This window comes from Thalassophryne amazonica, chromosome 4 (genome assembly GCF_902500255.1).
Source record: "Thalassophryne amazonica chromosome 4, fThaAma1.1, whole genome shotgun sequence".
Taxonomy (NCBI): Eukaryota; Metazoa; Chordata; class Actinopteri; order Batrachoidiformes; family Batrachoididae; genus Thalassophryne; species Thalassophryne amazonica.
The window spans coordinates 35166612-36320044 of record NC_047106.1 but is presented as its reverse complement, the minus strand read 5'-3'; the positions used below and the strand labels follow the sequence as shown (position 1 = coordinate 36320044).

The following is a 1153433-nucleotide window of genomic DNA, read 5'->3' as shown; positions in this document are numbered from 1 at the left end:
GGCGCCGGGTCCACATTTTGTACTATGATCAAGGTGAAATGATAGTGAAAGTGTGTGTTTAGGTGTGTGTTCATGGTGTTTAGGTGTATAGTATTTGTTCATTGGGGGTTCGGTATGGACGGGTGGGTGTGCATGTTTGGGGGTGGATTTGTCGGGCCAATAGTGGGCTGGTCCAAAGGAAAAATGCCAGAGCCGAAATTTGTTCCCAGTCCGACCCTGAATTATGTTTTTATTTATGTCCATGTGATGACAGCAAGCAGACACATGTGTTACAGAGGGCAGCTGGACACACAACCGCTGGTGTGAGCAAATAGTTGTAGCAACAGGTGTATGAGGTCTGTTAGAAAAGTATCCGACCTTTTTAATTTTTGCAAAAACCTGATGGATTTGAATCACGTGTGCTTGCATGAGCCAACCTTGAACCTTCGTGCACATGCATGAATTTTTTCACGCCTGTCGATTGTGTCATTTGCTGGTAAGCAGCCTTTGTGTGAGGATGGGTGGAGTCTCTCGTCGGATTTTCATTGCCAGGAAAATGGCGGAACGACTGGAGCAGTGTGACTGCATCAAATTTTGCCAGAAACTGGGCGACAGCCAGGTGGAAACCATTCAGAAGATTCAGACGGCTTTCGGTGACGATGCTATGGGCATCACACAGATTAAGAAGCAGTACAACCAGTTTAAAGAGAGCCGCACAACGGTGGAGGGCGAGCCACGCTCCGGTCGGCCATCAACATGCTGAAGTGACCAGATAATTTCCAAAGTGAACGCTGTGGTGATGTGGCACCGTTGTGTGACTAACTGAGAAATTGCTGAAGAGGTGGACATCAGCACTTTTTCGGCACATTCTACTGTGACAAAAGATTTGGCCATGAAAAGAGTGATGGTGAAATTCGTGCGGCTGCTGACGGCGGAGCAGAAGCACCTTCGTGTTGAAGTCTCACACGACATGTTGTGACATGCCCACCTCTTCCACAATTTCTCGGATAGTCACACGACTGAAAAGCCACCGAAAGCCGTCTGAATCATCCAAATGGTGGAAGAGGTGGGCATCATTTTTCGGAGTCCAGCATATCCTGTGAGACTTCAACACGGAGTTGCTTTTTCTCTGCCATTAGCAGCTTCGTGCCGAAGCCATCGGCACAAATTTCACCGCCCCTCTTTTCATGGCAAAATCTTCTGTCACAGTGGAATGTGCCGAAAAAGTGCTGATGTCCACCTCTTCCACAATTTCTCGGATAGTCACACGATGGTCCCGCATCACCACAGCGTTCACTTTGGAAATGATCTGGTCATTTCAGCATGTTGATGGCCGACCGGAGCGTGGCTCTCTCTCCACCATTGTGCGGACGTCTTTAAACCGGTTGTACCGCTCCTTAATCTGTGTGATGCCCATAGGATCGTCACAGAAAGCCGTCTGAATCTTCCGAATGGTTTCCACCTGGCTGTGGCCCAGTTTCTGGCAAAATTTGATTCAGCGCTCCTCCAGTCGTTCCGCCATTTTCCTTGCAATGAAAATCCGACGAGAGACTACACCCGTCCTCACACAAAGGCTGCTTACCAGCAAATGACGCAATCGACAGGCGTGAAAAAATTCACGCATGCACACGAGGGTTCAAATGTGGCTCATGCAAGCACACGTGATTCAAATCCATCAGGTTTTTGCAAAAAATAAAAAGGTCGGATACTTTTCTAACAGACCTTGTACGAGTCAGCTATGATTTTACACGTTTTGCACACGATTCCTGCTTCATGCACACTTTATGCACAAATCAACCAAATTCGCACTATGTGTGAAGGGGCCCTAACAGATGGATTCGCAAGTGGATGTGAGCATAGGAGAAAGCTGAGATGAGTTTCCCACACTTAATGTACAAATGCTCGTGAGCCCAATGGAATGAATGGGTCTTGTGTGCAGAAGTAAGTAGGTGTGTAACAGCCATAATTAATGTTAGAATAGAATAAGCCTGAGGCATAACCACTGTCACCAGATTGGAGTACTGTCAGAGCAGCATACTTATGGGGTGAAGTGAGGTTCCTCAACCTTCTGTGCAGGTGAAGGGTAAGGTTGATTGCAGGATGAATAGGCATCCAGAGACCAGCAACCCAGTAATGTAATGGGGGCAGTTGAAATTCCTTGTTGAGCCACTATGTGGAACGAGTGTGACATGTATCTTTAGGCAAACACATTAGCTTTAGTGAGAACGTGAGTAAGATGAGAATTAATCTCATCAGATTGCCTTCTGGATTAATGAAGAAAGGGGTGCAGGATGAAGTTTTAGGGCATACAAACCTTAAGATAATCAACCATAGCCATGAAGGGACAAAATCTGAAATTTAATTATGCAGCTGAGCTGGTGAGGCTGCAGAGCAGAGTCACCAGAATCCCAGAAAATGAAAATGAGAGAAAGTGTCAACGCGGACATTAGTATAACAAGGGATGTACACTGCTGTAAATATGAAACTGTTTGCGACAAATTGCCATGCCAATGAATGCAACAGGGACATTAGTTTCAGGCAAGGAGAGCAACCTTTGTTAGTAATGTCCACAGTCATGTGGTTATCGCAGTGAAACATGATGTGATTTCTGGCTCACGATTCATCCCACAAAATGCTGAGTGTTATGTAGGGTAGGGTGGGTCATAGAAACCCACATTGCAACGGACTCAGGACAAATGCAGGGAAATTTCAACAAGGTGCTAGACCAAGACTTTTCTTGGGGGAGAATAGGGTGTCAAGGTTATGGAACATGGCCTTAAGATCCAACAGACCGTATTCACTGGTGGCCGGGCAATCCAGCAGTAGAAACTCATCCAGGAGATGAAGGACAAATGGGAGTCTACAAATGTTAAGCAAAATCCAGCACACTGCCTCTGATAGGCTTGTATTTTCAACCCCCTAACAGCAAAATAGAACTTAGAGTGTCACTTTACCCCAAAAACAGGCCAATCAGGGGGATGTATAGGCATGACTTTGAAGGCATGCATGATCAACCTTAGCCGGAAGAGCACCTGTTTAGCAGGTCTTACGGTGTCATCGACACAAGTGTAGTGCAACAAGAATGGATCCACATGGATCATATCATTGTCATCAGGTATTTCTTGCCAGAATATTTGAGCATGGCGATACAGAGAGCATTAACCCAAAGGGTTAGAAAGGAGGAGAGGACAATGGGCTCTTCATATACCCTTTAATAACTTCTTTGAGTAAGAGATCGGAACCAAAGTTGTCAAGGTTGGCTAGAGCAGACTGAGGTTTATGGGCCACGAAGAACAATGGGGCGGTGGGGGCACAGCGCGCTAATCCTGAACCCTTGGGAATAAAACCAGTGAGTAAATGATCTACAAAAAAACAGATCTGGGTGAGAAAGTAGATAGGTTGAGAGGAGCGATATATTTATGGGAGTAGATGAATGAACAAAGTGTGCTTGAAGAGCCCGTAGGTCCTCCCCAAGGTGACCTGGGATGAGGGTTCTTATACAGGCTGCAAACATGAGTAAACATCAGCCAGGAATGCAGCAGCCAAGGTGGAGGACTGAGAATTCAGAATATTGGAGAGCATTGATCTTTGAGGTAACAGAGCCCGGAATCTAAATGAGCAACAGCAGTAGAGAAAGCGTGGAAGGCCTCTACAACTGGATGCAAGACACTTTATGCGGTGGGTGCCACTGGCCGCTCTTTTTCCCTGATCTGGCATACTTTGTTGTGCTCTTCTGTCCCACTGACCTTATTGGTGTAGTGCCAGTCAACATGAGCAGTGACACATCAATGAGGGCTGAGGCGACTCTGGGTGGGGCTGAGCCAAGGGCATTGCATGCCAGTAGGACAAGGTCATGCCCGTTCAGAGCCAGCGAAACCAGGACCCTGGCATTGGCCTGGCTTGCTCTAGTGCTGGCCTGCTCTAGTGTGGAAAAATCAGGAATCAAAATAAGGACAATGAAGTTTGGGAGATGTGAGGACAAGAAATCGGACATAGCAGAACAAGACGAATGGAACAGTGAAGGTCGGGTGGAGAACTGAAAAACAGCCAGAGGTGAGTGAGACATTGGAGGTTTTAAAGGATGCTATTATTGTAGCAAATGAGTACTTTTTCAAGTCGTAGATATTCCGTAAAATACTTTGTTGGCTGAGCGGAATTATGTGCTCTCTGAGTACCTTCTGTTTTAACTGTGATGGTTTGTTGAGCACTTTTTTCTTCCAGGAGCAGGTGCTCTCTGCACTCACATCTCAGCGCTGCCCAGGAAAATCACAGGCTGATCTGTCAGCAGAGTGTGGGGCTGAGTGCTTTTCTCAAGGACACCTGAGCTGGAATCAGTTTGCCGTTAACATCAGCAAACCGGCAGCAGCCTTCCCGTCAAAGGAAGCAGAAATCCTGCAGAGGTGTAAAAGAATCAGCAGGACAAGCTAACCTCAAGTCAAAGGTTTCTTAACCCTTTCAATCCAACATTTTTCAATAAAGAATGAGCTGTAAAGTTTGAGTGGTATTCCTAAACTAAAGGTTACACTGTCAAATGCATGAGTGGATCTTGTGAGTTTAAGATCCTGGTGAAACCTGGAGTGTAGCGTTGAATCATTTGACTTGAATGATGTGACCTCAGCTCAACCTCCTCTATCGCGGCCTTAGGAGATCTTCAAGACTTCACTAATGATATGGGAAGTGTTTCATCTCTTCATCACATCCCACCCACCAAACCCACCTGCTCTTTCCATCTCTCTCTGCTCACTGTGTCTCTTCCACCATGTTCCTGTCTCCAGGTCGCTCTTCAGACACTTAGACAGGAACTTACCCATGGATTTCTTGACCCCTTGTAGCGTTACTAAAATTATTTTTCTCTCATCTGTAATATCGAATATAGCTTTGTCAAATATAGTGAGATCTGCGCAGAGCAGAGAAATCTTCGGAATAAGGTTTTACACTACCAATATGTTGAACTAGGTTTGATTCCCAGTCAAGCTACCCATCTGTCCTGGGACAAGATACTTCATCTGCATTGTAAATAAGTAAGCTAATGGCTCCGTCACACAGTACACGGCAATAGCTGAACGAAGGAAAAAAGTCATAAATTGTTGAATAGGTGAACGAATCATCCTGCACTTTTCCCATCACCAAAAAGCCTGCGAATCAAGAGCGCATAAAGGAACGAAACAAAACCAAAACTAACGAAAGAAAAATGAAGCGAATGTTGATCTTGATGCATTAAACAAAATCAAAATGAAACATTCACAATGATGTGACCGACAGCGGGTATGAGATTGAGCGCAGCCAGCCCTGTCCTCATGTCCGCAGCACTTGCAGGTGTGGGATCTGGTTGTCCTGACAACAGGTGAGAGATGTCTGTCTTCTCAACAACAATGTGTGTGCACATGCAGGCCAGCCACAAACTGCTGGAATGTGTGTAAACAGTTAAAGTAGTTAAAACATTCTTACCGCTATTGTTTCTATATCACAACGTTGTTTTTTGTCCCACATATGGACGAGTCATCAGCAATACAAGGATGTTACATTCAGCTCGTCGGAGCTTTAGGTATTGATCTGTTCAGATATCGTCAACGTTCGTGCAAGATGTCTGACTTGGGAGGATGCATGACAGTTGACAGTACGCAAACAATGAGGATCCGTCAAGACCGAAAGCAAAATGGAATACGGATGAATTGAGGTTGTTGTTGGGATTCATTCACATTTTTCAGCAGTTTGAAAATTCTGACAAAGCACCAGCTACAGGAACAAAGCTGGATGACAGTTAACCGATGCCTCCAAAAGTAAACGTAACTCCAGATTTCCTATTTTGTTTTGGCTTCGGTATTTAGACAGACTGGTGTCCTGTCCAGCTGGAGTGGTAGACTGTCATCTCATTCATGCTATGCAATCCAAAGAGAGGAGAAGTTTACCGATACAGGATCAATCCCAAAAGTGGACCACAATGGACTATATGCACGCATTAGTTCCGCGTTCTATGTCTGATGGCACCAGAACATCATATTTGGGGGAGACTATAGTGGAGCGCACTGTCCTGTGATGATGGCTGAGTCCTTGGAGTTTACTCGCTGTTTACTCAAGCTTCCCAAAGTCTCAGCAAATGATGTGAGGCGGATTGTATGTTTAGTGACCAAACTCCACAGATCCTGATGGAGAAAGGATTTAAATTTTATGCTTGTTCCTACATAACTGGCTTCAAAGGTAAGTTGCTAGTGCTAACTAGCAACTCGACAAAAATGTTTCAAACTTTCTCATTTTCACGGTGATACTTCAGCCCAAGACTAATGTTATAGCTTTTAATACAGACTGGTGTTTTCACATGATATGTTTGTAATTTTCAGTGTCAGGTAAAAACTGTGACAGGGGAAGTAGCAGTTAGAACTCGGTTTTACCGGTCAAGGAGGAAGTCCGACACCAACTGAGAGTAGGACTAGCTGTCAAATTGTCACCTTCATAGTCCTGTTGGACTCGTTCTGCTGTTCTACGTTCAATAGAACATGTTCAAAGATTTAAAGACACCACGTTTCATCTTGTAATGCCTTTCATAGCTTATTTGCAGACCACTGCAAACAGAACTGTTATTAGTTATGCCTGTGTAATCCCTCAGCCGTCCAGGAGATTCCCATAGTACAAATTATATAACGGCTGAGTGGATCCTTGTCATTTGATTGGTGCTTTGTATGTCACATGACATGGATTATTCATCTAATTTGTGTTGCATTGTATTTAGAGTGCAAATTTGATTCCATACATTTGGTACCATTGCACTCTGAACTCACACATACACAGCTGCACACACACACAACACGCGGATATGCACACACACACACAAAACAAATCCACTGCGCTGTAAGCCCTCTGGAAGCTGTTAGCAGGACGTTAGAATGAAAAGCTGGACTTTTTTCGCTGCACTGAGGAAGTACACAGTTTTTTTGGTAGTACACGCATGCACAAGCTTGTGTCGTCCCACGTGCAGGCGGTGCAATGACACAACCAGGATGATGATTTGATTGAGCTAACTGGCGGTGCTACTTTAGTAACACAGACAAACACACACAAAATCCACTCTGCTATAAGCTGTCTTGGTGCATGAAGAGCTGTTCAGATGAAAAGCAGACATGATTTTTGGCTGGACTGAGGAACTACACAAAGTCTCTTTTTTTTTTTTTTTTGGAAGTACGAAGTCAGTGCACAGCATCACCGGACTACACGTCACAATTTGGATGCCTATTTAAGGTTTGTGTTGGACTTTAGCAGCAGTGGAACACCAAAATGTACGTCTTTTTTCTGTTGTTTATAAATTAATAAAATATCAAATAACAAGGATCTATTTTAGCCATTATATAAAACAAATAATTAATGTTTTTACATTCTTTCATTGGTACGAATATTTCATGAGGTGAAAGCTGGAACATACCATTCAGTGAGGCGAAGTCGAGTTGAATGGTCCCACCTGTCCTGTCATGCACAGGAACTGAATAAAAGTGGCATAAACCTCGTACCATGGTTGGTAATATGCATATGTCATGGACATGAATGAGTGAAGCTCGTCAGCATCTCACCATGTTATTTAGGTTCTTCAGACTTTATTTTGAGTAAATGCTTCAGGGGAGCATTAGCATGGAAAAAAAAACTTTCAGCTATGCCCCCCCAAGACCCATCGCTTTTTTAAGCATTTTCCTTATTTTGCATTTCAGCTTCTGGAGGGGCTCTATCCCCCATACTCTCCACCTTTTTAAGCATTTTTTTTTTTGCTTTTCAGCTGACCCCCCAATTACAGCCCTCTTAACCCCCTGCCACTTTAAGCATTTTTGTTTTATGTAGATGTAAATTAAAATTCGAAGTTTTCAGCTAGTTGACAGTAGGGCTGTACAATATGGCCAAATTATCGTATCTCAATATTGTCATATAAATTGTCATGTAAATGTCACTTATATACAGGCTGTCCATATTCTTGAGCCGCTTAGGTGTGTAGGGAGAGTTCCCATGGGATAAAAAAGCTTTTCAACCTACCATCCCTGGTTCTCAAGACGAGGCACCTCAGTGGCTGTACTCTCTCTCTCTCTCTCTCTCTCTCTCTCTCTCTCTCTCTCTCTCTCTCTCTCAAAGATATTTAGGTGTACCTTAGTAAACACTAGTAGAATTCCACCTTAGATTTGGAATGTATAATAGAAGATATACCTTACTGAATTTTCATATCAATTTGATATACGATATGACTGATTTGACACAAAGTGCAGCAACAATGAAAATTAAACATTCTTAAAACAGTAATAATACCACACTCATTTTGCACTCATCATAAGGTTAGGATACTGTGCCCTCCAAAAGTATTGGAACACTTGGAATTTCACACATTTTAATTTGTTTATGTCATTTTAAATACTAGAAATACAAAAAATAAAGAATTAAAATTTCTAAAATTATCTTTCTCAAACTCAAACTGAAAGCAAATCTCTAAAACTTGATAAAACCTGTAAACAATAATCAGTTTTATTGCCAGTTTTCTTTAGACAAGTCAGGGGATGGAAACATAAACATTTCAGAGTCACTGAATATGTCTTGGACTTTATTTACATCAATTATGAAGAAATACAAAAGTTTCCTTCACTATAACATCAATCTAGGCTTTCATCTCAAATGTACTTTCTGTCAAATTGTAGCTGAACTTTCAGGTCTTCTTTTAAGACAATCCTCCTCAACACCACTTCATCAGGGAAACTGGATTTTAGATTTTTAATTAATTTATATCAAGTTGTAGAGATTTGCTTTCAGTTTGAGTTAAGGAAGATAATTTTTAGAAAAAAAAAATGCATTTGAAATGGAATAAACAAATTAAAATGTGTGAAATACCAAGTGTTCCAATACTTTTGAGGGCAGTTGAGAAACACTGAGGAACAGCATCTTACATCTCATATATAGTGCAGCAGATAAGAGAATATTTAGAGATAAATCCTGCAAATGGAATCCAGCAAATGGTGATACAAGCATCAACTTCAGCACAAATAATCCATAGACATTAACTCTTTAAAAAAACTGATTGGCCACTTGAATTTTCAAGAGGCAGCCAAGTAGGGGTCAACTGAAGAATTACACAGGGGTCAAAATCAGGGGTGGGCAACTTGCTCCAGAAAGGGCCAAGAGGGTGCAGGTTTTCTTTGTAGCCACTGACTCCACCAGGTGATTTCACTGATTAATCTCACTTTGAGCAGATGGAATCAGTTAATCAGTGAAATCACCTGGTGGAGTCAGTGGCTACAAAGAAAACCTGCACCCTCTTGGCCCTTTCTGGAACAAGTTGCCCACTCCTGGTCTAAATTAAAAGATGCTCCAATCAAATAGAAAACTACACCACATTATTTGCCTGATCATAAAGATTCCAAAAAAAAGGTATAGTTTGGCCAGTCTGTGACTGAATGTTATGGAGTTATGAGGTAAAAGCAGCAAGAATGGAGACAAAGGTCAGTTTCAGTTTGTACAGGGGTCAAAAGTTAAAGTTGCTCCATTAATTTTGCTCCAGCTGTATTTGTCCTGAATTTCATGTTTGTATCACCATTTGAAGGATTGTTTCAGTTATCTGCTGCACTAATAAGCCAACAGAATCAGAATCAGAATCTCCTTTATTGTCATTGTAATTTGCATTGCAACAAGATTTGAGTGCAACTCCAAAAAGGTGCTTTCCATGGTGCGAGTAATTTTTAGCCAAATAAAAGATAATAAAATTTAACAATAAATTATTCAGAGTATATGTACAACTAAATGAACATAAGATAAAATAAAATGTGGACCAAGTAAAATATAAAACGAGAATTATATACAACTGTAGAATCATATTACACGGGAAAATTGCACATGGTTTACAGATTTGCACAAGAAACTTGAAGGTGCGGATTAGAGTGATTTGTTATTGTTCAGTGCAGTGATCGTTCTGGGGAGAAAGCTGTCCCTGAGTCTGTTTGTCCTGGTTTTGATTGACCTATACCATTGGCCGGAGGGTAGTAGGTCAAACAGGTGGTTGCTGGGGTGGGATGTGTCTTTGCTGATGCTGGCAGCTCTGCTGAGGTAGCGAGAGCTGGCAATGTCTTCCAGGCTGGGCAGAGAGCAACCAGTGATCCCCTGGGCCGTTTTGATCACCCTCTGCACCCCTCGTACCACGCTGTGATGCAGTACGTCAGGATGCTCTCGATGGTGGCTCTGTAGAACAACACCAGCAGCTTCTCCTCCAGATTGTTTCTCCTGAGCACCCTCAGGAAGTGGAGTCACTGCTGGGCTTTCTTCACCACCACTGTGGTGTTTGCAGTCCAGGAGAGGCTGTCAGAGAGCTGCACTCCCAGGAACCTGATGGTGCTGACCCTTTCCACACAGTCCCCTTGGATGTTGAGTGGGGCTGGGTCAGCCCTGCCCTTCCTTAATTCCAGGATTATTTCTTTTGTTTCTGTGGTGTTCAGCGGCAGGTTGTTAGCTGAACACCACGCTGCCAGTTGATTTACCTCATCTCTGTAGTCGTCTCATCCCCCCCTGAGATGAGCCCAATCATGGTGGTATCATCCGCAAACTTTATGATGGTGTTTGTGGGATGGGTCGGAGAGCAGTCGTACGTGTAAAGGGTGAACAGGAGGGGCTCAGTACACAGCCTTGAGGGGAACCGGTGCTGAGTGTGATTGTGGAGGAAAGGTGGGGGCCAAGTTTCACGGACTGTGGGCGGTTTGTGAGGAAGTCCTTGATCCACTGGCAGATGGGGGTGGAGATGCCCAGATGTGTCAGTTTCTGGACCAGGATCTTTGGGATGATGTGGTTGAAGCCTGAGCTGAAGTCCAGGAAGAGCATCCTCACATAGCTTCCCTGGTGCTCCAGGTGGCTCAGCTCAGTGTGGAGAGCTGTGGTGATAGCATCCTCCAACAGAGCATGAAACAGCTGTTGTATGTTAGTTTAAACATGTGTACATAAGCCAACCTGAATTAATGGAGAAATGCTGCTTTTATCAACCTGGCCCTCATTTCTGGCATGAAATACGGTTGTTTACTCAACAGTATAAGTTTGGTGTGATTAGAAGTCCATAGTTCAAACGACGTGTTCAGTTCAAATCTGAAGCAAACATTTTTCTTCTTCTACTAAGATGGATTACAACTTTTTGTGGTACACAGCACAAACTACTGGACAGGAGGAACCTAGCAGTCAGTGTGACTCACTGATTTGAAAATGCAGCTCTTTCAACCAGACGTGTGGTGTCGTGACATGTCAATCATCTGTGTCCAATCAGATTTCAGGAGAGTCCAGTGAAACCCCGGCCTCCGCTCTAGCTCCACCCATGCCAGGAAGTGTTTGACATTTGTACATTTCCCGTTTCACTGTGACTGATAAATTGGCACTTCCTGTTTGAGTGTGAGCTTGCCACTGAGTTCCCGTGAGATTCCATGGGATCTTGTCTGTCAAGCCAGGAAGTGTTTGACATTTGAACATTTCCTGTTTTACTGTGGATTTGAATTTTGGCACTTCCTGTTTAGGATGTCCTATAACACGAGTGAGCTTTGCGCCGCTGCGCGACGCTTCGCTCATATTATTTAAGGCTGTACAATTTCAGTTACAATACAGTTTGTGTTACATTTCATTCTTTATTTTACAGGGTGTAAAGCCTGGACCGGTGGATTAATGTACATCTGTAGATGTGCTATGGCAAAGGTGCATGCCATATAAATAAGACTATAAATAAGACAATAAATAGGTTAATAAATAAGTCAACAAATAAGTTAATAAGCCAATAAATATTAAAGTCAATAAATATGTTAAATGAATTAAATACCATACCTAATACACTATCTTTTTTGTTTAGATCAACACTCTACAGACCATACCGGGGTGAGCTTCCAGCTCCTTCAACCCTCAACCCTGCAGCTCACTATGCTGCTTCTGAGTCAGACCAACTCCCACTTATTTGCAAGATGAACATCTCATCCAACAAACCTCTTGTTGATTCGGTGTTCGGTAAAGTTCAAACTGGCAGCATCTTGTCTTATCATCATCCTCCTCAAGGACCCACCATGTATCAGGATGCCGCTCCTTTTCCAAACCTACCCCTGGATGACTACTATATACCTCCAAATGACTGTAGTTGTTGCGACATCCCAGGAGCTTCTTCATGTGTGCTCACTGCATGTCACGTTGTCCCAGTCTCACCACACTGAAGCCTCAACCAGAGCTCAAAGTGCAGCACCAGAGTGGCATCTTCTCAGAAAAGAGAGGGTCACTTGATCTCACTTTAGAGAAGTTTGTCATGTGTGAGGATACGTTTGCTGAGAATTTGGCAGAGAGGATCACCCGGGGCACAAAGCAAACTGCACTGATGAGGAGAGGGCACAACGTGGAAGCAGGAGCTTTAAAAGATTATACAACCATGAAGAACCTCAACCTATCTCCATGCGGACTAATCATTCATCCAGACACACCATGGCTTGGAGCATCACCTGATGGGCTGGTGTATGATCCTCTGGAGAGACAAACATGTGGCCTGGTTGAAATGAAATGTCCCAACACTCAGAGCTATTTTGACTGTGGGTACCTCACTGTGCGCCAAGGCCAGCGCAAACTCAAGGAGAGTCATGCATACTACTGGCAGGTCCAGGGGCCGCTGCTGGTACCTGGGATGAAGTGGTGCAATTTTGTTGTGTGTGCCAATAATGACATGTTTGTCACATTTATGTTTCAGTCAAATCTAAATAGAAATGTGATTTGATTTTCTTTTATACTTACCTCCGAAAGTACCTTACCTTTTTAACTTAAGGATGAGTTAAAGAAGGCAGTTTTCCACCTAACTGGGCTCCTTTTACTGGCTCCTGGGAGGGAAAAAAGTGTTGGGCAAGTGCATATATTTTTGGCTGCTGTTTTTTAAGCTTCACCAGCCCAAAATGTATAGTGTTTAATTACTGATTTGTTTGATCCGATCTCTAAATATAGTCAAACTGACAGCCGTATTGAGTCTAATATCAGTTTATATAGTGTATCTCTTTAGTGTTCGAGTTAAACAGATTTGAATATGTATTGTTGCAAATGTGTTTTGTACACTAAACTTTCCAGTAATGAGATTACTTTCATTCATTTGACAATATTTATTACATTTCTCACAAGAATACTTTTGTTTTTCTCCCTGACTACAAATGGTATAACAGATTAGATTTCATTAGAATGTAGGCTGAACTATACAAACAATTTACGTTAGAATGTAGGCTGAACTATACACACAATTTACATGAGAATGTAGGATGAACTATACACACAATTTAATTAGAATGTTGGCTGAACTATACACACAATTTTCTTAGAATGTAGGCTGAACTATAGACACAATTTACATGAAACTGTAGACTGAACTATACAAACAATTTACGTTAGAATGCAGACTGAACTATAAACACAATTTACATGAGAATGTAGGATGAACTGTACACACAATTTAATTAGAATGTTGGCTGAACTATACACACAATTTTCTTAGAATGTAGGCTGACCTATATGCACAATTTACATGAGAATGTAGGCTGAACTATAAACACAATTTACAGGAGAATGCAGGATGAACTATACACACAATTTAAAGGAGAATGCAGGATGAACTATACACACAATTTACATTAGAATGTAGGCTGAACTATACACACAATTTTCTTAGAATGTAGGCTGACCTATACGCACAATTTACATGAGAATGTAGGCTGAACTATACACACAATTTACAGGAGAATGCAGGATGAACTATACACACAATTTAAAGGAGAATGCAGGATGAACTATACACACAATTTAAAGGAGAATGCAGGTTGAACTATACACACAACTTACAGGAGAATGCAGGATGAACTAGACACACAATTTACAGGAGAATGCAGGATGAACTATACACACAATTTACATTAGAATGTAGGCTGAACTATACACACAATTTTCTTAGAATGTAGGCTGACCTATACGCACAATTTACATGAGAATGTAGGCTGAACTATGCACACAATTTACAGGAGAATGCAGGATGAACTATACACACAATTTACAGGAGAATGCAGGATGAGCTATACACACAATTTACATGAGAATGTAGGCTGAACTATGCACACAATTTACAGGAGAATGCAGGATGAACTATACACACAATTTACAGGAGAATGCAGGATGAGCTATACACACAATTTACATGAGAATGTAGGCTGAATTATACACGCAATTTACAGGAGAATGCAGAATGAACTATACGAGGTCTGTAAAAGTATCGTACCTTTTTATTTTTTTCAAAAACTATATGGATTTGATTCATATGTTTTTACGTCAGCCAAGCTTGAACCTTCGTGCGCATGCTGTTATGTGTCGGACGCAGCTCGGAGAACCGACCAGCGTTTGAAGGACCCAGTATGAAATAAGCAGAGCACGGTACAAAGGCTAACTGAATTTAATACATAACAGTGATAATAATAACAAAGGCGATAATATAACAAAAAGGTGCGGTCTGGCGTGGTGCGCTCCCAGCAGCGCTAACGGTCCGGAGCCAGAAGCTGTTTCGGACCCAAGGACCCCGCCGACACCCCCCAGGTGGCCGCAACAACCGAGTCTGTGAAAGAAGGAACCATTATGTGAGTCCACACTCTACACACAGAACACTTAAAGGTGTACAAACAGCAAACACTTCCTGGCTTGATTACTGATCAGCTTCCCAACCTGCAGGCATGGAACATCCCGTTCACAAAACTCCACCGCAGTGGAAGCTGATACATGACTAACATACAGCTCAATACAATAAGGTGTGAGGGACACCACATTTACTGACTGTATAACTGTTAGTCACAAAATCCAACGTACCTCAGGAAGTGTGCTGACGAGCGTGAGACCTCACCCCCTCCTCTTTCACAGACCGTGCATCAAACCTGGACATTCTCAGCGTCCGCTGCTGATGAGATGGCTCCCAAGACGACGATCTCACCCGTCTGGTCACAAGGTCGAGTCTCTGGCAAATACACACTGTGCACTCCAGTCTTAAATGCCAACATGCTCCAATCCATCCAGATGCACCTCAGCTGTGAGTCCTGACGAGTCGCAGGTGATCAGGGTGAAGTCCTGACAGCCTCAGCAACACAGCCACTCAGTCCCAAATGCACGCCACCTGGGAGGAAACCAAAAGGCAAACAAACCGGCAGCCAGGCCCCCCCAGCCATATAACACATGCGTGAGTTTTTCCACGCCTGTCGGTTGCGTCATTCGCCTGTGGGCAGACTTTGAGTGAGCACTGGTCCACCCCTCTCGTCGTTGTTTCATTGCGAGGAAATGGCGGAATGATTTGGGCTTTTTTTCCATCAGAATTTTTTCAGAAACTGTTAGAGACAGGCAGCTGGAAAACATGCGAAAAATTTATCTGGCTTTCGGTGAAAATTTTACGGGCTTCACAGAGAATAAGGAGCATTACTACAGCTTTAAGGACGGCCCACAATGGCGCACAGTGCGCCGCGCTCCGAGCCGCCATCGAGAGGCAGAAACCACCACATCATTTCTAAACGGATCGCTGTGTGGAGCCGGGACCATCGTGTGCAATTTCTCTGGTTATCACAAGAGCTGGACATCAGCCATTTTCCGGCAGATTTCACTTTTAACAAGAGATTTTGTCATGGAAAGCCGTGCGGAGGCTTCACGCGTCACGACCGATTCGCTGATGAAGCGAGACAAAGGAACACCTCCATTTTGGAGTGCCAGAGGACAAGCCCAGCTCTCCACAATTTCTCTTATACTCACTCGACTGGTAAGCACTGAAAGCCGAGATAGGCATGTCCCAACTTGTCGCCTCTCGATGGCGGCTCGGAGCGCGGCGCGCCATGCGCCATTGTGGGCCATCCTTAAAGCTGTAGTAACACTCCTTATTCTCTGTGAAGCCCATAAAATTTTCACCGAAAGCCAGATAAATTTTTTGAATGGTTTCCAGCTGCCTGTCTCTAACAGTTTCTGAAAAAATTCTGATGGAAAAAAACCCAAATCATTCCGCCATTTCCTTGCAATGAAATGATGAGAGGGGTGGACCAGTGCTCACTCAAAACCTGCCTACAGGCGAATGACGCAACCGACAGCCGTGGGAAAACTCACGCATGCGCACGAAGGTTCAAGCTTGGCTGACGTAAAAACATATGAATCAAATCCATATAGTTTTTGAAAAAAATAAAAAGGTACGATACTTTTCTAACAGACCTCGTACACACAATTTACATGAGAATGTATTTTTTAACCCTATAACGCCAAGTGTATCATAGTTGATACAGGATTTTCTGAGACGTCTGCTTCATCAGTGTGATATTTTCTCCCCAAAAACCCCATCGTATACAATGAGATACTTGTAGTGCACAGACAAACCACCAGATGTCAGTATCTTATGCATCAGAGGGCCTTCAGATGAGACATTCATAATGGCTGCCTGAAACAAGTGATCCACAGTAATTTCCCTAAGAAAATGCAGCATTTTATAGGTTTGAAATGTTATGTTTGCTCTGGATTTAAAATGGATGTTTTTATGCTAGAACGCCCAATGTAGCAAATATGATACAAATAAAAACTCATATATGCAAGTTTTTGTTGTTGTTTGTTTTTTGTTTGTTTTTGTTTTTGTTTTGTTTTGGGTTTTTTTGGTGGGTTTGTTAAAAGGTCCAATAAAGACTCTTGTTTCAAAAAATTAGAATTTTCTGACAATTATTTCACAGGGTGGGCTTTATAGGGTTAATTTCATTTATATAGCGCCTAATCACAACAGAGTTGCCTCAAGGCGCTTCACACAAGTAAGATCGAACCTTACTAACCCCCAGAGCAACAGTGGTAAGGAAAAACTCCCTCTGAGGAAGAAACCTCAAGATGACCAGACTCATCAGACAGACAGACCCTCTACTTGGGCCATGCTACAGACATACTTTACAGAACAATTCCCAAAATGAATATATAGGAAAAGCTGTTGGTGCACAGGACAGGAGGGTCTCCAGCACAATTTCCACATCTATATCTGGATGGAGCTGCACCTTAAACAGAGAGAAAAACAGAATCAAGCATCAGAAAGACAAGAAATACTGTATAATTTATCAGCATTAAACAACAAGAAAAACAGGAAATGCTAAGGTGATCGCCGGCCACTAGCCCTGAGCTTCACTAAAAGAGCCAGAATTTAGGTAAAGTTGAGGCCACGGCATGCTCCGTTTCCTAATAAAATGAATTAAAAGAGTGAAAAGTGGAGAACTATACTATGCCAGCATGCTAGCCATATGAAAGGGGAGATCATTCCACAGAACAGGGGCACGATAAGAGAAAGCTCTGTGACCCGCAGACTTCTTATTCACCTTAGGGACATAAAGTAGTGCTCCACCCTGAGAACGCAAAGCCTGGGCCGGTACGTAAGGTTTAATTAGGTCAGCTAGGTAAGGAGGTGCCAGTCCATGAATAATTTTATAGGTTAGTAGCAGAACCTTCAAATCTGATCTCACTGGGACAGGAAGGCTGTGAAAGGATGCCAAAATGGGTGTAATGTGGTTGAACTTTCTGCTTCATGTCAAAAGTCTGGCAACAGCATTTTGAACCAATTGGAGACCCCTAATGCTAGACTGTGGTAAACCAGAAAATAAAAGATTACAGTAGTCCAATTTAGAAGAGATAAATGTATGGATCAGGGTGTCAGCATCAGCCATAGACAGGATGGGACAAATCTTCGCTATATTTCGCAAGTGGAAGAAAGCAGTCCTCGTAATATTTCTAATGTGGAGGTCAAAGGACAACGTAGGATCAAAAATTACCCCAAGGTTCCTCACTTTGTCCGTGTGATGTATGACACACGAGCCTAGGCTAAGCGTTAACTGGTCAAATTGATGCCAATGTCTCACTGGAAGAACCATCATTTCAGTCTTATCAGAGTTTAAAAGTAGGACGTTTCTAGACATCCAGCTTCTCACTGATGCAAGGCAATCTTCTAAGGATTTTATGTGGATGAGATGACCCGCAGTTATCAGCATGTATAACTGAGTATCATCAGCATAGCAGTGAAAGGTAATCCCAAAGCACCACAATATGTGCCCAAGGGGTGGTATATAAAGGGAGAAAAGCAGGGGGCCTAAAACGAACCCCTGTGGAACCCCAATTTTCATGTTACTAAGGTTAGAGGTAGTGTTTCTGCACAGAATACAGTGAGAACGACTGGTCAAGTATGACGTCAACCATGCAAGGGCACTCCCAGTAATCCCAAAAATGATTTTCCAGCCTATCAAGTAGAATATGATGATCCACGGTATCAAATGCAGCACTGAGATTGAACAGCACAAGAACCATAGTGGTGTCCAAATCCACTGCAAGCAGAAGCTCATTCATCACTTTAGTGAGAGCCGTCTCTGTGGAATGATATTTTCTAAAAGAAGACTGCAGTGGCTCAAAGAGATTATTCTCATTAAGGTGGTCCATGAGCTGCCATAAAACCACTTTTTACAGAATTTTAGAGCAAAATGATAAATTTGATATTGGCCAATAGTTTTTCAGTACACTAAGATCAAGTTTAGGCTTCTTAAATAATGGTTTAATCACTGCAGATTTGAAACATTTAGGAACAGATCCAGAAGTTAAAGAAAGATAATAATTTCCAGCACAGTTGGCCCAAGAGTGGGCCACAGGTCCTTAAACAGTTTTGTTGGTATAGGATCAAATAGACAGGTTGTACTTTTTGTTGACATTACGAATTTCATCAGCATGCCTAGAGAGATACTCTCGAATTCTGTAAATCTAGGTAATACCTCAGTAATGGAGCCCACCTCAATAGTAGGGTGTAGTGGCTGGGTTAAGGCATGCTGGGATATGTTTAACCTAATATCTTTGATTTTCTTCTCAAAGTAATCCAGGGAATCTCATGCTGTAAAAATGAGAGCGAACTACAGGTGGTTGTCCGTGAATAAATGTTGCCACTGTGTTGAACAAGAACTCTGAGTTATGTTTGTTTTTGTTGATCAAATCAGGGTAATCGGCCCGCTTTGTAGCCAGTAATGCATGCTTATAGTCTAAGATAGCATCACGCCACGTAAGGTGGAATACTTCTAATTTAACTACGCCATTTCCGTTCTAGACCTCTAGCCTTATGCTTGAGGTCACGCAGGTAATCATTGAACCAAGGGGACTGTGTTTTTTTGGGGGGGATGGGGCGATTTTAACAAAGGTGGCGCAATCATGTCGAGTGTAATTTTGAGCACTGAGTTTAAACTATCCACCAGTCTGTCTACTGATTGGGTATTTGACAAATGTGAAGCTAAGACATCAGGCAATCTAGCTTCAAGTTCAGTCTTAGTTGAGGAGCTGATGCATCGCCATAGTGATAAATAAGGTTGTTGTTCTACAAAACATGGCAGCGAAACTGTAAACTTAATAAATGAGTGATCAGAGACCACTGATGTATGATGTCAATATTCGTGACAGCAATACCACATGGGAGAACCCAATCCAGGGTATTTCCACTAATGTGCATTGAGTCCTGAATGCCTTGCTGAAATCCTAATGCATCCACAGTTTCCATAAATGATTTGCAGAAGGAATCAGAAGGCTTATTTATATGAATGTTAAAGTCACCAATGATCAGAATGTTATCTGCACTAGTTGACAAGTTAGAGATAAATGTACCAAATTCATCTAAGAATTCAGAATATGGGCCAGGAGGCCTATATACAGTGACAAAGTAATATGGCTGATTTTTATTCTTCTGACCTTGGCAATGCATAATATCCTGAGCAGAGTGGAGAATCAGATGCTCAAACAAGTTATATTTGTGACCCCCAACAGCTAATAAGCTAAACCTAGATTTATAAATAAGAGCAACACCCCCGCCTTGCTTTGCATCACAAGGGACGTGACTAAATGTATATGCTGGTGGGCAGGCCTCATTTAAGGGGAGGACAGCTGTAGGATTAAGCCAGGTTTCACATAAACCAATCATATCTAACTGATGATCAATAATTAGATCATTAACCAACAGTGATTTTGAGGATAGTGATATTATGTTAATGAGACCCAGACTAAGGACCTCAGTGGGGTTGACAGTTTGACTGGGTTTCGGGGTGGTTTGTCAGCTAAACTATACACACAACTTACATGATAATGTAGGATGAACTATACACACAATTTACATGAGAATGTAAGATGAACTATACACACAGTTTCCATGAGAATGTAGGATGCATCGTCGACAAAGACCTCTGACATGTTCTGCTTTATCGTCTCATCCTGCCAAATGCCAATAGCTCCAAGTACCTCATATAGGAGGTTAGCCCAGGTGGTAATAGTTGACAGTTGACAGGTGGATCTTAATTCAGTTAGCCAGATCCCTCTGCACCAAGTCCAATGACAGATAGCACATGAAGAGAAAGAACTCATCAATGGGCTGAAGAGAGTGTTAAAAAAAGAAAAAGAAAATGTATGGTTACTATCAGTTGTCCTTTGGGTAATCACATTATTATCTGTATTTCGGGAATACACAATCCAAATTAAAAAAAATGCGCTTATGGTTGGAAAAGCATGGTGTGCCTAACTTGCAAACCTGTTCATGGGACATAGAAAAATACCTTTGGTTTGTAATTTTGAAACTACTCTTGATTATCCTCAAGCTATTTGCAACAAATAATGCAACGCAGGAAAAAACTGAAGGAAATAATGGTGTTTTAGTGTGCATGGAAATGTACAAACTGCAAGCTGCTGTTTGAGTATGTGAAAAGCAGGTGGCACTGTTGCATTCCTTTTAAACAAACTTAACTACAATGTGATATCCAAATTAAAACTAGAAATAAGACATTGCAACAGATCAAATAAGGTTTATCAATCAATCAATCAATCAATTTTTTTTATATAGCGCCAAATCACAACAAACAGTTGCCCCAAGGCGCTTTATATTGTAAGGCAAGGCCATACAATAATTATGTAAAACCCCAACGGTCAAAACGACCCCCTGTGAGCAAGCACTTGGCTACAGTGGGAAGGAAAAACTCCCTTTTAACAGGAAGAAACCTCCAGCAGAACCAGGCTCAGGGAGGGGCAGTCTTCTGCTGGGACTGGTTGGGGCTGAGGGAGAGAACCAGGAAAAAGACATGCTGTGGAGGGGAGCAGAGATCGATCACTAATGATTAAATGCAGAGTGGTGCATACAGAGCAAAAAGAAAAAGAAACAGTGCATCATGGGAACCCCCCAGCAGTCTACGTCTATAGCAGCATAACTAAGGGATGGTTCAGGGTCACCTGATCCAGCCCTAACTATAAGCTTTAGCAAAAAGGAAAGTTTTAAGCCTAATCTTAAAAGTAGAGAGGGTGTCTGTCTCCCTGATCTGAATTGGGAGCTGGTTCCACAGGAGAGGAGCCTGAAAGCTGAAGGCTCTGCCTCCCATTCTACTCTTACAAACCCTAGGAACTACAAGTAAGCCTGCAGTCTGAGAGCGAAGCGCTCTATTGGGGTAATATGGTACTACGAGGTCCCTAAGATAAGATGGGACCTGATTATTCAAAACCTTATAAATAAGAAGAAGAATTTTAAATTCTATTCTAGAATTAACAGGAAGCCAATGAAGAGAGGCCAATATGGGTGAGATATGCTCTCTCCTTCTAGTCCCCGTCAGTACTCTAGCTGCAGCATTTTGAATTAACTGAAGGCTTTTTAGGGAACTTTTAGGACAACCTGATAATAATGAATTACAATAGTCCAGCCTAGAGGAAATAAATGCATGAATTAGTTTTTCAGCATCACTCTGAGACAAGACCTTTCTGATTTTAGAGATATTGCGTAAATGCAAAAAAGCAGTCCTACATATTTGTTTAATATGCACTTTGAATGACATATCCTGATCAAAAATGACTCCAAGATTTCTCACAGTATTACTAGAGGTCAGGGTAATGCCATCCAGAGTAAGGATCTGGTTAGACACCATGTTTCTAAGATTTGTGGGGCCAAGTACAATAACTTCAGTTTTATCTGAGTTTAAAAGCAGGAAATTAGAGGTCATCCATGTCTTATGTCTGTAAGACAATCCTGCAGTTTAGCTAATTGGTGTGTGTCCTCTGGCTTCATGGATAGATAAAGCTGGGTATCATCTGCGTAACAATGAAAATTTAAGCAATACCGTCTAATAATACTGCCTAAGGGAAGCATGTATAAAGTGAATAAAATTGGTCCTAGCACAGAACCTTGTGGAACTCCATAATTAACTTTAGTCTGTGAAGAAGATTCCCCATTTACATGAACAAATTGTAATCTATTAGACAAATATGATTCAAACCACCGCAGCGCAGTGCCTTTAATACCTATGGCATGCTCTAATCTCTGTAATAAAATTTTATGGTCAACAGTATCAAAAGCAGCACTGAGATCTAACAGAACAAGCACAGAGATGAGTCCACTGTCCGAGGCCATAAGAAGATCATTTGTAACCTTCACTAATGCTGTTTCTGTACTATGATGAATTCTAAAACCTGACTGAAACTCTTCAAATAGACCATTCCTCTGCAGATGATCAGTTAGCTGTTTTACAACTACCCTTTCAAGAATTTTTGAGAGAAAAGGAAGGTTGGAGATTGGCCTATAATTAGCTAAGATAGCTGGGTCAAGTGATGGCTTTTTAAGTAATGGTTTAATTACTGCCACCTTAAAAGCCTGTGGTACATAGCCAACTAACAAAGATAGATTGATCATATTTAAGATCGAAGCATTAAATAATGGTAGGGCTTCCTTGAGCAGCCTGGTAGGAATGGGGTCTAATAAACATGTTGATGGTTTGGATGAAGTAACTAATGAGAATAACTCAGACAGAACAATCGGAGAGAAAGAGTCTAACCAAATACCGGCATCACTGAAAGCAGCCAAAGATAACGATACGTCTTTGGGATGGTTATGAGTAATTTTTTCTCTAATAGTTAAAATTTTGTTAGCAAAGAAAGTCATGAAGTCATTACTAGTTAAAGTTAATGGAATACTCAGCTCAATAGAGCTCTGACTCTTTGTCAGCCTGGCTACAGTGCTGAAAAAGAAACCTGGGGTTGTTCTTATTTTCTTCAATTAGTGATGAGTAGAAAGATGTCCTAGCTTTACGAAGGGCTTTTTTATAGAGCAACAGACTCTTTTTCCAGGCTAAGTGAAGATCTTCTAAATTAGTGAGACGCCATTTCCTCTCCAACTTACGGGTTATCTGCTTTAAGCTACGAGTTTGTGAGTTATACCACGGAGTCAGACACTTCTGATTTAAAGCTCTCTTTTTCAGAGGAGCTACAGCATCCAAAGTTGTCTTCAATGAGGATGTAAAACTATTGACGAGATACTCTATCTCCCTTACAGAGTTTAGGTAGCTACTCTGCACTGTGTTGGTATATGGCATTAGAGAACATAAAGAAGGAATCATATCCTTAAACCTAGTTACAGCGCTTTCTGAAAGACTTCTAGTGTAATGAAACTTATTCCCCACTGCTGGGTAGTCCATCAGAGTAAATGTAAATGTTATTAAGAAATGATCAGACAGAAGGGAGTTATCAGGGAATACTGTTAAGTCTTCTATTTCCATACCATAAGTCAGAACAAGATCTAAGATATGATTAAAGTGGTGGGTGGACTCATTTACTTTTTGAGCAAAGCCAATAGAGTCTAATAATAGATTAAATGCAGTGTTGAGGCTGTCATTCTCAGCATCTGTGTGGATGTTAAAATCGCCCACTATAATTATCTTATCTGAGCTAAGCACTAAGTCAGACAAAAGGTCTGAAAATTCACAGAGAAACTCACAGTAACGACCAGGTGGACGATAGATAATAACAAATAAAACTGGTTTTTGGGACTTCCAATTTGGATGGACAAGACTAAGAGACAAGCTTTCAAATGAATTAAAGCTCTGTCTGGGTTTTGGATTAATTAATAAGCTGGAATGGAAGATTGCTGCTAATCCTCCACCCCGGCCCGTGCTACGAGCATTCTGACAGTTAGTGTGACTCGGGGGTGTTGACTCATTTAAACTAACATATTCATCCTGCTGTAACCAGGTTTCTGTTAGGCAGAATAAATCAATATGTTGATCAATTATTATATCATTTACCAACAGGGACTTAGAAGAGAGAGACCTAATGTTTAATAGACCACATTTAACTGTTTTAGTCTGTGGTGCAGTTGAAGGTGCTATATTATTTTTCTTTTTGAATTTTTATGCTTAAATAGATTTTTGCTGGTTATTGGTAGTCTGGGAGCAGGCACCGTCTCTACGGGGATGGGGTAATGAGGGGATGGCTGCTTTATAGACTGCCAAGTGTCAGTCAATGATGGTAAAAGTAAATGAGAATAATTGAGCCCTATCGCTCTGTGCTAACATATTTTTGAAACATTAATTTTAGTCATTCAAACGTTCTAGGCTTCTTACCTTGTACATAACCTGATGTCATCATCGGAGGCAGCAAACCGCTCAGCATCTTTCGGGAAAGAGAAAATACTCAAAACGGAGTTACACCGCGCAGAAGCTGTACATTTGGGTACACAGCAGTGATAGCTCAATATGCTATCCTCTCTCCTCTGGAAAGAAACTTGGTCTTCTTCATTGTCATGATGGATACACACAACCACAAAAATAGGAACAATGACAAAAAAATACTAGAAATGTTGCAAATTGATTCAAGTTTCTGGATATTGACCAGGATCAAACACTGGCATCCACCTCCACCAGAACTGAAAATAACACAGCAATCTGAGATTTTTACGGAAATATGTCACAACACTCCGTGCATATGGTCCATGCCTTCTAAATTTCAGGCTATTACATTATCATGATGTCAAAAGAAGGTGCAAAGTGAGATTTCGTCTGCTTGTGTTGCTATTATTTCAGCATCACAATGATATCATAGTCTTGTATGGAATTGAGGATGGATGCTGGTCCACTTTCAGGACCGGTCCATTATACAGTGAGGAAAATAAGTATTTGAACAACCTGCAATTTTGCAAGTTCTCCCACTTAGAAATCATGGAGGGGTCTGAAATGTCCACTGTGAGAGACATAATCTAAAAAAATCCAGAAATCACAATGTATGATTTTTAAAAAAAATAATTTATTTGTATGTTACTGCTGCAAATAAGTATTTGAACACCTGTGAAAATCAATGTTAATATTTGGTACAGTAGCCTTTGTTTGCCATTACAGAGGTCAAACATTTCCTGTAGTTTTTCACCAGGTTTGCACACACTGCAGCAGGGATTTTGGTCCACTCCTCCATGCAGATCATCTCCAGATCTTTCAGGTTTGGAGTTTCAGCTCCCTCCAAAGATTTTCTATTGAGTTCAGGTCTGGAGACTGGCCAGGCCACTCCAGGACCTTGAAATGCTTCTTACGGAGCCCCTCTTTAGTTGCCCTGGCTGTGTGTTTGGGATCACTGTCATGCTAGAAGACCCAGCCATGACCCATCTTCAATGCTCTTACTGAGGGAAGGAGGTTGTTTGCCAAAATCAAGTAATACATGACCCCATCCATCCTCCCTTCAATACGGTGCAGTCGTCCTGTCCCCTTTGCAGAAGAGCACCCCCAGAGTATGACATTTGCACCCCCATGCTTCACAGTTGGGATGGTTTTCTTGGGGTTGTTCTCATCCTCTAAACAAGGTAAGTGGAGTTTATTCCAAAATGCTCTATTCTGGTCTCATCTAACCACGTGACCTTCTCCCATGCCTCCTCTGGATCATCCAGATGGTCACTGGTGAACTTCAAACGGGCCTGGACATGTGCTGGTTTGAGCAGGGGGACCTTGCTGCCCTGCAGAATTTTAAACCATGACAGCATCATGTGTTACTAATCTTTGTGACTGTGGTCCCAGCTCTCTTCAGGTCATTGACCAGGTCCTCCTGTGTAGTTCTGAGCTTTCTCAGAATCATCCTTACCCCACAAAGTGAGATCTTGGATGGAATCCCAGACCAAGGGAGATTGACAGTCATCTTGTGTTTCTTCCACTTTCTAATAAATAATCATAACAGTTGTCTTCTACCAAGCTGCTTGCCTATTGTCCTGTAGTCCATCCAAGCCTTGTGCAGGTCTACAGTTTTGTCCCTGGTGTCCTTAGACAGCTCTTTGGTTTTGGCTATGGTGGACAGGTTGGAGTGTGATTGATTGAGTGTGTGAACAGGTGTCTTTTATACAGGTAACAAGTTCAAACAGGTGCAATTAATACAGGTAAAGAGTGCAGAATAAGAGGGCATCTTAAAGAAAAATTAACAGGTCTGTGAGAGCCAGAATTCTTGCTGATTGATAGGTGTTCAAATACTTATTTGCAGCAGTAACATACAAATAAATTATTAAAAAAATCATACATTGTGATTTCCTGATTTTTTTTTTTTTTTTTAGATTATGTCTCTCACAGTGGACATGCACCTAAGATGGAAATTTCAGACCCCTCCATGATTTGTAAGTGGCTGAACTTGCAAAACCGCAGGGTGTTCAAATACTTTTTTCTTCACTGTAGGTACACTATCCATAAGTACAGGCACCAGCCTCATTGCCTCAATAGGAATCCTATAGGTTGGTGACTTGTCTATTCTCTCATCACACAGCATATTATTTTAAATATCTAAGATATTTAATTTACTCCGCCTCTGTTCTGTATAAAACCTGTGTAACCTTTTAATTTTGCTGTCTGTCACACCAGTGACACAACTTCAGATAAATAAATTTAAAGATATCTTCCTTAAACTCAAACTGAAAGCAAATCTCTACAACTTGATATAAATTAATTAAAAATATAAAATACAGCTTCCTGTATGAAGTGGTATAGAGGAGAATTTCCTTAAAAAGACCTGATAGTTCAGCTACACCCCCCCAGAAGCTGAAAGATTTTACCTATGCTAATGCTCCCCTGAAGCATTTGCTCAAAAAAAGTCTGAAGGACCTAAATGATATGGTGAGATGCTGAAGAGCTTTGCTCGTTCATGTCTGCGACATATACATATTAAATAAAAGGACAATCCATAGAAGGGATCGCTGTTGTTATTTACTTCCGCCTTTCCCGCGCATGCACACAAAGGCCAGTAGGAAGAAAACTCCAGAGTCCAAGCAGATGCAGTGAGAAAATGCACAGGAAGATGACTTCAGACAACACTTGATCCCGAAGATCGAATGCAATATTGTGAGAAATTAAACCTTGCAGACGGCGACCATGAAGGATTTCAAGTTTTTGGAGGTGTACAGTTATTTTATCAGTGGTCACGTGAGGGATCGTCATTATCAGCCTGTTGATGCAGACGTTGACGTTTGTCTGAGCTCTTTGTGCTGTCTGGTTCCACCTCTGTGGGCTGAGTGCAGCAGCAGGACGTGCTGTGAAGCTGAGGAACTTTTTAAAGGCGGTCCAAAAAAATGACAATCCCACACAGTCTGGCCGGTGTGCGTATCGTGCATCCGGCTGCAGTTCAGCTGTGTTACAGTCATTAAATGCAGCAGTTTTACATGTGCATGCAAGGTTGAAAAAGGTTATGGAGGAAAAACAATGAGCCAATGGTTTCTCTGTGAGCCCCCCCACCAAAAAAAGAAGCCACCACAGTGAGGCGGCTGCTTTAATTATATACACCTGCACGTTGACAACATACACCTGTGTGGATCATACGACTTCCCAAAAATAAGATAAACCACAAGATCCACAAGCACAAAATCAGCCCATCCATAACAATTTGAGAGCACAAATGAGATTGTGAATTTGCAGCGCTCATAATAACTTCAGTCACAGCTTATCGCCAAAATGTGGAGCTGCACAGTTAAAATAGTCCAGAATTATTTTTTGCTTAATTTAAAATCATTTTTAAAAACTTGAAAATGATTTTCAAGATAAAAATAAAAGTGTTGTGTGTGTGTATGTGTGTGTGTGTGTGTGTGTGTGTGTTTTAAAAATCTCAGAGGTCTGAAAAACTGATTGCAGACAATACAACAGTATTAGAGAAGTGTTAGTTGAAACAAATTACCATGTTTGTGGGGGGAAAAAGGCCTAAATAAGGAACTTTGCTGCCCAAAAGGAGCTCAAATAATTAATTACATTTTGGAAAGGGGCCAAAAATAAATGAAGAAGGTCAAAGTTGCTAAAAATAACAGAGGGCTTATTAAAATGCATTTTATACTGTACAGACAAATTGTGTATTGGGTTTTGGAGCACATCAAAGCTGTTAGGGGGGAGAGGTGGTGTACACCTCAGATAGGCTGCAAGTCAATCGCAGGGTCATTTAACCCTCTGGGGCCGACGCCGTCGTTTACGACGGCTGGGACCAAGCTTTACTAGATTATAAATAACTTTTTAATGATATGAGATAGAAACTTACTTTTTTCTGTTGAAAAGGTAACCCCACGGACTTTCAATCCACCGTCAGCCATCTTTGTACTCCTCATAGAAGCTGTGTGACGACGTGCGGAATGTGAGTGTCCAATCGGAATTGATTCACCATCACATGGTTTTCCAAAATCCAATTGTAGGGCAGATTTGCCTCACATGATGAACCAAAGATCGTTTTCAGGAGTGATATCTTACTAGTTGGGCCGTTTGAATAGCCCCTTAACTCCTCCAATGCGCCCTGCACCATTACGTACAGCGAAAGTGAAAGCAGACAGAGAGCCTGGCATGGCAATCTCACGTGCTCAAACAAAGAGTGTGTAACTATCAGGATTGCTCCACTAGTTTACATTTGAATGTTACTGGATTACTCTGTGGCTCCCTCCCTCTGGCGTAAAGCACTGTTTACCATATCAATGAGGTGAGGGAGAGGAGCCGCTCCTCAGACTGGAGCATAAACGCATAGACCATTTTGTATATATTGTTCAAAATGGGCATTTGTGTTTATTGTTTGAACTTTTTTGTTGTACAGTCTTTCACACAAGACCTCAAATTACCTTTATAAAGTGTCAAAACAGTTTATTATAGATTGCTGTGTGTTTTGAATAAATGTGTGTGGAAAATTATTTTCTGCTTTACTTTTTCCTTTGTTATTTTTGATTGTAAACCTTTATTACACTTATAAAACACAACAAAAGCATATATATTATGAAAGAACAGGTTGTCCTGAAAAAAGAGACATAAAACTTGCTTGTGGGATGCAGGGAAAGCTGTTAACAGCAATAATAAATCTTTTATGCCAGGCGAGTGAACTGTCTAAAAAAAATGCCCTCGGACCCCAAAGGGTTAAAGGACAGATACTGATATTTGATGATGTGTGACTTAGACATCTTGTGTAAATACGTGTGGAGAATAATTTAAGATAATTTCCATTCAGTTACAAGCAGGTCCATAGACAATGCTATAATTCTTGTAATTTTGTAGATATTGATCCTCTCCTCAATCTACATCTGAAAGAAATGCTAAATCTCCAACTTTTCAGTAAAACTGGTGATTTACATTGTTGGAAAGCTGACTGCAAATACATTTCCACACCCAACAGGTAATTTAAGCAGCAGATGAATGTGCACCCATGGGTGTGTTGGTTTTAAAATAAGGTGTAGTCAGGAATAGCATTGGAGGATTGCTATGGGGTAAGCAATTGCACCATAAAACACCTAAACCTGGTTTAAAGTTGAAAGCTATCCATGTTGTGCAATATAGAAGTAGACCTTCCACAGGCTGGTTCACTCCATGCATGTACTATGCTTGTAAACAGTGTGAAACTAATTTGAAAACACTCAAATGCAATAAAAGTAAACATTAAAGGAAACATACAAAACATCAGTTCATTGCTTCCCCTCAGGGAGCTTTGGTAGCTGCTGTTTGCTTGTGCAATTGAGTCATAAACATGTCTTGAAACCTCTCACTCTTAAAGACAATGACACATGACAGTCTAATTGGTTAGAATCCCTTTGCCTTATTTTGTCCTCAGATTACATGCGATGTAAACAACAAAAGTCGAGTTGTACTTGATGCATTCAGAGAACATAATGGGCAGGGAGCAGCAACCTGGCAGAAGTGCCAAAGATAAGCAAGTTGAACTAAACTGAGGATTGTGTGAATCGTGTTGCCAGTACTATCGTATGAATGCTAAGAGATTTTTGGGATTACGGCGGGCCCTTTAATGGCTCTGTGCTGCAGGTACAAGGCAAAGAGTTTTCATATACCACCAGGAAGTCCAGCAAAAGCATGTGCACACACTGTAACTGTGTGAGGATCAATCAATCAATCAACTTTTTTCTTATATAGCGCCAAATCACAACAAACAGTTGCCCCAAGGCGCTCCATATTGCAAGGCAAGGCCATACAATAACCATGAAAAACCCCAACGATCAAAACGACCCCCTATGAGCAAGCACTTGGCCACAGTGGGAAGGAAAAACTCCCTTTTAACAGGAAGAAACCTCCAGCAGAACCAGGCTCAGGGAGGGGCAGTCTTCTGCTGAGACGGGTTGGGGCTGAGGGAAAGAACCAGGAAAAAGACATGCCGAGAAGGGGGGCAGAGATCGATCACTAATGATTAAATGTAGAGTGATGCATACGGAGCAAGAAAAGAAAGAAACAGTGCATCATGGGAACCCCCCACAGTCTACGTCTAAAGCAACATAACCAAGGGATGGTCCAGGGTCACCCGATCCAGCCCTAACTATAAGCCTTAGCGAAAAGGAAAGTTTTAAGCCTAATCTTAAAAGTAGAGAGGGTATCTGTCTCCCTGATCTGAATTGGGAGCTGGTTCCACAGGAGAGGAGCCTGAAAGCTGAAGGCTCTGCCTCCCATTCTACTCTTACAAACCCTAGGAACCACAAGTAAGCCCGCAGTCTGAGAGCGAAGCGCTCTAATGGGGTAATATGGTACTACGAGGTCCCTAAGATAAGATGGGACCTGATTATTCAAAACCTTATAAGTAAGAAGAAGAATTTTAAATTCTATTCTAGAATTAACAGGAAGCCAATGAAGAGAGACCAACACGGGTGAGATATGCTCTCTCCTGCTAGTCCCCGTCAGTACTCTAGCTGCAGCATTCTGAACCAACTGAAGGCTTTTTAGGGAACTTTTAGGACAACCTGATAATAATGAATTACAATAGTCCAGCCTAGAGGAAATAAATGCATGAATTAGTTTTTCAGCATCACTCTGAGACAAGACCTTTCTGATTTTAGAAATATTGCATAAATGCAAAAAGGCAGTCCTACATATTTGTTTAATATGCGCTTTGAATGACATATCCTGATCAAAAATAACTCCAAGATTTCTCACAGTATTACTAGAGATCAGGGAAATGCCATCCAGAGTAACGATCTGGTTAGACACCATGCTTCTAAGATTTGTGGGGCCAAGTACAATAACTTCAGTTTTATCTGAGTTTAAAAGCAGGAAATTAGAGGTCATCCATGTCTTTATGTCTGTAAGACAATCCTGCAGTTTAGCTAATTGGTGTGTATCCTCTGGCTTCGTGGATAGATAAAGCTGGGTATCATCTGCGTAACAATGAAAATTTAAGCAATACCGTCTAATAATACTGCCCAAGGGAAGCATGTATAAAGTGAATAAAATTGGTCCTAGCACAGAACCTTGTGGAACTCCATAATTAACTTTAGTCTGTGAAGAAGATTCCCCATTTACATGAACAAACTGTAATCTATTAGACAAATATGATTCAAACCACCACAGCGCAATGCCTTTAATACCTATGACATGCTCTAATCTCTGTAATAAAATTTTATGGTCAACAGTATCAAAAGCAGCACTGAGGTCCAACAGAACAAGCACAGAGATAAGTCCACTGTCCGAAGCCATAAGAAGATCATTTGTAACCTTCACTAATGCTGTTTCTGTACTATGATGAATTCTAAAACCTGACTGAAACTCTTCAAATAGACCATTCCTCTGCAGGTGATCAGTTAGCTGTTTTACAACTACCCTCTCAAGAATCTTTGAGAGAAAAGGAAGGTTGGAGATTGGCCTATAATTAGCTAAGATAGCTGGGTCAAGTGATGGCTTTTAAGTAATGGTTTAATTACTGCCACCTTAAAGGCCTGTGGTACATAACCAACTAACAAAGATAGATTGATCATATTTAAGATTGAAGCATTAAATAATGGTAGGACTTCCTTGAGCAGCCTGGCAGGAATGGGGTCTAATAAGCATGTTGATGGTTTGGATGAAGTAACTAATGAAAATAACTCAGGCAGAACAATCGGAGAGAAAGAGTCTAACCAAATACCGGCATCACTGAAAGCAGCCAAAGATAACGATACATCTTTGGGATGGTTATGAGTAATTTTTTCTCTAATAGTCAAAATTTTGTTAGCAAAGAAAGTCATAGGGTCATCACTAGTTAAAGTTAATGGAATACTCAGCTCAATAGAGCTCTGACTCTTTGTCAGCCTGGCTACAGTGCTGAAACGAAACCTGGGGTTGTTCTTATTTTCTTCAATTAGTGATGAGTAGAAAGATGTCCTAGCTTCACGGAGGGCTTTCTTATAGAGCAACAAACTCTTTTTCCAGGCTAAGTGAAGATCTTCTAAATTAGTGAGACGCCATTTCCTCTCCAACTTACGTTATCTGCTTTAAGCTACGAGTTTGTGAGTTATACCACGGAGTCAGACACTTCTGATTTAAAGCTCTCTTTTTCAGAGGAGCTACAGCATCCAAAGTTGTCTTCAATGAGGATGTAAAACTATTGACGAGATACTCTAGCTCCCTTACAGAGTTTAGGTAGCTACTCTGCTCTGTGTTGGTATATGACATTAGAGAACATAAAGAAGGAATCATATCCTTAAACCTAGTTACAGCGCTTTCTGAAAGACTTCTAGTGTAATGAAACTTATTCCCCACTGCAGGGTAGTCCATCAGGGTAAATGTAAATGTTATTAAAAAATGATCAGACAGAAGGGAGTTTTCAGGGAATACTGTTAAGTCTTCTATTTCCATACCATAAGTCAGAACAAGATCTAAAATATGATTAAAGTGGTGGGTGGACTCATTTACTTTTTGAGCAAAGCCGATAGAGTCTAATAATAGATTAAATGCAGTGTTGAGGCTGTCATTCTCAGCATCTGTGTGGATGTTAAAATCGCCCACTATAATTATCTTATCTGAGCTAAGCACTAAGTCAGACAAAAGGTCTGAAAATTCACAGAGAAACTCACAGTAACGACCAGGTGGACGATAGATAATAACAAATAAAACTGGTTTTTGGGACTTGAGAGAAAGTGTTTGTGGCTACATCCAGCAATTTGATCTATCTGTCACACCATGAGAGAGGAGACTCATTTCCGAACTGTAGATATGTACCACTCACAGGGATACTGCAGGATGTGATGAAATGAGAGAACCAGGCAAAGAAAGGCAAGATAGAAGAAAACAGAATGTGTGTGCATTCCAGGCATGCACAGTGTGTGCATCTGGCTGGTTTCTCCCCTTCTGACAGACCTTGAGTCACGAGTCAGTGGTTAGCATGCGGCCCAGTAATTGGATGATGAATGGAGCTGCTGGTCAGTGGGCTGCAGTGTGATTGGGGGACTGGCTCCTTCACTTTGTGCTGTGGTGTACATCAGTACACAGAACTAAGATATGGCGGTATGGACTCACCGGCAAGGGAATGTGTGTGTGTGTGTGTGTGTGTGTGTGTGTGTGTGTGTGTGTGTGTGTGTGTGTGTGTGTGTGTGTGTGTGTGTGTGTGTGTACACCGTATTTTCAAGAGTATAAGTCACAGAGTTTTTTTTTCAATAATGTGGGAGGCACCATAAACCATAAAAAATAATAATAATAATCATTTAAAAGTGTGACTCTGCCCACGATACTACATATAGCCAAGGTCAGAAGAATAAAATCATCCATATTAATTTGTCACCGTATATAGGCCCCTGGCCCCATATTCCAAATTCTTAGATTAATTTGGTGAGTTTAACTCTAATTTGGCAACTTCTACAGAACACATTCTGATTGTTGGTGACTTCAACACATATAAATAAGCCTTCAGAACCCCTCTGCAAATTATTTATGGAAATTAAAGATGTATTAGGATTCCAGCAATGCATTCAGGGTTTGACACACATGAGTGGAAATACCCTGGATTTGGTCCTTGTTTGAAATATCGCTGTCACAAATATTGACATCATGTGTCTTGCGTCAGTGGTCTCAGATCACTCACTTATTAAGTTTATAGTCTCGTTGCTGTGTTTATTACAACAAGAACCTTATTTATCATTGCAGCGTCACATCGACTCTTCAATTTCATTAGAACTTGGAGCCAGACTGCCTGACATCTTCGCGTCACTTTCAGAAAATGACCATTCAGTAGACAGTCTTGTGGACAGCTTAAACTCAGCGCTTACAGCCACACTCAACATGATCGCTCCACCTCTATTACCTCCCCGTTCCCCCCCAAAAAACAACACAATCGCCTTGGTTTAGTGATTACTTATGCAGCCTCAAGCATAAGGCTAGAGGTCTAGAATGAAAATGGTGTGGTTCAAAACTAGAAGTATTCCACCTTGTGTATGGTGTGACGTTATTCTAGACTATAAAGCATTATTCACAGTTCCTGTTTAATATATATAGCCTTATATATATATATGAACACCTCCTTTTCTACTTTTTTTTACTAATAGCCCTATATATATATATATATATATATATATATATATATATATATATATATATATATATATATATATATAATACAGTAAAACTCAAGTATAATGGACTCTCATATATATATATATATATATATATATATATATATATATATATATATATATATATATATATATATATATATATATATATATATAATACAGTAAAACTCAAGTATAATGGACTCAGGTTGACCAGTGAATTTTGCCCATTTATATATAATAGAAATCTGTTATAAGTATGAAACTGGCAAAATCTCTTATATGTATGTAACAGATTAGTTACAGTCAGGAGGGCTGAGCAGGAGAGGAACCAAGGTATTGCTGAGCAACGAGCTAGGAGGAAGGAGTGACAGCGGCAGCCTCAGCCGGCATCACAGTACACGTACAACAAATGCAGCAGAGATTGTCAGTTGCGCAGGTGGAGATAGAAAAAAAGGCAAAAATTTCCTGTATATTTTTATTGTAAATTGTGTCGGTAGCATTGCCCAAGCAGAGAGTCACCCCTTTGAGTCTGGTCTGCTTGAGGATTTTTCGTCAAATCATCAGAGGGAGTTTTTCCTTTCCACTGTCACCTGTGTGCTTGCTCTAGGAGTTGGTAAGGTCAGACCTTACTTGTGGCAGCTTTGTTGTGATTTGGTGCTATATACATTAGTGTTCAGAATAATAGTACTATGTGACTAAAAACATTAATCCAGGTTTTGAGTATATTTCTTATTGTTACATGGGAAACAAGGTACCAGTAGATTCAGTAGATTCTCACAAATCCAACAAGACCAAGCATTCATGATATGCACACTCTTAAGGCTATGAAATTGGGCTATTAGTAAAAAAAGTAGAAAGGGGGTGTTCACAATAATAGTAGTGTGGCATTCAGTCAGTGAGTTCGTCAATTTTGTGGAACAAACAGGTGTAAATCAGGTGCCCCCTATTTAAGGATGAAGCCAGCACCTGTTGAACATGCTTTTCTCTTTGAAAGCCTGAGGAAAATGGGACGCTCAAGACACTGTTCAGAAGAACAGCGTAGTTTGATTAAAAAGTTGATTGGAGAGGGGAAAACTTATACGCAGGTGCAAAAGGTTTAAGCTGTTCATCTACAATGATCTCCAATGCTTTAAAATGGACAAAAAAAAACAGAGACGTGTGGAAGAAAACAGAAAACAACCATCAAAATGGATAGAAGAAGAACCAGAATGAATGAATGAATGAATGAATGAATGGATTTATTCGGCACACACACAAATCCGAAAGAACAGAAACATGCCAATAATATGAATGTTATATAAACAAGCCTGTGAGTCCGAAAGGGTGTGGGCAGAAGCAAAGCTTATCAACGCCCACCCCTGCTAGAATGAGTCCAACAATTATAACAGTCATAACAACATATACACAAATTCACAACACACTACATATCAACACAGACATACACTTCAATATTCAATTACATTTCAATTCATGTATAAGTATGTTATGTATAAAGCACCAAATCACAGCAAACTTGGCCCAAGTCACTCCATATTAACCCTGCCGACCCCCAGAGCAAGCACTAGGCAACTGTGGTGAGGAAAAACTCCCTCTTAGGAAGAAACCTCAAGCAGACCAGGCTCTAGGGGGTGACCCTCTGCTTGGGCCGTGCATATATACCTGTATACGTACATACATACACACACATTATATACATATATACACACACATATACACACTCACATATATACCTATATACATACCCACTAACACATAAATAAATATACACTACATATATATACACATACATACATTTATACCTACACATACATATACATACCCCTACACATATACACATATATATATACGCACACATATACATACATACACACACACATGTATACATATATACACATACATACTACATATATGCATATACATATATACACACACATATACACGTACATATACATACATATTGACTGATTGATCATTTATTTTGAGTTTTACAAAATAAGCATTTCTTTGACATCTACATTTACCCACATTGGTTTGAAAAGAACAGGAGATACAAACATACACATATAGAATGGCAAAGGCTCACCCATTGATCAGCTCCTAGATGATCAAAGACAGTCTGGAGTTACCTGTAAGTGCTATGACAGTTAGAAAATGCCTGTGTGAAGCTAATTTATTTGCAAGAATCCCCCGCAAAGTCCCTCTGTTAAATAAAAGACATGTGCAGAAGAGGTTACAATTTGCCAAAGAACACATCAACTGGCCTAGAGAGAAATGGAGGAATATTTTGTGGACTGATTAGAGTAAAATTGTTCTTTTTGGGTCCAAAGGCCACAGACAGTTTGTGAGATGACCCCCAAACTCTGAATTCAAGCCACAGTTCACAGTGAAGACAGTGAAGCATGGTGGTGCAAGCATCATCATATGGGCATGTTTCTCCTACTATGGTGTTGTGCCTATATATCGCATACCAGGTATCATGTATCAGTTTGGATATGTCAAAATACTTGAAGAGGTCATGTTGCCTTATGCTGAAGAGGGCATGCCCTTGAAATGGGTGTTTCAACAAGTCAATGACCCCAAGTACACTAGTAAACGAGCAAAATCTTGGTTCCAAACAAACAAAATTAATGCCTCGCGGATGTGAAGAAATCATAAAAAACTGTGGTTATACAACTAAATACTAGTTTAGTGATTCACAGGATTACTAAGAAAGCAGTTTGAACATAATAGTTTTGAGTTTGTAGAGTCAGCAGCAGATGCTACTATTATTGTGAACACCCCCTTTTCTACTTTTTTTTACTAATAGCCCAATTTCATAGCCTTAAGAGTGTGCATATCATGAATGCTTGGTCTTGTTGGGTTTGTGAGAATCTACTGAATCTACTGGTACCTTGTTTCCCATGTAACAATAAGAAATATACTCAAAACCTGGATTAATCTTTTTAGTCACATAGCACTACTATTATTCTGAACACTACTGTAAATGAAATTAATTCAAATTGAATTGAAAATTGTAAACAAAAAAAGCAAAAAACAAACTGGATGCTACACCATTGTCTCCTGCAGATGGACAGATGCCAGGACAGTCAGGATGTGCCGAAAGATCTACGGGGAATCCCCAGCACCAATTAGGCTTACGTATTTCCTTGATTAAAAGCCTTATCTTGAATCAGGACATGCCTCATTTAGTGACTGAGCCAAAATGCCTGCCTTAAATAAGCGCCGGGCATTATGTGCATTAAAAAGATTATATTTGGTCGAGTCACTCTTTTTTCTAAGTCAGTTGTGTAGTGGTACCTTAAAATCCCAAAGCCTGATTTATGTCACGTCTTGATGCCATTTACAGCAGGAACAGCAGCTTGTTCTGGATTAATTTGTCTCCCAACAAGCTCCACTTCTTTTTACAATCATCAACCTCCAAACCAATGGTACGGGATGTAAATTTCCTCCATAAATTGTGGATCATTTGAGTATCTATCGCTGACTCTGTGTTGTAAAGTTGGTCATATTTGCGGACTTTTCTGCCAAACGTATTTAATCTAATCATGATCTAAAGCGCCGTCACGCTTCTTTTACGGTGAGAATGATGAGCTGTTCACAACCTTGGGACAGTTGGATGAATTTTAAGTCTACATGCAAGGGGGCTGAAAGCTCGTTTATACATATGTACTGGGACGTTGACCCATGGGAATCCACAGGTTGCAGATGTGGCCATTTGTACTATATACAGAGGGCAGTTGGCTTTTGGGAAAAATGTGTTTACATTTATGCTACATTCTTCACATACTGACATAGAAAAATGTCTTGGCTTTTATCAAAGTCTTTATTGAAGGTTTAATTAGGGAATAACCCTGTTGTGTCTAATGATTTGCAAACGTTCATCCTGGTTATATGGTCACAAATTGAGCTTTACTAGTGATGCGTAAGCGGAGCCGGCAATTGAATACACCACAAAGACAAGATATTTAATGTTCAAACTGATAAACTTTATTGTTTTTGTGCAAATATCTGCTCATTTTGAAATGGAAGCCTGCAACACGTTTCAAAAAAGTTGGGAGAAAAGACTGGGAAAGTTGATGAATCCTCAAAGAACACCTGTATGGAACATTCCACAGGTGAACAGGTTAATTGGAAACAAGTGAGTGTCATGAAAAGGAGCAAAAGGAGCATCCTCAAAAGGCTCAGCCATTCACAAGCAAAGTTGGGGTAAGGATCACCTCTTTGTGAACAACTGTGTGAAAAAAATAGTCCAACAGTTTAAGAACAATGTTTCTCAATGTTCAATTGGAAGGAATTTAGGGATTCCATCATCTGCAGTCCATAATATAATCATAAGATTCAGAGAATCTGGAGAACTTTCTACACATAAGCGGCAAGGCCGAAAACCAACATTGAATGCCTGTGACCTTCGATCCCTCAGGCAGCATTGCATTAAAAACTGTGTGGGCTCAGGAACACTTCAGTAAACTATTGTCAGTTAACACAGTTCGTCGCGACATCTACAAGTACAAGTTAAAACTCTACCATGCAAAGCGAAAGCCATACATCAACAACATCCAGAAACGCTGCCACCGGGGGGTTGGAGAGGTCCTGCTGGCTGCACTGGGGGGGCTTGGGTATCGTGGGGGCCTCGTGCTTCTTGGCCCCGGGGGTTGGGCCTCACCTCTTTTCTGGGGGCCAGGCCCCGCCCTCATATGGCTTGGTGATCACTACCCATGTTTTGGATTAGTGGCCCTGGTGATGTGGTTCTGGGGTCCCCCCTATTGGTGGGCTGTGCCAATGCCCTGTGTGCTTCCCTTGGGTATGGGGCTGCTCCCCGTGCTTCCGTGCGGGGGGGGGGGGGTGTGTGTTGGGGTGTGTCGGGGTGCGTCCTGTGCCGCCGGGCCACTCCCCTGTTGGTTCGTCATCTGCCCTTATGGCTCTGGGGGTTGCCCTTCCTGGCCCCTTTGCCCTTACGCTGCCCTTTTATCCTGGTTTCTCCTGGGGCCCCGCATCCTGGGCCCGCTGCCATCATTCCTCGTGGCCGGCTGTATGGCTTAAATGCGCCAGTGGTCCATGTCATATGGTAAGGTTCTGTACTTTAGTCTTGGCCCAACACACCAGCCACAGTAGTGATTGGATATTTAGTTGTGATCTGGATCTCTGTGTGTGGATGGTTGCGTGTTTGTGGTCGTCACCACAATTCAGTTTTGGGTGCTCTCAAGGGGATTAACACTCTGGTGTCCTAGATTAGGATATGGATGCTCACTAATTAGACAACAGACTGTTGCTGTCACTGTTTGTTCATGTGTGGTTGTTTGTACTGGCAGGTTGAATGGTTGACATCCCATCTCCTCTTGTCTCACGTCACACTTATTGTCTTCACCACTTGTCATTCATTCTTGTCTGTTGTTTGTTTTCTTTGTTTTGGTGGTCGGCCTTTCCTGATAGAAGTTGTCGGTTGGCTTTGAGTAAGATGTTGAAGGCTGTGTTGGGAAAGTGTAGTGACACGGACCCACAACAGGGGGCGTAAATGAACGGACAATGGAAGGAGTCAAATTATAACACTTTACTGTTGTGAATGACACAACCAAACACAGCAGATTCAGAATGTGCAACAGTCAATTAATAAAGGTGTCGTGTGGGCAGGCTCGACGATAGGAGACGCCCGTCTGGAAACGAACCGGAACCACACGATTTCCACCACCACCGAACCCGAGGAATACTGGAGCCGCGAAGTCCCGGAGTCCCCAGGTGGCCACCTTCCCGGCGTGTCGGATCTGGTACTGCTGGCAGAAAGCAAAAGACAGTCAAAGGGTGGGTGTGTGAACACCCAGTAACAATCCTGGTGGGAATTCCACCTCCACCTCTCACTCAACACTTTGCAGCAGTCCCTCAGAAGAAAAAGAGCGCCGTCTTGCACAGCCTCCACTAATCGGACCGGTACTCCTGCAAACACTCACAATAACAGATTTACAAATATCACAAAAGGCTGAGGATATTACTTCCAGATGAAGATGATATCTCGGCAGTTTGGTGGAGGTGTCTTCCTTCTTTTATACCAGATGTGATGATTAGTGACAGCTGTCACGGATGATGGGTGACAGCTGTCACCACGGCTTGTTCCTGAGGCGGCAGCGCCCTCTCGTGCCTGAAGCCCGCACTTCAGGCAGGGCGCCCTCTGGTGGTGGGCCAGCAGTACCTCCTCTTCAGCGGCCCACACAACAGGCTGATGAGGAAGGGCGGATGGGAGTCTCACACACACACACACACACACACACACACACACACACACACACACACACACACACACACACACACACACACACACGCACTACATACAGTACCTTCTGTCTTGCAAGAATCAATTGCATATATGTGTATTAATGTTCATAAACAACAATCAATCAATCAATCAATTTTTTTATATAGCGCCAAATCACAACAAACAGTTGCCCCAAGGCGCTTTATATTGTAAGGCAAGGCCATACAATAATTATGTAAAACCCCAACGGTCAAAACGACCCCCTGTGAGCAAGCACTTGGCTACAGTGGGAAGGAAAAACTCCCTTTTAACAGGAAGAAACCTCCAGCAGAACCAGGCTCAGGGAGGGGCAGTCTTCTGCTGGGACTGGTTGGGGCTGAGGGAGAGAACCAGGAAAAAGACATGCTGTGGAGGGGAGCAGAGATCGATCACTAATGATTAAATGCAGAGTGGTGCATACAGAGCAAAAAGAGAAAGAAACAGTGCATCATGGGAACCCCCCAGCAGTCTACGTCTATAGCAGCATAACTAAGGGATGGTTCAGGGTCACCTGATCCAGCCCTAACTATAAGCTTTAGCAAAAAGGAAAGTTTTAAGCCTAATCTTAAAAGTAGAGAGGGTGTCTGTCTCCCTGATCTGAATTGGGAGCTGGTTCCACAGGAGAGGAGCCTGAAAGCTGAAGGCTCTGCCTCCCATTCTACTCTTACAAACCCTAGGAACTACAAGTAAGCCTGCAGTCTGAGAGCGAAGCGCTCTATTGGGTTGATATGGTACTACGAGGTCCCTAAGATAAGATGGGACCTGATTATTCAAAACCTTATAAGTAAGAAGAAGAATTTTAAATTCTATTCTAGAATTAACAGGAAGCCAATGAAGAGAGGCCAATATGGGTGAGATATGCTCTCTCCTTCTAGTCCCCGTCAGTACTCTAGCTGCAGCATTTTGAATTAACTGAAGGCTTTTTAGGGAACTTTTAGGACAACCTGATAATAATGAATTACAATAGTCCAGCCTAGAGGAAATAAATGCATGAATTAGTTTTTCAGCATCACTCTGAGACAAGACCTTTCTAATTTTAGAGATATTGCGTAAATGCAAAAAAGCAGTCCTACATATTTGTTTAATATGCGCTTTGAATGACATATCCTGATCAAAAATGACTCCAAGATTTCTCACAGTATTACTAGAGGTCAGGGTAATGCCATCCACAGTAAGGATCTGGTTAGAAACCATGTTTCTAAGATTTGTGGGGCCAAGTACAATAACTTCAGTTTTATCTGAGTTTAAAAGCAGGAAATTAGAGGTCATCCATGTCTTTATGTCTGTAAGACAATCCTGCAGTTTAGCTAATTGGTGTGTGTCCTCTGGCTTCATGGATAGATAAAGCTGGGTATCATCTGCGTAACAATGAAAATTTAAGCAATACCGTCTAATAATACTGCCTAAGGGAAGCATGTATAAAGTGAATAAAATTGGTCCTAGCACAGAACCTTGTGGAACTCCATAATTAACTTTAGTCTGTGAAGAAGATTCCCCATTTACATGAACAAATTGTAATCTATTAGACAAATATGATTCAAACCACCGCAGCGCAGTGCCTTTAATACCTATGGCATGCTCTAATCTCTGTAATAAAATTTTATGGTCAACAGTATCAAAAGCAGCACTGAGGTCTAACAGAACAAGCACAGAGATGAGTCCACTGTCCGAGGCCATAAGAAGATCATTTGTAACCTTCACTAATGCTGTTTCTGTACTATGATGAATTCTAAAACCTGACTGAAACTCTTCAAATAGACCATTCCTCTGCAGATGATCAGTTAGCTGTTTTACAACTACCCTTTCAAGAATTTTTGAGAGAAAAGGAAGGTTGGACAACAACAGCGTGGCTTCATAGTAAAAGAGTGCAGGTACTAGACTGGCCTGCCTGCAGTCCACATCTGTCACCCATTGAAAATGTGTGGCACCTTATGAAGAGCAAAATACGACAACAGAGACCCCAGACTGTTGAACAACTGAAGCTGTACATCAAACAAGAATGGGAAAGAATTCAACCTACAAAGATCCAACAATTAGTGTCCTCAGTTCCCAAAAGCTTATTGAGTGTTGTTAGAAGGAAAGGTAATGTAACACAGTGGTAAAGATACCACCGTCCCAGCTTTTTTTGTTGCAGGCATCCATTTCAAAATGAGCAAATATTTGCACAAAAACAATAAAGTTTATCAGTTTGAACATTAAATATCTTGTCTTTGTGGTGTATTCAATTGAATATAGGTTGAAGAGGATTTGCAAATCATTGTATTCTGTTTTTATTGACACTTTACACAACGTCCCAACTTCATTGCAACTGAGGTTGTATTTGCACTGTGACAATGTTGACATTAGATCAATATTTTTGATACCACACTGCAGTCACATTATATACACTTTTTCACTCATGCGTAGTTGTATAAACAACATTTTAAACTCTGGTAAATGTTCTGTAAACTGAGACGTGCAATCATGTTTCTCCAGCAAAACTATCTATGTTTCTCTCGTTATCTTCCACTAATTATGGAAACCATCTTTCTCATTTCCATGATACTTAAGAAATGCAAAGTGTTGAAAGATGTGTCTTAATTTAAAGCCTGTGACACTTCAAATGGACGGATTTCTTCTCACTGGGCAATTTGTGATATTAGAGAACCTCAGTGATCATTAAGATTCAAAGATTTAAGTGTCAGACATATTCCATGTGTTCAGTGACTTTGGAAGCAGAAATGTGATGTAAGTAAATCAGGAAAGGGGACACCAAGAAGTGTCCGAGGAATTTGCAAATGATGGTTTGGCTGTTATTCTCAGTCAGTCTCCATTTGATGTTGGTAAATGTGCAGGAATAGATGTTAGTCCGTTTTTCTTCACTTTTTGTAAAATCAGATTTTACTCAATGTGCTTGAGGTAGTCTCACGTCACAGAGGTCATCAGAGATGTTCCTGATTCGCTGGTGGCATAGGCAGCTCTATAGTGGGCTTAAAAAATTAAGCAAAATAATAATAATATGTAATATTATAATATGTTTATTTTTTTTGTTATTCCACCCATGAGAGGTCAGATATGCAGGGGTATTGCGTTTGGTCTGGTGTGGTTGTCCACAGACGTGTGAACACAATTGTGCACAGTTTGGAACCAATTTTGATGGTCAGTAAAGGACACAAAAATTGATAAAAATTGGTTAAAGGTCAAGGTCAAATTTTGGGCTCAACATTTATTCATACGTATTATAGGGGATGTTGTGGAATGACTCTTCAGAGGAATTGGTTACAGATGCACATGGAGCTGGGCAATTAATCAAATTTTGAGTTCAATTATGAAAATAAAGAAATCTACACAAATGATTAAAAAAAATGGTAAATGGACTGCATTTATATAGCGCAAAGCGCTTTACAATAATGCCTCACATTCACCCCAATGTCAGGGTGCTGCCATACAAGGTACTACTACACAACAGGGGTCAACTAGGGGATTAAGGACCTTGCCCAAGGGCCCTTAGTGATTTTCCAGTTAGGCTGGGATTTGAACCAAGGGTCTGCTGGTCTCAACCCGACGCTTAACCACGAGACCATCACCTCCCCCAAAGTAAAGTAAAGTAAAGTAATTGTTTTGCTGTATTCTGTCTCGTAATGCCAGACTCCTTTTGCACCAGACACACACACACACACACACACACACTGTTGATTTTGATGCTTTGATTTAATCACACATGGCAAAATGACACTAATAATGGCAGCGTCTGCTAGGCTAGTGCGTGGCTGCTAGCCGTCGTGTGCTTATCTGTGTTTGTCCTTTCTGAGTAGTTTATTAAATGTACTAACAGCTCATCTAATATGACGGTTGTCAAGTATTTCTGTTGAGTGAAGTTTTAGCATAATTTAATATGTATGTTGGCACCACTGAGACTAAGTAACAGGTGGTGACACCACGCACTGATGGTGTCATTGATGGGTTTTGAAGCAATAGGCCGATCATAGGTGTTTAGTATTTGTACTCAAGCCACCTATGAAAACCACCACCCACTACACAAAAACATGTTTGATAAAATATGTGAAGCAAAGTTAATGTGTTAGCCCCATGGTTCCAACGTTATTTCTTCAGATCCCCACCCCAAGAATGAAGTGATTCATCAGTAGACATGATTGGTGTCTTCTTTCCTCTTTGGTTCATCCAAAGAAAATTATGTTTTCAATTAGATTTGCTTGTCAAATAAGTGTGTTATTATGACTATATTTAATAGGTGAACTTTTAATTTTGATAACATCAGAGCAGATATGATCTTTGGGAACCCCCAAGGTGGACTTGGACCTCATGCTGGGAACCAGGGCATTAGCCTAAGCTTTCTTGGTACATAGGGCATAGGTGACCATGTTGGTGTTGTGAAAAGCTCTTGCTTGCCTCTACTGGTGGTTGGCTCTCACTGCGGTATTGTATCACTTCCTGTTCCGGAGCACAGCGGTGTTTTTCTGTATCTGTTAGCTGTTTAATCTGCGCAGTTAGATTGATCTAGTTATCTAGATTACGATTTGTTTCCCAGTGTAATCTTTACGTGCCTTAACTAAAGCACTCCTTCTGCTGAATCACCTCTAAATTATTTACACATTATTCACTTTGTGTGTTTTTAGGAATCCGCTAGCTTAGCGCAGCTACTAGCTCTTAGCCGGTTTAGCATGGCGGCTTCTTCTGTCTCTCCCGCACTTTTCTGCTCTGGGTGTGAAATGTTTAGTTATTCCTCGGCCTCCTTTAGCAGTAACGGTACTTGTAATAAGTGTAGCTTATTCGTAGCTTTGGAGGCCAGGCTGGGCGAATTGGAGACTCAGCTCCGCACCGTGGAAAATTCTACAGCTAGCCAGGCCCCTGTAGTCGGTGCGGACCAAGGTAGCTTAGCCGCCGTTAGTTCCCCCTTGGCAGATCCCGAGCAGCCGGGAAAGCAGGCAGACTGGGTGACTGTGAGGAGGAAGCGTAGCCCTAAACAGAAGCCCTGTGTACACCGCCAACCCGTTCACATCTCTAACCGTTTTTCCCCACTCGACGACACACCCGCCGAGGATCAAACTCTGGTTATTGGCGACTCTGTTTTGAGAAATGTGAAGTTAGCGACACCAGCAACCATAGTCAATTGTCTTCCGGGGGCCAGAGCAGGCGACATTGAAGGAAATTTGAAACTGCTGGCTAAGGCTAAGCGTAAATTTGGTAAGATTGTAATTCACGTCGGCAGTAATGACACCCGGTTACGCCAATTGGAGGTCACTAAAATTAACATTAAATCGGTGTGTAACTTTGCAAAAACAATGTCGGACTCTGTAGTTTTCTCTGGGCCCCTCCCCAATCGGACCGGGAGTGACATGTTTAGCCGCATGTTCTCCTTGAATTGCTGGCTGTCTGAGTGGTGTCCAAAAAATGAGGTGGGCTTCATAGATAATTGGCAAAGCTTCTGGGGAAAACCTGGTCTTGTTAGGAGAGACGGCATCCATCCCACTTTGGATGGAGCAGCTCTCATTTCTAGAAATCTGGCCAATTTTCTTAAATCCTCCAAACCGTGACTATCCAGGGTTGGGACCAGGAAGCAGAGTTGTAGTCTTACACACCTCTCTGCAGCTTCTCTCCCCCTGCCATCCCCTCATTACCCCATCCCCGTAGAGACGGTGCCTGCTCCCAGACCACCAATAACCAGCAAAAATCTATTTAAGCATAAAAATTCAAAAAAAAAAATAATATAGCACCTTCAACTGCACCACAGACTAAAACAGTTAAATGTGGTCTATTAAACATTAGGTCTCTCTCTTCTAAGTCCCTGTTGGTAAATGATATAATAATTGATCAACAATATTGATTTATTCTGCCTAACAGAAACCTGGTTACAGCAGGATGAATATGTTAGTTTAAATGAGTCAACACCCCCGAGTCACACTAACTGTCAGAATGCTCGTAGCACGGGCCGGGGCGGAGGATTAGCAGCAATCTTCCATTCCAGCTTATTAATTAATCAAAAACCCAGACAGAGCTTTAATTCATTTGAAAGCTTGTCTCTTAGTCTTGTCCATCCAAATTGGAAGTCCCAAAAACCAGTTTTATTTGTTATTATCTATCGTCCTGGTCGTTACTGTGAATTTTCTCTCTGTGAATTTTCAGACCTTTTGTCTGACTTAGTGCTTAGCTCAGATAAGATAATTATAGTGGGCGATTTTAACATCCACACAGATGCTGAGAATGACAGCCTCAACACTGCATTTAATCTATTATTAGACTCTATTGGCTTTGCTCAAAAAGTAAATGAGTCCACCCACCACTTTAATCATATCTTAGATCTTGTTCTGACTTATGGTATGGAAATAGAAGACTTAACAGTATTCCCTGAAAACTCCCTTCTGTCTGATCATTTCTTAATAACATTTACATTTACTCTGATGGACTACCCAGCAGTGGGGAATAAGTTTCATTACACTAGAAGTCTTTCAGAAAGCGCTGTAACTAGGTTTAAGGATATGATTCCTTCTTTATGTTCTCTAATGCCATATACCAACACAGTGCAGAGTAGCTACCTAAACTCTGTAAGGGAGATAGAGTATCTCGTCAATAGTTTTACATCCTCATTGAAGACAACTTTGGATGCTGTAGCTCCTCTGAAAAAGAGAGCTTTAAATCAGAAGTGTCTGACTCCGTGGTATAACTCACAAACTCGTAGCTTAAAGCAGATAACCCGTAAGTTGGAGAGGAAATGGCGTCTCACTAATTTAGAAGATCTTCACTTAGCCTGGAAAAAGAGTCTGTTGCTCTATAAAAAAGCCCTCCGTAAAGCTAGGACATCTTTCTACTCATCACTAATTGAAGAAAATAAGAACAACCCCAGGTTTCTTTTCAGCACTGTAGCCAGGCTGACAAAGAGTCAGAGCTCTTTTGAGCTGAGTATTCCATTAACTTTAACTAGTAATGACTTCATGACTTTCTTTGCTAACAAAATTTTAACTATTAGAGAAAAAATTACTCATAACCATCCCAAAGACATATCGTTATCTTTGGCTGCTTTCAGTGATGCCGGTATTTGGTTAGACTCTTTCTCTCCGATTGTTCTGTCTGAGTTATTTTCATTAGTTACTTCATCCAAACCATCAACATGTTTATTAGACCCCATTCCTACCAGGCTGCTCAAGGAAGCCCTACCATTATTTAATGCTTCGATCTTAAATATGATCAATCTATCTTTGTTAGTTGGCTATGTACCACAGGCTTTTAAGGTGGCAGTAATTAAACCATTACTTAAAAAGCCATCACTTGACCCAGCTATCTTAGCTAATTATAGGCCAATCTCCAACCTTCCTTTTCTCTCAAAAATTCTTGAAAGGGTAGTTGTAAAACAGCTAACTGATCATCTGCAGAGGAATGGTCTATTTGAAGAGTTTCAGTCAGGTTTTACAATTCATCATAGTACAGAAACAGCATTAGTGAAGGTTACAAATAATCTTCTTATGGCCTCGGACAGTGGACTCATCTCTGTGCTTGTTCTGTTAGACCTCAGTGCTGCTTTTGATACTGTTGACCATAAAATTTTATTACAGAGATTAGAGCATGCCATAGGTATTAAAGGCACTGCGCTGCGGTGGTTTGAATCATATTTGTCTAATAGATTACAATTTGTTCATGTAAATGAGCCTGGTTCTGCTGGAGGTTTCTTCCTGTTAAAAGGGAGTTTTTCCTTCCCACTGTAGCCAGGTGCTTGCTCACAGGGGGTCGTTTTGACCGTTGGGGTTTTACATAATTATTTTATGGCCTTGCCTTACAATATAAAGCGCCTTGGGGCAACTGTTTGTTGTGATTTGGCGCTATATAAAAAAATTGATTGAATTGAATTGAATTAAATGGGGAATCTTCTTCACAGACTAAAGTTAATTATGGAGTTCCACAAGGTTCTGTGCTAGGACCAATTTTATTCACTTTATACATGCTTCCCTTAGGCAGTATTATTAGACGGTATTGCTTAAATTTTCATTGTTACGCAGATGATACCCAGCTTTATCTATCCATGAAGCCAGAGGACACACACCAATTAGCTAAACTGCAGGATTGTCTTACAGACATAAAGACATGGATGACCTCTAATTTCCTGCTTTTAAACTCAGATAAAACTGAAGTTATTGTACTTGGCCCCACAAATCTTAGAAACATGGTGTCTAACCAGATCCTTACTCTGGATGGCATTACCCTGACCTCTAGTAATACTGTGATAAATCTTGGAGTCATTTTTGATCAGGATATGTCATTCAAAGCGCATATTAAACAAATATGTAGGACTGCTTTTTTGCATTTACGCAATATCTCTAAAATCAGAAAGGTCTTGTCTCAGAGTGATGCTGAAAAACTAATTCATGCATTTATTTCCTCTAGGCTGGACTATTGTAATTCATTATTATCTGGTTGTCCTAAAAGTTCCCTAAAAAGCCTTCAGTTAATTCAAAATGCTGCAGCTAGAGTACTGACGGGGACTAGAAGGAGAGAGCATATCTCACCCATATTGGCCTCTCTTCATTGGCTTCCTGTTAATTCTAGAATAGAATTTAAAATTCTTCTTCTTACTTATAAGGTTTTGAATAATCAGGTCCCATCTTATCTTAGGGACCTCGTAGTACCATATCACCCCAATAGAGCGCTTCGCTCTCAGACTGCAGGCTTACTTGTAGTTCCTAGGGTTTGTAAGAGTAGAATGGGAGGCAGAGCCTTCAGCTTTCAGGCTCCTCTCCTGTGGAACCAGCTCCCAATTCAGATCAGGGAGACAGACACCCTCTCTACTTTTAAGATTAGGCTTAAAACTTTCCTTTTTGCTAAAGCTTATAGTTAGGGCTGGATCAGGTGACCCTGAACCATCCCTTAGTTATGCTGCTATAGACGTAGACTGCTGGGGGGTTCCCATGATGCACTGTTTCTTTCTCTTTTTGCTCTGTATGCACCACTCTGCATTTAATCATTAGTGATCGATCTCTGCTCCCCTCCACAGCATGTCTTTTTCCTGGTTCTCTCCCTCAGCCCCAACCAGTCCCAGCAGAAGACTGCCCCTCCCTGAGCCTGGTTCTGCTGGAGGTTTCTTCCTGTTAAAAGGGAGTTTTTCCTTCCCACTGTAGCCAAGTACTTGCTCACAGGGGGTCGTTTTGACCGTTGGGGTTTTTACGTAATTATTGTATGGCCTTGCCTTACAATATAAGGCGCCTTGGGGCAACTGTTTGTTGTGATTTGGCGCTATATAAAAAAAAATTGATTGATTGATTGATATAAATATATATATATATATATATACACAGTTGTGCTCAAAAGTTTACATACCCTGGCAGAATTTTCGCTTTTTTGGCAATTTTTAAGAGAATATGAATGACAACGCAAAAACTTTTTTTCACTCATGGTTAGTGGTTGTTTGAAGCCATTTATTGCCAAACAACTGTTTCCTCTTTTTAAATCAAAATGACAAGAGAACTACCCAAATGGCCCTGATCCAAAGTTTACATACCCCTGTTCTTAATACTGTGTTTTGCCCCCTTTAACATCACTGACAGCTTGGAGTCTTTTGTGGTAGTTTTGGATGAGGTTCACCTTTGACCTTGGCAGTTCACTTTTCTCTACTAAATGAAGAAGGACAGAAGAGTTCTTGCTACGACAAAGACCAACCAGGGAACTGAATGGTTTGCTTCACGTAGCGTACAGATGTGCTCCAGTGAAGTCAGGTAGCTTCATTTAGTCCTCCATCTGAAAAACATTGTGGATAAAAGGGGAACAAAGTGAGCAAATCTTTCAACAAAAACTTGATGATGAGTTTGCTTCAACATTCACTCATCTATCTACAACCCATCGCTTCTTGAGGGTCAGTCGTTGCTACCTGTCCCATGCACATGACATTATCCCCCCACCCCACCCCCATACCCCTGCCCTCTGCTGCCTGTTGGTTACCTTCCAGCTTGCAGCCCATCTGGAAATTCTTCCTTTCATTCTTCGCCAGATGCTACTTTGCCCGCCAGCCTCATTGTGAAGGCGTCTCAAAGTCCCGACCCTTTCAGCAGCTCAGTGAGACGTGTGGCTGCAGAGCCTCTCTGCTGCCCACTTTAACTGGGTTGTGTTTTCCACCACTGCACTGTTGTCTGTGCTACAAACACTGCATATTTCACTTGCATGTCTTTATACGCTTCACCGGTCGGGTCTTCCTGTGGCACACATATTTCCAGCATGTATAGGAGCTGCTGTGAACATGACCATATAATCAACTCATGCTTGAACTTGGTGGAGATGATTTCCAGTGAAAATGTGGGCGTCTGGTGCAGCACGAAATAGATTCTTCAGCCCCGAGCCACAACTGACTGGACTGACCTTGGAGTTCTGGGTGGGTTCTCTGGGAGTCACCCTGCTGACATCAATATAGAGAAACACACAATAGATAGAATCTCATAAAACATCTCTATTCCTGCAGGTTTGAGATCATTTTCATGGTGATTTGGATCTCAGATGGCAGGAGTACAAACCTGCTGATTACACTGATCATATCTTTTTAGCCTGAAAACTCTTCACCCTTCTGATGGGATGAAACATTTTAAAAACCTGCATTAGGGAGCCAAAATCATGTTCCAAATGCCTTTTAATCCAGAATTATCATAACCTTGCCAGCCTATTAAAACTGTTGGCAATCATCCACCAAGTAGCTACACTACAAAAACTGTTTCTCTCAAAGGAAGCCAAATAATCCCAAATCTACTCATACTGTCTTGTATTAAGCAAAAAAATCTTTGAATGGGGTAAGAAAAATTTACTTGGTTAGTATTCTCAAAACTAGCAAAATATCTCGGCACTGAATAATCAAAATGTGCCTTAAAATGAGACAGAGTTCTTATTTTCATATTAGCCACAGTCTTAAAATGAGGAAAGCAATCTTTTTCCTTTGATGTGTTATTAGCTGGAAAGGTTTATTTAGAAAAAGTGAAATACATTTTCCCAAAATAAGACATTTTTTCTTATGTAAAAAACAATGCATGACAAGATTATTTTTCTATTTAGACAAAAAATAAGTCACATTTCCTTTAAACAAGTCTTTTTTTGTTTTACTTTCTTAGATATCAGTTTTTGCAGTGTTCAGGACTATATATACTCAACAAAAATATAAACGCAACACTTTTGGTTTTGCTCCCATTTTGTATGAGATGAACTCAAAGATCTAAAACTTTTTCCACATACCCAATATCACCATTTCCCTCAAATATTGTTCACAAACCAGTCTAAATCTGTGATAGTGAGCACTTCTCCTTTGCTGAGATAATCCATCCCACCTCACAGGTGTGCCATACCAAGATGCTGATTAGACACCATGATTAGTGCACAGGTGTGCCTTAGACTGCCCACAATAAAAGGCCACTCTGAAAGGTGCAGTTTTATCACACAGCACAATGCCACAGATGTCGCAAGATTTGAGGGAGTGTGCAATTGGCATGCTGACAGCAGGAATGTCAACCAGAGCTGTTGCTCGTGTATTGAATGTTCATTTCTCTACCATAAGCCATCCCCAAAGGCGTTTCAGAGAATTTGGCAGTACATCCAACCAGCCTCACAACTGCAGACCACGTGTAACCACACCAGCCCAGGACCTCCACATCCAGCATGTTCACCTCCAAGATCATCTGAGACCAGCCACTCGGACAGCTGCTGGAACAATCGGTTTGCATAACCAAAGAATTTCTGCACAAACTGTCAGAAACCGTCTCAGGGAAGCTCATCTGCATGCTCGTCGTCCTCATCGGGGTCTCGACCTGACTCCAGTTCGTCGTCGTAACCGACTTGAGTGGGCAAATGCTCACATTCGCTGGCGTTTGGCACGTTGGAGAGGTGTTCTCTTCACGGATGATGCGAAGGAGATGTGTTGCACTGCATGAGGCAAATGGTGGTCACACCAGATACTGACTGGTATCCCCCCCCCAATAAAACAAAACTGCACCTTTCAGAGTGGCCTTTTATTGTGGACAGTCTAAGGCACACCTGTGCACTAATCATGGTGTCTAATCAGCATCTTGGTATGGCACACCTGTGAGGTGGGATGGATTATCTCAGCAAAGGACAAGTGCTCACTATCACAGATTTCGACTGGTTTGTGAACAATATTTGAGGGAAATGGTGATATTGTGTATGTGGAAAAAGTTTTAGATCTTTGAGTTCATCTCATACAAAATGGGAGCAAAACCAAAAGTGTTGCGTTTATATTTTTGTTGAGTAAAACATCACACTGACAAAGTGAGGAACCTCCGGGTGTTTTTTGATCCCATGTTGTCCTTTGACCTCCACATTAGAGATACTATGAAGACTGCTTTCTTCCACCTGTGAAACATATCGAAGATTCATCCCATCCTGTCTATGGCTGATGCTGAGACCCGGATTAATGCATTCGTTTTTTTCTAGATCGGACTACTGCAATGTTCTATTTTCTGGTTCACCACAGTCCAGCATTAGGGCTCTCCAATTGGTTCAAAATGCTGCTGCAAGAGTTTTGACAGGAAGCAGAAAGTTCAACCACATTACACCCTTTTGGTGTCTCATATGATAGAACAGACTTCACTGGCTTCCGGTCTCTGTGAGGTCAGATTTTAAGGCTCTGTTACTAACCTCTAAGATTATTCACAGACTCGCACCTCCCTACCTAGCTGACATAATTAAACCCTACATACCAGACTGGGCTTTGCATTCTTAGGGTGCAAGACTACTTTGTGTCCCTAGGGTGAATAAAAAGTCTGTGGGCCACAGAGCCCTCTCTTATGTCCCTATTTTGTGGAATGATCTCCCTACAGAGATAAAAAAAAGTCAGATTCTGTAGAGACATTCATGTCCAGATTTAAGACAGATCTATTGTCCCTCTCATATAGCTAGCATACTGGCATAGCATGTTATTATGCTTCTTATCCCTTTAAATCATCTTATTAGCAATGGAACTGGTCTCAGCCTCACTTCATCTAAATTTTGGGTCTGTTAGTAAAGCTTAGGGTACCTTAGGTGCAGTTTTTCTAGCTGACTGATTCTGCTCTTTTTCTCTCAGCCTTGTGAGACGTCATCAGTACTTTGAACAGACAAGTGCACACCACAGGGCGCTGGACTGACCATGAGATGCCCTAGCTGACATTGATGCAGCACACTGCAGTCTGATTTTGGAATAAACTCTGTCACAGTGACAGGCCCACTGACGGCATGATGGATGGATGCTGGCCCTGCACCCCAGGGTGCTGGATGACACCTTGTCTGAGGCGCAAATGCTTGCAATAATGCAATTTGTTTACTTTGGTTTTTGTTTCCTGTTTCTTCAGCTTTGTAAAAACTTTGTAAAAACCTTGTAACTGTTAGAATGACCTAAGCAGTGGGTCACCCCTCTGAGTCTTGTCTGCTTGAGGTTTCTTCCTTAACATTATCAGAGGGATTTTTTCCTTACCACTGTCACGTGTCATTGCTCTTGGGGTTGGTAAGGTTTACCTTACTCATGTGAAGTTCCTTGAACCAGCTTTGTGGTGATTTGGCGCTATATAAATGAAATTAATTAAATTAATGAGAAGAGGCTGAACATCCATTTTTTTCTCTTGAAGTCAATGATCAGCTCCTTGGTCTTGGTTGAGTTCAGAAACAAGTTATTTTCTGTGCACCATCCCGACAGTCATTCCACCTTATCCCAGTATGAGGCCCACCACAGTGGTGTCATCAGCAAACTTGATGATGCTGTTGCAGTCGTTAGTGTACAGGGTGTAGAGCAGGGGGCTCAGCACATAGTCCTGAGGGGATCCAGTGCTGAAGCCGAGGCCTGGGATGTTGGGGCCTACTCTCACCCTCTGGGAGCAATGAGACAGGGAATCCTTGATCCAAGAGCAGATGGAGTGAGACAGTCCCAGGTCTGACAATTTGGACACCAGTCTGTTAGGGAGGATGGTGTTAAAAGCAGAGCTGAAATCCACAAAAAGTAGTTCTGTGTAGCTCCCCTGCTGCTCCAGGTTTGTCAGAAAAGTGTGCAGAGCTATCGCTCTTCTGTTGAGCTGTTCACTCTGTAGGTGACCTGATGTGTGTAAAAACTGGCTGGGAGGCCGGTTTGAATTTGTGTGTGAACCGGTTTTTCAAGCTCTTTGTGATGACTGGTGTAAGTGCCACTGGACGGTCATCATTCAGACTGCTAATGGTGGAATTCTTTGGGAGAGGTTCGATCACAGGGGATTTCAGCCTGGGTGGTATGGTGGACTGAGACAGGGACTGGTTAAAAATCTTGGTAAAGAATCCAGCCAACTGGTCTACGCAGTCCCGAAGTGCCCTTCCAGACTTGCCATCAGGTCCCGCAGCTTTGCATGGATTCACAGCTCACTTCACCAAATGACCTCTTAAATATAAGCTGTAATTGTATATTAGTCGAGCTGGTTAGGCTGACCCAGAGGACTTTATTCAGTACTTGCACAGAACAGATTGCTGTTTGTGCTTTTAAACCTGATATTCAACAGTTTTTGTGAACATTTCATGTCAGTGCACACACTGTGGGAGCCTCTGAGATAAAGCAAGAGTCCATCTGAGTGAATCTTATTTTTTAATTTAATTCTCCAAATTAAAAATGTCAACACATGTATCTAATGTTGTTTATTTCCCCCTGCAGCACCTTTTACAGCTGAGTCAAATCAATAGAAAAACACTTCAACCAGCTATAATCTGTCACAGCAAAGTGATTTTCCACTGTCAGGGTGGAAAATGGGAAAATTGTTGAAGAGAATATTAAGAGGATTGCCTGCCTGACTTTGTCCCTGGCTCCTGGTCGGTTAGACGCTTGGATGGACAGATTGCTGGGACGGTTGTATGGTGGAGTTCAGTGACTCCAATTGTTAGTGAGGAAGGGTTTGCTGACCGTGACTTTGCAGACCATACTGTGAACTTTGCAGAATCAATAGATGCTCTAATGGCAGCACTTGAAATGCTGAGTGATGAGTCTGAGTGTCTTGGTTTGCAATTGTCCTGGATCAACAGTAAGATACAGGAATTTAAAGACTTCCTGGACTTAGCCATCAGAAATGTATCTTTATTGGCCCTATTCAGATAATTCCCATAATCCCTTGCATGCCAGAGATTCACCACAATCTAAACAACATGGAGAAACCACATGACGACAATTGCAAATGAAAAATTATCCTACCAAAATGTAATTTTTTATGCTTTTCATCTTGTTAATAAGAGACTGCTGCATGAGACCCTGAAAACTTGCTAAAACAAATATTCCAAATATGTCTGCTACATTTAACCTGCGTGGAATATAATGAACACAAACCAAATTTCTGACATTTTATATATGCAACTCTGGAACAAGCAGGACAAACAGTGTTGTAAAGGACAATAAGCAGAGTGTTAAAGAGCAAACTTCACTTTTCCCCAAAACAACATGAACAGGAAGAGATCGTGACTGGCAGCAATTTCCATTAAAAATAACGGAGGAACAATCTGAGCTTCTCGCATGTTTACATAAAACAAACACAATAACGTCTATAAACCCAGATAATATATTCACAAGAGTTTTAGGCACAATATACCAAGAGTTTTATGTTGCAATGTTAATGCTGTTGTCCGTGCGCAGCGATTAAAGTGCAGCCTTATCAGACTGACTCAATGCAGTTCTCAATGTTAATGACATCTCGCATTAGAAAGTTTTACACTGGTTCCTGTGGTGAACATGTTAAAGCTTCTTAAAACCCTTTAAATTCTGTCCACAAGAGATTTTGATCTCTAAATTAAGAAGTAACATGACACAATGAGTGAATGGTCATTACAAATATTTATTTGTATATATGTGATATATTTAGTTTATTTTTTAAAGATTTTTCATCTCACTGCCATGACCACAAACACAAATACTTCGAATTCTGTTTCACAAAAGTTGGCCGTTATTCCGGTGAGGAACATAAGCAATATACAGATATTTTCTTATCATATATAGTCAATTGAATCAAATGACTGAATGTGCACAAGCATGTGCTTTAGAACATCTGGAATTTATTACCAGCTGATACTTACAGCTTATTTGGGACTAAGAGGATCCTTGTGTATCATTGGAATGAGTTTGTGTGAAATAAACAGCTACTGAGGAACTCAGATGAGGCATTCCATTTGGGTTATAAGGGGATGTCAGCAACATTTTGTCCATGCTGTGTTTCTTTGGTCACAATCCAGCATGGAACTGCATCAGTGTTGAGGACTCTAAGAAATGGAAAAGGTCAAGAAGACACCAGAATAACACCTAATTTCAACAGAGAAACGGCTAGTATTGGATGCAGGGCATAGACCAATTTTATGTCTGGGTAGATCTGTAGTGTCATGGAAGCAGTGACATATGACAACAGAACATGCTCCCAGACCTGACTTGACCTGAGTGCATCTTTAACCTGACACAAACCACCATACAGTCATTTTCTGGTGCATATCTGGATTATGGTCATGGTGGCTGAACAGTGACTGAGCAGTTCATTCCATGCTTCCGTATCTTCAGCCAAGCTCTCTAACTCATCCTGGGGGAATTGTAAGGCCCGACCCGGTGCCACGAGGGGGCGTTTGGGGGCGGCGCCCCCTCACATCATCAACCTCGCCCCCTCGGATGTGAGAGTTATCAAAAATAAAAATACAAAAGAAAGAAAAAGAAATACTGGAAAATATAGCGCCTCGCAGTTTCGCGGATTTCTTAGTCCAATTTTGCATGCTTTTTTTTTTCTTTTTTTTTAATAGCGCATTGTGCTCTGTGTCCTCATCAAGCAGGCTGGTGTTCTGTCGAGATGACGGCACACCTGTTGCGGCACCGCGAAGGGAGAGCACGCGCATTGTGTTCTGTGTGTCTGTTTATAAGAATCTTCTCGCCCAGAAGAAAAAAGAGCGCCAACAACTACCCATAACTGTATTCTTCACTCGGAAAAAGACACCTGCAGTGAGGTGTGAGTGGAAAAAGGCGCGACAGTGGCGCGGCGCCAGGACGAAGAGGCGCGATCAGAGGAACTGTGAAATACTGGTCAGTCACTATTAATAATTTCTTATGTGTCCAACCTCGTAGGTTGATCGTTAAAAGTAAATTCATTAGTTCTAAAAGCCATCATAATTATTTATAGGAAAACGTTCTATTTTTATTTCTCAAACAAATGTTTGGGCCTGAAAACAGGTTGGTCTTATTTTTCTACTAAGGTTTGAACTTTGAGAGTGTAAACACATGAGAGAAAAGTGAGAAAATGTTAATGCCTGTTTGAGAAAAGTGTATAAAGTGTGTAGTGAGGGGTTTTACAGCCTTAAAATGTCTATAATAATTGTAAAAAATAACGCTGACTACTTCATGGATTTCGCCTATTGCGGGCTATTTTTAGAACTTAACTCCCGCGATAAAGGAGGGACCACTGTATATCTACATGAAAGGTTTATCTTTGACCCGTTGTGTGACTGTCATGCCCAACTGTGCTGTGTTTGCGCTTGTGATGGAGGGCTGTATGTGGGGTTAATCTACTGTCTCGTGTCGTTTCTCAGATCAGTTGTTGGTTTGGTTTAGTGGTATGCAGGAGATCACTTGACTGAGGGTCTATACGTTCAAATAATAATTAAAAAAATACTGTCATCACTCTTTACACTTACTCAGTCAGTCTCTTACAACGGTGTAGCCTAAATACACGAGCTTTCTAGGAGCACACCCAATTCATTACGCACGCTCTGAGGCAGGTACCCTCCAGTGCGCACTTGTTTTTTTGTTTTTGTTTTTTTTTTTGGGGGGGGGGGGGGGGCGATAAACTCATCGCCCCCTTAATATTTTTTTTCTGGCGCTGGGCCTGTGTAAGGCGTTCCCAAGCCAGCTGGGCAATGTAATCCTTACAGTGTGTCCTGGGTCTTCCCCGGGACCTTTTTGCAGTTGAATGTGTCTGGAAGACTTCCCAAGGGAGACAAACAGAGGGCATCCTCACCAGATGCCTGAACCACCTCAGCTGGTTCATTTTAATGCAAAGAAGCTCTGCTTCCGGATACCCAACAGAGTAATTTAATTTTCACTGTTTATACCAGCGACCATGTTCATTCTGTCATTACCCAAAGTTCATGTTTATAGGTGAGGATAGGAGTGTAAATCAAGATCTTAGCCTAACTGGCTGCAATGTTGGGGCATTGTTATCAAAGGAAATGGTTTCTCTCACAGTGTGCCCAAATCACAGCCCAGAAGAATTGAATATATCTGACCTTTGTGGTCTGTACCTTCTTGTGCACTCAGATTTCAAAGCAGCTAAATAAATGAAATAAATGGACTGCATTTATATAGCACTTTTCCATCTGTATCAGATGCTCAAAGCGATTTACAATAATGCCTCACATTCACCCCGATGTCAGGGTGCTGCCATACAAGGCGCTTACTGCAAACTGGGAGCAAATAGGGGATTAACTGCCCAAGGGCCCTTAGTGATTTTCCAGTCAGGCTGGGAGTTAAACCGAGGATCCTCTGGCCTCAAGCCCAACGCTTAACCACTAGACCATCATCTCCCAGGTCTGGGAGCATTCAGTGCTGCCACATGTCACCAATCCATTGTCCTGTGGAACTACAGTGGTTCCTAGTTTGCAAGCACCTAGTCACACAACCAGTCTGCTTTGCAAATGTACTGTTGATGCAATTATTTTTTTTTCATTTAATTGCTAACACTTAATGGGGTTGTACAGCACTTCATGAGATATTAAACAATACCTCTGAGTTCTTAGTTTGGCCTATGGCTTAATTATGCTCATTCATGTTTAAAATTTAGTCAGACTGGTCTCATCATGGGACACACACAGTCAATTAAACATGTTGGGACTCACCACAACCGAGCACTTAGTTTAATTTGTTTCCTGATCCATTGCTTCCTTACTTTGTGATCACCCAAAAGATTAATTTCTTATTGATATTTTTTCCCAGAGAAACCTTCATCAGTTGTGTGTAACAATTTAAAAATTAGTAATTTTATTAATTACTAAGCTTTAATATTAATATGTCCCTCACACGTAGGCACCAGAAAATGTAATGAATTTTAAGTATTTAATAATTATTTGGATCAAATGTGTGGACCAAAAATGTAATGAATTTGAATATCAAGATTTATTAATCTTTAATATTGAACCGGCCTCCTTGTGGGGACCAGGATGAGTCGTGAATAATTCGTATTATCATTAATATTAAACCATATTTAATTAAATATCATATTACTTCAAATGTATTGGGGCACCATCTGTTTTACGCACAAGAACGTTAATTTAAACATTAATCAGTCTCTTATCTAAGGATCGTGATTTCTCTGATACGATTGACCAAAACTGTTTCACTGAATACAATAAAACCACTGGTGTAATATTTACATTTATTTACACATGTACAAGGGATAAACAGATGACTGACATTTTGAGAAGATGAATAATAATTCCTGGTTTTATTTCAGAAACAATATTAATCATGAGACGTTAAGAGAGGAAGTAATGAAGAATAAAGTCAAGGATTTAAAGTGAATAAATCTTCTTTGAATTTAGATGAATTTGGGTTCACCAATTATTACTGTTGTTAAGAAAATTGCCAAAAGAATATATTTAAAGAAAACTACTTTGCATCCCTTTTGACAACAAAGCCCTGCTGAACCTTAGCTAGAGTCTGTTGGCGGTTCTGAGGACCATCTGGAGTTAAACCACTGGTTTTCTCCAATGATCCCAGGTGTTGATTCAGCTAATTTTGCTGGCAGGACAGACTGATGGTTCTGGGGGTCCATCTGTTGGTTCCAGTTGAACCAAGGATGAAGGTTTAGGTATTTGTTCTTAGAAGAAAGCTCGATTGGCTTCAAAGACTTGTGGAAAGCTAAATTAAAGTCTTTGTAAAAATTTAGAAAAAAAAGTTAAAGGCTTGAGGGCAACTTGAGGGCAAAAGGTGCAGGAATAAAAGAAAAATGCTTTTTAGCAAATTCACGCTGAATCTGAAAAACTCGGCTACGAAGTTGTTGATAAAAGGCCGAGACCTTGACAAGGCTGGTGCATTGCCGTCAAAAGTTGTCAGTAATGAAACAAAAGAATGAAGAACAAAGAGCTTTTAGCTTTTAGTTAAATTACCTGAATTGAGGATCACTGATTATTAGATAATACATTTTACACCAGTGATAAAGAAAAAATTGTGTATTTTTTTCTACCTGTTTGCTGTCGCATACAGAGCGAGACAGAAGAAGTGTTATTCGCAAAACGCGCGCGCACACACACACACACACACACACACACACACACACACACACACACACACACACACACACACACACACACACACACACAAGCACACCCACGTGGGGTTTGTGGGTTGTCATCAAATCCATGTGGAGTTGGTGATTGTGATTGTTCACTCCTGAGTTTTCCACCAATGGTAACACCCCTTTCTCCTCCTGAAGATGAGTCTTTTTTCTTCCCACCCCTCTCTCTCCTGCAGTTGAATGAAGAAATGAGTCATTCTTGTTGCGGGTGTCTGTAAAACGCACAGTGAATATATTATCCTTCTTCTTTGTCTTTCGGCTGTTCCCGTTAGGGGTCACCACAGCAGATCAATCGTTTCCATCTCACCCTGTCCTCTGTATCTTCCTCTGTCACACCAACCACCTGCATGTCCTCTCTCAGCACATCCATGAACCTCCTCTTTGGTCTCCCTCTTCTCCTCCTGCCTGGTGGCTCCATCCTCAGCATCGTTCTCCCTATATACCCTGGGTCCCTCCTCTGCATATGTCCAAACCATCTCAATCTCGCCTCTCTGACTTTGTCTCCAAACCGTCCCTCCTGAGCTGTCCCTCTGATACGTTCATTCCTAATCTTGTCCATTCTTGTCACTCCCAAAGAGAATCTCAACATCTTCAGCTCTGCCACCTCCAGCTTTGCCTCCTGTCTTTTTGTTAGTGCCACTGTCTCTAAACCATACAACATAGCTGGTCTCACTACTGTTTTGTAAACTTTCCCCTTCACTCTTGCTGATATTCTTCGGTCACAAATCACTCCTGCCACTTTTCTCCACCCACTCCACCCTGCCTGCACTCTCTTCTTCACCTCTCTACCACACTCTCCATTACTTTGAACAGTTGACCCCAAATATTTAAACTCATCTACTTTCACCACTTCTACTCCTTGTAACTGCACTATTCCACTGGGCTCCCTCTCATTCACACACATGTACTCAGTCTTGCTTCTACTGACTTTCATTCCCCTTCTCTCCAAAGCATATCTCCACTTCTCCAGACTAGACTCAACTTGCTCTCTACTCTCACTACAGATCACAATGTCATCTGCAAACATCATAGTCCATGGGGACTCCTGTCTGATGTCATCTGTCAACCTGTCCATCACCACTGCAAACAAGAAAGGACTCAGAGCTGATCCTTGGTGTAATCCCACCTCCACCTTGAATGAGTCTGTCATTTCGACTGCGCATCTCACCGCTGTCACACTATTTTTGTACATGTCCTGCACTACCCTAACATACTTCTCTGCCACTCCAGACTTCCTCATACAATGCCACAACTCTTCTCTTGGCACCCTATAATAAGCTTTTTCTAAGTCCACAAACACACACTGTAACTCTTTCTGTCCTTCTCTGTACTTTTCCAACAGTATTCTCAGAGCAAACATTGCATCTGTAGTGCTCTTTCTCGGCATGAAACCATATTGCTGCTCACAGATCTTCACCTGTTTTCTAAGCCTAGCTTCTACTACTCTTTCCCATAACTTCATGCTGTGGCTGATCAGCTTTATGCCTCTGTAGTTGCTGCAGCTCTGCACATCACCCTTGTTCTTGAAAATAGGAACCAGCACACTTCGTCTCCACTCCTCAGGCATCCTCTCACTTTCCAAGATTTTATTAAACAATCTGGTTAGAAACTCTACTGCCATCTCTCCTAGACATTTCCATGCCTCCATTGGAATGTCATCTGGACCAACTGCCTTTCCACTCTTCATCCTCTTCATAGCAGCCCTCACTTCTTCCTTGCTAATCTCTTTTACTTCCTGATTTACTCTCACCACATCATCCAGCCTTTTCTCTCGCTCATTTTCTTTATTCATCAACTCTTCATAATATTTCCTCCACCTTCTCAGCACACACTCCTCACTTGTCAGCACATTACCATGTGCATCTTTTACCACCCTAACCTGCTGAACATCCTTTCCAGCTCTGTCCCTTTGTCTGGCCAATCGGTACAAGTCCTTTTCTCCTTCCTTACTATTCAACTTCTTGTACAGCTCACAATATGCCTTTTCCTTTGCTTTTGCCACTTCTCTTCTCGCCTTACGCCGCATCTCCTTGTACTCCTGTCTACTTTCTTCGTCTCTCCGACTATCCCAAAACTTTTTAGCCAACCTCTTTCTCCTTATGCTTTCCTGGACCTCTTCATTCCACCACCAAGTCTCCTTGTCTTCCTTCCACTGTCCAGATGTCATACCCAGTACTGCCCTAGCAGTCTCCCTCACCACATCTGCAGTACTTTTCCAGTTGTCCAAAATTGCTTCCCCTCCAACTAGTGCTTCTCTCAGCTGCTCGCTAAATTTCACACAACAGTCTGAGTATATTATCCCCCCCCCCAAAAAAAACCTCACATAAATCATTAGTCATAATTCAGTTACTTGGCCTATTAGCAAAATTTATAAAGTGGTGTGCAGGTTGAATTTCAAAAGTTCAGCACACATCCAAACTAGACAGAGTGGAGTGGATTTTGTGCTATGTTTGCTTAATTAGGTAATGTGACTTTTGACACAGAGGCACGTCAATCGACTCCAGAGGGTTAAAGAGAGCTCTATATCACTACGCTCCGCCCATTTGGTGTGTGGTTTCCGAAAAACATTGTTCTTTCATCTACAACCAATATGACCATAGCTACCTCCTAAAAACAAGCTATTGATTAAAAGAAAAACATTTCAACATGAAAAAACACTAATAATTCAAGAAATAACCTATATCACCAGTTAAAAAAACTTTACCTGAAAAGAAACATGTCACAGGTTAGATGGGAATATACAATTTGTCCTTTTAGGTTAGTTACACAAACAAGAAAAACAGTGCAAATTTTTCTACTGGGATAAAATAGGTTATTTTACAATGAATTTAATTTTTTTATTTATTATTATTTATATACCGCCAAATCACAACAGAGTTGTCTCAAGGCGCTTCACACAAGTAAGGCCACGCTACAGACATAAATTACAGAACAATTCACAAAACGAATATACAGGAAATACTGTTGGTGCACAGGACAGGAAGGTCTCCAGCACAAACACCACACCCATCATTTCATTATCAGAGTTTAAAAGTAGGAAGTTTCTAGACATCCAACTTCTCACTGATGCAAGGCAATCTTCTAAGGATTTTATGTGAATGAGATTACCAGCAGTTATCGGCATGTATAACTGAGTATCATCAGCATAGCAGTGAAAGGTAATCCCAAAATGCCACAATATGTGCCCAAGTGGTTCTATATAAAGGGAGAAAAGCAGGGGTCCTAAGACGGACCCCTGTGGAACCCCAAATTTCATGTCACTAAAGGTAGAGGTAGTGTTACTGTACAAAACACAGTGAGAACGACTGGTCAAGTATGACGTCAACCATGCAAGGGCACTTCCAGTAATCCCAAAATGATTTTCCAGCCTATCAAGTAGAATATGATGATGATCCACGGTATCAAATGCAACACTGAGATCTAACAGCACTAGAACCGTAGTAGTGTCCGAATCCATTGCAAGCAGAAGATCATTCATCACTTTAGTGAGAGCCGTCTCTGTGGAATGATATTTTCTAAAAGCAGACTGCAGTGGCTCAAAGAGATTATTCTCAGTAAGATAGTCCAAGAGCTGCCGTGACACCACTTTTTCCAGAATTTTAGAGAAAAATGATAGATTTGATATCGGCTGATAGTTTTTCAGTACACTAGGGTCAAGATTAGATTTCTTAAGTAATGGTTTAATCACTGCAGATTTGCAACATTTAGGAACAGATCCAGAAGTTAAAGAAAGATTAATAATTTCCAGCACAGTCGGCCCAAGAGTGGGCCACAGGTCCTTAAACAGTTTTGTTGGTATAGGATCAAATAAACAGGTTGTGCTTTGTTGATGTTACGAGTTTCGTCAGCATGCCTAGTGAGATACTCTCAAATTCTGTAAATCTAGGTAATACCTCAGTAATGGTGTCCACCTCAATAGCAGGGTGTAGTGGCTGGGTTAAGGCATGCTGGGATATGTTTAACCCAATGTCTTCTATTTTCTTCTCAAAGTAATCCAGGAAATCTTATGCTGTAAAAGGAGAGCAAACTACAGGTGGTTGTCCATGAATAAGTGTTGCCACCGTGTCAAACAAGAACTTTGAGTTATGTTTGTTTTTGTTGATCAAATCAGGGTAATCGGTCCGCTTTGTAGCCAGTAATGCATGCTTATAGTGTTGGGAAAGTGTAGGAACACGGACCCACAACAGGGGGCGCAAATGAACGGACAATGGAGTAAGTCAAAATAACAAGCTTTACTGTTGTGAATGTGCACAACGAATACAACCAATCACAGCAATGGACAACAGTCAATTCACAAAAGTGTCGTGTGGGCAGGCTCGAAGATAGGAGACGCCTCTCCAAGGTAAGACCGGAACCACACGGCTTCCTCCGCCACAGGACCCCGGGAATACTGGAGCCGCCAAGTCCCGAACTCCCAGGTGGCCACTGCCTCCGCGTGTCGGACCTGGTACTGCTGGCGAGGAACAAAGGACAGTTAGATGGGGGCGCGTTTGCACCCAGGACTCCGAACAGCAGGGAAGTTACCTCCACCTCTCGTTGGAACAGTAATCCACAAACTAAGCACAAATCCAAAAAGATACACTCCGTAGCTTCGATACGTTACCTCTCTGGTAGAAACGATATCTCGGCAATGAGGTGGAGGTGCCGTCCTGCTGATATACCCCACAGATGATTGCCGTCAGCTGTCTCAGGTGATGGGTGACAGCTGTCACCGTAGCTGCTCACGTGAGGCGGCGGCGCCCTCTGGTGCCTGGAGCCCGCACTCCAGGCAGGGCGCCCTCTGGTGGTGGTGGGCCAGCAGTACCTCCTCTTCAGCGGCCCACACAACAGGACCCCCCCCTCAACGGGCGCCTCCCGGGTGGCGACGGTAGAAGTCGGCCAGGAGGGCCGGGTCCAGGATGAAGCTCTTCTTCACCCAGGAGCGTTCTTCGGGACCGTACCCCTCCCAGTCCACCAGATATTGAAAGCCCCGGCCCATCCGTCGGACGTCCAACAACCGGCGCACTGTCCAAGCCGGCTCGCCATCGATGATCCGGGCAGGAGGTGGTGCCGGACCGGGTGTACAGAGGGGCGAGGTGTGATGGGGCTTGAGCTTTGACACATGAAATACTGGATGGATCCGCAGTGAGGCTGGAAGCCGAAGCCTCACTGCGGTGGGATTGATGACCTTGAGAATTTTAAACGGTCCTATGTATCTGTCCTGCAGTTTAGGGGAGGCCACTTGTAGCGGGATGTCCTTTGTGGACAACCACACTTCCTGCCCGGGGCGATACGTAGGGGCCGGGGTCCGCCGCCGGTCTGCATGGGTCTTCGCCCTCATCCGGGCCTTCAACAAAGCAGAACGGGCGGCACGCCACACCCGACGGCACTTCCGCAGGTGGGCCTGGACCGAGGGCACACCGACCTCTCCCTCAACCACCGGGAACAATGGGGGCTGATACCCCAAACACACTTCAAAGGGGGAGAGGCCGGTGGCTGATGACACTTGACTGTTGTGGGCGTACTCGATCCAGGCCAGATGAGTACTCCAGGCCGCCGGGTGCGCGGCTGTCACACAACGCAGTGTTTGCTCCATTTCTTGATTGGCCCGCTCTGCTTGCCCGTTGGTCTGGGGGTGATACCCGGACGAGAGACTGACCGTGGCCCCCAGTTCCCGGCAAAAGCTCCTCCAGACATGCGAGGAGAACTGGGGACCGCGATCAGAGACGATGTCTGATGGTATCCCATGCAGGCGGACGACATGGTGGACCAGGAGGTCCGCTGTCTCCTGGGCCGTTGGGAGCTTCGGGAGGGCCACGAAGTGGGCCGCCTTGGAGAATCGGTCCACTATCGTGAGGATCACGGTGTTTCCCTGGGACGGCGGGAGACCCGTGACAAAATCCAGGCCGATGTGGGACCAGGGGCGATGAGGCACGGGCAGCGGCTGTAGCAGTCCCGGAGCCTTGCGATGGTCGGCCTTGCCCCTGGCGCAGGTGGTACAGGCCTGGATATAGTCCCGGACGTCGGCCTCCAGGGACGCCCACCAGAAGCGCTGCCGGACAACTGCCACGGTTCTTCGCACCCCTGGATGACAGGAGAGCTTAGAGCCGTGACAGAAGTCCAGAACTGCAGCCCTTGCCTCTGGTGGGATGTACAGTCTGTTCTTTGGTCCAGTCCCGGTGTCCGGGCTTCGTGCCAGGGCCTCCCGGACGGTTCTCTCTACGTCCCAGGTGAGGGTGGCCACGATAGTGGACTCCGGGATGATGGGTTCCGGTGGATCCGACAACTCCGCTTTGACCTCGTCTTCGTGTACCCGGGACAAGGCATCCGATTTCTGGTTCTTGGTCCCGGGCCGGTAGGTGATGCGGAAGTCAAAACGGCCGAAGAACAGTGACCAGCGGGCTTGCCTGGGATTCAGCCGCTTGGCGGTCCTGATATACTCCAGGTTCCGGTGGTCAGTGAAAACCGTGAATGGCACGGACGTTCCCTCCAACAGGTGTCTCCACTCTTCAAGAGCCTCTTTCACCGCAAGGAGTTCTCGGTTGCCGACGTCATAGTTCCGTTCAGCCAGGGTCAACCTGCGGGAAAAATAGGCACACGGATGAAGGACCTTATCGGTCTTCCCACTCTGGGACAGCACAGCTCCTATCCCTGAGTCCGAGGCGTCCACTTCAACCACTAACTGGCGACTAGGATCGGGCTGCACCAGAACGGGTGCAGACGAGAAGCGCCGTTTCAACTCCTTGAACGCGGCCTCGCAACAATCCGACCAGGTGAAGGGGACTTTTGGTGAGGTCAGGGCTGTCAGGGGGCTAACAACCTGACTGTAGCCCTTAATGAACCTCCTGTAGAAATTCGCAAAGCCGAGGAACTGTTGCAGCTTCCTACGGCTTGTGGGTTGGGGCCAGTCTCTCACCGCTGCAATCTTGGCCGGATCAGGTGCGACGGAGTTGGGGGAGATGATGAACCCCAGGAAGGACAAAGAGGTGCGGTGAAACTCACACTTCTCGCCCTTAACAAACAGCCGGTTCTCCAATAACCGCTGCAGGACCTGACGTACATGCCGGACATGAGTCTCCGGATCCGGAGAAAAGATGAGTATATCGTCTAGATATACGAAGACGAACCGGTGCAGGAAGTCCCGCAATACGTCGTTAACCAAGGCTTGGAACGTCGCGGGGGCGTTTGTGAGGCCGAACGGCATGAACAGGTACTCAAAGTGACCTAAGGGGGTGTTGAATGCCGTCTTCCACTCGTCTCCCTTCCGGATCCGAACCAGATGATACGCGTTTCTAAGATCAAGCTTGGTAAAAATCTTGGCTCCATGCAGGGGCGTGAACACCGAATCCAACAGGGGTAACGGGTATCGGTTGCGAACCGTGATTTCGTTCAGCCCCCTATAATCGATGCATGGACGAAGTCCGCCATCTTTTTTACCCACAAAAAAGAAACCTGCGCCCATCGGGGAGGTGGAATTTCGGATCAACCCGGCAGCTAACGAGTCCCGGATGTAGGTCTCCATTGATTCGCGCTCAGGCCGTGAGAGGTTGTACAGTCTACTGGACAGGAACCCACTGCCTGGAACCAAATCGATGGCACAATCGTACGGACGGTGGGGGGGGGAGTGTGAGCGCCAGATCCTTGCTGAACACGTCGACAAGGTCGTGGTACTCCACCGGCACCATCCCCAGATTGGGCGGGACTCTGACCTCCTCCTTAGCTTGGGAGCCGGGAGGAACCGAGGAACCTAGACACACCCGATGGCAGGTCTCGCTCCACTGAACCACTACCCCGGACGGCCAATCAATCCGGGGATTGTGCTTCAACATCCAGGGAAAGCCTAAAACCACACGGGAAGTGGCCTGAGTCACAAAAAACTCGATCACCTCCCGGTGGTTTCCTGACACCACCAGCGTTACAGGTGGTGTCTTATGTGTGATCGGAGGGAGCAGGGAGCCATCTAGCGCTCGAACCTGCACAGGCGAGGTAAGAGCCACCAGAGGGAGCCCTATCTCCCTGGCCCATCTGCAGTCCAACAGATTCCCCTCAGAGCCCGTGTCCACCAGTGCTGGGGCCTTCAGGGTTAAATCCTCATACAGGATCGTGACTGGGAGTCGTGTAGCAATGTGGGTGTGTCCCACGTGAATGTCTCGGCCCACCCCTAGCCCAGTCTCTAGGGGCGGGCGTTGGTGTTGTAACCGCTCGGGGCAGTCTCTCACATGGTGCTCTAGTGCACCACAAACAAAACAAGCTCCATGGGCCCGTCTCCTCTGTGCAGCTGGTGCCCTAAATGTTGCCCTACTCGTGTCCATAGCTTCGTCAGTAGGGGGAGCTGTGGCCCCACGGAGCGCAGGGGCCGTGGAGCGTGGGGAAGGCGGAGCGCGGTCGGAACCGGAAGGGAGAGGGACGGCGCGTGCCCGGCCACGCCCTTCGTCTCGTTCCCGCCGACGTTCTTCTAACCGGTTGTCCAACCGTATGACAAGATCGATAAGCCCGTCTAAATCCCGCGGTTCGTCCTTAGCCACCAGGTGCTCCTTGAGAACCAAAGACAGTCCGTTTACAAAGGCGGCGCGGAGGGCAGCGTTATTCCAGCCGGATCTCACAGCCGCGATGCGGAAGTCGACTGCATAAACAGCTGCGCTCCGGCGCCCCTGTCTCATTGACAGTAGCACGGTTGAAGCGGTCTCGCCCCTATTAGGGTGATCGAACACGGTTCTGAGCCCCCTCACAAACCCATCATATGTCAGAAGGAGCCGTGAATTCTGCTCCCAGAGCGCTGTAGCCCAAGCGCGTGCCTCACTGCGAAGCAGGTTTATGACATAAGCTACTTTACTAGCATCGGTCGCGTACATAACGGGACGCTGTGCGAAGACGAGCGAACACTGCATCAGAAAATCCGCGCACGTCTCCACACAGCCTCCGTACGGCTCTGGAGGGCTTATGTATGCTTCCGGGGAAGGAGGGAGAGGTCGTTGAACAACCAGTGGAACGTCAACGTTACGCACAGGATCTACGGGAGGGAGAGCCGCAGCGGCGCCCGAGAGCCTCCACCCTGCGGTTCAGGAGGACGTTCTGCTCGGTCATGAAATCCAACCGAGTCGTGAAAGCGGTGAGGATCCGCTGCAACTCACCGATTACCCCTCCCACGGACGCCTGCGCGTCCTGTTCTTCCATTGGCCGTTCAACAGCCGGTTGACGCCCCTCGGGATCCATGACGCTGGCCGAGATATCCTGTTGGGAAAGTGTAGGAACACGGACCCACAACAGGGGGCGCAAATGAACGACAATGGAGTAAGTCAAAATAACAAGCTTTACTGTTGTGAATGTGCACAACGAATACAACCAATCACAGCAATGGACAACAGTCAATTCACAAAAGTGTCGTGTGGGCAGGCTCGAAGATAGGAGACGCCTCTCCAAGGTAAGACCGGAACCACACGGCTTCCTCCGCCACAGGACCCCGGGAATACTGGAGCCGCCAAGTCCCGAACTCCCAGGTGGCCACTGCCTCCGCGTGTCGGACCTGGTACTGCTGGCGAGGAACAAAGGACAGTTAGATGGGGGCGCGTTTGCACCCAGGACTCCGAACAGCAGGGAAGTTACCTCCACCTCTCGTTGGAACAGTAATCCACAAACTAAGCACAAATCCAAAAAGATACACTCCGTAGCTTCGATACGTTACCTCTCTGGTAGAAACGATATCTCGGCAATGAGGTGGAGGTGCCGTCCTGCTGATATACCCCACAGATGATTGCCGTCAGCTGTCTCAGGTGATGGGTGACAGCTGTCACCGTAGCTGCTCACGTGAGGCGGCGGCGCCCTCTGGTGCCTGGAGCCCGCACTCCAGGCAGGGCGCCCTCTGGTGGTGGTGGGCCAGCAGTACCTCCTCTTCAGCGGCCCACACAACATATAGTCTAAGATAGCATCACGCCACGCAAGGTGGAATACTTCTAATTTTGAACTACGCCATTTTCCATTGCAAAGTGGTTGTGGCCTTTCCACTTTTGAACTCCAGGGGGAGCTGTGGTTCTGCCTTAAGTGTTTGGCATTAATCTGTGGCCATCTGTGGGAAGTCACTTTGGTTTCTGACTTTTATCTTTGAGGAGAGTTAGCTTGGGTGGTCTGGAACATCTCTGATTTTGAGAGGATAGCTGTTAAAATGTCTGAAAACTTTACACTGACCTTTGAAGTAACAAGATTGTTGACTCCTTTAAGATGGTGCGTGCATAAACCAGGTTCCACAGAAATTCCAGGACATCTCCCTGGTGAAGCTGCAACTTTCAGGTCAAATTATAACACAGTCCTTTCAGTTTTAAACATCAAGCCTTGGGAAGATTTGGGAAATGACTCTTTGGGGAGAGAAAAAAATTAATGTATTTTTATTTTGTGATTGGTTCTCAAGGCAGGTTCAAAACACATGCTTCCTCCATTTGACTCAATGAATATCACATTTTTACTCTCTCCTATGTAATGTAATAGTGAGCTCTCCAGAGGTTTTTATGAGGTAGCTGTTTTCAAATGTATTATTTTTAGATTTAACGTTTTAGATGAAGAGCCTCATGTTGATGCAACCCACTAAACATTTCTTCACTTTGCAAAGGTACTAAAATAGAATTTTGTGATTTTTGCATAGCGGCAGTACTTTGAGATCTAAAACTCCCTGCTAAACTGGCATGGTACTCTTGGCCATTGGGAAATCTTTGATATTATTATGACCCCAACAGCCCCACCCAGCTTTTGAAGCACTCAGTCTGTGAAAAACACAGGATAAATAATGCAGTGCCACTCACAGTGTTCATGCGCTTGTTGCATGCAACACTTAGCACTGCTCAATACACTCTTCTCTTTTATCCAAAGAAAGAATGCAACATGCTCTTTCCTTAACACTTTACACAACTGACGTGTTTGTTGGACAGTGTCTTATATCTTTTATTCAGCCATCACCCCTACTTAAATTTCAATTTATTTTCATATATATAGCGCCCAATCACTACAAAGCTGACTCAAGGCGCTTCACACAAGTAAGGTCTAAAGAACCTGCATTTAATGACTCTGTAACACAGGTGGACAGCAGCCTGATGCACGGCGCACACTGGCCGGACTGTACTGGAGCATCTATTTTTGGACTGCGTTTAAAAAATGTGACATCTTGAATGGATGCTGTGAACTGAAAACCCACACTTTAAAGGGAGCAAGTGTGGGAGGGTTTGACCAAACCCATGCCTAAACATGCACCAACGTCGTGTTAACATGGCGCTACATGGATCATATGTGGCTTGATGTGGATCATTTGCGGAGACACGAGCCACAAGGCTGGATGGGGCTCAAATGACAGGTCAGTCGTGGCTCACTCGAGGCTGATACCTGGCACATGTGAGGTACAGAGAGGCACACAGAGGAGCCTTATAGCAGATACGTGATGGCTTAAAACGTGGATCATTCTTCATTCGCTGACACTCGTGGCTCAGCGAATGAAGCTCAATGCGTGGCTCATTATTCATGGCTTATTATTCAGTGAGACTGAGGCTTAACCTTACCAATCCCTAGAGCAAGCACACAGGTGACAGTGGTAAGGAAAAACTCCCTGTGATGCTATTGAGGAAGAAACCTCAAGCAGACCAGACTCAAAGGGGTGCCCCTCTCCTTCGACCATTCTAACAATTACAAAGTTTTGCAAAGTTTTACAAAGCTGAAGAAACAGAAAACAGGAAATCAAACAACATAATAATACAGTATAAAGAAAATGAGAAGTCCATGCAGGCATTATCACCACAGTCAGGGGTTATCCACCATTCTACATGCCAGTCAGTGGGCCTGTTCCCATGACAGGGTCACTTTCAAATGCAGAGAGCAGCATTCAGCACCTGCTTCAAGCCTTGTATCTCATGATCAGTCCGGCTCCTTGCAGTTTGGATCTGTTAATCCTGCAATCCTATGTGATGTCGTCCGTACCTCAGACAGAGAGAAAAAAGAGCAGAATCAGTCTGCCATAAAAATTACAACTAAGGTATAATTCATCAGCAGTAAGCCCACAGGAACACAGAGAAATTAGTAAGGTAATTGCCGGCTAGTCATAAGCTTCACTAACAGATCCAGCCTTTAGATAAAGTTGAGACCAAGACCTGTTGTGTTGCAAATAAAATGACATTAAAGGGATAGGAAGCATACTATGCCAGTATGCTGTCCATACAAAAGGGAGAATAGATGCGTCTTAAGTCTAGACTTGAAAGTCTCTACAGAATCTGACTGTTTTATTGACACAGGGAGATCATTCCACAAAACAGGCACATGATAAGAGAAAGCTCTATGACCCGCAGACATTTTATAACACCCTAGGGACACAAAGTAGTCCTGCACCCTGAGAACGCAGAGCCCGGGTTGCTACATAGGGTTTGATTAAGTCAGCTAAGTAGGAAGGTGCTAGTCTGTGAATAATTTTATAGGTGATTACCGCCTTAAAATCCAACCTCACAAAGACAGGAAGCCAGTGAAGAGACGCCAAAATGGGTGTAATGTGGCTGAACTTTCTACTTCCTGTCAAGAGTCTGGCAGCAGCATTTTGGGTCACTTGGAGACCCCTTAATGCTGGACTGGTAAACCAGAAAATAGAACATTGCAGTAGTCCAATCTAGAGGAAACAATGCATGGATCAGGGTCTGCATCAGCCATAGACAGGATGGGATTCTCGCTATGTTGGTCTAGATTGGACTACTGCAATGTTCTACTTTCTGTGTGCTACATAAAGGGAGAAAAGCAGGGAGCCTGAGATGGACCCCTGTGGGACCCCATATCTCATGTCCCCAAGTATAGTGTTGTTGTACAAGACACATTGAGGATGGCTGGTTTTGTTGGTGGACAAGCAATAAGAAGATTTTGAAGCTTGCAACATGACTAACATGTCTTAATTTGTTTCTTTGGCATTTCTTAAGTCATCAAATTATCTAGATTGACAATTATACAACACAGAAAATGGTCTTAATATGATGGTAGATATCTCAGACTGTAACTTTTCAGCTGCACATGTGTCACCGTAGTATGATGTGACTTTCATATACAGATTCCAAGGAATACAACAGAAGTGAAACACAAATTTATACAGTTCACAGCAGATTACTTCTCAGATTCTTGCAGTCTAAACCTCCATAGACTCTGCTTCAGTAGTCACTGCAGTATAAGAGCAGGGGATCTCCTTGCAGTGACAACAAGCCAGGGTGCACAACTGTCCGTTCCTACGACAGGAGCATGTGACAGCTGCATTTTACGAGCTTCAACAAGGAAGGTGGTGCAGGATCCATTTGCATCGAGAATGGCTTCAGCCTCTCAGCATTCTGGCCCTTGTGGAGCAGCCAGCCCCACTTGGTCAGATCCAGTTCATTGCCAAGCCAGGTCTGAACTTGTTGGAACACTCGATAGCTGTGGTACCTGGCTGCATCACAGGTTAGTGGCAGAGATTCAGGTGTTATATACACTGACCTTGAGGCCAGCTTGCTGCTGAACCTGGCTGCCCTCTCAAAGCCAAGAGTATTGCCAGACATATAGTACTTCTAGTGTGGCCTGACCATGCCTGTTGACGACTTCATGGCTCTGATCAGCTTTTATGAATACTCTGGCATGGGTCCTTCATGTGATCGACTTTTCCCATTATCATCACCTTCCCTATTCCGTAAGGCCTTGATACAGTGTCACACCCTGTAACAACGTGTAGGAAGAGTATTAAGGCCACAAGGTCAGGGTGTAGTTGTTCTTGTAGGGTGCTGACGTTGATGATCTTACTGGCTGTCTGCAGGAAGATGGCATGATGTCTGGGAGTGAGATGGTGCAGCAGCAGGACCAGCAAGTCTGTGTTGTCCCAACGACTGCCACTGATCTCCTTCTGGCCATGGGTGCATGCTGTTGTTATGATGTCGTAATCTGCGTCCCCAGGGCTGTGTTGGATCTCAACACCAGCCTTCTCCAACTCACTGCTTGATGTAGAGCAGGAAGTTCTGTTTGCTCTTGGTGTTGGCAAGGAATGCCTTCTTCTTCATGGTGAGGTGCATCTCTGGAGTCAAGTTACCCTCTGCCCCAATGTTCTGGGAATTTGCAATGAGACTGACCTTGTGAGTGACCTTGTTTGAAATGTGTACACAAGGTTTTACACAGGGTGATTACTCCTGGGGAATTCCCAATGATGTTGAAACCATGTGCTATACCACGTCAGTTTTTTGAAGTTTCTACATTAAATGTAACTCTACCATGATTGTGATTACAGTAAACCAATAGTTTGGAACAATTACATCAGTGTCACTTAATAAGTGTATTTCAAACTTAACATTCATGATGTTGATGAATCTTCATCAGGAGCTATCAGCATGTTGCAACATCAAGCAGGGGTGATGACCTGAATGACCTTACCCACAGTGGCCACATACATGAATGGATTATGTTAAGTAGGACCTGTAAAGCCCTATTGTATACAGATTTGCAAAAGGCTGCTGTGCTACAATGTCAGTATTGAAAAGTATCTTGCATAAATGAAATGCTTTATCTGCTTAGCAAATCTTCTTCAGGTGAAAAAAGACTGCAAATTAAGTGGATATTTTGGTATATGGAGCTATTTTCTCCAAATATGCAACACCTAGCATAAATACACTTACAGAAATTACTTTTGTTGGCATTAAAAACATACGTGTAAACACTTTATTTGCATGTCTAGCTTCAATAGTAATAGAATTAGCCAGGTTACACATAGACGGTTTTGTCGGCGGGTAGTACGTACACCGAAGTTCGCAGTAGTTCCAGCTGTTTTCGCGGTGGAAAGGAGCGAAGCATTTCGCCGGCGTTTTGAGCGCTGTATTAGCCGCAAATACGCGGATAAAATGCCGCTAAATCCGCCGAATAAAGCGGTGTTTTGACACCGTAGCATCCAGCACACGTCAGGCAATGGGGGTTAATACTCAGTTCTATCCTTTACAATCGCAGGTTAAGACGCGCGTGAGAATGGCGGTGTTCTGCTGCCACCGATAATGCCCTGTGTACCGTTGGATTTATCCAGGCAAATCCTGCTTTACTCCAGGAACTTTTGCATATAGGCACCGCCCCCAGAGTATAATAGGCTGAAGCAGCTGTCACTGCAGGGGGCGGGAGCTCATCCTCAGCCTTTCTTCTCCTTTTCCCCTCTTCACATATTGCTCGTCTCCACCACAGGCCTTTCCTCTGCTTCTGAACCAGACCTCTTGGTAAGTCCTTGCCACTACCAATTTTCTTTTAGGAGGCATACTGGAGCTTCTCTGCAAAAATATTTGGAGCTGGCCACGAGTGAGAGGCCTGCATGCAGCGTGCTAGCGTTTTTATACTGACCGCCACCTATCGGCCGTTTGGAACGCCGTTAACCGGGAGGTGGCATTTAGAATGGCGTACTGTCCGCTAGCGCCGCCAGTTTGTGTCTGCCTCTGTCACCAGTTTTAAATGCCTTTGAGGACGCCGATGTGGGCTCTATCGCCGTTTTACACGCCGTTGGTTAGGGATACAATGCAGGCCGCCAATTACGGCAGTGTAAACTGCGGCACTACAGGAAGGGGCAGGATGAACGGAGATTAAAAAGTATCAAACGCCGTTGTTTCGTGTTGTCTCCGTCGTGACGCGAATTCTCCGGGAGCGCTCCCGAATTATTCGACATGTTGAATAATTTTTTAGACGATTCCCGTAAAGCCGGAACTAAGCCACACCCCCTAGTGCCGGCGTTAACAACGGCGTGTGATCCTTAAGACGGGCCAAAAACTCTTCCGCGGGACGCTTCCGGGAGCTCTTACCATCTATGTGTAAACCGGGGGGCAATTTTTACTTTGGTGGCAGCCATATTGAATTTTCAGGAATTTAGGGTACGAGCACCTCACAGATCTTGGTAGATTTTTTTTTTTTTTATCCTGGCTAGTAACCTGAGTTCCTACCGAAATCAGTTGAAAAAGATTTTGTTTTTTGTTTTGCAATTTTGTCTAACCCAGGTTTAATTTTTTTGCTTTATTTACTGAGCTAATCCTGACATGGCAGCCGGCTGAAGAGCTCAGCTCAGAGTCTACACATTAAAATCACCAGTGTAAAACTAACACTGACAGTGTTAGTTTAACCCCTCAATGATGTTGACTGTCCTGCACTCCCCTTTTATGCTCCCACCCCATACAAGCTACATGGACACAATATTTCTATCAATCCTTCCTCCTCCTCCTCCACATCCATATTTATTTCCATCCATCCCCCCCCCCAGCTGAACTCCGCTATCGCTCCCGCACGCACAAAAAAAAACAAACAAAAAAAAAACAGCTGAGTCTCTTTCCCCTCATGGACAACAGCAGACGTAGTCCTCTCAGTATATTCACAGCTCAACAGCAATCACACTTTAAGAAGCCATTTAAGTTTGCTCAATCCAAACAGAGTGAGTGCTCCAAAAAAAGAAGTAAGGTGTACAGTAAGAATAATGGAAGGGAAAAGATCTGACAGTGACCGAAAAGCAGGCCGAAGGCTATTATAATAAATTGATGCCAACTGGAAAACAGACAGAATTTCAAACCATCAGGGCAATTTTGAGCTTCCCTGTAAACACAATAAATGAAAAAAAAACATTACATAAAAAATCACTGAGATCGGTCAAGGACTCCAGTCAAAATCCAAATGGAATTTTCTTTGTGTACTGGGCACAGTCGTGCCAAGGTTGTGTTGAGGCAAATCAGTCCAGAGAAAGTTGGTATTTATTTTGCAGATGAAACAGCTTAACTCGAGGGGGTGCTGAAAGGTGAAAATAAATAAAAAGATTCCTCTGGTCATGGTTGAGATGTCTCACATTGAGAACGTTCAGGCTTTGAATCTGACCTGGAGAGTCTTTTCATGAGCTGTTTCTCTCCAGGTAATCCAAGATCCTTCCTCACTCCATAGATGTGGAAATGAGAGGATTTGTTGACCTGAAAATTAACTGTAGCTGTGAATGTCAGGTTTGTGTGGGTGGTTGTCAGCTGGCACACAAAGAAATTCAAACGGCTGGGTTTGTAGGGTTTCTGTAAAATTGCATTTTGATAAAAAAAAAAAAAAAGAATCATGTAACCACCCACAGCATCACTCAACTGCATCTCAACAAAAATATAAATGCCAACACTTTTGGTTTTGCTCCCATTTGTATGAGATGAACTCAAAGATCTAAAACTTTTTCCACATACACATATCACCATTTCCCTCAAATATTGTTCACAAACCAGTCTAAATCTGTGATAGTGAGCACTTCTCCTTTGCTGAGATAATCCATCCCACCTCACAGGTGTGCCATACCAAGATGCTGATTAGACACCATGATGTAGTGCACAGGTGTGCCTTAGACTGTCCCACAATAAAAAAGGCCACTCTGAAAGGTGCAGTTTTATCACACAAGCACAATGCCACAGATGTTGCAAGATTGAGGGAGCGTGCAATTGGCATGCTGACAGCAGGAATGTCAACCAGAGCGTTGCTCGTGTATTGAATGTTCATTTCTCTAACCATAAGCCGTCTCCAAAGGCGTTTCAGAGAATTTGGCAGTACATCCAACCAGCCTCACAACCGCAGACCACGTGTAACCACACCAGCCCAGGACCTCCACATCCAGGATGTTCACCTCCAAGATCGTCTGAGACCAGCCACTCGGACAGCTGCTGAAACAATCGGTTTGCATAACCAAAGAATTTCTGCACAAACTGTCAGAACCTCTCAGGGAAGCTCATCTGCATGCTCGTTGTCCTCATCGGGGTCTCGACCTGACTCCAGTTCGTCGTCGTAACCGACTGAGTGGGCAAATGCTCACATTCGCTGGCGTTTGGCACGTTGGAGAGGTGTTCTCTTCACGGATGAATCCCAGTTCACACTGTTCAGGGCAGATGGCAGACAGCGTGTGTGGCGTCGTGTGGGTGAGCGGTTTTCTGATGTCAATGTTGTGGATCGAGTGGCCCATGGTGGCGGTGGGGTTATGGTATGGGCAGGCATCTGTTATGGACAAAGAACACAGGTGCATTTATTGATGGCATTTTGAATGCACAGAGATACCGATGCTCTGGACCGGCGTATACGACAGCGTGTACCAGTTCCTGCCAATATCCAGCAACTTCACACAGCCATTGAAGAGGAGGGGACCAACATTCCACAGGCCACAATTGACAACCTGATCAACTCTATGCGAAGGAGATGTGTTGCACTGCATGAGGCAAATGGTGGTCACACCAGATACTGACTGTATCCCCCCCAATAAAACAAAACTGCACCTTTCAGAGTGGCCTTTATTGTGGACAGTCTAAGGCACACCTGTGCACTAATCATGGTGTCTAATCAGCATCTTGATATGGCACACCTGTGAGATGGGATGGATTATCTCAGCAAAGGAGAAGTGCTCACTATCACAGATTTAGACTGGTTTTGTGAACAATATTTGAGGGAAATGGTGATATTGTGTATGTGGAAAAAGTTTTAGATGCTTTGAGTTCATCTCATACAAAATGGGAGCAAAACCAGAAGTGTTGCGTTTATATTTTTGTTGAGTATATATATAATAGATATATTATAGATATATGCAAAACTCTGCCAGGATAACATTTGGGCCCAGTACGAGTTAAATATGCTCTATCACAGTGCTAAATCAATTCTGTCGCAGTGTAAAATCAGCTCTTTCATGCTGTGAATGACTGTTATTGGAGTTGAAAAATGTGATTTGACAAGACGTAGAGCTGATATCACTATATAATAGAGATCTGTTTAGCTCTATTTGTGTGTGCGTGTGCGTATATATATATATATATATATATATATATATATATATCTATATATATATATATATAGATATATATATAGTATATATATATATATATAATCTATGTATATGTGTGTGTGCGATGTGAAAATAAATAAATGCCACCCACGAGGTATTTCGAACCTGTAATTTCCAAAAAAATCTGATTGCCAGTCAGGAACATTACCACTGAGTTACCATTGCTGTCCTGTAAAAGATGTGGGAAAATGCCTGATATGAAAAAGATCATGGATGTATTAAAAATGAAACCACACACCATATAAAAACACCACATTTTATTGAATCCCTCTTATCAAGTGAGCAATATAAGTATGATCCGTCAGTTCCTCTGTAGATGACCCATGGTCACAGACATACAGTCATGAAATTACATGAATGAGAAGCAGGGCGCTCTTATCATCTCCACATCTGCTGGCGGAGTGTCCAGCTGGCCCCGGGCGTGTGTCCTGCCCGACATGCGTCTTGTGGACAGCGCACCACAGGACAGACACCGCGTCATGTGGTGACAGTCGGTTTCACCTGGGGCAGCCTGTCAATGTGTGTGGCGTGTGCTCGCTGCAGCCCATCGCAACAGTGATATATGTTTTTGTGTATGACCACATGAGCACAGCAAGTAGACACATCACAGTGGACAGTTGTTAGTTCATGTCCATCCAAACACTCCAGCTGGGACGTCCAGAACCAGAGATCTAACAGCTGTGGCTGTTGGCAGCCACACCCCTTGTCCAGTGCACACACCAATGTGTCGCTCTGTTTCTGTGTTATGCGAGCTGTCAGTGACTGTCTGGTCAGCAGCTGACAGGCACCTCGCTGTGCTGTATGCGCTCAGATCTGCCTGTCCAGCCCCCATGTGATCATGTCTGTGCAGCATATATCAGCATTTTATGCAAGTGTTGAGGAGGGTGACACATGCGCACACATGTGAGACACGGCTATATGTGTTTTGTTTTTCAAAGCCAGATTCGTGGGGGCACTTAGACAAATTTAACATCCAGCTCAAAAGTGATTGTCTGCTGACTGGTTTCTTGTGCAAATGGCCAAGCGTCAAGCGAGCCGACACCTGCTGTGAGAGGGATCGAATGGACTGTCATAGGGTGCACTCTGTCTTTCAGCCGCTGGTGTGTGCAAATACAGTAGTTGCAGTGACACGTGGACGAGGCGTTGGAGGCAACTCCGATTTTTCACAATTGACATGCAATTCCTCCTTCGTGCGCTAGTCAACTTAAATTGTGTTATGTGTGAAGGGGCCCTAAATCCTGTGGGGATGGCTCTGGTCAATCTAAAACTAGATGCTTTGCAGCTACACATTTCACTGCTAATGACAGAGCAAATCTAATGTTGCTAAAATCTGTCCAGCTAGATCAGTTAAGCCTAAGTTTTCCTTAGCTGATCTGATGTTAAGGATATTGTCAGTTTTTTCCTTTTTTTTTTTTTTTTTGCTTGGTATCTTAGCCTTCAACTTGAAATGCAATCAGTGAGACTGGCCACGCAACAATAAATTTAATAAAAAATGATCCCCTTTTGTCAGTTAGACATAATGAACATCCATCATGAAAGCAGACAAGTTGATCTTTTGGGATTTTAAGTGTGATTACACTTAATCACCATATGATTGCATCAGTACCTTGAGAATGGATGGGGTAGGAAGCCTCAGAGCTCTGCACTGGGCACGCTGATAAAAGGCAGCGCTGATGTCACATTGACATGAAAAAAACAAGACAGTTTGAATTACTTGCATAACTAACAATACTATTAAGCCCATCCTTACCTTTGTACAATGATATAAATGCCACAGCATTCATTTTTGGGTAATTCTTCAAGTATGGTCCTTTATTGTAAAAGTTTAGAAATCTGAACATGTTTTAAATTAAAAAAAAATGCACTGCTCTGATTACTTTATAGAGACATTTCATGATAGTGGCTGTGAGGAATTTTGTTAATCTTTTTTTTTTTTTTTTTTTTTGTGTTTCATTCAAACAGTGGATATAATCTTTTTTTTTTTTTTTTTTGTCATTTTTACCACAAAGACTCAGGAGCCAAGTTAAAGTTGAAAATTTAATACAAGATAATGTATGGTGTAGTAGATTTTGTGCTGGTCCCCATCATGGCAGAGAGTAGAGTTGAGGAGATCACAAATTCTGCCAATGGAAAAGTCAGGGGCACAGCCTACCTCCAGGCAGAGCATAGGGACAACTGGCGGTAGTAGGGTGGAAGAGGGGATGTCTTCTCAGTGATCTGTAAACAGAGAGAGGTGAGTGAGATCACTGATGTTTTCACGAATGTGTGTGGTTCCTAATGGTTGAGAGTTGATGGCTAACAAGAAACATCTGCTTGTTTAGAGATTCAAGCTGATGTTAATTAACCGATTCTGAGTGGCTACTTGAAGATCTGAGTCTTCTGATAGAACTGATAGAATTAGTCAAATACCTTGTTTGAAAAAAGATGCTGGCAAAAAGAACTGGCAAGGTAATTTCCAGCACAAGTTGTAAAGTCCAACTTAATGGATATGAGGTAGAAAATACATTTTGTCATATTATTTTTAAAATCTCATATGTTAGCCTACTAATGCCAATTTTAGAGTCAGCATTAAATGTACACAAAATACATTATATCAAAGTTAACTGGAGTTTGTTCTACAGAATATGAAATATGAGCCATTTTTAAATTACATCGTAAACATGCTGTCAGCTCAAATTTATCTTGAACTTTTTTCCTTTGTTACCTGCTGTGGAGGCTGCTTTTGTCTGAAATTATATTTCCCCTGTTTTTCTATTTTGTACAGTGTGTCGTAAATGACCAGAAACCCAAAACATAGGGGTTCTGTTTATGAAAACATCTATAAAATATGTAGAAATATTACAAAATATTATAAATTTAATTAAAATCAGCATCTGTGCATTTGAATTCAGCGTGATTAAAAAAAGTTTGATTTTTTTTTCATTGTTGTTTCCAGGGATATAAATGATCACAGCTGAAGAGGTACCCTTTTATATTTTTGGGCATATCCAGACTTGTTGAAGGTCTTGGCATGAACACCTTCAACACAAACAACCATGTTTTTAGTGTAGAAGGATACAAGGGCTCCCATTAGATCCCTGGTAGTGCTCATGGGTGCCAGATGGTTGTAGGCTTTGATAGGCTTGAGCCTATGCACGATCCTCTCTGGACAGTGCTGTTTTTAGTAATTAAATACAAATGATTAACTTGAAATGTTTCTTCTATGATTGATGCTGTTAAGTACCAATCCCCTTGAGAGTGTGTTTGGTTTTTGAAAAGCTAAAAGGCTTTTTTTGGTGCCAGGACTGATGAGAGCTTTTTGCTTTTGTAAATTCACTGTTTGGAGGACATAGCCTTCCAAGGATTGCTTCAAAAAAAAAAAAAAAAAGGAAAATATAAAGCTGAGAGCCAGGTTTTGTGCCACTGGAAATGGAATGGAATGTCAGCTGCACTCATGATGAATGAGTGAATCAGTATTCCATCTTCAAATGATTAAACTCAGTTGTTTAATTTTAATGGGTCACTGCTCCATTTATGATTACTTAAACATTTGTCATTACCACAGACTGTAAATATTCTAAACAAACCCTCTGTGATGTCATCCATAGGGTTTCTAAAGATGAGATATGAAGCTCAAATGGGGTCCCTCTAAATGTCATCACCTTGGCAGTTGCCTGACTCCTCTGAACTCCCATAAGCTGATAAAGAGCATAGAGTGTATATATTCTAGACAAACGCTTTATGACATCACCCCTTGGTTTTGATTTTGAAGCCAAAAGCATGCTGCTCTGGGTGCTGCCATGTTGGCAGCCCTTACTCTACCTATGCCACAACTAACTGATATTTGGATAAACAGGTGGTGCTTGGGAGAGACCGTGCATGACATGGGCAGGATGAATGAATCCTGAACCCCCCATCTTCGAGTTACTGACAAGCTCAGCTAACCAACTAAACTCTGTTCAGGTGTTTATTAAATCATGTTTTTGGGAACTGGGTGGTGGTTCTCATAACTGTTTGATTTGCTGTTGGCATTTACAATTACGACCCGCTTATTTCCTCAGTAAATGTAGATTAACTGGACCTAACAGATCAAGCTGCCAGTACCTGTTTAAAGTGCTAATCCTGTTAGCATACAACATTAAATAAGATGAAAGTTCCACTTGATGCAAATATTACAGCACAGACATCTGATCCGATGAATTAACCACACAACAAGCCATATTATTAAAGGTATTTGTAATAATGTGCGACAACAGGTAGTAGCCAAGTAGCAACCTCTCAGTCTGACGTCTCAGCTGTCACTCAACGAAGCCACACCCCTAACCATGCATACCTGTATGGCTTAAGATGTCTTAAACTAAGAAGTTAGAAAAAGAAAATCACCTCTCGTACAGCTATCATGGAGGGGGAACTAGAAAACAAAACTATTTGTTTTACCTGGCTGGGGGGAAAAAAAAAATCTCCTCTAAAGTTGGACACTTTAATGCTAACGTCTATGGCAATGTACTCGCTTTTGGAGCCAGCTTCAAGTGGCCAGTTATGGAAGTACAAATTTTTCTTCTTCTAGGTATACCTCATTTTGGTCCATAGAAGATTACAGCTTGGTAAAGAGGTGGAGCTCACCTAGGGTTGGGGTTTGATTACTGCATATTTTTGCAAACTGTGTGGTAGTTTTCTTAATGGGTGGCTTGGCTTCAGGTATTACAAACTATGACCGATATAATGCCTTCATAATTGTGGAATCATCAATAGAACTGTCATCAAGCTATCAGTACTTGCTAATTCATGCTAATGGTGCTAACATACAAATTATATCATACCAAAATTTCACTCACAAAAAACACTATAGCAACATTTTAAAATTGTCTGTTAGTATAATTAGACAATGCAAGCAGTATTATCTCATATATTTGTTCAGAAAGCAAAACACAGTCAAATCCACAGCAGTTATCAGCTAGGGTGGCCAACTTGACCAGCAATTATTTATAACTGGCTTGAAATAGCTTAAAGGGATGAGTCACTCTGGATTATGGTCATGGTGGCTGAACAGTGACTGAGCAGTTCATTCCATGCTTCCGTATCTTCAGCCAAGCTCTCTAACTCATCCTGGGGGAATTGTAAGGCCCGACCGGTGCCACGAGGGGGCGTTTGGGGGCGGCGCCCCCTCACATCATCAACCTCGCCCCCTCGGATGTGAGAGTTATCAAAAAAAAAATACAAAGAAAGAAAAGAAATACTGGAAAATATAGCGCCTCGCAGTTTCGCGGATTTCTTAGTCCAATTTTGCATGCTTTTTTTTTTCTTTTTTTTTAATAGCGCATTGTGCTCTGTGTCCTCATCAAGCAGGCTGGTGTTCTGTCGAGATGACGGCACACCTGTTGCGGCACCGCGAAGGGAGAGCACGCGCATTGTGTTCTGTGTGTCTGTTTATAAGAATCTTCTCGCCCAGAAGAAAAAAGAGCGCCAACAACTACCCATAACTGTATTCTTCACTCGGAAAAAGACACCTGCAGTGAGGTGTGAGTGGAAAAAGGCGCGACAGTGGCGCGGCGCCAGGACGAAGAGGCGCGATCAGAGGAACTGTGAAATACTGGTCAGTCACTATTAATAATCTTTTGTGTCCAACCTCGTAGGTTGATCGTTAAAAGTAAATTCATTAGTTCTAAAAGCCATCATAATTATTTATAGGAAAACGTTCTATTTTTATTTCTCAAACAAATGTTTGGGCCTGAAAACAGGTTGGTCTTATTTTTCTACTAAGGTTTGAACTTTGAGAGTGTAAACACATGAGAGAAAGTGAGAAATGTTAATGCCTGTTTGAGAAAAGTGTATAAAGTGTGTAGTGAGGGGTTTTACAGCCTTAAAATGTCTATAATAATTGTAAAAAATAACGCTGACTACTTCATGGATTTCGCCTATTGCGGGCTATTTTTAGAACTTAACTCCCGCGATAAAGGAGGGACCACTGATATCTACATGAAAGGTTTATCTTTGACCCGTTGTGTGACTGTCATGCCCAACTGTGCTGTGTTTGCGCTTGTGATGGAGGGCTGTATGTGGGGTTAATCTACTGTCTCGTGTCGTTTCTCAGATCAGTTGTTGGTTTGGTTTAGTGGTATGCAGGAGATCACTTGACTGAGGGTCTATACGTTCAAATAATAATTAAAAAATACTGTCATCACTCTTTACACTTACTCAGTCAGTCTCTTACAACGGTGTAGCCTAAATACACGAGCTTTCTAGGAGCACACCCAATTCATTACGCACGCTCTGAGGCAGGTACCCTCCAGTGCGCACTTGTTTTTTTGTTTTTGTTTTTTTTTTGGGGGGGGGGGGGGGCGATAAACTCATCGCCCCCTTAATATTTTTTTTTCTGGCGCTGGGCCTGTGTAAGGCGTTCCCAAGCCAGCTGGGCAATGTAATCCTTACAGTGTGTCCTGGGTCTTCCCGGGACCTTTTTGCAGTTGAATGTGTCTGGAAGACTTCCCAAGGGATAAACAGAGGGCATCCTCACCAGATGCCTGAACCACCTCAGCTGGTTCATTTTAATGCAAAGAAGCTCTGCTTCCGGATACCCAACAGAGTAATTTAATTTTCACTGTTTATACCAGCGACCATGTTCATTCTGTCATTACCCAAAGTTCATGTTTATAGGTGAGGATAGGAGTGTAAATCAAGATCTTAGCCTAACTGGCTGCAATGTTGGGGCATTGTTATCAAAGGAAATGGTTTCTCTCACAGTGTGCCCAAATCACAGCCCAGAAGAATTGAATATATCTGACCTTTGTGGTCTGTACCTTCTTGTGCACTCAGATTTCAAAGCAGCTAAATAAATGAAATAAATGGACTGCATTTATATAGCACTTTTCCATCTGTATCAGATGCTCAAAGCGATTTACAATAATGCCTCACATTCACCCCGATGTCAGGGTGCTGCCATACAAGGCGCTTACTGCAAACTGGGAGCAAATAGGGGATTAACTGCCCAAGGGCCCTTAGTGATTTTCCAGTCAGGCTGGGAGTTAAACCGAGGATCCTCTGGCCTCAAGCCCAACGCAACCACTAGACCATCATCTCCCAGGTCTGGGAGCATTCAGTGCTGCCACATGTCACCAATCCATTGTCCTGTGGAACTACAGTGGTTCCTAGTTTGCAAGCACCTAGTCACACAACCAGTCTGCTTTGCAAATGTACTGTTGATGCATTATTTTTTTTTTCATTTAATTGCTAACACTTAATGGGGTTGTACAGCACTTCATGAGATTAAACAATACCTCTGAGTTCTTAGTTTGGCCTATGGCTTAATTATGCTCATTCATGTTTAAAATTTAGTCAGACTGGTCTCATCATGGGACACACACAGTCAATTAAACATGTTGGGACTCACCACAACCGAGCACTTAGTTTAATTTGTTTCCTGATCCATTGCTTCCTTACTTTGTGATCACCCAAAAGATTAATTTCTTATTGATATTTTTTCCCAGAGAAACCTTCATCAGTTGTGTGTAACAATTTAAAAATTAGTAATTTTATTAATTACTAAGCTTTATATTAATATGTCCCTCACACGTAGGCACCAGAAAATGTAATGAATTTTAATATTTAATAATTATTTGGATCAAATGTGTGGACCAAAAATGTAATGAATTTGAATATCAAGATTTATTAATCTTTAATATTGAACCGGCCTCCTTGTGGGGACCAGGATGAGTCGTGAATAATTCGTATTATCATTAATATTAAACCATATTTAATTAATATCATATTACTTCAAATGTATTGGGGCACCATCTGTTTTACGCACAAGAACGTTAATTTAAACATTAATCAGTCTCTTATCTAAGGATCGTGATTTCTCTGATACGATTGACCAAAACTGTTTCACTGAATACAATAAAACCACTGGTGTAATATTTACATTTATTTACACATGTACAAGGGATAAACAGATGACTGACATTTTGAGAAGATGAATAATAATTCCTGGTTTTATTTCAGAAACAATATTAATCATGAGACGTTAAGAGAGGAAGTAATGAAGAATAAAGTCAAGGATTTAAAGTGAATAAATCTTCTTTGAATTTAGATGAATTTGGGTTCACCAATTATTACTGTTGTTAAGAAAATTGCCAAAAGAATATATTTAAAGAAAACTACTTTGCATCCCTTTTGACAACAAAGCCCTGCTGAACCTTAGCTAGAGTCTGTTGGCGGTTCTGAGGACCATCTGGAGTTAAACCACTGGTTTTCTCCAATGATCCCAGGTGTTGATTCAGCTAATTTTGCTGGCAGGACAGACTGATGGTTCTGGGGGTCCATCTGTTGGTTCCAGTTGAACCAAGGATGAAGGTTTAGGTATTTGTTCTTAGAAGAAAGCTCGATTGGCTTCAAAGACTTGTGGAAAGCTAAATTAAAGTCTTTGTAAAAATTTAGAAAAAAAAGTTAAAGGCTTGAGGGCAACTTGAGGGCAAAAGGTGCAGGAATAAAAGAAAAATGCTTTTTAGCAAATTCACGCTGAATCTGAAAAACTCGGCTACGAAGTTGTTGATAAAAGGCCGAGACCTTGACAAGGCTGGTGCATTGCCGTCAAAAGTTGTCAGTAATGAAACAAAAGAATGAAGAACAAAGAGCTTTTAGCTTTTAGTTAAATTACCTGAATTGAGGATCACTGATTATTAGATACATTTTACACCAGTGATAAAGAAAAAATTGTGTATTTTTTTCTACCTGTTTGCTGTCGCATACAGAGCGAGACAGAAGAAGTGTTATTCGCAAAACGCGCGCGCACACACACACACACACACACACACACACACACACACACACACACACACACACACACACACACACAAGCACACCCACGTGGGGTTTGTGGGTTGTCATCAAATCCATGTGGAGTTGGTGATTGTGATTGTTCATCCTGAGTTTTCCACCAATGGTAACACCCCTTTCTCCTCCTGAAGATGAGTCTTTTTTCTTCCCACCCTCTCTCTCCTGCAGTTGAATGAAGAAATGAGTCATTCTTGTTGCGGGTGTCTGTAAAACGCACAGTGAATATATTATCCTTCTTCTTTGTCTTTCGGCTGTTCCCGTTAGGGTCACCACAGCAGATCAATCGTTTCCATCTCACCCTGTCCTCTGTATCTTCCTCTGTCACACCAAACCACCTGCATGTCCTCTCTCAGCACATCCATGAACCTCCTCTTTGGTCTCCCTCTTCTCCTCCTGCCTGGTGGCTCCATCCTCAGCATCGTTCCTCCATATACCCTGGGTCCCCTCCTCTGCATATGTCCAACCATCTCAATCTCGCCTCTCTGACTTTGTCTCCAAACCGTCCCTCCTGAGCTGTCCCTCTGATACGTTCATTCCTAATCTTGTCCATTCTTGTCACTCCCAAAGAGAATCTCAAAATCTTCAGCTCTGCCACCTCCAGCTTTGCCTCCATGTCTTTTTGTTAGTGCCACTGTCTCTAAACCATACAACATAGCTGGTCTCACTACTGTTTTGTAACTTTCCCCTTCACTCTTGCTGATATTCTCGGTCACAAATCACTCCTGCCACTTTTCTCCACCCACTCCACCCTGCCTGCACTCCTTCTTCACCTCTCTACCACACTCTCCATTACTTTGAACAGTTGACCCCAAATATTTAAACTCATCTACTTTCACCACGTCTACTCCTTGTAACTGCACTATTCCACTGGGCTCCCTCTCATTCAACACACATGTACTCAGTCTTGCTTCTACTGACTTTCATTCCCCTTCTCCTCCAAAGCATATCTCCCACTTCTCCAGACTAGACTCAACTTTGCTCTCTACTCTCACTACAGATCACAATGTCATCTGCAAACATCATAGTCCATGGGGACTCCTGTCTGATGTCATCTGTCAACCTGTCCATCACCACTGCAAACAAGAAAGGACTCAGAGCTGATCCTTGGTGTAATCCCACCTCCACCTTGAATGAGTCTGTCATTTCGACTGCGCATCTCACCGCTGTCACACTATTTTTGTACATGTCCTGCACTACCCTAACATACTTCTCTGCCACTCCAGACTTCCTCATACAATGCCACAACTCTTCTCTTGGCACCCTATAATAAGCTTTTTCTAAGTCCACAAACACACACTGTAACTCTTTCTGTCCTTCTCTGTACCTTTTCCAACAGTATTCTCAGAGCAAACATTGCATCTGTAGTGCTCTTTCTCGGCATGAAACCATATTGCTGCTCACAGATCTTCACCTGTTTTCTAAGCCTAGCTTCTACTACTCTTTCCCATAACTTCATGCTGTGGCTGATCAGCTTTATTGCCTCTGTAGTTGCTGCAGCTCTGCACATCACCCTTGTTCTTGAAAATAGGAACCAGCACACTTCGTCTCCACTCCTCAGGCATCCTCTCACTTTCCAAGATTTTATTAAACCATCTGGTTAGAAACTCTACTGCCATCTCTCCTAGACATTTCCATGCCTCCATTGGAATGTCATCTGGACCAACTGCCTTTCCACTCTTCATCCTCTTCATAGCAGCCCTCACTTCTTCCTTGCTAATCTACTTTTACTTCCTGATTTACTCTCACCACATCATCCAGCCTTTTCTCATCGCTCATTTTCTTTATTCATCAACTCTTCATAATATTTCCTCCACCTTCCAGCACACACTCCTCACTTGTCAGCACATTACCATGTGCATCTTTTACCACCCTAACCTGCTGAACATCCTTTCCAGCTCTGTCCCTTTGTCTGGCCAATCGGTACAAGGTCCTTTTTCTCCTTCCTTACTATTCAACTTCTTGTACAGCTCACAATATGCTTTTCCTTTGCTTTTGCCACTTCTCTTTCTCGCCTTACGCCGAATCTCCTTTACTCCTGTCTACTTCTTCGGTCTCTCCGACTATCCCAAAACTTTTAGCCAACCCTCTTTCTCCTTATGCTTTCCTGGACCTCTTCATTCCACCACACCAAGTCTCCTTGTCTTCCCTTCCACTGTCCCAGAGGTCATACCCAGTACTGCCCTAGCGTCTCCCATCACCACATCTGCAGTACTTTTCCAGTTGTCCAAATTGGCTTCCCTCCCCTCCAACTAAGTGCTTCTCTCAGCTGCTCGCTAAATTCACACAACAGTCCTGAGTAATTATCCCCCCCCCCCAAAAAAAAACCTCACATAAATCATTAGTCATAATTCAGTTACTTGGCCTATTAGCAAAATTTTATAAAGTGGTGTGCAGGTTGAATTTCAAAGTTCAGCACACATCCAAACTAGACAGAGTGGAGTGGATTTTGTGCTATGGTTTGCTTAATTAGGTAATGTGACTTTTGACACAGAGGCACGTCAATCGACTCCAGAGGGTTAAAGAGAGCTCTATATCACTAACGCTCCGCCCATTTGGTGTGTGGTTCCGAAAAACATTGTTCTTTCAATCTACAACCCAATATGACCATAGCTACCTCCTAAAAACAAGCTATTGATTAAAAGAAAAACATTTCAACATGAAAAAACACTAATAATTCAAGAAATAACCTATATCACCAGTTAAAAAAAACTTTACCTGAAAAGAAAACATGTCACAGGTTAGATGGGAATATACAATTTGTCCTTTTAGGTTAGTTTACACAAACAAGAAAAAACAGTGCAAATTTTTCTACTGGGATAAAATAGGTTATTTTACAATGAATTTAATTTTTTATTTATTATTATTATATACCGCCAAATCACAACAGAGTTGTCTCAAGGCGCTTCACACAAGTAAGGCCACGCTACAGACATAAATTACAGAAACAATTCACAAAACGAATATACAGGAAATACTGTTGGTGCACAGGACAGGAAGGTCTCCAGCACAAACACCACACCCATCATTTCATTATCAGAGTTTAAAAGTAGGAAGTTTCTAGACATCCAACTTCTCACTGATGCAAGGCAATCTTCTAAGGATTTTATGTGAATGAGATTACCAGCAGTTATCGGCATGTATAACTGAGTATCATCAGCATAGCAGTGAAAGGTAATCCCAAAATGCCACAATATGTGCCCAAGTGGTTCTATATAAAGGGAGAAAAGCAGGGGTCCTAAGACGGACCCCTGTGGAACCCCAAATTTCATGTCACTAAAGGTAGAGGTAGTGTTACTGTACAAAACACAGTGAGAACGACTGGTCAAGTATGACGTCAACCATGCAAGGGCACTTCCAGTAATCCCAAAATGATTTTCCAGCCTATCAAGTAGAATATGATGATGATCCACGGTATCAAATGCAACACTGAGATCTAACAGCACTAGAACCGTAGTAGTGTCCGAATCCATTGCAAGCAGAAGATCATTCATCACTTTAGTGAGAGCCGTCTCTGTGGAATGATATTTTCTAAAAGCAGACTGCAGTGGCTCAAAGAGATTATTCTCAGTAAGATAGTCCAAGAGCTGCCGTGACACCACTTTTTCCAGAATTTTAGAGAAAAATGATAGATTTGATATCGGCTGATAGTTTTTCAGTACAACTAGGGTCAAGATTAGATTTTTTAAGTAATGGTTTAATCACTGCAGATTTGCAACATTTAGGAACAGATCCAGAAGTTAAAGAAAGATTAATAATTTCCAGCACAGTCGGCCCAAGAGTGGGCCACAGGTCCTTAAACAGTTTTGTTGGTATAGGATCAAATAAACAGGTTGTGCTTTGGTTGATGTTACGAGTGTCGTCAGCATGCCTAGTGAGATACTCTCAAATTCTGTAAATCTAGGTAATACCTCAGTAATGGTGTCCACCTCAATAGCAGGGTGTAGTGGCTGGGTTAAGGCATGCTGGGATATGTTTACCCAATGTCTTCTATTTTCTTCTCAAAGTAATCCAGGAAATCTTATGCTGTAAAGGAAGAGCAAACTACAGGTGTTGTCCCTGAATAAGTGTTGCCACCGGTGTCAAACAAGAAACTTTGAGTTATGTTTGTTTTTGTTGATCAAATCAGGGTAATCGGTCCGCTTTGTAGCCAGTAATGCATGCTTATAGTGTTGGGAAAGTGTAGGAACACGGACCCACAACAGGGGGCGCAAATGAACGGACAATGGAGTAAGTCAAAATAACAAGCTTTACTGTTGTGAATGTGCACAACGAATACAACCAATCACAGCAATGGACAACAGTCAATTCACAAAAGTGTCCGTGTGGGCAGGCTCGAAGATAGGAGACGCCTCTCCAAGGTAAGACCGGAACCACACGGCTTCCTCCGCCACAGGACCCCGGGAATACTGGAGCCGCCAAGTCCCGAACTCCCAGGTGGCCACTGCCTCCGCGTGTCGGACCTGGGACTGCTGGCGAGGAACAAAGGGACAGTTAGATGGGGGCGCGTTTGCACCCAGGACTCCGAACAGCAGGGAAGTTACCTCCACCTCTCGTTGGAACAGTAATCCACAAACTAAGCACAAATCCAAAAGATACACTCCGTAGCTTCGATACGTTACCTCTCTGGTAGAAACGATATCTCGGCAATGAGGTGGAGGGTGCCGTCCTGCTGATATACCCCACAGATGATTGCCGTCAGCTGTCTCAGGTGATGGGTGACAGCTGTCACCGTAGCTGCTCACGTGAGGCGGCGGCGCCCTCTGGTGCCTGGAGCCCGCACTCCAGGCAGGGCGCCCTCTGGTGGTGGTGGGCCAGCAGTACCTCCTCTTCAGCGGCCCACACAACAGGACCCCCCCCTCAACGGGCGCCTCCCGGGTGGCGACGGTAGAAGTCGGCCAGGAGGGCCGGGTCCAGGATGAAGCTCTTCTTCACCCAGGAGCGTTCTTCGGGACCGTACCCCTCCCAGTCCACCAGATATTGAAAGCCCCGGCCCATCCGTCGGACGTCCAACAACCGGCGCACTGTCCAAGCCGGCTCGCCATCGATGATCCGGGCAGGAGGTGGTGCCGGACCGGGTGTACAGAGGGGCGAGGTGTGATGGGGCTTGAGCTTTGACACATGAAATACTGGATGGATCCGCAGTGAGGCTGGAAGCCGAAGCCTCACTGCGGTGGGATTGATGACCTTGGTATCTGTCCTGCAGTTTAGGGGAGGCCACTTGTAGCGGGATGTCCTTTGTGGACAACCACACTTCCTGCCCGGGGCGATACGTAGGGGCCGGGGTCCGCCGCCGGTCTGCATGGGTCTTCGCCCTCATCCGGGCCTTCAATAAAGCAGAACGGGCGGCACGCCACACCCGACGGCACTTCCGCAGGTGGGCCTGGACCGAGGGCACACCGACCTCTCCCTCAACCACCGGGAACAATGGGGGCTGATACCCCAAACACACTTCAAAGGGGAGAGGCCGGTGGCTGATGGACACTTGACTGTTGTGGGCGTACTCGATCCAGGCCAGATGAGTACTCCAGGCGCCGGGTGCGCGGCTGTCCACACAACGCAGTGTTTGCTCCATTTCTTGATTGGCCCCGCTCTGCTTGGCCCGTTGGTCTGGGGGTGATACCCGGACGAGAGACTGACCGTGGCCCCCAGTTCCCGGCAAAAGCTCCTCCAGACATGCGAGGAGAACTGGGGACCGCGATCAGAGACGATGTCTGATGGTATCCCATGCAGGCGGACGACATGGTGGACCAGGAGGTCCGCTGTCTCCTGGGCCGTTGGGAGCTTCGGGAGGGCCACGAAGTGGGCCGCCTTGGAGAATCGGTCCACTATCGTGAGGATCACGGTGTTTCCCTGGGACGGCGGGAGGCCCGTGACAAAATCCAGGCCGATGTGGGACCAGGGGCGATGAGGCACGGGCAGCGGCTGTAGCAGTCCCGGAGCCTTGCGATGGTCGGCCTTGCCCCTGGCGCAGGTGGTACAGGCCTGGATATAGTCCCGGACGTCGGCCTCCAGGGACGCCCCCCAGAAGCGCTGCCGGACAACTGCACGGTTCTTCGCACCCCTGGATGACAGGAGAGCTTAGAGCCGTGACAGAAGTCCAGAACTGCAGCCCTTGCCTCTGGTGGGATGTACAGTCTGTTCTTTGGTCCAGTCCCGGTGTCCGGGCTTCGTGCCAGGGCCTCCCGGACGGTTCTCTCTACGTCCCAGGTGAGGGTGGCCACGATAGTGGACTCCGGGATGATGGGTTCCGGTGGATCCGACAACTCCGCTTTGACCTCGTCTTCGTGTACCCGGGACAAGGCATCCGATTTCTGGTTCTTGGTCCCGGGCCGGTAGGTGATGCGGAAGTCAAAACGGCCGAAGAACAGTGACCAGCGGGCTTGCCTGGGATTCAGCCGCTTGGCGGTCCTGATATACTCCAGGTTCCGGTGGTCAGTGAAAACCGTGAATGGCACGGACGTTCCCTCCAACAGGTTGTCTCACTCTTCAAGAGCCTCTTCACCGCAAGGAGTTCCTCGGTTGCCGACGTCATAGTTCCGTTCAGCCGGGTCAACCTGCGGGAAAAATAGGCACACGGATGAAGGACCTTATCGGTCTTCCCACTCTGGGACAGCACAGCTCCTATCCCTGAGTCCGAGGCGTCCACTTCAACCACTAACTGGCGACTAGGATCGGGCTGCACCAGAACGGGTGCAGACGAGAAGCGCCGTTTCAACTCCTTGAACGCGGCCTCGCAACAATCCGACCAGGTGAAGGGACTTTTGGTGAGGTCAGGGCTGTCAGGGGGGCTAACAACCTGACTGTAGCCCTTAATGAACCTCCTGTAGAAATTCGCAAAGCCGAGGAACTGTTGCAGCTTCCTACGGCTTGTGGGTTGGGGCCAGTCTCTCACCGCTGCAACCTTGGCCGGATCAGGTGCGACGGAGTTGGGGGAGATGATGAACCCCAGGAAGGACAAAGAGGTGCGGTGAAAACTCACACTTCCTCGCCCTTAACAAACAGCCGGTTCTCCAATAACCGCTGCAGGACCTGACGTACATGCCGGACATGAGTCTCCGGATCCGGAGAAAAGATGAGTATATCGTCTAGATATACGAAGACGAACCGGTGCAGGAAGTCCCGCAATACGTCGTTAACCAAGGCTTGGAACGTCGCGGGGGCGTTTGTGAGGCCGAACGGCATGACCAGGTACTCAAGTGACCTAAGGGGTGTTGAATGCCGTCTTCCACTTGTCTCCCTTCCGGATCCGAACCAGATGATACGCGTTCTAAGATCAAGCTTGGTAAAAATCTTGGCTCCATGCAGGGGCGTGAACACGAATCCAACAGGGGTAACGGGTATCGGTTGCGAACCGTGATTTCGTTCAGCCCCCTATAATCGATGCATGGACGAAGTCCGCCATCTTTTTTACCCACAAAAAAGAAACCTGCGCCCATCGGGAGGTGGAATTTCGGATCAACCCGGCAGCTAACGAGTCCCGGATGTAGGTCTCCATTGATTCGCGCTCAGGCCGTGAGAGGTTGTACAGTCTACTGGACAGGAACCCACTGCCTGGAACCAAATCGATGGCACAATCGTACGGACGGTGGGGGGGGGAGTGTGAGCGCCAGATCCTTGCTGAACCGTCGACAAGGTCGTGGTACTCCACCGGCACCATCCCCAGATTGGGCGGGACTCTGACCTCCTCCTTAGCTTGGGAGCCGGGAGGAACCGAGGAACCTAGACACACCCGATGGCAGGTCTCGCTCCACTGAACCACTACCCCGGACGGCCAATCAATCCGGGGATTGTGCTTCAACATCCAGGGAAAGCCTAAAACCACACGGGAAGTGGCCTGAGTCACAAACAACTCGATCACCTCCCGGTGGTTTCCTGACACCACCAGCGTTACAGGTGGTGTCTTATTTTGATCGGAGGGAGCAGGGAGCCATCTAGCGCTCGAACCTGCACAGGCGAGGTAAGAGCCACCAGAGGGAGCCCTATCTCCCTGGCCCATCTGCAGTCCAACAGATTCCCCTCAGAGCCCGTGTCCACCAGTGCTGGGGCCTTCAGGGTTCAATCCTCATACAGGATCGTGACTGGGAGTCGTGTAGCAATGTGGGTGTGTCCCACGTGAATGTCTCGGCCCACCCCTAGCCCAGTCTCTAGGGGCGGGCGTTGGTGTTGTAACCGCTCGGGGCAGTCTCTCACATGGTGCTCTAGTGCACCACAAACAAAACAAGCTCCATGGGCCCGTCTCCTCTGTGCAGCTGGTGCCCTAAATGTTGCCCTACTCGTGTCCATAGCTTCGTCAGTAGGGGGAGCTGTGGCCCCACGGAGCGCAGGGGCCGTGGAGCGTGGGGAAGGCGGAGCGCGGGTCGGAACCGGAAGGGAGAGGGACGGCGCGTGCCCGGCCACGCCCTTCGTCTCGTTCCCGCCGACGTTCTTCTAAACCGGTTGTCCAACCGTATGACAAGATCGATAAGCCCGTCTAAATCCCGCGGTTCGTCCTTAGCCACCAGGTGCTCCTTGAGAACCAAAGACGTCCGTTTACAAAGGCGGCGCGGAGGGCAGCGTTATTCCAGCCGGATCTCACAGCGCGATGCGGAGTCGACTGCATAACAGCTGCGCTCCGGCGCCCCTGTCTCATTGACAGTAGCACGGTTGAAGCGGTCTCGCCCCTATTAGGGTGATCGAACACGGTTTCTGAGCCCCCTCACAAACCCATCATATGTCAGAAGGAGCCCGTGAATTCTGCTCCCAGAGCGCTGTAGCCCAAGCGCGTGCCTCACTGCGAAGCAGGTTTATGACATAAGCTACTTTACTAGCATCGGTCGCGTACATAACGGGACGCTGTGCGAAGACGAGCGAACACTGCATCAGAAAATCCGCGCACGTCTCCACACAGCCTCCGTACGGCTCTGGAGGGCTTATGTATGCTTCCGGGGAAGGAGGGAGAGGTCGTTGAACAACCAGTGGAACGTCAACGTTACGCACAGGATCTACGGGAGGGAGAGCCGCAGCGGCGCCCGAGAGCCTCCACCCTGCGGTTCAGGAGGACGTTCTGCTCGGTCATGAAATCCAACCGAGTCGTGAAAGCGGTGAGGATCCGCTGCAAACTCACCGATTACCCCTCCAGCGGACGCCTGCGCGTCCTGTTCTTCCATTGGCCGTTCAACAGCCGGTTGACGCCCTCGGGATCCATGACGCTGGCCGAGATATCCTGTTGGGAAAGTGTAGGAACACGGACCCACAACAGGGGGCGCAAATGAACGGACAATGGAGTAAGTCAAAATAACAAGCTTTACTGTGTGAATGTGCACAACGAATACAACCAATCACAGCAATGGACAACAGTCAATTCACAAAAGTGTCGTGTGGGCAGGCTCGAAGATAGGAGACGCCTCTCCAAGTAAGACCGGAACCACACGGCTTCCTCCGCCACAGGACCCCGGGAATACTGGAGCCGCCAAGTCCCGAACTCCCAGGTGGCCACTGCCTCCGCGTGTCGGACCTGGTACTGCTGGCGAGGAACAAAGGACAGTTAGATGGGGGCGCGTTTGCACCCAGGACTCCGAACAGCAGGGAAGTTACCTCCACCTCTCGTTGGAACAGTAATCCACAAACTAAGCACAAATCCAAAAAGATACACTCCGTAGCTTCGATACGTTACCTCTCTGTAGAAACGATATCTCGGCAATGAGGTGGAGGTGCCGTCCTGCTGATATACCCCACAGATGATTGCCGTCAGCTGTCTCAGGTGATGGGTGACAGCTGTCACCGTAGCTGCTCACGTGAGGCGGCGGCGCCCTCTGGTGCCTGGAGCCCGCACTCCAGGCAGGGCGCCCTCTGGTGGTGGTGGGCCAGCAGTACCTCCTCTTCAGCGGCCCACACAACATATAGTCTAAGATAGCATCACGCCACGCAAGGTGGAATACTTCTAATTTTGAACTACGCCATTTTCCATTGCAAAGTGGTTGTGGCCTTTCCACTTTTGAACTCCAGGGGGAGCTGTGGTTCTGCCTTAAGTGTTTGGCATTAATCTGTGGCCATCTGTGGGAAGTCACTTTGGTTTCTGACTTTTATCTTTGAGGAGAGTTAGCTTGGGTGGTCTGGAACATCTCTGATTTTGAGAGGATAGCTGTTAAAATGTCTGAAAACTTTACACTGACCTTTGAAGTAACAAGATTGTTGACTCCTTTAAGATGGTGCGTGCATAAACCAGGTTCCACAGAAATTCCAGGACATCTCCCTGGTGAAGCTGCAACTTTCAGGTCAAATTATAACACAGTCCTTTCAGTTTTAAACATCAAGCCTTGGGAAGATTTGGGAAATGACTCTTTGGGGAGAGAAAAAAATTAATGTATTTTTATTTTGTGATTGGTTCTCAAGGCAGGTTCAAAACACATGCTTCCTCCATTTGACTCAATGAATATCACATTTTTACTCTCTCCTATGTAATGTAATAGTGAGCTCTCCAGAGGTTTTTATGAGGTAGCTGTTTTCAAATGTATTATTTTTAGATTTAACGTTTTAGATGAAGAGCCTCATGTTGATGCAACCCACTAAACATTTCTTCACTTTGCAAAGGTACTAAAATAGAATTTTGTGATTTTTGCATAGCGGCAGTACTTTGAGATCTAAAACTCCCTGCTAAACTGGCATGGTACTCTTGGCCATTGGGAAATCTTTGATATTATTATGACCCCAACAGCCCCACCCAGCTTTGAAGCACTCAGTCTGTGAAAAACACAGGATAATAATGCAGTGCCACTCACAGTGTTCATGCGCTGTTGCATGCAACACTTAGCACTGCTCAATACACTCTTCTCTTTTATCCAAAGAAAGAATGCAACATGCTCTTTCCTTAACACTTTACACAACTGACGTGTTTGTTGGACAGTGTCTTATATCTTTTATTCAGCCATCACCCCTACTTAAATTTCAATTTATTTTCATATATATAGCGCCCAATCACTACAAAGCTGACTCAAGGCGCTTCACACAAGTAAGGTCTAAAGAACCTGCATTTAATGACTCTGTAACACAGGTGGACAGCAGCCTGATGCACGGCGCACACTGGCCGGACTGTACTGGAGCATCTATTTTTGGACTGCGTTTAAAAAATGTGACATCTTGAATGGATGCTGTGAACTGAAAACCCACACTTTAAAGGGAGCAAGTGTGGGAGGGTTTGACCAACCCATGCCTAAACATGCACCAACGTCGTGTTAACATGGCGCTACATGGATCATATGTGGCTTGATGTGGATCATTTGCGGAGACACGAGCCACAAGGCTGGATGGGGCTCAAATGACAGGTCAGTCGTGGCTCACTCGAGGCTGATACCTGGCACATGTGAGGTACAGAGAGGCACACAGAGGAGCCTTATAGCAGATACGTGATGGCTTAAAACGTGGATCATTCTTCATTCGCTGACACTCGTGGCTCAGCGAATGAAGCTCAATGCGTGGCTCATTATTCATGGCTTATTATTCAGTGAGACTGAGGCTTAACCTTACCAATCCCTAGAGCAAGCACACAGGTGACAGTGGTAAGGAAAAACTCCCTGTGATGCTATTGAGGAAGAAACCTCAAGCAGACCAGACTCAAAGGGGTGCCCCTCTCCTTCGACCATTCTAACAATTACAAAGTTTTGCAAAGTTTTACAAAGCTGAAGAAACAGAAAACAGGAAATCAAACAACATAATAATACAGTATAAAGAAAATGAGAAGTCCATGCAGGCATTATCACCACAGTCAGGGGTTATCCACCATTCTACATGCCAGTCAGTGGGCCTGTTCCCATGACAGGGTCACTTTCAAATGCAGAGAGCAGCATTCAGCACCTGCTTCAAGCCTTGTATCTCATGATCAGTCCGGCTCCTTGCAGTTTGGATCTGTTAATCCTGCAATCCTATGTGATGTCGTCCGTACCTCAGACAGAGAGAAAAAGAGCAGAATCAGTCTGCCATAAAAATTACAACTAAGGTATAATTCATCAGCAGTAAGCCCACAGGAACACAGAGAAATTAGTAAGGTAATTGCCGGCTAGTCATAAGCTTCACTAACAGATCCAGCCTTTAGATAAAGTTGAGACCAAGACCTGTTGTGTTGCAAATAAAATGACATTAAAGGGATAGGAAGCATACTATGCCAGTATGCTGTCCATACAAAAGGGAGAATAGATGCGTCTTAAGTCTAGACTTGAAAGTCTCTACAGAATCTGACTGTTTTATTGACACAGGGAGATCATTCCACAAAACAGGCACATGATAAGAGAAAGCTCTATGACCCGCAGACATTTTATACACCCTAGGGACACAAAGTAGTCCTGCACCCTGAGAACGCAGAGCCCGGGTTGCTACATAGGGTTTGATTAAGTCAGCTAAGTAGGAAGGTGCTAGTCTGTGAATAATTTTATAGGTGATTACCGCCTTAAAATCCAACCTCACAAAGACAGGAAGCCAGTGAAGAGACGCCAAAATGGGTGTAATGTGGCTGAACTTTCTACTTCCTGTCAAGAGTCTGACAGCAGCATTTTGGGTCACTTGGAGACCCCTTAATGCTGGACTGGTAAACCAGAAAATAGAACATTGCAGTAGTGCAATCTAGAGGAAACAAATGCATGGATCAGGGTCTGCATCAGCCATAGACAGGATGGGATCTTCGCTATGTTGGTCTAGATTGGACTACTGCAATGTTCTACTTTCTGTGTGCTACATAAAGGGAGAAAAGCAGGGAGCCTGAGATGGACCCCTGTGGGACCCCATATCTCATGTCCCCAAGTATAGTGTTGTTGTACAAGACACATTGAGGATGGCTGGTTTTGTTGGTGGACAAGCAATAAGAAGATTTTGAAGCTTGCAACATGACTAACATGTCTTAATTTGTTTCTTTGGCATTTCTTAAGTCATCAAATTATCTAGATTGACAATTATACAACACAGAAAATGGTCTTAATATGATGGTAGATATCTCAGACTGTAACTTTTCAGCTGCACATGTGTCACCGTAGTATGATGTGACTTTCATATACAGATTCCAAGGAAATACAACAGAAGTGAAACACAAATTTATACAGTTCACAGCAGATTACTTCTCAGATTCTTGCAGTCTAAACCTCCATAGACTCTGCTTCAGTAGTCACTGCAGTATAAGAGCAGGGGATCTCCTTGCAGTGACAACAAGCCAGGGTGCACAACTGTCCGTTCCTACGACAGGAGCATGTGACAGCTGCATTTTACGAGCTTCAACAAGGAAGGTGGTGCAGGATCCATTTGCATCGAGAATGGCTTCAGCCTCTCAGCATTCTGGCCCTTGTGGAGCAGCCAGCCCCACTTGGTCAGATCCAGTTCATTGCCAAGCCAGGTCTGAACTTGTTGGAACACTCGATAGCTGTGGTACCTGGCTGCATCACAGGTTAGTGGCAGAGATTCAGGTGTTATATACACTGACCTTGAGGCCAGCTTGCTGCTGAACCTGGCTGCCCTCTCAAAGCCAAGAGTATTGCCAGACATATAGTACTTCTAGTGTGGCCTGACCATGCCTGTTGACGACTTCATGGCTCTGATCAGCTTTTATGAATACTCTGGCATGGTCCTTCATGTGATCGACTTTTCCCATTATCATCACCTTCCCTATTCCGTAAGGCCTTGATACAGTGTCACACCCTGTAACAACGTGTAGGAAGAGTATTAAGGCCACAAGGTCAGGGTGTAGTTGTTCTTGTAGGGTGCTGACGTTGATGATCTTACTGGCTGTCTGCAGGAAGATGGCATGATGTCTGGGAGTGAGATGGTGCAGCAGCAGGACCAGCAAGTCTGTGTTGTCCCCAACGACTGCCACTGATCTCCTTCTGGCCATGGTGCATGCTGTTGTTATGATGTCGTAATCTGCGTCCCCAGGGCTGTGTTGGATCTCAACACCAGCCTTCTCCAACTCACTGCTGATGTAGAGCAGGAAGTTCTGTTTGCTCTTGGTGTTGGCAAGGAATGCCTTCTTCTTCATGGTGAGGTGCATCTCTGGAGTCAAGTTAACCTCTGCCCCAATGTTCTGGGAATTTGCAATGAGACTGACCTTGTGAGTGACCTTGTTTGAAATGTGTACACAAGGTTTTACACAGGGTGATTACTCCCTGGGGAATTCCCAATGATGTTGAAACCATGTGCTATACCACGTCAGTTTTTTGAAGTTTCTACATTAAATGTTAACTCTACCATGATTGTGATTACAGTAAACCAATAGTTTGGAACAATTACATCAGTGTCACTTTAATAAGTGTATTTCAAACTTAACATTCATGATGTTGATGAGATCTTCATCAGGAGCTATCAGCATGTTGCAACATCAAGCAGGGGTGATGACCTGAATGACCTTACCCACAGTGGCCACATACATGAATGGATTATGTTAAGTAGGACCTGTAAAGCCCTATTGTATACAGATTTGCAAAAGGCTGCTGTGCTACAATGTCAGTATTGAAAAAGTATCTTGCATAAATGAAATGCTTTATCTGCTTAGCAAATCTTCTTCAGGTGAAAAAAGACTGCAAATTAAGTGGATATTTTGGTATATGGAGCTATTTTCTCCAAATATGCAACACCTAGCATAAATACACTTACAGAAATTACTTTTGTTGGCATTAAAAACATACGTGTAAACACTTTATTTGCATGTCTAGCTTCAATAGTAATAGAATTAGCCCAGGTTACACATAGACGGTTTTGTCGGCGGGTAGTACGTACACCGAAGTTCGCAGTAGTTCCAGCTGTTTTCGCGGTGGAAAGGAGCGAAGCATTTCGCCGGCGTTTTGAGCGCTGTATTAGCCGCAAATACGCGGATAAAATGCCGCTAAATCCGCCGAATAAAGCGGTGTTTTGACACCGTAGCATCCAGCACACGTCAGGCAATGGGGGTTAATACTCAGTTCTATCCTTTACAATCGCAGGTTAAGACGCGCGTGAGAATGGCGGTGTTCTGCTGCCACCGATAATGCCCTGTGTACCGTTGGATTTATCCAGGCAAATCCTGCTTTACTCCAGGAACTTTTGCATATAGGCACCGCCCCCAGAGTATAATAGGCTGAAGCAGCTGTCACTGCAGGGGGCGGGAGCTCATCCTCAGCCTTTTCTTCTCCTTTTCCCCTCTTCAACATATTGCTCGTCTCCACCACAGGCCTTTCCTCTGCTTCTGAACCAGACCTCTTGGTAAGTCCTTGCCACTACCAATTTTCTTTTAGGAGGCATACTGGAGCTTCTCTGCAAAAATATTTGGAGCTGGCCACGAGTGAGAGGCCTGCATGCAGCGTGCTAGCGTTTTTATACTGACCGCCACCTATCGGCCGTTTGGAACGCCGTTAACCGGGAGGTGGCATTTAGAATGGCGTACTGTCCGCTAGCGCCGCCATTTTGTCTGCCTCTGTCACCAGTTTAAATGCCTTTGAGGACGCCGATGTGGGCTCTATCGCCGTTTTACACGCCGTTGGTTAGGGATACAATGCAGGCCGCCAATTACGGCAGTGTAAACTGCGGCACTACAGGAAGGGGCAGGATGAAACGGAGATTAAAAAGTATCAAACGCCGTTGTTCGTGTTGTCTCCGTCGTGACGCGAATTCTCCGGGAGCGCTCCCGGAATTATTCGACATGTTGAATAATTTTTTAGACGATTCCCGGTAAAGCCGGAACTAAGCCACACCCCCTAGTGCCGGCGTTAACAACGGCGTGTGATCCTTAAGACGGCCAAAAACTCTTCCGGGACGCTTCCGGGAGCTCTTACCATCTATGTGTAAACGGGGGCAATTTTTACTTTGGTGGCAGCCATATTGAATTTTCAGGAATTTAGGGTACGAGCACCTCACAGATCTTGGTAGATTTTTTTTTTTTTTATCCTGGCTAGTAACCTGATTTCCTACCGAAATCAGTTGAAAAAGATTTTGTTTTTTGTTTTGCAATTTTGTCTAACCCAGGTTAATTTTTTTGCTTTATTTACTGAGCTAATCCTGACATGCAGCCGGCTGAAGAGCTCAGCTCAGAGTCTACACATTAAAATCACCAGTGTAAAACTAACACTGACAGTGTTAGTTTAACCCCTCAATGATGTTGACTGTCCTGCACTCCCCTTTTTATGCTCCCACCCCATACAAGCTACATGGACACAATATTTCTATCAATCCTTCCTCCTCCTCCTCCACATCCATATTTATTTCCATCCATCCCCCCCCCCAGCTGAACTCCGCTATCGCTCCCGCACGCACAAAAAAAAACAAACAAAAAAAAACAGCTGAGTCTCTTTCCCCTCATGGACAACAGCAGACGTAGTCTCTCAGTATATTCACAGCTCAACAGCAATCACACTTTAAGAAGCCATTTAAGTTTGCTCAATCCAAACAGAGTGAGTGCTCCAAAAAAAGAAGTAAGGTGTACAGTAAGAATAATGGAAGGGAAAAGATCTGACAGTGACCGAAAAGCAGGCCGAAGGCTATTATAATAAATTGATGCCAACTGGAAAACAGACAGAATTTCAACCATCAGGGCAATTTTGAGCTTCCCTGTAAACACAATAAATGAAAAAAAAACATTACATAAAAAAATCACTGAGATCTGTCAAGTGACTCCAGTCAAAATCCAAATGGAATTTTCTTTGTGTACTGGGCACAGTCGTGCCAAGGTTGTGTTGAGCAAATCAGTCCAGAGAAAGTTGGTATTTATTTTGCAGATGAAACAGCTTTAACTCGAGGGGGTGCTGAAAAGGTGAAAATAAATAAAAAGATTCCTCTGGTCATGGTTGGAGATGTCTCACAGTGAGAACGTTCAGGCTTTGAATCTGACCTGGAGAGTCTTTTCATGAGCTGTTTCTCTCCAGGTAATCCAAGATCCTTCCTCACTCCATAGATGTGGAAATGAGAGGATTTGTTGACTGAAAATTAACTGTAGCTGTGAATGTCAGGTTTGTGTGGGTGGTTGTCAGCTGGCACACAAAGAAATTCAAACGGCTGGGTTTGTAGGGTTTCTGTAAAATTGCATTTTGATAAAAAAAAAAAAAAGAATCATGTAACCAACCCACAGCATCACTCAACTGCATCTCAACAAAAATATAAATGCAACACTTTTGGTTTTGCTCCCATTTTGTATGAGATGAACTCAAAGATCTAAAACTTTTTCCACATACACAATATCACCATTTCCCTCAAATATTGTTCACAAACCAGTCTAAATCTGTGATAGTGAGCACTTCTCCTTTGCTGAGATAATCCATCCCACCTCACAGGTGTGCCATACCAAGATGCTGATTAGACACCATGATTTTTGCACAGGTGTGCCTTAGACTGTCCACAATAAAAGGCCACTCTGAAAGGTGCAGTTTTATCACACAGCACAATGCCACAGATGTTGCAAGATTTGAGGGAGCGTGCAATTGGCATGCTGACAGCAGGAATGTCAACCAGAGCTGTTGCTCGTGTATTGAATGTTCATTTCTCTACCATAAGCCATCTCCAAAGGTGTTTCAGAGAATTTGGCAGTACATCCAACCAGCCTCACAACTGCAGACCACGTGTAACCACACCAGCCCAGGACCTCCACATCCAGGCATGTTCACCTCCAAGATCGTCTGAGACCAGCCACTCGGACAGCTGCTGAAACAATCGGTTTGCATAACCAAAGAATTTCTGCACAAACTGTCAGAAACCGTCTCAGGGAAGCTCATCTGCATGCTCGTTGTCCTCATCGGGGTCTCGACCTGACTCCAGTTCGTCGTCGTAACCGACTTGAGTGGGCAAATGCTCACATTCGCTGGCGTTTGGCACGTTGGAGAGGTGTTCTCTTCACGGATGAATCCCAGTTCACACTGTTCAGGGCAGATGGCAGACAGCGTGTGTGGCGTCGTGTGGGTGAGCGGTTTTCTGATGTCAATGTTGTGGATCGAGTGGCCCATGGTGGCGGTGGGGTTATGGTATGGGCAGGCATCTGTTATGGACAAAGAACACAGGTGCATTTTATTGATGGCATTTTGAATGCACAGAGATACCGATGCTCTGGACCGGCGTATACGACAGCGTGTACCAGTTCCTGCCAATATCCAGCAACTTCACACAGCCATTGAAGAGGAGGGGACCAACATTCCACAGGCCACAATTGACAACCTGATCAACTCTATGCGAAGGAGATCTGTTGCACTGCATGAGGCAAATGGTGGTCACACCAGATACTGACTGGTATCCCCCCCAATAAAACAAAACTGCACCTTTCAGAGTGGCCTTTTATTGTGGACAGTCTAAGGCACACCTGTGCACTAATCATGGTGTCTAATCAGCATCTTGATATGGCACACCTGTGAGATGGGATGGATTATCTCAGCAAAGGAGAAGTGCTCACTATCACAGATTTAGACTGGTTTGTGAACAATATTTGAGGGAAATGGTGATATTGTGTATGTGGAAAAAGTTTTAGATCTTTGAGTTCATCTCATACAAAATGGGAGCAAAACCAGAAGTGTTGCGTTTATATTTTTGTTGAGTATATATATATATATATATATATATATATATGCAAAACTCTGCCAGGATAACATTTGGGCCCAGTACGAGTTAAATATGCTCTATCACAGTGCTAAATCAATTCTGTCGCAGTGTAAAATCAGCTCTTCTCATGCTGTGAATGACTGTTATTGGAGTTGAAAAATGTGATTTGACAAGACGGTAGAGCTGATATCACTATATAATAGAGTCTGTTTAGCTCTATTTGTGTGTGCGTGTGCGTATATATATATATATATATATATATATATATATATATATATATATATATATATATATATATATATATATATATATATATATATATATATATATGTATATGTGTGTGTGCGATGTGAAAATAAATAAATGCCACCCACGGGATTCGAACCTGTAATTTCCAAAAAATCTGATTGCCAGTCAGGAACATTACCACTGAGTTACCATTGCTGTCCTGTAAAAGATGTGGGAAAATGCCTGATATGAAAAAGATCATGGATGTATTAAAAATGAAACCACACACCATATAAAAACACCACATTTTATTGAATCCCTCTTATCAAGTGAGCAATATAAGTATGATCCGTCAGTTCCTCTGTAGATGACCCATGGTCACAGACATACAGTCATGAAATTACATGAATGAGAAGCAGGGCGCTCTTATCATCTCCACATCTGCTGGCGGAGTGTCCAGCTGGCCCCGGGCGTGTGTCCTGCCCGACATGCGTCTTGTGGACAGCGCACCACAGGACAGACACCGCGTCATGTGGTGACAGTCGGTTTCACCTGGGGCAGCCTGTCAATGTGTGTGGCGTGTGCTCGCTGCAGCCCATCGCAACAGTGATATATGTTTTTGTGTATGACCACATGAGCACAGCAAGTAGACACATCACAGTGGACAGTTGTTAGTTCATGTCCATCCAAACACTCCAGCTGGGACGTCCAGAACCAGAGATCTCAACAGCTGTGGCTGTTGGCAGCCACACCCCTTGTCCGTCCAGTGCACACACCAATGTGTCGCTCTGTTTCTGTGTTATGCGAGCTGTCAGTGACTGTCTGGTCAGCAGCTGACAGGCACCTCGCTGTGCTGTATGCGCTCAGATCTGCCTGTCCAGCCCCCATGTGATCATGTCTGTGCAGCATATATATCAGCATTTTATGCAAGTGTTGAGGAGGGTGACACATGCGCACACATGTGAGACACGGCTATATGTGTTTTGTTTTTTCAAAGCCAGATTCGTGGGGGCACTTAGACAAATTTAACATCCAGCTCAAAAGTGATTGTCTGCTGACTGGTTTCTTGTGCAAATGGCCAAGCGTCAAGCGAGCCGACACCTGCTGTGAGAGGGATCGAATGGACTGTCATAGGGTGCACTCTGTCTTTCAGCCGCTGGTGTGTGCAAATACAGTAGTTGCAGTGACACGTGGACGAGGCGTTGGAGGCAACTCCGATTTTTCACAATTGACATGCAATTCCTCCTTCGTGCGCTAGTCAACTTAAATTGTGTTATGTGTGAAGGGGCCCTAAATCCTGTGGGGATGGCTCTGGTCAATCTAAAACTAGATGCTTTGCAGCTACACATTTCACTGCTAATGACAGAGCAAATCTAATGTTGCTAAAATCTGTCCAGCTAGATCAGTTAAGCCAGCTAAGTTTTCCTTAGCTGATCTGATGTTAAGGATATTGTCAGTTTTTTCCTTTTTTTTTTTTTTTTTTGCTTGGTATCTTAGCCTTCAACTTGAAATGCAATCAGTGAGACTGGCCACGCAACAATAAATTTAATAATAAAAATGATCCCCTTTTGTCAGTTAGACATAATGAACATCCATCATGAAAGCAGACAAGTTGATCTTTTGGGATTTTAAGTGTGATTACACTTAATCACCATATGATTGCATCAGTACCTTGAGAATGGATGGGGTAGGAAGCCTCAGAGCTCTGCACTGGGCACGCTGATAAAAGGCAGCGCTGATGTCACATTGACATGAAAAAAACAAGACAGTTTGAATTACTTGCATAACTAACAATACTATTAAGCCCATCCTTACCTTTGTACAATGAATATAAATGCCACAGCATTCATTTTTGGGTAATTCTTCAAGTATGGTCCTTTATTGTAAAAGTTTAGAAATCTGAACATGTTTTAAATTAAAAAAAAATGCACTGCTCTGATTTACTTTATAGAGACATTTCATGATAGTGGCTGTGAGGAATTTTGTTAATCTTTTTTTTTTTTTTTTTTTTGGTGTTTCATTCAAACAGTGGATATAATCTTTTTTTTTTTTTTTTTTTGTCATTTTTACCACAAAGACTCAGGAGCCAAGTTAAAGTTGAAAATTTAATACAAGATAATGTATGGTGTAGTAGATTTTGTGCTGGTCCCCATCATGGCAGAGAGTAGAGTTGAGGAGATCACAAATTCTGCCAATGGAAAAGTCAGGGGCACAGCCTACCTCCAGGCAGAGCATAGGGACAACTGGCGGTAGTAGGGTGGAAGAGGGGATGTCTTCTCAGTGATCTGTAAACAGAGAGAGGTGAGTGAGATCACTGATGTTTTCACGAATGTGTGTGGTTCCTAATGGTTGAGAGTTGATGGCTAACAAGAAACATCTGCTTGTTTAGAGATTCAAGCTGATGTTAATTAACCGATTCTGAGTGGCTACTTGAAGATCTGAGTCTTCTGATAGAACTGATAGAATTAGTCAAATACCTTGTTTGAAAAAAGATGCTGGCAAAAAGAACTGGCAAGGTAATTTCCAGCACAAGTTGTAAAGTCCAACTTAATGGATATGAGGTAGAAAATACATTTTGTCATATTATTTTTAAAATCTCATATGTTAGCCTACTAATGCCAATTTTAGAGTCAGCATTAAATGTACACAAAATACATTATATCAAAGTTAACTGGAGTTTGTTCTACAGAATATGAAATATGAGCCATTTTTAAATTACATCGTAAACATGCTGTCAGCTCAAATTTATCTTGAACTTTTTTCCTTTGTTACCTGCTGTGGAGGCTGCTTTTGTCTGAAATTATATTTCCCCTGTTTTTCTATTTTGTACAGTGTGTCGTAAATGACCAGAAACCCAAAACATAGGGGTTCTGTTTATGAAAACATCTATAAAATATGTAGAAATATTACAAAATATTATAAATTTAATTAAAATCAGCATCTGTGCATTTGAATTCAGCGTGATTAAAAAAAGTTTGATTTTTTTTTTCATTGTTGTTTCCAGGGATATAAAATGATCACAGCTGAAGAGGTACCCTTTTATATTTTTGGGCATATCCAGACTTGTTGAAGGTCTTGGCATGAACACCTTCAACAACAAACAACCATGTTTTTAGTGTAGAAGGATACAAGGGCTCCCATTAGATCCCTGGTAGTGCTCATGGGTGCCAGATGGTTGTAGGCTTTGATAGGCTTGAGCCTATGCACGATCCTCTCTGGACAGTGCTGTTTTTAGTAATTAAATACAAATGATTAACTTGAAATGTTTCTTCTATGATTGATGCTGTTAAGTACCAATCCCCTTGAGAGTGTGTTTGGTTTTTGAAAAGCTAAAAGGCTTTTTTTGGTGCCAGGACTGATGAGAGCTTTTTGCTTTTGTAAATTCACTGTTTGGAGGACATAGCCTTCCAAGGATTGCTTCAAAAAAAAAAAAAAAAAAGGAAAATATAAAGCTGAGAGCCAGGTTTTGTGCCACTGGAAATGGAATGGAATGTCAGCTGCACTCATGATGAATGAGTGAATCAGTATTCCATCTTCAAATGATTAAACTCAGTTGTTTAATTTTAATGGGTCACTGCTCCATTTATGATTACTTAAACATTTGTCATTACCACAGACTGTAAATATTCTAAACAAACCCTCTGTGATGTCATCCATAGGGTTTCTAAAGATGAGATATGAAGCTCAAATGGGGTCCCTCTAAATGTCATCACCTTGGCAGTTGCCTGACTCCTCTGAACTCCCATAAGCTGATAAAGAGCATAGAGTGTATATATTCTAGACAAACGCTTTATGACATCACCCCTTGGTTTTGATTTTGAAGCCAAAAGCATGCTGCTCTGGGTGCTGCCATGTTGGCAGCCCTTACTCTACCTATGCCACAACTAACTGATATTTGGATAAACAGGTGGTGCTTGGGAGAGACCGTGCATGACATGGGCAGGATGAATGAATCCTGAACCCCCCATCTTCGAGTTACTGACAAGCTCAGCTAACCAACTAAACTCTGTTCAGGTGTTTATTAAATCATGTTTTTGGGAACTGGGTGGTGGTTCTCATAACTGTTTGATTTGCTGTTGGCATTTACAATTACGACCCGCTTATTTCCTCAGTAAATGTAGATTAACTGGACCTAACAGATCAAGCTGCCAGTACCTGTTTAAAGTGCTAATCCTGTTAGCATACAACATTAAATAAGATGAAAGTTCCACTTGATGCAAATATTACAGCACAGACATCTGATCCGATGAATTAACCACACAACAAGCCATATTATTAAAGGTATTTGTAATAATGTGCGACAACAGGTAGTAGCCAAGTAGCAACCTCTCAGTCTGACGTCTCAGCTGTCACTCAACGAAGCCACACCCCTTAACCATGCATACCTGTATGGCTTAAGATGTCTTAAACTAAGAAGTTAGAAAAAGAAAATCACCTCTCGTACAGCTATCATGGAGGGGGAACTAGAAAACAAAACTATTTGTTTTACCTGGCTGGGGGGAAAAAAAAATCTCCTCTAAAGTTGGACACTTTAATGCTAACGTCTATGGCAATGTACTCGCTTTTGGAGCCAGCTTCAAGTGGCCAGTTATGGAAGTACAAATTTTTCTTCTTCTAGGTATACCTCATTTTGGTCCATAGAAGATTACAGCTTGGTAAAGAGGTGGAGCTCACCTAGGGTTGGGGTTTGATTACTGCATATTTTTGCAAACTGTGTGGTAGTTTTCTTAATGGGTGGCTTGGCTTCAGGTATTACAAACTATGACCGATATAATGCCTTCATAATTGTGGAATCATCAATAGAACTGTCATCAAGCTATCAGTACTTGCTAATTCATGCTAATGGTGCTAACATACAAATTATATCATACCAAAATTTCACTCACAAAAAACACTATAGCAACATTTTTAAAATTGTCTGTTAGTATAATTAATGACAATGCAAGCAGTATTATCTCATATATTTGTTCAGAAAGCAAAAACACAGTCAAATCCACAGCAGTTATCAGCTAGGGTGGCCAACTTGACCAGCAATTATTTATAACTGGCTTGAAATAGCTTAAAGGGATGAGTCACTCATCTGTATGTATGTATATATATAATTCAAAGCGCATATTAAACAAATATGTAGGACTGCTTTTTTGCATTTACGCAATATCTCTAAAATCAGAAAGGTCTTGTCTCAGAGTGATGCTGAAAAACTAATTCATGCATTTATTTCCTCTAGGCTGGACTATTGTAATTCATTATTATCAGGTTGTCCTAAAAGTTCCCTAAAAAGCCTTCAGTTAATTCAAAATGCTGCAACTAGAGTACTGACGGGGACTAGAAGGAGAGAGCATATCTCACCCATATTGGCCTCTCTTCATTGGCTTCCTGTTAATTCTAGAATAGAATTTAAAATTCTTCTTCTTACTTATAAGGTTTTGAATAATCAGGTCCCATCTTATCTTAGGGACCTCGTAGTACCATATCACCCCAATAGAGCGCTTCACTCTCAGACTGCAGGCTTACTTGTAGTTCCTAGGGTTTGTAAGAGTAGAATGGGAGGCAGAGCCTTCAGCTTTCAGGCTCCTCTCCTGTGGAACCAGCTCCCAATTCAGATCAGGGAGACAGACACCCTCTCTACTTTTAAGACTAGGCTTAAAACTTTCCTTTTTGCTAAAGCTTATAGTTAGGGCTGGATCAGGTGACCCTGAACCATCCCTTAGTTATGCTGCTATAGACGTAGACTGCTGGGGGGTTCCCATGATGCACTGTTTCTTTCTCTTTTTGCTCTGTATGCACCACTCTGCATTTAATCATTAGTGATCGATCTCTGCTACCCTCCACAGCATGTCTTTTTCCTGGTTCTCTCCCTCAGCCTCAACCAGTCCCAGCAGAAGACTGCCCCTCCCTGAGCCTGGTTCTGCTGGAGGTTTCTTCCTGTTAAAAGGGAGTTTTTCCTTCCCACTGTAGCCAAGTGCTTGCTCACAGGGGGTCGTTTTGACCGTTGGGGTTTTACATAATTATTGTATGGCCTTGCCTTACAATATAAAGCGCCTTGGGGCAACTGTTTGTTGTGATTTGGCGCTATATAAAAAAATTGATATATATATATATATATATATATATATATATATATATATATATATATATATATATATATATATATATATATATATATATATATATATAGTACTGTTCAGAATAATAGTAGTGCTATGTGACTAAAAAGATACATGGGAAACAAGGTACCAGTAGATTCAGTAGATTCTCACAAATCCAACAAGACTAAGCATTCATGATATGCACACTCTTAAGGCTATGAAATTGGGCTATTAGTAAAAAAAGTAGAAAAGGGGGTGTTCACAATAATAGTAGTGTAGCATTCAGTCAGTGAGTTCATCAGTTTTGTGGAACAAACAGGTGTGAATTAGCTGTCCCCTATTTAAGGATGAAGCCAGCACCTGTTGAACATGCTTTTCTCTTTGAAAGCCTGACGAAAATAGGACATTTAAGACATTGTTCAGAAGAACAGCGTAGGTTTGATTAAAAAGTTGATTGGAGAGGGGAAAACTTATATGCAGGTGAAAAAATTATAGGCTGTTGATCTACAGTGATCTCCAATGCTTTGAAATGGACAAAATAACCAGAGACGCGTGGAAGAAAATGGAAAACAACCATCAAAATGGATAGAAGAATAACCAGAATGGCAAAGGTTCACCCATTGATCAGCTCCAGGATGATCAAAGACAGTCTGGAGTTACCTGTAAGTGCTGTGACAGTTAGAAGCCGCCTGTGTGAAGCTAATTTATTTGCAAGAATCCCCCGCAAAGTCCCTCTGTTAAATAAAAGATGTGCAGAAGAAGTTACAATTTGTCAAAGAACACATCAACTGGCCTAAAGAGAAATGGAGGAATATTTTGTGGACTGATGAGAGTAAAATTGTTCTTTTTGGGTCCAAGGGCCACAGAGAGTTTGTGAGATGTCCCCCACACTCTGAATTCAAGCCACAGTTCACAGTGAAGACAGTGAAGCATGGTGGTGGAAGCATCATGATATGGGCATGTTTCTCCTACTATGGTGTTGGGCCTATATATCGCATACCAGGTATCATGGATCAGTTTGGATATGTCAAAATACTTGAAGAGGTCATGTTGCCTTATGCTGAAGAGGACATGCCCTTGAAATGGGTGTTTCAACAAGACAATGACCCCAAGTACACTAGTAAACGAGCAAAATCTTGGTTCCAAACCAACAAAATTAATGCCTCGCAGATGTGAAGAAATCATGAAAAACTGTGGTTGCTTGGTCTTGTTGGATTTATTGGTATCTCTTGGTACCTTGTTTCCTATGTAACAATAAGAAATATACTCAAAACCTGGATTAATCTTTTCAGTCACATAGCACTACTATTATTCTGAACACTACTGTATATATAAAACTTGTGTGTGCATATGTGCATGTGTATGGCTTTCATGGAGAAACCGTGATCCCTGAACCATCCCTTAGTTATGCTGCAATAGACGTAGACTGCTGGGGGGTTCCCATGATGCACTTTCTTTCTCTTTTTGCTCTGTATGCACCACTCTGCATTTAATCATTAGTGATCGATCTCTGCTCCCCTCCACAGCATGTCTTTTTCCTGGTTCTCTCCCTCAGCCCCAACCAGTCCCAGCAGAAGACTGCCCCTCCCTGAGCCTGGTTCTGCTGGAGGTTTCTTCCTGTTAAAAGGGAGTTTTTCCTTCCCACTGTAGCCAAGTGCTTGCTCACAGGGGGTCGTTTTGACCGTTGGGGTTTTACATAATTATTGTATGGCCTTGCCTTACAATATAAAGCGCCTTGGGGCAACTGTTTGTTGTGATTTGGCGCTATATAAAAAAATTGATTGATTGATTGAAACCGTAGAGAACTGACAATTGCATATATATATATATATATATATATATATATATATATATACTGGTGGTTGGCTCTCACTGCGGTATTGTATCACTTCCTGTTCCGGAGCACAGCGGTGTTTTGCTGTATCTGTTAGCTGTTTAATCTGCGCAGTTAGATTGATCTAGTTAACTAGATAACGATTTGTTTCACAGTGTAATCTTCACGTGCCTTAACTAAAGCACTCCCTCTGCTGAATCACCTTTAAATTATTTACACATTATTCACTTTGTGTGTTTTTATGATTCCGCTAGCTTAGCGCAGCTACTAGCTCTTAGCAGGTTTAGCATGGCGGCTTCTCCTGTCTCTCCCGCACTTTTCTGCTCTGGGTGTGAAATGTTTAGTTATTCCTCGGCCTCCTTTAGCAGTAATGGTACTTGTAATAAGTGTAGCTTATTCATAGCTTTGGAGGCCAGGCTGGGCGAATTGGAGACTCTGCTCCGCACCGTGGAAAATTCTACAGCTAGCCAGGCCCCTGTAGTCGGTGCGGACCAAGGTAGCTTAGCCTGCCGGGAAAGCAGGCCGACTGGGTGACTGTGAGGAGGAAGCATAGTCCTAAACAGAAGCCCCGTGTACACCGCCAACCCATTCACATTTCTAACCGTTTTTCCCCACTCGACGACAGACTGAGGATCAAACTCTGGTTATTGGCGACTCTGTTTTGAGAAATGTGAAGTTAGCAACACCAGCAACCATAGTCAATTGTCTTCCGGGGGCCAGAGCAGGCGACATTGAAGGAAATTTTAAACTGCTGGCTAAGGCTAAGCGTAAATTTGGTAAGATTGTAATTCACGTCGGCAGTAATGACACCCGGTTACGCCAATCGGAGGTCACTAAAATTAACATTGAATCGGTGTGTAACTTTGCAAAAACAATGTCGGACTCTGTAGTTTTCTCTGGGCCCCTCCCCAGTCGGACCGGGAGTGACATGTTTAGCCGCATGTTCTCCTTGAATTGCTGGCTGTCTGAATGGTGTCCAAAAAAAAAATTGAGGTGGGCTTCATAGATAATTGGCAAAGTTTCTGGGGAAAACCTGGTCTTGTTAGGAGAGACGGCATCCATCCCACTTTGGATGGAGCAGCTCTCATTTCTAGAAATCTAGCCAATTTTCTTAAATCCTCCAAACCGTGACTATCCAGGGTTGGGACCAGGAAGCAGAGGTATAGTCTTACACACCTCTCTGCAGCTTCTCTCCCCCTGCCATCCCCTCATTACCCCATCCCCGTAGAGACGGTGCCTGCTCCCAGACCACCAATAACCAGCAAAAATCTATTTAAGCATAAAAATTCAAAAAGAAAAAATAATATAGCACCTTCAACTGCACCACAGACTAAAACAGTTAAATGTCATCTATTAAACATTAGGTCTCTCTCTTCTAAGTCCCTGTTAGTAAATGATATAATAATTGATCAACATATTGATTTATTCTTCCTTACAGAAACCTGGTTACAGCAGGATGAATATGTTAGTTTAAATGAGTCAACACCCCCGAGTCACACTAACTGCCAGAATGCTCGTAGCACGGGCCGAAGCGGAGGATTAGCAGCAATCTTCCATTCCAGCTTATTAATTAATCAAAAACCCAGACAGAGCTTTAATTCATTTGAAAGCTTGACTCTTAGTCTTGTCCATCCAAATTGGAAGTCCCAAAAACCAGTTTTATTTGTTATTATCTATCGTCCACCTGATCATTACTGTGAGTTTCTCTGTGAATTTTCAGACCTTTTGTCTGACTTAGTGCTTAGCTCAGATAAGATAATTATAGTGGGCGATTTTAACATCCACACAGATGCTGAGAATGACAGCCTCAACACTGCATTTAATCTATTATTAGACTCAATTGGCTTTGCTCAAAATGTAAATGAGTCCACCCACCACTTTAATCATATCTTAGACCTTATTCTGACTTATGGTATGGAAATTGAAGACTTAACAGTATTCCCTGAAAACTCCCTTCTGTCTGATCATTTCTTAATAACATTTACATTTACTCTGATGGACTACCCAGCAGTGGGGAATACGTTTCATTACACTAGACGTCTTTCAGAAAGCACTGTAACTAGGTTTAAGGATATGATTCCTTCTTTATGTTCTCTAATGCCATATACCAACACAGTGCAGAGTAGCTACCTAAACTCTGTAAGTGAGATAGAGTATCTCGTCAATAGTTTTACATCCTCATTGAAGACAACTTTGGATGCTGTAGCTCCTCTGAAAAAGAGAGCTTTAAATCAGAAGTGCCTGACTCCGTGGTATAACTCACAAACTCGCAGCTTAAAGCAGAAATCCCGTAAGTTGGAGAGGAAATGGCATCTCACTAATTTAGAAGATCTTCACTTAGCCTGGAAAAAGAGTCTGTTGCTCTATAAAAAAAGCCCAATGTAAAGTTAGGACATCTTACTACTCATCAGTTTTTCCTTCCCACTGTCGCCAAGTGCTTGCTCACAGGGGGTCGTTTTGACCGTTGGGGTTTTTACGTAATTATTGTATGGCCTTGCATTACAATATAAAGCACCTTGGTGCAACTGTTTGTTGTGATTTGGCGCTATATAAATAAAATTGATTGATTGATTGATTGATAGTTTTTTTTTTTGTACCAGCATGTACATTTTAACATGGACTTCTGTGGGGACTTCATACATGTATGTATGCATGTACGAGGGCTGTCCGTAAAGTATAGGTCCTTTCTATTTTTTTCAAAAACTATATGGATTTCATTCATATGTTTTTACGTCAGACATGCTTGAACCCTCGTGCGCATGCGTGAGTTTTTCCACGCCTGTCGGTGACGTCATTCGCCTGTGAGCACTCCTTGTGGGAGGAGTCGTCCAGCCCCTCATCGGAATTCCTTTGTCTGAGAAGTTGCTGAGAGACTGGCGCTTTGTTTGATCAAAATTTTTTCTAAACCTGTGAGACACATCGAAGTGGACATGGTTCGAAAAATTAAGCTGGTTTTCAGTGAAAATTTTAACAGCTGATGAGAGATTTTGAGGTGATTCTGTCGCTTTAAGGAGTTTTCACGGTGCGAGACGTCGCGCAGCGCTCTCAGGCGGCGTCATCAGCCTGTTTCAAGCTTAAAACCTCCACATTTCAGGCTCTATTGATCCAGGACGTCGTGAGAGAACAGAGACGTTTCAGAAGAAGTCGGTTTCAGCATTTTATCCGGATATTCCACTGTTAAAGGAGATTTTTTTAATGAAAGACGTGCGGACGGGTCCGCACTTCGGGACACAGCCGACGCGGCGCGGCGGCACAGGAAAAACACCTCCGTGTTGATAACCATTTGTTAAAATCCAGTTGGCTTTTGATGGCTTTCAGTGGAGTGAGTATATGAGAAATTGTTTATCAGCTGGAGATGTTCCAACTTGTCCTTAAGGCTTCCAGCAGAGGTGTTTTTCCTGTGGCGGAGCGTCGCGGCGGCTGCGAGCCGACGCTGCAATCCGCCTGCACGTCTTTCATTAAAAAAATCTCCTTTAACAGTGGAATATCCGGATAAAATGCTGAAACCGACTTCTTCTGAAACTTCTCTGTTCTCTCACGACGTCCTGGATCAACAGAGCCTAAAATGTGGAGGTTTTAAGCTTGAAACAGGCTGATGACGGCGCCTGAGAGCGCTGCACGACGTCTCGCACCGTGAAAAGTCCTTAAAGCGACAGAATCACCTCAAAATCTCTCATCAGCTGTTAAAATTTTCACTGAAAACCAGCTTAATTTTTCGAACCATGTCCACTTCAATGTGTCTCACAGGTTTAGAAAAAATTTTGATCAAACAAAGCGCCAGTCTCTCAGCAACTTCTCAGACAAAGGAATTCCGACGAGGGCCTGGACGACTCCTCCCACAAGGAGTGCTCACAGGCGAATGACGTCACCGACAGGCGTGGAAAAACTCACGAATGCTCACGAGGGTTCAAGCATGTCTGACGTAAAAACATATGAATGAAATCTATATAGTTTTTGAAAAAAATAAAAAGGACCTATACTTTACGGACAGCCCTCGTATGCGCGTATATGGAGCCACCACACAGTAACTTCTTTAGCATTGTCAGCTTTTTCTCAGCACCAGAAGTAGCCATTCCAACAACAGGTTTTCAGATTCTGAGCTCAAACTCAGTTTCAACAAAAGTGTATTTGAAGAAATAGAATCAGAAATACGTAGTGTAACTGCATAAAGAAATCCCTAACAAAGGAAATAAAAACAGAAACAACAATGCTCAACAGATATTATGATGAAGGACTCAGTATTCCAATATGAAACCTTGGTAGAGAAGCTTGAATCTTCGACTGGACTGGGTTGCTTAACGCGAGGACGTTTCGCTTCAAATCGCAGAAGCTTCCTCAGCTAAAATTCTTGCTCTGGAAGTCTGACTTCTGTCTGACTCTTGTAGAGACGAATGAACAGAAGCCAACAAAAGCTTGAGTTTTAAACCTAACCAGACCCCTCCTACTGAGAGGCAGACTGCTATAGGCTAGTGACTAAACAATAGCTCTAATTAGCAACTATTGTGCTCTAGTTAGCACTCTCCTAATGACAGGGCAGCTGTCCCTCCTAATGATGGGATGGATGCCTTTCTTGATGGCTCCCTTGATGACTCTTCTGATGACGTGAATGACTCATTACCATGAACAAAAGACTGAAACTGCTTTGGCCTGAGTACCCCATTGTAAACAGGGGATAAAGCGTGTCTCAGACCCCCCTCCCCGGTTAAGACTGGGTTTCAAACGTTTCACAAAGAATGCCTCCTTGACCCCTCTCTCAAACCATTTCTTCTCTCTGGCTAATATTTTAACTTCCTTGTCCTCAAACGTGTGGTTAGTGTCTTTAAGGTGGAGATGAACTGCAGACTGAGGTCCACTGGCGCCCTCTCTGCGGTGCTGGTATAGTCTTTTGTGTAAAGGTTGCTTAGTCTCACCTATGTAGTGTTCGTTACAGTTTTCCTGACATCTGATAGAATACACTACATTGCTCTGTTTGTAACTAGGAATCATGTCCTTAGGGTGAACTAATTTCTGTCTCAAGGTGTTAATCGGTTTAAAGTAAACTGGGATTTTGTGCTGTCTGAAGATCCTCTGTAGTTTTTCCCCTACTCCTGCTAAATAAGGGAGAGACACTCCTCTTCTTCTTGTCTCCATCTCCTGTCTATCTGGTCTCTTTCTTCTCTGGGACTTCTGCACTTTGTCCAGGGAACGTCGTGGGTACCCACATATTGTGAGGGCTTTCCGGACACGTTGTTGTTCTTTAGCCCTTCCCTCTGCAGTTGTGGGCACCTGTAGGGCTCTGTGTTGAAGAGTCCTGATCACCCCGAGCTTGTGTTCAAGGGGGTGGTTGGAGCCAAAGAGCAGATATTGGTCAGTGTGAGTTAGTTTTCTGTAAACCCCTGTCTGGAGCTGCCTGTTCTCTCCAATTGTAACATCACAGTCCAAGAAGGCTAAATGGTTGTTTCTGGCATCCTCATGTGTGAACTTGATGTTGGCGTCCACCGAGTTGATGCTTCCTGTTGCTTGATTTTAACCCATGTGTCATCAACATATCTGAACCAGTGACTGGGAGAGATGCCCAGCAGTCTCTGCCTCACAGCTGGAGGACTGCTGGAGGATGTGTCTCTAGTTGAAAGGACCAAACTCACACCAGACCACATCTGCCAACTCTTGGAGATCTGTCTCAACACCACGTATTTCCTGTTTTAGGGGAATTACTACAGGCAGATTCATGGTTGTGCGATGGGGTCTCCGGTATCCCCCATTGTGGCCAATCTGTACATGGAGCGAGTGGAGAAGACAGCCTTGACATCTTTCACGGACACAGAACCATGAATTATGGTATCAATGATTCACCATAACTACGAGGTCTGTGAGAAAAGTATCGGACCTTTTTATTTGTTTCAAAAACTATATGGATTTGAATCACATGCGATTACATCAGACAAGCTTGAACCCTCGTGGGCATGCAAGAGTTTTTTTACACCTGTCAGTTACGTCATTTGCCTGTGGGCAGGCTTTGAGTGAGGAGTGGTCCACCCCCCTCGTCGGAATTCCTTTGACTTCTTCCTGAGAGACTGGCGCTTTGCTTTATCAAAATTTTCAGAACCTGTGAGGCAGATCGAAGTGGACACCATTCGAGAAATTCAGCTGGTTTTCGGTGAAAATTTTAACGGCTGATGAGAGATTATGGAGTCTTACTGTCGCTTTAAGGACTTCCCACGGAGCGGGACGTCGCGCCGCGCTCTGAGGCGCCGTCGTCAGCCTGTTTCGAGCTGAAAACCTCCAAATTTAAGCCTCTGTTGACCCAGGACGTCGTGAGAGAACAGAGAACTTTCAGAAGAGGTCAGGATCAGCAGTTTATCCTTACATTCCACTGTTAAAGGAGATTTTGTAATGAAAGATGTGCGGACAGATTGGATAGGAAAAACACCTCCGTTGGAAGCCTTAAGGACAAGGTGGAACATGTCCAGCTGTTAAACAATTTCTCAGATACTCACTCTACTGAAAGCCATCAAAAGCCGCCTGGTTTTTACAAATGGTTATCAACACAGAGGTGTTTTTCCTGTGGCGGCGCGCCGTCCACATGTCTTTCATTACAAAATCTCCTTTAACAGTGGAATGTCCGGATAAACTCCTGATCCCGAGCTCTTCTGAAACTTCTCTGTTCTCTCACGACGTCCTAGGTCAACAGAGGCTTAAATTTGGAGGTTTTCAGCTTGAAACTGGCTGACGACGCACCTCAGAGCACGGAGCGACGTCCCGCTCCATGGGAAGTCCTTAAAGTGACAGTAAGACACCATAATCTCTCATCAGCCATTAAAATTTTCACCGAAAACCAGCTGAATTTCTCGAATGGTGTCCACTTCGATCTGCCTCACAGGTTCTGAAAAAATTTTGATAAAGCAAAGCGCCAGTGTCTCAGAAAGAAGTCAGACAAAGGAATTCCGATGAGGGGGGTGGACCACTCCTCACTCAAAGCCTGCCCACAGGTGAATGACGTAACTAACAGGCGTGAAAAAACTCACACATGCGCACGAGGGTTCAAGGTTGGCTGATGTAATCACACGTGATTCAAATCCATATAGTTTTTGAAAAAAATAAAAAGGTATGTTATTTTTCTCGCAGACCTCATACATCCAAATACCCATTTTGCAGTGATGTGAATGGTCCTAGGAAAAGAATTACTGAAAATTGTCTGCATGATCTTGCAAGGCCTGCAGGTCTACATTGCTTAGAAAGGTGTCTGGGAGTTGTCCCCCAGAAAATCTTGAAATATTACATATACTCATACAAAAAGATGCATCAAAGTTTTTCATGTCAATATTTACCTTGTATAAGCATGTTAAATGTTTATGATATTCTTTTCAACATGAATATTTCATGGCAATGTAAGGGCCCCTTCACACATAATGCGATTTAAGCTGACTAGTGCATGAAGGACGAATTGCATGCTATCCGTGAAAAATCGGAGCTGCCTCCAACTCCTTGTACACGTGTCACTATAGCTATTCGCACACACAAACATCTAACAGCGCTCGCTTGACGCCAGGGGCATGCTGGGAACATTTTTCAGCCCGGGAGTTTCATATCCAACTGGCCCCACAAACCACCAGTGCACAGGGATAAAAAGAGTTCTGCTGTGGCATTTAAATCTGGTATTTATGTGCTGACTGACTGTGAAAATTGGGTGGCTTATAATAGAAAGTAAAAGTTAGTTAGTTAAAACAAGAACGGTATTGTTAACTCACCAGTGCACCACTGTGCGATTTTTGGCCCTTTTTCAGCCAATTTTTCACTCATGCGAGAATTTTTTGGATCACGCTGAGTTTCAGCTTCGTGCGTCCTGTGTCTCACGACCACCTCCCGATGGGGAATCATATGGTCGGTGTTGTGAAAGTGTAGGTACACGGACCCACAACAGGGGGCGCAAATGAACGGACAATGGAATAAGTCAAAATATAACAATTTAATGTTGTGAATGTGCACAACAGAGCAACAGACAACACAACTGAGATCAACAGTCAATAATTCACGGTGACGTGTGGGCAGGCTCAACGATAGAAGACGCCCGTCCAGAGAAGGGCCGGATCCCATGCATTTTCCACTGCCACCGGATCTGAAGCACCCCGGAGTCACCAAGCGCTGGGTCCCCAGGTGGCCACTGCCTCCGGCTGTCAGATCGGGTACTGCTGGCAGGAAGAACAGACAGGTGATGGTGGGTGCGTGAACACCCAGCAAACAGTCAGAAAGGGTGGGTAACACCTCCACCTCTTAAGCACAGTCACACAGGAACAATAACGTGCAGCGCCTGAAAGACTACTTATCCGAGGAGCGAAGATCGTCATCTCCTCCCAGCTTCCAGCTGCTGACCAGACAACAGGTATGCCTGCAAATGTTCAGGATGATTGTACGGTACAAAACAACGGCTGAGTGTTTACCTGATTGGTAGACGATTTCTCGGCAGTGAGGTGAAGATGCTGCCCGGCTTTTATGGAGATGTGGTTGTGGTGATGATGAGTGACAGCTGGTGCTGGTGATGAATGCCAGCTGCCACTCCCGGTTGCTCCGGCGCCCTCTCGTACCTGAAGCCCGCACTTCAGGCAGGGCGCCCTCTGGTGGTGGGCCAGCAGTACCTCCTCTTCAGCGGCCCACACAACAGCCCCCCCCCCCCCCCCCCCCCAATGGGCGCCCGACCAGGTTTGTCCGGATGCCGGCAGTAGAAATCGGCCAGGAGGGCCAGGTCCAGGATGAAGCTCCTCTTCACCCAGGAGCGCTCTTCGGGTCCATAACCCTCCCAGTCCACCAGATACTGGAAACCCCGGCCCTGTCGATGGATGTCCAGAAGCCTGCGCACTGTCCAGGCCGGCTCCCCATCGATGATCCGGACAGGAGGCGGCGCCGGTCCAGGAGTTCAGAGGGAAGAGGTGTGGTACGGCTTGATCCGGGAGATGTGGAAAACTGGGTGAATCCGCAGTGAAGCTGAAGCTGCCAGCTTCACTGCGGCCGGGCTGAGGACCTTGAGGATGGAGAAGGGGCCGATGTACCGATCTTTTAGTTTCTGAGACTACACCTGTAATGGAATGTCCTTCGTAGACAGCCAAACCTCCTGCCCGGGCTGGTATGCAGGGGCCGGGGATCGCCGGTGGTCTGCATGGGCCTTGGCCCTCGTCCGGGCCTTGAGCAGGGCAGAGCGGGCAGAGCTCCACACCCGACGGCACCTCCTCAGATGGGCCTGGACCGAGGGCACCCCAACCTCTCCCTCCACAAGCGGAAACAATGGGGATTGGTACCCCAAACATACTTCAAACGGGCAGAGGACGGTGGCAGATGAAACTTGGCTGCTGTGTGCGTACTCGATCCAGGCCAGATGGTTGCTCCAGGCCGTCGGGTGCACCGAGGTCATGCAGCGAAGTGCCTGCTCCAATTCCTGGTTGGCCCGCTCTGCCTGTCCGTTCGTTTGGGGATGGTACCCGGGCGAGAGGCTCACGGTGGCCCCCAGTTCCCTACAGAAACTCCTCCAGACTTGCGAGGAGAACTGGGGACCACGGTCAGAGACGACGTCAGATGGAATCCCATGCAGACGTACGATGTGGTGGACCAGGAGGTCTGCGGTCTCCTGGGCTGTCGGGAGCTTCGGGAGGGCCACGAAGTGGGCCGCCTTGGAGAACCGGTCCACTATTGTGAAGATGGTGGTCATGCCCTGGGACGGCGGGAGGCCTGTGACGAAGTCCAGGCCGATGTGGGACCAGGGGCGGTGAGGCACAGGTAACAGCTGGAGGAGTCCCTGTGCCCATTGGTGGTCAGCCTTTCCCCTGGCGCAGGTGGTGCAGGCCTGGACGTACTCCCGGATGTCGGCTTCCATAGACGCTAACCAGAAGCGCTGCCAGACCACTGCCACGGTTCTTCGCACCCCAGGATGACAGGAGAGCTTGGACCTGTGACAGAAGTCCAGGACTGCAGCTCTGGCTTCTGGTGGGACGAAAAGTCTGTTCTTTGGGCCGGTCCCCGGGTCCGGGTTCCATGCCAGCGCCTCCTGGATGGTCTTCTCCACGTCCCAGGTGAGGGCGGCCACAATAGTGGGCTTGGGGATGATGGATTCCGGTGGATCTGACACCTCGACCTTGACCTCCTCTTCGTGGACCCGGGACAGGGTGTCAGATCGCTGGTTTTTGGTCCCGGGGCGGTAGGTGATCCGGAAGTCAAAACGCCCGAACTACAGTGACCAGCGGGCTTGCCTGGGGTTCAGACGCTTGGCGGTCCGGATGTACTCCAGGTTCCGATGGTCCGTGAAAACCGTGAAGGGCACTGTCGCTCCCTCCAACAGGTGTCTCCACTCCTCAAGAGCCTCTTTCACCGCTAGCAGTTCCCAATTGCCGACGTCGTAGTTCCGCTCTGCCAGCGTCAACCTATGGGAAAAATAGGCACAAGGATGGAGAACCTTATCGGACTCTCCACTCTGGGACAGCACGGCTCCTATCCCTGAGTCAGAGGCATCCACTTCGACTACAAACTGGTGATTGGGATCGGGCTGCACCAGAACGGGTGCAGTCGAGAACTGACGTTTCAACTCCTTAAACGCGGCTTCGCACCGATCCGACAAGGTGAAGGGGACTTTAGTGGAGGTTAGGGCCGTCAGGGGGCTAACTACCTGGCTATAGCCCTTTATGAACCTCCGGTAGAAATTTGCAAAACCGAGGAACTGTTGCAATTTCCTACGGCTTGTCGGTTGGGGCCAATCTCTCACCGCCGCTACCTTGGCCGGATCAGGTGCGATGGAGTTAGAGGAGATGATGAACCCCAGGAAGGACAAAGAAGTGCAGTGGAACTCGCACTTCTCGCCCTTCACAAACAGCTGGTTCTCCAACAACCGCTGCAGGACCTGACGTACATGCTGCACATGAGTCTCAGGATCCGAGGAGAAGATGAGGATATCGTCCAGGTATACGAAGACGAACCGGTGCAGGAAGTCCCGCAAGACGTCATTAACCAATGCTTGGAACGTCGCGGGCGCATTGGTGAGGCCGAACAGCATGACCAGGTACTCAAAGTGACCTAACGGGGTGTTAAATGCTGTCTTCCACTCGTCTCCCTTCCAGATCCGAACCAGGTGATACACATTCCTAAGATCTAGTTTGGTGAAGATTTGCAAGGGCGTGAATACAGAATCTAGCAGAGGCAGCGGGTATCGATTGCGAACTGTAACTTCGTTCAGCCCTCTGTAGTCAATGCATGGATGGAGTCCGCTGTCCTTTTTGCCCACGAAAAAGAAACCTGCACCCATCGGGGAGGTGGAGTTCCGGATCAACCCGGCAGCTAAGGAGTCCCGGATGTAGATCTCCATTGATTCGCGCTCAGGACGAGAGAGATTGTACAACCTGCTGGATGGGTACTCAATGCCCGGGATCAAATCAATGGCACAATCATACAGACGGTGCGGGGGAAGAGTGCCAGATCTTTGCTGAGGACGTCAGCAAGATCATGGTACTCCTCCGGCACCGCCGACAGATTGGGGGGGACTTTAACCTCCTCGTTAGCTGTCACACTGGGTGGAACTGAGGATCCTAAACATTCCCGGTGGCAGGTGTCGCTCCACTGCGTCACCACCCCAGACGGCCAATCAATCTGGGGATTGTGCTTAATCATCCATGGAAATCCCAAAATCACTTGGGAGGTAGAAGGTATTACATAGAACACAATCTCCTCCCTGTGATTTCCAGACACCACCAAAGTCACGGGTGGTGTCTGATGTGTGATTAATGGGAGAAGGGTGTCATCTAGTGCCCGTACCTTCAATGGTGACGGTAGAGCCACTAGAGGGAGCCCTACCTCCCTGGCCCATCTGCTGTCCAGCAGATTCCCTTCAGACCCCGTGTCCACCAGTGCTGGAGCGTGAAGGGTAAGATCCCCACTAAGGATCGTCACTGGGATGCGTGCGGATCTACGGGCTTTCCCCGCGTGACTGTTATGGCTCACCCTTAACCCAGTCTCTAAGGGCGGGCGTTGAAGTTTTAACCGCTTGGGGCAGTTTCTTTGTATGTGCTCATTCGAGCCACAGAAAAAACATTCTCCGCGAGCCAGCCTCCATTGTCTGTCATGTGAATTTACTTTAGCCCTGCTCGTGTCCATAGCTTCGTCAGCAGGGGGAGCTGTTGCCCCATGGAGCTCTCCGACTGTGGAGCGTGGGGACGGTGGCACCCTTTCGGACCCGGGAGGAAGAGGGATGGCTCGCGCCCGGCCACGCCCTTCGCCCCGCTCCCGACGGTGTTCTTCTATCCGGTTGTCTAACAGTATGACCCGGTCGACAAGCCCGTCAAAATCCCGCGGCTCATCCTTAGCCAGCAGGTGCTCCTTCAGGACCGGAGACAGTCCGTTTACGGAGGCGGCGTGGAGTGCAACGTTATTCCAGCCGGACCTCGCAGCCGTGATGCGGAAGTCGACTGCATACTCGGCTGCACTCCGACGTCCCTGTCTCATTGACAGCAGCACGGTCGAAGCGCTCTCGCCTTTATTGGGATCAAATCAAATCAAATCAATTTCATTTACATAGCGCCAAATCACAACAAACAGTTGCCCCAAGGCGCTTTATATTGTAAGGCAAGGCCATACAATAATTATGTAAAACCCCAACGGTCAAAACGACCCCCTGTGAGCAAGCACTTGGCTACAGTGGGAAGGAAAAACTCCCTTTTAACAGGAAGAAACCTCCAGCAGAACCAGGCTCAGGGAGGGGCAGTCTTCTGCTGGGACTGGTTGGGGCTGAGGGAGAGAACCAGGAAAAAGACATGCTGTGGAGGGGAGCAGAGATCAATCACTAATGATTAAATGCAGAGTGGTGCATACAGAGCAAAAAGAGAAAGAAACACTCAGTGCATCATGGGAACCCCCCAGCAATCTAAGTCTATAGCAGCATAACTAAGGGATGGTTCAGGGTCACCTGATCCAGCCCTAACTATAAGCTTTAGCAAAAAGGAAAGTTTTAAGCCTAATCTTAAAAGTAGAAAGGGTGTCTGTCTCCCTGATCCGAATTGGGAGCTGGTTCCAAAGGAGAGGAGCCTGAAAGCTGAAGGCTCTGCCTCCCATTCTACTCTTACAAACCCTAGGAACTACAAGTAAGCCTGCAGTCTGAGAGCGAAGCGCTCTATTGGGGTGATATGGTACTATGAGGTCCCTAAGATAAGATGGGACCTGATTATTCAAAACCTTATAAGTAAGAATAAGAACTTTAAATTCTATTCTAGAATTAACAGGAAGCCAATGAAGAGAGGCCAATATGGGTGAGATATGCTCTCTCCTTCTAGTCCCCGTTAGTACTCTAGCTGCAGCATTTTGAATTAACTGAAGGCTTTTCAGGGAACTTTTAGGACAACCTGATAATAATGAATTACAATAGTCCAGCCTAGAGGAAATAAATGCATGAATTAGTTTTTCAGCAAGACCTTTCTAATTTTAGAGATATTGCCTAAATGCAAAAAAGCAGACCTATATTGTTGTGTGGGCCGCTGAAGAGGAGGTACTGCTGGCCCACCACCACCAGAGGGCACCCTGCCTGGAGTGCAGGCTCCAGGCACCAGAGGCCGCTGCCACCTCACAGGAGCAGCCGGGGTGACAGCTGTCACCTACGACAGCTGTTACCAATCAGCTGATTCGCAGCGGTATATCTGCAAGACGTCATCTCCACTTCTTTGCCGAGATATCGCTCTACCAAGGAGGTAATATTCTCGGCTGACCGTGTTTATAACAGAAATATCTGTTGCTTGTGTGTGTTTGGACAGCAGATACTCTGTTTCTTTTTTCGACGAGAGGTGGAGGTGGTTTTCCCACCATACGTGTTGCCGGGTGCACACGCACCCACATCTAACTGTTTTTGTTCCTCGCCAGCAGTACCAGATCCGACAAGCGGAGGCAGTGGCCACCTGGGTGTTCGGGACTTGGCGGCTCCAGTATTCCCGGGGTTCGGTGGCGGAGGAAATCGTGTGGTTCCGGTTCTGCTTTAGACGGACATCTCTTATCTTCGAGCCTGCCCACATGACACAGTTTTTGTGAATTGACTATTTATCTATAATTGTAATTCGCCGTGTTGGTTGTGCTTCTTCACAACAGTAAAGTGTTATTATTTGACTTCCTCCATTGTCCGTTCATTTGCGCCCCTGTTGTGGGTCCGTGTTCCTACACTTTCACAACACTACATATTTGTTTAATATGCGCATTGAATGACATATCCTGATCAAAAATGACTCCAAGATTTCTCACAGTATTACTAGAGGTCAGGGTAATGCCATCCAGAGTAAGGATCTGGTTAGACACCATGTTTCTAAGATTTGTGGGGCCAAGTACAATAACTTCAGTTTTATCTGAGTTTAAAAGCAGGAAATTAGAGGTCATCCATGTCTTTATGTCTGTAAGACAATCCTGCAGTTTAGCTAACTGGTGTGTGTCCTCTGGCTTCATGGATAGATAAAGCTGAGTATCATCTGCGTAACAATGAAAATTTAAGCAATGTTGTCTAATAATACTGCCTAAGGGAAACATGTATAAAGTGAATAAAATTGGTCCTAGCACAGAACCTTGTGGAACTCCATAATTAACCTTACTCTGTGAAGAAGATTCCCCATTTACACGAACAAATTGTAATCTATTAGATAAATATGATTCAAACCACCACAGCGCAGTGCCTTTAATACCTATGGCATGCTCTAATCTCTGTAATAAAATTTTATGGTCAACAGTATCAAAAGCAGCACTGAGGTCTAACAGAACAAGCACAGAGATGAGTCCACTGTCTGAGGCCATAAGAAGATCATTTGTAACCTTCACTAATGCTGTTTCTGTACTATGATGAATTCTAAACCCTGACTGAAACTCTTCAAATAGACCATTCCTCTGCAGATGATCAGTTAGCTGTTTTACAACTACCCTTTCAAGAATTTTTGAGAGAAAAGGAAGGTTGGAGATTGGCCTATAATTAGCTAAGATAGCTGGGTCAAGTGATGGCTTTTTAAGTAATAGTTTAATTACTGCCACCTTAAAAACCTGTGGTACATAGCCAACTAATAAAGATAGATTGATCATATTTAAGATCGAAGCATTAATTAATGGTAGGGCTTCCTTGATCAGCCTGGTAGGAATGGGGTCTAATAGACATGTTGATGGTTTGGTGGAAGTAACTAATGAAAATAACTCAGACAGAACAATCGGAGAGAAAGAGTCTAACCAAATACCGGCATCACTGAAAGCAGCCAAAGATAACGATATGTCTTTGGAATGGTTATGAGTAATTTTTTCTCTAATAGTTAAAATTTTATTAGCAAAGAAAGTCATGAAGTCATTACTAGTTAAAGTTAAAGGAATACTCGGCTCAATAGAGCTCTGACTATTTGTCAGCCTGGCTACAGTGCTGAAAAGAAACCTGGGGTTGTTCTTAATTTCTTCAATTAGTGATGAGTAGTAAGATGTCCTAGCTTTATGGAGGGCTTTTTTATAGAGCAGCAGACTCTTTTTCCAGGCTAAGTGAAGATCTTCTAAATTAGTGAGACGCCATTTCCTCTCCAACTTACGGGTTATCTGCTTTAAGCTGCGAGTTTGTGAGTTATACCACGGAGTCAGGCACTTCTGATTTAAGGCTCTCTTTTTCAGAGGAGCTACAGCATCCAAAGTTGTCCTCAATGAGGATATAAAACTATTGACGAGATAATCTATCTCACTCACAGAGTTTAGGTTTAGGGTTTAGTTTAGGGATGATCAAACACCTGTTTAAACTCCCTCACAAACCCAGTATATGTCGTTAGCAGCCGTGAATTTTGCTCCCAGAGCACCGTAGGCCAGGCGCGTGCCTCTCGTCAAAGCAAATTAATAACATAAGCCACCCGGCTGGCATTTGACGCGTACATAACGGGACGCTGTGCAAAGACGAGCGAACACTGCATTAAGAAGTCTGCGCACATCTCGACACAACCTCCGTACGGTTCCGGAGGGCTTATGTATGCTTCAGGAGATGGGGGGGGGGGGGGGTTCGTTGAATCACCACTGGAATGTCTGTATTCAGTGCTCGGTCAGCAGGAGGAGGTGCTGCAGCAGCGCCCTGAGTGCGCGCTTCCACCTGGGCGGTGAGAGCCTCCATCCTCCGGTAAATTATAACATTCTGCTCGGTTACCAAGTCCAACCAAGCAGTGAAGGCGGTTAAGATGTGCTGCAGTTCACCTAACATGCCTCCTGCCGACGCCTGTGCACCCTGCATTTCCATTGGTGGTTCACTCGATGGTTGACGCCCCTCGGGATCCATGACGCTGGCCGAGAAATCCTGTTGTGAAAGTGTAGGTACACGGACCCACAACAGGGGGCGCAAATGAATGGACAATGGAATAAGCCAAAATATAACAATTTAATGTTGTTAATGTGCACAACAGAGCAACAGACAACACAATTGAGATCAACAGTCAAAAATTCACGGTGACGTGTGGGCAGGCTCGAGGATAGAAGACACCTGTCCAGAGAAGAGCCGGATCCCACACGTTTTCTACTGCCACCGGATCTGAAGCACCCCGGAGTCACCAAGCGCTGGGTCCCCAGGTGGCCACTGCCTCCGGCTGTCAGATCGGGTACTGCTGGCAGGAAGAACAGACAGGTGATGGTGGGTGCGTGAACATCCAGCAAACAGTCAGAAAGGGTGGGTATCACCTCCACCTCTTAAGCACAGTCACACAGGAACAATAACGTGCAGCGCCTGAAAGACTACTTATCCGAGGAGTGAAGAGCGTCGTCTCCTCCCAGCTTCCAGCTGCTGACCAGTCAACAGGTACGCCTGCAAATGTTCAGGATGATTGTAAGGCACAAAACAACAGCTGAGTGTTTACCTGATTGGTAGACGATTTCTCGGCAGTGAGGTGAAGATGCTGCCCGGCTTTTATGGAGATGTGGTTGTGGTGATGATGAGTGACAGCTGGTGCTGGTGATGAATGCCAGCTGCCACTCCCGGTTGCTCCGGCGCCCTCTCGTGCCTGAAGCCCGCAATTCAGGCAGGGCGCCCTCTGGTGGTGGGCCAGCAGTACCTCCTCTTCAGCGGCCCACACAACAGTCGGTTGAAAATCAAACCTGTTTGATATTTTGGTCGGCCGTTGTGGCTCGTGAGGGTTCTGCGCTGTTGAAGCAGCGCAACAAGCGTCTACGCGCTGATTACGTCACGCACTGTACATGTGCAAACACCAGAGAGAGCAAACAGTGATCTCATGTAAAGTCTTGTGTTTTTTTTTTTTTTTTTGCGTTCCCTCACAATAACCTAATATCATATTAAAGTTCATGCCTATCAGCACGCACAGTTAGTGGAATCAGGTGGGGGGAGAATGAACGTATATGCGCTCGCGCGCACACACACACACACACACACACAGCAGACAACAACAGGATTTACGACAGATGAGCACAGCTGTAACACTCCGTATGAAATATAGTTTATTTATATAACAGTGTAAGTAGCAACACCTGTTATGGATGTTTATGTTTTCTTTTTTTATCATCCTCTCGTGAATCATGTTGCTGTCTGCTGTGTGTGTGCGCACGTTCATATACGTTCACTCACTGTGCGCGCTGATAGGCATGAAATACATTTTTTTTAAAAAGAAATGAGACCCCGACGTGGTTTTTGAACGTACAATGTGAACAGTCAGATCGCATCAGAGCATCGGGCCGTACAGTGTGAGACCATGAATCGTGAGCTCTGAACTTTTAACCCCTGCGATTTTGTCGCACAGTTTGAGCTGGAGCCAAGTACAACGATTGAAAATATCGTACAGTGTATGCCCAGCTTAAGTCAGTGAAGTCTGTAAGTAGCTGGAAGAGGTGGTACTGTACTACAAATGTTGATACGGCTGACATGCGGGCATCAACAGGCACGTAGCCTGTTATGCCCGGCCCTATTTACCATTTCCCTCTTCACTCTGTCTTCTTGAAAAAATATCTGTGAGCTTTGCACACTTTTGTGCTCCCACAAATGTGGCATTGCAAAAAGCAACACACGTGGTGCATGTGTCTCACACGTGTGTGCGTGTCACACCCCAACCCCCAGCTCCCCCGAAACACATGGTGTATGTGTGTTTCGTGTCTCCCTGCTCCCCCCCTGCTACACATGTGGCATGTGGAGGGGGTCACACTTGCATAAAATGCTTATATGTATGTACAGACATGATCACATGTGAGGCTGGACAACCAGGTCAGAGTGCACACAGCATGGTGAGGCACCTCCCAGCTGCTGACCAGAGACACAAATGACGAATGCTGTTGAGATCTCTGGTTCTGGACGTCACGGCTGGGGAACACTTTACGTGTTTTGAAGGACATGTGACGAGATGCACAACTCGACACAACACCGACTGCATGCGCTGCTAGCTGTTAGCTGAGAGCAAGAGAAAGTCGCGTACCACTGCTGCCACCTAAATGGGTGAATTTAAGCTGCCATACAAAGTATTGATGTGGATTCTGATTGTCAGGATGTGGAACTGTTGATTTATGCGACAAGACACACAATTCAACAGAACATCGGCTGTGTGCGCTGCTTGCTGTTAGCGCTGTTAGCTGAGAGCGAGAGAAAATCATGTACTAACACACCGCCTAAATGGGTGAATTTAATCTACCATATGAAAGTAATGATGTGGATTCTGATACAGAATTACCGTTTCACATTTGATGGCTTTTCATGCTTGATGGATTACTCCGCACCCTGACCGCTGTTGGAGCGACGCTGCCTCAACTTAACGGTAAGCCTCGTCAGCCAATTAATGACAGAAAAATAAATCGTGCAAACGATAGAATTGAATTAGAATGGGAATAACCCCCTTGTGACTGATGATTTGCGGATGTCCATGCTGTTATACGGTTGCAAAAAGCGTTATTTCCTAAGTGTTCCAATACTTTTGGAGGGCATTGTCTGTATATGTTGTGCATACTCGAGATTGTCAGAATTGGATTTTCAGGGTCAATAATGATTATTACTAAGGTGGGAGACCTATAAATGATATTTGAAACCAATATTTGCCTGCAGTAAAAAGGTGTCAAAATTTAGAATAGCACAACACAAAACTTTCTTGAAATACCTTAGGGCGCAGTCCCACTGGGGAGAGGATTAATTGTGCATGAATTGAGTACACAAAGTACGGGCGTTCGTTGTCGTCCGCAACAAAATTGGCCAAAAATGATAAATGTCCCAGTATTAATTACAGATATATTAATAATGTATAGCGAATATATGATGAACAATCACGGTTATATAACGCATGTAGTGAGGAAACAGATCTGGCACATTGCGATTATAATAGCAGTATTACGGGTGTATTATGAATGCATGCGTGTGCATGGCATCTGCATTGCGGTCATAAAAGAAGCGCATTTGGGCCTTTCAGCATCACTATTCACAACAACAATACAGCCTCTGGAGCAAGTGCTGGACTCGGACAAGTTGATCACAGAGTTGATGTTCATGTTGTCATGCAAGGGTTAACTGTTCATGAGTTTGGGGAAGCCGCTCGGGGTGTGAGACAGTGTTTTTTTTTGTTTTTTTTGAGAGTGTCAGAGAAAACAGAGACTTCAGCGTGAGTTGTGGCTAAACAGCAACTCTTACTCTTGTTGGTATTAAATAAAAGTCCAGAAAGAGAACTGACGTCTCTGCAGCTGGGGATTTACAGTATGTTGTTGGATTGCAGCAGGTATTATGTCTTTGTGGATCTACACAGCTGAACTGGCACTGACTGGCAGGTATGTCGCTTTCTGCCTCATATAGTACTTTGGGTTTATGTGACGTGTTTGTTATGCATTCACAGATTGTCCACAAATCAGATGCAAACAGACGTAAAACGTTTTATTCGTGGCCACTCTGTATGCATTCACTACAACTTATTTTAGTTTGTGATGTGGACGTGATATACGCAATATATCTGTTTTACACACTGTCCCGGTCTGCTGCAAGCCGCAAATCCCCGTCAGTTGTGGATATCAGCGGTTAACGGCAGATATACAGCGCATAGCTTGAGTATGTATTGAGTATGTAAGGTATGTCATTCGAGCCAAAACCTTGTGCAGCTCAAATATCCTGGCAATGGAAGAACGTGCCTCTGCGGATAATTGTGGATGTGTGCGGGTGTCGGCCGACTCATACAAGCATGTTTCACGGATGTTGCGGATGTTTAGCGAATATGAACCAATTTTGTGCACAATTCATACGCAAATCTTCCTAAACACCAGTGGGACAGGGCCCTTAGAGAGCATATGATTAATTCATAGAACCTTTCAGCATGACCTTCACACAAAAACTGCATGGAGCTGCGTATAAGCAGCATTATTGTGAAGTTCAACAAATGCACAAACAAATAAATAAATACAGCTCCAGTCTGCACTCTGCTCTTTCTTCTATATTCATCTATGTGACGGCTGTAACGTTCATCATTGATAGTCTGAACGTGTGGCATATAACAAATCAGGTAGTGTTACGGTGACTTTGATGAAGAGCAGAAAGAAGTGACTGAAGCTGTATTACACCCAAAGTAACACATTTTAAAATGAAATCGTCTTACCATCTTCAAAAATAACATGATACCAATTACAACAAAAATGTTGAATACTGGCTCCAGGGTGATTAAGATCTACCCCTAGTACATAAGTATTCAGATGCAGGGGAAGAAATAATTTGCACAAGTCGCTTTTGAAAACGTAAGGCACAGGTTTCCTACTCTCTTTGTCCATTTGTTTCATTAGGAATGAGGAAAGTGCGTTGAGCTGTAATGATGTGGTATTGTTAATGCTGTGCTATGTGACCACAGTGAACGGTGGAGTAAAAGCATCCTATGTGGTTATTGTGAGACATTTCTGATCCCAGTTTTTTTGAGTTCTTCTGAGATCCTGCCTGCTGTAAATGGAGGAGCGGCTAAATCCCGTGAGTCTTTGTTATTTGGGGGCGTCTGCGTGTGTTTGTGCTGTGCTGGGGTGAGGCAGAGACTCAGTCTACCATGTGTAATCGACTTGGTGTGCAGCAACTGCCTGCTTGCCTCTGTTGTTAACCACATGACCAGTAACACAGAGGCAGTGCAGAGAAAGTGCAGAGAAATCAGCGTCTGAGAAGCGAGAGGATGGGACTAAAAGAGGAGGGTGATGGGCACAGGTAAAGAGGACAAGGGAACGCAAAGGAAGAACCCGCGATCGGAAAGTAGAACGGGGTCGTTGTTAGCCGCATGGCTGCGCACAGATACAAGATGGAGCAGGATGGAGAAGAGGCAAACAGCAGCTGAGCCCAGCCAGGAGAGGGTGACAAGGCATACAGTCTACAACCCCTGGCAAAAATTATGGAATCACCGGCCTCAGAGGATGTTCATTCGGTTGTTTAATTTTGTAGAAAAAAAGCAGATCACAGACATGACACAAAACTAAAGTCATTTCAAATGGCAACTTTCTGGCTTTAAGAAACACTATAAGAAATCAGGAAAAAAAATTGTGGTAGTCAGTAACGGTTACTTTTTTAGACCAAGCAGAGGAAAAAAATATGGAATCACTCAATTCTGAGGAAAAAATTATGGAATCACCCTGTAAATTTTCATCCCCCAAATTAACACCTGCATCAAATCAGATCTGCTCATTGACATTGACCCTATGCCATGACATTGACCCTATGTGTCTTTTTGCAAGGAATGTTTTTGCAGTTTTTGCTCTATGGCAAGATGCATTATCATCTTGAAAAATGATTTCATCATCCCCAAACATCAGAAAAGTGTCCAAAATATCAACGTAAACTTGTGCATTTATTGATGATGTAATGACAGCCATCTCCCCAGTGCCTTTACCTGACATGCAGCCACATATCATCAATGACTGTGGAAATTTACATGTTCTCTTCAGGCAGTCATCTTTATAAATCTCACTGGAACGGCACCAAACAAAAGTTCCAGCATCATCACCTTGCCCAATGCAGATTCGAGATTCATCACTGAATATGACTTTCATCCAGTCATCCACAGTCCACGATTGCTTTTCCTTAGCCCATTGTAACCTTGTTTATTTCTGTTTAGGTGTTAATGATGGCTTTCATTGAACTTTTCTGTATGTAAATCCCATTTCCTTTAGGCGGTTTCTTACAGTTCGGTCACAGACGTTGACTCCAGTTTCCTCCCATTCATTCCTCATTTGTTTTGTTGTACATTTTTCAATTTTTGAGACATATAGCTTTAAGTTTTCTGTCTTGACGCTTTGATGTCTTCCTTGGTCTACCAGTATGTTTGCCTTTAACAACCTTCCCATGTTGTTTGTATTTGGTCCAGAGTTTAGACACAGCTGACTGTGAACAACCAACATCTTTTGCAACATTGCGTGATGATTTACTCTCTTTTAAGAGTTTGATAATCCTCTCCTTTGTTTCAATTGACATCTCTCATGTTGGAGCCATGATTCATGTCAGTCCACTTGGTGCAACAGCTCTCCAAGGTGTGTTCACTCCTTTTTAGATGCAGACTAACGAGCAGATCTGATATGATGCAGGTGTTAGCTTTGGGGATGAAAATTTACAGGGTGATTCCATAATTTTTTCCTCAGAATTGAGTGATTCCATATTTTTTTCCTCTGCTTGGTCTAAAAAAGTAACCGTTACTGACTGCCACAATCTTTTTTCTTGATTTCTTATAGTGTTTCTTAAAGCCAGAAAGTTGCCATTTGAAATGACTTTAGTTTTGTGTCATGTCTGTGATCTGCTTTTTTTCTACAAAATTAAACAACTGAATGAACATCCTCCGAGGCCGGTGATTCCATAATTTTTGCCAGGGGTTGTAGTTTCTAAATTGACAGATTGGAGATCCAAGTATAGGTTTAATTTATTTTCATTTAAAAGTCATTTCCTCTGTTCCACTTGGGCACAAAGCTGTGAAAAGCAACGGACAGGAGTTTCTCTAAAATCACCCTGTGCCTAGTCTTGTGACCTTCAGAGTTGTCATGGGAGAATCAGAATCAAATTTATTGCCATGAAAGTTTGCACAAGGAATGTGATCTGGTGTCATTGGTGTATAAACAATAAGAAAAAGAAAAGAAAAAAAGACAACTGTAAGAAGTCAAATAGTCAAATAGGCAAAACTATATTCATTGTTAAATAAATAGAACGTACAGATGTACATTACCTTTCAGTGCAGGGATGACTAATCTGTACTTTTTGGTAGTGGGGAGGCAGGGTAAGTGGGTCCTTAATCCCCTAGTTGCTCCCGGTGTGTAGTGAGCACCTTGTATGGCAGCACCCTCACATCGGGGTGAAAATGAGGCATTATTTGTTAAGTGCTTTGAGTATCTGGTGCACATGGAAAAGCGCTATATAAATGCAGTCCATTTATCATTTGGTCCTGATGGACCTCAGCCTTCTGCCAGAGGGGAGGGCAACAAAAAACTTGTGACCTGGGTGAGAGGGATCAGCCCAATCTTTCTGGCTTGCCTCGGGGCCCTGGAGGCATACAGGTCCTGTAGGGATGGCAGACTGCAGTCGATCACTAAGGGCATGTCACATATATGCATCCTGTAAACTGTGACAAACTAATCTGATTGTGCTTGCAGTTTGATGAAGTAATGCACTGGTCTAGCATGTAGTGTGAGAATGTAATGCACCAATCATGCAATGTGTGTAAAGAATAGCACCCTTATTCACCCTGAGATATCTTATAATCCCTTGCACGCCAGATAGTTGTTGTAGTCTAAACAACATAGATAAATGTTGTCAATAGCAAATGAACATTATCCTACCAAAATGTAATTTTTTATGCTGTTCATTACGTTAATAAGAGACTGCATGCATGGGACCCTGAAAACTCGCTAAAACAAATATTCCAAATAATCTGTATCTGCTACATTTAATTTGTGTGGATCTTCATGAACACAAACCGAATGTCAGACATTTTATATATATTACTCTGGAACAAACAGGACAAACAGTGTTGTAAGGGACAATAAGCAGGATGTTAAAGAGCAAACTGCACTTTCCCCCAGAACAACATGAACAGGAAGCGATCACAGCTCACAGGAATTCCCATTGAAAATAACAGAGAAACAACCTCAACTTCTCGCATGTTTACATAAAACAAACACAATAACAACATCTATAAACCCAGATAATATATTCACAAGAGTTTTAGGCACAATATACAGAGAGGTTTATGTCGTGATGTTTATACTGTTGTCCGTGTGCACCGGTTAAAGTGCAGCCTTATCAAAGCATCTCAATTCAGTTCTCAATGTTAATGACATCTCACAGCGTGGTGAACTCTCCAAAATTTTATGAGATTTTGCGGGATTTGAAACCTCAATAGGGTAAATCGGAAAACCTTTGCACATTCACGGTGGCTACGGAAAACCTGGTGATGTTAGACCACATAAAAAGTGTCACAGGCTGCACAGAAAGGAGATCAATCAATCAATCAATCAATTTTTTTTTTATATAGCGCCAAATCACAACAAACAGTTGCCCCAAGGCGCTTTATATTGTAAGGCAAGGCCATACAATAATTATGTAAAACCCCAACGGTCAAAACGACCCCCTGTGAGCAAGCACTTGGCTACAGTGGGAAGGAAAAACTCCCTTTTAACAGGAAGAAACCTCCAGCAGAACCAGGCTCAGGGAGGGGCAGTCTTCTGCTGGGACTGGTTGGGGCTGAGGGAGAGAACCAGGAAAAAGACATGCTGTGGAGGGGAGCAGAGATCGATCACTAATGATCACCAAAGTATGTCAAAGGTTGCAAAAACACCTTGAAAATTCAGCCATATTTTATAAAAGAACATCAAACGGTGATGGAATATCCCAGCTCACCACAGACACCCTCCCGGAATCTCTTTTCCACGGTACAGTAAGTGAGTGTCCATAATGGATATCAATGAAAATGAGGCTTTACTCTGCATTTGAGGATGTCATGTTCTTGACTGCTTTTACACACGTTACCACACTCTTTCCATCTGACTCCCTTTTGTGCAGGAGATGTGGAATTTCACATTTATTGTGCATGTCGGAATAAAGAAAATATTTTTGTGGGATCATCACAGCAGAGCCCAAGCGACATTTCTTCTGTGGATTAAGGTTGTGAGTGTGCTGCCAGAGGCACAGTTTTACAGCATAAAACAGTTGTGCACAATATAATCTCTCCCAGGTCTGCGTTCAAGCATCCAAACACTCCACGCCTCTGGAACAGTTTGTGCAGCGTGAACATTAAGCATGACTACTCCGTAATTAGAACAGGGTTAAATGGATGCATTCAGGGAAGGAATGAAAGCGATCACAAACACTTTTTTTGAATTTAATATTGAAAATCCGATTTGGTGTGCATTTTGCTTTATATCTCAATCAAAAGTGCCTCAGTTACTCTCATTTTTTTCTGTTATGGATTTACCTACACCACCAAAATTGGATAGAGGTTTATTTATTTATTTGTTTGTTTATCTTCCAGTTATCATTCAGAAACCAAGAGCCAAAAAGTAATGACAAATTGTGCATAGCAAACATAACCAATGTTCTGTGAAATTTATTTGAAAAAGAATACAGAAACCAAAAAAGTTGAAAAAAATCCACCACCACCACACATACAAAAAAAAAAATAATAATAATTCAAGTGCATGAACTAAATACTTACTCTTGACATTTGATCATATGTAATTTAGCTAATGAAAAGCCACTTCTAACAAGATTTTGACCTTGAAAGTAAAAATGTGTGGAATTGGACACTAGTGTTAGCGGAGGTTTGTGCTCTATGAGCACCGTGCTCTAGTGTTGTTTATTTTCATTGCAGCTAAATTAATTTAATTGCATAAGTCAATATATGTTTTGTTCAAGTAAAATGGTTTTGGTTCACTTGAGTTCACTTAAATGTGCATAATAATATAATTTCCTCAAAAAATTAAGTATCTTGAACTCTAACATAAGGAGCTATTGAACTCAGGATTTTCTGCTTTGTGAGCAACCTATTCACAGATTTCCAAATGAGTCACAGGCAGCAATATTGCAGTTCTGTCATATACTTAAACAATTTTGATGTAATGCATTTTAAAAATATTTGGCCAGAGTTGATTAGATGCTATTTTCTTTCTTTCTTTTGTTTTACTGAGGCAGACTCAGATCCAGTGGTGAGCACAGTTCCGCTAATCTGCTAACTGATAAATATCAAAGATGTTTTCATTATTGGATTACCTTTTCAGATAACTTTGAAAACCATCATCGGACTAATTATCTTCCGGTAAGTTTTGGTCCGATAATATTTAGACCACTAATGTATTTTTGCAGACATGGTAAACAAAGCTGAATAGTTACAAACATCTATGAAATCTAAAATCAGTTTAGTACCTACCTGTTAAATGTTTTAGAACAATATCACCCAAATCATCCAGAGGCATACAGTTTTAACTTATGGTTAAAATCTTAACCAAACTAATTTTGGACAAGTTATTTAAATTAACGTCACGTCTGAAGTTTTATAAAGTGAAAATATCAGATATACATTTTAGTTTTAAAGTAATGCACTAATTTTGAAGGCTTTAGTGTGGACATGCTGTGCCCAGGTGCATTATGGGTACCTCAGTACATTCACGACAGAAGAAATGCATTTGAGACACTCTGATCAGGCTCCACACAGACAGCAGCATTAAACTCTTTGTATATTGTGTCTAAAACTCTCGGGAATATATTCTCTGGGTTTATAGATGTTGTTATTGTGTTTTTTTATGTAAAAATGCCAGAAGAAGCTCAGGCTGCGTCTGCATTATTTTCAATTGGAATCATTGCAATCGATTCCTGTTTGCTCTTTAACATCTTGCTTATGTCAAACACCGTCTGTCGTCTTTGTTCCAGAGTAATATATATAAGATGTCTGAAATTCAGTTTGCATTTATTAAATTCCATGCATCTTAAATGTAGCAGACACGGATTATCTGGAATTTTGTTTTGGCAAGTTTTCACGGTCTCTACTGCCATCTACTGGCCAGTAGTGTTCATGGCAGTTGACCAGTAGAATTACAACTTGGCTTTTTTTTTTTGAAAATGCTTTTTTTTTGCAAATAAAAAATGGCATATTTTACAAAAGCACATTTATCTGTAAACATCAACACACGGCACACCTCACATCAACGTGTTGGTTTACATAGAATGAGTCAACCAATCAGTGTTAGCGGGGGCACATTTTACCCATAATCCTTTGCCATCTGTCTGCATTTGTTGCAAAACTTGAGAATTAGTGCATTATTCAACATTAAAAGATATATGTTATATTTTAACTTTGTAAAAATGACAGAATTGACATTAATGGACTTATTCCATCAGTATTAATTTTATTTATAAACCAAACCATAAGTCAGCACTTCTTTATTTTCCCAGACCTCTGCTTCACAGCAATGCTGTTATTGAGTAGAGAGTTGAGCTTCGCTGCTGGAAGCTATGTAGTAAACAGGAGCTTCCAGCAGAGGGCAGGACACACAAAGACAGAAGTGCTGACTCATTGTTTGGGTCTGTAGTCACCTTTGATGCTACCAGAAGCGATTGTGGTGTTAAAACTCAAAATCAGCTTGTTAGTAGTTGCACCGGAGACAATACTGGTAGTTAACGTTTATCGGTTATCTGTAGCTTCTGATAAATTTTTGGGTGGTTTATTGGTTTAGCTTTATAAAAGATAACTTTTCAGTTAGCTGATTATCTGTTATCAAAGCTAATTTTTTGGTTAGCTGTGCCCACCACTGCTCAGATTGTATACGTGGTACACTTTGGGACAGTGGTGCAGACTGTCATTATCAGGACTGATTCCACAGAAAAGCTGGACACAAATGCAGGACTCGATAACACAGCTCTGTGAGTAAAAACAGTTTACTGGAGCAGTAAACAGGGTCCGGTACACAAAAAGGCAGTCCAACAAGAGCAGAAATATTTGGAACATCAGGCTTTGACGTGGTTGATAATACAGGCAGATGGTCATAACACACGAGAGGCAAGCAGGTCAAGAATACACAAAAACAGAGCTTGAGAGTAGGCACAAGGCACAACAATCTGGCGAAGGAACAAGGCAAACAGAGGAGCTTAAATACACCCAGGTGATGAGGTGCTGATTGGAAGCAGGTGTGCGTGGAATGCACCAGAAAGGGGGCGTGGCCAGAGAGAGGGAAACACCCACCACCAAGAGCCAGCAGAGACGAACAAGAGAGAAAGGGACAGATAGACCCAAAAGGGAAAAAACCCACAAGAAAACCAGGCAAACAATAAAAAAGCAACCAAAACACCACAATAGCTCACATCCTGACAGTCATGCATGTTTTTAAATTTTTAAGTTCTAATAACTTTAATAATTGAGGTAATCAGTTACATGTAAATCCAGAAATCTTGACGTCATATCTGCTGTGTCATCAACACAATAATGAGGAGTTAAGAAACAACTGGTTGTGGAACATCTGTGGTCACTTGGCCTTGACATTAGTCCCCTTGGATGAAGATGTTACAACCCCAATTCCAATGAAGTTGGGATGTTGTGTAAAATGTAAATAAAAACAGAATACAATGATTTGCAAATCCTCTTCAACCTACTCATATATTCAGTTGAATACACCACAAAGACAAGATATTTAATGTTCAAACTGATAAACTTTATTGTTTTTGTGTAAATATTTGCTCATTTTGAAATGGATGCCTGCAGCACATTTCAAAAAAGCTGGGACAGTGGTATGTTTACCACTGTGTTACATCACATTTCCTTCTAACAACACTCAATAAGCATTTGGGAACTGAGGACACTAAGTGTTGAAGCTTTGACGGTGTAATTCTTTCCCATTCTTGCTTGATGTACAACTTAAGTTAATCAACAGTCCGGGGTTTCCGTTGTTGTATTTTGTGCTTCATAATGCACCACATTTTCAATGGGTGACAGGTTTGGCCTGCAGGCAGGCCAGTCTAGTACCCGCACTCTTTTACTATGAAGCCACACTGTTGTAACACGTGCAGAATGTGGCTTGGTATTGTCTTGCTGAAATAAGCAGGGACGTCCCTGAAAAAGACGTTGCTTGGATGGCAGCATGTGTTCCTCCAAAACCTGAATGTACCTTTCACCATTATGGTGCCATCACAGATGTGTAAGTTGCCCATGTCATGGGCACTAACACACCCCCATACCATCACAGATGCTGGCTTTTGAATTTAGCACTGGTAACAATCTGGATGGTCTTTTTCCTCTTTTGTCCATTTCAAATGAGCTCAGGCCCAGAGAAGGCGGCGGCGTTTCTGGATGTTGTTGATGTATGGCTTTCGCTTTGCATGGTAGAGTTTTAACTTGCACTTGCAGATGTAGCGACGAACTGTGTTAACTGACAGTGGTTTTCTGAAGTGTTCCAGATCCCACACGGTAAGATCCTTTACACAATGATGTTGGTTTTTAATGCAGTGCCGCCTGAAGGATCGAAGGTCACAGGCATTCAGTGTTGGTTTTCGGCCTTGCTGCTTATGTGTAGAAAGTTCTCCAGATTCTCCGAATGTTCTGATTATATTATGGACTGTAAATGATGGAATCCCTAAATTCCTTGCAACTGAATGTTGAAAAACATTGTTCTTAAAATGCTGGACTATTTTCTTCACGCAGTTGTTCACAAAGTGGTGATCCTTGTCCCATCTTTGCTTGTGAACGGCTGGGATTTTTTGGGATGCTCCTTTTATACCCAATCATGAGTGTCTTCAGTTCCAAAACACTTATTGAGTGTTGTTAGAAGGAAAGGTGATGCAACACAGTGGTAAACATAACTCTGTCCCAACTTTTTTGAAACGTGTTGCAGGCATCCATTTCAAATTGAGCAAATATTTGCACATAAACAATGAAGTTTATCAGTTTAAACATTAAATATCTTGTCTTTGTGGTGTATTCAACTGAATATACTGTAGGTTGAAGAGGATTTGCAAATCATTGTATTCTGTTTTATTTACATTTTACACAATGTTCCAACTTCACTGGAACAGGGGTTGTACATAGAAATACTTTACTTTTCATTTTGTTCAAATTGTGGAAGGAAGCACTGCACAGAATTGATGCAAAGCGCAGCTATAAGCAGCATGGATTTTTTGTGCACTGGAAAATAAATCATACTATTTCTTCTGTGTTATTAGCTCTTTAATTTGAGATCTTTTTGCATTATTGTAGTGTACTTTAATTATTGGTATTTATTATTTTATTATTGGACGTTATTATGCAGTTTATTTTGTTTAGTGCTTTGGTTCCAGAGAAAGTCTGATAGAAATAGTTGTTGATGTTGTTTGAAGTAGTAATAGTTGCAGTATTACTAATAATATATAACATATATCTTGCACCTGTGTATAAGTAGCAAGACCTCTGAAACAAGTAAAAAACAAAAACCTTCAGGTGTCGGCAGAGGAGTAGAATGGGTCAACACAAAAAGGTCACACACATATTAGTAAAGTTATATCCAGAGTTGGCAAAGTTTAAAGTCAAAAGGCAAGTGAAAAGCATTTTCAGTGTTCTCACCTGCACCGCTGCATTGGCAGTCGAGAGCATTTCAGCCCATTAACTATGAATTAACCATTTCAGACTTTGACTTTAAACCGCCACCACAGATTTGAAGGGTGAAGGTCCCGGAAAGGTCATGGAAGAGCTTCTGCAACAGCTTGCAGTGGAACACAACCTGCTGTTACCCCTTGATCACATGAGCTACATGAGCCAGAGGCAAAGCGACCAGCTGCTGTTCATTTTCAGGGCATTTTACAGCAATAACAGACAAGTGGTCGCTATGCTGCCAGATAAGGTGGAAAAAATTGTGAGAAGTCTTTTATGCAAATGATGCGTGATGCAACATGACTCACAACCTGAATAAAGGCAGCATTACAGCAGCGTGACGCACATTGGTTGGTTGCTCAAATAATCCAAGACGGTGAAATACGCTCCCAGACAGCTGTATTTCGCTATAAAAGTAATATATTTGGTGTTGTTTCCCTTGTATTTTGTAAATGATAATGAGAAATAAACACTTGCATATAAAAACCTTTTTTTTGTAAGATGATATTACAAGACATCTAACCAGATGTTGGTAAGTGTTTACACTGTTTCTCCAAACACTGCACACCATGCAGTGAATGTTGCATTAGGGTTCAACCACACCAGGAGGTCTGCCTTCTTCTCCCAGGAAGCCTCCCAGGAGTCATTTGTATCGTGAGTTGGATTCATGTTGAACCAATAGAATCGCCGATGCCACCCAGATTTGGAGTGAAGCAATTCACGGCAGGTGCTATTGATTTGTTACATCCATGACCAGGTGAACACACTACACGGTCATGATGGCACAACAATCCATAAGTGTGTATACAGAAAGCTCTCAGTCATGCAGTGAGAATGCACATCAAACATCACACGACTGCCTGTGACACTAACACTCTTCCCAGGAGCATCATCATGTCATATATTTTACTGAAACAAATCAATCGAACGTCTGTCAAGCAGTAAGCACGGAGACCACTGGTCTGTCGCCACCTCTCCATAGTAACCATCTACATTCTGCAGCCAGGTGATGTGCGAAAGGCCCCATAGGCCTTTGCATTTGATTTAACTGGGCAACTCAAATAAGTATATATCTTGGTTGAGTTCAAGTTTGAGTAAGACTGGGTTTTACCAAGAGCCTTTAAGGACTGCCCTCTATTACTGTACAGAGTATTATTATTGTGCTCAAGGTGACATGGTTTAAAATGGACATGCAGAATTTAGTTATTTTTCCTTGTTGAGTTGTAAATGTTTTATGGTGGCTGTGTGTCTCATTTCTCTGGGTCCTTGGTCTCTTAGATTGTGAGATTCCTGAGAAAAGCTTATGTACTCATAAACTCACAAGACAGTTGTTGGTGATACATCCAATTCTTCATACCCCTGTCACACATAGCCAGAATAAAGCAGAATGGCATTGGCGTTATGAATTGGCGCACATCCGAAAAGTGTTGGATTTCAGTTCCACAACGTTCTGACAGCCATCTGTGGAAGTCCACACAGCTGGTCAAAATCGGCCAGCGGCCCCGATTGTGAAGTACATATTCATAATTCTCCAGGTGCAGTTAAGATGGGACACCTATCCGACGGCGGTCCATGTGTAATCTGACAACTATCTGACCACAATTTACATTTTCTGACGGCATCAAAACAGCATTTGAAATGATCTGATCACGGTTAATTGAGCTCTGAGATCGATCAGTCACAGCAAAACCTGCCGACATGCTGTGCCATGTTTGTCCACCTCCACTGGACCCCGGCCAGGGAGGGTGAAGGAAATGTTGCTATGTAATAACATGTATGTGGCAATGTGTGCATGTCAGAGGCTCTGGGTGCAACGCAGCTGAATGGGATGTCACCGCTGTAACCCACGTTATTACATGTTCACCTCCTAGAAAATGTGCGTAAGAAAAGAGATTTACAGTGAGTTCAAGTACTGAGGTTAATGAGTCAAGTGTGCAGCCATCTAGCCGCGTGGAGACCGGCCTGCTCAGCGGTGGAACCAGGGGAATTGCAGCCCAGATGTCTTCAGTTCAGGTGGAAGGGACCCACAGCCAGGTGGCCGCCTGCAAGCTGTCGACATGACTGGGGAGGAGAGACAGAGGAGTGAATGCTGAGCCAGTCACTTCCAGAAGTGATTCTCACAGTCAATCAGTGACAAACTATCACAGCTGGTCCAGGAGTGCATTTGTTAGACAGAGTGATACAGTTCAGATTCTTCAAGTTATGTTTTATCATAAAAGTTCACAGTTCAGTTTGAATCAGTGATAACTGATTGCAGCTGGTCCAAATAAGCAGACGACCAGAAAGCAGTTCAGTTGCTTCTTAGTGTTTGTTATCAGGAAAAGTTCACAGTTTAGTTTGTATGATTTCCAAGCAGAGTTCAGTGTGAAGCAACTCATGTGAGCAGAGGTGAACAAACACTTAGCTGGTAGATGCAGAGTGTGTGAGCTCCACGCACAGGCTGCAGGTCAAGCTGGTCTCGGTGCGGCAGCAACAAGGACGAAGTCAGCTCTGAGCTGAGGCTCAGACAGGTGGTGTGTGGAAACACCCAAAAAGTCAGAAAAATACTATTCCTGGAAAAATAGAGAGGCCAAGCTTACCGTGGAAGGTTAGCGGAGATTCTGGCGAAGATGGAATGAGGAGTCGGGGTTCTTATGCAGGTGCTGATTGGAGGAAGATCAGGTGTGTCAATCAGCTTGCAGCGTGCCACCTGTGCAGAGGGGGAAAAAGGAGCAGCAGCAGGAACACAGCAGGCAGCCCACAACAGGTTCCTCCACATTCTTGCTATGTGTGACGGGGGCTTCAGGGTTCTGGTGTGTCCTGTCTGCATGCATGATTATGTGACTTGGCCGCTAACTATAGTGACCTAAGGTGAGGACTGGATGTCTTTGGTACAAGATACTAGGTCTCTTTGGAGAATCCTTGGATACCACATGGAATGTGGTACCCAAATGAACGTTTGTCAAACGAACGTTTGCCACGATAGATTCAGGAGGGTTGAGAAGGCCAAGTAGACTCCTGTGTTCCAGATGGATGGTGGGTTTCGACCGGTTGTCTGCCTTTGTGTCTGCCATCCTGCACTCAGGGCACTTCTATGGTGTGGTGGATGCAACAACCTGCACCACCAGAACATGCTCGCAAGCCTGCTCTAACCTGTATGAAATGGAAACACACCTTCCACAGCAAATTTGATTTTACTTGCAAACAGAGCATCATTGGGAATAAATACAAAGTACACTGTACCAAAGGGACTTCACCATCACGCTCCTTTCATCCATCTTTTAGTGACAAGTATCATTCCCACCTTATGCTCTGCAGTCACATGATTTGTAGCACCCCCAACAAATATTCAGTCGAGATCAAGGATGGCGTGTTTGTCAAACTGATTTAATTGAAATCACTGATGATCTGTAATCAAGCAGACATCTGTTATTTCTGGCATTCTTGTATGGAGTCATAGTCAGCGAGGAGCAGAACATGGTTGGCTCCATGTTTCATGCTGTACAGTTTTTGACAACTACTTGGTTTAAAATCTTTATTTTGCAGGAAACCATTAAATGAGCGTGCTGACTGGTAATTATTTTAGAAATTAAACTGCACAAAACAATTTTCTGCAATAATAGTTTGTATCTTTGAGTATATTGTATAAAGTGTGTATGCATAAAGGATAGTGAAACAAACTTTAATAACAAAAAAAATTAAATATGAGGTCTGTCAGAAAAGTGTCCGACCTTTTTATTTTATGTAAAAGTACATGGATTTGATTCATATGTTTTTACGTCAGCCAAGCTTGAACCTTTGTGCGCATGCGTGAGTTTTTTCATGCCTGTCGGTTGCATCATTCGCCTGTGGGCAGGCTTTGAGTGAGCACTGGTCCACCCCTCTCGTCGTTTTTTCATTGCAAGGAAATGGCGGAATGATTTGGGCTTTGTTCCATCAGAATTTTTTCAGAAACTGTTAGAGACAGGCAGCTGGAAACCATTCGGAAAATTCACATGGCTTTCGGTGAAAATTTTATGGGCTTCACAGAGATTAAGGAGTGTTACTACTGCTTTAAGGACGGCCCACAATGGCACACAGCGCACCGCGCTCCGAGCCACGATCGACAGGCTGAAACGACCATTTCATTTCTAAACGGATGGCTGTATGGATCCGGGACCATCGTGTGCAATTTCTCTGGTCATCACAAGAGCTGGACATCAGCCATTTTCCGGCAGATTTCACTTTTAACAAGAGATTTTGTCATGTAAAGCTGCGCGGAGGCTTCGTGCGTCATGACGGAGCCGCTGATGGAGCGAGACAAAGAACACCTCCATTTTGGAGTGTCAGTTTGGACATGCCCAGCTGTCCACAATTTCTCTTATACTCACTCGACTGGTAAGCCACTGAAAGCTGAGATAGGCATATTTGTTGTACTGTTGGCCTGTCATATGGTCCTGCGGTGCACTGCTCACTGTCCTTTCAGACAGACGTGAAGTTCAGATCACCTGCTGCATGTCTACATGACCTGGCAGTATGTTTCAGCTGGAACAGCCTGTCAATGTGCGTGCTCTCCAGCCCATCGCAAAAGCGATATACATTTTTATGTATTTCGATGTGACGACAGCAAGCACACATACGCGCACGCGTGTGTATGTCAAAACACGGTGCGTGTTCTGCAGCTCTGAGAGTTGTGAACAGCTGCCACACCCGTCTGTTCAGCGAACAGGCCAAGGTGTCACTCTGTGAGAGGCTCCTCGACTGCGAGGGCATGCAAACCACACGCATGCTTGTGCTGGTGGGGAGGGGGGAGAGCGCATGACACACACACACGTGTTGTGGAGGGGAGCCGACACTCTGGCATGTCACATGTGCACTTGGCAACTCCACACTCGTGGGGCACTTAGACAAATTTCACGTCCAGCTCGACAGTGATCGTCTGTTGACTGTTTTCATGATGATAGTGCGACTGGCCACACATTTTCTAAGTGCCATGCGAGCGGTGTTAGATGTTCGTGTGTGTCACCTGGAATTTGGCTGACACCTGCTGCGAGAGGGTTCGATGGGCTCTCACAGCGCACACGCTGTCTTTAAGCCACTGGTGTGTGCAAATAGTTGTAACAACAGGTGTAGGAGGCGTTGGAGGTAGGGATGGGTATTGATAAGATTTTATCGATATCGATGCCATTATCGTAAATAGATATGAAATTGGTCACTGTATCCTTGATCTCTGGACATAAATATAAATAAACAAAATGGTGTTTCGCTTTGAAGTTATTAATTCTTACTGGATTCTATCGTTCTAACTTGACTCGGCAGAGAGCCGCACAACGTTTGGAGCTGTGTGAACAGAACGGAGGGCGATTCTCTTTTCTTTCTCGCAACAAGACAGGAGTCCCAGTTAGTAACTTTAATCCGCACAAAAGTGACTTTACATATTCAGGGATGAAAGTGGTGAAAAACAAAAAAAGCTGAAACCCAAAATTACCCCCCCCCCCCCCCCCCCCAACACCACGTGTACGAAAATGTTTGAATTCTAGAAGTTCTGAAATGCAATCTGGAACTATTCCAGACAATAAACTGCAGTGAGTGCAGCATCCATTTAGGTGAGAAAAAAACCCAGCTTTCCTTATTCAAATTCATTCCAGTAGTATTCTGCTCTTACTAGGATGCAGCGGTTTTCTAACTTGGCAGATAGCTCTGGAGGAAATCACTGAAGAAATTAACACATTGAAAATATGGTTTGACTGAAACAAACTGTCATTAAACTTAAATAAGACAGGGATGAAATGGAGGTGTAAGAGTCACTAGGTGTTCACAGGAAATATTTATTTCTGTATGTATGTATGTACGTATGTATGTATTTATTTATTTATGTATGTTCATTGTTAGTTGGTTTTATATTTTCTGTTGTGTTTTTATTCAGGTTATTTTTGTCTATTTCTCTAAAATTGGATATACTCATTAGATTAGTTATTATTACTATTATTGTTGTGCTCGCTATTATTAATATATAAAAATAAATTGAAAAAATGTTACAATTTGTAATACATTTGACTCTTTTACGACAACAAACGCTTGACAGCTGCAACTGCTTAATGCTAACATTAACATTAAAAATGCCATAGACATGCTAACGTGTTAGCATCGGTCCTGTTTTTAAGTTATAAAATACATTAACTGTTTCAGAAGACCATAACAGGTCGCTTTAACATAAAAAAGGTAAATAATACTCACAGCCATATGCTCTTTAGGGTTTTACCGGGGGAAAGCGAAAGAAAAAATTAATCAACGAAGCAATGATCGAAGCACTGGTTCAATCTGCGAATCACTGCTTCGATGGGTTCAAGGTTCAAAGCAAAGCCGCGCTGCAAAGTTGATTACAGACCCACTGCAGGGTCTGTAATCAATGTAGAGAAATTATAATTTTCTTGACAAACACCCCCAAAAACAACGGCCACTCTGAAGGACCGATAAGGGAATCGTTAAATAAAAAGGTTATTGATGTCGGTGGATCGAATCATTTCTTAACGATACCCGAAAGGAACTGGTTCTCAATACCCATCCCTAGTTGGAGGCAGCTACGAATTTACACATTTTGCATATGATTCCTGTTCCATGCGCACTTAATGTGCAGTTTGTCCAAATGTGTGAAGGGGCCCTAACTTAGGTTGGACCATCTCATTTCAGAGCGGTTTGTCTCTGGTGTGTCTGATGGGTTGAAGCCTGAAGAGTCCTCCATTATGTACAGCTTCCAAAAATTGCATAAGTTTGCTGATCCCAAAACTGTCAAAGTAAGGGGTTTGGTGGTTGAAGGACACTGAAACGTGCATCAAATTTACACACCCCTTTTGTTTATGGACAGTCCACTCTTCAGATGTGGCTACGTTTGGCCTTGTCATCCTCACCAATTTGCCATTTGCTCACTTAGCAAAATTGGTCATTGATTCAGTGCTAATATGAAAAGCTCTTTTGTACAAAATTAAAACTTATTGTCACAAACAATGACAATGAAACCCACAAGCTAGATGAAAATACCGCTGTTTAAAGAACTGCAGTGTTTCGGCGTCTGACCTGGAGTTATGGACTGTTCATATTACTTAGAGAAAACCTATTTTGAACCTCATACTGTCCACAGATACTATCATTGTAAGACAATAACCTCGCTACAATTTTGCAAAGTAGATGTCACATTAAACAGAAGGACTGTATCAAAATAAACCCATTGGGTGCAAAGCACACGATCAATATGTTACTGATGGATTCTGCACACAGACACAGTTGCACACCGATGGCGCAGCAGTGAGTGCAGAGGAGAAGAACCAGATACAGTCAGCTTGAGAACTGATCGGTGCTTCTCTAATAGTCTTCTGCAGAGTCATAGCTCTCCAGTCCCTAATTAACTTCCTGTCATCTACATATCATTTACATACCGTTACCCAGGGCAACAAGGGACGAGAGCGTGCAGTGTGTGTAGTTATGTAGTTGGTTGTGAGTGCAGTGTATTAGCTCGACCCATTAATCATGTGCTTAACCTCATCAGAAACACACACACAGACGCTGGAGTGACGAGATAGTGAGATCTACATATTACAAAGAGACACTGATAAACCTTCAATAACAGCTTTCAATACCCACCCACCAGGCACATTTTAAGGTGTACTTGCTAAAACATCACTCAGCGTATGTCCTTGGCCGTTGATAACTTTGAGTGCAGTTACTGATGTATGATGGAAGTTTCACCAATAAATCGGAAACACCGTTTTGTTGTTTTAGTAACTGTCGACCTCCAGGCCGCCGCTCTGACCAATTTCTTCTCAACCCTCTGAAGTGTTTTCACATAGATTACTGGGATGTTGTTCATAAGGTTTTGAGACATTCTTTGTGTAGTGATTCAATCAGTCGTGGGAATAGTTCTGCTAATTTCTTATTAGCAAATCTGTCTTTTGCTTTAGTGAGTTAGCTTTTCATGCAGCTAATTTTGAAATCATTAGCAGACTAATTAGCTTCTGCTAAAAATAGTTTAGTCAACTTTAAATCTGCAAAAAAAATTTTTGGTAGTGGATATCCATATGTAGCTGTATTAATAATTCCCAAGGCTATTTATATGGAGCACAGCCTTGTTAGGGTTTTGGTTAGGGGCTGTGGTTAATGTAGTTTAGAATCTATATATCAATTGCAAATGCATGTATAAGTACATGATCTATATTGACCAATGACACAGACACTACACACAAATATTATTTCAAGATACAAACATGGCTATATCCTTCAAAAAAGTTGGGATGGGGCAACAAAAGACTGGGAAAGTTCATGAATGCTCAAAGAACACCGAATTGGAAACAGGTAAGTGTCATGATTGGGTATAAAAGGAGCATACCCAAAAGGCTCAGCCATTCACAAGCAACAATGGGGCAAGGATCACCACTTTGTGAACATCTGCATGAAAAAATAGTCCAGCAGTTTAAGAACAATGTTTCCCAGTGTTCAATTGCAAGGAATTATTTAATGCTTCGATCTTAAATATGATCAATCTATCTTTATTAGTTGGCTATGTACCACAGGCTTTTAAGGTGGCAGTAATTAAACCATTACTTAAAAAGCCATCACTTGACCCAGCTATCTTAGCTAATTATAGGCCAATCTCCAACCTTCCTTTTCTCTCAAAAATTCTTGAAAGGGTAGTTGTAAAACAGCTAACTGATCATCTGCAGAGGAATGGTCTATTTGAAGAGTTTCAGTCAGGTTTTAGAATTCATCATAGTACAGAAACATTAGTGAAGGTTACAAATGATCTTCTTATGGCCTCAGACAGTGGACTCATCTCTGTGCTTGTTCTGTTAGACCTCAGTGCTGCTTTTGATACTGTTGACCATAAAATTTTATTACAGAGATTAGAGCATGCCATAGGTATTAAAGGCACTGCACTGCGGTGGTTTGAATCATATTTATCTAATAGATTACAATTTGTTCATGTAAATGGGGAATCTTCTTCACAGACTAAGGTTAATTATGGAGTTCCACAAGGTTCTGTGCTAGGACCAATTTTATTCACTTTATACATGCTTCCCTTAGGAAGTATTATAAGATGGCATTGCTTAAATTTTCATTGTTACGCAGATGATACCCAGCTTTATCTATCCATGAAGCCAGAGGACACACACCAATTAGCTAAACTGCAGGATTGTCTTACAGACATAAAGACATGGATAACCTCTAATTTCCTGCTTTTAAACTCAGATAAAATTGAAATTATTGTACTTGGCCCCACAAATCTTAGAAACATGGTGTCTAACCAGATCCTTACTCTGGATGGCATTACCCTGACCTCTAGTAATGCTGTGAGAAATCTTGAAGTCATTTTTGATCAGGATATGTCATTCAAAGCGCATATTAAACAAATATGTAGGACTGCTTTTTTGCATTTACGCAATATCTCTAAAATTAGAAAGGTCTTGTCTCAGAGTGATGCTGAAAAACTAATTCATGCATTTATTTCCTCTAGGCTGGACTATTGTAATTCATTATTATCAGGTTGTCCTAAAAGTTCCCTAAAAAGCCTTCAGTTAATTCAAAATGCTGCAGCTAGAGTACTGACGGGGACTAGAAGGAGAGAGCATATCTCACCCATATTGGCCTCTCTTCATTGGCTTCCTGTTAATTCTAGAATAGAATTTAAAATTCTTCTTCTTACTTATAAGGTTTTGAATAATCAGGTCCCATCTTATCTTAGGGACCTCGTAGTACCATATCACCCCAATAGAGCGCTTCGCTCTCAGACTGCAGGCTTACTTGTAGTTCCTAGGGTTTGTAAGAGTAGAATGGGAGGCAGAGCCTTCAGCTTTCAGGCTCCTCTCCTGTGGAACCAGCTCCCAATTCAGATCAGGGAGACAGACACCCTCTCTACTTTTAAGATTAGGCTTAAAACTTTCCTTTTTGCTAAAGCTTATAGTTAGGGCTGGATCAGGTGACCCTGAACCATCCCTTAGTTATGCTGCTATAGACGTAGACTGCTGGGGGGTTCCCATGATGCACTGTTTCTTTCTCTTTTTGCTCTGTATGCACCACTCTGCATTTAATCATTAGTGATCGATCTCTGCTCCCCTCCACAGCATGTCTTTTTCCTGGTTCTCTCCCTCAGCCCCAACCAGTCCCAGCAGAAGACTGCCCCTCCCTGAGCCTGGTTCTGCTGGAGGTTTCTTCCTGTTAAAAGGGAGTTTTTCCTTCCCACTGTAGCCAAGTGCTTGCTCACAGGGGGTCGTTTTGACCGTTGGGGTTTTACATAATTATTGTATGGCCTTGCCTTACAATATAAAGCGCCTTGGGGCAACTGTTTGTTGTGATCTGGCGCTATATAAAAAAATTGATTGATTGATTGATTGATTGATTTCCTCTAGGCTGGACTATTGTAATTCATTATTATCAGGTTGTCCTAAAAGTTCCCTGAAAAGCCTTCAGTTAATTCAAAATGCTGCAGCTAGAGTACTAACAGGGACTAGAAGGAGAGAGCATATCTCACCCATATTGGCCTCTCTTCATTGGCTTCCTGTTAATTCTAGAACAGAATTTAAAATTATTCTTCTTACTTATAAGGTTTTGAATAATCAGGTCCCATCTTATCTTAGGGACCTCATAGTACCATATCACCCCAATAGAGGGCTTCGCTCTCAGACTGCAGGCTTACTTGTAGTTCCTAGGGTTTGTAAGAGTAGAATGGGAGGCAGAGCCTTCAGCTTTCAGGCTCCTCTCCTGTGGAACCAGCTCCCAATTCAGATCAGGGAGACAGACACCCTCTCTACTTTTAAGATTAGGCTTAAAACTTTCCCTTTTGCTAAAGCCTATAGTTAGGGCTGGATCAGGTGACCCTGAACCATCCCTTAGTTATGCTGCTATAGACTTAGACTGCTGGGGGGTTCCCATGATGCACTGAGTGTTTCTTTCTCTTTTTGCTCTGTATGCACCACTCTGCATTTAGTCATTAGTGAATGATCTCTGCTCCCCTCCACAGCATGTCTTTTTCCTGGTTCTCTCCCTCAGCCCCAACAGTCCCAGCAGAAGACTGCCCCTCCCTGAGCCTGGTTCTGCTGGAGGTTTCTTCCTGTTAAAAGGGAGTTTTTCCTTCCCACTGTGTCCAAGTGCTTGCTCACAGGGGGCCGTTTTGACCGTTGGGGTTTTTATGTAATTATTGTATGGCCTTGCCTTACAATATAAAGCGCCTTGGGGCAACTGTTTGTTGTGATTTGGCGCTATATAAATAAAATTGATTGATTGATTGATTGAATTTAGGGATTCCATCATCTACAGTCCATAATATAATCAGAAGATTCATTGAGTCTGGAGAACTTTCTACACGTAAGTAGCAAGACTGAAAACCAACACTGAATGTCCGTGACCTTCGATCCCTCAAGCGGCACTGCATTAAAAACCGAAATCATTGTGTAAAGGATCTTACCGCATGGGCTCAGGAACACTTCAGAAAACCATTGTCAGATAACACAGTTCGTCGCTACATCTACAAGTGCAAGTTAAAACTCTACCATGCAAAGCGAAAGCCATACATCAACATCATTCAGAAACACCGCCGCCTTCTTTGGGCCTGAGCGCATTTGAAACGGACAGACGCAAAGTGGAAAAGTGTGCTGTGGTCTGATGAGCCCACATTTCAAATTGTTTTTGGAAATCATGGACGTTGTGTCCTCCGTACAAAAGAGGAAGAAGACCATCCAGATTGTTACCAGCGCATCCATTTCAAAATGAGCAAATATTTGCACAAAAACAATAACGTTTATCAGTTTGAACATTAAATATCTTGTCTTTGTGGTGTATTCAATTGAATATAGGTTGAAGAGGATCATTGTATTCTGTTTTTATTTACATTTTACACAACGTCCCAAGTTCATTGAAATTGAGGTTGTAATTTGCGGTAGACGTTTTTACATTTCGTCGCTGTTTTGTTGGGGCACCAACACATGTGCTATGTTTTGGATGTTGGGGTTAACTGGTTGTTGCCTGGTTTGTTTACCAAGTCACTGTGGACACCGACTTAATGGAACAATAAGCTAAAATTAAAAGCAGCTCAGTCTTGGACAGGTTAATGTGAGTGATTGATTTGAGATGGCATGGAGGCAGGCTGAGATTTGTGCAGGAACTACAGTGTTCTGTTTTTTTTTTCAGAAGCTGTTTCCTGGTCAAAGACTATATGCTTTATCTTTAGTGATGTTATCTGTGATCTCATGTAATTGCCTTGATCTCTATGTAACTATGTTTATTTGCATGTTTGCTAAATATTATCAGAACATTGACAGTGATTTTGATCAAATTTGACAGGCACTTTGGTCCTACGGATGGAAAGTAGTGATTTGATTTATGATAGGATTGGTCAGTGATCAGGGTCAGAGGTCAAGGTTAAATATGTGGCCTCATACTATTTTACAGGTTATTTTTCATGATTTTGCACAGCTGAGATGCAAATGTTTTTTGGTGATGTACAATATGAATGTTTCAGCTCTGATGCTGAACACTTTTAAACTGACACACACAGTGCAAGTGTACTTTCTTTTTGACAATTAGCGTCATGCGTCACTTTGCCCTGTGCCGAAGCGAAGGCCCCATAGCTTCTTCATGTGCTGAATTCCATGATGTGTGTGTATCAAACCGACTTAATGAGACAAATTACCTTTTCAAACGGCACTAAATGAGTTCCCTCACTATTCTGTCTAATTTACAAAACACATTTTAATCACTAAGAGCAGAGGGAGTTGGAAGAGCAGGGCAGGGAATGATGAGAGAAGAAAGGATGAGCAGGCGAGAAAAAGAGAGCCAGAGAGAGGGGAAATGTAGGGAGCCAAATGAGGGCAAGTCAGGTAAAAATCCAAAGTGAATGGAGAACCTGTGCTCAATCGCCTGAAAAGGAAAATAAATCCACTCTGATCCTATCCTCATGTTAATCTGCCAACAAACTAAGATGATGGAAAGAATAATGAGATTATGAAGGAAAGCAGCGTGGTTAATGGGATGCACACCTGGATATCCAGGCACAGCACACCCGTTTCCCTGTTGGTTGGATTGTAGTATTGAAACGTAGTGCAATGAATCATGTTTCGCTGATTGCTGTTCTCGTATGAATAAACATGATCTAAAATCTCAGTCCCACCCAAAGGTGATATATGAGCTCACACACATACTCCAAATGAGTTCTGCTTGCTGGAAAATAAACTTATCACGATGTGATAGTACCTGTGGACATTTGACCTAAAAGGCTGACCTTCTGGCTGACCTGAAGTGTGTGCCACATTTGATCAAATGAGGTTTAAAACCAAATTCCCTTCACTCTGATGAAAATTACTTATTCAAGGGATATTTTTACAACATTTGTTGGCATAGCAACATCAGTAGACATCAGAAAAAGCATCTGGTTGGAGTAGGCCAACACACAAGGGAGCAGGCATGACCTTGGCCCCAGTGAATTTGGCAAATTTGACTTTGTTAGGCAATTGCAGAATCCACCTCCATCTGTGTTCCAAGTTTGGTGCAAATTGATGTGAAAAAATGAAAATTTTTGACATTTGACTCCAGTGTCCTTGATCCCAATGATTGTTTTCTGGAAGCATATGTGTGTCAGGTTTGGTGTACAACGAAGTAAAAATCTAAATATGACCTTGACTTTTGCCTAAACAAGACCTTAATGGGCAGTTGTGGGGTTGCCCACTGTCTGTATATCAAATTTGGTAGAATTAGGCCAAAGGACCTGGGAGGAATAGGGGAACATACATTGCATTAAATGCCTGCATATACATTGTATTTATATTCCAAAATAAGATGTATCCTTTTTTTTTTTCATTTTGAGAATATCAGGATTTTTTTGTTGTTTGTTTTTTGAGGAAACAAATGTTGAGACAGACAGGTATCTTGTCCAGGGTGTAACCGCGCCTCATGCCCTATGACTGCTGGGATAGGCTCCAGCACCTCTGTGACCTTTAATTGAATAAGTAGGTGTAGAAAATGGATGGAAATAAATGTATATATTCCAGTAATTTATAGTAGAGAAATGTGCTTTCTCACCTTTTTAAAACACATTAGATAAAAACTTTAAATTTGCTTTAATTGTTGGTGAATTTAATGGCAGAAATTGATTTTGTGGTCAAAAGGCTGTATGTATGAACCCACATTTTTTTTTTCACACAATGGTACATATTTATGGCTGAAATGGGTATACATAGGTATAACGTTGTAGGGACATGGACATGGCACATATGACAAGATTTGAGTTGTAAGAAACAATATCATGACAAAATCACAAAATTATTAACTCTGTGAAAAGAGCTTGCAAACAGATCATTGTTATGCAAAATTTTCTCAGGAATTCAATTTTGCAATGCAAAATACAAAATCTCTAACCCATTAAGTGCTACAAGCCTTAACTTACAGATACTTTTATGAAGCTTTAATAATTCTGCATGTGAAAATAACAGAAATAACATGCTTAAACATGCTTTCATCATTTGCAGATGAAGTAATCTTCAATCAGAACCTAACAGAGTTCACTTTCAGCACACAGAAGGTCAGTCAAGTCTAAGATCAGCCAGGGCTTGCTGATACAAGATCTGCATTTTATGTGGTCTGGACGCCCTTTCTGCATCTACTTTGTTTTCAGATGAATAATCAACATTGGCAGTTTTCAGCTTTCTGTACCCTTCTTCACTATACCACTTGACCACCACTGTGTCTCCTGTGGTTCTGAACAGAGTCTTTGAAGTTTGGCGAGCACATCAGCCTTGGAAACCACTTTGGCACGATACCATATTGTGGTCAAATACAGCTGGTAAAAAGCTTCATAAATGTATCTGTAAGTTAAGGCGTGTAGCATTTAACTGGTTAGAGATTTTGTATTTTGCATTGCAAAACTGAATTCCTGAGAAATGTTTACATAAAAATGATTTGTTTGCAAGCTATTTTCACGGAATTAATAATTTTGTGATTCTGGAGTCATCTGAGAGTAAGTGCCAGCAGGCCGGCCACGACCCTGAGAGCTTTTGTTATCTTTCTTAGGCATGATAAAATCACATTTCAATCACCTAAAATAAAGAAAAAACATACTTTAAAATTTAGGCTGATTAAGAATTCATAACTGTAGATGCTTAATTAGGTCTCTTATCTCTAAATACTGCCAACAGGACACATATCCCAGCTTAACTGGAAGTAATGTTTAGTAATAATAATAATAATAATAATAATATACTACTACTACTACTACTACTACTAGTACTACTACTACTAATAATAATAATAGTAATAATAATGTTTAGTATAGCCAATTCCACCTGTAAAACCACAAGAAAAAAAATCCCATTTATTTCTGGTCAAAGATATGTTCATATTAATGGTACCTCCATGTAACCTATATACTGTATATATAGGTATAACCAGTTAGGGTTTTAGGAGTCTAGCTTCAAAATTGAATGGACCAGATATTTTTTTTTTGCAACATCATATATTTTTTTTCATATGTCTTAAATTTAAGGGGTATGGGTTGAGAACGATATGACTTTTTCTTTACTACAGTTAGATATTGCTTATTGTAAAATATCAGTGGGTTACACAGGACACACTGATTAATTTGGTATGGTGTCTGTAAATATAGCTTTAAAAACACCACCACCATAGTAAAATAAGTATCATATCTCACCTAAAACAGAAAATTTTGCCAAAAACTCAGCCATAGGATAAATAATCCTGAAAGATGATATATCTGTTGCCGGAAAAGCTTAAAATTAAACTTGTAACAAAACTACACAACAACTAGGAATAAAGCATATGGTACATCTTAATACATACTTTCACTAGTCTATTGCTTGAAAAAAATCACAACATAAAAAAATATTGTCACTGAAAAATGTCTATTTTAGGGGCATTTTTATTGAAAAAGACAAAAATAGCACTTAGGCCATATTTAGACATTTCGAAGTGCTAAAATCTGAAAGAGCAGGTAGTTTTACCTTAGAAAACAACAGCACTAAGAAGTACTATTTTTTATTATGAAATATTTTATTCATGCATTTGTCACAAAATTGTGACTGAATTCGAACAATGTCATTTTGTTTTGGAATTAAGGCAAAATTTGAGTTCAAAAATCTACAAGATATCACAAAATTAAAGGCATGTGTGACACTGTCACAAATGACATTTATCGCTTTTTGGAAATAGACTCTGCATTTGTATATTTTTATGCAAGTTCCATATCCATGCACATGTACAGTATTCACTGCGTTATCAAGTATTCCGTCTGTGTCCTCCTGAGAGGTGTCCTCTTTTCTGCATGTTTGCTGCCACTCACTGCACTTTGATGACACACACTTAGAAGGACACGGACAAGCATGGTGATGAATGACAGTGAACCGGGAAAAGGTCCTTTAGGCAACGGAACCGTGTTCAGTCATGTGTGACAGCACACATCCATCCTGCTCAGAAATTCTTTCAGCTAAACACCAACTCTTTTGAAGTCAGCTCCAAAAGGTTTGACAGAATATATCATACACACACTGGAAATGAACCAGAATAGACAACAACTTGTGTTCGTTCTCAACCTGTTAATTTATTACTCATTTCTTGAAACAATCATAAAATGGGCTACAAAGGTGACCTCTTCAAATTACTTTTTTTTTTTTTTTTTCCTGATTAACAGTTTAAAATTCTAACCAGTAAATTTCACTATGTAACAAATTTTTCTTTTTGTTTTGTTCCTGGGTACACAGTGTGTTTTCCTAACCTGTTATGCCTTAAATAAATAGAAAATAGCTGTTATTCCACAGAAACTTTGCTTCTGTGATCAGAACAATGATATTTTGAAATTTGTCTGTTTTCAAGAATATTCTCGATTCGCCTTCATTACTACTGAGTAGTCTTCTAGAATATTCTATAACTGCTAGAACTGTCCAGAATTTTCTAGAAGTTTCCAGAATTATCTAGAAATTTTAAGAAACTTTTAGAACTTTCTAGAATGTAAAAAAAATAAATAAAATAAAATTAAAGTTTGTGCTGAATGTAGTCATTTTTCCATAGACTTTAGACATAAGCAGTTGAAATATAACACTTAGAAGCCAGGAACAAAAATTGTGTTACACAGTGTTATTAAGGCAAGCACAGAATTAATTCAGTGAGTCACTCAAATGGTTCACAACTCTTTCATAAGGAACTACAGAACAACTGTTGAATATGATGGATCCCCATGAGGTCCAGAAAACCCCGTGTTCTGGGCCATGTTGGTATCCTTCAGCATGCACAATGACCATAACATAAAAGACAGAAAGACCTATGTGTGACAATTTGAGAATAACACAGACCCCACTGCAGACAACAGAGTTTTTATTGACAAACCAGGAACAATATAAAAGTCAAAGTGCGGGTAGTCAAGGTAGGTAACCATGTTGGTGAGGGAGGAGACAGGATTGTCCAGGAGGCAGATCAAAGCACAGCCGTGTGCTTGACTAATTTCTTCGTCCCGCTCCTGCTGAATTTCAGACACTTACTGCCAAATGTCCAGTTCCACCCGCATCCGCGAAACGCTGAGAATTTTTGCACACACAGTAATAAAGATGCAGGAGAAAACATGTCATTTAGGCTATTAAAGATATTCATGGGGTTGTTTGTTTCGATTCCCTGGCCCGTATGTCTTTTGACGCACTGGTCAGGAATAGCGCTACTATTTGGTTGTTTTCATTTAGTTTAAATACAATGCAAATACAATACATGTGTGTGCCATATATGGGCATGCGGTGTTGCCACAGCAACTCACTGTGATGTGTCTGTGCCTCTCTGTATGTGTACCTCCCACTAAACATTAGACATCTTATGGATGTTCTATGGACCCTACTGATGCAATATAGACATGAGATGCATGCCAATAAGACATCTAATGTTTAGTGGGCTGTTCACTCCTGTTATGTCGGCTGCTCCTGTTAAGCTGTCTCAAAGTACTGTGTGGACACTGTATACTTTACACTATTCTACTTTGTTGACTGAGTCATCCTGTCGCTTCCGTTCCCACAGCGAAGTTCTGACCGCCCACTCCTGCCCGGGACCCGCGTAGCACTCTCTGAGTGATCCACGTCACTTCGCTCATCTCTGGCAAAAACATATCTATGTGGCAAATGTGGTGTGGTGGACATGTGGGTAGAGCTTGCAGTGATAGTGGCCAACCACTGTCTGAGCAGAAGTATCACGATTCTCCTCAGCAACATACATATAAAGCACATGAAAAGCATGTCAAGCTCTTCAACAGAAGACATTCTTGAGCTGTTAAGAGATACATTTTAGCTTTGTGGAAAAGTGGTAATAACAATGGGAATTTTATAGAAAAGTGGCAGAAACAGCAAGAGTTTTATTGAAAATTGTGCTAATAACATTGTGAATTTTGTGTAAAGTGTGGTAAGGAGTACGGCTTAGACTGTAGTAGAATAGAGTTGTGTGGCACATATGCACAAACACGTTATTGGACTCATGTACTCAGGTGTCATAATAATAGTTTTTTAATAATAGTAGGACACAAATTTTGCCTGCTATCTTAAAAAGGCCTGATTTCCTCATTTTTGGAATTAGGATGCAAATTAGGTCCAAAAATCTGTAGTGGGAGCCTTGCTGAAGGCCATGGTTACACTAAAATTGAACCTGTTTCGAACATGACTTTATGTTTTCTTAATTAAAATTATATTAGAAGAACAAATTGTATTTTTCACTTCACTTTAAGGCAACACTTTCACTTGAATTTTTTTGAGTTGAAACATTCAGTTTTACAGTGTAAATTTTAAGAACTGTAATCTAGGGCTGTGTGATATCACAATGGGCCTCATGTATCAATGTTGCGCACTTGTGGCGTAAATTTACGGCGTAAACTTGAAATACACCAAAGTCGCTGTGACATGTATCAAGCAGTGCGCACCTGACGTACGCCTGACGTGATCTTGATAAATGTGGCGGGTGGAAACAATCGTAATTATAATAAACACGCCCATAAATATTCAGACTCCGCTTCAGACACATCCTCAGTTTACGACATGGAAGCCGGGAAGACAGCAATGAAAAAGAACTCCACCAATCACAACGCGTGCCAATAGAGCGTCGAAAGCGGCTGTCGTATCAATTGTTTTGTAGTATATAATCAATAAAGTGTTACAGTGGTCCCTCATTAATTGCTGGAGTTACGTTCTAAAAAATAGCCCGTAATACGCGAAACCGCGACGTAGTCAGCGTTATTTTTTTACAATTATTATAGACGTTTCAAAGCTGTAAAACCCCTCACTACACAGTTTATACACTTTCTCAATCAGGCATGAACATTTTCTCACTTTTCTCTTGTGTGTAAACACTCTCAAAGTTCAAACCTTAGTAGGAAAATAATACCAAACTGTTTTCAGGCCCAAACATTTGTTTGAGAAATAAAAATAGAATGTTTTCCTATAAATAATTATGATGGCATTTAGAACTAATGAATTAATTTTAATGATCAACGAACGAGGTCGGACACATAAGAAATTATTAAAGGTGACTGACCAGTATGTCACAGATCGGGCCTCTGCGTCCTGGCGCTGCGCCTTTTCCACTCACACCTCGCTGCAGCAGGTGTTTGTTTCCGTGTGACAAACACAGTTATGAGTAGTTGTTGGCGCTCTTTTCTCTTCTGGGCAACAAGATTCTTATAAACAGATACGCAGAACACAGAACACTGTAAAAAAAAAGGCATGCAAAATTGGACTAAATACTCCGCGAGACTCCGAGGCCACGACAGGTGAACGGCGTTATAGTGAGGGACCACTGTATTCTCTTTTCACATGTCAATAATTCTTGACATGTGGATATTTGCTCACTCAATTAATAAGACACGCCTAATCTGTCAGATTTCTTTATTTTTTAAATGTACGAGGTCTGTCCATAAAGTATAGGTCCTTTTAATTTTTTTCAAAAACTATATGGATTTCATTCATATGTTTTAACGTCAGACATGCATGAACCCTCGTGCGCATGCGTGAGTTTTTCCACGCCTGTCGGTGACGTCATTCGCCTGTGAGCACTCCTTGTGGGAGGAGTCGTCCAGCCCCTCGTCGGAATTCCTTTGTCTGAGAAGTTGCTGAGAGACTGGCGCTTTGTTTGATCAAAATTTTTTCTAAACCTGTGAGACACATCGAAGTGGACACGGTTCAAAAAATTAAGCTGGTTTTCAGTGAAAATTTTAACGGCTGATGAGAGATTTTGAGGTGATACTGTCGCTTTAAGGACTTCCCACGGTGCGAGACATTGCGCAGCGCTCTCAGGCGCTGTCGTCAGCCTGTTTCAAGCTGAAAACCTCCACATTTCAGGCTCTATTGATCCAGGACGTCGTGAGAGAACAGAGAAGTTTCAGAAGAAGTCGGTTTCAGCATTTTATCCGGATATTCCACTGTTAAAGGAGATTTTTTTAATGAAAGACGTGCGGGCGGATTGCAGCATTGGCTCGCAGCCGCCGCGACGCTCCGCCACAGGAAAAACACCTCCGTTGGAAGCCTTAACGACAAGTTGGAACATGTCCAGCTGTTAAACAATTTCTCATATACTCACTCCACTGAAAGCCATCAAAAGCCGCCTGGATTTTACAAATGGTTATCAACACGGAGGTGTTTTTCCTGTGCCGCCGCACCGCGCCGGCTGCATCCTGACGCGCGGACCCGTCCGCACGTCTTTCATTAAAAAAATCTCCTTTAACAGTGGAATATCCGGATAAAATGCTGAAACCGACTTCTTCTGAAACGTCTCTGTTCTCTCATGACGTCCTGGATCAATAGAGCCTGAAATGTGGAGGTTTTCAGCTTGAAACAGGCTGATGACGGCGCCTGAGAGCACTGCGCGACGTCTCGCACCGTGGGAAGTCCTTAAAGCGACAGTATCACCTCAAAATCTCTCATCAGCCGTTAAAATTTTCACTGAAAACCAGCTTAATTTTTCGAACCGTGTCCACTTTGATGTGTCTCACAGGATTAGAAAAAATTTTGATCAAACAAAGCACCAGTCTCTCAGCAACTTCTCAGACAAAGGAATTCCGACGAGGGGCTGGACGACTCCTCCCACAAGGAGTGCTCACAGGCGAATGACGTTACTGACAGGCGTGGAAAAACTCACGCATGCGCACGAGGGTTCAAGCATGTCTGACGTAAAAACATATGAATGAAATCCATATAGTTTTTGAAAAAAATAAAAAGGACCTATACTTTATGGACAGACCTCATATTTCTGTATTTATTTTATTGTGACAACCTAATGGAGACAACAAAACCTGGTTGCAGCACGGGTGAATTAAGGGAATGACGAAACTACAGTTGTTATTATCAATTTCATTGTCTAAAACGATCACACCACATGAAGTTAAGCTCAGCGCTGCTCTGGCTCCAGGCTCGAAGTCTGGAGAAAAAGGCGAGCAGCGCTTTCCTTCCTGTCAGCGCTGTAGCCACGGATCGTGCTCCATAACAATCCCGCAACAGCGGGATTTGTATTGATTATTATGTAGTATAATCAGGAAAGTGTTATTTATGTAACATATGCATTGATTTGTATAATGGCACTGTTTATCAATCAATCAATCAATTTTTTTATATAGCGCCAAATCACAACAAACAGTTGCCCCAAGGCGCTTTATATTGTAAGGCAAGGCCATACAATAATTATGTAAAACCCCAACGGTCAAAACGACCCCCTGTGAGCAAGCACTTGGCTACAGTGGGAAGGAAAAACTCCCTTTTAACAGGAAGAAACCTCCAGCAGAACCAGGCTCAGGGAGGGGCAGTCTTCTGCTGGGACTGGTTGGGGCTGAGGGAGAGAACCAGGAAAAAGACATGCTGTGGAGGGGAGCAGAGATCGATCACTAATGATTAAATGCAGAGTGGTGCATACAGAGCAAAAAAGAGAAAGAAACAGTGCATCATGGGAACCCCCCAGCAGTTTACGTCTATAGCAGCATAACTAAGGGATGGTTCAGGGTCACCTGATCCAGCCCTAACTATAAGCTTTAGCAAAAAGGAAAGTTTTAAGCCTAATCTTAAAAGTAGAGAGGGTGTCTGTCTCCCTGATCTGAATTGGGAGCTGGTTCCACAGGAGAGGAGCCTGAAAGCTGAAGGCTCTGCCTCCCATTCTACTCTTACAAACCCTAGGAACTACAAGTAAGCCTGCAGTCTGAGAGCGAAGCGCTCTATTGGGGTGATATGGTACTACGAGGTCCCTAAGATAAGATGGGACCTGATTATTCAAAACCTTATAAGTAAGAAGAAGAATTTTAAATTCTATTCTAGAATTAACAGGAAGCCAATGAAGAGAGGCCAATATGGGTGAGATATGCTCTCTCCTTCTAGTCCCCGTCAGTACTCTAGCTGCAGCATTTTGAATTAACTGAAGGCTTTTTAGGGAACTTTTAGGACAACCTGATAATAATGAATTACAATAGTCCAGCCTAGCGGAAATAAATGCATGAATTAGTTTTTCAGCATCACTCTGAGACAAGACCTTTCTGATTTCTGAAAAAGCAGTCCTACATATTTGTTTAATATGCGCTTTGAATGACATATCCTGATCAAAAATGACTCCAAGATTTCTCACATGTTGATCATCTTCATTTTTATATGGATTCCAGCGCTGGTTCATTTAGGTGTATAATTAACGCCACCTCTCGACCTGGTGTATATTTTCAGCGCAGCGTACGCCAACGACCACATTGATAAATGCCAAGTAGCGCAGCCGTTTGGCGTACACCCCATATACGCTCAAATATCGCCGTACACAACGTTGATACATGAGGCCCAATATGTGTGTCATTTCTATTATTTCATATTGTCCTCCATCATGTATTGTTGCATTACATTTACAAGACTAGTGCAATGCCCGTTTGTATTCCTATAGAAAAATGGGAGCTTGAGTAGATTTTTCATGGATGGTCGTATGAGGCGGGATGTACACTCAACAAAAATATAAACTCCCATTTTGTATGAGATGAACTCAAAGATCTAAAACTTTTTCCACATACACAATATCACCATTTCCCTCAAATATTGTTCCCAAACCAGTCTAAATCTGTGATAGTGAGCACTTCTCCTTTGCTGAGATAATCCATCCCACCTCACAGGTGTGCCATATCAAGATGCTGATTAGACACCATGATTAGTGCACAGGTGTGCCTTAGACTGTCCACAATAAAAGGCCACTCTGAAAGGTGTAGTTTTATCACTCCAGTTCGTCGTCGTAACTGACTTGAGTGGGCAAATGCTCACATTCGCTGGCGTTTGGCACGTTGGAGAGGTGTTCTCTTCACGGATGAATCCGGGTTCACACTGTTCAGGGCACATGGCAGACAGCGTGTGTGGCGTCATGTGGGTGAGCGGTTTTCTGATGTCAATGTTGTGGATCGAGTGGCCCATGGTGGCGGTGGGGTTATGGTATGGGCAGGCGTCTATTATGGACGAAGAACACAGGTGCATTTTATTGATGGCATTTTGAATGCACAGAGATACCGTGACGAGATCCTGATGCCCATTGTTGTGCCATACATCCAAGAACATCACCTCATGTTGCAGCAGGATAATGCACGGCCCCATGTTGCAAGGATCTGTACACAATTCTTGGAAGCTGAAAATGTCCCAGTTCTTGCATGGCCGGCATAGTCATCGGACATGTCACCCATTGAGCATGTTTGGGATGCTCTGGACCGGCGTATACGACAGCGTGTACCAGTTCCTGCCAAGATCCAGCAACTTCGCACAGCCATTGAAGAGGAGTGGACCAACATTCCACAGGCCACAGTTGACAACCTGATCAACTCTATGTGAAGGAGATGTGTTGCACTGCATGAGGCAAATGGTGGTCACACCAGATACTGACTGGTATCTGTAATACCAGATAAAACAAAAATAAAAAACAAAACTGCACCTTTCAGAGTGGCCTTTTATTGTGGGCAGTCTAAGGCACACCTGTGCACTAATCATGGTGTCTAATCAGCATCTTGATATGGCACACCTGTGAGGTGGGATGGATTATCTCAGCAAAGGAGAAGTGGTCACTTTTCATTTTTGAAAGTGTTTTTAAGGCTCAATCTGTTTATTTTATTATTTTTTTTTTTTTAGGTAAAGGGTATGTATGGTGAAATATTATTTTAGGTGATCTGCAGACACTCCGGCAACAGTATTTGTTTTGAAATGTAGGCTACATTTTAATGGACTTCATACATACATATATCTGCATGTGTTGGCATGTCGGTGCAAAATTGTAAGAGTGGTGTCACTTGTAATGGCTACTTTGTGTGCTGACTAAACTTACTTCTCACATTTGTATACAGTCATACAGTATTCTGCAATACTTCACTTCCATTTGGCATGTCTGGCAAATCACTTTGCTTTTGTCAAGCTCATCTTTGTCATTACTGTTTATTAACCCGAAATGGTGGCAGATAGTGGCTTTAAGCATTTTGGGTGTTTTTCTGCTCGTGTTGAAATAGAATGCCATTACCATATCAGGTTTGCTGTCCATTCAGTATATGAGAGGGGACGTGGTTGCAGAGTGGCAGAAGGCATCTGGGCTTAAGATTGAACATTCAAGAGGCTAAATGAAAGTTTGTGATGTACTTTTCCAATGTTCAGAAGCGCTTCTCTACTGTAGCTTACAGTGATGTAGGTAACGGAAGAGCAGTCATGGGCACTGTTCAGCTAATCCGATAACCGATAATTACCAACGCTAATGTTTTTGCTTGCTTTTCAGATAGCTTTTAAAACCAACCATCGGACCAATTATCTTCCAATAAATTTAGTTCAGATAACTTTCTGTCCGATAACTTTTTTTTTCTGGTAAAGCGAGCAAAGTTTAACGGTCAAAAACATTTGTAAATCCTAAAATCAAACATTTCAATCCCTGTCATGTGTAGATCAGTGGTTTTTGGCAAACTGGCTGTCGCTTGCTGATGACGTCATCATTAAGCGCAAAACGTGATTGCCCGGTTGACGCAGGAAGCATTGTGGGGAGTGTAGTTCTGCTTCACTTTGGACGTTGCAGTGTTATCGCCTGCTCAACACAAACACAAAACAAAGTAATTATAACATTATTTTATTTTATTTCTTTGTGCCACTGGATAATTTATAATAATCAACAAGACTCAGTGGGAGAGTGGCACAGCTGCAAGGACTTCACCATTTACACACCATTTGGATAAGCAGGACGCTTTATATGGCTTATTTCTTCAGATGAATTCCACTGAAACTAACAGGTAAGAATTTAATTTAATTTGATTTAATTTAATTTAATTAGATTATAATGCGCCAAATCACAGCAAAAGCCGTCTCAAGGCGCCTTACATAAAACAAGTCAACATAAAATTGAATAAATAATTAAAAATGAATAAAAAATTCAAATACATAAATAAAAACAGAAGTAAAAGAATAAAACAAATAAAAATAAAAACTATCCATAAGAAAGAGAATAAAAATAGGTTTTGAGTCTTGACTTAAAAATGTCCACAGACTCAGACTGCCTCACGGTCGCAGGAAGACTGTTCCACAAGGTGGGTGCACGATACGAAAAGGCTCTTTGACCTGCTGCCTTCTTCTTCACCCTGGGAACACAGAGAAGTCCCGCATCCTGTGACCGCAAAGCCCGGGCCGGCACATAGAGTTCCACCAGATCACCTAGATAAGATTGTTCCTGCTCGAAAGGCACCATCGCATGCACGAACATTGGCACCGGGATCTGCACGCCTGCCCGTTGGCTCGTTGCTTCGCGTGGTTTGCTCATATGAGCTGTTTCGCCATGAATCGCCTTGAGTTGTACTTATTCGTACTATGTGTGAAAGGGCCCTAACATTTGCTTTGATAATGTAAACATATGTTTCCCATGTCAATAAAACCCCATTGAAATTAAATTGGGGGGGAGGGGGAGCACACTGAGAAGAGTCTTGTTACCTTGACAACTTTGAAAAATTAAAAATCCAGGCATGACCCTGACGATGCCCTGAGAGTGAAGTGAGGGGGGAGCGCTATCCAGCGAACGCTGCCCGAAATCAAGTGATTTCCCTCACAATTGCTATTCGCAGGCTGTTGCAACCCAGTGAGATTGGAGCCTAAGGATACTATAGAGTCTGAAAGAATGCCAGCTATGACATTTTGACCACATGGAATATTTCTCTGGGTATGATCCAGCACGCCAGTGCCCCAGTGTTTGGAAGATGCTAAGGGCATCCTCATGTTTCATCTGGTTGTGGTTGACATGTTTGGATGTGCTGATTGTCTACTTGTTCCCATGTAGGTCCAAAGGCTGTTCCATAGTGGGGTGGATGGGGAGAGGCACGGTACCACCACATGCTGACCAAAGATAAAGCTGCTCCGAATCTCTTGTACGAATGGAAAAAGGAATACTTTTTCACTCCCTGTGGCAGTCACTGACAGGAGTGCCTCAGTACGTTTTTGTTTAATGAAAAATATATTTTTCCATTGTTTTCTTTCTTTGACCAAACATCAATCGAGATGCATTTTGGTAACTCCAGCAAATGTCAACATTGCCTCAGAAATTGCCTCACACATGAACAAATCAGCAGCTGCAAGGAGTTTTGACAGCACCAGTGTGCAGAATGAAGTGTTACCTTACCTTACCCAAACCAGACCCTCATGAAAAATAAGCTTTCGCTGCTAAAAATTATTAACTACCAGCTTTGTGTCCCCACAAGCAAAGTGAACTCCCACAATTCAGCTGTCATTAAATTTTCTGTACTACCCCAATATATGGTTAACATGTTCTCAGATGTACACACACACATACACAGGCGAAACAGTGAGTGAGAAGTCATATCAAATGCACAGAGCTCTCACACTTCAAAGAGGGCCAGATACCTGCAGCACACCATCAAATTCACCATTTCAGAGTTCTTAGTCAGTCAGTCTGACCTGTAAATACAACATATCAGAGTGAAACAAGCTGGTTTAGTGAATATCGTCTACCTCCATTTAATAATTAGACACCAGAAACTACAGTTTTCATACATACATGCAGAATGACAAACACACAATTGTGGTCTTTAAAACCATTGAATAGTTTGGAAAAAGTTGTAAAAGCAGGACACTGTTTTCATTCACTTCGGTGATTCTCTCTAATAGTGGAGCAGATATGCACAATATCTGAGGTGAATCGTGACTTTGACGATAAAAGCATGAAATTTGGCACATAGACCATACGAACCAGATAATTTTTGGTCATAAGGGGCATTGCAGAGGCGGCCATTTTCCAAGATGGCTGCCACAGGTTGTTGTTTTATCAGTTGCTCAGGCTCTAGACCATCAAAGCTCTTGACTTCGGTGACTAATCCTACATGTTCAAGGATGAGGAATGCAGTTGTACTGTTTACAGCATGCTAGCACCTACATAACAACATATGGCTAGCATTCAGGTAATTAAATAATTGTAAAGCCATTAAAATATGTAATATTGGTGATATTATACGTGTTTTCAAACTGTGACTAATGAGAGTACAACACAGTACCCTACTTCTCAATGTTTCATTAATTGCTGTTTACAAGAAGTCTCCAGTAGAGGGAGCTCTAAAAAATAGTCTGACCTGCAGCAGCTTTTGGTCATCCACTATTCTCTGCAGTACGACTTGGCTCAGATTTGATTGCTGCATGAAATGTATGAGCAGTTTTTTTCTCAATACTCAACAATGAACACGTGAAAGTTTTTAATTAAATACATTTATGCAAGCGCTATGTTTATTCATCCTCATTATTAAGCAAACTATCTAGCTAACATATTTGGCTAACATCAGCAATCTAGCTGAGTAGCAAGCATTTATGAAGGGGCTGTGAGTACATAGGCAACATATTTCAAACTGATTTGAAAATGTTATTTCATTGATCAAAACATTGGTGTTCAGTTGGTTTGGGTCCAATGCCGATCTCAATTTTTGGGACTAATCTCTATGTACATTTTTATGCTTTCAGCTGACCTTGACTGGCCTGTTGCAGCTAATGGTGCCCCTGACACTTGCACAACTTTGATCCACAGACTTGCATGCATTTCATCATGACGATCCCGCCTGCTGTGTTCCCAGCTGGACGCCACGCTTTGTTCTGCTCGATGCTACGTTTTAGTACACTGGACGCTGCTTATATAAAATAATTACTTTGGCGGATTAATCATTTTCTGTCAGAGTTGGTTGTTGAAAACACCTCTAATTGCTTCCAGAATAACAGAGGACTGTTGCAGCTGGACTTTTTTTTCTCTCTCACTCTCGTCCACTCCATGAGGTGGAGAACATATTGGAACCTTCTAAAAGGTGTCTGTAATATTTATATTATGGTAAAACAGTTGCATGTTCTTTCCTTCTTGTTAGTAGTTGTAAAATTATGTTTATGATAGATTTAACATCTCTGTTGTGAAAGTGTAGTGACACGGACCCACAACAGGGGGCGCATATGAACGGTCAATAGATGAGCCAAAAGGTAACAATTTAATGTTGTGAAACGTGCACAACGAACATACAGACAATCTCAGAATATAATTACAGTCAAATTACAAAGGTGACGTGTGGGCAGGGTCGAGGATAGAAGACGTCTGTCCTGAGAAGAGCCGGAACCACACGATTTCCGCCCCCACAGAACCTGGTGAATACTGGAGCCGCCAAGTCCCGAATTCCCAGGTGATCACCGTCCCCGACTGTCGGATCTGGTACTGCTGGCGAAGAACAAAGACAGTCAAGTGTGGGTGTGTGTACACCCAGTAACAACAGCGGTGGGAATGCCACCTCCACCTCTCACTCAATATGTGGCAGAGTACCGCAGTGATTCCTCAGGGGAAAAGAGTGCCGTCCTGCACTCACTCAGCTTCCACAGAAAAAGGAACCGGTACTCCTGCAAACACTAACAATATACAGATATATTGCAAAAGACACAAACGGCTGAGGATATTACCTCCAATGAAGTATGATATCTCGGCGATGAGGTGGAGATGACGTCTGGTCTTTATGGAGTGCGATGATGAAGAATGTGTGACAGCTGTCAGGAATTAATGAGTGACAGCTGTCACTCCCGGCTGTGTCCGTGGCGGCAGCGCCCTCTCGTGCCTGAAGCCCGCACTTCAGGCAGGGCGCCCTTTGGTGGTGGGCCAGCAGTACATCCTCTTCTGGCGGCCCACACAACAATCTCATTATAATTGTTCAGATGAGCTGCGCTGTGTGCGCTGAAGAAATCACTTGCACTCACATGCAGAGTTTTTTAATTGTTTGCGCAATGTTTAATGCGTGATGGAGATTTTGTACATTTCAAAATTTTCTTTGCACACTTGCATGAAGCTGCACACAGTTTACAATGGTTTAGAATGAGTTTGAGATGAGTTTACGTGTCAGGGAGCCTTAACTGTAGTCTTCCACGTGACTGTGCTGGCAGCTGACATACCTTCCTGGTGGTTTCAGCTAATGCTGGATTGGTGGTGCTAGAGCTAGTACATGCTGTTCTTTAAGTAGCATAGTGAATTGTGAGACAATGGCCAAACTATTCAAGTTAGTGGACCCTACTGAGACTGGAATGTCAGATACACAGTGATTGACCACAGACGGGAATAACACATGGCAGAGATGTTGAAGGATACAAGACCATAGCATAACTTCTTGTATCACCAGAATCTACCAGGGCCTGTCATGAACTCCTCTGCTGTGGATGCAAGAAAGGGATGCAGTGGAAAATGCAAGTGTTTTTAATGCAACTGTTTCATTCATGGCCCTCTGATCCTGAGAGGGCCATGAATGTTTCCAAATAATTTGAAAAGAATTGGATGAAAGCTGTTGGAGTTAATGTAAAAACTCTGCAGTGGCGGACACGGTGACAACCCACGAAAAACCATAATATCCCTGACTCATTGTTTGGAGATATAAATAGTACCACTGCATTCCTCATCCTTAAAAATGTAGGATTAGGCACCGGGATCAAGACCCTTGGTGTCTAGAGCCCGAACTACAGGGTGCCACTGAAAATTAAATCTTTTGGGCTGTGAGTACATGTACTCAGCCTATATGTACTCACCCCCTATATTTTTTCCTTTTCAGACAATTGCTGCACAGTCAAAATTTCAAGAAAATTGAACAATATTTAGAGGTTGCTCAAATATTTAATAAATTTGTGTATACACGCTTATTATGCCCAATTATGCAAATTACTACTAGTATTATACAAATTATTATGCTTATTATGCAAAACATGAAAAATGAGACATCTTAAGAGTAAGTCACTTTGATCTATACAAACCCTTAAAAGATTAACTAATGATATCAAAATCAAATGACATGGATAAAGTTATAAATATTTATCAATTAATGTCTTAAGTGGTGTGGGTCACAGTGGATTTGTTTGCGTCTGCGATGTTCCTGGACAACCTGCAGAAGGTACTGTTTCTGGTCTTCCTGTTTGGTCAAGATGCTGTTGAAACTCTGAATCAGAGCAACACCTCTTTCAGCTGCATCATTCACAACTTTCAAGCTGTCTGTTGTGGCGTTTCTTTTGTCAAATGCCTCATTACCTCATCATTTTTCAAGAGATATTCTCAAGAAGGAATCATCGATGTCGAGACACAGAAACAAATGTCCGCTGTTTCTTCTTTCTGTTCCAATTTTCTATCTATTGAGGCCATTGTACCTCTTCAACCCTTTTCTCGTTGAGCTTTTAAGAATTCACAATCTTCTTCAATCTTTATTAATTTCAGTGCATCTTGATGTGCAACATCGAAAAGATCGTCAAGACTGTCTGTAAAATCCTTTATTTTTCTCTCCTGGCTGTCTGACTTTCGTGTTATGTTCTTCCTAAGTTTCTGATACTGGGTGAAGAGTTCTTTTAATTTATTAGAGATGTGGTAGCTCTGTCTTGTAGGGATGCTTGCTTTCTCCCAAAAGGTAAGAAGCTCACTACTCGTGTCTTTGGCACTATCTGGACTTGTTTTATTGTCATTACGATGCAAGTAGAGAAATCTGCTTAGCACTTGGCGATTACTCGGCAGCTTGTCTCCAGTAATGGAGGAAGACATTGGTCCAATTAACCATATTCCCTTTCTAATTGTGCTAAGATGATCCTTCATATCTGAGGCCATATTTTAGCAAATCTGGAAAGTAAAAGTGTGTGTTTCTGCTACAAGAACACTACAAGAGTAAACTGCAGAATGATATAATAATTCCAATGATTTATGTAAAATGTACTTACTTGATGAATGATGATGTAAATATGTGGTTCACTGTAATAGCCTGGATACTAGTTATCATATAAATCAACAGCCTCTTCTGGAGGCTTTAAATTTGTCAAAAACAGCTACAGAGTTGTTTTCTCAGACTCTTTGAGTCTCAAGACATGAATGTTTCACTCACAATCGTTGATACTAAGTACTGAAAAATGCATCAACTTTGAGCAACCTCTAAATATCAATTGATTCAAAAAATATTTTACACATGCATTTCCAATACCAAAAGGAAAAAATTAGGGGGCGAGTCATTGTCTTGCTACATTTTTTATTTTTTGCTGTATATTTCATTGGCACCCTAATGAACTACTAATAAAACAACGCATGGTGGCCATCTTGGAAAATGGCTGCTTCTGCGATGCCCCTATAGCCAAAATTTATCTTTAGGGTATGCTTGAACACTGCCAAATTTCATGCTTTTATTGTCAAAGTCCTGATTCATCCACATATCTGCTCCACTATAAGAACGTTGCACATTATTGGCAGGTCAAGGCAGAGAAAGTACACACAAGAGAACAGTGGAGAAAAGATGTGCTGTGTTATCTTTAGCTCTCCAGTCTGCACTGACCACATGCTGGACTACAGAGATTTGATATGATGACGGCTACAGTGCATTGCTCTTGTGGTACATCATGTTAAAGTTGTTGCACTTAAAAAGAGCATGGAATGGCATCTGTGTAATTGTGATCCATATTTTTCAAAGGTACAAATAAGACAACTGTTGGAGGACTGCAGGAATATCAGCCCTTTAAATGGTTGTGTTGTGTACCTGGTTGAACAATGATGGATTCAACCTGTCAGTGTGATAATCTCTGTGTCATCACCTGTACTGTTTTTGCACCAACACACCTAGTTACTTCTCAGATCTTTGCTCTTACCGACGTGGTCTTTGTTTTTTCCTTTTCCTCTTCAGTTTTCTGTATCTACAGTCAGGCCTATATGTATTTAGACATTGACAAGCTTTTTGTAATTTTGACTGTGTAGACCACCCCACTAAAGGAGGGGTAGTCTACACAGTCAAAATTCTTAATGATTGATATACTGTATTTCCAACAATATAAATCACAATGGAGTATAAGTCATGACTTTTTCTTTGTAATCAGCTCTTTAATTTGGGATTTTTGTGTGTTGTTTTTGTGTACTGTTTTGTGAGCATTTTGTTACAGCTGTCTGTAACAATTCGGCTTGTTGTGCAGCTATAACTCTTTCAATGGATCATCAGAGATACCCGTGCTCCAGTATTTCCACTGAGTGAAATTTTTCTCCTATTTAATAATATATGCTAACAGCATTAGCACATATTGGTAGCTTGATGATGGTGGGCTCAGTTAATTGTGGAAATGACTGTGGAACATGGAGTGACATGCAAGGGTGGACGTAGATATCCACAGGTGGACTATGTCCTGGGCAGGAGATGCAACCTGCAAGCTTTACAGAATCCTGAAATTAATTCAAATTTTTTTAATATCATTGCCAGAATGCTAGTGTGGCTACATTTTCTGCCATCCTGCCCGAAGGTTTGGTGTTTTTTTCCCTTTATTTTTGTGCAATTCCTCATTAAAACACATGTTATGTTCCTGGATTTGAGTCCCATCCTTGAAACTATGATGAAGACTTGCTCAAGTGCAAAAGATGGTCATTTGATTGACAACGATTTGAACCACTTGGCAGATTTTCTCTGGAGACCTGTTCCCTCCATCTGTCACTGCCCAATCTGACGACATCACTAAGCTGTCACTGTAACACACGCCAATTAACGGCAAGAGGATTGGAGGTGCTGAAGGAATAATAATCAGAATCACATAGACAGACACACAGCATATATATAAATATCCACATGCACACATTGGCATGCATACAGCAAGTGGTAGTAAACAGTCTAATTGGCATAGCAACAAGACGCCTGTAAATCAAAATCTTCTTCATTTCACTTGGGTATTATTTTCAGCCTGGTCCAACTTTGACACTTTAATCAGTCACAGCATAAACTAGATTTTCCCCTCTGGTTTATGGTTGGTGTTTGTACCGACTTCAGTGATGGTAAACATGAGAGTGACAGGTTTGGATTTGCTCACTTGATTTAGCAAGCAAATAAGCTTTTCTGCTCAGGTCCAGGTCTGCTTCCCATCTAATGCCATGGCTTTCTGGTCTTAATATATTGCAGGGTCTTTTCTTTACAGATTAGCAGTCTATCTCATTATTTTTTCCTCTGATAACTTTATTTACTCACATCAGGTTTGCCATAGTTCAGGTCCAAACATGTTCAGAGAACCTGATACAACACGTAGCTTTGATAGTCACTAAATTCCACTTGTTTAACTTGTATAAACTGTACTAAAAGCTCCCCAATAACGAGCAATTGAAGGAAATTACAAAATTTGGTGCAATCTATTGACACATGAGCACAAATGCATTTTATAAACTAAAGGAAAATGTTGCTGGGTACCATCCTACAGAGGTAGCTGGCAGTCACAGCTCAGTAACAGCAAAAACTGAGTGGCAGCTGAGTAAAATGTCCAACACAACACAGTCTAACCAGACAGACCTCCCTGAGCAAGACCATAGTCAACAATGGTAATGAAAAACTCCCTCAGGCATTTTTGAAGAAGAAATCTTAAGCAGACCACACTCAGAGGGGTGCCCCACTGCTTGGAACATTCTAACAATAACAAAGATCAAATAAACAAAATAAAACAGAGTTTTCAAATGTACAAAACAAAAAAGTCAGATTATTGGACAGTTCAATTTAATATGAGTGAAGCAACGCACAGCGGCACAAAGCTCGCTCATGGTACACTGTGGCCCAAATAGGAAGTGCCAAATTCTTAATCCACAGTGAAACAGGAAATGTCAAATGTCAAACATGTCCTGGATCAACACTTCCCGGATTGACAGACGAGATCCCAAGGAATCTCACGGGAACTCATTGGCAAGCTCACACTCAAACAGGAAGTGCCAAATTTTCAGTCACAGTGAAACAGGAAATGTCAAAAGTTGAACACTTCCTGGCATGGGTGGAACTAGAGCGGAGGCCAGGGTTTCACTGGACTCCCCTGAAATCTGATTGGACACAGATGATTGACATGTCACGGCACCACACATCTGGTTGAAAGAGCTGCATTTTGAAATTAGTGAGTCACATTGACTGCTAGGTTCCTCCTGTCCAGTAGCTGGTGCTGTGTACCACAAAAAGTTCTAATCCACCTTAGTAGAAGAAGAAAGATGTTTGCCTCAGATTTGAACTGAACACGTCGTTTGAACTGAACACGTCGTTCTAATCACACCAAAATTATACTAGTGAGTAAACCTACTCCTAAACCTTACCTTCAACTGCACCACAGACTAAAACAGTTAAATGTGGTCTATTAAACATTAGGTCTCTCTCTTCTAAGTCCCTGTTAGTAAATGATATAATAATTGATCAACATATTGATTTATTCTGCCTTACAGAAACCTGGTTACAGCAGGATGAATATGTTAGTTTAAATGAGTCAACACCCCCGAGTCACACTAACTGCCAGAATGCTCGTAGCACGGGCCGAGGCGGAGGATTAGCAGCAATCTTCCATTCCAGCTTATTAATTAATCAAAAACCCAGACAGAGCTTTAATTCATTTGAAAGCTTGACTCTTAGTCTTGTCCATCCAAATTGGAAGTCACAAAAAACAGTTTTATTTGTTGTTATCTATCGTCCTCCTGGTCGTTATTGTGAGTTTCTCTGTGAATTTTCAGAACTTTTGTCTGACTTAGTGCTTAGCTCAGATAAGATAATTATAGTGGGCGATTTTAACATCCACACAGATGCTGAGAATGACAGCCTCAACACTGCATTTAATCTATTATTAGACTCAATTGGCTTTGCTCAAAATGTAAATGAGTCCACCCACCACTGTAATCATATCTTAGATCTTGTTCTGACTTATGGTATGGAAATTGAAGACTTAACAGTATTCCCTGAAAACTCCCTTCTGTCTGATCATTTCTTAATAACATTTACATTTACTCTGATGGACAACCCAGCAGTGGGGAATAAGTTTCATTACACTAGAAGTCTTTCAGAAAGCGCTGTAACTAGGTTTAAGGATATGTTTCCTTCTTTATGTTCCCTAATGCCATATACCAACACAGTGCAGAGTAGCTACCTAAACTCTGTAAGTGAGATAGAGTATCTTGTCAATAGTTTTACATCCTCATTGAAGACAACTTTGGATGCTGTAGCTCCTCTGAAAAAGAGAGCTTTAAATCAGAAGTGCCTGACTCCGTGGTATAACTCACAAACTCGCAGCTTAAAGCAGATAACCCGTAAGTTGGAGAGGAAATGGTGTCTCACTAATTTAGAAGATCTTCACTTAGCTTGGAAAAAGAGTCTGTTGCTCTATAAAAAAGCCCTCCGTAAAGCTAGGACATCTTACTACTCATCATTAATTGAAGAAAATAAGAACAACCCCAGGTTTCTTTTCAGCACTGTAGCCAGGCTGACAAAGAGTCAGAGCTCTATTGAGCCGAGTATTCCTTTAACTTTAACTAGTAATGACTTCATGACTTTCTTTGCTAATAAAATTTTAACTATTAGAGAAAAAATTACTCATAACCATCCCAAAGACGTATCGTTATCGTTGGCTGCTTTCAGTGATGCCGGTATTTGGTTAGACTCTTTCTCTCAGATTGTTCTGTCTGAGTTATTTTCATTAGTTACTTCATCCAAACCATCAACATGTCTATTAGACCCCATTCCTACCAGGCTGCTCAGGGAAGCCCTACCATTATTTAATGCTTCGATCTTAAATATGATCAATCTATCTTTATTAGTTGGCTATGTACCACAGGCTTTTAAGGTGGCAGTAATTAAACCATTACTTAAAAAGCCATCACTTGACCCAGCTATCTTAGCTAATTATAGGCCAATCTCCAACCTTCCTTTTCTCTCAAAAATTCTTGAAAGGGTAGTTGTTAAACAGCTAACTGATCATCTGCAGAGGAATGGTCTATTTGAAGAGTTTCAGTCAGGTTTTAGAATTCATCATAGTACAGAAACAGCATTAGTGAAGGTTACAAATGATCTTCTTATGGCCTCAGACAGTGGACTCATCTCTGTGCTTATTTGCCTGATCATAAAGATTCCAAAAAGGTATAGTTTGGACTATACGAGGTCTGTCAATAAAGTAACGGTCCTTTTTATTTTTTTTTTTAACTCTATGGATTTGATTCATATGTTTTTACATCAGACAAGCTTGAACCCTCGTGCGCATGCGTGAGTTTTTCCACGCCTGACGGTGACGTCATTTGCCTGTGAGCACACCTTGTGGAAGGAGTGGTCCCGCCCCCTCATCGGATTTTCATTGTCTGGAAATGGCGGAATGATTTGGACTTTTTTTCCATCAGATTTTTTTCAGAAGCTGTTAGAGACTGGCACCTGGAAACCATTTGAAAAATTTATCTGGCTTTCGGTGAAAATTTTACGGGCTTCACAGAGAATAAGGAGTGTTACTACAGCTTTAAGGACGGCTTTAAGGACTGCCCGAAGACAGGCCCGAAAACGCCAGATCATTTCTAAGCTGATGGCTCTGTGGATACGAGACCATCGTGTGCACTTTCTCTGGTTATCACAAGAGCTGGACATCAGCCATTTTCCAGCAGATTTCACTTTTAACAAGAGATTTTGTCATGGAAAGCCACGCGGAGGCTTCGTGCGTAACGACCAATTCGCTGTTTGAGCAAGACAAAGGAACACCTCCGTTTCGGTGTCCTAACTTGTCAAAGGACAAGTTAGGACAAGCCCAGCTCTCCACAATTTCTCTGATACTTACTGGACTGGTAAGCATTGAAAGCCGAGATAGGCATGTCCCAACTTGTCCCATGACACGCCGAAATGGAGGTGTTCTTTGTCTCGCTCAAACAGCGAATCGGTCGTGACGCACGAACTCTCCGCGCGGCTTTCCATGACAAAATCTCTTGTTAAAAGTGAAATCTGCCGGAAAATGGCTGATGTCCAGCTCTTGTGATAACCAGAGAAAGTGCACACGACAGTCTCATATCCACAGAGCCATCTGCTTAGAAATGATCTGGCGTTTTCTGCCTCGTCATCGCATCTCGGAGCGCGGCACACCGAGCATCCTTAAAGCCGTCCTCAAAGCTGTAGTAACACTCCTTATTATTCTCTACCAAGCCCGTAACATTTTCACTGAAAGCCAGATAAATTTTTCAAATGGTTTCCAGGTGCCAGTCTCTAACAGCTTCTTAAAAAATTCTGATGGAAAAAAAGTCCAAATCATTCCGCCATTTCCAGACAATGAAAATCCGACGAGGGGACGGGACCACTCCTTCCACAAGGCATGCTCACAGCTGAATGACGTCACCGACAGGCGTGGAAAAGCTCACGCATGTGCATGTCTGACGTAAAAACATATGAGGTCTGTGATATAAAAAGCGGTCCTTTTTATTTTTTTCAAAAAATAAATGGATTTGATTCAAATGTTTTTACGTCAGACAAGCTTGAACCCTCGTGCGCATGCGTGAGTTTTGTCATGCCTGTCGGTGACGTCATTCGCCTGTGGGCAGGCTTTGAGTGGGGTGTGGACTCCCCCTCCCATCGGAATCTCTTTGTCTGAGACGCTGCTGGAGACAGCGCACGTTGCTTTATCAAATTTTTTCAGGACCGGTGAGGGATATCCGTGTGGACACTATTCGAGAAATTCAGCTGGTTTTCGGTGTAAAGTTTAACGGCTGGTGAGAGATTGTGGAGTTTCTTTCGCTTTAAGCACAGCCCACAAAGCAGATTGGCGCGGCGTGGTCAGAGGTGGCGTCCGTCTGGCTGTTTCGAGCTGAAAACATCCTAATTTAAAGCTCTGTTCACCCAGGACGTTGTCAGAGAACAGAGAACTTTCAGAAGAAGCCGGCATCAGGAGTTTACCCGGACATTCCACTGTTAAAGGAGATTTTGTAATGAAAGAACGTGCGGACGAATTTGCCGAGTCGGATCCGTGACGACGTGGCAAATCCGTCTGCGCCGCGACATGAAAAACACCTCTGTGTTGAAAACCATTTGTAAAATTCAGGCGGCTTTTGATGGCTTTCAACAAGTGAGTATCTGAGAAATTGTTTAACAGCTTGGGCATGTTCCAACTTGTCCGTTAAGGTTTCCAATGGAGGTGTTTTTCCTGTGGCGACCCCCCGCGGTCGGGTCCGGCCTGACATGCGAATCTGCCCGCACGTTCTTTCATTACAAAATCTCCTTTAACAGTGGAATGTCCGCATAAACTCCTGATCCCGAATTCTTCTGAAAGTTCTCTGTTATCTCACGACGTCTTGGGTCCACAGAGCCTGAAATTAGGAAGTTTTCAGCTTGAAACAGCGAGACGAGGCCGCCTCGGAGCGCAGATCGCCGTCAGGTGCCGTGGGCCGTCCTTACGGCAACAGTAAAACTCCAAAATCTCTCATCAGCCATTAAAATTTTCACCGAAAACCAGCTGAATTTATCGAATGGTGTCCACTCAGTTGTGCCTTACAGGTTTTGAAAAAATTTTTATCAAACAAAGCAGCAGTCTCTGAGCCATTCCTAAACAATGAAAAAATCGACGAGAGGGTGGGCCACTCCTCACTCAAAGACTGCCCACAGGTGAATGACGTAACCGACGTAACGAGGGTTCAAGCATGTCTGATGTAATCACACGTGATTCAAATCCATATAGTTTTTGAAAAAAATAATAAGGTCCATTACTTTATTGACAGACCTTGTATGTGACTGAATTCTATGGAGTTACGAGATAAAAACAGCAAGATGGTGACAAAGGTCAATTTCAGTTTGTACAGGGGTCTAAAGTTAAAGTTGCTCCAATTTTGGTAAAAAGTGATGCAAATTATTGGCTGAGCTAATAGGATTAATAAATGGAATAGTTTTGACAGTGTTGAATGCTTGGTCTCCAAAGTAAAGGTCAAACAAGGTCTACGTTTACTGGATTCTATGACATGTGACATATGTTACCCTTTAACGTGATAAGTAAGCATGATACATGGTCCAAACTATTCCTCTTTAAAACCGTGTTAACTCAACTAGTAATTTGCATCACGTTTTACCAAAATTGGAGCAACTTTAACTTTTGACCCCTGTACAAACCGACAATGACATTTGTCACCATTCTTGCTGTTTTTATCCCATAACTCCATAGAATTCAGTTACAGACCATCCAAACTATACCTTTTTGTAATCTTTATGATCAGGTACATAATGTGGCATAGGTTTCAATATGATTGGAGCATTTTTTAATTTTGACTCCTGTGTTATTCTTCAATTGACTTCTACCTGAGCGCCAACTGAAAATTCAAGTGGCCAATCGATTTTTTCAAAAGAGGATTGAGGAGTATTTCTGCCGAATTTGATGCTTTTATCACCAATTGCAGGATTCCGCTCTAAATATTCTCTTATCTGCTGCACTATAAGAATCTAACCACAGAGACATATATATATATGTATATATATATATATATATATATATATATATATATATATATATATATATATATATATATATATATACATATATATATATATATATATATATATATGTATATATATTAAGCCATGGAAGACTCCATTAAATTTGGGAGGTGATCCAGATCCAGATTTTGGATCAAGTTTTACTTTAAGTAGGCTTTGAAGGTACATCAGAGCTACTTCATGGATTCTCACCAAATTTGCACCACAGATACATATTAGGCATGGAAGACTCCATTAAATTTGGGAGGTGATCCGGATTCTGGTTCCCCAGACAGCAAATACATCCGGGCCGGATGTAGTCCAACATCTGGTACCAATCCTGAAAACAGATCCGGTCCAGACAGTTTTTGCACCCTGGCCCAGGTCTGGCATGGCTCCGCTTTACAGTTCTGGAACAGATCCGGACCAGATCTGAACTGGATCCGCAAAACACCAACCGTTTACAGACCATATCTGGCACAGATCTGGGACAGATGTGGTCCGCATCACAGCACCGTGGCAGGAACATGGGGCATAACGATAAGCAATTTTATCTGCACTCGGTAGAAACTATCCATTAGCAGTTGTAAACTCTGTAATCTGTAATCGTGATCGTCACTGAGGCTTTTTAAATGCTTATTGCAAAGCGGTTTGTTTCTTTACGACAATCAAGTTTTATAAGTCCAGGGACACTGATCTGTGTGTTATAGATACAAATCAGTTTGCTCGGATCCACGGAACTTACCCCTGTAAAACTTGTTCCTGCCACGGTGCTGTGATGCGGTCCACATCTGCCCCAGATCCGTGTCAGATATGGTCTGTAAACGATTGGTCTTTTGCGGATCCAGTTCAGATCTGGTCCAGATCTGTTCCAGAACTGTAAAGCGGAGCCATGCCGGATCTGGGCCAGGGTGCAAAAACTGTCTGGACCGGATCTGTTTTCAGGATTGGTACCAGATGTTGGACTACATCCAGCCCAGATCTACACTCAACAAAAATATAAACGCAGCACTTTTGGTTTTGCTCCCATTTTGTATGAGATGAACTCAAAGATCTAAAACTTTTTCCACATACACAATATCACCATTTCCCTCAAATATTGTTCACAAACCAGTCTAAATCTGTGATAGTGAGCACTTCTCCTTTGCTGAGATAATCCATCCCACCTCACAGGTGTGCCATATCAGGATGCTGATTAGACACCATGATTAGTGCACAGGTGTGCCTTAGACTGTCCACAATAAAAGGCCACTCTGAAAGATGCAGTTTTATCACACAGCACAATGCCACAGATGTTGCAAGATTTGAGGGAGCGTGCAATTGGCATGCTGACAGCAGGAATGTCAACCAGAGCTGTTGCTCGTGTATTGAATGTTCATTTCTCTACCATAAGCCATCTCCAAAGGTGTTTCAGAGAATTTGGCAGTACATCCAACCAGCCTCACAACTGCAGACCACGTGTAACCACACCAGCCCAGGACCTCCACATCCAGCATGTTCACCTCCAAGATCGTCTGAGACCAGCCACTCGGACAGCTGCTGAAACAATCGGTTTGCATAACCAAAGAATTTCTGCACAAACTGTCAGAAACCGTCTCAGGGAAGCTCATCTGCATGCTCGTCGTCCTCATCGGGGTTTCGACCTGACGCCAGTTCGTCGTCGTAACCGACTTGAGTGGGCAAATGCTCACATTCGCTGGCATTTGACACGTTGGAGAGGTGTTCTCTTCACGGATGATGCGAAGGAGATGTGTTGCACTGCATGAGGCAAATGGTGGTCACACCAGATACTGACTGGTATCCCCCCCAATAAAACAAAACTTACAGTACTGTCCCAGCATTAAATTACAATAAGCAGCTGTAGTTGCCAGACTGATTCTACTAAAATAAAACAAACAGCAAAACAACTTCATAAGATTTCTTTGGGCTTCTTCCAGTTTGCTCGGGGTCACCACAGGAGGCTCGGTTTGGGTCCACATGTTGATTTGGATTTTCTAACACAACTGCAGCCATACAGTTAGAATGGGACATTACCGGCCAAGAAGCAGCTATGTTGTGCTTGGGAGGCAAGTGCATGACCTGCGTGTCACACTGTGCACTGTGCAATGAACTGATGTACTGGTTAACCCAGCTGGTTTAGCCTGATATCATCAACTCAGTTCTAAACAGATATGATTTTTTTTTCTTCAAACTTTTTCATATTAACAAATTTTGACTGTATTTGTACAAAGTTCACTAACTGCATGTGCAATTGGAGCATGATGGCAAGATTGTGAAGATAGGGCCCAGTGTATTTCATTGCATTATCTCATAGCCATTAGATCAGTAGTCTAACCAAAGAAACAAGCTCTGTGTTGGTGGTGTTTAAATTGTTTTCCCCATTTTTACCTTTCATGGCACTAGTGGGTGGAAAAGAAAATAGTAACGTTTTGTTTTTTTTTTCCATACACATTACTCTATGAAGAATAGAAATGTATTTGTGCCCGTATTAATCCTGGTTTAAGTGGCGAGCTGCCAGTGGACTATTGGTGTTCTTCTGAAATTAAGAGGCTTCCCTAATGTAAGCCTTTGTTGTATTCTAAATTAGTTCACTGTTGTGATGATAATATCCAAAAGCAGAGCGACAGTTAAGTAACGAACTGCCCAGCTGTACTCACAAATGAAGGCTTAGCTAATCTTTACTTTTTGTGAACAGTCTCCAAATTCATAATGAATGCAATGATCTGGTGATGGTATCTACAACGCAAGCGTTTTGCTGAAGGCCCAGCTGATGGGTGTAAGAGAGAAAAATGAATAAACACCTGTCCTCAGTCGCCGATGTGTTCTCTCTTTGTCTCAGTAGTGCACCTTTAAGAACGATATCAGAGGCATTTTGCCTCAAACAAGCAGCGCGTAGATTTATAATCCAAAGAGTCAAAATAATTTTAATGTCTGTAGGAAGCTGCCAGCTTTAAATACAGTGAGGCCGAAGGTCGTGGTGGTGAAGTTGATGGGAGGATCCTGCCGTTGGGGAGGTGATGGTTGAAAACTGTTTCACAAACTTTTTCAGATCAAGGACCACTTGACCAATTCATTCTTCGTTCTAGGAGCGAATCTCTCTCCTAGAACTCAATTCTTGTCAATGCCGCTGAACCGCATTTGTCAAGATGATGCACCTCTCCTGTTGGGTCAGATGTTTCATTGAATTTCCATTTAGTTAAGCCACTCATCTATCATCACTTGAGAAACGCTTTTAAGTTAGAATGTGATATTAATTTAAACAACCTGGTCTCATGGCAAGTCGTGCTTCAGCAGCACGAAATATACATTAATCTATTGGTTTGTGATATTGTGACGAAACGCGCCTCATTTTTGTCACGGCAGCATGGATTCATTCTCATTCATTCTGTGATGGCTGCACGAAATTAAAAGTGAAACAGTCTTGAGGACGAATAAAGTGTCCAGTTACCAAATTGACAATAAAATTTCAAGTGCTTCATGATGAATAATTAAAATACATAGTGTGTATTAAAGATTTAGGTTTAGGTCAGTGTGCTTTTTTTCACATCCCTGCAGCTTTCTTCACAAGGCAACACAAAAGCAAGTGTCATTTTCTCCTCACCTGGATTATAGTGACCGCTGGCAGTTCTTGATCTCCATGGTTTTGTTTTTTTCCCTATGAGCTTTAAAATGGCTGTTTTCTTCATGTCTTCAATATTACAACAGCAATCAAAACAATTCTAATATGAAGGTCCTGGGATCAATTCCCACCAGGGCCCTTTCTGTGTGGAGTTTGCATGTCCTCCCCGTGTTCATGTGGGTTTCCTCCGGGTGCTTCGTCTTCCTCCCACTTCCAAAGACATGCAGGTTAGGTGAAATGGTGACTCTAAACTGGCCATAGGTGTGTGTGCAAGTGTGACTGTTTGTCTATTTGTGGCCTTGCGATAGGCTGGTGTGCTATCCAGTGTGTACTCTGCCTCATGCCCTATGACTGCTGGGATAGGCTCCAGCCTCCCATCATCCTTGGTTGGAGTCAGTGGGTATAGAAAATGAATGAATAGATACTATATCACTGTTTTTGCCTTTAAGTAGATGGTTAATAATGTTGAGATTATTAATTACACTTTTGCACAAAAAATAAATAGTAATTTTGGTATTTTGGTAATAATTTATGTTATAATGTTATAATAGTAATAATGGTATGTTGCAATTTTGTGACAACAGGCATACTGGTCAATTTGGTATGTTGCATATTTGAGTCAAATATTGTAGCATATATGTGACAATAGGCGTTAAGGGGTTAAATTCTATCATGCTGTTAAATTACAATTTTAAAATACGAGGTCTGTCAATAAAGTATAGGTCCTTTTTATTTTTTTCAAAAACTATATGGATTTCATTCATATGTTTTTACATCAGACATGCTTGAACCCTCGTGCGCATGCGTGAGTTTTTCCACGCCTGTCGGTGACGTCATTTGCCTGTGAGCACTCCTTGTGGGAGGAGTCATCCAGCCCCTCGTCGGAATTCCTTTGTCTGAGAAGTTGCTGAGAGACTGGCGCTTTGTTTGATCACAATTTTTTCTAAACCTGTGAGGCACATCGAAGTGGACACGGTTCGAAAAATTAAGCTGGTTTTCAGTGAAACTTTTAACGGCCGATGAGAGATTTTGAGGTGATACTGTCGCTTTAAGGACTTCCCACGGTGCGAGACGTCGCGCAGCGCTCTCAGGCGCCGTCGTCAGCCTGTTTCAAGCTGAAAACCTCCACATTTCAGGCTCTATTGATCCAGGACGTCGTGAGAGAACAGAGAAGTTTCAGAAGAAGTCGGTTTCAGCATTTATCCGGATATTCCACTGTAAAAGAGATTTTTTTAATGAAAGACGTGCGGATGGATTGCAGCGTCGGCTCGCAGCCGCCGCGACGCTCCGCCACAGGAAAAACACCTCTGTTGGAAGCCTTAAGGACAAGTTGGATCATGTCCAGCTGTTAAACAATTTCTCATATACTCATCCGCACGTCTTTCATTAAAAAAAATCTCCTTTAACAGTGGAATATCCGGATAAAATGCTGAAACCGACTTCTTCTGAAACTTCTCTGTTCTCTCACGATGTCCTGGATCAATAGAGCCTGAAATGTGGAGGTTTTCAGCTTGAAACAGGCTGACGACGGCGCCTGGGAGCGCTGCGCGACGTCTCGCACCATGGGAAGTCCTTAAAGCGACAGTATCACCTCAAAATCTATCAGCCGTTAAAAGTTTCACTGAAAACCAGCTTAATTTTTCGAACCGTGTCCACTTCAATGTGTCTCACAGGTTTAGAAAAAATTTTGATCAAACAAAGCGCCAGTCTCTCAGCAACTTCTCAGACAAAGGAATTCCGACAAGGGGCTGGACGACTCCTCCCACAAGGAGTGCTCACAGGCGAATGACGTCACCGACAGGCATGGAAAAACTCATGCATGCACACGAGGGTTCAAGCATGTCTGACGTAAAAACATATGAATGAAATCCATATAGTTTTTGAAAAAAATAAAAAGGACCTATACTTTATTGACAGCCCTCGTAATGTATAATAATAAATTATTCTATTTGTGCTTTCAAAATATCATATATAACAAAACACAATCAATATTACAAATTAAAAATAACAGAGCTGGTGTAATTAAATTATTATTTCAAATATACAGGTCTAATATATACTTTATGAGTGCAGGAAACCACCAAGGTAACCGTGATGGTGCCACAAATGTGGTAGTTGTGAAAGCTGAGTCCATAGCTTTGGTAGGTCACTTGTTCTCTAACTGGTGTTGGACTCTGTCTGGGTTCTGCAGACTCACTATTTCTGGATCAGGTGTAGCAGTCTGTGTTTAAATCCTGAACTCTTGAAAATTTTGATTTTAAAAAATAGGTGTTGATTTATGTTGATATTTTCTTCCCACCTTGCTGTACAATCTTTGGCATTTGGGTTCTGTCAAATTTGCCAAGTTTTTTTTTGTTCAGTCAGTGTTTATAGAAAATGGAAAGGACACCTAAAAATAGATGCTGATGTTTGGTTTTCAGCTGTAGTTGAGTTTGACAGGAAGAGAGGCATGTTTCCATTTATCTTTAATGGAGAGTACACAAGGGTAGAAAGAGGACAGAGCTTTCAACAGCATTTACAGTCTTCTGCAGCCTTAGCACAGTGCACAAAGTGAAGTCTGCAGACTACAGGTCACACTGAGGATGTTTCCACAGATTATATTTTATATTTACTGGAGCTTCTGCATGCAAAAATGTTAAATAATCAGTTCAATCTACATAGGGCATGCATAGGCAAATAGCTCTGTGGGTTAGGAACTGGTCTACCAATATGTAAACTGGGGTTCGATTCCAGGTTTGTGCTTAAGGCTACCACTCTGTTCTTGGAAAATACACCTAATCTTCATTATCCCAATTCACCCATCTGCTAGATGGGTACTGAGCCTTTGGCTGGTGAAACAATATGCAATGGACTAGCGTCCCACATAAAGGAAGTCATAGGCCTAATCACAAATGTGCACAATGAAGGGAAAGTGGCAGTGCAAAAGGAGAGTCTTGGGACTGTGCCAGTAGACGTTCATCTGTTTCACACTGTGGTATCTGGAGATAACACCAGCCCTAGCTTGGAGCCTCTATAGGACTTGATGTACTCATACAGGCACGATGGAGCCACCCAGTGGATCTACATAAGTAATGTCCATCAGTAATGCTGTAAAAAGTACAGCATCTTCAACTTTGAAATTTTGACTTCTCATAGATATAGATGAGGACCACTGAACATCCTGTTTTGGGCCAAGTTGGCATCTTTTAACACAATAATTTGCTTGGATTCTTTTATATATACTTGAGTTAATAGTAATGCTGGTGCAGAGAGATGTGACAGGCACATTCAGCAGGCTGCGAGTGCACAAGTGGTTTGACATATTAAAGAAATATTGTAAGGAATGTTAATGATATTATTGCTTGGAGGCGGCTGTTGTTTCGCAAATGCTGAAACTACCTGAGCGGCATACTGTACATCCGGGTACCTCCATGATGACTCGTGCACAATTCGCTATAACTAGAACTGTTCATCCATCCTTTTTCTATACCTGCTCACTCCAATTAAGGTTGACGGTGGGGGCTGGGAACCACAGAATCTCATCTTTGCTGTTTGCGTACGATGTGGTTCTGTTGGCTTCATCAAATCAAGACCTTCAGCGTGCACTGGGGTGGTTTGCAGCCGACTGTGAAGTGTCCGGGATGAGAATCAGCAAATCCAAATCCGAGGCCATGGTTCTCGACCGGAAAAAGGTGCCTTGCCCTCTTCAGGTCGGTGGAGTGTCCTTGCCTCAAGTGGAGGAGTTTAAGTATCTCGTGGTCTTGTTCACGAGCGAGGGATGGATGGAGCGTGAGATTGACAGATTGATCGGTGAAGCATCTGCAGTGATGCAGTCGCTGTATCGGACCGTCGTGGTGAAGAGAGAGCTGAGCAGGGGGGCAAAGCTCTCGATTTACCGATCGATCTACGTTCCAACCCTTACCTATGGTCATGAGATTTGGCTCATGACCGAAAGAACGAGATCGCAAGTATAAGCGGCCGAGATGAGTTTCCTCCGCAGGGTGGCTGGGTGCTCCCTTAGAGATAGGGTGAGGAGCTCAGTCACTCGGGAGGAGCTCGGAGTTGAGCTGCTGCTCCTCCACGTCAAAAGGAGCCAGCTGAGGTGGCTCGGGCATCTTTTCCGGATGCCCCGTGGACACCTCGCTGGAGCGGTGTTCCGGGCATGTCCCATCGGGAGGAGGCCCCAGAGAAGACCCAGGACACGCTGGAGGGACTACGTCTCTCGGCTGGCTTGGGAACACCTTGGGGTTCCCCCAGAGGTGCTGGGGGAGGTGTGTGTGGATCGGGAGGTCTGGGCGGCTTTGCTTGAGCTGCTGCCCCCACGACCTGACTCCGGATAAAGCGGAAGAAAATGGATGGATGGATGGATGGATGGTGGGGGCTGGAGCAGTCATAGGTCATGAGGCAGGGTACACCCTGGACAGGACGCCAGTCTACCGCAGGACAACTCTAACTGTGAGAAGTGCTGTTCATGCTTCATCAGTTATATAACTACAATAGAGCTCTCAATGAAAACAAGCCATATTTTTCCCAGATGTAATATTGCATAGTGTAGTTATAGCATCTAAACATCTTATGATTGCTTTCGATATGTATTGATGGAGATGATATTACATTTCTGTAGGACTGTTTACTGTACAATAAATCCATGGTAAACAAACCGGGGCAATTTTTTTATTGTTTTTTTGTTTGTTTGTTTGTTTGTTTTTGGTCCTCTCGGGTCTCTGCCTTCTTGATTCCAAAACTAAATTCATCAAAGATAGTTGCTACACTCACAGGTTTGATTGCTGACAATGTTTTAATATGAGAGAGGCTGTGAAAAGTGAACTTTAAACATTTAAACCATTTAAACAGTCTAAGTAGTGGCACCACTAGACTAAAGATCTGTAAAGAAAAAAGCAAAACGCTGAACATTACTGTCAAAATGTCACAAATTATGAAAGAGCAGTCAGAGAACAGATTTATCTAAATGATCCTATCACAGATAAACAATCTGGTCAGCCAGTCCGAGGGAGATTAGACACGGTGGAGAGACTTGATTGAGATGTTACTGCCTGCAGAAGAAGTCATCACAGAGTACACTGTGTGTGTGTGTGTGTGTGTGTGTGCACGCGTGTGTGTGTGTGTGTGTGTCCTACACAGGCCATCATTTCTTATCTGCCATCACCACTCAGCCTGATCTCTCTATCTGTAAATAAAGAACCATATCTGCCACCCGTATATCCCGTTCAAAGCTCCCCTGCCTATTAAACCATGGAAGAGCTGTTTAATTTCTAAGATCTTTGAAATGAATTTCCTACTTTTTGGAAATGAAATATATTTATTTCAATGATTTTGTTTAAATAAGTTGACAAACTCTTTGAACATTTTTGCTTTGAAGACCTAGCAACTTTTTTCAATGGCACATGCCTAAACTGTAAGTATATCCAGTACCCGTGCCTGGTATTTGTTTGTTTTTTCATGTTTCTTTAGGGGTGCTGTACTACAAAATAAATAAATAAATGCTTAATTCAAATCCAGTGGGGCCCGAAGTGTTACTGGCAGGTCAGTAAGAAGAAGACTCACAGTTGTAAAGTTTGCTGTATCCATACAATTCGTGGAAATTCAGCAAAGTTATTATTAACCCCTTAACGCCTATTGTCGCATATATGCTACAATATTTAACTCAAATATGCAACATACCAAATTGACCAGTATGCCTGTTGTCGCATATTTGCAACATACCAGTATTATTATTATAACATTATAACATAAATTATTACCAAAATACCAAAATTACTATTTATTTTTTGTGCAAAAGTGAAATTAATAATCTCAACATTATTTACCATCTACTTAAAGGTAAAAACACACACAAAACATTTTTTTATATACAGCTATATAAATTCAGGCGTTAAGGGGTTAATCAGATCAAGTGTAAAATGACCCATATTCATTACAATATTATACCCTGGCAAGACAAACTTTTTAAAACTTGTACACAGAGAAACTTACAATGCAACTTTAAGGGTCTGTAATATGTTGATGTTCAATTGTAATTCCTTCAATATTTATTGATACCACTAAAGAGGTGTATTTTTTGTGCGATGATGATAGTCCTGGTAAGTTTTGAGTCTGTAAAAGTTTCTTATTTGGATATTACTTATTAATATTTTTGAAATTTGATGGATAAATATTCACTGTAGGATCAATATTAAATAGTGCTTAGTAACATGTGGAGGCAACGTCGAAGAATAGTTAGAGTACGCCTTAAGATACATTCATGTGTTGCTGCATCTTGACGGGAGTGACACTTTAGTGTCACAACAGGCTTTTACTGACTGCCTTGATCAGTCATTATAGAATATTTCAAAGCTGTTGTTGTTGTTCAAGTATTCTTCTTCACTGCATCATGATATTGTTCTGAAGTTAGTTTCAGTAATTAAACCTTTGAGGAGAGGAGTCTGTGGTTTGGACTTTTTTTATGTAAATGAACATGACAAATAAGGGGATGCAGAAGGGCAAAAGTAAAAACAACCAATGCCCTCCACCCCCCAAAAACAAAAACAAAAAAAATATCAAACAAACAAAAAGACATCCTATTATACACAACCCTATTCTATCCCATATAACATTTTTTCTGTGTGTGTATGTGTAAACTGTTTTTGTGAAGGTTTAGTAGTAAACATATGAAAAGCATTTTACAGCAATTCTCTCCATGTAGGCAGTAGGGTGTGATCATGTGACCCCCCCCCCCCCCCCAAAAAAAGATGGCAACTCGTCACCAAAGAAGTGGAATATTCCTCTTTGTTAGTTGGTTGGTTTGTTAGCAGGATTCCTCAAAATTCCTCAATGGATTTCAATGAAATTTTTACCAGGGGTGTATCTTGGTCTAACTTAGAAGTCATTAAATTTTGGGTATGATCCGGAATATGATCCGGATCCAGTAATTTTTTAAGAATTCTTTATCATTGCAGGATAGGGCCAATTTCAACATTTTTGCATTTAACCTCATGAAGACGGGTCACAAAGGCTGAACAAAAATATACGACACAACAATAATTTAGCAATTTGTATCTCCTCACTGAATAAACTTATTAGAAAATAAAAAAAAGAAAACTTGTGTAGTTCATGCAGTTTCTCTTTATACTGTAAATACATTTGCTGAAGAACTAAGGGTTTAACCCTCTGGGGCAGACGCCATCGTATATAACAGCTGAGACCAAGCTTTACTAAATTATAAATAACTTTTTAATGATATGAGATAGAAACTTTTTTTTTTTTGCTGAAAAGTTAAATCCTCAGACTTTCGAGCCACCGTCCACCATCTTTGTACTCCTCACAGAAGCCGTGTGATGACATGAGCAATGTGAGTGTCCAGACGGAATCGGTTCACTATCACATGCTTTTTCCAAAATCCAATCGTAGTGCAGATTCACCTCACATGACACACCAAAGATTGTTTATAAGAGTGATGTGTTACTACTTGGCTCATTTGAATAGCCCCCTGGTTGCTCCAATGTGCCCTGCACCATTACACACAGCAAAAGCGAAAGTGAGCAGACAGAGCAGACAGAGAGCCTCTCATACAATCTCACATGCTCAAACAGTGTGGGAGTATCAGGACTGCTCAACTAGTTTTTCTGTGAATGTTACTGGATAAGCCTGTGGCAAGCTCTCTCGCTCCGGCATAAAGCACTGTTTACCATATCAACGGAGCTAGAGGGGAGTGGCCGCTCCTCAAACTGAATGAGCCTCGAAGTGTGAATGTTGCTTTCAGAGCAGGAAAGAACAAACACACAGTCAACTCATAGTAAAAGTTTGTGATGTGATCTTTGTGTAATGGCAGACAGAAATTGCTTTGAGATGAAGACAAAGACCAAAGGCATAGACCATTTTGTATATATTGTTCAAAATGTGCATTTGTGTTTATTGTTTGAACCTTTTTGTTGTACAGTCTTTCACAAAAGAGCCCAAATTACCTTCATAAAGTGTCAAAACAGTTATTATAGTTTGCTGTGTGTTTTGAATAAATGTGTGTGGAAAATTATTTCCCGCTTTACTTTTTCCTTCTTATTTCTGATTGTAAACCTTTATTACACTTATAAAACACAACTATAGCATATATATTTTTTGAAAGTACAGGTTGTCCTGAAAAAAAATAGACATAAAACTTGATTGTGGGATGCAGGGAGAGCTGTTAACAGCAATAATAAAACATTTATGCCAGGTGAGTGAACTGTCCAAAAAATGCCCTTGAACCCCAGAGGGTTAACCACTGAATCTGAAACATGACGGCAGATGTGTGAAACGACGTGGAATAAGTCTCTTTGCCAAAGGGTATTCCATGTGATGTCAGTGACCCTATGGCCTTGGCGGAGGTTTGCGCTCTCCGAGTGCTTCTAGTTATTCTTGTTGTTATAACCGAAATCGGCAGTTTTAAATTCTTATTGCAAAACGTGTTGTGTATGCACATGGATATTGTAGGATTATGCACAAATGGTTGTGCATAACTGTTCGTAACATAACATAACACACAAACCACTTTGTGAGAATACGAGTTGCTAAGTACAAACTTCATTTGTAATTACTAGGGATAGGCCAAGTGCCCTATTTTGATAGCAGATAAAAAACAAGTTTTATCAATACCACAAGTACAGTGGGACCTGTCCAAGCAAACTCTGCTATTTGTGTGCCAGGAAATGCCAGCACAAAGCGTGGTAGAGGATGCTAAAGTGTTGTATTTCTAGTGTCTATCAGGAATGGACATATTGTAGTTACAGTGGTATCTGTCCTTTCTTTGAAACTAAAGCGTGCCAAGGGGGTAATGTGGTATTAAGGAAGTGTGTGCAAGTGAAAGGATTTCTGGCATGTTAACAGATTAGTGCTAACCTGGCTGACACAGCCGACATCAGCACCAAAGCTCCCTGAGGTGAAGCAGTGAAGATGCATGGTGAAGTGGCAGTTATTTCCTATTTTTAAACTCCTTATTTCATTTGTTTGTTTTCTTTTTCAGTTCATTTTTATCATGTTTTATGCATATAATGTCACTTCTGTGAGTGTGAGAGACATAGAGAGTACTCTCTTATCAATGAAGAATTTTTCTCCCTTTTTTCACTACCCTAGTACCCCTGTACAAGCATGTACTTGTACCCATATTCATATTCATCCATAAAAATGTGATATCAGTCCATTACGAATTGCTGTATGAAATGAGATAGCACACAGGTTTTTGATGTTTTCACATTATCCTTTAGGTAGAATAGTCACGTGTACAAATAAAACTAACATTTCCTAAGATGCATATATCTAATGCTGCTAAGCCCATTTTCTAATTTCTTTAAGTTGCAGTTTGTGGTGATGAGCTGTCGGCGCCGTGGACAGACTCTCAGTGGACAGAGGCTCGTGGCTGTTCTCCCACTCAAATGAGCTCTTATGTGTCAGCACAACAGAGGAGCACATCCGCCAGGAAAGACTAACAAGAAGAGCTGAACTCACTAATCCTAAATTAGTAATCACAAACCCTTCCTCAACGTACCACCCTCTTAACGCCGTAAGAGTAAAATTAGACTGAAAATGGAGCATGAACCTGATTACTCTCCCTGACAAAAGTGCCAAAGATGTCTTGATTTTGTTGGATACAGTAAGTGGATTTGCAAATAACTTGATTATTATGGGTCTATTTCAGTCACAGCTTATTTGTGTATTCTTATACTATTCAGTAATATTTTGCAAGTGAAATGCACCGCATCAGTATTGGAATGGTATAATAGTTTAAAGCTATTGTGTGTAGAATTTTGGCCTGTTTATTAGCAGAAATGGAATAGCATTCATAACTATTCATTAGTATACAGTAAATATCTGCATCAATTAATTGATCTGCCTTGATCTACTTAGAATGAGGCCTTCATATTGACATGGGAACGAGCCCCCTCAGGAAGGTTGACATGTTGCACCACCAAGTGGATACAGTAGCCCAAAAGGGAACTACGTTCACATTTTGTAGTGTGCCTGGAAGACCAAGCAGTGGTTGCTGGGTTTCCATTACAGATTTGTGCAAAGGTTAGTCAGTATTTTCAGAATGTCAAATAAAAACCCGACAGCAAAATTACAGCATTTCCATCAGCTGATGGAATGGGACTGCTGGATTTTGTCTGCTCATGATTCCTGTCATTCAAGCGACAGTTTCGTGAGAACTGTAATTCCAATAGTCCCGGTGATGGAAGGATGGGTAAGTAATATTGCATTTCTTCAATGCAAATTCAGCTCTGTGACTGACACAATCTCTGGGTAGATTATATAGGTGATATTTCAGCAAGTTACAGCCAAATCAGTACTTAACAAAATACAGTGCATGAAGAAAGTATTTGCCGTGCTGTACTTTTTTCTTTTTTATGTTACAGCCTTATTCCAAAATGAAGGAAATGCATTTTTTTTTCCTCAAAATTCTACTCACAATGCCCCAATATGACAAAGTAGAATACAGTTGGGTTGAGATTTTTGCAAATTTATTAAAAAAAAAAAACAAGAAATCACATGTACATAACTTCACAGTCTTTGACATGAAGCTCAAAATTGAGCTGAGGTGCATCCTGTTTCCCCTGATCATCCTTGAGATGTTTCTACAGCTTAACCCTCTGGGGCCGACGCCGTTGTATAAGACAGATGAGACCAAGCTTTACTAAATTATAAATAACTTTTTAATGATATGAGATAGAAACTTACTTTTTTTGCTGAAAAGTTAACTCTGCGGATTTATGAGCTACGTCCACCATCTTTGTGCTCCTCATAGAAGCTCTGTGATGACATGAGCAATGTGAGTGTACAATCAGAATTGGTTCACTGTCACATGGTTTTCCAAAATCCAATCGTAGGGCAGATTCACCTCACATGACACACCAAAGATTGTTTTTAGGAGTCATGTGTTACTAGTTTATTATAGTTTGCTGTGTGTTTTGAATAAATGCAATATCAATTGCATTTACAACCTCGCCCTCCCCCTCCCCTCCCCCTTGCTCCATATCAATGGAGTGAGGGGGGAGGGGCCACTCCTCAAACTGAATGAGCCTCGAAGTGTGAATGTTGCTTTCAGAGCAGCAGAGAACAAACACACAGTCAACTTCATAGTAGAAGTTTGTGATGTGATCTTTGTGTAATCGCAGACAGAAATTGCTTTGAGATGAAGACAAAGACCAAAGGCATAGACCATTTTGTATATATTGTTCAAAATGTGCATTTGTGTTTATTGTTTGAACCTTTTTGTTATACAGTCTTTCACAAAAGAGCACAAATTACCTTCATAAAGTGTCAAAACAGTTATTATAGTTTGCTGTGTGTTTTGAATAAATGTGTGTGGAAAATTATTTCCCGCTTCACTTTTTCCTTTCTTATTTCTGATTGTAAACCTTTATTACACTTATAAAACACAACTATAGCATATATATTTTGAAAGTACAGGTTGTCCTGAAAAAAAGAGACATAAAACTTGATTTTGGGATGCAGGGAGAGCTGTTAACAGCAATGATAAAACATTTATGCCAGGTGAGTGAACTGTCGAAAAATGCCCTTGGACCACAGAGGGTTAATTGAAGTTCACTTGGGGTAAATTCAAGTTGATTGGACATGATTTGGAAAGACACACACCTGTCTACATATAAAGTCCCACAGCTGACAGTGCATGTCAGAGCACAAACCAAGCATGAAGTCAAAGGAATTGTCTGTAAACCTCTGAGACAGGATTGTCTCGAGGCACAAATCTGGGGAAGGCTACAGAAACAGTTCTGCTGCTTGGAAGGTTCCAATGAGCACAGTGGCCTCCATCATCCATAAATGGAAGAAGTTTGGATTCACCAGGAGTCTTCCTGGAGCTGGCCGCCTGTGTAAATTAAGCGATCGGGGGAGAAGGGCCTTAATCAGGGAGGTGACCAAGAACCTGATGGTCACTCTGTCAGAGCTCCAGCATTCCTCTGTAGATAGAGGAGAACCACCCGGAAGGACAACCATCTCTGCAGCAATCCACCAATCAGGCCTGTATGGCATTGAATGATGATGTTATAATTTGGTGGTGAATAAATAAATTAAATTGAATACTTTGAGACAAGAAGCTTCATGAAGAAACTACATGTACAAGACCTTCTGAAATCAGAAAGTTTATGAAACCAATTGAAACTGCCTATAACCTTGGGAAAGGTACGCAGTCTCTGTTGTGCACCTTCTACTTAATGCTGTAGTTTGTTTTAGATTCTAGAGAGCCATTAGCCATATTAGCACATTTTTTCACCTGCTGTAATTTGAGCATCTGCTGTGTCAGCTCACGCTCAGGAGGGAATCATCTGCCAACAGAAAATTGTTTTTGTCTTGCACGCATATGTTGTTGTGGTCCCATCTCTGTCTAATTTCCTTAAACTACGAGGTCTATTAGAAAGGTATCTGACCTTATTATTTTTTTCAAAAACCATATGGATTTGAATTACGTGTGATTGCGTTAGACAAGCTTGAACCCTCGTGCGCATGCATGAGTTTTTCCACGCATGTTGGTTGCGTCATTCGCCTGTGAGCAGGCTTTGAGTGAGGAGTGGTCCAGCCCCTCGTCGGATTTTCATTGCCAGGAAATGGCAGAATGATTTGGGCTTTTTTTTCCATCAGAATTTTTTCAGAAACTGTTAGAGACTGGCAGCTGGAAAACATTAGAAAAATTTATCTGGCTTTTGGTGAAAATGTTACGGGCTTGGTAGAGAATAAGGAGTGTTACTGTCACTTTAAGGACGGCCCCCAGCAGCTGTGGGGCACGCCGCGCGCCGAAGCCGCCATCGACAGGCTGAATGACACGTCGTCTGACTAGCACAGGAATTGTGAAACATGGACATCAGCACTTTTTCGGCACATTGAGACAGACGTGCGGAGGAATTCTGCGCGTCGCGGCGGTGCCGCATGGTGCAAAGCAACGCCGTGATGAAGCCTCACGGGACATGTTCTGGCATGTCCAGGGACATCCATAATTTCTCGGATAATCACTCGATGGAAAAACCACCGACAACTGTCTGAACGCCATCTCAAAGCCGTCCTGTGAGACCAAAATGGAGGTGGTTTTGTCTCGCTCCAGTAGCGAATCAGTCGTGATGCGTGAAGCCTCCACTCGGCTTTCCATGACAAAATCTCTTGTTAAAAGTGAAATCTGCCAGAAAATGGTTGATGTCCAGCTCTTGTGATAACCAGAGAAAGTGCACACGATGGTCACAAATCCAGACAGCCATCCGTTTAGAAATGAAATGGTCGTTCAGCCTGTCGATGGCGGCTTCGGAGCACGGTGCGCCCCACAGCCGCTGGGGGCCATCCTTAAAGCGACAGTAACACTCCTTATTCTCTACCAAGCCCGTAACATTTTCACCGAAAGCCAGATAAATTTTTCTAATGGTTTCCAGCTGCCAGTCTCTAACAGTTTCTGAAAAAATTCTGATGGAAAAAAAGCCCAAATCATTCCGCCATTTCCTGGCAATGAAAATCCGACGAGGGGGCTGGACCACTCCTCACTCAAAGCCTGCTCACAGGCGAATGACGCAACCGACAGGCATGGAAAAACTCACGCATGCGCATGAGGGTTCAAGCTTGTCTGACGCAATCACACGTGATTCAAATCCATATGTTTTTTTTTTTAAATAATAAGGTCGGATACTTTTCTAATAGACCTCATAGAAATGATAAAAAAAAAAAAAAACACCTGCTTGAGTTCAACATCAGGTGGCAGTAGCTTCATCAAAAAATGGTTCACAAGTTAAGAAAATGCTTGCAAACATAAATATTACCTACAGTACATGCAACAACTCCACACTGGGAGAAACTTGGGGATTAAAGAACTTTGGGAACTAAAGAACCACAGGGTAAATCTGCCTAGAATAGGCCGTTCTTAATAAAGTTAGGAGCCATGCAAGAAGGTGCCTAATGAGGGAAGCTATCAAGGCACCCATAAGACTTGCGAAGACTTTGTGTCCATCCATCCATCTGTCCATCTGTCTGTGTGTCTGTGCTCAGCATAAGTCCAGTCATATTACTGCCAGTCTTCAAATTCATAGGGAACAATCTTGAGACACAGACCTTGGACAAGTTTGTTTTGTTGACAAGGATGTGATGAGAAATTTCAGTTCACTTAATTAATTTCAGTTGTCTGTGCTTTGTTCCTTTTGCTGTCTGTCATTTATATATATATATATATATATATATATATATATATATATATAGTAAAGGGGGTGGGTGTATTTAAGCTTTTGTAAGATATTTTTTTCTTCAGCATGTAGTGCACTGAATTTGTGTGTGTGCCGAATAAATTAATTAATTCAAGTTCAAAGATGTCTAACCTTGACCTCTTGTAAGAGGTATTTTAAGACATTAAAAAGTCACATTCTGTTTCATATTTTTATGCTATGTTTCATAATCAGAATAGCCTTTATTCACCAAGCATATACAAGAATACAAGGAATTTTGAATCCGGTCTGAACTGTACTCTCTCTGTACAGACACATAAATATACACTAAACACTGAACAAGTCACAGTAAAAAAATGTGCAAATAAGATGGTTTAAATAAAATAAAATAGTCCTGGATGCAGGGCAGACTGGCTCCAATTTTTCATTTTTTTTTTATTTTCTTATTTTTTTGAGGATGCAGTCAACATGGGACTGCATTACATCCTACAGAAACTGGACTCTGCAGAGATGTACGTGAGATTCAGGTTCAAAACCATCATCTGCAACATTCTCCACAAAAATACTCTCCAACTTCTCTGTGCCAGCTCCCACCTGTCAGTAGGTCGTTAACTTCCTGACAGACAGGACACAGCAGGCGAGGCTGCGGAGCATCGCATCCAGCACATGGACAATCAGCAATGGCGCCCCTCAGGGGTGTGTGCTCTCCCCACTGCTCTTCTCCCTCTATACAAACAACTGCACCTCAGGGGACCTCTCTGTTAACCTCCTGAAGTCTGCGGACAACATCACCATTGGGTCATCCAGGATGGTGATGAGGCTGCATACAGACAGAAGGTGGAACAGTTGGTCCTCTGGTGTGGTCAGAACAAACTGGAACTGACACCTGCTCAAGACTGTGGAGATGATAGTGGACTTCAGGAGAAACTCATCACGACTACCCCCCCCCCAAACAACAACAACACCATGCCTACTGTGGACACTTTCCGGTTCCTGGGATCCACCATCTCCTAAGATCTGAAGTGGACCTCCCACATAGATTCCATCAGGAAAGAGACACAGCAGAGGATCTACTTCCTCAATCAGTTCAGGAAGTTCAACCAGATCTGCATTGGTATTTGGCACAAGTTTTATGCCAGATGCCCTTCCTGACACAACTCCAGTTTTACCTGGAGAAACACACACAGCCGCTGGTGTTCCAAAGAGGTCTCCCATCCAAGTACTAACCAGATCCCACACTGCTTAGTTTCTGAGATCTGACAGATCCTGACACAGAGCAGACTGGCTGTAAAAGCTAGTGAAAAGCTAACTGAAAATGCTGTTTTTGGAACCTGATAACACCTCTGGAATGATTTACAAGACATCTTGCAGATGTCAGCATGCATGCTAACTTCCGCTAACTTCCACTTTTGTCAAAAGCACACCCTCCTGCAGATGCCATTAAAATGTTTATAAAGCATAAATGCTTATTTCCATTGTGGTCCTTGTGAAATTATCATGTGACAGAATAGAGAGGCTTCACTGAACATGTACAAATTGTACAAAAGACAATAGGATCTTATTAATTTATGTAAATAGCAATAAATGTATTATATATATATATATATATATATATATATATATATATATATATATATATATATATATATATATATATATATATATATATATATATATATATATAAATACAGTGAGAAAAATAAGTATTTGAACACCCTGCGGTTTTGCAAGTTCTCCCACTTAGAAATCATGGCGGGGTCTGAAATTTTCATCTTAGGTGCATGTCCACTGTGAGAGACATAATCTAAAAAAAAAAAAAAATCCACAAATCACAATGTATCATTTTTTAATAATTTATTTGTATGTTACTGCTGCAAATAAGTATTTGAAAACCTGTGAAAATCAATGTTAATATTTGGTACAGCAGCCTTTATTTGCAGTTACAGAGGTCAAACATTTCCTGTAGTTTTTCACCAGGTTTGCACACACTGCAACAGGGATTTTGGTCGACTCTTTCATACAGATCTTCTCCAAATCATTTAGGTTTGGAGTTTCATCTCCCTCCAAAGATTTTCTATTGAGTTCAGGTCTGGAGACTGGCCAGGCCAATCCAGTGACCTTGAAATGCTTCTTACAGAGCCCCTCCTTAGTTGCCCTGGCTGTGTGTTTTCGGTCATTGGCATGCTGGAAGACGCAGTCATGACCCATCTTCAGTGCTCTTACTGAGGGAAAGAGGTTGTTTGCCAAAATCTCGCAATACATGACCCCATCCATCCTCCCTTCAATATGGTGCAGTTGTCTTGTCCCCTTTGCACTTGGGGTTCTCATCCTCTAAACATGGTAAGTGGAGTTGATTCCAAAAAGCTCTATTCTGGTCTCATCTGACCACATGCCCTTCTCCCATGCCTCCCCTGGATCATCCAGATGGTCACTGGTGAACTTCAAATGGGCCTGGACATGTGCTGGCTTGAGCAGGGGGACCTTGCTGCCCTGCAGGATTTTAAACCATGACAGCATCATGTGTTACTAATGTAATCTTTGTGACTGTGGTCCCAGCTTTCTTCAGGTCATTGACCAGGTCCTCCTGTGTAGTTCTGAGCTTTCTCAGAATCATCCTTACCCCACAAAGTGAGATCTTGCATGGAATCCCAGATCAAGGGAGATTGACAGTCATCTTGTGCTTCTTCCACTTTCTAATAAATAATCATAACAGTTGTTGTCTTCTACCAAGCTGCTTGCCTGTTGTCCTGTAGTCCATCCCAGCCTTGTGCAGGTCTACAGTTTTGTCCCTAGTGTCCTTAGACAGCTCTTTGGTCTTGGCTATGGTGGACAGGTTGGCGTGTGATTGATTGAGTCTGTGAACAGGTGTCTTTTTTTTACAGGTAACAAGTTCAAACAGGTGCAATTAATACAGGTAAAGAGTGCAGAATAAGAGGGCTTCTTAAAGAAAAATTAACAGGTCTGTGAGAGCCAGAATTCTTGCTGGTTGGTAGGTGTTTAAATACTTATTTGCAGCAGTAACATACAAATAAATTATTAAAAAATCATGCATTGTGATTTCCGGATTTTTTTTTTTTAGATTATGTCTCTCACAGTGGACATGCACCTAAGATGAAAATTTCAGACCCCTCCATGATTTCTAAGTGGGAGAACTTGCAAAATCGCAGGGTGTTCAAATACTTATTTTCCAAACTGTATATATATATATATATATATATATATATATATATATATATATATATATATATATATATATATATATACAGTTTGCACTGGGATACAAATTACACAAATGCAAATTATAAAGAAGACAATGCCCATAAGGCTGGGGGCATTTTAGCATTTCGTTATATATATATATATTTTTTTTTTCTTCACCAAATATGTACAGAGATAATGAAAAGGCAAATGAACTAATCGATGGATTAAGGAAAGGGAGAAGGAGGACAGATCTATATTTCCTGCTGTTTACTATGGTGACAAATTGTTGGATGCCAAACCTCTGTGCTTTTGTTCACCTTGTCACAGCATCTTTCCTTCCTCTATGTCTATCTCCACATTTTTATCTCCTTCACTCACTAACTCGGTCTGACGTTCCCAAACGGTGTATCCCAGTAATGGTAACTTATGGACAACCTGCCTCTGTCTTTTTGCATTGTTCCTTTCTTCTCTCACACCACTTCTTTTGCTCTGTCATTCCTTTCATTCCTTGTCTCACTCCTAACATTCCCGGCTTCTTTTGCCCTTCTCCACTCCTCCTATTCCCTTGCCTTCCCATTACTCACTCTCCTCAACTTCTCCTCCAAAAAACAAGGCAGCTTTGTGTGTTTGTGTGGTGTTCTTTCACAGTGTGCTGTGTTTCCTTTGATAGTCTTTTGGGCTGGCTGCCATCCCAGTTCTTACCTCACATGGCTGAACACAGACACATTAAAACAAAATCCTTCCTTTTCTTCTGTCCTGCCTGACCGTTTAAAGTGTTCTTTGCTACTTCCTTCTGTCTGAGGCTGAGGAACAGAAGAAAGGCAAGAAGGAAGAAAAGAAAGGAGTTCATCATTGTTTTTTCTATCTATCTTCACCATCTGCAGGTGGTGTGAATAAAGAAGGACAAAAGGAAACAAGGAAGGAAGGGAAGATGGGGAAGAATTAAAAGAGTAATACCCCTGTCACACATACGACAATTGTGGCCGATTGGGAAGTATTGCGGTGCAGTCTGAAGATGGACGGATGGCAGTCTCAAGCCAGCCTACATATTTGGTCCCATTTGCTTGGCTGTCCTGAGTGTGTTGCACAGTTCAAAACACTCTCAGCGCCATCAAGATGGGACGCACATCTGACGGCGGTCTTTGTACAGTTTGTGCCCCATCTGATTGCAGTCTACATATTTTGAAGGCATCATAACAGCATTTGAAACGATCTGATCGTGGTTGATTGAGGTCTGAGATCGATCAGTCACAGCAAAGTCTGCCGGCATGTTGTGCCACATGTGTCCACCTCCACTGGACCCCGGCCAGGGAGGGTGAAGGAAATGTTGATATGTAATAACATGCATGTGGCACACATTCATTATGTGCAGTGAATGTGAACAGTGCGCAATCAAACCAAAAGAACGTGTACCACGGCAGGTCAATGAGTCGCACAGAGCACGCCGCTGCGGATGTGAACAGGCTGTTTTATTCATAATCGACCTTACAGTACAGATATATTTCCAGTCCTTCCCATGGGTGACATAAATAATGTGAAATATTGTGCCCATCATATCTGTGATACCATGGTCAGGTATGCCTCCCTGTGGTCTCATGCGCAGTAATGCATCATAGCACACGTCAGCGGCTCGGAGCTGAACGGATCTCACCGCTGTAATACAAGGTCTGTTAGAAAAGTATCCGACCTCTTTATTTTTTTCAAAAACTTGATGGATTTGAATCACGTGTGCTTGCATGAGCCAACCTTGAACCTTCGTGCGCATGAGTGAATGTTTTCACACCTGTCGATTGTGTCATTTGCTTGTAAGCAGCCTTTGTGTGAGGATGGGTGCAGTCTCTCATCCTTTTTTCTTTGCAAGGAAATGGTGGAACGGCTGGAGCAGCGCAACTGCATCAAATTTTTACCAGAAACTGGGCGACAGCCAGGTGGAAACCATTCGGATTATTCAGACGGCTTTTGGTGACGATCCTCTGGGCATCACACAGATTAAGGAGTGGAACAACTGGTTTAAAGATGTCTGCACAACGGTGGAGAGCGAGCCGCGCTCCGGGCGGCGGATCATTTCCAAAGTGAATGTTGTGGTGATATGGGACCATCGTGTGACTATCCGAGAAATTGTGGAAGAGGTGGACATCAGCACTTTTTCGGCACATTCCACTGTGACAGAAGATTTTGCCATGAAAAGAGTTGCAGCGAAATTCATGCCGATGGCTTTGGCACAAAGCTGATGGCGCAGCAAAAGCGCCACCGTGTTGAAGTCTCACAGGACATGTTGTGACATGCCCAGTTCTTCCACCATTTGGAAGATTCAGATGGCTTTCGGTGGCTTTTCAGTCGTGTGACTATCCAAGAAATTGTGTTTAGTTGTTCTGTCCATTTTCTCCATCACTGGTGGGTGATGTCAATAAGGAAGGAAGGAAAGGATGAAAAGGAAGAAGAGCTATAGGAAGCATAACGTTCATCTTTGTGTCTTCTATGTCAATATGAAACAACATAAAGAAAGAAAGAAGGGAAGATGGGAAAGAAGGAAAAAATAACAGGAGGATGTTTGGATTTGACTCCTCTATCTTCTCCATCATTTGCACATGGTGTTAGTGGAGAAGGAAAGCAGTATGAAAGGAAGGAATAAAAGAAGTAAGTGTGAGGAAAGGATGAAATGGAAGAAACAAGAACAAGATGTTATGTGTCGGACGCAGCTCGGAGAACCGACCAGCGTTTGAAGGACCCAGTATGAAATAAGCAGAGCACGGTACAAAGGCTAACTGAATTTAATACATAACAGTGATACAAAAAATAACAAAAGAAAGTGCGGTCTGGCGTGGTGCGCTCCCAGCAGCGCTAACGGTCCGGAGCCAGAAGCTGTTCGGACCCAAGGACCCCGCCGACACCCCCCAGGTGGCCGCAACAAACCGAGTCTGTGAAAGAAGGAACCATTATGTGAGTCCACACTCTACACACAGAGAGAACACTTAAAGGTGTACAAACAGCAAACACTTCCTGGCTTGATTACTAATCAGCTTCCCAACCTGCAGGCATGGAACATCCAGTTCACAAAACTCCACTGCAGTGGAAGCCGATACATGACTAACATACAGCTCAATATAATAAGGTGTGAGGGACACCACATTTACTGACTGTATAAATGTTAGTCACAAAATCTAACGTACCTCAGGAAGTGTGCTGACGAGCGTGAGACCTCACCCCCTCCTCTTTCACAGACCGTGCATCAAACCCTGGACGTTCTCTGCATCCACTGATGATGAGATGGCTCCCGAGACGACGATCTCACCCGTCTGGTCACAAGGTCGAGTCTCTGGCAAATACACACTGTATACTCCAGTCTTAAATGCCACCATGTTCCAATCCATATAGATGCACCTCAGCTGTGAGTCCTGGACGAGCCGCAGGTGATCAGGGTGAGGTCCTGATAACCTCAGCAACACAGCCACTCAGTCCCAAATGCAAGCCACCTGGAAGGAAAAACAAAAGACAGAAACAAAAAGGCAGCCAGGCCCCCCAGCCATACAACACAAGAATGAAGAAGAAAGGAAGGAAAATTTTCATCTTGCTTCTTCTATACATCTTCTCCAAAATGCACAGATTGCATGAATAAGGAAGGACAGAAGGAAAGAAAGATGTAAGAAAGGAAGGGAAGGGGGAGAAGATGGAAATAAGGTTCTTCTATCCATCTTCATCATTTGCAGGTGGTGTCAATAGAAAATAAAAAGGAAGGAAAGACAGGATGAAAGGGGAGAAGGAAGAAAAGAATCTTCAATCTTCTCCACCATCTGCAGGTGGTGTGGATATGGAATGAAGGAAGTGCAAGCAAAGGATGAAAATGAAGAAGAGAGAAGAAAGGATAAAAAGGAAAAGGGAAGAATGAGAAGGAAGAAGAAAGGTTTTTCTCATGTTCTCCATCTACAGGTGGTGATCAATAGTGACGTATGGAGGGAAGGCAGGAGAAAAGGTGGACAGGAGAAAGGAAAAAGGGAAGCGTGTCCCTGCTGTGCTTTAGAACAGGATGCAGTGTTTGTGAGCCTCCTCCGCTGTATCGGTGTGTGTTTCTGAGGCAGGCAGTCTGATCTCTGTCAGCTTACAGCTGTGTGTTTTCATCTCACAAAGTCAGATAATATTGATCAAAAAACACACTGCAGAGGCAAAACAAATATTTTCAAATGCAGTGTGTGCACTGTGAAGTGCACGTACTCCTGTGCTGAAACTACAGGACTGGAACCTCTCCCAGCATGCACTGAGTGAAACGCCACAAGTGAAACATTCCCAACAAAATGAAACCGCTTTATCTTTGACTAATATGCAAACCTTCTACCATGTTGAATCCATATTGTCTCCAAACTCTTTGGGTTACACAGTTATAACCTGGAGTTATATGACAAATATAAAAGTGATATTTGGCTGCATTTGGATCATGAGGACACCATCTGACTGATCAACCTGTTCAAGTTTGTGTTGGTAGGAGGCTCAATATTGAAGCAATCCACAACAGATATCGATTGCCTCGGTATCCACCATGAAGGCACAGTCCGAGTGCTCCAGGGTGGTGTAGGTGGTCAGGATGGAGTTGTAGGACTCCACCGCAGCAGTAGAACTCCAGGTTGGACTTCTTGCCACTTCTTGTAGAGTGTTTGATAGTAACCGTACTATAGGTGTATCATGAACCATTTGAACTAGCCTTTAACTCACTTTTGTAAATTAATATGACCTTGGAAGGTCATGCAAGGTCAAAGGTTAAGCAACCATTTAAAAGCTGATATATCAATTTAACCAACTGGTTGGTTAAACCAATTTTAACTAATTCCACAAAAACAGTTACTCCAAAGTCCACAGTTATACCGGTGCAGTATGCACAGTCGAGCGAGGTGGTGGTGGTCATCAGGTGTCGCCCCACACAAGTTAACTTTGATAACCGCTAATCCGCTAACTGAAAAGTTTACTTTTATAATGCTAAGCTGATAAAGTGAAAAAAAATGTAGCAGAAGTTACAGCTAACCGCTAACTTTTAGTATTGACTCGGTTCACTGTCGGCTACTGATAAGGATTTTAGAGTTTACAAACATTTTTGACTGTTAAGCTTTAGTCTCTTGTTAGCGGACTGAAAGTTAGCAGAACTAAATTTAGCGGACGCAAATTGGTCTGCTGATGGTTTTCAAAGTTAGCTGAAAAGCTAATCCTCTAACGAAAAAGTTAGCTTTGCTAACTAGCGGTTAGCAGAACTGTGCCCACCACTGGCCCCGCTTTCTTATACTATGCTGCCCCACAACAGCCACAGCCGGCCATAACCTGTCCTCTCCACACCGTGCTTGTATCACTCACATGGCCTGACCTTTTCAAAATATTACCAAATATTTGTACAATTACATCTGACTATGCATTGTTTTGGATCCCAGTGTGGCACCACCTCACACATCAAGATGAGTTATGACGTAGCTTTTACCATTTATTAACACATATTACACCCCATCTGAGGCCTTAGTTGGGGATTTAAGACCTCAAACATAGACAATGACGCTTCAGAAATCTGCAATAGGAAACCAGCTTTAAAGCAGCATGGAGTGTGTTTGAGGCATGGTGCATTATATGCGGGAAGTCCTTCAAACTCGGCACAACAGGGAATCAAAGCAGTGGAATCCAACATGCAAAGTGAGAATCAAGACCGCAAAATTGGTGCACCAACAAATGCCAGGTATGTCTCAGTTGTGCTCTGGTTCTGCCTTCATCTCCGCAACACCCCCCACCTCCACGTCAGATACCAGCACACTGCTAGCAGATCTCCAAACAGCACTTGACTGTGCATCTACCTTGGTCTTAAATTTTATTCTGACTGGCATGAAAAAAGTCTTAGTTAAATCTATCTTGCCTTAAGCTGTAGGCAGCCAGACTAGGGGAAAACAAACAAACTGTCAGGGTTTGGTTTGTGTGTTATTAGTTTGAACTGTTTTGCTCTGTTCAGTTATTATGTTTGGTTTGTTTCTCTATCTGTTAGTTATCTTGTTGGTCTTTTTCTGCTTGGGTTTTCTCTGTCCCTTTATCTCTTGTCTTCCTCTTGGTGCTTGGTGGTGGGCATCTCACTCTGTGTGGCCACACTCTTGTTCTGGTGCTTTCCACGCACACCTGTTTCTAATTTGTAGCTCATCGCCTGGGTGTATTTAAGGCTCACAACTTTCACTAGTCACTTGCCAGATTGATGCGCCTTGTGCCTTCTTTCCAGCTCTGTTTCATGTGTATTTCCTAGTCCTGCTTGCCTCATCATTTTTGATCACCTGCCTGTGTACCCGACTTCGCCTCTGCCTGATGTTTTTTGTACTCATGCTTGTTTTGGACTGTCTTTACGTGTACCGACCTCTGCCTGAAACAACACTAAACCTTTTTGAGCCACAGGGTTGCTTGTCTGAGTTTTGTATTTGTGTCCAACCATTGCTGACAGTCGAACCTGATACAAACAAACCAAAAGAAAAACAATTAAACAAAGACTAAGAACTATTAACTGAGCTGATTTGGTTTGCTAGAGTGCGTTTAATATCCTTTTAGACCAGGTACCAGGGTGACTTCATTCTCAATTAAAAATAGTTTTCATATTATTCACAAGATATATTTTTGCTGGTTAATGGAGTAAAGTTGAAAACAATCTTTTGTAAATATATTTAACACTAATTTGTTCTGTCAGTGACTGCGTATTTCTGTGTGATGGAGGTCTTATTGCTCTTATTTACTGTCTGCTATCACCAGTCTCTTACTGAACCTAGAAATGTTATTGAACCTGAGAATCAAACTAATCTGGAACGAAAATGAACCGTAAAGACTTTGGTGGTAGATATTTTGAAGAATCCAAGATATTGCTGGTTAGGATATTAAACGTAGGATTAGTAGCATAGCTTTCCATTTCAGAAAAGGTTACACATTTGAAAGGGCTATACAAACATGAGTCACAGTCCATATTAATGTGCTTTTGTTTGACATTCCATTGTGTAGCTGTGATAGAAAAATTTGAAACAGTGTGTAAAATCCTGACCCAGTGAGGTGGGCGTGTAATGATGTGACACGAATCAACATGTTTGCACCAGTTGGACAACTGCGCTGTTGATGCAGACTCGAATAACTGCAGCCCCCTGAGTCCTGCTGCCAACTGCAGACAAACACTGTGCACATTTGACAAGATTTAGCTCCAATTAAGCCATTCCGCATGTACAAATTCAGAAAATAATTTTCAAAATCCAGCCGTCAGAGTGGGCTTTCTCTCGCAGCAGTTCTGTCATCTGGAAAACTTGGGCTGGAAAAGGACGGGAAGTTTTGGGTTTAATTAGTTGAACTAAATTTGGTGTGCATCTAACCTGAGATAAAAACCAGGGGAGAGCCCATTCTTGTATTTTTTTCCAGCTATGTCTCACTGTGAGCTGTCCTCATTATAACAAATCTGATGTTTCTCTGCAGAACGTTAAATGGAAACACCACGAGGCGCCCTTATTATGAATCCTCAGCTTTGCTGATTACTAACAGTCACATTCATTACCTTGATTTATTTTGCTTAGGAACATAGTCGATCCCTTGGAAAACTGCCTTTTGAGCCACGCCCTCCTGCTGATGCAGCCAATTCAAAGCAGCATTAATGCAACATGCAGATAAAGATGTGTGATGCCTTTTAGAATTTATTCTAAGTTATTCAACAACAACAAGGTTGAATCAAAAACGATATTGAGGCATAGTCAGGGGAGGAGGGTCTTCAGTTTGTTGGGGTTCGGTCAGGTTTTGGTTTTTCAGTGATCTCTGTGTCTTTTATGTCCTGCCTATCATGTTATCTGTGGGTACGTGTGTGAGTGTGTTGCGTTGTCTGTCCTTCAGGGTCTGGGTGTGAGAGAATGTGTGTGAATATGTGTGTGTGTGTGTGTGTGTGTTGGGGGGGGGGGTCCAGTCCCTGTGTGTGTGTGTGTGTGTGTGTGTGTGTGTGTGTGTGTGTGTGTGTGTGTGTGTGTGTGTGTGTGTGTTGATGTGCATGTGGGTATGCGTGGGTTGCATGCCTCTCTCCCTCCAATGCCCTGTGTGTGTGTCTTGGTGTGGTTGCTCATGTGGAGAGTCTTACCCGGTCTTCTCTCTTTTCCCCCATTGCATACAGTTGCCATGGCAACCGTACACAACATCTGTCTTTTCCTCGAGGACTTGAAGGACCTGCCTCTCATAACCCAGCACATGTTTCCCTTGGTTCTGGTTATTATTTATGTTGTTCCATGTTTTGGGATTTATCATGTGTGCTGTCATGTATATTCTTGGTTCACAGCTGCGCTCAGTTGCCAGGGTAATGCCTGGAAGTTGAGCATGGCGGTTTGACAGCTGTCATTGCGAGGGCCCCGCCCTTCGTGCACTTATTGTATTTTTTCTGGGTGTTTCCTGTATTTTATTTTCTCTCCGCGTTTCAGGGTTGTCAGTGCATATTTCTGTTTATAACTTAAGTCAGCTGTGCCCAGCCCTGTTCCCAGGCAGTTAATTCTATCAGGTGTGCTCAGTCAAGCAAGAGCTGGAAGACACCACTTTTAAAAAAATCAACTGTGACTTGAGTAGATAGATGTGGAAAACTTGCAAGGCAGGGGCTCTCCAGGAATAGGGTTGGTGACCCCTGCAGTACTTGAAATATATTTTTCATATTCAGGAATAGGGATTATGTGATATCAAATTGGTTGTGAAAAATCACATCACACACACACGCACATATATATATATATATATATATATACGAGGTCTGTCCGTAAAGTATAGGTCCTTTTTATTTTTTTCAAAAACTATATGGATTTCATTCATATATTTTTACGTCAGACATGCTTGAACCCTCGTGCGCATGCGTGAGTTTTTCCACGCCTGTCGGTGACGTCATTCGCCTGTGAGCACTCCTTGTGGGAGGAGTCGTCCAGCCCCTCGTCGGAATTCCTTTGTCTGAGAAGTTGCTGAGAGACTGGCGCGTTGTTTGATCAAAATTTTTTCTAAACCTGTGAGAAACATCGAAGTGGACATGGTTCGAAAAATTAAGCTGGTCTTCAGTGAAAATTTTAACAGCTGATGAGAGATTTTGAGGTGATACTGTCGCTTTAAGGACTTTTCACGGTGCGAGACGTCGCGCAGCGCTCTCAGGCGGCGTCATCAGCCTGTTTCAAGCTTAAAACCTCCACATTTCAGGCTCTATTGATCCAGGACGTCGTGAGAGAACAGAGAAGTTTCAGAAGAAGTCGGTTTCAGCATTTTATCTGGATATTCCACTGTTAAAGGAGATTTTTTTAATGAAAGACGTGCGGGCGGATTGCAGCGTCGGCTCGCAGCCGCCGCGACCCTCCGCCACAGGAAAAACACCTCTGTTGGAAGCCTTGAGGACACGTTGGAACATCTCCAGCTGATAAACAATTTCTCATATACTCACTCCACTGAAAGCCATCAAAAGCCAACTGGATTTTACAAATGGTTATCAACACGGAGGTGTTTTTCCTGTGCCGCCGCGTCGGCTGCGTCCCGACGCGCGGACCCGTCCGCACGTCTTTCATTAAAAAAATCTCCTTTAACAGTGGAATATCCCGATAAAATGCTGAAACCGACTTCTTCTGAAACTTCTCTGTTCTCTCACGACGTCCTGGATCAATAGAGCCTGAAATGTGGAGGTTTTAAGCTTGAAACAGGCTGATGACGCTGCCTGAGAGCGCAGCGCGACGTCTCGCACCGTGAAAAGTCCTGAAAGTGACAGAATCACCTCAAAATCTCTCATCAGCTGTTAAAATTTTCACTGAAAACCAGCTTAATTTTTCGAACCATGTCCACTTCGATGTGTCTCACAGGTTTAGAAAAAATTTTGATCAAACAAAGCGCCAGTCTCTCAGCAACTTCTCAGACAAAGGAATTCCGACGAGGGGCTGGACGACTCCTCCCACAAGGAGTGCTCTCAGGCGAATGACGTCACCGACAGGCATGGAAAAACTCACGCATGCGCACCAGGGTTCAAGCATGTCTGACGTAAAAACATATGAATGAAATCCATATAGTTTTTGAAAAAAATAAAAAGGACCCATACTTTACGGACAGCCCTCGTATATATATATATATATATATATATATATATATATATATATATATATATATATATATATATATATATATATATATATATATATATATATATATATATAAAACCACAGCACTCATCAATGCTGTTTGCAGATGATGTGGTCCTGTTGGCTTCATTGGTCTGTGACCTCCAGCACTCACTGGATCGGTGTGCAGCTGGGTTTGAAGTGGTTGTGGTCCTTGTACAGATCCTGCACTACCCTCACATGCTTCTCTACCACTCCAGACTTCCTCATACAATACCATAACTCTTCTCCTGTCATGAGCTTTCTCTAAATCCACAAACACACAATGCAACTCCTTCTGGCCTTCTCTCTACTTCTCCATCAGCACTCTCACAGCAAACATTGCATCTGTAGTGCTCTTTCTCGGCATGAAACCATACTGCTGTTGATTTCATTTCTGTATAAAGTAATTAAAACCTAATGGTTAAGAGATAATTTTGGCCAGGTTTTATTCCCTGAGATTTTCTTTGGTCAAAGGTTTGCATGCACAATTTTGACTTCCCTTTAAAAAAGATTGAACATTTCCATTTCTAGGGGTTAATTGGGAGCACCATAATAATACAAAAGGGCACACCTGTAGCACCAAAACCTTCTTATATTTAAGAAGAAGTAAGACGTATGTAGACCCTAAGGCCTATTGGTGCCATTGCTTCCATAGCGTGAAGCAAATGATAGTCTATTATGCCCCCTGGATGGGACGCCACCAGCTCATCACCAGTTTTTTCTCCAGGTCACCTATTTATAGCTAAGTGGGCTGGGACAATTCAGATGAAGTCTGTGGACCAGTCATACAGACAGGTAGCATAACTGGGAGTCAAAACCAAGTCTGCATATTGTTTGACCAAGCCCTTATCCCACTGATCTACTATCTCTACCTTTTAAAAATCAAAGAATTATGCCAAAGTACCAATGGAAAATCTGTGGATCTTTAGATATTGTTTCCCCAGCTTCAGATCATCCACAGTACCACAGCCTATTGTACCAAAATATAAGAAGCTTTGGGCCATACAGACTTCACATCTTTCTGGACGAAGGCCCAAATTTAGACCCAGAGATGAATGACTATTGGTTCATAAGATCTAATAGAATATCTCAATGTTTCTCTGAGAATATAATAAGTTTACCTGAGTTTTTTAATTACTTTTTTATATATAAATTTGTGAAATTTCAGAATTTCTTTCTCACTCTTTGAATATCCCACCAGAGAAAAACAAAACAACAATCCTACCGGTCCATATTTTTACCACTTTGGCCCTTATACTCTGTTGTACCTGGTGAGTCTATAAGTTGCAAATATTTCTCTTTGCTCCTCAGTACTCATTTAATACAACGGACATCAACCCCTCCTCTGGAATTCTTCAACATAGACAAAGCAGCTCCCCTGTTAAAAATGAATAAATAAATAAATAATAAAGTTACCTGATTACATTAATAATCCTTTTCTGCTTTCATATGCATCCTAACAATGAAAAACTGCTCCTACAATGAGAAGAGTCCACCACTGTTTAAAATATATGAATGAAAATATTTGTCTTAATCAGCAGCACCACTGATTATATTTAACAGACATCATGATGATGGTTATGATGAGATGTGAGGACTTTAATTCATTATTCATCTTATATTATTCATGCACTTTGCACACTGTGCACACACACACAGTGTTATTCTGCCTGTATAACTGTATTCACTCTTTGCAGTGCAGCTTCAAGAGGGAATCCAATTTTAATATTAGGAACCATCTCAAGGTAAGAGCCCAGGTGCCACATTTTCTACACCTCCTCATAGCTCCATTCTCCTCCTGCTCCTTTTTCTGTCTAATGGTGTTTGGGTAATGTTAAACTCCTTCTTCCCTTTATCCACCTCTACTGGAAAAGATATGTTTTATGTTCCCTTTCATTACATCCCATCCATTGTAATTCTTCCTGCTTTGTGCGTCTGCAGAGAGGAAATAGAGTTAACAGGTGGGGACGAGAGTAAAGGAGAAAAGTGGGAGAAAGAAATGAGGAGATGATCAGGACTGGCTGCATGCCAGAGAAGGAGCAGAGGAATAAAGGACGGCATTGATCTGGGGAGCAGAGTGGAGCTGTGCCGAAAAGAACGGGTATTAAAGTGGAGAAGAAAACAGAGTAGGAGAACGAGAGAGAGATGGAGTGGTGGAGGGGTAAATGGAATAGAAAAAGGGAGGAGATGTGACTGGAGGACATAATAGTGGAGGAGAAGAGGAATAGACATTTAGGTTATGCTCACAGGAAGCATTTGCACCTGACAGGAAGGAACAAGACAAATAGATGTCATATTTTTCAAGCAATCAGCAAGCTGATTACTGATCAATCAATATTGGGCTTCACTTATACTTCCTTCATACAGGAGACAAGTCTAAAACACACTTAATGTACCCATTCCCATTAGGGCGCTGGATGCTAGTCAAAGACACATCATCAGCATACGACTGGACCTAGATTCCTGGACAAATCTAAAAATACAGCAATGTTTTCACTTTTCTGTGTTTTTTGTTAGTTGAGTTCCAAGAGATTTCAGTTGTTATCAATGGCATTCGCTGTTATCAAATTTAATTGTAAGGCTGCAATGGTACGAGGTCTGCGAGAAAAATAACATACCTTTTTATTTTTTTCAAAAAACTATATGGATTTGAATCACGTGCGAATACATCAGCCAACCTTGAACCCTCGTGCGCATGCGTGAGTTTTTTCACGCCTGTCGGTTACGTCATTCATCTGTGGGCAGGCTTTGAGTGAGGAGTGGTCCACCCCCCTCGTCGGAATTCCTTTGTCTGACTTCTTCCTGAGAGACTGGCACTTTGCTTTATCAAAATTTTTTCAGAATCTGTGAAGCAGATCAAAGTGGACACCATTCGAGAAATTCAGCTGATTTTTGGTGAAAATTTTAATGGCTGATGAGAGATTATGGAGTGTTGCTGTTGCTTTAAGGACTTCCCACAAAGCGGGATGGATTGGCGCGTCAGCAGGCAGCCGGCGCGGCGCGCCGCCACAGGGAAGACACCTCCGTGTTGATAACCATTTGTAAAAACCAGGTGGCTTTTGATGGCTTTCAGTAGAGTGAGTATCTGAGAAATTGTTTAACAGCTGGACATGTTCCAACTTGTCCTTAAGGCTTCCAACGGAGGTGTTATTCCTGTGGCGGCGCGCCGCGCCGGCTGCCTGCTAACGCGCCAATCCGTCCGCACGCCTTTCATTACAAAATCTCCTTTAACAGTGGAATGTCCGGATAAACTGCTGATCCCGACCTCTTCTGAAAGTTCTCTGTTCTCTCACGATGTCCTGGGTCAACAGAGGCTTAAATTTGGAGGTTTTCAGCTCGAAACAGGCTGATGGCGGCGCCTCAGAGCGCGGCGCAATGTCCCGCTCCATGGGAAGTCCTTAAAGCGACAGCAACACTCCATAATCTCTCATCAGCCGTTAAAATTTTCATCAAAAACAAGGTGAATTTCTCGAATGGTGTCCACTTCGATCTGCCTCACAGGTTCTGAAAAAATTTTGATAAAGCAAAGCGCCAGTCTCTCAGGAAGAAATCAGACAAAGGAATTCCGATGAGGGGGGTGGACCACTCCTCACTCAAAGCCTGCCCACAGGCGAATGACGTAACCGACAGGCGTGAAAAAACTCTCGCATGCCCACGAGGGTTCAAGCTTGTCTGATGTAATCGCACGTGATTCAAATCCATATAGTTTTTGAAAAAAATAAAAAGGTTCAATACTTTTCTCACAGACCTCGTATGTGCGCTCTGATTGGCTGATTTCTAGTCTGACATTTTCCCATATCAGACCGGTTACCATCACAGTTGGTCCAGAATGTGATTGCGACTTTGTTTAAGATGATCTGGGCGAAGTGGAGATGGTGAGGATGAAGTCCGAAGCCAGGTGGAAGCCCACGGAGCTGACGAGGCGTGAGATCTCTGGAGGTGAGGACTGAGTGTAGAACCAGGGTCGATATACTGCAGGTGATGATGAGTGACAGCTGTGATGAACAGCTCCACAACATGCCACCTGGAAAACAGACAAACAGAGGCAGGTCCCAGCAGGAACCATGGTGACAGAAATTTCACTCGTTAAACAAGAAATTTAAAAGCAAAATAAAAACAAAGAAAGCAAACAAAGAAATTAGGAGTGACTAAGAGGACCATTCTCCAAGCGAATTTTATTACACAGATGAGTTTGAACTGGAGGAATTAACAGCATTCAAGCTCGAAGTGGACATGCAAAATGTCGATGCAGCTACAAAAACAACCATATAATAATAAACAAATTATTAACCTCAATTGCTCGGTCTGTACAATAATATCACACCTCTGTGTTTTTCGCACAGACCTCACTCAGTTTCAATTCAGTTTATAAAAGCGCCAAATCACAACATCACCCCAAGGCGCTTCACACAAAACCGTTCAAAAACAGTTTAACATGAATTAAGAACAAGTATAAAACACAATTCAACACAAAATATAAAACAACAAAATTTAAAAGAATTAAAAAGCAGAATAACACACAATATTAACCAAAGCACTGATTTAAAAAAATGTGTCTTCAGTCTTGACTTGAAGGTCTCCACAGTCTTATCGACACTGGGAGACCATTTCACAATACAATAAGAAAAGACCCTTTGACCGACAGACCTCTTCTTCACCATCGGGACACAAAACAGTCCTGCATCAGATGAGCGCAAAGCCTGGGATGGTACATAGAGCTTAATCAAATCAGCACTCACTAAAGGCCCTGTCCCACTGGCGTTTAGGAAGATCTGCATATGAATTGCGCACAGAATTGGTTCATATTTGCTAAACGTCTGCAATATCCGTGAAACATGCTTATATGAGTCGGCCGACAACCGCATTCGTCCGCAATTATCCACAGAGGCACGTTTTTCTGTTGCCAGGATTTTTGAGCTGCACAAAATTTTGGTTGCGGATGACATCCGCCTTACATACGCAATACATACTCAATACATACACAATACATACTCAATCTATGCGCTGTATATCCGCCATTATCAGCTGATATCCGCAGCTGACGGGGTATTGCAGCTTGTCAGTAGACTGGGACAGTGTTTAAAACGGATATATTGCGTGCCTATCATGTCCACATCACAAACTAAAATAAGATGTAGTGAAGGCATACAGATTGGCCACGAATAAAGCCGTTGTATTACGTCAGCTTTTCATCTGATTTGCGGACAGTTTGCGAATGCACAACAAACACTCCACATAAACCCAAAGTACTCGACATACCTGCCAGTCAGTGCTAGTCCAGCTGTGGCAATGTGCAGATGTTGTTATGGATCCCCAAAAACGCCATCCAACAACATAAAGGTGCACTGACACAAGCATGTTTTGCTTCACACAGTAGCACGACCTGTGTCCTGATGATCCCACCCGCTGTGTTTACAGCTGGACGCCGTTCTTTGTTCTACCAGCTCCCACACGCTCTGCGCTGGATGCTGCGTATATAAAATAATTACTTTGTGGTGGATTAATCATGTTTTCTGCAAATTTGCTGTTGAAAACGGCTCTAATCACTTCCTGAATCACAAAGGAGGCGCCCAAGCCATTCACGCGCGCGTGCACGCATGTGCCTAACAAGCTGCAGAAAGCATTTTGAGCCATCTGAAAAGGTCATTATTTGACTTGTTTACATTGTCAAGGCTTGATAAAACAGTTGTGTGTTTTTTCCTTCTTGTCTGCAGCTGTTACAGTATTTATTCCTATATTTATAACATATTTAACTTCTTGTTATAATCGTTCAGACGAGCTGCGCTCTGGTGCGATCTGCTGACGTCACCACTCGCCCTGTTCACTTGCTTGTTTACTTCAGTCAACTTGTCCAAGTCTAGCAAATGCTCCAGAGGCTGTATTGTTGGTGTGAAGTGATGCTAGTGATGCCGAAAGGCCCGAGTGCACTTCATTTATTACCGCACTGCAGATGCCGTGCATGCGCAACACCTGCGCAATGCATTGTCAATACATCTGTAACACGTCTGTAATAATCGCAATGCGTCTGATCCATTTGCTCAATACATGCGTTATACATCCGTCACTGTTTGTCATATATTCGCTATACATTATTTTTGGCCACTTTTGTTGCAGACGACAACAAACGCCCAACATCTGTATACTCAATTCATGCGCAATTAATCCTCTCCCCAGTGGGACCAGGCCTTAACGCTCGGCCCGTACTGTCAACACCTCGGTCTGATATCCCGTGCAGACCTCCCACTCGGTTAATAATCCTTTAATGTTACAAAATGTGAGGATAACCTGTTTTTTTTTTCTTGTTGTTGTTTGTTTGTTTTGTTTTTTGTTTGTTTTTTTAACTGAAATATACTGTAGAGAAATACGGGTGGTGCGACAGAGTTAACATTTTCACATCACTGACCTGGCTGTTCTATTTAACGTTTGCAACTAAAATTATTAGTGCTACTTTGATACAGTCTTCAAGTCATTCCACATCTGAAAAAAAAAAAAAAAAAAAACAGAACAGACTTGGTTTCTCCCCTTGTTGTTGTCAGTGAGCAAATGTGAAAAAACTTCCTCCTCGTCTTCTGCCTCCATAAAATCTGTCATGCATGCAGAATGCTAACTAATACATTCTATATTGCATAATTTATCACATTAGGTAGGGGAGAGGTTGTCAAGGTGGTAAAAAAACAGTTTAGACTTTTTTTTGTTCTTTGAGTTCTGGTATTGGCTGAGTGAATGTATGTTAAACTTTTGAAAAGCAATACTTGCAATACATGTTTTTCCTCCAGTTTTGATGTTTCTTTCATTTTCTTCTTGGTATTGGTGAAGGTATACTGATATGTTATATGGATTTAATTACATATGTGGATAATTTTATTAGCAGGCCATTGGCATGGGTGCGAGAAAAAAAGTACTGTTGTTACTTTTTCATTTAAACTTTTACTCCTATCCTTAATCAAACCCATGGATTTTTAAGACTGCTGTCATCACTGTGTGTGTGTGTGTGTGTGTGTGTGTGTGTGTGTGTGTGTGTGTGTGTGTGTGTGTGTGTGTGTGTGTGTGTGTGTGTGTGTGTGTGTGTGTGTGTGTGTGTGTGTGTGTGTGTACACGAATATCTCAGAAAACTGCTTGGCCAATTTAATTCATATTGTGCAAGTGAATTGCTCATGAAAAGATCTTGGCATGACATCAGTCAAGGCCATTGATAGTCATTAAATCACATTTTTTGAAATAACATTGAAACTAAGAGAGCTACAAGAATGATTTCGCAAACACAGCACCATGTGCACCATATGTCACATCATGTTGGCATCACTAAATTATGTTATGTGACATTAAACTGTCAAAACAAAACAGCATTACTGCATTAACTTTGAAACAAAGAGAGCCAGAAGCATGATCTCAAACTGATTTCTATCTGCTGATTTGTATATGACATTTTGATGTGGAAAATGTGATTTTTATCATTTAATGTTACATAACATAATTTGGTGGTGTGATATAGTAATTTCCATTTCTAGTGGCTACCAGTTATTTTTGAAAAAAGTTGCACCTAATTTGCTTATCATGACACTGTCGTGTTTGTGATACACATCTTCTATATTTCTAGTTTATGAAGGCCTTGTCTCTATGTTAGTAATACAGTAGTGTTCAGAATAGTAGTAGTGTTATGTGACTAAAAAGATTAATCCAGGTTTTGAGTATATTTCTTATTGTTACATGGGAAACAAGGTACCAGTAGATTCAGTAGATTCTCACAAATCCAACAAGACCAAGCATTCATGATATGCACACTCTTAAGGCTATGAAATTGGGCTATTAGTAAAAAAAGTAGAAAAGGGGGTGTTCACAATAATAGTAGTGTGGCATTCAGTCAGTGAGTTTGTCAATTTTGTGGGACAAACAGGTGAGAATCAGGTGTCCCCTATTTAAGGATGAAGCCAGCACCTGTTGAACATGCTTTTCTCATTGAAACCCTGAGGAAAATGGGACGTTCAAGACATTGTTCAGAAGAACAGCGTAGTTTGATTAAAACATTGATTGGAGAGGGGAAAACTTATACACAGGTGCAAAAAATTATAGGCTGTTCATCTACAATGATCTCCAATGCTTTAAAATGGACAAAAAAACAGAGACGCATGGAAGAAAACAGAAAACAACCATCAAAATGGATAGAAGAATAACCAGAATGGCAAAGGCTCACCCACTGATCAGCTCCAGGATGATCAAAGACAGTCTGGAGTTACCTGTAAGTGTTGTGAAAGTTAGAAGACGCCTGTGTGAAGCTAATTTATTTGCAAGAATCCCCTAGAAAGTCTCTCTGTTAAATAAAAGACATGTGCAGAAGAGGTTACAATTTGTCAAAGAACACATCAACTGGCCTAAAGAGAAATGGAGGAATATTTTGTGGACTGATGAAAGTAAAATTGTTCTTTTTGGGTCCAAAGGCCGCAGACACTTTGTGAGACGACCCCCAAACTCTGAATTCAAGCCACAGTTCACAGTGAAGCATGGTGGTGCAAGCATCATGATATGGGCATGTTTCTCCTACTATGGTGTTGGGCCTATATATCGCATACCAGGTATCATGGATCAGTTTGCATATATCAAAATACTTGAAGAGGTCATGTTGCCTTATGCTGAAGAGGACATGCCCTTGAAATGGGTGTTTCAACAAGACAGTGACCCCAAGCACACTAGTAAACGAGCAAAATCTTGGTTCCAAACCAGCAAAATTAATGCCCCGCAGATGTGAAGAAATCATGAAAAACTGGTTATACAACTAAATACTAGTTCAGTGATTCACAAGATTGCTAAAAAAGCAGTTTGAACATAATAGTTTTGAGTTTGTAGCGTCAACAGCAGATGCTACTATTATTATGAACACCCCCTTTTCTACTTTTTTTTTTTTACTAATGGCCCAGTTTCATAGCCTTAAGAGTGTGCATATCATGAATGCTTGGTCTTGTTGGATTTGTGAGAATCTACTGAATCTACTGGTACCTTGTTTCCCATGTAACAATAAGAAATATATTCAAAACCTGGATTCATCTTTTTAGTCACATGGCACTACTATTATTCTGAACACTACTGTATGTATGTCAATCATCCTAGACTTCCTCTGCCTTTTACAATACAGGCAGCCATATGGTCACATTACATACATGCGACAGAGGCAAAGAAATGATTTGCCATTTATTTTCAATCAGAGTGGGAGTTGTGCAGCAACAAGGGACAACAGTTGCTATGCCGCCAGCTAGGTGGAGCCAAAATAGACAAGAAGTCTATTTTATGCAAATGCTGAGCGTCCTACCATATCTCACGGCATGTTGTGATTCAGCAGCATGAAATATACATTAATCAATTGGTTCATGATGTCACGAAAAGCACCACATTTTCATAAGGGGAGCATGAATTCTAATACATTTCATGACGGTTGCACGGAATTAGGGGTAGGAGTAGGGTTAGTAATAGCGAGATAAAAAAAAAACCTGTCAAGAAAATTTTAATCATTTCATGATGGGAGCATGAAAAAAATGTCAGACTGGGTTGTGAGCGATGTGATGTGGCAACTAACAGTCTCAGTAAAAAGATAGTGTGGCATCAGCGAGTTGCTTGCTCAAACAAAATAAATCAGGATGGCAGAAACGCTCTGAAACAGCTGTATTTCTGTATGAATCTGTTTGGCATTTATCTCATATATTTTGTAAAGCTTAGAGAGAAATAAAAAGTTGTAACTCTAAAACACTGTTTTTGGAACTACATAACACCTCTTAAATGATTTATAAGATTCATACAGAGATGTTAGCATGCTAGCTAGTGATACAGGAATGCCACTGTGAAAGATGTTCAGGTTGGAGTTAGGGTTAACCAAACTCTGGTTCCATTAAGCAGCAAGTAAAAACTGTGACTATTACTGGTTTTCCCGTCCTTTCTGTGCCATCATTAAACACTGTGCACATTAATGCCAAATAGCCATGAGCTGGCCATGTCCTGAGAATGCCCATCAAGGAGAATTTCTGTTAATAATAGAGAATTAAAGAACTTACTGACGTATAATCTGTCAGACATAGTGATCCTTGTCTATCTCTCCCCCTTCCCCCCTTTTAGGTGATTTCCTGTGTTTCTCTTTTCCTTTCTTCCTTTGAAACCCAAAAGTGAAAATCGTGTCTACTTTGCTGGGAAATTCACTTTTGGGGAGGTGATGGTCTAATAAGCATTGGGCTTGAGACCAGAGAATCCTTGGTTCAAATCCCAGCCTGACTGGAAAATCACTGAGGGCCCTTGGGCAAGGTCCTTAATCCCCTAGTTGCTCCCGGTGTGTAGTGAGTACCTTGTATGGCAGCACCCTGACATCGGGGTGAATGTGAGGCATTATTTCTAAAGTGCTTTGAGTGTCCGATGCGGATGGAAAAGTGCTATATAAATGCAGTCCATTTAGGGAATAACCCTGTTGTGTCTGATGATATGCAGACGTTCATGCTGGTTATATAGTCACAAATTGATCGCAAAGGAGTTTTACCAACAATGCATTAGCGGAGATGGTAAAATGGATATTTGCAACTGTATAACAGCATGAATGTCCGCAAATCATCAGACACAAGGGGGTTATTCCCATTCTAATCCAATTCCATTGTTTGCACAGTTTATTTTTCTGGAGGTAATTCGGTTGGCGAGGTTTACCGTAAGGCAGCGTCACTCCAGCAGAAGTCAGGGCGTGGAGTAACCCATCAAATGTGAAAATCCATCAAATGTGAAATGGTAATTCTATATCAAAATCCACATCAGTACTTTTGTACGGTATCTTAAATTCACCCATTTTGGCGGTACACGACTTTCGCTCTCAGCTCACTGCGCTAACAGCGAGCGCAGGGTTTCAGTCATCCTGCCAAGGACACGCGGGTTTTTGCCAATGCTGCACCTCTCTACCCATTTGCCTGTGATCGAAGGTCACGGGCATTCAATGTTGGTTTTTGGCCTTGCCACTTACATGTAGAATCAAATATAACCATGCACTGGTGCATTCCACCCACCTGACTTTATGTTCCAAAATATGAATACAGCAATTCCTTAATGGTTAAGGCAATATATTTATTGAACTCTATGAAATAAAGCCGCAACTCCAGACTACATGCACATATTGATGGCTTGATTTCAACTCCATTATGATGGTTCAGAGAAGCAAAATGGCAAAAAAAAAAAACAAAAAAAAAACTGTCCCAATATATTGCCCAAATATTTATGGACCTGATAGTCACTTTTAATGTTTTATTCAGTACCATGTTAATGCACCCTTATGATGGAATAAATGGCACCAAGTATGGAAATTATTTCAGTGGGTAATTTGGAAAATTGTCTATTTTAAGGGCAGCTGCTGTAATTTATGCATGTTGAAATTCACAATCAAAGAACAAAAACAGCTCAGTGAAGGGTGCAATTAACCAATCACACACAGGAAAAGCCATTTGTTTTCTCAGCACACATCAGTATGGAGGTGGTTAAAGCCTGATCAGTCCATCTGTGTCACTATGTTGTGTCTGTGGTTTTGGAAAGTGATTGTATCCCAACACAAAGGGCCATCACACCGCAGAAGGGAATAATTTGTGCGATTAGTTCATGTCTGCGCTCAACCTATTAATGCAGCCGTTCACATTAATGGCAAACTTTTCAACGACAAACTGTTTTCTTTTTCACACAATGGACCAATCAAATTGTAGTTTGTGGGTGTTGTAGTGCCATTGAATGATCTACAACATGACATTAAATGCTCTTTAGAGACAAACTGTTACTGGTACAAGCAGTACAAGCTATTGTTTTACAACCCCAATTCCAATGAAGTTGGGACGTTGTGTAAAATGCAAATAAAAACAGAATACAATGATTTGCAAATCCTCTTCAACCTATATTCAATTGCATACACCACAAAGACAAGATATTTAATGTTCAAACTGATAAACGTTATTGTTATTGTGCAAATATTTGCTCATTTTGAAATGGATGCCTGCAACATGTTTCAAAAAAGCTGGGACAGTGGTATGTTTACCACTGTGTTACATCACCTTTCCTTCTAACAACACTCAATAAGCGTTTGGAAACTGAGGACACTAACTGTTGAAACTTTGTAGGTGGAATTCTTTCCCATTCTTGCTTGATGTACGACTTCCGTTGTTCAACAGTCTGGGGTCTCCGTTGTCATATTTTGCGCTTCATAATGCGCCACACATTTTCAATGGGCGACAGATCTGGAATGCAGGTAGGCCAGTCTAGTACCCGCATTATTTTACTACGAAGCCATGCTGTTGTAACACGTGCAGAATGTGACTTGGCATTGTCTTGCTGAAATAAGCAGGGACGTCCCTGAAAAAGACGCTGCTTGGATGGCAGCATGTGTTGCTCCAAAACCTGGATGTACCTTTCAGTATTGATGGTGCCATCACAGATGTGTATGTTGTCCATGCCATGGGCACTAACACACCCCCATACCATCACAGATACTGGTTTTTGAACTTTGCGCTGGTAATAATCTGGATAGTCTTTTTCCTCTTTTGTCTGGATGACACGACGTCCATGATTTCCAAAAACAATTTGAAATGTGGACTCATCAGACCACAGCACACTTTTCCACTTTGCGTCTGTCCATTTCAAATGAGCTCGGGCCCAGAGAAGGTGGCAGCATTTCTGGATGTTGTTGATGTATGGCTTTCGCTTTGCATGGTACAGTTTTAACTTGCTCTTGTAGATGTAGCGATGAACTGTGTTACCTGACAATGGTTTTCTGAAGTGTTCCTGAGCCCACGCGGTAAGATCTTTACACAATGATGTCGGTTTTTAATGCAGTGCTGCCTGAGGGATTGAATGTCACGGGCATTCAATGTTGGTTTTCGGCCTTGTCGCTTACACATAGAAAGTTCTCCAGATTCTCTGAATCTACTGATTATATTATGGACTGTAGATGATGGAATCCCTAAATTTCTTGCAATTGAACGTTGAGAAACATTGTTCTTAAATTGTTGGACTGCTTTTTCATACAGTTGTTCACAAAGTGGTGATCCTCGCTCCATCTTTGCTTGTGAACAGCTGAGACTTTTGGGGATGCTCCTTTTATACCCAATCATGACACTCACAATTAGTGTCCTCAGTTCCCAAATGCTTATTGAGTGTTGTTAGAAGGAAAGGTGATGTAACACAGCGGTAAACATACCACTGTCCCAGCTTTTTTGAAACATGTTGGAGGCATCCATTTCAAAATGAGCAAATATTTGCACAAAAACAATAAAGTTTATCAGTTTGAACATTAAATATCTTGTGTTTGTGGTGTATTCAATTGAATAGAGGTTGAAGAGGATTTGCAAATCATTGTATTCTGTTTTTATTTACATTTTATACAATGTCCCAACTTCTTTGGAATTGTATTTCTGTTTACCTCAAACATGCTGCTGCACTCTTCTGGCGCTCTGAACTTGTTCTGTCTCTTGCAAGATGGAGCCAACTGTGCTGTCAGTGGGATTCCTGATGTAATGTCTGGTTCTGTCAAGCACACATCTATATTTAAAGCCAAGTGGCCTCTGTGCACATGTATGCGTGTGTGCATGTGTATGGCTTCATTGATGGAGAAACGGGGGAAGGCTGACATTTGTCATTTGGTATGGTTATCAAAAACATGCTTCTTTAGGGGTCTGCTCCTTTCTCTGCCCTTGGCCAAGGAAGCATCTTCACATCTGGAGTTGATCCTCGTGTGCCGGACTGTGGCAGCACACTGCTCCTAGTGGTTGGATTGTGTCTAACTGTTATTAGAATAGGTTAAATGCAGACAATGTTTTTATCACCATTAATCAGACCCTGTTAACCACATAAGCTCTGAACAAAGGAAATACCTTGACCTTGCCAGATTTACTGACCCCTGCTGGAATGGCGTGGGAGTCCAGAATGTGATTATTAACATCCATTGTTCACTGTTCTTAGCTAATATCCCTAATTCTCCAAAATATTAGTCCTATCAACTTTCTGTTTTTGCAGCATTAATCCTTGACCAAGAATACATAAGCATACAAAACAGCAAATGTCAGCTCTCCCCAGTTTCTCGGTGGTTGAAGGCATATGCATGCACATACGCATACATGCACACAGAGGCCAATTAATATATAGATAAAGTAAAAATAAATAAATAATAATTAAAAACACAACAAATGTGTGGAAAGCCACTCAGGGACTTTCAGAATGATCTCCAGGAAGTGCTACACATCAAAATTATTGTCCCATCTGGTGACTGTCCTCTCCTCCCGCAAATGGACGTACATTCCTCCACTGGTCGAGCACCGTGGTCTGATCGAAGTGCTGCTCCAGGTGTGCACAGGCTCTGTGATCCTCCGGAAGTCCTCAGATAAAAAAAATAAAGTACAAAAAAATCAAGGTGGAGTGTTGGCGTAGTCCTCATTCAATGCACAGGTTATGTCCAGCAAGCTCCCACACATGCACATAGAGTGTGCACCAACCAGGAGCGTTAAATTAACTTCCACTTGAAGAGTTCAGATGCAAAACGCAGTATCTCCAAAACCATAAATTTTTCATTGAGGCCAATGTGTACTTTGGCTGTCAAGGGGACCATCAGTGTGCAAAATATGAAAGAATTTGAAGAAACTGTTTTCATTTTGTTGATGAAAGTCTGTGCATTTCTTGAATATGGTTTCCTTTAAATGTGTGGGTTCCCTTGTGTGGGTGCAGGACTACTTTGTGTCCCGGGGTGAATAAGAAGTCTGTGGGTCATAGAGCTTTCTCTTATAGTGCCCCTGTTCTGTGAAATGATCTCCCTGTGTCAATAAAAGTCACATTCTGTAGAGACTTTCAAGTCCAGACTTAAGACACCCTACTTATGAGGGTTAGGGTGTTTTTGTTTTTTGCTTCGGCTTGTAAATATATAGTATTTTGTATGTAAGTAGGTATGTGTAGGTGAATATTTATGTTTGTGTATATATATATATATATACAGTGATGCCGGTAACGCGTTACTTAGTAACGCGTTACTTAGTAACGCGTTACTCTAATCTGACCACTTTTTTTTTAGTAACGAGTAATCTAACGCGTTAATCTTTCCAAATCAGTAATCAGATTAAAGTTACTTCTCCATGTCACTGTGCGTTACTATTATTTTTCATTGTGGGTCGATAGCAGCATTAAACTTGGTCTGTGGGCAGGAGGTCGGGGTTCGACTGAACTGCCCACTTTCAGCGAGCTGTGAGCTTTTCATCCGCGGTTTTTTGCAGCTGCTCGACTCGTCCTCACCTCTTAAAGCGCGGTGATCAGCACAGCTGCACTGAGCTTTACAAAGACATTTTTATACTTTTTTTCCTCCTTTATTTAGAGCTGAGCTGAGCCGCTCTGTATCTGGTCGTTAAAAACAGCTGATCCTCCGCGACGCGTCAACAACTAACACTATTTTCCACTCAAATGCACCTAAACACTCTTTCTGAGGACCACATGATGTGAAAACACAATAAAACTTTCTTACCTGTAAATCTGGTCACGTTTTCTGCATAAATAAATGTTATCCATTTTTTGTGCTCAAACGCCAAAGCAGGGGCGAATCTAGATGGAATGGGGGAGGGGGGCAAGGATGTGCACCCCTCCCCCACAACACCCCTAGATTAAAGGTCCAGTTTTGAAGCCGTTTTTTACTACAACTACTAATACTACTTAAAATAATATTAATTTCGACAAGTAAAATGTTTAGAGAGAATTTAAATGTTAGAAAAATGTTAGAATTTAATAGTTACATTTATAAACAATGTAGGTTCAAAACTGCAAGTTTACTGTTACAGTGCTGTCAACAGTTAAATATGAGGTCAAGAAAGAGGTCTTTATTTTACTTTTTATAAAACAAGTATTTATTTTCATTGAAGTCAAGAAAGGGTGACTATAAAGTGAGTTTTGGCAAAACAGGTATCATTGTCATGTTGAGGTGGCAGAGGGTTGTTGTCGGCAGCTGGGAAAAGTAACTAAAAAAGTAACTAGTAATCTAACGTAGTTACTTTTACAATTGAGTAATCAGTAAAGTAACTAAGTTACTTTTTCAAGGAGTAATCAGTAATCAGTAATTGGATTACTTTTTCAAAGTAACTGTGGCAACACTGTATATATATATATATATATATATCGGTTTAGGTGTGTAGGAATCTATGTGTATATGTGGCAAAGGGTATTACTGGTTGTGGGGAAGAAGGGGTAGGGATAAATAAGCTGATGCTTCACCCTACCCCTTTTCGGACATGTTGGGTACACGGTAGGAACTTTTTTGTTGTTGTCTTCACTGATCTATCTTGTAATTGTTGTTGTATCAAATGTTCGAAATAAACAGTTTTCATTCATTCATTCATTCATTCATTCATTCATTCATTCATTCAAGACGCACTTATTTTTCTTTTCGTATGGCTAGCATACTGGTATAGCATAGTACTATGCTTTTTACTCTTTTAATTAATTTTATTAAGAAACAGAGCGTGCCGCAGCCTCAATTTTTTTGAAGCTTAGGGCTAGTGGCTGGCGATCACCTTAGCATTTCCTGGGTTTCTTGTTGAACAATGCTAACAAATTATGCTGTATTTCTTGTCTTTCTGATGCCTGATTCTGTTTTTTCTCTCTGTTTAAGGTGCAGCTCCATCCAGAGATGGGTGTGGCATTTGTGCTGGAGACCCTCCTTTCCTGTGCACCAACAGCATGTGCTGTATATTCGTTTTGTGAATTGTTCTGTAATTTATGTACGTAGCATGGCCCAAGCAGAGGGTCACCCCTTTGAGTCTGGTCTGCTTGAGGTTTCTTCCTCAGAGGCACTTTTTCCTTACCACTTCTGCCCTGGGGGTTAGTAAGGTTAGACCTTACTTGTGTGAAGCGCCTTGAGGCAACTCTGTTGTGATTTGGCTCTATATAAATGAAAATAAAGTAAGTAATAAGTATTGTCTCTTGTCTATGACATAAGCCTGTAACTGCTTCAGATTAGTTTGGATTTCTTGGTGGCTACCCTTTGAGATGCTTTCTTGTATGATCATTCCATTTTGAGAATTTACTATACATTACCTATTTAAATTTCTTAATGATCCATTAACTCCAAGGCATGCTTATTTGTGTCACTGTCCATATATTTAGGAACCTCACTGTTTGCAAAAACAATGTGACACTGCAGATGTAGGCCACAATCATTTGAATGTCCAAATTAAAAATTCAGTTGCCTTCACCTCCATGCTGAGTTATGACAACTTTTTAAACACAGTTTGACTTTTAAAAATCGCAACAGCTTTCTTAAATATTTTCTCGCAAAAATAAAAAATAAAAAACAGAGCTGAAAAGAAAAGAACAAACATACAAAGAAAAAGCAACCAGTCGTGGAGAAACTTTTTTTTTGTTTGTTTAATTTTATTAGAAAATATTCACACACCATAAAAATTACATATACAAAACTATAATATTTGAAATTGCTTTATGTACAGATACAAAATATAAAGCCCAAAAGAAAATGTGACAGGAACTCAGAAGGACAAGTGAGTGTAGGAGTGTTAAACTTTTGTTCTTTTCTTTTGGGGCACATGGGTGGAAAAGTTTGAGGTCCTCTGTTCATTGCTGCTTGACGTGTTTTTTTTTTCTGACAAAATGATAATGAGATTGGTGAAATAAATGCCATCTACAAGTGACACAACCCAGGTACAAGTGAAATACTGTGGTTATTTGTGTGTTGGTGCTGGGGCTTATCTCCAGAGTTCATAGCGTGAAGTGGATGGCGCCAGTCCATCTCAGGTTACTCAGGGTGGACTGAGCAACTTGGTCTTTCGTGAACATAGCGTTGAGTCAAATTTGTTGCGTGAATGTAAGTGCATCACGATGATGGAACAAACAATGGTGAAGAGGTTGGCCAATGGGGGATGTGACCTGAATGATGATGGTATGAACAGGAAAGGAGGCATTTTCGTTGACTCAACATCCAACAGTATTGTTTACATTAAAGTTTTTTAAGTTTCAATGTAAAACGTAAGGATGTGAGCGGCAATCCAAATGTTTCTTCATGTGCAAATGCCACAATGTTGATAATTATTGTGCAGGTGATGATGATATTGCAGAATTGTTTTCAAAGAAATGGACAGTAATCATGAATTAAAGAAATCTGATTTATACCCCCGTCGCACATAACCAGAATCGCGCAGAATACCGTCAGAATGATGAATCGGCGCACATCTGAAAAGTGTCGGGTTTCAGTTCCAAAACGTTCTGACGGCCATCTGTGAGAGTCCACACAGTTGGTCAAAACTGGCAGGCCCCGAGTGTGATGCACATGTTCAAAACCCTCTGGGTGCCGTCCGATGGTGGTCTATGTGTAATCTGAGGACCATCTGACCGCAATTTACATATTCCGATGGCGGCAAAATGTTATCTGAAATGATTTGAGCGCATATGAGGGAACCTTGAGATGGATCTGGCACAGCAAAGCCTGCCGATATGAGCTGCACGTGCCATGTCCACCCCCTGCCCCCATGTCCACCCCCTGCCCCCGGAGCACAAATGAAGTGTTGAAATGTATGTGGCACGCTTTATCGTGATAATAATTTTGAATTATTATCATGTACAGTGAATGTGAACAGCGGCTATCAAACCAAAAGCTCTGTGCCTTACTGTGTGCATGCCGCCACAAATCTGAACAGGCTGTTATATCCACAATAGACCTTACAGTACAGATATTTGTCCATTCCTTCCTATGGGCGACTTAATGTGAAGTATTGTGTCCATCATATCTTTATATAACATGAGCAGCTGCACCTCTCCGTGGTGTGCAATAAAGTGTCATAGCATGTGTCAGGCTCGGAGCTGAACGGATCTCACCGCTGAAATATATGATCACCTTCTAACTCTGTAGGAGATATGACATGGAACTGTTGTGCAAGACCGTGGGAGCAATAATAAACATGAATCTCACCTCCAACAACGGTCAAGGAACGCAGTGTGGACATGGAGCCGGACCGCAGCCTGTGGTTAAAATCCTTTCACCCGGCTGCTGTGTGCTGCAAAAATAAATCCCATGTGATAATCCAACCATCGCCGTGTCCAGAGTTGCGCCATGCTGCTGAAGTGAACCAAAACACAAAACAAAGAATTTAAAGTTCCCTGGAAAGGCTCCATCTGACGGATGGGACTGCTTCATCAACAGCAAACTTTCAGCGAAGCTGTCCAGCGTGCATGTGCGCCCGGCACGCGTGCTTAGTGGCTCATGCAGTATTATGCATACACATACACACAGACACATGGCTGAGTGATAATTTCAGCCCTGTGCATGTGCGTGGGGTGCGCACATATGCGTGTGAGGAACATAGCGCTGACTCCCACTGTGGTCCCGTGATGCTTAGTGGCTCATGCAGCGTGTGCCACACACACACACACACACACGGCTGAGTGATAATTGCAGCCCTGCTCACTCGCGCGCATGGGAGCATGTGGAACACAGCGTCTCCTCGCATTCCATCCTGCGGTTGCCATCCAGACGTTTGGACATCAGGCAATCTTCAGCCCCTTTTATGACCGTCTGACAGCAGTCTGTGTCATCTACCTGTTGTCTCCATACGCTTTGGATGCCATCATACAGGTGTGGACGAGGTAATCTGGATGTGTTCTAACACTGCTGACCACGCCTCTTTTCCTCCCAACTGCATCGCATTATGGCAATATTTGCTGTGTCGCGCATGGTTCCTGCACATTCTTGCTATGTGTGAAGGGGGCTTTAACGAACTGATATCGCTCACATTTTGATTCAGTTCGTCTGTTTGGCTTTCTTCAGTTCAGCAACGCCTTTCTTCCTGATCACTCTGTCTGAAAGACAAAGAAGGAAAGGAGGGAAGAGGAAGATGTTCATAGTTAGTGAGGGTTGCAGAGAAAAAGCACACAAGTACGTAAGTGTGTGTTCTTATACATACACACAAAACCAGTCAAATGTTTGGACACACATCCCTATTATATTATGACCGAGGGAATAATGCACCATGAAACAGATTTCTCAATACATTCAGCACAATACAGAACACACGTTGAGTCTTTTCGCTTTTTTAATAAGCCAAGAAAAATAACATAGATGAAATAATGAAAAATAATGTAAAATATCCAATATTTATGGTTCTGCTCTGCTTTCCAGTGCTGCTATGATCAGACATAGGCCTTTCATCTTCTGAGTCATAATACCTGTTAAAAATCATAGCGTAATCAGGGTTGTCTTATATTCAGAACATCCATGCCCCAGTCTCCATGTACACCTGGAGTAACATCAGCTGATAATATCTGAAATAGATGTTCTAATATGTATATGTGAACGGGCAAAGCTCTTCACCATTTCACCATGTCATTTAGGTCCTTCAGACTTTATTTTCAGTAAATGGTTCTGGGGAGCATTAGCATGGCTAAAAATCTTCATGTAATTTACACACTAAATAATCACTGACTGACCTCATGATCTGTCAAGGTGGGCGCTGCCTCTCGCGTTTGCGTTCCCGGTTTCAGTGTCTACTCAACATTTGGCATTTCCGGTTTCAGTGTCAACTATCCACTGAATTCCTGCAAGATCTCCTCTTTTCACAGGAGATCTCCTCTTTGTCTTTTATTTTATTTATTACTTTTTGTTTGCCTCAATAAAAAAATAACAGAAAAACCTTACAGATGATGAACATACCACAGGAAAAACAACATAATGAAAAATAGGTTATTCTCCTGTAGTGTTTTTTTTCCAGGAAGTGTTCAACATTTGACATTTCCTGGCAGTGTTCTATGCATTTTGACCCATCTACTGGATGGCAGTGTGAATGGTGCCTGGTTATATCACACAGTTGTTGAGCTGAATTTCAGTTTTTCAAATGCCTTTTTTTTACAAATGAAAAATAAATGACATATTTTACAAATATTTATTTGTAAAAACGAATACACAAGTTACTGTAATGTGTGTGTTGATTTTTACCTCAACCAATCAGTGATGAGGAGAGGCTCATTTTAACCATAATGCTTTTTGGCATCTGTGTGTTAAAGTCCAAAACTTCAGAATTAGTGCATTATTTTAAAATTTAAAAAAAAAATGTTATATTTTCACTTTGTAAAAATGTCAGAGTTGACATTAATGTAGTTAAACTATCCTGATTAATTTGGTTTATACATCAGAACCATAAGTCAAACCTCCTTTCTTTTTCAGGACTCCTGCCTCACGTCTGGAGCACTGTATGCTGTGAATGTAAATGACTTTTTTTTTCTTTTCTTTTTTACCAGCCTGCCAGCCAGGCCCACAGATTGGCCAGGCCCCTTCTGCTGGGGTAGAGTTGAGCTCAGCTCCTCTCAGCTGCCTGACTATTGCAAAACACATTGTAGACAGGAAACAACATGTATTATTTTAGGGTTTACAAATGTTTTTTCACCATTACTAACTATGCAATAAAAACTTAGCGGACTAAATTAGTCGAACTAAATTTAGCGGAAGCTAATTGTCCACTGATGTTAACTGAATGTTAGCTGAAAAGGTAATCCACTAACAAAAAAGTTATCTTCACTAATTAGCTGATTGCAGATTAACAGAACTGTGCCCACCACTGGTGGTGATTCAGGAAGTGTTGATCTAGGAGGTGTTCAACATTTAACATTTCCTATTTCACTGTGGACTCAAAATTCGGCATATCCTGTTTGGTGCTCCCTGTATCACCAGCAAAGGTGCCGGCACTTAGCTCATATTATGCTTCTCCTGATTTCTGTAATTGTGTGTAAAAGCAGAGAAGCAAACATGTTTTCAGCCAGAAGCTAAAATTAACTAAGAGTGTGGATTATTAGGGTAACATTTGTTGTTTGTGTCACATCCAGAACTTTTTAAGTGTCAACCCTTCTATGAGTGTTTTATTTCCAAATCAGCAGCTGTTTGCACTTAACGTTTTGATGAGCACTCTTGTGTTTCGTGACATACACCAATGCTTTTTGGCAGTCATACGTGAAAATATCTGCAGCGCACTTCATTTAATTGTGTCAATTTTTGTTCCCTAATTGGAAGAAAAAATAACACGGCTATAATAATGGTCAGTCAGTTTATCCCAAGGCAACAAACAACATCTACACAGTCAGTGTTTCAAGTGTCAAAATCCAATGGATTTACCTTGTTTGTAGTGCTTTGCATTTTATATTTCTACTGACGCTTCAGTCAGTATGTCACCACTGTTATGTTTAATATGTATCATATTAAGATAATTTGATAAAGTGTTAACATTTCTAGGCACAGGCCAGAAATGCTGGTAAAAATATACAGAGATCTATTGATTCCCCTGTTAAAACGAATCATTAAATGTATCCCGCTAAATGAGTATAGATTTATGGAGAAAAGTGATGGAAAGCAACTGGCCAACACACCTTCCTTCTTGTTAAACAGCAATAAATCTCCCACCGCTGGTTTCATTAGCACTGCAGTGTGGGCATGCTAAATGATTAGCTGTCACATTGTAAGGAGGACTCGCGGGATAAACCTGGTGCTATTCCCATATTGCTCATCGTGCAGCTGGCAGAAACAAGGGCTAGTTAATGGCTCAAAATACTCCATAGATTAATAAAACAAATTAACCTACCAATCCCCCAATAAAACCCTGTGTAGTAAACATAATAACATGAGCAAGTAACTTTTTCGTTAATGGCTACATGTTGGTAGAAGGGTAAAATCAATTACGATGTCAATATTTGGATGTGTGCTTTCCAAGCACCCTGTAGTTGCTTGTAAGCAAAGCCTGTTAATTTAATAGGGTACAGATTTTGGATTAACCAACAGAAAGATTGTTTTTCATTCCCAGCTACATTTTATTGCTCCTCTTGAGACTCCAAAGACATTCCCAGGCTGGAGTTCAGGATGTTTTTTTATTTGCTGACTTCTCCGCCAAGTTGCCAAGGAAACATCCACAATGAGACATCCAGAGCCCAGTCAAATGTATCCTTTCATTGCAAAGACACAAAGGTGGTAGCTCTTTGATGCCAATGTGCTTCCTCAATGGGTGGGTAAGATCAGCAGTGTGGACCACCTTGTCCCCTTGTCTTTCTGAAAAATGCATGAATACCTCTTGACAAGATGCTGTCTTGCAAGCAGCAGCTGTTGCTATAAAATCTCAACATTCTTTTCTGCATTAATGTTCCCAGCACACAAGTGTAAACTTCCTTGCCAGGGGCACTGACATTCCATTCCAAGACATGTACCATTGCTTTTGAACTTGTTACTGATGACAATATGTAGGGTCCTTTTCATCTTTGATCCAGAGCACATGACATCCATTTCTTCCAAAAAATATATGTTTACTGATTTGTCTGACCACAGTGCACATTTCCACTATGTGATGGTCCAACATGCATACCTCAGAGCCCAGAAACATCGATGCTGCCTCTGGAAAAAGTTAACATAAGGCTTCTATTTTGCATAAGAATGATTTAAGTGGCATTTGTGAATATAACTCTGTGTTGTAGTGTCTGACAAAGGTTCAACAACGTGATCCCTTGCCCACGTGGTTATATCAGCTATTGATGAATTGGGAATTCTTGATTCACTGCCATCTGAGGGATCGGAGATCACAGGTGTTCAGTACCTTTGTTGTTTATGCACTGAAATTCTGAAGGAGTCACTTTTGTATTAACTCCAAAAACACATTATTAACACCTGTTGACATCACCTGCTTGAACTAACATAATTTATTTATTTATTCCTTTTACCTCATTCCAGTGCGAAATGTTCCTGGTTCCAGGCCACCCCTGCCATTCTCCATGTAATGTGGAGCTGTGTCAGGAAGGCATCTGGTGTAAAATTTGTGTCAAATCAACATGCAGATTCACCTCAGATCTGTTGTGGTGACCCAGAGTGAAACAAGGGCAAAGCTGAAAGGAATTCAAAGTTGCTTTATCCCAACTTTTTTTTTAAGAGAAGCCGAAGGGACTTATTTTACTAGTCGTAAGTTGCTACATCTCAACTTTTTTATAACATGTTGCAGCTCTTGAATGCAAGAATGGATGTATATTAACAAATTAAATGACGTTAACAACACAAAACATGAAATATCTAGTTGAATGTTGATTGTTGTTTGCATTGAAATAAAATACCCAAACTTTTTTTCTGATTTTCGGGTTGTTTGCACTGTTTTCCATGAAGAACATCCTCTTCAACAGAACATTTCTGTACAATATTCACATTTTTATCTGTATATCTCCATTTGCTGGAGCTACTCATAAAAATTATCATAAAAGTTTATCACCAGCAGCAAACAATTCCAATAAAAAGTCATTACCTCTGCATAAATACAGCATTAGAATGCAAACTCCACTGTCACTAGAGTAGAGGTATGTATAAGCGGGGTTGCACTTGCTTCCCCCCTCCCTGAATATCAGTTTTCACTGGAGGTGATGACTGTGTTTGATTCCCCATTAGTCAAGAAAATCACTAAGGTCCCTTGGACAAGGTCCTTCGTCCCCCAGTTGCTCCCGGTGTGCAGTAGAGCGCATTGCATGGCAGCACGGTGACATCAATGACTGGGTGGATGTTAGACATCATTGTAAAGCACATTGAGCATCTGCATCAGGTGAAAAAGTGATTCAGAAATGCAGTCCATTGAACATTTCCTCAGTTTTTAATTTCATTACTGACTGAAATACTCCATAAAAAGTAAACACAGCAATGCAGTAGTGTAAATTAATAAATATTTTGTCAGTTTGTGCTGCTGACTGGTGTTATCCATAAAAATTTAACCTGTGGTGGCCAAATGGTTAATGCGCTTGGTTTCAGTTCAGAAGGTTCTGGGTTCAAATCCCACCCCTGCCACATTTCTCCATGTAATGTGGAGTTGCGTCAGGAAGGGCATCCGACGTAAAACCTGTGCCAATTCAACATGCAGATCCACCTTGGATTTGCTGTGGCGACCCCGAGTGCAAACAAGGGAGCAGCCGAAGGGACTTACTTTACAAGATATGTTTTAGGTCAGTATTTGAAGGATGTAGTATTACTTACTTGATAATAAGTGATTAGGTCTGTAATTTTACGAGGTCTGTTAGAAAAGTATCCGACCTTTTTATTTTTTTCAAAAACCTGATGGATTTGAATTACGTGTGCTTGCATGAGCCAACCTTGAACCTTCATGCGCATGCGTGAATTTTTTCACGCCTGTCGATTGCGTCATTTGCTTGTAAGCAGCCTTTGTGTGAGGACGGGTGGAGTCTCTCATCAGATTTTCTTTGCAAGGAAAATGACGGAACAACTGGAGCAGCGCTGCATCAAATTTTGACAGAAACTGGGCGACAGCCAGGTGGAAACCATTCGGATGATTCAGATGGCTTTCGGTGGCTTTTCAGTCGTGTGACTATCCGAGAAATTGTGGAAGAGGTGGGCATCATTTTTTGGAGTCACAGCATGTCCTGTGAGACTTCATCACGGTGGCGCTTTTGTTCCGACATCAGCTTCGTGCCGAAGCCATCGGCATGAATTTCGCTGCAACTCTTTTCATGGCCAAATCTTCTGTTACAGTGGAATGTACCAAAAAAGTGCTGATGTCCACCTCTTCCGCAGTTTCTCGGATAGTCACACGACGGTCCCACATCACCACAGCGTTCACTTTGGAAATGATCTGGTCTTTTCAGCATGTTGATGGCCGACCAGAGCGTGGCTCGCTCTCCACCGTTGTGCGGCCGTCTTTAAACTGGTTGTACTGCTCCTTAATCTGTGTGATGCCCATAGGATTGTCACCGAAAGCCGTCTGAATAATCCGAATGTTTTCCACCTGGCTGTCACCCAGTTTCTGGCAAAATTTGATGCAGTCGCGCTGCTCCAGTCATTCCACCATTTTCCTTGCAAAGAAAATCTGACGACAGACTCCACCCATCCTCACACAAAGGCTGCTTACAAGTAAATGACGCAATCGACAGGTGTGAAAAAATTCACGCATGCGCACGAAGGTTCAAGGTTGGCTCATGCAAGCACACGTGATTCAAAGCCATCAGGTTTTTGAAAAAAATAAAAAGGTCCGATACTTTTCTAACAGACCTCGTATGCTTATTTAGGGTCTGCTCCTTTCTCTTCCCCTGACAAAGACAACCTCTCTACATTTGGAATTGTTTCCCAGGCGCCCGACTGTGGCTGCCCACTGCTCCTAGTGGTTGAATTGTGTCTAACTGTAATTAGGATGGATTAAATGCAGACATATTTCATTGTATGTATGTGTACAATGACAACAAAGGCCTTATTCTATTCTATTCTATGTCATCTTCTCTAAGTATCACACTTCCTGTCTGTCGAACAACACACTTACTCTGCACTGTCCCTGTCCTTTGGGTGTAAATGGCTGCCGGCCTTCACTGTGGAAGTAGCCTGCGTGAGGCTCGCATCCCATCCGGTGGGAGTCATAGAGTCTCATCTGCTTCAAGCTGCAGAATCCGGAGGTAAGCACCGGCACCAATTGGCCTTAGAGCCTATAAAGGAATTACTTCCACTTCTTCTCTCAGTAATAAGGTTTCAAAGACCATCAAAACATATGTATCACTGCAGTTGTGGCTGAAAGGAGGAAGTACAGTGGGTAGGACAGGGAGTGACCCATTAGCCAAAGGATTGATTGTTCAATTCCTAACTATCTGATTTGTGTCCAAGTGTAACTGAACAAGAAATTGAACCCCAAGTTATCTCTCATGCAGACTAACTTGGCATAAATGGGTAAAGGTAAAGGTAAGCATGAGGAAGAGCATCTTGCTATGAAAATCATGAAGCAGGAGAATATTAAATGAAGACGCAAGCCTTATTCACAGTAAAAGCAACAGATTTTAGCTGGTTTATTTTAGCTCAGGATTCACACACACACAAAGACAGCGAGAGACAGAAAGGGAGGGTTTGGGTGAAACCAACTTGAAAAGATTGTTTTTTGACAGCCATGTTTGTTTTGACTGCATTTTTTTCATACTTTTGTTTCAATTTTTGGGTACATTTCTCTGACTGTAAATTTGTATACTCCTGTCAAAAATATCTCTTAGCTGCCAGATATACAACTACACATTTATGAGGCTGTGTGTATGAGGCTGTGCACAATGTATAGATGTATAATTAATGTGCATCCCTGTTATTAAAGCCTGTGTGTGTTAAAACAGGCACAAACACCATAGCACTCATAAGCAAGAGCAATCAGAGATTTCTCACATCTGCTAATCTGAATCCGGATCACCTCCAAAATTCAGCGGAGTCTTCTTTGCCCTAATATCTATGTGTGGTGCAAATTTGGTGAGAATATGTGAAGTAGTTTTGAAGTAATCCTTCATAATTAAAGTGAAATCTTGACCCAGAATCTGGATCTGGATCACCTCCAAAATTCAGTGGAGACTTCCATGGCGTAATATGTGTCCGTGGTGAAAATTTGGTGAGAAACCGTAAAGTTTTGATGTAATCCTTCAAAGCCTATATACGAGGTCTATTAGAAAAGTATCTGACCTTATTATTTTTTTCAAAAACCATATTGATTTGAATCACGTGTGATTGCGTCAGACAAGCTTGAACCCTCGTGCGCATGCGTGAGTTTTTCCACGCCTGTCGGTTGTGTCATTCACCTGTGAGCAGGCTTTGAGTGAGGAGTGGTCCAGCCCCGCGACGCACGGAATTCCTCCGCATGTCTGTCTCAATGTGCCGAAAAAGTGCTGATGTCCACGTCTTTTCATAATTCCTGTGCTAGTCAGATGACGTCCCGGATAAAACACAGCGTCGAGTTTGGAAATGAATGGCACATTCCACTGTTACAGGAGTTTTTGTCATGGAAAGAGGAGCGGAGGCTTCGCGCATTGCGGCGGTGCCGCATGGCGCACAGCAACGCCGTGATGAAGCCTCATGGGACATGTTCTGGCATGTCCAGGCACATCCACAATTTCTTGGATAATCACTCGATGGAAAAACCACCAACAGCTGTCTGAACGCCATCTCAAAGCCGTCCTGTGAGACCAAAACAGAGGTGTTCCTTTGTCTCGCTCCATCAGCAAATCGGTCGTGACACGCGACGCCTCCTCTCGGCTTTCCATGACAAAATCTCTTGTTAAAAGTGAAATCTGCGGAGGGGGTGGACCACCCCTCACTCAAAGCCTGCTCACAGGCGAATGACGCAACCGACAGGCGTGGAAAAACTCAATCACACGTGATTCAAATCCATATGGTTTTTGAAAAAAATAATAAGGTCGGATACTTTTCTAATAGACCTCGTACAGTGAAACTTGATCCAGAATCTGGATCCAGATTCGGATCACCTCCAAAATGTAATCAGGTCTTCCTTGGTCTAATATCTATCTGTGGTGAAAATTTTGTCAAAATCCGTGCAGTAGTTTTGATGTAATCTTGCTAAAAACAGATAGACAATTAAATAAATAAACCCGACAATTGTGTTATGTCCTTTGTTGATGTAACAAAACAGCCCTTGCATGGTGATTTACAAACAGAGCACGCTGAGGATTTTGTCTTTCAGATGCAAAAAAAAAAAAAAAAAGCGCAACGCCTGTGTGTGTGTGTGTGTGGGGGGGGGGGGGGTCGGGGTGGTTAGTGTTAGGGTTGGGGGAAGGAGTATGGTTAGGTTATGGTTAAGGTTAGGGTTGGTGGTAGGAGTAGGGTTAGTAATAGTGAGTTAAAAAAAAACCCTGTCATGAAAATTCAAATCATTTCGTGATGGGAGCATGAAAAAAAATGTGAGACTGGGCTGGCATAAAACATGAAAACACTCATCTACTAGCTGTTACAACAAACAAACAAAAACCAAGCGAACTGATGAAAAGTGTATGCACAGATGTTTCTGTGATGTCCACCGGCAGAATGCAACATAATTATTCACCCGTTTGTGTAAAAACCAAGGATGGAATGATGAATAAATGTTTGAAATAGGATTCAGGTGATTGGACTTCTCTCTAGGACATCCTGAGAATTTGTGGGTTCCTCATTAAGTAAGTGGACATCATATCTAGCCTATATGCATATACTGTGAGTGCTGCATGGATCAGAGGCAGAGACTTTTAAGTTTTTTCCCAGTGAAAACTGGTGTTCATCAGGTGTGTTCTGGCTCTGTTACAGTTCAATGTTAGCACAGACTGGGTGTTGGGTAGGGTTGTGGAAATCAGTGACTTGGGTGCTTTTGTTGGCAAGGGAAGGGTTATTGACCTTGGCTTCTTGGACAATGCTGTAATCATTGCAGAATCAATGGATACTCTGACACTTTGTATTACTGATTTATGGGGATGGGGGATATGTCATCTCCTGATGACTCCTGTTCTACCTTTGCCTTTAGGGTTCTTCCAAAATATGTGTATTGTCTGCAGACTAGTCCTGAAGCTGCCTTACAACCGATAAGATCCTGTTCTTACACCCATAATTACACCCACGATTTTGCAATATCTCATAAAATCTTAGCGACCCACAATGTCACTGGTGGTGATATATTTCCCACATCAATCAACTAAAGGGACTGCGTTAGCGCCTCTCCATTTATCTCTCGCTCAGCAGAATCCCATTTCCTCTTGCAGAGGGGAGAAAAAATGTGAGTGCTGTCTGATTAAAACCTTGTGTAGGTTTAAGGTCACAGCTTTCGTCCAACCTCTTTGTTTTAATGTTGGCAGTGACACAGAAAATGCTGATGCAGTTTATTTATAATGAGAGAAAGGACGGCAAAGACGGTGAGTCTCTAGAGTGCTAAAAATAAAAATGGTGATAGAACCACTGCTCTTTAGTGCCCTATTGGTTTATTGGTGGAGTCAAAGCTTTACACAGGTAATGATGTCAGAAGTAGCAGGGGTCAGATTTGCACAGAGAAACGAGGTTTTGTTTTAAAATGTCAGGCTGATCAAAGCCCTGGATTCACAGGTTTTTGGGGGGAGGTATTTTGTTACTGTTAAGTGTTCAATTCATTACAGAGTTATGCTGCTCTGAAAGCGATAGATAGATAGATAGATAGATAGATAGATAGATAGATAGATAGATAGATAGATAGATAGATAGATAGATAGATAGATAGATAGATAGATAGATAGATAGATAGATAGATAGATAGATAGATAGATAGATAGATAGATAGATTTTATTGTCATTACAAGTGCAATGAAGTTACAAGTGCAATGAAATGATCTTCACACCCAATCACCTCAGACAATTAATCCACAATTATTACTAGTTGAATGTAATAATAGAACACATCAGAATTACAACCCCAATTCCAATGAAGCTGGGATGTTGTGTAAAATGTAAATAAAAACAGAATACAATTATTTAAATATCTTGTCTTTGTGGTGTATTCAATTGAATATAGGTTGAAGAGGATTTGCAAATCATTGTATTCTGTTTTTATTTACATTTCACACAACGTCCCAACTTCATTGGAATTGGGGTTGTAAAACAACCATACATATGAATTTGATTATTTATGTACACTAAACTTTAAGACAGTCCGTCATCTGAATTAAGGCAATGTGAGTGTGGGGCGGCCCCAGCAGTGTCCTGCGTAGCCGCGATGGTTGTATAGTTTGTGAAAATGTGGTGAATGTCTTTAAATGTATTTGAAGATTTTAAGGTTTGATTACATTTGAATGGAAAATTCTTTTGAGCCTGTGTTTTCTACCCAGTGCAGTTGTCAATTTCAAAATCTGTGCCCAGTTTCATTAAACTGTAACTATACTTCAATTTATTTCATTTATATAGCGCCAAGTCACAACAAAGCTGCCTCAGGGCGTGTCACACAAGTAAGGTCTAATGTTATCAACCCCTAGAGCAAGCACACAGGTGACAGTGGTAAGGAAAAACTCCCTCTGATGATATTGAGGAAGAAACCTCAAGCAGATCAGACTCTAAGGGGTGACCCACTGCTTAGGTCATTCTAACAGTTACAAGGTTTTTGCAAAGTTTTACAAAGCTGAAGAAACAGAAAACAGGAAATCAAACAAGTACACACTGACGCTACATATGAATTAAATTGGTCAACTGGTTACTGAGATATTGTGCCAACAATAGTGGCAATGACGAGATCTTAAATATCTCGCTGTGACCTTGAAATTGACCCCATGTTCACCGTAATTGGCTGGTGTTGGGGGATGACCCAAGTACACGCTTATGCAAAATATGAATTAAACTGGTCAACTGGTTCTTCAGATATCATGCTAACAAGCAAAAAAAGATGGATGGGCAGACGGACAGGTGGATGGATGGATGGATGGATGGATGGATGGATGGATGGATGGATGGATGGATTTGAAGTGACAGCTGCATCTTTTACTGGATGTATATGTTTTAATTATTAAAGCATTATGACATATACATACTATGTAATCCATGCAAACATTCTGGACATATTATTTTTTGAAAAAAAAATGAAAAACTGCTATCAGCATCTCTGTGTCTGTCTCTCTCCCCTTGTTTCTTTATATACAGTATGTATGTCTGTGTATGAAATATGTATATACGTATACATAGTATGCATATATAATATTTTTTTTTTCCAGTGCTTTTGTGAAACTGAGGTATGGAACTTGAATCCTGATTGGTTTCTTGAATTAAATAATAAAACAACAAAAAAGGAATAAAAATAAAAATCTCAATTTTTTCAGAATCAGAAAAGTTTTATTGCCATATGAGTGAACAAGTTCACAACATTGAGAAATTGCTGCGGTACTTGGTGCTAACATTAAAAAAAAGAGCAGTAAAACAAGTAATATATAATAAAACTTTACACTATAACAATGTTACAAAATGTACAGAATGTATGAGCTAAGATAAATAAATGGTGATGACAAATGGTGATAAATGGTGTAGCAACAATGTAGAGATCTAAAGGTTCTTGTTGAGCAGGCTAACAGCAGAGGGGAAAAAAACTGTTCTTATGGCGAGAGGTTCTGGTCCACAGTGTCCTGGAGGTGTACAGGTCCTGAAGAGATGGAAGGTTGCAGCCAATCACTTTCTCGGCAGAGCGTACAATGCACTGTAGTCTCTGTATGTCCTTGGTGGTGGCTCCAGCATACCATACAGTGATGGAGGTGGTGAGGATGGACTCGATGATGGCAGTGTAAAACTGCACCATGATCCTTGCTGGCAGGTTGAATTTCTTCAACTGCCGCACGAAGTACATCCTCTGCTGGGCCTTGTTGACAACTGAAGTAATGGTGGACTCCCACCTGAGGTCCTGGGTTAGAGTGATTCCCAGGAAACAGAAGGTGTCCACTATGGTGATGGGGGTGTCTGCCAGGGTAATGAAGGGGAGAGGGGCTGTGTTCTTCCTAAAGTCCACAATAATCTCCACTGTCTTCTCGGTGTTCAGCACCAAGTTGTTATAGCTGCACCAGGACACCAGTTGTTGGACCTCCAGCCTATAGGCCAGGGGTGGGCAACGAGGGCCGAGACACTGCATGTTTTCCTTGCAACCAATCACCTCAGCGGGTGGGTTGCTGATGAGCTTCTCCTTTGAACATAAACACCTGGTTGTCAATGAAATCATCTGCTGAAACACCTGAACATTAATGAAATCACCTGCTGAGGTGATTGGTATCAAGGAAAACCTGCAGTGCTTCGGCCCTTCATGGCACATGATTGCCCACCCCTGCTATAGGCGGACTCATCCCCATCAGAGATGAGTCCGATAAGAGTGGTGTCATCTGCAAACTTGATAAGCTTGACAGACTGGTGATCAGAGGTGCAGCAGTTGGTGTACAGGGAGAAAAGCAGAGGAGAGAGGACACAGCCCTGAGGAGTACCGATACTGGTGGTCCGGGGGTCCGAGACATTCTTCCCCAGCCTCATGTGCTGCTTCCTATCCTTCAGGACGTTGGCAATCCACCTGCAGGTAGAATCAGGCACGTTCATCTGAGAAAGCTTATCTTGGAGAAGATCTAGGAGGATGGTATTGAAGACAGAGCTGAGGTCCACAAACAGGATCCTAGTGTAGGTTCCCGGGGACTCCAGATGCTGCAGAACGAAGTGCAAAGCCAGACTGATGGCGTCATCCACAGACCTATTGGCTCTGTAAGCAAACTGCAAGGGGTCCAAGAGGGAGGCTGTGAGAGATTTTAGGTGGAACAGAAGCAGATGCTCAAATGACTTCATGACTACAGAAGTCAGTGCCACCGGTCTGTAGTCATTGAGTCCAGTGATCCTCGGTTTCTTGGGAACAGGAACAATGATGGAGGTTTTGAAACAGTCAGGCGCGTGGCAAGCCTCCAGTGAGGAGTTGAATATGTCTGTAAACACTGGGGCAAGCTCATTAGCACAGTGTCTCAAAGTGGCAGAGAGCTTCGCCTCTAACTGAAGTGGCTAACACTTCAGTTAGATTTTCCGTTGACCCATTGATGAAAAAACAAACTACAACACTACACTGTTATCAAAACTCTTTCATCACCTTAAGTAACCTTATAGATGGTTACTTACAAGAACTGACGATGGACAGCTTGCGCACCTGCACAAAAAACGAAGTTACTCTACAGCAGCACAAGTAGTTCACTTATGATGACAAAAGAGCCACTTTTTGCACTAAATGGCATCATTGTTGTTTTGTGTGTGAGTTTCTGCCATCCAAGATCACAAAGCAGCAGTGCATGTTCCCAGACATGACTGGACTATATGACACAACATGTAGAGAAATCTTGCATAGGTGGGCTCATAACGTGCATACACACTACTTGCACACAAGCATGCATGCATCAAACTACAATGGAATCATAGGCTCTAACTCCCCCAGTACACTAAACTGGAAGAAGGAGCTTCAGAAAATGTATGGATGGGCTACAATAAAAAGAAACACTCAAGGAAAACTTCAAAACTTTATTAACTCGAGTTTGTATCATATTTCAACGCCTGTCCACAACATGGTACAGGTGCAGTCAGGAGGTATTTAGTTCCCATTTCAAAAAGTGGACTTTCTTTGTATCAGTCTCCTGTGGACACAGTGTCAGCTGAGTCCAAAATATGGCCATCAGGTATTGTGAAAACTTTGAGTCCGGCCTTCTGACCATCTGTCAGTCTGTTTGTGCTCAGCGTAAGTCCAGTCCTATTACTGCCAGGGTCCTATTACTGTGGTCCTGTTGGCTTCATTGGTCAGTGACCTCCAACACTTGTTGTGTGGGCCACCAGAAGAGGAGGTACTGCTGGCCCACCACCAGAGGGCGTCCTGCCTGAAGTGCGGACTTCAGGCACGAGAGGGCGCTGCCGCCTCACAGGAACAGCCGAGGTGACAGCTGTCACTCATCAACTATGACAGCTGTCACCGATCATCTGCACTTCACCCCAGATAAAAGCAGGATGACACCTCCACCACATCGCCGAGATATCGTTCTTCAAAGGAGGTAATATTCTCAGCCATAAACTAAACTGTATCTTAGTCTGAACTCTTTTTGCAGCCGCTTTCCTGTGGAGCCTTGTCCGCTGATTGGTGGTTTGTGAGAGTGCCGACGTCTTCGCCTCTCACTCTTTCCAGATAAGTGCTGAAACAGGAGCTGCACGAGTGTGTGATTTGAGGTGGAGGTGGAATTCCCACCGTTGTTGTTACTGGGTGTACACACACCCACACTTGACTGTCTTTGCTCTTCGCCAGCAGTACCAGATCCGACACGCGGAGATGGTGGCCACCTCAGGGACTCGGGACCTGGCGGCTCCAGTATCCTTCGGGTTCGGTGGCGGAGGAAATCGTGTGGTTCCGGTTCTTCTTTAGACGGACGTCTCCTATCGTCGAGCCTGCCCACACAACACCTTTATCCATTGACTTTGTATCATTCTATAATCTGCTGTGTATGGTTGTGGCATTCACAACAGTAAAGTGTTCAAATTTGACTCCTTCTATTGTCCGTTCATTTGCACCCCCTGTTGTGGGTCCGTGTCACTACACTTTCACAACAACACTCACTGGATTGGTGGTGAAGCACCTGGTATGATGATCAGCACCTCTAAATCTGAGGCCATGGTTCTCAGCAGGAAACTGATGGATTGCCTACTCTGGGTAGGGAATGCGGTCTTGCCCCAAGTGAAGGAGTTCAAGTACCTTGGGGTCTTGTTCAGAAGTGAGGAGACAATGGAGCATGAGATTGGCCGGAGAATCAGTGCAGCAAGGGCAGTGTTGCATTCGCTCTACCGTACTGTTGTGATGAAAAGGAAGCTGAGCCAAAAGGTGAAGCTCTCGATCTACTGGTCAATCTTCATTCCTACTCTCAACTATGGTCATGAGGGTTGGGTCATGACTGAATGATCAAGATTGCGGGTACAAGCGGCTGAAATGGGCTTCCTTAGGAGGGTGGCTGGTGTCTAGGTTAAAGTTCGGGTGAGAAGTTCGGTCATCCGTGAGGAGCTCGGAGTAGAGCTGCTGCTCCTTCACGTTGAAAGGAGCGAGCTGAGGTGGTTCAGGCCTCTGGTAAGGATGCCTCCTGGGTGCCTTCCTAGGAAGATGTCCCAGGCACATCCATCTGGGAGGAGACGCCGGGGAAGACCCAGGACTAGGTGGAGAGATTATATCTCCACACTGGCCTGGGAACACCTCGGGATCCCCCAGTCAGAGGTGGTCAGTGTGGCACGGGAAAGGGAAATCTGAGGTCCCCTGTTCAAGCTGTTGCCCCTGTGACCCAATCTTGGATAAGCAGTTGAAGATGAGTGGAGTGAGTGGTGAGTTATTTTCTGTTTTTGAAATTGACCAGTTGTTACAGCTGTACACACAACTTTACTTCTTTTCTTTTCGTGTGGAGTGGATCGGGCAATATGCCTCAAGTTTTAGCCATTGTGACATTCAGAGTCTTCCTCAAAGACACTTGGACACTTAATCGGGAATTGAACCCATTAACTATTTAACTCGTGTACAATCTATTCTCCAGCGGACCTACAGTAGCTATTACTCTCCTGCATTTGACACCACAACAGGCTACACAGTGCAACAATTCGAATTTCTGACCTTGAAGTAAAGTTTACAGTTTTGTACTAGCAACAGAAAGCTGCAGCCATTTATATGCAAATGTCTCCAGGTACTTTCTGTTTCACTGCTTCATTTCACAAGCTACTGAATAGTGTTGCTGGCATGTTATTTATTATTTTTCATTGGCTTGCATGTTTATCCTGAAAGTGCAGCACGTATCATATAGTCTTCAGATCTGTGCCGATGTGGAGTTAAAAGTGTAGCTCAAAAACAAAAAGGACACACAGGGGAGATTTCCATATGAACCTCATGCACCATGTGGCACTGAGTGCTCAATCTGCCGCTTGCAGTTACAGCTTCTAATTCCGCAGCCACAGTTGTTCTTGCACACGCGCAAACGCATGCCTCTTTCTGAGCTACAACAGTAAATGTCAGCTAGTTTATGTTGCTCTCGTTTAATTTTTTAATACTGTTATATTTATAACCACTGTTCCCACATTTGCATCACAGGCTTTCAGTACTAATTAAGGATTATCTTCCCGTCCCCCGACCACAAGTTCAAATAATTTACTTGGCGCTGGGGTATTCGTGCGTCTGACTGATGTGCTCACTTACCAGAAAATTCAGCGGATGACAAAACTAATGGATGATGTTGGCACAGTTTCATCATTAGACATTTATTTATTGTATTTTAAGGTGCAAATACCAGTATTAATACAAGTGTACCTGCTTGTAGAGTATGGTACAAGTGTCAAGCCTAGGATTTACTGCTATTTTTTTACACACATAACACAACATCACTCTGTTGGATGCACAAGCTGTCATTGACCTTCACAATCTTCCACTGGAAATAGCATTTATTTCAATAAATCCCAGCGGCACTGATATTTCCATGCAAAATTTGACAGTGCAGTACTGTGAGTTACTTTATTGGGGGAAACAAAAAACATTTCTGCAGAATGAACTCAAATACAATACATTTGGGTTGTTTAGGCTTCTGTCTGTTGCATTGACAGTTCCCAATGGAATGGAGCAGAGAAGGATTTTTGACAAAAATGTCAAATCTCAACTCCAGTTTACCACAAAGCAGATTTTAGAGTGAAGACTTTTTATTTTCCACTTCACCATGAGACCATGCAAATGACAATGGAACAGACAAAAGTTGCACCATGCCAGTTTTCCTGTTGCATCAAGAGAGGCTTGTAAGTCCTTCGTAGTTGCATGGGTGTCTTGGTCGCTCGCTATCGCGTACTTACTCCGCAATAGGGGCTGCATTATTTGTTTTTGCCTGAATTTTCTGACATTGGCCAACTAATCTATTTCAGGCTCTGGCTACCTTGTTACCGACGGTGTATTCAGGAAAAAAAAATCTAATTTGTCAAAATAAAATTGACTAACCATAAACAAAGTAGTAACAAGAGCAATCACAGATTCCTAACATCCGCCAGTACGGATCTGGATCACCTCCAAAATTCAGTGGAGTCATCCATACCCCAATATCTATATGTGGTGCGAATTTGGTGAGAATCCGTGAAGTACTTTTGGCGTAATCCTTCAAAGCATATATAAAGTGAAACTTGATCCAGAATCAGGATCACCTCCAAAATGTAATGGAGTCTTCCATGGCGTAATACAAACGACAGCCAGGTAGAATATCATTCTGCATGGTGCTGCTCCATTTTCACACAGCTTCATAAGTCAATTTGTTGATTATTATAATTATCAACAGATTGATAATTATAACAGATTATAATTATTGATAATTAATTAATCCATAAGTTGTTTGGTCCCTAAGGGCCCTGTCCAACTGGGGAGAGGATTAATTGCGCATGAATTGAGTACACAAATTACGCGCGTTCGTTGTCGTCCGCAACAAAAATGGCCAAAAATGACAAATGTCCCAGTATGAATTACGGATATATTAATAATATATAGTGAATATATGATGAACAATCACAGCTGTATAAAGCATGTAGTGAGAAAACTGATCTGACACATTGAGATTATCACGGCAGTATTACTGGTGTATTATAAATGCATCGCGCACGTGTTGCGCGTGCACGGCATCTGCATTGCGGTCATAAAATAAGCGCACTCGCTCCTGTCGGCATCACTATTCACATCAACAATACAGGCTCTGGAGCATTTGCTGGACTTGGACAAGTTGATCACAGAGTCAGTGTTCATTTTGTCATGCGAGGGTTAACTGTTCATGAGTTTGGGGAGTGGGAGGGTGTGAGACGGTGTTTTTTCTTTTTTTTTTTTGAGAGTTTCACAGAAAACAGACTTCAGCGTGAGTTGTCTAAACAGCAACTCTTCCTTTTGTTGGTGTTAAATAAAAGTCCTGGATTGCAGCAGCTATTACGTCTTTGTGGATTTACACAGCCGGACCAGCACTGACTGACAGGTATGTCACTTTCTGCCACATATAGTACTTTGGGTTTAAGTGATGTGTTTGTTATGCATTCACAGATTGTCCGCAAATCAGCTGCAAAGCAGATGTAATAAAAACGCTTTATTCATGGCCAATCTGTATGCATTCACTACAACATATTTTAGTGTGTGATGTGGACATGATGAGCACGCAATATATGTTTTACACACTGTCCCAGTCCGCCGGCAAGCTGCAAATCCCCATCAGTTGCAGATATCAGCGGTTAATGGCAGATATACAGCGCATAGAGTGAGTATGTATTGTGTATGAATTGAGTATATATGCATTCATCCGCATTCAGAATTTTTAGCTACTCAAAAATCCTGGCTGCGGACATGCGTGCCTCTGCAGATGATCACGGGCGTGTTCGGATGACGGCCGACTCATACAGGCATGTTACATGGATATTGCGGATGTTTGGCAAATATGGGCCAATTTTGTGCGCAATCCATATGCAAATCCTCCTAAACGCCAGTGGGACAGGGCCCTAAAATGTCACAAAATGGTAAAAAAAATATATATTGATCAATGTTTCTCAAAGTCAAAGATGACATCCTCAAAGGTATTGTTTTGTCCACAATCCAAAGTTTCTTGTCAGAGGAGCAAAGAACCCTTAAATTGCTCCTGTTCATGAAGCTGATACCAGAGAAATTTGGGCTTTTAAGAAGCACCAACAGTAAATAGGCTTATCAAAATAGCTGGCTATTAATTTAATAATTGATTAACAGTTGCAGTTCTACTGTTATTTATTTCACTGGATGAAGGTGGAGAGCAGGTGGATCGGTGGTGTCGGTGCTGTACTACCAAGAGGGGTTTGATTCCAGGTGTGTGCTTCAGTCTGCCTGTCTGTGTCTTTGCACAAGACACTTCATCTGCATTGTCTCACTCCAGCCAGCAGTAAACGGGTACTGGCCTTGACTGGAGAACTAACCGGTAGTGACCTGACATCCCATCCAGGGGGAGTCATAGACTCTCATCTGCTTCATGGTGCAGTGTTGGCAGGTAAGCACTGCCCGGTGAGCTTCAGGCAGAGGTGAGTAATCCCAGCTTCAAAGTGTAAAAGTCCTACTGTGTATTGTTTCTACCTGTGCACCTTCTGTAAAACAGGTGATTTCACTGGCAGGTTCCATTGGCTGCCTGAAGAGTAGAACTAATTAGAATCAGCTGGTTTAAGGGGTAGATGGAACACATATACGGTTGGACTTTCTGAACCTGGGATTACCCACCTCTGGCTTCACGGCATGTATGGAACTTCTATTTGAAAGCATTTTGTATTGATTTTGTTGTTCAGTAAATATGGAAATTATATTCAGAATTCTAATTATTTATAAATTGGTTCCACTTTTTTGCATATATTTTAAATTATTTAAAATTCAAGAGTGCCAGTCATTCTCACCAGAAGTGCACAGTTTGTATTAAAAAAATGCTCTGTTTCATGTTGAAATATTGACACACGCCTCGTAAGTGCATACTTATGGGTTGCTGTTTTTTAATGAAATGCATGTTAAAATAACAGCCCTGTTTCTTCACATTTAGCCACAGTGGAGGTGGGGGGGGGGATAATAATTAAAAGTCAGCTTTCATATTTTTAATATCATATTTGTATTCCCATTGGAAATGGCGGAATGATTTGGGTTTTTTTTCCATCAGAATTTTTTCAGAAGCTGTTAGAGACAGGCACCTGGAAACCATTTGAAAAATTTATCTGGCTTTTGGTGAAAATTTTATGGGCTTCACAGAGAATAGGACTGTTTCTACAGCTTTAAGGATGGCCCGTTTCGGCGTGTCAGAGGACAAGTTGGGACATGCCCAGCTCTCCACAATTTCTCTTATAACTCACTCGACTGGTAAGCATTGAAAGTCGAAATAGGCATGTCGCAACTTGTCCTCTAACACGCCGAAACGGAGGCGTTCTTTGTCTCGCTCGAACAGCGAATCGGTCATGACGCACAAAGCCTCTGCGCGGCTTTCCACGACAAAATCTCTTGTTAAAAGTGAAATCTGCCGGAAAATGGTTGATGTCCAGCTCTTTCGATAACCAGAGAAAGTGCACACGACGGTCCCAGCTCCACACAGCCATCCGTTTAGAAATAATCCGGTGGTTCATGCCTGTCCTCGTGGCTCGGAGCGTGGCGCGCCGAGCGCCATTGTGGGCCATCCTTAAAGCTGTAGTAACAGTCCTTATTCTCTGTGAAGCCCGTAAAATTTTCACCGAAAGCCAGGTAAATTTTTCAAATGGTTTCCAGGTGCCAGTCTCTAACAGCTTCTGAAAAAATTCTGATGGAAAAAAACTCAAATCATTCTGCCATTTCCAGACAATGAAAATCCGACGACGGGGAGGGACCACTCCTTCCACAAGGCGTGCTCACAGGCGAATGACGTCACCGACAGGCGTGGAAAAACTCACGCATGCGCACGAGGGTTCAAGCTTGTCTGACGTGAAAACACATGAATCAAATCCATATAGTTTAAAAAAAAATAAAAAGGTACGATACTTTATGGACAGACCTCGTATATATGCAGTGGTCCCTCGCTATATCGCGGTTCACCTTTCGCGGCCTCGCAGTTTCGCGGATTTTTTTTTGTGCAATTTTGCATGCTGCTTCTTTTTTTTTAACAGTGCATTGTGTTTTGCGTCCTCATCAGGCGGGCCGGTCGGCATCACCGCGATTGCTCTCACTGCCTCCGATGCGCTTACAGAGTCTGTGGGCTCGGTAAGCGCTGCAGCGGGCCACTCACACTGCCCCCCTGTCTGCTGTGTGGAGTTGCAGCCAAAATCTGGCAACAGGTCCAGAGACCTCGCTCGCTGTTTTGATGCAGAGCGCTCCAGCAGCCCGCAAGGATAGAATTCAGCAGTGCTGCATGGTCTCGGTAACTGCAGCTGCAGAGCTCCGTGGCCACTGAGAGAAGTTTGTATCTTTTTAATGACTTGGATTCTTTGTGGGTCCCACATCCGTCCCGCAACGGTAGCACCAGAGGCAGTGGGCAAAGGGAGAGCACGCACATTGTGTTCTGCATGTGTCTGTTTATAAGAATCTTCTTGCCCAGAAGAAAAAAGAGCGCCAACAACTACCCATAACTGTGTTCTTCACTCGGAAAAAGACACCTGCCCGAGGTGTCTCTCAGTGGAAAAACACGCTACGGAGTAGCGCCAGGACGAAGAGGCGAGATCAGAGGAACTGTGAAATACTGGTCAGTCACTATTAATAATTTCTTATGTGTCCAACCTCGTAGGTTGATCATTAAAATTAAATTTGTTAGTTCTAAAAGCCATCATAATTATTTATAGGAAAACGTTCTATTTTTATTTCGCAAACAAATGTTTGGGCCTTAAACAGGTTTTGATCTTTGGTTTCATTTTCTAATACTGGTCTTATTTTTCTACTAAGGTGAAAAAAGTGAGAAAATGTGTGTAGTAAAGGGTTTTACAGCCTTAAAACATCTATAATAATTGTAAAAAATAACGCTGACTACTTTGCGGATTTCACCTATCGCGGGCTATTTTTAGAACAAAACTCCCACGATAAACGAGGGACCACTGTGTAGATAGATAGATAGATAGATAGATAGATAGATAGATAGATAGATAGATAGATAGATAGATAGATAGATAGATAGATAGATAGATAGATAGATAGATAGATAGATAGATAGATAGATAGATAGATAGATAGATAGATAGATAGATAGATAGATAGATAGATAGATAGATAGATAGATAGATAGATAGATAGATCCATCCATCCATCCATCCATCCATCCAAAATATGAGAATTTGGAGAATTTCGTTGGGCATCATTATAATCATTATGATTACATGTCAAAAGACTTAACTGAATTTGAACATTTATTACAACAACATTAATTTGATGTCACTTTTTTCTCAGATGATCTTATCAAATACACATCATGGTTTATTTGTACATATATCTATGCTGTCAAGATGTTTCACCAAAGACTTAATCTCACATTAATCACACACAAAAATATGAATGCGCATATGGTCCTTCAGAAAACATCTTTTCTGTGGGACCAGAAACGCCTCACAGCACATACAGCTGGAGTTGAATATATGAGTAATCTTTCACACATCCCACTCACTTTCCCCTTTTTCCCATCCTTTTCTACTCCTTCTCCCCCTCTCCTCCGTTTCACTTGCTCATCGCCTTCACATCTCCTCTCCTCCTCCTCCTCTTCCTCTTTTTTAATCCTTGTCTTGTCCTTTTCGCCTCTCCCTCCTCTTATTTATAAAGCTGCTTATCTTGTGCTCTCTCTCTTTCTCTCTCCCTCGCTCCCTCTGCCGGTTTCGCTGTTCTCCGCCTCCAACAGTTCAATTTAAAAACCTATACTGCACTGATAAGGTCTAATATTGTTGCTGTAGCTTCTGAACATAATAAAAAGCAACACATCTTAACCTACTTGCAGCAAGTACATGTATGCAAATTTCACATCATCTCCTGTATTTCTTCTATTTTGAAGTCTTTCTTCCTATTCGTTTTTTATCCTTCCGTTCCTCTCAATTATTTACCCATCGCTGTTCCATTAGCCGCAGTCCTCTGAATTTTATCTTTTGTACCTGTTCCTTCTCTTAAGTTCTCCGCATGCTTCATCAGCCAGGTCACCTGAACGTGTGTTACTCCTTCAAAGCGCACCCACACTCTGAGGTAAGACCAAACAGCGTGTTGCCTTGGAAAGGGTCAGGTGAGGATACCGGCAGATGCATTCAGCAAGTTTCTTGCCATTTATCCATTTTTATTTGTGGAGGGAGTAATAGTTGTACGTGGGGGGTGAGAATAATAAAACCGTGCCACATGCCTGCTGACATCACGGCACACTGGGCCAACGGAGGTGCAGCTATTGAGATGTTCTGCAATGGAAGGTTAAAAGACGAATCTTGTCCACTGCATTCCATTTGGGTTTCAAAATCATAGACTGTATACCAGTAGAAATAGCTGTTGATTAGATTGCATAATGCAAAAGATTAAAAAAATAAATGCAGTGACCACATTATATTCATCTGTCCATAGATACTGTCTTTTGTTGTCCTCTTTGAACGTACTGATTTACAGTACTCTGCTCAAACAAGTAGAAGAAATGTTATATGTCAAATCAAACCCAGTGGTACAATTTAACCTCTTAAACCCTAGAGTCCCCAAATTTGGGGACTTGCCCTGTTTTGGAACATTTGAACACTCATAACTAACCAATGCTGACACCAAAATACACTTATTATAAGATAAGATAAGAAAGCCTTTATTCATCCCTCAATGGGGAAATTTCAGTGTCACATCGCAGCATAGAACAGTAGGAGTAGACAGAAGGGCATGCAATAAAACAAACAAGCATCTCTTAAGAACTAAAAAAGCACTGAGTGCCAGGTAAAGCTGAGGCTACCATTGTTCAGTTCAATGCTGCATTGCCGGGATGATATACAAGGGCTGGTTTGATCAAAATTTTTTCTAAACCTGTGAGACACATCGAAGTGGACACGGTTAGAAAAATTAAGCTGGTTTTCGGTGAAAATTTTAACGGCTGATGAGAGATTTTGACGTGATACTGTCGCTTTAAGGACTTCCCACGGAGCGAGACGTCGTGCAGCGCTCTCAGGCGCCGTCGTCAGCCTGTTTCAAGCTGAAAACCTCCACATTTCAGGCTCTATTGATCCAGGACGTCGTGAGAGAACAGAGAAGTTTCAGAAGAAGTCGGTTTCAGCATTTTATCCGGATATTCCACTGTTAAAGGAGATTTTTTTAATGAAAGACGTGCGGACGGGTCCGCGTGTCGGGACGCAGCCAGCGCGGTGCGGCGGCGCAGGAAAAACACCTCCGTGTTGATAACCATTTGTAAAATCCAGGCGGCTTTTGATGGCTTTCAGTGGAGTGAGTATATGAGAAATTGTTTAACAGCTGGACATGTTCCAACTTGTCCTTAAGGCTTCCAACAGAGGTGTTTTTCCTGTGGCGGAGCGTCGCGGCGGCTGCAAATCTCCTTTAACAGTGGAATATCCGGATAAAATGCTGAAACCGACTTCTTCTGAAACTTCTCTGTTCTCTCACGACATCCTGGATCAATAGAGCCTGAAATGTGGAGGTTTTCAGCTTGAAACAGGCTGACGACGGCGCCTGAGAGCGCTGCACGACGTCTCGCTCCGTGGGAAGTCCTTAAAGCGACAGTATCACCTCAAAATCTCTCATCAGCCGTTAAACTTTTCACAGAAAACCAGCTTAATTTTTCGAACCATGTCCACTTCGATGTGTCTCACAGGTATAGAAAAAATTTTGATCAAACAAAGCGCCAGTCTCTCAGCAACTTCTCAGACAAAGGAATTCCGACGAGGGGCTGGATGACTCCTCCCACAAGGAGTGCTCACAGGCGAATGACGTCACCGACAGGCGTGGAAAAACTCACGCATGCGCACGAGGGTTCAAGCATGTCTGACGTAAAAACATATGAATGAAATCCATATAGTTTTTGAAAAAAATAAAAAGGACCTATACTTTATTGACAGACCTCGTACACTGTCAGGATGTGACGGTGATCAGATGAAATGACTTCACCGTGAAATGTACGATACGTTACTCTGATATTTACAATATGGACAGGTTAAAGTACAAGTAATATACTCGTACAACCCCTGGCAAAAATTATGGAATCACTGGCCTCGGAGGATGTTCATTCAGTTGTTTAATTTTGTAGAAAAAAAGCAGATCACAGACATGACACAAAACTAAAGTCATTTCAAATGGCAACTTTCTGGCTTTAAGAAACACTATAAGAAATCAGGAAAAAAAATTGTGGCAGTCAGTAACGGTTACTTTTTAGACCAAGCAGAGGGAAAAAAATATGGAATCACTCAATTCTGAGGAAAAAATTATGGAATCATGAAAAACAAAAGAACGCTCCAACACATCACTAGTATTTTGTTGCACCACCTCTGACTTTTATAACAGCTTGCAGTCTCTAAGGCATGGACTTAATGAGTGACAAACAGTACTTTTCATCAATCTAGCTCCAACTTTCTCTGATTGCTGTTGCCAGATCAGCATTGCAGGTTGGAGCCTTGTCATGGACCATTTTCTTCAACTTCCACCAAAGATTTTCAATTGGATTAAGATCCGGACTATTTGCAGGCCATGACATTGACCCTATGTGTCTTTTTGCAAGGAATGTTTTCAGTTTTTGCTCTATGGCAAGATGCATTATCATCTTAAAAAATTATTTCATCATCTCCAAACATCCTTTCAATTGATGGGATAAGAAAAGTGTCCAAAATATCAACGTAAACTTGTGCATTTATTGATGATGTAATGACAGCCATCTCCCCAGTGCCTTTACCTGACATGCAGCCCCATATCATCAATGACTGTGGAAATTTACATGTTCTCTTCAGGCAGTCATCTTTATACATTTCATTGGAACGGCACCAACCAAAAGTTCCAGCATCATCACCTTGCCCAATGCAGATTCAAGATTCATCACCTAATATGACTTTCATCCAGTCATCCACAGTCCACGATTGCTTTTCCTTAGCCCATTGTAACCTTGTTTTTTCTGTTTAGGTGTTAATGATGGCTTTCGTTTAGCTTTTCTGTATGTAAATCCCATTTCTTTAGGCGGTTTCTTACAGTTCGGTCTGTCAGGAAATATGACTTTAAGCTTGCTTTCAGCTTGTTTTCATCTTGGAATATAATACGTGCCATGGGATTAATATACATGCTGTTGGATTAAACTGCACAGTGTTTGGTACCTTACAGGAGTAAGTGAGGTCATACCGGACTTTTCCATTGCAAATGGGGAGGCCCACGGAATGAACTCGGTGGTGAAGACGATGGAATATGTCTAAGAATGATTCTAACATGACAAGTATGATCAAATGAAGTATTAATGTGTTAAAATTAAGAGTTGATTAGAAAAGGTATGTTACAAATAAGTGAAATGAATGATTATATGAGTTGTTTTTAATAAAGAGTGCAGAGTCAGAGAAAAAAGAGGAAGTGAAGAAAATGTCGCAAGCAGGGCAAGAAGAGCTGATGTTAAACAACTGATCAAATGATTAAGATGTTGGTAAAATATGAAATGAATGATAAGGAATGAAAATGTTTGTATATGATCATATGAATTGTTTTTATGTGAAAGAAAGTTGTAATGAAATGATTGAATATGATTGATGTGATTCTAAAGAAATGATTTAAAAGAATGAATTCTCAGAAAAGCTGAAGTGTTAACAGAAAAGAGGAACTTGAGAAATAAGTTACTGGTAAGGGCTGCGGAGTTTTCCAGTAAGCAGAAGGAGAAGGGAGGAGGTTTTGAGTCAACAGCGTCCCCATGGTAACCAAGATCATCTGAAGACAACAAGAGTCAAGCACATATATAAACTGTGAAACACCAGAAAACAGGGTTATTCTTCCAGGGAGAGGTGCTGTTGCCACTATTCCCCTGCTACGAGGAAATCACAAGACTTGACCATCTTGTGAGCATCAATTGGAATCGTGGAGTGAGAGGATTGGAGCCATAAAAGATCATTTGAGAGAGTTTTCAACTCCCACTCAGGCCGTCCAGTCACGGAGTAGCAGAACAACAGAGAGTAACCACTGGCCTTAAGTCTGAGTGGGGAATGTTCAACGATTTCTCTCTCAAGGAACATCATCGCATACCAGAATGGATTAGATCAACTTTTGGTTGATTGAAGACGGAATAAATTCTTATGTGGATTAACGTCCTGAAGGACTACAACATCACACAAGGATTGTGGTCAGCTATCGATTAATAGTTGATGAAGAGGAAATCAAGTTCATCGAGCTGGGGACCCTAACCTCAAAAACCTCCTTCCCTCACTCCTAGAAAAAATTGTTAAGAAGTCAATCCAGTCCCAGTCAAAGTAAGATCAGTCAGAATTATTGAATTAAAAACAAAAATCTCTGCCAATCATTATTCTAATTATACCTGAATTACTGTTGCGAAATGATCATCATATAACCTATTTTGATTATGTTATTGGCACTTGCAAAACCTGCAATAAATTTCCAAGCATGCAGTTAAAGTGTTAAGGCTCGGACATTGGTTTATTGATGCTTCTTAAGGTGTAAAAGTTAAAGTTTATTGGGTGTACAACATCAAAGAGGCTCTAAAAGGTTAGTCTGTTTTTTTAATGAAAATAACACATCCTGGGGACTCGCTGTACGAGTCACTAAATTCAAAATCTAGCAACATTCCAAGAGCCCTGATCCATAAGAGGAGAGCTGCCGTTAACAGGTGTGGCGGTTCGTATTCCTGGTTCCTGAGAAGGCTATTCGACCGGGGTGCGAGATCAGCTTCAGCGGGGTGGACGTCCGGATGGAGGCAGTGAGCAGCTAGACGAATCTCCTCGCCACCAGCTTGAACAGCCTTTGTGCAGCCCTGCCGGGTAATACCCATGGAGACACGAAGGTCGGACCCCAGAGATGGAGAGCTGGTTTTGTACACAAATACACTCATTGGCGGGTGAGCGTGTGCCGTGTATCTAAAAAGTGGGATCTGACAGGTCACAGACATTGACTCCAGTTTCCTCCCATTTGTGCCTCATTTGTTTTGTTGTGCATTTTCGATTTTTGAGACATATTGCTTTAAGTTTTCTGTCTTGATGCTTTGACGTCTTCCTTGGTCTACCAGTATGTTTGCCTTTAACAACCTTCCCATGTTGTTTGTATTTGGTCCAGAGTTTAGACACAGCTGACTGTGAACAACCAACATCTTTTGCAACATTGTGTGATGATTTACCCTCTTTTAAGAGTTTGATAATCCTCTCCTTTGTTTCAATTGACATCTCTCGTGTTGGAGCCATGATTCATGTCAGTCCACTTGGTGCAACAGCTCTCCAAGGTGTGATCACTCCTTTTTAGATACAGACTAACGAGCAGATCTGATTTGATGCAGGTGTTAGTTTTGGGGATGAAAATTTACAGGGTGATTCCATAATTTATTCCTCAGAATTGAGTGAGTCCATATTTTTTTCCCTCTGCTTGGTCTAAAAAAGTAACCGTTACTGACTGCCATTTTTTTTCTTGATTTCTTATAGTGTGTTACAGTTTTGTGTCATGTCTGTGATCTGCTTTTTCTCTACAAAATGAAACAACTGAATGAACATCCTCCGAGGCCGGTGATTCCATAATTATTGCCAGGGGTTGTATATGTAATATGTAATATGTAATGTAATATATGTAAAGTGACTTGAGTGCACCATAAGTTAAATTATTGCACCTAATAAATACAGCAGGTAATGACATGATTAATGACCTGGTTGCTATGGTTACCACAGTACTAGCATTGTTCATTGTACAGTCTGACAGTAGCCGGGAGAAACGATCTGCGGAACCTCTCCCTCACACAGCAAGGGTGGATGAGTCTGTCACTGAAACTGCTCTCCAGAGCAGACAGAACGTCCAGCAGGGGGTGACACTCGTGGTCCAACATAGATGTAAGTTTAGCCAGGATCCTCCTGTCCCCCACCTCCTGCACAGAGTCCAGAGGACAGCCCAGGACAGAGCAGGATTTCCTGATAATCTTATCCAGCCTTTTCCTGTCCCTCTCTGTGATGCTGCTGCTCCAGCAGACCACACCATACAGGATGGCTGATGCCACCACAGAGTCATAGAAGGTCCTCAGGAGTGGCCCCCTCACTCCAAAAGACCTCAGCCTCCTCAGGAGGTAGAGGCGACTCTGACCCTTCCTGTAAAGTGCGTCCATGTTGTGAGTCCAGTCCAGTTTGTTGTTCAGATGAACACCCAGGTATTTACATGAGTCCACTCTCTCAATGTCCCTTCCCTGGATGTTCACTGGGGGAAGTGTAGTGGGGTGGCGTCTGAAGTCCACCACCATCTCCTTGGTCTTCCCCGTGCTGATGAGGAGGTGGTTCCTCTGACACCAGTACACAAAGTCCTGCGTTAGTCCTCTGTACTCTGCGTCATCGTCGTCCATAATGAGTCCAATGAGGGCAGAGTCATCGGAGAACTTCTGCAGGACACAGCTGTCTGTGTTGTGTCTGAAGTCAAAATGTCAAGCAAAGCCTCCTCTATAAAAGTATTCACTTCAATCACATATCAACTAACTACAGCTGAAATGCCAAGCAAACAAAAGACATAAATCGGAATGCATTTTTTGGGGGAAAAAAAACTCATTTACTCCTACCAAGTCTTATTTACTTTCAATTTTTTTTTGCATCCACAACTTCCCCTAGGACCTGTCTTTTAGCTGATCCAAACTTTTGCATTTTTGACCTTGTACAAGATGAGAACTAAATCATAATGTATGGGTACGGCTAACCAAAAAGTTAGCTTCGATAACAGATAATCAGCTAACTGAAAAGTTATCTTTTATAACGCTAAACCGATAAACCACCCAAAAATTTATCAGTAGCTACAGCTAACCGATAACTGATATCTTCCAGTATTGTCTCTGGTACATTTGCAACTACTAATTAACTAATTTTGAGTTTTAACATCACGATTGCTTATGGTAGCATCAAAGGCAACTACAGACCTTTGTTTGTAGAGGATAGAACGCCACATCTACTACAAAACATTTAAAGGTAGGAACTCAACTGATTTTAGACTTAATAAATGTTTGTAACTGTTAAGCTTTGTTCACCATGTCTGCAAAAATATGTCAGCGGTCTAAAAATTATCGGACCAAAACTTATCGGAAGATAACTGGTCCAATGATGGCTTTCAAAGTTATCTGAAAAGCTAATCCGATAATGAAAACATTAGCTTTAGTGGTTAGTGGAACTGTGCCCACCACTGGGTGTGGCCACTTTGAGTGACATCTCATGTGTTGTAGCTGCAGTCAGAAGCTGCACCTGCTGTGAAGGCACGTCTTTTTTGGGGGTACTGTATTACAAATGCTTGTAATAGTATGGCTTGTGTGATTAATTCTCCAAATGAATCACCTATGATGAAATTATTGACTGATGTAATTTTGAATGCCAACAGTATTACTTTTTTTTTTTAGCAGCTATCAGTAGCATCATGACGTTCGGTCCAGTTAATCCATTATTATTGGGGAAATAAACCAGTCAGAATTTTTAATGCCCACACTAAAGCAAAACCATTATGAGGACAACTGCTCAGCCCCCAAAATATGATTTAATAAACACCTGAACTGAGGTTAGCCTGTTAGCTGAGCTTCTTGGTAATTCTTCAAATGGGCACATTATATAGGGTGTCCCCCAAAAAAATACAACACTTAAAACACTCGGTTTGACCCTTAAATGCTACAAACTTAATCACTTGTGTTTTTTTTTTACTTGCAGAGACCCTGAAGTTTATGTTGATGCCAAGCAAGACTCAGGAAAATGACAAGATTAACCATACTACAGCGAACAAAAATTATTGAGTTTTGGCACCAGACCAAGAGTGTCAAACAGGTGCAGCAACTTTATGATAGACTGACAAAATGCAGGGCCAATATTGACATTGGTATGAAAAACGTCAACCTTTCAGCTTTCTATCCAGCCATAAATTTATTTCCTAGACATATGCTTTGACCATTTTCTTTGCTGATAAAATGTGCCATATTTTTTTATATATAGGATAATGGACAAACTGACTCCAACTAACTCCCCACCAACCCATAAATGGGTAAAGACGTGGAGTGTGGGAAAGACCAACGTGACCTGGATTGGACAAATGAAGGATAACAGGCATTAAGTCTGTAAACATGTTTAACTCTAGTGTTGAGCGTTGACGGAGAATGACTTGCTTTTGGGAAAAGCCTTAAGCAACCAATCATGGAACTGCAAGCTTTGGTATTTTCCTGCACCTGAGGTTGGGGCTTGATCGAAATAATTCTCTTTTGTCTCTTTCAGGCCATTCAAACAATCAATCAGATGATGTTCTTTCTTCATTCTGTCTCTCCCTCAGTCCTCTGTTCACAGGACGTTAACAATGTTGGTAGCACCACCAGAAAATTTGAACACCCTGTTTTTAGCTTCAGGTTTTTGCGGCCACCGCTGTTCTCTGAATGCGGTGGTCATGAGTCTCGGTTTGGATTAGGTCATGGTTTCTTGTCATGGATCGGATCATTTTTAGGATTAGAAAGAAGACGATACAAATACAGCTTTTCTTTCCATTTCTTCAGGAATGTAATGAAGAAGGATGGCATGGTGGCTTAGTGGAAAACTCACAGCAAAAAGGTTATGGGATCGCTTCCCACCTGGCCCTTTCTGTGTGGAGTTTGCATGTTATAGGCGTGGGTTTCCTCTGGGTGCTCTGGCTTTCTCCTACTTCCAAAAACATGCATCTTAGGTGAATTTGTAACTTTTAATTAACTGTAGGTGTGAGTGAGGGTGTGGTTGTGTTTGTCTATCTATATGTGGCCCTGTGATAGATTGTCCAGGGTGTATCCCATCTCATGCCCCCATGACTACTGGGATAAGCTCCCCATGACCCTTGAATGACTGTTAATAAGAAATCATGGAAAACCTTGGATTGTACAGCCACGACTTGCTGCACCTCATCTCATAACCACAGCCTGGCTCAGCCGAGTCCTGCCAAGCAGAAAAAGTTGGGAAAAGTCATTATTTTCCTGAGTTCTGAATTATCAGGGTCCCACCTGTGCTCGACTGATAATGGTGCCATGCACACACTCCGTCCTCAGCTCATGATATTTCAGAATGATCCTTTCCATGCTTGGACTCCAACATGCATAGAACCTGCACCATACTGCCTCAAGCTGAGCGCAAGGCAGCAAAGGCAGTCTGCTTTTAACAAGCTCCATTAACATGAAAAGACAACTGGATTGAGGTTTGTGCAATTATTACTTTAAAAACAAGTCACCATGACAATAAATCTCATCATGGCACATTATTATTTAACCTTTTGTCATGTTTTGGACCTGGTCCTGTGCCCGGAGTCATGTTTTGCTCCTAGTCTTCATCTGTTTCCCTTTCTTTGTCCTTTTTTCTGGTCTTGAGTGTTGATGTTTTGTTTTTCCACTTTGTCAAACAAATGTCTAACACTTCCTGGATTGACAGACGAGATCCCATGGAATCTCATGGGAAGTCAGTGGCAAGCTCACACTCAAACAGGAAGTGCCGAATTCTCAGTCACAGTGAAACAGGAAATGTCCAATGTTGAACACTTCCTGGCATGGGTGGAGCTAGAGCGGAGGCCGGGGTTTCACTGGACTGGATCTGATTGGACACAGATGATTGACATGTCATGGCACCACATGTCTGGTTAAAAGAGCTGCATTTTCAAATCAGTGAGTCACATTGACTGCTAGGTTATTCCTGTCCAGTAGTTTGTGCTGTGTACCACAAAAAGTTCTAATCCACCTTAGTAGTAGAATAAAAATGTTTGCTTCAGATTTAACTGAACACGTTTGAACTATGGACTTCTAATCACACCAAACTTATATTGGTGAGAAAATGACCATATTTTATGCCAGAAATGAGGTCCAGGTTGTTAAAAGCAGCATTTCTCCTTTAATTTGGGTTGCCTTATATACACATGTTTAAGCTAACAGACAGCAGCTGGTTCATGCGCTGTTGGCTTATTAGCACAGCAGTTAACTGAAACAATACTTCAAATGGTGATACAAGTATTAAATTCAGCACAAATACAGCTGGAGCAAAATTAATGGAGCAACTTTAACTTTTGACCCCTGTACAAACTGAAAAAGACCTTTGTCACCATTCTTGCTCCTTTAACCTCATAAATCCATAACATTCAGTCACAGATTGTCCAAACTATACCTTTTTGGAATCTTTATCATCAGGCAAATAATGTGGTGTAGTTTTCTATATGATATATTTGAGCATCTTTTAATTTTGACCCCTACCTGGCTGCCTATTGAAAATTCAAGTGGCCAATCAGTTTTTTCAAGAGTTAATGTCTATGGATTATTTGTGCCACATTTTGCTGGATTTGCTGGATTCCATTTGCTGGATTCCTCTCTAAATATTCTCTTATCTGCTGCACTGTATATGAGTTGTAAGATGCTGCTCCTCAGTGTTTCTCAGTTGCCCTCAAAAGTATTGGAGCACTTGATATTTCACACATTTTAATTTGTTTATTCCATTTCAAATACATTTTTTTAAAGTTATCTTCCTTAACTCAAACTGAAAGCAGATCTCTACAACTTGATATAAAATAATTAAAAATATAAAATCCAGCTTCCTGATGAAGTGGTGTTGAGGAGGATTGTCTTAAAAAGAAGACCTGAAAGTTCAACTGCAGTTTGACAGAAAGTACATTTCAGATGAAAGCCTAGATTTGATGTTTTGCTGAAAGAAACTTTTGTATTTCTTCATAATTGATGTAAATAAAGTCCAAGACATATTCAGTGACTCGGAAATGTTCATGTTGCCATCCCCCGACTTGTCTAAAGAAAACTGGCAATAAAACTGATTATTATTTACAGCTTTTATCAAGTTTTAGAGAGTTGCTTTCAGTTTGCTAATTTTAGGAATTTTTATTCTTTTTTTTTTGTATTTATTGTATTTAAAATGGCATAAACAAATTAAATTGTGTGAAATTCCAAGTGTTCCAATACTTTTGGAGGGCACAGTATCCTAACCTTATGATGAGTGCAAAATGAGTGTGGTATTATTACTGTTTTGTTTAAGAATGTTTTATTTTCACTGTTGCTGCACTTTGTGTCAAATCATAGTCATATCGTATATCAAATTGATATGACAATTCAGTAAGGTATATCTTCTATTATACATTCCAAATCTAAGGTGGAACTCTACTAGTGTTTACTAAGGTACACCTAAATATCTTTTAAAAAAAAGAGAGAGTAGAACCACTTCGGTACCTGGTCTTGAGAACCAGGGATGGTAGGTTGAAAAGCTTTTTTATCCCATGGGAACTCTCCCTACACACGTAAGTGGCTCAAGAATATGGACAGCATGTATATAAGTGACATTTACATGACAATTTATATGACAATATTGAGATACGATAATTTGGCCATATTGTACAGCCCTACTGTCAACTTTGCCCAACTGAAAACTTTGAATATTAATTTACATCTACATTACAAAAAATGCTTAAATTGGGAGGGGGTTAAGAGGGCTGTAATGGGGGGGGGGGGGGGGTCAGCTGAAATGCAAAATAGAAAAATGCTTAAAAAGATGGGGAGTATGGGGGGCAGAGCTCCTCCAGAAGCTGAAAGGCAAAATAAGGAAAATGCTTAAAAAGGTGGGGGGTCTGGAGGCCGGGGCTCCCCAGAAGCTGAAAGGCTTTAGTCATGCTAATGCTCCCAAGAACAATTTTACTGAAAAAAGTCTGCAGGAGCTAAAGGACATGGTTAGATGGTGAGGAGCTTTTCCAGGCATGTGAGAGGCAAATAAAGAAAAATGCTTAGATCCACCTTGGATTTGCTGTGGCGACCCCGAGCGCAAACAAGGGAGCAGCTGAAGGGACTTACTTTTTACTTAAAAAGGTGGGGGGTATCGGGGGCGGAGCTCCCCCCAGAAGCCGAAGGACTTAAAGTCTGACGGACCTAAATGACATGGTGAGATGCTGACGAGCTTCACTTGGTCATGTACGCGACATATGCATATTATTTTCTGTTATACCATGGTCAGTGAGAATTCCATGTCTAACTGGCGTGCATTATTTTCGTGTATACGCACACATAGTTTGGCGAGTTAAATCACTGTAATAATCACTCCGCTCTGGTCATCACCATAGCAACACACCAAACAGTTGGCGCAGATCAGCTGTGTTTTGACAAGTGAATGACAGAAATGCGATAAAACATGGATTTCCAAGTGAATTTTAATATTGTTGGCCAAAATAAAACGTTTGAGGAATGGAAAGAGGAGAGCAAACGAGAAGAACAGCAAAAGCAATGGCGTAAAGATTTAACATCGGACGAACTGGACAAGACTGAAGAAGGGAAAGAAGGAGAGAACGTTCTATCCTTGCGGGCGGCCGAGCGCTCCGCATCAAAACAGCGAGTGTAGTTTCTGGACCTGTTTGACAGAGTTTGTCACAGTACGAAACAGCAGAGAGGAGGGGCGGTGTGAGCGGCCCGCTTCGGTGCGAGCCCACAGACTTGGTAAGTGCTCAGAGACAAAACATAAAATAGTCCCAAATACTCGCACATTTTTATCAAGTTCTCTTAAGTTAAATAAGTATTTGTGTGTTAGCTCACTGTGTGGGACTGTGGTATAAGCGGATTAAACAACTTGAAACCGTGCATTACACGGTTTTACAGATGCTTCAGACTCCGCGTCGTGCATTAAAACCGTGTAATGCACGGCTTCTCGTTGTTTAATCCGTACTTATACTTCAGCAACATGTTGAGTTCTGTTCTAGTTTAGTCTGTTTTTTTTTGTTTGTTTTTTTTCCTGTTGTTTTATCACATTAGGTTTTGGGGATTATCTGTTATTCTTTCTCCCACTTATTGAGTTCTGTTCTAGTTTAGACCCAGCCTTTTATTTTCTGTTGATCTTTTTTAGTTCTTGCATTTCTTAACTCTCCATTCCTCTCACAACTGGATTTTAGGTATCTTTATATCTTAGTTGTTTAACATTTGTGTTACCACCGTCACATTCGTGTTGCTGCTGCTTTTGTTTAACATTTGTCTTGTCACTGTTACATTTCTGTTACTGCTGCTTAAGTTTGACACGCCCACCTGTCACTCCACTTGTCTCCCATCTCACCTTTGTCTCGTCTGGCCACGCCTTCCTCCCTGCACCTGCTCCTCATCACGCCCTGATTACCCTCTGTATTTAAGCCTATGAGTTTATGTGTTCTGTACTAGTTTGTTGTGCATCCTGCCTCGTTCCAAGCCTCCTGTATTTTGCCATAGTCGTGTACGACCCTCGCCTGTTTTTGACCACACCTGTTGTCTGAGCCTGTTAACCTGCTTCTCCGTGCCTGAACCCTACATATTTTTTGTTTCTGTTTTTGCCAACTCCTGTATACCTGTTTGCACGTGCTGGACTCTGCTTGTCTGCCTCACGACTGTCTGTACCTCTCTCTCTCTCTCTCTCTCTCTCTCTCTCTCTCTCTCTCTCTCTCTCTCTCTCTCTCTCTCTCTCTCTCTCATCTTCAACCGCTTAGTCCAATTAAGGGTCGCGGGGGGCTGGAGCCAATCCCAGCAGTCACAGAGCGCGAGGCGGGGTACACCCAGGACAGGACGCCAGTCTGTCACAGGGCCACAAACAAACACAGACACACCCACATGCACACCTACAGACAATTTAAAGATTCCAATCCACCTAACCCGCATGTTTTTGGATGTGGGAGGAAACTGGAGCACCCAGAGGAAACCCACGCAAACACGGGGAGAACATGCAAACTCCACACAGAAAGGCCACAGGCCGGAATTGAACCCATGACCTTCTCGCTGTGAGGCAACAATGCTAACCACTAAGCCACCGTGCTGCCCCTGTCTGTACCTCTGCCTGTTTTATCTGACAACCTGTGTATTGACCTCAGCCTTTTTATTAATCCCACCTCTGAGCAATGACTCTGCATGTGTATCCACCTGCCTGCTGTGCCACGCCATCTTTGCAATTATTTTGTGGTTCATTTGCATGCCAAGTCATGGTATCGCTTTCCACCTGGCACCATTCTGTGTGCATTTTGCATGTTCTCCCCAAGTTTGCGTGGGTTCGCTCTGGGTACTCCGGCTTCCTTCCACATCCAAAGACATGCATGTTAGGTGAATTAGGAACTTTACATTGACCATAGATGTGAGTGTGAATTTGTTTGTCTTTCTATATGTGCCCCTGTGATAGAGTTTACTCTGCCTCACGCTGTATAACCGCTGGGACAGGCTCCAGCCTTCCCGTGAACCTTCAGTGGAATAAGCGGGTATAGAAAATTGATGGATGGATGGCTATGCATGAGGAACAGTTGGGAGTGGTGGGGTTTGTATGGATTAAGAGATGTCATTTACACAACTACCTGTCAGCATGTGTGTGCATGGGTGTGTGGTGCGTGCGTGAGCTTGATCAGATGGCATTATGTCACTGCTATAATGTATGCACTGCAACATCCAGTGACATCACTGTAACATCAGCCACCAGCTGTGACACGCTGCTTCACTTGAAACACTGTACGGGTTGTCAGCCCACATACAGCGAACGCTCGCTGCAGCTACGCTGCACTAATGGTGCGTTTTCACATAACCAAGACGCGTTATGAATGTCATTTTTCTGTTTCTGTTCATCTTTATTTATCTAATAGATTACAATTTGTTCATGTAAATGGGGAATCTTCTTCACAGACTAAGGTTAATTATGGAGTTCCACAAGGTTCTGTGCTAGGACCAATTTTATTCACTTTATACGTTTCCCTTAGGCAGTATTATTAGACGGCATTGCTTAAATTTTCATTGTTATGCAGATGATACCCAGCTTTATCTATCCATGAAGCCAGAGGACACACACCAATTAGCTAAACTGCAGGATTGTCTGCCTCTGCCTCCTGGTCCCAGGAGGCAGAGCTGTGGTCTTATACACCTCTCTGCAGCTTCTCTCCCCCTGCCATCCCCTCATTACCCCATCCCTGTAGGGACGGTGCCTGCTCCCAGACCACCAATAACCAGCAAAAATCTATTTAAGCATAAAAATTCAAAAAGAAAAAATAATATAGCACCTTCAACTGTACCACAGACTAAAACAGTTAAATGTGGTCTATTAAACATTAGGTCTCTCTCTTCTAAGTCCCTGTTGGTAAATGATATAATAATTGATCAACGTATTGATTTATTCTGCCTAACAGAAACCTGGTTACAGCAGGATGAATATGTTAGTTTAAATGAGTCAACACCCCCGAGTCACACTAACTGTCAGAATGCTCGTAGCACGGGCCGGGGCGGAGGATTAGCAGCAATCTTCCATTCCAGCTTATTAATTAATCAAAAACCTAGACAGAGCTTTAATTCATTTGAAGGCTTGTCTCTTAGTCTTGTCCATCCAAATTGGAAGTCCCAAAAACCAGTTTTATTTATTATTATCTATCGTCCACCTGGTCGTTACTGTGAGTTTCTCTGTGAATTTTCAGACCTTTTGTCTGACTTAGTGCTTAGCTCAGATAAGATAATTATAGTGGGCGATTTTAACATCCACACAGATGCTGAGAATGACAGCCTCAACACTGCATTTAATCTATTATTAGACTCTATTGGCTTTGCTCAAAAAGTAAATGAGTCCACCCACCACTTTAATCATATCTTAGATCTTGTTCTGACTTATGGTATGGAAATAGAAGACTTAACAGTATTCCCTGAAAACTCCCTTCTGTCTGATCACTTTTTAATAACATTTACATTTACCCTGATGGACTACCCTGCAGTGGGGAATAAGTTTCATTACACTAGAAGTCTCTCAGAAAGCGCTGTAACTAGGTTTAAGGATATGATTCCTTCTTTATGTTCTCTAATGTCATATACCAACACAGAGCAGAGTAGCTACCTAAACTCTGTAAGGGAGTTAGAGTATCTCGTCAATAGTTTTACATCCTCATTGAAGACAACTTTGGATGCTGTAGCTCCTCTGAAAAAGAGAGCTTTAAATCAGAAGTGTCTGACTCCGTGGTATAACTCACAAACTCGTAGCTTAAAGCAGATAACCCGTAAGTTGGAGAGGAAATGGCGTCTCACTAATTTAGAAGATCTTCACTTAGCCTGGAAAAAGAGTTTGTTGCTCTATAAAAAAGCCCTCCGTAAAGCTAGGCCATCTTTTTACTCATCACTAATTGAAGAAAATAAGAACAACCCCAGGTTTCTTTTCAGCACTGTAGCCAGGCTGACAAAGAGTCAGAGCTCTATTGAGCTGAGTATTCCATTATCTTTAACTAGCAATGACTTCATGACTTTCTTTGCTAACAAAATTTTGACTATTAGAGAAAAAATTACTCATAACCATCCCAAAGATGTATCGTTATCTTTGGCTGGTCTCAGTGATGCCGGTATTTGGTTAGACTCTTTCTCTCAGATTGTTCTGTCTGAGTTATTTTCATTAGTTACTTCATCCAAACCATCAACATGTTTATTAGACCCCATTCCTGCCAGGCTGCTCAAGGAAGCCCTACCATTATTTAATGCTTCAATCTTAAATATGATCAATCTATCTTTGTTAGTTGGCTATGTACCACAGGCTTTTAAGGTGGCAGTAATTAAACCATTACTTAAAAAGCCATCACTTGACCCAGCTATCTTAGCTAATTATAGGCCAATCTCCAACCTTCCGTTTCTCTCAAAGATTCTTGAGAGGGTAGTTGTAAAACACCTAACTGATCATCTGCAGAGGAATGGTCTATTTGAAGAGTTTCAGTCAGGTTTTAGAATTCATCATAGTACAGAAACAGCATTAGTGAAGGTTACAAATGATCTTCTTATGGCTTCGGACAGTGGACTCATCTCTGTGCTTGTTCTGTTGGACCTCAGTGCTGCTTTTGATACTGTTGACCATAAAATTTTATTACAGAGATTAGAGCATGTCATAGGTATTAAAGGCACTGCGCTGCGGTGGTTTGAATCATATTTGTCTAATAGATTACAGTTTGTTCATGTAAATGGGGAATCTTCTTCACAGACTAAAGTTAATTATGGAGTTCCACAAGGTTCTGTGCTAGGACCAATTTTATTCACTTTATACATGCTTCCCTTAGGCAGTATTATTAGACGGTATTGCTTAAGTTTTCATTGTTACGCAGATGATACCCAGCTTTATCTATCCATGAAGCCAGAGGACACACACCAATTAGCTAAACTGCAGGATTGTCTTACAGACATAAAGACATGGATGACCTCTAATTTTCTGCTTTTAAACTCAGATAAAACTGAAGTTATTGTACTTGGCCCCACAAATCTTAGAAACATGGTGTCCAACCAGATCCTTACTCTGGATGGCATTACCCTGACCTCTAGTAATACTGTGAGAAATCTTGGAGTCATTTTTGATCAGGATATGTCATTCAATGCGCATATTAAACAAATATGTAGGACTGCTTTTTTGCATTTGCGCAATATCTCTAAAATTAGAAAGGTCTTGTCTCAGAGTGATGCTGATAAACTAATTCATGCATTTATTTCCTCTAGGCTGGACTATTGTAATTCATTATTATCAGGTTGTCCTAAAAGTTCCCTGAAAAGCCTTCAGTTAATTCAAAATACTGCAGCTAGAGTGCTAACAGGGACTAGAAGGAGACAGCATATCTCATCCATATTGGCCTCTCTTCATTGGCTTCCTGTTAATTCTAGAATAGAATTTAAAATTCTTCTTCTTACTTATAAGGTTTTGAATAATCAGGTCCCATCTTATCTTAGGGACCTCATAGTATCATATCACCCCAATAAAGCGCTTCGCTCTCAGACTGCAGGCTTACTTGTAGTTCCTAGGGTTTGTAAGAGTAGAATGGGAGGCAGAGCCTTCAGCTTTCAGGCTCCTCTCCTGTGGAACCAGCTCACAATTCAGATCAGGGAGACAGACACCCTCTCTACTTTTAAGATTAGGCTTAAAACTTTCCTTTTTGCTAAAGCTTATAGTTAGGGCTGGATCAGGTGACCCTGAACCATCCCTTAGTTATGCTGCTATAGACTTAGACTGCTGGGGGGTTCCCATGATGCACTCTTTCTCTTTTGCTCTGTATGCACCACTCTGCATTTAATCATTAGTGATTGATCTCTGCTCCCCTCCACAGCATGTCTTTTTCCTGGTTCTCTCCTTCAGCCCCAACCAGTCCCAGCAGAAGACTGCCCCTCCCTGAGCCTCGTTCTGCTGGAGGTTTCTTCCTGTTAAAAGGGAGTTTTTCCTTCCCACTGTTGCCAAGTGCTTGATCACAGGGGGTCGTTTTGACCGTTGGGGTTTTTCCGTAATTATTGTATGGCCTTGCCTTACAATGTGGAGCGCCTTGGGGCAGCTGTTTGTTGTGATTTGGCGCTATATAAATACAATTGATTTGATTTGATTTGATTTCTGTCATTTGTGACACATTCCTGACATTCTTAATGTGACTTAATGCATCTGAATAGGTTTCTTAATAGTGCGTGTTGGTGCGTGTTGGTGGTTTTTGCCTGTCAAAAAATCTTCCACGAATGTCACACACCACCCTCATTTCGTCTCATGTCGTGGAGGTTGCAACTGAGCGTATTGATCCGTCTTGATGAGTATTGATCCTTAACAGAATGTGACAACGTTCGTAGTGGTTCCTGTGATGGTTCTTGGAACCCAAACTGTCACGCGTTATTACGAAGTGACAAGGAAACTGTCAAGTTTTGACATGACTTGTAACGCGGCGTCACATTTCACTGCGCGCCACGGTGAATCAGTTTTCTGTCACGTGCGCACAATTAAACTCGGCTCCAAGTGTCGTTCCACAGTTCCTGCTGAAGCTCCTCAGAACGCTCCTGCAGGTGTTCCACCTGCTGTTGTAACCGATGAGCGGGAGAACGAGTCTGAGCAACCAGAGGAGCGAGAGGAGACTCACGTGCAGCCAGACATCTCTGCACCTCCTCCAGTCCGGCGGAGGAAGAAGCGTGCGCACAATTAAACCCTGCTGCATCGCATTTAGTTTGATTGCTGACACCAAGTCAGCTAAAAGTCTAATTTCAGTGCTCTTCAGCGCGCTCCTGCAGGTGTTCCACGTGCTGCATGTGCCTGATGTTTGGGAAAATGGGCGAGACGAGACCCGCATGAAGCCACACATCTGGCTCTGTCCTCCTCCTCCTCTCTGCGCCACTCCATGGCACAGACCCCAACTACGCATGCAGTCCCAAAGTTCTTCTGAAAAACTGGAGCGATCTGAATTCGGTTGGATGAATATGGGTGTGTGTTAGGGTTGCCAACCGTCCCTTGAAAAACGGAATCGTCCCTTATTTGGAAATAAAAGTGTGCGTTCCGTATTGACCTGAAACGGGACGCAGTTTGTTTTATATACGCTTTATATATATATATATATATATATATATATATATATATATATATATATATACGCTTTATATGGAAACTTATGGTAAATTTGATCCCAGCCTCTCTCCTGCTCTTCACCAATGAGCTGACAGACACGAGTTGACAATACAGAATCACTCTTATCTCATTGGTTGAGGGACATCTGCTCGCAAGAAGATCCCGGACGAGAATCATGAGCCGACGACGGTCGTCCGACGACCATAACAAATCAGCATGGCTGATACCGACCAGACACCGACACTGGCACTGCAGATACGCCTACGAACAGCAATGTCTGTAACGTCGTTACTCCTCCTCGAAAAAAACAAAACAAAAAAGAAAGCAAAAATACATGGGCAAATGGGAAAAGGAAAATGGCTGGTTGGAAAAGGTGCGCGACAACAGCTATAAGTATTGTAAGTATTGTTTACTTTTTCAGACTTTCACTGTTACATTGTTTTGGATGATTTTTTTTTTTTTGTTAATTTATACACTTTTAAGTTAAGCAATAACACGACAGAGAAAGATTTATTTTTAAAGAAACATTTTTTTATATATATATATTTTGAAGCAGGACAGGATGCTCATATTGAAATTGTGAGTGAAAATTTATTTTGCACTAAAAATAAATTGCTAAATAATATTTTGTTTTCTGCATGTTCATATCATAACAAATGCATGTATGCATCTACTTAAATTCAGGGTCAAGTCAATAATCAAATGGTTAAAAATCGTTTCACACACACGCTGGGAAGGGTGAAGGCAATGGTCAGTTGGCCGGTCCATGGAAATAGAGACTGGAATGGACGTCACATGACTAGCGGCGTGCCCCACGGTGGCCATTACTGAGGGTGGAGAGAGACCTTGATCCTGTTAAACAGAAGCGATATGAGGAGAAAAAAGGCAGCCAGTGCTTCACCATCAACTGCACGAACCACAAAAACAAATTCTCCAAGGCATAAATTCACACATAATCAGCTCCTAATGCAGTTTGATGGCAAAGGAGGACATAGTTTAACGATGGAGCATCTCAACCACAATAAAGTAGTCACAAAGTGCAGGCAGAGGGAGCGAGAACTGAATGCTGGCAAAGGGGGAGGAAATCAATCTTTCATTATCACCATCATGCTGTCTGTGGAGCAGGCAACTAGATGCATCCATTTTTATGACAGACAGAAAACAGAAAAAGCGCATAGACACTAAAACTGTCTGTATGCATGAAGGTGGACATGTGCATTTTTGCAAGCGTTATAAAGCCATCTGTACATCTCTTTTCTGAATCAAAACCATGGTCAAACTGTATGCATGTGAACGAGCCTAATTTTGTTTCCCATCTTTAGCTATGAATAGATATAGACACTCCCTTATTTGTATATAAAAATGCTTTGTGCCCCACAGGCTATTAGATATGGCAAAAAAAAAAAAAAGACGAAGCAGGGCAATTTTACCAGTTGTGAAATCGAGACAGTTGTCATAGAGGTGAAGAAAAAGAAATATGTGTTACTTGTTGGTTTCAGTTCTAGAATCATAAAACTAAATGGAGAAAAGTAGTGGCCGACTGCAGTTATTACTTTTTTATACTGGAATAAATAGGGAGGATCAGTCAGATGTTTGGACACACGTTAACAATCACTTGAACAATCTGCATTGTATTTTAATTTCAGTTTAAAGTGTAGCTACATTAATATCTCAGCAGCCAAACATGCGTGGCTCTGGTTCATCCCTGCATGCTGCATACACAATACAGCTACACAGAGAAGTGATCTGTAGATATTTTGACATCATAATGGTAACATGAAATAATTAACACTTTTTATGGAACTTTCTATGATTGGGAAATAACTCAGGATGGTGTCTATGTCAGATATCGCCTGGATGGCAGCTGTTCAATCTATGGCGCCTGCAGGCTCACACTATATATATATATATATATATATATATATATATATATATATATAAATTATTTCTGGATTACTCCAATATCAAATATGCTAATACAGACAAAAGAAACTAAATATAAATAGTCTTGACCACATAGCACAGTTTATTAAGCAAAAATAAAACTGTTTCTTTTACATGGCATGCTCTGTTCCCAGTGTTCACCTGCTAAATTTTCAACAAAAAATGCCAAACAAATGAAGGATAATGAAAACTCAGGCGTGTGTGGATGAATTTGTAATTAAAAGTGGCTTGCAGAACAATATACAAAACAAACAAAAAAAAAAAATTCTGCTACTTGTTCAGTAAACATAAAATTATCTTACTTTCGTCTTTCACATGGCATTCGCACCATGTTTAACATATCAGTCCACTTATTGAACCTTCAAAATAAGAACAAAAGCATAATGAAAACGATTAAGTAAATACTGTCAGTAAGGAGGCGTGATCGCCATTTTAATTCTGGGCAAGTTAGTGATTTGCATGCATAGAGGTTCAAGAAACAGGTGGAGTATGCCGGAAAGCTGCGCATGTTGGCAAAGCCACAAACGGAGGAACAAGGAAGACAATATTTCCTTCCATAAGTAAGCAGTTTTGGTTCTTCTTGTCACTTTGTCTGTGATATTTGGATGATAAACAGCTGTATGTCTCCTGCCGTGTCGCCCAATGACACGGACCATTAACTCTTCACTTATGTCTAGTTGATATTTTCCACTGCTAGACCAATGTCTAGTTAAAATACTTGTTGTTAGTGATTAAAATTGTTCGACAAGACTGGGGATTTTTTTTTTATTTGCACCTTAAAATAATGAGATTATGATGACCCGCGCTGTGCCGCTCACAGTCACACCCACACACAGAGACGTGTACCCACACCGCTGACTTCATGAATGAAACTCGGTCAATAAAGGATAATTGTGTAAAAATATATATAAATGTATTGTAATGGTTTTAGGAGCTGCGTTGAACACAGCAGCTGCTGCTGTATCGACGCCTCAGCTCAGCAGCTTGAACAGTGCAGATCCGTGTAACTTTCAACACTAATATTTGGGAATGTGTGTATGTCAGAGTAAGTTTAATACTTTCCTGACATAATTTAATGTCAATTAATTTTACTGGCTCGATATCCAGGTCAAAATAGCATTTTAACACGTATTTTGCGAGCAGTTTTCTGAGTGTGTTCAGTCGTGAATCTCCATTGAAAATGCATTAACATCCGGGTACTTCATCAATATTTTGCCCGGTTTGGAGACGTCATGCTGTCCATGTTTTTGTTTCAAAAAAAATATATATATTATATACAGATAATATCATAAAATGCATTAAAATTGTAATCCTGCAAATGAATCCCCATTTTTATTAAATATACCTGTAATCTGAATATGTCTTTTTTTTCTGTAACTGTAGCGGAATACAGTTACCTTTTTTTTATCCTAATTACGTAACACTGTTACATGTATTCCGTTACTTTTCATTGACTACAGCTCTGCTTTCAACACGGTCATCCCTCACAAACTCACCTACAAACTGTCCGCCCTTGGACTCCACCCCACCCTCTGTGACTGGCTTCTGGACTTTCTGACTGGCAGACCACAGTCTGTCAAGATTGGGAATAGGACCTCAGCCAGCATCACCACCAACATCGGTACCCCGCAGGGCTGCGTCCTCAGCCCTATTATCTACACCCTCTTCACCTACGACTGTGCCGCCTCTCACCCCGACAACACCATCATAAAGTTTGCTGATGACACTGCTGTGATTGGACGCATCACCGGCGGAGATGAAGCAGCTTACAGGAGGGAGGTGGAAGGCCTGGTGACATGGTGTGGAGTCAACAACCTCACCCAGAACACAGATAAAACCAAGGAAATGATAGTGGACATGAGGAGGGAGAGGGAACCTCATCAGCCACTGTCTATCCAAGGCCACGAGGTGGAGAGAGTGAGCAGCTTTAAATATCTGGGGGTCCACATCAGTAGTGACCTCACTTGGACACTCAACACCACACAGGTGGTAAAGAAGGCTCAGCAGCGGCTGTACTTCCTGAGGAGGATGAGGAAATTTGGCATGTCACCCAAGATTCTCAGCAATTTCTACAGCTGCATCATTGAGTCCATTCTCACCACCTCGATTACTGTGTGGTATGGCAGCTCAACGGTGAATGACCGCAAACGCCTGCAGAGAGTAGTGAAGACCGCATCAAAGATCACAAGGACACCACTACCATCTCTGCAGAGCATCTACCATCGGAGAGTCCACAATAGAGCTGCCGCCATCATAAAAAACCCTACACATCCCCAACACGGACTGTTCACACTGCTGCCTTCAGGACGGAGGTTCAGGAGTGTGAAATGCAAAACCACCCGCATCTAAAACTCTTTCTACCCCACTGCCATCAGACTGCTGAATGCTGCTAAGGACTGAGCAGACCCCCTGGGGTCACTTCACACTGTTACTGCACCTTACTGTTACTTACTGTTAACTGTCAATACTTGAATCTTGCTATTTGCACATTATTTCATTTCACTTCATACTGTAACTGCACCTTTATTGTTACTTTACTTTTTAATGCTTTTAATGCTTTTTTTTAATGCTTTTTTTAATGCCTATTTTGACTATTATTATAGACACCCGGTGAGAGCAGCAAAGAAGAGAATTTCATTGCACAGGGAAATACGTTTCTTACTGTACATATGACAATAAACCTTTTGAACTTTTTACTCCCCAAGCTTGTATGTATATATGTATATATATATATATATATATATATATATATATATATATATATATATATATATATACAGTATATATATGTGTGTGTGTGTGTGTGTATGAATGAATGAATTTATTCAGCACACAAAAAGCAAAACTCACAACAAAACATTTCAGCAGCAAACCTGTGTGACCGAAAGCTTATAAAAACCCATTGCTTATACCATCACAATAAGAAATGTATACACACCCATATATATATATATATATATGTGTGTGTGTGTGTGTGTGTGTGTGTGTGTGTGTGTGTGTGTCAGGATCCAAGAATCCACAGGAGATCTGTTATCTGGATAATAACTAAGGAACATCTGATGTTAATATTCTTTACATAGTTTATATATTACAAAACATTTGATGGGAGTTGTATCTAATGGCTATACTAGCTACAAGGGAGTTATATTTTGGTGTCAGACATTGCATCCTCTATGATATGTCACAACACCTGACAAATCATGGTGTGTCAGGTTATCTGCTGTATTTGTATTAATTCCTCGAGTTGGCTTGATAACTCACATGATAAAATGGTCGAGTGTTTGAATGAGGATGGCAGCTCAGATTCCCAATGCCAAACGCCATATTTATTATTGGAGGAATGGAGCACAGACGATCTGTGATCTGTACGGACTGCCTCCATGGTTCAGCATGCATGTGAACCGCAGATTAATTGCAAAGTTTACAAAAGTGTGATTTTGTGTCATGGTGACTTGGTGATAACTGTCTTAATTTTCATTCAGTCACCATAAAATTGTTGTTTGAGTCTAGGTTCCTGAACACAGCTGGTTAGAAAAAGCCTTGTGCTCTGCTAGCTGCGGGCTCTGTGGACTTCTGGATCCAAAACAGCCCCTGACAGAATCCCTCAAAAATTTAAGGAGTTGAGGACAAAGTGTCTGTCATCTCTTCCCTGTGCAGCCATGAGCCCACTGAAGCAAGCATCACACACAAATTGTGTGCACACCTCTGGCAAATAATGAGTATTTTTGACTTTTTCCAAGTGTTTGCTCTGTAGGCCCACTGTCCTGAATTAATTTGGATTAGAGGGTACAGTTAATGCTTTTAATCCTGAAAGGGTTATACACTCAGCAAAAATATAAACGCAACACTTTTGGTTTTGCTCCCATTTTGTATGAGATGAACTCAAAGATCTAAAACTTTTCCCACATACACAATATCACCATTTCCCTCAAATATTGTTCACAAACCAGTCTAAATCTGTGATAGTGAGCACTTCTCCTTTGCTGAGATAATCCATCCCACCTCATAGGTGTGCCATACCAAGATGCTGATTAGACACCATGATTAGTGCACAGGTGTGCCTTAGACTGCCCACAATAAAAGGCCACTCTGAAAGGTGCAGTTTTATTTTATTGGGGGGGGGGATACCAGTCAGTATCTGGTGTGACCACCATTTGCCTCATGCAGTGCAACACATCTCTTTCGCATAGAGTTGATCAGGTTGTCAGTTGTGGCCTGTGGAATGTTGGTCCACTCCTCTTCAATGGCTGTGCGAAGTTGCTGGATATTGGCAGGAACTGGTACACGCTGTCGTATAAGCCGGTCCAGAGCATCCCAAACATGCTCAATGGGTGACATGTCCGGTGAGTATGCCGGCCATGCAAGAACTGGGACATTTTCAGCTTCCAAGAATTGTGTACAGATCCTTGCAACATGGGGCCGTGCATTATCCTGCTGCAACATGAGGTGATGTTCTTGGATGTATGGCACAACAATGGGCCTCAGGATCTCGTCACGGTATCTCTGTGCATTCAAAATGCCATCAATAAAATGCACCTGTGTTCTTCGTCCATAACAGACGCCTACCCATACCATAACCCCACCGCCACCATGGGCCACTCGATCCACAACATTGACATCAGAAAACCGCTCACCCACATGACGCCACACACGCTGTCTGCCATCTGCCCTGGACAGTGTGAACCGGGATTCATCCGTGAAGAGAACACCTCTCCAATGTGCCAAACACCAGAGAATGTGAGCATTTCCCCTCTCAAGTCGGTTACGACAACGAACTGGAGTCAGGTCGAGACCCCGATGAGGACGACGAGGATGCAGATGAGCTTCCCTGAGACGGTTTCTGACAGTTTGTGCAGAAATTCTTTGGTTATGCAAACCGATTGTTTCAGCAGCTGTCCGAGTGGCTGGTCTCAGATGATCTTGGAGGTAAACATGCTGGATGTGGAGGTCCTGGGCTGGTGTGGTTACACGTGGTCTGCGGTTGTGAGGCTGGTTGGATGTACTGCCAAATTCTCTGAAACGCCTTTGGAGACGGCTTATGGTAGAGAAATGAACATTCAATACACGAGCAACAGCTCTGGTTGACATTCCTGCTGTCAGCATGCCAATTGCACGCTCCCTCAAATCTTGCGACATCTGTGGCATTGTGCTGTGTGATAAAACTGCACCTTTCAGAGTGGCCTTTTATTGTGGCAGTCTAAGGCACAACTGTGCACTAATCATGGTGTCTAATCAGCATCTTGATATGGCACACCTGTGAGGTGGGATGGATTATCTCAGCAAAGGAGAAGTGCTCACTATCACAGATTTAGACTGGTTTGTGAACAATATTTGAGGGAAATGGTGATATTGTGTATGTGGAAAAAGTTTTAGATCTTTGAGTTCATCTCATACAAAATGGGAGCAAAACCAAAAGTGTTGTGTTCATATTTTTGTTGAGTGTAAATAAAATTATTGTTGTTCCCCTCTCACCAGACAATGCATCTCTTATACAAAGAGGTACGTTTTAAAGGTAGATCAGCTTTGCTCTATTTCTCATTGTTTTGCTTTCCATGATTTTGGCCAAGGCTAGTTTTATTCACCATTATGGTTCATATTGCAATTTTAAGCATATTATTTTAAAATTTTGTACACCATGTTTTCATTTTTCATTCAGGACCACAGGCAAAAGTTCCTTGTATTTATTGTTGTAAAGTTCTTGTTTGAAATGAAAAGCAAAGTAGAATTTGTCTTTTTTTTCTGTTTGGCTGCTGTTTTGGACACACTGTGTCCAAAAGACACAAAAGAGAGTGAGAGAGAGGTGAGAGACTTAGAAGTGCATAGCTGACCTAAGTAGATGATCAGATGTCTATGGTACAAGGTCTTTTCAGAGGATCCTTGGGTACTGCTGGGATGATTTTTTGTCAAATAAATGTACTTCCTGAGAAGTACACGAGTTTAAATCGACAAAAGTTTTGCATTCAGTTTCTATGATCCAGCATGCATGTGCCTCAGTATTTCAGACCCTAGCAAGTGAAAAGGTTATGGTAGTACCCACTTATCCCCTGGTGTCAGCAGATACCTTTGAATGATGACGCTAGACCCATTATTTCCCTGAGTGGTTGCCATCCAGAACCCATGACAGAAAAGTAATGTGGTGGATTCGATGACGTACGGTAGAAGCAGATGCTCCCAGTCCTGAGCTAACTTGACATTTAAGTGAGATCACCCATTGTGTACTGTGTACCCATTGTGAGTTCTGGTTACTTCAGGAAGGAGTTGTGATGCTTTGGGATGCTCCATCATGTGGGACACTGAAATGAGAAACATTCCAGTCACGTGAAGAAATCATATTACTGTGACTGCTTTGGTTCTGCTCTTTCTCCTCACATCTTTTCATTTCAAAACACATCCTTGTACAGTATGCTATATGCTCCAAAGGCTATTAGATATGGCAAAAAAAAAAGACAAAGCAGGGCAATTTACCAGTTGTGAAATTGACTAAATTAGACTAAATTTCTGTCCAATTTCAAGCAAAGCTACCATTAATATGAATATAAACTTGATTAAATGTGCTTACTGTGGTGTCTCAGCGCTACCGGTCTACTAATGAAATGAGTTACCACAATTTTTTCAGGGACACACATTGATACTGTATTTTCTTGAGTATAAGCAGCGTTGGGCACTGGGCACATTTCTGCTAAACGCTAATTATTGAAGATAATGTTTTCATTATCGGATTAGCTTTTCAGATAACTTTGAAAACCATTATCGGACTAATTATTTTACGATAATTCTTTTTAGGCCGCTAACGTATGTGGTAAACAAAGCTGAATAACTACATTTATAAGATTTTTTAATGAGTTGAGCACCTATCTGTTAAATGTTTTGTTGCAGATGTGTAGTTCAACCCTCCATAAACAGAGGAGAACTAGTTCCACAAAAAACTGCTCTATTCAATGTAGACAAAGGAGAACTGGTCACAAAAAAAGAAAAAAAAAAATCATTTCTTTTGACCCCATACTGATTCACTGGCAATATCACCCAAGTCATCCAGAGGGATACAGGTTTAACTTATGGTTAAAATTTTAACCAAACTAATTTCAGACAAGGTATTTAAATTAACGTCACGTCTGAGGTTTATAAAGTGAAAATATCAGATATGTTTTAGTTTTAAAGTAATGTGCTAATTTTGAAGGTTTTAGTGTGGAGATGCTGTGCCCAGCAGCAGTGCATTATGGGTATCTCAGTACATTCACGACAGAAGAAGTGCATTTGAGATGGTCTGATCAGGCTCCACACGGACAACAGCATTAAACTCTTTGTGTATTGTGCCTAAAACTCTCATGAATATATTCTCTAAGTTTATAGATGTTGTTATTGCGTTTGTGTTTGCGTTTATTAAATTCCACGCATCTTAAATGTAGCAGACGTGGATTATCTGGAATTTTGTTTTGGCAAGTTTTCATGGTCTCTACTGTCATCTACTGGCCAATAGTGTTCATGGCAGTATTCACCCTAAAGCTGCGCAGACACTGTACAATATTTTCAATCACTGTACTCAGTTACAGCTCAAACTCTACGACAAAATCGCATGGTGTAAAAGTTCAGAGCGCACGATTTATGTTCTCACACACAGTGTACGTTTAATAACCACACGTCGGACTTGTGTTTCCAGAAGCAAAATGTAAAAAGAAACTTTTTTAAAACTATATTTACATTTCTTATTTTTACAAAAACTCTCGATGGGAGACATCAAAGTTAAAAAAAAAAAAACCACAAGACTTTACATGAGTTGAGGGGGGGGGGGACAGAACCTGTTATCCCAAGAGATGATCACTATTTATGCTCTGGTGTTTGCACATGGACAGTGCAAGAGGTTGGACACTTGTAGCGCTTCAGCAGCAGCCTCACGACGGCCGACCAGAATATCAAGCAAGTTTGATTTTCATCCGACCATATGAGTGCTGATCAGGAGGTGGTCATGAGAGGTTAAACGCAGCTCATTACTCCATGTATGTATGTATGTACATGATGCAGGATGCAAGATTAACCTGAAGCTCAGAGCGATCCAAAAAATTCTTGCACAAGTGAAAAATCGGCTGAAAAAGGGCCAAACCTTGCACAGTGTAAGCCCAGCTTAAGTACTGAGCATCTGGCACCAGTAGATCATGGCAGTGTTCTATTTATTTTGACACCGGTTATATCAGACGGTCATCTAATTACAACTTGGCTTTTTTTTTTTACAAATAAAAAATAAAAAAAATGCCATATTTTACAAAAGCACATTTATCTGTAAACACCAACACACACCTCACATTAACATGTTGGTGTTTACATAGAATGAATGAGTCAACCAATCAGTGTTAGCAGAAGCACATACCCATAATCCTTTGCCATCTGTCTGTGGTTGTTACAAAACTTCAGAATTAGTGCATTATTCAAAATTAAAAGATATATTTTATATTTTAACTTTGTACAAATGACAGAATTGACATTAATGGAGTTATTCAGTATTAATCAGTATTAATTTTATTTATACACCAAACCATAAGTCAGCACTGCTTTATTTTCCAAGACCTCCGCATAACGGGAGTGCTGTTACTGAGTAGAGAGATTTTCCGCTCAACTGCTTTGCTGTTACAACCCTTGGCAATAATTATGGAATCACCGGCCTTGGAGGATGTTCAATCAGTTGTTGCAGATCACAGACATGACACAAAACTAAAGTCATTTCAAATGGCAACTTTCTGGCTTTAAGAAACACCATAAGAAATCAAGAAAAAAAATTGTGGCAGTCAGTAATGGTTACTTTTTTAGACCAAGCAGAGGGAAAAAATATGGACTCACTCAATTCTGAGGAATAAATTATGGAATCACCCTGCAAATGTTCATCCCCAAAACTAACACTTGCATCAAATCAGATCTGCTCGTTAGTCTGCATCTAAAAAGGAGTGATCACACCTTGGAGAGCTGTTGCACCAAGTGGACTGACATGAATCATGGCTCCAACACGAGAGATGTCAATTGAAACAAAGGAGAGGATTATCAAACTCTTAAAAGAGGGTAAATCATCACGCAATGTTGCAAAAGATGTTCGTTGTTCACAGTCAGCTGTGTCTAAACTCTGGACCAAATACAAACAACATGGGAAGGTTGTTAAAGGCAAACATACTGGTAGACCAAGGAAGACATCAAAGCATCAAGACAGAAAACTTAAAGCAATATGTCTCAAAAATCGAAAATACACAACAAAACAAATGAGGAACGAATGGGAGGAAACTGGAGTCAACATCTGTGTCCAAACTGTAAGAAACCGCCTAAAGGAAATGGGATTTAATACAGAAAAGCTAAACAAAAGCCATCATTAACACCTAAACAGAAAAAACAAGGTTACAGTGGGCTAAGGAAAAGCAATCGTGGACTGTGGAAGTTGAAGAAAATGGTCCATGACAAGGCTCCAACCCGCAAAGCTAATCTGGCAACAGCAATCAGAGAAAGTTGGAGCCAGATTGATGAAGAGTACTGTTTGTCACTCATTAAGTCCATGCCTCAGAGACTGCAAGCTGTTATAAAAGCCAGAGGTGGTGCAACAAAATACTAGTGATGTGTTGGAGCGTTCTTTTGTTTTTCATGATTCCATAATTTTTTCCTCAGAATTGAATGATTCCATATTTTTTCCCTCTGCTTGGTCTAAACAATTAACCATTACTGACTGCTACAATTTTTTTTTCCTGATTTCTTATAGTGTTTTGTAAGTTGCCATTTGAAATGACTTTAGTTTTGTGTCATGTCTTTGATCTGCTTTTTTTCTACAAAGTTAAACAACTGAATGAACATCCTCCGAGGCCGGTGATTCCATAATTTTTGCCAGGGGTTGTACAAGCCATGTAGTAAACTGGAGCTTCCAGCAGGGGGCAGGGCGCAGGGCGCTCAGAGATGAAGTGCTGACTCATTGTTTAGGTCTGTGATTGCCTTTGATGCTCCCAGAAGCAATCATGGTGTTAAAACTCAAAATCAGCTTGTTAGTAGTTGCAAGTGTACTGGAGACAATACTGGGATTTATCGGTTATCTGTAGTTTCTGATACATTTTTGGGTGGTTTATCGATTTAGCTTTATAAAAGATAACGTTTCAGTTATCTGATTATCTGTTATCAAAGCTAATTTTTTGGGTTAGCTGTGCCCACCACTGAGTATAAGTTGCCTTTTTAATTGATTGGGTGGTCCTTATCCACCTGTAATGCATATATATTGAAAAGTCACACATTTATTATTATTAATAATAATTATAACTATTTATACAGGGCTTTCCCAGGAATCAAAGCACTAAACAAAATAAACTCCAGTAATAAAAAATAATGTACACTACAACAATGCAAACAAAACAAAAAAACTCAAATTGAAGATATTATAATATATAATCAATCAATCAATCAATTTTTTTATATAGCGCCAAATCACAACAAACAGTTGCCCCAAGGCGCTCCATATTGTAAGGCAAGGCCATACAATAATTATGTAAAACCCCAACGGTCAAAACGACCCCCTGTGAGCAAGCACTTGGCTACAGTGGGAAGGAAAAACTCCCTTTTAAGAGGAAGAAACCTCCAGCAGAACCAGGCTCAGGGAGGGGCAGTCTTCTGCTGGGACTGGTTGGGGCTGAGGGAGAGAATCAGGAAAAAGACATGCTGTGGAGGGGAGCAGAGATCGATCACTAATGATTAAATGCAGAGTGGTGCATACAGAGCAAAAAGAGAAAGAAACAGTGCATCATGGGAACCCCCCAGGAGTCTACGTCTATAGCAGCATAACTAAGGGATGGTTCAGGGTCACCTGATCCAGCCCTAACTATAAGCTTTAGCAAAAAGGAAGGTTTTAAGCCTAATCTTAAAAGTAGAGAGGGTGTCTGTCTCCCTGATCTGAATTGGGAGCTAATAATCATTTATTCATACTCTGATGTGTCTGACATATGTGTTTTCCTCTTCTAGAGGCATTTTGACATGTGCATCGTAAACTCCAGAAATGTATTTCAGGGCAGTCTCAAAAGTGGTTAATTGTATGTTTGAAAATACACCATAAACTTCTGAAATAGCTAATGTTCTTTTTTAAGCTGAAATTGCTACTTCTCATCTTTACCACAAAACTGTCACAGGACAAACACAATCCTTGCACAGTTTTTGAACCTTGTGGCTCCTTTAATCAATGCATCACTGGCCACATTTACATGACCATAATAATAAGATAACTGTTAGTAATCAGATAACTGTTAGAATCCGTTCACTTGTGTTTACATGCATATCAGTAATCCAATAATTACAAAACCTGGGTTTACATGATTATACGTAGTTCATTAGCTGGATTTCTTTGGAAGTGGAGAAAGAAGAAAGGACAGCTCCTGGAGAAATACCACACACTGAAAAAAGGGCACACTCTGTGTCTGTCTGTCTCTCTCTCAATTCAATTTCCGTTTCAATGGAGCTTTATTGACATGGGAAATATACGTTTACATTGTCAAAGCAAGTGTAAGGGCCTTATCACATTTAGACCCCCGTCACACACAGTAAGAATGCGCAGGAACCAGGCCGACACGGCAAAAATGGCCATAATCCGGACGCAGTCGGGAGGGAAAGAGGTGTGTAGACTGTGGTCGGATCCTGTCCAGACTACCTTGTCCACACCTGCACGATTGCATCCAAAGCGTATTTAAGCAATAGTTATATGACACAGACTGCTGTCAGATGTCCATAAAAGGCGCTGAGGACTGCCTGATGTCCAAACATCTAGATGGCAAACACGGGACCAGAGTGGGAGGCATCGCTGTGTTCCTCCCTTTGCACAGGCCCTGCTGGTACTGGACATCGGAGTACCACCAACGTATGGACCGGACTCACGCCATAGGTGTCCAAGCCGACATCGGTGTGGTCACTCACTCACACACATGCAATCTCACCTTCACTCGTCCTCTGCTTCCCAGCTTTCATTGACCTCATGTATGTGTGCGTGCGATGCAGGTTATGTCCGATTGTAGAAACAATGTCTCAAAGTATTTTGTGGAGCACTGAGTTGTGCTTTGAGGAGGAACTGATAAAATGCTGAAGGTGATCACCTTGTTTCTTTTTTTTTTTTTGGTTTGTTTTCAACTATCTTTAAGGAACCTTTTACACCCATGCTTCCTTTTTTTCTGGACCAGGAACCAAAATGTTAAAGGGGTTCACTTTTTCTCTTGGTTTGGTTTCACCAATTTGGATCAAACACATGTAAATAAAAGCCAAGCGTGAGCAAACTGCCCCTTCATTGGTCAACCAGCTTGTGTTTGTGTTCCGGGGTATACAGTCCCTCAGGAAACTGTTCAATTGAGGTTTTCAGTTGGTCCAAGATACAGCAGTTTGTTTGCTTACTGGAGCTTTAAGAAGAAAAAAGACACCACATTCCAGCTGTGGTGTCCACCCTGCACTGGCTCTAAGGTTTTCATCTTGGTCTTCAAGGCTTTTGCGTGGGATTGTAGATTTTTTTAATGCCCCTACTGTTTGTTTGGAGCTCAGGTCATCACAGCTCTCTGTTCTTGTAGTTCCACACACATGTCTGAAAACCAAATGAGATGTAACCTTGCCAATAAGGTCATCTTCTTCTAAGCATGTTTTCAAACATGATTTAAAAAAAAAAATCATCTCTTTGCAAGAGCTTTTGAGATGGTTTAATTTTCTGTGCAATTTTGGTTATATTGAGCACTGTGGTTTTAAGTGTTTATTTTGGTTTATATATTTTTTGTACTCAGTCTTATTCTTTTCATTTCCTTTTAATTGTGCAGCAGTTTGGTTCTCAGTGTTGGCTATTTTAAAAGTGCTACATAAATAAACTTGATTAATGTAAGAAATATCACTCGTCTCAACTGGTTTACTCCCAACAAAGGATTTTATTTTTTTTAATGTGACATTGCACTGTGGGGACTCAGTTAAGAGTTCAGGGCCTGCCAAGGACTTACTCTATTGTACAAAAGACTTTCAAACACTCTTCTTTATAAAGTGCATCTGGGAAGTATTCACAGCACTTCACTTTTTTTCCACATTGTGTTATGTTGCAGCCTTATTCCAAAATGGAGTAAATTATTTTTTTCTCCTCACAATTCTGCTCACAATGCCCCATAATGACAATAAAAAAGCTCTTTATGAAATAAAACAAACAATAAAAACAAACTAAGAAATTACATGTACATATGCACCTGAGCTCAATTTCAAGCTTCATGGCAAAGGCTGTAAATATATTCGCAAAAAAAAAAAAAAAACTTCACATTGTCATTATGGGGTATTGTGTGTAGAATTTTGAGGGAAAAAAAATATAATTTCATCCATTTTGGAATAAGGCTGTAACATAGCAAATGTGGTAAAAGTGAATACGTTCCAGATGCACTGTAGCAGTTTGATGACCACTATTAATCTCTGTATTATTTATTTGGCTGCTCCCTTTTATGCTCAAGGCTGCCACGATGGAGCTTGTTGATTTTGTGCAAATTTTACACAAGCTAAGCCTTTAAGTCTTACCATTTCTCTCTAGTAATGTTATCCAGCAGTGACATCTGCTCATGGATTGGCAAAACTGACGCTAGTGACACAGGGAGGAGCTCCAACATTTTTTCCAGGTCTGATTTTTTTTAACAAGCTATTGCAGTGTCTCAGTTTTGTATGGTGGTGTGGCAATTTTTCTGAAAGTCTGCAAGACAAGTTGTGTTGATTATTATGTCGTTTTTTTTTTTTTTTTTATGGAGCCCTGGAAGTGTCATCGCAAAATGTTTTGCATGTGGAGAGAATGGACGCACGTTTTACTATATTGTGTGCACATTTTATTATATTGAAAGCTCATTTTATTATACTGTACACACGTTTTAATTATCTTTTGCGCACGTTTTAAGCATTGTTTGAGTAAAACAAGGGCACAATCTACTTAAACGTGGCCACAATTTGTAAAATGTGCACTCAATTACTCAATATTGTCTTGACACACAAATGTTGGCTATTAGTCAACAAACCAGCAGACAGTGTAATACATTTCCCCATTAGAAATGGATATGGCCAGGGTACATCATGGTTTGGGCACACAAGGACATATAGAGAACTCCAGCTACCCAGCATGGCATCATCTGGAGTTTAAGCACATTAAAAAGGATGCTGAGGGCGAAGGGTCTCCCCGTCATGAGGATGACAATTTAGGTCATATTATGGAGTTCATTTTGAACGAAAGGAAAACGTGCGCACGTTTTATTAATTTGAGGGCTCAATTAAAGGGAAATGTGCGCACATTTTATTAATTCGAGTGCTCAATTAAAGGAAACATGCACACGAATTATCACGGCCATAAAATGTGTGCACGAATTATCACGGCCAGGAAAATGTGCGTACGTTTTATTAATTGGTGGGCTCAATTAAAGGAAAATGTGCGCACAAATTATCATGGCCAGAAAAAAAAATATCACTATAAGTGACCTCTCCTGGGTTCCGTAGTTTTTCAAAGATTTGCAGGAAAAAGTAAAAACAGCAAAAATAGTTGCAATAATTATTACTTTTGTCCAATGCACATATACATTTTATTTAAAGCTATTTTCTTAATCTCTGTATCAGTACTGTACATTTTTTACTCCCTAATATCAACATCAGTATCAGTTAGGCTCTGCCAGTGTGGACACACTTGACTGGCACAGGCAGCCACAGAAAGAAGGAAAGAAAGTTTTTTTCTACTGTGTTTATTTGGGTTTTACAGCTTATTGTTCATAAAACACTCACAAAGCATTGTTTTTGATTGTCTGATTGACAGTTTTGTTTTACTGTAGCTTGTCATGTTCTGTGACTGCAGCGTTCTGTGTCTCAGCACTTTTCTCTCACTGATTTAAACATTCTCAGGCTGCAGCCAAGAAAAACATGTAGCCAAGCTCCCGTGATGAAGCTAAGTGCCATGTGGTGCTCTGGCAGTGACATTCAGTGGACTTCACATGCCACATGCCTTTCAATCCATTCTGACACATTTGCATACATTTTTTGTTTAATTGGTCTGGTGGGCATTTTAATATGCCAATTATGGAAAAATGGTCTTAATTGACCCAGTTAACCGATTAATCGGTTGAACACTGATAAAAACACAAGAGCATTTTCACATTTTGCATAATGCTGGATTAACACTGGATGCTCTGGTTCTCACTGTTACTTCAAAAGTCAACAGTTTGTGATGTTACAGCTTAATATCGTTCTGTAACAGGTACATCAGGTATTTTTCTTGTTGACGTATATAAAAGGGGCTGTCTCCGCATTAAAGTACTTTATCTCACGTTGCCTGTCTTTTTTCATCACTAAAGGTAAAGCATCATCTGTTTTGTCCTTGTCACTGTGGCAAGTGGAAATGGGTGAAAATTTTGTAACTTTAGCTGGCATATACTGTACCATAGCAGTTGCCATTCTCACAGTCAGCAATGGCAGAATTTTCTGCAGTTTATCACATGCATGTGAAGCGAATGCACGTTCACACCTCCCCAAACAAATAAAACTATCTGAGTAAATGGACCAACAGAAATGGAGCAAACAGGGTATGGGTGGAAGTATTTTTAACAATACGAAGAGTGACTGTCATGGCCTGCCTTATGACATCATAAACACCACAAACAGAATTCCTCTGTTAGAGGAATTTGTTGGCCATTCTGACATTATCAATTACACAAAAAAAATCACCACTTTTAAGACCACAGCATGCCAAAAGTGTAGAGTCGAAGACTGAAATAGTCTGAAAAGCAACCTTCATTTATTATAAAACAGCGACGGTACTTCCAGACAATACTATGATCAAATCCAACTAATTTGAATCCTGGATATCAGATGAGTTCAATCCTGCACAGTCAGCCACTGTCCATGACTTAAAGTGATATTGCTGACCTCCCCCTGTACAAGCAAAGTCTGTCCCTGAGGCAGTGGTGTCAGCTCATAACCACATTCTATCCCTGCATATTATATTCCCCACCAGAATTTGATCACTGCCTCAGGCAGGCAAGATAGGAGCTATCTGATCCACAGAGAGAAAAACGGAGTGGGAGAATATGATAAAGATGGCCTCAGATAGTTCACGTGCAAGAGAAAAGAGGGTTAGATAAACAGAAGATAATACTGCCGTCTGCTGCAGCAATATTGTCAGAAGAGAGTATATCGTTTAGCCAAGGTGGTTCTGTAATTGTCAAACTGAGTGCATTTACATAGCCCTCATTAAAACAGTGCCATTAGGTCCACTTGTGGCATATACTATTAAGTGTGTGTTTTAAACTGTGGCATAAGACCCAAACCTGGCCCATAGCCAAGATGGTTGACTGTGGGTGACCATATGTCACACTAATTAATAAGACTGGGTCTTTGGGTGAGGGGGCATCACATTTGGCTGCTTGTTTTATTGGGTTAATCTGCAGATTACTCACCTGTGTAAATGGGCCTGGAGAGATGAGAGAGGAGCCTGGTAAAGGTCTAGATGAGTCAGACCCAGTCTTAAGAAGTGTGTACTGGACCACAGCAGCAGAATACACTAGTCTTGTCTCGTCCAGTTTAGCTGAGGACATTTCCGTAGTAATCCAACTGCAGCATTGTCTACATCCACATATGTAGCAAGAAAATCCAGTTTGGTCTCCACTTAGTCTAGATATGTTCCATTCTGTGAAGATTACACCAATACTGTTGAGGTGTTTTTTGTGTGTGTGTGTGTGTGTGTACTTGTAGCAGAGAAAAGGTTTTCATTGAGAAACATCAGGCTCCAGTGAAGAGTAGATCCAGTTCAAGCTCAGTTGAGTTTATCAGAACTCCATTATTCCAAATGGAACATGTTAACAGTCCCTTAGGTTTTGTAGCATAAAGAGTATTATTGAGTATTAACGTGCTATGATATCCAACAGTAGACCCAATTAAACGCTATTACCTTTGTTTTTCTTCTCTACCATGTTGTTGCTTGTGATTATCTATATATCCAGTTTTTAATGTGCAGGCATTTCTTCTGAGGGTCCATGTTGATGCTGCCCAAAAACTCATCCGTATTCCTGTTAGTGTTTTAGATGACCTACCAATATTGTCTCCACACTTACACATGTATTTTAAAGTGGCCCATTCAGCACTTAGTGAGTGCTATTCCTTTAAAAATGATTAAGATGATCTCACTGATAGCCAGATCCTGGATAGTAACTGGGCAATCAGCAGCCGGACAGGCACCAGAAACCTCGACACAGTCATTAAATCCACATCCATGAGAACCGGGTTAAGCAGTTAAAGTAAACCAGATGACAGAGGTCTATGAACCCCTGTGCCTAATGGAAACAGTGATGGATAGAGTAAAGAGGAGATTTGGGAAGAGGAGCGATGGGCCTTCATTCTTCAGGAGTTATATATCAGCTCTCCCTGGTGGTGATGTCCACTTCCAATGTGTGGCCCTTGAACAGCATCATCAGGGCTCTAGAGAGCAGAAACCAAGAACAAGATAGTTTAGAAATTGAACAATCATGTCAAATTAGCAGGAACACTTAGACTATTTCAGAGAGGAGAGCAAAAAGGGAGGGAAGTACTAAAAAAAGGAAGGTTAGGGAATTCAAGACACTTGAAACATCAGGGGCTAAATAAAACTTTGATAAAACAGCAGCTCTGCAAAAATAAAATAAAAAAAATTGAAACATCAGCAATCCAGAAAACACATTTAGCACATGCAACATCTGGAAGACGAAAAATGGGACCGTATCATAACTGAACAACAGGAAAATGAATGAATACTTTAAAGATGCTTCAGGAAAACATAATGTCAGTACTTTAAGTGGGTGTGATTTCTGCCAATTTGAATGTAGTAATCGTTGCCACAGTTCTGATTTCTCTGAGGAAACTGTGCCATTTCTTTCAGTAGCAATTGCCTTGAGTTGAAGATATTACCTCCGAAAGGAGAGCAAAATAAGATGCAGCAACAAGAAAGCAGCCCACTTGAAGTGTTTTTATCTGATTTTTGTTTTAGAATCACATTTGTCTTACCATCAAAAGAATGGAAATATCATGCGTAATTCAGCATGTCTGTTTTCTTTCTGGTTAATGATGCAGATCCTTTGGTTTCTTTGACAATAAACACATTTCAGTGTATTGTAGCAGTCTGTTTTGAAATAAAAGTTGTTAATGTTGTTTTATATATATATATATATATATATATATATATATATATAAAACAAACAAAAAAGAAAACTGGGATTTTAGTCAAGAAATTTCAAAATGGCTATCAGTTAATTTGCTGATTAACAGATTTACCTGAAGAAGTAACCCAGAGTAATTTGGGTTTATTGCGGGTTTTTTTTTTTTTCTTTCATTTTCAACATTGTTGTTCAAATCTGTAATGACAAATCATCACAGACCTGAAGTAGACACATCCAAATGGTGGCCATATGTATTAGCCAGCCATGGCGCAAAATCAATTTGATAAAATTCTGTTCTGCTGGACTTAATTATAAAAAAAAAAAAGAAAAAAAAAAAGATTTTTTAGTCAGGCAAGAGTGGGTGGTACAAATATTTTCCCATAATATAATTATCAGCATTTTATTCAAGCAGATACCACACTAACACTAGGTAGCTACTAGCTTAGCGGCATTTATTACAATTGAGGCTTTTCAGGTTTCAAATCCCGCAAAACCTTGGAGAGGTCGCCGCACTGTGAGATCTCAGTAACATTGATAACTGCATTGAGACGCTCTGATCACGCTGTATTTTAACCGCTGCACACAGACACCATTAACATCGCAACATAAAACTATTTTTATATTGTGCCTAAAACTCTCGTGAATATATTCTCTGGGTTTATAGACGTTGTTATTGCGTTTGTTTTATGTAAACATGCGAGAATCACAGTCTGTCTCTCTGTTATTTTCAGTGGGAGCTGCTGTGAGCTACGCTCGCTTCCTGATCATGTCGTTCTGGGAGAAAGTGAAGTTTGCTCTTTAACGTCTTGATTATTGTTCTTTACAAAACTGTTTGTCCTCTTTGTTCCACACTAATATATATAATATGTCTGAAATTTGGTTTGCGCTTATTAAATTCCACGCAGATTAAAGGTAGCAGACACGGATTATTTGTTATAATTGTTTTAGCAAGTTTTCAGGGTATCATGCAGCAGTCTCTTATTAACGTGATGAAAAGCATAAAAAAAGACATTTTTGTAGTATAATATTCATTTACAACTGTCATCATGTGGATTCTCTATGTTGTTTTGACTGCAGCGACTCTGGCACGCAAGGGATTATGGGATATGTGAAAACCCTGAATAGAGATATTGAAACATCTAGGCAGAGGAAGTAACTCTGGTGCAAAAAGTTATCAACAATAAATATTCAGTTGTGCATTATGTTTGGCCAGAAAGGGGGGGAAAAAAGTTTTTTGTTTGTTTGTTTTGGGTTTAAGCCACGTGAGACATTTTTCACTTGGATATGAAAATATGTAAATTGAAACTTGAAAGTGGATGTTTTTTTTAAAAAAATATGCTGCACTTGACTTTGTATTCAAGTGTATTTGAAATTTTCTATCACAGTTGTGATATACTTTAATTGAAAACACAATTCTGTGCACACTAATACAAATGCTTAGTTCAATTGTGCACAATTTTAAAGATTATATTGTGTTTAAGTAAAAATACCCCAAATTTACAATAGCCCAGCATGCTACTATTTTAATAATTTATGTTGTGCAACTGGATAACATCATTTTAGACAACTTAATGGTTCACCAAGCCAACAAGCTTGGCTATATAGCAAGTATGGTGCCTGAAAATTAGTTTGTTGTGCTAATTTGCCAGCCACAAGTGCATTCTGCTCATATTGTACATGTTCATTGGGTAATGTCAGAATGGTATGTTCAAGACTTCTCTAAATAATTAAATCTCACAGATGTGACAGTTTGTGATAATTAGCTCAGGTCCCACAAGAAGTCATTACATTACCAATCAATGAGCCCTGCCCATTTTCCTGCACAGCTAACATTAACTTTGCCAATCCCTAGAGTGACTGCGGCATTAGAAAATGGTGCTTCAGTAATATTTTTTTCATCCATTAGACTTTATAATCATTTGTTTCCATTTGCATGATGTGTGAGCTGTAACTCCTGTATAGTTGGGAGGCACAGTGCCTCCACCAATCAGCTGCATAAGCAAGGTTTGCTGTCAAGGGAAAGCAAATAACTGCACTGGCTGCTGGAGTGATGAAGCTGTGCTTGGTTTGGCAGTTTATTGCTGCAGCTGTTATCTCTAATGCGTATGTTTGTCAGGAGAGCATTTCTTAAATGTATTTGTCAGGGGGAATATTTTTAACTGCATTTATGTACAAACAGCACTTATTGTGTCACTTTTCGAATGAAGCAGCGTCTTCTTAATGCCTCGGTTTGTACTCATCCATCACAACCATTGCACATCTCCACTGTCTTCTTCTCCATCACACTCCACTCCTCTGCACCCCCGCTCCTCCTCCATCACTCTTTGCAGCATGCAGATGGATGAAGGAGATGAGGTGATAAAGAGGGGAAAGACGAGAAGGCCAAGCGCATAGACGGCAAGCCGTTGTGAGTGGCGAGGAGATGGATGGCAAGCGAGAGAAACAAAAGGCACAGAGGAGGGTGAAAAAGTAGTATGGAATTACAAACAAAAGTGCATGAGTGTACTACATCTGCAAACACAGTGTTGGAGAAAAGAGAAGCACCTGCAGGAATTAGGAGCAAGGTAGGGAAAGAAAGAGGAGAGGATGCACAAGAACAGAGAAAAGCAATGAAGCAATAAAAGTGGAGATATTAGTGAAAGTGAATGAGCAAATGTACAAAACAAAAAGAGGGAAGCCTGGCACTGGAAAGAAACAATTAAAACATTGTATGCGGTGATGTGACCAACAAAGATGAAATGACTTCATCATAGTGTTAAATAGTAATCACAAGTGCATTTTTAAGCAAGTCCTCAAATTAACCATTCTATATATCCACGCAAAAACAATGTGAAGAACAAAGAATTGTTGGACCAACTTGCAAAAGTGCTTTAACTTTTAGCACTCAAATGAATTAGGTTACTCCAATTAACCTAATCAAGGAATATTTATGAGAATTGCATGATTTTTAAATTCTTGGAACAACTTGAAATGCGCTTCAATTGGTAACACTTAAATAAATTATGTTAATACAAATAAATTAGCCAGAGAGTATTTTCAACTTGTTAATTGTTTGGATAAACTTAAAACAGCTTTTCAATTGTTAAATAAATATAAAGAGGAATAAATAAAAGTTAATCCAAATAAATTTTGCAAGGAATATTTAAACAACTTGTTAATTGTTTGGATAACATAACAGTGTTTCAGTCAGAAAATAAATATAAAGAGGAATAACTAAAAGGTTTATCCAAATTAATTTACTGAAGGATATGTATAACAACTAGTTAAGTGTTTAATTGTGAGACCAATTTTAGAAAGTTCTTTAGTTGGTTATGTTCAAATGAGTAAATCAATCCAAATTACACTCAACAAAAATATAAACGCAACACTTTTGGTTTTGCTCCCATTTTGTATAGGATGAACTCAAAGATCTAAAACTTTTTCCACATACACAATATCACCATTTCCCTCAAATATTGTTCACAAACCAGTCTAAATCTGTGATAGTGAGCACTTCTCCTTTGCTGAGATAATCCATCCCACCTCACAGGTGTGCCATATCAAGATGCTGATTAGACACCATGATTAGTGCACAGGTGTGCCTTAGACTGCCCACAATAAAAGGCCACTCTGAAAGGTGCAGTTTTGTTTTATTTGGGGGGGGGGGGGGGGGGGATACCAGTCAGTATCTGGTGTGACCACCATTTGCCTCATGCAGTGCAACACATCTCTTTCGCATAGAGTTGATCAGGTTGTCAATTGTGGCCTGTGGAATGTTGGTCCACTCCTCTTCAATGGCTGTGCGAAGTTGCTGGATATTGGCAGGAACTGGTACACGCTGTCGTATACGCCAGTCCAGAGCATCCCAAACATGCTCAATGGGTGACATGTCCGGTGAGTATGCTGGCCATGCAAGAACTGGGACATTTTCAGCTTCCAAGAATTGTGTACAGATCCTTGCAACATGGGGCCGTGCATTATCCTGCTGCAACATGAGGTGATGTTCTTGGATGTATGGCACAACAATGGGCCTCAGGATCTCGTCACGGTATCTCTGTGCATTCAAAATGCCATCAATAAAATGCACCTGTGTTCTTCGTCCATAACAGACGCCCGCCCATACCATAACCCCACCGCCACCATGGGCCACTCGATCCACAACACTGACATCAGAAAACCGCTCACCCACACGACACCACACACGCTGTCTGCCATCTGCCCTAGACAGTGTGAACTGGGATTCATCCGTGAAGAGAACACCTCTCCAACGTGCCAAACACCAGCAAATGTGAGCATTTGCCCACTCAAGTCGGTTAGGACAACGAACTGGAGTCAGGTCGAGACCCTGATGAGGACGACGAACATGCAGATGAGCTTCCCTGAGACGGTTTCTGACAGTTTGTGCAGAAATTCTTTGGTTATGCAAACTGATTGTTTCAGCAGCTGTCCGAGTGGCTGGTCTCAGACGATCTTGGAGGTGAGGTCCTGGGCTGGTGTGGTTACACGTGGTCTGCGGTTGTGAGGCTGGTTGGATGTACTGCCAAATTCTCTGAAACGCCTTTGGAGATGGCTTATGGTAGAGAAATGAACATTCAATACACGAGCAACAGCTGTGGTTGACATTCCTGCTGTCAGCATGCCAATTGCACGCTCCCTCAAATCTTGCGACATCTGTGGCATTATTCTGTGTGATAAAACTGCACCTTTCAGAGTGGCCTTTTATTGTGGGCAGTCTAAGGCACACCTGTGCACTAATCATGGTGTCTAATCAGCATCTTGATATGGCACACCTGTGAGGTGGGATGGATTATCTCAGCAAAGGAGAAGTGCTCACTATCACATATTTAGACTGGTTTGTGAACAATATTTGAGGGAAATGGTGATATTGTGTATGTGGAAAACGTTTTAGTTCTTTGAGTTCATCTCATACAAAATGGGAGCAAAACCAAAAGTGTTGCGTTTATATTTTTGTTGAGTGTAATTCACTAAGGAATATTTATAACAATTTGTTAATGAATGGACCAATTTAATAAAGTGCTTCAAATGGTAACACGAATTAATAAAGTTAATCCAAACGAATTTATCAAGGAATATATACAACAACTTCTTAACTGTTTAATTATTGGGCCAACTTGAAAAAGGGCAACACTCAAATGAATTTGGTTAATCCAAATAAACTAACCAAAGAATATTCATGACATTTACTTATTTGTGACTGATATTTAATTAGTGGGTCTAGTTAAAACAGTGTTTGAATAGGTATATAAATTAATAAATAAAAAAGTTAATCTAAATTAATTTACCAAGGAATATTCATGACAACTTGTTGGCTGTTTTTTTTTTAAACTGTTTCAATTGGTACATACATGTATAAATAAATAAATAAAACATTAATTCAAACAAATTTGCTAAGGAATATGCATGACAACTTGTTTTCAAAAAGAGTTTCAACTGGTAACACTCAAATGAATTACCGCAATTTGATACCAAATAGTAATTATGACAATCTGTTAATTTAGATAAACGTAGTTAATTTGAGTGTTACGACCTGAAATAATTTCTGTTTCTCTTTTTTAGTGTTGAAGAAAGAAAACAGAGAGACATCATGAGTAAATTTATTGGAGGATGGGACAACAAAATAAGGAGGGCTAGAAATGATGGGGGAGTCCATGCTCAAACAGGAGGGGCGCAGCCAGGGTTTTCAGGTCGCTAAGGTTGAAAGTATTTACAGTAGTTATTCAGTGTTGTAAAAATATTATGAAAATGTATTATGTATATACACATTCATAAATGTTCTGCAGTTGTTGGAAGAGGCTAATTGTAGCACCTGCAAGCTAATGTTAGTCACACAAATTGGCAACTGAAAATGTTCTCCACACGTTCTAGTGAAATGGGTGGTGTTGGACTCTCCATGACTTAGCAACTTGTCAAGACAACCATCAATTGCCCCTTGGGGGCTGCAGTGGTTCTTGACAAACTAATGGACTAACATTTATGTGAAGGAAAAATATTTCTATTATCCATACATCTCTTACAACACATTACAAATTATAATTATAATGATCAGGGTTTTTTAGTTTGTTTACACTTTGCTAAAAAGGTATGTGTAACATTACCTTATTGGATTACAATGATGTTAACTAGATAGAGACACTCTAGCAAGTGCAAATCCCATCGCCATAGGGATGCCGTAGCACAGGGTAACATATATTTGGAGTCATTACAGAAAACTGGATCTGACCTTATTAATATTCAAGGTCAACTTTGTTGCCCATTACAGTACAAGCTGTATATGTACTCTGCATTCTCTGGTTAGTTAGTCATCACTATCCACATACGCAGACTTTTGCACTGGTACAATTTCATTTACAAATCAATCCTTGGACAGCGTAGACATAGCCTGTGCTCCCAGGCCTTTTAGTTTTCCTTCAGTACACACAGAACTTGGCAAAAAGATTTCTTCTTACTCTGCCCCCTCAACCTGCAACACTCTACAACAGGATCTGAAGCTGTCCAGTTTTATTCCAATGGGGGATTTCAAACTTATTTTAAGGGCACTTCAGAAATCCCTGGAAACTTGTTCCTGATTTTAGTATTTTAATCTGCTTCCATTTGGCACTTTGATTTTACTGTTTAATAATAATACTGTATATTATGTCTCTGTAACTAATAACTAATAATTGTTATATTGTATGTCTAAATCAAACAGGTCTCTCTTGAGAATGAGAGTTTGTGTCTCAATGAGACTACATGTATAAATAATGGATAAATAAATTAAAAAATAAGTCCACGTGTGACTTCCTATCCATGTTGAGTAGTAAGCATGGGCCTATCTGACAGGGTTTAGCCACCATTAACAATCAAATCTTGAGGAATGTTGATTTTGATTTTTAAGGTCACTCAAGGTCAAATGCAATGGTATATTTTGAAAGGGTAACTAAGGTGTCCTATTCCTGTCTAATATTAACCATGGATCTAATATTGCCTCTGATTTATTAGTAACAAGTTTAGAAAATTCACCCCATCTATTTTCATTGGTCAAACCTTTTGACCTTGCACTGTGACTTTGACCCTTGACTCTTGAACCTGAAAAAGTTAATGGGTTCATAAATGGGTGGTACCATTGTGCAAAATTTGGTTACAATTCCGCAATTAGTTTTTAAGATATTTTGTTAATAAGGATACAGACACACAAGCCTGCAAAAGCAATAAGTGTCAGCAGGGTTAATAAAGCAACAAAATGTTGCCAAATGCTGTTATTTGTGCTAAAATTTTAATGTAAAGTATGCAGCACTGCAATAGCGCTTCAGTCTAAAAAAGTGCAGGTTTGATTTGGAGGGCGCTGCTGCACCCCGTGGCTACGCCCCTTCACCCAGAGACAAGTGAGGATCAGTGGGAGGAAGACGGAGGACTGCAGGAACAAAAACGAGTTCTCCAGTATCAAATGCCAGTCATTACAGTTGGTGTGCAGTGTTGGCGCTCTCTGTGTGACACCAAGAGACCTTCAGAGCTTAAAGTTTCTCCATTCGACACTATGAGGCGGTCTGTCATCTGCTGTGGAGAGTGTGGAAGAGACAGAGTTAGAGAGTTTGACAATGAGAAAAAGACGGAGCAAGAAACCATGAAAAAGAGACACGGAGAGTAATAGTAAGAAACAGAGAAAAACACAGATAGATGCCAGAAGACCAGCAATGTAACGCCGGAGACAGGAGGTGAGAATGTCGATATATGACAGCGAGAAAATGAGGAACAGCATTAGTCGGGGGGGCATAGAGGAGGAGATTCCAGAGGGAAGAATCTGGAAAGACAGACGGCAGTGAAGGATGAAGTAGGGCAGCAGGCGTGACACAGTGTGGAGAGATGACAGATTAAAATGCAGAGAGGACAGACAGGACAGAGGGTCAGAGAAGGGCCACGGGGAGGACACGCGTAACAAAAGCAGACCACACACATCTTTGTGGTCAGACTGTATTCCTTATCCGTGCACAGTCTCAAAGCAGTTACAGCCCGTACACATCTTGTCAGCTGCCTCTTTGCACAACAGAGGTGAAATGAAACATTCAAGATGTGTTTGGAGGGTAGAATTTCAGTGTTATACATAGTCTGACTTTGTTTAGATCCATGAAACATGAGTGTCTCATTGGCCTTCTCCAGCCACTGTGGTCCCCAAAATTCAGGCACCTGCATGCTGGATCACACCCAGAGAAATGCAACACCTGGCTGACATTCTCTCACAGTGAAACTGATACTGCTTTTTCTTCTACACCCCTGGCAATAATTATGGAATGACCGGTTTCGGAGGATGTTCATTCAGTTGTTTAATTTTGTAGAAAAAAAGCAGATCACAGACATGACACAAAACTAAAGTCATTTCAAATGGCAACTTTCTGGCTTTAAGAAACAATATAAGAAATCAGGAAAAAAACTGTGGCAGTCAGTAACGGTTACTTTTTTAGACCAAGCAGAGGGAAAAAAAATATGGACTCACTCAATTCTGAGGAATAAATTATGGAATCACCCTGTAAATTTCCACAGTCATTGATGATATGGGGCTGCATGTCAGGTAAAGGCAGTGGGGAGATGGCTGTCATTACATCATCAATAAATGCACAAGTTTACGTTGATATTTTGGACACTTTTCTTATCCCATCAACTGAAAGGATGTTTGGGGATGATGAAATCATTTTTCAAGATGATAATGCATCTTGCCATAGAGCAAAAACTGTGAAAACATTCCTTGCAAAAAGACACATAGCGTCAATGCCATGGCCTGCAAATAGTCCGGATCTTAATCCAATTGAAAATCTTTGGTGGAAGTTGAAGAAAATGGTCCATGACAAGGCTCCACCCTGCAAAGCTGATCTGGCAACAGCAATCAGAGAAAGTTGGAGCCAGATTGATGAAGAGTACTGTTTGTCACTCATTAAGTCCATGCCTCAGAGACTGCAAGCTGTTATAAAAGTGCAACAAAATACTAGTGATGTGTTGGAGTGTTCTTTTGTTTTTCATGATTCCATAATTTTTTCCTCAGAATTGAGTGATTCCATATGTTTTTCCCTCTGCTTGGTCTAAAAAAGTAACCGTTACTGACTGCCACAATTTTTTTTCCTGATTTCTTATAGTGTTTCTTAAAGCCAGAAAATTGCCATTTGAAATGACTTTAGTTTTGTGTCATGTCTGTGATCTGCTTTTTTCTACAAAATTAAACAACTGAATGAACATCCTCCGAGGCCGGTGATTCCATAATTTTTGCCAGGGGTTGTATTTCTTAGTCTCCCTAAGTAAGTGTTTGTTTGACACAAAGTTTGTCGAGCTGTACTCAAGGATCTTCCAAAGACATTCCAGTGATAGTTACAGGCTTCTCACTGTAAGGGATGGAAAAATCACCTTAAAAAGCTGGCGCTCGGGGGATGCTTAGGCTTCACCCCCGCCCGAAGCTTTTGCATTATTACACCATCTCCTGTTGTGTTTAGAATAAATATTTGTATTTATTGACAGTGTCTCTTTTCCTGGTTGAAATGCAGATATGAATGGATGAATCTACCAGACTTTGTGTAAAAATAAATACCCAAGGTTCCATATCATGCTAATAAAGAAATCATCTCACCTGAAACAACAACAGATCAGTTATGGCGTTAATTTACAGACAAACATCAAGGATTTGTAAAGAATCTTCTTTTTTTCTTAAAACTATTTTAATTACAAGTTATTTAATGTCAGAAATGTTTTTTTTTACTTCAAAACTTTTCTCCCAGCGCTTGATGCGTGGCACACTGCAGGAGAACTTTAGCGGCTGTACGAGAACTTTTCCCCAGCGATTGATGCGCGGGAAACTGCAGGAGAACGTTAGTGGCTGTATGAGAACTTTACAGGCTGTATGAGAACTTTACGGCCAGTGCTTGGTGCGTGGCACACTGCAGGAGAACTTTAGTGGCTGTACGAGAACTTTAGCAGCTGTATGAGAACATTTCCCCCAGTGCTCGGTGCATGGCACACTGCAGGAGAACTTTAGTGGCTATACGAGAACTTTAGCAGCTGTATGAGAACATTTCCCCCAGTGCTCGGTGCATGGCACACTGCAGGAGAACTTTAGTGGCTGTACAAGAACTTTAGCAGCTGTACGAGAACTTTTCCCCAGCGCTCTGTGTGTGGCACACTACAGGAGAACTTTAGTGGCTGTACAAGAACTTTAGCAGCTGTACGAGAACATTTCACCCAGTACTCGGTGCGTGGGACACTGCAGGAGAACTTTAGTGGCTGTACGAGAACTTTAGCAGCTGTACGAAAACATTTCTCCCAGTGCTTGGTCCGTGGCACACTGCAGGAGAAGTTTAGTAGCTATACGAGAACTTTTCCCCAGCGCTCTGTGTGTGGCACACTGCAGGAGAACTTTAGTGGCTGTACGAGAACTTTAGCAGCTGTACGAGAACATTTACCCCAGTGCTTTGTCCGTGGCACACTGCAGGAGAACTTTAGTAGCTATACGAGAACTTTTACCCAGCGCTCTGTGTGTGGCACACTGCAGGAGAACTTTAGTGGCTGTACAAGAACTTTTCCCCCAGCGCTCTGTGTGTGGCACACTGCAGGAGAACTTTAGTGGCTGTATGAGAACTTTAGCAGCTGTACGAAAACATTTCCCCCAGTGCTCGGTGCGTGGCACACTGCAGGAGAACTTTAGTGGCTGTACGAGAACTTTTCCCCAGTATTCGGTGTGTGACACACACCCTCAGAAACAGCGTAACAATCAAACTGCAGTGTAAATTTTTAGGCAGCAGTATAATGGGCTGTTACACTGTTATAATGCTGGCGAGAACCCCGAGTTATCACTTTAGATCAGTGGTTAGTGTTCATGTTTCCCAACCATAGAGTAAGACAGGAATGACTAAGACCCTAAAGAACTACAGCTGTTCGGTGCGTGGCACACTGCAGGAGAACTTTAGTGGCTGTACAAGAACTTTAGCAGCTGTATGAGAATATTTCCCCCAGTGCTCGGTGCGTGGCACACTGCAGGAGAACTTTAGTGGCTGTACGAGAACTTCAGCAGCTGTACGAGAACATTTCTCCCAGTGCTTGGTGCGTGGCACACTGCAGGAGAACTTTAGTGGCTGTACAAGAACTTTTCCCCCAGCGCTCTCTCTGTGGCACACTGTAGGAGAACTTTAGTGGCTGTGCGAGAACTTTAGCAGCTGTATGAGAACATTTCCCCCAGTGCTTGGTCTTTGGCACACTGCAGGAGAACTTTAGTGGCTGTACAAGAACTTTTCCCCCAGCGCTCTGTGTGTGGCACACTGCAGGAGAACTTTAGTGGCTGTACGAGAACTTTAGCAGCTGTATGAGAACATTTCCCCCAGTGCTCGGTGTGTGGCACACTGCAGGAGAACTTTAGTGGCTGTACGAGAACTTTAGCAGCTGTATGAAAACATTTCCCCCCGTGCTCGGTGCGTGGCACACTGCAGGAGAACTTTACTTTAGCAGCTGTACGAGAACTTTCCCCCAGCGCTCTGTGTGTGGCACACTACAGGAGAACTTTAGTGGCTGTACGAGAACTTTAGCAGCTGTACGAGAACATTTCACCCAGTGCTCGGTGCGTGGGACACTGCCGGAGAACTTTAGTGGCTGTACGAGAACATTTGTCCCAGTGCTTGGTCCGTGGCACACTGGAGGAGAACTTTAGTAGCTATACGAGAACTTTCCCCCAGCGCTCTGTGTGTGGCACACTACAGGAGAACTTTAGTGGCTGTACGAGAACTTTAGCAGCTGTACGAGAACATTTCACCGAGTGCTCGGTGCGTGGGACACTGCAGGAGAACTTTAGTGGCTGTACGAGAACATTTTTCCCAGTGCTTGGTCCGTGGCACACTGGAGGAGAACTTTAGTAGCTATACGAGAACTTTTCCCCAGCGCTCTGTGTGTGGCACACTGCGGGAGAACTTTAGTGGCTGTACAAGAACTTTTCCCCCAGCGCTCTGTCTGTGGCACACTGCAGGAGAACTTTAGTAGCTATACGAGAACTTTTCCCCAGCGCTCTTTGTGTGGCACACTACAGGAGAACTTTAGTGGCTGTACGAGAACTTTAGCAGCTGTACGAGAACATTTCACCCAGTGCTCGGTGCGTGGGACACTGCAGGAGAACTTTAGTGGCTGTACGAGAACTTTAGCAGCTGTACGAGAACATTTCCCCCAGTGCTTGGTCCGTGGCACACTGCAGGAGAACTTTAGTAGCTATACGAGAACTTTTCCCCAGCGCTCTGTGTGTGGCACACTGCAGGAGAACTTTAGTGGCTGTACAAGAACTTTCCCCCAGCGCTCTGTGTGTGGCACACTGCAGGAGAACTTTACTGGCAGTACGAGAACTTTAGCAGCTGTACGAGAACATTTCCCCCAGTGCTTGGTCCGTGGCACACTGCAGGAGAACTTTAGTAGCTATACGAGAACTTTTCCCCAGCGCTCTGTGTGTCGCACACTGCAGGACAACTTTAGTGGCTGTACGAGAACTTTAGCAGCTGTACGAGAACATTTCCCCCAGTGCTCGGTGTGTGGCACACTGCAGGAGAACTTTAGTGGCTGTACGAGAACTTTTCCCCAGCACTCGGTGTGTGACACACACCCTCAGTAACAGTCAAACTGTAACAGTCAAACTGAAGTGTAAATTTTCAGGCAGCAGTATAATGGGCTGTTACACTGTTATAATGCTGGTGAGAACCCCGAGTTATCACTTTAGATCAGTGGTTAGTGTTCAGGTTTCCCAACCATAGAGTAAGACAGGAATGACTAACATCCTAAAGACCTACACCTGCTCGGTGCGTGGCACACTGCAGGAGAACTTTAGTGGCTGTACAAGAACTTTAGCAGCTGTATGAGAACATTTCCCCCAGTGCTCGGTGCGTGGCACACTGCAGGAGAACTTTAGTGGCTGTATGAGAACTTTAGCAGCTGTATGAGAACATTTCCCCCAGTGCTCGGTGCGTGGCACACTGCAGGAGAACTTTACTTTAACAGCTGTACGAGAACTTTTCCCCAGCGCTCTGTGTGTGGCACACTGCAGGAGAACTTTAGTGGCTGTACAAGAACTTTAGTAGCTGTACGAGAACATTTCCCACAATGCTCGGTGCGTGGGACACTGCAGGAGAACTTTAGTAGCTATACAAGAACTTTTCCCCAGCGCTCTGTGTGTGGCACACTGCAGGAGAACTTTAGTGGCTGTACAAGAACTTCCCCCAGCGCTCTGTGTGTGGCACACTGCAGGAGAACTTTAGTGGCTGTACAAGAACTTTAGCAGCTGTACGAGAACATTTCCCCCAGTGCTTGGTCCATGGCACACTGCAGGAGAACTTTAGTAGCTATACGAAAACTTTTCCCCAGCACTCTGTGTGTGGCACACTGCAGGAGAACTTTAGTGGCTGTACGAGAACTTTTCCCCAGCACTCGGTGTGTGACACACACCCTCAGAAACAGCGTAACAGTCAAACTGAAGTGTAAATTTTCAGGCAGCAGTAAAGTGGGCTGTTACACTGTTATAATGCTGGTGAGAACTCCGAGTTATCACTTTAGATCAGTGGTTAGTGTTCATGTTTCCCAACCATAGAGACAGGAATGACTAAGATCCTAAAGAACTACACCTGCTCCTACTCCATTAGCAATCCAATGACCACTAACAATGTAGCAGGTGCCAGACTTGGGTTATGAGGCATGGGATATTACATAGGTTAAACAGTGTTTCTTTTTGGACTGCACTCAGAGTTCACCAAATTTTAATCCGTTTATTATTTGCCCTTTTACCTTGGTGAGTGAAAAAGGTGATTGCATCCATGATTTTTGAGTTTTTTAAAGTTCATAAACTGAAAAAGTTAGACTTATGTACCACCTATATTGAATGACCAGCCCAGTCTGACGTTTTTTTTCACGCCCCCTTCACGAAATGACTCAAATTTCCGTGACAGTTTTTTAACTCACTATTACTAACCCTACTCCTTCCCCCAACCCTAACCATAACCACCACCCCCCCCCCCCCCCGCCCCCGCTTCACTTTTAATTTTGTGCAGCCATCATGGAATGTATTAGAATGAATTTGTGCTGCCGTGACAAAAATGTATATTTTGTGCTGCTGAATCACAACATGCCATGAGACAGTTGTGAATGACTTACCTATATATATTAACATTGATTGAGAGTCTTACCTACACTGTAAGTTGGCATACTCTGGCAGAATTTTTGATTTTTTGGCCATTTTTCAAAGAATATTAATGATAACACAAAAGGGTTTTTTTCACTCATGGTTAGTGGTTGTGTGAAGCCAATCATTGCCAAACAACTGTGTTTACTCTTTTAAAATCATAATGATAACAGAAAGTACCGAAATGACCCTGATCAAAAGTTTAGATACCCCAGTTCTTAATACTGTGTATTGCCCCCTTTAACATCAATGACAGCTTGGAGTATTTTGTGGTAGTTGTGGATAAGGCTCTTTATTTTCTCTGATGGTAAAGCTGCCTATTCTTCTTGGCAAAAAGCCTCCAGTTCCTGTAAATTCCTGGACTGTCTTGCATGATCTGCACATTTGAGATCTCCCCAGAGTGGCTCAATGATATTGAGGTCAAGAGACTGAGATGGCCACTCCAGAATGTTCATTTTATTCAGTTGTAGCCAATGACAGGTCAACTTGGCGTCATGTTTTGAATCGTTGTCATGTTGGAACATCCAAGTGCGTTCCATGCACAGCTTCCAGGCTGATGAGTGCAGATATCCTCCAGTATTTACTGATAACATGCTGCATTCATCCTGTCATCAATTTTGACCAGGTTTCCTGTGCCTTTGAAACTCACACATCCACAAAACATCAGCAATCCACCTCTATGCTTCACAGTAGGTATGGTGTACCTTTCACCATTGGCCTTGTTGACTCTTCTCCAAATGTAACGTTTATTGTTGTGGCCAAAAAGTTCAATTTTGATTTCATCACCCCAAATGACTTTGTTCTCTGTTGTATTAGGAGTACTGTAAGTGGGATACTTTGTGGAATTTGTGTAGTAATGGCTTTCTTCTGGTGACTCAACCATGCAACCCACTTTTCTTCACATGCCTCCTTGTTGTGCATCTTGAAACAGCCACACCACTTTTTTTCAGAGTCCTGTATTTCAGCTGAAGTTATATGTGGAGTTTTGTTTGCATCCCAAACAATTTTTCTGGCAATTGTTGGTGAAATGTTTGTTGGTCTACCTGACCATGGTTTGGTTCACCTCATGTTCCACTTCTTGATTAGAGACTGAACACTGCTGATTGGCATTCTCAGTCCCTTGAATATCTTTTTATATCCCTTTCCTGTTTTATACAGTTAAATTACCATTTCCCACAGATTCTTTGACAATTATTTTGCTTTCCCTATGACCCAGAACCCAGAAACGTCAGTGCAGCACTGGATGAAAGATGCAATGGTCTGTCAGGAGCCCAGAAACTCACTGACCTTTTATACACACACACTGATTACAAGCAAACAGATCACCGGTGAGGATGGTTGCCTTTTGTAGCCATTCAAATCCATGTGTATCAACTTGTATATAAACATCTGAGCACAACTATACCTGTGTACCTACCTATGGATTTTGAAACAACCTATGTACCAACCTCGGTCCTACCTACGTTGACCAATCTACCGACTTACCTACCTCGATCAACTGACTTACCTACCAGCCTACCTCCCTGGATCAACTGACTGTCTGATCTGCCTACCTACCGACCAACCTTCCTATCTCTTCAAGGTGAATGCTTGCAGTGAGGTTTGCTGCACTATTTTTTTTACATTTGGGGTCCTTATTTTTAATGCAGTCTTTCAAAAAGTATTTATTTTTAAACATTCATAACAGGAAACATTACTTGTCACCTCGGGCATAACTGCAGTTGTTGAGAGGTGATGCAATTTGGAATCATTTAACATTTAAATCATTATTGCACAGGACTGTACTTGTGTTGTACATTGTCATTCAAATACAATTCAAAATCTATATAAATACCGTAAAAACAGGCTGTCGAAAAGAAAAAAAAACAAATGGAAAACCATCACCCAGAATGTGCCTCCATTTTCATGTTAGATGACACTTTTGACAACCGTTGGCCTTTAATGGGGGTCTGTGTGTGTGTGTGTGTGTCAGCTGTGCGCTCCTCAGGTGCTGTGACTCACTCTCTGATCAGATCAATGTTGCCTTTCTCTGCAATGCACCAACCGGTGAAACACATCACAGACAAACACACACACACACACACGCACACACACACACACACATGCTCAGCTCCAGACTGTGAAACCTGAACATCTCTGTGCAAACACACAGCTATTTTCCCCTCTTTGTACTTCGTCCCAAAGTGCCACCACTGGTGGAATCAAAGGCAGAAAACAGGAAAACACAAAGGCCAACAGAAAACTTTATCTTCCTTGATAAGGCCTCACATAATAAAACATTAATCACTGTTTTATGGTTCCACTGTAATCCCAATGTTTGAGCGACACGCTTCAGTCGCTTGAGGTTTGAACGACTAATGAGGCCCGCAGGGGACATGTTATATCGCTGTGTATTCTGACCAACAAAGTCCAGCAAATTCATCTCCAAGTTGTCCTCAAACCCCCTTCCGACTCCAGACAATTTTCCTTAAATAGCTAATGAAACTAGCGGAAAATCTTTGAGCCTCCTCTTCTTTCATAAAGTAATTAGTGCCTGTGCTGTGAACAATGGCTGTGGCTTGAAATTGTCTTCTATGTGCCTGGAGCTCCGACAGAGTTCGAGAAAGTGAAAACTTTTCTTGAACTTGGCAGATGAGCTGGTGCACGGAGCACACATTTCTCGCCTCCTGGCTGCTATCAGCGTTAGGGCGCAGTGATACCTCATCTCAGCCCATTCAAAAAGGCCAATTGAATGACATATCAGTTGCTGATAACGTATTCCGACTCAGCTGTTTAAGCCACTCATGAAATAGTGTCTCCATTTATTCGTTCTAATGAAACCCTCATTTCCTGAGTGGATTAGTGTTAAGGGGGAAGTGCACTGGAGCGGCTTATGGAAGGTGGTGGGGGGGGGGGGGTCTATCATAAAAGAAAACGTACAAGCTTGCGTGCAATTCCAGCATTAATGAGCAGTTCATGTGATCTTCAATCACATGCAAGTCACTTCAGCTGTTTGCACAGTGAGAAACAAGCTGATTCATACACACACACACACACACATATATATATATATATATATATATATATATATATAGTGCACCTAGAAAGTATTCACAGCACTTCGCTTTTTTCCACATTATGTTATGTCAAAGCCTTATTCCAAAATTCATTTTTCCATCGAAATTCTACTCACAACACCCCATAATGACAACATGAAATTATTATTATTGTTGTTTTTTGTTTTTTTTTTACAAATTTTTGTTAAACAAAAAAAAGAAATCATGTACATAGGTATTCACACCCTTTACTCACTACTTTGTTGATGCACCTTTGACAGCAATTACAGCCTCAAGTCTTCTTGAATATGATGCCACCAGCTTGGCATATCTGTCTTTGGACAGTTTTATTCATTCCTCTTTGCAGCACCTTTCAAACTCCATCAGATTGGATGGGAGCGTCACTGCACAGCCATTTTCAGATCTCTCCAGAGATGTTCAATCGGATTCAGGTCTGGGGTCTGGCTGAGCCACTCACAGACATTCACATAGTTGTCCTGAAGCCGCTCCTTTGATATCTTGGCTTTGTGCTTAGGGTCATTGTCCTGCTGAAAGATGAACCGTCGCCCCAGTGTCAGGTCAAGAGCGCTCTGGAGCCGGTTTTCATCCAGGATGTCTCTGTACATTGTTGTATTTATCTTTCCCTCAATTATCTTTCCCTTACTAGTCTCTCAGTTCCTACTGCTGAAAAACATCCCCACAGCATGATGCGGCCACCACCGTACTTCAATGTAGAAATGGCTTCCGTCTGGCCACTCTGCCATACAGGCCTGATTGGTGGATTGCCTCAGAGATGGTTAGCCTTCTGGATGGTTCTCCTCTCTCGACAGAGGAATGCTGGAGCTCTGACGGTTCTTGGTCACCTCCCTGAACAAGGCCCTTCTCTCCCAATCGCTCATTTTAGACAGGCGGCCCGCTCTAGGAAGAATCCCATTGGATCTGAACTTCTTCCATTTATGGTTGATTAGATTAGATTAGATCAAACTTTATTGTTCCCTTGGGAAGACTCCCTCAAGGAAATTGAGGTTCCAGCAGCACTTTATAGCAGCACACAGGGTAAGAAGCACACATCAAGGGTGAAAGTAAAAAAGAAAAATAGTTTGCAATATGCAATATCAATTAACCTATGTCACAATATAAATACCAGACATAATTATTAATATTGGTTTACTGGCTACTACTGTTTCTCTCATTCCTGGCCTATGTCTTCCTGTTACTCCTCCTCCCCCCGAGTGTGGCGTTGTACAGTCTGATGGCCTGAGAGACAAAGGAATTTTTTCAGTCTGTTGGTCCTACACTTGGGAAGGAGCAGTCTGTGGCTGAAGCGGCTCCTCTGGTTGCTGATGACGGTGTACAGAGAGTGACTAACATCGTCCATAATGTCCAGCAGTTTGTCCAGTGTTCTTTTCTCTGCCACTGTGAACAGAGAGTCAAACTTTATGCCAACCACAGAGCCTGTCTGCCTGATCAATTTGTCCAGCCTGGATGTGTCCTTCTTGGATGTGGTGCCCCTCAGCTCACCATGGTGTAAAAGAGGACAGTGGCTACTACCGACTGCTAGAACATCCACAGGAGTTTCCTGCAGACGTTAAACAACTGCAACCTCCTCACAAAGTACAGCATGCCCTGTCCCTTCCTGTACAGGTGGTTGGTGTGGGTTGTCCAGTCCAGTTTTCTGTCCAGCCACAGCCCGAGCTACTTGTCATTGTTACCACACTTGTCCACCCTGCTCAGTCATGTGCCACTTGCTAAGCCTTGTGCAAGGCTGTACTGCATTTGTCCAGGTCTCGGTAGACAACAGCCAGCCACCAGGTGCAGGGAGCCCCTGTCGGTTGCCCCCAGCCTGCTTGGCATGAGTCAAAGTCCATGATGGGCCTGGTGGGGTGCAGCCATCCCATCAGGCTTGTCGCACTGCTGCAAGGCGTGGAGTGTTGGGGCCGCTCTTGGAGCGCTTTGTTGGTCAATAGGTCATACCAACGGGTGCCAGTGATCCTCCTTAGGGTTCTGCTATCAAAGCCGTCAAACTGGACCAGGTCTCATATCCACACAGATTGACTGGTACCACAGAAGAGTTGTAAATGCAATGTTTTGTCCTTTGTGAGATGTGGTGATGTTGCCAGGGAGGTCTCCTCATAAGGGAGACCTGCTGTGGTCCTGCAGCAGCCAGTAGCACCTTTGAGGGCCTTATGGCAGCAGGGAGGTACTACTTAGCACTTCAGCGCAGTATATCAGCATGTTGAGAGGTGGCAGCCCCACCAGCTGAATATGCTGTTGCAGCGTCAACCACCCGGCATGTCAAAATCTTACCTCAGGGGAGACACTAACCAGAAGAAATTGAACTGGCCATTCTTGGAATTGACAGTTTTTTTCAAAGGTTAAATACTATTGAACCAATTTTCCTTTTGTTTTTTTTCACACACTTGGAAAATATTACATTGCATTCTGGGGCACCTTTAAAAAAATAGGGTGGATTCAAAATAATCTCTATGATAATTTGACGCCTGTTCTTAAGACCAAAGTCAGGCCACCATATTCACTCACTATGCAGGTTGTGTAGAGCCCCATGTATGAAGAGATGTCCCGCCTCCCCTCATGTCAAAGTGAACGCGACTGCCCGAATGGTGACAACTTCGATGTGAACACTAAGCAAAACTGTGTTTTAGCACACCAGAAATAAAATCTGGTAAGGGCCGCGGAGCCTTCTTCATTTTGACTTGTGCCTTCATAAGCATGTCTGTGACGCTGGGTTTTGGCAGAAACATGTCACACAGCCCCCAATTTTTGTAAAATTAGCTGAGAGGTTTCCGCTGAAGCGCCGGGAAGAGGACAGACAATTGAAGGCCCACAAAATTTTGCTATTTTCTTCAAGAATCTCCTTTTTTCACCAAATAAAGGAGACAGATATCAAGAAATGTACCAAATTTCTATTTTTCTTAAATATTACCATGCTACTGTTGTGAAAGTGTAGGTACACGGACCCACAACAGGGGGCGCAAATGAACGGACAATGGAGGAAGTCAAATAGCACTTTTACTGTTGTGAAATAAGCACAACAAACACGACAAATTACAATAGTAGATAATGAAGTCAAATCACAAAAGGTGTCATGTGGGCAGGCTCGAAGATAGAAGACGTCTGTCCAAAGCAGAACCGGAACCACACGATTTCCTCCGCCACCGAACCCCGGGAATACTGGAGCCGCCAAGTCCCGAACTCCCAGGTGGCCACTGCCTCCGCTTGTCGGATCTGGTACTGCTGGCGAGGAACAAAAACAGTTAGATGTGGGTGCGTTTGCACCCAGCAACACGTATGGTGGAAAAACCACCTCCACCTCTCGTCAGGAAAATACTGGTAAGTGCAGGAGTGTGAGTACTTATCCAAAAAGTCCAATACAGTCTCCAGCTGTACTACTCACTATCTGCTATCCAACACACAAGCAACAAAGTATTATTGTCAAGAAGACAACACAATTGGCTGAGTACGTTACCTCCTCGGTAGAGCGATATCTCGGCAAAGAGGTGGAGATGTCGTCTTGCTGATATACAAATGAAGATCAGATGATTGGTGACAGCTGTCATAGGTGATAAGTGACAGCTGTCACCCCGGCTGCTCCTGTGAGGCGGCAGCGCCCTCTGGTGCCTGGAGCCCGCACTCCAGGCAGGGTGCCCTCTGGTGGTGGTGGGCCAGCAGTACCTCCTCTTCAACGGCCCACACAACAGCTACATAATGTTGACACCTTTTTTTTTTTTTACGAATCTTGCCACAAAAAATGCAACATCAAGAACAGACATGTCTGGCTTGTCAGGGTTTCCCCGTGATGTCAGTGTAGATTCCCCTGATGTTTCCTCCCTCTGCACACAGGGAACAGTTACATAAAGTGTCTTGCTTCTACAGGACCAGGTGTAAATTCAAACCCAATACTGTGTTCTTTCTCTTTCATTACAGTATTCCATAATACTTGGAATCATGATGCAATTTGCCATTATGTAGTGACAGATGGCAGGATATTTAATAATTAATAGATTTTTATTGTTTAACAAAAGGGTCATTGTTGGGCCAGTAACAGCTGCAATTGTATTTTAGCATAAATGGTCAGAAAAAACACTAACGTTCTTAATTTAATACAGCTTGTAAGACACTCCGTGTGTCTCATTAGCACCATAATGTTAACATTCCACCTATTTCATTATATTTCTGCTCTTTTCTCTTTCTGTCAGATTGTTGGGACTAAAAATATTTTGTTCATGTTCCCAGAAGAGGAGGATCTGTCAAACGATGAGAGATGTCAAGAGATGTGATGATTTTTATTGCTCAAATTCAGTCGTTTATAATCACAATTTCCTCTCTTTTCTGTTTCCAAATATGATTTGGCTTCCCTTCACAGAGACAGTTTTGAACACAGGTTCTTTTTTTTTTTTTTGGTCCAAGGTTAGATTTTTTTATCAAGTTCGTTCTTTTAAATGTCCTGAGGCTTTATACTGATGATTCGATTCCCCCCTTTTTCTTTTTTTACATGGTCTCTGTATTTTATCATTTCACTTCATTTGGAAGAGACATCATAAAAATTGCAGTAAATAAACTTTATTTACTGCCGCTGGCTGTAAGTATGTTCCACCACACTGCCATTATATCCTTCCACCAACGCCTACATGTGCACCCTATAATAACTTTTGTGCATCATCTTGTGCATTGTGTATGTATAGTAAATTCCCACTCAAAGTGATTCTGTTAAGTTGTGCTTAACCCTTGGAGGGCTAAATTCTTGCTCAGTTGGAAGCAAGTAGCATTGATTTGAAGGGAGCAACCTACAGGGCAGAATGTATCTGCGTAAAGTAGTAATAGTATTCACACACAAAAGAAGTTCAAATTGAATAAGTATTCCTGACTGAACCACTCTCACTGGTATTAAAATATTATTGTTATCATTTTTATTTTAGTTGTTTATTACAATAGCAGGACAGGTACTCTTGCTCAGTGGGTCTGGAGATTGGTTACCAATATGTAGATGTGGGGTGGATTCCTGGTCACTCTAGCTGTCTGTGTCCTTGGATAAGATGCTTCCTCTGCTTCATCCCTAGCCACCCAATTATAAATGGGTACTGGTCTTGGCTGGGGGTGTAACCTGTAATTTGCGTCCACTCAAGGGGGATTCACAGACTGTTAATCTCTTCACACTTTGATATCTGGGGATACGTACGGACTCCAGTGGGCCTATATAGGATTACAAGAATGATCTGACAGGAATGGCTATGTGTAAAATGAGAATTAGTTCTGGAGACATGCTAGCGGTGGGTGGTACAACAGTGCCATAGTCATCACTGGTGTGATAGTGCACAATGACATGGATTGTGCAATGTCAACATCTGAGAAATCTGTTTATTATTACAGCCTGTTTATTAAAATAAAGCATTGGATTTTCTTCAAATGTGCAGTTGTAGTTTGAATATTTATCCTTCTAAAAGAATTCAGATGAAATTATGAAAAATGACCCAAATATTTAATTGAAATAACGTCATCAAAAATTGTAAATCGATGGCTTTGAAATGGTGCCTGAAAATCACCCATTCATATACACTCTCATACTGATGTCAAACTGTAATGAAAAACATTTGGCTGCACACCGCAATGAGGGGATTAAGTACCTTTCTCAAGGGCATCCTCTTCATAAAAATGATAGTGAGGCAAGTGCTCTCATTTCACCTTCCATATACGCACACAGTTTTCTGATTTTTCTGCAGTGTCAGAATCGAAAGAGATAATATTAGATACTTGTAAGACTCCAATGGTCATCTGTCCGGTTGAGATCAATGATCAGGTGGTTGAAGTTATACTGCAGTTTAAATGCTTTGGCAATGAAACTGATACTGTCTACAGAGAAGTTCATCAGCATACTGTATGTACTTTTGTGTTAAGATTTGTTGTTTATGTGTCTACACTTGTTCAAAGAAAATGTTTTATTCTTGCTTTAAATTCAGTTTGCTTTGAATCAGTCCTTACATTCTCTTTTGTCTATTGTGAGTCACTTAAACTCATTATACGAGGTCTGTCCAAAAAGTAACGGACCTTTTTATTTTTTTCAAGAACTATATGCATTTGAATCACATGTGATTGCATCAGCCAAGCTTGAACCTTCGTGCGCATGCGTGGTTTTTTCACGCCTGTCGGTTGCGTCATTCGCCTGTGGGCAGGCTTTGAGTGAGCACTGGTCCAGCCCCCTCGTCGGATTTTCATTGTCAGGGAAATGGCAGAGCGACTGCCGCTTTGCTCCATGAAATTTTTTTCAGAAACTGTTAGAGACAGCCAGTTGGAAACCATTCGAAAGATTCAGATGTCTTTCGGTGAAGAGTCTGTCGGCATCACAAGTTAAAACCTTTTTAAAGACGGCCCACAGCGGCGGAGGGTGCGCGGCACACTGAGCAGCCATCGACAGGCTGGAACGACCAGATCATTTCCAAACTGAACGCTGTGTTGATCCGGGACATCATGTGACTACCACAGAAATGGCAAGAGAGCTGGACATAGCACTTTTGCGGCACATTCCACTGTTACAGGAGATTTTGTAATGAAAGACGTGCGGAGGATTTCGCGCGTCGGCACAGAGCCGCTCATGGCGCTCAACAAAAAAACACCTCCGTGTTGGAAGTCTCACAGGACATGTTGTGGCATGTCCAGCTGTTGCACAGTTTCTCGGATACTCACTCGACTGAAAAGCCATCGAAAGCCGTCTGAATCTTCCAAATGGTTTCCAACACGGAGGTGTTTTTTTGTTGCGCGCCATGAGCGGCTCCGTGTCAACGCGCGAAATCCTCCGCACGGCTTTCATTACAAAATCTCCAGTAACGGTGGAATGTGCCGCAAACGTGCTATGTCCAGCTCTCTTGCCATTTCTGTGGTAGTCACACGATGTCCCGGATCAACACAGCGTTCAGTTTGGAAATGATCTGGTCGTTCCAGCCTGTCGATGGCCGTTCAGTGCGCCGCGCACCCTCTGCTGCTGTGGGCGGTCTTTAAAAAGGTTTTAACACTCCTTAATCCGTGTGACGCCGACAGAATCTTCACCGAAAGCCATCTGAATCTTTCGAATGGTTTCCAACTGGCTGTCTCTAACAGTTTCTGAAAAAAATTTCATGGAGCAAAGCGGCAGTCTCTCAGCCATTTCCCTGACAATGAAAATCCGACAAGGGGGTGGACCAGTGCTCACTCAAAGCCTGCCCACAGGCGAATGACGCAGCCGACAGGCGTGAAAAACTCACGCATGCGCACGAAGGTTCAAGCTTGGCTGATGCAATCACACGTGATTCAAATCCATATAGTTTTTGAAAAAAATAAAAAGGTCCATTACTTTTTGGCCAGACCTCGTATATTACTATATATAATATATACTATATACTATATAATGCTTATACAGAGTGGTCCAAAAAAACGCCCTATTTTCTTATTGATCTCATTTTTTACTCAGATGAGATATTTTGAAAATTCTTTCTCCAAACATTAGCAGAATGATGGGAGATTATGTCCTTCAAATCTGATAGAAATTGAAACATTTTTGGTGGTCTGTCCTTAATAGTTGATAATATGTTCTATCCAGGCTCCTCTTTGACGAATAACTGCAGCAACACGAACATGACCCGTCCAATCATGCCAGCTGGTATGTGCCTGATTTCCCTTCTTATGTTGACATAAGACATAACACATTATCATTGTATCCTGTCCTTAGGGTGAACTAATTTCTGTCTCAAGGTGTTACAAACAGTTACAAACAGACCAATGTAGTGTATCATATCAGATGTCAGGAAAACTGTAATGCGGGTCTCAGACACGCTTTGTCCCCTGTTTACAATGTGGTACTCAGGTCAAAGCAGTTTCAGTCTTTTGTTCATGGTAATGAGTCATTCACGTCATCAGGAGAGAGTCGTCAAGGGAGCCATCAGGGGAAGCTTCCGTCCTGTCATTAGGAGAGTGCTAAATAGAGCACAATAGGTGCTAATTAGAGCTATTGTTTAGTCACTAGCCTATAGCAGTCAGCCTCTCGGTAGGTGGGGTCTGGTTAGGTTAAAAACTCCAGCTTTTGTTGGCTTCTGGTTTATTCTTCTCTATAAGAGTCAAGACAGAAGTCAGACTACCAGAGCAAGAATTTTAGCTGAGGAAGCTTCTGTGATTTGAAGCGAAACGTCCTCATGTCAAGCAACTCAGTCCAGTCGAAGATTCAAGCTTCTCTACAATGGAAACCACCTGGACAACTGAGAGCCTACACAGAAACATTGATAAGAGGGACTCAATAAAATGCGGTGTTTTTATATGGTGTGTGGATTTTTTTAAATAAGTCCCTGTCCTTCTTAATATCAGGCATTTTCCCGCACCTTTCACAGGACAGCAATGGTAGCTCAGTCGCAGTGTCATCATGCTCTCCTGCCCGTCGGCTCGATGTTCTTGTGGTTCGCTCATACAAGCTGTTCCGCTGTGAGTTGCCCTGAGTTGTACATATTCGTACTTTGTGTGACGCGGCCCTAAGGTTTAACCCGTACTCGTGTACACCACCTTGGCTGACCTACAGTGTGATTTGGCGACGTATAAATTAGGGATGTCCCGATCCGATCATGTGATCGGAAATCGGCCCGATCACGTGATCGGAAATCGGCCCGATCACGTGGTTTCAGACTTGATCGAAATCGGACGTTGCATCTCGATCAGGAATCCGATATAGATTTTATCCTCATCATTTTGATCAGCGCTATTTCAGGCTCATTATTGCAGATTAATGGGCCTTTCATGCGTCGGAAGTGTCAGAGGCATGAGACGCGTTGCTTTTTAGAGGCGTCAGAAGCGTCGCTTTAGCTCGGTGTTTGACGTGACGCTTCTAACGGGAGCAAGCATTGCCGCTTGTCGGCAGGCTGACGCGGTCAACGTTCAACCCAATCTTTTTTTTTTGTTTTTAATTGAACAAAAGAAAAAACATAAGTTCAACCGGACAGAGGTGGGGGGAGTTACGCGCACAAAGTTTCTTTTGCAGAACTGCTGTTGGTGTGTTTACGTGCTCAGCCTGATGCCTCGATGGAATGACAAGAGGATGATGGACACTTTCCCACCGAAACTCTTGCTCAGTCATCCTTCCGTGCGCAGCAGGACCCGGTGCTGACCAAGTCCTCAGGACGACGATCTGTCATCTGATTAACAAAAAGAAAAAAACAAATTGTCCTGTGATCATTTGTCTGCTAAACAGAGGGAGAGATGGTGTGCGCACGAGTGACGTGCGCACTCATCACATTTAGGAGCGCATCTTAAAGAGCTTCCATCTTCATTCACGTTCACTGTGCTGCTCTGAACTTGTTGAACACTGATAAAGCTGATAAAGCATCAGAGGGGTACACTGAGGACTGTCAGGACGCAAATGTAACTTGTTTTTTTTTTCCTTTTACATTTCAAGTTGACTTTTGAACTTTCTACGCTCTGAGCTGTGACGTAGCGTCGCGCTGTCCAATAGGAACGACGTGTCGGGCCAAAACATGGAAGACTAGTGGCAGAAACCACTGATCTGTACAAATGGTAAATGGACTGCATTTATAAAGTGCTTTTCCATCTGCATCAGATGCTCAAAGTGATTTACAATTATGCCTCACATTCACCCCAATGTCAGGGTGTTGCCATGCAAGGCGCTCACTGCACACCAGGAGCAATAGGGGATTAAAGACCTTGCCCAAGGGCCCTTAGTGATTTTCCAGTCAGTATTAATTAATTAAAATAGCTAAAAATAAATGGTTCTTTAAAAACCTTTCATCTATAAATTAAAACCACCTGTTATTTCAGATTAGATAATTTCTTGTTTAACATAAGGAACCTTTGACATTTATTTTTAGACAAAAAAATAACATGGAAATTTGTACATTTTTTAAGTCTGGTAGATTATTACGTGATTGTTCAAGCTACCTCAAGGAGAAGTGCACTGTTTAAGTGATAAATAAAATAAGCGGATTAAAATGAAATTATTATATATTTAGCATTTGTTCATTGTTCATTCAGTTTTTAAAGTATCGGATCGGGACTCGGTATCGGCAGATACTCAAAAGCAGATGACTCGGAATCGGATCGGGGCCAACAAATCCTGATCGGGACATCCCTAGTATAAATATATTGAATTGAATTTGTATGAGTACAGTATTAATTAAGTCACAGTTCTTGTTGTTGTTTTGGCTTCCTATCCTGTCTAAGTTGTTTAATATTTCATCTGCCAAAGCAGCATGTGATGCCAACATGTATAAAATATTTGAAGTGCCTCTTTTTCCTTTCTAGTAACACTGCGTATCATAAACACGAACATTTGTGAAAACTACATCACAAAATGTTTAAATATGTTTTACTGCTGAATAGTTGCATTTACATATTATAATAGATTTATCACATTCTTAAGGCCCTGTCACACCTTGACGATACAGCCAGCGTATGTCAATTGTATTAAAAAGTTAAGGGTAAGTTTTTTTTATGAGTTAAGAGCACGTTGAAGTACACTGAAACATGCTGAAGCTCGCTGATGTACATCCTAATAAGCTGAGCTCCTCAAAAAATTTTGGGCATGCTGAAAATTTTCAACACATGCCAGCGTGTGACTCATATGTCTTGCACATGCTGGACATAAGTTGTAGGTAAGTTATGTGATTGTTGGCACACATTTCTTGTAATTTACTAAGTCTAAATCCGTCCATTAATGCTGGCCACTGATTGGCTGAAAGCCGTGGTCCTTATACAGAATGACTGTTTCATTCACACCTGTTCATTTCAGTCCAGTTCACCATCACAGACGGACATGAATCCACATGAAGCTCATGATTTGTGAAAAATGACCTCTGACAATACTTTAATTTGTGACTGGAAACGGAGTGCTTTAAATCAAGTCCCTTGGCGGTTTTTCTGCTGCAGGTGCGTTTCTCATGTCGGCGTCGTGCTCTGATAACACAGAAGCGCTGTGATGATTTCAACTTTTAAAGCGATTTAAACTTCTTTAAAGCGCCGTCACTGTGGTGTGATCATCAGATGACCTGATCGATCAATCAGAGTGATCACGCCTAATTAATACGCTGTTTAAACATTTAAAGTGCCATTGCTGTCTGTGATCACCATGCAGACAGATCACACAGCACTTCATTCAGATAACACCCGATTGACTGGCGCTTAAAAGTTTAAATCATCAAAACGTTTCATTATTCAGGTCTGTGATGACCTGATCAGCACACCTGATCAGGTTGATCAGTGGACCTGATCAGACCTGATCAGATCCACTGATTAGGAAGCAGCCGGTGCTTTCAACATTTAAAGAGACAGCACTCCATTCATTCACGGCAGCATTTCCCACAGCCAATCCACTTATCAGCATTCTGGACACAATGAAAACGGTCCACCAAGATAAAAAATAAAAGTTAAAAAAAATAAAATAATGTTAAATTACTCTGTTTCAGACTGGCACCACACCATGCAGTACCGACCCGAAACACTGGGTGGAAACTGGGCTGTCGACAGACGCTGGTTAATAGTCAAGGTGTGACAGCTGGCATACGACAGCGTGTGCCACAGTTTTTAAAATGATCTCCATACGCAGGCTAAATCATCAAGGTGTGACAGGGCCTTTACGTTTAGTTGCTGAAGTGACAAAGTTTAACTGTCACCTTCCACTGTCACAGAAGACCTGTGAACTTTGCTAGTTCTTCAAGAAGTCTCAAACCACTTTTTATTGAGTTATAAACTAAACTTTGGCTGGAACTTTCTTTGTGCATATCGTTATATTGGTTATAACAAGACGCTGCTCTCATCCGTGTGAATTGCCTCGGCCATGTCCCCGTCCACTCATTTTTCACAGAGCTATCATCATTATTGCACTCTAAACAGCTCAACGTTAATCCACAACAACACTACAGAGACATAGAGAAGCCGAAAATTTAATTTGAAACAGGTGCAAAAAGTTGCCACATGACTCCCTTTGCTCTGCTCGAGATATACTTTGAGCTCACCGATTTGGCTTTCTCACAGCACAACACAGAAACTATGAATGAGGTCAAGAATACCTAATAATGACAAAAACTTAATGAAGAGCAGATTGGGGAACATATCCCTTTTGTTAAAGCCACTGTTAGATCCAGGACATGGTTCAGTATTGGAGCATATCTTTAAACAACAGCAAACAGAGCTTTTTGACGTCCACCAATCTGGATCTGGATCACCTCCAAAATTCACTGGAGCTTTCCATGTCCTAATATCTATCTGTGATGAAAATTTGGTGAGAATCCGTGCAGTAGTTTTGAAGTCATACTTCACATCTATATAAAGAGAAATCTTGATCCAGAATCTGGATCCAAATCACTTCCAAAATTCAGTGGAGTCTTTCATACCCTAACATCTATGTGTGGTGCAAATTTGGTGAGAATCCATGAAGTAGTTTTGAAGTAATACTTCAAACACTATATAAAGTGAAAACTTGATCCAGAATCCAGACCCAGATCTGGATCACCTCCAAAATTCAGTGGAGCCTTCCATGTCCTAATATCTGTCTTTTTAATGGAGTCTTTGTTGGCCTAATATCTATCTGTGGTGAAAGTTTTGTCAAAACTGGTCCAGTAGTTTTGACGTAATCTTGCTAACAGACAGACAAATAAATAACCACAGATGATTTTATTACGTTCTTGGTGGACGTAAAGTCTAGTGTTGTGCAAGACAGCCATAGAGGATTATTGTGTATTACTTTACAGTGGGGCCACACTGCTGTAGTCTTCTTGCTTTTTTTTTGGTGCAAACTCTAAAACAGTTTTCCTCCTACAAAGCCAGAGACACCATTTCCATATTTGTTGCTAATCGGAGTTTGGAGTACCATCGGCAGCAATGGCAGCTCGACATGCACATACACAATTGAAAATGTGTCTTGCACTCCCTCTTACTGTCTACTCAGTCTGCAATGATGGCATCTCTTTTTGTCATTATCTTTCACACTTACTTTCCACTGTCTGTCCCCCTCTCCAGTATTATCTAGCTCAATTTCACATTGTGTACGAGGTCTGTCAATAAAGTATAGGTCCTTTTTATTTTTTTCAAAAACTATATGGATTTCATTCATATGTTTTTACGTCAGACATGCTTGAACCCTCGTGCGCATGCATGAGTTTTTCCACGCCTGTCGGTGACGTCATTCGCCTGTGAGCACTCCTTGTGGGAGGAATCATCCAGCCCCTCGTCGGAATTCCTTTGTCTGAGAAGTTGCTAAGAGACTGGCGCTTTGTTTGATCAAAATTTTTTCTAAACCTGTGAGACACATCGAAGTGGACACGGTTCAAAAAATTAAGCTGGTTTTCGGTGAAAATTTTAACGGCTGATGAGAGATTTTGAGGTGATACTGTCGCTTAAAGGACTTCCCACGGAGCGAGACGTCGTGCAGCGCTCTCAGGCGCCGTCGTCAGCCTGTTTCAAGCTGAAAACCTCCACATTTCAGGCTCTATTGATCCAGGACGTCGTGAGAGAACAGAGAAGTTTCAGAAGAAGTCGGTTTCTGCATTTTATCCAGATATTCCACTGTTAAAGGAGATTTTTTTAATGAAAGACGTGCGGGCGGATTGCAGCGTCGGCTCGCAGCCGCCGCGACGCTCCGCCACAGGAAAAACACCTCTGTTGGAAGCCTTAAGGACAAGTTGGAACATGTCCAGCTGTTAAACAATTTCTCATATACTCACTCCACTGAAAGCCATCAAACGCCGCCTGGATTTTACAAATGGTTATCAACACGGAGGTGTTTTTCCTGTGCCGCCGCACTGCGCCGGATGCGTCCCGACGCGCGGCCCCGTCCGCATGTCTTTCATTAAAAAAATCTCCTTTAACAGTGGAATATCCGGATAAAATGCTGAAACCGACTTCTTCTGAAACTTCTCTGTTCTCTCATGACGTCCTGGATCAATAGAGCCTGAAATGTGGAGGTTTTCAGCTTGAAACAGGCTGACGACGGCGCCTGAGAACGCTGCACGACATCTCGCACCGTGGGAAGTCCTTAAAGCGACAGTATCACCTCAAAATCTCTCATCAGCCGTTAAAAGTTTCACCGAAAACCAGCTTAATTTTTCGAACCATGTCCACTTCGATGTGTCTCACAAGTTTAGAAAAAATTTTGATCAAACAAAGCGCCAGTCTCTCAGCAACTTCTCAAACAAAGGAATTCCGACGAGGGGCTGGACGACTCCTCCCACAAGGAGTGCTCACAGGCGAATGACGTCACCGACAGGCGTGGAAAAACTCACGCATGCACACGAGGGTTCAAGCATGTCTGACGTAAAAACATATGAATGAAATCCATATAGTTTTTGAAAAAAATAAAAAGGACCTATACTTTATTGACAGCCCTTGTATTTCGCATCTTCTGTCTCTTACTCTTACTTCTTGTCTTGCTCTTTTATGTCAACTTCCCCCCTGCTCTGCAGTTAGACTGTTCCCCATCATTTACTCTCTATCTGTGTCTATAGTACCTGCCAGTTCCTTGGGGGAGGTGGGCTCTTTGGTGACAGATGGCGGTCTGCTTTTCATCTCAATGGCAACTCTGGAGGAGAAGTGGGCTTTAGTGGGTGGCAGGAGCTCTTCACTGGCCAAAGAATCAGTCCTCGCCCGTGCACTACACTCCTCATCAACCAGCGCCACAGTGTCTTTCATGGTGTTGCTAGGTGACGTGGGCCCCGATGGCCCTGTCGCCTGCTCGTCTTGACTCTCAGTCATTTTGGAAGCAGAACGAGGGAAGGCTTGGACTTGTTCCCCTGCTCCTTGTCCGTTGCTGTGGTGTCGTGGTGCAGTTCCTGACATGGCTGCTTTTCCGTGGCCTGCCCCCTGGTGGTTGTAGACCTTGTATCGTATCATTAAGATGATAATGAAAACCAGTACAGAAGCCACAATAATCCCACCGATGATGATTATCATCGTACCGCCCAGAAAGTGGCTGTGTAATGCTTGACACTGACTGAACTCTGTGTCTGTGGTGAACGACAGGCATCCCAAAGGACGTGTTGCAGTCAGCGATGTGATGATGTCATCCAATACGGCCAGGACGCAAAGATCGTAGTTCCGTCCAGGAGCAAGGTCACGAACCAGGAAGTCATTGGTGCTAGATGGAATCATCCTGTCAAAGATAAAAGAAAGTCAAACATCAGTCAGACAGAACTTTAACTTAGAGCAAAGTCACTTTTGGTACATCAGATGATGGAGAGTCCGAAACACAAAAACACCCAAATGCTGGAACACCAACACAAAACATACTAGATCTGGACTTCCAAATAACAATGACTAAGGGTGTAATAATACACAACCTCCATGATACGATATGGACACATCTTCAGGAAGATCACTGAAGATGTGTCCAGTAGCATCTGTAGATGTAGTTGCATAGCCAGGGGTGCAAACCACCATTGGTGGAGGTGTTTTAATTGCTGTTTCAAATTTGCTTAATTCCAATATTGTTTGTTCTCAATCATTTGGCACCAGTGAATGTGTGTTTGTTGATGTAAAAAGGTAGTGTGAGAGAATAGGTAGTGTGTACAGAACACCTAATGCTATTATAGAAGATTCTGTCAATTTTATATAACAGCAGGTTGAAAATGTTAAACACTTTGTGATATATGGTGAGTTTAACCTCAGTGATATTGACTGGTGTAACCTTAGCTCTCGCTCTCATGTGTCAGAGGAATTTCTAGATCTTTGTCACAAATCTGGTGCAAGCCAATGTGTCAGTTTTCCTACCCGTAATGAGAATATGTTGGATCTTGTACTTTGCTCAGTCCAAAACTTGATTCAGGAAATTTACTGCAGTGAACCTTTTTCTGTTAGTGATCACTGCAGTATCAAGTTTAAAATGCAGCTTTTTGAGAAACAGATCAAAGATAGGGTCTTGAAACCGTGTTTTAAAAAGGCAGACTTTGTCCTGATTAATAGTTATCTGGCCACGTTAGACTGGGAGAGTATCTATTCTAATTGCAACCATGCAGATGACTATTACAAAGCATTTAAGAAAGTTATTGATTTTGTAATACTGAACTTTGTTCCCTTAACAACTGTTACCTCAAAGCAACACCAATGGTGTAGATATACTTACAACAAGAATATTGTGAACTTTGCAAAGTATCAAGAGAGCACCAAGCTGTTTAAGTCTGAATTACTCCAGGCTAGGTGCAATTATGAGAAAAACCTTTTTGATAACAAAAACAAGAACAGCAAAAAGTTTTACAACTATATTAAAAGGCAAACCAGTGTATGCTCAGACAGTCCTTGTATTGACAAGGAGAAGGCTGATGTTTTCTCAGATTATTTCTCAACAGTATTTGTTAAAGACAACAAAAACAAAGTGAGCAGATGTGACATAAACAACTAAAATTGGAAATAATAATAATAGGGCAGCATGGTGATTAGTGATTAGTACTGTTGCCTCACAACAAGAAGGTCATGGGATTGATTCCCAGCTGTGGCCTTTCTTTGTGGAGTTTGCATGTTCTCCCTGTGTTTGCGTGGGTTGCCTCAGCGTGCTCCAGCTTCCTCCGACATCCAAAGACATGCAGGTTAGGTGGATTGAAAAGTATAAATTGTCTGTAGCTGTGTGAGCGGTTGTGAATTTAATTTATTTTATTTTATTTCATTTATATAGTGCCAAATCACAACAAAGTTGCCTCAAGGTGCTTCACACAAGTAAGGTCAAACCTTACCAACCCCCAGAGCAAGGACACAGGCGACAGTGGTAAGAAAAAACTCCCTGAGGAAGAAACCTCAAGCAGACCAGATTCAAAGGGGTGACCCTCTGCAGTTCAAAAAAATGAATATACAGGAAGTGTTGCCAGTGCACAGGACAGGAGGGTTACAGAAACAGCCACCACGCCCATCTCTGGATGCAGCTGCACCTCAAACAGAGAGAAAAAAACAGAATCAGGCATCAGAAAGACAAGAAATACAGTATAATTTGTCAGCATTAAACAACAAGAAAAACAGGAAATACTAAGGTGATTGCCAGCCACTAGCCCTAAGCTTCACTAAAAGACCCAGAATTTAGGTAAAGTTGAGGCCACGGCCTGCTCCAAAACTGTACCAGTATGCTAGGCATATGAAAGGGAAAAGAAGGGCAACTTAAGTCTGGACTTGAAAGTCTCCACAGAATCCGACTGTTTTATTGATGCAGGGAGATCAATCCACAGAACAGGGGCACCATAAGAGAAAGCTCTGCGACCCGCAGACTTTTTATTCACCCGAGGGACACAAAGTAGTCCTGCACCCTGAGAATGCAAAGCCTGGGCCGGTACGTAAGGTTTAATTAGGTCAGCTAGGTAGGGAGGTGCCAGTCCGTGAACAATTTTATAGGCTAGTAGCAGAAACTTAAAATCTGATCTCACTGGAACAGGAAGCCAGTGAAGGGATGCCAAAATGGGTGTAATGTGGTCAAACTTTCTTCTTTGTGTCAAAAATCTGGCAGCACCATTTTGAACCAATTGGAGACCCCTAATGCTGGTCTGTGGTAAACCAGAACATAGAACATTGCAGTAGTCCAATCTGTATGAGATAAATGCATGAATCAGGGTCTCAGCATCAGCCATAGACAAGATGGGACAAATCTTCGCTATATTTTGCAGGTGGAAGAAAGCAGTCCTCATAATATCTCTAATATGAATGCGTTTGTTTGTCTATATGTGGCCCTGCAACAGTCTGGTGTCTTGTCCAGGGTGGACTCCACCTCACGCCCTATAAATCAAATCAAATCAAATCAATTTTATTTATATTGCGCCAAATCACAACAAACAGTTGCCCCAAGGCGCTTTGTCATACAGTAATTACGGATAAACCCCAATGGTCAAAACTTCCCCCTGTGAGCAAGCACTTGGCAACAGTGGGAAGGAAAAACTCCCTTTTAACAGGAAGAAACCTCCAGCAGAACCAGGCTCATGGAGGGGCAGTCTTCTGCTGGGACTGGTTGGGGCTGAAGGAGAGAACCAGGAAAAAGACATGCTGTGGAGGGGAGCAAAGATCAATCACTAATGATTAAATGCAGAGTGGTGCATACAGAGCAAAAAGAGAAAGAAACACTCAGTGCATCATGGGAACCCCCCAGCAGTCTAAGTCTATAGCAGCATAACTAAGGGATGGTTCAGGGTCACCTGATCCAGCCCTAACTATAAGCTTTAGCAAAAAGGAAAGTTTTAAGCCTAATCTTAAAAGTAGAGAGGGTGTCTGTCTCCCTGATCTGGATTGTGAGCTGGTTCCACAGGAGAGGAGCCTGAAAGCTGAAGGCTCTGCCTCCCATTCTACTCTTACAAACCCTAGGAACTACAAGTAAGCCTGCAGTCTGAGAGCGAAGCGCTCTATTGGGGTGATATGGTACTACGAGGTCCCTAAGATAAGATGGAACCTGATTATTCAAAACCTTATAAGTAAGAAGAAGAATTTTAAATTCTATTCTAGAATTAACAGGAAGCCAATGAAGAGAGGCCAATATGGGTGAGATATGCTCTCCCCTTCTAGTCCCTGTCAGTACTCTAGCTGCAGCATTTTGAATTAACTGAAGGCTTTTCAGGGAACTTTTAGGACAACCTGATAATAATGAATTACAATAGTCCAGCCTAGAGGAAATAAATGCATGAATTAGTTTTTCAGCATCACTCTGAGACAAGACCTTTCTAATTTTAGAGATATTGCGCAAATGCAAAAAAGCAGTCCTACATATTTGTTTAATATGCGCTTTGAATGACATATCCTGATCAAAAATGACTCCAAGATTTCTCACAGTATTACTAGAGGTCAGGGTAATGCCATCCAGAGTAAGGATCTGGTTAGACACCATGTTTCTAAGATTTGTGGGGCCAAGTACAATAACTTCAGTTTTATCTGAGTTTAAAAGCAGGAAATTAGAGGTCATCCATGTCTTTATGTCTGTAAGACAATCCTGCAGATTAGCTAATTGGTGTGTGTCCTCTGGCTTCATGGATAGATAAAGCTGGGTATCATCTGCGTAACAATGAAAATTTAAGCAATGCTGTCTAATAATACTGCCTAAGGGAAGCATGTATAAAGTGAATAAAATTGGTCCTAGCACAGAACCTTGTGGAACTCCATAATTAACCTTAGTCTGTGAAGAAGATTCCCCATTTACATGAACAAATTGTAATCTATTAGATAAATATGATTCAAACCACCGCAGCGCAGTGCCTTTAATACCTAGAACTGCTGGAATAGGTTACAGCCCCCCTCCCCTGTGGCCTTTAATTGGAGTAAGTGGTTGAAGATGAGTGAGTGATCATAAATAATAAAGGTTATCAAAAATTGTAATCATGATTATCAATGACTACTAAAAACTTAATTTACTGTAAATGTAGTATAGCCACGCTTTACTTGACTATTCCTGATTTTGCACCAATATGCTTTCATTTATTATTATCTGTATGTTTTTGCACACTTTCCATCAATGCACACACAACATGTCAAACAAACATTACAAGATTAATCAGCAAATGTTAGAGTGGAAAGCTGGCAAAATGTGGAGAAAACAGTTTTTTTTTTCTTGTACAACTAAAACTGTGATCTCTGAGCAATGTCGCAAGCACATGCTGTGTAAAACAGGAAAGCTACACGATTAGACAAAAAGGTAGAATCATACGCATTTGATATCTAGTACTAATATAAGCAACAGCCTGCATTCAAGGTTCTTGAAGTGGAGCAATATCTCCACCTGGTAGTCATACAGAGTTGCATCTCTGCTTTTTGCGGATGATGTGGTTCTGTTGGCTTCATCAGGCAGTGACCTCTGATGCACACTGAGCAGGTTTGAGGGTGAGTGTGAAATGATGCCTCCAAATCTGAGCGCAAGGTCTTCTGTTGGAAAATGATGGATTGTCCCTTCTGGGACAGGGGAGAGTGTGTATCACAAGTATATAAAATGCCAAATGTGCTGACTGTTCTACAACCCCAATTCCAGTGAAGTTGGGACATTGTGTGAAATATAAATAAAAACAGAATACAATGATTTGCAGATCCTCTTCAACCTATATTCAATTGAATACACCACAAAGACAAGATATGTAAGGTTTAAACTGATAAACTTTATTGTTTTTGTGCAAATATTTGCTGATTTTGAAATGCTGATTTTGATGGTGAATACATCAAACTTGTTAAAATGTGTGTTTTGCAAGGATGGAGTCACATGACTGTTGTTGCTGATGAGGTGGGCAGATTTTCCAAAGACAATATTTTGAGGAAGAAAGTGAGAGGTTTTTAAGGAGTCCCTCTGGGACAGAGCAGAAGTGAAGCCAACCACAGTGTGAGAATGGTCTTCAAAAAAAAAAAAAAAAACAGATCTAACCACAGATTTTATCCTTTCCCTTTGTGAACTCTAACAAAGCTTGTTGCCTCTCCCAAAAGTGTGGAATCTGCCATATTTGTGGTTTGTGGTGTTGCGTTGTGCTAAGCTAAGCTATGCTAAGATGCTCCATGCGGGTACGTTTTGCTGACGAACCCGCTTCCAAGATCATGAGTTGGACAGCCCTACAACAAGTCATCACTGTTAACAGAAGAACCATGACGTGGATCAGCTTCCAGACATTTTGTGTTATTGGCTAAGCAGAGATAAACTGACGGCTAAGCTAAGTGAAGCTACTTGGAGAAGGAACAGCGTTTTCCTGTGGTGGGAACACAGCACCACAGTGTCTGTGTGGGAACACAATGGGAGTGAAATCAGAGACACCACTTTCAAAGTATGTGATCATTATTCTTCAGTATTATTGAGACGTATGCAAGTTTTATTTTTTTTATTTTAATTAATTTTATTTTATTTTTATCAGCTACATCAGGAATCGTGCAAGTTAAAGAGTTGGAAGTAATGATTCATAATCTGTTACTTTTTTTTTTTTTAAAGATAGTCTTGATTACAGTGTGATATGCCCTTTAGTATCTCAGGTTCTTGTTCAGGAGTAGGGGTAAGTTGGAGCGTAAGATCGATAGACAGATTGGGACGGCGTCTGGTGATTTATGGATTCTGTACCAGACTGTCATGGTGAAGAAGGAGCTGAGCCTGAAAGTGAGGCTCTTAATTTAGCAGTCGATTTACGCTCCTATCCTCACCTGTGGTCATGAACTCTGGGTAATGACAGAAAAAATAAGGTCGTAGATACAAGCGACTGAAATGAGATTTCACTGTTGGGTATCTGGGCTTACACTCCTGGACAGGGTGAGAAGCTTGATTATCTGGGTGGGATTCAGAGCAGAGCTGCTGCTTCTTCACATCTAAAGCAACCAGCTGAGTTGGTTTGTGCATTTGGTGATGATGGGCCCTGGTTGTCTCTCTAGGGAGGACTTCCAGGCACATTCAACTGGGGGGGAGGCCACGTGGAAGACCCAGGACACACTGGAGGGATTATATTTCCCAGCTGGCTTGGGAATACCTCAGATTTCCCCAGTAAGCGTTAAGGACTTGGCCGAGGATAGGGAAGTGTGGGATGAGCTACTTAGTCTGCTGCCACCCCAACACGGATAAGTGACACAAACTGAATGAATGAATCGTTGACACTAATATCATTAATGTAGCTACAACAGAAAGCCTATAAAATTGTTCACAGACTGGCACCTCCCTACCTAGCTGACCTACGTACCGGCCCGGGCTTTGCGTTCTCAGGGTACAGGACTACTTTGTGTCCCTAGGGTGAATAAAAAGTCTGTGGGTCAGCTTTCTCTTATCGTGCTCCTCTTCTGTGGAATGATCTCCCTGCGTCAATAAAACAGTCAGATTCTGTAGAGACTTTCTAATCCAGACTTAAGACGCACTTATTTTCCCTTTCGTATGGCTAGTATGCTGGTATAGTATGTTTCTATGCTTTTAACTCTTTTAATTAATTTTATTAGGAAACGGAGCATGCCACGGCCTCAACTTTATCTGAATTCTGGGTCTTTTAGTGAAGCTTAGGGCTAGTGGCCGGTGATCACCGCAGTATTTCTTCTGTTTTTCTTGTTGCTTAATGCTGACAAATTACACTGTATTTGTTGTCTTTCTGATGCTTGATTCTGTTTTTTTCTTTTCTCCCTGTTTAAGGTGCAGCTCCATCCAGAGATGGGTGCAGTATCTGTTTCGAAAACCGTCTGTGCACCGGCAACATTTCCTGTATGTTCGTTTTGTGAATTCTTTTGTAATTTATGTCTGTAGCATGGACCAAGCAGAGGGTCACCCCTTTGAGTCTGGTCGGCTTGAGGTTTCTACCTCAGAGGGAGGTTTTCCTTACCACTGTTGCTCTGGGGGTTGGTAAGGTTAGACCTTGTGTGAAGTGCCTTGAGGCAACCTTGTCATTTGGCACAATATAAATGAAAATAAATTGAACTGAAATTGAATGGTATTTTATAAGAAATATTCCTTACACTGCAAAAATCCACACTATTACAGCATTTCATGGTATTTTATTGGTGTTTGTGTTGCAATGTCATCTGTCTTTTCCACACATAATCCCCCAACCCATGACTGGTTGTACCACCCATGACTGTTCATAGCTATTGATTACTCCTTCAGCTACTGGAATGTCACTTGAGTGTTTTTATTTATTTATTTATTTTTATTGTTACCAAATCATTTTTTTAGGGTTGTGTTAACACTGCAGTGAGTGTATATGGACCCGTCCAAACTAATGTTTAATTGACTCTGATCAACTCAAATAGCTAATTGACATGATGTTTTAACATTTTGGCAAATTGTTTGAACATTTTAAAACATTTTAAACATGAAGAAAGAACATTTTAAAACTTCTTTTTTTAACGGGTTTCATATGCACTTGCTGCAAATTTATCAGAATACTCCTAAATTTACTGTGTGCAATAATCATAACAATACACAAACTCCTTTGCAGGGAGAAATGCCGACCTCATTTACAGATACCTTCTGGATATTTGTAGGTACCAGATGTATTATTAGATTTATACTCCAATCCTCACTTGTGGGTTGTTAACTTTGGGTAGTTCCAATAAAATGAGGTCGTGGTCACAAGTGTCAAATGACTTTCTTTGGCAGGGTGGCTAGACTCACGCTCAGAGGTAGAGTGAGGAACTCTGATATCCGGAGTTGCTTAGAGTGGAATTCTGCACCTTCGCTACAGAGCCAGCTCCTCCATCTGGAGGATTTTATGAGATGTGCAACAGGGAGGACACCCTGGATAGACTCAGAACATGCTTGAGGGATTACTGTATGTCCCATTTGGCCTGGGAACATCATGGAATTCCCCAAAAGGAAGTGTAGGATGTGACTGGGGAGAGAGACATCTGGGCTCGCTTACTTGCCTCATTAGTGGTGGGTGAAAAGAAAAAATGATAGATGATAAATCCAGTATGGCAAATGTGGTAACGTACGAGGAGGTATTGTTTTCAGTCATACATGTCCGCCCGCAACAATTTTGATCTAACCTGGAGCAAAAGTGATCAGATGCTAATAAAAACTGGTTAAAAATCAAGGTGACAGGCCAAGGTCATTTTGACCCCGTGTTTATAGGGATATTCCCAAGGCTATTTTGAGGAATTGGATTGATTTTAAATATGAATATGAAGTCAGCTATAACCTTTACATCTGTCACATTACTTTTGACCTTGGGTGAACTTTAAAGGTCAAATTAATTTAGAATGGCTATTTGAGGTATTCATGAACCCTCTGGGGCTGACGCCATCGTATACGACGGCTAAGACCAAGCTTTACTAAATTATAAATAACTTTTGAATGATATGAGATAGAAACTTACTTTTTTTTGCTGAAAAGTTAACTCTGCGGACGTTCGAGCCAGCCATCAGCCATCTTTGTACTCCTCATAGAAGCTGTGTGATGACGTGCACAATGTGAGTGTCCAATCGGAATTGGTTCACCATCACATGGTTTTCCAAAATCCAATCGTAGGGCAGATTTACCTCACGTGAAAAGCCAAAGATTGTTTTCAGGAGTGATATGTTACTAGTTGGTCCGTTTGAATAACCCCCTGGATGCCCCAATGAGTACATACTATTAGTACATACTCATGCACAGTGATCAGTGAAAGCAGGAGCAGACAGAGAGCCTCTGTGACAATCTCACGTGCTCAAACAAAGAGTGTGTAACTATCAGGATTGCTCCACTAGTTTGCATGTGAATGTTACTGGATAACTCTGTTGCTTTCTCTGCGTAAAGCACTGTTTACCATATCAATGGACAACAAAACGCATAGACCATTTTGTATACAAGGTCTGTTAGAAAAGTATCCGACCTTTTTATTTTTTTCAAAAACCATATGGATTTGAATCACGTGTGATTTCATCAGACAAGCTTGAACCTTCGTGCGCATGCGTGAGTTTTTTCACGCCTGTCGGTTGCATCATTTGCCTGTGAGCAGGCTTTGTGTGAGCACTGGTCCACCCTCTCGTCGTTTTTTTATTGCGAATAAATATCTGAACGATTTGGAGCTTTGCTGCATCAATTTTTTTCCAGAAACTGTGAGAGACCTCCAGGTGGACACCGTTCGGAAAATTAATATGGCTTTCAGGGACGATTTTATGGGGATTATACAGATTAAGGAGTGTTACTGCCGCTTTAAGGACGGCCCACAACTGCTGAGAGCGCGGCGCGCTCCCAGCACCGATCGACATGCTCACACCCCGCTGAAACAACCAGATCATTTCCAACATGAAGGCTTTGTTGATCCGGGACCTGGTCTGACTTTCACAAAAAGGCAGAAGTCGTAGACATCAGCACTTTTTCGGCACATTCCACTGTTACAAGAGTTTTTTTCATGGAAAGAAAAGCGGAGGGACGCGCCACGGAGCCGTTCATTATGCGGTACAAAACCACCTCCGTGTTGGTCTCACAGGACGGCTTTCAGGTGGATTTCAGATGGATTCCGGTTGCTTTTCAGTCGTGTGATTATCCGATTGTGATTGTGCATGAGTTAGACATGCCCCAACATGTCCTGGAAGGCTTCATCACGGCGCTGCTTTGCGCCAAGAGGAGCGGCTCCACCGCGCATCGCAGTGGAGTCGCTCCTCTTTCCATGACAAAAACTCCTGTAACAGTGGAATGTGCCGTTCATTTCTAAACTGGACGCTGTCTTGATCTGGTATGTCATCTGACTAGCACAGGAATTGTGAAAAGACGTGGATATCAGCACTTTTTCAGCACATTAAGACAGACGTGCGGAGGAGTTCCACGCGTCGCGGTGGAGCCGCATGGTGCAAAGCAACGCCGTGATGAAGCCTTCCAGGACATGTTGGGGCATGTCCAGCTCATGCACAATCACAATCAGATAATCACACAACTGAAAAGCAACCGGAATCCATCTGAAATCCACCTGATAGCCGTCCTGTGAGACCAACACGGAGGTGGTTTTGTCCCGCGTAATGAACGGCTCCGTGGCGTGTCCCTCTGCTTTTCTTTACATGAAAAAAACTCCTGTAACAGTGGAATGTGTCAAAAAAGTGCTGATGTCCACGACTTCTGCCTTTTTGTGAAAGTCAGACGAGGTCCCGGATCAACAAAGCCTTCACGTTGGAAATGATCTGGTTGTTTCAGCAGGGTCTGAGCATGTTGATCGGCGCTGGGAGCGCTGCGCTCTCAGCAGTTGTGGACCGTCCTTAAAGCGGCAGTAACACTCCTTAATCTGTATAATCCCCATAAAATCGTCCCTGAAAGCCATATTAATTTTCCGAACGGTGTCCACCTGGAGGTCTCTCACAGTTTCTGGAAAAAAATTGATGCAGCTAAGCTCCAAATCGTTCAGACATTTATTCGCAATAAAAAAAAATAATCAGAGGGTGGACCAGTGCTCACACAAAGCCTGCTCACAGGCGAATGACGCAACCGACAGGCGTGAAAAAACTCACGCATGCGCACGAAGGTTCAAGCTTGTCTGATGCAATCACACGTGATTCAAATCCATATGGTTTTTGAAAAAAATAAAAAGGTCGGATACTTTTCTAACAGACCTCGTATATTGTTCAAAATGTGCATTTGTGTTTATTGTTTGAACCTTTTTGTTGTTCAGTCTTTCACACAAGACCTCAAATTACCTTTATAAAGTGTCAAAACAGTTGTTTATTATAGTTTGCTGTGTGTTTTGAATAAATGTGTGGAAAATTATTTTTCATTTTATTTTTTCCTTGCCTATTTTTGATTGTAAACCTTTATTACACTTATAAAACACAGCAAAAACATATATATTCTGAAAGCACAGGTTGTCCTGAAAAAAAGAGACATAAAACTTGATTGTGGGATGCAGGGAGAGCTGTAAACAGCAATAATAAAACATTTATGCCAGGCGAGTGAACTGTCCAAAAAATACCCTCGGACCCCAGAGGGATAAAGATGCAGCTTTATTTACTATGAAATGCTAATATCAAGTCAAATTTTGTCACAATCTTTTTCTTCTATTTATCACATCACAGGGCATAGGGTGGCAATAGCTCAGTCTTGTGACCGAAGGGTCTGCAGTTCAAATCTGGCTCCAAAAAATGTGTATGTTGTTGTTGTGTTCTTGGGCAAGGCACTAAACCCACTTTGCCTATGTATGAATGAGGTAGTGGTCAGAGGGGCCACAGGTGCAGAATGGTAGACACGCGTCTGTCAGTTTGCCCCAGGGCAGCTGTGACTACACTAGTAGCTTACCACCACCAGTGTGTGAATGTGTGAGTGACCTTTGGGTGTCTTGAAAAGTGCTTTATAAAGCCAAGTATTATTATCACAGGGCAGCCATTCCCAAACAGTGGTCCACAGACCACTGGAGTTTCATGAGCGACCCTTAGTGGTCCATTATACAAATAATAAATGTTTATGAGTTCAATGTTACAAATATTTCATGAGGTGAAAGCTAGAACATGCTCACCTAATTAAATATTTGTTCCATTGAAATAATGTTAAAACATTCATTATTTGTTTTATATAACAGCTAAAATAGATCCTTGTCATTTGATATTTCATTATTTTCTAAACAAAAGAAAAGGGACTTACATTTTGGTGTTCCACTGCCTCTAAAGTCCAACATGAACTTTAAATAGGAGTCCAAATTGTGACGTCTATTCTGGTGATGCTGTGCACTGACTTCGTACTTCCAAAAAAAAAAAAAAGACTTCGTGTAGTTCCTCAGTCCAACGAAAAATCAGCTTTTCATCCGAACAGCTCTTCATGCATACAGTTGGCTTACAGCGGAGTAGATTTGTGTGTGTGTGAGAAGAACTAGCACCGTTAATTAGCTCTTTCAAAGTGTCGTCCGTCAGCAAGCACCGCCCTGCTTGTGTGAGTGTGCGCGCGCTGTGCGCTAGTTGTGGTGGAAGCATACTCTTCTTTTCTTCTTCTTTTTCTTTTGGCTGATATACAGCAGAAGTGTGCAATGGTACCAAACATATGGAACCAAAATGCACTCTAAATGCAACAATGGGACGAATAATCCATGTTATGTGACATACAACCCACCAATCAAATGACAAGGATCCACTCAGCCGTTATATAAAAGTAAATTAATAACATAATAATAACAGTTTAAAATGACTCTAAGGTCTAATTGATAGTAAGACACTGGCATTGCTGGAGTGGTAAGCAGACCTATTGTTTTTGGATATTTGGGGAGTTTGGCAGTCTGTGAAATGTATTTCAAAAGGGAAGTGGACCTTGGTCTGAAACAGTTTGAGAAACACTGACCTAGGGTGACCCTGAAAGGTCAAACTCAATCAAAGCTGCTGAACTCTACACAGTAAATTTTGCTGAGTAAAATATATTCTGCCAGGATAACATTTGATCTCAGTCTAAATCCATAAACCTCCCCTTTGGCCTCCTTCTTGTCCTCCTGCTTGGTGGCTCCATCCTCAGCATCCTTCTCCCTATATACCCTGGGTCCCTCCTCTGCACATGTCCAAACCATCTCGGTCTCACCTCTCTGACTTTGTCTCCAAACTGTCCCACCAGAGCTGTCCCTCTGATATGGTCATTCCTAATCTTGTCCGTTCTCATCACTCCCAAAGAGAATCTCAACATTTTTAGCTCTGCCATCTCCAGCTCTGAGAGTTGGTTTAGCACTGTGATAGAGTTGATTTAGCACTGTGATAGAGTTGATTTAGCACTGTGATAGAGATATTTAACTCGATTTGGACTGGGACCAAATGTTATGCCAGCAGAGTAAATTTTACTCTGCAAAATTAACTTTGTAAATGTAAAGGCTACACAGACCCATATACACTCACTGCCACTTTATTAGGTACACCTGTTCAATTGCTTGTTAACACAAATAGCTAATCAGCCAATCACATGGGAGCAACTCAATTCATTTAGGCATCTAGATGTAGTGAAGATGACTTGCTGAAGTTCAAACCGAGCATCAGAATGAGTAAGAAGAGGGATTTCAGTGACTTTGAAGGTGGCATGGTTGTTGGTGCCAGACAGCTGGACTGAGCATTTCAGCAACTGCTGATCTACTGGGATTTTCACACACAACCATCTCCGGGGTTTACAGAGATTGGTCCAAGAAAGAGAAGATATCCAGTGAGCAGCAGTTGTGTGGAGGAAAATGCCTTGTTGATATCAGAGTTCAGAGGAGAAAGGGCAGACTGGTTGAATGGGCGACTGTGTCAGTATGGACCAACATCTCTTGTTGAATCTATGCCGCAAAGAATTAAGGCAGTTCTAAAAGCAAACGAGGTTGGACCCAGTACTAGTGAGGTGTACCTAATAAAGTGGCAGGTGAGTGTATTTTTGAATCGCTGAATCACAGAGGATTCATTTGCATGAGGCGCGGGTGTTGGGCTCTTTGAACATCCCTTCTTGTTTCTTTATGAGTTCCCGATAAATGCAGTTCTATTGATGAACATGAAAGCGTTTCATGGAATTAAACAGCTCATTTACGTAACAACATGCACAATTTGACTGTGAAAAACAGGAGCACTGCTGCGAAAATGCTGCTTCCTTTGCTTCCACATATTTATGTGCCCAAATATGTTACAATATACGGCAACAATGCTCCGAATGACATTGCAGTGTGTGGCTGCTCTCTCTCTCTCGCCTGGCACAGTAAATGATTTGCTTAACAAAAGCCACGGAGCATGATGAGAAAGTGTGCACATGAGCCAACGCAAACGTGCCTTTGTCCAGCAATCACACAAGCAACCAGGTGTCATACAAAAACAAATCCTTTTCCCTGAATGACTGCTATTACACTGGCCTGCGCTGTTACCCTTTGTTGTGTTATATACCACAACATGTGTACTATCATGATACATTTCCGTGCGGCGGCGCCTGCGGGACAACAAGCTGCCACTTATTTCCAGAGCTGGAATTCATAAACCTATAATCTGACAAACACACATGGATCCATCCCCAGAGTTGTGATTAAACACATGCCTGATTCCTCCTAATGTCACTGTCACCTCTCCACAAGCAAAATCATTATTTCTCCACTTTTATGGTAACAATTTTCCAGAGGGAAAAAAATCCACAGGTAAAAAAGAGTGCAGTTTGTTTTTCATGTTTTCTTGTATTATTTCTCTCTCTCTCTCTCTCTCTCTCTCTCTCTCTCTCTCTCTCTCTCTCTCTCGGGCATGTTCAGTATAGCAGTATAGTAGTGGAGTCATTGTTCGATTTTATATCACTCATATTTCACCTTCCTTCCTTCAATTTCAGTTTTTACTCTCCGCTATACACGTCATTTCACATATATGTCCACCCCCCCGTAAATGGCGTTCCGCCTCCACAAGAAGTCAGACACAGACGTTTCCACTGCTGTCAGAGTGTGACAGAGCTGTCGGGAGGATTATGTGTAGACATGCCCTTTTTTTTTTTTTTTTGAAAACAGGGAATTGGTTGGCTCAGTCTCAGTACAAATCTTATTGATGGCACTGAACCTCTGAGTATATCTTGGCTGATATCCCCACATGTGTGTCCACAGAAAGATGTGTATGTGACCTTGTGTAGTTTTGAACTCCAATATGAATCGATCTGGACTGTGCAATTAACACGTATTGAACAAGGAAGCTTACACTGCCCTGATGTCTTGTTCAAGGGTAGTTTGAGAGGTAAACAGGATAGGGTCACTCTAGCAAGTGCAAAGACCAATACCACTGGACACTATATCAGTGGGGAGGCTGTAGTCTGCTTTATATAACGGCTGAGTGTATCTTTGTCTTTTGATTGGTGCTTTGTATGTCACGTGATGTGGATTATTCATCCCATTTGTGTTGCATTGCATTTAACATGCAAATATGGTTGTATTTACTGTGGAAATTTGGTTCCATACATTTTGTACCATTGCACGCTGTGAACCCTGCCCACTCACACACTAGTGGGCAGGGTTGGGAGGGTTACTTTAAAAATGTATTCCGATACAGTTACTAGTTACCTGTTGAAAAATGTAGTCAGTAACGTAATCCATGTACCATAATAATGAACCATAAGAAACCATATGTAATTTGATTACTTTCAATTATTTCTGGATTACTCCAATATCAAATATGCTAATACAGACAAAAGAAACAAAATATAAATAGTCTTGACCACATAGCACAGTTTATTAAGCAAAAATAAAACTGTTTCTTTTACATGGCATGCTCTATTTTACTTCACATTATGAATTAAGAGCTCCACAATATTGTTTTAAACACACCCAGTGTTCACCTGCTAAATTTTCAACAAAAAATGCCAAAGAAATGAAGGATAATGAAAACTCAGGCATGTGCGGATGAATTTGTAATTAAAAGTGGCTTGCAGAACAATATACAAAACAAAAAAAAGTCTGCTACTTGTTCAGTAAACATAAAAATATCTTACTTTAGTCTTTCACATGGCATTTGCACCATGTTTAACATATCAGTCCACTTATTGAACTTTCAAAATAAGAACAAAAGCATAATGAAAACGATTAAGTAAATACTGTCAGTAAGGAGGCGTGGTCGCCATTTTAATTCTGGGCAAGTTAGTGATTTGCATGCATAGAGGTTCAAGAAACAGGTGGAATATGCCGGAAAGCTGCGCATGTTAGCAAAGCCACAAACGGAGGAACAAGGAAGACAATATTTCCTTCCATAAGTAAGTGGTTTTGGTTCTTCTTGTCACTTTGTCCGTGATATTTGGATGATAAACAGCTGTATGTCTCCTGCCGTAACTCTTCACTTATGTCTAGTTGATATTTTCCACTGTCTAGTTAAAATACTTGCCGTTAGTGATTAAAACTGATCAACAAGACTAGGGATTTTTTTTTTATTTGCACCTTAAAATAATGAGATTATGATGACCCGCGCTGTGCCGCTCACAGTCACACCCACACACAGAGACGTGTACCCACACCACTGACTTCATGAATGAAACTCGGTCAATAAAGGATAATTGTGTAAAAATATATATAAATGTATTGTAATGGTTTTAGGAGCCGCGCTGCGTTGAACACAGCAGCAGCTCAGCAGCTTGAACAGCGCAGATCCGTGTAACTTTCAACACTAATATTTGGGAATGTGTGTGTGTCCGAGTAAGTTTAATACTTTCCTGACATAATTTAATGTAATTTAATTTTACTGGCTCGATATCCAGGTCAAAATGGCATTTTAACACGTATTTTGCGAGCAGTTTACTGAGTGTGTTCAGTCGCGGATCTCCATTGAAAATGCATTAACATCCGGGTACTTCATCAATATTTTGCCCGGTTAGGAGATGTCATGTCGCTGTCCATGAAGGGACGTTTTAGTTTAAATATATATATATATATATATATATATATATATATATACACAACCCCTGGCAATAATTATGGAATCACCAGCCTCGGAGGATGTTCATTCAGTTGTTTAAAAAGCAGATCACAGACATGACACAAAACTAAAGTCACTTCAAATGGCAACTTTCTGGCTTTAAGAAACACTATAAGAAATCAGGAAAAATAATTGTGGCGGTCAGTAACGGTTACTTTTTTAGACCAAGCAGAGGGAAAAAAAATATGGACTCACTCAATTCTGAGGAATAAATTATGGAATCACCCTGCAAAATTTCATCCCCAAAACTAACACTTGCATCAAATCAGATCTGCTCATTAGTCTGCATCTAAAAAGGAGTGATCACACCTTGGAGAGCTGTTGCACCAAGTGGACTGACATGAATCATGGCTCCAACACGAGACATGTCAATTGAAACAAAGGAGAGGACTATCAAACTCTTAAAAGAGGGTAAATCATCACGCAGTGTTGCAAAAGATGTTGGTTGTTCACAGTCAGCTGTGTCTAAACTCTGGACCAAATACAAACAACATAGGAAGGTTGTTAAAGGCAAACATACTGGTAGACCAAGGAAGACATCAAAGCGTCAAGACAGAAAACTTAAAGCAATATGTCTCAAAAATCAAAAATGCACAACAAAACAAATGAGGAATGAATGGGAGGAAACTGGAGTCAACATCTGTGACCGAACTGTAAGAAACCGCCTAAAGGAAATGGGCTTTACATACAGAAAAGCTAAACAAAAGCCATCATTATCACCTAAACAGAAAAACCAAGGTTACAATGGGCTAAGGAAAAGCAATCTGACTGGATGAAAGTCATATTCAGTGATGAATCTCAAATCTGCATTGGGCAAGGTGATGATGCTGGAACTTTTGTTTGGTGCCGTTCCAATGAGATTTATAAAGATGACTGCCTGAAGAGAACATGTAAATTTCCACAGTCAATGATGATATGGGGCTGCATGTCAGGTAAAGGCAGTGGGGAGATGGCTGTCATTACATCATCAATAAATGCACAAGTTTACGTTGATATTTTGGACACTTTTCTTATCCCATCAATTGAACAGATGTTTGGGGATGATGAAATCATTTTTCAAGATGATAATGCATCTTGCCATAGAGCAAAAACTGTGAAAACATTCCTTGCAAAAAGACACATAGGGTCAATGTCATGGCCTGCAAATAGTCCGGATCTTAATCCAATTGAAAATCTTTGGTGGAAGTTGAAGAAAATGGTCCATGACAAGGCACCAACCTGCAAAGCTGATCTGGCAACAGCAATCAGAGAAAGTTGGAGCCAGATTGATGAAGAGTACTGTTTGTCACTCATTAAGTCCATGCCTCAGAGACTGCAAGCTGTTATAAAAGCCAGAGGTGGTGCAACAAAATACTAGTGATGTGTTGGAGTGTTCTTTTGTTTTTCATGATTCCATAATTTTTTCCTCAGAATTGAGTGATTCCATATTTTTTTCCCTCTGCTTGGTCTAAAAAGTAACCGTTACTGACTGCCACAATTTTTTTTCGGGATTTCTTATAGTGTTTCTTAAAGCCAGAAAGTTGCCATTTGAAATGACTTTAGTTTTGTGTCATGTCTGTGATCTGCTTTTTTCTACAAAATTAAACAACTGAATGAACATCCTCCGAGGCCGGTGATTCCATAATTTTTGCCAGGGGTTGTATATACAGATAATATCATAAAATGCATTAAAATTGTAATCCTGCGAACTAATCCCCATTTTTACTAAATATACCTGGAATCTGAATACGTCTTTTTTTCTGTAACTGTAGCGGAATACAGTTACCTTTTTTTTGTATCCTAATTATGTAATGCCGTTACATGTATTCCGGTACTCCCCAAGCCTGCTAGTGGGAGCAGCATTAAGCTAAACATGGCGGACAATGATTTGAACAAGCTAACTGATGGTGCTAATTCTTCTAACATACACACACACACACACACACACACACACACACACACACACACACACACACACACACACACACACACACACACACACACACACATACACACATGCAATTTTTTGTTGGACTGAGGAAATACACAAATTCGTCTTTTTTTTGGAAGTATCACGGACTACATTGTCAGAATTATTTTTTAATTGAAATGCCGCCAGTCGCCTTGGGGCAACTGTTTGTTGTGATTTGGCGCCTTGGGGCAACTGTTTGTTGTGATTTGACGCTATATAAATAAAATTGATTTGATTTGATTTAATTATGTAACTGTTTTTTCCAAGTTGACTGAGAACAATTTTGGACTCCTATTTAAAGTTTGTGTTGGACTGTTTATGTCAAAGTACCAGTGATGTACACCAAAATGTAAGTCCCTTTTCTGTAGTTTATAAATTAATAAAATATAAAATGACAAGGATCTATTTTAGCTGTTATATAAAACAAATAATGAAAGTTTTTGCATTCTTTCAAGGGAATGAATATTTCATTCAGTGAAAGCTGGAACAAACCATTCAGCAAGGCAAAGCCGAGATGAATGGAACATTCCATTTTCACCTCATGAAATATTCATACCATTGAACTCATAAACATTCATTATTTGTATATGGTGCTATGCACACTCTAATTGGCTGATATTTTCCCATATCTGGACCGGTTTCCGTGACAATTGGTCCGCAATGTGGATTTTTGTTGCAAACCAAGAAGTTAAAAACGCGATTAGGAAAAAACCAAGTAGGACATGAACGTACTCCATAAATATCTAAACAGCATCGGAAAAACACACAGATTGAAAGTTTCCTGGCTAATGACCAAACCATCTCTTAGCAAGTTCTTCATGGAGGTGAAGAAGAAAGCGAACAAGCTCAACACTGTCAGCAACATATTGAGGCCATACTGTAAGTTTGTGTGTTTTATATATATATATATATATATATATATATATATATATATATATATATATATATATATATATATATATATATATATATATATATATATATATATATATATATATATATATACGAGGTCTGTCCAAAAAGTATCAGACCTTTTTATTTTTTTTCAAAAACCATATGGATTTGAATCATGTGTGCTTGCATGAGCCAACCTTGAACCTTCATGCGCATGCGTGATTTTTTTCACGCCCATCGGTTGCATCATTCGCCTGTGAGCAGGCTTTGTGTGAGCACTGGTCCTCCCCTCTCGTTGGATTTTCATTACGAGGTGGAACGATTTGGAGCTTTGCTGCATCAAATTTTTCTAGAAACTGTGAGACAGCCAGGTGGAAACCATTCGGAAGATTCAGGCGGCTTTTCGCCGTGCTCCGATCGGCCATCGACATGCTGAAACGACCAGATCATTTCCAAAGTGAACGCTGTGTTGATCCGGGATGTCGTCTGACTACCAGAGAAATTGCAGAAGAGGTGGACATCAGCACTTTTTTGGCACATTCCATTGTTACAGGAGATTTTGTAATGAAAGATGTGTGGAAGTTGAAAGTCTCACAGGACATGTTGTGACATGTCCAGCTCTTACACAATTCCTCGGATACTTACTCGACTGAAAAGCCACCGAAAGCCGTTTGAATCTTCCGAATGGTTTCCATCTGGCTGTCTCTCACAGTTTCTGGAAAAATTTGATTAAGCGCTGCTCCAATCGTTCAGACAATTTCCTCAAAATGAAAATCCAACGAGGGGGGAGGACCAGTGCTCACTCATAGCCTGCTCACAGGCGAATGACGCAACCGACAGGCGTGAAAAAACTCACACATGCACACGAAGGTTCAAGGTTGGCTCATGCAAGCACACATGATTCAAATCCATAAGGTTTTTGAAAAAAATAAAAAGGTCTGATACTTTTTGGACAGACCTCGTATATATATGCATAGACAATGATGTTGTCCATCATTGTCTATGCACTCACTGTGTGTTGCTCAAGTCGGCTCGATTACTCTTTAATATAAGAAATTAACCTTAAAGCTACTTTAAAAATACTTTAAAAGTCTGAATCTGATTTTTTTTTAGTGTATATTTATAAATGCTTGTACAGAGAGGGTACAATTTAAACCGGAGTCAAATTCCTTGTATTCTTGTCTTGATACTTGGCGAATAAAGGCAATTCTGATTCTGACTCTGATTCTGATCTTACGTACAGTAATAAGACAACATGACAAATGACAACAAATGACACCCCCACTCCCAAAACCCATTTTTGGTAGGCAGACTGGCTTATCAGTAGCCGATAGTGTGCCGTGTCAATACTAAAAGTTTGCGGTTAGCTGTAACTTCTACTAATTTTTTTAGCGGTTTATCGGTTTAGTGTTATAAAAGTTACCTTTTCAGTTAGCGGATTTGGAGTTATCAAAGTTAACTTTTCGGTTAGCTGTGCCCACCACTGTTGCTCAAACCGTTTCACCTTAAAATGTTTACAGTAATTTGCAGCATCCCAGCAAATACTTTTACTGTGAAAGGCATGTTGTCAGTGTTCCTTTTAATTTGACAGCATTGAGTAGACGTTAGCTAAAATCCATTTCTTTGATAACACCAACAAATTTCCCACTATTTCTCCAATGTTTCAATAAGTACATAAGCTGAATAAAATATTATATTTTCCCACAATTTGTACAATGTTTCATTAAGTACATAAGATGAATAAAATCTTATATTTGCTGTGAGTTCAAGTTTAAATAAACCGTGTTCAGAAGGTGGGATACTGATTTGCTGTTTCAAATATTTTAAATGTTCTGTTTAATATTGTCTGAGTCTCTTCCAATAACCAGTTTTATAGGAATCCTTTCATTTTCATATAATTGACAATAAAACAGATTTTGTTTAAACAATATTAAATACTATATTCAAATAATAATATAATACCAGACAAGTACACCTCTTTGTACATCCCACCTTCAAACACAGCCTCACACGACCATCCATGAGAAATTTACTTAAGCTCCCAATTTTCTATAGGAATACAAATTTCTACGGGCACTGCACTAGTTATTCTAATTCTCAGTAGGTTATTATAGAAGCCTCTGGACTGAGACACTGCTGCAGCAATTTAATTAATTTTTGCTCTTCAGTTACTGATTCATTCATATATATGGGTCACCCCTTTGAGTCTGGTCTGCTTGAGGTTTCTTCCTCAATATCATCAGAGGGATTTTTTTTTCATTTTCACTGTTGCCTGTGTGCTTGCTCTAGGGGTTGGTAACATTAGACCTTACTTGTGTGAAGTGCCTTGAGACAGCATTGTTGTGATTTGGCGCTATATAAATGAAATAAATTGAATTAAATTAAATGGAAATTGAATATATGCAGTTGCAGCATCACTCTCTTTGATGCATATGTTTATGATCACTACCGGGATCAAGTGTTGCAGAAACCTCCTCTGCCCCCCCAGCCTCCTCTTTTTGGACCATAAGTTGTGAATGCAGATCAGGCTGCTTTGGTAATGCTGCAGTTTAGCTCCCTCAGCTGAATCCTTGATGCTGTTTGGATTCTTTGAGTGGTTTTAAGAGTGTGGGCTCTTCAAAGATCAAGGTCATTTCCATCATATGTAATGTAATGACTATTTGCAATAAATGGTCAATTACATGAAGCAAGTGTTTTATAAGTGAACTGCAGTCAGTCTGTATGTTTTATTTAATGGAGCAGTGTGTTGTAGGGTTTAGTCCATGAGGTGTGGACTACTTTAAAAGAGTGGACCCTTCAACAATAAGAGTGATTTTCACCAAACACAACTGCATGACTGTTTGTTAAAAATGGTCAATTACTTGAAGCAAGTGTTTTATAAGTGAACTCCAGCCAGTCAGTGTTTCATTTGGACTAGTAGTTTTAAATCTAATATATCAATCAATCAATCAATCAATCAATTTTTTTATATAGCGCCAAATCACAACAAACAGTTGCCCCAAGGCACTTTATATTGTAAGGCAAGGCCATACAATAATTATGTAAAACCCCAACGGTCAAAACGACCCCCTGTGAGCAAGCACTTGGCTACAGTGGGAAGGAAAAACTCCCTTTTAACAGGAAGAAACCTCCAGCAGAACCAGGCTCAGGGAGGGGCAGTCTTCTGCTGGGACTGGTTGGGGCTGAGGGAGAGAACCAAGAAAAAGACATGCTGTGGAGGGGAGCAGAGATCGATCACTAATGATTAAATGCAGAGTGGTGCATACAGAGCAAAAAGAGAAAGAAACAGTGCATCATGGGAACCCCCCAGCAGTCTACGTCTATAGCAGCATAACTAAGGGATGGTTCAGGGTCACCTGATCCAGCCCTAACTATAAGCTTTAGCAAAAAGGAAAGTTTTAAGCCTAATCTTAAAAGTAGAGAGGGTGTCTGTCTCCCTGATCTGAATTGGGAGCTGGTTCCACAGGAGAGGAGCCTGAAAGCTGAAGGCTCTGCCTCCCATTCTACTCTTACAAACCCCAGGAACCACAAGTAAGCCTGCAGTCTGAGAGCGAAGCGCTCTATTGGGGTGATATGGTACTATGAGGTCCCTAAGATAAGATGGGACCTGATTATTCAAAACCTTATAAGTAAGAAGAAGAATTTTAAATTCTATTCTAGAATTAACAGGAAGCCAATGAAGAGAGGCCAATATGGGTGAGATATGCTCTCTCCTTCTAGTCCCCGTCAGTACTCTAGCTGCAGCATTTTGAATTAACTGAAGGCTTTTTAGGGAACTTTTAGGACAACCTGATAATAATGAATTACAATAGTCCAGCCTAGAGGAAATAAATGCATGAATTAGTTTTTCAGCATCACTCTGAGACAAGACCTTTCTGATTTTAGAGATATTGCGTAAATGCAAAAAAGCAGTCCTACATATTTGTTTAATATGCGCTTTGAATGACATATCCTGATCAAAAATGACTCCAAGATTTCTCACAGTATTACTAGAGGTCAGGGTAATGCCATCCAGAGTAAGGATCTGGTTAGACACCATGTTTCTAAGATTTGTGGGGCCAAGTACAATAACTTCAGTTTTATCTGAGTTTAAAAGCAGGAAATTAGAGGTCATCCATGTCTTTATGTCTGTAAGACAATCCTGCAGTTTAGCTAATTGGTGTGTGTCCTCTGGCTTCATGGATAGATAAAGCTGGGTATCATCTGCGTAACAATGAAAATTTAAGCAATACCGTCTAATAATACTGCCTAAGGGAAGCATGTATAAAATAAATAAAATTGGTCCTAGCACAGAACCTTGTGGAACTCCATAATTAACTTTAGTCTGTGAAGAAGATTCCCCATTTACATGAACAAATTGTAATCTATTAGACAAATATGATTCAAACCACCGCAGCGCAGTGCCTTTAATACCTATGGCATGCTCTAATCTCTGTAATAAAATTTTATGGTCAACAGTATCAAAAGCAGCACTGAGGTCTAACAGAACAAGCACAGAGATGAGTCCACTGTCCGAGGCCATAAGAAGATCATTTGTAACCTTCACTAATGCTGTTTCTGTACTATGATGAATTCTAAAACCTGACTGAAACTCTTCAAATAGACCATTCCTCTGCAGATGATCAGTTAGCTGTTTTACAACTACCCTTTCAAGAATTTTTGAGAGAAAAGGAAGGTTGGAGATTGGCCTATAATTAGCTAAGATAGCTGGGTCAAGTGATGGCTTTTTAAGTAATGGTTTAATTACTGCCACCTTAAAAGCCTGTGGTACATAGCCAACTAACAAAGATAGATTGATCATATTTAAGATCGAAGCATTAAATAATGGTAGGGCTTCCTTGAGCAGCCTGGTAGGAATGGGGTCTAATAAACATGTTGATGGTTTGGATGAAGTAACTAATGAGAATAACTCAGACAGAACAATCGGAGAGAAAGAGTCTAACCAAATACCGGCATCACTGAAAGCAGCCAAAGATAACGATACGTCTTTGGGATGGTTATGAGTAATTTTTTCTCTAATAGTTAAAATTTTGTTAGCAAAGAAAGTCATGAAGTCATTACTAGTTAAAGTTAATGGAATACTCAGCTCAATAGAGCTCTGACTCTTTGTCAGCCTGGCTACAGTGCTGAAAAGAAACCTGGGGTTGTTCTTATTTTCTTCAATTAGTGATGAGTAGAAAGATGTCCTAGCTTTATGGAGGGCTTTTTTATAGAGCAACAGACTCTTTTTCCAGGCTAAGTGAAGATCTTCTAAATTAGTGAGACGCCATTTCCTCTCCAACTTACGGGTTATCTGCTTTAAGCTACGAGTTTGTGAGTTATACCACGGAGTCAGACACTTCTGATTTAAAGCTCTCTTTTTCAGAGGAGCTACAGCATCCAAAGTTGTCTTCAATGAGGATGTAAAACTATTGACGAGATACTCTATCTCCCTTACAGAGTTTAGGTAGCTACTCTGCACTGTGTTGGTATATGGCATTAGAGAACATAAAGAAGGAATCATATCCTTAAACCTAGTTACAGCGCTTTCTGAAAGACTTCTAGTGTAATGAAACTTATTCCCCACTGCTGGGTAGTCCATCAGAGTAAATGTAAATGTTATTAAGAAATGATCAGACAGAAGGGAGTTTTCAGGGAATACTGTTAAGTCTTCTATTTCCATACCATAAGTCAGAACAAGATCTAAGATATGATTAAAGTGGTGGGTGGACTCATTTACTTTTTGAGCAAAGCCAATAGAGTCTAATAATAGATTAAATGCAGTGTTGAGGCTGTCATTCTCAGCATCTGTGTGGATGTTAAAATCGCCCACTATAATTATCTTATCTGAGCTAAGCACTAAGTCAGACAAAAGGTCTGAAAATTCACAGAGAAACTCACAGTAACGACCAGGTGGACGATAGATAATAACAAATAAAACTGGTTTTTGGGACTTCCAATTTGGATGGACAAGACTAAGAGACAAGCTTTCAAATGAATTAAAGCTCTGTCTGGGTTTTGGATTAATTAATAAGCTGGAATGGAAGATTGCTGCTAATCCTCCACCCCGGCCCGTGCTACGAGCATTCTGACAGTTAGTGTGACTCGGGGGTGTTGACTCATTTAAACTAACATATTCATCCTGCTGTAACCAGGTTTCTGTTAGGCAGAATAAATCAATATGTTGATCAATTATTATATCATTTACCAACAGGGACTTAGAAGAGAGAGACCTAATGTTTAATAGACCACATTTAACTGTTTTAATCTGTGGTGCAGTTGAAGGTGCTATATTATTTTTTCTTTTTGAATTTTTATGCTTAAATAGATTTTTGCTGGTTATTGGTAGTCTGGGAGCAGGCACCGTCTCTACGGGGATGGGGTAATGAGGGGATGGCAGGGGGAGAGAAGCTGCAGAGAGGTGTGTAAGACTACAACTCTGCTTCCTGGTCCCAACCCTGGATAGTCACGGTTTGGAGGATTTAAGAAAATTGGCCAGATTTCTAGAAATGAGAGCTGCTCCATCCAAAGTGGGATGGATGCCGTCTCTCCTAACAAGACCAGGTTTTCCCCAGAAGCTTTGCCAATTATCTATGAAGCCCACCTCATTTTTTGGACACCACTCAGACAGCCAGCAATTCAAGGAGAACATGCGGCTAAACATGTCACTCCCGGTCTGATTGGGGAGGGGCCCAGAGAAAACTACAGAGTCCGACATTGTTTTTGCAAAGTTACACACCGATTTAATGTTAATTTTAGTGACCTCCGATTGGCGTAACCGGGTGTCATTACTGCCGACGTGAATTACAATCTTACCAAATTTACGCTTAGCCTTAGCCAGCAGTTTCAAATTTCCTTCAATGTCGCCTGCTCTGGCCCCCGGAAGACAATTGACTATGGTTGCTGGTGTCGCTAACTTCACATTTCTCAAAACAGAGTCGCCAATAACCAGAGTTTGATCCTCGACGGGTGTGTCGTCGAGTGGGAAAAAACGGTTAGAGATGTGAACGGGTTGGCGGTGTACACGGGGCTTCTGTTTAGGGCTACGCTTCCTCCTCACAGTCACCCAGTCGGCCTGCTTTCCCGGCTGCTCGGGATTTGCCAGGGGGTAACTAACGGCGGCTAAGCTACCTTGGTCCGCACCGACTACAGGGGCCTTGCTAGCTGTAGAATTTTCCACGGTGCGGAGCCGAGTCTCCAATTCGCCCAGCCTGGCCTCCAAAGCTACGAATAAGCTACACTTATTACAAGTACCATTACTGCTAAAGGAGGCCGAGGAATAACTAAACATTTCACACCCAGAGCAGAAAAGTGCGGGAGAGACAGGAGAAGCCGCCATGCTAAATCGGCTAAGAGCTAGTAGCTACGCTAAGCTAGCGGATTCCTAAAAACACGCAAAGTGAATAATGTGTAAATAATTTAGAGGTGATTCAGCAGAAGGAGTGCTTCAGTTAAGGCACGTAAAGATTACACTGGGAAACAAATCGTAATCTAGATAACTAGATCAATCTAACTGCGCAGATTAAACAGCTAACAGATACAGAAAAACACCGCTGTGCTCCGGAACAGGAAGTGATACAATACCGCAGTGAGAGCCAACCACCATATATGGTGACTCTTGCTGGCATTGATTCCTCTTGTCGGGTTGGGGCATTGGATTGCCCATTTTGTAGGGTGTAGATACTGTCTGGGGTCAAGACTAAGGGTCTACTATACACATGTCCTGCACCTTGTGCTCACAGGCCTGTTTGCACTTTCATGAGGGATGCTTTGGTGTACCTCTTCAAGCTGTGGATTGGTTGGGTTCCCTGAGGGTAGTCCCACAACGAGTCAGTGTATAACATATATCCACTAGTGGTCTGAATTTAACACTGTCAGTGTTATTTTAACACTGGTGAGTTTTGCCAAATTTACTATGTAGAACTTACGTGCACAAAATGTATATATGGAAATCTCATGCAAAGCCTTGAACGTAAATGAGCCCAGCTTCAGGGCGAATACTGCCATGAACACTACTGGCCAGTAGATGGCAGTAGAGACCATAAAAACTTGCCAAAACAAAACTCCAGATAATCTGTGTTGCTACGTTTAAGATGCGTGGAATTTAAGAAACGCAAACACAATAACAACGTCTATAAACCCAGAGAATATATTCACGAGAGATTTAGGTGTTGTTGAGTTATAATGCTGTTGTCCGTGGAGCCTGATCAGAGTGTCTCAAATGCATTTCTCATGTCATGAACGTACTGAGATTACCCTATCCTACCCATAATGCACCTGGACACAGCATGTCCACACTAAAACCTTAAAAATTAGTACACTACTTTAAAACATATATCTGATATTTTCACTTTATAAAACTTCAGACATGACATTAATTTAAATAACTTGTCCAAAATTAGTTTGATTAAAATTTGAACCATAAGTTAAAAATGTATGCTCTGGATGACTTGGGTGATATTGCCCTCGTATCAGTATGGGGTAAAAAGAAATTAGTTTTTTTTTTTTTTTTTTTTTGTTTGTGTGTGTGACCAGTTCTTCTTTGTCTGCAGAGGATAGTATGGTTTCTTCTAGAAGCAGCTCTCTTCTGTTTGCAGAGGGTAGAACTACACATCTAATACAAAACATTTAACAGGTAGGTGCTCAAATAATTTTAAATTTTATATGCTGCAAATCAGTATCTGATTCTCTGCATGAAGGAGGGAGGGGTGAGTGTCTTCTTCATTTGCTGACACAGGATAGTGAGCCTTGAACAGAGCTTTTTTTAATTCAGCACTCTACACTTTTGCCAAATGCACAACAAACTGTCAGAATATCTTCAATTAAATCAAATAAAATCAGCATTTAATTTGCTCACTGAGCAACATCTGCTTGTATCGCAGAAGTATGTGAGGACTGATGCCACATTTCCACAGATCAATAATTAAGCATGACTTGGAATTTTGGGTCTTCTGTAAATGTGTCATAATTTCAAAAGGGGATAAGAACTGCTGGGCCAAGCAGAAAATACTTCAGCAAACCTATTTGACACCACAATCACACTGAATGGTTTATTCAGTTAATGGATTCTACTGTGGCCGTGCACACATAAAGCACACAAGAGTTAAAAAGCTTAATGGATTTCTTTCCTTCACCCTTCAGATCTGTATGCACACTGTGACACAAAGACGCACACACACAGCTGGTGAGAGCTGCCCCGACTCAACTGACTTCTGCTGCTCTCGCACACAAACTAAATGCACAGATTAGTAGTCAGGTATGTTCTGTCGATCCTAAATTTATCCTCACAGCCTGAGGCACACAATTACGCTCAATGCAAAGAGAAAATGAATATAGCTACAGATGAAAGGCAAATAGATTGTAGTGGGTCAGTCACAAACTGTTCTGCTGTTTAAAGGGTTAGTCCTGTATTGCATGATGTTTGTTTATTTGATGTTTGTTTATTTGTGGTTCTTCAAAAAAAAAAAAATACATGTTTGGTCCATGCTCTCACCAAATTTATTTATTTATTTTGCTGTGGTGGCCTCAAGTGAAAAAAGGGAGAAGCTGAAGCAACGTATTGATTCATTGTCTTCTGACAAAGTATTAACACCAGCTTGTTTTCAGATGTACACTTCTGATGACATGGATGTAGGTTTTACAGTATACAAATAATGTTCAATGGTACAAATATTTCATGAGGTAAAAGCCGAGTTGAATAGTACGTTCCATCTTTCATCAAATTAAATATTTGTTCCATTGAAAGGAATGTAAAAACATTCATTATTTGTTTTATAATGGCAAAAATTGACCCTTCTCATTTTATATTTTATCAATGCTGACAAATTATACCTTGTTTGTTGTCTTTCTGACACCTGATTCTGTTCTTTTCTCTGTTTGAGGTGTGGCTCCATCCAGAGATGGGAGTGTGTGTCTTCTTCTGCAGACCTCCCATCCTGTACACCAGCATGGAATCCTTCAATTTCCTGTATATTCATATGGTCAAGTGTGTCCGTAGCATGGCCCAAGCAGAGGGTCACCCCTGTGAGTCTGGTCTGCTTGAGGTTTCTTCCTCAAATCATCAGAGGGAGTTTTTTTCTTACCACTGTCGCCTGTGTGCTTGCTCTAGAGGTTGGTGAGGTTAGACCTTCTGTGACGTGCCTTGAGGCAGCTTTGTTGTGATTTAGCTCTATATAAATGAAGTAAATTCAAATGGAACAGGTAACAGTGATCATGGAATGAATTTTGATTGGTAATAGTGATCCTGGAATGAGCATCAATTGGTAATAATCATCATGGAGTGACTTTTATTGGGAAAGGTGAGCATGGTCAATGCATGAGCAGTGATTTTGTGAGTTAACTTAATTTCTAAACAACAGAAAAGGGACTTACATTTTTGTGTGTGTCACTGGTGCTTAACAGTCCAACATAAACTTTAATTACGAGTCCAAAATTGTTCTCAGTCGTCCATGATGCTGTCCACTGACTTTGTGTACAGACTGCTGTCTGCTTTCTTCATTCCAGCGAAAAATTGCATCAGAAATTTGTCCAGGTTTTCATCCTAGCATCCCAACATCTCTTCATGCCTTGAGACAGCTTATGGCATGGTGGGTTTGTGTGAGCGTGTGCGTGTTAGAAGAATCAGCAGCATCAACTAGCGACTTCAAATCGTCATATGCCAGCAAAACAAACTCCGCCATGTTTAGCTAAATGCCGCCCCTGATAGTCTGAGCATGCGCGGTGGTCGGGGCATGCAATAGCACCAAAATTGCACGCTAAAAAAGAACTATCGCACGGTCAATGAAACACAAAGGCAAATGGTACAAATAATCCATGTCATGTGACATACAAGCCACCAATCAAATGACAAGGATCCACTCAGCTGTTATATAAATTCCCATGTTTGAAGTGTGCTGTTTTTCATCCCGAGGCGTTCCCAAGGTAGCTGGAAAAAAAAATTCCCTCTAGTGAAAAAAATCGTCCCTCCAGTGTATCCTGGATCTTTCCCGAAACCTCCTCTCAGTTGGACGTGCCTGGAAGACCTCCCTTGGGAGATGACCAGAAGGCATCCTCACCAAATGCCTAAACCATCTCAGCTGGGTCCTTTCGATGCAAAGAAGCAGCAGCTCTATTCTGAGTCCATCCTGGATAGTTGAGATTCTCACCCTGTCTCATTTCTGCCGCTTGCATCTGTGACCTTATTCTTTTCGTCATTACTCAAAGTTCATGGCCATAGGTGAGGATACGGGCGTAAATCGACTGGTAAATTGAGAGCCTCACCTTCTGGCTCAGCTCCTTCTTCACCACAGCAGTTTGGTACAGCATTCATAAAACATGAGACACTGCCCCAATCCATTGATCAATCTCATGCTCCAATTTACCTCCACTCGTCAACAAGAGCCCAATATACTTAAACTCCTCTCTTGGTCCAATAACTCTCTGACACACACGGGACAAATCCACCCTTTTCTGACAGAGCACCATGGCCTCAGATTTGGAGGCACTGATCCTCATCCCAGTCACTTCACACTCTGTCTCAAACTGGACGAATTAAAACCTGCTACATTTTATTCCATCACCTTTAAGGCCTCTAACACTTTAACCCTTAAAAGCTGTTTGTAAACCCTAAAAGTTCCTGTTGAGGGCTATAGAATGTTTGCACTAATGTCACAGGGGACATTTTATTGATAACTATTTCAATTTCAAACAATAGTGCCACAAGCATTTAAGTTTGTGCACCAGTGACTTTTTTGTATGTTTGTATATAAAGTTGTCCTCTGTTCTTGCTGGAGTCCTTTATTGCTTAGCTGCATGTCCTGCAGTGCTAGTCCATTAGTGTCCCCCAGCATCACCTGGTTGAGCCAAGTTTAATAATCAGCATAGATATGGCAAGTTCCAGCTCTTCCATTTTGTTGGCCAGTAATCTTGCATTCATGATGTAAAGACTCACAGTACAGTTTTGCATCTTTCTATTGCAGTATTTGCAGTATTTTAATATCAGCAGCCTTGTCTTTGCTTCCTCTCTGGACACGTCCTAAATCATTTTCTGGGCAAACAGTAATTCGTGAGGTTCCCAGTGGTCTGATTAGTCCAACTAGACCATTGAAGCCAAATTACCCGTTAAACACAGACTACTGAGTTTCTGTTTAATACTAAATGTTGGCTCTATATAGGTGGACATGTGCTTGCATCGTCTGAATGTTGTTGATTATGGATCCATTCCTCCACCCACTCACTCATACATCTTCAACCGCTTAGTCCAATTAATGGTCGGGGGGCTGGAGCCTATCCCAGCAGTCATAGCTCGTGAGGCAGGGTACACCTTGGACAGGACACCAGTCTGTCGCAGGGCCACATATAGACAAACAAACACATTCACACCCGCATACACACCTATGGACAATTTACAGTTACCAATCCACCTAAGCTGCATGTCTTTGGATGTGGGAGGAAGCAGAAGCACCTGGAGGGAACCCACACAAACACTGCGAGAACATGCAAACAGAAAGACCACAGGTGGGAATCAATCCCATGACCTTCTTGTTGTGAGGCAACAGTGCTAACCACTAATCCACCCTGCTGCCGATCTAATCCTCCACATAATTTAATTTATACAAAAAAAGTTATTGGTTATTGGTGGCTTCAGCTAATTTTTTTTAATTTTTAGCATTTTGTCAGTTTAGCATTATCATGGGTATGTTTTCAGTTTGCAGATAAGCGATTACTAAAGCAATTTTTTTTGTTTATGTGTGCCAACCACTCTTGGCACACATAATGACAGATTTAACTATTGATTGGCTGTAGAAAATAAAATGTTATCTGCAGGTCATACTAATGTTGGCATCAACCAGAGTAAGCATCATACTTGGCTAACGCTAACTGCAAGTAATGTCAGCTGTCATTATGCTTCATTCACATGTCGACTGTAAGCCTCGGTTGGTAAACTGGATGTTCCACTGCTGTCAATGAGAGGATGATAAAAACCAAAAAATTCACGACCGCTGGGGTGTAAGCACAGTAATGCTACAGCAACAAGGACAAACAGGCTGTTATTCGTTAATGATGAAAGCAAGAGATGGACTTTTAAGTGCAGAGAATAATTTGGCTTTAATCAAGCAACCTTAAATAAGATAAGATAAGATAAGATAAGATAAAACTTTATTGATCTCACAGAGGAGAAATTCACGTTACATCAGCTCTTAAAAAACACACAAGAATGTCTAATAAATGATGATGTGTAATAAATTATGGGTAATATTACAGAAAGAAATTAAGCTGAAATGTCAGTAAAAATTAAACTTTTTAAACAGCCATGACATCCAAAGCTTCCTGTTTCAGTAATTGCTAAAACTCTGTTGCATCTTTTAATTAAGTAAATTATTGCCTGTGTCATTAATACCAATAACTAATTGCATGTCACATCAAAATGTGCCCCTGCAGAGAACAATAATTCTGCTATAACAACCACATGCCATGTCAACAAAACATACACTACATCTTTCTATCTTTTTGATGTCATGAAACACCATTGAATATATTTAAAAAAAAAAATCATGTAACAGACCAAAGGGGAAAGTATTTTTTATATAAACAAATAAAATTACCAGAGGATGGGTGTATTACCTGGAGCATAACAATAATCAATGAAATTTGCATACATCATGAGTAAATGTCATCATAAATCTGCAGGCACTGCACTGAAGAAAGGGATGCATCATTGCACTAAAAGCATAGTGCTGTTACAGAAGTGGAGGCTGCAGATGTGAAATACAAATGTTTATAGCTATAAAAATTCAATAAAAGTCAAGGGCAGTCCTAAGCCGCTGTAGATGTGAGAATCAGGCATTAAAATAACACAGAATGCTCTGCGGTGATCTTCTAGCCTCGCTTTAGACAATGACTGTTGAAGAAATAATTATCTGATTAATGCACACTGAACATCATGTTACTGCAAGTTTTACCCTGTTGATCACTTTAATGCTATGAGAGGCGTTTACACAGTAATCACATCACTATCACATTTTAACCTCATTTTCCAGAACACTTCAACATATTACCTTAAATCTCTTCTATCATCAGCATATTTGTGTTTCACTTTCATAGAATTACAGAATGCTGCTGTTTACAATTAAATTATGTACTTACATTGAACTCCATCCATCCATCCATTCATTTTCTTCCGCTTTATCCGGAGTCGGGTCGTGGGGGCAGCAGCTCAAGCAAAGCCGCCCAGACCTCCCGATCGACACACACCTCCCCCAGCTCCTCCGGGGGAACCTCAAGGCGTTCCCAAGCCAGCCGAGAGATGTAGTCCCTCCAGCATGTCCTGGGTCTTCCCCGGAGCCTCCTCCCAGTGGGACGTGCTCAGAACATCTCTCCAGCGAGGCATCCAGGGGGGATCCGGAAAAGATGCCCAAGCCACCTCAACAGACTCCTTTCGATGTGGAGGAGCAGCGGCTCGACTCCGAGCTCCTCCCGAGTGACCGAGCTCCTCACCCTATCTCTAAGGGAGCGCCCAGCCACCCTGTGGAGGAAACTCATCTCGGCCGCTTGTACTCGCGATCTCGTTCTTTCGGTCATGAGCCAAATCTCATGACCATAGGTGAGGATCGGAACGTAGATCGATCGGTAAATCGAGAGCTTTGCCCCCCTACTCAGCTCTCTCTTCACCACGACGGTCCGATACAGCGACCGCATCACTGCAGATGCTGCACCAATCCGTCTATCTCACGCTCCATCCGTCCCTCACTCGTGAACAAGATCCCGAGATACTTAAACTCCTCCACTTGAGGCAAGGACACTCCACCGACCTGAAGAGGGCAAAGCACCTTTTTCCGGTCGAGAACCTTGGCCTCGGATTTGGAGGTGCTGATTTTCATCCCGGACACTTCACACTCGGCTGCAAACCGCCCCAGTGCACGCTGAAGGTCCTGATTTGACGAAGCCAACAGAACCACATCGTCCGCAAACAGCAGAGACGAGATTCTGTGGTTCCCAAACCAGACCCCCTCTACACCCTGGCTGCGCATAGAAATTCTGTCCATAAAAATAATGAACAGAACCGGTGACAAAGGGCAGCCCTGGCGGAGGCCAACATGCACTGGAAACAGGTTTGACTTACTACCGGCAATGCGAACCAAGCTCATGCTGCAGTCGTACAGGGACCGGATAGCCCTTAACAAAGGACCCCGGACCCCTTACTCCAGGAGCACTCCCCACAGGGTGCCCCAAGGGACACAGTCAAACGCCTTCTTCAGATCCGCAAAACACATGTGGACTGGTTGGGCAAACTCCCATGAACCCTCGAGCACCCGATGGAGCATGTAGAGCTGGTCCAGTGTGCCGCGACCAGGACGAAAACCACACTGCTCCTCCTGAATCCGAGGTTCAACCATTGGTCGATTCTCCTCTCCAGTACTCTGGAATAGACCTTACATTGAACTCACTAAATAAAATTACACACACATGCATGCACACACACACGCACTCACTCACTCACTCACACTTTTAATATACAGATGATTTATCACCCCCTGCTAGATTGGCATGTGAGTCCAGAATGTAAACATCAGTGTTCATTGTTCAGTGTTGTTAGTGAATTTATGAAGCTTCTCTAAAAATATTAGTCCCATCAATGTTTGGTTTTGGCACCATTCATCCTTGATCCAAAATAAATAAACATTCCAAATGGCATATGTTAGCTCTCTCCAGTTTGTGTGTGATCAAAATTGCAGAGCTTTTTGTCTTTTCTGTATTCTGCTGTAACCAGGCGCTTTTAATTTGACAAACAGTGACTGTGGCAGAAGACATTAAAAGCACTACACCTTTCACTTATGATACCGGGAGTATGACACTTAAGTCACCCATGGTAACAGCAACATAACACTTAACTAAACTGGCTAAACCAATTGAACAAAAAAGCACAATAAATCAATAACACTAACAACACTGGTAAACTAACATGAACCACAATAACACCATTTAAACCCACAAAACCCAGAACCCCCATGGTGCATTGCAGCATGATGTTCATTGTTTACCCGTTAGCTAAAATCTCTAATTTCTCAAAAAAATATTTGTCCTACCAACTTTACATTTTTGTCAGTTTTATCCTTGAAACCTGGCGACAAAAAGTCATTGGAAGCCAAGACACCAACTGAAAACTATCAGTAATTAGAAAGCCCCTTAGTGCAAATTAATACGATCTGGTTCAGTCCCCGCTGATGCTCTATAAAAAGGTGTCTCATTACCAAGGTGTCAAACAAGAAACATCTCATGATGGGTAAAAGTAAAGCGCTCGCTCAAGATCTTCCAAGATTTCCAAATTTCTGAATGTTCTAGTGAGCACTGTTGGGGCCATAATCTGGAAGCAAGGATTTTGTTAAAAATATCTGAAATAATATGGCTTACATTACACTTAATTGTACTAGCAGATCATCTAAAAAGTTGGTGATCCACTATAGCCATTGAGTGAAATTTTAGCATTACTTCAATTGTATGTTACCAAAGTTATTACTAATTAGCAGTCAAAATATGCATTAATTAATCATCTGAATTCAGACAACCAAGCCTGTTTTAAGTTTTTTCAAGTTTTAAGCTGTGCTCAATAGGAATACCCTGTTTAAAGATGTTCGAACATGATTGAAGCTGTTAAGACAACAGCCACCTGGAAGTTACCATGCACTAGCGACGATTTGGTGAATCGTGATGGAATTTTTGAACAGCTCAAAAATATCACCCTGATTTCCAAACTGGTGCCAATGATGGCCATAACTACTACAAATACCAAGATTGTTCAAGATTGATAATTTGGATCAAGATGTTACTATGATACTTCAAAACGTGCCCCGATTTGCTATTCAGGATTAAACGGGATGGAACAGCGCTCTGTGGAATAGCCCTCTTATCCATTTAAATTAAGCACTGCCAGATGGTGACATCCAAAATAAAGCCACTTCAGCTTCAAATGCGCTCTTCAGAAAACCAGAACATATACAAGCTGTTTAGTTGAATCTCTGATGTTAATGCACTGCATTCTATCAAACTCCAATTTGTACTCTTTGGAAACCACACACGGATATTTGAAACTGGTTTCCAGCTGGAAACAGAGAGCTTCCCGTGGACCATGACAACGAGCAATCTCTCCTCCCACTTTATGCTCCTGATTACTGGCGAGCTGTGATAAAATTTTCTGTCTCCTGCATATTTTCCATGTGTGATCTGATAACACTGTTCAGAGCCTCATTCTGCTGTCAGTATGTTTTGAAAGCACCTGGGTCTGTTTTCTCACATCTCTCTCTGCTTTAAAGATTTTTATTGACATGTCCCTCCTCCCTCACCCATTCTTTAGCTTCCCATTCTAGGCTTTTCATCACCAACCGCTTTCAACACCATTGCGACTGAAGACCTGAAATTACTGATTGCTGTCATTTCCCCAAGTTAGTCCTTGTCAGTCAGTGAGGGAGTACAGCTTAAATGCTCATCGGACTGTCTGATAACAGTGGGACATTTCACAGAGAATAGAACAGAATTCACATACTATTTTCCTGACTTTATCCCAACTGCATTTCTGCCAAACTAAGATAAAATCAATGGTGACCTCAGTGGACACCAGACCTGGACAAACTCATTTCATTTCAAGCTACATATGACCTACATATGACACTATGTTGAGAGATACAGTGAGAGAATGAAGAAGTGTCTGATTTATTTATATTCATACACAATGAATTTATTTCTTTGTGAAGGGACAATGCAAATACGAGGTCTGTCCGTAAAGTATCGTACCTTTTTATTTTTTTCAAAAACTATATGGATTTCATTCATATGTTTTTACGTCAGACATGCTTGAACCCTCGTGCGCATGCGTGAGTTTTTCCACGCCTGTCGGTGACGTCATTCGCCTGTGAGCACGCCTTGTGGAAGGAGTGGTCCCGCCCCCTCGTCGGATTTTCATTGTCTGGAAATGGCGGAATGAAAAGGACTTTTTTTCCATCAGAATTTTTTCAGAAGCTGTTAGAGACTGGCACCTGGAAACCATTCGAAAAATGTATCTGGCTTTCAGTGAAAATTTTACGGGCTTCACAGAGAATAAGGACTTTAACTACAGCTTTAAGGACCCATTTAAAGGACGGTCGGTGCGCCGCGCTGCGAGCTGCGATGATGCGGCACAAACCACTGGATCATTTCTAAGCTGATGGCTCTGTGGATACGAGACCGTCGTGTGCTCTTTCTCTGGTTATCACAAGACCTGGACATCAGCCATTTTCCGGCAGATTTCACTTTTAACAAGAGATTTTGTCATGGAAAGCCGCGCGGAGGCTTCGCGCGTCACGACCGATTCACTGATGAAGCGAGACAAAGGAACACCTCCGTTTCGGAGTGTTAGAGGACAAGTTGGGACATGTCCAGCTCTCCACAAGTTCTTTTATACTCACTCGACTGGTAAGCACTGAAAGCCGAGATAGACATGTCCCAACTTGTCCTCTAACACTCTGAAACGGAGGTGTTCCTTTGTCTCGCTTCATCAGCGAATCGGTCGTGACGCGCGAAGCCTCCGCGCGGCTTTCCATGACAAAATCTCTTGTTAAAAGTGAAATCTGCTGGAAAATGGCTGATGTCCAGGTCTTGTGATAACCAGAGAAAGAGCACACGACGGTCTCGTATCCACAGAGCCATCAGCTTAGAAATGATCCAGTGGTTTGTGCCGCATCATCGCAGCTCGCAGCGCGGCGCACCGACCGTCCTTTAAAGGGGTCCTTAAACCTGTAGTTAAAGTCCTTATTCTCTGTGAAGCCCGTAAAATTTTCACTGAAAGCCAGATACATTTTTCGAATGGTTTCCAGGTGCCAGTCTCTAACAGCTTCTGGAAAAAATTCTGATGGAAAAAAAGTCCTTTTCATTCCGCCATTTCCAGACAATGAAAATCCGACAAGGGGGCGGGACCACTCCTTCCACAAGGCGTGCTCACAGGCGAATGACGTCACCGACAGGCGTGGAAAAACTCACGCATGCGCACGAGGGTTCAAGCATGTCTGACGTAAAAACATATGAATGAAATCCATATAGTTTTTGAAAAAAATAAAAAGGTACGATACTTTACGGACAGACCTCGTAAATGTACATCACTATACAGTGAAGTAAACAAGCCAGATTTAGTGCAGCAGATAACAGAATATTTACAGCAGAATCCTTCAAATCTGGAAAGAAGCACCAAAGTTGGCACAAATACTCCTTAGACATTACTCTTTTGAAAAAACTGAGTAGCCACTTGAATTTTCAGTAGGCGGCCAGGTAGGGGTCAATTGAAGAATTACACAGGGGTCAAAATTTAAAAACATTTCAATCATATTGAAAGCTATACCACATTATTTGTGTGATCACAACGATACCAAAAAGGTATAGTTTGGACTATCTATGACTAAATGTTATGGAGTTATGGGGTAAAAACAGCAAGAATGGTAACAAAGGTCAGCATTAGTTTGTACAGGGGTCAGATGTTAAAGTCGCTCTAAATATTGTAAAATGTGATGCAAATTATTGGTTGAGTTAATAGGGTTTTAAAAAGGAATAGTTTGTGCTATGTGTCATGCTTAGTTATGTTACAGGGTAACATATGTCACATGTCATAGAATCCAATGGACGTCAACATTGCTCTACCTTTACCTTGCAGACCAAGCATTCAACACAGTCAAAACTATTTCATTTATTGATCCTATTAGTTCAACCAATAATTTGCACCACTTTTTACCGAAATTGGAGCAACTTTAACTTTTGACTCCTGTACAAACTGAAACTGACCTTTGTCACCATTCTTGTTGTTTTAACCCCATAACTCCATAACATTCTGTCATAGATAGTCCAAACTATACCTTTTTGGTATCATTGTGATCAGACAAATAATGTGGTATAGCTTTCAATATGATTGGAGCATTTTTAAATTTTGACCCCTGTGTAATTCCTCAATTGACCCCTACCTGGCCGCCTACTGAAAATTCAAGTGGCTACTCAGTTTTTTCAAAAGAGTAATGTCTAAGGAGTATTTGTGCCAACTTTGGTGTTTCTTTTCAGAAATAAACAATTGTTACAGTTATCTGCTCCACTAATTATAGACATCAGCTAATTTCCATTTGCCGCCCCTAGAGGCCCCTCCAAAATGGCTAAAATCAAGGAAAAAGAGAAAAAAGTGCATTGATAACTGACCAAACGGCATTTGTTACAGCATATTTCTGCTGATATGTGACTCAAAGTGGCGTATTTGTTGCACTGTTGGCTTGTCATATGGTCCTGCAGCGCTCCACTCACAGGGCCCGCATTCGTGTCTGGCCCGAGATGCGTGTCCTGTCAGACAGACATGACATTCAGATCGCCTGCTGCATGTCCACATGAACTGATAGTCTGTTTCTCCAGCCCGTCGCAAAACAATATATGTTTTTATGTATTTTCAGGTGAGGACAGTAAGCACACAAACGCACGTGTCCATCAAAATATGGTAATACAGTACATGTTCTGCAGGTGTGACGTGAAGGACCAGAGAACCACTCACATGCCATGTGTTGGGTGGGAGTGCACGACACTCTTTCACGCCACATGTGCACTTGGTAACTCCACAGTCGTGGGGCACTTCGACAAATTTCACCGCCAGCTCGAAAGTGATCTTCTGCTGACTGTTTTTGTGCTAATAGTGCGAATGGCCACAAATTTTCTAAGTGGCAAATTAGCAGCACTTACAAAATTTTTGGTTCATGTGCGTCACCCGGAACTTGGCCAACAGCTGCTACTAGAGGGATCGGATGGGCTCTCATAGGGCACTCTCTGTCTTTCAGCTGCTGGTGTGCAGAAATAGTTGTAGCAACAGGTGTATGAGGCGTTAGAGGCAGTTACGATTTTACATGTATTGCATACGATTCCTGCTTCATGCGCAATTCATGTGCAGTTAGACCACATTCATACTATGTGTGAAAAGGCCATAGTAGATGTTCCACACCAGCTTTCTGATTATGGGAGGAAACCCACTGAAACATGGGGAGAACAAGCAAACTCCATGCAGAAAGGGCAGGACACAATCCCACAACCTTCTTGCTGTGAGGCATCAGCATTTGAGATTGGAACCAGAAATAAAGGTTGATTTCTATGATTTAAGAAAAAACGCAGCGTCTCTCACTCATAACACATCTGCTCTCGCTTACCCATCTTTCTTGCTAGCTTTCGTTTTTGCCGGTAGTTATAAAATATCCTTTCTGGAGAGTTGTGTGGCAACATGGCTGCATTGTTTGATTTAGAATGTAACTCCTGTCAAAATATTACAGCTTCATGATGAAGTGGTACAGAGGAGGGTTTTATTAAAAAGAAGACCTGAAAGTTCAGCTACAATTTGCCAAAAGGTACATCTGAGATGCAAGCCTAGATTTGACATTTTTGTTATGTGGGCCGCTGAAGAGGAGGTACTGCTGGCCCACTACCACCAGAGGGCGCCCTGCTTGGAGTGCGGGCTCCAAGCACGAGAGGGCGCCAGACCCAGAGGAAATGACAGCTGTCACTCATCACACCAGCTGTCACTCATCTACACCACTACTTAAGCCGGACTGCAACTCCACCTCCCCGCCGAGAAATTGACTACCATTACAAAGGTAATTTCTCTGCTGACAGACACTTTGTGTGTTTAACCTGAACTTCTGTTACAGCCGTTTTCCTGGAGTGTTTCCTTGTCTGAGGGATTGGCGTTTGGTGTGACAGCGACGGCTTCGCCTCACATCCCAACCCAGATAAGTGGTTGAACCAGGAGCTGTACGAATGTGTGATTGGAGGTGGAGGTGCTCCCTCCTAACTGTGTATGGACTGTGAATTACTGAGTGTGCGGACTCACACTCATACATCTTATCTCTGCTTTCTGCCAGCAGTACCAGGGTCGACAGCCGAAGACAGAGGCCACCTGGGGACTCGGGACTTGGCGGCTCCGGTGTTCTTCAGACCGTTGGTGGTGGAAGCCGTGTGGGACGCGGCTTCTCTCTCGTCAGGGGTCTTCTATCTTCGAGCCTGCCCACACGTCACCTGGTGTTTATTGACTGTGCAAATTTCTGTACATTTAGTTGTGTATTATCACAACATTAAATTGTTACTTTTTGGCTTACTCATTGTCCGTTCACTTGCGCCCCCTGTTGTGGGTCCGTGCTACGACACCCTCCCAACAATTTTGGTGAAAGAAAATCCTCCTCTGTCTCACTTCATCATGAAGCTGTGTAACTGGGATACAAAATGCAAAACATGCACTATGCACAACTTCTGCAAACACTGCCACAGAAGCCTGTAACTTCTTTTAGGTTGTCTGGGTGTCTTGGTGGCTTTCCTCACTCTTCTCCTTCTTGCACAGTCACTCAGTTTTCGAGAACTGTCTTCTCCATGCAGATTTACCATAGAGTGCCATACTGTTTGTATTTTTTTGTAAATAAAGGTCAAGTCATATTCAGTGACTTGGAAATGTTCATGTATCCATCCCCTGACTTGTCTGAAGAAAACTGGCAATAAAACTGATTATTTACACCTACAGTATTATACCAAAGGGGCTGATTACTTATGCAACCCATCATCTTGGCTTTTATACTTTTAATTAATTTATATCAAGTTGTAGAAATGTACTTTCAATTTGAGTCTGAGGAAGATAATTTTAGAAATTTTTATATTGAGAAGCCTGATTTACTTACATGTAGCTGTATTTGAAACAAAATAGTACCGTCCATATGGACACATGATTAAAGTTTGGATTGGGGTTAATATTGCACTTTGCAGTGATATATATGCTGTACTGACTGTCCCTTGTAGTTACACTCATTGTACTTGACACTTGATGTCATGGCTCACTAGACTGCGGTGCACATCTCTGCCGAGAGCATGACACAGAAGAACTGCTGACATGCAGACATGTTTGATAAGTGGGACAGACATCGCTCAGCGGGTAAAGCAAGTTGTGTGAGTCAGGTACCTTGGAGGGGTCAAAGGATCCAATTCCTCTGTGTGTGAGGACCAAGACACAGGTCCCTAAATTGCTCCCAGTGCTGAGGTCAGCACCTTTCAATAGAAACTTAGCCATGTGATTGTAATATACTTTTATAAAAACAAAATGTATTTTTATGATATATATATATATATATATATATATATATATATATATATATATACTCAACAAAACGCAACACTTTTGGTTTTGCTCCTATTTTGTATGAGATGAACTCAAAGATCTAAAACTTTTTCCACATACACAATATCACCATTTCCCTCAAATATTGTTCACAAACCAGTCTAAATCTGTGATAGTGAGCACTTCTCCTTTGCTGAGATAATCCATCCCATCTCACAGGTGTGCCATATCAAGATGCTGATTAGACACCATGATTAGTGCACAGGTGTGCCTTAGACTGCCCACAATAAAAGGCCACTCTGAAAGGTGCAGTTTTGTTTTATTGGGGGGATATCAGTCAGTATCTGGTGTGACCACCATTTGCCTCATGCAGTGCAACACATCTCCTTCGCATAGAGTTGATCAGGTTGTCAATTGTGGCCTGTGTAATGTTGGTCCACTCCTCTTCAATGGCTGTGCGAAGTTGCTGGATATTGGCAGGAACTGGTACACGCTGTCGTATACACCGGTCCAGAGCATCCCAAACATGCTCAATGGGTGACATGTCCGGTGAGTATGCCGGCCATGCAAGAACTGGGACATTTTCAGCTTCCAAGAATTGTGTACAGATCCTTGCAACATGGGGCCGTGCATTATCCTGCTGCAACATGAGGTGATGTTCTTGGATGTATGGCACAACAATGGGCCTCAGGATCTCGTCACGGTATCTCTGTGCATTCAAAATGCCATCAATAAAATGCACCTGTTTTCTTCGTCCATAACAGACGCCTGCCCATACCATAACCCCACCACCACCATGGGCCACTCGATCCACAACATTGACATCAGAAAACCGCTCACTCAGACGACGCCACACACGCTGTCTGCCATCTGCCCTGGACAGTGTGAACCGGGATTCATCCGTGAAGAGAACACCTCTCCAACATGCCAAACGCCAGCGAATGTGAACATTTGCCCACTCAAGTCGGTTACAACGACGAACTGGAGTCAGGTCGAGACCCCGATGAGGACGACGAACATGCAGATGAGCTTCCCTGAGACGGTTTCTGACAGTTTGTGCAGAAATTCTTTGGTTATGCAAACCGATTGTTTCAGCAGCTGTCCGAGTGGCTGGTCTCAGACGATCTTGGAGGTGAACATGCTGGATGTGGAGGTCCTGGGCTGGTGTGGTTACACGTGGTCTGCGGTTGTGAGGCTGGTTGGATGTACTGCCAAATTCTCTGAAACGCCTTTGGAGACGGCTTATGGTAGAGAAATGAACATTCAATACACGAGCAACAGCTCTGGTTGACATTCCTGCTGTCAGCATGCCAATTGCACGCTCCCTCAAATCTTGCAACATCTGTGGCATTGTGCTGTGTGATAAAACTGCACCTTTCAGAGTGGCCTTTTATTGTGGGCAGTCTAAGGCACACCTGTGCACTAATCATGGTGTCTAATCAGCATCTTGGTATGGCACACCTGTGAGGTGGCATGGATTATCTCAGCAAAGGAGAAGTGCTCACTATCACAGATTTAGACTGGTTTGTGAACAATATTTGAGGGAAATGGTGATATTGTGTATGTGGAAAAAGTTTTAGATCTTTGAGTTCATCTCATACAAAATGGGAGCAAAACCAGAAGGGTTGCGTTTATATTTTTGTTGAGTGTATATATATATATATATATATATATATATATATATATATATATATATATATATATATATATATATATACACGTGTGTGTGTGTGTGTGTGTGTGTGTGTGTGTGTGTGTGTGTGTGTGTGTGTATGTTAGCTTATTTTTTCATTTCTCATTTTAATATGAAAAATCAACTCATGGATTATATTGTTCATTTTTTACCACAATTTTAGCTGTGACAAAGGTGAAGTGACTGTGATTATTTGATGGTATCAATGCAAAATTTAAGTTAGCACAGTTACAGTGTACTGATATTAACACAACAAAGTGTACCCGTATTGATTATTTACTGGAAATAACAAGTCATATGGGTGTAAATTAGAATGTATCAGTGGCTTAGAACTAAACTCGAACTCCAGCAGAGGCAAGATCACATTTAGACATCATCAATTACCCAACACCACAAACACGATTGTCAAACCTAACATTTAGAGGCATAAAGTCTGATGGAAAACTTGCTGACCTCACCATTTATACACCTTGATACGTAGCTGCACCAACTAGTTTCTTCATCTTCTTATTTTATCTGCTGTTACAGTTTGGGGTTGCCACAGCCGATCATTCATCTCTTTCTGACCCTGTCCTTTGCATTGATTTCTGTCACACCATCCACCTGCATATCCTCTCTCAGCACATCCATAAACCTCCTCTTAGGCCTCCCTCTTCTCCTCCTGCCTTATGGCTCCATCCTCAGCATCCTTCTCCCTATATACCCCAGGTCTCTCCTCTGCACATGTCCAAACCATCTCAATCTCACCTCTCTAACATTGTCTCCAAACTGTCCTACCTGTATGGTCTAGGCATGTGAATCTCATCACTGACAATGATTCGATACACATCTCGATACACAACCACTGATACGATACATATAGTGATACATGACAATACTGACGATACAATGCAATTCACCCCTGTTCCCGATTCGATGCGATTTGATCTTGTCACCATTCTCCACCCGCTCCAGCCAACCTGCATTCTTTTATTCACATCCCTACTACACTCCCCATGACATTGGACAGTTGACCAAAGGTATTTACACTCATCTTCCTAAACCACCTCTTGTCCTTGAAACCTTGCAGTTTCACTATGCAGCTCCTCATTCACACACGTACTCTGTCTTGCTCCTGCTGACTTTCATTCCCCTTCTCTCCAGAGCATATGTCCCCTCTCTAGGCTCATGTGAACCTGGCCTCTGGTCTCACTACAGATCACAATGTCATCAGCAAATATCACAGTCCATGGAGACCCCTGTCAAATATCATTCATCAGCCTCTCCAATATCACTGCGAACAAGAAAGGGCTAACAGCTGATCCTTGATGTAATCCAACTTCCACCTTGAATGCATCCTACTGCACATCAACAATGCAACATCCAGCGGTGGGCACAGCTAACCAAAACGTTAGCTTCGATAATCATTAATCACCTAACTGGAAAACTAACTTTTATAAATCTAAACCGATAAACCTCCAATAACCGATAACTTTTAGTATTGACTCCAGTACACCGGCAGCTACTGACACCTGAATAAATTCAAAGGTAAGCACAAACACCAATGAGGTAGTGCTTCTGTCTCAGATCAGCCTTCTCTCAGCAAAGGAGACCTGGTGACCAGAGAGAAAGGATGGGGAGTAATAAATAAATAAATAAATAAAAAGATCACTTATTTTCACAGCCATACAGACTCGCAGACATATCACAGGAGTTATGCACAGCAAGCCAGTTTTGACTTATGTTTAAATTTTTAAACAAAGTAATTCTGGACAAGTTATTGAAATTAATGTCACCTCTGTCATTTTGCAAAGTAAAACTATCAGCTATATGTTTTAGTTTTAAAGTAACGCACTCATTTTGAAGGTTTTAGTATTTATAGGCACACATGCTGAAAGGCATTATGGGAAAATTTGTCTCCTGTCATCAGTGGCTGGTCAGTTTATATGTAAAAACCAACACACAAGTTACTGTAATGTGTGTGTTGGTTTTTACAAATAAATCTGTATTTGTAAATGTCAATTTTTTTTTCATTTTTAAAAAACGGCAATTTGAAAACTGAAAATTCTGTTTGTTAAGTGATTCAGCACAAGTAGCGAATGTGTGGCAGTTGGTATTCACACTGCCATGAACACTGCCATCCAGTAGATGGCAGTGTTCATGGCAGTTATGTTCTGGTTATGTTCCTTTAGTTTTCATTGCTTTCTCTGCGCGTCATTTATTCTCTGTTGTGTAGTCTGTTGTGCATTTCATAGTCTCTGGTTTTGTTTTCTGTTCATCATTTATTTTCTAGTTAGTCATTAGTCTTTTTGCCACTTTGTTATGATTTATTGTATCACATTTTATTCTTTAGTCATCATGAGTTCCGTTCTAGTTTTGTCCAGGCTGCATTTGTTTTTCATCATGTAATCATTAGTTGTATCACTTGTCTATTTTGTTTGGATCATATGTTGTATTATCTGTTAATTCTATTTTTGCCTCCTGTGAGTTCCAGTTTAGTCTTTGCTTTTTATTTTCTTATTGCCTTGCACTACAGCCACATGGTGAGTTCTGTTCTTAGTTAAGTCTCTGCCTTTTATTTTCTGGGTCCTGTCACATGAGCACTTTAGTCTGTGGTTTTCAGTTATTTTTTTTCCTCTGTTGATTGTGGGTGGTGTCATTGGCACTTAGTTGTTTTGTCTGTCACACCCACCTGTCTTTCTTGTCTTGTCTGGCCACGCCCCTTGCAGAACCTTCCCCGCACCTGCTTCTCATCACGCCCAGATTACTCCCCTGTATTTAAGCCCTCATTGGGCCTCATGTATCAAAGTTGCGCACTTGTGGTGTAAATTTACGGTGTAAATTTGAAGTACACCAAAGTTGCCATGACATGTATCAAGCAGTTCGCACCTGCCCAGTTCCGGCGTACGCCCGACGTGACCTTGATAAATGTGGCGGGTGAAAACAATCGTAATTATAATAACCACGCCCATAAATATGCAGACTCCGCTTCAGACACACCCTCATTTTACGACATAGAAGCCAGGAAGACGGCAAAGAAAAAGAACTCCACCAATCACGACACGTGCCAATACGGCCGTCGTATCAATTGTTTTGTAGTATAATCAAAAAAGTGTTACAGTGGTCCCTCGTTTATCGCGGGAGTTACGTTCTAAAAATAGCCCGTAATACGCGAAATCCGCGACGTAGTCAGCGTTATTTTTTATAATTATTATAGACGTTTTAAAGCTGTAAAACCCCTCACTACACACTTTATACACTTTCTCAATCATGCATGAACATTTTCTCACTTTTCTCTCGTGTGTAAACACTCAAAGTTCAAACCTTAGTAGAAAAATAAGACCAACCTGTTGTCAGGCCCAAACATTTGTTTGAGAAATAAACGTTTTCCTATAAATAATTATGATGGCTTTTAGAACTAACAAATTTAATTTTAACGATCAACGTACAAGGTTGGACACATAAGAAATGATTAATAGTGACTGACCAGTATTTCACAGTTCCTGTGATCGCGCCTCTTCGTCGTGGCGCCGCGCCTTTTTCCACTGAGTCACACCTCGCTGCAGGTGTCTTTTTATGAGAGAAGAACACAGTTATGAGTAGTTGTTGGCGCTCTTTTTTCTTCTGGGTGAGAAGATTCTTATAAACAGACACGCAGACCACAATGCACTGTAAAAAAAAGCATGCAAAATTGGACTAAAAAAATCCATGACACTGCGAGGCTGCGAAAGGTGAACCGCGTTATAGCGAGGGACCACTGTATTCACTTTTCACATCTCAATAATTCTTGACGTGGATATTTGCTAGCTCAATTAATAAGACACGCCTAATTTTTCAGATTTCTTTATTTTTTTATTTTATTTATACCACCTCTAGACCTGGTGTATATTTTCAGCGCAGCGTACGCCGACGACCACATTGATAAATGCCAAGTAGCGCAGCCATTTTGGCCTACACCCCATATACGCTCAAATATCGCCGTACGCAACGTTGATACATGAGGCCCATTGTCTCTCAGTCCTCTGCCAGTTTGTTGATCTCATTTCACATCCTCGCATCCTTTTTTCAGTCTTGTTTGCCTGATGTTTTTGACTTTGGTTGTTTCTTCCGATCTCGGCCACGCTGTGAACCTGACCCTTGCCTGTTTGCTGAACTACGAATCTGCCTCTAGCCTACCTGTACTGCTGCCCTGCTGACTGCATCACTCTGTACCGTACTATTGCCTGTTTTCCTGATAAAGCCTTTTACGAGGTCTGTGAGAAAAGTATCGTACCTTTTTATTTTTTTCAAAAACTATATGGATTTGATTCATATGTTTGATTCATATGCCAAGCTTGAACCTTCGTGCGCAGGCGTGAGTTTTTCCACGCCTGTCGGTTGCATCATTCACCTGTGAGCACGCCTTGTGGGAGGAGTGGTCCAGCCCCCTCATCGGATTTTCATTGTCAGGAAATGGCAGAATGATTTGGGCTTTTTTTCCATCAGAATTTTTTCAGAAACTGTTAGAGACAAGCAGCTGGAAACCATTCGAAAAATTTATCTGGCTTTCTGTGAAAATTTTACGGGCTTCACAGAGAATAAGGAGTGTTACTACAGCTTTAAGGATGCCCAACAATGGCGAGGACAAGTTGGGACAACCCCAGCTCTCCACAATTTCTCTTATACTCACTGGGCTGGAAAGTATTGAAATCCGAGATAGGCATGTCCCAACTTGTCCTTTAACACTCCGAAATGGAGGTGTTCCTTTGTCTCGCTCGATCAGCGAATGGGTCCTGACGCGCGAAGCTTCCGCGCGGCTTTCCATGACAAAATCTCATGTTAAAAGTGAAATCTGCCGGAAAATGGCTGATGTCCAGCTCTTGTGATAACCAGAGAAATTGCTCACGACGGTCCCAGCTCCACACAGCCATCCGTTTAGAAATGATGTGGTGTTTTCTGCCTCTCGATGGCGGCTCGGAGCACGGCGCGCCGTGTGCCATTGTGGGGCGTCCTTAAAGCTGTGGTAACACTCCTTATTCTCTGTGAAACCCGTAAAATTTTCACAGAAAGCCAGATAAATTTTTTGAATAGTTTCCAGCTGCTTGTCTTTAACAGTTTCTGAAAAAATTCTGATGGAAAAAAAGCCCAAATCATTCCACCATTTCCTCGCAATGAAACAACGATGAGAGGGGTGGAGGAGTGCTCACTCAAATCCTGCCCACAGGCGAATGACGCAACCGACAGGCGTAGAAAAACTCACGCATGAGCACGAAGGTTCAAGCTTGGTTGACGTAAAAACATATGAATCAAATCCATATACTTTTTGAAAAAAATAAAAAGGTACGATACTTTTCTCACAGACCTCGTATTACCTTTACTCTGCCTGTGAGTCTACATTGTGTGTTCTACCTCCTTCTGTGCCACGCCACACCCAGCCATGACAGGTCCATCTGTCTGATTAATTGGTACACATCCTTTTCTCCTTCCTTCATGTTCAGCTTCATGTTCTATATATCTCTTCACTATATGCCCTTCCTTTAGCCTTTGCCACCTGTCACCTGCCATAGGTATTAAAGGCACTGCGTTGCGGTGGTTTGAATCTTATTTATCTAATAGATTACAATTTGTTCATGTAAATGGGGAATCTTCTTCACAGACTAAGATTAATTATGGAGTTCCACAAGGTTCTGTGCTAGGACCAATTTTATTCACTTTATACATGCTTCCCTTAGGCAGTATTGTTAGACGGCATTGCTTAAATTTTCATTGTTACGCAGATGATACCCAGCTTTATCTATCCATGAAGCCAGAGGACACACACCAATTAGCTAAACTGCAGGATTGTCTTACAGACATAAGGACATGGATGACCTCTAATTTCCTGCTTTTAAACTCAGATAAAACTGAAGTTATTGTACTTGGCCCCACAAATCTTAGAAACATGGTGTCTAACCAGATCCTTACTCTGGATGGCATTACCCTGACCTCTAGTAATACTGTGAGAAATCTTGGAGTCATTTTTGATCAGGATATGTCATTCAAAGTGCATATTAAACAAATATGTAAGACTGCTTTTTTGCATTTACGCAATATCTCTAAAATTAGAAAGGTCTTATCTCAGAGTGATGCTGAAAAACTAATTCATGCATTTATTTCCTCTAGGCTGGACTATTGTAATTCATTATTATCAGGTTGTCCTAAAAGTTCCCTGAAAACCCTTCAGTTAATTCAAAATGCTGCAGCTAGAGTACTGACGGGGACTAGAAGGAGAGAGCATATCTCACCCATATTGGCCTCTCTTCATTGGCTTCCTGTTAATTCTAGAATAGAATTTAAAATTCTTCTTCTTACTTATAAGGTTTTGAATAGTCAGGTCCCTTCTTATCTTAGGGACCTCATAGTACCATATCACCCCAATAGAGCGCTTCACTCTCAGACTGCAGGCTTACTTGTAGTTCCTAGGGTTTGTAAGAGTAGAATGGGAGGCAGAGCCTTCAGCTTTCAGGCTCCTCTCCTGTGGAACCAGCTCCCAATTCAGATCAGGGAGACAGACACCCTCTCTACTTTTAAGATTAGGCTTAAAACTTTCCTTTTTGCTAAAGCTTATAGTTAGGGCTGGATCAGGTGACCCTGAACCATCCCTTAGTTATGCTGCTATAGACTTAGACTGCTGGGGGGTTCCCATAATGCACTGAATGTTTCTTTCTCTTTTTGCTCTGTATGCACCACTCTGCATTTAATCATTAGTGATTGATCTCTGCTCCCCTCCACAGCATGTCTTTTTCCTGGTTCTCTCCCTCAGCCCCAACCAGTCCCAGCAGAAGACTGCCCCTCCCTGAGCCTGGTTCTGCTGGAGGTTTCTTCCTGTTAAAAGGGAGTTTTTCCTTCCCACTGTCGCCAAGTGTTTGCTCACAGGGGGTCGTTTTGACCATTGGGGTTTTTACGTAATTATTGTATGGCCTTGCCTTACAATATAAAGCGCCTTGGGGCAACTGTTTGTTGTGATTTGGCGCTATATAAATAAAATTGATTGATTGAAATTGATTGACTGTCTTTTCACCTTATGCTGCATCTTCTTGTACACCTGTCTACTTTCATCTCTCCAACTTTTTCCATTCTTTTTCAGTCTTCAGTGCCTGTTCCACCTCCTGCCTGAATTTTACATGACAGTCTTTCTCCTTCAGCTTTCCCCATCTGATCTGTGGTTCAGCCCTTACTCACTTACTCTTTTTCACCTCTAACGTCATCCTACGAACCACCACCACAATGCTGTCTAACTACACCCCTTATAACACTGTATATAAGGGGTGTAGTAGAAGTATAATTTCGTTTAGGATGCATCACCGACAAAAAAATAAAAAAAATTTAAAAAATGAGGTCCACCTGTGTTCTTCCTCCTCTTTTATACAACCCCAGTTCCAATGAATTTGGGACGTTGTGTGAAATGTAAATAAAAACAGAATACAATAATTTGCAAATTCTCTTCAACCTATATTCAACTGAATGCACAATAAAGGCAAGATATTCAATCTTCAAATTGATAAACTATTGTTTTTGTGCAAATATTTGTTCATTTTGAAATGGATGCCTGAAACACGTTCCAAAAAGCTGGGACAGTGGTATGTTTGTGTGTGTTACATCACCTTTCCTTCTAACAACACTCAATAAAGCCCCTGTCACAGTGGCATATTCGTAGAACTGCTCATTGCGGCGTTGTGCTTCATTTAAATAGACCTGAAATCCGCGCGTACTCAGCCTTTTTCAGTGTTCATTCATACTTGCAGCTGCGTGTGTTCGCGTTTTAATGTGTGCACACAGTCATGTGTGCCATGCTGCACCAGTTCAGTGCTATTTTCTGCCTCTGTGGAAGTGCACTCTGTTCTCTACTGCATGGTGTGGTGTGGCTCAAAAACAGAGTCATTTAACATTATTATTATTTTTTTGTCGTGGTGGATCACTTTCTTTGTGTCCAGATGCTGCTGAGTCTGGCTGTGGTAAAGGCTGCCCTGAACGAAACGCTGTGACTCGTTAAACTGGGAGAGAGCGCTTTTATTGATAGTGCGCGGTCTCTCTCTCCCTCTCTCTCTCTGTGACACAGAGAGACAGAGAAAGAGAGAGAGAGAGAGAGAGAGAGAGAGAGAGACCACGCGCGAAGCAGTCTCTCTCTAGGATGCTAACTGTGAGTGTCATGATTGGGTATAAAAGGAGCATTCCCAAAAGGCTCAGCCATTCACAAGCAAAGATGGGGAGGATCACCACTTTGTGAACAACTGCATGAAAAAATAGTCCAACAGTTTAAGAACAATGTTTCTCAACGTTTAGTTGCAAGGAATTTAGGGATTCCATCATCTACAGTCCATAATATAATCAGAAGATTCAGAGAATCTGGAGAACTTTCTACACGTACTGTAAGTGGCAAGGCCGAAAACGAACATTAAATTTCCGTGACTTTCGATCCCTCAGGCAGCACTGCATTAAAAACCGACATCATTGTGTAAAGGATCTTACCGCGTGGGCTCAGGAACACTTCAGAAAACCATTGTCAGTTACCAGTTCGTCGCTACATCTACAAGTGCAATTTAAAACTCTACCATGCAAAGCGAAAGCCATACATCAACAACATCCAGAAACGCCGCCGCCTTCTCTGGGCACAAGCTCATTTGAAATGGACAGACACAAAGTGGAAAAGTGTGCTGCGGTCTGATGAGTCCACATTTCATATTGTTATTGGAAATCATGGACGTCCTGTCCTCTGGACAAAAGAGGAAAAAGACCATCCAGATTGTTACCAGCGCAAAGTTCAAAAGCCAGCATCTATGATGGTATGGGGGTGTGTTAGTGCCCATGTCATGGGCAACTTACACATCTGTGATGGCACCATCAATGCTGAAAGGTACATCCAGGCTTTGGAGCAACACATGCTGGCATCCAAGCAATGTCTTTTTCAGGGACGTCCCTGCTTTTTTCAGAAAGACAATGCCAAACCACATTCTGCACATGTTACAACAACGTGGCTTCGTAGTAAAAGAGAGCGGGTACTAGACTGGCCTGCCTGCAGTCCAGACCTGTCGCTCACTGAAAATGTGTGGCGCATTATGAAGTGCAAAATACAACAATGGAGACCCCGGACTGTTGAACAACTGAAGTCGTATATCAAGCAAGAATGGGAAAGAATTCCACCTACAAAGCTTCAACAATTACTGTCCTCAAAAGCTGTGGAGTTGGAGTGCTACTTGGAACTAGGTCTGTTTTTAAGATGGTGCTCTTTGGTAGAGGGCTTGTTGAAATAAAGTCTTGAGAAGATACCAAGGCACTCATTTGATAAAAAAGTTAAAATGCCTTTATTTTATGGGCAAATCATAATTAAAAACATGCACTTCGACGCGTTTCGGCTAGAAGCCTTCGTCAGGAAGTGAACACTCTCATTCTGAAACAGGTCTGATTAAAAACGTCAAAATGGGTGGGTTAACAGGTGTGAACAATTGGATCATCAATTAACCAATGAGAACAAAGTCAGATAAAGGGTAGTCAAAGCTGAAACAAAAAACATAGGTGGCCAACAGGGGGCCTCGTGTCTGTCCAGCAATACAAAAATCCATCAAATAATATGTCAGACATATAAATAACACATTGCATATCACTAGGACAATAAAGTCTTTTGAGGAAATGGCAATATTCTATATCTTCATTGAGACCCGGGTATATAGTTGCTTTTAATCTAAAAATCCAAAAAGTCTCACATTGATTCAACTGTTTTATCCTAATGCCTCCTCTTATAGGTTGTGATATATGATCAATGCCAACAGCTCTTAAAATAGAAGGATCACTGTTATGTTTGTCCTTAAAATGACGAGCCATATAATTGTCATTTTTAGTTCTTATAGCATACTTATGCTCTGAGACTCCATCCTGTAAACGGCGTTTAGTTCTGCCAATGTAAAACACATTGCAAACTGGACACTCTAATTTGTAAATCACAAAAGTAGTTTTAAAATTAATAAAATGTTGTATTTCATAACTATCGTCTCCATGTGTATCATAAAACGTATTACATTTGGCCACATTAGAGCAATGGTTGCACTGACCACATTTAAAGCTACCACACCATTTAACTGATAGCCAGATATTTTTTAAAGGTGCTGGCAAGTAGCTATGAACAAGTTCATCGCTCAAAGTAGGCGCACATTTAAAACTGAATATAGGGGGTTCCAAAAATGCATTACCTAATGAGGCATCACACTATAGTAAATTCCAGTTTTTCTTGATAATATTTTTAGTATGGTGTGATTCTGTACTGAATCTGGTGGAAAAGAACACCCTTTCAGATCTCTGTCCTACAGTCTTATTTTCTAAAAGGGACTGCCGTTCTAGACTTCTTGCTCTATTTTTAGCACTTTTAAGGACTCTCTTTTTGTAACCTCTTTGAATAAATCTGTTTTCCATCTCAGCAGCTTTTTGATCAAAATCATTTATTTCATCGCAAACCCTTCTAAGTCGCTGGAACTGGACATAGGGTACATTATCTTTAAGGTGTCTGGGATGGAAACTCTTAGCATGTAAGATAGTATTATGAGAGGAAGGCTGTCTATAGATGGTGGTATGTAAAAAGCCTGCATTATCTCTAAATATACTCAACAAAAATATAAACGCAACACTTTTGATTTTGCTCCCATTTTGTATGAGATGAACTCAAAGATCTAAAACTTTTTCCACATACACAATATCACCATTTCCCTCAAATATTGTTCACAAACCAGTCTAAATCTGTGATAGTGAGCACTTCTCCTTTGCTGAGATAATCCATCCCACCTCACAGGTGTGCCATACCAAGATGCTGATTAGACTCCATGATTAGTGCACAGGTGTGCCTTAGACTGTCCACAATAAAAGACCACTCTGAAAGGTGCAGTTTTATCACACAGCGCAATGCCACAGATGTCGCAAGATTTGAGGGAGCGTGCAATTGGCATGCTGACAGCAGGAATGTCAACCAGATCTGTTGCTCGTGTATTGAATGTTCATTTCTCTACCATAAGCCGTCTCCAAAGGCGTTTCAGAGAATTTGGCAGTACATCCAACCAGCCTCACAACCGCAGACCACGTGTAACCACACCAGCCCAGGACCTCCACATCCAGCATGTTCTTCTCCAAGATCGTCTGAGACCAGCCACTCGGACAGCTGCTGAAACAATCGGTTTGCATAACCAAAGAATTTCTACACAAACTGTCAGAAACCTTCTCAGGGAAGCTCATCGGCATGCTTGTCGTCCTCATCGGGGTCTCGACCTGACTCCAGTTCGTCGTCGTAACCAACTTGAGTGGGCAAATGCTCACATTCGCTGGTGTTTGGCACGTTGGAGAGGTGTTCTCTTCATGAATGAATCCCGGTTCACACTGTCCAGGGCAGATGGCAGACAGCGTGTGTGGCGTCGTGTGGGTGAGCGGTTTTCTGATGTCAATGTTGTGGATTGAGTGGCCCATGGGGGCGGTGTGGTTATGGTATGGGCGGGCGTCTGTTATGGACGAAGAACACAGGTGCATTTTATTGATGGCATTTTGAATGCACAGAGATACCGTGACGAGATCCTGAGGCCCATTGTTGTGCCAATCCAAGAACATCACCTCATGTTGCAGCAGGATAATGCACGGCCCCATGTTGCAAGGATCTGTACACAATTCTTGGAAGCTGAAAATGTCCCAGTTCTTGCATGGCCGGCATACTCACCGGACATGTCACCCATTGAGCATGTTTGGGATGCTCTGGACTGGCGTATACGACAGTGTGTACCGGTTCCTGCCAATATCCAGCAACTTCACACAGCCATTGAAAAGGAGTGGACCAATATTCCACAGGCCACAGTTGACAACCTGATCAACTCTATGCGAAGGAGATGTGTTGCACTGCATGAGGCAAATGGTGGTCACACCAGATACTGACTGGTATCCCCCCCAATAAAACAAAACTGCACCTTTCAGAGTGGCCTTTTATTGTGGACAGTCTAAGGCACACCTGTGCACTAATCATGGTGTCTAATCAACATCTTGATATGGCACACCTGTGAGGTGGGATGGATTATCTCAGCAAAGGAGAAGTGCTCACTATCACAGATTTAGACTGGTTTGTGAACAATATTTGAGGGAAATGGTGATATTGTGTATGTGGAAAAAGTTTTAGATCTTTGAGTCCATCTCATACAAAATAGGAGCAAAACCAAAAGTGTTGCATTTATATTTTTGTTGAGTGTATTTCCAGATCCAGAAAAAAATCTTTTGCTTGTCAAATTCCAGACATAATTTGATGTTTCTATTAGTGCTATTAAGAAATTCATGGAAAGACACAATTTCAGATTCAGATCCTGCCCACAATAGAAAAACATAATCTGTATACCTGCCCCAGTAGATTAACTTATCACAGAAACAATGTTTGGTGGAATTAAATACATAATCTTGTTCCCATTTACCCATATTTTGCTTGTCTATATAGACAATCTTGAAAAATGAAGATGTTATTATTTAAAGTCCATCTTGCTAGATCTAGGAGAAAATGTACAGGAGGGTTTTGCGTTTGTGGTCTTTCACTCAAAAAATACTTTAATGCTTCTAACCCTTCTTCATGTACAATTAAGTTGTAAAGCAACTCTACATCCATAGTGGCCAATATTGCATTTCAACCTATGTTTCCTAGTTCAGAGATCTTATTAAGGACAGCTGTGGTATCCTGTATGTATGCTGGCAATGAAAGTAAAATGGGTTTAAGGAAATAATCAATATATTTGGAGACAGGTTCGGTAAGGCTATCAATCCCTGAAATTACTGGTGTCCCGGAGGGGGTTTCCACGTTCTTATGTATCCTTGGGAGAAGATAAAAAGAAGCCAGTTTAGGGTGCTCATTGAAGAGTTGTTTAATAACTGAAGTTGTACATCAAGCAAGAATGGGAAAGAATTCCACCTACAAAGCTTCAACAATTACTGTGCTCAGTTCCCAAACGCTTCCCAAAACTGTTGTTAGAAGGAAAGGTGATGTAGCACAGTGGTAAACATACCACTGTCCCAGCTTTTTTGAATCATATTGCAGGCATCCATTTCAAAATGAGTAAATATTTGCACAAAAACAATAAAGTTTATCAATTTGAACATTAAATATCTTGTCTTTGTGGTGTATTCAATTAAATATAGGTTGAAGAGGATTTGCAAATCATTGTATTCTGTTTTTATTTACATTTTACACAACGTCCCAACTTCATTGGAATTGGGGTTGTACTATGTTACCATCTGCTGCTCTTTTTCCTTAAAGTAGCTATTCACCATTTGCATCCTTTTGCAAAATCTACAATCATCTGCCCTCCCACATTCCTGTCGCTTACACCATATCTACCTATTAACTCCTCCTCACCTGTATTCCCTTCACTAACATTCCCATTGAAGTTTGCTCTAATCATCACTCATTCATTGGCGTCACTCTCATCTAACTCACTACAGAAATATTTTTTCTCCTTCATTTCACAGCCTACCTGTGGGGCATATGCACTGATGACATTCACCACTCCTCTTCAATTTCCATTTTTAAGCCTATCACTTACTTTACCTCCAACAAACTCTTGATGATGTTCTTCCTCCATTTCTCCATTTCACACCATAATACAACAGTTTGAAACCACTTCCAATGATGCTGGCCTTACTTTCTTTTCACTTGTTTTTTTTCTTCACTCCATCATATCAGCCAACTCACTCCCTTTCCAGTCTTACTGTCAAAATTCAAAGTTCCAACTCTTACATCAACACTTCTAATGTCCAACAGTAGTCCAATTTCCACTGGTACTCAGTTGGACAACAGCACTGGTGTCATTTTTAACCCAGACCTGGTACATAAATTTGATTTATCTATGTATTTTGTTTGACAAAATTTAGAGGCCCTTTCTAATGAACCGTTCTCATTTATCGAGTCTTGGGACCAGCACTCCAAATGCACTGGCTTGTGCACTCGAATGGGGCTGAGACTGGGCAAAATTTATGGTGTTTGCCCTTTCTACATCTACCCTCCTGATTTACCTAAGCTTCAAACAAGCCCTCAGAATACACTGGTTGTACACCCCATGTGTCTGAGTTGCTGTGCTAACTCAACTGCAGCATTAATTATTAAATAGTGCGGTAGGACAATTATTCTTGATATCTCGATTACATTGGCATTGCATAACTATAGTGGTCAGGCAATACTGTAATAAACATGATATGAAGTGGCCAGAAAACACTGATGTAAAGGAGACTGAACTTCTTGAATTCTGCTTTGGCTATTCCAGCTGGCCAAAGGTTTGTCTGACAGATTCTTCATCTGTTTTGCTCGATTTGAAACAACTGCCAGCAAGTGAAAGGATTTTCCTTTTTCTCTACCTTTTTCTCTTTTCACAGTACACGAGTGCACAGAAATTGAACATGTTCAGCCATGTGAAACTGCACAAACATGAAGGAAAGCAAACCTGACAGCTTGCAATGTGTACTTTTGTTTTGTCTATTTATTCCGATATGGATACACCTTTCACCTCCGACATCATATAGGAAGGGCCTGTTTGAAACTCAACTGCATTTATTCATTTTGACTACATGCTTGACTATAAGCAAAATGTTCATTTCTGCCCAAGCTGTGCATTATGGGATTGGATAAAATTTTGATGAAAATGTTGATGAATACTTGATGGAAATGATGAGACAGCACTCTTTGAGCGGCGGCTCCACAATGACTACAAAGAAGGTATGTATTGTATTGTTTACCATAGCAACATTCCAATCACATTATTAAACTAATTGTGATTATATAATTGACAAACTTGCTATTTTAATGAATTTTTTGCACTCTGTGGATATTCTACTCCATGGGAAAATTGTATTAAATGAACAGTGGTTTGCATGTGTATTTTGGATCTTTGTGCTCACAATGGAGGATTTTCAAGATTCCACTAGACAGCGCCTACACGCATGCGTGATGATGTCACAACTCTATCCAGTTAGGGAAACACGGTTTCTTTCAATAAAAAGAACTGTTAAAAAAACTTTCTCATGTGTGGTTGGAGTTGTGTGGTGTAGGAATAGCCTTTTGAATGCTCGAATAACGATGTCAGTCGCACAAAGAAATCAAATAATAGTGAAAAGATGTTCATTACACCTAGAATGTTGGTATTTTGGTTGTTGAACTTTCCTAGCAACGAAGCCCCAGTCACATGGCACTAACAAATCAGACTGAAGCCAAAACAAAACAAGACATCTGGACCTACGTTGACTTTCAGAGACACTGTTTAAAAGGTGTCCAGCGGTTAGCCGCTCCGTGAGGTGTCATAAAAACAGATCAATCAGCTGCTCCGTGAGACGTCATACCATCCGAACAGTGAGCCACGTAAAGTCAGCCGCTCCGTGAGGCATCATAACATCCGATCGGTTAGCCACTCCATGAGGCATCATCACAATGGATCGGTCAGCTGCTCCGTGAGGTGTCATAACAATGGATCAATCAGCCGCTCCGTGAGGCGTCATAACGACCGATCGGTTAGCCCCTCCATGAGGTGTCATAACAACGGATCAGTCAGCCACTCTGTGAGGCGTCACAACAACGGATCAGTCATCTGCTCCGTGAGGTGTCATAAGAATGGATCAATCAGCCGCTCCGTGAGGTGTCATAACATCTGAACGGTTAGCCACTCAATGAGGCTTCATAACAATGGATCAGTCAGCCGCTCCGTGAGGCGTCATAACATCCGATTGCTTAGCCGCTCAGTGAGGCACCATAACAATGGATCAATCAGCCGCTCCATGAGGTGTCATAACAACGAATCAATCAGCCACTCAGTGAGGTGTCATAACATCTGAACGGTTAGCCGCTCAGTGAGGCATCATAACAATGGATCAGTCAGCCGCTCTGTGAGGCGTCATAACATCCGATCTGTTAGCCACTCCGCGAGGCGTCATAACAACGGATCAGTCAGCCGCTTTACATCAATATTCACACCACTGCAGCACTCCTTCTCATTCCTTGTGGATTAACTACAACAATGAAAACAAAATTACTTTCCGATATGGCATTGAATTCGCCTCCAGTGGCCATTTCACTCCCTGGAAATCTGACAGCTGAACAGGTGTTTCTAATGACGCCAAACACGGGAGCCAGAGGGTCACTAACCTGAAGTCTCAATTTCAAGATGGCGGGGCATCTTGAAAATTGTCCATTATGAGTATTACACTTTTATGCGACCTTTCAAGTCTATAATAACTATTTCCACAGCCAACAATAGTGCAATGTGCATCTGTCACGTCTCACAAAATCATGCTACCTGGGTCTGGTCGGTGTTTGGTAGCCAGACGAGAGCTAGGCTCAGAGTTCAAGCATGTGCAGTCATGATCCAGACTTGGCTTATTATGAGGACATTCTTTGGAATCATTTGAACAACTCCTTTAATCATAGTAGAGAAGCTTGAATCTTTGACTGGACTGGGTTGCTTGACGCAAGGACGTTTCGCTTCAAATCGCAGAAGCTTCCTCTGCTAAAATTCTTGCTCTGGTGGTCTGACTTCTGTCTTGACTCTACAAGTCAGACTCAAGCTTCGCTACTATGGAAACCACCTGGACAACTGAGAGCCTACACAGAAACAAAACTCCTTTAATCACACATTCCACTTATTCCCTGAAATTAGCAGGGAAGACATAGGATTCACAGAGTCCGTGAGTCACTGAATAGGTCCACAAAATTTTCCTTAAAGATTATTACATACACAGCTCTGACGTTTTACGTTCTAATCAGGGATTTAAACCAGGACTCCCCCCCATGTGGTTTAATGAATTCTGTAATTTATGTGGGTTTTGAGTTTCACTTTAAAATGATCATTCCAGAATTGAACCATTTGACATTCCGCCAAATAAAATTCTATGTAAGGCTGTGTAACATCAGAATATGGATTGTTCAGATGTTCAAAAAATAGTCTATTGATAAAACCAATATTTGAATGTGTAGTCTACCACCAGTGTCACAGTTGACAACCAAGGCTTTGCTAGGCACACTCGTGGGCCTAACTGGAGCAAGCTAACTATTTCTAACGTTTGTTCTCTTTACACATACAGGAAGCCTCTGAATAAAATACTGATGATGCTGATGTCTAAGACCAACATTTATATGTTATATTAAAGGATTATTAACTGAGTGTGAGGTCTATATTGGAAAATATCAGCTCAAGGTGTAAGTATGGACTGATCGTTAGCGAAGTCCATGCGAACAACACAGAGGTCTGATATTCCCATAGAGACAGAACAAGTGAAGTTAATAATTAATTTATTATATGGCTACTATATATATATGAACACACAAACATACGGTATCGCCCGAATATGAGAGCTGGTGACGGCTCATAGGCAGACCTGTTCACTTCACCTCCACGGAGAACTTGCTAACACATGGTCCGGTCATTAGCTGGTAAGCTTTCAATCTGTGTGTTTTTTTCCAAAGCTGTTTGGGTATTTATGGAGCATGTTCATGTCTGACTTGGTTTTTCTAATCATGTTTTCAGCTTTCTGGTTTGTAACGAATGGGATACAATTCCAGACCGATTGTCATAGTAATAATATTTTCCCATATCAGACCAGAAATCAGCCAATCAGAGCACACATAACATCACAGCCATATAATAAAGTTCATTATTTTCCTCGTCTGGTTGGAAATAGGGAGATCCCACCAATATTTTACTTCAATCACTGCCAATGCTAAATTCTTCTGCACCAAAGAGGTATAAGATGTTCAGAGGAAAACAAAAAGTCCATCTGTCCATCCATCCATCCATCCATCCATCCATCCATCCATCCATCCATCCATCCATCCATCCATCCATCCATCCATCCATCCATCCATCCATCCATCCATCCATCCATCCATCCATCTATGAGGGGCAACTGAGACAGATAAAGTATGGCGTGGTTCCCCATCTTTTGCATTCTTTTGCAAGAATCTGTATACTTTTGTCTCACTTGGGTGTAATGTTGAGAAATGTTGGTTTCTCCAAATGCAGTATATGAGAAACCATGCCGTACTTTTTCTGGGTCAGGCCCAAACTTCTCAATCGCCTGTTGTATCTCACTGTATCGATGGCATCTTTTAACATGTACAATGAACACAACCTGAAATAAACCCAGACAGGCCTACAGTATCAAGTCAATGCAAAGCTTTTAGAATATAACTGTAGGGTCCTAGTGGCCACTCAGGCCTTGCTTGTGTATTAACTCTTTTAAATTCAGCATCTACACTTCACTTGATTGTGGGTGTTGTCCTATTGTAAAAAGTTTTCCCGCACTCTGCTATTGAGGAATGGCAAATTTGGACAAGCAAATAAAACAGATTGTGCGTATGAAGGCCATGTCAGGTTTCACATTCTTTTGTTGGAGGCTAAAATATAATTGTGTTAATGATTCAAGACACGCAGAATACACACTCTGCAATTAGCAGCCACTGCTCAATGGCACAAAGGCTGCCATTACACCAACAAAGGCCTCAAACAGCATTAATAATGCAAATAGACATTTTATCAGCAGCTTTAATTTGTTAGCTTGCCGTCATCTCGTCTCAGGCGTGAACGTGACAAGTTCGTTTAAACACTTGTTCCAACAATAGACTGACAAGGGGACACGGCACCGCACAGTCCGATGTGTGCTTGTACGACTTGGCCTCAGTGCGGATCTGTGAGAATATGTGCACTCACGTGCACATGGGCATCCATGCATGAGCGTGACATTTTCATGCTGTCTGCCTTCACTTATGTTGACTGACAGGAGGCCGTTTTGTTTGTAATACTGTCCATCAATCAACCCCTAGACACTCCAAATGCACTTGCACACTCACATGCACAACTGAGCACGTGCTCACACATTCCTTTGCCGCACACATAAGACGTGCACACGTGAGACGATAAAAAGTCACATTCAGAGTTCTGATTCCTATGTGTTGATCTGAGTGGAGCATCAAGCAGATATTTCTGATAATGTGCTTTGGCTGTTTTTAAATTATTTAATGTGCCAATTATTTCTCGTGTGTTGAGAGAACAGAACAGAGGAGGGCAAAAGGTTGACAGCAAATATCTCTCCAGCAGACAAAGTGTCCCCACACAGTGAAACATGCCGGGAAAGAAAGAAAAAAAAAAAAACAGTTGAATAAATATTATTTCTGTCAAAGTATAATGGGTCAGGTTGGGTCTGAGAGCATGCCCTGGGTCCTGGATGGCAACCAGGCCAACAAATATGGCATCTCCGGGGATGGTCAACTAGTCGTAGTGTCCACTGGTTCTAACCTCTTTATATTATTTGATGGTGTATATTATAACCCCAAACTGATTTTAAAGTCCACAAATAAATGTAATACTTTTAAATAGCTAACAAACCAGATCCAGTTTTGTTCAATTTATAAAAATAAAACATATTATTCTGTTGACATACACCATTAATGACCATTATTTGAAGTGTTGTCTATAAGTCTGTTGAATCAAAAATCAACAAATAATGGTAATTCACCATAATGATTTTTTTTTTTTTATTATCAGAGTTTTGTAACATTACTTAACCTGCTTTAGGTCCCCTTCACACACAGCATGAATAAATAGGAATCAGGGCAAATCAGGGCAAATCATGGCGAAACAGCCCCAATGAGCGAACCATGAAAATATTGAGCCGACGTCAAGAGCCAAACACCCAAACATGGTTGGGCAGGTGTGAGCCATCCCGCTACATGCTCGTGTGTGTGCACGAAACCGTTACAGCAGGAACACAGTGTGAGCATCTGGAGCATGTAGAACCACACCGTGCAGGTGCTGTGGAGAAAAAAATTTAAAATAAAAAACAGGTGGAACGTGTGGAATCACATCACGCACTGCTGTGGAGAAACCAAAAATAAAAATACATGCCACCAGGAGATTCCAACCTGCAATTTACAAAAGCTCTGATTAACAGACAGAAACGTTACCACTGTGCTACCATCACTGTCCTATAACTAGGGATGGGTATTGATAAGATTTTATCGATATCATTATCAATTCCCCATATCGATCAAATTCCTTATCAAATCCCTTATCGATACCTCTTGTGAATTTTTTGTGTACTAAAAGTAGGCTTGACAGGTTTTCTATGTTAACATTTTATTGAATCTTAAAGTAAAAAAATATGAAATTGGTCACTGGATCCTTAAACTCTGGACATGAATAAAATCTACATGGTGGATCCTTGATCTCTGGATATAAATAGAAATAAACAAAATCTGTTGTTTTTGTCAAAAGCATTTCCTTTCAGACATTATTGGCATGAATATCTTTCCATACGTCTGAGCTGAACTCTTGCAGCTGCCTGTGCTGCACATCAGGATGTAATTCATAAAGAATGCAGGACATCTCATTTTGGGAGGAAAAAAATGTTTTAGTCAACTGTAGTTTGTTGTCTGTATTATAACGTTTAGAAAGAGGTGTCATTTTATTTAAAGCGGCAATTCATTTTGAAGTTATTCATTCTGACCGGACTCTGTCTCGGCAGAGAGCCGTGCAGCGTTTGGAGCTGTGCCAACGGAATGGAGGACTATTCTCATTTCTTGACTGCAACAAGACAAGAGTCCCAGTTAATGACTTTAATCCACACAAAAGTGACTCACAATTGACATATCTTAATGGCTTTGAGAGGGGTTAAGAAGCAGACTTGCTGCTTCTGAAGAGTAGCAAATCAAAGAACCAATGAGCCAGCGGATCAAAGTGGAGTCGTGCTGCAGAAGCGGTTGATTACAGAGCCGCTGCAGGGTCAGTAATCAACGTAGAGAAATTAACATTTTCCAGACAAACACCCTCAAATACAACAGCCGCTCTGAAGGACCGATAAGGGAATATTGAAGCAAAAAGGCTATTGATGTCGGTAGATTGAATCATTTCTTAACGATACCCGAAAAGAACCGGTTCTCGATACGCAACCCTACCTATAACAGGAGCGTAAAATGCCTAAAATCAACAAGGGGATAAACATATTTTTTTTAAAAAGAGAGAAATTAGACAATGTAGATGAAGAGGAAGTCTTTAATTACAGCGATAAAAGAGCTGTAATAACTGACAAAACGGAGTTTGTTACAGCATACTGTTGGTGATACGTGACTGAAAGAGGTGTATTTGTCGCACTGTTGGCTTGTAGTCCTTCGGCGCACTGGTGATGGTCTCTATGTTTTTAATGTGACATGTTGTGTGCACTGAGATGTCATTTGCAGCTGTCAGGGAGTCTGTGGTCAGCAATCAGCTGAAAGGTGACTCGCTGTGCTGTGCACTCTGGCTGGCCGCTCACCATCTGTACATACATATCAGCATGTCATGCAAGTGTGCCCCCTGTATTGCTGGGGGGGGGGGGGGAGAGTGCAAAACACACACACCAAAGTGTTGTGGGGGGGGCAAGAAAGGGCACAACACACACGCGATACACATGCACGGCACATGTGTTGAGGGGGGAGCCGATACTCCGGCACACCACATGTGTATTGCTTCGCAACTCCACAGTCACTTAGACAAATTTCACATCCAGCTCAAAAGTAGTCATCTGCTCACTATTTTTGTGCTGACATGGTGAATGGCCACACATTTTCTAAGTGTCCAGCAAGCGGTGTTGGATCTTCATGTGTGTCACCTGGAATTTGGCTGACACCTGCCACGAGAGGGATTGAATGGGCTCTCACAGGGCACAGACTGTCTTCTGGCCGCTGGTGTTTGAAATAGTTGTAGCGACAGGTGTACGAGGTGTTAGAGGCAGCTGTGATTTTTCACGACTGGCATGCAATTCATCGTTAGTTGGCTTCAGTCGTGTTATGTGTGAAGGGGCCCTTAATGCAACATATAGCCTACCATAATTGTAAAAAGAACTTCAACATCCTCTCCTTAATACTAGGATTAGGGGACCCTAGGACTAGTGGACTTTAGGATGAGAGGGAAGTTCCCAGCATCTCCACCTCCTGATCTATCTGTCATAGGCAGGTGATAGGTGGCTGTCCTCTTGTACAGTTAGTAGGGTCCTCAACACTGAGGTACCTGTGTGCCTATAGTGCCCAGTGAAACATGGCATATGACCAAAATATCTTACCTGATGTACCTTCGCAGCGCAAGTTGTACATCTCATCTGATTCTCTCCTATGAAGACAGCTAGTACAATCCCAATTCCAATGAAGTTGGGACGTTGTGTGCAATGTAAATAAAAACAGAATAAAATAAAGAATTCAGAGACTCTGTCCCCAATCCACAGCAGCAATGCTTTAAAAGTCCCGCTATGGACACTAGAAATAGATCTACATTTTTGTCATAGTGATGTACCAGAAGAATTTAGGTAAACAGGCCTTAATGCTAAAGACTGACACAGGTTTAAAATCAATAAATGTGCAAACAATAACAGAAATTCCAGATTGACTTCTTGCTAACAAAACAACTTTTGCCTGGATTAACGTTGGCTAACATGTGTGATTTAACACCTGAATCAGCAATTAAAACCAATCACAAATCACAAAACTATTGAATGTATATGCATTTTATCAAACATCACACTGTTTTAAAATGTGTTTCATCCATCCATCCATCCGTCCATCCATCTTCTACCACTTAGTCCAATTAAGGGTCGCGGGGAGCTGGAGCCCATCCCAGCAGTCATAGAGCATGAGGCGGGGTACACCCAGGACAGGACGCTAGTCTGTCTTAAAATGTGTTTCACTGGGGAGAAAAACAATTTAATTTAAAAAATCCTCTTACCTTTATCCCACATAGTACAGAGTATGGTAAACATCTCAGTTTGCATTATGGAGCTGCTCCCTATGGCAAATAGTTAAGCTGTCTGCACAAAAAACAGTTGTAGCAGAGTTTAAACTACTGGCGCTTAAATGTCCTCATACCAGAGTATAGGCCAGATATGATATTCAGCAACTTACTGGGGACCCTATAACGTCTCAGGTTGTTGTACAGAGAAGCCGGTCAACTGAGTCAAATACTTTGTGAAAATCAACATAGGCTGCAATAAAGGATTGCTGGTATTTGTGCTTACATTCAAGCACATGCAGCTGTGCAAGCAAGCGCACAAGTAAGCACACAAAAGCAAACCACAAGCTCTTCAACCATATTAATCAGCCTATATCCCAACCCTTTTACTAAATATATTTCAATGAATCCTTGAAATATTTCATGAGCTACTAAGAAAAATCCCTAAAAATGCAACCTTCCCAATGCTGAAAACTGAAAAATCTGTAAAACGAGATGAAAATCACTTGCAGAACTCACCATTTTTTGTAGGACACAGTATTTTTAAATATTAACAAGACCCAGGAGAAAAATTTGGATTTTACAAGCTTTAATTATACAACACTAAGTGCCACATAATTAATCACATGGTGGCCTCGCTGAGGGAGTCCGCGCCATGTTGATATGAAGGCCTCTTTCTAAACTTATGAAAACACATCATTGTGTTACTGATGTTAATTTTGACATTAATGAACAGATGGTTATGAATGCTGTATTCAATACCTGCTTTTGAACGCCCCTAAATCCTGCAAACTTTAACTTTAAACTCAAGAATCACCAAAACAATTTGAAATGAAGAAGATCTTTAAGAAAATAATACATAAAAAGGAAAAATCAGTTTGCCATGACAGACAAACATTTGTGATGCATCTGCTTTAAGAGAAAACAGCTAAACACATTTGAAATTTCCGCTTGGCTGGTTACATGACAGAGGAATCAATCATTCAAACTTGAGTTGGGCTCAGCCTTATTAAAGCAGTGATGTGCTCTACATGAATGTTTCTAAATGTGTGAAGCTGCATTTAGATTTACAGCAACTGTTTTTTTTTTCTTTTCATTTTGAGCTCCACATTTCTGCAGTAACAAGTCTGATGCTGAGATTCAGTTCCGTGCCATCACACTATACGTTGATATAGTATATTCACTTGCGCTTCACCAAATGCGTCGTGAAAAGGCAATCTCATTTTTTAAACCACAAATGTTTGATCGAAGCTCAGAAAAATGTGTGTACTGTTGTGACATTGACAAATTAGTATTTCCTGTTTGTCAACTGAACTACAAATAACCTTTTTCATTTCGTGAAAATGAACAACCTTAAAGAGATTCTAAAATAGAAATACTCGCTTTGTGACATCAAACGAACATTCAACTGATCATATTCATTAGATATTAAAAAGTAATGAAACGATGACAGTTTCAGATAATTTAATGGGTGCTATGCACAATGACATCTGAAAAAATGAATTTAAAGTACTTAATTTGGTGAACAAATTACTGTTGTGAGGGAAAATCACAAGCCATTGTAATTTCTTCTGTTTTCGTCTCATTTTCAACAATAATTCTTCAGTGCTTTTAGTGTTTGATTAACACATTGGAGACTGACAATGTTCATTTGTCTTGTAGCTCCTTTGCTGAACTAATTATATCCAAATATGTATTAATACAACTGCCAAGTAAAATAGACTATAAATCTAAGACCCAAATTTCAAGTAAAATAGACTATAAATCTAAGACCCAATGAATTTCCTTGCAAATAACAATTTTAACATGGTCATGTCAGAGGCAGGAGCGTGTTAATCAAACTAGCACATTTACTAGCCATGTACAGATTTGTAGTTACATCACTGAAGGACCTTTGTCCCACAGAGAATAATAATGGCAAAAGGGGACATCATCATTCATTGAAGTCATAGGCAACAATAGGGCAGCTAGCCATTTTATTTATTTTTTTGTTGTTGTTGTTTTCCACAGCAGCAAAACAATGTGCTTCCACAGGTACCAGCTGGCTTTTATTTTTTATTTATTCCACAGCAGCAGCGCAACGTGTTTACACATGCTCCAGTTGCTGGAACTGTGTTCATGCACGAGTGTGCACGAAACCTTCGCAGCAGGATTGTACTCGCCTCCCCATCAGTGTGATGTTTTCGTGGTTCATTAATTCATGTTTCGTGCTGTTTCCCCGTCAATTGACCAAATTCGCACTATGTGTGAAGGGGCCCTGAGGAAAGCCAGCGAGACACCTAGACAACTCACAAGAAGTTACAAGCTTCTGTGGCTGTGATTGGAGAAATTGTGCACAGTACGTTTTGCATTTTTCATCCCCAGTTATACAGCTTAATGATGAAATGGTATAGAAGAGGATGCTCTTTCATTAAAACATCAAATCTAGCCTTGCATCTCAGATGTACCTTCTGGCAAATTGTAGCTGAACTTTCAGGTCTTCTTTTAAAGAAAATCCTAGGAAATGTTCATGTATCCATCCCCTGACTTGGCTGAAGAAAACTGGCAATAAACTAATTATTTGCAGGTATTATACCAAAGTGTTCTATTTCTTATGCAACCCATCAGCTTGGCTTTTATATTTAATTCATTATATCAAGTTGTAGAGATTGCTTTCAATTTGACTTTAAGGAAGAAAATTTTAGAAATTTGTATTTTTTGTAATTTTTGGATTTGAAATGTCATAAACAAATTACAAAGTGTGAAATACTAAGTGTTTCAATACTTCTGGAGGGCACTGTATCTTCCACTTCATGCTAAGGAATCTGGGGATAAGTACCGCCACCACTGGGTCTCAATGCGTTTATAGGATTTACTTCTTCTGTTATAACACTGGTGTTGAGGGGCAGCACAGCAGTGTATGCACTTAATATACTTGTCTTACAACAAGAAGGTCCCCAATTCAAGGCCAGCAATACATATAGAATTATGTAAGGAAGGGAATCTGGCATAAAATTGTACCAAATCAACATATAAATCCATAAAGGATTCTGTGTGGTGACCCCAAGCAAGATGGGTAAAGCCCAATGACATTCAATGACATTCATCCAATGACAGATAAGGCCTGTCGATGGCGCCTCGGGTGGCCTTCCGGGTTGTCTGTCTGGACACTGGACACATCCAAGTCTCGGCTGTCAACTGTCATCTGTTGTGATTGTTTTTTATTATGACTGTTTTTCTGTGCTATGGGTTTTTTTTTACTCTCCAGTGCTGCTGCGTGAGTTCAACACAGCAGCAATGGAGGTTTTTCTTTTCCCAATTCTTTCCTTCTGTGTGCTTTTATTTGTGTTCATGTACCAGACCGGCTTATGTGTGTTGTTGTTTGTTAAGTGTGTCATGAGGCCGGTCAAGGTTTGCTCAGCCCTGCTCGTGACCTAGGGCAGGGATATACATCTGGAGCTGGTCCCCGGGCGCCAAAAAAGGTGACCTCTGCTCCTAACTGGCAATTAGGATGGGTAAAAATGCTATAAACACATTTTATTGTGCAGGGAACATGTTCCTATGTGCATATGACAATAAACTCCTTTTGAATCCTTGAATCAATTTCAATCAATTATATTTATATAGCGCCAAATCACAACAAACAGTTGCCCCAGGGCGCCTTATATTGTAAGGCAAGGCCATACAATAATTACGGAAAAACCCCAACGGTCAAAACGACCTCCTGTGAGCAAGCACTTGGCAACAGTGGGAAGGAAAAACTCCCTTTTAACAGGAAGAAATCTCCAGCAGAACCAGGCTCAGGGAGGGGCAGTCTTCTGCTGGGACTGGTTGGGGCTGAGGGAGAGAACCAGGAAAAATACATGCTGTGGAGGGGAGCAGAGATCAATCACTAATGATTAAATGCAAAGTGGTGCATACAGAGCAAAAAGAGAAAGAAACACTCAGTGCATCATGGGAACCCCCCAGCAGTCTAAGTCTATAGCAGCATAACTAAGGGATGGCTCAGGGTCACCTGATCCAGCCCAAGCTTTAGCAAAAAGGAAAGTTTTAAGCCTAATCTTAAAAGTAGAGAGGGTGTCTGTCTCCCTGATCTGAATTGGGAGCTGGTTCCACAGGAGAGGAGCCTGAAAGCTGAAGGCTCTGCCTCCCATTCTACTCTTACAAACCCTAGGAACTACAAGTAAGCCTGCAGTCTGAGAGTGAAGCGCTCTATTGGGGTGATATGGTACTATGAGGTCCCTAAGATAAGATGGGACCTGATTATTCAAAACCTTATAAGTAAGAAGAAGAATTTTAAATTCTATTCTAGAATTAACAGGAAGCCAATGAAGAGAGGCCAATATGGGGGAGATATGCTCTCTCCTTCTAGTCCCTGCTAGCACTCTAGCTGCAGCATTTTGAATTAACTGAAGACTTTTCAGGGAACTTTTAGGACAACCTGATAATAATGAATTACAATAGTCCAGCCTAGAGGAAATAAATGCATGAATTAGTTTTCAGCATCACTCTGAGACAAGACCTTTCTAATTTTAGAGATATTGTGCAAATGCAAAAAACCAGTCCTACATATTTGTTTAATATGTGCATTGAATGACATATCCTGATCAAAAATGACTCCAAGATTTCTCACAGTATTACTAGAGGTCAGGGTAATGCCATCCAGAGTAAGGATCTGGTTAGACACCATGTTTCTAAGATTTGTGGGGCCAAGTACAATAACTTCAGTTTTATCTGAGTTTAAAAGCAGGAAATTAGAGGTCATCCATGTCTTTATGTCTGTAAGACAATCCTGCAGTTTAGCTAATTGGTGTGTGTCCTCTGGCTTCATGGATAGATAAAGCTGGGTATCATCTGCGTAACAATGAAAATTTAAGCAATGCCATCTAATAATACTGCCTAAGGGAAACATGTATAAAGTGAATAAAATTGGTCCTAGCACAGAACCTTGTGGAACTCCATAATTAACCTTAGTCTGTGAAGAAGATTCCCCATTTACATGAACAAATTGTAATCTATTAGATAAATATGATTCAAACCACCGCAGCGCAGTGCCTTTAATACCTATGGCATGCTCTGATCTCTGTAATAAAATTTTATGGTCAACAGTATCAAAAGCAGCACTGAGGTCTAACAGAACAAGCACAGAGATGAGTCCACTGTCCGAGGCCATAAGAAGATCATTTGTAACCTTCACTAATGCTGTTTCTGTACTATGATGAATTCTAAAACCTGACTGAAACTCTTCAAATAGACCATTCCTCTGCAGATGATCAGTTAGCTGTTTTACAATTACCCTTTCAAGAATTTTTGAGAGAAAAGGAAGGTTGGAGATTGGCCTATAATTAGCTAAGACAGCTGGGTCAAGTGATGGCTTTTTAAGTAATGATTTAATTACTGCCACCTTAAAAGCCTGTGGTACATAGCCAACTAATAAAGATAGATTGATCATATTTAAGATCGAAGCATTAATTAATGGTAGGGCTTCCTTGAGCAGCCTGGTAGGAATGGGGTCTAATAGACATGTTGATGGTTTGGAGGAAGTAACTAATGAAAATAACTCAGACAGAACAATCAGAGAGAAAGAGTCTAACCAAATACCGGCATCACTGAAAGCAGCCAAAGATAACGATACGTCTTTGGGATGGTTATGAGTAATTTTTTCTCTAATAGTTAAAATTTTATTAGCAACGAAAGTCATGAAGTCATTACTCTTTAAAGTTAAAGGAATACTCGGCTTAATAGAGCTCTGACTCTTTGTCAGCCTGGCTACAGTGCTGAAAAGAAACCTGGGGTTGTTCTTATTTTCTTCAATTAGTGATGAGTAGTAAGATGTCCTAGCTTTACGGAGGGCTTTTTTTTATAGAGCAACAGACTCTTTTTCCAGGCTAAGTGAAGATCTTCTAAATTAGTGAGACGCCATTTCCTCTCCAACTTACAGGTTATCTGCTTTAAGCTGCGAGTTTGTGAGTTATACCACGGAGTCAGGCACTTCTGATTTAAAGCTCTCTTTTTCAGAGGAGCTACAGCATCCAAAGTTGTCTTCAATGAGGATGTAAAACTATTGACGAGATACTCTATCTCACTTACAGAGTTTAGGTAGCTACTCTGCACTGTGTTGGTATATGGCATTAGAGAACATAAAGAAGGAATCATATCCTTAAACCTAGTTACAGCGCTTTCTGAAAGACTTCTAGTGTAATGAAACTTATTCCCCACTGCTGGGTAGTCCATCAGAGTAAATGTAAATGTTATTAAGAAATGATCAGACAGAAGGGAGTTTTCAGGGAATACTGTTAAGTCCTCTATTTCCATACCATAAGTCAGAACAAGATCTAAGATATGATTAAAGTGGTGGGTGGACTCATTTACATTTTGAGCAAAGCCAATAGAGTCTAATAACAGATTAAATGCAGTGTTGAGGCTGTCATTCTCAGCATCTGTGTGGATGTTAAAATCGCCCACTATAATTATCTTATCTGAGCTAAGCACTAAGTCAGACAAAAGGTCTGAAAATTCACAGAGAAACTCACAGTAACGACCAGGTGGACGATAGATAATAACAAATAAAACTGGTTTTTGGGACTTCCAATTTGGATGGACAAGACTAAGAGTCAAGCTTTCAAATGAATTAAAGCTCTGTCTGGGTTTTTGATTAATTAATAAGCTGGAATGGAAGATTGCTGCTAATCCTCCGCCCCGGCCCGTGCTACGAGCATTCTGACAGTTAGTGTGACTCGGGGGTGTTGACTCATTTAAACTAACATATTCATCCTGCTGTAACCAGGTTTCTGTAAGGCAGAATAAATCAATATGTTGATCAATTATTATATCATTTACCAACAGGGACTTAGAAGAGAGAGACCTAATGTTTAATAGACCACATTTAACTGTTTTAGTCTGTGGTGCAGTTGAAGGTGCTATATTATTTTTTCTTTTTGAATTTTTATGCTTAAATAGATTTTTGCTGGTTATTGGTGGTCTGGGAGCAGGCACCGTCTCTACGGGGATGGGGTAATGAGGGGATGGCAGGGGGAGAGAAGCTGCAGAGAGGTGTGTAAGACTACAACTCTGCTTCCTGGTCCCAACCCTGGATAGTCACGGTTTGGAGGATTTAAGAAAATTGGACAGATTTCTAGAAATGAGAGCTGCTCCATCCAAAGTGGGATGGATGCCGTCTCTCCTAACAAGACCAGGTTTTCCCCAGAAGCTTTGCCAATTATCTATGAAGCCCACCTCATTTTTTGGACACCACTCAGACAGCCAGCAATTCAAGGAGAACATGCGGCTAAACATGTCACTCCCGGTCCGATTGGGGAGGGGCCCAGAGAAAACTACAGAGTCCGACATTGTTTTTGCCTCACATTCACCCCGATGTCAGGGTGCTGCCATACAAGGCGCTCACTACACACCGGGAGCAATAGGGGATTAAAGGCCTTGCCCAAGGGCCCTTAGTGATTTTCCAGTCAGGTGGGGATTTGAACCCATGATCTTCTCAAGCCCAACACCTGAACGACTAGACCATCACCTCCCCTAAAAACCATATGAAAGTGATATGTCATGATGTCAACAGCGATATGAAACCATATCGCTGATGACAGATCTTCACTTGTTTTCTCAGCCTAGCTTCTGCTATTCTTTCCCATAACTTCATGCTGCGGCTGACCAAGTTTATGCCTCTGCATCCTCTCACTTTCGAAGATTTGATTAATCCCTTCTAAGCCTGTATATCCCATCGATGGGAAATTTCACTTTTTAATTGTGAGATACTGACAAGCCAAAATGAGGTGGGTGGTAGGGGGTTAAACAATCTGGTTCGAAACTCCACTGCCATTTCCCCTAAACATTTCCACACCACCACTAGAATGTCATCTGGACCAACTGCCTTTCCACTCTTCATCATGGGCCTCACTTCATCCTTACTAAACCGTTGCATTTCTTGATTTATTCTTAGTAAAAAAAATCATTGTCAAAAATCAGAAATAGAGACAAATGCAATTCTGTTAGCATGAACAGTCCACTGATGAATGAAGCATCTTAATAATGGAGCAAAATGAGGCATGAAATTAATGATGTATAAAATCACATTTCAATTGAGACAGACTGCAAATTGAATGCAGTGGAGTTGAGATGTTGAACTTGCAGGATAAGATCCAAACGTAAAGCCTGCATAGGTGGTTTTATTGTGGTCATAAATGAACAGGTTGCATTATTGAGTGAGAAACTCCAGCTGTCCTCCAAACCACACTTTAGAGTGCAAGCCAATATATTGCAGGATCAATTATGAGAAGAATGGCAGAGAAAAAAAAAAAATCAAAATTATAGATTCTTATAGTACAAGAGGCCTCTCTTCATGTGCCCTTTGTAAATCAATTTAATGTTTTTCGTCAAGCTTTTAGAGGTGTTAATGATTAGGTCATACTGGAATTCCCACTAAATTACTCTCAGAATCGTCCCTCTGTAAATGACTTTGTGTCCTCTGTGGATTCCTCAGTGCAAATGTGCATGTTTCTATAATGCAGTTATACTATCACAAAGTATTTCATAATTCCTGACCCCAAATAAAGGGTAAATTAAGATTTAGAATATTCTTGAACATTAAATTCTTACTCATTTAATTATAGTATAGACACAAGACAAACAGTTATTGTAAAATAGACACAAACAACATACGCACTAGTGTCTGTGCAGACCCTGCAAGGTCTGCAATGTGAAATTCAGAAACTGCGACACTAGGCCATTCACTTATCTTAATATTTTTCAACACCACTGGGGGCTATTCGACTGGAACATTTTAAAGCATTTGTTTTGAATTAGTTGGTGACATCTTGATGCCCACATAGCACAGCTTGTGGTGTCTTTCTTTTGACAATGGACTCCAAAACAATATTTGAAACATTCTGCAGCCATGTTTTGAGTTATCCATAGCTAATTTGCAGTAGCTACAAAAACCTTTGGCACCACCCTCAGCCACATGTTTTAGCCATTGTTTATATCTGGATTAACTTTCCCATTTTGCATCATGTTTCTCCCTACAGTTGCTAGCTTGTCAGGTGCCAAGTGTCCAACCAGAGTTCCTATGCTAACAACATTAATCCTTTGTAACCAATGTTTTATTTAAACTGTTTTCACCTTTGTGGCATACCCCAAATATTTAAGCCATATTACTCTTGAACAGCTGATAAAGTACTCATTACTTTGCAACAACTGACAGAAAACCTTGTGAAATTTCATGAAAATATCCTGTTTAGACATCCAGTTTAGACATTCACACGTTCAACAAGGATCCCACATGTAACAAAATCCCACATGTAACAAGTGTAAATATGTTTTCACACATTGAAAAAAAAAACACCATTTCTGTCATCAGTGCTTCTTTTTTTACATTCTACACAGTTATGTATCACAACATGGCAGCCATCATTTGATGACTATTTTACCACCAACACATCAATCAAACCTTCTTCTAGTTTGCTGTTGGATTACAGACAAGGACTTTAAAATGTCCCACCAAATCCCCCCAAAAATGATATCGTCAAGAAGCGGTAAGCTATGCTTTAGTCCAGAAAGCTGTCTTATGCTTTTACTGGATTTATTTTGGGATAATGTGGTGATAAACTGATGTGCTTAGGCTAAATTTTTGTTGAACAAAGTACTGTATTTGTTTGGGAGGTCTTGCAATTTATACTCCGGCTTGACTATAGTACGCTACAACAATGTATAAAAATTCCCAATTGAAGATAAAGACCAACTTTATTTATCCTGAAAAAGGTGGGACTTATATTTTGGTGTGACTTGTATATGGTTTTTCCTGTTATAAAAGACATTGTTTTTTTCTGACAAGTGCGACTTATACTCCTAGTTCTACTCATACTCTGGGAAATATCGTGAGCATTCTGCAGATATTCCAGGCCAGTCTCACATTTTTTTTCATCCTCCCGTCACGAAATGAGTCAAATTTTCATGACACAGATTTTTTTTTAAATCACTATTACCCCAACCCTAACCTTAACCATAACCTAATCCTACTCCTTCCCCCCACCCTAACCATAACCACCCCCCACCCCCACTTCACTTTTAATTTCGTGCAGCCATTACGGAATTAATTAGAATAAATTTGTGTTGCCGTGACAAAAATAAGGCGCTTTTCGTCACAATATCACAAACCAATAGATTAATGTATATTTTGTGCTGCAGAATCACGACTTGCCGTGAGACTGGGTTGGATATTCATGTATACCGATTTTATAGAGAAATCACAATTATAAAACACTGTGGATGTGGCTTCCAAGTCACTGGGACTAGTCATTGGGCCGCTTGCTTTTAAAAGGTTGAAATGAAAACTTTTAATATTGAGTTATTCAAAAATTAAACATGTTTAAGTCACTGTACTCTGATTTTTTTTTATTTTTTTTTTAGTGAAGGCATTTTGAAAAACATGTGGGTATAAAGAAAGAAAAAAAAGCAAACACAATATGCAAGGTCTTTATGTGGCTCCCAGGAAATATTTTGAAACCTGTCATTATGACAAACCAAATTTAGTGAGAATTCTGACTTAGATTTCAGAAAATTCAAGTGATCATTTGGAACATGTGAGGACTCCAGTCTGTGAGATTATTAGTTTTGTACATATGCATTTGGAGTTGCTACACCCAGTGTCTCTGCCATTGGCAATTTTGTCATGCACTGTGCATTTTGAAATGCACAGAGCCATTGCTGAGAGCTCCATAACTGCATCAGACATAAATCATGAACCAGAAAGACAAATGACAGAAATCACAAATACCTAAACATGCTGTGCAACTAAAAGGAAGCCTGGAGGGTTGTGGAAAAGAAGAAAACGTAACTTGTACTCACTAGCTGTAGACAGCTGTTCACTTTTTATTCTTGACATTAGTTTTTATGAATTTTGTGGGTCTTCTCTGAGTGCCTGCACCACTCCCATTATTGCAATGGCTCATTAATAGTGCAAGCAACGTGAAATTTATTATCCCTATCTTTCACAAATTCTGTTCAGGTATTCATTTTCTACCACTTATCCAGGTCCGGGTTGTGGCTGCAGCAGACCAAACAGCTTATCCCACAATTCCCTAATCCCCGGGCAAGTCCTGTAACTCTTCCCAGGGGATCCCAAGGCATTCCCAACACAACTGGGAAAAATAATCCCTCCAGCGAGTCCTGGTTCTTCCCCACGCCCCAGTTGGCCGTGCCTGAAAGATGTCCCCAGGGAGATGACCAGGGGGCATACTCACCAGCCCAAACCACCTCAGCTGGGCTCCTTTCAATGTGAGGTGCAGCAGCTTTACTCCGATTCCCTCCCAGACAGTCAAACCTCTCACCCTGTCCAGGAGTGTAAACTCGGAAACCCGACAGAGGAATCTCATTTCTGGTGCTTACATCCGTGACCTTACTCTTTTGGACATTACTCAAATGACCAACAACAGGCGAGGATAGGAACATAAATTGACTGGTAAACTGAGAGTCTTGCTCCTTCTTCACCACAACGGTCTGGTACAGCCTCCATAAACCATGAGACGCTGCCCCAATCTGTCTATCGATCTCATGCAGGATTGGTGACAAGGGACAGCCGTCTGATATAATGCCAAGAATACGGTCACAGCTCCTACTTTGGTCATGTAGAAACTGGACCCTCCCACACACACACACACACACACACACACACACACACACACACACACACACACACACACACACACACACACACACACACACACACACACACACACACACACACACACAAGGCACCTTGAGTGACCCAGTCAGTCGGCTACAAGTGCAATAGTATAACTTTCCTTCTCAAATGTGTTATACATACTAGGCTGCACCACTAAAAACGACAGTGAAAAGGAAAAGTGAAATGCCATGTGGGATCAGAAACATACTATTTAACTGTTGTGTCATTTAATCTTTTAAGTGAACATTAAGAAGTCATACAAATTTAAATGCATTATTCATTTGCAATGATCTTCAACTATTCTTGGATATATTGAAACTATTTTGGGTGACATGTAATAATTAATGCATGTGGTGCTCTTTGATTTTAGACTTGTGTTACACAGAAGTCATCAAGTAAGCCTTTTGCAAATGAAAAATATTTCAGTTACAATTAAAGAATCATACCTGTCATTTTGCTGCTTAAAGACAAAGAATTAGGAAGACATTTAAGTGCAAAGATGAAGTTCATAATCTTTTTTCCTACCCCATCACACTAGCTAAGATTAATTCTCTTACATTATTAAAATCAAGTTAATGAACATGAAATAAATTGATGATTTTAATGTCACTATGCAATAGTACCTGTGGCCATGAAGATGCCAAGAGCTATGGTACTCAACTCCATGAGTAATGAGACAGTGACATCTTTAGTTTTTCTCAGTTCTAAGCCATATTCAATGAGGCTGAAATATTTTTGAAACCATCCAATGACTTGTCTAAAAAAGTCTCTGTAAATGTGATAATTTGTATTGAAAATAAGAAATAGGTACACTTACAAAAGGGTATGATTACTTATTGGCTATGAAAATGAAAGTGCTACTGAACAAAAAAATATCGATCTAGTGTTGAAGTCTGACACTGAATCAACATAGAAAACATGTTGGAATAAATATTTGAATCAACATAGAAATACTGATGTTGGATAAATGTAGGTATTCCAAAGGAGAAATACATATTTTTTAATTTTTTATTTACTTCATCATTTTTGGTTTCAGTTAGCCCTGGTTGCTCAAGGATGCATGGAGAGATCTGCATGAAGATTTGTCACGTTTTACAGCAGATGCTCTTTCTGACACAACTGCAGTTCTCCATGAAGAAACATCCTGGTCTCCCGCCAAGTAACTTATTAGGACCTACAACGTCTGAAACCTGATGGGATCAGGTGTGCAAAGAGACTACAGAGATGAGACTCCAAAAGGTTTTCTACCATCCCATTCATTATGAGCACTATCTCCAATCAAAGGCAGCTGCAGATTTACACAAGAGTTTTTCTTTTTTGGCATCAAGCCTTGCAAAATGTTTTATGGAGATTGAAGTGCCAAGCCTGCCACCAATCCCTCAAAAAAGTATTATCTATAGGCTGGAGGGCCCATATAGAGTCCCTGGATAGAGAATAAGTGTTATATGGCTGGGGGGGCCTGGCTGCCGGTTTGTTTCTGTCTTTTGGTTTTCCTCCCAGGTGGCGTGCGTTTGGGACTGAGTGGCTGTGTTGCTGAGGCTGTCAGGACCTCACCCTGATCACCTGCGACTCGTCAGGACTCACAGCTGTGGTGCATCTGGATGGATTGGAACATGTTGGCATTTAAGACTGGAGTGCACAGTGTGTATTTGCCAGAGACTCGACCTTGTGACCAGACGGGTGAGATCGTCATCTCGGGAGCCATCTCATCAGCAGCGGATGCTGAGAACGTCCAGGTTTGATGCACAGTCTGTGAAAGAGGAGGGGGTGAGGTCTCACGCTCGTCAGCACACTTCCTGAGGTACGTTAGATTTTGTGACTAACAGTTATACAGTCAGTAAATGTGGTGTCCCTCACACCTTATTGTATTGAGCTGTTTGTTAGTCATGTATCAGCTTCCACTGCAGTGGAGTTTTGTGAACTGGATGTTCCATGCCTGCAGGTTGGGAAGCTGATCAGTAATCAAGCCAGGAAGTGTTTGCTGTTTGTACACCTTTAAGTGTTCTGTGTGTAGAGTGTGGACTCACATAATGGTTCCTTCTTTCACAGACTCGGTTGTTGCGGCCACCTGGGGGGTGTCGGCGGGGTCCTTGGGTCCGAAACAGCTTCTGGCTCCGGACCGTTAGCGCTGCTGGGAGCGCACCACGCCAGGCCGCACCTTTTTGTTATTATATTATCACTGTTATGTATTAAATTCAGTTAGCCTTTGTACCGTGCTCTGCTTATTTCATACTGGGTCCTTCAAACGCTGGTCGGTTCTCCGAGCTGCGTCCGACACATAACAATAAGGCCATGACCAGGATACTCACTCACTCACTCACTCATCTTCAATTTTAATTAATTTAGTTTTAATTTAATTAATTTTTAAAATTATTTTCAATTATATAGCGCCAAATCACAACAAAAGCTGCCTCAAGGCACTTCACACAAGTAAGGTCTAACCTTACCAACCCCTAGAGCAAGCACACAGGCAACAGTGGAAAGGAAAAACTCCCTCTGATGATTTGAGGAAGAAACCTCAAGCAGACCAGACTCAAAGGGGTGGCCCTCTGCTTAGGCCATTCTAAGAATTACAAGGATTTGCAAAGTTTTACAAAGCTGAACAAACAAGCTGCTTACTTCAATTAAGGGCCACGGGGAGCTGGAGCCTATCCCAGCAGTCATAGGGTATGATTCATTTAATTTAATCTTTACCTGGGCAATTATAAAGTTTCCCATGCACCTAACCTGCATGTCATTAAATGTGGGAGGAAAGCAGAGAACACGGAGAAAAACCCACACAAACACGGGTAGAACATGCAAAGTCCACACAAAAAGACCACAGGTGGAAATCAATCCCATGACCTTTTTGCTGTGAGGCAACAGTGCTAACCACAAAGCCACTGTGCTGCCACCTTTGAGGGGGGGTTCATCCTGGACAAGATGCCAGACTATTGCAGGGCATGCCCAGGACACATACAGTGAGGAAAATAAGTATTTGATTACCCTGCGATTTTGCAAGTTCTCCCACTTAGAAATCATGGAGGGGTCTGAAATTTTCATCTTAGGTGCATGTCCACTGTGAGAGACATAATCTAAAAAAAAAATAAAAAAAAATAAAAATCTGGAAATCACAATGCATGATTTTTTAAATAATTTATTTGTATGTTACTGCTGCAAATAAGTATTTGAACACCCACCAACCATCAAGAATTCTGGCTCTCACAGACCTGTTAATTTTTCTTTAAGAAGCCCTCTTATTCTGCACTCTTTACCTGTATTAATTGCACCTGTTTGAACTTGTTACCTGTATAAAGGACACCTGTTCACACACTCAATCAATCACACTCCAACCTGTCCACCATAGCCAAGACCAAAGAGCTGTCTAAGGACACCAGGGATAAAACTGTAGACCTGCACAAGGCTGGGATGGACTACAGGACAACAGGCAAGCAGCTTGGTAGAAGACAACAACTGTTATGATTATTTATTAGAAAGTGGAAGAAACACAAGATGACTGTCAATCTCCCTCAGTCTGGGATTCTCTGCAAGATCTCACTTTGTGGGGTAAGGATGATTCTAAGAAAGCTCAGAACTACACAGGAGGACCTGGTCAATGACCTGAAGAGAGCTGGGACCACAGTCACAAAGATTACATTAGTAACACATGATGCTGTCATGGTTTAAAATCCTGCAGGGCAGCAAGGTACCCCTAGTCAAGCCAGCACATGTCCAGGCCTGTTTGAAGTTCACCAGTGACCACCTGGATGATCCAGAGGAGGCATGGGAGAAGGTCATGTGGTCAGATGAGACCAGAATAGAGGTTTTTGGAATCAACTCCACTTACCATGTCTAGAGGATGAGAACAACCCCAAGAAAACCATCCCAACCGTGAAGCATGGGGGGGAAACATCATACTCTGGGGGTGCTCTTCTGCAAAGGGGACAGGACGACTGCACCGTATTGAAGGGAGGATGGATGGGGTCATGTATTGCGAGATTTTGGCAAACAACCTCCTTAACTCAGTAAGAGCACTGAAGATGGGTCATGGCTGGGTCTTCCAGCATGACAATGACCCCAAACACACAGCCAGGGCAACTAAGGAGGGGCTCCGTAAGAAGCATTTCAAGGTCCTGGAGTGGCCCGGCCAGTCTCCAGACCTGAACTCAATAGAAAATCTTTGGAGGGAGCTGAAACTCCAAACCTGAAAGATTTGGAGAAGATCTGTATGGAGGAGTGGACCAAAATCACTGCTGCAGTGTGTGCAAACCTGGTGAAAAACTACAGGAAACGTTTGACCTCTGTAATTGCAAACAAAGGCTACTGTACCAAATATTAACATTGATTTCCACAGGTGTTCAAATACTTATTTGCAACAGTAACATACAAATAAATTATTAAAAAATCATACATTGTGATTTCCGTATTTTTTTTTTTTTTTTTTAGATTATGTCTCTCACAGTGGACATGCACCTAAGATGAAAATTTCATACCCCTCCATGATTTCTAAGTGGGAGAACTTGCAAAACCACAGGGTGTTCAAATACTTATTTTCCTCACTGTATATAAAATATACATAACTTACAGTGTAACATAGCAATGGGAATCATGTCCATGTATGTCTGCAGAAGGCCAAAAGGATGCCCACATTTCAACTGGCTATGGCAGATAGTTGCTTTCAAGAGGTGGGGATCGCCCAGTTGTCTGCCTGGGTGGTTGCAAGGCAGTTCCATAGTGTGGTGAACACACGTCACCAGCGCATGCTTCCAGACCTGAGCAGAACTGGCCTACATATGAGTGACATATTTGGTGCAAATCAGGACATCCCACCCTTCAATATTTTAACTTTAAACCCCAATGGCTTCAGTTTTGGAAAAAACTACCAAAGGTAATCCTAGGATCACCATTCAACCACATATCAAGTTAGGTGGAAATTGTCCACAAACCTAGGAGGAGTAGCGGAACAAAAACAAACAAATGTTGCTCAAATTACAGCATGATAATGCACACAATGTATGCACATTTTGGGCTACAAATATGTACACCTGGGTTCGATTCTTGGTTGTGCTATCTGTCTGTGTCCTTAGAAAAGGCACTTCTACATTGTCTCAGTCCACCCAGCTGTGTAATTCTATGGTAAGAGAATTACAAACAGCAAATTTTTAATGGTAAGCTAAAATATGGCCAGATCTTGCTGTCCTTGTGATTGCATTACCATAGAATTGCCCGGCTTTGAATGTGTACAGGGTCTGGATGGGGACTGATGTCCCAACAAGAGCAATTATAGACTCTGATCTTCTTTATGCTATGGAATCACAGGATAAACACTAGTCCTCAAAGCCTATACAGGATGCATACAAGGATAAGGAAATATGTCTTCCATACAGCCCAGGATAAGCTCCTGCAATGATTATCCTACTGAAAACATCACCACAAACAATATTCTGTGTTATGTTGGTCATCCATAGCACCATTCTGTAAAACACTGGCAGCAGCAACCAGTCAAACAGTTTGAATATTTGAACCTCAAAAACATGAAACTAAGATCTGTAAATGGTATAAATCAAAGCTCGAACAAAATGCTACCCTCCAGGTTTTAGCCCACAGGCGACTCACTGTCTATCATGAATCAAGAGACACTGCCCGATGACTGACTCCTGTTAAAACAAGACAACCTGCTCCTAAAATAAGATATCGTGATCAGCTCAAAGGGTCCCCAGGAAAGAACAGCTGACTGACATGGAACCAAAAGAATTAAACTCAAACTACACTGACAGATTTGACATTTGATGCCACTGCTCTGTGATGCACATTTTGACAGCGGTGGAATTTTTTGGACTGCCAAAACTGGGAGGGGAGTGTATGATTCCAGTGTTGGGACAAGGCCATAGGTCTGTAACCTCAGCTGCCTAGCAACCCTGCAAATTGCTTTAATTTAAATGGTTAAGGGTTAGGAATAGGATTTGGAATAGAGTTAAAGTGTAATTATTAAGAAATGCATACACATTTGACATAATAATAACAAAAAAAAAATACTTCCACTTTCAATCTACAGGTTTGCCCACAACACCAACATTTAATGTGTTCTTGATTTTGATAATATTTATCATAACAGCACATTTGGTCATGTTTAATTGAAATCCTTTTAGATTTTGTTGCTAACAGCAACCACCTCGTCACAGGTGAAACCAACAGTGACAATGAGAGTTTTCTGTACAGTGTCTGGGCTCTGTCTGTGCCTCGCATTGGGAGGAGGAGGAGGAGGTTATTTAGCTCCTGCTCAGAATGTCATCTCCTCATGTGCCTCCCTTTGAAATGACACCAGCCAAGTCTCACAGAGAAGGGAGCCTCAGGCAGGCCCACAACATGGAGAGGTTTCCAGCTGGCAGCAGAGCTCACAGAATCCTTCAGAAGCCCACCGCGAGCGCAGTGGAACTGTCTCTTTTTTATTTTTTAATTGCACTGACTGCTCTGCATGTCTTCCTTTTATATGTAGGTACTCGATAAGCCACACCCACTTTTGTCCATGCAGCTGATGCAAACATGTATTATTTAAAATTTAGCATTTATCATTTTTATATTGGCATAAAAGATTATCGCCTGGCACCTTATCAATATTCAACATGACCAGTGGGCATGCGTGTTCCAAAAAGTATTTCCAGGAAAAGCTCCCCCACCGTCACTGTTGTGCTCTGCCCTTAAATTATGTAGTGACTGGTTGATGCTTCAAGGTACATCTCATGCCACAATGAAGAGAGCTGCTGTAAAATATTTAAGTCAAAGTCACAGCAATAAGCATTGTTCCATCTTTTAAGAAAAGCACAAGCATCAAGAAGAAAAAAACAAAAAAACAAAAATGGAAAATTTCTGAAGTGGAAATGTTTCACTAAATGCTGTGTCTGCTTTAGATTGACAACAATATCCAACATCAGTTATATAGATAGGTGGACAGTAATTCAATTTTTGTAGTTTAGCTTCTGCATTCCATCATAGTGGATTTGAAGTCAAATAAATAAGATTTGCCAGTAGCGTAGTCATGATTTATTGTTCAACACAGCCCACATTATTTTTTTAAAAAGAACACATCAAAAGCTCCCAAATGTATCATTTAATGCAAAACTAGATTTCCCGGGCCTCTCTTATAAATAAATCTTGAAATTATTTTATTTTATTTTATTTTTCCGCTTCGGCCCAATGATGTCTGAGAAGGGCCCATCATATGAAGAAAATGGCCCATTACTTCTGGTACCAAGAGGCCATTTTGAGATTCTAGCTTTAGGATTTAATAAAATATTGCATAACCTGTTTACAACTGTTTTGATACAAAATCCCTCTATGTTCAGAGCCCATAAGTAATTGGACAAACTAAATCTAAGAATTACTGTTAATACAAGTCATCACTTTTACAGCTAGTTTTCTTTAGGCAAGTCAGGACAGATCAACTTTTCAAAGTCATTGAGTATTTCTTAGGACTGTTTCCCATAACTGAATTTTGGTTTAAAAAGTGAGAAAATGGTACTCTTGTTGTTTTTTTTTTTTTAAACCATCAAAATTCTTTTGTAATTGTGGTTCTTACTGTTACCTGCTATTTTATATCTGATTCCTTACAATTGTAACTGATTATTACTGATTACACCTGATTATGCATGATTCCTATTACACAATTGTTTTTGGATCTACACCAGCCTGTTTTCCCACACTCTTCCAAAAAGCTATAATTTCTCTGTTAAAATCTCCAAAATGTCTTCTGTTGAAGAGCACAATATGCTTTTCAAGGGTTTCATCTTGCAAAAGAGGATCAGAAGGATGCTTCTGCTCAGAGACGGTAGGTTCAGATAACTCCAAATTGTACCTGGTTGTCCACTTTCACTTACTTTTACACAAGATTACCCCAGACTTACATCAACTAAATCAAATTATTATTCAATTTATTTGGGGGGAGGGGGATCACAATTCATCAGGACACGTTTAAAGCTTCTTCATCTGCTCACAATGTTGTACAAGACTATATTTGCCACATATTACGATGGATTGGTACCCGATTGGAATATAAATATATATTTGGGGGGGTCAAAATTGTAGACAATCAGGTATCAAAAATCTGCATCAAAACTTAATGGGTGACAGGCTTAACATCATTTCCATCAGTCATTCAGAGATGTAAACAGTATGTTACAGTGTGTTACATCTGTCTGGAGTAGGCAGTTCTCAAATCTGACTGCAGGAATTAAACATGTGAGGGAACTCAGCAAGAAAGCCACAACAACTCTGAAGAAATTACAGGCTCCTTTGCACCAGGAGAAATTTGGGAAGTATTTGGAGGTACCTTACAAAGCTTTGTATTGAAAATGCAAAGCTTGCACAGTGCACAATTTCTCCAATCACAGCCACAGAAGCCTATAACTCCTTCTGGGTTGTCTGAGTGTCTTGGTGGCTTTCCTCACTCTTCTCCTTCTTGCACAGTCACTCAGTTTTTGAGAACTGTCTACTGCATGCAGATTTACCATAAAGTGCCATACTGTTTGTATTTCTTTGTAATTAATGTAAATAAAGTCCAAAACATATTCAGTGGCAGCTTTACCATCAGAGAGCCTCATCCACAAACTACCACAAAAGACTCCAAGCTGTCACTGATGTTAAAGGGGGCAATACACAGTATTAAGAACAGAGGTATTTAAACTTTTGTGTTATCATTCATGTTCTCTGAAAAATGGCCAAAAAAAAAAAAAAATCTGCCAGGGTATGTAAACGTTTGAGCACAACTGTATATTGAACTTAGCCATGTTGGTGAAAAGTAATTTGTGGAAGTAATACAAACACAGTCAAATTATACGTCTTAACTGTGGAAACGATGCTGAGATTGTGCAAAGATTGTTTTTCAAGAGACTACAAAAGTGAATGAATGTAATAACCATGTTCTATAAATACAGCCAACTGCAGCATTACTGTATTTACTTGAATGTGAAAGGCAAATTTAATGACATACTTCTTGTCTTCACATGGATTCTTTCTTATCAGGAATCAGTAATTATTGGTCGACTCTGGTCATACGTACATGCGTTGAGATACATGTTTAATTATCTATCCGAGGTATGCAGTGTGTCTTTTTGTCTTAAACTTGCATGAACCAAACCAGATTTCTCACACGTATTGCATAGTCTCAGTAATTTGTAATCGCTGCATGCTCAAATTAAGCAGTGAATCGTTGACTGCAGATAACAGTGAGACACTTTATTAAAATTATAAATTGCATCTCCATGTGTGCTCCGTTCACAGCGAGATCAGAGTTCATGATCAGCTGCAGAACAAATCTCTGTGGACGGCTGTAAACACAAGATCCTGCAATTGGCTGTCGACCCAAAGTACTTCCAGAAAAAAAAACATGAATTCTCAATAAGCCTGTTTAGAAAAAGTTGATTACTTCCTGAAGAGAATGAGATCCATCCAAATCCTGTTGTTGTGAGATGGAAGATAGTGACTTTTGTACTGAGTACTACACTAATACTCGTGCTGCTGCTCTGCAGTAATGATCTCTGATTTAATACTGGGACCCAGACCTGACATTTGATGATGACGGGTGACCTTCATGGGATAAATACATGACAACATGCCATCTTTTATATAAAAGTACTCCGTAATGACCAGTGTTGCAACATCACACCAGAACTCAACAAGGTGACTGAGAAAACTCTTTGATGTCACAAAAATAGTACATGAAATCACTGTCATACGATGGATGCACCAGTCTCGTGTTTTATGTCTCGATCAATCTGTACATGCTGGCACTCGTCCTTTTTATTTTGTTGTGTCATACTATCGTTTATGAGGTAGTAGTGGATGTGTCCTTTTATGTGGACTGCCTTTTCTATGCTTTTGCCAATGCCTTTTGGCCAGGTCATCATTGAAAATGAGGACTGGTTCTCCAGTTGATTTTACCAGATTAAGGTTAAATTAAATTAATTAAAAAATGACAAAAATATAGCCATCCAATAGGTGATATATCTACAACAATTTTTTTTTTTGTAATCTATTGCCAATTCCCCTACATTATGGTCCACTTACAGAGGTGGGGCATGATCATCTGGGAGTAGAATGACTGAATTTGTTGTAAATGTGCAGACATTCAAGGGTTTCATTAAGAAGTTAAAATTAAGTTGGGATTAAAAAATAAATCGTATACATTATTTTGTTGGTTGCAAGAATAATAAAAAAAAAATTTCTGCGTGTTTGTAGGTAACTTATGGTGCCATTTTAGAACCAGAATAATTAATATCTTGTAATATTTCACTTATAAATAACATTAATCTAGGGCCTTTATATATAATACAAATGTGCATGGCTAGCTATATGCTCCAGCCCCCATGACCCTTAACTGGAACAAGCACATTTAAAATGGATGGATGGATGGATGGATGGATGGATGGATGGATGGATGGATGGATGGATGGATGGATGGATGGATGGATGGATGGATGGATGGATGGATGGAGGGCTTGTCAGCACATTGTCAGCGGCAAAAATTAATATTATGGTTGGTGATCCTTTGGGATTTTTGGAATACTGGTGCCAAACCGAAACTAAAAATAAATAAATAAATTATATATAATTTTTTCTTCTGGCCTTCTGGGTGGATGAAAGATACAAACAAATTCCGCTGCTCTTGTTGAAGAACTGTGTTGTGAGAAGACTAAAGCCCCCATCACACATAGCAAGAATGTGCAGGAACCATAGCTGACACGGCAAATATTGCCATAATCCGACATGGTTGGGAGGATGGAAACGAAGCGTGGTCAGCGGTGTCAGAATGCATCCGGATTACCTTGTCCACACCTGCACGATGGCATCAAAAGCCCATGTAGATGACACAGACTGCTGTCAGATGGTCATAAAAGGTGCTGAAGACTGCCCCATGTCCAAACGTCTGGATGGCAACCACAGGATGGAATGGGAGGAGACGCTGTGTTCCTCACGCACCCGTGCGCGTGAGTATGCAGTGCGCATGTGTGCCACGCAAACAGACGTGGGGTTGCAATTATCACTCAGTCGTGTGTGTGTGTGTATATGCATAACGCTGCATGAGCCACTAAGCGCCACGTGTGCGCATATGCCACTGGAGAGTTTGCTGAAAGTTTGCTGGCAGTGGGTCATGCTGTCCAATGCGTCAGATGCAATACCTTTCCAGGGAACTTTAATTTATTTTTTTGTGTTTTGACTCACTTCAGCAGCACAACACAACTCTGGACAATGCGATGGTTGGATTATCATATGGGATTTAGTTTTTATTTTGGCGTGAGCGGATTTTACCCACAGGCTGCCGGTTTCAGCTCCATATCCACTTCTGTGCTGTGTAACACTCCTGGACCACTGTTGGACGTGAGATTCATGTTTATTAATGCCACCACGGCCTGGCACAACAGTTCCATGTCATATCTCCTACAGAGTTAGAAGGTGTTCATATATTATGTGGGTGAGATCTGTTCAGCTCCAAGCCTGACATGTGCAATGACGCATTACTGCGCACCACGGAGAGACGCAGCTGCCCGTGCTATATACAGTTATGATTGAGACAATAGTTCACATTATTTAAGTCACCCATGGGAAGGAATGCACAAATATCTGTACTGTAAGGTCTATTGTGGATATAACAGCCTGTTCAGATTAGTAGCGGTGTGAGCACAGTGGCGCACAGTGCTTTGGGTTTGATAGCTGCTGTTCACATTCACTGTACATGATAATAATTCATAATTATTATCAAGATGAAGCATGCCACATACATTTCAACAGTTCCTATGTGCTCTGGGTTTGGGGGTGGGGGGGTGAACATTATTATACGTGGGACGTGCAGGTCATACCGGCAGGCTTTGCTGTGCCCAATCCATCTTGAGGTTCCCTCATATGCACTCAAATCATTTTAGATCCTGTTTTTCCACCATCAGAATATGTAAATTGTGGTCAGATGGTCCTCAGATTACGCATGGACCGCCGTCGGATAGGTGTCCCATTTCAACGGCGCCCAGAGGGTTTTGAACATGTGCATCACATTTGGGGCTGCTGGCCATATTTTGACCAACTGTGTGGACTCTCGCAGATGGCTGTTTTGGAACTGAATCCTGCCACTTTTCAGATGTGTGCCAAGTTATTCTGAAGCTATTCTGCGTGATTCTGGCTATGTGTGATGGGGGTATATAAAATGTGTCTTTTTACAGCATTAAAAAATATGTTGTGTATATCTCAGAATGTAAGTAGGTACTAATATGTGTAGGTATTGATATGTGTCATTTATTTGATAAACGACAACAGAAGAAAATGATAGCCTTCCGTGTGCTTGTCATTATTCAAATGTATGTGGCTACATGAAGTGTGAGAACTCAGGTTACAAGAATGGGCTTCAAATTATTGTCAAGATTTTATTATTTTTCTGATTTAGCTCTGCAGGTATACCTATTTGTGATATATTTTAGTAATCTTCAGCACATTGATTTGTAAAATCAAGAAAAAGACCTGCATGTATATCAGTGAGAAATGAAGCACACTGATAAAAGATTTAGATAGCAAAATGTTTAATGGAAACCCTGAGGTACAATCTCCACATCAACTACCTCTGTGGGACTGCAGTGAGTCAGCTTGAACATATTTTTCAAGCAACCTGTAATATTTGTAACATTTTTCTGTCACATTTTAGAACTAAAGTTAATGTAAGATGTATCAGTGGTGCAAAGACTGTGTCCTCAAGATATTCATTATGCTCTTAAATGCATTAAAGACCCAAATATACACTGTGAAACATTATAGCCTAATTTAGTTATGCTCAGTTGCATCTTTTTGACTCAAAAATCTCTGACAAGTGTTGGATTTTCAAGTGAGATGAATAACTTTTTGAAAGTTAAACCTACAGTAATTCATTGTGTTGACTATTTGAGACTTCTGCATGTTGATTGCATGTGGGTTTATTTTGGCACATTCAGCAAGAAGGCAAGACTGGATTGCAGCCAGACAAAAACTGTTGCCTTGTCTTAAGAGTTTGTGAAACTGTCTCCTCTAAACAACTGTTCTTTCACATATGTCATATTGGAATTCCAAACAAAATATAGGCACTATGTTTTAAACAAAATGTACTTTAATTTTCCAGTTGAAACAAAGGTATTCTTCAAACTTATTTTTTCCTATATTTTATTTAAACTCTATAATATCACAGATCACAACATAAAATTATAAATAGCTATTAAAATGACAAGACCTCTTTTCGCAATGGTTTAGTACAGTAACAATAACAAAACAGATTTCAACAAATATAAATTCTAATATAAGGCACTAAAACTAAATTTGCAGATTCAAATTTAACTATGTGACAGTAGACACCCAAAATTTCCTGTATATTTGTATTGTCATGTGTGTCAGTAGCATGGTCCAAGCAGAGGGTCACCCCTTTGGGTCTGGTCTGCTTGAGATTTCTTCCTCAGATCATCAGAGGAAGTTTTTTCTTACTACTGTTGCCTGTGTGCTTGCCCTGGGGGATGATAAGATAAGCCCTTACTTGTGTGAAGCGCCTTGAGGCAGCTTGTGATTTGGTGCTATATAAATGAAAGAAATTGAATTGAAAATTGGAATTGAATCGACCTGCTTAAATCTTTGTTGTCAGCAGATCTTAGCGTCATATTGTTGGATGATGATAGAGAATAAGAAGGTCACTGATATAAATGGGCCATAATTGAATAAATGCCTTGTACACAGGTGAACTTTCATTTCCAAGTTAAATTATCTTAAAATGAGACCAGAGTCCTCTCTCTCTCTCTCTCTCTCTCTCTCTCTCTCTCTCTCTCTCTCTCTCTCTCTCTCTCTCTCTCTCTCTCTCTCTCTCTCTCTCTCGTGCATGTCAACCCCCCAGAAAACACAAAGCAATAATCTGGGCAGGGATTACTCTGAGATTAGTTGTGTGTACTGTACGATGTGTGTAGGTACTTCAATGGAAAGTTCAAATTATAATCAACAGCCATGATGAACACCGGATGTGCAGACGAATTGCTCACAGAGAACATGACAGATGGCCAGATCTAAACTCTGGTATAGAAAGACAGATCCCCTCACAAGCAGGAAAACAAAACCCCTTAATCCTAATCAGACTAAGAAGCAACAAAAGATCAGGGATTGAGATGAAACGGCAGGGGTGATCGAGAAGTTTTGAGAATTACCCAGAAAAAATAGAGTGTGGTTCAATCAATTCAATTTTTTCAATTTTTTTTTATATAGTTCTGAATGCAAAAACTGAAAAACCAAGCCCTACTTTTTATGAGTCAGGTTCAAAACTTCTCAATCACCCCTTGTAGGTCAGAGATCTAGAATCATACGACATCAGGGCCATAGGTCAACAGTTAGGATCAACGGTCCTGATGGAGTAGACCACCCAAGGTAGTCCATTAGACAGAACTAAGGATTAGAATTTGTGTTGGGGTTTAAAAGGGAAATGTGGACCATTCATGAACACAAGCACTTACTGAGTGTCCTTCTAGTATCACCTCTTGTTTCCACCCCTGTTGTAGATTATCTTTGCCTCACAGCCAATCCTAGAGCAGGTCAAATGGGTCTCTCTCTCTCTGTCTCTCTCGCTCTCTCTCTGTCTGCCTCTTCAGCTGTCTTAAATCACCTTGACACTTGCATGAATTTGATCCCTGCACTGGCATGCAATCTTGCATTGCGCGCAGATCATCTGAACATGAAATTAGGTTATGAAGAGATGTTACATCTATAGTAAACACAACTTTACAGATGCATTATTTAACTCATGAGAAGGAATGAAGCAGCTGTTTTACCAATTCATTACAATATATTCCAAATATGTTCTCCAGCACACAACGGGCACGAGATAACCTGTAGCTGTAGATAATTTCTCTGTGATTCTGGGAACAATGAGAGAATGGTTTCATCAGCTAAGTTCTGAGAGCAAATGTGTCATTGGCTATGAAATGATATGGCACAGACTTTATTTTATATAGCATGGCGTCAAGCGGGACAAAGCGGGACGCGTTGGCACAACGAATTGCGCGGCAGTGCAGGGATCAAGTTCGGGCAAGTGTCAAGATGGCCTTAGTCAGAGCACACTCTTACTCTGTTCAGGAGTTCATGCATACTGCCACTAAACCCTCATAAATGCTCAATAAACGGTCATGTCACCCGGAAAACACATATTACATTTTGTTTTACAGACAACACATACTGTCATAAAAAATAAATAAATAAATAAATAAATAAATAAAAAAAATTAGATGGGCTATTTTTTCCAGAATGTACACAGCCCCCACATGTAAGATGATTGTTAACATTTTGATATGCAACACAGAGACATTATACAAGGAGAAAAAAAAAAGATTCAAATCTGGAAAATACCCCTGATCCTCAGAAGGTTAAGGTACAAAAGAGTAATGCATTTTGGAAAAAAAAAATGTTTCTGTTGTTACAGCAACCAAGCCATAAAGCCATAAGTCTTCATGGTCGATTTTAATTTGTAAATATGATTAATTTCCTCAAAGGTGGTGGGAAAAAACAAACAAACAAAATAACATTATTGTTCAGTAAAAATGAATCAGCAGCTGTGTTTTTTGAAAAACGCTTCCTAATTCATGTATGAAATAGGATTGTTTGCTTGACATCAGTTGAATAGAATTCTGACGATAAACAGCTATGACACAGATTTTCAAAGGCAATTATTCTTACAGTGAATTATGACTTAGTTTATTTCAGAATCACAGATTCTTGGATGCTCCCTATAAGGCACAATGCTTTGTCAAAATTGTTTGTGTTTTTTTTTTTTTTTTTTTTACACCACCAAATCTAAATCATTTGAAAGCACAGCAAAGACAGCCTGAAGTAACCAGACCAAAGTCAATGCAACAGATCAATGACTGATGTGAATGAAATAAAAATGATGGCAATGCTGCTGACACCAAGGTAAAATACTCCTCTGGACAAAATGACTGTGCAGATAGAGATACTGAAAGAAGAGACTGGTGGAAATCAGATACAGACAACAAAGAGAATTTGTAAGCAGAGTGTCAGGACACATTGTCATTGATCTCCACAATTTTGGTTGGACCCTTTACAAAGCAAGTCTCCAAGCTGTTGAAGTAGGGTAACCATTTTGTGCCAATGATTTAATTTGTTGAGTGAAAGGGAATGGTTTATTATAATACTGATCAGTCAATTTTGCAAGGTTAGATTAGATTAGATAGAACTTTACTGATCCATTGGGAAGACTCCTTCAGGGAAATTGAGGTTCCAGCAGCATTGTATAGCAGCACACAGGGTAAGAAGCACACAGAGTATGAAACATGAAAGTAAATCAAAACAAACAAAAGAACAAAACAGTGTGCAAATATAAATAAACAAATATAAATAGACATATTGATCAACAATGGTTTACTGGCTACTACTGTTCCTCTCATTCCCGTCCCTGTCTTCCTGTTACTCCTCCTCCCCCTGAGTGAGGAGTTGTACAGTCTGATGGCCTGAGGGACAAAGGGGTTTTTCAGTCTGTTGGTCCTGCACTTGGGAAGAAGCAGTCTGTGGCTGAAGAGGCTCCTCTGGTTGCTGATAACGGTGTGCAGAGGGTGACTGGCGTCAACCATAATGTCCAGCAGTTTGTCTAATGTTCTCTTCTCTCCCACCGTCACCAGAGAGTCCAGCTTCATGCCAACCACGGACCCAGCCCGCCTGATCAGTTTGTCCACCCTGGATGTGTACTTCTTGGATGTGCTGCCCCCCCAGTACACCATAGTGTAAAAGAGCATGCTGGCTACTACGGACTGGTAGGACATCCACAGGAGTTTCCTGCAGATGTTAAACGACCAGTGCCATAGTGGTTAGCACTGATACCTCACCCCAAGAAGGTTGTGGGATTGCTTCCCGTCTGGGCCTTACTGTGTGGAGTTTGCATGTTGTTTGTGTGGGTTTCCTCCAGCTTCTCCGGCTTCCTCCCACATTCAAAGCCATGCATGGTAGATGAACTGGAAATTTTAAATTGACTGCAGGTGTGAGTGAGGGTGTGGATGTGTTTTTCTCTAAATATGTGGTCCTGTGGGGATATGACTGCTGGGATAAGCTCCAGCAGCTCCCCCACCCCTACCCCCACATGACCCTTAATTGGAGTAACGGGGTATAGAAAATGAATAAAGGAATGATTTGAAAGATGATGATTCCACTATTGATGGAAACACTGACAGGTCCCATACATAGAATGATAATATGAAGATGTAAAGACAGTGTGAGCTCAACCCTGTTTTTTTTTATACAAATATAAAAATGTGATTTTATGTGTGGGTGTGTATACATACATATATATATATATATATATATATATATATATATATATATATATATATATATATATATATATATATATATATATATAGGCAACAGTTCTGTTGTGAAATGCTTTGGTAATGTTTTGAGTCCATCCGTCCTTTGATACACGCAGTGCCTCCAGTACTAGAGGCAGCAAACCAGCCTGATAGAACAGCCACCATGTTTTTCCTGGAGGGAGGATGTTCTTTTCCTTATGGGCTTCATTTTGTCACCAACAAACAAACTGAGCTGTATTTTGGTTTGATCTGTCCATGGAACATTAGCCCAGAGAGACTGTGGCTTATTTATGAAGGTTTTCCAAATATTCGTCTTGCCTTGTTGTGACTTCCCTTCAACAGTGCTGCCCCCCCTTGGGCAGCGCCCATGGCTCTGTGCTTGGTTTATTAAACGTTGTGTAGTAAGGGCTGAAACTAACCATCTCAGACTGCTCCAGGTCAGCCTGGAGCTTTTTAGATGTCTTGCATGGTGTTTTTGTTCTTTTTTTTAAATCTACAACTTGCATCAACCGTCACAGACTTCTCTCATTGAGTTTCTTCTTTCTGTTATGTATCAGAAATATCTTAGAGTTTTATGACTGAGAAAATTGTTTAGATTGCTATGAATTTCAAGGTCTTTGGTGATTACCTTGTACCCTTTGGACTGATTGTAATGTTTTGTTTTGTTTTTGATAATGGCATTCCTTATGCTCTACTGCAATGAATAAACTAGATACAGTCAGCGACTCTTTATGCAGTAAAACCATCATTCATTTGTGATTTCAAGTGACATGAACACTGACAATTCTGCCTATTGCATATAGGCAAAATCAACCCAGAACGCATTGCATTGTTGCCTTCTGGTCAATTTCACATCATGAATCATGAATAGTTTTGCTTTGCAGGGCCTTATGTTATATTTCTACATGTGTCTACAAGAAAGCTGTGCAGGTGCATCTGATTTTGGAAGAGTGTGACCATGAAGGCTTAAAGAAGAAGTGATGCTGTGTGACTCCAGCGACAGCTCTGTTGGTGAACTCAGCGGGGCAGCTGAGAGTTTGCATAGCTCACAAAATATTTAACTATTAGCGGTGCCAAAAATTTTGACAGGCTTAACCAGCTAAGTAACAAGCTCAGTCTCTCTCTCTTTTCTTATTTCTCTCTGTCTCTCTCTCTCTCTCTCTCTCTCTCTCTCTCTCTCTCTCTCTCTTTTTTTTTTTTTGTAGTTGGAGAGGTCCTGCAACGTATATGCCACCTGCAACTTATATACTGAAAAAAGAAATCATGCATCTGTTATGAATAAAAACAGCAATAATAACAATGTAGGACTTTCACAGGAATCAAAGCATGAAACAAAGTACACTCCAATATTAAAAGAATAAATACAAATAATAAAATTGCACTACAACAATGCACAAAAATCCCAAATTAAAGACTTGATAATACAGAGTTAAAAAGTGTGACATATAGTCCAGAATATTAATCAGACATCTTATCGATTCAGCTTTTGTCTTCATCCAAGAGGTATTCTGTGACAGCATGCACTGGAAGTAATGTTTGGTGCGAAAATTAACAATGGTTTCCTGATATGCACCGCATCGATCATTTGCACATCACCATCATACTTTAGTGCTGATACTTGTACTGCTATTGACAAGATTGTACTGAACATTTTTGTCACAGCTATGATGCATCAAGTCTTCTGGCAGTGCTTTTTCAAACTGTTCTTTGTGTGTGGGGGACTTTGAGGCACATAAGGGTGGACACACACACACATCCATACACACACACACACACATACACACAGAAGTAAATCTTGTAAATCTTACGTATGCCCTGAGGCTCACTGGTGCCAGTGCTCATCCCAGGATACGGCAGCGTGAAGCGGATGTAACTCTACGACTCCCCCTGGACAGGATGCCAATCCATCACAGGTTACTTCCCCAACCAAGACCGGTACCCATTTACAGCTGGGTGAACTGGGACAATGCACAATAATTGTCTTGTATAAGGATACAGACAGGTATTGCCACTCACAATTGAACCCAGGTCTTCATATCATTAGCTGAACTCCTATCCCACTTATCTACTTGTTTTGCACACAGCACAGAGTCAGACAATAATTTGACACCCCCCCCCCCGCTTTCCTGGTTGAATCCAATGCATTTCTCTGTAAAACGTTCCACCTGTATTACACTCTGTAATGGCTCAGACACACCTTTGCAGGGTGAACAGATACATTATCAGAATACACTAAATGCCAACTTATGCATTAGTATTCATTGGAGTCCTTATTTGAAGTAAACTGTAGGATGACCAACATAAAAATATATTTGTAATTACACTCTAAAACATTGCAGCTGTGTTTAGTTATGTCCACTTGCTACCTGTCTTTAATATAAAGAGCTCTTACAAGTTTTGGATGTTGAACTCAACTTCACAACTCAGCTCAACTTGTAAAGTTGAGTTCAACATCCAAAACTTGTAAGAGCTCTTTATATTAAAGACAGGTAGCAAGTGGACATAACTAAACACAGCTGCAATGTTTTAGAGTGTACTTGTTCCATTTGTTGTGCATTCTCTTGCCAGTCCACTAATGCACTAATAAAACATTCCTATATATCTGATGGATAGTATACTTTGTTTGAATACACTAAAAATCAATTCATGTATCAGTGAAAATTAGTGTAATTATATTTAGTGCACTCTGTGACAAACTGGCGTCCTGTCCAGGGTGTACCCTGCCTCACGCCTTATGACTGCTGGGATAGGTTCCAGCCCCCTGCAACTCTTAACTGGAATAAGTGGTTGAAGATGAGTGAGTGAGTGATATTTAGTGCACTCGCGTACTATTAAAGCAGAAATGCAATTATGTATCCATCCATTTTCCATACTCGCTTACTCCAGCTGAGGGTCGCGGGGGGTGGTGGGGGTCATTGAAGCCTATCTCAGCAGTCATAGGGCATGAGGCAGTGTACACCCTGTACAGGCGCCCCTCTGTCGCAGGGCCACATATAGACAAATGCATTCACACCCACACGCACATCTACGGACAGTTTTTAAAGTTTCCAGTTCACCTAACCTGCATTTCTTTGGATGTGGGAGGAATCCACGCAAACATGGGAAGAACATGCAAACTCCATGCAGAAAGGCCACAGGTGGGAATCGATCCTATGACCTTCTTCCTGTGAGGCAACAGTGCTAACCACTAAGCCACTGTGCAGCCCAGAAATGTAATTATATTTAGCACATTTGTATTGTTTTCTTACAACATTAAAGTGTATTTTTAGTGCAATGAAATACTTTTTTTTTTTTTTTTTTTTACTGGGTATGTGTTGTGTGGGCCGCTGAAGAGGAGGTACTGGTGGCCCACCACCACCAGATGGCGCCCTGCTTGAAGTGCGGGCTTCAAGCACGAGAGGGCGTCGGAGCAACAGAGAGTGACAGCTGTCACTCATCACCAGCACCAGCTGTCACTCATCATCCACATCACCATAAAAGCCGGACTGCAACTCCACCTCCCCGCCGAGAAATCAGCAACCAAGAGGTAATCTGTCTCTATTGTAATTTCTCTGCTACAACTGAACTCTTCTTTGCAGCCGTTTGCCCTGTGTTGTCCTTATCGGAGCTGGCGTAAAGGCGTGACCGCGACGACTTCGCATCACGCTCCATCTCAGATAAGTGGTTAAACAGGAGCTGCACGAGTGTGTGATTGGAGGTGGAGGTGCTCCCCCCATAAAAGAACATTAACTGTGAGTGGACTACTGAGTGTGCGGACTCACACTCACCTGGACTTTCTCTATTCTCTGCCAGCAGTACCAGGGTCGACAGCCGAAGGCAGAGGCCACCTGGGGACTCGGGACTTGGCAGCTCCGGTGTTCTTCAGGCCCGTTGGTGGTGGAAGCTGTGTGGGAATCAGCTCTTCTCTCACCAGAGGTCTTCTATCTTCGAGCCTGCCCACACGTCACCTGGTGTATTATTGGCAATCCATATTTCTGTCTGTATTCCGTTGTGTGTTTTCACAACATTAAATTGTTACTCGTTGGCTTATCCATTGTCCGTTCCTTAGCGCCCCCTGTTGTGGGTCCGTGTCACGACACCTTCCCAACAGTATGTACACTAGCATACAACCTATGTGCAACTCTTACAAAATGTTACAATGACCTTTGTGCATTTTTAAACAAAGTGACTCACAGGATCATTTTTGGATTCAGTGTTTTGGGCAAAGACACTTCAGTGTATGATTTGGCTAAAAAAGTACACTGAAAAAAAAATGCTACTTTGGATCAACTTAAAAAAAATTGATGTAATTTGTTACAGCTAATTTTTTTAGTTTCTCACAATGTATATTTATGATTTTGTAAAGTGATTCCAGCAGATTTAAACTGGAAACCACAATTTTCCATTAGACCAATGTAAATAAGTACTTTGAATGAAGTGCACTGTGTTTCACTTTTTTCAGTGTATGGTTCCACTCAACTAAATCAAATAAACTAGATTTGGAAAAGCCAGTGGCTTACGCTCACGTCACACTCAATCATGTTCCCACAATGCAAGCAGTAAACTGGGAGGGTGCAGTAAGAACCTGTACAACTCGTTAGAAACGTAGTAGAAATTGTTGGCTGTGGTGTATTCATTAACTTGGAAGACGTGGCTGATTTTAGGACATCTTCAAAAAAAATTAGCAGTGAAAACGTGGTCGAATCAGGACACAGTGAGAACTAAACATGGATGGAGTAATGACTGCAATGATCGATTGCATTGTATTAAAGTTGTAATTAAATGTAGCAGGGACTTCATTGATGTAGCACATGTGGCGGCAACAGCCTCAGTCAGCAGCAGTCTGCGGACTATTTTTTGAATGAAATGTGATGGTTGCTATCCATGGTACTGAGCCACAGCCCAAAACTCCCCCACCACCCTATATAAATTGAAGTTCACTTCAAACCATGCCTACACATGTACAGGACACACGCCTATCCACATGCACACACAGAACATACTAGAGTGTGCTTTTAAGTACAGACATACACGTTTGGAAGGAGAGCTGTTTTTCTAACTGGAGTTTATTGTTGGACTGTAAATTGGACACAAGAAAACTTGCAAAATTAAGGAAAAACTGTTGCATCACAGCAAGAAGGTAGTGGGGTCGGTCCCACCTGGGACCTTTCAGTGTGGAGTTTGCATATTCTCCCCCTGTTTGCGTGGGTTCCCTCCAGGTGCTCCGGCGTTCCCCACATTCATTGAGATGCACGTTAAGTGACTTGGAAACTTCAAATTGTCCACACGTGTATGCATGCATGTGTGAATGTGCTTGTTTGTTTATATGTGGCTTTGCGACAGACTGGCGTCCTGTCCAGGGTGTACCCTGCCTCACGGCCTATGACTGCTGGGGTAGACTCCAGCTCACCTGTGACCCTTAATGAAGTAAGTGGGCATAGAGAATGAATGAATGAATGAATGAAAAAGCCAAGTGCATGGCACAATATCTACAACACCAATTCCAATGACGTTGGGACGTTGTGTACAGTAAAATGTAAATAAAAACAGAACACAATGATTTGCAAATCCTCTTCTACCTATATTAAATTGAACACACCACAAAGACAAGATATTTAATGTTCAAACTCATAAACGTTCTTGTTTTTGTGCAAATATTTGCTCATTTTGAAATGGATGCCTGCAACACGTTTCAAAAAAGCTGGGACAGTGGTATGTTTACCGCTGTGTTATATCACCTTTCCTTCTAACAACACTCAATAACCGCTTGGGAACTGAGGACACTAATTGTTGAAGCTTTGTAGGTGGAATTCTTTCCCATTCTTGCTTGATGTACGACTTCAGTTGTTCAACAGTCCGGGGTGCCTGTTGTCGTATTTTGCACTTCATAATGCACCACACATTTTCAATGGGTGACAGGTCTGGACTGCAGGCAGGCCAGTCTCGTACCCACACTCTTTTACTACGAAGCCATGCTGTTGTAACATATGCAAAATGTGGCTTGGCATTGTCTTGCTGAAATAAGCAGGGACGTCCCTGAAAAAGATGTTGCTTAGATGGCAGCATGTGTTGCTCTAAAACCTGGATGTACCTTTCAGCATTGATAGTGCCATCACAGATGTGATAGTTGCCCATGCCATGGGCACTAACACACCCCCATACCATCACAGATGCTGGCTTTTGAACTTTGCGCTGGTAACAATCTGGATGATCTTTTTCCTCTTTTGTCCAGAGGACACGACATCCATGATTTCCAAAAACAATGTGAAATGTGGACTCATCAGACCACCGCACACTTTTCCACTTTGCGTCTGTCCATTTCAAATGAGCTCGGGCCCAGAGAAGGCAGTGGTGTTTCTGGATGTTGTTGATGTACGGCTTTCGCTTTGCATGGCAGAGTTTTAACTTGGACTTGTAGATGTAGTGACGAACTGTGTTAACTGACAATGGTTTTCTGAAGTGTTCCTGAGCCCACGCGGTAAGATCCTTTACACAATGATTTCGGTTTTTAATGCAGTGCCGCCCGAGGGATCGAAGGTCACAGGCATTCAATGTTGGTGTTCGGCCTTGCCGCTTACATGTAGAAAGTTCTCCAGATTCTCTGAATTTTCTGATTATATTATGGACTGTAGATGATGGAATCCCTAAATTCCTTGCAATTGAATGTTGAGAAACATTGTTCTTAAACTGTTGGACTGTTTTTTCATGCAGTTGTTCACAAAGTGGTAATCCTCGCCCCATCTTTGGTTGTGAATGGCTGAGACTTTTGGGGATGCTCCTTTAATACCCAATCATGAGTGTCCTCAGTTCCCAAACACTTATTGAGTGTTGTTAGAAGGAAAGGTGATGTAACACAATGGTAAACATATCACTGTCCCAGCTTTTTTGAAATGTGTTGTAGGCATCCATTTCAAAATTAACAAATATTTGCATAAAAACAATCAAATTTGTCAGTTTGAACATTAAATATCTTGTCTTTGTGGTTAATTCAATTGAATATAGGTTTAAGAGGATTTGCAAATCATTGTATTCTTTTTGTATTTACATTTTACACAACGTCCCAACTTCAGTGGAATTGAGGTTGTATAAGGACCAGACAGAAGCAGTGAGAATGTGGTATGGCCGTGAGTGATGTGACTGTTCATAGATGAATGTTTCATGAAGGAATTCCATGTGGTACGTGCACGACCATTCATATGGTGAGGTTATTAGTGGGAACATGTTAGACGCTGTGAGAACATGGCACAGACTTAATCAGGATGAAGTATGGACTTGGAAATTACACATTTTTCCATTTACAACATGTCCTTGTTGCATAGATCAAAATCTTTTGGTACGTAGTTTGGTTTTCATGGTCTTCATCTGAGTGTGGTGGGGCCCTTAACAAAGATGGCACTTAGAGAGCTTACAACTGAAAAGGCCAAACTACCCTGGAATTCTGCGTTGAGGCCATCAACATTATTGTTTTTTTTCTAGTCCAATTTCTGACAAAATATCAACTTCATAAAAATCATCTTAATTGAAAAAAATAGGCATATTTCACTGTAATAGTTATCAAACCAAATCTGGATCTACACAGTATTCTACGTGTTGGATGTATGCCATGATGCATCAAGCTTTGTGGGATTGTTTTGAAAAATTTATCAAAATTCGTCATAGTACCTGGGGCATGAAGACAGTCTGACATTTTATCCCACTGACCTTAATCTTCACTGAAATGATTGACCTCTGGCTGACCTTGCTCATGCACTTCTGAAATCCACCGAATTGTTTGCCACGTATGGTCCAAATTAGGTTAAAAATCAAATTCCTTGACCTTTGACCAAAATTAATGCTTTCTGAATTTCAGGTTCAACTTTCATTGACACACCAAGTTTGACATTTGGCAAATTTGACTTTGCTGGGCAAGAACCCAAACTGGAGGTGGGTTCTTGAAGAAAATTTTCACCTTTGACTCCAATGACCCCACTGACCTTGAGCTTTTTTAAACAAATTATTTAGGGGCAAGATGGCTGACCATCACCCAAATATCAAGATGGATAGTAATTAGCCAAATGACCCAGGATGAATACAAGAACAAACAAGCGAACATTGTTCAAATGATGTCTAAAAATGCAAAATGTTACCAAAACTAAACTAAATCATACTTTTGAGGAGCTCAATACTAGATTGTAAAAAGACATCTCCTGACTCAACTAAGATATAAAAATATTTTACAGTAATCTTGTGATCAGACACAAAAACAAACCGAGTTGTTGCACACAAGAAATTTTGTTGAGTAAAATTTACTCTGCTGGGATAACATTTGATCCCAGTCTAAATATCAACGATAAGCAGAAAAACACTGTAACAACAAACAATTAAAATACCAAACAAAACTACAAGTACAGTTGAGAGACGCTTTGCCGTGGACACTGCTGGTGCCATCTTGGGACTCCCTTCCCTCAAAGCTGGAACAGCTGACTAAATAGAGTAAAAAAAAAAACACCCTATTGTAGAGTGAAATCAACTCTACCGTTGTCACCAACCGAACGGTCCCCCAGCCTCGCCCTGCCTCCACTGTGCATGCGTCATATCGGACCACAGCCGCTCTGTGGACGGACTCTCTTCACCCAAAGCGATCAAATGGATTAATGGGATTATTAACCATCAGATGACAAGGTAAAACCTCTTAAATCATTCTAAAGTCAGGTTCAAGCAGAAACTAGGCCGTTTTAAGCAGGAACGAGGCGATATTCTCTGATGCTTTGAAATGACGGATGGTCAGTCAATGCAACAGCTAGCAGCCATGTAGCTGTGGTGCTCTGATCGCTTCCGCCGCCTTTTATGATGAAATAATGCTGAATTTATGTGGAAATGATTGTTGTACAAAAGCTTCAGATATCTGTCGCTGAGATAGATGATGACTGGAGTGCAGTTTGAAGCAGAAATGAGGCGATAATCGGTGATGACATCGGCTGATGACACGTGCACAGTGAAGGCGGGAGTTGGCGTTTTTTTGAGGGGGGGCGTTCGGTAGGCGACACTGTCTAGTCAATGCAAGTGGTTCTACTCCAATAAGAGTTTATTTTACACTATGTTGAGTTGATTTAGCCCCCTGGTAGAGTATATTTTACTCTATTTAGACTGGGATCAGATGTTAACCCAGCAGAGTAAAATTTACTCAGCAAAATTTCCTGTGCAGTTGATGACATAACGACGCCATCAAAGGTTTATAGCAGACACAGTGTCTGGAAAGCATCACTCCATAATTCTTCCAGCTAAAGTCTGTACAGAAATCATCTTCAAAAATTTGCACACAATGTGTGTGTTCTCATAGCAAATAATGTGCGCAACAAGCACACACACAAATGCATCCACTCACAGTGTGACAGTCACAGCCACACAGGGGAAAATGTCAGTCTCTTTGTCAAGCAGAAGAGCCTGACAAAATCAATTAGCAGGCAGGGAGAATAGAGAATACTGGATTCAATTAAACTGACAGCTTTCCCCACAGGCACACTGCTCACTGGGCCGTTATTCAACCAAACCGTGTGTGTGTGTGTGTGTGTGTGTGTGTGTGTTTGAGTTGAGGAGGCTCTCCTTTCTCTCCTTCCGCCCTGAGGTCAGTGAGCTCTGTTTGGGATTTTAGACTCACACAAACACAGTCAAAATCTAATCCTTTCTTCATCCGTCCCCACCAAACCACACACGCAGAGGAGCAGAGTTCAGAGAGCAGCTTTAGCATCTATACCTAAAATTCACAGTCTACATTAGCATTAGCAGGAAATAACTGTGTGACATAAACTCTGAGCAGAACCTCAAGAAGTGACATTTCTGTCTGTGATGGTTACAAATTTCTAGGTTTTAAAATTTCTCAGCATTCTGCACACAACCACAAATCAGAAAAAAAAAAAAAAGTGGGACAGGTGGATGGAAAATGCAAACTGCTTTATATATATACGAGGTCTGTCCAAAAAGTATCGGACCTTTTTATTTTTTGCAAAAACCATATGGATTTGAATCACGTGTGATTGCTTCAGCCAAGCTTGAACCTTCGTGCGCATGCGTGAATTTTTTCACACCTGTCGGTTGCGTCATTCGCCTGTGAGCAGGCTTTGAGTGAGCAGTGGTCCACCCCTCTCGTCAGATTTTTATTGCGAATAAATGTCTGAACGATTTGGAGCTTTGCTGCATCAAATTTTTCCAGAAACTGTGAGAGACCTCCAGCTGGACACAATTCGGAAAATTTAGATGGCTTTCAGCGACGATTTTATGGGGATTACACAGATTAAGGAGTGCTCCAGCTGGTTTAAAGACCGCTGTCTGCCTGTTTCGAGCTGAAAGCTTCCAAATTTAAGCCTCTGTTGACCCAGGACGTTGTGACAGAACAGAGAACTTTCAGAAGTGGTCAGGAACAGCAGTTTATCCGGACATTCCACTGTTAAAGGAGATTTTGTAATGAAAGAAAGTGCGGACGGGTCCGCGCGTCGGGACGCAGCCGGCGGCGCCGCCACAGGAAAAACACCTCCACTGGAAGCCTTAGGGACAAGTTGGAACATGTCCAGCTGTTAAACAATTTCTCAGATACTCACTCAACTGAAAGCCATCAAAAGCCGCCTGGTTTTTTACAAATGGTTATCAACACGGAGGTGTTTTTCCTGTGCCGCCGCACCGCGCCGGCTGCGTCCTGACTATACTATACTATATATATATATATATATATATATATATATATATATACGTGGTGTGTCCATAAAGTAACAGTCCTTTTTATTTTTTTTTTAAACTATATGGATTTCATTCATATGTTTTTACGTCAGACATGCTTGAACCCTCGTGCGCATGCGTGAGTTTTTCCACGCCTGTCAGTGACATCATTCGCCTGTGAGCACGCCTTGTGGAAGGAGTGGTCCTGCCCCCTCGTCCGATTTTCATTGCCTGGAAATGGCAGAATGAAAAGGACTTTTTTTCCATCAGAATTTTTTCAGAAGCTGTTAGAGACTGGCACCTGGAAACCATTCGAAAAAGTTATCTGGCTTTTGGTGAAAATTTTACGGGCTTCACAGAGAATAAGGACTTTAACTACAGCTTTAAGGTCCCCTTTAAGGACGGTCGGTGCGCCGCACTCCGAGCTGCGACGTCACGGCACAAACCACTGGATCATTTCTAAGCTGATGGCTCTGTGGATACGAGACCGTTGTGTGCTCTTTCTCTGGTTATCACAAGAGCTGGACATCAGCCATTTTCCAGCAGATTTCACTTTTAACAAGAGATTTTGTCATGGAAAGCAACGCGGAGGCTTTGTGCGTCACGACCGATTCGCTGATGAAGCGAGACAAAGGAACACCTCTGTTTCGGAGTGTTAGAGGACAAGTTTGGACATGTCTAGCTCTCCACAAGTTCTCTTATACTCACTCGACTGGTAAACACTGAAAGCCGAGACAGACAGAAAATGGCTGATGTCCAGCTCTTGTGATAACCAGAGAAAGAGCACACGACAGTCTTGTATCCACAGAGCCATCAGCTTAGAAATGATCCAGTGGTTTGTGCCGCGTCGTCGCAGCTCGGAGCGCGGTGCACCGACCATCCTTAAAGGGGTCCTTAAAGCTGTAGTTAAAGTCCTTATTCTCTGTGAAGCCTGTAAAATTTTCACCAAAAGCCAGATAACTTTTTCGAATGGTTTCCAGGTGCCAGTCTCTAACAGCTTCTGAAAAAATTCTGATGGAAAAAAAGTCCTTTTAATTCCGCCATTTCCAGACAATGAAAATCCGACGAGGGGGCGGGACCACTCCTTCCACAAGGCATGCTCACAGGCGAATGATGTCACCGACAGGCGTGGAAAAACTCACGCATGCGCACGAGGGTTCAAGCATGTCTGACGTAAAAACATATGAATGAAATCCATATAGTTTTTAAAAAAATAAAAAGGAGCGTTACTTTATGGACACACCACGTATATATATATATATATATATATATATATATATATATATATATATATATATATATATATATATATATATATATAGGATTTGAAATGGCATCAACAAATTAAAATGGTAAAATTAGCTTTGCTAATTAGCGGTTAGCAGATTAGCGGAACTGTGCCCACCACTGATTTTGGACATTTATTATACGTACACTGATTTCAGGTTTTCTTTCATATATTTCAGTGCTAATGTGATCCAAAGACTTTGGTAAACCCATTTCAAACACCATGGTAGTTCATCCACATGAATATATGTTCACTAAAGATTTGAATAGTTTCTGAAAACATATTTCATATTTTTGATAATAATAATAATAATAATAATAATAATAATAATAATAATAATAATAATAATGATAATAATATAGCCTTTATTGTCATTGTACACATACATACAAACATACAATGAAATTTGTCCTCTGCATTTAACCAATCCTAATTATAGTTAGACACAATCCAACCACTAGGAGCAGTGGGCAGCCACAGTCCGGCTCGGAGGGACCAAGTCCAGATGTAGACACACTGCCTTGGTCAGGGGCAGACAAAGGATAAGACCCTAAATAAGCATGTTTTTGATTGTGGGAGGAAACCGGACTCCCCAGAGGAAACCCGCACAGAAATGGGAGAACATGTAAACTCCACACAGAAAGGGTGGGAAACAAACGCACAACCAGGAAGTGTCACATTTTGAGTCCACAGTGAAGCAGGAAATGTCAAATGTTGAACACTTCCTGGATCGACACTTCCTGGATTGACAGTAGACGAGATCTTGTGGAATCTTGCGGGAATTCAGTGGCAAGTTCACACTGAAATAGGATGTTTCAAATTTTGAGCCCACAGTGTAACAGGAAATGTCAAATGTTGAACACTTCCTGGACTGACAAAACAGGAGATCTCATGGGGTCTCGCAGGAATTCAGTGGCATTTGAGATTGAAACAGGAAGTGCCAAATTTTGAGTCCACATTGAAACAGGAAATATAAATGTGTTTAACTTTAGGAAGGTTTTTTATATATATATATATATATATATATATATATATATATATATATATATATATATATATATATAATTCTCCTTAGTTTTGATCTGTTTTTTTAAATTAACCTGTTCTTTGGTATGTTATTCTTGCTGTTGTATTTAAACCTCTTTTGTTTGTTTCATTAAATAAAATTTTAAAAAGTCAAATGCTGAACACTTGCTGAATCAAGAATTCCTGGTTTACCAATAAACGGGATCTTGTGAAACAGGAAATGTCCATTGTTGAACACTTCCTGGCGTGGGTGTAGCTGGACTCCCCTGAAATCTGATTGGACACCCCAGGTGCCACCCAGATGATTGACATTTCACAGCACCGCACATCCAGTTGAAAAAAGCCATTTTGAAATCAGTGACATATATTGACTGCTTGGTCCCTTCTGTCCAGTCGTTGGCACTGTGTTCCATAAAAAAAGCTCTAATCCACCTTAGAAGAAGAAGAAAAATCTTTGAGCCAGAACACGTCATCTGAACTGCAGACTCCTAACAACACCAAAGTTATATTGGTGAATAAATGACTATATTTTATGCCAGAAATGAGGTCCGGGTTTTTTAAAAGCGGAATGTCTCCTTTTACCCTCTGGGGCCGACGCCGTCGTATACGATGGCTAAGACCAAGCTTTACTAAATTATAAATAACTTTTTAATGATATGAGATAGAAACTTACTTTTTTTTTTTTTTGGCTGAAAAGTTAGCTCCGCGGACTTTCGAGCCAGCCATCAGCCATCTTTGCACTCCTCATAGAAGCTGTTTGATGGCATGTGCAATGTGAGTGCCCAATCAGAATTGGTTCACCGTCACATGGTTTTCCAAAATACAATCGTGGGGCAAATTTACCTCACGTGAAAAGCCAAAGTTCGTTTTCAGGAGTGATATGTTACTAGTTGGCCTGTTTGAATAGCCACCTGGGTGCTCCAATGAGTACATACTATTGGGCTCCAAAGCGCCCTGGGCCATTACGCACAGCGATCAGTGAAAGCAGACAGAGCAGACGGAGAGCCTCTGATGACAATCTCACATGCTCAAACAAAGAGTGTGTAACTATAAGGATTGTTCCACTAGTTTGCATGTGAATGTTACTGGATAAATCTGTTGCTTTCTCGGCATAAAGCAATGTTTACCATATCAATGGAGTGAGGGGGAGGGCTGCTCCTCAGACTGTAAGGAGCCGAAGTGGGCCAAAGTGTGAATGAAAGCTGCTTTAAGGGGCTTTCACAGTGGTGTATTCGTAGAGCTGCTCATTACAGCGTATCATCTACGCTGTAATGAGCAGCTCTCCGCCCACTTCACGAGGAGTTTTTCTCAATATGTAGCAGTATGTTGAGGGCTATGTGCGTAGGATGGAAGAAATTAAACCTGTTTAATTTTCTTCAACTTTCTTTGCTTTACTTTTTCCTTTCTTATTTCTGATTGTAAACCTTTATTACACTTATAAAACACAACAAAAGCATATATATTATGAAAGCACAGGTTGTCTTGAAAAAAGAGACATAAAACTTGATTGTGGGATGCAGGGAGAGCTGTTAACAGCAATAATAAAACATTTATGCCAGGCAAGTGAACTGTTCAAAAAATGCCCTCGGACCCCAGGGGGTTAATTGCCATTAGTTGCCTTATATATATACTCAACAAAAATATAAACACAACACTTTTGGTTTTGCTCCCATTTTGTATGAGATGAACTCAAAGATCTAAAACTTTTTCCACATACACAATATCACCATTTCCCTTAAATACTGTTCACAAACCAGTCTAAATCTGTGATAGTGAGCACTTCTCCTTTGCTGAGATAATCCATCCCACCTCACAGGTGTGCCATATCAAGATGCTGATTAGACACCATGATTAGTGCACAGGTGTGCCTTAGACTGTCCACAATAAATATCACAAAACTATCACAAATTTAGACTGGTTTGTGAACAATATTTGAGGGAAATGGTGATATTGTGTATGTGGAAAAAGTTTTAGATCTTTGAGTTCATCTCATACAAAATGGGAGAAAAACCAAAAGTATTGCATTTATATTTTTGTTGAGTGTATGTGTGTTTCTCTAGTGATTTTAGATTAATAAAATGAGCAGGCAGCAGCTGATCCATGCTCTGTTTGCTTATTTGAGATGTAAGATGCTGCCCGAGTATTTCTCCATTGTCCTCAAAAGTATGGGAACACTTGCTGTGTTTTTTTTTTTTCTTCTTCACAGTGTAAAAGCAACAAAGCAAAAACATTTGGCAGTTTCTTTCCCCCTGGCAGTGCAAAGTGGATTTTTAGCATTTTTTTAGTTAATAATATATGTCTGTTTCATAGACCAAACCAATAAGCCAATAAAGTGGCAATCGTATTAACAAACTGAAAACCTATTTCTTAGAGGAAATGTCACATAATTACAGAAAAAGGCTAAAAATATGTAAATACACAAGTTTAATGAAGCACTCATGCATAGACACATTTAAACAGCCATGAAAATAAATAAAAAATGAAATGCGTTTGTAGCAGAAACAGCAGTATGTACTGATCTGTAAATGAGTTATTCTCATGCCTATCTGCCCTGAGCTTCATTATGCTGTATGAACAGCTTTTCTGAAGTTAATTAAATTCTTACAGTCGTATGAAAATCTGCAAGACAGATATGTGTGATAAACCTGCAGCTGTGAAGAAGTATCAAGCAACAAGAGAACCTTTAAACAGTACAAGACCTTCACTGACTTTAATTCAACCACGTGACAAATTAATTTGTCAAAACATATAAGTACTGCATGTTTTTTTAAGGCATCTATTGTGCACTGGCGAAAGCAAATAGATTCTCTCATTAAAATGTTAAAAGAAAATTAATGTTTTCAAGCAAAACAATATTTTTCTAATTTGAACAAAATGCGCTTTTTTTTAACCTCCAGTTGATGAGATAGTAATTAAAGCAGTTTCTCGTCCTATTCAGCTCCAAATGTTTTTCCTGCTGAAGATTACTAAAACATTCATAATTAATTTCACTCTATTTTTCTATGGTACAAGCTGAACTGATTCTGGGATGAAGAAGGAAACGAGGATACATAAGCAGTGAAACTCTATTCATAATTCAGGGAGGTCAGCTGGAAATAAACCAGAAAACTTTAATGTGGGTTTGCATGGAGTCTGTACTGTTAGCTCTGGAGTTTACTTTGTTGTCCATTTTTTAAATTTTGGGGGTTTTTCCTGAAGACACCACAGAAAATGAATCGACAGTTTAACATTACATATCAATGCAACAACATTTGGAGTCGAAGGGTGTTTTACCCTACCTTCAGGAATTTCCCTTTAAAAGTACTTGCATATAGTATGGTACCCATGTGTTGCACATCAAACTATTCAGAACAATCTCAGCTTTCTCAATGTGAGACACATATTTGGCCACTGGGGTTCTCAGCACTCAGGCACCTATGCACTGGATCATGCACGCAGAAACGTGCCACATGGCCAAAATGTCAAAGCTGGAACTCCCTCACAATGCGAGTAATTTTCCACATCTTAGTCCTGAAAATGGTAAATGGGGGACTAAAAATAACATCACTTTGAGCAGATGGGATGAGTTCATCAGTGAAATCCCCTGCTGGAGTCAGTGACTGCAAAGAAAACCTGCACCCTCTTGGCCCTTTCTGGAATACTTTGGACACCACTGCATTAGACCATTACCTCCCATAGCAACTGCTTGTTTGATACAAAGTCATTCCAACAGTAAAAATGATTCGCTAATGAGACCTAGTACCAAAGACATCCAGTTGCCACCTGAGGTCACCGGTTAACGTCCAATTTACACAACCATATGCTAAGATAGGAAGCACCCTAAAGACTTGGACCTTCACTGCCATCTATGTACAACAGCTAATTTATATAAGATTTTCAAACTAAAACTGCTTCAGTATAATTAAATACATGATTTATTACTAAAAATTGAGTTTTGGGTAACAGCAGACTAAATACATGACCCCTACTGCAGACCTGGACCACCAATGTTCACATTTGCCAAAAAATAAACAAAAAACTGGGTTTCTGCTGTGTGGAGCGGCCACAGCACTGGTCTACCGGAAAATTAAGAAGGTGGAGGCGGCATTAATCGGCCCGTCCAGGCTGCCCCACATGATTAATTCCATTGGAAGGGCAGTGTCAGCTCAGTCGGCGGGTGTCAACCGCACTTTGGAATCCATCTCGGGGAGAATGGCTGCACTGGAAAACCACTTTGATCATCTGTAAGACCACATCTCTCCTCTATTCAGATGTATTGGGAGCCACTCTGAAGTTTCAGACTGTGGAATCTGCCAGGCGTCTGTTAATCTGGATATCTATTTGGTTTCCAAACACCAGCTGTCCTTCAAGGCCGCTGGGATAAAATCCTCCCCCCGAGGAACACTCCTGATAGCCTCGCTCCTCGTCTCCCCCCCCTTGCCCCCCCCCTTCCTCCCTCCCTTCCCAGTCCTGAGATGTTGACTGTGGGACCTTAAGACTCTGGTGGACTGATTCAGGACTGGGATCCCCCCCAGGATGGACAGATAAGGCCTGTCGATGGTGCCTCACGTGCCTTCCGGGCTGTCTGTCTGGACACTGGGCCACTCTCTGCCTCTCCCTCCCTGAGGCAGGCCTCGTCCTCTCTCAAGCTGGTCTTGGAGGCGTGACTTACAGTTGCAGCGGCCTTCACCCACTTTACCTCAATTTGGATGACGGACTGCTTCAAGTTTAGTGCACATAAACAATGTCAAATGTATGTGTGTTGTCTTTCATTTTGATGTGTGCCATTATATGTGTGCCATTATATGGTAAACAAGTAGTAATTGTGGATTAGTTGCTGTATCTTGTCTGAGGTAATTGGAGTGTAAACATAATTGCCCTTTTTTGGGATCAATAACGTTGTCTGAAGTCTGAAAATTCCCCAAACAAACAAAAAACAAACAACCCTGAAAATATATGAGAACTGATGAATGTGGAGACTATGAGCCATCTAAGAATCAATCTGTTGGTACGAGTGGTTCTTGTATGAGGCCCATTGACTCAGTTGGCCACATCATGTTGATGGGAGTAAATACAAATGCAGACCTATGACTCTCAAATATCTATAAACTCAAAATTAAAGTCTGTGCATCCAAACTACAGTTAGATGTCTAAGACCTTACTCTATAAAAACAGTTTTCCAGTTTACTTCTGCTGTAAAGTAGCTGTGAGACATTTATTCCCTTTAACAAGGTCATCTGCAATGTTCCATGGTGAGAGATCCATAATGATGGCCAAGAGATATGCTGTGACCAAAAACAGTTTATAGTACAAAATCATTAATGCAGATCAATAATGAAATATGGTTCCAACATACCCACAATGGAAAGCGATTAAGAGGAATTTCCTGAAGGGTCTTGTACTGTCAACAAAAAGGACAGCATGGAGAAAATTACTCTGCTGCAAACAGTTTTTAGTGGGAATCACAACCCCAATAAGTAATATCACTTCTTCTTTGGCAAGTTTCTTCACAATGTTTGGGACAAAAAAGCCATCATATATTAAATTACTCTGCTGCAAACTGTTTGTTTTTAGTGGGAATCACAAACCCAATAAGTAATATCACTTCTTCTTTGGCAAGTTTCTTCACAATCTTTGGGAAAAACAAAAGCCTTCATATATTTAACACTATTAGCCCCTTTCAGATTGATGTGATGATGCCATGGCATCTACAGCTGAGCTGAAATGCACCAAGCAACTGCACTGAATGAACCTTCTTGCAGAGCTGGGTCAGGTTTGACATTGACCAAAGTAAACTTTGGATTATGTTTTTTCTGACGTAGGCAGGTACACCTCCGTTCAGTTGTATGAAAGTGGTTTTTGTGATGATTGAGACCAGAATGAGGCAAACCTGAAGTTTAATCAGGTGAGACTCAGTTTGGTGTACATTCAAATCAGAGGACCCCATCACACTAGAAAAGGAATTAGCCCAAATGCTATACAAATCAGAATGGGAAAAACAATCAAATGAGAAAACAGCCAGAATTCGAGCCACATTCGTATAGGACAGGGGTGGGCAATGAGGGCCGAGACACTGCAGGTTTTCCTTGCAACCAATCACCTCACCAGGTGGGTTGCTGATGAGCTTCTCCCCTGCACATAAACACCTGGTCATCAATGAAATCACCTGCTGAGACACCTGAACATTAATGAAATCACCTGCGAAGGTGATTGGTAGCAAGGAAAACCTGCAATGTCTTGGCCCTTTATGGCACATGATTGCCCACCCCTGGTATAGGACATTCATACAGCTGTGTACGAATGGCATACAAATACCCAGAAAGTGTTTTGAAGCTTTCTCAAATGATTTGCGCACATTTGGAGTGCAGCAGCTCCCAAATCCAAGTCGACTACCCAAAGTGTAGGTTGAATGCAGACAAAATTCAGCATGAAACATGAAAAAATAAAACAGAGTAAATCTAAGGTCAATAAACACATTAAACATCCAGCTTCTGTGTGAAAGGCTTGTAAAACAAACAGCGGTGACAATTACAAATTACATCCCATCAATTTCTGTAACAGTTTGAGCAGAGGCACTGAAAGTCAACATTTCATAAAATGAAACAGAAAAAAAAAATCTAAATGACTTCAGACATTATGAAAGTCTGCACAACTAGCCTCATTTCAGTCAGTTACCCTGTCAGATTGTCCAATATTTATTTTTTGAGCTTTGATCTTAAGTTTGATTTTGATTCCTTTGATACAAATCTTGCTTGTAATTTTTGATTATGATCTGATTACAGCAGTCCTCATGATCATAGGTATCCTAAGTACAAACAAATAAACAGCAACAAAATCATACTGTAGTCTCCTTAGTGGTTATCAAAGATAAGTGATCAGGATCAAAGTTCCAAATCAAGGTTCAACAATCACACTCAATGTTTAGAATCAAAACTCAACATTTAGGATTAAGTAGTGGCTTAGTGGTTAGCACTGTTTCCTCACAGCAAGAAGGTCATGGGATCGATTCCCACCTACAGCCTTTATGTGTGGAGTTTGCATGTTCTCCCTGTGTTTGCGTGGATTCCCCCTGGGTGCTCCAGCTTCCTCCCACGTCTAAAGACATGCACGTTAGGTGAATTGGAAACTTTATAATTGCCCAAGCATCCCTTGCAAATGAGGTCTTGATCTCAATGGGACTAACCTGGTTAAATAAAGGTTAAATTAAATTAGGTCTCGGGATCACAGATTGGTATCAAAGAATGGTGATCAAAAGTAATGCTCACTGATCAGAATTGAAGGCCAATGATCAGCATCACTGATGAAGAGTAAAGATCAGTGATCAGGACCAAAGTGGGGAAATGTCAACAGAGATCAGGTAAACACAGGACTATTGAATGCTGGCAGATGTTTGCATTCTCCAAAAGCCTTTTTAGTGCCTTGAAATCAACAGAATTTATATAATTGAAATTAACATTCTGTTTCTTGGCAAACTAATTTTTAAAACTTAAGCCCGACTTTGGCTATGTGATGGTCAAGTGGTTAAAATGGTTGTCGATTCTGGGGGAAACTAGTCTATCCACATGTTTTTCTGCTACAGTTTGCTCTGTGTGTTGGACAAGGCTCTAGTATTGGCTGTGAATGAAAGCTCGTCTGCAACAGCAGTGCAAACAAAAGGTGACACTCTGTTGTTTCAGGAAGTGGTAGGTAGAATGAAGTCTCTGTCATATTCCGTTGCTGATCTATTAGTAGAAACATGACAGAAAACAAAGTTGGGCACTCGGGTGCGTTCATCAGCCCCAGAGGGTTAATCCTCACATTGCTCCCAGTGTGCAGTTGTGCACCTTGCACACCAACATCAGTGTGTAAATGGGTGAATATGTGAATGTGAGGCATCACTGTAATGTGCTCTGAGCTTCTGATTCAGACAGAAAAGCACTATATAAATCCAGTCCATTTATTTAATAACGTAACAGTTTGGCAGTAATGTGTTTGAAAGTACCCATTCAGTGATAGTGATGCTTCTCCATTAGTGTATATAGAAACAGAATTAAACCATCCACGGGTCCTGACTCAAGAACATAGGACGTGATCAGATTATGTCAGCAGAAACTACACAAACAAATCTATTGGCAAAACAGAAACCCTTCAATGGAACCAAAAACACACTTCTAAACAGCTCAGCAGTGCAAAGGAAGTGTGAAGGAAAACAGTGATGTGATTTATGAGTCATCATTCATTATATTGCCAGCACGTGGTAAAGTGTATGTGTGGTGTAAATTAAGTGAACAGTCAACCAGAATGTATCCCTGTGAATGTACTGAGGATGTACTGATCTTTAAAAGGTTTAAGTTTCGATTTCAGGTCACAAAAAGTTATATATATATATATATATATATATATATATATATATATATATATATATATATATATATATATATATATATATATATATATAATCTTGATAGCTATACAAATTTTGTTTCGGCTGCTCACGTTTGGCTCAGAGTTCCCACAGCAGATCTGGTATGGCTCAGCATGATGATTTTGGATTAGCTTTACACTTTTCCTGATGCAAATCCAGATGTACATGGAAAAAAGGCAAAGGTGGCTTTGAATCAGAGACTAGCATGCCAACCACTTGCGCCACCATTCTAACTGTTATATCATGTGAAGAAGAAGTCAAAATACAGCAAACCATCATGTTCTCTTTCAGATGTGTTGGGATGTGTGTTGCCATTGAAGTGATGTATGATCACCACCCACACACAGCAGCTCTTTGTCTCTTGGTCTTTGCCTGGTATAGAAGCTGAAGGTAAACCACACTGTAAAGCCGAATGTTAAAATTAATTAAAAAGATTATGTAGTGTAAATGCAAAGTTTTAAGAAAATGTTTTACTTACTTAAATATTTCAAGTTTGTGTAACATGGTCTTGATTTTTGAGTAAATTAAACTCAGAATTTTTTGATTGCCTTGAACTAATTGGATATTAAGTAAGGAAAACTTAACTTCAGGCCCCTTCACACATAGTGCGAATTTGAATGATTTGTGCATAAAGTGTGCATGAAGCAGCAATAGCGTGCAAAAACTGTAAATCATAGCTGCCTCATACACCTGTTGCTCCATCTATTTGCGCACACCAGCAGCTGATAGAGTGTGCACTGTGCAAGCCCATCAAACCCTCTTGCGACAGGTGTTGGCAAAATTCCAGGTGACACACATGAACATTGAACACTGCTCATTTCACACTTAGAAAAGGTGTGGCCATTCGCACTATTAACATGACAATAGTCAGCAGACAATCATTGTCGTGCTGGCAGTGAAATTTGTCAAATTGCCCCATGGGTGTTCGTGTATTTGTGTTGACTTCATGAACACTTTAGCAGGGGCGGTGGTCAAGTGCTTAGTGCACCTGGTTTTAGTGAAGGTTCCCGGTTCAAACTTCACCCCTGCCACATTTCTCCATGTAATGTGGAGTTGTGTCAGGAAGGGCATCTGGCGTAAAACTTGTCCCAATTCAACATGCAGATCCACACTGGATTTGCCTTGGCAACCCTGAGTGGAAAAACACGGGAGCAGCTAAAGGAACTTACTTTTACTTAATGAACACTTTAATTGTAATCATGAGGTACAAGCAGCATATAATCAAAACTTTTAAGTTCTGGGTACAGTTGACTTTTAAGTTTATGAACTCAAACATTTTGTGGCAATTGATTGCCTCAATATTTTTGAGTTCTGCTAAATTGTTTGGGTTTGCAGTGCAGACTAGAGTTTTCCATGGAGTTTAAAGTTCTGGTTAGGGTCATGGTAGATTTTGGTCATATACACAAGTAGGTTCAAGGTTCAGGTTGTGGTTGTTCACTGTAGAACACTGTTTACTGTTCAGGCTTAGTTTATTAGCTGTTGGGAGTCACAAATATTCATTTGAACATCTGATTCTCCACTTTGCCCACAATGTTACCTATTGCCAAGGTTAGAAGAATAAAAATCAGCCATATTACTTTGTCACTGTATAAAGGCCCCCTGGCCCATACTCTGAATTGTTAGATGAAATTGGTGAATTCATCTCTAAATTGTCAACTAGTGCAGATAACATTCTGATTATTGGTGACTTTAACATTCATATAAATAAGCCTTCTGATCCCCTCTGGAAACCATTTATGGAAATTGTGGATGTATTAGGATTCCAGCGATGCATTCAGGATTTGACGCACATTAGTGGAAATACCCTGGATTTGGTTCTCGCATGTGGTATTGCTGTCACGAATATTGACATCATACCTCTTGCATCAGTGGTCTCTGATCACTCAGTTATTAGGTTTACAGTTTCGTTGCCATGTTTGGTTTCGTTGCCATGGAACAACAACCTTATTTATAATTGCAGCAATGCATCAACTCATCAACTATGACTGAACTCAAAGCTAGACTGGCTGATATCTTAGCTTCAGATTTGGAAAATGTCCAATCAGTAGACAGTCTTGTGGATAGTTTAAACTCAGCGCTCAAAACTACACTTATGATTGCACCACCTATATTAAACACCCCTCGGCAAAACACAGTCACCTTGGTTCAATGATTACTTGTCTGACCTCAAGCATAAGGCTGGAGGTCTAAAATGGAAATGGTATGGTTCAAAATTAGAAGTATTCCACCTTGTGTGGCGTGATGCTATCTTAGACTATAAGCATGCACTACTGGCTAAAAAGCGGGCCTATTATTCTGATTTAATCAACTAAAACAAGTATAACTCAAAGTTCTTGTATGACTCAGTGGAAACAGTTATTCCTGGACAACCAACTGTAAGATTTCTTGTGCTGTAAAAGGAGCGAGTTACATTTTCAAGAGTCACTGCCAAATTTTACTTTGAGAAGAAAATAGAAGACACTTGGACTGCAAGCAGTCATATATGGGCCCTCGTTCCACGCAACCGCCTACCCAGCCCAGCGCGTCCTCTTCTGACCAGATGTGGGCATGTGCGTTCAGGGGCAACCACTCATCCCACACTTCAAATTTCAAGCAAATCACAAAATGCATGAAGGAGTTATGACATGTTTATGGTTCATCCACTAGGGGGCACTCAGAGCACAAACAGAGGGAGCAGGTGTGTTGAGGGGCCAACTGTCATCACACGTGAAGTTTCAAGTCAATCAGGCAAAGCATGAAGGAGTTATCATGACTTGATGTTCCATGGCAGAGGTCCAAAATGGCGGTGCCATAGTGGCCACACCCTTCGACATTGAGAAAAGCTTTCGATAACTTTTGATCCGTATCATCTCTGGATGCTCTGAAAGAAATTTGAAGTGCATTGGACAAAATCCCTAGGAGGAGTTCATTCAAATACAATGTGTGAAAATCACGCAAAAATGAAAAGAAAATTCAAAATGGCCGACTTGCTGTTTGGAGTAGACCAATGGCGCAAGAGACTTTTTTGTACGTCTATGCAAGTCACACATGTACCAATTTCCATCTCCCTACTCCAAAAAAACCCCTATGGGAAGGTGTTTATGAAAGTTTCAAGGGGGCGCTATTGAGGCCTTTCCCCGCCATGGGTGACACCCCTATGAATTGTAAGAGGTTGGCATGCTTGACGTGTGTATCATTTTTCATGATGATATGGCAAAATTAAAGCTATCAAAAGGAAGAACGTAATTTCATGGCAAAGGGGTGATATTTCGCACGCCGCCACATGGACGCCATTACTCGTAACTTCACAGCAATCATCGCCTATGTTCACCAACTTGTTCTGCATGTTTTAGAAGTGGAAGTGAAGTTGATGGGGTTAACTATGTGACATCAGTACCTGTTAAGTAAAATAGGACATTTCCTTTTACCACCGGGGGTCACTATGGCAGAGGTGGGCAATTAATATATGCAGACGTTCAGGGCGGAGCCCTCATCATGTCCAGCAAGTTTGAAGGATCTACGATGAAGTATGTGGGCGTGACAGTTGTTCGAAGTGAAACGGCGTCCTCCGAAAAGCCCCCAAAGTTTGGCGAACCCTAGCAGCCACGCCTTTTGACCTAATTACATTCTTTTGATAACTTTTGATCAGCATGGTGTTAGAACTTACTTGTGTGTCTTGAGGCAACTTTGTTGTGATTTGGTGCTATATAAATGAAATTAATTAAATTTAATTAATTAAATTAAATTACTGACAGTCACAACCCCTGGCACCAACTGAGGATTGTAGGAGCTGGTCCTTCTCATGTCATCACACTTTATTCGTCACATGTTTATTCGTCAATAGCCTCTGGACTGGCACAAACATGGGAAATCTGCAACAGCAAAATCAACTCTCTGGGGTCTGTGTATGTGCCAGCATGTCTAACTGTACTTTTTGTCATCTTTCTATTAAAAGATCAGCAACAGAAAATCTCTGAGACTTCATTTGACAACCTCCTGAAACTACACATTTTCACCTGTAAAATGAATCCTTCCTCTAGATCATCTTTCACTCACAGCCAATCCAAGAGGTCAGTAAAAATTCAGTGTCTCCTTTCTCTGCCGGCCATTAGAGGCTCCAGTTAGCTGTAACATCTGTTTGAGTCAGATTCTCACTCAAATGCACCAAAAAGGCTCATTAACTCTAAAAGACTGGTCCTGTTGAACTGAAAACACTTTTTAAAGTTTTATTTCTTCTCAGAAACAAAGAAAATCATCATGGAAAAACACATGGGGATTATTTTCTTCAAGAATAGTGTGGCATTTTATTTTATTTTGTAAGGCAGCAATGTACTTTTTTGTATTAGATTTCATCACAAATGGACTTTGTTCATTCAAACAGGAATTAAATTACAAAATCAGCATACAGCTTACATATAAATTATATTAATTTACACAAATACATTGTTTTATAATGTTCCAGATCTCTGATGCCTAGTTCCCAGCCAGTGGTGCTGTTGCACTGCCCTGCACATATTTTAAAGTCATATATTCCATTTTCTTTCTTCGTTGTAAGTTTTTTGTTGTTGTTTTGGACTGTGTGTGTTGAATAAATTCATTCATGCATAATTCATTCAAATATTCACTAAAGATTCAATAATGTAACAAAATTACATGCCTCGCAATGGGGAACCATAAAGATGTAACAAAATTAGTCAATTCTAAATCGGCTCACAAGGGAGCCCAAAATAAATGTAAAGAAATTAAATTAATTATTTGGAATAAATGGCACCTCAAGGAGGCACCGATGTTAAACTCTCAAATTGCATTAGATTGGCCTAGACCTCATTTAATGGATCAACAAAATAATTAACAATTTTAGGGTTTAATCATTATTACCTCCGCCAAGGAGGTTATGTTTTCGGTCGAGTTTGTTTGTTTGTTTGTCTGTCTGTCAGCAGGATAACTCAAAATGTTTTGAACGGATTTTGATGAAATTTTGTGGAGTGGTTGGAAATGACAAGAGGAACAAGTGATTACATTTTAGTGGTGATCTGGATCACGATCCGGATCCAGGAATTTTTTAAAGGATTCTTCACCATTCCGGCATAGGGGGAATTTTGACATTCTAGTTTCTAACTCCACAAAAACAAGGCAGAAAGGCTTGAAAAAAATTAGGGTGTAACATAGTCAAATGTTCTATCAAACAACAAAATTTGGTGATGATCAGATCCGGATTCTGGATCTGGTGATCCAGAATATGTAAAAATATAGGGAAAATAGAATATGTGTCAGTGTGGGGTGACAAATGAAGCTAGAGATGCACAACTAACACCAAATTGTAGCTGAATCTGTACTGATTCAGTAAGGTGTCATCAGATTTGATGTAGCTTCAAATGTTATGGAGCTAGATCCAGAAGAAAACCGCCATTACCGAAAAATCATTTTTATACAATAACTTTTGCACTAATAAAGACATAAAGGTGATTCCAAGTTCCAGTGGTATGTTTTCATGGTCAAGGATGTCAAATATAAAGGAAAGAAAAGTGTATGTATCATAGTTTTGGTTGTAACACTGAATTGTTGAATAGATCACTGTGCCAAGGAGGGAATCTCTTTAGGGTCAGTGACCCTATGGCCTTGTGTAGCACATGCAACACTTAAAAAATAGTTCTATTTCAGAATTTACTGTTATTTATTGAGAGACGTGTTTCATAAATGTTAAAAAATTCATATATTTGCAGTTTAGTTGAATAATAAATTGAATTTTGTCTCTGTTTTTGTCTATAAGCACATGCAATATCAATATCAGTGCTCAGATGACAGTAGCTTCTGGGAAAGGTGCAAGTTGCAATAAACTGTGATGCCAAGCGCTAAGGATACATGCTATCCAGTCAGAGCAGATTAAACTTTTTTTACATCGTTAGACTTTTTTAGGTTCAATGATTCCACGGCGTGTAGATGTTATGACGTCAGTGACCCCATGGCCTTGGCGGAGGTTTGCACTCTCCGAGTGTTTCTAGTTATTTAATTAGGATAAACTAATCCTCGAGGCACTACCTATTTGAAGCATAGGTACTTTAATTTAAACGTTCATTAATTTATCAGTCTCAAATTAATCAATCACTTTCAATTTAATTAATCAGTCTCAGGTCTGAAAGTCTGAATTCTACGATACAATTGACCAAGGTTTCCTTCAGAACACAAAATGAACCACAGCAGAAATATTTACAATTTATTCACAAGTATACAAGAAATGAACAGTTTACTTGCATTTTTGTGGAGGGTGATTAAATAAGTTCATATATGGACACAATTTGCTTAACTCATGAGATGTGAAAAAAGAGAGAGGAAGCTTAAATACTTTAAGTAAATAAATCTGATGAGAATTTAGTGATGAAATTTGAAGCCAATTAATTTTAAGAAAATTATTAAACAAACGTGAATATGTTTAAAAAGAAGAAGAAGCCACTTTGTATCCATTGACAACAAAATCCTTTTATCTGGAACCTTTAATTGGGTCACTTAGCAGGTCCGTTGAGGAGATGGTTCTCCGTCTGTCGATAACGTTGATGCTCTTTGCAGCGTGAGCTCACTTGGGTCAGAGGTTAACTCAGTGGTCTCCCTGGGTGATCCCAAAGGCTTGTGTCGGCTGGTTTTACCGACAGGATGGCTGCTTGCAGTCAGGTTTGAAATCAGCTCTGTCGTCAGCTGCTTGGACCTCAGAGGTGGAAGGCGTTCGTTGAAAATGGTTTCTAGTAGCTTTTCAAAAGTTTGTGGGAGCCAGATTAAAAGTCTTTGTGAACTCAGGAAAAAAGTTAAAACTTTAAAAGTATTGGCAAATTAGCCAACAGAAAAGGAAAGTCGCTTTTCTGTAAATTCGTTATTGTTTTGAAAAGTTCAGAGCAGAAGTTCTCTTAAAACTTCGAAAGACTTGACGCACCTTAAAGCATCACGTTGAAATTCTCAAAAATTGAGACAAGAATAAAACAAAGCATGAATGCCACATGGTAGCTTCATGTAGGTTAGCTTAGCTTGGGGCCTTGTTGACCCAAAAATAATTAAGCGTTTAAGAAAGGAAGAGAAAGAAGCTGCAGCAGAGGCTTGCAGGAGAGTTTCAAGAGAGAAAAGAAAGAGACAGCAGAAACTCTGTTCTAACTTTTTAAATGGGGACTGATGTCACCAAACTCAGTTACACATCAGTTACAAGGAACACATGTCAACAAAATGGAATGATTATATGCAACGCATTTTGTATGATTAATCAATACAAACAATATTAGAAGTTTTTATATATGCATAATATAATACTGATGCAATTCTTTTATTTTAAACAAAAGGTCTTTCCCTTTGCTTAGACTTAAAGATAAAAGCTGATTGTCAACTCTAAGTTTTATGTCCAGTCTTGTCAGGGGAGGGGCCCTTCTGCAGTCATGAGGGGTTCTGGCTTTGGCGTGAGGCGACTAGAACTACCAGAGTGGTGTCAAATGGCACTTATTCCTTTAAATCCCAAGGTGGTGCCAATTGGCGGCTGTGAACAGCTCAGCTTGTCACCAGTGTTATGTAAATGAGGCTGTTACACTCTACTCAGCAGGGGTTAGGGAGAAGGACAGGAAGGAATGCCAAAGTGCTTTACAGTGAAAAAGACCCACTCCTCAAAAGGACCAGATAGTCTGAGCAATGTCAATCAGGTTGTAAAACACAGCGACTGGCCAACGCCACGTTCCTGAACGTACAGTGTACTTTCGCATGACCCACGACCCTTATTTGGAGTAAACGGTTGAAGATGAGTGAGTGATGAGTGAAATAATAAACAGGAAAACTTGACTAATTAACATGGATGAGGAATGCCAGATAATATACGAGGGCTGTCAATAAAGTATAGGTCCTTTTTATTTTTTTCAAAAACGATATGGATTTCATTCATATGTTTTTACGTCAGACATGCTTGAACCCTCGTGCGCATGAGTGAGTTTTTCCACGTCTGTCGGTGACGTCATTCGCCTGTGAGCACTCCTTGTGGGAGGAGTCGTCCAGCCCCTCCTCGGAATTCCTTTGTCTGAGAAGTTGCTGAGAGACTGGCGCTTTGTTTGATCAAAATTTTTTCTAAACCTGTGAGGCACATCGAAGTGGACACGGTTCGAAAAATTAAGCTGGTTTTCGGTGAAAATTTTAACGGCTGATGAGAGATTTGAGGTGATACTGTTGCTTTAAGGACTTCCCACGGTGTGAGACGTCGCGCAGCGCTCCCAGGCGCCGTCGTCAGCCTGTTTCAAGCTGAAAACCTCCACATTTCAGGCTTTATTGATCCAGGACGTCGTCAGAGAACAGAGACGTTTCAGAAGAAGTCAGTTTCAGCATTTTATCTGGATATTCCACTGTTAAAGGAGATTTTTTTAATGAAAGACGTGCGGACGGGTCCACGCGTCGGGATGCAGCCGGCGCGGTGCGGCAGCACAGGAAAAACACCTCCGTGTTGATAACCATTTGTAAAATCCAGGCGGCTTTTGATGGCTTTCAGTGGAGTGAGTATATGAGAAATTGTTTAACAGCTGGACATGTTCCAACTTGTCCTTAAGGCTTCCAACAGAGGTGTTTTTCCTGTGGCGGAGCGTCGCTGCGGCTGCGAGCCGACGATGCAATCCGACTGCACGTCTTTCATTAAAAAAATCTCCTTTAACAGTGGAATATCCAGATAAAATGCTGAAACCGACTTCTTCTGAAAGTTCTCTGTTCTCTCACGACGTCCTGGATCAATAGAGCCTGAAATGTGGAGGTTTTTAGCTTGAAACAGGCTGACGACGGTGCCTGAGAGCGCTGCGCGATGTCTCCCACCGTGGGAAGTCCTTAAAGCGACAGTATCACCTCAGAATCTCTCATCAGCCATTAAAATTTTCACCGAAAACCAGCTTAATTTTTCGAACCGTGTCCACTTCGATGTGCCTCAGAGGTTTAGAAAAAATTTTGATCAAACAAAGTGCCAGTCTCTCAGCAACTTCTCAGACAAAGGAATTCCGACGAGGGGCTGGACGACTCCTCCCACAAGGAGTGCTCACAGGTGAATGACGTCACCGACAGGCGTGGAAAAACTCACGCATGCGCACGAGGGTTCAAGCATGTCTGACGTAAAAACATATGAATGAAATCCATATAGTTTTTGAAAAAAATAAAAAGGACCTATACTTTATTGACAGACCTCGTAAAAACTACACACAGGAGATGACACTAGAAATATAAACCCAGATATTATAAATTAAGCACCAGAAGCGTGAACCACGATAGGAGCAGTGGAAGCAACTCAGTGCCGAGACAATGCAGCTCGGTGCCACAACAGCGCGAGGAGGAAGCAAGTCGGACGCTGAAAAAATACAACCTGTTTAATTTTTTTGGCGTCCTGTGCTCGAAGCAGAAAGGAAGTGGTTCCAGCGCAAGTTGGGGCAAAGAGGCGTAACTCGGGGCAAAGAGGCGTTACTTGGGGCAAAGAGGCATAACTCGGGGCAAAGAGGCATTACTCGGGGCAATGAGGCATTACTCGGGGCAAAGAGGCGTTACTCGGGGCAAAGAGGCATTACTTGGTGTGACTCGGAAGCCACACCCTCGAAAGACCATGCTACCCAATGCCAGTTTATGATTTCTGCTGTGTTCCATTGTTCCCGGAGTATAAATCATGCAGGATTGTTTTTATACCATGTACTCATTGCAGTAAAAACTAAAAAAAAAAAGAGCACAGGAAAAAAAATGCTGATTGCAGCTGCTGCTCCTCTATGTGTGGAGCTGTCTGGTGAAGAGAGGCACTGTGAAACAGCTGCAGCTTCTTCTCTCACAAATGTGTTTAAATAAAATCCATAAAGTCCTCTTCACAGACTGATTGCCAGAGACATCCAGTAAAAGGTCCGGACATCTCCAGTCCACTCATGGACGGGACAGTTCATTCACCCACACACATGTGAACAATTAAAAGAAAAAAAATTGTCTGCAGGCAGTTAGTTCCTTTCTCTCCTCAAGCTCTCTCATCACAGTTAAAAAAGAACATAAGTCCTGCTCACAGACTGATATTGCCAGAGACAGGACATGTCAACATCAAGTATAGCTCCAGACATCTCCACATTTGCCTTGGGATGGTTCGTGACTCTGGTACTGGCACATTCCGTTCTAATGGCTGCATTCACATAAGAAAAGGTGGCCCAATGAGTTGTAAATTACCCCAGCGGTGCCATTTGGCACCCTCCGGTAGAAAAAGGAGTAGTGAGAAAATGCTGGTAGTTCTAGTGTTAAGGTGGGTTCTTCGAGCCTGGGAAATTTCAGATTCTGACGTGAAGCCATTATAATGGCATGTAATTCATAGTGACCGAAATTTAACAGATAAAAAGGCAAGGGCTCCCCTTTGAAGAACTTTGAGTTACAGTTCTGTTTTTGCTGTGAGCCACAGTGTGGGCCCAAAGGGGGGTCTCAGGCTTATCTCCAGATGGACGCAGGAATTTCTCCACTGGGAGTGAAAACACAGTCTGTCTTCAGTTCCAAACCTCAGGTTTTTGTTGAGAAAGCATTAATGTATTTATTTAATTAGGGCTAATCGAGGCCATGCGCTACAATAATTTCTAATAAACACATTTCATATTTTCATCTTTAGAGCCAAATTATCTAGAAATTATCTAGAATACAGCAATCCAGACAAATGTTCTGGAGAACTATATTAAATAAAGTACCTTAAAAGGGGAATTACTGAAAGTAAATTGAGAAAATAGCCTTGGTCCCCAGAGGGGTAAAGTGAATATAGATGATGGACATGTACCAGGTGGGAGTAGGCGTGCTGCCATGCTTCATATTTTCATCTTGCTTCAACCAAATTCTGAGGTGACAATCAGTTACTTGCTTGAGGGCTTTTAGGTTCTGGGAATGTTGGTAGGGATGTACACATATGGGTGTCAAGTTATATAACAGTGTACATCACTTTGATACAAATTCTCGTGTGGGTGTTATTGTGTTCAAATGAAAAAGAAATTATAGTTGTCATGCTAGTTGGTGGGATGTCACAGTGAATAACTCAGTGAGGACTCTATGTCAAATCATCCCTTGTACAGTATAAAGCTTTGGTAATGATATGGAGACAGACAGCAGTAATGAGCACTACACATCGAGCTACACATCAAAAACACCATTGTATCCACCTCCATCGCTGATGACATCACTTCCACCCTGCTAATGTAATTTCTACTGCACAAACTAGAGGATAACACAAGGACTAAATGAGTCTGCAGGAAGGAGGTTTAGGAAACTGCTGAACAAGATGCACACTTTACGCTTATGAACATTAAAGCCAACTTTTTAACAATAATGTTTCTTTGCTGAACATTTGAATTTCCAATGATGTGCATCAATTTGTACAACATATGTTGGAATATGACATATCTAAAGACCAGAGAGCTGCATTGGAAGATTTGTCCTGCAAAACGAGCTGTTTATTGATTCCGCTAACAACTGTGAACAGAAAGCAGAAGAGAAATGTACAACAGAATCACCATGATAATGAATATTATGTAACCGATTATAAACCATCAGCACTGCTGGACAAAGGCACCCACTGGGGTTATGTAAAGCATATGATGCCTCTTAAACAGCCGTAATACAGCCAGTTACGTTTTCAAGAGTCACTGCCAAATTTTCTCCTGTTTATCACATCTATTGATCCCAAAACTGTCTGTGGCTCATCAACCAGAGAGAGACAGACAGAGAAAGAGAGAGAGAGAGGGAAAAACAGATACAGAGCAAATAAGGGATAGAAATAGATGCTTGACAACAGAAGGAAGGTTGGGAAAACCAATTATATTAATGCGTATTGTTGACAGACAGTGGGGGATATGTGCTAAATATAGCACATCTACCACAGATGGAATGCACTAAAGGGAAGAGGGAATGTGAAAAACAGAAGAAAACTTTGAGCATCAGAAGGGGAAAAAGAATGAGAGAGATGAAATATTACCGAAGGAGTAGTGCTGACACTGGGGAGCGAGTATTTAGTTCAGATCACGGATTAAAGCCTAATTTTACATCCATAGGGGGGCCATAGGGGGAGAGAGTGGGGCTGAGGCCGAGGCTTGTTAATGGCTTAAGATTCTTGCAAGGCCTGGGATAGAATTTGAGTTCAATGACAAGCCGTACTTTACCGCTGAAGCTTTAAGAGGCGAGGAGGTGCATGTTTTCAGTTCGATACTACTGTCAGGCGAAAGATCCAGGCAACTAAATGCTTTACTTTTTTTAGGTTATTTTCTTCCTTCAATTTGAATTGAACGTTTTCAGTGAAAGTGCTGAGCCATGATCACGATCATTGCTATATTGTATCCATTTTGATGATAGACAAGTTCAACTGCGATAAGTGCCGTGATAAACACAATCCCTGTGGATCTGAACCTAAAGTCAGACTCATCCAGCAGAAAGCACACAATATGCGCAACTGAGCCAGATTATTCCAATCTGTGCCAAAGCAACTTTGACATTACTGCATATAGAATATAGAGATTTTACAAAGATAGCAGTTTTCTGATTCCTGGAGTGAAATGCAGAACCATGAAAGGGTACAGATAAATAAATGGAATATGTGCATCAAAATCAAAATATACACTTGGAATATAAATAACAAGTAAGTAACCTAGATCTGTGTGCATGAATAAATGCACTTTCTGAAAATCAAAACTCACATGCAGCCCACAGATATCTGTAATAGGGAAATGTCATGTTTTAATTACTACCCTGATCAATATACAGTGGTCCCTCGTTTATCGCGGGAGTTACGTTCTAAAAATAACCTGCGATAAGCAAAATCCACGAAGTAGTCAGCGCTATTTTTTGCAATTATTATAGATGTTTTAAGGCTGTAAAACCCCTCACTACACACTTTATACACTTTTCTCAAACAGGCATTAACATTTTTTCACTTTTCTCTCTTGTGTAAACACTCTATTTTTTCTTCTGAGCGAGAAGATTATAAACAGACACACGCAGAACACAATGCGCGTGCTCTCCCTTCGCTCACTGCCTCCGGAGGCACAGATGCGGGACCCAGAAAGAATCCAAGTCCTCTCTCGGCGACCACGAAGCTCTGTGGCTGCGGTCAACATCCGGATCGAAACAGCGAGTGTAGTCTCTGGACCTGTTGCCAGATTTGGTGCAGCTCCGCACAGCAGACAGGAGGGCGGTGTGAGAGGCCCGCTGCGGCGCTTACCGAGCCCGCAGACTCAGTAAGTGCATCGGAGGCAGTGAGAGCAATCGCGGTGATGCCGACCGGTGCTGTTAAAAAAGCATGCAAAATTGCACTAAAAAATCCGCGAAACTGCGAGGCTGCGAAAGGTGAACCGCGTTATAGCGAGGGACCACTATATATATATATATATATGTATATATACACACGAGGTCTGTTAGAAAAGTATCGGACCTTTTTATTTTTTGCAAAAACCATATGGATTTGAATCACGTGTGATTGCATCAGCCAAGCTTGAACCTTCGTGCGCATGCGTGAGTTTTTTCACGCCTGTTGGTTGCGTCATTCGCCTGTGAGCAGGCTTTGTGTGAGCAGTGGTCCACCCCTCTCGTCAGATTTTTATTGCGAATAAATGTCTGAAGGATTTGGAGCTTTGCTGCATCAATTTTTTCCAGAACTGTGAGAGACCTCCAGGTGGACACCATTCGGAAAATTCAGATGGCTTTCAGGGACCATTTTATGGGGATTACACAGATTAAGGAGTGCTCCAGCCGGTTTAAAGACCGCCCACAGCGTCTGAGAGTGCAGCGCACTCCGAGTGCCGATCGACAGGCTCACACCCCGCTGAAACAACCAGATCATTTCCAACGTGAAGGCTTTGTTGATCCGGGACATCGTCTGACTTCCACAAAAAAGGCATAAGGCGTGGACATCAGCACTTTTTTGGCACATTCCACTGTTAAAGGAGTTTTTTTCATGGAAAAAGAAGCGGACAGATGCGCCACCGTGCCGTTCATGGTGCAGCACAAAACCACCTCCGTGTTGGTCTCACAGGACGGCTTTCAGATGGCTCAGACGGCTGTCGGTGGCTTTTTAGTCGTGTGACTATCCGAGAAATTGTGCATGAGCTGGACATGCCCCAACATGTCCTGTGAGGCTTCATCATGGCATTGCTTTGTGCCATGCGGCTCCGCCGCGATGCGCGGAATTCCTCCGCATGTCTGTCTCAATGTGCCAAAAAAGTGCTGATGTCCACGTCTTGCGCAATTCCTGTGCTAGTCAGAGGACGTCCCGGATAAAACACAGCGTCCAGTTTAGAAATGAACGGCACATTCCACTGTTACAGGAGTTTTTGTCATGGAAAGAGGAGCGGAGGAATTCCGCACGTCGCAGTGGAGCCGCATGGCGCAAAGCAACACTGTGATGAAGCCTCACAGGACATGTTGGGGAGGTGGTTTTGTCCCGCGCCATGAACGGCATGGTGGCGCATCCGTCCGCTTCTTTTTCCATGAAAAAACTCCTGTAATAGTGGAATGTGCCGAAAAAGTGCTGATGTCCATGCCTTATGCCTTTTTTGTGGAAGTCAGACGACGTCCCGGATCAACAAAGCCTTCACGCTGGAAATGATCTGGTTGTTTCAGCGGGGTGTCAGCCTGTCGATCGGCACTCCGAGTGCGCCGCACTCTCAGACGCTGTGGGCGGTCTTTAAACCGGCTGGAGCACTCCTTAATCTGTGTAATCCCCATAAAATGGTCCCTGATAGCCATCTGAATTTTCCGAACGGTGTCCACCTGGAGGTCTCTCACAGTTTCTGGAAAAAAATTGATGCAGCAAAGCTCCAAATTGTTCAGACATTTATTCGCAATAAAAATCCGACGAGAGGGGTGGACCACTGCTCACACAAAACCTGCTCACAGCCGAATGACGCAACCGACAGGCGTGAAAAAACTTACGCTTGCGCACGAAGGTTCAAGCTTGGCTGATGCAATCACATTCATATGGATTCAAATCCATATGGTTTTTGCAAAAAATAAAAAGGTCCGATACTTTTCTAACAGACCTCGTATATATATATATATATATATATATATATATATATATATATACATGCATACATACAGTGAGGAAAATAAGTATTTCAACATCCTGCAGTTTTGCAAGTTCTCCCACTTAGAAATCATGGAGGGGTCTGAAATTTTCATTTTAGGCGCATGTCTACTGTGAGAGACATAATCTAAAAAAAAAAAAAAGAAAGAAAATCCGGAAATCACAGCGTATGATTTTTTAATAATTTATTTGTATGTTACTGCTGCAAATAAGTATTTCAACACCTGTGAAAATCAATGTTAATATTTGGTAGAGTAGCCTTTGTTTTCAATTATAGGGGTCAAACGTTTCCTGTAGTTTTTCATCAGGTTTGCACACACTGCAGCAGGGATTTTGGTCCACTCCTCCATACAGATCTTCTCCAAATCTTTCAGGTTTGGAGTTTCAACTCCCTCCAAAGATTTTCTATTGAGTTCAGGTCTGGAGACTGGCCAGGCCACTCCAGTGACCTTAAAATGCTTCTTACAGAGCCCCTCCTTAGTTGCCCTGGCTGTGTGTTTGGGGTCAATGTCATGCTGGAAGACCCAGCCATGACCCAGCTTCAATGCTCTTACTGAGGGAAGGAGGTTGTTTGCCAAAATCTCACAATACATGACCCCATCCATCCTCCCGTCAACACGGTGCAATCGTCCTGTCCCCTTTTCAGAAGAGCACCCCCAGAGTATGATGTTTCCACCCCCATGCTTCAGGGATGGTTTTCTTGGGGTTGTTCTCATCCTCTAAACATGGTAAGTGGAGTTTATTCTGGTCTCATCTGACCACATGACCATCTCCCATGCTTCCTCTGGATCATCCAGATGGTCACTGGTGAACTTCAAACGGGCCTGGACATGTGCTGGCTTGAGCAGGGGGACCTTGCTGCCATAATGTCCCAACTTCAATGGAATTGGGGTTGTACATTAGTTAGTGTCAAAGCTTTGAAGCGCACCAACAAGTGTTTCATGTTGATCTTTGTTTTAAAGTACGTGATGTGTAATGACTGCAGAAGCACACAGGGAGAAGAAGAAGGATAAGCGGCTTTGATTGTCAATGTACATAGATGAATACAGACAAGTAATATAAATACAAGTCAAAAGTAACTGGAAGTTGAAACTGTTAAAAAAAAAAAAATCCCCCAGTTCATGATCTCAGATTTACTTCACATATTTGACACATTTTGTAGAATATGGATACACTATTAAAAATTCTAAATATTCCTTCCATCAATGTCCAAAAATGAGGTGCTGACACCTTTTTTGTGCCAAATTTGACTGGCCAATATCTCTTAGTATAACACAAAATAATGTGTTGATATTTGTTTGTTTTTACCAAGTGTTTGTGACCTTTGTCTGTTTTAAAATACAGTAAATTAACATTTCCTTGGTTATACAGTTTTCAATTTATGGATGTTCAAAGAAACCAAAACTCCATTTTCTGAGTCCCCGGCCTTATATAGTTAGCCATCATTTTAATGCAGAAATAAGTATCCTGAATGCTTTATACTGTTATACTTTTAGAGATATGGCCCTTCAAATTTGACAAGAAAATAGGCAACTGTGTCCAAAAAGTACCACGCATCCTCCTTATTTGGACTCTGCTGGAAGGAAGACTGTTTGGAGTGTTAACCTAATATTGGTTCGATCACCTCTAAAATACAGTTGTGCTCAAAAGTTTACATACCCTGGCAGTTTATTTTTTTTTTTGGCCATTTTTCAGAGAACATGAATGATACCACAAAAACCTTTTTTTTTTCACTCATGGTTAGTGGTTGGGTGAAGCCATTTATTGTCAAACAACTGTGTTTACTCTTTTGAAATCATAATGACAACACAAACTACTCAAATGACCCTAATCCAAAGTTTACATACCCCTGTTCAAAATACTGTGTATTGCCCTTGAACATCAACGACCTCATCCACAAACTACCACAAAAGACTCCAAGCTGTCGTTGATGTTAAAGGGGGCAACACACGGTATTAAGAACAGGGGTATGTAAACTTTTGACCAGCATTATGATTTGAAAAGAGTGTTGTTTGCCAATAAATAGCTTCACCCAACCACTAACTATGATTAAAGAAACGTTTTTGTGTTATTGTTCATATTCTCTGAAAAATGGCCAAAAAAATTCCAGGGTATGTAAACTTGTGAGCACAACTGTATCTAAAAATAAAGCAAACCTGAGATGAATAACTGGAAGCCCCTTTTAGATTCCATATGTAATAACCTTGCAGTATTCCTTGTCCATAGGTTGGAAACTCCAGAATTTAGGAACCTATTCCAGAATGATTTTTACACAGAACATCTAAAATGTTGTCGTGTCTTGAATGCAGCACAGCTGTGGTGCATGGCTCAACATTTCATGCAGGAAAATCATATTCGAAGTGATAATGTGTGGTGACAGGAGCCGTCCTGCTCGCACCAACTCTTTTTGACTTATGCAAATGCATTCTCAGTAAATGCAGTAACATTATTAAATCAGAATGTATTTGCTATGATGCACAGACGCCTGGTGCTGTGCACGCACACCCACATACAGTCCAATCACATGCTTAACATATCCACACTTGCAAAATGACTAAGTGCATTGTTGTTCCTTATGCATACACTTTTATATGAGGCGGCACTCATAGAATCATGAATGTCAACTGTGCATTTGCATAGTTTTTTGTGCATTTATCAACAAGTTACACAAAAATTCTCAGAGAACAACAGAAGGTTTTTAATTTTCCTCTGCAGGTTGAATGTCTTTTCTAATCGTTATTATCTAGTCCTGTCACAACCTTTCTCACATCTTGATCTGTCCATCATCTCATTTATCAGCCTACAATGAGCATGTGTGACTCTGTGAGAGCAAGTCAGCACGCCACTGTGTGTATGAAGCACTGGCTATAATGAAAAGGGAAAGGAAAGAGGCTGCGAGGAAGACACAAAATAGTGATGAGAGAAGTGTAAAAATATAAGAGAATGTCTGACAGTTTGGGTTTGACAAAAAAAAAGAAACTATTAATACATATCCAAAAGAGATGGGGTTGGACCAAGAAGGTCAGTGAGAGATGAATCCCAATGATGAGAAATCTATCACACACACACACACACACACACAGAAATGTGTGTGCGTGCAGGTGTATATACGGCCTGTGCATAACGAGCTCACACCAGCCAATTAAAAGAGACATCAGTCTGTTGGCAGAGACAGGACAGTGTTCCAAACAATTAACGGTGATTGCTCAGTGTTAGCGCGAGGCCATTACCTCAAGACATCAGGGAGATGTGAAATGCTTAGCCTCAATACAACACAATTAAAATCAACTTTTCCCTGGAACTTAAAAACTGCCTGAGGTATTACTAATGAACAAAAACAAGAGTGACAGCACATTGACAACCCTGTCAGGGGCAATACCACAGAAATCTTATACACACACACACACATATATATATATATATATATGCAGACACACACACACTCTCTCTCTCACAGTACACTGAGATGCACAGCCAAATGTCGAGAATAGTGTACCGGAACATCTGTGCCACATACACATAAGAAGTCCCCAAGTCCCAGTGGGAGACACTAGGGAAGGTGGCTGAGAATGACAGGGCTAAGTTCCTGTGGGACTTCAAATTCCAGAGAGATAAACAGCTGCAAGCCAACCAACCAGATATAGTGGTAGCTGACAAGCGCAAGAAGACTGTTGTGATATATGTGGCAATGAGAAAATCATAAAATACCAAGGATCCAAGGAACAACTGGAGCAGATGTGGAAGGTAAAGCCCAATGTGGTCCCAGTGGAAATTGGAGGATTAGGATCTGTAACACCAAAACTGGAAGAGAGGCTCCAGCAGAATCCAGGCACAACATGTGCCTGTCCCTCAAATGCTCTGGTAGAGAGCAGAGGACACAAGCTTGAGGAACACACCCTCCTTAGCAAGTGAGAGGAAGATATACCATAGATCTGGCAACTTGCTTCTGATGGATTGTTTGTTACTGTGATGCTACTCTGAACTTCATACAGTTGTAAACACTTCTTTTATTTCTGTTTAGCACTCTTCTGGTTAATAATTGTATCAACTCTGAACGTTATTTAACAAAAGTCCTGTTGTGAATCGCGAGCAGTTAGCTTTCACTATCTAGGTCGACTCCTCCCCTCCCCCGTCATTACTTTTTTTATAGCTGTTTTCTTTTTACCCATTTAATACTTAACTGTTCATTTTTCATTCGAACTGCTTTGAATTTTAAGTAATTATTTCACTCCTGTGTAAAATCTTAGGAGCGGCTAGCATTTTCGCTAGCGGTTAGCTTGCGTTAGCTATTTTGGACCCCTGTCATCATTTTTTCATTTCATTTTTTTATACTTCTGTTAGTTAATTAACTGTTTAGTGTATTTTATAGCTGCTTTTTTACCAGTTTAATACTTCTGTTAGTTTTTCAATGTAACTGCTGTGACTTAATTCATTTATTTGCATCTGTGTGAGCCTTAGGAGTGGTTAGCTTATCCATTATTGGTTAGCTTGTGTTTGCTTGGCTACATTCTTGAATTTCTTAGTGCACAAAGAACACTACAAATCCTACTTTACACCCTGCGTAAATCCTGCGTGATGTTGGAAGATAGGGTGGCTATCTTAGAGAACCGTGTGCATAAGTTAGGGCAGCTTCTTAGCTCAGTGGAGTTAGATGTTACAGGCACTCCAGATGAGGTTAGTGTTGGGCCAGCTAGCGAGCCCATTAGCATCAGCTTAGAAACGCCGAATGTGGAGGATGGCGTTCGGACTGTGGCTAGGCGGAGGAAGCCCCGTAGGGCTTGGTGCCCGGTTGTGGCACCCCGATCACACTCGCCAGTGTGAACTGTGAATCGGTTCTCCCCCTTGGATTTGTCTGATGTGAATTCTCTGAGCCCACAAGTGACTTCCACTACTGTCTCCAGGCTGAAACACCGGACTTTAGTGATAGGGGATTCTATCACCCGCAAAGTCAGGTTACAGACGCCGGCTGACGTTAAATGCATTCCTGGGGCTAGAGCTCCCGACATTGCATCTCATCTTAGGGTGCTGACACTGCAGAAGGGAAGACAGATGAAGGAACATTACATGAGATATAGTCACATAGTTATTCACAGTGGCACCAATGATATCAGGATGAAGAACTCAGAGGTCACAAAAATGGACATAGAGAGGACTTGTGACCTTGCCAGACAGATGTGTCAGCATCAATTAATAGTATCTCGTCCCCTCCCCTCCCGGTGTACTGATGACGCGTTTAGCAGGCTGACATCATTAAATAGGTGGCTGGTGCAGTTTTGTAGACAGCAAGGCTTTAGCTTTATTGATAACTGTCCTTCGTTCTGGGGACGCCGTGGCTTGCTGATATCGGATGGCCTCCACCCTACTGGGGAAGGTGCCACCATCTTGTCTGTGAACATAGATAGAGCTCTACAGGGAGGGTAACATTAGGAAATTACAGCAGGCCACGGAGCAGGTGATTAGAGACACTGCAAGGCTTATGACAAATGTGGGTGTGGAATCCATTAGCTTAGCGGGGAATTTAGTGCAGAAAATCCACTATGGTGATAGTGCAGTTTATTTGCCAGGGAGGGAATTTCAACAAGTTGAGACTGTGGCCTGCTTCTGTAGTTGTGTCCATAAAAAATCATAGAGGGATATGCTTTCCAAACTTAATACCCATTACAATATTGGATGATGTTGAAATTGAGGATGGCCCAGTGGTTGTTCCAGCAATAGCAAAGATTCCGTGCCTGCTACCTACAACGCACGTGGAATGCCTCAAACCTAAACCTACTTCTAGGTATCTTATATATGCTAGTCTGGTACCACCCCTAAACCCAAACAGTTCAACTGTCAACCCCACTGAGGTCCTTAGACTGGGTCTCATTAACATAAGATCACTGTCCTCAAAATCATTGTTGATCAATGATCTAATTATTGATCATCACTTAGATATGATTGGGCTATGTGAAACCTGGGTTAAACCTACAGCTGTCCTCCCCTTAAATGAGGCCTGCCCACCAGCATATAAATTTAGTCACGTCCCTCGTGTTGCTCTTATTTATAAATCTAGGTTTAGCTTATTAGCTGTTGGGGGTCACAAATATAACTCATTTGAGCATCTGATTCTCTGCTCTGCTCAGGATATTACACATTGCCAAGGACAGAAGAATAAAAATCAGTCGTATTACTTTGTCACTGTATATAGGCCTCCTGGCCCATATTCTGAATACTTAGATGAATTTGGTGCGTTCATCTCTAACTTGTCAACTAGTGAAGATAACATTCTGATCATTGGTGACTTTAACATTCATATAAATAAGCCTTCTGATCCCCTCTGCAAATCATTTATGGAAATTGTGGATGCATTAGGATTTCTGCAATGCATTCGGGATTCAACGTACATTAGTGGAAATACCTTGGATCTGGTTCTCGCACGTGGTATTGCTGTCAGGAATATTGACATCATGCCTCTTAGTGGTGTCTGATCACTCACTTATTAAGTTTACAGTTTCGCTGCCATGTTTAATGGAACAACAACCTTATATATCATTACGGCGATGCATCAACTCCTCAACTAAGACTGAACTTGAAGCTAGACTACCTGATGTCTTAGCTTCACATTTTAAAAAAATACCCAGTCAGTAGACAGACTTGTGGATAGTTTAAACTCAGTGCTCAAAACTAGATCTCAGTGCTGCATTTGATACAGTGGCTCATCATATTCTACTTGATAGGCTGGAAAATCATTTTGGGATTACTGGGAGTGCCCTTGCATGGCTGATGTCATACTTGACCAGTCGTTCTCACTGTGTTTTGTATAGTAACACTACCTCTAACCTTAGTGACATGAAATTTGGGGTTCAGCAGGGGTCTGTCTTAGGCCCCCTGCTTTTCTCCCTTTATATAGCACCTCTTGGGCACATATTGTGGCATTTTGGGATTACCTTTCACTGCTATGCAGATGATACTCAGTTATACATGCCTATAACTGCTGGTAATCTCGTTCACATAAAATCCTTAGAAGATTGCCTTGCAGCAGTGAGAAGTTGGATGTCTAGAAACTTCCTACTTTTAAACTCTGATAAGACTGAAATGATGGTTCTTGGTCCAGTGAGACATCGGCATCAATTTGACCAATTAACACTCAGCCTCAGCTTGTGTGTCATACATCACACTGACAAAGTGAGGAACCTTGGGGTAATTTTTGATCCTTCGTTGTCCTTTGGCCTCCACATTAGAAATATTACTAGGACTGCTTTCTTCCACCTGCAAAATATAGTGAAGATTCGTCCCATCCTGTCTATGGCTGATGCCGAGACCCTGATCCATGCATTTATCTCTTCTAGATTGGAGGACTGCAATGTTCTATTTTCTGGTTTACTGCAGTCTAGCATTAGGGGTCTCCAATTGGTTCAAAATGCTACAGCCAGACTTTTGACATGAAGCAGAAAGTTCGACTACATTACACCCATTTTAGCATCCCTTCACTGGCTTCCTGTCCCAGTGAGATCAGATTTGAAGGTTCTGCTACTAACCTATAAAATTATTCATGGACTGGCACCTCCCTACCTAGATGACCTAATTAAACCTTAAATACCGGCCTGGGTTTTACGTTCTCAGGGTGCAGGACTACTTTGTGTCCCTAAGGTGAATAAGAAGTCTGCGGGTCACAGAGCTTTCTCTTATCGTGCCCCTGTTCTGTGGAATGATCTCCCTGCATCAGTAAAACAGTCAGATTCTGTGGGGACTTTCACGTCCAGACTTAAGATGCACTTATTTTCTCTTTCATATGGCTAGCATACTGGTACAGTTTTGTTTTACGCTTTTTACTCTTTTAATTCATTTATTATTAATTGGAGCGGGCCACGGCCTCAACTTTACCTAAATTCTGGGTCTTTTAGTGAAGTTTAGGGCTAGTGGCCTGTGTCCACCTTAGTATTTCTCTGTTTTTCTTGTTGTTTAATGCTGGCAAATTATACAGTATTTTTTGTCTTTCTGATACCTGATTCAGTTTTTTTTCAAATCAAATCAAATCAAATCAATTTTATTTATATAGCGCCAAATCACAACAACAGTTGCCCCAAGGCGCTTTATATTGCAAGGCAAAAGCCATACAATAATTACAGAAAAACCCCAACGGTCAAAACGACTCCCTGGGAGCAAGCACTTGGCGACAGTGGGAAGGAAATACTCCCTTTTAACAGGAAGAAACCTCCAGCAGAACCAGGCTCAGGGAGGGGCAGTCTTCTGCTGGGACTGGTTGGGGCTGAGGGGAGAAAATCAGGAAAAAGACATGCTGTGGAAGACAGCAGAGATCAATCACTAATGATTAAATGCAGAGTGGTGCATACAGAGCAAAAAGAGAAAGAAACACTCAGTGCATCATGGGAACCCCCCAGCAGTCTAAGTCTATAGCAGCATAACTAAGGGATGGTTCAGGGTCACCTGATCCAGCCATAACTATAAGCTTTAGCAAAAAGGAAAGTTTTAAGCCTAATCTTAAAAGTAGAGAGGGTGTCTGTCTCCCTGATCCAAATTGGGAGCTGATTCCACAGGAGAGGAGCCTGAAAGCTGAAGACTCTGCCTCCCATTCTACTCTTACAAACCCTAGGAACTACAAGTAAGCCTGCAGTCTGAGAGCGAAGCGTTCTATTGGGGTGATATGGTACTAAGAGGTCCCTAAGATAAGAAACTCTCTGTTCTTATCTCTGTTTAAGGTGCAGCTCCATCCAGAGATGGGAGTTGTATTCGTGTTGGCGATCCTCCTGTCCTGTGCGCCAATAGCATTTCTTGTATATTCGTCCGTGAATTGTTCTGTGAATTGTTTGTGTAATTTATGTTTGTAGCATGGGCCAAGCAGAGGGTTACCCCTTTGAGTCTGGTCTGCTTGAGGTTTCTTCCTCAGAGGGAGTTTTTCCTTACCACTGTTGCTTTGGGGGTTGGTAAGGTTAGACCTTACCTGTGTGAAGCGCTTTGAGGCAACTCTGTTATGATTTGGCACTATATAAATGAAAATAAATTGAAACTGAAATGCTGTGCCAGGCCTCTCCAACCCTGCTCCTGCCCAGCATGCTTTACAACTCTTGCTACACCACCCACAGCTAATTAACTCAAACACCAGTGTTAATGAGTTGTCTCTGAGAAAGTCAGGCGGGGGTGTCCCGATGGCCCAACTCGGATTTTGATGAAATTTTCACCAGTTAACCTTCAAATAGATTGATAGCCATGGTAAATTTTTTTTTTTCATCAGATCAAATTTTACCCCATTTTTGGTCAGTTCAAAATTTGATATCAAAACACCCCAAGGATCTGTTACATTAAAATATATAGTAAAAATGGACAACTGAGAAAACAATTTTCAAATCCGAGCACGTGGTCAGAAAAACAGCATGAGGCATCATCGGGGATGCCCTGAACCTCTGTAAACCAATGTCCATTCGGTGTAACTTTTCCTTATATTTCTATAACCAACACTTTTTGAATTTACAGGTGGACGCTTTTAGGGCCAAATCCTGGTGAGCGGGAAATTTGAAATTCCTCATATATTCGTCAATATTTTGTATGTTTCAGTAAATAATGCATCATATCATGTATTTTCAGATATGGGGAGTTCATTTATGGAATTAGGTTTATGATCAGAGGTCAAGGTCATTGACAAAGGTTAAGGTCAAGATTCTGCAATTTTTTGCAAAATTTTCATATTCAGCAGTATGTATTTCCATCAGAATTGATAATATGGAGCTTTTAATGAATCAGTGTGATAGAAGAGATTATTGCCTTTATATTGATATGCAGTATGACTGGTGTTTAACAGATTTCAGGTCTTTAAGGTCGGCAGTTAGGTTCTTTGAAATCCCGCTCTATTTCATCAAATTTTAATCTCATTATTCAAGTCAATACTTTACCTATTTCAGCAGCCAAAGTATCAATTTATATGTTTTCAGAAATAGGGAGTAGAACTATGGGGTTAGTTTTATGATCAGAGGTCAAGGTCATTGCGTAATTCCAGGGTCAGTCTCCAAAATGAAAGACTTTTTTTGCTTTTTTGGACAGAAAACAAAGTGTCAGAATACCGGTATTGTTGCACAAGTTCCACAGAACGGGCAATGGTTTACAGAGGTTCAGGGCATCCCTGATGATGCCTCATGCTCAGTTTTTCTAATTACGTGCTCGGATTTGAAAATTGCTTTGTCAAAGTTGGCCATTTTTACTATATATTTTAATGTAACAGATTCTCGGGGTGTTTTGACATCAAATTTTGAATTGACCAAAAATGGGGCAAAGTTTTGTCTGATGAAAAAACAAACTTTACCATGCCTAATCAATCTATTTGAAGGTTAATTGCTGAAAATGCCATCAAAATCCGAGTCGGGTCATCCGGACACCTACATTGCCACCCGCATGATTTTCTCAGAGACAGCTCATTATTTGACCAGATGTCACTACAGCAAACAGACATTGAAAAAAAATTTGTATTCTTATGTTTAAACGAAAGTGAAAGGACAACTGTCATGCTCATTCTTAAAAAATAACAACATCAGAATGCAAGCACTTCCTGTCAGTGTGTCCACAGTTTTTAGGGTGTGGAGTCAATTTGATGACACAGAATTGACTCACTGTGGCTGCCCAACGGCTCCATATTCACTTGCAGCACCTACAACATCACTTCAGTGTTGCTGCTGTAGCTGCTGCACAAACCAAGAATGACACACCAGTCTGCAAGACCAGATTTGTTGATCCAGGGGGACACTTCAAGTTTGCAATTACAAGACCTGACTGTGCAACAATACGGTGCGTCCAGAAAGTATTCACGTTTTTCACACATTTTGTGATGTTACAACCTTATTTCAAAATAAATTCCAAAGTAAATTCATTTTTCCCCTCAAAATTCTACTCACAACACCCCATAATGACAACATATTTTTTTTTACTTTTTTATTTTTGCAAATTTATTAAAAATAAAACAACTAAGAAATCACATGTAGATATGTATTCACACCCTTTTCCCAACACTTTGTTGATGCACCCTTGGCAGCAATTACAGCTGCAGGTCTTCTTGAATATGATGCCACAAACTTGGTGCACCTATCTTTGGGCAGTTTTGCCCAATCCTCTTTGCAGAACCTCTCAAGCTCCATCGGGATGGATGGGGAGCGTCGGTGCACTGCCATTTTCAGATCTCTCCAGAGATGTTCAATTGGATTCAGGTCTAAGCTTTGGCTGGGCCACTCAAGGGCATTCACAGAGTTGTCCTGAAGTCACTCCTTTGATATCTTGGCTGTGTGCTTGGAGTCTCTGTGCTGCTAAAAGATGAATTGTCACCCCAGTCTGAGGTCAAGAGCACTCTGGAGCAGGTTTTCATCCAGGATGTCATTGTACATTGCTCCATTCATCTTTCCCTCAATCCTGACTAGTCTCCCAGTTCCTGCTGCTAAAAGCCATCCCACAGCATGATGTTGCTACCACCATGTTTCACTGTAGGGATGGTGCCTGGTTTCCTCCAAACATGACCCCTGGCATTCAAGCCACAGAGTTTGTTTCATCAGACCAGAGAATTTTGTTTCTCATTGTGTGAGAGTCCTTCAGGTGCCTTTTGGCAAACTCTAGGTGGGCTGCCATGTGCCTTTTACTAAGAAGTGGCTTCTGTCTGGCCACTCTACTATACAGGCCTGATTGGTGGATTGCTGCAGAGATGGTTGTCCTGCTGGTAGTTTCTCTTCTCTCCACAGAGGAATGTTGGCCCTTTTCCCCCAGTCGCTCAGTTTAGATTGATGACTAGCTCTACCAAGAGTCTTGGTGGATCCAAACTTCTTCCATGTATGGATAATGGAGGGCACTGTTCTCATTGTCAACATTTCTGCTTCAAAGGAGCAGAAATGTTTCTGTACCCTTCCCCAGATTTATGCCTCGAGACAATCCTGTCTCAGAGAGCTACAGACAATTCCTTTGACTTTATGCTTAGTTTGTGCGCTGACATGCACTGGCAACTGTGGGACCTTATATGTAGACAGGTGTGTGCTTTTCCAAATGATGTCCAATCAACAGAATTTACCCCAGGTGGACTCTAATTAAGCTGTAGAAACATCTCAAGAATGATCAGTGGAAACACGATGCACCCGAGCCCAATTTTGAGCTTCATGGCAAAGGCTATGAATACTTATGTACATGGGATTTCTTTTTATTTTTTAATTATAAATTTTATAATTTTATAATTTTATAAATTAGCAAAAATCTAAAAAAAAAATGTTTTTTCACATTGTCATTATGTGTGTAGAAGTTTGAGGAAAAAAATAAATTCATCCATTTTGAAATAACATAAAATGTGGAAAAAGTAAAGCACTATAGATGCACTGTAACTTTACATTTTAAAATATTTGGTTTTACACTGATTTGTGCAAAACTATACAAAATATGTAAGAAAATTAGATGTGTAAGGGCCCCTTCACACATAGTACGAATGTGGTCAAATTGCGCATGAAGTGCGCATGGAACAGGAATCGTATGCAATCATAGCTGCCTCCAACGCCTCGTACACCTGTTGCTACAACTATTTGCGCACACCAGCAGCTGAAAGACAGAGTGCGCCCTGTGAGAGCCCATTCGATCCCTCTCGCAGCAAATTCCAGGTGATATATATGCTGCACAAACATGGTCACATGGGGGGCGGACAGGCAGGTCTGAGAGCACACAGCACACAGCGAGATGCCTGTCAGCTGCTGACCAGAGACTCACTGACAGCTCACATAACACAGACACAGTGACACAATGGTGTGTACACTGAACTGACAGTGGGTGTGTCCGCTGACAGGAGCAGCTGTGGAGATCTCTGGTTCTGGACGTCCCAGCTGGAAAACATGTACTGTGTATGGAGTGACATGAACTAACAATTGCCCACTGTGATGCATGTGTGTGTACTTGCTGTCGTCATGTGGACATACATAAAAACATATATCACTGGGCTGCAGCAAGCGACTGCACACCGCGCACATTGACAAGCCTACCCCGGGTGAAACGGACCGTCAGATCATAGCATGCAGCGGGCGATCTGAATGTCACGTCATCCACGTGAGCTCTGTTACACATGATGCAGTGTCTGTCCTGCTGTGCGCCGTCCACAAGACATGCTTGTCAGGCTGGACACGTGTGTCGGGCTGCTGGTGGACATGCCGCCAGCAGATGTGGACATGATAAGAGTGTCCTGGTTGTCATTCATGTCATTTCATGACTGTACATCTGTGACCATGGATCATGGACTACAGAGGAACAGATGGTTCATACTTGTATTGCCTGCTTGATGAGAGGGGTTCAATAAAATGTATTTTATTTTTTAAATACGTCCATGTCCTTCTTGATATCAGGCATTTTCCCACACCTTTTACAGGACAGCGATGGTAGCTCAGTGGTAAAGTTTCTGGCTAGCAATCAGAACTTTTGGAAATTGCAGGTTTGAATCCTGTGGGTGACATGTTTTTTTTTTTTTTTTTTTACAGCACCTGCACGATGTGGTTACACATGCTGCAGCTGCTCGCACTGTGTTCCTGCGTGCACGAAACCGTCGCAGCACGTATTTTTTATTTTTATCATTTATTTTTTTCCACAGCAGCTGCGCGATGTGTAATCAAATCGCGCAGCTGGCCGCACTGTGTTCCCGCGTGCACAAAACCGTTGCAGTGACATCATGCATGCCTGCCCGCCGGCTCAATGTTTTTTCATGGTTTGCTCATATGAGCTGTTCCGCCGTGATTCGCCCTGATTTGTACTTATTCATACTATGTGTGAAGGGGCCCTAAAGGTCACATCAAAATGATGCACTGGAGCTTTTGCTCATTTAGGTCCACAATATGCGCACACACACACACACACACACATTAATCTTCAACTGCTTAGTCCAATCAAGGGTCATGGGGGGCTAGAGCCTATCCCAGCAGTCATAGAGACCAAGGCAGGGTACACTCCGGACAAGATGCCAGTCTGTCACAGGTACACAGTATAATGCATCAAAATCCAAGAAAGTGTAGCACTAATGCACCATTAAGCTCAATGCCAACCACCATAAAACAAGAAGCAGAAGAAGAAGCCCTGAATGAGAGCGATGTACAATAATGTTAATTAGTTTGTTAGCTGCTGATCACTAACTATCTAGGGGTTCGTGTTATAAATAAACAATGTGCAGAGTTTTCAAATGTTTAATACATTGCACATCTACCTCACCTATGATCATCTGTATAGAGGTGAAAAGAAGTTTTCTCACATTCTGTGCCTCCTAAAATACCATTAATTAGCTCATTAGTATATGGTCGCTAATCAGGGTTGGGTAGGATTACTTTCAAATGTAATCCAAAAGTAATCAGATTACAAGTAATCCAAATGTATGTACATACATACATGTAATCCACATGTATGAGGTCTATTAGATAATAAACCGACCCTTTTATTTTTTTTTTAACTATATGGATTTGAATGACGTGCGATTACACCAATCATGCTTGAACCCTCGTGCGCATGCGTGAGGTTTTTCACGCGTGTCGGTGACGTCATTTCCCTGTGGGCAGGCCTTGAGTGAGATGTGGTCCCGCCCTCTCGGCTGAATTCCTTTGTTTCACACGCTGCTCGAGACGGCGCGCGTTGCTTTATCAAAATTTTTTCTGGACCTGTGAGGAATATCCGAGTGGACACTATTCGAGAAATTAAGCTGGTTTTCGGTGAAAAGTTTAACGGCTGATGAGAGATTATGCGGTGTTTCTGTCGCTGTAAGGACTTCCCACGCAGCGGGACGTTGTGCAGCGTTTCCAGGCGCCGTCGTCGGCCTGTTTCGACCTGAAAACATCCTAATTTAAGGCTTAATTCACTCAGGATGTCGTGAGAGAACAGAGAAGATTCAGAAGAGGCCGGCATGAGGACTTTATGCGGACATTCCACTGTTTAAGGACATTTTTTAATGAAAGACGTGCGCTCAAATTCACAGAGTCGTTTCCGTGATGACTCGGCAAATCTGTGTGTGCCGCGACAGGAAAAACACCTCCGTGTTGAAAACCATTTGTAAAATTCAGGCAGCTTTTGATGGCTTTCAACAAGTGAGTAACTGAGAAATTGTTTAACAGCTTGGGCATGTTCCAACTTGCCCGTTAAGGTTTCCAACTGAGGTGTTTTTCCTGTCGAGACCCCCCGCGGTCGGGTCCAGCCCGACATGCGACTCTGCCCGCACGTTCTTTCATTACAAAATGTCCATTAACAATGGAATGTCCGAATAAACTCCTCATGCCGACTTCTTCTGAAAGTTCTCTGTTCTCTGACGACTTACTGGGTCAACAGAGCCTGAAATGTGGAAGTTTTCAACTTGAAACGGCGAGACGCTGCCGCCTCGAAGCGCAGATCGCCATCAGTGCGCAGTGCGCATCACCCAGGGCATGTACTCTACCGCGAGAAGCCGTGTGTGCGTCAACAGGCAGCTTAGTGATGAGTTCTCTGTAGGAGCCAGTGTTCACCAGGGCTCAGTCCTGAGACCCCTGCTTTTTATCAACGTCCTGGAAGGGCTGTCGAGGGAGTTCTGCACAGGCCTGCCATGGGAGCTTCTCTACGCCGATGACCCTGCCATCATCACTGATTCCCTCAATGAGTGTGTCAGCCACCTCAAAGCTTGGAGTGAGGGCATGGAGAGCAAGGGCCTGTGAGTCAACATGAAGAAGACCAAGTTCATGGTGTGTGGTGTTGCAATGGATCGACTTAGGGACTCTGAAAAGTTTCCATGCGCAGTCTGCCGTAAGGGAGTCCAGGCCAACTCCATCCTGTGCACCCTCTGCAACATGTGGGTGAACAAGAAGTGCAGCAAAACCCCTGGTAGAGCCATTATCCCTGACCATGAGTACATCTGCACATGTTGTAGTGGTGACGCTCACCCAATTGAAAGCCGCCCATTCACTGAAGTCGATGTGGATGGCACCATGCTGGACACAGAGCCAAGCTTCTGCTACCTTGGCGACATGGTATACGGTGGAGGAGGCAGTGAATTGGCCATCATCACCAGATGCAGATGTGCTTGGGCAAGTTCAAGAAACTGCTCCCCATCCTCACCTCCAAGCATGTCACACCCAAGACACGAGGGAGGTTGTACACTGCTTGTGTGCACTCAGCATTGTTGTACACAAGCGAGACCTGGGCACCAAATGCTGAGGATCTGCAACAACTGCAGTGCAATGACCGAGTGATGGTGAGGTGGATGTGTGGTGTGAAGGCATCAGATGATGTTCCCATGAACTCGCTCCTTGTCAGGCTGGGGCTAGCAGACGTAACCACCGTACTGCGCTCCCGACACCTCCGCTGGTATGGTCACGTCGTGCGTGCTGATTCGGCCATCAACACCATCACGAATATGGCTATGCCTGGTCGAAGAGGATGAGTAAGACCCAAGAAGGCCTGGTCTGACTGTGTCAAGGCCGACATGAAAGTCGGCAACCTGGCCAGCACTGACCCGCTGGACTGGGTTGCTTGGAGGGCCTCTGTACGAGGAGTTAGTCACCTGCTGCCTACCCCGAACCCAGGGACTCACTCTCCTCCGACAACCAGAAGTCGGGGCGGGCAGTCGCAGCAGGAAATAATCCCAGGATATGATGATGATGATGATGATGATTTGCTGGAAAACATGTCACTAGCTTTACACATTGTTTTTCTTTCTTGAAAAATGTTGCTAACCTGAATTCTACATGAAACGCATCCCATTTTTCTCTTCAAAAACTGATGCACCTTCTGAAATGACTCTGTATCCCCCCCTCATTACGGATACATACTGTTGTGGAGAATTTATTGCTTGGTAACACAATATTCTCCTTTATTCCTCAGTATTCTCTTAGTCATCACTGCCAGCCTGAGAGCAATCAGTTGTACTAAGCTTGTTTGCACCTGCGTGAGTATTTTTAGAGAAAGTGCCATCGGTTCTTAAAAAACTTATGTCACAACATGAATCCTGCTTGGCTAATTTTAAGGTTGATGTTCTATCTTCATATTCAAAATAAAAGATAATGTTCTGTTTCATGGGGGAGAATCAGAGCAAACTGCATTTTTCTGTCATGCAGCAGTGTGCAGCTTCATAAATTACTTTTTAAAATCCAATTCATCATTATTTGGGGTTTGGAGGGGTGATGGTCTGGTGGTTAAGCGTAGGGCTTGAGACCAGAGGATCCTCGGTTCAAACCCCAGCCTGATGGGAAAATCACTAAGGGCCCTTGGGCAAGGTCCTTAATACCCTAGTTGCTTCCGGTGTGTAGTGTGTACGCTGTAGGGCAGCACCCTGACATCAGTGTGTGTCTGTGTGAATGGGTGAATGTGAGGCATAATTGTAAAGCGCTTTGAGCATCTGATACAGATGGAAAAGCACTACATAAATGCAGTCCATTCATTTTACCATTAATTTTCACAAGAAATCCAGAAAAAAACTGACAATAATGACATATTTTAGAGATTCAACACAATCACTTCATTTAGGTTGAATAGTATTCCTGCCATATTCATATTAGCCTTTTTTGCAGATTGTAAAATATTAGGGCACCTTCACACATAGTACGGATATGTAGAAATCAGGGTGAATCATGGCGGAACAGCTCATATGAGCGAAACACGAAAGCATCGAGCCAACGGACAGGCGTGAATGATGACGCTGTGACAGTTTCATCCATGGAGGAACACAGTGCGAGCAGCTGCGTGATGTGTAACCACATAGCACAGCTGCTGTGAAAAAAATACATGCCACCCCCGGGATTCGAACTGGGGGTGGAAGCTCTGATTGCCAGCCAGAAATGTTACCACTGAGCTACCGTCGCTGTCCTGTGAAAGGTGCAGGAAAATGCCTGATATCAAGAAGGACATGGACGTATTCCCTTCACTCTTGCAACTATTCTTCTGTCACAAATCACACCTGCCACCTTTCTCCACCCACTCCACCCTGCCTGCACCCTCTTCTTCACGTCTCTACCACACTCTCCATTATTTTGGACAGCTGGCCCCAAATATGTAAACTCATCTGCTTTCACCACTTTTCCTCCTCATAACTGTACTTTTCCAGTGGGCTCCCTCACATTCGCACACATGTACTAAGTCTTGCTCCTACTGGCTTTCATTCCCCTTCTCTCCAGAGCATACCTCCACCTTTCAAGGCTAGACTTAACCTACTCGCTAGTCTCATCCAAAACACCAAATAGAAACATGTTGGAGTCAAGTCAAGTACAGGAGCATGTGCTGGTGCTGCACTTGCCACAACCACATGACCATGGAACCTCCTTGGGTCCTGGATGGCAACCACCCAGGCAGACAATTTTCTATTCCCACATCTCTATGATAACCATCTATCTGCTGCAGCCAGGCGAAACAAGGGTGTCCCCTTAGCCTTCTGCAACTACATATTGTAATGGAAACACTTTTTCCGCAGTGACAGGTTACATGACAAACAGAAAGAGTTATGTAACATTTTAAAATACATGGTGTGGTACTTACAGACAGGAACAGATGGACAACCTTTTAATAGATAACATTACAGCAATGCTGAAAGTAAAAAAAAAGCAATGAAATGGCAATATTTAATGGCACTTACTCTTACATCTCCATGACTATTGGAATTACAGTTCTTATGAGAGCCTCACCAGGATGACAGTTACCACGAGTATCCAGTAGTTGCATTCCATCATTCAGTGGAAACTGTGCAATTTTGATGTAGTATTTTGTCAAGATTCTGGAAATATTGCTTAACTTTTGTGCAAATCTGTAATGCAAACCCAGACAGTGATACTTCTTATTGCTGCAGAGTGATGGAAAAAGACTGCACAGGCAGGATCTGTGTAAAGGTGCGTTTACACATAACCAAGACGCGTTACGAATATAATTTTTCTGTCATTCGTGACACATTCCTGACATTCTTAATGTGACTTAACGCATCTGAATAGGTTTCTTAATAGTGCGTGTTGGTGCGTGATATTCTTTATATTTGTGGAGCATGTTTTTGCCTGTCAAAAAAATCTTCCACGAATGTCACACACCACCCTCATTTCGTCTCATGTCGTGGAGGTCGCAACTGAGCGTATTGATCCGTCTTGATGAGTAGTGATCCTTAACAGAACGTGACAATATTCGTAGCGGTTCCTGTGATGGTTCTTGGAGCCCAAACTGTCACGCGTTATTATGAAGTGACACGGAAACTGTCAAGTTTTGACACAACCTGTAACGCGGCGTCACATTTCACTGCGCGCCACGACAAATCAGTTTTCTGTCACGTGCGCACAAGTTCCACAGTCCCTGCTGAAACTCCTCAGGACACTCCTGCAGGTGTTCCACCTGCTGTTGTAACCGATGAGCGGGAGAACGAGTCTGAGCCAGCAGAGCGAGAGGAGACTCACGTGCACCCAGACGTCTCTGCAGCTCCTCCAGTCCGGCGGAGGAAGAAGCGCGTGCACAATTAAACCCCGCTGCACCCCATTCAGTTTGATTGCTGACACCAAGTCGGCTAAAAGTCTAATTTCAGTGCTCCTCAGCGCGCTCCTGCAGGTGTTCCACCTGCTGCATGTGCCTGATGTTTGGGAAAATGCACAAGACGACAGCCGCATAAAGCCACACATCTGGCTCTGTCCTCCTCCACCTCTCTGCGCCACTCCATGGCACAGAGCCCAACTACGCATGCAGTCACAAAGTTCTTCTGAAAAACTGGAGCGATCTGAATTTGGTTGGATGAATACGGGTGTGTGTGGAGACAATTCACCTCATTCACAACGTGACAGAACTTAACGATGCGCTGTTACGCGCAATAGCGTGCAACAACGCGGAACACTACTGCTGACCGTGCGTAATGGTTCCTGACAATTCTCCAGCAACACGTGCCATTAATCGTAACGCGTGGTAACAGGTTGCAGCAGTTCCTGAGGACACCTGACGCCTCAAATAATCACATTCGTGATCAGCGGCCAAGAATGTGTACTTTGTGGCATGTCGTCGTTATGTGTAAATGCAGCATAAGTCCCACACAGCACATCATCTGGGCATTTTTCCAAACTCTGCAAGTGTGATGTGTGACAATATTGGTCACCCAGAATGTCCATGTTACTTTGATTACAAGCACTCAGGCTGGTTCACTTCAAGACAGAAAAACCCCCATATCTTTTACATTATAGACACAAATCTTCAGCACGCGGGCGGCCGTGGTTACATGTTGTTTTTGCCCTCACAGGCTGGATGTATAAGATTTAGATCGTGACTCAGTGTGTTTAAGGCTGTTCAGCAGCAACCTTTGTGAGAATGTCTGACAGCAGGTCCTCTGTGCTGAGTTGAGGTCCTCGCTTTTAATGAGGCCTCGTTCCCTCCTTCCGTCCTCCTCTATTTCATCTTTCTTTTATCTTTGGCTCTCCTTCCACCTTTCTCCCCCTTGCCCTTTCTATTTTCTCTCCGCTCTTTTATCTTCAGATTCACTCCTTGCCCTTATGCTCTCCGTATTTTCATTTTGTTTTCCACACTCTTTTGGCTTTTTTCTCCTTGCTCTCACCTCACGTCTTTCAACTTTTACCTTAAACACGTAACTCATCTCATGTGTCTCGCTTCTTCCCGTTTGTACTTTTCCTCCGAGCTTCACGCCGTCCTATTCCCCCACTCACAAATGTATCTCAAGTGTATGGAAATTAATGAGGGAAAGTGAAATGAATGTATGCACCTCTTTGAAGTTATGGTAAGTCACTCTGGGTGGGAGCATCCGTCAAAAGGCTTTAAAAATGTTAATGTAAATGAAGATCACAAAACACTACAGTGAAAGTTGTATTTATCTGCCAGAAGTCATTCTGGGACAAGAAGAGATATCTTTGTGAATACCACTCAAAATTTTAAATACCAGGAAGGAAAGGTTCTATCACAAATGGTTGGAGCTGACTAAATTCGTGACATCTACAAATTAGTCTGTGTTTCCTGATTAGATTTTTGTTACTGACTTTAATGGTTTTTAACTGCATTTTGAGCATAATGGCCAGTGTTTCCCCAACAGTTTTATAAGCCTGGTGGGCCTACAGGCTAACGAGAACCGCCACCAGGCCAGAAATATTTTGTTCAGAATGCTAACAAAAGTACGACCAAATACTTATTGACCCTCTGGGATCCAGGGTTATGTTTTAGATGTTACCGTACTTTGTTATTCCCACATTAGGGTTTTGGTTTTTTTTTTTGTTTTGTTTTTTTGTATAATGCTCATGTGTTGCATATCAAAATGTTTGTAACAATCTCAGGTTTCAGAATATATTTCACATATTTGTCAAGAACACTGTATCTAGAAATATTTTGAAAAAAAAGTCCTTTTTTATTTTTCAAATTTTGATTGAAAATACACCTTTATGTGGACAAACTGCTTTCATGCTAGAAATAGGTCCACTAAAGTATTTGAATCACAAAAGCAGTGTAATATATGAAGAAAATTGGATATCAAAGTAAAATAAAATTACTCACCATTTCCAGTTACATGTTTTCTGTTTTCACTCAATGCAGAAGTGTCCATACATATCTACCATTGGATACACAGATATGCAATGTTTTTATTACATTATTCTTTATATGTAGGACAAAATAAAAAGTAAAAAGTCCTTTCAGCCAGACAGGAACATTTATTAGTATTCATAAGGGTTAAGTGGCAGTGTGCATGAGTCTGACTGTTGAACAGAGTGACATGCACTCTGAATGAGCCTGCTGAAGTGGCAGGTAGCATGCATATTGCCAGCTGATCAGGACATTGCAATGAATGTGGCTGGTGTGCAAAGAACACTTCCTCAGGACGGCGCTGCTGACCACCTCCTGCGTTTCACAATGTGGTATGTGAGTACATCTATCAGGGAACACAAAATTCTATCCAAGTTTGTTGCAAATGTGCTCCACAAGGTCAACTTATATTATCTGTCATCCAAAGACATTTGCCGATAGGCCATGATGGAATGATGACACCATGTATGAGATGGTGTCCCCTCAGAACTAACCAATCAGATCTCATGATAGATGTTTTTACTTTGCAAGAGAAAGAAAGTACAAACAATGGCTCAAATGAGCCATTGTTTGTACTAACCCAGTGGGTACTCAAAATGGGGGGGGCAGAAGTATTGTAGGGGGAGTGGCAAGGGAAATGAATTTGGTTTGTTGTGAAAAAACACTTTGTTACTATAGGATTTTCATGTATCACCTGCAGTGCTTTGTATGATATACACATGAACCAAGTATAGTAAATATTTATTTTGTTTATATAGATTATATAGCTAATTAACTGCTTTTCAGAAATAAAGAAATAAATACACAAACAGTATTCAATGAAATGCAGCAAAGGCTCAGCAGCAGCAACACTTCCTGCGTTTCCTCAGGAAGAACAACCTGGACACGAAACTATTGCTGGCCTTCGATCACTCCTCAGTGGAGAGTGTACTGACATACTGTCTGGGTGTGTGGTACGCAGGCTCCACAGCCGAGGACAGAAAGGAGATGCAGAGGGTCATAAACACTGCCCTAAAGATGGCCTGCCTTCTGTCCAGCCTGGAAACCATCGCCACATCCTGCTGCCTTAGGAAAACCAAGACCATCGCAGGAGACACCTCACACTCTGTCTATTCCCTGTTTGGCCTGTTGCCCTCTGGGAGACGCTACAGGTCAACAAAGTCCCGCACCAGCAGGATGACAAACATCTTCTTCCCCTGGGCCATATGTATTGCAAACACACACACACACACACACACACACAGACCTAGTGCCATAACCCCCCGACAACATCCAACACAATCCAACTCAATCCCCCCACCCAAGTGATCACAATCACTGCGCTAAATGTTTAGTCACATTTTAAATTATACTTTATTCATATGTTTACATTCATATATATATATATATATATGACACCAGGAACAAAACTGTAGACCTGAACAAGGCTGGGATGGTCTACAGGACAACAGGCAAGCAGCTTGGTAGAAGACAACAACTGTTATGATTATTTATTAGAAAGTGGAAGAAACACAAGATCACTATCAATCTCCCTCGGTCTGGGATTCCATGCAAGATCTCACTTTGAGGGGTAAGGATGATTCTGAGAAAGCTCAGAACTACACAGGAGGACCTGGTCAATGACCTGAAGACAGCTGGGACCACAGTCACAAAGATTACATTAGTAACACATGATGCTGTCATGGTTTAAAATGCTGCAGGGCAGCAAGGTCCCCCTGCTCAAGCCAGCACATGCCCAGGTCCGTTTGAAGTTCACCAGTGACCATCTGGATGATCCATTACCATGTTTAGAGGATGAGAATAACCCCAACAAAACATCCCAACCGTGAAGCATGGGGGTGGAAACATCATACTCTGGGGGTGCTCTTCTGCAAAGGGGACAGCACGACTGCACTGTATTGAAGGGAGGATGGATGGGGTCATGTATTGCGAGATTTTGGCAAACTCCTTCCCTCAGTAAGAGCATTGAAGATGGGTCATGGCTGGGTCTTCCAGCATGACAATGACCCCAAACACACAGCCAGGGTAACTAAGGAGGGGCTCCGTAAGAAGCATTTCAAGGTCCTGGAGTGGCCTGGCCAGTCTCCAGACCTGAACTCAATAGAAAATCTTTGGAGGGAGCTGAAACTCCAAACCTGAAAGATTTGGAGAAGATCTGTATAGAGGAGTGGACCAAAATCCCAGCTGTAGTGTGTGCAAACCTGATGAAAAACTACAGGAAACGTTTGATCTCTGTAATTGCAAACAAAGGCTACTGTACCAAATATTAACATTGATTTTCACAGGTGTTCAAATGCTTATTTGCAGCAGTAACATACAAATAAATTATTTAAAAAATCAGACATTGTGATTTCCAGATTTTTTTGTTAGATTATGTCACAGTGGACGTGCACCTAAGATGAAAATTTTTAGACCCCTCCATGATTTCTAAGTGGGAGAACTTGCAAAACCGCAGGGTGTTCAAATACTTATTTTCCTCACTGTATATATATATATATATATATATATTAGTATACAACAGTGCATATTTCATAATTAAACAATTTTTTTGTGTTGTATAAGATGTCGTATTTCTTTGCCGTACAACACTATTTTATTACTGTAGACTGCTGTAGACTGTAGATTTTGCAAATTAAAACTTATGTTATTCAAAAGAAAACACACACACACACACACACACATTTTTTTCATTAAATATATTTCTAAAGGTGCTATTGTTATAAAATTTTCACTAGATGTCGGTAACAACCCAAGTAATCCACAGATGCAAAGGAACCAATACAAATAAGTACAGAAATTAAGTTATGTGTAATAAAATGGAATGACACAGAGAAAATATACAGAATAGGATAGAATAGAATTGCCTTTATAGTCGCTATATTGGGGGGGGGGGGGGGGGTGTTACAACAAAATTGGGGGGGAAAATAAAATGCACACACGCACAGCTTTTTGTCTTTCTACAATCTGCTGTAAGCATGTGCTTTTTTGAACACGCCTACTGAAATTTATTTGATACTTCGTACAAAAGAATTTGTTGGTAATTACAGCTTCAAGATGCCTCTTTTACATTGATTTTTTGTTTGTTTTTTTTGGATTCAAGTCAGGTGATTGGCTCAGCCATTCTAGCAGCTTTATTTTCATTCTCTGAAACTAACTGGGAGTTTCCTTGGCTGTGTGTTTGGGATCATTGTCTTGCTGAAATGTCCACCCTCATTTCATCGTCATCATCCTGGTAGATGTCAGCAGATTTTTATCACTATTTCACAGGCTTTAAATGTTGTGTAGCTAACTTTAAATGAGCTTCAACATGCTTTTGCTTCAGCAGTGGAGTCTTGTGTGGTGAGCGTGCATACAGGCCATGGTAGTTGAGTGTATTGCTTATTGTTTTCTTTGAAACAATTGTATCTGCTAAATCCAAATCTTTCTGAACCTCTCCATAAGCAGTGCTTGACTCTTGGACAACTTTTCTGATAATTCTTCTTATTCTTCTGTCAGAAATGTTATGAGATGCACCTGGTCATGGCCGTTAATGGTGAAACGATGTTCTTTCCATTTCCAGATTATAGCCCCAACAGTGCTCACTGGAACATTCAGAAGTTTAGAAATCTTTCTCTAGCCAATGGCATCAGTATGTTTTGCAACAATAAGGTTACAAAGATCTTGAGAGGGCTCTTTGCTGTTTTCCATTATGACATGTTTCTTGTGTGACACTTTGGTAATGGGACACCTTTTGATGGACTTTTTTATACAGTTGAGACTGAACCAGGTGATATCAATTTGCTCTGACAAGGGGCAGGATTGCTTTCAAATTACTGATCTAATTACTGTGTCTTGGCTTTTCATGCCTTTTTGTACCTCCTTTTCTTCAGGTGTTCAATACTTTTCCCTTTGTAATTTCACATTATTACACATAACTTAATTTATCGACATCTATGATTTAATTTCTCTGTATGCGTGGATTACTTGGGTTGTTATTGACATCTGATGAAAAGTTCCTGTCAATAACACTTTTAGAAAAAATATTTGGTGAGAAAAATGGTGACGTGTTCAACACTTATTTTAGGGCCCCTTCACACATAAGATGAAAGACGGAGAAACCGGAAGAAAATCTCCAAACCAAACACGAAATAGGGACCCACGAAACATTCCATCTGCTGTCGTGAAGGGCACATGGTCGCACAGGTCTGCATGACACACCGGTGACAGTTTCATGCACACTCATGCGTGTGAACGAACACAGTGTGAGTAGTTGGAACGTGTTGCATGACATCGAGTTGCTGCTCTGGAGAAAAAAAATAAAAACAACACGCCACAAAAACACCACATTTTTTGAATCCCTCTTATCGAGTGGACAATATAAGTATGAACCATCTCTTCCTCTGTAGATCACCCATGGTCATAGACGTACAGTCATGACATGACATGAATGAAGCAGTGCACTCTTATCATGTCCACATCTGCTGGTCCGGCATGTCCGGCCAGCCCCGCGCACGTGTCCAGCCCAACACACATGTCAGGACAGACACCGCGTCATGTAGAACAGAGCTGATGTGAGTGACATGACATTCAGATCAGATCACCCGCTGCGTGTCATTATCTGATGGTCCGTCTCACCTGGGACAGCCTGTCAATGTGCGTGCTGTGTGCTCACTCGAGGACAGCAAGCAGACACATGCACATCACAGTGGACAGTTGTAAGACCATGTCTGTCAAAACACGGTACGTATTCCCCAGCCGTGATGTCCAATACTAGAGATCTCAACAGCTGCTGCTGTTGACGGCCATGCCCCCTGTCCATTCAGCACACACACTCTTTGTTTTTGTGTTATGTGATCTTTTTATTTGTTATTTTGTTATGTAATTGTGTATGTAGTTAGTGTAGTGATTATTAGTATACCTGTCCTGGCTGTAGTCTCTGTGTTTTTAATGTGACATGTCGTGTGCGCTCAGCCATCATTTGCAGCTGTCAGTGAGTCTCTGTCTGGTGATCAGCTGGGAGGCGGCTCGCCGTGCTGTGCCCGCTCAGACGTGGCTGGCCAGTCCCCATCTGTACATACATGTCAGTTAATGCAAGTGTGCTTCCACCCACCCACCCGGCATGTCACATGTGTTGTGGATGGGGGTGTGTGAAATACATGCACACCTCATTAAGGTGCCAATGAAATATACACAAAAATAAAAAAATGTAGCTAGACAATGTCTCGCCCCCTACTTTATTCCTTTTGGTACTGAAAATGCATGTGCAAAATATTTTTTGAATCAACTGATATTTATAGGTTGCTCAAAGTTGATGCATTTTTCAGTACTTAGTATCAGCAATTGTGAGTGAAACATTCATGTCTTGAGAGTCAAAGAGTCTGAGAAAACAACTCTGTAGCTGTTTTTGACAAATGTAAGGCCTCCAGAAGAGGCTGTTGATTTATATGATAACTAGTATCCAGGCTATTACAGTGAACCACATATTTACATCATCATTCATCAAGTAAGTACATTTTACATAAATCATTGGAATTATTATATCAACTCAGCCACATGGGGTGTGCAGCCAGTACAGTCTGAGTGCCGGTCCCAAGCCCGGATAAATGAGGAGGGTTGCGTCAGGAAGGGCATCCGGCGTAAAACAAGCCAACACAACTATGCAGACTCAGAATTGAATTCCCATACCGGATCGGTCGCGGCCCGGGTTAACAACGTCCACCACCAGTGCTATTGCCCAACAGGGTGCCGGTGGAAATTGGGCTACTGCTGGGCGAAGACAACGAAGAAGAGGAGGAAAACGTTGCCATGAACAGCGGGAGAAGAAGAAAACTAGAAGGGTGGAAATGAGAGTGGGGACTTTGAATGTTGGTAGTATGACTGGTAAAGGGAGAGAGCTGGCTGATATGATGGAGAGGAGAAAGGTAGACATATTGTGTGTGCAAGAGACCAAGTGGAAGGGAAGTAAGAGCAGGAGCATCGGCGGTGGGTACAAGTTGTTGTACCATGGTGAGGACAGGAAGAGAAATGGTGTTGGGGTCATTTTAAAGGAAGAGTATGTTAAAAGTGTGTTGGAGGTTAAGCGAGTGTCTGACAGGGTGATGAGTGTGAAGTTGGAAATTGAAGGGGTGATGATGAATATCATCAGTGCATATGCCCCCCAGGTAGGTTGTGAGATGAAGGGGAAATTTAAAGAGTGGTGATAGGAGCAGACTTCAATGGGCATGTTGGTGAAGGGAACAGAGGTGATGAGGAAGTAATGGGTAGATATGGTATCAAGGATAGGAATGGGGAAGGACAGATGGTAGTTGATTTTGCAAAAAGGATGGAAATGGCTGTGGTGAATACCTACTTTAAGAAAAGGGAGGAGCACAGGGTAACATATAAGAGTGGAGGAAGGTGCACACAGGTGGACTACATTCTTTATAGGAGATGCAAGCTAAAAGAAATCACAGACTGTAAGGTGGTAGCAGGAGAGAGTGTCACTAGACAGCATAGGATGGTTGTTTGTAGGATGACTTTAGAGGTAAAGAAGAAGAAGAGAGTGAGAGCTCAACAAAGGATCAGATGGTGGAAGCTGAAGAAGGAAGACTGTTGTGTGAAATTTAGCGAGCAGGTGAGAGAAGCACTAGTTGGAGGGGAAGCAATTTTGGACAACTGGAAAAGTACTGCAGATGTGGTGAGGGAGACAGCTATGGCAGTACTGGGCATGACATCTGGACAGTGGAAGGAAGACAAGGAGACTTGGTGGTGGAATGAAGAGGTCCAGGAAAGCATAAGGAGAAAGAGGTTGGCGAAAAAGTTTTGGGATAATCGGAGAGATGAAGAAAGTAGACAGGAGTACAAGGAGATGCGGCGTAAGGTGAGAAGAGAAGTGGCAAAAGCAAAGGAAAAGGCATATTGCGAGCTGTACAAGAAGTTGAATAGTAAGGAAGGAGAAAAGGACTTGTACCAATTGGCCAGACAAAGGGACAGAGCTGGAAAGGATGCCCAGCAGGTTATGGTGGTAAAAGATGCACATGGTAATGTGCTGACAAAAGTGAGGAGTGTGTGCTGAGAAGGTGGAGGGAATATTTTGAAGAGTTGATGAATAAAGAAAATGAGCGAGAGAAAAGGCTGGATGATGTGGTGAGAGTAAATCAAGAAGTAAAAGAGATTAGCAAGGACGAAGTGAGGGCTGCTATGAAGAGGATGAAGAGTGGAAAGGCAGTTGGTCCAGATGACATTCCAATGGAGGCATGGAAATGTCTAGGAGAGATGGCAGTAGAGTTTCTAACCAGATTGTTTAATAAAATCTTGGAAAGTGAGAGGATGCCTGAGGAGTGGAGACGAAGTGTGCTGGTTCCTATTTTCAAGAACAAGGGTGATGTGCAGAGCTGCAGTAACTACAGAGGCATAAAGCTGATCAGCCACAGCATGAAGTTATGGGAAAGAGTAGTAGAAGCTAGGCTTAGAAAACAGTTGAAGATCTGTGAGCAGCAATATGGTTTCATGCCGAGAAAGAGCACTACAGATGCAATGTTTGCTCTGAGAATACTGTTGGAAAAGTACAGAGAAGGAGAGAAAGAGTTACATTGTGTGTTTGTGGACTTAGAAAAAGCTTATGATAGGGTGCCAAGAGAAGAGCTGTGGCATTGTATGAGGAAGTCTGGAGTGGTAGAGAAGTATGTTAGGGTAGTGCAGGACATGTACAAGAATAGTGTGACAGCGGTGAGATGCGCAGTCGGAATGACAGACTCATTCAAGGTGGAGGTGGGATTACACCAAGGATCAGCTCTGAGTCCTTTCTTGTTTGCAGTGGTGATGGACAGGTTGACAGATGAGATCAGACAGGAGTCCCCATGGACTATGATGTTTGCAGATGACATTGTGTTCTGTAGTGAGAGTAGAGAGCAAGCTGAGTCTAGTCTGGAGAGGTGGAGATATGCTTTGGAGAGAAGGGGAATGAAAGTCAGTAGAAGCAAGACTGAGTACATGTGTGTGAATGAGAGGGAGCCCAGTGGAATAGTGCAGTTACAAGGAGTAGAAGTGGTGAAAGTAGATGAGTTTAAATATTTGGGGTCAACTGTTCAAAGTAATGGAGAGTGTGGTAGAGAGGTGAAGAAGAGAGTGCAGGCAGGGTGGAGTGGGTGGAGAAAGGTGGCAGGAGTGATTTGTGACCGAAGAATATCAGCAAGAGTGAAGGGGAAAGTTTACAAAACAGGAGTGAGACCAGCTATGTTGTATGGTTTAGAGACAGTGGCACTAACAAAAAGACAGGAGGCAGAGCTGGAGGTGGCAGAGCTGAAGATGTTGAGATTCTCTTTGGGAGTGACAAGAATGGACAAGATTAGGAATGAACATATCAGAGGGACAGCTCAGGTGGGACGGTTTGGAGACAAAGTCAGAGAGGCGAGATTGAGACGGTTTGGACATGTGCAGAGGAGGGACCCAGGGTATATAGGGAGAAGGATGCTGAGGATGGAGCCACCAGGCAGGAGGAGAAGAGGGAGACCAAAGAGGAGGTTCATGGATGTGCTGAGAGAGGACATGCAGGTGGTTGGTGTGACAGAGGAAGATACAGAGGACAGGGTGAGATGGAAATGATTGATCTGCTGTGGCGACCCCTAACGGGAACAGCCGAAAGACAAAGAAGAAGAATTGGAATTATTATATCATTCTGCAGTTTACTCTTGTAGTGTTCTTGTAGCAGAAACACACACTTTTACTTTCCAGATTTGCTAAAATATGGCATCAGATATGAAGGATCATCTTAGCACAATTAGAAAGGGAATATGGTTAATTGGACCAATGTCTTCCTCTATTACTGGAGACAAGTTGCCAAGTAATCGCCAAGTGCTAAGCAGATTTCTCTACTTGCATCGTAATGACAATAAAACAATTCCAGATAGTGCCAAAGACACGAGTAGTGAGCTTCTTACCTTTTGGGAGAAAGCAAGCATCCCTACAAGACAGAGCTACCACATCTCTAATAAATTAAAAGAACTCTTCACCCAGTATCAGAAACTTAGGAAGAACATAACACGAAAGTCAGACAGCCAGGAGAGAAAAATAAAGGATTTTACAGACAGTCTTGACGATCTTTTCGATGTTGCACATCAAGATGCACTGAAATTAATAAAGATTGAAGATCGTGAATTCTTAAAAGCTCAATGAGAAAAGGGTTGAAGAGGTACAATGGCCTCAATAGATAGAAAGTTGGAACAGAAAGAAGAAACAGCGGACATTTATTTCTGTGTCTCGACATCGATGATTCCTTCTTGAGAATATCTCCTGAAAAATGATGAGGTAATGAGGCATTTGACAAAAGAAATGCCACAACAGACAGCTTGAAAGTTGTGAATGATGCAGCTGAAAGAGGTGTTGCTCTGATTCAGAGTTTCAACAGCATCTTGACCAAACAGGAAGACCAGAAACAGTACCTTCTGCAGGTTGTCCAAGAACATCGCAGACGCAAACAAATCCACTGTGACTCACACCACTTAAGACATTAATTGATAAATATTTATAACTTTATCCATGTCATTTGATTTTGATGTCATTAGTTAATCTTTTAAGGGTTTGAATAGAGCAAAGTGACTCTACTCTTAACATGTCTCATTTTTCATGTTTTGCATAATAAGCGTGTATACACAAAATTATTAAATATTTGAGCAACCTCTACATATTGTTCAATTTTGTTGAAATTTTGACTGTTCAACAATTGTCTGAAAAGGAAAAAACATAGGGGGTGAGACCTTTAAAATTCCAAGATTTAATTTTCACTGGCACCCTACACCTCATGTGTTGTGGGGGTGGGGCCTGCGGGGGAGGGCGGGACACACGTGATACACATGCTCAGCACATGTTGAGGGGGGGAGCCGACACTCTGGCCATATGTGTGTTGCTTGGCAACGGCACACTTGTGAGGGCACTTGAAAGTGATCGCCTGCTCACTATTTTCATGCTGACCGCGCAAATGGCCCCACAGAAGTGCTCCGCGAGTAGTGTTGCATGTTCGTGTGTATCACCTGGAATTTGACCGACACTTGCCGCAAGAGGGGTCGAATGGGCTCTCACAGGGCACTGTCTTTTGGCTGCTGGTGTGTGTGAACAGTTGTAGCGGCAGGTGTACGAGGCCATTTTTCACGAATGGCATGCACTTCCTCCTTTATCTGTTAGTCGGGTTCAATCGTGTTATGCGTGAAGGGGCCCTTACCCACTGTATATCCATACAGAGAATGAATATTTTTGTAGTTACATAGTTTTGTCTGTGCTTTGCTGGTTTTTGAATGGCTTTTGGACTGAAAACAATCAGCTCTATCTGGCAACACTGATGATGATCATGCTTGAGCATTGTTACCAGAACATGCACAAGGTTGTGAGGGAAGGAAAACCCCAATTAAGATGCATGATGCTTGTTGGCAGCCATTCTGCTCTCTGTGAACCTGATCCTGTCAGATTTCAGAAGCTAAGTAGAGTGGGTCCTGGTTTGTACTTGGACAGGAGACATCTTCAGAGGACCAGGGGCTATGTGTGCTTCTGTAGGTAAACTTAGAGTAGTGTAAGGAATGGCATCCGGCAAAAATCCTGTGTCAAATCTGATGCTGAATCCACTGTAGTGACCCTGAACAAATGGGAGCAGCTGCAAGGTAAACAACAACAACATGATGCATGTGACCTTTGATCATTTAATGGTGATTTGTCATAGGGTGTCATCTGTCAAGGTCATCTGTCATTGGTTGCTATTATAATAAAGGTGATTTGTCACTTTATTCATATAGTTTTGTTCAATAAAAATTAGTAGTTTTGTATCAATTACAATTTTAAAATAAATTTCAATGGTGTTTGGAAGCAAGAGGTGTGTATGTGTTTCAGGGTGGGAGTAGGGCTTAAAAATACATTTACAAACTCTGAGAACCACTATAGTAACCTGCTATGTTTTTCCCGACCTTGTTGGCGAGTGTGTTGCTTAGTATTAGCTTTAGCAATGTTTCTTTGGTTTCTATGGCAGCCGCCCGAAAAGCATATATCTGGCCATTATTTTTAGTAATCTGTTGCCTGGTTACCAAGGCAGACATATGCCTTAAATTACGGCTTATGGCTTATAATAAGATAACTCTATATTTACTTTGTAACGGCACACAAAAAACATGCCTTGATAAATATTTAAGTGAGGATATGAGCCGTAGCTTATACATGAATAATTCATGTGTTATCTAAATGAAAATATTGTCTTGGTGCAACAAACTCAGAAACACAAGCAGATGGTCTTGGTTTGTTTTATTTACAAACACCTGCAAATGTACTACAATACAGTTATAAAATATAGAATTTATTAGTAGATATGATTAAAAATTAATAACTTGTTAATTTTCCAATTCAATTTCAATTTCCATTTATTTTCCTTTATATAGCGCCAAATCACAGCAGAGTTGCCTCAAGGCGCTTCACACAGGTAAGGTCTAACCTTACCAACCCCCACAGTGGTAAGGAAAAACTCCCTCTGAGGAAGAAACTTCAAGCAGACCAGACTTAAAGGGGTGACCCTTTACTTGGGCCATCCTATAATCATAAATTACAGAAGTAATTCACAGAACAATTCACAGACGAATATACAAGAATTGCTGTTGGTGGACAGGACAGGAGGGTCGCCAACACAAACGCAACTCCCATCTCTGGATGGGGCTGCACCTTAAACAGAGAAAAACAGAATCAGGCATCAGAAAGATAAAAAATACTGTATAATTTGCCAGCAATAATCAACAAGAAAAACAGAAGGCATACTAAGGTGATCGCCAGCCGCTAGCCCTAAGCTTCACTAAAAGACCCAGAATTTAGGTGAAGTTGAGGCCACGGCCCGCTCCAATTACTAATAACATGAATTAAAAGAGTAAAAAGCGTAAAACAAAACTGTACCAGTATGCTAGCCATATGAAAGGGAAAATAAGTGTGTCTTAAGTCTGGACTTGAAAATCTCCACAGAATCTGATTGTTTTATTGACGCAGGGAGACCATTCCACAGAACAGGGGCACGATAAGAGAAAGCTCTGTGACCCGCAGACTTCTTATTCACCCTAGGGACACAAAGTAGTTCTGCACCCTGAGAACGTAAAATGGGTGTAATGTGGTCAAACGTTCTGCTTCGTGTCAAAAATCTGGCTGCAGCATTCTGAACCAATTGGAGAGCCCTGTAAACCACAAAATAGAACATTGCAGTACTCCAATCTAGAAGAGATAAATGCATGGATAAGGGTCTCAGCATCAGCCATAGACAGGATGGGACGAATTTTCGCTATATTTCGCAGGTGGAAGAAAGCAGTCCTAGTAATATTTCTAATATGGAGGCCAAAGGACAACGAAGGATCAAAAATTACCCCAAGGTTCCTCACTTTGTCAGTGTGATGTATGACACACGAGCCAAGGCTGAGTGTTAACTGGTCAAATTGATGCCGATGTCTCACTGGACCAAGAACCATCATTTCAGTCTTTTCAGAGTTTAAAAGTAGGAAGTTTCTAAACATCCATCTTCTCACTGCTGCAAGGCAATCTTCTAAGGATTTTATGTGAACGAGATTACCAGCAGTTATCAGCATATATAACTGAGTATCATCTGCATAGCAGTGAAAGGTAATCCCAAAACCCTGCAATATGTGCCCAAGGGGTGCTATATAAAGGGAGAAAAGCAGGGGGCCTAAGACAGACCCCTGCGGAACCCCAAATTTCATGTCACAAAGGTTAGAGGTAGTGTTACTGTACAAAACACAGTGAGAATGACTGGTCAAGTATGACGTCAGCCATGCAAGGGCACTCCCAGTAATCCCAAAATGATTTTCCAGCCTATCAAGTAGAATATGATGATCCGTGGTATCAGTCAATCAATCAATTTTATTTATATAGCGCCAAATCACAACAAACAGTTGCCCCAAGGCGCTTTATATTGTAAGGCAAGGCCATACAATAATTACGTAAAAACCCCAACGGTCAAAACGACCCCCTGTGAGCAAGCACTTGGCGACAGTGGGAAGGAAAAACTCCCTTTTAACAGGAAGAAACCTCCAGCAGAACCAGGCTCAGGGAGGGGCAGTCTTCTGCTGGGACTGGTTGGGGCTGAGGGAGAGAACCAGGAAAAAGACATGCTGTGGAGGGGAGCAGAGATCAATCACTAATGATTAAATGCAGAGTGGTGCATACAGAGCAAAAAGAGAAAGAAACACTCAATGCATCATGGGAACCCCCCAGTAGTCTAAGTCTATAGCAGCATAACTAAGGGATGGTTCAGGGTCACCTGATCCAGCCCTAACTATAAGCTTTAGCAAAAAGGAAAGTTTTAAGCCTAATCTTAAAAGTAGAGAGGGTGTCTGTCTCCCTGATCCAAATTGGGAGCTGGTTCCACAGGAGAGGAGCCTGAAAGCTGAAGGCTCTGCCTCCCATTCTACTCTTACAAACCCTAGGAACTACAAGTAAGCCTGCAGTCTGAGAGCGAAGCGCTCTATTGGGGTGATATGGTACTATGAGGTCCCTAATCTAAGATGGGACCTGATTATTCAAAACCTTATAAGTAAGAAGAAGAATTTTAAATTCTATTCTAGAATTAACAGGAAGCCAATGAAGAGAGGCCAATATGGGTGAGATATGCTCGCTCCTTCTAGTCCCTGTTAGTACTCTAGCTGCAGCATTTTGAATTAACTGAAGGCTTTTCAGGGAACTTTTAGGACAACCTGATAATAATGAATTACAATAGTCCAGCCTAGAGGAAATAAATGCATGAATTAGTTTTTCAGCATCACTCTGAGACAAGACCTTTCTAATTTTAGAGATATTGCGTAAATGCAAAAAAGCAGTCCTACATATTTGTTTAATATGCGCATTGAATGACATATCCTGATCAAAAATGACTCCAAGATTTCTCACAGTATTACTAGAGGTCAGGGTAATGCCATCCAGAGTAAGGATCTGGTTAGACACCATGTTTCTAAGATTTGTGGGGCCAAGTACAATAACTTCAGTTTTATCTGAGTTTAAAAGCAGGAAATTAGAGGTCATCCATGTCTTTATGTCTGTAAGACAATCCTGCAGTTTAGCTAATTGGTGTGTGTCCTCTGACTTCATGGATAGATAAAGCTGGGTATCATCTGCGTAACAATGAAAATGTAAGCAATGCCGTCTAATAATACTTCCTAAGGGAAGCATGTATAAAGTGAATAAAATTGGTCCTAGCACAGAACCTTGTGGAACTCCATAATTAACCTTAGTCTGTGAAGAAGATTCCCCATTTACATGAACAAATTGTAATCTATTAGATAAATATGATTCAAACCACCGCAGCGCAGTGCCTTTAATACCTATGGCATGCTCTAATCTCTGTAATAAAAATTTATGGTCAACAGTATCAAAAGCAGCACTGAGGTCTAACAGAACAAGCACAGAAATGAGTCCACTGTCTGAGGCCATAAGAAGATCATTTGTAACCTTCACTAATGCTGTTTCTGTACTATGATGAATTCTAAAACCTGACTGAAACTCTTCAAATAGACCATTCCTCTGCAGATGATCAGTTAGCTGTTTTACAACTACCCTTTCAAGAATTTTTGAGAGAAAAGGAAGGTTGGAGATTGGCCTTTAATTAGCTAAGATAGCTGGGTCAAGTGATGGCTTTTTAAGTAATGGTTTAATTACTGCCACCTTAAAAGCCTGTGGTACATAGCCAACTAATAAAGATAGATTGATCATATTTAAGATTGAAGCATTAAATAATGATAGGGCTTCCTTGAGCAGCCTGGTAGGAATGGGGTCTAATAGACATGTTGATGGTTTGGATGAAGTAACTAATGAAAATAACTCAGACAGAACAATCTGAGAGAAAGAGTCTAACCAAATACCGGCATCACTGAAAGCAGCCAAAGATAACGATACATCTTTGGGATGGTTATGATTAATTTTTTCTCTAATAGTTAAAATTTTATTAGCAAAGAAAGTCATGAAGTCATTACTAGTTAAAGTTAAAGGAATACTCGGCTCAATAGAGCTCTGACTCTTTGTCAGCCTGGCTACAGTGCTGAAAAGAAACCTGGGGTTGTTCTTATTTTCTTCAATTAGTGATGAGTAGTAAGATGTGCTAGCTTTATGGAGGGCTTTTTTATAGAGCAACAGACTCTTTTTCCAGGCTAAGTGAAGATCTTCTAAATTAGTGAGACGCCATTTCCTCTCCAACTTACGGGTTATCTGCTTTAAGCTGCGAGTTTGCGAGTTATACCACGGAGTCAGGCACTTCTGATTTAAAGCTCTCTTTTTCAGAGGAGCTACAGCATCCAAAGTTGTCTTCAATGAGGATGTAAAACTATTGATCAAATGCAGCACTGAGATCAAACAGCACCAGAACTGTAGTGGTGTTCGATTCCATTGTAAGCAGAAGATCATTCACTACTTTAGTGAGAGGCGTCTCTGTGGAATGATATTTTCTAAAAGCAGACTGCAGTGGCTCAAAGAGATTATTCTTAGTAAGATAATCTATGAGCTGCGGTGACACCACTTTTTCCAGAATTTTAGAGCAAAATGATAGATTTGATATCGGCCGATAGTTTTTCAATACACTAGCGTCAACATTAGGTTTCTTAAGCAATGATTTAATCAGTGCAGATTTGAAACGTTTAGGAACAGATCCAGAAGTTAAAGAAAGATTAATAATTCCCTGCACAATCGGCCCAAGAGTGGGCCACAGGTCCTTAAACAGTTTTGTTGGTATAGGAGAGATACTATCAAATTCTGTAAATGTAGGTAATACCTCAGTAGTGGCGCCCACCTCAATAGCAGGGTGGCATGCTGACATATGTTCAACCTAATGTCATCTATTTTCTTCTCAAAGTTATCTAGGAAATCTTGTGCTGTAAAAGGAGAGCGAGCTACATGTGGTTGTCCAAGAGTAAGTGTTGCCACCGTGTCGAACAAGGACTTTGAGTTATGCTTGTTTTTGTTGATCAAATCAGAGTAATAGGTCCACTTTGTAGCCAATAATGCATGCTTATAGTCTAAGATAGCATCACGCCACGCAAGGTGGAATACTTCTAATTTTGAACGATGCCATTTCTGTTCTAGATCTCTTGCTTTATGCTTGAGGTCACACAGGTAATCATTGAACCAAGGTGACTGCGATTTGGGGAAGCGCGGTTCCAACACAGGTGGTGCAATCATGTCGAGTGTCGTTTTGAGCACTGAGTTTAAACTATCCACAAGTCTGTCTACTGACTGGGTATTTGTCAAAAGTGAGGCTAAGACATCAGGCAGTCTAGCTTCTAGTTCAGTCTTAGTTGAGGAGTTAGTGCATCACTGCAGTGATAAATAAGGTTGTTGTTCCACTAAACACGGCAGCGAATCTGTAAACTTAATAAGTGAGTGATCAGAGACCACTGATGTAAGAGGCATGATGTCAATATTCGTGACAGCAATACCACGTGCGAGAACCAGATCCAGGGTATTTCCACTAATGTGCGTCAAATCCTGAATGCATTGCCGGAATCCTAATGCATCCACAATTTCCATAAATGATTTGCAGAGGGGATCAGAAGGCTTATTTATATGAATGTTAAAGTCACCAATGATCAGAATGTTATCTGCTCTAGTTGACAAGTTAGAGATGAATGCACCAAATTCATCTAAGAATTCAGAATATGGGCCAGGAGGCCTATATACAGTGACAAAGTAATATGGCTGATTTTTATTCTTCTGACCTTGGCAATGCGTAATATCCTGAGAGGAGTGGAGAATCAGATGCTCAAACGAGTTATATTTGTGACCCCCAACAGCTAATAAGCTAAACCTAGATTTATAAATAAGAGTAACACCGCCGCCTTGCTTCGCATCATGAGGGACATGACTAAATGTATATGCTGGTGGGCAAGCTTCATTTAAGGGGAGGACAGCTGTAGGTTTCATATCATATCTAAGTGATTATCAATAATTAGATCATTGATCAACAATGATTTTGAGGACAGTGATCTTATGTTAATGAGACCCAGTCTAAAGACCTCAGTGGGGTTGACAGTTGAATTGTTTGGGTTTAGGGGTGGTTCCAGAGTGGCATATATAAGATGTCTAGAAGTAGGTTTAGGTTTGAGACATTCCACGCGCGTTGTAGGTAGCAGACACGAAATCTTTGCTATTACTAGAACAACCACTGGGCTATCCTCAATTTCAACATGATCCAGTATAGTAATGGGTATTAAGTTTGCAAAGCATATCCCTCTATGATTTTTATGGACACGTCTACGGGACCAGGCCACAGTCTCAACTTGTTGAATTTCCCTCCCTGGCAGATAAACTGCACTATCACCATAGTGGATTTTCTGCACTAATTTCCCTGCTAAACTAATGGATTCCACATCCACATTTGTCATAAGCCTTGCAGGGTCTCTAATCACCTGCTCCGTGGCCTGCTGTAGATTCCTAATGTTACTGTTAGTGAATATAATTATGCGCATTCAATGCAATATCAGTAACAAGTATTGTGCACCAGAGATAACAAGATCACCATGGAGCCATGAACAACTGAAGTGCCACTGAGACAATGAGCAAGAAGCACAAGGAAGTAGGAAGAAGTAAGCTGCTATGCTGTTCTCACTCTTTCCTAAGATGATGATTTTCTGTTAAATTTAGGAATATCACTTATTCATGTCCAATACAGGATACCGATACTGGAGCCTTCAGTATCTGCTGATACTCATATCAATCTGATGCAGTTTTACCACAGCTTCAACTCAAACTGTGAAATAAATATTTTATTTGCCAAAAGTACAGCATAACTCGCAAATGCAACAGAAAACTCTCTCTTGGCAAGTCTTCCAGGCAGGTTCAACTGTTAGGAGGCCCAGGGTAATTTACATGAATTTAATCCCCACACTGCTGCACAATTCGTCGTGTCAATGTGACCCGCTGTGTCCTGCTGGATACCACGCGTTGTGCCACTGGATGCCGTGTTATATAATATAATTATTTCATAGCGAATGGCGTTCTCGGAATTTTACTGAAACCAAATCACAGAGAAATTATCTACAGCTGCAGCTTTTCTTATGTACTTAATGAAGCGGAGAATGCAATTGGAATTGTCTCAAAGGTAAACATTTATAATATTTATATTGTAATGGCTTGGGTAAAACAGTTGCATTACCATTCCTTCTTATGAGTTTGATAATGTATCTGTAAATAGTTCATAATAGTTCAGATGTGGTGTGGTTCGATGCGCTGCGACAGTGTTCATGTCTAGTTCATAAAATTAATATGTGCCAGAGATTTTGAACATTTCAGATTCGTGCAAGTGTCAAGGTACCTTAACACCCAGGACACACTGGAGGGATTCCCTCTTCCAGCTGGCTTGGGAATACCTCGGAATTCCTCTGTACAGTGTCTGGCCAAAGACAGGGAAGTGTTGATTGAGCACCTTACACAGTAAAATCACCAGTGTTAAATCAACACTGACAGTGAACATATGGTCCCACTCAGAGTGGGGCCATATGTTCACTGTCAGTGTTAGTTTTACACTGATGATTTTACTGTGTACTCTGCTGCCACCGGAATCACATCAAATTAGAAGAAAGAATCACATCAAAGAAGAAATCAAATTAACATTATTATTTTTTTATTATTTTTTTTAAATCAAAGCATTTTATTTCTGACTGGCATTACATGTAAAATTAAATGGATCATCTGCATAGAAAAATATGAAAAAGTAGCCAACAGGGAAGAATGCACTGTAGATCACAGCAATTTTCTACTTTCCTAGTTTCAGTGGAAATTTATTTAGTCATTTTTGGTCTGTCAAATGCTCACAGTTTAATGTATGATAATAAAATGGGCCCACTGGCACACCCTTTGGTGTAAATGGTCTAAGCTCCATTTTCCTTTGAATTTAGATGGTTTAAAAAAACCCTTTGTAATATTAAATTTGTGGAGACACTGTATTGATTTACTACTAATTCTCTAGATCCCTTCCCTAATCCAAAATAAAACTGCAAATAAATCTTACCATTAACTCTCATCCTCACCCCAGTGGATGAATAATGCTTCAATCAGTACTGGGAGTTGGCAGTACAATTAAATTAATGTCAGTAACAAAGCTGCCTAAAGGAGAGGGAGAGAAACACACAGAGGCTTACTGCAACCGCAGTACAGTCATTTCATTTGTGCAAAGCACTTATAAAAAATGCCAAGGACACAGAAGTTAATCTCATCCAAGCTCACACATGATTTAAACTGGACTGAAACATAACTATACGGTCACAGACATTCAGTCTGTGCTCACTTTGATCTGCTTGATATTAATTCCTGATTTGTCTTGCAATAACTTAAACAGTGCCCGTAGGAAAAATGTGTTGCTCAGTCTCGTCTCTTGAGATGAATTTTAGCTTCTCATATTTGTATCATTCTGTGATCATTTGTTTCTCAATTACTTCTCCTAAAGGTCCCTTAGGAGAAAGAGATAAGCTAAAAAGAGACAAGACATCACTGAGACAAAGGAGGTTGAGCTGAGAGATAGACATTTGACCAATACTTGAGAAGTGGGATAATCAGAGGAGATCTCATAATTGGATGCTCCTGATCTCAGTTATGTCTTGATTATTTTGAAGGAGAATTAAAGAGAAAAAAAAAAAAAAAAAAAATTAACAACATAATTCTGCATCCCACTGCTTGGAGGATTTTGTGACTTGCACTGAGACAGCTGCCAGTCACAGGGTCACACCCACCTTTGTCTGCGGACCTCGTCAGCTCACTGAAAAACAGGCTCACTCTCTGTTCCTTTATTCTGTGATTTGTATTTTATGTATGTATTGTTATTTTTTTTTTTTTTTGTCCTGCATCTGTCTAATGTCTGTGTTTTTTATTGTAACACCTTGCGTGGATGGTCACGTCCAGCTGTCAGTCAGTTGGTAGTCAGCTGACAGGCGCCATATGTCCACAACAAAGCGTATGAGTAAAGTGATCACCCATGAATGAGTTCGCGCCTTCACCCTTATTTGTTTTATTTACTCTCCACTCTTTGTCTCTGTCATGTAAACTAGAATTTACGTGGTGGAAGTGACATCAGCCTGGCTGGCTGACTTCACACTGTGCCATGTGTTTAGATGCTGGCTGATCCTCATGTCACGAGGGCATGAGTGGCCGCCCACACATGTACATTGCGTGTTCATCAGCTAAGTTGCAGTACACAGCGGTCAACTGTTTCAGCAGTGCACTGCAGTGGAGAGCAACCATACTCTGGGACCCTCAGCCACAGGTGACAATGTTGGATTCATGGTGTGTGTGTGTGTGTGTGTGTGTGTGTGTGTGTGTGTGTGTGTGTGTGTGTGTGTGTGTGTGTGTGTGTGTGTGTGTGTGTGTGTGTGTGTGTGTGTGTGTGTGTGTGTGTGTGTGTGTGTTGGGGGGGATGTCGACGATGACGGCACACTCCATAAGCCATGTGTGTTGGGGGTGCACGATACACATGCATGCCACATGTTGAGGGGGGAGCCGACACAGTGGCACACCACATGTTGGGGGGGTTCAGCACAGCCACACCCATGTGCGTTGCTTGGTTACGCCACACTCGTGGGACACTTAGACAGTTCTCACAAACAGCTTGAATGTGGTCGTCTGCTCTCTACTCTCGTACCAGTAGCGCGAATAGCATGTTCATGTGTGGCAGCTCCGATTTTTCACGAGTGGCATTTGACTCCTCCTTCATGCTCCATTCTGTCTCAATCATGTTATGTGTGAAGGGGCCCTTAGCCAGGACTGTGATAAACTGAAAAAACACAGTTTTCCAGCAACATGTAAAATTACCTGAAGTTGTGCAATACGATTTTTTCATTTATAGTCTATTTTATCAGCAAATATTTCATTGATACTCTGACCAAATAAACCTACTAAAACAGCTAGTTATTGTTATTTCAGAGATTTTATACACTTTGTTCATAAAATTTTATAAATTTACTGAAATGTATATGTTAACTGTATTTATTTTGTGGAATTTAGGCTAGATTAGAGTGGATTTATCCACCTTTCTATTAGTCACATGAATGTTGACCTTTGGTGACCTTTACAAGTCAAACCCATCCAGAATGGCTGTTGTGAAGAATGCAAAAGTTTTGCCTGTGGTTACTTGGAAGCATTACTTTAAAGGAGACCTGCATTGAAAAAAATGCAGTCAGATATTTTGAACAAAAAATTACTTACATTTACACATGAGATCCTTCTGAATGTAGTAAAGTAAATCTGCAAGCCCAGATCTGTCATTCAACGGAGAAATCTTCATTTAAAAATGACAAATTTACAGCTAACATTTAGCCCTCTGCAAATTGTCCCTCTCATCATGGACGCTGCCGAGACGTCAGGGACAAGACCCTCTCCCAGCATGCATTGCGGCAATTGTAATTTGTGGATTTACGTCAGTTTGCATCTGCACCTTTTTCTTGTCTTATACGGAAGGATCTACTTTTTTTAAAACTTCATATTGTCTTGTGGCACGTTTGGTGAGTACACATTTCTTTTATTTGTGCTTGAAAATTATTTTGGGGGACTTTTTCATACGCCTGTTTGATTGAGTGGTGTCGCAATGAAAATCTACTGTCTTTCGCCTCCGGTACCATCGCGGGGTATGGAGGTGAGACCCGCAAAGAATCCCAGTCATTAAAAATATATAAACCTCTCTCAGCATCCATGGAGCTCTGGGGCTCCGATTGCCGAGACGTGCGGTGCTGTGGATTTTGCCGCAAGAAGTCTGTCCTTGCAGCAACAGGTGTACCGGCCGCTTCGCATTAAAACAGCGAGCATAATCTCAGGACTTGTGCCAAGTGTGCTGCAGCTCCATTCAGTAGACAGAGAGGTGATGCCGGTGTTGTGCTGTGAATCTGACACAACACCAGCTGCAAAGCAGACACGGGCGGTGTGAGTGGCCCGTGTCGGCGGTTAACGAGCTCGTTAACGAGCCCGCAGACTTAATAAGCGCAGCGGAGGCAGAGAGCAGGAGAGGAAGAATGGCGCCCGCTGTCGATGTCGTTGCTGATCTGAGCACACAGATCTGTATCTCACATTCATTGCAGCTTACTTTTGGATGTTGAAACCAGGACGTGTATAAGTAACATTACTAACAGATAAAATCAATTTCAATGCGGGATCGGACTGAAGGCGGGAGCGCGTCGTCTTGTCCCTGACATCATGGAAATGATACGGCTGTACAAACTGTTTTCACAGAGGGCTAAATTTTATCTGCAAATTTGTCATTTTTAAACGAAGAGTTCTCCGCTGAATTACAAATTTGGGCTTATAGATTTACTTTACTGCATTCACAAGGGTCTTATAAATACATATCAGCTATGTCTTTCTGAAATCTGACCACATTTATTTCAATGCAGGTCTACTTTAAAATAATTATAATAATAATCATAATTCAACTTTTTGTTGGTTGCATGACCTTTGACCTTTAGAGACCTTTAAAAGTCAAAATCATGGCGAAAGGTCACCTATGGTTACTATGAAGCTCTTAATGTGATATCATATATCACCTTTCTATTAAGTATGATAATTTTTACCGTTGATGACCTTTAAAAGTCAAACTAATTTAGAACTATTAATTTGAGGAATTGGTAAAGGTAGAACTGTGGTGACTATGAAATACTACAATGAAATCGTCGTCAGCAGCAGGTCTGTACCACCTGCCAGCTCAGTTCTGCGCTTGTGCGTCACGTGCAACTCTTGTGGTTTGCTGACTCATCAAACTGTCATGCAACTAAGGATAAAATAAGTACAGTCTGCATGTGCCAAATAAAATGAATTGTAATTCCCCATACGACATAAAAGCTTTGACATTACTTTTTAATAGTTTTCTGTCTCCTTAAAGATGTTAAGCCCCCGTGACACATAGCAAGAATGTGCAGGAACCATGCCCCACATGGCAAATACCTCATCCACACCTGCACGATGGCATCCACAGCGCATGTAGACACCAGGTAGATGACACAGACTGCTGTTAGATGGCCATAAAAGATGTTGCAGACTGCCCGATGTCCAAATGTCTGGATAACAAACACGGGACTGGAGCACTGTGTTCTTCAACCGCACGTGCGTGCGAGTGTGCAGCGCATATGTGAGGCTGCAATTATCACTCATCAGTGTGTCTGTGTGTGTATGTGTGTGTATGCATAACGCTGCATGAGTCGCGTGGGGCGCGCTTAATGCCACTGGACAGCTTCACTGAAAGTTTGCTGACATTGAGCCATGCTGTCCCCTGCATCAGACGGAGCCTTTCCAGTGAACTTTAATTTCTTTTTTCTTTTTTGCTCACTTCAGGAGCACAACACAACTCAGGACACCGTGATGGTTGGATTATCACATGGGATTCATTTTTTTATTTTGGATGAGAGGATTTTAACCACAGGCTGCACGTCCATGTCTGTGCTGTGTAACACTCCTGGACCACTGTTGGAGGTGGTATTCATGTTTATTAATGCTGTCATGGTCTGGCACAACAGTTCCATGTCATATCTCCCACAGAGTTAAAGGTAATCAGTCATATATAACAGCATGAGATCTGTTCAGCTCCGAGCCTGACGCATGCAATGACGCATTACTGCGCACCACAGAGAGGCGCAACTGCCCTTGTTATATACAGTTGTGATGGAAACAACAGTTCACATTATTTACATTGCTCATGGGAAGAAATGGACAAATATCTGTACTGTAAGGTCTATTGTGGATATAACAGCCTGCTCAGATTTGCAGCAGCATGCGCACAGTAGCGCTGATAGCCGCTGTTCACATTCACTGTACATGATAATAATTCATAATTATTATGAATTATTATCATAATAACATCACTTTGAGCAGGTGAAATCAGTTAATAAGTGAAATCACCTGCTGGAGTGGCTGGTTGCACAGAAAGCCTGCACGCTCTCGGCCCTTTCTGGAACCCGTTTGAGACCTCTGCTTTACACGTTTATATTCAGCATTATGTAAGGAGTGAAGCCTTTCCCAGCATGCACTTGGAAAAAAGTACGTAGAAACAACTTGATAATTCTGATTCATCTGACTGGCACCTGAGTAAACACAAAAATCTGATGGAAAATGTGCAGAATTCCACACCAATTAAATATTTTGCAACATGGTACACTTTAGTGCACCACTGTGCAAAGCTGCAGCTTTTAAGTGTCAACACACTTGAAGCAGCAAACTGGGAGATTATGTGCCGACAGCCGACAGCGTTCTGCTGAGCATCGTGTGTATCCGAGAGAGTGGGGGGAGCAAACAAGCGATGGAGGCAAACAGGGAAAAAGAATACAGAGAGAAAAAGACATAAAGAACAAACATGAAAATAAGAAAGAAGAGAAAACAGACCACAGTAACAGGGGACGTAATAAGGAAGATGGCAGTTGAAAAGACTAAAAATAAACAGACTGCACTTCAGATCACTTTACAATGATGCCTCACATTCGTCAATTCACACACACACACACTCACATCAGGGTGCTGCCATGCAAGGCACTCCAGCGCACACTGGGAACAATTTGGAATGAAGGACCTTGCCAAAGGGATGCTACTGATTTTCTAGTCTGACCAGCATTTCAGCCAAGGATCCACCAAACACATCACTTTAACCTCCACACCAAACCTTGTGTCCCATCATATATAGGTTTTGTTTTTTTTTAAGTGTCAGTGTGGATATAGAAGTCACCTTCTGCGCACACTGCATTAATTAATTTCATTCATACAACCCCAATTCCAATGAAGTTGGGATGTTGTCTAAAATGTAAATAAAAACAGAATACAATGATTTGCAAATCCTCTTCAACCTATATTCAACTGAATACACCACAAAGATAAGATATTTAATGTTCAAACTGATAAACTTTATTGTTTTTGTGCAAATATTTTTGAAATGGATGCCTGCAACACGTTTCAAAAAAGCTGGGACAGTGGTATGTTTACCACTGTGTTACGTCACCTTTCCTTCTAACAACACCCAATAAGCGTTTGGGAATGAGGACACTAATTGTGAGTGTCATGATTGGGTATAAAAGGAACATCTCCAAATGGCTCAGCTCTTCACAAGCAAAGATGGGGTGAGGATCATCACTTTGGGAACAACTGAGTGAAAAAAAATAGTCCAACAGTTTAAGAACAATGTTTCTCAATGTTCAATTGCAAGGAATTTAGGGATTCCATCATCTGCAGTCCACAATATAATCAGAAGATTCAGAGAATCTGGAGAACTTTCTACACGTAAGCAGCAAGGCTGAAAACCAACATTGATTGCCCATGACCTTCGATCCCTCAGGCGGCACTGCATTAAAAACTGGCATCGTTGTGTAAAGGATCTTACCGTGTGGGCTCAGGAACACTTCAGAAACCCACTGTCAGTTAAAACAGTTTGTCACTACATCTACAAGTGCAAGTTAAAACTTTACCATGCAAAGCGAAAGCCATACATCACCAACATACAGAAATGCAGCCGCCTTCTCTGGGCCTGAGCTCATTTGAAATGGACAGACGCAAAGTGGAAAAGTGCGCTGTGGTCTGACGAGTCCACATTTCAAATTATTTTTGGAAATCATGGACGTCGTGTCCTCTGGACAAAAGAGGAAAGAGACCATCCTGATTGATACCAGTGCAAAGTTCAAAAGCCAGCATCTGTGACGGTATGGGGGTGTGTTAGTGCCCATGGCATGGGCAGCTTCCACATCTATGATGGCACCATCAATGCTGAAAGGTACATCCAGGTTTTGGAGCAACACATGATGCCATCCAAGCAACATCTTTTTCAGGGACGTCCCTGCTTATTTCAACAAGACAATGCCAAGTCACATTCTGCACGTGTTACAACAGCGTGGCTTTGTAGTAAAAGAGTGCAGGTACTAGACTGGCCTGCCTGCAGTCCAGACCTGTCGCCCATTGAAAACGTGAGGCACATTATGAAGCACAAAATACAACAATGGTGATCCCGGACTGTTGAACAACTGAAGTCGTACATCAAGCAAGACTGGGAAAGAATTCCACTGACAAAGCTTCAACAAATAGTGTCCTCAGTTCCCAAACGCTTATTGAGTGTTGTTAGAAGGAAAGGTGATGTAACACAGTGGTAAACATACCACTGTCCCAGCTTTTTTGAAATGTGTTGCAGGCATTCATTTCAAAATGAGCAAATATTTGCACAAAAACAATAAAGTTTATCAGTTTGAACATTAAATATCTTGTCTTTTTGGTGTATTCAATTGAATATAGGTTGAAGAGGATTTGGAAATCATTGTATTCTGTTTTGATTTACATTTTACACAATGTCCCAACTTCATTGGAATTGGGGTTGTATTTGTGTCCATCGTCTGAACAGATACAGATGATATGGAGCAATACCACTGGAAATCATTGTATCTCTTAAGCCTTAAGGGATACAATGAAGATACTGCATGGATTACAAACAGCGGGTAAAATAAGTATTGAACACATCGCCGTTTTTCTCAGTAAAGATATTTCTAAAGGTGCTGTTGTCATGAAATTTTCAACATATGTTGGTAACAACCCAAGTAATTCACACTTGGAAAGGAACCAACATGAATAAGTACAGAAGTTAAGTTATGTGTAATAAAATGGAATGCCACAAGGAAAAGTAATAAACATGCTTACTGAAATTTATTTAATACTTTATACAAAAGCATTTGTTGATAATGACAGCTTCAAGACGCCTCCTATATTGAGAAACTAGTCGCATGCGTTGCACAGGTGTGTCTTTGGCCCATTCGTCCAAACAGTCTTTAAATCTGGAATGTTCTGTGGACCCTTACTTCTTTCCTTAGATTTCCTCATGGATTCAAGTCAGGTAATTTTTTATTCTCTGAAATCAACTGAGATTTTTCTTGGCTGATCATTGTCTTCCTAAAATGTCCACCTTCATTTTATCTTCATCATTCTGGTAGATGGCAGCAGATTTTATCAAGAATGTCTCAGGCATTTGCCAGCCCGACACCATGATGTTCCCACGTCCAGACGTCACTGTTGGTATGGTGTTTTGGGGCTGATGTGCAGTGCCATTTATGGTGTTCATTGTGGCATCCAAAGAGGTCAATTTTAGTCTTATCTGACCAGACTGTATTTTCCAAGCATTTGTAAACATTGCACAGCAATCTTTAAATTAGCTTCAACATGCTTTTTCTTCAGCAGTGGCATCTTGCGTGGTGAGCGTGCATACAGGCCATGGCAGTCGACTGCATTACTTATTGTTTTCTTTGAAACAATTGAAGCTACTAATTCCAGGTCTTTCTGAACCTCTCCACAAGTGGTCCTTGGCTCTTGTGCAACTCTTCTGACAATTATTTTCACTCTTCTGTCAGAAATCTTGCGAGGAGGACCTGGTCATGGCCAGTTTATAGTGAAATTATGTTCTTTCCACTTTCAGATTATTGCCCCAACAGTGCTCACTGGAAGATTCAGAAGTTTAAAAATCCTTCTGTATCCAATGCCATCAGTATGTTTTGCAACAATAAAGTTGTGAAAATCTTGATAGAGCTTTTTGCTTTTAACAATCATGAGATGATTCTTATGTGACACTTTGGTAAAGAGACACCTTTTTATACCTTTTATATCAGTTGGGACAGAACCAGCTGATATTAATTTGCAGCGACAAGAGGCAGGACTGCTTTCTACATAGTGATAGATTTCACCTGATGTCATGGCTTCCCATGCCTTTTTGCATCTCCCTTTCTTCAGGTGTTTAATACTGTTTCCCAGTGTCATTTCACACTATTACACACTTAATATAGTATGTCATAAAAATATTCAAGAATTCTTTATTGTCATCTATATTATAATAGCCAAGTGGCCTCTATATGCCTGCATGCGTGAGTATGGCTTCTATCATGGAGATACTGGGGAGAGCTGACATTTGCCGTTAGATATGCTTATGTGTTTTGGATCCAGGATGAATGCTGTGAAAACAGAAAGTTTATAAGACTAATATATTTTGGAGAAATTAGCATTGTTAGCTAACAACAGTGAACAATGAACATTGTGCTGCAATGCACCATGAGAGTTCATGGTTTGGGGGTTTTGCGTGTTAAATGTCTTGTTGCCATTACTATAAATGAAAAGTGTAGTGCATTTGATGTTTTCCGCCGTCGCCTCTGTTTGTGGGTGTGTAAAAATAAAAGCACCTGCTTGTGGCAGAATGCAGAAAGACAAAAAGCTCTGCGTGTGTGTGTGCATGCATGTGTTCAAGTTCGATCACTGACAAACTGGGGAGAGCTGACATTTGCCGTTTGGTATGCTTATGTATTTTGGGACAAGGATGACTGTCGCTAAAATAGAACATTGATAGAAGTAATTTTTTTGGAGAAACTACGGATATTAGCTAGCAACAGTGAACAATGGACGTTGATAATTACATTGTGGACTCACATGCCATGGGGGCAGTAAATCATCTATATATTAAAAGCAGGCTTGTATGGTTTTATTTAGTAAGTTCAATGTAAGTAAATTATATAAATGTAAATATGTTAAAATACATGGGTAACACAAGAAACTGAAAACATTTATTTTCATAGTAGTAGAAAAATGCATAATACAATAATAATAATAATAATAATAATAATAATAATGATAATAATAATCATAACAATAGTGTGTATATGATAAGAACTGAAATAATGTATAAATACATTAAGACAATATATTATCATTTAAAATTATGCAATTAATTCCTCATTCTACTGCAGGAGAGAGAGGGGTGTGAAGAAAAAAAGACTCCCTCATCTGCAGCAGGAGAAAGGGGTGTTTACCATTGGTGGAAAACTCAAGCGCTAACCAATCAAACTCACCAACTCCACGTGGGTTTGATGACAACCCACAGACCCCACATGGCCGTGCTTGTGTGTGCATGTGTGTGTGTGTGTGTGTATGTGTGTGTGTTTTGTGAATGGGACTTTCTACTCTCTCTGTCTGCCTCAGCAAACAAGTTAAAAAATACCCAAATTTGTCTTCATCACTGGAGTAAAATATAATACCTAATAAACAATGATCCCCAATCTACGTAATTTGGTTGCTGAGGGAAGGAAACTGTGGTTTCGTGCGGGTCAAAAAGCCGAAAACGATCAGTTTTGAAAGTTGTGTGATATTTGCCATGGTTGGAGTGTTTTTAGTGTCTGTGGTGGAGTGTTTTAATGTGTATGGTTAGTGCGTGGTGTAGTTATTTTATTTATTTAGTGTGTCAAGATAATGAGGTGTCTGGGAACAATGCATCAAGTCTCTTTTTTTTTTTTTTTTGGAACTGCATGAAGACGATCAGGGTGCGGAGCATGTCATCAGAGTCTGAACCAGAGTGTGATCAATCTGATGATGAAGTGGACTTTATTTTTCTGGTCTGGATGAATGAGTGCAGGTTGATCCACAGATCTGTGCGCACAGTGGATTGTACCGCGTGCTTCTCTTTCCAAGCATCTACGGGACTGTGCACTGCAGAGCTCTGCCCCAGCGCTGAGTCCTTTTTTGGCCACTAAAGACAGTCTGCAAAAAATTCTGCAAAAACAAGGAATTAGGGAAAAATACACATGGATATTGAGGTGGAATATCTGTAAAAAGTTTGGGGTTTTGATGTGCATTGGACAAGAATTGTTTTTCTGAGTGGCACAAATATAATTGTTGTATATAACTGTTTATGCCACATTTTTACATAGATTTTTTTTACAATTTATGATTCATATTTGCATTCTAAGTTAAATAAAAATGGTTTGTTAAACATATTTCTGGTTTTCACAGTGAAAAAAAAAATGAACTTTTTTACTGATTCTAATTTTAAGTTTCAGGGTGAATTTAGGGTCACTGTTGCAGTATGTCAGAATGAAAGAAAAACTGTAAAGTCACACAGGTGAGATTGTGCTGAAAAAAAATAGACAAAACAAGACAAGGTAAACAGTTTTTAAGGTAAATTATTAAGGTAAACCAAAATTTGTCAAAAATGCTCAAAAATACCCAAGACTCCAGAAGGTCAAAAGGAAATAAGAGTTGAGTTCATCTTCTTAAAAATGCTGAGGTCTAAGGTTGTAAAAACATTCTGGACTTACACACCATTCCAAGTCATTTCAGAAATGTTGCATGATTTATTACCACCCTTGAAAAATCTCAGCTACCTATTTTATAAACGCCACCCAGTCTAGAGCCCATGGATCCCCATGGGCAACACGCTAGTACCATATATGCTTCCACATGACACAATATGAGATTATGTTTCAAAACATCCCCGGGGTTAAATAAACTATAACTAGACTAGGTAATATAAATAAATGAGAGCAAGAATCAAATTAAATTAAATAAAAAGCAACATATTTGGAAAGAGCAGCATGACAGAATTATTGTGAAAAAAATATGATTGTGCAAATTAGTTGTTCAGTTGTTGGGCAAAATACTTGTGTGCAAAAGGCCAAGGTGTTGTGCAACCAAGGTATTAACAGGTGTTAAGCCATCCAAGGCAGTATAGTTAATGTTAATGTGTAGGAAGCAACAGAGTTGTAGTTCTCCACCTGAACTCTACAGCCTCACAGCCTCTGGGAAGAAGTTGTTTCTCAGTCTGGTGGTTTGGCACCTCATGAAACAATCCACTCTACTGAATCTGCTGTATCCATGGCCTCTCCCTTCAGGCAGCCTCCTGCCTGAAGGGAGAGGAACAGATGTGCTTGCAGGGTGAGTGGGATCTTTTTTTTTTTTTTTTTTATGTTGGAGGCCCCTTTCCTGGATTTGTTTGTGTATATGTCCATGATGGTGGGCAGGCTGCCTCCCACAATCCTCTGTACGGCATTCACAACCCTCTGCAGAGCATTCTTGTCCGATGCAGAGCAGTTGCTGTACCACACCTTTAAATGCTATTTAAATAGAGAAATGAGCTACAGAGGCCAAAACAATATATTTGTTTATTTTTTTGTATAAGGTTTTTTTCAGTTGTAATAGCATGGCGTCCTGTACAGGGTGTATCCTGCCTCACACCCTGTGTCTGCTGAGATAGACTTTGACCCCCCATGACCCCTAATTGGAGTAAGCAGGTATAGAAAATTTATGGATGGATTTTTTTTTTTTCAGCTGCAGAGTTGTACATTTTAACATGGGGGTCCTCTGGGGATTCACTCCCTTTTGGAGCCAGTCTCAAGCAACCATTAGAGGAACTACAGGTTTTGACACTTCCACATAGGCTTCATTTTTCAGCATGGGAAGTGCCCGCTTTGGGAGTAATTTGTAAAACACTACAGCATAACAAGACAAACCTGAAAGTGACCAATTAATAGAGTTCAGAGACATAAAGAAAGAGTCAGCAGACAGGGGAGAAAGAGAGATGACTAAATAGATTATGTCTTTAGTGCTTCTGAACTTGGCCTCCCTGATCTAACTAATTAGTGCATTTAATTGGCGTACACGGAGGAGGAACCAGAAATGCACGTGTGGATGTGTGGATAACCATTTGTCAAGAGGCTGTTGAGCTCATTAGTGCGTACGTATATTGAATCATTCAATTAAACGACAATGACCTGCAGCAGTCTGACTGCTAATTGTCATCAGTGGGCATGGGAATGTGCATGTGAGCATGCACGGGATTGTGTGTGCAGTACAGTTGGACAGATATGAATAGTTTTGATGATATACATTAAAAAACAGAGTTTTGGTCATATAAAAAAAACATTTGCAAATTAAAGGCGTTCCGCAGTTGCTTGTGGCAAAATAATTAATTATATCCACACAGAAGATTAATTCAGGCCTATGTAAGGTGCCTGAGCCCATTGAAGCTGACCCCCACACAGATTAAAAAAAAAAAAAATCCAAGCAAACCGGCTGAGTTTGCTCTGTAATTTCCAACAGTACATGAACACAGCAGCAGCCTCAGCGCTCACAAACCGGCTTCTGCACTGTGTGAAAACATTCAGCCAGTCGAATGAAGTCAAATTAAACAATAACGTTACAAAAACTAAACAAATGATTAAAAAAACGTCAAGAACAACAGCAAAACGAAACACAGATGAACTGAGGTTTTCGTTGACATTCGTTCAAATTTTTCAACAGTTTAAAAATCCTGACGAAGTTAAACGATGCCAACGAAAGTCAATGAAAGTCCAGATTTCTTGTTTCATCTGGGCTTCGTTGCCCTTCATTAAGTGCCGTGTGACTGGGCAATTCGATTTTACAGTTAATATGGAAAGGGATTAATATTAAGCACTCTGCTTTCAGACAACGTTCCGTGACAGCTGTCACATAAGCTGTCACATAAGTCTACGACTTTCTACGATCTGGCTCCCCTCTTTTGTTTTTGCAACAAAAGAGGGGAGCTGGATTGTAACACATGAAATTAGCCAGAAACCAAAAATTAAGTCAAGTTTGTAATCATGTGTGGGTGCCACACATCAACACATCTACCACACCATGGACATGGCCTGGGTCCTGGAGGGCATCTGCCCATGCAGATAACTGATCCATCCCCACCTCTCAAAAGTAACCATCTATCTGCCACAGCCAGGTGAAATGTGGGCATCCCCTTAGCATTCTCCAGTCACTCAGGTCCTCAACACTCAGGCCCCTATGTGCTCAATGAAGCAAAGAATCACACCACCCACATGGCCATAATGTAGTCCCTCACAACCACAATTAAAGTGAAACTCGTCATACGTAACCACTCAATTGACACAAAGTCATTCCAGTGACACTGAATAGTAAAGACATCCAGTCACTGGAATAGGTCATTGGTGAGCATCCACGTCTCACAACCATAAAATAAGACAGGAAGCACCGGAACCTAAAAGACTTGGACCTTCATTCAGCGACAAGAACAACAACTTCACCAAAACTCTCTGCCCAGATACCTCATGAATCTATAAGCTCTTAATTACAATTTCTTTTCATTTTTTTCAATTTATTTTCATTTATATAGCGTCAAATCACAACAAAGTTGCCTCAAGGCGCTTCACACAAGTAAAGGCCCAGTCACACGGCACTTAACAAAGGGTAACGAAACAAGACGTTGACTTTCGTTGGCATCATTTAACCTTTGCGCAGCTTCGTTCCTGCAGCCGGCGCTTCGTCAGGATTTTTAAACTCAGCATTAGCGGCAGCAGCAGCTGCTGTGTGCACTTATTATTTTGTATTAAATATAACAATATGAGTGTAGGAATGATAATCCAGTCCTTTTGTACATGTGGCAACGGGTAGATGAATCAAAATGATTATATAAAGAGCTGTTCTGGAAGGCAGAATTCACGTTGTGCATCAGTGATCAGCTGGTGGAAATAACCGCACATGAGTCAATGCGTGCGTTCACATGCACTGATTAATTTACTGCTCTGATATATTCAATCATCTTTACACTTATATTTATTCTCCCTTTTGACAGTTTTCAGTTATAAATCAATATATATGGCTTAGTAACATAATACAGTGATACAGCAGCAGTGTTGCCAGTTACTTTGAAAAAGTAATCCAATTACTGATTACTCCTTGAAAAAGTAACTTAGTTACTTGTATATATATATACATACATATATATATATACATATATATATACATATATATATATATATATATATATATACATATATATATATATATATATATATATATATATATATATATATATATATATATATATATATATATATATATATATACAGTGGTGGGCACACTTCCGATAATCCGATAACAGATAATTATCAAAGATAATGTTTTCTTTATCGGATTATCTTTTTAGATATCTTTAAAAACCATTATCGGACCAATTATCTTCCGATTAATCTTTGTCCAATAAATAAAATAAACAAAGCTTAACAGCAACAAGCATTTTTAAAATTAGTTTAGCACTCACCTGCTAAAGTTTTGTAACAGACGCATAGCTATAACCTTTGCAAACAGAAGAGAGCCAATTGTATAAAAAGCATCTCAATCCTCTGCAGACAAAGGAGAAACAGCCCAAAAGAAAAAAAAAAACATTTCCTTTAACACCATACCGATATGCTGGCGATATCACCTAAGTCATCCAGAGGCATACATTTTAACTTATGGTTCAAATTTTAACCAAACTAATTTTGGACAAGTTATTTAAAATTACTGTCATGTCTGAAGTTTTATTAAGTGAAAATATCAGATATATGTTTTAGTTTTAAAGTAATGTGCTCATTTTTAAGGTTTTGTGAGCACATCCTGTGACCCGCAATGCATTTTGGGTAGGATGATGTAATCTCAGTACATCACGACAGGATAAATGCATTTCAGACACTCTGTTCAGGCTCCACGGACAACAGCATTAAACTCTAGTGCCTAAAACTCTCTTGAATATATTCTCTGCGTTTATAGATGTTGGTTTATTTGTGTTTGTTAAATTCCACGCATTTTAAATGTAGCAGACAGGTATTACTGTATCTGGAATTTTGTTTTCAAGGCCTCTACTGCCATCTACTGGTCAGTAGTGTTCACTAAGCGTGTGGGAACCAGTAGATAGCAGTGTTCTTTTTATTTTGACCCCGGTTATGTCAGATGATTGTCAAATCAACTTTTTGGCTTTTTTGTGTGCAATGAATGTATACATTATACAAGTTTCACTTTTTTAATGTAATTACAACCTTATTTCTTTTTCAAATTCTCCCATTTTTTGCATCCACCCTTATTTCCTTTAGAAATTTCCTTGACAAATAATATCAGTCTATTAGGATGTCAGGTTATGTGTTACACATATACATGTGTGTGTATATATTTTCCAACTTATTCCCATTGATGAAACTTTTCATTTTCTGCCTGAAAGCTTATTGATGAGTGTGTTCAGGGCTCCGTTTGTTTACAAAATACACACACGTTACAGACCTTGAAATCCAACAGCAGGGATTGATATTATCCAAAGATTTATGAACATACAAATTAACGTGCTTACACTTTATCATGATTTTCTCCGTTGTGAGATATAAAAGTGTCTTATCATATCGTTCGTGTGTATATGCATTATAACGCAGCGCACGAGCGACGTTACGATATTCTTCAGAACGACAACATACGCAACATGCATCCAACAGCATACACATTGCTGTCATAGATAACTGCATATAAAGTTTTTTGGCAAATTATAACTTTCTAAACAGCGTAATTTGTAATGAAAGCCGCTTCATTTGTGTGGCTCTTTTGGTGCCATGTTTGTTTTTTCAGAGACAGCAGTAAGCTCCTCCTACCCCTCCAAACGGAGGGATTTGTAGCCCTTCGCCTTCCCCTCCGCCTCGCTCCAAAAAGAGAGACTCAGCCAGTGTTTAGCAGAGGCACTTTTACCCAGAATCCTTTGCGATCTGTCTGTTTGTTACAAAACCTCAGAATTAGTGCATTATTCAACATTAAAAGATATATGAGGTCTATTAGATAATAAACCGACCCTTTTATTTTTTTTTTAACTATATGGATTTGAATGATGTGCGATTACACCAATCATGCTTGATCCCTCGTGCACATGCGTGAGTTTTTTCACGCGTGTCGGTGACGTCATTTCCCTGTGGGCAGGCCTTGAGTGAGATGTGGTCCCGCCCTCTCGGCTGAATTCCTTTGTTTCACACGCTGCTCGAGACGGCGCGCGTTGCTTTATCAAAATTTTTTCTGGACCTGTGAGGAATATCCGAGTGGACACTATTTGAGAAATTAAGCTGGTTTTCGGTGAAAAGTTTAATGGCTGATGAGAGATTATGGGGTGTTTCTGTCGGTGTAAGGACTTCCCACGGAGTGGGACGTCATGCAGCGCTTCCAGGCGCCGTCGTCGGCCTGTTTCGACCTGAAAACATCCTAATTTAAGGCTTAATTCATCCAGGATGTCGTGAGAGAACAGAGAAGATTCAGAAGAGGCCGGCATGAGGACTTTATGCGGACATTCCACTGTTTAAGGACATTTTTTAATGAAAGACGTGCACGCAAATTCGCCGAGTCGTTTCCATGACAACTCGGCAAATCTGTGTGCGCCGCGACAGGAAAAACACCTCCGTGTTGAAAACCATTTGTAAAATTCAGGCGGCTTTTGATGGCTTTCAACAAGTGAGTAACTGAGAAATTGTTTAACAGCTTGGGCATGTTCCAACTTGCCGGTTAAGGTTTCCAACGGAGGTGTTTTTCCTATCGCGACCCCCCGCGGTCGGGTCCGGCACGACATGCGACTCTGCCCGCACGTTCTTTCATTACAAAATGTCCGTTAACAATGGAATGTCCGAATAAACTCCTCATGCCGACTTCTTCTGAAAGTTCTCTGTTCTCTGACGACTTACTGGGTCAACAGAGCCTGAAATGTGGAAGTTTTCAACTTGAAACGGCGAGACGCTGCCGCCTCGAAGCGCAGATCGCCATCAGGCACCATGGGCCGTCCTTACGGTGACACTACCAGACCAAAATCTCTCATCTGCCGTTAAAATTTTTTACCGAAAACCAGCTGAATTTATCGAATGGTGTCCACTCAGTTGTGCCTTACAGTTTTGAAAAAATTTTGATCAAACAAAGCAGCAGTCTCTGAGCCATTCCTAAACAATGAAAAAATTGCCGAGAGGGTGGGCGACTCCTCACTCAAAGACTGCCCACAGGCGAATGACGTAACCGACAGGCGTGAAAAAACTCTTGCATGCCTACGAGGGTTCAAGCATGTCTGATGTAATCACACATGATTCAAATCCATATGGTTTTTGAAAAAAATAATAAGGTCGGATACTTTTCTAATAGACCTTGTATGTTATATTTTAACTTTGTACAAATGACATAATTGACATTAATGGAGTTATTCTATCGGTATTAATGTTATTTATAAGTCAAAACCATAAGTCAGCATGACTTTATTTTTCAAGACCTCCGCCTGACCGAAGCATTGTAATTGAAAGAGAGTTGGCTTTATGGCTGCTCTCAGGGTGCCTCTGTGCTGGGAGCGCTGTAGTAAACAAGAGCTTCCAGCAGGGGCAGACTGTTGAAAGAAAGAAAGTGTGGTCTCATTGTTGGAGTCTGTTGTTATTTTTAATATTATTATAAGCTATTAAATTTGTTTTATTAGTAGTTGTAGATCTGTCAGAGGTAATATTGGAATTTATCGGTTATCTGTAACTTCTGATACATTTTTGGGTGGTTTATTGTTTTATCTTTATCGAAGATAACTTTTCAGTTATCTGATTATCTGTTATCAAAGTTAATTTTTTGGTTATCTGTGCCCACCACTATATATATATATGTGGGTACCCACGATGGTCCCTGGACAAAGTGCAGAAGTCCCAGAAAACAAAGAGACCAGATAGACATGAGACGGAGACAAGAAGAAGAGGAGTGTCTCTCCCTTATTTAGCAGGAGTAGGGGAAAAACTACAGAGGATCTTCAGACAGCACAAAATCCCAGTTTACTTTAAACCGGTTAACACCTTGAGACAGAAATTAGTTCATCCTAAGGACATGATCCCTAGTTACAAACAGAGCAATGTAGTGTATTCTATCAGATGTCAGGAAAACTGTAATGAACACTACATAGGTGAGACTAAGCAACCTTTACACAAAAGGCTATACCAGCACCGCAGAGAGGGCACCAGTGGACCTCAGTCTGCAGTTCATCTCCTCCTGAAAGACACTAACCACACGTTTGAGGACAAGGAAGTTAAAATCTTAGCCAGAGAGAAGAAATGGTTTGAGAGAGGTGTCAAGGAAGCATTCTTTGTAAAACAGTTGAAACCCAGCCTTAACCGGGGAGGGGGTCTCAGACACGCTTTGTCCCCTGTTTACAATGGGGTACTCAGGTCAAAGCAGTTTCAGTCTTTTGTTCATAGTAATGAGTCATTCACGTCATCATGCGAGTCGTCAAGGGAGCCATCAGGAGAGGCTTCCGTCCCATCATTAGGAGGGACAGCTGCCCTGTCATTAGGAGGGTGCTAACTAGAGCAGTGATTCTCAACTGGGGTCGATCGTCAGGGGTGCCGTGGGTATTTTTCATATTCGCGATTATTTTTCATATTCGCGATTACCGTGAATTATTTATTTTATCCACAAAGCATAAAACGACTCAGAATCTGATGTCAAACATGCTGCAGCCTCGCTCTCGTCTTAAGGCGGGACAATAACAAGGAGGCTGATGGCCGATTAAAACAGTGCCGTCTTCTTCAAAAGCCGTCTAAAATGCGGATCTGTCAGTGTGTGTGTCTGTGCCTGTGTGTGCGCGCACGCGGCGTTAACAGGCTGCAGACTGCGAGGGAGGGGGTGGGTGAGAGAGATTCCTGAATGCAGGCGCGACACGTTCAGTGCGCAGCGAGCGCGGAGCAGAGAGAGGATTTTAACCCGAGTGAACGTTAACAAAACGGAAACGTGAAGCTGCCTTTACTTCTCTATGAACTTTCTCTAAAGGTGTGATTCTGCCGTTACCGTCCTGTTTATACCATGTGCGCGTCGTATGCTGAATTTATGAGATCATGAGATGAAATAAACGGTCAAATATCTTTCAAAACATATTTTAAAAATGAGAATATATGAATGAACTGAGCCACAAAAAAAAAAAACAATGTTCAGACGCAGAGATCACAAAAAGCAGGTGAGAACTTATTTGTTCAATCTTGAGCTTAATGCAGTGTTTAAGCACAAAACTTGACTGATGAGGAGAAACAATTTCAGAAATGCAACAGAAACAACCACAAATCAGAAAAAGTTGGGACTGTATGTAAAATGAAGATAAAAATAAAAATGGTGCACGTTCCCAGTTTCTCCACTCACAGAAGCCAAACGTTCTTCCAGAGTTGTGTAATTATACTACAATAGTAGAATATAAAGAAGGGGAAAAAAAGAAAAAAAAATAGACAATATATTCGTCAATCGCAATTATTTGTCTGACAATTAATCGTCTCCAGAAATTCCTAATAATCGTGACAGCCCTACTTGAGATCAGAGCGCAAAATGCTTGAGGATTTTCGAAATGCTGTGTTTTCTGTATCGATTTTCTATTGCGATAATTGGGTTTTGCGCAAAACCATAGGTAATAGCATTATAACATTATTTTGGTTGGTGGTGTGCCGCAGGATTTTGTAAATATAAAAAGGGTGCCGCGGCTCAAAAAAGGTTGAAAATCACTGAACTAGAGCACAATAGGTGCTAATTAGAGCTATTGTTTAGTCACCAGCCTATAGCAGTCGGCCTCTCGGTAGGAGGGGTCTGGTTAGGTTAAAAACTCCAGCTTTTGTTGGCTTCTGTTTTATTCTTCTCTACATGAGTAAAGGCAGAAGTCAGACTACCAGAGCAAGAATTTTAGTTGAGGAAGCTTCTGCAATTTGAAGTGAAACGTCCTCACGTCAAGCAACCCAGTCCAGTCGAAGATTCAAGCTTCTCTACTATGGAAACCACCTGGACAACTGAGAGCCTACACAGAAACTGAGAGCCTACACAGAAACTTTACTGATTACTCAATTGTAAAAGTAACTAAGTTAGATTACTAGTTACTTTTTTAGTTACTTTTTCCAGCTGTCAACAACAACCCTCTGCCACCTCAACATGACAATGATACTTGTTTTGCCAAAACTCACTTTATAGTGAGTTTTGGCAGCGAAGTGAGTTTAGTGCCCTTTCTTGGCTTCAATGAAAATAAATACTTGTTTTATAAAAAGTAAAATAAAGACCTCTTTCTTGATCTCATATTTAACTGTTGACAGCACTGTAACAGTAAAACTTGCAATTTCTAACCTACATTGTTTATAAATGTAACTATTAAATTCTAACATTTTTCTAACATTTAAATTCTCTCTAAACATTTTACTTGTTGAAATTATTATTATTATAAGTAGTATTAGTAGTTGTAGTAAACTTCAAAACTGGACCTTTAATCTAGGGGTGTTGGGGGGGGCACATCCTTGCCCCACGCCCCCATTCCATCTGGATTCGCCCCTGCTTGGGCGTTTGAGCACAAAGAATGGATAACATTTATTTATGCAGAAAACATGACCAGATTTACAGGTAAGAAAGTTTTATTGCGTTTTCACATCATGTGGTCCTCAGAAAGAGAGTTTAGGTGCATTTGAGTGGAAAATAGTGTTAGTTGTTGACGCGTCGCGGAGGATCAGCTGTTTTTAGCAGCAGATAGGGAACTGCTCAGCTCAGATTTCTAAATAAAGTAGAAAAAAACATAAAAATGTCTTTGTAAAGCTCAGTGCAGGTGAGCTGTTGTCACCGCGCTTTAAGAGGCGAGGACGAGCTGCTGCAGAAAACCGCGGATGAAAAGCTCACAGCTCAATTAAAGTGGGCAGTGCAGTCGAACCCCGACCCCCTGCTCACGGACCAAGTTTAATGCTGCTATCGATGCACAATGCAAAAATAATAGTAACGCACAGTGACTTGGAGAAGTAACTTTAATCTGATTACTTATTTGGAAAGATTAACGCGTTAGATTACTCGTTACTAAAAAAAGTGGTCAGATTAGAGTAACGCGTTACCGGTATCACTGTACAGCAGTGACCACAGCACACTTTTTTTTTTTTTAAGTGGAGCAAGACGTAGCGCGCAGCGCGTTGACAGACAGTGAGGGTTCTGATGATGATCCCTCTTTTGTTCTAGATGAGGAACCAGAGAAGATGGTCCACTGACATGCACACAGATCTCCACAGCTTCTGTTTGCAGTTTCTCCAGGACTCAGGCGCTATGAGCTCCGTCCCAGCGCCAAGTCCTGGAACTCAGAGATGCAGACACACACTGTTCCAGCTGTGGCTCAGGCGTGTTTCGTTAAAGCATCAAGATCGTGAGCATCGGTTTTGTTAAGTTCCTCTTTCGTCCCTTTTGCGCTCTTGCTTCGCAGGCTGTTCAGTGATAAAAGCTCTTTCGTCCACCTTTTCTCAACGAATTGTGACTTTTTTACTTTTTCCCTTCGTTCAGGAATCATCGTGTGCCGTGTGACTGGGCCATAAGGTTTAACCTTACCAACCCCCAGAGCAAGCACACAGATGACAGTGGTAAGGAAAAACTCCTTCTAATGATTTGAGGAAGAAACCTCAAGCAGACCAGACTCAAAGGGGTTACCCTCTGCTGGGCCATGCTAGTGACACAATTGACAAAACAATTTACAAAACAAATATACAGGAAATTTTGCCGGTGCACAGGACAGGAGGGTTGCAGAAACAGACACTACACCCATCTCTGGATGGAGGCACACCTCAAACAGAGAGAAAAAAAAAAAAATCAGAATCAGGGATCAGAAAGACAACAAATACAGTATAATTTGTCAGCATTAAGCAACAAGAAAAACAAAAGAAATACTAAGGTGATCGCTGGCCACTAGCTCTAAGCTTCACTAAAAGACCCAGAGTTTAGATAAAGTTGAGGCCGCGGCACGCTCCGTATCCTAATCAAACTGAATTTAAATGAGTAAAAAGCATAGTAACATATTATGCCAGTATGCTAGCCATATGAAAGGGAAAATAAGTGTGTCTTAAGTCTGGACTTGAAAGTCTCTACAGAATCTAACTGTTTTATTGATGCAGGGAGATCATTCCACAAAACAGGGGCTCGATAAGAAAAAGCTCTATGACCTGCAGACTTTTTATTCACTTTATTCACCCTAGGGACACAAAGCAATCCTGCAGCCTGAGAATGCAGAGCCCAGGCAGGTACATAGGGTTTAATTAGGTCAGCTAAGTTGGGAGGTGCCAGTCCATGAACAATTTTATAGGTTAGTAGTAGAACCTTAAAATCTGATCTCACAGGGACAGGATGCCAGTGAAGAGATGCCAAAATGGGTGTAATGTGGTCTTATCAGGCTTCTCCTGATCTTAAAGTCCACGATCAAAAGTTGCCAAATTAAGTCACAGGATTCCACAACCCTACCAAACCCCCACCCATTCCATGGAAGCAGCGAACAGAGGAGGAACCAGAACACATCCCTGAGGAACTGCAGTTTTTACTGGGAAAAAGTCAGAGTTTCTGGCCCAATTCACACACCACTCACAGTACCTTTGTATGAAGAAAATGTATATCATACAACTCCTTTAATTTCATCATACATTACTGGTGATATTAAATCATACACTGTGTTCTGATATTGTCACTGTAATTACATTAATATACAGTTCAGGAAATATTTGTTATACTTGCTTTAAAATGGGGGATTCGCCAGATGCAGTGGCCCTCCACAAGTGTTGGAACACTTGGTATTTCACAATGTTTTATTTGTTTATGGCATTTCAAATATAAAAAATACAGAAAAATAGAAAATTCTAAAATTATCTTCATTAAACTCAAACTGGGATTTCTTAAAATGAAGACCTGAAAATTCAGCTACAATTTGCCAGAAGGTACATCTGAGATGCAAGCCTAGATTTGATGTTTTGGTGAAAGAAAATTCTCCTCTATACCACTTCATCATGAAGCTGTATAAATGGGGATACAAAATGCAATGCACGCACTATGCACAATTTCTCAAATCACAACCACAGAAGCCTATAACTTCTTCTGGGTTGTATGGGTGTCTTACTGGCTTTCCTCACTCCTCCTTCTTGCACAGTCAATCAGTTTTTGAGAACTGTCAACTCCACACGGATGTACCGTAGAACGCTATACTGTGTGTATTTCTTCATAATTGATTTAAATAAGGTCCAAGGAGTATTCAGTGACATGGAAATCTTCATGTATCCATCCACTGACTTGTCTGAAGAAAACTGGCATTAATCTGATTACACTTATTTTACCAAAGTGTTCCGTTAATTATGCAACCCATCATCTTGGCTTATTTAATTAATGTATATCAAATTGTAGACATCTGCTTTCAGTTTGAGTTTAAGGAAGATAATTTTAGCAATTTTTATTTTTGTATTTGAAATGGTATAAACAAATTAAAATGTGTGAAACACCAATACTATTGGAGGGCACTGTATCTGCATGAATCTAATCCTAGTTCGGTTCCCGATTAGTGGGCGAACCATCCAATGTTTGGAGAATTATGCTTCACAACAGTAGGAAGAGCTGACACTGAATGATCAAAATTGGCATGGCTGTGACACCTGAATGTCAGCAAGGAGGGACAGTACCTGCTTTCATGGTCGATATTCATCCTGAAAGTCAAGATCAAGCAAGATTTTGTACTGAGAGAGACAAAAGAGAGAGACTGAGAGAAAACCCTGTTCTTTCAAAGCAAGATTCACCAAGGCTATTTTGGCATGACTGATATCGATGTCATGCCCCCTCCCCCACCAGTACATAAAAATATAAAGGATGAGCAGTGTGAGATCACAGCTTTCATAAGTCCTTCCCAGTATCCTGCAAGTGGAACCAAATGGAGACTTGAAAAATGACTAGTTTCATCAACCTTTAAAACAAACCAAAAAGTAGCAAAAAACTGCTAAATACAGAATATTACAATTTTTAATTCATTTTTAAAAAATCATTTTATTGTATAGATCATTCTGAAATGTTTATCTGAAAGAATAAATAAATATGTAATAATAATTTTCTTTCTTTAACATTTTGAAATAGGGAATTTGTTAACATGTTCATGAATTTCTCAAAAGATAACACACAACCCTTTATGAAAATAAAAGCAATTAGGCATATATAGATTGCTCACATCTGCATGAAAAAAAAATCACCAAAAAGTTGAAAAATGCCCTATGATGTTAAAGAAGGTAGAAAAAACTCCTGATCTACCCCCGTCATTGGATGTACTCCAGACTTAATGGATTCTTCATTTCTACTTCACCCATCCACCAAGTTTCAAGGAAATTGTTTATAAATAATTCTGCTAAAATTTATCTCCAATAGGTTCAAAGATATGTGTAAAATCTTGGCAGAGGCATGTGCTCTTTGAAGCTCTTAATAGATATTATTATTATTATTATTATTATTATCTATATTATAATAGCCAAGTGGCCTCTGTGTGCATGCATAAGTATGGCTTCAATCATGCAAAATCCGGGGAAAGCTGACAATTGCCGTTTGGTATGCTTTTGTATTTTGGGTCAAGGCAGAAAGGCTGCAAAAAAATGGAAAGTTGATAGGACAATTTTTTTTTGAGAATTTGTGATTTTAGCTAACCAGTAAACAAAGGACATTGTGCTGCAATGCACCATGGGAGTTTGGGGTTTTGAGGTTTTAAATGTTTTGTGGTTCATGTTAATTTAGTGTTGTTACTGTTATTGATTTATTGTCTTTTTTTTAGTTCAATTGGTTTAGTCATTTTTGTTAAGTGTTATGTTGCTGTTACCATGAGTGACCTAAGTGTCATGTGGGTACCATGAGTGAAATGTGTAGTGCCTTTAATGTTCCACCACTGTCTCTGTTCAAAAGTTCAATGTACATAATATAATTGTAAATATGTAAAAAAAAAAAATACATGGATGACACAAGAAAGTGAAAACACTTATTTTCATTGTGGTCCATTTAAAAATCAAATGACAAAATAGAAGTAAAAATAATAATAATATAATAATAAAAATAATACTGATAATAACAATAATAATAGTGTGCATATGATAACAATGCATAAATACATTAAGACAGTAAATTAACATTAACATTAACACAGGAAATAAAAGGCTTGAAATATTCAAAAAACTGTTGAGGTCAAAGGTTCTAAAAACATTCTGGACTCACACACCATTCCAACTCATTATAGAAACTCTGAACAATGTATTACCACACTTGAAAAATGTCCGCTACCTATTTTATAAACACTACCCAATCTAGAGTCCATGGATCCCCACGGGAAAGGCGGTCGTTATTATTGTTATTACAAATGCAGGTATTTAACGAATCCCTTCAACTTATTACACTCCTCAATGTTTTCTCCTGATGGTTAACCATCTTTTGCCATGCACTGCGTAAACTGCGCTGCTTTAGTGACTCCCCTATTTTAATGTAGCATATATTATCCACCTCCCCTTCCAAGGTCAAACCCATTTGGCCAGGCCTCACTCATTAAAATCTAATTTACTGTGCAGTGGGCACCGATCCAGCTTACTCATTATCCATATCTCTCAAATTACTGGAGATTCGTTTGCATTGTGCTGTCAACATGGCTGATTTACGAGCTAAGGCACAGAAGTTTGAAATGAACAGATGCTTCACTGTTGGACATGGAATCTGTGCAGTGCTTATAAAATAATAAAAATAAATAAATAAATGTATCAGGTGCATGTTCAAGAACTGGCTTCTTGAATTGAGCAGGCACTGCCTGTTATTTTTTGGTTTGTTTGTTTGTTTGTTTTTTGTCTCCTGTCTGTTTATCTGTTGTGCTACATATCGATATTTATAATAAGCAAAGAACAGTATTACAATCCTGCAATTACTGCTACATGTTGGCACTTTTGTTTATGTACAAACAATAATTTCAAATGATTAAAAGTTCCTTACAAGGTCAATAAACATATGTTCTCAGTTTTAGTAAACATTATTCAAGATGTGGAGTAATGAAGTCACTTTTTATGAAAACACATGTGCTGTATGTGTAAATCACAGATTTACTGTGAATTACATATCAACTATATCACAATATGCAAAAGATTTTTTTATTACATTGTGAAGCACCTTAGCCCAGGGGTTATAGGGCATAGGGCGAGAGACAGAGACAGACTGCCAGTTGATCATAGGGTTAAGGGCCCCTTCAGACATAGTACGGATGTGGCTGAATTGCGCACGTCGCAGGAATCATATGCAATATGTGTAAAATCGGAGCTGCCTCCAATGCCTTGTACACCTGTTGCTACAACTATTTGCACACACCAGTGGCTGAAAGACAGAGTGTGCCCTGTGAGAGCTCATTCGATCCCTTTCGCGGCAGGTGTCAGCCAAATTCCAGGTGACACACATGAACATCTAACGCCGCTTGCTTGGAACTTAGAAAATGTGTGGCCATTTGCACTGTTAGCATGAAAACAGTGAGCAGATGATCACTTTCGAGCTGGCTGTCAAATTTGTCTAAGTGCCCCCATGAGTGTGGCATTGCAAAACAGCAATGCACATGCAGCGTGCCAGAGTGTCGGCTCCCCCACAACACAGGTGCCGTGCGTGTGACTCGTGCATGTGTTGTGCAATCCCCCATCCGCAACACATGTGGCGTGCTGGGGGGAGTGCACTTGCATGAAGTGCTGATATGGATGTATAAATGGAGCGGCCAGCCAGGTCAGAGCGCACACAGCACAGCGAGCCGCCTCCCACACAAGAGTGCACTGCATCATTCATGTCATTACATGACTGTATGTCTGTGACCATGAGTCATCTACAGAGGAACAGACGGATCATACTTGTCCGCTCGATAAGAGGGATTCAATAAAATGCAGTGTTTTTTATGGTGTGTTTTTTTTAAATACATCTATCTCCTTGTTGATATCATGCATTTTTTCACACATTTTATACAAGTAGGACAGCGATAGTAGCGCAGTGGTAAAGTTTCTGGCTGGTATTCAGAGCTTTTGTAAATTGCAGGTTTGAATCCTGTGGGTGGCATGTAATTTTTTTTTTTCACAGCAGCTGCTCGATGTGGTTACACATGCTCCAGCTGCTTGCACTGTTCCCACTGCAACGGTTTTGTGCACGAAACCATCATGCTGGATCGTTCATGCCTGCCCGACCACGTGTCCTTCCCCACGTCTGCTCGATGTTTTTGTGGTTCTCTCATGTGAGCTGTTTCACCGTGATTCACCCTGATTTGTACTTATTCGGACTATGTGTGAAGGGGCCCAAAGCTGGGAACAGAAAAGCTCATCAAACACAAACAGAGGGAGTGTTGCTTCATTCTCTGCACATGCATAATGTTATGCCACTGCATAGTTGCATAGGAAAATAATTGTTGATTATGATAATAATGTTTAAAATGCCATTTAAAAGAACTTTAAGTTAAACTGAAGTGCACTGAAGATGTTCAAATGACTGGTTTTAAAGGGTCTCATGAATCTGGTCACAGTGAGATTAAACAACATCAATATCAATATACTGATATTACAGTACTGATGGTGGTAAGTTCACAATTTTTAATACTGCCAAACAGCCTCAAATTGGGAAAGTTATATTAAGCTATTTTTGCTACACTAACTACACTATTTATGCTGGCTTCTTCTGCACTGTGCTTTCTGTTGCTATGTGTGGTGCTCCCACCAGTGTTGAACAAAGGGTGAGCGTCGGCAGTACAAATGTGCTGCACCGCAGTGGCAAAAACCTGAAAAAAGTCCTCTTTTTTTTAATGAAATATGCATTTAAAGGTAAGCAATACCACTTTTAACTCATTCTGATTTTTCACAGAAAATGCACATTACATTAAACAAAGAACTGCATCTTATTGCTCCAAATTAAATCACATCCAATTGAGTCATTCAGCTGTTAAAAGTATCATTCCTGAATCATACGTTTCCTAATTAAAAACATAGACTGTATATATATATATATATATATATATATATATATATATATATATATATATATATATATATATATATATATATATATATATATATATATATATATATATACGAGGGCTGTCCGTAAAGTATAGGTCCTTTTTATTTTTTTCTAAAACTATATGGATTTCATTCATATGTTTTTACGTCAGACATGCTTGAACCCTCGTGCGCATGCGTGAGTTTTTCCACGCCTGTCGGTGACGTCATTCGCCTGTGAGCACTCCTTGTGGGAGGAGTCGTCCAGCCCCTCGTCGGAATTCCTTTGTCTGAGAAGTTGCTGAGAGACTGGCGCTTTGTTTGATCCAAATTTTTTCTAAACCTGTGAGACACATTGAAGTGGACATGGTGCGAAAAATTAAGCTGGTCTTCAGTGAAAATTTTAACAGCTGATGAGAGATTTTGAGGTGATTCTGTCGCTTTAAGGACTTTTCACGGTGCGAGACGTCGTGCAGCGCTCTCAGGCAGCGTCATCAGCCTGTTTCAAGCTTAAAACCTCCACATTTCAGGCTTTATTGATCCAGGACGTCGTGAGAGAACAGAGAAGTTTCAGAAGAAGTCGGTTTCAGCATTTTATCCAGATATTCCACTGTTAAAGGAGATTTTTTTAATGAAAGACATGCAGGCGGATTGCAGCGTCGGCTCGCAGCCGCTGCGACGCTCCGCCACAGGAAAAACACCTCTGTTGGAAGCCTTGAGGACAAGTTGGAACATGTCTAGCTGATAAACAATTTCTCATATATTCACTCCACTGAAAGCCATCAAAAGCCGCCTGGATTTTACAAATGGTTATCAACATGGAGGTGTTTTTCCTGTGCCGCCGCAGCCACATCGGCTGCGTCCCGACGCGCGGACCCGTCCGCACGTCTTTCATTAAAAAATCTCCTTTAACAGTGGAATATCCGGATAAAATGCTGAAACCGACTTCTTCTGAAACTTCTCTGTTCTCTCACGACGTCCTGGATCAATAGAGCCTGAAATGTGGAGGTTTTAAGCTTGAAACAGGCTGATGACGCTGCCTGAGAGCGCAGCGCAACGTCTCGCACCGTGAAAAGTCCTTAAAGCGACAGAATCACCTCAAAATCTCTCATCAGCTGTTAAAATTTTCACTGAAAACCAGCTTAATTTTTCGAACCGTGTCCACTTCGATGTGTCTCACAGGTTTAGAAAAAATTTTGATCAAACAAAGCACCAGTCTCTCAGCAACTTCTCAGACAAAGGAATTCCGACGAGGGGCTGGACGACTCCTCCCACAAGGAGTGCTCACAGGCGAATGACGTCACCGACAGGCGTGGAAAAACTCACGCATGCGCACCAGGGTGCAAGCATGTCTGACGTATAAACATATGAATGAAATCCATATAGTTTTTGAAAAAAATAAAAAGGACCGTTACTTTACGGACAGCCCTCGTATATATATATATATATATATATATATATATATATATATATATATATATATATATATATATATATATATATACTGGACAAACCCAATGTGACACCACCCAGAGGTTTTCTCTAGAAAAGGAAGAGCCAATATAACGCCCAGAATTTTCTGCTCTGGCCATGATCATATTGGCAGTGCTCACTCTGCCTTATGTCATGACAAATCCAGAAATGGATAAAGTGGTGAAGCATGTGTAAGTAAAGTCTGTAGCCTGGGCATGACAAAAGAAGCCTGAAAATGCCTCTATTTGTGAGTCCAAAGCAGCTAAACTAAGAAGCTAATCTTGGTTTAAGTGTTTGTTAAATCATAATTTTGGGTACTAAAAGTGCTAATGGCTTTAGCACATGACATGATGATATAAGATGAGAAGGTCACTCAGGGGAAGTATTGCAGCAGGAACATCTTTGATGATCTGTTAGGACATTTCACCATATAAGAAGCTATATTATTCAATTTTCAATTTCAATTTATTTTCATTTATATAGCGCCAAATCACAACAACGTTGCCTCAAGGCGCTTCACACAAGTAAGGTCTAACCTTACCAACTCCCAGAGCAAGCACACAGGCGACAGTGATAAGGAAAAACTCCCGCTGATGATTTGAGAAGAAACCTCAAGCAGACCAGAATTAAAGGGGTGAACCTCTGATCGACACAACAGACAATACAGGAATTTATACAGGAGATTTTGGGATATTTTGTGAATTATTACAGATATTTGTAATAAAAATGCTTGATATGGCACACGGGGCCCGCCAAAACAGCTAGCGGTCGCATCGAGCGACCTCTGAACGACCGAAGCTCTGAGAGCTGGAGGTGCTCAGCTCAGCAGCAGTCACTCAAAACAAACATGCCCCTCATTGTGCAGAACGTTATAGCTTAAAATGTCTCCAACTCACAAAACAATTGACTAGCCCCCCCCCCCCCCCCCCCCCCCGCCTACACACAGAGTTATCATGGCGGTGAAGCTGTCTATAGAGACCAAACCATTCTTTGGACCAGGCTGTAAACACATTTATTTCTGTTCAAAAGTTAGACAGTTTAACATGGAGCTCGTTAGAGAGCTACTTGCTTTTGGGGCTAGCCTCAAGTGGCCAGTTAAGGAACTACAACTTTTTCTTCTTCCAGGTGGGCTTCACCTGAGGCCATCAAGCTTTCCCCTTGATTAAACATAAATCATGAGAACTGCGGGATTTTTAGGTGAAATCCAACCTGTCTCTTTTCAACACTTATTTTTTTAAAAGGAACCCCAACTATAACATCAAATTTGTCAAAAAATTGAAACACTGACGTCTGCTATTATAATATATAGTTAGAAATGCATAAACAAGTCTTGAATGATATAAAACAGCGTTTATTGATCACGTATTTAAATACAACCGCCATGTTTTTGCCTGCGCAATGCATTCTGGGGGTGATGACGTGGAAAGGTTTCTGAAATCTTTCATGCAAGCGAAAACAGTGTTAAAGCTAGTTCTTCTACCGAGATAAAATGCCACATTGCGCGGCTTTTGGATGCAATTTTCAGTCTAAGGGCAACAAAGAAAGCGAGGTAAGCCTTCATTACTTTCCAAAAGAAAGAAAGTTAAGGAAAAAGTGGGAGGATGCTTGTGGAAGAGTGCAGTTGCCGAAAGACCCGCGGCTGCGCTCACGTCACTTCAATGCGGATGCATTTGATGCTTTTCATTCACCTCAGCTAATGAGGGAGCTTGTTGGTGTTTCTGGATACAAATGACGTCTTAAACCAGATGCAGTGCCCGTCATATTTCCCCACAAGAAGAAAAATCGTCCACGAGTAACTAGTGAAAATAGGACTAAAACACGCGAAAGAGCAGCAGACGCTCTCTTTCTCTGTCGGCATCGGCAAGCAGCCCCCACACCGACACCACCTACAATGGCCAACTCTTGCTTGATCAGAGTGCTGATCTTCATTTCTGACAGTATTTTCAAAGTTCTCTTCCTCAAACTGCAGATCACGCTCTGGTTCGAACTGAAAAGGGTGAACAGAGGAGCTCATCGTTGCTAATCGCCGCTAGTTGTAATGTAAACACGGGAAGCCCTGCCCCCGTTTGACGTCTCTACCCAGAATGCATTGCGTTACAAACAACAATGGTGACCTACGTATAAAGTTTCTTAAAATATCATAAAACTTGACATTATTTTTGCAAATTTTGTCCCATAGTTATGTTACTAATATCACAACAAGTCATATAGAATAAACAGGTATTTATAGTCGGGGTTCTTTTTAAACTTTAGAAATCATATTTAAAGATCATATAACACAACAGCCTTGTTTAATGAGCCATACCAAAATCCACAGCCTAACACTAACCACCTGTCATAACAGACAATGCAGCCTTGTTTCTAAGAAATGCACATTAACACTTGGCTGACTTTACTTACTGTATATCTCACAAATACACAAACACTTACTGTACACTCATATACTCTCTCTCTCTCTCTCTCTCTCTCTCTCTCTCTGTCTCTCTCGCTCTCTTGCTCTTTTTGTCTCATTCAACAGACAGTTGCCCACTTGCAGGGACAACTCGGCCCACCCAGCTTCGCTGCAGATGCTCCCACCACCTGCTCTTCTGCTCAAACCTTGCCGCCCACCCATCTCACACACAAGCACTACTGTACTTGTCTCCCAACAACATTCTATTCACATTTCTGCTTAATGATGCTTGGCAATTCACTGTTGATGTTGCACTGTACTGGATTTCAACAGTCCACCCTGCACTTATGACGTCTGATATGCTCGTATGGAAGCTGTCAGGAATCAGAAGATTAAAGGATAGAAACAAGCAGAGAACTCATTAACCCTGCTGATCACAATCACAACACGTCTGAAGACGAGCTCGTCATCATTCATGTCATAATGAGGTATAATTTGTATATAGCACGTCATAATAAAGGAGACAAATACTGACATGGTGAAATGTTTTATTTTGTCAGCCTAAGGGCCCAAACCCAAGCATCTTAACGCCACAGATAAAAGAAAGAAAGGTGTGTATGTTCAGAGTTAAATGGTAAATGGACTGCATTTATATAGCACTTTTCCATCTGCATCAGATGCTGACAGCGCTTTACAATAATGCCTCACATTCACGCTGATGTCATATTGCTGCCATACGAGGTGCTCACTACACACTGGGAGTAACTCAGGGGTTAAGGACCTTGCTCAAGGGCCCTTAGTGATTTTCCAGTCAGGCTGGGATTTGAACCAATGATCCTCTGGTCTCAAGCCCAACACTTAACCACTAGACCATTACCTCCCCTGTCTGCCTTTGAAAAAGGTTTTCTGAAGAACCCATAGACTTATACGAGGTCTGTCCAAAAAGTATCGGGCCTTTTTATTTTTTGCAAAAACCGTATGGATTTGAATCACGTGCGATTGCATCAGCCAAGCTTGAACCTTCGTGCACATGCGTGAGCTCCTCTTTCCATGACAAAAACTCCTGTAACAGTGGAATGTGCCATTCATTTCTAAACTGGACGCTGTGTTTTATCAGGGACGTCCTCTGACTAGCACAGGAATTGCGGAAGACGTGGACCTCAGCACTTTTTCGGCACATTGAGACAGACGTGCGGAGGAATTCCGCACATCACGGTGGAGCCGCATGGCGCAAAGCAACGCCGTGATGAAGCCTCACAGGACATGTTCTGGCATGTCCAGGCACATCCACAATTTCTCGGTTAGTCACACGACTGAAAACCCACCGACAGCCATCTGAAAGCCATCTCAAAGCCGTTCCTGTGAGACCAACACGGAGGTGGTTTTGTCCCGTGCCATGAATGGCACGGTGGCGCATCCGTCCGCTTTTCTTTCCATGAAAAAAACTCCTTTAACAGTGGAATGTGCCAAAAAAGTGCTGATGTCCACGCCTTTTTCCTTTTTTTGTGGAAGTCAGACGACGTCCCGGATCAACAAAGCCTTCACGTTGGAAATGATCTGGTTGATTCAGCCTGTCGATCGGTGCTGGGAGCACGGCGCACTCTCAGCAGTTGTGGGCCGTCCTTAAAGTGGCAGTAACACTCCTTAATCTGTGTAATCCCCACAAAATCGTCCCTGAAAGCCATATTAATTTTCTGAACGGTGTCCACCTGGAGGTGTTTCTGGAAAAAATTAGATGCGTCAAAGCTCCAAATCGTTCAGACATTTATTCACAATAAAAAAACGACGAGAGGGGTGGACCAGTGCTCACACAAAGCCTGCTCACAGGCGAATGACACAACCGACAGGCGTGAGAAAACTCACGCATGCGCACGAAGGTTCAAGCTTGGCTGATGCAATCACACGTGATTCAAATCCATATGGTTTTTGCAAAAAATAAAAAGGTCCGATACTTTTTGGACAGACCTCGTATGTCCAGTACAGGCTGAGGGTACACAGAAGGCAACTGAAATGAAAACCTCATAACAAGATACATGTATGTTATCTGACATGTGGTTGCAAAAATGGACCTAAACCAACGGGTAAAAACCCCATCATAGGTTCCAGACTGGAAAACTGCATTCCCTCTGAATGAGTAGGTATGACCTTTTAGTAAATGATGGTGTCACTTTGATTGTATTCGGCTTTCTAACCACTTAGTTTTGTGCTCCTTAAAGAGTCTTACCATCAACATGCTAAAACCAAGGACATGTGACCATCTATAGTGTTGAGTCTGTGGAGTCATTTAAATTCAAGTTAAAGACTCATCTGTTTTCGCTTTCTTATAATGGGCATAGATTAGTTGTGTTGATTGCTTTTTTTATCATGTTTTAGTTATTTGAGTTTATTGTTACTGAATGTTATTGGGGCAGCACGGTTGGCTTAGTGTTTAGCACTGTTGCCTCACAGCAAGAAGGTCATGGGATTGCATCCCACCTGGTCCTTTCTGTGTGGACTTTGCATGTTTTCGCCGTGTTCGCATGAGTTCCCTCTGGGTGATCTGGCTTCCTCCCACTTATGGAAACTTGCAGGTTAAGCAAAGTGGTGAGTCCAAATTGAATGTAGGCATGTGAATGTGTTTGTATGTCTATATGTGGCCTTGCGACAAGTGTTGCCACAGTTAATTTGAAAAGTTTCTTAATTTACATTGTGCAGTTCTCTGTACAATGTAACTGAAGAAAATTTTGTATCGCCAGTTATCCATCTTCATGATGAAGTGGTATAGAGGAGGATTTTCTTAAAAAGACGACCTGAAAGTTTAGCTACAAATTGCCAGAAGGTACATCTGAGATGCAAGTTTGGATTTGATCTGTTTTGGTGAAAGAAAATCCTTCTCTGCTCTACTGCAGAGTAGTGACGCAAAATGCGAAGCTTGCACGGTGCACAATTCCTCCAATCACAGCCACATAAGCCTATAACTTCTCCTGGGTTGTCTGGGTGTCTTGGTGGCTTTCCTCACTCTTCTACTTCTTGCACAGTCACTCAGTTTTTTAGAACTGTCTACTCCATGCAGATTTACCACAGAGTGCCATATTGTTTGTATTTCTTTGTAATTGATGCAAATAAAGTCCAAAACATATTCAGTGGCAGCTTTACCATCAGAGAGCCTCGTCCACAAACTACCACAAAAGACTCCAAGCTGTCATTGATGTTAAAGGGGGCAACACATGGTATAAGAACAGGGGTATGTAAACTTTTGATCAGGGTCATTTTGGTAGTTTGTGTTGTCATTATGATTTCAAAAGATTAAACTCAGCTGTTTGACAAGAAATGGCTTCACCCAACCACTAACCATGAGTGAAAAAAAGGTTTTTGTGTTGTCATTCATATTCTCTGAAAAATGGCAAAAAAACAAACAAACATTCTGCCAGGGTATGTAAACGTTTGAGCACAACTGTAGATAGATAGATAGATAGATAGATAGATAGATAGATAGATAGATAGATAGATAGATAGATAGATAGATAGATAGATAGATAGATAGATAGATAGATAGATAGATAGATAGATAGATAGATAGATAGATAGATAGATAGATAGATAGATAGATAGATAGATAGATAGATAGATAGATAGATAGATAGATAGATAGATAGATAGATAGATAGATAGATAGATTAGTTGTCTTTATTTGGAAACTATATTAACAAACGACTTACTGATGAATAACCACAACAGCACTTCTTCGTTTGTGTTTTCTTTGTGGGTTCAGTCCAGCTGCAGGTTATTTCATTTCATGTTTGGAGACTGATGCCCATTTGATTTGTTCATTTTTTCCCCCAAGAAATTTCAAGCACATTCCAGCAGCATAATTTCACAGCTATAAAAGACAAAGGCATGTCAACCCGTCCAGTGGAAAGCACCAATATGACTGTCAAAAGCTGTCGACCAAAAGTACCCAATGAGCTAAAAAAATACTATACACAGAAACACGATGCAGTTTCACAAAAAGCAAAGAAAATCTGATTGATGTCCTTCAAATTGAGAAATGATTTAAATTATTGTATTGAATTACATCTCTGTGACTAATGAATAAACTGCCGTTTAATTTAAGAAACAAACCAACCTGCCTAAATCTATCTATCTATTTAGTCATCCATACAGGTAGGTAGGTTGGTAGATAGAGACAGACAGACAGTAGGGTGTAGTTCTCCATCTTTTGCATTTTGAGAAACCAACATTTCTCAACATTATGCCCTGTCACTCCGGCTCAATACTTTTCAATCACCCCTCCTAGATAGCTAGATTACAGAGCAGGGATGACTGCTAGACTAAGGAACACATTTCAAAAAACAAAAGTGTATTAAATGTGCTATATTACAGTTCATGTGACTTTATTGACTTCATCTGTCCAAAGTGCAACTGTCCTGGATATCTCGTTCCCTCTTGTGACCCGTGTGTTTTTTTTTTTTTTGTCAGGTCATACATTGTGGATCTGTGCCAGTATAAAGAATCACTGACAAAAGAAGTTCTGTGTTTGTGTGATCTTTTGACCAGATGTGTGTAGAGCACATGGACCCTATTTGAGCCGTCTCTGCTGGTAAAAAAGTTGTCAAAGATCCAGTGCAATGTGATTTGTGATGCTGCTGGCACAAAGATCGATGTTAGTGAGCACCTGCTTCATCTTTTATGAGAGACATGATGTAACTTTTTCAACTGGGAAAAAAACAAAATAATAAATTCACATCATGACAAGTTGCCAGTGAATTTTATAAAATGTAGCAGATCTTTATATATCATTCTGACACAAATATATTAAAAATGAATTCTCATTTCATTTCTTTTCATCATTTCCTATCTCAGTGTAGCAGTCATGTACCCCAAAGTTGAGCAGTTGGGGGTTCAGTGTCTTGGTCTAGAGCACTTTCATAAACCGGATTAGGATTGATCCTCCATTATTCCATCACTCCATTTGCTTGTATTCTTTCAAACATGATATAACACCAGTTTTGTATTTCTCCATTTTTAAACATTGCAGAATACTATGTACATCTACCTCATTCAGTGTGTATTATTGATTTTACTTTTACATTTTGCTGAAAAAACTATGTTCTATGTTGAATACAATGTGAGCAAGTGTTTTTGTAGCACAAATCCCCTGGAAAACAATGTTTTAAGAAATGGAAAGAGCAGCAGTCCTCACATATGAAAAGCCTGCACCAGAGCCAGCTAGGAATTTGGATTGACCTAAATGATAAATCAATGTTGAAAACAGATTTTTTTTTTGTTTTTTCCTCCATGGCTTAAGCCCTGGTCACAAAGCACTAACAAAGAAAAACGAAGCCCAAATGAAAAAAGAAATCTGGACTTTCATTGACTTTCGGAGGCATCGTTTAACCTTCATTCAGCTTAGTTCCTGCAGCTGGCATTTCGTTAGAATTTTTAAACTGTTGAAAAACGTGAACGAATACTGACGACAACCTCAAATCCTTTGTATTTCATTTTGCCTTTTCTTGAAGGTTTCTTATCGTTTGCTTAGTTCTCATAACGTTAGAATTTCGTTTGACTTTCATCCAACTTCGTTCAACCTCCCAAGCTGACATACTGAACAAAGGTTGATGATATCTGAATGAATCAATAGTTAAAGCTTCGACGAGCTGAACGAAACATCCTTGTATCGCTAATGAATCGTCTATCTTTGGAACGAAAAACCATCATTTTCATACAGAAACAATAGTGTTAAGCAGGATTTATCAACTACTTTAACTACAACCCCAATTCCAATGAAGTTGTGATAGTGTAAAATGTAAATAAAAACAGAATACAATAATTTGCAAATCCTCTTCAACCTATATTCAATTGAATACACCACAAAGACAAGATATTTAATGTTCAAACTGACAAACTTTGTTGTTTTTGTGGAAATATTTGCTCATTTTGAAATGGATGCCTGCAACACGTTTCAAAAAAGTTGGGACAGAGCAACAAAACACTGGGAAAGTTGCTGAATGCTCAAAGAACATCAAATTGGAAACACGTGAGTGTCATGATTGGGTATAAAAGGAGCATCCCCAAAAGGCTCAGCCATTCACAAGCAAAGATGGGGCGAGGATCACCACTTTGTGAATAACTGCGTGAAAAATAGTCCAACAGTTTAAGAACAGTGTTTCTCAATGTTCAGTTGCAAGGAATTTAGGGATTCCATCATCTACAGTCTATAATATAATCCGAAGATTCAGAGAATCTGGAGAACTTTCTACACTTAAGCAGCAAGGCTGAAAAACAACATTGAATGCCCATGACCTTCGGTCCCTCAGGCGGCAATGCATTAAATCCAACATCGCTCTGTAAAGGATCTTACCGCGTGGGCTCAGGAACAGTTCAGAAAACCACTGTCAGTTAACACAGTTCGTCACTACATCTACAAGTGCAAGTTAAAACTCTACCATGCAAAGCAAAAGCCATACATCAACAACATCCAGAAATGCAGCCGCCTTCTCTGGGCCTGAGGTCATTTGAAATGGACAGACGCAAAGTGGAAAAGTGTGCTGTGGTCTGATAGGTCCACATTTCAAATTGTTTTTGGAAATCATGGACGTCGTGTCCTCCAGAAAAAAGAGGAAAAAGTCCATCCAGATTGTTACCAGCGCAAGTTCAATAGCCAGCGTCTGTGATGGTATAGGGGTGTGTTAATGCCCATGGCATGGGCAATTTACACATCTGTGATGGCACCATCAGTGCTGAAAAGTACATCCAGGTATTGGAGTAACACATGCTGCCATCCAAGCAACGTCTTTTTCAGGGATGTCCCTGCTTATTTTAGCAAGACAATGCCAAGCCACATTCTACATTCATTCTAGACCTGTCGCCCAATGAAAATGTGTGGCGCATTATGAAGTGCAAAATACAAAAACGGAGACCCTGGACTGTTGAACAACTGAAGTCTTACATCAAGCAAGAATGGGAAAGAATTCCATCTACAAAGCTTCAACAATTAGTGTCCTCAGTTCCCAAACACTTATTGAGTGTTGTTAGAAGGAAAGGTGATGTAACACAGTGGTAAACATACCACTGTCCCAGCTTTTTTGAAACATGTTGCAGGCATCCATTTCAAAATGAGCAAATATTTGCACAAAAACAATCAAGTTTGTCAGTTTAAACCAGTGCTTAATTTGTAAAGTGGGAGGTCCCGGAGCGCAGAGGATGGGTGGCTCCGGTGCAGAAAAAAAAAAGGAAGGGGGGGGGGGGCTTGCGAACAACGCTTTTTCTTCTGTGCGAGAAGATTATAAACAGACACATGCAGAACACAATGCGCAGCTCTCCCTTCGCTCACTGCCTCCGGGGGTACGGATGCAGGACCCGCAAAGAATCCAAGTCCTCTCTCGGTGGCCACGGAGCTCTGCGGCTATGGTCAACATCCGGATCAAAACAGCGAGCGTAGCCTCTGGACGTGTTGCCAGATTTGGCGCAATTCCACACAGCAGACAGGAGGGTGGCAGTGTGATTGGCAGTGAGAGCAATCGCAGTGTTTTTTTTTATATTTTGTTAGTCAAGAGAGGTGGCGGATCACGGATCCAGTATAAATAGCTGGCGGAGCCAACGTCAGAGGTTCCGGAGCGCGCTCTGGCTTGCTCCCCCTCAAATTAAGCCCTGGTTTAAACATTAAATATCTTTTCTTTGTGGTGTATTCAATTGAATATAGGTTGAAGAGGATTTGCAAATCATTGTATTCTGTTTTCATTTACATTTTACACAACGTCCCAACTTCATTGGAATTGGGGTTGTAGTTATGCTCATTTCAGCCATTTGTGACTGGCCTGCATATACATGTCATCGGAGTAGCCTTTGTCTGACACAGACAGTTCCCCGTGGCTGATGCCAAGACAAAGTAAAGTGTACAGATAAAGTGTACAAGGTACAGACACGAGAACTCAGAATGTGATGACAAACAAAACTTGTTGTCAAGACAAACAAAATCCTGCACCTGCAAGTACCTTGTTTAAAGCGTCGAGGTCGATGCTTGCTTCATTTTTCGTTTGTTAGTTTTGGTTTTGTTTCATTCCTTTTTCGCTCTTGATTCACAGGCTTTTCGGTGATGGGAAAGGTGCAGGATCTTTCGTCCACCTTTTTTCCAGCAACTTTTGACTTTTTATCCTTCGTCCAGCTACCGCTGTGTGCTGTGTGGCCGGGCCCTTAACCACACTCTATAACATTACAGTTGCATTTAGTCATGTACTTGTTACCTCTCTTTAACACAAAGAGCTCTTACCAGTTTAGTTCAACATCCAAATTGCGGCATGAATGCTGCAATTGTTTCTTACTGGGGTGGGACGTTGCGCTCAGGTCACAAGACAAGATGATATACAAATAATGAATGTTTATGAGTTCAATGGTACCATTCCACCATGTCAACATTCGGCTTTGCCTTGTTGAATGGTTTGTTCCAGCTTTCACCTCATAAAATAAGTGTACTACCAAGAAAAAAAGACTGTTTCCTCAGTGCACTGGAAAAAAATCACGTCAGATGGCTTACAGCGCAGTGGATTTGTTTTGAGTGTGTATGCACGTATGTGTATTTGCATGCACGCATGTGTGTGTGTGTGTGTGTGTGTGTGTGTGCAGAGTGCAATGGTACCAAACATATGGAAAAAAAAATTTGCACTCTAAATGGAACCAAACTGCACTCTAAATGCAATGCAACACAAATGGGACGAATAATCCATGTCCATGTGGCATACAAAGCATCAATCAAATGACAAGGATCCACTCAGCAACAGTGGTGGGCACAGATAACCAAAAAATTAGCTTCAATAACAGATAATCAGCTAACTGAAAAGTTATCTTTTATAAAGCTAAACCAATAAACCACCCAAAATTTATCGTAAGCTACACATAACCAATAACTTCCAGTATTGTCTCCGGTACACTTGCAACTGCTAACAAGCTGATTTTGAGTTTTAAACCCACGATCGCTTCTTGTAGCATCAAAGGCGACCGCAGACCCAAACAATGAGTCAGCACTTCTGGCTTTGTGCGCCCTGCCCACTGCTGGAAGCGTCTGTTTATTACATAACTTCCAGCAGAGAAGCTCAACTCTCTACTCAATAAGAGCATCATCATGAGGCGGAGGTCTTGGAAAATAAAGCAGTGCTAACTCATGGTTTGGTTTATAAATAAAATTAATACTGATAGAATAACTCCCTTAATGTCAATTCTGTCATTTGTACAAAGTAAAAATATAACATATATATTTTAATATTGAATAATACACTAATTCTGAAGTTCTGTAATAAACACAGACAAATGCGAAAGGGATTATGGGTAAAATGGGCCTCCGCTAACACTGATTGGTTGACACATTCATTCTATGTAAACCAACACCTTAATGTGAGGTGTGTCATGTCATGTGTTGGTGTTTACAGATAAATGTGGTTTTGTAAAATATGCCTTTTTTTTAAACAAAAAAAAGGCATTTTCAAAAAAAAAAAAAAAAGGAAAGAAAAGCCAAGTTGTAATTAGATAACCGTCTGATATAACCAGTGTCAAAATAAACAGAACACTGCCATGATCTACTGGTGCCGGGCGAATACTGCCATGAACACTACTGGCCAGTAGACGGCAGTAGAGACGTGAAAACGTGCCAAAACAAAATTCCAGATAATTCATGTCTGCTACATTTAAGATGCATGGAATTTAATAAACACAAACTGAATTTCAGGCATCGTATATATATTACTCTGGAACAAAGACGGCACACAGTGTTTGACATAAGCAGGACTCTAAAAAGCAAACAGGAATCGATTGCAATGATTCCAGTTGAAAATAATGAGAAGCAACCTGAGCTTCTTCAGGCATTTTTACATAAAACAAACACAATAACAATGTCTATAAACCCAGAGAATATATTCATGAGAGTTTTAGGGACAATATACAAAGAGTTTAATGCTATTGTCCGTGTGGAGCCTGATCAAAATGTCTCAAATTTCTTCTGTAGTGAATGTACTGACATTACCCATAATGCACTGCTGGGCAGGATCTATACACTAAAACCTTCAAAAGTAGTGTATTACTTTAAAACTAAAACATATATATGAAATTTTCACTTTATAAAACTTCAGATGTGACGTTAATTTAAATAACTTGTCCAAAATTAGTTTGGTTAAAAATTTAACCATAAGTTAAAACTGTATGCCTCTGGATGACTTGGGTGATGTTGCCAGCATATCAGTATGGGGTCAAAAGAAATGAGCTTTTTTCCTTTTCTGTGGCTAGTTTTTCTTTGCCTGCAGAGGATAGAGTGGTTTCTTTTAGAACCAGCTCTCCTCTGTTTACGGAGAATAGAACTGTGCATCTACTACAAAACATTTAACAGGTAGGTACTCAACTGATTTTAGGTTTCAGAAATGTTTGTAACTATTCAGCATTGCTTTCCACGTTTGCAAAAATACCTTAGCGGTCTAAAAATTATCCGGCCAAAACTTATCGGAAGATAATTAGTCCGATAATGGTTTTCAAAGTTATCTGAAAAGCTAACCCGATAATGAAAACATTATCTTTGATAATTAGCGGTTAGCGGATTAGCGGAACTGTGTCCACCACTGCTCAGCCGTTATATACTACACGATAGTGAGTTCATGAGAATGAGACAAAATCTGATTTTAACACTATTTTACCAGTCATATATTTCATCATTTACATTTTTGTAAAAATACATAACATTTGAGTGAGAATCATAATTCAAACCATTGCAGATGCATTTTGAAATGAATCATCCTGTCATGAATGTTACCTCAGTTCTATCAATTAATTTCATGTATACAGAGCTCAATCACAAAATAAGTGACCTCCAGGTGCTTCCCAAGGGTGAGGTCAACTCTTACCACCCTCCTACTTTCTGAGTGTGAATTCTCACATTCAGTAAAAGACAGAACAATATTGAAGCATTGTATTTTTTTTTTTAACCACAACTCAACTGTCAGGCTTCTAGGGTTTTTCACAACAATTGATTTTTACTAGTTGACAAGTTTTTCATAGTTGTCAACTAGTCGTTATTGGTTTTATAGCCTCAGCCTCTGGCTATCTGAAAAAACCTGCAGTTCCTTGAGTGGATATTTGAGACTGATTCCAGCAGTTGGAAAGCAACACACAGAGCCGTAACTTTTATTGACCAACAACCATAAGTTATACAGGACTTTTACTACTGGCCGCACTTTCTTTCTGCTCACTCCGAATCATCTGTCCCTTTCTATTATAGCTCCTTCTCTCACTCTCTCTGATGCATTCACTGTCACTCAGAAATCTCTTTCCTCTCTCTCACCTACACATGCACAGATGCTACTACAACTGACCAGTTAGTGTGGTATAAAAGTCACCACATTTGTCACTAGTCATATCAGAGTGTGCACGCTCCGCTTTGCCTCAGGGTTACAGTGAATGGCATACAGCTACTTCTGAAAATTTGACAGATTTTCAAAATAATGCGCTCGGGACAGCCGGCGGGGGAAGCAAAGTGCCCCAAAAAATGATGCAGCTCTACGTCACAAGACAACTTTTCACCTCCATGAGAAAAACATCATCACAGAGATCCCAACACACCCCTAATTTGTACTGATCAGTCTGTTATTAATGCGTGTTTGTGCCAATTACATTCTCAGTTGAGTGGCAATACCTGATGGTATTGCAAAGACTTTGCGTCTGACCGTCTGTCTGCCTGTCTCTGCTCAGCATAAGTCCAATCCTATTGCTGCCAGAGTCTTCAAATTCACAGGGAGCATTCTTGGGACACAGACCTTGGACAAGTTCAAAGATGTCTAACTTTGACCTATTCTAAGGGGTCAAAAGGTCACATTCTTTCTACACACTCTTTCACTGATTACATGCTCATGCAGTCGAGGGTATTTTAACATTGCATTGCATTTTTGTTATTAGTGCAGCAGATAACAGAATATTTGCAGAGGAATCCTTCAAATCCGGTTACTAGCACCAAAGTTTGACTGTGTATACCTTTTGGTACATATTTTAGAAAAATGACATTAGCCATTTGAATTTTCAATAGGGGGCCAAGTAGGGGTTCATTGAAGAACTGCATAGGGGTCCAAAAAATGTTCCAATCACATTGAAAGCTATACCACATTATGTGTCTGATCACAAAGATTCCAAAAAGGTATAGTTTGGACTATCTGTGACTGAATGCTCTGGAGTTATAGGGTTAAAAACAGCAAGCATGGCGACAAAGGTCACTTTCAGTTTGTACAGGGGTCAAAAGTTAAAGTTGTTCCAATTATGGTAAAACATGATGCAAATTATTGGTTGAGTTAGTAGGATTTTAAAAAGGAATAGTTTGCACCATATGTCATAGGTAGTTAATCATGTTACAGGATAACATATGTCACATGTCATAGAATCCAATGGAAGTCAACATTGTTTGACCTTTACTTTGGAGACCAAACATTCAACACAGTCAAAACTATTCCATTTCTTAATCCTATTAGTTCAACCAATAATTTGCACCACGTTTTACCAAAACTGGAGCAACTTTAACTTTTGACCCATGTACAAACGGAAACTGACCTTTGTCACCATTCTTGCTGTTTTTACCCCATAACTCCAGAACATTCAGTCCAAACTATACCATTTTGGAATCATTGTCATCAGATATAGAATGTGGTATTGCGTTCAATATGATTGGAACATTTTTTTTAAATTTTGACCCTGTGCAATTCTTCAATTGACTCCTACTTGGCCTCCTATTAAAAATTCAAATGGCTAAAGTTATTTTTCTACAATATGTACCAAAAGGTATACACAGTCAAATTTTGGTGCTTGTAACCAGATTTGAACAATTCTTACAGTTATCTGCTGTACTGTATTGGAAGAGACACAAATCATAGATGCTGCTGAAAAATGATGACAAAGCAAAAGAAAGAGTTTGTCACTGGCAGTTCCACAAGTATTTCTTTGTTTGCGGAAGAGACATAGGTCTAGTAAGTCCTATATTAGCCCTCAGACCCATTGGTGCCGGTGCTTATCCCTGGACTCTGTAAAGTGAAGCACACAAGACTCTACAACTCCCCCTGGATGGAATACTGTGAATATGCAGATGAAGTTGCTTTTCCAAAGACAGACTGTATTATAAGCTTTGTTTTGCCACCTTAGGTGATATTGAAAACCAGCTGACCCATGGATTAATATGGTTTTGATTGGCAAATGTCAAATTTCTGATGGCATTATGCCAGAGCCAAAGAAATTGTTGAAAATAAGGGGCTACAGCCCCAAGTGGCTTTACCCTAGATCCGCATGTGGAAGGTGTGATTGCAAAAATAAAATCGTCTTCATATTGACCTCTTTTTCCCTGTGAGTAGCAAAGGAAAACTGAAGCAATTTCAGTCTGCTTGGACACACACACACCAAAAAAAAAACCACAATGTAATCCCACATACTCTTAATATGTGCACTCATACAGTACCTGGTAATACAGAAAGAAAAAGAAAAAAAAAAAAACCAAGACATACATTTACTGAGACACTGAAGCTGTGAGATTTAAAGCAAGACATGGGGGGATTACATATAAAATACATGTTTACAGAAAATATTTGTGTCTAGGTATGCACACTGTAAATGAGCCATATCATCAGTACACCTTTAATAAGCTCAGGAATGTCTAACCTATTTTCCTTCAGTCTTTCCTATCTGTGTGCTTTTCTGATGTCCCCAGTCCATTGTGTTCATGCTGGTGCACAGACTTATATTATGTCTTGCTTCATCTTATAGTGCAGCAGATAACAGAATAGTTGCAGAGGAAACCTGCATATGGTGACAGAAGCACCAAATTCGTCACAAATACTCCTTAGACATTACTTTTTTGAAAAAACAAAAAACGACAACAACAACAACAAAAAATTGTCCACTTGAATTTTCAACAAGCAGCAAGGTAGGGCTCAACACAGGGGTCAAAATTAAAAGATGCTCCAATCATATTGACAACTACATCACATTATTTGTCTGATTCCAAAGATTCCACAGTGGTATAGTTTGGACTATCTGTGACTGAATGTTATGAGTTATGAGTAAAAACAGCAAGAATGGTGACAAAGGTCAGTTTGTACAGGGGTCAAAAGTTAAAGTTGCTCTAATTTTGATAAAAAGGTGATCCAAATTATTGGTTGAATTAATAGATCTTTGAAAAGGAATAGTTTGCACCATGTGTCATGTGTAGTTAACACGTTACAGGATAACATATGTCACATGTCATGGAATCCAATTTACATAGACATTGTTTGACCTTTACTTTGGAGACCAAACATTCAGCACAGTCATAACTATTCTATCTATTATTCCTATCAGCTCAACCAATAATTTGCACCAGTTTTTACCAAAATTGGGGCAACATTAACTTCGGATCCCTGTACAAACTGAAATTAACCTTTGTCACCACTCTTGCTGTTTTTACCCCATAACTCCATAACATTCAGTAATAGATAGTCCAATCTATACCTTTTTTGTAATATTTATGATAAGACAAATAATTATGATTGGAGAACCTTTTAATTTTGACACCTGTGTCATTCTGCAATTGAACCCTACCTGATTGCCTATTGCAAATTCACATGGGAAATCAGTTTTTCAAAATAGTTAATGTCTAAGGAGTATTTGTGCCAAATTTGGTGCTTATATCACCATTTTCAGGATTATTTCAGTTATCTGCTGCTCTTTAGTACAGTACATCCATTAATCTACCAGGTCATGGCCTTAAGACCTTGACGTTTTGACAAAAACTATATACACAGGCGATTGGCTGACTAACAACCTGTGTGCAACCTTTCGTGACCCAAGCATCATTTCTTGCGAAGTTATTGTGCAAACAAACACAACTGCATGAACCTGTGACCTTCATTTGTTACTCCAAAGGTGCACCTGCAAGCTGTAGGTTTGAGCTCAACATGTGTGCAGAGTTTGGTGGTCCTCTCTGGAGTGACTACAGAAATAAACCATTTTTTCTCCCCATGCATCAGGCTTGTGTAAGACTTGACAGCTCAGCATGAGGCTCTGTGTTACAATTTTGAGCTGTAATTATGAACTATATTTGCAACAAAATATGGAATATGTAAAAAAAATATTGAAATCTATGCAACAGCAAGTTTTCTGTGATTTTAATCCTCAGATGCGGGTGCTGTCAGTCTCGACCACCATCCAAGTCGGATTTTGCTCACACTGCAATATCATAAGCCAGAGGAAATCCATTAATTTGTCACCCCGGTATTATGATCACAACACTGTTTACTTTGGATGTACAGCATTTTCTGGACTATAAGTCACATATATGTTTTACTTGTTCAAGAGTCCTGCAAATTATATTCTGAAGTGAGTGACACATGAAAAGTACTGCCGTATCATCTATGCCTGTGATGGCACCGTCTACATGCGTAATAAGCCGCTCCTGCATACTAAATGACATCCTGTAATTCACACTCTGGAGCAGAAGGTGGTGGTAATGCGCCATTAATCTGAATGCCAACCAACATAAAACAAGAAAAAGAAGAAGAACCTCTGAATGAGAGAGATGAGAAAGACACTCTTTGTCTTCGAGAACAAGTGAATTAAACAATAATGCTCTCAAAGTGAAAGACCACTTTGTGGAATAAAAAAAAGGGAATGTAACATTATACTACTTGGCCTAAAACTTGTTTGGACTGGGTGAGACAACAAGAACAGCAATGACAGATCAGCTAAGCTAAACTACTGAGGTAAGTCCATTATCTTTTTTACAAATGTTTCAAAAGAGTTTTCAAATGTTTAATTGCAGTCGCACATTTACATGTCCTGTGATTGTCTGTTCATTGGTGATAAGAAGCAGTTTAGTTAGGTTTTGTGCATCGTAGAATAACATTAACTTGCTCATTAGCTTCTGCTCACTAACATATTGTTTGTGTTATAAATAAATAATGCACTAAGTTTTCAAATGTTGAATTACACCGTATGTTTACCTCATCTATGATCATCTGTTCAGTTGTCAAAACAAGCAGTTTACATGGTTGTTGTGCATCTCTCAGTAATTAGCTTGTTAACTTCTGATCATTAACACAGTTTTTGCTTTATAAATAAAAAATAAATAAAAATTGGGTTTTCAAACTTCTTAGCTTGCAATAGCAACCAGTAGACAACGTATAGGGGAGCAACCACTGATACTACTACTACGACTACTACTACTAGTCTGATTTTTAGTTCATTTTTTTGTTGTTGTTGGCCACAGAGCAAAATTCAGAAATTTAACATTGCAATTTTGCATCCTGTTTGCTACCGCTGTTCAACATTCAATAAAGATTAAATAACTGCATTGAAATAGAGTAATTCTCAATTAACTTCTGAATTTTGTGTAGCCATGGTATCAACATGGTGCCACAATACAGTGGCCTGCATGACGGGAGGGAGCGGGGGTTCCATGTAGATATGAAGAGCTCATTTAAATCTTATGAAAACACATTTATTTATTGTTGCAGGTAATTATACACTAAAGAACAGATAATTATTCATAGCTTATTCAATTTCTGCTAAAAAAAAAAGAAAAAAAAAAACAGCCCCAAATCCCACACACTGTAGCTTTAAGGTTACACACATTTTGTTTGTGAACACAAGTAAATGATTAACCACACGTTTAGTTCATCTACCTGTGTGCCAGAACTGGACTTGGCAACGAGTTGATAAAAGCTCTCCCAGGAGAGAGCAAGAGAACAGAGAAATACACTTTATACAAGTTCACTTAAAGATCATAAATAAATCAAGGGCAAAAGCGAATAAACACATGTGCCAGGATGTGTCAGGATATTACACTCAACAAAAATATAAACGCAACACTTTTGGTTTTGCTCCCATTTTGTATGAGATGAACTCAAAGATCTAAAACTTTTTCCACATACACAATATCACCATTTCCCTCAAATATTGTTCACAAACCAGTCTAAATCTGTGATAGTGAGCACTTCTCCTTTGCTGAGATAATCCATCCCACCTCACAGGTGTGCCATATCAAGATGTTGATTAGACACCATGATTAGTGCACAGGTGTGCCTTAGACTGTCCACAATAAAAGGCCACTCTGAAAGGTGCAGTTTTGTTTTATTGGGGGGGATACCAGTCAGTATCTGGTGTGACCACCATTTGCCTCATGCAGTGCAACACATCTCCTTCACATAGAGTTGATCAGGTTGTCAATTGTGGCCTGTGGAATGTTGGTCCACTCCTCTTCAATGGCTGTGCGAAGTTGCTGGATATTGGCAGGAACTGGTACACGCTGTCGTATACGCCGGTCCAGAGCATCCCAAACATGCTCAATGGGTGACATGTCCGGTGAGTATGCCGGCCATGCAAGAACTGGGACATTTTCAGCTTCCAAGAATTGTGTACAGATCCTTGCAACATGGGGCCGTGCATTATCCTGCTGCAACATGAGGTGATGTTCTTGGATGTATGGCACAACAATGGGCCTCAGGATCTCGTCACGGTATCTCTGTGCATTCAAAATGCCATCAATAAAATGCACCTGTGTTCTTCGTCCATAACAGTCGCCTGCCCATACCATAACCCCACCGCCACCATGGGCCACTCGATCCACAACATTGAATTCAGAAAACCGCTCACCCACACGACGCCACACACGCTGTCTGCCATCTGCCCTGGACAGTGTGAACCGGGATTCATCCGTGAAGAGAACACCTCTCCAACGTGCCAAACGCCAGCGAATGTGAACATTTGCCCACTCAAGTCGGTTACGACGACAAACTGGAGTCAGGTCGAGACCCCGATGAGGACGACGAGCATGCAGATGAGCTTCCCTGAGACGGTTTCTGACAGTTTGTGCAGAAATTCTTTGGTTATGCAAACCGACTGTTTCAGCAGCTGTCCGAGTGGCTGGTCTCAGACGATCTTGGAGGTGAACATGCTGGATGTGGAGGTCCTGGGCTGGTGTGGTTATACGTGGTCTGCGGTTGTGAGGCTGGTTGGATGTACTGCCAAATTCTCTGAAACGCCTTTGGAGACGGCTTATGGTAGAGAAATGAACATTCAATACACGAGCAACAGCTCTGGTTGACATTCCTGCTGTCAGCATGCCAATTGCACGCTCCCTCAAATCTTGCGACATCTGTGGCATTGTGCTGTGTGATAAAACTGCACCTTTCAGAGTGGCCTTTTATTGTGGGCAGTCTAAGGCACACCTGTGCACTAATCATGGTGTCTAATCAGCATCTTGATATGGCACACCTGTGAGGTGGGATGGATTATCTCAGCAAAGGAGACGTGCTCACTATCACAGATTTAGACTGGTTTGTGAACAATATTTGAGGGAAATGGTGATATTGTGTATGTGGAAAAAGTTTTAGATCTTTGAGTTCATCTCATACAAAATGGGAGCAAAACCAAAAGTGTTGCGTTTATATTTTTGTTGAGTGTAAAACACAACGCAAACATGTCTGCTTGTCTGAGGTGCCATATCATGTTCATATCATGTGGAAGTTGGTTGTATTGTGACTTCCTTTCACCATTAAATGTCAAAGCCAAACACTTACAGCATGAATGTAATTCAATGTAAAGCAGAATAAACGGCCAGAAGCGAAGGACCTGCAAATCACCTCAACTTTTCAAACTCAAATGAAGGTAATGAAACATTTGGGCCAAATATAATATGGCTGTGATCTGACTGATAATCACCCAGCAGACAGTATGATATGGATGGGTCACTCCACTGATTTTCTTTTAATGTGATGCCAAGTGACAGTGGTCAGAATCCCTAATGTATTCATTCATTCATTCATTTTCTGCAGCTTATCTGGGTCCGGGTCAGCGTGGCAGCCGACCAAGCAGCTAATGTAATGTAGATAAATCACAAAGTGTTATGCACACAGGAAATCGATGTGATTAATGTGCCACATTCATATATGTGATGTATTACACTATAAACTGAAGACTAACATAAATGCATTTTGGAGTTTTGTCCAAATTGCACTGGATGGCTGCAGTCAGAAATTCTCTTGTGTATATTCTATGTGGAGTGTGTTCATCTGAAAAATGTTCAGTGTCAATCCATTGCATCATCTCATTGTGCAGCAATCACAGTTATTAAGATCGTGTTTGGAAACAGAAACAGCAAAAATATATTAATATTCTTTTCAGACATATGTCGAAACTCCATCGAAGCTTTGCAGCCCATCTGAGTCAATATGGATAAAGCAACCTGTGTTAATAATCCTCCTATCGACCTGAGTCAGACTGAGTTGAATGCTGCTTGAAAAGGACAACAGCACCTCATAGGCTCACATCTCATGGATGGCCTTCTGCAGGTGACTGTTTCTGGTTCTGATGGAGGGTATTTTAGGGCCCCCCTCACACACTGTACGAATAGGTACAAATCAGTGCGAATCACAGCGGAACAGCTCATATAAATGAAACATGAAAACACTGAGCCAGCGGGCAGGCATGAATGATCCCACTGCGATGCGTTCGTGCACGTGATCACATTGCGAGCAGCTGGAGTATGTGTAACCACATTGCGCAGCTGCTGTGAAAAAAAAAAAAAGGAAAATACATGCCACCCACGGGATTCGAACCTGCAAAGTTGTGATTGCCAGCCAGAAACTTTACCACTGCGCTACCTACCATCACTGCCCTGTAAAAGGTGCGGAAAATGCCTGAAATCAACAAGGACATTAAGAGGTTACACGTCAGGACAGCAGGCAGAGACATGCAGCTCACGGAGGAATGATGTAAGTTGATGTCCTTCAAAACATGGTACGTGTTCTCCAGCTGGGACGTCCAGGAGAAGAGATCACAACAGCAACCGCTGTGAGCAGACATGCCCCCCAGTCTGTTCAGCGCCCAGACCAACGTGTCTCTGTATTATGTGGTTATTTATTTTTGTTGTTTGTTACGTAACTTCGTATGTAGGTACTGTTGTAATTATTTATATACTTGTCCTGGCAGTGGTTTCTGTGTTTTTAATGTGCACTGAGATGTCATCCAGCTGTCAGTGTGCTGTGATCAGCTGACAGGCCCCTCTCCGTGCTGTGTGTGATGAGACCTCGCCGTCTGGCCCCCATGTGATCAGATCTGTACATACATATAAGCATCTTATGCAAGTGTGCCCCCCCCGATACGCCATATTTGTTGGGGGGAGTGGGGGGGGGGGCGCGCGATACGTGCACACATGTGAGACACATGCACCACGTCTGTTGCTTTTTGCAACTCCACAGTCATGGGGCACTTAGACAAATTTGACATCCAGCTCGAAAGTGATCGTCTGCTGACTGTGAACGGTGTAGATGTTCATGTGTGTGACCTGGAATTTGGCCGACACCTGCCACGAGAGGGATCAAATGGAGTCTCACAGGGCACACTCTGTCTTTTAGCCACTGGCATGCACAAATAGTTGTAGCAACAGGTGTACGAGGCGTTGGAGGCAGCTTCGATTTTACACATATAGCATATGATCCCTGCTTCATGGGCAATTCATGCGCAATTTGACCACATTCATACTATGTGTGAAGGGGCCCTTATGTATGCTTAACCTTGTTCTCACTTTCACAGTGGTGCATCACGGAAGGTGACGTTCACTGACTGTGGCAAACTGACGAGTGAAGATCGTAGTTGGCCACGAATGTGCTCTAGCATGCACTTTGATAACGTAACACACCGGAGACATACCGTGTGACAAACCAAGTGCAAAACGAACCATAGCACACCTGTAGTATAACTTTAGCACAACTATGGCAATCCAGAAAACCTCCTGGTGGTGTCATAGGATGTACAACATTACAGAAATGCAGGAGTACCGTAGTACCGTAGTATACATGAGCTCCGTTAACTCGCGTATGCATAATTCGCGATTTGACGCTACTCGTGGTCAAGCTGTGGATCCTCAAAATTTGGACTACCTATAAAAGTCAATTTTGATTTGACCGTTTTTGGGAGAGATCGTCTGTGCGGACAATTCTCAACGATTTCTTCTTCCTCCTCATGCTGCTGCAGGTCAGCCGGAGGAGAAAAAAAAAGATTCTGAACCCACTCCAGATGAAGAAATCATCACCATCCAGAAAGTATTCATGTTTCAAATGGTTGAAACTATTACAATGTAGGAAAGTAAGCTGATTTTAAGTTCTTTTGATCAACTTCATTAACTCGCGGTTACAGATAACTGACGGTCCAATTTTGTGGACCCCACCTCGCACTAGTTAATGGGGCCATCTGTATGTTCAACTTCACGATGAACAAGGGAATTTACAAAAATCTTGAAAAATGCTGCCAAAGTTAAAAACATATAAAACAATGACGGAATATCAATCACGCTCGTCACGGACACCCTCCCTTATCCTTTAAGGTTTTCTGAGGTATGGTCAAGGTTTCAAACTGTGAGCTTCTGGGATGCATATTCGTGAAACTGAGAATGGAGAATTTGCAAGACATCTGATTTGATTTTGATCAATCTTGGCAGGTACATTGGGCCAATAAATAGGAGTGGATAATTTGAGCTTGTGCATGTGTGCTGTTGCAGTACACTCTGATCTAGTTTGGAGCAGAGTTTCCCACTGTGCCTGAACTAATTACTCAGAACTTGAACAAGAAAAATGGCTTTGTGACATATTCCATTTTTAACTTCCTCAAATCATCCATTTAAGTCTCTTACCATCGCTGACTAGTCAAGCCCAGTCTCACGCTTTTTTGCGTGTGTGTGTGACACCATCACAAAACCACATTACATGTTCATGACGTGGTCAAGTTTATTTTACAATTTTTAACCCTAAGCCTAACCCTAACACAACCCCTACGCCCCCGCGTCACCTCAAATTACATGATACTATCGCAAATTAATTTCATGATACTGTGACAAAAATGTGATGCATTTTGTAATGGTATCACAATCTAATAGATTAAATCACTTTTCCCGATGTCATGACAAACTGGCATGAGATCAGTTTGGAGTAGTTATCCTAGAAGTTGTGCCTTGAGGTTTTGGGAACACAAACACAAAATTGGAGAGGTCACAAGGTACACAACTTCTCAGATTGCGTTTGGTTTTATACATTCATAATGGAAAATTACATGTTCATATGTACATCCTGCTTCACCCAACAGCACACTCATTCTTTCTCCAAGAAGAAGAAACTTATCTGTAGTTATTAATATTCTACAGCACTATGGAAATTATTTTAGAGCAAGTGTGATACCCACAAACTCAGTGCATTATTCCAGGGCCTGGTTTCATGAAGAAGTCTAATCTTGGTTAGTCGAATATACCCACTTAGTTGACTAATTTTTTGATGTTAGTCATTGCACGAAGCGTTTAGTCGGTTCTTGTTTCGTGTTATTTAACTAAAGTTTTGAGCCTAGTACAGGGGAGGCTAATCTTATTTTAGCTGACAAAACTTTACATCAAATAATGGTGGCTATTACGTAAAAGCACTTGATGGAACACTCAAGAGCCTTCATATTCCTCCAAACGGAGAGTTTCTTCCACTTTTGGCCATGGTTGCAGCAGATGACTGTCATGATGTTTGTGACAGTTCTCACATTAGCCACTGGGTGTCGCTGTTACGTTGAGCAGCGTTGTAAGGCTTGATGGAAGTGTAGAAAAAGAACTGCTAGGCTAAGAGATGAGCACGTCATTCTACAGATTGTATGTGTCCGTAAATTTTAATAAGGCTAATTTACAAAACAAAGCCTGGATAGTTCATGACAACTACCAACTCAGAAGTAAACAAAACTCTTGCGCATTGGAGGCATTTCTTGGCAACTGCGCTTGTGATGCCGCTATGCCTGTGAAAAATGTTGACTAACATAAAATGGCTAATCTACAAGCTTAGCCGTCGATGTGAAATGGAGATTAGACGGATAATGTTGGGTGACTAATTATCGTCGACTAAGTAAATTTAATAGACTAAAAGATTAGAATGCTTAATGAAACCAGGCCCAGGTTTACATATATTTATGTTCTTGATAATTGTGTATTTAATATCAGTGTAATACTTATGGTTATATTCCTGAATTATATATACATACATATTTATACATACTTACAGATAAGCATTGCTCCCTTCTCTCTCTTCTTTTTCTTTTAAGCAGAATAGGTAGATGACTTGTTCTTTGACTCTTTGCATCAATTCACAAATGAAATGTTTGGCGCAATGAAAGAAGGTAATGTGCAACAAAGTTCTCAGCAATGAGCACCAGAACAAAGCAATTCAAAAGATTGGGACACCTTGGATTCCCAAAAAGCATTCAAGGATCTGCAGTGAACATTTTAATAGAATGTTTAGAAAATTAATTTTGTTTCTCTTATTCATTCATTTTCATTCACTTTCTGCTGCCTATCTGGGTCTGGCTCATGGTGGCAGTAGAACAAACAACACATCCCGTGTCCCTTTTCACATGTCCTCCAGTTTTTCCTAAGGGATCTCATGGTGTTCCCAAGCCACCCGGGAAATATAATCCCTCCAGCATATCCTGGGTCTTCCTCAGGGATGCCTCTCACTTGGAACCCCTTAGAAGACATGCCCCCCCCTTCCCAGAGAGAGGACCAGAGGGTCTCCTCCCCTGATGCCTGAACCATCTCAGCTGACCTCTTTCGATGCAAAGAAGCAGGGGATCTACTCAGAGTCAACCCTGGATATTTGAGTTTCTTGCCCTGTCCCTGAGTGTAATAAGCCAGCATACCCAATGGAGGAATGTCATTTCTGTCACTTGTATCCGTAACATTTGTATTTCGGTCAATACCCAAATTCAGATGGAGTGGTAAATAAAGAGCCTTGTCTTCTGGCTCAGCTCTTTCTATACCACAATGGTCCAGTAGAGCATCCGCAACACATCAGATGCAATTCTGTGATTTTTTAAAAATTAAAATCATGTTTTATTTTTCAAAAGAAGCACTTGACTGCTCCAATTTCAAACTCAGTGGCAAAAATGACACTGACAAATCCTAAATGGACACAAAATCATACCAGGTTAAAAATGTTCAACAAAAACATTTCTTGTCTAATTGTGTATGAAAGTGAAAGTGACACAAGATTAACAGGAGGCACCGTAGCATGGCTAACCATAAGGCTGCTATCCTATAGAGATTAAATGACTGAAACCTACTAATACGAGTGCATTTCTCCTTCCTATTGTCATTAATTAGCTTGTGCAGTATCAATGGCAGATACTCCTCTGATGTCTTTTGTCTATTATCTTATTGTTTTCACATTAGCAGGTCCTAAACATGCTCTTTCTGCTGGCTTGTTGGTGCTGGAAACAGTGCTGTAGCAAACCTTAGAAAGAGGTCATCAGCAGGTAATAATAGTATTGAACACGTCACCATTTTTTCTCAGCAAATATATTTCTAAAGGTAGTATTGACATGACATTTTCACCAGATGTTGGTAACATCCCAAGTAATCCATACTTATAAAGAAAATAAACATTAGAAATATGTTTACAGAGAAAAACGGCGATGTGTTCAATACTTATTCTACCTGCTGCATACAGCTGCGTAACGCCCCCCCATTCCAAGAAGTCACAACCATATTTTTCTAAACCCTTGGGCTCTATTAATCATGAAATGAATGATTGTGAAATTATTTGAAGTGTTTCAAGCTCTTTTTGCTTACATATGTAGGTGTGGGTTGTCACTTTTTAACAATCTTTGATAAAGCAGGAAGATTAACAACATTTTTGAGCAGTGTGCATCAAAAAGGTGTCAAAATGACCCTAATTTAATGAAATATGTCACAAATTTAGGTTTAGCAAAGTACACACCTAAACATATTAAAAGTGACCATAAAACACGTTTTCTATATATGGTCTAAGGTTTTCTTAATGAAACGGTTAAGAGCCAGCCTCACATTGCTTACCTGAATGCAGTTATTTATTTGGCACTAATAAGAGTGACGAAGTGAGAAGTAAAATGCATGCTTTAAGAACCTGTATTTTCCTACAGCCCTTTATCAATGTTCAACTGTCATAGAGACGTTATGAGTGATGAACCACCAGAAAAGAAATCTTGTTTCCAAGACAAAAATAAATGCATGATTTGTTTCAAACTCCTTGCCACTCAAAAAGGAGAAGCTCATGTGGTGAAAAACACTACAACAGAAGGTGAAACAATTATTTTCGGTGTTGCTCAAACGTGGAATGATGAGGTTTTTGTGGCACTCTTTCCATATGAAGAAGACCTGAAGTCAGGAAAGCTGAACTTCTCATTTCATGAGCCATTCCTACAAGTACTTCACTAGATGTCTGACTTCAGCACAGAATTGTGCAGATATGCGTTCTTGTACACATGTTCTTCAGATGAAGAACATGATGATGTTGATGACTAGATTAATGAATAATATTTTGATATCAGTATAACAGATACTCGTATGCTATGCAAAACACGTGATAAATGCATACTTAAAATGTGGAGATATTGTTGAATTATACTTATAATTCTGGTTCTCTTGGCACCTTACTGATGCTGTCGCATTATAAATGAATTCAAAATATTATTCTTTGAGGGTTTTGTTTTAAGACTCATCAAAAAGAATAACCCTTGTCATACAAAACACAGGTTAAAAGTACCGAAACCAATTTCCGATTCACGTTGGTAAATTGTTACACTAGTAATACATACACTAGTATACATATTTTACATAAAACACACGTACTGCTAATCATCAAGACAATTACACGAACAGACTGTAAAATTGGCAGTCATGATGCTGAAATGCAGTTTCCACACCCGGGACGGATCTGGGTCCTCTTAAACATGTGTCACCATGTCTCCTTTTTGAATGCAGGATACATTTGCTTAAGTTGTGTGATACTGTGCAGTCAGACTGAAGTTGCAGCTGCTGGTAGTCACTAAAATTCAGTTTGCTCGAAAATCTGACAGAGATTTATAATACAAAATATTTGAGTGCTTTCTTTGCAATAAGCTCAATATTAAGATTATTTTGCAGCTCACCTGCCTCAGACTGAAGAAAGAGGGGCTGATCCAGTGCATCCAGAAAGTATTCACAGCCCTTCACTTTGTCCACATTTTGCTATGGTACAGCCTTATTCCAAAATAGATTCAAATCATTTTATCCCACAAAATTCTACAACATGACAACATGACAAAATGTTTTTAGAATTTTTTTTTTTTTTTTTTTTTACAAATATATTAAAATTAAAAAGCTAAGAAGTCACATGTACATAAGTATTCACTCCCTTTGTCATTCAAGGACATTCACAGAGTTGTCCTGAAACCACTCCTTTGATATCTTGGCTGTGTGCTTAGGGTCATTGTCCTGCTGAAAGATGAACCGTTGCTCTGGAGGAGCTTTTCATCCAGGATATTTCTGTACATTGCTGCATTAATCTTTCCCTAAACCCTGACTAGTCTCCAGGTTCCTGCCACTGAAAAACATCTCCACAGCATGATGGTGCCACCACCATACTTCACTGTAGGGATGCTATTGGCTAGGTGATGAGCAGTGTCTTGTTTTCTCAAAATATGACTCCTCTCATTCACGTCAAAGAGTTCAATCTTTGTCTCATCAAACCAGACAATTTTGTTTCTTGTGGTCTTAGAGTCCTTCAAGTGTCTCTTCACAAACTCAAGGTGGGGTACCATGTGCCTTTTTCTAAGGATTGGCTTCCGTCTGGCCACTCTACCATACAGGTATGACTTCTTCTATTTATGGATGATGGAGGCCACTGTGCTCATTGGGACATTCAAAGCTGCAGAAATGTTTCTGTACCCTTCCCCAGATTTCTGCCTCGAGACAATCCTGTCTCAGAGGTCTACAAACAAATCCTTTGACTTCATGCTTAGTTTGTGCTCTGACATGCACTGTCAACTGTGGGATGTTATACAACCCCAATTCCAATGAAGTTGGGACGTTGTGTGAAATGTAAATTAAAACAGAATACAATGGGTGATGTAACACACAAGTGATGTAACACAGTGGTAAACATACCACTGTCCCAGCTTTTTAGAAATGTGTTGCAGGCATCCATTTTTTAAATCAGCAAATAATTACATAAAAACAATAAAGTTTATCAGTTTGAACATTAAACAGCTTGTCTTTGTGGTGTATTCAATTGAATATAGGTTGAAGAGGGTTTGCAAGACATTGTATTCTGTTTTTTTATTTACATTTTACACAATGTCCCAACTTCACTGGAATTAGGGTTGTATGTAGACTGGTGTGTACCTTTCCAAATCATGTTTAATCAACTGATTAAACAACGGTGGACTCCAATTCAGCTGTGGAAAATGTGGTTTCTTAGTTTTTTATAAATTTACAAAAATCTCAGAAAACCTTTCCACATAGTCATTATGGGGTATTGTGTGTAGAATTTTGAGGAAAAAAAAAATCAATTTTGGAATAAGACTGTAACATAAAAAAAAGTGGAAAAAGTGAAGTGCTGTGAATACTTTCCAGATGCACTGTGCTAAACAGTAGAGATAAGCTCATGGCGGCTGTTTGGCGGCTCACATTGGTTTTTCACGTAGATGCTCAGGGCACAGAGTGCAGCTGCAGCATCTTATGCTGACAGGGATACAACCGATGTTGTGAGAGCTATGCAACAATCAAATATGAAACTGAATGCTAGTGGACCATTTTGAATTTTGATAAGTGACATAAGATGCAACACTCCCGTATACTTGAAAACAGAACACCACCTGACAGAAAGAGATACCAGGCCTGCTTATCTGTTGATGCAGAATGTTTTCTTGAGGGAGAACTGCAGGTTCACCCAAAGTGATTTTCAAAATTGTTCCCAATCAATCCAGAATCCTTCACCAGGGTCCACAAGGTTCTGCAGTTATCAAAACAAGGACGAGTGAGTCAGATAAGAAATATAAAATACACAGTCTTCGCAAAGCCTGTAACAAAGCAATAGTAAATGTACCTGATGACAGTCAGTGTTACTTTTGAAGTTTTATAAGAATTTCTTTCAGAAAATGAATATATTTTTCTCCTACTTTTTGATATTTTATCATTTTTTCATGATAGGGGATAGCTGGAGGTTCCGTTTCAGGGTTCCTGTGCAACTTTAGTCATACGAAATATATCAATATTTTAAATTTTGAAAAATATAAATGTGCAGCATAACAATATGTAACAAAATAGTTATCATTATAAATGATTCTTAATGAACTAAATTAACGATTAAAAAATTATATGAGGCATTGGGATGATGCTTAAAAATTGTACTTTGTATTAAAATTGTCAGAGTAATTCTTATTATTGAGAAAGTCATCAAACAAATCTGTATGAAGCCACACTTGTACCACCTTGTACCAGATGTGGTTTCAGCTTTGTTTGCCGGGAGGACAGACTGATGGTTCTGTGGGTCATCTTGGTTCTGGTTGACCCAACAATGAAGTTTTAGGTGTTTTTTTTTTTGTTTTGTTTTTTTTGTTTGTTTTTTTTTTTATCTCCAAAATATCTGGGACCAGATTGAAAGTCTTTGTAAATTTAGGAAAAAAGTTAATGAAGCAATGTTGTAACATTACAGAAAGAAGAAAACAAAAAGATTTTCTGTAAATTCACTCTTATTCTGAAAAACTCTGCTAGGAAGTTGTCTATAAAAGTGAAAACTTCAAAAGTTAAGAGCAAAGAGCTAATGGGCCTGTTTAGCCACAAAGAAAAGTAAGCGCTTGCAAGGGAGAACAAGAGAAGCAAGAGAGAGTAAAACAAGAGCATAAGAGTAAAGCAAGCAGACAAATGGCTTTGTTCTTGGCCTTTTAAAGTGGACTTGACATCACTAAGCTCCGCCCAGTTGGTGTGTGATTTCACTCAGAGGTTCAGAGACTTCACATATTTAAAGACATTAACTATATTGACATACACTTTGTTCTAAGGTACTTTTAACTACACCAAATATAATTAGTTTCCTAAACATTCTAAAACAAACCAGTGATTAAAAGAAAACATTTCACCATGGAAAGTATTAATAATTCAAGAATCACATTTAACATACACCAAGTTATAAAAGGAAACATGTCATGTTAAATTGGATGTATGCAAATAATGTTTTTGCTTAGGGCCCCTTCACACATAGTACAAATTTTGTCGAAGCCTACATGAAGCACGAATCGTAGACAGACAGACAGACAGACAGATAGATAGACAGATACTTTAATGATCCAAAAGGAAATTTAAACATCCTGTAGCTCAAGACACATACTTATACAGTACATTCAACACACACAAGGACAAGGAAAAAACACAAACACCAACACAATGGAGATTCATCGTGAGGGTACATTCCACATTCAGTCACTGTAAGTGCACCAGTAGGGGAGTAGTGCAAAGGGTGGGTCAGTGTGTCCATACTATAGGTTTACAGGGATGAAGCTTAAAATCACAGTATTTTCAATGCATTAAAAGTTCCGATAAATAAATATAAAATAGTCAGGAACTCAAACCCAGTAATCCATATTTCCCTGCCCCTTCAGGGAAGAGTTAAAAAGCTGAATGGCCTGGGGAACAAAGAATTTCCTCAACCTGTCTGTTGAGCATAACAGAGAAAGCAGTCTGCCATTGAACAGGCTTTTCTGCCTGTTTAGTGTGCTGTGTAGGGGGTGGCGCTTATTGTCCATGATTGACAGGAGTTTGCTGAGGGTCCTTTTCTCAGCTACCGATGCTAATTACTCTAGCTCAGTGCCAACCACGGAGCCAGCTTTTTTCACCAGCCTATCAATACGTTGTATGCAAAATGTGTAAATTCATAGCTGCCTCGAACGCCTCGTACACCTGTTACTACAATTATTTGCACACACCAGCGGCTCTAAGAAAGAGTGTGTGCTATGCGAGCCCATCAAACTCTCTTGCAGTAGATGTCGACCAATTTCCAGCTGACACTCACGAACATCTAACACCGTTCGTTTGACACTTAGAAAATGTGTGGCCATTCTTACTATCATCACAAAAACAGTCAACAGACAATCACTGTCGAGCTGGATATAAAATTTGTCAAAGTGCCACATGACTGTGGAGCTGCTGAGTGCACATGTGATGTGCCAGAGTGTCAGTACCCCCACCACAACACATCTGTGCAGGGATCGCGCACTCCCTCCCGCTCCCCCCCAACATGTGCATGCGTGTGGTTCGCGCGCCCCCCTGCAGGTGAGGTGTCTCTCATCTGATTACAGAGTGACATCTTGGTCTGTGCGCTGAACAGACAGGGGTGTGGCAGCTGTTGACAACTCTGGTCCTGGACATCAGAGCTGCAGAACATGCACCATGTTTTGACGGACACACGCGTGTGTATGCTTGCTGTTCTCACATCGAAATACATGAAAACATATATCGCTTCTGAGATGGGCTGGAGAGCGTGCACATTGACAGGCCGTTCCAGCTGGATCAGACCGCCAATTCATGTGGACATGCAGCAGGTGGTCTGAATGTCACCTCTCTCTGACAGGACAGTAAGCGGCACACCGCAGGACCATATCACAGGCTAACAGTACGACAAATACGCCACTTTCAGTCACATATCAGCAGAAATACACCATACCAAATGCCGTTTCATCAGTTATCACAGCGCTTTTTTTTGTTGTTGATTTTAACCATTTCATGCTGCTGTTGTGAGACAGTGATTGTGGCGCAGTGGTAAAGTTTCCATCTAGTAATCAGAGTGTGTGAATTCAAATCCTGTGAGTGATATATATATATATATATATATATATATATATATATATATATATATTTTTTTTTTTTTTTTTTATTTAACAAGGGTTATTTAACTGTGGAACTCAGCCACATGGGGTGTGCAGCCAGTACATTCTGAGTGCCGGTCCCAAGCCCGGATAAATGAGGAGGGTTGCGTCAGGAAGGGCATCCGGTGTAAAGGAAGCCAACCCAACTATGCAGACTCAGAATCGAATTCCCATACCGGATCGGTCGCGGCCCGGGTTAACAACGTTCACCACCAGTGCTATTGCCCAACAGGGTGCTGGTGGAAATTGGGCTGCTGCTGGGCAAAGACAACGAAGAAGAGGAGGAAAACGTTGCCACGAACAGCGGGAGAAGAAGAAAACTAGAAGGGTGGAAATTAGAGTGGGGACTTTGAATGTTGGTAGTGTTGGATTTATGTATATATGGATATGTCAGTTATCACACATTCTTTTATTATACATTCTTCTAGTCTATATTCCTTATATTATACATTCTTTTATTAATACTTTAGTAATGGAAATAAACTCATTGTATCTGTTAGAAGTCTGTTGCTGACTTCTTGATGACCTCTTGATAAAGTATGTTACAAATGAATGATTACATGAGTTGTTTTTATACTTGCAGTTAAAGAGAAAAAGGAACTTATGTGATGTCGCAAAGTGAGGTCAGAAGAGTTGATGTCCAAAACAACTTATCAAACCATTAAAAATATAATAAAATATAAAATAAATAATAAGGAATGAAAATGTTTGTATATGATCATATGAATTGCTTTTGTGCAAAAGAGTTGTAAAAACTGAATATGATTCCAAAAGAAAGTATGCTGTATTGTAAATTGTGTTACTAGCTGTGTTGCCAAATGATGTTTCTACTGCACGCATGTGGTTTCAACCACAGGAAAGAACAAAAGGTTAACCGACATGTGCTGACTGAAGATAACACCTGAAGAACGGAGCCCAGGAGAGAAGTCCTGACCGCACCTTCCCCAAACCAGCAGCCTGAGGTCGCAGAAACCAGAAGTTGCTAAGACTTGCTCAACTGTAGTTGCAAGACCTGTTTATGATTGCTCAACTGTTTATGCCACGTATGCTGACAACCGCACCTGTATGACATCCTGAATAAAAAGAGCGAGAGTGTAGCCAGAGTTCAGTGCAGTTTGGAGATTGTTAGAAGAGTTTGTCTCTGTGCTGCACTCCTCGCGAGCATTAACAATTGAATTCTACTCTCTGACTCTTATTTGACTGTTGTGTCTTTCTCTGTTACAGTTTTATGATGTTTAGGTGGTTTTAAACCTAACATTACTTTGGTCCTTCGAGCCGGAGGTCAACATACCTGAAGGGTTCCAGCGGACGAGACTGACACCAGGAAAATCCTTGGCCAAGGTACTGAGACCCTTTGACGGGACTGGCTCGGTCCGCCGGCTGGGATCCGGAAGGTTGAAGACTAATCCGTGAGGGGAAGACAGCGGTTGAGTGAGTAGAATTTTAATTGAAAAAAAAACTATAAGTATGTGTGGTGACAGGTAGTCACATAAACGGACAGGACAGTGAATAGTGACAGGAAGTCATGTTAAAACCCTGAGAATTCTAGACAATGTCAGGTAATGTTAAACGCAGTTAAACCCCGTAAGGATGAACAGAATCCTCTAGTATCGAACTAGTTAAACTCTGTATTAGGAGGCACGGGCTCCTCTGGCGTCTAAATTAATACCGGTGAAAAAGTGTGACAGTGTAATAAAGGTGACTGAATGAGAGTGATGGGTCATTAGATCCTCCTCTATATAAAATTACGGGAAAGTAAACAGCGACCACTGGTCAGAGGCAGAGGCAAGGATTTCCCGCTTCCTTCGGGGAGGAGAAAGGGAACTCACTGACTGGTGGAAAATTAAATTTGCTGTCCCGTAAAAAGCACATAACCAGTGTTTAGAACACTGTAGGTGTTGAAACCCCACTGGTCTAAATTTTATCTTTATAAAAACAAAAAAACAAAAAAAAGATAAAAATAACGTAAAAATGGGGAAGTCAAACAGTAAGACACAAAGGCAGGATCCGCGGGACCGTCTAGGTAACAAAGATTGGAAATTTATGGAACAAAAAGATCCTACACGTCTCATATTTAGACACATGGATTACAAAACATGGATTCAACGGCCAAATAAACAGACCATCATTGTCAAAATTAAGAGAATCTATTAAAAAGAAAAACAAAAATGATGAGTGGAAAATGATGAAGGAGGGATGGAACAAAATTATTGCATGGGAGGAAGCTGCAGATCAAAGACGAGAAGGTGAGAGGAAGAGTAGGGAGAAAGACAGGGAAAAACAAAACAAGACTGAAGGAGGAAATTCAGAAATTTTCTTGCACAAAAAGGAGGACGATGAAACCACCTGTCCACCCATAAGAGTGCAAGTGTATGTTGAAGAAAGACGCGGAGAAAAGGAACAGATAAATGACACCAAATCAGAATCAAAACAAACTGAAAAAAATGACTGATTCTACAAAACCAAGTCTGTATCCAGACCTGGAGCAACAAACGGATGACAAACCACCAGCATATCACTCACCACCGCCCCAGAGACCAGTTACAAGGTCCTTGACACGATCACGAGAAATTCTGTCCCCTCCCAGTGCACCTGAAGCATCAGGGTGGGATTGGGTTAAATTAAAGGGCTCAAAATCACCGCCCGTATACTCACTTGATGGTACAGAACAGTACCCCATGATACAAGTAGCTAATCCAAATGTGGCGGTGGATCAAAGACCTACACTTTTGGTCTACCGCACTTGGACAATGGACGACATAAAGTCCGCATTAACAGGGGTGGCGGATCCTCAGGAAGATGTTGAACAGTGCTGTCGAGATTTAGAAAACCTCCGTGGTTCATATAATTTAGATGGCACGGAGGTCCAGCAGGTTTATATGGGAGCTTTAAAGAAATACTGGGGGGTTGTAAAAGGGGATTGGTCACCTGCAAGTGGCGACGGCACAGCTTTACCACATAATAGCGACATACTGACCCAGCGAGTGACAGCGTTACAAAAACGAATCAAAGAAAAATTCAAAAAACAAGCTAATTATGCTGATATTAATCGTACTAAACAAAAGACGATGAACCTTTTGAAGATTACAAGTTAAGAATGGAAAAGGTTTTCCGTGCAAACAGTGGTCTAGTACCAGAGCAGGAAGAAGGAGTATACGAACAACAACTCAAAAACGCCCTCCATCAAAACAGCAAACAGGGAGTTAAACATTGGATTGAAAAACACATGATAAATTTTCCCACATCCACGTTAGATAACTATGTTGACCATGCTATGCATGCTGATAAGGTCCAAAGTCAGAAGAAAAATACAGGGAAAACACCTGCTGTTTTCCTGGCTGACCTGACCGATGATCCAAACGAGGACCTCTATTATCAAAGAGGATACCCGGATCATGGTCAACAAGGCCGAGGGAATTTCAAGGGAAGATTTCAGGAAGGACGCCGACACATAGAACAGAGAGGTGGACCTCCACGTTGGAGTCAAAATAGCGACAGATTCAATGACAGGGGAAATCAGAAGAGACAGGACTTTCCACCACCAACAGGGCCGCGACAGTGTTGGATCTGTAATGAGGAAGGACACATCTCTCGGGACTGTCCTCGCAGAGGACAAAACACACATCAGAGTAAATGACTAACCGACCAATCACCAAAATTAGGTCCAGACATGCCTGTTGATCTTGATCTGCAGGAACTCATGTCAGTTGAAAGTGTCCGACCAGAAATAACGCTTTTGGTGAATGGACACTCTGTGTCCTTCTTGTGCGATTCAGGTGCCTGTAAGACAACCTGTAATGTGAAGATTCCTGGTGTCCATCGCGGAAGCGAAATATATTGGGTTCGATCAGCAAATGGGAAAATTACACCAGTCCCACTGTCTGACCCAATATGGCTGCGGGACCCTGAGGGACAATCATGTTACATGCCTATTTTACTGATGCCTGAATGTCCAGTTAATCTGTTGGGCAGAGATGGACTTTGTCAACTGAGACTAGCACTGGTGCCTCAGGGGAATAATATGATTGTGAAGCGAAAAAATGATTTACAACCTACAGATCTTAATGTCCTGACCACTGATGCAACTGATGAGTTTTATTACACATTGGATATTCCAAATGTTGAACCGCAAAACTTTGCTTCTTTACTCCTAAATTGGGGAAGGGACACCCTAACACAGGTCCAGGACGAAATGTCAGCAGAACAACTCCACATAACTATGTGGTACAAAAATACGCCAGGTCCCGACTTGCAATATGAAACCACCTTACGCACTCTTCCTACTCCACGACCGTTGGTGACCTATATCTACAGTGATGGGATCTCCAACGCGGCGTGCGGAGTGGAACAGTTATCGGACGCTGTGATGCATTTGTACAAACAAAGCGGGCCACCACACGTTTCCCTGTTCAAAGATTCTGTTGTCCCTTGGCATTGCTTATCAGCACTAGTGGACATGGGACAAAAAACCACCAATTGGGTGAGGAAAACTAGGGATATTTGGGAAAGCCCTCAGACAGGGTTGACTAGGACTCAAATTTATCTTCCAATCGACACTCCTGTTGGAGTTCATACTGATGATAGCTCTGATGCATGAAATTTTGTACTAACTCAAGAAGAGCAGTCACTCCTTACGGAAGTACCGCCACATTTGTGGTCTTCAGGGCCAACTGATGTTGGACTAGTCAAGGGAGCACTACCTGTAGTCATCAGGCCAAAGACTGAATACAGACCTTGTATCAGACAATATCCATTAAAACCCGATGCATTGGAAGGCATCAAACCCGTCATAGCAGATCTTATTCAAGCAAAGGTCATTGTGGAGTGTCCTGATTCACCATGCAACACTCCAATTTTTCTGGTGAAAAAGGCAGCTCCTTCCACTGGTTGGAGAATGGTCCAGGACTTACAGGCTGTTAATAATGCTGTAGTCCAGAGGGCACCTTGTGTACCTGACCCACATACATTGCTGAATTCTCTTCGACCTGATGCTACGTTCTTCACAGTTGTGGACATCAGCAATGCCTTTTTCTCCGTTCCTGTAGACAAGGATAGTCAGTTCTGGTTTGCTTTCACCTTTGCGGGAAAGCGATACACGTTTACTCGCCTACCGCAGGGCTATTGTGAAAGTCCCACAATTTATTCGCAAGTAATGTCTGCCAGCATGGCATCCTTTGTTCCACCAGGAAACAGTCAAATTCTCCTGTATGTTGATGATATTTTGCTGGTCTCACCCGATAAAACAACATGTGTAGAAGACACTCTTGCTCTATTATTCCACCTGGCGAAAGAAGGTCACAAAGTCAGTAAGAATAAATTGCAGTTGTGGAAAAATGAAGTAAAGTATTTGGGTCACAATTTGAGTTGTGAAGGACGAACAATCGTAGCAGACAGGAAAACAGCCATTCTACAGGCCCCCAAACCACTGACTAAACGACAAGTGATGTCCTTTTTGGGCCTGACAAACTATTGCAGAAGTTGGGTGCCTGACTATGCACAAATTGTGCACCCTTTAAACAGATTAATGTACACTGAAGACATTTCAATGAACACAACTGTTAAATGGACCTCTGAAGCAGAAGACGCATTTTCAAAAATAAAACAAGCATTAACCTCTGCAGCTGCTTTGGCACTTCCAAATTATAACAAAACTTTTGTACAAATGATTGACTGTAAGGGCCACTTTATGACTTCCGTACTCACACAGCAACATGGAACCAAACTCCGCCCAGTTGCGTACTACTCTGCCAAATTGGATAGTGTGGCTTGCGCCCTCCCCCATTGTGTACGTGCTGTTGTGGCAGCATCAATGGCTGTGGAATGCAGTGCTGGCGTAGTCCTCTTCCACCCACTAATCCTCAAAGTGCCACACGCAGTGTCGGCATTGCTGCTACAAACCAACATGACCTTTTTATCACCGGCACGCCATCTGTCTTGCATGGCCACGCTGCTGTCCCAACCGCATGTCACAATCGAACGATGCACCACACTGAATCCTGCAACTTTGATTCCACTTCCTGATGACGGGGAACCACATGACTGTCTAGATTCGACTCAGACTGTAGCAAAATCCAGACCGGACTTACAAGACACGCCCCTGACACTTGGCGATGTAGTTTTCGTGGATGGATCTTCTAGGAAGAATGATATGGGCATAACTTTAACAGGTTATGCTGTAGTCACAAATACTCGCGTTCTGCGAGCCGAGCGCCTGCCACCGCATTTCTCGTCTCAGGCTGCAGAGCTAATTGCTCTCTCACATGCCTGCACCTTATATAAAGACAAACCAGTCACTGTTTACACTGACAGTCAATATGCATTTGTGTCCGTTCATGTATTTGCTCAACATTGGAAAAACAGGGGGATGGTGACCTCCACTGGTAAACCTGTCACACATGGAGAACAACTAAACCGCCTCCTGGCTGCTGTTCAGTTACCCTCCAAAATTGCAGTATGCAAATGTGCAGCTCACACAGGGAAATCTGACTCTGTATCTCAAGGAAATCATTATGCAGATATTTCTGCAAAGGCTGCTGCAGCAGGAGAGCTTAGTGTACTCCATGTTGACCCAGTACAGGACGTCACACTTCCTGTTGACAAAAACAGTTTATCTTCTCAAGTTCTCTCTGATATGCAACATCAGAGTTCAGATGTAGAAAAGGACTTATGGACTAAACGCGGAGCTACTATCCGTGATGGCATTTATTGCTGACCATTGGGGAAACCCATTTTACCTAAAAATTTGTATAGATGGGCTGCCATATTGAGCCATGGAATTTCTCATGTCTCAACAGGGGGGATGATGAGCCAGATTAATGCCATCTATACAACCTTTGGATTTAACACGTACTCTAAACATTTTTGCAGAGCATGTCTCACGTGTGCCAAACACAACTCCCAAGGCAATTTGAGACCTAAAAGAGGAAAATTTCCCACTCCACAATATCCTTTTCAGGTTATACATATGGACTACATTCAACTAAGTAAAAGTGAGGGCAAAGAATATTGTTTAGTAATTGTGGATGCCTTTTCCAAATGGGTAGAACTTTTTCCAACCAAACGACCTGATGCATTGACTGTAGCCAAATCGTTATGCAAAAACATCATACCCCGCTATGGCATACCTGAACGAATCTATAGTGATAATGGCACTCATTTTGAAAATGAAGTTATTAAAAACATAGGAACTATGTTTTGCATTGAACTAAAAAACCACTGTGCGTACCACCCTCAGAGCGCAGGATTAGTAGAAAGAACAAATGGAACAGTAAAAAACCGACTCAAAAAGACAATGGAAGAAACAGGGAGACCATGGACTCAGTGTCTTGAACTAGTACAACTGTACATGAACATCACTAGTACTATAGGATTGACACCATTTGAGACCCTTTTTGGAAGACCATTTAAATTGCCTCACTTTAAAAGTCCCTGGGACATAGAAGATGAACCTAACCTAGCAGATTATATGAGAAAAATGCTCGAGAAACAGAAAACACCCACTGACGAAGAAACCCCCATCTCTCCACAGGACGACCTGTTGGTGAAACCGGGTGACTGGGTTCTAATCAGGAGCATCAAGAGGAAATGTTGGCATTCACCTAAGTGGGAAGGACCATATCAGGTCCTGTTGACAACCCCAACAGCCCTTAAAATAGCAGAGAGAGGAACTTGGGTACACCTCACACATGTTAAAAGAGTCATCTGGGCAAACCCGGTAATCAAGTAAGGGAAGTGAAGCAAAGTCTGGTAATAGTGTGGGATTCTGGTGTTAAGATCCAGGGTTGACACGAAAGCCAGTGAAGTTTTTACTGCCACTGACCTGAACTTAGGCTGACACCGGCTTTGACAAGATGGCCTTACCTAAACTGATGTGTATCACAGGAAGTATACAGGTGGTACTCCTGTTACTTATCTATTGGGGATGGTACTCATGGATTTCACAACGGTACTCGTGTAAAAAAATACCCCTAAGGGGGAAATTGGCTGAAACTTGGACAATTGACACTGTAAATAGAACTGAACAGGTGATCCATGAGTATGATCCTACGGTTAACAATTATGATTATGACCCTGCAATTGATGATTATAATCGCAACAGAGTGAGACGCTCTTTTTGTAGGGGAGGATGTACTGGGACTGCTGGGGCCAGACAGTTCACTAATCCTTGCTCCCCGACTACAACTGATACAGTCATTACCAGAGACCTTTATGTCTGTTACAATGCCACTCAGTTTGTTTCAAAAATTGTTATACCTTTTTCAATCATACGGGTGGGAGGACAGGCTACTCCAGAAATGAGTTCCGGCACTCACTGGAAATGGCATGAATGGTATCTCTCCAGTGTTGATTGGGATCAAGATTGGGGAACAGTTTTTACGTATACTGGTAGTGACTGGACACCATATCCTACCACCCAGCATTCCAAAGAGTGGAAGCGTAGACTAACTCTGACTCGACATGATGACCATCTCCTGCTGTCGTTCAATACTACCGATCAGCCGCTTCTAGAAAAACCTCCCAGAATACACTCATATACAGAGGCATCTTGTTATCATTTAACATTATTTGTGTACAGGCCCGGTGTTTACACTGACCCACATACCGACTTCTCAATTTGTACTAACATAACAAAACGAACTGACTCTTCTCCGACGACACCCACAGCGGGTAGGACTGTCATTGGGTCCACAAACGTCTGTGACAAAAATTCAGATCATAAATGGGAAAATTGAAACCGATGATTGGTTTTTGTTGACCACAGGAATTAGTGGACAAAGAAACAATTTGTTGCTCATGGCAGAGCAGGCAGCAAAACCTGCCAAAAAAGACTGTGTAGTGTGCTTAGGGCCTCGTCCAATACTGCGTGTAGTACCAGCCCCTTTGACCTCCGATTGTTTGCTTGAAATTATGGTGAACACGTTCATTCCTTTGAATCACAGGTGCATAAGTTGGGATACCATCTATCCTGTGGCCAACATGACCAAGAATAAACCCCTGTTCTCTGAAGATGTGGCAGAGGGAAATTTTACCTGTGTTAAGCTTCCAGGTACTGGTCAAAAGTTAGGGGAACTAAATGAGACCGTGTGGTGTAGCCACACTCTCACACCACCAAGCCCTTTTAAACCCATTGCTAGAAGCGATGTGTGGTGGTGGTGTGGAGATAATAGGATTTTTGATAGATTACCAAACGATGCCTCGGGTCACTGTACTCTAGTATCATTCCTTTTGCCTGTACAAGTGTTGCCCATGACTGTTGAAGAACTAACTTTAAATGCCAAAGCAGTCGTCCCTGAACATTGGACCCGCACTAAGCGAAACGCATGGAAGACTGCTGGAGATCCAACTTACATTGACGCCATAGGGGTCCCTAGAGGGGTTCCAGATGAGTATAAATTAGCTGATCAGATCGCAGCTGGTTTTGAATCCTCTATTTGTTGGTGGTGTACTGTTAACAAAAATGTAGATAGGATCAATTACATCCATTACAATGTTCAAAGATTAAGCAATTGGACTGAGGAAGGATTCCGAGCAGTGCGCTCCCAACTAGCCGCCACATCCTTGATGGCATTCCAGAACCGCATAGCCCTTGACATGCTGTTGGCTGAAAAGGGTGGGGTTTGCGCCATGTTTGGAGAACAGTGTTGCACGTTCATTCCAAACAATACAGCGGCTAATGGCAGCCTGACCCTGGCTATCGAGGGTCTGCGCACCCTGAATCATAAAATGAAGGAGCACAGCAGAGTTAACACTGCGTTTTGGGACTCGTGGTTGGATATGTTTGGGAGATATCGCACGTTAGTCTCATCTGCACTCATCTCTATTGCTGTCTTTGCTGCTATTTTGACCTTGTGTGGATGTTGTTGTATACCCTGTCTACAATCTCTAATCACTAGAATGATCACCACTGCTATCTCACCAGCAGGAAAAGACAATGCTCAGATGTACCCCCTCTTAGGAGACAACCCTGACACAGATGATAAAGAAGGCTGCTGTCATGATGACTTTGATGACAGCGTGCACTTGCCCGACCTGTTCCCAGACCCAGGTGACTACGGTGAACCTGATGACGACAATGACCTCCAAGCCTCCCGAGTGTAAATGCACCCTTACCACTGTTGGATGATCCCACAACTGAAAATCTGAAAAGAAGTGGTTGTTGGAATAAATTTTGTTCATGGGTGAATGTTCTATACCGTAAGAATGCATGATAAACAGGGGGGAAATGTTGGATTTATGTATATATGGATATGTCAGTTATCACACATTCTTTTATTATACATTCTTCTAGTCTATATTCCTTATATTATACATTCTTTTATTAATACTTTAGTAATGGAAATAAACTCATTGTATCTGTTAGAAGTCTGTTGCTGACTTCTTGATGACCTCTTGATAAAGTATGTTACAAATGAATGATTACATGAGTTGTTTTTATACTTGCAGTTAGAGAGAAAAAGGAACTTATGTGATGTCGCAAAGCGAGGTCAGAAGAGTTGATGTCCAAAACAACTTATCAAACCATTAAAAATATAATAAAATATAAAATAAATAATAAGGAATGAAAATGTTTGTATATGATCATATGAATTGCTTTTGTGCAAAAGAGTTGTAAAAATTGAATATGATTCCAAAAGAAAGTATGCTGTATTGTAAATTGTGTTACTAGCTGTGTTGCCAAATGATGTTTCTACTGCACGCATGTGGTTTCAACCACAGGAAAGAACAAAAGGTTAACCGACATGTGCTGACTGAAGATAACACCTGAAGAACGGAGCCCAGGAGAGAAGTCCTGACCGCACCTTCCCCAAACCAGCAGCCTGAGGTCGCAGAAACCAGAAGTTGCTAAGACTTGCTCAACTGTAGTTGCAAGACCTGTTTATGATTGCTCAACTGTTTATGCCACGTATGCTGACAACCGCACCTGTATGACATCCTGAATAAAAAGAGCGAGAGTGTAGCCAGAGTTCAGTGCAGTTTGGAGATTGTTAGAAGAGTTTGTCTCTGTGCTGCACTCCTCGCGAGCATTAACAATTGAATTCTACTCTCTGACTCTTATTTGACTGTTGTGTCTTTCTCTGTTACAGTTTTATGATGTTTAGGTGGTTTTAAACCTAACAGGTAGTGTGACTGGTAAAGGGAGAGAGCTAGCTGATATGATGGAGAGGAGAAAGGTAGACATATTGTGTGTGCAAGAGACCAAGTGGAAGGGAAGTAAGAGCAGGAGCATCGGTGGTGGGTACAAGTTGTTGTACCATGGTGAGTACAGGAAGAGAAATGGTGTTGGGGTCATTTTAAAGGAAGAGTATGTTAAAAGTGTGTTGGAGATTAAGCAAGTGTCTGACAGGGTGATGGGTGTGAAGTTGGAAATTGAAGGGGTGATCAATCAATCAATCAATCAATTTTTTTTCATATAGCGCCAAATCACAACAAACAGTTGCCCCAAGGCGCTTTATATTGTAAGGCAAGGCCATACAATAATGATGTAAAACCCCAACGGTCAAAACGACCCCCTGTGAGCAAGCACTTGGCTACAGTGGGAAGGAAAAACTCCCTTTTAACAGGAAGAAACCTCCAGCAGAACCAGGCTCAGGGAGGGGCAGTCTTCTGCTGGGACTGGTTGGGGCTGAGGGAGAGAACCAGGAAAAAGACATGCTGTGGAGGGGAGCAGAGATCGATCACTAATGATTAAATGCAGAGTGGTGCATACAGAGCAAAAAGAGAAAGAAACAGTGCATCATGGGAACCCCCCAGCAGTCTACGTCTATAGCAGCATAACTAAGGGATGGTTCAGGGTCACCTGATCCAGCCCTAACTATAAGCTTTAGCAAAAAGGAAAGTTTTAAGCCTAATCTTAAAAGTAGAGAGGGTGTCTGTCTCCCTGATCTGAATTGGGAGCAGGTTCCACAGGAGAGGAGCCTGAAAGCTGAAGGCTCTGCCTCCCATTCTACTCTTACAAACCCTAGGAACTACAAGTAAGCCTGCAGTCTGAGAGCGAAGCGCTCTATTGGGGTGATATGGTACTACGAGGTCCCTAAGATAAGATGGGACCTGATTATTCAAAACCTTATAAGTAAGAAGAAGAATTTTAAATTCTATTCTAGAATTAACAGGAAGCCAATGAAGAGAGGCCAATATGGGTGAGATATGCTCTCTCCTTCTAGTCCCCGTCAGCACTCTAGCTGCAGCATTTTGAATTAACTGAAGGCTTTTTAGGGAACTTTTAGGACAACCTGATAATAATGAATTTAAATAGTCCAGCCTAGAGGAAATAAATGCATGAATTAGTTTTTCAGCATCACTCTGAGACAAGACCTTTCTGATTTTAGAGATATTGCGTAAATGCAAAAAAGCAGTCCTACATATTTGTTTAATATGCGCTTTGAATGACATATCCTGATCAAAAATGACTCCAAGATTTCTCACAGTATTACTAGAGGTCAGGGTAATGCCATCCAGAGTAAGGATCTGGTTAGACACCATGTTTCTAAGATTTGTGGGGCCAAGTACAATAACTTCAGTTTTATCTGAGTTTAAAAGCAGGAAATTAGAGGTCATCCATGTCTTTATGTCTGTAAGACAATCCTGCAGTTTAGCTAATTGGTGTGTGTCGTCTGGCTTCATGGATAGATAAAGCTGGGTATCATCTGCGTAACAATGAAAATTTAAGCAATACCGTCTAATAATACTGCCTAAGGGAAGCATATATAAAGTGAATAAAATTGGTCCTAGCACAGAACCTTGTGGAACTCCATAATTAACTTTAGTCTGTGAAGAAGATTCCCCATTTACATGAACAAATTGTAATCTATTAGACAAATATGATTCAAACCACCGCAGCGCAGTGCCTTTAATACCTATGGCATGCTCTAATCTCTGTAATAAAATTTTATGGTCAACAGTATCAAAAGCAGCACTGAGGTCTAACAGAACAAGCACAGAGATGAGTCCACTGTCCGAGGCCATAAGAAGATCATTTGTAACCTTCACTAATGCTGTTTCTGTACTATGATGAATTCTAAAACCTGACTGAAACTCTTCAAATAGACCATTCCTCTGCAGATGATCAGTTAGCTGTTTTACAACTACCCTTTCAAGAATTTTTGAGAGAAAAGGAAGGTGGAGATTGGCCTATAATTAGCTAAGATAGCTGGGTCAAGTGATGGCTTTTTAAGTAATGGTTTAATTACTGCCACCTTAAAAGCCTGTGGTACATAGCCAACTAACAAAGATAGATTGATCATATTTAAGATCGAAGCATTAAATAATGGTAGGGCTTCCTTGAGCAGCCTGGTAGGAATGGGGTCTAATAAACATGTTGATGGTTTGGATGAAGTAACTAATGAAAATAACTCAGACAGAACAATCGGAGAGAAAGAGTCTAACCAAATACCGGCATCACTGAAGCAGCCAAAGATAACGATACGTCTTTGGGATGGTTATGAGTAATTTTTTCTCTAATAGTTAAAATTTTGTTAGCAAAGAAAGTCATGAACTCATTACTAGTTAAAGTTAATGGAATACTCAGCTCAATAGAGCTCTGACTCTTTGTCAGCCTGGCTACAGTGCTGAAAAGAAACCTGGGGTTGTTCTTATTTTCTTCAATTAGTGATGAGTAGAAAGATGTCCTAGCTTTACGGAGGGCTTTTTTATAGAGCAACAGACTCTTTTTCCAGGCTAAGTGAAGATCTTCTAAATTAGTGAGACGCCATTTCCTCTCCAACTTACGGGTTATCTGCTTTAAGCTACGAGTTGAGAGTTATACCATGGAGTCAGACACTTCTGATTTAAAGCTCTCTTTTTCAGAGGAGCTACAGCATCCAAAGCTGTCTTCAATGAGGATGTAAAACTATTGACGAGATACTCTATCTCCCTTACAGAGTTTAGGTAGCTATTCTGCACTGTGTTGTTATATGGCATTAGAGAACATAAAGAAGGAATCATATCCTTAAACCTAGTTACAGCGCTTTCTGAAAGACTTCTAGTGTAATGAAACTTATTCCCTACTGCTGGGTAGTCCATCAGAGTAAATGTAAATGTTATTAAAAAATGATCAGACAGAAGGGAGTTTTCAGGGAATACTGTTAAGTCTTCTATTTCCATACCATAAGTCAGAACAAGATCTAAGATATGATTAAAGTGGTGGGTGGACTCATTTACTTTTTGAGCAAAGCCAATAGAGTCTAATAATAGATTAAATGCAGTGTTGAGGCTGTCATTCTCAGCATCTGTGTGGATGTTAAAATCGCCCACTATAATTATCTTATCTGAGCTAAGCACTAAGTCAGACAAAAGGTCTGAAAATTCACAGAGAAACTCACAGTAACGACCAGGTGGACGATAGATAATAACAAATAAAACTGGTTTTTGGGACTTCCAATTTGGATGGACAAGACTAAGAGACAAGCTTTCAAATGAATTAAAGCTCTGTCTGGGTTTTGATTAATTAATAAGCTGGAATGGAAGATTGCTGCTAATCCACCGCCCCGGCCCGTGCTACGAGCATTCTGACAGTTAGTGTGACTCGGGGGTGTTGACTCATTTAAACTAACATATTCATCCTGCTGTAACCAGGTTTCTGTAAGGCAGAATAAATCAATATGTTGATCAATTATTATATCATTTACCAACAGGGACTTAGAAGAGAGAGACCTAATGTTTAATAGACCACATTTAACTGTTTTAGTCTGTGGTGCAGTTGAAGGTGCTATATTATTTTTTCTTTTTGAATTTTTATGCTTAAATAGATTTTTGCTGGTTATTGGTAGTCTGGGAGCAGGCACCGTCTCTACGGGGATGGGGTAATGAGGGGATGGCAGGGGGAGTGAAGCTGCAGAGAGGTGTGTAAGACTACAACTCTGCTTCCTGGTCCCAACCCTGGATAGTCACGGTTTGGAGGATTTAAGAAAATTAGCCAGATTTCTAGAAATGAGAGCTGCTCCATCCAAAGTGGGATGGATGCCGTCTCTCCTAACAAGACCAGGTTTTCCCCAGAAGCTTTGCCAATTATCTATGAAGCCCACCTCATTTTTTGGACACCACTCAGACAGCCAGCAATTCAAGGAGAACATGCGGCTAAACGTGTCACTCCCGGTCTGATTGGGGAGGGGCCCAGAGAAAACTACAGAGTCCGACATTGTTTTTGCAAAGTTACACACCGATTTAATGTTAATTTTAGTGACCTCCGATTGGCGTAACCGGGTGTCATTACTGCCGACGTGAATTACAATCTTACCAAATTTACGCTTAGCCTTAACCAGCAGTTTCAAATTTCCTTCAATGTCGCCTGCTCTGGCCCCCGGAAGACAATTGACAATGGTTGCTGGTGTCGCTAACTTCACATTTCTCAAAACAGAGTCGCCAATAACCAGAGTTTGATCCTCGGCGGGTGTGTCGTCGAGTGGGGAAAAACGGTTAGAAATGTGAACGGGTTGGCGGTGTACACGGGGCTTCTGTTTAGGGCTACGCTTCCTCCTCACAGTCACCCAGTCAGCCTGCTTTCCCGGCTGCTCGGGATCTGCCAGGGGGGAACTAACGGCGGCTAAGCTGCCTTGGTCCGCACCGACTACAGGGGCCTGGCTAGCTGTAGAATTTTCCACGGTGCGGAGCCGAGTCTCCAATTCGCCCAGCCTGGCCTCCAAAGCTACGAATAAGCTACACTTATTACAAGTACCATTACTGCTAAAGGAGGCCGAGGAATAACTAAACATTTCACACCCAGAGCAGAAAAGTGCGGGAGAGACAGGAGAAGCCGCCATGCTAAATCGGCTAAGAGCTAGTAGCTACGCTAAGCTAGCGGATTCCTAAAAACACGCAAAGTGAATAATGTGTAAATAATTTAGAGGTGATTCAGCAGAAGGAGTGCTTTAGTTAAGGCACGTAAAGATTACACTGGGAAACAAATCGTAATCTAGATAACTAGATCAATCTAACTGCGCAGATTAAACAGCTAACAGATACAGAAAAACACCTCTGTGCTCCGGAACAGGAAGTGATACAATACCGCAGTGAGAGCCAACCACCAGTAGAGTAACAGTGTAAACAGTAAAGGGATGAAGGAGAAAGAAGATTTCTGGAGTGTGTTAGATGAGGTGGTGGAGAGTGTGCCCAAGCATGAAAGAGTGGTGATAGGAGCAGACTTCAATGGGCATGTTGGTGAAGGGAACAGAGGTGATGAGGAAGTCATGGGTAGATATGGTATCAAGGATAGGAATGGGGAAGGACAGATGGTAGTTGATTTTGCGAAAAGGATGGAAATGGCTGTGGTGCATACCTACTTTAAGAAAAGGGAGGAGCACAGGGTAACATATAAGAGTGGAGGAAGGTGCACACAGGTGGACTACATTCTTTATAGGAGATGCAAGCTAAAAGAAATCACAGACTGTAAGGTGGTAGCAAGAGAGAGTGTCACTAGACAGCACAGGATGGTTGTTTGTAGGATGACTTTCGAGGTAAAGAAGAAGAAGAGAGTGAGAGCTCAACAAAGGATCAGATGGTGGAAGCTGAAGGAGGAAGACTGTTGTGTGAAATTTAGCGAGCAGGTGAGAGACGCACTGGTTGCAGGGGAAGCAATTTTGGACAACTGGAAAAGTACTGCAGATGTGGTGAGGGAGACAGCTAGGGCAGTACTGGGTATGACATCTGGACAGTGGAAGGAAGACAAGGAGAATTGGTGGTGGAATGAAGAGGTCCAGGAAAGCATAAGGAAAAAGAGGTTGGCGAAAAAGTTTTGGGATAGTCGGAGAGATGAAGAAAGTAGACAGGAGTACAAGGAGATGCGGTGTAAGGCGAAAAGAGACGTGGCAAAAGCAAAGGAAAAGGCATATTGCGAGCTGTACAAGAAGTTGAATAGTAAGGAAGGAGAAAAGGACTTGTACCGATTGGCCAGACAAAGGGACAGAGCTGGAAAGGATGTGCAGCAGGTTAGGGTGGTAAAAGATGCACATGATAATGTGCTGACAAGTGAGGAGTGTGTGCTGAGAAGGTGGAGGGAATATTTTGAAGAGCTGATGAATAAAGAAAATGAGCGAGAGAAAAGGCTGGATGATGTGGTGAGAGTAAATCAAGAAGTACAAGAGATTAGCAAGGAAGAAGTGAGGGCTGCTATGAAGAGGATGAAGAGTGGAAAGGCAGTTGGTCCAGATGACATTCCAGTGGAGGCATGGAAATGTCTAGGAGAGATTGCAGTAGAGTTTCTAACCAGATTGTTTAATAAATTCTTAGAAAGTGAGAGGATGCCTGAGGAGTGGAGACGAAGTGTGCTGGTTCCTATTTTCAAGAACAAGGGTGATGTGCAGAGCTGCAGTAACTACAGAGGCATAAAGCTGATCAGCCACAGCATGAAGTTATAGGAAAGAGTAGTAGAAGCTAGGCTTAGAAAACAGGTAAAGATCTGTGAGCAGCAATATGGTTTCATGCTGAGAAAGAGCACTACAGATGCAATGTTTTCTCTGAGAATACTGTTGGAAAAGTACAGAGAAGGACAGAAAGAGTTACATTGTGTGTTTGTGGACTTAGAAAAAGCTTATGATAGGGTGCCAAGAGAAGAGTTGTGGTATTGTATGAGGAAGTCTGGAGTGGCAGAGAAGTATGTTAGGGTAGTGCATGACATGTACAAGAATAGTGTGACAGCGGTGAGATGCGCAGTCGGAATGACAGACTCATTCAAGGTGGAGGTGGGATTACACCAAGGATCAGCTCTGAGTCCTTTCTTGTTTGCAGTGGTGATTGACAGGTTGACGGATGAGATCAGACAGGAGTCCCCATGGACTATGATGTTTGCAGATGACATTGTGATCTGTAGTGAGAGTAGAGAGCAAGTTGAGTCTAGTCTGGAGAAGTGGAGATATGCTTTGGAGAGAAGGGGAATGAAAGTCAGTAGAAGCAAGATTGAGTACATGTGTGTGAATGAGAGGGAGCCCAGTGGAATAGTGCAGTTACAAGGAGTAGAAGTGGTGAAAGTAGATGAGTTTAAATATTTGGGGTCAACTGTTCAAAGTAATGGAGAGTGTGGTAGAGAGGCGAAGAAGAGAGTGCAGGCAGGGTGGAGTGGGTGGAGAAAGGTGGCAGGAGTGATTTGTGACCGAAGAATATCAGCAAGAGTGAAGGGGAAAGTTTACAAAACAGGAGTGAGACCAGCTATGTTGTATGGTTTAGAGACAGTGGCACTAACAAAAAGACAGGAGGCAGAGCTGGAGGTGGCAGAGCTGAAGATGTTGAGATTCTCTTTGGGAGTGACAAGAATGGACAAGATTAGGAATGAACATATCAGAGGGACAGCTCAGGTGGGACGGTTTGGAGACAAAGTCAGAGCGGCGAGATTGTGATGGTCTGGACATGTGCAGAGGAGGGACCCAGGGTATATAGGGAGAAGGATGCTGAGGATGGATCCACCAGGTAGGAGGAGAAGAGGGAGCCCAAAGAGGAGATTCATGGATGTGCTGAGAGAGGACATGCAGGTGGTTGGTGTGACAGAGGAAGATACAGAGGACTGGGTCAGATGGAAACAACTGATCTGCTGTGGCGACCCCTAACGGGAACAGCCGAAAGACAAAGAAGAAGAAGAAGAAGTTATTTAACTGTGGGGTTCTGTATTGCATCCCCTTTTATGTACTATTTATATCAACCCAGTGATATTCACTAATTATACAGCTGGTTTTTGTTTTATTTTCCTCCACATCAGCAGTGCGATGTGGTGCAGCTCGTCCCTGCTCAAAAGACACCGTCATGTGCACGAACTGTTGCACCTGGATCCTGCATGCCTGCCTGTTGGTGTAATGTTTTGTGGTTCGCTAATTTGAACTCTTTTGCACTGTTTCACTGTAATTCGACCAAATTTGCACTATGTGTGAAGCAGCCCTTAATTATTAAGAAGAAATTATAACTTTCATATGTGGATAAAATAATGTTCTTTGCAAAACAAAGTGGTTGTGTTTTTCCCACTGCTAAGACCTGCAGGCGAAGTTCTGGTGATGAACCAAGTTTGTCTTGCAGATAACATTTGACCCAAGAATGTTTTGAACAGCATTTTGGAGACATGTAGGCAATTACAAGTGGCCCTGTGGATGTGTGATGTTAACTTCTCCTGGCCTGAAATAGCTCTTGTTTTGACGGTTGGCTGGTAAAATGTCTGACTACTTACTTACTTACTTGGTAGCCATACATGGACATAACATTGAGAAGGTGGATTCATACCAATATCTGGGGGTTTAGTACACTGATAACAACTTAAGCTAGCACACGCAGGTAGCAAGCATCTGTGCCTGAATCCACTAGTGCATGGACTTTCTCCATTGGTGTATGTAGGAAAATTATGTTGGGTTTCTACAGAGCAACTATTGAGTCTGTGTTACGGTACAGAATTATGAGCTGGTTTGACAATTTAGCGGTTAAACTCAGATAGTAAATCTGACAAAAATTGCTGGCAAAATCATTGGTATGGTGGTACCTGTAACTCCCCAAGATTTGTTCGAACAAGCAATCCTCAGACTTGCAGACAATATTTTATGGAATGCATCTTATGTACTGCACTGTGAATATATTTTACTTAACTAAGGAAGGAGGTACAGAGTTCCTTTGTAAATATAACTGATACAAACACTTGTTTATCCCATTGTCAGCGAAGCTCATAAATGAGGAGATGGCTCAGGGTGGACAGAAAAGATAGTATAAGGTCATGTGCTGCTGAATTTGCATTAAGATGCTGGAATGATTTTGTTGATTATGCATTTGTATTTTAATTTTAATCTATTATGTAATTGTTTTTGATGCTTGCATCATATGTGTTAGATATATTGTTTGTGCAGCAGACTCCTCTGTCCAAGACAAATTTCTCCAGAGGGGGACTAATAAAGACACTTTGACTTTGACATTATTTAATAAAATCTTGGAATGTGAGATGATGACTGAAGAGTGGAGAAGTGTGCTGCTTCCATATGTGCTGGCAAGGGAGGAGAGTGTGTTGAGAAGGTGGAGGGAATATTTTGAGGAGCTGATGAATGAAGAAAATAAGAGCGAGAAAAGGCTGAATGATGTGGAGAGAGTAAATCAGGAAGTGCAAGAGATTAGTAAGGCTGAAGTGAGGGCAGCTATGAAGAGGATGAAGACTGTAAAGGCAGTTAATCCAGATGATATTCCAGTGGATGCATGGAAATGTCTAGGGAGATGACAGTGGAGTTTCTAACCAGATCTAACATGTTTCTAATCAGATAAAATCTTGGAAAGTGAGAGGATGCCTGAGGAGTGGAGACAAAGTATGCTGGTTCCTATTTTAAGAACAGTGGTGATGTGCAGAGCTGCAGTAACTACAGAGGCATAAAGTTGATCAGCCACAACATGAAGTTTTGGAAAAGAGTAGCAACATGGTTTTATGCCAAGAAAGAGCACGACAGATGCAATGTTTGCTCTAAGAGTGCTGATGGAAAAGTACAGAAAAGAGAAGTGTTTTTGGGTTTAGAGCAAGCTTATGACAGGGTGCCAAGTGAAGAAATGTGGTATTGTATGAGAAAGTGTGGAGTCGCAGAGATGCATGTGAGGGTGGCGCAGGATCAGTTCAAGGACAGTGTGAAAGTGGTTCGATCCACAGTAGAAATGGCAGATACATTCTAGGTGGAGGTGAGATTAAATCAAGGATTGGCTCTAAGTCTGTTCTTGTTTGCAATGGTGGTGAACAGGTTGACTGATCACATCAGATAGGAGTCTCCACTACACTATGGTGTTTGCAGATGACACTGTGATTTGAAATCTGTTAGTTGCAAAATGAAATTTTGCAACTAACAGTTGTCTTCTTTATCAATTAATCATGCTCCTTGCTTGCCTCTACTGGTGGTTGGCTCTCACTGCGGTATTGTATCACTTCCTGTTCCGGAGCACAGCGGTGTTTTTCTGTATCTGTTAGCTGTTTAATCTGCGCAGTTAGATTGATCTAGTTATCTAGATTACGATTTGTTTCCCAGTGTAATCTTTACGTGCCTTAACTAAAGCACTCCTTCTGCTGAATCACCTCTAAATTATTTACACATTATTCACTTTGCGTGTTTTTAGGAATCCGCTAGCTTAGCGTAGCTACTAGCTCTTAGCCGATTTATCATGGCGGTTTCTCCTGTCTCTCCCGCACTTTTCTGCTCTGGGTGTGAAATGTTTAGTTATTCCTCGGCCTCCTTTAGCAGTAACGGTACTTGTAATAAGTGTAGCTTATTCGTAGCTTTGGAGGCCAGGCTGGGCGAATTGGAGACTCGGCTCCGCACCGTGGAAAATTCTACAGCTAGCCAGGCCCCTGTAGTCGGTGCGGACCAAGGCAGCTTAGCCGCCGTTAGTTCCCCCCTGGCAGATCCCGAGCAGCCGGGAAAGCAGGCTGACTGGGTGACTGTGAGGAGGAAGCGTAGCCCTAAACAGAAGCCCCGTGTACACCGCCAACCCGTTCACATCTCTAACCGTTTTTCCCCACTCGACGACACACCCGCCGAGGATCAAACTCTGGTTATTGGCGACTCTGTTTTGCGAAATGTGAAGTTAGCAACACCAGCAACCATAGTCAATTGTCTTCCGGGGGCCAGAGCAGGCGACATTGAAGGAAATTTGAAACTGCTGGCTAAGGCTAAGCGTAAATTTGGTAAGATTGTAATTCACATCGGCAGTAATGACACCCGGTTACGCCAATCGGAGGTCACTAAAATTAACATTAAATCGGTGTGTAACTTTGCAAAAACAATGTCGGACTCTGTAGTTTTCTCTGGGCCCCTCCCCAATCAGACCGGGAGTGACATGTTTAACCGCATGTTCTCCTTGAATTGTTGGCTGTCTGAGTGGTGTCCAAAAAATGAGGTGGGCTTCATAGATAATTGGCAAAGCTTCTGGGGAAAACCTGGTCTTGTTAGGAGAGACGGCATCCATCCCACTTTGGATGGAGCAGCTCTCATTTCTAGAAATCTGGCCAATTTTCTTAAATCCTCCAAACCGTGACTATCCAGGGTTGGGACCAGGAAGCAGAGTTGTAGTCTTACACACCTCTCTGCAGCTTCTCTCCCCCTGCCATCCCCTCATTACCCCATCCCCGTAGAGACGGTGCCTGCTCCCAGACTACCAATAACCAGCAAAAATCTATTTAAGCATAAAAATTCAAAAAGAAAAAATAATATAGCACCTTCAACTGCACCACAGACTAAAACAGTTAAATGTGGTCTATTAAACATTAGGTCTCTCTCTTCTAAGTCCCTGTTGGTAAATGATATAATAATTGATCAACATATTGATTTATTCTGCCTTACAGAAACCTGGTTACAGCAGGATGAATATGTTAGTTTAAATGAGTCAACACCCCCGAGTCACACTAACTGTCAGAATGCTCGTAGCACGGGCCGGGGCGGAGGATTAGCAGCAATCTTCCATTCCAGCTTATTAATTAATCAAAAACCCAGACAGAGCTTTAATTCATTTGAAAGCTTGACTCTTAGTCTTGTCCATCCAAATTGGAAGTCCCAAAAACCAGTTTTATTTGTTATTATCTATCGTCCACCTGGTCGTTACTGTGAGTTTCTCTGTGAATATTCAGACCTTTTGTCTGACTTAGTGCTTAGGTCAGATAAGATAATTATAGTGGGCGATTTTAACATCCACACAGATGCTGAGAATGACAGCCTCAACACTGCATTTAATCTATTATTAGACTCTATTGGCTTTGCTCAAAAAGTAAATTAGTCCACCCACCACTTTAATCATATCTTAGATCTTGTTCTGACTTATGGTATGGAAATAGAAGACTTAACAGTATTCCCTGAAAACTCCCTTCTGTCTGATCATTTCTTAATAACATTTACATTTACTCTGATGGACTACCCAGCAGTGGGGAATAAGTTTCATTACACTAGAAGTCTTTCAGAAAGCGCTGTAACTAGGTTTAAGGATATGATTCCTTCTTTATGTTCTCTAATGCCATATACCAACACAGTGCAGAGTAGCTACCTAAACTCTGTAAGTGAGATAGAGTATCTCGTCAATAGTTTTACATCCTCATTGAAGACAACTTTGGATACTGTAGCTCCTCTAAAAAAGAGAGCTTTAAATCAGAAGTGCCTGACTCCGTGGTATAACTCACAAACTCGTAGCTTAAAGCAGATAACCCGTAAGTTGGAGAGGAAATGGCGTCTCACTAATTTAGAAGATCTTCACTTAGCCTGGAAAAAGAGTCTGTTGCTCTATAAAAAAGCCCTCCGTAAAGCTAGGACATCTTTCTACTCATCACTAATTGAAGAAAATAAGAACAACCCCAGGTTTCTTTTCAGCACTGTAGCCAGGCTGACAAAGAGTCAGAGCTCTATTGAGCTGAGTAGTCCAAAATTTTAACTATTAGAGAAAAAATTACTCATAACCATCCCAAAGACGTATCGTTATCTTTGGCTGCTTTCAGTGATGCCTGTATTTGGTTAGACTCTTTCTCTCCGATTGTTCTGTCTGAGTTATTTTCATTAGTTACTTCATCCAAACCATCAACATGTTTATTAGACCCCATTCCTACCAGGCTGCTCAAGGAAGCCCTACCATTATTTAATGCTTCGATCTTAAATATGATCAATCTATCTTTGTTAGTTGGCTATGTACCACAGGCTTTTAAGGTGGCAGTAATTAAACCATTACTTAAAAAGCCATCACTTGACCCAGCTATCTTAGCTAATTATAGGCCAATCTCCAACCTTCCTTTTCTCTCAAAAATTCTTGAAAGGGTAGTTGTAAAACAGCTAACTGATCATCTGCTGAGGAATGGTCTATTTGAAGAGTTTCAGTCAGGTTTTAGAATTCATCATAGTACAGAAACAGCATTAGTGAAGGTTACAAATGATCTTCTTATGGCCTCGGACAGTGGACTCATCTCTGTGCTTGTTCTGTTAGACCTCAGTGCTGCTTTTGATACTGTTGACCATAAAATTTTATTACAGAGATTAGAGCATGCCATAGGTATTAAAGGCACTGCGCTGCGGTGGTTTGAATCATATTTGTCTAATAGATTACAATTTGTTCATGTAAATGGGGAATCTTCTTCACAGACTAAAGTTAATTATGGAGTTCCACAAGGTTCTGTGCTAGGACCAATTTTATTCACTTTATACATGCTTCCCTTAGGCAGTATTATTAGACGGTATTGCTTAAATTTTCATTGTTACGCAGATGATACCCAGCTTTATCTATCCATGAAGCCAGAGGACACACACCAATTAGCTAAACTGCAGGATTGTCTTACAGACATAAAGACATGGATGACCTCTAATTTCCTGCTTTTAAACTCAGATAAAACTGAAGTTATTGTACTTGGCCCCACAAATCTTAGAAACATGGTGTCTAACCAGATCCTTACTGTGGATGGCATTACCCTGACCTCTAGTAATACTGTGAGAAATCTTGGAGTCATTTTGATCAGGATATGTCATTCAAAGCGCATATTAAACAAATATGTAGGACTGCTTTTTTGCATTTACGCAATATCTCTAAAATCAGAAAGGTCTTGTCTCAGAGTGATGCTGAAAAACTAATTCATGCATTTATTTCCTCTAGGCTGGACTATTTAAATTCATTATTATCAGGTTGTCCTAAAAGTTCCCTAAAAAGCCTTCAGTTAATTCAAAATGCTGCAGCTAGAGTACTGACGGGGACTAGAAGGAGAGAGCATATCTCACCCATATTGGCCTCTCTTCATTGGCTTCCTGTTAATTCTAGAATAGAATTTAAAATTCTTCTTCTTACTTATAAGGTTTTGAATAATCAGGTCCCATCTTATCTTAGGGACCTCGTAGTACCATATCACCCCAATAGAGCGCTTCGCTCTCAGACTGCAGGCTTACTTGTAGTTCCTAGGGTTTGTAAGAGTAGAATGGGAGGCAGAGCCTTCAGCTTTCAGGCTCCTCTCCTGTGGAACCAGCTCCCAATTCAGATCAGGGAGACAGACACCCTCTCTACTTTTAAGATTAGGCTTAAAACTTTCCTTTTTGCTAAAGCTTATAGTTAGGGCTGGATCAGGTGACCCTGAACCATCCCTTAGTTATGCTGCTATAGACGTAGACTGCTGGGGGGTTCCCATGATGCACTGTTTCTTTCTCTTTTTGCTCTGTATGCACCACTCTGCATTTAATCATTAGTGATCGATCTCTGCTCCCCTCCACAGCATGTCTTTTTCCTGGTTTGTTGTGATTTGACGCTATATAAAAAAATTGATTGATTGATTGATTGATTGATTGATTGATTGATTTGCATTGACAGTAAAGAGCAAACTAAGATGATGCTGGAGAGGTGGAGATACACTCTGGAGAGAAGGGGAATGACAGGTAGTTGGAGCAAAAGTAAGTCCGTGTGAATGAACGGAAGCCCGATAGAGTACTGTAGTTGTAAGGAGTAGAGGTGGTGAAGGTTGATGAGTTTAACCCTCTGAAGTCAATAAATGCGCCTGTGCTTTCAACATTGTTTTTCCATCATGTTTGGAGTGGGTAGAGAAAGGTGATAAAAGTGACTTGTGACCAAAGTGTACTGTATCTCCAAGAGTAAAAGGGAAAAATTACAAGATGGAAGTGAAACCAGCTATGTTGTATGGCGTACAGACATTAGCAAAAAGACAGGTGTTGAGTTGAAGATTTTATTTGGGAGTGATGAGGATCAACAAGATTAGTAGCAAACATATCAGAGGGACAGCACAAGCAGGAGAGTTTTAGGACAAAGTCAGAGAGGCAAGACTGAAACTGTTTGGACATGTACAGAGGAGGGACACAGGGTATATAGGGAGAAGGATGGTGTGGATGGAGCCACCAGGCAGGAGAAGAAGAGGGAGGCCAAAGAGGAGGTTTATGGACGTGGTGAGGCAGGACATGCAGGTGGTTGGCAGAGGACAGGGTGAGATAGAAATGGATGATTTGCTGTGGTGACACCAACATTTTATTACATTTATATAGTGCCAAATCATCTGAACATGCACTCTCATGCACACACTGTTGCAAGGTTAAAAATAAGTGATATCAACCCACGATGCATAAGATACCACAAGCAGAACAGTCTGTAACAACTTGAAAGTGTCTCTATGTGAGCCAAACATCAGTGGAATAATTGCGTTTTTATCTGTTCTGCAGCTTTGCCTCACAGTCACACCAATGAACGCGGTGTCGCTTTAAGGAAAACATGTATATACCCAGCTGTGTAATTATGCTGTTCCCTCAGGAAATATGTCAGCATTGGTTAAAAAAAAGTACAGGCAGTGTTTCAGTTGAAAACACCCATCCAAAGGAAGCGACAGAAAAAAAGCATACGCTTTCTCACTTCCACATATCTTTAAATCCCCCAAACGCACACACACACACACACACACACACACACACACACACACACACACACACACACACACACACACACACACACACACACACACACACACACACACACAGTGGAAGCAGTGCAATAAAACACAGCGTACAATGGAAAAGTGGCAGCAGGAGGAAAAGAACTTAAAGGATGAGTGGGAAACCAGATAAAAGGACACAAGATAACAAAAATAAAGCAGAACATGAAACAGTATATTCATCAGTTGTGTGTTGAATCATCGTGAAACAACCAAACGGTAGGATTAAAAAGCTTTGCTGCTCCACCGTGTCCATACTTCATGAACTGAATGAAGTGTAAAAGATTCTATAATTTAGACTATATTAATTTACAAGAAAATCAAACATAGAATGTTATATGCAAGACTCAGGGCTGTTAAGATCTGATGTTGTCTTGTGGAATTAATTCTTATGTTCAGTCAGGGCATCCTTGCACAATCACGTCAAGTCTGGGAGCGTGTGCCGGTGCCTCGAGTCCCTGCATCCACCACATGACAGAACTGTCTTGGGTCCTGGATGAGAAGCACAAAGGCAGACAACCAATCCATCCCCACCTCTTGAAAGTAATCATCTGCCACAGACAGGTGAAACACAGGTGTCCCCGTGGCATCAAAGCTGACATTCCATTGCAATGCACGTGGTACTTCTCTTGAAGTAGCTTGTTCATTTGAAACAATGACAATCAGATGATTCATACATTTCAATATATCTATCTTATGGATAGAAAGCAGATCAGGTGGCTCTGTGGCGTAGGAGTTTGACTTCCCATCCAAGGCCCCGTTCAGACTCGCAGCAAAATTCGGATTTATGTGCAAATCCATGCCAGGTAAAGCTCACAGCGGGGAGCTTAATGTGGCAAGAGCTGTACTCTCTCCCCCGCTGTTCTCAACCACTTCCACTTTGTTCTTCCCACACTCCAGTCAGTTTTCACAACACTCCAATAAAATCACTCATTGCTTGTTCCAAAAACCACATTGATCAGTTTTATTCCACACTCTGTGTCTTCTATGACCATATCTTGGACATGAGTTAAGGCCTAATCACTTTGTGTATGTACACATCTATTGCCCAAAACCAGCACCACCCTGAAAGCACACCTCCTGTTGAACATTTTTACAAAACATATACTTAGGACTATAAATGTAAATGGATGAATACATATAACCTCACCATCAGCTGTGATTATTTTATGAACCAGATCATGTTAGTGTCTGCTCCATGTGCATTTAATTGCAGCATTTATGGAAAAAAAAAAATGAAAAGCAGCATTCATGCTTCCATATATGTGACTGCATTCCAATATCAACAGATGTGGCTAAGAGACAAATGCGGATTTCCACATAGACACACAGATCAGATCTGGTCATTTCCCATATAAAATGACAGCAGTCAACCAGTAAGATCAGATTTGAAGCAAATCAAGTCAAGTCTGGGAGTAGATACGGGCACTTTGCTGCATCCAGAACAACACTGAATTGCCTTGGGATCTGGATGGCAACCACCCAGGCAGACAACCAGTCAATTCCCACACTTTGAAGATAACCATCCATCCACATAGCCAGATGCAGTGTGGGCATCCCCTTGCCCTTATCTAGCTACTGGGATCCTCAACACTCAGGCACCTGTGCACTGGTTCATCACAGAGAAACATGCCATATGGCCAGAATATCAAAGCTGATGCTACCTCACAATGCAAGTGATATGCCTCATGTTACGCTCCCTCAGGAACTGCTCATTTAACACAATGTCATTCCATCAGAACCCAAGGATCCGCCAAAGACACCTAGCACAACAGACATCCAGTCATCGCCTTAGGTCATGAGTTACACCCAGTTTACACCAAGTCCATAACCAAGTTGCGATTGAAAAATGGCCTCTGCTCCCTGTCACTCTCACTGACCCACTGGGGTTGCAGGCTGGTCACAATGGGGTCTTCATGGTCGGAAAAAAGATCCCTCTTGGTCGTCATCACTCTCCATCACTCCTCATCAGTTGTGCAACCAGTTAACAGATACATGGGTCTCATAATTGGTCTTGATAAACTCTCACGTGTCTCAACTCACTCTGAATTTGATCCTATAGGTCATAATAGACTCTCAATTGACTCTGCATGGGGCTACATCAATGATCGTGGATATTAACATATTTTTCACTTGCACAATGCAATGAAAGCTTGGTGTAAACGCAAATAACAGATCACAAAGGAGATCAGCCAAGACTTGTGAGAGTTGACAAAATGTCATGATCTTATAGGTCTTATATAGGTCTCAGTCTGGTGTAAATGGGACATTCACATCCAAGTCTCACAACCATATAGAAAGACAGGAAGCACCAGGAACCTAAAGACTAGGAGCTTTGTTCTTCTGCAAAATATTAGTATAGCCAAACACCTCTGTCCAGTACCACCTGTCTCCATAACCTCTTCACAGGCATCTCTTTGAATGTCACAACCAATGAACATTTCTACATGTTCAACACCTTCACACCCTACAGACACACTTGTGATGAGAAAAATGTATCTGTTGGACTACGTAATGAGGAAGTCATTAAAATCCTGAATCTTGGTCGTGATCCAGGCAAATCACAAATTCCCACTCCTCACTCAGCTTCTTAAGTGCTCCAATCAAAGCATGTGCTGATTCCTCAGAGATCACAACATCATCCTCAGAGTCAAGGTCAGTGAACCCTTTCTTTTCTCCAAAACCAGCCCAAACATCCAGCAGAGCAGAGGTCAAAACACATCCTTGGTAAACGCCCCTGCCTGCACTCTGCACAGGACTCATAGTAACTGTGAACAGCCCAGACATGATGTCCAGCAACGTATTGTAATAGCACACATGGGAAGCCTAGGTAATTGCTTTCTTTGTGATATATTGTCCTCCTCGGAGTAATAACATGCTATGCTATGCTAGGCTAAGTCTGCTCTGAGTTGCTCCTACTGTGTTTCCAGGCCCTGGAATGTAGCACTGTTGACAGTAGCAATATTGTAAAAACAAACAACCACACAACCACCTTTGAATGTCAGTTGAGACATCATTGTACATAAACTACCCTTAACCATTCAGGCTGCTGTAAACCTGCTACAATAGTAAACTACAGTCCCTTTATTTAGAGAGTAGCAACATGACGACCCCCCCGCACCCAAAAAAACAAAACAAAAAAACAAAACAAAACTGGTCACATGACTCATGGTGCCATTGTGGGGACAAAATAGTGTTCACTGTTAAGCTGTCTGCATGTAAATCCAGCTATTTTATTATATTAATTTATTTTCTGAAAATGCTGGGTGTTACAGAGTTGCAGAAGCATAAATCAGATGGTAAATGAATTAAATAAATCATAAATTGTACATTTATGTAAATTTGATAGCTTAACTATTTTTATATTTATTTTGATAGTACCTGTACCTGGATGCGTTGCTGTATGTGGTTAAGATATAAAAAATAAAAAAATAAAAACATAAAAGATTCATTCAGTATAACCCCAATTCCAATGAAGTTGTGTAAAATGTAAATAAAAACAGAATACAATGAATAGAATACAAAATATCCTCTTCACCCTATATTCAACTGAATACACCACAAAGACAAGATATTTAATAAAACAGAAAAAAATACCTGGTGCAACACAGAAATAAGTGCTGAAAATTTTTAATAAGGTGCTGAAAACAAAATTATACAGAAGGACTAACGTTTTGACGTGAGGACCACATCTTCCTTTTTTTCTTTTTTTTCTCTTTTACAAGATATTTAATGTTCAAACTGATAAACTTTGCTGTTTTTGTGCAAATATTTGCTGAGTTTGAAATCGATGCCTGCAACATGTTTCAAAAAAGCTGGGACAGTGGTATGTTTACCACTGTGTTACATCACCTTTCCTTCTAACAACACTCAATAAGCGTTTGGGAATGAGGACACTAATTGTGAGTGTCATGATTGGGTACTAGACTGGCCCGCCTGCATTCCAGATCTGTCGCCCATTGGAAATGTGTGGCACATTATGAAGCCCAAAATACAACAACAGAGACCCTGGACTGTTGAACTGTTGAAGCTGTACATCAAGCAAAAATGGGAACGAATTTCACCTACAAAGCTTCAACAATTAGTGTCCTCAGTTCCCAAACGCTTATTGAGTGTTGTTAGAAGGAAATGTGATGTAACACAGTGGTAAACATACCACTGTCCCAGCTTTTTTGAAATGTGTTGCATTCATCCATTTCAAAATGAGCAAATATTTGCACAAAAACAATAAAGTTTATCAGTTTGAACATTAAATATCTTGTCTTTGTGGTGTATTGAATTGAATATACTGTAGGTTGAAGAGGATTTACAGATCATTGTATTCTGTTTTTATTTACATTTTACATAACGTCCCAACTTCACTGGAATTGGAGTTGTACATTCACAGTTCATTCACTCAGTAGACGTGATCTTGAGACAGCCATTCATGCTTTCATCAACTCCAGACTTGATTATTATAATGTACTTTATTCTGGCATTAATCAGTCTTCTCTTGCACATCTCCAATTGATGCAAAATGCTGCTGCTCGTCTTTTAACAAACACTTTTAGACGTGAGCATGTTACGCCCCCGTCCTGTATTCATTCCACTGGCTTCCAGTTCATTTTAGAATTGGTTTTAAGATTTTAATGTTTGTTTTTTAAAGATATTTATGGCCTTGCACCACCCTACTTCTCTGAAATTTTAACTTTGCGCACTTACAGTAGGACATTACAGGCATCTGGCCAGGTTTACTTCGATGTTCCGAGGTCAAGATACAAACGCTGGGGTGGTCATGCTTTTGCGGTAGCTGGCCCCAGACTGTGGAACAAGCTGTCTCTTGAATTACGTACTATTCTTGACCTAGCACTTTTTAAATCTAAGTTAAAAACTTATTTATTTAACCCTCTGGGGCCGATGCCGTCGTATACGACGGCTAAGACCAAGCTTTACTAAATTATAAATAACCTTTGAATGATATAATATAGAGACTTACTTTTTTTTTTTTTTTTTGCTGAAAAGTCAACTCTGCGGACTTTCAAGCCAGCCGTCAGCCATCTTTGTACTCCTCATAGAAGATGTGTGATGATGTGTGCAATGTGAGTGTCCAATCAGAATTGGTTCACCGTCCCATGGTTTTCCAAAATCCAATCATAGGGCAGATTTACCTCACGTGAAAAGCCAAAGATCATTTTCAGGAGTGATATGTTACTAGTTGGCCCGTTTGAATTGCCCCCTGGGTGCTCCAAAGAGTACATACTATTAGTACATACTCAGTGCGCCCTGTGCCATTATGCACAGCAATCAGTGAAAGTAGGAGCACACGGAGAGCCTCTGATGACAATCTCACATGCTCAAACAAGGAGTGTGTAACTATCAGCATTGCTCCACTAGTTTGCATGTGAATGTTACCGGATAACTCTGTTGCTTTCTCTGCATAAAGCACTGTTTACCATATCAAGGGACAACAAAACGCATAGACCATTTTGTATATATTGTTCAAAATGTGCATTGGTGTTTATTGCTTGAACTTTTTTGTTGTACAGCCTTTCACACAAGACCTCAAATTACTTTTATAAAGTGTCAAAACAGTTGTTTATTATAGTTCGCTGTGTGTTTTGAATAGATGTGTGCGGAAAATTATTTTTCGCTTCATTTTTCCTTGCCTATTTTTGATTGTAAACCTTTATTACACTTATAAAACACAACAAAAACATATATATTCTGAAAGCACTGGTTGTCCTGAAAAAAAAATAGAGACATAAAACTTGATTTTGGGATGCACGGAGAGCTGTTAACAGCAATAATAAAACATTTATGCCAGGCGAGGGAACTGTCCAAAAAATGCCCTCAGACCCCGGAGGCTTAAACTAGCTTTTAACACCTAGTGAGGAGGCGACATGTTCTATTTTTACATGTTTTAAAATTTTATTGTATATGTGTTTTATTTTTGTGAATTTGTGTTTTTCATGTTAAGCACTTTGGACACCAGTCGGTGCTGTAAAGCGCTCTATAAATAAATGATGATTGATTGGATTGATTCAGGAGTTCAGCACAATTGGCCCCAAAATAGCACCATGTTCTCACTCCCCCCCCAGGGCAGGACCACTGGCTTTGATTAAACGCAAGCTAAAAAAAAATCAGGTACTCACACATGCGCCAACACAACACCCAGCTCCACACATGCACAGTTGTGTACTTCAATAACATTGATTCGATATTGTTGGGGGCTTTGAAGCGCACATCTCACACAAGGGATAAATAACACACTGACAACCAGTTATTACACACACACATACGACGAGACACTTTGGGTGCTATAACAGCATTGATCGCAAGCTGTCAGGGGGCTTTGAGACTGCGTCAGAGGCTCCTCGCTTTGCTTTAAGCTCCTCAGAGAAGCCTCTGGCCGAACGGCATTCATTCTAAAGTGGAAATGGTACTAAATTAAGATTCCTACTTAAAATACATAGATAAGACATACAGAGCTGTGTGTGGATCACACAATGCTGTGATCTGCAGTCACTGTTGTAGCTGGACTAATTTATTCAGTTAGAATGTTATGCCAATAAGCACAAACTTGTTTTAGAATACATAATGTGCCTGAGAGAACCAAATTTTAATTAGGAGTTCATGACAGTATTGTTTGAAAAAAAAAAAAAAGAAATTGAGTGGTTAGTCATAATTGAATGGTTTGTCAAAAAATAAGTAGATGTTATTACGCTGACAAACCTGTTTATGAAAAGACAGACCAATTCATTTGTGTTGTGAGGATGTTTGTTGCCGCCCGACATTAGTCAGCATCATCCGCTGAAATGCATCAGATCACATCCAAACTGTCAATGAATGGATTATTATCGTGGACTTCCAGATTGGGTGTTGTTGAGTTGGAATTTTGTGCCACTGTCAATCTCGGTCCAATTTCTTTCCATTATGTATCTCCAAGGCTTCATTTTTGGTGCCATGATTGTTTTGGTCTCACCAACAGTTCTCACCAACAGCTTCAGACATGCATACCACCACCTACTGTATGGGAGTGTGTGGAATAATGCCATTAATTATTCTGTCTTTAATATACAGAACGTGAAACTCTCACTCATCTTCAACCGCTTACTCCAATTAAGAATCATGGGGGGCTGGAGCCTATCCCAGCAGCCACAGCGCATGAGATGGGACACACTCTGTCAGGGCTACATATAGACAAAAAAAAAACACATTCACACCCGCACACACACACCTACAAAGTTTCCAATGCACCTAACCTGCATGTCTTTGGATGTGGGAGGAAGCCAGAGCACCCGGAGGGAACCCTCGCAAACACAGGGAGAACATCCAAACTTCACACAGAAAGGCCACAAGTGGGAATCGATCCCATGACCTTCTTGCTGTGAGGCAACAGAGCTAGCCATTAAGCAACTGTGCTTCCCAAATGTGAAACAATAAAATGAAAAATAAAATAATCAAAAAGTATAATAAACATCACATCATGTGGGAAAGAGTACGTTAGATCATTTTAGCCCAAACATACAGCACTTTTAAGACTGAACAAGAGACATCTGTGAGTGGTGTAGTTTATTTATGGCCTACAAACACAGCATTGCTGTGTTGATTCGAAGAAGGGTACTGTATTTCGATGGCCTCAGATGAAGCCCTAACATAAGAAGAAAAATTTGCATTTTTTTGACTGGCTGCTTGAGGCTGGCTCCAAAACAGAGCACATTCACATAGGACTCCATGTTAAAATGTCCAGCTTTAGAGTAGAATAATGTTTACTGCCTGGTTTTGGTCTGTATAGTTAGTTTCTTCCTCCATGACAACTGGACAGGGGGTGGATTTTTTTTCTAACTTTTAAGTTGAGGGCATTTTAAGAACCAAAGTTCTGTATAATTGGAGGCGTGGCCACTTTGAGTGACAGCAACTCAGCAGATTGTCTCTGACCGTAACTCAGTGTCCACTCGATGCGGCTGATAGCTGTTGTGCAGCACTGTGCTTATCCTTTAGGGGCATTTTATTACAACCCCAATTCCAATGAAGTTGGGATGTTGTGTAAAATGCAAATAAAAACAGAATACAATGATTAACAAATCCTCCTCAACCTATATTCAACTGAATACACCACAAAGACAAGATATTTAATGTTCAAACTGATAAACTTTATTGTTTTTGTGCAAATATTTGTTCATTTTGAAATGGATGCCTGCAACACATTTCAAAAAAGCTGGGACGGGGCAACAAAAGACTGGGAAAGTTGATGAATGCTCAAAGAACACCTGATTGGAAACAGGTGAGTGTCATGAGTGGGTATGAAAGGAGCATCCCCAAAAGGCTCAGCCTTTCACAAGCAAAGATGGGGTGAGGATCACCACTTTGTGAACAACTGCGTGAAAAAATAGTCCAACAGTTTAAGAACAATGTTTCTCAATGTTCAATGGAATTTAGGGAACTTTCTACACATAAGCGGCAAGGCCGAAAACCAACCCTGAATGCCCGTGACCTTTGATCCCTCAGGTGTCACTGCATTAAAAACCGACATCATTGTGTAAAGGATCTTACTGCGCGGGCTCAGGAACACTTCAGAAAACCACTGTCAGTTAATACAGTTCGTCACTACATCTACATGTGCAAGTTAAAACTCTACCATGCAAAGCAAAAGGCATACATCAACAACATCCAGAAATGCCGTCGCCTTCTCTGGGCCCGAGCTCATTTGAAATGGACAGATGCAAAGTGGAAAAGTGTGCTGTGGTGTGATGAGTCCACATTTCAAATTGTTTTTGGAAATCATGGACGTCGTGTCCTCCGGACAATAAAATTTATCAGTTTGAACATTAAATATCTTGTCTTTGTAGTGTATTCAATTGAATATAGGTTGAAGAGGATTTGCAGATCATTGTATTCTGTTTTTATTTACATTTTACACAACGCCCCAACTTCCATGGAATTGGGGTTGTACAAACACATGGAATAATATGGCTTATTGTATGGTGAAATTTTCTAATGGATCATCTCAGACGTCTCTGCTGCAATGTTTGTTTGGTGTTTAATGTTGTGTTTGGTGTGTAATGTTTAATGCTAACAGCGTTAGCTCTTTTCCCAGGTATCAGTAGCATGAACTGTTAGATCCTGTTAATGCAGGATTACTGAGAAAATAAGCGGCTCGTAACTTTTAACTTCCACACCAAGGCATATTTTTTATGAGAACCACTCCACAGTCCACAAAAATATACACCGAGGTTAGCCTGTTAACTTAGGTGGTTCAGACTCAAAGAGAGGGGTGAGTTCAGACTTCTTTCATCAGACACTGAGCCACCTATGCTCCACCCCTTTAAGCATTAATAAGTTCCACATGAATCAGTGTTGCTTCTGCTGCCAACATGGCGACACCCAGATATGGGCTTCATATCGGCTGTGGGGATGGACCAATTGTCTTCCTGGGTGATGGGATACAGAAATGCAGTGATGTGCAACATCAACGTATGCTCCCCCACTTGACTTGATTACCCTTCAAGGTGGCCAATTCTTATGTGTTTAGCCTGGTGGCTAGAAATCTGGTGGCAACATTTCAGGAGATTTTTTTAATGAAAGACGTGCGGACGGGTCCGCGCGTCGGGACACAGCCGACGCGGTGCGGCGGCACAGGAAAAACACCTCTGTGTTGATAACCATTTGTAAAATCCAGGCGGCTTTTGATGGCTTTCAGTGGAGTGAGTATATGAGAAATAGTTTAACAGCTGGACATGTTCCAACTTGTCCTTAAGGCTTCCAACAGAGGTGTTTTTCCTGTGGCGGAGCGTCGCGGCGGCTGCAATCCGTCCGCACGTCTTTCATTAAAAAAATCTCCTTTAACAGTGGAATATCCGGATAAAATGCAGAAACCGACTTCTTCTGAAACTTCTCTGTTCTCTCACGACGTCCTGGATCAATAGAGCCTGAAATGTGGAGGTTTTCAGCCTGAAACAGGCTGACGACGGCACCTGGGAGCACTGCGTGACGTCTCGCACCGTGGAAAGTCCTTAAAGCGACAGTATCACCTCAAAATTTCTCATCAGCCGTTAAAATTTTCACTGAAAACCAGCTTAATTTTTCGAACCGTGTCCACTTCGATGTGTCTCACAGGTTTAGAAAAAATTTTGATCAAACAAAGCGCAAGTCTCTCAGCAACTTCTCAGACAAAGGAATTCTGACGAGGGGCTGGATGACTCCTCAGACAAGGAGTGCTCACAGGCGAATTACGTCACCGACAGGAGTGGAAAAACTCACGCATGCGCACGAGGGTTCAAGCATGTCTGACGTAAAAACATATGAATGAAATCCATATAGTTTTTGAAAAAAATAAAAAGGACCTATACTTTATTGACAGACCTCGTATGTACCTAAGTATATTATACTCAGCAGACTCTGTGGTGTTATTATACATTTTACACCTTTGAATTCCTGCAGGTGAGTCTGGAAACTTTGCACATAAACCCGATCAAAGGTTTGCTGATGCTTGGACTAATTCGACACTTAAAACTTTGAATAACCAACAGCAACATAAAAATGTTAAGCAGAAAGTCTCTGAGGCCCCCAATTTGTTGTTATCTTTTTCTCCATTTCCTGTCTTGTCTCCTCCTCAGCACTTTGTTCTCGCTCTCTTTGAGCCTCAACCTTCCTAATGGATATTGACCAAAGAAAGGCAGCGAGCAGGAAGTGTACACCGTGTCTGTGTGCATTTCTCTTTACACAGAGCCAAGCTGCTGCTGTAACGATGCATCGTAATGGGTATTAATGTGACAACATGATTCAGTTGGAATTATTGTATCAATGCCACATTACAATTTGATTAGTGGATTAATCTAATGCAGGTTACACCTTTACACTGCTCGTGTATTGTGCCACAGTACACGCTGAGATTTTTGTTTTCTTGAAACCACCATGTATCATTTATGTTGCACAGCCAACACTATGTTGTGATCTGCCTTGGTCCTTTGCCCTGTCTGTTCTTTTGTGAGTTGTTCGTGTTTCCCCTCCAGGTGGTGTGCTGCAGAGCTGAGGAACACCTGAGATTCACCATCTCCTCGCACCTGATGCTCATGAGTTCTTGATCATGAGCGGGCTACTTAAACCACGGCTCTGAGCTCAGTCTTTGCCACAGTCTTCCGTGATCTCGCCAGAGTCTTCCGTGACCTTGGCCTCATCCGATTCTACTTTGATTCTCCATGATCGTTATGTCATAATTTCTGCCACTTCCATGCACTCTGACTTCTGAGCTTCCCATCTCAAGGTAATCTGGCCTCCCCTATTTTCCGAAATAGAGCTTGTTGACCTTTTGGTGTTTCCAGACGCCTTCCTGCGCGGCTTCCACGCTGCACTGCTCCTGGCTTCCATGCCAACTACCAGCACTATGGCACTTTGGAACTCACTCTGCCTCTGCCAGTCATCAATTTTGACCAGACTGGTACCACTGAAGGTGACCAAATGACAATTAGAATCCAGACTCAGTGTACCATGGCCTACACAAAAATATATGATAACCATCGCAGGGTGGTAGCTGCTGTGATGCTCCAAAATGCTCCAATCATGTTGCAAGCTATATCACATTATTTTTCTGATCATAATAATTCCAAAAACGTATAGTTTGGACTATCTATGACTGAATGTTCTGGAGTTATGGGGTAAAAATATCAAAAATGGTGACAAAGGTAAGTTTCAGTTTGTACAGGGGTCAAAAGTTGAAGTTGCTCCAATTTCAGTAAAAAAAATGATGCAAATTATTGGTTGAAATAACAGGATTAAGAAATGGAATAGTTTTGACTGTGATGAATGTTTGGTCTTCAAAGTAAAGGTCAAACAAGGTTGACGTCCATTGAATTCAATGACAGGTGGTATATGTTACCCTGTAACATGATAAGTAAGCATGACTATCCCTTATTAGAACCCTATAAACCCAAACAATAATTTGGGTTTATAGTTGTTATAAATAATTTGACAGAAAAATAAATAAGCAAATAAACAATGATTGAAATACTAATTATTAATATAATGTAATACATGATGTTTGTAGCACAGAAAAAAAAACAAATTCCATCAAACTATTTTGTGCCCCCCCACCCAAAAAAAAAAAAAAAATCACATGATGCACAGTAGACAAAAAATAATTTAGCCACAAATGGGGTGTCTGATTGCTTCATTTTGTACAGATTAAGAACTCAAAAATAAATGATTAGAACATCAATGCTTTTAAATTAGCTTTACATCTATCATTTAATTGTGGCCAAATGAATAATACTGATTACATTCACAAAAATGTTAAAAAATGTTATGTTCATATGTTCACTGATTGCAACTTTTATGTACAAAAAGTAATATCCAAACAATGCTCAAAGGGTAATATTCAAACAATACTCAAAGGAGAGCTGCACCTCGAACATAAAAAAACACTTCCTTAATGGGGCTGAGTATGTCCTCAAACCATCAATGTTCTTTACACAAATGCACATTACACATCGTAGTTGTTTTTTGTTGTTGTTTAATGCCAGAATATATATCTATTACCTAAGACAGCTTCAAGAAAAACAGGAAGGCACTCTTGTGTGTTGAGCATCTTCGTTAATAATTTGTACCAAGGCTACGTGTTGGATTGATCACTTGGGAATTTGGGTAAATAGAATTTAGTGGTTATGTTTTCCAAATTAAAAGTTGGAAGGTTCATAATTTATGCACAATATTGAGTGGGTGTGGGTTTTTTTGTTTGTTTGTTTGTTTGTTTTTTATTCTGATTGCTTAGGGAAGAAATATGAAAAAGAGCTCGCTGACAAAAAACAAATGATATGCCAGCCGGGGCATAAAAAATTACAACAGTCAATACTCACTCACTCACTCTTCAACTGTTTATGCGAGATTGGGTCAGGAATAATCAAAACTCTGTTCAATAAAATATGGGGGCCTTAGAGGATCTTGGTGAAACCAATCACACTCAACTTCCAACCAGTCTGAGATACTCATTTAGAAGATCTAGTTCAAATTTAGTGAAAATCAGACAAATTTTGTTGAAGTTGTCCTGTCCATAAGAATATCTGATGCATGCACAGATGGAGTGCAATTCTATACCCCCTTCTGTCCTTATTGCCCAGAGGGGGACATTCACATTCACACGCTTGGTGTGACAATCATAAACTCCAGATTAATAGGAACAAGACGGTGGAGATGATGCTGGATCCCAGATCAGCTGGTGATCATAGCCCTGTTGTCATACACAACCTTACAATTAACTAGGTGACCTCCTACAAATACCTTGGTGTTCACATTGACAGTAACTTAAGCTGGCAGACACAGGTTAACTCCATCTGCACCAGAATTCATCAACGTCTTCACTTGCTGCACAGACAATGATTAATGAACAAGCTTAAAATTGCACTTTTTTCTTGCCTTTTCTGTCATAGGCTAAATTTTGCACATCTGTCTGGTTGAATGGTTAAGTTGTTAAATGGCTGTGTTGTTTTAGTAATTTATAGATGGTTGGTTGCAGTGATTTTATGCTTTTTCACTGTTTTAAAGGTTATTTTATTGCTGGTTGTATTTATTTTTTGTGGTTTTTATTATTTTAAATGTTTGTTTTGTTTTATTGTTTGTGCAGTAGAACCCCCCCCCCCCAACCCCCCCATGCACCAAGTCAAATTTCTCCAAAGGGATACAATAAATAAAGAACTTTGAACTTTAATGATCTCTCAGATTGGCCATCTTTGTTGATATTTAGATTTAACAGCAAAATAGCAAGAAAGAAAGATAGATGAAACTTAAAGTAATATAAAACAAGGACATTAGTTGGGAAGAGTGTTCACAAACCAGGTCACTTGATCAACCCTTAATTTCTCCTGATTGCCATGATGCAACATGCTTAATATCCTTATCTCATTACAACTTTATTCTTATTTAAATCATTATAACAAAAAATTACCACATCTATTTTATTGTAACACATTTTGATGGTTCCAATTTGGATTTACACTGAGGAATATAGCTTCAATTTCTGTTTTCAATTATTTATTGATTTCTGATTATTATTACATTATTATCCATTAACTGAAGGGGTTTTGCTCCAATTGTGAGCCACTCCTTCATATGTTGAATTGCCCTTGTGCAAGGCACTGAAGCAAAAATTGCTCCTGGTGTGGTTGAGCTCCTTCCGTTACAGCTCCAGGTGTTCAGTGTGTGTCTGTGTGTGTGTGAGACATTACAGTAAAGAGCTTGAAAGGGGCTTTAGAAAAGTACTGCATTTATTTTGTACATTAGGCCACAGTGATTGTGAGAATAAACAAGGATGCTGTTGTATTAACAACGTGTCAAAGTGTAGAGAGCCATCTTTGCAGCCTGAGGCTCAAAGTCTGATTCAGGCACATGCACAGAAACAGTCAGGAGTGATTTGTACCTGCAGAGCTTCTAAGTGTAGCCAGTGTTGAGCAGGCAGGCGTGCACAGACGGGTGCTAAGCAGGAGACCCGTTTCTCTGCTTAGAATACTGAAAAGCTGCTTGTCTCTCGCAGTTAGCAAAACTGTCTGATTGAACAAGTGTTCTTGGAAATAAAATAATTAGTCTTCAGTAGAAACCTCAATTTTCATATCTTAAAAAGGTTTCTGCTTCCCCTGTCAGCATGGATGGATCAGACAAATGCAGTCAGGAGCACTGTACCTCTTCCAAGCCTTAGCTTTCCCAGAAAGATACAATCCCAGCTATCGCTCATGAAAATTCACTAAGGTATATCTTCCATATTATATTCCAATTCTAAGGTGGAACTATACTAGTATACTAAGGTATATCTGTATATCTAAAAGGAAGAGTAAAATAGAAGAGTAGAATAGAGTAGAGTAGAGCCACTTAGATACCTGATCTTGAAAACCAGGGATGGTAGGTTGAAAAGCTTTTTTATGTCATGGGAACTCTCCGTACCCACCCAAGCAGCTCAAGAAAAAGGTATATATAATAAATAATAAGACATAAGAAAGATAAGACATCATATCTATATATCTATATTTAAATATTAAGGGTAATAAACAACATATACAATAACTATGGTACTATAATATGTAATATACAGGAGTAGGTATTAAAACCAAAATATTAATACAGGAGAAGATTGTAGTATAGGTAATTTAGTATGTAGATTAGTAGTAAAATTAAATTATAGTTAGTAGGCTAAGCTATAAATCTGGTATTTTATTGTAGAAACAGAAGTTATGTAATGTGTATTATCTATCTAAAGTAACTCTGCTAACATACTATAGGAAAATAAAAAGCACAATCTATATGCTATCAAATGGAAACCTAAGAACTAAGGTACTATATGTTGATATCTTTAAAAAGAACACGTAAACTGATGAATCTTTAAAAATCTACACTATGTAAAATAAAATTGTAAATAACAAAAATAAGTAAAAATGTCCAAGAAAAGTTAAATTTGCAATCAGACAATTCTGCGGAGTATGAACGGCATCATGAATTTACTTCTACAATTATTCAAATCTTCAAATCATTGCACTGAATGAACTAATTTATTTATCCGGCACACAAATCTTAACACATCTTATCACAACTTAGCAGTATACCGCTGTGGCCAAAAGGGTGTAGGCAGAAGCAAAGCTTCTAAATAACCACCCCTTTTACTATAAAAAATAAAGAATGTGTGTGTGTGTATATATATATATATATATATATATATATATATATATATATATATATATACGAGGTCTATTAGAAAAGTATCCGACCTTATTTTTTTCAAAAACCATATGGATTTGAATCACGTGTGATTACATCAGACATGCTTGAACTCTCGTGGGCATGCGAGAGTTTTTTCACGCCTGTCGGTTACGTCATTCGCCTGTGGGCAGTCTTTGAGTGAGGAGTTGCCCACCCTCTCGTCGTTTTTTTCATTGTTTAGGAATGGCTCAGAGACTGCTGCTTTGTTTGATCAAAATTTTTTCAAAACTCTAAGGCACAACTGAGTGGACACCATTCGATAAATTCAGCTGGTTTTCGGTAAAACTTTTAACGGCTGATGAGAGATTTTGGTCTGCTAGTGTCGCTTTAAGGAGGGCCCACGGCGACTGACGGTGATCTGCGCTTGGAGGCGGCAGCGTCTCGCTGTTTCAAGTTGAAAACTTCCACTTTTCAGGCTCTGTTGACCCAGGAAGTCGTCAGAGAACAGAGAACTTTCAGAAGAAGTCGACATGAGCAGTTTATTTGGATATTCCATTGTTAATGGACATTTTGTAATGAAAGAACGTGCGGGCAGAGTCGCATGTCGGGCCGGACCCGACCGCGGGGGGTCGCGACAGGAAAAACACCTCCTTTGGAAACCTTAACGGGCAAGTTGGAACATGCCCAAGCTGTTAAACAATTTCTCAGTTACTCACTTGTTGAAAGCCATGAAAAGCCGCCTGAATTTTACAAATGGTTTTCAACACGGAGGTGTTTTTCCTGTCGTGGCGCACACAGATTCGCCGAGTCGTAACGGAAACAACTCGGCAAATTTGCGCGCACGTCTTTCATTAAAAAATGTCCTTAAACAGTGGAATGTCCGCATAAAGTCTGCATGCTGGCCTCTTCTGAATCTTCTCTGTTCTCTCACGACGTCCTGGGTGAATTAAGCCTTAAATTAGGATGTTTTCAGGTCGAAACAGGCCGACGACGGCGCCTGGAAGCGCTGCAGGACGTCCCGCTCTATGGGAAGTCCTTACAGCGACAGAAACACCCCATAATCTCTCATCAGCCGTTAAACTTTTCACTGAAAACCAGCTTAATTTCTCGAATAGTATCCACTCGGATATTCCTCACAGGTCCAGAAAAATTTTTGATAAAGCAACGCGCACCGTCTCGAGCAGCGTGTGAAACAAAGGAATTCAGCCGAGAGGGCAGGATCACATCTCACTCAAGGCCTGCCCACAGGGAAATGACGTCACCGATACACGTGAAAAAACTCACGCATGCGCACAAGGGTTCAAGCATGATTGGTGGAATCGCACGTCATTCAAATCCATATAGTTAAAAAAAAATAAAAGGCTCGGTTTATTGTCTAATAGACCTCGTATATATATATATATATATATATATATATATATATATATATATATATATATATATATATATATATATATATATATATACAGTGAGGAAAATAAGTATTTGAACAGTTAACAAGTTCAAACAGGTGCAATTAATACAGGTAAAGAGTGCAGAATAAGATGGTTTCTTAAAGAAAAATTAACAAGTCTGTGTGAGCCACAATTCTTGCTGGCTGGTAGGGGATCAAATACTTATTTGCAGCAGTAACATACAAATAAATTATTAAAAAATCATACATTGTGATTTCCGGATTTTTTTTTTTTTTTTTTTTAGATAATATATCTCACAGTGGACATGCACCTAAGATGAAAATTTCAGACCCCTGCATGATTTCTAAGTGGGAGAAGTTGCAAAATTGCAGAGTGTTCAAATACTTATTTTCCTCACTATATATATATAACAATAAATACCAAAGAAGTGTGCACGAACAATATAAATTACTCAATGAACTAAAATTTCAAAACACAACCACACAAAGAATACAACCCAAAAACAATAACAAAATTGGCAAACCTAATTCTTCAAACTATAACAAGTAATTTTATTCTTTTTGTCAAGCCTTTTAAAGCCAACTAAGGTACCAAGTAATTTAACGTTATAGGACAGTTATTCCAAATGTTAACACCTTTAACGGAAACATGACTTTTTACAGTAGTTTGGATCACTAATTTCTCAAAAAATAATATGCCTCTCAAATTATAACTGGAGTCCCTCATTTTAAACAGATCTTGGACATGCTGACGCAAAGGTTAATTTTTAACTTCATACATAATTTGTATTGTGATGTAATGAACTAAGTCCCATTATTTTAAAATATGTAAACAGGTAAATAATGAATCTGTTGGCTCGTTATACTACCCCTATCAAATGATGGGGGTAGTACAGCAGTGATGTGATCCTTTGCCTATTTTTCAAACCACATATCATTTGTTACTGATAATTCTTGTAGCTTTCTTTTGCAGCAAAAATATTGGATTAGTATTCATTTTATATGTGTTTTTCAAACCTCAATATAATAAGTCATATATGGAACAAGTCATGAATGATATAAAATAATTAATGAATGTTTGGAGAGGAAGTAGGGAGGAAGGAGTCATTATGCTGTGTGATTGTAGGCACTTCATTTACGGCCCAGAACCTGCACTGCATTTGCCTGTGATAGTCCAAGGACCACCACTCGTAGAAGTTCATATAAAAATGCCAAATAAATATTAAAGGCACGTCCCCTGATTTCCACAGAGGAAAATAGGATGGTAGATTCCTAAAGCCCCTGCCACACATAGCCAGAATGTGCAGGAAGCAGGCCGTCATGGCAAAAATGGTCATAATCCGGATGCAGTTCATTCAATGAACATTCCTGAATGTATGTATTTTATAGTTAAAGCCGGACCTTTGATAGTGTTATATTATTAATTTTTAAGTAGTGTAAACATTCTGATGATTACCATATTGTTCTGAATATAAGACAATGCTGATTATAAGACAATTGACTTTTCTAAATATGTTTTTTTAAATACTTTCTGAAGATCACATTTTATTAAGAAAATGCATTTATTTCAATTTAATGCTATTAAAAACAAATCTTATGAGCAGGCCCTTTTTGCTGCTGCATTTATGACCATGATAAGCTTTTATGAAGGATAGCTTTTCTTTTAAGATGTTTTATTGGGCTTGTCCTCTTCTAAAACTACAGTCTATCACATCATATTTCTTAGCTACTTGAGAGTTGTTTGATGACTCTGCTACATTTATGACCATGAACATTTGCATCATAACTTCTCAGTTGCTGGTAAACTTACCTGACTTTGACTTGCTCTCTTTTCAAGACAATCACTGTCTTTCTGTCATGCAGCAGTGTAAGCTACATAGGCGAGCTGGTTGCTTCCATCCCAGGAAGCACACTATTTTAATAGGCACTTGGTGGCAGATGTATATGAAATGTAAAAGGTTAGACACTGCTTGTTAGACAGCCCCATTTAAAAAATGTATTTCCAAGGAAAAAAAAACAAACAAACATAAACCACTATGTTATATTCAGAAAACTCCAGTTGCATTACTTGTCCTGTGATTTTACATGATATGTGTAAGCTGCTTTCTACCCTAGATTGTGTATTCAACACTGTTTAACGTATAATTAATTGAACATAACAGTATGCTACATGTAATGTTATGAAAATATGGCTGCAGTGTTTGCTTCAAGAATAAACAGGGGTGTACAGTAACACTAACAGTAGTTAGTGCGCTTGGTTTCAGTGCAGAAGGTTCCTGGCTCAAACTTCACCCCTGCCACATTTCAACATGTAATGTGGAGTTGCATCCGGCATAAAACCTGTGCCAATTCAACATGCAGGTCCACCTCGGATCCACTATGGTGGCCCCAAGTGAAAACAAGGGAGCAGCTGAAGGGACTTGCTGTTTCTTTCAAGAATAGATCAAATCAGACATCCCTGCTCTGTCCTTAGATGTTAAATCTCTCTACAATAAAAGCTTTTATCATTAAAATTTGGTAAGTGGCTATATTCATCGCATTTGGCCATCATTTTCATCAAACCTAACAATGGCTCTGTCTTTAACATTTCAGTTGATGACACTTTTATGAGTCGCTGACCAGCTACTCTCCACTCGTATCATCTGTCAGCCACTCTCATAGAGCAGCTGTTGAAGTCTGATAACTGTGACACAGAAGACCAGAAGCTTATACTGGCAGCACACACACACATTCCCAAACTGGCACACATACAGACAACACACCCTAAAATCTTCCATACTGTTGGCACCAGATATGGGATCCACATCAGACATACGAGGGCTGTCAATAAAGTAACGGTCCTTTTTATTTTTTTCAAAAACTATATGGATTTCATTCATATGTTTTTACGTCAGACATGCTTGAACCCTCGTGCGCATGCGTGAGTTTTTCCATGCCTGTCGGTGACGTCATTCGCCTGTGAGCACTCCTTGTGGGAGGAGTCGTCCAGCCCCTCGTCGGAATTCCTTTGTCTGAGAAGTTGCTGAGAGACTGGCGCGTTGTTTGATCAAAATTTTTTCTCAACCTGTGAGACACATCGAAGTGGACACGGTTCGAAAAATTAAGCTGGTTTTCAGTGAAAATTTTAACGGCTGATGAGAGATTTTGAGGTGATTCTGTCGCTTTAAGGACTTCCCACGGTACGAGACGTCGCTCAGCGCTCTCAGCCGCCGTCGTCAGCCTGTTCAAGCTGAAAACCTCCACATTTCAGGCTCTATTGATCCAGGACGTCGTGAGAGAACAGAGAAGTTTCAGAAGAAGTCGGTTTCAGCATTTTATCCGGATATTCCACTGTTAAAGGAGATTTTTTTAATGAAAGACGTGCGGACGGATCCGCGCGTCGGACGCAACGCTCCGCCACAGGAAAAACACCTCTGTTGAAAGCCTTAAGGACAAGTTGGAACATGTCCTGCCTGTTAAACAATTTCTCATATACTCACTCCACTGAAAGCCATCAAAAGCCGCCTGGATTTTACAAATGGTTATCAACACGGAGGTGTTTTTCCTGTGCCGCCGCACCGCGTCGGCTGCGTCCCGACGCGCGGACCCGTCCGCACGTCTTTCATTAAAAAAATCTCCTTTAACAGTGGAATATCCAGATAAAATGCTGAAACCGACTTCTTCTGAAACTTCTCTGTTCTCTCACGACGTCCTGGATCAATAGAGCCTGAAATGTGGACGTTTTCAGCTTGAACAGGCTGACGACGGCGGCTGAGAGCGCAGCGCGACGTCTCGCACCATGGGAAGTCCTTAAAGCGACAGAATCACCTCAAAATCTTTCATCAGCCGTTAAAATTTTCACTGAAAACCAGCTTAATTTTTCGAACCGTGTCCACTTCGATGTGTTTCACAGGTTTAGAAAAAATTTTGATCAAACAACGCGCCAGTCTCTCAGCAACTTCTCAGACAAAGGAATTCCGACGAGGGGCTGGACGACTCCTCCCACAAGGAGTGCTCACAGGCGAATGACGTCACCGACAGGCGTGGAAAAACTCACGCATGCGCACGAGGGTTCAAGCATGTCTGACGTAAAAACATATGAATGAAATCCATATAGTTTTTGAAAAAAATAAAAAGGACCGTTGCTTTATTGACAGACCTCGTAATATTATTTGAAAGATTCACAGACCTGTAAACCAGCGTGTCATCTCCAGAGCTGTTGTACTGGACCTGGAACATCCTGACTCCAGATGTGGGACTCTGACTAGTCCATCTAATGAGGGCAGAGTTTCCTGTCAGCTCTACCAATGAAACCCGCCGGTCTGTTCCTCTCGTCTCATTGTTAGGTAGCGCCACCTTTGAGGAGGTTAGGATGTCAGAGGGTGCCGGGTCAGAGGATGGGTCTCGGCTCCGGCTCGTGCTGTTTGCCAGATGTGGCACAGGCGTGACAATGAGCTCCACACTTCCTGTGGATTCACCCGCAGCATTGGAGGCAATGCAGGTGAAGTTTCCAGAATCCTTCAGGGATGTCACATTGATTTCCAGGCTTCCATTGGGGAAAACCAGTGTTCTGAAACAAATGTAATCAACAGGTTTAAATTAGCTATAAACAAAGAAGTTATTGTTTCTCCTTAAGTCATATTCAAAATTTCTTTATTGTCATTTCACCTTGTGAAAGGTACAAAGAGGAATGACATTTTCTTGCCACTGTCCCCATGCAAAACCAAAGATGAGTAAAAATAAAATAGCAAATATACATACTAAAAAAAGATATACTGTGTGTGTGCAAATTGCAGGGTGGAAACATGAAAATATAAAATAACAGATATACTATAAATACTATGATTAACAGAATATACTACAACCCCAATTCCAGTGAAGTTGGGATGTTGTGTAAAATGCAAAAAAAAAAAACCCAGAATACAATGATTTGCAAATCCTCTTCAACTTATATTCAATTGAATACACCACAAAGACAAGATATTTAATGTTCAAACTGATAAACGTTATTGTTTTTGGCAAATATTCACACATTTTGAAATAGATGCCTGCATCACATTTCAAAAAAGTTGGGTCAGTGGTATGTTTACCACTGTGTTACATCACCTTTCCTTCTAACAACACTCAATAAGCGTTTGGGAACTGAGGACACTAATTGTTGAAGCTTTGTAGGTGGGATTCTTTCCCATTCTTGCTTGATGTGCGACTTCAGTTGTTCAACAGTCCGGGATCTCCATAATGCGCCACAAATTTTCAATGGGCAACAGGTCTGTCTAGTACCCACACTCTTTTACTATGAAGCCACACTGTTGTAACACGTTCAGAATGTGTCTTGGCATTGTCTTGCTGAAATAAGCAGGGACGTCTCTGAAAAAGACATTGCTTGGATGGCAGCATGTGTTGCTCTAAAACCTGGATGTACCTTACATCATTGATGGTGCCATCACAGATGTGTAAGTTGTCCATGCCATGGGCACTAACACACCCCCATACCATCACAGATGCTGGCTTTTGAACTTTGTGCTGGTAACAATCTGGATGGTCTTTTTCCTCTTTTGTCTGGAGGACACGACGTCCATGATTTCCAAAAACAATTTGAAATGTGGACTCATCAGACCACAGCACACTTTTCCACTTTGCATCTGTCCATTTCAAATGAGCTCGGGCCCAAAGAAGGCAGCGGCATTTCTGGATGTTGTTGATGTATGGCTTTTGCTTTGCATGGTAGAGTGTTAACTTGTACTTGTAGATGTAGTGACGAACTGTGTCAATTGACAATGGTTTTCTGAAGTGTTCCTGAGCCCACGTGGTGAGATCCTTTACACAATGATTTTGGTTTTTAATGCAGTGCCGTCTGAGGGATTGAAGGTCACAGGCATTTAGTGTTGGTTTCGGCCCTGCTGCTTACGTGTAGAAATTTCTCCAGATTCTCTGAATCTTCTGATTATATTATGGACTGTAGATGATGGAATCCCTAAATTCCTTACAATTGAATGTTGAGAAACATTGTTCTTAAACTGTTGGACTATTTTTTCACGCAGTTGTTCACAAAGTGGTGATCCTCACCCCATCTTTGCTTGTGAATGGCTGAGACTTTTGGGGTTGCTCCTTTTATACCCAGTCATGACACTCACAATTAGTATTGTCAGTTCACAAATGCTTATTGAGTGTTGTTAGAAGGAAAGGTGATGTAACACAGTGGCAAACATACCACTGTCCCAGCGTTTTTGAAACGTGTTACAGGCATCCATTTCAAAATGATCAAATATTTGCACAAAAACAATAAATTTTATCAATTTGAACATGAAATATCTTTGTGGTGTATTCAGTTGAATACAGGTTGAAGAGAATTTGCCTATCATTGTATTCTGTTTTTATTTACATTTCACACAACGTCCCAACTTCATTGGAATTCGGGTTGTAAATTATATATATATATATATATATATATATATATATAATTTACTAAATAACTGGTATGCAATAAATATAAATACTGGAATGTGCAAGTTAAGGTGTAGACTACAACCCCTGGCAAAAATTATGGAATCACCGGCCTCAGAGGTTGTTCATTCAGTTGTTTAATTTTATAGAAAAAAAGCAGATCACAGACATGACACAAAACTAAAGTCATTTCAAATGGCAACTTTCTGGCTTTAAGAAACACTATAAGAAATCAAGAAAAAAGATTGTGGCAGTCAGTAACGGTTACTTTTTTAGACCAAGCAGAGGAAAAAAATATGGAATCACTCAATTCTGAGGAAAAAATGATGGAATCACCCTGTAAATTTTCATCCCCCAAATTAACACCTGCATCAAATCAGATCTGCTCATTGACACTGACCCTATGCCATGACATTGACCCTATGTGTCTTTTTGCAAGGAATGTTTTTGCAGTTTTTGCTCTATGGCAAGATGCATTATCATCTTGAAAAATGATTTCATCATCCCCAAACATCCTTTCAATTGTCCAAAATATCAACATAAACTTGTGCATTTATTGATGATGTAATGACAGCCATCTCCCCAGTGCCTTTACCTGACATGCAGCCCCATATCATCAATGACTGTGGAAATTTACATGTTCTCTTCAGGCAGTCATCTTTATAAATCTCATTGGAAAGGCACAAAACAAAAGTTCCAGCATCATCACCTTGCCCAATGCAGATTCGAGATTCATCACTGAATATGACTTTCATCCAGTCATCCACAGTCCACAATTGCTTTTCCTTAGCCCATTGTAACCTTGTTTTTTTCTGTTTAGGTGTTAATGAGGCCTTTCGTTTAGCTTTTCTGTATGTAAATCCCATTTCCTTTAGGCGGTTTCTTACAGTTCGGTCACAGACGTTGACTCCAGTTTCCTCCCATTCGTTCCTCATTTGTTTTGTTGTACATTTTTCGATTTTTGAGACATATTGCTTTAAGTTTTCTGTCTTGACGCTTTGATGTCTTCCTTGGTCTACCAGTATGTTTGCCTTTAACAACCTTCCCATGTTGTTTGTATTTGGTCCAGAGTTTAGACACAGCAGACTGTGAACAACCAACATCTTTTGCAACATTGCGTGATGATTTACTCTCTTTTAAGAGTTTGATAATCCTCTCCTTTGTTTCAATTGACATCTCTCGTGTTGGAGCCATGATTCATGTCAGTCCACTTGGTGCAACAGCTCTCCAAGGTGTGATCACTCCTTTTTAGATGCAGACTAACGAGCAGATCTGATATGATGCAGGTGTTAGTTTTGGGGATGAAAATTTACAGGGTGATTCCATAATTTTTTCCTCAGAATTGAGTGATTCCGTATTTTTTTCCTCTGCTTGGTCTAAAAAAGTAACCGTTACTGACTGCCACAATCTTTTTTTCTTGATTTCTTATAGTGTTTCTTAAAGCCAGAAAGTTGCCATTTGAAATGACTTTAGTTTTGTGTCATGTCTGTGATCTGCTTTTTTTCTACAAAATTAAACAACTGAATGAACATCCTCCGAGGCCGGTGATTCCATAATTTTTGCGAGGGGTTGTAGTGCAAACATTTAAAATTTAAACATGTACACAATATGGGGGAAGGGGTGGAGGGGGGGGGGAGGTTTACTGAGAGTTCAGGAGTCTTATTGCAGTGGGGAAGAAGCTTTTGCAAAACTTGGATGTTCTGCTCTGAATACCCCAATAACGTCTGCCTGAGGGTAGAAGGGTAAACAGTTTGTGGTTGGGTTGTTTGTGGTCGGCAATGATTTTTTTGGCTTTTGACAGGTAGCAGCTGTGGGCAGTGTCCTTGATGGGAGTGAAGGGAGTGCCAGTGACCTTCTCAGCAGCTCTCACCACTCTCTGCAGGGCCTTATGGTCCATGGCAGCACAGCTCTAATGCCAGATAGAGATACAGTGTGTTAGGATGCTCTCGACCGTGCCCCTGTAGAAAGTGGTGAGGATGTAAGGGGGAAGGTAAGCTCTCCTTAGCCTTCTGAGGAAATGCAGTCACTGGTAGGCTCTCTTGGTCAGGGAAGATGTGTACTGGGTCCAGGTCAAGTCGCTGGACATGTGCACCCCCAGAAACTTGGTGCTCTGGATGATTTCTACAGCAGTGCCTCCTATGACGAGGGGCGTGTGGGTGGGCCGGTTCCTCCTGAAATCAACAATGACCTCCTTTGTCCTGTCGACATTCAGGTCTAGGTTGTTATTGGTGCACCAGCCCACCAGATGTTCCACCTTGTCTCTGTAAGCCAGTTCCTCATTGTTCTGAATCAGACCCACCACTGTCATGTCATCCGTACACTTTATGATATGCTTGGTAGCAGAGCGGGCACCACAGTGATGGTTCATCAGGGTGACGAGCAGCGGGCTCAACACACAGCTCTGAGGGGAGTTGGTGCTCAGCCAGATGGTGTCGGAGGTGTTGCTTCCCATCTGTACAGACTGTGGTCTGCTGGTGAGAAAGTCCAGAATCCAGTTGCACACGGGGGTACTCACACCTAGTGGGCCCAGTTTGGTGTTCAATGCGGAGCTGAAGTCCATAAACAACATTCGGACATAGGTGCTTTGTTTTTTCTTCCAGGCTGAGGTGAAGGCCATAGAATACAGAGTCCTCAGTAGAGTGATTGGGGCAGTAGGCAAACTGAAGTGGGTCAAATTATGGGGATAGTACAGCAGTGATGTAATCCTTCACCAATTTTTCAAAGCACTTCATAATAATGGGTGTGAGTGCTATGGGGTGGTTGTCACTGGAGTGGGTGATGGTGGATATTTTGATACTGGGATGATAGCTGTTTTCTTGTAGCAGGAGGGAACGATTGCCTGACTCAGTGAGGTGTTAAGTATGTCTGCAAGTACTTCAGCCAGTTGATCCACACACACTATTAGCAGCTCTCTGGACCCGTTGCGGTCCTTGTGTTGACCCTCCTCAAGGCTTGGTGTACATCAGCTGGGTCCAGACAGAGAACCTGGTCTTCCTGGTGATGGGGAGCTTTAATGGTGTGTGTGTTGTTGAGAGTGTCAAACCGTCCAAAGTAGCTGTTCAGTTTGCTGAGGAAGTCTTTGTTGTCATCACACTGCAAGGGACGGGTCTGTAATCTGTGATGGTTTCAGTGCCTTGCCAAAGTCTCTGGGCATCCCTGGAGTCTTGGAAGTGACTCTGGATTTTTTTTGCTGTGTGCCCACTTTGCATTTCTGATGGCACTACTCCCTCCAATCACTCACAAGACACCACCAGTAACTCTGGTGGTGTCGGGAATCACCGGGAGGAAATCGAGTTTTTCGTGACTCCGGCCACCTCCCGTGTGATTTTAGGTTTTCCCTGGATGTTGAAACACAATCCCCGGATCGATTGGCCGTCCGGGGTAGTGGTTCAGTGGAGCGAGACCTGCCATCGGGTATGTTTAGGTTCCTCGGTTCCTCCCGGTTCCCAGGCCAGGGAGGAGGTCAGAGCCCCACCCAATCTAGGGACGGTGCCGGTGCAGTACCATGACCTTGCGGAGGTGTTCAGCAAGGATCTGGCACTCACCCTTCCCCCGCACCGCCCGTATGATTGTGCTATTGATTTGGTTCCAGGCGTTGAGTTCCCGTCCAGTAGGCTGTACAACGTCTCACGACCTGAACGCGAATCAATGGAGACCTACATCCGGGACTCTTTGGCTGCCGGGTTGATCCGGAATTCCACCTCCCCGATGGGTGCGGGTTTCTTTTTTGTGGGGAAAAAGGATGGCGGATTACGTCCATGCATCGATTACAGGGGGCTGAACGAAATCACGGTTCGTAACCGATACCCCTTACCCTTGTTGGATTCGGTGTTCACGCCCCTGCATGGAGCCAAGATATTCACCAAGCTTGATCTTGGGAATGGGTATCACCTGGTTCGGATCCGGAAGGGAGACGAGTGGAAGACGGCATTTAACACCCCGTTAGGTCATTTTGAGTACCTGGTCATGCCGTTCGGTCTTACAAATGCTCCTGCGACGTTCCAAGCATTGGTTAATGATGTCTTTCGGGACTTCCTGCACCGATTCGTCTTCGTATATTTAGACGACATACTCATCTTTTCTCCGGATCCTGAGACCCATGTCCGACATGTACGTCAGGTCCTGCAGCGGTTATTGGAGAACCGGCTGTTTGTTAAGGGCGAGAAGTGTGAGTTTCACCGCACCTCTTTGTCCTTCCTGGGGTTCATCATCTCCCCCAACTCCGTCGCTCCTGATCCAGCCAAGGTTGCGGCGGTGAGAGACTGGCCCCAACCCACAAGCCGTAGGAAGCTGCAACAGTTCCTCGGCTTTGCGAATTTCTACAGGAGGTTCATTAAGGGCTACAGTCAGGTTGTTAGCCCCCTGACAGCCCTGACCTCACCAAAAGTCCCCTTCACCTGGTCGGATCGTTGCGATGCCGCGTTCAAGGAGTTGAAACGGCGCTTCTCGTCTGCACCCATTCTGGTGCAGCCCGATCCTAGTCGCCAGTTAGTGGTTGAAGTGGACGCCTCGGACTCAGGGATAGGAGCTGTGCTGTCCCAGAGTGGGAAGACCGATAAGGTCCTTCATCCGTGTGCCTATTTTTCCCGCAGGTTGACCCCGGCTGAACGGAACTATGACGTCGGCAACCGAGAACTCCTTGCGGTGAAAGAGGCTCTTGAAGAGTGGAGACACCTGTTGGAGGGAACGTCCGTGCCATTCACGGTTTTCACTGACCACCGGAACCTGGAATATATCAGGACCGCCAAGCGGCTGAATCCCAGGCAAGCCCGCTGGTCACTGTTCTTCGGACGTTTTGACTTCCGCATCACCTACCAGCCCGGGACCAAGAACCAGAAATCGGATGCCTTGTCCCGGGTACACGAAGACGAGGTCAAAGCGGAGTTGTCGGATCCACCGGAACCCATCATCCCGGAGTCCACTATCGTGGCCACCCTCACCTGGGACGTAGAGAGAACCGTCCGGGAGGCCCTGGCACGAAGCCCAGACCCCGGGACTGGACCAAAGAACAGACTTTACATCCCACCAGAGGCAAGGGCTGCAGTCCTGGACTTCTGTCACGGCTCTAAGCTCTCCTGTCATCCAGGGGTGCGAAGAACCGTGGCAGTTGTCCGGCAGCGCTTCTGGTGGTGTCCCTGGAGGCCGACGTCCGGGACTATATCCAGGCCTGTACCACCTGCGCCAGGGGCAAGGCCGACCATCGCAAGGCTCCGGGACTGCTACAGCCGCTGCCCGTGCCTCATCGCCCCTGGTCCCACATCGGCCTGGATTTTGTCACGGGCCTCCCGCCGTCCCAGGGAAATACCGTCATCCTCACGATAGTGGACCGATTCTCCAAGGCGGCCCACTTCGTGGCCCTCCCGAAGCTCCCAACGGCCCAGGAGACAGCGGACCTCCTGGTCCACCACGTCGTCCGCCTGCATGGGATACCATCAGACATCGTCTCCGATCGCGGTCCCCAGTTCTCCTCGCATGTCTGGAGGAGCTTTTGCCAGGAACTGGGGGCCACGGTCAGTCTCTCATCCGGGTATCACCCCCAGACCAATGGGCAAGCAGAGCGGGCCAATCAAGAAATGGAGCAAACACTGCGTTGTGTGACAGCCGCGCACCCGGCGGCCTGGAGTACTCATCTGGCCTGGATCAAGTACGCCCACAACAGTCAAGTGTTATCAGCCACCGGCCTCTCCCCCTTTGAGGTGTGTTTGGGGTATCAGCCCCCATTGTTCCCGGTGGTTGAGGGAGAGGTCGGTGTGCCCTCGGTCCAGGCCCACCTTCGGAAGTGCCGTCGGGTGTGGCGTGCCGCCCGTTCTGCTTTGTTGAAGGCCCGGATGAGGGCGAAGACCCATGCAGACCGGCGGCGGACCCCGGCCCCTACGTATCGCCCCGGGCAGGAAGTGTGGTTGTCCACCAAGGACATCCCACTACAAGTGGCCTCCCCAAAACTGCAGGACAGGTACATAGGACCATTTAAAATTCTCAAGGTCATCAATCCCGAAGCCTCACTGCGGATCCATCCAGTATTTCATGTGTCAAAGCTCAAGCCCCATCACACCTTGCCCCTCTGTACACCCGGTCCGGCACCACCTCCTGCCCGGATCATCGATGGCGAGCCGGCTTGGACAGTGCGCCGGTTGTTGGACGTCCGACGGATGGGCCGGGGCTTTCAATATCTGGTGGACTGGGAGGGGTACGGTCCCGAAGAAACGCTCCTGGGTGAAGAAGAGCTTCATCCTGGACCCGGCCCTCCTGGCCGACTTCTACCGTCGCCACCCGGACAAGCCCGGTTGAGGGGGGGGTCCTGTTGTGTGGGCCGCTGAAGAGGAGGTACTGCTGGCCCACCACCACCAGAGGGCGCCCTGCCTGGAGTGCGGGTTCCAGGCACCAGAGGGCGCCGCCGCCTCACGGGAGCAGCTACGGTGACAGCTGTCACCCATCACCTGAGACAGCTGACGGCAATCATCAGTGGGGTATATCAGCAGGACGGCACCTCCACCTCATTGCCGAGATATCGTTTCTACCGGAGAGGTAACATATCGAAGCTAACGGAGTGTATCTTTTTGGATTGTGCTAGTTTGTGGATTACTGTTCCAACGAGAGGTGGAGGTAACTTCCCTGCTGTTCGGAGTCCTGGGTGCAAACGCGCCCCCATCTAACTGTCCTTTGTTCCTCGCCAGCAGTACCAGGTCCGACACGCGGAGGCAGTGGCCACCTGGGAGTTCGGGACTTGGCGGCTCCAGTATTCCCGGGGTCCTGTGGCGGAGGAGGCCGTGTGGTTCCGGTCTTACCTTGGAGAGGCGTCTCCTATCTTCGAGCCTGCCCACACGACACTTTGTGAATTGACTGTTGTTCATTTCCGTGATTGGTTGTATTCGTTGTGCACATTCACAACAGTAAAGCGTTGTTATTTTGACTTACTCCATTGTCCGTTCATTTGCGCCCCCTGTTGTGGGTCCGTGTTCCTACACTTTCACAACACATCATCAAGCGATGATATGATCAACAGGAGCTGATGATTTTTTTTTTTCTTTTTTAGATGTACAAGAATGAACTGATTTTAATTAAAATTGGTGGATGGGTGGGGTATGAAGAACCCATATTTTCTTGTTGATCTGTAACTAAGGCAGATTCTGACTTTGATCACTAATACTTTGACCCTGAATGTTTTGGTCCAGGATTCACGCAATCAGTAATGGATTTAAGTTTATCAGTAAAGATGATTGCCTGAGAATAAAGGTTGTCAGGATCATGGCTATTTGATCAACATCAGTGTTCAGTGATGTACAACAAATATCATTATTCAGGTTCAATGATCAATGGTCAAGATTAAAAGGTCAGCGATCAGGATGTAACTTTAGCTGTTATAATCAAAGTTCAGGAACAGGATCAAAGATGAGTGATCACAAACAAAGATCAGGATAATTTGTCAGAAATCAAGAACAAAGATGAGTGCTCGGGATTCCATAATTGGCTGTGCATCAGTGTGCATAACAGTATGCAGCTTCGATTACTGTTAATCTAACTGAAAAATGAACTTTTATAAAGCTAAACCAATAAAACCCTAAAAATTTAGTATGAGATACAGCTAAAAGCTAAACCAACTTTTAGCTAACTTTTAGTATTGACTCCAGTACACTGGCAGCTACTGATACAACAACGAACCAGTGCTCCTATCTCAGATGAGCCTTCTCTCAGCAAAAGAGACCTGGTGATCAGAGGGAACTGAAAAGCAGCAAAAGCCATACAGATTTGCAGATGTATCACAGGAGTCACGCACAACAAGACAGTTTTGACTTATGGTTAAAATTTTAAACAAACTAATTCCAGAGAAGTAATTGAAATTAACGTCACCTGTCATTTTACAAAGTGAAAATATCTGCTATATGTTTTAGTTTTAAAGTAATGCACTAATTTTGAAGGTTTTAGCGTTTTACAGACACGCACATGCCAAAAAGCATTATGGGAAAATTCACACTGCCACTGGTATTCACACATGACATGAAGATTGGGGTTCTGCAGGGATCCATTTTAGGCCCCCTGCTTTTTTCCCTTTATGTAGCACTCCTTGGGAATATACTGCGGCACTTTGGGATTCCCTTTCATTGCTATGCTGATGACACTTAATTGTACATGCCAATAACTGCTGGTAATCTCATTCACATAAAATCTTTGGAAGATTGCCTTGTATGAGTAAGAAGTTGGATGTCTAGTAACTTCCTACTTTTAAATTCTGATAAGACTGAAGTTATGGTTCTTGGTCCAGCGAGGTATCGGCATCAATTTGATCAACTAGCACTTAGCTTAGGTTCATGTGTTATACATCATACGGATAAAGTGAGGAACCTTGGAGTAATTTTTGATCCTACATTGTCCTTTGATCTCCACATTAGAGACATTACGAGGACTGCTTTCTTCCATTTGCGAAATATCCAAATCATGAAAGTCCAGCATTAGGGGTCTTCAACTGCTTCAAAATGCTGCTGCCAGACTTTTGACACAAAGCAGTTTGACCACATTACGCCCGTTTGGCGTCCCTGCACTGGCTTCCAGTTGCTGCAAGATCAGATTTTGAAGTACTGTTATTAGTTTATAAAATTGTTCATGGACTTGCACCTCCCTATCTGGCTAACCTGGTAAGCCCCTATGTACCGGCTCGGGTCCTGCGTTCTCAGGGTGCAGGACTTCTATGTGTTCCCAGGGTGAATAAAAAGTCTGCCAGTCACAGAGCTTTCTCCTACCGTGCTCCAGCTCTGTGGAACGATCTCCCGGCACACATTCAGCAGTCTGATACTGTGGAGACTTTTAAGTCACGTTTAAAGACTCATTTGTTTTCCCTGTTTTATCATTAGTGTTATGATGTGTTTTCATTCTTGTATTCTTTTATGGTCATCTTTTTATTGTGTTTTAAATTTTAATTCAGTTTTTTTGTTGTTGTTGTCTTATGTTGTGTGGAAGCGCCTTGAAGACGACTTCGTCGTGAATTGGCGCTATATAAATGAATAAATTTGAATTTGAATTTGCCATGAACACTGCAGTGTTCATGGCAGTGTGAATACCAACACACATTCACTGAAAGTGCTGAATCACTTAAACAGAATTTTCATTTTTCAAATTGCCTTTTTTTAACAAATGAAAAAAATGAAATATTTACAAATACAGATTTATTTGTAAAAACAACACACATGTTACAGTAACTTGTGTGTTGTTATTTTTTTACATATTCCGACCAACCACTGATGACAGGAAACTAATTTTCCCGTAATGCTTTTTGGCATGTGGGCCTGTAAAACTGTAAAACCTTCAAAATTAGTGCATTACTTTACAAACGAATAGCTGATATTTTCACTTTGTAAAATGACAGAGGTGACATTAATTTCAATAACTTCTCTGGGCTTAGTTTGTTTGAAATTGTAACCATAAGTCAAAACTGTCTTGCTGTGCATGACTCCTGTGATATGTCTGATATGTCTGCAACTCTGTATGGAGTGAAAATAAATAAATTATTATTTTTTTCTTTCCTCTTCCTTTCTGGTAGGCAGCTCTCCTCTGCTGTCAGAGGATTGAGCTCTATCTGTCATAGCTGTTTGTCTCCTGCAGGCACTAAAATGTATGATTTCAGGCTTTACAAATGTGTTTAACTGTTAAGCTTTATTCGCTATGCCTGTAAAAATATGTTAGCGGCCTAAAAGTTATCGGAACTAAATTTAGCGGAAGTTAATTGGTCCGTTGATGGTTTTCAAAGTTAGCTGAACAGCTAATCAGCTAACAAAAAAGTTAGCTTTACTAACTTGCGGTTAGCATATTAGCAGAACTGTGCCCACCACTGGGTCCAAATGATCATCAGAATCTACTGAACAAAAATATATTTGTATGTATTTCTATGACTCTCCTTGGATGGGACACCAGTCCATAACAAACCACATTCTCACTCCCAACTTTTCTTATATTGACACAAAGGGTACATTTTGCCTGAACGTCAAGATATGACAATTTGGACAGCTACTTTGCATCATGTAAAGGAAAATGCTAACTTTAACCATGAAGATAATATAACCCAAATGCTGCCTGATGATGTGGAAGTCAAGCAGCTAGTTATGTGTGTTTTCAGAGATGAATTATATTACTTTAAAAGACTCACTTCCCCATAATGATGTACTGACCAAGCATCAACATGCAATGAGTTTGTAGTGGCAATGTGTAGCATTGTGGTTTACCTCCTCAGCTAATGCCAGTATCCATTCACAGCTGGGTGGACTGAAAGAGTGCAGATGAAGTGTGTTGTCCAAGGACAGATGGGTAGAATGACCGGGAATTGAACCAAAGTCTGCATATTGGTAGCCCAACTCCTTATCCCACTGAACTCCCTGCCCTATGAACTGTCCTCCAACTATAATGCAGAGTTAGTTAAAATTTCATAACCAAATTCATTCTGCTTTATTTGTGTCTCTCTTACGCAACAAGGGACAATTTTCAAATCAGTGTTCCCAACAATAATTAAATAACTGTTGCCTGTGGTTTGTTTTTGTCTCGCCAAAATTCAAATCATGAAAACCAGCATCAAGACTTCATCCAGAATGAACGTAGTGATTGCCAGATTAAGTTGTTGCTGATTGACTGTGGAATTCCTCTCACAACTAGATATTTAGCCCAGCTTTAGTGCAGTATACGTCTTAAATGCAATGCCCATCCTGTTGTGAGGCACGCTGTAAACACAAATGTTAAATGCAAAATTGTATGGCGGAAGTAAGTAATTACAAAGGTGTGACAAAATATTTCCAACAATAGGAATGATTTTCTGGGTGACATTGCATTTGAAAATGTTTATCTGGCAACTCATACAGTTTTGATAAAAACATGTCCTCCACAGCGGCGTCTGTTTCACAGCTGATGTGCAAAGTTGTGTGTCTACACCCAAAAATGGCAAACACAAAGCCATGTGAGACTCGACTGCATTTTGATGGCTGTGCACATTGGCATATTGCAGGGAGCTGGAGGAGCACCAACACGAATATTTAGACAGTCCCTATGTCACATCTGCCAACTGGGTTGCCAAGATTTTGGCATAATTAAATGTAGACTGATTCTCTCAGGGGACAAGTCATATTCCCTTTAAAAGAACATCTTGCCTTCAACACTGCTCATTCTATGGGTCTGTGGAGAAAAGGAACCGAAATTACAAACTATATCAAGTTAATACCTGGAGCCATTAGATATAAGTCGCCCTTCGGGACTGATCCAGTGGACTTCAGGCTCTGGGTCACCATTGGCTTTGCACTTCAGGCTGGCAGGCTGGCTTTCCATAGCCACTGTATGGGGCGACTTACGAGTCAGCACGGGTGGATCACAAATAAACTCCTGACAAGAAAAACAGATGAATGTCATATCATATGCATCTGAATACTCATTATGTACTAATGTTGGTTGGGAACCTGCTATTTTGTGCCTTTCTCTATTGATGAGGTATGCAGGGCTCTTGGAAGCATTTTTTTTAAACTTGCTGTTGATTTTATTGCTAAGCCATTAACAAGTATTTTTTTTTTTTTAACTTGACCCTCACGCTAAAAATGTCACCCCTAAAGTGTGGGAAACTACCTATGTAGTGCCTTTGCTAAAAGTTGGGGACTCTACTCTCCCTGATAATTATTGACTGATCTCAAATTTATCGATTTTGAAGGTCCTTGAAGGGTTGATAGTCTAGCAATTAAAGAAGTTTCAGTGTGAAAATGACATTCTTTTCTCTTACCAGTCTGACCTCAGGAAGAATCATAGCACTATCACTCAACCATGAAAGGCTGTAAATGATATAATAAAGAGTTTGGATAACAACAATAAAAAAAACCTGTGCTGAACTGTTTATTCAGCTTTAAAAGGCTTTTGACACAGTTGACTACTACATTTTGAAACAAAACTTGCCTATTGTCCAACCAAGCTGTTGGCTGGTTTGGAAACTGCCTTCTGAGAGAATTGCATAAAATTTGATGGCATGTTTTCTTGTGAACTACGTTACTTCAGGGGTCCCTCAGGGTTCCGTCTTAGGGCAAATTTAATTTACTACTTATATAAAAATGTCTGATCAAAATGTTTCAAATGCACACTTGAATTTTTATGCTGATGATACTGTCATTTATTGTTGAAAGTCTGCAGTCTGCCGTTGACATCCTACAGTTTTGGGCTAAACTGAAACGAGTACTGAATGTGAACAAAACTAAATTGATGTTATTTTCTAACCTAAAGAAAACATAAGCTACTCTCCCTCACGTGAAACTTACACAAAACTGCAAGTCAGTCAGACTGAAATTGTGTCACAATATAAGTATTTGGGCATTTTTATTGATGAGCGCTTATTATTTACCATTCATATTGAAAACCGTGTAAAGAAGTTTTGACTGAAACTGGGCTTTTCTTTTAGCAAGGGGTCTTGTTTTAACAACATTCCCGCCGCTTCTTGATTACAACAATCTGCTGAATATACATGCCTTTGTGTAATGTTTGCCATGATTGTAAACTGTGTACAACAACACTCTAAAGTTTATTATTGGATGCAAAGCTTTGACTCATCATTGTACTATTCACACCAGGGTTCAGTGACCTCCTCTCACCAAAAGTAGATTCACATATGGGTCCATATTCATTTAAAAGTCCATCCATGGCCTATTGCCCTCCTACATCTGCAAATATGTTTCATTTGAAATCACTCACTCTCAAATTCACTCAAATTTTGTTGTTTTGCTGTCTGTTCCAAAGGTTCTCATGAAACCTGGTAAACAAGTTTTTAAGTTTTATGCCCTTGCTTCTTGGACTCTTGCAGAGTACATTTCAACTGCAAGAGCTGACCTCATTCAGGGCTTTTAAATGTATATATTCTAGTTGCAGTTGTAACTGCTTCCTTTCCGAGCCTAATATATGTTACTGATTGTTTGTAGGCCTGTGGATGTACTTATGTATGCTTTGTTTTGTAATGGGATATTTTTTATTGATTTGAGTGGGTTTTCTGAAATGTTAATGCTGTCTTGGCCAAGGCTGCCTTGTGAAGTAAATTTTGTAATCTCAATCAGACACACTTGGTTAAATAAAAAAAAAGATACTTATTAAATGTATATTTGTACAACACAACAGCCCCTTACATGCCACTACCATTTTCATGTATGTCTGTTATCTTCTTTGAATTTTCCTGGCATGTTCTTCTTCAGGTATCAGGCTCCAGCTGCCTAAACGGATGGTGTAGTCTAGTTCATTTGCACACTACGTATAGAGGTGGCAGATTGTCTGGGTACTGTCAACTACTGCTAAATGCCTACTGGGTATTCAGATACACTATGGATTGTGATGTGCTGCTTTTTGGCCAGTACATAGTAAGTTACAGTAGTATGAGTAGTTGGATGAAAATATAAATATTAATATTTATAAATAAATTAAAATATTTAAATTAATATTAATAAATAAAAATATAAATATAATATAAATATAAAATACCCATTGTTTCAATATGTGGTGTTCTTTAACACTTTTTTAACTCTGTATGTCATCATGGTTTAACATTTTTTATTGCTGTTGTGCATAATGTGAATACATATGCAACAGCAATAATAATAATAATAATAATAATAATAATAACCTCTTCAGGTATGGTCCAAAAGTACTTGGCACTAAGGTCAGGTGGGGAGGCGCATGTCTCTAGGTCATCCTCTCTGGTCAATCGCCGCAACCACAGAAGTTCACAGTTACAATGAAGGGGGTTTCCACCAAAACTCAGGACCAGTGAGGAGAGGGGAGAGCCTTTGGATTTGGCATAAACAGGAATTCTCAGAAATAGTGGGTCTGGTGGGATTTTCTTCAGCTTGTTTGATGTCATGTCAAGCCTGCCAAAAGTAAGTGGGTGGATAGATACAGGAAGTGATGAGTTGAAACACATAAAAGATTGTGATTCCCAACATGTTCAGTCTCCAAAAATATCCATCCTCTATCTTTTCTGTACATTTACCTGGCCAGTTTGTGTAGATTGGTGAAAACTCCTTGGGGAACATTTTCTATGAGGTTATGGTCCATATTTAAGGTGTTGACGTTGGTCAATCGTCCAACTGTATCCCAAGGAACCTGATCAAGGTTGTTGTAACTGAGGTCTAGATCCTCCAGGGTGGATAGGAAGTCATCAAAGGCATGAGGAGATATGGAGTGGAGCTGGTTGTTGGCCAAGATGAGGTGACGAAGGTTGGTCAGGCCTTTGAAATGGTCATCCTGGTTCAAGAAAGAGAGAAAATGATAGGAGAAAGAGTTCTGTCTTTCCTTGTATCCAATATGTGGCAATTTATCATTGAACCTTCCGTTCATCCATCTTACCTTGATCACCGTTAGTCTATTGGAGTCGAGGTGGAGTGCTCTCAGTCTCCGCAGGTCACTGAAAGCTGAGGGGAGGATTTGACTGATGGTGTTTCTGGACAAGGTTAGATGTAGCAAGCTGGTCATGTTGGCAAAGTCCTTCCTTCGAACAGCTGGAAGTAAATGGGATTGACACAAGAAAAAGCTGTAACAATGGATACAAAATACACATCTTGGTGTGATAGGACCACTCTGTCCAGCATAAAATAAAAAAAAATACTAATGTTTACCAAACCAAAGACAAGAGTTTAACATGGCTAATTCCATGATAATGAAATGAGGACAGTAAAGTTTGGCCATATTTGGGCCTACCATTACCATAAAAAACTTGGTCTGATTGAATTTCCTTTACCATAGAATTGGCCACTTTGCTGGCATAGAATTGCACATTTTATAGCCTAATTTTAACAGTGAAACATAGCCATGTCCTTGTCTGTCTCCAATTGTTGGAGTACTCAACACATACATGTGCATGTTGGATCAGGGCCAGAGAAATGGACCATGTGGCCAAAATCTCACCGCTAACCTTTCCTCACAATGCAAGTGATACTCATCATCTAAGGCTCCCTGGCTAAATACAACCTAACGCCCTTTGCAAACATATATTTGTTACAACGCATTGTGTTTAACAAGCATTCAGACTGCATCCAGAAAGTATTCACAGCGCTCCACATTTTCCACATTTTGTTATTACCGCCTTATTTCAAAATGGATTAAATTGTTTCCCCTCAAAATTCTACAGATAATATGTGACAATAATAATGTGAATTTTTCTTTGAGATTTTTGCAAATTTATTAAAAAACCTAAGAAGTCATATGTACGTAAGTATTCACAGCTTTTGTCATGAAGCTCGAAACTGAGCTCAGGTACATCCTTGAGATGTTTCTACAGCTTAATTGGAGTCCACCTGGAATACTTTCAGTTGATTGGACATGATTTGGAAAGGCACACACCTGTCTACAGATAAGGTCCCACAGTTGACAGTGCATGTCAGAGCACAAACCAAGCATGAAGTAAAAGGAATTGTCTGTAGACCTCTGAGACAGGATTGTCTCAAGGCAGAAAAAGATGGTTTAAAATGTAAAAAAGAAGTCCCATTGGCTGTCACCTTGTTTTCACTCAGGGTCACCACAGAAGACCCAAAGTGTGTCTGCATGTTGATTTGGCACAAGTTTTACGCCGGATGGCCTTCCTGACACAACTCAACATTACATGGAAAAATGTAGCAAGAGTGGGGTTTGAACAAGGGAACCTTCCGCACTGAAAGCAAGCACACTGTTTTAAAATGTAAAAATTTGTAAATTGCAACAGCTTTGTACCATAAGTTGTCTGTAAAAGTATGTGCATATTTTTTACTATGATTTTACAGAATTTTTGTGGAAACCAAAACTGTCATTTTGTTAATGTAAAAACAGATTTATTATTATTTTTTTTTTACAATGTAGTGATTTTTCACAATTTTATGTGTCCCCTGATCTTTCAGTTTGTCTGCTTTTAACTGGTGCACTAAATGAAACGCACCATTCAACAGTCCACATCGTGGCAGGTCCTGATGAAAACAGGAGAAAATGATGACAAACTCATCCGAGACCAGAACGCCTTAAAGAGTGATGAGTTAAATGAACTGCTCCACAGAGCAGGAAGTAACAACACACAAAGTCAACTGAAAGTGAGCTGAATGAGCCGAACCACACGTTGTTCCTCCAGTGAGTGGTGTCATCGAGCTGACTTGTCAGCCAGCGGCAGAGAATATGAATAACCCAGAAATGCAAGTGAATCATGAGGAAAATTGCTGAATCGTTTAAGTGATTGGATCTTAAAGAATCAGTTCCATAAATCCAATGACTTTTGTCATCACGAGAACGTCGAGAAGTAAAAAGCCCAGAGACCGAGATCCCTATAAAATTCAGCTCAGTTCACATCAGGATGCATACGAGGTCTGTCAATAAAGTATAGGTCCTTTTTATTCTTTTCAAAAACTATATGGATTTCATTCATATGTTTTTACGTCAGACATGCTTGAACCCTCGTGCGCATGCGTGAGTTTTTCCACGCCTGTCGATGACGTCATTCGCCTGTGAGCACTCCTTGTGGGAGGAGTCGTCCAGCCCATCGTCGGAATTCCTTTGTCTGAGAAGTGACTGAGAGACTGGCGCTTTGTTTGATCAAAATTTTTTCTAAACCTGTGAGACACATCGAAGTGGACACGGTTCGAAAAATTAAGCTGGTTTTCGGTGAAAATTTTAACGGCTGATGAGAGATTTTGAGGTGATACTGTCACTTTAAGGACTTCCCACAGTGCGAGACGTCGCGCAGCGCTCTCAGGCGCCGTCGTCAGCCTGTTTCAAGCTGAAAACCTCCACATTTCAGGCTCTATTGATCCAGGACGTCATGAGAGAACAGAGAAGTTTCAGAAGAAGTCGGTTTCAGCATTTTATCCGGATATTCAACTGTTAAAGGAGATTTTTTTAATGAAAGACGTGCGGACGGATTGCGTCGGCTTGCAGCCGCTGCGACGCTCCGCCACAGGAAAAACACCTCTGTTGGAAGCCTTAAGGACAAGTTGGAACATGTCCAGCTGTTAAACAATTTCTCAGATACACACTCCACTGAAAGCCATCAAAAGCCGCCTGGATTTTACAATTGGTTATCAACACGGAGGTGTTTTTCCTGTGCCGCCGCACCGCACCGGCTGCGTCCCGACGCGCGAACCCGTCCGCACATCTTTCATTAAAAAAATCTCCTTTAACAGTTGAATATCCGGATAAAATGCTGAAACCGACTTCTTCTGAAACTTCTCTGTTCTCTCATGACGTCCTGGATCAATAGAGCCTGAAATGTGGAGGTTTTCAGCTTGAAACAGGCTGACGATGGCGCCTGAGAGCGCTGCGCGACGTCTCGCACCGTGGGAAGTCCTTAAAGTGACAGTATCACCTCAAAATCTCTCATCAGCCGTTAAAATTTTCACCGAAAACCAGCTTAATTTTTCGAACCATGTCCACTTCGATGTGCCTCACAGGATTAGAAAAAATTTTGATCTCTCAGCAACTTCTCAGACAAAGGAATTCCGACGAGGGGCTGGACGACTCCTCCCACAAGGAGTGCTCACAGGCGAATGACGTCACCGACAGGCGTGGAAAAACTCACGCATGCGCACGAGGGTTCAAGCATGTCTGACGTAAAAACATATGAATGAAATCCATATAGTTTTTGAAAAAAATAAAAAGGACCTATACTTTATTGACAGCCCTCGTATATGCCTCGGAGATAGGCTATGTGTAATTTTGCGAATGCTGCTGCTGCCATGAATATGATTTGGATGTGAATAATGAAAATGTGTTATATTGCTAATGATGCATCAAATTCTTTTTATGTGCCTGTCAAAACAGTGCTTTAGGATGTGGATCATTTCTTTTGTTAAACTGTGACTGTGTGAAATTGCATTTCTTTTAATGCAGTCACAAATAGGTTAAACTGTTTGTGTGTGTGTGTGTGTGTGTGTGTGTGTGTGTGTGTGTGTGTGTGTGTGTGTGTGTGTGTGTGTGTGTGTGTATGTGGTGAGGGTTAAAGGGATTCCTGATTAAAAGCAAAAGATTTTTAAAAAGTATCATTGTCAAAAATGACTCTGGTATAAGGAGGAGACAGTACGTCCTGAATGCAAATGACAGTATGTACTGTATCATACTTTAAAACAAAGAGGAATAATTCAACTTCAAAGCCTTGGTGCTCAGACTTATATATATATATATATATATATATATATATATATAGAGAGAGAGAGAGAGAGAGAGAGAGAGAGAGAGAGAGAGAGAGAGAAATATTGGATGAAGAAACGTTTTCTTCATCCGATATTTCTCTATGTTGGACGACTTGCCATCCATCAATTGTTATGTTCCCCACCCCCTCCCAAATTAAGCAAACAACAAAGAGTCAAGTAAATTAGATGAATTTATTTTGTTGTGAACAGCATATGAATGCTTCTAAAACATCAGCAGCGTGCTTGTCTACCTTCTTAGTGTTTTTGGCATCCTTGGACTTCAATATTTCCACCAGTTCCTCCTCTGTGAACTCGGCAAACGTCGCTGGCGGACGAGTTTCTGCTGTTGTTGACATGTTTGTTGCCAATTTTTCAACCAGCGTCTGTCAGCAAGCTCCTGACCTCCGCTACGTCATTAGTGATGTCATCTCACTTGCTTGCCTCTACTGGTGGTTGGCTCTCACTGCGGTATTGTATCACTTCCTGTTCCAGAGCACAGCGGTGTTTTTCTGTATCTGTTAGCTGTTTAATCTGCGCAGTTAGATTGATCTAGTTATCTAGATTACGATTTGTTTCCCAGTGTAATCTTTACGTGCCTTAACTAAAGCACTCCTTCTGCTGAATCACCTCTAAATTATTTACACATTATTCACTTTGCGTGTTTTTAGGAATCCGCTAGCTTAGCGTAGCTACTAGCTCTTAGCCGATTTAGCATGGCGGCTTCTCCTGTCTCTCCTGCACTTTTCTGCTCTGGGTGTGAAATGTTGAGTTATTCCTCGGCCTCCTTTAGCAGTAACGGTACTTGTAATAAGTGTAGCTTATTCGTAGCTTTGGAGGCCAGGCTGGGCAAATTGGAGACTCGGCTCCGCACCGTGGAAAAATTCTACAGCTAGCCAGGCCCCTGTAGTCGGTGCGGACCAAGGTAGCTTAGCCACTGTTAGTTACCCCCTGGCAGATCCCGAGCAGCCGGGAAAGCAGGCTGACTGGGTGACTGTGAGGAGGAAGCGTAGCCCTAAACAGAAGCCCCGTGTACACTGCCAACCCGTTCACATCTCTAACCGTTTTTCCCCACTCGACGACACACCCGCCGAGTATCAAACTCTGGTTATTGGCGACTCTGTTTTGCGAAATGTGAAGTTAGCGACACCAACAACCATAGTCAATTGTCTTCCGGGGGCCAGAGCAGGCGACATTGAAGGAAATTTGAAACTGCTGGCTAAGGCTAAGCGTAAATTGGTAAGATGTAATTCACGTCGGCAGTAATGACACCCGGTTACGCCAATCGGAGGGTCACTAAAATTAACATTAAATCGGTGTGTAACTTTGCAAAAACAATGTCGGACTCTGTAGTTTTCTCTGGGCCCCTCCCCAATCAGACCGGGAGTGACATGTTTAGCCGCATGTTCTCCTTGAATTGCTGGCTGTCTGAGTGGTGTCCAAAAAATGAGGTGGGCTTCATAGATAATTGGCAAAGCTTCTGGGGAAAACCTGGTCTTGTTAGGAGAGACGGCATCCATCCCACTTTGGATGGAGCAGCTCTCATTTCTAGAAATCTGGCCAATTTTCTTAAATCCTCCAAACCGTGACTATCCAGGGTTGGGACCAGGAAGCAGAGTTGTAGTCTTACACACCTCTCTGCAGCTTCTCTCCCCCTGCCATCCCCTCATTACCCATCCCCGTAGAGACGGTGCCTGCTCCCAGACTACCAATAACCAGCAAAAATCTATTTAAGCATAAAAATTCAAAAAGAAAAAATAATATAGCACCTTCAACTGCACCACAGACTAAAACAGTTAAATGTGGTCTATTAAACATTAGGTCTCTCTCTTCTAAGTCCCTGTTGGTAAATGATATAATAATTGATCAACATATTGATTTATTCTGCCTTACAGAAACCTGGTTACAGCAGGATGAATATGTTAGTTTAAATGAGTCAACACCCCCGAGTCACACTAACTGTCAGAATGCTCGTAGCACGGGCCGGGGCGGAGGATTAGCAGCAATCTTCCATTCCAGCTTATTAATTAATCAAAAACCCAGACAGAGCTTTAATTCATTTGAAAGCTTGACTCTTAGTCTTGTCCATCCAAATTGGAAGTCCCAAAAAACAGTTTTATTTGTTATTATCTATCGTCCACCTGGTCGTTACTGTGAGTTTCTCTGTGAATTTTCAGACCTTTTGTCTGACTTAGTGCTTAGCTCAGATAAGATAATTATAGTGGGCGATTTTAACATCCACACAGATGCTGAAAATGACAGCCTCAACACTGCATTTAATCTATTATTAGACTCTATTGGCTTTGCTCAAAAAGTAAATGAGTCCACCCACCACTTTAATCATATCTTAGATCTTGTTCTGACTTATGGTATGGAAATAGAAGACTTAACAGTATTCCCTGAAAACTCCCTTCTGTCTGATCATTTCTTAATAACATTTACATTTACTCTGATGGACTACCCAGCAGTGGGGAATAAGTTTCATTACACTAGAAGTCTTTCAGAAAGCGCTGTAACTAGGTTTAAGGATATGATTCCTTCTTTATGTTCTCTAATGCCATATACCAACACAGTGCAGAGTAGCTACCTAAACTCTGTAAGTGAGATAGAGTATCTCGTCAATAGTTTTACATCCTCATTGAAGACAACTTTGGATGCTGTAGCTCCTCTGAAAAAGAGAGCTTTAAATCAGAAGTGCCTGACTCCGTGGTATAACTCACAACTCGCAGCTTAAAGCAGATAACCCGTAAGTTGGAGAGGAAATGGCGTCTCACTAATTTAGAAGATCTTCACTTAGCCTGGAAAAAGAGTCTGTTGCTCTATAAAAAAGCCCTCCGTAAAGCTAGGACATCTTTCTACTCATCACTAATTGAAGAAAATAAGAACAACCCCAGGTTTCTTTTCAGCACTGTAGCCAGGCTGACAAAGAGTCAGAGCTCTATTGAGCTGAGTATTCCATTAACTTTAACTAGTAATGACTTCATGACTTTCTTTGCTAACAAAATTTTAACTATTAGAGAAAAAATTACTCATAACCATCCCAAAGATGTATCGTTATCTTTGGCTGCTTTCAGTGATGCCGGTATTTGGTTAGACTCTTTCTCTCCGATTGTTCTGTCTGAGTTATTTTCATTAGTTACTTCATCCAAGCCATCAACATGTTTATTAGACCCCATTCCTACCAGGCTGCTCAAGGAAGCCCTACCATTATTTAATGCTTTGATCTTAAATATGATCAATCTATCTTTGTTAGTTGGCTATGTACCACAGGCTTTTAAGGTGGCAGTAATTAAACCATTACTTAAAAAGCCATCACTTGACCCAGCTATCTTAGCTAATTATAGGCCAATCTCCAACCTTCCTTTTCTCTCAAAAATTCTTGAAAGGGTAGTTGTAAAACAGCTAACTGATCATCTGCAGAGGAATGGTCTATTTGAAGAGTTTCAGTCAGGTTTTAGAATTCATCATAGTACAGAAACAGCATTAGTGAAGGTTACAAATGATCTTATGGCCTCGGACAGTGGATTCATCTCTGTGCTTGTTCTGTTAGACCTCAGTGCTGCTTTTGATACTGTTGACCATAAAATTTTATTACAGAGATTAGAGCATGCCATAGGTATTAAAGGCACTGCGCTGCGGTGGTTTGAATCATATTTGTCTAATAGATTACAATTTGTTCATGTAAATGGGGAATCTTCTTCACAGACTAAAGTTAATTATGGAGTTCCACAAGGTTCTGTGCTAGGACCAATTTTATTCACTTTATACATGCTTCCCTTAGGCAGTATTATTAGACGGTATTGCTTAAATTTTCATTGTTACGCAGATGATACCCAGCGTTATCTATCCATGAAGCCAGAGGACACACACCAATTAGCTAAACTGCAGGATTGTCTTACAGACATAAAGACATGGATGACCTCTAATTTCCTGCTTTTAAACTCAGATAAAACTGAAGTTATTGTACTTGGCCCCACAAATCTTAGAAACATGGTGTCTAACCAGATCCTTACTCTGGATGGCATTACCCTGACCTCTAGTAATACTGTGAGAAATCTTGGAGTCATTTTTGATCAGGATATGTCATTCAAAGTGCATATTAAACAAATATGTAGGACTGCATTTTTGCATTTACGCAATATCTCTAAAATCAGAAAGGTCTTGTCTCAGAGTGATGCTGAAAAACTAATTCATGCATTTATTTCCTCTAGGCTGGACTATTGTAATTCATTATTATCAGGTTGTCCTAAAAGTTCCCTAAAAAGCCTTCAGTTAATTCAAAATGCTGCAGCTAGAGTACTGACGGGGACTAGAAGGAGAGAGCATATCTCACCCATATTGGCCTCTCTTCATTGGCTTCCTGTTAATTCTAGAATAGAATTTAAAATTCTTCTTCTTACTTATAAGGTTTTGAATAATCAGGTCCCATCTTATCTTAGGGACCTCGTAGTACCATATCACCCCAATAGAGCGCTTCGCTCTCAGACTGCAGGCTTACTTGTAGTTCCTAGGGTTTGTAAGAGTAGAATGGGAGGCAGAGCCTTCAGCTTTCAGGCTCCTCTCCTGTGGAACCAGCTCCCAATTCAGATCAGGGAGACAGACACCCTCTCTACTTTTAAGATTAGCCTTAAAACTTTCCTTTTTGCTAAAGCTTATAGTTAGGGCTGGATCAGGTGACCCTGAACCATCCCTTAGTTATGCTGCTATAGACGTAGACTGCTGGGGGGTTCCCATGATGCACTGTTTCTTTCTCTTTTTGCTCTGTATGCACCACTCTGCATTTAATCATTAGTGATCGATCTCTGCTCCCCTCCACAGCATGTCTTTTTCCTGGTTCTCTCCCTCAGCCCCAACCAGTCCCAGCAGAAGACTGCCCCTCCCTGAGCCTGGTTCTGCTGGAGGTTTCTTCCTGTTAAAAGGGAGTTTTTCCTTCCCACTGTAGCCAAGTACTTGCTCACATGGGGTCGTTTTGACCGTTGGGGTTTTACATAATTATTGTATGGCCTTGCCTTACAATATAAAGTGCCTTGGGGCGACTGTTTGTTGTGATTTGGCGCTATATAAAAAAATTGATTGATTGATCTCATGAATAATTGTATGCGGCGCTCTGATTGGCTAGCTGTTGGCAGTAAGCTGTAATGCTATTGGTCAGTGGGAACCGATCCAATATAACTTTTGGTCCTAGCCTTTTTGGATCCCTTTGGATCGAACATAACTTTCTGACGCCAAGCACCAAATACAGGTGATATATATATATATATATATATATATATATACATACACTCAACAAAAATATAAATACAACAGTTTTGGTTTTGCTCCCATTTTGTATGAGATGAACTCAAAGATCTAAAACTTTTTCCACATACACGATATCACCATTTCCCTCAAATATTGTTCACAAACCAGTCTAAATCTGTGATAGTGAGCACTTCTCCTTTGCTGAGATAATCCATCCCACCACACAGGTGTGCCATATCAAGATGCTGATTAGACACCATGATTAGTGCACAGGTGTGCCTTAGACTGCCCACAATAAAAGGCCACTTTGAAAGGTGCAGTTTTATCACACAGCACAATGCCACAGATGTCACAAGATTTGAGGGAGCGTGCAATTGGCATGCTGACAGCAGGAATGTCAACCAGAGCTGTTGCTCGTGTATTGAATGTTCATTTCTCTATCATAAGCCGTCTCCAAAGGTGTTTCAGAGAATTTGGCAGTACATCCAACCAGCCTCACAACCGCAGACCACGTGTAACCACACCAGCCCAGGACCTCCACATCCAGCATGTTCACCTCCAAAATCGTCTGAGACCAGCCACTCGGAAAGCTGCTGAAACAATCGGTTTGCATAACCAAAGAATTTCTGCACAAACTGTCAGAAACCGTCTCAGGGAAGCTCATCTGCATGCTCGTCGTCCTCATCGGGGTCTCGACCTGACTCCAGTTCGTCGTCGTAACCAACTTGAGTGGGCAAATGCTCACATTCGCTGGCGTTTGGCACGTTGGAGAGGTGTTCTCTTCATGGATGAATCCCGGTTCACACTGTCCAGGGCAGATGGCAGACAGCGTGTGTGGCGTCGTGTGGGTGAGCGGTTTTCTGATGTCAATGTTGTGGATCGAGTGGCACATGGTGGCGGTGGGGTTATGGTATGGGCAGGCGTCTGTTATGGATGAAGAACACAGGTGCATTTTATTGATGGCATTTTGAATGCACAGAGATACCGTGACGAGATCCTGAGGCCCATTGTTGTGCCATACATCCAAGAACATCACCTCATGTTGCAGCAGGATAATGCACGGCCCCATGCTGCAAGGATCTGTACACAATTCTTGGAAGCTGAAAATGTCCCAGTTCTTGCATGGCCGGCATACTCGCCGGACATGTCACCCATTGAGCATGTTTGGGATGCTCTGGACCGGCGTATACGACAGCGTGTACCAGTTCCTGCCAATATCCAGCAACTTCACACAGCCATTGAAGAGGAGTGGACCAACATTCCACAGGCCACAATTGACAACCTGATCAACTCTATGCGAAGGAGATGTGTTGCACTGCATGAGGCAAATGGTGGTCACACCAGATACTGACTGGTATCCCCCCCCAATAAAACAAAACTGCACCTTTCAGAGTGGCCTTTTATTGTGGACAGTCTAAGGCACACCTGTGCATTAATCATGGTGTCTAATCAGCATCTTGGTATGGCACACCTGTGAGGTGGGATGGATTATCTCAGCAAAGGAGAAGTACTCACTATCACAGATTTAGACTGGTTTGTGAACAATATTTGAGGGAAATGGTGATATTGTGTATGTGGAAAAAGTTTTAGATCTTTGAGTTCATCTCATACAAAATGGAAGCAAAACCAAAAGTTTTGCGTTTATATTTTTGTTGAGTATATATATATATATATATATATATATATATATATATATATATATGTGCTCCAAAAAAACAACAGTCCAATGTATTTGGATCCATGTGATCAAGTGATAAATGGACTGCATTTATATAGCGCTTTTCCATCTGCATCAGACACTTAAAGCACTTTACACATCAATGCCTCACATTCACCCCGATGTGAGGGTGCTGCCATACAAGGTACTCACTACACACTGGGAGCAACTAGGGGATTAAAGACCTTGCCCATGTGCCCTTACTGATTTTTCGATCAGGCTGGGATTTAAACTGAGGATCCTCTGGTCTGAAGCCCAATACTTAACCACTAGACCATCACCTCCCCCGGATCAACCAGTCAAATCATTTCCTTTGGCTACAGAAACAGTGAAATGAAATAAGACAATGCCAGGAATGTGTAGGCAGACATCCACAACATATTCAATTCTTTATAGGACATAACCTATGTGCCATATTAAATGTATACTTAGACAATGTACGACTCTTTCTCAGAGATCAGTTTGCAACAAATGAGTGTCATTGCTGCTGGGGAATATGATAGCCCTAGCCCTCAAGCTTGACCTATTACCTTGGGAAGGGTAATTACTAAGTAAGAGGATGGTTCAAGATGAGATACGGTCAGAGTCTGCCTCACAATCATGCCCTCATTCCCTTACGTGATTAATAGATGAGTGGAACAAAGCACTGGCAAGTGTCTCACCCGTAATGAAGTTCTCTTGAAGCCGTAGCTCAACAGTTCGTCGATCAATGGCAGTAGGAACAAACAACAAGCCTGTTTTGGAGCAGAGGATGGCGAGCGACGGGGAAAGGCTCTGGCACATACAACGTTTCGGACACTGCTGACCTCTGCATGCTGCTGCCAGTAACAGCAAAGACAACCACAGCCGTTCCATTATCCTCCTCCAGGCACAGGGCAGCTAGACACCAAGAGGAAGCAAAAAAAATTGATTATGGCATACATTAGTGATTTGCCAATCAGAAATAATTATGAGAAAAAATACATCACAGATCATGAGAGAATTCTTTATTAACAAGCTTAGGAGCATGAAGTGGAGAAGACTAAAACAGCAATCTACAGAGTAAAGCAAACATTAGTTGCATCTGTGCCATAGATATGCACCACAATATGATTTGTGCAGCAGGGCAATGGGAACCTCTGGAGGTGACTTTTTTAAAATGATGGCTACAAACAATAATGCACATGGAATAATGAACAATAACACCAAATACTAATGAATTTGGAAATCCATATTCATTTTGGTGCATCGGCAGTTCTACAGTGCTGAGCTCCATTCTTTTCCTGTTCTGCTGAGCTCAACACATAAGTCAGAACTTCTGTTAAATACTTTCCTTATTGATGTAACTGGCTATTAAGTCATTTTCATATAAAGACTGATTAACAGTCATTGAAATCTGGTTAAACTGTGATTCATTTGTGTGAACCAGGGGGCTTTTGGGCTGCACGCTAAGTTTTAACGATCATGAATTAAACATACCCATGGGTTTGTTTAACGTAAAGCTGTACAAACCTCAGCCTTGTAAAGGCTTTCATTCAGATTTTAACCTGGAAGGATAATATTTGAAAATAAAAATAATCCAGGTTAAATTCTTGCTCAAATAAGATAATCTACTTTTTTTTTTTTTTTTTTTTTTTTACAATTTCATGTGTTTTACATTAATGTTAGATATTTCAAAAGTCTCACAATTCTATGAGTGTTTTCAGACATTTTCCCGCTATAATCACCATTTGAGCCAGACAGAACTTGGTTGACACCTCTGTGACATACTATGTAAGGGCCCCTTCAAACATAACACAATTGAGGCCAAATGGCGCATGAAGGAGGATTCCAATACCACTCATGAAAAATCAGAGCCACCTCGAATGCCTTGTACAGCAGTCGCCACAACCATTCGGCCACAGCAAATGCACTCCACATTTGTGTGTCACTTGTGTCAGAAACCCATTCAAATGGTGGGCAAGATGAGGTCGCACTTCTATCTGATCATGTTAGCAACATTCGCACGGCATGTCAAAAGCAGGTCGGACAAATCTTGGTGCAGCTGAGGGGCTGTACGGAGTCACTGGCCACATTGAATCCTGGCCGAATGGAAGGAAAATTGCATGTCATTCATGAAAAATAGGAGCTGCCTCAAACACCTCGTACACCTGTCACCACAACCATTCGCACACGCAGGTGGCCACAAGGTGTCAGCCAAATTGCAGATGCCACACACGAACATCTAACACTGCACGGCACTTAGAAAAGGCATGGCTATTCTCGCTTGTGGTACGAGAGTAGAGTGCAGGCAACCACATTTGACCTGTTTGTGAAAAGTGTCTAAGTGCCACACAAAACTGGTGTAACTTAGCAATACACATGGGTGTGACTGCAGAATTAGAGTCCTTGATTGAGAGAGTAATGACATGATGACGCAAAAAAAAAGAAAAAAACGTGACTTCTGAGACCATCTTGGGTTCAAAGTAGCGTTCGCTGTTAATCTGTCTGCATGTAAATCCAGCTGTTTTATTTATTTATTCACTGAAAATGCCGGGTTGCTGTGCATTTGGAGGCACAAATAGACACAACAAGGGCTTCAGGATTTACAGATTCCCTTCAGATGTATAAACCAGATGGTTGCAGTCAGAGGTGGGTGTGTCCCGCTGCGATGTGCAACTGTTCAGATATTGTTTCAGCTGACTGCTGCATCAGTGCATCACAATGCTGGTGAATATCGTGCCATTCAGGAAATCACCCCGCTAGGTGAGTGTCACTGTGAGATTTCCCCACATTGTAATAATTAAAACACATATCAGATTTGCAGCGGATCACTGCGCAATGGACACAACGCGAGACCAGAGAGAGAACTCTTCATGACACGGGAGCCAGCTGGCTCTTCATGAGATGAGCGCATCAGGTACACACCCTCATCTTCAACCGCTTAGTCCAATTAAGGGCTGTGTGGAGCTGGAGTCTACCCCAGCAGTCATAGAGCGTGAGGCAGGGTACACCCAGGACAGGACGCCAGTCTGTTACAGGGCCACAAACAGACAAACAAACACAGTCACACCTACACACACACCTACAGACAATTTAAAGATTCCAATCCACCTAACCCGCATGTCTTTGGATGTGGGAGGAAACCGGAGCACCTGGAGAAAACCCATGCAAACAAAGGGAGAACATGCAACCTCCACACAGAAAGGTCACAGGCGGGAATTGAATCCATGACCTCCTCGCTGTGAGGCAACAGTACTAACCACTAGCCACCGTGCTGCCACGCATCAGGTAATTCATGTAAAACATGAACGGGATAACAGTAATCCACGTCATTTCAGTACTTCCTGGTGTACGTCCAGGCGGAGGCTGAATTTGCTCTTTATAATAGGAATTAAGTATTAGAAATTGTGGTGTTTCTTTTTTCTTCTGGTGCTGTGTGCGTGACTTTCCACGTGCTTGCACTGTGTTTGTGCGTGTGAACACTAGCGTGTACAAAACCGTCGCAGCGGTATCGTGCACGCCTGTTCGACCATGCATTCCTCCCGACAGCAGGTGGAATGTTTCGCGGTTCCCCATTTCATTTTTGATTCACAGATTTTCTTCCTGTTTCTGCATCTTTCATGTTATGTGTGAAGGGGCCCTAAAGGGTGACTGCATGCAAACATTCCACTGTTATAGCTTTAACAGATCTATTTAGTTCTGAACATTTCTTTGGCACAATTTTAAACATTTTAATCCAGAAAAGTATGATTTTTTTTTTATGTCATATTAAATGAAAACATGTAAAAGCCCAAGGGTAGCGTAATAACTTGGTCACCGTAAAGGTTTTCTTAAACATGACAAATGGTGGAAATGCAGAAACTCTAAGTTGGCAAACGTTCTGTTTCATCTTGACATCAGTGTTGAAAAAGCACAGTTATATGATCAATGCCAACTGACTAACCTTACAGATACGCCAGTGCCTGTGGCCTGTAATACTTTGTGGGGAAGTGCCAAGATAATTACTGTTAAGCAACAACTCTACTGATCTGCTGCTGTACATATTGTTTTATAGCCTTTGCACACATTTGCAAATCCTTGCATATTGCTGCGTTTGGCAACATGAAGGCTCTTTATTTGTGCAAATATCATAGAACATGCCTCACACTGTTTTTTTTTTTTATTTCATTCTGAAAGTTTAAAGGCAAATCCTTTTTAATTTAGGTTTGCTTTTCTGTTTCACTTTCTTTTGCCCATTTATATTTGTGTTATGTATTAATAATATGCAATCCATCTGCTCAAACCTTAACATTCACTGTGCATGTGCTTGACATAATAATTGCTGTTTTCTGGAACTGCATGCACTGCGTCGACAGACTTATTTATGACTTTCTCTAAAGACTAATTAAGCTGTTGCTTTGATCATTAGAGAGGCAAATTGTTGCCTCATAATCTAAATCTTAACGTTTTTACTGATTCATACGTTGCGCATGAAAGGGGGAGTTGAATTTAATCATCCAAATATCAGATTCATTAAAAAAAATTGTCAAATCTGGTTGATAAGTATAATGATATCCAGTGGATTTTCATTTTGAAATAACATCTCTCGTGCGCAGTTTCCTCTGAGATCTGCGAGGAACAGTTTCCGGTTACTGCGCAATGGAGCAGCACAAAAACTAACTGGATTAACCACTTTCGTTCTCTTCGGACCAGTTATTTTTGGTGAATCACTCAAAAAACAGGCACCTTCTGTGCACGCAATTTCTGTTTTGTTTTCTTTTGTTACCGAAAACCCGCACACAAATGTTTGCGCCAAAAATCATAATGCATTGTGGGAAAGCAGTGGTGAATTTATGGAAATACATAGTAGTTGGAAGTTCATAATGCTGTCATGTGTCAATGTGTCATCACAATGTCTGTAAACCATTATTAGCTTTGTAATGACGCACTGTTTCCAACTGATGTAACGTACTGTATTCACATTTTTACTTTAAATGTCAATGCACGGGAATTTTATCTACAGTCCTGTAATTTTATTGAAATTTCTTTGTCGAACCAGGATTTTAGAGACATGTGATGAAATATAGATTTCTTGCTGTACAACCCCAATTCCAATGAAGTTGGGATGGTGTGTAAAATGTAAATAAAAACAGAATACAATGATTTGCAAATCCTCTTCAACATATATTCAATTGAATACACCACAAAGACAAGATATTTAATGTTCAAACTGATAAACTTTATTGCTTTTGTGCAAATATTTGCTCATTTTGAAATGAATGCCTGCAACACGTTTCAAAAAAGCTGGGACAGTGGTATATTTACCACTGTGTTACATCACCTTTCCTTCTAACAACACTCAATAAGCATTTGGGAACTGAGGACACTAATTGTTGAAGCTTTGTAGGTGGAATTCTTTCCCATTCTTGCTTGATGTACAACTTCAGTTGTTCACCACTCTGGGGTCTCTGTTGTTGTATTTTGCATTTCATAATGTGCCACACATTTTCAATGGTCAACAGGTCTGGACTGCAGGCAGGCCAGTCTAGTATCCGCACTCTTTTACTACGAAGCCACGCTGTTGTAACACATGCAGAATGTGGCTTGGCATTGTCTTTCTAAAATAAGCAGGGATGTCCCTGAAAAAGACGTTGCTTGGATGGCAGCATGTGTTGCTCCAAAACCTGGATGTACCTTTCAGCATTGATGGTGCCATCACAGATGTGTAAGCTGCCCATGCCATGGGAACTAACACACCCCCATTCCATCACAGATGCTGGCTTTTGAACTTTGCACTGGTAACAATCTGGATGGTCTTTTTCCTCTTTTGTCTGGGGGACACGGCGTCCATGCTTTCAAAAAACAATTTGAAATGTTGACTCATCAGACAACAGCACACTTTTCCACTTTGCGTCTGTCCCTTTCAAATGAGCTCAGGCCCAGAGAAGGCGGCGGTGTTTCTGAATGTTGTTGATATGTGGCTTTTGCTTTGCATGGTACAGTTTTAAGTTGCACTTGTAGATGTAGCGACGAACTGTTAACTGACAATGGTTTTCTGAAGTGTTCCTTTCTACACTTTAAAGTTCTCCAGATTCTCTGAATCTTCTGAATATATTATGGACTGTAGATGATGGAATCCCTAAATTCCTTGCAACTGAATGTTCTTAAACTGTTGGACTATTTTTTTCATGCAGTTGTTCACAAAGTGGTGATCCTCACCCCATAACGGCTGAGACTGTTGGGGATGGTCCTTTCCTACCCAATCATGACACTCACAATTAGTGTCCTCAGTTCCCAAATGCTAATTGAGTGTTGTTCGAAGGAAAAGTGATGTATCACAGTGGTAAACATACTGCTGTCCCAGCTTTTTTGAAACATGTTGCAGGCATCCATTTCAAAATGAGCAAACATTTGCACAAAAACAATAAAGTTTATCAGTTTGAACATTAAATATCTTTTCTTTGTGGTGTATTCAATTGAATATAGGTTGACGAGGATTTGCAAATCGTATTCTGTTTTTATTTACATTTTACAGAACGTCCCAACTTAATTGGAATTGGGGTTGTATTTAATGAACAATATTAACATAAGATCACTGTTCTCAAAATCATTGTTGATCAATGATCTAATTATTGATCATGACTTAGATTGATTGATTGATTGAATAAACTTTATTGTCCCCAAGGGGCAATTTGTCTTGGGCAAAGTACGACAGAGTTGCATTAAAAGACACTGACAAACACAAACACAAATAACACAAACACAAACATTAAAAAAAAAAAAAAAAAAACAGTTTTTGGGCGAGTAAAGTGCTAATGTGCTTTTGTGTTTAAGAGTTTGATAGAGGCTGGTACAAAGGAGAGTTTCAGCCTGTTGTTCCTGCACTGAGGCATTCTCAGTCTCCTCCCTGACGGCAGCAGCACATATTCAGGGAACAGCAGGTGATCTGGGTCGGTGGAGATGATCTTGGCCCACCTCATCACTGCTTCTTCATAAATGTGTTGAATTGTGGGATATTGTTTGAGTCCAATAATTTTCATTGCTGTCTTGTGAATGTTTGCTAACTTGTTTTTTGATTGAGCTGTTATATTCCCAAATCAGGCTATGAGCCCATACCTGAGCAGACTCTCCACCATGGCTCGGTAAAAAACAAGTAAAATGCTTGTGCTCACCCCATACAGCCTCAGCCTTCTTAAAAAATAAAGCCTCTGCTGCAGGCGGGAGCACAGAAAGTCCACATGAGGCTTCCAACAGAGGGCAGCAAACAGATATGATTGGGTTATGTAAAACCTGGCTTAAACTTACAGCTGTCCTCCCCTTGAATGAGGCCTGCCCACCAGCATATACATTTAGTCACGTCCCTCGTGATATGAAGCAAGGCGGGGGTGTTGCTCTTATTTATAAATCTAGGTTCAGCTTATTAGCTGTTGGGGTCACAAATATAACTTGTTTGAGCATCTGATTCTCCGCTCCGCTCACGATATTACACATTGCCAAGGTCAGAAGAATAAAAATCAGCCGTATTACTTTGTCACTGTATATAGGCCTCTTGGCCCATATTCTGAATTCTTAGATGAATTTGATGCGTTCATCTCTATCTTGTCAACTAGTGCAGATAACATTCTGATCATTGGTGACTTTAATGTTCATATAAATAAGCCTTCTGATCCCCTCTGCAAATCATTCATGGAAATTGTGGATGCATTAGGATTTCGGCAATGCATTCGGGATTAAATGCACATTAGTGGAAATACCCTGTATTTGGTTCTCGCACGTGGTATTGCTGTCATGAATATTGACATGCCTCTTACATCAGTGGTCTCTGATCACTCACTTATTAAGTTTACAGTTTCACTGCCATGTTTAGTGGAACAACAACCTTATATATCATTACAGCGATGCATCAACTCCTCAACTAAGACTGAACTCGAAGACAGACTGCCTGATGTCTTAGCTTCACATCTGACAAATACCCAGTCAGTAGACAGACTTGTGGATAATTTAAAGTCAGTGCTCAAAACTACACTCAACATGATTGCACCACCTGTGTTAAAACCGCACCCCCCAAATTACAGTCACCTTGGTTCAATGATTACCTGCGTGACCTCAAGCATAAAGCAAGAGGTCTAGAACGGAAATGGCGTCCTTCAAAATTAGAAGTATTCCACCTTGCGTGGCATGATGCTATCTTAGGCTATAAGCATTTTTTATTGGCTACAAAGTGGACCTACTACTCTGATTTGATCAACACAAACAAGCATGACTCAAAGTTCTTGTTTGACATGGTGGTAGATAGAGGGTAGATAGAGGTGTATTCAGCTTTCACTCTATCCATTGAAGATTATACCTTTCCCATTGAAGCCGCATGATAACACCCTGAAACAAACATGATGGAGTGTTGTTAACATGGCAACAAGTGCATATTTTCAGAACACTTTTAATGGAAGATAATCAGCATTTGCTCAGTCAACCCTGGTGAAAATGCCCTGTCTGGAGAAGTAACCTGGGTCAGACTAGCATCCTGTCCAGGGGAAGTCATAAATTTCCATCCCCTTCACATGATGGGCTCCGAAGATAAGGACCTATTTATTATCAGAATCCACATCTTCTTCTTCTTCATTACTCAATAGTACTGTCCCATCCTAACCCAGACTCCGCACCACATTGTTCACATCATTTTCTCGACTACTCTATTTTCCAATTTTATTTAATTTGTGAAATGTGAATAAATCACATTTTATACAAAATTTGTATTTCTTCTGGTCCCTTCAATGTCCCTCCATCACTTGCTCGAGCTGTCCATCATTCTCTTGAAAAACCCCAACATTGTTTCAGCTTCATCTCTGTGTTCAACATTCTTCTTCAACAGTCTCTACACTGTGGTCTTTTTTCTAGGGCTGCAACTAATGAGCGTTTTCCAAATTTATTACCCTCTGGGGTCCAGGGTATAATTGGCCGTTTATGACTACTTTTGGTTTTACCTTCGTAATTTACCTTAGAAAACTCTTGATTTTGCCTTGTTTGGTGTCATTTTTTTCAGCGCAACCTGACTTGTGTGACCTTACAGTTCTTTCATTGTGACACAATGAACCAAAATTCACTCAAAAACATAAAATCTGAGTAGAAAAAAGTTTTTTTTTTTACAGTGAGAACCACAAACACATTCAATGAACCCTTTATATAACTTAGAATGTTTATATAAATTGCAAATTTCAAAAACATATGTACAAATATAGCAAACATCAAAGTTTTTTTTTTTTTTTTTTTTGCAAAAGTGTTTACAAAGCAATCAGATGTCACAATAAGATACCAAACTAATTATTTGTGCTACTCAAAAAAAAAAAAAAAAAAATCCTGCCCAGCACAAGACAACACTTCCAGAGAGTGTCCTTCCTCCTGTTGTCCACCTGGAGGCAGTGTTGGCACCTCAGTCTGCCTTTGGTGGCTTTTTGGCAGGATCTGTGGCTGTGGCAATGGGCACAGGAATGTGATTCCTTCTCCTACTCTGGGGCACACATGCCCTGTCCATGCCTCAAAGGTGACGCACCAGCTCCACCATGAAGTTTTTTGGCTGCACCTGCACAACACTGCTTATCTCACTGTGCAAGATGAAGGCATTTGTCTTTGCAATGTCCAGGACGTGCAGCAACACAGTCCTGCACCAGCAAGTAGTTTTTTTTTTGTTTGTCTGTTTGTTTGTTTTATGGGTGGAATAGTACTGAATGAGCTAGATGGACAGGTCGACGCCACCCATCTATTCTATCATTCACCCGTCTCTACACCATCTCACCCGAAAAAGCACGCAGACACCTCCAGTGTGTCCATCCACTTCAAAATATTCAGAGGCCCCGCTCTGATCCATCTCACAGATCCTTTCCTACAGTTTTTGGTGAGAACATTTAACCTCCCTCAGGGGCATCCTTTTCCATTCTCCCTGTAGGTCATACAGGCTCTCAACTTCATGTTGACCAGGTCTGTGAACAGTTTGGAACTTGTATAAAAATTGTCCAAGTATATATGGTACCCATTGCCAAAAGAGGATGGCTGAATAAGACTTATGCCCACATCATAGACAGCCCACGCTCTTTTGTGGTCACAGTCTTCCCAGAGTATATACTGAACCTGATGGTGTAGCATCTGCTTGAATCAGCCTTTAAAAACTTCCATCCCCCATTTAGTTGTCTTGTCCTTCATATATTGTGCCACCTAGCCATGTCAGTTAGATGCATTTGTGCATCACATATGTTTTGAACACTGAAGGAATAAAAATGCTTCCTATTAACAAAAACAAATTCATCATGTCATGGTGCCTTTATAGCAATATGTGTGCAGTCAATAGATCTGATGACATTAGGGAAACCAGCCCTTGCTGCAAATTGCACTTTAATGTTGGAATGTGATACAACTGGATATCATTTGGATGATTCCGTCCCACACAGGTGGCATGGCTCTGCTCTAGGTTGACTGGTACACTCCTGACCAATCGGTCAGCTCCTGCTGGGTTGCCCCTGTTACCAGGAACCCCAGTGTGGTCAGTACCTATGTGGGCACAGACAACTGCCTGGTTCCTCATCATTGTGCACTAGGGCCAGCTGCAGTTCTCCACTGGCATTGCTAATTTAAATTGGCTTATAAGCCAATTATCACCATTTGCAAGCAAATCCTCGCATTCCCTGAATACACCCTCACGTCGGATTGCACCATTTGCAAGGTCCTCTAACAACGCTAACGCAGCCATTGTTTATGTCATTTTCTTCATCACTTTGTGCATGGTTTTATATCCACTCATATAACTGCAAACACGTGGGTGTGTTAATTGTTCATAAGTGTGTCTCTAATGTGCACATCACTCTGATGACTTCTTGTTTTCACACTATTAACAGTTTCCCAGCATATATGTTGGCAGTGGACCAATAGCTGTAGAAATGTGTGTACATGAGCTATGAACTTGGCGCGGCGCACTGCACATTTCCACAATCATTTCACTTTTGATACATCTGAACATTAGCGTGGAGACGGACGCACGCCATGTTTTGTGCGTACGCAGCCTTTGTACATGAGGCCCCTGGTGTTCTCCGTGCAGGCTGGAACCTGCTCATTAATGCTGGAGCAGCGTCAGCATCCTCCTCTGTCTTCCAGGAGTCAGTGCTGGTGCATGGCTCTGCTCCATTAGCCAGCAGAGATCTGGACCTGAAAGGAAAGGTGCAGCGTCTGTTCCTCTGTGCAGACCTCCATGTAATGCTCCACGTGCATGTTGGTGGCTCCTCGTCCTCTCACTGCTCTTCCAAAACAGGAGAGGGATTACCCACTTCATCATCACAAACCTCATTGTCTGGCTCAGATTTTGACTCTGCATTCCGCATTTTGTCAAATTCCAGCTAAAGAAAGATTTGAGGGGCAACACTACACACTAACCACACTACACTACGCAACACACTAAATACACTCCACGACACACCAACTACACACTCCAAACACATTAAATATCACAAATCTCAAAACTGTTTGATTGCTATCTGCTTTTTTCTTTCCATGCCATAAACTCCCACAATTTGCCTTCCCTCGGCAACCAAATACGTGGGTTGGTGATCTTTTTTTTATTGTTTTTGGGTTGTGCATTTTCCACCAATGATAAAGGGGAAGTTTTTTTTTTTTTTCTTTCCTTGCAATAGGAGACCTCATATGTCTCATATGAACCCTCCGTGATATTGCGGTATTTGACCACTTACTGGGACCTCCATTTAATATATACACAGCATAACTTCACACGGAGCAGTCACAAAAAGTTTGTTTTTATTTTTTTCGGTTCCCGGTGGAGAAGAAAAGGCAAGGAGGTGGGAGATGTCCTGTCGGTAAGTGTTAGTCTACAAAAACACATCATAAACAATCATAAACAAACCACAACACATATCCACTTTCCCACTGCATTGTCACTTTTTCTTTGCATTTTCACTTTGTTTGCATGTACAGCAATTTGACCCAAAACCCCATTAAAAATGCCGTGGTTTGTACCCTGGAAGTAGAGAAATTATGTCATATGCATCATATTTTACCCCTTTAGCGCCCGCCCCCAAATGAGACTCTGCTGCCCTATTGCTCCGGTGACAGAGCAGAAAAAAGGAAAGACAAACTCACCTTCGGTGTGCGTTCTGCAGAAAACACGCACCAAAGGTGATCATAATATTAAGGAAAAAGCATGACACAAATTATTTGTCATGTTTCAAATTTTACCAGGCCTATCAACACAATACCTAGCCAGATAATTCAGCAAGTAAAAACTGTAAAGCTTCTTGGTCTTTGGCTTGATTGTACATTGTCATGGTCTGATCACATCAACAAAGTTATTGCCAAAATGGGCAGTGGTGTTGCCATAACTCACAAATGTGCACCGTTTCTCAACACACAGTTGTTTCATCAAGTTGTTTGCTCATTGGTTTTGTGTCATTTCAATTACTGTTCAGTTCTGTTCAGATCTGCTGCATGGCACAGTCTTCTTAAAAAACTACAAGTGGCGCAGAACAAGCCTGGAAGATTGGTTCTTGGTTGTTCTCAAATTACAAGTGTTGCAGAAATGCATGATTCTGTCTCCTGGTTGAGGGTTGAGGATAGACTATCTGCTAATGTACTTATATATTTTCATAGAATTATTAACACTCAGACTCCTAAATTTCTTCATAATAATATAACTTACTGTTCAAACATTCATGCATATAACAGTCGAGGGGTGAATAATGATCAGATTACGTTACTCTTACCTAAGTCTGACTTTGTGAAGAGGACAGTATTTATAGATCAGTTGCATACTGAAACACTCTTCCAGGGGAGATTTGTGACATTAAAAGTAAGGCTGGTTTTAAATTGAGACCAAGAATATATTTGCCATCATCTTAATATCAGGTTGAGTGTATTTGATTGAGTGAGATTAACACATTAAATTGTATGTGATTTGTATGATGTTTTCTTTATTTTTTTATTTGTAAATTTTATTTAAAAAGATGTGATTTATGAACTGATATTGTAATGTTTGACTTTGTATGTTATTGTCTGGACCCCAGAAAGACTAGCTGATGTTTTGGTGTCAGCTAATGGGGATCCTTTAAATAAACAAACAAATAAACAAATTTAAAATGTGGTATATCATTTGAATTCCGCACTTTCACCACATATTCAAACAAAGACTCAGAGCACTGTGTATTTGATGGCACGTCGTCTTAATTCGTTCATGTGACTTTGATGCGTCTGCGTGTCAGTCAAATCCAGAGGGTTAATTCGTAGGTCAGAGGTCCTGTGATAGACTGGCGTCCTGTCCAGAGTGTACCCCACCTTCCTCCCTATGACCATAGGGATGTGTCCCAGCTTTCCCACAACTCGGAATATTCGTAATACGCAGGTATAGTAAATGAATGAATGGTTTTATAGATCGGTTAATGTCTCAATTAAATGAAAGAAAATGGTGAAATATTTCAGTCAATGTTATCCAGACCTCAAGATGAAGCCTTCAGATGTTTTGCTTTTGTCTTTATCCAGATATTCAGTTTATTGACAGATAGGAGTAAAGAAAGTAGTGACATTAACCATAAAGTGGTCACTTTGAAAAAAGCTGAAATCAGAGAATTTCTATATTGAAAAAAAAAAAAGATTCAAAACAATCAATTATCAGTTGATTAATTGAATAATCAGTCAGTTGTTGCAGCTCCACCTTCTTCCTAATCCTTCTAAATATTTATTCATGTTGCACGTTTAATACAGAGGATGGAATTCACACTCTTGCTTGCTGAATTGTTCCCTTTGATTTTCAATCCTTGGATTTTCCCATTATCTTGCAGTCCCATTTGTCATTCTCTTTTCTCATTGTATTTCAAAATCTTTGCAGTGGCTTTACTGCAATGCATCTTTAATGCTTTTCTATCATACACAAAAGCCATAAAGCTGAATTTAACCACATACCCCTCATCCACCAATAACACTTACATGTTTATAGTTGTGTTACTGGGACTCCAGGTTTTAAATTGAGACACTTCTTACTTTGTTCTCCTATCACTAAGACTGTATCTATATATTGAGGCTATTAAACTCCTGAGATACAGAGATTTGGGTGTAATTTAGCTAGAATTATACCAATCTGTCACCCGCCATTATGCACTCGTGTTTGTTCAACTGTGAAGACTTAATAGCAGCAGTGATGGAGATTCAAGCTACCTTCACTTGTTACCAGTCAGAATGGGCCATTATAGCGTTTACAAATTATTTATTTGAATCTGTCTCCAGTTGGTACCTGCATCAATAACTGTATTGATCCAGATGCACTCCAGCACTAATTTAAAGTCATTTACAAAGAATTAGAATAAACAAACCATGCCACGTATGTACAGTAAGTTTCATTCAACTTCAGTTCAACATTATACTGTGGATACATAGGTAACCACATCACGCAGCTGCTGTGAAAAGCTGCTGTGTTTCCACATGCACAAAACCGCTGCAGCATGTATTCTGTAAATTTCTTATTGAATTTTTCTTCACAGCAGCTGCGTGATGTGTAACCATATTGCGCAGCTGGTGGCACTGTGTTCCCGCATGCACAAACTGTCACACCAGCACACCTGCCCATCAGCGCAATGTTTCATGGTGTGCGCATACGAGCTGCATGAAAAGAGCCTCAGGACCAGCCATTAAGCAGCCAGGACTAGTCTGTGAAGTGTGTGGACCCAAGATGGACAGAAAAACACAATATACATGCACCCAATGCAAGAACTACATATGCAATACACACAGTGAAACTCTACCCCTCATGAGTGGCAAAGTCTGGTATGAAAATGGCTGAGTTCATTGGAGCTAATGTGTTGTTCAGACAGGTGTTATGTGTAAACTTGCCTGAGTATGTTAAATATCTAATGAAATTCAAATAAATAACACACTATAGTTTTGGAAAACCTTGCTTCATTTGTATATTTGTTAATTATTTTCCAGTTATGCCTGTTTTATGATGCATTTCCTTATTTTCTCACATTTTAATTAAAAAATAAACAAAAACGAGTAGCATTCCTATTCATAAATGTGATTTAACAAAGGTAAAAGGAACATATTTAACATATGTTTGTTTATAGTACTTGCAATTGGGATGACGTAAAGTATTTTAACAAAATAAGTGTAATTACACTGTATTAAAATTCCCAAAATGCAATGGGTCCACCAGACCCAGCAGGACTACCTGTGTAACAAAAAAGCGAAGGGTTCAGTCAAAAAACGCATACCTTAACTCGCATGTAATGTGCACTGGCCCGTTTGGATTCCAACTAAAGTCCACCCTTACCAGCCACTACTACATAGTAAGTAAACAGCGATGTTTGTTACCTGACCTGAGTACCATGCGAACTGTGAAAATAAGGGCTCCAGTGAGCGGATCATGATCTAATATATAAGGCTGACCGTGTGTGTGTGTGTGTGTGTGTGTGTGTGTGTGTGTGTGTGTGTGTGTGTGTGTGTGTGTGTGTGTGTGTGTGTGTGTGTGTGTGTGTGTGTGTGTGTGTGTGTGTGTATGTTCGCATATGTGTGCTTTCAGCCTAAGGGCCCCAGTGACCTCCCCCTTAGTGTCCCCGGTCACCATACCAAGTTTGGTGTCAATTGCTTAATTACTGTGGCTGTGCATAGTGAACACAACTCGTGTCACATAAATACATACATACATACATACACAGGTGTTTGCGTGTGTGTTTATGTGTGTTCACGCACTTGGTGGATTGCTTAATTACTGTGGCAGTTCACCCCGAACACAAACTGTGCCACATACATAGATTGCTTTATAAATGTATAGATTATTATTAGCAGACATACCCGTTGGTTACAATGCATAATACAGAGATAAATTTGAAAAAAAGTTCAGTAAATAAATGGTAAATGGAATGCATTAATATAGCGCTTTTCCATCTGCATCAGACGCTCAAAGCGCTTTACAAATAATGCCTCTCATTCCCCCCGGTGTTAGGGGTGAATGAACAAGGTACTCACAACACACCAGGAGCAACTTGGGGATTAAGCACATTGTCCAAGGGCCCTTAATGATTTTCTGGTCAGGCTGGGATTTGAACCGATGATCCTCTGGTCTCAAGCCCAACACTTTAACCACTACCAGGGGTACCCAAGTTCGGTCCTCAAGATCTACCTTCCTAACACTTTTAGTTGTCTCCCTGCAATGAAAGGCTCATTAAAAGCCTGCTAAAGAGCTTTTCATTGGATTCAGGTGTGTTGGAACAGGGAGACAACTAAGAGTGTCAGGAAGGTAGATCTCGAGGACCGAACTTGGGCACCCCTGCACTAGACCATCACCTCCCCTAAACCATCACCTCCCCTGCAGTGACCATATAATATCTGTCAGAGAATGAATTTGTTTGAAAAAGTCTAAATACTGGCGTGGCCAGTATTTAGTGCTGTTACTTTTATGGGAATACAGAAGTAAGAAGAAGAAGAAGAATTATTCTTCTTCTTCTAAGGAGGAGGGCCTTTATTGTCATTGTACTATTAATGTATATAAATACACTGTAAATATATGGTAATATTACCATATATTAGCTATGGCATTGAGGTATGGGGTAATACATATAAAAGTAATGTAGACACACTTTTTAAGTTACAGAAAAGGGCAATAAGAATCATCCATAATGTAGGCTTCAGAGATCATACAAGTACACTTTTTACAATCCAAAATACTAAAATTTAGAGATCTTGCAGAATTTAAAACTTTACAAATTATTTTTAAAGTGAAACAAAACCTACTATCAGATAACCTCCAAAAATTGTTTAGTGAAAGAGAGGGAGATTACAATCTAAGAAGGAAATATAATTTAAAAAAACAGTATGCTCGTACAACAATGAAATAAATGTGCATTACGAGACATGGGGTGGATTTATGGAATAACCTAACTGAGGACATCAAAGTATGTACTACAGTACATCAATTCAAAAGAAATTTAAAACTCAAAATATTAAAAAAATATGAAACTGAATAACATAATTCTTAGTATACATACAGGTGTGCATGTTTGTGGATCTAAACTGTTATATTATTTTGGCATGACGAACGTATGGGAAATATGAATGCACACGAGTTGCCCATGATACATGTGTGTGGGGAAAAAAAAAAATTTATATATCATCAAGTTTATTCGAATATAGGTAAATGTGCGTGCATGCATGCATGGGCTGGGTGCCCATGGGTGCATGTATGTGGGTTAAAAGTGTTACACTGTCAAATCTCATTGAATCTAGTGTGTGTATTGGTGTATGCAAGGGTATTTGTGTATAGAGGTAGTGTATTTATGTAAATACATGTTGATATGTATAATGCAAGGTGTGTGTTTATATGATCTCAAAATTTTATTTATTCTTGTCTGCGTAGTCGAAAATAAAACATGTGAAAGGGGGTAGAAAATATAAGTTTTACTTCATTCTACTCCCTTTGAGTAATGTACGGATTTTCAAAGATGAATGTGCGCAATGTATAAATGTTTTTAACTTGCTCAATAAAGTATTCATCATCATCATCTGTACATACATACAATGAAATTTGTCCTCTGCATTTAACCCATCATAATTACAGTTAGTCACAATCCAACCACTATAGGAGCAGTGGGCAGAACACTGTCTCAAAAAATAGCTGATTGGAAGAACGCAACTAAATTATGTGCAGGATTTCCATCTAATAAATATATGTAACCCCAACTCAAATAAAGCACATCCGTGCAAGATAATGTAAAGTAATTTAATTTAGTTGGGACTACATATATTTATTAGATGGAAATCCAATCCAGTGAGTTAGTTTTTTGAGTGCACTCAAACAAATGACTCATTGGATGAATTCAATTCAGTTATGGGCAGGGGGCGCTAAAGGGGTAAAATATGCCATATATGACGTAAATTCTCTACTTCCGGGAACAGAAACACAGCATAGTGGTGCATCTTATAACATTTCCATAAAAATTGTGCATTTTGTGATAAAAGCATGGAATTTGGCAAATTAACTAAATTAACTAATGTTTGTTTTCAGATATGGAGACATCCTGGAGCTGACCTCTAATGAGCTACAGGGGTCAATAAAGATTCATACAAGGGTGAAAATTTTAAAATGTTCCAATCATATTGAAAACTATAATACATTATTTGTCTGATCATAATGATTCCAAAAAGGTTTGTCAACATGATGGGATTTTTAAATTTTCACCCCTGTGTAATTCTTTATTGACCCCTGTAGCTCATTAGAGGTCAGCTCCAGGATGTCTCCATATCTTTAGAATATATGTGCCATATTTGGTGCTTTTATCACAGAATGCACAATTGTTTTGCTATGCCACTCCACTTTTTCTGAGATTCTGGGCAAATTACACGCAAACAAAGTGAAAATACAAAGAAAAAATGATGATGCGGTGGAAAGTGGAATGTGTTACAACTTGTTTCTGACCCAGAGCTCAAACTTGTCAAGGCAGTTGTGCAGGTGAGAGAACGTAGCAACTCTGGTTAGCTGTGTAGGCTAACACTTACCGACAAGACCTCTCACATTTGCCTCGTCTTTCCTTCTCCACTGGGAACTGAAAAAAAAAACTGCACTTTTCACAACTGTTCGGTGATTGCAGCCGAAAAGAAAACAATACACCATTTATCCATGTGAAGTTAGGCTGTGTGTATATATTGTGCAACGGGAGCAGTTGTCCCATGATATCACGCAGGGTTCAAATGAGACTGTGCTGCCCTATTTAACTGCTGTTTGGCATCGTGCCTAAAACTCTCCTGAATATATTATCTAGGTTTTGTAGACATTGTTTTTATGTATGCGTGTTAGAATTTCAGGTTGTTTCTCTGTTATTTATGTCATGTCATGATGGCATACGGTGTATGTTGGGAAACATGTGGGAACAGACTTAAACAGGAAAACCAAAGTGGAAATGTCAAAACTGTTTCGTTGGTGAGAAGTTTAATTACCACAAATGTAACTACGTCTATGAGGAAAAGACACTTTTGTGCCTCTGACACACTTGAAACCCATTCATTGGAAAAATGCATGGTAATTTATGGTGTTAAATGTCAGCTTATTAATAGGTTATTTAATAAAGTGGAAGTCAGAGGTAACAGACAAGCACATGAATCATCATTTTACAGCAATTATACTGACGAGTTCTGCATTGAAATCAGTTTTCACTTGAATCTAAATGCTGCCAGGATGACACCAGAGATGTCGAGCACAGACACGTTTGTGCTTTCCACATTGTTTTTTTGCACACTTGCACACACACAGTTATAGCTAGCAGTGCTCAAAATAAAAACTGCATTTAAAGTCTCCTTAGGGTCAGTTCAGCTATGAAGGAAACAGAAAAACAAAACACGCATCCATTTTTTACAGGAAAATAACTTTTTCACATGCCACATCAATGTTACCTGAGCAGATAAAAGACAGTCCTGACATCTCCTCTCCTGGAAGGTACTGTTAACGTTTTGATGAAACACCACTCAGGCTGTCATGTTGTTGATGTGGGTTCAAGAACTGGTCAGTCTGAATATCTTGCTAAAGTTACGTCCATTCCCTTCTGATTAAGATTTAGCTGTTAGGTCAAATGCAACATATGACACTTCGTAGAGTAATGTTCAGAATAATAGTAGTGCTATGTGACTAAAGAGATTAATCCAGGTTTTGAGTATATTTCTTATTGTTACATGGGAAAAAAGGTACCAGTAGATTCCGTAGATTCTCACAAATCCAACAAGACCAAGCATTCATGATATGCACCCTCTTAAGGCTATGAAATTGGGCTATTAGTAAAAAAAAAAAAAAGTAGAAAAGGGGGTGTTCACAATAATAGTAGCATCTGCTGTTGACGCTACAAACTCAAAACTATTATGTTCAAACTGCTTTTATAGCAATCCTGTGAATCACTAAACTAGTACTTAGTTGTATAACCACAGTTTTTCATGATTTCTTCACATCCGCGAGGCATTTATTTTGTTGGTTTGGAACCAAGATTTTGCTCATTTACTAGTGTGCTTGGGGTTATTGTCTTGTTGAAACACCCATTTCAAGGTCATGTCCTCTTCAGCATAAGGCAACATGACCTCTTCAAGTATTTTGACATATCCAAACTGATCCATGATACCTGGTATGCGATATATAGGACCAACACCATAGTAGGAGAAACATGCCCATATCACGATGCTTGCATCACCATGCTTCACTGTCTTCACTGTGAACTGTGGCTTGAATTCAGAGTTTAGGGGTCATCTCACAAACTGTCTGTGGCCCTTGGACCCAAAAAGAACAATTTTACTCTCATCAGTCCACAAAATATTCCTCCATTTCTCTTTAGACCAGTTGATGTGTTCTTTGGCAAATTGTAACCTCTTCTGCACATGACCTTTATTTAACAGAGGGACTTTGCGGGGGATTCTTGCAAATAAATTAGCTTCACACAGGCATCTTCTAACTGTCACAGCACTTACAGGTAACTCCAGACTGTCTTTGATCATCCTGGAGCTGAACAATGGGTGAGCCTTTGCCATTCTGGTTATTCTTCTGTCCATTTTGATGGTTGTTTTCCATTTTCGTCCACACGTCTCTGGTTTTTTTTGTCCATTTTAAAGCATTGGAGATCAATGTAGATGAACAGCCTATAATTTTTTGCACCTGCGTATACGTTTTCCCCTCTCCAATCAACTTCTTTAATCAAACTACGCTGTTCTTCTGAACAATGTCTTGAACGTCCCATTTTCCTCAGGCTTTCAAAGAGAAAAGCATGACATCAACAGGTGCTGGCTTCATCCTTAAATAGGGGACAACTGATTCACACCTGTTTGTTCCACAAAATTGACAAACTCACTGAATGAATTCCACACTACTGTTATTGTGAACATCCCCTTTTCTACTTTTTTTTTTTACTAATAGCCCAATTTCATAGCCTTAAGAGTGTGCATATCATGAATGCTTGGTCTTGTTGGATTTGTGAGAATCTACTGAATCTACTGGTACCTTGTTTCCCATGTAACAATAAGAAATATACTCAAAACCTGGATTAATCTTTTTAGTCACATAGCACTACTATTATTCTGAACACTACTGTAAGTAGGCCCCTATCCTGAACCCGGTGTAAACTAACGCACAGCACAGCGCAAGTGTCATAATGTTCTTACACACATTGCATTTGTCATTTCTACACAAGGCGCCCGTTGGGGAAGACAGGAAGACAAAGGATGGGAAAGAAAGGAACAGTAGTAGCCAGTAAACCAGTAGTAAGTAGTATTTCTAGTATTTATAATTGTGTATTAATTAGGGCTGAGTTGGATACTCAATTCAGATGAGTATCAGGTATGGATAAAGCATTTTTGATGAGTACAAGCATGATATGAGTAAAACTCATCAATATCTGTGCTCGTGCTGAAGGAAAATCCTCATTGGGTAACTGACTGTCTTCACGCTCTGTGATTGGCCAGTCACACACAGCACCCGCCCTTCCCTACACAGACACGTCTCTCTGCAACCTCTCGCACACACACAGACAGGGACTGATCTCTCTTTCTCTGTGCTTGGCTTGACTCTACCTCACGTTGCTCTCAGTACTCCTAAAGTTGTCTTCAGTTCACCTGTATTTTGGTTTGTATGGTATTTAAAGTTACTTGGTGAACTTGTTTCGTAAAATAATGTAATAATTTAAGGCCCACCCATTTCTGGTTAAACCACACCCATTTCAGGTTTAGGCCCCGACCACTCTGAGTACAGATACAGATAATTTAGATGGTTGAACAGATACAGATACAGATAGTGGTGTACTCGCTCATCCCAAGTATGTATGTATGCTTGTTTCCCTGAGCGAGTCTTCCCAAGGGATTAATTAAGTTGTTTCTAATCTAATCTAATTTTTAAATCATGCAACCAGCTGTGTTTATATGATCATGATAATAAAAAAATGACATTACAACTGTAATGATCATGTCTCATATACGAGTACATTGTGTAAGGCAGTGATTCTCAACCGGGGTGCCGCGGCACCCTAGGGTACCGTGATCGATCGTCAGGGGTGCCGTGGGTAGGGCTGTCACAATTATTACAATATTCATCAATCGCGATTATTTTTCATATTCGCGATTACCGTGAATTATTTATTTTATCCACAAAGCATAAAACGACTCAGAATCTGATGTCATTGTGCTGCAGCCTCGCTCTCGTCTTAAGGCGGTACAATAACAAGGAGGCTGACGGCCAATTAAAACAGTGCCGTCTTCTTCAAAAGCCGTCTAAAATGCGGAGCTGTGGGTGTGTGTGTCTGTGTGTGTGCACGTGCGCAGAGTTAACAGGCTGCAGACTGCGAGGAAGGGGGTAGGTGGGGTGTCAGCTTCACTCAGCTTCACATTACAGTCAGAGAACCATCAGTGCGCAGCGAGCGCGGAGCAGAGAGAGGATTTTAACCCGAGTGAACAAGTAAAAAAAACAAAACAAAACGTGAAGCTGCTTTTACTTCTCTCTGAACTTTCTCTAAAGGTGTGATTCTGCTGTTACCGTCCTGTTCACACTATGTGCACGTCGTATGCTGAATTTATGAGATCATGAGATGAAATAAACGGTCAAATAGCTTTAAAAACATATTTAAAAAATGAGAATATATGAATGAACTGAGCCACAAAAAAAGACAAAAAACCCTGACATGGAGAAGCTGTGGTGATGTTCAGATGCACAGATCACAAAAAGCAGGTGAGAACTCTGAACTTTAACAGCTGTTACTTTCCAAAGGTATTTATTTGTTCAATATGGGCTTAATGCAGTGTTTAAGCACAAAACGTGACTGATGAGGAGAAACAATTTCAGAAATGCAACAGAAACAACCACAATTCAGAAAAAGTTGGGACTGTATGTAAAATGAAGATAAAAATAAAAATGTTGCACCATTCCCAGTTTCTCCACTCACAGAAGCCAAACGTTCTTCCAGAGTTGTGTAATTATACTACAATAGTAGAATATAAAGAAGGGAAAAAAAGAAAAAAAAAATAGACAATATATTCGTCAATCGCAATTATTTATCTGACAGTTAATCATCTCCAGAAATTCCTAATCGTGACAGCCCTACTTGAGATCAGAGCGCAAAATGCTTGAGGATTTTCGAAATGCGGTGTTTTCTGTATCAATTTTCTATTGCGATAATTGGGTTTTGCGCAAAACCAGAGGTAATAGAATTATAATATTATTTTGGTTGGTGGTGTGCCGCAGGATTTTGTGAATACAAAAAGGGTGCTGCAGCTCAAAAAAGGTTGAAAATCACTGGTGTAAGGTGAGGGGATGTCATTGTGTGCCGTTACATGACATACATCATGGATATGACAGGACGTCCAGATGTGCACACTGTGCTGGACAGTGATCGTACTGCACTCTAGCCGCCGTTCAAGCCTTTCCACCTCAGCCACACCTTGACAATGTTGCATTGTGGTTTGGGGCAGACACACACACGTCACATTTGAATACCATTTGTGTTGCTGGGGGAGGGGGGAGCACTGCACACCTGCATGCCATTTGCGCTGCTTGGGGGGAGGGGGCACACTAGCTGGGCACTTATCATAGAAAATGCGGTTCCATTCGCACAGCCAGCTCGAAAGTGGTTGTCTGCTCTCTATTTTTGTGCTGTCAGCGTGAATGGCCCCACCTTTTCTACAGTAAGTGCCCCGTGAGTGGTGCCGGATGTTCGCAGGTGGCACCTGGACTTCAGCCACCTCCAGCTGAGTTTGTGCAGCCCCTCTGCCGTGGCAGGATTTGTCTGACCTGCGTACGACATGTCATGCGAATGTTGCAAGCATGATCAGATGACAGTGCGATCTCATCTTGCCTGCTGTTCAAATGGGTTTCTGGCGCGAGCTACAGGAGAATGTAGAGTGCATGTGCTGTGGCCGAATGGTTGTGGTGACTGTTGTACAAGGCGTTCAAGGCGGCTCCGAAATTTCACGAATGGCATTCGAATCCTCCTTCCATGCGCCATTCGGCCTCAATCCGTGTTATATGTGAATGGCCCTTACAATCCAGCAAAAGGCCAAAACTGGTGGGAATTCTACTACAAATTGATTGTGTAAACTCAATGACATTATCAATGTCAGTTTGCAGTTAGAAAAACTCCAGATAAAAAGACAATATGGAGAATTGTAAAGACATTTCAAACTGATAGAACTTTTCACAAATAACAAAGGGAGATCTGGTCAAACCAGAGAAGCGGAGCACATATTGAGCACATCTTGTGAATGCCAAAAACTGGTGAAATTAGAAATGAACACCAGAGATAAAATTCCCTGAAATATGCTTCAAGATGACATATGACAGATATCAATATCCAATGTGTAGAGATTTTCTATGGCATTATTTTTGTGGGCACTTTTTTTGGGACATCCTGTATAATGTAAAATGACATTAAGTGGGGTTTTCAATGTCCGTTGAAATGGACACAAAATCTGTAATCTGGATCAGAACCTATGACCTTGAAAATTTAGTTGGTTCTTGCATATCAGGATATGAATCTTCAGTAAAAATGTCATAACGATACAGTAGTGTTCAGAATAATAGTAGTGCTATGTGACTAAAAAGATTAATCCAGGTTTTGGAGTATATTTTTTATTGTTACATGGGACAACAAACTCACTGAATGAATTCCACACTACTGTTATGTGAACATCCCCTTTTCTACTTTTTTTTTTTTACTAATAGCCCAATTTCATAGCCTTAAGAGTGTGCATATCATGAATGCTTGGTCTTGTTGGATTTGTGAGAATCTACTGAATCTACTGGTACCTTTTTTCCCATGTAACAATAAGAAATACTCAAAACCTGGATTAATCTTTTTAGTCACATAGCACTATTATTATTCTGAACACTACTGTATCGTTATGACATTTTTTACTGAAGATTCATATCCTGATATGCAAGAACCAACTAAATTTTCAAGGTCATAGGTTAAAGGTCAACGTCAGGAAAAATATTTGGAAAAAGTGGAAAAAAATCCTATCTTAACATTGAGCGTATTTCAAGAACTTCATAACTCTGTCAAAGAAGATCAAATTTCTTTCATATTTGAGAACGTTATGTAGGATGGTATCCTTTATCAACTGACAAAAGTTGATCCAGTTGATCCAGTTCTGATCCAGATTACAGATTTTGTGTCCATTTCAACTGAACATTGAAAACCCCACTTAATGTATATTTTACATTATACAGGATGTCCCAAAAAGTGCCACAAAAAATAATGCCATAGAAAATCTCTACACATTTGGATACCGATATCTGTCATATGTCATCTTGAAGCATATTTCAGGGAATTTTATCTCTGGTATTCATTTCTAATATGAAAAATTGTGGGCTCTATTTGTCACAAACAGACAAACAAACAAACAACGGGGCAGCAACATAACTCCGCCCAACATCGTTGGTGGAGGTAATACACAATGTGCACATTGGACATCCCCTAATGGATATGCGTCCACTGCACAGCTCGATATTTGGGATCCACCAAGATGAGGAGTGAAATTATGTTCGAAGGTAATAGAAAACTACAGTCATGCTAAGATTGCCACATATAAACAATTACACTTAGCAGTAGACATGCCCACTGGAACTTCATCTCATCATAAGATCACCAGAAAACACACACACACACACACACTAGGGATGGGTACTGATAAGATTTTATCGATATCGATGCCATTATCAATTCTGCTTATCGATCCGATTCCTTATCGATTCTCTTATCAATACCTCTTGTGAATTTTGTACAAAAAGTAGCCTTTACAGGATTTCTGTGTATTTCATTGAGTCTTAAAATAAATAAATATGAAATTGGTCACTGTATCCTTGATCTCTGGACATAAATAAAAATAAACAAAATGAATAAAAATTCCAACTGGACTCTATCGTTCTGACATGACTCGCGCAGCGTTTGGAGCTGTGTGAACAGAACGGAGGACGAGTCTCGTTTCTTTCTCGCAACAAGACAGGAGTAACAGTTAGTGACTTTAATCACCACAAAAGTGACTCACGATTGACATATTCAGGGATGAAAGTGGTGAAAAACAAAAAAAGCTGAAACCCAAAATTACCCCCCAACACCACCCGCACGAAAATGTTTCAATTCTAGAAGCTCTGAAATGCAATCTGGGACTATTCCAGACAATAAACTGCAGTGAGTGCAGCATCCATTTACGAGGTCTGTTAGAAAACTATCCAACCTTTTTATTTTTGCAAAAACCATATGGATTTGAATCACGTGTGATTGCATCAGCCAAGCTTGAACCTTCGTGCGCATGCGTGAGTCTTTTCACGCCTGTCGGTTGCGCCATGCGGCTCTGTCCCGACGTGCAAATTTCTGTGCACATCTGTCTCAATGTGCCGAAAAAGTGCTGATGTCCACGTCTTCTGCAATTTCTGTGGTAGTCAGACGATGTCCCAGATCAACAAAGCCTTCACTTTGGAAATGAACGGCACATTCCACTGTTTACAGGAGTTTTGTCATGGAAAGAGGAGCGGAGAATTTGCGCGTCAAGACGGAGCCGCATGGCGCAAAGAAAAAGCCGTGATGAAGCCTCACAGGACATGTTCTGGCATGTCCAGCACATCCACAATTTCTCGGATAGTCACACGACTGAAAAGCCACCGAAAGCCGTGCTGTGAGACCAACACGGAGGTGCTTTTGTCCGCGCCATGAGCGGCGCTCCGTGGCGCATCCCTCCGCTTCTCTTTCCATGGACAAAACTCCTGTAACAGTGGAATGTGCCGAAAAAAGTGGTGATGTCCACGTCTTCTGCCATTTCTGTGGAAGTCAGACGACGTCCCAGATCAACAAAGCCTTCACTTTGGAAATGATCTGGTTGTTTCAGTGGGGTTTCAGCCTTTCGATCGAAGTGCGCCGCGCTCTCAGCCGCTGTGGGCGGTCTTTAAACCGGCTGGAGCACTCCTTAATCTGTGTAATCCCCATAAAATCGTCCCTGAAAGCCATCTGAATTTTCCGAATGGTGTCCACCTGGAGGTCTCTCACAGTTTCTGGAAAAATTTGATGCAGCAAAGTTCCAAATCGTTCAGACATTTTATTCGCAATAAAAATCCGATGAGAGGGGTGGACCACTGCTCACACAAAGCCTGCTCACAGGCGAATGACGCAACCGACAGGTGTGAAAAAACTCACGCATGCGCACGAAGGTTCAAGCTTGGCTGATGCAATCACACGTGATTCAAATCCATATGGTTTTTGCAAAAAATAAAAAGGTCGGATAGTTTTCTAACAGACCTCGTAGTGAGAAAAAACCCAACTTTCCTTATTCAAATTCATTCCAGTAGTATTCTGTTCTTACTAGGATGCAGCAGATTTCTAGCTTGACAGATAGTTCTGGAGGAAATCACTGAAGAAATTAACAAATTGAAAATATGGTTTGACTGAAACAAACTGTCAATAAACTTAAATAAGACAGGGATGAAATGGAGGGTTAAGAGTCACTAGGTGTTCACAGGAAACACTTATTTATTTCTGTTTGTATGTATGTATGTATTTATTTATGTATGTATGTTCATTGTTGGTTTTATATTTTCTGTTTTGTTTCTATTCAGGTTCTTTTTGTCTCTTTCTCTAAAATTGTATATAATAAGTATATATTGTATATAATAAACATTAGATTATTAATATATAAACAAAAATAAATTTAAAAAACATTACAATTTGAAAACAAATGCACCCGAACGTGATGACAGCTGCAACTGCTTAATGCTAACTTTTAACATTGAAAATGCCATAGACATGCTAACACGTTAGCATTGCTCCCATTTTTAAGTTATAAAATACATCTGTCAACTGTTTCAGAAGACCATAACAGGTCGGCTTAACATAAAAAAGGTAAATAATTCTCACAGACATACGAGGGCTGTCCATAAAGTATAGGTCCTTTTTATTTTTTTCAAAAACTATATGGATTTCATTCATATGTTTTTATGTCAGACATGCATGAACCCTCGTGCGCATGCGTGAGTTTTTCCACGCCTGTCGGTGACGTCATTCGCCTGTGAGCACTCCTTGTGGGAGGAGTCGTCCAGCCCCTCGTCGGAATTCCTTTGTCTGAGAAGTTGCTGAGAGACTGGCGCTTTGTTTGATCAAAAATTTTTCTAAACCTGTGAGACACATCGAAGTGGACACGGTTCGAAAAATTAAGCTGGTTTTCAGTGAAAATTTTAACAGCTGATGAGAGATTTTGAGGTGATACTGTCACTTTAAGGACTTCCCACGGAGCAAGACGTCGCGCTGCGCTCTCAGGCGGCGTCATCAGCCTGTTTCAAGCTGAAAACCTCCACATTTCAGGCTCTATTGATCCAGGACGTCGTGAGAGAACAGAGAAGTTTCAGAAGAAGTCGGTTTCAGCATTTTATCCGGATATTCCACTGTTAAAGGAGATTTTTTTAATGAAAGACGTGCGGACGGGTTCGCGCGTCGGGACGCAGCCGGTGCGGTGCGGCGGCACAGGAAAAACACCTCCGTGTTGATAACCATTTGTAAAATTCAGGTGGCTTTTGATGGCTTTCAGTGGAGTGAGTATATGAGAAATTGTTTAACAGCTGGACATGTTCCAACTTGTCCTTAAGGCTTCCAACGGAGGTGTTTTTCCTGCGGCGGAGCCGCCGCGCAGACCCGTCCGCACGTCTTTCATTAAAAAAATCTCCTTTAACAGTGGAATATCCGGATAAAATGCTGAAAGCGACTTTCTGAAACTTCTCTGTTCTCTCACGACGTCCTGGATCAATAGAGCCTGAAATGTGGAGGTTTTCAGCTTGAAACAGGCTGATGACGCCGCCTGAGAGCGCTGTGCGACGTCTCGCACTGTGGGAAGTCCTTAAAGCGACAGTATCACCTCAAAATCTCTCATCAGCCGTTAAAATTTTCACTGAAAACCAGCTTAATTTTTCGAACCGTGTCCACTTCGATGTGTCTCACAGGTTTAGAAAAAATTTTGATCAAACAAAGCGCCAGTCTCTCAGCAACTTCTCAGACAAAGGAATTCCGACGAGGGGCTGGACGACTCCTCCCACAAGGAGTGCTCACAGGTGAATGACGTCACCCGACAGGCGTGGAAAAACTCACGCATGCGCACGAGGGTTCAAGCATGTCTGACGTAAAAACATATGAATGAAATCCATATAGTTTTTGAAAAAAATAAAAAGGACCTATACTTTATGGGCAGACCTCGTATGCTCTTTAGGGTTTTAGCGGGGAAAATTCAGCGAAAGAAAGAAAGAATAAATGAAGAAATAGATCGAAGCATTGCTTCAAAATGCAAACCACTGCTTCGACTGGTTCAAGGTTCAAAGCAAAGCCGTGCTGCAGAAAAGTTGATTACAGACCCGCTGCAGGGTCTGTAATCAATGTCGAGAAATTATCATTTTCCTGATAAACACCCCCCAAAACAATGGCCACTCTGAAGGACCGATAACAGAATCGTTAAGCAAAAAGCTTATTGATGTTGGTGATCAAATCATTTCTTAACGATACCCGAAAGGAACCAGTTCTCGACAGGGGCGGTCCTGGAGGCGGGCCGACCGGGCAGCCGCCCGGGGCGGCATCGCGGGCGGGCACGACCATGCGGGGACAAAAAAAAAACGGGGTGGGGGGGTTGTCCTGACGGGGGGGTTCGTGGTTACAACGTGCTCAACTTTTGTTCAGAATCAGCTTCTTATCACTGGTAACGACGCGGCTTTCCTCTCACTCAAACCCACAGCTTCACAGTGTTTTAAACGGTCCACAGAGTTCAATATCGACACAAAGCATGCAGCGAAACGAGACGAGTCATTGGATAAATGCTGGGCTTTGTCCCGCCCATCGGACGCTCAGTGTGTCTGGGGGTCTATGGGGCAGTGGGCTGGCCCGGATGCTCAGCTTCTGCATGATGATTGGATGATCTGTCTGAGGCTGAATCCCTTTTTGATTGACAGCGAAATGAGCAAATCAGCGATCTTTTGGTGTAAACATCCGTGGGAGCATTTTCATTCTGTTCTGAGTTGAACCGGAGACTTTCCTAATCCTCTTAGCGGCATTTTCTTTGTTAAAAACGACTAGCGACAAATCAAGCTTCTATTTCTGGTGTTTTTTTGGGTTTTTTTGTAGCTGCTTGTGTTTGGAGACTGACTTCTATCACTCTTTCTGACTTCTATCACAGTTTCTGTCCCGACCGAGCAGCAGGTGCTGCTGAGCTCCTTCACCGTCACAAAGCACTCACAGGCGGACAAACTTCACACGAGCCTCGCGCCAGTCCCAGCTAGCTAGCTGCACATAATGGCAGACAATTTGAATGTTGTGGACCGGATTTTGGCGAAGCCATTTGATAGTCTTCCTTACGAAGAAGCCATGGTTGCTGTCATGGCTTCAGCTCTCAGTGGTTTGCAGGCCAAAGTTAAAGCAATAGCCCCCAGTGCAATGTTTGTGTATTGCTATGCACACAGGCTGAATCTGGTTCTGTCTCAGGGGGCTAAATGCTTATCTGAGTGCAGAATATTTTTTGCATCACTCTCTGGGTTTGCCATATTTTTCTCAAAATCAACAAAGAGGATGTCTTTTCTTGAGTCTGCAGGCTGCTCAAGGTTGCCCAGAAATGCTCCTACTCGATGGAATTTCACATCACGGATAGTGAGCACTGTGGCAAACAATTATGATGCCCTCCTGCTAACTTTTGAGATGATCATTGCAGATAAGTCCATGGATGATGACACAACACTGTGCCAATTTCTTTGTGTTTGTTATTGCAGTAGTCATTAAAACCGGAAATCTGTTCTTGAAAATAGCTGTTGTGAGTTAATTTGTGGGATTGTGGGTGTTTTGGATGAAGTTAGTGTTTTCATGGGTGGTGGGGCGGAGGTGGTGGCCATGTTAGTGTGCGGGGGGGGGGGGGGGGGGGGCGCACGCAGGGGGTTTCGCCCCGGGAGTAAATCACTCTAGGACCGCCACTGGTTCTTGATACCCATCCCTAACACACACACACGTACTGATACAGTAAAACACAATTTATGTTAAAATGGACTTTATCCATCTGAAGGTCTTCCACTGTATTTGTTATGTTACAATATAATGACGTGAGAATGACCTCCAAAAAGAAGCAAAAATCACTTATTCTTGTGAAAAATTGTGCAATTCAACTGTCGGCCTGACCCACATGCTAATATAATACCCCATTCTGACAGGATTATGAGAACCATTATTCAAAATGATGTCTGTAGTGCCAGATACAAGAAGAACAAAACCTCCCATCAGGTTTGCCATCTTTGGCTTAACAAGCAACAGTGTCAGCGTGACATCTGACCACAAAAAAATCTCACCTCATTTCATTGGTTAATTGCCTGTTGAATAATACTTTTGTAATGATAACCTTCATATGAGGCCATTTTAGTGCTGCAGCATGTCATTTACTTTCAAAATCTCCACTCATTTGTTTTACTCCAACTGGCAATCTTTGATCTCACCTTCAGCAAAGCCTCACCAACTAAAAACAAAACTGTCGACGAGTGAAAAATAACCAGTCAGTGTCTGTTATGATAATGTGTGCAGTCTGCAATAATTAAAAAGAAGAGCCTTGAGACAACTAGTGGAAAAGTATTATCTTCCATCTGCTGTGCTCCACTACATTCCAATACTCTTAATTCCAGCTACATTTCAATAACTATCTATTTTTTTTTTCTGTCAAGCTCTGTGCTGATGTACGGATTCTGCAGTTCCTTATATTTTCAGTCTAATTCACACCATGTGACAGAATGATAGTGCAAGTAGTTTGTGTGCTTGGTTACCAAACAGAATATCGCCAGTTCAGGCTGCCTGTACCCCATGTTACTTGAATTATTTTTTTGCAAATTACAATGGTTTTATATTGTAAAAGTTACAATATTTTCTGTCAAGGTATTTATATAGTTTTGCTATATTTTCTAAAGAATTATTCTGGCAACCGCAGCTGCCTCCCCCCCTTTATTTTATTTTATTTTTATTTCATCACTTTGTATACTTGGAACTGTTTGCACTGTGGACCAAAGTACATCTGACATTGATGTGTTGTCAATTCCAAATGTATTACACCATGAATCAACAGATCCTGCGCACCAGTGGTGCAACAACATTAATGGCATGTACAGTATGTGTGTTTGTCTGCAAAATAAATCCGAAAACAGATTCCCACCAAACTTCCTCCAAATATTCTTTGAGTGAGGCTCCCCAGGTTATTAACGGGTGGAGCAGATCAATCAAAGGTCAAGTCTGTCAAAAATACAGTCTCAAAAATACATTTTTACAGGATATATTTCCAGCCGTTGGGGTTATGGAGAGGACTTGAAACTCATATCAATCAATAAGTAATTTGTCATCAAAATGGTGTGAGAAATTTTATGACCATGTCATTATGATATCATGAAATGATGTCATAACTGTCTGAACAATATGGTTTCCACCATGAGGGCGAGAGAAGTAATCCTAACATCAACCGATGAATCATTTGTCATTTTTATGTTCTCCAAGTGACATCATGATGACATCATGAAAATGTCATGGAGTTATGTCAGTGTAGTCTGAAATACAGATTTCCTCAATATCTGCTAAAAACAGTTCTTGATTAACCATGTCTTATTTGTCTCAATGGTGTCACTCCTTTTATATTATGAATTAACTTAGTGCAGTATTATGTGTGCGTGCCATCAATGCATCGTCACTCAGACACCTTTCATTTCAGTTCAGGTTGTTGCCGTTGTAAAAGTTATGTCAGGTCAGAGAGTGTGTAGGTCGCTGTGTCAACCACACTATGGAACCACCTCAGATCCCGGAGGACAATCTGTAATACTCTCGTGATATTATGGTATTTCTATTATAATCAATAACTTTGAATGCAACATGCAAAACTAGTTCCAATTAGCTAAAAATTAATAAATCAATAAAATCACCTATCGGCTGCTCCTGTTAGGGGTCGCCACAGGAGATCATCCATCTCCATCTCACCCTGTCGTCTGCATCTTCCTCTGTCACACCAACCACCTGCATGTCCTCGCTCAGCACATCAATATACCTCCTCTTTGACCTTTTTCTCCTCCTGCCTGGTGGCTCCATCTTCAGCATCCTTCTCCTATGTGCCCTGGGTCCCTCCTTTGCACATCTGAATTTTGCCTCTCTGAATTCGCCTCCAAACCGTCCCACCTGAGCTGTCTCTCTGATATGTTCATTTCTAATCCTGTCCATCCTCGTCAGTCCGAAAGAGAATTGCAACATCTTCAGCTGTGCCACCTCCAGCTCTGTCTCCTGTCTTTTTGTTAGTGCCGCCATCTCTAAGCCGTACAACATAGCTGGTTACTAGCACATTTTGTCTCCACTCCTCAGGCATTCACTCACTTTGCAAGACTAAAGAATCTGGTTAGAAACTTCCCTGCCATCTCTTCTAAATACTTCCATGCCTACACTGAAATGTCGTCTGGACTGACTGCTTTTCCACTGTTCCTCTTAATAGCTGCACCCTCTTTCATCCTTACTAATCTCTTGCACTTCTTAATTTACTCTCTCCATATCATCCAGCATTTTATCTCTCATTTTCTTCATTCAGCACCTCCTCAAAATATTCCCTCCACCTTCTCAACACACTTTACTCATGTCACCACATTACCATCTGCATCTTTTACCACCCTGACCTGCTGCACATCCTTTTCAGCTCTGCCCCTTTGTCCTTTCTCCTTCCTTACTGTTAAACCTCTTATACAGCTAGCTATATGCCTTTTCCTTAGCTTCTTGCCACTTGTCTTTCACCTTATGCCACATCTCCTTGTACTACTGTCTCCTTTCTTCAGCTCTCTATCTATCCCAATTCTTTTTCACCAGCTTTTTTCTGCTTATGATTTCCTGAGCATCTTTGTTCTACCACCAAGTGTCCTTGTTTTCCTTCCAGTGTCCAAATGTCACACCCAATCCCTTCCTAGATGTTTCCCTCACCATATCTGCAGTACTTTTCCAGTTGACCAAAATTCCTTCCCATCCATGCAGTGCATATCTCACCTGTTCACTGAATTTCACACAACAGTCTTCCTCCTTCAGCTTCCATCATCTGATCCTTTGTTGAGCTCTGACTCTCTTCATCTTTTTCACTTCTAAAGTCATCCTACAAACTATCCACCTGTGTGCACATTCCTCCATTGTTATATGTCACTTTGTGCTCCTCCCTTTTCTTAAAGTAGGTATTCACCACAGCCATTTCCATCCTTTTTTCAAAATCAACTACTATCTACCCTCCCACATTCCTGTCCTTGACACTATATCTACCCATTACTTCCTCATCACCTCTGTTCCCTTTGCCAGCATGCCCATTGAAGTCCACTTCTATCCTTTCATGCTTGGGCACACTCTCCACCACCTCATCTAACTCACTTCATCTTGCAATCTACCTCTGGGGCTTATGCACTGATGATATTCATCATCACCCCTTCCATTTCCAACTTCACATTCATCACCCTGTCAGACACTCGCTTAACCTCCAACACACTCTTAACATACACTTCCTTTGGAGTGACCCAGCACCATTTCTCTTCCTATCCTCACTATGATACAACAACTTGAACCCACCAACTATGCTCCTCCTTACTTCCCTTCCACTTGGTCTCCTGCACACACAAGATGTCTGCCTTTCTCCTCTCCCTCATGTCAGCCAGTTGTCTCCCTTTACCAGTCATACTGCCAACATTCACAATCCCGACTTTCACATCCACCCTTTTAGTTTTCCTCTTCTCCCACCGTATCGGGACAGATTTTGCTCCTCTTCTTCTTTGTCCAGCAGTAGCCCAATTTCCACTGTTGGCGGTCATTGTTTACCCTGGCCGCGACTGATCCGGTACAGTACTTTGATTTGTACTCTGCACACACTGCCACACTGAAAACAAACCTCAACATTTTTATCTTGACTGAGAGCACCTGTTTTGGTCAGACCCAAAGTTTGCTTTTTTGTTGTTATTGTTTTTGGTCTGGGCTGTGGATGGGCAAAGCTTTCACACTTCGGTAACAGGTGAAAAAGCACCCTTGGGCCTCTTTATAACACAGAAGACTCACAAAGAAAGAAACAAGATATTCTTTCCCATTTTCACATTTACACAGCATCACCGCAGCGGATTCCTGTATAAGATACAAATGTTGCCTGAACATTATTATGTGCATATATGCTAATGTGACATATTGTCTGAACAGATAAGGGTTCATGCACAGTTGGCACTGCACAAACTTTTATTTTACAGTTTTCCTTCAACATAAACAATCAAAATGTGAACAAAGAGATTTCTAAGTGAAGAAGACAGCTGGAATCTGTCTCACTGCACATTCTGTATTTTGTCTTGAAAACACATAGGCATGCTTTTACCCTCATGTCATTGGCTTTAGTTTTTAGGTCACACCTTATTCTGTCGAAATGACAAAGAAAAGTGGTATGAAAGAACTGCTGTTGAAACACTAACCCCATAAATCTAGACGGTGCAGAAACGTGTTCTCGCCTGAATGCATTCGAGATGGATCACATATTTGACTGCATTATGGAGATAACACACGCTATCTGCACAGAATGCATTCATTTCCCAAATGCATCTTGTGTTGTACCTATAAAATATGAGACATGCTGTTGCTGAACGATAACACCCCTGTAAACATACGGTACAACTGCTTATCACTAAAGTAGCTGAATGTATACCCTACCCACCTGAATGTACACCATCTGACTGACACATTAAAGGATGCAAAGAAAAGAAAGAAAAAGGGTCGAAGCAAATTGATGGCCCACAAAGTTCCTTCAGAACAGCTACAATGATAGGAGTGCACCGACTTGCTAATTTTTAGGAGAATTGTTTAAATGATGATACAAGCATAAAGCCTGGCATTCATGTTGGGGAACTCTTCAAAATTAGCTGATGAGCGAAGCGAAAATGAACACTAGATACGTCCCTGATGAACGTCCAAATTCACTGGAAGGAGATCTGGTGGTGATTTGGTGGTCTTTAATGTCGTGGCTATGATGTCCAAGAATATACTGGCAAAGCTGCAGGTTCTCAGGTTGTCCAATAAAAGAGGCCATGCACTCCTAATCTCACACCATCCTACTTAGATTAAATTAGATTAGATAGAATTTTATCCCTTGGGAAGACTCCCTCAGTTTCCCTGAGGTTCCAGCAGCATTGTTCCAATCCAAACCTGACTGGAAAATCACTAAGGGCCCTTGGGCGAGGTCCTTAATCCCCTAGTTGCTCCCGGTGTGTAGTGTGCATCTTACATGGCAGCAGCCTAACATCGGGGTGAATGTGAGGCATTGATCTGTAAAGTGCTTTAAGCGTCTGATGCAGATGGAAAAGCGCTATATAAATGCATTCCATTTACCATTGTATAGCAGCACACAGGGTAAAGGTGCACTGACACAAGCATGCCTGAGACTCACGCAATAGCACGAATTGTGTCATGACGATTCCACCCGCTGTGTTCACAGCTGGACGCTGTTATTTGTTCTACCAGCTGCCACATGCTCTGCGCTGGATGCTGCATATATAAAATAACTATTTTGTGGCAGATTAATCATTTTTCTCTGCAAATTGGCCATTGAAAATGGCTCTAATTGCTTCCTGAATCACAGAGGAGGCTGCAGCCAGAGCCATTCTCACACGTGCGCATGCCTAACAAGCTGCAGAAAGCATTTTGAGCCATCTGAAAAGGTAATTATTTGTCATGTTTACATTAACATGGCTTGATAAAACAGTTCCCTGTTCGTTCCTTCTATGTGCAGCTGTTAAAGTACATTTATAACAGATTTAACTTCTTGTTATAATCCTTCAGATGAGCTGCGCTCTAATGCAATCTGCTGATGTCACCGCTCGCTCTGTTCACTTCTTCTTTACTCGCTGCACGTAGTGTTGGAGATTAGATCGCGCCACATAGCACGACATTTGTGCATGAAAGATTTTTTGAACATTTCAAAATTCTCTGTGCTCTGTGTAAAAATCTTGCTGGGTGATTAAACACTTATTGAGTTACAGCCTTCACAAATATGAGTATTTCTGGAAATTCGCCAACTTGAAGCGCCCCCTGTAGTTAATGCGTTCGATCCCCCAGCCCAAATTAGTGATTATTTTGAAGGACTGTCCTCCTATAATACTTAGATCCCAAAGTACTTTAGGGGATTGAATGTATACTCAACAAAAATATAAACGCAACACTTTTGGTTTTGCTCCCATTTTGTATGAGATGAACTCAAAGATCTAAAACTTTTTCCACATACACAATATCACCATTTCCCTCAAATATTGTTCACAAACCAGTCTAAATCTGTGATAGTGAGCACTTCTCCTTTGCTGAGATAATCCATCCCACCTCACAGGTGTGCCATATCAAGATGCTGATTAGACACCATGATTAGTGCACAGGTGTGCCTTAGACTGTCCACAATAAAAGGCCACTCTGAAAGGTGCAGTTTTGTTTTATTGGGGGGGGGGGGACCAGTCAGTATCTGGTGTGACCACCATTTGCCTCATGCAGTGCAACACATCTCCTTCGCATAGAGTTGATCAGGTTGTCAATTGTGGCCTGTGGAATGTTGGTCCACTCCTCTTCAATGGCTGTGCGAAGTTGCTGGATATTGGCAGGAACTGGTACACGCTGTCGTATACGCCGGTCCAGAGCATCCCAAACATGCTCAATGGGTGACATGTCCGGTGAGTATGCCGGCCATGCAAGAACTGGGACATTTTCAGCTTCCAAGAATTGTGTACAGATCCTTGCAACATGGGGCCGTGCATTATCCTGCTGCAACATGAGGTGATGTTCTTGGATGTATGGCACAACAATGGGCCTCAGGATCTCATCACGGTATCTCTGTGCATTCAAAATGCCATCAATAAAATGCACCTGTGTTCTTCATCCATAACAGACGCCTGCCTATACCATAACCCCACCGCCACCATGGGCCACTCGATCCACAACACTGACATCAGAAAACCGCTCACCCACACGACGCCACACACGCTGTCTGCCATCTGCCCTGGACAGTGTGAACCGGGATTCATCCGTGAAGAGAACACCTCTCCAACGTGCCAAACGCCAGCGAATGTGAGCATTTGCCCACTCAAGTCAGTTACGACGACGAACTGGAGTCAGGTCAAGACCCCGATGAGGATGACGAGCATGCAGTTGAGCTTCCCTGAGACGGTTTCTGACAGTTTGTGCAGAAATTCTTTGGTTATGCAAACCGATTGTTTCAGCAGCTGTCCGAGTGGCTGGTCTCAGACGATCTTGGAGGTGAACATGCTGGATGTGGAGGTCCTGGGCTGGTGTGGTTACACGTGGTCTGCGGTTGTGAGGCTGGTTGGATGTACTGCCAAATTCTCTGAAATGCCTTTGGAGATGGCTTATGGTAGAGAAATGAACATTCAATACACGAGCAACAGCTCTGGTTGACATTCCTGCTGTCAGCATGCCAACTGCACGCTCCCTCAAATCTTGCGACATCTGTGGCATTGTGCTGTGTGATAAAACTGCACCTTTCAGAGTGGCCTTTTATTGTGGGCAGTCTAAGGCACACCTGTGCACTAATCATGGTGTCTAATCAGCATCTTGATATGGCACACCTGTGAGGTGGGATGGATTATCTCAGCAAAGGAGAAGTGCTCACTGTCACAGATTTAGACTGGTTTGCGAACAATATTTGAGGGAAATGGTGATATTGTGTATGTGGAAAAAGTTTTAGATCTTTGGGTTCATCTCATACGAAATGGGAGCAAAACCAAAAGTGTTGCGTTTATATTTTTGTTGAGTATATTTCATGTAAGAGCTCTATAAAACTTCCCTGTTCAGCAAATTCCAGTTTTAGGCCATACTGGGTGTGAACTTTGATGACCCCTGGCAAGGTCACCAATTTGGACAAAATTTTTGGTGTATGTTCGTTTGGTGGAGGGTACATCCAGTTACCAAAGTTTGAGCAAAATCTGAGTTGGTCACTATCACAGCCTGCCTGACTCATAAAAACTGGCTCTTAAGAACAATGTTTCTCAATGTTCAATTGCAAGGAATTTAGGGATTCCATCATCTACAGTCCATCATATAATCAGGAGATTCAGAGAATCTTTTGAACTTTCTACACATAAGCGGCAAGGCCGAAAACCAACACTGAATACCCGTGACCTTTGATTCCCTGCATTAAAAACTGACATCATTGTGTAAAGGATCTTACTGTCTGGGCTCAGGAACACTTCGGAAAACCATTGTCAGTTAACACAGTTCATCGCTACATCTACAAGTGCAAGTTAAAACTCTACCATGCAAAGCAAAAGCCATACATCAACAACATGCAGAAATGCCGCCACCTTCTCTGGGCCCAAGCTCACTTGAAGTGGACAGATGCAAAGTGGAAAAGTGTGCTGTGGTCTGATGAGTCCACATTTCAAATTGTTTTTGGAAATCAGGGAAGTCGTGTACTCCAGACAAAAGAGGAAAAAGACCATCCAGATTGTTACCAGCGTAAAGTTCAAAAGCCAGCATCTGTGATGGTTAGGGGGTGTGTTAGTGCCCATGGCATAGGCAACTTACACATCTGTGATGGCACCATCAATGCTGAAAGGTACATCCAGGTTTTGGAGCAACACATGCTGCCATCCAAGCAATGTCTTTTTCAGGGACATCCCTGCTTATTTCAGCAAGACAATGCCAAGCCACATTCTGCACTTGTTACAACAAAATGGCTTCGTAGTAAAAGCGTGCCGGGTACTAGACTGACCTGCTTGCAGTCCAGACCTGTTGCCCATTGAAAATGTGTGGTGCATTGTGAAGCACAAAATACAACAACAGAGACCCCGGACTGTTGAACAACTAAAGTGGTACATCAAGCAAGAATGGGAAAGAATTCCACCTATAAAGCTTCAATAATTAGTGTCCTCAGTTCCCAAAAGCTTATTGAGTGTTGGGAGAAGGAAAGGTGATATAACACAGTGGTAAACATACCACTGTCTCAGCTTTTTTGAAATGGGTTGCAGGCATCCCTTACAAAATGAGCAAATATTTGCACAAAACAATAAAGTTTATCAGTTTGAACATTAAATATCTTATCTTATCTTGTCTTTGTGGTATATAACTGAATATAGGTTGAATAGGATTTGCAAATCATTGTATTCTGTTTTTATTGACATTTTACACAATGTCCCAACTTCATTGGAATTGGGGTTGTAAATACTCGTATATATACTTCCATTTGTTTCCAAACATAAAAAAAAATGCAAGGAAGAAATATTGGGAAAATGGTTACAACATACGGCACCGTTCAAATGTTTTAGGCATCCCAAAGTTATGATATTAGCAACATATCATACCCCCCCCCCACTTACTTTATTGACATGTCAACACAAAATCAGTTCCAACAAAACTGCATATGTGAGCTATTTTTTTAAATCCATAATAATAATAATAATAATACTTATTATTATTATTATCATTATTATTATTATTATTCATTTGTAAGTGTACTGGCCAGTAGAATACCACACAAAACAGTTGCAAATGATCATGCAACATTACAATGACTGTAAAACTCAATTACTCATAGTTTAAGTCGAGTTTTCCTTACAAACGTTTTCGAGGTGCTGCAACTTCTACTTTGGTGCAACTTATATACCAAAAAAACAAAAACAACAAAAAAAAAAACATGTAAATAGAACCCAATTTTCAAACAGATTATCATCAAAGTTAAAATCCATCACACAAAATTTATTTGTGAATACTTATCAGGTTTTCATCATTTTTAATGCTTTTATGCTGCATTAAATGTACCTGAAACATTTCACAGTACTGTATATGCATGGATTGACACCTTTATTGCCCATTAAAATTAATGTTTCTACATCAAGTGGATGCATGAATTCCCAACTCAAAAGGAATTTTTTAAATACTTTTCTGTCTCTTTTCTATTCCATTACCAATATTAGACCCACTGACAAAAAAGACGACATGATTGCGATCTGGATATTGAATAAGCACATATATTAATGATATAAATATCTTTATTTACATGCTGAGCTTTATTTGCAGAAAATCACACACAAATACACATTGCAAATTTTAATTTAAACTTACAATAAACTAGTGGCAGTTAAAGTTGCCAGTAGTTTTTGTTATTGTGCAGTGTTACTGTGTTGTTATTCTACGGTCTGCTACTGTAACATACAGCAGTTTATTACTGCAAAAAAGATTACAGTACTGTACCACTGTTAAAATACAGCAAGCAACTGTGGTTGCCAGACTAATTTTGTGAACAAACAAACAAAAAAGTAAAGTATCTCAATGATATTCCATTGGGCTCCTTCTGTTTTGCTCAGAGTCACCACATGAGATTCAATTTGAGATCCACATTTGGCTTTTATAGTATCGTCAGCTGTACAAGTAGGATAGAATGTTGTCGGCACTGAACCAAGGATACTGTTTGGGAGAGAAGTGCACTAATGGTGTGCACCACCATGCACTGCGCAATGCACTGATGTAATGTTCGGCATAACTCAGCTGTTGAAGCCTACTGATATAGCCCAATCCATCAAACTGGGCAGCCTGACAAAATTTTTGTCATTTTGTTTGTCTGTGCTGTTGTTACTATACAACATTACATAACATTTATGATATCAAAATGACAAAATATTAGAAATGCCTCTCAAAAAAATAAAGAATAAAAAGTCCAATAAATCTGAGGAGTTCGAATGACTCAACCAGCATTCTGAACAGACATTTTAAAGGTGTCAGAATGAATTAAGCGTTTTTTGGAGAGCTGTTGTAACGCACTTGGTTAATGTGTTGGAAGTGGGTCTACTATTCCAGCACAACTGAAACCTCACTGTGAGCAAACGGTTTGGGAATTCAAAGCCCTTGTATGTCATACAGAAGTCACTAACGATGTATTGTTCACAACGGAAAACCTCAAAGAACAGAAATCCTTTCATGGTGTCATTTCTCATGGAAAGATAAGGAAAAGACAGCAGTGGAAATGCAAAGTTAGTTCCTTGAATGTGTTTGATACAAGTGAACCTGATCCCTGAGCTAACTTATGAGGTCCCATAGCGATGAAGAATTAATGAACTGAAGGCTGAAAGTTTTTGTTGTTGTTACAAAAATCTTTCTCTCTGCTTTTAATTGTAATTTTGCCTCTGGACAACACCACAGTGGTGGTAATTTAAACAATGAAAATGTGCTTGAAGTGTCGACCTTCTGCTTTAATTCAATTAGTTTTTCAAAGCCCATGATTATTTGGAAAAAAACAAACAAATATAAGGATTGACTTTAATATATATCATCATTTTTACAACCAATTTAATCTAATTATATTATTATTTTGGCAGGTCAGGGAATGGAAACACAGGTTTCTCCACAGGATTTTTAATGAAACGGTATAAATGAAGGCAAATAGGAAGCGTGAGCCACATATCAAGCATGGAATGCAAGGTGTTCAATTATATGAGGTAATGAATGAATGATGTAATTATACCGAATCACTTTGCCGTGGAGAGGAAAGGGGGCACTAGTAAACAAGCAGACTTGGTCATAAGGTGATTTTATTCAATAAAAATGCATTTCTTCTTCAGTATGTTTGCATTGATGCACTCATCTGCATGCATACTGTGGGAGCAAAAAATAAAATAGGGGAAACCGAGGCATGGTGAATCACGGGGCGCAGTAAATCAGTAGCTATATCTGCAAAACGACATATATAATTGCACCAGTTATGCCACGTTTTTATGCGTAAAGACATCCCCTTATAAATTAGTGGTTTGTTTTTGGATACATTAAGGGTAAAACTAAGTGGCAAGTGAAGTCAGTTTTTCCCTATCAAAAGTAAATTTTGTGGATGTCAGTGTCTTTGTATTTATTTCTCACAACAGAGGAAAGGTGGCCCAAAAAATTGTTATTTGCGAGAAGACTACCCCATCCAACTGATGAGCATGTGTTATGTCTTCTCCAGACTATCAGCTATTTGATAGATTGACTCATGTGTGTCACATGCATCCGGGGCACAGTGAATCGGGGTACAGTGAGTCCATCTAGAAAGTGATTTACTAAGCTCCAGTATCAAGTGGATGACAAATATTACTTGTTGAACCTTATACATTTATTTTTTCCATGAATTATTTCTGGAATTTCTGTATATAAACAACTGTTTTCACGTTTGAACAGAAATTATGACAGTTGTATTTATAATAGTTTCTAAAGGACTTATATCTATCAGGTTTGAGTTCTGTTTGCTGCCTTATTGGTTTTGGTTTGATTATTCTGTTGTGTTTTGTCTCTTGCTGGGGTTTTCCTCCTTGGGTCTGTCTGTCCCTTTCTCTCTTGTCGGTCTCTGCTGTCTCTTGGTGGTGGGCATTTCCTTCTCCCTGGCCATACCCTCTTTCTGGAGCGTTCCACGCACACCTGCTCTCAATCTGCACCTCATCACCTGGGTGTATATAAGGTCCTCAGACTGCCTCATTCCTTCTCCAGATTGATGCCCCCTGTGCCTTCTTTCCAGCTTTGTTTGTGTATTCTCGACCTGCTTGCCTCACGTGTGTTACGACTACCTGCCTGTATCCTCGACGACGCCTTCTGCCTGATGATTCTGATTTTGTTACTCTTGTTGGACTGCCTTTACCATGTACCAGACCCCGTTTACTGTTCAAGTAAACTGCTTTTACTTACAGAGCTTGTTGTTTGAGTCTTGCATTTGCATCCAGCTGAATCCAACCTCCAGACCTGATAGATCAATCTGGCCAACAATGGATGCAGCGGACTCGACGCCTTTCCAGCTTGTGGTACACCATCACAGTAAGCAGCTGGCCCAGCAAGAGGATCAGCTCACTGCTCTCAATGCTGGTCTTGGTGAGCTAGCTCAGCGACAGGATGCCTTCATGTCCTCCATGAGCTCTCAGTTAGAACTACTTCTATCGAAGTATGACACTCAGGCCAGCCCAGACCCAGCAAAGGGCAACACTAGCTCCCCGGTATCACATCTGCCCTCCGCCATCTCGACCCCTGCACCGGAAGATGCCATCCATACCCAGCTTTCCTGCCCTGAATGATTCTCCGGGGAGACAGGTGATCTCATGCCTTTCATCATGCAGTATGAGTTACATTTTGAACTTATGCCCAGTATGTTTCCATCCAATAGGATGAAGATAGCATCCATAATCTCTCACCAGTCTGGCCGGGCTGCGGCGTGGACTACTGCGGAGTGGAGCTGTCAGTCGCCATCTTGCTCCTCCCTTAGTGCTTTCACCGCAGTGCTCCTGCAGGTATTTCAGCACACATCACCAAGGCGGGAGGCGGTGCACTCTCTACTGAGGCTTAAGCAGGGCACTCGCTGAGTGGCTGACTACGCTGTGGATTTCCGCATCCTAGCCACTAAGAGTGAATGGAAACCAGCTGCACTTCAAGATGTGTTCTTCCAAGGACTGGCGGCCGAGGTTCGAGATCAGCTGATTGCTGCCGAATTGCCAGAGGATTTGGACGAGTTGATCACCCTGGCTATCCGGATTGACCGACGGAACATTCTCGTCGCGAGCCATGTCACCTGCCCCGGCACGCTTTCACCTCACACTCGAGTTCCACCCCGGTCCAGCACTCCAACGTAAACTCCACCCATCATGGGACCGAAGAACCAAGGCATCTTGGTCGCACGCATCTATCTCAAGAGGAACAACAGCGCAGATGAGATGACAGACTTATTAAGCCTTGTCAATCCAGTCCGCTGTGCCCTCTGGCCATTCCCCCTTCTCCTGCCCGTTGCGTGGATGGGGGTCGTGTTTTTGCTGTGCTCCAGCTGCTTGCTTCGTGCCACCAGGGCCGCGGTTTCCAGTATTTGGTCAACTGGGAGGGTTATGGTCCCGAGGAGCGGTCATGGGTTCCCTCCCGTTTTATTTTGGACGCCGATCTTATTTGTGCTTTTGATTTGGCAAATCCTGTTGCTCCTGGGCCATCTGGGGTTGGCCTTTTGGGGGGTACTGTCAGGCTTTGGGTTCTGTTTGCTGCCTTCTTGGTTTTGGTTTGATTATTCTGTTGTGTTTTGTCTCTTGCTGGGGTTTTCCTGCTTGGGTCTGTCTGTTCCTTTCTCTCTTGTCGGTCTCTGCTGTCTCTTGGTGGTGGGCATTTCCTTCTCCCTGGTCACACCCTCTTTCTGGAGCATTCCACACACACCTGCTCTCGATCTGCCCCTCATCACCTGGGTGTATATAAGCTCCTCAGATTGCTTCATTCCTTCGCCAGAATGATGGGCCCTGTGCCTTCTTTCCAGCTCTGTTTGTGTATTCTCGACCTGCTTGCCTTAAGTGTGTTACGAATACCTGTCTGTATCCTTGACGACGCCTTCTGTTTGATGATTCTGATGTTGTTACTCTTGTTGGACTGCCTTACTGTGTGCCGACCCCGTTTACTGTTCAAGTAAACTGCTTTTACTTACAGAGCCTGTTGTTTGAGTCCTGCATTTGCGTCCAGCCGAATCTGACCTCCAGACCTGATAATATCACTATATAAGACACTCACACATTACATAGCTGGATTATTGGATTGTAGTTTGTATATGCATCAGCATATATTTAATAATTTTGAAGAAATCTTTATAATCATGTTGTTTTTTCATTATATTCTGAGTTGATTCACTGTGCCCCGTGAATTAGTTTCCGGGGCACAGTGAATCACAAATTTTAAAACAGATTTTAAACACCTGTAAATTACACTTGGGGAGACATAAATAACACAACATTATAAACAATAACTTGCTGTATTAAATCCACAATAGAATGACCTAAACCTATGCATAATGTGTTTATGCTGCCACAAAACAACATTTCTGATCCACTGTGCCCCGGCTTCCCCAGGGTGTCAAGTAAAAGTAGAATGATGCAGGCAAGGAACAGTGCATCCACAGCTGCTAGCAGGGAGCGACATCCTGTTGTGGATTGGTAGGAAGAATCCTGACACAAGAGAGGGGCACCAAGGTTGTGGCATCATATTCAAGAAGACTTGAGACTGTATTGCTGCCAAAGGTGCATCAACAAAGTATTGAGGAAAAGGTTTGAATATTTATGTACATATGATTTCTTAGGGCGTTTTTTTTTTTTCATAAAACTTTCCAAAAAAATGTTTTTCACGTTGTCGTTATGGGGTGTTGTGAGTAGAATTTTGAGAGAAAAAAATGAATTTACTCCATTTTGGAATAAGACTGGAAAAAAGCAAAATGTAGAAAATGTGAAGCACTGTGAATACTTTCTGGAAGCACTGTATAACAAAAGAGTCATCAGGAGATCATACAACCCCTGGCAAAAATTATGGAATCACCGGCCTCGGAGAATGTTCATTCAGTTGTTTAATTTTGTAGAAAAAAAAGCAGATCACAGACATGACACAAAACTAAAGTCATTTCAAATGGCAACTTTCTGGCTTTAAGAAACACTATAAGAAATCAAGAAAAGAAATTGTGGCAGTCAGTAACGGTTACTTTTTTAGACCAAGCAGAGGGAAAAAAATATGGAATCACTCAATTCTGAGGAAACAATTATGACATCACCCTGTAAATTTTCATCCCCAAAACAATCAGATCTGCTCGTTAGTCTGCGTCTAAAAAGGAGTGATCACACCTTGGAGAGCTGTTGCACCAAGTGGACTGACATGAATCATGGCTCCAACACGAGAGATGTGAATTGAAACAAAGGAGAGGATTATTAAACTCTTAAAAGAGGGTAAATCATCACGCAATGTTGCAAAAGATGTTGGTTGTTCACAGTCAGCTGTGTCTAAACTCTGGACCAAATATAAACAACATGGGAAGGTTGTTAAAGGCAAACATACTGGTAGACCAAGGAAGACATCAAAGAGTCAAGACAGAAAACTTAAAGCAATATGTCTCAAAAATCGAAAATGCACAACAAAACAAATGAGGAACGAATGGGAGGAAACTGGAGTCAACGTCTGTGACCGAACTGTAAGAAACTGCCTAAAGGAAATGGGATTTACATACAGAAAAGCTAAATGAAAGCCATCATTAACACCTAAAGAGAAAAAAACAAGCTTACAATGGGCTAAGGAAAAGCAATCGTGGACTGTGGATGACTGGATGAAAGTCATATTCAGTGATGAATCTCGAATCTGCATTGGGCAAGGTGATGATGCTGGAACTTTTGTTTGGTGCCGTTCCAATGAGATTTATAAAGATGACTGCCTGAAGAGAACATGTAAATTTCCACAGTATTTGATGATATGGGGCTGCATGTCAGGTAAAGGCACTGGGGAGATGGCTGTCATTACATCATCAATAAATGCACAAGTTTACGTTGATATTTTGGACACTTTTCTTATCCCATCAATTGAAAGGATGTTTGGAGATGATGAAATCATTTTTCAAGATGATAATGCATCTTGCCATAGAGCAAAAACTGTGAAAACATTCCTTGCAAAAAGACACATAGGGTCAATGTCATGGCCTGCAAATAGTCTGGATCTTAATCCAATTGAATATCTTTGGTGGAAGTTGAAGAAAATGGTCCATGACAAGGCACCAACCTGCAAAGCTGATCTGGCAACAGCAATCAGAGAAAGTTGGAGCCAGATTGATGAAGAGTACTGTTTGTCACTCATTAAGTCCATGCCTCAGAAACTGCAAGCTGTTATAAAGCCTGAGGTGGTGCAACAAAATACTAGTGATGTGTTGGAGCATTCTTTTGTTTTTCATGATTCCATAATTTTTTCCTCAGAATTGAGTAATTCCATATTTTTTTTCCCTCTGCTTGGTCTAAAAAAGTAACCGTTACTGACTGCCACAATTTTTTTTCCTGATTTCTTATAGTGTTTCTTAAAGCCAGAAAGTTGCCATTTGAAATGACTTTAGTTTTGTGTCATGTCTGTGATCTGCTTTTTTTCTACAAAATTAAACAACTGAATGAACATCCTCTGAGGCCGGTGATTCCATAATTTTTGCCAGGGGTTGTATATCCTCCTGGCCCCCACAAATCAGTCATACAAAGTGTTGGGGATCACCCAAGTACACCCTTATCCTAAGTGTGAATGAAATTGGTCAGTTGGTTCCTGAGATATCCCACTAACAAGCATGTAAATCACAATATCTTGAATATCTCACTGTGACCTTGAAAATGACCCCAAGGTCACTGTAATCGACTGGTGTCGGGGGATCACCCAAGTTCACCCTTATGCTAAATATGAGTGAAATTGGTCAACTGGTTTTCGCTATCAAGCGAAAATGGATGGACAGACAGACTGATAGAAGGATGGACATGCTGATCTCAAGATCCACCTATATTTCATACTGGGGGGATATAGAGCTGTGAATCCTTAATGGTTAATGTGATACTTCTGTTGAATGCCTTGAATTAAAACTGAATTTAGACGCATGTTGACTGTTTCATTTCATCTACATTATGGCGGTATTCAACAGCAGAATTACAAAAGTTGTGTCCCTGTGCACACACTTATGGACCTGACTATATGCACTTTGATATCTGTTCTTATATTATACCCTTGGTGTCACTGTGTGCACACAGTTTTATGCAGGTTGCATCAATCTGTGTGTGGATATGTGAACATCTGGCCCAGTCTAGAATGTGTGTAATTGTTTTTGGCATCAAGTAGTGCTTGATTGTGTGTGTCTTTGTGTGCGCGTTTTGTGTGTACATGGAAATGGCTGCATGCATGGCTATGCTATGTGTTCCATTTACCTCTGCAGAGTTTACCCTTATGAAATCAGGAACACTGCAGTATTAATGACACTGAAAGAAGCATAATCCATCTGCTGCTGCTGCATACATGACAAACCCACTCATACACAGCTCACTTGTATGAGCAGAGACGTACGCCTGATGAGCATCTGTTGTATTCTGACTGCACCTTGGAGCTGCAGCTGATGCAATGTCCACAAGAGACATATCAGACATCGCACAGGAGCAGCCAGACTTTATGCTGTTTGATTCAATTTTATTTTCTCTGTGGCTGGAACACAGTGCACTCCTCCTGCTATCTACATTGTTCCCATGGACCTCTTTTCCCTCCTTACTGGCATTCTCTTTTCCAGTTTGTTTCCCAATTACATGATTTGGGCCTTTTTTCAACAAAAGCTGTAAGACGGCTGGAGGAAAGATTTGTCGGTTGATTATGTCGGAGTTTCATAGTTATTATTTGATAATTATTTCACCTAGCCCCCCCCCCCCCCCCCAAAAAAAAAAGAACAGCCACACTTGGTCTTTTGTAGAAGACATTTATAGTTTGTAGTAGTTTCATGTTACTGTTATTCACTGTTGCACTGTTGTTATTCCTGCCTTGGCGGTCTACAGACCTCCGAGACAGGATTGTCTCGAGGCACAAATCTGAGTAATGCTACATAAATATTTCTACTGCTTTGAATGTCTCAGACACCAGACTGGGGCGACAGGTCATCCTTTAGCAGGACAATGACCCTATGCACACAGCCAACATATCAAAGGAGTGGCTTCAGGACAACTCTGTGAATGTCCTTGAGTGGCTTAGGCAGAGCCCAGACCTGAATCTGATTGAACATCTGAAAATCTGCACTAATGCTCCCCACCAATGCACCAGTGCTCCCCATCCAACCAGATGGAGCTTGAGAGGTGCTGCAAAGAGGAATGGGCAAAACTGCCCAAACATAGGTGCACCAAGCTTGTAGCATCATATTCAAGAAGACCCGAGGCTGTACTTGCTGCCAAAGGTGCATCAACAAAATATTGCACAAAGGGTGTGAATACTTATGTACATGTGATTTCTTAGTTTGTTTGTTTTTTAATCAATTTGAAAAAAAAAACACATTTTTCATGTTGTCATTATGGGATGTTGTGAGTAGAATTTTGAGGAATAAAATTAATTTACTCCATTTTGGAATAAGGTTGTAACATAGCAAAATGTGGAAAAAGTGAAGTACTGTGAATAATTTTCAAATACACTGTATCTGCACTGTCCTTATGGCATACCATCTAAAGTGCAAAATCATAAATGACAGTATTATGTAAGTGTGGCAAAGCGGAGTGATTTTAATTCTGATGGGAAGGGAATTATTATTTTAAAGAGAAAGACCAACAATGCCACCCAGGGAGATGGCCCGGGACCCGCCCACCATTCCCTTAAATGTACACCATATACCAACATGCAACACAAGCTTAATCAGTCAGCTACCCGAAGTCAGGAAACCTAACAAAGATGTTCTTGTTATATCAAGACAATGCTCCAAATCAGACCTGGTGGATACCATGTCTGCTGCACATAACTGAGTTATGACTCAGAAGAAACATTAAGGCAGCGTAGGTAAATCAAACAATTTGGCATTGGAGCAATGAGCTATGGATCGCAATTCAATAAACATGAAATGAGCAAGCATGTGAAACCGGAAGTGTGAACAGCTGTGGACAGGAGGTAGTTTATTCACAGTACAGAAGGATGGTGATGATTGTTGTCTCACCATGAGGTGTCTCTTTCATTTACGACTTTAGTGTATAAGCTCCAACAGTAACAAGGAGTTATAAAAGTTAATGTTGTTGAAGCTTTGACAAATACTTACCATTACAATTGTCTTAGAAATTGATTGAACAATACCATGGAAGAGGAAAGAGTACAGATAAGATTGATGAGGCGAGACATATGAGACTGACTGTCTTATGCTATGTGATGAGACAAGACATTCCTTAATCAGTGTATAATGAACAAGGAAAGGAATATTCATCTGATTGTCTTGTGCTATGTGATGAGGCAAGACATTATTTCATCAGTGTATGATCAACGACCAGCAATAGACTTTGAGACTGACTGTCTTTTACTATCAAATGATTTCATTGAATGGACTTTGTAACACATTGGGACTGTATATAAGTGGCATGAAAACTGAATGTACTTGTATTTGTCATCAGATGTACACTCTGTATGACATCTACCTTTAAAGCTTTAAATAACAAAAGATTTTAGAAACTGAAACATGTTTCCTCTGGTATCTCATTTGTTGTCTGTGTCAGTGTTTTAGGTGATTTTCTTTTTTTTTTTTGTAATTTTCCAAACACAAAGGTATGATTTTAAGGTTTACAAACATTTTTTAACAAATTTTATTAGAAGAAAAAACAGAAGTTAGATAACAAGGTTTGCAAAATTAAATTTAGAAGTTAATTGGTCTACTAATGGTTTTTAACCAACCCAGTCTCATGGCGGTTTGTGATGGCATTACGAAAAGTCTATTAATCTATGGGTCTGTGATATTGTCACGAAAATGGGGGGCTTTTCATAATGGGGCACAAATTCATTTTGGGTACAAAATGCGATGTGGTGGGGTGATTCAGGGGGTTAGGGGAAAGGAGACACTTACGTTATGGTTATGGTTAATGTCAGGAGAAAGAGGAAGATTATAAATAGTAAAATTAAAAAAACATCACGAAAAGCAACCCATTTTCATGATGGGACCACGAAAAAAAGTGTAAGACTGGGCTGTTTGTAACATCAGACTCAGACTCACTTTTATTGTCACTCGACCCTTACAGGCAGAATGAAATGCAGTTTCTCCAGGTCTCGGTGTAGTTAACTGGGACAATTTATTTATTTATTTTTTAACAGACTGTGCGGAGTCTCGGAGGATGCAGGTGGCTTTGTCTCTACATCTGGAGATGGTAAATGGACTGCATTTATATAGCACTTTTCCATCTGCATCAGACGCTCAAAGGGCTTTACAATTATGCCTCACATTCACCACGATGTCAGGGTGCTGCCATACAAGGCGCTCACTACACACTGGGAGCAATAGGGGATTAAAGGCCTTGCCCAAGGGCCCTTAGTGATTTTCCAGTCAGGCGGGGATTTGAACCCATGATCTTCTGGATTCAAGTTCAACACCTTAAGCACTAGCCTATCACCTCCCCAGAGATGTAGATGTCCCCAATGGGTGGTAAGCTGCATCCGATGGTCCTCTGTGCAGACTTCACCACCCGCTGCAGTGCTTTCTTCTCCACTACTGTGCAGTCACCATACCACACAGGGAGGCAGCAGGACAGGACACTCTCCTCTGCACAGGTGTAGAAGGCCCTGAGGACCTCGGTGTTCAGTCCGGCCCTTCCCAATTTACTCAAAAAATAGAGATGTTGGTGGGCTTTCTTGATGACAGCCGTGGCGTTGGTGTGCCAGGTGAGAGTGTTGGAGGGGTGGACTCCAAGATACCTGATGGAGTCCACCCATTAGTTGAATAAACTAATCTGCCAACAAAAAAAGTTACCTTCATGAATTAGCAGTGAGCTGAATTGTTAGACATTGAAGGTGTTTTTTATTTTGTGCACACATATATGGTGATGTTTCGGGGTACAACTTCATAAACATCCTATAGTTTAATGTTAATACTCCTCATTTGTTGAGGATGAAATAAATCACAGATTGTGTTTGAGAATGTCCCTGAAAACTAGACCTCATCTGCCCCCCCATCTCCCAGCACTGATGTTATTGGAATTTGTATGAATGGAAGACTTGAGACAAAAGGATGTGGGAGCAAAAAAGAAGAGGGTGCAAAAAAAACAACAGAACCTGAAGCATGGGATACAGTGATGTGACTGAATCGGGGACAGGTGAGGAGTGTGGCAAGGTAAAGTGATGGAGAAGTGATAGAGTCAAAAAAGTACTGTTCCGAAAGATAGGGGTATCCATCAAATGGTGCAGGGACCACTTTTATTGGCCATGAAAATCCTGGTGAAGGTCTGTAACTTAGCAACAGCCATTGGCACACGGATGGTAACAGTGAGGAGGTGGGAGGCGTACATGTGTGTGTGTGTGTGTGTGTGTGTGTGTGTGTGTGTTATGTCGTGAGGGTGTGTGAAGCGTTTGTGTATGAGGGCTGAAATAAAGTGCAAGATTGGTCTAAAGCTCTCACAAGTAATGAATCTGTGGTGTTGTTGTCAAAGAGTGAACGTAGGGAGAGATAAAGACAGAGGGACTATCAACGTATGTTGCATAAAGAGTACAGTAACAGTCTAATGGACCACCGTTTATTTTGGCTCAAGACATACGGCCTCACTGTATCCAGTCTCATCATAAAGTCATACAAACGCAGCTGCTATTGGCTACTGATGCACAAATTCAGAAAGAGATGTTCCACTCAGTCTCATGGCAAGTCGTGATTCAGCAGCACGAAATATACATTAATCTATTGGTTTGTGATATTGTGACGAAAAGCGCCTCATTTTTGTCACAGCAGCACAAATTCATTATAAGTCATTCAGTGATGGCTACACAAAATTATAAGTGATGCAGGAGGTTGGGGTGGTTATGGTTAAGGTGGGGGGAAAGAATAAGATTAGGTTATGGTCACACAAATTTGACTAATTTCGTCACGGGAGCATGAAAAAAAAAACGTGAGACTGGGCTGAGATGTTTTAATATGTGCTTGTTAAGCTACATTTTAGTTAACTCAACAGGACACTTGCCTAATTTTAACTTTAGTTATGCATCCAAAATGTTGCCTGACTGTCACCAAAAGAATGTCTTCCTTTCACATCAGACGGAAAAATAAAATAAAATGAAATGGAAAAAAAAATTCTTATAGTCTGACTGCAGGATTGTCAAAAAAATATATTGCAAGAAAGACAGCAATTTTTGAGAATGCAATATGTTGGGATATCTCAAGGATCATCTCTGGGTCCCAAGTAATTTAGTTTGTATAGTAATGACCTCCAACCGTAACTTGTCACATTCGGTCATATATAGTACATACATATCTACATGTTAAAAACAAGAAGCAATGGTCAGTATTTATAATTAATTAACAAATACATGTTTATACCTTAATATTGTAAAAATTATATATGTTTTGGTTTGGGTTTTTTTCAATCTCTTCAATTAGGGATCAAGATCTTATGCACGTATGATAACAGCATGGAGAAGACCATCAGAAGTACAAACATGTAGGCATAATGATAGAGTCACAACTCACATTTAAAGTAAGAGTTCAAAAATTCAAAAGGGCAAATTTAAGACTCTTTAGGAACAGTTCAGATATGGAGGCATCAAAGTTGTTCATTAATTAACTGATCCTTTCACACATGCCTGCCTGGGTGCTTGCTCTCCAGGGCCCAGAGCTGTTGGGTGATAGGGTGGATGTACTGTAGCAATGTACAGAATCGTGTATGTTTCCTAACTTTCCTTTCACATGGGAACTACTGATTTACCATATGTACACTAACAGGAACTACATTTTATTTTATAAAAAGCCTTGAAAACAGGTATTAGGACCACTGATTAAAAAGCCAAATAACTGATGTCATTGCAAAATTTTAAATAGGATTTCTTCAGCTTTTTTCTTCTTCTTCTTCTTTTGGCTTCTCCTATTTTCTTGGGGTCACCACATTGCTATGGAGCTGCATATTATCAAATGTTTTGTTGACACAACTTTAGATCTAGAGAAATACCCCATTGTACTTTATTGGATTATTTACTTTCTGATAGCGTGTGGAAACCACAGACAAATTAAAGATGTATAACGCACCCAGAAACAAATCTAATATTGGTGGACCTAACTGAAGGCTCTTCCACTCAATCTGTTCAATAAACAAAATCTAAATTTAATCTAGTTTTTACTAGGAATGGGGGTGCCTTTGGACAAGTGTCTTTGGACAAGTCATCTTTTTCTTTTTGAGCAGCACATACGCGTATGTGCAGCATAAAGAAACATCACATCCCTCAAATCTTTATCCAAGTCCATAAACAGCAGTTACTGGATAATTAAACACACTGTCGTCTCGGGTGGCAGCTACACCACTGTTTTACTAATTGTCTGTGATTATGTATTTTTGTTTTGTTTTTTGTTTTGTTTTGTTTTTTTTTGCTGCTTATGTCCTGAAATGCTCATCCTGTGCTTCTGCAGTTTTATGTGGCATCTCTGATGTTTTTTATATACCAGATGGTAATGTAATTGTTTTACTAATTGTTTGTGCTTATGTGTATGTTTATGTGGTTTTTATGCTTTCATTAAAGTTCTTTTTTATGCCATCAATGTGCTACGGACTGCAGATGAAAATATGTACCTACGGCTAAATCTGGAGCATTTACATGAAGGAACCAAGTGGTCATCTCAATGAATGCACATTGTCCTTTCTAAAAACAAACAAACAGAAAAGAAAAAGAAAAAAGTAACTGAAAATGATTGCAAGATAGGCAAGCAATAAAGCAAATAGAAAAACCTGTAACGATAACACCACAACAGAAACTGCATTCAACATTAAGCAGTAGGTAATGACAGCGGCTGTGCTTTCCTTAAATCAATTTTATATGAAGCATCTTTTTTTTCATACGACATAACGATGTAACTGCTTCTCCAACAGTATATTTCACTGTGGGAATTCACTGAGCCCTGTTTTGTTGGAATGACTGGCACAAGGAACACTACAGCTAATTGGGGCTTTCTTGTCACTGAAATGAGCTTTGCTTATTTGTTTAGGGTATTTTTTTCGTGCCAGTGCAGAATGTATACAGCATTGAAGTTGCGGGGGGGCAAACATTTTAATGAAGCACCATAAAAAGTATGCTGATATTTCTATGAAAACTGGGACATGATGTTGCCTTGAAAGGCTTGTTTCCATCCACATTTCTTTCTGGCCCAAAAATTGTGATTCTGCCAAGAAATCACAAACAAACTGAAGAAAATGTGCAGCAATGATTGAATCGCATACCTGTATATATACACACACATATAGCTCTCTCTCTCTCTCTCTCTCTCTCTCTCTCTCTCTCTCTCTCTCTCTCTCTCTCTCTCTCTCTCCTTTCCAAGTGCAGGACAAACAGACTGAAAAACTCCTTTGTCCCTCAGGCTATCAATCAGACTGTACTCACTCAGGGAAGGAGGAGTAACAGGAAGACAGGGAACAGGAATGAGAATGAGAGGAACAGTAGTAGCCAGTAAACCAGTATTGATCAGTATGTCTGGTATTTATATTGTGTATTTGTATTTTTTTTCACTTTTGATATTCTGTGTGCTTCTTTTTTCATTACACTAGAAGTCTTTCAGAAAGCACTGTAACTAGGTTTAAGGATATGATTCCTTCTTTATGTTCTCTAATGCCATATAACAACACAGTGCACAGTAGCTACCTAAACTCTGTAAGTGAGATAGAGTATCTCGTCAATAGTTTTACATCCTCATTGAAGACAACTTTGGATGCTGTAGCTCCTCTGAAAAAGAGAGCTTTAAATCAGAAGTGTCTGACTCCGTGGTATAACTCACAAACTTGTAGCTTAAAGCAGATAACCCGTAAGTTGGAGAGGAAATGGCGTCTCACTAATTTAGAAGATCTTCACTTAGCCTGGAAAAAGAGTCTGTTGCTCTATAAAAAAGCCCTCCGTAAAGCTAGGACATCTTCCTACTCATCACTAATTGAAGAAAATAAGAACAACCCCAGGTTTCTTTTCAGCACTGTAGCCAGGCTGACAAGAGTCAGAGCTCTATTGAGCTGAGTATTCCATTAACTTTAACTAGTAATGACTTCATGACTTTCTTTGCTAACAAAATTTTAACTATTAGAGAAAAAATTACTCAAATTGATGCCGGTATTTGGTTAGACTCTTTCTCTCCGATTGTTCTGTCTGAGTTATTTTCATTAGTTACTTCATCCAAACCATCAACATGTTTATTAGACCCCATTCCTACCAGGCTGCTCAAGGAAGCCCTACCATTATTTAATGCTTCGATCTTAAATATGATCAATCTATCTTTGTTAGTTGGCTATGTACCACAGGCTTTTAAGGTGGCAGTAATTAAACCATTACTTAAAAAGCCATCACTTGACCCAGCTATCTTAGCTAATTATAGGCCAATCTCCAATCTTCCTTTTCTCTCAAAAATTCTTGAAAGGGTAGTTGTAAAACAGCTAACTGATCATCTGCAGAGGAATGGTCTATTTGAAGAGTTTCAGTCAGGTTTTAGAATTCATCATAGTACAGAAACAGCATTAGTGAAGGTTACAAATGATCTTCTTATGGCCTCGGACAGTGGACTCATCTCTGTGCTTGTTCTGTTAGACCTCAGTGCTGCTTTTGATACTGTTGACCATAAAATTTTATTACAGAAATTAGAGCATGCCGTAGGTATTAAAGGCACTGCGCTGCAGTGGTTTGAATCATATTTGTCTAATAGATTACAATTTGTTCATGTAAATGGGGAATCTTCTTCACAGACTAAAGTTAATTATGGAGTTCCACAAGGTTCTGTGCTAGGACCAATTTTATTCACTTTATACATGCTTCCCTTAGGCAGTATTATTAGACGGTATTGCTTAAATTTTCATTGTTACGCAGATGATACCCAGCTTTATCTATCCATGAAGCCAGAGGACACACACCAATTAGCTAAACTGCAGGATTGTCTTACAGACATAAAGACATGGATGACCTCTAATTTCCTGCTTTTAAACTCAGATAAAACTGAAGTTATTGTACTTGGCCCCACAAATCTTAGAAATATGGTGTCTAACCAGATCCTTACTCTGGATGGCATTACCCTGACTTCTAGTAATACTGTGAGAAATCTTGGAGTCATTTTTGATCAGGATATGTCATTCAAAGCGCATATTAAACAAATATGTAGGACTGCTTTTTTGCATTTACGCAATATCTCTAAAATCAGAAAGGTCTTGTCTCAGAGTGATGCTGAAAAAACTAATTCATGCATTTATTTCCTCTAGGCTGGACTATTGTAATTCATTATTATCAGGTTGTCCTAAAAGTTCCCTAAAAAGCCTTCAGTTAATTCAAAATGCTGCAGCTAGAGTACTGACGGGGACTAGAAGGAGAGAGCATATCTCACCCATATTGGCCTCTCTTCATTGGCTTCCTGTTAATTCTAGAATAGAATTCAAAATTCTTCTTCTTACTTATAAGGTTTGAATAATCAGGTCCCATCTTATCTTAGGGACCTCGTAGTACCATATCACCCCAATAGAGTGCTTCGCTCTCAGACTGCAGGCTTACTTGTAGTTCCTAGGGTTTGTAAGAGTAGAATGGGAGGCAGAGCCTTCAGCTTTCAGGCTCCTCTCCTGTGGAACCAGCTCCCAATTCAGATCAGGGAGACAGACACCCTCTCTACTTTTAAGATTAGGCTTAAAACTTTCCTTTTTGCTAAAGCTTATAGTTAGGGCTGGATCAGGTGACCCTGAACCATCCCTTAGTTATGCTGCTATAGACGTAGACTGCTGGGGGGTTCCCATGATGTTTCTTTCTGTTTTTGCTCTGTATGCACCACTCTGCATTTAATCATTAGTGATCGATCTCTGCTCCCCTCCACAGCATGTCTTTTTCCTGGTTCTCTCCCTCAGCCCCAACCAGTCCCAGCAGAAGACTGCCCCTCCCTGAGCCTGGTTCTGCTGGAGGTTTCTTCCTGTTAAAAGGGAGTTTTTCCTTCCCACTGTAGCCAAGTGCTTGCTCACAGGGGGTCGGTTTGACCGTTGGGGTTTTACATAATTATTGTATGGCCTTGCCTTACAATATAAGGCGCCTTGGGGCAACTGTTTGTTGTGATTTGGCGCTATATAAAAAAAAAATGATTGATTGATTGATTCTTACCCTGTGTGGTGCTACACAATGCTGCTGGAACCTCAATTTCCCTGAGGGAGTCTTCCCAAGGGATTAATAAAGTTCTATATAATCTTATATACTGTATATATATATATATATATATATATATATATATATATATATATATATATATATATATACACACACACACACACACACACACACACACACACAGTGCATCCAGAAAATATTCACAGGATTTCACTTTTTCCTCATTTTATGTTACAGCCTTATTTCAACATGGAATAAATTCATTTTTCTCCTCAAAATTGTACTCAAAACACCCCATAATGACAACATAAAAAACTCTTTTTTTTTTTTGCAAATTTATTTAAAAGAAAAAAAAAGAAATCACGTGTACATAAGTATTCACACCCTTTGCTCAATACTCTGGCAGCACCTTTGTTTTTGCAAGAGTCATTATGTATATTGACTTTTTTCAAATTAAAGAATAGTGAATAACACTGTTTCTAATATCACAAACTTGAACTCCAATTTAAAAATGAACTTGTTGATTGGCCTTCACATCTGCATTGTTCACATCCATTAAATTTTGGTTGACACTAATAAATACTGTACTGAAACCTGCTTGCAGACTGTGAAGCCATTTGCTTTATCACACAAAAAAAGCAGTATTTTTCCCCTGACTTAAAATAATCTACTTTGATTTATGTAGCCAAACCACTGAATGTTTCAGGATTAAAATTTAAACACCACAACCATTAGCTTCAAAATAAGCAAGCACTAATTCTTCAGTTGACACTTGTGCCATTAATATTACATGCAAGACTCTAACTCTAACGCAATAATAACTTGTGATATTTTGGTCCCTTTTTACTTTTATTACAGGGATTTGCTTTATTGCTGTGTGACCATGAAGAGACAGGACTGAACATGCCAGCAGGTTGGACTCAGCTTCTCTGAGCACGAGCAGAAACCCACCATAACTCATTGATAAGACTCATTTGATCTTACAGACATACAATTTTGGCCATGCTCAGATGTCCCATACTGAGACCAGCCTCCTGTTGGATGGCAGGGCCACAAACAAGTGTTCCAGCAAGACTCTGCACCATGAAATTGTCCTCAAGCAAGAAACTGAATCCCTGTTTGCTCCAGTAGTGCTGATCTGTAGCTCAGCCTGACCTTCCTGTGGAGGAGGAGAAGAAAAAAAATAGATACTTTCTCCGTGGGAATCGGGGCTATTATAGCCAAGGAGGTATGCTGTTCACCTTCTGGAATCAGTGGGAAAGTGCACGATAGTTTGTCTTGTCAGGTAAACAGCTGTCTTGGTTTTATCCCCACAAACAGCTTTGATTCTTTCCCAGAGATCACAACACTGCTGCTGCTGTTCCATAAACCAATTTGATTTGTTTAATCAAGGAGATGCCAATCTCTCAGTGATGAGTGATGGGAAAAATGTCATCACTGAAATGAACTGAATCTAAAATGAAATTAACAGATAGTTAATTAAATCTAAAAACGACAATATTGAAAACTGACTGAACAAAAAAGGTAAGAGTGAAAAGCAAACTGAATCTGAATCTAAATTGATGTAAAGCTAACTTAATTAAATAGTTAAAACATTGAAAATGAATTGAATTTAAAGTGAGCACAGTATAAAAGGTATCTGAAAAGATAGCTGAGTTGAAAGCTGACTGAACTTGTTACTATCTGAATAAAAAAACAAACAAATATAAAACTAATCGAAAGTTAACTATCAAAAACAAATAGAGTACTCAGCGAATGCACTATAAAGCTAAATGAAAAGATAAAGGAATGTAGGGCAAACTGAATCTGAAAATACTCACACACTCACTCACTCATCTTCAACCGCTTAGTCCAATTAAGGGTCGCGGGGGGCTGCAGCCTATCCCAGCAGTCATAGAGTGTGCGGCGGGGTACACCCAGGACAGGATGCCAGTCTGTCACAGGACCACAAACAAACAAACACATACACACCCACAGACACACCTACGGACAATTTAAAGATTCCAATCCACCTAACCCGCATGTCTCTGGATGTGGGAGGAAACCCAAGCACCTGGAGGAAACCCACGCAAACACGGGGAGAACATGCGAACTCCACACAGAAAGGCCACAGGCGGGAATTGAACCCATGACCTTCGAGCTGTGAGGCAACAGTGCTAACCACTAAGGCACCGTGCTGACCGAATCTGAAAACAACTTGATATAAATCTAAATAAATAGAAAGCTAATTTATCCTAAGAATAAGAATAACCAAAAGATGAAGCTCTCAATCTACTGGTCAATCTTCATTCCTACTCTAACTTATGGTCATGAGAGTTGGGTCATGACCAAAAGAAAGAACTAGATTGAAGGTATAAGCGGCCGAAATGGGCTTCTTTAGCAGGGTGGCTGGTGTCTCCCTTAGAGATAGAGTGTGAAGCTCAGTCATCTGTGTGGAGCTCGGAGTAGAGCTGCTGCTCCTTCTTGTTGAAAGGAGCCAGCTGAGGTTGTTGGGGCACCTGGTAAGGATGTCCCCTGGGTGCCTTCCTAGGGAGGTGTTCCAGGCACGTTCATCTGGAAGGAGACCCTGGGGAAGACCCAGGACTAGGTGGAGAGATTATATCTCCACACTGGCCTGGGAACATCTTGGGAACCCCCAGTCAGAGGTGGTCAATGTGGCCCGGGAAAGGTAAGTCTGTGGCCCCCTGCTGGAGCTGTTGCCCCTGTGACCCGATCCCGGATAAGCGGTTGAAGATGAGTAAGTGATAATCAATCAATCAATCAATCAATTTTTTTATATAGCGCCAAATCACAACAAACAGTTGCCCCAAGGCGCTTTATATTGTAAGGCAAGGCCATACAATAATTATGTAAAACCCCAACGGTCAAAACGACCCCCTGTGAGCAAGCACTTGGCTACAGTGGGAAGGAAAAACTCCCTTTTAACAGGAAGAAACCTCCAGCAGAACCAGGCTCAGGGAGGGGCAGTCTTCTGCTGGGACTGGTTGGGGCTGAGGGAGAGAACCAGGAAAAAGACATGCTGTGGAGGGGAGCAGAGATCGATCACTAATGATTAAATGCAGAGTGGTGCATACAGAGCAAAAAGAGAAAGAAACAGTGCATCATGGGAACCCCCCAGCAGTCTACGTCTATAGCAGCATAACTAAGGGATGGTTCAGGGTCACCTGATCCAGCCCTAACTATAAGCTTTAGCAAAAAGGAAAGTTTTAAGCCTAATCTTAAAAGTAGAGAGGGTGTCTGTCTCCCTGATCTGAATTGGGAGCTGGTTCCACAGGAGAGGAGCCTGAAAGCTGAAGGCTCTGCCTCCCATTCTACTCTTACAAACCCTAGGAACTACAAGTAAGCCTGCAGTCTGAGAGCGAAGCGCTCTATTGGGGTGATATGGTACTACGAGGTCCCTAAGATAAGATGGGACCTGATTATTCAAAACCTTATAAGTAAGAAGAAGAATTTTAAATTCTATTCTAGAATTAACAGGAAGCCAATGAAGAGAGGCCAATATGGGTGAGATATGCTCTCTCCTTCTAGTCCCCGTCAGTACTCTCTCTAGCTGCAGCATTTTGAATTAACTGAAGGCTTTTTAGGGAACTTTTAGGACAACCTGATAATAATGAATTACAATAGTCCAGCCTAGAGGAAATAAATGCATGAATTAGTTTTTCAGCATCACTCTGAGACAAGACCTTTCTGATTTTAGAGATATTGCGTAAATGCAAAAAAGCAGTCCTACATATTTGTTTAATATGCGCTTTGAATGACATATCCTGATCAAAAATGACTCCAAGATTTCTCACAGTATTACTAGAGCTCAGGGTAATGCCATCCAGAGTAAGGATCTGGTTAGACACCATGTTTCTAAGATTTGTGGGGCCAAGTACAATAACTTCAGTTTTATCTGAGTTTAAAAGCAGGAAATTAGAGGTCATCCATGTCTTTATGTCTGTAAGACAATCCTGCAGTTTAGCTAATTGGTGTGTGTCCTCTGGCTTCATGGATAGATAAAGCTGGGTATCATCTGCGTAACAATGAAAATTTAAGCAATACCGTCTAATAATACTGCCTAAGGGAAGCATATATAAAGTGAATAAAATTGGTCCTAGCACAGAACCTTGTGGAACTCCATAATTAACTTTAGTCTGTGAAGAAGATTCCCCATTTACATGAACAAATTGTAATCTATTAGACAAATATGATTCAAACCACCGCAGCGCAGTGCCTTTAATACCTATGGCATGCTCTAATCTCTGTAATAAAATTTTATGGTCAACAGTATCAAAAGCAGCACTGAGGTCTAACAGAACAAGCACAGAGATGAGTCCACTGTCCGAGGCCATAAGAAGATCATTTGTAACCTTCACTAATGCTGTTTCTGTACTATGATGAATTCTAAAACCTGACTGAAACTCTTCAAATAGACCATTCCTCTGCAGATGATCAGTTATCTGTTTTACAACTACCCTTTCAAGAATTTTTGAGAGAAAAGGAAGGTTGGAGATTGGCCTATAATTAGCTAAGATAGCTGGGTCAAATGATGGCTTTTTAAGTAATGGTTTAATTACTGCCACCTTAAAAGCCTGTGGTACATAGCCAACTAACAAAGATAGATTGATCATATCCAAGATCGAAGCATTAAACAATGGTAGGGCTTCCTTGAGCAGCCTGGTAGGAATGGGGTCTAATAAACATGTTGATGGTTTGGATGAAGTAACTAATGAAAAAAACTCAGACAGAACAATCGGAGAGAAAGAGTCTAACCAAATACCGTCATCACTGAAAGCAGCCAAAGATAACGATACGTCTTTGGGATGGTTATGAGTAATTTTTTCTCTAATAGTTAAAATTTTGTTAGCAAAGAAAGTCATGAAGTCATTACTAGTTAAAGTTAATGGAATACTCAGCTCAATAGAGCTCTGACTCTTTGTCAGCCTGGCTACAGTGCTGAAAAGAAACCTGGGGTTGTTCTTATTTTCTTCAATTAGTGATGAGTAGAAAGATGTCCTAGCTTTACGGAGGGCTTTTTTATAGAGCAACAGACTCTTTTTCCAGGCTAAGTGAAGATCTTCTAAATTAGTGAGACGCCATTTCCTCTCCAACTTACGGGTTATCTGCTTTAAGCTACGAGTTTGTGAGTTATACCACGGAGTCAGACACTTCTGATTTAAAGCTCTCTTTTTCAGAGGAGCTACAGCATCCAAAGTTGTCTTCAATGAGGATGTAAAACTATTGACGAGATACTCTATCTCCCTTACAGAGTTTAGGTAGCTACTCTGCACTGTGTTGTTATATGGCATTAGAGAACATAAAGAAGGAATCATATCCTTAAACCTAGTTACAGCACTTTCTGAAAGACTTCTAGTGTAATGAAACTTATTCCCTACTGCTGGGTAGTCCATCAGAGTAAATGTAAATGTTATTAAGAAATGATCTTACAAAAGGGAGTTTTCAGGGAATACTGTTAAGTCTTCTATTTCCATACCATAAGTCAGAACAAGATCTAAGATATGATTAAAGTGGTGGGTGGACTCATTTACTTTTTGAGCAAAGCCAATAGAGTCTAATAATAGATTAAATGCAGTGTTGAGGCTGTCATTCTCAGCATCTGTGTGGATGTTAAAATCGCCCACTATAATTATCTTATCTGAGCTAAGCACTAAGTCAGACAAAAGGTCTGAAAATTCACAGAGAAACTCACAGTAACGACCAGGTGGACGATAGATAATAACAAATAAAACTGGTTTTTGGGACTTCCAATTTGGATGGACAAGACTAAGAGACAAGCTTTCAAATGAATTAAAGCTCTGTCTGGGTTTTTGATTAATTAATAAGCTGGAATGGAAGATTGCTGCTAATCCTCCGCCCCGGCCCGTGCTACGAGCATTCTGACAGTTAGTGTGACTCGGGGGTGTTGACTCATTTAAACTAACATATTCATCCTGCTGTAACCAGGTTTCTGTTAGGCAGAATAAATCAATATGTTGATCAATTATTATATCATTTACCAACAGGGACTTAGAAGAGAGAGACCTAATGTTTAATAGACCACATTTAACTGTTTTAGTCTGTGGTGCAGTTGAAGGTGCTATATTATTTTTTCTTTTTGAATTTTTATGCTTAAATAGATTTTTGCTGGTTATTGGTAGTCTGGGAGCAGGCACCGTCTCTACGGGGATGGGGTAATGAGGGGATGGCAGGGGGAGAGAAGCGTAAGACTACAACTCCAATTGTTGAATGTCCAATTGTCGAATATAAAGCTAACACAGTATAAAGCTAACTAACTCAGCCAAATGGGGTATAAAGCCAGGCTATGCTGAGTGCCAGCCAAGGCCAGGGTATATTAGAAGGGTTGCAGAAGGTAGGGCACCCAGCATGAATTTGGCAAAACCAAACCTACAGATTGCGATCAACATTTCCATATGGGATCACTCAAGGCCGTGCCAACAACAGAAGCCACTGTTGCGGTTGTCCAGCAGAGTGCAACTCTATATGTAGTCCACCATACAAATTCTTTTAGGTTGCATCTGCTATAGCAGATGCAACCTAAAAGAATTTGGAGACTGTAAGGTAGTGGTAGGATCAGAATAGGAAGACAGGATGTGAGATAGAGACTGCATGGAAGTGAAGTGATTCTGGACAATTTGACAACTACTGCAGATGTGGTGAGGGAGGCAGCTCAGAAGGTGCTGGGTGTGACATAAAAAGGAAGAAAAGGAGACTTGGTGGTGGAATGAAGATGTACAGTAAAGTATAAGGACAAAGAGGTTGGTGAAAAAGAATGGGCACACCAGGAGAAATCACAAAAGCACACTGAGTACAAGGAGATGTGGTGTGAAGGAAGAAGAAGTTGTAAAGGCTCAGGAAAGGGTATATAGTGATCTGAACATGAAGTTGAACACTAAGAAAGAACAAAACGACTTGTACCGCAAGTCACGCAAAGGGAGTGAGCTGTTAAGAATGTGCAGCAGGTTAGGGTGATAATGGATGCAGATAGTAATGTGCTGACAAGTTGACAAGTGAGGAGAGTGCATTGAGAAGATGCACTGAATATTTTGTCGTGCTGATGAAAGACGTAAATGAGAGAAAGACAAGGTAGGATGATGGGGAGACAGTAAATCATGATGTGCAAGGAATTATGAAGGCTGAAGTGACAGCAATGAATAGGATGAGGAGTGGAAAGGCAGTTGGTTCAGATGACATTCCAGTGGAGGCATGGAATTGTTTCAGAGAGATTGCAGTGGAGTTTTTAACCAAATTTTTCAAATACAATCTTGAAATGTGAGAGGATGCCTGAGCAGTGGAGAGGAAATGTACTGGTTTGAATTTTTTAAAACAAGGGTGATGTGCAGAGCTGTAGTAACTACAGAGCAGAACGTTGATCAGTCACAGCATGAAGTTATTGGAAAGAGTAGTGGAAGCTTGGCTTAGAAAAGAGGTGAAGATTCACGAGCAGTAGGGCTGTTCATGTTATATAGTGAAAAAATAAAAGTTGTGAGAGACTTCGGGCCACATGTTGTTTTTGTTCCACTTGGGGTTTTATAGGTCCAGACCAAATTTGAACTCAATCAGATAAGATTTAGAGGTCCCCAAGAGTGACACATTTCCTCTCCCTCTGTGGCAAGGCAATGTCACCCTAACAGGAGAAGACTCTGATGCCATTATTATTCTTTTACGGGTACATGTGATGGCTTATAACTCACAAAAAGTGGTGGTTGAGAACATTACTGGAATTACTGGATTACTACATTGGTTGTTTGGGGAAAATTGTTGTTTTGTGGGGGACCCTTAAACAATGTCTGATTACAATAAAATTTGGCACAGATCTTTTATTTTATTAGTGAAACAAAAACAACATGTGGCCAAAAAGATTTTGTAACATTTGATATTTTGAACAGGTCTAATGAGCAGCAATATGGTTTAATGCCGACAAAGAGCACAGGTGCAAGTTTTGCACTGAGAATACTGATGGACAAGAATAGAGAAGGTCAGAAGGCGTTGTATTGTGTGTTTGTGGATTTAGAGAAAGCTTAGGGTGCCAAAAGAATAGTTGTGGTATTGTATGATGAAGTCTGGAGTGGCAGAGAAGTATGTGTGACAGCAGTGAGATGTACAGTAGGAATGGCAGACTCATTCAAGGTGGAGGTGGGATTACACCAAGAATCAGCTCTGAGTCCTTCCTTATTTGTAATGGTGATAGACAGGTTGACAGACGAGATCAGACAGTGGTCTCCAAGGACTATGATGTTTGCAGATGACATTGTGATCTGTAGTCAGAGCACAGAGAAACTTGAGAAAAGCCTGGAAATGTGGAGATACTCTCTGGAGAGAAGGGGAATGAAAAGACTGAGCAAGACTGAGTATACATGTGTGAATGAGAGGGAGCCCAGTGGAATAATGGGAGGCAGTGAAGGTAGATGAGTTTAAATACTTGGGGTCAACTATCAAATGAAATGCAGAGTGTGGCAGACAAGTGAAGAAGAGAGTGCAGGTAGGGTGGAGGGAGTGGAGAAATGTCAGAGGAGTGATTTTTGATAGAAGGATATCTGCACAAGTGAAATGGAAAATTTACAAGACACTAGTGAGACCAACTATGTTGTACAGCTTAGAGGTGGTGGTGCAATCAAAAACACAGGAGACAAAGCTGAAGATGCCGTGATTTTCCTTGGGAGTAGGTGGATGGACAGGATTAGAAATGAACATATCAGAGGGACAGTGCAGGTAGGATGGGTTTAGATACAAAGTCAGAGAGGTGACACTGATATGGTTTGGACATGTGTAAGGGAGGGACTCAGGGTATATGGGGAGAAGGATGCTGAAGATGGCGCCACCAGACAGAAGGAGAAGAGGGAGGCCAAAGAGGAGGTTTATGGATGTGGTGACTGAGGACATGCAGGTGGTTGGCGTGACAGAGGAAGATGCTGAGGACAGGGTGAGATGGAGACAAGCGGTCTGCTGCTGTGAATAATGTGAACACTGGATATGAACATTAAAACTGTTCTCGTTGGAAACTATGACACGTGTTGCACAGTACACAACTTTGCCCCATGTGGAAGACAGGGCACTAGTAAGGTAGCATCAGTAGGAGTATTAGCTTGATTTTTGATTCAAAATTGTATAGTTCAATGGAAGGATTAAATCCTCATGGCATATCAAATTTTTAAACAATGTTCGGCAAGCTGGAGGCATATAAAACCTGCTTTTTACTTCTATGCTTCTGCAAACACTGTCTCGATGGATGAGCACAACTGGCTCCATTTCTGCTCTAAATTCCACATAGCCACTCGGTGTGGTACTACACACAGAACCAGAAAGCACTTGGTGGAAAAAACTATAGAAGAAGACAGCAGATACTTTCGGCCTGTTAGCACAGCGTAGCATGTGTTCTTTAATATTAATTAAAAGAAAGCAACTAACTGTTACTGTTACTAACATATCTTCATTTCTTGATGTAAACATCAAATATCTCAATTGGAGCCTTTTATGGCGACCTCTGCTCCTACTGGCAAATAGGATGGGTTAAATGCAGTAGCCACATTTCATTGTGCAGGGAAGATGTTCTTCTGTACTGTGCATGACAATAAAATTTCCTTGATTCCTTGATTCCTTGAGCTGTTACAAGTCAATGGGGAGCACATCAGCACATCCAAATCCTCTGCACTAATGAGGTACCCTGTGGGGGTATGTTTTAGCCACTGATATTTTGGCCTAGGACATTCTGGCCTATTATGTTTCAACGATGGACATTTCAGCCAAAAGGCATTCCAGCCTAGGACACATCAGTACCAGGATGTTTCAACCTGGTGCCAATAAATGCTGCTAAATATTAGTGTAATACTAGAATTAGACATTCAAATACAATAGAAACCCAAGAATTTTGTTTTTTCAATAAGCACAATCCTTCACTGGATGCCCTTCCTTACACAACTTACATTATATGGAGAACAGGTAGGATTGGCCTTGAACCTTCTGCACTAATCGCTTGGCCACCACCCCTGCCAATTAGATTTTTTTTTTTTTTTCAAAACTTAAGTTAAACTACATTTCCATTTCTATAAAAACCTAGGGTTAGGGTAAGGGTTACAGCTCATTAAGGGTGTGAAAGATATAATTTCTGGGACAAACATCCACCTTACAGCATATTTTTTGGCTGAAATGTCCATGACTGAAACACTTCTCTTCCCTGCTTTGAACACAAACTATGCACACGAGCAACAATGCAGGAATAAAAACTCACCTTGAGGTTGAGGAGCACATTTGGTCCCATTCGCTCAGCTGTCCCCAGTGTGTTACACATGTTCAAAACACTCTTGGCAACATTGAGGTGGGATAGACAGAGGTCTATGTGCAGTTTTTGTGATATCTGATCTCAGTCTATTCTGATGGCATAACAGCATTTGAAACAATCTGATCACAGTTGATTGAGCTCTGAGATCGATCAGTCATAGCAAAGCCTGCTGACATGTTGTGGGATGTCTACCTCCACTAGACCCTGGCCAGGGAGGGCAAAGGATATGTAATAACATGTATGTGGCACTGTGTGCGCGTCAGATGCTCGGTGCAGCACTCCGCAACGCAGCTGAACGGGAGGTCACCGCTGTAATGCATGTACGAGGTCTATTAGATAATAAACTGACCCTTTTATTTTTTTTTAATTATATGGATTTGAATGACGTGCGATTACACCAATCATGCTTGAACCCTCGTGTGCATGCGTGAGTTTTTTCACGCATGTCGGTGACGTCATTTCCCTGTGGGCAGGCCTTGAGTGAGATGTGGTCCCGGCCTCTCGGCTGAATTCCTTTGTTTCACACACTGCTCGAGACGGCGCACGTTGCTTTATCAAAATTTTTTCTGGACCTGTGAGGAATATCCGAGTGGACACTATTCGAGAAATTAAGCTGGTTTTCGGTGAAAAGTTTAACGGCTGATGAGAGATTATGGGGTGTTTCTGTCGCTGTAAGGACTTCCCACGGAGCGGGACGTCCTGCAGCGCTTCCAGGCGCCGTCGTCGGCCTGTTTCGACTTGAAAACATCCTAATTTAAGGCTTAATTCACCCAGGACGTCGTGAGAGAACAGAGAAGATTAAGAAGAGGCCGGCATAAGGACTTTATGCAGACATTCCACTGTTTAAGGACATTTTTTAATGAAAGACGTGCGCACAAATTCGCCGAGTCGTTTCCGTGACGACTCGGCAAATCTGTGTGCACTGTGACAGGAAAAACACCTCCATGTTGAAAACCATTTGTAAAATTCAGGCGGCTTTTGATGGTTTTCAACAAGTGAGTAACTGAGAAATTGTTTAACAGCTTGGGCATGTTCCAACTTGTCCGTTAAGGTTTCCAACGGAGGTGTTTTTCCTGTCACGACCCCCCGCGGTCGGGTCCAGCCCGACATGCGACTCTGCCCGCACGTTCTTTCATTACAAAATGTTCGTTAACAATGGAATGTCCGAATAAACTCCTCATGCAGACTTCTTCTGAAAGTTCTCTGTTCTCTGATGACTTCCTGGGTTAACAGAGTCTGAAATGTGGAAGTTTTCAACTTGAAACAGCGAGACGACACCGCCTTGAAGTGCAGATCGCCGTCAGGCACCATGGGCCGTCCTTACGGCGACACTACCAGACCAAAATCTCTCATCAGCCATTAAAATTTTTACCGAAAACCAGCTGAATTTATCGAATGGTGTCCACTCAGTTGTGCCTTACAGTTTTGAAAAAATTTTGATCAAACAAAGCAGCAGTCTCTGAGCCATTCCTAAACAATGAAAAAATCGACGAGAGGGTGGGCCACTCCTCACTCAAAGACTGCCCACAGGCGAATGACGTAACCGACAGGCGTGAAAAAACTCTCGCATGCCCACGAGGGTTCAAGCATGTCTGATGTAATCACATGTGATTCAAATCCATATGTTTTTTGAAAAAAATAATAAGGTCGGATACTTTTCTAATAGACCTCGTATTATTACACATTCACCTCCTAGGTCTGTAGCAGGTATGACATGGAAATGTTTGCCCAGCACATGACGACATAAATAAACATGTATTTCACCTCCAGTACTGCGTGTTCCACAGCGCAGTGCAGACAGCTGGTGAAGTCCCTTTCACCTAGCTGCGCTGTGTGCTGGCAACATCCATCAGCTCACAAATGCATAATCCACCTCTGCCATCTAAAAATTCCAATGTGAAGCGTCGTCCCACACCGATAATCCAACTGCAGTTGTGTTAAGATGCGTATCAAGCAAAATGGCCACACACAAAAAAAGAGTTAAAAAAAGAGAGAAGAAAATTTCGCTGGCTGCATCTGAAGAATGTTGCGCACTGCCAGCACAGTCAGCAGCAGTTATGGAGTCCAGCTGGACAAATAAAATCTTGCAATGCAAGTATATACTGATCAAACACCTAAAAGGGATTTTTCACCGGACTGTACACAAGCAGGCGATCACTGACAGTTGTCAGCCTTTTTGTGCGCTCGCTGGACAGCTCCTCTGTTCGCTCGTGCATGCGTGCACCCCACATGTGCATGCGGAGTGGCTCCTACAGCCATTATGAAAGCACTTACAAGCAGCTGAGCGAACATTTCGGCCATACACTCGCACACTGCTTTGATCACCTGTTCTACGCGCGCGCCATCCGCACATGCGTGTAGTGGCTCTTTCAGCCATTATGAGCACATGTGCGCAGCTGAGTGAACATTTCATCTGGCCACACACTCGCACGCTGGATGGATTACTTGTTCTACGTATGTACACGCAAACACTCCTACCAGTGCACCCTCCTCCTGATGAGAGGTCAGTTTAGCTCTAGGAATGTGAGGACAAGCAGAGATTTGATTGCGTGGGTGGGTGAGTGAGTGACAGCTCCAATGTCGGTGCCGTCTGACAGCAGTCTGTGTCATCCAAATGTTGTCTGAAATACATTTGGGCTGCATCCTGCAGGTGTGCACGAGGCAGTCTGACTGTCTTCTTACACGGCTTGACCACAGCTCCCTCCCTCCCAACTGCGTCTGGATTATGACCATATTTGCCTTGTTGGCCTGATTCCTGCACATTCTTGCTATGTGTGACGGCGCTTAAAAAGCATCTGTAAACATTTAGAGGAAGATAGCATCACTGACAAGAAATACAGTATGCAGCATTAAAAAAAACTGAAAATATGCAGGACACAAGTAAATTAAGTCATGGATAAGACAATTAAAGCTGAATAATGAGTCGCCACATGCAAGCTGCTATTGTGAGAAACGATGGGAAGACAGGTGGTGTGGTTTTCTGGTTTGATTATGACATATTAGTCCAGACGTTTGACACCCAACAGCTTTATATCAGGCTTTCTAGTTTACTTCTTAAAGTACTTTAGTGTACAGTGATGCTAACGATCCTTTCTGATCTCTCTATTTTTTGCATCACATTCATGTCTTCTCACTGTTTGTCTCTTCTTTTTATAATCTAGTTCTCTCTGTCCTTTGTGTCATTGCCATCATCCTTTTTTTCCCCCTGTGTTCTTTGCGTCTGTATCTTCTTCCTCATGTGCCGTCCTCTCCCTGTCAGTACAGTAGATAATGAGGTGATTGCGGCTGCGTGTGCAGTGCATCAATGCTTGTCGCCGCATTGTGTGTAATACTAACCGCAGCCTCTGGTTTCCTGTAATGACAGACACACACTCACCCACAAATACACACATCCCTGCTGCTCAGTCTGCACTCCCTGATACCAATCAGCTCTTTCCATTCCTCTCCCGCTCGCTGCGCGGTCCCCTATTAAGCACATGCACCTCATCACTCCTTCCTTCTGCCTCACTACCTCAACTATACGTCTGTCTCATCACTGCTTCAGAGACCCGGTGGTCATCTCTGGTCTTTCTGCTCCAGCAGAGAGTTGACTTCAAGTCACTGACCTCTCTAACAGAACTAACAGGCCCCGGCTCACTTTTAACAACACGTGATGTATTCATTGCTGAACATCAATAATTCTATTTTTTGCTGTCCGACTCAGCAGAGTGGCGAGGCACTTGCCCGCGATGGTCTGTGGGATTGTGCGGTCGACTTTGTGAGTGTGATAATGAAGTAGTGGTTGCAGACAGACACATAAATCTGTCACATCTTTGACAAGTAAGTTAAATGTTTAAAGGTTTCTGTATGGTGGTGCAAGCGGTTAGTGCACCACCCAACAGGCAGGTCCTCCGTTCAAGTCCACCCGTGTCCCATTCTCCTCGCACATTTGGACTCACTTCAGAATGGACATATTATATATATATATATATATATATATATATATATATATATATATATATATATATACGAGGTCTGTCAATAAAGTATAGGTCCTTTTTATTTTTTTCAAAAACTATATGGATTTCATTCATATGTTTTTACGTCAGACATGCTTGAACCCTCGTGCGCATGCGTGAGTTTTTCCACGCCTGTCGGTGACGTCATTCGCCTGTGAGCACTCCTTGTGGGAGGAGTCGTCCAGCCCCTCGTCGGAATTCCTTTGTCTGAGAAGTTGCTGAGAGACTGGCGCTTTGTTTGATCAAAATTTTTTCTAAACCTGTGAGACACATCGAAGTGGACACGGTTCGAAAAATTAAGCTGGTTTTCGATGAAAATTTTAACGGCTGATGAGAGATTTTGAGGTGATACTGTTGCTTTAAGGATTTCCCACGGTGCGAGACATCGCACAGCGCTCTCAGGCGCCATCATCAGTGTTTTTCAAGCTGAAAACCTCCACATTTCAGGCTCTGTTGATCCAGGACGTCGTGAGAGAACAGAGAAGTTTCAGAAGAAGTCGGTTTCAGCATTTTATCCAGATATTTCACTGTTAAAGGAGATTTTTTTAATGAAAGACGTGCGGACGGATTACAGCGTCGGCTCGCAGCCACTGCGATGCTCCGCCACAGGAAAAACACCTCTGTTGGAAGCCTTAAGGACAAGTTGGAACATGTCCAGCTGTTAAACAATTTCTCATATACTCACTCCACTAAAAGCCATCAAAAGCCGCCTGGATTTTACAAATGGTTATCAACACAGAGGTGTTTTTCCTGTGCTGCCGCACCGCGCCGGCTGCGCCCCGACGCGCGGACGGGTCTTTCATTAAAAAAATCTCCTTTAACAGTGGAATATCCGGATAAAATGCTGAAACCGACTTCTTCTGAAACTTCTCTGTTCTCTCACGACGTCCTGGATCAATAGAGCCTGAAATGTGGAGGTTTTCAGCTTGAAACAGGCTGACGACGGCGCCTGAGACCGCTGCGCGACGTCTCGCATCGTGGGAAGTCCTTAAAGCGACAGTATCACCTCAAAATCTCTCATCAGCCGTTAAAATTTTCACCGAAAACCAGCTTAATTTTTCGAACCGTGTCCACTTCGATGTGTCTCACAGGTTTAGAAAAAATTTTGATCAAACAAAGCACCAGTCTCTCAGCAACTTCTCAGACAAAGGAATTCCGACGAGGGGCTGGACGACTCCTCCCACAAGGAGTGCTCACAGGCGAATGACGTCACCGACAGGCGTGGAAAAACTCACGCATGCGCACGAGGATTCAAGCATGTCTGACATAAAAACATATGAATGAAATCCATATAGTTTTTGAAAAAATAAAAAGGACCTATACTTTGACAGCCCTCATATATATATATATATATATATATATATATAAACACCTCTTACAAATAAACATTGATATAATCCAGATGTGTCGTGTTGACACTGAGCAAAATACAAGGCAAGAAATCTCAAAAGTATATAAAAAAAATAGCATTGCAGTGAAAAATGGCTACAGTGCTCATTCCAAACCTATTTTTACCTGAGGCCAACATATGTCCATCGGGTATTGGTCAGACCTGACGTCCATCCGTCCGTCTGTCTGTCTTTCTGTCTGACTGTCCATCTGTCTGTCTGTCTGTGTACAACATACAGTAAGTCCAGTTCTAGCACTGCCACAGTCTTCGAATTCACAGGGAACATTCTTGGGACACAGACTTGGACAAGTTCAAAGATAGCTAACCTTGATGTATTTTAACCCTCTGGGGCCGATGCCTTCATATACAACAGCTGAGACCAAGCTTTACTAAATTATAAGTAACTTTTAATGATATGAGATAGAAACTTACTTTTTTTGCTGAAAAGTTAACTCCACAGACTTTTGAGCCACAGTCCACCATCTTTGTACTCCTCATAGAAGCTGTGTGATGACATAAGCAATGTGAGTGTCCAATCAGAATTTTTTTCACCGTCACATAGTTTTCCAAAATCCAATCGTCGGGCAGATTCACCTCACGTGACACACCAAAGATTGTTTTTAGGAGTGATGTGTTACTAGTTGGCCCATTTGAATAGCCCCCTGGCTGCTCCAAAGCGCCCTGCACCATTATGTACAGTGAAAGTGAGCAGACGGAGCAGACGGAGAGCCTCTATACAATCTCACATGTTCAAACAGTGTGTGAGTATCAGGATTGCTCGACTAGTTTTCTTGTGAATGTTACTGGATAAGCCTGTGGCAAGCTCTCTCGCTCCGGCGTAAAGCACTGTTTACCATATCAATGGAGCGAGGGGGGAGGGGCTGCTCCTGAAACTGAATGAGCCTCGAAGTGTGAATGTTGCTTTCAGAGCAGGAGAGAACAAACACACAGTCAGCTTCATAGTAGAAGTTTGTGATGTGACCTTTGTGTAATAGAAGACAGAAATTGCTTTGAGATGAAGACTAACAAAATATATAGACCATTTTGTATATTGTTCAAAATGTGCCTTTGTGTTTATTGTTTGAACCTTTTTTTGTACAGTCTTTCACACAAGAGCCCAAATTACCTTTATAAAGTGTCAAAACAGTTGTTTATTATAATTTGCTGTGTGGAAAATTATTTCCCGCTTTACTTTTTCCTTTCTTATTTCTGATTGTAAACCTTTATTACAATTATAAAACACAACTAGAGCATGTATATTTTGAAAGTACAGGTTGTCCTGAAAAAAGAGACATAAAACTTGATTGTGGGATGCAAGGAGAGCTGTTAACAGCAATAATAAAATAATTATTATAGACGAGTGAACTGTCCAAAAAATACCCTCAGACCCCAGATGGTTAAGAGGATTTAAATTTGCATTCTGTTATAATCTGATCCGTTTCGTGTTTGAGTGATGTGGGTGACAGCCAATTAGAGAAGAGCTGCACTGTGATGTCAGTTGCTGGTTTCTTTAAACCTGCTTCCTTTTTTTGTGTTTATATACATGTTTCTCATATATGTAAAAGCTAGCGAGTAACCACTTGTAAAACTGAAAATGCTGTTTTTGGAACCTATTAACACCTCTGAACTTATTTAGAAGACATTTTATGGAGGTTAGCATAGTGACCTCATTTCCTGTTTTAGCGACTTGCTAACTGCTTTGCTCCTGGTATATTGTGTAAAAGAAAGTGAGAAATAAACACTTCTAAATCTGAAAACACTGTTCTTGTAACCTGATAACACCTCTGGTGTCATTTACAAGACATTTGTGGACATTAGCTTGCATGCTAACTTTGGCTATCTCAGAGCTAACTTTCTACAGAGTTAAATTTGTCTCATTAATATTAATATGTGCAAATGCACAGAGGGTGATCTACAAATATTCCTTGATTTGCACAACATGAACAAATGATGATTTGATTTGAACATGTACAAAATGTATGTAAGACAATAGGGTTTTAATAATTAACTAAACAGCTGCAAATAATAAATAACACAATGGCTCATACAGCCAACAGTATTTTAGTATTGCGTTCTATTTTTAAAATACAGTGAACTTGTGATTGAGGGATTCGTAAAATATTTAAATGGGTCAAATTTATTATATCATTTTGAGTAAAGTTGTTAACTTAAGTCGATTAACTAATCTCCTTAAGTTGATGTGAAGAAGTTTTATCAAAAATAACTAGACCATGTGTTTACCATATTTTGGGTCTCTCTTTTTTTCTTGTTTGGCTTATTCAGCAACTTGTGTTTCAAGCTGACTCATCTATCTATAAAGCAAGATGTGTCTGTGTGTGTGTATGTGGCTCGCATATCTCTCTGACTGTCGATCGGCCTCAGCTTTCGGATATAGCTTGCGCACGACACGATGATGTGCATCCTTTATTATGAAAATTTTGGGGATTAATTTTCAAAACCCTTATTTTGAAGTCATCATCATTATTGGCACAAGGAACGTTCTCAGCGCCATCTTCGACAAAGATCGTCAAGAAAGATGAGTCACTCTCTGCCTTAAACACATGCCTATCTCTAATGGGTTCACGGGGGAGAGATGGAAAAATAAAGAAATAAATAATACACAAACAGTTTGACTGATATGTGAGCCACAGACACACAGATGCTTCTTTCTTTATTATCACAAGGTGGAATGTTCTCACACACCAGCTTCGACAAAGATTGTTGACAAATATGAGTCACTCTCTGTCTTAAACAGATACCTATCTCTAACGTGTTTACTAGGTAGAGACGGAAGAAATAAATTAAAGAAAGAAAGTGATACACAAACACACTGACAGATATGTGAGCCACAGACACACAGACACTTCTTGCTTTATTATCACAAGGGGGAATGTTCCCACGCGCCAGCTTCAACAAAGCTGGTCGACAAAGATGATTCACTCTCTGCCTTAAACAGATGCCTATCTCTAATGCGTTTACGGGGAGAGACAGAAGAAATAAATTAAAGAAATAAATACACAAACACTCTGAGAGATATGCGAGCCACAGACACACAGACACTTCTTGCTTTATTATCACAAAGCAGAACGCTCTCATGCGCCAACTTCAACAAAGATTGTCAACAAAGCTCTGACTTTTCTATTGGAATACATACTTTCTAGGGCCACTGCACTAGTATGTTAAAACTATAGTGCATTATCATCTATGGCCACAAGACGGCAGAATCTACATGACAAGCTGCTCCTACATACCGATTTGACTGAGGTACTGTCTGAATGAGGCACACTCCAGAGCAGAAGGTGCCAGTAATGGCACCTTTAAGCTGAATGCCAACCACCAGAAAACAAGAAGAGCTGAATGAGGAGAATGTCCTTGATCTTAGAGAATGAGTAAACTTAATAAAACTTGCTCTCAAACTGAAACAACACATTGCTGAATAAAGAAATGGAATGAACCACTTGCTTCTTGGGACTCAACTTGTTTGTACTTGGTGGGACAGGCAGCACTGCAACAAGGAGGATAGTTAGGCTAGGGTAAGGCTAACTACAATGTTTGAAAATGCATAGGAATTTTAAACAGTTTGCTTACATTTACTGAGAAACATACACACGTTTTGATCCACACTGGCATTTTCTTCTGTTTGATGGCAACAAGGAGCCATTTACTCTTCGGTTGTTTGTTTTTCATACAATAATATTAATCGGCCTGTTAGCTTCTGCTTGCCTCTGTAGTTGTTTTAGTTCTAAATAATTGATGTACCAGTTACATTAATTTGGCTTCTTGTTGCATGAAGCAGTATCACTGCATTTCATAAATAAATGCGACTTGTCAACCAATACTACTTATGTATTTTTTCCCCTCTTTATGATGCATTTTTGCATGGATACAACTGACACTCAGGCATGACATATCACGGAAAATATGATAGTTTTTAAGATGTTTTGCCATTTTTTTTTATTAGTAGCTCTTCAGTTGAAAACAAACTAGTGTTGTAGGTCCAGTTATACCATTTAGTCTTTCCGTAAATAATCACATTTACAAAATGTTATATACGAGGTCTCTTAGATAATAAACCGACCCTTTTATTTATTTTTTTTAACTATATGGATTTCAATGACATGCGATTACACCAATCATGCTTGAACCCTCGTGCGCATGCGTGAGTTTTTTCACGCGTGTCGGTGACGTCATTTCCCTGTGGGCAGGCCTTGAGTGAGATGTGGTCCCGCCCTCTCGGCTGAATTCCTTTGTTTCACACGCTGCTCGAGACGGCGCGCGTTGCTTTATCAAAATTTTTTCTGGACCTGTGAGGAATATCCGAGTGGACACTATTCGAGAAATTAAGCTGGTTTTCTGTGAAAAGTTTAACGGCTGATGAGAGATTATGGGGTGTTTCTGTCGGTGTAAGGACTTCCCACGGAGCGGGACGTCCTGCAGCGCTTCCAGGCACTGTCGTCGGCCTGTTTCGAGCTGAAAACATCCTAATTTAAGGCTTAATTCACCCAGGACATCGTGAGAGAACAGAGAAGATTCAGAAGAGGCCGGCATGAGGAATTTATGCGGACATTCCACTGTTTAAGGACATTTTTTTAATGAAAGACGTACGCGCAAATTCGCCGAGTCGTTTCCGTGACGACTCGGCAAATCTGTGTGCGCCGCGACAGGAAAAACACCTCCGTGTTGAAAACCATTTGTAGAATTCAGGCGGCTTTTAATGGCTTTCAACAAGTGAGTAACTGAGAAATTGTTTAACAGCTTGGGCATGTTCCAACTTGCCCGTTAAGATTTCCAACGGAGGTGTTTTTCCTGCCGCGACCCCCCGCGGTCGGGTCCAGCCCGACATGCGACTCTGCCCGCACGTTCTTTCATTACAAAATGACCGTTAACAATGGAATGTCCGAATAAACTCCTCATGCCGACTTCTTCTGAAACTTCTCTGTTCTCTGACGACTTACTGCGTCAACAGAGCCTGAAATGTGGAAGTTTTCAACTTGAAACGGCGAGACGCTGCCGCCTCGAAGCGCAGATCGCCGTCAGGCGCCGTGGACCGTCCTTAAAGCGACACTACCAGACCAAAATCTCTCATCAGCCGTTAAAATTTTTACCGAAAACCAGCTGAATTTATTGAATGGTGTCCACTCAGTTGTGCCTTACAGTTTTGAAAAAATTTGATCAAACAAAGCAACAGTCTCTGAGCCATTCCTAAACAATGAAAAAATCGACGAGCGGGTGGACGACTCCTCACTCAAAGACTGCCCACAGGCGAATGACGTAACCGACAGGCGTGAAAAAACTCTCGCATGCCCACGAGGGTTCAAGCATGTCTGATGTAATCACACGTGATTCAAATCCATATGGTTTTTGAAAAAAATAATAAGGTCGGATACTTTTCTAATAGACCTCGTATGTATTTAGAAGCTAGTTTGATATCCAGTAAACAGGGCATTAAGATTAAGCTTCACTACAGTGCCAGCATAAAATGTTCATAATGGGAAGAAAATTGCAACATCCCACAACAAATATGTTGTCACCTTGAAGTTCAGAAGTTAGGAGGCCATGAAGCACACTAAGGTTTTTCTCCCTTTCTTCCCTCCATCTGTCTTTGTCTTGGCTGCACACACTATTGTCTATAAAGTAAAATATTTCCAAATACTCACAACTGCAGTTAATAGGGTTCCGACATCAAACACTTCCCAATCTGAAACACTCATAAATACTGAGCTCTTTTTCTCTGCATCAGGCCTTTGTGGCCTTCTCTTTCTCCTTGGCTCTTTTCCTTTCTTGTACTTATGTTCACTGTCTTATCTGTTATTTCTGACTTGTTCCTTTGTTTTCTCCATTTATCTTTTCTTTCTTCTTCATATCCTTCCTTATGCCCCTTTAGTTTGATTAATATTTAAAGTTGGACCCTTGAGAAGTGTTTGGGCTCATTTTCTCTCAACTTCACTAATTTGTCACACAGCCAAAAATGAACACTAACTCTGAGTTCCTCTGTCACTTATTTTTAATGAAACACGACCACTACAGGATGACATGAGGTCAGGTCCAAAAGTAGTTGGACAGTGAGAAAGGTTTTGTAATTTTTTTTTCTGTATGCCACCATACTTGAGTCATGTAGGAAATATGACCATTTGTATATGTAGTTGGGGCCTTGTTTCCCACTGGAATGACTTTTTGTCAAACACTGTGTTGTGAAAGTGTAGGAACACGGACCCACAACAGGGGGCGCAATGAACGGACAATGGAGGAAGGTGAATAACAAGGTTTACTATTGTGAAACGAGCACAATGAATACAACAATCACAATTTGGGGTCGAATCCGCTGGTGTCGTGTGGGCAGGCTCGAAGGTAGGAGACGTCCGTCTCAGTCGAACCGGAACCACCCAGATCTCCTCTGCCACCGAACCCTGGAAATACTGGAACCGCCAAGTCCCGAATTCCCAGGTGGCCACTGCCTCCGCTCGTCGGATCCGGTACTGCTGGCGGGAGAGAGCAACAACACACAGGTGTGGATGCGACAGCACCCAGTAACGGAGAGGGGAAGAGCCGCCTCCACCTCTTGTCAATATATAACAGGAAGGTGAGTACTTATCCAAGCAATTTAGCTATCAGTAGTCAGCAGTCCTGAAAAGGTTTAACAGGTTTTAGCTGGTTATTCAGACTATGAATGCAGAGAACGTTACCTCAGTCTTAAGGCGATATCTCGGCACTGAGGTGGAGACGCCGTCCTCCTGATATACCTCTGTGCTGAGTGGAACAGCTGTGTCCAGTGATGGGTGACAGCTGTCACCCCGGCTGCTCCCATAAGGCGGCAGCGCCCTCTGGTGCCTGGAGCCCGCACTCCAGGCAGGGCGCCCTCTGGTGGTGGTGGGCCAGCAGTACCTCCTCTTCAGCGGCCCACACAACACACTGACTTAGAGAGAAGGAGATGAAAAGTATCACTTGCATTTTGAGGGGATGTCAGGTATAAAATAGTGGCCATTGATCGCAGTTCTCTCTGCATGATGTAGCCCACAGCTGCCTCAGTGTTGAGGACACCAGCACCTGGAGTAAATCAAGGGCACGCCCACACAGCACCATGATGGAGATGGACCTGTTTTTTTGCCTGGGTGGTTGCCATTTAGGAACCAAGATGGCTCTATAGTGTGGTGGAGGTGCCAACCTGGCACCAACACCTGCTCCCAGAACTGACCTGAGTCAAGATCAAAAATCAGTGATTTGGATCAAAGATTAGCAATAACGATCAAAGGTCACCAATCAACATCACAGCTCAGTGATTAGGATCAAAGAAAAGTTATTAGGATAAAGATAATGATGACAAGTAAGAATCTAATTCAAAATCAGGATCACATGTCAGTAATTTGAATCAAAGGTCATGATCAATGGTCAGAAGATGATAATCAATGGTCAGAATCAGGGTCACATATCAGTCATCAGGAACATAGATGAGGGTCAATGGTCAGAATCAGAATTACATGTCAGTAATTAGGTTCAAAGATGTGGATCAAAGGTCAGGATCACATATGGGTGATCAGAATTAACAATGAGGATCAAAGGTCAGTATTAAGATCACATGTAAGTAATCAGGATCAAAGATTAGGATCAAAGGTCAGAGCCGGACCAAATATCAGTGCTCACAATCTAAGATGAGAATCAAAGTTCATGTTTAGAATTATATGTCAGTAATCAGGATAAAAGTTGAGGATCAAAGGTCAGAGTCAGGACCAAATGTCAGTGATCAGAAAAAAATGAGAAACAAAGGTCAGATGTAGGATCACATGTCAGTGATCAGGATCAAAGGTAAGATCAGGATCACATTCATATAAGGAAAACATGGACACAGGCCTGTTACACCCTGCCAGAGGTTCACTCTCTCTGTGTGTCTTATACACTGTAATAAAGGTTTCTATGAAGCCTGAACAAACAAACATTGACATGCGTCTCATCACATCCAGCACACCTTACACATGTTGGTGGTTACTCAAACTCTTCAAATGCTTCAAACCCGTAGTAAGATTTTTGATGTTTTTATTTTTTTCTTGCTGCCATTGATCTGTGTCAGGAACGGATCTTTGTACAGCAGCTGCCCACTTGTGCTGGAAGACTCCCAGCTGTGTGTCTGCTCTGCGTTCGGAAGAACTGAGCGCCGCCTGTTTGTCACTTTGTTAGCTATAAGCTAGCACATCCATCTTCTATCTACACAAGACACAAGTAAAAAAAAAGAAAGAAAGAACTCACAATTCTTTTAGCTGCTAGATCATCTGACAAAGTCTAGTTTGTGTGGATTGTACTTTTAGGAGGTGCCACATTTAAACCAGATGTCTGACCAGGAAGATCTGACAGAGGAGAACCTGAGAGCATGACGTCCTGTATATGGAGATGTTTTCCCCACAGGAGGGATTCCCCTCACCGCTCCACCGCCCTTAAAGACTTAAAGTGGCTTTAGTTCTGACAGATGTGTCTTATTTTGCAGGAAGTAAAAGCAGGCATTTCTGCATCTGTAACCGTGCTGATTGGAGAATCACATCCCGGCAAAAGAGAAGCGGGTGGATGATGAAGAACTGAGACGCTGAGAGTGCGGCAGCGGAGTGAAGGAGTCGCGGGGAAAGAGGACGGCAGCGAGATGTAATGAAGGCAAATAAGAAGTGATCAGCATGCAATCACAGCTGAAAAGGTAGAACAAATGAAAGGTGGAGGAAAAAACCTCAAGCAAAGGAGATGGAAACAGAAAGGAAGCAAGAGAGTGGAGAAAAGAGGTTGGAGAGATCTGCGTGCCACTTGGTAGTCATCACAGACAAGCTTTCTCTATTCAGGATCTCAGTGTGCAGCTGTCGCTTCGGGGAAGTGATCACACACACACACACACACACACACACACACACACACACACACACACACACACACACACACACACACACACACACTTAGCAATAGATACAAACACACACTAATGTGCACACATGCTTTGGGCTTTGCTTTGAACTGATCCCTGCCACTGGAGAGGCACACGCTCACACACACACACACACACACACTGAGCCAGCTGATAATATTATCCTATGGCCTTCATATGGTAATATGGCTTTATTGCTATGAAGAAATATGGATATTGTGGCTTTCAGGGGCGGCTTAGGGAATTACATGGCTGTCAAGGTTCTACGCTTCAATACAATACTTAGATTCTCTATTTATTGAAAGTTTCCAGATGACAAATGTGTTATTTTACACACCTTACACTGCCATATGTGCTGGTGTAAGACATGCACAGACTCTATCAAGTGAAGGTCACGGTGCAGTGGGGTGTGCCGGCGCACGCCGAGACACAAGGGATGTTAATACAGAGGCAGTATTAGAGATGACGCAGCAGTAGAGACTATAGAGCAGCATGAGAAAGCAGCCAGTGCTGCACAGCTGACTGCAGCTTTGAATGTCCTCACTGTGTCAAATCTCACGCCTCCCACCGTTCCAAGTGTTACTTACGTCTTTCCATCGACCTGCCCACATTAATCTCAGCTGCCCCTCTCCCGCTGGACTGACAGACAAGTTAAACCACAGCTACTTACTATACATAGTCTGATGTGGCCTTCAGCCACCGCTGCCTTAAAGAGTCAGCTAGATTTGCAAACTTTGCAAAGTTTTCTGAGTTTCTGGCAGATTTTATCCCAAAATATGATACATTTTTGGTCTGTGGTGATTTTAATATTCATATTTGTTGTCCTTCTAATCAGCTGGCTGATGATTTTAAAAGCCTCCTGAACTCTTTTGGTCTAACACAAGTTGTGGATGGACCAACACATAATCTTGGACACACCTTGGACTTGGTTATTTCTTTTGGGCTCTCAGTTTCACTTAAGGACATATCAGACGCTGCTATTTCAGATCACTTTCCTGTTATTTTTTAATTTATTGCTCCTCCATCTGCTAGTAAGCCACTTGTTCCTGTCTCTCACCGCCGTTTGGTTACCTCTTCGACAGCGGGGGACTTTGCTGCTGCCTTCATGGACTCTCAGTTTTATGCCATGAATGGACTGGTTTCTCCATTACTCCCAGATAACATCCTCTCTTCTTTCCACTCTACATGCACAGTCATTTTGGACTCTTTTGCACCGATGCGCTGAAAATCCAGGAAATCAAAATCCGACCCCTGGTTAAATGTCACGACCCGTGCCCTCAGGCAACGCTGCAGACGGGCGGAGAGAAAATGGAAAAAGGACAAACTACAGGTGTCTCTGGGTTTTCTGAGGGACAGTCTAACTGACTATCAGAAGGCTGTGAAGGAGGCAAAAGCACAATATCTGTCTCATATTATTTCTAGCAGTTGTCATCGTCCCAGTGTGTTATTTCAGACTATAAACTCAGTTGTAAATCCACACACCTCTGTTTTGATGGATGCTACAACCACAACCTGTGAGGGGTTTCTTCAGTTTTTTATTGATAAGGTTTCATCAGTCAGACAGAACTCTGATCAGAGCTGTAATGTTGAGTTGTCTGCTCCTCGTGCACATTCTGCTGTGCTCGAACAGTTTGAGCCCATTTCTTTTGCATCTCTCGCCGATGTTGTAAAACACATAAAATCTACAAGTTGTCCTTCAGATGTTGTTCCACCTAAGGTGCTGAAGGAGGTTTTTAATACTGTTGGGGTGGGTCTCCTAACTTTTATCAATGCTTGTCTTAGATCAGGGTCTGTTCCAGCTGCTTTTAAACATGCTGTGGTTCGACCCCTTCTTAAAAAACCTCACCTGGACTCATCAGTTTTATCCAATTTTAGACCTGTGTCTCATCTGCCATTTCTATCTAAGGTTTTAGAAAAGGTTGTCTTTTTACAGTTACAATCATTTTTAGAAGACAATCTCATCCTTGAAAAATTCCAATCTGGGTTTACATCGCGACACAGCACTGAGTCAGCACTTTTAAAAGTTCATAATGACATCACTTTGTCGGTGGATGCAGGGAATCCTGCTGTGCTGGTTCTGTTGGACCTCACAGCAGCCTTTGATTCTGTGGATCACACAGTACTTGTTTCCCGGTTGGAACATTTTATTGGCATTCATGGTACTGCACTTAAGTGGTTTAGATCATATTTGGCTGAAAGGAGCTTTTCTGTCATAATTGGGGACCTTTCCTCATCAACTGCTCCTCTGTGCTGTGGAGTGCCGCAGGGTTCTGTCCTTGGGCCGATTCTATTTTCTTTGTACATTCTGCCATTGGGGTCAATTATAACCCAGCACAACCTGTCCTTTCATTGTTATGCAGATGATCTGCAAATCTATCTGCCTGTGAGGACTAATGGGAGTGATGCTTTGTCATCATTATTTAATTGTATTCATGAAGTAAAGTAGTGGCTGTCCCAAAACTTCCTTTACCTGAATGATGGTAAAACTGAGATCATGGTGTTTGAGCGCACTGGCATACCAAATGTGGTAACACCAAATTTTGGTGCTTTGGCTAACTATGTAAAACCAGCTGTCAAGAATTTGGGAGTGATATTTGACAGCTGTTTGAGGTTTGATCAACAGATAAACTCTGTTGTCAAAGCTAGTTTTTTCCAACTTCGCCTTTTGGCTAAAATAAAACACTTTCTCAGTAGACGTGATCTTGAGACAGCCATTCATGCTTTCATCAGCTCCAGACTTGATTATTGTAATGCACTTTATTCGGGCATTAATCAGTCGTCTCTTGCACGTCTCCAGTTGGTGCAGAATGCTGCTGCTCGTCTTTTAACAAACACTTTTAGACGTGAGCATATTACGCCCGTCCTGTACTCACTCCACTGGCTTCCAGTTCATTTTAGAATTGATTTTAAAATTTTAATGTTTGTTTTTAAAGCTATTTATGGCCTTGCACCTCCCTACTTGTCTGAAATTTTAACTTTGCGCACCTACAGTAGGACATTAAGGGCATCTGGCCAGCTTTACTTAGATGTTCCAAGGTCAAGATATAAACGCTGGGGTGATCATGCTTTCGCGGTAGCTGGCCTGAGACTGTGGAATGAGCTACCTCTTGAGTTACGTACTATTCCTGACCTAGCACTTTTTAAATCTAAGTTAAAGACGTATTTATTTAAACTGGCTTTTAACACTTAGTGGGGAGGTGACATGTTCTGTTATTTTTATGTTCTTTTTTATGTGTTGTTTTAAAATTTTATTTTATATGTGTTTTATTTTTGTAAATTTGTGTTTTTAATGTTAAGCACTTTGGACACTAGTCGGTGCTGTAAAGCGCTTTATAAATAAATGTTGATTGATTGATTGATTGATTGACTCCGTCGATCACAGTTTTGCACAGCTGCCACCCAAATGCTCAAAACTGTCCCACATTTCCCTTGGATATGCCAAAATATCCAGTCAGCCACCGCAAAGCCTGACACAGGTGGTGAGCTCCTGGTAAGGTAAGTCAAGGAAAGATTCAATAGATATCACAGGATCAAGGACTAGAGATCAAGGACTTCCGGGGTGCATGTCAGCAGCGCTTCAAAGTATCTATGCTTTATGAGATGCTGTCTTTTGCCTGAAATCAAACAAATTTAATGTGGACAGAATACTGAAGGAGAGTTTCACCTGTGGCCATACATAGCAACTTTAACATATAAAAGGCATGTAATTCACAGGCAGGCGTGCACATAACTGGTGCTCATGGTACTTGTGCTGGGTAAAAATAAATAATGTGTAGCAGAAAACGGAGAGAATAGCTCTTCAGGAGGAGGGCACTGATGACAGAACCATGAGAACCACTTATGTGCATGCTAGTTTATAGGCATTATCTTCCACAAGTCTAGCAGACCAGACTAGTACCACATTTAAGTTAACACCCATACACGTTTTACAAATCCTGAAGGATTTAATTCATTTTGTTCTGACTTGCCTAGGACTACTGATGTCTGAGGATTCATCAAATGGACAAAATGACCATTACTTCAGGCAGTGAGGGCCCATTAGCCCATACCACCCTGTTGAAATATAAACCCCTGATATCAGCAAGTATGAAGATGACAGCTGCCCAAGAATATAATTCAGCATGTGGTTTCATAATGTATAGTACTGGGGTTGTACCATGCAAAAACAATGGTATGTCTTTATCACTAATATGGTGCTTATGGAAAACCTCCCGGCGAATACATAGTATGTACACCAATTTTAAGGGCTCCATGGAAATACAAGGAATACCCAAAGTCTGCAAAGTTGCAATAGAAAATAAGACGTTTTTAAGCATCATAAATATTAACCCACATTTAAACCCACACACTATTGACACCATTTTTTCAACAAGGAAATCAGGGCTGGGGGTCCCTGTGTGCCCAGATGGAACCTACCCTGCGGGCTATGTTCTCGACACCTGAGAGAAATGGTGTGTTGCGTGCTTGGTACCACTCTCTGTGCAGGACACAGAAGATTTATTTATATTTGGTTTCATCATAGGAGGGCTACTGGTTTATGTGCTGCCCTTACCTACCGAAGAATTGGCAAGACGGCTGCCACCAGAACCACGACCCCTCAACTGTCCGTCATGAATAATGAGTTGAGCAAGGCGATACATTCTCAGACTGCATTAACCCTTGAACTCAGACGTAAGTTGGATAACATCTCAGAGCAAATGTCTTCGCCTTGCAAAGGAAGATGTCGGAGACCAGGGAACACTCATGAATTGGATTTGGTTGCACAGAAGAGCTGCAAATGTGTTTTCTCCACTCAACCATAAACATGGCAGGCTTATCAGCCTCTGAAGGTCAAAACGCCCTGCTGTTTTCCTACAGAAGAATTTCCACAGCCTTGGTCAACCATCCGGCTGCCTTCTTATCTTCTGCCCTACCTGACAGTCTGTGGTTGTCAAGGCAACTCCAGACATTATGCACACACTGACAGAAACTGATACAAACTCATCTGACTGAACTCATCTCATCTGCACACATGACGATGCACGCCCCCTCCCCCCTTGCCTCTGCCCAGCCACTCCCCCAAGCTTGCGGCTGCATGGGAGACACTGCTGCCACCCCCCCCCCCCCCCCCCCACACACATACACACACATATTCACATTGCCTCAATTCGGATGATGGACTCTCTTAAACTTTAGCGTACATAAACAATCAAATGTATATGTATGGGTGTTCTAATTCTGATGTGTGCCATTATTATGTTCAACTTGTAATAATTCAATCAATCAACTTTTTTCTTGTATAGCGCCAAATCACAACAAACAGTTGCCCCAAGGCGCTCCACATTGCAAGGCAAGGCCATACAATAATTATGAAACACAGTCTACGTCTAAAGCAACATAACCAAGGGATGGTCCAGGGTCACCCGATCCAGCCCTAACTATAAGCCTTAGCGAAAAGGAAAGTTTTAAGCCTAATCTTAAAAGTAGAGAGGGTATCTGTCTCCCTGATCTGAATTGGGAGCTGGTTCCACAGGAGAGGAGCCTGAAAGCTGAAGGCTCTGCCTCCCATTCTACTCTTACAAACCCTAGGAACTACAAGTAAGCCCGCAGTCTGAGAGCGAAGCGCTCTAATGGGGTAATATGGTACTATGAGGTCCCTAAGATAAGATGGGACCTGATTATTCAAAACCTTATAAGTAAGAAGAAGAATTTTAAATTCTATTCTAGCATTAACAGGAAGCCAATGAAGGGAGGCCAACACGGGTGAGATATGCTCTCTCCTGCTAGTCCCCGTCAGTACTCTAGCTGCAGCATTCTGAACCAACTGAAGGCTTTTTAGGGAACTTTTAGGACAACCTGATAATAATGAATTACAATAGTCCAGCCTAGAGGAAACAAATGCATGAATTAGTTTTTCAGCATCACTCTGAGACAAGACCTTTCTGATTTTAGAGATATTGCGTAAATGCAAAAAGGCAGTCCTACATATTTGTTTAATATGCGCTTTGAATGACATATCCTGATCAAAAATAACTCCAAGATTTCTCACAGTATTACTAGAGATCAGGGAAATGCCATCCAGAGTAACGATCTGGTTAGACACCATGCTTCTAAGATTTGTGGGGCCAAGTACAATAACTTCAGTTTTATCTGAGTTTAAAAGCAGGAAATTAGAGGTCATCCATGTCTTTATGTCTGTAAGACAATCCTGCAGTTTAGCTAATTGGTGCGTATCCTCTGGCTTCATGGATAGATAAAGCTGGGTATCATCTGCGTAACAATGAAAATTTAAGCAATACCGTCTAATAATACTGCCCAAGGGAAGCATGTATAAAGTGAATAAAATTGGTCCTAGCACAGAACCTTGTGGAACTCCATAATTAACTTTAGTCTGTGAAGAAGATTCCCCATTTACATGAACAAACTGTAATCTATTAGACAAATATGATTCAAACCACCGCAGCGCAATGCCTTTAATACCTATGACATGCTCTAATCTCTGTAATAAAATTTTATGGTCAACAGTATCAAAAGCAGCACTGAGGTCCAACAGAACAAGCACAGAGATAAGTCCACTGTCCAAAGCCATAAGAAGATCATTTGTAACCTTCACTAATGCTGTTTCTGTACTATGATGAATTCTAAAACCTGACTGAAACTCTTCAAATAGACCATTCCTCTGCAGGTGATCAGTTAGCTGTTTTACAACTACCCTCTCAAGAATCTTTGAGAGAAAAGGAAGGTTGGAGATTGGCCTATAATTAGCTAAGATAGCTGGGTCAAGTGATGGCTTTTTAAGTAATGGTTTAATTACTGCCACCTTAAAGGCCTGTGGTACATAACCAACTAACAAAGATAGATTGATCATATTTAAGATTGAAGCATTAAATAATGGTAGGACTTCCTTGAGCAGCCTGGCAGGAATGGGGTCTAATAAGCATGTTGATGGTTTGGATGAAGTAACTAATGAAAATAACTCAGACAGAACAATCGGAGAGAAAGAGTCTAACCAAATACCGGCATCACTGAAAGCAGCCAAAGATAACGATACATCTTTGGGATGGTTATGAGTAATTTTTTCTCTAATAGTCAAAATTTTGTTAGCAAAGAAAGTCATGAAGTCATTACTAGTTAAAGTTAATGGAATACTCAGCTCAATAGAGCTCTGACTCTTTGTCAGCCTGGCTACAGTGCTGAAAAGAAACCTGGGGTTGTTCTTATTTTCTTCAATTAGTGATGAGTAGAAAGATGTCCTAGCTTCACGAAGGGCTTTCTTATAGAGCAACAAACTCTTTTTCCAGGCTAAGTGAAGATCTTCTAAATTAGTGAGACGCCATTTCCTCTCCAACTTACGGGTTATCTGCTTTAAGCTACGAGTTTGTGAGTTATACCACGGAGTCAGACACTTCTGATTTAAAGCTCTCTTTTTCAGAGGAGCTACAGCATCCAAAGTTGTCTTCAATGAGGATGTAAAACTATTGACAAGATACTCTAACTCCCTTACAGAGTTTAGGTAGCTACTCTGCTCTGTGTTGGTATATGACATTAGAGAACATAAAGAAGGAATCATATCCTTAAACCTAGTTACAGCGCTTTCTGAAAGACTTCTAGTGTAATGAAACTTATTCCCCACTGCAGGGTAGTCCATCAGGGTAAATGTAAATGTTATTAAAAAATGATCAGACAAAAGGGAGTTTTCAGGGAATACTGTTAAGTCTTCTATTTCCATACCATAAGTCAGAACAAGATCTAAAATATGATTAAAGTGGTGGGTGGACTCATTTACTTTTTGAGCAAAGCCGATAGAGTCTAATAATAGATTAAATGCAGTGTTGAGGCTGTCATTTTCAGCATCTGTGTGGATGTTAAAATCGCCCACTATAATTATCTTATCTGAGCTAAGCACTAAGTCAGACAAAAGGTCTGAAAATTCACAGAGAAACTCACAGTAACGACCAGGTGGACGATAGATAATAACAAATAAAACTGGTTTTTGGGACTTCCAATTTGGATGGACAAGACTAAGAGACAAGCTTTCAAATGAATTAAAGCTCTGTCTAGGTTTTTGATTAATTAATAAGCTGGAATGGAAGATTGCTGCTAATCCTCCGCCCCGGCCCGTGCTACGAGCATTCTGACAGTTAGTGTGACTCGGGGGTGTTGACTCATTTAAACTAACATATTCATCCTGCTGTAACCAAGTTTCTGTTAGGCAGAATAAATCAATACGTTGATCAATTATTATATCATTTACCAACAGGGACTTAGAAGAAAGAGACCTAATGTTTAATAGACCACATTTAACTGTTTTAGTCTGTGGTGCAATTGAAGGTGCTATATTATTTTTTCTTTTTGAATTTTTATGCTTAAATAGATTTTTGCTAGTTATTGGTGGTCTGGGAGCAGGCACCGTCTCTACGGGGATGGGGTAATAGGGGGATGGCAGGGGGAGAGAAGCTGCAGAGAGGTGTATAAGACCACAGCTCTGCCTCCTGGTCCCAACGCTAGACAGTCACAGTTTGGAGGATCCCAAAAAATTGGCCAGATTTCTAGAAATGAGAGCTGCTCCCTCTAAAGTGGGATGGATGCCGTCTCTCCTAACAAGACCAGGTTTTCCCCAGAAGCTTTGCCAATTATCAATGAAGCCCACCTCATTTTTTGGACACCACTCAGACAGCCAGCAATTCAAGGAGAACATGCGGCTAAACATGTCACTCCCGGTCTGATTGGGGAGGGGCCCAGAGAAAACAACAGAGTCCGACATTGTTTTTGCAAAGTTACACACCGATTCAATGTTAATTTTAGTGACCTCCGATTGGCGTAACCGAGTGTCATTACTGCCGACGTGAATTACAATCTTACCAAATTTACGCTTAGCCTTAGCCAGCAATTTCAAATGTCCTTCGATGTCGCCTGCTCTGGCCCCCGGAAGACAATTGACAATGGTTGCTGGTGTCGCTAACTTCACATTTCTCAAAACAGAGTCGCCAATAACCAGAGTTTGATCCTCGGCGAGTGTATCGTCGAGTGGGGAAAAACGGTTAGAGATGTGAACGGGTTGACGGTGTACACGGGGCTTCTGTTTAGGGCTACGCTTCCTCCTCACAGTCACCCAGTCAGCCTGCCTTCCCGACTGCACGGGGTCTGCCAGGGGGGAACTAACGGCGGCTAAGCTACCTTGGTCCGCACCGACTACAGGGGCCTGGCTAGCTGTAGAATTTTCCACGGTGCGGAGCCGAGCCTCCAATTCGCCCAGCCTGGCCTCCAAAGCTACGAATAAGCTGCACTTATTACATGTACCGTTACTGCTAAAAGAGGCCGAGGAATAACTAAACATTTCACACCCAGAGCAGAAAAGTACGGGAGAGACAGGAGAAGCCGCCATGCTAAAACGGCTAAGAGCTAGTAGCTACGCTAAGCTAGCGGATTCCCAAACAGGGAATCCGACACTAGACAGGCTGTGGAGCAGCACAGGTAACGCACGACAACAGTGCTAAAATAAAATAAAAATCCACTAGACAGGCTGTGGAGCAGCACAGGTAACGCACAACAACAGTGCTAAAAAATAAAATAAAATAAAAATAAAAATCCACTGGACAGGCTGTGGAGCAGCACAGGCAACGCACGACAACAGTGCTAAAACAAAATAAAAATCCACTAGACAGGCTGTGGAGCAGCACAGGTAACGCACGACAACAGTGCTAAAATAAAATAAAAATCCACTAGACAGGCTGTGGAGCAGCACAGGTAACGCACAACAACAGTGCTAAAAAATAAAATAAAATAAAAATAAAAATCCACTGGACAGGCTGTGGAGCAGCACAGGTAACGCACAACAACAGTGCTAAAAAATAAAATAAAATAAAAATAAAAATCCACTGGACAGGCTGTGGAGCAGCACAGGCAACGCACGACAACAGTGCTAAAACAAAATAAAAATCCACTAGACAGGCTGTGGAGCAGCACAGGTAACGCACGACAACAGTGCTAAAATAAAATAAAAATCCACTAGACAGGCTGTGGAGCAGCACAGGTAACGCACAACAACAGTGCTAAAAAATAAAATAAAATAAAAATAAAAATCCACTGGACAGGCTGTGGAGCAGCACAGGTAACGCACAACAACAGTGCTAAAAAATAAAATAAAATAAAATCCACTGGACAGGCTGTGGAGCAGCACAGGCAACGCACGACAACAGTGCTAAAACAAAATAGAAATCCACTAGACAGGCTGTGGAGCAGCACAGGTAACGCACAACAACAGTGCTAAAACAAAATAAAAATCCACTAGACAGGCTGTGGAGCAGCACAGGTAACGCACAACAACAGTGCTAAAACAAAATAAAAATCCACTAGACAGGCTGTAATAATTAATCCACAATAATAATTGTGGATTAATTATGTTTTTTGTCTGAGGTGAATGGGTGGGAGAAATTTTGTTGCACTTGTTGTAATGACAATAAAATTATCTGAACATCTAAAAAAGGTGTAGGGCCTTTCACATTGCACAAAACTGAGAAAATAGTTTCTACCGAAATCCAAGCATTATAATGTGGATTTATTTTTCTAACATGCTGTAAAAAATTACAGCTCATTTTAATGAAGAGGACATATTTATCTGGGGGAAAAATTCCATAGTGAATGTTGTCTTTTCCTTCATCGCCGCCATGCAGACTGACCACAGGAGAAAGTGAGTGTACACATGCGTGAGGTTTTGAGATTACCTGTGACCCATCTTACGTTAACATCCATAAGCTTTCTTGTGTATCACTTCAAAATATACTAAATGATGGCCATACCATCTGACCCCTTGAATTTCTCCCCCTCAGGAGTTGAAATTCTAAATTGTTTCCAGACAGCACAAATTTTGATCATATTGGCAATATCATATTATGAATCCCTTATCTAAGTGCTAAGGAATAAAATTATAGTGGTGCCAAAGAAAGTTCTTTTTATGACTTAAATCTTAAAAAGCCAGTACCTTTAAAGCAGAACCACGGTACAATGGCAGAATGTTCCATTTCATCACTGGCAACCTCTTAGACCCTCCAATTTTTTTCCAAGGTAAGGACAAGGTTTCAAACCATGAGTTTCCAGGATGTACATCCCTAAGGGCCCATTCACACATAACATGACTGAAGCCGACTAGTGCACAAAGCAGGAATTAGTGAAAAATCGGAGCCGCCTCTAACACCTTGTACACCTGTCGCAACAACTATTCACACACACCAGTGGCTGAAAGACAGTGCCTTGTGAGAGCCCATTCAATCACTCTCACGGCAGGTGTGGGCCAAATTCCAGGTGACACACATGAACATCCAACACTGCTCGCTGGACACTTAGAAAAGGCAGGGCTATTCACGCTCCTGGTATGAGAGTAGACAATAGACGACCACATTCGGCTTGTCTGTGAAAAGTGTCAAAGTGCCCCACGTTTGTGGCATGACCTTGCAACACACATGTGGCGTGCCAATGTGTCGGCTCTCCCCTCAACACATGTAGCCTGTGTGTCTATCGCACATGTGAGTGTGTGTTGCACTCCCTCCGCCCCCCACAACACATGTGGCGTGCGTGTCTCTTGCGCTCCCCCCGGGCACGGGGAGGCACACTTGCATGAAATGCTGATATGTATGTACAGACATGATCACATGGAGACCGGCCAGCCACGTCTGAGCGCACACACCACGGCAAAGTGCCTGTCAGCTGATCGCTGGCCAGCAACTCCCTGATAGCTGTTAATGATGGCTCAGTGCATGCTACGTGTTATATTACAAACACAGAATAACAGAATAACAGAATGAAGGTACAGAGAGTGAGCCTTTTTGTTCTGTGAGCTGCTGAGGTCCACTGACAGAGGTGGGCGTGTCCCCCTGCAACATGCAGCTGTTCAGATATCTGTGCTTGCAACTCTCAGCTGGGGAACACCTGTAGTGGCTTGCAGGATACGACATCACATAACTGTAATGTGAAGCGTGGACGTTGGCATCCTCACATGGGAATAAATTAAAACATATTGCTTCAGCTGACTGGCACGTCAGCTCACCGCAAGGCTGGCATTTATTGTGCCATGCAAGAAATCACCCCATGGGATGCCCCCGCGAGGTGCGTGTCACTGCGGGATTTCCCCACATTGTAATAATTAAAACACACACCACATTTGCAGCGGGTCATTGCGCGCTGGATACGCCATGCTGGCTGATGTGTTCACAACGCAAGCGCGGACAGTAATCCACGTCATTTCATTACTTCCTGGTGTATGTTGAGGCGGAGGCTAAATCTACTCTTTATAACAGGAATTCAAAATTGTGGTGTTTTATTAATTTTTTGCTCTGCTGCTGTGTGCGCGACTTTCCACGTGCTCGCACTGATTTTGTGCGCATGAACACGAGTATAAATGGAACCGTCGCTGCGGTATCGTGCACGCTTGTTTGACCGTGCGCCCCTCCCGACAGCAGGTCGGTTGTTTCGTGGTTCCTCATTTCGTTTTTAGTTTGCGGATTTTCTTCTGGTTTCTGCGTCTTTCGTGTTTTGTGTGGAGGGGCTCTATAGGTGATCTTTAGATATGTCAGTCTGAGAAAACACACATACAGCAAATATTTAATCACATTGCTTTCACAGCCACCATTTATCTTGAGGTTAGGTTGGTTTTGGACACATGCAATGGCACTGTGTATTGCTGCATCCTCATGAAACTGCTTTGTGTCGGAATGATAACCAGAGATATATCTGCAGTCCATCCATATCAGCCACGTGGTAAATGGGCCACATTTACCTCATCAAGTTACAGTGAGGTGTACCTGTGTGCTGGATCATGCTCAGGAAAATGAGCAACAATGCAAAAGTATCACAGCTAACACACAGTCACAGTGCAGCTAACAGGGATGTTCTGGGTCTCTTTATGTAACTGCTCATTTTCCCCAATAAAACAGTGATTATTACAATGCAGACTGAAGCTGCATACTTCTCGCATTATTATTAGACATGGAAGCATGAAAATATCGCCTACTTACAAAAAGTTGTAGGACTACACACATTTCTGCAACGGGGGACACAAGCCCATCAGACAAATATCACTTTTTTTAATCTGATCATTTTTTCCTCTCTCTTTCCATGAAAGCTAGCTGAAGGCCCTTCACAATGCAGCACACTTACCTGCACATTCAGAAAGAAATCACTGTGACTTATTCCAATCCTTCCAGACTTTCCACTTCTGAAACTTTAGCTGAGAAAATGTCCCATTTTCTTACATCAGTCCCCTTCAATTTCCTAGATAACTGGTTTGAGATAAGATGAAACATCTCTGTGATCAAAGTACATAGTTTATTTGATTATGATATGTAATCTAAAATGATATCACTGGATAAGTAAACTTAAATCAACCATATTGTAACAGATATCAAACATCATAACTTCAAAAGCATAATCTTGCTAATCTTAGATGTTACTAAGGTGATAGGAAGTTTGTGATGCAATGACATTCTCTTGCAAAAGTTCTTTTTGTGTCAGAGTTTCATGCCACACAGTGGCGCCAACACTTTTCCGTAAAAGTACAACAAGATCTTTTTGGCATTTTCACTTTTTGTAACTCGACTCACCTTTGATGGTTGTGTTGAAGAGATTACCAATGGTGAGCACAGTTAACTAAAAGTGAGCGAAGTAAAAAATTAACAGATAACAGACTTCAAATTTAGTGCACATAAACAATGTCAAATGTGTATGTGCTGTCTTTAATTCTGATGTGTGAAATTATTACGGTAAACCTGTTGTGAAAGTGTAGGTACACGGACCCACAACAGGGGGCGCAAATGAACGGACAATGGAGTAGGTCAAATAACAACAATTTACTGTTGCGAATGTGCACAACCAATACAACAGATTACAACACTAGACAGGAGTCAAATCACAAAGGTGTCGTGTGGGCAGGCTCGAAGATAGGAGACACCTGTCCAAAGCAGAACCGGAACCACACGATTTCCTCCGCCACCAGACCCCGGGAATACTGGAGCCGCCAAGTCCCGAACTCCCAGGTGGCCACTGCCTCCGCGTGTCGGATCTGGTACTGCTGGCGAGGAACAAAAAGCAGTTAAATGAGGGCGCGTTTGCACCCAGCAATCCGTATGGCAGGAAAGCTACCTCCACCTCTCGTTGGAAAAGTAGTTCACAATACAACGCTCAAGTAACAAAAGGATACTGTCTCACAGTCAGCTGAGGTACGTTACCTTCAAGGTAGAACGATATCTCGGCAAAGAGGTGGAGATGTCGTCTGGCTGATATACCAACACTGATCCTGATGAATGGTGACAGCTGTCAAAGATGATGAGCGTCAGCTGTCACCCTGGCTGCTCCTGTGAGGCGGCAGCGCCCTCTGGTGCCTGGAGCCCGCACTCCAGGCCGGGTGCCCTCTGGTGGTGGTGGGCCAGCAGTACCTCCTCTTCAGCGGCCCACACAACAGGACCCCCCCCCTCAATGGGCGCCTCCTGGCGCCCGACCAGGCCAGGAGGGCCGGGTCCAGGATGAAGCTCCTCTTCACCCAGGAGCGTTCTTCAGGTCCGTACCCCTCCCAGTCCACCAAATACTGGAAGCCCCGGCCCATCCTGCGGACATCCAAGAGCCGGCGCACAGTCCAAGCCGGCTCGCCATCGATGATCCGGGCAGGAGGTGGTGCCGGACCCAGAGTACAGAGGGGTGAGGTGTGATGGGGCTTGATCCTTGACACGTGAAACACGGGATAGATCCGCAGTGAGGCCGGAAGCTGAAGCCTCACTGCGGCGGGACTGATGACCTTGAGGATTTTAAAGGGACCTTTGAATCGTTCCTGTAGTTTCGGGGAGGCCACTTGGAGTGGAATGTCCTTGGTTGACAACCACACTTCCTGCCCTGGACGATACGTAGGGGCCGGGGTCCGCCGACGGTCTGCATGGGCCTTTGTCCTCATCCGGGCCTTCAGCAAAGCAGAACGGGCGGCTCGCCACACCCGACGGCACTTCCGCAGGTGGGCCTGGACCGAGGGCACACCGACCTCTCCCTCAACCACCGGAAACAACGGGGGCTGATACCCTAGACACACCTCAAAAGGGGAGAGGCCGGTGGCTGACGACACTTGGCTGTTGTGGGCATACTCGATCCAGGCCAGATGGGTACTCCAGGCTGCCGGGTGCGCGGCTGTCATGCAACGCAGGGTCTGCTCCATCTCTTGGTTGGCCCGTTCTGCTTGCCCGTTGGTTTGGGGATGATACCCGGATGAGAGACTGACTGTGGCCCCCAGTTCCCGGCAGAAGCTCCTCCAGACGTGCGAGGAGAACTGGGGACCGCGATCGGAGACGATGTCTGTTGGGATCCCATGCAGCCGGACGACGTGGTGGACCAGGAGGTCCGCTGTCTCCTGGGCCGTTGGGAGCTTCGGGAGGGCCACGAAGTGGGCCGCCTTGGAGAATCGGTCCACTATCGTGAGGATGACGGTGTTGCCCTGGGACGGCGGGAGGCCCGTGACAAAATCCAGGCCGATGTGAGACCAGGGGCGATGAGGCACGGGCAGCGGCTGTAGCAATCCCGAAACCTTGCGATGGTCGGCCTTGCCCCTGGTGCAGGTGGTACAGGCCTGGATATAATCCCGGACGTCGGCCTCCAGGGACGCCCACCAGAAGCGCTGCCGGACAACTGCCACGGTTCTTCGCACCCCTGGATGACAGGAGAGCTTAGAGCCGTGACAGAAGTCCAGGACTGCAGCCCTAGCTTCTGGTGGGACGTAAAGTCTATTCTTCGGCCCGGTTCCGGGGTCCGGGCTTCGTGCCAGGGCCTCCCGGACGGTTCTCTCTACGTCCCAGGTGAGGGTGGCCACGATAGTGGACTCCGGGATGATGGGTTCCGGTGGATCCGACAACTCCGTTTTGACTTCATCTTCATGTACCCGGGACAAGGCATCCGATCTCTGGTTTTTGGTCCCGGGACGGTAGGTGATCCGGAAGTCAAAACGGCCGAAGAACAGTGACCAGCGGGCTTGCCTGGGGTTCAGCCGCTTGGCGGTCCTGATATACTCCAGGTTCCGGTGGTCAGTGAAAACCGTGAATGGCACGGACGTTCCCTCCAACAGATGTCTCCACTCTTCAAGGGCCTCTTTCACCGCAAGGAGCTCTCGATTGCCGACGTCATAGTTCCGTTCGGCCGGGGTCAACCTGCGGGAAAAATAGGCACACAGGTGAAGGACCTTATCGGTCTTCCCGCTCTGGGAGAGCACAGCTCCTATCCCTGAGTCCGAGGCGTCCACTTCAACCACCAACTGGCGACTAGGATCGGGCTGCACCAGAACAGGTGCAGACGAGAAGCGCCGCTTCAACTTCTTGAACGCGGCATCGCAACGATCCGACCAGGTGAAGGGGACTTTTGGTGAGGTCAGGGCTGTCAGGGGGCTAGCTACCTGACTATAGCCCTTGATAAACCTCCTGTAGAAATTAGCAAAGCCGAGGAACTGTTGCAGCTTCCTACGGCTAGTGGGTTGGGGCCAGTCTCTCACCGCCGCAACCTTGGCCGGATCAGGAGCGACGGAGTTAGGGGAAATGATAAACCCCAGGAAGGACAAAGAAGTGCGGTGAAACTCGCACTTCTCGCCCTTCACAAACAGCCGGTTCTCCAACAACCGCTGCAGGACCTGACGTACATGTCGGACATGAGTCTCAGGATCCGGAGAAAAGATGAGTATATCGTCCAGATATACGAAGACAAATCGGTGCAGGAAGTCCCGCAAGACGTCATTAACTAATGCTTGGAACGTCGCGGGAGCGTTTGTAAGACCGAACGGCATGACCAGGTACTCAAAGTGACCTAAGGGGGTGTTAAATGCCGTCTTCCACTCGTCTCCCTTCCGGATCCGAACCAGGTGATACGCATTCCTAAGATCAAGCTTGGTGAATATCTTGGCTCCATGCAGGGGCGTGAACACAGAATCCAACAAGGGTAAGGGGTATCGGTTACGAACCGTGATTTCGTTCAGCCCCCTGTAATCGATGCATGGACGTAGTCCGCCATCCTTTTTCCCCACAAAAAAGAAACCCGCACCCATCGGGGAGGTGGAATTCCGGATCAACCCGGCAGCCAAAGAGTCCCGGATGTAGGTCTCCATTGATTCGCGCTCAGGTCGAGAGGTTGTACAGCCTACTGGACGGGAACTCAACGCCTGGAACCAAATCAATGGCACAATCATACGGGCGGTGCAGGGGAAGGGTGAGTGCCAGATCCTTGCTAAACACCTCCGCAAGGTCATGGTACTGCACCGGCACCGTCCCTAGATTGGGCGGGGCTCTGACCTCCTCCCTGGCCTGGGAACCGGGAGGAACCGAGGAACCTAAACATACCCGATGGCAGGTTTCGCTCCACTGAACCACTACCCCGGACGGCCAATCGATCCGGGGATTGTGTTTCAACATCCAGGGGAACCCTAAAATCACACGGGAGGTGGCCGGAGTCACAAAAAACTCGATCTCCTCCCGGTGATTTCCCGACACCACCAGGGTTACTGGTGGTGTCTTATGAGTGATTGGAGGGAGTAGGGAGCCATCTAGTGCCCGCACCCGCACAGGCAAGGTAAGCACCACCAGAGGGAGCCCTATCTCCCTGGCCCATTTGCTGTCTAGCAAATTCCCTTCAGAGCCCGTGTCCACCAGTGCTGGGGCCTTCAGGGTTAAATCCTCATAAAGGATTGTAACTGGGAGTTGAGTGGCAATGTGGGTGTGTCCCACGTGAATGTCTCGGCCCACCCCTAGCCCAGTCTCTAGCGGCGGGCGTTGGTGTTTAACCGCTCGGGGCAGTCTCTCAATTGATGCTCTATCGAGCCACAAACAAAACACGCCCCGCGGTCCAGCCTCCTCTCTCTACTTGGTGCTCTAAATGTGGCCCTGCTCGTGTCCATAGCTTCGTCAGCAGGGGGAGCTGTAACCACACGAGGCGCAGGAGCCGTGGAGCGTGGGGAGGGCGGAACGCGATCGGAACCGGAAGGGAGAGGGACGGCGCGTGCCCGGCCACGCCCTTCGTCTCGTTCCCGACGGCGTTCTTCCAACCGATTGTCTAATCGTATGACGAGATCGATAAGCCCATCTAAATCCCGCGGTTCATCCTTAGCCACCAGGTGCTCCTTTAGAACCAATGACAGTCCGTTTACAAAGGCGGCGCGGAGGGCAGTGCTATTCCAGCCTGACCTCGCAGCCGCGATGCGGAAGTCGACTGCATAGGCAGCTGCGCTCCGGCGCCCCTGTCTCATTGACAGTAGCACGGCCGAAGCTGTCTCTCCTCTATTTGGGTGATCGAACACTGTTCTGAACTCCCTCACAAACCCATCATATGTCTGAAGGAGCCGTGAATTTTGCTCCCAGAGCGCTGTAGCCCAAGCGCGTGCCTCACCACGAAGCAGATTTATCACATAAGCTACTTTGCTAGCATCAGTCGCGTACATGACGGGACGCTGTGCGAAGACGAGCGAACACTGCATAAGGAAATCCGCGCACGTCTCCACACAGCCTCCGTACGGCTCTGGAGGGCTTATGTATGCTTCCGGGGAAGGTGGGAGGGGTCGTTGAACGACCAGTGGAACGTCACTGTTACGCACAGGGTCGACGGGAGGGAGAGCTGCAGCGGCGCCCGGAGGGCGCGCTTCCACCTGCGCGGCGAGAGCCTCCACCCTGCGGTTCAGGAGGACGTTCTGCTCGGTCATCAAATCCAACCGAGTCGTGAAAGCGGTGAGGATCCGCTGCAACTCACCGATCACCCCTCCTGCGGACGCCTGTGCGCCCTGTTCTTCCATTGGCCGTTCAACAGCCGGTTGACGCCCCTCGGGATCCATGACGATGGCCGAGATATCCTGTTGTGAAAGTGTAGGTACACGGACCCACAACAGGGGGCGCAAATGAACGGACAATGGAGTAGGTCAAATAACAACAATTTACTGTTGCGAATGTGCACAACCAATACAACAGATTACAATACTAGACAGGAGTCAAATCACAAAGGTGTCGTGTGGGCAGGCTCGAAGATAGGAGACACCTGTCCAAAGCAGAACCGGAACCACACGATTTCCTCCACCACCAGACCCCGGGAATACTGGAGCCGCCAAGTCCCGAACTCCCAGGTGGCCACTGCCTCTGCGTGTCGGATCTGGTACTGCTGGCGAGGAACAAAAAGCAGTTAAATGAGGGCGCGTTTGCACCCAGCAATCCGTATGGCAGGAAAGCTACCTCCACCTCTCGTTGGAAAAGTAGTTCACAATACAATGCTCAAGTAACAAAAGGATACTGTCTCACAGTCAGCTGAGGTACGTTACCTTCAAGGTAGAACGATATCTCGGCAAAGAGGTGGAGATGTCGTCTGGCTGATATACCAACACTGATCCTGATGAATGGTGACAGCTGTCAAAGATGATGAGCGTCAGCTGTCACCCTGGCTGCTCCTGTGAGGCGGCAGCGCCCTCTGGTGCCTGGAGCCCGCACTCCAGGCCGGGTGCCCTCTGGTGGTGGTGGGCCAGCAGTACCTCCTCTTCAGCGGCCCACACAACAAAACAAGTAATAATTGTGGAGTAATTGCTGTCTGAATTAACTGGAGTGTAAACATAATTTCTCCACTGTGAGATCAATAAAGTATATCTCATCTCATACACACATACACACACACATATATTGGACAGAGCCTGCATGACGTCACCCATTGGTTTTCTATAGAGACCCGGTGTAACAGTATATCTTCATACACTATATGAAGTATCTTTTAATCCCCCTTCCAAATGCACTCTACAAATATATGGACCTGATTGACAACCTAAAATATATGATGTGATGTGGTGTGATGGAAGTGTGATGTGAAAATACTCCAATTTAGATTTGCATAAAAGATCCACAGTATAAGTATAGAACACACAGGACAATACCATCTTTATTTATAAAGTACTTTACTACAACCAAAGCTGACCCAATGTGCTGTACAATAAAACATACAGTTAAAACATTAAGACATATATTTCAACACGTTAATGAATAAATATAGCGCAGGCACACACAAACACACACAATAGTATGCAAAGAAACATATGTTTAAGAAACATAATGAAAATGAGGGGCCTATAATGTCTGCCACCTTTCTCATCTCTTTTGTACAAACTATGTCATAAATATAAAGAGTGGCAGATAGGAATCAACAGAATAATATAAATGTAGCATGAAATTGATTTGTTCAAATCATTTTTATCCACTAAATTTTACAGTGACGTGGTTTCAAGTTTTAGTAGCATGAAGAATGAGTCAAACGTTAGAGTCCAAAGTGGTGTTGAACTACATGGCAAGTTAGCCAACAATAAGTGAAGATCAAATGTATTCAAAAGAACAAAGTCCCTAGAACAGACCCTTTTCTACTCTGCAAAAATAAGTTTACTTATACTGACAGTATGACAATAAGAAAACAATACATTCATGTTAGTTTTTCAACACCATATCATATAACTATATTTTGCTAGTACTAATGTAATCATAAAATAGTATTAATTTGGTGTATTACACGACATGTTTCACTGTAATCTGAAGTTTGACCTAATTTAGCTGACATCTGACCTCAAGCAAAACCTTGAAGGTCAAGGTCAATTGCTTATCCCAGGTAATGGGCAAGGCCTATGACTATGTTCATGAGAAATTTGGAGGCAAAATTTCAAAAATTTTCGCTGATCACGAATGTGATGATTTGAGGCAGAGGTGTCAGGTGTCCTCAGAATCTGCTGAAACCTGTTACCACACCTTACGATTAATGGCACGTGTTGCTGGAGAATTATCAGGAACCATTACGCACAGTCAAGAATAATGTTCCTCATTGTTGTGCGCTGTTGTGCACATCGTTAAGTTCTGTCACGTGGCGAATTGTTCCTCCAACTGTCAGTTACTGAACAATTCAGGTCACTCCAGTTTGCTCCTCAAAATCCACAGCAGAAGAACTTTGTGACTACATGCTGAGTTGGGCTCTGAGCCATAGAGTGGCACAAAAAGGAGGAGCAGACAGAGAGAGCCAGATGTGTGGCTACACATGGCTCTCGTGTTGCTCGTTTTCACAAACATCAGGCACATGCAGCAGGTGGAACACCTGCAGGAGCGTGCTGAGGTGCACTGGAACAAGACTTTTAGCCAACTTGGCATCACTGTCCTCCTTCGGCATATTGCAGCAGTGAAACTGAATGCAGTGAAGCAGGGTTTAATTGTGCGCACGTGAGAGAAGAATGCTGTCATGCTCTATTAAGGATCACCGCTAATCAAGACGGATCAACACACAGTTGCGACCTCCACGACATGAGGTGAAACGAGGGTGGTGCGTGACATTCGTGAAAGATTTTTTGATAGGCAAAAACATGCACCACAAAAATCACGAATATCGCACACCAACATGCACTATTAAGAAACCTATTCAGATGTGTTAAGTCATGTTAAGAATGTCAGGAATGTGCCAAGAATGACCCGCCTTGCCAATGTGTAAACACAGCATAAAGCATAATATGATAAATGTGATAAACAGACTTAAACTAAGACTAAAGTAACATAAAGGACCAAGAGTGAAAGAATACAATAACCAACTACAAAATAAATGATAACCAAAGAGTGAACCAGTGACGAAAGCACAACACAAAGAAAAGCAATAATCTAATAAAACTGAGATCTACATGATAAGGTATAAACATATGAAAACTAAAACCAGAAAACCGCAAAGAACTAAGACCTATACTCTGAGCCGGGGCCGAGCATGACAAATTGACTTACCACACATAATGGTTGCAGCTGGAGAAATGTATGCTTCTATGTTTTAGCCAAGATATGTGAGTTACTTTACATACTGCATACAATAAATGTGTAAAAGTATCTCTGCAATTTTGCTGCAGAGTAAAATCTAATACATCGGCAGTACAGAATGAGACAAGGTTTATAGTCAGCTCCAAATGCAATACATACAAAAAAAATAAAAAAAATAAATAATAATAATAATAATAATAATAATAATGGTGTGTAAACCAATAACAGGAAACACTATTGGTTAAAATTGTTGTGGAAAATTGCACTGCTTGAAAGTGTTCAGGAAGTGTTATGGGTTGACTGCCTGATTTGTCATCATGGCGACGGTTTGAGAAGCTGTCAGAAACCAGAGTGACAAAAATATATATATATATTTTTTTTATAAAATGGTTAGGATAGCTAAAAGGATGGCATGATGTATGGCTGTTTAGCAAAGATGTCAATAGGAGAAATGACACCATATTCAACTACCCAGGTTGTGCTTACAGGACTCACAGTCAAACATTTTAAAGCTACAGTGTGTAGGGTTTAGTGTCACCTAGTGGTGATGTTGTAGATTGCATTTAGCTGTGGCTGGGCACAATTTTGTTTCCCTGCAGGTTTTCACTTTTTTTTTTTTTTTTTTTTTTTGGTAATGAGGATTCCTGCTGCCTTGACTTCTCTAGTAAAATCAATATGATGCTCCTTTTCACAAAATGAGGATGCAGAGTACGTATGCTCATATTGGGCCATAAGATAAGATATTAAGATATAAGATATTAATGGCTCAACCTAACCTCATGAAAACACACTGGTTCATTATTGCAGGAAATGACACACGAATGAACAGATGGTTCTGAATGCTGTATCCTATTTGTGCTAATCAAAGCCCTTATATCCTACACACAAATATCTTTAACTAATAAACATGGAGGTGAAACCTCACAATAGCTGGCACTAAAGCTGACAGAGGACAGTCGTGGAGGAGACTGGCTCCTCTATTTTTTAAGAGCACTGTAAATCTGCAGTCCTGCAGTCTCCTTTTATAACTGTCCCAATTTTGCCTTTGGCCGGTGGGTTTTGGTGCTCTCTGTATCTGGGATACTCCCTTGTTGTTGTTTTCTTTTTTTACCTTCATCCCCTGTGAATCACTGGGTTCTGTGTGGTTCACTGTGGTCTGTTAGGGCCTCTGCTAAGATCTCCACAATCTGTCCACTGCTGCCTTCATTATAAAGTTTGTTTTTAAAAAGTTTTCAACTCGAAAAGTCCTCATCAAATACTTCTAACATCACAAGAAGGACACATCCAGGCTGGACAAACTGATCAGGCGGGCTGGCTCTGTGGTTGACATGAAGCTGGACTCTCTGGTGACAGTGGCAGAGAAGAGAACACTGGACAAACTGTTGGACATTATGGACGATGCCAGTCACCCTCTGCACACCGTCATCAGCAACCAGAGGAGCCTCTTCAGCCACAGACTGCTCCTTCACAAGTGCAGGACCAATAGACTGAAAAACTCCTTTGTCCCTCAGGCCATCAGGCTGTACAACTCCTCACTCAGGGGGAGGAGGAGTAACAGGAAGACAGAGGATGGGAAAGAGAGGAACAGTAGAAGCCAGTAAATCAGGACTGATCAGTATGTCTGGTATTTATATTGCAAACCATTTTTCTTTTTCACTTTCACATTTGATACTCTGCTGGAACCTCAATTTTCCTGACGGAGTCTTCCCAAGGGATCAATAAAATTCTACCTAATCTAATCTAATTTAATTTAAAATTTGGAATGCCAGCGGGTACACCCAATTCAGGTTGAAACTAATGCAGTGGCTCCCCCTGATGGCACGGATTTTAAACAGACTTCACTTTAAGGACCTCGATGGTAAGCAGAAATCAATCTGCTTTTTTTGCACTTAGTTGAAGATGATGTACCTGTACATTTACAGTAGTAACATGAGAGGACCCATACTGTTTTACTTGTGCTTCAGTCATGTTGGAACATCTTCAAATGGGGTATTCGTAGTGAGTACAGCTTGAAACTTGTTTGATGGTGCTCTAACAAGATAAACAATTTGAAGCCAAAGCAGCGTTTGCTATGGCTCTGGCTGAGGACGCAGCTCCTTAGTTTAAATTTTAGGCAGTTGCCAGGCCTGCATTTTATAAGCCAGTCAGTTGCCAGATCTGCACTTTATTAGTAAGCCTGTTAGGAGACAAGCCGTAGCAAGCGGTTTCATCTCGTTTTAGCACTGTTCTTGGATCATGGGCAATTGTAAACACAACGGCGCCCTGTGAAATAGAGGAGTCGTAGAAAGTCAATGATACTGTCAGCTTTAAAAGACTTGTAAGGGCCATCTCCAATTATTGATTTTTACCTCCGCCAACAAAGTTGGGAAGAGGTGATATTTTCAGCCCTGTTTTTTTTTTTTTTTTTTGTGAACAGCCTGTGACCCACAATTTTTTATATTTCTTCATGAAATATTTACAGAGGATTCATATCCTGATAGGGAAGAAGTAATTACATTTTCAAGCTCATAGGTCAAAGAACAAAGTCAGGAAAAAATCTTGGAAAATTGGAAAAATCCCAACTTCATAACGCTGTCAAAAAAGGTCAAATTTCAATCATATTCAAAAGCATGATGTAGGATGGTATTCTATCATGACTGACAAAGTTTGATCGAGATTTGATCTTGAGTACAGATTTTGTGGCCACTTAAATTTAACATTGAAAGCCCCCTTTAATGTATATTTTTAATATTATATCTGAATCTAACATGTTCCAATCACTCTCATATTTGAAAGTGAGGTGCAGACTGGCACTCACTATCGCCTGACAAAGTTTAAAACTACCCTGATCATTTACAATGTTCTTTAACACTTTTACCACAGGTTACACCCAATTTCAGGCCCCGATCCAGTCCCCCCACCTATCATATACAGTAGTGTTCAGAATAACAGTAGTGCTATGTGACTAAAAAGATTAATCCAGGTTTTGAGTATATTTCTTATTGTTACATGGGAAACAAGGTACCAGTAGATTCAGTAGATTCTCAGAAATCCAACAAGACCAAGCATTCATGATATGCACACTCTTAAGGCTATGAAATTAGGCTATTAGTAAAAAAAAAGTAGAAAAGGGGGTGTTCACAATAATAGTAGCATCTGCTGTTATCTTCCATTCCAGCTTATTAATTAATGAAAAACCCAGACAGAGCTTTAATTCATTTGAAAGCTTGACTCTTAGTCTTGTCCATCCAAATTGGAAGTCCCAAAAACCAGTTTTATTTGTTATTATCTATCGTCCACCTGGTCATTACGGTGAGTTTCTCTGTGAATTTTCAGACCTTTTGTCTGACTTAGTGCTTAGCTCAGATAAGATAATTATAGTGGGCGATTTTAACATCCACACAGATGCTGAGAATGACAGCCTCAACACTGCATTTAATCTATTATTAGACTCTATTGGCTTTGCTCAAAAAGTAAATGAGTCCACCCACCACTTTAATCATATCTTAGATCTTGTTCTGACTTATGGTATGGAAATAGAAGACTTAACAGTATTCCCTGAAAACTCCCTTCTGTCTGATCATTTCTTAATAACATTTACATTTACTCTGATGGACTACCCAGCAGTGGGGAATAAGTTTCATTACACTAGAAGTCTTTCAGAAAGCACTGTAACTAGGTTTAAGGATATGATTCCTTCTTTATGTTCTCTAATGCCATACACCAACACAGTGCAGAGTAGCTACCTAAACTCTGTAAGTGAGATAGAGTATCTCGTCAATAGTTTTACATCCTCATTGAAGACAACTTTGGATGCTGTAGCTCCTCTGAAAAAGAGAGCTTTAAATCAGAAGTGCCTGACTCCGTGGTATAACTCACAAACTCGTAGCTTAAAGCAGATAACCCGTACGTTGGAGAGGAAATGGCGTCTCACTAATTTAGAAGATCTTCACTTAGCCTGGAAAAAGAGTCTGTTGCTCTATAAAAAAGCCCTCCGTAAAGCTAGGACATCTTTCTACTCATCACTAATTGAAGAAATAAGAACAACCCCAGGTTTCTTTTCAGCACTGTAGCCAGGCTGACAAAGAGTCAGAGCTCTATTGAGCTGAGTATTCCATTAACTTTAACTAGTAATGACTTCATGACTTTCTTTGCTAACAAAATTTTAACTATTAGAGAAAAAATTACTCATAACCATCCCAAAGACGTATCGTTATCTTTGGCTGCTTTCAGTGATGCCGGTATTTGGTTAGACTCTTTCTCTCCGATTGTTCTGTCTGAGTTATTTTCATTAGTTACTTCATCCAAACCATCAACATGTTTATTAGACCCCATTCCTACCAGGCTGCTCAAGGAAGCCCTACCATTATTTAATGCTTCGATCTTAAATATGATCAATCTATCTTTGTTAGTTGGCTATGTACCACAGGCTTTTAAGGTGGCAGTAATTAAACCATTACTTAAAAAGCCATCACTTGACCCAGCTATCTTAGCTAATTATAGGCCAATATCCAACCTTCCTTTTCTCTCAAAAATTCTTGAAAAGGTAGTTGTAAAACAGCTAACTGATCATCTGCAGAGGAATGGTCTATTTGAAGAGTTTCAGTCAGGTTTTAGAATTCATCATAGTACAGAAACAGCATTAGTGAAGGTTACAAATGATCTTCTTATGGCCTCGGACAGTGGACTCATCTCTGTGCTTGTTCTGTTAGACCTCAGTGCTGCTTTTGATACTGTTGACCATAAAATTTTATTACAGAGATTAGAGCATGCCATAGGTATTAAAGGCACTGCGCTGCGGTGGTTTGAATCATATTTGTCTAATCGATTACAATTTGTTCATGTAAATGGGGAATCTTCTTCACAGACTAAAGTTAATTATGGAGTTCCACAAGGTTATGTGCTAGGACCAATTTTATTCACTTTATACATGCTTCCCTTAGGTAGTATTATTAGATGGTATTGCTTAAATTTTCATTGTTACGCAGATGATACCCAGCTTTATCTATCCATGAAGCCAGAGGACACACACCAATTAGCTAAACTGCAGGATTGTCTTACAGACATAAAGACATGGATGACCTCTAATTTCCTGCTTTTAAACTCAGATAAAACTGAAGTTATTGTACTTGGCCCCACAAATCTTAGAAACATGGTGTCTACCAGATCCTTACTCTGGATGGCATTACCCTGACCTCTAGTAATACTGTGAGAAATCTTGGAGTAATTTTTGATCAGGATATGTCATTCAAAGCGCATATTAAACAAATATGTAGGACTGCTTTTTTGCATTTACGCAATATCTCTAAAATCAGAAAGGTCTTGTCTCAGAGTGATGCTGAAAAACTAATTCATGCATTTATTTCCTCTAGGCTGGACTATTGTAATTCATTATTATCAGGTTGTCCTAAAAGTTCCCTAAAAGCCTTCAGTTAATTCAAAATGCTGCAGCTAGAGTACTGACGGGGACTAGAAGGAGAGAGCATATCTCACCCATATTGGCCTCTCTTCATTGGCTTCCTGTTAATTCTAGAATAGAATTTAAAATTCTTCTTTACTTATAAGGTTTTGAATAATCAGGTCCCATCTTATCTTAGGGACCTCGTAGTACCATATCACCCAATAGAGCGCTTCGCTCTCAGACTGCAGGACTTACTTGTAGTTCCCTAGGGTTTGTAAGAGTAGAATGGGAGGCAGAGCCTTCAGCTTTCAGGCTCCTCTCCTGTGGAACCAGCTCCCAATTCAGATCAGGGAGACAGACACCCTCTCTACTTTTAAGATTAGGCTTAAAACTTCCTTTTTGCTACAGCTTATAGTTAGGGCTGGATCAGGTGACCCTGAACCATCCCTTAGTTATGCTGCTATAGACATAGACTGCTGGGGGTTCCCATGATGCACTGTTTCTTTCTCTTTTTGCTCTGTATGCACCACTCTGCATTTAATCATTAGTGATCGATCTCTGCTCCCCTCCACAGCATGTCTTTTTCCTGGTTCTCTCCCTCAGCCCAACCAGTCCCAGCAGAAGACTGCCCCTCCCTGAGCCTGGTTCTGCTGGAGGTTTCTTCCTGTTAAAGGGAGTTTTCCTTCCCCCTGTAGCCAAGTGCTTGCTCACAGGGGTCGTTTGAACCGTTGGGGTTTTACATAATTATTGTATGCCTTGCCTTACATATAAAGTGCCTTGGGGCAACTGTTTGTTGTGATTTGGCGCTATATAAAAAAATTGATTGATTGATTGATTGCTGTTGAGGCTACAAACTCAAAACTATTATGTTCAAACCGCTTTCTTAGCAATCCCGTGAATCACTAAATTAGTATTTAGTTGTATAACCACAGTTTTTCATGATTTCATCATATCTGCGAGGCATTAATTTTGTTGGTTTGGAACCAAGATTTTGCTTGTTTACTAGTGTGCTTGGGGTCATTGTCTTGTTGAAACACCCATTTCAAGGGCATGTACTCTTCAGCATAAGGCAACATGACCTCTTCAAGTATTTTGACATATCCAAACTGATCCATGATACCTGGTATGCAATATATAGGCCCAACACCATAGTAGGAGAAACATGCCCATATCATGATGCTTGCACCACCATGTTTCACTGTCTTCACTGTGAACTGTGGCTTGAATTCAGAGTTTGGGGGTCATCTCACAAACTGTCTGCGGACCTTGGACCTAAAAGGACAATTTTACTTTCATCAGTCTACAAATATTCCTCCATTTCTCTTTAGGCCAGTGATGTGTCTTTGGCAAATTGTAACCTCTTCTGCACATGTCTTTTATTTAACAGAGGGACTTTGCGGGGGATTCTTGCAAATAAATTAGCTTCTAACTGTCACAGCACTTACAGGTAACTCCAGACTGTCTTTGATCATCCTGGAGCTGATCAGTGGGTGAGCCTTTGCCATTTGGTTATTCTTCTATCCATTTTGATGGTTGTTTTCCATTTCTTCCACGCATCTCTGGTTTTTTGTCCATTTTAAAGCATTGGAGATCATTGTAGATGAACAGGCTATAATTTTTCACCTGCGTATAAGTTTTTCCCCTCTCCAATCAACTTTTTAATCAAACTACGCTGTTCTTCTGAACAGTGTCTTGAAAGTCCCATTTTCCTCAGGCTTTCAAAGAGAAAAACATGTTCAACAGGTGCTGGCTTCATCCTTAAATAAGGGACACCTGATTCACACCTGTTTGTTCCACAAAATTGACAAACTCACTGACTGAATGCCACACTACTATTATTGTGAACACCCCCTTTTCTATTTTTTTTTACTAACAGCCCAATTTCATAGCCTTAAGAGTGTGCATATCATGAATGCTTGGTCTTGTTGGATTTGTGAGAATCTACTGAATCTACTGGTACCTTGTTTCCCATGTAACAATAAGAAATATACTCAAAACCTGGATTAATCTTTTTAGTCACATAGCACTACTATTATTATGAACACTACTGCACATTCAGGTATCAAAAATCGGTCAGGGGAGAAGGGCTTAATTTCATTTGTTTTCATAATTTAACAGTCTTCTTTTAAAATTAGTTTGTACTTCAAAGAAACTCGTCAAATGGCTGCATACCTTCAGTGTAAACCTTCATCAGGGGACAAAAGAAATACTGCTGAAAATGTCTGAATATACACAAACATGACTTCATATGTACCCAAATTACTGTATATTTGTGCACAATTATTGGTAGGAGACACAGATCCAGCATGTATGCTACTTTCTAGTTAATGACAAAATGATCACCAATAACCAAAGTTACACTAGTTATTTACTACTAGGTTTTGGGTAGACAAAGAATGCAATTTAAGTATCTTGTCCAAGGATGCATAGATAAGTGGAGGAAGACTGCAGACTGCCAACACAGTAGATCAAAATCAATAAACACAATCATCATTTGCATCTTCAAATGAAAAGTGCACACAGTGCATTCAGAAAGTATTCACAGCTCTTCACTTTTCCCACATTTTGTTATGTTACAGCCTTATTCCAAAATGGTGTAAATTCAGTTTGTTTCCTCAGAATTCTACTCACAACACCCCATAATGACATCATGAAAAAGTTGTTTGAAATTTTGCAGATTTATTACAGAAAAAAGCCTAAGAAATCACATGTACATAAGTATTCATACCTTTGCTCAACACTGTTGATGCAGCTTTGGCAGCAATTACAGCCTCAAGTTCTTTGAATATGTGCCACAAGTTTGGTGCACCTATCTTTGGGCAGTTTGTCCATTCCTCTTTGCAGCACCTCTCAAGCTCCATCAGGTTGGATGGGGAGCATCGGTGCACAGCCATTTTCAGATCTATCAAAAGATGTTCAATCAGATTCAGGTCTGTGCTCTGGCTGGGCCACTCAAGGACATTCACAGTGTTGTCCTGAAGCCACCCCTTTGATAGACTTGTGCTTAGGGTCATTGTCCTGCTGAAAGATGAACTGTGGCCCCAGTCTGAGGTCAAGAGCGCTCTGGAGCAGGTTTTCATCCAGGATGTCTCTGTACTTTGCTGAATTCATCTTTCCCTCAATACTGACCAGTCTCCCAGTCCTGCTGAAAAACATCCCGACAGCATGATGCTGCCACCACCATATTTCACTGTCGGGATGGAGCCTGGTTTCTTCCACGCATGATGCCTGGCATTCAGTTCAATCTTTGTCTCATCAGACCAGATGATTTTCTTTCTCATGGTTTGAGAGTCCTTCAGGTGCCTTTTGGCAAACTCCAGGCAGGCTGCCATGTGCTTCCCTAAGGAGTGGCTTCTGTCTGAATGGATTGCTGCAGAGATGGCCGTCCTTGTGGAAAGTTCTCCTCTCTCCACAGAGGAATGCTGGAGATATGACAGAGTGACCGGCGGGTTATTGGTCACCTCAATGACTAAGGCCTTCACCCAATCCTCAGTTTAGACGGGCAGCTGTGTGCCTTTACAAATCATGTCCAATCAACTGAATTTGATAATAATTTTGAGGAAATATAGTGTATTTCAGCAATTTTGGAATAAGGCTGTAACATAAAGTAATAAATAAAATAAAATCTGATGAAGTGCAGCGCTGTCAATACTTCCTGACCCACTGTAATAGGGAAAACTGATTGATCAATGCCAAAAGCAATTTGTTTTGCTTATGAAATGTAGCATAGCCCAACTACCACACACTGCCACCTGCTGGGCGTGTGTAGGCTTGCTTCAGGGAATAATTTAGTCTATACATGCATGATGGAATTAGAGGTGGGTGTGGATGAAGGTAGATGGAGCTTGAAATGAGCTTGTATCTCAGTTCCTTTCATTTCTGAAGGCCATTGCTGCTGATTAATAAAGCAATAACCATCCTATGAATCTGCATCTGGATCAAGACTACAACCAAAATTGAATCCATCGTTCACTTTACATTTCTTAGTATGGATTTGAATACAAAACCCAATCAAAGTATTTGAGAAATTATTTTAAAAGTCAGTGCAATGGATGAAAAAATATCCAAATCCTCCCATTTTGATTACAAATCAAGTTCAGTGATTCATCATCAACATACATTATTTGTGTGCTAATTGAATGATTTGTGAATCCTTATTTTATATATACTTTAAATTTACTGATGACGGAAAGAAAAAGATGCAAATCTTATATCAGTTAAGAGAGTCTACATCTTCACCTGGTTGGGACACTATCCACAGCCAAGGCCAATTGGTGAGATAGAGACCATGTAGATGGTCTGCCCAAAGACCCACCCAAGCAGGGAGTATGACCAGGAGCCAAACCCAGTTCTACATATTGGTAGGCCAACTCCTATCCCACTGAGCTACTGCTCTATCCACGGCTTGAAAGGCATTTTTTACCACAACATAAAATGTTAATGGTGTTAGTCAACATCTCATGTTTAAACATTATACTATGTTTAAAATTCACAGTACTATTTGTATATTTTTCTCAACGTATGAATCAAACAATGTTGCTTCATGTCAAACCTGAAGTTTCAGCTTTTGCACTCTTAATTCATTTACAGGAACCAATACTGGCAACCGATCACTTGCACATGTTGCGTAATAGTCTACTCTATTGTTTGGTTTCCATCCATCCATACATCTATCCATCCATCCATCCATCCTGTATCAACAGCAACCTCCGAGCTTCGCTTAGCTGTCTGCAAATGTGTCTGGCCTTTCTGCTCTTTGCAGCTCAGCTAATGTGTCTGCAAGCATTTGGTTCACAGCATTACTCTCATTAGTTGCGCACACACACACACACACACACATATAAGACATTTGCCATATAGGCCAGATGTGTGTGTGTGTGTGTGATATATATATTATATATATATATTATATATATATATATATTCACACACACACACACACATATAAGACATTTGCCATATAGGCCAGATGGTGTGTGTGTGTGTGTGTGTATATATATAATATATATATATATATATATATATATATATATATATATTACTATTTCTACCTCATTTTCTTATTTATTGTATTGATGCAAGTATTATTATTATTGCTTATCCTTGCACACGCTGTTTGATGCACATTTTCCTCTACTCGCACCCATCTTGTGTGGTTTTTTTTAAGAGCTGTAGTAACATGTGAATTTCTCCACTGTGAGATCAATAACGTCTTATCTTATCTTATATAAACATTGACTTGCATGTATGTGCTCAGGCATCATCAACCACTTACCGTGTGCTCAAGGTCTGTTAAGTAGGTGGGAATGTGGATAAATATACTCAGACACTTTCGCATTTCCAACACTAAAGAATACTGTATCATACTGTATTTGCTTTATCCTTAGACAATACCGATAACAATACACATGGCTGGATAATTTCAGTAAAGAGGGTAACTGCCAAAAACTACTTGACACCTATGTTTGGTATGGGATTTCAGGCAAAGTGCATCATGAGAGTATTTTAATGATTTGAATCAAAAATTAGATTAAAAAATACCCTTTAATTATCACATTTCCCAACGGGGGCCTTTAAAGCTGTATACTGTGTAACTGTAATAACAGTTCTTGAACGCTTCAGATATGATTTGAATGAGACAACATTGTCTTTTCACAGTTCCCAACAGGATCCATTTTGCATATCGTGATTAGCATAAATTTATTTTTGAAGAAACAAAAAATAAAAATGGGAGAGGGAAAGGAACAGTCAATTCAAAATGCAACTTACCTCTATCTTTTGTAAAGTGGTTTATCACGAGTCAACATGAAGATAGACGGTGGTAACTGGAAAATGACTGGTAGGAGTGAAAGACCACAGACCTGAAGACAGGAACAAATAAAAGGCAAATTTAGTGTTATTGAAAACCAGGTCAGATTTTGAGAACATGCTGGCTACTTTCTAATGTATTTTCATCAACATTTTTGGTCGATTCGTAAATATATACATTGTTGGAAAGGTAATGCTATGGGTGATCAGATCATGACTACATATAGAGTTTTTAACATGGCTGCCATAAAATACATAATTGAAGGGATTGTTTTATAATCTTAAGTAACCTGAAAAAGTAATTAAATAAGTTTACTCTGAGAGCAGGGCAGCATGGTGGCTTAGTGGTTAGCACTGTTGCCTCACAGCGAAAAGGTCATGGGTTCAATTCCCGCCTGTGGCCCTGCTGTGTGGATTTTGCATGTTCTCCCCGTGTTGCGTGGGTTTCGTCCGGGTGCTCTGGTTTCCTCAGATATCCAAAGACATGCAGGTTAGGTGGATTGGAATCTTTAAAATTGTCTGTAGGTGTGTGAGTGGGTATGGCTGTGTTTATTTGTCTGTTTGTGGCCCTGTGACAGACTGGCGGCCTGTCATAGGTGTACCCCGCCTTGCAGTCTATGCAGTCTATGACTGCTGGGATAGGCTCCAGCCCCCCGTGACCCTTAACTGGACTAAGCAGTTGAAGATGAGTGTGTGTGTGAGTGTACTCTGAGAGCTAAAGGTGATGAACAACTCAACACGATGTAGAGATTTTGCTCACCATACTTCTATGTTGTGGAATGGCAAATGTTAGATGGCCTGATTGAATGATTAATTGAATCTTTTAAGTCTAACCTTAAACTAGTCATTATTGATTCTATTGTACTGAATTTCTACTTTTCATGTACAAAACTGAAAATGCAATGATGTGAAAGTTTAATTTTCTTCTTAGTGAATGTGGTTTGATTTGCATCTCAAATTGTTAGTATCTGTGTTTCAAATAAGTATTTGAACACCAACCAACCAGCAAGAACTCTGTCTCACACAGACCTGTTAATTTTTCTTTAAGAAGCCCTCTTATTCTGCACTCTTTACCTGTATTAATTGCACCTGTTTGAACTTGTTACCTGTATAAAAGACACCTGTTCACACACTCAATCAATCACACTCCAACCTGTCCACCATAGCCAAGACCAAAGAGCTGTCTACGGACACCAGGGACAAAACTGTAGACGTGTACAAGGCTCAGATGGACTACAGGACAACAGGCAAGCAGCTTGGTAGAAGACAACAACTGTTCTGATTATTTATTAGAAAATGGAAGAAACACAAGATGACTGTCAATCTCCCTCGGTCTGGGATTCCATGCAAGATCTCACTTTGTGGGATAAGGATGATTCTGAGAAAGCTCAGAACTACACAGGAGGACCTGGTCAATGACCTGAAGAGAGGTGGGACCACAGTCACAAAGATTACATTAGTAACACATGATGCTGTCATGGTTTAAAATCTTGCAGGGCAGCAAGGTCCCCCTGCTCAAGCCAGCACATATCCAGGCCTGTTTGAAGTTCACCAGTGACCATTTGGATGATCCAGACGGGGCATGGCAGAAGGTCATGTGATCAGATGAGACCAGAATAGAGCTTTTTGGAATCAACTCCACTTACCATGTTTAGAGGATGAGAACAACCCCAAGAAAACCATCCCAACCATGATGCATGGGGGTGGAAACATCATACTCTGGGGGTGCTCTTCTACAAAGGGGACAGGACAACTGCACCGTATTGAAGGGAGGATGGATGGGGTCATGTAGTGTGAGATTTTGGCAAACAACCTCCTTCCCTCAGTAAGAGCATTGAAGATGGGTCATGGCTGGGTCTTCCAGCATGACAATGACCAGAAAGACACAGACAGAGCAACTAAGGAGGGGCTCCATAAGAAGCATTTCAAGGTCCTGGAGTTTTTCACATATATAAACTATGAAAAATATTAATCCTGTTTTCAAAGGCAAGGAATCTAAATACCAATCTTTATATTTTTAGCGATTAATGCAGGGCAGCCATTTTGGATACAAAATACCTAATTTGGTGTACAACCCCAATTCCAATGAAGTTGGGATGTTGTGTAAAGTGTAAATAAAACAGAATTCAATGATTTGCAAATCCTCTTCAAACTATATTCAATTGAATACACCACAAAGACAAGACATTTAATGTTAAATTGATAAACGTTATTGTTTTTGTGCAAATATTTGCTCATTGTGAAATGGATGCCTGCAACACATTTCAAAAAAGCTGGGACAGTGGTATTTTTACCACTGTGTTACATCACCTTTCCTTCTAACAACACTCAGTAAGCATTTTGGAACTGAGGACACTAATTGTTGAAGCTTTGTAGGTGGAATTCTTTCCCATTTTTGCTTGATGTATGACGTCAGTTGTTCAACAGTTCGGGTTCTCCGTTGTCATATTTTGAGCTTCATAATGCGCAACACATATTCAATGGGTGACAGGTCTGGACTGCAGGCAGGTCAGTCTAGTACCCGCACTCATTTACTACGAAGCCACGCTGTTGTAACACGTGCAGAATGTGGCTTGGCATTGTCTTGCTGTAATAAGCAGGACGTACCTGAAAAAGACGTTGCTTGGATGGCAGCATGTGTTGCTCCAAAACCTGGATGTACCATTCAGCATTGATGGTGCCATCACAAATGTGTAAGTTGGCCATGCCATGGGCACTAACACACCCCCATACCATCACAGATGCTGGCTTTTGAACTTTGCACTGGTAACAATCTGGACACAACATCCATGATTTCCAAAAACAATTTGAAATGTGGACTCATCAGACCACAGCACACTTTTCCACTCTACGTCTGTCCATTTCAAATGAGCTCAGGCCCAGAGAAGTTTTGCATGGTAGAGTTTTAGCTTGCACTTGTAGATGTAGCAACAAACTGTGTTAACTGACAATGGTTTTCTGAAGTGTTCCTGAGCTCACGCAGTAAGATCCTATGATGTCAGCTTTTAATGCAGAGCCGCCTGAGGGATCGAAGATCACGGGTGTTCAATCTTGGTTGCCGCTTACATGTAGAAAGTTCTCCAGATTCTCTGAATCTTCTGATTATATTATGGACTGTAGATGATGGAATCCCTAAATTCCTTGCAATTGAACATTGAGAAACATTGTTCTTAAACTGTTGGACTATTTTTTCATGCAGCTGTTCACAAAGTGGTGATCCTCACCCCATCTTTGCTTGTGAATGGCTCAGCCTTTTGGGTATGCTCCTTTTATACCCAATCATGACACTCACAATTACGTTACTCAGTTCCTAAACACTTACTGGGTGTTGTTAGAAGGAAAGGTGATGTAACACAATAGTAAACATGCCACTGTTCCAGCTTTGCTGAAATGTGTTGCAGGCATCCATTTCAAAATGAGCAAATATTTACACAAAAACAATAAAGTTTATCAGTTTGAACATTAAATATCTTGTCTGTGTGGTGTATTCAATTGAATATAGGTTGAAGAGGATTTGCAAATCACTGTATTGTTTTTATTTACATTTTACACAATGTTCCAACTTAATTGGAATTGGGGTTGTATTTCAGAATATGTAACCAACAAACTTCACTATATATAGAAATTATATGTTTTGGGAGATAATGAATTCACTGGTAACATAATTAGACTCTGAATATTAAAGTTTGATTCATATTTCAGGACAGCTGGATGTTGCTAATTGTACAAATCAGCTTTCCTCACACAATGGAGTTGGTTCTATATTTTCAATGCATCACCCAGGAGGAGTGAATACCCTAATGCCTAATGGACCATGAACATATTTTCATGATCATTAGTATTTAGTGTTCACTAGTTTTTATGTTTCCCAAAATGTACCATTTTTTTTAAATCTAGGAAAAGTTTGAACTAAACTGATTTTATTGATATTGTGAACCTGACCATGTGCTGCATTTTACCATACCCATGGACTCACAGACCTGCCATGTTTAAGTTTCCACCCTACCTTCTGTTTGCACATTAACACTGAACTACTGATGCACAATTACTCGTATGAAAAGGTGGGATTCGGCCATTTGTACTGCATGAAGAAAGAACACAATGAATTTTGACTTTAAGAAGGATATTCATTTATTAGTCCTCCATGAGGAAATTTGTAGTTTCACAGCAACAGTGATAATAAAAAACAAATAAGAATAATAAATAATAAATACATCATGTGTGGGAGCATGCACTGATGCTGCACTTTGCATCCACAACACCACAGAAATGCCTTGGGTCCTGAATGACAACTACTCCTACATCTCTAAAATAACCTACAGTTGTGTGTAAAAGTTTGGGCACCTCTGACGATTTCCATGATTTTCCGTTATAAATCATTGGTTGTTTGGATCAGCAATTTCAGTTAAATATATCATATAGCAGACAAACACAGTGATATTTAAGAAGTAAAATTAATTTAATTGAATTAATTTAATTTAATTAGCTTATAATGCGCCAAATCACAGCAAAAGCCCTCTCAAGGCACCTTACATAAGACAAGTCAACATAAAATTGAATAAATAATTAACAGAAATTTACAGAAAGTGTGAAATAATTCTTTAAACAAAATTAGGCAGGTGCATAAATGTGGGCACCCCAACAGAAAAAAAAAAAAAAAAAATACATCAATATTTAGTAGATCCTCCTTTTGTAAAAATAACAGCCTTTAAACGCTTCCTATAGCTTCCAATGAGAGTCTGAATTCTGGTTGAAGGTATTTTGGACCATTCTTCTTTACAAAACATCTTCAGTTCAGTCACATTGGTTGGTTTCCGAGCATGGACAGCCCGCTTAAAATCACACCACAGGTAGATTTTGAGCAGTGTTTAGGGTCGTTGTCTTGTTGAAAGATCCAGCCCCGGCACAACTTCAACTTTGTCACTGATTCATGAACATTGTTCTCAAGAATCTGTTGATTTTGACTGGAATCCATGTGACCCTAAACTTTCACAAGATTCCCAGTACCTGCACTGGCCACACACCCACACAGCATGATGGAACCACCTCCAAATTTTACTGTCGGTAGCAAGTTGGGATGAGCGAGTACACCACTATCTGTATCTGTTCAACTATCTAAATTATCTGTATCCATATCTGTACTCGTAATATGCTGGGCCTAAAGCGGAAGTGGGCGTGTTTTAACCCGGAATGGCTGGTGCTTAAATCAGTACATTATTTTATGTCTGAAATGGATATGGATTGATCAGAAGTTGCAATATTTATTATTTCTTTGAAAACTATTTACAGAACAGCCTCAAAATTGAGATTCAAATCAATGTTTTTAATCACAACAGTAAGAGAGCTATTTACAGAAAAAAAAAAAATTATGAACTCATAACATGAATATTCTTAAGTGTATGAACGAATATTTACAGAACAACCTCAGAGATGTTTTTAAATGTTTTTGATCACAATAGCAAAGGAATTTATTTTACAGAACAAGTTTTTTATAAACTCAGAACATGAATATTCTGAAGTGTATATATAAATAACAGAACAGCCTCAGAATTGACATTCAATGTAGTAGGAAATTATGAACTACTAAGTATGCATGAACAAGAGTTGTCATACTCAACACAACTTTCTTTTTTTAAATTTTGTGATCAAACTGTGATTTTTTTCAATTATTTATTTATTTTTACAACCTAACATTCTTGACATTTTTTTCCATACAAACAATATTGATTAAGGTGTGTGTGTGTGTGTGTGTGCATGACTGTCTGTCTGTGTGTGCATGTGTGTCTGTGTGTGACTGAGTGACTGTGTAAGAGGGAGAGAGAGGTATATTCAATAAAAATATTAATATGGGCTACATTGTGTGTTCAGCTATATGTGTGTAAGTGGTCTGTATGACTGTTTATTTTTTAATGATCTGTGTGAACTTGGTGATTCATGCAAACATCCAGTGATGGCAAACAGGGAAATAATATGTCAGCCTTGTTCACTGTATTCTTCTCAAAAGCACCGCGTTCAGTGGGAGCAACGTTTTCCAACTGACTTTATATTACCCAACCAAACGGTTAAAAAATAAATAAATCAATAACCCGACCAGAGTGGAGGCAGTGACGGATGTGACACAAGCTGTTTTCAGCTCTGTTTTGTCAAATGCACTGCGTACGATACGAAACAAGTTCACCAAGTAACTTTAAATATCATACAAACCGATAAAGAGGTGAGCTGAAGAAAACAAGGAGTACTGAGAGAGCAGCGTGAGGTAGAATCAAGCCAGCACAGAGAGTGAGATCCTGTCTGTGTGTTGTGGAGGCTGCAGACAGATATGTCTGTGTAGGGAGGGGTGGGCGCTGTGTGTGATTGGCCAATCACAGAGCGTGAAGACAGTCAGTTAGCCAATGAGAATTCTCCTTCAGCACAAGCACAGATATTGAGTTTTAATGGTATCATGCTCGTACTCATCAAAAATGGTTTATCCGTACTGGATACTCATCTGAAACAAGTATCTGGCTCAACCCTAGTAGCAAGGTGCTTTTCTTGGAATGCTGTGTTCTTTTTCAACCATGTCTTGTTATGTCCAAATAACAAGTCCACAGCACCTCATTCCAAAATGAAGCTGGCTTGTCTAAATGTGCCTTAGTATACCTCAAGTGACTCTGTTTGTGGCATGTATGCAGAAAAGGCTTCCTCTGCATTACAGCATCTCCTTGTGCAAAGTGTGCTGTATAGTGGAACGATGCACAGAGACACTATCTGCAGCAAGATCATGTAGGTCTTTGGAGCAGATCTGTGGGTTGACTAGGACTGTTCTCACCATTCTTCGCTTCAGCTTATCTGACATTTTTCTTGGTCTACCACTTCGGCCTTAACTCATACTGAACTGTGCCTGTGGTCTTCCATTTCCTTGACTATGTTCCTCACAGTGAAAACTGACAGCTGATATCTTTGAGATAGCTTTTTGTATCCTTCCCCTCAACCATGATGTTGAACAGTCTTTGTTTTCAGGTCATTTGAGAGCTGTTTAGAGAGTTGCCACTCCTTAGAAGAGATGCAAAGAGGGGAAACATTTGCAAATGGCCACCTTAAATACCATTTCTCATGATTGGATTCACATGTGTAAGGAGTCAAGGGTCAATGAGCTTACCAAACCAATTTTGTGTTCCAATAATCAGTGCTAATGTATTAAAATTCAATAAAATGACAAAAGTGCCCAAATTTATGCACCAGCCCAATTTTGTTTAACCCTCTGGGGTCCGAGGGCATTTTTTGACTTGGGCATAAATGTTTTATTATTGCTGTGAACAGCTCTCCTGCATCCCACAATCAAGTTTTACATCTCTTTTTCAGGACAACCTGTGCTTTATAATATATATGCTTTTGTTGTGTTTTATAAGTGTAATAAAGGTTTACAATCAAAAATAAGAAAGGAAAAAAGTAAATCTAAAAATAATTTTCCACACACATTTATTCAAAACACACAGCAAACTATAATAAACAACTGTTTTGACACTTTATAAAGGTAATTTGAGGTCTTACATGAAAGACTGTGCAACAAAAAGATTCAAACAATAAATACAAATGCACATTTTGAACAATACGAGGTCTGTGAGAAAAGTATCCCACCTTTTTATTTTATGCAAAAAATATTCATATGTTTTTACATCAGCCAAGCTTGAACCTTCGTGCGCATGCGTGAGTTTTTTCACATCTGTCGGTTGCGTCATTCGCCTGTGGGCAGGCTTTGAGTGAGCACTGGTCCACCCCTCTCATCGTTTTTTTTCATTTTGAGGAAATGGCGGAATGATTTAGGCTTTGTTCCATCAGAATTTTTTCAGAAACTGTTAGAGACAGGCAGCTGGAAACCATTCGGAAAATTCACATGGCTTTCCGTGAAAATTTTATGGGCTTCACAGAGATTACAGAGTGTTACTACCGCTTTAAGGACGGCCCACAATGGCGCACGGCGTGCTGCGCTCCGAGCCACCATTGACAGGCAGAAACCACCATTTCATTTCTAAACGGATGCCTGTGTTGATCCGGGACCGTCGTGTGCAATTTCTCTGGTTATCACAAGAGCTGGACATCAGCCATTTTCCGGCAGATTTCACTTTTAACAAGAGATCTTGTCATGGAAAGCCACGCGATGATGGAGCGAGACAAAGAACACCTCCGTTTTGGAGTGTCAGAGGACAAGTTGGGACATGCCTATCTCGGCTTTCAGTGGCTTACCAGTCGAGTGAGTATAAGAGAAATTGTGGAGAGCTGGGCATGTCCCAACTTGTCCTCTGACACTCCAAAACGGAGGTGTTCTTTGTCTCGCTCCATCAGCGGCTCCGTCGTGACGCGTGAAGCCTCCGCGCGGCTTTCCGTGACAAAATCTCTTGTTAAAAGTGAAATCTGCCAGAAAATGGCTGATGTCCAGCTCTTGTGATAACCAGAGAAATTGCACACGACGGTCCCGGATCGACACAGCCATCCATTTAGAAATGAAATGGTGGTTTCTGCCTGTCGATCACGGCTCGGAGCGCAGCATGCCGTGCACCATTGTGGGCCATCCTTAAAGCGGTAGTAACACTCCGTAATCTCTGTGAAGCCCACAAAGTTTCACAGAAAGCCATGTGAATTTTCTGAATGGTTGCCAGCGTGCCTGTCTCTAACAGTTTCTGAAAAAATTCTGATGGAGCAAAGCCCAAATCATTCCGCCATTTCCTCGCAATGAAAAAATGACGAGAGGGGTGGACCAGTGCTCACTCAAAGCCTGCCCACCCCTCTCGTCGTTTTTTCAATGCTCAGGCACCTGCATCATTGTCTGCCTCACTGATCGCTGTGCTTAATGGCACAGGATGCATGGAGACCAATAGAATGTACTCATTGGAGCACCCAGGGGGCTATTCAAATGGGCCAACTAGTAACACAACTCCTGAAAACGATCTTTGGTGTGTCACATGAGGTAAATCTGCCCTATCATTGGATTTTGGAAAACCATGTGACGGTGAACCAATTCCGATTGAACACTCACACTGCGCATGTCATCACACAGCTTCTATGAGGAGTACAAAGATGGCTGATGGCTGGCTCGAAAGTTCGCGGAGTTACCTTTTCAACAAAAAAAAGAGTAAGTTTCCATCTCATATCATTAAAAAGTTATTTACAATTTAGTAAAGGTTGGTCTTAGCCATCGTATATGACGGCGTCGGCCCCAGAGGGTTAAATAATTACTGCACACTTTCTGTAAATACTACAAACTTCATTTCACTTCTCAAATATCAGTGTGTTCATCTGCTATATTATATATTTACTGAAATTTCTGGTCCAACCAATGATTTATAAAGGAAAATCATGAAAATTATCAGGGGTGCCTAAACTTTTGCATACAACTGTATCTGCTGCAGTCAGGTGAAAGTAAGCATCCCCTTGGCCTTCTCCAGCTGCTGGGGTCCTCAACGCTCAGGCACCTGCATGCTGGATCATGCACAGAAAAACGTGCCACATGGCCAACATATGGAAGCTGAAGACACTGAGTATCAAAACATTCAATCTTTGCCTTTGGGTATGTATACAGCAACACAGAGAGCACCAGGACCCTAAAGACTTGAACCTTTGCTCGTCTGCAAAGATATCAGCATCACCAAACACCTCTGTCCAGTGACCTCATGACCCTGTAAGATCTTCCCAGATGCAACTCGATCTCAAAGGTTGAGGACCCAGAGACATGCACTGCCAAGATACATTTGAATACAAATGTTCACACACACACACACACATATATATATATATATATATACATATATATATATATACACAGTGCATATTTACAGATATATCTGTTCTACGCAAGATTCATAAATGAGGGAGTGAGTCACACAACCATGAAGTAAGTTCACACTGTACACTTCAGTTCAAACTGATTATCTCAAGTTAAAAATCATCCAAACATCAACACTCATTTTGAACAAGTAAAATAAATGTAATTAGTGTTAATACGTATAACTAAAATGAGCATAATAATCTAATGTCATAAGCAATGTAAGCTTTCTGCACTTTGACACAGAGTAGTAGTCAGGGATTGATCCAGTGACCTTTAGGTTTGTGGTACAGACCTAATTAATGGTCACCCATCTCATTGTAGTTCTTCTACACAGTATGTCTTTTTCCTAAAATGTCTGACAAGGACTGATGACTTTATTTGGGCGGCCATTAAATGTAATTTACTTCCTCTTTTGGTTTACTCAGGCAGTCTTGGATAATGTGCACACTGGAATTAATGTGTACACTGGAATTAAACAACATGAAAATAGCACTGGTTGTTAGCACTTGTGTAAATTAGGGGGCTCTGTTTGAAGAAGATGGCTTAGTTGGCAGAACAGTTTGTTCTTAAACTATAGAAAGGTGGCGGATCGATGTCCAAGCACTTCTGTGCTTCAAAGTGCCCTTGAGAACGTCATTCAACCCCAAACTGAAAACCAGCAGTTGGAGGCGGATCAGTGTGACAGCAGTGTCTGGCTGGAAGGACCAAGGACTAAACGGAACTTAATCACACTTAATGTTATTTATTAGAATTTCAAAAATGAGTGGAGCATACACTGACTTTAATTAAATTAGTTTTGTCCACAGGTTCAACAACATTGTATTAATGTTTTATACACTAATTGAAGAAAATAAAAACAACCCCAGGTTTCTTTTCAGCACTGTAGCCAGGCTGACAAAGAGTCAGAGCTCTATTGAGCCGAGTATTCCTTTAACTTTAACTAGTAATGACTTCATGACTTTCTTTGCTAATAAAATTTTAACTATTAGAGAAAAAATTACTCATAACTATCCCAAAGATGTATCGTTATCTTTGGCTGCTTTCAGTGATGCCGGTATTTGGTTAGACTCTTTCTCTCCGATTGTTCTGTCTGAGTTATTTTCATTAGTTACTTCCTCCAAACCCCATTCCTACCAGGCTGTTCAAGGAAGCCCTACCATTAATTAATGCTTCAATCTTAAATATGATCAATCTATCTTTATTAGTTGGCTATGTACCACAGGCTTTTAAGGTGGCAGTAATTAAACCATTACTTAAAAAGCCATCACTTGATCCAGCTATCTTAGCTAATTATAGGCCAATCTCCAACCTTCCTTTTCTCTCAAAAATTGTTGAAAGGGTAGTTGTAAAACAGCTAACTGATCATCTGCAGAGGAATGGTCTGTTTGAAGAGTTTCAGTCAGGTTTTAGAATTCATCATAGTACAGAAACAGCATTAGTGAAGGTTACAAATGATCTTCTTATGGCCTCAGACAGTGGACTCATCTCTGTGCTTGTTCTGTTAGACCTCAGTGCTGCTTTTGATACTGTTGACCATAAAATTTTATTACAGAGATTAGAGCATGCCATAGGTATTAAAGGCACTGCGCTGCGGTGGTTTGAATCATATTTATCTAATAGATTACAATTTGTTCATGTAAATGGGGAATCTTCTTCACAGACTAAGGTTAATTATGGAGTTCCACAAGGTTCTGTGCTAGGACCAATTTTATTAACTTTATACATGTTTTCCTTAGGCATTATTATTAGACGGCATTCTTAAATTTTCATTGTTACGCAGATGATACCCAGCTTTATCTATCCATGAATTCAGAGGACACACACCAATTAGCTAAACTGCAGGATTGTCTTACAGACATAAAGACATGGATGACCTCTAATTTCCTGCTTTTAAACTCAGATAAAACTGAAGTTATTGTACTTGGCCCCATAAATCTTAGAAACATGGTGTCTTACCAGATCCTTACTCTGGATGGCATTACTCTGACCTCTAGTAATACTGTGAGAAATCTTGGAGTCATTTTTAATCAGGATATGTCATCCAATGCGCATATTAAACAAATATGTAGGAGTGCTTTTTTGCATTTGCGCAATATCTCTAAAATTAGAAAGGTCTTGTCTCAGAGTGATGCTGAAAAACTAATTCATGCATTTATTTCCTCTAGGCTGGACTATTGTAATTCATTATTAATTCATTATTAATTCAAAATGCTGCAGCTAGAGTGCTAACAGGGACTAGAAGGAGAGAGCATATCTCACCCATATTGGCCTCTCTTCATTGGCTTCCTGTTAATTCTAGAATAGAATTTAAAATTCTTCTTCTTACTTATAAGGGTTTGAATAATCAGGTCCCATCTTATCTTAGGGACCTCATAGTACCATATCACCCCAATAGAGCGCTTCGCTCTCAGACTGCAGGCTTACTTGTAGTTCCTAGGGTTTGTAAGAGTAGAATGGGAGGCAGAGCCTTCAGCTTTCAGGCTCCTCTCCTGTGGAACCAGCTCCCAATTCAGATCAGGGAGACAGACACCCTCTCTACTTTTAAGATTAGGCTTAAAACTTTCCTTTTTGCTAAAGCTTATAGTTAGGGCTGGATCAGGTGACCCTGAACCATCCCTTAGTTATGCTGCTATAGACTTAGACTGCTGGGGGGTTCCCATGATGCACTGAGTGTTTCTTTCTCTTTTTGCTCTGTATGCACCACTCTGCATTTAATCATTAGTGATTGATCTCTGCTCCCCTCCACAGCATGTCTTTTTCCTGGTTCTCTCCCTCAGCCCCAACCAGTCCCAGCAGAAGACTGCCCCTCCCTGAGCCTGGTTCTGCTGGAGGTTTCTTCCTGTTAAAAGGGAGTTTTTCCTTTCCACTGTTGCCAAGTGCTTGCTCACAGGGGGTCATTTTGACCATTGGGGTTTTTCCGTAATTATTGTATGGCTTTGCCTTACAATATAAGGCGCCTTGGGGCAACTGTTTGTTGTTGCTATATAAATAAAATTGATTTGATTTGATTGTATTAGTCAAAAGCAAACATCTTAAATGAATATAATTTAATAAACTATTCTTAGTGTTACTCAAAAAATACACGGACAAAAAACCTTAAAGCGACAGTGTGTAGAATTTAGTGGTTACGTAGCAGACTGCATTATGCTGTTTTGTTTCCTTTCCTGTGGGAAGATCCCTCAGGGAAACTAAGATTCTAGCAAGATTGTATAGCAGCACACAGGGTAAGAATAAGAGGCACCAAGAGTATCATAAGTAAAAGTAAAAAAAAAAAGAAAATGCAAATAGAAATACACAAATAGAAATACCAAAAATACTGCTCGCTACTAGTTTACTGGCTACTACTGTTCCTCTCCCATCATCTGTCTTCCTGTTATTCCTTTCCCCGAGTGAGGAGTACACTTTACACTTCTTTGGCAGCAGGAATTGCTTCTCCCTTGATTTATTTTGTGATGAGCAATATTTATGATTCATTGCACAAAAGAAATGAGGGTTTTCCAGCTTGTTAGCCTGCAATGTGTGGGTAGAGTTAATGATAGGGGAGCGATTAGTGATTCTTCTACTTTTTTCATTTTTCCAGCTTTACTACTAATGTAAAAGGTGGAATACAGTGAGGAAAATAAGTATTTGAGCACCCTGCGATTTTGCAAGTTCTCCTACTTAGAAATCATGGAGGGGTCTGAAAATTTCACCTTAGGTGCATGTCCACTGTGAGAGACATAATCTAAAAAAAAAAAAAAAAATTTATTTGTATGTTACTGCTGCAAATAAGTATTGAAAATCACCTGTGAAAATCAATGTTAATATTTGGTACAGTAGCCTTTGTTTGCAGTTACAGAGGTCAAACATTTCCTGTAGTTTTTCACCAGGTTTGCACACACTGCTGCAGGGATTTTGGTCCACTCATCCATACAGATCTTCTCCAAATCTTTCAGGTTTGGAGTTTCAGCTTCCTCCAAAGATTTTCTATTGAGTTCAGGTCTGGAGACTGGCCAGGCCACTCCAGGACCTTGAAATGCTTCTTACGGAGCCCCTCCTTAGTTGCCCTGGCTGTGTGTTTGGGGTCATTGTCATGCTGGAAGACCCAGCCATGACCCATCTTCAATGCTCTTACTGAGGGAAGGAGGTTGTTTGCCAAAATCTCGCAATACATGACTCCACCCATCCTCCCTTCAGTACGGTGCAGTTGTCCTGTCCCCTTTGCAGAAGAGCACCCCCAGAGTATGATGTTTCCACCCCCATGCATCACGGTTGGGATGGTTTTCTTGGGGTTGTTCTCATCCTCTAAACATGGTAAGTGGAGTTGATTCCAAAAAGCTCTATTCTGGTCTCATCTGATCACATGACCTTCTCCCATGCCTCCTCTGGATCATCCAGATACTCACTGGTGAACTTCAAACGGGCCTGGACATGTGTTGGCTTGAGCAGGGGGACCTTGCTGCCCTGCAGGATTTTAAACCATGACAGCATCATGTGTTACTAATGTAATGTTTGTGAATGTGGTCCCAGCTCTCTTCAGGTCATTGACCAGGTCCTCCTGGGTAGTTCTGAGCTTTCTCAGAATCATCCTTACCCTACAAAGTGAGATCTTGCATGGAATCCCAGACTGAGGGAGATTGACAGTCATCTTGTGTTTCTTCCACTTTCTAATAAATAATTATGACAGTTGTTGTCTTCAGGCTGCTTGCCTGTTGTCCTGTAGTCCATCCGAGAGGTCTACAGTTTTGTCCCTGGTGTCCTAAGACAGCTCTTTGGCCCTGGCTATGGTGGACAGGTTGGAGTGTGATTGATTGTGTGAACAGGTGTCTTTTATTCAGGTAACAAGTTCAAACAGGTGCAATTAATACAGGTAAAGAGTGCAGAATAAGTGGGCTTCTTAAAGAAAAATTAACAGGTCTGTGTGAGCCAGAATTCTTGCTGGTTGGTAGGGGATCAAATACTTATTTGTAAGAGTAACATACAAATAAATTATTTAAAAAAATCATACATTGTGATTGCCGCATTTTTTATTTTTTATTTTTTTTTAGATTGTCTGTCACAGTGGACATGCACCTAAGATGAAAATTTCAGACCCCTCCATGATTTCTAAGTGGCAGAATGGGATAACTTGCAAAATCGCAGGGTGTTCAAATACTTATTGTCCTCACTGTAAATCCTGCACAATGTAGCTTTAAAGACATGTTTTAATTAAATGAAAACAGAAAGTTGATATAAAGTGCATAACCCATCATCTTTTTTGTTTTTTGTTTTTTTGAGTATACAAGAAATTCTATTATTCCCCAAAGTACATGGAACTGCTGGCATCTACTTTATATATTTACATGCACAGTTATTTACAGGCCAGTTATTATTGGACTACAAAACTGCAAAACTACAAAACTTTTTGAGTTCATCTCATACAAAATGGGAGCAAAACCAAAAGTGTTGCGTTTATATTTTTGTTGAGTGTATTAGCAATATCAGATTATGAATCCCTTTTTATAAATGCTAAGGAATAAAATTACAGTGGTGCCAAAGAAAATTCTCTTTATGACTTAAACAGAAGCTGTACACCTTGAACAAGATTTTTAAGATGGATAATGTTAAAACAAGTCTTTATATCTTCGAAAGCACATATTTCAAAGTCATTACTGAAAGAGGATCAGCTGTGGACACACATAAATCTCTGGGGATGAACAGTCTTGTTAGTCACCTGAAGATGAGGATTAACTGATTTATTCCTGCCTCTAACTGATGGAACACTAATCAGTTGGGAAGCCCGCTGAGTTGACGAGATGGGAAAACAATCGGAAGAGTTTTGTTTCTTGTGGAATGCGAATGACTATCCTTGCCATTACCAGTCAATATGTTGTGTGTTGGGGGGTTTGGATGGGCATTGTTTTGCTGTTTTTCTGTTTATTTTCCTCCCAGGTGGTTTGGGGCTGATCTCTGGGGAGAGTGTGCTGCAGAAGCGTCTCTCACCTCTGTTACGGTGATCTGCTGCACCTGTTGCACTCACGTGCGGCTCTCTATCAGGATGATCTACGACACCTGTGGCATTCACGTGCAGATCTAAGGACTCTCAGCTGGTGCCAATGAAGAAATGAAGAGCTGCATTTAAGCCAGTGGTGATCTGAATTGCCGGAGAATACGACCATGTGACGATCGTTTGGGGATGCTGAGGGCCGCTCCAGATTCTGACATTGCGCCTGTGAAGGAGGACGAAGGTGAGTGGCAAACGCGGTCAGCACACGTCAGAGGTGATTATTCTGCAAGGCTTATCTGTAATTGTAATTTAGCGTTTTTGCGCAGCTATAATTAAATATTGGTGAAAATTGTCTGGTTTGCTCCTCATGGCAGTGGCGCGCGGATTGATTATCCTCCACTAGCTGTGAGCAGCAGCCCTTTTGAACTAAATCCAAAAGCAGACCTGAACATGTAGCTGATAAGTGTGCCTCTAAATAATATTTCGTGGTAACAGTGTTGAATAACCTCACCTCTGTTCCTCCTTCACAGAGTACAGTCCTGGGAAAAGCCACCTGGGGGGGTGTCGGTGGAATTCCTGAGTCCAAAATGTTCGGGCTCCGATCTATTGAGACGCTGAGAAAGCGCGCCGCCTCTTCACCTCACCAGTTTTGTTTAGTATTTCATGTACAGCACTAGAGGAAAAAAAATAAAACTTGTTTCTTTTGGAACTTCTTCTGGTTATTTGACGCTGGGTTCAGTCAGACGCTGGATCGCTCCTCAATCCGCGTCCAAACCATAACACGATATCAGATAAACCCTGAATGTACAAAGGAAAGCAATCAAATCAATCCATAACATCTGTCCAAAGCATCCCGGTGCGATCCATTAACACACCTTTTTGTAACACATTGTGAGCAAAGCGCTCAGAGAAATCCAGCGTTTCCAGCTAATGATGTTTACATGCAGGAAAATGAGTTTGTTACAGAACAGTTGTTTCCCCATCTGTTTCACACACATTTTCTAGGTTGACCACAATTAGAACAGCATTTAGAAAGAAACATATAATTCATGTTAAAAGAGAAATTGGTCATATTGTGTCAAAATGTTGAGAACACAACATTTTTTTTAATATAATGTAATCCTAAAATACCCTCAGCCAAATGAACATTGTGTTCTTTATAATTTGCAGTTGTTTGAGCAGGGGTGGTGGCCAAGTGGTTAATGCAATTGGTTTCAGTGTGGAAGGTTCCTGGTTCAAATCCCACCCCTGCCACATTTCTCTGTGTAATGTGGAATTGCGGCAGGAAGGGCATCCGGCATAAAACTTGTGTTAATTCGACATGCAGATCCACCATGGATTTGCTGTGGCGACCCCGAGTGCAAAACAAGGAAGCAGCCGAGGGGACTTGCTTATTTATGATTTGCAGTCATTTAATTATTTATTATTAAGATCCAGTTGTCTTACGTACAGTTTGTACATGTTCAAATCAAATCATTTCTTCACATTGTGCAAATCGAGGAATATTTGGAGATCACCCTCTGTGCATTTGCAGTTATTAACAAGATAAATTTAACACCATAGGAAGTTAGCTTTGAGTTAGTGAAAGTTAGCATGCAAGTTAACATCTGCAAAATGTCTTGTAAATGACTCCTACAAATGACTGATAACTGGTGTTATCAGTTAACAAAAAACTGTCATGATTGGGTGTGGCGTGGCACAGGAAGTAGTAGGACACAGGATGCAGACTTGCAGGCTGGGGTGTGGAGGTAAAAATAGGCTTTAGTGAAAAAACAGGCAATGGTTCGGTACAAAATCAGGCAGTTAGCGGGGCGGCGGTACAGACAGACAAGAGGCAGATTCGAAGTTCAGTTCACAAGCTGGGGTCAGGTTCACGGTGTGGCGGAGATCGAGTCAAACAAGCAAGGTCAAAAACAAGGCAAACAGACTATGGCAAAGGCGAGGATGTGACACACGATCAACAAACTAGCAGGCAAGTGAGGGACTATGATGTAAAACAGATGCGGGGAAGGTTCTGGAAGGGGAGTGGCCAGACAAGACAGGTGGGTGTGACAAACAAAACAACTAAGTGCCAGTGACACACCCACAACCAACAGAGATAAAAAGAACTGAAAACCGCAAACTGCTGTGCTCATGTGTCAGGACCCAGAACATAAAAGGCAGAGACTTAACTAAGACAGAACTCACCATGGGGCTAAAGTTTAACCCTCTGGGGCCAACGCCATCGTATACGACGGCTAAGACCAAGCTTTACTAAATTATAAATAACTTTTTAATGATATGAGATAGAAACGTCCTTTTTTTTTTGCTAAAAAGTTAACTCCGCAGACTTTCGAGCCAGCCATTGTCCATCTTTGTTCTCCTCTTAGAAGCTGTGTGATGACGTGCGCAATGTGAGTGTCCAATCGGAATTGGTTAACCGTCACATGGTTTTCCAAAATCCAATCGTAGGGCAGATTTACCTCACGTAAAAAGCCAAAGTTCGTTTTCAGGAGTGATGTGTTACTAGTTGGCCCATTTGAATAGCCCCCTGGGTGCTCCAATGTGTACATACTATTAGTACATACTCAGTGCACCCTGCGCCATTACGCACAGTGATCAGTGAAAGCAGGAGCAGACGAGAGCCTCTGATGACAATTTCACGTGCTCAAACAAAGAGTGTGTAACTATCAGGATTGCTCCACTAGTTTGCATGTGAACGTTAATGGATAACTCTGTTGTTTTCTCTGTGTAAAGCACTTTTTACAATATCAATGGACAACAACACGCATATACCATTTTGTATATATTGTTCAAAATGTGCATTTGTGTTTATTGTTTGAACCTTTTTGTTGTGCAGTCTTTCACACAAGACCTCAAATTACCTTTATAAAGCGTCAAAACATTTGTTTATTATTGTTTGCTGTGTGTTTTGAATAAATGTGTGTGGAAAATTATTTTTCGCTTTATTTTTTTTCCTTGCCTATTTTTGATTGTAAACCTTTATTACACTTATAAAACACAACAAAAACATATATATTCTGAAAGCACAGGTTTTCCTGAAAAAAAGAGACATAAAACTTGATTGTGGGATGCAGGGAGAGCTGTTAACAGCAATAATAAAACATTTATCCCAGGCGAGTGAACTGTCCAAAAAATGCCCTCGGACCCCAGAGGGTTAAAGGGAAAAAACAACTAATGACTATAGTACAAAGCAGAGTGCAAGTAAAGAAAATCAAAAGCAAAGTCTAGATTAGAACCAAACTGATACAGATTAAAGTATGAAGGTAAATGCCATAACCGATTACCAGCTGACCAAGAAAATAAAAGATCCAAAACTAAACCAGTGACAAAAGAATATAATGAAGGACAACACAGAATAATTGATAACCAGAGAAAGCAATAAATAACTAAAGGAACATAACCAAAAGAAAACACTTAAGATAAATACCAACCTAAACCAGTGACTAAAGCATAAAGCGGTAGATGTGATAAACAAAAACTAAAGTGGAACTGAAGTAACTAAAGGAACCATGACTAAGAGAATACAAATGCATTACAATGAGCAATAAAGAAAAACAAACTACAGATCGGACAGGAACAAAGACAAAACTAAATACATGGCAACCAGGCGATACAAAACTAATCATAAACAGAGCATAACAACATGATAAAACACAAAAGATAAACAGAAACCACAGACAGAATAAACAAAACCAGAAGTGGGGCAAAATGATAAAACCATGACCAGGGCCCTGAATGGGTCGAATCCTGACAAAACAGCATTTTCAATTTTAGAAGTGTTTATTTCTCGCTAGCTTTTACATAATATACCATAATTGAAGCTCTTAGCAAGTAGCTACATCAGTAATTGACGTGACCATGCTAACCTCAGCGAAATATCTTGTAAATACATTCAGAGGTATTATTAGGTTCCAAAGACAGTGTTTTCAGTTTTAGAAGTGTTTATTCTCGCTAACCTTTACATATTATATGATAAACATGTATGTAAACACACAAAATGAAGTGGTTTTGAAAAGACCAGAGGGTGATGTCAGCTCTACTTTGATTGCCTGTCACCTGCATCATTCAAAAACAAAACGGATCAAATTGAAACCTAATGTGACTTTTTAACCTCTTGAAATACCTCTTAAAATACATCAAGGTAGCCATCTTTGAACTTGTCCAAGGTCTGTGTCCCAAGAATGTTTCCTGTGAATTTCAAGAGTCTGGCTTTAACAGGACTGGACTTATGCTAAGCACCGAAAAACGGATGGACGAAAAGCCTTCGCAATACCTGATGGCCATATTTGATGACCTCGGGTAAAAAGCAAATTAAAGACCATTAGGACTTTACAGTAGGCCAGGGAGCAGGCAATTCGAGACCCTGCAAGTCTTATGATGAATGTGGGTGTGGAATCCATTAGCATAGTGGGGAAATTAGTGCAGAAAATCCACTATGGTGATAGTGCAGTTTATGTGACAGGAAGGGAAATTTATCCAGTTGAGACTGTGGTCTGGTTCTGCAGAGGTGTCCATAAAAAGCATAAAGGGATATGCCTTGGAAACCTAATACCCATTACAACATTGGATGACAGTGAAATTGAGGAAGGGCTGCTGGCTGTTCCGGCAATATCAAATATTTTTTGTCTGATACCTACAACCCACATGGAATGTCTCAAACCTAAACCTACTTCTAGACATCTTATATATGCTACTCTGGAACCACCCCTAAATCCAAACAGTCCAATTGCCAACCCCACTGAGGTCCTTAGTCTGGGTCTCATTAACATAAGGTCACTGGTTGATTAATGATCTAATTATGGATCACCACTTAGATATGACTGGGTTATATGAAACCTGGTTTAAACCTACTGCTGTCCTCCCATTATCCCTCGTGATGCAAGGCGGGGGTGTTGCTTTTATTTATAAATCTATGTTTAGTTTATTAGCTGTTGGGGGTCATAAATATAGTTTGTTTGAACATCTGATGCCCTGCTCTGCCCACGATGCTATTTATAGCCAAGGTCAGAAGAATAAAAATCAGTTGTATTACTTTGTCATTGGACAGTAGACCCCCTGGCTCATACTCTGAATTCTTACGTAGATGAATTTGGTGAGTTTCTCTCTAACTTGTCAACCAGAGCAGATAACATTCTGATTGTTGGTGACTTCAACATTCATATACATAAGCCTTCTGATCCACTCTGCAAATCATTTATGGAAATTGTGGATGTATTAGGATTCCAACAATACATTGAGGATTCGACACACATTAGTGGAAATACCATGGATTTGGTTCTAACACACAGTATTGCTGTCACAAATATTAACATCATGTCTCTTGCTTCAGTGGTCTTTGGTCGCTCACTAATTAAGTTTACAGTTTTGCTGCTGTGTTTAGTGGAACAACAACCTTATTAATCATTGTGGCGACACATCAACTCCTCAATTATGACTGAATTCCAAGCTAGACTGCCTGATATATTAGCGTCACATCTGGAAAATGCCCAATCAGTAGACAGTCTTGTGGACAGTTTAAACTCAGCATTCAAATGCCCAGGGCCCATCGCATTTTAATTTGTTTATGGTATTTAAAATACAAAATTAAATCAGGCCTCTCAATATAAAACAATTTGGAAAATTATGTTCCTTAAACTCAAACTGAAATCAAATTTTTGCAACTTGATATGAATTAATAAAAAATGTAAAAGCCAAGCTGATGTGTTGCATAAGTAATGGGCCCCTTTGGTATAATACCTGTAAATAATCAGCTCTATTGCCAGTTTTCTTCAGACAAGTCAGGGGATGTATACATGAACATTTCCAAGTCACTGAATATGTCTTGGAATTTATGTACATCAATTATGAAGAAATACAAACAGTATGGCACTCTGTGGTAAATCTGTACGGAGTAGATAGTTCTCAAAACTTGAGTGACTGTGCAAGAAGGAGAAGAGTGAGGAAAACCACCAAGACACACAGACAACCCTGAATAAGTTATAGGCTTCTCTGGCTGTGACTGAAGAAATTATGCATAGTGCAAGTTTTGCATTTTGCATCAGCAGTTATATAGCTTCATGATGAAGTGGTACAGAGGAGGATTTTCTTTCACCAAAACATCAAATCTAGGCTTGCATCTTAGATGTACTTTCTGGCAAATTGTAGCTGAACTTTCAGGTGTTTTTTTTTTTTCTTAAGAAAATCCTTTTGAATTTGAAATGCCATAAACAAATTAAAATCCTTGAAATACCAAGGGGCTAAATACGTATGCAAGCCACTGTATCTATGACACTGATCTGCCAACAACAAGCCAACTGACTGAACAAGTCACCAGCAGGGGATACAGTGCATGAGTGTGCGTTTCTGCCCACATGCAACTTTAATGTTGTTTCATTTGTCTATTAGTTGTTGTTTGGAGATGCACAGATTTAGTTATGTCAGTTGTTAATTAGTTGTCATTTGTCTTAGTTTTCTGGTTAATTCAAATACATTTATTGGAGAGGTTAGCCAAGATCAAAGTACAGTCAATTCAATTTGGAAGCAGATGCACAATTATTTTTTTCAATAAAACTGTTAAAGAAGAAATCAAAACACAAAAGCAAATAATGCATATGAGTTTTTTGAGAGAAGACGTGGGCAGTAGTTAACCATCAGATATTCCAGGAAATATAACATGATTTTTTTTTTTATCTAAATAACACACATGTTCACCAGAAAGCTGAGCAGCCAATTTAAAACATGCGGCACTTACAAGCACAAGCTGAAAGTCAGCACTTTCATCTCTTGTTCTTTATTTGCCAGTATGCTGCTGTATACAATTAAAACAAAATTGTCAGTGGACATGTATTCATGATCTTACTGCAGTTAGAAAAACAACATGAGTGTGAAATATGAAAAAAACATCCCTGGTTCTCAAGACCAGGCATCTAAGTGGCTCTACTCTACTCTTTTCTACTCTTCTATTTTACTCTTCCTTTTTAGATATACCTTAGTATACTAGCATAGTTCCACCTTAGAATTGGAATATAATATATAAGATATACCTTACTGAATTTTCATGTAAAGCTATTGGGGTCCTCAACACTCAGAGAGACACGTGGTATGACATGGCCGAAATGTCAAACCATACACTGCCAATACAAGTGGTACTCCTCATCTTATTCTCTCTTAGTAAATGCTCATTTGTAACCAGAGATCCTCTGAAGACAGCTAGAATTAAAGACATCTAATAACTGCTTCAGGTCTTTGGTGAGCATCCAAGTCTCTAAACCATACAGCAAGACAGGTAGCACCAGGACCCTAAGAACTTGGACCTTCATTTGCCTGCAGACATATTGGCATTGCCAAACACCTCTGTCCAACAAATTCATGACTTCATACCGCCTCTCGATCTCAAAATCTAAGGAACCAGAGACATGTATATCACTGCTGAGATAAGTGAATGTCTATACTAGTTCAACTCTTTCACCACATACAGATACACTTCTGAAGATGGAGACCAGGTGTTTTGAAACACAAGGTTCGGTCAGATCGGCACACAGAAATGATCACACAGACTGCATTTTGCTAGAATAAAAAGGCGTATATTTATTCCCCACAAAAGCAGTTACATCAAACACAAGTGGTTGCAGCGCATTTTTCTCTTACCGTGACGCCTTTAAGGTGGAGAGCCAACACCTTCAGCAGAGTGTGCCTGTCAACCGGCTGGGCGTTCGTACGTTAACCCGCAGCAGACTCTGTTGAAGCATGGTTCTACTCCCTCTTTTCTAGTGTGTCCGCGAAGGGAGGGTGAGTGGCCAACTCAACCTCCCTGGCGCACATAATTTCTTTAATCAACAGGCATCTGAAAGTTATTTCAAAGATATAATAAAAGCAGTTCTTCACTCCCAGTTCAGAATGATCCCAGCATGCTTCACTCCCAGTCGTTAGTGGCTACGAAAACAAAGTCGTGCTATCAGTGTAATAATAACAAGTACATCCAGCTCTTCGCTCCCAGTTCAGACTGACCCCAGAGTGCTAAAACAAAATTAAATTCTCAGGGTTACGTTAAGACAGGTGCAAAACAGCACAATAACATTTATTATACACCAGGAAATCATTAAAATCCTGATTCTTAGTCTTGATCCAGGACAATCTCAAATGTAGACACTTTTATTCCTAACTCAGCATCTCAAGTGCTACAATCAGAGTATCACTGATTCTGCAAAGATCACAGCATCATCTGTGAAGTCAAGGTCAGTAAACCTTTCTTTACCAGCAAAAGCACCCTCGTCAGTGGTTTCCAAAGCCCTACCCAACACCCAGTCCATGCAAGCATTGAACAGTGTAGGAGCCAGGGCACACCCCTGCTGAATTGTAGTTTCTCTACCGCCACTCCATTCAGCACTCCAGTAGGGAAGGTGATGGTCTTCTTGTGGTTAAATGTTGGGCTTGAGACCAGGGGATCCTCAGTTCAAATCCCAGCCTGACCGGAAAATCACTAAGGACATTTGGGCAAGGTCCTTAATCCCCAAGTTGCTCCCTATGTGTTGTGAGCGCCTTGCATGGCAGCACCCTCACATCGGGGTGAATGTGAGGCATTGATGTGAAAAGAGTTTTGAGCATCTGATGCAGATGGAAAAGAGCTATATAAATGCAGTCCATTTACCATTTTGTAACTTGTAGATCCCATTAAATCTCAGGATGTCCAAGAGAGAAGTCCAATCAACCAAGTCAAATGCTTTGCAAAAATCAATATAGGCTGCAAAAAAAAAAAAAAAAAAGCAGTGCTGACTTTCATGCAGGTCTAGAAAGCGGTTAATAGTTGACTTCCTGGGCGTGAACCCATTCTGTTCCAGTCACAGAGCAGCAAGCATCTGGAAAGGAATCGTGTTAAGAATAATCCTTCGGAGCACCTTCCCAGCAAAGAGAATGAATGCTTGAGTCTGAGCCTCATACTATGCTCATGGAAGGGGTAACATCTGACACCGCTGGAAGGAACTGGTCTGCCACAGCGATTTCCACTCCCTCCATTGTTTCTGCTGTTAGACTGAGCACACCAAAAGTAGGTGTATCCAAGGATGCTCTGTGATATGATGTACTGGTGCTACAGCTTTAAGTCCCATGTGGTTAGTGCTGCTACTTTGAATTACACAGACCTTTTTTTTTTTTAAGAGGTCTACGGCACACTTTGAAATTAATACTATATTTGCATCTTCTGGTTATGTCAAGTGGATCTACAAAACTTGGTTGTTCAAATTGGAAAAAGCAAACTGTAACACTGTTACAATTTATTGTATATAATGCTTTCCATTTAAACAACAACATTTGTAATTGGATTGGTTGGCATTACTAGATGAACATAGACAATTCTTTAGAATATAATATTTCATCTTAAACTAATGTTTCAGTACAAATCATTAAATTGAGAACCTGAATTTCTTTGGCATAGCATGTTCTTTCCTCCAGTCTGCCAGCAATCAGTTCAACCTAATTTCCATGAAAAAAATAATTAAACAAAACAAAAAGTAAAAATATGTATGAAACATTCAGGTGAACACAAGTAAACTCACATGTAAGGTATTGCAAGTACAAAATATTTAGTTTGTAATAAAAGAACAAAAATAAAATAGTGTTAGCCAGTTAAAATGATTTCAAATCAAATTCGAATTTCTGTTCTGGACATTAAAAAGACTGTTTTCATTTTTGTTCCTGGTTTCATTACCTTGAACAACTGTAACAGTGCCCATCAGCAATCCATTCAAACAATTTCATAACATTTCATAAACATTTCTAATCTTTCATTCTACTAAACTTACTTAGTCAACTATGGCTAGTCATCCAGCATTATCCACCTAATCACTGTTTCACATGACGCCATCTTACGTTAATTGACAGTTTTCACGGGCATAATGACCTCGCGTGTGGCGTTACCAAGAGACGGCTCCAATGTGAAGACAGTTTTGTTTACTTCCAGGTTGGTTGTTGTCATGAACTATCCAGCCTTTATTTCGTTAACTGGCTTTATTAACATTTACGAACCCATAGGAACTGCAGAATGACATGCTGAGCACTTAGCCTAGCAGTTTCATTCTTCAGTTTCTTCTTCTACACTTCCATCAAGCCTTTTTGTGCACACAACACTGCTCAGCGTAACAGTGACGCTCGGTGACTAATGTGAGAACTGTCACGAACACTTCATGACAGCCATCGTATGCTGCAACTATGGCCAAAAGCAGAGGAAGCTCTCCTTTTGGAGGAATACAAGGGACATAGGGGTGCTCTTGAGTGTTCCATCAAGTGTTGAGACATGATATCTGAAATTTTTTGAGGTAAGACACCAAAGTTTTGTTGACTAAAATAAGATTAGCCCCCTCTGTACCTATGTACTTTAGTCAGCTAACACAAAACTTTAACAGACTAACCACTTTGTGCAAAGACTAACTTTTGCTTTGTGCTTTAGTTGTATGGTTGTACTTTTAAAGCCATAACTCGATATTTCCAGTATCTCCATGCAAAATCTTTATTATTTATTTATTTTGTCTGTGAGAAACCATTAGGCTTATCATCAGTGACCGGATGACTTTCAGTGTTTATTTTACACTGCACTTCACAGTGTGTTTGTGGCCAAAGCTGATCCGGCTAAGAACAAACACAGCCTCCATTACACTGAATTACCAAGATGGTTGAGAGGACAAGAACAAAAGAAGCCAATGTGATAATAATGTTTGGGCTAATGGATTAAGTTGTTTTAGTGCACATCAGCCATTGCTGAGATTCGAATCCGATACTCTGGATGTTTTATAGACGAGAGACAGAAACTGCAATCTTCAGTTCCTATGCCCTCAGTAAGACAGTGAGTCAAGCTATGTTAGGGAGCAATTTTTTAATATGAGGTGAGAAATTAATACTCTCACACTCTCTTTTTCATACATTTCTTTTTTCATTTTCTCATTCTGCAGCTTTCGTTCTCAGTCTGACTTTTACATTTTTAGGAATAATTTTGACAATGGGGGGTAATATCAGCCACTTAGCACTTACTTTCACAACCAGAGAAGAAAAGATCTGTGAAAAAAGTACTATATTAGAGCAGAAATAATTTTTTTACACAACGTAATTGCATTTGCACAATTGTCTTAGTTTTTACAAGGGTTTTTTGGCAGTTTTTCCCCAACTTTGAGTATTATGTTGATGGAGTAGCAGAACATTTAGAATATTTGAAACAGCAAATCACTATCTCACCTCCTAAACACAGTTTATGCCATGTATATACTTGAATTTACAGCAAATCTAAGATTTTATTCAGCTTATGTACTTAATGAAACATTGCACAAATTGTGAAAAAATATAATATTTTAATCAGCTTATGTACTTAACGAAATGTTACACAAATTGTGGGAAAATATATTTTATTCAGCTTATGTTCTTAATGAAACATTGCACAAATTGTGGAAAAATATAATATTTTAATCAGCTTATGTACTTAATGAAACATTGCACAAATTGTGAAAAAATATAATATTTTAATCACCTTATGTACTTAACGAAATGTTACACAAATTGTGGGAAAATATATTTTATTCAGCTTATGTTCTTAATGAAACATTGCACAAATTGTGGAAAAATATAATATTTTATTCAGCTTATGTACTTAACAAAACGTTGCACAAATTGTGAGAAAATATATTTTATTCAGCTTATGTACTTAATGAAACATTGTAAAGACAGTGGGAAATGTATTGATGTTATCAAAAAATGGATTTTAGCTAATGTCTCCAAAGTGTTGTCGAGTTAAACTCAGTCAAGGAACACTGACATCATGCTTTTCACAGTAAAAGTATTTGCTGGGATGCTGGCATTAAATGTTTTATTGTGAAACGGTGCAAGCAACATGAATTATCTGATGTAGTTGAACATTGCTACCAGTAACATCAGTGAGCCATGCCATCTTGGAAGTACGATTAACAATGTTAATCAAAATAAAGGTTTCAAAATAAAGGTTTTGAAAATTAATCCCAAAAGTTTTCATAATAAAGGATGCACATCATCATGCCATGCGCAAGCCATATCCAACAGCTGAGGTCAATCGGACAAAGAGTTAGAGAGATATGTGAGCCACATAGACACACAGAGATGCTTCTTGCTTTATAGATAGATGTCACATTTTGATGTGTAAGAGATGATGCGATTGGTATTGGGTTACATAAATATTCAGTGGTGGGCACAGATAACCAAAAAAATTAACTTCGATAACAAATAATCAGATAACTGAAAAGTTATCTTTGATAAAGATAAAATGATAAACCACCCAAAAAATGTATCAGAAGTTACAGGTAACAAATTACAGTATTGTCTCTGGTACACTTGGAACTCCTAACGAAGTGATTTTGATTTTAACACCATGATCACTTCTGAAAGCATCAAAAGTGATAACAGACCCAAACAATGAGCCAGCACTTCTATCTTTGAACATCTTGCCCACTGCTGGAATTTTTTATTTACTACATGGCTTCCAGCACAGAAGCAATTGAGAGGAACCATAAAGCTCAACTCTACTCAATTACAATGCTGCTGTCAAGCCCAGGTCTTGGAAAATAAAGCAATGCTGAGTTATGGTTTGGTGTATAAATAAAATTAATACTGATAGAATAACTCCATTAATGTCAATTCTGTAATTTGTGCAAAGTTAAAATATAACATATATCTTTTAATGTTGAATAATGCACTAATTCTGAAGTTTTGCAACAAACACAGACAGATCGCAAAGGATTCTGGGTAAAATGTGTCTCCGCTAAACACTGATTGGTTGGTTGGTTGATTATGTAAACCAACATGTTATTGTGATGTGTGTCGTGTGTTGGTGTTTACAGATAAATGTGCTTTTGTAAAATATTCCATTTTTTATTTGTAAAAACAGGCATTTTCAAAAAAAAAAAAAAAAGCCAAGTTGTAATTAGATAACCGTCTGATATAACTGGTGTCAAAATAGACCGCTGCCATGATCTACTGGTGTTAGTGCGAGTTTTGGCCCTTTATCAGTTGATTTTTCATTGGTGAGAGAATTTTTTGGATCGCACCAAGTTTCAGGTTAATCGCACGTCCTGCACCATTTAGTATACATGGAGTAATGAGCTGCGTTTTACATCTCACAACCACCTCTCACACTGTGCCTGTGCAAACACCGCAGACCTGTCTTGTAAATTTTGTTTTGTTTTTTTTTGTTTTTTTACTTTGATGTCTCCCATCGAGAGTTTTTGTAAATTAAGTTTGGAAAAAAAGCTTCTGTTTACGTTTTGCTTCTGGGAACACAAGTCCGACGTGTGGTTTTTGAACGTACAGTGTGTGTGAGAACATAAATCGTGCACTCTGAACTTTTACACCGTGCGGTTCTGTGGTACAGCTGAGCTGGAACTGAATACAGAAAATATCAGCCCAGCTTCAGTTCGAATACTGCCATGAACACTACTGGCCAGTAGATGGCAGTAGAGACTTGCCAAAACAAAATTCCAGATAATCTATGTCTGCTGCTACTCTGCTAGGTTTAAGATGCATGGAATTTTATAAACGCAAATACAATAGTGTCTATGAATCTAGAGAATATATTCACAAGAGTTTTAGGCACTAGAGTTTAATGCTCTTATCCATGGAGCCTGACCAGAGTGTCTCAAATGCATTTTTCATGTCGTGAACGTACTGAGATTACCCTATCCTACCCATGATGCACATGGACACACAGCATGTCCACACTAAAACCTTAAAAATTAGCACATTACTTTAAAACTAAAACATATATCTGATATCTTCACTTTGTAAAACTTCAGATGTAATATTAATTTAAATACCTTGTTTAGTTTGGTTAAAACTTGAACCATAAGTTAAAAATGTATGCCTCTGGATGACTTGGGTGATACTGCCGTCATATCAGTATGGGGTTAAAAGAAATTAGGTTTTTTTTGTGACCAGTTCTCCTTTGCCTGCAGAGGATAGAGCGGTTTTGTCTAGAAGCTGCTCTCCTCTTTTTGCAGAGGGTAGAACTACACATCAGCTATGAAATATTTAACAGATAGGTGCTCGACTGATTTTAAATTTTATAAGAGTTTATAGCTGTTCAGCTTTGTTTACCCCGTTATCAGACTAAAAATTATCGGAAGCTAATTAGTCCCATAATGGTTTTCAAAGTTATCTGAAAAGATAATCCGATAATGAAAACATTATCTTTGATAATTATCGGTTATCGGATTACTGAAACTGTGCCCACCACTGCAAATATTGATTCACTGATTTTAAAAACAGTTATTACCAATCAAAGTAGATCAACTGGCAACTACATATGCCCAATGGCTTGTCCATCAATGAAGAACAAATACAAAAAAATGCATAATAGAAGGGCCTTTATTGTAATTGTACATACATACAAACAACAAAATTTGTCCTTTGCATTCAACCCATCATAAGTGCAATTAGACACAATGCAACCATTAAGAGCAAATAGGCAGCCACAGTCTGGTGCCCGGGGACTAACTTGAGATGTGTAGATACTGCTTTGGTCGAGAGCAAAAAACAGAGCAGACCTTAAATAAGCCTGTTTTGATTGTGGGATGAAACCCACACAGACATGAGGAGAACATGCAAATTCCACACAGAAAGGACCAGGTAGGAAGTGATCCCAGGACCTTCTTGCTATGAGGCAGCAGTGATATGACTACACACACACACACACACACACACACACACACAAGAATTTGCTCCACCCCCCTGACCCCCGTGACCCTTAATTGGTGTATGTGGGTATAGAAGATGGATGGATTAAACACAGTCATCCACATTTTTATGCTAGGACTGACCGACAGCATCTCCCATGAGTCTTAGCCATGTGTGAGGGGCAGCTGTTCAGGATGCGGGAAAAACTGTTTTCTCTTTGTTAAAATAGACACTTTTCAGATTTTTTTTCTTAACTAATTCAATAACTAATAACGGCTACAAAATAATTAATTTCAGTCCTGTTTGGGGTCATGATGTTATTTTTCCCCCTTTCTTTTAACCACTTTCCACCCCGGTCTTGATTTAATAGTTGTTTTATTTTTGTCACATGTTTATTCTCTGTCATGTTTTACTTTGCCACGTTGTGTCTTTATTACTCTGTACATTTTAGCCATTTTTTAGTCCCATTCTTGTTTTGTCGAGCCAGTCTGTGTTTTCATTGTGTAATTATTTGTTTTGTTGTTGTTTTTTTATTTTTCGTTCTTATCACATGTGGAATTATCTGTTATACCGAAGTATCGGGTTTTGTTTTGTGTTAATCAGTTAGTCTCTGTTTTGCTTATAGTTTGTTTAGCCACTTTGTTTTCTTTAGTTGCATACCTCAGCCATGGTTAGTTCCCTCCTAGTTTTGTGTGGTATTTATTTTCTGATGGTTCACTTTTCAGTTCGTATGTTTATGCTTAGTTTTCTTATTAGTATTTTATTCTGCCCTCGGTTTTTGGTTTATCTTTGTTCTCAGTTTTCTTCATCCCATTTGACTGTGTCGTCTCTCCTGCACCTGTCCTTGTGTTTTTGTCTCTCACTTTGATTCTTTCTAATTAGTGTTTCCATCCACTCGCTCTTTCACTGCATGTTGAGTCCACCCACTTCTTGTGCCATGCATCCTCGCAGCTTGACAACCATAAACTTAAAGCCATGTGGCAGGGGTGGGCAATTATTTTTTGCAAAGGGCCAAATAAGAAACTGAAAATATTGTAGAGGGCCGGGCCAAAAGGCTAAACTTAAGTCTGCACAATAATGTTTTTATTCTTAAATAATAAGTAGTAAATAGCATTGTTTTGACAAACTGTTTGATGTTCTGATTACAGATTTTTAGTATAGCAGTGCTGTTGGTAACTATCACAGCGCGCAACACTTCCGCTCGGGGTCCTATCTGACCCTGTGTCCTGAAGTCCAAAGAGAAAAATGGAAATCTTTTAATACTGTTTCTGTTGAATTTATCTAAAATGTTTGTGTTTCATTGATACACAGCATGTTATGAATGTACAATAAACTTATTTGAAACAAAAAAAAAAGAGTGTATAGAAAGACAATTTAAAATGTGGGACATTCCAGACATTTTTACACATTTCCCTGCATAATTCTCAATTTGAAAAGTTTGAATTGCGAAGTCACAATATCACCAGGCTGGGAGCATTCAGTCACTTCAGAGTGTGAAAATTTCACCTTGTTCTCGTGATTCAGATTTTGACACCCCTCTATATTGTCAAAAAATAAAATAAAAATATAAACAAAAAAGTCCAGCTGTCCTCCGCGAGTGAGCAGGTGCATTACTGGAAAATGTCTTATTACTCTGCCTTTTACTTTGTGCATCTTACACGCACATTATAGGAAAAGCAGAAACATCCCGCTGGCTGACAGACAGTGAAACGAACACTGCTTCGTCCGATGATGACGCTTCTGAGTTTCCATTCGAAAGTAAAGGTGCGGATTTGCAGAAGCTGCAGAAAGACGGGAGGCGACACACTCCACCCCAAAACTCTTAATTTTTTCAGAGTGTCGGATTTTGGATTCTAACGTGCGGTGACGCTGCTGTTTGTGTCGCAGGACACCGTTTTAGCACCGCTGTGGATGTGCATGCAGAATGTTTCCTTGATGCAGTTTTTTTTTCAAAATTAACAGTTATCACTTAAACAATGAGTCAGCATCACACGACATCACAGTTATGTAAACTTGGTAATTAATCTGTGGTTCCGTTTTTAATGTTTGCAGCATTTAAGTGTGTGCTGGGATGTTTTCCTCTAAGAAACGCTGTCAGAAACACTGGGAAATGTTCTGATTTCAGTGCAACATGTCATTTAAAATATAAAAGAATGGAAATAATCCACGCAACTGTCCAGCCACGAAATATCAAAGTGTGTCTCAGTACCTGAATAATTTCAAATTCTGCTCTGCTGTTTTCTTCATAAAAGCCTCCCTGTTCACAGAGGCTGCAGCATCGTTCTTTCCGCGGCAGTCAGCGCTGATTGAGTCGGCTGTGCACCAGCCTCCGTGACGCTGGCGTGCCTCCTCCCCAGATGGCCCGACGATCGCTGTGCCACGCACGGGCTGTGGTCCCCCCAAGACGAAAAAAAACATGCAGAGATCATCCTCTGATCATCTGGCTTTGTGTAACGCTTGCATTTTGTCATGGTTTGTATCATCTGTATGTAAATAGGATAAAATAAAGAGCTGAAGTTGTTTATGTGGCAGTTCCCACAAAAGCAGGTTTGGCGCCGTTAGATTCCCACCGTCTCCCGCTAAAACATCATAAGATGACACTACACTATAGCGCTGCTAGATGGCAGTGTAACAGTGTGGCGCAGTTCCATTGTCTGGGGAGAACCTGATTTTATTCTTTAATTTCCAGGTATTTGTGGGCCGGTCCAAGTCAGTCAAAGGGCCGGATATGGCCCACAGGCCGTAGAATGCCCAGGTGTGCTATATGGCCTTTCAAATGTCACAAACCTGACAAAATTTACCAACAAAATCCAAATATTAAAATGTAGGCTTACTTTTGCAATGTGTTACAAAATTACAGCTCATTTTAATTCAAATATAATATGGAAATATTGTCTTTCTTCTTACGCTGTCTACAGGAGGAAGTATATGTGGGTGTGGGTGTGTGTGTGTGTGTGTGTGCGCGCGCGCATGCATGAGGTTTTGAGATTACAGTGGTCCCTCGCTGTAACGCGGATCACCTTTCACGGCCTCGCAGTTTCACAGATTATTTTTAGTGCAATTTTTCATGCTTTTTTTTTTAACAGCGCATCTTGTTCTGCGTCCTTCTCAGGCGGGCCAGTCGCGGCACCGGTCAGCATCACCGTGATTGCTCTCACTGCCTCCGATGCGCTTACTGAGTCTGCAGGCTCGGTAAGCGCCGCAGCGGGCCACTCACACCGCCCTCCTGTCTGCTATGCGGAGCTGCGGACAACTCTGGCAACAGGTCTAGAGACTACGCTTACTGTTTTGATACGGAGCGCTCCGCTAGCCCGCAAGGATAGGCGTCTTGCCTTAAAATCCGCAGCGCCCGCTGCATGGTCTTGGTAACCGCAGCCGCAGAGCTCCATGGCCATGACTTGGATTCTTTGTGGGTCCCGCATCCGTACCCCAGGAGTCAGTGAGTGAAGGGAGAGCACGCGCATTGTGTTCTGCGTGTGTCCGTTTATAATCTTCTTGCCCAGAAGAAAAAAGAGAGTGTTTACACAGGAGAGAAAAGTGAAAAATGTTAATGCCTGTTTGAGAAAAGTGTATAAAGTGTGTAGTGAGGGGTTTTACAGCCTTAAAGCATCTATAATAATTGTAAAAAAATAACACTGACTACTTTGCGGATTTCGCCTATTGCGGCTTATTTTTAGAATGTAACTCCCGCGAGAAATGATGGACCACTGTACTTGTGAACTGATTCACTTGCATGATGCATGTTCCTGGGATGTGCACGCTAATATCCATAAGATGCCTTGTAAATTATTTCAGAGGTGTTATCTGGTTTCCAAAACAATGGTTTAGATTTAGAAGTGTTTATTTCTTGCTAACATTTACAAAATATATGAGAAACTCATTAGATTTATACAGAAATAAGCTGTTTCAGAGTGTTCTCCATCATCTTGTTTTATTTTGTTCAAGCAAGCAGCCAGCTGATGCCATGCTGCCTTTCTACACTCTGATTGGCAGTTGTCGTGTGCTTCCCAGCATCTTTCACACAGGCGGGGGAAGCATATGATCTGACATCCCTTCAAATGTAAGTCGTGCCCGTCTGTTTGCTTGCAATTTTCGCCTTCAGGGGGAGAAATTCTAAATTGTTCTCGGACAGTGTGAATTTTGATCATAGTGGCAACATCATGTTATGAATCCCTTATTTAAAAATAAAATTATAGCAGCAGCAAAGAAAATTCTTCTGATGACTTAAATGTCAAAAAACCCAGAGGCCATATACCTTTAATATATTTAAAGAAAAACAATGATTATAATGCCATTCTTTAATTATTCTTTCATTTGTGTTTTGAACCTTTACACTGCTTATCCACACTAAAGTCCTTAATAAAATATTTTATCCCATTTGGTTGTTCTCTGTCTGGAGCATCTCTTTCTTTCTGCTCCACTAACTTAGAATTGGGTGGGCTATGCTAATGCTAGTCAAACTCACAAATACACCGGCTTTTGAACATAAAAGGGAAAAAAAGGGCAGTGTGAAAAAATAAACCCAGAGATCAAGCGGACAAACTTAAACCGGGAGGAAATACCCACAATGCACCACACAGATCAGACCATCTGCAATTGCATCTGTTGTCAGTTTTGATAAAGAAGGCAGTGAACCCTGTCACACTTCAGGAAGAAAAGGAAGGGAAAGGCAAGCATGTCTCCACCCTTTTTTTCCTTTTCTGATTCTCACTCTTTTACTCCACTAGTAATGATCTCCGTTGAACCTTCGCTCGGGCATCTCTCTCACCTGCTGCTCAGCACCACAGTGAAGCCATTGTGCTCAACACTAAATCTTGTTTTTCAGCCCGGTGTGTTTGACATCGAATCCTGACTGAAAAGTGCACTGCATGTTAATTTCTGGTTTATTTGTCACTTGCCATTTTGAGCTTCAGTGCCAAAAACAAAACAGCAAAACAAAAAAGAATCCTGCAAAACTGTTCACAATTGTTCAAGTGTCATGTCATTAATGATGTAACAGTCTCACAACAAAAACCAATGTGGAGGAAGAGTGGCTAAAAAAAGTTCCTATTTCAACCAAAAGATAAAGAATGAAAAAAAAAAAGCTCTTTTTGTAAGATTTAATAAATTTACTTTTAATCCTAGAAGACTGAATAACACACCATGGGGCAAAGATTTGAGTCTCTTGAGATTTTTGTCTAAGACCCCCCCACACACTTCTTTCCCCCCCTTTGTTGGCAGGTCAACAAAAATAGCCATTTGAAAATCCATGTTTCTTACTCCAATTTCATGAAAAAAACAAAACAAAAAACAAAAATGTTCTTTTGGCAGTGGAACGATACATTGTGTATCGTGATAACTGCATCTTGTGGCTTGTGTTGACTCATTTAGCTTTTTGTTAAAGGAGTAACACAATATCAGGTAAAGTCAACGACTGCATAGAAGAAATAATGATTTTATTTGGCTCGCCTGTTTTTGGTTAATTTCTATAAATCAGTCAAAGATGTGCATGATGTTTAGAGGAAGAAAGGAAGTGAACTCAGCACCAAATTACCACACTTGCACATCAAGATGCCCTGGGCATTCCGTATGAAATTCTGCCTGAAGAGGAAGTGGGCAGCTGCATAAGCACGGCCAATATTATATTTGTTGGAATGCCCCTGTGACATGGTAGGAGAAGTCGTTGTGCAGTTGAAGTCAGTAAACCTCACTCCCCAATACCAATAAACATGCTCTAGCAACAGAGGTTCAAGCCCATGGGTTTTAGCTTCATGGTTAGAGTGCCTGCCTCAAGTCTGGGAGATTGTGAGTTTGTGCCCCGAGTGGGGAAACACAACACTGAGGTTAAACCCAGGCCTCCATACATTTCAATAAAGCATCTAATTTCATCATATGTTAAAAAAATAAATCACAAATAGATCTGTTCTGCCTTGTGCACAAGTCTTGAAATGCAAATTCTCAAATTATCATCTTTGTCATGGGTGCAAAGTGTTGACATCATCACAGGTAAGATGGGAAACAAAGTTGTGAAAACTCATTAATTTTTGCTTTTTATGATGTGTTGGGACACAAAATCTATATCTTAGCTTGGGCATTTAAGCAAATTTATTAAAAACTAAAAATTAATTCAGGGTGGCCATTTAACCAATTTTTATGAAAAGGGGGTTGGAGGATCAATTGGGGGACATTCCAATGTGCAGATACAGTATTTCAAGTAAAAAATAATTTGTAGCAAGAGAAGGAAAAAATAGCAATTAACTAGTTACCATTATTACAGATAAACATTTCTGTTCTGGCACTTGAAAAAGTTTCTGGTTTGGTTTTGTTCCAAGCAACAGATCAGTTGTTTCTGGTTTGTTTTCTCATTCCTTGTATTGATTCAAAACCTTGTTTGTGAGCCAGCGTGGGATGATTTGAATGACACAAAAATGTACAGCATGTCTCGAAGACCAGCTTCATTAAAGAGTAAAAATTTTTTTTGCATGTTTAACTCCAAGTAAGTAATAAAAGTAGTGAGCCTAAAGGACAAGCAAAGCCGAAAGATATTGAATTGTCTGTGTTCTACTCCTTCTTTTGTCCTTTCTGCTCCACTCACCCACCGTCCTCCATTCCTCAAATACAGTGTAATTATTAGAATATCATTATAAAAATCATTCTCTTTTCTCATTAGAAACCCATCTGTTCTTCTCCTCTCTGCAATAATACAGCATAAACTCACAGATGCTAAAGCACGCACATGTTCACTTTTTCATTCCCACTCTCTCACTGTCTCATCACTGGAGCCACTTAAGTGAGTGAACACATCAGTGTAGCTGCTGTGAGCTAATGATGTTGACAGTGCAGTAAAGATCCAGGACTAATCGACGCAGTTCCACAGAGGATATGACAAACTGTCCGGAGCACCATATTTTTACATGGCTCAATTTTGCCAAGTTTATGCATTTATTGTGACTCTGAAGAGAGTTGCTTGCATTGCAAGGGAGTGTCAGCTTCAACACTTTGGCAATGTGGTAAATTTTTCTGGATATGAACCAGCGTATAGGCACGTAAGTATCGAAAAACCCAGTGGCTGCAGGTCAAAAGGAAGCCTACGGTTCACCCTACATAGGGTGAATGGATAAGCATACTTATGCATTCTCTTTGCTGTCGTTGAAAATTTTATTTCATTTATTTCATGTTGTAACCGAATACAATGATTTGCAAATCCTTTTCAACCTATATTCAATTGAATACACCACAAAGACAAGATATCAAACTGATAGACTTTTTTCCTTTTTGTGCAAATATTTGCTCATTCTGAAATGGATGCCTGCAACATATTTCAAAAACGCTGGGACAGTGGCAACAAAACAGACTGGGAAAGTTAATGAATGCTCAAAGAACACCTGTTTGGAACATTCCACAGGTGAACAAGTTAATTGGAAACAGGTGAGTGTCATGATTGAGTTTAAAAGGAGCATCTCCAAAAGGCTCAGCCGTTCACAAGCAAAGATGGGGCAAGGATTACCACTTTGTGAACAACTGCATGAAAAAAATAGTCCAACAGTTTAAGAACAATGTTTCGCGACATTAAATTACAAGGAATTTAGGGATTCCATCATCTACAGTCCATAATAAAATCAGAAGATTCAGAGAATCTGGAGAACTTTCTACACATAAGCGGCAAGGCCGAAAACCAATACTGAATGCCTGTGACCTTCAGTACCTCAGGCGGCACTGCATTAAAAACCAACATCATTGTGTAAAGGATCGTACCGCGTGGGCTTAAGAACAATTCAGAAAACCATTGTCACTTAACACTGTTTGTCGCTACATCTACAAGTGCAAGTTAAAACTGTACCATGCAAAGCAAAAGCCATGCATCAACAACATCCAGAAACGCCGCCGCCTTCTCTGAGCCCGAGCTCATTTGAAATGGACAGATGCAAAGTGAAAAAGTGTGCTGTGGTCTGATGAGTCCACATTTCACATTGTTTTTGGAAATCATGGATGTTGTGTCCTCCAGACAAAAGAGGAAAAAGACCATCCAAGATTGTTACCAGTGCAAAGTTCAAAAGCCAGCATGTGTAATGTTATGGGGGTGTGTTAGTGCCCATGGCATGGACAACTTACACATCTTTGATGGCACCATCAGTGCTGAAAGATACATCCAGGGTTTGGAGCAACACATGCTGCCATCCAAGCGACGTCTTTTTCAGGGACGTCCCTGCTTATTTCAGCAAGACAATGCCAGGCTACATTCTGCACGTGTTACAACAGTGTGGCTTCATAGTAAAAGTGTGCGGGTACTAGACTGGCCTGGCTGTAGTCCAGACCTGTCGTCCATTGAAAATGTGTAGCACATTATGAAGCGCAAAATATGACAGCGGAGACCCCAGACTGTTGAACAACTGAAGTTGAACATCAAGCAAGAATGGGAAAGAATTCCACCTACAAAGCTTCAACAATTAGTGTTCTCAGTTCCCAAACGTTTGAGTGTTGTTAGAAGGAAAGGTGATGTAACACAGTGGTAAAGACACCACTGTATCAGTTTTTTTGAAATGTGTTGCAGGCATCCATTTCAAAATGAGAAAATATTTGCACAAAAACAATAAAGTTTATCAGTTGGAACATTAAATAGCTTGTCTTTGTGGTGTATAAATAAATTTAAGATGTGTTTAAGTGTAAGGATCACAAACATTTGGATGTCACTGTATCAAAAGCATTACGACGACAGAAATTCACACCATCACAGTCAGCATTTGTGCTTTAAAATTTCATTTTCTCAAACCCTTTGCACCTCCACTGACACACCAGGGGGTATCCTGGTTGTGCATGGAGAAGAAGCAAGTCCTATCCAGGCTCTGAGGTCCATCATGCAGGTTCCTATCATCAAATTCCATGGAGCGAAGCAAATGCAAATCTATGACTCCCCTTGGACGGAACATCAGTCCATCACAGGTTACTTCCCCAACCTAGGCTGGTTTATAACTGGCTGGAATGAGATACTGCAAATGAAGTGTCTCAACCAAGAACAGAGACAGGTAGCCTGAAGCACAGACCTGAAATTGAACCCCGTCCTATACAGTGCATCCGGAAAGTATTCACATCACTTCACTTTTTAAACATTTTATGGTACAGCTTCATTCCAAAAAAAATTAAAATTATTTTTTTCCAGAAAATCCTACTCACAATAATAACAATGTTAAAAAAAGATTTTTTATTATTATTATTTTTTTCATTAAAAAAGTAATAAATCACATGTACATAAGTATTCACAGCCTTTGCCAGTATGGTAAAACTCATCATCCTTGATTGACTGATCCTTGTTTCTACAACTTAACTGGAGTCCACCTCGGGTAAATTCATTTGATTGGACATGATTTGGAAAGACACACACCTGTCTACATATAAGGTCCCACAGTTTTCAGTATATGTCAGTACACAAACCAAGCATGAAGTCAAAGGATTGTCTCAAGGCACAAATCTAGGGAAGGGTATAGAAACATTTCTGCTACTTTGAAAGTCCCAGTGAGCACAGTGGCCTCCATCATCTGTAAATGGAAGTAGGTCGGATTCACCAGGACTCTTCCTAGAGCTGGCCACATGCCTAAATTGAGCGATCGTAGGAGTAGGGCCTTAGTCAGGGAGGTGACCAAGAATATGATGGTTACTGTCAGAGCTCCAGCAGTCTTCTGCGAAGAGAGGAGAACCTTCCAAAAGGACAATTATCTCTGCAGCAATACACCAATCAGGCCTGTATGGTAGAGTAGCCAGATGGAATCCACTCCTTCGTAAAAGGCACATGGCAGCTCGCCTGAAGTTTGCCAAAAGGCACCTGAAGGACTCTCAGCCCACAAGAAACAAAATTCTCTAGTCTAATGAGACAAATATTGAACTCTTTGGGGTGATTGCCAGTTGTCATGTTTGGAGGAAACCAGGCAACATCCCTACAGTGAAGCATGGTGGTGGCAGCATCATGCTGTAGGGATGTTTTTCAGTGGCAGGAACTGGGAGACTAGTCAGGATTGAGGGAAATATGAATGCAGCAATGTACAGAGACATCCTGGATGAAAACCTGCTCCAGAGCGCTCTTGACCTCAGGCTGGGGCGACAGTTCATCTTTCAGCAGTACATTGACTCTAAGCACACAGTCAAGATATCAAAGGAGTGGCTTCAGGACAACTCTGTGAATGTCCTTGAGTGACCCAGCCAGAGCCCAGACCTGAATCTGATTGAACATCTCTGGAGACATCTGAAAATGGCTGTAAGCAGACACTCCCCATCCAACCTGATGAATCTTGAGAGGTGCTGTCAAGAGGAATGGACATAACTGCCCAAAGATAGGTGCATCAAGCTTGTGGCATCATATTCAAGAAGACCTGAGACGGTACTTGCTGCCAAGGGTGCAACAAAGTATTGAGTAAAGCATGTGAATACTTATTCTGTCATTATGGGGTGTTGTGAGTAGAATTTTGAGGGAAAATAAATTTACTCCATTTTGGAATAAGGTTGCAACATAAAATGTGGAAGAAGTGAAGCTCTGTGAATACTTTCTGGATGCACACAGCTTCCAGCTCTGCTGTTGGTTGAGTATCGGGGTGGGGGGGTGGGGCAGCAATTTAAAGAGCAGTGTGCTGGAGTGAATCAGTGAATGTACGAATGCACATTCTCAGTGTTAACACAAATGCATTTTAATCTGTGTGCATGACTGAATAAGGATTAGTATCACTGGAGTAATTTAGTAACACTCAGCTAAAATGTTAAACACAGCATACAGTATGTTGAAAGTCAGGAAATTGTCACCATGGTTACCAGGAGCTGTTGCTAATCACAGACTGCATTTAATCAACAGATTACTAAAGCTGCTTTTCTCGTGAGACACGACTGTAAGAATTCAGAATTACCTGATTACACCTTGCGTTTGTCAAGATAGAGTCCATTAGAAGTTTTAATGTAGTCGATGATGTAATTTAAATTTGAGTCGAGCACAAAAGCTCTTCATACACTGATTAATTTTAAAAATGAAACAAAGCTCATAAAAAAATAAGCAGCTGCAAGGAGCAGAATATGCAAATGTGCATGCACTTTTACATTTAAATGCATGTAGCACATGAATATGGTAACACAAAGCAACACAGAAAGAGGGGAAAATGGCAAGTTATAAAACGTGAAAGCAGCTAAAAATAATGCATACATCTGAGTCAAATTATGTCTGTGGAGTCAAACAGAACTCAAAGCAGAGTGAAAGTCCGGCGTCAACCAAATGAACTGAATAAAGTCGGAATTATAATTTAGATTTAATGAAGTGCAAATCTGTCTATCAAAGAACATTTTGTGTGGCTCCACGCTGTGGCGATGACCTGTGAAAGCTTCGCTATGACAGACACCTTTTATCACTGCACTTAACCTCACAGGGGCAGAAAAACGTGGATGTCTGAGCACCTGACAACGCCACGATCAGGGCAGAACATCACACATACGTCCTGCCGATGGCCACACGCACACATATACAGTAAACGCGTGGTACACTTAAAAAAGAGAATAGATGAACCAACTTTTAAAAAGTGTTGGTAATTGGTAAACCTTGAATAATTAAGTTGTTTCAAGTTAAGTTTGTAAGTTACAAACTTAAGTTCAAACAACTTAATTTATTCAGGTAAAACCTAAATGAATTAAGTTGTTTGAACTTACAAACTTAAGTTCAAACAACTTCATTCTTTCAGGTTTTACCAATTGTAACGCTTTTTTAAGTTGGTTCTTCTTTCAGTGTACGCTGAATGAATGAATGAAGTATCTTTATTCTGAACACCTAAAACAAAATTCTATATGAAAAAAAATTACAGCAAAAGGACATAAAATAATAATAAAAGTAACACAAATGACCTCGTTAGTAATTTTTTTGTACTTATTTTTAAACAGATTATCAGTCATACTGTTTTAACTCCAGCTCTAACTTGCTCAGCAAACTGACCTCAAGGACCACAATGCACATACTTTTCATTCTTATTTATTCGCATTTATTCATTTTCTGCTGCTCCTACCCCCGTCACATTAGAGGCCGAATGTGCCCGAGTGCCATCCGACTGTAAATTGGACCCACGTTTGGGTGGTGTCAAGGTGCATTCGTAAACGTCGAAGAGCATTCAGAGAGTAGTCTAAACAGTGTGGAGCACATGCACTCAACTGTCGATATGCGTTTGAGGTGGAAAAATATCAGACGGTGGTCGAAGTGCAGTCTGACTGCAAATCTAAACATTTGTACGGCATGAAAACGGCATTCAAAGCATTATGATCATGTTCGAGGGGCAGTTTGAAATGATCCGCCACCTCGAATTCTGGCCGAATGTCCCGACTGTGCCTGAACGCACCACGAGTGCACCTTGAGTGCTGCTGGAATATATTTGTTCGACCCACAATCGGACCTCACTCTTACAGCTGAGTATTTGGATGGCTGTCTTCCACAATTTTTATTCCCTCTCGGATGTGGCATGAATTTTTTTTTTTTTACATTCCGCCTGATTCGGCTTGACTCGTGTTCATTCTTGCTAAGTGTGACAGGGCCTTTATCTGTACAATGTACACTGCCAGCTTCCAACACGTTATGTTATCAAGAATTACAATAAGAACGCATGCACAAAAAACACTGTTTCCCACACTTTTTTTTAACTTGTTAAAATTGGCCAGAACAGTTTTGAATTGTATGTCCCAAAGTAATGAACAAAGATAGAATAGTTCATTTGCAGTGAAGCTTTGGCAGGGGATTTTGTCTTCAAATTCGATGCAAAAGCTGTTTTACTAAGTTTTTTTTTTTTATGCACGGATCAGTTTTTTAAACAATCACATTTATGTTTTAAAAAATTTTATTTGAAAACAATAGAAGTATGTGCACCTTTTAAATAATTTAAATCAAAAACCAAGGCTACAGCCTTATATAAAATCAAGTTGCACCCAGTTTCATAAGTATTTGGACATGACAATTTTTGTAATTGCCTCTGTGCACCACCACAATGTTGCCGACATGAAAAATTCAATATGTGCTTGTAGTGTGGACTTTCAACTATAATTCAAGGGGTTGGACACCCAGTTCTTCCATTTTCAGAGCCCATAAGTATTTGGACAAACTAAATATCAGGATATATCTTGACGCAAATTATCACTTTTACAGTGAGGACATTTCATGTCAGTACATATGTCTTGGAATTAATTTACATCAATCAGGAAGAAATGGCGCTCGATCTGTCTGGACCAGGCATTTCTCACAAAGTGAGGAGCCATCCAGGAAGGAGACAAGTGAGGGAAGCCACCAAACACTCACTGAGAGACAGTATATTTTTAGTCTGTCGCATCATGAATCATACAACCCCTGGCAAAAATTATGGAATCACCGGCCTCGGAGGATGTTCATTCATTTGTTTAATTTTGTAGAAAAAAAGCAGATCACAGACATGACACAAAACTAAAGTCATTTCAAATGGCAACTTTCTGGCTTTAAGAAACACTATAAGAAATCAGGAAAAAATAATTGTGGCAGTCAGTAACGGTTACTTTTTTTAGACCAAGCAGAGGGAAAAAAATATGGAATCACTCAATTCTGAGAAAAAAATTATGGAATCATGAAAAACAAAAGAACGCTCCAACACATCACTAGTATGTTGTTGCACCACCTCTGGCTTTTATAACAGCTTGCACTCTCTGAGGCATGGACTTAATGAGTGACAAACAGTACTCTTCATCAATCTGGCTCCAACTTTCTCTGATTGCTGTTGCCAGATCAGCTTTGCAGGTTGGAGCCTTGTCATGGACCATTTTCTTCAACTTCCACCAAAGATTTTCAATTGGATTAAGATCCGGACTATTTGCAGGCCATGACATTGACCCTATGTGTCTTTTTGCAAGGAATGTTTTCACAGTTTTTGTTCTATGGCAAGATGCATTATCATCTTGAAAAATGATTTCTTCATCCCCAAACATCCTTTCAATTGATGGGATAAGAAAAGTGTCCAAAATATCAACGTAAACTTGTGCATTTATTGATGATGTAATGACAGCCATCTCCCCAGTGCCTTTACCTGACATGCAGCTCCATATCATCAATGACTGTGGAAATTTACATGTTCTCTTCAGGCAGTCATCTTTATAAATCTCATTGGAACGGCACCAAACAAAAGTTCCAGCATCATCACCTTGCCCAATGCAGATTCGAGATTCATCACTGAATATGAGTTTCATCCAGTCATCCACAGTCCACGATTGCTTTTCCTTAGCCCATTGTAACCTTGTTTTTTTTTGTTTAGGTGTTAATGATGGCTTTCGTTTAGCTTTTCTGTATGTAAATCCCATTTCCTTTAGGCGGTTTCTTACAGTTTGGTGACAGACGTTGACTCCAGTTTCCTCCCATTCGTTCCTCATTTGTTTTGTTGTGCATTTTCGATTTTTGAGACATATTGCTTTAAGTTTTCTGCCTTGACGCTTTGATGTCTTCCTTGGTCTACCAGTATGTTTGCCTTTAACAACCTCCCCATGTTGTTTGTATTTGGTCCAGAGTTTAGACACAGCTCACTGTGAACAACCAACATCTTTTTCAACATTGCGTGATGATTTATCCTGTTTTAAGAGTTTGATAATCCTCACCTTTGTTTCAATTGAAATCTCTCTTGTTGGAGCCATGATTCATGTCAGTCCACTTGGTGCAACAGCTCTCCCAGGTGTGATCACTCCTTTTTAGATGCAGATTAACGAGCAGATCTGATCTGATGCAGGTGGTAGTTTTGGGGATGAAAATTTACAGGGTGATTCCATCATTTTTTTTCTCAGAATTGAGTGATTCCATATTTTTTTTCCCTCTGCTTGGTCTAAAAAAGTAACCGTTACTGACTGCCACAATTTTTTTTCCTGATTTCTTATAGTGTTTCTTAAAGCCAGAAAGTTGCCATTTGAAATGACTTTAGTTTTGTGTCATGTCTGTGATCTGCTTTTTTCTACAAAATTAAATAACTGAATGAACATCTTCCAAGGCCGGTGATTCCATAATTTTTGCCAGGGGTTGTAGCTTCATGGCAGAGTGCAGCAGCAAATGACTTTATGACAAGAAAATAGGTCAATTCTAAGCTCAAGTCTCCTATGTGTGTATAAGTGCAGAAATTCCACATGCTGCACTGAAGCTGTGCAACTGGTGATGCAAAAGACAAAAGTCACACAATGCAGAGTTTATCATTCACAGAAGTCTCATGTCATGGGTGTCATTGCTGGCTTCCCTCACTTGTCTCCTTTATGTACGCTCACTCAGTTTTGTGACAGCTACTTACTTCAGAGAAATGTTGTGTTTTTCTTCCTGCACTTTATTGTGTTGTATTTCACTGTGGTCATCCCACACAGACTACGATGCGCGCGCGCATGTGTGTGTGTGTGTGTGTGTGTGTCTGTCATTTGCATAAAGTGTCACAGTGGGTGAGTACAAAATTAATTGACTGGAATATGTTTGCGCATTTTCTTTTCGTTCCGTGCAATCAATCAATCAATCAATTTTTTTATATAGCGCCAAATCACAACAAACAGTTGCCCCAAGGCGCTTTATATTGTAAGGCAAGGCCATACAATAATTATGTAAAACCCCAACGGTCAAAACGACCCCCTGTGAGCAAGCACTTGGCTACAGTGGGAAGGAAAAACTCCCTTTTAACAGGAAGAAACCTCCAGCAGAACCAGGCTCAGGGAGGGGCAGTCTTCTGCTGGGACTGGTTGGGGCTGAGGGAGAGAACCAGGAAAAAGACATGCTGTGGAGGGGAGCAGAGATCGATCACTAATGATTAAATGCAGAGTGGTGCATACAGAGCAAAAAGAGAAAGAAACAGTGCATCATGGGAACCCCCCAGCAGTCTATGTCTATAGCAGCATAACTAAGGGATGGTTCAGGGTCACCTGATCCAGCCCTAACTATAAGCTTTAGCAAAAAGGAAAGTTTTAAGCCTAATCTTAAAAGTAGAGAGGGTGTCTGTCTCCCTGATCTGAATTGGGAGCTGGTTCCACAGGAGAGGAGCCTGAAAGCTGAAGGCTCTGCCTCCCATTCTACTCTTACAAACCCTAGGAACTACAAGTAAGCCTGCAGTCTGAGAGCGAAGCGCTCTATTGGGGTGATATGGTACTACGAGGTCCCTAAGATAAGATGGGACCTGATTATTCAAAACCTTATAAGTAAGAAGAAGAATTTTGAATTCTATTCTAGAATTAACAGGAAGCCAATGAAGAGAGGCCAATATGGGTGAGATATGCTCTCTCCTTCTAGTCCCCGTCAGTACTCTAGCTGCAGCATTTTGAATTAACTGAAGGCTTTTTAGGGAACTTTTAGGACAACCTGATAATAATGAATTACAATAGTCCAGCCTAGAGGAAATAAATGCATGAATTAGTTTTTCAGCATCACTCTGAGACAAGACCTTTCTAATTTTAGAGATATTGCGTAAATGCAAAAAAGCAGTCCTACATATTTGTTTAATATGCGCTTTGAATGACATATCCTGATCAAAAATGACTCCAAGATTTCTCACAGTATTACTAGAGGTCGGGGTAATGCCATCCAGAGTAAGGATCTGGTTAGACACCATGTTTCTAAGATTTGTGGGGCCAAGTACAATAACTTCAGTTTTATCTGAGTTTAAAAGCAGGAAATTAGAGGTCATCCATGTCTTTATGTCTGTAAGACAATCCTGCAGTTTAGCTAATTGGTGTGTGTCAGTGTGCAGTCACCTCACACCGCAAAACTACAGTGCATCCTGAAAGTAGTCATGGCGCTTCATTTCATCCTCATTTTCTTATATTACAGCCTTATTCCAAAATGGAGCAAATTCATTTTTCCCCTCAAAATTCTACCCACAGCACCCCATAATGACAACTTGAAAAAGTTTTTTTTTGTAAATTTATTAAAAATGATAATAATAAAAAAAACTAGGAAATCACACGTACATAAGTATTTACATCCATACAATACTTGATGCACCTTTTGCAGCAATTACAACCTCAAGTCTTCTTGAATATGACGCCACAAGCTTGGTGCACCTATCTTTGGGCAGTTTTGCTCATTCTTCTTTGCAGCACCTCTCAAGCTCCATCAGGTTGGATGGGGAGCATTGGTGCACAGTCGTTTTCAGATTTCTCCAGAGATGTTCAACTAGCCTGAGCTCTGGCTGGGCCACTCAAGGACATTCACAGAGTTGTCCTGAAGCCACTCCTTTGATATCTTGGTTGTGTGCTTAGGGTCATTGTCCTGCTGAAAGATGAACCGTCACCCCAGTCTGAGGTCAAGAGCGCTCTGGAGCAGGTTTTCATCCAGGATGTCTCTGTATATTGCTGCATTCATCTTTCCCTCAATCCTGACTAGTCTCCCAGTTCCTGCTACTGAAAAACATCCCCACAGCATGATGCTGCCTCCACTGTCGGGATGTTGCCTGGTTTCCTCCAAATATGACGCCTAGCATTCACTCTAAAGAGTTCAATCTTTGTCTCATCAAACCAGAGAAGTTTGTTCCTTGTGGTATGAGAGTCCTTCAAATGCCTTCTGGCAAACTCCAGGTGGGCGGCCATGTGCCTTTTACTGAGGAGTGGCTTCCATCTGACCACTCTACCATACAGGCCTGATTGGTGGATTTCTCCAGAGATGGTTGTCCTTCTGGAAGGTTCTCCTCTTTCAAGGAGGGATACTGGAGCTCTGAGAGAGTGACCTTGGTCTACCTGGACCTAGACCTACCTGGCTAAGGCCCTTCTCCGTCGATCGCTCAGTTTAGACAGGCAGCCAGCTCTAGGAAGAGTCCTGGTGAATTCAAACGTCTTCCATTTATGAATGATGGTGGCCACTGTGCTCACTGGGACCTTCAAATCAGAAGAAATGTTTCTGTACCCTTCCCAGATTGTGCCTTGAGACAATCCTGTCTTGGTGGTCTACAGATAATTCCTTTAACATCATGCTTGGTTTGTGCTCTGACATGCACTGTCAACCATGGGATATATGTAGACAGGTGTGTGTCTTTCCAATAATGTCCAATCAACTGAATTTACCCCAGGTTGACTCCAGTTAAGCTGTAGAAACATCTAAAGGATGATCAGCAGAAACAGAATGCACCTCAGCTCAATTTTGAGCTTCATGACAAAGGCTGTGAATATTTATGTACATGCAATTTCTTAATTTGTTTGTTTTTTTTTTTTTGTTTTTTTTTTGGGGGGGGGGGGTGTTCATAAATTTGCAAACATTTCAGAAATAACTTTTTTTACATTGTCATTGAAATTTTGAGGGGAAAAAATAACTGCATCCATTTTGTAATAAGGCTGAAACATAATATCATGCGAGAAAAAAGTGAATACATTCCTGTATATTCGTTTTGTGAATTGTTTCTGTGAATTGTTCTGTAATTTACATCTGTAGCATGGCCTAGGCAGGGGGTCACCCCTTTGGGTCTGGTCTGCTTGAGGTTTCTTCCTCAGAGGGAGTTTTTCCTTACCACTGTTGCTCTGCGGGTTAGTAAGGTTAGACCTTGCTTGTGTGAAGCGCCTTGAGGCAACTCTTTTGTGATTTGGCGCTATATAAATGAAAATAAATTGAAATTGAAAAATTGAAATTGAATACTTTCTAGATGCACTGTATCATGCAGGTCACATGTGAAAAACATTTTTTTTCTACATTTTTTTGCAGCTTTTGTGTGAAAGTGACTTTAAAGTAAAACAATATCCGTAATATCAGGCCCCTCACAAAAATGCACTTTGTGTTCAGTGCAAAAAACACAGTACTATGAGAAGAACTATCTCCATGCATAACCCACCTGTTATGCATGGAGAAATTTTTCCTAAAGAAACAAGTACAACATAAATTTTTTTCTAAAATTCTTTGTACGAGGCAATGGAGGTGGTGACATCTCAGATGCTGGATCAGCAGTCTGTCAAATGCACTAAGATAACACAGACCCTGCTAACTTTCCTTTTGATCTTGACAAGTGTCTTTGTGCATGCTAAATTCAACTGTTTACAGTATATACATACTGTCTGGTAGACACACCCCGAATTGCATAATCATTAAAGCAAAAGTGTTAAATGGACAATATGCCCTATTTTGTGTACTGGAATGATACAGTCCTAGTAGATCAGTGTGCAAATTAATTTGAGGGTGCTACGTAGTTTGTGCATATTTTTACATACTAAAGCTTTTCATAAATGAGACTGTATATGTATATTGACATCTGCATATTACCCACATATGAGTAAAGACACATATGTACAAAGAGTCTCAAGGATCAGGAGCGGCTGAATCCATCTAAACACGAGTTCATATTATAACACGGATGACAACATATATCATCACAACAGGAAAAAGCCAATAACATACACTTTGGGGCTCAGATATATTTTGAAAGAACATGGCTCATATTGATTCAGTCTGTATTTACGATGGATGAACCTAATGCTTTCATGATGCATGGCTTCTCTTCTTTACTTCCAAGCTACTGTTTCTTTACACTTTCATAATTTATGGGTATTTCCATTGTTCTCCTGCTTTCTGTCTGCTGCTCAGTCTGGAGACATTCTGCAAGGAAGCTGAATTAGGTGATCCGTTTGATGTTGGAATTTACTCAATCTGATGCTGCAACATATTGTTTCATTCTGTAGCCTGACATCTATCAAAGGGAAAAAGGATGAAATATGAGAAAACATGATTTATTCCATTTGGATGGCTAAACTTCCTGGGGATATGTTTGTTTACAAATCTAGGTCAAATTGTCCATTAAGAATTACGGTAAAGATCAGAGTTTGGTAGTTTTTTGCAAGAGAGTGACGCACAGTTTTGGTGATGATTGTAATTTTACTGAAACGGATTATAGAGAACAATTCCTCTGGTGCAACGACTGGTTAGACTGTATGAAGTAAAATGCTGAGAGTTTATTTGTGGTGTCAGTGACACCTGTGAAAATTCTGTCTTGTTTCACGGGGGGTGCTAGATGTGAGTTATTTCGCACCTATGTTGTGAAAAACATCAGTGATGTACATGGTTTTAGTTAGTGTGAAAAAATAACTGGCAAGCCGTGTTTTGTTATGGCACTGGACATGAGGTGAGACACTGAAAACAAATTTGGCCTTTATATCCATCACCTTCACCAATTACCCCACGTAACTGTCCATTATCACTGAAGCACTTGTCAACAAGAAGTGTCTTTGATGGGTTCGACAGTTCACCCAATGGATGACAATCATCTTCAAAAACAGGTGTTTCCAGAGAGCTCAAAGCAGGAAAAAGAACAAGAGGTGGCGAGAGGAAGCCCCATGAGGACACTCTTAAAGAAACACTCAAGAGTAGCAGCACTGATGTGAACAGATGAGAAACACTTGTCTATGAGAGGACCACCTGGAGACCTCTCATTCATCAAGGAGTGGATTACTTTGATCAATACAGGTGGAAATAAGAGGAAGAAAAGAGTGAAAGAAGAAGAGCACAGGGTTTTCTGCTCAAGGCTCCTCTCAGGACTGGACTGAGGTGTTCAACAAAGATACATGCAGCACAGATTGGACTCAATTTTATCAATACACACAACACAGCCGCTGAAGGCGGGATACAATCAAGTTCAATCTCCACTGATATTCGGGATGGGGCCAATCCGATCCAATATCAGTATCAGGTTCCGATACCAATAAAATTCACAGATCAGAAACCGAAGCACCCAGAGAAAACCCACGCAAATACAGGGAGAACATGTGGTAACACTTTACATGAAGGTATCGTCATAATAGTGACATGACACTGTCATAACTGTTACATGACACAGTCACGAACGTGTCATAAACATCATGTCAGTTGAAATACAATCAGGTTCAGTCTCCATTAATGTTAGGGATGGGGCCAATCCGATCCAATATCAGTATCAGGTTCTGATACTAATGAAATTCACAGATCAGAAACCGAAGCGCCCAGAGAAAACCCACGCAAACACAGGGAGAACATGCAGTAACACTTTACTTGAAGGTGTCGTCATAATAGTGACATGACACTGTCATAACTGTTACATGGCACAGTCATGAACATGTCATAAACATTATGTCAGTCGGAATACAATCAAGTTCAGTCTCCATTTGTATTAGGGATGGGGCCAATCCAATCCAATATCACTATCAGGTTCCAATACCAATGAAATTCACAGATCAGAAACAGAAGCACCCAGAGAAAACCCACACAAACACAGGGAGAACATACAGTAACACTTTACTTGAAGTTATCGTCATAATAGTGACATGACACTGTCATGAAAATTCAGTAAGGTATATCTTATATATTATAGTCCAATTCTAAGGTGGAACTATGCCAGTATACAAAGGTATATCTAAATATCTAAAAAGGAAGAGTAAAATAGGAGAGCAGAAAAGAGTAGAGTAGAGCCACTTAGGTGCCTGGTCTTGAGAACCATTTTTTGGGTTGTCTTGATTATAACAACTTGACTTTAATCAAAGTGACATGACCAGAAGTTATCTTTGGCCTGTTTGGTCTTCGGTTGTATGTCAACTTCTCAGCTTCACTCATCATGACTCATCTTCAACTCCTTTTCTGGGTTTGGGTCTCTGGGGCAACAGCTCCAGCAGGGAACCCCAGACTTCCCTTTCCTGTGCCACACTGACCACCTCTGACTGGGGCATCCCGAGGCCTTACCAGGCCAGGGTGGAGATATAATCTCTCCACCTAGTCCTGGGTCTTCCTCAGGGTCTCCTCCCAGATGGATGTGCCTGGAACATCTCCCTAGAGAGGCACCCAGGGGGCATCCTTACCAGATGCCCTAACCACCTCAGCTGGCTCCTTTCAACACGAAGGAGCAGCGATTCTACTCGGAGCTCCCCACGGATGACCAAACTTCTCACCCTATCTTTAAGGGAGACACCAGCCACCCTCCTGAGGAAGCCCATTTCAGCCACTTGTACCCATGATCTAGTTCTTTCGGTCATGACCCAACCCTTATGACCATAGATGAGAGTAGGAACGAAGATTGACCAGTAGATCGAGAGCTTTGCCTTTTGGCTCAGCTCCCTTTTCATCACAACAGTATGATAGCGCGAATGCAATACCACCCCTGCTGCACCGATTCCAAAAACCAAATGACATTTAATGACAGCAGTCACAAACCTTTATGACATTGACATAATGTTTATGATACATTCATGACTGTGTCATGTAACAGTTATGACAGTGTCATGTATGACGATACCTTCAGGTAAAGCGTTACCAAATATGCAAACTTCACACAGAAATGCCAAAAATGGGCAGCAATCCCATGACCTTCTTGCTAACAGTACTAACCAATAAGCTACCGTGTAAAATAAAAGCAGTCAACTTAATTATTACCACTGTCAATAGTCTTGTATTTCAGAAGTCATAAAATTTGTACAAGTCATGTCAGCTGCGCCTCAGCTGACATGTAAGTTGCAAATCCTGGGCTGCATCAGAAGATCAAAGCAAGTTTGGGGGGTGCAATGTCGATCATCTGCATATTAACTCATTTCTCTCACTGTACAGAGCAGAAGAGCAGGATTACCAATATATAGACTAGAATTTGATTCCAGGTCTGTACTTCCTGCTACCTTGGATAAGACATTTAACTTGCTTTGTCCCAGTGCACCCAGCTATAAACTGATACCAGCCTGTGAGAAAGTAACATGATAGACTGGCATCCCATCCAGGGAGACTGTCATCCGCTTCACGCTACCGTATCTAGATAAAAGTACCTGATGGTCCTCAGGGCCTAGATAGGATTTACTTTTTCTTCCTCTTTCTCTCATTATGTTTCTTAATGGTCTTCTCACATAAGCGAGAAAATATTTCTGTTTATTTGGGATAAACATTCAATAAATAAGGGCACGTTGCTTGGCACAGGTAATAATCTGCATTGCAATGAAGGCACAAAAAGTGCAGGTTTACCTCTGAGTCTTGGAAATGCTCAAAAAAATGTGGACAAACTGCAAACTATTCGCCAATTACACACAAGGCTGTCTCCAGCAACTGCACACTGTCAATGGCAAAAATATGACAGTTTGTAATTAAGTACTTGTAAGCTGTCACCCCATCAGTGATTACTAGCTGCAGCAATATTATGATGACACAGGAGCTAGTAATCCATCTGTGGATGAATGGATCCATGTCAATGTTGGTGTTAAAATGACACAGAGTCATGCTCAGTCCTGGTGCATTTCTATTGTGATGAAGGAACAAGTGATTGTGCCGTCGACAAACAAAAACTTTGCCTCAAGTTGAGTGCAGAAGTTTTCTGCTATTTACAGGGTACAATGGACAGATACGCTTTATAAGACACAGACACTATGCTTGTATACACAACAAAACTCAATCAAAAACAAACATAAAATGAAATAAAAGCAAATGTGAAATAAAAAAAAATGCAACCTTCATAGCTTCACCTCAGGGTGCTTTAGTGGCTCATCAATCATGCTTTGAGTTGACCCAACAGATGAAACTAATGAAAGCTGCTAAAAGTGCTAACACCATTAGCATACAACATTAAATTCGATGAGAGTTTCACTCAGTGTGTCTACTGCAACAGAGAAGTCTGTCCATTAGGACATTCCACGGCACAACAAGCCAGATTATTCCAGGTATTTGTTTTAAAGTACTGCAATCAAGCAGATACAGTCTCGCCGACTAGGCACATCAAGCGGACAACAAGCTACAGACAAGACACGGAGACGCTCCACTCACCAGCTGACCCTTAAATAGACCACTCCCCCGAATTATACAGACATTTATGGCATTAAACTAAGGTGTTTGAAAAAAAAACATCACCCCCGTACAATTGTCATGGAGGCAGAAACTGTTGAAAGAGAGAAAAAGTGGTTTTTGTACCATGCTGTAAGTTGGACATTTTAACACAGAGTCCTATGGGAAAGTGCTCTGTTTTGAAGCCAGAGTTATCTTACACACATACACAGACACACACCACATGCAAGTGAAAACAATAATGTGCTACACTGGCACACAGGGTAAAAAAAGAGAGCTTGGCATGATATTTTTTTTTATTATTATATATCAAACAATGTCTGTGCAAACATTTGCTGTCATAGAATCCACAATTTATTCACATGCCTGTCATGCCATTCATGCCCTGCACCTTTACTTTGCAGTCAGTTTACATTCCATGTAGCAAAGTGGAGTTGCACATGCCCAAAATGCATTTGGGCTATGCACTTTTGACCATGTGCTGTAGACCATCAAAACCAGGCCCCATGAATCTGCTGGAGGTTCAGCGTCAATCTTGTGAACGTCACGGATTCAGCTTTGAAAAAATGAGGCCAAACTGAATCTAATTCCATAACAACAGTCCTGAATGTTCTGTAACGTGTACGGTGCATCCAGAAAGTATTCACAGCGCTTCACTTTTTCCACATTTTGTTATGTTACAGCCTTCTTCCAAAACGGATGAAATTCTTTTTGTTTCCCCTCAAAATTCATTCTACACACAATACCCCATAATGACAATGTAAAAAAATATTTTTGTGAGATTTTTGCAAATTTATTAAAAATAAAAAACACTACTATGCCACATGTACGTAAGTATTCACAGCCTTTGCCATGAAGCTCAAAATTGAGCTCAGGTGCATCCTGTTTCCACTGATCATCCTTGAGATGTTTCTACAGCTTAATTGGAGTCCACCTGGGGTAAGGGCCTTAGTCAGGGAGGTGACCAAGAACCCGATGGTCACTCTGTCAGAGCTCTGGCATTCCTCTGTGGAGAGAGGAGAACCTTCCAGAAGGACAACCATCGCTGCAGCAACCCATCAATCAGGCCTGTAAGGAGTGGCCAGACGGAAGCCACTCATTAAAAGGCACATGGCAGCCTGCCCGGAGTTTGCCAAAAAAGTTTGCCAATGTACAGAAACATCCTTGATGAAAACCTGCTCCAGAGCACTTTTGAACTCAGACTGGGGTGACAGTTCATCTTTCAACAGGACAATGACCCTAAGCACACAGCCAAGATATTGATAAGATAAGAAACAATTTTGTTTGGGATTAATAAAGTTCTTTCTTATTCTTAAGATATCAAAGAAGTGGCTTCAGGACGACTCTGTGAACGTCTTTGAGTGGCCCAGCCAGATGAATCCAATTGAACATCTCTGAAGAGATCTGAAAGATGCTCCCCATCCAACCTGATGGAGCTTCAGAAGTGTTGCAAAGAGGATTGGGCAAAACAGTAAAAAGAACTGAGCAAAGAGTGTGAATACTTATGTAAACGTGATTTATTTTTATTTTTTTAATAAAGTTGCAAAAAATTCAAAAGAATATTTTTTCATGTTGTCACTATGGTGTGTTGGGGTGGAGTAGAATTTTGAGGGAAAATTGAATTTACTCCATTTTGGAATAAGGCTGTAACAAAATGTAGAAAAAGTGCAGCGCTGTTAATACTTTCTGGATGCACTTCACAACAGTACAACAAAACTGAATCAATCTCAAACAACCTAACAAATCAATCGAAAGAAGAACTCAGCAGCTGTAATCTGCGGTCACCTGTCTGACAGTGGGTTAGGAAAATTACTCTCCTCTCTTTCTGTGTGTGTAAACACAGACACTGACACTGTGTGTGATGTTTGGAGGATAATCACTCTGTCCCGCCTCCAGGCCACCGTTGCCATGTAGGTGATGATGACTGACAGCGCTGTTTTTGGCGCTCCTTTCTCTTCCTATTCTCGTTGCTTTTCTTTGTCAGGCGTCTGTAAACTCAAAGGCTCTTCTGCACAAACAAATGCGGAAACATCTGTTTTATGGCAAAACAAGATGCAACAAATCGCTTTCTTTTAGGAACTCATTGCCTCAACACAGTTTCCACTCTTGGATTCTTCCACCCTAAAATGGTTTGTGCTGTTGTATACAGAGGACACCATGAAGGACAGAGGTCATGGGATTACCCAGCATTTGTTTGATTGAATTCATGAAAGGATTTCACTATGGCTGGAAGGTTTAGACTAAAATTTATACTGTAATGTTAATTACCCAGATGATGGGGTTCTGAGGACCTGCTGCAGCCTTGATCTGCCTTCACAGCCACTGGGTTACAAGCCATCATCGCCTCCACCTGATCTGCCATTGAGGATTTCTTGTTTCACCAGAGCCCTGTTATCCATCTCATGTTCAGGGTTCCTGCTGGATTAGATTAGATTGTATAGAATTTTATTGATGCCTTGGGAAGACTCCCTCCACAGATTATCAAAAGTTAAGTAAACAAGAAAAACAGTTTGCAAATATAAATACCAGACATACTGATCAATACTGGTTTACTGGCTACTACTGTTCCTCTCATTCTTGTCCCCTGTCTTCCTGTTGCTCCTCCTCCCCCTGAGTGAGGAGTTGTACAGTCTGATGGCCTGAGGGACAAAGTAGTTTTTCAGTCTGTTGGTCCTGCACTTGGGAAGGAGCAGTCTGTGGTGGAAGAGGCTCCTCTGGTTGCTGATGATGGTGTGCAGAGGGTGACTGGCATCGTCCATAATGGGCCTTCATAGTTACGGTAGTGGTCACAGGGTACACAAGGATCACCCCAACAGCCAATCCCCGACTTAATTCGTTACCCGGGTGTCACAATGTGGAAGAGCGTTAAGATTTTGACACCCAAACGAGCACAAACAGTGGATGTCTTCTATGCAATACTGCAGTAATTACCAAAAAACAAAACAAAACCTTGTTTTAAGTAACCTCAATCTTTGAAAAGCATTTTCATGAAATAATAATACATTAAATAAATAAATAATAACATACCTCAAGCTGCAAAACGTGAAAGTAAAATCTGACCTGATTTGGAGAGCTAGCTTTTATCTTCCCGCCCGCTGATGATTTATGTACCGTTGGCAGCGGACGCATTCTTCATACTCCACAATGTGTTTTTATTTGAAGTGATGGAAGAGACAGAAACCACTGTCACCCTACAGTTTGCAAATGATCACTTTCTGCTCGCTTAGGTATGTTCTTGCAGCTTCTCCTTTTTTCACGTGGCATCGCCACAGCAGGTTCGACGTGTTGATTTAGCACACGTTTTAAACCAGATGGCCCTCCTGACAGGATGCCACATTACATGGCAAATGGGTACTGGTGGTTTTGAACGAGGAACCTTCTCCTTTAGAAGTAAGTGCACCAGCCATTTAGCCATGATCTTGCTCATTTCAAAATCAAAATGAACTAATGTTCGGCCATACTCTTGTCATGCGCACCACTTTCTGACACTTTTTTCTCTCATTACAAAACACAGGTTGATGATGTCAAAGTGTGCTCTAATGGTTAACTCGTCCTAAAACAAATTGCGAACATACTAGTGCATCAGTTAAGGTTAGCAGTTAGAGCTTTTATTAGAAGCCGTCAGATGTCAGAATCCGACACCTTCGCTAAATAGAATGTGTCATTCATAGAGACAGAGCCAAGTTGAATAGAGAGTCCCATCTTGCAGCTCATGCAAATGTTCTTCCCACTACACTCATGAACATGTATTAATTGTATATTATAATAGGCAGACATACTATTAGTTTTCAGTGACAAATTCAGGAATTTTATCTTTCTGGGTAATTGAAAGTTATTAAAAATGATGTACTGACAGCTGAGAAATTCCATTAATCCAATTGTATGAATACTTGATGAAAAATCCAACTTTGACAATTATTTAATTATCTCTAAATAGAACCTCAATTCCAATGAAGTTAGGACATTGTGTGAAATGTAAATAAAACAGAATACAATGATTTGCAAATCCTCTTCAACCTATATTCAACTGAATACACCACAAAGACAAGATATTTAATGTTCAAACTGATAAACTTTATTGTTTTTGTGCAAATATTTGCTCATTTTGAAATTGATGCCTGCAACACATTTCAAAAAAGGTGGGACAAGACCAACAAAAGGCTAGGAAAGTTGATGAATGCTCAAAGAACACCTGTTTGGAACATTCCACAGGTAAACAGGTACATTGGAAACAGGGGAGGGTCATGATTGGGTATAAAAGGAGCATCCCCAAAAGGCTCAGCCATTCACAAGCAAAGATGGGGCGAGGATCACCACTTAGTGAACAAATGCGTGAAAAAAATAGTCCAACAGTTTAAGAACAATGTTTCTCAATGTTCAATTGCAAGGAATTTAGGGATTCCATCATCTACAGTCCATAATATAATCAGAAGATTCAGAGAATCTGGAGAACTTTCGCGGCAAGGCCAAAAACCAAAATTGAATGCCTGTGACCTTCAATCTTTCAGGCGGCACTGCATTAAAAACCAACATCATTGTGCAAAGGATCTTACCACGTGGGCTCAGGAACACTTCAGAAAACCATTGTCAGTTAACACAGTTCGTCACTACATTTACAAGTACAAGTTAAAAGTCTACAACAACGGGGACCCCGGACTGTTGAACAACTGAAGTCGTACATCAAGCAAGAATGGGAAAGAATTCCACGTTCAAACCTTCAACATTTAGTGTCCTCAGTTCCCAAATGCTTATTGAGTGTTGTTAGAAGGAAAGGTGATGTAACACAGTGGTAAACATACCACTGTCCCAGCTTTTTTTAAATGTGTTTCTGGCATCCATTTCAAAATGAGCAAATATTTGCACAAAATCAATAAAGCTTATCAGTTTGAAGATTAAATATCTTGTCTTCAGTTGAATATAGGTTGAAGAGGATTTGCAAATCATTGTATTCTGTTTTTATTTACATTTTACACAACATCCCAACTTCATTGGAATCTGGGTTGTAGTTCAAGACACAATAAATCCATAATATACAGGATATTTTCCATCTCAGCAACATGTTTCTTACTTATGAGGTAGAAGTTCCTGTAGCTTAGGTTTTTGAGTCGATAAACTGAGTCCTGCCATATTCATGCAGTTTGATATTGGGGCCAGCACACTATGGGCTGTTGAATGAGATGTAAAATGCTGTTTGATTTTTCTTGTAATTATTTTTTGTTAATTTGCTAATGATGATTTGCTGGGTCATGAAGGAATTTCCTTTTAGTCATTTTGTGCTGACATGGACGTTGTTAGTGAGAAGATAAATATGCCATTTTGAGCTTTGGTCCCATTACAGTAAACAAGCAAGATACTGTCATTATTGTAAGACTTTAAGTCAATGAAGTACATGCCTGTGTACATGCCTGAGAACAATATGACACCCCCCCCCCCCACCCTCCACTGTATAATTTGCACTCTGAGTGAAAAATAAATAAATAAATTATACACAAGTAAATAAAACTTAAACTTTGACAGATTGTACTAGAAGCCATTGTAAAGCATGATTTTGTTTTCCCCAAATTTGTGGGGGTTTGGGGGAGCTGTATTCCTGGACCCCATTCCGACGGGGGCTTGCAAGCCAGCTTGAACCAGATAGCTTTTCTTGAATCTGAAGGGTGCAAATTGGATTTGAGACAACTGTGGTTTGAATGTAGATGCAGCTTTATAGATGCAGATTATACATGAATTCCAAATTCACGTTTCCTGTTTAAAGCCAAACAACTCTCTGCACTTAAATAATCATATCAAGTTGTCCATTTTTCTTCAGCGGTAAAGGTAAAACACAGCCAAGGTTGCCTTTGCCCTTCTGGCAAGCATCAACACCCCATAGAAACATGCACAAGCACATGGCTTGGATTTGGCTTGAGCCGGATTGATTTCAGATGTGTAGGATGTATGTTGGACGCATCCTATACATCCTACACAAACTCAATCCGGCTCAAACCGAATCCATACTTGCAAGACATGTCTAAACACTATCTGGCTAGTAAGTGATCTGGATTGAATCTGGCTTGAGCAGGACTGCAAACCCCAGTCTGAACAGTGAACATGGCTCTAGATTGCTGGATTCTGATAAGTTCATTACACTTCGTCATTGCCATGCTGTCTACTCTTTGGGATTGGCCATTTTTTTTATTTTATGTGGAAATACTCTGTACATGGGAAGCACGGTGAATTAGTGGTTAGCATTGTTGCCTCACAGCAAGAAGGCTATGGGTTCGATTCCCACCTGTGGCCATTCTGTGTGGAGTTTGCGTGTTCTCCCCGTGTTTGCGTGGGTTCTCTCCAGGTGCTCCGCCTTCCTCCCACATCCAAAGACATTACAGGTTAGGTGGATTAGAAAGTTTAAATTGTCCGTAGGTGTGTGTGTGGGTGTGAATGTGTTTGTTTGTCTCTCTGTGGCCCGCGACAGACTGGCATCCTGTCCAGGGTGTACCCCGCCTCATGCTGTATGACTACTGGGATAGGCTCCAGCCCCCCGTGACCCTTAATTGGAATAGGCGGTTGACGATGAGTGAATGAGTGAGTACTCTGTACACACACACACACACACACACGTGAAAACACCTGTGCATTTCCCCAAGTACCAGCTCATCTCATCTGAAACAATTTCTTCATTCCCTCCTTCTCTCCATCTCACTTGCTGCAGCACCATGTCTCTCTATTTAGCCTGTCTGCATCACTGCAAAAGCACTATATTGTCTGTGTGCATATGTGTGTGCCTGTGTGTGTATTCCAACACAGTGAGTAGATAGGTTGTGATAGGTCTCAGTGAGACAGCCAGACCACAGCAGTTAATACTGACCTCTCCATCTCTTTCTCTCACCAGCGTCCACACAAAAACACCTGTGTCTCACCTCCTTTGCCTTTTTTCTTTCAATAAGTCTGTCGCTCTCTCTCACTGATTCTCAGTACAGACAATCACTTCTCTTTCACTGGTTGCACTCCCTCTTGGCCTTCAATTTCCTATCTCTTGTCTCTGCATTTACTTTCATATAAGTGCAATACTTTCCAATTTTTTGAAGTGTTTGCCAGATAAGAACAGTTTACATTCTGTCCCCATCTATGCCCTCTCCTACCATCCATCTTTCCTACATCGCCATGCTATTTTCTCTCCTTAATCTTGCTTGTGACCTTCAGATTGTTGCCTTTTCTCCAACATGTGCTTCATCTCACCCACACAGCAGATCTTCTTTCTGGTCCCATGTTATATTCTCTGCCCTGTCTTCAAACTTTGCATGATTGTTTGAGGATAAATCTTGCAGTGGTGGGATATCAAACACTATGCAGATGATGCTGTGATGTACATGTCCTTTTTCCCCCAGAAATATCTGTATTAGCGCCATGAATAACAATGACTTCTGCAAAATGTCCTTCAGGTAAAAATGGAAAAAAAGAAAAAAAAAGAAAGATAAGCACTCACCTCAACTCCAGTGCCTGAAAAACTCAGGCAAAATTAGAAATGTTGGCATTTTATTCAGAACTGTGGTTCAGCACTCACATCATAATTAGAAACACTAAATATCACTATGATCAGAGGCTGAATAGTCCAATCAGATTTGGAAAGGCTTGCATATTACTTCTTTTTTTATAATGGTCTCTGGTGTGGTGTTTGTGGAAGGGCCACCATGAATCTGGAGTACTGCTGACAATAAATTCACTCTTAAAGTTTTAATTACATGAATATATTTTCAGATTTTCCTGAGAACCAAAATTCTTTCATGACATGCTTAAAGATTACAAAGCAGGAGTTAGACTAAAAATGTAGAAACCAGTATTTGATTCAAGGTCATCACCATCATCCCAGTCCACCCAATTCAAAACTGAAATTTGCATCCTTATCCGCTTTAATTATATAAACCCACACATTGATTACATACGCCTGTGTGGATCACATGACTTCCCCAAAATAAAAAAAAAATAAAAAAAAAACAACAAAAAGATCCACAAACACAAAATCAGCTTGTGTGTGTGTGTGTGTGTTCATACATTTATACATTTTTAACGACCTGAAAACCACCAGACCAGCAATAACCGAACCATGGGTTCCTGGACAGTCTCCTCTGTGTTTCTTCTCGCTGGTTTTATTTCTTCAGCAGCTTACTGTCATTTTGATGATGGTGAGCCCAACTTTACACTTTGTGTTTGTCCGTTTGTCTGCAAAATTGCTCTTTTGCGTGTGTTAAACTGTGTTTGATTTCAAAAGAATGAACCCAAAATCAGATTGTAGTTTGCAGCCCTCATAGTAACTTCAGTCATAGCTTATCAGCTAAATGTGGAGCTGCACAGAGAAAACCAAAAGAAAAAAGAAAAAAAAAGAAAAAACACAGACAGGGAGGTTTGTTTTGAATGTGATGAGTTTGAACACAGGGTGAGCTCATGTGATCCCATCTCCCACCTGTACTGGATGCAATTCTGAGCCAAACCGCATCTGATCCTTGAGAAGAAATGGTTTCAAAGTGAAAATCTTTCAAACGAATTGTCATCCATCAGGATGTGTTGTGGTGATGTGTTTTTTATTCACAGCGCTGATCTGTCAGTGTGTGATGAATCACCGAGTACACGGTTTGAACAGTGACATCTTCAAATATTACGCTGCATAAGAGCTTTGTGCCTACCGGTGTGGGCACCGCCCAGCGCATGACATCATAGTGATTCCTACTATTAGCTCATTAGCCTCTGTTTAATGCTGCAGTGTTTAATAAATAAATAAATAATGCAGTTTTCAAACTTTTAATTATATTGCACATTTACCTCACCAATGATCATTCAAGGATTCAAGGATTCAAAGGAATTTTATTGTCATATGCACAGAAGAACATGTTCCCTGCACAATGAAATGTGTCTACTGCATTTAACCCATCCTAATTGCCAGTAGGAGCAGAAGTCGCCATTAGGCGCCTGGGGACCAGCTCCAGATGTACATCCCCTGCCTTGGGTATCAGCAGGGCTGAGCAAACCAACACCGACCCATAACAAACGACACACACACAACACACAACACACATAGGCCGGCCCGGTACATAAACATATATTGAAAAGCAAAACACGAGGGAAAAGGAGGAAAAAAAATCCCTCATAGCCGCTGCGTTACACAGCAGCAATGAGGAAAAAAAATCCCCATCAGCACAGAAAAACAATAATCACACAGACAGGGAGAGGGGAAGACCAGGGAGCGAGGCTTAAGTGTTGATCTTCTGAGGAGGTTTTATCATAGCGACCTTGAAGTGCAGCTGTGTTAGGGAGGCCAAATGAATAACCAGATTAGCAGACGCCTGAAAGATTCCACAGTTCTGAGAACAGAGTTGCTCTCAATACATCTGAATGTAGAATGTAGAATGTGGTCTTCACAGATGTTCAAAGCGGGTTTCCAGGGCTGCGATTCTGCTCGAGATGTTTTCCAGCGTGCAGTTAACTCCCGCCGACTGCGCAGCCACTGCCTTCCCAATCAAATCAATCATGTAGGGCAGCCTAGAAGGACCAATCAAAGCTGCTTCCACTTTCTTGATTTTCCGGTAAACCAGCGCTATGCCCGCTCCACACAGCAGAAAGCCGGTCACCACCAAGCCGAATATATATACATCTTCGACGTCCTCCACAGAAAGCATGTAAAGGCACATGACCTGCCATCTCCTCCATGAGTCCATCATGTAACCCATCACGTGCGTCCCGGCAGGACAGGTCGGGTCCTCCGCCCTCGAATGTCTTGTAGAAAAAATAGTGTCAATTGCGTTCAGAGACCACTTTAACAGATCCATTTTTGTCGTTTTCCAGAAGAACAAAGCTGCAGCCTCACAGACAACATGCCACAGAAGCAGGAAAGATAATGAGGGAGGGAGATTGGCCACTGAACACGTGTTCAGTGGCCAATAATAATACTTAGATTAATTAGCTTGTTAGCTTCTGCTATCTAATGCTGTGTTAATTTTGCTTCCGCTTGGATAAAGCAATACCACCATGTTTCATAAATAGATCCAACCTATAGACCAGTACGACTTACAACCACAATTCCAATGAAGTTGGGACGTTGTGTAAAATGTAAATAAAAACAGAATATGATTTGCAAATCCTCTTCAACCTATATTCAATTGAATAAACCAGAAAGAAAAGATATTTAATGTTCAAACTGATAAACTTTATTGTTTTTGTGCTCATTTTGATTTCATCATTTTGAAATGGATGCCTGAAACACGTTTCAAAAAAACTGGGACAGTGGTATGTTTACCACTGTGTTACATCAACTTTCCTTCTAACAACACTCAATAAGCATTTGGGAACTGAGGACACTAATTGTTGAAGCTTTGTAGGTGGAATTCTTTCCCATTCTTGCTTGATGTATGACTTCAGATGTTCAACAGTCTGGGGTCTCCGTTGTCGTATTTTGCGCCTCATAATGCACCACATATTTTCAATGGGCGGCGAGTCTGGACTGCAGGCAGGCCAGTCTAGTACCCGCACTCTTTTACTACGAAGCCACACTGTTGTAACATATGCAGAATGTGGCTTGGCATTGTCTTGCTGAAATAAGCAGGGACCTCCCTGAAAGAGACGTTGTTTGGATGGCAGCATGTGTTGCTCCAAAACCTGGATGTCCCTTTCAGCACTGATAGTGCCATCACAGATGTGTAAGTTGCCCATGCCATGGGCACTAACACCCCCCCATTCCATCACAGATGCTGGCTTTTGAACTTTGCGTTGGTAACAATATGGATGGTCTTTTTCCTCTTTTGCCCAGAGGACACAACATCCATGATTTCCAAAAACAATTTAAAATGTGGACTTATCAGACCACAGCACACTTTTCCACCTTGTGTCTGTCCATTTCAAATGAGCTCAGGCCCAGAGAAGGTGGCGGCATTTCTGGATGTTGTTGATGTATGCTTTCACTTTGCATGGTAGAGTTTTAACTTGCACTTGTAGATGTAGTGACAAACTGTGTTAACTGACAATGGTTTTCTTAAGTGTTCCTGGGCCCACACTGTAAGATCCTTTACACAACGATGTCGGTTTTTAATGCAGTGCCACCTGAGGGATCGAAGGTCACGGATATTCAATGTTGCTTTTCGGCCTTGTCGCTTACGTGTAGAAAGTTCTCCAGATTCTCTGAATCTTCTGATTATATTAAGGACTGTAGATGATGGAATTCCTAAATTCCTTGCAATTGAAAGTTGAGAAACATTGTTCTTAAATTGTTGGACTATTTTTTCACGCAGTTGTTCACAAAGTGGTGATCCTCGCCCCGTCTTTGCGTGTGAACAGCTGAACCTTTTGGGGATGCTCCTTTTATTCCCAATCATGGCACTCACAATTAGTGTCCTCAGTTCCCAAACGCTTATTGAGTGTTGTTAGAAGGAAAGTTGATGTAACACAGTAGTAAAGATACCACTGTCCCAGGTTTTTTGAAATGTGTTGCAGGCATCCATTTCAAAATGAGCAAATATTTGCACAAAAACAATAGTTTATCAGTTTGAACATTAAATATCTTGTCTTTCTGGTGTATTAATTTGAATATAGGTTGAAGAGGATTTACAAGTCGTTGTAATCTGTTTTTATTTACATTTCACACAATGTCCCAACTTGATTGGAACTGGGGTTGTACACGTTTTTTTTTTTCCTCTTCATGACACATTTTTGGTCAGCTGCAACAAATAGTCCAGTGCGATTTATCATCCAGGAAATATGATATTTGGTAGTCTCAAATATTTACAAAGCATCTGTACCCCGAGTAAAAACCAGGTAGTGATCCACAAATTATTTTTTATTCCCCCTACCTTCAGAAGGTGGTGGGGTCTATATTTCAAGTCCCATGCCTTTAAACATAGAAGGGGTTATGGTGAATGGAATTCAGCTCATGAATAAATAAATGAACCATGCATGATTTTTATTAATTATGTTATAGCAGCTTTAATATGTCTTGTTTGCTGACTATAAATGTGTGTTTTGTTGACGTGTCATTATGTAAAACATTGTGAATTGCCACTGTGTTTGCAAGGTTACATACAAAAAAAAGGGCAAAAAGAAAAAAACTGCTTTCACCAACAGCTCTTTCATTTGGTCAGCTCTCTTCCTCCTTCTTTCATTGACCCTCTCCTTTTCCATTTCTCTCCTTTGATCATGACATCCTGAAATCATCTCCCCCTCCATTTCTCAGACCCAGTATCTGTCCATTACCTTTTCATTCAGCCATTTCCGTTTATATGTCATCCCACAATTACTGACTTATTTTTTTTTTATTCTCCTGTGTTGTTCCTGTTTTTCTTCATCCCTCCTTCTGCTGCACCACTGTTATTCCTCCTTCCGCTCTCCTCTCTGCACACTTCCCCTTTCTGTCCTCTCTGCAGGAGCCGGTGCTCATTCATTTATCCGTTTATCCACTCGGAGCCCGTCTGTGTGTGCGTGTCTGTCTGTTGATAATGAGCAGACTGGCTGATCCATACCTGGCAGGACGACCCAGTGTGTCTTCACAAACAAAACAAAAAACGTCAAATGCACACACTGCTGCGGTGAGCCGCGGCCGCTGTGACACACTGTGCATCCTCTCGTTCATTCCTCAACACTTGGCTTCCCCCAAAATCTCATTACTGAGCAGCTGAACATGTGAATTCAGTCTCTTAGTGTTTCAACGAGTTTACAGTTAATTTAATTTTGATCCTGCTGATAGATAGATAGATAGATAGATAGATAGATAGATAGATAGATAGATAGATAGATAGATAGATAGATAGATAGATAGATAGATAGATAGATAGATAGATAGATAGATAGATAGATAGATAGATAGATAGATAGATAGATAGATAGATAGATAGATAGATAGATAGATAGATAGATAGATAGATAGAATTTTTAGTTGCAGTCAACATGCAGTTGGCTGCTTAGAGTGTACATAATATTAAAGCTTTTAAAAACACACCATTTTCATTTTATTGATGGGAATTTGTACAACCCCATTTCCAATGAAGTTGAGACATTGTGTAAAATGTAAATAAAAACACAATACAATGATTTGCAAATTCTCTTCAACGTATATAACTCACAGAATTACACTAAATTGGGGGAAGGGGATGTTACTTTATGCTTTTTAACAGGTGTTAAATTCTAAAAAACAAAAAACATGGGCTGGTTCCATGGAACCCTGTGGCAAGATTCTCTATGGATTTATGAATGAATGAAAAGAGCAGGTGAGATGCTCAAACAAGATATGCACTGTATTTTCTACACTTAAACGGCAAGACCAAAAACCAACATAGAATGCCCATGACCTTTGATCCCTCAGGCAGCACTGCATTACAAACCAACATCATTGTGTAAAAGTTCTTACAGCGTGGGGTCAGGAACACTTCAGAAAACCACTGTCAGTTAACACAGTTCGTCACAACATCTACAAGTACAAGTTAAAACTCTACAATGCAGAGCGAAAGCCATACATCAACAACATCCAGAAACGCCGCCGCCTTCTCTGGGCTCGAGCTCATTTGAAATAAGATGGACAAAGTGGAAAAGTGTGCTGTGGTCTGATGAGTCCACATTTCAAATTGTTTTTGGAAATCATGGACGTCCTGTCCTCTGGACAAAAGAGGAAAAAGACCATCCAGATTGTTACCAGCTCAAAGTTCAAAAGCCAGCATCTGTGATGGTATGGGGGTGTGTTAATGCCCATGGCATGGGCAACTTACACATTTGTGATGGCACCATCAATACTGAAAGGTACATCCAGGTTTTGGAGCAACACATGCTGCCATCCAAGCAACGTCTTTTTCAGGGACGTCCCTGCTTATTTCAGCACGACAATGCCAAGCTACATTCTGCACGTGTTACAACAGCATTGCTTTGTAGTAAAAAAGTGCGGGTACTAGATTGACCTGCCTGCAGTCCAGACCTGTCGCCCATTGAAAATGTGTGGCGCATTATGAAGCGGAAAATACGACAACAGAGACCCCGGACTGTTGAACAACTAAAGTCATACATCAAGCAACAATGGGAAAGAATTCCAGCTACAAAGCTTCAACAGTTAGTGTCCTCGGTTCCCAAATGCTTAATGAGTGTTGTTAGAAGGAAAGGTGATGTAACACAGTGGTAAACATACCACTGTACCAGCTTTTTTGAAATGTGTTGCAGGTATCCATTTCAAAATGAGCAAATATTTGCATAAAAACAACAAAGTCTATCAGTTTGAACATTAAATATCTTGTCTTTGTGGTGTATGCAATTCAATATAGGTTGAAGAGAATTTTCAAATCATTGTATTCTGTTTTTACTTACATTTTATACAATGTCCAAACTTCACTGGAATTGGGGTTGTACATTTTAATGCATTTTCCTTTAAATTCCCATAGTAAATTGTGTTTTTTCGGTTAAAAATAGACTGAGGGTTCTGCATCTGAACTCATATCTCATAGATGTGTCTGTCACATGGTGGATGATTAGTCAGTGTTGAATTGCTGATGGGTTAGGAGCAGGTGAAATTGTCACAGTGGGGGACAGATTATGTCTGCACAGAATTACACTACACTGGGGGGAGGGGATGTTACTTTATGATTTTTAACAGGTGTTACATTCTAAAACACAAATAACATGGGCTGGTTCCATAGAATCCTGTGGCAAGACTGTCTATGGATTTAGGAATGAATGAAAAGAGCAAGAGAGATGCTCAAACAAGGTATGCATTGAATGAGGAGGCTTATTACCGAGGCCATCAAATATGGCCTCTGTAATAATGGTGATTGTGAAGCCTTTGCGCCCGTCCATCCGTCCATCCATCTGCCTGTCCGTCTGTCCGTCCGTCTGTCAGTGCTCCGCATAAGTGCAGACCTATTACTGCCAGAGGCTTTAAATTCACAGGGAACAAACATTCTTGGGACACAGACCTTGGACAAATTCAAAGATGGCTAACCTTGAAGTATTTTAAAAGGTATTTTAAGAGGTTAAAAGTCACATTCTGTTTCAGTCTGTTCAGTTTTCTTTTTGAGTGGCGGAAGTGAGAGCCAATCAGAGTAGAACTGCACCGCGAGGTCAGTGGCTGGCCTCTCCAAAAACCACTTTGTTTTATGTGCTTATATGCATGTTTCTCATATATTGTATAAAAGCTGGCAAGAAATAAGCACTTCTAAAACTGAACACGCTGTTTTTGGAACCCAATAACACCTCTGAACTTATTTACAAGACATTTCCTGGACGTTAGCATGTTGATGTCACAGGCTGGTAGCTAGCTGCAAATTACTTTGTGTGTAAATATAACCTCTGTGTCATATATTATGTAAAAGATTGTGAGAAATAAACACTTCTAAAACTGAAAAGGCTGTTTTTTATAACCTGATAACACCTCTGCAGTCATTTACAAGACATTTTTGCAGACATTAACGTGCATGCTAACTTCCGCTAACTCAAAGCTAACTTCCTATGGAGTTAAATTTGTCTCATTAAAACCAGCAAATGCACAGAGGGTGAGGTACAAATATTCCTTGGTTTGCACATCATGAACAAATGATTATTTGATTTGAACATGTAGAAACTGTACGTAACAGGATCTTAATAATTAACTCCAAATTATAAAGAACACATTGTTCACACAGCTGAGGCAATTTTAGCAGTGTGTTATATTTTTTCAGTTTCTTTCATCTCCAAAGCTTCAGTGTGGTGGCCAACAAGGCCACAGAAGGTTGCTCCAATCATCTAAAAATGCCTCAATGGAAAAGCATTGCTAAAGACATTAATATGAACATTACAGTGAAATTGTCTCCAACCATGATACAATAGTTGTGAGGCTAAATCAAGATGAGATTAAAATGTGATTTCTGTAAATATTCAGGAATTTATTACATCAGATAAAATCAGCATGTCTGTCTTGCACAGGCAAAGCCTACTTGATTTTTGGAGTAGGTTTTTGTTTCCTTTCATAGCGATATAATCCCCTGTCAAATCCGCTTTTATGTCTCTACTCTTTTACACAACAGCTTGTATCTCTTTTTCTTCTCCTGCTCTCTTTATTTGTGGCCTTTTGTGCAAATTTCCATTAATTTGGTGAATGCACTCCAGCGTGACACGCTGCAGATACCATACTTTGCTTAAGTAGAAAATGGAAGGCACTCACTAAAGGCTCATATTCAGAGCCGCGATAAGCACATATAATGTGGATTAATCTGCAAAATTGTAGGAGTTGGCATGGAAGATATAATCACTTCTGTGACAACTCTAAAGCTGCTGCATGTGCTGCCGACTGTTTCCCCAACAAGTGCCATTTACAAAAATATCTCATATTCGTACATGCTGTGTGCTCGGGGTGGGGGTGGGGGTGGGGGTGGGGGGGATCAGTTGCTGTGCTTCTGCTATTAGACATCCATTCAGATCAAAATGCCTCTTCGTTTATCCAAACTGATTGTGTATTCAGTGTGGGAAACCTCTTAAGCCCTCAAGCCATTTTAGAATTACAGAAGAGGGTAATGTCATTATGCACTTAGGATTTTTAGGAATAATAGATAATGAATTAAAATAATGATAACGCCTTTAAACCAATAATGTATAAGGTTTTCTCTTTTTTGGGGGGGGAGGGGGGGGGGGGTTGCTTCAGACTTCTATTTAAATCTATACACAATTTTTTAAATGTCATAACAAATTTAACCAATCAGAGTTAAGTTCTTTCACCTGCTTCACTAAAATTTTCCTTTCAGGAGTTTGAAATTATGAGCCTGTGGTCACACGATCTCTTCTATAACACTTGGGCAAACCCATTTTTGACTTCATATACGGATTGTTCAGTTTATTAAGTATCGACAAACGACAAATGTCTTTTCAAACTACAGGCCAATCTCATTACCACAGTTTTCAAAAATTCTAGAAAAAAAAAATTTGTAAAGAGGTTGAATGATTTTATAACTAAACATCATATACTCTGCGAACAGCAGTATAGTTTTAGATTTTGTTGAACAAGCTACAAACGTAATAGGGATGAAGCAAAACACTGTAGGGGGTTTCTTTGATTTGCAGAAAGCATTTGATACCATTGATCATACTTTATTATTGGACAAATTACAGATGTATGGTATTAGAGGATTGACCTTTGATTGGATAGCGAGTTATTTATGCAGTAGGTATCAGTGTGTTCATTTTGAAGGGATAAATTCAGAATTTTTGAGGATTACATGTGGGGTGCCCCAGAGGTCAGTTCTTGGGCCTTTATTGTTTTTGTTGTATATTAATGATATAGGTTTGGTTTCTAAGTCTGTGGGTTGTATTTTGTTTGCCGATGACTGTGCTCGGTAGTGGGGATCATTTGGGATAACTCTTGGACATGATGGAGAGAGAATTGCAAAATTTTAAATATTAGTTTGACTCAAATAAATTACATCGCTTCATCTTGGTAAAACAAAGTGTGTTATATTCGGAAATAAGCCCACTGGAATTTAAGTAGAAACTTATTATTGAATGATGCTGAAATTGAAATTGTGTCCAAAACCAAATTTCTTGGAGTTTTTATTGATGATAAATTATGCTGGAAAACTCATATAAAATATGTTAAATCTAAAATATCAAAAGATATTACTATTTTGTATAAAGCATACTTTCTCTCCCAGCATTTGTTGGTTACACTGTATCATTCATTACTTGTCCCATACATGACTTACTGCATCGAAGTTTGGGGAAACACAAAAAAAAACCAAAAACAAAAACAAATCCAATATTTATGTTACAAAAAAAGCTATGAGTGATAAGTAAAAAAACATATTGTGAACCAACAAACCCATTGTTTGCTTGTCTTCACATTTTGAAATTCCGAGATTTGGTTGACTATTTTACAATACAGATCATGTATAAAGTTAAAAATGGACTCTTGCCTCAACGTGTCCAGGTGCTGTTTAAAGTAGAGGTGCACCGATCGATCGGGCACCGATCATTATCGGCCGATCACGCCTTGATCGGTTTGATCGGTGATCGGCAAAATGCGCCGATCAAAAGGACCGATCACAACAGTGCAGGCAGTAGCGCAGGGAGCGCTTGGTCCTGTCATGACACGCTTTCCTCTGTGACGTAAACTCATTTTGACTTCTGATATGAGCTGGACAGACAAGGAGAGCAGTCGCCATCATCTAATGTAGTCCATGAACCACACTTCCATCTAGTGGATATCCAGTGTGCGTGACTGTGTATTTGTGAATCAGTAGGCATTTGTTTGTGGATCTGTGGATTTCGCGAAAAGAATGTCTCAAAATTACGTCACAGAGGAAAGCGATGAATGCATGTAATTGGTGATCCACAAATGCTGAAACTCAATTCACAAATACAATTTCCAGTTTTACAAATGTATTTTTTTTTTTTACAAATTAAGTTTTATATTTGCAAATACAACATTATTTGCAAAGACCAATTTACCAGTTACAAATATGAAATTTGATTTTTTGGATATCTGAACACATTTGCAAATCAATGACTATTTGTAGATCACCCTATGTGCATTTACAAATATTAATGAGACAATTTTACCCCCATAGAATGAGGGCTGTATTTTACATTCTCAACGTATTCTCTGTAGGCTGTAACCTGAGCAACATGAAACATGGAAAAAAAAAGCTTGCTGGTAGAACAAAGTCAGTGTAATAAAACAAAAGTTGGCAGTTTATTCTAGTGTCTTTATTTGAATGCATGTTTTTTGTTTTCATCATTACGTTTTAATGCAAAAATAGTCCTATACATTAGACCGATATTCTTATTTTGGGCATGATCCAAATATATACTTGATCGTTATCGGCCTTGATTGGTATCGGCAGATCAAAATTTCAGTGATCGGTGATCGGCCTAAAAAATCCTGATCGGTGCAAAAATGAGGGAGTCCTGTTATCATCTGCGAGGAATACTGGTATTTGATAGAAGAAAGATTCAAACTACTGTTAAAAGTCGTGTTTCTGTGAAAGGTGTTAAAGTCTGGAATAACTGTTCTGATTGTATTAAGTTATATGGTACACCGGCTTGCTTTAACCCTTTGGGGTCCGAGGGCATTTTTTGGACAGTTCACTCACCTGGCATAAATATTTTATTATTGCTGTTAACAGCTCTCCCTGCACCCCACAATCAAGTTTTATGTCTCTTTTTTTTCAGGACAACCTGTGCTTTCAGAAATATATGCTTTTGTTGCATTTTATAAGTGTAATAAAGGTTTACAATCAAAAATAAGAAAGAAAAAAGTAAAGCAGAAAATAATTTTCCACACACATTTATTCAAAACACACAGCAAACTATAATAAACAACTGTTTTGACACTTTATAAAGGTAATTTGAGGTCTTGTGTGAAAGACTGTACAACAAAAAGGTTCAAACAATAAACACAAATGCACATTTTGAACAATATATACAAAATGGTCTATGCGTTTTGTTGTCCATTGATATGGTAAACAGTGCTTTACGCAGAGAAAGCAACAGAGTTATCCAGTAACATTCACATGCAAACTAGTGGAGCAATTCTCATAGTCACACACTCTTTGTTTGAGCACGTGAGATTGTCATCAGAGGCTCTCCATCTGCTCCGTCTGCTTTCACTGATCGCTATGCATAATGGCTCAGGGTGCACTGGATGTACTCATTGGAGCACCCAGGGGGCTATTCAGACGGGCCAACTAGGAACATATCACTCCTGAAAATGATCTTTGGCTTTTCACGAGAGGTAAATCAGCTTTACGATTGGATTTTGGAAAACCATGTGACGGTGAACCAATTCCGATTGGACACTCACATTGCGCACGTCATCACACAGCTTTTATGAGGAGTACAAAGATGACTGATGGCTGGCTCAAAAGTCTGCGGAGTTAACCTTTCAGCAAAAAAAAAAGTTAGTTTCTATCTCATATCATTAAAAAGTTATTTATAATTTAGTAAAGCTTGGTCTTAGCTGTCGTATATGATTTGAAGACGATTTGCAAATCATTGTGTTGTTTTTATTTACATTTTACACAATGTCCCTACTTCATTGGACTCGGGGTTGTACTTTGAATAATTAAATGTTGTGTTGCTGAGATTTTAAATAACATAGGACATAAAATTAAGCAAACTGACTTTGTGGCTATTTTTCTGTTTATTTGTCCGTTGTATTACTGTTTGTTTCACTGAGTTCAGACATTTTATTTCACTGATTGGTATTTGTTGTTATGAGTGTATGTTTTGTTTTGTAAATGAGATATTTTTGTTATGTATGTTTGTGCGTGCTGAATAAAACCATTCATTCATTCATTTATCGACCAATTCATTACTGAACTAAATCTTTCATTGTAGATATTCAATGTCCTTGTAACAGACCAGGCTGTGAACACCCTTGTAGTGAATGACATAGTTGAGTGGTGTAACAGCAATTATTACATGCTTAACCACAAACAGGCTTGAGTCAAATCACAGTATGCCAGTCTAGAGAAGACAGTTCCAGTCCAGTAGGCTATAATCAGAATGGAGTCCAGGCTAGGATTTGGTACATTGCAAAATAGCTTAATACACAGCAGTCCCTCCAAGGGTCACAGAAGCAGTCCAATTCAACCCAAACTCATTTCTTGATGGCATCACAAAAAGTAAATTAATCTATTAGTTTGTGATACTGTCATGAAATGTGCCACATTTTCATGACAGTATCACAAATTTATTTTGTGATGGTATTATGAAATGTGGGGTGACATGGGGGGTTCTGTGGGGTTTATGGTTAGGATTAGGGGAAGGAGGAGCATTAGGTTAGGGGAAGGGGTCGGGTTAGAAATGTAAAAGAAAACAAATGCGTGACATTTCGTGACAGGAGCACGGAAAAATGTGTGAGACTGGGTTGTCCAATTATAGTAACATTATACTTGAAATATTCACCTAACTCTTAAGTTAAGAAACGTACCAATCATCAAAACTGAGGAATGGCTGAACACTGACAATAGCCACTGAGAAACACTAGGAAATGCAAGAAAGCCAGATGGAACAACAGTGATCTGGCAGGTGATACCTGAAATGAAATGCCTTTTAAAAAGGACCCTGGTCAAAAGCAGAAGTGTAAAAACATGAGTTCAGAGGATTACAATCCAGAAGGCCTGGAACATGAGGAATCTATACAACAAAGACCAGACTCATGAAGAAAGTAATATTAAACTATGATCAGTATGAGTATGAGAGAAAAAAATGTAAAATCCACAGAGGAAAAAGACACAGACAAAAGGAAGACAACATGAGTGAAAGCGGTGGGGAAAAAAAAATTGAGAAACTATTGGAGTGCTCCTTGGGGAAAAACCTAACCAAGTAAAGGCCCTGTCACCCCTTGATGATTTAGCCTACGTATTTATTGATGATAAATTATGCTGGAAAACTCATATAAAATATGTTAAATCTAAAATATCAAAAGATATTACTATTTTGTATAAAGCATACTTTCTCTCCCAGCATTCGTTGGTTACACTGTATCATTCATTACTTGTCCCATACATGACTTACTGCATCGAAGTTTGGGGAAACACAAAAAAAACAAAACAAAAACAAATCCAATATTTATGTTACAAAAAAAGCTATAAGACTGATAAGTAAAAAAAAACATATTGTGGGGAAAAAAAAATTGAGAAACTATTGGAGTGCTCCTTGGGGAAAAACCTAACCAAGTAAAGGCCCTGTCACCCCTTGATGATTTAGCCTACGTATGCCGGCCATTTTAAAAACTCTGGTGCACGCTGTTGTACGTCTAATAAATTAATGTAGCTGTCACACCTTGACGATTATCCAGCATCTGCCGACAGCCCAGTTTACACCCAGTGGTTATAGCCGGTACTGCACCGTGTGGTGCGCTTCAGAAATAGAGTAATAAAATGTTATTTTATTTTGTTATTTTTATTTTTTATCTTGGTGGACCATTTTCATTGTGTACAGAATGCTGATGAGTGTACTGGTTGTGGAAAGCGCTGTCGTCAATGAATGGAGAGCTGTGACTCTTTAAGCACCAGCTGCTTCCTGATCAGCGAAGCTGAAAGCAGCCGCAGCTCTGCTGATCAGGTCATCACAGGCCTGAATAATGAAACGCTGTGATGAATTAAACTTTTAAAGTGCCAATCGACCGCAATCAGGTGTGATCAGAATGAAGTGCTGTGTGATCTGTCGGTGTGGTGATCGCAGATAGCCACGGCACTTTAAATGTTTAAACAGCACATTAATCAGGCGTGATCAGCCCAATCAATCGATCAGGTTGTCTGATGATCACACCACAGTGACGGCGAGCAAAGATAAATCATCATAGCAGTTCTGTGTTTTCAGAGCATGACACGGACATGAGACATGCACCTGCAGCAGAAAAATCACCTTAAAATGCTAAGTTTCCAGTCACGAATTAAAGGATTTTCTGAGGACATTTTCAAAAATCAGGAGCTTTATGTGGACTCATGTCCATCTGTGATGGTGAAATGGACTGAAATGAACAGGTCAGATACTCCGTGTGTGAATGAAACAGTCGTTCTGCATATGGACCGCAACTTTCAGCCAATCAGTGGCCAGCATTAATGGACCGATATGTAAATTACACGAAACGTCTGCCAACAACACATAACTTACCTACAACTGATGTCCAGCATGTCGAAATTTCGAAAACACAACTGCACATGTGCCCACAGCCCGGAGTATACATTCTACAACCCCTGGCAAAAATTATGGAATCACCGGCCTCGGAGGATGTTCATTCAGTTGTTTAATTTTGTAGAAAAAAAGCAGATCACAGACATGACACAAAACTAAAGTCATTTCAAATGGCAACTTTCTGGCTTTAAGAAACACTATAAGAAATCAGGAAAAAAATTGTGGCAGTCAGTAATGGTTACTTTTTTAGACCAAGCAGAGGGAAAAAAAATATGGACTCACTCAATTCTGAGGAAAAAATTATGGAATCATGAAAAACAAAAGAACGCTCCAACACATCACTAGTATTTTGTTGCACCACCTCTGGCTTTTATAACAGCTTGCAGTCTCTGAGGCATGGACTTAATGAGTGACAAACAGTACTCTTCATCAATCTGGAGCCTTGTCATGGAACATTTTCTTCAACTTCCACCAAAGATTTTCAATTGGATTAAGATCCGGACTATTTGCAGGCCATGACATTGACCCTATGTGTCTTTTTGCAAGGAATGTTTTCACAATTTTTGCTCTATTGCAAGATGCATTATCATCTTGAAAAATGATTTCATCATCTCCAAACATCCTTTCAATTGATGGGATAAGAAAAGTGTCCAAAATATCAACGTAAACTTGTGCATTTATTGATGATGTAATGACAGCCATCTCCCCAGTGCCTTTACCTGACATGCAGCCCCATATCATCAATGACTGTGGAAATTTACATGTTCTCTTCAGGCAGTCATCTTTATAAATCTCATTGGAATGGCACCAAACAAAAGTTCCAGCATCATCACCTTGCCCAATGCAGATTCGAGATTCATCACTGAATATGACTTTCATCCAGTCATCCACGATTGCTTTTACTTAGCCCATTGTAACCTTGTTTTTTTTCTCTTTAGGTGTTAATGATGGCTTTCGTTTAGCTTTTCTGTATGTAAATCCCATTTCCTTTAGGCGGTTTCTTACAGTTCGGTCACAGACGTTGACTCCAGTTTCCTCCCATTCGTTCCTCATTTGTTTTGTTGTGCATTTTCGATTTTTGAGACATATTGCTTTAAGTTTGCTGTCTTGACTCTTTGATGTCTTCCTTGGTCTACCAGTATGTTTGCCTTTAACAACCTTCCCATGTTGTTTATATTTGGTCCAGAGTTTAGACACAGCTGACTGTGAACAACCAACATCTTTTGCAACATTGCGTGATCATTTACCCTCTTTTAAGAGTTTGATAATACTCTCCTTTGTTTCAATTGACATCTCTCGTGTTGGAGCCATGATTCATGTCAGTCCACTTGGTGCAACAGCTCTCCAAGGTGTGATCACTCCTTTTTAGATGCAGACTAACGAGCAGATCTGATTTGATGCAGGTGTTAGTTTTGGGGATGAAAATTTACAGGGTGATTCCATAATTTATTCCTCAGAATTGAGTGATTCCATATTTTTTCCCCTCTGCTTGGTCTAAAAAAGTAACCGTTACTGACTGCCACAATTTTTTTCCTGATTTCTTATAGTGTTTCTTAAAGCCAGAAAGTTGCCATTTGAAATGACTTTAGTTTTGTGTCATGTCTGTGATCTGCTTTTTTTCTACAAAATTAAACAACTGAATGAACATCCTCCGAGGCCGGTGATTCCATAATTTTTGCCAGGGGTTGTATATTTTGGCACTGTGTGATGTAACCTTTTGCATCACAAACAGTGCTTGTTTATTTGTTGATCTTTACGGCCTGCGTCCATTAATCTGCACATATGTAAGAATTGTCATCACTTACTTCCAAGAAGCCACGCAAAATATTACCCACATGCTACTTACTGCAATTAGTTCACGCAGTTGTAAAGTTGGTCAAAATATCTTTCTTGTGTACTTAAACATTCAAGTCTGGGTGATGTGTCCATAGCCTTTTAACCCTCTGGGGTCCGAGGGCATTTTTGGACAGTTCACTCGCCTGGCATAAATGTTTTATTATTGCTGTTAACAGCTCTCCCTGCATCCCACAATCAAGTTTTATGTCTCTTTTTTCAGGACAACCTGTACTTTCAAAATATATATACTTTTGTTGTCTTTTATAAGTGTAATAAAGGTTTACAATCAAAATAAGAAAGAAAAAAGTAAAGCGGAAAATAATTTTCCACACATTTATTCAAAACACACGGCAAACTATAATAACTGTTTTGACACTTTATAAAGGTCATTTGAGATCTTGTGTGAAAGACTGTATAACAAAAAGGTTCAAACAATAAAAACAAATGCACATTTTGAACAATATATACAAAATGGTCTATGCGTTTGTTTTGTTTTTTGTCTTCATCTCAAAGCAATTTCTGTCTTCTATTACACAAAGGTTACAACACAAACTTCTACTTCTACTGCGTTTTAGAGTGTTCTGTGCTGCTCCTAAAGCAGCTTTCATTCACACTTTGGCCCACTTTGGCTCCTTAGAGTCTGAGGAGTGGCCCTCCCCCTCACTCCATTGATATGGTAAACAAGTGCTTGATGCTGAGAAAGCAACAGAGTTATCCAGTAACATTCGCATGCAAACTAGTGGAGCAATCCTAATAGTTACACACTCTGTTTGAGCACGTGAGATTGTCATCAGAGGCTCTCCGTCTGCTCCTGCTTTCAATGATCGCTGTGAGTAATGGCGCAGGGCACACTGGATGTACTCCTTAGAGCACCCAGGGTGCTATTCAAATGGGCCAACTAGTAACATATCACTCCTGAAAATGATCTTTGGCTTTTCACTTGAGGTAAATCTGCCCTACGATTGGATTCTGGAAAACCATGTGATGGTGAACCAATTCCGATTGGACACTCACATTGCGCACGTCATCACACAGCTTCTATGAGGAGTACAAAGATGGCCGATGGCTGGCTCAAAAGTCCACGGAGTTAACTTTTCAGCAAAAAAAGTAAGTTTCTATCTCATATCATTAAAAAGTTATTTATAATTTAGTAAAGCTTGGTCTTAGCCATCGTATACGACGGCATCAGCCCCAGATTAAAGTTGTTGGAGTCCTCAACATTGAGAGACATGTGCAATGGATCACACTCACAGAACCATGCCATATGGCCAAAATATCATAGCTGATGTTCACTCACAGTATGTACAGTACACCGTGTCTGAGTGTCCCAAAGTAACTGTTCATGTGACACCAAGTCATTCCAAATGTCCTGAAGGACTCACAAAGAGAGGCCAAGTTCCAAAGACATCTGGTAATAGTTTCATAATCACACAGTGATACTGGATGAACAAAGACTGGCATGACTTGGATTTTCATTCTCCTACAAAGACAGTGGCATTGCCAAACATTTCTGTCCAATGACCTCATGCCTACAAACGTTCTTTCACAATGTGCCTCGATGTCAGGCACAGCTTTCAAAGGCATGAAAGTTATTCCAAAGATAAGCGACTCTGACCACATTTGACACAGAAACAGTTCTGATGGATGAGTCCATGAAGTCAATGAAAGTCTGGATCTTAGTCTTATTTCAGGGCAATTGCAAGCTCAGACACTCCAACTCCTCACTCTGCTTCTCAAGTGCTACAATTGAGCTATCATTGATTCTGCAGGGATGACAGCATCATCTAAAAAGTAAAGTTCAGTGAACTGAAAAAGGCATCCAAATCACTGAACTCCACTACCTTACCCAACACCCAGTGCCTTCAGGCACGGAAAGAAGTTGGAACCACAACACAATCTTGAAAAATGTCAGAATTCAAGTCTGCCTTGCTGTATTCATAACCACAAAAATAATGAAAGAAAAATTTAATCTATTAGTTGAGTGTTCACTAAATGCCCAATTTCCTGTTCATCTCTGTATGGATACTGAAAGATATCTGTGCACCGTATCAGTGCACAGTGTCCTTGAAGTGCAAAAATATCCTGAAATGTTAAGAATCCTTGCAAAAGCAGCCAATAATTCCTTGCTGCTGTCTATGGCTAGTCCACTGTGCAAAAATCACACAGCAACTCTCTCTTACATAGTCTTACAAAACCTATATCTCATACCATTCAGACATTCTTTCACTTTTAAATGAAAGACTCTTCCCTGAATGCTGAGTAACTGTTCCCAGTTGACATTAGACTGCCACCCACTGCGTTGTCTTTACTGCTTTTGGAGGATGATCAGAGAATCCAGAAGGAGAAGTTAGTGTTTGTTAAAAATCTTATGCACAGTCTGAGCAGACAGAAATCATCCTCTAGTTAGCATCAGTGAGGATGTGAACAGGCAAGACTGAGAAATGCTTGAAAAGTATCTCCATCAGTGCAAGAGAGTCTGTTGATATGATTTTAATTACTCTACTGTACAGCGTATTTTCTTGTATCTATTAGAGTGCATTGAGTTTCAGCTCAGTAGCATCACTGGTAAAATGAACACAAGTTGACTTTCCTCACAACTAACTCGACCTGTTTAAGTTGTTTTCCATCTCCAGGCAGAGGCTTTTAGAGGTGAGTTTGTCTTCAAGGTGGAAATGATTGCATAACCCATGAACCAACATGACTAATTTATGGCCTGCACTGCGCATTATATTCCACCAGTCTATGCATGCTTACATGGACAGTAACCACGAAACATGTCACCAAAGTAATGACCAAAACACAAAAATTCAGCCACTGAGTAGATCCCAATAGCTACTGAGGGTTGAGAATTAATTTAGGATTGAAGTTGCCCCAAGACTCCCTTCTAAGTCCTTGATAAACTCTGAAGGCTGCTGGTGCTGCTGATTATGCCTGGATTCCTCAGCATGAAGCAGATGAGAGTTCATGAGTCCACTCGGACAGGATAATACTGCAGTATAGTTTACCTCCCAAGCAAAGGCCAGTACCCATTTACAGTTGTACTGTAGGGTGTGGACTGGGACAATGCAGATGAAGTGTCTTGTCCAATGACACAGACAGGTGGTATAATCATGAATTGAACTGAGGTCTACGTATTGGTACCCCAATTCATCCTGCTGAGCTACCTGCTCTGACAGCCCAAATGTGTATTTGAACCCATTAAACCAGAAATACATGGTGAGACCACATGAATGTAAACACATGGGGAAGGTGGTGGTCTAGTGGTTACGCATTGGGCTTGAGACCAGAGGATCCTCGGTTCAAATCCCAGCCTGACAAGAAAATCACTAAGAGCCCTTGGGCAAGGTCTTTAATCCCCTAGTTGCTCCTGGTGTGTAGTGAGTACCTTGTATGGCAGCACCCTCACACTGAGGTCAATGTGAGGCATTATTTAATGCGCTTTGAGATTTCTTTGAAATGTAAGGTGCAATACAAATAAAATGTATTGTTATTATTATCTCATGCAGGTGGAAAGTGCTATATAGAAATGCCAAATTACTATCAATTGACCAATTATGAAAAAAAGATCAAAATCCCTTTGACCCCTTACTTTAGTATTTCAATAAAAGCTCAGCAGTTCAGTATATTTACAGTGGCTTGCAAAAGTATTCAGCCCCATTTTAATTTGTTTATGGCATTTCAAATACAAAAAGTAAATCAGGCTTTTCAATATAATAATTTCAAAAATTATCTTCCTTAGACTCAAAATGAAAGTAAATCTCTATAACTTGATATAAATTAATTAAAAATATAAAAGCCAAGATGATGGGTTGCATAAGTAATCAGTCCCTTTGGTATAATACCTGTAAATAATCAGTTTAATTGCCAGTTTTCTTCAGACAAGTCAGGGGGATGGATACATGAACATTTCCAAGTCACTGAATATGTCTTTAACTTTATTTACATCCGTTATGAAGAAATACAAACAGTATGGCACTATATGGTAAATCTGTGTGGAGTAGACAGTTCTCAAAAACTGAGTGACTGTGCAAGAAGGAGAAGAGTGAGGAAAGCCACTAAGACATCCAGACAACCTGGAAGAAGTTACAGGCTTCTGTTACCGTGATTGGAGAAATTGTGCATAGTGCATGTTTTGTATTTTGTATCCCCAGTTACACAGCTTCATGATAAAGTGGGACAGAGGAGGGTTTTCTTTTATGAAAACGTCAAATCTAGGCTTACATTTCAGATGTACCTTCTGGCAAATTGTAGCTGAAGTTTCAGGTCTTCTTTTTAATAAAATCCTCCTCTATACCACTTCATCATGAAGCTTTATAACTGGAGATACAAAATGCAGAATTTGCACTGTGCACAATTTATTTAATCACAGCCACAGAAGCCTAAAACTTTGTCTGGGTTGTCTGGATGTCTTGGTTGCCTTCCTCACTCTTCTCCTTCTTGCACAGTCACTCAGTTTTTGAGAACTGTCTACTCCACACAGATTTACCATAGAGTGCCATACTGTTTGTATTTCTTCATAACGGATGTAAATAAAGGTCAAGACATATTCAGTGACTTGGAAATGTTCATGTATCCATCCCTGACTTGTCTGAAGAAAACTGGCAATGAAACATCATTTACAGGTATTATACCAAAGGGGCTGATTATTTATGCAATGCATCATATTGGCTTTATTATTTTTAATTACTTTATATCAAGTAGTAGAAATTTACTTTCAGTTTGAGTCTAAGGAAGATAATTTTAGAATTTTTTTATATTGAGAAGCCTGATTTACTTTTTGTATTTGAAATGCCATAAACAAATTAAAATTTGTGAAATACCAAGGGGCTGAATACTTTTGCAAGCCACTGTATGTATGTGAGATACACTTAAAATATTTCAACTATCACACTTGAATACCAAATTTTCAAAGGCAGGAGTAGACAACAACAAACAAGTGACATTATTAAAAGAGAGTCCAGCATCAATTCAATTCCTCAAAGGGGAATCCGAAAATCTGCATAAGCGCACCTGATCAAATTGATCAAATCAAATCAATTTTATTTATATAGCGCCAAATCACAACAAACAGTTGCCCCAAGGCACTTTATATTATAAGGCAAAGCCATACAATAATTACGGAAAAACCCCAACGGTCAAAACGACCCCCTGTGAGCAAGCACTTGGCGACAGTGGGAAGGAAAAACTCCCTTTTAACAGGAAGAAACCTCCAGCAGAACCAGGCTCAGGGAGGGGCAGTCTTCTGCTGGGACTGGTTGGGGCTGAGGGAGAGAACCAGGAAAAAGACATGCTGTGGAGGGGAATTAAACACACTGTACTGATACTCATACATTGGTGATGTGGGGACACACGATTTGCTTGTAAGTTTGCTTGCTAACTATTGCAAGCAGGCAAGTTGAGTGGGTCTTCATAAGGGCTGAGAATTACCAAGCTCCCATAAGCTTTCATGAAATCTGGGAAGTAGATTGAGTTCCTGTGGTAGAAACAAGGCTATAGAGGGTTGTAAAAGAAGCACAGAGTCCTGTCGAGAGCCTGAGGGCCAACTGGCTGGGGCTCATCTCTGGATATCATAGCGTGAAGTAGATAAGAGTCTATAACTTCACCTGGACAGGATGCCAGTCCATCACTGGTTACTTCGCCACCCAAGGCCGGTACTCACTTTCAGCTGGGTGGACTAGAACAAGGCAGGTTAGGTGTGTTGTCCAAGGACACATACAGATAAACTGAGTTGGACGCACATCGTTGGAATCAAGCCCCAGTCTTTTGGTTGGTAGTCCAACATCCAATGGTACAGTTCCATCTGCAGGTCCATCAAGAGGTGTCATGCATTATAACTGTTTATATTTTAGCAGCTGCTTTTTCCCATTCAATTCTATACAAAGTATTGACTTAATCTTTCCATTTATCACTGTGAGAAGACTAGACATTCATGGACGGCAACAGTGCTCCTGCATCTGATAAAGCTGTTTTGCATTGTTTTTATTTGCTTCGAGTCCCAAAAGCTTCAGGGCTGCTGCACTTTTGCCGACCTTGGGCCACATTGTAGCGGATGCAATTCAGTTCAAATATAATATCATCAGCGTGAAGAGGGTTCAGCTGTATACCTCACAATAACACAATCCATAACGTATTTATACATTCCTCCTCAGATTTCTACCCTACTGCAGCTCACTAAACTAATTACACTTCACTCTCTCCTTTTCTGAGCCTCACTGGCTCATTTTTATCCCTCCATTGCTTAAAATTGATATCTCCATCCTCTGTCGGTTTTCTCTGCATTTCATTTTTTTAATCTGTTTTAGCTGCCTTCTGCATTCTTAACTTGGATCATGCAAACATTCAGTGACACCCTGTGGTTCCTTGACATTTGATTGATTGTGTCCAAAGCAACCCTTCAGCCATGTTTAAACCATACTGGCTGAAAATATTTTGAGTTAAATACATATAACCTCAAATTTAACCATTCAACTTTCCCACAAGGTCATTGTTCATGTGAGTCATAGTTCGTAGATACGAGGTCTGTCCGTAAAATATAGGTCCTTTTTATTTTTTTCAAAAACTATATGGATTTCATTCATATGTTTTTACATCAGACATGCTTGAACCCTCGTGCGCATGCGTGAGTTTTTCCACGCCTGTCGGTGACGTCATTCGCCTGTGAGCACTCCTTGTGGGAGGAGTCGTCCAGCCCCTCGTCGGAATTCCTTTGTCTGAGAAGTTGCTGAGAGACTGGCGCTTTGTTTGATCAAAATTTTTTCTAAACCTGTGAGACACATCGAAGTGGACATGGTTCGAAAAATTAAGCTGGTTTTCATTGAAAATTTTAACAGCTAATGAGAGATTTTGAGGTGATTCTGTCGCTTTAAGGACTTTTCACGGTGCGAGACGTCGCGCAGCGCTCTCAGGCAGCGTCATCAGCCTGTTTCAAGCTTAAAACCTCCACATTTCAGGCTCTATTGATCCAGGACGTCGTGAGAGAACAGAGACGTTTCAGAAGAAGTCAGTTTCAGCATTTTATCCGGATATTCCACTGTTAAAGGAGATTTTTTTAATGAAATGTGTCTCACAGGTTTAGAAAAAATTTTGATCAAACAAAGCGCCAGTCTCTCAGCAACTTCTCAGACAAAGGAATTCCGACGAGGGGCTGGACGACTCCTCCCACAAGGAGTGCTCACAGGCGAATGACGTCACCGACAGGCGTGGAAAAACTCACGCATGCGCACGAGGGTTCAAGCATGTCTGACGTAAAAACATATGAATGAAATCCATATAGTTTTTGAAAAAAATAAAAAGGACCTATACTTTACGGACAGACCTCGTATATGATTTCATACTTCTGTTCAACAGTAGTCATTGATCCATCTTTAACAAATAGCACTTTTAACTGTTAGGATTACAGCGCATTGTGCACATGCGTTAACCTGGAGATACCTGGATACACAACACGGATATCGTGCAGTTTTAGCATTAGCCGATAAAACAAAAATCGGGTTTGTAAATAAGGATGTTTGTTACGATATATACAGACATTTATGGAACAGACACAGACAATGAAAGACACTTGCAAGTATTAAAATGAAGATAATGTGCTATAGTGAAGATAAACTATGCTATTTACATTCAGACTGTCTTGGTTCAGAACGGGAGTCATGAAAACTATTTTCCCACGGGTGTTACCAACAGGAAGTAACGTACCACATCCCACACAGATATATTGTCTTCCAACATCAAAATGGTCAGAATTGTCCTTTAGGACTGCCGCATTTATTGTGGCTGTACTTGATTTTTATGTCGTAATATTCATGCTTATTGCTCTGTGTAATGGTTTGCACTTTTGTAGCTCAAGCTATTAAAGTCTGTTAAAGCCAGAGCCAGTGACACAAAAGAGGAGGCATTAGGAAGGCAGAACTGTCTCATCCTTCGGCTGATTTTACTTTTAACATTTAAGCACTGTTAAAGCCTGTAACTCTGAGTCCTCAATGCTGCACTTTTTTTTTTTTTTGGGGGGGGGGGGGAGGTTGTTAAATTTTAATATTCACACAGCTGCTCCTCAGTCTGATTACACAGGTAGAGTTGCAGCGTCAGTGTCAGCAAACCTTACACTGCCTGTCTCAAACAGAACTTAAAACGAAAAGAAAAACAAAGTGAACGTCGAGCTTGATGCTTTAAACAAAACCAAAACGAAACATTTAGGATGACATGACCGAAAGCGGGTATAAAACAGAGCGCACATGCGGGCCAGCCACAAACAGTTGAACGTGCATAAATAGTTAAAGTCGTTGATAAAACATCCTTAACGCGATTGTTTCTGTATGAAAACATTGCTTTTTCATCCCAAACATGGATGATACATTAGCGATACAAGAACGTTTCATTCAGCTTGTCGAAGCTTTAGTTATTGATTTGTTCAGATATTGTTAACCTTCGTTTAAGATGTCGTACTTAGGAGATTGAACGAAGTTGGATAACAGTTAAATGAAATGCTAACGTTGAAAAAACTAAACAAACTATTAGAAACCGGCAAGAACAAAAGCAAAATGAAATACAGATGAATTGAGATTGTCGTCGGTATTCCTTCGAAATTTTCAACAGTTTAACACTGGAACTCCCAAGGACCTGCCAAATGGCAGTTATACCTTTAAATCCCAAGGCGCTGCCAAATGGCACTCCCTGGATTTACATCTCAACGACCCCCTTTCATGAGCTAATGAACATGGATTATAAAATAGTAGACAATATGACAACTGTGATTGATAACTTATTAGAATGTATAACTATTGAAATATGTGAAGAAAAAAGCAAAAATGTATTAGTCAGCTGTATATATAGAGCACCAGGATCTAGTATTGAAACATTCACTGACTGTATGGGAAAAATGTTCTCAAAAACTAATCAAAAAACTGTGTTCATTTGTGGTGACTTAAATATTGATCTGCTCAATCCAAATAAGCATAAAATAACAGATGAATTTATCAGTATAATGTACAGTATGAGTTTATATCCAAAAATCACCAGGCCAAGCAGAATTACATCCCATAGTGCCACCTTAATTGATAATATATTCAGCAATGATATTGAGAATAACACTGTGAGTGGATTATTAATCAATGACATTAGTGATCATCTACCAGTTTTCATCGTTTATAATAGAAACCATCGGCGGAATCAGCCAGAGGAGAAAATAAAATACAGGCGAGTGCGGACAGAGGAAAACATGAACACACTAAAGAAGGATTTACAGGAGCAAAACTGGGAAAAGGTATACAGTGAAAGTGATGTTGATAGTGCATATGAAACTTTTTTACAAATATTTACATCATTATATGATAAAAAATTGTCCAATTAAACAAGACTACAGAAAACAAAAAATCCAAGCTCGACCATGGATGACGAAAGGGTTACGAAATGCATGTAATAAGAAAAATACACTGTATAGAGAATTCATAAAACTAAAGACTAAAGAGGCAGAAAATAGATATAAGAAATACAAAAATAGATTAACTAATATTATACGGGTATGTAGGAAGGAATATTATAGTAACATATTATATAATAACAAAAACAATATTAAAGGAATATGGGATATATTAAATAGCATTATCAAAAATGGTAATAAAAAACAGAGTTACCCTCAGTATTTCATTGATAATAATGTCAAGAAGGAAAATAAGGATGAGGTAGTCAACGGTTTTAATAATTTTTTTGTAAATATTGGACCAAGCTTGGCAGAAAAAATTCCCGATTCCCAACCTGAGGATTGGGATAATAATCTCATAGAAAGAAATCCCTGTTCAATGTTCCTCACAGCAGTGGATGGAAATGAAATTATAGACATTGTGAATAATTGTAAATATAAAACATCTACCGATTTAAATGAAATTGATATGGTGGTGGTAAAACAGGTCATTGAATGGATTGTAGAACCATTAACATACATCTGTAACTTATCATTTCAAACCGGTAAATTTCCCAATCAAATGAAAATAGCTAAGGTTGTGCCGCTGTATAAGACTGGGGATAGACACCACTTCACAAATTATAGACCTGTTTCTTTGCTTCCACAATTTTCCAAATTATTAGAAAAGTTATTCAATAATAGATTAGACAAATTCATAAATAAACATAAATTACTTACTGATAGTCAATATGGATTCAGAGCACATAGTTCAACATCACTTGCATTAATAGAATCAGTTGAGGAGATTACAAACGCCATAGACCACAAATTACATTCAGTTGGAATATTTATAGATCTTAAAAAGGCTTTTGATACAATTAATCATGACATATTAATCAATAAACTTGAACAGTATGGGATTAGGGGGTTGGTGCTGCACTGGGTGAGAAGCTACTTAAGTAACAGAAAACAGTTTGTGAAGTTGGGGGAATATACATCATCATGCTTGGACAATGCTTGTGGCGTCCCACAGGGGTCAGTATTGGGTCCAAAACTGTTTCTAATTTATATAAATGATATTGTCAATGTTTCCAAAATATTAAAATTAGTATTATTTGCAGATGACACAAGCATTTTTTGTTCAGGGGGGGATTTGCAGGAGTTACTGAGGAGGATCAGTATAGAAATGGGAAAATTGAAAATATGGTTTGACAGAAATAAATTATCATTAAACTTAAGTAAAACAAAATACATGTTATTTGGCTATTGTAATACAGATATACAGGTTCAGTTACAAGTCGAGGGGGTAGATATTGAAAGGGTACATGAAAATAAGTTTCTGGGGGTGATAATAGATGATAAGATAAACTGGAAGACTCATATAAAACATATTCAAAGTAAACTGTCAAGAAGCATTTCAGTTCTAAACAAAGCGAAACATATTCTGGACCACAACTCACTCCGCATTCTTTACTGCTCACTGGTTTTACCATATTTACAGTACTGTGCAGAGGTATGGGGTAATACTTATAAAGGTACAACACAATCACTGTCAGTAATGCAGAAAAGAGCTATAAGAATTATTCATAATACTGGCTATAGAGATCATACAAATCCACTATTTTTACAATCCAAATTCTTAAAATTCACAGACTTGGTTCATTTTCAAACAGTACAAATTGTGTATAAAGCAATAAACAATTTACTTCCAGCAAATATTAAAAATATGTTTTTTAACAGATCAGGGGATTACAGTCTGAGGGGGAAATTTAATTTAAAGCATCAGTGGGCACGAACAACATTAAAAGGTTTCTGTATTTCTGTCTGTGGGGTGAGGATGTGGAACAGATTGGGAGTGGGGCTCAAGCAATGTCCAAGCATGAACCAGTTCAAACAGCGGTACAAAAATATGTTTTTTTCTGGGTATAGGGAGGAGGAAGGGTAATGAGGGTTAGGGTGTTTTTGTTGTTTGCTTCGGCTTGTAAATATATAGTATTTTGTATGTAAGTAGGTATGTGTAGGTGTATATTTATGTTTGTGTATATATGTATATGTGTATATATGTGTATGTTGATGTGTATATGTATGTGTGTGTATATATATGTATATATATATATTGATATCGGTTTAGGTGTGTAGGAATTTATGTGTATATGTGGCAAAGGGTATTACTGGTTGTGGGGAAGAAGGGGTAGGGATAAATAAGCTGATGCTTCACCCTACCCCTTTTCGGACATGTTGGGTACACAGTAGGAACTTTTTTGTTGTTGTCTTTACTGATCTATCTTGTAATTGTTGTTGTATCAAATGTTCGAAATAAACAGTTTTCATTCATTCATTCATTCATTCATTCATTCATTCTAATACACAGTAGCACCTTATTCAGCTTGCGCATTTGTCCTCTTTGTGTCAGCAAAATAAAAAATAGTTTCAGTTGCATTTGTAAGAAGTAACTCTAAAGACAGAACCCAAGTACATAAGAAAAAACAGATGTTTAGTTATAAAGAATAAAATAAACTTTTCAACTTTATCAGATTCTTTGACCATAAAGACATACCCATAGCTTTAGGAATGATATTTGTACCACTATTACTTCAATAGTTATTATGCTAATGTTTTGTTATTTCTATATTCTTATTATTTCTATTGTTACCAGGTGACATTTGACCTAGTTTGTTTGAACGCACCTGGCACTGCCACATCTCCTTTCTGTGAACTTGTTACAAAAAACACAACACTTAGTAGAAGAAATTTAGATTCAAGATTCAAAGCTTTATTGTCATATGCACAGTACTTTGCTGCCCACACTGGATGTCCAAAATATCTTATATGCTCTGTGCTATAAAGCTTAGCCATCTCTGCGTCTCTCAGTCAACAGAGTGAGTATGTGTTGTGAGCTGGCTTTCCAGCACTTGCACATTCTGATCTAATGGCCCCCATGTACATAACAAAATGTGGCCTAATGAGATGTAAAGTACCCCAGTGCTGCCATTTGGCAGCGCTTGGTAGATAGAGGAGTAGTGTAGTGTTGCCATTTGGCAGTGCTTGGTAGATAAGAGGAGTAGTGTAAAAATGCTGGTAATCCCAGTGTTAAAAATTCTGACAAGGCGCCACCTGCTGGAACGAAGCCGGACGAAGGTTCAACAATGCTTCCAAAAGTCAAGTCCAGATTTCTTGTTTCATTTGGGCTTCGTTGTCCTTCGTTAGTGCTGTGTGTCCGGGGCTTAAGACAAGTGACTGTTTCTGCAAGTTCATCACTTTTCCTGTATACGGATCCACTCCTGATGGCTGAGCTTAGGAAATCAATGAAAGCCTGGATCGAATTCTTGATCTAAAACAACTGGAAAACCAGATATTCTGATTCCTCACTCAGTTTCTCAAATGCTGCAGTTGTAGCAGAGTAATATGGTTTCTGACTGTCATTTGTCATTTTCCCCAGTTCCACCTGTAGTGTGGGTATGTCACCACTTGGGGATGTATGGGTTAGGTAGGTGGGAAAGGAGACGTGAAATATAGGTGTGTCTGACCTGGACCCCCTGCTACATAAGCCCCTTTCACACTGGTGTCACGTAGAATTGTGTAATGCAGCATACGGACTACGCTGAGTTTATGCAGCCCTACGTGGCAAGACGCTGAAGGACACAAAGAGGTCCACAAAATGGACGCAAAAATTTATCATGTTTAATTTTTTTTGCGAACATTCGGCATAGAGCACTGCAGTGTAGAGCACTGGATGCAGTGCTCTACGAAAGTCTACACAGCCCTTGCTTCTGCAAGTCTACGCACAATGCACTACTGTACACCATGCCTATGCAACTGTACGCTACCCAACGCCACTCACTCGTCACCACGTTTATTTATAACTTTTCCAGCTTTACAAAACATACCAAACAAAACAATAACCAACAACAAAAAACAGCTCTTGTCAAATTAACTATATCACTCCAGCTAAACAAAGATATTAAGATACACACAGACAATGTGAATGAATGTTGGAATATTTTGTTTGACATAATTCCTTAGCTGTAAGTACCTAAAAAAGTGACTTTTTGGTAAATTGTATTTGGCTTGTAATTGTTCAATGAACACAATTTTTTTATTAATATACAAGTCCTTAATTGATACTATGCCTCTACAACTCCATTCCTTGAAAACAGCATCAGTAAATGAGGGGGAGAATGCATGGTTATGCCATATTGGAGCGTGTTTACAAAATTTTGGGATCTGTGACCAAATTTTCTGAATATGTAATATAATAAAATGTTCTTCCTTATAAGATGATTTTGGTCTAGGTGTTGAAAACAAAATTGCCCGAAGAGACGTTTTAGGAACTAAATTATGTTCTATGGATAACCACGAGGGAATATTATCCGATGGCTCTAAATCATGATTCATCTGCCAGTATACCATCACTCTCATATTTGCGGCCCAATAATAATGATGGAAGCATGGTAGGCCTAAACCCCTGCTTTCCTTAGGCAATTGGAGATGTCGTTTTGATAGTCTATGTTGTTTGTATCCCCAAATAAAAGGCATAATAACAGAGTCAATTAATTTAAAATAAGATTTTGGAATATAAACTGGAATATTATGAAATAAGTAAAGGAATCTTGGCAAGGAGACCATTTTGATTGTATTTATCCAACCAATCAATGACAAAGGTAATGTTCTCCATTTTTCTATATTCTCTTTTAAAGAACTTAGTCTTTCATCAAAATTACGTTTAAAGAGAGAGTTTGTATTTTTTTTTAACAGTAATTCCTAAATATTTAACAGAATCTGATATTTTAAATTGAGTAGAAGCCACAAATAAAGGATCCAAGTCTACTGTAAGTATCATGAGTTCACTTTTCTGCCAATTTATGGTATATCCAGATACTGCTCCAAAACTATTTATTAAGTCTAATAATTTGGGTATAGAATGCTCAGGATCTGATATGAAAATAGCTATGTCATCAGCATAGAGCGATATTTTATGATCAATTCCACCAATTGTTATGGGTCTGATGTCTAGGTTTTCTCTGATGCTAATGGCCAGAGGCTCAATGGCCAAAGCAAATAATAAGGGTGAAAGTGGGCACCCCTGACGCGTACCTCTTTCCAATAAAAACACTTTTGCTCTATCTTGATTAGTGATAACTGACGCAGCGGGGTGTAGATAAACTAATTGAACCCAGGAAACAAAAGATTCCCCCAGCCCAAATCTCTCAAGTACCCTAAACAGATATCCCCACTCCACCTGGTCAAATGCCTTTTCCGCATCCAAATATAAAATTGCTTGTTTTGATTTAGGTGGGTACTTATAATATGTAATATTTAAAACCCTTCTGGTATTAAAAAATGAATATCTATTAGGGATGAACCCAGTTTGATCCTTATGTACGAGAGATTCTATACATAATTTTAATCTACTAGCAAGTATTTTAGTGAAAATCTTACAATCCAAGTTGAGCATTGATATCGGACGGTAAGAGGCTAGATTAGTCTCATCTCTATCAGGCTTGAGTATAAGGGCTATATTTGCGTTATATAAAGTAGGAGGAAGTGCCCTTGTCTGCACAGAATGAGAGAACATTCTAAGCAGGAGTGGTGATATCTGTCCAGTGAATTTTTTATAAAATTCTGCCCCAAACCCATCGGGTCCGGGTGCCTTTGCTGTAGAAAATTATTTTATGGAGTCAGAAATCTCCCCTATAGACAGTGGTTGGTTTAAAGCCTCACGCGAGACGTCATCCAGTTTTGGAATGGGAACATCCTTAAGCCAGGATTCCTCATTCCCACATGATTTTGATCTATACAGCTCCTTGTAAAAATCTGCAAAACATTTATTTATTGACTTTGGAAGTGTAATATTATCTCCCTTGGTCAATTTAATCCTATGTATTGCTCTACTATTTTGTTGGCCTCGAAGTTGACGAGCTAATAAAGTGTGAGGCTTATCACCAAGCTCAAAATAGCGCACCCGTAGACGAGACATCTGGTCACTTACTTGTCTTGTTAAAATTGTATTATATTCATATTTAAGATTAAGGATTTCTTGTAATGTATGATTGTTATTATTTTGTCTATAAAATATTTCCAATGCTGATATTTTTTCATCAATTTCCCTCAATCGTAAATTTCTCATTTTCCTTTGCAAGCACTCATATGAAATTATATATCCCCTCAAAACCACCTTAAAGGTCTCCCATAGAATAGAATCTGATGTGTCCAGAGTATCATTAGTGAGCAAAAATTCATCAATTTTACCTGACAGATATTTACAAAAACAATACTAGTAGGTGCGTGGTCTGAAATCAGAATATTTTGATATTTACTGTCAATAACATTCAGTAGGAGTTTAGAATCAAGTAAAAACAGGTCAATACGGGAGTAAGAATTATGTAATTTAGAAAAAAAGAATAGTCCCGGTCTGAGGGGTGCTGTAAACGCCAGATATCCACTAAGTTAGTTGAGGAGATCAAACTCTTTAAAGCTTTTGAAGCGTTTGATGGTGTGGATTGTTTTCTAGAGGATCGGTCTAGGTGCCAGTCAAGAACCACATTGTAATCCCCTGCCATTATCAAATTAGTATTTGCAAAATCAGGAATTTTGTTAAAGATTCTCCAAAAAAAACCCGCATCATCCATGTTTGGGCCATAAATGTTCACTAAAGTAACATGCATGGAATAAAGTCTACTGATTACAATAAAAAATCTACCATTAACATCACTAATTGTACTAATATGTTCAAAAGGAATGTTTTTCTTTATTATAATAGCTACTCCTCGTGCCTTACTAGAAAACGTTGACTGAAATATTTGTCCTGCCCAACTGCATCTTAAACATGCCTGATCACATGGTCTGATATGGGTTTCCTGTAGAAAGGAGACATCAGAACACAAAGATTTTAAGTGTGCAAAAACCTTAGCCCTCTTAATACAATTACCCAAACCTCTCACATTCCAACTGACCATATTAACCCCTCTATCCTTCCTATTAACCGTTGTCATCAAAGACTGTGGTAATTATTATCTGATAAGTGAACAAGTTTAATGCTCCATACAAGAAATAAATAGACGAAAAAACAAAAAATACATAGACCCCTTCCCTCCCCCCTACCCCACTACCCCAAACAAAGCAGGGCAAAAAAACCCAACCTAACATCAGTCTAAGGGGGTACTTCTAACAGTACTCAGTAATGAAACCTACTAAGCTGTTAAAACACAAAAACAACCACTTCCTTAAGTGTACCCCTCTCAAAAACATATCATTTAAATTAAAACACCTTATTTAACTTAAGCTTATTTTAAGGCACTACAACATAAATTAACACTGCAAAAGCGGTTCATCCTGTCATACTTAAATTCAAAACATACCTTGTATAAATGAAATATTAAATTACCTCAAATGTCCATTCAATTTAGCCATAAAAGTACTAAGTGTGCAAGAGCCAAACAGGGACTGAATCAAACCAACAGTGCCCCATACCAAAGTTCTCTTCAATATTGTTCACCAGTCACCAGGCCATCCACGAAACTCTTCGCCTCCTCCGGTGTGTTGAACGTAGATGTTACATTGTCATGGGTAACCCGCAAGCGAGCTGGGTAAATGAAACCTGTGCGGTAGCCCGCAGCTTTCAGCTTCTTCCTTGAATCTTCAAACAACTGATGACGCCTCACAATCTCCACAGGAAAGTCCGGAAAAATATGGATATGTCGACCTTGGTACATCAGGGGAGAGTGCTCGATTGCCAGTCTCATAATTAACTCTTTGATGCGGCAATTATGGATCCTCGCTAACATTATACGAGGCCTGTTAGCATCCTTAGCCGGCTGACCACCTAGCCTGTGTGCTCTGTCCACTTCAACAGGTCGTGGGAAGTGGTCACGCCCAAATAAAGTGGGCAACAGCAGGTCGGACACAAAATCAGCTGGCCTCCCGGACTCCACACCCTCCGGCAGATTCACAAATTTTATATTTTGACGCAGGGAACGGGCTTCTAAGTCAACCACTTTCTCTAACAAAGTCTTATTAGCCTCCTCTAGCCACCTAGCTTGTTGCTCCAGCGTGGCTAACCTGCAATCATGATCATTCGTTGCCTCTTCCACAGCACACAGATGCTCGTTGTGCTCTTTGAGAGTGACCTGGCTTTCTTTCAAATCCGACTGCAAAGAGTTGAATCTCTCGTCCATTTTTCGGCTCATTTCTCGTATTGCTTTGAGGACAACCACGGTATCCGCCGAGGTGCTAACAGCTAGCTCAACTAGCATGTCACTCTCGCTCATTTCCTCCGCGGTCGCTTTGGTGATTTTCTTCGTAAAACCTTGTTTCTTCGGAGACATTTTTCAATGACAATCACCAGCTACACTCATAGACAGTGTTTTACAGTGAGTGCCTTTATCATAAAGGTGTTTTAAAAAGAAAAACTCGATTTGTCAGAGGAGCACCCGAGAAAAGCGTCTAATTACTCATGTGCGTACCCCACTCACTCATCTTCAACCACATATTCCAATTAAGGGTCACGGGGGACTGGAGTCTATCCCAGCAGTCATAGAGCATGATGCGGGGTACATGCTGGACAGGACTCCAGTCTATCGCAGGGCCACTGAGAGACAAACAAACAAATTCACACCCGCACAGACACCTACGGACAATTTAAAGAATCCAATCCACCTAACCTGCAAGTCTTTGGATGTGGGAGGAAGCTGGAGCACCTGGAGAGAACCCACACAAACACGGGGACAACATGCAAACTCCACAAGGCCACAGGTGAGAATCAAACCCATGACCTTCTTGCTGTGAGGCAACAATGCTAACCACTAAGCCACTGTGCTGCTACCCTACACCAGCCCAGCAAAATTCCCTTTTAGGTTTTTTATGGGTACATACCTGCATTCCTAGATTTTATTCATCCCGCTGAACTTTGCTGGCAGTGAAGCTTCAAAACCAAGGAAGAAAAAGAGGCAGGCCAAGTTTCCCCCTGTGCGCAACATTTTTTTCATGACACACCCATTCCAGCATACTTGATATGCAGCACAAAGTAACTCTACACAGGCCTGGTATGAAAGGGGCTTCTGGGAGAGGTCAACCCTTTTTTTTTCTCTTTCCTGCTCCAGCTATCCATGTGGTGAGTTGTGTTGGTTCTCTTTTTTAAAATTATAATTTATTTGTTGGGATTTCTCTGTTTTATGTTAACTTAATGTATAGTAGGTCTTTTTGAGTATAAGTTGTTTTATTGTTAAGTTGGGTATTTTTCTTTTCTTTTTATCACTGGACAGTGATGCAAGTTTTTTTTTTTTTTTTTTTTTTATATATTTCATTTCCACAACTAGTTATGCACATTTGCATTATACTTTATTTTTTTCGACCAAATGTGTTCTTACATTTTGCGCTCTTTCCTGCTCTTGCCCTCCATGTGACTGTTCATGGAGAGTGACGCATGGGAGGTTTTATGTTTTTTTTTTTTTGCTTTTTTTTGTACATATTTTCCACAACCAGGCATGCACATTTGCACCGTACTTTTTTTTTTTTTCGACCAAATGTGTTCTTACGTTTTGCACTCTTTCCGGCTCTTGCCCTCCATGTGACTGTTCATGGAGACATGGTTTTGTTTGTTTTTTTGGTTTTGGTTTTTTTGCAATTTTTTTGTATACATTTTACACAACCAGGTATGCACATTTGCATTGTACTTTACTTCTTTTTCCTACCAAATGCGCCTTTATGTCTTGCCCTCCATGTGACTGCTACTGGAGAGTGATGCATGGGAGTTATTTTTGTTGTTGTTATTTGTATAAATTTTCCACAACCAGATGTTCTGTAATAAAAGCATAGAGAAAGGTGAATATCTGTGATTTATGAAGAGATGAAGTAAAAAAAAAAGAACACAATGCAAGAGAAAAACCACTACACAGTCAAGGTGTCCGTTTATCCTGCAAAGGTCACAGAAGTGTCTGTGAATTCAAGGCCACAAAAGCTTTCCTTGGGTTCAGCTGGGCTTTTCATACAGTAAAACATGAATGGAAACAGCTCTGACAAAAACTAAAATGTGCTTTATGACCGCAATTGTAAATGTCATATTACAAAATGCAGCTGCTGCTATTTTGTACAATAACAGTTGTAAATGTGAGTGTGCACTGAGTCACCTGTGTAAGTACTGAGGCACCGACAGTCGAGTGACCACTTTGAGCAGCAGAACTTCAAGTATGAGTGACAGAGTGAAGTGGTTGATGGATGGTGATTTAACTAGTTTGTTAAACTGCACTGGGGAGATAACGGTTCTCCTACAGCACCACTTTTAATTCCCAGGTCCAGGGTGAAACTCAGTATGGCAAACATACAGTGGTGTAAAAAGTGTTTGCCCCATTGAGCTTTTACATGTTAGAAATTCTTTAGGACATTAAAAAAACAAAAATAAAATTCCAGGCTTTGTATATTAAAATTCCTAAAATTATGCCCTTTAAACTCACAGTGAAAAGTAATCTGTAAATCATGAATTAAAAGAAATACAGTTCTAAAAGCCAAAATGATGGTGTGAATAAGTAAGTGCCCCCTTTAGTATAGCACAGGTAAACCATCACTTTCACATCCAGTTTTCTTTGGACAAGTCAGGGGATGGATACATGCACATTTCCAAGTCACTGAATATGTCTTGGACTTTATTTACATGAATTATGAAGAAATACAAACAGTATGGCACTCAATGGTAAATCTTTATGGAGTAGACAGTTCTCAAAAACTGAGTGACTGTGCAAGAAGGAGAAGAGTGAGGAAAGCCACCAAAACACCCAGAAGAAGTTATAGGGTTCTGTGGCTGTGACTGAAGAAAATGTGCACAGTGCAAGTTTTGAGTTTTGCATCACCAGTTATACAGCTTCATGATGAAGTGGTATGGAGGAGTGTTTTATAAAAAAGAACACCTGAAAGTTCAACTACAATTTGCCAGAAGGCACATCAGAGATTCAAGCATATAGATTTCATCTGTTTTGTTGAAAGAAAATTCAACTTTGAAGGCATGAGTCTATAACTTCTTCTGCATTGTCTGGGTGGCTTTCCTCTCTAATCTCCTTCTTGTACAGTCACTGAGTTTTTGAGAACTGTCTACTCCACACAGATTTACCAGAGAGTGCCATACTGTTTGTGTTCCTACATAATCCATGTAAATAAAGTCCAAACAAAGAAAACTGGATGTAAAAGTGATAGTTTACTTGTGCTATACTAAAGGGAGCAGTTTAATCTGCGCAGTTAGATTGATCTAGTTATCTAGATTACGATTTGTTTCCCAGTGTAATCTTTACGTGCCTTAACTAAAGCACTCCTTCTGCTGAATCACCTCTAAATTATTTACACATTATTCACTTTGCGTGTTTTTAGGAATCCGCTAGCTTAGCGTAGCTACTAGCTCTTAGCCGGTTTAGCATGGCGGCTTCTCCTGTCTCTCCCGCACTTTTCTGCTCTGGGTGTGAAATGTTTAGTTATTCCTCGGCCTCCTTTAGCAGTAATGATACTTGTAATAAGTGTAGCTTATTCGTAGCTTTGGAGGCCAGGCTGGGCGAATTGGAGACTCGGCTCCGCACCGTGGAAAATTCTACAGTTAGCCAGGCCCCTGTAGTCGGTGCGGACCAAGGTAGCTTAGCCGCCGTTAGTTCCCCCCTGGCAGATCCCGAGCAGCCGGGAAAGCAGGCTGACTGGGTGACTGTGAGGAGGAAGCGTAGCCCTAAACAGAAGCCCCGTGTACACCGCCAACCCGTTCACATCTCTAACCGTTTTTCCCCACTCGACGACACACCCGCCGAGGATCAAACTCTGGTTATTGGCGACTCTGTTTTGAGAAATGTGAAGTTAGCGACACCAGCAACCATAGTCAATTGTCTTCCGGGGGCCAGAGCAGGCGACATTGAAGGAAATTTGAAACTGCTGGCTAAGGCTAAGCGTAAATTTGGTAAGATTGTAATTCACGTCGGCAGTAATGACACCCGGTTACGCCAATCGGAGGTCACTAAAATTAACATTAAATCGGTGTGTAACTTTGCAAAAACAATGTCGGACTCTGTAGTTTTCTCTGGGCCCCTCCCCAATCGGACCGGGAGTGACATGTTTAGCCGCATGTTCTCCTTGAATTGCTGGCTGTCTGAGTGGTGTCCAAAAAATGAGGTGGGCTTCATAGATAATTGGCAAAGCTTCTGGGGAAAACCTGGTCTTGTTAGGAGAGACGGCATCCATCCCACTTTGGATGGAGCAGCTCTCATTTCTAGAAATCTGGCCAATTTTCTTAAATCCTCCAAACCGTGACTATCCAGGGTTGGGACCAGGAAGCAGAGTTGTAGTCTTACACACCTCTCTGCAGCTTCTCTCCCCCTGCCATCCCCTCATTACCCCATCCCCGTAGAGACGGTGCCTGCTCCCAGACTACCAATAACCAGCAAAAATCTATTTAAGCATAAAAATTCAAAAAGAAAAAATAATATAGCACCTTCAACTGCACCACAGACTAAAACAGTTAAATGTGGTCTATTAAACATTAGGTCTCTCTCTTCTAAGTCCCTGTTGGTAAATGATATAATAATTGATCAACATATTGATTTATTCTGCCTAACAGAAACCTGGTTACAGCAGGATGAATATGTTAGTTTAAATGAGTCAACACCCCCGAGTCACACTAACTGTCAGAATGCTCGTAGCACGGGCCGGGGCGGAGGATTAGCAGCAATCTTCCATTCCAGCTTATTAATTAATCAAAAACCCAGACAGAGCTTTAATTCATTTGAAAGCTTGTCTCTTAGTCTTGTCCATCCAAATTGGAAGTCCCAAAAACCAGTTTTATTTGTTATTATCTATCGTCCACCTGGTCGTTACTGTGAGTTTCTCTGTGAATTTCAGACCTTTTGTCTGACTTAGTGCTTAGCTCAGATAAGATAATTATAGTGGGCGATTTTAACATCCACACAGATGCTGAGAATGACAGCCTCAACACTGCATTTAATCTATTATTAGACTCTATTGGCTTTGCTCAAAAAGTAAATGAGTCCACCCACCACTTTAATCATATCTTAGATCTTGTTCTGACTTATGGTATGGAAATAGAAGACTTAACAGTATTCCCTGAAAACTCCCTTCTGTCTGATCATTTCTTAATAACATTTACATTTACTCTGATGGACTACCCAGCAGTAGGGAATAAGTTTCATTACACTAGAAGTCTTTCAGAAAGCGCTATAACTAGGTTTAAGGATATGATTCCTTCTTTATGTTCTCTAATGCCATATAACAACACAGTGCAGAGTAGCTACCTAAACTCTGTAAGGGAGATAGAGTATCTCGTCAATAGTTTTACATCCTCATTGAAGACAACTTTGGATGCTGTAGCTCCTCTGAAAAAGAGAGCTTTAAATCAGAAGTGTCTGACTCCGTGGTATAACTCACAAACTCGTAGCTTAAAGCAGATAACCCATAAGTTGGAGAGGAAATGGCGTCTCACTAATTTAGAAGATCTTCACTTAGCCTGGAAAAAGAGTCTGTTGCTCTATAAAAAAGCCCTCCGTAAAGCTAGGACATCTTTCTACTCATCACTAATTGAAGAAAATAAGAACAACCCCAGGTTTCTTTTCAGCACTGTAGCCAGGCTGACAAAGAGTCAGAGCTCTATTGAGCTGAGTATTCCATTAACTTTAACTAGTAATGACTTCATGACTTTCTTTGCTAACAAAATTTTAACTATTAGAGAAAAAATTATTCATAACCATCCCAAAGACGTATCTTTGGCTGCTTTCAGTGATGCCGGTATTTGGTTAGACTCTTTCTCTCCGATTGTTCTGTCTGAGTTATTTTCATTAGTTACTTCATCCAAACCATCAACATGTTTATTAGACCCCATTCCTACCAGGCTGCTCAAGGAAGCCCTACCATTATTTAATGCTTCGATCTTAAGTATGATCAATCTATCTTTGTTAGTTGGCTATGTACCACAGGCTTTTAAGGTGGCAGTAATTAAACCATTACTTAAAAAGCCATCACTTGACCCAGCTATCTTAGCTAATTATAGGCCAATCTCCAACCTTCCTTTTCTCTCAAAAATTCTTGAAAGGGTAGTTGTAAAACAGCTAACTGATCATCTGCAGAGGAATGGTCTATTTGAAGAGTTTCAGTCAGGTTTTAGAATTCATCATAGTACAGAAACAGCATTAGTGAAGGTTACAAATTATCTTCTTATGGCCTCAGACAGTGGACTCATCTCTGTGCTTGTTCTGTTAGACCTCAGTGCTGCTTTTGATACTGTTGACCATAAAATTTTATTACAGAGATTAGAGCATGCCATAGGTATTAAAGGCACTGCGCTGCGGTGGTTTGAATCATATTTGTCTAATAGATTACAGTTTGTTCATGTAAATGGGGAATCTTCTTCACAGACTAAAGTTAATTATGGAGTTCCACAAGGTTCTGTGCTAGGACCAATTTTATTCACTTTATACATGCTTCCCTTAGGCAGTATTATTAGACGGTATTGCTTAAATTTTCATTGTTACGCAGATGATACCCAGCTTTATCTATCCATGAAGCCAGAGGACACACACCAATTAGCTAAACTGCAGGATTGTCTTACAGACATAAAGACATGGATGACCTCTAATTTCCTGCTTTTAAACTCAGATAAAACTGAAGTTATTGTACTTGGCCCCACAAGTCTTAGAAACATAGTGTCTGGCCAGATCCTTACTCTGGATGGCATTACCCTGACCTCTAGTAATACTGTGAGAAATCTTGGAGTCATTTTTGATCAGGATATGTCATTCAAAGCGCATATTAAACAAATATGTAGGACTGCTTTTTTGCATTTACGCAATATCTCTAAAATCAGAAAGGTCTTGTCTCAGAGTGATGCTGAAAAACTAATTCATGCATTTATTTCCTCTAGGCTGGACTATTGTAATTCATTATTATCAGGTTGTCCTAAAAGTTCCCTAAAAAGCCTTCAGTTAATTCAAAATGCTGCAGCTAGAGTACTGATGGGGACTAGAAGGAGAGAGCATATCTCACCCATATTGGCCTCTCTTCATTGGCTTCCTGTTAATTCTAGAATAGAATTTAAAATTCTTCTTCTTACTTATAAGGTTTTGAATAATCAGGTCCCATCTTATCTTAGGGACCTCGTAGTACCATATCACCCCAATAGAGCGCTTCGCTCTCAGACTGCAGGCTTACTTGTAGTTCCTAGGGTTTGTAAGAGTAGAATGGGAGGCAGAGCCTTCAGCTTTCAGGCTCCTCTCCTGTGGAACCAGCTCCCAATTCAGATCAGGGAGACAGACACCCTCTCTACTTTTAAGATTAGGCTTAAAACTTTCCTTTTTGCTAAAGCTTATAGTTAGGGCTGGATCAGGTGACCCTGAACCATCCCTTAGTTATGCTGCTATAGACGTAGACTGCTGGGGGGTTCCCATGATGCACTGTTTCTTTCTCTTTTTGCTCTGTATGCACCACTCTGCATTTAATCATTAGTGATCGATCTCTGCTCCCCTCCACAGCATGTCTTTTTCCTGGTTCTCTCCCTCAGCCCCAACCAGTCCCAGCAGAAGACTGCCCCTCCCTGAGCCTGGTTCTGCTGGAGGTTTCTTCCTGTTAAAAGGGAGTTTTTCCTTCCCACTGTAGCCAAGTGCTTGCTCACAGGGGGTCGTTTTGACCGTTGGGGTTTTACATAATTATTGTATGGCCTTGCCTTACAATATAAAGCGCCTTGGGGCAACTGTTTGTTGTGATTTGGCGCTATATAAAAAAATTGATTGATTGATTGATTGATTTACTCATTCATGCCATCATTTTGGCTTTTAGATTTTAATTTCTTTTAACTCATGATGTAGAGATTAGTTTTCACTCTGCATTTGAAGGACATAATTTTAGAAATTTTAATATACAAAGTCTGATTTTTTTGTTTTGTTTTTTGATGTCCTAAAAAATTTCTAACATATCAATGCTCAGGGCCCCTTCACACATAGTGCGAATACATACAACTCCAGGGCGACTCACGGTGGTAGAGCTTGTATAAGCGCACCACGAAACATCGCGGCAACAGGCAGGCATGCACGATGCCAGTGCGAATGTTCATGCATGCGGGAACACAGTGCCAGCAACTGTCATGAAGAAAAAATAAATAAAAAAATAAAAAAAATACATGCTGCGATGGTTCTGAGAACACAGGAACACAGCAGCTTTTCACAGCAGCTGCGCAATGTGGCTGAAAATACAAAAAAAAATTAAAATCACATGCCACCCACGGGAATCAAACCTGCACCTTCTAAAAGGTCTGATTTGTAGTCAGAAACTTTACCACTAAGCTAATTTCGCTGTCCTATGAAAGCTGCAGGAAACTGCCTGATATCAGAAAGGACATGGATGTATTAAAAAAATTAAAAAAAAAATCACACACCATATAAAAACATCACATTTATAAAGCAGGCAATACAAATATGATCTGTCTGTTCCTCTGTAGATGACCCATGGTCACTGACGTACAGTCATGAAATGACATGAATGAGAAGCAGTTTGCTCTTCTCATGTTCACATTTGCCCATGTCCTGCTGGCATGCCGTAGGACTTACGCCGTGTCATGTGGAACAGAGCTCACGTGGGTGACATGACAGTCAGATCACCCGCTGCGTATGATGATCTGATTGTCAAGCGATATATGTATTTATTTATGTCCACTTGATAACAGTAAACAGACACACGCGCATCACAGTGGGTAGTTGTTAGTCCATGTCCGTCCAAACACAGTACGTGTTGTTCAGATGGGATGTCCAGATTAACAGATCTCCACAGCCACTTCTGTCGGCAGCCACACCTCCTGTCAGTTCAGCGCGCACACCAAAGCTACACTCGTGAAGCACGTAGACAAATTTCACTTCCAGCACGACAATGATTGCCTGCTGACTGTTGTCGTGTTAATAGTGTGAATGGCCACACATTTTCTAAGTGCCATGGGAGCGGTGTTTGGTGTTCGTGTGTGTCAGCTGGAATTTGGCTGGCACCTGCTGGGAGAGGGATAGATAAGTTCACACAGAGCACACTGTCTTTCATCCGCTGGTGTGCTCAAATAGATGTGTAGGTGTACGAGGCAGCTACTATTTTACACGTTTTGCACACGATTCCTGCTTCATGTGCATTTTATGCACAAATCGACCAAAGTCGCACTATGTGTGAAGGGGCCCTCAAGGAGGCTAACACTGTTTCACACCACTGTACACAGACACACACACACACACACACATATATATATATATATATATATATATATATATATATATATATATATATATATAGTGACCATTTGGCTGTTGCTTGCATTTTGTTCTACTCTTCTGATTTTTCCTCTCCTCCCTTTCCTGCACTCTGCTGTGCTCTGTGGTTTTCTTTTTCTTCTTTTTCTTCGATGGATGCAGAGGCAATGATGTGGCTGTGCATTCTGTGAAGACCCCCAGCTGTGCTACACTGATCACACACCTGCTTCTTATGAACACGGACTCCGTGACCACTCCCCTCCATGTTGAGTTCTTATCAGTACTGTATTCAAGCCACAAAAAAACTTCAATTAATGCGTTTGCTAAAATTCTTCTTTCCAAATCTAATAATGTCAGTTCTCCTCTATAAAGATCACCATCTACACTGCAACACTTGGATTTCAAACAGTACTTCTCTGGGTTCACGGACGCCTTTCGTACGACACTCCCATGGCCCTGCTTCCTTATCCACTGGGCCCACTCAGTGAGTCACTGTACCAGCTATCCAACACCTACGGACAATAACTCTCTCCGGATCACCATTTGTTCCCTGTTGCTTCCCTCTACAAGACAGTTGTGACGAGCAGGTGCACATTTTTCACATCACTGACCCTTATATTCTCTCGAACTGAGTCATGAGAAAATAAATTGTGTTCAATCAACTGCCTGTTTTGTGTTTGCAAGTGGGTCCACTCACCATTCACCGTAACACACTGACCTGACCTCCTGTGGACCCAGCAGACACTAATTCTATTTATTTACCAGGCTCTTGATTCTCAGGGAGCTATGGCTGGTCAGCATGATTGGCAGTCAGCAAGCTGCCACCTACTCACTTTCCGCACATTCCATAACCTGAACCTTACGCTGGAGACCTGGGAAAGTGCTGAGCCTTCCTTCTTCCACATTCATTAGTCTTCCAACAACAACCCTCTAGTTTCTCTACAGATTGTGCCAAAAATAACATCAGTACGTTATGGGACTGCTCCATGGCCAAGATCTGGAGTCTGGAGTAAGTCAACCAGAACTCAACCTCTTAAAATAACTCGGTTGCTGAATTGAAGGTGTTTGACCATCACATCCAAGGGAGAAGATACTGGTGCCCACCTACTGTTAGTCCAAGAATGCTGAGTTTTCAATAGGTTTTTGTAATCAGCTGTGGATTTTTGGTGGAATGATGCTGCTCTCCAAAGCACTTTTGTTACAGGACTGAACAAGTCTACACTATTTAATTTTACTGGCCAATATTTGAAAGATCCACATGAATGATTTTTGGTTTTCCACTCTATCCATTCACTCCGAGAGATGCTTTCACGGAAAAGAATCCACTTGGATTGAGGCGAGGAATTCTGTGAAATCAAACGCTGAACTTTGGTCCTCCCTGTTTAAAAACACATGATCAGGAAGTCTGACAACCTTGTCACTCAGTTCTGTCAAGTTAATGGTAGCACAGGTCATACACAGGAAAATCACCAGTGTAAAACTAACACTGACAGTGTACATATGGTCCTACTCTGGCCAGAGTGGGACCATATGTGCACTGTCAGTGTTAATATAACACTGGTGATTTTACTGTGTAGCTTTGTCCGGTACAGTATAGCAGCCATGGAGTCAATCTGGTGAAAAATGATACATCACATTTTAAAAATTTAATCTGTTTTACAATTGGATCATTTCATCAATCTATTGAAATCCTCAAAATGATTTCTGCATTGTGAACACACTGTACGCACATACTTACAAAAACAGACAGAAGGCTTTCTCACTTTTTCGTATACGTGTGTGTGTGTGTGTGTGTGTGTGTGTGTGTGTGTGTGTTGTGTAAAATAGATGCCAGTTGGTCTGGGGTGCAGCAAGCTGTTCTAATGAAATGGTGCCATTCATCTAACTAATTTAAACAAGCAATTATTATTTTTAAGCATAACTGCCATAAATCACAAAAGCAAAATACATTTGCTTCTTGAGAACGCCAAAAAAAAAAAAAAAAAAAAAAAAAAAAAAATGGAAATATGTGCAACAGAGGTAACTGGAGATCAAATCACCAAATTCTCCAGCCTGTTCTCAATATATGGCAAAACTGGTTTTTAACCCCTTGTCTGTATGTTTCACTCTGGTATATACAGCCAAAAGCTGAAAATGTATAATAATTGCAATGCTACAACGTTGCATGAAGCCGCAAGTCTCTGCAGGGAATTTTATGTCCTCATTAAGAACTTTGTCTTGACCCAGACTGCTTAAAAAGAGATTACTGTACTGTAAAAACAACAGCGCCAAGGGGAACAATTTCATAGAAAGTGACATTTGGAGGAAACTGTTATAGCGGTACAGCATGGATGAAATTAGGTGAAGCGGAAATGCAAGCTGATAAAAAAATTTGCTCAAACATACACACCCTCATACACACATATATATCACGCATGTGCACACACACGCACACACACACACACACACACACACACACACACACAAACACACACACGAGTTATCATTCAGGAATACATCAGAAAGATGCCATTCCAAGATCAGCTGCTAAAAGAGTGCTGAAGACAGATGGTAATAAAGAACAGGAGGAGGAGGTACCATGGAAGACCAAGCCCCTCCATGGGATGAACCATCAACAGACACAGGAAGTGGCTGACATCAAGAATTCCTACCAGTGTCTAGAAAAGAGGCTCTGATCATGGCAGTACAAGAACAAACCCTATGCACCAGATCCATAGTGGGAGGAATCTACCACAGCCAACAGAACCCAAGTCATAGGCTGTGCAAATTTTCCCCAGAGACAGTGCAGCACATAGTAGTAGGATGCAAGATACAAGCTGGGACATCTGTGCTGCATAGTGATTAACAGTCTCCAAGTACCATTGGGAGATACCGCTGAAGGTGGTCGAGAACGACAAGGTTAAGGTCCTTTGAGACTTCAAAGTCCAGATAGCCAAGCAGCTGCCGGCCAACCAACCAGATATAGTAGTGGTTGATAAAGAAAAGAAGACAGCAGTTGTAATCAATGTGGCGATCCCAGCTGACAGCAACATTAAAAAGAAGAAGCACCAGAAAACTGAGACATACCAAAGGCTTCACTCTGCACAATTTCTCCAATCACAGCCACAGAAACCTATCACTTCTCCAGAGTTGTCTTGGGTGTCTTGTTGGCTTCCCTCACTCATCTCCTTTGACAGTCACTGTTTTTGAGAAATACCTCCTCCAGACAGACTTACCATACAGTACCATACGGTTTGTATTTCTTAAAGATGGATGGAAATGTAGTCCAAGACATATTCAGCAAATTGGAAATGTTCATGTATCCATCCCCTTACTTGTCTAAAGAAAACTGGCTGTAAAAGTGAGTGATGATTTACTGTAAATTCATCAAAATGTGCCAATAACTATTTATGTCAGGACTTTTTGTTTCAGTTTATGAAAGCGCATTTGTTTTGTTCTTGTTGTTAAAGAACTTTGGACATTTAAAAAAAATATTTTTGATTAAACAAAATTGCTTTGCTTGCATTTATTTTCTTAAAAGGTGTACATAAAATATAGGGGTGCCAGTAATTCTGACCATGACTGTACATGTATGTATGTATGTATGTATGTACTGTATACACACACACACACACATACACACAAACACACACAGTGGTAAACTTTCCATTTGTTTACAGGATGGGTATAACCCAGGTTATCCACAAAACAAAGGATTAGTGAGTTTGATCAAGGAGTACAGCTGTGTTGAAAATTACTTTAGTAAGACACTGGACCTAAAGTGCTCATTAGGGCACATTGATTACTTGGAGCCAACACAAATGTCAGAAGAAGGTGCACCCCAATAGAAGTGTAGAATTGAGCTGTCAGCTGATTGCTGAGCTTGCATGTACAGTATAGCGTTCGATTTTAGTGCTCCATCTCTATGTACTGTAAAGGTGCATTCCAGACATTAAATGGGTGCAGGAGCTATCAAATTATAAACATTGTTCTGCTTAATGCACATGCATATAATCTAGATGCAATTCATGTGAATACGGAAGAAAAAAAATACTGAAAAGTACAATGCATGAAAGTACTACAACGCCGAATCCGGTCTCTATATAACCAAAGTAGGAGCTATGTCCATATTCTCAGCATTACATCGGACCTGTTCCCGGTGGGTACTGGACTCCGCCAGGGCTTCCCCTTGTCACCAAACCTGTTTGTGATGTTTACGGACAGGATTTCAAGGCGCAGTCAGGGACAGGAGGGTGTCCAGTTCAGTAACATCAGAGTTGTATCTCTGCTTTTTGTGGACAATGTGGTTCTGTTGGCTCCATCAGTGACCTCCGATGCACACCGAGCAGGTTTTAGACCGATCTATCAGCATCCTAAATTTCAATGCTGAATAGGCAGTAGTTTTACGGAATTATAGAAAAAAAAATGCAAACTCACTCACTGACTATCCATTCCCTGCTAATCACAGAATATATTTCAAAACATCCTACGAACACTTTTCTTCATAATTACTTTGCAAAAGCATCTGATGATGATGATGACTGATGGTTTATTTTGAACATAACAAAAGAAAAAATAAAACAACAGACAACGTAAAATTAAAATGAGTTCAAAAAGGAGTGAGAAGTCGAAACTTATCAAATCCCACTCCTTCTCCCTGTATGATGATTTCTATATCAATCCGTTTCCTTAAAAATACTACTGTTAATGATCATGATAATAATAATAGCAACAACAACAACAACAATTATAATAACAGTTACAATGATAATGATACAATGATACAATACAATTTTAGAAAAAGACAAAGACAAAAGGAACCCGACAAAACAAAACACAATAGTTGGGCGGCATAGCAAAACAAATGCTCATTTTGTGATCAAAGCATGGAATTTGGCACACATTCTAAATTAACTGTTTACTTTCAGACATGGAGCCATCCTGGAGCTGACCACTAATGAGCTAAAGGGTTCAATAAAGAATTACCCAGGGGTCAAAATTTAAAAATGCTCCAATCATATTGAAAACTATACCACATTATTTGTCTGATCATAACAATTCCAAAATTGTATAGTTTTGACTATCTATGACTGAATGTTCTGGAGTTATGGGGTAAAAATGGTGACAAAGATCAGTTTCAGTTTGTACAGGGGTCAAAAGTTAAAGTTGCTCCAATTTTGGTAAAAAGTGATGCAAATTATTGGTTGAAATAAAAGGATTAATAAATGGAATACTTTTGACTGAGTTGAATGTTTGGTCTCCAAAGTAAAGGCCAAACAATGTCGACGTCTATTGGATTCTATGACGTATGCCATATGTTACCACGTAACATGATAACTAAGCATGACAGATGGTACAAACTATTCCTTTTAAAAATTCTATTAACTCAACCAATAACGGGTAAAAAAATCTATAAAATAAATATAGAAATAAATAATAAATAACAGTTTCCTGCATCTGAGTAAGAACAACTCTGTGTCACTTCACAGTCATGGTGCAGTCACTATTATATCATTATACAAGTGTATTTAAACAATGTGTGTGCGGCAACACACCACAAACGAGTCGTTTCTGAAAACCAGGTTTCAAGCCTCCCTCACTGCTCTGTCAGCACGCTGCAGCCACTTTCAACTGAGGTAAATGGAGGTACACAGATATCCACCAATGTGCATGTTTAGTCACTGCAATACTGAGCTGTGGGGTTTTAAAAGGTGCATGTAAACAACTTAACGGGATCAGCTTTGGCCCAGGTAGTGCAAACAGCTGATTTACTCTAAGCCTCATTGTCGACGTCGGGCACACCTGGCTGAGTAAGAGATGATAGAAAGGGACAGGGAAAAAAATCATTAGTCAGGCAGTTTTTGCTGTTCTAACACCCGCTGAGCTTCTGCAGCACCCTTGTGTTACAGAGTGAACAAAAAAAGGATGTGTAAGATGGAGCAGCATAGCTGGAGTTACTCCATCTAAGACTTTAATCAGAAAACACACACCATCACTGCACTGCTTAAATAATTGATAGACCCTACGTGATATATTCCTGCTCCTCTCCTCACACACCACACACACTGACGCAGGCTGCCCACCGTGCATCGAATGGGTCTAAACTCCACACTTCTGGGAGATGCCTGTTCTTACATGGCGAGGTGCTGTAAGAACAGAGCCTATTTCATTATGCATGGACAAGTTCATGGAGCCTTTGTGATAGATCAACATTTTTAACAATAAATCCTCTGTGTGCGGCAGTCACCTTTTGACAAATGCATCGTACAACAGAAATCCCTTTTTCAAAGAAAGTGCTGAAAAGAAAATGCATGGGTATCAAAAGAACACAGGCAGTAGAGCATTAAATGCATTCAAACCATATTTTCCCAAACTTTATTTACTATAATTATAAGTAAAAAAATAGCTACACTGAGCTGCCATATTTCTTCTGATTAAAAAGCGACTTCAGGTCAGGTCTTGAATTATGCGCTGGTAAGGGGTATCAACAGATCCACCACACTAAGGAACTGCCCAGTCCATCCCACCCATCAAAAATCACCATCTCTCTATGCACCCAGCTGAAACATAAATGATCCTTTGGCCTTCTCCAGCCATTGGGGTCCTCAGCACTGATGCAAATTTCTTCATAATGCAAGTGGTACTCCTCATGTTAGTGTCATTTAGTAGCTGTTTGTTTAGTCATTACAGTGGTACCCAAGGATCCTTCAAGTTGTTGCATTAGGTCACTAGTTAGTGTCCAAGTCTCGCAACCATACAGCAATACAAGCAATACCAGGCCCCTAAAGACTTGGACCAGTTGTCTGCAAATATATTGACATCACAAAACACCTCTTTCAGTCACCTCATGACTCCATAAATGCTTCCCAGGTGCCTCTTGATCTCAAAGGCAGAGGTCCCAGAGACATATATGTCAGTGCCAAGCTAAGTGGATGTCTATACAAGTTCAAATCCTTCACCATATACAGGTACACGTCTGATGGCTGACTCCAGGTACTCGTTAAGCGCCTGAATTGTAGTCTTAATCAGCACAATCTCAAACAGTCTGATTGCTCATTCAACTTTTCAAGTTCTGCAATCAGAGCATCCATTGACCACGCAAAGATCACAGTATCGTCTGCGAAGTAAAGGTCAGTAAACCTTTCCTGACCAACAAAAACAGCCAAGTTACTGGTTTCCAGAACCCGATCCAACATCCAGTCCATGTAAGCACTGGAAAGTGTAAGAGCCAAAAAAATAACACTAAGCACTGCACAAATATTTGTACATGTCCTACCCATTTATCTCTTCATCATGCATATGGAAATTTGTAGAGTTATGCACAAAAAATAATCATACAAAATGCTTCATGAAAATACACTGACCAAGGGCATTAAGTTGTCACCATAGGTCACTGGTTCATGCCCAAGTCTCACAACCAAACAGCAAGAGGGGCAGCTTTAAGACTTGGATCTTCGTTCACCAAATACCTCTATTCAGGGACCTCAAGACTCCTTAGGTTCTTCACAGGCATCTCTCATTTGCAGTGGCAAAACCCAGGGACATGAATGTCACTGCAGGGGTAAGTGAATGTCTCCACAAGTTCAATGCTTTCATCACTGAATTCCACCGGTAAATAAACATCAAAAGATGCTACGCTACAAACAACTACAGACTACGTAGGCTTGATCCTTACTCCCGTTCCTCGCCTCACCTCTTCTGTTGGAAAACCCTTCTGCATCATCAGCAGGTATCTCAGGGTCACAGGTGTTTCGCCCCTTAACCTGTACACCTCGCCTGAGTGGGGCTGCGGAGGCTGACTAGCCTTCGCCTGCAGAAGGGTTCCAACTTTGGGCCCTCATCAGCCACAGCCACCTTGAGCTCGACTCCGCCATGCTGGCTATTTCCCTGATGGTTTGCTTCAGCTGTTTCGCCTCCAGACCGACTCTCTGGAGGTAGTAGCGCACCGATTTTGCTGGAAATCCACGGCAGCCTACTTCAATTGGGAAAAAAGTTGTATGCCACCCTTTTAATGCTGCTTCATCCACCAAGTCCTGATACTTGGTCTTTTTTAGATGGTGGGATGTGGCTAGCCTCTCCTCCCAAGGCACAGTCAGCTCTGCCACGATAATGGTTTTAGTTCTCCTGGACAGGAGGACCATATCTGGTCGAAGGGTAGTTACCACCACGTCCTGAGGGAAGACAAGTTTCCTCTTCATGTCCACGCTTAACTCCCAATCGGAAGCCTTCTGCAGGATGCAAGGTAGGTTTTTGGCTGCTGTTCTGCTCTTAGGGACCTTGCCACCCTCTCTTAGGAATTTTACGCCAATGGATGGCGGACTATGGTTGTTATTCATCTTAATCCTCTGGTTTTACACAACGTTCCAACTTCATTGGAATTAGGGTTGTATTATGAGGGTTGTATGAAAGTTAACTTAAGATATTAGGCACATTTCCACCACAGGAACTCTGCGCAATTCTCAGATTTCATGAGCATTGACAGGAAGGCCCCGGAAATAGGCCTTCTCATTCGTTGTGTCTCCGCTGTAGTGAAGACCCAGCAGGCTCACAGTAACAAGCATGCAACTATGCTAAAGACAGCTAGCAAATAAACTTGGAACATGTGAAATAGTCAATAGTCAATAGTCAATCAATTTATATAGCGCCAAATCACAACAAACAGTTGCCCCAAGGCGCTTTATATTGTAAGGCAAGGCCATACAATAATTACGTAAAAACCCCAACGGTCAAAACCTCCAGCAGAACCAGGCTCAGCGAGGGGCAGTCTTCTGCTGGGACTGGTTGGGGCTGAGGGAGAGAACCAGGAAAAAGACATGCTGTGGAGGGGAGCAGAGATCAGTCACTAATGATTAAATGCAGAGTGGTGCATACAGAGCAAAAAGAGAAAGAAACACTCACTGCATCATGGGAACCCCCCAGCAGTCTAAGTCTATAGCAGCATAACTAAGGGATGGTTCAGGGTCACCTGATCCAGCCCTAACTATAAGCTTTAGCAAAAAGGAAAGTTTTAAGCCTAATCTTAAAAGTAGAGAGGGTGTCTGTCTCCCTGTGTTGGGAAAGTGTAGTGACACGGACCCACAACAGGGGGCGTAAATGAACGGACAATGGAAGGAGTCAAATTATAACACTTTACTGGTGTGAATGTCACAACCAAACACAGCAGAATCAGAATGTGCAACAGTCAATTAATAAAAGGTGTCGTGTGGGCAGGCTCGACGATAGGAGACGCCCGTCTGGAAACGAACCGGAACCACACGATTTCCACTGCCACCTGAACCCGAGGAATACTGGAGCCGCCAAGTTCCGGAGTCCCCAGGTGGCCACTTTCCCAGAGTGTCGGATCTGGTACTGCTGGCAGAAAGCAAAAGACAGTCAAAGGGTGGGTGTGTGAACACCCAGTAACAATGGTGGGAATGCCACCTCCACCTCTCACTTAGCGCGTTGCAGCGGTCTCAGCTGAAAGGAGCGCCGTCTTGCACAGCCTCCTCAAAAACGACCGGTTCTCCTGCAAACACTCACAATAATAGATTTATCGATCTCACAAAAGGGGCTGAGAGTATTACCTCCAGATGAAGATGATATCTCGGCAGTTTGGTGGAGGTGTCTTCCTGCTTTTATACCAGATGTGTTGATTAGTGACAGCTGTCACGGATGATGGGTGACAGCTGTCACCACGGCTTGTTCCTGAGGCGGCAGCGCCCTCTCGTGCCTGAAGCCCGCACTTCAGGCAGGGCGCCTTCTGGTGGTGGGCCAGCAGTACCTCCTCTTCTGGCAGCCCACACAACAGGACCCCCCCCTCAACGGGCGCCTCCTGGGTGGCGTCTGGGTGGCGACGATAGAAATCGGCCAGGAGGGCCGGGTCCAGGATGAAGCTCCTCTTCACCCAGGAGCATTCTTCGGGTCCATACCCCTCCCAGTCCACCAAATACTGGAAACCCCGGCCCATTCGACGGACATCCAAGAGCCGGCGAACTGTCCAAGCCGGCTCCCCGTCGATAATACGGGCAGGAGGCGGTGCCAGACCGGGTGCACAGAGGGGCGAGGTGTGATGCAGTTTTACCCTGGAGACATGAAAGACCGGATGGATCCGCAGTGAGGCCGGGAGTTGGAGCCTCACTGCGGTAGGACTGAGGACCTTGAGGATGGGGAAGGGTCCTTCAATTTGGGGGACTTGACCTGGAGAGGAATGTCCTTGGTGGAAAGCCACACCTCCTGCCCGGGCTGGTAAGTAGGGGCCGGGGACCGTCGACGGTCTGCATGGGCTTTAGCCCTCGTCCGGGCCCTCAACAAGGCCGAACGGGCGGTGCGCCACACCCGACAGCATCTCCGCAGGTGGGCCTGGACCGAGGGCACACCGACCTCTCCCTCCACCACAGGAAACAAAGGGGGCTGGTACCCCAGACACACCTCGAATGGGGAGAGGCCGGTGGCAGAGGACACCTGGCTGTTATGAGCGTACTCGATCCAGGCCAGATGTTCACTCCAAGCCGTCGGGTGTGCGGAGGTCGTGCACCTGAGGGCCTGCTCCAACTCCTGGTTGGCCCGTTCGACCTGTCCGTTAGTCTGCGAGTGATACCCAGACGAGAGGCTTACAGTGGCCCCCAGTTCCCGGCAGAAACTTCTCCACACCTGCGAGGAGAACTGGGGACCGCGATCCGAAACGATGTCTGTTGGTATCCCATGCAGCCGGACAACATGGTGGACGAGGAGATCCGCCGTCTCCTGGGCCGACGGGAGCTTCGGGAGGGCCACGAAGTGGGCCGCCTTGGAGAAACGGTCCACTATCGTGAGGATGGTGGTGTGCCCCCGGGACGGCGGGAGGCCCGTGACAAAATCCAGACCAATGTGGGACCAGGGGCGGTGAGGCACAGGAAGTGGCTGTAGAAGTCCCTGTGCCTTCTGGTGGTCAGCCTTGCCCCTGGTGCAGGTGGTGCAGGCCTGGATGTAAGCCCGGACATCAGTCTCTTGGGTTCAGTCGCTTGGCGGTCCTGATATACTCCAGGTTCCGGTGGTCAGTGAAAACCGTGAAAGGCACTGACGCTCCCTCCAGCAGGTGTCTCCACTCCTCAAGGGCCTCTTTCACCGCAAGGAGCTCTCGATTGTCCACGTCATAGTTCCGCTCTGCTGGGGTCAACCTGCGGGAAAAATAGGCACACGGGTGAAGAACCTTATCGGTTTCTCCGCTCTGGGATAGCACGGCTCCTATCCCCGAGTCAGAGGCGTCCACTTCAACCACGAACTGGCGACCAGGATCGGGCTGCACCAAGACCGGTGCAGTCGAGAACCTGCGTTTCAACTCCCTAAACGCGGCTTCGCACCGATCCGACCAGGTGAAGGGAACTTTTGGTGAGGTCAGGGCCGTCAGGGGGCTAACAACCTGACTATACCCCTTAATGAACCTCCTGTAGAAATTTGCGAAGCCGAGGAACTGTTGCAGCTTCCTACGGCTTGTCGGTTGGGGCCAGTCTCTCACCGCTGCGACCTTGGCCGGATCCGGGGCGACGGAGTTGGAGGAGATGATAAACCCCAGGAAGGACAAAGAAGTGCGGTGAAACTCACACTTCTCGCCCTTCACAAACAACCGGTTCTCCAACAACTGCTGCAGGACCTGACGTACATGCCGCACATGGGTCTCAGGGTCCGGAGAAAAGATGAGTATATCATCCAGATATACGAAGACGAATCGGTGAAGGAAGTCCCGCAAGACGTCATTAACCAAAGCTTGGAACGTCGCGGGGGCGTTAGTGAGGCCGAACGGCATGACCAGGTACTCAAAATGACCTAACGGGGTGTTAAATGCCGTCTTCCATTCGTCTCCCTTCCGGATCCGAACTAGGTGGTATGCGTTCCTAAGATCCAACTTTGTGAAGATTTTGGCTCCATGCAGGGGGGTGAACACTGAATCCAACAAAGGCAACGGGTATCGGTTGCGAACCGTGATCTCGTTCAGCCCCCGATAATCAATGCATGGACGAAGACCGCCATCTTTTTTTCCCACGAAAAAGAAACCCGCTCCCATCGGAGAGGTGGAGTTACGGATCAGCCTGGCAGCTAAGGAGTCCCGGATGTAGGTCTCCATCGATTCGCGCTCAGGTCGGGAGAGGTTGTACAGCCTGCTGGACGGGAACTCCACGCCTGGCAACAAATCGATGGCACAATCATATGGACAGTGCGGGGGAAGAGTGAGTGCCCAATCCTTGCTAAAAACGTCAGCAAGATCGTGGTACTCAACCGGCACCGCCGACAGATTGGGGGGTACTTGGACCTGCTCCTTAGCCTGGGAACCGGGAGGAACCGAGGATCCCAAACACCTCCGATGGCAGGTTTCGCTCCACTGTACCACCACCCCGGACGGCCAATCAATCCGGGGATTGTGTTTCAACATCCAGGGGAACCCCAGAATCACACGGGAGGTAGAAGGAGTCACAAAAAACTCAATCTCCTCCCTATGATTCCCTGACACTACCAGAGTTACTGGTGGTGTCTTGTGTGTGAGTAAAGGGAGTAGGGTGCCATGTAGTGCTCGCACCTGCAATGGTGTAGGTAGCGCCACCAGAGGGAGCCCTACCTCCCTGGCCCATCTGCTGTCTAACAGATTCCCTTCTGACCCTGTGTCTACCAGTGCTGGGGCCTGAAGGGTTAAATCCCCACTAAGGATTGTAACTGGGAGTCGTGCGGCAATATGTGTGTGTCCCACGTGAAGTTTTTGGCCCACCGTAAGCCCAGTCTCTAGGGGTGGGCGTTGGTGTTTAACCGTTCGGGGCAATCGCTCAATTGATGCTCCATTGAGCCACAAACAAAACACGCCCCGCGTGGAAACCTCCTCTGTCTATTAGGTGGTCTAAATGTGGCCCTGCTCGTGTCCATAGCTTCGTCAGCAGGGGGAGCTGTCGCCCCACGGGACGTAGAGGCCAGGGAGCGTGGGAAGGGCGGACCCTTCTCGGACCCAGAAGGAAGAGGGACGGCGCGCGCCCGGCCACGTCCTTCGTCTCGTTCCCGACGGCGTTCCTCCAACCGATTGTCTAACCGTATAACGAGATCAATAAGCCCATCTAATTCCCGCCGTTCATCCTTGGCCACTAGGTGCTCCTTTAGGACTGACGACAGTCCGTTTACAAAGGCGGCGCGGAGCGCAGCGTTATTCCAGCCGGACCTCGCAGCTGCGATGCAGAAGTCGACTGCATAAGCGGCTGCGCTCCGGCGTCCCTGTCTCATCGACAGCAGCACAGTTGAAGCGGTCTCTCCCCTGTTAGGGTGATCAAACACAGTTCTGAACTCCCTCACAAACCCAGTGTACGTGTGAAGGAGCCATGAATTTTGCTCCCAAAGCGCTGTAGCCCAAGCGCGTGCCTCTCCCCGAAGCAGAGTGATCACATAAGCTATTTTGCTTGCGTCTGACGCGTACATGACGGGACGTTGTGCGAAGACGAGCGAACACTGCATAAGAAAGTCCGCGCACGTCTCCACACAACCTCCGTACGGCTCAGGAGGGCTTATGTATGCTTCAGGGGATGGTGGGAGGGGTTGTTGGACCACCACTGGAACATTAATATCTAGCACAGGATCGACAGGAGGAGGAGCTGCAGCAGCGCCCTGAGCGCTCGCCGCCACTTGCGTGGAGAGAGCCTCCACCCTGCGGTTCAGGAGGATGTTTTGCTCGGCTATTTGATCCATTCGAGCCGTAAAGGTGGTGAGAATATGCTGTAGCTCACCAATCACGCCTCCTGCAGATGCCTGCGCTCCCTGCTCTCCCATTGGTTGTTCAACAACCTGGTGACGCCCCTCGGAGTCCATGACGCTGGCCGAGATATCCTGTTGGGAAAGTGTAGTGACACGGACCCACAAAAGGGGGCGTAAATGAACGGACAATGGAAGGAGTCAAATTATAACACTTTACTGGTGTGAATGTCACAACCAAACACAGCAGAATCAGAATGTGCAACAGTCAATTAATAAAAGGTGTCGTGTGGGCAGGCTCGACGATAGGAGACGCCCGTCTGGAAACGAACCGGAACCACACGATTTCCACCGCCACCTGAACCCGAGGAATACTGGAGCCGCCAAGTTCCGGAGTCCCCAGGTGGCCACTTTCCCGGAGTGTCGGATCTGGTACTGCTGGCAGAAAGCAAAAGACAGTCAAAGGGTGGGTGTGTGAACACCCAGTAACAATGGTGGGAATGCCACCTCCACCTCTCACTCAGCGCGTTGCAGCGGTCTCAGCTGAAAAGGAGCGCCGTCTTGCACAGCCTCCTCAAAAACGACCGGTTCTCCTGCAAACACTCACAATAATAGATTTATCGATCTCACAAAAGGGGCTGAGAGTATTACCTCCAGATGAAGATGATATCTCGGCAGTTTGGTGGAGGTGTCTTCCTGCTTTTATACCAGATGTGTTGATTAGTGACAGCTGTCACGGATGATGGGTGACAGCTGTCACCACGGCTTGTTCCTGAGGCGGCAGCGCCCTCTCGTGCCTGAAGCCCGCACTTCAGGCAGGGCGCCTTCTGGTGGTGGGCCAGCAGTACCTCCTCTTCTGGCAGCCCACACAACACCCTGATCTGAATTGGGAGCTGGTTCCACAGGAGAGGAGCCTGAAAGCTGAAGGCTCTGCCTCCCATTCTACTCTTACAAACCCTAGGAACTACAAGTAAGCCTGCAGTCTGAGAGCGAAGCGCTCTATTGGGGTGATATGGTACTATGAGGTCCTAAGATAAGATGGGACCTGATTATTCAAAACCTTATAAGTAAGAAGAAAAATTTTAAATTCTATTCTAGAATTAACAGGAAGCCAATGAAGAGAGGCCAACAGCCTAGAGGAAATAAATGCATGAATTAGTTTTTCAGCATCACTCTGAAACAAGACCTTTCTAATTTTATAGATATTGCGTAAATGCAAAAAAGCAGTCCTATATATTTGTTTAATATGCGCTTTGAATGACATATCCTGATCAAAAATGACTCCAAGATTTCTCACAGTATTACTAGAGGTCAGGGTAATGCCATCCAGAGTAAGGATCTGGTTAGACACCATGTTTCTAAGATTTGTGGTGCCAAGTACAATAACTTCAGTTTTATCTGAGTTTAAAAGCAGGAAATTAGAGGTCATCCATGTCTTTATGTCTGTAAGACAATCCTGCAGTTTAGCTAATTGGTGTGTGTCCTCTGGCTTCATGGATAGATAAAGCTGGGTATCATCTGCGTAACAATGAAAATTTAAGCAATGCTGTCTAATAATACTGCCTAAGGGAAGCATGTATAAAGTGAATAAAATTGGTCCTAGCACAGAACCTTGTGGAACTCCATAATTAACCTTAGTCTGTGAAGAAGATTCCCCATTTACATGAACAAATTGTAATCTATTAGATAAATATGATTCAAACCACCGCAGCGCAGTGCCTTTAATACCTATGGCATGCTCTAATCTCTGTAATAAAATTTTATGGTCAACAGTATCAAAAGCAGCACTAAGGTCTAACAGAACAAGCACAGAGATGAGTCCACTGTTTGAGGCCATAAGAAGATCATTTGTAACCTTCACTAATGCTGTTTCTGTACTATGATGAATTCTAAAACCTGACTGAAACTCTTCAAATAGACCATTCCTCTGCAGATGATCAGTTAGCTGTTTTACAACTACCCTTTCAAGAATTTTTGAGAGAAAAGGAAGGTTGGAGATTGGCCTATAATTAGCTAAGATAGCTGGGTCAAGTGATGGCTTTTTAAGTAATGGTTTAATTACTGCCACCTTAAAAGCCTGTGGTACATAACCAACTAATAAAGCTAGATTGATCATATTTAAGATCGAAGCATTAAATAATGGTAGGGCTTCCTTGAGCAGCCTGGTAGGAATGGGGTCTAATAGACATGTTGATGGTTTGGATGAAGTAACTAATGAAAATAACTCAGACAGAACAATCTGAGAGAAAGAGTCTAACCAAATACCGGCATCACTGAAAGCAGCCAAAGATAACGATACGTCTTTGGGATGGTTATGAGTAATTTTTTCTCTAATAGTTAAAATTTTATTAGCAAAGAAAGTCATGAAGTCATTACTAGTTAAAGTTAAAGGAATACTCGGCTCAATAGAGCTCTGACTCTTTGTCAGCCTGGCTACAGTGCTGAAAAGAAACCTGGGGTTGTTCTTATTTTCTTCAATTAGTGATGAGTAGTAAGATGTCCTAGCTTTATGGAGGGCTTTTTTTATAGAGCAACAGACTCTTTTTCCAGGCTAAGTGAAGATCTTCTAAATTAGTGAGATGCCATTTCCTCTCCAACTTACGGGTTATCTGCTTTAAGCTGCGAGTTTGTGAGTTATACCACGGAGTCAGGCACTTCTGATTTAAAGCTCTCTTTTTCAGAGGAGCTACAGCATCCAAAGTTGTCTTCAATGAGGATGTAAAACTATTGACGAGATACTCTATCTCACTTACAGAGTTTAGGTAGCTACTCTGCACTGTGTTGGTATATGGCATTAGAGAACATAAAGAAGGAATCATATCCTTAAACCTAGTTACAGCGCTTTCTGAAAGACTTCTAGTGTAATGAAACTTATTCCCCACTGCTGGGTAGTCCATCAGAGTAAATGTAAATGTTATTAAGAAATGATCAGACAGAAGGGAGTTTTCAGGGAATACTGTTAAGTCTTCAATTTCCATACCATAAGTCAGAACAAGAACAATGTATGGAACCAGATCATGCGCTGCTGTGGAGAAACGAAAAATAAATAAAAAATACATGCCACTCACGGGTTTCGAACCTGCAATTTACAAAAGCTGTGGTTAACAGACGGAACACGCATGTCCTGCCAAACAGATGTGACATTCAGATCGCCTGTTGCGTGACCACATGATCTGACAGTCCATTTCATCTGGAACAGCAAGCAGACAAATGCATGTCACAGTGGACAGTTGTAAGGACATGTCCGTCAAAACACGGTACGTATTCCCCAGCTGTGATGTACAGAACCAGAGATCTCAACAGCTGCTGCTGTCGGGGGCCACGCCCCCCCCTGCCCGTTCAGTGCAAAGACCAATGTGTCACTCTCTCTTTCTGTGTTATGTGATAATGTTTTATGTTATTTTGTTATGTAATTGTGTAGGTAGTTATTGTAGTACTTCTTTATACACCTGTCCTGGTGGTGGTCTCTGTGTTTTTAATGTGGCATGTCGTGTGCATTTGTAGCTGTCAGTGAGTCTCTGGCTGGCAATCAGCTGGGAGGCAGCTCACCGTGCTGTGTGCGCTCAGACGTGGCTGGCCAGTCCCCATCTGTACATACATGTCAGCATTCCATGCAAGTGTGATCCCCCACCCGGCAGGTCAGTGAGGGGGAGGGGGGCAATGTAAAACACATGCATGCCACATGTGTTGTGGGGGTGGGAGTGGGCGGGGGCACAACACACACACGATACACATGCAGAGCACGTGTTTAGGGGGAGCCGACATTCTGGCATGCCACGTGTGTTGCTTTTTGCAACGCCACAGTCATGGGGCACTCAGACAAATTTCACATCCAGCTCGAAAGTGATCGCCTGCTCACTATTTTCGTGCTGACAGCGCAAATGGCCCCACATTTTCTAAGTGTCCAGGAGCGGTGTTGGATGTTTGTGTGTGTCACCTGGAATTTGGCCAACACCTGCCACAAGAGGGATTGAATGGACTCTCACGGGAGTCTCTCTGTCTTTCAGCCGCTGGTGTGTGCGAATAGCTGTAGCAACAGGTGTACGAGGCATTGGAGGCAGCTCCGATTTTTCACGAATGGCATGCAATTCCTCCTTCGTGCGCTAGTCGGCTTCAATCGTGTTATGTGTGAAGGGGCCCTTAGATGTGTCACTGCTTCAACACACCTGAGTCAATTAATGAGGTCATTAGTAGCACTCTGGAGAATTTGACTGCATGCTGAGGAGGTAATTCAGCCATCTGATTCAGGTGTGTTGGACCAGGGATACATTTAAAACGTGCAGGACACCGGCCTTCGAGGACTGGAGTTGAAGACCCCTGACCTAGATGGTCTGGTTCAGTGTCCAGAAAACATCAGACACAGCCCCAATAAGTCTATTGATCTCTTGTATTATAAGATAAGCTATTAATATGGAAGACCAAGTTATGAAGCTACGATGTGGGATAACAACAACAGTGAAAAACATAGGAAAATATAAAAAGCTTCACACTCTGCCATCATGTTACACTTGTAATTCCTCAACTGTTTCTCTTCTGAACCTCCATGTAGATAAAAAGTCTTCTGCTACATGTTGGCTTCTGTCTTTTATGCAGCTGATCAACTAGTCCAACTGGAAGTCATTCAAAACAGTTTAAATATTGTTTCCCAATCACTGATTTGCCTCTTTGATAAAAACGACGCCAGTGTCCATTGAAATTTTGATTATGCTCACACCATTCAAGCTATGAATGCTGTGATGTCTCGTCCTTTCCATCGCCTTTCATCTGTCAGTCATCAGTACTGTTCCATGTTCTCCTTTCTGACCTTGTCCCACCTTACAATGCTCATCTTTTCAGAGAGAAGCATATCTCTTAAAACAACTTTAATCTCTACCAAATGAAAAGAAAATTGCTTATTGACAAACACTTCTCCTCCTGTACAATAAGATTATTTCAATCTTGGCTCATAGCTGCCTCCACAACTTAGCCAAGCTACAGTGATTTATTCCATGTGACTTGTATTGCAACATCACTAATTTGTCACTTGACTGTCGGCGCTTTTCCTCTGCTATACGATACCACCTGTGAGAAATACAAATGTGCATGCAAAGCTGTCTGAACACTGCAGATAGATGGCATTTAAAAGGGGGGAAATGAACACTTTTTTGGCAGAATTTTCATCAAAGCTGATAGGATGTTTGCTGCAAGTGTTACTGCCACAGCCCCTGAGCTCAACTGATTCTAGTCAAGCAAATGACATCTGCATTGACCAAACAGCAATAACAGAGGGACATGTGTTCCTATATTGCCTGATGCTTACAAGCAAAGGCAAGGAAACATCAGGAAGAAGACAACAATGACAAAAATGACAGCTGAGGAGAATCTCAGTGTGAGTGTTTGTTCCTTCAAGGAGCAATAAAACAATAAAAATTACCATAAAACACCATGTCTTGCTTGTGTGGCATAAATGTTTCAGTAAAAGCCACATCACCACATAGAACCAAGATCCAGAACAAAAGTGTTATGCTGAAACTAAGCCCCCCTTTACATAAGAAGGCAGTAGTTGTGTCTGTCATGTGACTTAAATGACATGTCCTATGTTATTTAACATCTCAGCAACACAACATTAAAGTATTCAAACTACAACCCCAATTCCAATGAAGTTGGAACGTTGTGTAAAATGTAAATAAAAACAGAATACAATGATTTGCAAATCCTCTTCAACCTATATTCAATTGAATACACCACAAAGACAAGATATTTAATGTTCAAACTGATAAACATTATTGGTTTTATGCAAATATTTGCTCATTTTGAAATGGATGCCTGCAACACGTTTCAAAAAGTTGGGACAGGGCAACAAAACACGGGGAAAGTTGATGAATGCTCAAAGAACACCTAATTGGAAACAGGTGAGTGTCATGATTGGGTATAAAAGGAGCATCCCCAAAACGCTCCGCCGTTCACAAGCAAAGATGGGGCGAGGATCACCACTTTGTGAACAACTGCATGAAAAAAATAGTCCAACAGTTCAAGAACAATGTTTCTCAACGTTCAATTGCAAGGAATTTAGGGATTCCATCATCTACAGTCCATAATATAATCAGAAGATTCAGAGAATCTGGAGAACTTTCTATACGTAAGCAGCAAGGCTGAAAACTAACATTGAATGCACGTGACGGGCGGCACTGCATTAAGAACCGACATCATTGTGTAAAGGATCTTACTGCGTGGGCTCAGGAACACTCCACTGTCAGTTAACACAGTTCGTCATTACTTCTGCAAGTGCAAGTTAAAACTCTACCATGCAAAGCGAAAGCCATACATCAACAACATCCAGAAATGCCACCACCTTCTCTGGGCCCGAGCTCATTTGAAATGGACAGACGCAAAGTGGAAAAGTGTGCTGTGGTCTGATGAGTCCACATTTCAGTGTGGCTTCGTAGTAAGCCACACAGAGTGCAGGTACTAGACTGGCCTGCCTGCAGTCCAGACCTGTCGCCCATTGAAAATGTGTGGCACATTATGAAGCGCAAAATACAACAACAGAGACCCCAGACTGTTGAACAACTGAAGTCATACATCAACTAAGAATGGGAAAGAATTCCACCTACAAAGCTTCAACAATTAGTGTCCTCAGTTCCCAAACCCTTATTGAGTGTTGTTAGAAGGAAAGGTGTCCCAACTTTTTTGAAACGTGTTGCAGGCATCCATTTCAAAATGAGCAAATATTTGCACAAAAACAATGAATATTATCAGTTTGAACATTAAATATCTTGTCTTTGTGGTGTATTCAATTTAATATTGAATATAGGTTGAAGAGGATTTGCAAATCATTGTATTCTGTTTTTATTTACATTTTACACAACATCCCAACTTCATTGGAATTAAGGTTGTAGTAGTCCATGGTGAGAACTCCCTCCAAATTCAGTCAGCTTTTTATAAAAGACCATCTATTTTGTAATATAAAGTGTACAAATTGTGCAGCTTCTAAGTTAATTATCATGTGAATCATAAGTACAGCGTTAGATTGACTGGACTCACAAAGCTTGAGTCTCATTAAAATTCAAGAACTTAAGAGTCGCATTTACCTTTGCACTAATAAAAAGAAAAAAAGACCTCTTTTGCTTTCCTACTCAGAGTGCATTAACAAGCTCCGTCTGTCACTAAGTACCATTTAATCTCAGATTCATATTGCATATTTTTCAGCTAATTTGGTTCCAATACCGCATTAAAATCTAGTCTCTCTTTTGTCACATTTAAGGTTTATTTTGATTAGGGTTTAGGTTTCGTAAGGAGCTCGAATGTAAACAGTGACTAATTAGCCCTCTCCTTCAGAAAGAAGGCAAGTTGCCCAGAAACCAGCGTTTAAGAGGTTATTAGTAGCACTGTTGTGATGTTTCCGTTTGTCACGTAAACCAGGCAAGGAACTTAAAAATACACCCAAATGATAGTTTCAGTATAAATAAATGGTGAATTTCAGTTGCTTTTGAAATCTTAAGCTGTGTTCACTTGCTTTGGAGGAGTTAGGTTCCATGTCTGCCAACATGTGGAAACATGATTTTTTTTTGTTGACAGGTAAACAGCTGATTAGTCAGGAATTATTACTGTCATCCAGCATTATGACTGCAATACCAAGCCAGAGATGAAAATCAATAGTTTTTTTTAACTGCTTTTCAAGCTTAGGTGCTGGTTTCTCTGACATTTACCATGGTCATTTTTTCGACTGGGGAAGATTAATGTCACTTTATTGTCTGGTAGTTCATGGGTCAGGCAGGTTTACAGTACCACCAAAAATGACAAAACAAGGCTTTCAGCTCAGTATCAGAATGCCATGATTTACAATAAAATTTATGAGATCCTTGCCAGAGTGGCAAGTTATAGCTGTAGGCAGTTATAGAAGTCAATTAAGGCGTATACAGAGGTCCATATATTACAAATAGGCACCAATCATGTTGAAGTATATAACATATTACTTGTGTGATCATAAAAAACAAAAAAACAAAAAAGGTATAGTTTGTACTGCTACAGCCAAAAGCTGTGGAGTTGCATGACAAAAACAAACAACAATAAAAAGCAAAAATAGCAACAAAGGTCAATATCAGGTTGTACAGGGGGGAAAAAATACAGCTGCTCCAATTTTAACAACACTTTTATGTAAATTGTTGGTTGGACGAATATGATTTTGAAAAATGAACGTTTTCCATAATTTGTTAAGCTTAGTTATCACATCACATGGTGAAATATGTCCTAGAATGTCAAGGATGCTGATCTAATTTGCCTGTTACTTTAGATACTAAGCTTAAGTATAACGCAATGCTAAAATACACACACACACACACACACACACACACACATATATACATTTATTGTTATTTACGTTAAATATTAAGATCCTATTGTCTTACGTAAAATTTGTACATGTTTATTTATTTATTCATTCATTTCAAACATGTTCCATCATCAACAAAGTCAGCCACATCTACAACATTCATATCTTCACTGTGAATTTGAAGAATGTGGCAGTAATAGGACTGGACCTATGTTGAGTACAGACAGATGGACAGATGCAAAGTCTTTGCAATGCCCAACGGTCATATTTGATGCCCTCTGGTAAAAATGAGCCTTTGTTTTATGAAGGACCAGTGCATTTTCAGCTGCTGGATAAATACATAATTCCAGCACAGCCTAGTTAAATTTCAGTCAATAAATTAAACTGTAACAGCTGTTGACTGCAACATCATCTGAGCCATTTTTGATGACATGAAAGGTAGTGTTGTTATAGTCAGGGGCACATTAACACCAGATGAGGCCCCTGGGCTACAGTGATTCAGGACCCCCCCAAACCTTATGCCACAGGCACCACCGATAGTGTGTAAACCAATCCGATCTCACACCAGTTTGTGATGGCATCACGAAAAGTGATTTAATCTATTAGTTCATAACACTGTCACAAAATGTGTCACATTTTCATGATGTGTTCCACCAGGACCAGGACCAGGACACGCCGCGGTACTAGCTCTCCTTTCTGACAGCTAGTACCAAAGCCATCCCTTCATTACCATAAATCACTGGTTAGCATTCATGTGTTACAGCCATACAGTAAGACAGGAAGTAGCAGAACGCTAAAGACTTGGACTTCTGTTCTCCTGCAATGCCAGACACCTCTGTCCTGAAACTTCATGACTCCATAAGCTCTTCCTAAGTGGCTCTCAACATCAAAGGTCAAGGATTCGGCGATATGAATGTCACTGCAGAGAAAAGTGAATCTCTCCAAGTTCAACACATTGACTGCACACAAAATCACGTCTGATGGTCAAGGATAAGAAGCCATTGAAAGCCTGGACTTTAGACTCGATGAGGGATCATTGTAAAACCCAGACATCCCTCACTCAGTCTTTCAAGTGCTGCAATCCTGAAAAGTCCTGAAAATTTGGTGTAACTTGCAATGACCCAAACTTCAAATGCAACACCCAAACGTCAAATATTCTTTGCTCAAAAACAGTGATGATTTTTTTCAAGCTCGTCCCACTTGATTGCACAAGTAGATTTTTTGTCACTCTTCCAAGTTGGAGTGGAATTCCCAGATGTAGGTATGGGCAGGGTTGGGCGGAGCCCCTCCAAATGAACACCTTGCCCACCTAATCAGAATCAAGATTTTTTTTTTTTGAAGATCAGCCAATAATAAAACAGCACCACCTCAAAGCCCTCCCACTACCAACTCACTATCATCACATTCAGACTCAGCTACTGAAGCTTGAGTGAAGCATACAAGGTCTATTAGAAAAGTATCCGACCTTATTTTTTTCTAAAACCATATGGATTTGAATGACATGTGATTGCGTCAGACAAGCTTCATGGCGCACAGCAACGCCGTGATGAAGCCTCACGGGACATGTTCTGGCATGTCCAGGCACATCCACAATTTCTCAGATAATCACTCAATGGAAAAAACCACCGCCATCTCAAAGCCGTCCTGTGAGACCAAAACGGAGGTGGTTTTGTCTCGCTCCAGTAGCGAATCCATCATGACGCGCGAAGCCTCCGCTCAGCTTTCCATGACAAAATCTCGTTAAAAGTGAAATCTGCCGGAAAATGGTTGATGTCCAGCTCTTGTGATAACCAGAGAAAGTGCACACGACGGTCTCGGAGCCACAGAGCCATCCGTTTAGAAATGATCCGGTGGTTTGTGGCTCTCGATGGCAGCTCGGAGCGTGGCACGCCGAGCGTCCTTAAAGCCTGCTGTGTGTTGGGGGGGGGTTGGCTGGCCAAGATACTGTTTGTGTGTTTTGTGTATACTCCGGGTGGTTTGTGGGGGGCGTGTCTGAAGCTGTGATGATGGATGAAGCGTCTCTCACCCTCCACTGTCATGCCAACCCCATGCACCTGATGAGCAGTTCATGTGCAGATCTAAAGGACTACCAGCTGAAGAGGATGCACCTGATGAGCAGTTCACGTGTAGAGCTAAAGGACTACCAGATGAAGTGGATGCACCTGATGAGCAGTTCACGTGGAGAGCTAAAGGACTACGAGCTGAAGTGGATATCCTGATCAGCAGTTCACGTGCAGTTCCAAAGGACTTCCAGCTGAAGTAGATATCCTAATGATGTACTACATTTAAGCCATGACTGCTCTGTGTAGGGTGCTGGGGACTCAACCTTGTTACTTCTGTGTGACGACCGTTTGTCCAACACTGTGATGCCAAGGATCGCTCCAGGTTTGACGCACCGTGCCTGTTAAGGAGATGGGTGAGGGACACGCTCCATCAGCACACATCAGAGGTAACTAAAGCTTAAATGACTTTGAGTAAATAACAGTAGTAATTTGGCGTCTTGCACGCAGCAATATTTGAGCTACTCTGATAATTGTGTAAATTCGCTCTTCACAGCTGTGGCGTGCGGATTGATGGTCCACCACAGGCTGTGAGAGCTGTCTCTTTAATTTGAGTCTGAAGTAGAACCTGAATGTGTTTGCTGATGGTGTGAATCCTAAACAGTATTTGTGTGAACAGTGACTTACCTCACCTCTCGTCTTTAACAGGTGCTGTCCGATTCATTAACCACCTGGGGGGTGCCGGCGGGAATTTCTGGGTCCAGAACTGTCGGGCTCCAATCGCTTGGGCGCTAGGAAGAGCGCGTCGTCCTCCACCCTGCCAGGCCGTTAATTCACCTTTTGTTTATACATAGCACTTGTAAAATAAATCTGTTTTCTGGAACCGCTCTCTGTTTATTTAGCGCTGGGTCCTTGTCAGACGCTGGTTCGCTCCTCAACCCGCGTCCAAACATAACAGAAGTCCACAGCCAAACCAGCATGGACCCAGCGGCAGAGGAGCTGGTTTAGTCCGGGAAAGCGGCAGCAAATGTTGGAACCAATCCGGGATCCGTTGCGGGTGCTCTCCGCCCAGGTTGTGTGCGTGGGCGCGCACATGGCGGAGTCACGGCGTCGTTTTGCAGCATGGGTCGCTTTGCGTCCCACTGTTGAAGCTGTAGCCCCGTCTCCTCCGGTGGTAATTGGTTCCAACATCTGCTGTGTCAGCTCCGGACCACTTTAGTAAGGTGTCACATTTGCTGCACGTAGCTGCTCACAGCAAAGCAGCATGTTGAGTTTTCTCTGTTGCCAGAGGACTTTTATTTTGGCACTTTGGCTCCCCCTGCTGGCAACAGAGTCACATTGCCGTCAAGAGCTCAGAGTGGGAAAAGTCATATTTCCTGCTCTCTGCCCGTGATGGACTAAAGCACTTAAAAAAAAACCCATGCAATTTAGTTTATGTAATTATGACAGACCCCTTATTTCAGTCTGTTTTCATTTATTGGCTGGGTTACCAGTCGTGGGTTTTTTTATTAGGGCTTTACTCACGATGCGTTTAATTATTATAGTATCTTTAGCGGTCCTGGTTGGGTGAACAGACTGGCCAGTTGGAGCTCTTCTGGACCCAGGTAATGGTATTTTTTTTTTACTTATTTGTAGTTTTTTATTTTTTGTTAGTGGGTTGGGTCATTTTTTCTTTGTTGTTTTTTTATTTGCCTGTCCCCTAGCCCCGACCTCACACACTTCTGTACCGTTCATCTTTAGTGTGTGGGGTGGTGCAGGTTGGTTACACTGGGCGTCTCCTAGGAAACCTCTGCACCTGGGAGGGGGGGTTCAGGGTCGTTATTTCTGTTTAGTTGATTCACGGTTCCACTCTAGCCTCGGTGAGCCTTTGACCGTTCGCCATCGGCATAACCGAGGTGTTGTGCAGTGGGAATACACCTCAGTCGGAGCGGTGGCACCGATTTGAGCCGTTCGCCATTTCCGTGGCCACCCCTCCCGGTAGGCTGTTGGTGTAGTCTGTGTATTGACACCGAACGCATTACCGGTTTTCCACTGCACTTGGGGTGGGACTGGGTTAGTTTTTTCCTGTTGTCTCCCCCGGCTCAGTAGTCCTGTGCCGTTCGCCACGATGTATCTGTCGATTTGCTCTGGCGGTGTTCCGGGGTCTTTCAGGGTGCTGGGGGAGCAACGGGGTTCCCATTTGTTTTATTTGCCCCAGGGTTGTTTTTTGGTGTCCGCTGGGGGTGTGGGTTTTTTTTTTATGTTGCTTGTGTTACCTCCCAGGTTCCACCTCCAGGGTTGATGGGACGGTTCTCTGGGGGGAAATGGACTGTGGGGCAGACTAGCCGTATGTGGCCAGGACTGGGGTTTCTGGGTCATGGGGGTGTCTCCTGGGGTTGATGGGACGGTCCTCTGGGGGGTGCTGTAGCTCCCGTGTATACCTGGGGATCTCAGGTAGACCCGGTCTCGGTTATTACTCCTAGAGGTGGCAGCAATGTCCTCTAGGGGGTGTTGTGCTCCACTTGTCGTCTGGGGGGGGGGGGGGGTGTTTATTTTCTTTGTGCATATTGTGTTTATATTGTGTTATATGGGGCTCTGTTGGGTTTTTTGGTTTGGGATTGGCTCCCCGGGGTTTGATGGGACGGTCCCCTGGGGAGGGTTTTGGGGTGGTCATGTGTTTTTATTTTGTTATTCCCCAGCTTGCTTCCCTGGGGTTGTAGTTGTTTTGTACTCTGGGGGGGGGGGGGTGTTGGGGTTTTACTGTGTGCTTTGTGTTTATGTTGTACTGTGTTGTGGGACTTTTTTGGGGTGTTTGGGATTGTTTTTGTTTTCTTGCCAGCTGGCCTCCCTGCCACATTGTCTTGCCCTCGCTGCCATATCCTGTTCCTGCTGTGGACCCTGGGGTTTCGCACCGCCTGTTCCTGCCGTGGACCCCGGGGGGGGGGAGCTGTTTTCTGGCCAGGTCTGTGTGGTCGCCGGGAGGCTTCCCGTTGAGGGGGGGGGTACTGTTGTGTGTTGGGGGGGTTTGGCTAGCCAAGATACTGTTTGTGTGTTTTGTGTATACTCCGGGCGGTTTGTGGGGGGCGTGTCTGAAGCTGTGATGATGGATGAAGCGTCTCTCACCCTCCACTGTCATCATGCCAACCCCATGCACCTGATGAGCAGTTCATGTGCAGATTTAAAGGACTACCAGCTGAAGAGGATGCACCTGATGAGCAGTTCACGTGTAGAGCTAAAGGACTACCAGCTGAAGTGGATGCACCTGATGAGCAGTTCACGTGCAGAGCTAAAGGACTACCAGCTGAAGTGGATGCACCTGATGAGCAGTTCACGTGCAGAGCTAAAGGACTACCAGCTGAAGTGGATATCCTGATCAGCAGTTCACGTGCAGTTCCAAAGGACTTCCAGCTGAAGTAGATATCCTAATGATGTACTACATTTAAGCCATGACTGCTCTGTGTAAGGTGCTGGGGACTCAACCTTGTTACTTCTGTGTGACGACCGTTTGTCCAACACTGTGACGCCGAGGATCGCTCCAGGTTTGACGCACCGTGCCTGTTAAGGAGATGGGTGAGGGACACGCTCCATCAGCACACCTCAGAGGTAACTAAAGCTTAAATGACTTTGAGTAATTAACAGTAGTAATTTGGCGTCTTGCACACAGCAATATTTGAGCTACTCTGATAATTGTGTAAATTCGCTCTTCACAGCTGTGGCGTGCGGATTGATGGTCCTCCACAGGCTGTGAGAGCTGTCTCTTTAATTTGAGTCTGAAGTAGAACCTGAATGTGTTTGTTGATGGTGTGAATCCTAAACAGTATTTGTGTGAACAGTGACTTACCTCACCTCTTGTCCTTAACAGGCGCTGTCCGATTCATTAACCACTTGGGGGGTGCCGGCGGGAATTTCTGGGTCCAGAACTGTCGGGCTCCAATCCCTTGGGTGCTAGGAAGAGCGCGTCGTCCTCCACCCTGCCAGGCCGTTAATTTACCTTTTGTTTATACATAGCACTTGTAAAATAAATCTGTTTTCTGGAACCGCTCTGTGTTTATTTAGCGCTGGGTCCTTGTCAGACGCTGGTTCGCTCCTCAACCCGCGTCCAAACATAACAAAGCCGTCCTTAAAACTGTAGTAACAGTCCTTATTCTTTGTGAAGCCCGTAAAATTTTCACCAAAAGCCAAATAAATTTTCAAATGGTTTCCAGCTGCCAGTCTCTAACAGTTTCTGAAAAAATTCTGATGGAAAAAAAGCCCAAATCATTCCGCCATTTCCTGACAATGAAAATCCGCCGAGGGGGCTGGACCACTCCTCACTCAAAGCCTGCTCACAGGCGAATGACGCAACCGACAGGCATGGAAAACTCACGCATGCGCACGAGGGTTCAAGCTTGTCTGACGCAATCACACATGATTCAAATCCATATGGTTTATGAAAAAATAATAAGGTCGGATACTTTTCTAATAGACCTCGTAAACTCCTATTTTAACGTGGTCTTTGTGTTTCCATACTGATCCATGAGAAACTGTTCATTAATCAGAGAGATGCCTGTCTTTTTTGAACTGCAGAGCATCATCACATTTTGAAGGTACCAGATTGAATTTACAAACCCGCATTGCCCACCTATTATTTCTATTGGCCCACCTTAACACAGCAGGCTAGAACTGGCCCTATTCCGAACACAATACTTGCCAAATTTTCCCTATAATTAGGCACAAGAAACAGGTTGCAATTGCTCTTAATATGAACATATCTTCAATTAGATTCCTGTTGAGCCAAAATAATATTATGTGACTTGAAAAGACTCCATATTCTTAAGATCTCAACGGCTTTGAGATATTCTCGATCATTGTGCGAGGAGGCATGATCCAGAACCATCGAAGCTCCATGAGTTGTATCAGGCACTTGAATGGGACTGGAAGAGAATCAAACGGGCACAAAATAAAAGCTGATCACCTCTCTGCATAACAAAATTCAAGCTCTGCGCAATGCCAGAAACGGCTTCACCAGGTGCTGGTTTTGATGATCTAGATCCACATTCAGACTTTTGCAACAACACAACGCAGAGTCAACAAGTAAACCAAAGAATGCATCAAAAAATCTAATCCAAAATGTAATGGAAATTTTTAAGGCAGAAATTTATTTGTCACTTTTTAATTGAAAAACATAAACTAGATTTACATGAGTTTAATTAATTATAAATTGTTATGTTACTAAAACTTTAACAATTAAATTTTTGTAAATTATTTTATTTAAGTTGGCAAACTCAAATGGTTTAAAGCAATCGGTTTCCTCAAATGGTTTGAGTTCAACTAACTCACTGAGTTTTACAGTGTACTACTAATAATAGGTATAATAACTATTTATACAGGGTTTTCCCAGGAAACAACTCACTAAACAAAACTCTTAATAAAAAATAAAAAGCAGTAATAAAAAGTATATGACAACAATGCACAAAAACATCAAATCGGAGCTAAAAATTGTGACCTATATACCACTACTACTACTACTACTACCACTACAAAAAAAAGAAAATTCTGAAGCACTTTCAAGGAAAAGATGTGTTAATTCGACCAGGTACACTTCAAAGAAGACATTACACAAGAAAACACACACAAATTTTGTGCTCTGTTCCAGTTCAAGGTCAAGTTTTCTCAAAGTCTCTTGATAATTGGTTCATTATTTTTTGAGAAATCCTGCTAGGGTAAGCATCAACACTTATTTTTCCTACGATGGCTTTGTTGTATTGCTCAACTTTTGCTCAATTTACTTCCAGTGCGGCATTTAAAAACAGTTTTTTGTGTGTCTGTTAATGTGGATTTCATCAGACGATACAGACCTCAGTGTAAACTGTTACTAATTAGCACACTTTCCTTTCAGACAGAAGCTGTGACACCCAATAAACAACGGTGGTGAACTCGATTTTTGTCATGCCAAAACTGAGTACAGCACTCAGAGGCTTGATTGCAACATCTTAATATGACTGAGGTTGTTAACAAAAGTGGAAAAAACCCAGAAACCAATTTGTCATTTAAAACTACAGTGCATCCAGAAAGTATTCCAGCCGTATTCCAAAATTGAATAAATTAATTTTTCCATCAAAATTCTACCGACAACACCCCATAATGATTCCATGAAAAAAGTTTATATTATTATTATTATTTGGCATATTTGTTAAAAAATAAAATACTTCATGCGTACATAAGTATTCACACCCTTTGCTCAATACTTTGTTGATGCACCTTTGGCAGCAATTACAGCCTCAAGTCTCCTTGAATATGTTGCAACAAGCTTGGTGCACCTATCTTTGGGCAGTTTTGTCCATTCCTCTTTGCATCACCTCTCAAGCGCCATCAGGTTGGATGGCAAGCATCGGTGCCCAGCCATCTTCAGATCTCTGCAGAGATGTTCAATCAGATTCAGGTCTGGGCTCTGGCTGGGCCACTCAAGGACATTCACAGAGTTTTCCTGAAGCCACTCCTTTGATATCTTCGCTGTGTGCTTAGGGTCATTTTCCTGCTGAAAGACGAACAGTCGCACCAGTCTGAGGTCAAGAGCGCTCTGGAGCAGGTTTTCATCCAGGATGTCTCTGTACATTGCTGCAGCACTCATCTTTCCCTCAATTCTGATGAGTCTCCCAGTTCCTGCTGCTGAGGAGTGGCTTCTATCTGGCCACGCTACCATACAGGCCTGACTGGTGGATTGCTGCAGAGATGGTTGTCCTTCTGGAAGGTTCTCCTCTCACCACAGAGGAATGCTGGACCTCTGACACAGTGACCGTCTGGTTCTTGGTCATCTCCCTGACTAAAGTCATTCTCCCCCTGATTGCTTAGTTTAGATGGGCGGCCAGCTGTAGAAAGAGACCTGGTGGACCTGAATGTTTTCCATTTAGGGATGATGGAGGCCACTGTGCTCACTGTGACCTTCAAAATAGCAGAAATGTTTCTGTACCCTTCCCCAGATTTGTGCCTAGAGACAATCCTGTCTCAGAGATCTACAGACAATTCCTTTGACTTCATGCTGGGTTTGTGCTCTGACATGCACTAACTTCTTCGTCTTTCAGCTGTTCCCATTAGGGGTCGCCACAGCAGATCAATCGTTTCCATCTCACCCTGTCCTCTGTATCGTCCTCTGTCACACCAACCACCTGCATGTCCTCCCTCAGCACATCCATAAACCTCCTCTTTGGCCTCCCTCTTCTCCTCCTGCCTGGTGGCTCCATCCTCAGCATCCTTCTCCCTATATACCCTGGGTCCCTCCTCTGCACATGTCCAAACCATCTCAATCTCACCTCTCTGACTTTGTCTCCAAACCGCCCCACCTGAGCTGTCCCTCTGATATGTTCATTCCTAATCTTGTCCGTTCTTGTCACTCCCAAACATAATCTCAACATATTCAGCTCTGCCACCTCCAGCTCTGCCTTCTGTCTTTTTATTAGTGCCACCGTCTCTAAACCGTACAACATAGCTGGTCTCACTACTGTCTTGTAAACGTTCCCCTTCACTCTTGCTGATATTCTTCAGTCACAAATCACTCCTGCCACCTTTCTCCACCCACTCCACCCTGCCTGCACTCTCTTCTTCACCTCTCTAACACACTCTCCATTACTTTGAACAGTTGAACCCAAATATTTAAACTCATCTACTTTCACCACTTCTACTCCTTGTAACTGCACTATTCCACTGGGCTCCCTCCCATTCACACACATGTACTCAGTCTTGCTTCTACTGACTTTCATTCCCTTTCTCTCCAAAGCATATCTCCACCTCTCCAAACTAGACTCAACTTGCTCTCTACTCTCACTACAGATCACAATGTCATCTGCAAACATCATAGTCCATAGGGACTCCTGTCTGATCTCATCTGTCAACCTGTCCATCACCACTGCAAACAAGAAAGGACTCAGAGCTGATCCTTGGTGTAATCCCACCTCCACCTTGAATGAGTCTGTCATTCCGACTGCGCATCTCACCACTGTCACACTATACTTGTATACATGTCCTGCACTACCCTAACATACTTCTCTGCCACTCCAGACTTCCTCATACAATACCACAGCTCTTCTCTTGGCACCCTATCACAAGCTTTTTCTAAGTCCACGAACACACAATGTAACTCTTTCTGGCCTTCTCTGTACTTTTCCAACAGTATTCTCAGAGCAAACATTGCATCTGTAGAGCTCTTTCTCGGCATGAAACCATATTGCTGCTCACAGATCTTCACCTGTTTTCTAAGCCTAGCTTCTACTACTCTTTCCCATAACTTCATGCTGTGGCTGATCAACTTTATGCCTCTGTAGTTACTGCAGCTCTGCACATCACCCTTGTTCTTGAAAATAGGAACCAGCACACTTCGTCTCCACTCCTCAGGCATCCTCTCACTTTCCAAGATTTTATTAAACAATCTGGTTAGAAACTCTACTGCCATCTCTCATAGACATTTCCATGCCTCCACTGGAATGTCATCTGGACCACCTGCCTTTCCACTCTTCATCCCCTTCATAGCAGCCCGCACCTCTTCCTTACTAATCTCTTGTACTTCCTGATTTACTCTCACCACATCATCCAGCCTTTTCTCTCGCTCATTTTCTTTATTCATCAGCTCTTCAAAATATTCCCTCCATCTTCTCAGCACCAGTGGTGGGCACAGATAACCAAAAAAATGAACTTCGATAACAGATAATTGAAAAGTTATCTTTGATAAAGATAAACAGATAAACCACCCAAAAATGTATCAGAAGCTACAGATAATTGATAACCGATAAATTCCGGTGTTGTCTTTGGTACATTTGCAATTACTAAGAAGCTGAAAATTTTTAACTCGATTGCTTCTGAAAGCATCAAAAGCAACAAAGACCCAAAGAATGAGCCACAATGTTTGACTATGCTGCCCCCTGTAGAACACAGCACAGATGAATCCTGAGAGCACCCACAAAATCAGCTCTGTATTAATCATAATCATTTTTCTTTCAACATTCTATTCCTGCTGGAAGCACTTGTTTATTACAGTGCACCCAGCACAGAGGCACCCAGGGAGCAGCCATAAGACCAGCTCTCTATCAATTACAATGTGTCGGTCAGGCAGAGGTCTTGAAAAATAAAGTCATACTAACTTATGGTTTTGTGAAAATACTGATAGAATAACTCCATTAATGTAAATTCTGTCATTTGTACAAAGTTAAAATATAACATATATCTTTTAATGTTGAATAAGGCACTAATTCTGAGGTTTTGTAACAAACACAGACCGCAAAGCATTCTGGGTAAAAGTGCCTCTGCTAAACACTGACTGGTTCAGTCATTCATTATGCAAACCAACACGTTAATGTGACGTGTGTCGTGTGTTGGTTTAAAGATAAATGTGCTTTTGTAAAATATTCCATTTTATTTGTAAAAACAGGCATTTTTATGGAGCCCTGGAAGTGTCATCGCAAAATGTTTTGCATGTGGAGAGAATGTGCGCATGTTTTATTAATGCCGTGCACACGTTTGATGATGTGTGCATGTTTTAAAACTTTTATGATGTTGTAAAACGTGCACTCAATATTAGTAAGTAAGTAAGTAAATTTATTTATATAGTGCCTTTCACAGACATAAGTCACAAAGCACTTCACAGGTTAAAATGCAATAACAAATAATGAAAACAGATAAAACAAAGGAGAAGGTTAACAATTGGTCAGTTCTGAAAAGCCTTATCTTGACACATAAATGTCGGCTTTACACTCATGTTTTGGCCATTTTTCAGATGATTTTTCATTCATGCGAGAATTTTTTGGACCGAGTTTCAGGTTAATCGCGCGTCCTGCATCGTGTAGTGGAATAACAAGCTTTAACATCTCACGACCACCTCCTGCTGCTAAAAGCTACAAGCATCCAACCGCAGAGCTGTCTTGTAATGTTTTTTGTTATTGTTGTTTTGTTTTTAAACTTAATTTGTAGAAAAAAAAGGCCAAAAACTTGATTTGACCACCATCTGATATAACCGGGTTAAAATAAATAGAACACTGCCATCTACTGGTACCCAGACACTTAATACTTCTTGGGGCGAATACTGCCATGAACATTACTGGCCAGTAGATGGAAGCAGCGGCCTTGAAAACTTGCCAAACAAAATTCCAGATAATCCATGTCTGCTACATTTAACTTTTAAGATGCGTGGAATTTAACAAACACAAATACACTAACGTCTATAAACCCAGAGAATATATTCACGAGAGTTTTAGGCATTAGAGTTTAATGCTGTTATCCGTGGAGCCTGAACAGAGTGTCTGAAATGCATTTGTCCTGTCGTGAATGTCTGAGATTACCCTATGCTACCCATAATGCATTGCTGCCTGGCACAGCATGTGCTCACAAAACCTTAAAAATTAGCACATTACTTTAAAACGAAAACATATATCTGATATTTTCACTTTATAAAGCTTCAGACATGACAGTAATTTTAAATAAGTTGTCCAAAATGAGTAGGTTAAAATTTGAACCATAAGTTAAAAATGTATGCCTCTGGATGACTTGGTGATATTGCGATTATATCAGTATGGTGTTAAAGAAAATGATTTTTTTTTTTTTTGGTCTCCAGTTCTCCTTTGCTTACAGAGGATAGAACAACATACCTATTAGGAAACTTTCAACAGGTAGGTCTCAACTGCTTTAATAGTTTTAAAAATGTTTTTCACTGTTCAGCTTAGTTTACTACGTTATTGGTCTAAAAGTTATCGGATGGCAATTCATCGGAAGATAATTAGTCTGATGATGGTCTTAAAAAAAGATAATCCGATAATGAAAACATTATCTTCGATAATTATCTGTTACTGGATTATCAGAAGTGTGCCCACCACTGCTCAGCACACACTCCTCACTTGTCAGCACATTACCATGTGCATCTTTTACCACCCTATGCTGCTGCACATCCTTTCCAGCTCTGTCCCTTTGTCTGGCCAATCTGTACAAGTCCTTTTCTCCTTCCTTACTATTCAACTTCTTGTACAGCTTTTCCTTCGCTTTTGCCACTTCTCTTTTCGCCTTACACCGCATCTCCTTGTACTCCTGTCTACTTTCTTCATCTCTCCCACTATCCAAAACTTTTCGCCAACCTCTTTCTCCTTATGCTTTCCTGGACCTCTTCATTCCACCACCAAGTCTCCTTGTTTTCCTTCCACTGTCCAGATGTCATACCCAGTACTGTCCTTGCTGTCTCCCTCACCACATCTGCAGTACTTTTCCAGTTGTCCAAAACTGCTTCCCTCCAACCAGTGCTTCTCTCACCTGCTCGCTAAATTTCACACAACAGTCTTCCTCCTTCAGCTTCCACCATCTGATCCTTTGTTGAGCTCTCACTCTCTTCTTCTTCTTTACCTCTAAAGTCATCCTAAAAACACCATCCTGTGCTGTCTAACGACACTCTCTCCTGCCACCACCTTACAGTCTCTGATTTCTTTTAGCTTGCATCTCCTATAAAGAATGCAGTCCACCTGTGTGCACCTTCCTCCACTCTTATATGTTACCCTGTGCTCCTCCCTTTTCTTAAAGTAGGTATTCACCGCAGCCATTTCCATCCTTTTTGCAAAACCAACTACCATCTGTCCTTCCCCATTCCTATCCTTGATACCATATCTACCCATTACTTCATCACCTCTGTTCTCTTCACCAACATGCCCACTGAAGTCCGCTCCTATCACCACTCTTTCATGGTTGGGCACACTCTAACACACTCCAGAAATCTTCTTTCTCCTTCATCTCACAACCTAACTGTGGGGCATATGCACTGATGATATTCATCATCATCCCTTCAATTTCCAACTTCACACTCATCACCCTGTCAGACACTTGCTTAACCTCCAACACACTTTTAACATACTCTTCTTTAAAATGACCCCAACACCATTTCTCTTCCTGTCCTCACCATGGTACAACAACTTGTACCCACCACCGATGCTCCTGCTCTTACTTCCCTTCCACTTGGTCTCTTGCAGACACAGTATGTCTACCTTTCTCCTCTCCATCATATCAGCCAGCTCTCTCCCTTTACCAGTCACACTACCAACAATCAAAGTCCCCACTCTCATTTCCACCCTTTTAGTTTTCTTCTTCTCCTGCTGTTTGTGGACACTTTCTCCTCCTCTTCTTTGTCATCTTCGCCCCACTGTCAACTGTGGGACTTTATATGTAGACAGGTGTGTGTCTTTCCAAATCATGTCCAATCAACTGAATTTAGCCCAGGTGGACTTGAATTAAGCTGTAGAAACATCTCAAGGATGATCAGTGGAAACAGAATGTACCTGAGCTCAATTTTGAGATTTAAGGCAAAGGCTGTGCATACTTATGTACATTTGATATATAGGTTTTTTTTCTTATTTTTAATGCATTTGTAAAAATCTAAAAAAATAAAAATTCACATTGTCATTATGGGGTATGATGTTTAGAATATTGAGGAAAAAATAATTTCTTCCATTTTGGGATAAAAGTGTAACTTAAAATGTGGATAAAGTGCAGCACTGTGAATACTTTCTGGATGCACTGCATGTTAAAACTGTGTGGGGTGGCATGGTGGCTTCATAGTGGGTGCTGTTGCCTCACAGCGAGAAGGTCCCAGGTTTGCTTCCAACCTAGTTCTTTCTCTGTGAAATTTGCATGTTGTCCCCATGTTTGCATGGGTTTGCTCTGGATTCCTCCCAATTCTAAAAACATGCAGATTGCGTGAATTGGTGACTCTAAATTTTCACAAAATTTGGTGAAGATCGGGTTAAAAAATGAGTATAGTAACAGACAACCCACTGCTGCACAAATTGTAACCTTCCAGATGACAAGTAGAAAGATCTACTTGCCAAAATGCCCATGAGTTAGTCCTACATGAAGTCCTAGGTGTTGTATGAGACACACCCACATGGTCCACAGAAGAGACATGGAGGTCCACTCCAGCGCGGCAAGCAGCAGCTTCTTTCTAATTAAAGCCACAGGCATTGAAACAGATCACTTATTAGAAGCGTGAAATCTTTTTCAGGGTTGTTTGTTTTTAAGTGTGCATGACCTCAATGTCTGCATGATATTTTGGGATGCACGCTTTAAGTTATGTTATTACCACACCTGGTGACCTTTATTATCTTGCTGAATTTGTATAATGCGTCGCCTTTAGCAGCTTGTCCTGTCAGCCAAACTAAACAGGGTGCATTTTGAGCCTCATTATACTGCTGTAGCCTTTGAATGGTAAAAGGTTAGGTTAAAAAGTCTCAGCATAACCTATAATAATTTGAGAAAGATCCAATTGCTGAGCCACAGTTATACCACAGTGGAGGAGGGAAAAGATGCAAATACCTTCATCGCACATAAACGCCAGCAAAGGCTGTTTGAAAGCATGCAGTAATCAGTCAAACGCTCAGATAGCATTAAAAAAAGGTTTGTTTTATATCATGCAAATATGCTTGCAGTACGTGCCCTATACTTTATGCTCAGGGCTGCATGACTTAAGATTTTTTAAGGTCGACAGTTATGTAATTAAAGTTGAGTAGAGCTCAACTAACCACTCACGATGTAGTGACTAAAATTTTGCGAGTTTTAGAGCAATAATCTGCAGCAGCAAAAATTAATGCACTTGTTACAGGGTGGCACAGTGGATTAGTGGTTGGCACTGTTGCCTCGCAGCAAAAAGGTCCCGGGGTTGATTCCCACCTGTGCCCTTTCTGTGTGGAGTTTGCATGTTCTCCGTGTGCTTGTGTGGGTTCCCTTCTGGTGCTCCGGCTTCCTCACACATCCAAAAGAAATTTTAAAATCAGCCAAAGGTGTGTTTGTATGTATATGTGGCCCTGCGATAGGCTGGCATCCTGTCCAGGGTGTACCCTGTATCACATCCTATGGCTGCTGGGATAGGGTCCAGCCCATTCCCCCACCTCCACACCTTAACTGGAATAAGCAGGTAAGGAAAATTAATGAATGAATACTTATAACACATATCTTTCAGAGAAACAACAATCCTTGTGTGCTACGAGCATTTAGGCACATGAAGAAGAAAAGACTGCAATGTCGGTATTAGAGTAAATCAACTCACGCAAGATTCAATGTGTCCCATGTGTAACCGAGTGAATATTAACCAAATAATGAAGGTTTTTGAGTTCACTGGTACGAATATGTCATGAGGTGAAAGATGGAATGTTCCATCCAACGAGGTGAAACCAAGTTTTCACTGAATTAAGTCTTCGTTCCATTGAAAAAAAGAAAAAACTTTCATTATTTGTTTAATATAACGGCTAAAATAGATCCTTGTCATTTGATATTTTATTAATTTATAGACAACAGAAAAGAAACTTACATTTTGGTGTTCGTCACCAGTGTTTTGACATCCAAAAAGTCCATGATGCCGTGCACTGACTTTGTGTACTTCCAAAAAAAAAAAAAAAAAAAAAAAAAAAAAAGACTGTGTACTTCCTCAGTTCAGCAAAAATTCACATCATAAATTTGTCCAGGTTTTCATCCTAACTTCATCCTCTTCATGCCTCCAGACGACTTACAGTGTAGTGGTTTTGTTTTTTGTGTGTTAGAAGAATCAGCACCATCAGTTAGCTCCTTCAAATCATCATCAGCCAGCAAAACAAACTCCCCATTAGTGTGAGCATGCATGATGGTCGGGGCGTGGAATAGCACATTTCATATAGCACCAAAATTGCACACAAAAAAAACTATTGCATGGTCAACGAAACACAAAGGCAAATAGTACGAATACAAGCCACCAATGAAATGACAAGGATCCACTCAGCTGTTATAATGTGTACTAAACTCATATTGTTCACTGGAAGGCAGAAGATATGGGTCCACTTAATGGAGTTTTAGAAGCTCGGAATATCAGATAGACTGGCGTCCTGTCCATGGTGTAAATGGTAAATAAATGGACTGCATTTATATAGCGCTTTCCCATGTGTATCAGATGCTCAAAGTGCTTTACAATTATGCCTCACATTCACCCCAATGTCAGGGTGCTGCCATACAAGGCGCTCAATACACACCGGGAGCAATAAGGGATTAAAGGCCTTGCCCAAGGGCCCTTAGTGATTTTCCAGTCAGGCGGGGATTTGAACCCATGATCTTCTGGGCTCAAGCCCAACACCTTAACCACTAGACCATCACCTGGGGCGAGCTGATATTTGCTGTTAGATATGCTAAGATATGATATATAAGTATTTTGCATCAAGGATGAACACCGTGAAAACAGAAAGTTGATAGGACTAATATTTTTGGAGAAATTAGGGATATTAGCTAACAACAGTGAACAATGGACATTGATAATTAAATTCTGGACTCACACAGCATTCCAGCAGGAGGCAATAAATCATCTATATATTAAAAGCCAAGTGGCCTCTGTGTACATGTATGCGTGCCTCAGTACGTGTGTATAACGTCAATCATGGACCAACTGGGGAGAACTGACATTTGCCATTTGGTATGCTTATATATTTTGGGGCGAAGGATGAACGTCGCCAAAACAGAACATTGATAGGACTAATATTTCTGGAGAAACTATGGCTATTACAAACATGTGGACTCACACGGCATTCCAGCAGGGGGCGGTAAATCATCTGTTTATTAAAAGTGTAGTGGCGTCTGTGTACATGTACCGTGGGGCCAAAAAGTATTTAGTTAGTTGCTGATTGTGTAAGTTCTCCTACTTAGAAAGATGAAAGAGGTCTGAAATTTTCAACATAGGTACACTTCAACTGTGAGAGACAAAATGAGAAAAAAAAAAATCCAGGAAATCACATTGTAGGATTTTTAAAGAATCTATTTTTAAATTATGGTGGAAAATAAGTATTTGGTCAATAACAAAATTTCCTCGGTTCCCAAACGCTTATTGAGTGTTGTTAGAAGGAAAGGTGATGTAACACAGTGGTAAACATACCAGTGTCCCAGTTTTTTTGAAACGTGTTGCAGGCATCCATTTCAAAATGATCAAATATTTGCACAAAAACAATGAAGTTTTCAGTTTGAACTTTAAATATCTTGTCTTTGTGGTGTATTCAGTTGAATATAGGTTGAAGAGGATGTGCAAATCATTGTATTCTGTTTTTATTTACATTTTACACAATGCCCCGACTTCACTGGAATTGGGGTTGTATATGGATGACATAAGAAAGTAAAAACACTTATTTCCATTGTGGTCCATTAAAAAAAAAAAATCAAATGGCAAAATATAAGTAATAATAAAACAAAATTATGTTGATGATGTTAATTTGCACACCATCATCGCCATCGTCATCTCTGGCATTGTAACCACGATGGCTGGAAGTGCAAAGTAGTTTTTGGTTTGTCGCTGATATTTTGATGGTCCAGCACTGGCTTCGCAGTGAGGGTGAGTCAAACCAAACATTGCAGTTGCTACAGTGGGAGACGGTGTACTATAATCACGTGATCACTCAGTAATCAGCGTCAAGCTTAAAGCATTACTGCAGAACAGTCAAATCGACCGATCGACTAATCTGTGCAAACCTTATTTTATGCAAGAGTTGAGGGTATGTGTGAGAAGTTGCAACGTGAAACCCTCTTAGCTTTAGTGTCGAGAGCAGTGTGTGAGTCCTGCCCCGGGATACAAACACACTGAGCTTCAGTAGCATTTGAAAACACTCCGTTGTACATTTGTGCGCTGGAGGGCAACCGTTTACCCACCAGTGCAATAGAGCATCTCACTGTTAACAAAATGAAGCCTATCAAACCTCACTTAATGACTTGCAGAGTGGAAAAGAGGAGAGCAGCGGAGAAAGCAGAAATATCTGCTCTCGTCCTTCCACCGATTTATTTATATTCCTCATCTTAGTCTGGTGATCAATTTCTGCCTGATATTGATTCCTGCTATAAGTGCACCAGACTCATCACATGTTCTCTGGAGTGGATCTTCATCCTAGTTTTGAAATTTTCTTTTTACCTTCAGCTGTTTATGATAAAAAAGCAAGACAAACACAAAGGCTTTCACGGACAACCTCTTTGAAAAGTCTTTAAAACATGGGATCTATTAGGACATTAATCCAACAACCATTCTGTGCCTTCCGTGTTTAACGTTACCTCCACTCTTGTCAGTGTTCCTGAAGAGCACGTCAATGAAAAATAATGTCTGTTTTCTAATCATGGTTAATGTTTTGGAGCCAGGTGAAGCGTGTGTATCCCCTTGGCCTTCTCCAGCTACTAGCATCTTCAATACTATGGCCCAATCCCAATAGTCTCTCTTTGCCATTTCCCTTCATTTTGCACATTCACGAACATGGCAGCTTTGTGCTGGACTGCGCCTGATTTTTAAACAAGCATACCCATGGGTGCACAGATGAGTGTCTATTAGATAGTGAAAGAAAATGGACACTGGTAATGGAAGCTAATAATAATAATAATAATAATAATAATACCTAAAAGACAGAGATTTATAACTCCAAGGCCCTGAAGTACATTGTATTTTCTGGAGTATAAGGCGCACTGGAGTATAAGTCACACCTTTTATCTGTACATTGTGACTGCCCAAAAAACCAGAACCCATAAAAACGTTTTATAAATCCTACAAAGACTATTGTTCCAGTCATCTTACCCATCATGTCTTGGTCAACCAAGGAAAAGACATTTTGCCATTTCACCAACAAATCATACCATTTGGAGTGTAATTTTGAAAGAACATGACTTTTATGCAAAGCAACCAAGATAATTGAAACTTTGGGGAATGATCGCACGCAGACTGAAGTCCTTTGTAGGATTTATTACAATTTTTATGGTTTCTGGTTTTTTTTTTTTTGGGGGGGGGGGGGGGGGGGGTGACTTCTACTCTGGAAAATACAGTGTTTTGGGTCACCCTGTAGTATGAGGTGTTTAAGTTCAGGTTTTTGTGCATTTTTGTCATGTATTTTTTATTATTGACATTTTTTCTTTCATTATTAGATTTTATTTTGTTTAAGCAGTCATTATAGTTATCCTTATTAACAACGAATGTGTGATATTTTGGTATGTAATTCGTACTGGAGAATAAGTCGTGGATCCTCCCAAACTAGTAAAAAAAACAAAACAAAAAAACAATTTATACTCTAGAAAATGTGGCTGGGGTGACCCACCTTGGATCTGCTTTGGCAACCCTGAGGAATAATAATAACAAGGGAGCAGCTGAAGGGACTTACTTACTTTACTATACTCCAGAAAATAATGGTAAGTCCCCTTGGTGTCTCCATATTTTTGAGATGGATGGATGATTTGGCACAAGTTTTACACCAGAATCCCTTCCTTACATGGAAAGTGGTCTTGAACCACAAGCCTTCCAGTCTAGAAACAAGTGGGCTAACTTCTTGGCCACCACACCCGTGTAACTCCAAGGCCATAAATAATCTAAACCTGGCACATCAGGGGCCTTTACTATGAAGCGGGGTTACTGGCTTATCAGGGTAACTTCGGGAGTAAGTTGATGACGTGTGGAGTAACTTCCTGGTTAACCCGTACTACGAAGGGTGGATAGGTTTTGATCCAGGTATGCTGCCATGGGAATTTACGCTGCCTGCCAAACCTGCTCGGAGCAGGTTATGTTCTAGGTTAGCTAGAGGTTTTCGCTTAACCACTCCCTTTATAAGTACCGCCCATCCACCTTCAATCACTCCGAAGACAATGCCGGCCTACCTGGGTGATCCGTTTGATATTGGGGCACAAATTGTGAGGGGCTCTCTTCGCAGGACGAGGGCTTTTAAAGACCGCCAGAATCCGCTGACATACCTGGACAATATTCTCCATGAAAGATATAGATTGTCAGCCAAGGGAATTTGTTATCTTTGTCAGCTGATCGGGCCAGATGTCTGTAACATCACCCATGCCCTGACGATCGAGCAGATAATGTGCCTTGCGCTTAGATATTTTGCCAGTGGACAATTTATGTATTCCATCGGTGATGCTGAACATCTGAGCAAGAATACTGTATGTCGTATGATTCGCAAGGTAGTACTTGCTCTATCTAAACTGCTGGATGCATTTGTTGTTTTCCCTGGCCATTTATCCACAATGCAAATCAAAGAAGGGTTTTATGCAATCACGGGTAATTACTAATATCAAAATAGGTCTAATGCATGTCCATTAATTAGGCGAAGTGGGGCTTATCAATAACAATTTCTCCTAGGTTTCCCAAGAGTAATAGGAGCCATTGAGTGCACGCAAATCCCAATCAGTGCACCCCTGGGAGAGCACGAGGGTGATTATGTCAATCGCAAATCTTTTCACAGTATCAATGTGCAGGTATAGCTGTTCTATTCAGCCTATTTCATATACCCATTATCATGTAGTCCACTCTAAGCTCACCTTCTTTTCACTTATTTCAGCCACATAAGGGTTGCTTTGGTTTGGGTGATTTTTCTAAATATTCTAATATACAATTACTATAATTACATATTTCACATTCTTTTTCTCCCCACATGGGGCTGTCCTGTTGGATAACCTTCATGCCAAAGTGATATATATGTAACTATGTTAACAGAATGACCATTAATGGCTTTAAATCCTTAGATAGGTAACCTATTTAGGAAACATTAAATTAACCTAACATCTATTAGTAGGCCTATGCCCACTTCTGAATTGTGTTGCATCTGGGCGTAATTAATGAAAGAAGGGCATTATTTTACACATATCAGACATTCCACAGGTTAATCATCTGTAACAGATTTGGAGAACAATTGAATTGTACTTACGCATTTACCCGATCAGCAATACGTTGCCAACAAGTCTGTCTTGCTTTATTGGCAGACGATGTGTTCCATTTCCCCCTTAACCTTAATTTAAATTCCTCGTAGCTCCGCATAATAATCGTGCATTCTTCTTCGGTAAAGTAAGGTGACCGCGCCATCATTGAAAAACGGTTACGTGCGCTGCAACCTGCTCCTTTTATGTGAATGCGCACAAACTCCAATTAGGTTAACACAGGTTCAACAAATCAACATCTTAATCAGCGTCGTAGTACCGATTAACACCACTTGAGAAAACCAGGTTTCTATGCCTGTTTCTATATGAAATATAGAAACAGGCATATTGAGTTTAGGCCGATAAACTCATGACTGCACCTCACTTTGGTTTCATTATATTTGAAAGTGTTAAAGTGAATGTTCTGACTATCTCAACTTGTAGTTGCTTTAACACCCAATAGAATGGTGTTTTAACACATAAATGATCTCTCCTCAAATATCCCACTGAATAGATTAACATTTGCGTTCCCTTTAGCTAAGAGAAAGACAGCAGAGGCTTACAAAATGAAGAGAGGGCCCAGAGCACCTCTGACAGAAGCAGAAGAGCCCTGAGCCACTGGGAAACCGATGGCTGAAGGTCATCCGAGCCAATAACCACTAGGGACCAAAGTGCCGACATAATATGTGAGTGGGTCTCTGATGTTATAACGAAAACTCCCGTTGATTAAAAAAAAAAAGAAAGAAAAAGAAGACCAGCAGAAAGAATTTGCAAGTCAGCAGTGTGTGAATAACATTCCATTAATCAGTGGTCAAGGAATGTACACATCTAAATGGCTTCTGCAAATCCTCTCCAGATTTAAGCCTATGCTCAAGAACATCAAGAAGAACTGATATTCTTGTACCGACTAAGCAAGCGAGGTTAATAATTCATTTATTATGTGGATATTATATATATAAACATGCACACTTGGGGTATCGCCCGAACATGAAAGCTGCTGACAGCTTTGGGCTTGTAGTCAGACCTGTTTGCTTTCTTCACCTCCATGAAGAACTTGCTAACAGGTGGTCTGGTCGTTAGCTGGTAAGCTTTCAATCTGTGTGTTTTTTCCGATGCTGTTTAGATGTTTAGATGGAGTATGTTCATGCGCGACTTGGTTTTTCTAATCATGTTTTCAGCTTTCTGGTTTGTAACAAATGCGATACGTGTTCTGGACCGATTGTCATGGTAACCGGCCTGATATGGGAAAACATCAGACCGGAAATCAGCCAATCAGAGCACGCGTAGCATCGCAGCCATATAATAATGCATTTTATTTTTGGTGATAGGAGATTCACTCATCTTCAGGTTAAAAACTCTCAAAATGTGCTTCTTGGAATACACCCCAAGGGACGTACTAGGTCCTGAGGTCATCATGCGGGGACAGGGAAACACTAACCAGGACCTGACATGAAATCTGTCTGTCTGTGGTGCTACATACCTTTGGAGCAGTGGTTTTCAAACAGGCGGCACCAGAGTTTTTTTTTTTTTGGGGGGGGGGGGGGGCGCGCACAAAATAACTGTAAACACTGTAAACCAACAAAAAAATAAGTTGAAAAACGCCAGGAGCAAAATGGATACATTTTTAGTGCGTAAATCTACCAGTGAGAAGACAGAGTTTGGGGCAACCAAAAAAGAAAAAAGTCGAGGACAATCTTCGTTCGCTCCTCTCCACAGTGCATCCCCACAACAGCCGCCTGTGCGCGTCAAAGACCCAAAATCATTGCTCACACTAAACAAGAGGTGAGAAAAGATGAGAGACTAAATATGTATAAAAGTTTAATTAATATTATTTATGATAAAACATGTTAGTTATGTCAAAGACATTTACAAACACACAGAGATGTTTAAATGTGACAAAAGGTAAAAATAAAAGAATAGAAAGTTTTTTTTAAAAAACATTTAAAATGTTTTAAAAGGGTGTAAAATGTGTGAAAGAATAGAAAATTCTTTAAAATATGTTTAAAATGTGTTAATGCATAGACAGTTCCTTAAAAACACATAAATATATTTAAAATGTGTTTAATGTGTAAAATAATAAAAAGAAACATGAAGATGGTGAAATTGTGTGTATGTGTGTTGGGGGGGCAGCTATTCTTTTGTTCTCTGAGGGGGGGGGCTCACTTTCCCACACTTTGAAAACCCCTGCTTTGGAGGATCATTGGGATCCTGGTGGAATTACTTTTTTGTCAAATGAACAATTACTTAGGGAGACTAAGCAGTATCACGTGTACTGTGAGAGAATGTCAGTTCTGACATTTTGGCCATGTGATGGGATTTTTATGGGCATGATCCTGCACACAAGTGCCTCGGTGTTGAGGTCACTAGCAGCTGGAGAAGACCAAAGGGACACCCACGTTTCACCTGGCTGCGGCAGACAGATGGCTGCTTTCCAGAGGTGAGGGTGGGCCGATTGTCTGCCTTGGTGGTTGCCACTCAGGACACAAGGGGGTTCTGCAGTGTGGCATATCCAGTGATGCGTGGTACCAGCACATGCTCCCAGATCTGACCTCAAACCTGTCATCCAGCATCACCCAGAGTGCAGGTGGGGGATTTGCTGATTTAGATGTTCCTGTTTGTTTGCGTCTGTCATTTTGTTTGTTAAATTTTAAATGACTGATCAATTAAATGACTCTCTTCTGATTGTCCATCTGCAGCTTCTTTGCACTCTGCATGCCTTCACCCCCCCGCACACACAAACACACCTGCACAAACAAATATACACACATGCTATATGTCTGCCCATTCACAGGTTTCTGTGTTCACTGTTGGTTTTCTTGATTTTCCAATTTCTTGAAATAGCTGTCAGAAATTGCTCCTGTGTACAAGCCTTTGTGCCACAATTTTAAACTTGGTCTGTGACCTTGTCTTTTAGCCAGTTCATTTTGTCCTTGTCCTTAGTCAATAGACTTATTTTGTTCACTCACACTCTTAAAATGCAGGCCATGAGTCCAAAAATGCTCCCTGCATTTGTTCTGTGGAGTATTACTAAGGTACACCTGGTTCTGATTCCTGGTCACACTCCCTGTCCTTTTCCTTGGACAAGATACTTCATCTGCATTGTCCCAGTCCCCTCAACTGTAAAAGAGTTCCGACCTTGGCTGAGGAAGCAATCAGTGATGGATTGGCATCCAGCGGAGGGAGTTGTAAACGCTTGTCTGCTTGATGCAATGGAATACTGGGAAAAACACCAGTGCTATTTTGAATATGGGCACCCTAAAATATGTACCTGGGGGTCCAGGTTTTGAGTATATTTAGTGCTGGCTTCATCCTTAAATAGGGGACACCTGATTCACACCTGTTTGTTCCACAAAATTGACGAACTCACTGACTGAATGCCACACTACTATTATTGTGAACACCCCCTTTTCTACTTTTTTTTTTACTAATAGCCCAATTTCATAGCCTTAAGAGTTTGCATATCATGAATGCTTGGTCTTGTTGGATTTCTGAGAATCTACTGAATCTACTGGTACCTTGTTTCCCATGTAACAATAAGAAATATACTCAAAACCTGGATTAATCTTTTTAGTCACATAGCACTACTATTATTCTGAACACTACTGTAAGGGTAAGGCTTAACCTGACCCAGCCATTGAGCAAGCACACTAGCAATAATGATAAGGGAAAACTTATTTTCCTCACTGTAAATAGCATCAAGAATCACGTTGATTGCATTCTAGCTATATGCTGTGTTGTAATTAAAGTACTCGGTGTTGCAGAAGCAACTGTGTCCTGAGATAAGGTGTTTCTTTATTATCATGACAATGAAAAGTAGAGTAATTATGGGGAAAGGGGAACTATTAAACTAATATTTGTTATCATCTTGGATTTGATTACATTTGCAGAAATCTCCCCAAAGATTATGAAAGCCATAAGGGAGTGCTTCAAGTTGAACTTGTGGTACCACAGTTCAGAGAACGACTGATCTAAACATAGCAGCTGACCCCCAGTGCACATTTTACTGTTTCTCTATTCATTCCCTCAGTGCAGATACAGTTCTGCTGATTTTGCAATAATTCCACTGTTCTGCTATGAGCCTGGACCAAGCAGTTAATGACTGAGGTCATAAACAAAATCAAACATTATTACCATCATCGCTGTTAGCACAAATATTTCCAAATATCCTAAATTCCTGTTGGATTTTCAGTATTTCACCACCACATTTAATGCTATCTCTGAGCAATGTTGCGGTCTCCCCCACAGTTACAGCACATTGTAGTCCCTTCTATGATTACAGTCTCCTACACACCTTTGTTTGCTCCTACATATAGCAGAAGCTTTAGGTTTACACCTTAGTGAAGGATTTCCCAACTAATTTTTCTCCATCTGGACACATTTCAATATACACAGATCAGCCATCGCATTGTAACCACCTGCCTAGTATTGTGCAGGTCCCCATTTGCCACCAAAACAGCCCTGAGTCACTGAGGCATGGAACCCACAAGACCCCTGTAGGTGTTGCATTGGTATCCGACACCAAAATGTGAGCAGCAGAGCCTTTAAATCCAGTAAGTTGCAAAGGGGGCTTTCATGGCTCAGACAACACATCCCAGATGACTGTCACCAGTCTGCTGGTTTACCTTCTTTGGGTCATTTTTGGTAAGTACTGACCATGACAGAACAGAGATTAGATAGAACTTTTTAAACCCTTCCGAAGACTCCCTCTGGGAAATTGAGGTTCCAGCAGCATTGTATAGCAGCACACAGGGTAAGAAGCACACAGAGCTTCATAAGTGAAAGTAAAACAACAAAATAAAAAACTATTTGCAAATATAAGTATAAATACCAGAGATACTGATCACTACTGGTTTACTGGCTACTGCTGTTACTCCTCCTCCCCCCAAGTGAGGAGTTGTACAGTCTGATGGCCTGAGGGACAAAGGAGTTTTTCAGTCTGTTGGTCCTGCATGTTATGTGTCAGACGCAGCCCGGAGAACCGACCAGCGTTTGAAGGACCCAGTATAAAATAAGCAGAGCACGGTACAAAGGATAACAGAGTTTAATGAACATAACAGTGCTGTGAAAAATATAAAAGTGCGCGGTCTGGCGTGGTGGATTGCAGTGCGCTCCCAGCAGCGCTAACGGTCCGGAGCCAGAACTGGTTTGGACCCAAGGACCCCGCCGACACCCCCCAGGTGGCCGCGACAAACCGAGTCTGTGAAAGAAGGAATCATTATGTGAGTCCACACTCAACACACAGAGAGAACGCTCAAAGGTGTACAAACAGCAAACACTTCCTGGCTTAATTACTAATCAGCTTCCCACCCTGCAGGCATGGAACATCCAGTTCACAAAACACAGCAGTGGAAGCTGATTAAACAACTACATACAGCTCAATATAATAAGGTGTGAGGGACACCATATTTACTGACTGTATAAATGTTAGTCACAAAATCTAACGTACCTCAGGAAGTGTGCTGACGAGCGTGAGACCTCACCCCCTCCTCTTTCACAGACCATGCATCAAACCTGGACGTTCTCTGCATCCACTGATGATGAGATGGCTCTCGAGACGACGATCTCACCCGTCTGGTCACAAGGTCGAGTCTCTGGCAAATACACACTGTGTACTCCAGTCTTAAATGCCACCATGTTCCAATCCATGTAGATGCACCACAGCTGTGAGTCCTGACGAGCCGCAGGTGATCAGGGTGAGGTCCTGATAAACTCAGCTACACAGCCACTCAGTCCCAAATGCAAGCCACCTGGAAGGAAAAATAAAAGACAGAAACAAAAAGGCAGCCAGGCCCCCCAGCCATACAACAGTACCCCACCCTCACGGGAAGCCTCCCGGCGACCACACAAACCTGGCCCAGGAGAAACACCCCCCTCCAGGGACCATGGCTGGAAACCGTATCCGCATTCATCTTACAACAGAATCCTCATCTACAGAACGGTAGATGTCTTCTCCTCTGGCTGCATCTTTGCCCTTGTTTCTATCAGTCAATTAGCACAGGTGTGGCCAGGAGTTCTTGAACCTGTGCGGTCAGCCTTTGTCCAACCATGTTCACAGTCTGATTAGTCATAAAACAAAAAAGACAAACACAAACAACCAAAACACCCCCCCCCCCCCCCCAGAGGCCCGTTCCATCAAACCCCGGGAAGGGGAGAAAAGAAAAACAACCCAAACTTAAGTTTGCAAATAAAACTGCTAACACCCCCCCCCCCCAACGACATGTAGGGACCAACACCCCCCAGAGGACATCCCGCCAGCTCCAGGAGTGATAACCACAGCCGAGGTCCCTCTGGGATCCAACGTCACCCGCGGGGACTCCCAGCGCCTCCCAAAGGACCATTCCATCAACCCCAGGAGACGCCTCCCCTCATGACCAACGGACCCAGCCCCAGCCGTCTATGGCTAGATGGACCCACAGCCCTTTCCCCCCCAGAGGACACCACAGTCAAACCCTGAGGGCAGAAACTGGGGGGAAAAACAAAAGGAGAAAAAAAAACATACAAACAAAACAACCCCAACCCCACCCCCTTGGCGCAGTGGAAACTGGAAGCACGTCCAGTGTCACCAACCGTGACTATACCCCAGAAGCCAACCGGGAGGAGTGGAACAGCGGTTATGGCAGACGGCACAAAACGGCGCCACTCCTCCGACTTCTAAACCAGCCACCAGCTGCGGGTATATCCCACTGCTCCAAACCTCAGCCACACCGATGGCAGACGGCTCAAAGGCGTGCTGAAGCCGGAGGTGGAACAGGGAAACAACAAACAAAAACATCCCCCCCCCCCCCAGGTGCAGAGGTTACCCGGGAAACGCCCAGCATAACCAAACTGCACCACTCCAGCAATGCTGACACTACGGCTCACACGGCTGGAGCCAGAGGAGAAGAGAGGGAACAAAAGAAAACACCCCAACCCCCCCCCCCCTCCCCTCCCGGGTGCAGAGGTTACCTGGGAAATGCCCAGCATAACCAAACTGCACCACTCCAGCAACGCCGACTCTACGACTCACCCGGCTGGAGTCAGAGGAGAAGAGAGGGCATAACAAAAAACAAAACAAAAAAAAAGAAATAACAACCCAATTACCCCCCCCATGACCCCCCAGGGGACCGTCCCATCAAACCCTGGGAGGTGAAACTGAAAGAAATAAAAAGAAAGACTAACAGACTAACATAAGGTTGCTTGGGTCCCTTTTTTTTTTTTTTTTTTGACAGAACTGCAGGGTCACGACCCCAGACACTAAATAGTGTACAAATAAAAAAACCACACAAAAACCAACTCAAAAAACACCCACACAAAATGAACACACACAAAACTAATAAGTGATTTATACCGTCAAGCTCAAACAAATGGAACACACCTGTTCCAACTTAAGAGCTTGATGGTAATGTGACTCAGTCACCAAAAGAGGGAGCCAAAGTGCTAAAAATGAAAAACCCCCTTTGGTGACAGAAAATAATTCATGCTGCTTTTCCTGTGAGCAGCACACAACCAAAAATGTGATTCAACTAAATAACACCGGAGCTGACAACAGACGCAGTAGCTATCATTACCCGGGGAAACGGGGCTACGACTGTAACACAGGAAGCACCGTGACCCGTGCCACAGAGCTCCGCCGTGCGCGTTCACCCATTACAGACCCACTCCTGCAGCTCCTGTTCAAACCTCTTATCCGGTCGAAGTGCGACGCGAAGCCGTCGCCAGTCACACTCCACCACGACCCACAGATAAGGCACAAACACAGGAACATGGCTGCACGAGCGCTCAAATCAGTATTCAGTAATGGGTTCTCCAACGCGCACCATCCGGTCGAGCACCCACAACTGATCCGGATAACTTCTAAACGTCTGCTGCCGCCTTCCCGGCGCGTTACCGTCTCTGCTACCGCTGGGTCCGTGATGTTCGGCCAGAGACTACTGTTATGTGTCGGACGCAGCCCGGAGAACCGACCAGCGTTTGAAGGACCCAGTATAAAATAAGCAGAGCACGGTACAAAGGATAACAGAGTTTAATGAACATAACAGTGTTGTGAAAAATATAAAAGTGCGCGGTCTGGCGTGGTGGATTGCGGTGCGCTCCCAGCAGCGCTAACGGTCCGGAGCCAGAACTGGTTCGGACCCAAGGACCCCGCCGACACCCCCCAGGTGGCCGCGACAAACCGAGTCTGTGAAAGAAGGAATCATTATGTGAGTCCACACTCAACACACAGAGAGAACGCTCAAAGGTGTACAAACAGCAAACACTTCCTGGCTTAATTACTAATCAGCTTCCCACCCTGCAGGCATGGAACATCCAGTTCACAAAACTCCACAGCAGTGGAAGCTGATTAAACGACTACATACAGCTCAATATAATAAGGTGTGAGGGACACCATATTTACTGACTGTATAAATGTTAGTCACAAAATCTAACGTACCTCAGGAAGTGTGCTGACGAGCGTGAGACCTCACCCCCTCCTCTTTCACAGACCATGCATCAAACCTGGACGTTCTCTGCATCCACTGATGATGAGATGGCTCTCGAGACGACGATCTCACCCGTCTGGTCACAAGGTCGAGTCTCTGGCAAATACACACTGTGTACTCCAGTCTTAAATGCCACCATGTTCCAATCCATGTAGATGCACCACAGCTGTGAGTCCTGACGAGCCGCAGGTAATCAGGGTGAGGTCCTGATAAACTCAGCTACACAGCCACTCAGTCCCAAATGCAAGCCACCTGGAAGGAAAAACAAAAGACAGAAACAAAAAGGCAGCCAGGCCCCCCAGCCATACAACACTGCACTTGGGATGGAGCAGTCTGTGGCTGAAGAGGCTCCTCTACTTGACAATGTGCAGAGGGTGACTGGCATCAAGAACATCCCACAAGAGCTGCAGGTGTGGAGATGCTCTGTCCCAGTTGTCTATCCATCAAAATCTGGCCCTTGTCAAAGTTACTTTTTGCTTCCGATACATCAATTTTGAGGACAAAAAGTTGACTGGCTGCCTAACATATCTCACCCATGGATAGGTGCCATTGTAATGACAAATCAGTATTAGTCATTTCGCCTATCACTGGTCACAACATTATGGCTCATTGGTGCAAGAATATCAACATAATTTCCATACAAAAATTATTTGAAAATAACAGTTGCAACATTCTTCTCAATTCTTCCTCACTATGTCATATTTACAGTCGTTCAAAGGTTCGCATACGTACACTACCTTGGATGGATGGATGGATGGATGGATGAGATTTATTGTCATTGTCATTACAAGTAAAACAACGGGATTACCTTGACATCCTCTAAGAAGCCTCAAGCTTCCAAAAGCATCCAGGAGCTGATTTAATTAATTTAAAATGTTTTAATTTGACCACTCGACATACTTATGTGTTTTCAGAAGTGGTAGCCTGGATTCCTCCTTGATTAGGAGGAAACTTGCTAACTGTCCTTAACCCTTAGATGCCCGAGTGATTGGACCCTACACTAGGGGTGGGCAACAAGTGCCAAGACACTGCAGGTTTTCCTTGTAACCAATCACCTCAGTAGGTGGACTGCTGATGAGTGTCTCCCCTAAACATAAACACTTGATCATTAATGAAATCACCTGCTGAGGTGACTGGTTCCAAGGAAAACCTCCAGTCTCTCAGCCCTTCATGGCACATGATTGCCCACCCTTGCCCTACCAGAGGTGTCAAATCTGGCTTCAGAAAGTAAAAACCCTCCCATGTGTTGCTTCTATCTGTGCACCTAAAACAGGTGATCTCAATAATTAGCTCATCCACCTGCCTGAAGAGTTGAACTAATTACAATCAGCTGGTTTATTGGGAAGATGGAACAAATATGTGGCTGGACTTTTACTTACTGAAGCTGGATCTGACACCTCTGTGCCCTGTAAGTGGGTCCAAAATGGGCAGTATAAGAATCAATGTGTTTTTATGCTATTTTTTGTCATTTTGGTCAAGAATAATCATTTGTATTACAGTTTGTATCATATTTTGGTCCACACAATAATGATTCCATGTTTGTTTATTTTTCACTGTATAACAGATTTTGACTATTCTGAACAGCAATAGAAGGATGTAAAGATCCATTGTGTGTGTATGTGTGCACAACTGTCCAGTAATTGCAACCCGATCTCACTCCAGTTCATGATGGCATTAGGAAAAGTGATTTAATCTATTAGTTTGTGATACTGTCATGAAATATGTCACATTTTCCTGACGTTATCACAAAATTCATTTGTGATGGTAATCATGAAATTTTGGGTGACACAGAGGGGAGGCGTGGGGGTTATGCTTAGGGTTATGGTTACCGTTAAAGATAGCAAACTAAATTTGATCATGTCACAAAAATATGATGCATTTCATGACAGTATCACAAACAAAGTGTGACACTGGGTTGGCAATTGACATTTCCTCTCTCTTTTCTATTCTCTTGCAAGTAAGTGAATGTACAAGTACATTGTTGAAATACTGTATATCAATTTGATGACAACAAATTTTCTAAGGAAAAAATGTTCATCCTGCAACAGACTGGCATCCTGTTCAGGGTGTATCCCTTCTCATGCCCTATGACTGCTGGGATAGGCTCCAGCCCCCCATCACCCTTAACTGGAGTAAACATTTGAAGATGACTGAGTGAGCAAAAAGGTTGATAACACTTAGATGTATCAGGTCTTGCTGTGTAAAATAATCTTCCTGATTGATGACACTTCTGACATAGTGTGTGTGGTCCACAGTAAATATATTCCTGACAGCCACAATTGATAAGAATCACCGGTTCCCATAAGATTCTATGGGAAATGCATGTAGATCATTTATGATCAACTTATGGAAGCTTGAGTAAGCAATACAAATAATACCATGGTCAGTGAGAATTCCATGTCTAACTGGCGTGCATTGTTTTCGTGTATACGCACACGTAGTTCGGCGAGTTAAGTCACTGTTATAATCACTCTGCTCTGGTCATCACCATAACAACGCGCAAATCAGTTGGTGCAGATCAGCTGTGTTTTGACAGGTGAATGACAGAAACGCGATAAAACATGGATTTCCAAGTGAATTTTTTGACCAAAATAAAACATTTGAGGAATGGAAAGAGGAGGAGAGCAAACGAGAAGCAAAAGCAACGGCGTAAAGATTTAACATTGGACGAACTGGACAAGGTTGAAGACGGGAAAGAAGAAGAGAACGGTTCTATCCTTGCGGGCTGCCGGAGTGCCCCGCATCAAAACAAGGAGTTTCTGGACCTGTTGCCAGACTTGGCTGCAGCTCCACAAAGCAAAGAGGGGGGCGGTGTGAGTGGCCCACCTCAGCGCTTACCGAGCCCGCAGACACGGTAAGCGCATCAGAGGCAAAATATCTTGAGACTGGCATAAAATAGTTCCAAATACCTACACATTTTTATCAAGTTCTGTTAAGTTAAATATTTGTGTGTTAGCTCACTGTGTGGGGCCATGGTATAAACGGATTAAACAACGAGAAGCCGTGCATTATACGGTTTGAATGCACTTCGCGGAGTAATTGTTTCTTCCTGAAGTGTTTCCGCATCGTGCATTAAAACTGTATAATGCACGGCTTCTCGTTGTTTAATCCTTACTAATGTTGTGTGGGCCGCTGAAGAGGAGGTACTGCTGGCCCACCACCACCAGAGGGCACCCTGCCTGGAGTGCGGGCTCCAGGCACCAGAGGGCGCTGCCACCTCACAGGAGCAGCCGGGGTGACAGCTGTCACCTACGACAGCTGTTACCAATCATCTGATCCGCATTGGTATATCAGCAAGACGTCATCTCAACCTCTTTGCCGAGATATCGCTCTACTGAGGAAGTAACGTACTCAGCCAACTGTGTTGTCTTCTTGACAGTAATACTTTGTTGCTTGTGTGCAGATAGTGAGTAGTACAGCTGGAGACTGTATTGGACTTTTTGGATAAGTACTCACATTCCTGCACTTACCAGTATTTTCCTGACGAGAGGTGGAGGTGGTTTTTCCACCATACGTGTTGCTGGGTGCAGGCGCACCCACATCTGACTGTTTTTGTTCCTCGCTAACAGTACCAGATCCGACAAGCGGAGGCAGTGGCCACCTGGGAGTTCGGGACTTGGCGGCTCCAGTATTCCCGGGGTTCGGTGGCGGAGGAAATCGTGTGGTTCCGGTTCTGCTTTGGACAGACGTCTTCTATCTTCGAGCCTGCCCACATGACACCTTTTGTGATTTGACTTCATTGTCAAATCACAAAGCACAGCGGTGTTTTTCTGTATCTGTTAGCTGTTTAATCTGCGCAGTTAGATTGATCTAGTTATCTAGATTACGATTTGTTTCCCAGTGTAATCTTTACGTGCCTTAACTAAAGCACTCCTTCTGCTGAATCACCTCTAAATTATTTACACATTATTCACTTTGCGTGTTTTTAGGAATCCGCTAGCTTAGCGTAGCTACTAGCTCTTAGCCGATTTAGCATGGCGGCTTCTCCTGTCTCTCCCACACTTTTCTGCTCTGGGTGTGAAATGTTTAGTTATTCCTCGGCCTCCTTTAGCAGTAATGGTACTAAGTAATGGTAATAAGTGTAGCTTATTCGTAGCTTTGGAGGCCAGGCTGGGCGAATTGGAGACTCGGCTCCGCACCGTGGAAAATTCTACAGCTAGCCAGGCCCCTGTAGTCGGTGCGGACCAAGGTAGCTTAGCCGCCGTTAGTTTCCCTCTGGCAGATCCCGAGCAGCCGGGAAAGCAGGCCGACTGGGTGACTGTGAGGAGGAAGCGTAGCCCTAAACAGAAGCCCCGTGTACACCGCCAACCCGTTCACATCTCTAACCGTTTTTCCCCACTCGACGACACACCCGCCGAGGATCAAACTCTGGTTATTGGCGACTCTGTTTTGAGAAATGTGAAGTTAGCAATACCAGCAACCATAGTCAATTGTCTTCCGGGGGCCAGAGCAGGCGACATTGAAGGAAATTTGAAACTGCTGGCTAAGGCTAAGCGTAAATTTGGTAAGATTGTAATTCACGTCGGCAGTAATGACACCCGGTTACGCCAATCGGAGGTCACTAAAATTAACATTAAATCGGTGTGTAACTTTGCAAAAACAATGTCGGACTCTGTAGTTTTCTCTGGGCCCCTCCCCAATCGGACCGGGAGTGACATGTTTAGCCGCATGTTCTCCTTGAATTGCTGGCTGTCTGAGTGGTGTCCAAAAAATGAGGTGGGCTTCATAGATAATTGGCAAAGCTTCTGGGGAAACCTGGTCTTGTTAGGAGAGACGGCATCCATCCCACTTTGGATGGAGCAGCTCTCATTTCTAGAAATCTGGCCAATTTTCTTAAATCCTCCAAACCGTGACTATCCAGGGTTGGGACCAGGAAGCAGAGTTGTAGTCTTACACACCTCTCTGCAGCTTCTCTCCCCCTGCCATCCCCTCATTACCCCATCCCCGTAGAGACGGTGCCTGCTCCCAGACTACCAATAACCAGCAAAAATCTATTTAAGCATAAAAATTCAAAAAGAAAAAATAATATAGCACCTTCAACTGCACCACAGACTAAAACAGTTAAATGTGGTCTATTAAACATTAGGTCTCTCTCTTCTAAGTCCCTGTTGGTAAATGATATAATAATTGATCAACATATTGATTTATTCTGCCTTACAGAAACCTGGTTACAGCAGGATGAATATGTTAGTTTAAATGAGTCAACACCCCCGAGTCACACTAACTGTCAGAATGCTCGTAGCACGGGCCGGGGCAGAGGATTAGCAGCAATCTTCCATTCCAGCTTATTAATTAATCAAAAACCCAGACAGAGCTTTAATTCATTTGAAAGCTTGTCTCTTAGTCTTGTCCATCCAAATTGGAAGTCCCAAAAAACAGTTTTATTTGTTATTATCTATCGTCCACCTGGTCGTTACTGTGAGTTTCTCTGTGAATTTTCAGACCTTTTGTCTGACTTAGTGCTTAGCTCAGATAAGATAATTATAGTGGGCGATTTTAACATCCACACAGATGCTGAGAATGACAGCCTCAACACTGCATTTAATCTATTATTAGACTCTATTGGCTTTGCTCAAAAAGTAAATGAGTCCACCCACCACTTTAATCATATCTTAGATCTTGTTCTGACTTATGGTATGGAAATAGAAGACTTAACAGTATTCCCTGAAAACTCCCTTCTGTCTGATCATTTCTTAATAACATTTACATTTACTCTGATGGACTACCCAGCAGTGGGGAATAAGTTTCATTACACTAGAAGTCTTTCAGAAAGCGCTGTAACTAGGTTTAAGGATATGATTCCTTCTTTATGTTCTCTAATGCCATATACCAACACAGTGCAGAGTAGCTACCTAAACTCTGTAAGGGAGATAGAGTATCTCGTCAATAGTTTTACATCCTCATTGAAGACAACTTTGGATGCTGTAGCTCCTCTGAAAAAGAGAGCTTTAAATCAGAAGTGTCTGACTCCGTGGTATAACTCACAAACTCGTAGCTTAAAGCAGATAACCCGTAAGTTGGAGAGGAAATGGCGTCTCACTAATTTAGAAGATCTTCACTTAGCCTGGAAAAAGAGTCTGTTGCTCTATAAAAAGCCCTCCGTAAAGCTAGGACATCTTTCTACTCATCACTAATTGAAGAAAATAAGAACAACCCCAGGTTTCTTTTCAGCACTGTAGCCAGGCTGACAAAGAGTCAGAGCTCTATTGAGCTGAGTATTCCATTAACTTTAACTAGTAATGACTTCATGACTTTCTTTGCTAACAAAATTTTAACTATTAGAGAAAAAATTACTCATAACCATCCCAAAGACGTATCGTTATCTTTGGCTGCTTTCAGTGATGCCTGTATTTGGTTAGACTCTTTCTCTCCGATTGTTCTGTCTGAGTTATTTTCATTAGTTACTTCATCCAAACCATCAACATGTTTATTAGACCCCATTCCTACCAGGCTGCTCAAGGAAGCCCTACCATTATTTAATGCTTCGATCTTAAATATGATCAATCTATCTTTGTTAGTTGGCTATGTACCACAGGCTTTTAAGGTGGCAGTAATTAAACCATTACTTAAAAAGCCATCACTTGACCCAGCTATCTTAGCTAATTATAGGCCAATCTCCAACCTTCCTTTTCTCTCAAAAATTCTTGAAAGGGTAGTTGTAAAACAGCTAACTGATCATCTGCAGAGGAATGGTCTATTTGAAGAGTTTCAGTCAGGTTTTAGAATTCATCATAGTACAGAAACAGCATTAGTGAAGGTTACAAATGATCTTCTTATGGCCTCGGACAGTGGACTCATCTCTGTGCTTGTTCTGTTAGACCTCAGTGCTGCTTTTGATACTGTTGACCATAAAAATTTATTACAGAGATTAGAGCATGCCATAGGTATTAAAGGCACTGCGCTGCGGTGGTTTGAATCATATTTGTCTAATAGATTACAATTTGTTCATGTAAATGGGGAATCTTCTTCACAGACTAAAGTTAATTATGGAGTTCCACAAGGTTCTGTGCTAGGACCAATTTTATTCACTTTATACATGCTTCCCTTAGGCAGTATTATTAGACGGTATTGCTTAAATTTTCATTGTTACGCAGATGATACCCAGCTTTATCTATCCATGAAGCCAGAGGACACACACCAATTAGCTAAACTGCAGGATTGTCTTACAGACATAAAGACATGGATGACCTCTAATTTCCTGCTTTTAAACTCAGATAAAACTGAAGTTATTGTACTTGGCCCCACAAATCTTGGAAACATGGTGTCTAACCAGATCCTTACTCTGGATGGCATTACCCTGACCTCTAGTAATACTGTGAGAAATCTTGGAGTCATTTTTGATCAGGATATGTCATTCAAAGCGCATATTAAACAAATATGTAGGACTGCTTTTTTTGCATTTACGCAATATCTCTAAAATCAGAAAGGTCTTGTCTCAGAGTGATGCTGAAAAACTAATTCATGCATTTATTTCCTCTAGGCTGGACTATTGTAATTCATTATTATCAGGTTGTCCTAAAAGTTCCCTAAAAAGCCTTCAGTTAATTCAAAATGCTGCAGCTAGAGTACTGACGGGGACTAGAAGGAGAGAGCATATCTCACCCATATTGGCCTCTCTTCATTGGCTTCCTGTTAATTCTAGAATAGAATTTAAAATTCTTCTTCTTACTTATAAGGTTTTGAATAATCAGGTCCCATCTTATCTTAGGGACCTCGTAGTACCATATCACCCCAATAGAGTGCTTCGCTCTCAGACTGCAGGCTTACTTGTAGTTCCTAGGGTTTGTAAGAGTAGAATGGGAGGCAGAGCCTTCAGCTTTCAGGCTCCTCTCCTGTGGAACCAGCTCCCAATTCAGATCAGGGAGACAGACACCCTCTCTACTTTTAAGATTAGGCTTAAAACTTTCCTTTTTGCTAAAGCTTATAGTTAGGGCTGGATCAGGTGACCCTGAACCATCCCTTAGTTATGCTGCTATAGACGTAGACTGCTGGGGGGTTCCCATGATGCACTGTTTCTTTCTCTTTTTGCTCTGTATGCACCACTCTGCATTTAATCATTAGTGATCGATCTCTGCTCCCCTCCACAGCATGTCTTTTTCTTGGTTCTCTCCCTCAGCCCCAACCAGTCCCAGCAGAAGACTGCCCCTCCCTGAGCCTGGTTCTGCTGGAGGTTTCTTCCTGTTAAAAGGGAGTTTTTCCTTCCCACTGTAGCCAAGTGCTTGCTCACAGGGGGTCGTTTTGACCGTTGGGGTTTTACATAATTATTGTATGGCCTTGCCTTACAATATAAAGCGCCTTGGGGCAACTGTTTGTTGTGATTTGGCGCTATATAAAAAAATTGATTGATTGATTGTCTACTATTGTAATCTGTCGTGTTTGTTGTGCTTATTTCACAACAGTAAAAGTGCTATTTGACTTCCTCCATTGTCCGTTCATTTGCGCCCCCTGTTGTGGGTCCGTGTTCCTACACTTTCACAACAACTAATACAATTTCTGAAAAAAATATAAAAGGTAACTCAAAAGAATTTTGTATGAGGAATAGCTGTAATATGAAATGATAACTTTTCCATTACAAAGATATTACAAGAAAACGACCTCACTGGGTCATTTTTGACCCACTTATGCATCCAAGGGTTAAGTTCAAGTTGGGGAGGTAGGACCATTCCCTTTGCCTCTGTCCCAGAACTAATGCTTTTTGAGTCCGTGGATTACCCCAAGATATAACCAGGGTGTTCCTAAAAAATACAAGCTAACTCCAAGACAGATATAATGGAAGTCAAAATATGATGTTCTGTTATTGCTAATTCAAATGTTTTGTTGCAAAACATATTTTAGGGGCATTTTAATGTATATATATCCAAGGAAGCTCCTGGGCCCAGTTTCATAAAGCAGTCTAATGTTTTAGTCCACTAATCTTACTTAGTCAACTATGGTTAGTCACCCAACATTAGCTGTCTAATCTCCATTACACGTTGACAGCTAAACTTGTAGATTAGCCGTTTTATGTTAGTCAATGATTTTCATGGTCATAGCAGCCTTGCGAGCGCTGTTGCCAAATAACTCCAATGCACGACAATTTTGTTTACTTCCAGGTTAGTCCGTCTGGTACAAACATGGCCGAGTCCGCTGTGGCAGAGAAGCGCTCCTGACCTCAGCGTCCAAAAACAGGGCGAACCAATTTTTAAAGGGCGACACCGGTCCAGGAAGACCCTCTTCCGCCGCAAGTCTCTCCTCCATTCCTCTTTCATCAAGTGGTGGTACATGATAACCACCTTTTTTGAGGTAAGACGCTGAAGTGTTGTTAAAAAAAGATTAGCCTCCTGTGTACCAGGCTAAAAACTTTAGTGGGGTAATGCAAAACTTTAACCGAGTAAGCGTGCAACGTTTAACGCCAAAAGATGAGTCAACTAAGTGAGTTTAGTCCACTAAACAAGATTAGGCCACTTTATGAAACTGGGGCCTAATGTCAAAGTTGGAAAACCAGATACTTTCATCCGTGCCGAAGTAAGAGAATCTCTCTACAAGTTCAACACTTCTGATGGTTGAGTCCAGGAAGTCACTGAAAGCTTGGATATTACTCTTGATCCAGGACTATCTCAAACCCAGACACTCTCTTTAAATGCTGCAGTCAGGGTATCCATTAAAAAGGCCAAGAGGACACCCACGTTTCATCTGACTGCATCAGATACATGGTTACTTTAGAGGGGTGGAGATGGAGCAGTTGTCTGCCTGGGCGGCTCCATGGTGTGGTGGATGTGGTGATGTGGCGGATGTGGCACCAGCTCATGCTCCCTGAGTTGACCTGATTTTAATATCTGTCAGATTAGATTTCTTTTGGAACATCCTGATCATATTTTGGGGCCATCAAACATAATCTTTTAGGGTCATCTAAGGAACCTAAAAAGTTTTCTCAGTTTAGTTGTAGGGTGCAGGGGGGGGACACAAAGAGGGGTGGGTGGGGGGGATCCTGCCTCTCATACTGCTGTATCAGATTGCTGATATGTGGTAGGGGTGACTGAGGCCATAGCTGCAGATGAGTTCAACAGAACCATGAGAAATGAACACTGGCGGAGGACATGACAGCTTTGCGTCGAAGATGTTCCTAATATTTTTCACTTTTTATTGCTTTCTCTCTCTCAAGATTCTCCCTTCAGTTCCAGTGATTTGCATTCCACCACTTCTTTTCTCAGTTTCCCATCTCACAGTTGACCTACTTCATTTTTTTCACTCCATCACAGGAAAATGTGCAGAAGAAAGTCAGAGAGGAGAGGAAGATGAACATAAGAGGAGCTACAGATGTGGCGTCAGAAAAGACAGCGAGAATACAAACTGGGAAAAAAGATGGCACAGAGAGAGAGAGAGAGAGAGGAAGGAGAAATGAAGAAAAAATGGAAGTGAAGGGAGAACATTTCGAAAAAGAGCTGCTGGTGAAATGAGTGTGTTCCGTATGTGTGTGTGTGCATCCATGGATGTGATGTTGAACACCTGCCAACCTGAATTGCGGTGACACCTTGACTATTTCAATAAATAAATAAATAACACAAAAATATATAGGTGAAAAAATCTAATTTAACAAAGGCCATGTGCTTGAAAATTTGGATTCAGACAGGAACTGGGCAAACTCAGAATTCCTGTTTTACGCTTGTACAGCTGAACGTTTTCAAAGTCAGTTGATGTGGTTATCAACCAAACTGTACTTAGCAACCGTTACCATGCAGTTTGTACTCTTGACACTGTGAGGCAAAAATAGCTTGGGGACTGCTGTGTAAACCAGGTGTTGCACACTGACACGTCATGCTACGCTGGAACATCACGCACACATCATTAAAATCTGTTTTTGGGGAATGTGTTGCACAAATTCGCCCCATCATAACTGACTGACGGGCAACACGATTTATAGATGTTTTTTCCAACAGAATCACTGAAAAGTAGAATTGTATTTGATTAAAGGTGAAACAGACCATTTATAGATGAACTCATGTAAATGTGATATTCATCTGAAGCAAATGTCCACATCGATTTAAATTGGTGTCCCAGTCAGACGATAAGCCTGGCAGCTGGCGGCATGTCACGAACAAGGTTTTCCTCAGTTTCTGAGTGGTGATGGTAGCAAACGGTTCCCCGAACCTTTAAGATAACCATGCTGCCTGTGTGGGCCTTCAGTATGTTTGAAGGTGAGTCATTCGCCTGTGCAAAAATAGTTGCTTGTCATTTTCATGGTTCTTGTGACTCTCTTCTAAAATTGAATTATGGACGTTATGTTCAGTGACAAGTCCATATTACGAACAAATGGCCACTTTTTTCAGGAGCAAAAACATTGGAGTGTATTCTTTGTTCATTCCTTCATTCATTCTATTTCTGCTGCTTATCTGGGTATGGGGCATGGTGGCAGTAGACCAAGCAGCTCATTCCATACCTCCCTATCCTTCACTGCAAAAACTGATATCTAAGAAAGTTATAAAAAGAGATTTGTTTTAAGAAAATTTGACTTAATTTTTGTCTAAATAGAAAAAAAAAATATCTTGTCAAGCATTTTTTTTTTAACAGAAGAAAAAATGTCTTATTTTGGGATAATGTATCTTATTTTTTCTTAAGTTTTTCCAGCTAATATCAAGTTGCTAATATCAACCATTAACAATGAAAGGAAATGGATTTCAAATCATTCAAGCAAAGGAACAAGATTGCTTTCCTTATTTTAAGACAGAGGCTAATCTTAAAATAAGAATTCTGTCTAGTTTTAAGGCACATTTTGATTATTCAGTGCATAGACATTTTGCTAGTTTTGAGAATTATAACCAAGTAAATCTTTCTTACCCCATTGGCAGATTTTTTTTTGTTTGTTTGTTTGTTTTTTGCTTAATACAAGACGATTTGGCTAGATTTTGGATTATTTGGCTTATTTTGAGAGGGACAGTTTTTGCGGTGTTGACCAAGTCCCCCAACTCTTCCTGGGGGATCCCAAGGTGTTCCCAAGTGAGCTGGGAAATTTATCCTTCAAGTGCTGTATATGCTGGGTCTTCTAGGGGACCTCTTCCCAGTTAAATGTGCCTGAAAGACCTTCCCAGTGAGACACCCAGGGGGCATCCTCAACAGATGCCCAAACTACCTCAGTTGGCTCATTCGATGTGAAGAAACAGTAGCTTGACTCCCAGTCCCTCCTGGATATTTGTGCCTGTCATCCTGTCCCTAAGTATAAGCCCAGGTGGAGGAATTTCATTTTTCTCATAGGAATTTCATACCTGTCTAGCATTAATCGACTTGTAAAGCAAGAGTCTCACCTTCTGGTTCAGCATTTTCTCTGGTACAGGGTCTGCACAACATCAGATACAGGCCTAAACCATCTACCGATCTCACACACCAACTTACCCTCATTCATGAACAAGACCCTGAGACACTTTAACTCCTCCAATTGGGGCAATAACTCTCCCCTGACCCAGAGGGTACAATCCATCCTTTTCTGTTAGATGCCAAGGTATACAATTTAGAGTTGCAGATTGTCTGCTCAGTGCACGTCAGAGGTCACGGTCTGATGAATGCGAACAGAACCACATCATATAATTCTGAGGTCACCAAACTGGCCACCCTCCAGTCCCTAACTGTGCCTTTAAATCCTGTCTGTGAACATGTTAATTCAAACATTGAATAATTACAAACATGCTACCCTTGGATTTGAACTCAGCTCACTAGAGTTTACACCTATAGCAGGTTATGTTATGTTATAAGGTTGGTTATGTTAGACCAGGTCAGGCCTGGAGGATGTGGCAGTTCCACAGCTTGCCGCATCCACGACATTAACAAAAAACCCTAGGTTCTGATTCACAACCACCCAAGGAGAAAACTGGTACACCCACATTTCACAAAACTAGAATCAGAAGAGTTTATTAATCCCAAAGGAAACTGCTTATGTTACAGGAGGAGACATGAAGTGCAGCACATAAGAAAAAATACATCAGAAGGCAAAAAATTGAAGATAAATATCCAGATAGCTTTAAGAACCTCTTTTACACTGAGGCTGAATTATTGCACCTAATAGTGTTGATAATACTGCTCACATAAATGATTTATTTCACATTCTGGGAGTGGAGAGTTCTTGCACATTTGAGTGGCAGCGAGATGCAGTCAGGAAGGGAGGGAACAGCTGTTGTCTGAACAGATACTGAGTGCTGATGAGATACAGTAAGGCAGGGAGGAAACAGCCATCTACCTGCTGCAACCAAGTGGTACGTGGCCTTTTCCCATTAGTGGGGGTCCTCAACACTGATGCATTTGTGCATTGGATTATGCACTGGTTAACATCCACCATTAAAGTCTCACAGCCATACAGTAAGACAGGAAGCACCAGGACCCCACAAACCTGAACCCTTTTACTCCTGCAAAGCTATCAGCATCACCAAATCCTCTCTTGAGGGACCTTATGACTCCACAAGGTCTTCCCAAGAGTTTCTCGACCTCAAAGGCCGAGGTGCCACCTGACTGTCACTGCAGAGATAAGTGAGCCTTTCTACAAGTTTGACACTTGAACCACGTACTGATATGCTTCTGATAGCGGAGTCCATGAAGGTATTGAAAACCTGGACCTTGGTATTCATCTAAGACACTGAGTCCTCACACAGCATTTCAAGTACCACAGTCAGGTATTGATTCCAAAAAACTGCATTGTTGTCCAAAAAGACAAGGTCAGTAAACCTTTCCACTCCAAAAGGTGGTTAGTCACAGTGCATAGGACCAGAAAATACAGAAGTGTCAACAATAGTCAAATTACAACTTTTTAACACTTCTTGACATCAGTTGTGCTTTATTTCTACACAGGGTGGCCTTCACCTAAAATTGTATGTATACATTTTTCATTCTGTATGCACTTAGTAGCATGTGTCACCCCTCAGTGCGGCCACAGATGCAGTTGTTTCTGCCTATTCACAGATGCCATCATCACCACTGATTGCTTCAGTTCTCTGTGTGTTAACAAAACCTTCTTACCCCCCATAGGCAAAATGGAGGGCAAAAGTTGACAAAGTTCTCCAGGGGTTCTCTGCTTGAATATTGTCATTGGAACATTGCTGGAACACCTGAAATAACAAATGTTTTGTTTCAATGACAAGATACTGTCAACACGTTGGGCTCAGGGCAGTGTGGTGAAGATCTGCTTCTGCAGGCAGAGATTGATTTGTTTTCAGACATGTCAACTCTTCAAATGATATATTTATTCCACTATAAAAAAAAATAACATCCAAAGACATGCAGGTTAGGTCAAATTTGGAAACTATAAATTGTCTGTAGGTGTGCGTGAGGGTGTGAATGTGTTTGTCTGCCTATATGTGGCCCTGCGTCAGACTGCATCCTGTCCAGGGTGTACCCTGCCTCATGCCTTATGATTGCTGGTACATATAGGCTCCAGCCCTCCGTGACCCTTAACTGGAATAAGCCGTTGAAGATTTGAAAAGCATTGGAGAGTAAATAGGGTGGCAGGTAGGAAGGTGAATCGATGAGTCTATCCATTTCAGTTTGTTAACAACAAAACTAGAAAACAAAGGAAAGTGCAAAAAAAATGTGCATCTCTGCTCATATGGCAGTAACAAACCAATATTTTTGCAGGGTGAAGACTTTTCACATTGTTGCAAGTGATTGTGTGATGGAGGAAGTGTTGAAGAGTATGAACGTGACAAGCGCAGGGAGCAAAGGAAGTACAGAATGCACATCACTTCTGAAGGCTGTTAACTACAAGTAGAGGGTAGACACGGGTACAGGAAAGATACAAAATCTCAGATTAAAAAGAGCTAATGAAAGTGTAGCGGCACAGCAGCCTGATAGGTGCAAGTTGCTCCAACAGGGGTCTCCAGCTGCTTTGTAGGTTTGACCAAGGTGACCTTGCAGTTCATGAGTCAGTTTTTCTCATCTCTGAATTGCCACTGCTTTACTATCAGTGTGCAGTTTGTAGCTTATTTTTCTGTCTGTTTGCACTAACGAGTGAGATATCATGAAGATACAGCAGGGGAGATCAGCTGCCCTTCACGAGACCCAGCGGGAGTCCACTTAGAACCTTGTCCAAAAATCCAGTTTGCCTCACTGTGAAATAACATGAGGTTTGGAGACGTGGTGAAGATAGGCAGGCACACACACACACACACACACACACACACACACACACACGCGCGCACACACACACACACACACACACACACACACACACACACACACACACACACACACACACACACACACACACACACACACAAAAAGAATCCTGCACCTGGCTCCACTGAAGCCTGCAGCTATACTGAGTGTCTCAGGGATCTGTACAGGGATCAGGTTGTACTCTGAATGATAAATGAGATTGGCTATAGTCTGGGCTGTGACCACTGATCTCACATCAGGCTCTAGAAATGGCTACATGAGGCATGTCGGGCACAGACTGAGATAGTTAAGGTACAAGCCCAATTCCAATGAAGTTGGGACATTGTGTAAATTGTAAATAAAAACAGAATACAATGATTTGCAAATCCTCTTTCACCTATATTCAATTGAATACACCCCAAAGACAAGATAATTAATGTTCAAACTGATGAACTTTATTGTTTTTGTGCAAATATTTGCTCATTTTGAAATGGATGCCTGCAACACATTTCAAAAAAGCTGGGACAGTGGTATGTTTACCACTGTGTTACGTCACCTTTCCTTCTAACAACACTCAATAAGCATTTGGGAACTGAGGACACTAACTGTTGAAGTTTTGTAGGTGGAATTCTTTCCCATTCTTGGTTGATGTACGACTTCAGTTGTTCAACAGTCCGGGGTCTCTGTTGTTGTATTTTGCACTTCATAATGCGCCACACATTTTCAATGGGCGACAGGTCTGGACTGCAGGCAGGCCAGTCTAGTACCCACACTCTTTTACTACGAAGCCACGCTGTTGTAACATGTGCAGAATGTGGCTTGGCATTGTCTTGCTGAAAAAAGCAGGGACGTCCCTGAAAAAGCCATTGCTTGGATGGCAGCATGTGTTGCTCCAAAACCTGGATGTCCCTTTCAGCATTGATAGCACCATTACGTGTAGAAAGTTCTCCAGATTCTCTGAATTTTCTGATTATATTATGGACTGTAGATGATGGCATTCCTAAATTCCTTGTAATTGAACATTGAGAAACATTGTTCTTAAACTGTTAGACTATTTTTTTTTCATGTAGTTGTTCACAAAGAGGTGATCCTCACCCCATCTTTGCTTGTGAGTGGCTGAGACTTTTGTGGATGCTCTTTTTATACCCAATCATGAGTGTCCTCAGTTCCCAAACGCTTATTGTTGTTAGAAGGAAAGGTGATGTAACACAGTGGTAAACATACCACTGTCCCAGCTTTTTTGAAACATGTTGCAGGCACGCATTTTAAAATGAGCAAATATTTGCCCAAAACAAAAAAGTTTATCAGTTTGAACATTAAATATCTTGTCTTTGTAGTGTATTCAATTCAATATAGGTTGAAGAGGATTTGCAAGCATTGTATTCTGTTTTTAGTTAGATTTTACACAACGCCCCAACTTCATTGGAATTGGGGTTTTACCTTGACACTTGCATGAATTTGATCCCCGCACTGGTACACAATCTGGCGTGCCAGAGAGTAAACACATCGCAAACCTGATGTAAACTCTTTGTAAACTGTTGTAAAACTGTGCAAAAACTTTGAAACATGGTACACATTAATTTTGTGAACTACACGGGAACATTGCACAACCTACTCAAAAACACTGTGGGTCAGTACGAAACAATGCGTCAGTGCAGCACATCACAGCGCTGAACTGACTGATGTTAAATCTATAATAAACATAATTTTAAAGTTATTCATAAAAAAGGAATGAAAGTGCAACTGTTTTACCAATCCATTACAAAAAAAATAATATAAATAATTACGTTTGAGATGATTCCAAATGCGTTCTCCACATCATGAAGTGCACGAGAACAGCTGCAGCTGTAGAAAATTCCTCCCTAATTCAGGAGTGAATAGAAGTGGTTTTATCAGCCAGGTTCTGAGAGCAAATGATTAATCCGCTATGAAATAATTATTTTATATAACACGGTGTCCAGTGACATAAAGCACAGCATCTAGTGGAACAAAGCGGGTAGCATTGGCACGATGAATTGTGTAGCAGTGTGAGGGTTAAATGCATGCAAGTGTCATGGTGCCTTTAGGGATGAAAGTAGTGGTTTAATCAGTCATTTGATTAACAGAAAAATAACTTTAAAATATGGTAGAGTCACTGGATCTGCCAAACAGAATAAGCACAGTGTTGTTGTCTCATCTATCTGTTGACTTATGGATGTTAAAATTCAAGGAACATCATTCATCTTAATGTCAATTAGTAAATAGGTTGCATAAATCACAGTCGCTATCATGCTTTATTCATAATTCATTAATCTGGTCCCTGAAAAGATGGAGCCTGTAACAGCATGCACCACATAAAAGAAACAAACAAACAAACAAAAAAAACAGGACACATATTGGACAAGTTTGGTTTTGACCAGGAGATATTTGTCTATTGAAGATGTCACATTAGAGTCTGAGAAATCTTAATTGGCATGAATTACACTATGACCATTAGCAGTAGAAATAATTAATTGAAGCAAGTACAACATAATCAACATATTAATCAATAATGCAGTTTCTTCCCCCTTCTTCTGTATATATCACAAGTACCATTAAGAATGTATGCAGTTTTAATATTAAAGCAGCAATTTGCTGCCACCATGTTTCCCCCATACATTCAGGACATAAAACACAAACAAACCCTTCAACAAACAATGACACTGACAATAACATTAATAGTGCAGCAAATAACTGGAACAATACTTCACATGGTGATACAAGCACCAAATCCAGCGCAAATTCTTCTTAGACATTGCTCTTTTGAAAAAAAAAATGACAAGCCACTTAAATTTTCAATAGGCGGCGACGTAGGGGTCAATTGAAGAATTACACAGGGGTTAAAATATAAAAAATGCTCCAATCATATTGAAAACTATACCACATTATTTGCCTGATCATAATTTCAGTTTGTACAGGGGTCAAAAGTTAATGTTGCTCCAATTTTAGTAAAAAATGGTGCAAACTGTTGATTGAGCTACTTGGATTAATAAATGGAATAGTTTTGACTGTGGTGAATGTTTGGTCACTAAAGTAAAGGTCAAATAATGTTGACGTCCATTGAATTCTATGATATCTCAGCTGACCTCACCTGGGCTGTCAACATCTCCGGCCAGGTGGGGAAAGCCCAACAGACGCTCTACTTTCACAGGAAACTGAAACAGGCTCACCTCCCACAACAGCTGATGATTAATTTCTACTGAGCCACTATGGAGAGCCTTCTGATGTACTGCTGCCCAGTGTGGTTTAACAGCTGCACTGCAGAGGACAGGAAGAACCTTCAGCGGGTGGTGAGAGAAGCCGAGAAGATCATCGGAACCACAGAAGGCCTCTTCCATCGCAGGGGACCCCACTCACCCCGGTCACCTCTTTTTCTCCCCCCTCCCCTCAGGAAAAAGATACCTGTCTATGAAGTGCCACACCAGCAGACTGAAAAACAGCTTTTCCCTTCAGGCAGTGAAAGCCATCACCCCATTCCCAATCCCTGTGACACCCAACCACCCCCATCATCATTGCCATCTACCATCCAACCTCCCAGCCCATAAGCCACCAGACACCTCCCTATTTCTCTAAAATTCGCACAAGCCACTTTTCAGCTCTGCTGTATACGCAAATGCACTTTTGTTTTATTAGATATTTTTAAAAGTACTTGTTTATTTAGATTTTTAACATGCTTACTTTCTTTGCTGCCACAGAGGAGAGGATGCAAAACTGCATTTCACTGTATGAACTTTGTTTTTATAGTGACAATAAAGATATTGATTGACTGATTAATGTAACATATGTTACCCCGTAACGTGATAATTAAGCATGATACATGGTGCAAACTATTCCTTTTTGAAACCCTATTAACCCAAACAATAATTTGCATCACCTTTGAACAAAATTGGAGGAACTCTAAGGGCCCTGTCCCACTGGCGTTTAGGAGGATTTGCGCATGAAATGAGGAGACAAAAGCTGAGCGTCCGCAACAAAGGTGGGCGGAAATGACAACTGTCCCGGGGTGGATCAGCGAATACATGAGGAAGAAAAGCGGATATAACAGGGAACAGAAGCGAAGGCGACCGTGGAGGCGCCCCCATGAGGGGCACAGCGGCCGTGATGCACTCGCTTCATCCGTGCCCACTCTGTCTGCATTAGAGGATGACATTTTTCGGGAATTCCTGTGGGTCACATGATTCCTGCGAGATTCCCGCGGGATGGGAGTCAAAATGTTATCAATCCCGTGATTGGGATGGGATGGGAATAAAAATGAACGGGAGCGGGCAGGAGCGGGAATGCCAAAAATAGATGATGATTTTCATCTATTTAATGCCCACCGGGCGCGATCAGACGCTACAAATTCACGGGGGTCGCGTGGCGACGGACGCGCCTCCTTCGCCCGGTGTTTCGCTCTGCTTTTGCTGTGAAAATTCACCCTGGTGCGTCATCAAATAGGAGGAGCTTCCATTCCGCTCGCCAGCTCCGGTTGTCAGTCAAGATAACATGACGGACCTTGATCACACGGAGCGAGTTGTTGTGGAAAGCTCCCAATACAGAGAGTATCATTATTTGCTGCAGGAGCTGAGTCTGGATGACGGCCGCTTTCAGCGGTCCTTCCACCTCTGCAGGACCCAGTTTGAGGACCAACTGTCCCATTCACGCGCGCACATGTATAAACAAAAAAAAATAATAAAATAAACTCCGCTGCTTGCTGCAGCTCGCTCTTCCACCAAAAAACTCTGTCATAATTGTGTTTAGAAACCAGTCACCATTTGTTTTATTATACATCTGTGTAGTTAATAAGTAAAATAATCTCCAAGGACGATTCGCTTGCACGTGCACGTAACATAAAAAGAAAAAGAAACTCCGCTCCTGGTGCTGCTCGCTCCAAAACCTCTGTCATAATTGTGAAATAAAGGACAAAAGAGACATAAGCCCTGCTCACAGGCTGCTACCAGAGACAGGACATGTTCACATCTTCAGTCAAACTCCAGACATCTCCACGTCACTACATATTCAGTCCCTGATTGATCATCACGGCGCAAGACATACGTGAGTGGGACTGATTTTGAGTGGGAGTGGGATGGGATTGGGAGTCATCTTTACACTAGTGGGACGGGATGGGATTTTTTTTTACTCCAGTCCAGGATTGGGACAGGATGGGATTTTTTTTCTGGGAGCGGGATGGGACGGGAATGAAAATCCACTCCCGTGTCATGCTCTAGTCTGCATGCGCGACATACCATTTGCGACCGTGATGTGGCCGTGCTGGGCACACGTCATATCTGTTTTGCACGCTGTCCCGGTCTGCCAGCAAGCTGCGCCAACCCGTCGGTTGCGGATATCAGCGGATGACAGGGGATATGCGGCGCGTTGGTTGTGTATGTCCTGCGTATGTCTTCAGTATGTGTTCAGGAAGTGATGCGGATCTCATCCACAGCAGGATTTTTGAACAGCTCAAAAATCCTGGCTGCGGACATGCGTGCCTCTGCGGATGATCACGGACGTGTTCGGATGGCGGCCGACTCATACAGGAATGTTACATGGTTATTGCGGTTGTTTGGCGGATGTGGGCCACTTTTGTGCGCATTCCATCCGCAAATCCTCCTAAACGCCAGTGGGACAGGGCCCTAACCTTTGACCCATGTACAAACTGAAACTGAACTTTGTCACCATTCTTGTTGTTTTTACCCCATAACTCTATAGAATTCAGTCATAGAAAGTCCAAACAATACCTTTTTGGAATCTTTACAATCAGACAAATAATGTGGTATAATTTTCAATATGACTGGAGCATTTTTATATTTTGACCCCTATGTAATTCTTCAATTGACCCCTACGTGGCCGCCTATTGAAAATTCAAGTGGCCCGTCGGTTTTTTCAAAAGAGTAATATCTAAGGGCCCTGTTCCACTGGCGTTTAGGAGGATTTGCATATGGATTGCGCACAAAATTGGCCCATATTCGCCAAACATCTGCAATATCCGCGTAACATGCCTGTATGAGTCGGCCGTCATCCGAACACACCCGTGATCATCCGCAGAGGCACGCATGTCCGCAGCCAGGATTTCTGAGCTGTTCAAAAATGTGGATGCGGATAACATCCGCCTTACATACTCCATATATACTCAATTCATACACAATACATACTCACTCTATGCGCTGTATATCTGCCGTTAACCGCTGATATCCACAACTGACGGGGATTTGCGGCTTGGCAGCGGACTGGGACAGTGTGTAAAACAGATATTTTGCATTCCCATCATGTCCACATCACAAACTAAAATAAGTTGGAACAAATGCATACAGATTGGCCACAAATAAAGCGCTGTTATTATATCTGCTTTGCAGCTGATTTGCGGACAATCTGTGAATGCATAACAAACACATCACGTAAACCCAAAGTATTATATGTGGCAGAAAGCGACATACCTGTCAGTCAGTGCTGGTTCGGCTGTGTAAATCCACAAAGACGTAATAGCTGCTGCAATCCAGGACTTTTATTTAACACCAACAAAAGGAAGAGTTGCTGTTTAGCCACAACTCACACTGAAGTCTGTTTTCTGTGACAATCTCAAAAAAAACAAAAAAAAAAACACCATCTCTCACCCAAGCGGCTTCCCCCCTCCCACTCCCCAAACTCATGAACAGTTAACCCTCGCATGACGACACTCTGTGATCAACTTGTCCAAGTCCAGCAAATGCTCCAGAGGCTGTATTGTTGGTGTGAATAGTGATGCCGAAAGGAGCGAGTGCGCTTCTTTTATGACCGTAATGCAGATGCCGTGCACGCGCAACACATGCGCGATGCATTCATAATACACCCGTAATACTTCCGTGATAATGTCAATGTGTCGGATCAGTTTCCTCACTACATGCGTTATATAACCGTGATTGTTCATCATATATTCGCTATATATTATTAATATATCCATAATTCATACTGGGACATTTGTCATTTTGGGCCATTTTTGTTGCAGACGACAACGAACGCCCGCAATTTGTATACTCAATTCATGCACAATTAATCCTCTCCCCAGTGGGACAGGGCCCTACGGTGTACTTTTGCCAAACTTGGTGCTTCTATCACCATTTGAAGGATTCCTCTGTAAATATTCTGTTATCTGCTGCACTATAAGTGGGTTTCCATTACCGTCCAAATTGCATAAATTGAACTAGCGAACTGAAAATGTGCTGAATGGAAATGTGTTTTATGAGAGGGGAAAAAACCTTAAACATTTTTGTGTGTGTGTGTTATTTTATGCTCAGATGAGCTGGCAATTTGAGAAAAAAAAAAGCCTTATTTTGAAAACCAGCAACTGAAAGTTTTTTTTTTTTTTGCTATTATGGCTTAAATGACATACAGAAAGCATCACATGACTTTGTAAAATACATGACACAGTACACTTGGACAAAGTAAGAGACAGAGAATTTGTTTGACGTTGTAATAAATGATGTTATGGCAATATTGGATTTAAAACAACAAAATGGTCATATTTACTCTTCACTTGCCATCACTGTAAGAATTACTGTTCTCACAAGACCCTCACGACAATAACAGTTCTACAATGATAGTGTAGGTGTGCTATATTGTGAGTTATGAATGATTGTGTAGAGTTGCATTAGTGCCACATAGCCCCAAAACTGCAGGCATGACCCCGGGGGCACGTAGGGGCCAAAAGCCAAGGCAACACTAGAAAGCACAGAGTGCAATGGGAGAGGACATGCAAGGGGGAAGCATTGATTGATGCAAATAACCTTTGTATTCTCATTAATGCAGCGGATAAGAGAATATTTAGAGGGAAATCCTGCAAATGGTGATAAAAACATCAAATTCAGCAGAAATACTCCTCAGACAATCCTCTTTAGAAAAAAACGATTGGCCACGTGAATTTTCAATCAGTGGTCAGGTAGGGGTCAATTGAAGAATTACACAGAGGTCAAAATTAAAAGATGCTCCAATCATGTTGAAAAATATTCCACATTATTTGTCTGATCATAAAGATTCAAAAAAGGTATAGTTTGGACAGTCTGTAACTGAATTCCATGGAGTTATGGAATAAAAACAGCAAGAATGATGACAAAGGTCAGTTTTATTTTGTACAGGGGTCAAAAGTTAAAGTTGCTCCAATTTTGGTAAAAAGTGATGCAAATTATTAGTTGAGTTAACACGGTTTTAAAGAGGAATAGTTTGGACCATGTAACATCCTTGCTTATCACGTCACGGGGTAACATATGTCACATGTCATAGAATCCAATAGACGTAGACCTTCTTTGACCTTTACTTTGGAGACCAAGCATTCAACACTGTCAAAACTATTCCATTTATTAATCCTATTAGGTCCGCCAATAATTTGCATCACTTTTTTACCAAAATTGGAGCAACTTTAACTTTTGACCCCTGTACAAAATGAAACTGACCTTTGTCACCATTCTTGCTGTTTTTATCACATAACTCCATAGAATTCAGCCACAAATATGATCAGGCAAATAATGTGGAATATTTTTCAATATGATTGGAGCATCTTTTAATTTTGACCTCTATGTAATTCTTCAATTGACCCCTACCTGACCACCGATTGAAAAGTCAAATCGCCAATCTTTTTTTTCAAAAGAGGAGTGTCTAAGGAGTATTTCTGCCAAATGTGATGCTTTTATCACCATTTGCATGATTGTTTCACTTATCTGCTGCACTACATGGCACATTTCATATGATTTCATAGTAAAAGTACAGTGCAGTATTTAGTGCACATACCTATGGATTTCCATGTATATGCACAAGATGCATTTCGAAATGCTGATGTGAAATGCACAATAGTGTTTTTTATTTAAGTTAGGGTTAATAACAATAATAATAAGATGAATTTCCTTGTTTTCATTGATGCCATCACTGCCTGACAGCGGATCAGTACATAGGGTATGTACAAATTTTCAGGCATTACTTTTGAAGCATTTTACTAATTTTTCAATAGGATAACCTGAAGTAATAGAGGCAACCACAACATTAGTAAAAAATAGATATTTAAATGTTATCTTTTCCATATTAAGATGTGTCACAATGTAAATACTTGGGGTAATATGTACATGTCCTATGAATAAAATGATGCTTGCTAAGTATTGAGTGCAGTGGAAATAGTAATGTAAACACATTTATTCTGCAAATTAATAAGAACTAAGCCTATGTAATTAATACAATACATGACCAGTGTTATAACGGCAATATTCTCATTGGAAATAGCATGGTGTGTGTGTGTGTGTGTGTGTGTGTGTGTGTGTGTGTGTGTGGTGTGTGTGTGTGTGTGTGTGTGTGTGTGTGTGTGTGTGTGTGTGTGTGTGTGTGTGTGTGTGTGAGAGTGAGAGAGAGAGAGAGAGAGAGAGAGAGAGAGAGGAGAGAGAGAGAGAGGAGAGAGAGAGAGGAGAGAGAGAGAGAGAGAGCGGTAAACACAGAGGATGAGCAGTAATTGGAAATAACTGTCTATGCCACATGCATTTTTAAACATATTTGGGGATATCAGAGGAGACTGAGTGGGATTCTATTATGCAATCCATTAAATGTTTAAAATGTAATTTACCAAGTCTGTTTGTGAAAAACAGAGGCACAACACAAAACGCGGAGGAATTTCAACAGGTGTGCTGTGGCAGTCAGAAGGTAGGGGTAGTGTCTGTTTTAATTATTTGTTATTTATTCATTTTTAAAAAGTGACAGTGACACACATGCCAAGAGGACTGAGGATGACATGTAATTAGATCATAAGCAGCCGGTGACAGAATCACATCAATTAAAATCATGGAGATCATTTGCAGTTTAATCCCACTGAGGTGCATAGTGGTGCACAAGAATTAAGCAGTCCATTAAGGTGTTCTTCACATGTAAGTAAGTAGGTCCTATCCAGGCTCTGAGGCCCATCAAGTGGGGGGTGGGTGCTTATCCTCAGATACTATGATATGATATGTGAGGACCAGCAAGGGAAAACACGTAGACACACCAAAAGTACATTTCCTTCTTGTAACCTTGAGCATCCCTTTTCTGTTAAAAAAATCCTTCACATACACACAGTGGGCATTTCTATCTCCATTAAAGAGAGCTCAAAATCTGTCACATATATACACCAACACTGTTTCTCACAAACATATGCAGTAGTTAAGCACTAATGTGGCAGTCAAAACAGTATTTCAGCACATTTTATTCCCTATAACTCAGCCTTCCTGCTGACACAGGGTTCTCAGGAGTTCACAACACGTAAACTGTTGTTTAAATTGCTGATCCCACTTGGTACTTTACTGCATTATGCTTCAACATGCCCATATCAGAGAAAATCTAAATGAACATAACACCACAATTCATGGGTGCTGTCGGTAAAACTGAAGCCTGAACTGAACATATGCGAACAGCCGGTAGGTTTCCATAAACCATAAAATTGTGCAGTTTGAAATGGAAAATTGAAAATGGGCTTTAAGAATACACATATACAGTAGTGTTCAGAATAACAGTAGTGCTATGTGACTAAAAAGATTAATCCAGGTTTTGAGTATATTTCTTATTGTTACATGAGAAACAAGGTACCAGTAGATTCAGTAGATTCTCACAAATCCAACAAGACCAAGCATTCATGATATGTACACTCTTAAAGCTATGAAATTGGGCTATTAGTAAAAAAAAGTAGAAAAGGGGGTGTTCACAATAATAGTAGTGTGGCATTCAGTCAGTGAGTTCGTCAATTTTGTGGAACAAACAGGTGTGAATCAGGTGTCCCCTATTTAAGGATGAAGCCAGCACCTGTTGAACATGCTTTTCTCTTTGAAAGCCTGAGGAAAATGGGACGTTCAAAACATTGTTCAGAAGAACAGCGTAGTTTGATTAAAAAGTTGATTGGGGAGGGGAAAACTTTATATGCAGGTGCAAAAAATTATAGGCTGTTCATCTACAATGATCACCAATGCTTTAAAATGGACAAAAAACCAGAGACGGATGGAAGAAAATGGAAAACAACCATCAAAATGGATAGAAGAACAACCAGAATGGCAAAGGCTCACCCATTGATCAGCTCCAGGATGGTCAAAGACAGTCTGGAGTTACCTGTAAGTGCTGTGACAGTTCTGTGTGAAGCTAATTTATTTGCAAGAATCCCCTGCAAAGTCCCTCTGTTAAATAAAAGACATGTGCAGAAGAGGTTACAATTTGCCAAAGAACACATTAACTGGCCAAAGAGAAATGGAGGAATATTTTGTTGACTGATGAGAGTAAAATTGTTCTTTTTGGGTCCAAGGGCCACAGACAGTTTGTGAGACAACCCCCAAACTCTGAATTCAAGCCACAGTTCATAATGAAGACAGTAAAGCATGGTGGTGCAAGCATCATGATATGGCCATGTTTCTCCTACTATGGTGTTGGGCCTATATATCGCATACCAGGTATCATGGATCAGTTTGGATATGTCAAAATACTTGAAGAGGTCATGTTGCCTTATGCTGAAGAGGACATGCCCTTGAAATGGGTGTTTCAACAAGACAATGACCCCAAGCACACTAGTAAACAAGCAAAAAAGAAATCATGAAAAACTGTGGTTATATGAGGTCTGTGAAAAAAGTATCCGACCTTTTTATTTTATGCAAAAAATATATGGATTTGATTCATATGTTTTTATGTCAGCCAAGCTTGAACCTTTGTGCGCATGCTTTGAGTGAGCACTGGTCCACCCCTCTCGTCATTTTTTCATTGCCAGGAAATGGCGGAATGATTTGGGCTTTGTTCCATCAGAATTTTTTCAGAAACTGTTAGAGACAGGCAGCTGGAAACCATTCGGAAAATTCACATGGCTTTCGGTGAAAATTTTATGGGCTTCACAGAGATTACGGAGTGTTACTACCGCTTTAAGGACGGCCCACAATGGCGCACGGCGTGCCGCGCTCCGAGCCGCGATCGACAGGCAGAAACCAGCATTTCATTTTTAAACGGATGGCTGTGTCGATCCGGGACCATCGTGTGCAATTTCTCTGGTTATCACAAGAGCTGGACATCAGCCGTTTTCTGGCAGATTTCACTTTTAACAAGAGATTTTGTCATGGAAAGTCACGCGGAGGCTTTGCGCGTCATGACGGAGCCGCTGATGGCGCGAGACAAAGAACACCTCTGTTTTGGAGTGTCAGAGGACAAGTTGGGACATGCCTATCTCGGCTTTCAGTGGCTTACCAGTCGAGTGAGTATAAGAGAAATTGTGGAGAGCTGGGCATGTCCCAACTTGTCCTCTGACACTCCAACAAGACCAAGCATTCATGATATGCACACTCTTAAGGCTATGAAATTGGGCTATTAGTAAAAAAAAAAGTAGAAAAGGGAGTGTTCACAATAATAGTAGCATCTGCTGTTGACGCTACAAACTCCAAACTATTATGTTCAAACTGCTTTTTTAGCAATCCTGTGAATCACTAAACTAGTATTTAGTTGTACGAGGTCTGTGAGAAAAGTATCTGACCTTTTTATTTTATGCAAAAAATACATGTATTTGATTCATATGTTTTTACGTCAGCCAAGCTTGAACCTTCGTGCGCATGCGTGAGTTTTTTCACGCCTGTCGGTTGCGTCATTCGCCTGTGGTCAGGCTTTGAGTGAGCACTGGTCCACCCCTCTCGTCGTTTTTCATTGCGAGGAAATGGCGGAATGATTTGGGCTTTGTTCCATCAGAATTTTTTCAGAAACTGTTAGAGACAGGCAGCTGGAAACCATTCGGAAAATTCCTTCTTTATGTTCTCCAATGCCATATACCAACACAGGGCAGAGTAGCTACCTAAACTCTGTGAGTGAGATAGATTATCTCGTCAATAGTTTTATGTCCTCATTGAGGACAACTTTGGATGCTGTAGCTCCTCTGAAAAAGAGAGTCTTAAATCAGAAGTGCCTGACTCCGTGGTATAACTCACAAACTCGCAGCTTAAAGCAGATACCCATAAGTTGGAGAGGAAATGGTGTCTCACTAATTTAGAAGATCTTCACTTAGCCTGGAAAAAGAGTCTGTTGCTCTATAAAAAAGCCCTCCGTAAAGCTAGGACATCTTAATACTCATCACTAATTGAAGAAAATAAGAACAACCCCAGGTTTCTTTTCAGCACTGTAGCCAGGCTGACAAAGAGTCAGAGCTCTACTGAGTCAAGTATTCCTTTAACTAGTAATGACTTCATGACTTTCTTTGCTAATAAAATTTTAACTATTAGAGAAAAAATTACTCATAACCATCCCAAAGACATATCGTTCTCTTTGGCTGCTTTCAGTGATGCCGGTATTTGGTTAGACTCTTTCTCTCCGATTGTTCTGTCTGAGTTATTTTCATTAGTTACTTCCTCCAAGCCATCAACATGTCTATTAGACCCCATTCCTACCAGGCTGCTCAAGGAAGCCCTACCATTAATTAATGCTTCGATCTTAAATATGATCAATCTGTCTTTATTAGTTGGCTATGTACCACAGGCTTTTAAGGTGGCAGTAATTAAACCATTACTTAAAAAAGCCATCACTTGACCCAGCTATCTTAGCTAATTATAGGCCAATCTCCAACCTTCCTTTTCTCTCAAAAATTCTTTAAAGGGTAGTTGTAAAACAGCTAACTGATCATCTGCAGAGGAATGGTCTATCTGAGAGGGTTTCAGTCAGGGTTTAGAATTCATCATAGTACAGAAACAGCATTAGTGAAGGTTACAAATGATCTTCTTATGGCCTCAGACAGTGGACTCATCTCTGTGCTTGTTCTGTTAGACCTCAGTGCTGCTTTTGATACTGTTTACCATTAAATTTTATTACAGAGATTACGAGGTCTGTCCATAAAGTAATGGTCCTTTTTATTTTTTTTAAAAACTATATGGATTTCATTCATATGTTTTTATGTCAGACATGTTGTGTGGGCCGCTGAAGAGGAGGTACTGCTGGCCCCACCACCACAGAGGGCACCCTGCCTGGAGTGCGGGCTCCAGGCACCAGAGGGTGCTGCCACCTCACAGGAGCAGCCGGGGTGACAGCTGTCACCTACGACAGCTGTTACCAATCATCTGATCCGCATCGGTATATCAGCAAGACGTCATCTCCACCTCTTTGCCGAGATATCACTCTACCGAGGAGGTAACGTACTCAGCCAATCGTGTTGTCTTTTTGACCATAATACTTTGTTGCCTTTACGCAGATAGTGAGTAGAACAGCAGGAGACTGTATTGGACCATTTGGATAAGTACTCACATTCCTGCACTAACCAGTGTTTTCCTGACGAGAGGTGGAGGTGGTTTTTCCACCATACGTGTTGCTGGGTGCAGGCGCACCCACATCTGACTGTTTTTGTTCCTCGCCAGCAGTACCAGATCCGACAAGCGGAGGCAGTGGCCACCTGGGAGTTCGGGACTTGGCGGCTCCAGTATTCCCAGGGTTTGGTGGCGGAGGAAATCGTGTGGTTCCGGTTCTGCTTTGGACAGACGTCTTCTATCTTCGAGCCTGCCCACATGACACCTTTGTGATTTGACTTTATTGTCTATTATTGTAATCTGTTGTGTTTGTTGTGCTTATTTCACAACAGTAAAAGTGCTATTTGACTTCCTCCATTGTCCGTTCATTTGCGCCCCCTGTTGTGGGTCCGTGTTCCTACACTTTCACAACAGGATATCTCGGCCAACGTCATCAATCAATCAATCAATCAATCAATTTTTTTTTTTATATAGCGCCAAATCACAACAAACAGTTGCCCCAAGGCGCTTTATATTGTAAGGCAAGGCCATACAATAATGATGTAAAACCCCAACGGTCAAAACGACCCCCTGTGAGCAAGCACTTGGCTACAGTCATGGATCCTGAGGGGCGTCAACCGGCTGTTGAACGGCCAATGGAAGAACAGGGCGCACAGGCGTCCGCAGGAGGAATGATCGGTGAGTTGCAGCGAATCCTCACCGCCTTCACGGCTCGGTCGGATCTAATGACCGAGCAGAACGTCCTCCTTAACCGCAGGGTGGAGGCTCTCGCCGCGCAGGTGGAAGCGCGCCCTCAGGGCGCAGCTGCGGCTCTCCCTCCTGTCGACCCTGTGCCTAACAGTGACGTTCCACAGGTCGTTCAACGACCCCTCCCACCTTCCCCGGAAGCATACATAAGCCCTCCAGAGCCATACGGGGGTTGTGTGGAGACGTGCGCGGACTTTCTTATGCAGTGTTCGCTCGTCTTCGCACAACGTCCCGTCATGTACGCGACTGATGCTAGCAAAATAGCTTATGTGATAAATCTGCTTCGCGGTGAGGCACGCGCTTGGGCTACAGCGCTCTGGGAGCAAAATTCACGGCTCCTTCAGACATATGATGGGTTTGTGAGGGAGTTCAGAACAGTGTTCGATCACCCAAATAGAGGAGAGACCGCTTCAGCCGTGCTGCTGTCAATGAGACAGGGGCGCCGGAGCGCAGCTGCTTATGCAGTCGACTTCCGCATCGCGGCTGCAAGGTCCGGCTGGAATAGCACTGCCCTCCGCGCCGCCTTCGTAAACAGACTGTCGTTGGTCCTGAAGGAGCACCTGGTGGCTAAGGACGAACCGCGGGATTTAGATGGGCTCATTGATCTCGTTATACGATTAGACAATCGGTTAGAAGAACGCCGTCGGGAACGAGACGAAGGGCGTGGCCGGGCATGCGCCGTCCCTCTCCCTTCCAGCTCCGACCGAGCTCCGCCCTCCCCACGCTCCACGGCCCCTACGCTCCGTGTGGTTACAGCTCCCCCTGCTGATGAACTAGATGGCTCCCTACTCCCTTTAATCACACATAAGACACCTCCAGCAACTCTGGTGGTGTCAGGGAACCACCGGGAGGAGATCGAGTTTTTTGTGACTCCTGCCACCTCCCGCGTGATTCTCGGGTTCCCCTGGATGTTAAAACACAATCTCCGGATCGATTGGCCGTCCGGGGTAGTGGTTCAGTGGAGCGAGACCTGCCATTGGGTATGTTTAGGTTCCTCGGTTCCTCCCGGTTCCCAGGCTAAGGAGGAGGTCAGAGTCCCGCCCAATCTCGGGACAGTGCCGGTGGAGTACCATGACCTTGTGGACATGTTCAGTAAGGATCTGACGCTCACCCTTCCCCCGCACCGCCCGTATGATTGTGCCATTGATTTGGTTCCAGGTGTTGAGTTTCCGTCCACCGCACTTCTTTGTCCTTCCTGGGGTTTATCATCTCCCCTAACTCCGTCGCTCCTGATCCGGCCAAGGTCACGGCGGTGAGAGACTGGCCCCAACCTACCAGCCGTAGGAAACTGCAACAGTTCCTCGGCTTTGCGAATTTCTACAGGAGGTTCATTAAGGGCTACAGTCAGGTAGTTAGCCCCCTGACAGCCCTGACCTCACCAAAAGTCCCCTTCACCTGGTCGGATCGTTGCGATACCGCGTTCAAGGAGTTGAAACGGCGCTTCTCGTCTGCACCCATTCTGGTGCAGCCCGATCCTAGTCGCCAGTTAGTGGTTGAAGTGGACGCCTCGGACTCAGGGATAGGAGCTGTGCTTTCCCAGAGCGGAAAGACCGATAAGGTCCTTCACCCGTGTGCCTATTTTTCCCGCAGGTTGACCCTGGCCGAACGGAACTATGATGTCGGCAATCGAGAACTCCTTGAGGTGAAAGAGGCTCTTGAAGAGTGGAGACATCTGTTGGAGGGAATGTCCGTGCCATTCACGGTTTTCACTGACCACCGGAACCTGGAGTATATCAGGACCGCCAAGCGGCTGAACCCCAGGCAAGCCCGCTGGTCACTGTTCTTCGGCCGTTTTGACTTCCGGATCACCTACCGTCCCGGGACCAAAAACCAGAGATCGGATGCCTTGTCCCGGGTACATGAAGATGAAGTCAAAACGGAGTTGTCGGATCCACCGGAACCCATCATCCCGGAGTCTGCTCTCGTGGCCACCCTCACCTGGGACGTAGAGAGAACCGTCCAGGAGGCCCTGGCACGAAGCCCGAACCCCGGAACTGGGCCGAAGAACAAACTTTACGTCCCACCAGAGGCTAGGGCTGCAGTCCTGGACTTCTGTCATGGCTCCAAGTTCTCCTGTCATCCAGGGGTGCGAAGAACCGTGGCAGTACCAGATCCGACAAGCGGAGGCAGTGGCCACCTGGGAGTTCGGGACTTGGCGGCTCCAGTATTCCCGGGGTTCGGTGGCGGAGGAAATCGTGTGATTCCGGTTCTGCTTTGGACAGACGTCTTCTATCTTCGAGCCTGCCCACATGACACCTTTGTGATTTGACTTTATTGTCTATTATTGTAATCTGTTGTGTTTGTTGTGCTTATTTCACAACAGTAAAAGTGCTATTTGACTTCCTCCATTGTCCGTTAATTTGCGCCCCCTGTTGTGGGTCCGTGTCCCTACACTTTCACAACAAGACATGCTTGAACCCACGTGCACACTTGTCCTCTAACACTCCGAAACGGAGGTGTTCCTTTGTCTCGCTTCATCAGCGAATCGGTCGTGACGCGCGAAGCCTCCGCGCGGCTTTCCATGACAAAATCTCTTGTTAAAAGTGAAATCTGCCGGAAAATGGCTGATGTCCAGCTCTTGTGATAACCAGAGAAAGAGCACACGACGGTCTTGTATCCACAGAGCCATCAGCTTAGAAATGATCCAGGGGTTTGTGCCGCAACGTCGCAGCTCGGAGCGCGGCGCACCGACCGTCCTTACAGGGGTACTTAAAGCTGTACTTAAAGTCCTTATTCTCTGTGAAGCCCGTAAAATTTTCACCAAAGGCCAGATAAATTTTTCGAATGGTTTCCAGGTGCCAGTCTCTAACAGCTTCTGAAAAAATTCTGATGGAAAAAAGTCCTTTTCATTCCGCCATTTCCAGACAATGAAAATCCGACGAGGGGGCGGGACCACTCCTTCCACAAGGCGTGCTCACAGGCGAATGACATCACCGACAGGCGTGGAAAAACTCACGCATGCGCACGAGGGTTCAAGCATGTCTGACGTAAAAACATATGAATGAAATCCATATATTTTTTTTTTTTTTAAAAAAAGGACCGTTAATTTATGGACAGACCACGTATTCTCTTTGATAACATAAAAAAACATATGTTTAGGTAAAGTTCTTCGATATTGCGATTATACCAATATCTTACATTGTATATTTATGAATGCAGAACCACATAATGCGCAGGTGCATTGTAAATCAGCTGTTGATAGCTGTACTCTGTTTTTTTAGGAATTGAAGTTAAAAGAGCACCATCCTTTGTGTTGCCTAGGGCAACAAAAAATCCAGAATCAGCCATAGCTACACTCACAGGCTGCATGAAATGTACAGCTGTGCTGACATTTCTCACCTCCAGCCAAAACCCACGAGATATACAGGAAGAAGATATTACCATATTCAACAAATTCTGCAACAATAACTAATGTTGGAGGTCTGATCTCTACTCATCCAATGGGTCGCTGTGTAACAAGACACACACACATACTTTCTGTCTTACAGGCTTACTGAACAGTATCACTATTTGTGCACAAATACATTTGGAGCACCATGCTCGTCTGTCTGAGGAGATGGGACTGTGTCAGTCCATTTGGCTTTGGACCAAATCACTTACATAAGCCGAGAAGGGCGTGTTGCTCGCCACAAGGTCACACTGCAGCTGAGGGACCTCTCAATCAAACAGCCAGTTTTAACCCGCAGATGTCCAAAATCTGTTCAGCTTGTGCTCCATCCTAAATGTACACACAGGGGCAAAAAAAAAGAAAAAAAAATTAGCAGGAAATGGGAGTTGAAAGTCTCAAAATATCACGTTTAAATAAAAGTGTGCGGGTGTGTCCTCATCAGTTACCAGTATACCCTGTTTTTTTTTTTTGTTTTTTTTTTTCTTTGACTGACCCCATCTTTTAAGGGCAAAAATTTATTTGTTCTGCTCTTTGTGTTCTCGACCCGAGTAAGACGAACAGTTTGACTCCCGTTAACAGGAAAAGGCAAGCAGCGGAACCAGCCACTCAGAGCTGCGTGATTAAACGACAAGCTGAATTAACTGATCTGAGAATGATGAATAAGTGCAAAAGAACTGAGGTGGCAGTGTGTCAATAACCCAGAAGCATAAAAGAATGAAATGTGAAATAAAGAAATGCTGAAGGCAATCACATGAAAAGCTCAACTACAACAAAAGAATTACTTTTCTTATCACCAGTTCATGAAAAAAATAGATCAAATATTGCTTATTAAACAGGAAGAATAAACTTTTATAATCCATATACCCAGATTTGCATGATTGAATTTCTAGCCAATTAATTTAATGCTGCACAGTCCAACATCTACTATATTTCAAAATAAAATGCAATGCATCCAGAAAGTATTCACAGCACTACAATTTTCCACAGTTTATGTTACAGTCTTATTCCAAAATTCTACTCACAACACCCCATAATGACAGCATGAAAAAAGTTTTTTTGAAATTTTTGCAAATTAATTCAACAATACATAAGTATTCACACCCTTTGCTCAATACTTTGTTGAAGGACCTTTGACAATTACAGCCTCAAGTCTTCTTGAATATGATGCCACAAGCTTGTTGCAGTCCTGTCCATTCTTCTTTGCAGCACCTCTCAAGCTCCATCAGGTTGGATGGGGAGTGTTGGTGCACAGCCATTTTCAGATCTCTTCAGAGATGTTCAACCTGATTCAGGTCTGGTCTCTGGTTGAGCCTCTCAAGGACATTCAGAGTTGTTCTGAAGCCACTCCTTTGATATCTTGGCTGTGTGCTTAGGATCACTGTTGTGCAGAAAAATGAACTGTCATCCCAGTCTGAGGTCAAGAGCGTTCTGGAGCAGGTTTTCATCCAGGATGTCTCTGTACATTGCTGCATTCATCTTTCCTTCAATCCTGACTAGTCTCCCAGTTCCTGCCACTGAAAAACATCCTCACAGCATGATGCTACCACCACCATTTGCCAAATTGAGGTTTCAAATCCCGCAAAATCTCACAAAACTTCGAAGAGGTCGCCGCTCTGCGAGATGCCATTAACACTGAGAAATGAGACTTCAACCACTGCACATGGACAACAGCATAGCATCGCGACATAAACCTTTTATGTATATTGCACCTAAAACTCTCATGAATATGTTATCTGGGTTTTTAGACATTGTTATTGTGTTTGTTTTATGTAAACGTGATAAGCTTGGGTTGTTCCTTTGTTATTTTCAATGGGAATTGCCGCAAGCCACGATCTCTTCCTGTTCATGTCGTTCTGGGGGAAAGTGAAGTTTGCTCTTTAATGCCCTACTTATTGTCCTTTATAACACTGTTTGTCCAGTTTGTTCCAGAGTGATATAGATAAAATTCAGTTTGCATTTATTATATTCCACACAGGTTAAACGTAGCAGACACAGATTATTTGGAATATTTGTTTTAACAAGTTTTCAGGGTCTCATGCAGCAGTCTCTTATATAATGTTACATATGATCCAACTAATCGACTAATCACAAAAAATAATTATTGACTAGTCAACTATCAAAATAGTCATTTGTGGCAGCCCTACAGTTATTGCATGAACTATGACCACAGTGCACCTTTGTCTCAACTTTGATTATTTGGTTATAAACACACTAAACAGCATTACACTAATGGTCTGTGCTGGAGTGTGAGATGATAGCTTAAAAGCCCTCTTTAATACATCACTTATCTGTGTCTGTGTGTTGTGTATATGTCTACAACTGTCTTGATCACTTACAATACCACACTAAAGTGTGGAGAACACATTCGATTACATTTTCATGAAGGTATCAGTGTGAGCTGACACTTTTGATACATTACTGTTTTCTTCAAGAGAGGTAGCCATAATTACAGAATGATATATCTCCATATGCTTAAATGTGCAAATTCTTAATCAAACGCAAATCATTGAACACAGAGATTAAACTGTATGCTGCAGCACTACACACTTATAGAATTTTGTAGGGATAGCACTTTTTCCTGTTCAATAATGTTATGTTATTGTTTGTGTGTGTGTGTGTGTCTCTGAAAAAAGTTGATGTCACATAATACATTAGGTCTACAATACAATGCGTCCCCTCCTGATTGAAAACAGTACATGTTCATCTTGTTTCCATCAGTAATTGGATTTGAATTGTATTGATTTTTAATTTTAAGAACACGTGCGCGTGGCCGGCTGGATGCACCAGACCATGGACATGAGAGGAGCAAACTCCATCATTCATGTCATTTCATGACTGTATGTGTAACTACATCTAGCAACTGCTGTGTTCCCACATGCACAAACCCATCACAGCATGTTTTTTTATTCATTATTTAGTTGGTGGCACTGTGTTCCTGTGTACACAAACCTTCGCAACAGCATCGTGCATGTCTGCCTGTCGGCGAGGTGTTTCGTGGTCCGCTCATATGAGCAGCTCTGACAGGTGGTGTCCTGGAGTTGTACATATTCGCACTATGTGTGAAGTGGCCCTAATAGTGCAGCGGATAACTGAAAAAAATGCTTCAAATGGTGATGCAAGCACCAAATTTGGCACACATACTCCTTAGACATTACTCTTTTAAAAATGCCAGATACCCACGTGAACTTTCAATAGGCGGCCAAGAAGGGGTCAATTGAAGTATTACACAGGGGTCAAAATTTTAAAATGCTCCAATCATATTGAAAGGTATTCCATATTATTTGTCTGATCATAAAGATTCCAAAAAGGTATAGTTTGGACTATCTGTGAATGAATGGTCTGGAGTTATGGGGTAAAAACAGCAAGAACACTGAGAAAGGTCAATTTCAGTTTGTACAGGGGTCAAAAGTTAAAGTTGCTCCAATTTTAGTAAAAAGTGGTGCAAATTACTGGTTGAGCTAATAGGATTAATAAATGGAATAGTTTTGACTGTGTTGTGTGCTTGGTTTGCAAAGTAAAGGTTAAACAATATCAGCATCCATTGGATTCTATGACATGTGACATATGCTACCCTTTAACATGACAACTATACATGATACATGATGCAAACTATTCCTTTTTAAAACCATATTCACCCAGCTAATAATTTGCATCCCTTTTTACCAAAATTGGAGCAACTTTAACTTTTGACCCCTGTACAAATTGAAATTGACCTTTGTCACTGTTCTTGCTGTTTTTACCCCATAACTCTGGAACATTCATTCACAGATAGTCCAAACTATACCTTTTTGGTATCATTGTGATCAGACAAATAATATGGAATACATTTCAATATGATTGGAGCATTTTTAAATTTTGACCCCTGTGTAATACTTCAATTGACCCCTTCTTGGCCGCATATTGAAAGTTCACGTGGGTACCCAGCATTTTTAAAAGAGTAATGTCTAAGAAGTATATGTGCCAAATTTGGTGCTTGCATCACCATTTGAAGGATCCCTCAGTAAATATTCACTTATCTGCTGCACTATAAAGATTGTATGGATTTTGATTAAATTTAAGGCTGTAGATTATAATTTGCTAAGACACGGCACAATTTCACAAAGGTAAGGAAGTCACTATTGCACTTGTTTTATCATTAAATATTGCTTTATACATCTACAAATACAGTCCATCCGGAAAGTTCTGACAGCGCTTCACTTTTTCCACAATTTGTTATGTTACAGCCTTTTCCAAAATGGATTAAATTAATTTTTTCCTTAAAATTCTACACATAATACCCTACGGAGCCCTGGAAGTGTCATCAAAATGTTTTGCATGTGGAGAGAATGTGCGCACGCTTTATTATATTGTGCGCTCATTTTATTATATTGTGCACACGTTTTATTATACTGTGCGCATGTTTTATTATATTATGTGCATTTTTCAAGCATCATTTGAGTAAAACAAGGGCATGATCTACTTAAATGTGGCCACAATTTGTAAATTGTGCACTCAATTACTCAATATTGTCTTGACACATAAATGTTGGCTATTAGCCAACAAACCAGGAGCCAGTGTACTACATTTCCCCATTAGAAATGGATCTGGTCAGGGTACATCATGGTTTGGTCGCACAAGGACATACAGAGAACTCCAGGTGCCCAGCATGGCATCATCTGGAGTTTAAGCACATTAAAAAGGATGCTGAGGGCGAAGCGTCTCCCCGTCTTGAGGATGACAATTTAGGTCATATTATGGAGTTCATTTTGAACAAAAGGAAAACGTGCGCACTTTTTATTAATTCGAGGGCTCAATTAAAGGAAAAGGTGCGCACATTTTATTAATTCAAGGGCTCAATTAAAGAAAAACATGCGCATGTTTTATTAATTCGAGGGCTCAATTAAAGGAAAACGTGCACGAATTATCACGGCCATTAAAACGTGCACACGAATTATCACAGCCAGGAAAACGTGCGCGCGTTTTATTAATTTGAGAGCATGTTTTATTATTTTGTGGGCTTAATTAAAGGAAAACGTGCACACAAATTATCATGGCCAGAAAAAAAATATCACTTTAAGTGACCTCTCCCGGGTTCCGTAATACCCTATAATGACAAGGTGAAATAGGTTATTTTGAGATTTTTGCAAATTTATTAAACTAAGAAATCACATGTACATAGGTATTCATAGCCTTTGCTATGAAGCTCAGAACTGAGCTCTGGTACATCGTATTTCCACTGATCATCCAGTGGTCCAGCCAGAGCCAAGGCCTGAATCCCACTGAACATCTCTGGAGAGATGTGAAACTGACTGAAAAAACGTGGTGGCATCATATTCAAGAAGAAGTCAATCAATCAATCAATCAATCAATTTTTTTATATAGCGCCAAATCACAACAAACAGTTGCCCCAAGGCGCTTTATATTGTAAGGCAAGGCCATACAATAATTATGTAAAACCCCAACGGTCAAAACGACCCCCTGTGAGCAAGCACTTGGCTACAGTGGGAAGGAAAAACTCCCTTTTAACAGGAAGAAACCTCCAGCAGAACCAGGCTCAGGGAGGGGCAGTCTTCTGCTGGGACTGGTTGGGGCTGAGGGAGAGAACCAGGAAAAAGACATGCTGTGGAGGGGAGCAGAGATCGATCACTAATGATTAAATGCAGAGTGGTGCATACAGAGCAAAAAGAGAAAGAAACAGTGCATCATGGGAACCCCCCAGCAGTCTACGTCTATAGCAGCATAACTAAGGGATGGTTCAGGGTCACCTGATCCAGCCCTAACTATAAGCTTTAGCAAAAAGGAAAGTTTTAAGCCTAATCTTAAAAGTAGAGAGGGTGTCTGTCTCCCTGATCTGAATTGGGAGCTGGTTCCACAGGAGAGGAGCCTGAAAGCTGAAGGCTCTGCCTCCCATTCTACTCTTACAAACCCTAGGAACTACAAGTAAGCCTGCAGTCTGAGAGCAAAGCGCTCTATTGGGGTGATATGGTACTACGAGGTCCCTAAGATAAGATGGGACCTGATTATTCAAAACCTTATAAGTAAGAAGAAGAATTTTAAATTCTATTCTAGAATTAACAGGAAGCCAATGAAGAGAGGCCAATATGGGTGAGATATGCTCTCTCCTTCTAGTCCCCGTCAGTACTCTAGCTGCAGCATTTGAATTAACTGAAGGCTTTTTAGGGAACTTTTAGGACAACCTGATAATAATGAATTACAATAGTCCAGCCTAGAGGAAATAAATGCATGAATTAGTTTTTCAGCATCACTCTGAGACAAGACCTTTCTGATTTTAGAGATATTGTGTAAATGCAAAAAAGCAGTCCTACATATTTGTTTAATATGCGCTTTGAATGACATATCCTGATCAAAAATGACTCCAAGATTTCTCACAGTATTACTAGAGGTCAGGGTAATGCCATCCACAGTAAGGATCTGGTTAGACACCATGTTTCTAAGATTTGTGGGGCCAAGTACAATAACTTCAGTTTTATCTGAGTTTAAAGCAGGAAATTAGAGGTCATCCATGTCTTTATGTCTGTAAGACAATCCTGCAGTTTAGCTAATTGGTGTGTGTCCTCTGGCTTCATGGATAGATAAAGCTGGGTATCATCTGCGTAACAATGAAAATTTAAGCAATACCGTCTAATAATACTGCCTAAGGGAAGCATGTATAAAGTGAATAAAATTGGTCCTAGCACAGAACCTTGTGGAACTCCATAATTAACTTTAGTCTGTGAAGAAGATTCCCCATTTACATGAACAAATTGTAATCTATTAGACAAATATGATTCAAACCACCACAGCGCAGTGCCTTTAATACCTATGGCATGCTCTAATCTCTGTAATAAAATTTTATGGTCAACAGTATCAAAAGCAGCACTGAGGTCTAACAGAACAAGCACAGAGATGAGTCCACTGTCCGAGGCCATAAGAAGATTATTTGTAACCTTCACTAATGCTGTTTCTGTACTATGATGAATTCTAAAACCTGACTGAAACTCTTCAAATAGACCATTCCTCTGCAGATGATCAGTTAGCTGTTTTACAACTACCCTTTCAAGAATTTTTGAGAGAAAAGGAAGGTTGGAGATTGGCCTATAATTAGCTAAGATAGCTGGGTCAAGTGATGGCTTTTTAAGTAATGGTTTAATTACTGCTACCTTAAAAGCCTGTGGTACATAGCCAACTAACAAAGATAGATTGATCATATATAAGATCGAAGCATTAAATAATGGTAGGGCTTCCTTGAGCAGCCTGGTAGGAATGGGGTCTAATAAACATGTTGATGGTTTGGATGAAGTAACTAATGAAAATAACTCAGACAGAACAATCGGAGAGAAAGAGTCTAACCAAATACCGGCATCACTGAAAGCAGCCAAAGATAACGATACGTCTTTGGGATGGTTATGAGTAATTTTTTCTCTAATAGTTAAAATTTTGTTAGCAAAGAAAGTCATGAAGTCATTACTAGTTAAAGTTAATGGAATACTCAGCTCAATAGAGCTCTGACTCTTTGTCAGCCTGGCTACAGTGCTGAAAAGAAACCTGGGGTTGTTCTTATTTTCTTCAATTAGTGATGAGTAGAAAGATGTCCTAGCTTTACGGAGGGCTTTTTTATAGAGCAACAGACTCTTTTTCCAGGCTAAGTGAAGATCTTCTAAATTAGTGAGACGCCATTTCCTCTCCAACTTACGGGTTATCTGCTTTAAGCTACGAGTTTGTGAGTTATACCACAAAGTCAGGCACTTCTGATTTAAAGCTCTCTTTTTTAGAGGAGCTACAGCATCCAAAGTTGTCTTCAATGAGGATGTAAAACTATTGACGAGATACTCTATCTCACTTACAGAGTTTAGGTAGCCACTCTGCACTGTGTTGGTATATGGCATTAGAGAACATAAAGAAGGAATCATATCCTTAAACCTAGTTACAGCGCTTTCTGAAAGACTTCTAGTGTAATGAAACTTATTCCCCACTGCTGGGTAGTCCATCAGAATAAATGTAAATGTTATTAAGAAATGATCAGACAGAAGGGAGTTTTCAGGGAATACTGTTAAGTCTTCTATTTCCATACCATAAGTCAGAACAAGATCTAAGATATGATTAAAGTGGTGGGTGGACTCATTTACTTTTGAGCAAAGCCAATAGAGTCTAATAATAGATTAAATGCAGTGTTGAGGCTGTCATTCTCAGCATCTGTGTGGATGTTAAAATCGCCCACTATAATTATCTTATCTGAGCTAAGCACTAAGTCAGACAAAAGGTCTGAAAATTCACAGAGAAACTCACAGTAACGACCAGGTGGACGATAGATAATAACAAATAAAACTGGTTTTTGGGACTTCCAATTTGGATGGACAAGACTAAGCATCAAGCTTTCAAATGAATTAAAGCTCTGTCTGGGTTTTTGATTAATTAATAAGCTGGAATGGAAGATTGCTGCTAATCCTCCGCCCCGGCCCGTGCTACGAGCATTCTGACAGTTAGTGTGACTCGGGGGTGTTGACTCATTTAAACTAACATATTCATCCTGCTGTAACCAGGTTTCTGTAAGGCAGAATAAATCAATATGTTGATCAATTATTATACCATTTACCAACAGGGACTTAGAAGAGAGAGACCTAATGTTTAATAGACCACATTTAACTGTTTTAGTCTGTGGTGCAGTTGAAGGTGCTATATTATTTTTTCTTTTTGAATTTTTATGCTTAAATAGATTTTTGCTGGTTATTGGTAGTCTGGGAGCAGGCACCGTCTCTACGGGGATGGGGTAATGAGGGGATGGCAGGGGGAGAGAAGCTGCAGAGAGGTGTGTAAGACTACAACTCTGCTTCCTGGTCCCAACCCTGGATAGTCACGGTTTGGAGGATTTAAGAAAATTGGCCAGATTTCTAGAAATGAGAGCTGCTCCATCCAAAGTGGGATGGATGCCGTCTCTCCTAACAAGACCAGGTTTTCCCCAGAAGCTTTGCCAATTATCTATGAAGCCCACCTCATTTTTTGGACACCACTCAGACAGCCAGCAATTCAAGGAGAACATGCGGCTAAACATGTCACTCCCGGTCTGATTGGGGAGGGGCCCAGAGAAAACTACAGAGTCCGACATTGTTTTTGCGAAGTTACACACCGATTTAATGTTAATTTTAGTGACCTCCGATTGGCGTAACCGGGTGTCATTACTGCCGACGTGAATTACAATCTTACCAAATTTACGCTTAGCCTTAGCCAGCAGTTTCAAATTTCCTTCAATGTCGCCTGCTCTGGCCCCCAGAAGACAATTGACTATGGTTGCTGGTGTCGCTAACTTCACATTTCGCAAAACAGAGTCGCCAATAACCAGAGTTTGATCCTCGGCGGGTGTGTCGTCGAGTGGGGAAAAACGGTTAGAGATGTGAACGGGTTGGCGGTGTACACGGGGCTTCTGTTTAGGGCTACGCTTCCTCCTCACAGTCACCCAGTCAGCCTGCTTTCCCGGCTGCTCGGGATCTGCCAGGGGGTAACTAACAGCGGCTAAGCTACCTTGGTCCGCACCGACTACAGGGGCCTGGCTAGCTGTAGAATTTTCCACGGTGCGGAGCCGAGTCTCCAATTCGCCCAGCCTGGCCTCCAAAGCTACGAATAAGCTACACTTATTCCAAGTACCGTTATTGCTAAAGGAGGCCGAGGAATAACTAAACATTTCACACCCAGAGCAGAAAAGTGCGGGAGAGACAGGAGAAGCCGCCATGCTAAATCGGCTAAGAGCTAGTAGCTACGCTAAGCTAGCGGATTCCTAAAAACACGCAAAGTGAATAATGTGTAAATAATTTAGAGGTGATTCAGCAGAAGGAGTGCTTTAGTTAAGGCACGTAAAGATTACACTGGGAAACAAATCGTAATCTAGATAACTAGATCAATCTAACTGCGCAGATTAAACAGCTAACAGATACAGAAAAACACCGCTGTGCTCCGGAACAGGAAGTGATACAATACCGCAGTGAGAGCCAACCACCAGTAGAGGCAAGCAAGGAGTCAAGTGAGGCTGTAATTGCAGCCAAATGTGAATCTACAAAGTATTGAGCAAACAGTGTGAATACTTATGTGCATGTGATTTCTTAGTTTTTATTTTTAAAGTAGACCTGCATTGAAATAAATGCAGTCAGATCTTTGGACCAAAAAATGACTTATATTTACACATAAGATCCTTCTGAATGTAGTAAAGTAAATCTGCAACCCCAGGTCTGTTATTCAACAGAGAAATCTTCATTTGAAAATGACAAATTTACAGCTAACATTTAGCCCTCCGCAAATTGTCCCTCTCATCATAGACGCTGCCGGGACGTCAGGGACAAGACCCTCTCCCAGCATGCATTGCGCGCGCCAACTGTAATTTGTGGATTTACGTCAGTTTGCATCTGCACCTTTTTCTTGTCTTTATACGGAAGGATCTACTTTTTAAAACTTCATATTGTCTTGTGGTACACTTGGTGAGTACACATTTCTTTTATTTGTGCTTGAAAATTATTTTTGTGGACTTTTTCATACGCCCGTTTGATTGAGTGGTGTCGCATTGAAAATCTACTGTCTTTCACCTCCGGTGTACCGTCGCGGGTTACGGAGGCGAGACCCGCAAAGAATTCAAGTCATTAAAAATATATAAACCTCTCTCAGCGGCCACGGAGCTCTGCGGCTCCGATTACCGAGACGTGCGGCGCTGCAGATTTTGCAGCAAGAAGTCTGTCCTTGCGAGCAACAGGTGTCACTGCGCGCACTGCATTAAAACGGCGAGCGTAGTCTCTGGACTTGTGCCAAGTTGGCTGCAACTCCATTCAGTAGACAGAGAGGTGGTGCTGGCTGCACAGCAGACACGGGGGTGTGAGTGCCGCGGCGGAATTTAACGAGCGCATGCACTCGGTAAGCGTATCGGGGGCAGTGAGAGCGAGGCGTCGGGGAATAATGTCGCCCGCTGTCGATGCCGCTGCTGATCTGATCCCCAGATCTGAGCAAGCAGAGCTGTATCTCACATTAACTGCAGCTTACTTTTGGATGTTGAAACCAGGATGTGTATAACAGTAACATTACTAAGAGATCAAATCAATTTCAATGCGGGATCGGACTGAAGGCGGGAATGCGTCGTCTTGTCACCGATGTCATGGAAATGATCCGGATGTACAAACTGTTTTCACAGAGGGCTAAATGTTAGCTGCAAATTTGTCATTTTTAAATGAATATTTCTCTGCTGAATTACAAATTTGGGCTTACAGATTTACTTTACTGCATTCACAAGGGTCTTATAAATACATATCAGCTATTTCTTTTCTGAAATCTGACCACATTTATTTCAATGCAGGTCTCCTTTAATAAATTTGCAAAAGTTAAAAAAAAAATCATGTTGTCATTATGGGGTGGTATCAGTAGAATTTTGAGGGAAACAATTTACTGTTTTTGAATAAGGTGGTAACATAATAAAATGTGGAAAAAGATGTGAAAACTTTCCGGATGCACTGTATGAGCTTAGAGGTAATGTGTTTGCTCTGGAATGTCTATTTATTTTTGCTAAAATGTAAGTTTTTTTCCCTCATTTGCTTCACTGTGTTTCAAATGCCTTGATTTGTCCCCCAAAGCTAGGCTAACAATTAGCATTCACACACTACACTTGTTGTCATATTAATGTGGCACAGACAGAGGAAGACTTTCACATGAAGTGTATTGATGCTTATCTGAGGAGACAATGACAGGACCTTGGGGGCCACCATGTGTGTGTGTTTAACTTAACGCTGTGCAGAGACAGCGGCTGCCATGCCGCATATCTCTCTGGTGCAGGCTATTTCCTGGTTCTTCAAATGGCACACACTCATACCTTCAGGCTCAGTCTTAATGGCTATTAAGTGGAATTGGGCGGCTCCTTACGTCTGTGATAGAAATATGAAGCCTTGACGAGGGCTTCTACAGTCCGGCTGTTAACACAGCTGGGCAAGTAATAAAATTTATCTGCACAAATCAAGATATATTCATGAGTCTCATTGCAGCAGCTGTCATTGCGGGACCTTTAACCAACTGCAGAAATAGCACAAGAGAGACACCCAATGAAGAAGGCCATGCACAATGTAGAAAGATGCAGGTGAGAAAAAGGGAGAAAATGAACAGGAATAATTTTTACATTAAATTAAACTTTGGTGTCAATCAAAGTCTGAATTGGAGTTTTATTATTTATTTATTTACATAATAAAATAGGGCATCTTCAACAGTTCCGTTAAAGCCAACCAGATACAGCGACTCACAGAAAAACTGCTTTCACATTGCAATGTGCACCCATAGTTTGCTTCTTCTCGCAAAGGAGAAGTACCCAGAAGTAGTACCACAAATTGTGGTTTCATCTGTGATGGATGCTTTTCAACTTGGGGTGTCATGAACACCTGAGTCCTGTGAAACAACCTAGATACCAGGGCCCATATCTGCAAAGCAACTCAAAGTCCTTTCACAGAGCTCCTAACTTAGCCTGAAATTTTCTGGCAGTCTACGAGTGAGCCAGCAGGTGTCTGAGAGCAAGTCTGAGCAAGGAGGGGACAGAAACTCCTATCTTTTTGAGGAAGCGGAGTTGACCCCATTGCTAGGTATGACGCAGTCCTCTAAGAGCAGTGATTGGTTGTCATGTAAAGGGGAGGAGAAATAAAAAACAAATGTGCTCCACCCTCCTAGTCATGAATGGACAGTGAAATCAACCGATTATAACCTGAACTGCATTAAGACGTGTAATCATGAGGATAACTTTGTTATGATGATGAAACCTAGAAAAATTAAAGTAGACTAGATTAAAGTAGTAGTAAATGTGGTCAGCTCTCAGAATGAAATAGCTGGTATGTATTTATAAGACCCTTATGAATGCAGCAAAGTAAATCAGCAACCCCAAATTTGTAATTCAGCGGAGAAATCTTCGTTTAAAAATGACAAATCTGTAGCAAAAATTTGGCCCTCCGCGAAAACTGTTTGTACATCCGGGACATTGCTGTGACGCAATGGAGAAGACGGAGAGCTAGCGCCTTCAGTCCGATCCCGCGCGTTGAGTTAATGCAATACTAGCTATTTCTCAGTTGAAATTGATTTTATTTGTTAGTAATGTTACTTTTATTATACATCCTGGTTTCAACATCCAAAAGTAAGCTGCAATGAATGCGAGATACAGCTCTGCATGCTCAGATCAGCGGCAACATCGACAACGGGCGACGTTCTTCCCCGACCCTTACGCCTTGCTCTCACTGCCTCAGATGCGCTTACCGAGTCTGCGGGCTCGGTAAACGCTGCAGTGGGCCACTCACACCGCCCCCGTGTCTGCTGTGCAGAGCTGCGGGCAACTCCAGCACCACCTCCCTGTCTACTGAATGGAGGTGCGGCCAACTTGGCAACAAGTCCAGACACTACGCTCGCTGTTTTGATGCAGAGTGCTCAGGCAGCCTGCAAGGATCGACTTCTTGCGGAAAAATCCGCAGCGGCGCACGGTCTCGGTAACCGCAGCCACAGAGCTCCGTGTCCACTGAGAGAGGTTTGTATCTTTTTAATGACTTAGATTCTTTGCCGGTCCTGCATCCGTACCCCGCAACGGTAACACCGGAGGCTAAAGACAGTAGATTTTCAATGCAACACCACTCAATCAAATGGGTGTATGAAAAAGTCCCCAAAAATAATTTTCAAGCAAAAATAAAAGAAATGTATACTCACCAAACGTACCGCAAGACAATATGAAGTTTTAAAAAAAAGCCGACCCTTCTATATTAGACAATAAAAAGGTGCTTTTGTAAGAGATGCAAACTGACGTAAATCCACAAATTACAGTTGGCACGCGCAATGCATGCTGGGATAGGGTCTTCTCTCTTACGTCTCGGCAACGTCCCTGATGTAATGACAGTTTTGACAGTTTTTGATATACAGCTTGAAAATGTTTGAACATCTCATTCACATGTCAAATATCTATACTGTATATTAAATGTGTGTGTGTGTGTGTGCATGCATGCATTTATTTAGTATGTTCTTTGTGTGTACATAATATAGTTGTAACTACGTTAAAAATACATGCATGACACAAGAACGTGAAAACATTTCTGTTGTGGTCCATTTAAAATCAAATGACAAAATAGATGTAATAATAAACTAAAATAACAATATTAATAAAACCAATAATAATAATAAAATAATGATAATATTAACAGTGTGTATATGATAACAAGAACCTAAACAATTTATAAATACATTAAGACAGTAAATTAGTACAAAATAATTACGTAGATCTCACTGTCTACCTACATACAGAGAATATCTTTGCTTCATCTTTGTCTTTTCCACCATCTCTGCTTAAGACAGTCTTAGGCTTCTTAAACGTCCTCCTCCCTCCTCTTACCAGTTTGGCACCTTAGGAGCTCTCTTAAGGCCTAAGGTGCTTTGCGGACAACTTTCATCTTACCAAGTGAAAATTCTAAGAAATGTCTAAAAATTCAAGGAATTCTAGGGTTTTTTTCTTAGAATAATGTAACTAGGAGCTATTTTTAGCTTTAGGCTACTTTGTGGATACAGGCAGTAATCTTCCAGAGCAAGAACCTACAACACTGCAGTATTTGGCAGTAGGTGAGTGTGTGTTGTCTGGCTTTGCATCAGGTGCAAATGAATAGCATGTCTCTACACAGTATTCTGGACACATGTTTGTATGTATGCAGTATGCCTGTGTGATTAATCAAATTTTAATTTAACATACTGAGGCAACCCTAAAAGGAGGGCTCAGTAACTGACATTTAAAATTATTTTTTTAATTTCATTTTTATTAAGTTCAGTAAACACAGGATGTTTAAAAAAAGAATTACATTAAATAATCATGATTTATCACATCCAAGAAGGACACATCCAGGCTGGACAAACTGATCAGGAGGGCTGGCTCTGTGGTTGGCATGAAGCTGGACTCTCTGATGACAGTGGCAGAGAAGAGAACACTGGACAAATTCCTGGACATGATGGGCGATGCCAGTCACCCTCTGCACACCGTCATCAGCAACCAGAGGAGCCTCTTCAGCCACAGACTGCTCCTTCCCAAGTACAGGACCAACAGACTGAAAAACTCCTTAGTCCTTCAGGCCATCAGACTACAACTCTTCACTCAGGGGGATGAGGAGTAACAGGAAGACAGGGGACAGGAATTGTTGGGAAAGTGTAGGAACACGGACCCACAACAGGGGGCGCAAATGAACGGACAATGGAGTAAGTCAAAATAACAACGCTTTACTGTTGTGAATGTGCACAACGAATACAACCAATTACAGAAATGGACAAAAGTCAATACACAAAGGTGTCGTGTGGGCAGGCTCGAAGATAGGAGACGCCTCTCCAAGGTAAGACCGGAACCACACGGCTTCCTCCGCCACAGGACCCCGGGAATACTGGAGCCGCCAAGTCCCGAACTCCCAGGTGGCCACTGCCTCCGCGTGTCGGACCTGGTACTGCTGGCGAGGGAAAAAGAACAGTTAGATGGGGGCGCGTTTGCACCCAGAACTCCGAACGGCAGGAAAGGTACCTCCACCTCTCGTTGGAACAGTAAACCAATAACTAGCTCAGTCAAAACTGTGTACTCAGTAGGCTTTGATATGTTACCTCTCTGGTAGAAACGATATCTCGGCAATGAGGTGGAGATGCCGTCCTGCTGATATACCCCACTGATGATTGCCGTCAGCTGTCTCAGGTGATGGGTGACAGCTGTCACCGAGGCTGCTCCCGTGAGGCGGCGCCGCCCTCTGGTGCCTGGAGCCCGCACTCCAGGCAGGGCGCCCTCTGGTGATGGTGGGCCAGCAGTACCTCCTCTTCAGCGGCCCACACAACAGGAATGAGAGGAACAGTATTATCCAGTAAACCAGTAGCGAGTAGTATTTCTGGCATTTGCATTTACATTTTGCAAATTGTTTTGTACCTCTGCTTTTGTACTTGCACAAACCATTTAATAGACATAGTCTCAGTCCACCCAGCAGTAAATGGGTACCGGCCTACTACCATCCAAGGGGAGTCGTAGACTCTTGTCCGCTTGATGTTGCAGAATCCAAAAATAAGCACTGGCAGCGCGCCCCAGAGCCTAAGACCCACTTCTTCTCATATGTAGAGCAGGTGGCTCTGTTGAACAGGAGTTCTTCTACTAATATCGACAAAACTCAGTCAAGAAAAATGGGTAAATGGAGAGAAACAGGTTTTTTTTTAGGGATGTGGGGGAGAGAGAAAAGACAAACAAGAGAGAGAGTGTGAGGGATAGTGGGTTGAGGCGCAGAGTTGCAGCGGGACGTGCTGACAGTTGCAGCCTGTCATCCCACACTCAGGGATTTTGGTTGATGTGTGTGTGTGTGTGTGTGTGTGTGTGTGTGTGTGTGTGTGTGTGTGTGTGTGTGTGTGTGTGTGTGTGTGTGTGTGTGTGTGTGTGTGGAGTGTGATATTTGAATATGCACTGCCTGCCGTCACTTTGAGTAGAGACATGTGACATCTCTCTTTCTCTCTTTCACTCACTCTCTATCCCTCTCTCTCTCTGTCTCTCTCTCAGAGGAGCAGGAAATGTCAGCGCTGCCTAGCAACCATGTGGTAGCTTGTGGGATGATGCCAACGTGACATTCTTGGGGGGGGGGTGTCTCTTTTTTTTTTGCCAGATTCACACTTGTCTCAATTGTCATTCAGAGCCAAAACATTTGGGGTCCATGTGAGCTGGTGAATGGTTTTCTGACAAATTGATATGCAGTGTGTCTGAGTGTGATGATACAAAGAATGTGAAACAAGCACAAAAGTTCACAGTTGGTTTTAGGTTTATATATTTCTTCCATATTTCTGTTTCAGTGACAGACAAAATGTAAATCTAAATGTGGACGCATTTTAAGTCATTAATTAACAAGCAGCAGTGGTCTTGGTTGCTACTGACAACCTCACCTTATATTCACGTTAAGCTAAAATTATTCCATGAATTGTCTCTTGAGAAATTGACAAAAATAAATAAATAAATCATATCTAATTACACTATGTAACAAATTTTTATTTTTGTTTGTTCCTGGGTACACAGTGTGTTTTCCTAACCTTTTATGCCTTAAATAAATAGAAAATAGATGTTATTCCACAGAAACTTTGCTTCTGTGATCAGGACAATGATATTTTGAAATTTGTCTGTTTTCAAGAATATTCTCGATTCGCCTTCACTACTACTGAGTAATCTTCTAGAATTTTCTTTAACTGCTAGAACTGGCCACAATTTTCTAGAAGTTTCCAGAATTATCTAGAAATTTAAAGAAACTTTTAGAACTTTCTAGAACATTAAAAAAATAAAATCAAAGTTTGTGCTGAATGTAGTCATTTTTCCATAGACTTTAGACATAAGCAGTTGAAATATAACACTTAGAAGCCAAGTGTTACATAGTGTAATCACTACAACAGTATTGTGGAAATGTGAAGTATCCCCCTGGCTGATCATATTCAGCTTCTAGTATGTTTACTGGCTGGCCATGGTAATTTATGGTCTGCCATAGAACCTGGGTTATAATTACCTCCACTAAGGACATAATGTTTTCAATCATGTTTGTCTTTTTGTTTATTTGCTTACAAGATAATGGTCTGCCTCATTTACACTGCAAAAATTGATATCTAAGTTTAAAAAGACTTGTTTAAAGAAAATTTGACTTAATTTTTGTCTAAATAGAAAAATAATCTTGTCAAGCATTTTTTACATGAAAAAAAATCTTATTTTGGGAAAATGTTTCTCACTTTTTCTTAATACGTTTTTCCAGCTAACATCAAGCTATATTTCACCAGTAACAAGGAAAGGCAATGAATGTCAAATAATCCAAGCAAAGGAACAAGATTGTTTTCCTTATTTTAATACAAAGGCTAATATTAAAATAAGAATTCTGTCTAGTTTTAAGGGCCCTGTCCCACTGGAGAGAGGATTAATTGCGCATGAATTGAGTATACAAATTGCGGGCGTTCGTTGTCGTCCGCAACAAAAATGGCCAAAAATGGCAAATGTCCCAGTATGAATTACGGATATATTAATAATATATAGCGAATATATGATGAACAATCATGGTTATATAACGCATGTAGTGAGGAAACTGATCTGACACATTGAGATTAGCACAGCAGTATTACGGGTGTATTATGAATGCATCGCGCACATGCGTGCACGGCATCTGCATTGCGGTCATAAAAGAAGTGCACTCGGGCCGTCAGTATCACTATTCACACCAACAATATAGCCTCTGGAGCATTTGCTGGACTTGGACAAGTTGATCACAGAGTTAATGTTCATGTTGTCATGCGAGGGTTAACTGTTCATGAGTTTGGGGAGCGGGAGGGGTGTGAGACGGTGTTTTTCTTTTTTTTTTTGAGAGTGTCACAGAAAACAGACTTCAGCATGAGTTGTGGCTAAAACAATGTTAGACTCTGTAGTTTTCTCTGGGCTCCTCCCCAATCGGACCGGGAGTGACATGTTTAGCCGCATGTTCTCCTTGAATTGCTGGCTGTCTGAGTGGTGTCCAAAAAATGAGGTGGGCTTCATAGATAATTGGCAAAGCTTCTGGGGAAAACCTGGTCTTGTTAGGACAGACGGCATCCATCCCACTTTGGATGGAGCAGCTCTCATTTCTAGAAATCTGGCCAATTTTCTTAAATCCTCCAAACCGTGACTATCAAGGTTTGGGACCAGGAAGCAGAGTTGTAGTCTTACACACCTCTCTGCAGCTTCTCTCCCCCTGCCATCCCCTCATTACCCCATCCCCGTAGAGACGGTGCCTGCTCCCAGAATACCAATAACCAGCAAAAATATATTTAAGCATAAAAATTCAGAAAGAAAAAATAATATAGCACATTCAACTGCACCACAGACTAAAACAGTTAAATGTGGTCTATTAAACATTAGGTCTCTCTCTTCTAAGTCCCTGTTAGTAAATGATATAATAATTGATCAACATATTGATTGATTCTGCCTTAGAGAAACATGGTTACAGCAGGATGAATATGTTAGTTTAAATGAGTCAACACCCCCGAGTCACACTAACTGCCAGAACGCTTGTAGCACGGGCCGAGGCGGAGGATTAGCAGCAATCTTCCATTCCAGCTTATTAATTAATCCAAAACCCAGACAGAGCTTTAATTCATTTGAAATCTTGACTCTTAGTCTTGTCCATCCAAATTGGAAGTCCCAAAAACCAGTTTTATTTGTTATTATCTATTGTCCACCTGGTCGTTACTGTGAGTTTCTCTGTGAATTTTCAGACTTTTAGTCTGACTTAGTGCTTAGCTCAGATAAGATAATTATAGTGGGCGATTTTAACATCCACACAGATGCTGAGAATGACAGCCTCAACACTGCATTTAATCTATTATTAGACTCAATTGGCTTTGCTCAAAATGTAAATGAGTCCACCCACCACTTTAATCATATCTTAGATCTTCTTCTGACTTATGGTATGGAAATTGAAGACTTAACAGTATTCCCTGAAAACTCCCTTCTGTCTGATCATTTCTTAATAACATTTACATTTACTCTGATGGACTACCCAGCAGTGGGGAATAAGTTTCATTACACTAGAAGTCTTTCAGAAAGCGCTGTAACTAGGTTTAAGGATATGATTCCTTCTTTATGTTCTCTAATGCCATATACCAACACAGTGCAGAGTAGCTACCTAAACTCTGTGAGTGAGATAGAGTATCTCGTCAATAGTTTTACATCCTCATTGAAGACAACTTTGGATGCTGTAGCTCCTCTGAAAAAGAGAGCTTTAAATCAGAAGTGCCTGACTCCGTGGTATAACTCTCAAACTCGCAGCTTAAAGCAGATAACCCGTAAGTTGGAGAGGAAATGGTGTCTCACTAATTTAGAAGATCTTCACTTAGCCTGGAAAAAGAGTCTGTTTGTTGTGTGTTGGGGGGCTTGGCTGGACACTGTTTTGTGGTTTTTGTGTTTGTTCTCCTTCCCAGGTGGTCTGGGACTGACCTCTGGGAAAATTGTGCTGCAGAAGAGTCTCTCACCTCTGTGATGATTGCACCTGTTGCATCCTCATGCGGCTCTTTATCAGGATGATCTGCAACACCTGTGACATTCACGTGCAGACTAAGGACTCTCAGCTGGCGTCAATGAAGAAATGAGGAGTTGCATTTAAGCCAGCAGTGATGAGGGCTGTTTGCCGGAGAATACAACCTTGTTACGACCTTGTATCGACTGTTGGGGACGCTGAGGGCCGCTCCAGAGTTTGACGTTACGTCTGTGAAGGAGGACTAGGGTGAGAGGCAAAAGCTGTCAGCACACGTCAGAGGTGATTATCTTTAAAGGCTTATTTGTGAATATAATGTGGTGTTTTTTGCACAGCTAAATTTGAACATTGAAGAAATTGTCTTGTTTGCTCCTCGCGGCTGTGGTGTGTGGAATAATAAACCTACACAAGCCGTGAGCAGCTGTTCATCTGAATTAACTCTGAAACCTGAACTGAACTGAACGTGTTGCTGATAAGTGTGCCTTTAATAGCTTTCTGGTAATAGTATCGAATAATCTCACCTCTGTTCCCCCTCCACAGAGTACAGTTCTGGGAAAAGCCACCTGGGGGGTGTCGGCGGAAAACCTGAGTCCAGAACGTTCGGGCTCCGGTCCGTTGAGGTGCTGAGAGAGCGTGCAGCCTCTTCACCCCACCAGTATTATTTAATTTGTATTTCTTGTACAGTACCGATGGGTGATTAGAAAATAAAATTGTTTCTTTTGGAGCTGCTTCTGGTTATTTAGCGCTGGGTTCAGTCAGACGCTGGACCGCTCCTCGAGCCGCGTCCCACACATAACAGAATTCTCCGGCCACACCAGTATGGACCCAGCGGCAGAAGCAGCTCCATTTCAGGAGAGAGTCCAGAAACACCTGGAGATGATTTGGGAGCAAGTACAGCACCTTTCAATCCAAATTAAGCAGAAAGACGCCCGAGTGACGGAGCTTGTGGCGCAGGCTGTTCCGCTTCCTGCGGCTGCAGCTCCGGTTCCATCAAGCCCGGGGCGGATAAGTTCGCCGTCTAGAGATTCGGCAGTTGAACCGGTTATTTGTCACCCAGAGCCTTATTCGGGAAATGTAGAGGCTTGTGCTCCGTTTTTAATGCAGTGTTCTTTAGTTTTTTCTCAGCGACCGGCATCTTTTTCTTCTGAGAGTAGCCACGTTGCATACGTTATAAATCTGCTGCGGGGTGATGCCCTGATATGGGCCACTGCGTTGTGGAGCAGCAAATCACCACTGTTGGAAACCTTCGATGAATTTTCCCGTGAATTTCGTTTGGTTTTTGATCATCCGGTGAAGGCAGATACATCGGTTCAGCGACTGCTGAATTTCCGACAGGGGCGACGTAGAGCAGCAGACTATTTTGTGGATTTTCGAATCTTTTCCGCACAGTCTGGGTGGAACGCTGCTGCTTTGAGGGGGGTGTTTATAGACGGGTTGAACGATTTCCTGAAAGACGAGCTAGCGGTCCGTGACGAACGGAAGGAATTAGATGAGTTGATATCCTTGGTTATCCGTCTGGACGATCGGATTAAGGAGCGTGGACGGGAGAGAGGGCGAGTGTCCGAGCAGAGTTTTGGGTCTCGGGGTTCTCCTCGACACAAGTCCAGACCGCCTCTTCTTCGTGCCACTGAGACTCCTCCGACGGGACCTCTAGCTCCTCTAGTGGAGGAGCCGATGCAACTCGGAAGGAATAGAACTGTTATATTGCCCCGGTCGACTGAGCGACAGGAAACAGCTCAGTGATGTTGCTCCAGGTGTTTTTTTTGGAGGGGTTGGGATGTAAATGGGGAAAAATCGTTATTTTGATTTATGGGCACAGTATTTGTATGTAGTCCTGGTGGAGTGAACAGGCTGATCGGAGTTCGTTTGGACTCAGGTGAGTAGGACTTTTTTTTTATTGTTTATAGTATTTATTTTTTTTTTTTTTAATGGGGTGGATTGTTTTGTTTTGTTGTTTTTTATTTCCCTGTCCCCTACCCCTGCCTCACACACTTCAATCAATCAATCAATCAACTTTTTTCTTGTATAGCGCCAAATCACAACAAACAGTTGCCCCAAGGTGCTCCACATTGCAAGGCAAGGCCATACAATAATTATGAAACACAGTCTACGTCTAAAGCAACATAACCAAGGGATGGTCCAGGGTCACCCGATCCAGCCCTAACTATAAGCCTTAGCGAAAAGGAAAGTTTTAAGCCTAATCTTAAAAGTAGAGAGGGTATCTGTCTCCCTGATCTGAATTGGGAGCTGGTTCCACAGGAGAGGAGCCTGAAAGCTGAAGGCTCTGCCTCCCATTCTACTCTTACAAACCCTAGGAACTACAAGTAAGCCCGCAGTCTGAGAGCGAAGCGCTCTAATGGGGTAATATGGTACTACGAGGTCCCTAAGATAAGATGGGACCTGATTATTCAAAACCTTATAAGTAAGAAGAAGAATTTTAAATTCTATTCTAGCATTAACAGGAAGCCAATGAAGGGAGGCCAACACGGGTGAGATATGCTCTCTCCTGCTAGTCCCCGTCAGTACTCTAGCTGCAGCATTCTGAACCAACTGAAGGCTTTTTAGGGAACTTTTAGGACAACCTGATAATAATGAATTACAATAGTCCAGCCTAGAGGAAACAAATGCATGAATTAGTTTTTCAGCATCACTCTGAGACAAGACCTTTCTGATTTTAGAGATATTGCGTAAATGCAAAAAGGCAGTCCTACATATTTGTTTAATATGCGCTTTGAATGACATATCCTGATCAAAAATAACTCCAAGATTTCTCACAGTATTACTAGAGATCAGGGAAATGCCATCCAGAGTAACGATCTGGTTAGACACCATGCTTCTAAGATTTGTGGGGCCAAGTACAATAACTTCAGTTTTATCTGAGTTTAAAAGCAGGAAATTAGAGGTCATCCATGTCTTTATGTCTGTAAGACAATCCTGCAGTTTAGCTAATTGGTGCGTATCCTCTGGCTTCATGGATAGATAAAGCTGGGTATCATCTGCGTAACAATGAAAATTTAAGCAATACCGTCTAATAATACTGCCCAAGGGAAGCATGTATAAAGTGAATAAAATTGGTCCTAGCACAGAACCTTGTGGAACTCCATAATTAACTTTAGTCTGTGAAGAAGATTCCCCATTTACATGAACTGTAATCTATTAGACAAATATGATTCAAACCACCGCAGCGCAATGCCTTTAATACCTATGACATGCTCTAATCTCTGTAATAAAATTTTATGGTCAACAGTATCAAAAGCAGCACTGAGGTCCAACAGAACAAGCACAGAGATAAGTCCACTGTCTGAAGCCATAAGAAGATCATTTGTAACCTTCACTAATGCTGTTTCTGTACTATGATGAATTCTAAAACCTGACTGAAACTCTTCAAATAGATCATTCCTCTGCAGGTGATCAGTTAGCTGTTTTACAACTACCCTCTCAAGAATCTTTGAGAGAAAAGGAAGGTTGGAGATTGGCCTATAATTAGCTAAGATAGCTGGGTCAAGTGATGGCTTTTTAAGTAATGGTTTAATTACTGCCACCTTAAAGGCCTGTGGTACATAACCAACTAACAAAGATAGATTGATCATATTTAAGATTGAAGCATTAAATAATGGTAGGACTTCCTTGAGCAGCCTGGCAGAAATGGGGTCTAATAAGCATGTTGATGGTTTGGATGAAGTAACTAATGAAAATAACTCAGACAGAACAATCGGAGAGAAAGAGTCTAACCAAATACCGGCATCACTGAAAGCAGCCAAAGATAACGATACATCTTTGGGATGGTTATGAGTAATTTTTTCTCTAATAGTCAAAATTTTGTTAGCAAAGAAAGTCATGAAGTCATTACTAGTTAAAGTTAATGGAATACTCAGCTCAATAGAGCTCTGACTCTTTGTCAGCCTGGCTACAGTGCTGAAAAGAAACCTGGGGTTGTTCTTATTTTCTTCAATTAGTGATGAGTAGAAAGATGTCCTAGCTTCACGAAGGGCTTTCTTATAGAGCAACAAACTCTTTTTCCAGGCTAAGTGAAGATCTTCTAAATTAGTGAGACGCCATTTCCTCTCCAACTTATGGGTTATCTGCTTTAAGCTACGAGTTTGTGAGTTATACCACGGAGTCAGACACTTCTGATTTAAAGCTCTCTTTTTCAGAGGAGCTACAGCATCCAAAGTTGTCTTCAATGAGGATGTAAAACTATTGACAAGATACTCTAACTCCCTTACAGAGTTTAGGTAGCTACTCTGCTCTGTGTTGGTATATGACATTAGAGAACATAAAGAAGGAATCATATCCTTAAACCTAGTTACAGCGCTTTCTGAAAGACTTCTAGTGTAATGAAACTTATTCCCCACTGCAGGGTAGTCCATCAGGGTAAATGTAAATGTTATTAAAAAATGATCAGACAAAAGGGAGTTTTCAGGGAATACTGTTAAGTCTTCTATTTCCATACCATAAGTCAGAACAAGATCTAAAATATGATTAAAGTGGTGGGTGGACTCATTTACTTTTTGAGCAAAGCCGATAGAGTCTAATAATAGATTAAATGCAGTGTTGAGGCTGTCATTCTCAGCATCTGTGTGGATGTTAAAATCGCCCACTATAATTATCTTATCTGAGCTAAGCACTAAGTCAGACAAAAGGTCTGAAAATTCACAGAGAAACTCACAGTAACGACCAGGTGGACGATAGATAATAACAAATAAAACTGGTTTTTTGGGACTTCCAATTTGGATGGACAAGACTAAGAGACAAGCTTTCAAATGAATTAAAGCTCTGTCTAGGTTTTTGATTAATTAATAAGCTGGAATGGAAGATTGCTGCTAATCCTCCGCCCCGGCCCGTGCTACGAGCATTCTGACAGTTAGTGTGACTCGGGGGTGTTGACTCATTTAAACTAACATATTCATCCTGCTGTAACCAAGTTTCTGTTAGGCAGAATAAATCAATATGTTGATCAATTATTATATCATTTACCAACAGGGACTTAGAAGAAAGAGACCTAATGTTTAATAGACCACATTAACTGTTTTAGTCTGTGGTGCAATTGAAGGTGCTATATTATTTTTTCTTTTTGAATTTTTATGCTTAAATAGATTTTGGTAGTTATTGGTGGTCTGGGAGCAGGCACCGTCTCTACGGGGATGGGGTAATAGGGGGATGGCAGGGGGAGAGAAGCTGCAGAGAGGTGTATAAGACCACAGCTCTGCCTCCTGGTCCCAACGCTAGACAGTCACAGTTTGGAGGATCCCAAAAAATTGGCCAGATTTCTAGAAATGAGAGCTGCTCCCTCTAAAGTGGGATGGATGCCGTCTCTCCTAACAAGACCAGGTTTTCCCCAGAAGCTTTGCCAATTATCAATGAAGCCCACCTCATTTTTGGACACCACTCAGACAGCCAGCAATTCAAGGAGAACATGCGGCTAAACATGTCACTCCCGGTCTGATTGGGGAGGGGCCCAGAGAAAACAACAGAGTCCGACATTGTTTTTGCAAAGTTACACACCGATTCAATGTTAATTTTAGTGACCTCCGATTGGCGTAACCGAGTGTCATTACTGCCGACGTGAATTACAATCTTACCAAATTTACGCTTAGCCTTAGCCAGCAATTTCAAATGTCCTTCGATGTCGCCTGCTCTGGCCCCCGGAAGACAATTGACAATGGTTGCTGGTGTCGCTAACTTCACATTTCTCAAAACAGAGTCGCCAATAACCAGAGTTTGATCCTCGGCGAGTGTATCGTCGAGTGGGGAAAAACGGTTAGAGATGTGAACGGGTTGACGGTGTACACGGGGCTTCTGTTTAGGGCTACGCTTCCTCCTCACAGTCACCCAGTCAGCCTGCCTTTCCCGACTGCACGGGGTCTGCCAGGGGGGGAACTAACGGCGGCTAAGCCGTTAGTTCCACTTCTGGCCGTCTGTCTTTGGTGTTGTGGGGTGGTGCAGGTTGGTTACGCTGGGCGTTCCCATGAAAACCTCTGCACCTGGGGGGGGGGGGTCCAGGGTCCTTTGTTTGAGTTTAGTTGATTCCCGGTTCCACTCCAGCCTCAGCGAGCCTCTGACCCTTCGCCATTGGCATCACTGAGGTGTTGGGCAGTGGGGATATACTCCGGTCGGAGCGGTGGGGCCGATCAGAGCCGTACGCCTTTTCTGTTGCCCCCCCCTCCCGATAGGCTGGAGTATGCTCGGAGAGATGACGCCGGCCTTGGTGCCGGTTTTCCCCTGCCCTTGGGGATGGAGCTGGGTTGTTTTTTCCCCCGTCGTCTTCCCCGGCTCAGTGGTCCTGAGCCGTTCACCATGACGTACTTGCCGACCGACTCTGAGGGTGTTCCGGGGTTTTCGGTGTGCTGGGGAGGTCCACGGGGCTGTCCTTTGTTTTTGTTTGCGCCTGGGGTGGTTTTTGGGAATCCCTGGGGGTTTGGGGTTTTTGTTTCCTCCTGTTTCCCCCCAGGGTTTGATGGGACGGTCCTCTGGGGGGGAGGTTGGCTGTGGGGCCGACCGGCCCTGTTAGGCTGGGGTGGGGTTCCTGGGTTGTGGGGGTGTCTCCTGGGGTTTGATGGAACGGTCCTCTGGGGTACGTTAAGGCTCCCGTGTATGCCTGGGGATTCCTGGATGGCTCCTGCCGTGGTTGTTGCTCCTGGGGTTGACGATGATGTCCCCTGGGGGAAGTCGGGCTCCACATGTTGTGGGAGGGCGTTGTTGTTTTTTCTTTTGACCTGTGTTCTAATGTGTTGGGGGGGTTTTGTTGGGGTTTTTGGGGTTGTATGTTTTTCGTTTCTACCCAGGGTTTGATGGGACAGTCCCCTAGGGAGGTGTTGGGGTGGGTGTTATGTTTTTTCTTTTGTTTTTTTCCCCGGGGTGCTTCCCTGGGGTGTGTTAGTGGTGTTCTCTGGGGGGGATGCTGGGGGCTTTTTCTGTGTTTTTGTTTTTATGTATGGGTTGTGTTGGGACTCTTTTGGGGTTCTTTGGGGGTGTTTTTGTTTTGTTGCCAGCCGGCCTTCCAGCTGCATCTCCTGGCCCTGTTGCCTGCTGTGGACTCTGGGAGCGTCGTCACTGCCTGCCTCCTGTTTTTGACCCCGATGAGAGGGCCGGTTTTCGGGTCAGGTCTGTGCGGTCGCCGGGAGGCTTCCCGTTGACGGGGGGGTACTGTTGTGTGTTGGGGGGCTTGGCTGGGCACTGTTTTGTGGTTTTTGTGTTTGTTCTCCTTCCCAGGTGGTCTGGGACTGACCTCTGGGAAAATTGTGCTGCAGAAGAGTCTCTCACCTCTGTGATGCTTGGTTGCACCTGTTGCATCCTCGTGCGGCTCTTTATCAGGATGATCTGCAACACCTGTGACATTCACGTGCAGACTAAGGACTCTCAGCTGGCGTCAATGAAGAAATGAGGAGTTGCATTTAAGCCAGCAGTGATGAGGGCTGTTTGCCGGAGAATACAACCTTGTTACGACCTTGTATCGACCGTTGGGGACACTGAGGGCCGCTCCAGAGTTTGACGTTACGTCTGTGAAGGAGGACTAGGGTGAGAGGCAAAAGCTGTCAGCACACGTCAGAGGTGATTATCTTTAAAGGCTTATTTGTGAATATAATGTGGTGTTTTTTGCACAGCTAAATTTGAACATTGAAGAAATTGTCTTGTTTGCTCCTCGCGGCTGTGGTGTGCAGAATAATAAACCTACACAAGCCGTGAGCAGCTGTTCATCTGAATTAACTCTGAAACCTGAACTGAACTTGTTGCTGATAAGTGTGCCTTTAATAGCTTTCTGGTAATAGTATCGAATAATCTCACCTCTGTTCCCCCTCCACAGAGTACAGTTCTGGGAAAAGCCACCTGGGAGGTGTCGGCGGAAAACCTGAGTCCAGAACGTTCGGGCTCCGGTCCGTTGAGGCGCTGAGAGAGCGCGCAGCCTCTTCACCCCACCAGTATTATTTAATTTGTATTTCTTGTACAGCACCGATGGGTGATTAGAAAATAAAATTATTTCTTTTGGAGCTGCTTCTGGTTATTTAGCGCTGGGTTCAGTCAGACGCTGGACCGCTCCTCGAGCCGCGTCCCACACATAACACTGGTGCTCTATAAAAAGGCTCTCCGTAAAGCTAGGACATCTTACTACTCATAACTAATTGAAGAAAATAAGAACAGGTTTCTTTTCAGCACTGTAGCCAGGCTGACAAAGAGTCAGAGCTCTATTGAGCCGAGTATTCCTTTAACTTTAACTAGTAATGACTTCATGACTTTCTTTGCTAATAAAATTTTAACTATTAGAGAAAAAATTACTCATAACCATCCCAAAGACGTATCGTTATCTTTGGCTGCTTTCAGTGATGCCGGTGTTTGGTTAGACTCTTTCTCTCAGATTTTTCTGTCTGAGTTATTTTCATTAGTTACTTCCTCCAAACCATCAACATGTCTATTAGACCCCATTCCTACCAGGCTGCTCAAGGAAGCCCTACCATTAATTAATGCTTCGATCTTAAATATGATCAACTATCTTTATTAGTTGGCTATGTACCACAGGCTTTTAAGGTGGCAGTAATTAAACCATTACTTAAAAAGTCATCACTTGACCCAGCTGTCTTAGCTAATTATCGGCCAATCTCCAACCTTCCTTTTCTCTCAAAAATTCTTGAAAGGGTAGTTGTAAAACAGCTAACTGATCATCTGCAGAGGAATCGTCTCTTTGAAGAGTTTCAGTCAGGTTTTAGAATTCATCATAGTACAGAAACAGCATTAGTGAAGGTTACAAATGATCTTCTTATGGCCTCAGACAGTGGACTCATCTCTGCGCTTGTTCTGTTAGACCTCAGTGCTGCTTTTGATACTGTTGACCACAAAATCTTATTACAGAGATTAGAGCATGCCATAGGTATTAAAGGCACTGCGCTGCGGTGGTTTGAATCATATTTATCTAATAGATTACAATTTGTTCATGTAAATGGGGAATCTTCTTCACAGACTAAGGTTAATTATGGAGTTCCACAAGGTTCTGTGCTAGGACCAATTTTATTCACTTTATACATGTTTCCCTTAGGCAGTATTATTAGACAGCATTGCTTAAATTTTCACTGTTACGCAGATGATACCCAGCTTTATCTATCCATGAAGCGAGAGGACACACACCAATTAGCTAAACTGCAGGATTGTCTTACAGACATAAAGACATGGATGACCTCTAATTTCCTGCTTTTAAACTCAGATAAAACTGAAGTTTGTTGTGGGCTGGGGTGTTTGGCTGGCTTGGTTTTTGTTTTCTGTTTCTCCCACCAGGTGGTATGCATTCAGGACTGAGTGGCTGAGCATCAGGACCTCACCCTGAACACCTGAGGCTTGTTTTCACATGCAGGTCATCAGGACTCACAGCTGTGGTGTATTTTGTCTTAATCAGAGATTGCTGCATTTAAACCTTGAATGCACAGTGTGTGATTGCCAGAGACTCGACCTTGTGAGCAGACGTGTGAGATCGACGTCAGGAGAACAATCTCACCATCACGGACGCAGAGACCGCTCCAGGTTTGACGCCACAGTCTGTGAAGGAGGATTGGGTGAGGTCTCACGCTCTTCAGCACACTTCCTGAGGTAATTTGGTTTTGGTGACTTTTATGAAGTAATGACAGTGGATTTGGTGTCCCTCACACCTTGTGTTAGTGAGCTGTCACGTTATGCTAATTGTCTAATCAGCTTCTGCTGCAGTGGAGATTTGAACTGAGTTCTTCCGTGCCTGCAGGGTGAGAAGCTGATGTATAGATTTAAGCCAGGAAGTGTTTGCTGATTGCGTGCACCTTTGAGTTGTGTCTCTCTGTGTGGAGTTGGACTCACCTCCATGTTTTCTTTCTTCACAGACTTGGTTTGTCGCGGCCACCTGGGGGGTGTCGGCGGGGTCCCTGGGTCCGAACTGCTGTGGCTCCGGACCGTTTGCGCTGTTGAGAGCGCGCCGTGTTTCCACCTCACCAGACCGCGGACTTTTTAGTTGATTAGCACTTCACCCACTGTTATGTTTATTAAATTCTGTTACCTTTTGAACCGTGCTCTGCTTATTTTATGCTGGGTCCTTTCAAACGCTGGGTCGGTGCTCCGACCGCATCCGAAACATAACAGAAGTTATTGTACTTGGCCCCACAAATCTTAGAAACATGGTGTCTAACCAGATCCTTACTCTGGATGGCATTACCCTGACCTCTAGTAATACTGTGAGAAATCTTGGAGTCATTTTTTGATCAGGATATGTCATTCAATGCACATATTAAACAAATATGTAGGACTGCTTTTTTGCATTTGTGCAATATCTCTAAAATTAGAAAGGTCTTGTCTCAGAGTGATGCTGAAAAACTAATTCATGCATTTATTTCCTCTAGGCTGGACTATTGTAATTCATTATTATCAGGTTGTCCTAAAAGTTCCCTGAAAAGCCTTCAGTTAATTCAAAATGCTGCAGCTAGAGTACTGACAGGGACTAGAAGGAGAGAGCATATCTCACCCATATTGGCCTCTCTTCATTGGCTTCCTGTTAATTCTAGAATAGAATTTAAAATTCTTCTTCTTACTTATAAGGTTTTGAATAATCAGGTCCCATCTTATCTTAGGGACCTCATAGTACCATATCACCCCAAGAGAGCGTTTCGCTCTCAGACTGCAGGCTTACTTGTAGTTCCTAGGGTTTGTAAGAGTAAAATGGGAGGCAGAGCCTTCAGCTTTCAGGCTCCTCTCCTGTGGAACCAGCTCCCAATTCAGATCAGGGAGACAGACACCCTCTCTACTTTTAAGATTAGGCTTAAAACTTTCCTTTTTGCTAAAGCTTATAGTTAGGGCTGGATCAGGTGACCCTGAACCATCCCTTAGTTATGCTGCTATAGACTTAGACTGCTGGGGGGTTCCCATGATGCACTGTGTGTTTCTTTCTCTTTTTGCTCTGTATGCACCACTCTGCATTTAATCATTAGTGATTGATCTCTGCTCCCCTCCACAGCATGTCTTTTTCCTGGTGCTCTCCCTCAGCCCCAACCAGTCCCAGCAGAAGATTGCCCCTCCCTGAGCCTGGTTCTGCTGGAGGTTTCTTCCTGTTAAAAGGGAGTTTTTCCTTCCCACTGTCGCCAAGTGCTTGCTCACAGGGGGGTTGTTTTGACCGTTGGGGTTTTTCCGTAATTATTGTATGGCCTTGCCTACAATATAAAGCGCCTTGGGGCAACTGTTTGTTGTGATTTGGCGCTATATAAATAAAACTGATTTGATTTGATTTTGATTTGATTTGATTTGAAAACAGCAACTCTTCCTTTTGCTGGTGTAAAATTAAAGTCCTGGATTGCAGCAGCTATTACGTCTTTGTGGATCTACACAGCCGGACCAGCACTGACTGACAGGTATGTCACTTTCTGCCACATATAATAGCCTACTTTGGGTTTACGTGACATGTTTGTTATGCATTCACAGATTGTCCGCAAATCAGCTGCAAAGCTGATGTAATAAAAACGCTTTATTCGTGGCCAATCTGTATGCATTCGCTACAACATATTTTAGTTTGTGATGTGGACGTGATAGGCACGATATATTACACACAATCCGCTGCCAAGCCGCAAATCCCCGTCAGTTGCGGATATCAACGGTTAACGGCAGATATACAGCGCACAGAGTGAGTATGTATTGTGTATGAATTGAGTATATATGGAGTATGTAAGGCGGATGTTATCCGCATCCAAATTTTTCAACAGCTCAAAAATCCTGGCTGCGGACATGCGTGCTTCTCCAGATGATCATGGACGTGTTTGGATGACGGCTGACTCATACAGGCATGTTACACGGATATTGCAGATGTTTGGCGAATATGGGCCAATTTTGTACGCAATCCATACGCAAATCCTCCTAAACACCAGTGGGACAGGGCCCTAAGGTACAATTTGATTATTCAGTGCCTAGACATTTTGCTAGTTTTGAGAATTCTAACCAAGTAAATTGTTCTTACCCCATTGGTAGCTGTGAGACCATTTGGGTAGATTTTGGATTATTTGTCTTATTTTGAGAGGGACATTTTTTGCAGTGTATACCATGTTCTGGCCATGGACAGACTTATGGTATCTAATGACTGACCATGGTTATTCATTGTTGGTCATCAAGTACCATGGTCAGATTAATGGTATTTAACAGCTGACCATCGTCTGCCATAAAATACCCTGAAGACCACAATTAACCATGGTCAGCATTTCAGCTGGGAACGCTTCACATTTCAAAGATGTGCAAATTATATTTATGTAACACAACAAGAAATGCTCATAGTGCAAATTGATGATTTGCAAGTGTGAAAAATGAGTGTTTCTTGTTCAGGGAACAGTGAACAAAGGAGGGTTTTCAGACTCAGCTCTTTTTTGGATCTTATCCTGTTCCAAGTTTTATTTCCCCAGTCGGTTTCACTTTATTAACATTTAAACGAACACACAAATAGATAAACAAATGTTGCTGCACCCCAGCCACTCACTGCCTATCAGCAGTATAATCATCTGAAAATAATACACGTGAAAAATTAGTATTCCTATTCATCTGTGTGGGTTCAACAATGGCAAAGACATTTTAAGAGATTCAACATCATAATTAGTATCAATTAAAGGCTTTTATGGAAGGCATTAATTAAAATACATTGTTAGATTAGACACACACACACACACAAACACACACAGAAATAAAAAAGGCTTTCCCAAACTCTAGGAATAACAATAATGTTGTTTGTATTTTCAAAATAGCTGAATTATAGTTTCGACAAATCCATCCTCTGCAGTCATGAGGGTAAGGAATGTCTTTTTCTCTCCATATGTCCACACAGAAAACACCCACAGAGATGAAAGATTTTGATTTCTTGGCCAATTACAAGAAAAGTGTAGAGAACAACACCAGCTTCTGAACCTCACCTTCACTGACCTGAAAAAGATGTCCAACAGCATGTCATGCCCACTTCTGTAGAAGATCCTGAGCAAAACTGGCTGTATTGATAAATTCATCAAAATCCTGAGGATTCCCCACAATGACATCTCTTCCAAAGTTCTGGTGAATGACACAAAAACTGAAGCCTTTAGTCTTCAATCAGGAGTAAAGGAGTGCTGTGTCACTGCCCCGACCCTTATCATTTTTGGGGCTACAGTCATCCACTTAATCAAATATAAGGTGTCACCATTGATTGGTATCGTGTACAGAATGGATAGAAAGCTCTTCAACCTGAGCTGACAGACCCAAGACGAAAATCAACATCACTTCACCCCTGGTCTTCCAGTATGTCAACAACCATAAAGTGTCATCCTTTACAGAAGGTCTTCAGAAAATCCTTGGAACCTTCAAAGAAGCCTACATCAAGATTGGTCTTCACGTCAACCTGAAGAAGTGTTTCTGTATCAGCCTCAAAATGGTCAACCCAAAGCTTCCTGCTGTGAGACTGCATGGACAGGAATGTGACCCACTTTCCATACTTGGGCAGCTATGTGTCATCAAATGCTGACACTGATGATGAGATCCAACACTGACTCAAGTGTGCAGTAACTGTCTTTGGCCAGCTTTGCACCCATGATTTCAACAACAGAACCTTCGATATGAGAAAAGAAAACTCCTTGTCTTGAAAGCTGTCAGGCCAATCCTGCTGTATGGATACCTGAACCACCTACCACCACCACCTGAAGACCCTTGAGCAATCCCACCAATGTTGCCTCAGGAGTATGCTCCATATCAGGTGGGAAGACTACCATGCTAACATCAGTGTCCGAGCAAAAGACAAGCTGCAGAGCATTGTGTACATCATCATCATCATGAATCAACTTAGGTTGGTGGGTCATACCATTAGGATAGATGACAGCTGACTTGCCAAGCAGATCTTCTACTTCCAGCTGAGTGAAGAAAAACAGTCCAGAGGAGGGCAGAGGAAATACCACAAAGAACTGCATCAACTAGAAGAGTTGATGCAAAAATGTGTACGAACAACACAGAGGAGAAGAAGGAGAGAGAGCAAGATCCTGACTGGCAGAAGCTTCTTGCAGCAAACACGTGCAGTGTCTGTCCGAAACAGTGCGCGTCAAAGCTGGGCCTGTTCATTTACCTCCGGGTCCACATTTCTATCCAGGATTAGACTAAGAGACCATCTTTCTCATCAGGGATGGCCACAAGGAGGAATTACGATTTTGAGTCTGTAGTGTCACATGATCAAATCAATTTATTTTTTGTGCCAAATCCCCCCCCCCCTCCCCCCCACACACACAAAAAAAGGTACTTGACATAAAGAGCAAGCTGAGATTGGATTCAGTTAGGTCAGGTAACCACAATCACTACACTGACACTGACTTTCTTTTCTGCCTTGCCTGCAGTTCTGGACTGCACTCTATGCTATATAATTTACTGTGACCCAGCAGTCACCCAAAAGCAAGCAGTGGCAAAGAAAATGTCCCTTTTAACAGGAAGAAACATCAAATAGAAGCCGAGTCCATGGGGAAACCATCTGCTACGATCGGTGTGTTTGACAGAAAGAGAGCGAGAAAGAGAGGAGGAGGGAGAGGGAGGGAAATATGCAGTAAAACAACAGGGCTGTGCTCAAAGTTTCGTCCAAGGGTCAAAAGGGATGTTACATAATCAAAATCTTAAAAAAAAGAAACTTTGCATACTAAACAAAAACCCAAATTGACCTGAATTTCTTTTTTGTCCAGAAAACACTGTTGCCTCATAATTGTCGACTTGAGTTTCATGTTATGTACATCCTCAACAATAGGTGGCAATGATAAGTTTTAAACTACTTTTTGTTGACAATTACCCAAAGCAGCTAAGAACACAAGAAAAAAGTCAGTCATATAATTTTATACTTATACTACTGAACATTGTTTCTTAATTTTTACATTGTTTTAAAATATTATCAAATAACATAATTAATCACGATTATTGATCATTACAGTTCTCCCAGAATCCCTTGCACTGCTGTCCTTACACCAAAGTGAAATCCTTCCAACCTTGGCACAAAACAGTGAATTAACTGCTTGCCACCTCCAGTGCTGATATACTGAAAATATGGGGACAAGTATACCGGTATGCATACCGAACACCTGATGCTGGTGCCAAAGGTACATCAGCGAAGTGTTGACTGATTTCTTATTTTTTCTAATAAATTTGCAAAAAATTGTAAAAGAACTTTTTTCATGTTGTCATTATGGGGTGTTGTGAGTTTGAGGGAAAATGATTTTACTCCATTTTGGAATAAGGCTTTTTCCACATAAAATGTGGAAAAAGTGAAGTGCTGTGAATACTTTCCAGATGCACTATAGCTATATAAAAATACATATACAATACAACAACGTTGAAAGTATTGCTTCAGCATATTGTGTCCTGTGAAAATACAGGTGACAACCAAGTGACTGTTTTGGGGGGTTTAATCCTGGGATTCTCTCCCATAGTTTATTCAGCAGCAGACATAAGCAAATAACAACAGATTATGCAGCACTAGTGCTTAAATTCATGTCACGTACATTAATTCAGTATAGAAACTGTATTTAAATACAACTAAATGTTTGCACCCACAGTATTTTCTCGACTCTGTGTGTAATATTCTCCGTGAGGTTCTACATTTTGTTTTATCAAGCACAATTCTCCATTTATACAAGAGCCAAGCTACTTCAGACAACAACATAAATAAATCATAAGTATAAAGCACGAGGACAAGGTTGAGAGGTTCAGCTGAATGTTTTAATGGGCACCTGAACAACTTTGAGTGGTTGTTGCTGCCAACAATCCATGATTCCAGACTTGTCATGCTCTGCAGTGATGCTTGTTTGCTACTGTATGTGTTATTATTTAAGCAAGTGAGTTCTTCAGCTAGTGTGAAAATGTCAGCTCTGTATACTCATCGGAGAAGGTGCAGCCTTGTCAGATTGTGAAGATAATGATGCACAGAGGCAGATACAACACTGTTTTGAGGAAAGTCTGTGTATTGCAGCATGCTGATGGCGAGGCTACAGTTTAGAATCAATCTACAGATCCATCGCAGTAAACAGTTCAAGCTGCAAGAGAGTGGGGTGGGTGGACATGGAGGGCTAAGTCGGTGCAGGATTTACTTGGGTGCTGATCGCCTCAGCAAGTGATTTCACAGATGATCGTGACTTCAAGATGAGGGGAGGAGCTCATTGGTGAAACCATCTGCTGAAGCGGTCGGTGCACCATCTTGGCCCTTAATGGCATCATGTGACCTCCCGCTGGTGTAGTGCAGAGGTCACCAACTCTGCCCTTGGAGATCACCTACCCTGCATGTTTTCCAAATCTTCCTCCTCCACTCTCTGCTAATTAACAAGGTCTGCTGTGCTCAGCCAATCAAAAGCTAGGAAATACCAGACTTAACAAATCAGCTGTTACACATGGACATTTTAGTCTTTAATTCAATAATATTTCACTTATTACACAATTGCCGTACTGCTTCAGATCAGTGCAATTTTATTTGTTGAGTATGTGTTAACCGAGAATTCAAATTTTTAAAGGTGATATTTTGTAAAATCTGGTTTATCTACATTTACTGGAAATTGTATGTGGTGTTTAATATTTAAAATCCTCATATAATTCATATATAACATTCATATAAACATTCTCATATAACTCATATATAAGTCCCACAGTTCTATGTCTACATATAAAAATGTCTCTGGTATAAAAGACATGGACATCAAATGGCTCACAGGGTCTGTGGATGTGTGCCAGAAAATGTTGGGGTCAGAAGTGGGATATTTCATCCACAATATTCAGATCTCCCACTTTAACTGGAACACAGCATTGGTGCTGTAATAGACTGATACCAGTTCTTGGTATACGCAGACTCTTTGACCAGTATATGCTGGGACTGGTTTTAGTCCTTCACAGCACACTTGCAGTCTGACCCTTGTGGCTCTGGTGAAGTAGTTAAAATTAGCTTATGGCCAAAAATGTGCTGCCACAATAACTCATCAACCATTCCAGGTGTAACTTTTGCAGTAGCATAGCCTTGCTTTATTAACAAATACATTGTTTTCTCAAACAAAAACATGAGGTTTGAACTGGACAAAGACTGCTTTCATTCCTGACTGGGAAATTCCTGGTTCCAACTGGAGATAGCGCTGAAACTCTCCTTTCCAGATGTGCTGCCAAGGGGCATTAATTTAAAGCTCTTCAAAGGGGTCCTTGAAACCTGTATTGGTGAAACTCCGGTCAATGTGACTTAATTGCTTCACGTCACAATTAGAAACTTTCCAGATCCGCCAGAGAGGAACACTTCCAAGATAAGATGACCATAAACTTAGAACCTTGACAACCAGTTCTCCAGGTCTCAGTCTGAAGAAAGACTTTTTGTGTAAATGCAGAGAACAATTATTTTATCTGCATATATAAAAAGCCTAATGTTGTCTGTTTTATTTATTCAAGCAAATGCTTTACCTATATCCCATTTAATGTGTTCCTTTAACAGCTGTTGTGTTAAATGTGTTTTTTCTGAATTATTGATATTTTGATGGTGAAATATTCTGTTTTAACCAAATGGTGTGTTTAGGATGTGTAAGTAACTTTAATAAGGTTATATTCATTCAAAAGTGTTTTAGAACAAAGTGTGTGACAACAAAGTTAATGTTTTTTTAAATAGCTGACTCAATTTGTCTTCCTCTCTACTAGGTATGGGTATTGATAAGATTTTATCAACATTGATGCCATTATTGATTCCTCTTATCGATCCGATTACTTATCGATACCTCTTGTGAATTTTCTGTGTACTAAAAGTAGGCTTTACAGGTTTTCTATGTCAACAGCATTTTATTGAGTCTTAAACTAAATAAATATGAAATAAAATGAAATAAATATGGTCACTGGATCCTTAAACTCTGGACATAAATAAACTCTACATGGTGGATCCTTGATCTCTGAACATATAAAATAAACCAAATCTGTAGTTTTTCTCAAAAGCATTTCCTTTCAGACATTATTGGCATGAATGTCACTCCATACATCTGAGCTGAGCTCTTGCAGCTGGCTGTGCTGCACGTCAGGATGTAATTCATAAAGAAGGGTGTCTCATTTTAGGAGGAAAAAAAAAATTAGTTGATTGTCGTATGTATTACAACATTTGGAAAGAGGTGTCATTTTATTTAAAGCAGCGATTCGCTTTGAAGTTATTCATTCCAACCAGATTTTGTCTCGGTAGACAGCGGTGCAGCATTTGGAGCTGTGCCCAGGGCCGCTGCTAAGGTTTTGGAGGCCCTAAGCATAACTGGTCAGGGAGGCCCCCCCACCCCCATACAAGAGAGCCACCCCCCCCCACACACACACACACAAAAGTTCTACTCAAACCATTACTATTTATTAAAGCATTTAAGTTTATCGTTTAAAGCTACATCAAATCAGCAAAGCCAACGCAACCTAGCTTAAGCAGCACCACTGAACATTAAGTAATCAAAACAATTTAAACCTTTAACACGTACTTACCAGCAAGGGATGCATGGGCATCATCTTTTTGTTTCTTTTTCCTCCGTTTTTCAGCTCCAGACTCCTGCTGTTGCTTCATTGTTTAATTGTGGCATAGTGGCAACTTGTCGTCTCGTGTCAGAATCGAATGTGGGCTAGCAGTGCTACTTCAGTTAGGCGCAGGGTTGCCAGATTGGGTGTTTTGCCATCCAATTGGTTTGTTTAGGGTAAAAATATGGCACTGGATGAGTTTTTTGTATAGAATTGCCACACACATTTTAAAAATCAGTTCAAATTGCGAAGGATTTAGTGCCTCCATGCATTTTTGAGCATTTATTGGACTGGAAATCGTCACATCTGGCAACCCTGGTTAGGCGACACAGCGAACAGAGAAAGACGCAAACAGGGCTGTACCATTTCAGGGAATTGGGGCGGGGGTGGATGGGGGCTTTATATTAGGCAAAAAAAAAAAAGATAAGTAATGGGGTAGGGGCCTACACAATGTTTAAAGACAAAAACGATGGGCCTATTCATAAATAATTCATATTGATTTTGAAATGTAAATCAGTGTTGCCACAGTGACTTTGATAAAGTAATCTAATTACTGATTACTGATTACAACTTGAAAAAGTAACTTAGTTACTTTACTGATTACTCAACTGTAAAAGTAACTAAGTTAGATTACTAGTTACTTTTTTAGTTACTTTTCCCAGCTGCCGACAACAACCCCTCTGCCACCTCAACACCTTCAAAACTGGACCTTTAATCTAGGGGTGTTGTGGGGGAGGGGGGCACATCCTTGCCCCACGCCCCCATTCCATCTGGATTCACCCCTGTCTTTGGCGTTTGAGCACAAAGAATGGATAACATTTATTTATGCAGAAAACATGACCAGATTTACAAGTAAGAAAGTTTTATTGTGTTTTCACATCATATGGTCCTCAGAAAGAGAGTTTAGGTGCATTTGAGTGGAAAATAGTGTTAGTTGTTGACACGTCGCGGAGGATCAGCTGTTTTTAACAAGATGATATGGAGCGGCTCAGCTCAGAATTCTAAATAAAGGAGAAAAAAGCATAAAAATGACTTTGTAAAGCTTAGTGCAGGTGTGCTGTTCTCACCGCGCTTTAAGAGGTGAGGATGAGTTGTAGCTGATGAAAAGCTCACAGCTCGCTTAACGTGGGCAGTTCAGTCGAACCCCGACCTCCTGCCCACGGACCAAGTTTAATGCTACTGTCGACCCACAATGCAAAAATAATAGTAATGCACAGTGACTTGGAGAAGTAACTTTAATCTGATTACTCATTTGGAAAGATTAACGTGTTAGATTACTCGTTACAAAAAAAGTGGTTAGATTAGAGCAGTGATTTTCAACCTTTTTTGAGCCGCGGCACCCTTTTTATATTTACAAAATCCTGCGGCACACCACTGTCATGTGTCACGTGTCACGCACCACTAACTCGACTGTCTCTACACGGTGCCTTAGCACGTTAGCAACACGTGCGGTACAGATATGATGTAACATAGTATACTATAGTCATGGAGCTGTATAGAAGAACTAGAGCGCGCAGTCCCAATGCTGCACACTAAACGAAAAGGTCCCTTCATGGACAGCGACATGACGTCTCCTAACCGGGCAAAATATTGACGAAGTACCCGGATGTTAATGCATTTTCAATGGAGATTCGCGACTGAACACACTCAGAAAAATGCTTGCAAAATACGTGTTAAAATATCATTTTGTCCTGGATATCGAGCCAGTAAAATGAAATGACATTAAATTATGTCAGGAAAGTATTAAACTTACTCTGACACACACACACACATTCTCAGATATTAGTGTTGAAAGTTACACGGATCTGTGCTGTTAAGCTACGCTGCTCGGCTGAGCTGCTGCTGTGTTCAACGCAGCACGGCTCCTAAAACCATTACAATACTTTTATATAATATTTTTACACAATTATCCTATATTGACCGAGTTTCATTCATGAAGTCAGTGGTGTGTGTGTGTGCACATCTCTGTGTGTGTGGCAGCACAGCGCGGGTTATTAATCATTATTTTAAGGTGCAACAAAAAAAAAAAAACTCCCCAGTCTTGTCCAACAATTTTTAGTCACTAACGACAAGAATTTTAACTACACATTGGTCTAGCAGTGAAAATATCAACTAGACATAAGTGAAAATAATGATCCGTGTCATCGGGCGACACAGGTACGGCAGGAGACATACAGCTGTTTATCATCCAAATATCACGGACAAAGTGACAATAACCAAAACCACTTACTTATGGAAGGAAATATTGTCTTGTTCCTCCGTTTGTGACTATGCCAACATGCGCAGCTTTCCGGCATATTCCACCTGTTTCTTGATGAGACTAAGTGAACTTCTATGCACACAAATCACTAACTTGCCCGGAATTAAAATGGCGATCACGCCTCCTTGTCGGCACATGGCTCAGCGCTACTGCGCGCTTTGCTGTCATCTACTGGAATAAAAGAGCATTACACCATCTGCCACACTATTACAGCACATACACCCGATAATGGTGATATTTGATAATTGCCCACGGCACCCCTGACGATCGATCACGGCACTCCGGTTGAGAATCACTGGATTAGAGTAATGCGTTACCGGCATCACTGGTAATAATGTAATAATTTCAACACATTTTTCAGTCAATTGGAGGCCCTGCAAACTAGTGCAACATGGTTGGTGCCCCACGCAGGCTGCGTAGTCTGCTTATGCCAAACGGCGGCGCTGGCTGTGCCAATGGAACAGAGGACAGTTCTCGTTTCTTGAGTGCAACAAGACATGAGTCCCAGTTAGTGACTTTAAAAACACACAAAAGTGACTCATGATTGACACATTTTAATGGCTTTGAGAGGAGTTCAGAAGCAGACTTACTGCTTCTTAACCCCTTGCAAATGCTTAATTTTTTTTTTTTTGTGTGGCCTAACCATGTAGCCAAGGTACCATGTGGCTCTTTGTTCTGTGTTTCATTCTTTGATTCTATCTTTAAAGGACATGTCTCATGTTTATTAACATCCCAGTTAGTAAGACAGCATAAAAGTACTCATGATTGTAAGTATCTCTGTACACGTGCTAATAATTAGTGATCTCTGATGTATTTTATTCCTCTCATTCTGAGTGTTAGCAGGTGCATTTCCGGAAAATGTCTCACTCGGCAATTCTCTGCATTTTTCAGTGTGTGACGTGCTAATTTGCAAAACAGAAACATCTCAGTGACTGACAGACAGAAGAAAAAGAACCTGTACCATCCAAACACGAAGTTTCTGAGCTGCTGTTCGAACGTGATGGCTCGGATTTACAGAGAACAGACGCCACACTTCACCCCGTCATCCAAGATAAGATGACCATACACATACACATACACCATTCACTGACAACCGGAGCCAGCAAGCGGAATGGAAGCTCCTCCTATTTGATGACGCACCGGGGCGAATTTTCGCAGCGAAAGTCCACCCAAGCAGAGTGACACACGGGGCGAAGGAGGTGCGTCCATCGCCTGGCGACCCACGCGAATTTGTAGCATCTGATCGCGCCCGGTGTGAACGCGGCTTTAATGTTTTAGAGTGTCTGATTTTGGAGGTTAAAGTGTGGTGATGCACTGTTTGTGTGGATGCTGGTTACCGAAGCTGTGTACATCTAACATCTAACACTGTTTTTAACAGACTGCCTGGTCACAGAGATGGATTTGTTACATTGGAAAAAATCAGAATATATTATTTCCAGGAACCCGTGGACATTATTTTATGTGCCACGATCGAGAGAAGGGCAGAGCTGCAGCCACGGTGATCTCACGCGAGCGCGCATTTATTTGATCGCGTGAAGTTTACATTTGGAAATTAATCCACAACATGTCGGTGAGTATGGCATGTTCCCCTTTTGTGTTTTGTGGCAAGATTTCTTTTTTTTTCTTTACTGTGAGACAGTGTAAATTTGGAGCTGGAATGTGTGTGCGCCCGCGCTGAGCAGCTGGCGAGACACTCGCTTTCCCCCGGCAGCAGATGTATTTTTTTATTTTATTGATAACAACACTCATTATTAATCATGCACAAAGCTGAACATGTGGCACGGATGGTTATTGACAGGCTGCGTTTATGAGTCATGGCAGTGCAGGTGCACCGAAACGTCCTTGCAGCCACAGCTTTTACCGTGACTCCATCAAGATGAACAATTATCACTTAAAAGCAAGTCATCTTAACACAACATCACACCTATGTCAACTTTGGAATTAATCTGTGTCTCTGTTCTTAACATTATCAGGTTCAGACAGAAGTCAGACTACCAGAGCAAGAATTTTAGCTGAGGAAGCTTCTGCGATTTGAAGCGAAACGTCCTCGCGTCAAGCAACCCAGTCCAGTCGAAGATTCAAGCTTCTCTACTATGGAAACCACCTGGACAACTGACAGCCTTCACAGAAATATTATCAGCTACATTCCATTAAAGTACATGCTGGGACACTCACGAGTACTTTGTTTTCAGACATCTCCGTAGCTGTTTGTTGCGAATGTCGAATACTTTGAAACCGGTCACGGAAGTGCACAAAGTAATCCCGGTGGATCATTGGATGGTCACTAACAGCCTAAATCTAAATTGTTATGATTTTGGTGCGACATGTCCTTTCACAACAAGTTACCAGCCTGACAACTCTTTATAAGTTTCGTCAAGTCTTGAAAACTTCGTAGCGGAACTTTTCAGAATAAATAAAAGCGACTATTCCTTTTTGTAACGTTATAACACTGCTCTTAAAACTTTTTCTAAATTCCTAAAGACTTTCATAATGGTTCCAACAACTTTTTTTTTTTTTAAAGCTGCCAGAAACCATTTTCAACAAACACCTTCACCTCTTGGGTCAACGGAACGACGGACCTGACTGCCGAAGCAAGGGCCTGTCCGGCTGGCAAACTCAGCCGACACCGAAGCCTCGGGATCACTCGGTGAGAACCGCTGGTTTAATCCCTGACCCAAGTGAGCTCAAGTTGCAAAGGCCGACCATATCAAAGACAGACGCCGATCGGATCGTTTCACCTCTTCAAGGATGAGCAAAGTGACCCGTTAAAGACTTCAACAAAGGTTTTGTTGTTAATGGGTGCAAAGTGGCTTTAAAGTGGATATGACACTTAAAGACAACAGTCTTATTACATGTAACAAAGGTTATATAATTCAGTCAACCTAAGCATTTTGGGAAAATGGATGTGATTCTCCCTTTATATATAACATTTGAACGTCCCGCGACTGAAAAATGTGCACGCCCCGTGACCAGCTTCCCGCTGAGCACCAAGCCTAAAATACGTCACTACGTGTAGACCGTATTGGCTTGCGCACCTTGCGGCTGTTGTTTACACTTTTTTTAGCGGCAGAAACTTTGATTAAACACAGCTCTCAGGGACTTGTTTGTCGATATGCCTGACCAGTGTGTCGCAGCAAATTGCACAAACACAAGGGCAAAAGGTTTTAGCCTTTTCAAGTCCAGGCAGATTGATTGAAAGCCGCATTGTTGTGTGATGCACGAAATGTCAGGCTGCCGCTCACTCCGCTCGCACACCCGCATTTGCTCCCGACAGCAGACACTTTCCTCTACTGTCTCCATGTTCATGCACCGCTCACAGGAACACATAAAATGTCAACCCCAAATAATATGTTCACAATAATCTTGAAATGGTCAAAGGAACTTACGTAGTAAACACGGTGGCGGAATGTAAACACGGCGGCGGCATGTTCACTGTTGTTTTCGGCGATCTTTTTTGAAACTTTTGCCGTTTATTTCCTATTCCTTCGTGAAAATAATGTAACTAAACATGGATGAATGCAATGCCAAGCACTCGAAAACGGCAAAAACCCGAAGGTAATGACGGTGGTCTGCAAGTAACAGCTACACTATCGCGGCTCCGGAACAATAACAAAGGCAGTAAACAGATGCTCAAATCGAAAATGCTATACAGTGGTCCCTCGCTATAATGCGGTTCACCTTTCGCGGCCTTGCAGTTTCGCAGATTTTTTTAGTGCAATTTTGCATGCTTTTTTTTTTTTTTTTTTAACAGCACATTGTGTTTTGCGTCCTTATCAGGTGGGCCGGTTGTGGCACCGGTCGGCATTACCGCAATTACTCTCATTGCCTCCGATGCCTCCGGGCCACTCATACCACCCCCCTGTCTGCTGTGCAGTTTCGCGAAATCTGGCGTATAAAGTGTGTAGTGAGGGGTTTTACAGCCTACATCCTCACAAGTGTTTTGGTGCTCTTGTGACCTTTGTGACCTTGCTAAGGATCCCTTCACACATAGTGCGAATATGTACAACTCAGGGCGACACCCATCGGAGCAGCTCGTATGAGCACAAGATGAGCTGCAAGATGTGGTTGCACATCACGCAGCTGCTGTGAAGAAAAAAGATTTTAAAAATACATGTGACGGTTTTGTGCACACGGGAACACAGCAGCATAGCTTAGTAGCCACATTGCACAGCTGCTGTGAAAATAAAAAAAATACATGACACCCACGTGAATCAAACCTGTGCTAAAAGCTCTAATTGCCAATCAGAAACTTTACTCACTCACTCGCCACAACGATATATGTTTTTATTTATGTTCACGTAAGGACAGCAGGCAGACACGCGCGTCACACTGGGCAGTTGTTAGTTCATGTCTGTCCAAACACAGTACGTGTTGTCCAGCTGGAATGTCCAGATCAACAGATCTCCACAGCTGCTTCTGTCAGCAGCCACACCTCCTGTCAGTTCAGCGCACACACCAACACGTCTGTGTGTGTGTTTTCAAAGCCACACTCGTGGCGCAGTTTGACAAATTTCACTGCCAGCTCAACAGTGATTGTCTGCTGACTGTTGTCATGTTAATAGTATGAATGGCCACACATTTTCAAAGTGCCAAACGAGCAGTGTTAGATGTTCACGCGTGTCACCTGGAATTTGGCCGACACCTGCCGCGAGAGGGTTCGATGGGTTCACACAGGGCACTTTGTCTTTCAGATGCTGGTGTGTGCAAATAATACATGTTTTGCACACGATTCCTGCTTCATGTGCACTTTATGCGCAAATCGACCAACTTCGCACTATGTGTGAAGGGGCCCCAAAAGTAGGTTGTGGTCAAACCCTTGATGGCACAGTAACTCCTCAACCTTTCCAGGAGTCACTTTGATATCAGATACACGTGCTCTCTAGACCAAAAGCTTCAACTAGATCTCATGTAAGTGCTCTTGGACACTTGTGACATCTGTGGCCTTTGTGACCTAGCTAAAAGTAGGCTACAGTCAGTACTTTCAGGAGCTGATTTCATATCAGACACACATGATATCTGGGCCAAGATCTTGAATGAGTTCTCGCATGTGTGAACGGTGACTTTGTCATACTTTTATCTATTAATAACACTTCATACAGGTGAGTGACACAGACGTATCCCACATGTTTATGTCTGCAGGACTCCCAGGACAACATGAGGCTCTGCAGTGATACAGAGAAATAGAGCGGAACTGGCAAATTTACATTCGTGCTCCAACTCACAGGAGCATGCAGAGTGACACAAAATAAAGGATGCGGTGGCACCAAAAGACACACAGTAGAACAGAGAAACTGCAAACTCAAGGGCTGAGAAAGGAAAATGCAAGCAGGAGTGATATTCACACTGATTTAGCCAGCACGATAACCGGCGATGGTCACCTTGGTGATTTTGTACTGCTTTTCGTACACTACATTACAAATAGGCATGTAATCCGGGTCACATAAAAAAACATTTTGTGATGATCTGAGAGCACGGCAAGGCAGGAGATTACACACAGTAACAGCTGGCTTCCAACCACCTTCATTTCTCCTCTCATCTTGCTCCCTGCTGCCATGTCTTTGTCTTCATGCCCTCTTTTTCTTCCTCTCCGTCTGCCTAGATTCACATCCTCCTGCCCACATCATTTCTGTGAAACAATTGCTTGTGTGAGGGAGGGTAAGTGGGAGAAATGTTTTGACACTCTTTTTTCTTACATTCACCATTTCAAGACATGAATAAAATGCAGTGGATTGTTTCTCTTCCACTGCACTCAGAAGGAATAGAAACATAACTGTTTGTGGAGTCTGAATAAATTATTTTAGAGGAAATGTTTTGGGGGGGACTCTCAGTGTTTGAAATTTCTTAGAATACCCAAAACTCCACATCTTTCGGTACCTGGTGCTTCCTGTCTTACTTTGTGGTTCTGAGAATTGTGGCCAATCCCAATACCACCTTTTGACTTTACCACTTTATATAATGTGTTCCTGTGTAGGGCAAGATTAAGGGGTAGTGGCGGGGTCCCAAGTCAAGGTCTGCACCTTTCTAATGGCCGTGTCCCACTAATCTGTTGATGCTTTCAGTAGTGCAGCAGATAAGTGAAACAATCATGCAAATGGTGATAAAAGCATCACATTCGGCAGAAATACTCCTTAGACACTCCTCTTTTGAAAAAAAATGATTGGCCACTTGACTTTTCAATTGGTGGTCAGGCAGGGTTCAACTGAAAAATTACACAGAGATCAAAATTAAAAGATGCTCCAATTATATTGAAAAATATTCCACACTATTTGCCTGATCATAAAGATTCCAAAAAGGTATAGTTTGGACTATCTGTGACTGAATTCTATGGAGTTATGGGATAAAAACAGCAAGAATGGTGACAAAGGTCAGTGTCATTCTGTACAAGGTTCAAAAGTTAAAGCTGCTGCAATTTTGGTAAAAAGTGGTGCAAATTAGGGGTGAGCTAACAGGATTAATAAATGGAATAGTTTTGACTGTGTTGCCTTTAGAAGCATGCAGCCACTGAAAAGGGACACCGCCAGTGGCCTTCTACACATCCAAACACCCCTCTAAACTGGCTACTTTTGGATGCAGACTACAAATAGAAAAAGAAAGAACTTCTTTTCAGAAAGAAATTAATATTCATGATGTCAACCAAACTTCTTGTGAATGATAATGTAGATCCTGGGTGCGAAGACTGAAAAGACATTCAGCATCAAAATAATGTTATGTATATACTTCCCTAATCCCTGCTTATCATGGTAGAAATTTCAAGGAGCAGGTCTACTCTGAAAGAGCCTCATAGCTGCTATATGACATAGGTGCCCTCATCGTCTACTGGCAACACATCAAGTGGTGTGCCGTTTCATAAGTAAAAATTTAAACCCTTACCAATTGTATCATAAAGTGGCACGACCCAGTGGAGGGCAGCCCAAACATGTTGGTAGGGTGAAATAATCAGAAATCCTACTGAGCCTGGGAGTCTAATCAGCGACCTAAGGCAACGACACTTCTCTCAGGAGAATCTTTGGATGCTGCTGGAATGACTTTGCATCAAACAAGTGGTTACTTAGTGAACCCCAGATGGGCCATTCTACTTTAAATGTGAGGAAACATCAACAACCATTCTGCATCCACATGGTGCATTTCTCTGGGCACAATCCAGTGTGCAGATGGTTCAATGTTGAGGCAAATGGAAAAGGCCAGATATTTCACCAGTTGTTGTAACAGATAGACGGCTATTTGTGGGAGGTGGGGATGGACTGATGTCTGGGTGCTTTCCAAGCATGATCCATGATGGTTATGTGGTGTTGAGAATGTGGCACCAGTGCATGCTGCCAGACCTGGAGAACTGGTAGCAACTTTGGGGGAGCTGGTGAACTACTGGGCAGCAGTTACATGAAGTGAAATATCCTGAATATACCTGTTTTACAGACTACCAAGAATAATTCTGTCTTCTTCTCTACCCGTCCCTCCCAGCTGTTATTACTATTTTTATATTTGTGTATGCACGGACTAATCCTGTTTTTATCACATTTTCTGACACAGTGACCTTAGTTCTGCTGGAGCTAAACCTAATCCAGATGAAGCCTGCAAATCATATCACATGCAAACACGAAATATTCACATATACACAAATAATAAAATCTTTTCCCTGTGGGTGGCTTGTGTTTTATACAAGCTCATCCTCTGCCACAAGCCTGGTAGTCTGGGGTCTCTGTGCAGTATTTTAGCTGATCCTGTACCTGTATTCATCTGGACACAACCCAAACACCTGAATCATATTCCGAGAAAGTGCAACGGATGTACAATTAATTTGGAGTCACATCCCATGAAAAGGGTGCGCAAGCATTTTGGATCAAGGGGTTGAGGAATCAAATTTTAGTCAGGACAACTATCAAGAAGAAGTCCTGCTTCTTAGACTCGTAGTGCTACCTGAGCCTCAAGTGATCACTAGCAATGATCTTTGCGTTGTCATGTACCGGGCAGTGCACAGAAGAATACTGCAAGTTTCTATTATTTTTTTTAAAGTTTTTATTTGTATTATTTATTTTGCTTTTTAATAGCTGCGTTTGGAAATTTTGGTTTTCTATTGAGGTACTGGTGAAGAAATAAACATCAAAAACAAAGTTATTTTAGAAATACTATGCCTAATCCTTATAAAAAGTACAACCCAGTCTCATGGCAAGTTGTGATTTGGCAGCACAAAATATACATTAATCTATTGCTTCGTGATATTGTGATGAAAAGCACCTCATTTTCGTCACAGCAGCACAAATTCATTCTAATTCATTCCATGATGGCTGCACGAAATTAAAAGTGAAGCAGGGGGTTGGGGTGGTTATGGTTAGGGTTGGGGGTAGGAGTAGGGTTAGGAATAGTGAGTTTAAAAAACCCTGTCATGAAAATTTTACTCATTTCATCACGGGAGCACAAAAAAAAAGTGAGACTGGGCTGAAAAAGTACCATGTAGAAGTTCCAAATATCAATAAAAGTTCCAAAATTACCAGTAAATGATATATTGTATGAAGCATATATAATTATTATCATTTAAGATTGTGCACTGTGCTTTTAATAATTCATTTAAAAAAATCATTGTTATATTATACGTACAGTAACTACACAGTAAAATCACCAGTGTAAAACTAATACTGACAATGTTAAATTAACACTGCCAGTGAACATATGGTCCTACTCTGAAAAACCAGGAAGTGATGTCACCACATTAACATTCACTAAATGTTTTGCAAATCCTGCCAGAGGTGTTATCAGGCTGAAAAAAACAGCGTTCTCAGTTTTAGAAATGTTTATTACTCACTAGCTTTTACAATAATATATGAGAAAGGTTATTTCTCGCCAAAAATGAAGCGAAATTAGCAGCTAATTACACAAAGAAGTGACATCATTACGCTAACATCCACAAGTTCATACCATAAAAAGTAGGAATAGAACGTGACATATTAACAACACCTTAAAGTACCTCTTAAAATAGGTCAAGGTTAGCCATTTTTGACCTTGTCCAAAGTCTGTGTCCCAAGAATGTTCAATTTCAATTTAATTCAATTTAATTAGCTTATAATGTGCCAAATCACAGCAAACGCCATCTCAAGGCGCCTTACATAAAACAATTCAACATAAAATTTAAATAAATTAAAAATGAATAAAAAAATTCAAATACATAATTAAAAACAGAAGTAAAAGAATAAAACAGATAAAAAATAAAAACTATTCATAAGAAAGATAATAAAAATAGGTTTTCAGTCTTGACTTAAAAATGTCCACAGACTCCTACTGCCTCACGGTCGCAGGAAGGCTATTCCACAGGGTGTTTCCTGTGTTGTTTCCTGTGAATTTTAAGACTCTGGCAGTACAGACAGACAGATGGAGGAACAGACGAAAAGCCTTCACAATACCCAATGGCCATATTTGATGGCCTCGGGTAAATATATTAGATTTCAGTGAGTATTTTTTTAAACGTATAACTTTCCTAACTGTAACACATTTATTTTATCATCTAAGAAATGACACAGTAGAAGCCATTGGTATTGTTAGTAGAATCAGATGTTTCTTGTCTTTATGTTTGTTTAAAATGTGTAATTTATCCACATTATTTTACTTTTTTTATAATAATATCAGGGCTGTGAAATGAAAATTGTGAAATCCGAGGAAGATTCACAGGGGGTCTGCCCCCCCCCCAGAGGACCCGGGGTCTAGGGCCTTGTGGGGCCCCAGACACCAAATTAAATTATCTTCTACTGATACATTTTCAACATCTCCTGGAAGAACAAATCTCAAAATTAGTGCATATTTAAATGATCCTAGATTCAACCTTTCATTTGAACCATCAATGATCAAGTTGAAATAATAGAATATGACATGGAAATAGGACCTGGTATGATTTTCCTTTTAATTGTAAACCATGCATTACTATTATGCATTAACTCAGAACAATTAAACTACATGAAATTCATGAAGACTGAAAAGACTGATAAAGTATTTCAAAAACCACAGCTAAAGCTTGTAGAATATTTTAAAAATCATGGTAAAATATCAATAACATACCTTATAGTAAAAAGCCACATATTGTTGTGTATTGGGGGGTGTGGCTGGATATTTTGGTGTTCTTTTCTTTTCTTTGCTCTCCAGGTGGCATGAGAGCTGATTTGTCTGTGGAGAAGGTGCTGGCTGAAGAATCCTTCACCCTCATCAACATCATGTGCAGCACCTGTGAATGGTGCTCACATGCAACCTTAAAGACTTTCAACTGAAGCAGATAATTGGATGGCGTTCTGCATTTAAGTCATGTGTGATTCAAGCAGAACTGCCGGGAACTCGACCTTGTGATGTTCGTTTGTGAGACGCTGAGGACCGCGCCTGGGTTTGACACATCGAGCCCGTGAAGCAAGGAAGGGTGAGGGACACATGCTGTCAGCACACATCAAAGGTGATTAAGTGTTTGACTAATTGTTGATAGTAACTTGGTATTTTGTTATGCAGTATACTTGAATTGTGATGAGGATTGTGCAGCTTGCTTTTCACTGCTGTGGCATGCGGACAAGTGGTCCTCCACCTGTTGTGAGAAGCTGCTCATTTGCATAAAGCTTAAAATACAGACCTGCATGTGTTGCTGATAGTGTGTGTCTTTTGAAGGATATTAGTTGTAACTGATAACTTACCTCACCTCTTCTATGCTTCGCAGAGAGTCGGTTTGTCGTGTCCACCTGGGGGGTGTTTGGCAGTGGTAGTGGGTCCAGGAGTGCCGGGCTTCGATCCTTTTGGGTGCTGGAGAGTGTGCCGTCCTTCACTCCACCAGAAGGACGCTATTTCTGTTTTTACACTTTTTATGCACCAGCGGGTGAAATAAATATATTGTTTTTGGAACTGCTTTTCTGGTTATTTGTAGCGCTGGGTTCCGTCTGACGCAGGTCCGCTCCTCAACCCGCGTCGACACATAACACATATTCTTGTGTATATTCCTGTAAATCCACTCAAAGCCACAGTCTTTTTTCCCATGAAAAAGTCTATATTAATAAAAACGAATTTACATTGTTGTGTAAATTCATGTAGCCTAAATTCATTCAAAGCCACAATGTCTTTTTTTTTCAATGAAAGAAAGTCTAGATTAATGAAAGAAAAAAAAGACACATTATCTTTTCTGAAATTCTGTTTGAACAGCACAATGTTTATTTTCCAGAGAAAAAAAATTCTTACCAGTTCGCTTTTCCCGTTCATCTTTCAGGTGTGTTCATGAAGCCAGCGACAATTCCACGGACTCTTGTCCTTATCAGACTTTTTCAAACCGTCTTTCTCGCCATTTTCCCTCTGTCTGATGTCGCTCTGTGACACAGACATGCTGCAAAATTCTTCTTTTAAAAACTTGAAAGCTCTAAAAGTTTGCGATGTCCACATGCTACATTTAGCTAAGCTTCGCACAGGAGCCACACAGTGTCACTGCAGCAACCAACCAGTCCTGCTTTATGACAACTGTCGCAACAGCCAGGCTTTGAGTGGCATTTATTCTCCTCGAAACTCCGCGGATCCGAGGAAACTGATTTGTATCTGTAAAACACAGATAAGTGTCCGCGGACTTATAAAACTTGCATGATGTCGTAAAAAAAAAGAACGCTTTGCGACAAGCATTTTAAAAACTCAGTAATGATCACGATCAAAGAGTACAACACTAACACCCCCCCACCCTTCCCCATGATGAAATCCGCGGAATCCCAAAGATCCGCAGAGTTTTCACAGCCCTGTAATTACAACGTGTGCGGTAGATCACGATAATAGCAGTGCAACAGAGTGCCACCAGTCGTTCATGTTTAGCACTGCCGTGACTTTGTAGAGGCCATGGTAAAACAGCATGCGCCAACATGATGGCATAGTGTAGTTCACAGCAGTCATTCTGACAAACATGCAGAGGTAAGCAAACGCTCTGGAGCCAGATGGTGACATGCATCAGCTATTTATAGCCACTCGCAGAGGAAAAAACTGTGCAAAAGAAAAGCTAAAAATGCCTAAGAACAGCTGCTTTATCCATCCAGTAGAACTGATGATTGTGTTGATGAAGTGTGTCGAACTCGATTTATTAGTGCACAGGGTTTGCACAACCTCTCAAGAACATCTGAGCTTCTGTCACATTCTGATCAGCAGCAACCAACATAGTGCATCTTTATCAGCTGGGCAGTGAAAACACATCATTCCTGCAAATTATGTAGAAAGTAATAGTAGCATTGCCTAAATTAGTCTATATACATGTACATGATTTTATATACACTGCACTTTTGATGTGTTTCTTCATTAGTATTTCAGTAAAATATACAAATTTTAATTTCCATGTCAATTTCAAACAATGAATGTTTTGCCTATTTCACTGTATTTAAAATGAGCTAATAGGATTAATAAATGGAACAATTTTGACTGTGTTGAATGTTTACTGTCCAAAGTAAAGGTCAAACAATGTCGATGTCCATTGGATTCTATGGCTTATGACATATGTTACCCTGTAACATGATATCTAAGTATGACACGTGGTGCAAACTATTCTTTTGTAAAACCCTATTCACTCAACAATGACGGTGTTTTAGGGCCACACAGACTTTTTTTTTTTTTTAGACTTCGAGAATAAAGTCGTAATATTATGAGAATAAAGTCGCAATATTACGAGAATAAAGTCATAATTTTAAGACTTCGAGAATAAAGTTGTAATATTATGAGAATAAAGTCGTAATTTTACGAGAATAAAGTCGTAAATTACGAGAATAAAGTCATAATATAATATTTCGACTTTATTCTCGTGATATTACGACTTTTTTCTCATAATATTACGACTTTATTCTCGAAGTCCAAAAAAAAAAACAAATTCAATGTGGCCCTAAAAGTCCGTTGTACTCAACCAATAATTTGCATCACTTTTTACCAAAAATGAAGCAACTTTCATTTTTAACCCCTATACAAACTGAAACTGACCTTTGTCACAGTTTTTGCTGTTTTTACCCCATAACTTCACAACATTCACTTAAAAACAGTCCAAATTATACCTTTTTGAAATCTCTATGATCAGACGCATAATGTGGTGTAGTTTTCAATATGACTGTATCATTTGTAAATTTTGACCCCTGTGTGATTCTTCATTAACCCAGACTTGGCTGCCTGTTGAAAAAAATCAAGTGGGTAGTCTGCTTTTTCAAAAGACTAATGTCTAAGGAGTATAAGTGCTGAAGTTGGTCCTTGTACTACCATTTGAAAGATTTCTCTGTAAATGTTCTGTTAGTATCTGCTGCACTAAATGTATGAGATTCGCAGAGTGCAATGTTGAAAAATGTTGACAGAGTGAAATATGAGTTTCCTGGTGGCTGTATTTTCTCCACCACTCTGGATGGCATTCAGTAGATAGTCAGCCGCCATGGGGCAATTTTGTGTCACTTCCTAGTCTCTACCAGTTGCACCCCAGTGAGATACTACTCTCAAACAGGAAGCACCAGAAACCTAAACACTTGGACTTTCATCATTAGGCAAAGGTTTCAGCATCACCAAACACTTCTGTCCAATGACATTATTGCTCCCTAGGTTCTTCCCAGGCATTGTTCAACATGTCAGTTCAAAATCATCAATAGCTGTTTAAATGCGTTGGTATCTGGTGACTACAAATGCTATATATCATATGACTCATCATTTAGTCATCATTTAGACTACATGTTCATTATACCATTTAGTCACACCCTACGGATGGGGACACATATTGCATTTTGGCATCAAGTATGTAACTGTAAAGGTAACTGACACACACTGATGATACAGACACTTACAGACACTGTGCAGGGATCCCAAGCAGCTTTTGCCGTATTTGTCACAGACCATATCCACTTTCCCACTAACAGCAGATGGCACAGGGTGCCAGGGGGACAAGATATCTGATTTGTAAACACAAAGCTTTTATTAAACCGAATCTTCCTACATTTCGGGGGCCAAGGATGAAGTTTGGTGTCACCTGTGACTGATGAGCTCTGCTTGGAAAGGTGTTAAGATGGCTTTTGCATGGCACACTGCCTGATTCCACTTTCTACTCAAATTTACTTTGACAGCCAGTATCAATAAGTGACAAGGCGAGAATACCGATGACTGCCTCCAAGATAAAACATTTAGTCATTTTCCAGAAGCTTGTGATCACATAGGATGCATTTTGAAATACAGCTTTATTCTGATATTTTGTGTGTTTGGTCAAATCGCACATATCATTCAATGTGCTTTAGATATGAAGCACTTTGTGATGCTGCCCAAAGCGATCAATTCTAAACGTGTCGTAATTACAACTGTGCTAAATGACTAAAACCCTGTGAATGATGCATTAAGTAGCTCATGGCAGTGTGCTGTAGATTTTAATGCATTTACTACCATGTTGCATATGATATTATTACTGCCAAGAATTAATAAGCCATCTCTGGGCAGTTCCACATAAAAACAATGAATCATATCTTGGTAATTTTAGGGAGAATTGGAGCAAAAAAAGAGACTAGTCAAATGTACAGATGTTGTTGTGATAACAGACTAAATAGTAAATTAGTACATTTAAAGTTGTATAGAGTTAATTAGTAATGCTGTGTTTACACATAACGACAAGTCATGAATGCCACGAAGTACACATTCTTGGCTGCTGATCACGAATGTGATGATTTGGGGCAGAGGCGTCAGGTGTCCTCAGGAACTGCTGCATCCTGTTACCACACGTTCCGATTAATGGCACGTGTTGCTGGAGAATTATCAGGAACCATTACGCACAGTCAAGAATAGTGTTGCGCGTTGTTGCGCGCTATTGAGTGTAACAGCGCATCGTTAAGTTCTGTCACATTGTGAACGAGGTGAATTGTCTCCACACACACACCCATATTCATCCATCCATTGCTAACAATTCAGATCGCTCCAGTTTTTCAGAACTTTGTGACTGTGAATCCATAGTTGGGCTCTGTGCCATGGAGTGGCGCAGAGAGGAGGAGGAGGACAGCGCCAGATGTGTGGCTTCATGCGGCTCTCGTCTTGCGCGTTTTCCCAAACATCAGGCACATGCAGCAGGTGGAACACCTGCAGGAGCGCACTGAGGAGCACTGAAATGAGACTTTTTGCCGACTTGGTGTCAGCAATCAAACTGAATGTGGTGCAGCAGGGTTTAATTGTGCGCACGCTTCTTCCTCCGCCGGACTGGAGGAGGTGCAGAGATGTCTGGCTGCACGTGAGTCTCCTCTCACTCCTCTGGTTGCTCAGACTCGTTCTCCCGTTCATCGGTTACAACAGCAGGTGGAACACCTGCAGGAGCGTTCTGAGGAGCTTCAGCAGGAACTGTGGAACGACACTTAGCTGACTTCGCATCACTGTTCCTCTTCAGCATCCTGCATCAAACTGAACGCTGTGGAGCCGAGTTTAATTGTGTGCACGTGACAGAAAACTGATTTGTCGTGGCGCGCAGTGAAATGTGACGCCACTTTACAAGTCGTGTCAAAACTTGATAGTTTCCGTGTCACTTCGTAATAACGCATGACAGTCTGGGCTCCAAGAACCATCACAGTAACCACTACGAACATTGTCACATTCTATTAAGGATCACTACTCATCAAGATGGATCAACACACTCAGTTGCGACCTCCACGACATGAGGCAAAATGAGGGTGGTGTGTGACATTCGCTGAAGATTTTTTGACAGCCAAAAACATGCTCCACAAATATCAAGAATATCACGCACCAACACACACTATTAAGAAACCTATTCAGATGCGTCACGTTAAGAATGTCAGGAATGTGTCACGAATTACAGAAAAATGACATTCGTAATGCATCTTGCTTATGTGTAAATGCACCATAAGTCTTACGCCGGATGCCCTTTGTGACGCAACTCCACATTACATGGAGAAATGTGGCAGGGGTGGGATTTGAACCGGGAAAGTGCTGCACCGAAACCAAGTGCACTAACCACTTAGTAAATAGTAATATATTACATAGTCTATAGTAAAAAAATGAAATTGTTATTACAACCATAACAACAAAAAATATCACAGCCATAACAATAGCTATTATTATTACAATCCAAAAGACTAATGACTCAACAGTTCATTGGCAGATTTATTGACTGTGATCATACAGAAGTATATTTTATTGATTAACTCCTATTTCATAAAACCTATGACTAAAGAAACCTTGTAAAATACTTTATTTGGGAGATCTATATATTTAATTTATTAAATGTGTGTATTTATCCACAGGAATTGTGTTAATTATCATCATTACAATCCTAAGAGCAAGAGCTAATATTATAATTATGGCCGTCACAGCAACAGTTAGTTTTATCACTGCAAACCTGCCAACAGCAAGGATTATTATAACAAAATTACAGCAAAACATGATAACAGTTAATATAATTTTTACATTAGTGAAACAATAGTTTTATTACAGCTCTAACTGTTATGTGTCGGACGCAGCTCGGAGAACCGACCAGGTTTGAAGGACCCAGTATGAAATAAGCAGAGCACGGTACAAAGGCTAACTGAATTTAATACATAACAGTGATAATATAATAACAAAAAGGTGCGGCCTGGCGTGGTGCGCTCCCAGCAGCGCTAACGGTCCGGAGCCAGAAGCTGTTTCGGACCCAAGGACCCCGCCGACACCCCCCAGGTGGCCGCAACAACCGAGTCTGTGAAAGAAGGAACCATTATGTGAGTCCACACTCTACACAGAACACTTAAAGGTGTACAAACAGCAAACACTTCCTGGCTTGATTACTGATCAGCTTCCAAACCTGCAGGCATGGAACATCCAGTTCACAAAACTCCACCGCAGTGGAAGCTGATACATGACTAACAAACAGCTCAATACAATAAGGTGTGAGGGACACCACATTTACTGACTGTATAACTGTTAGTCACAAAATCTAACGTACCTCAGGAAGTGTGCTGACGAGCGTGAGACCTCACCCCCTCCTCTTTCACAGACTGTGCATCAAACCTGGACGTTCTCAGCATCCGCTGCTGATGAGATGGCTCCCGAGACGACGATCTCACCCGTCTGGTCACAAGGTCGAGTCTCTGGCAAATACACACTGTGCACTCCAGTCTTAAATGCCAACATGTTCCAATCCATCCAGATGCACTACAGCTGTGAGTCCTGACGAGTCGCAGGTGATCAGGGTGAGGTCCTGACAGCCTCAGCAACACAGCCACTCAGTCCCAAACGCACGCCACCTGGGAGGAAACCAAAAGACAAACAAACCGGCAGCCAGGCCCCCCCAGCCATATAACAGTACCCCACCCTCACGGGAAGCCTCCCGGCGACCACACACACCTGGCCCAGGAGAAACACCCCCCTCCAGGGACCATGGCTGGAAACCGCGTCTGCGTTCATCCTCCAACAGACTGGTTGAACTGGCTGCATCTTTGCCCTTGTTTCTGACAGTCTTAGCACAGGTGTGGCCAGGAGTTCCTACACCTGTGCGGTCAGCCTTTAACCAAACGTGTGATTAGTCATAAAACAAAACAACCAAAACACCCCCCCCCCTCCCCAGGGGACCGTCCCATCAAACCCCAGGGAAGGGGAGAAAGGAAAAACAACCCAACCCAAGCCTACAAACAAAAATACTAAAACACACACCCCCCACCCCCCAGAGGACCGTTCCATCAAACCCTAGGGAAGGGGAGAAAAGAAAAACCCAAACTTGAGCTCACAAACACAAATGCCAAAATACCCCCCCTCCCCCCCCCCCAGAGGACCGTTCCATCAAACCCCAGGGAAGGGGAGAAAAGAAAAACCCAAACTCGAGCTCACAAACAAAAACGCCAAAATACCCCCCCTCCTCCCCCCAAACGACACGTAGGGACCAACACCCCCCAGAGGGCCACCCGCCAGCTCCAGGAGTAATAACCACGGCCGAGGTCCCTTTGGGATCCAACGTCACCCACGGGGACTACCAGCGCCTCCCAGAGGACCACTCGTCAACCCCAGGAGACGCCTCCCCTTATGACTAATGGACCCAACCCCGGCCGTCCACGGCTAGATGGACCCAACGCCCTTTCCCCCCCCAGAGGACACCACAGTCAAACCCTGAGGGCGGAAACTGGGGGGGGGAAAACAAGAAATACCCCAAACCCCCCCTCCCCTCCCGGGTGCAGAGGCCACCTGGGAAACGCCCAGCACAACCTAACTGCACCCCTCCAGCAATGCCGACACTACGGCACACCCGGCTGGAGTCAGAGGAGAAGAGAGGGCATAACAAAAAACAAAAAGAAAAAACAACCCAAGTACCAACCCCATCACCCCCCCAGGGGACCGTTCCATCCAACCCTGGGGACGTGAAACAAAAAGAAACAAAAGAAAAAACAAACAGACCAACACACAGTTGTTTGGGTCCCTTTTTTTTTTTTTTTTTTTTTTTTTTTTGCAAAGGCTACAGGGTCACACCCCCAGACAAATAGTGGACAACAAAAAAAAAACCACACAAAAACCAACTCAAAAAACACCCACACAAAATGAACTAACACAAAACAAATCAGTGAGTTATACCGTCAAGCTCAACCAAATGGAACACACCTGTTCCTACTCAAGAGCTTGACGGTAATGTGATTCAGTCACCACAAGGGGGAGCCAGAGTGCTAAAAACAAAAAAAACCCCTTTGGCGACAGAAAAAACAAACGAGCTGCTCTTATGTGCGCAGCTGAGTGCAACACACAACCAAAATGTGCTCAACTAAATAACGCCGGAGCTGATACAACAGACGCAGTAGTTACCTTTGTCCGGGGAAACGGGGCTACGTCTGTAACACAGGAAGCCCAGCGACCCGTGCTAACAGAGCTCCGCCGTGCGCGTGAACCCATTACAAACGCACTCTTGCAGCTCCCGTTTACACCTCTTATCCGGTCGGAGCGTGACGCGAAGCCGTCGCCAGTCACACTCCACCACGACCCTCGGATAAGGCACAACACAGGAACACGGCTGCAAGAGAGCACAAATCAGTATCCAGTAATGGGTCTCAAACACGCACCTTCCGGGCGGAGAGCCCCGCAACTGATCCGGATAACCACTGAACGTCTGCTGCCGCCTTCCCGGCGCGTTACCGTCTCTGCTAACGCTGGGTCCGTGATGTTTGGCCAGAGACTACTGTTATGTGTCGGACGCAGCTCGGAGAACCGACCAGGTTTGAAGGACCCAGTATGAAATAAGCAGAGCACGGTACAAAGGCTAACTGAATTTAATACATAACAGTGATAATATAATAACAAAAAGGTGCGGCCTGGCGTGGTGCGCTCCCAGCAGCGCTAACGGTCCGGAGCCAGAAGCTGTTTCGGACCCAAGGACCCCGCCGACACCCCCCAGGTGGCCGCAACAACCGAGTCTGTGAAAGAAGGAACCATTATGTGAGTCCACACTCTACACACAGAACACTTAAAGGTGTACAAACAGCAAACACTTCCTGGCTTGATTACTGATCAGCTTCCAAACCTGCAGGCATGGAACATCCAGTTCACAAAACTCCACCGCAGTGGAAGCTGATACATGACTAACAAACAGCTCAATACAATAAGGTGTGAGGGACACCACATTTACTGACTGTATAACTGTTAGTCACAAAATCTAACGTACCTCAGGAAGTGTGCTGACGAGCGTGAGACCTCACCCCCTCCTCTTTCACAGACTGTGCATCAAACCTGGACGTTCTCAGCATCCGCTGCTGATGAGATGGCTCCCGAGACGACGATCTCACCCGTCTGGTCACAAGGTCGAGTCTCTGGCAAATACACACTGTGCACTCCAGTCTTAAATGCCAACATGTTCCAATCCATCCAGATGCACTACAGCTGTGAGTCCTGACGAGTCGCAGGTGATCAGGGTGAGGTCCTGACAGCCTCAGCAACACAGCCACTCAGTCCCAAACGCACGCCACCTGGGAGGAAACCAAAAGACAAACAAACCGGCAGCCAGGCCCCCCCAGCCATATAACATCTAACACCAACTATTAATATTACAGCTATAATAGAAACACTAATCAATATTAATATTACAGTCCTATGAAAAATGACAATGTTTTATAAATAACAACAGCTAATATACTGTAATTTTCAACCACATAACACCATATTCTTCTGCCTTTTGGAGTTGCCACAGCATTTCAACCATCTTTTCACTGTGTCCTCTGCAACTTCCTCTGTCACACCAACCACCTGCATGTCCTCCCTCACCACATCCATAAACCTCCTTTTTGGTGTCCCTTTTCTCATGCTGCCTGATGGCTCCATCAGGCAACATGAGTCTACATCCTCATCCCTCCCAAACAAAATGGCAACCTCTTCAGCTCTGTCACATCCAACTCTAAGCATTTAAACACATCTATATTCACCATCTCTACTCCTTACAACCTCACTCTGCCACTGTGCAATTTCTGTCACACACATGTAGGAGCATGTATTCCATCTTGTTCTGACTGATTTTCATTCCCCTTCTCTCCAGAGCATATCTCCATGTCTCCAGGTTAGTCTCAACCTGCCCTGTTCTCTCATGACAGATTGCAATGTAATCTGCAATAATAATAATAAAAAACTATATTTAAGCCCGCAACAATTAAAATGAAAACATTGAAATTTCTAGAAAATAAGAAAAAAAAGGGAATAAGAAACAGCCAATCATTCAGCAAGAAAATGGAAAAAGAATATAACTGCACTTAATATTTTTCTCAATGGCCATCTGCACTTGCCAGCAGTGCTGCAGATTGATAACCACTGTTCTAACTTGAACTAATATGAATTGTTAGGTAATTTTGGGGAGGTTTATAGTCACTATATATAAAATGCAGAAATACATTCATTATGTTGATCTCTCTCTCTTTCTCTGTGTATATATATATATATATATATATATATATATATATATATATATATATACACACACACACACACAGTGGATAAAATAAGCATTGAACACGTCACCGTTTTCTCAGTAAGTATAATTCTAAAGGTGCTACTGACATGAATTTTTCACCAGATGTTGGTAACACCCCAAATAATATATGCAGACATACACAAAGAAATCAAACCATAGACGTCCATAAATTATGTGTAATAATGTTAAAGGACATAAGAAAAAAGTATTGAACACCCAAAGAAAGGGAAGTACAAAAGGCAATGAAATTCAAGACACCAGCTGAAATCTATCAGTAATTAGAACACAATCCTGCCCCTTGTCAGTGCAAATTAATATCAGCTGGTTCAGTCCAAACTGATGGCCTATAAAAAAGGTGTCTGTTACAGGGAGTGAAATAGGCTGTTGAGCACTTTAATTAAGGGGAGAGACACTTTTGTACATCGTAATTGGGTTGGTGTGCTAAAAGGTTGATGTCAATCTCTTTTTTTTCCTTTGAACTTTATACCACATCATTTTTGCAGTAGCAGTAGTGGTAATAATAGTAGTAGTTGTTGTAACACCAATCGCAGGTGGCTCTTTTTGAGGCAGCTTTAGTCACACCCTAACAGTTGTCTGGAATCTGAGATAGGTGGAAGGAGATAGCTTTGTTGGTTGGTGAAGATGGTTTTCATTTCAGTCTCTGAATCAAAATATAGTAAGCTATTTTCAAAAGTGGAGAACAACTTTAGTCTAGCACATTAAAAATAAACAGGAGAGTCTATAACTGTAAACTTGTGATAATATTGTTAGTATTACTACTACTACTACAAAACATTATCATTTGAATTATTTATTTGCTATTAATTTTCTGTCAAAGTAGAGTTGCTAAAGGAGGTCACTGAGCGTCAGTATCAACCCATCACAACTAAAACCACAGTGAGGCTGCTTATTGCAGTATTGGTCTAGAATTATTTTGGGTATAATCTTCTTTCCTAATTTCAACTGTGAAACTAAACAGTTTTATTTGTATCATAAAATAAAATGAGAACTGCTGCGGATCTGTGGAATGAAATAGCGATTTGGTGGGTGGGATGGGGAACGTACTGTATGTCCTCCAGTGTTACTGCATGGGATTATTTACTTCACATTATTGAAGATGCATTATTTGATCATTTGTTTTCACAGCCAACAGCCACATGTTGTAATTCCATTTTGTTAGCATGTTGGGTGTTGAATTATGGAAATACGTTTAATCAGCTTCACACGAGAAATACTGCACATGCATGTGGACGAACACACACACACTGAAAGAGAAAAGCCACAGGCTAACAAGCCACATATGTCGCTGTGAAATGAACTAATTCATCTTTCCTGAAAGCACTGCATTAACTCTATATTAACATTCAAATAAAACATTTCATGTGCTCCTACGGTTTAACTGTGCTAGCTTGTGGTTAGTCCTCCAGCGAAGTTAGTAATATTTTCTGATGTTGGAAAATGATTTTGTGCACTTCTTCTCATATACTTTCCTCAATTGCAGTGCAGTTATTGCTAAACCCACCGCCAGCCTCAGGAGTGCTGCACCAACGTGTGCTCCCTCTGTGACACACGGACTCACCAGCCATTTCTTTTTAACCTGCCAATAAGGACCGCACCAGAGGTATCGCTATCAGCAATCACAAGCATCGTCTGTGCAGCAATGAGCTCCATTTCTATCTCTACACCCTACACAGTGTAAAAGCTGCAAACTCTTCTCTGCATAAACTCTATATCTTGTTAATGTCTGGGATCATAACAATAATAATATATCTGCAATAATAAATAAGCATTAACTCGGCCTCAAATGCACAACCAAGTAGTATGGCTGTAACGGCTCAGATGTATTAGCCACAACAGATTTCTCAGCAGCTGTATTTTATAGAATGTAACTGGATTACATTCAGCAGGCCTCCTGCAGCACTCTCAGCACACACACTCCTGACTCTATCCCTCTTCCTTTTTTTTTTTTTCCCTAGCTTTGGAAATTAAAGAAACAAGCTCGTTACAAGCTGTATATACGTTCTAAACCACACAAATGTTGAGAACATGAAATTCCAAAGAAGGGGTGTAACATACATTTAATTTGGTAGAACGCATTCGACATAGGTCTTTGAATTCAGTATCCGTGTCCTGAATGAATACGACAATAGCATGGGTGGAACTTTTTTCTGGGTGTGGAACTAGACAGATAGATATTTTATTTATCCCAAAGGGAATTATGTGGCAGTCTGTCGCTCCCATTCACACAAATAAAAAAACGCATATGAAAGAACTCACTTTGTATCGCCATAGTTCACCCGAGCAACTTTGGTAACCACCTGTGACGGCCCTTTGCGGCCATCCTAATGTGTTTGTTGTGCTGCTGTCTTAATGTGTGTGTTGTGTGTCCTGAGGTCTCGGCCACCGGGAGGCGCTGGTCCTGTTTCCTGTCCTGGGTGCTATAAAACGGGGGAGCTCTGTACTCTCCCTCGCACTCTTCCTCCTCTGAATCACGCGCTTGGTCCTGGCTTGGTCCTCTGGCTTATTCTGCTACACCTTCCTTTCCTTTTCTTTTCTTTTACTTTTTATAATAAACACACTACCAAGGGTTCAAAAAGTCTGTTGCTTCCACGTGTGCCTCACTTTTTGTTGCGGCTTTTGAGCCGGGTCGTAACATCACCCGTCAATTTTGGCCCATGTGCTAGCATGGGCTCTGCTGTATTGAAATACTCATACTCATCTTGAACCACTTAGTCCAATTAAGGGTCACGGGGATCTATCCCAGCAGTCATAGAGCGTGAGGTGGGGTACACCCTGGGCAGGATGCCAGTCTGTCACAGGGGAACGTATAAACAAACAAACACATTCACACCCGCACGCACACCTACAGACAATTTAAAGTTTCCAATCCACCTAACTGAAGTGCTGTGAAACTGAAGTGCCTGGAGGGAACCCACAAAAACACAGGGAGAACACACAAACTCCACACAGAAAGGGCCACAGGTGGGAATCAAACCCATGACCTTCTTGCTGTGAGGCAACAGTGCTAACCACTAATCCACTGTGCTTCCAATAAATACTACAATTCCACCTTTAATAATTACAACAACTGTTCATCTGTGGTTGGTATGGAGCTGGTTGTACATCCAACATTACCCAAAGTGAACACCAGGTGAGTGTAGTGCAAACCAAGGTCCCACAGCATTTAAGAAACCTCTTGCTGACAATTCAAATGTGGCTAAAGCAATAATAAAAGCCTTGTGTTTTTATAGCAGAGGATAAGAAACTCCTTCGATATACGGTCAAAAATATCAGTTTTATCAGCTCCGCTAACACGTCACAAATGAAACTCCTTTTATGCTTTTTAAAGCAATATTTTCGACTGTATATCCCAGCATGAACATCCAACAAATCATCAGACACAACCGGGTTATTCCCTAGTTGAACGGGAAGGAACGGCACTCTACGGAATAGCGCCATTAATGAAACAAACAAGCAAACAAGCAGTTTGATGTTGTGTTACTTTCTTCCACCACACTAAAAACATACCAACCTGTGAACTCAAACATACTGAATAGTGATTTTTATTTATTTACTCATTTTTGTACAGTTAGCAGCTGATCTGCTCTATGTAACCCTGATCCAGTCAGGTCTCAGAAGCTAAGCAATGCGGGACCTGGTTGGGACCTTTTTGGAAGACCCGGGGCTGTGTGTGTGTGTGTGTGTGTGTTTCTACAGGAAAAACTGGAGTTGTGTCAGGAAAGATATCTAGCGTAAAACCTGTGCCAAATACCAATGTGGATTTGGCTGTATCTGCTGTGGCGACCCCAAACAAAACGGGAGCACCCCTAATACTTACTTACTGTGCAGTTAAAAAAAAATACACAATATGTTCTAGGAAGTAAAATGTCAAAATAATAAACTGTTTTATGCCTCACATTCACCCCAGTGTGAGGGTGCTGCCATACAAGGTACTCACTACACACCGTGAGCAACTAGGGGATTAAGGACCTTGCTCAAGGGCCCTTAGTGATTTTCCGGTCAGGCTGGGATTTGAAACAAGGATCCTCTGGTCTCAAGCCCAACACCTTAACCACTAGACCATCACCTCCTCTGTTAACAAAGGGAGAAGGAAGGACGGTCTGTTTTGGCCACATGATCCTTCCTGGGGGGTTGTGTGGTGGTATGAATGTTTTATTTGATTTTAAGAACATACCTGCAGAAAATAACCAATTATTTGTCAGATTTGGTACATTTCTGTCCATGCAGCATTCAATAAACATGCATGAGGTGGCAGGCACATCTATCGGATACTACACAGGCAAAACAAAGATGCTTTTTGAATTGATAAGGTGCATCAAAGTTTACCCAGTTTTAATGGGTTTATTCACATTAGAGAGTATATCTTATGAACAAGCAGCCAGTCTGCTCTGTGTAAGCCTGATCCTGTCGGATCTCAGAAGCTAAGCAGAGCGGCTCCTGGTTAGTACTTGGATGAGAGACCTCTTTGGAAGACCAGGGGCTGCGTGTACTTCTCCGGGTAAAACTGGAGTTGCGTCAGGAAGGACATCCGGTGTAAAATTTATGACATCTCCCAATGCAAATCTCTGCTGGATCCACTGTGGTGACCCTGGACAAAAGGGAGCAGCTGAGGATCAAACAAGAAGTTATCATATGCATAAACAGGAGGAATTAACCTATCCAGTCACTCCCTGTATTTTAGTGAGCACATGCCTCTGCTTTTCCAAAACCCTGAAATCCAGATGTATATTTTGAAAATATAATCTTGCGTTGACTTTTATTTTATGCATTCTCAGAGTGTTCTCCAGCTGTGCTCACTTAAATATTAAAGCAGTGTATGGGGCCATTATTGTAGCAAAAGTATTTGCAAATGTGTATTTCGATCTGTGTGTATGTAACCGCATCCACAAATGTGTAAAAAAATAAAAAAATAAATCTCTGGGGGTATTTCAATTTGTGCATGTGTAACCACAACCACAAATGTGTAAAAAAAATCTGTGTGTGTAACGAGATCCACTAATGTGTAAAAAAAAAAAAAAAATCTGTGTGTGTGTATTGGCTGTGTTCTTACATGTGACTTTTGCTACACTCCACGTTAGATCTGTAAATGCGTGTAGCAATTTGTGTGTGCGTGGAGACTTGTCTGTGCCACTGTGGCTATACAGCTTCACACCACAAGGGGGCGCAAGCATATCGGTTACCCCTCCTGTTTTAAGCCTGGCCACCACTTCAATTTGGATGCAATGCATTCTGGGTAAAATGTAACAATAAATAAATGTGTCTTTATTCTGCAAAATGCAGTGCTTTATGCTACTGCTGTGGTGAACATGTTGAAGTTTTTTTCAAGCTTGTTAAAATTATGTCCATAGGTGGTTTTGATGTCTAAATTATGAAACAACATGACAACATAAGTGAGTGGTCGGGTTGTTTAATGCGCTTCAAAATGCCAAGCTTCATGATGTTGGAATAATCCCAGAAATTGATCCTATTTGTTCACAAAAGCAGAGAATTTAGCTTTTTTCTAGAGTCTGACTTGTGCATTTCAATCTTTAATGAGGTGGTGAGAATGGGAGGTGACGGTCTAGTGGTTAAGGCGTTGTTGGGCTTGAGACCAGAAGATCCTCGGTTCAAATACCAGCCTGACTGGAAAACACTGGTCAACAATGGTTTTGCTACCTGGTGAATATTAGCTGATATAAGGTATTTCAGGTATGCTGACAAGCCTTTCTAATTTTAGAGATATTGCGCAAATGCAAAAAAGCAGTCCTACATATTTGTTTAATATGCGCATTGAATGACATATCCTGATCAAAAATGACTCCAAGATTTCTCACAGTATTACTAGAGGTCAGGGTAATGCATCCAGAGTAAGGATCTGATTAGACACCATGTTTCTAAGATTTGTGGGGCCAAGTACAATAACTTCAGTTTTATCTGAGTTTAAAAGCAAGAAATTAGAGGTCATCCATGTCTTTATGTCTGTAAGACAATCCTGCAGTTTAGCTAATTGGTGTGTGTCCTCTGGCTTCATGGATAGATAAAGCTGGGTATCATCTGCATAACAATGAAAATTTAAGCAATGCCGTCTAATAATACTGCCTAAGGGAAACATGTATAAAGTGAATAAAATTGGTCCTAGCACAGAACCTTGTGGAACTCCATAATTAAGCTTAGTCTGTGAAGAAGATTCCCCATTTACAAGAACAAATTGTAATCTATTAGATAAATATGATTCAAACCACTGCAGCGCAGTGCCTTTAATACCTATGGCATGCTCTAATCTCTGTAATAAAATTTTATGGTCAACAGTATCAAAAGCAGCACTGAGGTCTAACAGAACAAGCACGGAGATGAGTCCACTGTCTGAGGCCATAAGAAGATCATTTGTAACCTTCACTAATGCTGTTTCTGTACTATGATGAATTCTAAAACCTGACTGAAACTCTTCAAATAGACCATTCCTCTGCAGATGATCAGTTAGCTGTTTTACAACTACCCTTTCAAGAATTTTTGAGAGAAAAGGAAGGTTGGAGATTGGCCTATAATTAGCTAAGATAGCTGGGTCAAGTGATGGCTTTTTAAGTAATGGTTTAATTACTGCCACCTTAAAAGCCTGTGGTACATAGCCAACTAATAAAGATAGATTGATCATATTTAAGATCGAAGCATTAATTAATGGTAGGGCTTCCTTGAGCAGCCTGGTAGGAATGGGGTCCAATAGACATGTTGATGGTTTGGAGGAAGTAACTAATGAAAATAAGTCAGACAGAACAATCGGAGAGAAAGAGTCTAACCAAATACCGGCATCACTGAAAGCAGCCAAAGATAACGATACGTCTTTGGGATGGTTATGAGTAATTTTTTCTCTAATAGTTAAAATTTTATTAGCAAAGAAAGTCATGAAGTCATTACTAGTTAAAGTTAAAGGAATACTCGGCTCAATAGAGCTCTGACTCTTTGTCAGCCTGGCTACAGTGCTGAAAAGAAACCTGGGGTTGTTCTTATTTTCTTCAATTAGTGATGAGTAGTAAGATGTCCGAGCTTTATGGAGGGCTTTTTTATAGAGCAACAGACTCTTTTTCCAGGCTAAGTGAAGATCTTCTAAATTAGTGAGACGCCATTTCCTCTCCAACTTACGGGTTATCTGCTTTAAGCTGCGAGTTTGTGAGTTATACCACGGAGTCAGGCACTTCTGATTTAAGGCTCTCTTTTTCAGAGGAGCTACAGCATCCAAAGTTTTCTTCAATGAGGATGTAAAACTATTGACGAGATACTCTATCTCACTTACAGAGTTTAAGTAGCTACTCTGCACTGTGTTGGTATATGGTATTAGAGAACATAAAGAAGGAATCATATCCTTAAACCTAGTTACAGCGCTAGGTGTGACGTTACCGTCTAATTTTAGGACCCGGTCTCATGGCAAACGGCAAAAGCTGAACAAAGGAAAAAAGTCACAAATCGTCAAGAAAACGTGGACGAATGAGCCGGCACTTCTCCCATCACCGAAAAGCCTGCGAGTCCAGAGAGCATAAAAGGACAAAGCATAACCGAAACTATCAAAAGAAAAACAAAGCAAACTGCGACCTTGACGGTTTAAACAAAATCAAAACGAAACATTCATGATGACGTGACTTAACAGCGGGTATCAGACTGAGCGCCAGCCTGCGATCAAGTCTGCAGCCAGCCGGTGCTCTCCAAAGCACCTGCAGCTGCGAGAACCAGTTGTCTTGACAACAGGTTTGTCTTCACGGCTGCATGTTGCAGCCAAAGACGGCTGCAATGTGTGTAAATAGTTAAAGTAGTTGATCAAATGTTCTTGCCGCTATTGTTTCTGTATGAAAACGTTGCTTTTCGTCCCACACATGTACAAGTCATGTTCAGCTCATCAGATCTTTAGTTATTGATCCGTTCAGATATCATCAATGTTCGTGCAAGACAGCGGACTTGGGAGGTTGGATGAAGTTGTACGACAATCAAATGGAACGCTGATGGTACGGGAACTACGCAAACTATGAGGAACCGTCAAGACAGAAAGCAAAACAGAATATGGACGAACTGAGGTTGTCGTCAGGATTCGTTCACATTTTTCAACAGTTTGAAAATTCTGATGAAGCGCCAGCTACAGAAACAAAGCTGGACGACGGTTAAACGATGTCTCTGAAAGTCAACGTAAGTCCAGATTTCTTGTTTCGTTTTGGCTTCGGTGTCCTTCGATAGTGCCTAGGACCGGGGTTTTAATCCTGACCCCAAAACTAACCATAACCCCAAATTTTGTGACACAATCACAATTTTCTTTCATTATACCATCACAAAAATCGATGGTAGACTGGGCTACATGTGAACTGAACCATAACGTCTGTTGCTGTTGCAGCATAACTGTTCTGCCAATGGGGCGGCGCAGTCTCGTTTGAACCCCTCGTGGGGTTTGACCACTTCTGGGGATAGCATGCACAGTGTAAATGGTGTACTGTTTTGTTTTCGGCTGCAATCACTGTTTCAGTGATGACTGTTTCAGTCTCAAAAAGTGCAGGCTTTTTTTGGTTCCCAGTGGAGAAGGGAAGACCAGACATATGGGAGAGGTCATGTCGGTAAGTGTTAAGCCTGTTTCACATGACAGGATTTTAAAATTATCTTTAGGTTTCCAAAACCTGAGAGACCACACACGTGAAGATAAAAAATTATGGATCTAACAGGTTTGGTCATACAGTGTGTGGTGTTCAGCCACATGGTAAAAACAACACCACCACACACAAACAGATTTCACACATGGACTTTTACAGCTCAGACAGGAAATCTCGCAAAATCTCTTGAGATTAAACGCGACTTCAGATTAAACAAATGGAGGTACTTTGTGGACTATTTAAAACAGAGGGAAAAAACAATACAAAAAGAAAAAGAAAAGGTGTTCTTTAAAGGAGTGGAGACAACTCGACCACCGGACTTTCTGGTAAGTCAGAAGAGCTGTTTTGATTTTATTTTCCGCTCCGTACGTCCGTCACCTCGCTTTCTGATTGGCTGCACGTCACATTCAGCAGGCTGCGTGCTCGTTTGTGGTCGGAGGACACAACACACCGTGCGATATCGGGCCAAGAAAATCCAACATGTTGAATATCCCCGATCTGCAATCGGAGTGCTCCTGACGCCCTTCTGAGCAGATCAGAGCGCTCTGAACACACCACACACGGCAGGAATATCTGAGAAGATTATCTTTAGCATCATCATGATTGTTGGGGCGTCCTTAAGATTGTCGGAAGGGGAAGATCGAGTCCGATATTGGCCTAATTATCCTGCTGCGTGAACCCGGTCTTAGCCTACACACCTTGGCAGAGTAGCTGCGTTCTCTCGCCTGCACAACTGCCTCAACATGTTTGAGCTCCGGGTCATAAACAAACCACAACACATGTCCACTTTCCACCGCATCGTCACTTTTTCTTGGCATTTTCACTTTGTTTGCCATGTAATTTGCCCAAAACTCTGAGAAAGTGCTGTGTTTCTGAGAGCTGTCCCCATCAGATTTGTGCAATATGCATCATATTTTAACCCTTTAGTGCCCACCTCAAACAAGACTTTGGTGCCCACTACACTGCATATATAGTAATGTACAGAAATATCCCAAATGTTAATTACTGTGTTGCTGGTGTAACCATTAAAAAAAACAAACAAACAAACAAACATGACATATTAAATTCTTCACTCAAATAGTTTAGTGTTTTTATTGAGTCTATAATTATGTAAATTCAGGGCTTCATTTGAGGGGGAGCAAGCCGGAGCGCACTCCGGAACCTCGGGCGCGCGCTCCAGAACCTCTGACTTTGGCTCCACCAGCTATTTATACTGGATCCGTGATCCGCCACCTCTCTTGACTAACAAAATATATATATAAAAAAAAAAATCACCGCGATTGCTCTAACTGCCAATCACACCGCCACCCTCCTGTCTGCTGTGCGGAATTGCGCCAAATCTGGCAACAGGTCCAGAGGCTACGCTCGCTGTTTTGATCCGGATGTTGACCGTAGTTGCAGAGCTCCGTGGCCACCGAGAGAGGACTTGGATTCTTTGCAGGTCCCGAATCCGTACCCCCGGAGGCAGTGAGCGAAGGGAGAGCCGCGCATTGTGTTCTGCGTGTGTCTGTTTATAATCTTCTCGCACAGAAGAAAAAAGAGAGTGTTTACACAAGAGAGAAAAGTGAGAAAATGTTAATGCCTGTTTGAGAAAAGTGTGTAGTGAGGGGTTTTACAGCCTTAAAACATCTATAATAAGTGTAAAAAATAGCGCTACTTCGCGGATTTCTGCCGCGTTCACAACGCGGGGGTCACGTGGCAACGGACGTGCCTCCTTCGCCCGGTGTGTCGCTCTGCTTGGGTGGACTTTCGCTGCGAAAATTCGCCCCGGTGCGTCATCAAATAGGAGGAGCTTCCATTCCGCTCGGCGTCAAGTCATCATGACGGACCTTGATGTGAAAAGCTCCCAATACAGAGAGGATCATTATTTGCTGCAGGAGCTGCGTCTGGATGATGGCTGCTTTCAGCGGTCCTTCCGCCTCTGCAGGACCCAGTTTGAGGACCAACTGTCCCATTCACGCGCGCACATGTAAACAATTAAAAAAAAAAAAAAAAAACTCTGCTTCTTGCTGCAGCTCGCTCTTTCCCAAAAAAACTCTGTCATAATTGTCTTTAGAAACCAGTCACCATTTGCTTTATTATACATCTGTGTAGTTAATAAGTAAAATAATCTCCATGGATAATTCCCTCACGCGCACGCACGTAAAAAAAAAAAAAAAGAAAAGAAAAAGAAACTCCTCTCCCCCTGCTGTGGGGCTGCTGTTCGCTCCAAAAACTCTGTCATGATTGTGAAATAAAGGACAAAAGAGACATAAGTCCTGCTCACAGGCTGCTACCAGATACAGGACATGTTCACATCTTCAGTCAAACTCCAGACATCTCCACGACACTACATATTCAGTCCCCGATTGGTCATCGCGGTGCGACGAGATGAAAAAGTTCAGATTTTTCAACTTGGGGAGGAGGGCAACACGGCGTGACGCGACGCAATATCGCGCTACAAATGCGCAAAACGCTCAAAATCGCTTCACTCGCGTCGCGCTGCGAGTTTGGCTCCAAAACATGTCCTTACATAGGGATTACATGGCAACCTGTGGCTGCAGTCGCTCGCATCGCGCCCGGTGTGAACACGGAACGTAACTCCCGCGATAAACGAGGGACCACTGAGGAATTTGTACTCTATCCAGATTTGGTGTGACTAGTGTTAGGCCTACAATACATGCCCAGTTTATTTTCAGTGTGGCGCACAGCGTTGTTCGCGAGCCCCCCCCCCGCGCTTTTTTTTTTCTGCACCGGAGCCACCCATCCTCTGCGCTCCAGGACCCCCCACTTTACATATTAAGCACTGTGTAAATTTATACCAATTTGTCTTCCTGGACTCTAATAGGTTTTCTTTTATTTGACACAAAGTAAATCACTCATAATTTGTTCCAGAGAAATAAGTCTTTACTTTTTGAGTGTGTAATTGAGGCAGAAATGTTTAAAAAAATGCCTTAAGGTTGTAACGGATTAAAAGTGAGGAAAGTCAAAAAGTCTGAGCAGCTGTTTATCTTTCATTTGAAGTTTTTATCCTGTTTTTCTTTTCTACAAGGTAAGATAGAAACCAAACAGTGAATCGCCCATAGCAGAGAACCAGATCAGTCTGGTGAAAGGAGACAAAACTCTCTTTCTCTCTCTCTCTCTCTCTCTCTCTATATATATATATATATATTTTTTTTTTTTTTTTTTAAGGCAGATTTGGACCACTGAAGGAAAACAATGACAAAGAGCGAGACGCCGGCACGTGACGAGACAGAAGGAGTGAGTTTATGAGGTGCCCGAGGAGAGGTCAGCGGCGGCCTGTGGATGCTCGCTAATCTGTCGTTACTGTCATCAGGCTACACTGCTGCTGTGTGTGCATGTGAGGGCAACCCATCTTATTGGGATTTTGGTCGATGGCTGGGGAAAAGCTGAGTCACCATGGCGACCTGGGAACTAAGGAGGAAAGCTGGAAGGATGAAAAAGGAAAGAAGGGCAGAAGCAAATAAAGGCGAGGCGAGTGTGCAGAGTAATAAAAAAGTAACTTCCGTGGTGTCGAGGCTGGTGTGTTCTGTTCACCGTGCACATGTTACACAAACAGCACACGGTGTCTACTTTCCCACATCTCTCATATCTTGGACAGAATATCAGATCTTTTTCTCATTTTTCATGTCTGTCGTCTCTTCTGCTTTTGTCTCACTGCTCCCGTCTCCTTGTTTCACGCAGGAAGGTCAAGGAACCTCATTAATACGGATGTTTTTCAAGTCAACAACACAAACTTTGATTAGATTGGGAAGACTTAACCTTTTCGAGCTCAGTCAGACGACTTAGCAGCTCCGACTGTGTAATCGTTGTTTTCAAAATTCTACTTTTAATATTTCTCCCTGATATTTAATCCATAAACCACTGTCAGATATTTTCAATTTATTTTGTGCTCATTTTCTGTTTCACTCAACTTGAACTCATCCTTGGACTCCTTGTATTTGATGAGAATTCCTGAGATCTCTGTGCACAAAAATCTCAGTCAGTATTTTCAGACACTCAAACAACTGCAATAATGATTCCAAACAGAATTTTTTTTTTCTGTTATTAGAAATTTGACCTTTTAAACATTGTCTTTTATACACTGGGTTGCCAGTGAACATTTCAGTTATTGTTGATGTTAACATGTATGAAATAGTGGAATTCCCGTAAATAAAGCCACTCTAATCTTGCCGAAATGCCCCAATATAGAAATACTTAAAATATATATTGTGGTAAATTATTAAGTGGAATTATTGTCTTTCTGATGCCTGATTCTGTTTTTTTTCTCTCTGTTTAAGGTGCAGCTCCATCCAGAGATGGGTGTGGGAATTGTGCTGGAGACCCTCCTGTCTTGTGCACCAACAGGTAGTTGTTTTGTAATTTATGTCTGTAGCATGGCCCAAGCAGAGGGTCACCCCTTTGACTCTGGTCTGCTTGAGGTATTTTCCTCAGAGGGAGTTTTTCCTTACCACTTCTGCTCTGGGGGTTAGTAAGGTTAGACATTACTTGTGTGAAGCGCCTTGAGGAACTCTTTTGTGATTTGGCACAATATAAATGAAAATAAATTTTAAAAAAATTAAATTGATCCTGCAGTTCATTACGTTTTTGGTCTAATTTATGCTATGTGACAGAATGGTGGTAAAAACAGTTAGTATCCTTGCTTCCCAAACAGAATATCTCTGGTTCATTCAATTTATTTTGCAAATTGCAACAGTTTCATACTGTAAAATTTGCAATGTTTTCTGTAAAGTACCAGTATTTCCAAATTTTAACTGTATTTTTACAGAATTCTTCTGTAACCACAGCTGCAAGATTATTTTTTATTTATTTATTTTACACTATATGTCATACCATGAACCTCAAAAGGCAAGTTACCCATTCCAGATTCTGCAGACAGCCTTTTCCTAGGAGGGATAGTTTGGTCGCCCCATCTTGATCCAGACAAAACAATGTAATGTTGCTCGTGTTCCTGTGGGACCTGACAGGACACTCGGGATTTAGTCTGATGTCTGTCTGAGCAATGCAAAGCCACTCTGACACCAGCTGCACAAATAACATTTTTTTCCTTCTTCTCCATTTTACTTTTCAACAGTTTCCACAATGTAGGCCCCTGGTGATCAATTTTCTGCTGCTTTGTTGTCTGTGTGTCAAGGTCTATTTGGCATGGCACAATGGTTTGATTACTGCGGCATCATTATGAAAGCGTATTTCTTTCCAACACATCCAAATTAATCAGTTGACCCAGATGAGTCAAGATGGAAATTGAAAGACAGTGAATTTTAAAATTAGTTTTATCACTTTTGAAGCCAAACAGCTAAAAATGGCCAAAAAAAAAAAAAAAAAAAAACCCAACTGGTATTATTGTACTCTGGCATCAGAACGCCCTGGGCATTTCATGTAAAATTATGCTTCAAGAAGTGATGGGGCAGATGCACAAGGGTGGCCAATATTACATTCATCAGAATGTCCACCCCTCCATATATTAAAAACAATGTCTGATTTCATCAAATGCACTAAATTAATTATAAATAATTCTCCCATGTAGTGCGAGATCCACTTTGTGCTCGATTCTCGTACTGAAAACTTTAACACTGATGTCAGTGTAATGCAACTCCTACCATCTCACACTGATGACGTAGTCATAGGGAAGACACAGAAGCAACGAGAAAAATGTTGCAAAAAAAACAAAACAAAACACAAAAATCATTATTTTTTGGTTTTGACGATGTGTTTGGGTGACAAAATTAATTTATTTTTTTGGTAGACCTTTAACCAACTTCCATAAAGGGGGGGGGGGGTGCTCGGTTTGGGGGGGATTCCAACACACAGATATGGTATGCTGTCAGTGTAGATTTAATAATCAAATACCTATCATCATAAATGCAAAGTCTAATTATTCATTTGTTGTTAGCTAATGACTTACTTACAACCTCAAAGGGTTTATTTCTGAAGCCGCTATATGCTGACAAGCTAATTCCAAGATACCATAGCTACAACGGCAATTCCAATGAAATTGGGACGTTGAGTAAAATGTAAATAAAAACAGAATACAATGATTTGCAAATCCTCTTCAACCTATATTCAACTGAATACACCACAAAGACAAGACATTTAATGTTCAAACTGATTAACTTGATTGTTTTTATGCAAATATTTGCTCATTTTGAAATGGATGCCTGCAACATGTTTCAAAAAAGCTGGGACAGTGGTATGTTTACCACTGTGTTACATCACCTTTCCTTCTAACAACACTCAATAAGCATTTGGGAACTAAGGACATTAATTGTTGAAGCTTTGTAGGTGGAATTATTTCCCATTCTTGCTTGATGTACGACTTCAGTTGTTCAACAGTCCAAGATCTCCGCTGTCATATTTTGCGCTTCATAATGCGCCACACATTTTCAATGGGCGACAGGTCTGGACTGCAGGCAGGCCAGTCTAGTACCCGCAAAAAGACGTTGCTTGGATGGCAGCATGTGTTGCTCCAAAACCTGGCTGTACCTTTCAGCATTGATGGTGCCATCACAGATGTGTAAGTTGCCCATGCCATGGGCACTAACACACCCCCATACCATCACAGATGCTGGCTTTTGAACTTTGTGCTGGTAACAATCTGGATGGTCTTTTTCCTCTTTTGTCCAGAGGACATGACGTCCATGATTTCAAAAAACAATGTGAAATGTGGACTTATCAGACCACAGCACACTTTTCCTCTTTGCGTCTGTCCATTTCAAATGAGCTTGGGCCCAAAGAAGGCAGCGATGTTTCTGGATGTTGTTGATGTATGGCTTTCACTTTGCATGGTAGAGTTTTAACTTGCCCTTGTAGATGTAGTGACAAATTGTGTTCACTGACAGGTTTTTTGAAGTGTTCCTGAGCTCATGCGGTAAAATCCTTTACACAGTGATGCTGGTTTTTAATGCAGTGCCGCCTGAGGGATCAAAGGTCACGGGCATTCAATGTTGGTTTTCAGCCTTGCCGGTTACATGTAGAAAGTTCTCCAGATTCTCTGAATCTTCTGATTATATTATGGACTGTAGATGATGGAATCCCTAAATTCCTTGCAACTGAACGTTGAGAAAGATTGTTCTTAAACTGCTGGACTATTTCCTCACTGTTCTCCTTCTTGCACAGTCACTCAGTTTTTGAGAACTGTCTACTCCACACAGATTTACCATAGAGTGCCATATTGTTTGTATTTCTTCATAACTGATGTAAATAAAGTCCAAGACATATTCAGTGATTTGGAAATGTTCATGTATCCATCCTCTGACTTGTCTAAAGAAAAGTGGCAATTAAACTAATTATTTACAGGTATTATACCAAAGGGACTGATTACTTATGCAACCCATCATCTTGGCTTTTATACTTTTAATTAATTTATATCAAGTTGTCAAGATTTGTTTTCAGTTTGAGTCTAAGGACGATAATTTTAGAAATATTTATATTGAGAAGCCTGATTTACTTTTTGTATATGAAGCGCCATCAACAAATTAAAACATAACCAAGGAGCTGAATACTTTTGCAAGCCACTGTGTGTATATATATATATATATATATATATATATATATATATATATATATATAAAACCAAACAATCATAGTCCTGATCTGCACAGCACTGAAAACCTGCTGTCATAAACCTAAATGGTCTTTTATGTCTTAAAACTTTGACTGATGCTGGAGACAAGCGATCTGACAAGCAAACCGACAGAATCGCTCACACAGCTGTGGACAACTGGAAAACATGTCTCTGCTGCAGACATCAGCATGCAAATCACTGGCTGCAATTGATTTTCTTTTAAAGGTGTAAAAAAGGTGCTAAACCTCAGTATCGGCACACTCTCTGTCAACAAGGCCAACTTGCGTGAATGTGCATGTGTGCAAATACAAATATAGAGAGAAATGTAACCAGACCAGCCACGCCGGCTGGTCTGGTTGAATAATGGGAGCTGATGGGGATCAATTGCTAAATTACATGCTGCAATGAGCACCAATCTATGATGTGGATGCTCTTAGAAACAGCTGAAAAGAAGCCGGCCGTATCAGCTGCATCTGTGTGTGTTGGGAAGACAATCTTAAGTCATAGCTGCTCACGCGTGCATGCACACAAAGTGAGGTGACAGAGGACTATGTGATTATTGTACTGTAAGCAGCACTAAATTAGAGGACAATCAGTCCCTTTCACAATGAAACACAATGCCTAAAATAGAAATGGGATTTGTACCTTTCTGCTGTCATCAACATTCCTTTAGTAGGGCCTTGATTTAATTTATGGAAAGGTTCCTGTGGCCTATCTTGTCTATTCTCTTGCTTGTGAACCATTTTTGTAGTGGTTATTGAACTGAGGTGCCACAGAGTGGAAAAATCTGAGGTAATTTTCCCAGCTTCTTTAAGATGTCACCACAATGAGACAAGGGAAGTGTAAATACTCCAGTGAAATGTCACTTCCCCACATGTCCTCTGACAAACCAGGGGCTGTATTCTCAAAACTTGTAAAGGCAGCTGCTGTGTGAGAGTCTTGTGGCTGCCCCTGTTTGCTGAGGATCACCACAATAGCTGTGACATGGATGTGCAACTCCAGATGTCCAAGAAGATGAGCCATGGCACAGCTTTGAATCCCAGGCCTTCATGTTATAAGGAGCTGATCAAACCTAATGTTGTTAGGGATGGCAATCACAAGGGAATCGCTTGATTTCAAGCGACAGTCGCTGAGTGGCGCGCTTCCTTCATTTGATTTGCAGGCTGTTGCCAGCGTTGTACTTGGATTTTGAATTTTTCAAAGTTGGTGGCATGACAAGGCTCCTCCTAGTTTGCTCCCAGAGCCACAGTTGCTGTCCTGCAACCCTATGAATGTACTAGTTGTGACTCCTAAGAGTCATGAGAGAATGGTGGGGGGGCTGGGGCACATGCGCGAGCTGCAGGGGAGCATGGCAGAATAGCAGAGATGATTGGAGAGGAACAGCCACTGTTGCCAGCCTAGTTGCAGGACATTGGGAATTGTGGACTGTTGCATTTATTTATTTTTTTTATTTAGGCACACCGTTCTGCAGGAATCATAGCGCTGTGTCGCTTTTAATCTTATTTTTATCTGGAGTGCTCACTCTGCCTTCCTCCACCCAAGGAAGTGCGGTGGGAGTTCTTTGATGTGGTCATTGTGAGTAATGAAACATGACCACATGCTTTCATTAAAGGCACACACTGCTCAGTTCCAGTTAAAACAGAGCACATGTGTCTTTAAACCGGGAATAAATCTTTCTGCTAAATGCCATGCCTTCAAAATGTGACATCACAGGCCCATCAGAGCCAATACACAGGAGGACAGAGGAGGCTGTATCTGTGCCAAATCCATTTGCAGATCCACCTCGCATCTGCTGTGGAGACCCCGAGTGAAAAAGCAAGGGAACAGCTGAAGGGACTTTCAATGTTATTGCCAAATAAATCAAATCAAATCAGAGGACACACACCCCTGAAACCTGCTGGACATTGCTGTGTCACAGAGAAAAGGTTGACGTAAGCAGGTATAGAAAATGGATGGATTATATGCTGGACATGGACGATAGGACACTACATCCAGCATGGGCATCATTCTGCAAATTGGTGAATGCACTGTAGGCTTTATCATCATTTTTAATTTATTCATTATTATATTATTTTGCCATTATTGGGAACAGTGGAGGAATTTCCACAGTCTATTCACATGGATAATAAGTTCCTTTGTCTGCTCCCTTGTTTTCACTCAGGGTCGCTACAGCAGATCCAAGGTGGATCTGCATATTGATTTTACAAGTTTTACACTGGATGTCCTTCCTGTCGCAACTCTACATTACATGGAGAAATGTGGCAGGGGTGGAGTTTGAACTGAGAACCTCCTGCACTGAAACCAAGCACACTAACCACTCAGCCAACACAGATAATAACAGGATAATATGAGCTGAACGCTGTGCGCAAACATATCATTTGTCTTCAGCCAACTGCGACACTGTCACTCGTTCGCGTGTTTGGTCACTATGGTGCGTCTCCAACTGCTCTCCAACTGTCGCGCTCAGTGAGGTAGGACCCTGAGTGAAATTTAAACTCATGTAACTTAAGGATCAAATATACCATCCTCCAATGGCAAGGCTGTCTCTGTAACCTCTAAGCCACCACTTACACAGTATTGTGAAGGTGCCTGGTACCTCTGCCCAGGAGTTTATGTTTGTATTCTTGTTTGTTTCTTTATTTGACTCAAATGACTCAAAGGATGTGACCAAATTCCAATTAAATCTTATGAAGATGTAGGCCTTGCATCTTGCATTTTGGTGCAGGTTTCTATCAATAAGTGGCTCTTACCTTTGATCCTTTCCACTGAACTAGTATAAGTGCTACTGACAGATGAAGAGAAAAACATAACCTCAATGGTGACATATAAACTCCTGAAGTATGATGATCGATGGTGAGCACAAATGGGCATTTCTGTGTGTATAAATGCTGTGAACCTACCTGTGGAAAGCACATCTGAATATTGCAATTTATATCTAGCAGCACCAACACTGCACCTGTCCACACCTATGTAACTTTAAGACCAACACATCTATGTGCGCACACCATGGCGCTGGGCATGAAAATATCAGTTGGAAGCTAGCAAAAATTTGCTACACTGTACGCCATTTTATGCCGGGTCAAAGGTAGTTTGAAAAATGACCTCGATTTTCCAGAGTGCCTTCAACGTGATTATTTCAGCAACAAGCTAAATATCAAATGAAACTGGTACACTCAAAAGAAAAAAATGACCCGTTGGATGAACTCAATTCAAGTTTGTGCAAGATTTCCATCTAAAAAATATATATGTAGCCCCAACTCAAAAAGCACATCCATGCAAGATAATTTAATTTAATGTAGTTAGTTTAGTTCAGTTTTCTTCATACGAGTCAGGGGATGGATACATAAACATTTCCAAGTCACTGAATATGTCTTGAACTTTACTGACATCATTTATGAAGAAATACATACAGTATGGCACTCTATGGTAAATCTGTGTGGAGTAGACAGTTCTTGAAAACTGAGTGACTGTGCAAAAAGGAGAAGAGTGAGGAAAGCCACCAAGACACCCAGACAACCACAGACGTCTGTGGTTGTGATTGGAGAAATTGTGCATAGTGCATGTTTTGCATTTTGTATCCACAGCTATACAGCTTCATGATGAAGTGATGTAGAGGAGGGTTTTATTAAAAAGACGACCTGAAAGTTCAAATACAATTTGCCAGAAGGTACATCTGAGATGCAAGCCTAGAGTTAATGTTTTGGTGAAAGAAATTAAACTGGCAATTAACCTGATTATTTACAGGTATTATACCCAAGGGGCACATTAATTATGCAACCCATCATCTTTGCTTTTATATTTTTAATTAATTTATATTAATTTGTCGAGATTTACTTTCTGTTTGAGTCTAAGGAAGATAATTTTAGAAATGTTTATATTGAGAAGCCAGAATCAAATTAAAATGCGTGAAATACCAAGAGGCCGAATACCTTTGCAAACCACAATATTAAATAGAAATCCAGTCCAATGAGTCAGTTTTTTGAGTGTACAAGAAAAATCCTTTACTTATTGACCTACACCACACGGCTTTTGTCTGTAATGACAGATATGCTCCTCATCACCTTCTACATAATATACGCAGCAGTCGGTAAAACAAAGAAATAATGGCAGCGTTCAAAGACGTGCATTTGAAACTGTGTGCTGCACCCGTGGACATTCATCAACGAATGAGTGCTGTCTATGGCGATGGCTGTGCAAATGTCAGGAGGTGAGCAAAGACTGAAGGCCAAAACTTGAATCATGATGAGTCAGCTGCAGATGCACACTATCAAGTGTAGGTGTGGCATCATAGTCCTTGCAGATTTTTTGGAAAATGGCAACACTGTCAACTTTGATCAGTATGTGGAGACTTATCCTGGAAAACACACAATTCGTCAGCATGACAATGCTCGTGCACACACGAGGCGACAAACACAGGAAGCATTGCAGTGGATCAGGTGGACTGTACGACCACACCCGTCATACAGGCCCGGATGTCACATCCTCTGACTTTTTTCCTTTTTTTCCAAAGCTAAAAGAACATGATGAACTCATGATGCTGAGATGCAACCACCTGTGCTGAGAAAATACACCCGATTTCTTCACCGGCAGGATGCAACAACCTTTGCATTGGCACAACTGTGTGGAAAGGGAAGGTGACTACATGGAAATAGTAATGATGCCACTTCAGAGAGACCATTCCGAGTTTTAAGCAGATATGCAATTTGTGTAAGTATCCAACCTGTTACTGAAATAATCACACAGGAGGCAGAGGCTTTCAGCCGATACTCGTATTTCTACATATGTATCTTTGTATATAGAAACATTTGTGGGTTAAAATGAAAATCATAAGACTTTACAATAACGGCACATTAATTTACATTAGTTAATGTAATAATACACAGTTAATTAAGAGTGACAATGTGTTTAACAATCATTTATTGATGTGTTCATGTTAGTTAATGCAGTGAGTAAGTCCCGTCGGCTGCTCCCTTGTTTTTGCACTCAGGGTCGCCACAGCAAATCCGAGGTGATCTGCATGTTGAATTAGCACAAGTTTTATACCAGATGTCCTTTTCGACGCAACTTCACATTACATGGAAAAATGTGGCAGGGTTTGAACCAGAAATCTTCCACAATAACCAAACATTAATTAAGCATTAACTTATGTGTTTAGCAGTCCTTTATTAATGGTGTTCAGGTTCACTGCTCACGATCTTGTTCAATTAATAAATAATGTGTCAGTTATTACCATTAATAAATGATTACTGAACACAATTACTCACTCAGGGATGGCATTAGAATTTTTGGCCACTGAGTCCTAGGACACACTAGGCATTGAAAAGGTGAGTCCCATTGCCCAGCACCAAGTCCCACCGCCTTGCTCAAGTGCCGAATTCAGTACATAGAGCTGCTAATTTCAGTAGCTAATCCAGTGTGCTAAGAACGGCGGTGTGGCACATGAAAGCAAAGTGTGTCTTTGATTATGTAGTGTTTTATATTTGAAAAAGGCACCATTAAAAGTACATCCGTGACACAGTAGGAGTGCAGGACATTTCAAATGAAACAGGTGTTTGATCTAATTATTCTTTTTGCGCATTCAGAATTGCCTGGAAGTTTGTTCAAATGAAGCAGAATAAAATAAAAAAAATAGTTCAAGATTTGCAACGTGTTTATCTATTATAAGAGCCACAACTTGAGCTATTTTAATTTAAATATGATGCACACTTCATATTTCATCACTGTTATATTTCATGTCATTTGTTATATATTAGTCATAAATAATGTTAAAAATGTTTAAAACAAATTAATAACTGACAGATATAGTGTTTGCTACTGTGTTAAAAACATCTACACACAGCATCTTTAACCCTCTGCAGTCATTTGATGCGGAGACGTGTCAAAGTCACATGACCAAATTAAGCAGTCAGTTTCCGTTTGAATGTGTGTCAAAAGTGCAGACTTCAAACTATATGCCAGTTTTAAAGTTTTGTTGATAGACCCAGTAAAACTTGAATAATGAATGATCATTTTCACCAAGCTTTTTCCTGAATATTATGGTCATGTGTGGAGTGGCTCTTTGTGCTGCACTTCATCCAGCATGTGCACGAACGGGACTTCTATTTCTCTTTTCTCATCTCTGGCTGGAGCAATTACAACAGGAAAAAACATGACTTTCTCTTTATCATTTGGTGTAAAATGCATGATCTAAACCAATCAAAAATGATCACCAACCCATGTTTGGTTGTGGAGGCACTGCATTCTGCACGCACGCAAACATCTTCCTCGTCTCTGGCTCGGGGGGGTGATTTCCCCTTCATCACTGGTGGGAAAATGCAAAACCAATCAAAACCACCGACTCCACGTGGAATGATCAACATCCCCATGTGGGGTACTGCTGAGAGAAAAAGAAAACACAAACCGAAGACCAAAGACAAACTGAGGTGCCAGCGCTGCCTCCAGGTGGACAGGAGGAGGAATGACAAACTGTCAGGCCTGTAACTTGTCCATCATGACAGGAATTGATTTTCTGAGTGGCATAAATAATTTCTGTGGCATCTTATTGTAAATAGTTGTACAAAAAACACCTGAAGCATTTCCTGCTTTTTAATGTAAATAGTTGTGAATAACTTTGTTGTTTGCTACATTTGTACATATGTTTTTGAAATTTACAATTTATATTTGCATTCTAAGTTATAAAATTGGTTTGTTAAACATGTTTGTGGTTTTCACAGTTAAAAAAAAAAGCAAACTTTCTTATATTCGGATTATATGTTTTTGTGTGAATTTAGTTCATTGTGTTAATATGGTATGTCAGAAACTGTGAAGTCACATGTGAGGTTGTGCTAAAAGAAATACACCAAACAAAGCAAAGTAAACAGTTTTTAAGGTAAATTATGAAGGTAAAACCAAAAGTAGTGAACAATGGCCAATTATACCCTGGACTCCAGAGGGTTAATCCGAACAGTTGAGAGCTGCGTCAGACACTTTAACACCATGAGACAGAGAGAAAATGGTTTTTGTTCATTAACTGGATTACAACTCTGGTCATTCATGTCAGAAGAATTTACTCTGCAGTAGCACGTTTATTATTTATTTATCGTGTGACTAGTCACGCAACATGTAATGTAATAAGTGCTGTTGTCTTCTTTAATGTGCAGTCATTAAACACAAACGTGGTTCAACACACTTTGGCTTTCACGCTCCCAGTTTGTAAGAAAAATCTAAGTTAACCCACTCTATTTATTCTTCCAAATGTTCTGGATAGAGGGGTGCAGGCTGGTGTCCACTCCAGTGGCTTTTACAGATCCATGCTTAAAGACACACCAGGTTAACACCCCCTCCCCTGACGGCAGTGAGGAAATTCAAACAAAAAAGAGACTATGTTATTTTAACAACCAACATTTTGAATGCTTAGGATGTCCTGCGCATGTGAAAATGTGCATCCTGGGGATGCAGTACTTTTTATAAATTGGATGCATCCTTTTTGATTTTGCATCAGGAATGCGTCAGCATGATTTCACTGCTAATTAATGCTTATTATTGCATTAGCTAATGCTAACAATGGACCCTTAATGTAAAGTGCTATGTGAAAATGATTATGGGTGAACAGAATTTTCATTCATTAAACTAATTATAAGCTGATTAACAGTTAGCATCCAAACACATGCGAGACAAATATGTACAATGCCATAAATGAGCTATTAGACACTTGTTTGAACAACTAGAGGAGCTAGCAATTAAAAAGGCTAAGATTTAACTTTTGATTGACTATAATAAATAAATAAATATTCTACTAACACTGAACTTTGTAAGATTATTGCTTCTTTAATAAATAATGAACAATTAAAGCTTTAAACCTAGGTAGAGAAGCTTGAATCTTCGACTGGACTGGGTTGTTTGACGTGAGGACGTTTCGCTTCAAATCACAGAAGCTTCCTCAGCTAAAATTCTTGCTCTGGTAGTCTGACTTCTGTCTTAACTCTTGTAGAGAAGAATAAACCAGAAGCCAACAAAAGCTGGAGTTTTTTAACCTAACCAGACCCCATCAAATAGTGGCATAGGAAGTAGATTTGAGGTATAGTGAGGTGAAAAGATAAAAGATATAAAACTTGACAGAAAATGCACCTGAAAACAATCCTGCAAGTCTGCATTGTGATTAAAATTATTGTATTATTGTCCCAATGTGTTTTTTTATGACAGATGTCATGTGATGATGGCGTGTCAATGGATTTTAATGACTAAGTCTTGATGAAATTCAGTGTGTTTTTGTTGTACTTGAATGTCATAAAATGCCAAAACTCACACCGTTAAAAAAAAAAAAAAAAAAAAACAGCATCAATGTGTGTATTCCCTAAAACAGCAAAATTTAATGGGTTTCCCCATCGCCTGCCAGTGCAGTCTGATGTTTTGAATCGTGCTCCCCTCATGAAAAGCACCCAATTTTCGTGATACTTTTTTTTTTATTTTGCTATTTATAACCCTCCCCTCCTCCAAACCATAATCATAGCATAGTGTAAGTGCCTACCCTCCCCTAACCATAACCCCCCAGACCCCCCATCACCCCACATTTTGTGCTCTTGTTGCGAAAAGTGCCTCATTTTCATGCCCCATCACGAAGCCATAGATTAACTCTGGGGCCGATGTCGTCATATACGACGGCTAAGACCAATTTTTACTAAATTCTAAATAACTTTTGAATGATATGAGATAGAAACATACCTTTTTTTTTTTTTGCTGAAAAGTTAACTCCACGAACCTTAGAGCCAGCCATTGGCCATCTTTGTACTCCTCATAGAAGCTGTGTGATGACGTGCACAATGTGAGTGTCCAATCGGAATTGATTCACCATCACATGGTTTTCCAAAATCCAATTGTAGGGCAGATGTACCTCACGTGAAAAGCCAAAGATCGTTTTCAGGGTTGATATCTTACTAGTTGACCCATTTGAATACACTGGGTGCTCCAATGAGTACATACTATTAGTACATACTCAGTGCGCCCTGCGCCATTACACACAGCGATCAGTGAAAGCAGGAGCAGACAGAGAGCCTCTGATGACAATCTCACATGCTCAAACAAAGAGTGTGCAACTATGAGGATTGCTCCACTAGTTTGCATGTGAATGTTACTGGATAACTCTGTTGCTTTCTGTTTTGCCCATTATGTTTACTTCCCTGAAGTTAATCAAGGCTGATTAACAGGTGTCCTGCGGCTGCTCCGTACAATGTTGTGGCAATAAATTATATCAAAATACTGGACTGTATGAATCCAGAGCCTTTCTGTAACTGTTCCTTTAGATCTGACTAGGAGCGACATTAGCATGTAGCTGATGTAGACACATGACTATTTAGCTTATTTGTGAGGAAATAATGCATTCTGCTAATACAAGGGTACTTGTGCTGACAGACGAAAGATTGTTTTTGCTTTATTTTTCAGCATTGTCTCCCTGAACTTCAAAGCACTTGGTCAAGCTTCGCTATCCCTTCACAGAAGAAGGTCAAGGCTTCAGCCTTGGGATACTTTGTTTCCGGGTGACGCTGAGTACCCTCACACATTTTCATCAGTTAATATCAAGCTGCTGTCTCAACTTACAGTTGCAACGTTACCAATTTGTGTAACATTTGTGTTGCGTTCAGTGTTGTAAACCTTTTTGGTAGAATGGTCTAAGCAGTGGGCCACCCCTTTGAGTCTGGTCTGCTTGAGGTTTCTTCCTCAGTATCATCAGAGGGAGTTTTTTTCCTTACCACTGTCACCTGTGTGCTTGCTCTAGGGGTTGGTAAGTTGAGACTTTACTTGTATGAAGCACCTTGAGGCAGTTTTGTTGTAATGTGGCGCTATATAAATTAAAATAAACTGAAAGTAACATAAGTATGGCAGTATATTAGCTGCAACTTCCATCTACTCTAATTTCAACAGATCAGTCACATAAGATACAACCCCTGGCAAAAATTATGGAATCACCGGCCTCAGAGGATGTTCATTCAGTTGTTTAATTTTGTAGAAAAAAAGCAGATCACAGACATGACACAAAACTAAAGTCATTTCAAATGGCAACTTTCTGGCTTTAAGAAACACTATAAGAAATCAGTAAAAAAAAAATTGTGGCAGTCAGTAACGGTTACTTTTTTAGACCAAGCAGAGGGAAAAAAAATATGGAATCACTCAATTCTGAGGAAAAAATTATGGAATCAACAAAAGAACGCTCCAACACATCACTAGTATTTTGTTGCACTACCTCTGGCTTTTATAACAGCTTGCAGTCTCTGAGGCATGGACTTAATGAGTGACAAACAGTACTCTTCATCAATCTGGCTCCAACTTTCTCTGATTGCTATTTACAGATCAGCTTTGCAGGTTGGAGCCTTGTCATGGACCATCTTCTTCAACTTCCACCAAAGATTTTCAATTGGATTAAGATCCGGACTATTTGCAGGCCATGACATTGACCCTATGTGTCTTTTTGCAAGGAATGTTTTCACTGTTTTTGCTCTATGGCAAGATGCATTATCATCTTGAAAAATGATTTCATCATCCCCAAACATCCTTTCAACTGATGGGATAAGAAAAGTGTCCAAAATATCAACGTAAACTTGTGCATTTATTGATGATGTAATGACAGCCATCGCCCCAGTGCCTTTAACCTGACATGCAGCCCCATATCATCAATGACTGTGGAAATGTACATGTTCTCTTCAGCCAGTCATCTTTATAAATCTCATTGGAACGGCACCAAACAAAAGTTCCAGCATCATCACCTTGCCCAATGTAGATTCGAGATTCATCACTGAATATGACTTTCATCCAGTCATCCACAGTCCACGATTGCTTTTCCTTAGCCCATTGTAACCTTGTTTTTTTTTCCATTTAGGTGTTAATGATGGCTTTCGTTTAGCTTTACTGTATGTAAATCCCATTTCCTTTAGGCGGTTTCTTACAGTTCGGTCACAGACGTTGACTCCAGTTTCCTCCCATTCGTTTCTCATTTGTTTTGTTGTGCATTTTCAATTTTTGAGACATATTGCTTTACGTTTTCTGTCTTGACGCTTTGATGTCTTCCTTGGTCTACCAGTATGTTTGCCTTTAACAACATTCCCATGTTGTTTGTATTTGGTCCAGAGTTTAGACACAGCTGACTGTGAACAACCAACATCTTTTGCAACACTGCATGATGATTTACCCTCTTTTAAGAGTTTGATAATCCTCTCCTTTGTTTCAATTGATATCTCTCATGTTGGAGCCATGATTCATGTCAGTCCACTTGGTGCAACAGCTCTCCAAGGTGTGATCACTCCTTTTTAGATGCAGACTAACGAGCAGATCTGATTTGATGCATGTGTTAGTTTTGGGGATGAAAATTTACAGGGTGATTCCATAATTTATTCCTCAGAATTGAGTGATTCCATATTTTTTTCCCTCTGCTTGGTCTAAAAAGTAACCGTTACTGACTGCCACAATTTTTTTTCCTGATTTCTTATAGTGTTTCTTAAAGCCAGAAAGTTGCCATTTGAAATGACTTTAGTTTTGTGTCATGTCTGTGATCTGCTTTTTTTCTACAAAATTAAACAACTGAATGAACATCCTCCGAGGCCGGTGATTCCATAATTATTGCCAGGGGTTGTATAAAAGTCAAGTCTGGGAGCATGCACTGGTGCTGCATCCACAACACCATGCAACATACCTGGGTGTTGGATGGCAACAAGACCATCCTCTCAACCATCTATCTGCTGCAGTCAGGTGGATCATGGGCACCCCTGTTCTTAATTATTTCATATATTCATCCATTTATTCTGTCTTTTAATTTTGTCAAGTTTGTTAATTTCATTTGGTTGATCATTTTTGGATTTTTGGTACAAATGACCTCAGTATATTGTTTTCTTTTCTTTGTTTTTCTGTAATTATTGTATGGCTTTTGCCTTACAATATAAAGCGCCTTGGGGCAACTGTTTGTTGTGATTTGGCGCTATATAAATAAAATTGATTTGATTTGATTTTCTGGCTGAAACCGTGTGAACAGACAATGGCTGTCGGCAGTTATACTTGTTTTGTCTACTGTCCTAAACCAAGACTGTGAGACTGTTGGACTCCAGGTTACTAGCTATGAACTGGGTATATTTGATCATAAATGATGTTCCTCTTGAGGGCATATAAAAAAGAGCTTGATGTCTCCAGGGGGGCGTGTATTTTCTGGTCATTGTCTTTCATCTTTTTTGCCTTTCATCTCGGTTTTTTTAAAAAGCCTTATGGGATATATCTTGTGACAAACATTTGACTACCCCCCCCCCCCAAAAAAAAAGACCATGAAGAGATATTTTTGAGTCTTTTTGTTTAATCATCCTTCTCCAACCACTGAGCCACCTGTATGCTAGACCAGAACCATAAACACACACCACGTGGCCAAAACGTCAGAGCTGACCTCCCATCAAAAGACAATTGATACTTCTCATCTTAATCTTCCTAAGCAATTGTTTGACAGAAAATCATTCACGAGTTACTCAGGGAGCCTACAAAGAGACCTGGTACAACAGGGGATGAATAGACCTAAGGTGACTAGTGGTCGCCTTAGATTACTGGTTAGCGTTCAAGCCTCACAACTACTGTATACAGTGTGACCAGAAGCACTGCGAGCCTTAAGACTTGGAGTTTTTTTTTTCAATATATAAAAAATAAAATTTAAAATAAAAAAAATGCAAATACATGCACATAACCAGTGTAAGGAGCTCATCAATGTAGCAGCAGAAGCTACAACTTTACAAAGCAGCACACTGAGTACAACCCCAATTCCAATGAAGTTGGAACATTGTGTAAAATGTAAATCAAAAAAGAATACAATGATTTACAAATCCTCTTCAACCTATATTCAATTGAATACACCTCAAAAACAAGATATTTAATGTTCAAACTGATAAACTTTGTTGTTTTTGTGCAAATATTTGGTCATTTTGAAATGGATGCCTGCAACGCATTTAAAAAAAAGTTGGGGCAGTGGCAACAAAAGACTGGGAAAGTTGATGAATGTTCAAAGAACACCTAATTGGAAACAGGTGAGTGTCATGATTGGGTATGAAAGGAGCATCCCCAAAAGGCTCAGCCGTTCACAAGCAAAGATGGGGTGAGGATCACCACTTTGTGAGCAACTGAGTGAAAAAAATAGTCCAACAGTTTAAGAACAATGTTTCTCAACATTCAATTGCAAGGAATTTAGGGATTCCATCATCTACAGTCCATAATATAATCAGAAAATTCTGAGAATCTGGAGAACTTTCTACACGTAAGCGGCAAGGCCGAAAACCAACACTGAATGCCCGTGACCTTCGATCCCTCAGGTGGCACTGCATTAAAAACCAACATCATTACGTAAAGGATCTTACTGCGTGGGCTCAGGAACACTTCAGGAAACCATTGTCAGTTGAAAATGTGTGGCACATTATGAAGCGCAAAATTTGACAACGGCAACTCTGGACTGTTGAACAACTGAAGTCGTACATCAAGCAAGAATGGGAAAGAATTCCACCTACAAAGCTTCAACAATTAGTGTCCTCAGTTCCCAAACACTTATTGAGTGTTGTTAGAAGGAAAGGTGATGTAACACAGTGGTAAACATACCTCTGTCCCAGCTTTTTTGAAACGTGTTGCAGGCATCCATTTCAAAATGAGCAATTATATTTGCACAAAAACAAAGTTTATCAGTTTGAAATTAAATATCTTGTCTTTGTGGTGTATTCAATTCAATATAGATTGAAGAGGATTTACAAATCATTGTATTCTGTTTTTATTTACATTTTTCATAACATCCCAACTTCATTGGAGTTGGGGTTGTAGTTTGTGTAACTTCTGGGTTTTCATAGTCTTAACAGTTTCAATCATGTTCAAACTTCTTTGAACGGGGTATTTGTAGTAACTATGGCTTGAAACTGGTTTGATCATGCTCCATGCTCTGTAATACTTGTAATGATGACTGTTTAAGTAAATTTATGTGAAGTCCAAAATGTCTCTTCGGGTCTCCTTCCAGAAGAAAGAGGAGAAATGAAAGTAGCTTTTTAGGTTATCCATTTTTAAATAAGTGGCACAAAACAGCAGAAATTATACTGATGTGATCTGACATCTTGCTTCAATACAAATCCAACAACCCAATGGGTCTAAGAGGATGATAAGAAAAGATTTTCAACTTGAGTTCAAAGTGATCATTTTTCTGTAATCATTTAAACCCCTGTGGACTAGAATCAGAGAAAAATCACTACAAAGAAGATTTCATATTTCCACTTTATGTGATGCGGTGCCATTTATGGTGAACATTGTTCTTCCAAGCTTCAATGCACACCAGCCAGTGCAGACTATCAAGCGGATTTTCCATTTAATAAAAATGTAAATCCTTAACTAAAACATGAATGTATTTGGAAACAATCACCAAAGACTGTTAAGACCTGTCCAATGAGTGAAGCTCAGCAGAATCCACTCCAGAGTCAGAGTGTCAGCAGTGAAGTCTTTTCTTCCCTATTCACTGTCTGTCCCTTCACCAAAATGCTTGGTACTCATCATGAATACAGACTTTCATCAAATAAAATAGGCTTAGAAGATATTTGAAAACATTTTTTATAAATATTTTTACTTTGCATCTCTAAGACCACTATTTTCCTTTTTATTTTAGCTCAACCAGTCATATAGATCAAACCACCAGCATTACTAAAATAAAAAAGCAGTTTCTTTAAGCAGTTTTTTTTTATGATGGTACACTTTGTCTGTAGGACTAAATAAAGAGTGTCTATCTTGTAGCATTTATGAGGGTTTAATGGCATTGTGACATGGCAGCCAGCGAGAGAGAGAGAGAGAGCGATACCATGTGTTCTTCTCGAGGACACATGGGTCTAAAAGTGGCTGTGAGGTAAAAATCCACATCATCCACAACAGGGACTGCACCTAGAGGTGACACTGTGGTTTGACAATGTGGTTAATTTATTAATAGAAACACATACATTGACTTCAGATGTTTAACGCCACATTTACTTAATATGGCTTCTGTGTTACAGTCTTCTGTCAGGTAACACTGCTTCCAGTGTTGGCATATTTCCCACCATTTTAAAACTTCCATTCCCACTGCTATAAGGAACCACCAGTTGCATGGAAATTGACACAAGGGGGAGGCCTATCAATATTGCATAGAATTCATACTGACAAGGCCACTTGTTAAATATGAGTGCTTTTTTTTTTTTTCTTCATTATTTTTGTTGTTGGCCTCCTGAGCACAGAGATCAGTCAAGTCCAGTTAGCTAAGTAAATAAACTGCATTTTATGGTCCAGATGAATTGGTCTACCACTACTCTTCACCCTGTGTTATTCTTATTGTGAAGAAGGGCCTTTACTCTCATTGTACACATGAATACATACAATGGAATTTGTGCTCTGCATTGACCCCATCCGAATTACTCTGAGACACAATCCAACCACTAGGAGCAGTGGGCAGCCACAGTCTGGTGCCCAAAGACAAACTCCAGACTCCAGATGTCAAGACGTTGCCTTGGTCAGGGACAGAGAAAGGAACAGATCCTAAATAAGCATGTTTTTGATTGTGGGAAGAAACCAGAGCACCCGGTGGAAACCCACACAGACACGAGGAGAACATGCAAATTCCACAAAGGAAGGACTAGGTGGGAAGTAATCCTATGACTTTCTTCCTGTGAGGCAACAGTGCTAATCACTAAGACACTATGCTGCCGTATTTTGAGCTAACTAAATGCTCACATTCCCTCTTGGCTACAGAAGTGGTACATTTAGCCACATTTTAGCAAATATATACATACTAATTACATGGGAAGAATGGATATGTACAGTACACATGATAAGATTGTACTGGGTGAGCACATGTATAGGTTTTTACACATGGTCTGACCTTCTTTTCCTGAATCCTCTTGAATGCTGAAACATAGCAGACACACTTGCAAAAGTGCATCAGTATGAAAAGAAATTCTATGAAGCAAAAATTTGTCAGTGTCGCATATATTAAGAATTATTCACATTAATAAATGGATTCCTTCAGACCTAATTTCATACACTGGGATCATTTGTACTTTTTTATTAAACGTGATGTCTTCAATAGAGCTACGGCATGAGAACATTTTGTGTCTGAACTGATCTGTCAGGCAGAAATATTTTTAGAAACTCATCAGAAAATGTTTGTGATACAAAGCCACTTAAGAGAAATCCAGCAGGACAAGACAGAGATGAGTTTGTGTGTTCTCCTAAACTGCTTGCCAAGAATGAATTTGGGAGTCGAAAATATGAATATCAGAGCTCACAGCTATTACTTACACTGTTGCTAATATAATCAAATATTGGTTGCACTCTGTCTGCCATATTACAATATTTGTAAAACGTAGACCTATTTAGATGTTTCATGAAATGCAGTTTTACTGAAAACATTTTTGGCATTCTTTTTTGTATTCTGTTTATGTACCATAAGAACCATTTTTATATATACTTTTTGACAGGTGCGACTTACAGTATACTCTGAAAAATACAGTAATATCAAAATATTTTCTTCACTGCTGTGCAAACAAGTTTCCCCTTCCCCACATTAATATTGGGAGATTTAAGTTTACCAACAGTATAACACTACTTCATGAATGATTTTACATCTCAATTAAATGACTAGATAGCACGTGTTGGCAAAACCAATATTTCAATTTATTTTGTCACGTGACATCTTTTTGAATGTGGTGTGGCACAGTGGATGGAGTTCCAAGCAACATGTATGCACAAACTTCTAATAATAGTTTAATCTGTTTTTCCAATAACAGCACAACAGATTTATCCACTCTTGGATTAAAATTAACTACAATGACCAAAGCAAAAAGTGACTCATAAAGATATCAAAAAAGTGGAAGTGACTTTAGAAAAGAAAGTATCTGTGGTCTCCTGGCTCAGAAAATCTTTTGTGGGGACTTTTAGTATGGACAGTCCGTTTCTGGAAATAGTGAATTTCATTCTGGTACACTTGACAACATAGTGGTCTGAGTTTTCCTTGTATTCAGAAAATTATGCAGATAAGAATTTACATTCAAATGTATCGTAATATCCGGGTGCTCCGGTTTCCTCCCACATCCAAAGACATGCGGGTTAGGTGGATTGGGATCTTTAAATTGTCCTTAGGTGTGTGTGTGGGTGTGTCTGTGTTTGTTTGTCTGTTTGTGGCCCTGCGACAGACTGGCATCCTGTCCTGGGTGTACCCCGCCTCACGCCCTATGACTGATGGGATAGGCTCCAGCCCCCCGCGAACCTTAACTGGACTAAGCAGTAGAAGATGTATGGATGGATGGATGGATGTATCATAAGAAGGTTGCATGTTGTTTATCTATGACAATAAGGATGACAGGTGCATTTATCTGCAAGTCAAAAAACTGTTTTGTGTATGTCAATAAATACTGCATTATCATCTTCAGCCACAAAAGTACTATCTATGCATGTGACAAGCTGCTCCTGTACACTGATCTGAATTAGGTACTGTCTGATCCACACGTCTAAGCAAAAGGTGGCAGTAATGCACAGTTAAATTGGATGCCATCCATCATAAAACAAGAAGAAAAAAGAAAATCTGAATGGGTAGGATGTGCTGGGTCTTAGAAAATGACTGAAATTAATAAATCTTGCTCTCAAACTACAGGACTACACTACTGAATAAAGAGGAAATAACTTTCATGCAAACTTGAATAATGACAGGGAACATTTATACTACTCGGCATTCAGTTTGCTTGCACTTTATGAGACATCAATTAGGATGACAGCTAAGTTATGGTAAAGCTAACTCTAAAGGTGAAAATGTATAAAAACTTTATTTACATTTATTGAGATAAGCATGTGCATGTTTAGTTTCTTTTAGACATTTTCAACTGCTCAGTGGCAACAAGAAGTAATTTACTCTGGACATCTTTTTTCTTTGTACGGTAACATTAATTAGCTCATTACCTTCTACTTGCTCACACTGTGCTTGCATTATCGATCCATAATGCGGTAATTAAATTAATTTTGCTTTGTTGAACAAAGCAGTAGCAACATGTTTTAAAAACATTTTTGCCTTACAGAGTGAAGCGACGTTTGTTTTTTCCTCTTTATGACACTTTTTTTTTTTGGACAGATGCAACTAATACGCCTATGTGACACATTGTCCAAAGAATGAGGTACATAGTCATATTTGCAATCAGTTACAAGTATTTTAGCAAATGAAGGAGAAAAAAAATCTATACATTTGTGTTTAAAGCTGTTTTCTATTTGTTGACTGTTGACAGCAAAGAGCAACATGAATATGACAGAAACAGAACAATGTTATCTAACATTATGACCTATTTATTTGTTACATAATGTGCACAGTTCATTACTCATTTTCCTTGAGGGAAAAGCCAATTAAATCATAATTTGTGAGATAGTAATTATCATTACAAAATCTCATCATCGCTGCAGCCCACATGACGGGGACCACAAAGGCTGGTGGCAAGTGGAAAGGCATAAACCAGACAGCAGCAATAAATCGAGACAATGGAACTGTTTCATTTTGAAATTAAAGGCCAAGTTGTTTTTTGTTGCTGTTTTTTTACAACAACCTTTGTCATATTAAAATATTGTTATCCCTTGGCAATTGCTTTGTTTTGATAAATCCTCAAAACAGAAAAAAAAAACTTTAAAAAGGAGGGATTAACAAGTGTGACATAAATACAACATATGCTGAAAATAGCAACAACATAGCTGATCAGCCACAGCATGAAGTTATGGGAAAGAGTAGTAGAAGCTAGGCTTAGAAAACAGGTGAAGATCTGTGAGCAGCAATATGGCTTCATGCCGAGAAAGAGCACTATAGATGCAATGTTTGCTCTGAGAATACTGTTGGAAAAGTACAGAGAAGGACAGAAAGAGTTACATTGTGTGTTTGTGGACTTATAAAAAGCATATGATAGGGTGCCAAGAGAAGAGCTGTGGTATTGTATGAGGAAGTCTGGAGTGGCAGAGAAGTATGTTAGGGTAGTGCAGGACATGTACAAGAATAGTGTGAAAGCGGTGAGATGCGCAGTCGGAATGACAGACTCATTCAAGGTGGAGGTGGGATTACACCAAGGATCAGCTCTGAGTCCTTTCTTGTTTGCAGTGGTGATGGACAGGTTGACAGATGAGATCAGACAGGAGTCCCCATGGACTATGATGTTTGCAGATGACATTGTGATCTGTAGTGAGAGTAGAGAGCAAGTTGAGTCTAGTCTGGAGAAGTGGAGATATGCTTTGGAGAGAAGGGGAATGAAAGTCAGTGGAAACAAGACTGAGTACATGTGTGTGAATGAGAGGGAGCCCAGTGGAATAGTGCAGTTACAAGGAGTAGAAGTGGTGAAAGTAGATGAGTTTAAATATTTGGGGTCAACTGTTCAAAGTAATGGAGAATGTGGTAGAGAGGTGAAGAAGAGAGTGCAGGCAGGGTGGAGTGGGTGGAGAAAGGTGGCAGGAGTGATTTGTGACCGAAGAATATCAGCAAGAGTGAAGGGGAAAGTTTACAAAACAGTAGTGAGACCAGCTATGTTGTATGGTTTAGAGACAGTGGCACTAACAAAAAAACAGAAGGCAGAGCTGGAGGTGGCAGAGCTGAATATGTTGAGATTCTCTTTGGGAGTGACAAGAATGGACAAGATTAGGAATGAACATATCAGAGGGACAGCTCAGGTGGGACGGTTTGGAGACAAAGTCAGAGAGGCGAGATTGAGATGGTTTGGACATGTGCAGAGGAGGGACCCAGGGTATATAGGGAGAACGATGCTGAGGATGGAGCCACCAGGCAGGAGGAGAAGAGGGAGACCAAAGAGGAGGTTCATGGATGTGCTGAGAGAGGACATGCAGATGGTTGGTGTGACAGAGGAAGATACAGAGGACAGGGTGAGATGGAAACGATTGATCTGCTGTGGCGACCCCTAACGGGAACAGCCGAAAGACAAAGAAGAAGATAATGCTAGCAATCTACTTTATGATAATCTGTACAGAATCTTACATCTAAACATGCAGTAGGTAGCCAGCTAAGTGTATTTTCTTTTATAAAACACCAGATTATATCAATTTTGGCTAGTCTTAGAACTGATGGATGGATGGATGGATGGATGGATGGATGGATGGATGGATGGATGGATGGATGGATGGATGGATGGATGGATGGATGGATGGATGGATGGATGAGCTTTATTGTCATTGTCATTACAAGTGCAATAACAACGAGATTACGTCCACACTCAAATTGCCACAGACAAGATACAGCAATTAATCCACAATTATTACTTGTTTACCTTAATAATGGCATACATTAGAATTCAGATAGCACATATACATTTGACATTATTTCCGTGCACTAAACTTGAAAGTCCGTTTTCCGAATTGAGGCGATGTGAGTGTGTGGTAGCCGCTGCAACAGGAGTCGTGCCACCATCAGCTTGGGGGAATGGGGACCTGCCACAGCTAAAACTGTGCAGCCCCCAGAGGGAAGAAGGAGTGACTTGAGCGGTAGCCGGGATGGGGTGTGTGATGGGGGCAGGAGGGGAGGTAGAGGGGTAAGTGGAACATGCTACAGTCTTTGTGCATGTGTGAGTCAGTTATTGTCCATGTACTGGAGTTAGAGAGATAAGGAGGCAGCCAATATTCCCCAAGGCTGTAGAGATTCTTCTGGAGGAAAACAATGGGGTATTTTAAGCTTCAGAGGCTAAGCCTGCCGTGTTTGTGGTTGAGCAGTGAAAAAACACTTTCAAACCAATTTTCTGGTAGATCAGGGCGGCAGATAAGCCAATAAGTACCAGCCCTCCTACTATGAAACCAAATATGAATAAATCCTCGACGTCCTCCACAGAGAATGTCACAAAGCTTGCGACATTCCACGTCTCCCAGGCATCGAGAACATAGCCTGCAGGGTAAGTTCCATGCGGGCACGCAGGGTCCCCCGTCCCTGATCTTCTTGTAGATAAAATGGTGTCAATAGCATTCAGAGACCAGCTGATCAATTCCATGGTTAATCCAATATAGTTTGAAGAATTGACAGCCTGGTGAAGTAGGGACTTTGAAGGTTGGAGCAGAGATCAGAGGAGCAGAGGAGGAGAAGCGACCGCCCTCGCCAGAGTCCCAAGCCACATGTAGCTCATGACTCTCATATTGGGCATCCTTTTGTCTTCATTAACAGACATAAACTCTAACATAAAAACATAATCAGGCACTATAAATACTATAACTGCAACATAAAATATGCTCCAAGCTTCTCTGGTGAGGTAACTAAGTCAGAAGTGGCACTTCTTAGCTGAAGCATCTAACTTTTTTGAACAACAAAACTGAACATTGAACTTTCAGTGGAAATTTACAGTACTCCCAGTGGGTAACTACACCAGATATAAATCCAACAATATTGTGAGCATTATATAGTACAATTAATACAATACAAGAGTGCATTAAAATCTATGCTGTGCAATTTTAATGTTTGGAAGGACAGAACTCATTTAGTGTTCTACTACAGATGTTCTACTGATAATCATGCAGTTCCTTTTACACAATTTGTGGAAAGAGAGACTTATCTCTCAGGCTGAAATGATTACTTGAGTAACTGGAATAATTCAATTACAAAAAATGTTTGAGACAAATTCTTTGTCTCAAGGCTTCATTTAATTCATGTCACCACTGAAAACACTGTAGTATATACACCAGGCCTGTATGTGGCACTGTAATGCTCTCACAAAAAACAGAGAAGACATGGAGCATGCATATAACCAGTGTAAGGAGCTCATCAATGTAGCAGCAGAAGCTACAACATTACAAAGCAGCACACTGAGTACAACCCTATGAAGTTGGGATGTTGTGTAAAATGCATATAAAAACAGAATACAGTGATTTGCAAATCCTCTTCAACCTATATTCAACTGAGTACACCATAAAGACAAGATATTTAATGTTCAAACTGATAGACATTTTTGTTTTTGTGCAAATATTTGCTCATTTTGGAATGGATGCCTGCAATACGTTTCAAAAAAGTTGGGACGGGGCAAGAAAAGACTGGGAAAGTTGATGAATGCCCAAAGAACACCTAATTGGAAACAGGTGAGTGTCATGATTTAGTATAAAAGGAGCATCCCCAAAAGGCTCAGCCATTCACAAGCCAAGATCACCACTTTGTGGGCAACTGCATGAAAAAATAGTCCAACAGTTTAAGAACAATGTTTCTCAACGTTCAATTGAAAGGAATTTAGAGATTCCATCATCTACAGTCCATAATATAATCAGAAGATTCAGATAATCTGGAGAACTTTCTACATGTAAGCGCAAGGCCGAAAACCAACACTGAATGCCCATGACCTTTGATCCCTCAGGCGGCACTGCATTAAAAACCAACATTGTGTAAATGATCTTACCGCGTGGGCTCAGGAACACTTCAGAAAACCATTGTCAGTTAATACAGTTCCTCGCGACATCTACAAGTGCAAATTAAAACACTACCATGCAAAGTGAAAGCCATACATCAACAACATTCAGAAAGACCTCCGCCTTCTCTGGGCCCGAATTCATTTGAAATCGACAGACGCAAAGTAGAAAAGTGTGCTGTGGTCTGATGAGTCCACATTTCAAATTGTTTTTGGAAATCATGGACGTCGTGTCCTCCGGTCAAAAGAGGAAAATGACCATCCAGATTGTTACCAGTGCAAAGTTCAAAAGCCAGCATCTGTGATGGTATGGGGGTGTGTTAGTGCCCATGGCATGGGCAACTGACACATCTGTGATGGCACCATCAATGCTGAAAGGTACATCCAGGTTTTGGAGCAACACATGCTGCCATCCAAGCAACATCTTTTTGCGGGTACTAGACTGGCCTGCCTGCAGTCCAGACCTGTCGCCCATTGAAAATGTGTGGCGCATTATGAAGCGCAAAATATGACAACAGAGATCCTGGACTGTTGAACAACTGAAGTCATACATCAGGCAAGAATGGGAAATAATTCCACCTACAAAGCTTCAACAATTAGTGTCCTTAGTTCCCAAATGCTTATTGAGTGTTGTTAGAAGGAAAGGTGATGTAACACAGTGGTAAACATAACATTGTCCCAGCTTTTTTTAAACATGTTGCAGGCATCCATTCCAAAATGAGCAAATATTTGTACAAAAACAATACGGTTTATCAGTTTGAACATTAAATATCTTGTCTTTGTGGTATATTCAATTGAATATAGGTTGAAGAGGATTTGCAAATCATTGTATTCTGTTTTTAGTTATATATTACACAATGTCCAAACTTCATTGGAATTGGGGTTGTATGAAGAAAAGGAATAAGAAGAAGAAAGATTTGGATGTGTGCATACCGTCATGGCCTATGGAATCCATGGATTACGTAAATGATCCAGTGGCATCAAAAGAAAACAGACAGGGAAAACCATAAATGTGAAAATCTTCTTGATGGCACAGCACCATTGCGGCATTGCTTTGGGAGAACCCTGCCACTATTGCTAAGTATTTTTTATCCTGCAGTTCTAAATGCAGTCCACTTACCCTTTATCCTGTTACATGATTAAATGATAAAATAATCGAGAGAATATTCAGTTCCAAAAATATTCAGTACCTGTAGCCCTGCTTCTCTCATACAAAAATATTGTCAAACGTGAATACACTCAGAGGTTTGATTGCAAAAAACATTTTAGTACAACTCAAGTAGTAAGTCTTATCCCTATTCCGTAGCATGAAACAGATGGCAGTCAACACCCTCCCCCTGGAGGGCACATCAGTCTATCACAGGTTACCAAGAAGGTCCACTGGTCCTAGGGTCCACTGGTCCTAACCTCTTTATATTATTTGATGGTGTAAACTCATTTTAAAGTTCAATTTACAAAATAAAACATGATTCTGTTGACATACACCATTAATCACCTTTAATTGTACTATTGTCTATAAAACTGTTGAATTGAAAAAAAAAAATCAACAAATAATGGTAATTCACCATAATTTTTTTTTAAATTGTCACACTTTTGTAACATTATATCAGCTACTTTAGTGCAACATATAGCCTACTATAAATGTAAAAATAACAACACGCTCTCCATAATACTAGGACTTGTCAGGATTCATGGCGTGGAACGAACAGTATGCTGGATACAATATGCACGGTCAGGCTCAGGAGGTTGAGTATGTAAAGGCTTTATATAGAAAAGACAGGCACAGGTTCAGTAACCATGTGATCAGTCAGTGTTGCAAAGGTAATCGGCAGACGTGAGGCAGAGGCAAATGTCAAAAAACAAGCTGGGTTCAGAGGCAAGGAGAAAAAAGGTTGTCAGAACTGAGGTAAAATCTGAGTCCAAAAAAGCAAGCAAGGTTCAAAACACAGTGGGCCTCATGTATCAAAGTTGCGTACGGCGATATTTGAGCATATATGGGGTGCACGCTAAAACGGCTGCGCTACTTGGCATTTATCAACGTGGTCGTTGGCGTACGCTGCGCTGAAAATATACACCAGGTCGAGAGGTGGCGTAAATTATACACCAAAATGAACCAGCGCTGGAATCCACATAAAAATGAAGATGAGCAACATGATAAACAGTGCCATTATACAAATCAATGCATATGTTACATAAATAACACTTTCCTGATTATACTACATAATAATTAATACAAATCCCGCTTTTGCGGGATTGTTATGGAGTACGATCCGTGGCTACAGCGCTGACTGCAAAGAAAGTGCTGCTCGCCTTTTTCTCCAGACTTCGAGCCTGGAGCCAGAGCAGCGCTGAGCTTAACTTTATGTGGTGTGATCGTTTTAGACAATGAAATTGATAAAAACAACTGTAGTTTTGTCATTCCCTTAATTCGTCGGTGCTGCAACCACGTTTTGTCGCCTCCATTCGTTTGTCACAATACAATAAATAAAGAGGTACATTTTAAAAATAAAGAAATCTGACAGATTAGGCGTGTTTTATTAATTGAGCGAGCAAATATCCACATGTCAAGAATTATTGACATGTGAAAAGAGAATACAGTGGTCCCTCGCTATAACGCCATTCACCCGTCGTGGCCTCGGAGTCTGACTGGGTATTTAGTCCAATTTTGCATGCCTTTTTTTTTTTTTTTACAGTGTTCTGTGTTCTGCGTATCTGTTTATAAAAATCTTCTCGCCCAGAAGAGAAAAGAGCGCCAACAACTACTCATAACTGTGTTTGTCACTCGGAAACACACAGCTGCTGCAGCGAGGTGTGGTGGAAAAAGGCGCAGCGCCAGGACGCAGAGGCCCGATCTATGAAATACTGGCAAGTCACTATTAATAATTTCTTATGTGTCCGACCTCGTTTGTTGATCGTTAAAATTAAATTTGTTAGTTCTAAATGCCATCATAATTATTTATAGGAATACGTTCTATTTTTGTTTCTCAAACAAATGTTTGGGCCTGAAAACAGTTTTTCCTACTAAGGTTTGGACTTTGAGAGTGTTTACACAGGAGAGAAAAGTGAGAGAATGTTCATGCCTGATTGTGAAGGTGTATAAAGTGTGTTTACAGGGGTTTTACAGCTTTGAAACGTCTATAATAATTGTAAAAAATGACGCTGACTACGTCACGGTTTCGCGTATTACGGGCTATTTTTTAGAACGTAACTCCAGAGATAAACAAGGGAACACTGTAACACTTTATTGATTATATACTACAAAACAATTGATGCGAGGGCCGTGTCGTGATTTGCCGTCTTCCTGGCTTCCATGTCGTAAAATGAGGGTGTGTCTGAAGCGGAGTCTGAATATTTATGGGTGTATTTATTAGAATTACGATCATTTCCCCCCGCCGCATTTATCAAGGTTACGTCAGGCGTATGCCAGAAATGGGCAGGTGCGCACTGCTTGATACATGTCACGGCAACTTTGGTGTATTTCAAGTTTACACCGTAGATTTAGGCCACAAGTGCGCAACTTTGATACATAAGGCCCAGTGAGTCCAAAATCAAGAGGCAGAGGCAAAAAACAAGGTCAAACACAGAGCAAGGTCATACACAGAAGTGCTGACGGTCAAGGACTAACAAAGCAAAACTAGGCTGGACCGCAGACAAAGTCAAAACAAACTGGCAGAGAACAGAGAAACATGCAAGACTTAAATAACAGGTTGTGATTAAGGAAAGTGATAGGTGTGTGAGAAAGTTCAGGAAGGAGACAAAGCTGAGGCAAGCAGAAGCAAGAGCGTGCAGTAAAACAAACACTAAGCTGACAGAAATAGAGGTACTGGAAGAAAGAGACAAAGCTGAAGTGAACAGGTGCAAGATAGTGCAGTAAAGTAAACACTAAGCAGACAGAAAAAAAGTGGAAGGTGAGCACCAAACATAATGCAAGAGAAATCTACACATGGAAGGAGCAACAAAACAAAGTCAGGAAAACAAAGGTGAGAAGTGAAAAGTGGTCAACAAGAGAATTAAAGGCTGGGGCTGAAATTAAAACTGAACTAACGTGTGGCAAAAGCACAACAAACAGGAATTGCAAGCAATGACTATAGTGGTAAAACACAAAATAAAACCAGTGACAAAAGTAATCCTAAACTGAAAATCAGAGAGATAGGGGACATGAACACAGACAGAACCAAGATGAAAACCCAGGCCCGGGGCAGATCATGACAGGACTAGGACTAGTGGACCCTAGGAGTAGTGGGAAGTTCCCGGGTTTACATCTGAGGCCAAGGCCAGTACCATATACAGCTGAGTGGACTGAGACAATGAAAATGAAGTGTTTTGTTCACATTGGTATCCTAACTTAATTTTACATGATAGAGAAAAGAAATAGTCTTGTGAACTGGGAAATAGCTGACAACAAAAACAAGACGACACAGCCAGTCCAAACATTTGCTTAGCGTGCAACTTATAACAGAGAGTCATGAAAGAAGTAATCAGTCCTATATAGGCCCCAAGGGTGTTTGGTGCAGGTGTTTTTCCTGCATTCCACAGTGTGAAACAGACCAGAGTCCATGAATCCATCTGCACAGGACACCAATCCATCACAGGTTACTTCCCCAGCCAAGGCTGATATGTATTTACAGCTGAGTGGACTGGGCCAAAATCAGATGAAGAATCTCAACTCAGATTGTAAAAAAAAATCCTATCCTATAATATTCAAACGAGAGCACAGAGCACCCAACTTCATAATAACAGCTGCCGGCTCAATGACTTGGCAGAGACATGCAACAGCTGGGACAGAACTCCTACAGCTGTCACACACACAGACACGGTGTCAGTCCTGTAACTGTCAGATGCCATAAAGTTCTAAATGGTTTTCAACCCAAACCCACTCTGAATACTAAGGTGAGGAATTACACAAAAATCAGTGTGCGATCAGACAGTGCAGCTTTTAATGGCGCCTCAGAATAACCTGATTGATGGAGCGTTCGGGAAATGAGTGGACATTCATTTACAAAATTCATGCCTCTCTTTGAAAGAGAGCAGGTTGAGTTGGAGGCCCAGGCCAGATGTCTGACCTTGTCCAGACTCTGCTGGCCAAGTGAACCAGTTGATGTTCCTGTATCATTTGTCATTGCCAGGAACCATTTCAATTAACCAACCATTGCTATACACAGTGGTGGAGTAAAATATGCCCATTTGCTTTTTGCACATTTCCTCTGCTGCCTGTGGAGAGGATTTGGTTTAAAACCAAATTAATCAAGCATAATTTCAACATCATAGATTAAAGTTAATGCCTTCTGTCTGAATTTAGGTGTTTCTGCAGCTGTTCAATTTTAACATTTACTCTGAAACAATTGGACTTACTGCTTGCTTAGTTTTATACGTTTTCACTAGCATTTACCCTAGACATTGGTGAAGCGCAATATCAGGCTATTGTTGTCACTGATGAGTATATATATATATATATATATATATATATATATATATATATATATATATATGCACACAACAGACATAAAGAAATGGCTGGACAGATTTCTTTCAAACATGGTGGGAATATTACTTGGACAGACATCTAGAAGTGATTAGATTTTGGAGTAGTTTAGTCAAAATTCAAGGAAACATGGTCTGAAAAACATTCTTTTATTTGATGTCTCAACAAACAAGAAGCCCAGATGGAAAAAAAAGCATGGTGAGAATATTACTTAGATTGATATCTAAAGGTGATTAGATTTTGGAGTAGTTTGGTCTGAGGTCAAGGAAAACATGGCCCGAAAAACACTGAAACACTGAAAATTATCCCAAAAATAGCCATTTATGTAAGACCATACAGTGTTGTATCATGTGCAATAAACTTCCAAACTATAATATGTAGCCCTAAAAACTATATATATGTTCTGAATAATGACATGGGGAACAAACTGGTACCATTTTTTTAAAAGTTGAACTGAAAATAACCCCCAAAATAGCCATTTATGTAAGACCATACAGTGTTGTATCATGTGCGATAAACTCCCAAACTATAATATGTAGGCCTAAAAACTATTATATTCTGAATCCTCATGGCATGGGGAACAAACTGGTACCATTTTTTTAAAAGCTGAAGTGAAAATTACCCCCAAAATAGCCGGCTATGGGTATGACCAGGCAGATTCACATTTCCAGCCCTGTATATGTGTTGGCCATCTGTTTATTTAATCCCTTTCTTCAGCTACTTTATGTTCTCAACTGTTAAGCACCTGACTGTTCCTGTCTGAATACATTCATTTTATGTTTGTAAAATTGCAATGTAAAAACAGTGAAATACACCACTACGTCAGTTTTGATTCACTGATATTTACATTTACTGTTACCTACCTTCTGTGTGTAATTTTGTTATAAATTGCAAAACAAAGTCTGCATGAAGGACTTCAAATGTGTTTGTCTTTTAACCAAATATTTCCACTTAGTTTGGGGAGTCCACCACTTATAGTTCTGCTGGACAAACTTTAACCCATTAACTATTATATTTATAAGACATCAGCATAACAAAAACAAATGTTGGGCAATTGTTTTGATTAAAATGATTGGCATTTGGCTTACGTCTAAAACAGCTTAACCCGCGCAGTGCTGGGTACCCCAGCTAAAAAAAAATATATATATATATATATATATATATATATAGAGAGAGAGAGAGAGAGAGAGAGAGAGAGAGAGAGAGAGAGAGAGAGAGAATAAGTATTTGATGAAAAAAACCCTGATGAGACCCCTCCATGATTTCTAAGTGGGAGAACTTGCAAAATCGCAGGGTGTTCAAATACTTATTTTCCTCACTGTAGATATATATATATATATATATATATATATATATATTGTAATTTCCAGAGTATAAGCCACGACTTTTTTTTCCACACGCTTTGAACACTGCGGCTTAAACAATGATGTGGCTAATTTATGGACTTTTACAGGCTTTCTCATAAGTCAAAATACGTCATTTGATGCTGTCCATTAATTGGCTGGAAGCTGCGGTCCTCAATTCACACACAAGTAAATATAAAGCATTACTTGTTAGTTTTAGTGGCTTCATCAACACGTCCTGAAAAAAATGCCAATGAAAATACTTTAATTCGTTGTCATGACTGAAGAAAAGTCCCTCTGGCACTTTGCACTACAGTTGCACCTCTGTCAGATCAGTCAGCAGAGCCTTCTCCCCCTCCCCCCTACCGGGTCTCTGTCTTTGTGCCACAAGTTGAAAAAGTCACAGACACCAGGCGATCCTGGCTGCACGCAATGACATTATCTCTTGATCCACAAAGAAAAATAAAAAATTAAAATTACTCAGTTCTCCATGTGGAGCAGAGACGTCGCGCGACACCATGCATATGCTGGATAATGTGCTCATCAGAAAAAAGCATTTACAGTACATATTTATTTAAAAGTATAAAAATCTTTCTGTCGAACATCTTTCTGTGTAAATATCTCATGTTACTTGTACAACGTGGAGACCCGCGGCTTATATAGACAAGTGTGGCCTATTTACGTACAATTTCTTTTTTCTTTTTAAAATTGGTGGGTGCGGCTTTTAATCAGGTGCACTCTATAGTCTGGAAATTATGGTGTGTGTGTGTGTGTATATATATATATATATATATATATATATATATATATCAACAACCAAGAGGCCTATATGGATCTTCCAAAGCATGTACTGCTCAGCAAAATGTTTGTAATTAATTGGTATAAATAACTTAATAACAGTCTCAGAAGTCATACAGTATGATGAAGTCATACATACTCAAAAACACCATATGTATATTGCTTTGTACATTTATATTATGGTGTGTAGAGTGTGCAGGATATGTATGCATCAGCCCTCCCATGTCTTTCAATGAACATTAAACAGGAAGTTTAGTTGCTTCCAAATAAGCCTCCAGCTAGTTCCTGCCTGGCAGAGCAGTTATCTAAATGGGAATTCGGGCTATCACTATGCAGGCCTGCGTTCAATTTTCGATCACACTACCTACTTGGGTCCTTGGACAAGCTGCTTCAGCAGCATGTGGTTAAAAACAAAAAGCTGACAGACTTACAAGGTGTTATTCCATTTTACTGAGCCTCTGCTCTTTTGAGCCATCAGTATTTTTGATAAGTGGACTGTATATGTTTATGGTTGCTTAGCTGTGACACTTCCATCTCTGCATGTTTGACAATTCTTTGTTGTGCTTTTATTTTATTTTATTGTTTTGATTTTGATAGTAGTGTCAAAGCAGATGGTCACCCCGCTGCATCTGGTTTGCTTGAGGTTTCTTCCTATCACTTTTTCCTTACCACTGCTGCCAGTGTGCTTGCTCGGAGGGTGGGTAATATTTAAACCTTACTCGTGTAGTTTCTTGGGGCAATGTATGGTATGATTTGATGCTGTATCAATAAACAGAATCAAATACAAATGATTGTCCAAGTCAGCTGTAAATGGGTATATTAGCTTTGTTTGGGAAAGTAATGTATGATGATGTGTGCACAGTAAATGAGATTTAACATAGTATGGTGCAGTTTGTTTACCTGGTATATACAAAAGTAAATATGCACACTCATGTAGAACATCTTGTATTTCTTGGATGACTGACAACAAATATGTTCAGCTGGTGTTGGTAGCAAGACTTGAAAAAGAAATGTCATGTTGTGTGACAGTGAGAGCAAGATGTGGCCTGTATGTTTGAATATGTGCAAAGTTGCATGAGAGTTTGAGGGACTTGTGAGAATAAAAATGGCTGTTTGTGTATATGTATACTCAACAAAAATATAAATGCAACACTTTTGGTTTTGCTCCTATTTTGTATGAGATGAACTCAAAGATCTAAAACTTTTTCCACATACACAATATCACCATTTCCCTCAAATATTGTTCACAAACCAGTCTAAATCTGTGATAGTGAGCACTTCTCCTTTGCTGAGATAATCCATCCCACCTCACAGGTGTGCCATATCAAGATGCCGATTAGACACCATGATTAGTGCACAGGTGTGCCTTAGACTGTCCACAATAAAAGGCCACTCTGAAAGGTGCAGTTTTGTTTTATTGAGGGGGGATACCAGTCAGTATCTGGTGTGACCACCATTTGCCTCATGCAGTGCAACACATCTCCTTGGCATCATCTGTGAAGAGAACACCTCTCCAACGTGCCAAACGCCAGTGAATGTGAGCATTTACCCACTCAAGTCGGTTATGGCGATGAACTGGAGTCAGGTCGAGACCCCGATGAGGACGACGAGCATGCAGATGAGCTTCCCTGAGACAGTTTCTGACAGTTTGTGCAGAAATTCTTTGGTTATGCAAACCGACTGTTTCAGCAGCTGTCCGAGTGGCTGGTCTCAGACGATCTTGGAGGTGAACATGCTGGATGTGGAGGTCCTGGGCTGGTGTGGTTACACGTGGTCTGCGGTTGTGAGGCTGGTTGGATGTACTGCCAAATTCTCTGAAACGCCTTTGGAGACGGCTTATGGTAGAGAAATGAACATTCAATACACGAGCAACAGCTCTGGTTGACATTCCTGCTGTCAGCATGCCAATTGCACGCTCCCTCAAATCTTGTGACATCTATGGCATTGTGCTGTGTGATAAAACTGCACCTTTCAGAGTGGCCTTTTATTGTGGACAGTCTAAGGCACACCTGTGCACTAATCATGGTGTCTAATCAGCATCTTGGTATGGCACACCTGTGAGGTGGGATGGATTATCTCAGCAAAGGAGAAGTGCTCACTATCACAGATTTAGACTGGTTTGTGAACAATATTTGAGGGAAATGGTGATATTGTGTATGTGGAAAAAGTTTTAGATCTTTGAGTTCATCTCATACAAAATGGGAGCAAAAACAAAAGTGTTGCGTTTATATTTTTGTTGAGTGTATGTGTGTATGTGATTGTATGAGTGTGTAATACATGGATATGCTGATCTGTGTGCTAAACAGCTTCTGCAGACTACCTGAGCCTCTCCTCTGCCAGACTTACTTACATTCATATTCAAAGAAATTCTAACCCATATTTTGGTTTTGTAAATGTTCCCAGCCTCCATATTGAGAAGAGGATCGCTGCAGCCCGGCGGTTTTTTTCCAAAAGTGACGAACAGAAAGAAGATGCTGAGGGAGAATAAGAATGTACAGTTCCGTGCCTTTTTTCCAAATGGCTGTGAGAGTTACAAGACTGGGGACAGAATGACCACTGCTCACAGGATGACAACAAGTTGATATTGTTCTGAAATCTGCCCCTGGGATTTCTTTTTAAATGAGCAAAAAGTAGAATATGCAAATGTCAGAGAAGAAGCAATGAAAGAGTTTGATATCAAACCATCAAAAAAGATGGTTTGATGGTTTGATATCAGCTTGGGACTCCGACGAGGGCGGTCGCATCTCCTCCACTCTCCCTTATCTCTGCTCTCTGCTTTAACCTTCAAATCCCTACTTCGCCAGACAGTGAATTCCTCAAATTATACTGGATCTATTGGACTACTATTGAGTTAATCATGGAATTGATCAGCTCGTCTCTGAACGCTATTGACACCATCTTTTCTACAAGAAGGTCAGGACCGGGGGATCCTACCTGCCCAGATGGAACGTATCCTGCGGGCTATGTTCTCGACTCCTGGAGTTCTTGGCGTGTGGCATGCTTTGCACCTTTCTCTGTTGAGGACGTCAAGGATTTATTCATATTTGGTCTTATGGTAGCAGGGCTGGTACTTTCAAGGCTTATGTGCTGCCCTGATCTACGGGAAAATTGGCAAGACGGTGGCATCAAGAACCACAGCCCCTGGCTTGTCCATCATGATTAACGAGGTGGGCAAGGCTGTGCATTCTCAGACTACGATGACTCTTGAACTCAGACGCAAATTGGATGACATCTTGGAGCAGATGCATGCCTTACAGATGAAGTTGAAGATTTCGGAGGCCGGGGAATATTCTTAATTCATAATTGGGATTTGGTTGTTCAAGTGAAGCTGTAAAAAGTGTTTCTCACTGCTCAAACCACAACACGGTGGGCTTATCAGGCCTGAAGGACAAATTGCCCTACTTTTTTCCTCCAGAGGAATGTCTTTGGCCTTGGTGAACATTCGGCTGTTTTCTTATCTCAACTCACAAAGACAATAAACTGTTTCACAGGACTGAAGCATGCTCCACTCCCTCTCCCCACCTCCCTCCTACCCCCATCACACACACCCCTACTCCGGCTTCTGCTCACGTCATCCCTGCCCTTCTGCAGGGGCAGTGCAGGTTTTAGCTGCAGCTGGTCCCCACCCCACCCCCTCTCCCAAGCTGACGGTGGCGCAACTCAGAGTTGCTGCGTGGCCTTCACCCACTTGCCTCAATTCGGATAACGGACTTCTTCAAATTCTGTGCACATAAAAAATGTCAAATGTGTATGTGCTGTCTTTAATTCTGATGTGTGCCATTATTACGGTAAACAAGTAATAATTGTGGAATAATTGCTGTCTGAGGTAACGGGAGCGTAAACATAATTTCTCCACTGTGAGATCAATAAAGTATAGCTCATCTCATTTTGGTTAGAAAGATGGTTAGATGCACCATCAAAAAAGAATCCTCCAAAAATCATCTGCTCCGGAACCCATAAATCGGTGTCCTGTTAAGCGGCAATCTAAATTCTTGGTTGAAATCAGCAACAATAAGTTGTTCTTCATGTTGCCAACCACTTGAATACAGTTTCTGGTCAACTATTACAGCAGTAGGGATGGAAACTGAGAACCGGTATCACAGACTGACCCCCCCCAAAAAAAATCAGTCCACCTGCCTTCACTGCGCATGTGTCATTTGGGATCACAGCAGCTCATCTGAGTCTGACTCCCTTCACCCATCCATCCATCCATCCATCCATCCATCCATCCATCCATCCATCCATCCATCCATCCATCCATCCATTTTCTTCCACTTTATCCGGAGTCGGGTCGCGGGGGCAGCAGCTCAAGCAAAGCCGCCCAGACCGCCCGATCCACACACACCTCCCCCAGCTCCTCCGGGGGAACCCCAAGGCGTTCCCAAGCCAGCCGAGAGATGTAGTCCCTCCAGCGTGTCCTGGGTCTTCCCCGGGGCTCAAATATATTGATGGGATTATTAACCGTCAGATGACAAGGTAAAACCACTTAAATCATTCTAAAGTCAGTTTTAAGCAGAAATGAGGCCATTTTAGCAGAAACAAGGCAAAACACTGAAATAAGCAGGGACGTCCCTGAAAAAGACATTGCTTGGATGGCAGCATGTGTCCTCAGTTCCCAAACACTTATTAAGTGTTGTTAGAAGGAAAGGTGATGTAACACAGTGGTAAACATACCACTGTCCCAGCTTTTTTGAAATGTGTTGCAGGCATCCATTTCAAAATGAGCAAATATTTGCACAAAAACAATCAAGTTTATCAGTTTGAACATTAAATGTCTTGTCTTTGTGGTGTATTCAATTGAATATAGGTTGAAGAGGATTTGCAAATCATTGTATTCTGTTTTTATTTACATTTTACACAACGTCCCAACTTCATTGGAATTGGGGTTGTAGTTTGTGGTAACTTCTGGGTATTCATTGTCTTAACAGTTTTCAATCATGTTCAAGCTTCTTTGAACGTTGTATTTCTAGTAACTATGGCTTGAAAATTTGAGGCCAAAGCAGCATTTGTTGCAGTTTTTGTCTGAGAGTGCAGCTCCTTTCTCTCATTTTCTGGCAGGCTGCCAGGTCTGCATTTTATAAGCCAAGCTGCTCAGAGGCTGTTTTGGATCATGGGTGGTTGTGGTCGAATAGCAGCCCAGTCTCACATTTTTTTTTTCGTGCTCCCATCACAAAATGATTCAAATTTTTGTGACGGGTTTTTTTTACTCACGATTACTAACCCTACTCCTACTCCCAACCCTAACCCTAACCTAACCTTCACTTTTAATTTCTATTAGAATGAATTTGTGCTGCTGTGATGAAAATGTGGCGCTTTTCGTGACAATATCACAAACCAATAGATTAATGTATATTTCGTGTTGCTGAATCACGACTTGTCGTGAGACTGGGTTGGGAATGGAGCCCTGTGGATTAAGCCTGTAATGTGTGCAAAAGTGCAAACACATCTTTCAATATAGTGCAGTAGATAACTGAAACAATCATGCAAATGGTGATAAAAGCATCAAATTCGGCAGAAATACTCCTTAGACACTCCTCTTTTGAAAAAACGATTGGCCACTTGAATTTTCAATCGGTGATTAGGTAGAGGTCAATTGAAGTATTACACAGTGGTCAAAATTAAAAGATGCTCCAATCATATTAAAAACTATACCACATTATTTGCTTGATCAGAAAGACTGCAAAAAAGGTATAGTCTGGACTATCTGTGACTGAATTCTATGGCGTTACGGGATAAAAACAGCAAGAATGGTGACAAAGGTCAGTTTCAGATTGTACAGGGATCAAAAGTTAAAGTTGCTCCAATGTTGGTAAAAAGTGATGCAAATTATTGGTTGAGCTAATAGGATTAATAAATGGAGTAGTTTTGACAGTGTTGAATGCTTGGTCTCCAAAGTAAATGTCAAACAAGGTCAACGTCCATTGGATTCTATGACATGTGACATATGTTACCCCGTAATGTGACAACTAAGCATGATACATGGTCCAAACTATTCCTTTTTAAAACCCTGTTAAATCAACTAATAATTTGCATCACATTTTACCAAAATTGGAGCAACTTTAACTTTTGACCCCTGTACAAACTGACACTGACCTTTGTCACATTTCTTGCTGTTTTTATCCCATAACTCCATAGAATTCAGTCACAGATAGTCCAAAATATACCTTTTCGGAATCTTTCTAATCAGACAAGTAACATGATGTAGTTTTCAATTTGATTGGAGCATCTTTTAATTTTGACCCCTGTGTAATTCTTCAATTGACCCCTACCTGAACGCTGAGTGAAAATTCAAGTGGCCAATTGTTTTTTTTTTTTTTTAAAGGAATGTCTAAGGAGTATTTCTGCCGAATTTGATGTTTTTATTACCATTTGCAGGATTCTGCTCTAAATATTCTCTTATCTGCTGTACTAATAAAGTAAATTGTTGCCCATATAGTTACAACTGTAAAGTTACAACTTCTCAGTGATTATTATTAGGGCCCGAGTAGGCAACGTCCTATGAGGACCCTATTGTAATTGCGCTGTTTATTATTATTATTATTATTATTATTCTCACTTTTGAAATCGCAATTTCGGCCTCTTCCCATGCTCAAAAACTCACCAAACTTTCCAAAGTTGTCCGGCCGGATCCGAAATTCGATATTTTGGGGGCGTCGCACATGGTCACAGAAAAATCGTGAAATAGCGCCCCCTAGAAATTTTCAAAAACCCCGCCTCATTGGGCTTTTTTCATCGTAGCCTCACGAAATTCGGTACACATATTTACCATGCCAGGATGCACGAAAAAGTCTCTTACTGTCATGGTGAAATATAGACAGGAAGTCGGCCATTTTGATTTTAAGTTTCGATTTTGAGCAAATATTTGCCATTTTTGGCCATTTCCACTACTTACATTTGAATGAACTCGTCCTAGGGATTTCATCCAATTGTCTTCAAATTTGGTCAAAATCATCACAACACAATGGTGATCAAACGTTATCAAAAGATTCTAATTAAGTCAAAAGGCGTGGCTGGTAGGGGTCGTCAAACTTTGGCGAGCTTTTCAGAGCACGCCATTTCACTTCAAACGGCTGTCACGCCCACATACTTCATCGTAGATCCTTCAAACTTGCTGAACATGATGAGGGCTCCGCCCTGAACGTCTACATATCTTAAGTTCCCACCTGCGCAATAGCGCCCCCCGGTGGTGGCGGGAAATGTCCTATTTTTACTTTAACAGCTCCTGATGTCACATGCTTAACCCAATCAACTTCATTCCACTTCTAAAACATGCAGAACAAATTGGTAAACGTAGGCGATGAACACCGTGAAGTTATGAGTAACGGCGTCCGTGTGGCGGCGTGACGAATATTGCCCATTCGCCATGAAATTACGTTCTTCCTTTTGACGGCTTTAATTTTGTCACATCATCATGAAAATTGATACACAGGTCGAGCATGACAACCTCTTACAATTCATAGGGGTGTCGCCCATGGGCGGGGCAAAATGCCTCAATAGCGCCCCCTTGAATCTTTCAAAAACCCCTCCCCATAGGGGTTTTTTTTGGAGTAGGGAGATGAAAATTGGTACATGTGTGACTTGCATAGACGTACAAAAAAGTCTCTTGCACCATGGGTCTACTCCAAACAGGAAGTCGGCCATTTTCAATTTTCTTCTCATTTTGGCGTGATTTTCACATGATGTATTTGAACGAACTCCTTCTAGGGATTTTGTCCAATGCACTTTAAATTTCTTCCACATCACCCACAGACGATACTGACCAAAAGTTATCGAAAGCTTTTCTTTATGTCGAAGGGTGTGCCCGCTATGGCGCCGCCATTTTGACCCTTCGCCATGGAACATTATACTTAAACAGGTACTGATTTCACATACTTAACACCATCAACTTCCTTCCACTTCTAAAACATGCAGAACAACTTGGTGAACATAGGCAATGATCGCCATGAACTTACGAGTAACGGCTTCTGTGTGGTGGCGTATCGAATATCGCCCCTTCGTCATGAAATTACGTTCTTCTTTTTGACGGCTTAAATTTTGTCATATCATCAAACCAGCTCCCAATTCAGATCAGGGAGACAGACACCCTCTCTACTTTTAAGATTAGGCTTAAAACTTTCCTTTTTGCTAAAGCTTATAGTTAGGGCTGGATCAGGTGACCCTGAACCATCCCTTAGTTATGCTGCTATAGACGTAGACTGCTGGGGGGTTCCCATGATGCACTGAGTGTTTCTTTCTCTTTTTGCTCTGTATGCACCACTCTGCATTTAATCATTAGTGATCGATCTCTGCTCCCCTCCACAGCATGTCTTTTTCCTGGTTCTCTCCCTCAGCCCCAACCAGTCCCAGCAGAAGACTGCTCCTCCCTGAGCCTGGTTCTGCTGGAGGTTTCTTCCTGTTAAAAAGGGAGGTTTTCCTTCCCACTGTAGCCAAGTGCTTGCTCACAGGGGGTCGTTTTGACCGTTGGGGTTTTACATAATTATTGTATGGCCTTGCCTTACAATATAAAGCGCCTTGGGGCAACTGTTTGTTGTGATTTGGCGCTATATAAAAAAATTGATTGATTGATTGATTGATTGATCATGAAAATTGATACACAGGTCAAGCATGACAACCTCCTACAATTCATAGGGGCCTCGCCCATGGGCGGGTCAAAGTGCCTCAATAGCGCCCCCTTGAAAATTTCAAAAACCCCTCCCCGTAGGGGTTTTTTTGGAGTAGGGAAATGAAAATTGGTACACATGTGTGACTTGCATAGACATACAAAAAAGTCTCTTGCACCATGAGTCTACTCCAAACAGGAAGTCGGCCATTTTGAATTTTCTTCTCATTTTGAAATGATTTCCACATGTTTTATTTGAACAAACTCCTCCTAGGGATTTTGTCCAATGCACTTCAAATTTCTTTGACAGCATCCAAAGATGATACTGACCAAAAGTTAAGGGTGTGGCCGCTATGGTGCCGCCATTTTGACCCTTTGCCATGGAACATCAAGTCATGATAACTCCTTCATGCTTTGCCTGATTGACTTGAAACTTCACATGTATGATGACGGTTGGCCCCTGAACACACCCAGCCCCTCTGTTTGTACACTGAGCGCCCCCTAGTGGATGACAATCAACATGTCATAACTCCTTGATGCATTGTGTGATTTGTTTAAAATTTTAACTGTGTGATGATTGGTGGCCCCTGCGTGCACATGCCCACATGTGCTCACAAGGGCACCCAGTGGCCTGGGTAGGCGGTTGCGCGGAACGAGGGCCTGTATATGACTGCTTGCAGTCCTAGTTATTATTATTATTATTATTATTATTATTATTATTACTATTATTTACAGAAGTGTGCGCACATCATACTGGATAAATATAATCTTACCACAAGATATTCTTGTCAATTTAAACATGTAATCCTGAAAATCATGACCTTCTTTCCACTTCCTTCTGACAAAAATGTTTTAAGATTTATTGTGAAAATACACTTTTATCACATCAAATGACAAGACACACAGCATTTAAATGGAAGATTTCTTACAAATGTCTTAATTATTGTTTATTGCTGCTTATTGCTTTTATTGTTGTCTGGGTGCTAGAAAATAAAAAGAGGACTGTTATTGGAAAAACATGAAGGTGACTGAGGTTTCACTATCAACATAATCCCCATCATAAAACATCATTATCTCTGACTGGCAGGTATTTCAATTTGACATTATCACAAAGTTAGTTACTGTGTAATTAGTAGACATTTCTGTGAAACAATTTAGCAGTGAGCCTTTTCATTTCGCACTTGTGTAACGATTGTTCAAATGTACAATTAAAAGAATCCCAGAATGCTCATTAACACAGTGCTGCACCTTTGAAATTACTTAGGATTGCAACTTTTGATGTTCACTTTTGAAATTAAGCAACCGACAAACCTCACAAGGAGACAGTAATTAGTGGCACACACACACACACACACACACACACACACACACACACACACACACACACACACACACACACACACACACACACACACACACACACAGGGACACTATAGTAGTTAACATACCTTGGGCATATGTTGTGCAGCACAGTGGTTTAGTGGTTAGCACTGTTGCCTCACGGCAAGAAGGTCATCCGTTCGATTCCCACCTGTGGCCTTTCTGTGTGGAGTTTGCATGTTCTCCTCGTGTTTGTGTGGGTTCGCTCCTTTTCCTCCCACATTTAAAGACATGCAGGTTAGCTGAATTGGAAACTTTATAATTGTCCAGGACTCCCTTGCAAAAGAGGTCTCGATCTCAATGGGACTAATCTGGTTAAATAAATAAAATACAGTGTTCAGTTTCATCTTCAATGCTGTACAGACAGCTGGGAATACAATGTACAATCAGAAAAATGGGTAAAAGCCATGTAATATGTGACACAGATTAGAACTGAAGGAAAAATGAGAAACTGGTGAGTTTTTAAGCTTCATTTTTCACTAAAAATACTCACAAAGTACGACTGCCCGACCATAAAAACTGACCTGCTCGCTGCTTAAGAGGTTCATTATCAACAGTTCCCTCTCAAGTGTAATTATTCCTTCTACAATCTCACACACCACTACTGGACTCACACCATGTCAAGTGGGTAATTTCATCGCGGCATTCCCTGTCCTTTTAGCTTGTGTTAATAAATACTTATTTTGTGAACTGCTGAGCGAGCTGCTTCTGCAGGGCTGCACATCTCGTCGGCTGGTGATTTCAAAACTAAACATGAGTTTAGAATTTATTACTTGCAACGGTGTGAACAATCGTGTGGCTACAACAACAGCAGCTTCACTCAGAGTCCGACTGTGTTCATTAATTTGTGCACTTGCTTGTAATTTGCAAGTTGCATTGTTTGGGGAATCAAGTTTGCACGATTAGGCAAAGCAGAGCCAAAAGGGTGCCACACACACAAAACAAAGTTTCAATAATGTTTCTTCCAACCATGTGCAACTGACACAACAGGCACTGCCATGGGTCACGTTTTGGTATCTAGTTCTGATCTCCACAACATCATAGCCCTGGTATTTATCCTTCACGTATTAATATTATTCTCTGTGATCTGTGGTTGTTTCCTCTTTTGGTGCTTTGATTTTGACATCTCTTCCATGTTCGCTCCGTGGAGCTTAACTTCCTGTTTCTGGCCTTCCAGGTTTATGTGTGGATTTGAGTGCTTGCTGGTCTTTGGAACTGCCATGAAAGCCCTTCCTCATCAACAGATGTCTAGGTTCACTCCTGTTTTCTTATGTTCTGATTCCCAATACTTTTTAGTGTTTTTTTTTTCTTTGTTATGGACCCTTGCTGTCGTTTCAAGTTTCCTGAGTTTTTGTTGGTGCTGATCTACTGCTTGTGATTTTACTCATCCTTCTGCTGTTTCCCTTGGAAGATTGCTGCCTGTTGTACTGCTCACTAGTTTGTCTGACCTCATCTTATATGATGACCAAGTATGTTGTTACAAACTGTGCCTCTTTGGAACAATAAACCTGCTTTTACCTTCCATCTTTGTGGTTCTCTGCGCGGGGGTCCTTTACTTAAGCTGCTGCAGATGCTGCTCTGGCATTAACTGCATTTTCCCATCTGATGTGACAAATTTGTCACAATTTACTTCATGTTGAAATCCATATATTATAAAGTATCTTTATTTTGGTGGTATGTCACAAAATCACATCTCATTTTATAGGTAGTGGATTCCCTGGCAAATGAGTTCACTCAGTTAGATTTTGCCAGCTTTTGCAGATAACGTGAAGGAGGAAACGCATGCGCAAGGTTCAAAGTTCATGCTGTATTAAATGAAAATGGGTAACTCAGAATTACTTAAACTCAGAAAATGCTTTGAATAAAGCTATTATAAATCATTCACCTGAAAAAGTGGTTTCACGGCAGCTCATAGACTATCTTATTAAGAATAATCTCTTTGAGCCACTGCAGTCTGCTTTTAGAAAATATCATTCCACAGAGACGGCTCTCACTAAAGTGGTGAATGATCTTCTGCTTGAAATGGATTCGGACAGCACCATGGTTCTGGTGCTGTTAGATCTCAGTACTGCATTTGATACTGTGGATCGTCGTCATATTCTACTTGATAGGCTGGAAAATCATTTTGGGATTACTGGGAGTGCCCTTGCATGGTTGACGTCATACTTGACCAGCTGTTCTCACTGTGTTTTGTACAGTAACACTACCTCTAACCTTAGTGACATGAAATGTGAGGTTCCACAGGGGTCCGTCTTAGGCCCCCTGCTTTTCTCCCTTTATATAGCACCCCTTGGGCACATATTGCAGCACTTTGGGATTACCTTTCACTGCTGTGCTGATGATACTCAGTTATACATGCCGATAACTGCTGGTCATCTCATCCACATAAAATCCTTACAAGATTGCCTTGCATCAGTGAGAAGGTGGATGTCTAGAAATGTCCTACTTTTAAACTCTGATAAGACTGAAATTATGGTTCTTGGTCCAATGAGACATCAGCATCAATTTGACCAGTTAACGCTCAGCCTAGGCTCATGTGTCATACATCACACTGACAAAGTGAAGAACCTTGGGGTAATTTTTTGATCCTACATTGTCCTTTGACCTCCACATTAGAAATATTACAAGGACAATTGCATATATGTGTATTAATGTTCATAAATGGTTCTGCCAGTGTGACATTTACCATTACTATATATGCAGACAGGGGAAAAAAAAAGAAAAAAAAAGAAATATTACGAGGACTGCTTTCTTCCACCTGCGAAATATAGCTATTTGTCCCATCCTGTCTATGGCTGATGCTGAGATCCTGATCCATGCATTTATATCTTCTAGATTGGACTACTGCAATGTTCTATTTTCTGGTTTACTGCAGTCTAGCATTAGGGGTCTCCAATTGGTTCAAAATGCTGCAGCCAGACTTTTGACATGAAGCAGAAAGTTCAACCACAGTACACCCATTTTGGCATCTGTTCACTGGCTTCCTGTCCCAGTGAGATCAGTTTTTAAGGTTCTGCTACTAGTCTATAAAATTGTTCACAGACTGGCACCTCCCTACCTAGCTGACCTAATTAAACCTTACGTACCGGCCCAGGCTTTGCGTTATCAGGCCGCAGGACTACTTAGTGTCCCTAGGGTGAATAAGAAGTCTGTGGGTCACAGAGCTTTCTCTTATCGTGACCCTGTTCTGTGGAATGGTCTCCCTGCATCAATAAAACAGTCAGGTTCTGTGGAGACTTTCAAGTCCAGACTTAAGACGCACTTCTTTTCCCTTTCATATGGCTAGCATACTGGTGCAGTTTTGTTTTACGCTTTCTACTCTTTTAATTCATTTTATTAGTAAACGGAGTGTGCCGCGGCCTCAACTTTACCTAAATTCTGGGGTTTTTGTGAAGCTTAGGGCTAGTGGCCGGCGATCACCTTAGTATTTCTTCTGTTTTTCTTGTTGATTAATGCTGGCAAATTATACAGTATTTTTTGTCTTTCTGATGCCTGATTCTGTTTTTCTCTCTGTTTAAGGTGCAGCTCCATCCAGAGATGGGAGTTGTATTTGTGTTGGAGACCCTCCTGTCCTGTGCGCCAACAGCATTTCTTGTATATTCGTCTGTGAATTGTTCTGTAAGTTATGTTTGTAGCATGGCCCAAGCAGAGGGTCACCCCTTTGAGGCTGGTCTGTTTGAGGTTTCTTCCTCAGAGGGAGTTTTTCCTTACCACTGCTCTGGGGGTTAGTAAGGTTAGACCTTACTTGTGTGAAGCGCCTTGAAGCAACTCTGTTGTGATTTGGCGTTATACAAATGAAAATAAATTGAAATTAAATTGAAATTACACATTATAAGCCAGTCGTTCCCTGTTTATTGCTATCATAAAACAAATCCCATGAGGAACAGTTTTTTTTTAAGGTACAGGATAGAAATGCTTCTCTGTCTCCTCTCAGTGTGTTTCTGCCAGAAATAATGCAATACAGTAAGGACATGGGGCGTTAATTGGTAGATCTGCCATGGTATATATTGCTGTTCATGCACCACACTGATCAACGGGAATGAAAATCTGTGGCTTTGATTGCTCTAGTTTTGCAAGTGATTCTGACAACTGATTTGATTTTAGAAGGTTCTTTTAAAAGTCATCCTATCCCTCACTCAGGCCCTTAGAGCAACGAGAAACAGAGTGCTTTTCATGTCCTTCATGGGGAGTAGTTGCCCTCAGGCACAGACTTAAGGTCACTGAGCTGTAAAAGGAGCCAATATAAAAATGATTTTGTCCCACTCTCAATCAGGATGCTAAATGAGAATTCTAAACTGTTTTGATGAGCTGTTGTCCGATGATACCTACATAGGAAGGACACTGAGAATGTAACTTTTGCAGTACTGAATGATTTTCAATTTGAGGCATACAGACACGCATGTTTAATTAATTCACTGACAGACATGATGGTTGCATGTTTTATGTTGTGATCTGGCACTATATAAATGACAATAAATTAAAAATGAATTACATTTATGGATGTGTTTTGTGTGGTGGTTTGATATGAAGAAAAATCTGAAAAATCTCACATGAATCTGAAAGCACAATTTACGTTTGGTTTTGGTGGCAGCTGTCTTGCCAATTTTCCTGTAGAACAGGGCAGCGCATAATCCTGACAGCAGAAGCCCAACTACCATAAAGACAAATAAGAATAAATCCTCAATGTCTTCCACAGAGAGTGGTGCCAAGCACGCCATGCGCCACTCATTCCAGGCGTTGAGAACAAAGCCCGCGGCATAGGTTCCTCCTGGGCACGCAGGGTCCCCCAGCCCTGATTTCCTTGTTGAAAAGATGGTGTCAACAGCATTGAGAGACCAGCTGATCAATTCCATGGTTATTCCGAATGCAATTCAAAGAATTCAGTCTGGTGAAGTCGGGAGTTTGAATGTTGGGGACAGAGATAGAGACAACAGAAGGAGAGGAGGGAGGAGGATGCGACCGGCCTCTCTGGACTCCCAAGCTGGTGGCGCTGCCCACTGCCACACCCATCACAATGGAAAACTGCCTTGGATCCTGAATAGCAACCACCCAGGCAAACAACTGGTCCATCTTCACTTCTGCAAAGTAGCCATCTAACTGCCATAACTAGAAGAAACCTATCCATCCTCTTGGTCTTTTTCAGTTGTTGTGGTCCTCAACATGGAGGCACCTGTGTAATGAAAAATGTGCCACATAACAAAATGTCATATCTGATGTTCCCTTACAATACAAGTGTTACTTCTCATCTGGGTACTCCCAAATGTAATTCCGGGCGGTGTAATGAAGTTTGTTAGGGCGACATGCTCTGAGCGGTATTCTGGTGGGGCGGCTCTGTTTGAGCCTGTGGAGTCTGGCTTGCCTGCTGGACTGTTGGCATCTCCTGCATTGGTGCAGGTGGAGCAGGGTATAGCCTACATTCCGGTGATGAATGTGGGATTGGTGGATGTGTGGTTACGTTCCCGGGCTATGATTGGCACTTTAGAGGAAGTTTGGGTTGTGAGTCTGCCTGCGGGGGTTGCCGAGGTGCCCCCGGTGGAGGCAGTAGTGGCCTCGCAGTCCATTTCTCCATCAGTGCAGGATCAGATTGCAGCCCTGGAATTGGGTCACTTGCCTCTGGAAGTACAAGGTAAGATGAGAGCTTTGTTGGGTCAGTTTAGTTCTGTCTTTTCAGCCCAAGATGGGGATCTGGGTTGTACTGACCTAATATCACATGAGATTTCGCTTCTGGATGATATTCCAGTGCGACAGCGGTATCACAGAATTCCGCCTTCTGAGTATGAGGTTGTCAAAGATCACATCAATCAGCTGCTTGGAATACAAGTTATTAGGGAGAGTAGCAGTCCTTATGCCTCTCCTATTGTGCTGGTTAAGAAAAAGGATGGCAGTTTGCGCATGTGTGTTGATTACAGGCTCTTGAATGGAAAAACTAGGAAGGACACCTTCCCTTTGCTTCGGATTGATGAGTCCTTGGATGCCCTCACTGGGGCTCATTGGTTTTCTACCATGGATCTGGTGAGTGGGTATAATCATAAGACGGCCTTTTGCACGCCTTTTGGTTTGTTTGAGTGGAACCGGATGCCCTTTGGGCTTTGCAACGCTCCTGGTACTTTTCAGAGATTGATGCAGAGGATTTTTGGTGATCAGCAGTGTCTGTCCTTATTGTTGTATTTGGATGACATTGTGGTTTTTTCCTCTACTGTTGACCAACATCTGGATAGGTTGAGGGTGGTGCTGGAGCGTTTGCAGCATGAGGGGTTAAAGGTGAAACTCAAAAAGTGTGCATTTTTTCAGCAGGAAGTGCGTTACCTGGGGCATGTCATCTCTGATAAGGGGGTTGCTACTGACCCTAGCAAGGTGGAGGTGGTTGTTCATTGGCCACCTCCGGTCACACTCTCGGAACTGCGCTCTTTTCTGGGCTTTGCCAGCTACTACCGCCGGTTTTTGTAGGTGGTTTTGCAAGGTTGGTAGCACCCCTACACAAGTTGGTTGGAGTTGGCTGGGGTGAAGCCCAGTCGGGTAGATCAGCCAGTTTCGGGTTATTGGACAGAGGAATGCGGCCGTAGCTTTGAGACTTTAAAAGCTAAGCTTACCTCCGCACCTGTGCTGGCATATGCCGATTTTAGTTGAGTTTAGTTTGGAGGTGGATGCTAGCTATGGGGGGCTAGCTATGGGGGGGCTGGGAGCAGTGTTGTCTCAGGAACAGGATGGTAAAGTTAGGCCGATTGCTTACGCGAGCCGTGGGTTACGCCCTACAGAGCGTAACATGGTGAACTACAGCTCTATGAAGTTGGAATTTTTGGCACTCAAGTGGGCAATGACCAAGAAGTTTAGGGAGCACTTGCTGGGCCATAAGTGCATTGTGTACACGGACAACAATCCTTTGAGTAATTTGTCATCTGCAAAACTTGGTGCTACTGAGCAACATTGGGCAGCGCAGTTGGCCTCATTTGATTTTGAGATTAAGTATTGTTCGGGTTGTAGTAATAAGAACGCGGATGCCCTTTCTCGGTTGCATTCTCCTGGGATACAGGACTTCCAGCTAATGGTTAGTGGTGCCCAGCTTCCGGAGCCGCTGCAACAGGTTTGTCAGGGGAGTAGGGTAGATGTAAGGCAGGCTGTGGTTGCAACCTTGCCCCACCGTCTTCCATCTGACCTGGCTGCATTGCAGCGGGTTGATCCAGTGATTCGGGAGGTTTGGGTGTTTTGGGACCGTAAAAGGGGTCCTGATAAGGAAGAGCGCAATCAGGTGTCGCAGTCAACCCGGGTGTTGCTTCGGCAGTGGGACTGGTTGGTGGAGAGGGATGGTGTCTTGTACCATCAGGTGTTTAAGTCCAGTGGAGCTGGGGCTGTGTTGTAGTTGGTGTTGCCTGCAGCTTTAAAAGCCAATGTGTTGACTGAGGTTCATCAAGGGCATGCTCATCAATGGGGTTGAGAGGACCCTAGAGCTTTTACGTCAGCGGTGTTATTGGCCAGGGATGTCTGCGGAAGTGGCAGATTGGTGCCAGGCATGTGAGAGGTGTCAGGTAGCAAAGGTGAACCAACCAGTGGCTCGTGGCCCCATGGGACACCTGTTGGCATCTCGGCCTAATGAGATTCTTGCCATTGATGTTACTGTTCTAGAGCCTAGTCATGGTGGAGTGGAAGGTGTTTTGGTAATGACTGACGTCTTTAGTAAGTACACGTGGGCAGTCCCTACCCGTGACCAGCGAGCTCCTACAGTAGCTCAAGTTCTGGTTACGGAGTGGTTTTCGAGGTTTGGGGTTCCAGCTCGGATACATTCTGATCAGGGACGGAGTTTTGAGAGTGTATTGATCCAGCAGTTGTGTGGCTTTTATGGCATAGAGAAATCTTGTACTACACCATACCATCCATCTGGGAATGGACAGTGTGAGCGTTTTAATAGAACGCTTCATGATCTGTTGCGCATGCTGCCCGTGTCTCGAAAGCATCATTGGGGTTCTTGTCTGCCCCAGGTTTTGTATGCTTATAATACAACACTGCATCAGGCAACTGATGAGTCTCCTTTTTTGTTGATGTTTGGTCAGGAGCCAAGGCTTCCGGTTGATTTTCTGTTGGGTCGCGTTCAGGAGCCTGTGGGTGGTTTTGTTCATGAGTGGGTCCGGGAGCACCAGACCCGCTTGTAGATGGCTTTTGATGGAGCCCGGAATCGGCTGAAGGCCGCTGCAGAGCGGCGTAAGAAGGAATATGATCAGTGTGTCTGTGATGTTCCCCTGAAGGAGGGCCAGTTGGTCTGGTTGTGAGATTTTGGGGTACGGGGCCGTCATAAGATCCAGGACCAGTGGTCCTCTGTGATGTATCGTGTCCTGGGGGCACCACAGGGAGAAGGGACTGTTTATACAATTGCCCCTAAGGATGATTTAACCAGAGCCAAGCAGGTTCATCGCTCGTTGTTGAAGGCAGTGGTAGGGCTTGGGTCCCCTGATGAGGTTGTGGCCCATTCTCTGCCCCCTGTGGAGTTTTCTCCATCTGTGGTGGAGCCATTAGAGGACAGGTGGTGGCGTAATGGCAGGTGGTTGGTGTCAGGATCCGAGGACCCTGCGTCTACTTCAGTTGTGTGGGAAGTGGTGACTCTGCCTGCTCCTCAGGTGGAGGGGGTGGGAGAGGTGACTCAGGTTGCCCCTCAGGTGGAGAGTGTGGAGGTTGTGAGTTTACCTGCTTCCCCGCAGTTGAGTCCACCAGTAGATCCAGTGGTTGCTGTGCCACCTCTGCCAGTGGAGTCTAGTATGTCTTCCCTCCCCCCTAGTGAAGAGGTTGTACTTCGGCGGACGACTAGGGTTACTGCGGGTCATCATTCTAATATTCATCATCTTCCACGGTCTGCAGTGCAAGTGGGTCCTTCTGGCCCTATGTAATATAGGTGGTATGATTAAGGTTAAGGAATGGGGTCTATTCCTTCATCGGGGCGACGATACAATTTGTGGGGGTGGATTGTAGCAGGATGGATGACCTTAACGATGTTCAGCTGGTGGATTGAGTGCAGCTGGTTGTGGCAGAGGAGTGTTTGCATAAAAGAGGGAGTGTGTGTGCTCTTCTTTCTCTTTCTGGAGACTAACTGCAGGTGTTTGGACGTGTTCACTTCCACGTTCCCATGAAGACAGGTAGGCGCCGGCCACAGCTGCAGGCTTGTTGAGGTGTAGTGGTGAGTGTTTAAGGAAATGGTTTTGTTGTACAGAGACCTCTGTGTGGGCTGTCGTTGGTGGTGCGCTGCTGAGTTTGTGGTGCTCTGGACGCTCTGGGGTGGTGTCGAGTTACAGCTGATTGCTGTGACGGACGGTTCAGTATGTAAAGCACAAAGTAAGCTCCTCTTTCAGATATTTGTTTTATATTTATTTGTTTAAAATGTAGGATTTTGGACCAAGCTGTGGAAGGAGGCCCTGCTGCTTTGCTCTGGTGCTCTGCTGAAAGATTTCATCCTGTGAGACCAGTGGATGTGCCCTGTTTGCTGCGGCGGCTTTACGCTCAGTGTGGACATTTGGAAAACTCTGCCAGCTGCGTGTGCTGCCGGGCTGCGTGATGCAAGGGCGCCCTCATGTGGTCATAATTGGTGGTGTTTTGGTGGTGGGCCTCTACTGGTGGTTGGCTCTCACTGCGGTATTGTATCACTTCCTGTTCCGGAGCACAGCGGTGTTTTTCTGTATCTGTTAGCTGTTTAATCTGCGCAGTTAGATTGATCTAGTTATCTAGATTACGATTTGTTTCCCAGTGTAATCTTTACGTGCCTTAACTAAAGCACTCCTTCTGCTGAATCACCTCTACATTATTCACTTTGCGTGTTTTTAGGAATCCGCTAGGTTAGCGTAGCTACTAGCTCTTAGCCGATTTAGCATGGCGGCTTCTCCTGTCTCTCCCACACTTTTCTGCTCTGGGTGTGAAATGTTTAGTTATTCCTCGGCCTCCTTTAGCAGTAATGGTACTTGTAATAAGTGTAGCTTATTCGTAGCTTTGGAGGCCAGGCTGGGCGAATTGGAGACTCGGCTCCGCACCGTGGAAAATTCTACAGCTAGCCAGGCCCCTGTAGTCGGTGCGGACCAAGGTAGCTTAGCCGCCGTTAGTTCCCCCCTGGCAGATCCCAAGCAGGCTGACTGGGTGACTGTGAGGAGGAAGCGTAGTTCTAAACAGAAGCCCCGTGTACACCGCCAACCCGTTCACATTTCTAACCGTTTTTCCCCACTCGACGACACACCCGCCGAGGATCAAACTCTGGTTATTGGCGACTCTATTTTGAGAAATGTGAAGTTAGCGACACCAGCAACCATAGTCAATTGTCTTCCGGGGGCCAGAGCAGGCGACATTGAAGGAAATTTGAAACTGCTGGCTAAGGCTAAGCGTAAATTTGGTAAGATTGTAATTCACGTCGGCAGTAATGACACCCGGTTACGCCAATCGGAGGTCACTAAAATTAACATTAAATCGGTGTGTAACTTTGCAAAAACAATGTCGGACTCTGTAGTTTTCTCTGGGCCCCTCCCCAATCGGACCGGGAGTGACATGTTTAGCCGCATGTTCTCCTTGAATTGCTGGCTGTCTGAGTGGTGTCCAAAAAATGAGGTGGGCTTCATAGATAATTGGCAAAGCTTCTGGGGAAAACCTGGTCTTGTTAGGAGAGACGGCATCCATCCCACTTTGGATGGAGCAGCTCTCATTTCTAGAAATCTGGCCAATTTTCTTAAATCCTCCAAACCGTGACTATCCAGGGTTGGGACCAGGAAGCAGAGTTGTAGTCTTACACACCTCTCTGCAGCTTCTCTCCCCCTGCCATCCCCTCATTACCCCATCCCCGTAGAGACGGTGCCTGCTCCCAGACCACCAACAACCAGCAAAAATCTATTTAAGCATAAAAATTCAAAAAGAAAAAATAATATAGCACCTTCAACTGCACCACAGACTAAAACAGTTAAATGTGGTCTATTAAACATTAGGTCTCTCTCTTCTAAGTCCCTGTTGGTAAATGATATAATAATTGATCAACATATTGATTTATTCTGCCTAACAGAAACCTGGTTACAGCAGGATGAATATGTTAGTTTAAATGAGTCAACACCCCCGAGTCACACTAACTGTCAGAATGCTCGTAGCACGGGCCGAGGAGGAGGATTAGCAGCAATCTTCCATTCCAGCTTATTAATTAATCAAAAACCCAGACAGAGCTTTAATTCATTTGAAAGCTTGTCTCTTAGTCTTGTCCATCCAAATTGGAAGTCCCAAAAACCAGTTTTATTTGTTATTATCTATCGTCCACCTGGTCGTTACTGTGAGTTTCTCTGTGAATTTTCAGACCTTTTGTCTGAGAATGACAGCCTCAACACTGCATTTAATCTATTATTAGACTCTATTGGCTTTGCTCAAAAAGTAAATGAGTCCACCCACCACTTTAATCATATCTTAGATCTTGTTCTGACTTATGGTATGGAAATAGAAGACTTAACAGTATTCCCTGAAAACTCCCTTCTGTCTGATCATTTCTTAATAACATTTACATTTACTCTGATGGACTACCCAGCAGTGGGGAATAAGTTTCATTACACTAGAAGTCTTTCAGAAAGCGCTGTAACTAGGTTTAAGGATATGATTCCTTCTTTATGTTCTCTAATGCCATATACCAACACAGTGCAGAGTAGCTACCTAAACTCTGTAAGGGAGATAGAGTATCTCGTCAATAGTTTTACATCCTCATTGAAGACAACTTTGGATGCTGTAGCTCCTCTGAAAAAGAGAGCTTTAAATCAGAAGTGCCTGACTCCGTGGTATAACTCACAAACTCGCAGCTTAAAGCAGATAACCCGTAAGTTGGAGAGGAAATGGCGTCTCACTAATTTAGAAGATCTTCACTTAGCCTGGAAAAAGAGTCTGTTGCTCTATAAAAAAGCCCTCCGTAAAGCTAGGACATCTTTCTACTCATCACTAATTGAAGAAAATAAGAACAACCCCAGGTTTCTTTTCAGCACTGTAGCCAGGCTGACAAAGAGTCGGAGCTCTATTGAGCTGAGTATTCCATTAACTTTAACTAGTAATGACTTCATGACTTTCTTTGCTAACAAAATTTTAACTATTAGAGAAAAAATTACTCATAACCATCCCAAAGACGTATCGTTATCTTTGGCTGCTTTCAGTGATGCCGGTATTTAGTTAGACTCTTTCTCTCCGATTGTTCTGTCTGAGTTATTTTCATTAGTTACTTCATCCAAACCATCAACATGTTTATTAGACCCCATTCCTACCAGGCTGCTCAAGGAAGCCCTACCATTATTTAATGCTTCGATCTTAAATATGATCAATCTATCTTTGTTAGTTGGCTATGTACCACAGGCTTTTAAGGTGGCAGTAATTAAACCATTACTTAAAAAGCCATCACTTGACCCAGCTATCTTAGCTAATTATAGGCCAATCTCCAACCTTCCTTTTCTCTCAAAAATTCTTGAAAGGGTAGTTGTAAAACAGCTAACTGATCATCTGCAGAGGAATGGTCTATTTGAAGAGTTTCAGTCAGGTTTTAGAATTCATCATAGTACAGAAACAGCATTAGTGAAGGTTACAAATGATCTTCTTATGGCCTCGGACAGTGGACTCGTCTCTGTGCTTGTTCTGTTGGACCTCAGTGCTGCTTTTGATACTGTTGACCATAAAATTTTATTACAGAGATTAGAGCATGCCATAGGTATTAAAGGCACTGCGCTGCGATGGTTTGAATCATATTTGTCTAATAGATTACAATTTGTTCATGTAAATGGGGAATCTTCTTCACAGACTAAAGTTAATTATGGAGTTCCACAAGGTTCTGTGCTAGGACCAATTTTATTCACTTTATACATGCTTCCCTTAGGCAGTATTATTAGACGGTATTGCTTAAATGTTCATTGTTACGCAGATGATACCCAGCTTTATCTATCCATGAAGCCAGAGGACACACACCAATTAGCTAAACTGCAGGACTGTCTTACAGACATAAAGACATGGATGACCTCTAACTTCCTGCTTTTAAACTCAGATAAAACTGAAGTTGTACTTGGCCCCACAAATCTTAGAAACATGGTGTCTAACCAGATCCTTACTCTGGATGGCATTACCCTGACCTCTAGTAATACTGTGAGAAATCTTGGAGTCATTTCTGATCAGGATATGTCATTCAAAGCGCATATTAAACAAATATGTAGGACTGCTTTTTTGCATTTACGCAATATCTCTAAAATCAGAAAGGTCTTGTCTCAGAGTGATGCTGAAAAACTAATTCATGCATTTATTTCCTCTAGGCTGGACTATTGTAATTCATTATTATCAGGTTGTCCTAAAAGTTCCCTAAAAAGCCTTCAGTTAATTCAAAATGCTGCAGCTAGAGTACTGACGGGGACTAGAAGGAGAGAGCATATCTCACCCATATTGGCCTCTCTTCATTGGCTTCCTGTTAATTCTAGAATAGAATTTAAAATTCTTCTTCTTACTTATAAGGCTTTGAATAATCAGGTCCCATCTTATCTTAGGGACCTCGTAGTACCATATCACCCCAATAGAGCGCTTCGCTCTCAGACTGCAGGCTTACTTGTAGTTCCTAGGGTTTGTAAGAGTAGAATGGGAGGCAGAGCCTTCAGCTTTCAGGCTCCTCTCCTGTGGAACCAGCTCCCAATTCAGATCAGGGAGACAGACACCCTCTCTACTTTTAAGATTAGGCTTAAAACTTTCCTTTTTGCTAAAGCTTATAGTTAGGGCTGGATCAGGTGACCCTGAACCATCCCTTAGTTATGCTGCTATAGACGTAAACTGCTGGGGGTTCCCATGATGCACTGTTTCTTTCTCTTTTTGCTCTGTATGCACCACTCTGCATTTAATCATTAGTGATCGATCTCTGCTCCCCTCCACAGCATGTCTTTTTCCTGGTTCTCTCCCTCAGCCCCAACCAGTCCCAGCAGAAGACTGCCCCTCCCTGAGCCTGGTTCTGCTGGAGGTTTCTTCCTGTTAAAAGGGAGTTTTTCCTTCCCACTGTAGCCAAGTGCTTGCTCACAGGGGGTCGTTTTGACCGTTGGGGTTTTACATAATTATTGTATGGCCTTGCCTTACAATATAAAGTGCCTTGGGGCAACTGTTTGTTGTGATTTGGCGCTATATAAAAAAATTGATTGAAAAATTGATTGATTGATTGTTTTAAAAGAGTTTTTTACAAAATTGTCTTTTTAACTAGAACTTCAATTGTTAATAAATTATTTGTTTGTATTTGGGAACCACGTCTCTGTCTCAATTACAACGAACCTGTGTGTCTTAGGTTGAAGTTATTCAATTGTCGAATTCCCTGGGTGAAATTCCCAGGGTGGTGTCAGAAGTCCCACATATCATGTTCATTCATGATTTCTAATTGCCTTGACGATTGAGGAGTAAATTGTCCGCTTTGCCACACAAAGTAACCATTCTTTTGATACAGTCATTCCAGTGGTACCTGAGGAACCTCCAAAGGGACCTAGTACCAAATTCATCCAGTCATTGTCATAGGTCCCTAGTTAGCATCATGAGTCACAACCATACAGTAAGAAAGGAAGCACCAGGACCAAAAATACTTGGACCTTCATTCTCCTGCAAAGGTACCAGCATTACCAAACACCTCTGTCCAACAACCTCATATCTCAACAACGTCTTCCTAGTTGTGTCTTGATCTTAAAAGATGAGGACACAGAGACATGAACGTCACAGCCAAGATAAGATATTGACTCAACATGTTCAACAGTTTCTCCGCATACAGGTAGGCTTCTGATGTTCAAGTACAGGAAGCCAATGAAATCCTGGGTCTTTCTCTTCATCAGGGACAATCACAGATCTTGACACTCCAACTCCTCACTCAGGTTCTCAATTAATGCAATCAGGGTATCCACTGAATCATCCGCAAAGTCGAGGCCAGTAAATCTTTCCTTGCCAACAAAATCATCGAAACGGCTGGTTTTCACAACCCTACCCAATTCAGAGCCCATGCAAGATTTGTACAGAGTTGGAGCCAGAACATATCATGGACAAATGTCAGTATTCAGTGGGAAAAAGTCAGAGATCTGCTCCTTCTCGGCACAGCAGTCACAGTACCTGTGTATAGGCATACATTCTTAGGATGTCTCAGACAGCAGCACAGTCCACCAAATCTAACAGTTGAGGAAGATGAAAAGTTGCCTCAAAATACTTTACATTGCACAATAGCCTTCAGCACAATTTTATCCCTTATAGAAGTGAAAGGGTTAATTAACAAGCGGACTCAAGTGTGATTCATATCTGACACAATATGGACAGACAAAAGCAAGTGAAAATACCACATCTTTCCTTTACCACTCATGGAAGGTGAAAAGGCAACAATTTTAAAAGGCAACAAAAATGGCAACTTGTGTTACAGGCACCATACCTCAATGATGCCAGATGGTGGCATTACACAACCCAAACAGACACACATCCTTAGTGGATATTTTACAACCAAATGGGACTTAGAAAAATCTTGTTGGTACCAAAACAAGCAAAAGTGGGCACCAGAGACGTGGCACTGGCAACAAGGGTGTACATGCAACTTGACAGGCTTGTCTGTCTTTATTTTATGTTATGGTCTTTGTACATGTAAAAAGATGCAATCATGGCTCAAAGTAGTCCTGCTAATTGCAGGGAATTGAGAAAAATTGTATGGTGAATGAGTTGGCTGGGCTTTGACACAATGTGGAGTTTTAGGAGTAGATTCTAATTTTCTTCAAAGTTTACATAATGCATTCTGAATAATGAGCATTTCCAACTTATTCAATCACATTTTAGCTTTCTGAGCACTGGAAGAAATTATAGAATATTGCCCCTTAAAGTCCTGCACTACTTCAGTTGTCCAATATTATACACAGAAGCAACCCTCAGTGCACCACACCTTCATACACATTCATTCATGTATTCATGCATAATGTATACAAATGTACATTTTTCTCCAACTTGTTTCAGACGTAAATGTACTGGCAGTTAAATAACACAGTGTTTAAGTGTTTGTGGGGCTCTGTTTCTCAAAAGTATAGAAAATGCTAATATTTATGAGAAAACTAGAATAAATACTTGTCATCCTTGTTATGCATTTTCCTCACAATGTGCTGTATTTACTGCAGTATAAGTCACACCTGTTGAAAATCCCTCTTAAAAAGTGAAAGATAAAACATGTAAGTTGCAATGGAGTATTAGTCACATCTTTTTTCTATATTCGCAGCACATTCATTTTAGATTTTTGTGCACTGATGTAGTGTATTTTTTTCAGAATATAAGTTCAACAGGAAAATGTCCCATGACCTACCTATAAAACAAAGATGTAACTTATACTATGAAAAATAAGGTAATCAAGTTATATTGGACCCAAACACTATCTATCCACCAAAGACTATATGAATCTTTTCATCTCTTGAACGTATGCTGAAAAAAAGAAAAGCTGAAAACAATACAGACCTTGTCTTATATTACAGTGGTTCACCCCCCCCCCCCCCAGATGTAGAAGGGACTTGCTTTTTACAATGATTATATACGTGATCTAGAATTGATATATTGAGCTACTTTTGTGACCCCAAACCATTTCCAGTGCTAATGCATTAATAAAAATCGATTTTTTTTTTCAAAGAATGTATTTCATATTTAAACCACTAGAGACCACATTATTTCTCTACAGAATGTTCACAAATTCAGAAAGCTGAAATTGTTCTGAACATTTTGATGTGCTACAAATGGGTATTATATGAAAAGAAAGTATCATCAAAAGGGAAATACTGAAAGTAAGATCAAATCAAGAAAATTTCCTTGGACCCGAGAGGGTTAAGACAGACATGCCCAAGGGTGCACAAATTAGTGCAATTCTACTCGCTACTTACATAAATTGAGCGCTGAGGTGTAGCTAGGCATGACATTTTGCACCGGATGGACAATATGACTCTACCTCCTCGACAGAGATACTTCATGTATATATGGAGAGCAAGACACAGCAGAACAGTGAGAAGCAGAAAATGAAGATTGCTTATTTTACTGTAGTAATGCAGCTCTCAAAAACACACACACACATCCTTCAATGAACACTCACCTTCTTAGGGCCTCTTCACACATAACATGAAAGACACAGAAACTGGAAGAAAATCTGTGAATCAAACACAAAATGACGAACCACAAAACATTCCAGCTGCTGTCGTGAGGGACGCACAGTCGCACAGGTATGTACGACACACCAGCGATGGTTTTGTGCACGCTTGTGCGTGTGCAAGAACACAGTACGGGCAGCTGGAACATGTGGAACCACATCACGCAGCTGCTGTGGAAAAAATAAAAATAAAAATAAAAAACAGCTGGAACATGTTGCACCACATCACGCCGCTGATGTGGAGAAAAAAAAACAAAAAAAAACAAAAAACAGCTGGAACATGTGGAAGCACATCACGCGCTGCTATGGATAAACAAAAAATAAAAAAAATAAATCCCACCCACAGGATTCGAACCTGCAATTTACAAAAGCTCTGATTAATATAACTTTACCACTGCACTACCATCGCTGTTCTATTACACAAGTGTAAAATGCCTAAAATCAACAAGGAGATAAACATATTTTTAAAAAAGAGAAATTAGACAATGTAGACAAAGAGGACATCTTTAATTATGGCGAAAAACATGCCATTATAACTGACAAAACACGGGGGCTTCCCGTAGCGTGATTTCTTACATGGCACGATATTCACCAGCATTGCGATGCACTCCAGCTGACAGTCTGCGATCAGGTGACATGCCCTGTATATCTACAGCAAAGCATATGAGCAAAGCAACCGGACTACGGGAACTTCAGCCATAGCTGACTATGTTGGATTCATGGTGTGTGTGTGTGTGTGTGTGTGTGTGTATGTGTGTGTGTGTGTGTTGGTGGGGGGGGTCGACACACTCCACAAGCCAATTGTGTTGAGAAGAGTGGATGACGACACACTCCACATGCTGTTTGTGTGTGTGTGTGTGGGGGGGGATCGGCACAGTTACACCCATGTGTGTTACTCGGTGATGCCACACTCGTGTTGCACTTTGACAATTTTCACAGACAGGTCGAATGTGATTGCCTGCTTTCTTCTATCATACCAGGAGCATGAATAGCCCCACCTTTTCTCAGCGTGCAGCGAGCGATGTTGGATGTTCATGCACGACACCTGGAATTTGGCCATCACCTGCCGAGAGGGGGATCGAATGAGTGTGCGCAGGGCATTCGCTGTCTTTCGGCCGTTTGTGTGCGCAAATGTTGTGGCGACAGTCGAGGTGTTTGAGGCGGCTCCGATTTTTCACGAATGGCATGCAGTTCCTCCTTCGTGCACTTGTCAGTTTCAGTCGTGTTATGTGTGAAGAAGCCCTTAAGCATGCACATGGTGAAACAAAGAAAACTGAACACAAAAACAAATTTCAAAATAGAAATCAAAAACAAAAGGAGTATGTCAGTGCAATAAAGCAAAAGCAAGTGGAGAAAAAGCAAGAGAGAGAGAGAGAGAGAAACAAAGAGAATAGAGTGAGAAGTGGATAGAGATCGAGTGGGTTGTCCATCCATCACAGGGCACTGTTTCTGTCAGACACACGTAATGGATGAGGAAAGATAGAGAAGAGAGCAAACACTCCTCCTCAATCCATCTCCACTCAGTATCTGGGTTTGCTTGTCAGGTCTGCTCTGTCACCCCAGACCAAGACAATTACAGAGGCAAGAAGTGCGAACTACACACAAATCCAAGTGTACAAACACAGACAGACACGCAAGAGACGAGATGACAAAAGACGACCAAAACATCCTGATACGTGTGGATGGATACACAAATCCCAACATATAGTACTCTCTGAAAGTGCCGGGCTTCTCTTGGCTTGATTTTACCCACAGACAGCTCTCTGCTCTTATTATTTTCTGATTCTACAAAACTGGTTCATTTCTATTTATTTCTGATGATATTTTAAATTCTGTACTTAAAATTCAGGGCTGCTAATGTAATTCTAATGCATTACCCAACCTCTGGTGCTAAAAAAGCCAACACAGAAATCTTGTAGTTCCTTGAATGACCACTTGAGGCTGGCTTCAAAAATAAGTCATTCCCCATGGAAGCCCATGTTATAATATCCAAATTTACAACAGTAACGCACATGTTCACAGCTGGTAATCTACAGCATGCTTCCCTGTTCAGGAACATTGTCATGGGGTAAAAACTCATCAATTTAGACTATTTTAAATAATAAAAATAGGAAGAATCATGGGTGTGGCCCCACTGTTTGCCAGTGGGCCGAGTCCACAGCCCTGCTAGCACGACCACTGCTAGTAGTGCATGCTAGCTGTCATGGTACAGTGTTAGTCTTTTCGGACCATTTCATTCCAAATATCTGATAATATAGCTTGCTGTGCAGGTAATTGTACTAAGAGACCATCTAAGAAGTCTGTGCTCCAGCATTTCTGTTTTAGTATTATTTAATTTGTACATCAGCACCATTAGCATAGTTAGCAGATACAGAGCCTGGTGACATTGTCACCACATTTACAGAGACAATATGCCACACATAAAATTTTAATACCTGCACCTAACTCATCCAGTATTAAAACCACCACCTCGTCTGCAAAAAATAAGCGGAAATTCAACACCTAAACCAAGCTTAGCCTGTTACCTTTAGCTCATTATAGAAACTTTGCACAATTTATTACCACCCATAAAAAATGTCAGCTACCTATTTTATAAAGACTATCCAATCTAGAGCCCACAGATCCTTCACGGGCAACATGGTGATATATATACAAAATAATATGTGTGTGTGTGTGTGTGTGTGTGTGTGTGTGTGTGTGTGTGTGTGTGTGTGTGTGTGTGTGTGTGTGTGTGTGTGTGTGTGTGTGTGTGTGTGTGTGTGTGTGTGTGTGTGTGTGTAGATAGACAGACACACATGCCTCATGAAATTCACTTTCAGTTTATTAAGCTCATCCTGAGTGGAAAAAATACATACATGATGCCTTCAGATTAAAAAGCATTTATGATCAATCACATACAATAATTATTTTGGTATCCAGTCATGTTACATAGTTTCGTGTCAGCTCCTGAATGAAGCAGCTCACAGAAGCGGCTCCGACACACTTCAGCAATGACAAAACAAGTCAGCAGGTGTGCACGGGTCGGCTGTGTCTGCAAGAGACTCGATAAGCAAAATAACCCCGCTTATCGCTACCGATCCATGTACTGGTGCCTCCCTGTTTCAGGATCAGCTGAAGGCACTGTCAAAAATGCATGATCTTCCACCTAAAGTTGACTTTTTTCTTTTCCACCCTTCAGGTGCAAAGCGGTCAGAGTGTAAAAATAGCACTGAAGATGTAGAAATAAATGAAAAAAGATGGTTTATACATGAAAGCACATCCAGTTTGATCATCGTTAAGATGCTACAACTGACAGGAAAAGGTCCCATGAATGATTTAGTGCCCTTAGATATCACACTAAAGTGCCAGTATCTCAGACCAAACACTGACTTCAATCGGTTACCCCCACCCCACCACCACCCAGATCAAGGAGAAGAAATAGTCCTGAGTTAAGTTGGACTCCTTTGGGAAAAGAGAGACCTTCGTTGTTTCCACTCAGATCATGTTCTTGTTCAGGAGCCTTTTTAGCTTCTGAACACTGCTTTAATTCCTGGAAAGTCATTTCTTTCTGCTATCTTGAAAGCACAGTACTAAGTGAGCGGTCACTCAATGCTCTTTATGAACAGTTGGGAGGCACAGTGGTTTCAAAGTACAGGACCCATATGGATAAAACATGCACCGACGGCCTGACTGGCTATGAAAAAAACAAAACAAACATACAAACAAACAAAAAAACCCACAGAAAAGCTCAGATTACAACATACACAGCGGGTGTGTGGCTTCATTGGTCTAATCTTGAATTTGCAAATGCTCTTAACTGTTTTTATACACGTTTTGACGCTTTTGATTTTAGTCAGGAAATACAGGAAGTGAGTCATAAATAGGGACGGGTATTGATAAGATTTTATCAATACCATTATCAATTCCGCTTATCGATCTGATTCCTTATCGATTCGCTGATCGATACCTCTTGTGAATTTTCAGTGTACTAAAAGTTTTCTATGTCAACAACATTTTATTGAGTCTTGAAGTAAATGAATATGAAATTGGTCACTGGATCCTTAAACTTTGGGCATAATAAACTCTACATGGTGGATCCTTGATCTCTTGACATAAATAGAAATAAACAAAATCTGTTATTTTCGTCAAAAGTATTTCCTTGCAGACATTATTGGCATGAGTGTCTTTCCATACATCTGAGCTGAGCTCTTGCAGCCGGCTGTGCTGCACGTCAAGATGTAATTCATAAAGAATGCAGGATGTCTCATTTTGGGAGGAAAAAACGTTTTAGTCGATTGTAGTTTATTGTCTGTATTACAGCGTTTGGAAAGAGGTGTCATTTTATTTAAAGCAGCAATTTGTTTTGAAATTATTAATTCCGAGGGGACTCGGCAGAGAGCCGCGCAGTGTTTGGAGCTGTGCCAATGGAATGGAGGACGATTCTCGTTTCTTGACTGCAATAAGACAAGAGTCCCAGTTAGTGACTTTAATCCACACAAAAGTGATTCACGATTGACATATTTTAATGGCTTTGAGAGGGGTTAAGAAGTGGACTTGTTGCTTCTGAAGAGCAATGAATCAAAGAACCAATGAGCCAGCAGATCGAAGCATTGCTTCATTGGTTCACACTTCAAACTGGAGTGGCGCTGCAGAAGCTGTTGATTACAGACCCACTGCAAGGTCAGTAATCAAAGTAGAGAAATGATCATTTTTCTGACAAACACCCTCAAAAACAATGGCCGCTCTGAAGGAATCGTTAAGGGAATCGTTAAGCAAAAAGACTATTGATATCGGTGGATCGAATCATTTCTTAATGATACCTGAAAAGAACCAGTTCTCGATACCCAACCCTAGTCATAAAGTGTGTGACAATCAGCACTTTTTTATTTCCCAGAAGGATGTTGAAAAAAATCCTTCTGTTCCCTGAAACCAAGTAAAAGCTATGGTTCTCATAACGTTTGTGGCTGTTTGCTGAAATCATGTGTGAAAGAGCTGAGCTCTATTTTTCAGTACATTTTTAATCAGTCTTTAAAGATGCAGAACATGCCAAGAGTCTGGAAGGACGCTGTTGTTATCCCTGTCCCAAAAATCAGTTCTCCCAAGACCCTCAATGACTTCAGACCAATTGCACTAACATCGATTGTAATGAAATGTTTTGAGAAACTGGTAAGATCTGAAATTCTGAAGACAACGGAGCATGACCTTGACCCCTTCCATTTGCTTATAGGCCCAACAGAGGAGTCAATCAATCAATCAATTTTTTTTTTATATAGCGCCAAATCACAACAATCAGTTGCCCCAAGGCGCTTTATATTGTAAGGCAAGGCCATACAATAATTATGTAAAACCCCAACGGTCAAAACGACCCCCTGTGAGCAAGCACTTGGCTACAGTGGGAAGGAAAAACTCCCTTTAACAGGAAGAAACCTCCAGCAGAACCAGGCTCAGGGAGGGGCAGTCTTCTGCTGGGACTGGTTGGGGCTGAGGGAGAGAACCAGGAAAAAGACATGCTGTGGAGGGGAGCAGAGATCGATCACTAATGATTAAATGCAGAGTGGTGCATACAGAGCAGAAAGAAAAAGAAACAGTGCATCATGGGAACCCCCCAGCAGTCTACGTCTATAGCAGCATAACTAAGGGATGGTTCAGGGTCACCTGATCCAGCCCTAACTATAAGCTTTAGCAAAAAGGAAAGTTTTAAGCCTAATCTTAAAAGTAGAGAGGGTGTCTGTCTCCCTGATCTGAATTGGGAGCTGGTTCCACAGGAGAGGAGCCTGAAAGCTGAAGGCTCTGCCTCCCATTCTACTCTTACAAACCCTAGGAACTACAAGTAAGCCTGCAGTCTGAGAGCGAAGCGCTCTATTGGGGTAATATGGTACTACGAGGTCCCTAAGATAAGATGGGACCTGATTATTCAAAACCTTATAAGTAAGAAGAAGAATTTTAAATTCTATTCTAGAATTAACAGGAAGCCAATGAAGAGAGGCCAATATGGGTGAGATATGCTCTCTCCTTCTAGTCCCCGTCAGCACTCTAGCTGCAGCATTTTGAATTAACTGAAGGCTTTTTAGGGAACTTTTAGGACAACCTGATAATAATGAATTACAATAGTCCAGCCTAGAGGAAATAAATGCATGAATTAGTTTTTCAGCATCACTCTGAGACAAGACCTTTCTAATTTTAGAGATATTGCGTAAATGCAAAAAAGCAGTCCTACAAATTTGTTTAATATGCGCTTTGAATGACATATCCTGATCAAAAATGACTCCAAGATTTCTCACAGTATTACTAGAGGTCAGGGTAATGCCATCCAGAGTAAGGATCTGGTTAGACACCATGTTTCTAAGATTTGTGGGGCCAAGTACAATAACTTCAGTTTTATCTGAGTTTAAAAGCAGGAAATTAGAGGTCATCCATGTCTTTATGTCTGTAAGACAATCCTGCAGTTTAGCTAATTGGTGTGTGTCCTCTGGCTTCATGGATAGATAAAGCTGGGTATCATCTGCGTAACAATGAAAATTTAAGCAATACCGTCTAATAATACTGCCTAAGGGAAGCATGTATAAAGTGAATAAAATTGGTCCTAGCACAGAACCTTGTGGAACTCCATAATTAACTTTAGTCTGTGAAGAAGATTCCCCATTTACATGAACAAATTGTAATCTATTAGACAAATATGATTCAAACCACCGCAGTGCAGTGCCTTTAATACCTATAGCATGCTCTAATCTCTGTAATAAAATTTTATGGTCAACAGTATCAAAAGCAGCACTGAGATCTAACAGAACAAGCACAGAGATGAGTCCACTGTCCGAGGCCATAAGAAGATCATTTGTAACCTTCACTAATGCTGTTTCTGTACTATGATGAATTCTAAAACCTGACTGAAACTCTTCAAATAGACCATTCCTCTGCAGATGATCAGTTAGCTGTTTTACAACTACCCTTTCAAGAATTTTTGAGAGAAAAGGAAGGTTGGAGATTGGCCTATAATTAGCTAAGATAGCTGGGTCAAGTGATGGCTTTTTGAGTAATGGTTTAATTACTGCCACCTTAAAAGCCTGTGGTACATAGCCAACTAACAAAGATAGATTGATCATATTTAAGATCGAAGCATTAATAATGGTAGGGCTTCCTTGAGCAGCCTGGTAGGAATGGGGTCTAATAAACATGTTGATGGTTTGGATGAAGTAACTAATGAGAATAACTCAGACAGAACAATCGGAGAGAAAGAGTCTAACCAAATACCGGCATCACTGAAAGCAGCCAAAGATAACGATACGTCTTTGGGATGGTTATGAGTAATTTTTTCTCTAATAGTTAAAATTTTGTTAGCAAAGAAAGTCATGAAGTCATTACTAGTTAAAGTTAATGGAATACTCAGCTCAATAGAGCTCTGACTCTTTGTCAGCCTGGCTACAGTGCTGAAAAGAAACCTGGGGTTGTTCTTATTTTCTTCAATTAGTGATGAGTAGAAAGATGTCCTAGCTTTACGGAGGGCTTTTTTATAGAGCAACAGACTCTTTTTCCAGGCTAAATGAAGATCTTCTAAATTAGTGAGACGCCATTTCCTCTCCAACTTACGGGTTATCTGCTTTAAGCTACGAGTTTGTGAGTTATACCACGGAATCAGACACTTCTGATTTAAAGCTCTCTTTTTCAGAGGAGCTACAGCATCCAAAGTTGTCTTCAATGAGGATGTAAAACTATTGACGAGATACTCTATCTCCCTTACAGAGTTTAGGTAGCTACTCTGCACTGTGTTGGTATATGGCATTAGAGAACATAAAGAAAGAATCATATCCTTAAACCTAGTTACAGCGTTTTCTGAAAGACTTCTAGTGTAATGAAACTTATTCCCCACTGCTGGGTAGTCCATCAGAGTAAATGTAAATGTTATTAAGAAATGATCAGACAGAAGGGAGTTTTCAGGGAATACTGTTAAGTCTTCTATTTCCATACCATAAGTCAGAACAAGATCTAAGATATGATTAAAGTGGTGGGTGGACTCATTTACTTTTTGAGCGAAGCCAATAGAGTCTAATAATAGATTAAATGCAGTGTTGAGGCTGTCATTCTCAGCATCTGTGTGGATGTTAAAATCGCCCACTATAATTATCTTATCTGAGCTAAGCACTAAGTCAGACAAAAGGTCTGAAAATTCACAGAGAAACTCACAGTAACGACCAGGTGGACGATAGATAGTAACAAATAAAACTGGTTTTTGGGACTTCCAATTTGGATGGACAAGACTAAGAGACAAGCTTTCAAATGAATTAAAGCTCTGTCTGGGTTTTGGATTAATTAATAAGCTGGAATGGAAGATTGCTGCTAATCCTCCACCCCGGCCCGTGCTACGAGCATTCTGACAGTTAGTGTGACTCGGGGGTGTTGACTCATTTAAACTAACATATTCATCCTGCTGTAACCAGGTTTCAGTTAGGCAGAATAAATCAATATGTTGATCAATTATTATATCATTTACCAACAGGGACTTAGAAGAGAGAGACCTAATGTTTAATAGACCACATTTAACTATTTTAGTCTGTGGTGCAGTTGAAGGTGCTATATTATTTTTTCTTTTTGAATTTTTATGCTTAAATAGATTTTTGCTGGTTATTGGTAGTCTGGGAGCAGGCACCGTCTCCACGGGGATGGGGCAATGAGGGGATGGCAGGGGGAGAGAAGCTGCAGAGAGGTGTGTAAGACTACAACTCTGCTTCCTGGTCCCAACCCTGGATAGTCACGGTTTGGAGGATTTAAGAAAATTGACCAAATTTCTAGAAATGAGAGCTGCTCCATCCAAAGTGGGATGGCTGCCGTCTCTCCTAACAAGACCAGGTTTTCCCCAGAAGCTTTGCCAATTATCTAAGAAGCCCACCTCATTTTTTGGACACCACTCAGACAGCCAGCAATTCAAGGAGAACAAGCGGCTAAACATGTCACTCCCGGTCTGATTGGGGAGGGGCCCAGAGAAAACTACAGAGTCCGACATTGTTTTTGCAAAGTTACACACCGATTTAATGTTAATTTTAGTGACCTCCGATTGGCGTAACCGGGTGTCATTACTGCCGACGTGAATTACAATCTTACCAAATTTACGCTTAGCCTTAGCCAGCAGTTTCAAATTTCCTTCAATGTCGCCTGCTCTGGCCCCCGGAAGACAATTGACTATGGTTGCTGGTGTCGCTAACTTCACATTTCTCAAAACAGAGTCGCCAATAACCAGAGTTTGATCCTCGGCGGGTGTATCGTCGAGTGGGGAAAAACGGTTAGAGATGTGAACGGGTTGGCGGTGTACACGGGGCTTCTGTTTAGGGCTACGCTTCCTCCTCACAGTCACCCAGTCGGCCTGCTTTCCCGGCTGCTCGGGATCTGCCAGGGGGGAACTAACGGCGGCTAAGCTACCTTGGTCCGCACCGACTACAGGGGCCTTGCTAGCTGTAGAATTTTCCACGGTGCGGAGCCGAGTCTCCAATTCGCCCAGCCTGGCCTCCAAAGCTACGAATAAGCTACACTTATTACAAGTACCATTACTGCTAAAGGAGGCCGAGGAATAACTAAACATTTCACACCCAGAGCAGAAAAGTGCGGGAGAGACAGGAGAAGCCGCCATGCTAAATCGGCTAAGAGCTAGTAGCTACGCTAAGCTAGCGGATTCCTAAAAACACGCAAAGTGAATAATGTGTAAATAATTTAGAGGTGATTCAGCAGAAGGAGTGCTTTAGTTAAGGCACGTAAAGATTACACTGGGAAACAAATCGTAATCTAGATAACTAGGTCAATCTAACTGCGCAGATTAAACAGCTAACGGATACAGAAAAACACCGCTGTGCTCCGGAACAGGAAGCGATACAATACCGCAGGAGTAAAAGATGTTACAGTCACTTTATTAAATTTGCTTTTTAAACATCTGGAGGGGAAAGGAACACATGCAAGACTTTTATTTATTGACTTTTTATCTGCTTTTAACACAGTCCAGCCCCATGTGTTAGCCTTGAGGCTTTTAGATCATTTTAATGTAAGTAAGAATCTTGTGGGCTGGATTATGAACTTTTTAACTGACAGGAGACAGAGAGTGAGGCTGAACGGAACTGTTTCCGATCAGGTCACATCCTCCACTGGTTCCCCACAAGGATGTGTGCTCTCTCTTCTTTTATTCATCCTCTATACAAACATGTGCCATAGTAGCAGAGAGGATAGAACTATTTTAAAGTATGCAGATGATACAGTTATTGTCAGCCTACTGAAAAACAATGACAGGAGTCACGGCCCAGTTGTTACTGATTTCCTTGACTGGTGCAGGAAGTCTTTTCTTGAGATGAACATTTCTAAAACAAAAGACATGATCATTGACTTTCGCAAAAACAGTTCTCCCAGTCAGGAGGCAACAGTTTTAAAAGGTCAAACACTGGAGTGTGTCAGCACACATAAATATCTTAGAACGGTCATCGATGACAAACTGAACTTTGAAGCAAACTGCGACGCTGTGTACAAAAAGGGATGCCAGCACCTGTATTGTCTGAGAAAACTGTCCACTTAACATTGACAGAACCATGCTGACTTTGTTTTATCGTGCTGGATCCAGAGAGAAAATCTGACAGATGCATTTTTGCCCAATGATAAAATAAAAATCATACGCATCTTGTTATTCAATAATCTTCATTCTTGTATTAGGGCCCGAGTAAGAAAAAGTCCTATGAGGACCCTATTGTAATTGCGCTGTTTATTCTGCACAAAATGAAATAGAAATTTCGGCCTTTTCCCATGCTCAAAAACTCACCAAATTTTGCAAGGTCGTCCGGTTGGATCCGAATTTTGATATTTTGTGGGTCGCGCACAAGGTCGCAGCGAAATCATGAAATAGCGCCCCCTAGAAATTTGCAAAAACCCCTCCGCATTGGGGTTTTTTTCATCACGAAATTCGGTACACTTATTTACCATGCTAGGACGCACAAAAAAGTCTCTTACCATCATGGTGAAATATCGACAGGAAGTCGGCCATTTTGATTTTAAGTTTCGATTTTGAGGTCATTTTGCCGTTTTTGGCCATTTCCACTACTTACATTTGAACGAACTGGTCCTAGGGATTTCATCCAATCGTCTTCAAATTTGGTCAAAATCATCACGTCACAATGGTGATCAAAAGTTATCAAAAGATTGTAATTAGTTCAAAAGGTGTGGCTGCTAGGGTTCGTCAAACTTTGGCGAGCTTTTCGGAGGGCGCAGTTTTACTTCGAACGGCTCTCACGCCCACATACTTAATCGTAGATCCTTCAAACTTGCTGGACACGATGAGGGCTCTGCCCTGAACGTCTGCATATATTAACTTCCCACCACCACCATAGTGCCCCCCAATGGTAACTGGAACTGTCCAATTTTTACTTTAACAGATGTCACATAATTAACCCACTCAACTTCATTCCACTTCTAAAAGGTGCAAAATAAGTTGGTGAATGTAGACGATGAACACCGTGAACTTACGACAAATGGCGCCCATGTGGCGGCGTGCTGAATATTGACCTTTCGCCATGAAATTTCGTTCTTCCTTTTGACGGCTTTAATTTTGTCATATCATCATGAAAATTGATACACACGTCAAGCATGACAACCTCTTACAATTCATAGGGCTTCACCCATGGGTGGGGCAAAATGCCTCAATAGCGCCCCCTTGAAACTTTCAAAAACCCCTTCCCTTGGGGGTTTTTTGGAGTAGGGAGATGAAAATTGGTACACGTGTGACTTGCATAGACGTACAAAAAAGTCTCTGGCACCATGGGTCTCCTCCAAACAGGAAGTCGGCCATTTTGAATTTTCATGTCATTTTGGCGTGATTTCCACATGTTGTATTTGAACGAACTCCTCCGAGGGATTTTGGCCAATGCACTTCAAATTTCTTTCACAGCATCCAGAGACGATAATGATCAAAAGTTATCGAAAGGTTTTCTCTATATCAAAGGGTGTGGCCGCTATGGTGCCGCCATTTTGACTCTTCGCCATGGAACATTATACTTAAACAGGCACTGATGTCACATAGTTAACCCCATCAACTTCCTTCCACTTCTAAAACATGCAGAACGAGTTGGTGAACATAGGCAATGATCGCTGTGAGGTTACGAGTAACGACGTCCATGTGGCGGCGCACCGAATATCGGCCCTTCGCCATGAAGTTACGTTCTTCCTTTTGACGGCTTTAATTTTGTCATATCATCATGAAAATTGATACACACGTCAAGCATGACAACCTCTTACAATTCATAGGGCTTCACCCATGGGTGGGGCAAAATGCCTCAATAGCGCCCCCTTGAAACTTTCAAAAACCCCTTCCCTTGGGGGTTTTTTAGAGTAGGGAGATGAAAATTGGTACACGTGTGACTTGCATAGACGTACAAAAAAGTCTCTGGCACCATGGGTCTCCTCCAAACAGGAAGTCGGCCATTTTGAATTTTCTTGTCATTTTGGCGTGATTTCCACGTTGTATTTGAACGAACTCCTCCGAGGGATTTTGGCCAATGCACTTCAAATTTCTTTCACAGCATCCAGAGACGATAATGATCAAAAGTTATCGAAAGGTTTTCTCTATATCAAAGGGTGTGGCCGCTATGGTGCCGCCATTTTGACTCTTCGCCATGGAACATTATACTTAAACAGGCACTGATGTCACATAGTTAACCCCATCAACTTCCTTCCACTTCTAAAACATGCAGAACGAGTTGGTGAACATAGGCAATGATCGCTGTGAAGTTACGAGTAACGACGTCCATGTGGCGGCGCGCCGAATATCGACCCTTCGCCATGAAATTACGTTCTTCCTTTTGACGGCTTTAATTTTGTCATATCATCATGAAAATTGATACACAGGTCAAGCACAACAACCTCTTACAATTGATAGGTGCGTCGCACATGGGCGGCGCAAAATGCCTCAATAGCGCACCCTTGAAACTTTCAAAAACTCCTCCCCATAGGGGTTTTTTTGAAGTAGGGAGAAGAACATTGGTACACATATGTGACTTGCATAGATGCACAAAAACATCTCTTGCACCATAGCTCTACTCCAAACAGGAAGTCAGCCATTTTGAATTTTCTTGTCATTTTGGCGTGATTTCCACACGTTGTATTTGAACAAACTCCTCCTAGGGATTTTGTCCAATGCACTTCAAATTTGTTTCACAGCATCCAGAGATGATACTGACCAAAAGTTATCGAAAGCTCTTCTCTATGTCGAAGGGTGTGGCCGCTATGGCGCCGCCATTTTGACTCTTCGCCATGGAACATTATACTTAAACAGGCACTGATGTCACATAGTTAACCCCATGAACTTCCTTCCCCTTCTAAAACATGCAGAACGAGTTGGTGAACGTAGGCAATGGTCGCCGTGAAGTTACGAGTAACGACGTCCATGTGGCGGCGCGCCGAATATCGGCCCTTCGCCATGAAATTACGTTCTTCCTTTTGATGGCTTTAATTTTGTCATATCATCATGGAAATTGATACACAGGTCAAGCACAACAACCTTACAATTGATAGGTGCGTCGCACATGGGCGGGGCAAAATGCCTCAATAGTGCCCCCTTGAAACTTTCAAAAACCCCTCCCCGTAGGGGTTTTTTTGGAGTAGGGAGAAGAAAATTGGTACACATATGTGACTTGCATAGACGCACAAAAACGTCTCTTGCACCATTGCTCTACTCCAAACAGGAAGTCAGCCATTTTGAATTTTCTTGTCATTTTGGCGTGATTTCCACACGTTGTATTTGAACAAACTCCTCCTAGGGATTTTGTCCAATGCACTTCAAATTTGTTTCACAGCATCCAGAGATGATACTGACCAAAAGTTATCGAAAGCTTTTCTCTATGTTGAAGGGTGTGGCCGCTATGGCGCCGCCATTTTGACCCTTCACCATGGAACATCAATTCATGATAACTCCTTCATGCTTTGCCTCATTGACTTGAAACTTCACATGTGTGATGACGGTTGGCCCCTGAATACACCTGACCCTCTGTTTGTACACTGAGTGCCCCCTAGTGGATGAACCATCAACATGTCATAACTCCTTTATGCATTGTGTGATTTGCTTGAAATTTTAACTGTGTGATGAGTGGTTGCCCCTGTATGCACATGCCCACATCTGGTCACAAGGGGACACGTTGGCCTGGGGAGGCGGTCGCGCGGAATGTGGGCCCGTATATGACTGCTTGCAGTCCTAGTTCATATTTTATTTTATTCGTGTATCACATGGCTGTGGAACTTCCCTATAATTTAAAAATAATCAAGTTTTTAGAATTTTGCAGAATTTATTTGCTCCAGAAGAAAAGTAGATCTGCAAATTTACAGTGTAGTTTTTACACTATTATAGAATTTATTTTTAACATTTATTCGCACCACAAGAAAAAAAATAGATCTACAAATTTACAGTGTAGTTTTTGGAATTTTATGGAATTTATTTCTAATAGTATTTATTCGCTCCAGAAGAAAAATATAAAAATATAAAAAATATAACTACTAATTTACAGTGTATTTAAAATATGAAGAAAGTTATGTGTGTCAGCAATGATTTCATTTCTTTGATTATCGGAAAGTGTCCTATGCCACATGACCGAATGGGTGCTTTCGTTTGGATACACATATTCAGTAAATAAATAAAATGTTTTCCGATCTGAAAGATTGTGTGTGGCATTAATACACTTAAACCAGGCATACTTCCATGATGATTTATGGATAAATTAAATACTTCTACATTCAATGCATGTGGCATGTCCGATATCGTTGGCATCAACAATCGACAGCGACTGAGCGAGTGGGTTTCTTTTCCAAGTTACGGCCATCGATCGACCAAAGATTTTAGTCGGAAAACCACCGAAAATGTAATTTCAGTCATCATGGAATGCTTTTCAAACCACACTATTGTCTGAAAATGATTTATAAACCACTCACCGTTTCTTGCTGAAATAAGCGCCCAATTTTCCTTGCACAACAACTTTTTTCCTGGATGCCATGATCATCGACTCGACCGGACTGACGCTATGTTTGTTTTGCTCCACCTGAGCGGTGCATTGTGGGATCAAATCAAAAGCTGTGTTCACCGCAGGGACACGTTTGGCACTATTCCGGATTATTCGAGATTTTTTTTACCGTTGACGAACGATGTGTAAAAAAATCTGACTGATGCAACTGCACCTGGCCTGGATCCGGGCCTGCACTCACTGTAAACCACTGTGTTACTGGAGTTGCACGCAGAATTGCGGCCGGCCCACAGCACAATACAGCAAGGAGACAGGTGTTGTTTGTGCCCACACAGGTGCTGACCATGCTGGGCTTCCTGGCAACAAGTGCATTCAAGCGTGAGCTGACCAGTCAACCTTGAGCCGAGCCATGCCAGCTGTGTGGAATGCAATCATCCTAATGTCATCCAGGTACATTACGTTCTGACATTAAAATACAATTTACAGCAAGAGCCGGTTTCCCTAATGTAATCAGAGTTATTGACTGCACATATAAAGGCGTCTGCACCTGATGAATTTGTTTTTGTTAATAGGAAACAATTCCATTCCATCAATGTTCACATCAATTCATTCCATCAATCATATCATACATATGTGCAAATGCGCATCAGGCTGGAGGCTGGCACAGTTCGCGATGGGTGCATGCTTGCTGTGTAAATCGTGTATTTGAGTAATTTGTCTAAATGAAAGCCAGTGCGGGCACATTTGGGCATGTGTGCATTCAAATATGTTGTTTGTTATTATCAATGTGTTTTCTTTTTCTTGATGGTGAGACTGGAGAAGCAGAGCTTCTTAATCGACTGTCTCCGTGTTCAATATTTGTCAAGAACTGTGTGTGTAAAGTTGTGAATGTCACACTGTCAGCAGCAGTGCACCTCATGTTTTTAACTTCAGTGCATGTGTGCTGTTCTAAGGTGACAGGATTTACAGCCTTACACACACACACATATGCTCCCACAAACATTTTTCCAGGTTTATGATTATTCAATTTAACAAGGTACTAATTAAACTATCCCTGCGTGTTGTCATGCAATTTCTAGTCATCAGTAGCACACACTCGATATAAATTCTTTTCTGTGTTCATGTTGTCTGATGTAATGGTGTGGGGAATCCCAACTCCAGTGCCTATTTACATGGATTTGCATATTTAAATAGGGGTGAGGCCAGAGCAGCGTTTGGTGCGTGTGCATGTGCACTCAATTCCACGTTCAGTGGGATGTATAAACAGAACGTGCGTGGATCCATGCGTATGCAGACTTTGATACATCTGGATATTTTTGTGCTTATGCCAGCTTCTGGGTTTTGACATACGCCATGTTTCAGTAGGAAATCCACGCAAGTCTTTGTACATGAGGCCCCTGGTGATTTCACTGATTAACATCACTTTGAGGAGATGGAATTTGTTCATCAGTGAAATCACCTGGTGGAGTGAGTGGTTGCAAAGAAAACCTGCACTCTCTTGGCCCTTTCTGGAATCAGTTTGAGACCTCTGCTTTCGAGGATTGCCTAACTTCACTGAAAAATCGGGAATGGCCAGCAATATTTTAACCTCTTGACAAGACTGAGATGATGGTCATTGGTCCAGTGAGACACAGTTTATCAGCTAATGCTAACCTTGGAATTGTGTGTCATTCATCATCGTGTTGAAGCCAAAAATCTCAGAATGACCTTTAACCCCACATTGTCCTTTGATTTACACAGAGAAATCACAAAGAATGTTTTCTGTCACCTTCATAATATTGCGAAGATTTGACCTGCAAATGGTTCAAAGTGCTACTGCTTTAGTTCTGACTTAGAGAAGAATGTTTGATCATGTTATCCAAATTTTGGCCTCCGTTCACTGGGTTCCTGTCAGTGTGAGCTCAAATATTAAGGTTTTCTTATTAACATGCAAAATCCTTCATGAATCAGCTGGCTGATCTACTTAAAACTTTTTTTCTTTTTTCTTAGTTTCACGTTTGACACTGTGTGCTTCTTACCCTGTGTGCTGCTATACAATGCTGCTGGAACCTCAATTTCCCTGAGGGAGTCTTTCCAAGGGATCAAGAAAATTCTATCAAATCTAATCTAATCTGCCTTTTCAAGATATAGAATTCCTGGGCATTCCAAATGTTAAAAAGAAGTCAGCAGGTCACAGAGCTTTTCTTATCATGCACCTGTTCTGTGGAACAGTTTGCCTGCTGAGAAAAAAAAAACTGATTTTGTGGAGTCATTCAAATCCAAATTAAAGACTCATCTGTCCTCCCTTTCATGCGAGTAATATATTAGTGTTGTATTGAACTATTTTTCCCCTCCATCTTAGATTGTATTACTAATAATTTTGCTGGACTAAGTCTCTTTGTGATTATGTTCTGGGACCATTAGTGAAGCAAAGGGCTCACTGCAGGCCACCACATTAGCATCCTGTCTCGTGCTCTGTTAACATTGCTGCTGAGAAATATTGTTCTCTGGGTTGTTTGTTCCAGCTAATTGATTTCTGCTTTGTGTCTTTGAGTTGCCGACATTGAAATCATCACTGGTGGCTGCAACAGAGAAGAGTGTCCACCTAGTAGTCCCCTGTCTGAGCACATGGTATCTGTCCACTCATGATGAGCTGTGGGTCATGATGCTCACTGGACTTTGTAATTATCCAACATTTCTGCTTTGCATGATTCACAATTCTTTGCTGTATTTCATTCATTTGATTTTTGTTATGTTGTTATGACCAAAGCAGTGGTCACCGCTCTGATTTTGGTCTGCTTGAGGTTTCTTCCACCAGAGGGGTTTTTTCCTCATCACCCTTGCCTACGTGTATGTTCAGGGGGTTGGGAAAAATTCACCCTAACCCTTGTGAAGCACCTTGGGGTGACTCATTTTGTGATTTGGTGCTATATAAATAAAGTGAATTGAATTTATACCATTAAATGCAACATATCACATATTACTGCAGAGAAACACCCTCTGGGTCAAAAGATAAAAATAGGGTTTCCACTAGATCCCTGCACGGGACTATATTCTTTGTCCCGCTCCCGCTGAAATTCTGACTAGTCCCACCTGCTCCCGCAATGGGTGTGCACAATAATAGAGACACATTGATTCTGTGTATTCTCCTGCCCGGCAGGAGGAAACATCATTTAGGCTATTAATGAAGAAATTCATGGGATTGTTTCGTTGAATCCCTGGCCTGTATGTCTTTTGACGTACTGATCAGGAAAAGCTTTACTATTTGTTCACTTCTGTAATGTCTGCTGCTCCTTTTAAATTATTTAAGATGAAAGTAGCATATGGACATGCAAACTTTACACTATTCTCCTTTGTTGACAGTCATCTTGTTTCTTTTCCTGCACTGTTTGTTTTTAGCCTCCGCTCTTGCCCGCAGTGAGGTTCTGACCACCTGCTCCCACAAGATTTGTGTTGGGTCCCGCAGAATCCAGCGGGACCCAACACAAATGCAGGCCTCTAGTTTCCACACAACAAATATGCAGCATCTGTACTGCGGCAACATAATAATAATAATGACTTGGATTTATGAAGCACTTTTCAAGACACCCATAGTGCTTTCCAAGTTGCATTATTCATTCACTCACACACACTGGTGATGGTAAGCTACGAGTGCAGCCACAGCTCCCCTGGGCCAAACTGACAGAAGATTGGTCGCCATTCTGCGCCTACGACCCCTCCGACCACCACCTCATTCATACACACACAAGGAGGGTTAAGTGCCTTGCTCAAGGACACAGATATGCAGATTTATGACTGGTTAAGAGCTAGATTTGAACCGCCGACCCTTCGGTCACAAGACGGCTCGCTCTACCAACTGAGCGATTGCCACCCCATACTTAATATAGAAAATTCCACAGTGTAAAACTCTGTTGAGGTAACTAAGATTTTTAATATTTTGGTTTGATTTGTATGTTTACAAATATAGGGGCACCAAGGGCGCAATTTAGAACTAGAAATTGGGGGGACAAAGTGCGAGGGCCGCAGGGCCGACGCCCATAGGCCAGGGGTCTGGGGGCTGCTTTAGGCCCCCAGAAGCCAATGGTTTCTAGATAAGCTCAGATGCATTCTGAGCATCCAGAACAGTCATTTTAATGTTTTGAGAAGACCATAAAGTGGACACTATTTGACTTATACAATTTGAAACTGTGGATATAAGTACTTTATTCTGAGAATAGCCAGCATTGATTTTATTAACATCCTGGTGTAAATAAGGTGTCACCACATGTGTAGAACTCAAAAAGAATGATAGGTTGAGTTTTCATTAAAAAACAACTGCAATGTGGTAAAATCCATCCATCCATCCATTTTCTTCAGCTTTATCCGGAGTTGGGTCACGGGGGCAGCAGCTCAAGCAAAGCAATGTGGTAAAATGTATTCATAAATATGAAAGAACAGGCTCTTAATAATTATTAACTATCACATACTGTATTTTTTTTCTCAAGATTTGTTTTTGCATAAGTTTGAAAAACAACAGATTATGAGTTTAGGATAAATTACTTATCATGAATTTAGTTTTCGAAGTGGCACTAATGACAACACTCAAACTGAACATAATTTCACTTGCATAGACTGATTTTGGAGATCAAGCAATATTTGCAGATGGGCTTTCTGAGGTCCCAGATAGCTTTTCTGATTTCCTTTTCTAACTTTCAGAATTTCATAAATTAGCATATGGTCCATTGATACTTATGTGTAGACACTAGTCCCTAGAGGCAACTATTTTTGGTTTCAAATCTGGGCAAATGCAGTCCCAGAAAATTCCAAATGTGACAAACAAGAAACAGGTGTTGTAAACAAGTCAATGCTGCTAAAAATACAAACTTGCAGAAACAAAGATACTATTCTGACATGGTTTGCACATAAGACTGACATAGCATGTTTCAAGTACACACATATATGTCAGAAGGTGGGGGGGCATACCATATTCTGTCCCCCCTGGTTGAAAAGGTGGGGGGGGGCATGTCCCCCCCATCCCCCACCAAATTGCGCCCATGAGGGGCACTCATTTAGCATAACCCAAAGTTATAAAATTTACTCTTTTATTTATTTATTCTATTATCCATCAAGATCTAACCTTACAACTGCTTTGACGTCCACAAAGCAGTTGTCAAGAAAATAAGTACATAAAAGGGAAGAATGGTTTTAGAATGAGAAACATTGCAATAGATAATTAGATAATTAATAAAAACCTAAGAGATTAAATTTGGAAACTTGCAGGCTGTTCCAGCTAAGCAGCATTACAGCTCGATACAGCACCGTGCTACCACTGCTTGGCATTCACCACATTGCTCACTCGCTCTCTCGCTCTCCCTGGCAGCATCCCTTTCTCCACCCCTCCCTCTGCTTCTCTCTTTCAGCAGCATCTCTCACCTTCTCTTCCCTGGTGAGGTGGTATTGCACCACTGAACCAGCATCTGCTGCCATTGTGTGCAGACGTGCGCACACACACACGCAGACATTTAAACCCCTGCTGTAGTGGACAACATGTCACTGTGCCGAGGCCATCATGAAGACATATTCTGGGCATTAAAAACATCAAACAGCAGGTTGCCGAATCACAGTCTTTACACCTACAGCTTCATGGAGAAATATTCCGACATTATGCCTCTTCATTGCACTTCTCTTTACTTGCATCTCGTCTTTCTTTTCCTGAAGGTGGATTTTTCTACTTTTGTGCTCCTGCATGGATGATTGGCCTTCGGCTGCCTCAGAGAATTATGGGTAATCAAATGATGCAGAGGCTTTTTTGGAGCAGTGACTTGCATCCTCGCCAATTCTAAACAGCGTGTCATCTCTGCTGCGCGTCAAAAGACATTGATTGGTTGAATTCACTGCTATGTTGTCGGGAGCCCTCTCTGGGTGGTGTGGGTCACCTGGAGTTGGTGCCACTGGACTTGGTGCAGGGATCTCGACGACTGGAAGGCTGTCACAGTTGGGGTATCCACAGTTGGGGTAGCCACAGCAAATCCGAGGCAGATCTGCATGTTGGATGCCCTCCTGACGTAACTCCACATTACATGAAGAAATTGTGGCTGGGGTGGGGTTGAACCAGGAGTCTCTACACTGAAACCAAGCACACTAGCCACCTGGCCACCACCCCTCTATACAGACAACAGCATTAAAAACATATATATTCACTGATACCTGAAACAGACTGGTGTCCTTTCCAGGGTGTACCCCGTCTTACACGCTATGACTGCTGGGATAGGCTCCACCGTTAAGTGGAGTAAGCGTGTATAGAAATTGGATGGATATTTACTGATACACCAAGATAATACAGCAGATTAACGAGGGGCAGTTTTCCTGTTTTACAATCTTAGTCATATTAAAACACCAACATTCAATCTTATAGGTATTCTACTGACTTTTGACCAGTTGTGTTGTATGTGAGAAATCACTTTTTGTGTGTGTTGCTTCATATAAAAAATGTTTTTTTTTTTTCATTTTCTATGAGTAATCTTCAAGAGAAGGCTGTCTGATATAATTATGCATAATATAACTATTATAATATTGAATGTAATTTTGTTGCTAGTGAGTGACATGCGGGCTCTGCAGAAGCTGTCACAAAACTCCAGTGCTTGTCTATGCCTATTTGTCAACATTTCTAGAGAACGTGCAAATTATTGGTTAAAAGTGTTTTTTAAAAGGAGCAGTCAAAAATATTCAAATTGCACAACCAATAATTTTCATCACTTTTGACTAAAATTGGAGTAACTTTTAACTTTTGACTCCTGTACACATTGAAATTTACTTTTTTGCGGGGTGTTTTTACCCCATAACATTCAGTCATAGGTAGTTCCAACTATACCTTTTTGGAATCTTTATGATCAGACAGATAATGTAGTACACTCATGACTAGAGCCTTTTTAAATTTTGACCCCTCTGTAATTCTTCATTTAACCCTACCGACCAACATTTACCACCCTGGGACTGAGACTGGAGTATAAGTGGCATTTAGTCCCGTTAAGTGGTACTGATTCGGTCAAAAGTGTCTCCTGGCTCATGGACTAATTCACTCACAGGGATTCCATTCAAAATACAACTTTCAAAAGAGGATTTCTCGCAAATAGATCAATTGTCAAAGGTGAGTATAAAGCACTTAGAGGCTTGACTACTGACAGTGTTTTAATATGGTCGAGAAACACAGGTACCAGAGGAAATTGCTTTAAAATAATATTGCAATTTTCATGCTCAGTTAACAGTGAAAATGGTTTACAATCTGGTCTTTTACTACTACAGTTTGTGGTAGTTTTCTGGTACCAACATGTAGTACTGCCCCAAATGGGCAACACAGAACTGTAAAAGGTGAAGAGTCCCGCAACAGTTCCCAAACACTGGTGGATAGTGGTGGGCGGATCGATCCTAATATCAATAATATCGATACCAATATTGATATTGAACGATCCTCGTGTGAAAAGATCGATACTCAAGCTTTTTTTCTCTCCCGCACGCACTGACTGCTGTGCACACAGATTCATCAAAGTCTACCCTCTGTCTGTAAGAGCAGTGCTGCGCTGTGTCACACAACACAGAGCAGCGCACCCTTGTATTGTGGTTTGTCAGCCCTCTACCTCAGGAGATTTTGTTTTAAGTTGTGTTGCGTGATATTTTTTTAAACAAAAATGTTGACTGTGATAATAAAGTATTTTATTGTCATGGACAATGTTTGGCGAAATTCTATCCTAGGTCTTTTGGATCCTTTGGATCTGTGAAGCTTAAATATGAAAAAAAGTATTGGTATCAGTATAGATATCAGTGATATTGGGCCTGTATTTACTTGGTATTGGATCAGTACCAAAATTCCCAGTATCGCCCACCTCTACTGGTGGAGACAGCGCCAAAATGCAGCGGTGCAGAAATAATAACCAGCCTTCACTGTTCTCTTTATTTCTCTTTGCTTCAGACTTTCTTTGTAATTGACCTGACTTGTCAAATAAAAGACAATACACCACCAGTTCTTATTATCCTTCACACTTTTTTCCATTCCTTCTTCCCTTTTGTACCACTTTTTTTTTTTTTTACAGCATTACACTCTTGATGCTCATATATCACCTCTCTTTCGTTCAACCCTTCATGATTTTATTGACTTTACTTCGGAAACAAAATGTTCCAGTTAAAGTATCTATAAATTGAGCAGATCCGGCATTAAAAAAACGGTGCAAGGAGCCTCTGTTCTACCTGTGGACCTATACATCATTTCCCCACTGTGATGAAACTATATTCTCTCGCTCTCTGTAAAACTAATTGAGTTTCTCTGTGTGAGATTCATTTCTGTTCAGCTTGCCTCACTCTCACGTACAGAGGCATCAATCAGTTCGAGTCACACTCCTCCAGAATTTTCTGTCAGCATCATTATTCACTTTGAAGTTGACAGAATGAAAGGTATTTTACATGATAGAGAAACACATGCGTGTTGTACAGAATCATTGCAAATTGCATTTGGGTATCTTTTCAAACAATCATATTATGAATACAACCACTGACAAGTCAACACACGAAAGCACAATGGGGATTGAAAGGCGTATTATATGTCATGCTCTATTTATTAATACGTGTGCATGTACCAGTAACACACACAGGGGTGTTGTTTTTTGGACCTGTGTGCTCATCTATGATTCAACAAATGAACTTTTTTAAGTGTTTTGGTCTGATTTGGACCCAATTTTGGTGGAGTGACTGGGGTCATTCAACGACAAAGCAATTTAATTTTGAGGAAAAATGACCAAAACCTAAGGTAACTGACCAAAGACAAATTTTTGGCCAAAACGTAAGAGGATATTTAGAATGGGTTTTCAAGTAATTGGATAAACATATACCTATGGTTACTATTAAACACTAATATAAATTCTAGAAGGAGAGAGCATATCTCACCCGTGTTGGCCTCTCTTCATTGGCTTCCTGTTAATTCTAGAATAGAATTTAAAATTCTTCTTCTTACTTATAAGGTTTTGAATAATCAGGTCCCATCTTATCTTAGGGACCTCGTAGTACCATATCACCCCAATAGAGCGCTTCGCTCTCAGACTGCAGGCTTACTTGTAGTTCCTAGGGTTTGTAAGAGTAGAATGGGAGGCAGAGCCTTCAGCTTTCAGGCTCCTCTCCTGTGGAACCAGCTCCCAATTCAGATCAGGGAGACAGACACCCTCTCTACTTTTAAGATTAGGCTTAAAACTTTCCTTTTTGCTAAAGCTTATAGTTAGGGCTGGATCAGGTGACCCTGAACCATCCCTTAGTTATGCTGCTATAGACGTAGACTGCTGGGGGGTTCCCATGATGCACTGTTTCTTTCTCTTTTTGCTCTGTATGCACCACTCTGCATTTAATCATTAGTGATCGATCTCTGCTCCCCTCCACAGCATATCTTTTTCCTGGTTCTCTCCCTCAGCCCCAACCAGTCCCAGCAGAAGACTGCCCCTCCCTGAGCCTGGTTCTGCTGGAGGTTTCTTCCTGTTAAAAGGGAGTTTTTCCTTCCCACTGTAGCCAAGTGCTTGCTCACAGGGGGTCGTTTTGACCGTTGGGGTTTTACATCATTATTGTATGGCCTTGCCTTGCAATGTGGGGCGCCTTGGGGCAGCTGTTTGTTGTGATTTGGCGCTATATAAAAAAAAATTGATTGATTGATTGATTCTATTAATCACATGACCTTAGACCAAGAAATAGCAAACTAAAGCTCATAAAATGTGGATTAAACATGGTGTAACAGTTGGTGTAACACCATGTCAAACCATGTAAGGTGTGGGTGAACGCTGCAGTCTCTGAGTGAACTTTCATGCTATTTTTTTTATTTCTTTGAACAAGTGGCAGAAAAGGGTGGAGGTTATTGAAGTGAAATTAAAGAGAAGAAAACACTGCACAAACTGCTGGACATTATGGACAACACCAGTCACCCTCTGCACACTGTCATCAGGAACCAGAGGAGCCTCTTCAGCCACAGACTGCTCCTTCCCAAGTGCAGGACCAACAGACTGAAAAACTCCTTTGTCTCTCAGACCATCAGACTGTACAACTCCTCACTCAGGGGGAGGAGTAGTGAGCAGTATTTCTTGTATTTAAATTTATATTTGCAAATTGTTTTTTATTCTTACTTTTTAATACTCTGTGTGCTTCTTACCCTGTGTGCTGCTATACATTGCTGCTGGAACCCCAATTTCCCTGAGAGAGTCTTGTTATGTTTAAGTTATGTTTAATCTAATCTAATCTTATTTAAAAAATAACAAAATATTTTTTGGGTAGGCAGTCTTTTTATCAGGGTAATGGTAAATGGACTGCATTTATGTATCACTTTTTCATCTGAATCAGAAACACAAAGCACTTTACAATAATGTCTCACATTCACCCATTCACACACTGATGTCAGGGTGCTGCCATGCAAGGTGCTCACGACCCAACGGGAGCAACTCGGAGATCCAGGACCTTGCCCTAGGGCCTTTAGTGATTGTCTGGTCTGGTTGGGGTTTGAACAAAGGATGCTCTTGTCTTACGCCTAATACTTAACCACCAGACCATCACCTCTCCCTTAAACAGTACACAACAGAACTGGGAAAATTGTTCCTACGATGTGTGATCTACCAGTCCCATGAAGATTTTGGAATTGGTTGTATTATTGTGATTTTGATGCCAAACTGCTTTCCTTCTGCACTGCATCAACACAAGTTGAAAGACAGCTATTCAAATGTGATTCTTTCCATTTCTGAGTTAATCTTTTCATTGGATTTTATCTGTACAATGGAACAATTCTGCTGGCCTGTTACTGAGATACAGTGAGGAATCATTTCATCTCAGCAAAGGCACTAAACATGTATTTCGAGTCATTTTAAATAAAAATGTTCCATTGGATCAAACTGAAACTTGCTGTCGCTGAACAAATTAGGCCCAAAGTCTGCTTTCTAGTTTCAGTGGTTACGAAGAGCTGAGTAGTGAGCAAATTTTGTTGCTTTTGGCCATCACCATGACAACACTTCTATTTCTAACAAAGAGTTCCTTTGGAGCCTATGGAAATGTTTATCTTGTTTGTAATTTGACAGCAAAATATATGACTGTACTTAGAATTATCCACAAAAGCATGCATGGATAGATGGAATTAGTCATTCCTGCATTTCTTCTTTTGACTTCTGAATTACTCATTATGTGGGTCATACAGTTTTGACACCAATCTAGACATGCCTTTATTTCTTTAATGTCTTTGCAAAACAAGTCCTTGTCCATTGCAAATGCATATTAGAAAATCACAAAACATCTACACAAGCCATATTCACTCAGGGGCTATAGAGCAGGTCACTCTGCAACCAAAGACTTAGATGACTGAATCCCAGTTACTCCTGTCTGTGTGTCTAAATGTTCTTGAGCAAGACATTGTCCCACAAATTCCTCCCCTGGATATAAACTGGATGCAAAAGTTTGAGTCTGCAAGTGGTTCAAGCCTCTAGGTCTCTCCACCAGTTTAGATGGTGAGAGCATCACTGTGGTTACAGTCAAAACAGTCATCCAGATCCAAAGCTCAAATGTGGAGTGTCACATTAATGTGTCATCTCACAGGTATACAGCTAGAATAGTGCAGATGCAAAACCCAGTAAGTCAAAAACCGCAAATTATAAGTTTGAGCCAACAGGCACTTGGTTGCTTGTGGTAAATGGACTGCATTTATATAGCTGGTCAAAGCGCTTTACAAATAAGATAAGATAAAATAAAACTTTACTGATCTCAGAGGAGAAAATCACATGCTACATCAGCTCTTAAAAAAACACACAAGATTCAATTCAATTCAATTTTTTTTTATATAGCGCCAAATCACAACAAACAGTTGCCCCAAGGCGCTTTATATTGTAAGGCAAGGCCATACAATAATTATGTAAAACCCCAATGGTCAAAACGACCCCCTGTGAGCAAGCACTTGGCTACAGTGGGAAGGAAAAACTCCCTTTTAACAGGAAGAAACCTCCAGCAGAACCAGGCTCAGGGAGGGGCAGTCCTCTGCTGGGACTGGTTGGGGCTGAGGGAGAGAACCAGGAAAAAGACATGCTGTGGAGGGGAGCAGAGATCGATCACTAATGATTAAATGCAGAGTGGTGCATACAGAGCAAAAAGAGAAAGAAACAGTGCATCATGGGAACCCCCCAGCAGTCTACGTCTATAGCAGCATAACTAAGGGATGGTTCAAGGTCACCTGATCCAGCCCTAACTATAAGCTTTAGCAAAAAGGAAAGTTTTAAGCCTAATCTTAAAAGTAGAGAGGGTGTCTGTCTCCCTGATCTGAATTGGGAGCTGGTTCCACAGGAGAGGAGCCTGAAAGCTGAAGGCTCTGCCTCCCATTCTACTCTTACAAACCCTAGGAACTACAAGTAAGCCTGCAGTCTGAGAGCGAAGCGCTCTATTGGGGTGATATGGTACTACGAGGTCCCTAAGATAAGATGGGACCTGATTATTCAAAACCTTATAAGTAAGAAGAAGAATTTTAAATTCTATTCTAGAATTAACAGGAAGCCAATGAAGAGAGGCCAATATGGGTGAGATATGCTCTCTCCTTCTAGTCCCCGTCAGTACTCTAGCTGCAGCATTTTGAATTAACTGAAGGCTTTTTAGGGAACTTTTAGGACAACCTGATAATAATGAATTACAATAGTCCAGCCTAGAGGAAATAAATGCATGAATTAGTTTTTCAGCATCACTCTGAGACAAGACCTTTCTGATTTTAGAGATATTGCGTAAATGCAAAAAAGCAGTCCTACATATTTGTTTAATATGCGCTTTGAATGACATATCCTGATCAAAAATGACTCCAAGATTTCTCACAGTATTACTATTACTATAGGTCAGGGTAATGCCATCCAGAGTAAGGATCTGGTTAGACACCATGTTGAATGAATTACAGATTAAGATTTGTGGGGCCAAGTACAATAACTTCAGTTTTATCTGAGTTTAAAAGCAGGAAATTAGAGGTCATCCATGTCTTTATGTCTGTAAGACAATCCTGCAGTTTAGCTAATTGGTGTGTATCCTCTGGCTTCATGGATAGATAAAGCTGGGTATCATCTGCGTAACAATGAAAATTTAAGCAATACCGTCTAATAATACTGCCCAAGGGAAGCATGTATAAAGTGAATAAAATTGGTCCTAGCACAGAACCTTGTGGAACTCCATAATTAACTTTAGTCTGTGAAGACGATTCCCCATTTACATGAACAAATTGTAATCTATTAGACAAATATGATTCAAACCACCGCAGCGCAGTGCCTTTAATACCTATGGCATGCTCTAATCTCTGTAATAAAATTTTATGGTCAACAGTATCAAAAGCAGCACTGAGGTCTAACAGAACAAGCACAGAGATGAGTCCACTGTCCGAGGCCATAAGAAGATCATTTGTAACCTTCACTAATGCTGTTTCTGTACTATGATGAATTCTAAAACCTGACTGAAACTCTTCAAATAGACCATTCCTCTGCAGATGATCAGTTAGCTGTTTTACAACTACCCTTTCAAGAATTTTTGAGAGAAAAGGAAGGTTGGAGATTGGCCTATAATTAGCTAAGATAGCTGGGTCAAGTGATGGCTTTTTAAGTAATGGTTTAATTACTGCCACCTTAAAAGCCTGTGGTACATAGCCAACTAACAAAGATAGATTGATCATATTTAAGATCGAAGCATTAAATAATGGTAGGGCTTCCTTGAGCAGCCTGGTAGGAATGGGGTCTAATAAACATGTTGATGGTTTGGATGAAGTAACTAATGAAAATAACTCAGACAGAACAATCGGGGAGAAAGAGTCTAACCAAATACCGGCATCACTGAAAGTAGCCAAAGATAACGATACGTCTTTGGGATGGTTATGAGTAATTTTTTCTCTAATAGTTAAAATTTTGTTAGCAAAGAAAGTCATGAAGTCATTACTAGTTAAAGTTAATGGAATACTCAGCTCAATAGAGCTCTGACTCTTTGTCAGCCTGGCTACAGTGCTGAAAAGAAACCTGGGGTTGTTCTTATTTTCTTCAATTAGTGATGAGTAGAAAGATGTCCTAGCTTTACGGAGGGCTTTTTTATAGAGCAACAGACTCTTTTTCCAGGCTAAGTGAAGATCTTCTAAATTAGTGAGACGCCATTTCCTCTCCAACTTACGGGTTATCTGCTTTAAGCTACGAGTTTGTGAGTTATACCACGGAGTCAGGCACTTCTGATTTAAAGCTCTCTTTTTTAGAGGAGCTACAGCATCCAAAGTTGTCTTCAATGAGGATGTAAAACTATTGACGAGATACTCGATCTCACTTACAGAGTTTAGGTAGCTACTCTGCACTGTGTTGGTATATGGCATTAGAGAACATAAAGAAGGAATCAAATCCTTAAACCTAGTTACAGTGCTTTCTGAAAGACTTCTAGTGTAATGAAACTTATTTCCCACTGCAGGGTAGTCCATCAGAGTAAATGTAAATGTTATTAAGAAATGATCAGACAGAAGGGAGTTTTCAGGGAATACTGTTAAGTCTTCTATTTCCATACCATAAGTCAGAACAAGATCTAAGATATGATTAAAGTGGTGGGTGGACTCATTTACTTTTGAGCAAAGCCAATAGAGTCTAATAATAGATTAAATGCAGTGTTAAGGCTGTCATTCTCAGCATCTGTGTGGATGTTAAAATCGCCCACTATAATTATCTTATCTGAGCTAAGCACTAAGTCAGACAAAAGGTCTGAAAATTCACAGAGAAACTCACAGTAACGACCAGGTGGACGATAGATAATAACAAATAAAACTGGTTTTTGGGACTTCCAATTAGGATGGACAAGACTAAGAGTCAAGCTTTCAAATGAATTAAAGCTCTGTCTGGGTTTTTGATTAATTAATAAGCTGGAATGGAAGATTGCTGCTAATCCTCCGCCCCGGCCCGTGCTATGAGCATTCTGACAGTTAGTGTGACTCAGGGGTGTTGACTCATTTAAACTAACATATTCATCCTGCTGTAACCAGGTTTCTGTAAGGCAGAATAATATGTTGATCAATTATTATATCATTTACCAACAGGGACTTAGAAGAGAGAGACCTAATGTTTAATAGACCACATTTAACTGTTTTAGTCTGTGGTGAAGTTGAAGGTGCTATATTATTTTTTCTTTTTGAATTTTTATGCTTAAATAGATTTTTGCTGGTTATTGGTAGTCTGGGAGCAGGCACCGTCTCTACGGGGATGGGGTAATGAGGGGATGGCAGGGGGAGAGAAGCTGCAGAGAGGTGTGTAAGACTACAACTCTGCTTCCTGGTCCCAACCCTGGATAGTCACGGTTTGGAGGATTTAAGAAAATTGGCCAGATTTCTAGAAATGAGAGCTGCTCCATCCAAAGTGGGATGGATGCCGTCTCTCCTAACAAGACCAGGTTTTCCCCAGAAGCTTTGCCAATTATCTATGAAGCCCACCTCATTTTTTGGACACCACTCAGACAGCCAGCAATTCAAGGAGAACATGCGGCTAAACATGTCACTCCCGGTCTGACTGGGGAGGGGCCCAGAGAAAACTACAGAGTCCGACATTGTTTTTGCAAAGTTACACACCGATTTAATGTTAATTTTAGTGACCTCCGATTGGCGTAACCGGGTGTCATTACTGCCGACGTGAATTACAATCTTACCAAATTTACGCTTAGCCTTAGCCAGCAGTTTCAAATTTCCTTCAATGTCGCCTGCTCTGGCCCCCGGAAGACAATTGACTATGGTTGCTGGTGTCGCTAACTTCACATTTCGCAAAACAGAGTCGCCAATAACCAGAGTTTGATCCTCGGCGGGTGTGTCGCCGAGTGGGGAAAAACGGTTAGAGATGTGAACGGGTTGGCGGTGTACACGGGGCTTCTGTTTAGGGCTACGCTTCCTCCTCACAGTCACCCAGTCAGCCTGCTTTCCCGGCTGCTCGGGATCTGCCAGGGGGTAACTAACGGCGGCTAAGCTACCTTGGTCCGCACCGACTACAGGGGCCTGGCTAGCTGTAGAATTTTCCACGGTGCGGAGCCGAGTCTCCAATTCGCCCAGCCTGGCCTCCAAAGCTACGAATAAGCTACACTTATTACAAGTACCGTTACTGCTAAAGGAGGCCGAGGAATAACTAAACATTTCACACCCAGAGCAGAAAAGTGCAGGAGAGACAGGAGAAGCCGCCATGCTAAATCGGCTAAGAGCTAGTAGCTACGCTAAGCTAGCGGATTCCTAAAAACACGCAAAGTGAATAATGTGTAAATAATTTAGAGGTGATTCAGCAGAGGGAGTGCTTTAGTTAAGGCACGTAAAGATTACACTGTGAAACAAATCGTAATCTAGATAACTAGATCAATCTAACTGCGCAGATTAAACAGCTAACAGATACAGAAAAACACCGCTGTGCTCCGGAACAGGAAGTGATACAATACCGCAGTGAGAGCCAACCACCAGTAGAGGCTCAAGGTTCAAGTAGAGGAAAATGTTCATCAACAGTGTGTGCAAAGATAAGCAACAATAATAATACTAGTAACAGGGACAATGAAATAAGAAAATGAGGTAGAAATAGAAAAAAAAAAAAATATATATATATATACATATGTGTATGTATATGTGTATGTATCTCCCTCTCTAGCTGCCACCTTATCGTGGTGGGGGAGTTTGCGTACCCGGATGATCCTAGGAGCTATGTTGTCGGGGGCTTTGTGCTCCCTGTAGGGTCTCCCAAGGCAAACAGGTCCTAGGTGACGGGTCAGACTAAGGGCAGTTCAGAACCTCCATGACCAGTAAAAGATCAAGGACCGAGACGTTGCCCGGTATGGCGAAGCCGGGGTCCCACCCAAGAGCCAGGCCTGGGGTTGGGGCTCGCGCGCGAGCGCCTGGTGGTCGGGCCTTAGCCCATGGGGCCCGGCCGGGCTCAGTCCAAAAGAGTGACATGGGCCTGTCCTCCTGCGGGTTCACCACCTGCAGAGGGGGCCATGGGGGTCGGGTGCAGAGATGATTGGGTGGCGGTCGAGGGCGGGTGGCCCGGCGGCCCGGTCCATGCTCACAGCCCCTGGCTGTTGGGACATGGAATGTCACCTCGCTAGGGGGGAAGGAGCCTGAGCTTATGCGGGAGGTTGAGAGATACCGACTAGAGATAGTCGGGCTCACCTCCATGCACAGCTTGGGCTCTGGTACCCAACTCCTGGAGAGGGGCTGGACGCTTCATTTTTCTGGCGTTGCCCATGGGGAGAGGCGGAGAGCTGGGGTCGCACTGCTTATTGCTCCCTAGCTCAGTCGCCAAGTGTTGGAGTTCACTCCGGTGAACGAGAGGGTCGCGTCCCTACACCTTCGGGTTGGGGACAGGTCTCTCACCGTTGTCTCGGCCTACGGGCCGAGCGGCAGTGCAGAGTACCCAACCTTCCTGGAGTCCCTGGGAGGGGTACTAGATAGCGCTCCGACTGGGGACTCCATTGTTCTCCTGGGAGATTTCAAATGCCCACATGGGCGGTGACAGTGAGATCTGGAGGGGGGTGATTGGGAAGCACGGCCTCCCCGATCTGAACCCGAGTGGTGTTCAGTTGTTGGACTTCTGTGCTAGTCACAGTTTGTCCATCACGAACACCATGTTCGTGCACAAGGGTGTCCATAAGTGCACGTGACACCAGGACACCCTGAGCTGGAGGTCGATGATCGACTTTGTAGTCGTATCATCTGACCTTCGGCCACGTGTCTCAGACACTCGAGTGAAGAGAGGGGCAGAGCTGTCGACTGATCACCACCTGGTGGTGAGTTGGATCCGCTGGGAGGGTAGGAAGCCGGTCAGACCTGGCAGGCCCAAACGTATTGTGAGGGTCTGCTGGGAACAACTGGCGGAACCCTCTGTCAGCGAGGCCTTCAACTCCCACCTCCGGGAGAGCTTCTCCCAGATCCCGGGGGAGGTTGGAGACATGGAGTCCAAGTGGACCATGTTCTCCACCTCCATTGTCAATGTGGCTGCTCGTAGCTGTGGTCGCAAGGTCTCTGGTGCCTGTCGCGGCGGCAATCCCCGAACCCGGTGGTGGACACCGGAAGTAAGGGATGCCGTCAAGCTGAAGAAGGAGTCCTAGTTATCTTTGTTGGTAGGTGGGACCCCAGATGCAGCTGACAGGTACCGGCAGGCCAAGCATGCCGCAGCCCGTGCGGTCGCAGAGGCAAAAACACGAGTCTGGGAGGAGTTCGGGGAGGCTATGGAGGAGGACTATCGGTCAGCCTCGAAGAGATTCTGGCAAACTGTCCGATGCCTCAGGAGGCGGAGCTGTTGACCCTGACTGAGGATATTGTCGGGCGGTGGAAGGAGTACTTCGAGGATCTCCTCAATCCCATCGTCACGTCTTCCGAAGAGGAAGCAGAGACTGGGGACTCAGAGGCGGACTCATCTATTACCCAGGCCGAAGTCACCGAGGTGGTTAGAAAGCTTCTCGGTGGCAAGGCTCCTGGGGTGGATGAAATCCATCCTGAGTACCTTAAGTCTCTGGATGTTGTGGGGCTGTCCCACTGGACGTCTCGCTGGCGAGGTGTTCCGGGCACGTCCCACTGGGAGGAGGCCTCGGGGAAGACCCAGGACACGCTGGAGGGACTACATCTCTCGGCTGGCTTGGGAACGCCTTGGGGTTCCCCCAGAGGAGCTGGGGGAGGTGTGTGTGGATCGGGAGGTCTGGGCGGCTTTGCTTGAGCTGCTGCCCCCGCGACCCGACTCCGGATAAAGTGGAAGAAAATGGATGGATGGATGGATGGATATGCATATATATATGTACGTACATATATAAGTACATGTGCATATATATATAAACATGATTGGGGTTGAAAAAGAGATAGGAGCATCTTATTTACAATATGTGAAGTGAAATTTAGATGTGATAAGGTGACATTAGTGCAGGGATTTGTAAACGAGTTGTTACTGCACGTGATTTGTGGACATATTATTGCATGTGGTTATTTCACAGTGTTATTGTACAGTCTGAAAGCAGCAGGGAGGAACGACCTGCAGTATCGTTCCTTCTTGCACTGAGGGTGCCTCAGCCTGTCACTGAATGAGCTGCTCAGCTCCACTATAGTCCGGTGCAGAGGGTGAGGAGTTGTTCATGATGGATTTGAACTTGGCTAACTTGCCTCACATTCACCCCGATGTCAGGGTGCTGCCATACAAGGCGCTCACTACACACCGGGAGTAATGGGGGACCTTGCCCAAGGGCCCTTAGTGATTTTCCAGTCAGGCTGGGATTTGAACCGATGATCTTCTGGTCTCAAGCCCAATGCCTTAACCACTAGACCATCACCTCTCCTTATGTGTGGAAAAAACAGTGGTTGGAGACCACAGTGTGACCCAAATCAGTGCAAAGATGTGCAATCACCTGGTGATCATATTGCAACCATTTACATTTACAAAGTTGGCATTTACATGCAATCTGAATGTAATAATATGGTGAATGATTGTGACAAATAAGGTACCAGCACGAATCTATTGCAGTCTGTTGAAAATCTGTTGCCATCTACATTCAACCATCAGCTTGAAGGTATTCATTCTGACAGATTGTTGATTTTGAGGTCAGTCCCCTTTGTGGCTGTGGAAATGATATAACCACATCACATCATGCCATGGCTCAACAGAAGGAGAACAATGTGGTATGGACAGCCCACATAATAGTAATAATAATAATAATAATAATAATAATAATAATGAAATTCTAATTAAATGTGGTGGGTCACAGGTGCATGAAATAAATCATGGAGTAAAATAATTTATGACTATGGTCCCACTGTTGTCTTACCACACGCATGATTATGTGCGTATAAATTCCAATTTATTACAATCACTTCTCCCCACACAAATGATCACATTCTCACTGTCTGTCCCAGTAGTGCAGTATGCGCTACGCTTTTTCATCCATTCTACAAATTATCATGTGTCCAAATGTAGGTTTGACAATAAGAATAGTAATAAAAATAGTAAAAAAGAAAAACAGCCATCTAAACAAAGGGTCCATTTGTATTTAAAGAGACACTCAAATACACTCCATCGGTGCATGCGTGTGTGCTCATGTTTTGAAGGAAGTCTCATTTTGTTTTAGGAGATGGGGAAGGAGTTATTTTCTCTTTTTCTTTTTAAGGTGTGTTTCAGCACCATGGACAGCTAAGGGCAAATTTCAGTGGGTTGCAATGAGCCACATGCTAATTCCAATTGATTGCAAAGTGTGGGCAATATGTGGGCATTTATAAATTTTACGGCAACTGTTTGCAACTAGGGATGTCCCGATCTGATCACGTGATCAGAAATCAGGCCCGATCACGTGGTTTCAGACTTGATCAAAATTGGACGTTGCATCCCGATCAGGAATCCGATATAGATTTTATCCTCATTATTTTGATCAGCGCTATTTCAAGCTCATTACTGGAGATTAATGGGACTTTCACGCATCGGGAGCATCAGAGGCATCAAGAATCAGTCTAAAAAGCATTATTTTCAATGAGATGCATCTCTTTTTAGAGGCGTCAGAAGTGTCGCGTCAAAAGCTGAGCTAAAGCGACGCTTCTGACAGGAGCGCAAATTGTCACTTGTCGGCAGGCTGACGCAGTCAAAGTTCAACCCAATCTTTTTTTTTTTTAATTGAGCAAAAGAAAAAACATAGTAAGTTCAATCCAATCCAACTTTTGACGCTCTGAGCTGTGACATACCTTCGTGCTGTCCAATAGGAACGACATGTCGGGCCAAAACACAGAAGACTAGTGGCAGAAACTACTGATCTCTATAAAACAGATCGGTGCAGAAACCACTGATCTGTATAAAACAGAAACGTGTCACAGGACTGCTCATTTATAGAGCAGTTTTCTGAAGAAAAATCCTTGGAAATGTTTTTGTTGTTGTTTGTTACCTCAAAATTTCTGATTACTGTTTAAAAAAAGTTTAGAACACTTGTAATTAAAATAGCTAAATCAATAAATGGTTCTTTAGAAACCTTTCATCTGTAAATTAAAACCACCTGTTATTTCAGATTAGATAATTTCTTTAAAACCACCTGTTATTTCAGATTAGATAATTTCTTGTTTAACATAAGGAACCTTGGACATTTATTACAACTCATTCCGATTCAGACCGCAGCCATTGGGTGACAAGGAACCTCCTACCAGGCAACCTGTGGCAATCTGTTTGTGATTGAGCATAGGTAAGGTTGAGAATGCTGCACGCACAACCAGCTGGTTGCAAAATTTCCTTGCAATTGGTCACCAGCAGCAACATGAATTCACTGCAATCACCAGTCGATCGCCATTTTTTATAACACCTGAATAGATCCTTGTCATTTGATTGGCGGTTTGTATGTCACGTGATATTGCTCATTCATCCCATTTGCCATTGTGTTCCATTTACCGTGCAATTCTGGTTCCATTTAGTGTGCAAATTTGGTTCCATATGTTTTGTACCATTGCACGCTGCAACCACCGCACACTCACACTAGCGGTGATGGCACTTAGCAGCTTATTGACGCTATGCATTCTTATAACACACACACACACACAAAAAAAAACAAATCCAGTACGCCATAAGCCATCTGGAGGCATTTATAATATTCACTGGGACGTATCTAGCTAAAGTAGAACCGCTGTTGGATGAAGAGCTCGACGAATTTCTCTCACAAATTTTCACTGGACTGAGAAAAGCAGATGTAGTTGAGTACACGAAGAAGACAGTGCACGGCATCAGCTATGGACTACATCGTCAGGATTGTTTTTGAACTATCTGACTGTTTTTGCAAGTTGACTGAGAACAATTTGGGATTGGACTGCTATTTAAAATTCATGTTGGAGTATTTGGAACCTATTGACGTCAAGGGACCTGTGACCCACACCAAAATGTAAGTCCCTTTTCTCTTGTACAAATTAATAGGCCTTCTAGAAAATAAATAATGATTTATTTTTTCATTTGTTCAATGGTAAGAATATTTCATGAGGTGAACGATGGAATGTTCCATTCAGCAATGCTTCGCACTCATAAGCATTCATTATTTGCATACAAGTGCACAAAATATTAGAGAACTTTTGCAGCCTGTTAAATTGTATTTGTGTTTTCATGTGAATTCCCATTTTAAATTTCATTTTTCTCCATTCACCCTCTGGGGCCGACGCCGTCGTATATGACGGCTAAGCCTAAGCTTTACTAAATTATAAATAACTTTTTTAATGATATGAGATAGAAACTTACATTTTTGCTGAAAAGTTAACTCTGCGGACTTTCGAGCCAGCCATCGGCCATCTTTTTACTCCTCATAGAAGCTGTGTGATGACGTGCACAATGTGAGTGTCCAATCGGAATTGGTTCACCATCGCATGGTTTTCCAAAATCCAATCGTAGGGCAGATTCACCTCACGTGAAAAGCCAAAGCTCGTTTTCAGGAGTGATATGTTACTAGTTGGCCCGTTTGAATAGCCCCTGGGTGCTCCAATGAGTACGTACTATTGGGCTCCAAATGCGCCTGCGCCATTATGCACAGCAATCACTGAAAGCAGATGGAGCAGACGGAGAGCCTCTGACGACAATCTCACATGCTCAAACAAAGAGTGTGTAACTATCAGGATAGCTCCACCCGTTTGCATGTGAATGTTACTGGATAACTCTTTTGCTTTTACCATGAAGACAAAAAAAACGCATAGACCATTTTGTATATATTGTTCAAAATGTGCATTTGTGTTTATTGTTTGAACCTTTTTGTTGTACAGTCTTTCACACAAGACCTCAAATTACCTTTATAAAGTGTCAAAACAGTTGCTCATTATAGCTTGCTGTGTGCTTTGAATAAATGTATGTGGAAAATTATTTTCTGCTTTAGTTTTTCCTTCCTTATTTTTTATTGTAAACCTTTATTACACTTATAAAACACAACAAAAGCATACATATTATCAAAGCACAGGTTGTCCTGAAATAAAGACACATAAAACTTGATTGTGGGATGCAGGGATAATAAAATAATAATAAAACATTTATGCCAGGTGAGTGAACTCTCCAAAAAATGCCCTCGGACCCCAGAGGGTTAAAAAATGGACTTCCTGGGTTTTGTATCTGAATCATTCATACATAGATCTGAGTGTTCCTAGTTTGGGACTTTATTGCTAAAAGAAAAGCTGTATATATCCTGTATGCCAAAGTAATCAGATTACCCTTTTTACCATTAAATCAAGCCTTTGTCTTCTCTTCCGTGGCTTAGCTTATTGAACACATGGTTCAATAAACTATAAAAATGATAATGAACTGTGTATTGTCTCAGTTTTGTGGAGGCAGTAGACGTGTTTAATGACTCTGACTTTTTAACTTTCACATGTCGTTGCCCATCAATCTTTCATCATTCACCCCCACAGCACTCAATTCCAAGGAGGAAAACGACTCATTTGTTATTTTCATGGAGCCGTCTGAGTGATAGGGCTTTGTGAGTGGTGCTAGTCAGAATGACACATCTGACTCTGGTGTACATAAGGTGGCAGGGTGGCTTGACAGCTGTTTTCTGAAATGGTCTGGCCACAGTTATCCGTGTGGGTATTTTTCATTCTTATTTTTTAACTATTAGGCTAAATCTCTGTCAGGCACAGGGATCATGAAGTGCCATTTACACAACAAGGTACTTTACACAGGAAAGTCCGTGTCAAGTCTCTGGTCTTCGACTCTGCAGGAGTCTTTTTACCTGAGTTTGCCACCGAACAGGTTTGAACAGTGCGTTAAGCCTATACAGAGCTACGTATGTAATGCTTGGCGGATTGAGCATAACATATAGAGGTATTCTGGCACCCGTTTTCTAAACCATATAATGCTTTGCTACCGTAATGCTTTCCTACCTTTCCTGGGTGCCATTAGCTACTGACACATGATTGAAATCAACTTAAACTGAGAGTTGAAAGGATGTTTAGACCCATAATTGCATCATGCTCTGGAATTTCATGGCAGTTTCCACTGCAAATAGTTCCTTTTCCCAAGGAAGTTGTGTTTTTGCTGTTTGTCTCTGTTTGTTTGACAGCCTTATATCTCAAAACGACACAAACGGACTTAAGGAAAATTTGGAAGAGAGACTGGGCCAAGGTCAAAGAAGAACTGTTTCAGTTTTGGTGTAGATCTTGATAGAGTGATTCAAATTGAACTTTAAACTTTGATCATCGTTCTCTGATTTCTTTGATGCACATCACTGAACTACAGTTATCAGAAAACCTGATTACAAGATCAAAGGTGAAAGGATGTTTATTAGCACTCTTACAAGATGAAAACAACCTACTTGTCAAACTTGAAAGTTTAGCATCAAATATGAGGACTCTGGATCAAAGCTCAGGGATCAGGGTGAAAGGTCATGGTCACATATCAAAGATCGGCATATGGCTCAAAGGTCAGAATCCAAATGAAAGGTGAGTGATCATGACCAAAAATCAGAATTTAAAAATGTTAGAGAAAGGGTAAGTCCTGTGCAGACACTGAGGCACATGGAGCTGGTGCTTATCCACGAAAACCATAGCGTGGATTGGATTCCACAACCACCCCTGGATGAGATACCGAACTACTCACCAGAGACCGTACAGATGAGGACACACACCGGACACAAGTGGTATTGAACCTAAATCAATACTTTGGTAGTCTGACTCTGTTGCCTGAGATCTTAGAGAACAGATCAAAGGAATAAATCCCTCTCACTCTGGAGAAAAATTGAGGTAATAGGAAAATATCAACAGAGACATAAACATAAGGCTGTTGGACCTTGGTGGACACATTTGCTCTCTAAGTGCTTTTTACTTGTGCTGTCTTGTTAATTTCACTTTACAGTGTTGTGGTTTCAATGTGACTGGGACTAATGTAATAATGTAATGTAATATACATGATACGGTTATATTTTTGGCTCAAAAGTGACTGGTGTAGTCCAAAAGGACTGTTTCATTTCAACTCAAAGTCCCTTCCTAGTGATCCAACATTAGTGAGTTTTGACAGTGGAAAATAAGCTCTAATATCATACAGTAAATAACAAGCCAACAGTAGAGAAAGAGTTACACACTGCAGACCGTCAATGACTTTTGCTCCTTCTTCATCAATGTGCTTGAGTCTAATTATCTTCTGAACCTGACAATAACAGTAGAAATACTGGACACAGATTCACCAGTCGAGCCCTATAATTTTAGCTCAGTCACATCAAACAGATCATGATTACTTACCATCATTGGACCAATTTTCTTCCGATAAATTTAGTTCCGATAACATTTTTTTTTTCCTGGTAAAGTGAGCAAAGTTTAATGGTCAAAAAAGTTTGTAAACCCTAAAATCAAACATTTAGTCCATCTGCTGTGTGTTTTTGGCAGACTAGCAGACTGGCTGCCTGACGCTTGCTGATGATGTCATCATTAAGCGCAAGACATGATTGGCCGGTCGACACAGGGAGCATTGCGGGTAGTGTAGTTCAGGTTCACTTTGGATGTTACTTTGCATCTTTTTTATCCTAGTGTCTAAACAGTGAAGAAATGTCCCTCTGTACACAGCTGCGCTGTGAGAGCTCCTCTCTGCCACCGAGTCTCGGCGATTAAATGATCCCGTCAGCCACAAAGAAATAAAATAAAATAATGTTAAAATTAGCCCATTTTGTTTGTGTTGAGCAGATGGTAACAGTGTAACATCCAAAGATGCTTTATTTCTTCAGATGAATGCCACTGAAACTAACAGGTAAGAATTTATATTTACTAATGTGTCTTTTAATCTGCCAATCAATGCATTAATGGACATATATCGGTTGTTTAAGCCACAGGGTTCAAAACGTGTGAAAAAAGCAGCAGCTTTTTAGTTTGTGTATGTAATACCGACATAAACTGTGACTTCTAATACTGTGTTTTACTGCTTTTGAAAGATGATGACAGTGTTTGGGGTTTTATTTTTTTATTCAGTCATTTTTCATGAGTTCTTATGTGTTTATGATCCTTGAATTTACCCTGCAGTGAAAAGTGAAAGTGAAACTGGTTTATCAGGAGCCAACAGTGTAATGTGATGTGGCCGCGTCTGAATCAATACTAAAAGTTATCGGTTATCTGTAATAAAGATCACTGTTTTTGCAGTTTATCGGTTTAGCATCATAAAGGATAACTTTTCAGTTATTGCAGTAATGGTTATCAAAGCTAACTTTTTGGTTAGCTGTGCCCACCACTGTTTACTTTCAACGAGAGCCGAGGGAAAATATATTGTTATATAATCTTTATCAATTCAGTGTGTTGAATTGCCCTTTCTTCCTTTCCTTTCTGTCTTTCATTATGCATACTGCACAGACTGCATCTAACAAATATTTTAATGAACCATTCAATTTTTACTTAATTTTACATTTAACAATGTTAGTAACTAGTCCAGTGGTTCTCAGTCCTGCTCCTAAGGACCCCAAATACTGTATATGTATGTTGCATTTCTTCTTGTACTACTTAGACTTGTTTAGCTAAGAGAATTCAGGCAGTCAACAAGTGGTTATTGAAAAGAAAACACCTGAACTGCAAATTCATACTGACCATGGCGGCAGAGTAACATGAAATGCACAAGTATTCTGGATAGGATAACAGTGCACTAGTATCCTATCCAGAGAGTTTCCACCTCATACCACAAAATCTGCAGTTGTGTGATCCTATGGGTCGCATACACCTAGAAACTAAAATTCAAAGCCATTACTTTAGTTTTTGATGAGTTAAAAGCAATTTCTCTGCATTCAAATACAGCATAAACTAGTGCACCACTGGTTTAGAGAGCTTCCAGTCTCAATGGTCATCCTGTTTTCCCAGGACATGTCTTGTTTTCACGTCCTGTCCTGGCTGTCCTGTTTTTTTTTTTAAAGAAAGTTGTGCTGGTTTTCATTGTTTTTCATCTTTGAGTATCTTTGAGTAAACTTCAAGTATCATCTCAATATCTCATTGCTGGGCTGAGTGTCCTGGTTTTTGGCAATCAAAATATGGTCACCCTAGCCTAGTCTAGTTCATAAACTAAACCAAAAATCTAGTTCACACTCAACTAATGAGAGAAATGGAGTTGCAATGATTACCTGATCAATTATCGATTATTAATCAAATGCTAAATTAATGTACAGTTATTCTGAAAGGAGATTAATGGTTTTGAGTCTTTTTGTATCCAAACTGTCTGGTTTTAGCTTCTAATATTCCTGGTGTACTTTACTAGTTTTTTTTACTTCTTTCTGGCATGAAGGTGAATATACTTAGGTTGTAGACAAATTAAGACACTTAAAGGCCTCATTTTTGTCAGGTCTGTCCCTGTCTGGTCCCATGTCCTCCCCTGCTTTGGTCTTTGTCACTTTCTGTCTGCATCCGCTTTACACTTTGATCCTGTGTTTTTGTTTTTCAGTTTAAGATTACTTTAGTCACTGGTTTTATTTTGCATTTTACCACTAGAGTCATTGCTTGTAATTTCTGTTAGTTTTTGCTTTTGTCACATATTAGTTTCAGCCCCTGCCTTTATTTGTCTTGTTGATCACTTAACAGTTCTCACCTTTGTTTTTCTTGGTTTTGTTTCTTTGCTCCTTCCATGTGTAAATTCTTTTTCATTATATTTAGGATTCACCTTTCAGTTTATTTCTGTCTGCTTAGTGTTCACTCTGCTGCACTCTCTTGCACCTGCTCGCCTCATCTTTGTCTCCCTCCACACCTCCATTTCTGTCTGCTTTGCTTTTTGTCTGACTGCATGATCTTGCTCTCATCTTCGTCTCTTTGTTCCCCACACCTGTACCTTGTTTGCTGTGATTGCCACCTCTGTTATTTAAGCCTTGTGTGTTTGGTTCTTCTTGCTAGTTCGTTGTTTCTGTAAACCTCGTCCAAGCCTTTTGTCATAGTCTTGATTGCCTTGCTGATTTTTTTTTTACTTTGCTTTGTGTATTTGGATCACGGTTTTGTCTCAGCCTTACAATGGGGTACTCAGGTCAAAGCAGTTTCAGTCTTTTGTTCATGGTAATGAGTCATTCACGTCATCAGCAGAGTCGTCAAGGGAGCCATCAGGAGAGGGACAGCTGCCCTGTCATTAGGAGGGTGTTAACTAGAGCACAATAGGTGCTAATTAGAGCTATTGTTTAGTCACCAACCTATAGTAGTCTGCCTCTCGGTAGGAGGGGTCTGGTTAGGTTTAAAACTCCAGCTTTTGTGACTTCTTGATTATTCTTCTCTACAAGAGTCAAGACAGAAGTCAGACCACCAGAGCAAGAATTTTAGCTGAGGAAGCTTCTGCGATTTGAAGTGAAACGTCCTCGCGTCAAGCAACCCAGTCCAGTCGAAGATTCAAGCTTCTCTACTCAGCCTTAGAACTCTGTGTTACTGTTTTTGACCTCAGCCAGTTTTTGACCATGCCTCAGCCTTACACTTGCCTGATACCTCTGCCACACTGACTGCTACTCTGTTTAAACACAGGGCAAACTCAGCCTTTGATTGGTTTAAACCTTTTTAAAATTGTGTTTGAAAAGGTTTTCAAATCATTTCAACAGGTCGAGCTTTCAAATACTTCAAATACACCATGCAGTAAAAAAGTAACAAATCTGCACTTACACCATTAGTCAGTTTTCAAATTTGATGATAATTATTCTGTGGATGGACTAATTGCTATGAAATGCATGTTTTCCTGTATCTCCTGTATATTTGTCTAGTGTGTCAGTAGTATGGCCCAAGCCATGCTACTGACATCACTTTGAGTCCGAGGTTTAAGGTCATCCCTTTGAGTCTGGTCTGCTTGAGCTTTCTTCCTCAAATCATCAGAGGGAGTTTTTCCTTGCCACTGATGCCTGTGTGTTTGCTCTCAGGGTTGGTAAGGTTCGACCTTCCTTATGCAATGCACCTTGAGGCAGCTTTGTTGTGATTTGGCGCTATGTAAATGAAATAAATTCAATTAAATTTTTTCCTACTACTTTTTACTCTTTATTTTGTCTTTTACTGCCTGTTGCAATTTTATTGTTATTTTTAATTTATTTACAATCTGGGGTAACTGCCCATTTTTTATTATGTACAGCACTTTGGTCGACTACTGTCATTTTAAACGGGCTTTAGAAATAAATGTTGAGTTTATCTGACCAAATCTGAGCTGTGTTGGCTAGGACAATGGTTTACAACCTGGGGTCCGGTTACGAGTCAGTGGTTGGGGGTGCTGGATCCTGTCCCAGTGGTCTTTCCTTTTCAGGGCTGAATAAAAATGGGACAGGAACATTAGTACAATGTGCACGTTTTAGATGCACACTTCCCTGTCTGGGAAGTGTGTGAGGCTGTCTGTGCAGGTATGGCCTGTGTGCTACCAGGTGTGTCACAATAAATCAAGTCGATATGAAACACTTTGTTATGAACAAGGCCGTTCAGGTTTAGCATTAAAAAGCATTGTCTGACATAATCGTGTCAGAAAATTAAATCATACCATCCAACACTTCTATTTTTGTCATTTATGATGCATGAAATTGAATATCAATGTAAAGCGAATGCATAGGAATACAATACACAAGAAATTACAATAAATCTACAGTACAACAGAACTAAGTAGAAGCTTGTAGGACACATTCCTAAATAACAGCATCAACCTGGCAGCTTTATGTGACAGAATACCAACAGCTATTATCAACACTAACCTCGCATGTCACAACAAAAGCATTAGTCTGAATAAAGACACTTTGTCAAAGATCCTGATTAAATCTGCGGATTAGTCATTGTGAGTGCGATGTGTTAATGCATGTGCAGCATATCTGAAATGAGAATTTAACCCAAATAGGACCTACAGCCAGAACCCAGAACAAAGTGTGAGCGCTGGCTGTAACAGAAATGTCAGAATGATTTTGAGAATTCAAGGCCGAGCTCATTACACCACAGCCGGCATCATCAGCCCCAATACACATACTGGATTGAAATTTATTTCCCTTGTTGCGTGGTTATAAAAAGTGATCGCATTCTCCGATGGCCACATTCAACATACTGCAAGGTCAGTAATCAATCTTAATAAAATCCCCAGACAGTATTTGAGTTTTAATATGAATGTTAAGGTGTAAGTGCAGCCATAAGCAAACATGCGAGGTCTGTTAGAAAAGTATTGGACCTTTTTATTTTTTTCAAAAACCTGATGGATTTGAATTGCATGTGCTTGCATGAGCAAACCTTGAACCTTCATGCGCATGCGTGAACTTTTTCACGCCTGTCGATTGCATCATTTTGTGGTAAGCAGCCTTTGTGTGAGGTGTGTGTCGTGCGCTCAGCGTTTTTTCATTCGAAGGAAAAAGACGGAACAACTGGAGCAGCGCCGCATCAAATTTTGCCAGAAACTGGGCGACAGCCAGGTGGAAACCATTCGGATTATTCAGATGACTTTTGGTGACGATCCTATGGGCATCACACAAATTAAGGAGCGGTACAACCAGTTTAAAGACGGCCGCACAACGGTGGAGAGCGAGCCACGCTCCGGGCGGCCATCAATCAACACACCGAAACAACCAGATCATTTCCAAAGTGAACGCTGTGGTGATACGGGACTGTCGTGTGACTATCCGAGAAACTGCGGAAGAGGTGGACATCAGCACTTTTCGGTACATTCCACTGTGAAAGAAGATTTGGCCATGAAAAGAGTGGCTGTGAAATTCGGCGGAGCAAAAGCGCCTCTGTGTTGAAGTCTCACAGGACATGCTGTGACATGCCCACCTCTTCCACAATTTCTCAGAAAGTCACACGACTGAAAAGTCACCGAAAGCCATCTGAATCATCCGAATGATTTCCACCTGGCTGTCACCCATTTTCTGGCAAAATATGATGCGGCGCTGCTCCAGTCGTTCCGTCTTTTTCCTTGGAATGAAAAACCACCGAGCGCACGACACACACCTCACACAAAGGCTGCTTACCAGAAAATGATGCAATTGACAGGCGTGAAAAAGTTTCACGCATGCGCACGAAGGTTCAAGGTTTGCTCATGCAAGCACACATGAAAAAAAAATTCACAATCCATTTTATTGAAAAAAATAAAAAGGTCCGATACTTTTCTAACAGACCTCGTACAGTCCATGCTGGGAGCAAATATTAAACATTACCTTTTCAATTTAGTGCAACTCAACATGCACTGTACACCTGTACAATGTACTGCTCAATAGCGTTTCTTCTTTAAACTTGATACGATACGTGTCATTAGATGACTGATAGTTGATGTGAGGCATGTGAAAATTAATTGATACGAATCTATCTAGATACAAACGTGCGCGATGCGAGTGCATTGATTCATTCAGTATGCATCAATTCAATTGACGGGTTGAATCGTGTTGCATCACTCGCTGCCTGCTTGCATCAGTTTTTTCCGAGGCACCACCAGCTTTTTAATACTTTAGTTATGCTGCATAATGTTTCAGAAAGATTAAGCTGTAACCCTGGACCAACCATTCCCAAACTTAGGGCCCCTTCACATATAATTACGAATCAGGGCGAATCACAGCGGAACAGCTCGTATGAGTGAACCACGAAAACATCGGGCCGACAGGCAGGCGTGCATGAACCCTCTGCGATGGTGTCATGCGAGCAGCTGGAATGGGTGCATCACATTGCGCCGCTGATATGGAGAAAAATAAAATAAAAACCAGCCTTATAATTCATGAATATCACTGGGTTGATATAAATAATAAAAAGGGAGTAGACGACTCATACAGAACCCCGCCATTAAATAAAAAATAAATGCCACTCACAGGATTTGAACCTGCAAGCTCTGATTACCAGACAGAAACTTTACCACTGCGCTACAATCGCTGTCTTATAACAAAAGTGTGAAATGGCTAAAATCAACAAGCAGATAGCATTTTTTTTTAAAAAGAGAAAAAACCGCCATGATAACTGACCAAACAGCTTTTGTTACAGCATATTTCTGCTGATACATGACTGAAAGTGGCGTATTTGTCACACCGTTGGCTTGTCATATGGTCCTGTGGCACGTCGTGACAGACGTGACATTCAGATCGCCTGCTGCATGTCCACATCAAATCAAATCAAATCAAATCAATTTTATTTATATAGCGCCAAATCACAACAAACAGTTGCCCCAAGGCGCTTCACATGAACTGACAAATGCTCTCCAGCCCGTTGCAAAAGGGATATATGTTTTTTATGTATTTCCATATGAGGACAGCAACCACACACACACACACACACACACACACACACACAGACACACGTCCATCAAAACACGGTATATGTTCTCCAGCTGGGACTTCCAGGAGTACAGATCACAATAGCAGCCGCTGAGAGCAGACACCACCACCACCACCACCACCCCCACCCCCCGTCCATTCAGCACCCAGACCAGTGTGTCTCTGTGTTATGTGGTCATTCATTTTCCTTATTTGTTATGTAGCTGCATATGTAGATAGTGTCATAATTTTTTATATACCTGTCCTGGCGGTGGTTTCTGTGTTTTTAATGTATGCACTGAGCTGTCATCCAGCTGTCAGTGTGCTGCGATCAGCTGACAGGCCCCTCCCCATGCTGTGCGCCAGACTTGGTTGTCCAGCCCCCATGTGATCAGATCTGTACATACATATAAGCAGTTTATGCAAATGTGCCCCCCTGGCACGCCATATGTGTTGGGGGGAGCAGGGGGAGCAACATACGCACACACGTGCGAGACACATGCACCACGTGTGTTTTGTTTTGTGCATCCCACAGTCATTGGGCACTTAGACAAATTTCACATCCAGCTCAACAGTGATCGTCTGACTGTGTTCTTGCTAATAGCGTGAATGGCTACACATTTTCTAAGTAACAAGCGAGCTGTGTTAGCTGTTTGTGTGTGTCACCTGGAATTTGGCCAACACCTACCTATAGAGGGATCACCACCTATAGAGGGATCGAATGGGCTCTCACAGGGCACACTCTGTCTTTCAGCCACTGGTGTCTGCAAATAGTTGTAGCAACAGGTGTACGAGGCATCAGAGGCAGCTACGATTTTACACATATTGCATACAGTTCCTGCTTCAAGCGCAATTCAACCACATTCATACTTTGTGTGAAGGGGCCCTAAGAAGGCCAGTGCCCACTTTGAAATCTGAAAATTGTCTGAAGCCTTTAATCACAGTTTTGACTGACACATCTAAGCTGAAGTACTGCCGTATATAGGTTCTGCAATTTTTGCAAACCTGAATTATTCCTGAATGGAACCTGGTCCATATCAGAACTGTGCTACAGGGCAAGACTTACAGAAGTGCACAGAGCCATGATGTAGTATTGTTACGTATAAGTATTGTTCAGATTTGCAACAATTTGTGAAAGTGAGTCCCTTTGGCTTCTCTCTTGTTTGACACTGGGTTGTCACAGCAGAGCTGAGGTGGATCGGCATGTTGATTTGGCACAGGTTTTTTCCTGGATGCCCTTCTTGACGCAATGCCATATTACATGGAGAATGGGTAGGTGTTGTGTGGGCCGCCAGAAGAGGAGGTACTGCTGGCCCACCACCAGAGGGCGCCCTGCCTGAAGTGCGGGCTTCAGGCACTAGAGGGCGCTGCCGCCTCACAGGAACAGCCGAGGTGACAGCTGTCACTCATCAACTGTGACAGCTGTCACCGATCATCTGCACTTCATTCCGGATAAAAGCAGGATGACACCTCCACCACGTCGCCGAGATATCGTTCTTCTAAGGAGGTAATATTATCTGCCATACTAAAGGAATTATAACTTACGTGTGCTCTGTTAGCAGCCATTGTCCTGTGGTGCCTTGTCAGCTGATTGGTGGTTTGTGAGAGTGCCGATGTCTTCGCCTCTCACTTTTTCCAGATAAGTGCTTAAACAGGAGCTGCACGAGTGTGTGATTTGAGGTGGAGGTGGAATTCCCACCGTTGTTGTTACTGGGTGTACATACACCCACACTTGACTGTCTTTGCTCTTCGCCAGCAGTACCAGATCCGACACGCGGAGACGGTGGCCACCTGAGGGACTCGGGACCTGGCGGCTCCAGTATCCTTCGGGTTCGGTGGCGGAGGAAATCGTGTGGTTCCGGTTCTTCTCTAGACGGACGTCTCCTATCGTCGAGCCTACCCACACGACACCTTTATCCATTGACTTTGTATCATTCTATAATCTGCTGTGTATGGTTGTGGCATTCACAACAGTAAAGTGTTCAAATTTGACTCCTTCTATTGTCTGTTCATTTGCGCCCTCTGTTGTGGGTCCGTGTCACTACACTTTCACAACAGTAGGGGTGGCTTTGAACTGAGAACATTCCACGCTTGAAACAACTGCACTAATCACTTGACCCCCAGCCCAACAAACCTGAACTATTCCCGATTGAGACCAGAATTGTGCTACTGGGCAAGACTTCCAGAAGTGCACAGAGCCATAATCTAGAAGTAGAAATATTATTCAAATTTGCACAGTTTTATGTATTTTAAGAAATGATACCCTACCATCCTGTGTCCAATGAGTTTATCCTGGTGCCTTTGGAATAGTTTATTTGGTATGAAGACAGCCAGTGTTTTGACCCTCTACATTATTTTCTGGACTGCACCTTTGAATGCTCCCTCACAGACACCTTTGCTACATGGGCTGCCTTTATCGTGTCTATTTAACTTTGTCTCCCCCAACAAACAGGTTCAGAGCCTCGTTCTGGAACCAGAAGCATAGAATGCCCTTCCAGAAATGGTGTTCAGACTGAGAAGTGCATACTGCGCATCACACATGCAACATGAAAAGTACAGTAAGATGTCAGTTTTGACATTAAATTATTTAATTGGGTTTTGTTTTACGGTGCTTATTCATAATATGTCTACATTTAAACATGTAAGATATTTTAGTTACTTTCACATTATTATGATATTAGCATGCATGCTATTGAGCCTCATATCACAAACATGAACAGATACCCTGTAACTCTGAGTGATGTCACTTCCGCACCTGTTTCTAAATGGTTGTCGTGGCATAGTTTTAATTTGATAAAAATGTAAACATGGAAAATACAAACATCACTACAAATAACACATAAAGTATAAAACACTTATTTCCAATGGCAGCAGGTAAAATACAATAATAAATAATAAAAGGTATATGCATAAATGGTTACCTTATGGTTTGTGCTGATATTATAGATTCACTTGACACTTGCAATTTTCTGAATAAATTTTACACAACAAACAACTTTTTTCCTACAAATTACTGGACAACTAAGTCAAGACAAGCTACTCTAGAAAAGTACGAGTAGAAGAAGAGATTCTTATTCTATTACTCTTCTGGAGAGTGTTATCCTAGATTGACCAGCCAGCCCCCTCTGTTGGCTAAAACAGGCTCAACATAATCCTCTATTTTCTGCCTGGAAAGGTACAGACGGACATTTCCAGGGACAGCCCATTTTTGGAGGTCTGTCCCGGGAAAATAAGGACGTGTGGTCAGCCTAAGTTTGTTTCAAAAGAAGGCTTGCTAGCATGCATGCTAACAGTGAACAGTACATCATTTTTAAAACGGCCTGTGTTGTACAGCTTCATAATGGGACTGACACAGAAAAAGCAAAATTTCAGCTGCAGTTTGCCAGAAGACACAATGAAGGTGATGATCTAGAGATTGAAGCAGTGAATATGAGACCAAAAGATCCTTGGTTCAAGTCCCCATCTGACCACAAACTCAACCCTTGGACAAGCTCCTTAATCCCAAAATTGCTCCCAGTGTACAGTTTAACAAATTGCATGGTTGCACCCTGGTATGTACACTCAACAAAAATATAAACGCAACACTTTTGGTTTTGCTCCACATACACAGTATCACCATTTCCCTCAAATATTGTTCACAAACCAGTCTAAATCTGTGATAGTGAGCACTTCTCCTTTGCTGAGATAATCCATCCCACCTCACAGGTGTGCCATATCAAGATGCTGATTAGACACCATGATTAGTGCACAGGTGTGCCTTAGACTGCCCACAATAAAAGGCCAATCAAAAAGGTGCAGTTTTATCACACAGCACAATGCCACAGATGTCGCAAGATTTGAGGGAGCGTGCAATTGGCATGCTGACAGCAGGAATGTCAACCAGAGCTGTTGCTCGTGTATTGAATGTTCATTTCTCTACCATAAGCCGTCTCCAAAGGCGTTTCAGAGAATTTGGCAGTACATCCAACCAGCCTCACAACTGCAGACCACGTGTAACCACACCAGCCCAGGACCTCCACATCCAGCATGTTCACCTCCAAGATCGTCTGAGACCAGCCACTCGGACAGCTGCTGAAACAATCGGTTTGCATAACCAAAGAATTTCTGCACAAACTGTCAGAAACCGTCTCAGGGAAGCTGATCTGCATGCTCGTCGTCCTCATCGGGGTCTCGACCTGACTCCAGTTCATCGTCGTAACCAACTTGAGTGGGCAAATGCTCACATTTGCTGGCGTTTGGCACGTTGGAGAGGTGTTCTCTTCACGGATGAATCCCGGTTCACACTGTCCAGGGCAGATGGCAGACAGCGTGTGTGGCGTTGTGTGGGTGAGCGGTTTTCTGATGTCAGTGTTCTGGATTGAGTGGCCCATGGTGGCGGTGGGGTTATGGTATGGGCAGGCATCTGTTATGGATGAAGAACACAGGTGCATTTTATTGATGGCATTTTGAATGCACAGAGATACCGTGACGAGATCCTGAGGCCCATTGTTGTGCCAGTCAAAGCACATCACCTCATGTTGCAGCAGGATAATGCACGGCCCCATGTTGCAAGGATCTGTACACAATTCTTGGAAGCTGAAAATGTCCCAGTTCTTGCATGGCCAGCATACTCACCGGACGTCACCCATTGAGCATGTTTGGGATGCTCTGGACCGGCGTATACGACAGCGTGTACCAGTTCCTGCCAATATCCAGCAACTTCGCACAGCCACTGAAGAGGAGTGGACCAACATTCCACAGGCCACAATTGACAACCTGATCAACTCAATGTGAAGGAGATGTGTTGCACTGCATGAGGCAAATGGTGGTCACACCAGATACTGACTGGTATCCCCCCCAATAAAACAAAACTGCACCTTTCAGAGTGGCCTTTTATTGTGGACAGTCTAAGGCACACCTGTGCACTAATCATGGTGTCTAATCAGCATCTTGGTATGGCACACCTGTGAGGTGGGATGGATTATCTCAGCAAAGGAGAAGTGCTCACTATCACAGATTTAGACTGGTTTGTGAACAATATTTGAGGGAAATGGTGATACTGTGTATGTGGAAAAAGTTTTAGATCTTTGAGTTCATCTCATACAAAATGGGAGCAAAACCAAAAGTGTTGCGTTTATGTTTTTGTTGAGTGTATGTGCAGGTGTGTGTTAATGTGAGGCATCACTGTAAAGCACTATCTGCTTCAGACAGAAATGCAGCCAATTTATTTGAGTCTAGATTTTAATCTGTATTATTGGATTAAATCTTCTCTGCTCCAGATAGATTTACCACACAGTACCATACTTTTTATATTTATTACCCATTGAGATAAATGAAGACTAAGACATATTCAGCGACTTGAAAATGTACATGTATCCATCCCCTGATTGGACAATAAGAAACTGGCTGTAAAAGTGATTATTTTTCGTCCAAATACTTATGGACCTGACTGTCTGTAATCCCCAGGTTTGAGTGTGTAGCTGACTTTCCACATATGTTTCCTGTCCACTTTTTACTGCACTACAGAACAAAGTCCAAAAAGAAAAACAATGCTGTTTATAACATTTCAAAAAGATCTTTCAAACCTGTTTCAAAATGTATGTATGAACAGAAACATTTAAGTATTCTTTCTTTGATGCATTTGCAAATGAGGGCTTTAACTAAGCCACACAGACACAACGTTACAAAATCAGTAAACGATTACTCCTCCCGGTCCACGTCTGTAGGTTTAATCCAGCAGGTGCATGTTTACATGTTTTAAAGTCCCTCTAAAACCCCATCAAGATGCAAATTGGGGAGTGTGTGGATGAGAAAAAATTACCAGGCAAATTTGAGCTGATACAGCTGAATAACTTTCTTTCCTTTTCTGCCAACCATTACACAGCAAGAGATGAGAGCATAAAACGCCTCCTCAATAGCCCTCTTAGATTATTCAAGACGTGGCCTCCAGCTCCGCGTTCCGGCTTTCTTAAGAGATCATTTCAGTGCGGCTTCAACACATGTCTGCTGCCTCTCCTGCATTCTGTTCCTCCCAATTTATTTCATTCTATCAGCTTCTCCTGCACACCTTTTTTCTATTTTCTCCACTCACCTTTCCAACAGACCCAATGCTTTCCCATCATCCTCCCTGAGCGGCTCCCTCCATCACATTCGCACTCAACATTCGCCCAAATGGAAACGAATATTTTTCCAGAGTGGATCTGATTGGCTTCCCAATTTGCGGTATGATGATGGGAAGTGCAAACAGGACCTGAGACGACTGTGCGATTACTGGTGGGAATGTGCAGCATGCAAACAATGGGAACCATTAAATAGGTGTATATACTTATAGAGTGATTTCTGAATATTATTACACCACCGACCAGCAGAGGAGGACAGAGGTTAGGTGAGTGCCATTGCATGGTCAGTAAATTCTGGGGAGTAAAATTTACTCTGCCGGAACTGCATTTGGTGCAACTTCAAGTAGAGTTGTATAAATATCAGAGTAGAATCAGATTTATCATAGCGCAAAATGAAATTGTTCAACTTGGAATGTTGTTGCATTTTTTTTTATCCCTGATCCAGTTCTTTTAATACCAAGCCCCAATCCCATACGTGCATTTTCCTCGATACTACACTTGTGCAGAGCACAGTGCAAGACTATTATTAAAATAGTGTCCTGTCCTTTACCAACAACTGCCATTTGGTAAGGATACTCATTTTTATCCAACCAGGCATGCCAAAGGACTGTGTTTCATTTTTCCTAAATGTAAAACAAACCAGAGTCAACGGACAGTGATGTTTCGAGCCATGAGAGAATGGAATCATTTACCACTAAAGTTAAGGGAACTGAGCAGTGGACCTGGTTTTAAAAAGGAACTTAAAAAGTATTATCTGAGGCAAATGGTTGAAGTATTGTGATGTATTATGAATTGATTATGAATGAATTTATTCTGAATGTATTATGAATTTTCATTATGATCTACAGGCTTTAATGGAAATCTATTATGTTATTGTACTGAAACTGTGATTAAAACATGAATGGACCCCAGGAAGAGTAGCTGATGCAGTTATACTGCAGATGCTAATGGGGATCCAAATAGATAAATAAATAAATAAATAAATAGTGCTGGGTTGAAAAGATTGATTTGCTGATTTTTAATTGATTCTCATTTGAATTCCACCAGATCAATTAATACATCCTCTAAGGAGGAGCTCTATATTAAAGTCAGTCCAGCGTCTGTGCTTGACAGTTGAACAGCTCTGCAATGACAAAGAAGTGCACAATTTCTCCAATCACATCCGCAGAAGCCTATAACTTCTTCTGGGCTGTCTTGGTGGCTTTCCTCACTCTTCTCCTTCTTGCACAGTCACTCAGTTTTTGAGAACTGTCTACATGCAGATTTACTATAGAGTGCCATACTGTTTGTATTTCTTCACTGGTAAGGTTGGACATTACTTGTGTGAAGCGCCTTGAGACAACTTTGTTGTGATTTGGTGCTATATAAATGAAAATAAATTAAAATTCATAACTGATGTAAATAAAGTCCAAGACATATTCAGTGGCAGCTTTATCATCAGAGAGCCTCGCCCACAAACTACCACAAAAGACCCCAAGCTGTCATTGATGTTAAAGGGGGAAATACACAGTATTAAGAACAGGGGTATGTAAACTTTTGATCGGGGTCATTTTGGTAGTTTCTGTTGTCTTTATGATTTAAAGAGTAAACACAGTTGTTTAACAACGAATGGCTTCACCCAACCACTAGCCATGAGTGAAAAAAGTTTTTGTTATCATTCATATTCTCTGCAAAATGGACAAAAATACAAAACATTTTGCCAGGGTATGTAAACTTTTGAGCTGACCTATATGTTATATCTACATCTAAATTGCATAATTACCATACTACGACGGTGTTTTAGGGCCACTTTTTTTTTTTTAGACTTCGAGAATAAAGTCGTAATATTACGAGAATAAAATCGTAATATAATATTTCGACTTTATTCCCTAAGTCCAAAAAAAAAAAAAAAAAAAAAAAAAATTCAATGTGGCCATAAAACTCCATCGTACCACACAGAGTTCCATAAACACTACAGAAAACAATGATTTAAATTTTTAAAAGAATAAAAATTAGAATTGATTAAAATGAATATAAAAATTCTAGAAACTTAAAATATATCTAAAATATCACAGAACTGGAACTGTTTATAGTAAGATCAATCAATCAATCAATTTTATTTATATAGTGCCAAATCACAACAAACAGTTGTCCCAAGGCGCTTTATATTGTAAGGCAAGGCCATACAATAATTACATAAAAACCCCAACGGCCAAAACGACCCCCTGTGAGCAAGCACTTGGCGACAGTGGGAAGGAAAAACTCCCTTTTAACAGGAAGAAACCTACAGCAGAACCAGGCTCAGGGAGGGGCAGTCTTCTGCTGGGACTGGTTGGGGCTGAGGGAGAGAACTAGGAAAAAGACGTGCTGTGGAGGGGAGCAGAGATCAATCACTAATGATTAAATGCAGAGTGGTGCATACAGAGCAAAAGCACAAAGAAACACTCAGTGCATCATGGGAACCCCCCAGCAGTCTAAGTCTATAGCAGCATAACTAAGGGATGGTTCAGGGTCACCTGATCCAGCCCTAACTATAAGCTTTAGCAAAAAGGAAAGTTTTAAGCCTAATCTTAAAAGTAGAGAGGGTGTCTGTCTCCCTGATCTGAATTGGGAGCTGGTTCCACAGGAGAGGAGCCTGAAAGCTGAAGGCTCTGCCTCCCATTCTACTCTTACAAACCCTAGGAACTACAAGTAAGCCTGCAGTCTGAGAGCAAAGCGCTCTATTAGGGTGATATGGTATGAAACAAATGTCTCCTAATCAATCCAGTTACAGTCCTGACTATCCTGATCTCGAACACTCCCAGTCTTGTAAAAACAAAACAAACAAACAAAAAACAAAACCACAAAAAAAAATACATATTACTCGTTGTATGAGTGACTGGCAACACTGAACGTCAAGACTTGCATAGATAGTACTGGTGCCATCATATTAGACACTCCCAGAAACATCTTTAACAGAGTGTGGAAAGATATCTGTTTACAGATGCCCTTCTATAGTTCCACCTCCACTGTGCAGTATAGAGCAGAGAAACAATACAACCCAAACACGGTGAATTTGACATCACATCTACACATGGGATTTACACAGTATTAAATTTCCAAGTGCATTCAGCTTCTTGAACTGTCTCTCAATGCCTGCCACATCAGTCAAATCATTTGTCGCAATTTGACCAAGATATCTAATCCCGACTACCTCACATACACACTCACACTCTAAGCAACTCGGAAAAAACCCAAAAGCAGGAACTCCGAATCACAGAACATCGAAACATGGAGCAAACTTTCATAGTTTCTAAGGGTCATCAGTAGAGATAACAATAAACACCAAAATACTCATTAGATTCCTGGTCGATATCAACTCAACAGAAAACAGGAATTAGTTGGAATTCGTGTCACCATAGCATTGTTGGGTTCATGCCCAATTGTGGTTACGTGTGTTACAGCAAGACAGAGACCCAAATCTGGTCAAACTTGGGGCACACTGCATCCCATCTACCCGGATGTATTGCAGAGAAGATGTAGAGAAAGGCATTAACAACCTGGACTTGAAAACCATCAACACAACAGGGGGAATGAACGGATCAAAAGTGAGAGTTGAATTGTTGAAGTGAGGAGCTGAGCTGAGATTGGACCACACTATACCAGTCTTTGCCATTTATCTTCCCAGCTCAGGGATTGATCTGGTAACCCCTGTGGTCAAGGCCACTTGTCAAACCTCTAATCCGCTGCTACCCAGTTTAAACTAAGCCTCTGCTTAACCCAGGAGGGAGGTGTAGATGAAAAATTTGGAATGGGCAGGAATCACTGTTTGAACTGTGAAGAGCAGCGATCCAAATAACATGAACCATTCAGTGACCCAAACAACATGTGACTATTTACTGGCTTCTCTCTCATCTTAAACTGTTCCAAGTCCCTTTCAGTGCCTCCTGTCTCACTTCTTGTCTGTTCTCCTCATCCTGTCCTCCTCAACTCCTCACTGCTATAAGTTCCTCCTCCTTATCATTATCATCCTCATATCCAGCACTCTGATTTGCACCTTCTTCTGTCCCATTCCCCAGTCTAATACTTGAAGTCATCTCCTTCTCACTTTCAGATCCTGCCCCCCCCCCCCACCACCACCTACTAACCTCTCCCAGCATCTCCTCCTCCTCCTCTTCCTCCCCCTCCTTCCCTCCTCTCTTTAATCTAGGATGTCACCATCTCTAAATCGAGAGAAAACACCAGCGCCATTATCTCTCTGCATCTGCCTTTTCTCTCTCTGTCTCTCTCTCCCTCTCTCACAACTCTGTGCTTCTAAAATTACAAAGCAGACTCTCTCGGAAATGATCCTGCATGATCAGGACGGAACAAAAAGCGAAAGGTGACGGAGGGACGAAAACGTTCCATTAAAAGTACATAAGGAGACTCTCGTACCTGTGCGCCTCCTTCTCCTCCTCTGGTTATCCAAACCCTGGCAAAGCAGGTCTGCAAAAAATCTGTCAAATAATCCTCCTCTTGGTCTGAGAATGTATTTATTTTTTTTAAATCAAATAAGAGGTCATATCCACTTTTATTGTGGCGCGCGGCGCGCAGGGATGGCCGCGCCGCAGGGCTCCAGGAGGGGCGGCGTGGAACCTTTTAACATAAACGAGTTTGCTGGTGATCCACTCGAGGCAACTTAGAACCTCCAACAATCCGCCGTGCACCGGCGATCCGCTGGGACAGCGCTCAGAAAGTGCCACAAAACGCCGCTAAAACCGGCGCGCCTCCGCTGCTGCCGCCGCCGCCGTTTGCGCACGCATCCGATCACCTCCTCAGCTCCCAGTACTCGAAACGGTCTCGTAACACCAAAACAGCGGGAGGTTGGAAATCGAAGATGATTCTCTCTTAATTACAGCACGGGCTGAGGAGTCCTGATGAATCCAGGCGTGCATGGGTCTCTGCTCCCCTGCAGGATCCACTCATCCACAGCCGCTCACGCCCGCTTATTATTTCAGATAGAATCCTCACAGGTTGAGATAGAATCCACCTGAAGGTCCTCCACAGGTAAAACCACACAAAAAAAGAGAAAAACTGAAGCAGGATGCTGCCGAATCGGCCGGTGCTCCCGTTACAGCCACATTAGTGACTTTGTCTTGACCTCTCCTCTCCAAGGAGAGCCCGGCATCAGCGCGCGCTGCCCGCTGGATGGATGACAGAGGATGAGACAGAAGGGAAAAAGAACTATCCCCCCAAAAAACCAGCCTCCGTGCGTCTTTTTCCCCGTCTTCCTAAGGCGCTCTGATCCGGTCACGCGTCCTCTCCTCCTGCAGCACTTCCTCACTGAAAGCTTCGCCCCATGAGATAAAAACGTCTGACAGCTTCTGTCCGGTCTGTCCTCTCCTCCTCTGTGTCCTGCTCTGTCTCCGACGAGCGGCTGCTCCGGATTACAAACTGCGTTATGACTCCTGTGCGCGATGGCACCGCCAGCTGGGCGTCCGTCTGAGCGCGCGTGCTCAGGAGACACGGACGCGGCCAGAGAGGAACTCAGAGGGTCGTCAGAAATGCATAGCGAGTTAAAAAAAAAAAAAAGTAATGTAGCATATAAAATTCCACATAGTGCCACTGCAACAAACAAGTTTTTACATGCACTGGTGGCTTCAGAGCCATTTCAAATGCAAATGCAAAAAATACCAAAAAAAAAAAAAAAAAAAAATCTAAAATTATCTTCCTTAAACTCAAACTGAAAGCAAATCTTTACAACTTAATATTAATTAATTAAAAATATAAAAGCCAAGATGATGGGTTGCATAAGTAACATAACACTTTGCTATAATACCTATAAATAATCAGTTTATTGCCTGTTTTCTTCAGACAAGTTAGGGGATGGATACATGAACATTTCCAAGTCACTGAATAGGTCTTGGAGTTGTATCACCACTCTTTGGGTCCAGAAACCACAAGAAAATCTCTGAACCAAACACAAAATGGGGAACCACAAAACATTCCACCTGCTGTCGTGAGGGACACACGGTCACACAGGCTTGCACGACACACTGGCGACAGTTTGCACGAACACAGTGCGAACAGCTGGAACATGTTGCACCCCATCACGCCTCTGCTGTGGAGGAAAAAAATAAAACCACATACCATAAAAAACATCGCATTTTATTGAATCCCTTTTGTATGAACCGCCTGTTCCTCTGTAGATGACCCATGGTCATAGACGTACAGTCATGATATAAATGAAGCAGTGTGCTCTTATCGTATCCATCTGCTGGTCCGGCGTGTCCAGCCCGACGTGTGTCCTGTGGGCGGTGTGCCGCAGGACAGACACCGTGTCATGTGGAACAGAGCTGACGTGGGTGACGTGACATTCACATCGCCTGCTCTGACAGCCTGCTTCACCTGGGACAGCCTGTCAATGTGCATGCCATGCGCTCGTTCACTGCAGCCCGTCTCAACAGCAGTGTATGTCCACATGAGGACATCAAGCAGACACACGTGCATCACAGTGGACAGCTGTTAGGTCAGGTCCGTCCAAACACGGTACGTGTTCTCCAGCTGTGACGTCCAGAACCAGCGATCTCAACAGCTGCTGAAGCGGCCACACTCCATGTCCATTCAGCACACAACTAATGTGTCACTCTCTGTTTCTGTGTTATGTGATCATTTTTTTAGTTATTTGTTATGTAAATTGTGTATGTCGTTATTGTAGTACTTATTAATATACATGTCCTGGTGGTGGTCTTTTTTATGATATTTACAATAGATTGCCATACTGTTTGTATTTCTTCATAATTGATGTAAATAAAGTCCAAGACACATTCAGTGGCAGCTTTACCATCAGAGAGTCTCATCCACAACTACCATAAAAGACCCCAAGCTGTCACTGATGATAACGGGGGCAATACACTGTATTAACAGGGGGATGTAAACTTTTGATGAGGGTCATTTGGGTAGTTTCTGTTGTCATTATGATTTAAAAAGAGCAAACACAGTTGTTTGACAATAAATGGCTTCACCCAACCACTAACCATGAGTGAAATAAAGGTTTTTGTGTTATCATTCATATTCTCTACAAAATAGCCAAAAAATTAAAAATTCTGAAAGTGTGTGTGTGTGTGTGTGTGTGTGTGTGTTTAGTTATTTTTTAACATTTTAAATTCTCAGTATATTTGTGATATATTTTATGTTATGTGTTTCGATCTATTTCTTAATCTTGTTACAATGAATTTTAAAGTATTCAGTTGTTTATGTTCTGTATGTTGTATGCCAGTGGGAAAATGTAATAAACTAAAGTATATTCGTAAGCAGCATGTACACTGAACAAAAACATAAATGCAACTTTTGTTTAGTTTACACAGAGACTGCTACCTGCTGCTTTGGACTTTGAACTAATAGTCTTTTTCAAGACTTTTTTACTTTTTTACCTTTTTATTTTTTTTTTTTTTACTTTTTTACTTGACTCTACTGGTGGTCGGCTCTCACTGCGGTATTGTATCACTTCTTGTTCCGGAGCACAGCGGTGTTTTTCTGTATCTGTTAGCTGTTTGATCTGCGCAGTTAGATTGATCTAGTTATCTAGATTACGATTTGTTTCCCAGTGTAATCTTTACGTGCCTTAACTAAAGCACTCCTTCTGCTGAATCACCTCTAAATTATTTACACATTATTCGCTTTGCGTGTTTTTAGGAATCCGCTAGCTTAGCGTAGCTACTAGCTCTTAGCCGATTTAGCATGGCGGCTTCTCCTGTCTCTCCCGCACTTTTCTGCTCTGGGTGTGAAATGTTTAGTTATTCCTCGGCCTCCTTTAGCAGTAATGGTACTTGTAATAAGTGTAGCTTATTCGTAGCTTTGGAGGCCAGGCTGGGCGAATTGGAGACTCGGCTCCGCACCGTGGAAAATTCTACAGCTAGCAAGGCCCCTGTAGTCGGTGCGGACCAAGGTAGCTTAGCCGCCGTTAGTTCCCCCCTGGCAGATCCCGAGCAGCCGGGAAAGCAGGCCGACTGGGTGACTGTGAGGAGGAAGCGTAGCCCTAAACAGAAGCCCCGTGTACACCGCCAACCCGTTCACATCTTTAACCGTTTTTCCCCACTCGACGATACACCCGCCGAGGATCAAACTCTGGTTATTGGCGACTCTGTTTTGAGAAATGTGAAGTTAGCGACACCAGCAACCATAGTCAATTGTCTTCCGGGGGCCAGAGCAGGCGACATTGAAGGAAATTTGAAACTGCTGGCTAAGGCTAAGCGTAAATTTGGTAAGATTGTAATTCACGTCGGCAGTAATGACACCCGGTTACGCCAATCGGAGGTCACTAAAATTAACATTGAATCGGTGTGTAACTTTGCAAAAACAATGTCGGACTCTGTAGTTTTCTCTGGGCCCCTCCCCAATCAGACCGGGAGTGACATGTTTAGCCGCATGTTCTCCTTGAATTGCTGGCTGTCTGAGTGGTGTCCAAAAAATGAGGTGGGCTTCATAGATAATTGGCAAAGCTTCTGGGGAAAACCTGGTCTTGTTAGGAGAGACGGCAGCCATCCCACTTTGGATGGAGCAGCTCTCATTTCTAGAAATCTGGCCAATTTTCTTAAATCCTCCAAACCGTGACTATCCAGGGTTGGGACCAGGAAGCAGAGTTGTAGTCTTACACACCTCTCTGCAGCTTCTCTCCCCCTGCCATCCCCTCATTACCCCATCCCCGTAGAGACGGTGCCTGCTCCCAGACTACCAATAACCAGCAAAAATCTATTTAAGCATAAAAATTCAAAAAGAAAAAATAATATAGCACCTTCAACTGCACCACAGACTAAAACAGTTAAATGTGGTCTATTAAACATTAGGTCTCTCTCTTCTAAGTCCCTGTTGGTAAATGATATAATAATTGATCAACATATTGATTTATTCTGCCTAACAGAAACCTGGTTACAGCAGGATGAATATGTTAGTTTAAATGAGTCAACACCCCCGAGTCACACTAACTGTCAGAATGCTCGTAGCACGGGCCGGGGTGGAGGATTAGCAGCAATCTTCCATTCCAGCTTATTAATTAATCCAAAACCCAGACAGAGCTTTAATTCATTTGAAAGCTTGTCTCTTAGTCTTGTCCATCCAAATTGGAAGTCCCAAAAACCAGTTTTATTTGTTATTATCTATCGTCCACCTGGTCGTTACTGTGAGTTTCTCTGTGAATTTTCAGACCTTTTGTCTGACTTAGTGCTTAGCTCAGATAAGATAATTATAGTGGGCGATTTTAACATCCACACAGATGCTGAGAATGACAGCCTCAACACTGCATTTAATCTATTATTAGACTCTATTGGCTTTGCTCAAAAAGTAAATGAGTCCACCCACCACTTTAATCATATCTTAGATCTTGTTCTGACTTATGGTATGGAAATAGAAGACTTAACAGTATTCCCTGATAACTCCCTTCTGTCTGATCATTTCTTAATAACATTTACATTTACTCTGATGGACTACCCAGCAGTGGGGAATAAGTTTCATTACACTAGAAGTCTTTCAGAAAGCGCTGTAACTAGGTTTAAGGATATGATTCCTTCTTTATGTTCTCTAATGCCATATACCAACACAGTGCAGAGTAGCTACCTAAACTCTGTAAGGGAGATAGAGTATCTCGTCAATAGTTTTACATCCTCATTGAAGACAACTTTGGATGCTGTAGCTCCTCTGAAAAAGAGAGCTTTAAATCAGAAGTGTCTGACTCCGTGGTATAACTCACAAACTCGTAGCTTAAAGCAGATAACCCGTAAGTTGGAGAGGAAATGGCGTCTCACTAATTTAGAAGATCTTCACTTAGCCTGGAAAAAGAGTCTGTTGCTCTATAAAAAAGCCCTTCGTAAAGCTAGGACATCTTTCTACTCATCACTAATTGAAGAAAATAAGAACAACCCCAGGTTTCTTTTCAGCACTGTAGCCAGGCTGACAAAGAGTCAGAGCTCTATTGAGCTGAGTATTCCATTAACTTTAACTAGTAATGACTTCATGACTTTCTTTGCTAACAAAATTTTAACTATTAGAGAAAAAATTACTCATAACCATCCCAAAGACGTATCGTTATCTTTGGCTGCTTTCAGTGATGCCGGTATTTGGTTAGACTCTTTCTCTCCGATTGTTCTGTCTGAGTTATTCTCATTAGTTACTTCATCCAAACCATCAACATGTTTATTAGACCCCATTCCTACCAGGCTGCTCAAGGAAGCCCTACCATTATTTAATGCTTCGATCTTAAATATGATCAATCTATCTTTGTTAGTTGGCTATGTACCACAGGCTTTTAAGGTGGCAGTAATTAAACCATTACTTAAAAAGCCATCACTTGACCCAGCTATCTTAGCTAATTATAGGCCAATCTCCAACCTTCCTTTTCTCTCAAAAATTCTTGAAAGGGTAGTTGTAAAACAGCTAACTGATCATCTGCAGAGGAATGGTCTATTTGAAGAGTTTCAGTCAGGTTTTAGAATTCATCATAGTACAGAAACAGCATTAGTGAAGGTTACAAATGATCTTCTTATGGCCTCGGACAGCGGACTCATCTCTGTGCTTGTTCTGTTAGATCTCAGTGCTGCTTTTGATACTGTTGACCATAAAATTTTATTACAGAGATTAGAGCATGCCATAGGTATTAAAGGCACTGCGCTGCGGTGGTTTGAATCATATTTGTCTAATAGATTACAATTTGTTCATGTAAATGGGGAATCTTCTTCACAGACTAAAGTTAATTATGGAGTTCCACAAGGTTCTGTGCTAGGACCAATTTTATTCACTTTATACATGCTTCCCTTAGGCAGTATTATTAGACGGTATTGCTTAAATTTCATTGTTACGCAGATGATACCCAGCTTTATCTATCCATGAAGCCAGAGGACACACACCAATTAGCTAAACTGCAGGATTGTCTTACAGACATAAAGACATGGATGACCTCTAATTTCCTGCTTTTAAACTCAGATAAAACTGAAGTTATTGTACTTGGCCCCACAAATCTTAGAAACATGGTGTCTAACCAGATCCTTACTCTGGATGGCATTACCCTGACCTCTAGTAATACTGTGAGAAATCTTGGAGTCATTTTTGATCAGGATATGTCATTCAAAGTGCATATTAAACAAATATGTAGGACTGCTTTTTTGCATTTACGCAATATCTCTAAAATCAGAAAGGTCTTGTCTCAGAGTGATGCTGAAAAACTAATTCATGCATTTATTTCCTCTAGGCTGGACTATTGTAATTCATTATTATCAGGTTGTCCTAAAAGTTCCCTAAAAAGCCTTCAGTTAATTCAAAATGCTGCAGCTAGAGTACTGACGGGGACTAGAAGGAGAGAGCATATCTCACCCATATTGGCCTCTCTTCATTGGCTTCCTGTTAATTCTAGAATAGAATTTAAAATTCTTCTTCTTACTTATAAGGTTTTGAATAATCAGGTCCCATCTTATCTTAGGGACCTCGTAGTACCATATTACCCCAATAGAGCGCTTCGCTCTCAGACTGCAGGCTTACTTGTAGTTCCTAGGGTTTGTAAGAGTAGAATGGGAGGCAGAGCCTTCAGCTTTCAGGCTCCTCTCCTGTGGAACCAGCTCCCAATTCAGATCAGGGAGACAGACACCCTCTCTACTTTTAAGATTAGGCTTAAAACTTTCCTTTTTGCTAAAGCTTATAGTTAGGGCTGGATCAGGTGACCCTGAACCATCCCTTAGTTATGCTGCTATAGACGTAGACTGCTGGGGGGTTCCCATGATGCACTGTTTCTTTTTCTTTTTGCTCTGTATGCACCACTCTGCATTTAATCATTAGTGATCGATCTCTGCTCCCCTCCACAGCATGTCTTTTTCCTGGTTCTCTCCCTCAGCCCCAACCAGTCCCAGCAGAAGACTGCCCCTCCCTGAGCCTGGTTCTGCTGGAGGTTTCTTCCTGTTAAAAGGGAGTTTTTCCTTCCCACTGTAGCCAAGTGCTTGCTCACAGGGGGTCGTTTTGACCGTTGGGGTTTTACATAATTATTGTATGGCCTTGCCTTACAATATAAAGCGCCTTGGGGCAACTGTTTGTTGTGATTTGGCGCTATATAAAAAAATTGATTGATTGATTGATTGATAGTTTTTACACAAAAGACTCATTTCTCTCAAATATTGGACACAGAGGAGGAGAGGACAAATATTGTTCACAAATCTGTCTAGCGAGCACTTCTCCTTCACCAAAATAATCCATCCTATCTTACAGGTGTGGCATATCAAGACGCTGATGAGACAGCATGATTATTGCACAGATGTGCCTTAGGCGGGCCACAATAAAAGGCCATTCTGAAATGTTCAGTTTTATCACTTAGAACAATGCCACAGATGTCACAAGTTTTCAGGGAGTGTGAAATTAGCCTGCTGACTGTAGGAATGTCCACCAGTGTTGTGTTTATATTAACACCATCTCCTTTCCATTTTAAAGTGACACGCATTGAAACATTTGGTTTCCTCATGACCTGAGATTTCCATTTGTTTAACTTTAACAGTTATAAATGGACTGCATTTCTATAGCGCTTTTCCATCTGCATCAGACGCTCAAAGCGCTTTACAATTATGCCTCACATTCACCCCGATGTCAGGGTGCTGCCATACAAGGCGCTCACTACACACCGGGAGCAATAGGGGATTAAAGGCCTTGCCCAAGGGCCCTTTGTGATTTTCCAGTCAGGCGGGGATTTGAACCCATGATCTTCTGGGCGCAAGCCCAACACCTTAGCCACTAGACCATCACCTTCCAAGAGTTGGGTTTTCCTTTTGATATTATTATGTCATTCTTAACTTATGGCATCACAAATTGATAGTGACCCCTTTGTCATCTGGCAGAGATAATAACAGAATGAAAAGAATATATTTTCCTTGAGATTACCTAATTGTGTCAGAGTAAAATAACAGTTCATTTTCTCTCTTTCTCTCTGTTTTTCTTTTAAGCTGCCAACATTTTACTGCCACATGTCCCTGCACTGAGACACTTCCACAATTTGTGATTCTGTGACTCATCATCAGAAATTTCCCACACATCATAGTTGTTATTACCACTAAAGGGTGGATGTGAGAGGATTTTTTTTAAACTGACAGCTAATATTAATAGCACATGACATAATATGAATGTGGCATCTGACACAAGCCTTTCTATTTGAGACACGCCAATACAGTTAAATAAGGCACAAATGTAGAGGACACCTCCGCAGGAATGAATGTTCCAGGCACTGAATCCACTAACAACAAACAAGACAAATTAGACAGTTTTAGAGAGATTCTGCTTTGCAATTAGAATTAGTAACATGGAGTTGGATAAACTATTTTAAGTTACGCTGACAGTTTTTTAAAACAATTATCTCTTTTTTAGATATTGGAAAGGCTTAAAATTGTGGGATGCCATGTAACGATTGCAAAAATGCACAAATCAAAGAAGGCAAAAGCTGGTGGAAGTTGAACTTGGAACACAAAAGCTGTGGCATCTTAAGCATAACAATAATTTTTCTGGGTATTAGGGCCAAAGTGACAGCAGGTGAGTTAAACTCCTGTGCTGGGCATGAGTGATTTGGCCATTGTCCAAAAAAAAAGAAGAAAAAAAAAGATAAAAATAAATTTAAAAAATGATGGTGATTGGTCCGGTGTCGCCAACTGAATGCCCCCCCGAAAAATTGGTCCACCCTGCCTTCACTGCGCTTGCGTCATTAGCTGCGGTTCATGGCTTATCATCTTGTTTCTGCTTAAAGCTGCACTCCAGTCATCATCTATTTCAGCGACAGATATCTGAAGCTTTTGTACAATAATCATTTCCACGTACACTAAATTCAGCATTATTTCATCATAAGAGATGGAGGAAGCGATCAAAGCGAGCTACACAAACTGCTAGCTGATGCAGTCACTGAGCGTCAGCCATGTCAAAGCGTCACCAAATTTTGCCTCGTTTCTGCTTAAAACTGACTTTACACCCCATCTCAGGTAAGTGGTTGACCAGGAGCTGCACGAGTGTGTGTGATTTGGAGGTGGAGGTGCTCCCTCCTAACTGTGTTCGGACTGAGAATTACTGAGTGTGCGGACTCACACTCACTCATCATATTTCTGCTTTCTGCCAGCAGTACCAGGGTCGACAGCCGAAGACAGAGGCCACCTGGGGATTCGGGACTTGGCGGCTCCGGTGTTCTTCAGACCGTTGGTGGTGGAGGCCGTGTGGGACGCGGCTTCTCTCTCGTCGGGGGTCTCCTATCTTCGAGCCTGCCCACACGTCACCTGGAGTTACATTAACTGTGCAAATTACTGTACGTTTCGTTGTGTATTATCACAACATTAAATTGTTACCTTTTTGGCTTATTCATTGTCCGTTCATTTGCGCCCCCTGTTGTGGGTCCGTGCTATGACACCTTCCCAACACTGATCTCTTATACTCACACTTACCTCACATCGTCTGTCCTCATTCTTTTAATTTCACACACACACCTTTTGCTGCTCTCTCATCATCATTTTTCCGAGCCTACAATCCCACCTCCCAAACGTTCACATTTTCAACTTTTTCTGTGTAACTGCTGTTTGTCATTAACATAAAAAAAAACAGCTGACCTTAAGTTTATTTGCATACATGTGCATAGGTATACTGTATTTTCTTTGAGGGGAGAGACGAGATTGTCCAGGATTAGAAATTAGCATATTCGAGGGACAGTACAGGGGGTATGGTTTGGACATAAAGTGAGAGGGATTAGTTTGAGATGGTTTGGGAATATGGAGAGGAGAGATCTAAGTAACAGGTAAATGTACATGACATTTGGCTGTTGCACTTCCATTCACAACTTCCACTGAATATGTACCTAGAGACTGGGACACTGGTTGACAAGCATGAAGGTAACTGGTGTTGACGTAGCAAAAGTAGCAAGCTCCAAAATGTTGATAGTTGTGTCTGGATGTGTAGGTCTCTGAATGCAGATAAAGGACACAAGTCAGGCTTTGCAGGTGAAAAGTGCTTTAGTGTCAGTGCAAGGTAACTAATTCCAAGGGTGGAGCCACAGACAGGGGACTTGGCTGCAACTCAGATAGACGGGCAGACAAGCTGATGGACAGAGCGAGACTGGGCAAGATGGGCTGATGACTAAACAGATGTGGCAGACAGACCTGATTACAAATATGATGAATGGCTACAGTGTGATGAGAGTCCATGGTGTGCAGTGGTGGGCAGCACAGTGGATTAGTGGTTAGTACTATTGCCTCATAGCAAGAAGTTCATGCAACTGATTCCCACCTGTGGCCTTTCTGTGTGGAGTTTCCATGTTTCCCCATGTTTGTGTGGATTTCCCTGGGTACTCCGCGCGTCGGGACGTTTCCGCATGGTGCAAAGCAACACGTGATGAAGCCTCACAGGACATGTTGGGGCATGTCCAGCTCATGCACAATTTCTCGGATATTCACACGACTGAAAAGCAACCGAAAGCCGTCTGAGCCACCTGAAAGCCGGCCTGTGAGACCAACACGGAGGTGGTTTTGTGCCGCACCATGAGCGGCACGGTGGTGCATTCCTCCGCTTCTCTTTCCATGAAAAAAACTCCTGTAACAGTGGAATGTGCCGAAAAAGTGCTGATGTCCACGCCTTCTGCCTTTTTTTGTGGAAGTCAGACAACGTCCCGGATCAACAAAGCCTTCACGTTGGAAATGATCTGGTTGTTTCAGCGGGGTGTCAGCCTGTCGATTGGCGCTCGGAGTGCGCCGCACTCTCAGACGCTGTGGGCTGTCTTTAAACCGGCTGGAGCACTCCTTAATCTGTGTAATCCCCATAAAATCGTCGCTGAAAGCCATATGAATTTTCTGAATGGTGTCCACCTGGAGGTCTCTCACAGTTTCTGGAAAAATTTGATGCAGCAAATCTCCAAATCGTTCAGACATTTATTCGCAATAAAAATCCGATGAGAGGGGTGGACCACTGCTCACACAAAGCCTGCTCACAGGCGAATGATGCAACCGACAGGTGTGAAAAAACTCATACATGCGCACGAAGGTTCAAGCTTGGCTGATGCAATCACACGTGATTCAAATCCATATGGTTTTTGCAAAAAATAAAAAGGTTGGATACTTTTCTAACAGACCTCGTATGTATACGTGGTCTGTCCATAAATTAACAGTCCTTTTTATTTTTTTTAAAAACTATATGGATTTCATTCATATGTTTTTACGTCAGACATGCTTGAACCCTCGTGCGCATGCGTGAGTTTTTCCACGCCTGTCGGTGACATCATTCGACTGTGAGCACGCCTTGTGGAAGGAGTGGTCCCGCCCCATCGTCGGATTTTCATTGTCTGGAAATGGCGGAATGAAAAGGACTTTTTTTCCATCTGAATTTTTTCAGAAGCTGTTAGAGACTGGCACCTAGAAACCATTCGAAAAATTTATCTGGCTTTCAGTGAAAATTTTATGGGCTTCACAGAGAATAAGGACTTTAGCTACAGCTTTAAGGACCCCTTTAAGCATGGTCGGTGCGCCGCGCTGCGAGCTGCGACGATGCGGCACAAACCACTGGATCATTTCTAAGCTGATGGCTCTGTGGATATGAGACCGTCGTGTGCTCTTTCTCTGGTTATCACAAGACCTGGACATCAGCCATTTTCCGGCAGATTTCACTTTTAACAAGAGATTTTGTCATGGAAAGCCGCGCGGAGGCTTCGCGCGTCACGACCGATTCGCTGATGAAGCGAGACAAAGGAACACCTCCGTTTCGGAGTGTTAGAGGACAAGTTGGGACATGTCCAGCTCTCCACAA

General features: G+C 41.6%; 1 protein-coding gene and 2 long non-coding RNA genes across 4 annotated transcripts; 1 reads left to right on the top strand and 2 right to left on the bottom strand.

Annotated features, from left to right (window-relative positions):
- Window positions 1-297469: 297469 nt before the first annotated feature.
- Window positions 297470-1141896, bottom strand: zgc:172282 (leucine-rich repeat and fibronectin type III domain-containing protein 1-like protein). 2 transcript variants are annotated; one of them, XM_034169382.1, is made up of 10 exons: window positions 1141104-1141584; window positions 757900-757991; window positions 642545-642761; window positions 631131-631282; window positions 630775-631028; window positions 630409-630652; window positions 627991-628148; window positions 614542-614922; window positions 330592-331232; window positions 297470-298205 (listed from the first exon to the last, which is right to left on the bottom strand). In XM_034169382.1, the coding sequence occupies exons 3-10, from the start codon at window positions 642735-642737 to the stop codon at window positions 298198-298200; spliced, it is 2031 nt and encodes a 676-aa protein (XP_034025273.1). In that variant the 5' UTR covers window positions 642738-642761; window positions 757900-757991; window positions 1141104-1141584; the 3' UTR covers window positions 297470-298197. The 2 variants fall into 2 exon arrangements, with proteins under 2 accessions (XP_034025273.1, XP_034025272.1); XM_034169381.1 differs by lacking the exon at window positions 297470-298205 and adding an exon at window positions 306307-306451 and having other exon boundaries at window positions 1141104-1141896.
- Window positions 351374-376192, bottom strand: LOC117509639. The gene is made up of 3 exons (XR_004560458.1): window positions 376043-376192; window positions 362030-362034; window positions 351374-351385 (listed from the first exon to the last, which is right to left on the bottom strand). It is a non-coding gene; the product is annotated as an uncharacterized LOC117509639 (long non-coding RNA).
- On the top strand, window positions 780455-781023 carry LOC117509640. Its single transcript, XR_004560459.1, has 3 exons — window positions 780455-780487; window positions 780778-780783; window positions 780897-781023. It is a non-coding gene; the product is annotated as an uncharacterized LOC117509640 (long non-coding RNA).
- Window positions 1141897-1153433: the final 11537 nt, after the last annotated feature.

What these genes read in the sequence shown, in the direction of transcription:
- zgc:172282 (XM_034169381.1), bottom strand. Translation starts at nt 642,737, where the DNA reads ATGGAACGGCTGTGGTTGTCTTTGCTGTTACTGGCAGCAGCATGCAGA. An exon ending in TCAAGAGAACTTCATTACGG is followed by an intron (nt 631,283 to 642,544) that starts GTGAGACACTTG and finishes ATTTACTTCCAG; the next exon opens with CTGTTCGAAGGAAGGACTTT. An exon ending in CTTATATCTAATGGCTCCAG is followed by an intron (nt 614,923 to 627,990) that starts GTATTAACTTGA and finishes CATTTGTTTCAG; the next exon opens with AACACTGGTTTTCCCCAATG.